General features: G+C 42.2%; 3 protein-coding genes, 4 long non-coding RNA genes and 1 pseudogene across 25 annotated transcripts in view; 5 read left to right on the forward strand and 3 right to left on the reverse strand.

Moving 5' to 3' along the window:
* INO80D (INO80 complex subunit D) overlaps positions 1–8,961 on the forward strand; it is a 53,169-nt gene extending 44,208 nt beyond the window's left edge. For 2 of the 4 annotated variants that reach the window (XM_067548830.1, XM_067548831.1), the window contains one exon: positions 1–8,961. This exon is cut by the window's left edge and continues 363 nt beyond it. In XM_067548830.1, coding sequence (XP_067404931.1) covers positions 1–806 — 806 coding nt within the window. In that variant the 3' untranslated portion in view covers positions 807–8,961. The other 2 variants (XM_067548832.1, XM_067548833.1) reach the window with 2 other exon arrangements.
* A 106,938-nt stretch (positions 8,962–115,899) lies between these two features.
* Positions 115,900–232,748, reverse strand: NRP2 (neuropilin 2). 7 transcript variants are annotated; one of them, XM_067548835.1, is made up of 17 exons: positions 232,082–232,748; positions 216,063–216,240; positions 194,941–195,122; positions 188,505–188,735; positions 187,666–187,821; positions 185,426–185,595; positions 182,208–182,363; positions 173,040–173,184; positions 172,101–172,450; positions 170,371–170,515; positions 165,884–166,000; positions 163,406–163,558; positions 151,757–152,019; positions 149,893–149,989; positions 146,625–146,645; positions 121,590–121,649; positions 115,900–119,473 (listed from the first exon to the last, which is right to left on the reverse strand). In XM_067548835.1, exons 1-17 carry the CDS (start codon positions 232,152–232,154, stop codon positions 119,169–119,171), a joined length of 2,802 nt encoding a protein of 933 aa, XP_067404936.1. In that variant the 5' UTR covers positions 232,155–232,748; the 3' UTR covers positions 115,900–119,168. The 7 variants fall into 7 exon arrangements, 6 of the variants coding, with proteins under 6 accessions (XP_067404936.1, XP_067404935.1, XP_067404938.1 ...); XM_067548834.1 differs by having other exon boundaries at positions 146,604–146,645; XM_067548837.1 differs by lacking the exons at positions 115,900–119,473; positions 121,590–121,649 and adding an exon at positions 136,039–137,946.
* A 33,209-nt stretch (positions 232,749–265,957) lies between these two features.
* Positions 265,958–922,282, reverse strand: PARD3B (par-3 family cell polarity regulator beta). 10 transcript variants are annotated; one of them, XM_067548843.1, is made up of 23 exons: positions 922,147–922,282; positions 844,870–844,971; positions 692,444–692,615; positions 647,740–647,849; positions 597,572–597,663; positions 579,629–579,715; positions 574,110–574,235; positions 568,439–568,785; positions 565,059–565,198; positions 563,847–563,975; positions 538,148–538,333; positions 529,081–529,251; positions 525,027–525,156; positions 519,178–519,283; positions 517,504–517,619; positions 499,400–499,444; positions 457,595–457,801; positions 456,267–456,504; positions 399,985–400,095; positions 378,285–378,587; positions 332,199–332,334; positions 299,788–299,867; positions 265,958–270,343 (listed from the first exon to the last, which is right to left on the reverse strand). In XM_067548843.1, exons 3-23 carry the CDS (start codon positions 692,586–692,588, stop codon positions 269,986–269,988), a joined length of 3,363 nt encoding a protein of 1,120 aa, XP_067404944.1. In that variant the 5' UTR covers positions 692,589–692,615; positions 844,870–844,971; positions 922,147–922,282; the 3' UTR covers positions 265,958–269,985. The 10 variants fall into 10 exon arrangements, 9 of the variants coding, with proteins under 9 accessions (XP_067404944.1, XP_067404941.1, XP_067404942.1 ...); XM_067548840.1 differs by lacking the exon at positions 922,147–922,282 and adding an exon at positions 887,355–888,124; XR_010919815.1 differs by lacking the exons at positions 265,958–270,343; positions 922,147–922,282 and adding exons at positions 324,133–324,280; positions 887,355–888,123 and having other exon boundaries at positions 299,763–299,867.
* Positions 385,604–386,158, forward strand: LOC137153847 (zinc finger and SCAN domain-containing protein 20-like; annotated as a pseudogene).
* Positions 922,283–928,757: 6,475 nt separating the features above from the next.
* On the forward strand, positions 928,758–934,606 carry LOC137154090 (uncharacterized). The gene is made up of 3 exons (XR_010920065.1): positions 928,758–928,926; positions 933,606–933,726; positions 933,820–934,606. It is a non-coding gene; the product is annotated as an uncharacterized lncRNA (long non-coding RNA).
* Positions 934,607–945,555: 10,949 nt separating this feature from the next.
* LOC137154091 (uncharacterized) lies at positions 945,556–947,900 on the forward strand. The gene is made up of 2 exons (XR_010920066.1): positions 945,556–945,644; positions 947,726–947,900. It is a non-coding gene; the product is annotated as an uncharacterized lncRNA (long non-coding RNA).
* A 34,791-nt stretch (positions 947,901–982,691) lies between these two features.
* Positions 982,692–985,609, reverse strand: LOC137154092 (uncharacterized). Its single transcript, XR_010920067.1, has 2 exons — positions 985,482–985,609; positions 982,692–984,786 (listed from the first exon to the last, which is right to left on the reverse strand). It is a non-coding gene; the product is annotated as an uncharacterized lncRNA (long non-coding RNA).
* An 86,595-nt stretch (positions 985,610–1,072,204) lies between these two features.
* Positions 1,072,205–1,073,738, forward strand: LOC137154094 (uncharacterized). The gene is made up of 3 exons (XR_010920068.1): positions 1,072,205–1,072,298; positions 1,072,413–1,072,561; positions 1,072,919–1,073,738. It is a non-coding gene; the product is annotated as an uncharacterized lncRNA (long non-coding RNA).
* Positions 1,073,739–1,082,833: the final 9,095 nt, after the last annotated feature.

Raw genomic sequence — 1,082,833 nt, forward strand, 5'->3', positions numbered from 1 at the left:
ACGTCGGCCTTACTTCTGCCAGTCTGATAAGCCAGAGTGGACTTGGGGAGAGAGCCTTCCCAGGACAATTTCATGGACTTCATGATGGCAGCCATGCCTCCCAGAGGCCACACTCTGCCCAGCTGCTGAGCAAGGCAGAGGACCTAATCACCTCACGACAGCAATACAGCAGTGACCATTCACACTCCTCACCCCATGGAAGCCATTACGATAGTGAGCATGTGCCGTCTCCCTACAGCGACCATATCACATCCCCCCATGCCACCTCCTATTCTGGTGATAACTTGGCAGCTACCTTCTCAGCAGAGATGCCCATTATGGCACAGCACTTGCTCCCACCGCAACTGGAGGTGCCACTTAGCGGGGTGGTGAACCCCAGAACTCACTGGGGAAATCTCCCTGTCAATCTTGGTGACCCCTCTCCGTTTAGCAATCTTCTTGGTGCCAATGGACACCTTCTTTCCACCTCCTTGTCCACACCACCTACCACCTCGCACTCAGAGACCACACAGCCTGCCTTCGCCACTGTGACCCCCAACAGCTCCAGTGTGCTTCCGGGGTTACCACAGACCAGTTTTAGTGGCATGGGTCCTGCCTCTGCTGAACTAATGGCCTCCACTTCCCCCAAACAGCAACTCCCTCAGTTCAGCGCAGCCTTTGGCCATCAGCTGAGTTCACACAGTGGCATTCCTAAGGACCTGCAGCCCAGCCACAGCTCCATAGCTCCTCCCACAGGCTTCACAGTAACAGGTGCCACAGCTACTAGTACCAATAATGCATCTGCTCCCTTCAGCACCTCTAACTGAGCTTATCCGTGTATATTTGCAGACAGATGGGGACCCTGTGTTTTCTATCTTCTTTCCTCTTTATTGTCCTCCCCTTCCTTTGAAGAGGATTTTTTTTTTAAAAGAGGAGGTTAAAAATAAACTTCCTGCTTCAGTACAGACCAGTGTGCCCCCTCAGTGAACCTGGCTCTATTGTTCACATGTGCTATTTATGCACTGGTGCTCATTTATTACTGGCAGGTTCACCATACCCCAATAATTTCCTTAAGGATACAGCACAGTTACTGGATGTCATTGACCTTAGCAGTAAAACCTAGAAATGGGACGATACCTCAGATTACCAATGCACGTTACTGTTTCCTAGGGTTCAGATCAATGCTTTCCATCCCATTAGCATGTCTTGTAGGAAGTTTTTATAGTGGGCAAAAATTTCTTGATTTTAAAAAAGATGAAAAAGTAGCATATGGCATGGAAAGTTGGCTCCACACTCGGGTTTGGTAATGGTGCACTGAAGCACTCAAGACCATGGTTCAATTATTCATTTGACAACTTCTTAAAAATAGTCTTTTGACCTCCTCTGTGTGTGTGTGTTTGGGGGAGCATTAGTTCCTTTTCATCTGCTGCTGAGACAACAGTAGTTGTGTCCCCTTCTGAAATTGGTCACTGTTCCTACTGAATGTTGATTTTTTTTTCCTCTTTATTTTAGGTTCATTGAGCAGAGAGGGGATAGACTGTCTAGGGCAAATGAGCTCTGCTGGTTTGCCCAGGGCACTGAGGGTTGTTTCTGTTTCAAAGGTTAGCACAGGGAGAAAAGAATAGATAATGGTCTAGTCAAGACTCATGCAGAAATTCCCACCATTGCTGAATTACTGTGGCATTGTAGTGTCGATGGTTTGCCTTCTCAAATGTGGCTTTGTCCAGTACTCTTTGCCCAACAGGTGTTTCCTAGCTGAAACTGGAAGAATTCTGTTCGTATGTATTTGTATGCTACCCATTCAAACAAATCTAGGTCAGGCCTCTTCGGTAAATTTAAAATCACTGAATTTCTCAAACTATCTGTTGCTGCTGAGACTCTTTCTGTAATAGTAGTGATTTTGTACTAGGAACCACACAGTTTTTGAGACTCTTGTGAGACTGATGCCCTGAATGTGAAGCTGAGTGTATGTAGGAACCGGTGGATACATATTTGTGGTTACCACTAACCAAAACCAAACTTACTTAAGCAAAATAAGAAATAAGAAATTCCTTCTACCCACAACACCTTGTTGCTTTTATTGCCTGTTTGCTGAAAATGGTTTCAAGTCTTGGTCATAATATCAGCTTCTTATAAAGGCAGTGGATCCTTTTATATCTGTTTCTTCCCTAAAGAATAACAACAACAAAATCACAAGAAGTTTGCTTGAATCAGTTAATCTTCTCTCTTCCTCCCCCCTCCCCCCCCCCCCCAAAAAAAAAGGGAATGTGCTTGTGAAAATTGTGATTTTTATAAGGATCTCAGTAGCCACTCCGTGGTTGTTTGACTGTGAAAATAATTCCTACCCGATGGCTATAAAAAGTCTCCGCTGTTTGGTTTGCCTCTAAGATGCATCTGAGAGAAGATGAAAAATCAAATAAAATCTTCCTCTCCTATTGTTGAAGATAGTTTCATTATAAGAGGGTTAATAATTTTTTTGAGCAAGGGATCACTGAACTGAGTTCAGTTATTTCCTAGTATGTGGAGAGTAATGTATCTTCCCTCTGTATATGTATTCTATTCATGCTAGTGATGATGGGACCCAAACCTTCTGCTCCCAGACTTCCCGAGGCCAGGGATTGAGATCTCGATCCAAACTTCCCAGGTGCAGCCCATCTCTGGTTTATACGTCACTAATTATAGCCATTCCATTCTTTCTGAAAGCTTTGTCCTTTTTTAGTTGTAAAGGAATCAGGCCTATGGGTACATCCCTTGCTGAAATTGCAAGCATATGTGGGTGGAGAGGGAAACATTTATTTTCAAGTTTTTAATATTAGGAAATCCTTATTCCCATACTTGGTAAAACAGGGCTTAATATTATAATAAATCCTAGTGTTCTTAAGTGTGGTCTAAGTTTGTCTATAACTGATTTAAACGTTTTCAAATCATGTAATAAGTTAAAATGAGGTTTAAGAAACCCCATTATATTGTCCGGCTGATTGAGGAATGCCCATTGATATTGTGAAACAAGGAAAAGCTGACAGGGCATTTGTTTTTTGTATCCTGTGGCTCTTTCCCCCTTCTCCCATGCTTGTGAGAAGACAAATGTTTGATTTGCATTATTTTCCATGTGTTAATATGCCCTCTCTAGTTTGTTGAGATGATTGACTGAAAAAGGAGGGTGAACTAGTTTGCCAAATGGGTAAATGATCAGTTCTTAAATCTGCCAGTATTAAATGTCATTTGACATTATGTTCTACAGATTAGTTTCAGGATTTCAATTATGAGATATTTCTTATGCCCATTAAAATTTGTAATAGAACAGCAACCCGTTCTCTTATTCCCGTACCTTCATCGCTTCTCCTTACCTACCAGTGTAAAAAATGCTTGGTTTCAATTTCTGTTCTCAGTTACATGAGTGTAAATCATGGAGTGATTCTTTTAGTCAGATGAGTTACTGTGGATTTACACGAGCATACTCAGAACAGAATCTGGCTCATACTCTGATCATTTATTTAGGCTGGGATTTTCAAAGATGCCCAAGAGAATTTAGGTGCATGATTCCCATTTGAAATCCGATTCCCATAAGGCAGCTTTGGGAGTCTCACCCTTAGCTCTTAGTTTTATGGACCTCTTGGGGATTTTTCCTATATATTGACTGTATAATATTTTTCATGAACAGATTGAGTTTGCAATAAAGCTGCACTACTTAAAAAAGTTTTCCATTTGATATGCATTAAAAAAGGAATCCCTATCTACTTTCCAGTATAGAGGCTTGAAATGGTCAAGAGTGTTGCCAGTTGCCGCTTTATTCCCATCTAATTTAAGTATAACTAATTTAATGAAGTTCACCCTAGTAAGCAGTTCTGATTTTAGGTCCTAAATCTGCAATGAGCCCCATACCTACACAAGGCCCATTGACTTCCCCAGGAGTCTGCCCGCATAGCATTCAGTGCAGGACCAGCATCGTGGTGTTGTGGGAAGAGTAGTGGACCCAAGGACAAAAGGTTATGCAGCCAGACACTTCATTCCTTTCCTGCCAGGGAATACAGTTGCTCCATGTGGCATTTGTCCTGGTTCTTAGGGCTGCCATTGATATGCTTCTCATTCATGCTGTCTTGGAAAGGGTGTATCTCCTGTAATATAGCAATTACTACCAATTACCTTTCACCAAAGATTCAGTGTAGCAATTCCAATCCATTTGTTGAAATGATCAGTATCTACTGTGCCACTTATACATAAAAAGAATGGAATAAACCTAGTTTAGTAACTAAAAATTATGATCTTTATATACATTTTGGATGTTAAAGAATTAAAAGGCATTGGACAGAGAAGGTTAGAAGCAATAATGTCTTTTGGGTAGTAATGTATTGTCAATTAGTCTTAGCACAGAGGCCTAAGAATTGCTGGAGATTACACTTTTGACAAAGATTAACTTTGCTTGGACAATTTATGGAGGCCAGTGAGGGACAGCATAATGCTGGCCTGGTTTATAAAGCAGTTAATACTGTGAGAGTTTCCCTTGACCATTCATTTATTAGGCACATTTAGCACTGGCATAAGCGGATTCAGCTCCTATTGGCTGTTTAATGGGAGCTGTACTTGCATATGTGCCAGGGCTGGATTTGATCCATTGGCTCTTCTAGTTGCTTTATAATGAGAAGCACCTTGGGAAAATCTATATCATCTCCACTTTCCCTTTGGTCAAGACATCTGTTTGTTTCCTTGCCTGTGTTGCTTGCCTTATGTATTTGCACATCTTAACAATGAACATTTGTTCAGTAATAACGTACTGCAGTTCTGCTTAACCTACTGAGTGCCAGACTATGCAATAGAAGGACTTTCCAGTTTCGTTTCATAGGCTAATGAAACAAAGGACTGTTTTCTTAAGCAATTTATGGTTCTCATTTGATAAGCATTTCTAAGGTCCCTCTTTGAAAAGCCTGTAATCTGTGAGCAAACATTGGAGTTGGAGGTGAGATTGAAAGTGAAAATGCAAGAGAAATATCTTTTCTGTCAGGAACGTTTGTTTGCTCATCAGTGGGTGGGGGTGGGGAAGCTAACTTTTAAAATATAGTAGCTTAACTGGAAGTTCTGTTACTGACTTCATTAATTTCTTTCTCTGGGGATCATGATCCCAATATTTAGAAATTGAGGGGTCAGATTCTCAGCTGGTGTAGAGGATGGTTATATCAGCTTCATTGGAGCTGTGCTAATTTACCCCAGCTAAGGCTCTGGCTCCTAGAGAATAACCAAGAACACAGAACAGAATTTTTAGTTTGTTAAAGCTTTCTCTGACCACTGAATTTCCCTGTTGGAAAAGTACGTTTCCCAAGGAAAAGGAATTCTTTGAGGAAATGCCTTCACTGCAGAATTAGCCCACGTGATTGGCATCCTAGTCTGGACACCTGTGTTAGTCTAGACTCGATCTGTGCAGCCATGCTGCACTCACCTGCAGGTGTTGCTAGGACATCTGGGGGCATAACCGATGGTGCTGCAGTAAGTTGAGCTGCTCTGATTCTTTCCCAGGGAATTGTGGGAGAACTTGTCTCTCCTTGTGAGCACATAGGGAGTGGGGTGGAGGGAATGTGAGAAGGCTCTGGAGGACTATCAGGCTCTCACCCACACCCCCAGCTGTGCACCTCGCCTGGATTGAAAGCACTAAACGTAGGTTTTTGTGTGTGGACAGGAGGGGAGTTGAGACAACACCTGAATAAGAACACTGGCTAACTCTGTAGTGAAGATGTAAACTGAGGTGGGTTTGCCTTTAGCCTAATTTTCCTCCTAAGCAGTTGTATTTATAAAAAGAGCTTGTTTCTCTTCTTGCCAGTGGAGGAGCCGTTAAGACAGCCCTGAGGCAAACTAAGTCCTGGTCTACACTGCAAGCTATCTCCCATCGACTTACTTACATTGCTGTACTGCGGAGTCTCCACTGCGCTGCCTCGAGGAGAGATGCCCTCCGGTCGACGCAGCCTTGGTCCTTTGGGGGGTGGGGGTGGATTAATGGAATCGACCAGAGAGCACTTCCGGGATCGATTGAGCTGGTCTCCACAGCCCACTGCATCGATCCCGCTGCATCAATCCATGCAGCCCTGGCAGTGTAGACATACCCTGAAAGAGCCCAGATCAGATGTGGACCCAGAATTCCACGCTCCATGTTGGTGGAAGCGTATTTAACTGAAAGAATGGGTTCACTCTGCTGGGCCCTCAGAACCTCCTCATAAGGCCCTTTTACTTGGGGTGCGAGCAGATGCATGTTCTGGGCAGTTCCTTTAATTTCACCCCCTCTTTCCCACTCTCTTCGTCGTCATCTTTCACTCTCCTCCCACCCCGACACAAAAATTGTCAATCATTTAAAATCTTGTATGATTGATAATTAGCAAATACCATGATTGTTTTTAAAAAAGGATTAGGAGAGGTTCCTGTGATTCATAATGTAAGTTTGGAAGCCAGAGCTACAGCACAATAGATCAAGCTGTTTCACAGAATATTGAGTAAAATGAAAATACCATGTGATATCAGATGGCATTACCAGTAAGTTGTGGGCTTGCTTCTGAGAATATAACTGTGGTCATCAGTTATGTATGCTCAGGAACATTACATGGAATCTTTTTCTTCCCTTAAGTTCCTTTTATTTTGAAGGGAGTTGCCAATAGAAAATTACCTGGAAAAACTTATGGAATTAGCCTTTTTTAAAAAACAAAGTTTAATCAAATACCCTCAAGAAGAGCCCCACTAAAGTAGGATGATTATGATAATGGGAGAACAAAATTCAGATTAATTGGGATTTAACCCAGCTCTTTCAGAATTGTTTCATGAAGGACTTTGGCTCTATCCAAAGATAAAATACACTAGTAATATATACTGTTTGTGTGAACTAATAGAGTTTAGAATAGAAGAAGGCTACCGATTGACTGAAGAAAGCAAACTGCAACAACATATCAAAAGGCAATTCTGTGATCACTATATGAAAAAATGACTGGATTCTCAGGAGCTTTTCCTAAGCAAGTCTATAAAATCTGTAACTCTATTGGCTGTGTCACGATTGAGTTATCTTTTTTGTTTTTCCCCAACCTTATTACGGTTTTACATGCTCTAGTTTTTCCGTTATAATGGAACAAGGATATGTAGTGGAAGCATGAAAGAAGGAAACAGACTTTGAATTGCAGTTTGTAGGTGGCATATGGAAAAGTTTTCCTTTTTCTAGATAGCCCGAAGTCTTGAGTTGGCACATTTTTTCTTCCCTAGCTCATAGAATTCAGTTTGAAAACTAATAGGATAAAAAAAATACTTTTGATTTTAAAACTGTATATACTCTGTGTAGAAAAGTGCATTCTTCATTCCCCCTCCATTGGCCCCAATTAAAAACACACATCACTACACACAGAGTATATGTGTATGAATTGGATACATATGTTGAACTTGGTCTGGTAAAACTAACATGTTTTCCACCTTCAGTTTTTTGTAGTCTGCTACCCATTGAAGTAAACGCTGGATAGGTAATGTTCCCAAATCTCCAACTGTGGTGCAGATGGCTCTAATGCAGTTAACTGCTACACCATTGCTTATACTTTGGAGTAGACTGATTTACCCTGAAATGACTTTCTAACCTGCATCTTAAAAAGTACAATTGGTTCCAGTGGAAATAAATCCATTCTGAAATGATGGGCAGTTTGATTCTCATATGAAGTATCTACATCTATTTAGAAGGGGTTGAACCAGTTTCTCTGAACAGTGGTTATTTTCACTGTACAGTTTTGGGTATGTCTCAGGGATTCTTTGTGGAAATAAGGGCAGTTAACATAAAAAGTAAATAGTTTTAAAAGTAAATAATAATTTAAGGTAGAGCTTCATCTAAGTGAGAGCACAAGGAAGAGGAATCTTGTTCAGTTTTATAGTCCATAGTGTCTGGCTTTGGGACTTTTTCTCTTCTCGGGGTGCTCATCTCAAATTCAACATACAGAATCTTTTTCCATCATGCTCAGCTTTAAACTTTTATTTAAAGATACCTTTCCCCAATGAGCTTTCAGAATACTTATTGTAGATTTTAAGAGAAAAGGTATATTAATTTATGCTATTAACATCACCTCATAAATTATAAGTTTTATACTAAAGCTGTATTGAGAGTAATGAATTATGTTGCATATGTGTTTTTAATAGCTATAAAATTATATACAAGCTTTTTTGGAAAAACAAAAACTAGTAAAGCACCTTTTTACACTGGATCTTTGCCGTGTCAAGGTGTACAGCTATTCTTTGCTACCTTGCAGATATATAAAAATAAAATGGTATCCTGTATCAACAAAACATAGATCTCTTGTTAACCCTTATATTACTGGTCCTATAACTCGTGTGTGTGTGTGAGTGTGTGTGTTACATTCTGCAATAATTTATCTGGGGTTTATACCTATAATGGTTAGAAGTTTAGTTACAGGGTAAATAGATCAAATTAAAAAATCTAGCTACTGTAGCTGGAAGTTGTGAACCAAGTTTGTAAGAACTTTTTTTTTAAAAATGTATTTATTTCCAGTTATGCGAGTTGGAATTTGAAAAGACAGAACATTAAATCTAGGAATCCACAGTGTCTTATTCAGGAACTTCCCCCCGCCCCCCCTTTCCTTACAAAGGAATTCCCACTGTGACTTATAAATAGAATTAGACTGCTTGTGTGCATGTATGTATTATATATACACACACAAAAATATGCATTTTGGGGGGGATGTATGTGTGATATGAATGTGTATGCTGTACGTAGGTCATAGTTTTTGTAAAGAGAAAAGTAGTTGAGAGGTGATGGAATGTATTGTAGAAATGTGATTATTTAGGGCGTTAATTTAGGGGACTATTTAGGGGGTTAATAGTCCTCACTATTGTAAAAATAACCAAACTCTCTACTACATAGTCTTCTGTTATAAGGCTAACTCTGATATCATGTCGGTGTTATTCTTCTTAATTAAATTGCATTAAGCCCTGTTAAAATGTCATGAAAATCCCAGGCTCCCAAGACAGCCTTAAAAAAAAGGGGGGGGGGGGCGGGTGGTATGGGGGGAGGAGTTGTATTCTTAGAGAATTTGAAATGGAAAGATATATTTAGGGTGGTGAGCGATAGGAATCAATGTCCTTTTTTCAAGTTAATACCAGAATCTCCCATACTATGACTTAGAGTATGTTGCCAATCAGTTGTTCTTGTGTTTTCAGGTTTAAAAAATATTGAGATTGCTGATTTTTTTGAAGTGGTCTCCATTATCTTTAAAGAGTCATTTCCAGAGTTATCTGATTTGTTTTCCTAAAGGGGTCTATGTATATTAATTGCACCCTAAAACATTGCTGCTGGGGAATTACAAATTTATACAAAACAAAATGTACTTTCAATCTTGAGAATTTCATTTCTGCTGTGAATTCTAAACTGAATTATGTGCATTTAATTTTTTTTCATAATTTGAGAGAGAAGTGATATCTGTATGGGAGTTCTTACCAGAGAGGCATGGGAAACCCAGAACAATCCTACTTATTCTTCTCATCCTTATATTCCTCATTACATCATCCAGGCTGAAGAGAATAAAACCCTAAATGATATGTGTTCTGTTGCTGTTAATTTGAATCATGAAAATTATGAAACTTTAAAAATCTGTTTATTAGAACAGAGCTTCCAATGTTACAGATATTTCTAACTTGTTTTTGAATACCTTTTCTTTAAAAATAGTTGCAAAACCAGACCTCTTTTTATGCTGTTGAACTAGTTTTATTTTGCATCCCCAGCCTGTCAAATATGTTGATATTTTTTAAAATCATATTTCTTGTACAAACGCCTACAAATGAAGGGCAGGGAGGTGGAAGTTGTCTGAGGCCTTTTCCTCCCATTAGTTGATCATAATGGGAGTTACCAGCATAAACTTTTTATGCATTTTGGGGAAGAATTAGAGCCCTTTTATGTATACCTGTATAGAGAGATGTATATGAGATGTGGGTAGCACTTTGCTGAACATGGAATTGCCCTCATGAGGTACCATACGTACATATGAATGCAGCAGATCTAAATCTATATAACATACATGAAATGTACATACATATCTCATACACATAATATGTAGTGTGTGTGTGTGAGAGAAATCCTGATATGTATAATAGCCACAAAATGAGTGTTTAACAATTAAGCAACTGTGACAAATGAAGTTATCGTTCCAGTGAAGAATTTGGATGCATAAATCGGTATGATTTGAGTGTTATAACTATTGATCTTGTTACCTGAACTCTCAGAATTTCCTGGTACATTTTTTCTTATGTTTATACTATATTAATGCTTTGTGAGGCCTCTTCCAATACCCACCTCTTATGCTATTCTATGCCATTACCTTCACCCCAATTAATCTCCCCAACATTTGAAAATCTAACTTTCCATCAGCAGTCAGCTATAGATTCTGATCCAGCCCTCGTTGTATTCAGTAGAAAGATTCTGATTGACTGCAATGGTGGCTGACTGGGGCTCGGAGCACACTCACACTGCTGTCCTGGTTGTTCATTTAAATCCACAACTTCACTGTGACTGTGATCATTTTGCTTTGCAATGTGAACTGAAATACTTTTTCAGAACGATATACAATGCTGTTCAGTATCCCAAAATGTTAAGTCAAAAGTTAAAAATTCAAAATTATAAAACAATCCTTCCTTTTACTTTCCTGACAAAAAAACAGTTCCGTATTCTGTCTCTCCCAGGATGAATCCACAAGTGCCTAAAGCTATGCAGAGAATGCAGCTTCATGCTCTGTTCTAGGTGTTGGTGATTTCATCAAATGTCTCAAGAGAAATTCAGATCTCTAAATTCAACCTTCAAGAGACTTTAAAAAATAAATCAGTTACCATTTAGGATATTTTAATTAGTTTCTTCCATCTACTCATGTATTAAATGATTTGGCTTTTTCAAACAGTTTTTTGTATTTCTTGTTTTTAAAAAGTATTTTAGTTCACCTTTTTAAGCTAAATCTGTGTTCAACAACCTTTTAAAAGGAAGTGAAAGTTAAAAGTCTGCTCAGCCACATTTAAGCATTGTTGAAACTTGTGGCTAACCAGTACTTTAGTTTTTCCAATTCTGTTGTCAAAGCTTATTACTTTCAATATTTTTAATATTATCACAATTCAGCTGTGGAATTTTGTCTTCCATGCAATTCTATAGGAAAATGTAACCTATGGTAATATTCCATCTAAGCTTTCATCTGAAGAGTTCTATAATGCATATGTTAGGGAGAGTGGATGAGTATGTCAGTGTGCTTGAGTATGTGTGTGTGTATATATATCTTTATATACACGCATATATATTATACACAGTATTTCAATTTAAGTATATGTGGAGAACATATTCATAGGTTCTCTCCTGATATATACTCATGCATATGTGTATTAAACATGTATATAGAGTGTAGATATACTACATATACACATGTATATGTGTGAATTTTGGTTGGCAATTTTTCACATTTAGCAAAATGCTATCCCTTATGGAATACTTTCACTGAAATTGCATTTATATATAATGAATGGAAAATAGTCAGCAAAATTTTATTTAAAAAGGAGATTTTTAATTATCCAAAGCCATTTGAATTGTCTTTTAACTAGAAGGAGGTTGTTACAGATAACTGGCATTCATCATAAAGGCATCAGTAATAAATTAAGACACTAGTTTCTAGGGTTTTTTTGTTGTTTTTGGTTTTTCTGAAGCCGAGGCATACGATAATCAGGATTTTTTCCTTTCTGTCCAACGATATTGCTAAAGATTCACACTTTCCTTAAAATGTTCCTCCTCCAGACTTTCCCTACACAAATATTTTTGCATTGTTTGCCTCATACATTCAATGATATTGATTTCACTAAGAAGGCTTTAATAGTCTCCTACCTTTGCAGGAAAAATGTCAGTTCATTATTATATGCAGTGTCATTGAAACCATGTTGGTCCCAGGATGCTAGAGAGACACAAGTGGGTGAGGTAATATCCTTTATTGAACCAACTTCAGTTAGTGAGAGCGAGAGAGAAGCTTTTGAGATTATGCAGATTCAGAGCTCTTTTTCAGGTCTGGGAAATGTTCTCAGTGTGTCACAACTAAATACAAGGTGGAACAGATTGTTTAACATAAGTAGTTAACACACATTTCAAGATACCATTCAAGGTGAAGTGGCCCATTATCACTCCTCCATTTAAGCTCCCAGGCTTGTCAGTTGAAAGTGTTGTGCAGGTTTCATTTAAGAATGAGGACTGAGAAATCAGATGAGTGATTGCTTTATGATCACAGGGATAGGGTGTTTTTGTCTTTTATCAGTTTCCTATGTGAACTCATTCAAGAGCGTTATGAGTGTCTCATTTCATTTAATGCCCCGGTAAAATCCCTTTAGGTGAAACAAGACAATTAATAAGATCTCCAATGAGCTCACACAGAAAAATAAAGACAAAACACTGTCACCTGTGGGTGAACGCTTTTCACAAAGTGATCACTCCATAGCTGACCTGTCAGTCCTCATCCTCAGAGAAATCCTGCACAAGATGAGCCTGGGAGCTAAAATTCATAACTGTGCTAGACACACTAAATCATTGGATTTATGGCTTATTATAAGTTTCACAGCAGTCTATAACCCACTAACACTGCCCCCCAGCTTTTTTGCCCTCTCCCACCCCAGTGATTGGAGAGGTGTTAACGGGCCACTTCATCTTGAATGGTCCCTTAAAACGTGTGTTAACTACTTACGTTAAACAATCTGTTCCACCTTTTATTTAGCTGTGACACTGAGTACATTTCCCAAACCTGAAAAAGGACTCTGTGTAAGCTCAAAAGCTTGTCCTCTCTCACCAACAGAAGTTGGTCCAATAAAAGATATTACCTCACCCACCTTGTCAGTTCATTATTATTCTGTCACACTCTACATTCATTGTAGAGGGTGAATTTTTCATGAAGATGTCTGGAGTCAAGCTTTAATTTATTTAATATGAAAGGCCTTCAGCAGGAGCTATTTTTTCAAAGAATTTCTGCAGCTATTTCTTCATCATGTAGTTTTTTTTCCCCATCTCCAAACAGTATGTCTGTATACAGGTAGGGGAGATATGAAGGACACAAGTAAAATATGGTTTGTTTGAACAATTAGCAGTAAATATCTTTATCTAGGTTCACTAGAAAAGAAGAAGGCAAATGGGTGATATGGAACATAGAAACGTTTCCAGAAATGTTTAAGGCTGTCCTAGAGAAGTTGGTATTTGTGTCGTTTTAAAAGGTAGCTTGGTTGCTTGCAACTTGATATCAGAAACAGCCTTGTGACAAAGAGCCTCATAGCAATTGTTTGGCCACTAGAGTTTAAAATGTAAACAAGTTGCAGTGGGAAGGCAAAGGTGAGGCAGTGCATTTTGAAGCCAGTGAATCACAGTTTGTAAACATAACTGATTTTGAAATAACTGCATGGTAGCAAGGACTAGCAGTCTCTACACCCCACTGACTGTTCACCCCAGAAAACAAATGTGTTTAACATGCCATACATTGGAGGAAAAAATAACTTTCAAATAAATACATTAACTGCTTAAAGGGAACATACAAACTTGCACTGCCGTATCCTCCACCGTGGTATTAGCTAGGAGACTAGCTAATACACACAAAAAGCCCAGTCAAGTTTGCTTCTGTAGATACATTGCTTTTAAAGAATGTGGTGGATGGGGATGATTGAGAAGAATAGTCATTTCATGTATAGTCCCCGGCATCAATAGAAACTTACACTAATGCTTTTAGTGCTGGAGCACTTGAGGACAGCATTCCAGGGGTGGGTAGCCAGGTTGATGTTTGTACTTTCCCTTTAAATAGGAAGAATTAGCTCACATGTTCCTCATTCTTCTCAATGAATGTACTGTATTACCATTTAAAAAAAAAATCAATGAAATGATAATAGATTGGTCTCCTTTTGTTATCTGGTCCTTGTTTGTTTAAGGGTTTTTGTATACAAAAGTTTACATTTTTATGTATATTTTTCTTGTGTAAAAACTGATGTAATATGTGTATAAAACACTGTATGTATTATCTGTATATAGTGTGACAAAATGATTTTCTTTCTTTCTTTTGGATGTATTAATAAATCTTGCTGTGAAGTAGCCTTGTTTACTATAGTGAATCCCCTCCCAAAGGATTACTGGTGAATTCATGGAGACTATTAATACTATTTTATTTTGCAGAATACAAAGCGTGCAGATATTGCCCAGACCATAAAAATCTAAAGTATAGATCAGTTTCCTATAGATGAATGACTGTACTTCTGTGTATGTACAGATCTAGGATTGGATTCTGTTCTCACTAGTTTTATGCTGATTTGTAATTCTCTTGGCTTCACTGGTGAGAAGATGAAAATTGGGACCTTAGGACATACTTCAAATTCTAGTTTTAGGATTGTCAAACCCCTAAGCAGTGATCCCAAGAAGTGGATTTTTTTTTAAACCATAGAAACTGGTTATGAAATATAATGCTGGACAACACACACAAGCAGCACCTTTCTTTGTGACTGCCTGGCCTCTACTAACTCCCTACAATAGACTTTGCCCTCTTATAGAAGCTTTTTTCCTAGCATGCCTTTTTGGGGTTGATCCTTTAATTTTGGCAGAGCAGAGCTGCTGCAGCTCTACAGTGGCTACTTTGCTGGCAGTTGCTGTATCTCCCTCTCTGCTATCTGGTAAGTATTTTTATTCTTGTCGTGGCCTTTCCTACTCTTCCCTTTCTTATTCCTGAACATAGAGCACATTCTTCCAGCTGGTATCTACTTTGTTACTGCTGACTGGCTGGAGTTGAATTTGTGCCTTGCAGGTGAAAAGCACTAATGCCCTAAACACTCTCCCACCTTCCATAAAATATCTTTATAGTAATACAGCACTGATTATCAGAATAATAACTAAGAGTAGAGATTAATGTCAGTACTTTGGCTTTTTTAATAAACTCTGCTCAAAGCATTCTACAAAGCATAATTACAGCTGTTTTTCATAGTGTCTGATTGTAATGCAATCCATGAGCTAGCCTGATGAGTGACACAGCCTGCATGTTAACACTTTTCTGCACTGTATTGTCATATTACACTGTTGAGGAAGATAGTGGTTCCCACAATAATATCTTGCCTTCGTGGAAAAGGGATAAACTACATGTTAGTGTAATGTGCAAACACCAGTCAAGATAGTGGTACAAAATGGTCTAGAAATATCAGGCATTAAGGTAAAGAAATAACAAAAGGAGATTCATCTTGAAAAAATGCAAACTAATAGTTGGGGAAAATCAATCAGAAACAACTGCTCATTGTGAGGAACCTGCCAAGCTGTAAATGATGAAAGATACCTAATGGGGGTGATAGTGAGCAGCGGATTAGATGGGAGTTTTGCTGTGTGCCAAGACCAATAGAATTCAGGACTGCATACACAGAGATGACATTTTGGAAGTTGGAGCTAGAAGGAGTGGCTCTGGAATATCATGTGCAAATGTGGGCACCACGCTGCTAGAAAGATGAGACCGACGAGTACATTCAGAGAAAAGCAACAAAAACAGCAAGGGGTTGAAAGGTTTGATTTATAAAGAAAGAAATATGGCTAGCATGGTTAATGTGCTATGCCATAAACAGTCTACCAGTATTTGAACAGTGTAAAAGATCAAGGAGATGTTCAGTATGGGATTTGGTTAGGAGTGAGAAGGTGGGAAATCAATAAAGGGAAGACTAAGGCCACATATCAGGTACCATCCTGCCAGTAAGATTGGACTGGGAAATGGAGGAAGCAGCCTCGCTTTGGATTTCTAAAATGACTGGACAAAACATTAGAAAACAGAGGGAACTCTATATTGACCCAGGGGGATGGACTGAATGATCTAGTAGGCATCTTCCCTCTCCAAAGGTTGTTATACCACTTTTTTTAAAATCAATGACAAATTTTCAGTCTTCACTCTTACAAAACAAGCTGCTCTGAACCTAGCACCTCTACAGTTTTGTGTTTCAAAAACCAAACAGATGGATGTCGTTTGTTATTAGTAATGCAGCAAATTGAGCAGACTGTGCTGCCTGCTTGCATGTATTGTGTTGCTCCTCAAGGAGCTTCAATTCTTTTTAATAGTTGGCAATTTTTTTTTTATAGAAAAGCTCATTTAATTCTTTACCTGAAAAGCGATTGACCCTTTTTATTACGGTAGGGATATAATGGCTCATGTTTAAATGCAAGGAAGCAACTGAATGGATACAGCTTATCAGTCTTTATAAGCCAGTGAATTACCCAGTTGTGCAGGCTAGAATCAGTTGTCCTTTCAGCTAGGTTAGCACATTCAATCAGGAATCCCGTAAACTGGCAATCACAGGAAAAGTATGGCCTTGCAGCGAGGAATTTAGAATGAAATCCATCTTCACAATACACCAGACCCTGCCACGCAGGGGAGATGGCACTTTGCAGATGTCACTGCTGAATTAAATGTGGGTGGTTGTTATTCCTTTTCGGAAAATATTAGCCTTTAACTATCACATTTACTGGCATGAGATCCACACTCAAGATGTCTGACTTGTTCTTTTATTACTGGTGAAGTTCTGGCTTGTCGAAGGTGCCAGCTTGATAGCCCAAGGGTCTGAAATCCTCTTTATCTACACTGGGGAAGGTAGCAGTGTAAGTTTCCCACCAATATGCCTGACACCTCTCTGATCAGTTGGAGGGCAGTGTGGTCTCTGCACCCATTTGTTCTTTGCTTCTTGTTTGAGATTGCCAGCGTGGTGATTGACCCTGGCAATGGTTTTCATTATGCAGATACTCAGCCAATGCAAATTGTGCTATCTATTTATATTATGCTTATCACTGTTGGAGCCCTCTTGATTCATTTATTCATTATTTGTCACAGTAAGAGAGAATCTCTGCCACCAGGGACTTACAGCCTAAATAGACAAGATAGATAGACACAGGGTAGGAGGGTAAACAGGCACAGGGAAATGAAGTGACTTGTTTAAAGTGTTTGCGGTTGGCCATACAAATGCTGTACTGGCAGGGAGGGGGTTAATGAGGGCCTGTGGACCCAACTGGCCCTACCCCACTACACTGGCAGCAGATGTCAGGACTGGAGAGCGGTGTTAAAAAGAGAAGGCCTGGCTCAGTTTGGGACTGGCCTGGAAGGAGAGCAGAGCTTTGCCCCTCCTTCAGTGAGGGGAGCCTGATTTCAGCCAAGTCAGAGCCAGCTTGCTGCCTGGACTGGCCTCCTGGTGGATGGGACAACTGGGAGACCAACCCAAAGGACTGGCTGTATGAAGACAATCCCTGAGTAGAAGGATGGTATTCTGCTGAAGACTCTTCAGATGACTTTGGTTTTGAGTTCATAGTATTCCTTTATTCTCTCTTCGAGTGATTGCTCATATCCATTCCATTATAGGTGTGTGCGCGCCCTGTGCACAGATTCCCGGAACTTTTTTCCCCTTAGCAAGCCCCGTAGGGTCGGCTCAGGCGCCCCCTGGAGTACCGCACTCATGCCTTGGTACATAGGGCACTGCCGATCCCGTGGGCCCTCAGTTCCTTTTTTCCTCCCGTTGACGGTTGCTGGAACATTGCCTCTTGCTTCAGCCCGTTAGTAGTTAGTTAGTGTTTGTTCGGAAAGCAGTTAAGTAATTAGGTAGTTAAGGAAACCCTCAGGGGCTTTTTCTTCGCGTTGGGCCATGCCTGGCTCAACGGGTTTCAAACCTTGCACCGAATGTGCCAAACTTGTCCGTGTGAGTTACCCTCACGATCACTGCCTCCGATGCCTCGGAGAGCAGCACCGCAGGGACAAATGCAAGATCTGCGGCACCGAGCGTCTCCTTGGTGCAGAGCACTCCTCCGGCACTGGTGTCGTCGACCCAGGGCCCGGCACCGAAGCGCCGCAAGGACTCTGCGCGCCAAGACTACCCTGCACCACCTGCCCGGCCCCGGGGGAGTCAGGAGATGCCCCAGCCACGTGCCGTCGAGATTACTCCGGCACCGGCATCTCCACGCAGGGAGCCTTCCCCGACTCTGCGGAGTGGGGTAGTGCCTTTGCAAGGGCTGTCGACGCTGGAGGTGTTCGCCGCGGCACGCACCCTCATGGGCCTGCCCATGCCTCCGTCCCCCCCTTGGCCGAGGGCTAGGGGACCTGCGTCTCGGGGTAAACCTGCGCTGGGTGGCCCCGGTGGTTGGCGGAGACAGGAGTCCAAGTCTCTCCCCAAGGAGGGTAGAGAGTGCGGGCTCCCCTCCCAGCTCCGGCACCGAGTCGTCAAGCTCCTCGACACTGCGGCATCTAGGGTGGTTGAGGAGTTCACATAGGGCTACCTCCCAATCCTCCCTGGAGAGCCCAACTTGGCACCGCAGCTCACGGCACCAGTCCCGATCCCTGGCACCCAGCCCGGCGCAAATCCCGGTGCCCTACATCGCACTACCGGCACCAACACCATCACTACCACCGGCACTGGGGGCACCGGCACAGCCGCCTCCGGCACCAGCACTGCCGGCACTGACACCTCCGGCACCGGCATCGGCGCGTGCGACATCTCACGGGTGGTCCCACTCCTTGCGGTCCCGTTCCTCTGGTCGGCACCGATCTTCATGGTCCCAGTCTTCACATCGGCACCGCTCCTGCTCCCGGGGGGGAAGTGTCAATGCAAGTCGTCGAGAGGGAGGAGACATTCCAGCTCCAGTAGCTCCTCTTCGTGCCAGCACTGCACACGATGGCACCGACATTCACCTTCGTCATCCTCCAGGAGCCGCTCCTCCACAAAGGAAAGTAAGCGGAGGTCCAGCGGCTCTGGATCCAGATCTCGGCACCAGGTTTCCCAGTCAGCACCGATGCCAACTTCAGCGTGGCCTCGGGGCCTTGGCAGTGGCGATATTGGAGTCCCTGGGGTACACAGGTGGGCCAGGCTACCGCCTCGCTCCACTCATCAGTGGCCCCGCCAGCCCCCTCCCCCCCCAACCCAGCAGGATAAGGGCCATCCCTCCGATGGGGGATCAGACCCAGAGGAAGGCCCCTCCACAGGGCCACTTCCTCAATCCTCCTCCTCATCCCCCGATGATGTGACCTCCCAGGACCGTAAGACTCCATTGCCTGCCTTCAGAGCTCATCAGGACATGCTAAAAAGAGTTGCTAGCAACCTGAACATAGAGCTACAAGAGCTCTCAGAGGAGGAGGATCCCCTATTCGGGGTTTCTGGGATGGTAGGCCCATCTAGAATAGCCCTCCCTGTACACGAGAGGGTGCTCAAATTAGCAAAATCCCTCTGGCAAACCCCCGCCTCGGTTCCCCCTACTGCCAAGGGAGCTGAGAAGAAATACTTTGTGCCCATCGAGGGGTTGGAGTACTTATATAATCACCCTGCACCATGCTCGTTAGTGGTGGATGCGGTGAACCAGAGGGATAGACAGGGGGCCCAGGGTAACACCCCCAAGAATAAAGAAGCCAAAAAACTAGACCTGTTTGGCCGCAAGGTCTATTCAACGGCGTCTCTGCAGCTGAGGATCGCAAACCACCAGGCGCTCCTCGGGAGATACAACCTCAACCTCTGGTCCTCACTGCAGAGACTCGCTGAGATCCTCCCACAGGTCCTACCCCAGGATAAAGCTGCGGACTTCTCGACTGTCATCGAGGAGGGCGCTGCGGTGGCAGGAGCGGCCTTGCATTCCTCCAGCGACGCGGCGGACGCTGCAAGCAGGGCTATGGCCTCAGCCATAGTCATGCGACGATCCTCATGGCTCCAGTCGTCGGGGTTGTCCCAAGAGGTCCAGCAGACCATACAAGATCTCCCATTCGATGGTGCTGGCCTCTTTTTGGACAAAACCGATGACAAGCTGCATGCCCTGAAAGATTCTAGGGCTACGCTGCGGTCCCTAGGGCTCTACACCCCACAGGCCTCGAAGCGTCAGTCTCGGCCTCAGGTCCAGCGCCAGCCTCAGCCGCCTCCAAGGCAACCCCCCAGACCCGCTCAACCCAGGAGGGGTCGGGAGCGGTTCTGGGGCCCCAACCGCTGTGACCGTTCAGGTTCTTCGGCGGGGCCTCAGCAAGGCCCTAATAAGGGCCAAAATAATAAAAAATCCTTTTGACGGTGCGCACGAGGGTGGCACTCTTCCTTTCCTCCTGGATCTCAACCGGCCCTTTGCCCACAGACTCAGGCCATGTTATGCTCACTGGCACAGCATTACTTCGGACCGATGGGTCCTCGGTATAGTCCACAGGGGCTATGCCCTACAACTGACAGCCTTCCCTCCAGATTCTCCTCCTACCCAGTCCCTCTTCAGGGACCCCTCTCACGAGCAGCTCCTCACTCAGGAAGTCTGCTCCCTCCTCCAGCTAGGAGCGGTGGAAGAGGTTCCCCCACGGGAAAGGGGAAGGGGTTTTTACTCCTGGTATTTCCTAATCCCCAAGGCCAAGGGGGGTCTGAGGCCCATTCTAGATCTCCGCTGTCGAACAAGTTCATCAGATGCCTCAGGTTCCGGATGGTCTCCCTAACCTCTATCATTCCTACCCTAGATCCAGGGGACTGGTATGCTGCCCTCAACTTAAAGGACACATACTTTCACATTTCTATCCTCCGAGGGCACAGAAGGTTCCTACAGTTTGTGGTAGCTGGTGGCCACTACCAGTTTTCAGCCCTGCCCTTTGGCCTTTCATCCGCCCCCAGGGTATTTACAAAATGTATGGCGGTAGTAGCGGCCCACCTGCGCTGCAGGGGAGTTCAGATATTCCCAGACCTGGACGATTGGCTGATCCGGGGCAGGTCCAGGGCCCACGTCAGGAACAACCTCGAGCTCACGTGCGCAGCGTGCACCAACCTGGGGCTGCTCATCAACGAGCAGAAGTCCATTCTCACTCCGGTGCAGCGCATAGAGTTCATTGGGGCCACACTAGATGCTAACCAGGCCAGAGCCTTCCTCCCAAAGCCTCGCTTCGAGTCGATCGCTGCTATAATAGACGACTTCCACAGGTCCCCCACGACAACAGCCAGGCAGTGCCTCCAGCTGTTGGGACACATGGCAGCCTGCACGTATGTGGTGAGGTTAGCTCGCCTCAAACTCAGGCCTCTCCAGATGTGGCTAGCCTCAGTGTATGCCCCAGTCAGACACCCTCTGAACAGGATGGTCACATTGCCCACCCAGATATTGGCTTCCCTACTATGGTGGAAGGACCCAAGGGAGGTGTTGAAGGGAGTTCCCTTCAGGGAGGTAATACCATCGGTGACTCTGATCATGGACGCCTCAGATGTGGGGTGGGGAGCGCACATCACCGGCAACCTGAGCACCCAAGGGTGCTGGTCACCAGGAGAGATGTCCCTCCACATCAATGTCAGGGAACTCGGAGCAGTCCACCTGGCATGCAAGGTTTTCCTCTGGTTCCTCAAGGGCAGAGTGGTACAGGTCCTAATGGACAATACAGCAGCCATGTTCTATATGAACAGGCAGAGGGGAGCGCACTCCTCCGCCCTCTTCCAGGAGGCCATACAACTTTGGGACTTGGTGGTGAGACACGACTTTCATATATCTGCCTCTCACCTTCCGGGGGTCAGGAACAATGAGGCGGACCGCCTCAGCAGGTCGTTCCTTCCCCAACACGATTGGTCACTACACCCGGAGATGGTAGCTTCCGTCTTCCGCAAGTGGGGTGTTCCCCAACTGGACCTGTTCGCGTCGTCCTGGAACAGGAAATGCCCGAGGTTCTGCTCGCTCCGGGGTTGCGAGCCAGGCTCCATCTCCGACGCGTTCCTTATAGACTGGACGGGGACCCTCATGTATGTGTTTCCCCCCATTCCCTTGCTACCCAGAGTCCTCTTGAAGATCAAGAGAGACAAGGCGGATATCATACTGATCGCCCCAGCTTGGCCGAGACAGTACTGGTTCAACATACTGCTGAACCTGTCCATAACCACGCCCCTGCCACTCCCGAGGTGTTACGATCTGCTCCACCCAGACCTGGACTCCCTCCACCTGACAGCTTGGAGACTCTGTGGCTGACGGAGGGAGATAAAGCCTGCTCCATGCAAGTACAGCAGGTCCTGCTTAGCAGCAGGAAAACTTCCACCCAGGTGGTGTACCGAGCCAAGTGGAAGCGTTTTACCTGTTGGGCTCAGTCCCGGAGCATCCTACCGAGCTCCTCACCAAAACAGGCGATTTTGGAGTACCTCCTTCACTTGAAGCTGCAGGGCTTAGCCCTGGCCTCTCTTAGGGTGCACCTGGCGGCCATCTCGGCCTTCCACCAGCCGATGGAGGGCATATCCTTATTTTCACACCCCATGTCAGCTAGGTTCCTCAAAGGGGTGGAGAGGCTATATCCCCAGGTCCGTGACCCGGTGCCTCCCTGGAACTTGAACCTGGTCCACACCATGTTGACAGGACCCCCCTTCGAGCCCAGGGCTACATGCCTGCTGCTCGTCCTCTCTTGGAAGGTATCCTTCCTAGTGGCCATTACATCGGCTAGGAGGGTCTCTGAGATAAGGGCTTTAACCTCGTAGCCCCCCTACACGGTCTTCTACAAGGATAAGGTCCGACTGAGACCCCACCTGGCTTTCCTGCCTAAGGTGGTGTCCCAGTTTCATTATAACCAGGATATCTTCCTCCCCATGTTTTTTCCTAAACCACACGGTTCGGAGGACGAGCAGAGATGGCACTCCCTGGACGTCAGATGAGCCCTGGCCTACTACATCGAGAGGACCAGGCCGTTCCGGAAGTTGACGCAGCTGTTTGTGGCAGTGGCAGACTGGATGAAAGGCTCACCAGTCTCCACCCAGCGCATCTCCACTTGGATCACCGCCTGCATCAAGACCTGTTACGAATGGGCGAAGGTGCCTCTTCCGGGAGCTGTGACAGCGCATTCAACCAGAGCCCAGGCCTCATCCGCGGCCTTCCTGGGAGGAGTGCCCCTGCAGGACATCTGCAGAGCAATGACCTGGTCGTCAGTCCACACCTTCACGTCCCACTACGCCATCGTGCAGCAGGCAAGTGAGGACGCAGGATTCGGCAGGGCCATCCTGGTGAGGGTGGCGCAACGCTGACTCCTACGCACCTCCAAGGTATGGCTATTTAATCACCTATAATGGAATAGATATGAGCAATCACTCGGAGAGAAAACAGGGTTACTTACCAGTAACTTGTTCTTCAAGATGTGTTGCTCATATCCATTCCACACCCACCCTCCGTCGCCGCTGTCGGAGTCGGCAGAAAGAAGGGACTGAGGGCCTGCGGGGTCGGCAGCGCCCTATGTACCACGGCATGAGTGCGGTACTCCAGGGGGTGCCTGAGCCGACCCTACGGGGCTTGCTAAGGGGAAAAAAGTTCCGGGAATCTCTGCACGGGGCGCACACACACCTATAATGGAATGGATATGAGCAACACATCTCGAAGAACAACAGTTACTGGTAAGTAACCCTGTTTTTTTGGACTTTAATACCCCAGAAGGGATGGGACTCAAGTGTGCCTCAGATGGCAGACTAAAGCACCCTGGCACCCTGTGAGAGGCGGCAACTGACCGTCAGAAACACCAGTACAGGGTGAGTAGTACCTGGTTGGGCCATAAGAGGGAACCATAATAGGTCAGTGATGGAGCTGGACACAGAACACATGTCTCCTGGCTCCTAGTCCAGTGCCTTATCCACTAGACCTCACATTTCACATGGTCTTGGCTATTCCTGCTCAATGTTTTTCTCTCACATGTTGGAAATGGTTGTCTGTATTTTTTACTTTAAACTTTGAATAAATCCTCATTTTGCCAACAATGTACATTCTGTTGCTGGCACTTCCCTCCGATTCTGGTTTGGCCTTCTGGAGCCAGCTCTGAACTGCTGCCTAAGCTAAATGTAGAAAATTCCATTCTCATGAAATGTTTAATGCTGCTAGGATTTATCTGACTTGTGTTTTCCTCTTCACTGCCCTTACTTGGTGTTTTTCCAGTGGCCCTTCTTTGTGCTTGGACTGCATTGGAGCATTTTTCAGGCTGCATATTTCTTCCATTTGTGGCTTTGTCAGCATGGCTGTACAGCAGGAAAGTGATGGTATTAATTAATGTATGCTTGGAGCCAAATCCTAGCTAAAGCAGGGGAAGTGATATAACCTTTTCATAAATATGTAGTGTCGCAGCCCAGCTAGGGTAAATATGTCGATTCCCACAAGCTGAGGATCTGGCCCATACTCTGCAGAAGTTCAGTCTTATGTCAGTGAGTCTGATTCTCCTCTCCTTTACATTGGTGTCACTTCAGTAAACTTAATCCTGATTTACACCCATGTAAAGGGGATCAGAATCAGACCCAGTATGTGCCTGTGTTTGGCTGAAATCAGCCCTGTGTCCCCCCCTCATCTGTTTCTTTTTTCTAAATATTTGAATAATTTGTACAAACATACCGGTGGCTGATCCACACAGCTACTTATGGACATGCAGATCACAACAACCTCCCAGTCTCTGGTGATGCTGGTCAGCTGGATATGCTAGTATCCAGGTAGCCAGTTTCTCCTCCAGGCTACTAGGCTGTCCAAACTATTTTGGGCAGGCCTAATAATATCATCGAGTTCTTATATAGCACTTCTTGTCAGTGGGTTCTTTACAGAGGTCAGGATCTTTAGCCCCGGATGGGGAAACTGAGGCACAGATAGGTGATGGAGCTGGGACTCGGACATTTAGGTTTCTCCCCCACCATCCTCTTGCTGCAGAAGTTCAGATCAGCTGTTTGAGTCAATGAAATAACACCTATTAACATTAGTTGAGGATCTCTTCCTAGATGCTTAGTCTCCTATAATTTTTCTACTAGTAAATTGCATGCATTTTACATGGCTGCTTTAGCAAAGAGCGTTTTCTGTCTAGCTGAGTGCTTGGAGTGAAGAAAGCCACTTGACTAAATCTCTGAGAGCATTTGTTTCTTTCAAACCAACCAGTTTAATGCAATTAAGCTGCTTAGGTGAAATAGATTTTCCTGTAGAAACCACTAATGACTAATTCTCTTAATGGAGTCAACCATTTAGCTTCCTTATTGCTCTTATGTTCTCTTCTCCTATCCCCGTTTTTAAAATACCCTTTTTAAAAATTCACTTCCTCTCCCCTGCCCCCATTTTTTTTCCAGGGTTGTCATTAAAGTCACAGGAGGTCTGGCAAAAAAGGAGGCAAAATTAGACGTGAAAAGACAAAATAGTTTCCCTTCTCCTGTCCTTACATTTCTTGGGTTTTAACTCCATCAGGTCTGATTCTCTTCTTGCTTACATCAGTACTTACATGGGTGTGTCATTTACTTCAGTGAAGTTATTTCTGCACAAGTGTGAAAACAGACCTAGGCCAGATCTACACTACACACTTACTTCGGTATAACTATATTGTTCAAGGGTCTGAAAAATCCACACCCCTAAGTGACATAGTTATACTGACCTTAACGCGCCATATAGGTAGCACTATGTTGGCAGGAGAGTTTCTCACACCAACATAGCTACCACCTCTCATGGAGGTGGAGTTATTAAGCTGACGGGAGAGCTTTCTCGTGTCGGCTTAGAGTGTCTTCACCAGAAGCACTACAGTGGCACAGCTGCATCAGTACAAGTTTGTAGTGTAGACCTGCCCCAAATCTCTCATTCCAAATTACATTTTGCCCAGGGATTCTGACAGACCCCTTAGAAAGCAAAGAAAAAGTTAGTGTACTACAAGCATGAGCGAAATTCAGCTCACAGTTATATTGTTATAAATCCAGACTAACTCCTTGGTGGTCAATGGAACACCTCTTGATTAACACTGGTGTAACTTAAAGAAGAATTTGTCTTTAGATCTGCAGAATTATTCCATGAAGCAGCTGGTTTAGATGTCAACAACCGAGAGTCAGAATGTATATTAAAGCAGATCACTTTGGATCAGTTAGAGGGGAAAAAATTGTTGCCAATCAAAATTATTTTCAATCTCTTCCTGGCCTCCAGAGTGAAACCTAAGCAAATCTTCTACAGCATCATGCATGTCTTGCAAATCTGGCTACCAGTAGCAAATTAACTATCATAAAGGTGTAACCTTTTTAGCACTCTATCACATCCTGCTACCCATAAAATTTTTTAAAAAGACAGCAGTCTTGTTAATCCCTATGGTTCTGTTGTCTTCTATTATGTGGGCAATTATCTTTTAAGACCTAGATTTAGATAAGCAACTTATGTCATGCAGCCCAAGGTTGTTCTTCGAGTGCTTGCTCATGTCCATTCCGTTGTAGGTGTGTGCACGCCTCTGTGCAGTTACCGGAGCATTTTTCCCTTTAGCAGCACCCCTAGGGCCAAATCCGGCGCCCCCAAGGGCCCCACGCACATGCCACAATATATGAGGCACTGCTGGCCCTTCACCCCCTCAGTTCCTTCTTTCTGCCTGTGACTGTTGCTGGAACTGCTTCAACTTGCAAATCGCAAGTTCTCAGTCCCTTTTGTTCTCCCTTGATTGTTTGTTTGTTCTAGTTAGGTAGATTAGACCTTAAATGTGGTAATAGTTGTAATAAATCATTTTAGGATAGTCTCGGCTGATATTTAGCTGGTAGTGGGGCGTGCCTCTGTCACTGGGCTTCAAACCATGTGCCTCCTGAGCAACCCCCATGATATTTGCCTAAAGTGCCTGGGGGAAGCTCATCATAAGGACAAATGCAAGATTTTTAAGGCTTTCAGTCCTTGGACTCAAAAGGACAGAGAAATCCCTTTGAAAGCCTTACTGATGCACTTACTGATGGAGCATTTGGACTGGCCTCCAAACCAACCCGTTTGACGTCAGTACCGAGCATGGCATCGGTGCAGAGCATGCTGTCGGCACCGGTCTCACCCCGGCACTGGACGTCTTCATCGCCGTTGAAGAAGAGACAGCGTAAACAGCTCACAGAGTGGGGATGCTCCCCCGCACCGTCCAAGGAAGTGGGGTCGAGCACGGGGCCGCAACAAAGCCAGGCAACAGAGACTCGCTTGCCACTGCTGAAGCCTATGTCTCCAGTCAGAGCCACCCCTGATTTCGGGGAGTGAGGGGGCATCTCTGCACCTGCTGGCACCGGAGGCATTTCAGGCAGCAAGAACTTTGTTGGCCTTGCCCACGCCAACCCCGCCCCAGCCTCTGCCCAGAGAGAAGGGGCCAGTGTCCCAGGGGAAGCCTATGTTGGGAACCCCTAGCTGGCTCAGGCGATCCATGGAGCAGGGAGGAAGATCCTCATGAGCCTGGTCACCCGCTCCTCCCAGAAGTTGCTCCAGGTCGTGGTTGCCGGAGCACCTCACATCGTCGGGGCATGCAACGAGGTCATCCTCCTGGCACTGGTCACGATCCCCGGTTCATCTCAGGAGGCAGCATTGGTCGTGATCCCCTGCAAGGGGCCACTCCCCAGAGGGAGGTCGGCACTGCTCCCACTCCCCGGCTCCAAGGAGTTTGCCCATGACAATGTGGCACAGAACACCCGGTCGCTGGAGCCCGACTTGGCAGCAAGAGGGAAGCGGCGCCAAAGTCGTCAATCCCCAGGAGATGCTCTCGGTGTTCTTGTTCCCAGTTGGAGCGTGACTCCCCGGGTCGGCACCAGTCGCGGCACCAGCACTTGGTCTTGTTGTCATCAAGATCAACGATGCCGAGGGACCATTCTCCAGAGTCCTGGAGTGCCCGCAGATCGGGTCATCACTCCCCTGACACTCAGCACTGGACAACGGGATCCTCTAAGGCAGCCCCGCCACGGTTGTCGGACAGTGAGTCAGTGTCCTCTCAGGAGGGCGGCCACTGGGCAAGCAGACACCACCAGCATAGGCTGCCGGAACACCCTTCGATGCAGGCGGCCCCGAGGTGGCCTCAAGGGCAGTGGCCATCCCAATGGCCATAGTGGGGACCCTGGGAGTTCCCTCTCAGGCCAGGTCCGCGGTCCTTCAAATCATCAGGGTTGCAGTCCGCCCCACAGGTGCTGGAGTAGGGCCACTGTTCAGCCTCTGATAATGAGTTGGAACCCCAGGAAGGGATTTTGGTGGGAGCCACTCATCAGCAGGAAGGGATGCCACCTTCCACTGTTCCATTCCAGTCCTCTTCCTTTTCCCCAGATGAGGTGATCACCCAAGGTCACTCGGTGCCCCTGGACGATTTCAGGGTGTATCAGGAGCTGCTGAAGAGGATAGCTTCCAACTTGGGACTGGAGGCGGAGGAGCTGAAGGAAGCATCAGACAGCCTCTTTAATGTCTTGGTAGCAGCCGCCTCAGCCCAGGTTGCCCTCCCCATACATGAAGGGGTGTTGAAAATAGTTAAGGCCCTGTGGCAGACCCTCTCATCGGTGGTCCCAACCTCTAAAGGGGCTGAGAAAAAATATTATGTCCTGGCCAAGGGGTTCGAGTATCTCTTCTCCCACCTCTCTTCCGGTACCTTGGTGGTGGATGCAGCCAACCAGCAGGATAGGCAGTGTCAGCCGGGATCCACCCCAAGAAACAAAGACAACAAGAAGTTGGACCTGTTTGGGAGAAAAATGTATTCAACGGCAAGCCTTCAGTTTCGAATTGCTAACTAGCAGGCATTCCTGGGCAGGTACAACTTCAACCTCTGGGACTCATTAAAGAGCTTTACAGATGCTCTGCCTCCAGACCAGGCACTGGACTTTAGCACCATCCTGGAGGAGGGTGTCATGTTGGCCCGGGTGGCGCTGCATGCATCTTCGGAAATAGCAGACTTGGCGGGCAGAGCCATGGCCTCCACCATTTGCATACACAGGTGTTTATGGCTGCAATCCTCAGGGCTGTCCCAGGAGGTCCAACAGTCCATCCAGGACCTCCCCAGCTATGCATCAGCCTTGTTCTCAGACCAGATGCATGTGAAGTTGCATGGTCTGAAGGACTCGAGGGCCACACTCTGCTCTCTAGGTCTTTATATGCCCCAGACCTCTAGATGCCAGTTCCATTTGCAGAGCCAGCAGCCGCAGAGGTTCATGCCCTATAGACAGAGGGACAGAAATAGGGGGACCAACACCTGGGTCCTCTTCAGCCCTCCAGCAAGGATTGTCTAGGCGAGGGAGGCGTACCAGTCTGTTCACCGGATCCCTCCCATCCCTTCTTGAACCACCTAGCTCCCTTCCTGTCCGAATGGGCCAAGGTCACGTTGGTTCGCTGGGTCCTTGGCACAGTTTCGGCAGGATATGCCCTCCAGTTCGTGTCTGACCCTCCCCACAATCCTCCCTCCCCGTCCTCCTTCAGGGACCCCTCTCAGGAGCAACTCCTTGTGCAGGAGGTAGAGGCCCTTCTCAGCCTCAGATCTATAGAAAGGGTTCCACTGGACAGGAGGAGGAGAGGATTTTATTCAAGGTACTTTCTTATCCCCAAAGCGAAAGGTGGCCTAAGACCCATACTAGACCTGCGTCATCTCAACAAATCTCAAGAGACTGAAATTTTGCATGGTCTCCCTTGCCTCCATCATTCCCTCCATGGATCCAGGAGACTGGTATGCCGCCCTCGACCTAAAGGATGCATACTTCCACATTTCTCTGTCTCCCAGCGACAGGCGTTTTCTTCGTTTCATGGTATCTGGTTCCCACTACAAGTTCACAGTGCTCCCTTTTGGCCTTTCGTTGGCCCCAAGGGTATTTACAAAATGCATGGCGGTGGTGGCGGCACATATAAGGCACAAGGGGGTCCAAATATTCCCCTACCTGGATGACTGGCTAATCAGGGTCAGGTCCAGGGCCCAGGTCCAGAGCAGTGTAGATCTGACACGTGCCATCTGCTGCTGGTTGGGCCTGCTAATAAACGAGCAGAAGTCCACATTAATGCAGCCGATAAAGTTCATTGGGGCAGTCCTGGATGCTTCCCAAGCCAAAGCTTTCCTTCCCCGGCCACCCTTCAAGGCGATGTCGGCCATCATCGCTCACCTGCACCTCTGCCTGAAGACAACAGCTAGGCATTGTCTGCAGCTGTTAGGCCACATGGCAGCCTGCACTTATGTGGTGAGGCTGGCTCGCCAATGATTCAGACCACTCCAGTCGTGATTGATCTCAGTTTATGCCCCAATCAGACATTCCCTGGACTGGGTGGTCACAGTTCCCCCTTATGTCCTGGCCACACTAGATTGGTGGCAGAGCCCCCTGGGCAGTGTTGCGGGGCATACCTTTCAAAGAGCTAGTCCTCTCGGTTACCCTGGTAATGGACGCCTCAAACTTAGGGTGGGGTGCCCATATCAGCTCCAACCTCGGCACACAAGGGGCCTGGGTGAGGCAGGAGAGGTGCATGCATATCAGTGTAAGAGAGTTACAGGCCATTCAACTAGCATGTGTAGTGTTCCTCCATCTTATTGTAGGAAAGGTGGTGCAGGTACTGACAGACAATACAGCGGCCATGTGTTATATCAACAAGCAGAAGTTGGTCAGCTCCTCAGCCCTCTGCAAGGAGGCCATCCACCTGTGGGACCTGGCAGTGAGGCACAATTTTTCCTAATAGCCTCTCACCTCCCGGGAGTGAGGAACGACAAGGCGGACCATTCTTACCCCACCACAACTGGTCGCTGCATCCAAGTGGTCTTTATGATTTTCCAATGGGGGTTATCCCCAGGTGGACCTGTTTGCATCAACATGGAACAAGAAATGTCCACAATTCTGCTCCCTCCGCAGTCTGGAGGCTGGGTCGCTTTCCGACGCATTCCTGCTGCAGTGGTCAGGGAGCCTCATGTACGCCTTCCCGCCCATTCCTCTCCTTCACAAAGTCCTGCTGAAAATCAAGAGAGACAAAGTGGAATTTGTCTTAGTTGCACTGGCCTGGCCGCTCCAGCACTGGTTCCTATACTGCTGGACCTATCGATCGCCCACCCACTGGAGCTTCCGAGATGGCACGATCTCCTGTCCCAGGATCACAGTCACTTGCTGCACCCGGACCTGGATTCCCTTCACCTCACGGCGTGGAAGGTCCATGGCTGAGTGCCGACGAGTGAGCCTGTTCAGTGCAAGTCCAGCAAATTTTGCTGGGTAGCAGAAAACTTTCCATGCAGATTGTATATCGTGCTAAATGGAAGCAATTTACCTGTTGGGCGGAGTTCCAGGGGATCTCGCCAGGGTTGTCACCGATACAGGCAATCCTGGAGTACTTGTTGCAACTAAAACTCCAGGAATTAGCCGTGGCCTCCCTAAAGATTCACCTGGTGGCTATATAGGCGTTCCATCAGCCTTTGGAAGGGAGATCAGTTTTCTCCCACCCTATGACGATTAGGTTCCTGAAAGAGGTGGAGAGGCTCTACCCGCAGGTCCGTGACCCGGTGCCTCTCTGGGACCTCAACCTGGGCCTCTCGTGGCTCACGGGGCCCTTCTTTGAACCCATGGCTGCATGCCCTTTTGTAGGCTGGTGGCACGGTCCAGCCAGGACTTCACAACCCTTCCTTGGGCCCAGGCTCTGAGGAAGGCCACAGCGCCTTGATCTAGGGAAATAAGCGGTACTGATTACATGTCTTTAGCCCCGGCCCCTGGTGGGGCGGGCTTCCCTCACAGTCTGTAGCCCTCTGGCCCTCACGTAGGGCAGGACTGGTAAGGAGTCTATAGCCCTGGCCTTCCAACAGGAGGGGCTGTTAAGCAGTCCGTTGCCCCCAGCCCTCAGGCAGGGTGGGGCAGGCAAGCAGTTTACAGCCCCGGCCTGCAAGCCAGGCAGGGCTGGTGAGACAGTCAATAGCTCTCAGCCCTCCAGCAGGCGGGGCAAGAGAAATAGTCTAGAGCCCCCAGCCTTGCAGGCAGGCGGGGCTAGTAAAGCTCGGTATCCTCGGGTAGGCGAGTTCTGAGAAAGCCGAGCACTCCTGGGGTGGTTAGGGAAGGGGTGAGGGGGACACAGGCCCACCTGACTCCACTGCATCCCAGCCCAGGGCCCTATCAGTGGCAAAGTGGTTTGTAACTGTTGTTCTTCGAGATGTGTTGCTCATGTCCATTCCATGCCCCCCCTTCCCCTCCCCCGTCCCTGCTGCTGGAGGTGCGGCAAGAAGGAACTGAGGGGGCATAGGGCCAGCAGCACCTCATATACCACAGCATTTGTGCGGGACTCCAAGGGCACCCTACGGGTGCTACTAAAGGGAAAAAAGTTCTGGTAACCATGCATGGAGGTGTGCACACACATACAATGGAATGGATATGAGCAACACATCTCGAAGAACAACAGTTACAAGGTAAGTAACCGTCTTTTTCACTTTGCAGCTGTTAGTGACCCAAATGATTATTTTTAAAGTGTTACTATCCTGTTCATCCTCCAGCCATTTGACTCACCCCATTAGCCTTCAACTTGCCCTGAGCATGATGCAAAGTCGCAGACCCTACAGTTATATCGATCCACCCAGGTCTAAAGGAACACGTCCATTTCACCATTTCATGAGTCACGTCCTTTCAATGCCATTTTACCTTAATATTACTTTATGGTCCTGAAATTGGAGCATGACATGTTGCATAATTCTTAAATCAAGCAAAACCCGTAAAACACGCCCCCATCCTCTATCTTTTTGCATACTCTTACTTCTGTTATAAATCCTTCAATGCCATAAAAATAAATGTATTCTTTCACATCATTTATAATTCAGTCTAGTTTTCTCTCTGCCTCTTGCTTTTCCCATCAGCTATTCACGGCTTGATTTGCAGTGAAATGTGTTTTTTGATATCAGTACTATACACACCAAAACAAGCTTCATCGATCTTCTGTACTTGGAATATTATGTTTTATGTCTCTTCCAGCCCTAGAAAATCAACACATCCTGTTTTATTTTTATTTTTGGAAATTTTTCTCAGATTATTTTTCTTGCCACCTTCATGCAGATGAAAATGTTTTCACAGGCTTCAGTGTACTATGGGAAAATTACTTAAAAGAGAGATAATTGTGTGATGCTTGCATTGTAAATTTATGGTTTTATGTCTGCAATTTCTTGTGAAAGGTGCCAGATTGCCAATAGTGGATAATGAAATTCTCTGTTTTATCCCCAGAAGAGATAATTCACCAATGATCTGTGTAGAGGTCACCAGGTCCTCACCCCCATAGTCTCTAAGCACCCCACACTCATTAATGGATCTTATCCTCACAACTGCTATGTGAGGTAGAGAAGTATTATCCCCATTTTACAGATGGGGATCTAAAGTAGATTAAATGACTTGTCCAAGGTCACCCATCAAGACTGTTATAGAGCTGGGAATTGAACCTGTGTTCCCTATGGTTTGGTTCAATGCCCTAGCCAGTAGACCATGCTTCTCCTTAATGGATGTGTAAGCTATACACACACTTGAGGGATCACTTTTGGGCATGCTTCTTCAATTATTGGCTTTTCTGGTGAGTCTGCCAGATGTGCATTAGGAACTGAATTACCAACTCATTTCACAGACACTACTAAGTGGAAATTATTTTCACCACAGAACTGGTCTGGAGTTGAACCAACAAATGAGACATGAAAAACTCCATGTCCCATCACCAGTACCTTGAACCAGCCAATCCTTCCTGAATAGATTTTCATCTTTAATTGCTTTGTTTGAAGTTATGCTATTAATTTCCCTTTGGTGGAGCAAAGAACATCTTTCTTAAAGATGGAACAACAAAATGTCAGCAATAATTATTAATAATTCAAGCATTCTACAAGAGCAAAATATATCCTCAAGCCACCTACTCCTGCACAAGAAATCTGGTGTAAATTGATGTAGTGCTGTTGGCTTCAATGGAGCTGTGGTGATTTGCATCAGCTGAGGATCTAGCCTCAGCCAACTCATAAAGATCGCTTTCAGGGGCGCAAACTAAAACTAAACAGGTATGTGCATAATGTGTGTGATCCTAATAGTGGGAGACAGCCCTAGACGTAGATTCAAATGCAGCAAGAGTAGAAATGTCATATGATCTTGCCTTAGATATAGGCAGTTTGCTGCAAACCTGGACCAAGATCTAAGCAGTATTTTTGAATCATTTTAACTTTCCAACTCTTTCCAACAAGGATTTCAGAGAGCATCCTGGCACGATGGCCATCTATCAAACTCTCTAATACTGAGAGCTGTCTATCAGTACCTGAAAGCTTCAAATTGAATGTCTTTTTTGACTCCATTGAATCGTTCTGGAACAGTAACAAGCCTCTTGTATGCTGCCTGTTTGTTCCCTCTTGTTTGAATTAAAAATGAGCCCAGCTCTGAAATTCAGGCCCACATCTGAAATCCCCCCAAGTCCATGTGCTGTGGCTCAGGACATTTGAAAAAAACCTCCTTCAGAAGCACAGTCATCAGCAAGCATGTTAAAGTGCATCAGTCCATATAAAGAACTGAGCTTTGGATTAAAAAACAACAACAAAGGGCAGAGGGCCAGGTTCTGATGCAGCTTTCTTGGCTATAATGGAGCTGCACCGGTCTATCAGCTTTGATTATATACCTCTCCTTGACTTGCCCCCCTTGCCCTATTGCAAAAATGAGCAGGTGTGTTTTAGTGATAAACACAGTGATAAAACTCCATCAATAATATTTTCTATGGACTTGAAATCTCTCACTTGCACCAGCTTTACCCAGGTGTAATTCCACTCCTCCAGTGGAGTTCATCCTGATTTACACCTGCAATAAATGACAGGAGAATCAGGAGAGATGGGTCCAGATCCTCAGCTGATGATTTCAACAGAGCTATGCTGCTTTACACCAATGGAGGACCTGGCCCATACATTTGGTTCTCATGATCCTTTGGCCTTATCAAAAATAAAAATGACTTTGTGTAATATTTGCTCCAGCGTGCATATATACTAATGCGTACTGAACTGATGGTAATAAGGTAAGGGAAGAGGAGCAGGGAAGTGAAATATCTTTATTACTTTTTCAAGGGGAGTTTCTTGTTCACGTCTCGTTTCCTTTTATTATTTCCTTTCTATATTTGTGCTTTTACTTTGGGTTTGATTGTCACTCGATACTGTTCAAGTAAAGGCTTGCATATTTTGTCAGAGTTGTCTGTTATGTTTTCTGGGCTGCAAGTCCCAAACAATATTAAGCATTCACATGCACACACATCTGTATACCTTTCATCCTCCCCAAACACGCATTTCCCTTTATTCTTATTCATCATCATTGCTTAATATCCTAAGGAGGATGCAATTCTTTAATGTCTGAGTGACGTATGTCAAAATGTCTCAGTAGGACCTTTTCACTATGTGATAATTCAGTATATCCTGTTTCTAGAGCTGAGGAAATATACTTCCTTCTCTTTAGCTCATTACTCTTTAGGAAATTGCTTTTCTTCAATTATCCTGACAACTCCAATTTTTGACAGCTCTAGACTTGCTGTGTAAAGCTTCTCTAGCAGCCCGGCAAATGTTTTTCTCAAGACTTCTCCCATCTGTCTTCCATACATTTGGGTCCGTTTCCAAGCCTTGCGGTTTTGTTTTTATTTATGTCAATGGAGTTTTGATATCAATGTGACACTTGAACTCCAATTGATCAAAAATGCCATTTGACTGGCCTATCTCAGAACAACATACCAATTATTTTTAAGGTTCATGAAGATCATTGTGATTATTTTGTCTTAAAATCTGCTTTTGAGTATAAATTTTATGGACAACTTTTATAGAAGCTGTCACTGGAGTTGTTTAAAACAGGAGACTAGACAAAGCATTAGAAAGATATGCTATAAGGCAGTGTTTCTCAACCTTATTGATACCAGGGACCAGCTTGCTGCCTTCCTAAACTGTGTCAAAGAGATCTCAGGGGCTGGCACTTGTCCATGGACTGGTCGTTTAGAAACACTGCTCTAGGGAAACAAGCCTGTATTGGCAGAGGATGGACTAGATGACTGATGGGTATATTTTCAGCGAGGTCCTCAGCTGGGGTAAATCATATTGACTTGAATGGTGCTATGCTGATTTACACCTGTGCAGGAATAGGCCCTTTTTCTGCAATTTTTATGATGCTCTGGAGTTGTCTTGAGAAGATTCAAGTTCTGAGGAAGAATGGTCCAGTGGTTAGGGAGCTAGCCTTGGGTTCGGGATCGATGCCCTGCCCTGCCAAAGATTTCCTTAGGACAAGTCACCCAGTGTCTTTATGCCTTGGTCCCCTAACAGCACTTCCCTCCAGGTGCTCTGATATCCTGGTAATGTGGATGATATACCAATAATCATTCCAGTGCTAGGATTTTTTTTATCGTGCTTTATCGAATTCCTTATTTTGAGTCATGTACATGCTATAGTGTAGTAAACTCTTATTTTATTCTATAAGTGACTTTCATCCCAAAAGACTGAGGTGACCTCTCTACATGTATGCATTAGCCCCACCTATCTAAAAGGCTATTCAGTTACCTCATCAGTATAGAAATCTCATTTTTAAGCATAATGAGCCTTTCTAAGCTCTGCTCTTCTCATTTTTGGTTTTGAACAACTTTAAATGGCAGCATGAAACAGCCCTGCGATCACTTTAATAATAGAAAGCCTCAATCCCAGTCATTTTTTCTTTCATCACATCTGTCTGAGAGTTCTCCCATGTTCTGTGGCAAAGCTAAAAAGCCCCTTATTATATACCAGCCCCCACCAGGGGAGACTTGGCAAGGCCCATTTGTATGCCTGAGCCCTCCAAACATCTGTTGATGATACTACCTTGCTCTCTTGTGTTCTGATCATATATCTCATTTTCAGGTGTAATGAACCTCTCTGAGCTTCCTCTCATCTCATTTTCAGCTTTGAACATTTTTTGGCATTTCAAATGACAGTCTGATGGAAAATGAAGCTTTGGTAGATGAGTGTACTGTTTTCAGAGATCTTTTTCTTTTGTCATCAGAAACTCCTATTCTGTATTCAACACCAGGGCTTACATTTAGGAGGGGAAAAAAATGTTGTGGACGAAAGTGTTAGGATTTTCAGCATAAAAGATTCTTGCATGGGAGTGTCTGATTCTCCTCCTCCACCATTTTTATACCTGGCAAGTGGAGTTGAACCTGATTTAAACAAGCATTTGTGAGATCAGAATCAAGCCCATTGTGTTTGTTACTTAGAGCTTTTGTATATTTCATTAGTTACCTTATTTTGGTCTTGATTTTTAGGTAAGTCTCAAATCAGCCTCCAGAAATGCAGGTGTCTTTTATTTCAGCAAATGTTTTGCCTGCAGTTGAAAGCAGGCACCAAATTGTGGGTACAATTAATTGCACCTGTGAATTATGCACATTTAAATATCTAGCTACTTCATTTGCAAATTCAGTCAGGTAATTTTGGAATCTAAGGGATTCCAATCCTGCAAACCTTTATGAGTGTACATAACTTTAAGCATGTAAATGGCTCCAGTGAATTCAGTGGGGTTGCTCGTGTGCTTAGGCACATGCCTGAATACTTCCAGAGTAAGAGCCAAACAGGGTCCACTTGTGGGCATGAAATTCTACCTGCAATGTTGGAGGCTATTTTTGAAAATTTAGATCTTTGTATGTTCCTCTCCTGTGAATACATTGGAGATGTTTTCCTGTATACACCTTGGACATGCTTTATTATAAATAAACAAGAAGTATGTTTTAGTCTTTGAGGCTTGATTCTGATTTCACTCCAGGTTTATGCTAATACAACTCAGTTGACTTCAGTGGAGTTATGACTGGTGTGAATGAGGTTAGAATCAGATCTTTTGATTTACCATGGTGCATAGCTGAGCCTAGCACAGCCTTAGTTGGCCTCAGTAGGAACTACACCAACTTACGCCAAGGCTTTGTTTGTCCCTTCTTGCCTAGAAGAGATCATTACAACAATCCATGCTACCGAGACTTTCCAAGAGAGAAGAATTCTTCAATACAAATAATAATAATAATTTTCTAATAAAATGCAGATGTCCTCCCCCATTCTCCATCTGGAGATAGTGAAATTTATCCTGGAGGCAATAATAGAATATTATAGGCAGAAAAGTCTTTCATTTCTTTTCACCCCAATCCTCTCCTGTAAGTGCTGCTGGACTCTGTCATTGACAGAAAGGCCGCACAGCAGCTGGGAAAGCAATAAAGTAACAGCACTTAGGGTACCAATGCTGAGATCAGCACTCTTCAGAGAATACGTATCACTATGATGGTCCTGATCCTTCAAAGTCTTACATGGATGGTCCCTTTGATTCAGATGTGACCACTCACATCAACGCATAAGGGTTTGCAGGATTGGGCCCAAACAGTGAAATCCTTACGCCTGCCAGTTAATTTCTTTAGCAACTTAAAGTTCTGATCTATCTCCCTGGTGTTATTTTAACTATTAAAAATCAGACCTGGTGAGTTTCCATGTAGCTCTCATGGATGAATATAGGCCTAAAATAGGCCTTAGGAAGATTGATAGTGTCGGGTCTCTCTGAAAGGATAAAAATAGGTAGACATCCCTATTTTTTGTATTTTGAAATGTTGGAGATCTGTTGAGTTAAGTTGTTCAGCAGAACTTGGGGGGGTGTCTTATTTTAATACAAAGAAATTTTTATTAATGATTTTTAATACTCATTGGAGCAGTCGTAATTCAAACCAACAGAGATCAAGGACCAACATTCCAAGAGTACACATGAAATCAGTCACCAGTATTTACAGGACAGGACACTGGACAGAATACTGCTAATCTAAAAGTCTTCTTAACAGAAATTTGCCAGACTGGATCTAGCCATTCTTCTTCGAGTGTTTGCTCATGTCCATTCCGTTATAGGTGTGTGCATGCCTCTGTGCACGTTTACCAGAACTTTTTTCCCCTTAGCAGATCTCGTAGGGCCGGCCTTGGTGCCCCCTGGAACCTCACTGGAGCACATGCTGCAGTATATGAGGCGCTGCCGGTCCTACGCCCCTTCAGTTCCTTCTTTCCATCTGTGACAGTTGCTGGAACTGCTTTTACTTGCATCACAAGTGATCAATTCCCCTTGTTTCAACTTTAATCGTTTGTTGTTTGTGTTAATTAGGTAGATAGGACCTTAAGTACTGTTAATAGTGGTAGTTAGAACTTAGGATTCTCCGGGCTGAGACTTTGCTGGGAGCAGGGCATGCCCCAGTCACCAGGCTTCAAACTGTGTGCCTCCTGTGAGAAGACCTTCCCACTGAGTGACCCCCACAATAGCTGCCTGAAGTGCCTGGGGGAAGCTCATCATAAAGATAAGTGCAAGATTTGCAAGGCTTTCAGGCCTTGGACTCAAAAAGACAGAGAAATCTGCCTGAAAGCCCTACTCATGGAGACAGCACTTATATTGGCCTCTGAGCCAGCCCGTTCCACCTCGGTACTGAGCTTGGCATCAATGCAGAGAGCACCCTTGGCACCGGACTTCATCTCCACTGAGGAAGAAGCAGCGGAAACAATGCTCAGAGCGTGGACGCCCCCCCGCACCGACTAAGCAGGCGGGGTCAAGCATCGGACAGAGCTGGACTGCAGGGATCCGCTCACCAGAGCCTGCGTCTCCAGCTAGGGAGCCATCCCCAACTCCTGGGAGTGGAGGGGCAACCCTGCACCTACCGGCGCCATCGACGCTGGAGGCTTTTCAGGTGGCAAGAGCCTTGTTGGCCTTGCCCACGCTGCTCCCACCCCAACCACCGCTTAGAGAGAAGGGGTCGGTCTCGGAGGGGAAGCCCATGCTGGGACCCCCTGCATGGCTCAGGAAATCCCTGGTGTAGGGAAGAAGATTTCCAGCGAGCCAGTCGCCTCAGGTGGAGCAGTCATCACAGTGCTGCTCCCCTAGAAGTCGCTCCAAGTCGCGGTCGCCAGAGCACCCTGCATCAACGCAGGGAACGAGGTTGCCCTCCCCAAGCCACTCACGATCTCCGGCACCGGGAGAAGTTCACCAGAAGGCGGCGCCTGCCCGGATTGTCCACGGGGGTCCATTCTTCAGAGAGATCTCGGCACCGTTCCTGCTTCCCGGCACTGAAGAGTTCAACTGCACTGAGGCAGCGCCGAATCCGGTCACCAGAGGCTGACTCGGCACCAAGAGAAAAGTGGCACTGCAAGTCCTCAGTGCCCAGATGACGCTCCAGACGTTGCAGTTCATCGGAGCATGATTCCACAGGTTGGTGCCAGGCGCAGCACCGGATCTCATTGTCGTCAGGATTGTCGATGCTGAGAGGCTGCTCTCCGGAGCGACAGAGCACCCGCAGATTGGGGCATCGCTCCCCCTGAGCTTGGTACTGTGCAGCGGAAGCCTCTGAGGCAGCCCTACCATGGTCGTCAGATACTGCCTCGGTGTTCTGCTGGGAGGATGGCCGCCAGGGAAGGCAGCATCAACTGAAGGTGCAGGAGCCCCTGGTGCAAGTAGCCCCTGGGTGGCCTCAAGGACAGTGGCTATCCCAATGGCTGTATTGGGAACCCTAGGGATTTCTAGTGGGGCCAGGACCACAGTCCGTTAAGTCCTCGGGTGTGCAGTCCATGCCACCGGCTCTGGAGAAGGGCCGTCATTTGTCCTCCAAGGACAATTCAGACCCACAGTAAGAGAATGCTGTGGGGACATCTCGTCCGTGTGAAGGGGTGCCATCTTCCACCACGCCCCTCCAATCCTCCTTCTCTTCCCCAGATAAGGCAGTCTCCTAGGGAGACTATGCATCCCTGGATGATTTTAGGGCACACCAGGAGCTGCTCAAAAGGCTGGCCTCCAACTTGGGATTGGAGGTGGAGGAGCTCAGAGGCATCAGTCAGTCTGTTCAACGTCCTGGCAGCGTCCACCCCGACTTGGGTAGCCCTTCCTGTGCATGAAGGGGTTTTGAAAATAGTGAAGGCCCTGTGGCAAACCCCTTCATCAGTGGCCCTGACATCTAAGAGGGCCAAGAAAAAGTATTATGTCCTGGCCAATGGGTTCGAGTACCGGTTACCCACCCCTCTCCTAGGATCTTGGTGGTAGATGCAGCCAACCAGAGAGATAGACAGGGGTAGCCCAGTTCTACGCCGAAAAATAAGGACAACAAAAAGTTGTTCGGGAGAAAGGTTTATTCAATGGCAAGCCTGCAGTTTAGAATTGCCAGTCAACAAGCTGTCCTGAGCAGGTACAACTTTAACCTCTGGGACTCACTGAAATGCTTTGTGGCCACTCTGCCCTGGGACCAGGCGCTGGACTTTAACACCATTGTGGAGGAGGACACCACAGTGGCTAGAGCAGCACTGCAGGCATCCTCGGACGCAGCAGATTTGGCAGGCAGAGCCATGGCCTCCACCATCTGCATGCGTAGTTGCTCATGGCTTCAATCCTCGGGGCTGTCCCAGGAGATCCAGTCGTCCATCCAGGACCAATCCTTTGGCGGGTTGGCCCTGTTCTCAGACCAGACGGATGTGAAATTGCATGGTCTGAAGAACTCGAGGTCCACACTCCACTCCCTGGGTCTTTACATGCCCCAGACATCTAAGCGTCAGTTCTGTCCTCAGGGCCAGCAACAGCAGAGGTACCAGCCATGGCCGTTCATGCCCTACAGACAGAGGGACAGAAATAGGGGGCCCAAGTTCCTCCTCAGCTCCACAGCAAAGATCATCTAGGCAGTCGGGTAACCAAAGGAGGCCATTTTGATGGTGTGCCAGAGGGCGACGTTCCAGCCTGTTTCCTGGATCCCTCCCATCCCTTTCTAAACCACCTAGCTCCCTTCTGGTCTGAATTGGCTAAAATTACTTCAGACCGCTGGGTTCTTGGCATAGTCTTGGCGAGTTATGCCCTCCAGTTTGTTTCTACTCCTCCCAACAACGCCCAGCCTCCCCATCCCTTTTCAGGGATGCCTCTCACGAGCAACTCCTCATGCAGGAAGTAGAGACCCTTCTCAGCCTGGGAGCAGTGGAAAAGGTTCCACTGGACATGATGTGAAAAGTATTTTACTCGAGGTATTTCCTCATTCCCAGAGCAAAAGGGTATCTAAGGCCCATACTAGACCTGTGTCATCTCAGCAAATATTTCAAGAGACTGAAGTTTCGCATGGTCTCCTTAGCTTCCACAATCCTGTCCCTGTATCCAGGAGACTGGTATGCTGCCCTTAACCTCAGGCATGCATGCCTCTACATATCTATTTTCCCCGGCCACAGATGCTTTCTTCATTTCACAGTGGCTAGCTCCCACTACCAGTTTACAGCTTTGTCCTTTGGCTTGTCTTCGGCCCCAAGGATGTTTATGAAATGCATGGCGGTGGTGGCAGCGCACTTGAGGCACAAGGGGGTCCAAATTTTCCCCTACATGGACGATTGGCTAATCAGAGGCAGGTCCAGGTCCAAGACAGTGTAAACCTGACATGCGCCGCCTGCTGCCAGCTGGGCCTACTGATAAACAAGCAAAAGTCCACATTAACTCCGGTGCAGCAGACAGAATTCATCGGCGTGGTCCTGGACGCTTCCCAAGCCAGAGCCTTCCTACCCCAACCGTGCTTCGAGGCGATATCCGTCATCATCGCTCGCCTGCACCTCTGCCTGACGACAACAGCCACACACTGTCTGCAGCTGTTAGGCCACATGACGGCCTGCACTTATGTGGTGAATCTGGCTCGCCTAAAACTCAGGCCGCTTCAGTCATGGCTGGCCTTGGTGTATACCCTGAGCAGGCATCCCCTGGATCAGATGGTCACAGTCCCCCCTGCAGATCCTAGCCTTTCTAGACTGGTGGCGGACCCTGCGGGCAGTGTTAAGGGGTGTGCCATTCGAAGAGCTAGTCCCTCTGTCACCTTGCTATTGGAAACCTTGGACCGAGGGTGGGGTGCCCATATCAGTGCCAACCTCGGCACACAAGGGGTCTGGTCGAGGGAAGAGAGGCGCTTACACATCAATGTGAAAGAACTGCAGGCTATTGTGGGCAAAGTGGTTCAGGTGCTGACGGAAAATACAGCAGCCATGTACTACATTAATAGGCAGGGGGAGCCTGTTCTTCAGCCCTCTGCAGGGAAGCCATTTGTCTGTGGGACTTTGCGGTGAGGCACGATTTTCACGATAACCTCTCACCTCCCAGGGGTGAGGAACTACAAGGCGGACCGCCTCAGCAGGTCGGTCTTACCCCACCACGATTGGTTGTTGCATCTGAAGGTGGTGTCTATGATCTTCTGGAGGTTGGGTTCTCCCCAGGTGGACCTGTTCGCATCAGCGTGGAACAAGAAATGCCTGCAGTTCTGCTCCCTCATGGTCAGGAGGCTGGGTCGTCTCTGACGCCTTCCTTCTACAGTGGTCAGGGAGTTTCATGTATGCATTCCTGCCCATTCCCCTCCTTCACAGCGTTCTGCTGAAAATCAAGAGGGTCAAGGTGGATGTTATCTTGATCGCACCATCCTGGCTGCACCAGCACTGGTTCAGCATGCTGCTGGACCTCTCGATCGCCCCTCCTCTGGAACTTCCGAGATTGTATGATCTCCTGTCCCAGGATCACAGTCACTTGCTGCAACCGGACCTGGACCTGCACCCGGACCTGGACCTGGACTCCCTACACCTCATGGCATGGAGGCTTTGTGGCTGAGTCTCTTCAGCCCAAGTCCAGCAAATCCTGCTGGGTAGTAGGAAGCCTTCCATGCAGGTTGTGTATCGGGCTAAATGGAAGCGGTTTACCTTCTGGGCAGAGTTCCAGGGGATTCCCTCTGGTCTCTTGCCAATACAGGAGATCCTGAAGTATTTGCTACAGCTAAAACTCCAGTGGCTAGTCATGGCCTCCCTAAGGTCCACCTAGTGGCTATATCGGCATTTAACTAGCCTTTGGAAGGGAGATCAGTTTTCTCCCACCCTATGACAATTAGGTTCCTGAAAGGGGTGAAGAGGCTCTATCCACAAGTCTGTGACCCGGTGCCTCCCTGGGATCTCAACCTGGTCCTCTCACGGCTCACAGGGCCCCCCTTTGAACCCATGGCTACATGCCCTTTATTCCTGATTTCTTGGAAGGTGGCATTCCTGGTGGCCATTACCTCAGCAAAGAGGGTCTCCGAGATTAGGGCGCTGACTTCAGAGCCTCCTTATACTGTATTCTATAAAGATATAAAGTTCAGTTGCAGCTGCACCCGGCCTTCCTGCCCAAGGTGGTTTCCCAATTTCATTATAACCAAGATATTTTTCTCCCTGTGTTTTTTTCCCAAACTGCACGGTTTGGAGGAGGAGAAAAGGTGGCACTCGCTAGACGTAACAAGGGTGCTAGAATTCTACATTGAGCGCACGAGACTGTTCTGGAGGTCGATGCAGCTCTTCATCACGGTGGCTGATCAGATGAAAGGCTTACCTGTTTTCGTCCAGTGCATCTCATCGTGGATAGCTTCCTGCTTCAAGTTCTGCTATGAGCAAGCGAAGGTGCCACTTACAGGGACCACCACAGCACACTCAACCAGAGCTCAAGCTTTGTCTACAGCCTTCCTAGCAAGTGTGCCGGTATAAGACACCTGCAGAGCTGCCACCTGGTCGTCGGTACACACCTTCACATCCCACTTTGCCATTGTCCAGAAGGCACGGGACAATGCAGGCTTCAGCAGAGTGGTGTTGCAGGAAGCTTATCTGTAACTCCGGCCCACCTCCAAGGTATTGCTTGTGGGTCACCTATAATGGAATGGACATAAGCAAGTACTCGAAGAAGAAAAGACAGTTACTTATCTTGTAACTGCTGTTCTTCGATATGTGTTGCTCATGTCCATTCCATGACGCACCCGCCATCCCCACTGCAGGAGCTGGCGGAAAGAAGGGACTGAGGGGGCGTAGTGATGGCAGTGCCTCATATACTGTGGCATGTGCGCGGGGCTCCAGGGGGCGCCAAGGCTGGCCCTACAGGGTCTGCTAAGGGGAAAATAGTTCCAGTAACTGTGCACGGAGGCGTGCACATACCTATAATGGAATGGATATGAGCCACACATCTTGAAGAACGGCAGTTACAAGGTAAGTAACCGTCTTATATCTAGTCTCAAAAGAGACTAGCACCAGCTGCTTTAGAGGAAAATGCAAGAAAACTGAAGTAGGCAGATATGGGATAATTTGCCCATGGGGAAGTTTTTTCTTAACCCCATCAGTTAGTGACTGATGTAAGCCTTGAAGAATGAGGGTTTATATCCCTTCTTTGGGGAAAAAAATCCTTACTACTGTAACTCTGAATATTCTGGTTCACTGTATACATGTGTGATTCTTTCTGGAATTCTGCTCAACTCTTGGCTGCAATCTCATATGGCAATGAGTTGCATAGGCTCATTGTCCTTTGTTGTGAAAAAGCATTTCCTTTGTTCAATCTTAAATCTGCTTAGTTAAAATAAAAACAAAAAACAAACCAAACAAAAACAGGCCCAGACAAGAAAAACTTGTTAATGGCCCAATCTTACAGTCTTTATCTAGCTGGACGCCCCATCTAGAGAACCCCATCCAGAGAATCTGTTGAGGGCTTTTGGCAGAGACTATTTACACTCCATCTTAGTCACCACTCAACATTTTTCCAAAATATTTTATTGACTAGAAAATAAATCAATTTGCACAATCATCAGAAAATTGTCAACCTAAGGCATAGTGAAAGTGTGTATAAACAGCTGTTGGGAGGAAGGGGTCATTTCACAGCTGAAAAACCCTACTGACTCAAGGAATGCAAAATTGAGCTCTTGGAGTTGGCTAGTCTGTGTGGAAGGAATGTCCACTATTTCTGATTTAAAGTAGGACATTACGGAGTCTCAGAATAACCGTTTAGAAACATAGGGTATTGTAGCAATTTAATTGCAAAGCTGGTCTTTCTCTGTACTGCACCTCTAAGAATGTTTTGGGTCCCCTAGACTGACTCCGGGAGACTCTATCCCCTTTTGGTTAGTTCAAATGGAGGATCTAGAGCAGTGGTCCTCAAACTTTTTTTTTACCTTGTGCTTTTAAGCTTGTCTGCACTCCACCCTTCAGCTATGGTGGGGAACTGGTGCTGGGAGCGGAGCCAGGGGCCGAGGCTGGGGCCGCAGCTGCGGATGGATCAGACTGAGGCTGTGGTTGGGGCCCGAGGCCGGGGGCGGGGCCAGCAATGGAGCCACAGCCGGGAGCTGGGGCCACGGCTGGGATTCAGGGCCAGAGCAGAGCTGGGGGCTCTCCCTCCCTGACCCTTGTGGGTGCTGGCCTGACCCCACTGCGCTCCCCTCCACAACCCCTATGGGGGCACCTTCCACAGTTTGGGGACTACTGATCTAGAGAGAGAGGCTGCTTTCTCTCTGATGTGAAGATTTTATGTTTGTTCTTTCTTTGGAGAGAAAGAAAGGCCTGGTGGTTAAGAACCTAGCATGGGACTTAAGAGTTCTGCGTCCTATTCACAGCAATGCCATAGACTTGTGTGACTTTGGGCAAGTCGCTCAATCCTTCTGGTTCTCAGTTGCCCATCCAAACAATGGGGGTAATAACATTTCCTTTCTACCGACTTTGTCTGGCTTACCTATGTTAGATTGTAAACTCTTCTGGGCAGGGAATGTCTTCTCTTATGTGTCCAATGCTTAGCACAGTGGGGCCCTGACATCAGTCGGGTTATACTGTGGTACCAACAACTAACACCAGGGATTCTCTATTTGCTCATGCTTTGTTTTTCCTTAATCTAGCCTAAAGTCATCTAAAACATACATGTTTTGCTCTTTGCATATGGAAAACATAACATCTTAAATCATTGTCCTGGAAGCATGTGGGAAGCTGGAAAGCCCATTTTCTTTTACGGTCAAAGTGCACGTCTTTTGTGATGTTCTCCAGTCTTGGACTCAAAGTAGTATATAATAGAAAGAATGCATTTGATGCTACCGATCTTTTGTGCTGCTCTTTACTGTAGGAAAGCTTTCAAGACTGTCCAATAAGAAATCACATGAGAGAAAAAACAAGGAACTCCATAAATAAAGAGTGCCACTTCTCCAACTCCCCACATTATTTAGAAATGCAAGAGCTATATAGCATACCTCCTTGAAGAGCATTGAAAGCTGAATCTTTTGAACCAAACCAATTTAAAAAAAATGGAAGCATCAGTCATTTCTAGCTGCTGTTTAGAGAGTGGCAGAACCAGTGAAATTAATGTTTCCCCACTTCATTATTATCATGATGGACCTGATTCCGCAAAGTACATAAGCACATACCTTGCTTTAAGCACGTGAGTACTTCCATTGAAGTTATTGAATAATGTCAGGCATATGCTTAAGTCTCCTGCTCATTCAGGTCCTTTGTCACAAACGGTTTTCAAAAGAAAGCTGTGATCCATCGACTATCCAATGTAGTGGATGTGGTTTTGTTTTGAACATTCTTTGCAAAGTTGCAGAAATCCACTTTGGAAATGATTCCTAGTTACCTGGGCTGCTGGGCAGCAGTATTCATTGGCTAATCCAGCCAATTAGTGTGAAAATGAATCAAATATTGCTCCTCCTCTTCAGTTCCACATGATTTTAGCAAATTTTACAATGGTGGAGCAGCATGAAGTTGTTAGCTGACCATCCAGACTGGGAATGCCCAAGAGGTAGCATGGTTACTCTGGGGATTGGTACTAGGATATGGAGCATTGCACCTATGTCACTAGTTCAAATCTCACTTGGGTCACATGATGACTTCTTCATGGTCTCAGTGAAATAATGTTGGTGACCTTAGTTCAGTTCCTAGTGAACAGGTGTCACAAGCACCAATAGCTGGCAGCCCACTTGGGAGCCGCAGCCAACAAGACTGAATGGGCATGAAGACACAACTACAGGTGATCTGTCCAGAACTGACTAGAGTCCTTAGAGATCCATGGTGGCCAGTACCTTAGAAATGCTTAAGATAGATCTGTATTGTGTCCAGTCTTCCCTGCTAGCCGGCCTCAATTTCCACATATGAAAAATGGAGACACTGGTTCTGATTTTTGCAGTGCTCAATATCTACCACTCCAATTGACTTCAGTGGGAGCCCTGGACATGGGTGCAGCGGGGACTGTGAGTCACTGATGTTTGCTCAGCATTGTGAACCTGTATAGCATTATGCACCCATGTGCTAAATATCACTAACAATAGTAATAATTACTTTCTTAATAGGTATATGATGGTGCAGGAGGTAGCGCCACTAGCCTTTCACCCCTGGAGATTTGAACTGAAATCATGCCTGTGGTTTCTAGTGGAACACGTTAATGGTCTTATCCTAGTCCCTTTAAAGAGGCAACATGGCCTAGTGGTTCATGGACCAGGACTCAGGTGACCTGGCTTTTATTCCAGGGTTTGCACTGCTTTGCTGGGTGACCATGTGCAAGTAACTTCCCCGTCTGGGTCTCAGTTTTCCCATCTGTTCAATGGTGTTGATACTGATCTCCTTTTGTAAAGTGCTTTGAAAGCTACTGATGAAAATACTATGTAAGAGTTAGGCATTATTATTAATTTATGTGCACATCACCAAATTATTGCATGGGCTGGCACACTTGGTAACCATTGTTTTTGAAAGCTCAAGGTGGGAACAGCTGGAATATTTGTGTTTGCAAAGCTGTGCAAAGAAACTTGCATGTTGTCTGTATGCTCCTGCCAGTGCTATTACTCAGATCCTCAGAAACACAAAGCATCCACACCAGCTCCCCTAGAAATCAAAGGTTTAATGGGTTTCACTGGGGATTGGAGCAGGCCCTAAGGACTGGATTCTGATCTGCTTGCATTGGTTTTAGCCCATTGTAACTTCAAAGGACTTGGTTCAATGGTATGATGTGGGACTGAGATTGGTGTGTCTGTGTTAGGAATCTGTCTCACAGCACCTTTCAGGAGGTTGGTACAGCTGAAGATCAGGGTTGGCAAAAGTAGCAGATATGGAAACATCCTTAGAAATGACTAGGACAGAGGCTGATACTTGGGCTGCACAATTAATTAAGCGTTTCTCAGCTTTCAAATTCCTTCTTTTTTCCATTCTCCATAGTGGCAGAAAGTATCTCTGGCTAAATTGCTGAAAAGAGACTAGCTCAGGCATCTGAGAGCCCTTAGGTGGGACTGGCAAGGTGAGGTGCCGTAGAGTCTGGTGGGATAGCTAAATAAATAGATCATTTGAAATCATTAGTCATCTGAGTGAGCCCTGATCAAATAGAGCAGAATAGCTGGTAACTGAGAAAAATCAAAGAGTATCAGGGAAGGTGGGAATGCAGAAGAGATAAAGAGCTCAACATTAGCCTTCTCCAGGGAAGAAGCACTAGGATATTAATAACTTGCTTGAGCTTTTGATTTTTTGTGACTGTCTATGAAATGAATGATTTGTTCACTGTTGGAGGAAGATTTTGTTGTGGGGGGAGGACAAGGGAACCAGTCCGAGTTCATCAGCTTACCTCAGATAAGCAACTCTGATATCATGCCGCCTCTGCCCCTAGAACAGGGGATCTATTGAGAAGGATATTTTGCAGGTACATTTTAGATGATTTAGCTGCATACAGTTTTTATTTGATAGGAAAGAGCTACTTCAAACTAGGCAGGGATTATGGTTCTGGTCTCTCTGGAGAGTTCAGCTGAATTTCACGTAGTGACCAAATCAGTAAATAAGTGCATTTACTTTCAGCCTCTAGATCCAAGGCATTTGGAATGTAGATGCTTTAAAGTGTGAAGCAGAAGAAATTGAAGTGAAGATTCCATGCAGTGACAATCTGTATCAAGCTAACAGGCAGCAGAGAATGTCTAATCAAGAAAAACATTTGAGAGCGCTTCTGGGACCTAGGCAGAATAGGTATGCTTTCCATGCCTGTCATTCATGCAGAGTTTTGGGTGTGGTAGCACTAGGTTGGATAACAAAGGGGATGGCAGGTGTAATTCTATATGAAATAGTTCCAGAGGGGTAGCCGTGTTAGTCTGTATACAGCAAAAATAACGAGAGTTCTGTGACACTTTAAAGACTAACAAATTTTAATAGTTGCAGGCATAAGCTTTCGAGAGACTTCAGCTCTCTTCTTCAGATGCAGTAATACAGAAAATAGGTAACACAGAGGCATCTTATAGATATCCAGGTGCATTGAGAACAATGGGGGAAGTGGAGTCCAGTACTTAAGACCTAATGACGACCATTGAGTAGGAGGTGAGAATGGGTGAGCAAAGTAATTTACCTTCGGTAGTGAGACAGCCACTCCAAGTCTCTGTTTAAACCCAGTTTGAATGTGTCAAGTTTGCAGATCATTTCTAACTCAGTAGTTTCTCTTTGGAGTCCGTTTTTGGAGTTTTTTTGAAGTACAGCAACTTTCAGGTCAGAGACAGAATGCCCTGGGGAATTAAAGTGTTCTCCCACTGGTTTATGGATGTTATTATTTTTTATGTCTGATTTGTGTCCATTTATCCTTGTGCGTAGTGATATTCCAGTTTGGCCAATGTACATGGCAGAGGGGCATTGCTGGCACATGATGGCATATATAACATTAGTGGATGACAGGTGAATGAGCCCCTTATGGTGTGACTGATGTGGTTAGGACCAGTGATGATGTCATTAGAGACAATATGTGGGCAGAGCTGGCAGTGGGGTTTGTTGAAGAGATAGGTTCCTGGGTTGGACTTTTTGTAGGGTGTATGGTTGCTGGTGAGTATTTGCTTCAGGTTGGGGGGCTGTCTGTAAGCAAGGATAGGTCTGCCTCCCACTGCCTGAGCGAGAGATGGATCATTAAAGATCTACAACCTATCCTAGCAATATTTAGACTCCAGGCCCTATTCCTGATTTGGGCTTATCTCTTTAAAAAAAAAATTCTCCAATCCTGCTGGCAAAGCCACAACACTGTGTTCATCTGGCAGTGAACTTTCCCTGAGGTAATTATTTACCCAAGCTAGCCAGTCAATTCTGGTGGTAGGGACGTGCCCTTATAATTCCACACACGGAGGGATTCAACTGCAGAACAAGACTGCATTTTCCAGGGACAAGTACTGTTCAACAAGTTCCCCTGGGACTAGAACAGTAATCCAGGTGTTTCCATTTCCCTAACAAATAGAGAAAATCTGAAGATATTCAAGGAACTGTACTTGCATAAGCAGTAGATCATAAGTAACCTATAAATACATGAAAAGCAACCTTTGAATAGTTCCATCCCTGTTTTATTGAGAGAAACCTTTGAGAGAGGTGACATGGGGTGGAAGGGAAGAGGCAAGGTGCAATGTACAAGTTGCCAGCAACGATGCCAACTGCTAAAAGCGCTGGGGTTTAGGAAGGAGGGAAAATCCATTCATTCATCACCTCTCAGTAGCTGCCCCCAGCCCCAGTCATGCACCTAGGGGGATTTACACACCACTGATTGCATGAATGATCTTGGCTTTGACTGCTTCTCTGCAGAATGCTCTTTTCCAGCCTGCATGCATACTCATTTTAGCATTCACTTCAGTTTTGTTCTGCAAGGCTTTTTTGGGACACTTGGCATGAAAGACGCCATGGAAGATACTGTTTTGTTTGTTGTCAACTCTGGTACATTTCAGGAATGATTTAATCTTAATTTTGACGTGTAGGAGAATTCCATCATTGCCAACTCAAGCAAATCTCCCCAATCAAGCTTTTTCCATTTCACATTGTGCTAGTCCATACTGTGAGATCTATTTTTATGGTGTATTTTTAGAGAAGAAAACACAAATTCTTGGCCTGATTCTGATCTCATTCTGATTAGCTTCACACCACTCTAACTTCATTGACTCTATGCCATTGCTATGATTTACACCTGTGTCAGGAAGATCTGGATCAGGTCCTATAGCTTCTATTGCCAGAACCTTCTGGCATCATGACAAGAGATGCTCATACACATGCCTGGAGCAGATGGGAATTATGGAGCTGAACTCCTTTCGAGCTTTGATTGTGTTCTCTGAAGAGTGCTGATATATGGTACAGCAGGAGCCATTTGTCATGGCATCTCCAGCTTTGAGCAGAAATGTTTAAGGGTTGGCATTTGTAATCTGCAACACATTCTTGGTTACATTCATTTTCTTGCTAGAAATCTACAAAATGCATCAGCTTCATTGAACAGGGTAGGAGCCAGGCCTTGGAAAGTCTCCAAGTTTGACTGCACATTTTAGGAAGTTTTTCCAGGATTCAGAAGCGTCTGGCAGAAGGGCACAAGTCTGGATGCAGCAAACTTTAATTCAGCAACAACTGACACCTAAAACTTAATAATAAAAAAATTACTATTTTTGTTTTTCTCTATATAGTCCACTAGATGGAGCTCTGAGTTCACAAACTGGTGAAGGCTCAGTTGAGTAGCCAGCTTCCTCTGCCATTGAATTCATAAGAAGCACAGCCTCCAAAGAGCAGGTGACAGCCTTGACAAGGTCTACTCCCCCCATCATGCTCATGCCTTTTGATACATGCAAAGTGAGGGGGCCCTGGTCTCCACTGTTTTTCACTTTAGCCACTTAAAATGTTGGGAAGTATACAGAGATGATTACGCACCAAGAATGGAGGGGTGTGGAGGTTGTAACTCAACTGTTGCTGCTGTTTGAGCTACCAATGGAGTGGGGCTGCAGCAGGTTGAGTTACAACAACTCATGCACCTGCTAATCCAGTCACACTGTGCAGAGTGTGGTCTCACAGCTGAGGTGACTGGTAACTGCTGATGGGGGGTGGGGAGCACAATTTAAAGGTTCTGATGGTGTGCAGTGGGGTTCAGGGCAGGTACTCAAGAAACAAAGGAGTTTTGATTTCTAGAGCTACTTTTAATGTCAAGTTTTATGGTACTGTGTAATAGCAAATGGAGCCTTCTAAAAGAGAGCTTACACATGAAGCATTTCTGCATTACACTGATGTATTATATCAATCTGAAGAACACAGATATTTGCAAACCAATCCTTTGATATGATCTTTTAGAGCTCTAGTGATAACATCAGCACCCAATAATTATGTCAGGAATCAGTTCTAATTTAACTTTAGAACATTATTTTCCCTCTTCATTTGAATCTGTGCTCTCTTCTGGATTTACAAGGAAACATTGGCTCTTTTGGGCATCACAAGTACCAGAAGTCTCATGCTAATCCTGCTGGGGGCTAGGATGTCTCTCCTGGCATTTGACTCTTCTAGTATCTATAGTATCACAGAATGATGAATATGGGGAATCATTAGCAAATCTGTAAAAACAGATATCATGGCAGGAGGACAGTGATTTGAAAGAATTTTTGGAAAGTGAATTAAAACACATTTCTGTGCTCAATCTTCTGTGCCCAGTTAGCAGAGACGTTCAAGTCACGTTTCTGAGGTGCCTACAATTCCGTTTTCTCTTTACAGTTCACTTTTAACTAAAGATGGACCCAAAACTAGGACGCAGAATCCAAACCACCCAGAAAAAGGGGAAGTCCAGAGTTCAGCTTCACAGCTCAGGTTTATTTTTCTGATGGGCCAGTTCAGAACTCCAAATCCCAACAGTCTTCTGAAGTGGCTTGGGGTTGGATCAGAAGTTTAGGAACTTGAATTTTGATCGAAGCTTCATAACTGACCCACTTTTGCTATTAACATTACAAAGTTCAATTGTGTGACTTTCCAGTTCTTAATTATTATTTATTATTATATGGTGCCATGTTAAGGCCCCAATCCAGCAAACACTTGAGCATATGCTCAATCATAAGCATGTGAGTAATCCCATTGAAATCAGTGGAACTGCTCACATGCTTGGATTTAAGCATGTTTAAGTACTCTACTGGATTAGGGCCTTTAGAAAAAATTAAATAAAATATCATTGTCACAGTTTCAGGGGAACTGCACTTATATTCCTCCCACTTCCCCATTCCCCCTGACCCCTGCTGTCTCCCCCGTTTCCTCACTTGCCTCCCTGTCTTCCCAGCCCCTGTTGCCTCCCCAGGGTCCCCACTCTCCAGCTCCCTGACACCCCGACCCCTGCTGCCTCCCCTGGCCTTGCTGCCTCCCCCAACCCCTCTACCCCCACTGCCTTCCCCAGCCACCCCCCATTCCCCACTGCCTCCCTGGGGTCCCCGCCCACCTCTCCATTGCCCCGGCCCCACTGCCTTCCCCAGCTTCCCAATGATGCCTCTGATGCCTCCCTGGGCTCCACATCCATCTAGGGATGCCAGTTTTCAACCAGAAAGTCTGGGTCAAAAAGGGAACCTGACAACGTCTGGTGAGCACAGCTGCTAAAAGTCAGGTAACCCGCAGTAACTGGCCTCCGCCATTGGGGTGTGGTGGGAAGAGCAGCAGCTCTCTGCTCAGCTGCAGCGCTGGCGCTGGATGGAGAGCGGTGTCTGGTGTCTGGGTCCAGCTCCGAGACAAGAGGTAGGTACCAGAGCCACTGCTCTGGGGGAGAGATGCAGGGGATCCTGTCCACCCCCACACCCCGCCCCCACCCTGCTGTGCCCTGGTTGCCCTGGCGCTGCAGCAGACAGGCTTTCATGCACCCTGCTCTCAGTCACCTTCTGGAGAAATGTCCAGAGTTTAAGGAGACAAGGTGGTGAGGTTATATCTTTTATTGAATCAAATTCTGTTGGGGAGAGAGACCCACATGGCATCCCAGAGCCTGAATGGCTACACTTCAATTTCCCAGCCCCGAGCTGGCTGACACGGGCCAGCCACAAGGGTTTAATTGCTGTGTAGCATGGGCATCATGTATAAGAGGCTAATGGAGGTCTAAGCCTCCCCAAAAAAGCTGGCCATGCAGGGGGGAAATGCCGGGGATGCAGTGTGGATCACCCCTCTGGAGGCAAGCTGGCCCGCCACCGCCTTTGGAGCTCCTGAAGTGTGGGGGGGAGACCACCAGCACCCAGACTGTGGCCCCACTCCGCCCTTGCTTTCCCTGAGACCCTGCCCCTGCTCCGCTCCCTTCCCCGAGACCTCCCCTCCACCCACACGCGCTCCTCTCTGCCCGCTCCCCCTCTGTTGCTCACCTAAGGCAGGAAAAAGTGATGGGGCCATGGTCCCCCGGGTCTGGGAAAGGGGTGGAGAGGAGTGAGAGATGGGTGGGAGGGCCTTGTAGGAGGGGCAGAGAGAAGCAAGTGGCAGGTGGTCAGGGAGTCTCAGGGAAGGGGCGGAGAGGGGGAGGGGAGCGAGCAGCGGGCGGGGGGTCTCAGGGGAAGGGGCGGGGAGGAGCGAGCAGCAGGGGCGGGAGTCTCAAAGGAGAGGGCAGAGAGGAGTGGGCGAGGGGTGTCAGAGGCAGGGGTGGGGAGGAGCGAGCAGCAGGCGGGGAGAGAGAGGGGGAGAGGAGCAAGTGGCAGGTGGTTTGAGGATGGTTTTTATGATTCCTGAAATTCCTTCAGTAAGAGTGCCATGGCCAGGCCTGATGGGTCTGTCTGGGTTCCCTTGTTTATGTAATTTGGGAAGCATGTAGAGGAAGGTCCCTGGGGTGGGTTGTAGAGTTGTTTGGGGAAGGATTTGATATCCTTAAATCCCTGGGTGAATTGTGGCCTGAGGTGTTCTTTGAATTCTTTATAGCAGGTGGTGTAGGAGAGTTGTCAGCTGGACTCATTGGCATAGTCATCATGGGTTTGTTTTTTGATCGTATGACTGCAGATGTGCTAATGGGCAACTTCACCTTGAATGGTCCCTTAAACTAAGTGTTAAAATCTGTTCCACCTAATATTTCTCTGTGACATTCTGTTCCCAAAACCTGAAAAAGAGCTCTGTTTAGCTCGAGAGCTTGTCTCTCTCGCCAACAGAAGTTGGCCCAATAAAAGATATTACCTCACCCACCTGGTCTCTCTAATATCCTGGGTCCACAAATGAGTTTAAAGGCTCTGATTGTCTTCCTTGCCACCTACCCTACTGTCTGCAGACTAACTTTCACATGGGGCATGTTGACCAGCTTGTGTTGGCAGCCATGGAGCAGGGTTTGGCAATGCTGATAAAAAATGCATTATCTGGTGCAAACTATTGTCATGATGACATTTTTTCCCAGGAGAAGGAAAAGATATAAAAATATAGGAGCCTCTGGCTAGATGGGAGAAACTTTATTGTAAATGATATTTTCTATCTACTTCTGCCTTCCTTATTCTGCTCTGTTTAAAGTATTATTTAATATATGTATTACAGTAGTTCCAAGAGGCAACACCCTATTGTGCTAGGCATTGTACAAACCCTGAAGAGGTTACAATCTAAGTGTAAGACTGGAGAGAACAGGTGGTTGTGAGAAACGGAGAGAAAGCAGCACAAGGAAATGATGAGATGATATTAGTCAGTATGAAAAACAGTGCACCAGCTGCCTGACCAATGCCAAGTGCTTTGTAGTCCTCACAGAGGAGAATTTGAAGGAGGACAATGAGGTGGCTTTGTGGTTATTTACAGGAGTTCCTTCCATGCATAAGTGGAGTCCTAGGAGAAAGCACAAAGATTTTTGCTGGAACCTTTTCTTCAAAGGGGGGATAAAGGGACTCTTATCTACTTTATTAGGCCCCAAAATTATCATCTAATCAGCAACAGGAGATATTTATTGAAATCTATCAGGCAGTTGCCAAGAAAGCAGTGAACAAATGAAACCAACATTCAGAATTTTTGTGAACTACATGTTAAAAACAGTCCAGTTAACAGTCCTGCTGTTAACTAACATATTATTATTTGAGCTGTGACCTTGCTTTCAGGCATGCTTAAGGGTGTTGATGGTGCTCTTACAGAGAATCAGATGAAGATCAGCTGTCATGCTGATGCCTCCAGCATTAGAAATGCAATGTTTGTTAAGCAGAGAATGAATGACATTTCATTTCTATTGCCCCTCTCAGATAGATCGTTTGGTATGTCCAGGTTGGAAGCCAATATATTCTTGTAAATAGCTTTGGGAAAAGCTTTGGGAACAGGATAAGAACATGTCCTTACTTGACTACAATTGTTTGGATAATTATAGTTTTAACTTCCTGTTTAATCACAACATCTTTTATACCATTATTACCACTTTATGGCATTAGTTAGAACATTACTGGAATGCTGTGTCCAGTTCTGATGTCCACACTGTTAAAAGAATATTGACAAATTGGAAAGGGCTCAGAAAAGAGCTATGTGCATGTTTTGAAAACCTGCCCTACAGTGAGACAGTAAGGAAGCTAAAATTAATTTAGCATAAGAAGGGGAAGCTGAAAAAGTGGCTTGATCACTGTCTCAGGGTACATCCACACGGCCAAAAAAAAAAACAACCCAGCATGGAGTCTGAGACCCTTGGTCAGCTGACTTGGGCTCAGGCTGTGGGGCTAAAAATTGCGTTGTAGATGTTTGTGCTCAGACTGGAGCCCAGGCTCTGAGGCCCACACCCCTCACAGGGTCTTGTAGCCCAGATTCCCGCTTGAGCCTGAACATCTACACTGCAATTTTATAGCCCCACAGCCTGAGCCCTGCGAACACAAATAAGCTGTCCCCGGTCTTTTGTTGCAGTGTAGCCATACCCTAAAAGTCCCAACCTGGGAGGATATTTCTGATAGCAGAGGGCTCTTTAATCTAGCAGACAAAGGCATAATTAGCTCCAACAGCTGGAAGACAAATTGAGACTAGAACTAAGGCACAAATTTTTAACAGTGAACATGGAACTATTTATTTAAGGAACCTAGTGAATTCTTCATCTGAAGACTTGAAATCAAGAGTGGATGTCTTCCTAAATGATATGCTCTGGATTTGAGATGCTGTGGCCTGTTATACAGGATGTTAGACTAGATGATTGTAATAGTCCCTTCTGGACTTGAAATCTGTGCATCTACTCTTCATAGAATCACAGAATTGTAAAACTGGAAGGGACCTCGAGAGGTCTTCTAGTCCAGTCCCCTGCACTGTGGAAGGACTAAATATTATCTAGATCATCCCTGACAGATGTTTGTCTTGATTTATTCTTGGTATTGAACTGTTGCTGCAGAACTGCTCATCGTGGCTCCTGGTTTCTGGATGATCATAATTCCAGATTTTGTTTTTTCACCACATTCCACAACTCTTTCTTTCTCTAGAAACAAATCCTGTATGTCATTTCATTTGTTACATTGTACACGGGTGGTTTCCAGTCTAACCCTCATTTTTCAGGGCTCATACTTTCATGAACAGATTTCTGTTTAGCAGAATTTTTCTCTGTTTGGTTTTTACCCAGAGAGACATTTTTTGTATGTGAAAAGTTTGAGTCAGGGAGCTTGAAGAGATCACAGAGGTCATGAGGGATGCAGCTGTCATGGGTCAGGACTCTTAATTAAATGTATGCCATAAGTTAAATAGGTCATACAGTATGGCTTGAGCTAATGTTACATTTAGGGCTCGTCAAAAGTTTTCTTTTGAAACTTTTTTTTGCTAGAAAATTGGGTTTTAGATTAAATGAAAATATTCATGGCAAGTGTCTGCATTCCTAGAAAATGTTCAATCCTTTTTGTCTGAAAGATAAAAAGATGCAGTTTTCCACTGATATTTTTTTTTTGGTGGTGTGTGTTTAGTGGGGAATTGGTTGCTGAAACGTGAATTTGGCTTTTCTTTCTCAGACAAAACCTCAAAGTTTATGTGGAAAAATCCACCGATTTTTCGATTTCCTTTAGTTACACTGGAAACCCTCAGCTCAATGAGTCCTTGATTTCTCAGCCTTAATTTTGTATTAACACTCATTTTTTCATATGAGATTTCTTCCTTGAATAACTCTGCTCAGTTATTTATACTATGGGCTAACTCCTCAGCAACTGTAAATGGGTGTAGCTCCATTGACTTCGCTATTTCGGCAAGTTCCCTTTCCAAACACATGCAAAAGTCACCTTTGGACAGACACTAAGCATGGACAATTTCTACCACCAAAGGTATCTGTTTGGGCACGTGAAATTTGGAGATGGACATCAACATTTACTCCCACTGAGATCTTGCCCTGTATATTTAGCCTTTGCATTCCGTAGCTCTCCTGCACTCCATTTGTTACACTCTGGATTCCTAGTTCCTGCTTTGTATCTACTCCTTTTCTGAATAGTGTTCCATTTTACCCCCCCCCCCTCCCCCCCCCCCCCCCGAGCTCTACAACCTTAGCAGTCACTTTTATTAGTTGTATTCCAGTACACATTATGATGAGCTACACCAGGAAGACAAATGCCCTGCCCCTAAAGAGTTTACAGCACACAGGCCAGAGGATGATACCCTTATTCACCCTGAATAACACCTTCCTCCTACCTAGGTGAGCCAACTGACATCAGTGGGGCTGTGCATGGTGAACTGTGCCATTTGGTGTTAGTAAGTGTATCACAATGTGTCCCTAAGAAGACAAGCAAAATACATGACTGGCACACAAATTGTCAGTGTAAATAGGATGAGGGAAGTGATCCATTTTTGTGGTCGTTTTGGGTGCTTTCATACTAAACAAATACACATCAGTTTTACCCGCCTGCCCTTCAACCTGTCCATCAGTAGTGATCAAGGTGTGGGAGACATCACACAGGAAAGGAGAGAGAGCTGCATAACCTATCACACCACATGTCAGATCCATACCCGGGCCTGGCAAGGGAATATCCAGCTGCAGGAGGTGCAAAATGGTGCAAGCTGCCCAAGCCCTACTGAACTGCAACTGGCCAGCAGCACCCCTCAAGTGGCTGGCAAGGCATATTGATTCAGTCTGTTTCCTGCCCAGTGTCCAGGATCCTGGCTTCAGTTTGAGGATAATACTCAGTTCCTGAAGACATGCTCCAGCTTTCAGTGACATCACTGAATGTTGGATCAGGCCCATGTAGCACTCCTTAGTCATAGATCTCAATGTGCTTGACAAAGGAAGATAAGTATCAGTGTCCCTGTTTTATAGATGTTGAAATGGGCACAGAGGTGAAGTGACTTGCCCAAGGTTGCCAAGCAGGGCAGTGGCAGAGTGGGAACCAAAGTGAATTTAAAATTATCTCACCCTGGTGGAGAGTGGCGCTGTACCACTGCTGATCCCCTTCTAGAGGTGAACCCTTGCTTTGGTTCATTGTCCCTGGCAGGAGTAGGGAGTGCAAATTGTAGCCCTTGCAGCCCTGGGGTGAATCGAAGTGACCATTTTACAATAGAGCTTCTACAGTGTTTTGGTGATTCCTGCAGAACACAACTCAGTTTGTTTTACAAGGGTGACATTGGTTTTCTATCTAATAGCTTGGCTTTAAACCATATTCCATGACTCTAGCGCTTCCATTATTAACTCTTAGTGTGCTGGCCTTTTTTAGCATACCAGCTAATTTGAATATACATAGGACAACGATTTCCAAAAGTTCCTCTCTGATGAGAAACCTTCTCAAATGCTTTTTGAAATTCTAAGTTGTAACCATGGCCACAGATGCCTTAGCTCTAAAAGTAAGTGAAATGACCCTAGAGACTATGATGCACTTTTCTAAATGGAATTCTGCCCCTGTACATCATACAGCTCCTAAAGGCAGAGACCAGTCACTAATGGGGCTAGAGCTGAAATTTCTAGCACTAGTGCACTGCTATTGAGCAAGAAGAGCAGTCTAAAAGCCACCAGCCCGTTATCCTAAATCAACCGTGGGTTCTTTTATACATCCAGCTGTGTTGATACATTATCGGGCTGACCTGTTAAGTAGATCTATAGTGCTGGTAAGTGTTTTTACTTACACGCTACTCTTTTTCTATTAGTGCTTCCTAGGCTGCAATATCAATTCATCACTATTGCCCATCACAGTTTGCAGTGGAAGAAGTAACAAATTTCTACCAAGTAGAAAGAAAACAAAGGTGAAGAGCACAGCTGGAACCTTCTTTTGTGCTTCTCTTATGAGATCAAGGGCTAAATCCTCAGCTGTAAATGGACAGAACTCCGTTGACTTCAATGAGGTTACACCAATTTACACTAGCTGAGGATTGCACCCCCCCATATCTAGGAAAACTTGATTAGTTCCAGTGGATTGCTGACTTTTTCTTATGAAAAAGCTGTACAAAGTTCTTTCCTTCTGCTAGCATATCTCTCCAGGGACTTGTTGGCAGAGAGAGTGAAGTCTCTCAGCAATAATACATTTGAAAGTTATTATGCCGGCAGAAAAGAAATACAAGGATTTGAACTCAGTAATTTTTTTTATGACAGGTCAGAACACTAAAAATAAAAATAACTGAACTTGTGCAAATCTTAAGGCACAATCAAGTTTCTGAGCCTGCTGGAATTTGGATGGCTACAAACTGACTAAACAACTTGTTTTTTATCGTGTGATAAATGATACTCTTTGACACCCAGAGATCAGGCTACAGTAGACTGACAAAAACCCTTACCTCAATACAGCTGTATATTTTGCATTTTTTATTGGGAGGCAGTGTGGTCCAGGGCTAGTGCACAGGACTAGCTCTCAGATGGTTGTTGATTCTAGTCTCATTTCTGCTGTAGAGCTGGGGCAAATCACTGTCTTGTCTATTAGACTCTTTGGAATAGGTATTATCTTTCAGTCTTTGCATAGCACCTAGCAGAATGGGGCCTGATCTTGGTGCATGTTATTGTAATGAACAAAATAATACTAATGGTCTGATCCTAGAAATTGCTAAATTGTCATTTATACTGATTAATCCTTTAAACTAATGATTTGCTGCATTATGAGATAAGCTGAGTGCTGCAATATTGTTGGTTAATGTGGTCCAAAGCAAAGACCAAAGGAAGCAATAAAGATTTTCTAGGGCTAATGTGCAAGGGATTGATGCAGTCTTTATCAGTCCAGTAGGGATGGGCTGGCGGGTTTGCCATGGTGTGGCAGTCTTACCTAAGGGAAGCCAAATTTGTAACTAATTTTTTAAGGAAGGGTTCACCGTATTTCCAATTACTGAAGAGAACAAGATTCTTCAGTGGTGTGGCAGTTCTTTCAAATCTGTGAAAGTTCAAGGGGCTGATTTTATTGAATGCCTCATCAGCCCTAGTGCTTAATCAGTGTGGCAAAGTCTGGAACAGGCTGTAGGAATTTCCAGTGCTATGAAAAAGCCTGTTAACCCCAAATCATCTGTAAAGGAAAGTTCGGCACATTAGTTTGTGATGCACCCTCAGCTGATGAGTAGAGATAGGCAGAGCTAGCTGACTGTTCCGGCGTAGCAAGACTTTCTTGGTGGCTTTTTGATTTTGCAAAAGGTGGTTTGGATCTGGATCCATAATTGGTGAGGATATGGGATTCTAACAGACCATTGGTACTGACTGAGGCACCTACTTAAATGGTAATAGAAACTTGAACCATTATTGTATAGTACAGATGAGCTGGTGACAACTAGCTGAGAATGAAGTTGCTTATAAATAAAGTGGTCTGGCAGGAAAATGTGGAGGGAGAAATTACATGAAATAATGACACCTGCCTGGTTACTGCTTGAGATAGGATTTCATTTAGTCACATTGCCAGTGACATTATGTGCTGAAGTTTGTCCATAGCATCTTCTGTTGCACTAAGAGAATTATTTTGACCTAATGAATAGAAACAAGATGTTTCAACCACTTCCCATGAAGGTAAGTGCATGCTCATCAAGTGTATTGTCAAATGAATAAGATCTCTACTTGTCTAACAATGACCATGGAATGTAGCTATAGTTCTTTGTGTCTTTACCTTGGAATAGTTTTCTTTCTAAATCAGACCCTGTATCTGCGCCCAATTTTGAATTTTTCCTTACACTCAAAGAGGTCTATGCCTTGTTCTGATATCTACCTACTTTGCTTTTGATTACAAACCTTGCTGAAATACCGTAATCAGCCTTATTTCACACTGAATACACCTGCCTGCCATTACAATCAAGTTAAGTTGGTCACTGGCTTAGTCATCGCATTCAGTATTGCCATACAGAAGCACTGGGTTCTCTGCTACTCATTACTCCAGTCCTAAACTGGTGAAAACTCCATTGATTTAAATAGAATAACATCAGCATAGAACTGGCATAATGCGGGACAGCATCTGGCTTCTTGATCTCTAGCACCAGCATCTTACTCCCCAGAAAAAGGATGGGAGTGCTGTGACTGCAACATTGTCAGCTGTTAGCAAGCCAGCCACTCCCACAGCTGATTAAGAAACAGGAGCGATGCCAAGGATATTTAGAAGACACTGTACTGATCAACCATGCAAACATCAGCTTTCACCCAGTCGAAAGTAGACATGTCGGTTCAGCCAAAGTCCATAAAACTGAAGACTCTACAAGCCACTGGCAGAAAATCAACGCCCACTCCTTCCCACTGCACTCACCCAATTTACAAAGCCAGGACTGGAAGAGGAGGGTTTCAGCAGGCAGCGGCTGTATAGTTCTCCTGGTTTTATGAGCTCTCTGTTCTATGGGCATATGTACTTTCTGGGCTGTCAGGCAAATGAAAATCAACATTTTCAAATGACCCAGCAATGCATTGTTGGGCTCCAATGGGACCTTTGTCCACTTGTCCTCTGTTAGAGGAAAGGAGGCCACAGTGCTGGCTGGGCCTTGGTAGAGAGACTTTTTAAAAGTGGGGAAAGTGGGATGATGAGGGATTCAGAGGACCCCTGGTGGAAACAAAGAAGCAATTAAAGGTCAAATGAACCCAAGTAATGGGTAAGAATGCCACTAGGTCTTCCACTTACTCCATTTGTCCATATGCTGCAGGAGATCTTGAAACACATCTTTTATGATCCCATGTCTAGGCAAAAGAGCTAATTAAGGAAAGCCTAAATCTGAAGGGCCAGATCCTCAGCTGGTGTGAATTGGAGTGGCTCCTTTAAACCAGCCAAAACTCTGGCCCCAAGAACAATAGACCATTTCCTTCTTCTGTCGAAGTGAGTGACCCAAACTTCCCTGGATTTTGTTGGGATCTTGAGTTTGGTCCCCAGTGATTGATGTAGAAATGCTATTTGCTGTATGTATTAACAGAGCATGCTGGGAAGAAGACGATGCCAAGGGGCTGAGAATGAATACTGGAGGGTGATAGTCCCAGCTGCTTAGAAAATGTTCCTAAGTGGTAAAAGACTACACAAAGGGCCAGATTCCCAGCTGAGAATTCACTCCACCATACGGAAGTGGTAATGGTGAGGTGATGGACAAAGCCCAAAATGGAAGAATGTAAATGACCAGGAAAGTGCTGACTCAGGAAGAGGGTAGAATTCTTTCAGCATATGTGGCTTAATTTGATGTTATGGGCACACTGATTCACTAAACTGCTTGCGCGCAGACTGTGCCTCACCATGACATGCAAATTAGATCAGCATGATACAAAATATTTACTATCATGAGCAAACGTTTTCAGATGGAGAGCCAATGCTTTGCTTTATCAACCAGGGGTGATTTGTAAGATTGATGTTTTTTGAACTAAAAGTAGATTATCCTCCAAATAGACTGAAACTTCAACTTCAGATCACAGTCACCTTTAAATTAAATTGCTGCTGAAGTGTAAGAATTACTGATGAGAAACAGTGGAAAAGCTTTTAATATACCTGTTTGTTTAAAGGGATGCTTTTTTGAAAAGCAGGGAGTTTTTCCTAGTTAATTCCTTAGTCAATAGGAAAATCACTTAAATTAGCAAAACCAGGTTTCTGCTTTGTTTGCTTTGAACAATATTGTTTTATGAACAGATACTTATAACTGTCTGTATATCTAGAAATAGGAAAATTGTAAAGCTCAGAAATTACAAGCCACTTACTCTGAAAATGTAACAAAATATTAATTAAATAGAACAATAAATGGGCAGACACTGAAACCTGAGAGGAGAAATCCTAGCCCCATTGAAGTCAATGGCAAAATCCCCATCGACTTTAAGGATGCCAGAATTTTGTCCTAGGTCTCTACCATTTGAGCTAAACATAAACTCATTTAGCTATGAAGATGTAGTAAGCTGTTACAATGGCTTGAGCAAGCTATTAGCGAGCCACATGACCATACGCATTAAGCCAATGTATGACAGAAACATCTCTGTTAAATAAGAACTCAGGGCAGTGCTTAATTTGATAGAGGTGCTGGGCCTCAAGCAATTTTTTTTACATTCATAACTGATGCAGCAAGCCCAGAGGTGCCAGGCCTATGAACTGCCAAGCTTAGAGGTGCTGGGACTCAGCCCTGGCAAACCCTGGCACAAATTAAGCACAGACTGAGGGCTTGCCATAGTGGAACTGACCAGTGATCCATCTTCTCTCCCAAACCCAAATGCTTTATGGCCCCAGTTCAGCACAGTTTAAGCATGTGCTTAAATTCCATCGCTGTCAGTGGGATGTAAGTGGGTGCTTAATGTGGTGTTGAGTGTTCCTGCAGTGCTTGAGGGGTTTGCAAGTGACCTCCTTTATTCTCTGTCCAGTTCCAGCTATCTGTGCAGAGCAAGAAGAGTTTCACAGTGCCCTGCCCAAAGTCTCAGTCTGGGAAGCTTAGCCTTTAAAGGCTCAGTCCCCAATACCGCACTTAAGTGCTTTGCTGAATTAGGGCCTGGAGGAGCTGTATAACACCTAATGTTATATGCCCACATCCTCTATAATCAAACTGCAATTAGCGTTACTGCACAGACTCCGTTATAATCAAATGCAATTGCCAATCCAGGACTCGATAATGAAACAGAAGCAGAAAATCAACCTCTATAACGATTAACATTATTACTGATATTATTATGCATAATATGGCCCGAATTCTCCCCTGGGCTAGGGCTCCTTTCCACCAGGATTCAGAGATAAAGGGTCCCTAGAGCTGGCATAGCTGACCATGGGAGACCTACCCCAGAGAAGGGGCACCCTCTGGTGGCGTAGAGCTGGTGTAATGGCTCCTATGCTATCCTGCCTCCTGCTGCTACCATAGGGTGTGTGACCAGGTCTGCCTTGTACTGGCTGTTGTGACTGTCCCTTGACAGGGCAGCCTTCAGCCTGTTCTAAATGACACTGAGGAACTGGTTTGATGCACAGAAGACCCATGGTCTCAGGAGAGTATTGCCCTCCCTCCTCCTCCTGCATTTTTGAACTTCTGCATCATTGTGCTTGTTGTTATTTTGAGTTTGTTTGTTTGTTTATTCACTTACTATTTGCATTGTGGCAGCATCTAGGAACCCCAGTCATGGACCAGGATCCCATTGTGCCAGGTACTGTACAAACACAGAACAAAAAGATAGACCCTGCCTCAAAGAGCTTACAACAGTCTTCCTCCTGAGGTGCCCTGTGGATTCTTTGGCTGCAGCTTGGGATCCAGATCAGCACGTTCATAGACGTTCACAGTCTAGTTTGAACATTTTGATTTCTTACATTGGCCGGCAGACTACTCCTCAGTAAGGCTCTGAGCCCATTAGGGTCACTTCAGCTGGTTTTGAGTTATGCATGAACAACAACAAATCTTAACCCCTTCACAGCCCCAAAGAGCCCATTTTATTCACTTCCCCACAACTTGGAAATGGATTTTGCTCAAATGTTAAAAAAACAAAAAACAAAAAAACCCAACATGTTTGGACTTGAAGCCAAGCATGGAATATTTCTGCCAGAAGAAATTTTTCAGCAAGTTATGACCATGTGAAAAGAGAAAGTAATGGAAGTCCCAAAAAAGCCTTAACTATAGCTTTAGCTACCAGGGAAAATCCTCATAAACATAATTAACAACTCAGTTGCCCAATTGATTGCTAACACATCATAAAATAGACAGGAATGTGGATGGGATTACCAGGCAAAGCGATCTGTACTTGAGCATCTTGCAGGAGAGAACTTTCACACTATTGCTAAGGCCTGTAATTCAGTGCAGAGAAAATGCTTGTGAGACAACGCGTTAAACTCCTTGGACATTGCAGGCATGGAAATTCAGTGTCAGCATGAATGATGAACAGTAGCTGTTTCTCTGCAGCAAAATAACCTTGTTGCAGTATGTGTCTAAGGGTACCTAGGTGGTTATGATTTATTATATGTATTTCAGGAGTGCTTGGATGCCCTAGTGGGATTGGAGACCCATTGTGCGGGGTGTTTTACAAAAGACAGTCCCTGTCCTGAAGAACTTGTGATCTAGTTGAAGCCCAGAGACGACAGGTGGGTGTATCAAACAATCAGAAGCAATGGAGGCAGGAAGGTGAGGGAAACAATAATCAAAACGTGTGTATGTAGGCCAGCTACGGGCTCATCCTGCATGCCCATGCAGGGGAGTAAGGATTTCCTTATTCCCCCACACAAGCTACATCCATCCTCTAGCCCCGGCATGAGGAGAGGGTAGTTTTCATTCCCATTGACTCCATCCATACCCTAACATGCTGGTTGAGTACAGAGAGGGAATTAGCCTTTGCCCGCAATAGAAACGATGCTGCTTACTTCCCTCAAGGAGCAAGGGAGGTACAGAGGCTGAATCCGGAGTCTGGGAGCATGCTTACATTGCAGTTAAAGGCCCACTGGCCAGTGCCAGCTGACTGAGGCTCGCAGGGCTTAGGCTGAGGGATTGTTTAATTGGGCTTTGGGCTGCTGCCCAAACTCTGGGACCTCTCACCTCACAAGGTCCTAGATCTCGGGCTCCAGACCAATTCTGAACATCTACACCACAATAAAACAGGCAAATTTGCTGCCATCAGTGAAGACATAGTTTTAGCTATTGGTACCTTAGCTGGCTAGATCAAAGCAAGCTGGGTATGGTTACTTGTGCTGCACTCACCTTTCTGCTTGCAGAATAGACATATCGTCAGTCACAATTTGGTCCTTGCCCTGCTCTTTGGACAGTACAATGCCGTGCAGTCCCTCACTCGGGCTGGATTGGAAAATGCCAAAGACCCCTCTGGGATTATCCACATAGGTCTGAGTCCATTGCATTTTACTTTTTAAAAATACCCAATTTTTGTTCTTTATCAATGATCTGCTATTTCTCAGATTTGTTTACTTATAGCTCAAGTCCTGACTGGCTGACTACCTTGTCATTATTTTTAGTTGGTGATAGTGGTGGGTGCCGAAGAGGGATTTGATAAAGTAGTGAGAGAAATTCAATAGCCATTTAACCATTTGTAAACAAACCATAAAATCTTATTGACAAAAGGCCTGTGAAGCACTCTTCAGTTGGAACAACTGCTGGAAAATATATTTCCCAAGTGGAGGCTTCAGCTTTAAAGAATCTCTTATTGAAGTCAACAAAGAACATGGCAAACATACTGTCCGTAAACATGATATGTCAGACTGGATCTAGTTAATATGCTTATTTAACCCCCTTTGACACCAGCAGCCAGAAGCTTCTGCCACTAAGCACTCAGGCATTTAACGTTGGGGGATTAATGTCTTGAAATCCCAAATCTCAACAGCAAGGGGTAAATGGTAGTTCCCCTGAGAATGATGACCCCCAGCTGCTTGGAAAACAATAGTTAGAGCTACGGGAACAGGATGAGGGACTCTCTGTTCCTGTGCTCAGCAGAAAGTGAGTTCCTAGCCAATGATCTGCTGCACAGGCGTGTGCTGGAAGCAGGGTGTGAGAAATATTGCACCAGTTCAGCTATAAGAAAAGGATTTTTGCCTATATCTGAAGCGAAGGACACTAGCCATTGCTAATGGACAGGCTGGAGCAGTCTATGATCCAGTATGACCACCGTATTCAGTGGACTTTCCCAGACATATTGTGTAATTAATAGAAGCAGACATGGCTTCATTCAATCGATAATGGTTCAGATTCACCACTGACATAACGCCATGAACATCAATAAGGGACGAAGTTGGCCCTGGTTGGGAGTTTCAACAGAGCCTAAAGTTCATTGAAATTCAGGGGGAGTGGGTTCTTCTGAAAATGCCAGCCCCTGTGTTCTGACCTTGACATTCACCATAGCTAGGATGCATGTGTTTGAGGGTATTAAGCATGTTTTCTGCAGAGGTAACTTTTATAACTGAGATGAATTGAATATCAAATGAACATTTTAAAAGTAAATAATGGCAAAGCCCATCTCTGTTAACCACTCACCTTCCTAAACCCCCAACCCCCTCCAAAATCATCACAGTCATAAAGCTGCTGATACTGTTATCTGAATATGCAAGAGATGATGGGAAGAGAACTTCATTCAGTGAGGAATTTCAAAAGGTTTAAAAGGGAAGCAAGCAGAAACTGTTATAGTCAGAAAATCCTAGCACAAGGAAAAAAAAAAAAGGCAGAAACATACAACTTGGTAAAGTGCTTGGATGGGGTGAATAGATGTAAGGGTCGAGTGGAAGTGGTCTTTACATAAGAAAAAATAAGTTGAAATCCATAGGATCCTTATCCATCATGTAGGAAAATACATTTACAGTACCCTGCAATGCTGTACTGTATCAGTCTGGTTTTGCACTGCTAACGTGCAGTCCCTGAAATGAATACAAGACATGTAATGAGACTTACTGACAAATACAAACACTGCCCATCTGCATAGAGCAATGTAAGTGTTACAAGTTATTGTCTTTAGTGGCTAATACTTGAGAAACCCCAACTCTGAATTTCGTATGGAACTGAGCATGGTGCAAGGTTACTGGTACTGTCACCAGAACCGACTACAGGAGTTTACAGGAGAGAGATGGGACTGGGAGGGATACATGGGTTTGGGGGATCTAGGAGAGGGGATCAGGAGGTCTGGGCAGGAATGGGGCAGTAGCAAGTGCTGGGAGGCGAATCAGTGCAGGAGAAGGATGACTATATGGTTAAAGAGGGAAGGAGCCAGATAGTGCCGTGTGTTGTCCAATGCTGCTGACCCCAGGTGTTAGAAAATCATTAATCAGGTCCCAAAAACTCATGAAATTGGCTTAAAAATCATGAGATTTTTAAAAAATAATAAATTTGGGGTGTTTTTATTTGTCCTTTGATTTCTGAGCCCTTGGGGGGGGGGGGGTCAAATATTTCAAGTTTTCTCTGCAACCAGGAGGGCTAGAGACTTCCTTTAAAAAATGAAAACTGAGATTCTCATGTAATCACCAGACTCCAGGAGCTGGGGCTTTAAGAAAAAACTCCAAATATCACAAGACTTGCAGTGAGATTGTGAGAGATGGCAACACTGTCAACACTGATTGTGTCTCCTCCACTCCCCCATTTCCATTTCCTTATTGGCTTTCTGTCTTCCTAACCTATGGCTACCCTTGTGATTCTCTTTCCTTCCATTGGTCCCATCTCTCTCTCTCTCTCTCTCTCTCTCTCTCTCTCACACACACACACACACACATGTTGTTCCCCTACTCCCTTCTACTTCCTCTTTTCTACCCCATCTCTCTCCATGGGTAACAATCATCTCTGAAAAAAGGGCACTATTTAAATTCTATGTTAAGCATTTAAATGGGACTTAATTGGTAGCCCCTTGAGCAGGTTCTTGCAGAGGGGAGAATTTCACTGCAGTTTAGCAGCAATGTCAGCAAAATTAAATATAATCCCAGTTTTTCAAGCATTCTGCTCTACCACTGTCATGCTGCTGTTAGGGCCTGATCCAGAGCCCACTGAAGCCCATGGAAAGACTCTTATTGATTTCAGTAGGCTTTGGATCAGGCTTAGTGCACACAAGGAAGAGAAGGAAATACAGATACTGTACATACTGTACATTTTCTGTCACCTAGCTCTCCATGGATCACTCTTTAGTTATGTGATTCACATGACTCAAAAACCCAGACTGACCCAATCTCTAACCTGCTACTCCCAACACAGAGATGTCTTTCTAAAATGTTGACTCCTGTGTTCTGAAGCTTGAAGTCACTCAAGATGGAGAGATGTAACGATGAGTTTCAAAAATCTTTAAACAGAATTTTAAAGAGGGAAAACAGTCACATTCCCAAAACAATGATATCCATAGATGCAATTGCCAGCACACTGTGAAACAGCCAGACATTCATGCTGATGCCTCATTTCCAGGAGACTGGTGTAGAAGAGATTTTTCACTAATCACGAAGTCAGCGTGAGCCAGCTTCTTCTCCTATTGAAGTCAATGGGAGTTCTGGTTCAAGACCCATTGAAGTCAATGGAAAGAATTCCATTGACTGCTGTGTGATTTGTATCAGTTCTTGGCTGGGAATAGGCCCTTAAAAGTGCATTTTCTGACAGTAAATACAGGAAAGTCAGAGTAGATTAGTCTAGCATAACCTATCCCTGACCTCAAAAATTATCAGGTCAAGTTAAGGAAGGAGCACATTTACAGCTTTCAACAGTCCAAGCATTGATAACACTGTAAAGCTGATTGCAAGACATGGTAAAAGTGCAAAATATTGTTGAGCCCAGTGATATGTTCTCATGTTGTGACATCTTGTAGCATTGACGTGGTGACATATGCATCATGGTGTGGTGAAGTATTGCATGACGTCCTAATGCAAACAGCTAGTCGTGACAGGAGGATTTTTTTCCCCAGAGAACGAAGAAGGCTTAAAAAGTTCTCTGTCCTAATTACCACTGGAAAAAGAAAAGATATAAAAGATTTGCTGCCTAAAGTAGTCTCTTCTTTGAGATCATGCAACTACCTTTTCCCCATTGCCAAAGATGCCAGAAGGATCCTTGAGAAAGTCCAGAAAAAGTGGGCTGTGTAAGTAGAAAAACCGGATGACATCCATAACCTATGATCATCTAGGAGCCTTAACTGTGACATTCTGAAGCTTTGTGACTGCCAAAAAGTGATGCTTGAAAAATGTGGCGCCAGGAATCTTAGTCACTTTTGTAGCCCTGGAAAATGCATCTGCTTTGGGAATCAAGCCCAAGACAGTTATTATCTGCTGTGCAGAACGAAATTTCTGCTGGGAGTTTTTATGAAGGCAATCATTCTTCACAAATACTGGTCTTTTTATCACCTGGCTATAATGACTGTTCTTGGGAAGACAGAAGGAGATTATAGGGACAAAACTGCCCCCCCCCCACCCAAAAAAAAAAAAACCAAAAAACAAACAAACCACATGTAGGTCTGACCCTTTTGGAGAAACAGTGCTTACAATTTTCTGCCAAGTGGTTGTTGCCATTGTGAAGTTGGTCACTGCCCACAGAATAAAAAAAAGTCTCCATTGGAATGTGACCTCCTGGAGGTTTATTTCAATTGTTTGTTTCTTAGCAGAACAGCATGGATCCCAACTGAAATGTATGCCAACAGACAATTATAATGCACCATTTGTCTTTTCTTTAATGGAGTCTCACGCAGGACAAATACACAGTGGATATTCACAAGGGACTCAATGAATTCTCCCAACAAGAATGATATCATTGTGTGTAAAATGGTCCTTCTGCAGTCCAATTCCTAATAGAAGACTAGCTGGCTGTAAAAATGCATTGTTCAAAATATACCTGCCCCACACTGACGATGGGATTACACTGAACAAACACAGCCATCGAGTTCCCAACTCCGCATTTCCCATATGCATTAGCAAGATATCTCATGTGATAATTCAGAATGAAATTATATTGAAATCCATATAGCTTTTGCCAGTGGGAGGTATGTTACAGTACACATATAGTAACTTTCAATTTTGGTCAGTGCCAAGATTTATTGTCTGTCTAGGTATATATTGAGAAAGGTGAAGCCTCTGTCAATTAAATTTGTTTCAGTCAGTAAATCTAGGTGTTGACTCCCACAGAATTCAGTGTCTACTTAGTATTTTGTGACCAGCATTCACTGACATTATCCTCCTTGAAGTGGGGTGTGTGGATGAGGTGACACCATTTAAAACTACAAATAATATGTCAAGCTGTGTCATGAATTTTAGAAACGTTTGTGCCACATTTGGAGTTGTTGAGGAAGGTTGGTTTGGGGCTCAGGAGACCTGGGTTCAATTCTCAACCCAGCCACAAACATCTTGTATGACTTTGGACAAGTCACAGGACCTGTGCTGTGCAGTTCAGTTTAGCTGATCATAATGGTTCCTTCTGGTTTTAAAATCTATACTTCTCTGAATCTACCCTGTACCTCTATTCTCTACCTGTAAAACGGGGATCATACATTGCGACATCACAGAGGTGTTGGGAGAATACAGTCAATTCATGATTTTGAGGCACTCAGATTCTGTGGTGAAGGGGGACATAAAAGAACCTAGACAGATTGTGAAACTTCATCTGAAACTGTTCCAAAGCTTTCTGAAAACTGCGGATTGGTATTTGGATCCATGGAGTCCTAATGTTATGAGTATGTGGCTTTGGCAAAATGCTGATGATTTCAAAAAGGATATCTTAAAAATGTCAGGACAAATGGGTCCATTTCAGAAATGTAAACAACTAGGACATGCTGAAATGTTCAGGAACTTTGTTTTCCTGTTTTATGGTCTATTCTAGAGGTACATAAGTGTATGAAACTGTGATGCCTTGTGTTTTTTGTGTACTCTGCTGTTAAGAGTCTAAAAGCTTTCCTAGTGGTCAGAGTTCAGCAGCCATTGTTTCCTCACAGTTATTGCAGCATGTCAGAGAGGAGGCATCATGCTGTCTCACTGAGACTTGACTTTCTTGTTGTTTAATGTAATCAAAAATAAGTTATTTAGACATAAAGTACGTATGTCCCCATGTACCTCCCCAGTCGTAAGAGCTTTCAGGAAAGATAGGCTCTGTGTAAGTTTTAGTGTGTGGAGTATTTTCCTGGTGGTGGCAATCTGAATTTAAAGATTAGAGCATATGGGCCAGATCCTCAAAACTGGTGTCAACCAACACAACTCCTTTGACTTCAGTGGGCCTAGGTCACTTAACACTAGCTGAAGATCAGGCCCCATATGAAGGGCAAACTAGATGATAAAAACCCAGGGGTTCCTGATTATAAACTCCCCAGAAGAGGAAACCAGGGAGCAATGGGCAGATTAAGGGCCAAATGTGGTGAGCCTGTGCAAACTGATCTGCAGCACCTAAGCTGTTATCCAACACTAAAACACTTTAGCAGAGGGTCTTTAACACAGCATTTTGAGTGAGACTGATTTAACTAAATGCTTCCCTCACCATCCTGACTCTTGGGTTTCCTATGCTTCCACCTCCCTTGCTAGATAATCAGGCTCCCCTGATTAACCAGGCAACAGTTGTCTGAAACCCTCCGTTCTGTGACAGAGGCTCATGGCCTCAGCTAAAGATGATTTGAGTAGCAGGGGGGGTTCTGATAAGTGAGGTTCAGAGAAACAGGTCTACACAACACCAAAGAGGGAACATAAGGTTAATCTTGGTGCAGGATATTTTCTTAAACCGGGTGCAGACTCTTCAGCTCCTGCTTAATAGAATTACCCTGTTCAGTTGCTCAGCGGGTGAGGTTCTGTGCAGTGACTGTGAGGAGTGTGGGTTGTTTGCACATTTCATCTGGAGCATAGTGCTTGCTAGAGTGCACTTGGGTTACTATGGCGACAGAGGGACGATGCTCCTCAGTGTTTGCTACATAATACTTCAGAAGCAGGATTTAGAGAGGCAGAACAAAGCCTCGTAGGGAAGCATCAAACGTAATAAGTCCCTGGATTGAAAAAAAGCCAGACTTCTGTTTAGACACCATGGTGTTCATGCGTTTTGGTTCTGGGAAATCTTCCAGGTCTGAGCTAGGCAAGTTCGTTATATCTCCTATGCAGCGTTCAAAGAGGCCTCTACATTCAAATGGCAACGTTTTCTCACCTGGCTGGAAAGTGAACCCATTGAGTGGAGAACAAGGCGAGAAAGCAGAGGATTTTTCTCATTTAAACAACATCCCTTTGTACCTGGTTTATAAAACATGAAGAAAACAGCATGAATATTGAGCAAGTTGCCAGAATGGACCACAAACTATCCCATGGTTTTTTTATTAAGCCGGGTGAATAGCAGGCTTAGATATGGTCTTGTTAAGCAAAGCAACAAGTGTTCAAAGGACTCTTATTCAAAAGATGCTGCTCAAGGTGTTTTTCATAATATTTAAATAATAAGTCACTGCCCTGCACCATTATTTAAATCCTCCCCGCACCCGGGGAATGTTGGAAGCTGACATCTGTTTCTTTTCCTTTTTTTTAAAGCAGCATTTTAAAAAAGGAATCTATGAAATATGTTTGCTGCCCAACAACAAAGACTAAACCCGCCTCTGATAGTGAGCACCACAAAACTTGAAAAACTGGTCAATCTCCAAAAGCGATTTAAACTGCCCGCATGGCAATGCAATCATCTCTCATGGCAATGAGGTTAATAAAGGATGGGAAAATTTAGTAGCATTATTATTATCTGTATTACAGAAGAGCCTGGAAAACCCAAGCAAGACTGGGGCCCATGGTACCAGGTGCGTGTAGTTCAAGAGAGTCCATGCTCTGAAAAGCATACAGTCTAAGGAGACAAGACTGATGGCGAGGGAGGGGGAAACAGACCACTGAGAGATGAAGTGACTTGGCCATGATCACTCAGCAAATCAGTGGCAGAGTAAGGAATAGAGCTCATATTCTAATCCAGTGCGCTATCTACTATACCATTCTGTCCCTCTTCTGTAAAGCACCATGCACAACTGTGACATGATATAAATAATATTCATAGCGTGAATAAAGGCTAGTTTGCCTAGGAGGGCAAAAGTTTGCCACTTTATTTACCCCATGAGAATCATCGATCAAGCAGAAAGACTGAACCATCCTCTTCCAAAAACTTAGACATCTGCATTATTCCCATCCCTAAATTGAGAGCTTTGGACATGTCAGCAGGACTGGATTAAGTCATAGGCACTATACATCCGGGCCTGGGTTCCTGGCTCCTGGAGTAAGACAATTTTGTCAGAATCTCAGATTTCATATAAAAAAGTGCCTTCTAGTCTTCATGATTGCAGGGGTAAAAGCTTAAAAACATGACCCAAGTGAAACCAAATGCAGTGACATTGCCTGCGTTTGCAGAGAGCCTGAAACAATAGCTCTGAGATGGGAGGAAGTGCCCTAGGCATCTCCATGGGTTGCTAGTTCTGTGCCCTGCTACTCCGAAGGGGCCCCATTGACACAAACCCAGCAGAGAATTCTGTGTAGACCCTCGCTATCACCACAGTCATGGCCCTGGTGAGGTGGTGCTAGCACTATCACCACGCACACAGCATCCCCTGATTTGAGTCATTGTGGCGGAAGTCCTTGGGCATGGAGACTTGTAGATGGAGTGTAGGGGTTGGAGGAATTTCAAGGCCCCAGCCTGCCCTAAGTGGAGTTGTGAAAATTGCTCTTGTGTGGATGGCCTCTCCATTGCTTCCCCAGCCAGCGGAAGGACCATGACACACAACTGGGGTGCCTAGGGCCCTGGATTGCATAACTTCACTCTTCACCAGAGATGATTGCTAAGAATCCTGGCATGGCTATTCAGAGGTGGGTGTGCTACAAGTTGTGTGGTAGGCGATGTGGCGCTAACACCAGCTGTATTTTTTTTCTTCAGACTGTCTCTATAATTGTTACCTTAGACTCCGCTATCTAAAGGAAATGCCAGACTTTACATTATCCCTGTGAAGTGCTCTGACAGGCTGACAAGGAGCTTTTGGTGTTTTTTCTTCTCTCTTCTCTGTTAACCCTTTCAGTACAGTGTGCAGTGGCATTTCCAGGAAAGCTGTTTATTAGAACCGGAGGGTGGTGGGAATATTTGAATTTGAATGACAGACTTTGTGCCCATCTGGAAACAAATCTACAGGGTCCCCTTGGCGCAAGCAGAGAACGTGTCTGTAATGCGCATTTCGGAGTACGCATAGCTTCATGTGTCAGTGGCACATGTAATACAGTGTCAGTATGAGCTGGCAGAGATGGGGGGAAGGACATGCCCAGGAGGCAGATGATGATGTTGCCGGAGGGCAGTAGTGCTCAGAGCTGCTTTCCTGTATAAACATCAAAGACAGGATTACTAGGACTGTAAGGTCTTTGGGGCAGGCACCGTCTCTTTGTTCTGTGTGTGTACAGTGCCTGGCACAATGGGGTCCTGGTCCAGCACTGAAGTACCTGGATGCTATAGTATGCAGATAATATGAGAATGGAACCTTCCTGGCTACAAACGGCATCTAAGTGTGCCAGTAGTTGGCATGATTATCTTAGTCCTGAGATGTCCTGAGAGCGCCCTCTTGAAGGACCCATTCGAGGTAAACCCGAGCAATGGGAGGCAAGGCTGACCTCACCTCTTGGAGTATGAGCCAGGAGGTTCGAAGGGTGGAGAGCCCCATGTGCTGAGCCGGGGGGGGGTCGCAGGCCAGGAGGTCTTTGATCCTGGTGACGCCTGCCAAGACCATCCTCTGTTGCACTGAGTGGGCCTCCGCCACCTGCATACAGAGTTGTGGGTTGTGTAGCAGGGGCTCCGCTAGGAGGTCCACCCCCTTGGCGACTGCAACGGACCTGGAGGCTAAGACCAGCCTCCAGGTCTGGAGGAGGTCCTGGTAGAAGATGGGCATATCAGACAGGTCTTGCAGAAGACCTCTCAGATGGAGATAAAATTGCTGCCGGTTGTAATGGAGCCCTAGGAGGTGGTGGAGGAAGGTGTGTGCCAAGAGGCTCCACGCCAGACTACCTGCACTATAAAAGGAGTCGCTGCAGGGCCTGGAGATGGAAGGTGTGAACCTGGCTGTGGAGACAGCACAGGCCCTGCCCTTCTTCCTCCAGGGGGAGACTCAGGATCCCTGCAGAGACCCAGTGCAGTCCTGGCCAAAAGAACTCCAGAATTCTCTTCCGGGGGTGGGACCAAGGTGTTGAGCCAGTGCCAGAGCATGGACAGGATTAGCTGGTTGAGTCCTGTCTACCTCTGCAGCCGCTCAGACACCCTGTCCTCTAAATTGTGCCAGTTCTCTGCTGGGGAAGGATGGGTGGCAGAAAAGTAAACGCCCAGATAGAGCAGCGGACCCATGCTCCATCGGATGGCTTGAAGTGCAGGTGGGAGGGAGCTTGTCCGCCACCCGGACCCTACTATCAGGCCAGAGCTCTTGACTCAGTTGACCCAGGTGGAGGAGGCTGCCGAGTAGATGGTCAGGGCAGGCTTCCAACCGCGCCAGGTCACCCGGATCCTGGACCACGAGGAGTACATCATCAGCGTATACTGACAAGACCAGCCTCTGCTCTGGCTCATGGAGCACCAACCCTGTCATCCTCCAGCGGAGGAGACAAAGGAAGGGCTTGATGGCCAGAGTGTATAGCTGGCCTGACAGTGGACAGCCTTGATGCACTCCTTGCCTGAAGCTGACCAGTTTGGTCAGGGTCCAGTTGAGCCTGACCAAGCACTCTGCGGAGGTGTACAGCACCTGGAAAAAGCCCACGAAACAGGGCCCGAAGCCAAACATCTGCATGGTACCTAGGAGATACCCATGGTCCAACCTGTTGAACACTTTCTCCTGGTCCAGGACCAGGAGGGCGAATGACAGACCGTCCCTACACCTGAGCTCCAAGAGGTTGTCGAAGATGGTACAGCCCGGGATGGTGTAGGTCTGGTCAGGATGGACCACATCCTTCAGCACGGACCCCAGCCTCAGTGATATGGCCTTGGCCACAATTTTATAGTCCGTGCTGAGGAGCGAGATGAGACGCCAATTCCGAAGGTCACGGAGGTCCCCCTTCTTGGGCAGCAAGGCGAGCATGGCCCACCTGCACGAGGGGGGAGCACTCAGCTGCCTTCAGTCTCGGCCCAGACGATGGCAAGATCCGGGCCGAGGACATCCCAGAATGCGCGGTAGAATTCCACGGTCAGCCCGTCCATGCCCAGAGATTTATTGGTAGGCATAAGATGGAGGGCTTCCAAGAGCTCGGCCAGAGTGAGAAGTAGCTCTAGCTGGTCACAGTCAACAGCGCTGACTGTGGGAAGTTCGTTCCAGAGCATCCTGCAGGCGGCGGTTTTGGTCGGATCCGGGGAGAAGAGGCTAGCGTAGAAGGTCCTGGTCCTTACATGCATCTCCACCGGATCCGTGAGGGGGGCGCCATCCTCTGCTAAAAGGCAGGTGATGTGCTTTTTAGCCCCCTCTGTTTCTCCAGGGTGTAGAAGAAACGGGATCCATGATCCATCTCCTGAAGGAGATGGATGCAGGACCGAACGAAGGCGCCCCGAGTCTGAAGGTTTTCGAGGGTCCAGAGCTCCTCCTGCTTCTCCTGGAATGCTTCGCAGAAGGATGGATCCTGGGGCTGGCGGCCAGACACCTCTCCAGCTCTAAGATCTCCCGCTCCAGCTGCTCTATTCCTGTATCCCTCCGCTGGCTGGCTGCCCGAGTGTAGTCGTGGCAGAAAAGCCAAGTGTGCACCTTCCCCACGTCCCACCAGCGCCGCACCAAAGGAAAGGCGCGCCTCTGCCCCCGCCAGGCCAGCCAGAACTCCTGGAAGGATGCCACGAAGCCCACGTCCTCCATCAAGCTATTATTGAAATGCCAGTAGGCTGGCCCCACCCTCTCCACAGTGACAGAAGCTGTCATGGTCACCATGTGGTGATCTGAAAATGGGGCTGGCTGGACACTGGAGGAGTGGGCCTGTGAGAGATGGTAACACGAGAAGTAGATGCGGTCCAACTGGAGTTGCGCAACTGATCATCCCCCACACGGACAAAGGTGAAAGTAGTGACATTGTCTGGGTGGTGGTCGCGCCAGACATCGACCAGGGAGTGATGGTTGATGATCTCCCAGAGGATGTCTGTGGCAGCCTGGCTGTGCTCGGTTCCTGTGCGTTTCCATTCCTTCAGGATGGTGTTAAAGTCCCCACCCAGGCCCAGGCATTCGTGAGGATCCAAGGTACCGAGGAAGGTGGACACCTGCTAGAAAAAAAACAAACCTGCTCCAGGCCCAAATTCAGAGTGTAGACGTTGATCAAGTTCAATGCTAGCCCCTCCATATGGACCTGGAGGTGCAGCAGGTGACCCAGCACGACCTCGGCAACCCCCAGCACCTCAGGCTGTAGGTCAGGGAGAATAGGGTGGCCGCTCCCACCAAATGGGTGGAGAGATGACTAAAAAACACCCTGTCCCACCACTCCAGTCACTAGCTGGCCTCGGCGGCTGCACCCATATGGGTCTCCTGCAGAAATACCACAGAGTACCCTCTTTCCCGAAGGAAGGAAGGAGAGCACCTGGCACCTGTGGAAACCCATCCTACAGCCCCGGGCATTTAGTGTGGCAAAGATGGTTGGGGCCATGAGGAGGGCTGGGGAGGATCCTCACAGGCAAGAGTGCTAGCGACCCCTGTCAGTCCCTGCAGCAATCCGTGACCGACCCCGAAGGTCATCAGCGAGTCACGGAAGCCACAGGCCCGCTGGTAGGCCGCAGCATCCCATAAGCTCTGGGGGTTGAGGCAGGATCACCCCCAGAGCTGGTGGAGGGGACGGCAGCAGAAGGGGGGGCAGTTGCCAATGGCGGGGCCACAGCGTGTACAGCGGCCCCTGCCCCGGGAGGCTTTGCCTTCCAGGCAGGCCTCTTGCTTGTCTTTTTCCCCTGGCCCTTTCTGCCGGCATAGGAAGTCGTAGCAGCAGAGGTGGAGGTCCCTCCCATGCCTGCTGCTGCTGGTGTCCCAGTGGTGGCATTTGATCTGGCAGCAGCATCTGTCATAGTGGTAGCTGCAGGAATGGGTGGGGAAACAGGCTGAGGGTGGGGGATGGGATTGACCGGAGGAGGAGTTCTCCCCACAGTCTCCCCATCCATTTGAGAGAGGGGACAGGAACAAGCACCAGAGGGGGTGGGCAAAGGCAAAAGGGGTGCAAATGGGCTGACCCTTCCTTCCCATTGGGACGCAGGTAGGGGAGGAGGAAATTTACAGAGGCAAGCACCAGGGAAAAGGGGGAGGCAGGGAGGGAGGAGGCGGGATGGCTGACCTCTCCTCCCCGCTAGGCTGCAGGCAGGGGAGGAGGGCACCGATAAGGAAGGGTCACAAGGGCCTTGTTTGAGGCGGGGGTGGCACCGACTCGTCCGTCTGCATTGGGTGGGGGGGGGGGTTTACAAAGGCATCAGGGAGTGCAGTGAGTGGGGGCACAACAAAAAATACACCACAGGGCTACAGGGGCTGATGGGTGCTTGGGGAGCATGGGCGCACAGAGCAGGTAGGGTGGGGGCAGGGCAGGAATGAGCAGCAAAAAGTGGAGGGGTGTACCACAAGCCATGGCTGGGTAGGAAAGAACAAGGGAATCGCAGGGACTAGGATGAGGCAGGGACTAGGATGGGGCAGGGAAACAACAAAAACTGAAGCACTGGGGCGAGGCGGGGCAGGGAAACCAAACAAACTCCCCAGGAAAAATAGTAACAGAGAGCGGGACAAAGTGGGCAGCAAGGGGCAGGCTGCGAGGGGAAAGTGGGGGTAACCTGCCTCAGAGAGGCCGGAGTGCGAAGTGGAGGGGCCCTCCAGCCAAACGTAGCTGGGGAAGGGAGGGCAAGTCCAAAAGGGGGGGGGGGAGGTGAGGGGAAAGGAAGCACATGCACCCACGTGCGACCAGGGAGTGGGAAATAAAGTCCTTGCTGCTGCCACAGTTCCAGATAGTCAAGAAGCAAACAGCTGAGTTGAGCAGTGAGGAGGCAATGCAGCTGGGGGAGGGTGGCTGAGGGTGGTGGAGGGGGCACCAGTGATGGTGGGGTGGGGAGTAGATGGATTGCAGGGAGGGCTCCACGCCACTCCCCCCTCTCCCCACAGCAACCACAGGAACTGCCCCCACTACCACCACAAGAGCAGAGATGGTAAAGTCACTCAGCCCAGGAACAAACAAACCCCCTCCACAGACTTCTTCACCTGTTCGGTGTTCTCCCCCAGCAGCAGCGATGGTCTTCTTCCTCCAAGCAGCAGCAGGCTCTGAGGTAGCAGCAGCAACAGGTTCCAGCTAGCCAGGAAGGGCCCCTCACAGGTGGTAGCAGCAGTGGTGGGGCCACTAACTCCCTGCAGGGAGGGAGGCCAGCAGACAGTGGCTGCAGGGGAGCTGGCCCCCATAAAACAGTACTAGCTTGAGAGGCACTATATCAGCCCCAGACTCAGCAAGTCCCTTTTCCCCTGGTAGCTGAGCAGGGCTTACTCCAGACTAATTAACACACCTGGAACCAATCAAGACCCACCCAGGACTTGTTAAAAGCCTCCCCTCCAAAGAAAGGGTGTGGCTGGAGTTGTGGGAGTGAGTCAGGTCAGGTCAGGTCAGGTCAGGTCAGGTCAGGTCAGGTCAGAAACGAAACGAAACGAAACGAAACGAAACGAAACGAAACGAAACCAGCAGAGTTTAGGAGAAGGAGCAGAATGCTGGCAGTAGAGAACCCTGCAGGTACAAAGACTGGGGGAGGGAAAACCCTGCCCAAAGAGGGCAAAGGACCTTTCCCAGGCCTGAAGGCCTGAGGGAAAGGACTCTGCCAGAAGGGGAAGATTGAACTGGACATTTGGTTTGGGCACTACCACACCAAACATCTTGACTGTTGGGGTCAAGACTGTTGGGGTCAAGAGCCTTTCCTGGAAAGGAAGCCAGGAAGGACTCTTGTCTGAGCAGGGTATGGACATTAAGTCAAGCAGCATGGGGAAGTAACCCAGGGAAGCTAGCAGCTTTCCTGAAGCCACAGTGTGAAGCTGCTACTCGTAGGGTCCCTGTGTTGAGGCCTGGAGTTGAGGGTGGGATTGGGCTCCCCCCACCACCCTACTGGCCATTTGCTGGAGGAGCAAGAGCCCCAGTGAAGAGGCAAGGGCCTGTGAGAACCAGAGACAGGACTGGGAGCCAGCAGGGAGTGGCTATCTTAGAGAGGCTATATTACTCTCCCCATCACTAGAGGGTGGAAGAAATACTAAAGGGTGAAGCAGTTCCCTGACCTACCGCTAGAAGGAAGTGCTAGACCCACCGAAGTAGAGGAAGATCTTTGCCACAGTATCAACCCACTTCTCTCCATGTTTTCATTTACACCATGAAAACAAGTGCTGATTGACGGTGGCTGAACTGGATTATAACATGGTTTGGTTGAGCTGCATTGTGTATGGGTTGGCTTTGTTCACATTAGGTTTTTTGGGAAAAGTGCAGTTCCATCAGTGGAAGTGCTAGTGTAGACAAGGCTCAGGAGGCTCCTTGTGTTGTGACTATTGTGTCATCTAGAGTTGCTCTAAGAAGGGTTAGACAACAAGGCGGTGAAGGAAGCACCACCTGTCTCCCTTTGCACTACATTGCCTTTGCTGATGGGACTGCACTGATGGTAGTGTAACAGTGTGAGACTGCCCAAAAAAGGCTAGTGAAGACACAGCCAAACTAGCCAAGCCAGGGACAAAGTCTGGTAGAGACTTAGGCCTGGTCTAACTGGTGACAGAGGTTGACATAACGTCATTTACGTCGATCTCCTAAAGCCTGCGTCTACACTGGCAGGGTAATTCCGTTGACCTAAAGCGCGGCAAAAGTTGATGTAATAAAACCACCTCCGCAAGTGGTGTAGCACGTAAATCGAATTTCATGGGTCGATTTTGCGATTTTGTGTAGACAGAGCGTAACATAATTCAACGTTAATGGCCTCTGGGAGGTATCCCATAATACCCCGTTGTGACCACTCTGGACATTTGCGCTATGCTGTTACATGGCCACGGAAACCGGAAATGGCCCCTCCCATCATGGCCCAGGAAAATTTGAATTTTCATTTCCTGTGCAGCCAGCGTGGAGAGAGCTTTGTAGCTAAAGCATGGAGTTGACCAGACGTCTTAGATGTCATCGGTCTGTGGGGCATGGAGTCTGTTATGGTTCAGCTAAGAGCCAGCGAAAGAAATTTGGACACTTATGGGAAGATATCCCAGGGCATGTTGAAGGGGAACAACAGAGACACGCAGCAGTGCCACGTGAGGATCAAGGAGCTACGGCAGGCATATCAAAAAGCCAGGGAAGTGAACAGCTGTTCTGTCTCCTCACCCAAAACATGCCACTTCTACAAGGAGCTGCATGCGATTCTTGGCGGCGACCCCACTATCGATACCTCTGCTACATCCCACTCCAGGGACAATGATGAGGACTCTGTGGATGAGGAGGAGGAGGACGACGAGGAGAGCACGGTGCAGGAGAGCAGGCTGTCCGTTCTCCCAGACAGTCAGGACCTATTTCTGACCCCAGAGCAGTCCAGCAACACACAGGACAGCAATAATGATCCTGAGGAAGGCACATATGGTGAGGTTTTTTTTCTGCTTAGCCGTTATGTTCTTTTAAATGGGAGGAAGAGGATTTCAAGGGATTAGCGGACTTTATTGGGGGGTTACTCCTAGAACAGATTATTTATGTGCCGTGGTATGCTCCGAGAATCATCTGCTGATATCTCAAGGAAACTTTCATGTAGGTAATCTGTTATCCTTTGCCCATGGTTTTGGGGGAGGGCAGCCTTGTTTCTTCCTCCCCGGTAGGATACTTTGCCGCATCACACTGCAGTCAAGTGAGCCAGGATCATGGCGGAACACAGCATAAAGGCCAGGACGGTACCCCGCGTGCAGCAAATCTTTCCTTTCCTCATGCATTACCTCAGGAGACTGATATCGCTCATGGGTTAAAGGAAAATAATAGGTAGAGCTGGTTGGAACCTGGAATTCCTGTTCCATGGGAAATTCTGAAACTTTTAATTTTTTCCCCATTCTGAATCAGAATGAAAAGTCAAAATTTCTTGCACAATGAAAATTCGAAAATTGTTTCAGAAACATCAAATTGACATTTGGTTTTGACTTTATCAACTTGACTTCGTATTATATTATAATATACTAGGGTTGAAATATTTTGACTATAAAATGATAAATTATAATGTGACATAATAGTCAAAAAGATAATGTCGAAATGCAGCGTTTTGATAGTCAAAATGAAATAGCTTTATTTAAACTAATCCTTTTGATAACTTTCCTTTGAAAATGTTGATGATATCAATACATTGCCATAGCTCTAATAATAAACAATGAAATGCAAAGTAAAGATATTAACCTTGTAGGCTACCAGTGCTAGATACCTCTTGATAGTAGGAAAGAAATTAATACATTGCCACAGTTATAATGGGAAGTGGTATAACCACTGCTCCTCCAATCATTGCTACTACTGGAGGTGCTGGGACCATACAGTTGTGCCTTCTGCCCAGAAGGTATGTGCAATATGGCTATGTCCACTGCCCCAAAATTGCAGCTGTGACAGTTGCCCATTAATTAATTCTGCTGTGTTTGCCTTGTTACACACCTCCCAAGACTGAAAACTCACTTGCTGCATACCATGTGTTACCACCAGTGCAACAGTCACGGATTTTACAGTTGCAAATACCATCACATGGCCCCTGATACTCCCATCCCATTGAAGGTTACTTAACATGATGATAATCCAATTTACACCATTCCACCCTCCCCATGTATCTCCCACTGGTTCCCAATGCACTCCTCCTTCTCTTGTTACTCCTATATGCCTCAGGGAGACAACCTTAGTTACATTCCCTTCCCACGGTATCATAGAAACTATTATGCTGCCCCACAAGTTGGGGCCAAGTGCAGACCCCACAAATTGGGGATGTTACCTTCCAAGTGGACGGGCATGTTTTCACACGTGTGGATAAATATGGACTAGTCTCACGGTTTAACATACAACTTCCATCCAAAAACCATCCCCGTATTGCCTCCTTTACCTGATTCGGGTTAGCTGCCCAAAACACCTGTTGGGTTTTACCTGGGCTGGCTTCACATTGGTGTGGGGTACTGGCCAGGTGTAATCCGGTTACCCAGACTATAGGTTCCTTCAATACTTCTGCTTTAATGTTTTCAGCTTGTAAAGCCAGCAACCATTTTGCAATACGCTGCCCACTCACTTGTCCCTGTAAAATAGTATGCTTGTTTAACAGCCGGAGGGGATCATGATGGGACCGGACTATTACCATCTGCCTACCCGTGAAGTATTTGAATTTCCCCACCCCCAGTAGGTACATAACAGCACCTTCTCACACCACCCATACTTAAGTTCCACAGCACTCAAAAGTCAGGAGGCAAAGGCCACAGGTCAGTCTTCTGCCCCATACACCTGTGTTAAAGCACACCCAATGGAAGCATTTTAGCAGCTCAGAGCATGGTAATAGCAGCCTGGATGGCACAGTGGCCGAGAGACATAGGCACTCATAGCAAAAGCGATGAAGGTATAAAACATATATTTACTGCTGTATGGTATCTCTGGGATAACGCTCCTTCTCACGCAGTTGGGGTGTGGATGAATGTTTTAAACCAAGGCTATCCCATCAGTAGGGCTGCTATACATAATAGTTTGTTGTTTGCAATCCAAAAAGCCAATGGTTCTCAACCTTTTCCATACCCACAGCTCCATAATGCAAAGTAGGAAAGCTTGGGACCCACCTCCCACCATAAAGAAACAAGGGTCATCACCACACCCCCTGAAACCTGTTTGCAAGTCCCAGGTTGAGAATCCATGCAATAAAGTGAAGTAGGGTGAGGCAAGTGGGTGCTGCAGAATGATGAAGCTGGACTGGCACCTGGGGAGGACACTGTACGTCCAGCATGCACGAGGAAGCACTGAGGAGCTAGTGGTGAGGAACAATGCTTGGTGGCCATAGGTCAGTTCTTTCTTATGGTCAGGTAAAGCAACATTCCAAAGTGGCAGCAGGACTGTCTTGAAATAATGAGCCTGGCGGCTGCCCCCGCCATTTCCACTTGTGGCCCTGTGCCCAGGATATCATTTAAGGCATCCTGCCCTGTCCACATCGTGTCTCCTATCCCCTATTTCTCTCCCTCCATCCCAGCAGGCCCACCTTCCTCTCTGCTCACTGGTGCACACTGCCAAGGGGGTAGAACGCTGCGGAATATGCTGCACATTTCACAGCTGTGTGTTCAGTGCCATCCCTCCTTCATCAGCACTTGGCAGACCACGGGATCAAGCCCTTTGAGGGGACAGTGTATGATTTTAACCTTTCCAGCTCAGGTACCCAGGATCTGAATGTGCATGGGGAAGAGCACATGGGCACGGCAGTTTGGGCCAGTGTTTGCTGATTGGCTGGAGGTTTTACTGCGGCTACTTTCCCGAGCTCTACAAGTTGTGCTGCTACTTTTGCTGTTTAATATCAATCCTGGATGAAAATTGTAAGTTGCATTGTGGACATACTGTAAATAGACTACATGATAGGGCAGGGCAACTCATTCCTTTATTTCCCTCTCCTCCCCCTCAAGAAAATTACCTTCTACTGGAGTCGTGAACTTTCCCAACCACTCAGAGCCACATCACATTGTGTCATGCTTCAGTATGAAATAAAAGGCATAGCTCCTCCCTCGGCCCTAGAGGAGAAGGAGAACTTTGAACACTGGCCAGTGACCGGCTGGTTGGTTCAGCAGATGTATTGTTGGGCTGCAAATTACCCATGTTGAGACAAAAGGACTATGATCTTGAAACAATGACCTGATGGAGAAGAAAAGGATGGACAAATAAGATAGGACAGCTCAAAGGATGCATCCTCTTCTCCCCCTCCCCCCAAAGGACAACAAGAAAGACAGGACAAAATGACCAAACCGTGATGTCTACAGTTAAGCTCCCAAATCCACAGTAAGGGAAGATTTTCAGAAGTGCTCAGTGTTGGTCTAACTCTGCTCCCAATGGAAGTTTTATCATTGCATTCAGTTGGAACCATTTGTAATAGTCAATAAGATTAATTCTGAGCCCTCTTGAAATAATACATCAAGATACCTCACTCAGGGTGCCAAGATGCTATTCCTGGCTCTAACACTGACTCCCAGTGTGACCTCGGCCAAGTCATGTCACCTGCCTGTGCCTCAGTTTCCCCATCTATAAAATGGGGATAATACTGCCCTGCCCTGACACACTCCTCCCACCCACAACCTGCCCTCTATGCCAGGGCCTCTGTGGGGATCTGTGGAAGACAGCCTTATGTTGTCTGTATGTTATATCTTATGTTGTCTCTTTGCAGTGTCTAACCAGGGAATCCTCCCCTGGCTGGAGTCAGGGCTTTTATGCCATTCCAGCCCATTTCTGTGACCTGAACGGGCTGGGGTAATGTTGAGGATCTCACCGTTGGGTCTTAGTTCCCATAATTTAGCTAGAATCTATATCCAGTATTGGATATAGAGCTCTGGAAATAGGCAATTAATAGAGAGTTTCTCTTTGTAGCAGATAACAGTCAAAATATCTTGAAAACGATTCCTAATGAGAGGTTTGAGAGCAGCCATTGCTACACACACAGAGAGACAGTGAATACTGTCATTAAGAACTCTTTGAATGACAGTCTCAGCAGTTCATTATCCTGGATCACTGCTGTTGGGGGAAAAAGAAGGTGTGTGGGATTTGTTTTTATAATACTCTTTCAAAATTCATTTTCATGGTAAAGCAGAACAAAATAAGGGCAAGGTCCTTTCTCCCTAGCGCCATCCAAGGATCAAGCATGTGACTCTCACATAAAGCAAGCGTCCAGAAGTAGCCATTGCCATCATTCACAGATAAAGGAGCATACCGTGGAGCGCAGTGTCACGACACAGGAACTAGCAGTGCACACCAGAGAGAGCCCTGATTCTTGACCTAGATACCACCTGGTTCGTGGAAAGCTGCTGTAAGGTTAGCAAGGGTTCGTCCAGGAGCAGAAATTCTCTCATGCTGTAGATCTGACACAGCTGGCTTCTCTGTGGGGTGGTGTCAACAGTGGGGCAAGGGCTGTGCCAGGGATTGGAGAGGGTGTGGAAGAGCACATGGCATTTGACCCATTCCCCAGCTGCACAGCAGTCCACGTGGGACCACTGTAGTGGGGCAATTTAAAGTAACCCCTGAAATGCTTTAAATCGCCTTGAAGCCATTATGGTTACCTGTCAGTGTAGGGTCAGGAAGATGGAAGGTGGTTTTGATTCATTCCCCTGCTCTCCCCTCAGCTGCAGTGAGTGTAAATTTGGCCCAGCTCAGGTTCTCACCTATAAAAGCCATTGTTGGGATCAATACAATTCCAGCAAATGTGGGGCTGGATTTTTTCTAGGGTAAATGCAAGAGAGCATGTCCCAGATCCTCAGTGCTATTCAGGTGCCTGGAGATGTCTACATAACTTTGAAGATCTGGGCCTACATGCCAAGTGTTTAAAAGCTGGCCTCCATTTGCGCCAGCAAATGGGGTGCATGTAATTGTCCAAAAAGCTGGTTTGCAAGTGCAATCAAGTACACAGAAGTCCAACAGTTGGCAACAGGGCCTGCAAATAATTGTGATGTAGTGGATGACTGCACCCACAATTACTTGCAGGGGGGTCCACGCTATTGAGGCAGTTAGTGTGAGCAGATGTGTAGGGCCCCACTGCATTTCACTTCTGCTTTGGGAATGGATATGTATGTTTTCTGGAGAAATCATTGTATTAGAATCTTGCCTTAAAACAATGTGGCACGTGGGGCCCTTCCAGTCCATGAGCTCGGCTGCCTGCTGGCCCGCAGACACTTGTGTGCTCACACTGGCCGCTTGGGGGTCATGCACTCACCATTCTCACTCCTGTGTGTGTGGCGTGTTGTAAATAAGCTGTGTGTAAGGGGGTGATGAATATGAAATTGAAATCTGCTCCCTTGCAAACAAAGCACAATGTGTCATGCTGGTGCCTGCGTGTCCCTGCCGCTTTCCCATATGCATGCATGCTGCTGTTAACAGGTGATCATTTTCACAGCAACCAGCAGCTGTGGCTGCTGTGCGCTGCTCAGTATGCTCTTTCTTTTTCTCCTTCTGAGCTTAGTGCTTTTAAAGTGCTGCCATTTCCAACCCTATTGGGGCAGAGTCTCTGCCCTGCTCCGCTCAGGCAGCACAAAGTGCACGGAGGCTATCTTCCTGCCCCTTGGTAGGGATTCCCTAGGCATCTTATTCCCACACCACTCTCTTTCCAGGCCCTGGCACAGAGCATGCCTTGTGGGCTAGGAAAAGTGAGGAGGGTGAGTGGCTGGAGTACTGTGTGCTCTGGCAGTCTCCAGCTAGTGGTCTTTTACAAGTCATTGCTGACTGGTGCAGCTGCCAGGGCTGCTCTAAACTGCACTCGGGATCAGGGGCCAGAAACCTAACCAGGGCTGTAACTGGCCCCTTGACAGTCTTCCTCTCCACCCAGCATAAACTGAATGCAGCAGAGAATCTGGCTGTGCCTGTCTAATCCAAGGTGGCCTATTCCACCTACAACACTTCCTCACAGCCTCCGTTTTTCTTTACTCTGCCTGGCTCACGTCATCCTCCCAGCTTCTCTTTACCATTGCCTAGATCATGCTATGTCTGCAGTTACACTCTTTGAAGAGACATATTTTCTCTTCTTATGGGCAATGACTCCATTAATTACTTTTATGAAGTTCTGAGATGCACCTGAGAAGGAAAGGAGGGGCTAATGCGGGCACTGGGGATTAGGAAGCACCTTAGTTGTGCTACTTAGAGCTTCTGTAAAGGCTGGCCCTTTAAGAGACAAGGGCGAATGGGCCTTTGTCATGAGCAGGGCTTGGGGTGATTTTTCAAAGGCACCCAGGCCCTGATTTTTAAAGGTATTTATGTGCCTAACTCCTATTGAAATCAATGAGTTAGGTTCCTAAATACCTCTAAAAATTCACCCTCAACTCCTATTGAAAGTCTGCTTTGTGCCTTCGAAATGCTGCCCTTAAATGCTGCCCTGAAAATTGGGTCTCTTTAATTTAGGTGCTTAAATATGGCTTTAGGTTCCTAGTTTGGGGCACTCAACTTGAGCTTTGAATATCAGCCCACGTGCAACAGACCTTGACTTCAGAAGTTTAATTGAGTAAGGATTGACGAAAGCCTGAGTGTGGACCTTCATATTTGGTCCCTTATAGCAGAATGGTTTCTAACCATCAGAGGAGTGAGGTTCTGGAACAGCCTTCAAAGAGGACCAGTGGGGGCTAAAATCCTAACTTGTTTCAAGACTGAGCGTGATATGTTTATGGAGGGGAACGTGTAACGAGACTGCCTACAATGACATGGAGCTGATCTTTGACTGCTAGCAGCAATTATCTCAAACGGCTGATGATGGGACATTAGATGGCGAAGGCTCTGAGTTATTGCAACAGATTCTTTCCCAGGTGTCTGGCCGCTGGGTCTTGTCCACGTGCTCAGGGGCTAACTGATCACCACATTTGGGATTGGGAAGGAATTTTTCCTCGGGCCAAATTGTCAGAGACCTTGGGGTTTTTCAGTTTCTCCTGCAGCATGAGGCAAGGGTCATTTGCAGGTTTAAACTAGTGTAAATGGCGAATTCTCTGTGACTTGAAGTCTTTAAATCATGATTTGAGGACTTCAGTAACTCAGCCAGAGGTTATGGGTCTATGACAGGAGTGGGTGGGTGAGGTTTTGTGGCCTACAATGTGCAGGGGGTCAGACTAGATGATCATAATGGTCCCTTCTGGCCTTAAAGTCTATGAGTCTATGATGTTAGTGCTGATATTACTTGGAAAATGTAACCGATGAGAATAGGACTAGAATGTTATTGCCTCATATAGCCGTCCAGCAGTGTGTTTTCAGTTTGGTAGCAGATGTGGTAGCAAAGTGTGCGTGACAAATCAAAAAGCACATTCCATGGCCAATTTAAAAAAAAAGGAAAGGAAGAAAGAACAAGAACAAGCAAAACCCCTAAATTCTGGATTCACAATCGTGTCATGGATCATGCATCATGATTTGTCATGCCCCTTTGATTGACTGGCACAGGCTGCTGGCAAAGTGCAAGATGCTCACCAAATGCAGCTCCTTGGTTCATTATTCAGTAGGCACATCCCAGTTGGTTTGCATAGGACTCTGGCAGAGCCCAGAATTTAGTACAATGTCACAACATTGACTTCATGATTAGTCATGCCAGCTTTGCACCATGTGCATGGGACACTGACAGAGTCCAGCATTTCATACCCTGTCACAGAATGTGTTTCAGGATTTGTCATGTACGCAGTCACTGGCTAACGTGTTAGCGCAGTGCAGGGGCCCAGAGATTTGTTCATATCACAGGGTGTGTTTTCCTGATTTGTTATGCATGCTCTGAATGGTTGGCACCGCACAACCAGCAGGGTCCAGAATCCTTTTCCACACTTGCAGGTGTGGTTTCATGATTCCCTAATGTGCATTCCAATGGGTCTGTGCAACAAACTGGCAGAGTCCCGGATTTTGCATAACGTGGCCGTGACGACTCTCACCTACTTTGATTGCTTTGCACTGCATGCTGGCAGAGTCCTGGATTTTGTACATTGTCACAGACTGTATATAACCGCATGACATATGACACCTGGGAAGAGGCCAGATTTTTTGTTCCGATCACAGAATGTGTTCTCATGATTAATTATGCAAAGCCTCATTGGTTAGAAAGAACTCTCAGCTGGCAGAGCGCCAAATGTTTCTTTACATACTGTACAAAGGGAGAGCCTTTGGCATGGTTCCATGGCTCGCAGCTCTTCTTGTATAACTGCTTTTCCTCTCAATGTCACCAAAAATGTCATCAATTGATTATGCTAACAAATCCTTGAAGCCTTTCCGTAGGCAAAACTCTGGCTTAGTCTCCACTACAAAGTTCTGCTGGCTTAGCGATATCGCCTAGGAGTGTGAAAAAAACACACACTGTCCAGCCAACATAACTATGCTGGCAATGCCCCCTCTGTAGTTCCAGCTACACCAAAAGAAGAATGCTTCTGTCGACGTAGGTAATGTTATTCAGAGTGGTGCTTTAACTATGCCAACAGAGCTCCTTCTTCTGTCAAGATAGACTGTGTCTCTACTAGAGGTCTCTGGCAGTACAGCTATACAAGCAAAGCATTTGTAGTACAGACAAGCCTTCCCATAGGCCTCAATGGGAAGTTTGCCTGTGACGATGGTGTAAAAATAACGCTTAGCTCTTATATAAAGCTTTTCATCTACAGATCTCAAAGCACTTTACAAAGGAAAGTAAATATCTTGATGTCCATTATACTGCCATCGGGATGCGTTCCAGTAGTAAAGGCAACAGGACTCAGAAGAGCAGAGGCATTGTGACTCATCCAGTTCCTAGCATTCATTTATTGAATTTCATTTATAGATCTAGTTCCATTTATTTTCATTCGTGGGTGTGTTTTCTTCTTCTAAGAAAACATAAATAGGATTTTTCTTTTAAAACCTTTTAATAACTCTTCTTACACTCATTAATCTGTTAAACCTCCACATTGACTTCAATGAACATTGGATCAAGGCCTAAAAGTCATCTCCTCCCATTAAGGAAATCAAGTGGTTAAGCCTCGAGCACATTTCTTGGAAACAGAGCTGGTGAGGAATTTTTTGACTGAAAAATGCCAATTTGTTGAAACCAAAACTATCTGCAAAGCAGCATTGTTTCTGATGAATTTCTGAACTCAAAAAAACTTCTTTTGGGGGAAAAAATGTTGAAATTGTTGAAACATTCAGTTTTGACATTTTTCTAAATGAGACGTTTTGGGTTTTTGAGTCGAAATGACTTTTCATTTTGAAATTTTGGTAAATCCGGACAAGAAAACCTTACGAGAAAACTGGAAATGAAATTCTTGGATGGCGTGGAACCACATTTTTTTTAATTTGTCAATTCACTAAAATTTTCAGAATTTCAACTTTCCATCCTGATTTGGGACATGAAAATTTTTCACAATCTCAGAGATTCTTGTGAGATGGGAAACCTGTTTTTCCTGCCCAGCCCTAGTCAAAAAGCCATGGAAAACAGAGTGCCGGGTTGTGTAGGAAATACTGTTTTTCCATCCAGGCCAATGAGCCCATCCAAGCCTTGGACAGTTCAGTTCTCGTGATGTACATAACTAGATTTTGGTGTCCATTGTTTCCATGCTCACTAATTCCCTACTTTTGTGCCTTCAGTGACATTTTCTTGGTCACTGAAAACACAGGCAAGAATTGCTTGCTGATGTAGAGCCAAACAGATCTTGTGCTCTCTTCTGATGTGTGATGGGGAAAGGGTAGAAGGAGACTAGTCTTGTGCTCCCACAACTTGCCAGCTTAGAAGCCTGACCTTTGTGCCTTCACCCTCACCCCCCTGTTCCCCAGCAGCCTAATTCTTGTGTGCCTGCCCTCCCACAGGAGCGCAACTTCAGTCCTTGAGCTCAGAACTGTACCTCTGGCAGCTCTGGCTTCTCTAAAGTGGGGCCATGACCCCTCCTCCCATGGTGCTGACCCTCTGTGCTGAGGATCTCATGTTGTGTTCACCTCACAGGCTCCCCTGGGGTCCTGCAAACACCGAGTCTCCACAGGTCAGCCTCAGGCAGAGCAACTGTTGGGGCTCTGGGATGGGGCATACAAACCCATACTGTAGGCAGTGGGGTTAAAGAGCAACTATGGTCCCCATCCTGCTGTGCCTGCACACGCTGGAGGTGGAGCTGACAAAGGGAAGTCCTTGACCTATGGAGGAAGCCCTTGGAAGCAGCTGAAGACTTTCCCATTATTGGACTTTTTTGTTGTGTGCGTACGCTGAAGGGGTGTGATGCGGCCAGAGGGCTGAGTTGCAAACAAGGGACAGACCACCACAGGGTGGAGCTATAATGAAAAAAGAGGGAAGCCCAGAGGAAGGCAACCTGCTGCACCACCGCCTTATCCCTAGCTGGCCTGGGTGATGAATGTTTCCCTTCACAGGCTCCCTCTAGGATGGTGTGTGTCTACACTCACTCCAGTGCTGGGTGGTGGTGCCTCCAGCACCCTTCCTCTTCTACCTAATATGCTTGAGCAAACCTGTCTGCGAATGGTCAGTCCACTGCTCCTGCTCCTGATCCTCCCTCAGCTGGTGTGAATCGGCTTAGCTCCACTGAAATCAGCCAATTTATACCAGCTGAAGATCTGCTCCAATGTGTCTTATCCTAGTTCAAGGTCCATTTGAATCCTTTTTGGGGAATTGGTTAGTATAGTTTGGTACTGGCTAGTGCATCACTACTGTGTAGAGAACTTCTGAGTCCACAGCTGTCAAACTGGCCCTACATTTGGTTGAAAAGGCTCTGAAGAGTTCAGTCTAAACAGCCAAGGGCTATTCTCAACTATCCTTTAAAGAAGCTTAAAATGGAAGCTAAAAAATCCTGCTGCCCTTTTGCATAGAGCTTTCCTCTCACAGATGTCACTGTTAGTCTCTTTCTTCTGAGCTGATTGAAGATCTTTTCAAGGATCAAACTCTATTGCAGGCAGCCGCTCCCAGAAGATCAGTCAGCCAAACTTGTGCAGTGCTCACGCTTAGAGATGAGCAAACAATTCACGGTGAATAATTTATCAAATTAATTTAGCATCTTTTGCTGCTCATTGAATATCCATGACCAGATTGCAGTTTCCTCAGATGTATTCTGCATTGGAAATTAAGGCTCTGTCCACATTAGACAAAGTCGTTGCACTGCTGTAACTACAATTGGTGCAGTCACATTAGTGAAACCCTCTCATATAGATGTGCCACATCAATACCTAGCAAGGTTTACTCTGTGTGGTTTACGCCAGATTAACCTGCACCAGTATAAACCTCATTTAGCACCAGTCCAGCACATCAACATTAGAGTTTGCACTGGTGAAAGTATGTCAGTGCACTGGTTCCAATTGTTCTGCTTTGGAAAGGCCCCAATTGTCACATTTTTAAAACTCTCTGAATTGACTGTGAATTTATTTTGAGCTATAATGGCTAGTTGTGATTGGCCAGATATGTTACATGGTATTGTTCCTGCTTTCTGGTTAACTGAGTTCACAAGCACTCTTTGGTTTGAATCCTATTTATTGTGCAAAACAACAACAACAAAAAGAAAAGAGAAATAAATTAAAGATAAAATATGAATGTCTAGGTTTACCAATTTAGGTACTGATTCGGCAAAGCACCTACCTATTTGCTATGCTGAATTGGGGAAAGGGGGGCCTTAATTTCCACTCGTACTAATTAAAATTTACTATCCTTGAAGGGAATACGGACTATTTAAGAATCAGGAAGGCCTGATAAGTATTTATGAAATAATTAACCTATTACAAGCCAAGTTCCATGTTGTTACATACTCACATCTGGTGAGAGATCGGACATTACGGCCACATGTTTAAAGATATTTAGGTGCCTAACTCACATTGGGAATTAGTCTATTGTAGATCTGGAGGGCTTGTCCCAACTAGGGACAGTTTTCATATTCACATGTACAGTAAGGAGTGGGAGAAACCTGGCTCTGTGGAATGAGTACTGATCCAGCCAAGGCTTACATGCGCTAAATAAGTCAAGCATCTGCCATCAAATTTGCTGTGTTGCCCTTGTAGATAGTATGTAAGCTTCAGATAATTCATTATTTCAAGTTTCCAGTTGTCAAACATGGGATTTGCTTTAGACATCCACCAGTTTAGGATCAGCTTTTGCGGTATCAGTGAAAAGGTGCTGATAGCATCAGTTTAACACTCACTGACTTATCCTCCTTGCTGATACCCAACAAGCACAGAGTCGGAGTACACCGAAGGTGTCTCCTCTATGTGTTGCATGAAATACCAGTAATGAGCTGGATCCAGCCTTGGTTATACAGTCTCTTAATTGTATGTAGATGGACACTTGTTTGTTTCTGTTGTGGATTGAAGAAGGTAAGAATGTATTCTGGCAGGGTCGGGAGGAGTCATTCTTTCAGGCTGACAATGCTGCAAGGAGCCAGGGCTTGGAATGTTGTTTTCATTTGCAGGCTGAAATTAAGTAAGGCTTATACTAAGTGTGGTAGTCATAAGATGGCATTCTATATTTAGGAGCCTCCTCCCTTCTTCTTCATTTTTATTTATTTATTTGCCAAGGGTAGAGTTATAATCAGATTGTGTTTTAGCTGATTTTAGAAAGGAGGCTAAAGACCTCATTAAAACAGAAGAAATTGTATCCCGTTGAATCATTTGACACTGGATTTGAAGCGTTGCCCATAGTCATGATGCATAGTTAGAGGCATTTCCAGTTCAGAAGGGTGAGAACCCTCTATTTCCTTGGACAATGGTCACTTACTAAAATTAATCCTGCGTTTTGGTCTGATAGCTTGAGCCAAGTGTTTTTGTTACAATTGGATTTAGAGTACACAAGACAGAAACTGTAAGGAGTAAGGCAGGCTTAATGATTATGTTCATTTTAATTAAATGATCACGGACCCATAATGGAAGCAGGATGTCACTTCATCAGTTCAGCTTGTATTTTGGGAAGCAGTGGTGGAATGTTTGCTTAAAGATGCTGGGATAGTCAGTGGAGTGACACCAGTTTACAGTGGAGTGCTCTCAGTCACACTAGCTGAGAATCTGGCCCAATCTCTTGGGTTAATTTAAAAGCAACTAGCTTCCAAAAGTAAGGCGTATACTTCATATCCAAGGTCCAGGATTTGGGGAGAAGTTAAATATATTGGACCAGATCTCAGTTGGTGTAAATCAGTGTCAATCCATTGCAGCCTCTTATGCTGATTTACACCAGCTGAGGATCTGATTCATTAGCATGGAAAGCTGGAACACGGAGGTGAGGCTTGCATTCGGATCTGATAGGTTAATGGTCATATCAGCCTCTCAAGGGAGACACAGATTGCTTCACAGCTGTGAGGCAGCCTCTGAAAAAGCTCAATTTCCAGCTCTCCCAAGCTTCGTTGTCCCTGGAGAGTGGAAGGAGCTGCTCTCATGCAGGTAGCTTGCTCGCAGCCCATGCAGGGGGTTGGTGATTAGTCAGCCCTGCTCAATAATGTTAATTTCAAAGCCTAATTGGAAATGCTAGTACTTACTTGAAGTGAACAGGGAGGGAGAAGTAATTCATAGCTGCTGCTCTTTTTCTGGAGGTAGTTTTGTGCAGGCTGGGTTGACAGCCAATGCAATTCATGCTGTAAACCATGACATTCCTGCCCTATCTTTGGAAAGAGCAAGAAATGATATTATGTATTACTTATATTACACACTTGGGTCCCAGTGTGCTAGATACTGTACAGACACATGGTGAGAGACAAGCTCTTCAAGACAGAGACACCCTCTAAATAGACGAGACAGACCAAGGATGGGAGAAAGGCAAGATTATGATTACCCCCTCATGGGAGGGGGGAACTGAGGCACAGAGATTAAATAACTTAATGAAAGTTGCACAGGGAGGCAGTGGCAGAGCTAGACTTGAACCCACATCTCCTGAGTCCCAGGCCAGTGCTTTAACCGCAGATCACCCTTCATCTCTATGAAGGTTTGAATGCTGCAAAAAAACTATCAAGACAGTCCTGAACAGGCCTCACAGTGAGAGAAATTCCAGTTTTCTCCTGTTCCTGTTCAGATCAGAACAGCCCTCACAGGGGTATCCTGCAGGCATCAGGAAAACATGGGCAGTGGCTTGTTTAAGTTAGTTAAAATTTTGTATAGGCTGCCCAGCCACAGAGGCAGCTGCAGCTGAGTCACTGTTTTCACACTGCTCACTCCATGCCGTGCATTTTATCAGCATTATCTCCACTTCATCCTGAGTATCTGGGGGGAATCATCAGAACTTATTCCAGAGTCAGAATACTGAATCTGTTCAATTTCGGCAACATGGCTGCATTCATAACCTTGTCATTATCCAAGAGATGATAACCCAAGGCAGAGTTATTCATTTAAGTCAGAGTAATGTCCTGTTTATCATACTGTGCACATCCAAAAATATCACATGCACACAAAGCTTTTTCTCCCCTAGAATCATCTGCAGAATTCTCTGCCATTTGGACAGCATTATCATCATCTCTGTCCCTCAAAACAGAACACAGTTTATACTAGCCCTGTTGCAGGTTGCTTTAGATCCTTTCCACCACATGCCGTGCTCCAGCATATATAGAAGGCAGCATCCTTCATGGATTATGGTTTGCTGTTTTAATGTTTTTAATCACGACACCCAAAAGCTTTAAGGCAGTTCTTTGCTGGTTATGACACTGGCATGTTTCAATGAGCTTGATAGAGTATATCAGTGATGTGGAATTGGGTTTTTTAAAGCGGTCAGCGACACTAATTAATCTGTTGTGTGTACAGCATGTATTGGCTGTTTGGTGCCCCTGCTGGATTAACTCTGATAGCACTTTTTGGCTCCAGCCAAGATTTGAAATTGTGTTAGAGAAGTGTGGCTCTGTCCCCAAAACGTGGCTCTTTCTATAACTATGCTGACACAGTTTCAGATCTCAAAGTCCACAGGGCCTAATTATTAAAAAGATTGTTTCATACACAGTGTTATAGGCGGAGTGAGTCCATAGAGAGGGTCTGTAATCCAGGGTTTTATAATCCAGATAGCCCTTGGATGCACAGAGATGGGCAACTGTGTAACCTGTTTAAACATGGTTCTCAGCTATGTGCTAATGCAATTTCAAATCAGTGTTTAATGGGCCTAAAATGGCAACGAATGTAACGAATGGCCTTAATTTCATATTGCGTTCTTTGTCTCTTTTGTTTCCTTTTGTAGCTATCTAGATGTTTCTCGCTGCAAAGTGAGACAAATCAATATGTTGTAACCACTATATGCCTTGCTGTAGTGTAAATGGTGGGAAGTGTGGGGCGTTATTAGCAGTAGTAGTATGGTAGGCATCTGGGCACCTAATTTCTCTTGATTTCAATGGGAGTAAGGCACATGAATATCTGTGAAGAAGCTGAGCCATACTGTCTTCCGGTATCAGCTGAGATCAGGGCCTCCTTGTGCTGGCAGTGAGGTGTCGGTATTGGCTCAGATAAATATTTGTCATGGCTTCTAGGCAAACAGGAAAGATGTGGATTCCAAGAAAGTAAAAAAGGGGCTGGAGATTTATGCCTATCTACCTAGGCCAGTTCTCAATTTGTAATGAAAGAGCAATTTTTTTATATTCATAATTGATGCAGCAAGTCCAGAGGTGCTGGGGCTATGAACTGCCAAGCCTACAGGTGCTGGCACTCAGCCCTGGCACAAATTAAGCACTGACCTAGGCACTTATAAATAAAGCTCCTGCCTGTGCTAAGTGATTTGCCCAGAAGTCACACAGACAGCCTGTGGCAGAGCCAGACTTCCTGGGTCCCACTCCAGTGCCTTAACCCCAAGACCTTCCCTCCTTTTGCATAAAATAGCTTCTTTCTGATGAAGGTAAAAGAAATCACTGGCTGGCCTTTAGTGGCAAAATGATCCCCTTTACTGCTTAATAATAACGATGATCTAAAAACACAATATTTATTAATTTCTCCATCCCCTTATGAAGATCCCAAGGTACATTAATATACAGACGGGTGCCATTTGCAATTCAAGAAGGGTTAATAGAACAGTAGACCTTCTCCTCTCCTTCCTCTTTCTTTTTGGACTTTTCTCCTTGGCTTGTTTACTCAGCTTTTTTTAGGAGGTGTTGCCATGCAAAGTTGGAAGGAGCTATTTGGACAGAGGAGGTGTTTGTATATTTGAAGGTCAGAACAGCAAGATTTGACTTGATAGTATTTCCTTTGCAGGAGGCTCATCAGTCAGGAGTTGTTTTCTTTAAAAGAATGTTTTCAATCGTTTTCGCTGTCAATCCCTGCTAGGGAATCAGAAATAAAGGAGAGAAAACTCTTTGCTGTATTGAGTGACCTGAACAAGTGGCTTAAAAATGGCAATGTTATTCTGAAACTGACATTCCCATTGCACTTCTTTAGAAGAGGTATCAAATCCAGTGGTTTATTTTTGTGATAATGTATTAGAGTAGCACCTAGAGATCCCATTGGCTATTGGGGGGACTTGTCGTGCTAGGTGCTGCCCAGATAGAGTAGGAACTGTCTCCTGCTGTGTAACTTTCTCAATAGAGAAGACAGAAAAAGGGGGGGAGGAGAAACAGGTGAAGTGACTTGCTCAAAGTCACACCGCAGCTCAGTGGCAGAGCAAGGAATGGAACCTGGAGTTTGTGAGTGCCAGCTGAGTGCCCTATCCCCCTAGGCTGTGCTGCCTCACAATAATGCCAACACGATAGCCATCATGCTTTTTCATCAGGTGCTTTCCAAGGGCGGGTGAGTTTCATGACGGACATTTTACACATGAGGAAATTGAGGCACAGGGCAGTCTAGTGACCTGCTCAACTTCATGCAATGAGTCAGTGACAGAATCAGGAGGAGTCAAGTTCTCCTTATCTGTTAGTCCCCTGCATGTGCTGTCAGGGTCAGCCAGAGACTAAAGGGCCCCCAGGTGAGGACCCTCTTTGGCGACCTCCTCCCCATTTGTTAAATCTTTGAATTCCTTAATTTTTGTTGCATTTGTAGCCCATTTCATGACTGTGATGCACGATTTGCATGCTTGATTTATCCCTGTCATATAAGATAAATTTGCATGCTAGGATCTGTAAATATGTATTTATTCATGCCATATATAAGCAAATCAAAAAAATTCATTGAAAAATGAATCCACATATGGAAAACCTGAAACATTTTACGTCAAACATTCTATTTTCCCTTTTGTAACTAAAAACAGAAACAGCAACCCGAGCCCATTGCCTCCAGTCACCTGCCCCTAAATCCAGCCCCGTGTGCTGCTTTCCTGACTGAGTGAAATCACGGCCAGACATTAGTCGTGGGCCAGTTTGGCAGCAGCAGTTGCCCAGGAAAGTGTGCTTCCTTGGGAGGGGAAGTGCAGGAGAGGGAGCAGAAGTTCATCGATTCCAAGGCCAGAAGGAGACCAACATGCTCATCTAGTCTGACCTCCTGTATAACACAGGCCAGAGGTGAAGATGTGCAAACAAGTGATTCCTAATCATTTCCTCAGAAGCTGCAAAGATTGCTGATAGGAAACCCCCATAAAGTATTTCTGCATATTGTAGGTCATTTAATCATACAACAACAACAAAAAACACAGGGTGAAATGTCATGGGCAAGGAAATCAAATCAACCAAGCCAAATCATTTGCAGTTCTCATTAATTTGGGCTGATCTTTATTCAAATTTTTACCATAAATGTATTCAAAACAATTCAGACATTTGACTTTGTTTTGGTCAACCCTACTGTAATGTGGCTTTTTATTTCATAGCTCTCCCTTTCATGGTAATCAGATGTACTGCCAACTCTTCCCTTGCTATGCACACCAGTGAAGTGAACCAGATGCTTCTTGGTTTCCTCTGAAATGTAGCTGACTGTTGTTTTTGTTTAGTGTATCAGAGGGTTGGCTAAAAGACAATGTTTCATAAATGTGGCCTGCCCTGTACCCTGTTTCCCAACCTACTAATTGTTTTGGCTGCAGCTCCCATCTTGATTTGAAATCTCTCCTCATCCTCATGTAAATGAGCCCATTGCAAAGGCAAGCCCCATTTAATTCATCTCATGTATTCGTTCAGCTTTAGTTTTCATTCAGAATCAGTCGCTCCATTTTAAAGGGTAAGGGGAGTGAGATAGAGCTGACCGACAGCTTAGTTCTCAGGCACCTCGGCCAGTCATTGGCCAATGAGGAAACTTTTTGAAAGTCATTAATTTTGTTTCTAACGCTGACAGTGCGGGGAGAAAGCCATAAAATTAGAGCAGCAGTTGGAGTGCACATTGAGCCTGCAAAATCCTTGTATCCAGCCGAGTTAATAAGCTGTGCAATTAGCTGAACAGCATTGTGAAAGCTTTATAATGTGCTAAGGGCCAATTTATTTTCAAAGCCTAATGCAACAGATGAGGCAAAATGCATGCATGCCCCTAGCATCTGAGTACCCAAATAAAGGATTACACTTGTGAGCACCAATTTGCACATGCAGTTACTGGATTTGCACAGGTGGGTGCTACTTTGCACAATACAGGTTTTGCCTTGGGGCCAGTGGGAATTGAGGGTGCTCAGCATGGTACAGAGGTGCATTCAATTTTCTCATCAGTCAAATGGGGATAGTATTTACCTATCTCTGTGAAGCACTATGGGCTGGATTCTGATTCTAGGCATAGCCCTGAGCAAGGGGTAGTGTGTAAATAGAATTGCCTCCTGGGTCTATTCCTGGGGTATTTAGCCTCACACAGTCCACGTCTTTGTCACAATCCCTCCCCTTCTTTTGCCTTGTCCCCAGAAGGTAGTACTTTATCGTTGGCCATCCCAGCAATAAATTATTCTCCTCCTTGCTCTGGCTCAGCTACCCTGGCCATTGAGCAGAAGGATGGCGCGAAGCCTTTACCCTACTGGTATCAGGGAAAGAGTAAGGGGGTAAGTAGCCTCATTTAACCCTATGCATTCAGATCTGAAATCCAGGTAGTCCATGGAAGGATATAAGAGGAGTTCTTATCCCTTCTTGCTTGGGTGCATAGTCAGAGTCTAGCCCATTCAGGACAGAACACCCAGTGTGTCAGAATGCTGCTTCCCAAGATGAAAACTCCAATAAATTACTAGTATTCAGTGATTAACAAGGAATACAAAGTAGGTTTATTCTCCCTGTATTCACTTGATACATGCTGATTCTATTTGATTCTGGCTCTCTGTAAGATGTAGAGTAGCCTCAGATCTTTTTTTCCTCCCATCCAAATTCAAGATGGCTTCCTGCCAGTTGATGGTCCTGTGGTTAAGCTCCACTCAGGAAAACTGGGTTCAGTTCCCAGATCTGCCACTGTGTGTGATTTTGAACATGTCACTATTTCTCATGCCTTGGTTCCACATCCTTAAAATGGGGTTAACATTTTCTCTCTGATTGGCTTGTCTATTTAGACTGTACATTCTTCATGGCAGGGACCGTGTCCATGCAGCACCTAATTCATCTGGGGCCTCTAGGCATAAGTGTAGTAAAAATAATAATAAGCCATTTTGGGTAAATTTGTCAAAAGTGCCTACGTGATAGGCACCTAATTCTCATTGATTTCTCATGGGATTTAGGTGCGGAAATTATTTAGGCACTTGTGACAATTTTACACTCACACACCTTCCACAGCTGCTCCTATTTTTAATCTCATCTCTGCTTTCAACTCTTTCTCTTCTTTTGCTGTCTCTCCTCTTTTCCCTCCTAATGCCTTAAAATCTTTTCATCACCCCTCTCTTATTTTGGGTCTGATTGGGCTGTATTCCTTCTTCTGTGCCAGATTTATATGAATTGTCAAGAACTCCCGCCATATGTCTCTGGCTGATGACAGATTTGCCTGCTCCCTTCCCTCCCCAAATCAGATTCATTGCTGTTTTTCAAGTCCTTTAATATTTTAATGCTGAGACTATACATTTTATTTTCTTTAAGCGTCAGTCCTTCTATAGAACTTTTCGGTGTTTGATAGTATCCTCCCCCCCACAACCCACAGTATGATCTGCAGCTATTCTCATGCACTGTTTTGCAGTGTATTTGTTAACTGCATATGACTGAGAAAGGAAGAGAGAGAAGAAAGCAAAGCATTACTGATGAATTTCGTTTTCCATAGGCACAGACAATTCTTCAAAACTTGACAGGGATTGACATTTTTTCTTCAAAGCCATGATTTGCTGTTGAACTGTTGTGCTTTTTATTAAAGTACTAGCAGTGAGTGCTTAAAATGGTTGGCTTTGCAGATCCCTAACTACTTTCTTTAATAAATGCATTTTAGGCTTACATTTTTTCCCGCTGATGTGTCAGCTGGGGGACGCACTCTCCATTTCAGATATACACAAACTCTGCTTAAATCATCCTTATTTCTCTCCAAGGTAGTGAGATTTTGCCTTTTAGAAGCTTGCCCCACCATAAGTGAATAAAGTTTTCCTATAGAAAAGGATAGAAGTGACAATGTGCTTGGGATTTTGTGGAAGAATACTGGATTATTGGTGAGGTACAAAGGGCTCCCCAACTCCGTTCAGTGCATTGGTTATCTTCCTAAAATATGGTTTTGAAATTAATTTGGCAATCACTGTCCTAGAAGGGTGCTAAAAGGGATCACCACCTCTGTCCAGTATTGCTCAACTATTGCAGTGGGTCCTCTCCTGAATGCTCTTCCGGAGTCTAGGGGAACAAGAAGGAGCTGGGATTGAAGGCAGCATAATGAGCCCCAGCACAGATTGTCAACAGGACTTGAACCTGGACCATGGAGCACTGACTGCTATCACTAGAATTAAAGGAGTAACGCCAGCCACTGGGAGCAATGGGAGGCTACCCTCTATGGGACACAACCCATGGTACCAGACTGTTTTCTACTCTCCCTCTGAGTGGAGCCTCTTAGGTTCACAAGAGATCAAATCCCTCTACAGGCACCACTTGGGAATGTTCCACCCTGGGAAAGGGTGGGGACTGAACCTGGGATCACTGAGAACACAAGCACAGGCAACTGGCTCTAAACAATAAACCCCACTACCTGATAGTAGTAGCGAGCTCTTATTCTTTCTCTGAATCTGGCGCTAGACACAGGGGCCAGGGATGACAAAGAGCCAGCCTGTGACATGTTCCATGTGCTCTTGCAAGAACAGAACAAGTGCTGTGTAACTTCCCTCTTTTTAAACTACAATTATCTATAGGATTGTCCCAAAACACTGTAACATCACTTATTGTGAACTATAGTGTCTGGTTCATTAATGTAGTATATTAGAATAAAGTTTCTGTCCTCAGTTACACTATTATAGCCTCACTGAAATCTGTAAGCAGAATCAAGTAACAGTAAGAGAGCATGGTACTTCATCTGTAGATACCCCACAGTGCTTTATAAAGGTAGGTCTCTAACACTATCTGCTTTTTACAGATGGGGTGGGGGGGAGCCTTAGGCACAGATAACTCATGTGACTTGTTCCAAGTCACCCATCGGGTAAGTGGTAGAGCCAAAGAATAGAAGCCAGGTGACCTAACCAATGAAAGTTTAACTATTGTCTTCACTGGGAACAGGAGTGTGCTTTTGATGCCTACTGGGGATGATCCATAGGTAGAAAGTGCCTCTCTGGCGTTCCAACAGATTGTTAGAGATTCCCAAAGTGAGAAGGGCCACAAAACTGGTGACAGAAACTGACCTCATTTAAAAAGTCACATCAGAGCACAGGATTGTGTGAATAGCTGAATGATGACAAACATTATGGGACTGTGACACGCTTATAGTGTGGTTAGTGTATCGTTCATGTTCACCCTTATAGTGTAACTGTGTATTGTCTAATGCAAAGTATGTCATGTAAGGTATTTTTGGAATGCTCATGGCATATTGAACATTATGGTTTTGGTAGCATGTGTCCTGCAATGTCATACATATGTACGGATATGAAACTCTGCCATATCATATCCCCAAATGTGTCTCTCACATGGCTTGAATAGAGCAGCCAACCACAAAGCTGTGGTTCCATGCCCAGCAGAGGCATGCATACAGGAACAATGAAAGGGCCTAAGCACCCGTGAGCACTTTGGCTCAATTGGAAGAAATCATGGTCATTGCTGGACATGGCAGATCACCTGACCCCAGGGGGTGTTGAGGAAACTTGTTAAAAGCTGAGGCGACTGTCTCAGGGCTCTCCCCTGGAAGCCATCTTCTAACTCGCATCAAGGACTGGCATCTGCCCATGGTTGGAGGGTAGGGTGGGGGCTGGTTGCAGGAGGCATCGCAACCAGCTGTGGGTAATGTTATAGCCTGAAAGCTACTGAAATATTAATCTTAGTTTAGGATGTGAATTACCTTTTAGTTGATTGTGACAAACTCCTTAACTGATAGTAATATGAGTTAGAATCACTTAAAATCTTGCTGTAGTTAATAAACCTATTTGTTTGCTTTATCTAAAACAGTGCATGTGGATTAAGTGTGTGCTGAGACCTCACTTAGAGTGCAGAGCTGGTGCATATCAGTTCTTTGATAAATTGATGGATAAATGTAAATGAGCTTTCAGGGTGCAGTGTGTAACACTGAATCCTGCAAGATGGCAGTTCCCAGGGTTGCATCTGGGACTGGGTGTGTTTGCTGGGTGTCTATCCCATGAGTGGCTGGCCAGAAACGCTCCTTCACTAGGTCAGGGACCGATTACTCGCAGGAGGCTGGGCGTGGGCTGACCCAGGAGTGGGTGATTCACGCAGCAAAGCAGGGTAAGTCAGGGCCCAGGCGTGAGGAATTGGGGTGACACAGCTACATACCAGTCCAGATTGCAGGGGGCAATGTCACAGGGACAACTAGCTAATGAGAAAAAATAATCAACAGAAAGGTGTCACTGGCACTTAGGGCTGCTATTTATGAACAATTTTGAAATGTTTCAAAGGAAAAATTAGCATAGCCTTTCATTACATTTGGTATTAAGTCAACAGCCTTGTCTTTCTCATCATGTAGTCTGTTTCTTCTACCACAAGGAAGCAAGACAATGTTTCATTTCTGTGTTTCTTCACTTTGGTTTATTGTTGAAGTTAATTCAGTTGTTTCAATTTCAGATGCAAGTGGAGGAGTCATAACAGCACATCTGAGTTATGATAGAAGAGCTTAGAGGTGAATTGTTCATTCTTAGCAGGTTGAGGATTGGTTACTTGTCTATCAAATGGCTTTAGTCATGGTAAGTCCATGCTTCTATAATGAACACTAATAGTAAATCATAAAATTAATAACATGGCGAACCCATTGTCAAAATGTTAATTTAATTCATTGACTTGAATGGAAGCAGGTTCAGGCCTAGAGTCTGAATATAAACCCACACAAAGCAAGAGCTGGGGCACATCTACACGACAGGGTGGGAAAAAAGCTCCATCAAATTAGCGTAACATGATTGAAAAGCCCTTGCCCCCATTATTGTTTAATATCTTTGCCATCGTGTTAGCTGGCTGTGTCATAGCCTCAGCTCCTTGTGAATATGGCTAGACTAGGATAAAAGGTAGGTTTTTAAAATAAATGTTAGCTAACATGTTTTAACGAGAGGGTTGACTAGACTAGGATTTAAAGGTGTGGTGCTAGAAGGTGTAAACTAACATGCTAAAAGACTAGTGTAGCTAAGACCATGTAGACTCTAGGGGTATGTCTACACTGAAAACACTATAGTGGCATAGCTGCACCTGCCCCGTGTAGCACTTCAGCGTGGACACTACCTACGCCGATGGGAGGGTTCTGCTGTTGGCGTAGGTACGCCATCTCCCCACAATGCAGTAGCTGGGTTGATGGAAAACTTCTACACCGGGAGTTAGGTAGGCATAGATACATCTCTCTCAGGGATGTGAATTTTTCACACTGCTAAGAGATGTAGCTATGCCAATGTAAGTTCCCAGTGTAGAGCTGCTGCCCTAAAATACCCTAAGCTGGTTGAGCTACAGCCTAGGCTCAAGGCTTCAGCTCAATTACGTTAACACCTGTTGAAGTTTATAGCTGCTCTGTCCTAAAGCCGGCTCTACACTACAAACCTTTGCCAGCCTGGGGTGTGAAAAGGTGCGATCTGTGACCGACAGAGCAGTGCTGACAAAAGCCCCCAATATAGATGCAGTTATACTGGCCAAAGTGCACTTTTACAATGTAGTTTATTTCACTTGCGGGCAGGGGGGCTAAGCGATACCAGCAAAAACACAGTGTGGGCTATTATAAGCTGCATCCACACTAGGAGCGTTTCGTTGGTATAGTATCCCAGTAGAGATTTATACCAGCAAAACCTTTTTAGTGTAGGCCTGGCCTGAGTAACAGCAGGGGAAATTCACTCTTGTGAAGAGGGACACTAGGCCCATGCACCACTTATGTCCCACTTAAACCTCAAAATAGAGCTCCAGATGGACTGACGGGATGCACAGATCTCATGCTGGCCCTCTGCCCAGGCGTGAATTTCATTCCTGTGCCTACGCAGTATTACACCTGCATTACCTGCTCCTGTTGTCTGGAGGAAATGGTTGAGACACAACCCCTTTTGTGGATGGTGAATTTGACCTGCTAGATTTACTGTCTGCATCATGATACCTAGCTACAACTAGGGTAAGTTAATGATGAAGTGACAGCTCAGAGTTTTCAGCAAAGCCTAGTCTAGGTAAGACACTTGGTATTTCTTATGATCTAGTTCCTTGGTATTTTTATGATATTATTAAAAATGAAATCGAGCCTCCCGTGGAAAACCTGCTACTGTCTGAAATGGCGCGATGTCAGAGCACACCATGGGATGTTTAGTCCGCAGTAGCAGGTTCCACATGGCCACTTAATGCACAGCAGGCTACTGCACTGTAGATTCACGCCCCAGCTTGCTGTGTGCTAAGTCTCCATGCAGACACGCCCTTACAACAGCTGGGTGTGAACAGCATGTGTCTTGTTAATGAGATGGGTGCTCACATTTTCCATTTGCCTTTTAACTGGCTCAGGTTCTGTAGGAACAATTTGCCTATAATATAAAGAAAACAGATGACAATATGAGAGTGTCAGCACACTGAGGCCAAAATGATGTAGGTGCCCAAATGTTAAGCACCTACATAAATGGCTCGATATTTTTAAGGTGCTGAATCACAACCCCTAGTGAAGTTATTGGGATTGGTTTGTTGCAGCACCCTTGACAATCAGGCTATGTAGGGGCCTAAATGTGGCTCTGAGTGGCAATTTTAGGCAGCTAAATTTGAACATTTTGGCTAAGAAGTCATTTTGCAGCAATGTTTAGATCTGGCCTACAAAAGCATAGCTCCTGTGTATCTCCTTCTGTTCAAACGTCTGCTTCCTTTTTTGTTGTTGCTGCTGCTGCTGCTTGGTTGCACTAATGTAGGGGCTAAAATGGCTATTACAAAGATCAAGGAAAAACAAACAAAAAAACCTGGCAGATCAAGGGACGGCTGCATACAAATGGGCAGCCTACAAAGACGCCAGAACACTGGGGAGTGGGCAGTATCAATTACAGTGAGGAGTGATAGGAAGAAAGGCTGCTGGGGGTAAAGCAGCCTGCTTTGTTCTTGGATGTTGTACAAGGCTTGTTTTCTTACACAGCCTGTTAAGCAATCAACGAGATCAGAGACGTAACCCAATCAGGCATCATTAAAAAAAGAAGAAATCCCATCCTTTGAGCCATCTGGGATGATTTGATTGACCAGGTGGTAAGGGAAAACTCCACGGATAGACATGAAAGCTTCAGTAAACCCAGGGATTCATGCCCGCTAAAAAGTGCGTGACATTCCAATTAAATATCATAGCAAGTCACTTGGCTTTGCTGGGCTCGAGTGGGCCGCGCTCCCCTAGTGGGGTGCAGCAGAACATTCGGGCGGGCGGGGAGAGGACTCCAGAGACGGAGCGCCACCCAGCCCCGCCTCCAAGCTCTGCTCCAGCCCTGTCCCCAGCGCCCAGCTCCTGGGAGGCCTGGTAGCAGCAGCGCAGGCCAGCTGAGTGAGCTCCCAGATGCAGCTGCAGTCCTGCTCCTGGCCCTGTCTGCTCCCAGTGGTGTTAATGGTGCAGTATTTTGGGCGTAGAAGCCAGTACAGCCATACCGTATTTGTTTAATTCATTTGAATATTTGATAAAAGAAGTGCCTGGGTGACAAGAAACTAATTAAAAATCAGAAAGACAAGATCTTGGAGGGGAGAAAGTGAATGAGCAGGAGAGAGCCACAGGCTGCTGTACCTGCTTCTGTCAGTATTTACTGAATTACTAATCCGTTCAGGCCTGGACTTGGGTCCCTTTCTCCTCACTGTCCTCCCCTTGTTCCTTGGATAACGAGTTTTATTTAAAAATTCCGCACTGAAACAAAACTCAAAGCATTTTTTAAACCAAAAAGCGTTTGCGAGTACAACCAGCTCTGGTGTATGTTCTGGAGTGGCTGGAGCCCAGCCTCAGAGCAATCTGAAAATGGGGGAAATCTATTTCACGAGAACCTTAAGCCCTTGATTACTCTTGTATCACAATGAAAGCCTGCCCTCCCTCCCTGCACGCGCAGCTGGTGTCAGGATTAGGCAATGGCACATCATATTTTTTTCCAGAGTGCAAAAGTCACAAAAAAGGGGCCCCACCTGGTTTGAAACAGCCACTTAAAAAAACAAAACACCTGTAATAACAACAAAAGGCTGATTCTAGCTCCTGGTAAAAATGAGAGGATTTTGGTTTTACGGGGTGGATGTTTAACTTTCCTTGGAGCTTTGGCGGAACTGTATCCCTATCTATTAGATTTTAAATGCAGCTGCTTTGCCTCCCATTTTTCTATTACCTGCTTTTTGCTCTCCACTTTAGCAGAGAAGACTCCTTAATAGAAGTGATTTACAGGCTATGTTATGGCAGGACAGGTCTGACACTGATGGAGTTGCTTATCTTCCTTCTGTGTCCTGCTAGATGACAGCCTTTCCCTCAGGTATCAATCAGTGCATCAGTTCTTTATTCCTAGGTGAGGGAAGAGCTGTCAGGGTTGCATTCTGATTGTCATCTTCATATAAACTGCCAGCTCCCCTTCATTGCTTTAAGAGCGTCTTTCACGCACACAGGGGCAATGTTTGAACATTGTGAGAGGCGAAACTTCAGCAAAATTTCATTTGCTTTGGAGTTGGCTTGGTCTGATTGGCTTTAATTTTCAAGGACATCCATAAGTAAACAGGAATTTTCCTGAGCTGCTCAGCTCTGCTTCTCCCTATCATCATAATGGTTGCAATCTTAGCCCTAACTTGGTAATTCACAGTCTGATGCGGCTGAAACAATTGTGATGTCATTACTGCGGTGAGATGCTGAAGATAAGCTATACATGCAAATATCATGGAACAAACAGTCAGCGAGATGATTAAAATGCCAACAGTAAGTGGCCAGGATGTCTCCCCACTGTAAAGGGAGGGGAGAAAGAAACCAGTCTGTGCTTGAGCCTGGGTTTCAGATCAGTCCTAATTGCAATGGTGTTTTCCTTTCACTGTACTGAAAAATGGGAAGAGGAGAAAAATGAGCAAGATGACACTAAAGATGGATGGGATTAAACAATCTGCATACTGTAGGAGGCTTCCCTAGCACTGACGAGGCAGTGCAAAGCTGTGAGGTGTTACCCTTCAATCTCTTAAGACCGAGGAAAGTTACATGATGGAATGGTCCGGTCAAGCACAGGCACTTTGCTAGGTGGTTTGATAATTAGCACTTCACCGGATTGTGTGTAAGATTGTGTGTACTGCAGTGTTTAATGTTAGGGACCACTATTAGTTACTGTAATGAGCCTACTGGAATATGACGTGGTACTATCCACACAGCAGGCTAGACCAAACCACGTCCTATCAGACATGGGCCCCTCCTGTATTATGCGGTTGTGATTAAAGCCCCGGCCTGGGATACAGTCATTTTGGGATTCAATTTCTAGAGCTGCCACAGGCTTCCCGTGTAACTCTGGGGAAGCCTGGATCTCAGTTTCCACTCTAAAGTGAGATGGGAATAATTCCTTTGTCACTCCTGTCTATGTAGACTGTGAGCTCCTTGTGGCAGGGTCTAGCATTCAGAATGCATTTGCACAGCACCTGATTCAAAAGGCCTAGCTCCCGTGATGTTGGTTGGACTTTGGTAATACTATAAGGAAAGTAGTTCTAGTGACCACATTGGGGAGAAATTACATGTGCCTTTAAAAACCAGGGCCAAATTCTAGTCTCAGCTACGCCACTGTAAATCCAGAGTAATGCCCTTTTAAATCAGTGGAATTTCTTTGTTAACAGAATTGCTCTCCCCCTCACACGCAACAGCTGTAACAAAGGTCCGTGCCATTGTTATGGCAGCCTGTGCCCCTGTGTACATACACAAGTCCAAACCATACTACTATATAGTTGAGCATTATCATGTCATAACGCCCCAATACTGAACGTTTTACAGTGTAAATAGTTCTTCTGTTCAGCCTGAAGTTTGGCACAGGAACACTCTACAGGCTGCTTTGCAAAGAAGAGAGACAAGGAGGCGGCTGGCAGAATCAGAATCAAGTACCAGGAGGCCTGGAGAATGTACCAGTAAAAGTTCAGCTATCTCATGCGCTGACAAAACAAAGGTCGCCTTTGCATTTGACTTTGACACCAGGTTTAGCTATCAGCCCTTGTACACAGGACTGACATTTAGGGATGGAGAGAAAGCCCTTTTAAGGAGTGACTCGTGCTCAATTCAGCTGCAGATTATTGACGGATTCCTTGTTAACCTTCCACATAAGGCAAATGAGCCTTTAATATGGGAAGCAAGCATTGGTGGGGCAATAGTAATGAGTGGAAGCTACTATTTGTACTATTAACATAATGGGAGCTTTGACATTAAAAACTATGGCACACACTTGCCAGATCTAGGCAGGAGCTCTTCTAGTTTGTAAGCATGGGAGTAATGTGTTACCTGTTTACACCAGCTCTGAATGTAGCGTACGATGGTCTGCCAGGAGTCACCAGCTGATGCTGTAAATCTTTTCTTAGCATGCCAGCAATCCTTAATCTTTAAAGACGTGTTGTGTTGGTGATCCTTGGGACAGAGCAACGTACTCAGAACCAAGTGTTGATGGATGTTCCTGGAAGAGGGTATTGCCTGTGTTTGTGTGACAGCCTATGCTTCAGCCCTGGGATGCATGTCAATTACTTTGAATGTATGCAGATTTTTAAGTCACTAATTTCTTGGGAAGCCAAGCTGCCAGGGCTGTGAATCCTGTTACCACTTGGCAAAGAGTACACTAGTGTCAGAAGAAGGGTCAACAGTGTAGTTTTTAAACATAGCATTGTTGATTAGGTAGCTAAAATCCTACACTGTGCTACATTGAAAACCCCCACTCCATCTAGCCCATGTATAAATGTAGTGCAGACATCCATTGGACTGTTCAATGCCTACACAACAGTCTGCTCCATTGTGTAAGGAGGAAGTATGGTCACTCTGGCTGTGAAAGAGCAAGATAATTTGGTGTGTTGGAAACTGTAATGCAGTTAGACTGACATCAGCTTAGGGAGAAAGAGGATCTATATTCCATAACCTGTCTATCTCAGTGGCTACAAAATAGAGCTGTTCTGTTTAGGTGCAAGAGGAGAAGACTCCATGAGAGGAAAGACAGCAGAGTCTTTGCATTAGAATCTCTGATCAACTTCCTCAGGGTGATGGAAGTTTCTCAAACATACCAACAGTTAGTGAGAGGGATGGTGGTGTTGTGGTTAAGGTACACACAAGGACTACCTCTGCTGCTTCCTGTGCGTGTGGCCATGGGCAACTCACTTAACTGGTGCCTCAGTTCCCAAGCTGTCGAATGGGGATAATAATATGGTCCTTCTCTGACCCTTTGAATTAGATCCTTAGGGTAGGGTCCGTGTTCTGTTTGTACAGTGCTTAGCACAAGGGCACCCTGGGCTCCATTCAGGCCAGGTACTATCAGAATACAAATAATAGCAACTCACTAGCTCCAAATGAATCTGAAGCCCATTTTCTAAGGTTTAGCCCAGTCAATTTGTACAGCTAGGCTGAGAAACTGGGATGTAATTTTGATACACAAGCTGGTTTTCGTCTCCTAACTTCAGCCAGTTAAGGCAGCAGCTTACGGTGACTAGCTAGCAAGTGTGAAAAATTGGGATGGGGTAATAGGCACCTATATAAGAAAACGTCCCAAATATCGGTACTGTCCTTATAGAATCGGGACACCTGGTCATCCTACAGCAGCTTAACCAGGGCAGTAGTCTTGATTTCATTGCTAATCAATTATACTGGCTGTACTAAAACATGCAAGTTTGCTGTCTGTAAGGCTTATGCATAGAAAAAAAAAATTGCGCCTCAATTCCCGACAGTCTGCAAGAACTTCAAAGTGGGGCGCAGTCATTTACCAGACTGGCTGAGGGAGTAATTGCTCTGAGCAGAGGTGAGCATGGAGGAATAAGTAGAGCTTACCTGAGCGTAGTTCATTCTGCGCTATCTCCCTGCAGTCAGCCCCTTTCTGGGGGTTGGCAGTTGTGAAATGGTCATATAACTTTTGTTTTGTTCCAACTTTAAGCCAAGCCAAGGACCCACAGTGTATGCGGTTGGGGGAGGAGGGATAACAAAAGGGAAGGAATTTTTAATGGGTGGGTGATTAGGTGATAGGCCTCCCTGCCAAGGGGCTAGTTGTAACAACCTATGTCAAACACCCAGACGCTGACAGCATTGCTGAGCATTTCACCCCCCGAGAAATAAGCATTTGTTTTGGCACCAGCTGAGATAACTGCATGAAATATGTGGGACTAGAAAGGCATGCGTCACTTGCATGACTTCATCACAATCCCCGCAACCAGCCTGGCCCCAGAATCCAGTTAGACCATGTTTCAGCCTAATCACGTCTGTATTGGTTCCAGTTTCAGACCGCTGCCATGCCTGAAGTTAGCTTAGCCTTCCACTGTGCCTATGTCAACATCTTCGGCAGGATGTAGATAAGAGGCAAAGGTTCTCTGTAAACAATGGAGTGCGGCATGCCAGGAGGCATTTTTAATATAGTCAAAATGTCAACTATCCTGCCACAAGGACACGGAGCTGGAAAAAATACAAGAGTTGTAACTTGTTTTCTTTTCTGAACCTTAGTTTTTGTCCTCAAGCTCAGTAATTAGGCCAACAGTCAAACAGCTCACAGACATGTGTAGAAGGTGACTGCAGGCTAGAAAAACAAACACGGCGCCCACTGGCACTGGGGTTATGCCTGTAGCAGCCTCATCAAGGAAGTGGGGTCCATAAAAAAAAAGAGTGAAATCACAAGGCCAAGACAAGATTGTGGCTGCGCTCATTTTTAAATTGAATGTCCTATTTGTGACAGGTGCTGGTTACCAGCACAGGAGATTAATGGCCTGATTGATTGTCAAAAATGCCCGCAAGTAGCTGCAAGCTAACGTTAGCCATTCGGGGGGGGGGGGGGGGGGGGGGGCAGCCAGTCCCCCCACCCCCAGCGACAAGTGCATTAGCTGTGTGAGCAAGCCTGTCTTGTCTCCGCACAAGCACACTGGTGGAAATCAGGCCCTGCAGGTCTATGCATGGAATAGGCATTGTACACCATCCTACAATGCCTCACCACCATCACTGCTCCTGGCGCTAGAGAGCCCATCTCCAGGGACGAGAAGGCCGTTGTTTCTCCTGACCATTCAGTTGTTGGCTTCAAGACTGGGTGTGACAATTAGCTGATTAGTGCCAGCTGTGAAGCTCATTTGTGCCATCTACACCTGTTACCTTACAAGCTGCCTGAGCCCAATAGCTCACTTCACCTACAACAAACCACACCATACTAGGAAGTTTGGGTTACTACTGACCTGGAGCAATTTAAACTAGCAACACAGAGGCAGAAAAGCCAATCTCCTGCTATGTGCACTCTCCCTTTAGATAAGCAATTTGTCATCGTCCTGTCCCTCCCCCCCCGAGTTCTGGAGCTTTGCCTTAGTTTCCCCACTGCTGACAGTTTGCCTCAGGCATGTAGGTCAATGGGATATTTTGGACCCTTTGTTCAAGACCCAATAAGTTTGAGCCCACCCCAAAAATCCTTTCTATAGAGTCTAAAGGTGAGTCCAATGAAAACACAAGCTAGACGTCCAGCCCTCCTCGGCCCTGAGGCGTTCTTTGCCCTCATGAACCCTCTCAGACTTCCACAGAAGCTTCACCCTCCCCAGACCACATTAGTAATGATCTAAGCTGCCTGGACTCAATGAATAGTTTGTTGCCTTACCAGGCCTAATCAGGGTAAAGGTTCCTGCAAGGTTTGAGAGGGCAGGCCAGGGAACAGGATATCCTTCCTCCTTTGGAAACCTCCAGTCCCTAAATGAATATTAGTTCCATGAGTTGGCTGTACTGTACTGCCTCAGGCCGTTTCCTTCTACCCCTCCTCAAAGTCTTTCTAAATCCTGCCCTACGGACCCTCCTAAGTTTCATGCCATCGATCTGGCCACGATAGAGATCTTGGTCTTACCGCTACCCAGACCTCATGAGAGTGAGCCATAGCCTTGCCTTATTACAGTCCCAAAAGCATGTGATTGCCATCATCGCCCATCAACCCTTCCTCAAAACTAAATAGCCCAGGTTCATGTGCCTTACCAGGCTAAGTCAGCCATAACCCATTCATAAAGGCCCCAGCACACTCCCCAGGCAGTGGCTTTTTCCTTTTCCTTTTACAAAACAAACTGGCCAGCATCTCTACTGTAATGTTTATTAAATAGGCATTTTTAAAGGGGTTTTTATACAAATCATATAAACAGAGTTTGGTTTATTTTATCTTTTTTTTTAACACTGAAGAATCACAGTAAATAAGCTGAAATCCATCTTTCCTGGCTCAGCCAGTGAATGGTTGACGACCTTGAACTGCAAACCTTGGAAAAGTTCAGCTTCTGCATACAGTTGCTTAAGGTGTACATCCCGTGCTCACCTTCCTGCAAAATGAAATCACCACCAGGACAACGCTTCTATTAGTAATGACTACCTGACACTGGGAGGGTGTCGCGGTGACACACTTCAGCAAAGGCATTATTAACACTGCTTTAGTTGTGTATTTTGGAACGGGCACTGCTAGAGAATGTGGATCAGCAAATATTTTGTATTTGCAGCTGAGAATGCAATGAATTGACTGCACTAATTTTTTTCCCTATTCAAGTTACAATCATCTGTGTTAGTACAGTAAAGCACCCAGCAGCGGTAAGTGAGGTATCAGCTATGCAGCATTCTTTGCTTGTTTCTGCTCAGCAAGTGTGCACATTCAGGTCCCGTACCAATCAATGTGGACTAGAAATGCGGGACTCTTAAGAGTGTGTGCTTTTCCAATATGCACAGTTTAGCTAGGTCCACCTCAAAATTCGTGCCAGGATCAGCAGTACTCTCCTGCCCCAGATCAGACATACAGTAACACTAGTCTGTCCCATGTCATCATTCATATACATAGAAGTCACATGCGTTCATAAACATACATATAGCTGGATATATGTATACCTGAACGCCCCCAACTCTAGCTGCCTAATAGACACTGTAACATTACTTTTAATATATATTATTGACTATTGTTTCCATAAGTTGACTTTTATAGGTAGGTGGGTATAGTCATTTTCCATTCACCCTTCCCCTTTTGTGTGATTATAAGAGAGAGAAAGTTGTTGATGAGTAGCAGCAATCTGTCTTTAAAATGGTCTGATGCATTTTACTATCACCGTGTGTTTGTTTGGGTTTTTTTGTAGATTAATATGTAGGTAGTGTGTGGAGAATGATGAAGTTAAGGTGATTAACTTCTCAAAATTAAAAAAAAACCCAATATTTTTGTGCCAATGTTTTTAGGGGGATGAAAATAGTCCTCTAATAGACAAGAATACACTTTTCAAACAGTGAACGTGTGTGTGTCAGTGTCATGACTGCCAGCTTCCAACTCAACAATGGCCTATGCTTATTTTTCAGGAAGATTTTTCCAGTAACCCTCTGTCTAAGTGAGTTTTTGCTGAATAAGAGCCATTAATATTCATCCTGAGCTAAAGAACAGATTGAATTATGCTCACACGCATTCCACTTCTTTTTGCTTCACTCCAAATGCTGCTCATCACACTCAGCACTTGTTTTGCAGGATGGTTTCTTCCTAGTACACAGAGCAAATTTTACTCCATGTAGCATTATGCTTCAAAAAATTGAGATTGTAAAAAAAAAAACCCAAAACACAAAACAAAACCCAAAAAACAAAAACAAACCCAAAATATTTTGATATCTGAAATGAAAAGCAAAGACATGGCAGGTGTCTCAAAAGAAGATCCTGGAAGATTGCTATGAAAACAACAGGCTGTCTGGTCACTTTAAGAATAAAATTGCTTGTATGGGTTCTTGCTTGCAGGTGGATAACCCATGTGTAGTGATATGTAAACAATATATAGATTTCCCAGCTGTATTAAACCTGAAATAAAAGTAACTGATTTGAAACCAGGGGTTTAAAACATTTTCATTCACTACATTATGTTCATAACACACCTTGTGTGGCATAATCCCACACACATGCACACAGATAATATAGCCAGACCACTTGAAAGTACAAGGACAAGACTCTTTAAATAGGCTCTACCCAGTAGAGATCCAATGAAGAATATATTATAAAGAGGAAGAAGAGGGGAAGGATGAATGCCTTACTTGTAGTTTTGATACCTCACTGATCTCTAGACATAGAAACAATATTTTTTTCTAAGGCACTTGATTAAAATAAAACAAAACACAGCATAATTTTGTTGTTGGTGTTGTCAACTGGTCAGAAGCAGAGTAGCCTCACTCTGAAGGGATGAGAAGGTGACAGCATTTTGGTCTAAACTGCTTATTTGATATCCAGATTGGAGTCTTGCAGCTCATACCTGACCCCATGGAAAGCAGAGGAAGTTACCTTAACACAAAGGAGAAGGAATGGCCTTAATAGGGAAGGTAATTAATCTAAGTGTGTTGGGGAGAATGTCTCACCCCGCACGCCATCCCACTCCACTCCACAGGATGGTGGATGGTGATAGTTAATTTTTTCTTTCTTATTCTGAGTCAAAGAAGTTAAATAGAGAGAGAGAGAGAGCGCAAACCATTCTCTCAAAAAAGCCATCTCCAGAGTCTTGGAAACCTTACAATTGTGTGTCTTTTGTTTGCTGCAGTTTTCTTATATATATTTTAAAGAGGATAAAAAAATAAAAGAGCCCTTCTGAGGAAGGCCGCTGCTGTTTCAATCCAAGATCTGGATGTAATAAATGGCTCTTATTCATAAATCATTTTAAGGCTCTTCAGCTTCTCTCTAAGGGGTGCATTTACATGTAAGGTTTCCTTTCTGTTTTGATTCTTAATCTCTTAAGAAAGCACTGCTGTTTCCATTGACCCTAACATTGGTGTAATTCTCCCTTCCCCTGCCACTTGGATATGGAAATTTAAAGGCAACAACATGCTTTCATTTTAGGTATAGAAACTGCAGCTCCCCAGGTTTGTATAATGTGCACCAAGAACAAATCCCTTAACTCAAAAGAAGATCTGAATGGGGATATAAGCAGGATGGGCTTTTGTGTGTGTTATTTCTAAAGACAATGACTGAGGAATTTTTAGCCACATATTTGAGAAAGGAAGTGGGAAATAATGATCAACATTTTGTTTCTCACATCCAAAAGGTAAGCCAGCATTTCCTTGGACTTGTCTCAATCACTCACGTAAACAGGTAGGGACTGGGGAAAGCATCTGAGCTCCTTTCCTTGTTCCAGCACAGTTCTCATTAAAATAATTTTTCAGATACCGTAGTCCTTGCAGATTGTAATCTGTGTAGCAGAGTCTACGGATGTGGTTTGCAACAGGGGTCTCACTCCCAGGCCCCCTTCAGAATTCCAGATTGGTTTGAGATCATGGCATTCCATTCCCATAAAAAAAGTAATCTTTGCCAGCTACTCTCACTGGAATCAAATGTTCAATGTGATTCCGGTGTAATCAGTCATGCCTCTGAGCAGCACTTCTGGTGGTTCATTTTGACCTTATGCTTGATGCCGTCATAGAGCTCAAAGTTGTAGTTCTCCAGAGTAGTGGAGCTTCGAGAGGACAGACCACTATAGGAGCATGTACAGTAGAGCAATAACCCAGCACAAATGGCCCCTAGGAGAACTCCAATAGAACTCATAGCTATGATGGTGACTAGGATTGGATCCAGAGTGTAGAGCCAGCTCTTGTCTTTGTCCAGCTTTGGGGTTACTGGAGAGTTAGTAGAGAACAGTGTGTTGTTGTTATCCAGCCCAAAGTAATCTGCAATATAATTGACATGTATTAGCCAGAGATCATTTTTTTCACCTTAAACTTATTTTTAAAATAACAGTATTTTTGATGGTCAAAGTTAGGGCCAGATCCTCAGCTGCTGTGAATCAGCAGAGTTTTAATTCAGTCAATGGCGCTATATCAATTTACACCAGCTGAGGATCTGACCATTCAAGTGCAGCTGTAGTCAGAAATCTGGTTCTGCTGGAATCACCTCTCAGGGGTCCATCTCTGTGACCTGTCAAAGCTTCCATACCTAATTTGCTCCATTTATAAGTCAAGATGCAATGTGAGTTTCAATTAATGCTTAAAAGTTCAGTTCTGTTTGCGCCACCATAAATACAGTTCGCTGACTTTGCAGTGCTGATAGTAGGGTTTTTTTTGTTTTTTTTTTTAAAAAAAGGAAAACTGGTGTTCTTTTCTAGGAACTTAGATGCAACTTGAATGCACATACACAATAATAGGTAGCATATATCTAGTAACAAAGTGCCTGCTTTTATATAACCACTTTTTAACCATACCACATTTTAAGTCCTTGAGAAATATACAGAGACGGTGTTAAGCAGTATCACTGTAAACTTTCATATACTATGTACATCTGTCTTGACTGAAAGGACTCTTCATCTTAAAAGGAATTTCTTCTAACAGCACCTCATCCTACACTCCTAGTATAAATAGGAGCTTTGGCAAAAGGCACAGGAACAGCAGGATCAGGCCCATAATTCCTATGCTATATCACTGTATGGGTTTCACTGAAGGCAAGACTATTACTTGTAACTACTACTGCAATCCATTTCCACCAGTAATTGAGATGATATTATTTACAGAGCACGTTGTGTTCAAAGCCCTGTACGTACACACACTAATTAGTTCTCACAACATCCCCTGTAAAATGAGGTGGGATGGGTAAGTATTATCATCCCAAGGCCACCTAGTGAAGACCTCCAGACTTCAAACCTTGTACTCAGGAGAACTTTAGTCATAGACTCCACAAAGATGTATGGGCCAGACCCTAAGGTGACGTGAGCTGTCTCTGGAACTACACTGACTCACCAGTTGAAGATCTGGTTCATTACTTTGATAATCTTCTGATACATTATAAACTCTGGAGAACAAGGAGGGTGGGCTGGTTTGGGGAAAAAATGGCCAAACCTCATCCCAAATCCTGAAATGAATCCTTAAGCATTTTTGAAGATTTGTAAAGTTCAATTATATTTAAGGCCCAGTTCTCCCTGACTGAAGAGGTGTCTCCTTTCTTTTGCTGAAATCCACCAACAGGCTCTCAGCAATTCTGCCAGTGTCTCCCTAAACTGAGCTGGCTGCTCTCTTAATTGTAATACTTTGTGGTTGTGCAGAACTTTTCATCTGCAGCTCTCAAGTACTTCAAGAAGAAAAGGAAGAGTATTATTATCCCCACTTTAGAGAGGAAGAAACCAAAATACAGAGAGATTGATGACCGGCCCAAGGCCACACAAAGAGCCAGTAGCAGCACTGGACTAAAGCTCAGCTCTTCTGATGTGTAAACCTTAGCTGTGACCACTAGACCACATTGCTTCTTCAACTTCTGTAAACAATCCACACCTCTCCTGACTCAGAGCAGAAGTAATGCATTCTAAACAAGCTGTTAGCTGGGGGAAGAGTTGGAGCATATGAAATTTTAACAGACCAGCCATTCCGAGCCCACCTGATAGTGCTACACCTGAGAGTCCACCTTCCCAATGAGGGTTTATTACCAAATATGGAGGGTCGGTTTGGGATTGGGGAAAGGAAGTTGAGGGGTAGGATGTTTCTGCAGGGCTGTTAGGATCAGGAAGAGGGAGCTGGGATGAATAGGCCCCCTTGGGGATTGGAAACCGTAATAATTAGAGTTAGGCATGAACCAGAACCCCAGATTCCAAACATTCCCTATTTCTGGGATCTTTAATTGAGTTTTGGGGCTTGCCCATATCTCTATAGAGGTCCAAACTAAGACCTTGGATCCAAATACTCCTGTACTTGAGGAAAGTTCAGACACACATCCAAAACCCCTTCTCTAATAATAACAGTAAACCGTGCTAATACTACGTAAGTTCCCTCTAAATTATCTGCATGACATTTTTATACTCACTGTCATCTCCAATGTCTGGTCCAGGGATTGCAAAGCCATCATCTAACCTTGGGAAGTCCACTAGAACGACAAAACATGTTTTTGCACTATTGAAAACAATCACTTTGTTATGTGACCTACCAGCTCTGAAATATTGCCAATTTTCCATAGTTATGGCTAAAATCAATGAATAATCTCAAGTGTACAACAGAACAGGTGCTTCCTGGTACATCACAGCATATTTCTTTTCCACTAAATGATCAGCTTTTAAGAAAAAGAAACTGAGGAAAAAGAAAGAACCCGGATAATCTGAATACCATTGAAATATTGTCACTGATGTCTTCCTAATGGCCATAATTCATTATTAACATGTTCATGGGTATTATCCTTATAACTTGCAATAGTATCTTAGTGCCCATCATTAGTTGCCATTAATGCTAGATCCATTTAACACACTCCACATTTCATCATCCCACATACATCTTAGTGGACACAAAACCCCAATGACCCACTTTCTCTTTGGTTTCAAATAAATTCACAGTAATTTAAGGAAGTCATGTATCATCATTACAAGTATTAATGTAAAAGCTGGTTGAGCCAGAGAGCGACAGGGAGATTTGTAAATGGGTGTCCATATTCAGGCATTTATGTTAACATCTCTTTGATCCAAACTCCTTTTAGTGGTGACATTTCTTTTTATTGTTCAACATAGATCAAACCGTACTAACCAAATGTGCTTGCCACAGTCTGAGTAGAACTATGTTACTTCGCAGTGTAATCTTTCCAGCATTCCAGGATGAATGCCTTTGTATTTAAACTTGCCTATATTTTCAAAACTAACTATGATTTTTGGGTGCCCAATTGGAGACAGTTAAAGAAGGTCAGGATTGCTGAGCACCCAGCCTTCTGAAAAATCAGGCTCCTACAAAGTGTCTCAAGTTGGGCACTCCAACAATAGTCATTTCTGAAAATATAGGCCACTGTTGTGTATTTTACACCAGCTGCAAAAGAAGAAAGAGAGCGATCAAATTAAAGAAAAACAATTACCTAAAAATGACAAGGCCAAAGAAGTGTAATACGGTTAAAATGCAATGTATCACATTTCTAATGTCCTTTCCAAAAATTGCAAACTAATGATTAAATCTAAATGAATATATTTGTTATATGAAGCTTTATGGATGAATACTGCACAGGTGACTCTTTTCAGAAATTTGTACAGGACTCTACTATTTTCAAGAACTCCAGCTGAATACTATTGATTTAGTGAGTTAGGGCACTCTATATCTCAGAATGACTAAGCTTGACAAGAACGGGAAAAAGACATACACGCATCCATTGAGTAGTTTGAACTGTTACCCCATCAACACTTATCACGAGGGAAAGAACTTCAGCGCCTTAGCAAACCAAATCAATAGTCCATCCATCACTGCCTCCATGTGCATTACCCTGTCCCCCTCAAGAGATCCTCTCTGTCCCAGACTGAATCCTAGATTCCCACCACGCCACTGAATTCCCACCATGGTGCCAGTTAAGGACAGCCTGGGTGCAATTCTCCTTCCAAACACATCAGTGTTGCTCCTATAGGGCCAAATGAGTGACACATTTTGGTGCCCAACTGGAGGTACCTTAAAGAGGCCAGAATTACTGAGCACTCATCCGACGTAAATCAAGCTACTTTAAAGGCAATATGATAAAGGTAGTCCATTTGGCCATTAATCATGGGTTACGCAGCATGAGGTTTGCCTGCCTTCCTTTGGTGAGCCATATTCACTGCTGGTATAAGCAACTTGTTCCACTGTCTCTCCTTATCGTTCCTGGCCTCTTGAGGAGAAATGAGTCCAGAAATGAGCATTTAACAGAAGTGTTTGCATGGGAAAGCACCATCATTAGGCCACTGTGGCAATTCTGCCAAGAACGTTCAGTACCATCATCATCGGCATACATCAAAAGGCGGTGCAATGATCTCCACATAGAAATGGTATGGTTTATTGGACACCATCTCTTAAATAGAAAGCTCCCTCCTTGAGAGGTCCTAGAATGCCGACAGCCACTTCTAGACACTAATTCAGATGCTCTGTCTGAATCAGGCATAAAGGAAAGGTGAGACACCTGGATGGAGCAGATGTATCTACATTCCCCAGCCTATGGCCTGATCCCAGAACCCACTATGGTAGTTTTTTTCATTGTCTTCGCTGGGCTTTCAATCAGGCTCCTTATTAGTAGGAAACAACAAAACGGACAATTTTAAAAGCCTATGCATTTGGGATTTAACTTTCATGGTATAAGGATGTAGAATGTAATGGTTCAGCTATCTATAGCTCTCGCCCTCCAGACCTCAAGATAAGCCCAAAATAAAACCCCTGGTCAAAATCTCCCTAAAACTTTGGAGAAATTCAGACCTAATGTTTTGCAGCTGGAGTCTATGCACGTTTGATCTCGATATGCTCAGGCTAGACTAAACTTAGCTCTTTGAGGTGGTCTCTCAGCATTCCCTCAGGTCCCAAGGAAGATTGGAGACTGCTGTATCATTAACACTGGTGTTAATGCTGTTAGTTTCCCAAATAGTCATTAGCACAGCATTTCTCTTCACCCTCATTATTCAACTAGTTAAAAATGTTTTTTGTAATTTTCATGTGAAGATGGAAATACAAACAAATGAGATGTTTATATCCCTCATAATGATCAGCGATGAATCTAGAGATCCAATTCATTAAGCTGATGCCCAGCTATCAATAGCTTTTCAGAAAAGAATGAGCAAGTTCACCTGATTTCTGAGCACTTCCAGGAATTGACCCACCCAGATGGAAACATTTTAGGATCTGAAGAAGTGCCCGAGGGCCTCTTGCAAGTATTTGGAGCTATTCATATACAAAAATCACTCAATGTGCTTCAAGCTAATCATCAATCAAGAGACAAGGGGTCAAATTCTGCTGTCAGTTTCACCCAGGCGACCATTTTGAAAACATAGATAGCATGAGCAAAGTTAAGATTGAATCTGGCTCACTGCCTGGAGAGGGAATCTCTGGACTCAGCTAAGGCAGCAGAGGAGATTCCTGCCTCTGGATATTCCAAAGACTATTTCTTTGGTCCAAAAACACATCCGAAACTCCACTATGTTTTAGTTTCTTCTCAGTTAGTTTTGGCGAGCAGGAAGAAACTAAAAGCATATCAGATAATCAACACTTTTGAAAGAGCATCAATTCTCCAAACCTTAAAGGGAGAAACGAACATGGGGGAAAAGTTGAATAAAGAGAACATTTATACAAAAAGCTATTTACTCTGCTAGCAATTTTTTCTATTCCCTTTGCTAATATTGCTGCTATTTGTGTTTAAGAGCTTTCTCCCACACAATCCATTTCCTCTTTCAGCTCAGTACTGTAACAGAGCCACAATCCTCTATTTATCACATGGCATTCTATTGCCATCAGCTTGTTTGTGATGTCATGCATCTGCTCCAATATGCTGTTTATGGACGAAACAAAAAATCCTTCTTTTTCCATTCCACGTAATCAGCAAAATCAGCTATGGCTGTTTGGTGGCCTGTGGAACTAAGACCACCAGACTCGCTTCCAGTTCCTAGGAGCTATATGCTCCCATTACTGAAAACAGCATTGTATTTGGCATTAATTAGCACCTTTGTTGACAAGTCTCAGCACAGATTTGAAGACCTCAATGGGCCATGAAAAATGACCCCTTGAACGTATTCCCTCTAAATCAGGTTCAAGGCACGGTGTCGGGCAGTGTGGGAAGCATGACCTGCCAATGTGTTGTACCACACCCATCCTGTGCATAATCATGATTTATGCACCTCTCTTGTGCATAAGCAGAGGGCTTTCATTCCTAAAGGGCTATCAGTCTGCTATCTTTCACATGTACTACATTTACATGAAATTTTAAATGAAAAAAGCATTAACGAAAGTTATGCAAGAAAGTTAAGTGAAACTCTGTTTAAGGATGATGCATGTGAAAGCTTTGCCCAGTGTGAAAGGCCCTTTTTAAGAAAATGTGCTGAATTATGGCTAAAAACCTCCAGCAATTCAAGCTGAAAAGTAGTAAAGATGAAGCTAACATAAGTGATGGCTTTCGAAATGGCCGGATGCCTAGCAGAGACTGTTATCTATTGTATCTGAGATCACTGCCAGCTAACTAAAAGGCTAATTTATGAATCCTGAAAAAGGAAGATGAGGAGGTTTTAATCAATGTACTTGAAACATCTTAAATAAAATGAACATACCAGCTCAAGACATGGGGATAGCCGAACAGCGGTTCGTATTTTCAGAGACATTAGGAGGTTTAATGTACATTGCTTTAAAAAAGTGACTGAACATAATGACCACAGGGGATGTGACATAGGAGGTAATGTGCTGACCTTTTTGTTGCTTTAGCTCAAATTGGTCTTATGGCATAAGTGAAAACTGCATAGAGATGTCAGTGTAGACTCTCAGCAGATATACATGTATATGTCTCAAACAGTGCTGGGTAAATGACTTTAAGCCCACCCACTCAGCCCTGCTTATGCCTATGAAGTTCAGTTTCCATGCAGTGGCACTGTTGAGTGCCACAAATGACATTTGCTTCACAAGACCATGACATCTCAAAACCAGCCTGCCCAGAAAATCCTACCTATAACACAGGCCACAACATAGAACCATGCCCAGTAAATTTAGCATCAAGCCCCAAAGTTGTGTTTGAGCAACAGTGACTATCGCTTTATTGTTTTGTGCTTAAACATTTCCTAATAAAACGTTTTATCTTTTACAAAGACATCCAATCTTGATTTAAAGTGATTGAAATGCCAACACACCCTTAGGTAAATTGTTCCTATGATTATTTATCTCACTTAAAGAATTACTTCTTATTTCTAGGCTGAATTTGTCTAGTTTCAGCTTCAAGCCACTGGATCTTGTTATGCTTTGTTCTGCTAGATTAACGAGAGAGAAATCATTACCCATGTCGGTATTTGTAAACCATGATCAAGCCACCTCAATCTTTTCTTGGACAAACTAAATAGATGGAGCTTCTTTAATCGCTCTGTAGAAGGCAACTTTTCCAGACCTCAGATCATTTGTGTAGCTCTTTCCTGAACTATTTCTAATTTGTCAACATCCTTTTTGAAGCGTGGACAGCAGAACTGCACACAGTGTTCCAGTAATGGTCTCACTCATGCCATATACAGAGTTAATATCATCTTCTTACTCCCATTTGCTATCCCTCTGTTTATGGATCCAATGTTTGCATTTGCTTTCTTAGCGACAACATTGTCTTGGGAACTTTTGTTCAGTTAGTTAGCTAAGGATGGGCTCCTAGACCGCAGGGCTCTTCTTGACAAGCTGCTTTCCCTGTGAAACCCTACTGGTACTCTGAGGATGGTCTCCCAGAATGTGGACTTGCATTGCCATGTGGCAGTATCATGATGCAAACACCACTATTGCAATGCAGGAAAGGTTTCAGGTTCATTGAACTTTGCGCATAGAGTCAGAACCTGAGCTGCTTTGGGTTTGCCTGCTCCCGATTACTACAGCTACCACGTACATGACACACTTTGCTTGCAAGTAACTTGTAGGGATTTTGTAGGCATTAGGACTGAGGTAAACTGAGAGAGCTCTGTGATGGTGACACATACGTAACTCCTGTTTTGTACTGCATTTCAATCATCAGTGATGTATGCAAAGGTGTATTTTTTTTTTAAAGTATTGGAATGACTCTATTTTGCATGCTTGGCTTACTTTTAAATCTGACTGAATGCCAAGGTGATGGCTTAAAAATAACAGCACATTATTTGCTCACACAGTGAACTGGGAAATTCCCCCAAACAAAGAAATCCACCTACACACTCATCACTCCCACTTACACACTTATAACTTCCCCATCCACTGGAGAGCAACATGTTGAGTGGGTAGCGCACCATGAGTGCAACTGTAAATGAATGATTATAATGGAGCATTGGTGACCGGATACACTGAGTACCGCCATGTGACCAAACAATAACACACAGGACAGCTTGAAACATTAAACCAATACATGCATGGAAGCTCAGGGTTAAAATTGTCCTGTTCCCCTGGGAACTTGTATTGATTCAGCCATTTCAAACTAATCAATTTCTTTTAAAAAATATTTAGAGGAATGAGCTGAAGCCCTACAGCTTATAATAGTCTTGTGCCTTAGTAGGAGTATAGACCACTCTAGCATTTTTGAAAAGGGAGCACTGGGCAATGTAGTATAGGGACCAGCCCTCTGCTACAGTTACTAGGGAGGTAGGGTGACCTAATGGATAGTGCACTGGCCTGGACTCAGGAGACCCATTTCTAGTCCCAGCTCTGCCACTGTCCTGCTGGGTGGGCAAATCACTTCCCCCCGCATGTCTTGATTTCCCCAACTGTAAATGGGGATAATGATATTGACTTCCTTTGTAAAGTGCTTTGAGCTCTATGGATGACCAGCGCTATGTAAAAGCTGGGGATTATTAGTGGTAGCATTGATTAAAGCCCTGATTCAGGAAAGCATCGCAGATCAGCAAAGCTTAAAGTTAAATACATTCTCATGAGCTTTGCTGAATAGGGTTGGGGTAGAGTGTGTGCTTAAGTATTTTCATGACTCATAGTGAGATAAGCTAACATAGCAAGCTTTTAAAGATCATCACTGGAAGTACTCTTCTATCTGTGATTTCCATGCACTCATAAACCTCAGCCTCATTGTATGTAGGCATTGCAACACTTTTGGTTCTCTACTATGAATGTTGCACATTACCAGGTGATATCATGTAATCTCAAAGGTTCTTTACACATAGATTGCAATACTAGTACAAGGCACACAATGAGACCACACTGCAGAACTATATACCTGCAAGGCATGTAACAGTGTCTAGTGTTGTGGGCCTAGATTCCATATACAGCATATAGAGCAGCATACCAGTACTTGCATACCATATAAAAAATGTGGTAGCAGACACTGGAACTTCTCTGTCCACGAACAATAAGGGCTCAACTGTAACTAAAGTTTTAGTCCTTTACTTGTTTATTTATAGCTCTTTTTTTCAATAGCAGAATAACAACTCAAATTTATACTGCATTGTTTTTGACATCGTGAAGCAGCCTAAACGAACTCACCTTGACATCGCTTCATTTGTGCACACACAGAGTCTGAAGGGTGACTACTGCATGACGGGTTCCTAACTCATACGCTTAGTAGCTGTAGTTCAAACTGAAATATCCTGACTATTTCCAAACAATTTTTTCCCCTGACCTCTAAACACACTTAATTTATAAAAAGACTAAATCCCAGACAAATTTTAAATGAAAGCCGTGTTTTGGTTAGAGCTTAGCATACAAGTAAAAAAGCCCATAGTATCAGTTTGATGGTCCTGCTTGGGATTGAACTCAGAAAGGGGTGGGGGTGCGTTACAGTGTCTGTCACTGTGGACACATTGATCCAGCAGCTTCGATAGATGTGCACGCACTAGCTCTGCTCCAGTTAGCATGTTAAAAATTGCAGTGTGGCCGTGGCAGCACGGGGTGGGGGGCCTTGTACCGAGGCTGTCAGATGGGGTTATACGTGGATGGCTAGCCCAAGCCACTGCCTGTGCCGCTGTGCCAGTGCTGCTTTTGTTTGCATGCTAGCTCGAGCAGAGCGACCGTAGGCACGTCGCCCACACTGAGAATTACACTTCTCAGCTGCTGAGCAGGTGTATTGACAGGACTGCCTCACACCGTTGGTGGGGTGCGGAGGTATTCTGCATGCGTTTGAACCTCGGGGTCAGTTTGTGTTTTCAGTTCAATAGAGAAAGAGGGTTTTTTAAAAAAAAAGGAAAATTAAAAAATGGTGATTCAGAAAGGTGCAGGGATAAACAGGAGAGGATGAGTGCATGGGGGAAATATAGTCGCATCCCACTTTATTCAGAAAGCTTCCTCCCCTAGGGCTTCAACCTGCTCCCACTGAAGTCAGTGTCAAGAGTCCCTACCATTTCAGGGGTATGGAATCAGACCACTAGACAGGAAAAATGTGTGACCAGCCCCCTTACAGACTGGCACTGGAAGCAAGAAGAACAAAGTAGATGTGAGAGATGCAACAATGATGTCACACCAGACCTGACTTTAGTAGGTGTGTGGAAAACTATTCTGTGCAGCAGCTAAGACCGCCCCCCCAATCATTAGAGTCTTAAGCCTCTCCATATAGGATCCCTGAAGGCTTCTGATTTTTGCATATCAGCAGTGAAAGCTGCGGTGAAAGGATGCAGCGTGCAGATGTGTCCAGTGAGGTGCAGACGTACCAATATCTGTGTTGTGTTGCTCAGTGTTTGACTGTCTCCTGCCCTGATGAGCACACACACAAACAGTATCCTTAGAAACTGCCGGCTCTCTTGAGGAAACGCCACCAGAAGGCTAATGGATATTTTCATCTCAATCCTTCCCACATACGGAGTAAACAACAGACTATGCTGCTGTTGTGCTACTGATGCAGCCAGGCTTAACTAGGTAGGCGACTGAAGTGATTCACAATGGAACCCATTACTGGTTCAGAGCCAGTCCAGGGCGGCGATCAGAGGATGTGGTTTCCAATCTGATGCCTATTGTGTAATAAGTTGCCCACATGACAAAACCCAACTCTCTAAGTTGGTGCTGTCAGTTGTCATTTCCAGCAGAGAAGCCACATGTTGTATGTACGTGGAGGCTGACCTACTGTCTCATGCTGACAGGTGCTCCCTACAGAATGGGGCTGAGTTGCAGTGGCAGGGCCGGCTGAACAAAGCTCAGCCATGGCTGGTGGCTAGAGCTGCAGAGCCACCCCCAATCATGAGCGCTAAAATGTGGGAGGAGAAAAGGAAATAGCCGCTCTGCTCCCTCTTGGTGTTTTTAGCCCCCTCCTTACTGCTGTTTTGAATAATGGGTAATGACACTATCCCTCCAACTGGCAGTCACTCCTGTGATTGCTATTGGCGTCGCTGATGGAAGTGCTGTGGCTAAGAGCCAAGAGGCTGTCTAATCTAGTTTCTGGTCCCTGCCTAGAGTCCTCGAGGCTTAGTCTGCTGTCACTTACTCTGGTGTAAATCAGGAATAGTTCTGCCGAAATCTTTTAAGTCTGTCAGTGTGAAACAAGCGTAAATGAGAGCAGACTCCTGCCTCCTCAGTTCTTTTATATTAATTGGTATTCAACAGGAGAGAAAAATTTCACCCAATCACAGCCCGGGAAAAGCAAATGTTACCCTCTCACATGAGAAACAAAATCCAGATATCGATGTCATCTGCACTCCTGGTGGCGCTGCTCTGAAATCAATGGCATTCTCCCATGGAGGAATTTGGCCCAGTGTGTGTCCAATCATGTTGCTCACTGAACTATTATTGCACCTTCTGGGCCTCTTCTTGCGTAATTCTTCATCCAAGGCACATCCACAATGTGACACTGATGTATAGCCCACGAAGGAAGCAGCACACAACTTTCAGCAGGAAAACATGGCACATGATTTTTGTTTCTTTAATGCAGTGATTTGTTGCAGCTTTTTTTGTCCTGTCCTACAAGGGGCAGAATATTCAGGCAGATGCACACTCACTACACATGGTGTTCGTGGCTATTGTGCCCAGTACAATGGAGCTGCAGCCTATAGGTGCTACCATAATACAAATAATATCAAATGCCTTGGCTGCCCTTTGGTGTCCAGAGTCACCGATAAAGGCTGATTATTGCTAACATAATTTTCTGGCGTCAATCTGATCCTTCACAATTAATCACAGAGCAACCAAAAGCTACTGTCGGAATCGCCATCCAGTGGCACTTTCAGAAAACAGGTCAAGAATAGAAAAAGACTTTGTCCCTACAAATGTAGATATTTTAAATAGAGTAAAAAAAAACCCTAACTAAGTACTTGTATAGCAGGAGTGGCCAAACTTACTGACCCACCGAGCCACATACAACAATCTTCAGAAGTTCTAGAGCTGGGGCGTGTCTGCTGGCCATGGGGCTTCTGCCCATGGGGCGTACCTGCCAGGGCTTCAGCCCCACACTTGCAGAAGTCCCAAGCCCCAGCAGGCGCCTCCTGCTGGGCAGAAGCCCTGTGGCCCCCCCTACCCTCAGGACCAAAGCCCCTAGCCGCACCACTGGGGAGAAGTCCCAAGCTCCCCCTCCTAATCTGGTAGGTGAAGAATGGGGAAGCACAGGGGGCTCCACGAGCTGCTCTTTAACTGTAAAAGAGCTGCATACTCTCATATAGTGCATACCCAGAAACAGAACCACCACTATACTAGCATTTAAATGAACCTGAGTTCTTGAGTGCTATGTACACACTGTGGATCTGCTTCTGATCTCACTTACACTTGTTAACTCCACTTAACATAGATTGAGACCAACGTAGAATCTTAGCACTTTAAAATTCTATTTGTCCTGCAAGGTGAATTCCATTGAATAACCTTGAGTTCTTGTAAAAAACAAAAAATCTCCCTCCTTTCCTGAAGGACAGATGGGATTTTAAGAGCCAGATCTTCAGCTGGTATGAATTGGCCAATAACCAGTCTCAGAATCAGGCCCCAGTACCTGAGTTGAACTAAGATATCTTCATATACTGTAACTTAACCTCTTGCTTTAAATCGCCCCTTCTTTCTAAGTAAAAATATTGATGCTACAGAAGAGTGAGATGCCTTTCCTCACGCATATGCATGGCTGCCTTCTGTGACCAGCCGCTATACTACAGGACTTACTCAAGCTGAGAACTGAGCTCCATGAGCTTATGGATGTTTTTCTCCTAAGGCCTGGTCTACACTAGAGAATTAATTTGGTTTAACTACATTGGTTGGTGTTTGAAAAAATCTACACCCCTGAGTAGAGTAGTTAAGTTGACCTCAGTCCCTATGTAGAAAATGCTAGGTTAATGGAAGAATTCATCTGCTGACCTACCTATCACCTCTCAGGAAGGTAGACTGTCTGTGTTTATGAGAAGGAGTCTCCCCTCAGGGTAGGTAGCTTCTACACTGAAGCACTATAGCATTGCAGCTGTGCTGCTGTAGCGTTTTAAGTGTAGGCAAAGCCCTGAGTCACTAACACAAGCTCCTTCAGTCATGCAATGGCTGATCATAGTTATCTGTTAGGATGCTCAGTGTATGCCTCAGTGGGTACATCTCTGGGTTACAGAAACAAAGGTGTGGTTATGATGACACAGATACTCAAATCACTTTGTGTATAATTGCTGAGACTGACCCTGCGCCTTCTGCCTATTGCACAATAGACATGTGCCACTTCTGGTCTTTGTTCTAAAGGAGGGTTATGCTGCATACTGGAATGCTGAAACTTCGCTGTTCAGCTGGCCCTTCTCAGGAAAGCTCTGCCCTTTTGATATTGCTTTTCAGAGATGAACTCAGTGCTTCATATTTACTGCTGAAGAGGGCTCATTGGAATTGCACAGACACTTGGTTGCTTGCAATAATGTGCTAATTTTGACTGTTTTGGCGTGCTGCTCTCCGCACCCAGCCCATATTTGCTCCTGTTTGAATCTTGGTCAACCTGTGTGTGATGTATGTAAGGAATAATTAACCCCTAAACTCACCCCTCCTTTTCATTTATTTACATAAAGATTTGTGCTCATCTTGAGGCCATCAGACATTCTCTCTCCCACTCGTTTTTGTGCATGTTTGCTTTGCATTTTGCTTGGCTGGTCACTGAAGTGTACAAAATGCAAATTACAAATGTATGAGCTCCAGTGATCTGCACAATTAAAGTGCAAAAAAAAAAGGGCTACAGCTCTTCAGCTACGCTTATATTTGTATAGCCACAGCAAGAGGACAACATTTGAACTCTGAATTCTTTTATTTTGGCCTAAAATCCCAGTAAATCCAGGAAGTGCCATTGAATGTCAGACTAAAGCTTAATGCAGAAGGAAAATAAATATATACATAAATGCTCTCTTTAGGAAAAAATAGAATTGGTTTCAAAATACATTTTAAATCAGAGGCCTAGCTGCTGGCTCTCCTGAGGCCACATTAGGAGCACAGGCCAACTTAAAGGCCAGGAAAGAAGAAATACTGCTGTGTGGATTAATCCCTGTCCACAGTGCAGCTGCGAGCCTGTTTCCCAGTGTTGGTAGACAGACACGCGTTAGCTCTGCTTGTGCTAGAGCGCTAAGGATAGCAGGGTGGCTGCAGCAGTTCAGGCTAGTCACCCAAGTACTTACATAGGGTCTCCATGGCTGGGCTTGGCTGACTAGCCCAAGCAGCCACCCATGCTGTCATGGTCACGCTGCTATTTTTCACTGCTAGCTTGAGCAGCATTAGTGTATACAGGGCTACCTGACCTGGGAATTCCACTGCCCAGCCACAGCATGGACGTACCTAACCCCACAGGACTGGTGACTGCCTCTTCCCAAATCACTGGGAGCTTAGGTTGCCCAGGAGCTATTCAGAACATTGGATTATATCTCTTCGTGAGCCCCAGGGGCTATGTCGACCTTGGGGTTGGGGCTGGGATTCTCCAGAGTGCATAGATGGCCCTGTGTAGCCCTGCTCGAACAAGTGTACTAAAAATAGCAATGCAGCCTGGGGCAAAACGGGCGATGGCTCAAGTGAGCTGCCCCACATACATACCCACCCAGCCCCCCCCGGCTATGTACTTGGGGGGCTCTCGTGAGCCATCACCCTGCTACCCTGGCTCCATTGCTATATTTAGCACGTTAGCTCAAGCAGACTTAGCCCAGGGATATCTATGCAAGCTGAGAACCATCCCCCCCCCCCTCCCCAGCCCCCCAGCTTCAAGTGTAGATGTAGCCAGAGTGCCGGTTTGTTTAGCTCCACCACCTTCCTGGGCCTCAAAGATGCTGCACTGAAGTCAACGGCTAAGACACGGGGCCCAGGTCTCGGCTGGTGCAGTGCAGTGTCAGTCCACTGGATTCATTGGAGTGGTGCCAGCCGACACCAGTGATGTCTGCCCCACGCTGCCTTGACCATTTAATTCTAAATATGGTGCAAGTCCATATGACCGACTCCTGGCAACAGTGAACAAACCAGTCCCACTTTTCTGTACAGCTGATGTTCAGAGGAGCAGAAAGGTTTTTAAAAAAATAATTGTCCTTTTTTTAATGGTGTGTAGGGACTGAGTGCACAATTTAGCTGAGCTAGCAAGCTTCCCCTGGGGCACTAATCGGTCCCAGGCTTACCATCCTGAGAAATTCTGTATAATCACATTTAGCACTTAAGTAACTTTAGCAAAATCCCCAAACAATTGTGTTGGCTCAGCTGCCCCAAACTCCTAACTAGGAATGATACACAAGAAGGGAGTCTAAAAGCCACCACTAAGGATCTGATCCTGAGCACCGGAGTGGGGAGGCAGATTTTCAGCTGATTAGAATCTCAGCATACCGCCACTGGTACATGTACATGTACACCAGCTGGGGATCAGGTCATGGGGTTTTTGTCAAGCTTTGAGTCACGAAAGAAAGGAGCCCCACAACTCTGAAGGCAACGTGTAACGAAACATCAGTTTGCCCAAATCAATGTCAATCTCATAAACGAAGAACCCTCCCCAATATTTGTATAAAAATATCATCCTTTTATTACATTCCACACAATACATCTTTAAAGAGTTTCAAATTTGCACAAGGTATTTTCACACACAGGCAACTGGGCGATGCTGGGGATGTCACAGTTCTAGGAGGGGGAGAATTGTGAGTAAAAATCTTCAAGTGATTTTTGTTGTCGTCTTTGGTGATTTTTATTTTTAAGAGAGGCCATCAAATTCTCCTCTCATGTACGCCAAATCATCCTCCCTAATGTGAGTAGGCTCACCTTGGTGTAGCCAAGAGCGTAGGTGCTGGAACCAGGGGTGCTGCCGCACCCCCTGGCTTGAAGTGATTTCCTTTATATGCAGGGTTCACAGTTTGTTCAATGGCTCTCAGCACTCCCATTATACAAATTGTTCCAACACCTCTGGCCAAAAGGAGAATTTGACCTAGGGATGTAGTACCAACTTCTGAAATATGACTAGAGGCTTTCCTAGCCTATGGGAATTCTAAGTTTGCTCTGAAAATGCAGCAACACTGTTTCAATATTTTACATCCATTCTTATCTATGATAACCTAGCACTGGGGATTTCATATCAGAAGTGATATGTTCGATCCTGCCAGGGCTACATCATGAAGCTGTTCACTAATAAATGACTTCCATGCTGGAAGAAGCTCTCCGAGGCCCACATGGTACTGAACGCATCCTGAGAGGTGATGGATGCCCTGAGTGCCTCCTGACTTCCATGGGAGTTGAAGGCACTTAGTCCCCTGGCCCCCAGGCTTGCAATCCCAGATGTGTGTTTACTCTCACATCTCTCTTTCTAGATGCATCCACCCCCACACGCGCTCAATGCGGAGAATCATTTTTAGGCGTTGTGCACTGCCTACCAACGCAGCGCTGTGTCATATCATGAGCGAAGCAGGCGTCTCCGAAATCGGCAGAGTCAACTGCCACATGCGCTTAAGCATGCTATTCACTAAGGCTGGGAGGTGGAGCATGAGTGCGACATCCCCAGTGGAAGTACACCACTGGAGCTGGCTATGACTCAAGCAGCCCTGGTCTCTGTCATGATACATGCCAACTCTTCATGCATGTGACACACTTTTCTGATCTGACAGAACGAGCAAGACTGTAGTTAACACCTCCTGGTTTTGGGGGGGTGGTGGGGAGGCAGAAAGGGTGGCTGGAGGTCTCAGGGTAGGAATCTGATCACTGCAACTGAACATGGAAAAGACTGAACTTTGTTCAATGGCGGTGCATTTTGCCTGCAAACAGATCAGATTTAATGATTCAAATCACCTTTGCGTGTCATCGCTTGGTAATTTATATAAGGCATTTTCTCTGCATTACTTCGGAGCCAATCAATAGGCGGAGGCTTATCTTGGTCTCCATTATGTCTCCTTGGTTAAAGAGGCAGCAATATCTGGATTTCACCAGGCCTGCCTGCGAGTGCTTTGTTTGCTAGATGTTACTGATGCTCTAAGAAGCAGAACATTAGCAAATGCAAAACTAATTGACATTCTGGAAAGTCAATTAGCCATTTTATGATCCAGCAGCTATGAATTTGGGCAGAGACAACAGAAGGGAAATTAGACTCGTCTTGTAAATTTCTAGTAAAATGACAAGGAAGAGGATTCCCCCTTCCCCTGCAAAAAGATAAACAAAAAACCAGCATCTGGAGTGAGGTTCCTTAAAAATAAATAAACCTCGGATTCGAGAAACTACAGTATTTAACAGCCACCTTAGATCTGCTTAAGTCTACGCATTACTCCAAGGCTGGGTTTAACAGATATAAACTAAACATTCTTTATGAGCTTCTCTGTTATAAGGCAACTTGAAATAGATTCACTTCTGGATGGGGAGTCTGGGGGTGGTTTCCACTACCAAACAATGGCCGTGTTATCATGCTGGCTGAAGAAATAATAAGCAGAAAGGTCTTAATTTTGAATGTCTATGCACCTCTCTGGATTCTTCCCACCATCCAAGAGGGGCTTTTGACTGTCCAGCATGGCCTGTTCTTTTCATTATGCACCCGCTGATGTTGTATGAAATATAAACCCAGCCAAAGCGAGATAAGGCAACAAAAAGCATTGTTCTCTTCCCCAAGTAAACAAATCAGTGTATTTATCGCAAATGGTATCCCAAGCCTTCCACAGGGGAAAAAGCATTCCCTGTGTAAGTAGAAGCAATACAAGCAAGTTAAAAAGGACCTCTTTTAAATATACATTCAGTCAGTCAGCCTCAGGCACTCCCATGCATACTTACATACATATATTTATATAGACGCACACGCACGCACACATGCACACACCAGCTTCTAGACTTGCCGTCAAGTTTCCTTGCAGGTTGCCTACTACGAGAATCAGTCTTTGAAAATAATAAAGAGGAGCATTCCCTCTCAAAGTGACATGGGCGGTATCTATCTTCTGGCAATCCAAGATGCAGCATTAGTTGAGAGTGTGTAAAAGAACAGGAAGGGCGTGGAAGGTGGGGGACAGGGACAAAGATGTCTAGAGTTCACACAGACGCTAGGGGAGGAGAAAAGTGCAAAAATTGAGGCAACGTATTTGAAGTCTGAATTTTTGTTTTTTGTTTGTTTTTGTTCTTGCTCCTGTTCCGCCCTCAGCAGCGCGAGCTGTGGTCTTGCTCTAGTTTTATTGTTAAGGTGGGCTCCACTGCCAAAGGGGCCCCGTTGGTATAGTGTGAGGTTTTGTAGGTGATGGCGTGATCACTCTTCTTGGCCGCATAGCGGAACCGGTGATAGTGGAGCACAAGGGCCAGCGCGACGGAGACCAGCACCAGAACAGCACCTCCGGCGGCCATAACGTAATACCAGTAGGCTGGGATGGGCTGCACTGACACCGTGTCCACTGTGGGCTCGCTGCCTGGCAGAAGGGTGCCCCCTGGTGGAGAGACATAGAAGAGGGTTGCTGGGTGGGATGCATGCAGACTAATAAAAAGAAACACACATACTTGCAAGAGTACAGAGCAGCATTAAGTGAGGTTATGTGACCCAGCTCCAGATACAAAACTTCCTCTTTGGGTGAAACACAATTTGGGAGTTTGATGAGCAGACATATTAAAGTGGTTTATTAAATAGCCAAACTGGATTTAAATATGAATTCCATATTTTTTTGGCCTTCTCTGAATCAGCTGGGTCTTGTCTCCACATGACAGTTGTTGTCAAGCAATGACAAAATATCACAGTTCTAACTGGAGGTAGAATTTCATAACAAAGTGATAAGGAAGTCGCAATAGAATGCTGGGAAAGAAATCAGAGGGTGAAATAATCTTCATTCTTATGGAAGAGACTGTGAAAAAGACCTCTCACACAGGGTACCCTAGACATATATATATAGATTTTTAAGGCCAGACAGGACTGGTACGATCATCTAGTTTGATTTCCTGCATAATGTAGGCTGTGGAACATCACCAAGCCATTCCTGCATCAAGCCCACAATCTTCAAAATTTTAGCAAGCCAGGAATACATAATCCATGCTGCTGAAAATTAAACTACCATCAGTCTCCTGTTTCACTGAATTCAGTCTTGATAACTATCTGGGGAGCTTTCTTTTCCTCCATGTTTAACCCTTTTTGTGCCTGCATATTTTTCACAAGAAGAGGAAGGAGGGAGGCATGTATCATTTTGAGGCAAAGCTATTTGTTTTCAAGATCATGTCCGGATAATATGGCATATATATAAATACTGTTTTATTGCCAGCCCATGCACACACACACACACACATCCTCCAACAGACTCAGAAGATGCTAATTCGTACGTTTATGCTAAAACCCACATCTCTCACTGAAGCAGCGTGGCATTAATGCTCATGCAACCATTACTCAGACCTTCCAAATTTTGCTTTTGGAGACAAGTCATAGATAACTGGGGGTGCACTTTTGGAATTTATTGACTGGCTGGTCCAGGAGCGAGATTCTCTGAGGAAACTTTCCAAATGACTTGTTCTGTTGTTGAACAAGGACATTTTTAGTCTTTCTCTGGAGGCAGCCTGATTCTTCTCTCATTTTGTCATGGTTTCTGCAATAGAGGGACACTTCCCACACAGATGGAGCTGCCAGGAGTGTCTTAAAGTGGATAGTTTGTGGACTTCTCTGAATTGGTGCCAACTTATTATTCAGCTCAGAATAATAACTGCTGCTTGGCAGCCAACTCTGTGTCTGTTTTCAGTGCATGCTCAGAAGATTCCAAGGGGGAAACAAAACACTGAAGGATGAGCCCTGCTATGAGCACAGCAAGGTTTCCCATAACACTCCCCTCCCACCACCCCCTACGAGATGGAGGTGGTGATCTGTATGTTCAGGTTTGCACAGTTTTGTTCTACTGTAGCCTATGTAGAAGATGAGTTGCTTCTTAGTCACAAAAAAATCACAGGTGTGAACAACAGGGATTAAAACTACATCCAGAGCACTTAGTAAAGACAGGTAAATGGAGCAGGAGATTGGAAAGAACTCACACATTTGTCATTCCAGGCAAGAAAGAGTCTCATTTCTCAGATTGATACACACACAGTTACAGCCGTCATTAACTGACCCTCCGACTCAGCACATAATAATTGGACGGTAATGGAAGGATGACCACTCCTTTCACCCTCCCCCAGTGGCAGTCTCTCCGGAACAGGGTGGAGGGACACAGATGGGGCAGTGTAAGAGAAGCCTGTAGTGCGGCTGCCCACACTGTGCCTATTCTGGGCATAAGCAGAGACTGTCTGACCTGAGTGACCTTGAGCAAGTCATTTAGCCCCTCTGTGCCTCAGTTCCCCATCTATACAATGGGGATAACAGCACTGCCCTACCTCCCAGGTGAGGATAAATACATCACAGATTGCGAGGTGCTCCGGTACTACGGTAGCGGAGGCCGTGAAAGACAAGGAAAGAAAGACACAATGGGGTCGTGGTCCATGACTAGGAGCAACAATAATAAAAATGCTAAATAATAAACACCATGTGACTAGCATGCTACTGTCCACTCTCCCTGATCCAGTTTCTTGAGGGGTGATGGGGCTTGTGCCAGTCTTGGCTTTCCATTAGTGCAAGATTCTAGGATGGGGTTGTCCGAACCTGCACCCTCCTCCCCACATAGCTGGCTGTAAGGGGCCCTAGGCACTGTTGTCTCCTCACTCCATTGCAGCTGTTTCTTGCTTCTCCCCATAGTTGCTACCATGAGGGAGCCTGGTTTGCTCCCTATCAAATATCACGAGTGCAGAGGAACTGATCTGTATTCTGTTAGGAGAGGGGGTTTACTAAAATCCCCCGCCCCCGAAACATTTTTAAATTTCTTTAAATAGACCCATATTGGGCTATTCCTGCCACGCAAAGGGAGGGGCACAGATGTTCTACACACAGCTCCCGCTAGCACAGTCCTGAGCCCAATGCGGGCCTGTGGCTGTCCAATGGAAGCATGCTGTAAGTTGATAGGCCATGCACAAGGTGTGCAGGGCAAGGAGGGGGGAGAATACAGACTACACTGAGCTAAAAGGACGTGTGCACAAGCCCCCCAGGAAAAAAAATTCCAAACTCGAATATTTATTTAATGTTCTTGTGGAAAAATTGCCTTATTTGAAGCTGGCTGGTGCACTGAGAAGGAGTTTACAAAGTGGTCATAAAACAACACCAAAGTAATAAACTGCTGATCTCTTTAGGGAGGGTGTAAAAGTACAAACTGTCCTGCAAAATGACAAACGATGCAAATATCTCCACTAGATCTCTGCTTGCCACCCAGGCAGCGCAGGAATGGAAACATACAGACGTTTTAATTACGGCCGTTTGGCACTAACTGGCATTTCAAGGCCCAATTCTCAGCTGGTGTGTATCAGCATAGCCGTACTGAAATGGGAGGAGTGAGGCCTATTCGCACCAGCTGAGGATCTGGCCCCCAATACCTTAAATTCACATCTGCTGCGAGCACCTCGGCTGGAAAAGAAAGAGTAGACGTCTCTCCTCCATTCCCAAATGCTTGCTGCTTTGCTTTCTTTACAACTAAGGATTGCACTTTCTTTAGGTGAAGGATACAGAAGTCTGTGAAAGAAATTTGCCTTCCCTCTGCCAAATGGACCCTGGCAGTGGTTTAATTTTAAATGATTTTCTAGAGCTCTGTGAGAGTGTATAATATATCAGAGAGTCTCACAGATAACCAGTCACTGTTTCCAAAAGCAAATCCACTTAGCTGAATCGAAATGAATTTACATATGTCTAATCACCATCCTTGTTTGCTCAAAAACACCCACTCTTAATCTGACAACTAGGGTGGGCATGAAAAGGAGCAGGGAGTCTGCACACTGCAGTTGCCTCTCTGAAAACTGAAGGGCTCAGTTCTGGATGCAAAGGCCAGCAGTACATATCCTGGATAAGGATATGATGTGCTTACATAGCACTTTCCATTGAAGAGAGCTTTACAAACGATTAACTTCTCCTCACATAAGCTACTCTGAGCTGTGCCCCAGGTATGTCATGGAATTTACCACTGACTTCATGCCTTGCCACAGAAATCATATCAGAATATCATTGTTCATCCAAAAAAAAGTTTTGTCCCTTGCGCTTGCAGACATAATCTTAAAATGTCAACAGTGTAAACCAAGGCAGCAATACCTGCCTGAGTCTGCAGGGAGTCTGAAACAATAGCTCTGAGAGGTGTGAACTGAATCATTCACCTCAGTCAGGGCCTGTGGACTCTGCAATTCCATATCTATAGACTTTGGCATTTTCCTAAGATCCCCTGATGGTCAGTATTTTTGCTGGGGAATTTGCCATTTTGTTGCAGCCAAGAACCAGATTTTTCCTCTGTCCCCCCATCCTGCTGGGACCTGCCTTCAGCTCCCTCTTGCTCTCCAGATCTCTCCACAAGGGGGCATTTATTGGAACTCATGTTCTGCATTGTACAATGCAACCAGGCAGAAGGGGGTTGGGAAGCCAGAGCTGGAGGCCAGCTTACAGCCAGGCAAAGGGCAGCCAGGCAGCCTGGAGAACAAACAGTACAGCACCCAGGGCGTCAGGAGCCAGGATAATGAGCTGCTGAAGGTAGGTATAAACTCCCCCCCTTCCCTGGCCTGCATGAGGGGAAAAGGAGGTTCTGAGCCTTGCTGCCTGAAGAACACCATGGGAGCTAAGTTTCTTGGAGAGTACGGAGAAAGAACCCACCCCTGAAAACTACTGTCAATTAATTTCACATCCGTGAGCATCTTCAGCTATGGGTCATCTTTGCATGCCTGCATGCCTGGGTGGGGATGGAAGAGAGCGGAAGAGAAGGGCAATCAGTTAATGTTACGGTGAATTTTAGGGGACGTGGCTGTGGCATTTGGTCTCCCCGTGCTACGGAGGCCAGGGGGGCCCTGACTATAGGACATGAATTCATTATCCCATGCATTTATTTGAGAAGCAAACTGAGACACAGAGAGATTAACACCCGGGGTGTACATTAGTCGGTGCCAGAAATGGGACTGGAAGCTAGAAGTCCTGATCCCAGCAGCCACAAAGTAGCATAGTCCTTCTTGCCCCCATTAGAGGGGGGGATCCCGGATGGTATGGGGCCAGTGCAGCCAACTCCATACCACCTCTTCCCAGCCCCATTGGTGAAGATGGCAAGGCTGTGAGGAGAGAGACTGACTGGAGCACCACTGGACTCCAGAGATATCCAGCTCCTTCAAGGCTAAGGCTCATTAAAGTTAGAGCAAACCTTGCGCTACTCTAACTGCTCCGGGAACTGAGCCTGGCCAAGGCCAGCTCAAAACTGGGAGGGCATAAGGATGGCTTCAAGCCACCTCTGCTCCACCCCACTAAGATTCAGAGCTGAGTGCAGCGTGGCCAGTCCCAAGGATCTAGACCCAGGTCTCTCACTTTAATTACTACATCACACTGGCCCAAGGTAGGCTGAGGAGATAGCAGAGGTCTGGAGGGTCAATTTAGCAACTCAAGTATTTAAGGAATCACACTCCTTTGTCTCCAAGTGTTAACAAAACCAACTCGTAACATTAACAATAGTTCTTCCTTATGCTGTCAACTGCTAAAAATACCTGCCAGGCCATTCAGTATATGCATAACACGGATGTTATTGGCTCTGTTTTTATTGGCTCAGTTTTCTGGAAGTTTATTTTATATATAGAAAAGTGCTCTGCTAAGATGAAAAAAAACATCCTCTTAACTACGTCTCCCTTACGTTCTCCCACACATCCCAAGCTCTCTCCTCTTTCATTCAGTAGAGCCCTGCTTCTAAAAAAAAGGGGGCCTTTCTGTTTCAGACAGGTTTCTGTGCACTTTGTTTTATGGTGCAATGCATATCATTGTAAATCTGATTCGATCACAGGACCTGGGACGTTTTGTGTGTGCACACCTCGCGTGTGCTGATGTTCACCCTTGTCCTATCTACACACAGTACCCTCTGATATCACTTCCCCTGCCCCCCACCCTCAACCAAACAGCAATTTCAGGATTTAACATTAAAACCAAAGATTTAGTTAGGCAAGAATAAAAATCATCAAGGAAAAAAGGAGAAAAAATATGTCTAGAACCCCTAAAATGTTGTCTGTGTCCCTGTGCTGCAACCATTTTCACAGATCTGTTCCTCTTAAAACCACTGAAATGTATGCCAATATGAACTATTAACATGGCGGGGTTTTTCATAGGTTAGATTCATAGAGTTTAAGGCCAGAAGGGACCATTATGATCATCTAGTCTGACCTACTATATAAGACAGGCCAAGTGACTCCTGTATCAAGCCCATAACTGCTGCCTGAGCTAGATCATATCTCTTAGAAAGACATCCATTTTTAATTCGAAGACTTCAGGTGATGGAGAATCTACCATGTCCCCAGGGAAGTTGTGGTAAGGATTAAAAACTTGCTCCTGAATTTGTCTAGCTTGATTCAGCTTCCAGACACTGGTTCTTGTAGTGCCTCTTTCGTAAGGGTCAGATGCTCCATATCTGAAACATGGCATAGTTTATGTACACTTGACTGGTCTCATCAAAGACTGACCCACTAGCTGAGATGTACATTAGACTTACCATGGCCCATATACCTACAATGTTTTATTGTTAAACCATCTGTGTTTTTTTAACCTGCCCTTTGAGAAAGCACAGTTTTTTCTGGATATTAAAAGAACATTAATGTAGGGGAGCATGAATTTTGTCCTGTCAGGAGCCACAGGGATGCATCTAATTGCATAAGAATAAGTTGATTCCAGCCATCCTCCTCCTTGAAACAGAGATGAGTCGCGTGGAGACCACAGGTCCTACCATGTAACACTCCATCTTGATTTGTGTGCTCAGTCTCTGGATTGAGATGGAGTATTGCATGATGGGACCCGGAGCAGCACCTCAACAGTAAAGGGGATGGTGGGCCCGAGCACATTTATGGAGTAATAACAGTCATAAAAATAGGACTGTATTGGCCGCCTTCAGGTAAGAGCGCGCTCTTTAGACACCTCTGCTTTAGCCTAAGACTCAGCCTTTGTTGATCACTTTCACCAGCTAGAAACCAAAGGCTGCTGCACATTTTAAAATAAACAAACAAACAGCTGGCCTGGGATTTACTGTTGAGTGAGAGTGAACGAATCAGTGCATGTGAACACAGGGTGGGGAACGGGGAGAACAGCTGGTATTTCCATCGCCCCTGGGACACAACAATCAGCCTGAAGACCTCTACTCTCCTCCCTGCCCCGCAGAAAGCTCTTGTTCCCGCTTCCTCCTACTGCATGCCTGGCCCATCTACCCCTCTGTTTCTTCCCATCGGCCATGCCTGGGAGAGCTCACAGGTGGGAGGTATTTAGCTGATGATAACCTCCTCCCTCAGTTTCCAGCCCCTGGGAGGGATGTTCCTGGATGAAGGTCTCCAGCCAGGACCACCTTTCTCCTACTTTTGCCTGCACATGTGAGTGCCCTGGGTGAATCCGTAGGTCTACTCAAGTCAGTGGAAGTTTTGCTACTGATTTCAACAGGGCCAGGATTTCACCCATTATTTTCAGTTCATGTCCCAAAGTCTGTCTCTGAATGCTCTGCAGAAGTTCTCTACAGAGAGCCCCGGGGTGCCAGTGTGCCCCTAGGCGCTACTCTGGCAGAAGTGCCAGTATGACACAGTCTCAAAGGAAGCTTGGAAGGAAAGAGCCCAAGGACACCAGATGGTTAGAGCCTTTAAGAAAAGAAAGTACATTATATAGCAGCATACAGGAATGGTCTGTGTAATGGTCACAGGGCTTTTGACCATCGGGCTAGAATAGCATACCAGCTTCTCCCCAAGGCTGACAGTCTCAGTGGAAGAATATATAATTAGCCTATAAACAAACAAGCCAAAATACCTAGAATACTGACATTAAGAATATCACCATAACTATAAAATTAGCTCACTGTTAACTCTTGAGTGTGCCCCTTTTCATGCTAATGACTTAAAGGCTGGTCCAAACCCCACTGAAGTCAATGCAAGACTCTCTGGCAACTTCAGTTGGCTTTGGATAATTTTCATCCAGAATCATGAATCCTAAAGCATTTTGCAAATTGTTGACAAAGGAGCGGCTTCCCCAATCACTGAAATGCAGCCACTTCTGGGGTGAAACCCAACAACTTTTACAGTGCACCAGCAATTCCATGCAACAGTGTAGGAGAGGAAGTCAGGAAGGATATCATAACCAGCTGAAAATAAAGGGGCCATTTTAACTAGGCAGAATGCCTTTTAAAACTAAGGATTTCCTTCTTTGGAGTTTGACAATCTACACATTCACTTCTAGAGACGTAGTGAGCATTAGACAATGAAAAAGAGATGAAAAATCTTCCCCAAAAGAGGACAGCTCATACTTTTTCAGTGTAGAAAACAGCATCCTTGCTGAACCAGAAACATGTGTAATGAGCAGGGCACTCACTCGCTCTGAATTCCTCTTCCTTTTGTTTTACTCTGTAGGTTTGATCAAAGAGAAGAATCCCATTTTCTATTCTTTAGACTAGCATTATGCTATTCAATGCACCATTTCTCCTTGTTTCCCCTTTTATTGAATGTCAACTTCCACACTCCTTGTGGCAGTTGTTCTTTCAATTCTACTTCCTAATTTCCCTCCTCTTGCAAGCAGGCCTGCTGCCACTGTACCTCACTAATAGCCTTGGCATATGTATGCTGGAAAGCAACCATCTCCATGCTAAGATAAATCACTGCCACCTCATTTCACTTTTAATTCACTACCAGCTTTTTTGGTTAAGTCTATCAGTGGTTTCCCTTTACTCCTGGGTCCTACATTTTAAGCTTCGTTGCTCCTCACTGGGCATTGCAAAGCAAAGCAAAGCACTTTATCTCAATCTTCTTATTTGTCTCGATTATGGGTTTCCTAACTTTAATTAGACACGAGGTAGCAAAGGCTATTCTGCTATCCCCTCTTCCTCCCTCCAGGCAGAGTGCATAGCCTAGTGCCATCTGCTGTTGGGAAGACATACTGCACATTTGCAGTTTCTCTTGTCTAGGAATAGTACATATTATTTTCATACACACACACACACCAGTTTATAAAACAGAAACCAACAATGAAATCATGCCATCAGGGAAATGACCAAAATAAGTGCAGTGTTACCTGGAATGTAGAAGTTCTCACCTGGGAAAGCTGTGATGGGTTCTGCAAAGGGAAAAAATATATTCTGGTTTTAGAGAGGAGGCTGTTTAAAACAAACAGAAGATTACATCTGATGCGTCTGTAGTCACTTATCGGTGACATCTCCTCAGGCGAGACGTCGGCATCTGGGTCACAGGACACAGGGGTCCCCTGTGTCCATATAGGCAGCCCTAATCCCGTGCTTCCCAAACTTTTTACTAAGGCAACTCACGAACTGCGTATAATCTTTTTTTGTGATCCCCTCAGGGTCCAAAATAATAGGCCACCATCCTTCTCCTCCTCGCCTTGTGAGGAAGCACTGACCAACTGCAGCGGCACTCTCTGCCCTGGCATTGTAACCCTAACCCTGGCCTGGGGCTGGGGGGATGGTTTTGGAGTGCAAGCCCGCCCTGCACTCAGCTGGCAGTGGCAGCTCCTGGCCCACGAGTCTGGGCCCAGCTCCCCACTCTGGTCACTGTGATCTAGCTTGCTGGGTTGCAGCATTACTTAGATTTGGCCTAGCTGCTGGAGCAGGACAGGAGCTGATGCTGTGGGATGAGTGCAGGGTGGATTCACTCTACATACTCAGCCAGCGGGGCCCTGGGGGCTCCCCTCTGCACCAAGCCCATGACCCACCTAGAACCTTCTCCCAACCCACAGTCTGCAAAACACTAATTCACAGGAGCCTCTCCATGGAACGGGGAGTGGGGATTTCACAATCTTGCAGAGAATCTCAGGACCCCTGCTTCAGTCTGAGATGGGCCTGAGGTGAAAAGTTGGATTTAGATCCAGACTTCATGGTAAAATATGCCCCAAGAGTAGAAGTGTTTGAATTCAGAGATTCACTCGTTATAGAGCGAGGAGGCTGCTGCTGAATTCAGATCTGAATCGGTGTTCAGATTCCAAAGCAGCCTAAAAGGTCAGGGGGGTTTGGATCTGGGGTTTTGATTTAAGCCCGTTTCTACATTTCAGTTTTCACAGGGGGGCGCCATGTCACTTCTGGCTAGCCATGCATCCCTCTGGTTTCCAGTTCCAATAAACAAATGAGTGTGATTTTTTTGAAGTTATTTTGAAGAAGTACAAGAAGAAGTACTATTACAAATTACTGGACCTGAAAAACAATAATCCATGCTTATTAGTGATTGTGTGCTCACAAAAGTAACACACTTCTGATTATTTTTAGATTACTTCTGCTATACGCCTGTGAGGCACGTAATCAGGCTGTGGCTGCAAACAGCACTGTGAACTCACCCCTCAAGTTCAGACCACAAGTGACAGGTTTTCCAAAGGAAAAATTATTGTGAGGTAGAGTTCTTTTTAGGCTGAAAAGGAATCAGATTACTTCCCAGGATTACATTTTAAAAACAGTAGCCTGTTACCCTTGTCAGTTACTTTTATGGTGCTGACACAGAGGGAATGTGGTATGCAGCTATTGTTTCATATTACTATCGTGGCTTCAAAAGCGATCCTACAGTCGAGGTAGCATTAAATTTTTCAGTTAAAACCATTTTACAATCCATTTGTCAGGCATGATCAAAACCAAAATATCACAATTTACTGTTAGGTTCATAGATCCAGATTTAAATTCCTGAAAAGATGCAAGTAAATCTATGTAGCAGTTTGAAGCAATTTTTAGAGCTAGTGTCTAATGTTTTTTGGATCTTTATGACTTACAAAGGGCTTTGTTTCGACACTTAAAGCTTTTACTTACATTGTAGATAAAAACAAAATATTGGCTAATTAGACAAGTTTGAGTATTTTAAAAAAGCTAGAAAAAAATTATTAGCATTATTCATTATTTGTGTTTCTTTTTGTATGCTATGGAAACTGTGCCATGTTTGTCAAATACCAACACAGAATATTACACATGCAACATTAGCTCTTTTGGCATGAGGGCAAGTGGTCAATAGAGTTCAAAGCTTCAAAGAAACTGGGACCCTCGGAGCTCAGAACCACTCTAGGATAAGTTGCTGCCCTCTATTCTATTCTATTCTATTCTATTCAGGTTCTTGTCCTGCACTCATTACTGCAATATCTGAGCCTTCCAGTGGTGCATTAAGCAACGTGACTAACAGCTGTCATGTGTGGTTCATTTTCTTGCTCTTCGAAGTGTCCTATTTTGCTGAGTGTAGGAGGCCTCTGGCAACTTGACACTCCACCTGTGCAGAGTCATCTTGCTGAGGTGAACCTTTCAAAGTCCACAGGAGAAGCTCTGCTGTGCATCTTGGGCCACGGCCAACTCCAATGGAAAGACTCTGATTGATTTCAGTCCAGTTGGATGTGACCCCTTAGGAGATGTGTAACAACCAATCACCTCTCCTGCAGCTGTACAGAAGGGGATGCTCACTCCCACGGACATCTGTCAACACAGGCCCTACTAATTAGATATTTTATGTAGTTCAACTCCACCCACCACTCATCAAGGGCCAGATGCTGCCGTGACATTGAAATCAATGGGAATGAACATCATAGCAGACTCTAACCCATGTTCATGAGATGGTGACTGCCATTATCTAAATACAAGAGAGGGATGGGTAGGCTAGAGAGATGAACAGGGTTGAATTACCATTCCAGTAGTAAACTGCTAATAAACGGTTTTAAAGCTTATGTAGCTTTCATGTTTAATGAACCTGTCTACCTGACTTTTGCCCTGGATTGGGAAATGATGAATTCTAGTACCAGAATCTCTTTTATTATTGTGTTAACACTGCTATAAAACCCCTCTGCTATTTATTTCTCATTAGACAAGGCTCCTATTGAACCCATCAGCCCCTCCAAGCATGTAATGCTGACTGGCAGCTGGTTTCTTTTGTCTAGCGCTTTCTTTTTAAATTTTGTGAATGTCCTTTTCATGCAGCGTATTCTTTAATAAGCCCATCTATTGTTTCAGCCCTCCTTTGTAGACATATTTATCCCCCGTGATGCCTTTGCTACCAGTCCCATCAGTACCTGTGTACCCTAGGGACTTATTTTTTCTGATTTCCTTCAGACACAAAGAGCAGCTTTATTGAAATCCAGAAAAGTACCATCACTCAGGCAGGGGAAGAGTTCTGGTCCCTTGGCAGAATCCTAGAAACAAAGGCTCTCATGAACTGGACTAATTTTGCTGCAGGCAACTATGTTTCCTTGCCTAATTTGGTGCAGCCGAGAGGATACCAGAATCGCCGGGTGTAATTCCACGGCTGTGTTATGCTGGAGATCAGACTAGATAGCACAAAGATCCATTCTGGCCTTAAAAATCTATGAATCCGGTAGACAGATGTTTACATACCCATACAATTCTCTAGGGAGATATCAGAGCCTATCCGGATATCATCGATGGCAATTTCTCCCAAATGTCCTTTCCTTATAACACCCTCGAACACAATCTGCAAGTAAATCAGAACAGAAATGTCACCATTAAGCTTCCACTCCCAGACAGTGCAAGAGTCCTTGTTCCCTTGGGAGAAAGAGAAGGAAATATGCTGCCCACTTTTAGGTCACCCCTGAGGAGCTAATGGCAACAGGCCAAATCCTGGTGACCTTAGCCAGTTTTTACCAGTCCTCACAGAGGCAAACTTCCATTGGCAGTGAGAGTTCTGTCTGAGTAGGGACTGAGTGAAAACTCGGCAAGAAGTGCATCATTTGGCCCAATAACAGTTGGATTCCTAATTCGCAGCTGGTTTGAATAAAATGCATTTTTTAGGGAGTACAAGCCAGGCCAATCGATTTGAGGTTTCATTAGTTATCATGGGTCAGTTCCTCAGCAGGGGTGAATCAGCATAGTTCCATTGAAGTCAATGGAGCAACACCTATTTATACCAGCCATTGAGTTAATACCAAAAACAGGCCATGATAAAAAAGAGGGTTAGTACCTGTAGTAAGTTTAAAGTGATAATAAGTACCAACACACTGCAGGAGGTGGGCATATTTGTCATTATTTCATCACTGAGCCAAACTTTTTCTCAAAAAATTAATAGACTAGCTAGCTATGAAAAATGCTAAGTGCAAATAGCTGCATTATTTAAGTAATTATTCAGTTAGTTAATGTCTGTACAGCACTTTTAACATGCAAAGTACTATCTAAATCCAAGTACCCTTATGTGTAAGCACATTGTGTGTATTAATATTTTATTTAAAAGCCAAAGGAACACACACCGACCAGCCATACATCTTTAGGGAGACTGGTGAAAAGACCTTTGCTTCATGTTTGTAGCCTTTCCACTGCTAACTTTAGAGCCCAATCCTGCAGTCCTCCCCCAACGTCAACTGGGAGTTTTGCAGTGTCAGGCCCTCAGTTCCATGGGGCAAGGACCATGTTTTCCATTCTGTTTTGGACAGTGCTGAGTCAGTGACAAGACTCATTAATAAGTAATAATAGGCAGCACATGTTCTCTGGCGAGCTGGTTATATTTCAGCTTGCCTTACCAGCCAGCAGTACTTTCTGTTTGGCTGGGGAAGAGATTGATACACTATCCTGCAAACTCTACATGTGTGGCCCTTTCATTAACTTTACAATGGGGTACTGGCAGCTTTGAGAGGTCTTACAGGACTGGGCACGTGAGTCTTATCTATGTGGGCCCGATCCTCTTCCCACTGACATAATGGAGGCAGGATCTGGTCCTTAGTCCATACTCTTTACTTGCCTTCTGGTCTCAGACACAGGTCTTGTTACACAGAGCTGATTTTACCCACACCTTCCCTCAGCACCCAGACTTGGAGCCAAGGTCAGGAAAGTGGTGTTTGTTTGTTTTTTTCATTTTCTCTTTCAGAGTGGGCTCCCTCCCTCCCACCTCCCCACCTTTCTGATGGCAGGATTTGTTTGTGTTTGGTTCCTTAGGGCTTTGTGTCTCTTGTCAGATTACCTGATAATCATCTAAAAGAAAGCGGAGGAAAATATTTGTAAAAGGGGAGATTTCAGGAATATAAAAGGCACCAGGATGAACAAAGCCCTAAGTCTGTGTATAAAGATAGGCACATTCTGAATAACAAATAGAGTTTTATTTAGTTACTATAGCAACATGAGAAATACAATGAAAACAGCTCAGCTCAACAACGTTCCCTAATGATGAATGGGCACAGCCCTTTGAAATATTGACAGAAGTATCACTAAAATCCCCTGGAAGCTCAGAACAAATGGCCCTTTATCATCTTACTTGATACTCCATGTCGTAGCTTGGCAGAATGATCCGTCCCTCTCTCCACTCATCTCCTTGGTCTTCTGAGATGATCCACAACAGCTTACTCTCCTGGTTCGCTTCCCGCCACACCTGCAGCATTATCCCACTCCCGCCGGATGCCCAGTACTGGAACACCAGGCAGATAGCACTCCTGGGCAAGTAGATTATGGGGCTGACAAGCCGAGTGTGCTGGTCCTCTCTCCTTCCACTGGTCTGTAGCCGCAAGTAGTTTTTACCCTCTGTTCCAAGAGAAAAGAAGTAAAACCTGATCAGATCACCTGTTAGCATTTGTAATGAGTGTTACCCCTTCCAGTTCTCAGCTGCAGATGATAAACTCAGGTAATGACACTTTATTGTTCGCATCCAAAGGAGAAGTTCTCCCATAGGATTGGTTATGTTTCCACCTGTTAATTGGACAATTTGCAAACCTAGGTAGTTAAGTTAGGGCATTTGGATCTATACCTGGATGCTCAAATGGGAACAAGAGCCTTAAATGGGTCTTTGGTTACCCCTTGATTTGAGTACCTAGGGATGAAGTTGGGTGTCCTAACTTGGATATCCAGGTTTTAAAATGGAGTCCCAAAATATTCTTTGTGTGATGCTTCATCTACTGGTTCTTCTAAAGGACATCAGCTCATACTTTGCTTCCTGGAGTATGCTGGTCCTTAGAACCTACACTGTAGACAGTAAGGGGCACTGATTGTGAGTATCATCTAGTGAATTAAACTCACACACAATTGTTTATTGAATCATTTGCTGTATACACAGCCAGGTGAACTTCATGTTCAGGTTTGAACACATACCAAAACTGGGTTTATTTTCTGGCTATTTGGAACATGAATACTGGACTTCATTTCTACTGGTGCTGAATGAAAAAATGGACAGAAAGAATGAGTGTGTCAGTTCCTGCTGTACATTCAGCACGAACTAGCTCAGAACATAGTCTCAGAGGATTACATGGATACCAGCAAAATACCATAGGCAGGGCAATCCTGAGGTATTTCTCATTATAAAGCCAAATGAATACACTGCTGCACATTCATTCAGCACCATTTCATGGAGGGGATGTATGTAGGGTGGTAGCTGTTGGGAGGGAGAGATTGGTATAGAAAAGAAACTGAAAACTTTGTTCCTGATGTTGGGAAGACGGAGATGTATGTATGTGAATGAAAACCAATAGTGACAGACAAATTTAGAGAAGAGAATTCTGTGGAGACTAGGATTTTACAGGGACTGAGACAAAATATCCCTGCCGAGAATGTCTACATTCCAAACAATCCAGCTAAATCAAGAGACGTTACAGGAGTTAGAAAACCTGTGTTGTATCAAGCATAAACTCAGTACTTCTGTGTTGTCTAGCATCTGAAAGAGAAATACCGTATAAATAAAAGCCTGAGACAAAGCAGTAAGGGATGTCTTTTTCATCAGCAGCCAAAGTGTGGTAGGATACCGATAATGAAAACGGAAAGCATAAACCAAAGATTGATGTAATTAGGACAAGTTACAGTGCATTTATAGTCAGAAAAAATTACTCTGTAATAATGACATTGTGGGGGGTTTCATATTTATTCTGCCTGGAATTTGAAGTTGATTTTTCTAACTGCCAGCATTGCATCCTCGTATCTTGATATCAAGCTTATCAGGCTGTGTTTCTTGTGACTCTTTTCATCACCAGTGATAAGTACTTTGCAATCAAAACCTAGCTGACAATTTTGTTGATGACACATGAGTCAGAATGAAGCCCACCTCTCAGTTTTTCCATGCTGTAGCTGGATTGGCCCTGAAGTGTATAGAGGAGAATGAACTTGTTTTTGTAAGTAAGCAAATATGACTCGGATAGTATTAAACACAAGGAGCACGTATGCTGAGTACAGTGGTGCTTTTTTTAAAACACACAAGTCACTTTTCGGACTATAAACATACTTTATGATAATCCCCAGGGAGGAGGAACAGACAGCGGTACCTATAAAGGCCAACCATATGTGACCACACAGATGAAGTCCACAGATGTAACTGGACTTAGAAATGAATGTAGCAGCAAAAGACCTCCAGCACTGCATGTTGCTGGGTTAATCTAGACTACTCAATCTTTATCTACCCATGGCTTTAGAATAAATTCCACATAAAAACCATTGGTCCACTCTATGTACTATTCTTGTAGTACAATATGTGGAAACCCTGCAATTCTGAAATGCAGTGCTACTGTTGATATTACTGTACTTTATGTGCCAGTTCTCTTGCCTATCCAATACAAATATGAACATAGCTCCTATAACTATGGCTGGTATGTGTCATTAGCATACCATGTGACAGCCCTTTTCTCCTTTCCATCACTCCAGCATGGATACCACCAATACTTAACACTACGTCTAGAGATCTGTAGCTTCATCTCTCTACTGCACTCCTGCTGTCTTTGCCCCTTTGACCTTGATGGGTGGGATTTTGAAAAGCTCTCCATTGTTTAAGTCTGCTCCTACTGAAGTTTTACCACCATCATCAACAGGACAAGAGTTAGTTCAACACTGAGCAATTTGAAAATCACATCAAATGTGTCTCCAGAACTTAAAACAGAGACCTGTAGATTGACTGAGCTCAGGTTTCAAAACACCAGAAAGCAGACTCCCCCGCCGCAAAATACCATCAATTTTCTGCTGCTCCTACATCGGCTGAATGAAGCTAAAGTCAATTTTGTCTGAATAAAATATTAAACATTTGTGCCCTCCCTGGACATGTGATAAAAAAGATAATGGAGACACATTCATTCCTTGTGAAACTCCACTGACTTCACTGGAGTTATATATATGAATTTGTCCACTTTAATGCAAACATCAGCAGACAAAAGATCAAAGAGTGTTTGCCAAGTCCCGCGTGAATGAAAATCACTTGAAAAAGTCCCATGCTGTTCTGTAATGGAGGAGGGGATCTAGTGATTCATCACAGAGTGGTGGTGGAGGAGGAGATGTGAGAGATAAACAAGTGGAGGAAGCAAAAAGAACAAGCAGTACTTCATGCATAAGCAGTGATAAGATATAATCTGTCGTCAAGGTCTCCAGAATGCAAATTCTCTTTCTATAATTTACCACCAGTCTCTTCAAAAGAAAAACAAAACCAACCCCTCTGCCCAAAAAAACCCCTCAAAAGAAAAAAGAAAAAACCAGCAATAGTATAATTATCTTGAAACTAGAACTGCTTCTCAGGCAAGTCACCATCATGAATAAAAACACCACTTGGATTTTTGAGTTTTTAGCACTTTCTGAAAATAGAGTATATTTGACTGTATCCTCATCCTCCACATGTTCACAGAATCATAGAATTGTAGGACCAGAAGGAATCTCGTAAGGTCATCTAGTCCAATCCCCTGCACTTATGGCAGGACTAAATATTATCTAGACCATCCCTGACAGGTGTTTGTCTGGCCTGCTCTTAAAAAACTCCAATGATGAAGATTCCACAACCGCCCTAGGCAATTTATTCTAGTGCTTAATTATCCTGACAGTTAGGAAGTTTTTCCCTAATGTCCAACCTAAACTGCCCTTGTTGCAATTGCTTCTTGTCCTCTCCTCAGAAGGTAAGGAGAACAATTTCTCTCCCTCCTCGTAACAATCTTTTATGTACTTGAAAACTTTTGCTTGTCTTCTTAGACTTTGATCCTGCTATGAGATCGTTGTGCCTCTGGAGAGACCTACTCAAGTCAACAGGGCACTGTCTGATACCAGGGGGTTGTCTGAGTGGATCCAATTGCAGAACTGGTGCCTGGAATTGTAAGCTGTTCTAGGTAGGATGTCTTCCTATGTTTTTGTACAGCACCTAGCACAACAGGGCTTTGATCCTAAATGTGGCCTCTGCATACACAATTTCCCAAAGCTAGAGTCAATCTCCATTTAGGCATCTAAATAAAAGCAGCCTGAGTGAGTGAGGTGCTGCGCAACCCCAGCTTCCACTGATGGTCTTGAAGATAGTTAAAGGCTCTGAAAAACCAGGAGGTTGCACAAATTATATAGCTGAAGAAAACATGCCACCAGCACCTTGCTTTGTGCAAATGCACACAGGTGATCACGGTTGGGCCAGGAAGACAGACGGGGCTAAATCCAGTCCTAGTGAAAACATGTTAACTTCAGTAGAGTTGTGTCTACTTACAGCCTGGCTCACTTGACCTGTTAATTGTTCCCATTTCCATCAGTTTGTGAAATCAAAGAAACTTCTGAAATGCTGCCAAAAACAATCCAATATCGCTTCCACACAACCTTTTTCAGAGATGGAGTAGCCTGCTGAAACTCTAAGTTCCCCGTGTTTATAAGGACTCTCAGCTGGTCTCTTTTTGGGATGATAAAGCACTGTCTTGACCTATTTGAACAATACCGAGTAGTGTGATCCACAGGTGTGCTCATTCTTTGGGCAATTCCACTAACGGCTACCCTGCAGTTGACAGTGGGTTTTGTTGGGTGTGTTTTTGTGCTTTATAATGCAGTTTAGAGAGACTAGTTGAGCAAAGGCAGACATTACTTGTTATGCCATTTGAACATGAAACTAGTGGGTCACTGCAATGGCTGGAGGGACCTTAATGAAAAGCCTTGTGAACATGTTGAGACCAACTAAACAAGGCCACCGTTGTGCTAATTGCTGACTCAGCATGTCTGAGCCTCGCTGTTCCTGTAGTTGATATTTTTGACACAGTTAATGGAAGGCTTGCAGTGCAGAGAAGACACCTGAAAGAAAATCTCTTCTGTTGCTAAAATATTTGAAGAAAGACTATATAGAAGATTTGATCAATCCTTTCAGGCTCAAAAAATGCTTTTCAGCCACTTCCCTGGATCTTTGATTCAAAGCATCTGTTCTTGCGAATGACACAGTTGATAAGGCTCCCACAGAACTGGCATCAGAGGTTCAAAAGGCCAGTTCACAGGACCGCAGAAAAAATCTGTTCAGGCATCTTAGCTTACTGCTGTTTCTTCAAATGGTGCTTCTGCCACTTCCGTGGAGATTTATGGATGCATTTGGATTTAGTAGCGCAAGAGGAGTGCGAAATGCAACTGTCACCAACCAGACAACAGCATAATCAATTGTCCATGCACCTTAGCGAGCCCCAGATCAATCACAAGACCGATCATCCAAACAAACCATCTGGCCAACACGCACTTCTTTTGGCTAGTACCTTCCCCTTTGACGAGTGAGCCATCTGAGAGAGTATTAGGTGCAGCAGAAGATGAAGTCTCATGGCTCAGGTCATGCTTAAATCATGAGTTGTTACAGCAGCTTATCTCACAAGGTCAATCTATCTGTACTTCGTTCCTGAATACACAACAATTGGCTCCCAAGAAAAACAGCTCCACAGAATGGTCACAGCAGCACAGCTGGGATGTTCCAACAGAACACATTGGGTAGGATATAGACAATCAATTATTATAATTCTCAGCCAAGGGCCATAGAATTTCTTCTTCACCGGACATTGTTAACTTACAACTGCTACTTCTATGCAGGATCTTTGCATTTACCTGTACCTTTTTCACAAGTCACTGCGCTCACCATTATTACAGAGCTAGTTCCTCTAGGATTTTCAGTAAAAGCACCAAACCCCACCAACACCTGCCTCATATTGGCTAAAGAAAATATATTATTCCTCTCCTTTAGGTCACCATGCCCTTCTGTTACCTGCAGGGTTTTACTGTTTGTGATTCCCATCTCTACATTATATTCACAACTACTGCTTCCATCTGTGTCTATGCATCTATATCTATCTTCTACTCTTCCAAACTTGCAGTAGATGGTTCAGTGGATAGGGCACTGGACTTAAGTTCAATTCCCAACTCTGCTACTGACCTGCTATATGACCCTGGACAAGTCATTTAATCTACCCTCTACTTTGCTCTCCATCTGTGACATACTCCCCAACCTCCTAGGGGTGTTGGTAAGCTAAAAATTCATACTGATTGTGGGGTGCTCTCATATAATGATGAGGGCCACATGAATTGGAGCTGTGAATGCTCAGCGCCTCAGACACTCAAGTAGTAGTTAAAGCCAGATGTTTCTGATAAATAATCTGCTCCATATTTCCATGAAGACCACCTACAAGCCAATAGAAATTGCGCACTTTTGTAGGAACCCAATGAGTGTGCACATAGGCTCCCACACCTTGATATATGTGCCTACACACTTTTATGCTTGTGCAGCTAAAGGCATCAATTCATAAATAAAGGCATTAAATGCACAATCCAGGCATCAAATTTTGTTACACATGTTGGGCACACACACTTTTCAGAACCTGACCCTGTGAGTCACTAGCCACTGAGCCATTGTCATGAATCCCTGGAACGAGTCAGTCCCCTATCTAACATTTTAAAAAAATGCTTTCCAGAGAATACTCCCCCCAGGCTTACAGGTAATCTGTGGGTGTTTGTATATGGGTCCAAACACCAGCAAAGGAATACAAACATCCACGAATCAGCCACGAAAGGAATACTCATCTCTGTATAAGCCTAGGGCCCAGTACTGCTTTCACTGAAGTTAATCGGAGTTTTGCCAATCCTTTAGGGACAGATTCTGGCTCTGGTGCAGGAGGCTAAGGGACACAAGGACTCCCTTTCTCCCCGGTTCAGGCTACCTGCATCGCAGGGGGCAAGGAGGGGCTGAAGAACAGCCATTGCAGCAGGGGTGCTGCTCTCCCTCTTGTGCACGGGGATGGCGCAAGCAGCCTCCCTGCTGCACCAGGTAAAGGGGTCTGCACCAGGTTTAGGGCTGGACCAAAGGAAGAATCATTGTAACTCACAGTGGGGTTCATGGTCTGTCCTTGGGCAGTGCAGCTACTCACCTCCCCCTCAGTTGGGATGGTGGCATAGCCCACAAAGATCAAGGTTCATTCACCACGTGAGGAGCAGGCGGCTCACTCTGCTCCAACTGAATCAACGGCAACATTCCCACTGACTTCAAAGTGATTGGGATGGGCCTCAAAGGGCCAGACTGCCCCCCTTCCTGTCACTGAGCAACACGTAACACTGCAAATATTCCCCCAAACTTCACTGGCAGCCCTCGTGGTGGCAGGCACTATTCAGCACAAGAAAGGATATTGCTGTCTGGCTCTGTGAGAGTAAAGGGCTGCGGAACGGAGCCAAATCCGACTCCACTGAAATTAACAGCGAAACTTTTCTTGACTCAGTGGCGTGCCTAAATTCTCATGGACTGCTATAAAATGTAGCCCTTAAATCCTCATGGGAATAACACAAGGATGGTAAAAGGGTCACCAGCAGCTTAAGTATGGCTCAACACTTGTTGTTTTTTACAAAATGAGCTCTTGCAAAACTTCAGAGCAATGCAAATGTTTCCCCACTGGAAACATCTTTAAACAAATAAATCTTCCCCTGCTGCGATCTGCAACCCAAGCATGGCAGCACTTATGTCCCTGAAAGTGAAGCAGGCCACAGACCAAAAACCGCAGTGAAATTCTCTCAATTGATTTTCATGGCACAGTCTGAGAGAAGTTCAACAATAGTGAAAAAGATACATTGTAAAAATCCTTCCCATTGTTTTAGTGTAGTCTCAGGTGTGGCTAGCCATGGTGGATTAATACAGGGAGGTGCTTATTTTACCATACATAGGTCTGAACAGCCTTTGCTCACATAGATAGATAGGAGTGCATGTATGATAAGGGAGGGACGATGGAGCCCTATGACTTCTAAACTGACAATGTTCTTGTGACATTCTCTAATCATTTCCTTAACAACTGTAAAAAAGTCTAAACATCCGTGATCCAGACTCTTAGCTGGTGGGTGTCTGTGTGTCTCCACTGACGGCCATGGAACAAGACCAATTTACACCAGCGGAAAATACAATGCCCGGAATCTTTCCCGACTCCTGGCAGTCAATGAAGATGATGATTGTGACATGGCTCATCAGCACCTACCAGATTCAAGGCACCCAGATTAACAACTGGAACTAGTGGGTTTATCTTCTGGTCCCTTAGGGCCTGGATCCTGCCCCACTGACACCAATGGGAGTTTTGCCATTGACTTCTGTGGGAGCAGAAACCTGAGCCTCGTGCAAATAGTGGCAAACTCCCTCAATGCAGCTAATGGGGGAAATCTGTTGACAGATGGGAAGCATGTGAAAATCCTTAGGGAAAAACTGCAGCCCCTTGTAGGGGCATGATGTTGGAAGAAATTGGTGCTTTGCCCCACAAAAAGCCAAATACCAGCTGCAGCAATGATGGGTTTCTGCTCAGTTGAGTAGCTTGGTTCTACTTTCACCAGTAGCGGTAGCTGAATTTGTAATGGGAAGTTTTAAGGGATGACACAGAGACAATCCATGTTGCTAAAAGTACAGGGAACTTGGTGCTAATAAAAGAAACTCCAAGGTGCCTGAAAGAGCATCTTGGAAATAAAAATAGTGGAATGAAAGCAGTGGGTGTTTTGTCAGTCTCAAGGAGCGGTTACCGATGCCAAGGGAGAGACATAATTGTGTGTGCACACACAAAATGAAATGGGAAGATATCTAAGGAATCTGAGCCTGTCTTTCGACAGACTTTTCTAATCAAATGCCTTTCAGACGCTATTTCAGCACAGCCACTTCCTCCGCCCCATGCACACTCAGCCAGGGCCCCTCCTTTTAATTTAATTTTTTTGTTTTGCCATCTGATGAAGAAACAGAAACATATTCCACAGGCTTCTTAAAGACACAGTGCATTTCTCTCTCTCATGGGAGAGCCAAGTGTTCCATGCCAGCACCTTTAAATTTAAGGATCTCTAACAACTTTGAACCCCCTATTAGCATGTGCCCTGCCCCTAAACTAAGCACAGCTGCTCTCCTTCTCCCAACTGCTCACCCTTGGCAGGAGTGAGGGTTCAAAAGGAAAGACCACCCGGAACAGAAAGGACTTTTTATCCTTTCTTGCCTGGAGTCTGACGATGAGTTTTATAAGTAGAAGCAAAATGCCAGAGGGGGTGACTAGAAAACCATCAGAGGAATGTAGGAGTGTGCATTAACAATACAGCTATTCTGCTCCCAGTCAACAGGCTACAAGAGACTCTTTTTAGCATTACAGGTCTCTTTTTAAAGCTGGAAAAAAGCAAATTGTTGTTTCCTTTTGTGTTGTGTTTTCCTTCCTAATTTCTTAAAGCAGGAACAAAGTTAGACCCAATGGTCCCTTTTAGCACCAATCCCTTCAATGCAGGGACAAGCTAGACACGCTCACAGCCAGGTGGCTCATAGGTGATCATGTCTGACACTCTTCTGGAAACAACAGGGTGTAACTGATCAATGTGGCAGGGCCAGCTGTGATTCTAAAGCCACCAGCTCTTCTCACTGTCTCAGTGATTCAGGTGAGAGTGTGGGCAGAGGAAGGAGATGGGACCAGCACCTCTTTGGGGAGCTGGCTCCTGGCCTTTCAGTAGCCTTTGTTGCCATGAAGCATTCCAGGATCAAAGAGAGACCTGGGCTGTATTCACAGCTCTGCCGTGTGATCTTGGGCAAGTCACTTGCCCCCTCAGTGCCTCTGTTTCATCTCTGTCTGTCCTGTTAGACCATAAGCTCTTCAAGGCAAGGACTCTTTTGTGCTATGTGTCTGTACAGCACCTAGCACAATGGGGCCGCAAATTCCATGGGGGAGTGTAGGCACTACTAGAGAGACAACACCCACCTTGTCTCCAATATTCTGGGACCGGCATGGCTAAAACTACACTCCAGACATTACTGTAAGGCAAACAACAACTACTTAGAGAAATCTCTCTGTGCTGGCCAGCTGCAAAGCTTGCTAAATCAACGGAAAGACTTCCCCTGACTTCAATGGGCTGGGATCAGGCCCTAAGGGTTCCAGGGATTGGAATTCATAAGTAACAGAGAAAAAGAGGCAGGGTAAGAAACTGAAGGACAGAGGAAGAAAACCACTAACATTGCAGACAAACAGAGAAGGCCATACCCTCTGACCAAACATCATTTATCCCAGGTTATCCCTAAACACAAACACACATGCATCTTTTAAGAAAAAAAGGCCAATTAATTGTAGGAAGACTCGGGGGAGAGGAAATGAAATGAAAAATTGAGTCTGAGTTATAAAATAAGTAGTTTTTCTCCTGCTTGCAGGAGGCTTATTACATTAATTAAACATTATTACAGCAAATGAGATGGGGAGGGTTATTAAGCCCGGGACTGGCGGTAAGTGTTCTCTCCTGTTGCCTGAGGCCCCAGTGATCTTCAGATATTAATCTTCTAAAGCACTCAAATGCTGAAGAGATAAACACTCAAAATATGAAAATGTGTTTCTCCATTTTTCACACTGTGACCTGTATCAAGCCAAAGAATTTGTCAGATGTCCAGAGAGCCAGTGCTTAATACAGCCCTGACCGGGAGAGAAAGGGGGGAGGCGAGAGAGAGACAGAGTGAGTGAGTGTGTGTGTGCGCACACACGCATGTGTGTTTAAGACAGAGGTGTGTTTGGAGATGTAGTGGACTCACATCATTCAGTGTATTTCATACATATTCCTCTTTGGTGCTGCCTGCCGGGTGCTCACTATGCTGCCTTTCAAGTGTGCGGCTAGAACTGTCAATCGCGCCAGTGCCTCTCTCATGTGGCTGACAGGTTGAACGTTTAGGTTTCAAACCAACTCCATCCTGTTAGGTAAGAGCCAATGGAAAGATGGGAGGGGTCAACTTGAGCCATCAAAACCTCATGCTCTTTAGATACAGGCATTGAAGTCCTTGTGCATCCATGTGGCATCAGGAACAGACGTAAATCTGGGTGAAATATTCATCTGAATCCCAAGCTCACTCAATGGGATCCTTGGATTTTGTGCACAAAACTCAGCCCATGTTCATCAAAATTAAATGAATATGAGCTAAAGTTATTTGGAAGCTGGTGACCCTGCTTTGTACCCCCAACAACACTCATCCAAAGTCATCTTAGGTGAAAATAGGGCACAGGTCCCAGGGCTGGTTCCAAGATACAGGGATAAGGAACTTGTGCCTCCAAACAAACCTGCTGGAGTTGTTTCACTTCCAATCTCTGCAAACAAATCTTAGTAAAACCCTTCTTCATTTAAGGCTTGCAAGCTCACTCAACCTTAGTCAGAACCCCAAATCCCCTGTTCCCAAAACACAGCCCTATACCAGAACAGATAAAGAGTAAAACTCAAGCAGAAGGAATTTTTTGTATCCTCAAGTACTGGAGAGTTCTATCCCAACAGTTGACTTAAGTCTATCCCATGCAACCCCAGGGTGTGGTTAGCTGAAGTCAAACTCTGTCCAGCCATGGAATTATTATGAGGTGTGTGTGACAGAGTGGATACATAGCAAGAGGGGGAACACACAGTGGGAAGTAATGATGAGCCCAAGTGAGGAAGTCTGGATCAGGATTTTGATGCAAGTCCAAAATTCCCTATATTTTGGGGGAGGGGGAAATTCAGCATCAGGTGCTTGGTTCAAGCCCATCTCTAGTGGAGAGTTAGTGTAATTCAGTGCCACGGTTATTGGCCTGTAAGTAAGAAAAGAGCCAACAAAGCAGAAATCCAAAGAATTAACAAAGGAAAACATTCACTTCTGCAGAATCTCTGCCATTGTTAAGCAGTGTTGCAATAATCATTTCCATGGAGAAAATGCCACAGTGTTTCCCCCCTTTCCTTTGCAATGTCTGAATCGGCTTACCAGGTAAGGACCCAGTGCTTGGTCCTGAATTGCTGAACCAGGTGCTTCTAGAATGGAAAGACCACATATAACCTGTTGCAGGGTCATTAGACCAACCACATAGGTCTTCTGGCAGGTCAAAGTTGCAGTTGAATCCCGCAGGAAGCTGGGCATCTTATATATAACAAAATAAAACTTGATTAAAAAACAACCTGCAATATAGTGATGCTATTTAAAAACTAAAATAGCTGGCAAGTCATAAATACTGAAGAAAGCATGAAATCTATCTCTCTCTCAAGAATGCTTTCAATCAGTCTCAGGTTTCGTCAGCTCTGAGGATCAGCCTTAATTTCTGCATCATCGAAGTGCTCACACCAAGTCCTTCAGCTAATCCACCAAACTAAGCAAATATAAATGCAGGCTCCAAACGCTTCCAAGCTCTAATCAGCACCTTCTCTTCATCCCCTGGAGTGGCCAAATATTAAATTATTTTTTAAATGTCAAGAGACGAATGTTTCCCAAGTGCTCTTGTGGTGCAGTGTAGTTCCACTCTGGCTCCAAACAAAGGAGACTCTTGAGTGCCCTAAAAGCCCAGCTATCAAGTGACAGATCCGAGCCTTCATGCCAGGAGAGAACAGGCTGCCTGAATGGTCACTCATGGGTCAGCATCTACTAATGAAAATGTTACCCATGTAGATACAGGGCAGCAGTGGTCTAGTGGAATAACCCTAGCAACAGGAGTCAAGAGAGCTAGGCTCTGTTCCCAGCTCCACCACTGACTCACTCTGTGACCTTGAGCAAGTCACTTAATCGCTCTGTGCCTCAGTTTCCCCATCTATAAAATGAGGATAATGCTTGCCTACCTTTGTACAGTGCTTTGAAATCTGCAGATGGATTTCATTATCAGCTCAAAGCATTATTATAGGAAATACACTGAGCACTCTGTAGCAGAACTTTGGACAAGGTTAGCTCTTGGGTCACTGGGGAGGATGTCAGAGGAAGCTTGAACTAAGGCCAGGTCTACATGGTGAGTTACTGCATGGCAAGCCAGAGTGTGAACCTAAAGCATGCTAGCTTGCCGTGCAGTAACATCCCATATGGATATTGCTACAGCGCAATGAGAGTCCTGGAGGCGGTTTAGTTTCAGAGGAAGGAGCTGCAATGTCATTTGCACAGGGAAGCAGTTACTAGAGGAGGCACCTATTCTGAGGGTCTGGTTCTAAAGCAGAACTCTGAGAACATCAGAAGATACACTCCTGACTGGGAAGCACCGATGGGCACGTATGTGAAGGGGCCAAATATAGCCCTGGCTTGTTGTAGCTTCCCTGAAAAAGGAGGAAGTTTTAAATCACCATGCCCCTAAAGTTAATGATAGTCAGCAAGCGGTCAGTGACCCATGGGATAGCCATCAGGTGAACACTACTGTGCAGCAGAAAGAGCCATTTCATACTAGTCCCATGTCACAATAAAGGAGTGTGCCTGTGGCTGCTTTTATTATAACCTAATCTAGTTCCCCAGGGAGAAGAACTGGTTCCGATAGATTCTCATAAATCTGATTGTCCAGAGAAATATGCTTCATTGCTTGTAACGTCTGAGAATGAAAATCATAGCTAAATATGAAGGGAACCATCATGGGTACTGGCTCTATGCTCTAAAATATATCACTAAGATGGAAAGTATGTTGCACACTGCACTGCAGGGCACTCCTGATTTTTATGGCTTTAACGAATAACAGCCGCCTGAATGCCAAAGTCATGGTTGTAACACTGGTGCAGAGGGCAACAGGTCCTTTGTGCTATGTCTATGACTCACATTTCTAGAACTGAGTCCTTATGAACAGTGTGAAATAGCTAACTTGTTCTCAAGGTCTCATTAAGTTCTACTTTTAGGTTTCCACCCAGGCCTTAAAGTTGATGTGCAAAAATACTGGGAGAAATCTAACCCGGAAGCCTCTTGTAACGCAATATCTAGTCAAAGTTTGCAGGTTCATAGGGTCTGAATAAGTGTCCATGCTTTTGGGTACTTATCCAAACCTCCCAACTCTGAATTCAGTGGGGTCACTCCCCTCCATATTTATGGTACTTATAAGGCCCCATTAACATACTACATGAGCATCCTACAACTTTTTATAATTTTGTCCTCTCAACACATGCACAAGGTAGGGCAGCACTGCTATCGCCATGTCACTGATGGGGACCTGAGGTATGGAGAGGCCACAGGGAATCTGTGGTGGGACAGGGAATTGAACCTGGGTCTCCCAAGCCCCAAGCTAATGCCCTTAATACTGTATTGTCCTTCCTCACTGTACTATCCTTCACTGGTACAACAGAGCAGACTTTGACCCTGATTCTTTGGTGCTTGACCCTTCACTAGTAATATCATTCTACAGGTTTCCAGGACTCAGTCCCATCAGGTAGAAGCCAATGGAAAGATGAGTGTGTTCACTTCACTATTAACCCATCATTTACTGTGCTAAGGGTGCCCAGGTCTGCTACGTACCATCACCCTCTCCACAGCCATCACCACACTCGGTCGTCTCCTCATCAGTGGGGTATGGGAAGGTGGTCTCCTCACTCTTCAAGGTGGGCTTCAGTGTCTCTGAAGTGGGCTTTACATCTGCATAAAGACAACGAAGGAGAACAGATGATAATGGGCCTCATACTCAGAGGAAACCAAACAGAACACTTTTTTTCTGAGTTTTATCATGAGAGGATAAGAAAGCGGCAGTAATTTCCGACATGCTTCAAATGTCAACATGGCTTGAATCACTTGTGAGGCTTCTTTTACATACAAAATGGAAACAGGGAATTCTCTGACCTGTGGACCCTGCAGGACAAGTATCTCCTTTAAACTGACATGCTATTTTTATGTATGTAAGTATACTAGCTAGCAGGTTTGTTGTTATGCTGAATAACAGGGATCCCAGGCAGCACATTCCTTTCTTTCATAAAGGCATAACGACATCAGAAAACATTCCCACCAATTGTGCCAGTTTCATAAAAACAAGTCACTCAACACCGCAAATGATATTACCACAAATGGACCCAGAGAATCCCTAGCACGCTCTGGCTCAAGGCAGAAAGCGTCTGGTTTCATGCCCCAGCCTCCTGACAGTAGCTTTAAAGTGGCTCTGTCCCATTTCCCTCTCTTCCATATAGACTCTGGGAACCTATCTAAAAGCAGGTGTCAATGAAATTTGAGTGAGAATGAGAGGATATTAAGATCAATGATACATGACATTAGGCTCCATTTTCCTCTTGTTTTCTATGGGGAGTAGAGTAGTCAGCACAGTCAGTATTTGTCCCAGGTTTAAAAAGGTTTCTTTGCTCTAGTAAGTGCGATCACAATTCTTTGTCGGCACCCTTCAGGATATTATTTAATAAACAGAAGCTGAGGGAAGTGGCTAAATACACTGAATATTTTCCATGCACTGCTTCCCAGCTTCTGTTAAAAATATTGCACATAAACTCTTGTGTTCCTTTTTTTCCTTCAGCTGCCTTTTATTCATAGTAAAATACTGAACAACCTCAAAGCCTCCTAATATTTAAGTCCAAATTTGTTACTACCCCATAAAACTCCAAATGTTACTGAGAAGCAAATTGCAAGCAGCAAGGCACAAAAACAGTCATTAAATGAAAACACCAGCTGAAGGCAACGTGTTAAAAGCTGCAAGTTACTTCGACTCTGTACATATTTTTGTTGTTGCTGTTCTTGGGCTCCGAGATTTATGGTAGAAATGTGACAATGGGAAAGGACCTTGAAAGGCAAAGTGCCATATACAATCCAGATGCTCAGCTGGTATAAATTGGTATAGTTCCATTGCCCAGCACGGTATGCAGCAACGCACCTAGAGACTCAGTTACAATGATGGAGCGTGACAAGATCGAGAGACAAGATAATGAAAATAGCAGGGCCAACGTGGGGTGTGAAATGGAAAGTCAGAAGGAGAAGGTCTCTCTCTTCCACCTGGCAGTGTCTGTGCCGCAAGAGCTAACTGCAGATCATGCTGCGAAGCCGTTAGGCAATTGAAACCAGACCTCTGGAACTTCAAAGGAGAGAAGAATGGCCACAAGCTAACATTCGTCAATCTCCAATCTTCAGAGGAAAAATGTTGGCAGGTCTTTGATACAAACCAGTTGCTGAACAGTCACTTCACCTCTTTTTAGCTACCTGCCAACTAGTCATTTTTGAGCTTAGCAGCTACTAGTTACCTGTTTGAATCAATGCAGTCGCTAGACATTGATAGAAATAGTGACGGTTGGGCGGGGTCCACACTACAACTTGTAACCATATTTGAAAGCATTTTCAACCATTGCGTTTTAACCAAGCCTCTGATCTTATTCCCAAGCAAGTTCTACAGCCTTGGGCTTCACAGCCAGACTTAAGCACAGCTCAGCAACATGTTTGGATCTCACCTACACAACAGAGTCATGTTTTAGGGATCATCTACACAAACAAGTAGATTGCAGCAAGCTGGGGCTGAATTTACCCCACACTAGTATGCTGTGGACTAACCGTGTGCACTCCATTAGAGCACTTTGATCTAGTCCGCTTTGAAGCAGGACTGGCTCCAAGGATCAGCAGAGTGCACATGGATAGCCAGACAGAGACAGGGCAGCACAGGGTTGATTCGCACCCCAACTTGTCACAGTCCAATTGTTTCTATAGACCAGAGGTTCTCAACTAGGGGTACGCGTACCTGTGGGGGTACGCAGAGATCTTCCAGGGGGTACATCAACATCCAGATATTTGCCTAGTTTTACAACAGGCGACATAAAAAGCACTAGCAAAGTCAGTACAAACTAAAATTTCATATAGACAATGACTTCTTTATACTGCCTATATACTATACACTGATATGTAAATACAATATTTATATTTCAATCGATTTATTTTATAATTATATGGTAAAAATTAGAAAGTAAGCAATTTTTCAGTAATAGTGCGCTGTGACACTTTTGTATTTTTAGGTCGGATTTTGTAAATAGTTTTTAAGTAAGGTGAAATTTGGGGTACGCAAGACAAATCAGACTTCTGAAATGGGTACAGCCATCTGGAAAGATTGAAGGCCACTGGAGTAGAGGAGAAAATCTGGCCTAGTATGAGTAAATCTTCAGCTAGTCTAAGGCCTGTTCTCTCTTCTCTGCATGTAAATTGTGGCTGCCTGAGCCGGCTATCTTGACGGACACACCAGGGATTGAAGCAGGGATCTCTCTAGTTAAAAACAAGAGTCTCTACAGCTTGACTCAAAGAGGCAGGCTCTAGCTGGGGGCAGAAACAGACTCACATCCGCTGTGGATCAGGCACAGAGGTGAACACGCAACACATGCTGACCTGTGGGTTTTACCTGCAAAGTCTGCACACACACAAAATGAATTGCAAGAGCACATCTGAGTATGTGGGTGTCTAACTACGTAAGAAGTAAAGCCAACAGTATTTAGATCTGCCTCCACAATTCAACCGAGGGTGCAATTCACATCTGCCAAAAGATGTGCCCTGCTAAAAACCAGTGATATGCTACAAATCAATGTTTTCAAAAGTTCATAGACCTTAAGGCCAGACAGGACCATTATGATCATGAAGTTTGACTTGCTATATATTACAGGCCATAAAACTTCAGCCAGAGGTGTCTTGATTTAAAGATAAATAATTTAGGGTGAGCTCTCTGCCCACTGAACTCAATGGGAATTTTTGCCATTGGTATCTATGAAATCAAGATTTCACCCTTAATATTTTTTTTGCTTTGTTTTATAATTTGCTCGTAAATGCTTGTAACATATTTTGTATGCACAATAGAAGAGAGGGGTAGTAAAAGCCTAGTGAAAGGCTAGCAATGGGCTATACTTCATTTCAGTTTCTTGGAGCAGGCACTCTTACAAGAAAATGCCTTATACAGATGTTGTTTTACATGGAAATCACACCTCTTTACCACTGACATCTGGAGACCAGATCCAGATTTAAACAGATCATTGTATTATTTAGAAAAACCCAAAAATACAAGAATAGCCCTAGAGCCCAAAGGGACAGCATCAAGCTAATTTGTGCCCAGGGAAGGAGGAGGGGAGATTTTCAAATATGGCCCAAGATGGACCATTTCACATTTGCAACTCAGAGGACCAAATTTAGTTCTGGTGTAAATGGGTACAACTCCCATCGGCCTCAGTGAATTTGTTCCGTAGTTTTCATGGGTCACACCTCCGTATTCAAGGCGAGGGCAGCTGTTCCAGTTATGAAAACAAGGTGGATGAACTTTTGGTTCCCTGGCCCTAGAAGTTCTACAACTGTCTCAAGATTCATCGGCATCAAGATTTCTGTGGTACTCAATGACAGAGAAAAAATTCCTTAGCGGAGAGGTAGTGTGATCTAGCAGAGAGGGTGCTGGACTGGGAATCAAGACAACTGGGTTCTATTCCTGCCTCTGGCAATGACCTGCTCTGTGACCTTGTATAATCACATCTTTACCTGTCTGTGCTTCTGGTTCCCCTCCTAGCCTTTATTCTTGTCTATTTGGATTATAAACTCTTTAGGAGAGGGAATGTTTCTTGCTCCGTTTGTACAATGACTTGCACAAAAAGGCCTTGATCTTGGTTAGGGCCTCTAGACATGAATGTAGTATTAGTAATAACAATAAAAATGGGAGGTGATCGCCTTTCAGATAGTAAATAAGAATCAGAGATGGGCCTGCCCCAGAACCCCAGATCTGAATCTTCTAGATCTGGGTCTAACTTTTGCAGCTAGATCTTGTCTCAAGCACAGCACCAAGTCTGACCACATTTTAGTGTATAAAGTATGGATTTGGATCACGCTGTAAACTGTAGCTTCATAGTTCAGGTTTATCTCTGATGATGTTGCAGAATTATAACACCACCTCCTGATAGGAATGTAGGGAGAGAGAAATACCTGTGTCCCACCTACTTTACTATTTCAAGAAATATCACCATGTTCTAATGACCTTCTGAGTCTAGAAATGAAAGCAAGGTTCATACCAGTCCAATCACAGCCCAGCACCTCCAAACGCATCCCAATCCCTGCTGGAGACCACCTTTCTGGGTGAACCCGGATATATTGTGCAGGAACGGGGTCAAACCTTCGGACTTCAGGGATATCATAATGCACATTGCCTTCAAAAAGCTGCAAAGAAAGAGAGAGGCTAATTATGCATCATATATACTAGCCACCAATAAACCTGGAACATGAAGCATTCTGGCAAATCAATTACTAGTTCATGTTCATCTGAATCTTATGGTCCACAGTCCAAAATCATTGTCCATTGTCATAAAGCAAAAGAACCTGAAGCACAGTAGATAGAAAAAGATCACTCACTGCAGGAAGTTACAGAAGCATGATGAGGATTCCTAAACTTGGTGCTATCCTACTGTCCCACACATAGGACAGATAAGGGACAGAGTATGAAAATGGGGAAGGAAGTTCAGGAACCAAGAGGCTACGCTAAAAGAAGGCAGCTCAGGTTCAGCCTAGATAGCGCAGATCTGGCAGTACCCTGCTGTACCTGAAACGGACAGTTCTGGCTGTACTGCTCTGGGTCTTGTTTCCAGCTTGTTGCTCTGGAAGTGAAAATATGCTGTTCCCAACACAGTCTCCAGAGGAACGTGGAGTCTGTTTCTAACGAAACCATACTACACGCCTCGGCCCAAACTTTGTATCTTCCATGCCAGATTCCCATCCAAGCTGCACACTGGTGCAAGGCTGGCGTTACTCCACTAGCTTCCAGCATAAATGACATCACATTTTGTCCCTGGATTTATTGAATTCTCATTTTTCCCCAGTGGTTAAGCTGCAGTTACTGGCCAAGCATTGCAGACATCTCCCCTGTAGGCTGCCAGCATCAACTCAAGGATATTGGGAACAAAAGTATGATTATTATTGCAGCTCCTCCCACAAAACTTATTTGTGGGATTGGATTGTTACAATGTTGCAAAAAGTGCAACTCTTTCAAACCTCCAGGAGGAGAAACATTCATACCCCCGTGCACGAAGATGTTAACTAGAATCCACTGACTTACTTTCTAAGAGCAGGGGGGTCACAGTCATCCTGCCCGCCCCACAAGTGCTACATCTGGGGACAGTGGGAGTCCCATGTAGATGGGAAAGGGGGGTTCCAGGATTGTTTCAGTATGCAGAAAGGGGTTTGTGGTGTAGAAAAGGTTGAGAACATGTGACCTACATCATCACCCTCTTGTCTCTGGGTGTAAGTAACACCTAGAAGGCATCTTCCTTTAAAAGGAAGTATTTAGCCAATCTCCAGGGACACCACACACTGTCAGATGGGTCCCTTTGTCCTCCTAGCTGTCAGAGCTTGGAGATCACAGACGAGATGGTCACACCTCTTGGAGGGGAAGCTTCCTTTGGATGTACCAGAAGCTCTTCCTGCTTGCATCAGGCAGTGGATGGGAGCACCAGTAAGAACTCTCCATCCTCAGTGGCTGGTGCCTGAGATGAGAGGAATCACACCTCCCCAAAGTGGGGCAGAGTATGGAGCACAACAAGAAAGGAAGAATGTCATGGCTTTTCATGAAATCCGGGGGCTGACGTCCCACTCCCCAAACCCCCTACATCCTGCGCGCTCTCTGGGGACTAACCAACCCCACTGGGAAGACAGGCAGGTGGGAACAGCAAGTGGAGCACAGGCTGGATGTGGCGATAACCAGCCAAATATCATTGTCCTCAAAGGTCTTATTCTGATAGACAGGCCCTACCTTGGGTTGCATGGTTTTGGTGTCCTGTATATACTCCCAGTCCTTTCCATTCATGCTGTAAGACACTTTAAACTTCTTCACGAAGGATCGAGCCTCTACCATCGTGATGCTGTCTCCGCCTCGGGCCCCTTGGACAACCACTCCTTTCACATTCTTAGGGACTCCCAGGTCCACCTGCAACCACTCTTCCCCTGGCTGGGCTTGGGGGATCCGTGGGAACCATCCCGAGCGGCTGCTGACCAGCCGCGCCATGCTAGGGGACCAGTCGTACCCTCGAGTTGAAGAGGCAGAAATCTGGGAGTCTGAAATAAGGCCAGAAAGCATCCCCAGCATGTTGGAGCAGGGTGAATCTGCACGGAGAGAAAAGGAGCAGGGGAGGGGGAGAAATCATACGGCAACATGTTGAAATGTGTCAGCATTACGCTAGCAGGGCAACATCCCACTGCGCTTAACTGCTAGGTACTGAAATGTCAAAACAAACCAGCTGTGATTCCCTTTAGTACCGTGATCCGAGGCCGCAGAAACCTCTCAGCAGCCGTTCAGAACATCCTCGCTTTTGGAAGCTCAATGCAAATCATCCCCTGGCTCCAGCTGGTGGCTTCCCACCCACATCCACTTTTGAGTCTGGTAAAAACATCTCTTTCATAACAGAGTCCTGTCTGCTGATCATAGCTTCCTTTACAGAAAGTATGTCCCATCAAACAGTCGGGTGTGTCCTCCTTTTGCAGAGCCAGGACATCTGCACTGCCAGTAGCTGAAGAGACTGAGGCAGGCAGAATGTGTGTGTGTGTGTGTGTGTGTGTGCGCGCGCGCATGTGCACACAAGTGAGAGGAATGCAGAATTAATGTCCTTTGCTCTGCTTCACTTAGGAGAGGCTGGCACAGACAAGGGGAACAGAAGTGGAGAGGAAGAAGTGACAGAACTAGAAATTTCCTAACCTGTGATTCGGCAGCCATAGAGCTCCAGTCTGAGAGCAATCCCATTGTGCCAGACTTGAGGACGGATCCGGACAAACCGAGTCAGCACTGGCGTGTGGATCTTGTTCAGTACCACTTCAGTGACATCAGTGTTAGCTTGAAATACCTGCAATGGGGAGAAAATATCAGGATGTCCTTTGCTAAGCAAAATAATCACCCAAAGCAAAAGGATGGGGAGGGGCTTTCTAGGATGGGCTAGTGCCCCAGCAGTAAGAAGCATTGGGAAGCAGTGCATAGAGAGCTGGACTGGTGAGTGTGCTGTGCCATTGATTCATTGTGTGAGCTTGGATGAGTTGCTTAAGCCAAAAATGGCCTCTGATTTTGGGTGCCCAGCTGGGCCTTGTATCCCGTTGGCTTCAACTGGAATGGTGGATGTTTGGCCCTAAAAACCTGAAGCACCCAAAATGAAAGGTCAATTCTGACCTTAACTTTTCTGTGCCTCGGTTTCGTCATCTATAAAATGGGGATAGCAATCCTTTCCCACCTTCGTGAAACATGCAGCGATCTACAGAGAACGCTGGTGTGTAAGTTCATCATTATTTAGGATCACGCTTTTTATAATCAATGACCGACCTCTCCAAAGTGAAACATATCCCTCCCTCCTATCTCACCAGCATCTCCCACACAAAAGAAAGCTTTCGGGGGCAGTTTATGATCTAGCATGGTACGAAGATGCCATAATCAGATGCCAATACCAGATGGCCATAATCAATAACGACCATATAGATTTTAACTTTTTTCTCTCTCTTCCATTATTTTAACAGCATGGGTATGTACTGTACTCGTGTTTCTGTCTTAGTTTTCAGGGCCATAGGATGGGACAAGTGAAAAAGGAAACATCCAACTTCAGTGTAGTTTTAAACTGGTTTTCTGTGCCGTACAACTGCCCACCCTGGGGCGCTGAAATCATTACTTCCAGGGACAAGCTGGATGCTCTCACATCTTTCTGAGTATGCCAGGCTTTCAGGGCATTCACAGGGTTACAGCATCATCTGTTTCAAGCCAGACACTACAACATTGGCTACACTTTATGCTCTCTCCTACCCTACATATGCTTTGCTAAGCACAAGAGCTTCCGTGAAGTTTATCTGAGAGTGAAACAGGAGGGTGGAGAAAGAAAATGCCTGGCACTGACTCACCTCTGTCAGAGGCAAGAGTTAAATAATTCAACCATAGATTCCTGAGATTCGGAGAAATGAAAGCGAGGCTGTAACCTGGCCTGTTGCCTTGAACAGGAGCTAAGAACCATTTCATAAGGCTCCCACTGACATAATTTTTTTAAAGCCTGCAGACAGGACACATTAATGCAGCTCTTCTGGAATCCAGCACATTGGGGCATGGAGATTGTTACAGCAGGGAGAGAGTAATTCAGCACTAAACCCATGACAGTTGCTGTCAGTGTTCACAGCGCCGCAACCTCAACTCTGCTCTCCATGCAAAGCGCTGGGATCCTGCCTCTGGAAAGTTATGGCATTAGTTATGGGGTGGTGAAGAGCAGAGCTGTGGAAGGCTTTGTCTGCCAATAGGGTTGATAATTGAGATTTGGAGTAGATTTGAACTTCAACAGAAATGCTAATCCAGAGACTACAGATCACGCTGGTACTGTTTAGCAACACAGCATGGCTTATGGGTTTTTAATACCCTATTTTATCCCTGTCTGTCCCCCCTTCCCCTCTTTTCCTTGCTCAGCAGTAACCAAACACCCTTTTTCCAGCAGGAGGGTTAGACAAATGGTGGCTGCTGTGAATGATCTTCAAGTGTGCAAGCGTGTGTGTGTGAATGCTCCCGCTTTATGTCCCCTGAAAAGCTGATATGCACCACATCACCGAACAGAAGATAGGAGAACAGAAAATGTTTTCCAGCTCTATGCAATCAACCTTTTTTTGGTTTAATGTATTCTCAGTTTCCTGCTTTTTCATCCTGTGCATCAGTCCCTTCCTTTTCTAAACAGAGGTCTATGCGTTTCTTAAATGTATTTATCCTTCTTATTTCTGGCACCTTTTCTGATAATTTATTCCATATGGGAATTATCCTATTCTAGTCCATTTGCTGATTATTCCCATTCTGACTTGTTTCCTAGTTTATATTACCTAATTTTTTAACTCCCTTCGCAGTATGAAAAAATATGGGCCTAATTCTGAATTGACACTGGAATAGTTGTCATTGACTTCAGCAGAGTGACTCCTGATTTAGACCCATGGAATAAAGGCTGATACTGGGCCTTACAACTTCATCAATCTCTTTTGTAATGCTGAAAACATCTCTTAGGTTGCCCCCAACCCTCCTGTTTCTTATGAGACGAGTTCTTTGACCTTACATTTTACTTCAGAACTTAGGGCCAGGTTCCTTCCTCAGACAGAACCTGATTCAGTAAAACACTCCAGCATGTGTTTCACGTTAGGCACGTGCTTAAGAACTGTGCTGAATCAGGGCTTTGGTTATGAGTCATGGGCAGCTCCTATCAATAGGTGCTGCTGGTAAGGATGTGCAAGCAGAAGTGGCCCCAATTTGTTTTTTTTAAGACCCACTGACATCTCTGTTGCCCTTGCTGCATCCTCCCCTACGTGGTAATATCCTCCCTTTGGCACCACACAGAGATTAATATTGAACAGAGCAGGTGGGAGGAAGCACTTGTGGCATATCTTTTAAGAGCTTTACACAGTAACAATGTCACATTTTGTAGACTATGGGACCAAGGCCTGGTCTACACTTAAAACAGAGGTCAACCCACTGAAAAATGCACACTCCTGAGCACCACAGCTATGCTGACCTAACTCCTGGTGTAGATGCAACTCCATCACCTTAGCTATCATTGTTCAGGGAGTGAAATCCCAACAGGGATGGAAAAATCCCTTCTGTCGGTGTAGGCTGTGTCTAATGTGTTATGGGGATATGCCAGCACAGCTATGGTGCCAGAACTATACTGCTATAGCCCCTGTAGTGTAGCTGTGACCTTAGCATCTCTCGTGCCTTTGTTACTGCACCTCTGCTTGGGGCTGACAGTTTTAATAGTTTTTTCCACAATAAGCCCCAAATCTTTGTCCTCATCAGACCCCTTAACTGTGGTGCTTGCTCCAAGATTACTTATTTTGCATTACTCTATTAGATGGTTTTGCCAGTCCCCTAAACATTCAATCTCTCTTGAAGCTGGTTGCATTGCTACACCTTACCTCCAGTTTTCCTATCATCTGCACTAACAGGATCAGCCTCAGACCTGCATGTGGCCTACATTTAGAAGAGCAACTACTAATTTGGGGGTGATACTATCTGGTGTCTGGCATGGCACACCTTTAGGGCGTGGGATTTTTGGAGGGTGGGTGCTCAGCACCTTCAGAAAATCAGGCCCCATAAAGTCTCTCAAGTTGAGTACCCTCTCCCCCATAATTGAGATACCAAACATCACTGATCACTTCTGAAAACGTTGGCCCCCTTGGTTCTTTTGAGTTGCTGGGTGCTGACCTGTTGATGAGAAATCATTTGTTGATCTAATTTGTTTTCAACTAAAAGTCTGATCCAAAGCCCCTTGAGATCCATGGAAAGATTCCCATTGCTTTCAGTAGGCTTTGAATTGTGCCTGGAGTTAACTTTCATAGCACAGGAAGAATCAGCAAGAAAACTTGTGAAATCCAGAGCTCCAAGGAAGCAGAGATGTTTTCTTACACAAAGAGAACATCACATTTTCTCCCCACCTCCGTACATTGTAACCCACTCGATATGATGCATCGGCTCCACAGCTGGATAAATCAAGGTAGATTCCTTGACTTAAGTCTTAAATGGATCTACAATGATTTACACAATCCCAGGATCTGGCTGGATATATACATATATGTATATATATGAAAGATAGAAAACACACACACACACACACAAGGGTGGCAGAGTTGGAAAACAACTATGAAAACCATTAACAAATTAAAAGCATCTTCTAAGCAACAGCCAAGGCTTTTCATTTTCACTGCAGCATTAAAGATCTACACGTCCCCTCCCTACACTTTTATATTTACTTCCATTTTAGTCCAGTTGGCAGGTTTACATGTAAAATTAAATTGATAATCAATGAACGCTGACTTGCTTGCTTACAGCTAATTTGCTTTAGAAATTCAGGGAAGGGGGAAGATGCTGGGGCTAGATGATGCTAGGGTGGGTTTCCCTCTCACCCCTACCTCCACTTGTAAATCATACTCAGGACACCCTTCACTTTAAAACTTTCCCTTGTCAGCTAGGGGATTTTTTTAAGCTGCATTAGTTCCAGCAGGTGTGGAAATCCTGCCAGCTGCCGAGTCAGAAGTGAAGCAAAGGCAAGAAAAGCACCATTAAATCCGAAAAGCAGTTTATGGTTGGGTACAACCTCTCGCCTTATTTATTTATAGGGCTGTTTTTGTCATCATGCAATTTTTTTGGACATTAAAGGGAGAGGTTTTGTGTTTTCTGGGTTAGGGGCAGGGAGAGCAGCCACTCTTCCCCCATCTGTGTGTGTCTCTCTTTCTCCGCATGGACTAGATTTACTGCAGGATTAGGTTACCCTATGGAGACAGAGGCCTGGAACAGAGCACGTTAACAGGATTAGGGTTTCAGAATTTCAGACAGAGAAGCATGAAGAAGAGAAGTAGGGGAGATTATTTTTCTTGTCAAATAAGGAGGACCTAAAACTGGGAGCAGGGCAGCTTGGTGGCGTGAGGATTCTGGAGAAGAGGAGATGGATTGTCCTGCATTTATTAAATCCAGGAAGGGGGCGGGGGGAAGTTGATCGTGCAGCCAAACAGAAAGCAGTGCATCTCAGCTTCCACCTCTTACTCCCACTGCCTGGCATGGGAGCATTGTCTGAGATATGCATGCAGGACTGGGCCCTGTGTAACTGGGCAGAGAACCATCTCTATGGTGGAATCTCTGCATCTGAGAGTGCCCTTTACTGGATCAAAACTTATTCCCATTAAAGATATAATATAGGATCCTATATATTTAGGACAAGTCCTAGATCAAGGAGTCAGCTGGCACCCAAGGGCAATGGGAGCGATTGGTCTGCCACAAAGCATGAATCAAGCCCAAGAAGTGTCGGGCTGCAGGTAGGCTAGGGAATTCTCCACAGGCGCAGCTCCAGGGGTGAATTATGGGCCCTAATTTTCCAGATATGGACAAATCCTAAATAATCCCTGTTTCATTTGCACAAATAGTGAAAGCACGTCAGGATTTGGGAGACTTGGGTTAAACATCTGCAGCGCAGTACTTTAGTGCAGAAGAGATTGTGTGGACCGAGGGCTAGATCTTCCCTTGAGCTCACTAGATAAAGAAGCCACAGGAGTGAGTTTTCACCCAGATCATTGAACACAGATGTTCTTGTATACAACCAAAGTGAGAGATCAAGTACTTTTCGTTACATTTTTACAAAAATGCCTGATGAGTAACAGATGCGATATAAATGGACACTATATTGTGCTTGGAAATATAACCTATTGGGTCCATCGATTCTCTGTTTTGTGGTGTAATTATAAACAGTGTGCACATGCACAACAGAAGAGAAGCCCCCACATATTTTGGAGTGTTTGAAATTTGCATCCATATTTTGCACCCTACACCCATGTTGTGTGTGTGTGTGTGTGAGTGAGACAGAGAGAGAGAGTGATTGTGTGAGAAAGAGATAGAGACAGACGGACACTAATGGAGTAATGTATAATAGGCACATCTATTCCACATTGATGTATATGAATGTGTACGTATTGCATATGAGCACAATTTTCTAGGCTATATGTGGAGAGAAGCTCGTCTGCAATGCCCCAAACTAAGCTGTAATCACTTTCCTCTCTGCAAAGCACAGCCTCCTCACCTGTTGAATGGGAGCAGCTGAGCTGAGGAGGCAGGTTGGTGGACAGGAGCAGAAACAGAAAGACTATGATTAGTCCTGATCTCATTCGGGCAGCATGTCTGTAATTTCGCTACCCTCCTTTCCCCTTCCCCCTCCCCTAAACGTAATAGCGCTTTGCAAGAAAACAGCACAGTCGTCCCCCCCTGCCTTGAGCTCTCATTGATCTTGTTTTCCTCCACTTCATTCTCCTTTTTCCTCTTCCCTTCCCTTTGGTACACTGTATCAATGCTGACAGCAGTTGGGGAATTGAAGTCTAGCCTTCAAATTCTGCAGTAAACACCACATTCCCCCCCTTTTCCTCAGCACCACAAGCACTGGAGGGGAGGTCAGACCTGCTCCATACCTCTCCTGTGCTCATTCCTTTCCCTCTTTTTTCTCTCTCTTTAGCTCTCGGATGTAGATGTTAGCTGACCCGCTGGTAGCGCCTGTTACGCATGGCTCTCAGCCCACCTTACACAGGCAAGAGGGAGAGATTCAGCGCAGCCTCTAATGGGCTGATCCATCTAGACGTGAATACATAGGAATACAGAGTCCCCTACCCCTCCCTACTCCTCGTGGCATCAAATCAAGCTGCGGCAGACTTGACAAATCTATTTGGCACGGTTTACTCAACTATTTCACTTTGAACTGTGCGGAGAGCTGCTCTGACGCACCGTGAACAGTGCAGAATCTGCACATTAAATACAGACATCTGGGAGATTTCCTAATGAAAGCACAGCAGAGATTAACGTTAAAGGAGAGGCACGGCCAGCTCTCCAGTGCTCAATGGGCTGAGCTGTGCGACGGGGCTTGGGGATGTACCATTGAGTCAAGAGGTTCAGGACTCATCCTGCTATTGCTCAGCTGCTGGAGGCTGAACATTTAAAGGGAAGGGGAATCAATCACCCTGATTTTGGGGTAGGCAAGTCACCAAAAAGCAATTACTTCTCCAACCCGCCTCAGGGGGCATCTGCTAAATCGAGTCCAGCATAAGGGAGAGAGGCTGGAATGAACATAAAGGAGTAAAGAGGGAGAGATTTATATTTAAAAATTAAGGCAGAGAATGGGCTTGAAGGAGGTTGTGTAGCTCAATTGCCTTTTTAAATACAGATCCTCAGCTGGTGTCAATGGGCAAAGCTCCACTGACTGCTGCGCATTTACGCAGAGTGACGCTAGCGGAGGATCTGGGTCTCACACTTTGTGGACTAGATCTCCAGCTGGTGTAGAATAACTTAGCTCTGTTGAAGTCAACACAGCTGCCCTGATTGACACCAACTGAGGATCTGGTCTCTTGTCTACAGAGTCATGTGGCAGGGAAGGATAAAGTCAGGCATGACAAAAATCACTGTCTAAATCTGCTTCACACTGAAACTGATACTGACTTGCAAGTTTCCTGCAAATGGCAACTTAAAAACTAGCCTGACCGAACAGCTTTTTTACATCATACCTTTCTAGCTGTGGTTTTGCCCATTCCCTGTTTGTTGTGCAAATGTGGTCCCAATGAAACCTCCCTCTCCCTTGCTTGCATGTTTTGTTGTAGGCTGGAAACTCAGCCAACATTTTTCAAAAGGTCGGGTAAGGCCTAGCAACCTTCTGAGACAACTGGGCCCCAGCTGTGAGGCAGCCACGGTCTCTGAACAGTTTCTTATTGGCGTCAGGTGACATTCTAGAGATGGGCCCCACCTGCCATGTGCAGATCCAGATCCAAACTGCTCAAACATGTTTGGATCTGGGAATTTGGGTCAGGCCCTTCTCTAGGAAATGTCGAGTTTCATGATTTCAGTGTGACTCCAAGGGGAGCCAGTTGATTTGCAGTGAACTTTGAGAGGAAGGATTGTCCAGTGGTTAGGGCACTACCTGAGGACTTGGGAGCCCTGCATTCAGTTCCCTGCTCTGCCACAGATTTCTGGTGTGACATTGGGCAAATCACTTAGCCCCTCTGAGCCTCAGTTCCCCATCTGTATGACAGGGTAATAGCACTGCCTTACCTCACCAAGGATGTTCTGGGATACATATGTTAGTGTGAGGTGCTCAAATACAACTGGAATGGGGACCAGATAAGCACCTTAGACAGTTTTTGCTTTTAGCTGTGGAGTTAGTTTGAACCAGAGACACATGCTGAAAGACACTTGAGAGGTAGATGAAATCTCACAAGGCCAGAGAGGAAAGAAGATATTTGGACAAATGGCTGCAAAGCTGAGTCAGAGGGTTTCACGCCAAGGGCAGCTCTGCCAATGGAGGGGTAAGAGCTTCACTCAGGAAAATGGAAAAAAAAATAAAGTCACAGTGAAATCACTTCACCTTCACCTCAGTTTTGTGCCCAATCCGCAGCAGTTAATTTAACAGAACAGCTTGTGCCAAGGAAATTCTTGTGTGGGGGATATGTGCATGATCCAGTAGGGGATGCTAACGCAGCAGCACTTCCATGCCAACCAGAACAGTGCACTGAGGGGTGTTTCATAAGTTCCTTTAATTAAAGGACACCTGTATAGCCTTGGAAAATTACAATGCCGCACCTACCTGCAGCCACTTCTGTTTTATCTACATCTGCACTCTGTGCAGCCAGCTGTTCCCCTACCCACTCTCAAATACACAGCACCACATGAGCGTTCCCTTCGCTGTGCATCCAGAGGCTCAAAGATCTCCAAGGGTCAAACATTCATATTACACACAAGCCTCCTCCCCACCCCACCACACGCTTCCAGGAGCTGAGGCTAGAGCAGGCACAAGCATTACTGCCAACTGTGATTGCTATTGCAGATCCGTATGCCTGACAAACGGAATTGCTCCTTGTTATTTATTGTTCACTTTATTCTCCAGGACACTGTGATCCCCTCTTAGGATTTGTGCCCTTTCATTTCCAGGCCTCAATAACTCCTGAATTGCAGTTTCATGTGGTTTTGTGATTGTTAACCCAGCATGGGGATGGGGCTTCAGCCATAAATGCTCAATGAATCTTGTAAGGCAAAACACGGGCTGTGAAAAGCATTTTCTCCTTCATTTGCAGTCAAAGAACATACTGCAGACTCTCTCTCTCCACTGAACAAGAGGCAACAGCAGCCAGGTTTTCCAAGGAATGGTGTTTCCTGATTGCTCTATAGATGAGAAAGATCATTTCTGGAGAAGGCCTCCCCATGTAGTTTTTCAGCCCTAACCAAACAGTGTCAGCAAAATGGTCCTTAAAAAGAAAATCCCTAAGTCTGTAAAATGTATTCTTGCCTTTTCCCTCCCACTCCTCCACTGACTGCAAGGATCCCATGGGTGCAGCTGCTAAGGAACAATGCATTTACCTTATGGTTTTTACCATGCCGGTACATCATCCAGTCCTCACCGTTGGTGCTGACCTCCAGTTTGTATGAGCGGATATAGTAGCCATTCTGTGTTTCTTTGGAGATGGCGCCCTGGGTAGCAATGGCTGTCAACATAGTCAGGAAACGAAGGTCCACCTGTTTGGGGATGGGGAGAGAAGGGAAAGGAGAACAAAGAAAATGATGGTGACAACCATCAGTCCCATGACGGGCTGGATCATCCCCACATTTTTAAAAACTAAGGGCCAGATGGTGAACAGCATGGCTCCAGTTGGTGCAGCTCTGCTGGAGCTTTGTTGAGTTATACCAACTGAGGATCTGGCCTAATATCTCATTCAGTTTTGTTAGAGCATGAAAACACAGCTGACACTTTTGCCACTGCCCTCACTCAAGTGTTCTGTGTACAGGTCACAGTGGCTTGGAAACTTGGCAGTCCTTTTCTAGGGTTGATTTTCAGACCACTTAACTGAACATGCCAGAGAGAAAAAATGTTTCATGCTCTGCAATTTTGTGGTAATTTTATAATTTTGGGGGAAAGCAAGAGTAAAGTGTGTCCCATGTGTCTCTGTTCCCTCTCCCCCTCTGTTTGTCTTGTCTATTTGTAGTCTCTTTGGGGCACGGACTGTTTCTTGCTTTGTTTCTACAGAACCTAGCACAGTGGGGACCTGATCTCTATCAGGACATTTCAGCACTCCAGTGATACAGATAATAAACAAAAGCAACAACAATTGGTGGAGGGGAAATAGTTTAAGTACAAAACAGGCAATGTGACAGTGTATGAATGTGTGATTGATCACAAGGGGCAAAATCCTGATGCCCTCTCTCAATTTGTGATCAGTCTTTAAGCAAAATCCCATTGATTTCAATGGAAAAAAACAGGGTTTGACCTCAGCAGGAATTTAGCTAGTGTGAGGACTAGGTGAAACTGATTAAGGACTTTGAAGTTTGGCCATAAGTGAAAGTGCAAAGTCCCCCTCTCAGACCAGACAACAGTATTGTCACTAAAATTGAAAGCCTACGTGCTTTTAAATGGGACAGAGGCCATGGGACAGAGATTTTCAATGTAAAATAGAGTCATGATGTCCCATTAGCAAGAGCAGCAATTTTCAATTCTTTTTAGTTATGTGTGTTAAAAAAGGTCATGAGAGCTGGCTTAGTAGCACTGCTATGAATGAAGAATTAGACATCTGCTTCAGGCAATAACATTTCAGTACCTACAGTTCTTACTGCCATTTAGCAGGCAACATCTCACAATGCTATATCCACTCAGAAACCCTTTGTGAACAGACAGTGCGCATCTAAGGAGGTCCTAAAGAAAGCCTTTCCTCTGTCAAATCCCGAACAGAACTCCACACTGCCAGTGCTTACTACATCTTCAGCAGAATAAATATTATTCTAGCTGCACATTCACAATACTTTGCTAAGACTCCAGCCATCAGGCTGGCTGCAGCGTCAATGATCTCGGTAAATAGCAGGACTCTCTCTCTCAGCTCTCTGGAAAGTCCATCAAGGTTCAGGGGGCATAAGGTCAAGTCATGACTTGTGCAGGAATGTTAATGGGCCAGCAGCAGGCTCCTTTCACAAAAGCAGAGTCTTCCTGACTTCCCTAAACAGCAGCTCACCCACTGCTGACTCTGCATGTCACAAAGGCAGGTCAGTTTAACCGCAAGATGGTCAGCGTGGCTCAAAGCAGAGGAGAGAGGAAAGCTGAAGGTTTGGAGTGCACTGGTGGGGCCTTGCCAAAGTCAGCTTTGCCTCCAGCAGAGATGCTTTCTCCCAGCGTCGCTCTGCCAATGCTGGCTACAAGGCTCGCACAGTGGTGCCTGCCAATGCCAGCTTGCCCTTTCAGCACTTGCTCAGAAGACAATTCTGGGCCTCTAGCATACCATGCTTTTGACAAAAGCGATTTAGAGGTCAGTTCAATACTGCACGCTGCAGCAGTTGTCTGGCAACACAAACTGTTGCAAAGCCTAGTATTATAGCCCAAATTTTCCATCTCTACAGCACATTAATCATAGACATGTGGGGCTGGAAGGGACCTTTAGAAGTCAGCTAGTGCATCCCCCCCTGTGATGCAGCAGGACCATGTAAAACCAAGTAAACCCAGACCCTCCCTGCCATGGGTTTGTCCAACCTGTTCTTAAAAACCTCCAATGATGGGGATTCCACAACCGCCCAGGAAGCCTATTCTGGTTCTTAACCAACCTTATCATTACAAAGTTTTCCTAATATCTAACCTAAATCTCCCTTGCTGCAGATTAAACCCATGACTTTTTGTCCTACCTCTTGTGGACATGGAATACAATTGATCATCCTCTCGGTAACTGCCCTTAACATATTTGAAAATACTTATCAGGTCCCCCCTCTGACTTCTTTTCTCAAGACTAAACAAATCCATTTTTTTAATCTTTCCTCACAGGTCAGGTTTTCTAAACTTTTTATCATTTTTGTTGCTCTCTGCTGGACTCTCTCCAGTTTGTTCACATCGTTCTTAACATGTGGAGCCCAAAACTGCACCCAGCATGCTAGCTGAGCCTTCGCCAGTGCTGAATGAAGCAGAACAATTACTTCCCATGTCTTACATACTACACTTCTGTTAAGACACCTCAGGATGATATTAGCGCTTCTCACAACTCCATCATATTGTTGACTCAGATTCGATTTATGATCCATTACAAACCCCAGATCCTTTTCACCACTACCACTGTCTAGCCAGTTATTCCCCATTTTGTAGTTGTGCAGTTGATTTTGCCTTCCCGAGTCTAGTACTTTGCACTTGTCTTTATTGAATTTCATCTTGTTGATTTCAGATCAATTCTCCAATTTGTCAAGGCCATTTTAAATTCTAATCCTGTCCTTCAAAGTGCTTACAACCCCTCCTAGAAAATGTCATAAGTGTACCCTCCACTCCATGATCCAAGTCATTAATGAAAATGTTGACTAGTACCAGACCTAGGACAGACTCTTGTGCAACCCCAGTAGACACATCCTCCCAGTTTGGCAGAGAACCATTGATAATTACTCTTTGAGTACAGTTCTTCAAGCACTTGTGCCACCTTATAGTATTTTCATTTAGTCTACATTTCCCTAGTTTGTAATGTGAGACTGTGCCAAAAGCCTTAATAAAATCAAGATATAATGTTCATCCTCGATAATTTAGGACTGCATTTCCTCTTCCTCTCATGGGGATCTGTACGAACCTGGAGGAACTCCTTGTTGGAATCCAAATTGGGAGTCCATCCATTGTCATCACTGTTGAGTCGGCTCTGCTGTGGGGTCCACCTCCCATCCGAGTAGGTGGAGGAGGCAGTGATCTGTTCATTGGAGATCCTGCCAGATTCCATCCCCAAAGGACCGTTGCACTGGAAGTCTGGAGCAGACACACACACACACAAACACGCACAGAGACAAATTTACAAATTCTGTATCTTTTACTTCCAACTGGAAGTAAATCATGAATTATTCACCAGCATCCGAGATCATACGCATATGTCTGTCAAGATGATGGGATTTACACAGAAATATCTGTGCACATATATCCAATGCAAAAAACTAGGCAACATTAAGGACAGGATTGGCCTTATGTTTGCAAGATCCTCAGCAAATTAACACATGTGGCTCAGTCCAGATCCTCTCCCATCTATGATGGGGTTATTCTACCTTTGTGTAACCATGATCCCTCCCCCTCCCACCCCATATCAAGATGTGCCAAGCCCCTCACCTGGTTGTGAACCTTCTTGGCAACTTATAACCTCCTGAAGTCAAGAGCTGAATTCTAGCCCCCAGTCAAAGTGGGGAAAGGCAGAAAAGGAATGCACAAAGGAATGCAATCTCTGCCATATGCCACCATTGCCAGAGTCAAATGGGAAACTATATGAGTGATCAAGACTGGTGCTCAGACTTGAAAGCTGTCTATGTGTGGGTATGTGTTGTTCTATTGGGAAGTCCTATGAGCTGAATGGGGTACACTGTCTTAAAAGCTTGCTACCATTAAGACTGGGAGATCCAGCACCCAACTTTTTGAATTTCTTTTAAGACTTTTAAATCTACATTAGCTCAGCCACGTTTCACATCTTATCTATTTTACGCATATGTTTCATAAGAAACAGTAAGATAAATTCCACAAAGAAAACATCAGAAGCAAATATTTCATGAGCCAGACCCTCAATTGGTGTAAACTGATGTTGCTCTACTAATGTCCCATATGTGAAACACAGCTGACTTAACACCATACTAGAAACACGGGCCAAATTATGCTCTAAGTGGTGCCGTTAAAGTCTCAATTTATACCAGCGTGAATGAGAGCAGGATTTGACTCTAACATTTTTGCATTAATTCTGACTTTAGTCCCTTTGATTTTTCAAACTTTATGGTGCATTACCATTAGCGTTTACATTTAACTTCCCTGTTTTTAAAGAAGAGAATAAAAAGGGGAAAAAATAGGTAAAAAAAAAGGGGGGGGGGGGAAGTAAAAATGAAAAACTGAAGTAACCTTAACTGAGGCATCCTTAACTCATGCAACCCTAATTGAGGCATTCCTAACTGAGACATACCTAATGCAAGACTACTGAAGAGAGATAGCCATAATGCAAATGTCCTTAGCACAGCAGACCTTAAATGTGTATGTCCATTATTCTAAACTGCTCTAGATTATGAGTTCTCAATGTGGGGGCCACAGCCACACTCCCTTATTATTATTTTTTTTTTTTTGGAGAGGGAAGGGCTTGAAATTTAGGAGAGGGTGTCCTGAAGCTATTTTCTGTTGTAACGTGGCATGACAGTGTGACAGTAACAGAAAGCTCATGACCATTTTCTTAAGTGAAGGATGCCATGAAAAAAATTTTTTTTTCCTAACATGCCTGTGTTAACTTGCTGAATTTAAATGTTCATAATTTTAAAAGAACAGTACTTACTTTAATCAAACCAAATATTTTCCCCTTCTTTAACAAGGGCTAATAAAACAAGATTAGGTTTGAACTTCCTAGCTTCAGGCATTTTTTAATTAGACAAATGTAAAATTCCAATGGGCACTTTGGGAAAGTGTATTTTGGGAAAAGTGTGTATTTTCCCCCCACTCTTCAATAATATGGGTGTACCAATTTTGCCCATATTTTCCAAAAAACCTTTTGATTGAGACCAGACATGGAGTTTCAACCCAAAAGGAATTTAAGAATGTTATGAGCAAGTGAAAAGGTAAAATTAAGATGGAAATTGCTATTCATCCTTAACTAAAGAAGCTAAAATATACTTACATTCATTTCTCTCTGTTCCACTCTCTGGGAAAATGACCTCTTGAAAACACTCATCCTGACTCACTCATACAAATGCTTGCATACACAGACAGACGAAATGATGGAAACACTCCCAGAAATTCAGATAAAAAGCTCACATGACTGTATGAGTCTCACAAACAGGCCTGACCGTAAAATTTCCAACTTACTTTCCGGGATCTCCTGCTGTACCAAGTAGTAGCGGGCAGAGAAGCCATCTTTAGCAACTGCAAGATCAGTGTGGAAGGTAAGCGAGAGAATACCAGTAGCTGAGTGGATCTCAGAAGGGGTCTTGGTTCCGCAGTATCTGCCTATCAAAGGGCCAACTGCAAAAGAAAGAGCGACAAAGTAGCGCCAGCCTTTTGGTTGGACTTTAGTCTTTACCCAAGCTACCAAGTCAGAACTACTTGGCAAGAATACATTGGTAGTGAATAGCGAGTAATAATCAACCCTACAGATACAATCAGGATGAAATGAAGGCATTTTTGATTGTTTAGTTTCTATCACTTATATTTTTTTGAGAACAGAGGTAGATCAAATGTAGTATCAGTTTAATGCACATCTGTGTGTCCATCTATCTGCATTTTTAACACATCCATCACTGTATTATTTAGGTACTATATATAACATTTGATACATCCTCTCTGGGACAGACTTTATTCTGTACTTGCAGGGAGATAGACTCAGTGATCAATACATCTTTTTCCTCTCTAACTCAAATGATCCAATGATACAATTAGAAAATTAAAGACGTCAGTTTATCAGTAATATGAAGTCTATGATGACACTCCATGGGGACAAACTCAGTACTGGGGACAGATAGGATTGGCATCATCACCACATTTAACTGCTGGGAAAAGGCCAACAATATTTTGTATTTGGCAGTGCTGCAGAATACCGACGAGTCATGCCCTCTATGGAATTCTTCAGGCTCACCATTACTGTTGGTTAACGGGAGAATAGCCAGACATGGAGGAAAGCCTTGGTGATACATCACCCCAGTGCTTACCTTGAGGAATGCCATCCCAGATGTCCAGCCAGTCATACTTGCAATCTCCCTCTCCGACCTGCAAGGGGTCATGCTCTAGGTCAAAGGTCAGAAACTGAAGAATGATCTCCATCTTTGGCTTGGCCATGATGGTGAAAGTGCAGTCCAAATTGTGGGGATACTTATCAGGGAATCCTGGGGACTCAATAGTGCCATTGGAGCTGGTGAAGTTTCTAGAACAGTCTTCAGAGCCTGCAGTGGTAGAAAAAGCAGATGTAACTAACAACAACCACATGGCTGACATTGATGACTCTCGCCACCTTGTGTGCTAGGGAACGTTCATTCTGGATCCAAAGGGTTATCAGGATTTTTGCTGGAAACTTCTTGGGACACAAGAGCTTTGTAAATTTTATAAAGACAGAGGGTGAGATTGTTAGAGAATTCTGAAGGGTTTTGGACACACATCTGACATTCATTGTAGACATGTGTCTAGGCTGCTTTGGAAACCTCATCCAGAATCAATCGCTAATCCCTCTGCAAATATTCCAAAAATGGTATTAAGGAAATGGGCACACCCAAAAGGTTGGAAGCCCAAGCTGCACTGCAATGCAACATGATGACACCTGTTGCTACACAGGGTTATAATGTCATTTTGCCAACAGTACAGAGGTTATGCTCCTGGGCACCAGCATGGTCAGCAATAGTGGGTCAGGCACCAGGAAGAGTTTGCTGTTCTTTTTCTCCCCATTCCTAAAGTCTACAGATGGACTGTTGGAGACAGGCTTTTCTGAGCTGGTTTTTTCTGGCATTGTGAAGTGAAGACTCCAAGATGGAGTCTTTCTTAAGATCATTTTTATGATCAAGATCATTCTCATGATACACCTTCACCAACAATGTATCTGCTGGACCTAGACTCATCATATTGATGGTCAGCTCAGCACACTCCAACGGGGCTAGTGTACACAGTCCTAATTAATACGGACTATAAGTAATATTCTGGTTCCCCCAGCATATTGTGGGGAGGTAGGGGGAGAAATGGGCACAAGGGCTAAAACACCCATATGGTCAAATTAAAGAACCAGCTCTCTAGGGTTATATTTTTGGGGAATTAGTTGAGGGAATCGTTGCCCACAATAAGTCTATTTTAGAACTTAGTATTAGCACCCATCACTGCAATATCTGAGCTAAAATTTCCCCATGAGAGTCAGGAGATCGGTTCTTTTTCTAGCTCCAGTACAGACGTCCTGCAAGGCCTTGGGCAAGTCACTTATCCTTTCTGTGCCTCAGTTACCCTACCAGCAAAGAAGGGATAATAATGTTTACATAGAAACAAAAGAGTTGGGAGGCACACTTCAGTGCTGTTTGTAAAGCTTCTGAAACCCTCACATGGACAATTGCTAGCAAAGTGCAAATTATCCGTGATTAATTATCAATATTAAGTATTACTTTTCATCAGAGTGGCAATTAGTAGAGCAACCTCTCTGCAACACCCAAAGCCTAGCACCCTAGTGACTGTAGAGTTTACGAATGGCTAGTCAACTACGTTTCTATGCTGTGGCCGCTGAAAGATTTCGGGAGTGGGGAGGGGTGGTATGTGTGTGTGCGCGCGCGCGCGCACGTGCACATGTGTGTGTGAGCGTGCATGTGTGTGTGTGAGAGAGAGATTGATTCTCTTGACAGGAGGAACAGAGAGCCCTTTCTCTCTTATTCAGCTGTCTGCACCAGAAATGTTAGTTATTTCTAATCTTGAGGAAGACTTTCTGATTGCCAATAGGACAGACAATGTCATCACTTATTTGTTGCTGACCTTGATGCTGGCCTCCCTCGTACCACAGCCAGCTAAGTGCCTCCTTTTTCTTACAGTTCCAAGGTGCCTCGGGGTGGTGATTGGGGAGAGGCAGAGGAGGAGAGATTGTGTCCTATTCATGCCATGACTGCTTTAAAACCACTGCTCTTTAGAGGCTGGACAATTGACAATGGAAATGTCTAGCCTGTGGGCCATCAGAGGGGTAAAGGGGTGTTAGAGAGCCCTTTACTCCATGACTGTAACACAGGATTAACATTCACTAAGGTTTTGACTTTTGTTTTATAGGGATGATGTGCTTCTCCTCTATAAACTTGTTGCTCCAACTCACCCAGTCAGTGCAAGTCTTCTTGGGACTAATGGGAGCCTTGTTATTAAGATCTGCACTAGCGTATGTGAGTTAGGAGAGCAACTTGAAGTAACAGCTGGACCACTGGTACTGTAGTATCTGTAGGTGGAGTAACATTGAGAGAAACTTCTAGACTGACTATAGGAGAATGGCCAGCTTCTCTGGATAATGCAGTGGGAAATACAGAGGCCAAGCACAAAATTGCAAGACAATAGAATGAACGACAATAAGAATGAATTTACTCCTGATCAAATAAAAAGGCAGCCAGATTTATGAGGAGAATAATACATACTCCAAACTGAGAAGGAAAGCACAGAAATATTCAATAAACCAGATGTTGACTGTCAGGAAATGTCCTCTGAGGACTGTACAGAAACATAACTGAGATACTGTTAGATAGCAACGATTTCCTCATTTGGGTCTCTTCTAGCAGTTAGTATCTTTGTCAGTAGTTTAACTATAACCAGCAAACAATGACTGGCTTTAAAGATAAGCTGCAAATATTAAATGGTAATCATGTTTACTTCAGCAATATGTGCTAAATGCTCCCACTGATCAGACTGATAGAACAGTTCAGCACATAAATAACTAAAAGACAACCACTTAAAAACAGGCCTGCCAAACTGCTCACTGTAATGCCCCAGAAATGGCTAACACCATAAAGTTCAGATCTGATCTCTCCCAAAGTATAGGGGTATTTGGAGACAGGTTTTGGTTTGGACCCATCTCTCCTGGAAGGTGTCAGTATCATGGCTATACATGAACTCCTTCATAAACTGGAGTCGGTCATTTTTCTTTTCTTGGAATGGTTTTCAAATTGGGCTTAATTTCTCCTTCTTCTTCTTCTGTTTTTAATTAAAAAAGAAGCTTTGAAAATTCTACCAGGTAGTAAAAAAAAACAAAAACTTACCTGGGCTGTATCTATCAGCAGGGTTTACTTGGTACCACGGGACCAACATTTTCAAAAGTGTAATGATTCTGGGTCTCAAACTTGAGACGATTGCTCAGCATTTTCTGAAATTCAGGCCCTATTAAGCTGTATCACTTGAGTTGAGTGCTCAAAATCATTAGGCATATTTGAAAATTATGACCTGGATAATGTCTTTTAGAGCATCACAGCAAAACTGACCAATACAACATAAGGAGACTTACAACTGGGAAGCAGTTGTTTATAGGCCAAGTGCCTCTCTTAACCTAGTAAGCGGGGTAGTTTAACACATTTTGCACAATAAGTGTGTGTGCGCGTGCACATGTGTGTTAGAGAGAGAGGTCACCTTTAAGAGGGAGGTAAGTTGAACCATGATGTTTCATTCACTGACATGGAGTATCTTAATTGGATGCACTTTAAAGCCAGTGGACCGTCCAAGGATAAGCACCAGTTCTGACTGAACCTTACCTCTGATCCATCTGTCCTATCTATTTGTCTACAAACAAAAGGCAAGATTTGTTTACATCACAGACCTGGGGCCAGAGAGACCCTCCTACCCTACATCTGAAGATGGTTTCAGGGGACATTGATCTCTCCAGGTGGGCTGTATGCACTCTGAGATTGCGTAAACAACTGGCTTCAGTTCATTCTATCCTCCCGGGCATGAGGATATTTTGAATTTTGTCTAGAGTGGTTTCAAGACAAGAGCCCTTCTCAGAGAGGACTGCAAACATTTTAACTGCACTGAGTACCAACAAGGACTGTATTTGATGAAGCCCCGTCCCAAGGACTTGCACCAGAAGGGAAGCTGAGGGACAGGAAATGAGAAAACCCAGTTCCTGCTTTCCTTCTACGCCTTCTGCCTCTCTGATGCACCCCCTACTTCCTCTCTCTCTGACAGTCCCTTTTCCCCATGACTTTAGCCCCTTCCTGTCTGGTACTCAAGTGGACAGAGTGCTTCTCACTCCCGGCCCATTGTACCTCCCTGCCAGCTGGCCTCTTGGCATAGCGCTACTCCCTGGCATAGCGCTACTCCCTGGCTCTGTGTCAGCTCTGGCCACTGCTGCATACTGGACTACTCCCAGCCCCTGCTGCTTCATGACATAAAAGTCAGGGCATGGGACTTGGGACTGCCAGCAAAGGCAAGTGGCGTCCACTGTTCCCTCAGCAGATCCCACGAAAACAGCCAGTCCTGCTGGGTTAACTAAACCCCCTCAGGACTAGTCAATGTCCTAACCATTAACTGAAGCAATAATGTAATGAACTGGCTGGTGGGTGGGTGCGTGTACGTGCATGTGCCACTGCCCTCTACTGGATGGAAAAAGCTTTACATGGCCACCAGCTCATGAAGTCTCCATTTTAACAAGTCACCCCAAGCACAGACAGATGATACACTAATAGATTTTTTTTAACCAACTCCCCTCCCTCTTCTAAATTAAAGTTAGGAAATCCTATTTGAGTTGTATTCCCAACCCCATGGAGCCGGTCATCTGCACCCGAGTCTGTGTGACTCTGCGTATGTCACTCTGTACTTATGAGCATCTATCTCTCTAAATAACATATAACTACACTCAAAACCACTAAGTACTGATGTGCTTGTATTAATGCTTCTGCCCTTCTTTGAAGATTCTGGAAGAGAAACAAACAATGCTGTGCCTATTTTTGATTCCCAAGTATATTCATGTGTTTGTTTCATATTCTACTGATGACGTGAAACTTGTGTGTTTTCTTCCAGTATTCTAGCAATGGAATGTGGGCACAGAGCCTGGTCCTATGACAAATAGTCTTGGATATTCTTGTGCAAAATGTATGCACATGAGGAGCGTAAGTATAAGCTCTCTCTTTCTCTCTCTCTCAGGACTAGTCTGCACTAGAAGCTGTAGCATGTCTGGTGAAGATGCTCTGTGCCTATGGGAGAGAGCTCTCCTGTCAGCATAATAAAACCACCTCCGGGAGAGGTGGTAGCTACAGTGGTGTGCCATGGGCCTCCAGTGCCCGGGGGCCAATACTTACATCTGCATCCCCCGTCGGCAGTGGTGGTATCAGCGGCAGCACCCCGTGATGGGGGTCTGTGGGCCCGTTTCCCGCTCTCCCCCAGTTCTCCCCCACTGTGGGGGCAGCAGGTGTGTGGGGGGGAGGGGAGCAGTGACAGCGGCAGATGCCTCTGGGCCGCCTAGTGGCGGGGGGCCCGTGATGGGCTCTGCCTCAGAGCCCTGCCTTTGTCTGCTTGGCCCCTGTGTGGCCGGGGTCCGTGCAGCTCCCTCCTTGTGCCCAGCATGGGGCTGGAGGGGCTAGTAGGATGTTTGCCCCCCTGCAATGGGAGCCCTCGGCCACCAGCAGGCCTGTGCTGGGGTCTGCACAACCACCAGGGTTGTTAATGCCTGGCGGCCCCTAGCCACCTGCGACAGCAGGGGGGCAGCTGCTCCAACGAGGGCCCAGCCGGTGCCCCCACACGCCAGTGCAGGGGCATGGCCCGCCCCACTCCCTCCCTCAGCACACCACTGGGTAGCTATGTTGGTGGAAGAAGCTCTCCCGTCGACAGCGCTGTCCACACTAGTGCTAAGGTTGGTGTAACTTACGTCACTCCTTTGGGTGATGTAAGTTATAGACATATGTGGTAGTGCGTACAAGCCCCGTGCCCCCCCCTTCCTCTCTCTCTCTCTCTCTCTCTCTCTCTCTCTCTCTCACACACACACACACACACACACACTTCTTATTTTCTTGAGACTACTTGTTCTCATGCAGGCAGTTCTGACAAATATTTAGACAGAGCTGATATAAAAAGGCTTTAGAGCTTCTTTTACTTTCTTCCAGAATAGTTTTGTATTGAACAGAATTATGAATAGTTCCTGTTATACTGAACTCAGCAGCCTCCTGTCTCACTCCCTTGATGACACTGCAGGCAGCAGCCCCTTTAAACCAGCAATACACCCATTACAAAACCCCTGCCTTCCAGAAAGAGAAAACAGAGTCATTGATCAGTGCTTAAATTGTATAACCACAGGAGCTCTATGCAGTTCTAAAGGAGGGACAATCTTCACTTAGCCTTGATTTAACAAGCACTATACCTGCCATGAAGAAAAGACACAGTGTTTGTAGTTCTGGAATGCAAGAGATAATTTAATGAGGAAACCTGCTTTTCATGCTAAGATATGAATCAAAAAGCACTATAATGTACCACTAAAATCTTTACCTTCTTGGAAATGTGATGAAATAGACTTGCCAAAGAAACATAAAACCCTTTGTACTGAGCATGTGCTAAAAATCTTACTGAAAATGTGGCTGACGGGATTTGCTCTGTGATGATCCTAATGTCAATTGCTTGGAAGATAGGTGCTGTTGAACTGCCAGTCCAAAGTCTGCCTTTGACACTGACCTGTCTTGTAGATCTCATAGCGCAGGGAGAAGCCGGCACCTTGACGTGCATAGTCTGAGGTGAATTTAATGAAGAGAGAGGAGCCTGAGGAAATGATGGTTGGAGGTGCGATGTTCCCACAGTGTTTGCCCAGCAGGTCTGCAGACTCGCTGTCACCATCCCGTATCTCGATAAAGTCATATCTGTCCATGTGAGTGGAAAGGGAGACAGAAGAGACACATGACCAATAGGGTGATGTCACAGAACATATAGCACAAACACAATGCGTCCTTCTTCACACCCTATGCATACTTCACAGAATCATCTTCCTGGCTGCTTGCTTCAACCATGTCACCCCCTTGCTTGCATCTCTCCATTTCCACTGCTGTAAGCATAAGCTACTTGTCTTCACCTTTGAGGCCCACATCTGTACTATCTCGGCTCTCTATTCCACTATACAGATGTAAACTCTCACCTACACTCTGCCAACCATGTCACCCTTGACTGCCCATTTGCCAAATTTTCAGACAAGTGGTCATCATGCATTCTCCCATGCTACTGCTTACACAAAAGAGAAGCTCCCTATAAAAATCTTCCAGGGAACTATCTGCCTTAACATCTCTTCTTAAAAGACACTAGGCCATGATGCCTACAAAACACTTGATAATTCTTAGGCAGCTAGTGTGCTGTGATCACTGCTTATTCCACTGTTCATAACTGCCTGACCACTTCCTTGTGCTCCCCTATCTGTTTATTGTATCCATCTGTTGTCTTTCATCTTAAACTTTGGGGCCTAGGCCATCTCTGTTATAGTTTGTACATATGTTAGTAGATACGTTGCTATCATTATCCCCATTTCACAGACAGGTAAAGATGGGATTTTCAGATGCACCTTAGTGATTTAGGAGCACATATACCAAAGGGTTTGATATTCCCTCCCTAGATGACTTGTCCAAGGGCACACAGCAAGGCAGCAAGAGGAATAAAATATTCTTGAGTGCCAGGTCCATGCTCATTCCTCTAGACTACTTGGTAAGAGTTTCCATTCTAACACTCTCTGTATACACAGTCTTCCATACCTATCACTTTGATTGAATTAAGTGGCTTATCTCATTATCCATATGACCAGCAAGTGGGAGTGGAAGTATCATATCTTGTGCCCAACCCTGAAGTCTTTACACACATCCCCACTGGCTTCAGAGGAAGTTCATATGAAAAGCGATTTAAGTATTAGTTAACACACACCACCAGCTCAGTCCACGGAAGTGCCTGTAATCCACAGAGATGGGCCTGAGACAAAACTCCAGATCCAAACACTCTCATAACGGGCAATTTGGTTCCACATCTGGGAGCAGATCCTCAACTGAAGTCAATAGATCTATGTCAGTTTACACCAGCTTAGGATCTGCCCCCCTAAATTCAGTAGCTCAAGGCCATCTGTAACAACATGGATAACAATGTCTGGACAACAGATCTTTTCATTGTGGCCATCTTTTATCATCAGAAGGGATTTCCTGGTACTACTCCTTTGATTTAATTCAAAATGTTAACCTCCCTGTATTAATTAAACAGAATGTCCCATGGCCATTGATTGTATAATCCACTACCTGCTTAAATTGATCCAAATAAAGTGTGGAATTTGGTAATTTTTACTACAGCTTATTTATTTCTTCAGGGTTCATCAGTTTAAATATAAGATCTAATTAACCAGTGATTGAATTAATTGGAAAGAAATATATATATTTATTTATATGGTGATTTATTACACTCCCATCAAGTAGAACATGGCTGTGCATGAACAAAAGATAGACAAGCAGTAAATGCTCAATCATGTAACAATGGTGTTCAATATACATCTCATACCAAATGTGACATTATAACAAATGGCAGCAGCATGGCCTATTGAACAGAGCACTGTCCTGGGACTCAGAAGACCCAGGTCCTATTCCTGGCTCTGCCTCTAGCCTGCTGGGTGACTTTTCTGCCCTGTACCTCAGTTTCCCCATCTATAAAATAGGGATAATGCTATTTATCTTTGTAAAGTGCTTTGAGACTATGGATGAAAAGTGCTATATAAGAGCTGGATATTATTATTATTATTACCCTACCAACTCCTCCTAAAGCACTGGGTGAAACCCTAAATGCAAGTACTTGGGGGGAAATTGCAAACTTGGGACTAAATTAAGAACCTACAACCTGTATTTTGGCACCATTTGGCACATAGGTGTCCAAATGCCATTTGACATGCCTAACTGGATACTTTGTAAGCCCCAAATGAGGCATTGGGGCACTCAGGGTAGGTGCCCAAGTTTGGAAACTGCGGTCTGTAATTTATATCATCAAGGCACTCCCAACTTCAAAGGGGAGTTGTAGATACACTGGAGGGCAGGGATAGGATACAGAGTGACTTAGGCAAATTAGAGGATTGGTCCAAAAGAAATCTGATGAGGTTCGGCAAGGACAAGTGCAGAATCCTGCACTTAGGACAGAAGAATCCCATGTACTGTTACAGACTGGGGACCGACTGGCCAGGCAGCAATTCTGCAGAAAAGGACCTGGAGGTTACAGTGGACAAGAAGCTGGATATGAGTTAACAGTGTGCGCTTATTGCCAAGAAGGCTAAAGGCATATTGGGCTGCATTAGTAGGAGCATTGCCAGCAGATCGAGGGAAGTGATTATTCCCCTCTATTCGGCATTGGTGAGGCCTCATTTAGATTACTGTGTCCAGTTTTGGGCCCCCCACTATAGAAAGGATGTGGACAAATTGGAGAGTCCTGCGGAGGGCAACGAAAATGGTTAGGGGGCTGAAGCACATGACTTATGAGGAGAGGCTGAGAGAATTAGGCTTGTTTAGTCTGCAGAAAAGAAGAATGAGGGAGGATTTGATAGCAGCTTTTAACTACCTGAAAGGAGGTTCCAGGGAGGATGGAACTAGGCTGTTTTCAATAGTAGTAGATGAGAGAACTAGGAGCAATGGTCTCAAGTTGCAGCGGGGGAGGTCTAGCTTGGATATTAGGAAAAACTTTTTCACTAAGAGGGTGGTGAAGCACTGGAATAGGTTACCTAGGGAGGTGGTGGAATCTCCATCTTTAGAGGTTTTTAAAGTGTGGCTTGACAAAGCTCTGGCTGGGATGATTTAGTTGAGGTTAGTCCTACTTTGAGCAGGGGGTTGGACTAGATGACCTCCTGAGGTCCCTTCCAACCCTAATCTTCTATGATTCTAAGGCAAGGAGTTATGTCAGTGCACATGCTGTTGTGTGAATTGACATAAAATTCAGTGCAAATAAAGAGGTCTAATTAATTATCTATAGAACAGTTCTGTATTCAGTACTTGGGCGAGTACCATGCAAAATATATTTATATCTCAGAATGAAACTCTCAAGGCTATTAGGGAGATGGGTCCAAGTCCCTCAATTCAGATCTACAGCCAGATTTCAAATCATCCAAAGCTTAGTGATGTTGGATCCGTAGTGGTATGCCAAGACATTGTTTAGCATGCTGACCAATATTGTCTTATTGTTTCCTTGCATTCCCCCGTCTCTCTGTATCCACCTGTTGTCTTGTCTTACACTTAGACTGTAAGCTCTTTGGGGCAGGGACCATCTCTTTGTTCAGTGCTTGTATGGAGCCCAGCATAGTGGGCTCCTGGTCCATGACTAGGGCTCCTAGGCACTACAAATAAACAATAATTCTGGTTTTAGTTTGGCCTATTTTAGAGCTAGCACTGGTATCTGTGTGTTGCAAATAAACAGGTTTATATGAATATCATGTAATCTTTAACACTTTCCCTCTCCTTTCTGTGTTAAGTCTCTGACCAGCATAACATTATTTACAGAAAACCACCCATCTCTCTTTCTGTTTATTTGCTTAGCATCAACCTGTTAAAACAACATGCTATGTCCTCAAGGGGAACAGGAGAGTTCAGAAATGTTACACAGTGCCAGGATTCTTACTTTCCACTTTGTCACAAGATCCTTTCTTTGGAAATTGAGAGTTGAAAGAAGAAGTAGCCTGTTGGCCACAGAAGAAGTCTCATGTGACTAATTACTGTTCTGCAACACATGCATACCTCATCAAGAAACAAGCCCAAAACAAACTGAGAAGAACTGAATGTGCAGCTCAAAAGGGAAGGCAGTTCGAATAGGCCAGGTCTCACTCCTTTCAGGGAGTTAATCAGGCTGGGCTCCAACAGAAAAATGCCTGAAGCTAAAGTGCTATCTGTGCTGGGCCAGGCACTGAGTGAGCTGTAACTAGTCAGCCTATAATTTGGTACAAACACAATTTGGCTGGCCAGTGTGAAAGAAACCAAATCACATTTAAAAACTCATTTAAAAAGAATGATCTACCAGAGGATGCATGAGGCTAGATCCTCAGCTGGTGTATGGAACTGATTTACACCACTCGAGGATCTGGCCTCACACAGGAGTATTTAGGCAGCTTCCATTAGTGCATTAAGCAACGTGATTAACATCTGTCACATGTGGTTTGTTCTCTCTCTCATATCCTCTCCCCAGGGGAAAAATAGTGTGTGCTGAGTAGCGCTTTGTTTTGGTAGGGTTTTGTTTCTTTGTTTGTTTCAGCCAGAGCTCAGCAAACAGTGAAGACATTTTTTCCTGTGAACATCTACTTTAATGCAAGACATTTTTTTAAACCATGTTTGCAGACCTTTCACGTTCAGTAAATGTCTGTGTGCTCCTGAGTTACTAGCATGAATAGTTGAATATTCATCAAAAGTGAATTTCAAATTGTAAATTTGATTGTAAAATTTGCCATTTGTGCTGAATAGGTTAGTTTACATACCCGTAAGTCAAATCACATTGTTTCTATTCTCTTGTTTATATAACTCAATAGCACAGCAGGACTTTCGAGTTCATGCTGTCTCCATAACATAAATCAACCAATCAGTATACAGAAAAAATACTACATGACTTATGAAATCAACCAACACATTATAAAATCACAAGATCTATAACATCCTGTAGACCAAGAATTTGTGAATAATTTCAAACAACAAATAAAACTCTTGAATTTCGCAATCTGCTCACAGACAATTTGCAAATAGAAAAAAAAGGCTAAATTCATATAATGACTTATTCATTGGGGAATAATTGCTCCTGTCTACGTTAAAACAATTGGCCTCATCCAAGCATCTAAAAAAGAGTTCTCTCCTCATGAAACTAATCCTTAATAAATCAAATCTTACAACCAACTAAATAAGTCTGCATGAGGTCGAGGGATCTTTTTTTGCCAAGTGTGGAATTAATATAAACACATAAGGGATTTTTGTTGTAGCTAAAAATCTTGGCCCAAACCCTGTAGTCCTTACTCAGGCAAAATTCTCATTATGTTTTTACAGTACTGATAAACAGATCTGCAAAGTGGGAGAGTATTCAGACCAGGATATTATTTCTGCCAAAATGCACTGTAAGAGCATTTGCTTTCTTTACTAGTTAGACTTCATGCTTTATGCCTTAAAAGTGAAAGAGCAAAAATGTTCATTCCAAGAATTCATGTACTAAATTGAGACTCCAGTCTAACTTCTGCAATGTAAACTGCTCACTTTCTTTCACACATAGGTTCTGTCCACACATTGGCCCAAGCTCAAGCATGCTGTTAAGTGTAGTTCTGTTATGGTTGGGTCACTGGCCAAACCATGTTAAAATCTGGTTTTGCTAGAACTTTGTTTATATTGAGTCGAAACACAATTTCCAGACTTGGTTCCTTTTCCAGTGTTGGGGGGAGAAAAAAATCTTTGGATGTTTTCTGCACTTACTGTTTCATTTCCAGACAGTTATGAACACCTCATTGTTGGGTGGGGCAGCACAGTGGCATGATAGCATCTGAACTACCTCAGCCAATCACAAGATGGTTGGTTTCATTCATATGCTTTACTATAATTCCATTGGTTAAATAAACATAACCCAACTCAAGGAACAGCTATATTGGTTAGCTGCTAGGTCATATCTGCACAGAGGAAACTACTGTCAAATACCATAGCCAATTCCTAGTCCACTCCCCAACAAGACAGTGATACTAATGGTTGGCCCAGTGATCAGTACCCATTATTAGAATATGTGGTGAAGGGATTAACTATGTTTTCTGTACATGGATGCCAACCAGGAGTCTACATCAGTGGGACAACTACTTGCAACATCAGCTTGAGGAGGAGGGAGGTAGCTGGGCTTCAAACAGACTCAAAAACAGTTTTCTCAGCATTGAACATACATCAGTGGGTGTTCATGAAGCAGGGAGTGAAAGTCGAAGTGCTCCTACCTACCCAGGCAATGGGGGGAGGGAGCAGAGAGAGAGAGGAATACATGCACAGCTACTCTTCTTGAAATTGTTTAACAAAGTGAGCCAGAAAACATCTAACGTCTACAAATGCTGCATTTTATTAAAGATTCTTAATAGAAAGTGATCCAGATTTACCGATGTGAAGAGAGTTTTTATAATTCAGTACAAGGCTCTTTTAATGTCTCTACTACTCACTCTCTTCCCTTCTTTTTCTTATGGCCAGTCCGGTCTATTGCTCTGTATCTTGCTGCTCTGTATTTTCTCCAGTTTGTAAGTTGCTTTGGTGTGAGCCCTTAGCACACAAAAGGTAAGGTTTGAGGTTGCAGCAATTAGTGTTGTAGTATTGTAAGGTTACACTGTCAATCAGCTTATATGCTGGAGTGAATCCTGCTTGCCTCACTCACGGGAGTAGTCTAAGTGGAACCAGTGTGTGACTATCATGAACCAACCAAAGTCCTGCCACCCAAGTTTGCACCTCAGTTCTTTCTTGTAGCTTGGCCCCCAAAAGACAAACAGCTGTGCTGCTCCTTGGGATATGGCTACATCAATACCTCCTCCTCACAATTGATCTGAGCCAACATACATCTCCATCATTCCATGGCCCCAGCAAGCTACAAAGTCCAGAAACATCCGTATCCACCTAGAAAGAATGTAACCAGAGATCTCTGGGCCCTCCAGCAGTCCCACCCTACAGCTACCCTGCAGAGCTCAAATTCATGTTGCTCAGTGCAAGATCAGGGATCAACAAACCTACTGTTAACCACATCCTCCTAGCTGCTGTGGCCCGCATCATCGAAACATGATAACATTGCAGGGACATATAAGCAAGTGGTAGCAGGAGGAGGAGGGGATGCAGTCACTGGCTAAAAGCAGGATAGAGAAAAGCATACAGACCTTCATGATTTCCCAGTACAATCCCAGTGCCTACCCTCAAAGCCTGAAAATTAGCTAGCTTCCCAACTGTAATGGTCACATGCAAGACTTTTGCTTGGATGGTATTTTTTCTACATTTTTTATTTTTGCCTTTCAAAAAAGGAGAGATATTAGACTGCAAATAGGGCCAGTTTTATCTATCTCATGACGCACGCTTGTGATCTAGAGATGGGAATGAGCTGCAAAGTTATAATCTCAACTTTCCCAACATTTTATTATTAGTTTTATTTATAGTAGAGGCATTTCCACGGTGCTTGTGACTGCAATATCTCAGCACCTGGCAAACATTAATGAATGTATCCTCAGAAGACCCTGGGAGGCAGGAAAGTAGAGAGGATTGGTGACTTGCCCAAGGTCTAACAGGAAGTTTGCAATGGAGCCAGGAATAGGATCCAGACTTGATTAAACAGATTATATTATATTAGACTAGTCTAGGCTACACAGACAGGCAAACAGAAAGACAGACAAATAGGTACTTAGATTAGATCCAAACATTCCCAAATTTGGGAATGTTCAGTGTTGGTTTGGGCCTCTTAGCCCTGCATTCACCCCTTTGTCCTGTTTGTCCTGTCCTACAGTAATTGCTCAGAATAGGAAGAAATGTTGGGGGGAAAGTCATTGTTATAGTGCAAATTCTATCGAAATGGCTAATATACTGCCGGCAAGTGCAGGCATATTGGAAGACTGCTTAGCCAGAACATTTGCCAGCCAATCTAATTGCTTCTTTCATGATATCCCTTTTATAAAATGCTCTGAAAGATGTGGGTGTTTTTTAAACATGCTTTAAGAATACCTTATTTCATGGGGATGATGTCACAGCTGAGAATCAACAGTTTTGTTAAAGATGGTTATCGAACAGATCAGCATTAGGTGGGGCGAGTCAACCAGCCACTCCACCTAACACTGACCTTAGCAGCAGACAGAATTAATGTCAATGCAGGCTGGTTGGCTCTGTCAGTTGCTCTCGTGTCAACACCCAACACTGTGTTTTTCTATTAACTGCCTTCTAATCAAATAGAGCATTTTGGAAATGTGAGAAAAGTCCCCAGTAACTTTTACAGAATCTTCAGCAATAGCAGCATACAAATATAACACAAGTCAAACTGTTGGAAAAGGTATAGAAGATTTTTAAATGACTTATTTTATGGTCATGATGTCAGAGGCATGAAAGTAATCTTTCTGATGACATCATAGCAAAGAACTATGATCTTATATTTGCTGCCAGTGGGATTTTGTCTATAGTCATTATTTATAAATATAGCAAATGGATTTGACTTACACTCATGTAAAATGTAATTCATGAATTTATGTGGAGTCACTCCTAATTTACATGCGTGTGAGAGCAGAACCAGGCCCGACCTATAGGTATTTATATCTATAAATTGATGTGTAGACATAAAGGGTGTGATTCCAGTCTGCAGCTTGTGTAGCTCATTCATACCAGTGCAAAGGGGGAGTAGAGTACTACTAATTCAGAATGGCAGTGTTTTATGCCCACTTGGCTCTCATTGCAGGGCAATGGAGTATCAAAGCCCAAAGAACCTGTTCCTCATCTCATGTGCAAATCAGATGTAAATTCAATGGTGTCAATGGACTTATAGTGGTTTAAAACTGGTGTGAGAGGGGAATCAGGTCTAGAGTTATATGGTGTATGTGTGTGATATGTGAAGTTTTATGATCAAACAATTCTTCCACTCTATTTTGGGTTATTCTCTCAACTCCTCCTAACCTAAATGACCAGAACTTCTGAGAAGAGAGAAGAACTAGCCATTGCATTCAGGCACTAAAGAGAGAGAGAGAATAACCCAAAACAGATTGGTAGACTTCTTCCCTAATGCCTCAAAGACAAAAAAAATCCTCCAACAATAATTAATAAATACATAAAAATGGAAACCACAATAACATCTATTTATAATCTTTGGGTTTTTCATTGCCATGATTGCACTTCTGATGTAGAGATTCTTCCAGCAATTACTGTACATTAAGTGAAATCCAGCCAAATATACTTTGCAGAGAGGAGAATCAAAGATTTTTAAAACTGCTTCTTTGACAAGTTTAGATTCAGATGAGCATTTAGTCCCTACCTCCCATTCACTACCCCTCACCAAAATGAACTCTGAAAACTTCCCCCACATTTTTTACCATCCTGCTTCAGGCTGCATTCCTGTGGCAGATCTCAGCTGAGAGGAGGTTTGGAGGAAAGAAGTGCTCGCATCTGGAGCATAGCTGGAAAACTGTTCATTATATAAGAAAATAAGATGTGCTAATGTGCACGTTAGGGGTTTTCTTCAGGCTGTTATTTGAGAGTTACACATGGGCTGTTTAATTTTATTTCTGTATCTACAGCCATCCCTATAAATTCCTTACCTTTCTATCTTTAGCTTCAGGGCTCTTTTGTTCCAAGAAGTCTTTAGTATTCCAGAAAAAAGAAAATCAGAATGAAAACAGGAATAAAATGAATTAAATACTTCAAGGATCACCCCCAGCTTCCACATTGTTCTACTTTGTTAATATTGTAATAGAATTGAAACAACTCACAGCCCATCCTTTTCACACAGGCACTTGAGAAACTATATTTGCACCTCCCTGCTTCTGCTACGATCCATTTGTGGAGAAAATTGGACTTTGTTTTCTATTTCATTTTATTGTCACCACTCACTGGCTCTTGCTCACTAGCAGAAGAAATATAATAAATAAGAGATTTAATAAGTAGGAGAACGTTCACTGAAGAAAAGAACAAGGCAGAAGCTTGGTGACAGACCGAGTTGGTGTCATGTCACATCCATAGACCTGGGCCTGATTCCTCACCTAGGAAATATGGAATAGTCACAGTCAGTGTCAGAGGGGAAGTGTGTAGCTCTGGCCCCCTACTACCTAGAACCCATTCATACTTTGCTACTTATTGCAAAGCCTTTTGTTTGTTTCACTCCTGGAATAAATATAGCACCAAACACCAGCCACATTAACCTAAAACTAAGGGAACCCAAAAATGATCAGCCCACCCTAATCCTCCTAGCAGTTTGTTTCCCCTTAATAGACCTGTCCTTAATGATGGTGTGGAGTGGCCACTGAAGATCTACTTTTCCTCCCTCCTTCTAAGGGGTTGGATAGGTTGTGCATTCGACAATGCCTAAACATTAGGAAAGCCACTTATTGTATTCCACCATATCCTAAAGCACCATCGTGTATTTGATAATTTGCACATAAACCTGAACATCCCAGCCAATTAAGTATAGTGCAGTCCAGAGATGGATCAACCTAGTGTGACTAAAAGCATCCTGGCTTGTCTGGTAAATGGCCTGCAGTTTTTCCTAGCCAGAGTACAATTTTCAAACATTAATTTTGCACACCATCTAGAAATACCGACCATTCACCCGAAAGCAGGCGAGAACACTGGGGAACTGTATCACTGGAGAAGAGGCTGGATGAGGGCATGGATGGAGTTAAGACCTGCCATGGGGAAAAAGTGTGTACCCTCTTGATAGTCCTACAGTAGCAAGTACATCCTCTGTGTCTGTGGGAATCCATCCCTAGCTGAGTGGCCAAAACTGTAGCTTCTTCAACAGTTGTGTCTGCACTAGAAAGGTTCTTGCCACTATTCCCAATGGTTAGTGCTCCACAGATACTAGCACTGGGCCAAGAACTAGAGCAGACCAGAGACCAGCATTTTATGAGTGATAAAACAGTCTAATGTAAGCAAGGCCCTAGAGGAACAAACTTGGGGAAAAGCAGAAAGTGCAGTGGATGGGAATGTGAAGTGGATCGATCTATTTCCTCTTAATGAGGGATGATTTGGAAATCGGGTGACTATAATCTACCAGCCCAGACAACTGAAATCTCTCTACTGCCCTCACAAACAATGCCCTGCAACTCCTTTGTTCAGAGATATTTCTTTCCTTTGCTGTTAAAATAATCCTTTGTTTCACTCTCTCACTCAGTCTCCCCCATGTGTCTGTTTTGCCCTGACAGCTCAGCCAGGGAGTGTTTACACATCTTTCTCACCCTCCAAGGCTTTGGTTCAGCTCCATTGACACTAAAGGCAAGAGAATGCTCTGTGTGTGTGAGGAATCAATTACTTCCTCTGACACTCTATTACTATCACCCTCACATCTCCAGATTCCAGATGAAAGGGAGAACAAGGAGGGGGCATGAGAAGGCAAGGGTTTCTTTCTATTGAATTGTTGGACATCAGAAGAAATCCCAAGATTCCATTCTTAAAGAGACAGAAAGATGTCTCACTCCTTGACCACCTGCCTGAAAGTGGAGGCCGCATGACAGGAAAATCAGAGAAAATGTAATGATCACAAAGGAAATCTTTAGAAATCAAAGGGAGTAAAATAACTAAGCAGGCTACAGCAAACACAGGATACTGGTGGGTTCTTGCCCCAGTAATAATCATGTGACACACAGGAGTGCTGGTAAGGGACCGGGATTTATTTCCTTCCAATAGCCACCTGCCACAGGTCAGGGCTACCAAAGATTAAACACTGTTATCACATGTCAGGGCCAGTATCCCTACTCCTGGGCCTACTATTATATCTTCCTCTTTTATTTTAATAAAAAATGCAAATAAAACATATCAACATGCACAAATTAAACAAATATCGTAGGAAAGAAGTCAGAGCTGATGCCCAGAATCCCCTGACAGATGATAAGGTTATTTTAGCTCTCATTGGATGTCTGTTAATAACTACTAGCTCCGAATTCCACTGAATTTCTGGTGCATTGGCCACTTCTTGTTCCTACGGAAGTTCTTTCTACAATGTCTTGTTTGAGCACTAAGGAGGATCTGTGAACTGCAGCCTGTGTTTGTTGTGGGTGGTGTTTCTCACTATCAGTGACTGAACTGAGTGGGCACCTGTTCCTTGTGTCGGCAAAAGAGAATTCTGAAGGTCCTCAAGAAAGATTCACTCTCTTCCTTGGTTCTATTTTGGTGTCTTCTGTTCCTCCTGGAGGACTGATCCTCAGGGGCAATCTGGTGCAGATGGCTAGCTGCTCAGCCACATCCTGTCCCACTTGCAAGAGGGCTAACTCTCTGACATCTTTGGTACTAGATCTTGATCTGATAGTTTCCCCACTACTTCAGATTAATTGGTTTAAGAAACTTATTAGATATTGGCAGTCTTCATCTCTAAACTGGTTGTTCTAACAAAAACAAAAAACAAAACAAAACAAAAAAGCAATGAGTGGCAACAGTCTAACACTATGTGGTGATCCCATGAAGCACTCTCTTTAAAGAAAAAAAAATCAAGTTCTTTGCTATTTGTAATGGTTTTTCTACTAATCCAGCATAGTGAAGGCCTGACATGGTATGCTTGAACTGATATGTCAGAGTGGCTAAAATAAGCTAGTCATGAACTGTAGGCCATATCTGTGATTAGCTCATCTGGAATTGTATGGCAAGCAAATTGATTTACACTCAGTGTGTTATTACATTGCTACTTGATGTGTTGTGCAACAGCTGCATTTCAAATAAATCTGAGTGCTAGTCTCCTAATAAGAGATAATTTGCATTTAATGCAAATAGATATGTGCCAGCCTTGGACCAAGGCCAATCAGAAATCTCCTGCAGTTCCAATAACTTTTTTGCATTCTGCTGCCTCTGTTTACTGCAGATTTCACACTTGATGGCAAAACTCATGCTGGTCAGATGAGGACTTCTTGGGCTCTGTTCTTAGATAAGCAGCGTGTATTGTGCTTAGCATTCTGACCCAGTGCTTTGTGATGTTATGACGTGGTGTCCTTTGTACAGAATCCCCTCATCTGCAGGGATTCTATCTCTCAGGTTTTTATGCTTGGAGTGGGCTATGAGTTAAACATTATATCCTATTTTACATATAGGGAAACTGAAGCCCTTGTGATTTTCCCAAGGTCACACAGTAAGCTAATGGCAGAGGTAGAAATAGAATCCAGGTCTTCTAACTCCCAGTCCTGGATGTTAACTGCAAGTCCCTCCTTTTTCTCATACATAAATAAATGTCTGAGTAACATAAATTAAGAAACTACATGCAGCAAAGGTAATTGGAATCTCATTAAAGAACGGATCCAGTGCCCCTATAAGTCAGGGGAAAGGCTTCTACTGATTAAGGGGCCTGATTCAAAGCCTACTGCAAAGAATAATAATTTTTTATACATATGGCACCTTTCATATGGTCTCAAAGTTCTCTACAAGCAAAATTCATTAATCCTCACAACAACCCTCGGAGATGCATAAGCATGATCATCCCTGTTTTGTAAAAGGAGAAACTGACACCAAAAAAAGAGACCAAGTGATTTTCTCAGGGTTACACTGGACTGGAACACTGCCACAAACAGAATCCAGGCATCCTGACCCCCCAGTCACTAGTATTTCACTACTTGTGGTTATTGTCCATTTGTTTTAATGAGACTGCTTTATTACTTTTACATTGGATTTTCATTAAGTGTGGTCAATACAAGACACAAGAGGAAATACAGAAGAAATACCGTAGTGACTTGAAGTACATGCCTGTGCTAGGCAGCAGGAATCTCTCTTATCCCTCCAGTGGGCTGTCTGGATTTTGGATCCAGGTGCACAGGAGTAAGCAGGGCTACTCATATGCCTACTTCCTCCCTGCAATAGGTGAACAGCGCCTTGGCTCCATCCTCTTCCTCTTTACCTAGAGAAGCTGAACCAGTGCAGGAAGAGCAGTGATTTACAGATGGGATAGGCCAGCAGTAAATCACTACCATGAGCAGCAAGGATGAAACTGGAGAAGAACGGTGACTCAGAAGTATGTGTCTGAGGCCCACAGGCTTCTGGGGCAGTGTCTAAAGCCACAAGCTGGCCCTTAATTTGTAACGGTTCCAACAGGAATACAATACAAGAAATTCCAACAGGAATACCTTCCTGCGCTCAGCAGGCTAGGTAAAGCAGAGTGGTGAGATAAACCATAGCAGCACTTCTTCCGCCCCACCAGTGTCTGAAGAATTCAGAATTCAAACTATCATTTAAGGAAAAGATTATACGGCCCTGTCAGAGCTGGCTGCATGCTTCTGTAGACAGACAACAGGACACAATAACTCAAAGAACCGTGTGAGCTGTCCCATTCAATTCAGTGGGTGTTAACTCTGAGGACTAATGTAATGTTTAAATGTCAACATGCACCCACCTATCTCGGGATTATGAACAAAGACTGGGATTGTGGCAGAGTGAGGTTCCAGTATGCCCCAGTTTAACCACAGACTCCACTGTACACAGTGCTGATGTTGTCTGAACAGCTCCAGCTCAAAACACCTGTTTCTGCCTCTCCAGCCCATAAACCTATAAGTAACCAAATGGATTCATGAATGTTTCCTCTATGATTTCCCTTCCCTTCACAGTTAAAGTTGAACCCTTCCCATTGGTTCATTCACGGAAGATACAGTATGGTCCCTCACTAGGTCCCCTCAAAACACATCTCTCTCTAACATTATTCATATATTTCTATTTTCTAGGGGATTTTATCAATTCAGAGAGATGTGGCATTGTTTCTAAAATGTTTACTATTGAGCTAATTATGCATATTTTTCAAAACATTTACTAATTAGTCACCTATAATTGCTGTCTTGTCTGCTCTTTAACTTCTGCTGATGGAAAGAAGACTTCTCGTAATGTTATATTCTTGTGTGAAGGGATTTGCTGAAGGGTGCTAGGCCTAAAATTATAGCTGCCAGTTATGGTTTGGTTTGTGAGCACTCACATCCACATTGCACTGACTCTCTGCCCTGCTCTCCTCTTGTGAGCAGGCAGGACATTAAAATCTGGAAGACTCAGCCTGCTTGCTAAGAAAGAAGAACATTTTTATTTGCTTGTTTCAGTGTCCAGCTTGCTAGAATTACTGAGAGAGGCTCATGCAACCACAAACAGGACCTGGCAGGCTAACTAGAATCTGGCTTGATGTGTTTGACGTGGTCCCATCCCACTTCAGAACATCCATGGCTGCAATGGAGCACAGCAGCATGGTTGTTATCACTAGTGTCTAGTGACAAGGGACCTGTGTTTTGGCTGATCTAGGAATCACATGCTGTGGTTCTACTCCTGGCTCCCTCACTAACTGACTATATGACCCTGGGCAAGACACTTAACTTCTTTTCTCTCCCACTCTGTTTGTCTTTTCTATTTAGTGTCCACTCTTGGGGAGTGGGACTGTCTCCCTTTGTGTGTTGGTACAGTCTAGCACAATGGTGTCCCACTCTTGGTTGGGAACTCTAGGTGCTACTATAATACAAATAATTAATCAGCAGCTGCTCATGCAGCAGAGAATTGGGCTATCAATCAATGCTGCTACCCTCCTTTGGGGAAACTGATATTTTCCAGGATCAGTAGAATAGCTTTAAAACAAAACATCAGACATGTGTAAGGTGAGTTAAATTATGGGCAGGTCTCAGCACAAGACTGGAAGCATGGTCCCTTTAAGTTCTGTCCTCCTGCTATCAGGGTGATTTGCATGAATTTCCCATAGTACTTTAGACCATACCCTTCTTCTGAAAACAGTTTTCATTCAATATGAGACCACACCTTTGGATCCAAATTCTCAGAAAAGTCCAAACTTTGTGGCTCAGGCCCATCTCTGGTTTTCATTCTGCCAGCCACCTTTCACAAGGACCAAACTCTCTTGGGATAATTTGTCGTCTGGCATGATACCACCAGAGGGGGCTACAAGTACTCTTGTTGAAGCCAATACGGCATGTGAAATCATTACAGCCAGAGACAGCATGTCCACTGAGTTATTCATAATTCAACCGTATTTCATGTTCAGAAAAAGCTGATGGAAAAAACAGACTGGGTTGGTTTTTATGTATGTGTATTTTAAATAATGTTTTCCTGGGTAAGCTGTTATGACTCAAGCAAGAGGTTCTTTTGTTTGTAGTGGGAGCAAGACTGTTCCACTATGATGTGGAATGAGTCTGCTTCCACCCTGTTTATATAGAAAAGACTGGGAATTCAAAGGCAGCTCTGCCCAGTCTAATCCTTCAGCACCATTAGTTCAGTAGAGCAGTGGATGATAGATTTCAGAAGATGATCTCTGGAAGAGGCTTTTAATGGTCCAAAGAGAAACATAGCTGTGGAAGGGATGCATGGCTGGAAAGGGTGGCTATAGAATGCAATGATTCACACAACACTGAGGCTTCTAAGTTGGATTTTCCAAGCAAACAGCGCAGACTGAAAAGAGAAATGGCAATTAAGGAGGAGTGGGTAGAACAGCCACGTGACTGTGGAGACAGGGGATAGTCATCATTTCTCATCTATGGGAAGCTGGTTCAAGTCTCTCCTGAGATCAGAAATAAAACTTGGCATGTTCAGGGCTGCATGGCATACACAATGTAATGTGACAGAATGGCAACCTTTCCAAAAAGCAGCATGCTCTTTTAAAACTGAATGCCGCTTCCCGGTTCAGATAGCAGATACCCAATCCCACTGCATGGGGCTGAAGAGCAGCAGTAGGAAACCAGCAGCTGCACTCGCAGTGCTGAGAGGAAGAAATAGCGAGCAGACGGGCTATTGCAATTATTTCCGAATAGTTTGGCTGGTCTTAATCAGAGCTTCTCTCTTTCTCTTTCCCCTTTTGCTCCTGGCTTTACTGCTGCATCATTACATTTGAAGGGCAGCGCAGACTATGACCTGGTTTCCGAGCTTTATTTTAGAAAGCACACATCCTACAAGCATTAAGATCCTGGCTGGGACTAACACACAGGAGGAGAAAATAACAGAAGACGGCCAATTTTCTTTGTTTTGAAGTGCTTTCCAAACTAAGGAGCTCCTCTGGAGCAGAGATGAAGCAGAAAGAGAGAAAGGCCTTCAATTACACCAAATTATTCCTTTCATGATGGGGGGAAAAGGCCCAGTTACTTTCTAATGTGACTGGACACAGCCCAAAAAAAGAATGAAAGAAATTTGGGACTGAACAAAAAAAAAAAAAAAAAAAAAAAAAAGGAAAACAATTAAAATAATCAGCACTGAGAGAAAAACTTCCTTGCAGTGATCTCAGAATGCTCATTGACTGAGCCTTATCCAGGAATTAACATGTAGTAGTGCCCCTTCTCTGACACCAATATCCTGTTCTAACACCAGCCTTGCCTCTCCGCTGAGCAGAAGCAGACGTCCAGGCCCTTGCAGCTCAGAGGAGGAGGAGGAGCAATCAGTGGCGTGCGTACATTCAAAAAGTGTAACTTGCATTATTTATACACATGCACCAGTTCTAGACCAGAGACGCAGACAATGCCCAATTTCAGCAATCTGAGCTCGGCACTGATACCTAGTTCCTAGGGAGCAACTCTACCTCAAGAACTGACTCTAACCAGAGACCCCTGCAGACAGCAAATTCTCTTGCTGCTCACAGAGCTCCCTCCACCTAGACCCTTATGCAACCAAAATTACCAACAACCCTTTCTTCTAAGGCTACAAAATTCTTCACGCATTAAAAAAAAGAACTTGGCAGACTATCTGTAACAGCAAGAGCAGGTGACACCTGCCACAACTGCATTCTTATCCCCATTTTATAGATGCGAAAATAGGCACCAAGAGACGTCAGGCAACAGTTTCAAAAGTGTTCAGGGTAAGATTTTCAAATTTTCAGCACCTGCAGCTGGAGCCTGCTTTTCAAGAATAGCTTAGCTCTCATATAGACACGTAAACAAGGGCCAGATTTTCAAAAGTGTTCAGTTTCCAACAAACAGTTTAAATCAGCTTCTGTACCAGATGACTGGAGGATAGCTAATGTGATGTCAATTTTTTCAAAAGGCTCCAGAGGCAATCCTAGCAACTACAGGCCAATAAGGCTAACTTGAAACTATAGTAAAGAACAGAATTATTAGACACATAGATGTATTTGTTGGGGAAGAGTCAACGTGGTATTTGTAAGGGGAAATCACGCCTCACCAATCTACTAGAATTCTTTGGTGGGGGGGGGGGGGTCAACAAGCATGTGGATAAGAGTGAGCCAGTGTATATAGTGTGTACTTAGATTTTCAGAAAGTCTTTGACAAGGTCCCTCTGCAAAAGCTCTTAAGCAAAGTAAGCATTCATGGGATAAGAGGGAAGGTCCTCTCCTGAATCAGTAACAGAATCATAAGATAGGACACAAAGGCTAGGCTGTTCTCGGTGGTGGCAGATGACAGAACAAGGAGCAACGGTCTCAAGTTACAGGGGGAGAGGTCTAGGTTGGACATTGGGAAAAAGTTTTTCACTAGGTGGGTGGTGAAGCACTGGAATGGGTTACCTAGGGAGGTGGTGGAATCTCCATCCTTAGAGGTTTTTAAGCTGAGGCTTGACAAAGCCCTGGCTGGGATGATATAGCTGAGGTTAGTCCTGCTTTGAGCAGGGGGTTAGACTAGATGACCTCCTGAGGTCCCTTCCAACTCTAATATTCTATGATTCTATGAAAGGGTAGGAATAAATGGTCAGTTTTCAGAATAGAGAGAGGTAAACAGTAGTGTACCCTGGGGGTCTGTACTGGGACCAGTACTGTTCAACATATTCATAAATGATCTTGAAAGAACGGATAAACAGTGAGGTGGCAAAATTTGCAGATGATACAAAACTACTCAAGATAGTTAAGTCCAAAGCAGACTGTGGAGATATACAAAGGGATCTCACAAAACTGGGTGACTGGGCAACAAAATGGCAAATAAAATTCAAAGTTAGTAAATGCAAAGTAATGCACATTGGAAAACATAATCCCAACTATACATATAAAAGGACGGGGTCTAAATTAGTTGATACCACTCAATAAACAGATCTTGGAGTCATTGTGGATAGTTCTCTGAAAACATCCACTCAATGTGCAGGGGCAGTCAAAAAAAGCTAACAGAATGTTGGGAATCATTAGGTAAGAGATAATAGGACACAAAATATCATATTGCCTCTTTATAAATCCATAGTACACCAATATCTTGAATACTGCATGCAGATCTGGATGCCCCATCTCAAAAAAGACACATTAGAATTGGAAAAGGTACAGAAAATGGCAACAAAAATCATTAGGGGTATGGAACAGCTTCAATATAAGGAGAGATTAATTCGACTGGGACTTTCAGCTTGGAAAAGAGACAACTAAGGGAGGATATGATAGAGATCTATGAAATCATGACTGGTGTGGAGAAAGTAAATAAGGAAGTGGTATTTACTCCTTTTCGTAATACAAAAAGTAGGGTCATCAAATGAAATTAATAGCAGCAGGTTTAAAATGAAAAAAAGGAAGTATTTCTTCACACAATGCACAGTCAACCTGTGGAACTCTTTGCCAGAGGATGTTGTGAAGGCAAAGACTATAACAGGGTTCAAAAAAGAACTAGATAAGTTCATGGAGGATAGATCCATCAATGGCTATTAGCCAGGATGGGGTGAGATGCAAAACTATGCTCTGAAGTGTCCCTAGCCTCTATTTGCCAGAAGCTGGGAATGGGTGACGGGATGGATCACTTGATGATTACTGTTTTTGCTCATTCCCTCTGAAGCACCTGGCATTGGCCACTGTTGGAAGACAGGATACTGGGCTCGATGGACTATTGGTCTGACCTAGTCTGGCCATTCTTATGTTCTTATGCTGAGTTCTTTTGAAAACCTGGTGCCGCTTGTGTGTGCTAAGCACTTATGCAATATTGGCCCTAACTTGCCCAAGACAACAGAATGAGTCAGTGTCAGAACCAGGACTCTTAACACCTACTTCCATATCACACTCCCCTCTATATACTAAAAACTAACATTACCAAGCTCTTATATAGTGGTTTTCATCAGGAGATTTCAAAAGTGCTTTACAAAGGAGGTCGGTATCCCTTTTACAAAAAGAGAAACTGAGGCACAGAGAAGCAAAAAGACTTGCCCAAGGTCATCCAGTGGGCCAGTCACAGAGCCAGGAATAGAACCCAAATCTCCAGAGTCCAGTGGAACTGTAAAATGTTTATTACCATGAGTATGTGGTGACTGCATTAGCCACAAGTAACTTATGCAGCTTTCCCTAAACACATGGCAATAAAACCATTATCACGTCCCTCATCATTTTGCTCAGACCACCTGTGTTCATCTATGTCCATGTTCATGGGTCCTGCTTTCCCCCCCACTCTTTTCATGGACCTGATCCTGCAAAGTGCTGACCTCCCTCAACACTCACTGTCTTCAACACTGGTTGGATCAGGGCCTGTGCGCATATAATGGACCACATCCTCAACTGGTGTAAAGCAGCATGCTTCCACTAAAGCCAATGGAGCTATGCTGGTTTACACCTGCTGAGGCTCTGGCACCATAATTTTTAACCTTCAAAAAATTCACCTAAAATATTGCTGATTATTGTGTGTCAGTGGGTCTGATCCTATAGTCAGTCTCAAATGTGGATGCTTTCACAAATCAAAGGGAATGCCATGTGCAGAAAGACTGCAGGATCAGGCCCATTTTAGGAGACCCTAACATCTTCCATATTTCAGACATCCCAACAGTTGGTCATGGACTCTGGAGGATACATACTGGATTATAAATCCGGAGACCACATAATTAATTCTGCCTATAACAGTCCCTATTGATGCTGTTAATTATTTACTAGCTGGTAATTGATTTTCCTGGACATCCAGCTTCTTAGTCTCTCCTTCAAAATCACAATGCAGCAAAATCAGCACCGGTGCAGGGAAAAGAACTAACACCTTCTATGTGCCAAGGACCGCGACGTATCAGAAACCTGAGGCTGGGATTCAGCTCCTTTCACTCTGCGTGTCAAGGAGTCACACAACAGCCAGCTACAAGGTAAGCCAGACTCTCGTTTACTTTGAAGGATGGTGACATAACGAGGTATGCTTTGGAGACTAGGACTACTACTTAGTTTTCTGTTTCTGGGAATACTTGGTCCTCACATTATTAGATTAAGAGAGGAAGAAGAAGAGGAGGAGGAGCAGATTATCCAGTAAAGAAGAAGAGGAAGGCTCTTACTTGCAGTCATGTTTCTCAATTTCAAAGTGAGGGTTGAAGTTGAGGATAATCTTCTGATTTGCTTCTGGGGCGTAAATGACCCACTCGCAGTTCTGGTGGGAGGGGTAGTCCTGTGGGTATCCGGGCGAAGTGATGTAACCAGCATCCTTCGAATTCAAACGACCCCCACACGACTGAACTGCAAAAACAACCAGGAGAACAGGTGGCTGAAATCGGTTATGAACTTCAAAAGCATCACCATTTACTCTTTTGGTTGTCTGATAAAGAATGTTTTACGGGCCTTTTACAGCAATGCGGTCTGCAACTGCAAAGCTAATCGCTGGGCGCTTACAGTGAAGGTGATTATTATATACAGCAATCTCACCCCCTTCTCCCCCCCCCCCACACACCACATTTCAGACAGACCAGAAAAGAGCCATAAATGCTCCTGCCTACGCAATTTCAGATTTATAATAAAAGAGGCAGTGAGATATCAGATCATTTGGAGCTGCCTTTATTTTCTCCCCTTTATTGGCTCTTTTACAAGCTTTCTATGGCACTCTTCCATAGATACCACAAAGGCACTATACAAACATTGCTGGATTAAAACTCACACTACACCCCTGCAATTTAGGGAAGCAGCATTATCCCAACATTGCAGGTTAGGGAACTGAGCCACGGAGGGTTAAGTGACTTGTTGAAGTTCGCACAAGAAATATGTGGCAGAACCAGGAACAAATACCTGACTCCTTGTACCATGCTTTAAACCACACGACAGTCTTCCCACTCCCTTTGCTGCCCCACTTCTCTCAGTTTCATCCCTCTGCTCTTGAAAGACTTCAAGCCAGCCACGCAGTTGGAATTACAGACTCTGATAATCAGCAGTGGTGGTTTTGTGGCCCAGAAATGGCCTGGTAACAATTACATGTTGAGCAAAGGAAGCACTTTCAGCTTTGGGTTATAACAGGCCCTAGAGGGCGATTTCATCTTCAAAAAAACATTTAATCTTATGAACACCACAAATCTGATTTATTATTTCATTACTCACTGGAAGGAAAATCTGCATCAGAGAGTCAATTGGTAACATACTAAGAATCCCAACAAAGTCCCTTTCTCCAATAGGCATCTATATTTTACATTTCTTTATTCCCCTAATCGCAGCAGAGTGGCCGTCACTGCCACCATTGCGTACCACAACTGGCTCCATCCAGCCGATGGTGCTGCTCTGTAGCAATCCAACAGGGGCGGCCAATGAGATGGTGCTAAGTCAACAATGTCAAGTGGCTGCGGAAAGCGCTTGTGTTGCCTTCCCAGATGCAAACACTATTCAGACAAAAAAAAGAGTTCAATCACTCCTGTAGCCTGATCCTGGTTCAGAGACAGGCTTCCTCCTCCCAGCCACACCCAGCCTGGACAAGGACAATGAAATGGAAGCAAGCGCATGTGTATCCAGTCCTTCCTGAGTTATAAACCAGCCAGGCCCAGTCTGTCAAGGGACTGAATAACCTCAATTGTCACTGAAGTCATATTTGGGAAGCGTATCACCCGCCACTGAAAATGTGGGATATGAGCAAAGGCTGAAATTCCTCAGCACCAGACACACTCAGCTTGGGGAGGTTTTAACTTAAGAGACCCACGAACCAGGAGGAAAGAACAAGACAAAGGGGAGAAAAAGGAAATGCCTCTGAGATTTTACGCTGCTGGCATCCGTCATCATGCTTCAATATCACCATCTGCATGAAACAGCAAGGTCTTGTGAATTATAGATTACCTCTCAGCAGCCACCCAACAGGACCGGATCTTTCTTCACTACAGGTGAAGTTCAGCCATTCCCCACCCTAGCAATACTGCTGTCTGCCCTATTTCTATCTTAGACAAAAGAACAGCTTGTCAAGATGCACAGGGGAAAGAAAGGGCACGCATGCAGCACCATGCTGTAGCCGGACAGTGAGGCTTTAAAGCCTTGCCACTTCCACTCCTCCCAGCTCTGAAGTGCTAATCTGCATTAGATCACAAAACAGAGCCAGGCCTTTTCCTGTAATGGTGATGCACAGTCTTGTACTCACTGACAAAGCACAGGAGGGAGCCTGATCTCTAGCACAGATGAACAATTACACCAGCTCTTACACAAAGGCAGAGATAATTAGCCCATCACAAATGAGCCCACTTCTGAAAGTTACTCCCGCTCCTCTTTAAGCAAACTAAATTACATTCCTCTGGGTGCTCTGTGTACTGTATACACCACAGGACAGCGCAACTCAGCACTCGTACAGGTTTTGTAACATCTTGTTAGTCAGTGTGACTGGAAATTTAGACTTATCCTTTGGGATGATTTAAGGCCCAGATCCTTAGCGGGTGCAACCTGGCCTAATTCCATAGACGCCAATAGAATTACTCTGACTTATGCCAGCTGAGGATCTGGCCTTAAAGGTGGAACATGGAGCAGCAGCTGCCCTGTAGACTGCAGAGACTGTATGTTCTTTGCCAGCTCTTAGCAGGAAAATCACAGCCCTGTAATCAACTTGCCCTGGGTCAGTCTTTCTGCAATGAGAAACGTGCAGTCAGATGCCTGTGCTAGGACGGTTCTTAAACTTAACCGGCTGGCTCCTCCCTGCAAATTCCTTTGAAAAAGAAAAAGCACGTGCCATGTACAGATCCAGCAGTGAACAATAGCGACAGGAAGCCTCCTCAAAAGAGGACAGAGACACACAGGCATACACACACGTCTGAGAGACTTCATGTATCTGTTGACACTGAAGTATATATGTGGGAGTCACACTTCACTCATGTACACACTTCCACACTCGCTCATAAAAATTCACACATCATTTGCACATGCGTATACTCTTCCCACAAAGATAAATATTCAAGTGGCAGACTGTTTTTCTTGGAAAGGGTGAAGTCTTGAAGCAATGAAAACAAATTCAATCCTTTCACACCTCATCATCCTCTCCCCAGCTTTCTCAAACATGCTTACCCACTAGACTGGTACCACCAACTAGTCCCAGGATTCTAGCCCCCTTACTTATGCTGAACAGTGTGAATATTCCAGGGGCAGTCCCAAAAACGTCAATAGGACCTCTCATGCATTAAGGAGCGCCACCATGTGAACATTACAATCTGACCCAGCTTCTTTCATTCTTGGCGGATAAAAGGAGGTGAAGAAATCTACTTTCACCCCAGGTCTTGGGTTCACATACTGCTGTGTAAACCCACACCAGATAGACAGGGTGGGACAGGCCGATCCCAGGGGCTTGATTCTGATCTGCCACCAGTTTTACCCCTGAATATTTTCATTGACTTCAGTGGAGATACTCCTGAGTTATACCACGTAAGTGAGATCAGAAGCAGGCCCTACAATTTTAGAGCTAAATTCCATTTATGATTACAGTCTAAAAGGCAAAATGTAACAGAACAGAATGGAACAAAACAAACAGATGGGGTGGGTGGGCTGCATTTCTCAGCCCCATAGATACTAATGAAATCAACAACTGTGTTTCTCTTTGTAACTCTTAGAGCATTTCACCTGCAGAAACATTTCACCAGCTACTCTAACAGGGCCAGATGCTGCTATGGCAGTCATCCCTTAGCAACACCATTAAAATAAACAGGGTTGCAAAAGAGTGCACATCACGGCCACAGCTGGTCCATAATCAGCACTTAGATACTGTGATGGCTGATATTACATCAATTAGATGAGGCCTCATAAAGCAATCTAGATTGACCAATTGATCTAATGGCTCCTTGGGGGGGGGGGGGGAGTCCAGACAGCTTGGTGCTGGTATCAGTCCAACATCTAGTGGACAAATACCCTCACCACAAAAATCCACCATCAGAATGGTCACCTCTTGTTGGCAGCCTCAGCAGAGAGGCTAATCATTGATGTGTATGAAAACTGAAGGCTTGTTTACATACATGGTGTCATTTTAAGCCAATTTAGCTTAACTGTTGCAAAAGGCTGTGTGGGTGCTCTCATTTCAGTCAAACTCGGGCTTGCTTCATTTTAGCTTTAGTCAATTAGGAGCAGGCCTAAGCTAAACAGAAATAAGACACTCTTAAACCAAAAATCATGGAGTCAATTCAAGCTGGTTTAACTAAGCTGGTGCAAGTTTGTGTGTGAACAAGGCCCGAGCCACCCGCCCAGTCCTGGAGTCTGTCCAAACAGGTCAGGACTTGAGGAACGTGGGTTGGGCAGGGTGAAGAAGAAAGCACTGCTGCTGCCCAATCTGTGTATGATGTGGGAATGAAACAGAAGATGTCAGACTTCAATGTGTTCTGGCAGCTTTCGCCAGCCTTAAATTCACTTAATAAAATTAAAATGAAATATTAAAATATTAGCCAGGTCTGCCAGGGGGCCGGTACACTCTGCCACTCAGCAACTAAATGTGCTGTTTGGAAACAGCTCTCCCGATGCTCCCTCCCAGGCCTGTTGGAGGAGGGGAGCTAGATCTAGGAGGGCAGGTCAGCAAGGGGAGCAGCAGGTCTCTGGCTTGCTCGTTCCCTCCCTTCAATAAGAGGAAAACGCCTCTAACCCAACTCTTCAGTGCTGTTGTTCTGGTCAGGGGGGAGGTGGCAGGGACAGCTGCTCTCCTAGGCATCATCCTCCAGGGGAGTGAGCTTATTCCAGCATGACCTTACACTGCTTCCTTCCCTCGCCGCACTGGGAATGACCACTGCAAGGCTGATGGGAAGGCCATGGTAACACAGCTTCCTGAATCCCGTGCAGTGCTGTGGTGGGGAACAGAAAGCCTGAGACATCACATATAGCCACTGGGCATGGCCCAAAATTCCAGCCCTCCAAAGGCACCCTGAGAACTACAGGGTGTCCCCACACAACTGGGTTCGGAGAACTGAGATCCTTGCCCACTCCAGGCTGCAGAACATATTTCCTTTCATCTCCTTGCCCAATGGGACAATTAGGAGAAACCTCTCCTTGTTGACATGCACTGGCCAAGTTCAGCCCCTCACCTGCATGGGGCACATCACTCCCTTTGAAGTTGGCATTACACAAGTGGATTACCCTAAGTCTAAGAGATACATGAGATGGTCCTGATGCCTTCAAATGCTGTGAAATCTTGAGAGAGAGGGTGTTCTCCCACTGAGTTTTCTGCCAATTAAATCCCACCAGATTTTCCTGAAGAGCAGGGCTCAATGCATCCTCTGATCTTGGATGTAAAAAGCAAAGGCCAACTCCAAGTGTAAAAAACTTAATGTAGCCAAGAGACGCATTTCAAAATAAAACTCAGATGCTGCCGCCACTGAGAGTTGGTGACTTCTGACAAGAAACAACCAATAAATCTTATGATTCACCAGGATCATATTTGGTTAGGATGCATTCATGTAAAAATAGCACATGACATAGGAGCAGCTCCTGCTCTCATACCTATCCAAGGAAGGAGACGGAGTTGAGACATTCCAGCACCAGCTAGTCAGAGGAAGTTTTGCCTGCATGAAGAGCGACGATCAGGCAGGATAATGCTCTGTGGAGAGTTACGGGCAAGACTTTAAAACCACCAAAGAAGAGACTGCCTTCCAGAGAATCCTTTGGCCGAGCTCAGTGCATGCTGGGACAAGACTTTGGGGATGTAGCCAAAGCCGTGTGAATACACACACTGAGCAGACATGATCTATGAAGTCTATCTACCTCCCTACCAAGGCCCAATGCCTTGATTTAAGGAACTTCCAGTAGCTGGGCAACAGACAGGCCCTTTGTGTCTGTTTGTTGTATGTTAGATTCCTAGGAGAGTGAGAGTCAGCGCTCCTTTCAGCCAAACCGGGAGCATCTGCAAAACATCAGGGCTGCCCAGGCATGGAGCTGTAGCCTCACTTTCCATGCTGCCTGTCCCTACAAACTATGCCTGTCATCTGGTCCACAGAAAACAAATGAGCTTTTTCTGGGTCAGGAGTATCGCTCAAGTACGTCTGAGTTAGGAAAAAAGAGACCAAAAAGTCAGCGTTCCCCAAAACCACAACCAGGCAGAAAGAAGGATGGGAGAGGCGGCGGGGTGTGAAATCTCTGTCCGACAGCAAAGAGACAGGAGGGGAGGACGAGGAGTTGTGCTGATTGGTGGTCAGGGCTCCATCCCCTCAGGCTGCATTCTTTATGTACTTTTTTGTAAATGCCAGGCACCCTGCAGCCCACCCTCCACGCTCTGTCCTCCCTCGCAGGCCCAGAAGATCTCTGCTCCTTGGAATTTAGCACGAGAGATGCCCTAACGGCACCCTTTCACGCCAGCACACGTCCACTTATAGCTCACTAAACACGGGATCCTTCCACCGGCTGAACGTCCTTGTGAAGAGCAGAGGGCCCTCAGCTCCCAGTGATGTGAATGAGAGTGGAGTGGGGCTCAGCGCCTCCAAGGGTCAGACCCTGAGCCCCAATTCAGCAAACCATCCTCATTCAGTAAAGCACCTAAGTACGTGCCTAGGCAGGAAAAACGAGTGTTCTAACCTCCTGGTGGGTTCACTATTATTAACACCATCCACGGTACTTTAGAATATCGACCTAGGTTTTTGTAGAGTCCCCCATCACAGTGCTATCTGAGCCCTTTAGAACAAGGAGAGTATACTAAACTAAAAACCATATGACAAAAATCCTCACCCCAGGAAGCTTCCAATCTAGGAATATGTGCAGGGATCAAACATCACAAATGGAATCTTTCTGATTGAAACATTGCTTAATGATCTGTCAAGGAAAGACACCGCATAGGGGAAAGCTAATAAGGTTAGCTATTTTAGCCCCAATAACAGAGGTCATATTTAACTGAGGCGTCATATTGGTTTGATTTCTGTTGTGGGATAAAGTTTCAAAGGCTTCCTGAACGACTTAATAGGTACAGATATATATGTCCATGTCAATGCACTTATTTAGCTATACAGCACCTTTTGTAAAATAATCACAAAGTGCTTAAGCGCACACACAAACTTTTGGGGATTTTATAAAAGGGGAAGTTCCCCATGTGCCATACCATCCCATCCAACTCCTTCCAAGCTGTACTCAGACAGACTTTAACTAAATTTCATGCTAGAGCCAGAGTTTAGTTGATTGTAAGAGCTATTTCTGTGATCTGAACTAGGATTTTGTTTTATTTAAAGTGACTTCAGCCTGTCACAAGACAGCCTCATAAAAACTCTGTCTGGGCTTAAGCAAAAGAGCAATGAGCCAATCCATCAACCTAGGAATGCAGCAGTTTGACCACTTCCTAAGACAACTGGGAAGGGATGCCATATATTGACTTCCTAGCATGGGACAGCAGTGAACAGTGAACTCCTGGAATCTGATCAAACGGAACTGTTCCCTGTGAACTTTTACATGGAAAAATCATAATAACTGTTTTGTTTTTTAAAGTGACAAACTAAGATATTTCCAATCTCTGCATCTTCCTTGCTATTTTAATCCAGGGAAGAATTTGAAAGAGAAACCTAAAACTGAGACAATCAGAAACTCTTCCCTGAAAATCACAGGGCCAGATTCTCAGTGGGTGTAAATCAGCATCACTGTGTGAAGTCAATGGAGCTAGATTTATTTACAGCAGCTGAGGATGTGACCCCAATTTTTTAAAAATTCTCATTTAATTTTTTTAAAATGTTACTTTTATGAGATTTCACATCCTAGCCATTTCATGGAATGCCACCTGCACTAACCTCGTTATTTGTCATCCGATATCATAAACAAATACAATTCCAATAGGGCAACTGATTTAATAGTGTTAGTTTATATTTATGTCCACTCTTCTCCAGGCCTTACTGCAAATGTAATTCTGGAGCCATTGGTGATAGGTCTGGAATTACAATTCATGGCTACTCCAATAGTCATTTGAGTGGAAGAACAAACAATATTACAATTTTCAGGTCAACAAGGAATAGCGTCTGTTTCCATTTGCTTTTGTATTATAATTCCTAGCATCTGAAATTGCATAAAAGATTACTACTGTTTCATAGTGATATCTAGCTCCTGCAGAGTGCTTTTCATCTGTAGATCTCAAAGAGCTTTGCCAAGGAGAGAGCATAAGCTGTGTTTTACAAATGGGGAGACTGAGGCGCAGAACGGTGAAATGACTTTCCCAAGGTCACACAGTAATGCTAGAAGTAGAACCCAGACCCCCAGTCCACTGGGCCACAGTGTCTCTGTGATAGAACACATAATAAGCAAAATAATGCGATCAGCCTCCCACTGCAAAAAGGCTGGTTTGGGTGGGGATGGTGGAAGAAAATTAAGAGGCAATTAATTGACTTCTGTGAATTAAGGAAGGGACCATGCATTCACTTAGGACATGTATAAAGAGTTTTGATCTTTTCTGATGAAAGGCTTTATATAAATCTGAAATCATCATTATTATTATTACTACAATGCCAAGAAGGAGATCCTGCATCTTATCCTCACCTCCATAACACCTTCCAAGGTTATCTATCTTATTTCCTTCAGTACTGAACACTTTTTGTTGCAATCCCACTCCAGCCAGTTACAGTTCCCTTCCTCTCCTTCACAAGGCCTGTGAATAAGAGCACCCAGGCTCTCCAAGGAGAAGGATCCCAATCAGAGGCCCTCCTGAAGCTACTGAACAAGTTAAATGGCTTTACACTGAGCATTATATGAGTGGCATGCCAATATGCACCACCACACTGAAGACAATCCCTCTGCTGTCATCTTCCCCCACTCTTCTGGATTAGATCATGGTTCTTTTATGGAGACACAGGAGGAGATGATATTATTTAAGAGCCTTGCTGGGCAAAAGCTATTTTTGCAGGAGAGTAAAGAGTTAAAAGCTGGACAAATAGTCAGGCCTAAGTCACAGGGAACGGGAGTCATGGCATGGGCAAACCTTGTTTCTGCTAATTGGTATGAAGTCTAGTTAGTCTGTTATCTCTCTTATTTTCCTCCCTTCCTGGCCATCTGCACAGGGGATAAGGCTAAAAAATAACTATCGCCACTCCTGCACAAGGCCAAGGTGGGAAGAAAACATTATCTTCCTTTCCCACTGGCATGCCTTTACTTCAAAGAATGTTAGTGTAAAATTAATAGGTTTTGAGGTGATGTGCCTGCCTTCTGTATGGTAATCCAGTAAACAACGAACAGGGGTGGGTATAATTGTATTCATTATGTAGTTGTTAATATTCATATACAGGTGTCAATGTAACCAAATAAGGGTCTATGGGGAGTTGCTGGAAATGTATACATTTACATACTGTTATGGATAAAAGAATTGTAAAGTAACCCCCTTGTTGCTCACTCGCAGCGGCGAGGTGGAATGAGCAGGCAATAAAGGGTTCCATCTCCACAATCTGCCCCCAGGGCCCACCTGTTTGGTTATTTCTAACAATTTTGTCTTTCTGATGGTTCTCTCAAATGCAGCTACTGCTAAACTTTAATGCCAGAGCAGAAGTTATTACACATTCTGGAAAATGCCTTAAACACATTGTTTCCTGCTGAGCAAGCATTCAGTGGTCAGGGATGAAGGAGGAAAGGAGAGGGGTGGGTGTGGTGTGCACATGAACATGTTTCTTTATGTCTCTCTCTCTCCCTTCCCCCACTCTGGAAGAGAGAGTTCCAGGCCAATGTTAGGTTCTCAGGGACCCCTCTGAGAAACACAAGCAAAGTGAAAATGAATTTGAGATTTTGATGTGGCTTTGACTTCTGGGAGGATGACCTTTTGATTCAGACTGCGATTAAAACCATGCTATGGTAGCCCAAACCATTGCAAAACTGTGCTAGCAACAGCCCTGATCTGTGTGGATGCTGCTACCACAGTTTCAACAAAAGTGCACAGAGGGATTTTGAAAATAACCTCGTTATCCCTTTGTTATAATTAGAAATGAGTCAAAGGGCTCTTGCAGGGTGAAGGTAAAACTGGAGTGGTTCATGACCCCCTTCCCCCACTCCCCAGTGTGTACATTTAATCATCTTTCCCGGTTTTCTGGATTAAAGACCCAAAGGAGAGACCCCGAGATGGGAGGCTTGCCTCTGTGGCTTCACATCACAATGGAAGAGGGCGTAGCAGCTTGCAGTTCTCTCTCACACTGCTGCAAACATCCCAAACCATCACTGCTAAACGCCTGCTTCGGTGCTGCAATTTCAGATCTGATCATGGTTTTCAGATACATAGGATATATTTATATAGCACAGCTGGTCTGTCAGAGGTCACATAATTTGGCAGCCATCCCAGAGCTTAAAAATTAATTTTTCCTTATTAATACAACTGGGGGTCCCACAGGATAGGATCCCAGCCTTATCTGAACCTGACAGCTTCCTAGACCCTGTGAAGGATGCTTTCTCCTCTAAGGCTATCTGTGATACAAGGCCTCTGTGTCCTGGAACCCGACTGCACTGGATTCAGTTAGGAAGCCAATCCAATGGGCTGTGTAGAGTGACATGTTATTGAAGTGCAGAAGAACTGCCTTCTCCAGCACAGCCTCCCAGAACTGAACTAGTTTGCTTTCTCATCTCAGCCCCCTTAGCCTGGCACAATGTACCTAAAAGCATAGAGTAAATAATAGGAGGAGGGGAAGCGAGGAGATGGAGATGGGAAGCGTCTCCTAGAGCCCTCTGGGGAAAAGCATGTCTGCCTGTTACAGCAGACGCCACAAACAACGATAATTCTGTGCCAGAAAAAAAGTTAGAAAAACAAATATCTCCTTAACGAGGGTTATAGTCCCTCACTGAGCACATACTTGTACATTTTAATGAAGCTCCTGGCAACTGCCTGATTCCTAGTTTAAAAGTTTTTTATCTTCCACAAAGATTTGAGTTAACAGCAAAACAGGATTAGAAAAGGCAAAGCAATGTGTGTGTGTGCCGCCTAAGCATGTGTGTATGCAAGTGGGTTGTTGGTTCTGCTAGATTATGGCAGTCATTTCTAAAAATATCAGCTTTTAGGAAAATATTTGGAAGTCTTTACAAGTGAGCATTGCTCTGAGTTGCATAAACATTATCTGAATCACTCTGTACTTGGGTCACTCAAAACCTTTACTTTCTTATTTGATTGCTTTTGCAACTCGCTGAGGGAAGATGAAAAACACACAGACATCCAGCTATCAGATTGATCTTTCCAGGGTCTTCCACCCCTCCCTAAATAGTTATCTCAGTTTGCTTGACTACAAACAAATTGGCAGCTGCATTGTTTATCTCTTACAGGAAAAATTACTGCAAGAGGGTTTTTTCTTTGTGGATTATTATATTATTGTCTAATAAAAAATCTCTCCCCTCTCTATTTACATCCCTTGGGGAAGCTTAAAGAGGGACTTTCATAATGGGGGAAAGCTTTCAAATACACCAGACTTCCAATATAAATCCATCCATCTCTGACATGTTTTTCTTACCATGTTTGCTAATTACTAAAGCTACTTATATCAGAGTGTGCACCCTATCACAGTGTATCTTCTCTTACTGGATTACACAGTGATGTCATAGTCTAATATTTATGATATCACAACCATTTCCTTGACCACAAAAAATTCTGATGTCAAACAGGATTAGAATGTCATTGCAAACTCAAAAAGCACCAGAGGCAGGATGGGGATGCGGGTGAGGGGGAGGGGAGAGGGGAGGAGGTAGGCACACAAACAAATATTTTTTATAAACTAGATGGCACCAGGGAATGGTAATGGAATACAGAGCCCTTCACTTCTAGGAACCTGATTCTATACCCATTCAAAGACATGAGGGCACGCAGCACCTAACAGGATCAGAGTTGTGGCTCCTCAATGCATTACAGAATCAGGTTGTAGGTTAGCAGCATGGATCTATCTCAGCCAGCAATGACAGGGATCAATAGTCAGTGGGACTCCCCATGTGAATAAAACAAGAAAGATTTGGCCCTGACCATCTGTTGACTTGTTTCAGTGAACATGCAACTCCCCCACAACGTCCCCTTTCAGACTGTGACAAGACCCTTTTCCCACAGGTGCCTGTGCTGGCATGTGCGAGAGTGAAGTAGGATTAGTTCCAGTAACATGTACTGAATCTCTTAGATAGCAAACTCTTCCTATTTTGTAATGTGAAGTGCAAGGCTTGGGGGGGGGGGGGGAGAGAGGGCAAGAGAACTTGGAGGAGGGACCTGTGGATTTCTTCACAAGACCCTTTTAAAAACAAAAACACAGCTGTCATTTAGTGCCATCTGGTCCATAACACAAGCAATAAATGTCTTCTTTAGGAGTGTGTTATGAACCCTAGGGATAAATTGGCTCTCACAGGGATGTCTAGAAAAGGGATGAACTCAGTCAGTCGGGGCAGACCTCTAAAATCCCCACCAGGGCATCATTTGGACTGCTTGGTGGCATATTTGGAATGAGTTGGACAGTCTTGTAGTTGGGGGAAGAGGGGATGCCCTCTAGTAGGGAGGGTGTATGTGTAGGTTTGCCCTCTAGGGGCTTGTCTAGAGATAAGGGAAAGAACCTACTACTATAGTCAGCTATAGAGCCTTTTCAGCTAACAGTTTTGGAGCTGAAGGACTGTTTTCTAGTCCCACCTCCACAAGTGTGTGCGATTCAGTAATTGTGCGGGCTCCCTGCAGCACATATATTCTTTATAGTCTCAATCTAGTTCCTAAGTGAACAGATGTCCACATCATCACCCCTACTAATTGGCAGACCCTTCACAAAGGCCAAGGACTGAATGGTCAGGGACTCTGAATTCCCACACACCCTCCCTTAGAAGTGTTTTCTCTGGGTCAGGCTGGGACAATATGGAAAAGCCTGTGCTACCACCACCTGTTGAGGAGAAGAGAGAGAGAGAGAGAGAGAGGATTTTCGTTTCCAGGGCTGTGAAACCGGTACCTACCTTTCATGAGCACTAAATTCACCTAGAAAAAAATCTAAAAAGCAAAATAAATAAAGAGATTATCTGAGGCTAAGCCCTTTGGTAAAAATGATCTAGTTTCTCCTAGCAAAATACATGCCTATATCAGCCATCGCTGTGCTGATCCAAACTAGGTTCCGGCTCTCTAATATTGGCTAAGAGCTGCAGTTCAGTCCAACCCAGGCAAACGGTAGCTTAATCACAGCTCTGCTCTCCCCTATTAATTTGTGTTGGTCTCAGGGAGGAATCATCAGCTGAAATGAAGCATTAGTCAGAATTTCCTCCTCACGTGGGAAAAGCGGTAACACCCCGAGGCTCATTTGCAACTGAAATTGCTCCTCGTGGAGCGAAGGAGAGTGCCTCACTCTGAGTCGGGGGGGCCGAATGCGCACCCCCAAATGCAGGGATCTCCCTCGGAGCAGTGCCGCCCCCGCACTTCCCTCGGACTCAGGGCAGCCTCTGAGCCCACACAGCCCGGCCCAGAAAGGGCTGGCGAAGTGAGCAGGGGTTCCCTCCAGTGAGTCTCGGGCTGCTCTGTCTCGCCTCCGGTTCGGAGCGGGAGACCGTTCTGGTAACCGAATCGGTAGGGATGGATTGCCCCGGCTGTCGCTCTGCTCCACGGGGCCAAGCGGGGGCGAGGCGGTTCACACGAGAGCAGCAGCAGCCACCGCCAGCTTGAGGCGGGGAGTGGAGGGGAAGGGGTGATGCTAGCACCACCAGGCACCAGGGGAAAAAAAGTCCAGTCTTGCTGGAGGAATGAGACGGGGTGTGTTGCTCAACCGCTAAGCATCCTTCCCAGCCCCAGCGGGCTGCAGGCCAAGCGGAGAGTAGCCTGGATCTGATGCAATGTGTTCCTGACCCATCGCAGGGAACAATACCGCATTTCCAGTTCCTCTCCAACGCCCCCCGTCCCCCAGGCCTCTCCACAGGCAGATTTCTGACCGCCGAGCCCATTGCAGTGAATGAAAGCAATGGGTGGGGGCCACTCGTACGCGACGGGGAGGAGACGAGGGCCAAAAGCCAGGGCTGCTCTGGGGAATCGTATCCGCTGAGTTTCGCAAGGCACCGTCCCTAGGCTGGCTTAGCCCGTTCCCCGAGCCCAGCCAGGGGAGTGCCAGGCACGGGTGGAGCGGCCACTTTTTCAAATGCTGGCCCGCCCCAAGCAGCGGTTCAGGAGCCACGGGCACGGGGGGGTTGCTCAGTGGAGGCAGATCTAACCCTGCTGGCAACAAGTCACTCACCCCAGCACTTGTTAGTTCCTACAGTGTCCCTGGGCTGCTGCATAGCGGATGATGGGAGGGGACACGCTTTAGCTGGATTCCCTCCCCCCCAGCTGGTTTGAATGTAATTACATCCCAGTAAAAGGTTTCACTTAAAAGTTTCTCCCCTGCTCTGTGCTGCGCTGGATCTTTTCCTGCCACACTATTGGATCCGGATTGAGGCGGGGGAGGTTAACGAGGAACATGGCAGGCGGACACAGTGTGTCTATAGTAGGTGTCAGCGCAAGCATGTCTGCAAGAGGCACGCGTCCTCCGCTATGGCCCCGATCCTGCTCCCGTTGGATTCACTGGCAGCGGCAGGATCCGGCCCCAGCAGAGGGAGATGCCCACTTGCCCCTTGCTTTCAGGGCAGGGCCCCGGGGAAAGGCGCAGACGTTTCTCCTGGCTGGACTTGAGGCGTCTGTCGGCGTGCCCCGCACACGACAGCACCTGGCACGCGGCATTTCTGCACGCTTGAGCTCTGCGGCTGACAGCCCTGGGCAATCAAGTGCTGCTGGGCATTTCCCAGCGCCCGGCCCCGACCACGCGCCTAGCTGCAATTTACACCAAACCCCCCAAAATTTCACCTCCCAGAGACTCTACCACTTAACGCGCCAGGGTGTTCCCGGGATCGATCAGCTCTTCTGAACCGGAGCCTCCCTCGACACACGCCCAGGGCGCAGCCGAAAGGACACGATCCCGCTGTCATGGTGGCACGCGGGCTCCGCTCTCAATGAAATCATTATGTTCATTGCCATATAAGCGCTAAACGCGGAGCCCTGCGGTGCCGGGGTGATGCTGGTTTAACCAAGGCACATCCCTCATCGCGGTGGTTAGCTAGTAGCTTCCAGGAGTGGCCTATTTTCTCCCTATTAACGATGATAAACGGTAGGACACGTGAAGGGGTTTTTTTCCCCCTTCTGATCTGTCTTATCAGGGTTTCACTCACTGGCCAGCGGTTAATTAGCTGGAAAGAGCTCTGTCACATCTCAGCCGGAGCAATTAAGCTGGGTTTAGTAGCGTGCCCTTCACCAGCGAGCAGGGATTTAGCCACGCTCCGTCCACTCCCTTCCATTACACGGGGCTGTTTTGCGCAGTCCACATGTATTTATTTACTGTAATAATTAACCGTGGTTCGGAATTTGATTGGAGTCGCTTTTGTTTCCCTTATCTCAACACGGGTTGTCTTCCTCCTTCCACTCCTCTGCGCCCCCCGTTTTTTCTTTTGGCTACTGTTTAGAAGTGAATTCTATCAAGCAAAGTTTCTAACCACTTCAGAGAGATCCTTAGACCTCTGAGGTCCGCACTGTTTGTTTTATCTAATAAAAATGTATATGCACTAGCTTCCCTTTCCCTGCAAATGCAAACACTAAAGCACTGCATGTGTACCACTAGGCACAACACGCTCTACCAACAGCCATGTGGGGTTTTTGTTTTTTTTTTTTTAAACCACAGCCCCCTCGCCTTAAAAACCTACAACTTTTTCAGATGCAAAAGTAGGTTACTTTCCTCCCTTGCCCATTAAAACCTTTTTTAATTAGGCTTGTTAATTGTATCTACAAGCGAGTGGCTATAAATTATTTATGCCTTTCTGGCTGGATTGGGAAAAAAAAAACAACTCAGGGGATATATGTTCTGCTTCAAAACATTTAAAAAAAAAAAGTCTCCCAAAAACTGTAACGCAAAGGCTTTGTAGTTTTTGGGTTTTTTTAAACCCATTGATTTATTCCATATGTGATATCTGAGCACAGCCAAAGCCTGCCTCGGTGTGAGTGTGTTTCAAAACAGAGACACTCAAACCCCATCCCACTACATCCAGGGACAGAAAAGTTGGGTTTTCAGCAAGGAGAGAGTCGTGGCTCTCTGCTAAGCAAAGCTGCGGTGTGGATCGTGCAAGGGGAAGACGCCTCGTCCCCGCACGCCTGCTTTCAGAGGCAAATGATTAACACGTCCTGGACAGCGGAGGAAATCAACTTTGCGGGTCTTACCTACTTCTCCCAGCGCTCCGGATCCAGCCGAGTAGAGAGCTAAAAATCCCCAGACGAGAGGTAGCGTATCCATTGCCAGGGTGGGTTTGTTAGGGGCTTTCCTCGGAAACTGGAAGTCACGCTGCTGTTATTCAGCCGCCCTCCACCTTAGAATTTCCTCGGCAAATGTTTTTAGTTGTCTTTCGCTTCTCCTCCTCCTCCTCCGTGCCTTGGCGTCCTGCCTTCCCCCTCCGCTGGCGTGTAAAGCCACTTGCACAGGAGCAGCAGAGCAGGAACTCTTTCAATGCAGAAGACCGGGAAACTGGCGACGGCGTCTCCCGCCCCGCACCCACCACACCCCAAATCTAATGGATTAACAAATCAGCCCTCCGTGCGTGTGAGCTCCGCAGTCCCTCAGCGTGTCATTTCCTCGGGCGGCCCGCCATCACCCCCGGGTCCCGAGGCAGAGCTCAGCAGCCGCCGGCAGCAAGGACTCGCCTGGGCATCGCAGCGCGCAGGGCTGGAGGCTGGCACCGCGCGTCCCTCCCGCCGCTGGCGCGCGGTTTCCCTTGCCGGCGTGGCTGCGGCCGGGCTCCCTGCGGGCAGTGGCACGCGGCCGAGCTGAGCTGGGCAGGGCAGGGCAGGCTGTAGTGTCCGCGCAGGGTGACGGACGTGCCGCTGGCCGGGCCGGGCCAAGAGGGGTGTGCGTGCGCGCGCGCGTCCCCCTGCTCCCGCCGGCGGCTCTCTGGAGAGGTGGCGGAGGCGCGGAGGGCTGGGAGCCTGCCTGTGCTTCCCTCCCCGGCTGGCTCCTCGCAGCCTTTTCAGGCGGCCGCGTGTGCCTGTCAGAGCGGAGAGGCAGAGCTATCCGATTACACGCTCGCCCAGGGCCCGCCCCTTCTGTGTTCCCCATTAAAGAGGCCACCCGAGCCGCGCTCGGCCCCTGCTGGCACCCAGCGCGCGGGCAGCCCAGCGCCTGCCTCCTCCCAGCACAGCCCGGCGCGGCCCCCTCCCCGCCTCGGACACCACCACCCTCTGCAACCGGCCGGCCCGCCTCCGCACCGCACCGCCCCTCCCAACGGGGCAGGAGCAAGTTAGGCACCTGCACGGGCCCGGGGCCACACCTGGTTCCCCTCACTGACCCCAAGCCCCCACTGAAGCCAGGGGAAGTTTTGTCTGAAGCTAACCAGGACTTGGTCCCTGGGAGCTATTGGGCATCACAGCTTCCTCCAAACACCCAACAGGAACCCGGGGCCTCGGCTCCCACTGCACCCCTTCCACCCAGGAGCAATAACAGAGACACATTAGCTATGCCATCAGAAACGCCGTGCGGGGGTCAGACCAATGGTCCATCTAGGCCAGCATCCAGAAGGAATGAACCACACAGAACAATTATCAACTGATCCATGCCTGCCTTCCAGCCCCAGCATCTGGCAGTGAGAGGCTTAGGGACCACAGAGCATGGAGTTGTGTCCCTGACCATCTTGGCAATTGGCCATTCATGGACCTATCCTGCACTCCTCAAATAGCTGAAAGGATTTTGCTTAAACTCACCAGCAAAATAAATACAGACCCTTCAGGCTGAGACCAAGCATGGAAAATGTTATCTCCCAAAACAGAATTCTTCAGAAAGATATGGGCATATGAAAATGTAGTGATTGCTCTGATGTTACCTCAACTATACCCTAGGTTAGCAGGCACCCATTGCAGTGCTACAACAGATGAACAGATGAGACTAGGTCAAAGTCCAAAGAAAGAAACAGTGCAGCCTTGAATTCATCTGACAACCTGATTCAAATCAAACCAAAACACTCAAATTAATTACACCTTTCCTTATACTATGAAAGAAAAAAGCATTGTACTGGCTGCTAAATAATCATGTAATTAAAATACTTATTTTTCAGAATGATCAGGAAAGCATTAATTGATGGTTAGATTTAAAAAAAAAGCATAATAATGCTGATGTGTAAATACTTTTTGGAATTATAAACATTTTATGGGATTGTAGGTAGGTAGAAAAAGTCAGTGCAAGGAAACAAACAAAAACCAGAAAGAAGACAGCTGGAAAAGAAGAGAAACAAAGACAGGAAGTGAAACAACTTTTATTCTGATTATAGTGTGGTCAAATGTTCTAAGAATCAAGACCATTTATGCCAACCAACGATTTTTAAAACAAGATGCAAAAGAATGTTTAAACAGAGCCCCAGATTAACAGTTTTTGAAACACTTTGGGTTCCAAACTGTCTTACTTCAATAAACATTCATTACTGCATTATCACAAAGGCTGTAAATGTCAGCAATAACCAAAATGATAAAAATAATGACACAACACCAGGGCTATCCATACTTTTTGTGAGACTCCATGCAGAAATGAAACACTGAAAAAGTATCAGATGGGAAAGCATCAGGACAAGAATTTCCTATGCTCTTGGCAATTCTGTGGGCAAATTGCTTCCTCTCTACATCCGCTGCTGGAGAAGGAAATCCAGTGCTTCCATGTGACTGTTTCCTTTGCTTACGCTTAAGGCCAGCCTTATATAATACAAATTAAACAATACTGAGAAAATAAAAACTCTTTTCCTCATCCCATATACCTTATATCACATAGGTGGCAATGATAGCTACATCAAAATCCTATTCATTCTACAACCATGTGACAAACTGCTGTTATTTCACACCTATGACCGCTTCACTCTGCTCACTAATCTCCAGCAGGACTTTAACATTCCAAACTTCAGAGCAACTTACAAAGTTATCTTTAAAAAAAAATAACGCAACAAAAGTCGTAGTCTCACCCCAATTCCAGTGTAGAATCTTCCTCAAAATTACCTGGTCTGAGAGCTAGTACTGACATTTAGCATTGGGCCAGTAGCAGTTTTAAGAGCAAGTATCTTGCGAGACACTGGAGCTAAAAACTTCTTAATCCTATCTGACCCCTTGTCTACACTATAAATGTACGTTGCTATAATGACATTGCTCGGGGGTGTAGAAAATCCACACCTCTGAGCAATGCTGTTATACCAGCTGAACTCCCTGCGCATACACCTCTATGTCAACAGAAGGGCTTCTCCCATCAACTTAGCTACTACTCTTGGGGAGGTGGAGTATCTTTGCCGATGGGAAACTCTCCTGGTGGCACTACCTATGCCTATGTCTTCACTAAGCACTACAATGGCGCAGCTGCACCAGTGCATTTGCAGTGCATAGAAGCCCTGAGAGCTAGAATTTCAGGCTAAGGGTGCAAAGTTAAAGTAAACCCTAAAATCATGACCCTCAGATGTTGCAGAAAAGCTATTTGTAGAGTCATTTAAGCAACCTAGTCTATATTTCCTATCAATCAGAGGTTTGTATATGGTAATTTAATGTAACCTGGGTTTACCTGAGGCAAATGGATTGAAAAAAAAATAAAGCTCCAATTAAAAAAAAGTTAGTTACTAAAAGGCAACAGAAACAAAATACAGAATGGTGTGCAGGGTATAAAAGTTTAATTGGAATATGTTGGGGGTGATGAACATAATTAACTTCATTAATTAGCCCCACCACTTACAATTTAGGGGTAATTTTGTCAATTCATGGCAATAAAATCTTTGACACCATGTGCATGCACACAAGCAAATAGGGATTGAATCTGTTACCTTGGAAATCAATGAGGCCCTGATCCACAAAGGTACCTAAACGTCAGGTGCCTAACTCTCAGGTTTAGGTGCCTAAGTCCCATTTATAGGCTCCACTGCCAAAGCCTATAGGTTCCTAACTGACTCTGTGCCTATGTTCTTGCAGTGAAAGTTCTCTCAGAGTTCCTTGTCTGGGTTTGTGTACTGCTGCCTCCCTCTAGATGTCTGGACACCTATCTGCCACCTGAGCTCCGGAGCAATTTACAGGCCTGGGGAAGATAGGCGTTTGCTCACCTTTCTTGTGGGGCCTGATCTGGCAGGCATGCTCAAAGACCATCCTCTCAGTCAGGTCCTCTTCGAAATCCTGCCAGAAGAAGAACTGCTGTCACCACCCACCTTATTACTTTAGCCTGGTGGTCCTCATCTGGGGAGTAGGAGATGTACATTCAGTTCCCCCCTCTGCCTGATCAGGAGAAGTGATTTGAACAGGTGTTTCCCACCTTCAGGAGGGTGCTCTAACCACAGAGCTATGGGATATAATGTGGGGCTCCCTCAGTTTCTCCTGTCGAAGCTGTTCCACGGTGGATAAGAGTGATTGGCACAGGGAGACCCGACCCGGTGCGGGCTCCTACCTCCCAGGTGGGTACGCTAACCACAGGGCTAAAGTGTCTTTCTTTTGTGCTCTCTCTTGCCCAATGATTGCTACACTTTGGATAAATGCTTAAATAGTCACTGGGCCAGAGAGGGAGAGAGAGATGCCTAAGTCCCTTTGTGAATCCAGGCCTGAGAGTCTTTCCACTGACGCCAATGGGTGCTGTATTGGATCCATGTGGTACAGCATCCGTCAGTGCTACATCGTGCTTGTTTCTTCTGTGTATTTTGATACCTCATTTTGGGTCTTCGTCTTTGACCTGATCAAATTCTCATTGAAGTCAATGAAAAGATTCCCACTTACTTCAGTGGGAGCAGAATTGGGTCCCTTATTTATTGCATTTTCAGTTTGAAAATATGAGACTATTATTTACAACCTGCTAATAGTTAGATGACTAGCAAACTTGCAAAGTGTGATTTTTAACATATAAATAATTCTCACAAACCATAATACAGATATCAGAGTGTTACAGAAATCCACAGAATGAATCATTCCTCTCTTGAGATGTGTATCAAAAGAGCATAGGAAAAGGAAAGGTCACCAAGCCCTAATCAGACAGAGAGAGCTGATTTTGCTTTGGTCCTGATCTTGCAGAGCTTACAGTATGTGAGCAAAATTCCCATTGACTTTTTTATCTGCCTAGGGTTCTTCACAGTCTAACCGAAAGCTACATTTGCATAGGGAGCATTAACAGGAGTTTTAGCTGTAGCAGCACTCTTCTGCCACTGAATAAGAGAAGACAGTAAACTTAGGAATGAAAATATCAGCTGTCAAAACTCAAGTTACCTGCAGCTCCTTAGAGATTTTTCCCAGTCACTTTTCAGTACCTCTTCATGGACACTACACACCAGTGGGGGCTGCCATGGGTTTAGTATCATACCTGGAAGTGTTGTCTCTAGAATGTGCTATTTCCACTAAAGACAGAATTAGAATACCAATCAGCATTGCCCAATATAATAATTCCTTTAAGCACCACTTTCCACCATGTGACTTCAGGAGATGAAACCAACCAAGTTGGTGGCATCTACCAGTTTGGAATTAGAGCCAGGATAGGCCAAATATTGGCTTTGGACCAAAAGCCACTGGGAGCTATGCCGCTGATTTCAGCACATGTAGGATCAGGCCCTTTGTCAGTGTGTGGAAGTAGCTCCTTTGAGCTGAAGCTGTTTAGTCCTAATGTAGATTTTAAGGTGAGAAAGGACTACCAGACCTTCTACTCTACTGTAGATTTAGGTGTGGTTCAGTGCAAAATTTAGGCTTGATTTTGCAAGCTCTCCAACAGGTAGAGACCCCATGACTTCAATGGGGGCTCTGCTCATAAAAGGTTCTCGGGAACAGACTCCTGATGCCATTTCCCTGGAGTTTCGAGGCTCAGCAAGTATTCATCAGACACAGTGGGGATGGCAACATTTTCCCCCTGTATTTGAATATAAGAAACATCCACAAAACCTCACTGAGAATGAGACAATATGTAATTTAATTGTACTTCAATATATCATTTATTGCGCCATCTGCATTAGATTTGGTTGAAAGAATTTCACAGACAAAGTGTTGGTTACAGTTTAGAGGCAATGGAATTCCCCTCCTCCCACTCCTCCCTAGCTAGGAACATCGGCCTCCTCAAATATTGGCTCTTCCTCATTTTTTCTGCTCCTGGCCTAAGGGCCAACATAGATAAGATTTCCCTGGAACACTTTATCTTTGCCCTTTCCCCTAATTGTCCCATCTTTTCAATAGCAGTCATTTAATCACTTTTTTTTTGATAGGTGCAGCAGCTTTCTCTCTGACTGATGCCATGTCACTCCAGGAATTGACCAACAGGAGGTGCTAATAAGGTAGGAAAACATCAGCCTTACCTTAACACCTCTCTTCACACTTATTTAAAAAGTGAATCAAGGATGTATCATGTATTTTTATACCACTCTCAGGGCCCCAGAGCAGGGGGACAAAATAGCTTCTTTCCACCATAATGTCAGGACATGTCACTTCCACCAGACACCGGACAACATTCCAAAGCAAAGAAACAAAATGGCAGGGCTGAAACACTGTTAGAATTGAGAATAAAAACAGATACCTGGACTGCGTGAGAATATAAACAGAAATTGTGCCAGTAGCAAGAGAGCGACAACTCAAAGATTCTGGGCCACATAGCCTAGTAGATAGAGCACAGGGCTGGGTCAGGAGGCCTGAGTTTGCTTAATGTGTCTCAGTGACTGTGGGCAAGGAACTTAAATTGTCTGTGCCTCAATTATCTCCTGTCATAAATAATGCATCCCTACCTTTGTAAAGCACTTTGAGATACACAGTGCTCTACAAGTGCTTTTACTATTACTACTATTAGTCTATCAGATCCATGACTAGTCTCAATTTATGGCCATAAATAATAATTATTCAAGTGTCTTATGAGTATGAATTTAAATAGGGTCAAAATCTCATTTGGGACGTTATACTCCTAGCAAGATAAGATAGAGAGCAATCTGAATATAATTTGTGAACTAGTTTTTCTAAGTGGATAACCTTTCATACTATAGTTGGCAATCTGGTTATTCTTCTATTGTCAGTACAATAGCTGCTAATTTGAGTCGGTGATTGAAAGAAATCTAGGGCTGGGGACGCTGACCTTTTGCTACTGAAGATGCTTCATGGTGGGTCAGCTCACACCCACTTTAGTCATTAGTTCTCAGTCTTCCTTCCAATATTTACTCCCACACAGTTTATGAAGATGCCAGTCAAACTTCACTCTTATGTGGTTGAGTTTGGGTCCCCCTCTCCTCCCTGTGCTTATTTTGTAATTGACAAAGTTACTTGTTCAGAGAGGGTACTTTTACTCTTTGCTTCCCTTCCTTTATTGTGTTTAAAATAAAACTGAATGCACGCCTTCTCCAACCCTACTCACATTCATCATTATTACCCATATTAGGCATTGCTCTGTTTTTCCTTCTAGCATTGAGCTGTAATGTACCTGGGAACCATCAGGGGGCAGCTGTGACCAAAAAAGAATGCAGAAAGAGAAAACAAAGGGGAAAGAAAAAGAAGAGACTAAGGAGGAAATTAAGAAAATACTGAGGCAAATCAGGAAAGACAAGAAAGAGGAAAATAAGGAATGAAAATATAAGGAGAGAAAAAAGAATGAAATAAAGCTGAAACGGGAGATGAAGAAAAATAGAATAGTCAAAACCACAAGGGAATGGGAAAATGAACAAATAAAAAAGAAATGGGAAAGAGAATACAGAAAGCTAACTAATAAGAGTAATCGGATTAGCAGAGAGGGGGAATGATTCATCCTTACTCTAGGAGATGTATCTCTCTCTGAGAGGAGTTTAAACCCTGAGGTTCTACTCTGAGCCAGGCTGTTCAAAGCCTGCTCTGAGCTGATGTGCATGAGAAGGGTTTGTGATACGAGAAAAAAGCTGCATCTTCAGAGTTAATAAAAAAAGCTTTCAAACTTCAGCAAGCTGACTAAATTAGGCTGAATATAAAGGTGCCGTATTATTTCTCAATACAGCAGCGCTGTGAAAAAAAGGAATGGATTTCTTTGAAGCAGCTGCAGTATAATCCAGGGCTTTCGGGTGTACTTCAGCCAAATGCACTCTCCTGGTTTCAGCAGGTTAACGTCATTAAAGGCTCCATCCACTGCTTTAATGTTTGCTGGGATCCCCACTGGGTGGGTGCATTAGGCAGCAACAATCCCCTCTCCCCCCCCACCCCCTATGGGATGATTGTAAGTTTATGTTTTGTATGGGAGTAGGATGGAGGGGCTGCGCTCCTTAGTTACTGTAATAACCACCAAGGACCTGGTCCTACACTGATGGTTAGAGCGGTCACTGAACCAAAACCCCAGCTCAGATCAAACCATAGGGAAGTTTGAGGCTGGATCTGAACTTTCCTGATGCCCCCGATCTCCTTGTGATGAACAGTCACAGTGGTTACAGCATTTCTTAAGTTCCTCTTTGTACAGAAGCTGGTGCCAGGAAGTGATGTTTATCCCTTGGGGATTGTTTTCTGCAGATGATGAAGGGGGCGGGGGGGGCAGAAGGTGGGATTCCCCTTCTGGAATCTGAATTCCCCAATTACTTTAAAGAGGGGACATCTGAGTTTGCCCAACTAAGGGCTGCAGTGGCAACTTGCCACAAGCCCAAGGACCACATGAAGGGCCTAATCCAAAGCCTACTGACATCAATGAAAGGCTCTCAATAATGTCACCAGATTTTGGATGAGGCCAAATTGGCAGGAAATGGTGTATGTAGCAGGGATTCTCCTCACTGATGGGGAAGGGTGACTTACAGAGACACTACCGCTGATTCCCCTCTCACTCACACCCAAGTAGTTCCCCTGCCCAGTGTTGGTGGCCTTGACTTTCTTACACCACTGTGACTCTGGTGGAACAAATTCTCTTGAAGTCAGAATTACCCCATCATGACTGAGAGGAGAATTGGGAGCCACATATCCAGCCTTGGACTGGATCCAAGATGGCACATTGCCTGCTTGGACCCATGGTCTTCACAGACAGTACCTCTGTTTTAATGAGGAGTTTGGTCACTAACCACATAGCAGTGAGCCATGGGCCTTGCCTTACCCCATCCTGACTTTGAGCAACTAGGGCCTGACTCTGCTCCCAGTAGTGTCAATGGCAAAGCTTCCACATCGTGAATTGAACAGGAGTAGGATTGGGCACCCAGTCAACTACAGGCACAAACTAAGGGCCTGATCCAAAGCCCATTGAATTCAAGGGGAGGGGGGTTCTCTATTGACGTCACTGAGGTTTAGGCCAGACGCAAGGGGCTCAGACCTGCAAACACTACAGAACATAGAACCGATTACTGTAAGCAAAGCTACCTCTTTAATCACCTCCAAATCCATCCTCAAAACTCATCTTTGCTGTGATGCCTACTAAAAACTTGGTAAGCGTTCGCCTGGGGGTGCACAGAGACCAATGCTATCATGTTGACCAATATTGTCTCATTGTTTCCTTGTGTTCCCTCATCTGTCTCCATCTGTTGTCTCTTCTCTTATTCCTAGATTGGAAGTCCCTTTGGGGCTAGGATGATCTTTTTGTTCCATGTTTGTACAGTGCCTAGCATAATGGTGCACCATTTCATGACTGGTACCCCTAGGCACGACAATAATACAATTAATAAATACTACTAATTATAAACAGTGCCGTTAACTTCAGCAGGGCTGTGTTGTGGATGTAAACACTGTGCTTGGATAGTGAGTGCCTGCAGAACTGGTCCCTAACTGCACAGTGTTACAGGGGTTTTGTTAGCAATCCCATTATAACACCTCTAAAAAACATGCATTCCTAAACGGCATCATCACAGGGTCATTTCAGCTCCCTCCTGCCTGAAACTTGGCAAGCAAATTCTCAGCCAGAAGCAATTTCTTCTTTCTTATAAACAAAATGTCATTACCATTATTTTGGCACTTGGTTTGATAGATCCTGGCAAGAAAATGCATGTGTATATTTAAAGATGCTTTTTCTTTTCTTATCATGTTTTAGCTTTTGACCTCTCCTCTGCTCTAATATTCATGCACATTCTGCAGTGTATTCTTTTTGTGATGCACTCACATAAGCTCTCACAACCATGAACAGGATTCATATACCCCCCTCTAGAAGATAAGGCATTTTTCTGGATCTTTTAGTTTTTGGCTTCTTTATATGATCTGTTTAAAAAAAAAAATTTTATTAGCTCCCTATATTATTATTTGTATTACAGTAGTGCCTCAGTAAAGATCAGGATTTCATTGTGCTAAGCACTGTATAAACACCAAATAAAAGACAATCTCAAAGAGTTTACAGTCTAAATAGACCAGATAAAAACTAATAGCCAAACAAAACAAATGTGACTTGCATGTAGATTTTATATGTAACATTTACTTAGACTGCAAACTCCTGGGGAGGGGTGATCTTTTTGTTATGTGTGTGCAGTGCCTAGCACATATGGGCCTTAATCTCACCCGAGACCACAATACAAACAACAACAATGGGAAAAGTACAGAATTTTATTAGTTATCAGTTTATAGTTGTGTCACAGGATATGTCTACACAGGGATAAAAAACCAGCTGTCTCGGTCTCACAGGAATCAGGCTGCAAGGCTGAAAGAATCGCTGTGTAGACAAGCCCAAATGTCTATACAGTGATTTTTCAGCCCCAGAGCCTGATCCCTATGAGCCCCAGTCAGTTGACCTGGATCATATGTGGTAATGCTGCAGGTCTTTATCTCTGTGTAGAAATACCCACAGCATATTAGGCACTTTCTAGCTACTCTAGGAGGGATGGTCCATGCCCTGAAAAGTTCATAATCTAAACACCTGTTAGTTCAGAGTCATAGGATTATCAGATTATCTAATCTGACCTATGTTATATCACAGGTCACTAAACACCACCCAGACAGCCCCACAGAGAACCAAACAACCAAAATTACTGCCCTCAACAGACTATACTACTGTGTGCCTCAGGCAGAGAACAGGAGGCATCAAGGTGCAAATGGTTTTGCTTTCCTTCCATCTGTGTTTTTTAATTTCTCTAAACTAAACCTTTCCCCTCCTCACTCCCCTCTGTCTACATGCCACACCCAGCCTGCCAATAGCAGATTTAAGAGCTTTTCATTCACTGTACTGAAGGTCATTCGTCATTAAGTGCTGCCACAAGCTGAAAAGGCACAAGGAAACCAGTGAATCCCAAATGGAGCTGTCCATATGCCAGCTGACATCAAACCAAAGAAAGGCCCTTCTGCACCATTGGTAAAGGAGAGGTGGGCAGCAGGGAGGAGGGCACATCAACTAGATTCTAAGGTACAGCTAGAATGGGCCTGAACCAAAGCCTCAGCACCAACCTTCTTCCTCCCCCTCAGGTGTTGGGAAAGTTTGGTCCCATAATTGGGGCTGACCTCAGCAGCCTGCACCTGTATGTTTCACCCGTAATAGCTAGTTACATTGACGCCATGCTATGGTCTGACATGAGACAACTCTGGGGTATCAGAGTAAAGGTAACAGTTTCTCTGACAAGAGCAAGCCCTTTGAATCAGGCCCCTAACATTATGCGCCACCCACACAGAGAGACTTAATGGCCAGCCCCCTACGTTGCCTGCTCACCTGCCCCCCATCTTTGAGACTGCAACCCCCGTTCTGGTCAAAGTGGACATGATGTGGCTCCCAGTCAGTGCTGCTCCTTAGTCACTGCTGAGTGGCTCCTTCATCCCCAGAGGTGAGCATGCAGAAATTCTCATGGAGATTAGTGGTGAAACCTGCTTAACAATCAATGGCATGATATGGCTCCCAGGCATCAAGAGCTATGTCATGCCTGATTCAATGCACAGTTCTCCTGGGGGTTGGGATGGGGAACCAAGCCTGGCTATCTTCACAGAAAAGAACCAGCAGGCCACCCTTTTAATGCTGTTTTATCATAGGTCTAACGTTTTCCCATCCCAGTGCCTAAAGCTGACTGCAATGGGAGCTGCAGGGACGCAGCCCCTCTGAAATTCAGGCCACTTATTTAGGTGTCTTAATGTGGATTTAGGGGCCTAGCTTTCAGTGCCCAAGTTTTAAAATGTTGCCTGCAAATGCTTGGAATTTGTAAACAAAATACAATAAAATTACAACTAAGAGAGAAAGAGCACTGAGAGAAAGGAAGGTTCAGGCACTGGGCTGGGAACCAGGAGAGCTGGGTTTAATGGCCAGTTCTGTCACAGACTCCCTGAGTGACCTGGGTATGTCACCTGGGGCCCAGGCCAATTGAAATCAATCAGCTCTGGATTGGACCCTTAATCTGTCTGTGGCTCAGTTCCCCATCTGTACACTAGGGATAATAACTTTTCCTCTCTTATCCTTTGTCTGTCTTTAGTAGACCGGCAGCTCCTGCAGGCAGGGATTGTCTTTTATTCTGTGTCTGTACAGTGCCTAGCACAGGTGCTACCAGAATGCAGATAACAATTGTAGTGTCTTCTTTTTGCCTCATCTCTCACGGTAAGATGCTCCAGACATCAGCCACAGATTCAATGCATTCAGAATTCGGTCGCTCTGACTGCGTCTGGAGCAGTTGGTTCTGTGAACCTCGCTTTCACGAATACACCGAGCAAAGTTAGTATGAAACTCAGCGTCTTGTGGGTGTGCATGCGTTTGATGGTAACCGTGGGGATCATTATCATCAGAGAGGCTGAGGAATGGCAGCTTTTAGTTAAACAAATGAAAAGCTGTATTTAGTCTCTTTTGCCACATTGTGATAGCAGTGAATAAAGGCTTTTTAATATATTTTACAGCTGCCATTTCCTAGGTTTTCTGCCTCACAATAGTCTCTGCAGTTCTGACTGAGAAGTTGTTGCAAAAGCTCTTTGTTTTTAACCCCCCTATTGAAATAATACATATTAATTGCCTCATTCCTGAGTTTTTTGTTGTGATGGAAAATTTAGGAAGTGGAGGGAGGGGTGTATAGTAAATCAGCAGCAGCTGGGAGGGGGCGGCTGGGGTGCAGTGAGAGCAGAGGAGGGTTTTGTGGGTGAATAATGAAAAGGGGGGCTTAGACAACACATTAAACAGATAGACTTTTCCCTGAGCGTCAGTAGGACCCTGAGGGAAGGAGGTCTAGCGGGGAGCTGCAGTACAAGGGTTATGGTGGGGGTGGGCAGCTGGAGTAGCAGAGCAGAGGTTGGGAAGCAGGAGCAGGAACAGCATGGAGAGGAAGGCAGGTGGAGGTGATAGGCGGCAGAAGTAGGGGGAAGCCGGAGCCCCAGTGGAAAGGAGTTGATCCGCCGTATGCGCTCTGAGGAGAAAATGTGGCTAAGGGTGGGACAGGTGACCTTCACCCTGGGGCAAACAAAAATTAATATTGGTACAAAAATGAGGACATAACTAATTAATAACAGTGGGAACTTCCATTGCATCTTTCATCTGCAGGGCTCAGAGTGGTTTGGGAAGATGGGCTAGTCATATTAACACTGCCATTTTAGAGATGGGGAAACGGAGGCACAGAATCCTTACCTGAACCATGCAGGCAGTCATTAGCACTGCCTGGATCAGAACACAGGTCTCCTGACACCCTCCCCCTTCCCACCCTCACCACTAGTTCACACTAATCTCTTTTCACTTTAAAGGCATTTTTTTCTGTGATCCCTCTGAGTTTGACGAAGGGGCTTTCTCCCTTCAAAAATTTTTGGCATCCCATGAAGGCTCCATGTTCTTATTTATCCTCCTCCGCTTGGCTCCCCAGTTCTGCGTCTGTGATGGCCTGTGATAGAGACAATGGCGCTGTCACACATGGAGCCTGATGGTCACATTGTTGAGTGAAGCAGAAGGTGAGTGATGAGGAAGCACACAAAAGGGTGACACGATGGAGTTCAAGTCTAGCACTGAAATATATCCAGGGACTGAACGCTTTTCACAGCAACAAAGACCCAAAGTCCAAAAAATGACTTAAAACCCCAGCCTGCTTCCACTGAAATCAATGACAAAAACCCCAGGGGCTTCACTGGGAGTAGAACCAGGCCCCTTGTGGATTGATTTATCACTAGCACATGATGTACCACTTGAAAGCTTTGTGTGTTTCTTTTTATTTCCATGGATGTTTTAACAATAAAGCAAATGCCCATAGATTTGTGCCTATGAATTATTGTGCTCCTAATGAGAGGAAGAATTACCTGAGCAGTGTTTAGATGGTCCTCTGTTGCCAGCACAGATGCAATTGCTGGGTTATTGACTGACTGAATATTACTGTTCACCCCATTGGTATTTCCATTAGAAATATTGCTAAATGTAACTCTACTTCTTTTGGGGGAGAAATGCAATCTGTTTCTGCAATTACAGTTGCTAAGGAATTGGAATTGAAGTCATAGTCATATTATTGTAACTCATTACAGCTACTAATTGGACACTCATCTGACAAGCACCTTATTGCTTAACTGGGGAAAAAAAGAAAATTAGGGACAAAACAAAATTAAACAACTTCTTATGGATACAGGTACTAGTGCATAATGCTTTGCATCGTTACCTACTTGGTTATTATGAGGTATCAGCTAAGTCTAGCCTTGGGCATTCCCATCTACATCTTTGCTGCATTAGGATGCTTGTAGAATAAACCCAGGACTAATTTTCAGAGGTCCTGAGCCTTCCCAGCAATCGCTGACTTCGCTGGGAGCTGCTGGTTCTCTGCCCTTCTGCAAGCCAGGTCCCAAATTGTTTGTGGCTATTGAAAATGCTGCCACTAAAGATATTCCCCATCCCTCGCTGCCCAGGTAGTGAGAACATAATTGATGGCTTTTCTGCAATTGATCAAGCGCAAATATCCAATGCTACAGTTTTACAGCTAATCACTCTCCTTCTAGGACACGTGTTCTGAGCTTCTGCGAGACACGAGCAGCTGTCTTTCCAATGGATATTAATTTATATTGTCTCTCATTCTAGTTCTCTGTGCACCGATACACAAAGGGAATGGGATGCCTGCGGGAGCTTTACATGAAGACATCTGGTTGAAAGGCAGACAGTATCCACACTGGAGAGATTGCACCTGGACATTCACTTAAAATCAGCGTAACCAGTTGCTTCCTGGCTCTCTGCTTTGTTACATATACACAGGATTTTAGATTCCTTCCCTCCTCCCCATCTCTGTCAATCATTGGGAAATGAGATTACAGGAAGGCTGGACTTCTGTGCAACATGTAAATGGGAGCCAGAATTTCAGGTCCAAATCAAGGTGTGTGTGGGAGGGGGAGGGTGCAGAGTAAGGTGGGGATGAATCTGGGGCAGAGACAGAGAGAGAGAGGAGACAGAGGAGTCTTATTTGGAATCCAGTAGTGTCTAAAAAAGAAGAATGGCTTCTCAGAGACAGAGAAATGCTTCAGTATGCCTACTTGCTGACTTATCACTCCAGAGAACTGAGATCATAGAATCATAGAAATGTAGGGCTGGAAGGGAACACAAGAGATCATCTAGTCCAGGCTACTGTGCTGAGGCAAGAACAAATAACCCTATACCATCTCTGACAGGTGCTTGTCTAACTTGTTCATAAAAACCTTCAAGGATGGAGAATCTAAAACCTTCCTTGGAAACCTATTCTGGTACTTAACTGTCCTTAGATGTAAATTTTTTTTCGTAATATCTAACCTAAATCTCCCTCACTGCAGATTAAGCTGATTACTTCTTGTCCTACCTTCTGAAGACACAGAAAATAATTATAACAGCCCTTAACATTTTTGAGGGGTCCTATCAGGTTCTTTTCTCAAGACTAAACATACCCAGTTTTTTAACCTTTTCTCGTAGGTCCGGTTTTCTAAACCTTTTATCACTTTTGTTGCTCTACTCTGGATTTTCTCCAGTTTTTGTCCTCACCTTTCTTAAAGTGTGCCGCCCAGAACTGGACACAATACTCCAGCTGAGGTCTCACCAGTGCTTAGTAAAGTATGTCAATTACCTCCTGTGTCTTGTACAACACTCTGTTAAACACACCCCAGGATGATATTACACTTTTTCACAACTACCTGTCATAGTTGGCTCATATTCAATTTTGAGCCACTGTGACTTTCAGATCCTTTTCAGTAGTACTACCACCTAACCAGTTATTCCTCATTTTGCAGTTGTGTTTTTAATTGGTCTTCCTAAGTGTAGTACTTTGCACTTGTCTTTCTTGAATTTCATTTAGTTGATTTCAGACCAATTCTCCAGTTTGTCAAGGTTGTTTTGAATTCTAATCCTGTCCTCCAAAGTGCTTGTCACCCCTCCTAGCAAATTTTATAAGCATAGTCTCCACTCCATGACTCAGAGGCGATGTGTGGGGGAAAGAGGGGACGGGGAGAGGGGGCATATGGGGTCATGTGCCCCCCCTTCCCAGATTTGCTGCTTGGCTTGTACTGAGCATGCTCAGTAACACTGCTGAAGCCAGCAGCTCTCACTCTACCTGCCACTATCAGCAAGCATGGGTCGTCTCTGCCATGACCCAAGTCATTAATGAAAATGTTGACTAGTACTGGACCCGGGACTGACTGCTGAGGAACCTCACTAGGCATGCCCTCCCATTTTGACAGCAAACCATTGATAACTACTCCTTGAGTATGGTCTTTTAAACCAGTTGTGCACCCACCTTTTAGTAATTTCATCTAGACTCCATTTACCTAGTTTGCTTATGAGAATATCATGCAGAACTGTGCCAAAAGCCTTAAAATAAAATCAAGATATATCATGTCTATTGCTCTCCCCCATCCACTCGGCCAGTAACCCTATCAAAGAAAGAAATTAGGTTGGTCTAGCATGATTTGTTCTTGACAAATCCATATTGGCTATTACTTATCACCTTATTATCCTCTAGGTGCTTGCAAATTGGATTGTTTAATAATTTGTTCCTGTATCTTTCCAGGCATTGAAGTTAGGCTGACAGGTCTGTAATTCCACAGGTCCTCTTTTCTCCCTTTTTTGAAGACACAGTACTATGTTTGCCCTTCTCCAGTGCTCTGGAACCTCATCCATCCTCCATGCGTTCTCAGATTGTTTCAGCTTGTTCCTTAAGCACCTTAGGGTGAATTTTGTCAGGACCTGCCAACTTGAATACAACAACATATCTAAATATTCTTTAACCTGTTCTTTCCCTACTCTGGCTTGTGTTCCTTCCCCCTTGTTGTTCATATTAATTGTGTTAAGCCTGAAGACTGAAGCAAAATAGGCATTAAAAGCCACCTCCGGCCTTCTTGGTGTCATCTGTTATTAGCTCTTCTTCCCCTCTCTGCAAGTAGTTAACTGTAAGGTCCTGGGCCCCACATTAACCTACACACTTTCCATCATCTTTCTCTTCATCATTTTATGTATTTATAAAACCTCTTCTTACGGTCTTTTATGTCTTTTACTAGGTGTAAGGCTTTGTCTAGACTAGAAAAGTAGGGTGACCTATGTTAGGTCGACTTACAACCACCTCAGTAATTACTCCAGTGGTGCATGTCTACACTACCCTCCTTGGGTTGGTGGTGTGCGTCCTCACCAAGAGAACTTTAACTGACCTAAGAAAGGCTGCCCCACAGGATCCCAGCGGGCTACTCTACCCACTTCCCCCCCAAGAACCAGAGTTCAGCCACCAGCGGCTGCTCCCCTCCCTGCTCCCAGCCGGGATCCAGCCGCCAGGGGATTCTCGTCCTGCTCCCAGACTGGAGCGGGGTCCAGCTGTCATTCTTGTCAATTTCAGGGCTCCAGAAACCAGCAGCTAATGTAAGGAACACAATAGCTACCCTGACACTGCGTCGCCCTATCTATGCCAACATAAGCCCTACACTGCTCATTAAGGTAGAATCATAGAAGTTTAGAGTTGGAAGGGATCTCAGGAGGTCATCTAGTCCAACCCCTGCTCAAAGCAAGACTAACCTCAGCTAAATCATCCCAGCCAGGGCTTTGTCAAGCCACAGCTTAAAAACCTCTAAAGATAGAGATTCCACCACCTCCCTCATTCTTCTCTTTTGCAGACTAAACAAGCCTAGTTCCCTCAGCCTCTCCTCATAAGTCTTGTGCTCCAGCCCCCTAATCATTTTTGTTGTCCTCCGCTGGACTCTCTCCAACTTGTCCACATCCTTTTTGTAGTGGGGGCCCCAAAACTGAACACAATACTCCAAATTCGGCCTCACCAGTGTCGAATAGAGGGGAATAATCACTTCCCTTGATCTGCTGGCAATGCTCCTACTAATGTAGCCCCATATGCTATTAGTCTTCTTGGCAACCAGGGCACATATTGCTGACTCATATCCAGCTTCTTGTCCACTGTAATCCCCAGGTCCTTTTCTGCAGAACTGCTGCCTAGCCTGTTGGTCCCCGTTGGTAGTTTCATTATGTCGGCATAGCAAGGGAGTTACATCGGTGGGAGGCACCTTTCAGTGTGTACACCTCCACTGTTTTGACTTTTGTCGACAATACTCTCTTGTGTAGACCAGCCCTAACTTATTTTGTGCCTTAGCATTTCTTATTTTGTCCCTACGTGCTTGTGCCATTCTTTGGTACACCTCATTGGTCCATGTTTCCACTTTTTGTAGGATTCCTTTTTGATTTTCAGATCATTAAAGAGCTCCTGATGCAGCCATATTGGCCTTTACTATTCTTCCCATCTTTCCTTCACATCTGGATAACTTGCAGATGTACCTTAAATTTTGTCTCCTGGAGAAACTGTCTGCTCTCCTGAACTCTGTTATCTCTTAGATTTTCTTCCCATGGGATCCTACCTACCAGTTCTCTGAGTTTGTTAGAAGTCTGCTTTTTAAAATCCTTTTTGTACATTATTCTGCTGCTGTCATTCCTTCCTCTAACTTAGCATCATGAATCCTGGAACTAATTTTGTACAAATCCATCCACTATGATTTTCAGAGAGAAAAAGGAGAAGGAAAGACTTGTCAGTTGTCACCCTGTAAACTCCATGTCCACATCCCCCACTCTGAGGAAAAGAGAAGCCAAAGGCACAAGCTTGTGAGTCACTGATGTGTTTTGCTTATTACTCAACAAAAACAATATGAAGAACCAACACAGAAACAGCTGGTCCCCAAATAACCATGTTTACAAAATATATACAAAAACATCCAAGGCCTACCTACATACAATTGGGACCATTTTCTGGTGGCTTCTAAAACCTAGAACACAATGAGTGCTACTTGAGAGCTCACAAATTATTTAAAGAGACATTAACCTAGTCTTATACTCTGTGGCCAGACTGCCTGTGTGACTTTAAGCACGACTCTAAGCTTTTTCTTAGCTGCAAACAAAAAAACAAAAAACAAAAACAACAACAAAAAGAGAGGGATAATAATGCCGTATGCCCTTCATGGGGTGTTGTACTGAATGAATGCATTGTGTTAGGGAGCGCTTGCTACTAGAAATGTCATCTGTCCAATGAGACATAAAATTAAACTTCTGACTATTTGTGGTTATTAAAGATCCCAGGGCACTGGGATGTTAGTCCCAGTGTGCTAGCCATATTCCAGCTTGAGTCACATTGCATTCAGTTTTAAGTGAATCTTGTATTTTTTCACTTCTTGTCCTGAATTGTATTATGCTGCTATGTACTGTTAAATGCCTGCCATGGTTCACCCAGAGGCAGCTGCACTGTATTATCATTTATATTGTGGTAGTACTTAGGCGCTCCAATCAAGGATCAGAACCTTAATGTGCTAGGTACCGTATAAACATCTAACAAAGAGACCGTCCATGTCCTCACAAAGATCTTACAATCTAAGTAAAGATGTGGAGTAAGCAATCCTTCTCTAGAGTTTTATTAGAGTTGTTAAGTACTTTGGAATGAAATGCACTGTATAAATGTAAGATGCTGTTATTCTGATTTCTCTACCACAATTTTTCAAGACTCAAATTGGAGATGCACCTTAAAGTAGCAAAATGTAAGATTTTTATAATGTCGGAGCTATCAGAGTTTTCTTTGCCAAATCCAAATCCCTGTCTTATTGCCTCCACATTACGTGCCCGATTCCCCACTGCCTTGTATCTCGTGAAGTCATTTACACCTGTGCCAAGTGGATGTAAAATGCTGCTACTGAGGTGAGTGGAGAATTTGGATCCGGTATTTATTTATTTTTGCCTGCCTTCCACTCATATAAATGACAGCAGAGATGCAGGGCAGGAGGGAACTGGGCCTCTACTTTTGAGCATAAACAATTCATTCTGTATTTCCTCTTTTCAGAATTTACAGTTGCTGAAGGAGATGACACAAAGTTCTCTTTCTCCCTACTCCCTTTTCAATTTTTTCTGGTTCTTGGAGAATTTAGACTGCGGATTTCCCAGAGCTGGTTGTTGGAGTTATGCTTTCATAAACAGTAAACAACTGACCCAAGCCCTATAAAGGCCATATGAAGTGTAAGCAATTCCCCCACGAACCATTGGAAATATTTTAATTGGGGCAGAAACCATGTTTTTAGTGTCCCGGCCTCTATGCAGCAGTCACTGTTGGGAATGGTTAAGGATTAATGGCTGCCGGTGTCGCTGTGCTAGACTATTCTGACTGACTAACCCTACTGAAAATGTACAATTCCTTGAATGCAACCTAGGAAAGCAACGCAGTAGGCTGATCTAGGCCAAAAGCATTTCTACAGGCTCCCGCCACCTCCTTTTCTATGCACAGAGATGACATCAGCAGGGACAGGCTGTACCGAGAAATCGTCTTCTCTCTCTCTCTTCTCCCCCCCCCCTCCCCCCCATTTTGTGGCTAGATGCAGCACCCCAGCTGGCGATTCATCTGGGATTGTCCAAGGTTCAGAGTATTAGGTAAATAACTCCAAACTAGAATCAGACTAGAGAAATGGTTTTCAGTCATACTATTGACCATAGACCTGTTTGATTTAACATGTCAAAGCCAAGATAGGGGAGCCAAATCTGCTGTTCTCCTATCATTCAATCTTTGCCCAGGAAACCTGTTTTCACCAGATCCCCTGTTCCATCACCAACCACCTGGGTCACCCACTCCATCAGTTAAGAAACATCTTGAAAAATCACGAGACACACTGAAGAGCATTTTAGAGTGTGAAGTCCTTTGGGTGGGGACACGCTTTATCCACTGTACAGTGCCAAGTCCACTGAAAATGGTCACTAAGGCTTGGTCTACACTAGAAAATTAGGTCAGTTTAATGCCACCGCTCAGGGGTGTGAAAAATCCACACTCCTAAGTAACATAGTTAAGCCAATTTAAGTCCCTGTGTAGATAGTGGTAGGTCAATGGGACTTTACTACCACCTCTTGGAGATGTGGATTACCCTACACCAATGGGAGAAATCCTCTCATCAGTGGTCAGAGTACTAAAGAGGCTTTGCTGTCCATTCGTCAGCACATGCAGCATCCTCATTCCCCAGCACCTGAATGGTTCAGTTTGGATTATTTCTGACAGCCAGAGGGGAGACCAAACACTGTCAGAAATAATTTCTCTTCCCGGCTTGTGTGTCAGCAAGGTAGTGCAGGTAGCAATGGCTGCAAACATTCTCTGGCAGCCTTGGCAACCCAAATATCACAGCACGGGGCTTTTACAACAGACTAGAAAATGAAACTGACTAAAAAGCAATTGCAAACAAAAATGACATTGTAATGGTTTATTCTGCATCTCATCCAAGCCAAGAGCAAAAAAAGCTGCATTTCAGTTAAATTGTATGTGCTGCATCTGTTCTGTGATTCATCCAAGCTGAGAGTTCTTCAGAAAGCAAATACTCAGCATAAGTAGTGAAGAGTAAAGTTGATTTTTAATGTTTTCTGATTTAATTATCTAAACTGTGAGACATAACCTAGACAAGACTTCAAGGTTTGTCTACATGGGAAAATTTACTGGCATTACTATTCCAGAATAATTATACCAGTATAACTCTGCATGCGAACACTTATTCAGAATAACAGTGAGCTTTTTTGGTTTACCTGAATTTGCCTTGGAGTGTCAGCACATTTTCCCATGTAGGTTGCACACTTGTATTCTCTAATATTTATTTCTCTTACAAGAGTGTGTGAGGTTTAATTCATTAATTTACATTTGTAAAGTTCTTGGAGATCCTCAGATGAGCAGCACTGTCAAGGATTGCTATTACGCAGCTATGATGATACTAAGATCCAGTTACAGTTACACGAAGGGTCACTTTTGTAGTTTATTGCAGCATAGTCCGATGGAATACATATGTGAGCCCCAGTAATCTCTTGGGGCAAGATGGAACTACTACCGCATGTAAAGTTACTCATGCATAAGCAGTTACAGCAGGAAGGCTTTGGTTGTTAGCTGTTGCAGACCACTGAAAGATGCAAAACGAGATCAGCAACAGTCCAATAGTGTACTTTCCCAGTGATGCACTCACACAGGATAATTACCACCCTTATAAACAAAGAGGCCAGTGATACTCATCAGTTAAAATGCTGGCACTGCACCAGAGGCCTCTCGATAACAATTGGCAAGTCCGCTGCAAGAGGTAAAGGAGTCATTCAAAATGTCCTGTTAAATAAAGGATTCTCACCAGACCGAGCCGATATTATAGAGCTGTGGGGACCCCTTCTCTGGGACTCTTGTTTTTCTAATAGACACAATAAGAAGAGAGATCCAAAAAAGAAGGAAAACACCAGACTTTCTCTTACTATGAACAGATGACTGAAGCACCGCGAGAGGTGGAACTTGAAGATGCTCTCATTACTTGGCCTCTCCCGCCTTTGCTCATCCGCAGTCTGTTAACAAATTACAATCAAACTTCACCCAGCACTATGAAGTCTCTCTGTTTGACGGTCTAGTACAAGGATAATGAGCGAATGAAAGGGTCTCTTTTGCTAGGGCTTGTTTGCAGGGAGACCCAGATGAATATGCTTCAGAAACACAAGGCACTCTGTGATGCCCTGTGCATGGAGGGGAGAGCGGGGGGTGACAAAGAACAGAGTCCCACCCTGACAGCGTTTGCCTGCAGCAGCGGATTAGAAGGGAGTTCACTGAGACTGGCAAGGGGGCTGGAAGGAAGGAACTTCACAGGGAGGCTGAATGGCCAGCTGCTGGAATCCCAGGTCAGTGGCAGTGAGGGATTTCAAAGAGGCAGAGCGGAGAGGCTGGTAGGTGGGAGAGAGACACATTATAACTCTCCCCAGTGGGAATCTTGTTGTCGCCATCAATTTTCGGAGCCTGCATAATTAAGAGTGTCTGATCAAAGTGTCTAAGAGACAGCGCGCTTCTCTTTCCTGCTCTGTCACAGCGGTCATTTCCCATCCAGAGGGAGCAGGAGCTATGCTCCCTTTGTGTACAAGGCCCTCCTCAAAGGCCTGGTTTTCCTGGTAATCAGATGTGTTTATTGTTGTGGAAATCTTGCCCTCCCTGAACTGGCTGAGCGGGATCAGCTTCCTGGCTTTGTCTGGGCTCAGCTGACCGGAACCCACCACTCCTTCAACGGCACCTCCCCTACATACAGTGACTGAGCTGAGGGGGTGTTTGCCCTCTCAAGAATGGAGGAGGTAATGGTGTCACCTTCTCGCCATTCTCACCTGGCCCCCTGTTGGCTTTTTCTACCTCTAGGCAAAATTGGGGAGTCAGGCATCAGTCATTCTTGATCAGCAGATGTGCTTTGCTTTAGCACATACAGGGAGGGTTTCAGTGGGGAATCAAGGCTGGTTGAAGGCTCCATATATCACCATCTTCCATTATAAGGACAAACTGCAGAGTCCTAGCAGTGTTCAGCATGAGGTGGAGATGATGGGCCTCTGGAACTGATCCCAGATGAAGGAAAAGGACAAACCAAACTCAGAAGAGTCCCTAGCGCTGTGAGTTCTTCAGCATATCCCATTCAGTGAAAGCCAGACTGATGATCCACAAACCTGGCCAGAGAGAGACTGGCATTGGCTGCAGCTCAGGAGTTTGGTTAACAAGCTGAGCACCTGAGGGCGTGATTCTCCAAAGTGTCACACTGGTGAGGCTCCAATGAAACCCAGCAGCAAGGAATCAGACACTTGTTTTTTATCCAGAGCCCACTCACACTATCTGAGCCTCTTTGCAAAATCAATAATGGGCTGAGTTCCAGGACTCCCCCCTTCCGATCAGGGCAGAAATACCATGAGTTTGGCACCTCTCCCTGCTCCACCAGTAAGTGGCTGCGCTGTAGGTCCAGTCAGGCCCATTCAGAAGCTCTTATTGCCACTTCTTGCTCTTCTCCCTGGAGGGCGGGCTACTTGCCAAGTTCCAGCCCTCTTGCCCTCTGGGTGAAGGCAACGACACTTCCCTGTCACCCCAGGGAAGGAAGTGTGCGCATGACAGGGAAGCCATTGCCAGCCCCTGGCTCTGATTTTAAAAAAGACCCTTTCTGCAAACTCTTCCTTGTTTTCCCTTATCCTTCCTGCTGGGATTTAACTGCCACTGGGGGGAGGGGTAATTTTTCATTTGCTCTGGGACAGTCTGAGATTATGGTAGTAAACAAGGACCCACTCTACACTGGCAAACTTGGTGCAGCTCCACTAGGGACAGCAGTGACAAGAGCGCTAGGCAGGCTGTTGGTGTTTTTAACCACCAGGTCAGCTAACCTGGTGGTATAAGAACCCATCCCCGCCAGTAGCCATACACTCAGTGCTGCCCCAGAGTGACTCTGCATGTCCATGTGGGTGATGAGGCGAGATCTTCAGAAACCCTATACATGCGTCACTGTTTAGCCCAATATGTGTTTACTTCTCTGAACTGGGTTAGCCACACAAGATCTCTGTGTAACCAGAGACATACAGCTGCCAAGATCGGATGCTGCATGGGCTAGTTTCATTTCTTAAAACTCCAGTTTTCTGGAGTTTTTTTTCCAGCTCGCCCCATCACATTTTTAAATCATCTTTCCAAAAAATAATAATAATAATAATAATAATCACAGAACAAGCACATATATATTCTTGAGTTCCCATATCCTGTTAGGAAGAGAAATATCCTGGCTGTAAAACACCAGCCTGAAATTTTTGGGGTGTTTTTTTGTCTTGTTCTTTTCCTGTGTTTACACTCCCCCTGTGTAACATTACAAGTGCTGGGATAAACACCAAACCCAAACACAGCATGATTTCCCATTCTCACTGCGGTCGGCCCAGTGCAAGGCACACTGTGGGCATGAAACGAATACTAACAATTAACGGTCCGCAAAGCTGCAACATGACAGAAGTTGGCCTCCTTTAAATAGACGTGCTTCTGTTCTGAGGCAGGAGCTGTGAGCCCAGTGCTCAAAAAGGGATCCTCAGTTCCATTATTGGCATTGCCACTGGCCAGCCTTGGTGTCAATGGGCAAGTCCCTCAGGCTTTCTCTGAGGCTGAGTGCTCAGCCTGTGACACCTGGGGCGTGGCTTTTCAGAAGTGATGAGGACCCACAACTCTGGACAAAGTCAGTGCGGGCTATGGGAGCTCAGCACCTCTGACAAATCATGCACAAGTTGTTTCAAAGTAGGCCCCCCAAAACTGAGGCACTCAATATCAAAGTTCACTTTGGGAAATGTTGGCATTAATCTCTCAGCACCACCAATTTCCCTGTCTATAAAATGGACACGACATCTCCATCCCTCACAGGGGTTCTGAGGCTTAAAAGCCTGATAGCCAAGATGGCAGCCATCATCTCAATAGGTGACACTAGGAACCTCTACAGCTAAACATGAGTTTCTACGGAAGCTGGAGGCTGTACCTGACACACATCCCCTGGAGACTGGGCACAGAGCGCAGACGTCACGTAACACACTGGCCAGCGGGTCACCCGAAGTCCACTGAAATCAGTGGAAAGACTTCCATTGTCTTCCATGGGCTTTGGATCAGGGCCTAATTCATCAGCACTGTAAAGCAACTCAGATCCCAGAACAAAACGTGCAATGAAAATGCAAATCCTTCATTTTCTATTTGGACTTAGCAGGTCTGCTTTACAAAGAGAGAAGTACAGGAGCGCTGAGAACAAAAGGTAGGTTTATTAAAGAAGGAGCCCAGCACCTTGCAATCACTCCGACTTTGAAGACATAGGGCTGGATACCCAATTACCCCGCATCTTGTGTTGTCATTTATACCAGTGCCACTGGGTGTAAAATGCTACCAGATCAGAATGGTGGCATTTCACATCTGCTGCACACAGATGCCAGTGACTGCATGAGATGCAGGGTGAGAGGGATTCGGGCCCATACATTAGGAGGATATAGACAGTACTGAACCCACAAAGCACACAGGTAATAACTGGCCTGCACGATTTGGCTCCATGACCAGTTATCCATTATTCTATGATTATTCAGAGGCCTTCCTAATTATCCTAATTAAAAATTCCTATCAAGCCAGCCAGCTCAAAGAAGAAATGGATTGGGGGCGCTATTACCCAACCAAACACCAGTTCTTCATTGAACAAGGAAATTACAGCAGTGTAAACATTGCTAGGCTACCATAGATTAATAAAAAAATCACGCCCTCCAGAAATTTACACATATCCTTTAGTAAAGGCTACTCTATGAGTTTGGGATAGAACCATAGATAAGATTAGTTCTTTGCCTATGCCAATGACACCCATTGCAAATAATCCAGATCTTAATCCAAATCATGAACCAGAGAGCTTCAAAGATTGGGATAGCCATGGACACACACAGTTGGCCAAGTATTCAGTAAAGCAACTTTTCTAACTAACTTTAATTGGCCCACTCTCCCCTGATACAAGTACTTGCAAGTCAAGCATTATGTTTCTCAACTTTCTAGAAAACCTGTTTTATACAGAAAGCTAAGTTAATAGAAGCGATGGCATCTGGTCAATTAGGAAACAAAAAAATTATAACTAATTTATATCAATCTTTGCAGACAGCTTTTCTAACAAAAAAATGACTATATATGACATGCTGGGAAAGAATTTGGATAAACAAATTACCCCAGAAGAATGGGATTTGATCCAGAAACGAGGACCAGCAACTAGCAGCACAATAAAAGAAAATGTCTTTAAGATACTGTTAATGGTACTTCACAACTCAGGTACATCAGGAGAAAAAATAGAGAGAGATTGACTGGGTATAAAAGTTGCAAATATTGTGTGAAAGAGGAGATTTGATGCATACATGATGGACATGTCCAGTCATCAGAGAGTATTGGGATGCAATCTGTAAATAAATATCACAAATTGTTGGATATGTATTACCAAATGAGCCTTTAGTAATCCTCCTGGGGCTTCCTCGTGGAAATGGTCACACAAAAGGGAATGAAGAATTAATTTTTCATCTGCTAGTGGGTGCTCAACTTTTGGTAGCCTGTCACTGGAAAAATAAAAATAAACTACACATTGAGGAATGGTTCAAACAAGTATGGGAGGTTGTGGTTATGGAAAAATTCACACACCAGTTATGTACCCAGCAAATAGAAGAGGACAGATAAATACTTAGATATGTGGTTACCTTTCATTCAGTACTCACAAAAAGTACATTAATCTGTAAAAAGACCAACACACCCTGTCCAATTTTTTGAATATTAAAATTTGATAGACCTACCTGGTCTGTTAAGTATGTGTATACAGATATTTCAGTCAATTTAATAAAATCGCTAGAAATGACATATTATAGGTGTTGTAATGATGCTCACTCTGTAATATGGTGACATCATGTTAAACAGAAAGAGGGGCTGACTATATTCCTGTATAATGTCTCTTTGAACAAAAGCTCACTATTGTAATGATTCACACACCAGTTCTGGTTTTGGTTCTGATATTTACATGGCAAGGATTGGTAAACGTGCTAAAAACTTCCTAGATAAATTGTTTTAAAAAATGCAGCAGGGAGTTGACTTTTCCCCAGTATTTCCCCCACCATCTTGTGCAATCAAAACTGCTGTGACCTGAGAGATTATAGCTTCATCTTTAGACCTAGCACAATATGGCAGAGAGATGTAAACCCAAAGATAGTGCAGCAATTTCAATCAACATCCGCTTTTAAAAAATGATTATTACAGCTCAAAGTACTAATATGAAACAACTCAGAGTGGAGTTATTACTAGATTAGAAATATTAAGCCCACTTGCACTGATACAACGCTACTAATGTCAATGGAGTTGCTTCCAACTTTCTCCTCTCCTAGTGTATTAGGCCCCAAAGGCAGGGGTATCTCCCAAACCCAGTTGTCGGAAGGGAAGACAGAAGAATTGTCTATGCTCGATTCTTGCAGTTCACCTAAGGTCTGACCCAGATCTCATTAAGTCAATAGCCAAACTCCCATTGATTTCAGTAGTGCAGAATCAAGCCTACTGTGCCCTTCTTTTACAGGCTGTGCATGAAAATAGTTTTGCTCTCAGAGCAGACAGTTTCTCTCTGTTATTTATTTGTACAGCACCTACCACAGTGAAGCAGAGGTCTCTAGGTGCCACTGTAATACCAAGAATAATAATAAATAATAGCAATTATAATTTCTTTTTAACAGGGGTTCCCATCTCTGGCCTGCCGAAATGATTCTTGCGGCAGAATGGGGTGGGGAGACAAGGGAGGCTCTGTCTTCCCCTGATCCTAGGACTGTCCAACCACCCCATGTAATATAAGACTCCTCTACTTTTTGAATGACTGTGTATGGACACTAGAGACCGGCCTGGTAGTCTGGGATGGATGGGACATGGACATTCTCTGGCCATGCCCCTTTTCTCCTGGATAAACCCACTATATTGGGGGCTGGGAGTGGGGTGGCCTAGGAGACTCTACAGGGGCCCTATGCCACCAGAGGGATTCCATACCACAGGGTGAGTTTGCCACAAGCCAGTTAAAATGGCATTAATGCTGCTTTGTGCCACCAGAGCCGAGAAAAGTACCCTTAAAAGCCCAGGGAATCTGACCCCATATCTCCCTCTATCAGCATCACTCTATTATACCCAAACAACAAACACACACACTTCAGCCTAGACGGCTCACTGCAGAGCAAGGAAAACACCAAGAGCAAGTCTCTGTGGGAGAGAGCGAGCGACAGCGCAAGCGTCCTCCAACGTTCTGCCTCCTAACAAATACAAAACGGCAGCTAGATTAGCACAGAGCAGGGTCATGCACCTGCACCTCCATTTAAACACCTGATACAGGTATATAGCCACCTTTATCTTCCCTATATTATCTGGGCAGTCAGGGAGCTGTTCAGTTCCTGCTGTATAATAGAGCAGCCTCAGGGTTGCACTGACTACAATAGCCCCACAGGGGCTATCTGCAGGTGAGACTAGCTGGAGTGCCCTGCAGTCCAGCTTTGCGCCTGTCGTCCTCATCCATGCTTCCCAGGAAGTGGGTGAAGCACAGAGTCTTACTGGCAGTCCTAGGCTACCTAATTAGGGGATAGTGGTGAGATCTTTTGGCTGTGAGGCCCCTTTACATGACTTGAGCAGTCTACATGGGCCACCCCACCAAAGAGAATCAGGCCCTGCCTGTGGAACATGCGTGTCAGTTACATCCATTTGGTGCCCAGTGGAAGTGCGGGGGATCGCAGAGCACGGGCAAAGGCTGCTTCATCTTTATACCCTCCTGTTGGTGTTTGCTGTTAAATGCACCTCTTCCCATGCACTGGGTGTGTAATCACATCCACTCAATACCAAATCAGTGCAAGAGACCCCATTTTGCCAGATCCCCCCAGACATGCATCTTACATCCTTGAACTGGGTTCATCATGCCTTGGAGAAAAGTGTTGGGAGTATTTTAGACAAAAAAAAGAATTAGATTTGGGGCCAACAGGGACAAATATGCAGAGAGACAAATTTCCCCTTTTATTTTCAAGCCATCTTTTCAAACCTGCTGTTCTTTTCTATGCACAGAAAAACACTGGCATAACCAGTCTCTTAAAACATGAGCTTGCTGGTTTTGAAATCTAGGCTGCAATTTAGAGAAGTGGTTTTTTTGGGGAGGCAGGTGGTTGTTTTGTTTTTTTGTTTTTTCCTGGATTCAAGGATGTGATGTATGAAAAGCTCCAATTTAGCAGAGCCTTTCCTAGATTAAATCACACTGTGGAGGTATGGTTTGGCAGAGGATCCAACAGCTAATACTAATAGGACCAAGAATTTGTAGAAGAATGGGGAAGATTTTAATGTAAGTTTACTTTTCTTCTAATGAATATTAATGGCAGCTTTCACTACTGCTTCTATGATTCATAAGAGAAAATTAAAATCCTACCTTGAAACTTATATGACAATGCAGTTAACATCTTGCATTAGCTCTGAGAATCTTTCAGTTCCATTTCTATGGTGCATTGTTTGCCTCACAAAACATATTTTAAATATGAAACATTGAATGTTCATTGCTTCTTTATAGCATTTTTATTCATTACCTGCTGGAGGCAAAGGGCATGGTTTTCTATAGAATTCTCAGTTGAATGTCTTATTTTGCAGTTTTACTCTACTGTACATGTTTCCCAAGAAATGATTTTCTTTCAGATACAGATGCTCTTCTGGAAAAGCGATGCAAGGCAGATTCCACTTATGGCCCCTCTGTGCTAGGTTTTCTGCAGTGAGCACCACCAGCATTGACATTTTGGGTGGGTGCCTCGCCAAGCATCTTTTCAGGCCCATTGAAAAGTTATTCCCCTCTTAAGCGCTTGACAAAGCCCTGGCTGGGATGATTTAGCTCAGGTTAGTCCTGCTTTGAGCAGCGGGTTGTACTAGATGACCTCCTGAGGCCCCTTCCAACTCTAATCCTCTATGATTCTATGATCACACCATTGTTCCAAGGAGCTGCTTTGGGATTTTGAGACGGGTTGGAGTTGATGAAACTTTGGTTCACCTTAAATCTGATGGACTCATGTGTAGACAAGAAGGATCTTATGAGATACAGTCAGCCTCCTGATTCCAATTTGACCCGCAACCAGCTAACACAAGTTGAATTCAACAGTCTCTGTCTACAATGACTACCAAATTCTAGTCCACATTGTGTTGGTTAACACCATTCCTTGAGCATGTGTTCTGACGCAGCATAATTATGTGGTGAAGAGAAGCACTTAGTTTTGGTAATGTGCTCAGGAACTATCCCTCCCTGCCAAATTCCTTTATTACCCATTGCTTAGTGCTAGCTGGTGGGGTTTTGGCTCTGCCACTCCATTCTGTAACCTCTCCACCTTACAGTGGCAATGGTTATTTTGTACTTTAAAAAGGTACCAAGCCTGCACAGCTCCACGGGCAACTTCTGGTACAAACCCCAAAATTACCTGGGCAGTGACATCAAATTGCCTGAGAGCTCTTCTCTTGCTTCTTGTCTGCCCACAAGTAATCTGTTTGGATAAACCCATTCTGCCACATTTACCCTCTCTAGCAACTTTCCCCTTCCCCTAGCACAGTCCAATACATTCTTCCTGCCCTGGAATGCTCTCTTTTATGATGTCACACCATTGCAAAGGAGCATAAAGCACATGCAACCTGAACTACGTAATGCAGCGTTGCAGCACATTGTTAGCTGTCGTCACGTTCCATCCTGGAGGTGGCTGCATTTCAGTGGTGTATGAGTAATCCCCTTTGTATATTACATACACACAACCCACCCTGGTTTGGGATCCTCTACACTGAAAGGCACGACATAAATATTATTATTAGTATTAGAATAAAGATCTGTGCTAGGTTCTAGCTGTATGACTCATCAACATGGATGGAATCACCTAAATAAAACTCTACATAGGTCTTTATGCAAAGAGACAGCAGTGTTTGGAGGACAGACACTAAATGAGGCTTGACACATACTGTGAGCACAGTGCTGCAGTTAGGAACCCTCGCAAAACAATTAGCCAGAGAAATAAGGTAACTTTTTTGAAATTACGCTTACTGCGTTTTCTGCTCTTAATATACAGTCTAACCATCTAGCTAGCTCTCTGGAATTAGCACGTTAAAACTTTATCTACATGTCCAGCTTTAGCTAAAAGCACAACTTCTTTGACTAGATACCTTTCAGAATTGCTGTTTACATGGATTAGAATTTAACCTGTGCTAGAATGGACTCAGTCTTGCCTGTTGACTGTGTTGGTGTGAGGGGCTTCACTCACCACTGGAGTATCTCCTTGTGGCCAGGCGCCGTATAGCAGCTCTATCCCTGCATGGTGCCCACGGCTGACAGTTGCTCTGGTGGTGTGGTGGTTTCTCTTCCTGAAACTCGGTCCTCTGGCCAGATCATGATTTAGTTGATCGCTTCCAGGGTAACAGAAAGCCCAATTTAAAATAGTCCAATGTCCTCACAAGAAGGTCTTTGACCCCAAAGCCAGGCACCTGGTCCTCACACCCTTGCCTCAGGGCTGTCCAATATCCTTGTTTGCTTCTCTGGACTCATACCACAGAAGAAGAGGAACCCAGCCCCCCCCTCCACTATACCAGGTTCCAGCCCAGTGACCTATATCCAGCTGCCAAGTCCCACTCCTTGCTGCTGTTTCCCTGGGTTCCTTCCTACCAAGCCTTGCCTTTTTAAACCTTTTCAGGTCCCCTTACGCTATTTCTCCCTAGAACATCCCCCAGTCCAGATCCTGCCCTTCTTCCAGGGCACACCAGGAGGGCCTTCTCCAAGCCTTCCCAGCTGTTTACTAGTTAGGGTAGGATCCCAGGGCTTATTCTCCCCCCTGGGCTGCCTCCTCATCACCTCTCTATTCCCAGAGAGTGATTGCAGACTCTCTCCCTGCAGCGCCCGTCCATCTGCGACAAGCTTCCTCTCTCTTAATTAGCCTGTTCCTGGCAGTTGGGCTTCAGGATCTGTTAAACCCGGTTCTCCCTCTAGGTGCAGCCAGATAACCTAACTGGCCTCTCAGGCCCACTTTAACCCATGCAGGGCCTGTGTTGGGTGTACACCCTATCCACTTGGCTATAGATGGCAAAATCTGCATTTACCTGTACTGAATTTTCTTGAGTGTTGCATGTTTTTAATAAAAAAACAATCACAGCTTTTGATATACCCAATTACTATTTTCAGTCCTTCCTTTACCCTCCATCTTCATGTTCGCTGACTTCATTCATTATGTTTTTTAGAGGCAATACAGAGAACGTTATTCAGAGAAGTGATACTTCTTTAGTGAGTTCATGTTCTAGTGACTTTTCTCCTTAAACATTGAACATCTTTATGTTTGGTTTTGACAATTACAATATTACATATTTAAATAGCACATCTGAATGGAGCCCAGTGTCTTGCAGACTACGGCCCCGATCCTGCCACTTCTGCATAACTTGGAGTGTGCAAGCAGTTGGCCATTGACTTTAATAGGACAAGGCTCATACTTCAAGTTAAGCACCTGCAGACAACTTTCAAGGGTTCTGAAATGCATGTAAAGGAAGCACTATGCCCTTCTCACTGAAATGCAGCCTCAGCTGGGGTGGAATGGGGTAGCTGTTACATAAAGCACAGCAACACTACACTGCAGTTGAGAACAGGAAACAGGAAATTGAAATCATGGGGGGAATTTAGGTAGGCAAAATGTAGCTACCCAAACTGGAATTTGGTCATGTCTATAACAGAGTTGACCACCTCCTACACACCCCCTTGTTGCCAGGGGACTCTGCAGCACTCTGCCTCAGTTTCCCAGCTTCAGGGCCTTAAGAAAACCACAGACTTTTTTTTTTGAGGGGGGTGAGGGGGGAGGGGAAGCTGACATCACTCCTGCCTGGGGCTGACTGAATACCAGGAACAGTTCAACGTTCCAAAATGAAGTCTGTCACCACATCTCCAAAATTCATACTCTGGCTCTGGAATCTTCTACCACACCCAGAACTCTTGCTCTGTCTCAGCCTGCTGTTCAAACAGCCACTCCTAGCCCTTCCTACGTGGAGCTCAGCTTTCTGGGGCTGGCTTCCAGCCCCAAACCTTTCCTCTAGTCAAGGGTCTCCTTCAGGCACCTCCTACTTTCTGCAGCCTCTGCTACAGCTTCTTCTTTTGCAAGGCCCAGGTGCCTTCTCTTAAGCCCAGTTGGGCAGCAAGTAATCAGGGGTCAGTCAGCAGGTGATGGGGCTAACGTCTCTGTGAAAAGTGCTAAGCGATCAGGACCTTTTTTTACAACTGATCTGAAACATGGCACTTGCAAAAGCAGAGCAGCCCTTACCACAATGCTGGGGCACTGGTTCAAAGCTGGCTCTGAAGGAATCAAAGTTAAGTGTAATGAGTAATTATTTCCATTTCCTGTAGCAATGCCGGGTTTTCCTTGAAGTTCTCCCACAAATCCAACCACGCCAGAGCTGATAGGATCATAGCCCAAGATGATGGCTTCAGAAGTGCGAAGAGGAAGAGGTGAGAGACTCAGTATGCAAATAGATGGTAGTTTATAGTCTTAAAGCCTTTATTTTAATGCAGAATAAAACAGGTAAATATATATAGTCATATATAACAAAAAAATTCAAAATCATTGGTGGTTCCAAAAACAGTGCTCAAATTTGGTGTTGAATCTTCCCCTCTCCCAATGATTTCACATTATTTTTTATTCAACACGCACGACTATAGTCAGTTATGATAAAAAGGCCAAGAACTAATGGAAAAGTGACTTATAAACAAAACATCCTGGTTTATATGTTGATAGTAAACAGCACTCCCGACCAGGCCCGTAAGGTTAGAATACTCTCGCCAACAACGGCAAGCAAGAATGAGGGGTAGGGCTTCATCCTGGGAGGTGACGAGCACCCTTAATTCAGTGGAAAGCCTCAGGATCAGGCCCCAGAAGAGTAATCAGATGGGATTCACTCAGAACACTAGCTCTCTGAAAACCAAATCTTTGATGATGTTTATGATGACGAAGAGGAGGTAGAACTTTCACTCTCTATACAAAAAGTTAGGCAGCATGTGAAGCTATTTCTAGTTATGGACATTTGTATGAGCTGGTGCTTAAGGGCTGCATGCATTATTTAGGGTGAGGGGTTGTTTTTATTCTTGGTTCCCCTCCCTTTTTCACAAAGACATCTTTGCAGGAGTGCCCAGAGAGCCTCCTTATAATAGCAGTATCACAGTGGTAATGTTCCCTCACAGGCCAGTGTCAGTGGATCACTAGTATTTGGTCACTCAGAAAGTCACCAATTTCCATTTGTATCTCTAAACTTTTCACAGTCCAAATGCCCCTTCACCAGAATCAGAAACCTATGCTGCAACTCAGTTAGCACAGGAGCTTGGAAAATCACAGCATCCCTCCTGGCATGCAAGCACGTTGCTCTTGTTTAATCTTGACTCATGCCACTGTGCAAATTTACAGTTTTCTGGCTCCTGCAGCAACCTGAACTATCCTTGCAAACCCAGATCACGGCAGGAAGGTTTTTGCTGGATTGGCACGTTTTTGATGAGGCAATTATGTGTCAAGAGCATTTCAGACATGTAAAACTCCAAAACATATGGACATATGGGGAAAAGAGCAACCTGTTACTTAATGGCTCTTTTGGATTTTGCAAGTGGTGTATTTTCAACTGTCAGTTGTAGCACCTCGTGAAATTTGCAGGGTACATATTTTCCACAATATGGTGCTAAAATCATACATTTTACATTGCACAGAAGCAGACTATATATACAGTAGTTATATATCATGCTTTGCAAATACCGTACCTCTACAAGATATTAAACCAGAGAATTGCAATTTTCTCCCAGAACAGCATTGCAGATTAATGAGATGGTCTGTTATACTTTTTGCTCCTGTCCTCCAGCAAGGTCAGAAGTTTTCTCCTTCATAGCTTCCAGCAGTGTATGATGCATCCATATATTATGCTAGTATCTACTTCTTTTTTTATTTTAAGTCTCTTCTGTATAACCTGTTGCGTAAGATTAACAACTTGGAAGGTGCTCGTTTGATCTGTCTGCCCTAACCAAGTGGTGCCATTGCAGTCAATGGGAGCTTTCACAGGAGGTTTCCGGTTACATAGAGACAATTGAGCAAGCCCTTCAAAGGCCAGAAATAACCCAGAAGCTGTTTCCATCCTGTTTTTATATGGCTCTGGCTCATGAAATACGTAAATGAGTTCTGTAAACCATGCTGTACTGCGGTGGCATGTGAAGGGTTAATAGGCAATGAATGATAAGGCAGTAGCTTCTCTTCAGAGCTGTTCTTAATTGTGGTCTGGCTTGTTAAAGCCACTGACACAAACATACTAGTTTCTTTACAGCTGGATCAAATGCATCTGGGGCTGTAGTTCAAAAAAGGAAAGTAGTATTTTAATTTGTTTTCACTTTACTGTAGCACTGTAGCTGCCAAATCTTTATTAACCAAGTATAACACTCAGGGTAGAAAGCGCATTCAGAGAAGGACAAGGCTGTGTGTGGCATGTACGCTATACCCTATGTTTGGGTGGAAAGAGAATGCATCTGATGTCTGGAAGAGCCCAGTGGAATGCAGCAATGCAAACCTGTGTGAGATCCCGATTCACCATGCTCCAGTCTCTAGAGATCTAATGAATCCATTCTGATAAAGGGATATGCACCAGGTGAATGAACCCTTCATGTGATCTGTAACTGGGAGGTGACCTATGTAATGAAACCTGATACATCTGCTGCATACCGAAGGGCATCAGCAGGGCCAAGTCCGAGGCCTGTCTCTGAGAGGAGAGGGGCCCAAGCTATCTTCTGATGCTTCCAAAGGCAGAGCTTGAAGAATTACAAACACTCAGAAGCTACTTAAAATGTGTTTCTAGTTACAGGCTCTGGGGTTCCCTAAGCAATGCTTAGCACGACATATCATTGAGATAAGCATCCAAGCCTCTGAAGCCTTGTAAGACTGGGCAGCAAATGTCTGTGGAGTTGAGAAGTCCCATGGCTGGGAGGCACATTTCAAACTGGCTCAGGGCATCTTTACTTCCTTAAGGCCACCCCCAAACTTCCCCAGAGGCTGCAGAGCAGCACTGAGCTAATGTCTGGGGAAAGTTGGGGTAAAGAAGCTCAATCCCTCCCCTACCTTCTCTCCCTCCCGTTGTCCTTCCCCTTGTCTTCTCTCCTCTCCTCACTCTTTTAAAAAGCCTTAATTGTTTAAACCATTCTCCTCATTCCTTTTCTCTTTGCCCCCAACATTTCTAAAGCAATTTCTCCCCTGTTATCCTCAGTCTCTTCTCCATCCCCTGTTGGTTTTAAAAGCCTAAAACCTCCTTCCCCCGCCCCTTTTCCAGTTGCCTTGCAGATCACTGCCATGCGAATTGGCATTGTTTGGCACTTAGCACAGAACCCGCACTGCCAGAGGCTGAGCTTCCTGACAATGATCAGCAGTGGGCCCTGCATTAACAGGTGACAATTCACACGCGGCAGGAGCCATGCACAGTGACAGCAGAAGAATAGGACAGACGCTTACAATTGCAAGCTCAGAATTCATTAACTGATGTGCCAGCAGACAGCTTTATGCAAACCTGACCAGAGTGGGGCAAGTACTGGCTCTGCCCTTCCTGATTCATCTGAATATTTGATGGAGTAGCAACTTTAATAGTACTTAACCTAAGGCCAGATCCTCAGCAGGCATAAATAGGATTAGCTCCACTCATTGACACCTGCTGAGCACCTGGCCCCTAGGCTTTACATTTAAGAGCTATGCACCATAATTAACATATAGACACATGGGTACAGTTAGACGCACATTTTTCAGATGGTTGCCTTGTGGCCTGACTGTACTTCTATGGGACCCTTCTATGAATACTTTCCAAACGGCCCACGTACAGTTGATGAAGTTTAGTTCAGTTTTAGTCCAACTGTAGCATTTGCAATATGAAAAGAGGATAATCTTGATGTGTAACTACCAAAAATGAGGACTACCAGATGAATGCTACAGCAAACAAGCAGAAAGAGGAAGACAGAGGCAAGATTAAAAATCAGGAACTATGCCATTTTCCAAATATAAAACTGCTGGTTCAAACAGGAGGGGAACATGACTCCCAGCAGCACGGAAGTCATTTGGAAACTCACCATCGTACGCAGCACTAAATTACACAAGGTTATCTGCTCCAGAGAAAAGCCTTGTAAGAAGGGAGCGCTGTACTGAATACGTGTGTCATGTCACTAGAAGGCTACTGTGATATAATACTCCTGTGGTGTTGATCCAAAATGGATTTTTGTGATAATACCACTGGTCCTTTACTGAGGGCACGCTGTGTGTGCGTGTGTACCTGTGCGCATGTAGCCAGATGTGGTAAATAGCCCTGAGCTGTACTAACACACTTACTTTTCAGCCATCACTTTCTATTTTTAACTACAAACCTGTTCGGAGGCTAGCAGTAAGAATGATTCCAGTTATGGTGCCATTCCTACATGCAGTTAAGTTTGCTAGGACCATCTGTAAAAAAGGTCATGTCAGGACTTCTCCATCCCAGCCCACGATGGCAAAGTCCAGCTTTAGGCTATACAGCTGCAGTCATGGGATTCTTCTGTCTGGAATCCTGTCTATACTGATATCGATCCGGGCTGCTCCCACGCTGTCCTGTTCGGCCCATTTCATTATAAGCTGGCACTCTGTGTGGTTGAGGAGGTGAAGGTGGGACATCCTGGCGAAGGGGTCCCTTGTGCTGGGCGGTTAGTTGTTGGGCTGGGTAATACTGAGGGTACCGCAATTCTGCTGACCTCATGTCTTGTGCACGAGAGTAGTTTCCTTTAGAGGGGTGGACAGTAGGCTGCCCTCCTTGGTAGTACGGAAGATCTCTCTCTTTGTACATCACTCGTGGCCCTGTTAAATATTCCATTGGTTCTGCAGGTCCACACCTGGGAGGAAGAAAATACAGCTAGATAAATAAAGCAGAGTTCTAGGCCAGCAATACATGGTAGTTAAGTTTTACATTTAGTATGGAACAGGAAATGCCACTTCAGCAGGACTGGACCCGCTAAGTCAAAACAGAACTTCTTGACAGTAAAAAAACCCTCCCAGCTGCATGCAATATTTCTAACACACAGGACACTAGCCGCAAAGGTCCAGTGCACATCACAGCCCAGGGACAAAGGAAGAGCTCTGCAGCTCACAAAGCCACCCTCCCCCTGAGCCATTTGCCATAATGGAAACAAAGATCCTTTAACCAAAGTGCGTTTGACTGCATCTTATCTAGCCTGAGGATAAACAGATGAGTTTGGGCTACAGCTTTGCAAATCCCATAAGTCTTATGTGAACAAATATTCACACCTCCCAGCCCTGACTCACTTTTTTCTTTTAACATGTCAGACTGTAAAACTCTGAGAATACTATAGTTGGAAATCTTGGAACTCCTCGAAGAAACAACAGGGATGTTAGGATACCGTATCTGTGCTTAATGGGCTAGTTGCCAATGAGGTTTCAAAAAACCCCAGTGAGATGGAAAGCTGCTGATGTTAAGACTGTTCTGTAACTTGTCTGCATCCATAAGAGTTTGGCAAGCTCTGGTGCATGTGAAAAGCAACATGTGAACATGTAATCCCAGAGGATGTACAATAAAGTCCTTTCTGTAGCTTTCTGTGTCTTAATCCCATGATTTACACTAATGAGGGATTGCTATTTCTCTTTAATATAGTTTAACATGTGATACTTTTTAATTGCAAAACTAGTTGTTTTGCATAGATATGTCACTGCATCATCCACAACAGTTCAGCACAACTAGGAGTTTGACCGTTGTGACTGCAAATGTTCTTATACTTCACTAGGGCAAAACCTCCCATTGACTTCAGTGGAATTTTTTGCCTGACTACAAACTGAAGGAAGCCTGCAGGATTTTGACCTACAGAGAAGACTGAAAATGTAAATCAGTCAGACCTGCTCTAGGGGTACAGGACTAAACTCATCAGCTGTTTAAATACATTTTTGTGGATTTATTTAAAAAATCTCTATTGTAAAAGATATCAGATGTCCAATTTGCTGAATACTTTCATTTCCTCCACCAAGCTCTCTTTTGTTCACACAGTGATTTTATAAGTGTGCTTCTCATTTTTTAACCCGTGCTCTCCTCCCAGATGCCATCGAAAATTGTTTTGCATGAAGTGAAACACAACATGTGGTTTTCTGCTGCACTCGCTTAAGCCCCTGGGGTAAGTCACAGACATAGGCAATGAACAAACATTATCTGCCTTGAAATGAACCTACAACTCTCCCCCTGGAATCGCTTATTGCAAATGTTTCCTGTTTAAAATGGAAAGAGAGAGAGGAGGAATTCCAGGCCTTGGACTTTTAGGACCCTGCAGTCCCCAGAGGCTTTCTGCTTTCAAAACAGAACATTATGAAAGACAGGCACTTCTGGGTTTTTTTAAGAGACAGTCCAGGCAAAGTGCTGAAGGGGTTGAAGCCACCCTCTGAGATATTAAAAGGGTTAAGGGACTCTCAACCTGCATGTGTTCAGACAACTGGTATCTCTGCGAGTCTCACACAGGCCTTGGAGCAAAGTCTAACTTTCACAGCAGGCCAAAGGGTTGCTCCGTGTATTTCTATCAAAGGTGGTACTAGTTCACTAGCCATCCACACCATATCTTGCACTGTAGGGACATATTACAATTGGAAGTTTGTGTTTATGTGCAAGAGATATTAAAAGCTGAAGCAGTTCTGTGTCATGGAATAAAACAAAGGGAACAAATGTTAATGTGTCATACTTGACATTATTTCCTTTTTCAAGACTCAAGAAACAGAATAGCAATGCTTTAAAAGGTATTTGTCAAGATAATCCTCACATTTTAATATAATTTTCCCTAGTTGTTATCATTAGACAGAATTTTTGTTAACCATGTTAAAAAAAACAACAAAATAATGCAAACATGCTTAGGACAGAGACAAAGCCCAGTGGGAGTCTGGGCAGCTTTGAGTCAAGTCCTTAATGCAAAGCTGAACTTAAGATTTTAAAATATTTCAAATTTAATTGGTGGAAAACATATTCTATTAAATCTGGAGTTAGAGTTGCTGTTGGAACAAGCTGCTGTGCATCACCAGTTGCACCCTCAGCGCATCTTCCATCGTGCTGCTTTGTTCAGGGTCTAGATGTGGCAAAGAATGACGTGTCCACGCAGCTTGGAGGAGGGACAGGAGGCTTCAGAGTTAATGAATAGCTTCTTTTCAGGTGAGTAGAGTGTGCAGGGGACGTGGAACTCTCCAGAGGAACATTTCGGGAGAAAAAACCAGGTTCAACCCTAAAAGTATTGAGCCAGATTTGATGGCCTCTTCACTTGTTCTCTGAGTTGAATACAAATGGACCAGCTATAGCAACATACTCCCTGGGGTCAGGGATTGGTGGTTGGAGGAAGGGCAGGTTGGGGAAGGAGTGGATGGGCTAGGCATGGTTCCCACAGAACCTTTCGGAAATGCCAGCATATTAATATTTCTGCAGCTTCCTCCACACTTGGGATAAAAAGCAACAAACACTTAAAGGAAGTCGGTGTGAACAGGGAAGCTGGGAAGCCCTGGCAATTCTGTTCCACTGGCAACCCCCAAGGAGAATGATCTGAGGGAAACTCCACAAAGGGTTCCTTGTGGATCTTTCAGTCCCCCTTGCCCAGATCACTTCCCCAGGGTATTTCTGCAAAGAGAGGAGGGGATGGCCCAGGCTACTGTTCCTATTTACAATAAGCCCTGGATGTTGAAACTGAACTATTGCCTGATGATTCATTCTAGATCATCTAGTGTTCTAGATCATCTGATGTTAAGTTCTATGTTTCCATGACTCTTTCTCTTCCTCCCCTGCCCCCTTGCTTGTTGGTTTATTATGGGTGAGTTGCTCACAAATCCAGGCCTGCTGACATTAGTGATTTTAAAAGGGAGTGAGAGAGTGGTTCAAAGGACTTTTTGGAGCCCCCACCCTCTACCTCACCTTAGCCAGCAGCAGCTAAGAATCCGCTAGACAAAGGAAAGGAAAGGATAGCTGGCTTGACCAACCCTGAACGTCCCTTTCATTATTTTTTTAAGTGGACAGAAAGTCAGTATTCCTAAGGCAAAAGAAAACCTACAACCCCAAACTCAAATGCTAACCTGTAGCATCAGAAATGCTATCACAATGAAAAGCTGCAATCACAAGAGTAAAGGCTGGGAGATTTAGGGGCAATTTCTAATAATGGTGATTTTCTGAGAGCAAATGCATTGCTACCTTGAAGCTCCTCAAATTTTCATATGACCTTATACAGTCTACTTGTGTGTTATTACTTTTCTTAAAAAAACAACAACAACAACAACAAAAAACCACCTTTTCAATTGCAGCCCCTTGGACACAGTGCTCATTTCTGAGCAGAATCAAAACAACTCTGCATTTTCCCTCTGCAGAAATTACCAACTCTGAGGAGGCCCTAATGAAATTCTTCTCTTCCCCCTCCCCCCTTCTGTTTTTCTTGGTTCCTGGGGGGTTCAGAGTTCAGAAGGCTGGATCACACTTCCCCAGTGACCCATCATTTGTGGGTCAGACCAACAACCTGAAGTGGAAAATCACTGACCCACGGGAGCCATCCAAACCCCACAAATTGGGTCAAGCAGCCCAGCCACTCCAAAGGGCCTGATTAGGAGTGTGCCCTTTAAGAGGACATGCTGAGCATGAGCTTCTCTGAGCGTCAGCTGTTTGCCAGATTTCTGGCCAACTGTTTGACCTGTGGGGCCAGTGGGCTGAATGGGTGGCTGCAGAAGGGGAACATGCACAACAGCACAAGACGTGCTGATCCTGTAGCTCAGAAAGCCTTTTACTGACTGGCTGAGTTGTGCCTTTTCCTAGGAAAGGAGTTGGGAGCAAAAGATGCAGGACCAGCTAATATACTTCTTGTTAAGGAAGTTGTGGAAAGAGAGAAGGCAGGAGCACTCAAAGCCATTGGAGCAGCAGGAAAACCCTCCCCCAAATGGTGACATGATGTAGGCAAAGTGCCTTTAAAAAGCCTGTTTACTGTACTGTGATGATGGGAAATACTTCTCCCCTCCCATTCCGGCACAGGGAAGATATGGGTCCAACAGAGGTAATGCAAACTTCCCCACACTCCCAGCCAACTAGTTTCATTCAACCTTAACCTACTGGTTCTGAGCTATGCTAGTTGAACTTCAAAATGCTGATCAGTTAGGAATTGTGATCCATTTCTGTAATTAGGAGCCCAGTATAACCCTTGCTTTCAAGGACGTGCAAAGGGTGATTTAAAATATTGTGCTTGGGCCCTTTTTCATTTCTTGATGATGGATAAAGAGAGCCTAACTGTGTTTTTCTTTTCCTGCTTCTTTTTACCTTAGAGATATCAAGAATGTCAAATTTGATATACCCTGACTTTGCTACAGATCTCAGGTAGGTCTCAGGGTTGTTTACAATTTAATTGAAGGGAGTAGAATCTTTAAGGAAGCCTTTCTCTATCCAAAATGTTAATTAGTGATTAAAGTTAAATGGGTGTTAATAAAAAGTGATTACAAATCATTTCCCCTCCCAGTTGCTCAACTTTCGCTCTCTTGTGCCTTATGATGTCCCCACTTCAGTAATTCTCCAGTTATATGAGAGAGAAAAAAATCTCCTACTCTGAAGGGAAATACTTGTTGAGATACACCTCAAAGAGTCTCATGCTTTGTAGCTAATGGAAACTCATATTTGACTACAGCCTCTTTCGCATCCTCTTCCATGACTGTTTAGTCTATGCAAGACTTAGAGAGCTCCTGGGGATGACATGAGGCAACAAAGGCTATGATTAAAGTGCAAAAAGAGAACAGGGCCCTGTCTGTGTCTGGAGGTTTCAGCAAAGAAACCTCTTTGTATGCATCACAATTGAGTGCTGCCTGTTATCTATGATAAGGGCCCTAACTACATATGAAAGATATAAAGGAGGAGGAAAAAACCAAGACCAGGTCTAGGAATTAAGTGAGACAAACAATCTTACAACAAACGAAGTGTTTCTTCTGAGAGCTGAGCTTATAAAACTGTTTCCAACATACGTTTAAAAAACTGGATCCAATGGCTATGTAGTCTGTATCTATCTCTCGCTCTCTATATAGATGATATTTAAAGTCATTGCACATAATAGAGAAAGCAGTGCTGGTTCTAGGCAGTAGCACCAAGAACTTCAATAGCTTAATATTCAGTGTGTATATACCTAAAAAGTCAATGCAGGTTTTAAAAAAATGTCATTGCATGGTTCTGAGTTTCATTAAAGTCTGTCATTTGCAGGCTGTTTACCCCTAAAACAAATGTTCTTTTCCATTTCAAACCAACATTTATCAATTAAGATAATGTTTTTTGCATTTAAAAAGCTGCGTGAAACCAAATTTTGTATTTGAGTAGTGGGAGGAAACTGCAGCACTGCTCTGTTGTTGCTGTCAGTGAGAGATGGTTGTACCTCTCAGCAGAAGGCAGATGTCCAGCAATGTCATACTAACCTCAAACACACCACACACAGATTATTTATGGGCTGCGCTAGTAGAGGTGCTTTCTCCTCCTGTTCTTTTATCAACAATGCACGACTAAAAAAATCAGATAATGTAAACTAATACAACCCTACGGTCTCATGTAGCACATGCCATGCAGAGAGAGCTGTTTTTAGTTGGAGGACTGTGTTTGGAATTCCTGCAGTGTCAGGTTTCCAGTTACCAGACCCTCATCCCTGGTGCAGGCACGAATGCGGTTGGACAGGATTAGCAGAACACTTTGCAATGTATATTACATAGCTTTGACTTCTATAGGCTTTGCAGACCCATAAAAATAATGATCATTTCATGACCTATATTACTGAAAAAAATGGAAAAAAATCTACTTTTGCTATCTGTGTTTACTTTGGATTGCAAAGAGGACAGGTCCCTTACAGTCTGCTGGGAATTCAAGGAGGGATAAATTTCAGACACAAAGCAGTGACCTAGGGCCTGATTTTCCTTTCATAGCAGTTTTATGCTGTGGAAACTTCTCAAACTTCGACAGTTACCCTTGACTGACTCTAGTATAAGAGCTTGTCTGCACAGTTTTTGTGCTGCTATAACAAAAGAGTTAAAGTTTTTAATATAGTTTAGAAACCAGTATAAAGTGGTAAATATGTGTGCAGTTAGCCTAGTGTAAGTGTGCTTATATTGGTATAGTTATAGCAGGGCAAAAACTGTGTGTAGACCAGCCCTAAGTGACTGGAAAATCAGGCCTTTTTCTATTTGCAAGCATATCATGGGTAGTCTGTAACCAATAACAAGTACTGGAGATGCCTGGAACTCAGCAAGTGCTAGTCAGAGATCTTCTGAAAACACAGATTCTGTTTGCAGGATGCATGTTAACAGGCACTGAAAGGGAAAGTTGATGGCAGGAGAGCATGAGGTGGAAAAATAAGGTCTTGGATGGACAATGTGATATCCTGGGTGGATTAAAAGGAATATTTATCCACAAAGAAATTAGAAGAGGATCATACAGAATGGACTGCCATAGTGGCAAACATCTGTAATGGCAATGCCACAGAAGCAGCAGCATAGGGAGACATTTTGAGAGGTGCTGGGCACCCAGAGCTCCCAGTGAATTCATTTGAAGTTGAAAATATTTATCAGGTGCTCAAGTGCCTCTTAAAACTGCGACCAAAACAGGGAACTTAGCTACTGATGACAACTCTCCATACATGCCAAAAGAGATATAGACAGATTAATAAAATAATGCAATTTAGTAACCTGAAATAAAGTTTTAAAAATCTAACATGAGGTGACATAACACATAATGTGACATTTCTCTAGGGAGCTTAATGATTCCTTTTGTACATATGAGCATTACCATAACTGCAATTGAACTGAGCGTCTTGTAGAAAATAGGAACAAACTGTGCACTAGTCTGGCCAGCATCAGAATTTAGGGAGGGATTTTAACAAAATACTCATCACTGGCTAAACTCTGCTCCTGCTGAATGTAAGTGTGAAACTCCCATTGATTTCAATGGAAGGTGTTAGGCCAATTTCTGAAAATTCCACTTTCTGCGCAAAAGCCACCCCCACTAAAAACCCTGCTGACAAATATCAGGAGCCATGATAATTAGGTTAAAAACCAAAAACCCCAAGCACAGTGGTTGGTATTCAGTAAGTAGCTGATACAGATACAAAACAAAACAACTACCCTAGTAATCTTCCCTAGCTCATTCCCTCTCATTTTGTTCATATGCTCTCAAGCGTGGTACATCTCCTCTAGTGGGGTGTATGGAATAAAGAATTAACTATTGAGCAAGACATTTCTATTCTGTGATCTTTTCAAGCTTGCCGGGGTCTTAAATAGATTGGTAACTTAAGTAGCGAGTCATTACCACATATGTCATTTCAAATGTTACTCATTATTCGACACTGCATAATACCTTGTGAGTCATTAACCTCTTGGCATCAGCAATCCAGTCTCAATACTAGGCAATCATGTCTCTTGCACTGGAAGGAACCTTCATGTGCTATCATGTGAAAGGCCTGGATTAGATTTTCAGGTCCCTTAGCCTTTTGTCTCCTAGATCAGCCGGGGCTGAGAGCTCGCTATAGAGACAAAAGTTCTCAGCCTTTTGCAAGACTGTCTTGCATCACACTGCAGTAACTTCTCTGACCAATCAGAAATGGGTAGATGTGTATGAAAGGGAATCCTATGCAACTTGTCAACTACTGTAACATGGGGTCTTATGACATGTGGGCAGGTGTGAACCAAGGGCAGATTTTGTCCCCAGAGGAAAAGAATCAAGTTACATTCTAAGTGTAGAAAAAATCTATTAAATTCATTTTATATGAGGAATCCTGTATTTTCAAACCATAAACAAATGAAGCCTATATAAGAGGGTTATCTTCAGTATTATCAGCTCAAGTCACTCACTATTTAGAAGAAAAAAATCAAACTCACACATCTCAGGTTGGCAAAAGAAAAGAAAGCTCAGGACCCAGCTGAATACAACATTTAGAGTTAGACTCATATCCAAGGATGACAAATAGTGAACAGGTGCAACGCTGCCATTTCTGCGAGCGATGTTACACCAAAGTCTCTCTGGATGATATTTGTATTATATGAGCCCCTAGAGGCTTCCTGTTGACATTGGGGCCCCATTGTGCTAGGCACTATAAGAGACAGTCCTTGCCCCAAAGAGATTACTGTCTAAAAAGATGAATCAGACAAAAGATAAGGTGACTTGACCAAGGTCACCCAGCAAGTCACTGGAAGAACCAAGTTTAGAGCACAGGTCTCTGACAGCTAGTCCAGTATCCTACCCAGTAAACTACTGCTGCTTTTCTGGGGGCTGCCAACGTGGAAATTAAGGGTCCCATGGTGTTTTAAAAGGTAATTTTTGTGCCTCATCCAAAATTTCTTCTCTTAAAAAAGCTCACAGGTTGTATGTAATGTCCAAGTCAGCATAAGGGCTATCGCTGATTATAAAATCTCCCATTTGCTGGTACACTCACTGAATTACAAGTATCCAACTCATTTTATACGGTGCTTTGAAAGACACTAAAACCAAATTCCATTCCATTTGTCACATGAAATGAATTTAAAGCACAGTGATTATTCAGCTGTGTTGTTAAAATGATTTTCAACAAATAATAGAAGTCATTAAAAGAGTCTTTCTAAGTAATAACAACCCAGGCTGAGGTCTTCACTATTCAGCCACTGGGATCTTAACATACTGTCAGATCTTTAGCAGGCTGGTAAAAACTTGTAAGAATGGGTTATTAATGTTATTACCAAGCTTTTATTTTGTTTAAAGTCATCCTTCATCTAAATTAAAACATTCCTTGCAGTTTTTCCCATTGCCATGATGAAGCATTGCTGTCAGCTATACCTCCTGGAGTACAAACTGGGTGGTAAAATCATGCTTCAAAACATAAAGGAGATATACAGTTGGAATTAATGGTAGCGAGTTATTTTTCCCCTCATTTCTTTTTGTTTCGGGATTCAGTTAAACTCACTTAGATGTCCTGTTTTGTTTTTTCTTGCTTGCAGTAAAACCAAAGCTCAAAGTCCTGAGGAAGCTGACAGCTGTTTTTGCATAAAAGCTTTTGTTATCCTTCATTAGATATTATTTCAACTCACATTGTCTCACAGCCTCTGATTTATTGATTTGTTCCTAAACAACTCAAAAAACTGTAAATTCATCCTATTTTCCCTATTTGTGTTTTGTTTGATTCTAGACATTTACTTCTACTGGCATACGTAAAGGTATGTAGACTATAGATTTCTCAATATGCTGTGCTCCATTTACACTCCACTAACACCCCTTCCTCTGCCAGTCAGGAAACATCAGATGCAATAATTTAAATAGAAAGGTTTATAATATAAGTGATTGAACATATAATTTTACAGCTGCAGTTAAGGCACTTACAAGGTATGTAAATCTTTATATTTGTGAAAGCAAATCAGGTAATTATACCTGATTTAACTACTCAATTTGTACCCACAAGTGAGGTTACAAACATTGTGGGGTTCCTCATGTTTGGCTCTAAATTACAGGGGCCAAGTCCTGGAACCAGTGCACACCTGTGCACTGGGAATCTCCTGGGATGCGAGGAAAGGAATCCTCTGCATAGTGCATAGAGGAGCTGTAGTGTTGTCTAGAGGCTACTACAAGAACATTATAGCTGCAATAGCCCTTGTAGCTGGACATTTTTGAGCTGAGTTTAGGCTGGCTTTCTTCTTAAAATCTCCCACAGTTACATTTGCCCAAGTGCAGTTGCAGCTGGGGAACAACTGTAGACTGGACACCCTATAATTAAAGGTTTTACACTGCCTACAGAATTACCTTTTTTATATTGCTGCCCATCACCGTAGTAGCTGAGCAGCTTCCACAAAGTCAATAGCATTCCCCAGTGGATTTCAGGGAGTCTCTTGTCCCTTTTCTGGCTCAGAACTCAGGAGTAGGGCTTGGGATTTTTACCACCATTTTACTTAATCCTGGTCATGCCAAATGTAGCTCTCTTCTTACACTAGTGCTCCCCCTGGGGGAGCTGTACTAAAGACAGTACAATAATGCAAGATGATTTAAAGAAAAATGCCAGTGTAAACACCACCATCTTCTGCTGAAGGGAAATGGTCAGTGGATCTGCACAGTCATGAATCCAAGCTCTTCCACATCTCTATCCTTTCCCATGCCTCCAGGGATACAGGTAGCTCCCACAGAGCAGAGCTCTGAAGGTCATTGAGGATGCAGACTACTTGAGCAGTCTCCCCATTCCTTTCCACAGCACAACTGCAGTTGAGGAAGATATGGCCCAGATATTGCAGAAAATTAGGTAGAAGTAAACATTTAATGCTGACAGGATTCAGAACTAGAAGGCTGTAATCCTGTTGTAGTGGTATATGGCTACTAAGAGGTTAATCCATGCCTTTGTGGAATGAGTGTTTGTGCCCCATCTTTGTCTGAATTCTCTGTCTCTTACATGCATTTTATAAATACTGTATGTAATTAACTGTTATTAGGTTGTTAAGCAGCGTGATGAAGTGTGAATTTATCATTCAATTGTTTTCCTTGTTTACAAAGTCTTTGCTATTCTCCAAAATGGCAGCATGGGATGGTCTGCTTATTTTATTAGATTTTAGTGAAGCTAATTTTGGTAGCAGAAAGCATACTGTAGAGAAAAGTGAGAAACAGCTGTGAATCCATTTAAATTCTTCAAGTGCCACCTCAACACATACAATGTAATAACTCCACGCGCGTGTGCGTGTGAGAGAGTGAGTGAGACACACACGTATATGCAAACATCTAAAACCATCATCAATCCAACGTTTATCTGAGACTTTCAATGCACAAAATTCAGGAAATTCAAGCTATAGTTCCCACAAGCAACTGTAACTCAGTCCTTTGTGCATATGTATCATTTTTATTACTATATATGGCATTAACTTTAATGCTTTTAGATATATACGAGCAATGTGCCTGTTCACAGATGTGGAAACCATAACTGCTGGTTTTTATGTGCTTAAAATCCTCACATTAACATTGCAGAAACATCTTTTTCATTTGTTCCATTTAATTTCCTTGTTTAAAAGGGTAAGATACAAATACACAACTTGATGCACATTCCTAAGCACTAATCTATGTGCAGGGGATCTTCGTAGGGGGCATGGGCGTGCGTATGCGTGTGGGGGAATTTTCCCCTGCAGACGGCCATGCCTTTCAGTCCACATGGTACAATACTAGCCATTGAACATGTGTAGGAGTGAATGCACTGGTCCCAGTCCTCCAGCGCATGACCACCTTAGATACCCTCATAGATATATATTTCATTTATGAGATGTGCACCCCCTGAACCACTGCATATGGGAACCTTGGAATCGTTAAGGGGAGTGGCGAGATTTGCCCAGAAGTAAAGGAAAAAGAAGAAACAGTACCTCATCAGTTGATACTGTTAAGAAACTGGAAGATATTTCAGAGTGGTTTAAAGGAGGAATCTATCAATTTGGCCAACTACTATGGAAGAATTAAATTCTAACACTGAAACAAATTTTTTACATAATGAATCAATCAAAGAATTATCTTTGCTCCAGTATATTTAAATCAAGGAAATCATCACTGACAAAGACCTATTAAGATAGCTCATCTAAAGCCACAGTTTCCCAGGCTGCTGATTCACTAATGAATAACAAAGGTCACTTCAATACAACACAGTGCAATGTATTTTTAGACCATATAGTGCAATGTATCTTTGTGCAGGATGTTCATAAAAAGCATCAGGATGCTTTCCAGAGAGAGATAGAGTAGAAAGAATGCTTTACCATGGCTGAATACAACAGCTCTTACAGAGGGAGGAAGGAGTGTAATGCAGTGAAATGTGGAACATGATGGCGTACATTAACCGGGGTCCGATCCAAAGAAGTTAATACATTTTGGATTAGGCCCTTATAAAGGGAAATTATATTAAGAACAAAAGAACCAAATACATTTATGAAATATCTGTATCCAGGGAGTCCTAAGCAAGTACTGTAGTTAAGGCTCAAAATCAACAACTTAATGGAGAAAGTGTACCCCGCAAAGTACTAGATTTGGATTGCTAAAACAACCCATTCTACAATGAGTTACATTCCCTTCTTCTAAGGGTTTAAAGAAAAGAAAGACTGGAGTAAAATTATTTTCCTACTTTTAAATAAATTATTATTGTCCAGAGAGAACTCTAAATCCTGCATGCAATCATGAAGGAACAGGACATTGTACTTAATGGATCTTAACTATTACATTTCTTGGATGTTGTATCTAATTTAATTAGGAACATAGGTATCAACCCAGTGAGCTAAGATGACCAGATAGCAAGTGTGAAAAATTGGGACGGGGTTGTGGGGAGGTAATAAGCACCTATATAAGAAAAAAGCCCTGAATATCAGGACTGTCCCTATAAAATCAGGACATCTGGTCACCCTACAGTGGGGTATCTATTCCAATATGTTGTCTCTCAGAAAGATCTGATTCTGGCCACTGTTAGAAAGTTTCAAGAAATTCCATTATGGACAATTATGGCATAACCCACCAAATAAAGAAGCTTCTTCCAAACCCCATCAGTTAGTTGTGGTCTTATGCCTCAAAGCATAAATAAAATATTTAAAAACCCAAACAACTTTAAAAAATGAAACCACAGGTTCTAGAGCACAATTCTGCAGTAAGAGGTGGATCCAAAGCTGCAGAATCACAGAAAACTTGCTGCCATAACTGTAGGGCAGAGTCTATGCTATTAGAAGTTATCAAAATCCAGTTTTAAAGATTCTAAATGTAAAATCTTGAGACAAGCCAACAAGATAAAATTCAGATCTTGATTTGAGCATCCATCCCCAATGTTCAAAGGTGTTTGAGTTTTGGGCATTGGTATAGCCCATCCTAGAAATAAGTGCCAGCTGTAACATCTAGATCCAGATCTTTACTTTTCCAAAGTTTAGGAGGGCTCAGATCTGTGGTTTTGACTCAAACCCAACTACAGTAAGTGCTATTTTCAGTAGAAAATGATTTTTCAAAAATAGAACTTTACAAAGTTTAAACACTTTTTTTTTTTTTTTTTTTTTTTTTTTTTTTAAAGCCCAAAGGATCAAAATGTGGAGCATTCCACATAATATGAAACACTTGACAAATGCTTAAAAAGAATCTTCTTGCTGCTTTCCACATGGGAATAGGACAAGACGACGTTACTTTTCTGAGGATTCAAAATGGCTCTCTGCCATGGGTGGCTGGTGAACCCCCTGCTAGGGTAAGCTAGCCCATGGCCCCGCCCCTTCCATCTCAGGCCACGCCCCGTCTTCCCCCCAAGCCGAGCATCCTACCACAGCTGGTGGGAAGGAAGAGCCCCTTCCAGCTGACCTGAGCCACCGGTCCCCCGAGTTCCAGGCAACCCAGGCCCTGGGTGAGCATGGCCCCAGTTGCCCCAAGTCCCAGCTGGGCAGTTCCAGAATTGGCTGGCCCCAGCTGCCCTGAGTCTCAGCCAGACAGCTCCAGCCACCCTGAATCCCCACCGGGTATGCCCCAGCACCATGTGGCCCCAGCTGCCCCAAGTCCCAGCCAGGCGGCGGGCAGCCCCAGTGCCATGCATCCCCGGAGCGCCAGTCGGGTGTGGCCCCAGCCGTCCTGGAGCACCGGCTGCCCTGAGTTCCTGCTGGGCAGCCCCAGTGCCAAATGGCCCCAGCGCCAGGGGGTCCCAGAGCACGGCCAGACATGGCCCGAGCCGCCCCAAGTTCTGGCCGGGCCGCATGTGGCCCCAGCGCTGGGTGGCCCCAGGCAGTCTAGAGCATCGGCCAGCCTGAGTTTCAGCTGGGTGGCCCCAGCTGCCCCGGAGCACTGGCCTCCCTGAGTTCCGGACAGGCAGCCCCAGCACCAGGTGGCTGCGCAGCCGCCCCAAGTCCGGGCCGCACATGGCCCCAGCGCCGGGTAGGCCCCGCTGCCCCAAGTTCTGTCCTCACCTGTTTTGGGAGAGGCTGAACAAAAAGGGCAGGAAGAGCTGCTGCAGCACCCGTCTGCCTGGCGGACGCAGGAGGAGGAGGTGGGGCCCTGCCTGGCTGTTTGGGAAGGCTATGCCTTCCCCCGCCTATTATACTGACTGCCCATGCTCTCTGCATACCGAAGAAGTCTTTTTAAACTTTTAACACTTATGGTGCAAGCTGATGCAACTCAAACTGAAATGTCTGAGGAAGAAAAGATCAGGGTTAAGGGTTTTGTATTGTGGCAAAGCACCCCCTCAGTCTTGCCGTGTTAGGGCTGTCTCCCTGGCGACAGGCCTGGGGTAAATCTGCCCCATGCTGGATGAGTCTTTTTGCCTCTCCCCTCAGCATCTCTGTCCTAGAGGGTTTGCGGTGGGCCTTGGTTTGGGCCTGAGGAAGACCCCTCCAACCCTCCCCCCCGGGGAGAGGAGCAGTATCAGCCCTTCCCCCAAGCTGGTGCCTGGGTTTTTTTCTCCTTTTGCTGCTCTCCTCCTGGAGAGAAGTGCTGTCTCCCATACAGGGGAAGTCTTTCCTCCTACTGCTACAAGCCTTCTGGCAGCTTGTGTCTCTCCCATCTTCTCTCTAGCAAAGGCGGGGTTTTAGTAGGCCTGGAGTAGCCTTTAATTGGGCACAGGTGCCTCTAACTGACCTGCAGTAACCCACCGTGCCTGCAGGGAAAAGGGCCTTCAACATTTTAGGGCTGACATACCTGCCCTCAAGTACCCTCTGGCTGCACTTCTCCCCACACCTTCTCATCTACGCACACCCCATCTGTGGCCCCACAAAATTACGGGACCGGCTCATCAACCTCCTCTTCATCTTGGCCAAGGTGGCCATCTACAACACCAGGAAGAGGATGTTGGCTGAGGAGATGTTCTGTGACTGTGGAGCCTATTTCCGTTCCTCTGTCCAATCACGTATCCGGGCAGAGTTCCTTTGGGCTGTGTCCTTATCCACTTTTGAGGAGCAATGGGTGCTGTCTGGGGTTCTCTGCTCCGTGTCCCCTTCAGGTTCCCTTTGTTTAGCCCTTTGACCTTCACGCCCATTCCTGTGTTTTCATTTGTTGTCCCCTGTAATCAGTTGAGTCCCTGGCTCAGTAGCTCCTCCCCTTAGGCTGGGGGACAGGCTTTTAGCCATGGGCAGGCTTGTGCCCACCCACTTCTCGAAACCCAAATAGTACACTTTTGTAGCCCTCCGGCCTGACTTTATCACAATATTGATTCTCCTCCTCCACCCTCACATTGGGATTAAAGTGATTTCCATTGTGACCCAACACTAGATGTAATTATAATTTCCATTTATATTTGTAGACTGTGTACAAAGAAGTGTAATAATGGACAGTTGAACATTTTTCATTATCCATTAAAAGGGAAGAAACATTTCTGATGAAATCTCTGTAAGACCAAGGAACCACTGGAGTAATCTCTCACTAACAGAGCTTTCCTTAGATGTTTGATAACAAAAGAGAAGGGAGAGCAGCCAGCTTGTCACACAAAAGAATTACGCTAAAATGACATTAGGGTTGATATTCGCTTCAATAATACCAAAGAAATTGTGTGCTGAGTGCTAACAAGTGGCTGCAAAAAAGAGTTAAAGAATTCAGCAAATAATTTGTTTAATTATAGTTTACAATGTTAAATGGAAAATACTGCATTAATGCAATGTTAAGGAGGCACAGTGCAAATAGCAAAAAAACTAGGAGATGCAAAAGCTAAATTTCTGCAAGTAACATCAATTCATCCATGTCACACCTTCTGTGTGTGTTTATAGTACATACAAGGCCCTCCATTTTCAGTTTTTATTTTGTTTAAAATTTCCTGGAAATGTATCAGTGTTTATTACAAAAATTTAAAAAAATGGGCAAAAAATTAACTTCAGAGTTTACTGGGTAAATATAAGGGTTAATACTGGAGGATGGGAAGATAGAAAAAAAGCAACAAAGTAAAAAAGTAAGAGTACTGAAAGTAAATGCAGTTCAATAGCATGATTTATTTCATGACAGTACATACACATACACATGTGCATGCGTGTCTTCCACTACGTTGCCTTATTTTAACAGATGGCCTCGCATTTACACTTAGACTAACTTATTAACACGAACAGATCTACCTAATGAATTATATTGCATTTTCTTAACAAAATTAATATTTTCATATATTTGAGTGTTCCAAATTTCGGGTGAAAATCAGTTAAAAAATAAAACCCCAAATAATAGTTTTGTAGAACCCAGGAGTTTTCCAGTGAAAATCAGTAAAAACTGAAAACAAAGGGCCTTCCTTAAGTGTGCATTTACGCTGGGATTTTCAAAGGACCTAAGAGATCTAGGCACCCAATTCCTACCAAATATCAAACTTTTAGTCAAAGTTAAGCATATGCTCAATTAAGTACTTTGCTGGCCTTAAAAATCCTAGTTGTTAGCCCTAGCCGAATTCCAAATGGGTCATTACATTCCTACTCAAAGTTCCCTGCAGTTTCATTTGGATAACCTCCATTGTTCTTCACTTTCTGCCACAAACTGTTGGGTAGTATTGGTTTGTACTGTTAAATAACTTTCACATTCCACTGCATTATACTGATAGGTAAAGTGATCCCTGGGTACAATTTTCAGAAGTGCCATAGTAACATAAGTGATTTGGAGAAACAGGGTGCGTTAAGTAATATCTTGTATTGGACCAACTTTTGTTGAGTTTAAGCTTACACAGAGTTCTTCTTCAGGTCTTGTCTCTCTCATATCCTGGACCAACATGGCTACAACAACACTGCAAATAAGTGATGCCGAACATTTTATTCCTCATATATGTAGTTGTAAAGTGTGTTGAGACTGCTTTGGGATCATCGGATGAAAGGCACCATAATTTTTCTTATATTATAACCTTCTTGTGTTAATTTTGTACTATTTCATTTTGGTTTTGCTCTGTTTCTGCAGTATTAATTATTACTTGCTGTTGGTTGTACAGCATAACAATACATTTGCTCCTGGTTGGATGTTTTCTTTTTCTTTTTTTTCAACTGAGATTCATACCATCCTTGTAAAAGTGCACACACCATTCTTTTTATATATATTGCGTCTCTATTTTTCAATAAAGTTTTATTTAACTGAAATGGAGTCAAAATTCATAATGAAAATGCCAAATCAGTCTCAACAAAAGGGGTGAAATACATTCATATGAACACAGTATGCTGATACCTTGATCCATATAAAAAGTCATTCTCTTGGATTTTCAGATGTGAAATCCCTCAGATTGTTTTTGCTTGCCAGAATTTGTTGTATCCTACAGAGACTGCATTGGAAAGTACCTGCTTTGACCTCAACAACAAAAGCTATTTTTCTTCTTTAAATTAAAAAAGACTTCTACTATTAAATATGTCAGGACCTCCCACTGACTCAAGGTCCACTCTTAACATGGGAGCTTTTTACACACACTTGATACTGGTAGTTCTTCTCTCTTCCACCATGCATGGCTGCCAATTTTCAAAGATTGGTCTGAGAGAACCTAACACTCAGTTCACATTCTCCTTGCTGAATTACATCTGAAGTGGAACAAAAATGGTAGGTAATTCACTTTCTATTAAAGTGTAACACCCTCCTTCTCTCACTCCCTATGGCTGTTATGTAGTGGACATGTTTCCATGCTCTGTTTTGTTTTTTCAGCTGCTGCAAGAGTATGAGATATCAATTACTCTGGGCACAGAGGATGCTGACCAGAGGAACAGCTCCCAGCTCACATTACTTCTCACCTCTCTATCAATTGCTCAAACATTTAAATTAATGCCTATTGGAGTCTTCTTGAAGCAGAGCTTTCCCTTTTTCCATTAAATGGTTTATCAGAGTGGATTAACCCTTTTAAAAGTAATATTTACCAAAATGGGATACTTCCTGCTCAGCTTTTAACACATGAAAAAGGAGCACTATACTAGCAAAGTGAGGCCCACATTAATACAGATTAAAGTCAGTAAGTATGAATTTTGTTAACACCTACTTAACCAGATAAAGTTGTATTTTAACTTTGCTCTGTGGCACATTAAGATTTTAAGTGCAACAAACTACTATCACTGCCTAAAGACTCAGTTAAGCTTTTAATATTTTACTGCTTCCAAAATGCAAAGTTATTTAAAACGTCAGTCTAATGGTATATGTGTTATTTATGTCCACATATATATTAATATGCACACATATATAAAGTTTTTATTGGCATGAATATGGCACAGCCACATTACTTATTAACATTACTTGTGAAGCCAGAAATGAGTTCCACAGAGCCTCCCAAATAAGTGTCAATAAAACCTTTATACCATTTGACACCATCTTGTATTTTGTTTATGCCACATTTTGAAGAAAATTTATAGTTTTATAGTTTTTATACAGGCCTCAAATGACTGAAGAATGAATCCTAATATATATATATATATTTATTTAAGAACTCAAGAAACAATTTTTTTTCCAGGTTTAGAAATGAATGTTGCATATCACAGGTAAGCAGGGATTTCAATTTCTTTAATGATATAATGGGACACTTCAGGTCTTATTAGCTCCAAGCTGCCATGAGATATGGGACCTTAATGTTGTTGGTCCAATGTTATGACTGGTCTGAACATTACCGATGCTGAATGGAGTGTGGACCACAATTATTTTGCAGTCTTGGTTTTACTTGATTCATATTTAGGGAAGAGAGAGAGAATGCTGTGGAAGGTTCTTTTGTTTAAAAAAACAAAATAGTTTCTATTTGAAAGGTTGGAATGGTAGTAGTAGTCCTGGATTGTGGGGCAGAGTACAGATGAGAAAATCAAATGTGTAAATCCTGGGTGTTACATGGCTTCAGAGTTTATCACACTGCTCGGGAATTTACTGTGTGGTTGAAGAAATGAAGGAATTTATTCCATGAGAGCCATGACTGCATTTAGGTCTGATCCAACACCCCTACTGAAGTCAATGAGAATATTACCAGTGACTTCAACTGGCATTGGTTCATGCCCATATTGACTTCAATATTACTTCTTGCTATTAGTCAATGTAAATGAGACAGAATCAGAAAATACCACACTTGGATACTATGCTGATGGGAGCAATAAAAGAACCTTGGATGGATTAATGAAGAGAAAGATGGATGAAAAATGAAGTTTAGAAAACTGCCTTGACATGTTTTTATTAGGCCAATATCTAAACGGTACAGAGAAATACATCCCTCACTCAAGCAACAGAAGCAGTCTAGCCGCCACTTGCATGAGCTGTGCGGTAACAGCTGCACTACCAACGGCTTTTACTATTAACTTCTTTAAGTGATCTCTCTGAATCCCAAATTAGGTACCTTTTAGTCACTAATATTGTTAAACTCTCTCCCCACAAGGTGGCCATGGCTTTACTGAGAATAGCAGTGACCACTGACTTCGGTGTTGTTAAAAGGTCTGGCCCGTCTGCTTCTGCATGGCTCAGATTAGCCCTCATGGCATTCCATTTTATTTGCTTTTTTAGTGTGTGGTAGCACATTTGTGCTTGTGGTATGTGTGCTGCATATTTGCTAATGAACCAGAACTATAATATTTCAGTCGCTGAGGTTTACGTGGCCTGTAATTTTCTTAAGATGTCCAATTAAGGATGGCCCCCACAAAACTTATCTTTCTACTTTCTCATCATATTTTCCTCTTTCCTGTTCCATAAATATATGCAGTTGCATAGTTGTTAAGGGCATTTTAGATGCTTGCTATGAGAGGCTGCATCTTGCAAATATGAGAGCATAACTCTGTGATAACACCTTTTTTACTATAATTAAACTATCACATCTCTCCTGTGAAGATTGGATGAAGGCTAGGTGATGGGCTGAGGTTACAAAAACCGAGAGCAGCCTCCCTTATTGGTGGACACTAGTAATAAGATGGTTGGATATCTGTTTGTTTATTAGAGTCTAGCTGAATCTTGATAGAATGGGTAAAACATTCCTGGATAATGCTGCTAGAAGCTTGCTGAAGAATACTGATGGAGCAAGCTAAAAAGTTGGACTTTTGTACCTTCTGTGTATCAGTGGTATGTATTACTGGACTCCTTCTCCTTTCTCCTCTGCTGGTTGTTTCTATTGGGTATTATTGCCACTTTCCATTGGACAAGGCCTGTCACTCAATCTCACCTCCAGGTCTACTTATCTAGAGAAAGTCAATTTCAAGAGATTGGGTTGGAAGAGTTGTCTTTTTCTCAACTTATTTTAAGTGAACTTCAATCAAAACAAAATCCATTTTCTCACTTTAAAAGTCCAAAGTCTACACTTTTTAGATCAGATTTAATTTATAATGCATCTTAAGCTGCTATGTTTTCACCCTAAGCATACACCTCTCCTATTTATAAACCAGTCAGTTGAGCTTCCCAATCTGTTAGTCTCCTGGGCGATTTCAAGATCCATGTTGATAATGCAGAGGATACACTTACATTTCGTAGCACATCTCATTCCCTAGGTTTCACTCAACATGTCACTCTGTTGATATATCCTGTGGGACATACTCTTTATTTTTTAATTTGATCTCACTCTATTTAATTTGCATTCACTTATCTTTTGTCCACAGATCCTTCATCTCAACCTAAAACGCTTTCTACTGACACTTATTTCTTTCATTAATGTTTTGTTGCTGAAAATTTGTTTTGTTCTTGTACTCCTTGGAAGACTGGCTAATACTACTGCTTTTTCTGTTAATGAGCCCATGTCTTCATAATTTCACTATGTATAATAATGTCTCTCTTTGGAGATAGCCTTTTTCTAGAAAATCTTTTTGTTTTTTTTAAGCAGAATTTAGTACCTTTATATTTAGTGGGAGGTGTTTATGCCTTGACATACACTAAATTCTCAACAAGACTCATGCTTTTTGTACATGTGACACTTTAAAGAATATTTATTTATCCAAACTAATGTCTACTTGCTACCTAGGCCAGCTGTTCGGTTTCAAAAAATTAATTGACTTTTAAACCATTCCATATTGCTTCAACTGACTCTTCACTGTAAGGAGTTGAGTGGCTTATTAGAAAAACTGACAAAACCCACCTCTGTCAGCTCCCCTCTCCACCTCTGAGGTATTCTTCTGGGAGATCTGTTTTTTAGTTTTTGTAAGAAATATCCCTGCTGTTGTAGATATTTTCTTTGCTGAATTTTCTTTAGTTACTCCCATGGAAATTGCAGAAGTGGCCTGACAGCTGCACTTCATGACTTGATGTCTTGACCCTTGACCTTCTTAAAGAATGCCTTTCAGTATTAAAGACCTAATTTGGCTTAGATAGGAAGCATCTTGTTAATTTCAACTAATGTTCCACTATTTTTAAGGAAGCTGAAATTACTCCTAAAAACAAACCCTCTTCACTTTTAAATCCTACTATAAGATGTTTGTAACTATGATCCTGTTTACAATCTTCAACTCCTCCTTTTAGACAGGAGTTCTGGAGAAAGTCATGTCTGCTTAAATGGAAGCCCATTTTAAAAGATACATCAACGGTCCCTATTTGCTGCCTGCTTTTCTATGCCTGATTTGAAGACCTTCATTATTTAAGATAATAAATACACGTTTATGATTTCTGTGCACTTTTTGGGGATTGGATTTTGACACTGTGTTTGAAAATAAGACTGAAGCCATCACGTGTGATACTGGGTCACAATTTCACCATAAAATTCTGCACATACCAATATGCAGAAACGAGAATATCTCCATGTTTGTGCTATGTATGATTGGCATGGATGGTATGAGAAATTCCATTCAGAATGTAGACGCTCCTCCTAGAAGCATAATAACTTTCTTGATAGATCTGGCTTTTGGGCAGTTTTTGTAGTAATCAGTTTTATTACCCGACAGTGGTAAGTAAAGTAAGTTAGGTAGTTAGACTTCATTGTGATTTTGGATTTAAGCTAATCTTTAAACAAGCACATTAGCTCAGTTCCCAAGCTAGTGCTCTATCATGGAGGAATGATCTTTTTTTTTTCTCTGTGTGTATTTCATCTTGGCTGTTTTATTGCAACCCTTTTCCTGGAGGTCCTTGAATAGGACAATATTCCCATTAAAACTGATTTGAAACGCACCTGTCAGGACTTTAAAACCAACTAAAACCCTACACATATTTCACTTATAATGAGATCATTGCATGGGAAGATATCAGATTTTAAGATTTTGCTGTATTTTCAATAAATCAAGATAAAAATCATATTTAAAATTATCCCTGCCCAAGTTACTAATATTAACCTTTAGATTATTAAAACTGAAAATAAAATAAAATAAAAATCAAATGTTCCATTGTAAATGCTTCTTGTTTATTATTGATATTGGATTTGGCTTTGACAATTAAATTAGGCTGTTCACTTTTGTTTCTAGTTAATCCTAGTTATATTCAATTTCTGATGCAACACACTAACACAATCCTCTTTTGTTTGGGTTTGCAACACAGAAGGGGACATATTTAAATTCAAACACGTAAAATAAAATTTCTATTCATAGTAAGTTTTTGAATCCCCTTCTCTTCATTTACCCTTTTACACTATTTTTTTTTAAACAAGATCTAGATTCTGGGCCTAAATTAAGTTGACAGCATATCTTTAATTTATTGCACCTTACAGTCCTTGTTGCAGCCTTTCTCCTGCTGAAGCTGATGTGTTTTCTTCTCCTGGCTTTTCAAGACCATGGGTGGCTATGTTTTGTAATTACCGTGAACCAAATTGGCATATTTAAATCTAAAATTAAATGTTATCTTTGTAAACTCATATTTAATTAGCACAGTGAAGCATCGTTTCCTTGAATTTCAAAGCAGAACCATCATCACCACCACCTTTTTTTTCTTTTGTGTAAAACCACTATATGATGCAGCAGAAAACAGTGAAGGAGGTAAGCAGAGTGGATATCAGATAAGCGTAACATCAGGGTGACTTCATGAGTCCACCACATAGAATACAATGAATAAAAGCTCTGTGATTGAGAAACAATGGTTGACAGTATGTGGCCAAGATGAGGACGGAAGAAAGAAGTATGCAGAATTAGAGTGGCACATTGAGCAAAACATTTCAGCACTGTCAAGAAACTCACCACAACAATCATTCCCACAGCAATAAGCAGTAGGAGGCAGATGGGAGAGTGACAATAAAAAAGAAAAACATTGAGAGCTGTCTGGGAGAATAATAGAAGAAATGAGGGGGATCTAGACTTTCATAAGCACCAATCTAGCTATGAAAGAACCTTCTTTTGGGAGCAAATGTGAAAGTACATAAAAATATTACAGTCAGGAAACTGACATATAGCTGGTGTCAACTCAGAAGGCTTCAAGGCTCCAGACACTGAAGAACCATCATTTTAGATATTTTCAGTATCAAAAGGCTTATTTCTCCCCTAAGGGAGTTTACCCTGGTGTAGAGGGCCCAGTAGAGGGTTTCCAGCACGAATCAACCCCTATGCTGGACTGCAGCTGGAGTGACTGATGAGGAAGCCAGTGGAGCTTGGTGAGGGATGTGCTCCTCCTGTTTGACTCTTTGAAGGCCTCTCCTTTATGACAGCAGCTATTATGGAAACTCTTCTTTTGCACAGAATGGCAAGAAATGGCTTTTGCCTAAATGAATGTCAAGATTACCTCATAAACTGTCCTGCAGGGAAGGTCCCAGCCCCTTTGACAATGCTGTCTTCATGCCTTTAGTGAGAAATTTAAGCAGCTCAGTCTCTTTAATTTATCCAAGAGAAGGTTAAGAGATGAGTTGATTATAGTCTACAAGTACCTACCTGAGCAGAGATTTCTGATAATAGACAGCTCTTTAATTTAGCCAAAAAAGGCACAACAAGATCCAATGACTGGAAGCAGAAACTAGTCCAATTCAGACTAGAAACAAAGCACAATTTTTTAACACAGAAGGTGAATAATCTTTGGAACAACTGACCTAGAGAAGTGGTGGATTCTCCATCACTGAAATCTTAAAATCAAGACTAGATATCATTGTATAAAATATACTATAGCTCAAACAAAAGTTATGAGCTTGATGCAGAAACTACTGGGTAAGGTTCTAGGAGCCTGTGTTATGAAGCAGGTCAGGCTAGATTATCACAATGGCTCCATCTGGCTTTGGAATCGATGATATTACTTTTATTTACTTACCTAGGAAGTGCAAGTTGCATAGTGGATCCTGAACATGAGCCTCCTATATGGCAATGCATTGTGCAGCCACTCCACCATGGTGCCTATTCTTTAATTAATACATTTATAGATTTCCCATCTTCAGGGTACATATTATATTGAACATAAATGCTCTTGTAAGTACAAAGCGCCAATTTGCTCAGCCCTCTTCTCCCTGGCCACAGAAATGATCGATAGAATATGAATTAATCTTTTTAGTCTTTACAGTTATTTTTAATACTCTTTTTGCCACAAATGCTTGTTCTTGGATCTGGAGCTTGAGGAACTGAAACATTAACTTTTTTTATAATCAGCATTTCTTCCTAAGAAGGGGGCTGAGATTTGTGATATATATCACAGCATCACTCACCAATCCCTGGGCCTGTCTTAGTGACTGACAGCTCAGTTATTAGTCAGAGCTTGCTTCCGAATCCATTAGTAAAAAGGAATAACTCTTCATGCTTAGAACATAAGATTTCTCCAATTGGGGTTGTCTTGGGCAAAATTATAGCTTATATTAATACTGACTGCGATGAAATCAAAGTAAAAAACAACAACTTCAATTTCATATTTGTCCACTGATTTCACCAAATAAATACTTCAAATGTGAAAGAGAGAGAGAGATGGGTTATTGAAGACAAACAAATATTTTTCTGGCTCCTTACATTTTCTGACTCCTCATGCTTCTATTTCCCAAATAGCACCCTGAGGTGCATAAGAATCAAGCCCTTTTCCTTCTAAGAGAGAGAGGATTTAACATTGCTTAATAATACTATTCAGCACTACTCAGCCTTAACCCTGGGGCATCACATAACTACTGAGCGCCAAGAACTGTATCTTCCTTGCAAAGCTTTTACCATCTTGCTTCCCTTCTGGAGATGATATAGCACAGTGCAGCATGAGATGAGGACTGTCACTGGCCTGCCACAGTAACACATCAATAACTCAGCAGATAACATTTGCCTCTCTCTAGATGTTTTAAAATAAAGCTCATGATCTGGTACTAGCTTAGATAAAAGCTTGACCACATAACTCAGTTGGCTACTGAGTAAACTAGTCACATGTTAAAGCTTCCTTTAAGGCTGTTGCCTACTTTTTAACAGACAGAAGTTATTTCAACTTTTAATTAAAAAATAACCTTACATAGAACAGATCCTGCTCCCATCAAAGTCAGCAGGGGTTTTGTCACTGAGCTCAGTAGGGGCAGGATTACAGCCATATATTTTAAATTCTCTGCTGCTTTTGTTGAAAAGGCAAGCGCACTTACAGAACCACATTATTTCTAATTCTGCTACAAAATAGAGGTCATGAGCCTGTGAAGCTACATTGATTTACACCAGCTAAGAATCGGGCCCATTGTGCTTTGGTTAAACTTCTTAGCACACACAGGGAAGGAAGATGAAAACATAAGGCAATAGGGCAAAGAGCCACGGTTGTTTTAAAGATGGGATTTGAACTTTAATGAAAGATATAACATCAGAGCTTGGGAATGCTACCAATGACAATCAGACCTTCCTTGTAGATAGCCTCACACACCTTCAGAGTTGAACAGGTGACCTGGGAACAAACTGCATATTTTTCAAAATATTGTGATGGTAACCCTAGTTCCCTCTTGCCCATTTCAGAGGGATGCCAAAGCTCTTCTGTTCATTCATTTGTTCATTCATTCCAATCTCTCATGCTCTCCAACATGGTTCCTGCTTGTTGCCAGGTAGCAGTAACAGTTTTATTACAGGGGCATCTAATTATTCCTGCTACTGTGCTGATTTCTTTTTTTCCATGAGAAATCAGCCACAGCCCAAGCCGGAATGCTTTTCTTCCTGTTGCAGAAGTATTCTCCCTTCCTCCCTGGGACTTTTAAAATTTACTTGTCTGCTTGGCCACATGCTGATGACAGAGAGCTAGTTTTATAAATCTTTGTAAGATTAGAAATGTGCTTAATTTGTTAGGAAATGGTCACTGCAACCCCTTCCTAGTCCTAAAAGCTGGCTGTTTACATTCAATTACACCTTTTTGCATTTATTAGCTGATAAAAGGAAGGCGAGAATGGTTTTGATAATTAACTGTTAGGTCAGACTGCCAAATTTTTAAAAATGTCCCCCAATGTTCAAGATGCTCAGTTTGATCACACTGTCCAGGATGAGCTATTCCAAGCCGCTAGCCTATTCCAAGCCGCTAAGCAGCAGAATGCTGTGGACAGGCCAGTCAGGCCGTAGTCAGTTACAGGAACCTGAGCCTCCCCAGCCTCCAGAGTGCTCATCTGTGGGGTTCCATAGGGATCTCTTCTTCCTGCCATGTTTGAAATCATTAAGAGATCTCTAATACAGAATGTGAACAGCCTAGACTAAAATGCCAGCAGTGCATAGATGACATTCAGCTATACGTCACATCCACATCAGATGGAAACAGCACCATCCCACAGGCATCCTATGGCTTGACTGAGATCAGCAACTGGATGACAGCAGCTGAATAAAGCTGAGCCCATGAAAGAAGGAGGTGATACTGGTGGGGAGAGGAAAAAACATTGAAGAACATGCATGCCATCTTGAAACATCACTCTCTGTTAAGGACATCTATCTATCTTAAGGTTTTGTACTACTGCCCATTCCTCATAGCATCTGAGTGCCTTCCATGTAAAGTAGATTGGCAAATCTGCCCCCACATTGTTAACAGGGTTCTTGGACTTGGTTTTCACCTGGACTCCTCTGTACTTCCAGATATTCAAATGGCCAGCTCTGCAAAAAATCCTCATTTCCATTAGTGGCTGCCAGGAAGACTACAGCCTCTTCTGTTGGATTCAGACTTTGCCATGGTGATCCACTCATTTATGATCCCTGGGCTTGATTACTATACTTCTCTGAAACCACCGAACTTACCAGTGCTTTACAGCTGGTTCAGAACACAGCAGCCCGTCTGCTGAACACCACATGCAGTTGAGAGCACATCACTCCAACGCCTTGCTCTCTCCATGATTAAAACATTATGGAGGCAAACTACTGATATTACCTTAGCCCTGGCAGTGTGGGTGCTAGGCAATGAGGTACTGACACCCCAACTAAGTACAGTATGCCTCACTGTACAGCCTAATTTTGTAGGCACTGAAAAGAAGTGACTCTCTCTTTACACTAATCCTCAAAGGCTACAGAAAGTCTTGATAAGTTCCTAAATTCCCAGTCATATCCTCCTAAGCACTCAAAGCTCGGTTGAGGTTTAGGTTATGGAGTCTAGTTTCCACCAGCAGTAACTGATGTTTTGAGAAGAAGTTGGGGCAATTAATGGTTGAGTCAGATAGAACTCCTCAGGGTATCATTGTGAATAGCTCATAGAAATGGCCTGCTAAGGATGTAGCAGCAGTCACAAAAGCAAACAAGACATTAGGATGCAAAATAGCACTGAACTCATTCTAATATTATATAAAAGAATGGTATGCTCATATCTGCAGCACTGTGTTCAATTCTAGTCATCTTATCTCAAACAAAGATAGAGCTGAATCAGAGGGAATTCAGAGTAATGAAAGTGATTAGCAGCATAGGGAGACTACCATTTTAAGAGAGATTGAAAAGAAAAGGATTGTTTAGTTTGGAGAGAAGACGAATAAGAGAGGACATGAAAGAGAAATTAAAAACAATGAATGGTGCAGAGAAGGTATATTGGGCACTGCTTTTCAAGTTTTTCTCATAATTCAAGAACAAGTGAATGATCAATAAAATTGAAAGGCAGTAAAATCTAAAACTGATAAAAAGCAATACTATTTTTTTCTTTACATATACTTAACTTGTGAAACTTGTTGCTAAAAGGTATAGCAGAGGACAAGAACTTAGCAGGATTCAATAAAAAGAATTGGACATTTATATGGATAATGAGAACAGGAAAAATATAGAAAACATTGCTGGGAATCAAATAGCACTCTATTAAAGCAGTACTGCTGTAGTAGTGTTGGTCCTAGGATATGAGAGAGACAAGTGCATGAGTCTTTTATTTGACCAGTTTCTGTTGACGGAAGACACTTTCAAGCTTCAAAAAACTTGTCTTCAGGTCCTTTGAGGCTCTGTGAAGCTTGAAAGCACATTCCTCCACCAACAGAAGTTTGTCCAATAAAAGATATTACTTCACCCACCTTGTCTGTCTAATATCCTGGGACCAACACCATTGCAAACCACCACCAATGTATGTCGATAAAAGGCAGTCACTGAACCACGGATGCATTCTGTGGTTTAAACAACACAGCATGCATTAAAAAGTTTTACTCAAGTCCAACAATGCTGAAGTTTGTATAACAGCTTTTCTTAGAGAGATCTAATTACTTTCAAGCAATGAGATATTCACTATATTCTATTTTATAGTGGTATGCCATATTACATTTAGGTCAATCCAACCTTTGCAATAACACATTTAGAAACAAATACTCAAATGGAAAAAATAGATGAAAAGATGTAGCTACAATGCACACTCATTTATTTCCTAAAAATACCAGCGTTGATGTGCCATGCCCTTTGGGGACCCCAGGAAATGTGGCACTAGTTAATTGTTTCATCCTCATTTAGAAAAACATGCTCCTCCACATAGCTACCTGATATCCACTTTCTTGCTTAGCATGCTTGGAGGGTGAATATTCTCTATTTTAGTTTTCTCCCCACTGCTCTAACCTTTCTTCATTTCTTTTTCTATCTTGCTAATTCTCACACTCTGCTATTATAACTCCCACAGAACCTGGATTGTAATCTTTGAAAGGTTTCCTCTTTGTCATGCCCTGCTGATTCCAGACTAAAATTATTCATCATTATTCAATAAGAAAAAAAAACCCTCTGCAAATTCTCTCATTTCCAAGGGGGTTGAGTTACGGTAAATAGTTACTGTGTTGGAAGAGGTCAAATTTTACTTCCAGCAATGGTGGGACTGTAGTAGCTGTCACTACTGCAGTGCAAACTCCTCACAGTAACGCTCTGTCATTGCCAACTGTGATTTTAGCACTATAAACTTTGTCACAGTTATGCCCTGCTAAGACCTGCTATATAACTCTAGCACAGTAAACTTCCTCAATGTCATGTTCTTTCCCTGTGGATCATGAGTCTTGCTGACATGTTCAATGAGAACGACTTTATTTTTTTTTAAATCAACTGTCTAAATTATTAATACAGTTATAAAGATGGCACTAAATCATCAGCAGAAGGCAGTGAGACAAAACTGCCACATAATATCACATTTCAGAGCCAGACGGCGGTTCTACACAGATTTCCCTAAAAATTGCAGGGAGAATCAGTGCATGAGGAAGCCTCAGTGATGTACCTGGGTAAGGATGCATATTGCCTTTCCATCCCTTCAAAGTAGAGATTGTGTGAACTCCCCTCTGGACCTTTTCCAGACACCTGTGGAGAGAAGAGTAATTAGCGATGAAGATCAATTATACACCCCAGTTACTGACAATGCATCTCAAAATGATAATCAGAACAAATGATGCTGCAGTGGTGCCAAAATCAACAAAAGAAAGGCAGGGGCTTAGAGAATCCACAAATCCTGTACTTAATCTTATCACTGCTAACAAGAAAGGGTTCCATATCAAAAGACTGTTTAGAACAGGTATGTTCCTCAGTGCTATTCCCTTGGCAGTAGGCCAGCAGGGATACTGTAAACTTTTTTGGTTACTCTCCCATTTGTAATTCAGTAAAATCAGGAGATAAATCTGATTAAATAAAAGCATCTCTTTATATCACTGAGTAATGCACACATAATTCAAAGGAAAGAATGAGTTTACATATTAGTTCCAGGTTTGTTTATCATCTGTTGTCAATTTTGCTACAGTAAAAAATGTGATATAAAAAAACCTTTTCATTCATAACACAAATCCAGAAGCTTTCCATAACACTGTTGTAAAGCTGAATGTGCAACAGGGACTTCAGTGCATTTACCATGCCCTAGTGTAGTTTCGGAAGTGAAGCATTAAGGTGCTCAGTGAAAACATCAGCTCTCTACTTGGTTTATTTTCAAGATGGTAGCCGTGGTGGCTGAAGTACAAAATCCTTTCAGGAAGACTCAAAGTGGGGTAAGGAATGCTGAACTTACATGCTTTTAGCTCACAGGAGTTCTCTCAATTTCACTCACTCAATGCCTGCTGATGGGCCAAGTGTTAAGAGCCTTGTTAAAATGGAGCTATTAGTCTTTCCTCCATAAATGCAGAAGGCTCACTGACTGCATTCAGTATTTCCTACATTAGTATGTATTCCGATTCTGGCACTACTAGAATCAGCAATTTTATAAAGCAATATACTATGATGCCATTTAAAATCCCCTTCCCCCTTTACAGATTAATGACAGAAGGGAAGATTTAATGCCTTTTCAAACACTTTTTAACAATTCATTAAGGAGAAACAAATAAATCACACGAGGCTGTCTGTAAATGTCTGATTATAAAAAGAGGAAACAAACTAAAATTAACATATTTTTCATATTCCACAGGTTAGAGAACCCTTCTGTCAGTCTTTTAATTTATGCACAATATGTCAGTTTCACTGAACAGATTTAAAATCTGTTGTGATAGAAAGTTTGTGCAGTAAGTTGTAATAAGGCTTATTCACCTGTATATAATATTTTCATGTATAATGTCTCTTAGAGAAATCCATTACAAAAAACAAGTCCAATGCAAACAGATTTATTACCAGATTAAGTTGCTAGACAGAGTTTTATAAATTATTTTAGACTAGTAGCATTATGCCAAGTCTGCATCCTAACATTTTGGAGCTAATATTAGTAATAATCCAACCTTTTCCTAATGAACAACTTATTCTGGAGGGGGCCTTGGCTAATTCCTCTTGATTTGAATCAAAATGGTAAGGGGTTGATGAGTACCAGAAGATAATAATCTCTGATTTGAAATGACCCTACTTTAATCGTGCCTCACTTAGGGGAAAAAAAAATCACAGTCCTAGATTTCATAAGGAGGGTAGAAGGCTAAACAGATTATTTTGTTCATTTTTCTACCAGTAAAAGTGACACACGTTTTATGTAGAAAGCGAGTACAAAAATTCACAGTCACTTCAGCTGTTCTCACACTTCTAATTTGAGCAGTTTGGTAATTTTCCTTAAATAGCTGGATACTCTGGTGATAGACAAACCCAGAACTTTCTGGCCCCCCCCCCCCCCCCCCCCCCGTTTTTTTTAAGGAAAAGCAAAGAAAAAAAAAACAGATTTAAGCTTTCTTCTGCTGAGCACAAAAATCATGTAAATTACTGTCTACCTACTTGATGCATGATAGAGGAGACAGGATAAATGATACACATGGTAGTTAATTCAAAATTCTAAACCAGAAAGCAAGTTTCCTGGTGATTACTTTTAAGCCTACTAAGTGTAACAAAAGTGAACATGAAATGATGAAATTTACTGGGTGTTTACCAAGAAAAACTTATGTAGTCACTACGCAAGTAAAAAGTACTTACATTGTAACAACTTGAAACATCAATTTTCTGATTGTTTCTTACAGAGAAAATAAAATCAGGTGCCTCCTGCCAGTTCTGTTTGTGTATGTGCTCTGAGATATAGTTACCATAGAAACTGTAATTGAGGATTCAATTTCAGAAATTTGGCTCCACATAGCTGATGAGTGGAGCCCTGTGAAATTCTTTTTATTGTTTATAATTTTTCCATTTTATTTTCGGGGAATTTTGTTTTATTTTGTTTTACCATCGGAGGCCTGGGTGGGGAAGTCAGGTCATGTGTGTGTGGGATGCCCCGGAAGGGAGGAGTGTTACTGCAGAATGAGCTTGCCCTACACTTATTGTACAATGGAGGCTTCTGTGCCATGGGGCTAGGTCTGGTTCCCCACTACAGGTGTTGTGACCTGGGGCATGAATCACAGTACTGCACTCAGGTTTGGCCAGCAACCCCTCCATCACTGTTGGGGTGTGGGCGGCCGGATCAACTTAGAGTGGCACTGTGACCCCGTGTGCCAAGTTACAATGCCTGGAGCAGAGCCCAGCCCCATGGCACAGGAACTGCTGCTGTGGGGTTAGTTTTCTGTTTTATTTCATTTTATTTCAAATTTATGAAAAACACAGAGCTCTATTGATGAGTCTCTGCACCCAGTATAGAACTGTCCAATAAGCTCAAAGAGCAAACTCGGTCAGTGTCTTTAATTAAAGATTCAGCCATCCCTTCTCATTTCCTTTTTCCATCTGTCTACACATCATTAAAGATGATATATTGCTGAATTAAAAGTAAAATGGTTTCTGAAAGAACATACTAACCTGATGAAAAGACAAAGGGAAAAGTTATTGCACTGAAAATGTCTGCCTCTTTAAATTGTTAGTTATGTTCTAGAAACAGTATCAACAATTGTTCTGTATCAGCCTTTACTCTCTTTAGGACTAGTTAGGCTAATAATTTGCTTTAGAAGGACTAATTTACAAGCTCAAGCACCAACTAGTAAGAAGAAAGTTGATCCACAAAGCCAAGCATGGTACACAATAAATTTTAAACAGTATCTACTTGCCTCAGTATTAACTAACTAAAAATAATTAACAGTATAAACTCTGAAAAAAGACTTAGTCATCACTGTGGAGAGTTCACTGTAGACTCTGCTCAATTTATAGAAGTGGTCCCAAAAAATCAAGCAAAATATTAGGATGCAATAGGAATGGGATAGAGAATTATACAGAAGCTATTATAATGCAATTAAATATATCAATGGCATAGCCATAGCTGGAATACTGTACTTACTTCCAGTTATCCTACAGAATATAGTAGAAATGGTGAAAAATTACTGGAAGCATATGAAGAATTGAAAAGATTAGAACCGTTTCAGTTTAGACAAAAGATGAGCATTTGAGAGGGAAGGATAAATAATGAACTGTATACAATAGGTAGATTGAGAGAATAAATAAAAATGCAAGAAGAAAGGGACATTCAATCATACTGATAGAGTAGCACATTTAAAATAGATAAAAGGAAGTACTTTTTTGAACAATAAATAAATTATAAATTATTAACCCAGGGAACTCATTGCCACAAGGCCAATAATTTAGTAGATTTAAAAAAAAAAAAAAAAGGATTGAAATTTTTATAGATAATGAAAACATCTAGAGTTACAATAGTAAAGATGATAAAATCTCAAAGTCTGCAGGGGGTATAAACCTTCATGCTTCAGGCCATCAATCAATCTCTCAAAGGATTAGGAAGAAACTTCCCATATTAGTAGATTATACCATAATTTCCCACTTCAGAGTTTCTTATACTTGATTTTCTTAAGCATCTGGTAATAGCCACTACTGGAGACAAGAAACCAGATTACATAGACCACTTGTCTGATCCTGCATAGCTTCCCTACATTCCTATGCCATGTACCAGGTCAACTTCTTTTCTGCAAAATTAGTATCAAGCTTGTTGTTCAAGCATCATTTTCCTCCACTAATAATTTCCATTCACAAACAAGGGTTCTGTAGTAAAAACCCACTTTCAGAATAGGCACTGCAATTCCTCCACACCTTTTAATCAAAATAATGCTAACCTACTAGAGGAAGAGATTTAAAAAAAAAAATTAAGATGGAGAGATGTGTGGAGGCACTCAGTCTTTTAAATTCACAAACTTTAGCATGGAACTAATAGACAGAGACATAAAGATACTGTTGTAGTAGAGCACAGTATTTTCTTAATTTCCATGGGTAGGTGGAATCTGAATTGGATTTGAGGAGTAAAACTGTGAAAAGATACATATTACATGCTCTATAATTCAATCCACAGAGAGGAAGTGAGTGTAATGAAAAAAAATGTGCAGGTGTATATGTATGCTATGGCCCTGTCAACTACGATAACCGTATAATACTTTTTTCTGAGACTTCTAATAAGAAGAAATGATAGGCTTGTGGCAAATAATTTCCCAAACCTGCCAATTCTCCTGAAGAAAACTGCCCTAAAAACCAAAATTATGTGAATGTGCACATATAGACTAAACCCAGAGAACAAATACCATAGATCAGCAGAGCATCTATGCTGAAATGACAAGGCATAAGTAGTCATGTGCCAGTGAGTGTTGTCAAGAATGGACTGTTAATTGGGTATCTGGAAATACTTTCTTGTATTTACCTACAAATAAGTGGTGGTACCAAAAAAGAGCATGGCCAAAAGTAGACAAGTGATCTCTTTCATGCTGAGGAGGAGACTACTTTGAAAACAGGGTCAGAAGGCATTGAAATCTCACTTCTTTTGCTCAGGAAGGATTTCATTTCATTCCTCCGTGTCCACACTTAACTTGTTTTGAGTTCTGTTCTCTGAATCCAACATAAGTTTAGAGCTAAGAAATCTACTTGGCCAGGAACTATTTGAGCTATGCTGCTCCAATGTGAAGGGCAGTGAACACTTCTGGGGTTGGCTGGGCATTTTTAGTAAAATGACACACAAACAAAACTCTAAAAATATATATTTACACAGGAGTCCATTAAACTTCTCAGGGCCAGGACCGTCCAAGTGTTTGTACACTGCCTAATATGAAGGCGTCCTGTGCTATGTTTTGGATACTATCCCAATGTACTACCACAATATAAATAATAATAATAATTCTCTTCCCATAACTCCCATGCTCACTTTTTCAGGAAATGTCATTCAGGATGATATTCTACTTCTCTCTTGGGTTCTAACTTGCCTATTTTATAGGTAATAAATTCCCAGGTGAACTACAGGAGTTCTCTGTTCTGTCCTTTCATCTTCTGGTTTGTTCAGAATGGATTTGTAATCCCGTGTAACACAACTCTCATGCTGACTGAAGACACCGACTTCCACTGGACAACTACACCATAGAGGGGAATGACACAAAGCCAATACCTGGGAGTGGGGTAGGACAGGAGCATGTAGGACATAGCAGGCTGTTATCTTGGGTTTTTTAGGGCATGTGCACTGTGTATTTTGTCTAGGGTGGCATGTGGAACTTCTTTACCATTTTTGCAAAAAGCAAGTCTCTTCATAACATGATGAAGGTTTCTCATTTCACTCAAATAAGTGAAAGTCTGAAGTTTCACATAGGTTAATCTTTTAAAAACTAATAATATATTGCAAACTGGGGTCTTGTCTGGTGGGTTTTTCATGTTTCGCTTTTATTGGATCATTCCTATGCCAAACTTCTCCTTTTGGCCTTTTTCACTGTTTTATTTCTGGAGAGGGATTCACTATGTATAAAAGAAAAAAAAATTAAACACCCTTCCATCAGCCATCTTCCCCACCAGCAAAAACAAATATTTTAAAGTGCATACAGAATACAAAATAAACAACAACCAAGAGTTATTGCCTAACGCTTAGGGGGCCAGAGTAACTTCATCTGACCTGACACCCATTGGATTTACAACTATGTAACTAAGGTAACTCCACAGGCTCCACTTGAGTTCTACTGGATTTACACTGGTCTAAGTGAGATCACAAGCAGACCCTGGAAACAAGATTCTGGGATTGTATTCCTAATTTTGTTACTCACTCACTCTAGTCTCAGGAAAATCACTTAACTTTGTGTGTCTGTTTACTCCTTATAAAATAGGGCACAATAATAATAATTATATACATCTAGCTCACAAGGTGATTGAAACTTAATGAGTGGGACCCAGAGCAGGAGTTCTTAGCTTTTCAATGAGACTTGTGCTCCTATATCACTTGAAAATCCCACCCAATATCTATAGAGCACCTTGAGTTCTTTGGACAGAAGACTGAGAATAAGCACAGCATGCTATAGGCTTTGCTGCTTGGTACATTTCTTGTGATTATCTGTTAAAGGGCTTGTCCAGAGGCTGGTCTGACCTCCCTTCTCCAAAGCTCGGCTTTTATCTATGAGCACTTCTAATCACACGGGTTGCAATTCTGCATGCAAAAAAGAGCCACGGGTAAGAGGAATTTGCTCTTTGACCTGCAGGTTTCCTCTCTGCTGAGACACACTTGGTTTTTGTTTTCTATTAGGTGAAAATTGAAAAAAATTGAAAGAGGTAAAAATAAATTTGCCCCATCTCCCTCTTGATGTTTTGTGCACAGGTCAAAATTCAAACCTCACCCATGCTATCTTCAGCATTTTAACCGTTCACACAGTTCTAGTGACTGGACATTTTAAGAAACAGCCATTTTGACTTGATACATTTTAGTTTTCTAGTCAAAGTGGAAGAAAGGGTTATATAGGGTAATGGCCTGGGTGGTCTAACAGGTCGTTTCTATTCCTGGATTCTATGCTACCTTCATTACTATGCCTTTCAAGACCTTCAATATTCTCACAGAAAACAAGTTTTCCTTCAGCCATCTCTTTTTAATTTTTAAATCAAAAGACAAACATTTAAATTTTAAAATTCTAAGTGTGTCCATAGTTCAAAAGAATATTTCTGATGTTTTCCTATATACACGAAAAGGGATGTATTTTGGTTTCCTGGTTTGGAATGAAAGTTGAAACAGTGATTTTGTGTTATTATAACACTCATCATTTCTCCCTCTAATTTGGATGGTTTTTAATAAAGCTCCATTGATTTCACTGAAAGAAATCCCTCCTGGCAAAAGCAGAACACACACGCTGATTGCTAAATATGCAGCAATTATCATATTCAGCAGCACACTTTAATATCTTATTTATAGATGTATCTATCTATAATTTGCTTTAATTAAGTTGCATTGATTTTAATGACAGAAGCAGTCCTCAAAGAAGGGGCTAGTGTTATAGGATCCCATCGATACCTCTCTGCCATTGTTTGGACATAGGGTAGCACCTTTAATACTTCTCCATTGTATATTCTTTTCTTTTTCAAGTGGCTGTGATGGGAAACACAAATGATGTTCATTTGAAAAATCTCAGAATCACCACTATTGATCGAGGTCACTTTGACTTCCCTGTTACATGCTAAACATACACATAGGTTTGTTTTGGAGAACGAAGAAGGAATCAATGTTTTCCATGTGCTCATGGAACTGCAGTATGGCTTCTAAAGAATTTCTTGTATTTGTTTCTATTTTAGATGCAATTTTGTGTGTGTAATTTTATATTTGTGTTCTTAAAGTTTTATATAATACCCTGAGTGTTTTATGTTGGCTGGGGAGGCTACTAATTCTTACCATTAGCATCTCCTTGACAGCTCAAAATGCTGACTAAATATTTTAGGAGCCTGATCCAACAAATGGCCCTGTGTGGGTTAACCCCTGTGTCTCCACAGTGCCTCAGATGCAGGGTCAAGGCCTCATTTATTTTTAAATTAATGCTCTGTGGGCTCTGGCTTATAAGGTGCTGACCATTCTGGACCTGATCCATAAAGTACTTAAGCATGTGCTTAACTTTAATTTGTAGTCCAATTGATTACAATGGGACTAGTCACATGCTTAAAAAGTTAGGCGTGTGCTTACATACCTCCTTTTGCCCCTCCTACTGTTTTTTGATAATGTTTGTCATAATTTTAAGAGTATTAAATTCCTCTTGGAAGAGTCCTGAGAACTGAGATACACTTGCATCTCTCCTCTCATAATTAAGCAGGAAACATACACACATACTTGTTCTCACACACACTTAACCACCATTCTAACATTCTATGTCCAAAGTAATCCACAGGAGCTATGCTGATTACCCCTGTTGATGATCTGGCTCAAACATTTTCAGGACAGCAAGTATATTGAAATGTCTTTAAAACATTTCTATCATGATCTCAATCTACCTACCACCCATTCTTAGTGTGTATATATTTTCCACACAGGGTGAAAAATAAGCACTAGTTTTCTAAATCACTGCATTCCAGACTATATCAACATTAATTGTGTAAGAATTATCCATTTTAAAGAATTATCCATGTTAAAATGCATGGACATGATCTCAAAGGAAGAATTTTAAGGCAGCTATGCTACTGCATTTTCAGTTTCTCGTCATCATTTTTCATTCATTGATTATCACTATAAGTGTTGATTAATAGTTATGTTCATGCTGCTAGAATGCATCTCCCTTGGGTGACAAAAACATCCTTGTATAAAGAAAAAAGATAATAATCACACCATCCTTCCTCTTTCCCATAAAAAAATGCACGGAGACAAACACATCAGAGTTACTGATGATCTTGGTTTCCCTGGTTAGTGGTTTTGAACAGTTTTGCTTAAAAGATCAGCCGAAGCAGTCAGAACATTAATTTGTCAATCAGCTTGCTAGACGGTTAAGTGTTTCTTAATCTTATGAGCTCTCTTCTTTTGGAAAACAAACAAACAAATAAAAAGAGATACAAACAATAGGTCTTAGATAGCAGTGTTGGTGATTCACAATAAGTTTGTTTGTCTGTATCCCTCCTCCCTATCCCAAAACCACCATGAAGCTTCAATGACAATTGTACATCAAACTTGAAACTAGTAGGTCTGATTAACTTAGTATTTATTTTTTCTACTCAGTAATGCCCTAGCTCTTATTCATTGAGATGAACTCATGATTTAGATTTAGATACAGAGAATAATTCTTTATGAAGGCAATAGACTGAGGGACAACCAACACAGATGGGAACTTTAAAAGGGAAACAGGCTGTTCTCATATAGAGGTTATGTTTAAAAATATGGCAATTGCTATAGCTAAAGAGAAACCATGATCTCATCATTCTCTACGTATAGAGAATTCAGCAAAGGGGGAGATGAAGTTATCTAAGGCAGTAATTCTCAACCTTTCCAGATTACTGTACCCGTCATTAGTCTGATTTGTCTTGCATACCCCCAAGTTTCACCTCACTTAAAAACTTGCTTACAAAATCAGACAGAAGTGTCACAGCACACTATTGTTGAAAAATTGCTTATTTTCTCATTTTTACCATATACTTATAAATCAATTAGAATATAAATATTGTACTTACATTTCAGTGTATAGTATATAGAGCAGTATAAATAAAAACAAGGCATTATCTGTATGAAATTCTAGTTTGTATGGACTTTGCTAGTGCTTTCATATAGCCTGTTCTAAAACTAGGCAAATATCTAGATGAGTTGATGTATCCCCTGGAAGACCTCTGCATACCCCCAGGGGTACATGTATCCTTGGTTGAGAACCACTGATCTACGACATAACTAAAAAGGTTTTGAGCATAGCCACTCTGAGTGGATATTCTATTTTCTGAACCTCTGCTCAATGTTCTCCTGGTCCCAGATCCTTGAGGGGCTATCAGTTTCCTTTGCCTATGCTAAATGAGATCGTTTCCTGGCCCGTGACTTTCTCCCTGGGTGGCTTCTCTTTCCATTAATCCTATAATGTGTTTTTGTTAATTCTACCTCTTAATTGTCTTTAATGACCACCAGATTGGTGACATCCTCCCTCACAATACTACTCAAGTTTAAAACAGAGAAGCAAACTGAGGCCATTCAACTAATAATAGAACTTTACCACCACCCTCCCACCCAAAAATCTATCATGTCAGCATTGTTTCTTCCTAAGCCAGTCAGGGCATGTCAATTATTTTAACATGGAACCAGATCAATTCACATAGTTTCTTCCCAAACCTCAAAGAAGAGGAGCCATTTAACTTGTGATTGACTTTTTGCAGGCGGGGAGGGTCACAGGACATCTCCCTTTTACAAAATGCTGTGAGCCAGTTCTTCCCATCTCTTCAAATCTACCTTAAATCCAACTCTTTGTGTTAGCCTATGATTGAGACTAAGTCCCTTTTTGCTCCTCCCCAGTCTTGCATTCTTTGCTTTTCCCCTCACTGTAATTAGTTTACAAGACTACTTATCCGCATGATTACCGCTTTTAAATTACAGTATTCTTTTCTTTTACTCCAGTTCATCATCTTGCATCATTTTGCCTTGCTACCTGTATACCCAGTTTTATAAGGCATTTTCTCATTATGTTACCTCTTAATATAAAGCATTTTGAAATATTTTGTATGAGAGACACTATATGGAGTAAATTGAATTGAATTTTTTCTCAAAGTCAGGGGCTTTCAGCATCTGTCTTCAGCTAAGTCAGCAGAGTTCTCAGCACCCAATACCAATATGCAAGGGCTATTCTTTGCAGTACATGTACAATCTTTTATCTTTACTAGGGAAAATGGGATTATAATGTCAGAACCTGGGGAGCAAACAGGATAGCATCCCAAGATTTATATTCTAAAGTCTCCAGTCCCATTTTTGTAACATTTAATGATCAGAATCTGACTCTGATATACTGCCATATCTGCCTGCATCTGGTGTTGACGCTGGATGCGGGTGTGCGTGTTTGTGTGTGTGTGTTGGAGAGGAAGGAAAATAGCAGGGCATGGAACAAAATTGCAGAACAAGTGGTGGAAATAGAGAGTGAAAAGCTTCCTACAGTTAGGCAGACTCACAGGGGAAAGAAAGCCTTTCATTGTCTATACAATCTTGCCTTGCTGGAGGTCCTCAAGAGTAGAAGGGGTAGAGCCTGGAGGCAGTAAATCTCTCACTTGTTTTATTACATTCTAAATACTTAGCTACTGGACCAACCAATGCACTATCTCCTGGAAGAAAAGGAAGAAGAGGGGGGGAAACAGAACAAAGAAAAAAAGCAGGCAATCAGATAAAAGTGGAAAACAAATCCCCTCCACAATCAGCCCCAAAACAGCTCATGTTAAAGAAAATAGTCAATGGAGTTATCATCATGTTGTTAAAATGTAACCCCAACTCCTTCTATTGTGATTTAACAACAAACTGGAACAACACTCTTAGAATTTCAATGGTTAGTCTGCATCACAGGGTATTAAATTCACCTTCATCCTGTTAAACACAGATATGACTAAAGAGAGTCTCTCTCGCAATGGCATTATGACAAAAGCTCTCCAGACTGTAAATTCAATATGGTTAAAAAAAATTCCCTGGATTAATACTGAGCAAACTACATCAGCATGAGCAAGTTTCAAGAGCAGTTGCTTTCCATATGCTCTGGCATCAGGTTCTTTTGGATCCTGTGGTACCAGTCTGCAAATGCTACAGACATTGTTTCTCATGCTTGCAACTGCTGTTAGGTGGCGACCTTCCTTCCTTGCTGATACCAGTTGAGCAGTTGGTATAGCTTCTCTGTGATTTGGTACTGTCTGTTGTTTGCTGGTACCAGATGGATACCAGATGGAGTACTGTGGGCAATGCCTTCCCTGTGTTCTAGTCCCAAAATCACTGCCGATAGGGTCAGTCTTGTCAATTAGTTGACTCCTAAATGGCACTTCAAAGCAATACTCTGAAAAATCTCAACATCTGTTCCTTACTCCTAATGACCCTAAAAAAATGTTATAGTCATACTTTCCTTTACCCAGGAGTTGCAATACATCTGCAGGAAAATACAATCTTCCAGCAGCTTGCAGACATCAAACTCACTCCTGGCTGATGGCAGCTCCAGAATGGCACCTCAACTGCTACTGTCAGGACTGAATGTGAAGTATAATCAATATATTCTTTTTCTGTGATAGTGCCACAATATAGAAGTTCAGAGATGCAGCAGGGCAGCTTTCAAACAGTATTTTTAGTGGCAAAATGGATTAACAAGAAAACAACAACTTTAAGTGCCTCTGAACAGCATCAGGGATACCTCAGTACTGAGCACAAAGAATGCAAAGAGAGGGGGAAAAAAAGAGAAAGAAGTGGAAGAGACCTGTTATAAGTATTAATTTTTTATTTGGGTCTTTTGAGATGTTGACCTAATTGTCAAACTGGAAACAGAAGTAAGAAGATCAGTTAGTGGTTTTGAATGCGGCATATAGCAGTTGCTTCCAATACCATTTTTAAAGATTTTTTTCTAAGTTTACTTAAGAAAATACAGGCGTGTTTAGTTAAATTATCTATACACTCAGCAGTAGAATGTCTGATGGAAAATATAGCTGACATCAAAGCATATTCCCCACCCCCCAATTTGTTTCATACAGAAGTTATGATAAACAGGTTATGTGTTTCCTAAGGTTACCATGGAAACACTTTCTTTTCAGGCCATCATTTACAAAGGTAAAATTTGCATTAAAATATGATGGAATTTGATTTTTTTTTTAGACTCAAGTGGGGTCATGATACTATACAATATAGCTATTATTTCAAACTTGGGAACATGTGTTGAAGCGAGAGATCTATTAATCCCTGTAAGCACCTGGGTGACCAATTACAGTTTAATTGCCAACTTGACAGGTATCTCCCAGGCAAATTAACAGAAAACACTTTGAAATTAGCTTCTAATGCAAATAGAAATGTTAACATGGATCTGCTAGTTGGTAGCCACCAAACAGTACTTTATTAATTCCCTGTGTAATTGTTCCCCAAGAAAGGTGGAATTTAGATTGTCAAAATTTCTGTTTTGCTAACGGCCAGATATGTAGGACATGGTCATGTATTTGAATTATACATGTGTCCCACTTTTTTTTGGAACATATGTTGTTAAATTACTGTGCCTTAAATGTAATTCAAATAGAGGTATCCATATTAAATAGAAGCAATATTGTGGAATGTCTGCAAGGTTAGGCTCTGCTTACCTTGTTTTGAATGACTTAGGGTGAAATGGAACTTGTGCCATTGACTTCACCGCAGTCAAGATTTCATCCCAATCTTTATCTGCTACTGCTGTGATTTGTGTTCTTGGGAATACTTTAATGTATAAAATTTATCCACTCCACTCAAATATCAACAGCCTCCATGTCCCAAAGTTAACTACTCTCAGATTAATTACATATACTTTCAATAACCTACCAGGGGGCACAAATAATAGCCTGCTTAACATATAACTATATTGCACACAATAATGCAATGCATAACAATTGTGACAATCACTACTTTTGACAAAGCAAATATACAGCTGAAACATTTAAGAGTAGAACAATGTACTCACTATCAAAACTGGACTAAGCAGAATGTCAGTAGAAATCCTGGAATATCCTCTCTTTTACACAGTCCACACAAATAGCAGATACTGGTGGTATTAATATAGAATCTAATATACTATTGTATTGGTAACACGTAATGGAGGTAAGTAGGTATAGAACCCATTTCCTTCTGCTCCCCAAAACATTCAATCTTCTACCACATGAGCTAAAGGAGAATTTCATTAGCTGTTACCAGTGTAGTATTTATGACATGCAATTCAGTAGCAATGAGTCCACCCCATAGTGGGGTGTGAGACACAAATAGATTAGCTAGATTATTATTTACATCACTAGAATAGAAAAAGGTAACAAAACATAAACTGTGGCATTTGCCACACTAATTGCCAAGTAAATAAACAAAATATGGCTGATCAGCAAGTACCATAAAAAGACAAAAACCAGTTCATCATCAAAGTTGAGCCCTCAGATCAGGTTACTCTGAACAAGTGTCTATTATCATGACTCAGATAGAGACCTTTTTTGTACTGGTAAATTCTTAAGCACAGAGACTTTAAAAAAAATCAATCCAATTTACTAAAGTATACATGGACATTAAAAAATATTTTAAAAATTAGAAATGCAAACAGAAAAGGAGTTGACTAAGAATCTTTGCAGAGCTCTTTAACACAGTACATTCACTAGGCATCCTTTTTAATTAGATGTTTGCAGTGTTGTGGTTGTCATGTTGGTCTCAGGCTATGAGACACCAAGTGGGTGAGGTAATACCTTTTATTGGACCAACTTCTGTTGGTGAAAGAGAAACTTTTGAGCTTCACAGCGCTCTGCGGTAACCTAAAGACGAGCTCTGTGGAGCTGAAAAGTTTGTCTCTTTCACAGAAGTTAGTCTAATAAAAGATATTACCTCATCCACCTTGTCTCTCTTTTAATTAAATCACATTTTCATCATTAAGGGGTCAGTGCTCTTTTTTCCAAGTTCTCATTGACAACTAGAGTTGATCACAGATATGTGGATTGAAAATTGAAAAAGAGAATAGATCTTGGATAGAAAAGCCAAAGTCATGTAATGCATCAGCATGACCTGGTAAATGGAGTTTTCTTCTCCCATTTTGTACTGTATTTTAATGCTGTCTTGTTATTAGATTAGCATATGCACTACAGACCTTACATTAGGAACGAATAAAGTTATCCACCCAATCTCTTGGTGTCTGAGTCAGTGACTTTATTTTTAATTTTAAATAATTATAACAATGTCGCCTATTTATTGAGAAAAATCAAGCCTCTATGTATTCAGAGATAATGGCTTATACACCATCCAGTGATACATTCTAATTACTTTTCACATGTTTGCTGTGAAGAAATCTTGAACTCTTTAGTGTTCTCAACTGCCTGACAACAACGTAGCCATAATACTTTCAAAGCTCAGTGCTACTCGAGTAGTGGCTATGATGTAATTTATCAAGCAGTTCTGCTAATGCCTTTTGCAATGAACTGTAAGGAAATAAATCTTACAGATTATTCTGTAACACAAAAAAAAAAAAACCAAAAACCAAAAACAAACAAACAAAAAAGCCTCACAGTTACTAACTTTCCGTAACTGCTGTTGTTCAAGATGTGTTGCTCATGTCCATTCCAAGTAGGTGTTTGAGTGTCATGCACAGTCGCCGGAAGGTTTTTCCCCTAGTGGTATCAGTAGGGTCAGCTCTGGTGCCCCTGGAGTCGTGCCTTCGTGGGGCTGTATATAGGGCCCTCCCAACCCACTGCCTCTTCAGTTCCTTCTTGCTGGCTGGCTCCGACAGATGGGTAGGCAAGTGGTTCTTGGAATAGACATAAGCAACACATCTCAAACAACAACATTTACGGAATTTTCATAACCATTTTTTCTTCTTCGGGTGCTTGCTCCTGAATTTCAAGAAGATGACTCCCAAGCAGATCCATATGGGGATGGGTCGGAGTTCAATGACCTGCAGATCACAGTATCGGTCTACCAAATGCAGCATCGTCTCTAGTTTGCTGTGTTATAGCATAGTGTGTCGCAAAGGTGTGAACAGATGACCATGTCATGGTTCTATGGGATCTGAGTGAGGAACGCTGCTGAGGATGCCTGTGCCCTAGTGGAGTGAGCTGTCAATGCTGGGGTCAGTATTTTCACCAAGTCATAACACGTCCTGATACATGACATGATCCAGGAAGAGATTCTTTGTGAAGATACTGGAAAGCCTTTCATCCTGTCTGCTCTTGCTATGAAGAGCTGCGTTGTTTGTCTAAAGGGTTAATCCTCTTGATATAAAAGCCACGGCCCATCTAATGTCCAGAGAGTGCAGCCTCAGCTCTTGGCTTTGTGGCTGTGTGGCTTTGAGTGGAATTGTGACACAGAAGAAAGCTGGGTGAGAACGAAGCTTTGAAGAAAGCTATATAAGGAGCCTCAGATATGAGGGCCTTGTGTTCTGAGACTCTCCTGGCTCAAGTTATGGTCACTAGAAAGGCTAACTTCGAGGAAAAGAAGTCAGCATATCGTTATCAGTTCAAATGGAGGTCCTGACATACAAGGTTGAGATTTCATTGGGGAGTTGGCTGATGTGTTTGAGGGTATAATCAGCCCACGCATGGTAGAAGTGGGATAACTGATCCGAAAAGAACAGGGGTGAAGGATCCGAGTCCTGAATTGGTACGCCATCCTCAGGCACACACTCAAAAAGTTCTGTTTGGGACCAAAAGATTGCCTCGCCAGTCCAGGGCCTTGGCTGATAGAAGCCTGAGAGGGTTTCCTCCTGTAACTCCTGCCCCTTTTATGATTGTACTCCTGTCTGGATTGGGATTGATAGAACCAAGGTAGGGATGAGGTTTGAAATGCTTCCTGTGCAGCACTGGAGCATAGAGGCCTAAGGACTTTAAAGTAGCCCGAGAGACCTTAAGGCTGTGCAGTTTCAAGTCTGTCTGCTCAGAGAATAGCACCAGGCCTTCAAAGAGAAGGTCTTGGATCACCTCCTGGACCTTGTGTGGGAGGCCCGAGGCTTGTAGCCATGAGCTCTGATGCATTGCTACCGCCAATTACATGGTGCGAGCTATGGCAGCTCTCACGTCCAGTGCTGTCTGAAGCGAGGCCCTTGCAACCGTTTTGCCTTCTTCTGTCAGGGCTGTGAACTCCACCCTGGAGTCTAATGGTATAAGAAATTTGACATAGACCACCAAGAGTTAAAATTGTATCTTCTCAACACCACCTGTTGGTTCGCAATATGGAGTAGGAGCCACTCAGTAGAGCACACCTTTCTCCCGAAGAGGTCCAATTTTTTCATGTCCATTGCCTTTGGTGTGGGGCCTTGCTGATCTTGCCTCTCACGCTCATTGGCCTCTGCAAATACAAGCAACCCCAGTGGGGGATAAGTATAGAGGTATTCATAGTCCTTGGAGAGTAAAAAATATTTTCTCTCTTCCCTCTTTGCAGTTGGAGGCGGGGAAGCCAGGGCCTGCCATAGTGACTTTGTTGTGTCATGAATCGTCTTTATTAGTGGCAGTGCTACCCTGGATGGGCCCGCAAAGACTAGAATGTCTACTATAGGGTCTACGTTATCGGAGACCTCCTCAATTTAGAGCCGCAAATTCTGCACCACTCTCCTCAAGAGCTCCTGATGGGCTCTGCTGTCATCTGCAACTGGTGTTGCTGAGGACCCCTCAACTGCTTTGTCTGAGGATGAAGACGATGTCACTGTAACCAGGGCAGCCTCCTGACCTTCTGCTCCTAAAGGGTCCTGCAGTGTCAGTTCATCGAACTTAGTGCCGGGGTCGACAACGTGCTCAGTACTGGACACGACATCATATTTGGAGCTGGTTTTGGTATCAAACAGTAGCACATCCTCTGACTGAGGTGGGTGATATCTGCTCCCGGAGGCAAGTGATAATGACCATCATGATTGCGACCCTTGAGCCTGATGGAACACCCCAAGGTCCAAAAAGGCCACTAAGCTGGCATTTGTCCCTGTGGCAGCCAAGGCGTGGGGAACGGGTGACCAGTCTCAATCCTCTGGTGCCACCTCTCTGACTGGTGCCGGCGTCACCTAAAGGAGTAGGACTCAGCTTCAGAGTCGGAGCCCGACAACTTACTTTGTGGGGTCCAGTGTGGTGTGGTTCCCATTGGCTGGAGAGCAGTGCCGGGGAGATGGCGACCACGGCATCATAGCCGGCTTTTCCCTGGATGGCTTCTTGCCACTTGTGGTCTGGTGTCCGGAGCACGCTTGCACCTGGGACGGCAGTGCCATGGTCTCTACAGTTCTCTGGCCATTTCAAAGGTCTCCAGTATGGAGGGAAGCTGTAGGTTCTCCTCATAGATCTCCCTGGCCAGGGAGTCCAAAAGCACTAGACTCGATGGACCCCTTTCCAGGGCTGGAGTCAATGGTATCACAGCTGAGGGTACGGCATTTGGGTGGTCCAACGCGGGTCACATTCCACTCGAGCTCTTATGCCCTGTTGTTTTGGGCATCAGTGAGTGCCCACTGTCCATCTTCCTCTGCTTCTTACATGGTAAAGGAGAATGCGACTAGTACGGTGTCCCTTGTTGCCAGTGATCCGTGACAGTCCTTGGGGTCTCTAGACACAGAATTCTTCCTCTGCACCATCTCTCTTATGGACGCCTGTGTGCTCCACATCAAAGCTGATGTACTAGGTATCAGCTCGGTGCTGAGTGTGACCAGAAAGCAGTCTCCATTAGGATGAACTTCAATCTCTGGCTCCTCTCCTTCTTTGTCCTAGGTCGGAATTCCCTGCAGAGCTTACAGCGATCCCTCCAATGGGTCTCTCCGAGATACTTTAGACAAGTGGTATGGGGATCGCTTCTTGGCATGGGCTTTTTGCAAGTCCCGCATGGTTTAAAGATAGAGGAATGAGGCATGCCCCAGCCCCAAGGAAGGGGAGGTGACCCTGATCAGTGGGGTCCTATCTAACTAAATTATCTGTAACTACAAATTAACAAACTATTTGACTATTTACAGGTATCATCAGTTGAAACAACCATTAGGAAGAAGCTTGCAAAGTAAGAGAAGATTAATGTTCCAGCAACCATCATAGAAAGTAAGAAGGAACTGAAGAGGCAGGGGGTTGTCAGGGTCCTGTATGTGGCACCCTGAAGGTGCTACTCCAGGGGGTTCAAAGCTGACCATAAGGATACCACTAGGGAAAAAACCTTCCAGCTACTGTGCATGCAGCACACACACACCTACTTGGGATCGACATGAACAAGCACTTGAAGAAGAATCCCCAAATATTTAGATAAAAAGGTCAGTCCAAAAAATTTATGTTTTTGAAAATATATTTTAAAATGTCTTTAATAGTCACATATTTAACTATGGCGATGTTATTCTTACAATTAAGCTATACTTTGGAACAATCTCAATGAAATTGTTGCTCTGCATGACCCAACTCATTTTGGCCTCTACTTTATCCCATGAGTTCTGTATAAACCACTGTGGGCTGCTGCATGGAGGTTATTCTGAAAGCTGCCTTCTGTTATCTTAAATGGACAGACTTTTGAAGTCCTTACTCAAAACGCCTATTGATTTCAGTGGGAAGTTTTCCTAAGCTAGGACTGCAGAGATATGGACCAGCATTTACCTTCTAATTCTACAGTTGCTAGGTAATTTTCTGGATCTTCTGTGAGATATCTTAGGAACTTGACAGTATCACATAAAAAATCAAGACACACAATATATAGAGAGATTTGTTTACAACAGTGCTAGAGTGAGGAGACAAAATGTCATAATTTATTTTTAAATACAGTAGATATTTAATATTAAAAGTAAAACCTTTTGCAGCTTGCTACCATGTGAGGCTCTGAGCTGGAGCCTTGATTTTGGTCTATCAAACCCCAGCCCAACAAAGCACTTAAGCACATGAGTAGTCCCAACTGATTTAATGTGCTTAAAGTTAAGTGCTCTGCTGACCAAGGCCTCATTCTAGAAGTCAGAAAAAGCCCCTTAATAGTGGCCTGAGGAAAGAAGAGGTCAGTTTAAAAAGGAAGTCGACTTTTTGTCTCCATTGTAGTCAGTATTGTGAGCAGCTGTATTTGAGCCTATGCTATGTGGGGCACTGACTTGCTGGAGGTCAGGAACCGAGCTGTCATGCAGGACTACATTTCTGTGCGGGGAAGGGAAGGTTCAAAGAGAGAAATTCTAGCTCTGGCAATCTCTCATGAAGGCTCATGTTAAAACCCCCAATCCTCCCTCACCTTCCCCATGATTCATGCTCTCTCGTATATGGGGTCAGGCCGAGACCTGGCATATTTATGAGTGTGTGCACAGACACTCATGTATGGAGTGATTCTTAGAAAAGCCGGCAGGTGGCTAGAAAATTGGAAAAGCTGAACTAGAGATGGTTTACTAAAAAAGGAAATAAATTTCAAAGAGCCAGCTACCTTATCACTCAGATTAACCACATTGCCTCACTAGCAAATACAAACCCACAAATAAATAAATGTAGGTCCAAACTTTTGAAGGGCCATTTTTGTATGCAGAAAACCGTGCACCAAATTACATGCAAATGTCTGCTTGAGCACCCAACTGGCAGTAATTGTTCTTACATCTCATGGCATAATCACTTATTCAGTAACTCCACTGATCATCTAAATCACCAATTAGATGCTTGTTTCTGAGGTCCCTTAAACATTTTGGCTAAGTGGGTTAGTTTGTACTTAAAAATTATAAAATAAAACCTCTAGGGTTCTTTATAATACATCAACACATGCAGCAGCAGCTGTCATGATTCTTTGTGATACTGTGCTCAAATTCTTAGTTTGGAAGAGACAAGATGATCATTCACTAACTGCAAGAGACGTGACCACTGCAGCGTGTGTTAATATATAAAGTTCTCCTGAGTGTGCTGGGAGCTCTTTAAAGATGACTTCATCCATATATATGAGAGGTATTGCTGATGTGTCAAAGTAGTAGTCTTTTACAACAGTAAGCAAAGGAAAGAAACAGGATATTATTTGCTTTTGTTTATTTACATCATTTACTTGGAGGATGTAACAGAGAAGCTTTAATATTTGCTCCCCTCAGACTCCAACTTCTACATTTAAATACTGTGAAAAGCAACATCTTGATTTTTCAGAATAAGCTACACGACGCATTATTAGAACTCAACATAATGTTTAAGGCATGAATGATATCCAGTGGAGTTTATTAAGATGGTATGCAATAGTATTGCTTTCCTTAGTAAAGAGAAGAAAGTACTTTGACAAGGCTAATGAAGAGACATCAGCATCTCAGATTATGCTCTGGTTTAGACATTCTGTGCCTAATTCAACCTTGGCAAAGTAGGAGTGACTCCAAAGAAGTTAATGCTCGCCACTAATAACAGGAGTAAATTTGGATCTCTTTGTGTCCTTTCTGGAATAGTTTATTTTTCACATGAGGCTTGGTTAAGATTTTACCATGACAATCCTCCTCCATCACCCGAAAATCAGAATCTCATTGCTTAGTCGGAGCAGGTGACATTGTTTCAGAATTATCCCAATCCAAACTCTTCACAGGCCAGACAAAATAGAACCATTGGCTAAAGTAGAGTTCTTACAAAAGCATCATATTAATAGTGAAGATTAAAACCTCCTGTTAAAATGTGTAACAGCACAAGTATTTCTGAATGCTACTTTTCAGAGTTGCTTTACTCTAAATGAGTTTTTTATCCCCTAAAAAGAAGAAAACATATCCAACTGAGCAGTAGTCAGCAGCCTTTCAGAAAAATCTGGAATTCATAGGAGTTCTGCCATGGTTTCCCATAGTACATAAAATTGTCATTTCTCCCATTCCCCTAGAAGACAGGAATGTTATTATTCTAGAAGTTGGAATTTTGGTTTTTAACCATGATCCAACACAAACGTTTGTGGGTTTTGGGACCCTAACCTACTTTAAACTTAACATCCTGAAGTTGGAATTAATTGCTCATTAAAACACAAAGAGCTCCTTTTTCACTCCAAAGTACTATAGAACCTTTTGACACATTATGGAAAAATAATGCTGTTCTCAACCCTCCTTTTCTCTGTTTGATTTTAAGGTTTGTACCTTTGCCAGATGCACAATAAACTGCTTGGCCTTTAACATGAACGGGCATGATTCTTCTTTTCGTAACCTTAATTGGGAACTGACAAAACTCAGTACACTACAAATTTGCTTCAATGAAAACCTGTTGACAGATAGTATATTAAGCCTAGTGCATAGATATGAGTGGAGATCAGATAGCTGAAGAAAGGATTTTTTTCTTTTCAGTTTTTGTCAACATATAAATCTAATTTGCAAATGAAAAATAAGAAGTTATAAGATCTGCTGTATACAAGGTATTGTATAGGATATTGTCAGGCTGCTGTGGTTACCTACAGGTGAAGAACCTACTCAGTTTGTAATAAGTTATATGCAGTCCTTGAAAGAACATGAACAAAATAAGGCTTCAGGAAGAAATTAATGTCACAGTGAAGGACAGGACAGAGGTTTTCAGTAACAGGATTGGTATGAGATCTGTGAAACAATTCAAGTAAATCCTCAAATAGGTTATATATTCTGTTTTTTAAAATTGCGCTCACACACATGCACACACATACAAACACACACTTTATTGCCTTGATTGAACATTTTTCTCCCCTCCCCTCATTTTTATTTTTTGTTTTCTTGTTTCAGTAAAGCAATGGGAAGGACAGTACCCATAAAATGGTCCTGCAGTAACTCCCTCCAACTCCTAAAGTGACAGTAGTTAAGTTCCTATGGCCCATGTCTAGCAAAGTTCTCTTATGATTTGATCAATTTAAGTCAATGGGAATCTCTAATGGGCTTTGATCAGGGTCTGAGAGCAGTATTTCCATGAAAATATGCATTATTTAACTGGTGGGGTATTAAGACGTATACATGCATGCATGCACACAGTCACTGATATGAGAACCAAAACACTCCAATAATACATCCACACTGTTGCCAGAGGATTTCAGTTTTTTCAATGAAAATAAAACAGATTTTTTTTTTCTGGAAAATATTTATACTTTATAGTCAACATCTCGCTCTACTTAATTGGGCCTACAGAAGTAAAGTTGTTTCTCTTTAAGCCATCTAACTCTTGTGAATCTGGCTTATAATTTTTTCCCAGTTATGAAGCTGGGGAAAGAGAGAGACTAAAGAACACAAAACCAAACAACAAATAAAAAAAACAGAATAACTGGAAAGAATTTTGAAGTTTTATGCTAGACAGCACAATCCTTGCCATATAAATGTATCTCTTTATTTAAACATACTAAACTGAATTATTCAGCTGTTCCTTAGAAAAAGAAAAAGCAGGCTGAGATGGAGGGAGAGCAGAAAAAGAGCGAGGGAGTGAGACAGCAAAAATATATACAAGAACAAATGAGAAGAACAGAGGAGAATTGAAAAAAATGGGGGAGGGGGAAGGAATGAAGAGAGACTAGCAGGCTTATTTAAAATGAATTTTTGACCTTATTTTTAAAACATTTATGGATCCCAATTGCCTGTCATGAGATTATGTTCCCTTACAATGCTGGCTTTTCAGCTGGCTCTGCACTTTAACTTGATTTATCCCATTTTTTAAAAAGTAGATTGTTAGAAATACCCTTTCCACCAGAAATTCTGTCCCATTATAGTGTCAGCTAAAGGCCACTTGTCAATGTCAGCTTTATAAGATAGAAATGTGTGTCGTGAGCTCTCAGACTTATTTTTGGAGGACAAGCCCTAATGTCCATTTCTGAACCTAATGCTTTGTTGTGGATAGTGTCGTCTTAAATTCGTATATTTTTTCCAATTTATCTGAATGTTTCATTAGATGGTGTATAGTGATTACAACAGCTGCTGTACATTAGCAAGACATCTTAAAGGAAAGCTGGCTTAGATATCACGCTGACTGACAAAAGCAGAGGGAGAACCTAACTAGTATTAAAAATACATAAGGAGGCCTCTCTTCTTCTCCAGCTGTGAGAAGAAAAGCCCACAAAGCCCATACCAGCAGGATTTCCTCCTGCTCAGCTGCCTGCAGCCTCTTTAGGGGAGAGAAGTGACACAGTGGAGACGAAAGTCAGTTTTTATTTATTTACAGTGATGCAATTAGTCATCACATTGTCTCTTTACTGGCAAATAGAGGTCAGGGAAATAAGTTGTTGCTCAAGCTGTGTTACCATAATGCTGCCAGGGATCAGTGTTAAAACCAACCAGAGGTGTTGTGTGGAGGGCAGGAGTACATGCGGGATCACGTGCCCTCCCAGATTTGTTACTTGGCTTGTACTGAGCATGCTTGCATGGACTGGCATGCTCAATAACATCTGCTGAAGCCACTGCCCTCACTTTATCCCCCCAGGTATGGATCATCTCTGAAACCAGCAACATAATGGCCCTAAATCATAGGGCTGCTCTTGAACTACCAACAAGTGTTAGGAGAAACAGTAATGTGGCCACTATTTTTTCTGGACCAGAATATGGTGCAATACCAAAATGGGGATGAAGAGATTATGGGAGGCAGGAGATTTCACTCCTTTATCCTCCCAGTTGTTGGTATTTTTTATACAAGGTCAGACACTCGAGGCCTTTATAAGTGACTTCAACAGATGAGCTACTAAGGTGTTGCAACAAACTTCAGCCATCAAGGTAAAGTTAGAGTTTAGAACAGACACTATATGGCAGCCCTTCCTCTCAACAAAAACAGTTAAAAAATTCACGCCTTAGAAGGAGATACAGAAACAATCTTGATGCCTCTAATATTAATCAATCTAAGACTGAGAGTTTCAAAGTTCTCTCGGGTGCTTTGATTAAGGACATCTTGCCTCACAGGAAAAATGAAGCTTTGGAAATCGGTAATCTTTGGGCATTACATTTAATAGAAAAGGCTTAAAAGGGATTACCTATAAGGGACCTTCGTGAATCTTTGGAAATTATATTGGACCATAAATCTGAACCTCTTCAGAGGGGTAATAAAGCCTTATCAGTTTCAGATAGGAAGTGGAAATCCTCAGTCTGCTTTAGGTGCATCATTGGCCAGGTCTGGAGTATCTGCCAAAACAATGTTATTTCTTTAGCCTCTGTCTCAGATAGACATTTTATTTTTTATTATAAATTTGGTTTGTAAAAAGTTTTTTTAAAACCAAGAATGGAAATTTAATCAATACCCAAATTTGGTCCACAAAATTCAAGCCCAGAGAATAAAGATAATTGGTTTAAGGGATCAGTTCTCTTGCTGGGGATATTTTTTAAATTAACTCAGAAAATTTACTGTTTTGTATAATTTCACACACATGCAATATACACTTGTGCCTATGATAAAACCAAGGTTATTTTTGGTTTTGGGGGTTGTTTGTTTGTTTATTTTTAACACAAGCACACGAACAGAAGATTTCAGTTTTTCATTCAAACGGATAGTCTGGCAAGTTTGGGGAATACTGGAGACATTGATGATGTTAGTACTTATAAAAATTCAGTTATATCTGGGTTCCAACGATTTTAAATTCTTACATTTGGTTTTTAAAAACAAGGTTACTTACCAGTAACTGATGTTCTTTGAGATGTGTTGCTCATGTCCATTCCACTATAGATGTGTGCATGCCTCTGTGCACAGTTACCTGGAACTTTTTTCCCCCTTAGCAGATCCCGTAGGGCCGGCTCCGGTGCCCCCTGGAACCCCACGCACATGCTGCGGTATATGAGGCGCTGCCAGTCCTACGCCCCCTCAGTCCTTTCTTTTTGCCAACTCCAGCAGCGGAGACTGGGGGATGGGTTGTGGAATGGACATGAGCAACACATCTCGAAGAACATCAGTTACTGGTAAGAACCTTGTTTTCTTCTTCGAGTGCTTGCTCATGTCCATTCCACTATAGGTGACTAACAAGCAATACCTTTGGAGTTGGTTTGGAGTTACCGGTGAGCTGCCCTCAGCACTGCTCTGCCAAATCCCATGCCCCCTCTCGCCTGCTGAGTGATGGCGTAGTGAGACGTGAAGGTATGCACCGATGACCAGGTGGCGGCTTTGTAGATGTCCTGCACGGGCATTCTCTCCAGGAAGGCTGTGGACGAGGCTTGAGCTCTGGTTGAGTGTGCTGTGATGGTTCCTGGAAGCAGCATGCTCGCCTGCTCATAGCAGAACTTGATGCATGATGTAATCCACAAGGAGATGCATTGGGTGGAGACAGGTGAGCCTTTCATCTGGTCAGCCACTGCGACGAAGAGCTGCATCAATTTCCAGAACGGCTTTGTATACTTGATGTAGAAGGCCAGGGCTTGTCTCATGTCCAGCGAGTGACATCTCCTTTCCACCTCTGAACCATAAGCTTTGGGAAAAAACAGGGGGAGAAAAATATCCTGATTACAATGAAATTGGGAAACCACGTTGGGCAGGAAGGCTGGATGCGGCCTCAACTGAATCTTGTCCTTAAAGAACACTGTATAAAGGGGCTCCATGGTCCAGGCCCTAATCTCGGATACCCTCCTAGCTGAGGTAACAGCCACCAAGAAGACTACTTTCCATGAAAGCATGAGCAGAGGGCATGAAGCCATGGGTTCGAAGGGGGATCCCGTGAGTCTTTAGAGGACCAGGTTGAGATGCCAGGGAGGCAGCGGGTCACAGACCTGCGGATAAAGCCTCCCCACCCCCTTGAGGAACCTGATCGACATGGGATGGGAGAACAACAATCTCCCCTCTAGCGGCTGATGGAAGGCCGAAATGGCTGAAATGAAGGTGAACCTTCAATGAGGCCAGCGCCAGACCCTGGAGCTTTAACTGGAGCAGGTACTCTAGGATCGCCTGTATAGACGAGAGGCTGGGCGGCATACCTTGTGACTCTGCCCAACAGGTAAACCGCCTCCACTTAGCCCAATACACGACCTAGTCTTCTTGCTGCCAAGCAGGACTTGCTGGACCTACATTGAGCAGGCTCTCTCTCCCTCCGTCAGCCACAGAGCTTCCAGGCCGTGAGGTGCAGGAAGTCCAGGTCCGGGTGCAACAGGTGACCACGGTCCTGGGATAGAAGGTCGTGCCGCCTCGGAAGCTCCAGGGGTGGGGCGATCGAGAGGTCCAGCAGCATGCTGAACCAGTGCTGTCTTGTCCAGGCTGGAGCAATGACTATAACGTCCGCTCTGTCCCTCTTTATTTTCAGCAGGACCTTGAGGAGGAGTGGAATGGGCGGAAATGCGTACATGAGGTTCCCCGTCCAGTCCATGAGGAACGCGTCGGAAATCAACCCGGTCTCATGACACTGGAACAAGCAGAACCTCGGACACTTCTTGTTCCAGGCCGACGTAAATAGGTCCAGTTGGGGAACGCCCCACTTCCGGAAGATCATAGCCGCCAGCTCTGGATGTAGCGACCAGTTGTGGCGGGGTAGAAACGACCTGCTGAGGCAATCCGCCTCGTCGTTCCACACTCTCGGAAGGTGAGAGGCCGTCAGGTGGAAATTGTGCCTCATGGCAAAGTCCCACAGATGGAGAGCTTCCCCGCAGAGGGCTGAGGAGTGCGCTCCCCCCTGCCTGTTTATATAAAACATGTCTGTGGTTTCGTCCGTCAGCACCTGCACCACCCTGCCTGTCAGGAATCGGAGGAACACCTTGCACGCTAGGAGAATGGCCCTCAGCTCCTTCATGTTGATGTGTAGGTGCCTCTCCTTCCTCAACCAGAGTCCCTGAGTGGGCTCTCCAACCTACGTCTGATGAGTTGGAAATTAGGGTGACCGACGGGACCAGTTCCTCGAATGGAACGCCCTTCATCACTGCCCGGGGAGTCCGCCACTAGTCTAGGGAGGCTAGGACAGGTGGGGGACCTGTGACCACCCAGTCTAGTGGATGTCTGCTCGGAACATATACTGAGGCTAACCGAAGCGGTCTGAGCCTCAGGCGAGCTAGTCTCACTACATATGTGTAGGCCGTCATGTGGCCTAACAGCTGTAGGCAGTGCCTGGCTGTTGTTGTGGGACATCGGTGCAGCTGGAAGATGATAGAGACCATTGCCTCGAAACGTGGCTGAGGCAGGAAGGCTCTGGCCTGGAGGCGTCCAGGGTAGCCCCAATGAATTCTATGCATTGCACTGGGGTTAATGTGGACTTCTGTTCGTGTATGAGTAGCCCCAGCCTGTGGCACAGAGAGCAAGTGAGGGTCACACTGTCCTGCACTTGGGACCTGGACCTGCCTCTGATCAGCCAATCATTTAGGTAAGGAAAAATGTGCACACCTTTTCGTCTCAGGTGGGCAGCCACTACCGCTATGCACTTTGTAAACACCCTGGGATCCAAAGATAGGCCAAAGGGCAGGGCTGTAAACTGGTAGTGGGAGCCAGCCACCATGAAGCAAAGAAAGTGCCTGTGGCTGGGGAGGATAGACACATGAAAGTATGCATCCTTGAGATTGAGGGCGGCATACCAGTCTCCTGGATCCAGAGAAGGGATTTTGGAAGCTAGGGAGACCATGCAAAATCTGAGCTGTTTGACATATTTATTTAGACAACGCAGGTTTAATATGGGTCTCAGACCCCCCTTCGCCTTGGAAATAGTACCTCGAATAGAACCCTTTCCCCCTTCTGCCTTGAGGGACTGTTTCCACTGCTCCTGTGTTGAGGAGGGTGTCCACCTCCTGTAAGAGGAGCTGCTCGTGAGAGGGGTCCCTGAAGAGGGAAGGAAGAGGGGAAAGTTGGGGAGGGGGTAGATGTAAACTGCAGCGCATAGCCCCCTGAGACTTTCCCAAGGACCCAGTGGTCCGAAGTGATTTTTGCCCATTCAGGATAAAAGGGCCTTAACCTGTTTAGGAAGGGGCGGGGCAGATCCAGGAGAGCAGTCGGGGCACCACCCTCAGGCGCACCATCAAAATTGCCTCCTTTGGTTGCCCGAACTCCTGGGGGGCCCTTGCTGGGGAGCTGAGGACAAGCTAGGGAGCTGATTTCTTCTTCTAAACCCCCTATTTCTATCCCTCTGTCTATAGGGTTGGAAAGGCCTTGGCTAAGGCCTTGGTTGCTGCTGCACCTGGGGCCATGACTCACGCCCAGAAAACCGGGGCATGTAAAGGCCCAGGGAGCAAAGCGTGGCCCTGGAGTCCTTCAGACCGTGCAGCTTCGCATCAGTCTGGTCCGAGAAAAAGGCCAACCCATCAAAGGGGAGGTCCTGAATAGACTGCTGCACCTCTTGGGACAGGCCTGAGGACTGCAGCCACGAGCACCTTCACATACTGATGGCAGACACTATAGCCCTGCCCGCTGAGTCAGCAGCTTCCCAGGACATCTGGAGCACTGCTCTAGCTACCACGGTTCCCTCTTCCACGATACTGTTAAAGTCTGTGGCCTGGTCCTGGGGCAGGGCCTCAGCGAACTATCTGAGAGAGTCCCACAGGTTGAAATTATACCTGCCCAGGGGAGCCTGCTGGTTGGCAATCCTAAACTGAAGGCTTGCCATGGAATAAATCTTTCTCCCAAACAAGTTCAGCTTCTTATTGTTCTTGTTCTTGGGAGTTGATCCTGGCTGACCTTGCCTATCCCGCTGGTTCACAGCATCTACTACCAAAGTTCCCGGGGCGGCGTGTGTGAACAAATACTCAAACTCCTTGGCCGGGACATAATATTTCTTCTCGGCCGCCTTTGACGTCGGGGCGACCGAGGAAGGGGTTTGCCACAAGTCCTTCACAATCTTAAGGACCCCTTCATGGAATGGGAGGGCCACTCGAGCTGGGGCAGCCGCCACCAGCACATTATAGAGGCTATCTGCGGCCTCTTTTAGCTCCTCCACCTCCAGCCCCAAGTTGGAGGCAGCCCTCTTGAGCAGCTCCTGGTGTACCCTGAAATCATCCAGTGGCACAGAGTGGTCCTGGGAGACTGCCTCATCAGGTGAGGAGGAGGAGGATTGCAGTGGTGCAGCCTGTGGGTGTGTCCCCTCCTGGCGAAGGGTTGTACCCGCTGAGGTGCCCTCCTGGGGGTCCGACTCTTCGTCCGAGGAGTGATGCCGATGGGCCTTCTTCTGTACAGGAGGCACGGACTGCACCCCCGACGATTTAATGGATTGGGGCCCCGGTCCCACCTGGAGACCCCATAGGGCCAATAAGGCCATTGTTGCAGCCATTGTCCCTGGTTCTAGCCTGGGGCTAACTGCGCCACGGGCTCTGGCACTTTATGGGGGCATTGACTGGCCTGACGACTGTCCCCCCAGAAGACCCCGACGTATCATTGGAGTCAGAGGCTCTGGACCTACGGTACTATGTTCATCCAAGGTCACGTGTACCCTTCTGTGCTGAGAACCGCCCCCTTGATGCCTCCGACCTGGAGGACAATGAGGACTGCCTCCAACACCACGAGCAGTGCTGACGAGCGGGGTTGTCCTCCGAAGAGCTAAAGGTACTGGAGCGTCGTCTCGGTACCAACGATTTCTGACACCACTTGCCTTGTAGCTCTGTGGAAGCCTTCGGTGACCAAGGTCAGCACTGTCCCAAACTCCTCAGTACCGAGCCAGACTCCGGCAACTAGGTTCTGCGCTGTGAACTCTGTGGTGCCGGGTCTTCTGGTGATGACCAGGTTCCTCGCCGCTTCAATGCGGGCGAACTCATCGGTGCTGGGTCCTCCTCCTCCGACCAGGTTCTGCACCGCCTGGGAGTGGGTGAACTCCTTGGTGCCGGGCAGTGGGAATGGAAGCTGTCCAAGCACCGCCTGACAGACCTCGACTGGCGCCCGCCTCCTGGCTTGCGCTGCCTCTGGTGCTAGGGATCGATGTTGGCGCCGAGAGGGAGACTCCACATCCCGTGCCAGAGTTGGTTGGCTTGACGACACTGACCTGGAGCTACTACTAGAGGAGCGGCTTTGCTCTACTCTAGGTGACGGTCCGGCGGGAGATCTTCCTCCCCATACTGGGGATCTCCTCCACCATTCAGGGGGACCCAACGCGGGTTTCCCCCGTGATATCGGCCCCTTCTCTCGGTGGAAGGGGGGGGCAGAGGTGGCATAGGCAAGGCCAACAAGGCTCTTGCCACCTGAAAAGCCTCTGGTGTTGACAGTGTCGGCAGGGGCACTCTCCCACCCCCACGAGTTGGGGGAGGATCCCTGACTGGAGATGCAGGCACCGGAGGAAGAGTCTCGACAGGCTGAGGTCGGTGCATCTCTGTACTCGACCCTGCCCATACCGACAGCACAGGGGCGTGTCCGCGCTCCGCGCACTGCTTCTTCTTCTTCGGTGCCGGCGATGTTGCGTGGTCCCAAGTCGAGGGCGGTGCCTACAGTGCGCTCTGTACCGAAATCACGCTCGGTGCCAAGGGAGAGCGGGTCAGCTCGGACGCCAGGCGGAGCGCTGCCTCCATCAACATGGCTTTCAACTGGATTTCTCGGTCATTTTGAGTCCTCGGTTTGAAAACCCTGCAGATCTTGCACTTGTCCTTTCTGTGGGCTTCCCTCAGACACTTAAGGCAGTGGTCGAGGGGGTCACTGAGCAGGAAGGCCTTCCCACAGGAGGAAGCCCGGTGACTGGGGCATGGCCTGGCTGCGCGAAGTCACAGCAGGGACTTGCCTTATCTCCCACAACACTTAACTATTTAACTAACTAAAACTAAGCTGCAGAACAAACGAGTCCAAAGAAGGTGAAGAGTGCCTGCTCTGAGCAAGGCTAGTTCCAGCAACCATCATGGGCGGAAAGAAGGGACTGAGGGGGTGTAGGGTTGGCAGCGTCTCATATACCGCGGCATGTGCGCGGGGCTCCAGGAGGCACTGGAGCCGGCCCTACAGGATCTGCTAAGGGGAAAAAAGTTGCGGGTAACCGTGCACGGAGGCGTGCACATACCTATAGTGGAATGGACATGACCAAGCACTCAAAGAAGAAATAAAGTTTGAATTTAGTTTAAATTGTGCCATGTAGTGTAGCATGCCAGAGATTTCAAACCCAAGTATTGCTGATTTTGTATAAGTATTATCATCAATGTCCCCAGTATTCCCCAAACTTGCCAGACAATCTGTTTGAATGGAAAATTGAAATCTTCAGTTAGCGTCCCTCTGTACATAAAAACCAAAAAACAACTTGGTTTTATCACCATCACAAGTGTATATTACGTGTGTGTAAAATTACACGTAACTGTCATGTTTGAACGTTGATTGGCTTTATTTGTTTTTAGAGACACAAAGCACAACCTTGAAATTCTTGTTTAGGCAGAAATGAGAGTTGCAGGACTGACCCCATAATGGTCTCCTGTGAGATTAAGATAGTCCATAATTTGAAGGCATCAGAAGAGTTGGGAGCTCTGGAGCCTATTGCTGGCTCTATCACACACTGGCACTGTATGCCCTTGGATTAGTCATAGTACTTTGGTGCGCCCCAGCATCCTGAGCTGTAACATGGGGAAAACAGTATTTTCCTACTAGACAGTTGTGTTATAAGACTTAATTCAATTCATTTTGAGATAGATCCTCTGAGTGAAGGCCCTATAAAAGGGCAAGGGAGTAATTTTTTCACTGGGGAAGCGTCAGGCCCAGACTGTTAATGGCCCTTGCACACCTGGGTAAGTAACCTTGCCCCTCACACTTGCATCTCCTCATTCCCATGCAGCAACCAGGCACAATTCAAGTCTGTGTTCTCCTAATCTCCTAGTCAGCCCAAAGGGAAATGGCAGGATGAGCAGAGAGACCATACTGCACCCTGCTAAGAGACCTAGTGCCACCTCATGTACCAAAAAGTTTCATGCTGGCTGGGCCCGCCTTCTGCGAGCTACCCCTGAGATGGTGTGAATCAGGGCCAGCGCCTATGTCTAACAGTGGATGGACATGACAGCATTTGAAATGACTCACTTTAGTAGAGTTTAAATCATATAAATGATTTGTTTGATGAGCTGGAGTTACTTACAAAACCTAAATATTCATGTTAAACTGACAGAGACAAAGTACCCGGAAAACAGAAATAAACTAGCCAGTGTCTTCTGCAAGCTCTCCCTACTGCAAAAAGATTTGTTGGTTAGCATCTTGCTGTGAACCTACCCAGTGCTGATCATAATCAGATGGCCGTGTTCTCACTTCATCATCCTCGTAGAACGGTAAACCGTCTCGCCTGGCCTGATGGTATTCCTTCCGTAACTTCTGGATACGGTCTGCATTCCCACCAGCTGGACATCCACTGGAAAATAAAATAATTCATTACATATGTACACTCCCCATCCCACATACAGTGCTGATACCAATGTAATAAACATATCCTGCAACTCTAACTCTCTCACCTGTACTCTGCCCATTAATTCATTCCTATGAAGAATGACAAATGGCTACCATATTTGAATAAATAAATTAATAATCTGCCACAGAAATATTTACTTTTTCACTCTAAATATGGGAATTTTCCCTGAAATTGAGTTTATCTGAGGTAAAAGATAGGTTGCATTCAGACCTGGAGCAGTTTCAGCTTTTTGGTTTGATATTTCATGATCTGTCAGGGCTAGAAACTAAAAATCCTATACCATAAAAAAGACAGGAATCCCACTCTCAATTATAGGAAGAACTAGGGTTTCAGCCCTGAGAAAAAGGAAAAAAAGTTCAACTATAAAATCGTGACATGACGACAGATGGTAAAGTAGTATCTGTTAATTTTAAAAGTTTGTAAAATGTATTGGGCCCTAATCCTGCAAAGACTTATGCATGTGCTGAACTTTATGCACCAGGAGTAGTCGCAATCAGGTCAATAGGGTGACTCACAGTACGTGATGTTCAAAACATGACTAAGTCTTTGCAGGATTAGGGATGAATGTATTTTGCAAACATTTAAAATTAACGGATACTACTTTTCCATCTGTAATAATGCCACCATTTTCAAGTTTGGAACTCAAGAAGCACTGGCTAAAGCAGCAGCACGAGCTCTGCTAGCCCGAGTCTATGGAACTCTTTTAAAACGTTTTTTTGTACCATGTAATATATGGCAAATGCAGATGACATGGCAGAATAAAGGTTTTATTGGCACTTATTTGAGATGTGTGCCTAATGGTTTCACACTAATGTGGTCACCTCAAACTCATACTAACAAAACCTTAATATTGAGGCACATACTCATATATTCTCTTATCCTGAAACCTTAACTCTTTCATTGTGCATGTATGCAAAACAATACAGATGCTAATCACATAAGCACATGGACCATTCATGCACAGATGTGCAAGGGGACAGTGTAGGGAACCTTTCCCTCGATGCTTGTTAAAGACTATATTTGGCTGGTTCTTTTTTTTTTTTTTATATAAAGTAAAACACAGAGTCAACCCAAATTCAATTGCAGATTGCAGCAATAAGATTAAACAAGAAAATATAAGTAAAAGGTGTTTTTGAAAGAAAAGTTAATTGTTTAATAAAAGCAGACCTCAGCAATGTGCTCTATTTTATCCAGAACATATAAACAATAAGCATAGCCTTTGAGGATGAAAATCCCCCTGATTTTTCTCTATTTCTATCAGCAAACTTATTGCCTTTTAAGGCCCAAGTCTCCCTCTTTATATCGGGAGAGAATTTAGGGCTGTGCCAGCGTAACATAAAACAGTTTCACTCACTCTGGAGTAATGTGAGATGAATATGATGCTTTCTCCAATGCTCATGCAACAGTTCTGAATTTCAACTTGGTTCCTGACAATTATGTGAATATATGAACCACATTCAAACTCACCAGATGAATTCAATCAGTGCGGTGCAAATATCGCATACATAATCTATTAGTTTACCCCAAAGAAACTGAAGCATTGAATTCAAACAGAATGAAGTCATCAGTAATAAAAGAAGAAACTGATAAGGCAATATTAAAAAAAATCCACAATTTTCCAACATTTGCAGGGAAGATCACACATTGCCGGTAAACTACTCTTCCATCTGCCTAAAAATACATAATTTAAAAATATGGATTTGATCAGATAGCAGTTCTCAAGTAGGATAATAGTAGAAGAATAACAATTCAAACGCTTAGGATGCATGTCTATGCTGAAAAGCCTGACCTTACAGAAGAAATATAAAAACAATACCCCAATCAAAGTCAATTTACATTAAATAAACCCACTGGAACTTCTCACTGAGGTTTGTGAGTGCAGGAGATAGAACTATTGCAAGAGCTCACCCCACACTTTGGTGCTCACCTCCTGAAAGAGCTAAAAATGACCACAGCGTTTTCCACTTGTATAATTTAGTGCAAAACTAATTACTTTGACTTAGCTTTTTATACAATAAGTTCTTCACTCAGAGCTGCACAATATACCTGATCACACACATTCACACAAAAAACCTAAGACGATTATGGACTTGTCAGTTGTCATGAAAAGATTTCAAGTAAACCGTTTCACTCCACATAAAGCCTGAAGACGTCGTAGCAGATTTCAGAATGATTTTCATTAATTTAATGAAGTTGAATCAGAAGTGGCTGATATTGGCAAGAATTACAGAATCATAGAAATGCAGGCTCGGAAGGAGCCTCAAGAGGTCATCAAGTCCAGTCCCTTACACTGAGGCAGGACCAAGTAAACCTAGGCCATCCCTGACAGATGTTTGTCCAGCCTGTTCTTAAAAAACTTTCGATGGCGCTTCCACAACCTCCCTACGAAGCCTATTCCAGAGCATAGCAAGGCGCTGTGGCCTTCCTCAGAACCTGGGCCTGAGGAAGGGTCGTAACACCTCTGCTGGGCAGAACAAGGCCCTGCAGGTCAAATACCCTGGGAGCAGAGGGGCAGAGCCAGGACAGGAAGGGGAAACATAAAAGGCTGGCTTAGCAGCTCAGTCAGAGGGAAGCTGCTGCCAGAGAAGGATGTGCCTTCCCCCGAGGTAGCAGTGTGGGCCTGACCCAGGCCCCGTGGCTGTGCGGAACAAACACATCGACCGGAGTCTCCAAGGCCTGCCCGGGCTGTTGGGCCCTAGTGACTGGGAAGAGCTACACGAGACCACTGATTGGGAGAAACCCCTCAAGGCCGGCCCTGACCTAGAGGAGCTACCCACCGCTGGGGACCCACTGGAGCTGCCTGAGCTCGGTGTACCGGAGGACACCCTGGGACCTGGAGAAGCTGCCATCCACGGACGGCCCCAAGGAGTTTCTGGACCTGCTGCCAGCCGACAGTAAGGGACTCGTGGGACTCCTGCTCGTGTCTACCCCAGTGACTTGGAGGAATACCCCTGGCTAAAGGTACCTGGGTGCTGGGTGGGAGAAAGTAGCCCAGGGATAGCCGAACAGAGTGGCTGAGTCTGTGGTCGAACCAGTCAGTGTGTTGCAGCTGGAAGCCTGCTGACTCAGTGGCAAACTGTTTTGCCACTAATAGGGTCCTGGGCTGGGATGCAGTGGAGCTGCGTGGGCCTGTGTCCCCCTCTCCCCTTCCCTAACCACCCCAGAAGTACTTGGCTTCTCTGAACTTGCCTGCCAGAGGATACCGAGCTTTACCAGCCCCGCCTGTCTGACTGCTGGGAGCTATAGACTACTTTGCCTGCCCTGCCCTGCCTGAGGGCTACAGACCACTTTGCTGTGCCTGTCCCGTTTAAGTGCTGGGGGCTAAAGACTCATAACCCACTAACTTTTCCCCTTAAAGCAAGGTGCTGTGGCCTTCTTCAGAGCCTGGGCTTAAGGAAGAGTTGCACCACCCCCTGTTGGGCAGGTCACCAGTGTACACAGAGCTTAACTACTCTTATAGTTGAAAAGTTTTTTTTAATATCTAACCTAAATCTTCCTTGCTGCAGATTAAACCCTTGTTTTTTTGTCCTACTTCCAGTGGACACAGAGAACAATTTATCTCCATCCTTTTTATAATAGTCCTTAACATTTTGAAGACTCATAACAGGTACCCCCCTCAGTCTTCTTTTCTCAAGACTAAACATGCCAAGTTTTTTTTTAACCTTTCCTCAAAGGTCAGGTTTTCTAAACCTCTTAACATTTTTGTTGCTCTCCTCTGGACTCTCTTCAATTTACCCATATTTTTTCTAAGGTGTGGCACCCAGAATTGGACACAGTACTCCAGGTGAGGCCTCACCATTGCCAAATGGAGCAGGACAATTACCTCCCATGTCTTACACACACACCCCAGAATGATATTAGCCTTTTTCGCAACTGCTTCCCGTTGTCAACTCATATTCAATTTCTGATCCACTCTAGCCCCCAGAGCCTTTTCAGCAGTACTACTACCTGGCCAGTTATTTCCCAGCTTGTGCATTTGACTTTCCTCTCTTAATGATAGTACTGGGGTTATTTGGACTTTTCTTACCCTGGAAGAGTATTGTGAGAGTGACCTAACTGGAGGGTTGAGTTACACGAACCCCTGGGAGAGTTGGTAAACCCTGAGGAGGAAATGGAGACAGGGAGTGTCTGCAGCACCACGCTTGGCCAGCAGAGCGCGTTACAAGGCAGGCATGCCCTGTGACAGGTCCATGCTGCCGCACCCCACTCTGAGGAATCGGAGTGCGCTGCTGTTGCAGAGAAGATGGTGGAGAGAGATTTTCAGGATACAGTGCTGGTACCCATTGACTCAGACCCCCTTTGTTACTGACAGCTGAGGAAGGATGTGTGACCAGCACTGGATTAGCAAGCAGCACCTAGCTCTCCTGCCTGCCATCGCACTTCTATTCAGTGCCTCTTTAGTGTAGCAGGCACTACAGTACGTACAGGGAATGTAGAGGCTTTCATTCAGAATGAAAATACCCTGCCTTCCAGAGGACATCAGTGGCAGCCTAATGGAAAAGCCTGAGGCCAGTGGTGGAGACAAGGAAGGAGTAATGGGGGGGTGGAGGGGAAGGGGACGACACTGCTGAGATGATTTTTGTACATTAGGTCCCTCTGGGGTGGGGAGGGAGTTGAAACACACCTTTATCACCATTTATATAATTTTGGATTTTTTTGCATGAATACTATGAAAATAGCCAGTTCTTTCACACCACATTTGCTTTACTCATTATGTTCACTGAATATTACTGCTGTTGGTGGGGCTGTGTTTAATTTGCTGGGGCTAGGGAGGAGGTGTTCTGAGGAAACTGGCCTCCCCCACCTCCTTTATGTAACTTTGTTTTTTTCCACAAAGACTGTGAAAACAGCAAGAAGTTTGTACCACGTTTGGCTTGTTAACTGTTGCGTGTGTTTCATAGTCACAGAATAATTCCACGCGTGGATTTTGCAAAATTTCTCATCTGCTCTGGCTCTGGTTTCAGTATAGATGGGTGGAGTGTATGCAAGGGGTGTGCATGTGGATCCTAATGAGGTGCCCTGGGATGATTTTGTATTTTAAACTGTAACCTAGCCCACAAATCAAAAGTAGAAGTTATGCTATTTGCCACAATGGCTACCTGTTGTGTTTCTGTAACTTAACTTTTTCATAAGGATAGATTGTTGGTCTATAAACCAACTTCCAACCAGGAGGGCCAGCTGGGCTGCTTTTAGTCTGCTGGAGAGCAGCTTGGTTGCCTGGTTACTTGCTGCTGGCTGGGAGAGGTAGCATGGGCTGCTCCTGAAAGACAACAGGTGCTAGAAAGCTGGTCTGATGCTGGGGTGGGTGACAGTGGGCAAAATGGATTGGAGGTGATGGCAGGAGTCACCTCCCTGTCCCTCTGAGTGTTTCCTCATCAGGTGGGACCACATGCAAGTGATTTTTTTTTTGGTGGCATCAATTCAACATCATCAGCATCAAACATGTGTTTGTATGGCTCGGATCTGGCACAAAGATCTACCTGGTACTGTATTTCCAAATAGCTGATTTCAGTATCACTCATTCAGGTCAGCAAAAAACAAGGTTACTTACCAGTAACTGATGTTCTTCAAGATGTGTTGCTTATGTCCATTCCACTATAGGTGTGTTCATGCCTCCCGGCATGGCTACAGGAACTTTTTTCCCCTTAGCAGTTCCCATGGGGCCAGCTCCAGCACCCCCTGGACCCCTGTGGACATGCCGCAGTATATGAGGCGCTGCCAGCTCTATGCCCCCTCAGTCCCTTCTTTCTGCCAACTCCGGGATGGGGGGTGGGTTGTGGAATGGACATGAGCAACACATCTCAAAGAACATCAGTTACTGGTAAGTAACCTTGTTTTCTTCTTCGAGTGCTTGCTCATGTCCATTCCACTATAGGGGACTAACAAGGAGTTTCCTTGGAGGTGGGCCGGAGTTAGTGGTGAGCTGCCTGTAGCCCAGCCCTGCTGAAGCCCACTCCTTCCCGTGACTTAGACAGAGGCATGGTGGGACATGAAGGTATGCATCACCAGCCTGGCAGCTGCTTTGCAGATGCCCTGCCCTAGCACTTCTGCTAGGGAGGCTGTAGATGGAGCTTGAGCTCTGTTGGGTGAGCTGTGGCGTCCGGAAGCGGCACCTTCTCCTGCTCATGGCCGAACATGATGCAGGAAATTATTCCCAAGGAAACTGTGCCGGGCAGAGACTGATGAACCTTTCATCCAGCTGGATGCTGCGAGGAAGAGCTGCGTCGCTCTCCAGAACAGCCTCGTACATCTGATGTAGAAGCCAGGGCCCCACTCGTGTTTTAGAGAGTGCTGCCTTCTCCTCCCCTCCAAACCATGTGGTTCGGGGAAACCTGGGGAGAATATATGATTGGTCCAAGGAGACTGGGCGACCACCTTATCTTATAGACTACAGAATGTGGGAGGAGCTCTGAGGTCAGAGCTCTGATCCTGGAGACCTTCCTTGCCAAGGTAAATACCCCCAGGAAGACCACCTTCCTGGAAGGCCAGAGTAGAGGGCATGACGTTGTGGGTTTGGGGGGCAGGGAGGCCGTGGGCTGGGAAGGACCAGGTCGAGATCCCAGGGAGGCACTGGATCGCAGGCCTATGGATAGAGTCTCTCACCCCCTTCAGAGACCTAACCGCCATCTGGTGGGAGGACTACAATCCCCCTTCCAGCAGTTGATGGAAGGCTGATATGGCTGCTTGGTGGGCCTTCAGGGAGGCTACAGTCAATCCCTGGAGCTTTAGCTGCAGCAAATATTTCCCGGATCGCCTATATTGGTGAGAGGCTGGACAGAGTATCCTGGGACTGCTCCAGGCAGGCAACAGGCACTTCCACTTAACCCAGTACACGACCTGTGCTTTGTGCTACCCAGCGGTACTCACTGGGCTTGTTTTGAGCGGCTCGCTCATCACTTCTCGGCCACTGATCTATCACTCCCTGCGGTGTCGAGGGTCCAGGTCTGGGCACCACAGGTGACCGTGATCCTTGGAGCTGGGATCGCGCTGGCTCAGAGGCTCCTGAGGTGGGCGATTGAGAAATCCAGCAGTATGCTGAACCCGTGCTGGCGTGGCCCAGCCAGAACAATCGAGATGGCATCTGTTTAGCCCCTCCTTGTTTTGGGCAGGACTGTATGTAGGAGGGGAAAGGTGGAAAAGTGAATATGAAGGTCTCTGACCGCTATAGACGAATAGCGTTGGTGAGCGTCCCCACCCCTTGGCCATGGAGAAAGCAGCACTGTGGACACTCATGCTGCAGCCCGATACAGACAGATTCCCTTTGGGGAAAACCCTCCTCCAGATGGTCGTAGACACCCTTAGTGGGCGCCGCGACCCTTCATGGTGAGGAAGAGTGACCCTTTGACGCGGTCTGCCTCGCCGTTCCTCACCCCCCGAGAGGTGATCACCGCCACGTCCTAAGGACCGATAGGTTCCCTTCATAAGGCTGACGAATGGGCTCCCGCCGCCTGTCGATGTAGTACGTGGTCACTATACTGTCTGTCAGCACCTATACGGCCCTGCCTTTGATAAAGCAGAGGGACATTCCACAAGCCCTGCGAGCATTTCACGGGCCTTCCCATCGGTGTGCTGACGCCTCTCCTCCCTTGGCCAGATGCCTTGTGAGCTGAGGTGAGCGCTGATACGGCACTTTACCCTCTGCTCAAGGCGACCACTATCAGGGTAACTGAAGAAGCCTGTTCCATGAATGGAATGTCCCTTCACACATCCCGAGGAGTCGTTAACCAGTCTTGGGAGGCTAGGGCTTGCTGCTGTTGGGGTGGGGGGATCGTAGCCTCCCGGTGCAGGAGCTGCCTGCTCGGACTGTATGCATATGGCCGATCCTGAGGGACTCTGTCCCACAGCATGGCTAGGGCAAGAAAGTCTGGTCCGGGAAGCAACCGGTCATGCTGATGCATTCCGTAGGCTGCACCTGAGTTAACGTGAATTTTGTGCATTTACCAGAAGGACCTGCCAGCCGCAAAAGACGCCTGACTGGCTCACACTGCTCTGGACTTGGGACCTGGGTCTCACTGGGCGGATCAGGCGCCGTCAAGCACGCAGCTACCATGCCAGGCCTTCAGTAAACACCATTGGCCAAGTAGCAGACCATGGGGTAAGCCGTAAGTGTTAGAGGGAGTCAACCCCTATGAAGGGAAGGAACCTTTGAGGATGTGCATCTCTGACATCCAGGGCAGCATACCAGGTTCCCGTTTCCACTACTGGAGCTGGGGGGACCATGCAAGACTTGAGCCCCTTGTTTGGTATTTGTGAGACAACATAGGTCTGCCACTGTCCTCAAATCTCCCCCCCTTTTTTCTTTTTTTTTTCCAGGGGACGAGGAAGTACCTCGAGTAGGACCTCTTCCACCATTGCCTGCGTGACCTCTCCCGCTGCTCCTGGATGAGGCGGCCTCGACCTCTTGGATGTGGAATTGCCACTGAGAGGGAGTAAGGGGGAAGCGTCGAGGGGCTGGGAGTGGGGAGATGACCGAGACCCTAGCTCACCGAACTATCTCAAGGACCCAGTGGTTCATCCAAGCCTGAAGGAGGGTATAGGCTAGGGCACTGCCCTTGTGTTCACCAGCATAAGGGCCTTTTTCAATTGCCCTATTGCTGAGAGGACCCTTACTGAGGGCCTAAGGAGTCAGTCAGGGCGGATGGTGTCTTCTAGACCCCCTGACTCTGTCCCATTGCCCGTAGGTCATGAGACAGCTGTGGCTGGCACCTCTGCTGCTGCTGTCCCTAGAAACCTGCCTGACTGTGGCGCATAACAGCCCAGGGTACAGAGCATGGTCTAGGAGTCCTTGAGACCATGCACCTTCGCCTCTATCTGAACCAAAGAGAAGGCTGGCCCATCCACGGAAGGGCCCCGGATGGGCTGCTGGACCTTTTCAGGATAGCCCAGGATTGCAGCCGCTGACCTCTGGGCATGCCGATGGCGGGGGTATGGCTCTGCCCACCGAATCAGCAACAACTGAGGGTGCCAGGAGTGCTGCTCTAGCCTCATGGTACCCTCTTCTGCAATGGCATACAGGTTCAGCACCTGCTGCCGGGTAGAGCCTCAGCAAAGCGGCTCACTGAGTCCCCCGAGGGCTCACCTTCCACTTGCTGGTAGTGCTATTGAATAAAGTTTTCTCCAACCAAGTCTGGCTTGCAGTCACTCTTGTTCTCTGGAGTAGAGCCCGGCTGCCCTGCCTATCCCTGTGGTTGGCGGCAACCACCATCAGGGACCTGGGACAGGGTGGTGAACAGTATTCAGACCCCTTGGCTGGGTGTAATACTTTTCTCAGCTCATTTAGGCATCAGGCTACGGAGGAGGGGGTTTGCCATGAGACCCTCACAACGTTGAGCGCCCCTCTGTAGGCCAGGAGCATATTAAAGGTTGTCTGACACCCCTTTTACTCCTTTGCCTCCATGCAGGCCGCAGCCCCTCATCCCGCCAAAAGGCAGTCTCCATAGAAGTCCCTGCCTGTGGGGCCGAGTCGTCATCCGAGGGTGCAAGGTGACCCTTTCCTTGTACTTGAGGCACTGACTGCATCCCTGAGGGGTTGACGGACCGTGGTCCCATTCTCCCCCGTGAAACCCACTAGGCCCCCAGACAGACATTGGGGTGACCATTGTCTCTGAGGCCTTCCGCCTGGGGCTCTGGCACCTTTCGTTGATGGTTGCTCCCCCAGATACTGCATCCCCAAGGGGACACTGAGGCACTGTTGAGAAACCACTGCTGGGGATGCCCAAAAGCCTCTTACTGTGCAGTACTGTCACACCAGAGAGCGACCCCTCGGTAACGACGACCTCGATTACCAGGTTCATCGTGGGTGCCACAGCCGGAGCAGGCGTACAGACAACACTCTGGTAAGCTGGGCTGACCTGAGCATCATCTCTGCATCGAGGACTTTTTGCGCTCTGTGCGTCTCGGCGCTGAGTCAGGCTCCGACAACCCACTCTGCCCGGCCTTGGTGCCAGGTGAACTCCTCGGTGCCGAGACTTTCTCCGGCTACCGAGTTTGGCGCAGGCTCGGTATGGGGGGTAGGGTGGGGGCAATGCTGTGTCTGGCATCCGGGCTTGCCTCAGTGTGGGGACGAACTCCTCGGTGCCAAGTCCGTCTCCGGCATCCGGATTCTGCACTGCCCAGCGAATGCCAGCCCCTTATCTCTCGTGGAGGCATGGGCGGCGGTGGCGTATGCAAGGCCAACAAGGTTCTTGCCACCCTTCAGCCACCAAAGTCGATGGTGCCGATAGGTGCTCCACCCTGCCTTCTCTGACAGTGCGGGGGAGTATCCACGCTCCGTCTTCGCGGAGTTGAGTCGGGTCGGTGCTGATGGTGCCTTTGGGATGGATGCCACCCAGTGCTGGGTGGTCGAGACCGGTGCCAGGCAGGCGACTTCGCTCACCACCTCAATGCAGGTTGGTCCGTCGACTATGATCTGGGATGACTTCTAGGGGAGCGTTCCTGCTCTACCCTAGGAAACCGGTCTACAGGAGATCTTCCTCCCCATAAGGGGGATCTTCTGAGCCATTCAGAGGGTCCCAATGCGGGCTTCCTCGTAATGCCAGCCCCTTCTCTCTCATGGAGGTATGGGCGGCAGTGGCATATGCAAGGCCAACAAGACTCTTGCCACCCTTTGGCCACTGAAGTCGACGGTGCTGATAGGTGCCCCACCCCGCCTGCTCCGACGGTTCGGGGGAGTATCCACACTCCGTCTTCGCGGTGCCAAGTCAGGTCGGTGCCAACGGTGCCCTCTGCACCGGCGGCACGCTGGATACCGCGGCAAAGCGGGATGGCTCAGAGCCGGTTCGGGGCTCCATGAGCCAGGCTTCCAGCTGGATTTTCTGGGGGTCTGAATGCGTTTTTCTTCTCACAGAGGGCTTTCCTTCCCTCCCCACCCCACGCTTCAGGCAGTGGGGGTCAGTTAGCAGGAAAGCCTTCCCGCCGAAAATGCACAGCTTGAAGCCATGACACCAGAGCATACCTGCTCCCTGTAAAGTCTGAGCTATACTATCTCTAAGTCTCTAACTACCACTACAACAGTTATTAATCTAACTAACTAACACACAAAATCCTGTTTAAAGCTTAAAACACGGGGAATTAAGCACTTGCAATGCAAGCGCAGGCAGTTCCAGTAACTGTCACGGGCGGAAAGAAGGGACTGGGGGGGGGGGGGGCGGAGGACCGGCAGGGTCTCATACACTGCAGCATGTGTGCGGGATTCCAGGGGGCACTGGAGCTGGCCCTACAGGATCTGCTAAGGGGAAAAAAGTTCTAGTAGCCATGCATGGAGGCGTGTACACACCTATAGTAGATTGGACATGAGCAAGCACTCGAAGAAGAATGCCATTTTTATATTGTATGATGTGTTACTGCACATGACAATTTGGGGACTCTATCTGTACAACTTATGAATTCTGGTCGATATTGTGAATTTGGTGTCATGAAATTGCTGTATTACAAAATACCCGTCTGTGTATGCATCATTGCTGACAGGATCTGTAGATGATACATAGCAGACTAAGGGCAATGGAGAGTACTTAACTTTAATGGCTGTACTCTTACTGGTCAAGAGCAGGACCTTGGATAGCCCCAGATGACTCTGACCTCAGCCTTAAGTATGCTCTGGAGTGGTGAGGAAACGGAGGCTGGGGAATGAACATAGAGTTTATTATTTTTGTATAGATCTCTGTATTTCTCATGTGATTAAGTACAGATTAAATACAGAGTAATGATTTTAGAATCCTGTGTAAAGTTTGTCTGTGTGTTATGTGTTATCTTATTCACATGCCCTGTAGAGGTAAACTGTGGGTCCAGCATGGCTGGAGCTCTGGGACAGGGTGTGTTGAAGCTATGCGGGCAGTCTGCAGATTCAGTATTGATTCCAAGGGCTGGGCAATGGGCTGCATGACTGGCCGCAGCTCTTAGGGGAGGATGCTAGACAGAGGATCTGCACCTCAAGAGTGTCCCTAGAGGCCCCACAATAGGGACATTGGATGAACTCTCTTCAGACTCAAGAGGCCTAAAACACCTAGATCCCCTCACAGCAGTTTGAGTGACCAAGAAGTGGCGCTCAATGATATTTGTGACACTGCACTTCTTTAAACACAGTGCAACATTACATACAAATGTAGCGTGTAAAGACTCAGTTGAATCATTTAAAGATGTATACATACCTATCTAAAAGGTAATGAACATTTTGTTTCCAGTGAGTTTCCTAAATGCATTAATATTGCAAAGCTTGTCTTTTCAGCCACTTACCTCAGGATCTAATTTTACCCAGTTGAGTGGCAGTCTATAAGCAACTCGTGGTTACATTTTAATTTTTTTCCTCAATTATAAAAAATTAACACTTTGCTGAAGCTTTCATTCACAAATGAATAAAATACAAAACTGATCTCATGTTTATTCAAAAGAATGAGCTGAAACTTCCATTCACCACCTATTATGACACAAAACTAATTATATTATAGCTACTGAAAGAATTTACTGCCTTGTGCATGCATATAGAATATAAGAAAACACAACACACCATACTACAGATTAGTATTGTTCATCTATGGTACCTCTCATTTAAGAAGTCAAGACCAAAGCATTTCAAAGGATACAATACTAATGCTCGTATGGTGCCAGCATTTACTTCCCTACACTGAATGTTACATTGTTTATCAAGATGTTTTAGCAACCTCAATAATAGGAGGGAAGAGGAAAAAATGGTTGAAAAAAACCTATAAAAAGAAAATCCATAGTAAGAACATTATTCTACAATATTTCAACTTTCATCTTTGTCAGCTACCAAGAGAAAGATAGTTTAGGAAGCAATGAGCGTTTGTTATTGACGTCTGCACTTAAGTAAATGAATGATATTCCAATAAAAGAATTGTCAGAAAAATGCAAGATAATAAAAGTAATATCTTGAGGGTTCATATAGAGAGAATTGAAGTTTTAAGAATATACACCGGGCATTGACAACCAAATCTAGGAAATAAAATCTTTAGCTTCTCGAGCTATGGAAATTCTATGAGCGTGGTGGACTCTACAGCACTTATCTTCCTGCTCAGAGCAGAAAGGTACCGCATGTGTATGTAATTACAGATTTCGCCAGTGGAAAAGGGGCCACATCAGAACTGTGAAATACTTGTCAGATCCTGGGAACAGAGTCTGTGATTTCACCTAGCCATTTGAATGGGGATACATGGAGAGATGTGTGCATAGATGGGTTGATAGACATGCAGCAGATAGTTACACAGAAGTACACACACTTCTCTATATCTAGAAATGTGCACAAATGCATATAAAGCTGTATGCATACACAGACAGAGAAAAACAATTAGAGATTACAACTTCATTTCTAAGTTTAAATCTACATACTAAAATTTCTGACGAACAACCTTGAGTCACAATTTGCTTTACAATACTGAAAGAAAAAAGAAGTCATAAGAGTTGCTTGGCCGAACATACGCTGTCACCTTTCAACTCTGCAGACTAGCATAACAGCACTACAATCACTTATGCACAAAAGGTCAAAGACTCCTAAAGCAGCATCATTTGTCTGGATGTAAATTGAACCCTACTGACCCTGTAACATCACTGCTGACCCTTTGACATTAGGAGCTTAGTGGATAGAAGGCAGATAATATTCTTAGGCTCCTGTGGATTTATTTTTTTTTAAAGTTCACTTTCTTTCCTATTCTTACCAGGGCAATTAGCTGTATAATTAACCTTTTCCTGCCCAAACCAGCTGTCATTGTTTTCATAGAAGGCTCAAAGAATTATCTGAAGATTGTGACTGATAGATTTATGTCAATTAAAGTTTTTCAAAACTGTTTATAAAGCATCTTTCTGTGCTTGGACACAAAGCATCCATTTAGTTTCCCCTTCTCTGTTGTGACATACAGCACCTTTTCCTATTTGTGGTGGCAGATGGCCCAGCCACTCAGGCTAGGACCATCTCTTATTTCAGGGCCATATTTTGTCTCCATTTCTGTTCCTTTTACAACCTGTAGCTGGCTATCACTGTGTTGCATGAAAATGGGAAGTCAGCCTCCTTTTGCCTTAGAAAAACAAAATTGACATTCCAAAGGGTTAACCTCATCATGACAGCAGGTATGAGAGAGAGAGTCAGATGCAATTCCAATTAAAACAGGTTATTTGTGATCAAATGGGAAGGAAAGAAATTTTTTAAAAGACATTTCTTGTGCATAACAAGCATGTATTCCTTGTGATGGAAAGTGATTGTTTAGTTCTGCTCAGTTTAATATGCCTGTTAGGGGAAAGCAATCTCCAGATTTTAATTAATTTAAAAAAAAGATGGCTTACAGTTCAGTCTAGTTAATGGCGATGTCTGAGTTTCTGGCATGAGAACAGTTTACTTCTGTCTTGTTGATCTGAGATGTGAATGTGTCTCAGAAGGGTTAGGAAGAGCAGACAGATTAGGGACTTGGCTGCTGACAACAACTGAACTCTCCATAAACAATACACAGTGAAAATAATGAAAAACAGACTTCCTGATATTTTCAGTAGCCTCTAGACAATGCAACAGTTTCTGGTTTCTTCAGTAAAGATGATATCAATTATGTGTTTTATCCATCATGATAAAGTCATGTGGTAGGCTTAATTGAGGACCTTCTCTCTGAGGTAATTTCTTTTGGATTTACAAGGCAAAGTACTTAAATTGCTTTTTTTGGCACTTTATATTACAACAGGGTTTTGTTCTTTTATTTTATTTTACTGAAGAAAAGCAGCTGGCATATTTGCAATGTATAGATCACACCAACACAGAGTGCACATTTTCAACCCTCCTACCCCATGCTTTAACAATTCCACTAAGCAAATGCTGACTGGTAACTCACTGCAAGTAAATACTGCTATCACACCTGTATGCAATTGGCAACTAGTTCTTTTTTTTTTCATTTGTACTCTACATCTTCTCTGCACTAGAGTTTATTAACTTTTTCTTTTCTTTTCTTTTTTTTTAGGCAGAAAAATTAAATAAAACACTTTGAGACTTATGTGGGATTAACCATGCAAGAGGCCACCTTGCAGGCCATTTACTGCAAAAGCAGAAGGGATATTGGGTGACAGTGCACTGCAGTATTAATTTATGAACTCCCATGTGAAGCATGAGATTGAGGATCTGAATACTCAATCCTAATGGACAATGCAATCCACATCCTAAAATATATTTTGCTGAAAATGGCAAACCCAGGGCTGATTTTATCCATTGTGTCAAAGAAAGCACCTCTCCTAGTTATACACCATGGACTACAATCTGATGTTATATGCATGCAAACCCATGCTCCTTGTAGAGCAGCAGGAGTTAATTCACTGTGTGGTTTCTTTCTACAATACCTGGCCTATGAAGAAAATACTATACACACAAAATGTCACCAATGAAGTTCCCTAAACATAAAATTACAATTCACTGAATTTGTAACTCTGTCGAAGAAATAATTTACTCCTCTCTTCTTTAAAAAAATTATTTATACCCTGCCCAAAATGTCAGGGGGAAAAAGATAGATCATATGGTCAAAATGTATCTTTATTATAAAGTGGGCTTTTTAAATGGATGATCACTACTGGGATAACATTAATCTAGTATTAGGACTTTTACGGGAAAAAAAATACAAATGTAATTTATCTCTTTAACTGTCAGCTGCATTTCTAGAGCTTTAAAGTCTATAGCTTCCAGGGGCCTTTTGTCTTTCTGCCATGGCAGAAATATCTTGGACAGCTGTAAGAGCTTTGTAAGCTATCTTTCTCAAAATCCATTAGCTAATTCAAGGAACCTAATTAGAGCTGCCATTTTGATGGAGCATACTGAATGCTTAGTACAAACTAGTAACACCATCAATGTTTATTAAAAATCACAAGAACCAAAGCTCTCACTTCCATATAAATATTAATGGACAAATACACAGTACTTATTAAAACACATATGGTGTTAAATATCTATACAAATATACCTACACTAAGACTACACACATGACCAGATGGAATAAACATATTCAAACACAAAAAAATTGAAGTAAAAAAGGACAATTTTATATAAACTGTTGAAAACTGAAGTTGCCTCCTTTAGTGACATGCATTGGTGTATATGCATTAAAGAAAGCAAAGCAGCCTAACATTATGTATTTCTCATGTTTTTACTGAGCAGCATGCTGACATTTTGGAGAGAATTTTCTGCTTCCCTCAAGAATGTTCCCCAGCTGGAACCATTTTTTAGCTTCTCTTACATCAACCACTCCAATCACCACACAGGGCAGACATTTACACATATTTCAACATCGCACTGCTTAGGGCATCCAAAGATTCAAAGGGAATTTGCACTGTTGAGCTGTAACTGAATTTTGCTGCCGACAGCAACACAAATGGTAAAGGGAGCCAACAAATAAAGACATCTGGAGTAATGCTCTCCTACGCATCACTGTAAAACAAGCCAAATATAATGAAAGAACAAATCTGGACGATTGAGACAGCAATGGATATACTGCCCACTCCTAAGAACGTCAGAGAGCTAATTAGGTTAAGGCTGCACTAGCATACACCTTGCTGTGTCAATAAAAATAAGTTATTTGGAGACTTCATGGCCTTGTTTTCAATTCAGAACTCTTACAATCTGAACTACAGAAAAGCTGATATTACTTGTTACTCCTTCCGATTTGATGTGCAGCTTTAGATACATCTAATTTTGTCTATATTTTACTTTTATGTACAATCAAACACATGGGAAAAGAAAAACCATCACATTTTTACAGAAAGACAACAGATGTTCTTAAACTACCGGCATGTGTAAGGTGAAAAGTGTAAACCTTACAAGGAAGACTATAATATTCTAACTACAATACAAAGAGTAAATAGCAAATGAAATAGCTTTTAATGTATTTCATTAGCTGTAAGTGCAATGTGTGGCATACAGCACAGTACCCAAGCATGCTAAAATAGCCCTTATGAAACATGAGGCTTCTTCTTAGAGATGCATATCACTTATACACAAGCTTTGGAACATTCCAGGTCTAATATAATGATCCAAAATTCACTCATCTTAAATATATCACTGAAACGATACAAGAAGGTTTTCAATATAGATGTTCAAAACTACACTTAATACATATACCTCTAAGGGGACTTAAAAGAGTTGCTTTGCTCAGGAAGCTGCAGTTCCAGGGAATAAAATCTCTATTGCAATACATTAGCTCTGCCACGGGTGGTGCATCAAGACAAATTCATTTTAGCTGTCAAAATTATGCTTTTCAAGCTATGGCTCACAAGTATGCATTATCACAGGTGTGCATTTGATAGACAAAAAGCTATGCCTGCAACTCAGGCACAAACAAATTTTACACACGTAAGTTCTAAATATTGTCACTTATGTGCACAAAAGCTCGTGTGTAAGGATGCATATGTACATTTTCTAAAAGCAACAACAGAGATGTGTACATTGTAGTAATAGCACAAAGCCACCTTCATACAATGCACTGGCCAAGTTAATCCCAAATAAAGCAGGGAAGTGCACATTGTATTCCAGATGGAGAGGGGACTCACCCAGTTTTTCCACTGCTAGCCTCCTAGAGGAGTTACATGTGTTAAATTTAGTTTAAATTTAAATTTAGCATATTGGTTCACATCCACAAAAAGACTGGCATAAATCAGGGGAACATACAGCTCCCAAAATGCACTTTATAGTAAATGTTATAATTTAAAAAAGGTTTTTTTTGGAAGTGCATTTTAGCCAAATATTTCAAACCTAGGGGCCTTAAAGTTTGATGGGCAATTCCATTGTTATGCAGCAAAACAAGTAGTCTGGCCTTTATAGCCACCGAAGGTTTGCAAATTTGGCTTCTACCTTTCCCCATCATTTATGTATAGTTGTTATCTGAATCAGAAAGCTTCCCGTGCTCTCAATTGTCACCTAGGGCATGAAAATGGCTGTCCAACCCTCTCTATCCTGGGCTGCTCTTTGCATGTCTTCTATGTTGCTAAGTCCCAAAAGTTTTCCCTCTCTAAGTACTGTTTGATGGAGGAATTCTTTTGATTGGCTCCTTGTGTGTGTTCCTCCAGCTGCCCAATGGCACACCTGCCATGGCAGATGTTCTGGCTTCGTTCTTATATGTAGTTATGATGACAATGTTAAATTAAAGCAGGCACTCAAAAATGTATAAACTACAACTGGATCCCACCATGGAGTTTGGCTCTGGATTCAGACCCCAATCCAAAGCTAAAAATGTTTGCATTGGTATGACCCACTGTAAAGAAAGGAACAAGCCAAATATATTGGCTCTGGGTTGGACCTTACCCAACAGGGTTGGATCCAGTGTTCTGGTTCAGGCCAATCTCTAATGAGTATTTTTCAGTGGGTCTTCCTCCCCCTGCCACAGAGCTCTGTCCTTAACCCTCTCCTTTTCTCCAATTACAGCTGATCACACAGTTTCAGTGACCATTCTTATGGATATGACTTACAAATCTATCTTTCTGTGCCTGACGTATGTCTTTCTCCTTTCAGTCTTCTGACACCTCCTCCTGGATGTTTCGCAGGCTAGGATGCAAGACATCCGTCCCATCTATCAGCTTCTCACACCAACTCTTTCCCTTCCCTTAGGCTGGCTTTAAATTTAAAAGCCTTCTCTAGTGGGTAAAGTGACTATCCACCTTCAAATCCATCCTTGAGACCCATCTCTGCAGAGATACTCATAAAGCAGTCAGTTGGTTAATAATGGCAAGATTGTGGGGCAGGTGGGGATAGCAGACATCCTTTATTTCAAAAGTTTTAAAATGCTAATGGATGTAGTACTTAGTACATTAACAGTAACTTCATTATAAACATTAATACTGCAAAGTCAAAGACGTAACAGTTAGAAAAAACTCTTCAAGATCTGAAGAAGTCTGTGTAAGTGCAAAAGTTTGTCTCTCTCACCAACAAAAGATGGTCCAATAACATATACATTTTCCCCTTCCTTCCTTGTCTGTCTATTGAGAACTGCAGATTTTCCATGGTGTAAAGGGGTCTGTGCTTCCCCCCTTGCTGCTCCAGGCATCTTCTCCCACAAACCACACGCAGATGCAGCTTTGTGCTCCCACTCGTTAACTCTTTATTTACAGGCTTGTCGTCTCACCACCAACTATTTACAGCTACAGTCTCAGGCCCAGGGCCACACAGTCTCAGCCACCAGATTAGGGCAGATCACCTCCAACTGAGGTTTCTCCCTTTCAGGCTGACCCCTCGCCCCTTCCAACTACTGCTCCTACTACTTCCCTTTGGTGAGCCTCTGGTCAGCCCCTTGAGCTCCTTCCTGTGAGCCCCTGTCTAAGGAGCCTCAAAGCTGCTCCTCGTTAACCCAGTCCCTGCAGGCTCACTCAGCTGGCTCCATTCCCCCTTTAATTAGGGCTCCAGTGGCAAGAGGCTGGCTTAACCCTCAGTCTCCGTCAAGCACCCTGTCACATATGGTTTATAACTTGGCCAAATTGTGGAGGATTTACCTGGGCAAAAGGCACATCGCTGATACCAGACTGACTCCCCTGCCAAATTCCAAGTCCCTATTCCAAAGCATAGAGGCACAACACCTTACTCAATGAAACAAGATTTTTTTTTTAATTATGGGTAAAACAACGTATTTTTCCCTAATCTCATTGTCAAAATACTGATAGACTGAAAGAGCTCAATCTATTTAGTTTAACAAAGAGAAGGCTAAGGAGTGACTTGATTGCAATCTGTAAGTACCTACACGGGAGACAAATATTTGATAATGGGCTCTTCAATCTGGCAGACAAAGATATAACATGATCCAATGGCTGGAAGTTGAAGCTAGACAAATTTAAACAGGAAATAAGGTGAAATTTTTGACAGTGAGCATAATTAACCATTGGAACAAATTTACTAAGGATTGTGGTGGATTCTCGATCACTGACAATTTTTAAATCAAGACTGGATGCTTTTCTAAAAGATACACTTGAGGAATTATTTTGAGGAAGTTCTATGGCCTGTGTTACAGAGGAAGTCATGATATATTATGATCACAATGATTCCTTCTGGCCTTGGAATCTGTGAAAACAGAAAAACTATTTTAGCTTTCCAAAATAATTCAGCCTGAGGCAAACACCCAACATGGGAAATTTTAGTCCGAATGGTTAAAGCTTGGCAAAAGTTATAAGCAACAGAAAATAGGATCTTAACATGGAAAGTGTAACTACCAGTTCTGCTTATTATAATAGTCGCATATATTTGACTGTATCATACTTCCTCCACTCTTCATATGTGAGCTGTCTTCTGAGATTGTAAGCTTCTTGGACCAAGAACAGTGTCATCTTATGTTTTATCTAGCACAGTGGAGACCTGATTCTGACCTCTGTGCACTACAACAATATTACATAACAACAAATATGAGGGCTGGCTAGATGAGTAGGTAGCACTCCTGCATATGTTCCATGTGAAGCTGCAGTCAGCTTAATGAGATAGTTAATTGACGAGTGCTACTTCCTTCACTTGTCCATTAGGATAAGTACAGCACATGGATAGCTCACCCATCAAAGACAAGAAAATGCATTAATTTTGGACTTCTTAGGGCTGCTAATAAATCTGACACTGTCTGGCAGTTTTCTTCATTTCTTACCATTTGACAGATACTGTGATCACAAGTTACAGAGAATGTATTTTCCTCTGTGAAATTATCATTCCAGTAAAACTAGCCAGAAGGAAACATTATCAAGGTACAGAAGCAGGGTATTTTATTTATTTTATTTTATTTTTAACTTTAGGAGGCTATTCTGCAAATGTCTGTTAGTGAGAGCACAATATAAATTCATAACCCTGTGCTGTATAAATGAATTTATTATAACAAATAAACATACCGGTGTTTTCTTTTGCAGCAAAGTTAATATTCCTCTCACAAAGAGTCAGCCTGGTTTTTGACAGACCCCTTACTGTAAATCCCTGTGACTTTTTTTCCCCCTCTCTTAAACTGACATTTGCATGGAATCAAGCAAAATCTTCCTCATAATTTTTCATTAATAATGGCTTCTTTTTGGTATGTACATTTGAGAGGAGGGAAGGCAAAGGGCAGGAAAATCAGTTTTAAGTGCTCTGCAAATGATCTTCCTGAATCTGGGCCTCATAAATCCTATCAAATGTTATATTTCATCAATAGGCTGGAAAAGCTTTTTTCTCTGCAATGATGAAGCCCAGCTTCAAAATTTATGGTTTCATTTTAGAAATGGACTATAAAAAGAGGCTGACTTAGCTGTCTATCAACTGAATCTGACACTAGCAAGTAAGGTGCAGGCTTTCAAAGTGTTTAAATATTTTGTGTATATCTATTTCTGTGTGCGCATGCATATATGCACAACTTTTTAACAGAAACGTGTTCATAAAAATGCAAAAAGGTTTGATGATGATTATGACAGATTGATGTTGTGTTGTCATAAGAATATTCAGACGGTAGTGTAACATTCTTTTTTTCATTAACTGATGAATATTATTCTTCCTAAACCCCTCCATTTGAATCAAATTGATAAAACTGCTGAAAGAAATATCACATTAACATGATACAAAATTAACATGGTATAGTTTGACAAGTGATGCGCCACTGTGATTTGCCATATGAATTTACATTTGGAGGGATTCTAGGTATCTGCACCCCAGAGTTGCTTGGTCAATCAGATACCATGATGATGGGGGTGATATAAGAATTCAAGTGGAAAAGAGGGGGAAAAGAGTGAGATTAATTCTTATGCAGGATTATCATGTTGCCATGATCTTTGCTGCTCAACTCAATCTGAAATATAAGTGTTTGTGGTGACACAAAGCCTATAAATCTCTTTGTTTATTAGAACATGACGGAAACATTAGTCTTTGGGAACATAGTTGAAGCTGAATAGTGAATTTTAAAGAAGAGTTATGGAGTGTTGAGTTACATTTTTTCCAGATAAAGAATCAGAAAACAAAGAAAGCTCTTCTTCACTTGCTGCTGAGTGAACATACATAAAATCAAATACTGAAAAGTAAATTTGGATAATGTTAAGGGTCATTAGGGAGACACATTCCAAGGTAATTTCTGAAATAACCACTTAAAACCAGCGGCTGATATTGCTCATTTATTGTCAGTAATGGGATATGCCACCAATGGCAATGTGCAATCACTTCTCCAGTGTTAGGAGGCAATGTAGCATACACAGAACTATATCATCACCCAGCATTGTGAAGTCTCCTTCTAGAGCTTAATAATTTCTTCCACAGGGGTTAAGGGTCAAATAGTGCCTCGACTTAACTGTGATGCAATTGACTGCAGTGGGGTTGCAAGGCATGTACATCAAGACAGAATTTAATCCCTAAACATTTAGAGACAGTTTGGGTTGGGTTATGGATGCTGTGCTCTCTTATTGCTGGGAATGTCTTTTATTTTATCAGCATATATGGCCCTCAGTACGAATTTTGTATTTAAATGTATGTTTGTTTCAGCACTGAGTTTCTAGAATAAGTAACTTGGTATTGGGGCTGTCTTTTCATGAAATAACATGAAATAACATGAAGCAGAATATTGAAATAACTGTCTTTTCATTTGTAACATTTCATGTTATTTCATGTCAACTTGTCCGGCACAATGGGATTCTGGTCTATGACTAGGGCTCCTAGGGATTATAGTAATACAAGCAATAAATAAAATTAATAAAAATAACATGAAACAGAATATTGAAATGCAATAGATCACACCCTAACATGTAGAAATGAATGATTTTGCAGCCACCTTCATTTGAATGGGATTTTGCATTACTGGGGGAGACCTTTAAATGGTCTTAACCAGAGAATTCTAGCCACACATTTACTGAATGCTACATTTCTTACTGCAGTGATGGATGTTGGCACTGTCAGATAATGAGTACTGAAGTTGCTATAAAAATGCAGAAGCTGAAATATAATTATAATTTTAAAAAATGTTTTAAGATTCCAATAGAGTAATCCAATTTAACATTAATATCTATGAACATTTAAAAACGGTGTCTGAGCTAGTTACAAATGTTATTAAAAGGGCTCTGATGGGGAGGAGTAATAATGTTGGACATGCAAGAGATATATACCCACTTTTGCTCTCTTTCCCTCATAGTATTTTACATTTGTTTCTGTTCCAAGATTTCACTTTAATCACGTAATTCAGGTCTTCCCAACTGCTCATGCAATTTCCAATACCTGAATTAACTTTTCTTTAGGCAAAAATCCCTGTCTGTCAATGATGAGAAGTGCACCATACACATTTTTAAAAACTTTTGATTCCTCTTTCTTCTTAATTTCTGTCCTGTTTTCTCTCTTTGCACCTATTTTTCTCCAATATCTCTCATAAACTTCATTGCCCCCCTTCATTCTCTTCCTATTTTCCTTCACACTCATTCTCCCCAGCCCTACCTTCTCTCTTCTTCTCTGGTTCTATTTGGCTTGATCAACTAAAATTACCCCTTGTTTATGACAGGAAATATATAGTTCAAGGATAATAAGATATACATAACCTCTCCCCTCTTAGTCATCAGTTTGAACCTGGATTTGATCAATTGTGACCAAAATTCATTACCATCAGATGGTTTTTCAGTGCCATTTATGTGAAATGAATTGTTGGTCTTACTCCAGTTTCTAATGGATAGCATACTTGCCCAACCACAGGCTTTTGGAAATTTCTCAGGCCTGTGAGACTGCCTACAAAATCTTAGGACTTTCAGAGGTACAAAACGTAAAAAAGATTATTATTTGTATTGCAGTAGTGCCTAAAGCCCCATTTTGGTAGGTGCCGTACAAACACAGAACAAAAAAGGCCATCCCTGCCCTAACGCATTTACAATCTAAGTATGACACAAGAGGACTACAACAGGCAGATGAGGGAGCAAATGGATATAACAAGCAGATGCGGGGGGGCACAAGGTAGCAATGAAATAATACTGGTGAGCAGGCTGTGAGACAGTGATGCTGAAGAGAAAAATAGAGATCTGGCTTACCTAGGCAGGCTGCAAAGACGACAGTTCTTGAGCCTGAGACCCACTAGTGTCTGGATTCTCCTCAGATAAAGTCTACAGTGCATTATTTTCTTGATTTTTTTAAAAACATGACGATATATTTTCTTGGCAAACTGGAAAAAGCAACATTGATGGAAGGGAGGTGTGTAAGGGTCAGCCAAGAGTAAAATCTCAGACATTTTGATTTCCCAGCATAGGTAGTAATGATGGACATGCTCATATCACAATTGGCAATCAGCAGAAAAATCAAAGACCCAATATGCATAAAAATAGATCATGGCTTCCAACCCCAGAGTATCACCTATCAAGACTGTTCCTGCAGGGTTGGGGTGAGGCACTTTGGCATGCTGGATTGAGAGAGTTTGCACTGCTGACTGAACTGTATCTATTCAGTGGACAGAGAACTTCATTGTTTAATGCTGTTTATCCATTATCCTTCACAAGCACTAATTGTAGGAAAGAAAAAAAAGCTGGATCCCAAAAAAACTGTGCATCCAGATTGAAAAAAATTGATATCAGGTTTCCATCTGATGTATTTTGTAATGACCAATGGTTTAAAACCCCAAAAGGAGGCAGATTATCACTGTCTAAAGTACAATCATTTTAAAATTTCTGTTCTTCCTTGAAACCCATTCTTCTATAATCAAATTGATTTCTGATCTTATTAATATGCAAAATTACCCTTCCTTCGCTTACCATCTGATACACTGCTCCATATGGAATAGTCATTAAGGCTGTTCCATGAATTAGCTCCATTTACAGGCAAAAGGAAGAACAGAGATACCCCCTCACCACCTTGGCCCTCTTCAATGGAGAGCATGTGACATATTGAATATATGCTTCTTGAATATACCCCGAATCTTCTGGCATGCAGTATCAGCATCTGATCTTCATCCTGGGTTTCCTGGTTGGCTGCAAAATGTGCTCTCCCTAGTCCCCCAGGCTGCTTTGCACTGTCAGTTTTGTTTTCTATTCCACATTTCTGCTGTATCTTTATTATTAATATAGGAAACAAAACAAATCAACTGACATGAAGGAGACATCTACCGAATTCACACCCGTGAAGAAAACAAAGACACAGGACCAAATTCCACATTTGCAATATTGTGACCACCTGTAAAATATGGATCCGATCCTGTGCCCACTAAAGACAATGGGAAAGGTTCCATTGACATCAGGCCCCATGAGAATTGTGCCAATTACAAGTTTACCACTATGAGCACAACATTACAACATTGTTCAGTACTGCCTATGGTAGTCATGGAGACAATGATGAAGTGCCTATGGCTCACTTATCACACTAATCAAACCCTCCACCCATAAATCCTAGAGCAGGATCAGTCAATTCTTTGTCCTGCAAAGAAAAATAAAATAAAAGGTGCTCTATTATTGCAGTTCAAATGAGCAGTCCAACAATATACACTCACATGGTTACAATCTCGACCAGTGGGCAAATTTCCTTTAAGAAAACAGATCATATTCCAGTGCTTTGCAAGTGGTATAAAAATAGAATCTTTGCAGAATGGCATTTCAACTTTTCATTTAATTAAAAGGGAAATAATATCCCAAAGCATGTATTAGCTTACTCAGTTATTTCATAGCTGTAACGTTCCAGAGGATGGTGGTCCTCACTAGAATAGCAGTTTTGAAACTAGCTTCCTAGAGAGTTCTTATCTGTATCTCTTCATTGCTTCTTGGCAGGAATGTATGCTTGGATAATAGATTTTATAATTCAGATATGCGCTCAATGTGCTTTCTTATGAATTGTTAAAAATCTGTAACAAGATTATGGGTGAAATACTGGTCCTGTGGAAGTCAATGACAATGGCAGAGTAGCTGAGCTTTCACTGCATTACTAGCTTGAGCATCAGCAGCACTTGAGCTTCAACTCCTACTACCTGATGCATCAGCTAGCTTGAGTTTAAAGCACCACTTGTGCTAGTGATTTTTATCTGTGTATGGGAGTCAGATTAGGGGCAACACTTCAAGCTGTTTATACTTTTTGTTTATATATTATTATATATTATAATATATTATATATATATATTTATCTATATATTATATAATAATATATATTATAACATACGTTATACCATATGTTTAAACAATTCAAGTGTTTATACTTCAAGCTAACGCTGTAGTGAAGACAAGCCCTAAGATCATAAAGTGTATGTCTGGAATAGAACAAACCTAGTTGAACTCTCCCCTTTGTTTTTTTTATGCTGTAGTTCATTTTCCAAAAGATCAGCAACAAGTTATCTGAATCTGCTATTGCAGGAAAGCTTACATAAAGAGATGAATTTCAAGCTTACATAAAGAGATTAATTTCATTTTAATATGAAGACTCATTCTGATCTCCAGTTGTACTTCCATAGCCAAGGACGGCCTTTTGTTTAAAATGCTTTGCTACCCGATTGGATAATTTTTGCTTGGAGATTGTAAGATGCGAAGTCTTGGTTAATCATAGCTACCATGATGGGGCACACCGAGGAACAGAGAGAAAGACACACACACACACACAGGTGGGTCTGAGCTAGCACAGACCTACCCCATCAAGAAATTTAAAGATCAGGACTGACACACTGCAAAAGATCCAGAAATATGTGGGTAGCCAGTGGAAGGTGCAGTGCATCAGTGATATGTGCTTCCTTCACTTGGCCTTTGTCTAAAGCTTGTAATACATCTCCACAATCCCTCAAATCCAGATTAATGCTGTGCACCGACTACACTCTTACTCCTATGAAACTGAAGCATTTTCACCTAGACTATGGACTGTATCAGAGATCAGCTTAGAGGAGGCAAAGCCCATGAGTGATGGATTGGGACAGAAAATTATATTTACTTACCTCAAAGGTGAGCTGAGAGACTACCTTAACATTTGTTAATTGTGTTGAGATACTAAAATGACAGACTCTCTATACAGAAGTACAAAGTACTATTAATTATTATTACATCTAATGAAAAGAAAACAATTCACAAAGAGAGATGCATACTAAATCAAACATACTCTGCCCAGGGAGGGTTTTGTTTGACTTTCTTATGTTTGATTAGTGCATTCTTCAAGCTGACATCCCTGATGCATACTATACTGTACATACTGTAAATCTCTGCCAAGGAAAATATTTTAATGAATAAAGACCTATTAATCTACTCACACTTAACTAGATTTTCTTACTCTCTATCATTTTTGTAAAACCCTGTGAAGAGCATTTGTCCCTACGGAGTAGATGAGTGCAACACTGAAGGATACTAGCATCTACAACAGTGATGAAGAATCCAATACATACAGGTTTTCGTTTCAAAGGGCTGTGCAACCATTCCCCCTCTTACACATAACTGTGCATATCAGTGTGTTAGTGATGCTTCTGCAAAAAGGGTTTGACAACAACAGAGCGTCCCCCGCCTGCTAAACAAGAAGTGACAACTCCATTTGAAAGCTGTCCCTGGATGTGTTTTATGTGCAGAAATTATCTGTGACAGTTCAGCTCAAAATAGAGTTTTCATTTCACATGGGAGGTAAATGGACGAAAGAATAGGTTACTTTAAATGCTATAGTCTAGTCCAATTAATATTGCAGACAATTTATTGTGAATTTCCTCTGTATTACTAGTTCTAAACTTTGGGGGGGAAAAGTGAAACTCATTTTTCTCAACAGTATGACTTTAAAAGAACAGGTCAAAGGTAAAAAATACAGTTAACAAAAAACAGCCCTGCAGCAATATGGTAAAAAAAGCTCAGGTTACAGTAATCTGGCTGTGAAACTAATGAGTATAAAATGGAAAACAAAACACCACTTCATCATTCTTTACAGGGAGATCCCAGGGACTCGGGGTGAAAGCCTGATTCTTCCACTGTAATCAACAGGAGTTTTGCTATTTACTTCAATGAGGTCAGGAGTCCATTTTAGGATTCAGCCTTCAAAACAGACAACATGAGTCCATATGCAACAATTATTTGTATTTCAGGAAATCTACAACATCTGGAGTAGATAAAGGTAACAAGGACACAATTCGCAATTTTTCAAATGTCAGATCTAATGGATCATTTTTGCTTCTGACATTGGATATACGTTTCTGTGTATTCTGGAAAATCATACCTGCTGATTTTCAAAGGTACACATCCTTAAGCACCAAGATGCTATTTTAGCTGAAATGAGATAGAATAGAGTGGGAAATCAATAATGATTTCACATGTTATTGTATGCTGTTATGTAGTGTGGTTATTCCTTTTAGCATAACTTACACTGCTGTTATTACATATTTACTGTCTATAGTATTTATTAACTAAATTTATAAAGATGCTTAACCTGCATTCAGACCCTTGGTTATCACATATCTTCCCAGTATACCTGTATTCATATATATTGCGTTTAAATTAAAAGGTTGATTTTCTGACCATTTTAAAAAAATAGTCTATTAAAGCAAATTATACCAGGCCAGCTTCACTACTGCATTACTCCAGTTTTACACCAGTGCATATTGCTGAATCAGGCACACTATTGTCTTCTTACCTACCAGACAGAGGTTGTGTGGGAATTAATGGTTTGTACATTGCTTTCAAGATGTAAAGTGCTACATAAGCACTAAGTATTATTACTAGACAAATGGTGAAACTACAAGTGAGTTAGGTCATCCCATACATCATGTATTTGGTTATGTCACACTTTACAGAAAATGGATTCTGAAAATTTTTGAGTAATAGCATTTTTTCTTGGCACTGTTTTTTGTGTCTTTCCACCTGTAAAAAGAGGAGATGGCCTTAGCTACCATTTCTAGACCTTGGAGGGAAGAGAAAATATTTTAAGTAGCTTTACTATATATCAGATAGGGATTATTTTAAGGTTTTAATTCAATTGTAAAAAATATATTAACAGAGTTAAGGTTGCTTTGTGGTATGTCATTCCCTTGCAGAACACTGAATTGAGCAAATTTAAAACATCTGAAAACCAGCAAATACAGCATTAAGGTTGCTCACACAGCCTTAACTCAGCCCTCTTTCAGCAATGTCCCAATTAATATTCCTGATTAACAAACATACCTTTATTCCGCTGACCCCACAGTTGCTGAAATGCACAAGCTCTTCACCTTATCTGCAGAATTCCATCTAACACTATTAAAGTAGAAAATGGGGGAAAATAAAGTACTGGGGCATCGCTGAAAGAGGGCATAGTTAAGATTGCACAGGACACCTTAAATGTACATTTCCTAGTTTTCAGACGTTTGAATTTTGCTCAACTCAATGTTCTGCAAGGGGATGATGTATCACCAAGCAACCTTAATTCCGCATTAACTTTGTTTTTGTCATTGAATTTCTAGTTTTTTTAACTGGAAAAGATATGTTGTTGGTAGGAGTTAGTAGTCATTTAGGCAGTTGTACATATCATGTCCCGCAATTTGCATGCCAAGCCAGCCATCTCCATACTCCACACCAGCCTTGCTTCAGCTATGCCCTGACCTATTCACTGTGTTCCCCCTACAACCTGGCCTCCTACCCATAACTGTACCCACCGGAGCCCCCCCTCAACCGCAAGCAGGGAATGCATCTCCCTAAGTCTTCATACCCTGGTATACAAACACTTCTATTCCCCTTACTGCCTCCCCAATAAACCTGGCTTACATGCTGTGCCTGGACTAAAAGACAACTGTATTACAGTGGAATGGTGCTCCTGGTCATGTTTCAGCATGGTTTAAGGGTGGAGTTTGTGACAGGGCCAGCGCGAGAAATCACAGAAAGGTTTTCTGTTCCAAAACACTGACAGCTTTACTTTTGAGAGAAGGATACTCTGACTCTCCTGTCCAATAGATGTACCCCATCTCTGAGACACAGTGAGCTGTCAGATCTTGTAAGGTTTTTATATGTCATACAACATGACATATTTTTTGGTCAGTCATTAACTCTCTAATTTCCTGATTAATGTTCTTCCAACACATATGAATAGCTTTCATATTGTCACTGTAGCAATTATTCAGATGTTCAGCCAAATCAGAGAAAACTATCATAGCCTCTGGACACGGGTCCTGATGTGGTCCAAATCTGCTCTCATACTTTGTATAAGGTGTACACCATAAATAAGGCCCAGATGATTTCTGCCTGAGTGAATCACCACAATGACTGGTCACAACCTCTTATGTGACCAGTTAGACTTGGCAGAGTGGGCAAAACATCATGTAAATGCAAACTGCCTCTTATCACCCAAATGAGACTGTAGGTCACAATCCCTATGTCATGGTACACTCTTTACTCTCCTGAAACCTTTGGCAACCTTGTGATCCAGGAATTGCCCAGAACCCACATGTTGGTAACCCAGTGCACATGTTTTTTTTTCAGTCAGTGGCCAAGGTACCTGCACTGTCAGTTCCAAACCTCTGTGTTGCATGGCTTTGGAAACACCACATTAATCTGCCTTGAGATCAGGAAGTAGCCTCTTCCTCCACTTCCCTCAGGCTAGTAAAATTCAGATTTTTCTCAAAACAACCAATCTATGGCTTGCCTATGTCCCGTCTATTACCTGCATCCTCTGCAGCTGCAACCCCTCTCTCCATGTCCCTGCCCCTCCGGCTCGCCCCCCAAAATCCTCTGTCACTGGCTCTTCCCCACTCTGTGTAACAAAAAATTTTGTTAGACCATCTGTTGGACTATTCTGCTGTGTTAACAGTAAACCTCACCATAAAATAAAAATATATTATAATATAGGAGCATAAGAGCTTCCATATTGGGTCAGATCATGGTTCCTCTTGCCCAGTATCCAGTCTCCAATAGAGGCCCGTACCAGAGCTTCAGGGGAAGTACACAGAACAGAGCAATTATGGTGTGATCCACCCCATCTTCCATGCCCTGTTTTCCATGCCCAGTTGAAGATTTAGGTTGCTCCGAGCACAGGGTTGCATCCCTAATCAACATGGCCAGCAACCATTGATGGACCTATCTTCCAGGAACTTATCCAGTTCTTTTTTGAACCCACTTATACTTTTATCCATCACAACATTCCATGGCAATGAGTTCCACAGGTTAGTTGTTTTGTGTGAAGAAGTACTTTCTCTTGTTTGTATTAAACCTGTTGCCTATTAATTTCACTGGGTCACCCCTGGTTTTGTATTGTGAGAAAGGGCAAACACTTAGTTCACTTTTCCCACACTTTTCATGATTTTATAGACCTCTATCATATCCTCCCTTAGTCGTTTCTTTTTGAGCTGACTGGCCCTAATCTTTTTCGTCTCTCCTGATATAGAAGCTGTTCCATATCTTTGATCATCTTTGTTGCCTCCTCTGAACCTTTTCAAATTCCATTAGATCTGTTTTGAGATGTGGAGAGCAGAACTGGACACAGCATTCAAGATGTTTACATAAGAACGGCCACACTGGGTCAGACCAAAGGTCCATCGAGCCCAGTATCCTGTCTCCCAACAATTGCCAATGCCAGGTGCTTCCCAGGGAATGAACAGAACAGGCAATCATTGAGCGATCCATCCCGCCATCCACTCTCAGCTTCTGGCAAACAGAGGCTAGGGACACTCAGAGCATGGGGTTGCATCCCTAACAATCCTGGTTAATAGCCATTGATGGAAATATCCTCCATGAATTTATGCAATTCTTTTTTAAACACTGTTATAGTTTTGGCCTTCACAACACTCCGTGGCACTGAGTTCCACAGGTTAACAGTGCGTTGTGTGAAGGAGTACTTCCTTTTGTTTCTTTTTAAACCAGCTGTCTATTAATTTCATTCTTGTGTTCTGTGAAGGGGTAAATAAAATTTCCTTATTCACTTTCTCCAAACCAGTCAAGATTTTATAGATTCCTAATATATCCCCTCTTAATCATCCCTTTCCCAAGATTAAAAAGTCCAAGTATTTTTAATCTCTCCTCATATAGAAGCTGTTCCATACCCCTAATGATTTTTGTTACTTTTCTCTATACTTTTTCCAATTCTAATATATCTTTTTTTGAGATGGGACAACCAGATTTGCATGAAGTATTCAAGATGATGGCGTACCATGGATTTAAATAGAGGCATTATGATATTTTCCGTCTTATTATCTATCCCTTTCCTAATGGTTCCTAATATTCTGTTAAGCTTTTTTGACTGCTACACATTGAGTGGATGTTTTCAGAGAACTATCCACAATGACTCCAAGAACTGTTTATTGAGTAGTAACAGCTAATTTAGAGCCCATCATTTTGTATGGATAGCTGTGATTATGTTTTCCAATGTGCATTACTTTGCATTTATCAACACTGAATTTCATCTGCCATTTTGTTATCCAGTCACCCAATTTTGTGAGATCCCTTTGCAACTCTTTGCAGTCTGCTTTGGACTTAACTATCTTGAGTAATTTTATATCATCTGCAAATTTTGCCACCTCATTCTTTATACCTTTTTCCGGATCATTTATGAGTATGTTGAACAGAACTGGACCCCCAGACTATTTGGGGACACCACTATTTACCTCTCTCCATTCTGAAAACTGACCATTTATTCCTACCCTTTGTTTCTTATCTTTTAACTAGCTATCAATCCAGGGGAGGACCTTCCTTCTTATCCCATGACAGCATACTTTGCTTAAGAGCTTTTGGTGAGGGACCTTGTCAAAGGCTCTCTGAAAGTTTAAGTACACTATGTCCACTTTTGTTGATCCCCCTCAAAGAACTCTAATAGATTGGCGAGGCATGATTTCCTTTTACAAACTGACTCTTCCCCAACAAATCACGGTCATCTATGTGTGCATACTATTGATTTGTATAGTGTCATATGATATTTTCTGTCTTATTTTCTCTCTTTTCTAATAGTTGCTCATATTCTGTTAGCCTTTTTGATCACTGCTGTGCACTGAGCATGATTTTTCAGACTACTAATCCATGGTGATTCCAAAATCTCTTTCTTCGTCAGTAACAGCTAATTTAGAACCCAGCATTATATCTGAACAGTCGGGATTATATTTTCCAGTGTGCATTATTTGGCACTTCTCAGTGTTGAATATATCTGCTATTTTGCTGCTTAGTCACCCATTTCAGTGATAGGTTACATACTACAGTTAGTAGTTTTGCCACATCATACTTGAGTTTCTTCAGGACTCTTGTGTGAATACCACTGCTTCTCGTGACTGATTACTGTTTAATTTATCATTTTATTCTAATTCTACTGACAAATCAATTGGGGATAGTACTTCAAATTTGTCACCCGAAAAGAATAGCTCTGATGTGGATATCTCTCCCACATCTTCTGAAGACTAATTCAAACAATTCATTTAACTTCTCTATCTTGCTTGAGTGCTCCTTTAACACCTTTGTCATCTACAGACCCCACTACCTGATTGGCAGACTTCCTGTGTCAGATGTACTTGAGTCTTTGGTAAATGGCTTCTCCAATTATTTCTTTTCAATTTACTTGCCAGATTTGCACCCCTTCTTATTTTTCTTACTAGGATCTGATTTCCAAATTTTCAAGGATGCCTTTTTGCTTCTAATGGCCTCCATTACTATGCTGTTTAGCCATGATGGTATTCTTTTGGTCTTCCTACTGTCTTTTTGATTTGGGGTATACATTTGGTCTGAGCCTCTATTATGAACTTCCATATTATAACAGAGACAATCTGTAGCAAGCAACATTACTTAATACATCTTTACTACACAGGTATACAAAGGTTCAGACTAGAAACATCAGTTGTGGGGTGTTCACCGGGGCAATGGCATTCAGCACATTCCCTTGAACTACCCAAGTAAACAGAAAGTGGCTGCCTAGAAACGGTCTTTATTGGTGCCTGCACATTGTAATCCTTCCAGACTACACATTTATGTAAGCGAAGTACTGAACATGCTCTTAAATACCATTCTCAATTTGGGGGACCCAAAGATTTAGTGGGTGCCATGCACTACTTTGGCTAAAACTCGACAGATTGAGACCATTTTTACCTGCATGACATCAATCATTTAGTCCCTAGCTCTGCAAAAAACCCCAAAAAGCCCAGCTACAAACATTTTGAAAAACAGCTGTTTTTTCTGGGGCTTATATCTCTGCAACCCATAGTTCAAATGATCCCAAATTTGTGTCACTAATTCTACTCTGCACTTTCCTGAGGTATACCAAATTTCAAAGTAATCTAACTAAGCATACTGATTTTAGAGGACGTAGAAAGGTCAATATTTAAACAGAACTCATGACACAACCTTAACTATAGTGGCTTTGCCATGCACTATAATACATTCCGGAAAAAAACCCAGGACTAGATTAAAATGCTTGTCACTACAAACACTCTCCAGTGGGATAAAGCATTCAGAAGATATGATACCTCAATCCTTTCACTAGCCAAGAACTGAATACTGTTAGTCTTGGATCCATGCTAGGGGATAGATTTTTCACATCAAGGGAGAAAGGAAAATACATTTTTGTGTAAAGTTCTTTTTTTAAAAAAATACAGCTGTTAGAAACTGTACGGAGGGGTTTGGAATATTAGAAGTAGTCCTAGCAGAGATGAATTAGTGGGCAGAGTGCAGGTTAGATGATCAAAGATACAAAATAAATATGCTTGTCACATGGACACACGTCGCATAAACAGGAATATTTAGTCTAGATGAACTGGGTTTGGTGGGGATAGACAGATACTGTACATCACTGATAAAGAATTGGCAAGCTGGCAGTGGTGCTCTGGGAATGAAAATTAGATTTCTGCCTGTTCAGCTGTGGAGTTGGAATATGTTGCTAAGGTGCATGAGACTTTTCAAGCTATGCAGCAAGGAGGTCAAAGCATCAACACTGATGCAGACAGTGGCATTTACAGAGAAAAGAAGGAAAAGATCAACCCACACCCTTTAGTCTCTCTTTTCTGAAGCAGCAGCTGCATAAATATTGTATAAAACATAAAACAACTGTCCCTTGTATTCTTTCAACCCAGGGATAGCAATAATTGAAAATTTCAAAGAAAGAAAACAACACTTTCTTCAGGTGCAGGACTGCAAACTGTTTGCCTGTAATTTGTGTACTTAACAATCAATAACAATTAGGAACAGGCACGTTGCTGATTTAATGCTGCTCCCCAAGCCTTCCTACACTAACCTCTACCCCTCTGTCACATTATGAAAGTGGCTGCTGATTTGTAAAGCAAGGGCTTGCATTGCAACAAGCCTCCTCTATCATTACCTGAGAACAGAGCAGAAGCACTTCAGGTTCCCTGGTTAGCAGCACACTTACTGCATACAAGTGCTCAATTAAAAGCAGCCCTTTCAGACAATTATTGAGCATTACAGCAACTCAGACATAGAAAATAGCCCCAAAAAATAGAATGTGCTTTCACCTGTCCATCAAAGCGGTACGTTTTCTAGCTGTGCAATAACAAAGCTGCATGAGAATTACCAGGTTATTCTGTTTTCAAGATTTTCTTTAACTCCCTAAAGTTTATTTACACACTTACACTATAATTGTGTCCTAGAATAGTAAACTTCTAGACTGTCCTCAGATTTATTATTTGTTTTCCATGGATTTTATGTAGATACCATAATGATCACCTGAGGCTGATTCCCATTTACGAGGTAATAACCATCTTCTGGGCTGAATACACTCTATGGCCCAAGGCAGAAGTGTTTATGGTAGATAAACTCTGATGCTGAAGGATATACTTTAGTTAATACCACATTGATAGGAAACACCTTCAAGTTATTATTACACTGAACTTTTTAATTTAAAATTGAAATTTTAAATGAACAAAGAAAATCAACCATAAAAATGGGCCATCAAACTACTGAATACGAAGAGGTTGTTTAAAATGTTAAAACATTTGTTTGGCTCTTTCTTGCTCCATTAGCATCCCTACCTTCCTTACGAGTCAAGAAGAGTCGTGAACCCTCCACACTGAATTGGGAAGAAGAGCATGGATTCGCACAATGCAAGCAAACAGTGTGAACACAGTACCTGACTGCTATTTTGCGGAGAAGAGCCTTGCCGGCCTATGGGACAAGAAGAGAGGATCAGGGGAGAGATAGGAGGAAGGAAAGAAATGACTCAAAGACTGAAAGAGCTCGTTTTTTTCAGTTCCATTCAAACCATTTCAGAAGTTTCTAAAGTTGGTTCCCTTTGCTGATTTTTTTTCCTTCCTCAGCTGGAAGGACTTACAAATGGAGGCAGCTACCTGTTTCATAAGTAACTTGACCGTACGAAATATTTCATATGAGTGCTCTCTGTTAGTCTCTAAAAATGGTCTCCAAACATCTAGGCTGTGTAGTGATATAAAGTGATTGCTGCAAGGTTAGCTGAAGCAATATGACTTTCCCTTGTCTCTGTAGGTTCACAGGAGGCTTAGCTTTCTCTGGGTTCCAATCCGGAGTATGGTTAGAAATGAGTTATTTCACTTTCTATGGCAGCCCCAGCATCAATCTCCATACAATGGCCAAAACTCTACTGGACCACCAATGTCAGAAATCAACCTGCTGCAGAATGTCACACCTGGCAGAGAAACCATGGCAGTGAGACCAGCCCCTCAGCAGCGATTACACTGGTTGCCATATGGTGCCAGGCCTCACTATGTAGATGTAGGCAGTGGAAGAGGTTCAGAGTCTTTTTTGGTATAGCTGGTTATGTACCACTTGTAACATCAATAGTGTGCCTGAGCTGATAAAGAAATGAGAGAATGATACCATACTGCTTCTTAAAGTTTCCTGTGACTCTTTAGACCCTGGCTGCATCAATGACATCATGATCACTGGTTGAAAAATAACATTTCAAAGTCTATCATCAATTACATGCGCTGCACAAGTGCCAGGACATAGCACAATTTTTCTCTTTCTATACTGCATCTTGCCTGTTTAGTCAGTTCTTCCCTATCTCGCCAGTCATCCAAATATTTTTGTTAGCAACATTTAGTAATGACTAAATTTTAAAAACAAGATCTTGCTGCTCTGTATATTTGCTCTCAATACTACTGCAGTCTAACTCGGTCTTTGCTCATCTTTCCATCAATGACACCTTGACACTATCAGGGTCCTGAACACTGCCTAGGAATAATAAGGCTTTTCCATTGATCTCTCCTAATGTCACACACTTGGACCCTGCATAAAGATGCAGTATATTTTGGTTGACTCAAACTGAGTTCCGATTAGGTGGAACCTATTAGTTCTAGCCCAAGATATAAAAGGATTTGAGTGATTCTCTGAGACAGAGGAAACTATGGGCTGAGACTGATTGGTCCTGCAGGGAAAATCCTAGAGAACAGCCAAGTTGGAGAGAAAACATAGGCTGAAGTTTATGTTATGTTATTATTTAAGTTAACAATAAATGCAAGCCCCAGGAAGCAGGTAAGTTTGCACTACAGTAAATCCAGTATCCTTCTATTCTGCTCAGAGTTGAGCAAGAACTCTACATACTTACAGACTCAGGTGACTGGCACCCAGGTCTGCACACCCAGGTTAGCAGCCACACGGCAAAGCTGTATTTGAGTCACTGTGTTCCAAACTGGTGCTTCACTCGAGTGTGTTCCTAGGATTTCTGGGGCCAGATTCCTTGGTTCATTGTGCTCCAGTAAGGTGAGTTGTTCTATGATTCTTTCCGAAGGAACTGTGGGAGAACTTCTCTGTTATTCTGGGCAAACGGGGGGGAGAGGAGGGGAATTGTGAGAAAACATTGGAGGACTATCGGCACTCAAGTTATTTAGCGTGTGTCCTCACTACAAAGTAGGTAAAAGCCTCACTCAAGCTTAAGCCTATAACTTCAGACAAGCCAGCTAACTCTGATGGAAAGCACCACTAAACGTGAGTCAGATTTTTGTGTGTGGACAGGAGAAAAGTTAGGAGTAACACCCAAGTAAGAGCCTGAGTCAACTCTAAAAGGGAAGATACACCTTGCAGTCAATGTCCCATCCAGAACTGCATGAAGGTAAAACGTTATTTTTTGCATTAAAGATGTAGTTTAATTATTGTGCTCTTTTTTCCGGGTACCTCAACTTCCTCATTCAGGTCCATTCACTCTTCCTTTCCAAGTCTAGGAATCACTTCTCCATATTTATTGGCTTTGATCTTTCTGCTGTCTTAAACCCAGCTAGCATTTTGGGGTGGGCCAGCAAAATAATTCCTTCACATCTAACCAAGAAAAGCCATCAGACAGAGATGCATGGGCACATAACTGACTGGAGGGACAGACATGGACATTTTGAGTAAGGCACTGCCTGCTGTTTGGTTTTATTGTGTTCAGGGAAACAAGACTTTGTGTATAGTCTTTGTAAGTAAACAGGATTGCACCAAAGAATATATGTAACTTGTATCATCCATTTCTCCTTCTAATGGAAACAATCCTGCACGTCCTGCAAATTGGCTAGCTCATTGGGCCAATGGGGAAACAACTCCCATTGACTCCAAGTGGAGAAGAGGGGTGAGAATCCTACCCAGTATTAGTTGAAAACAGAGCTGACTGAATTTTCAATTCATTGAAATCAAAATTTTTGCAGGAATGTACCACTTCTGATGAAACTTTCATCAGGAAAGGTTTCTCAGTTCCAGAAATTTCATCCTGAACAAAACAAGAGTGAGAGAAAGAGACCCACAACCCTCTCACCCCCTGCAATAGCCAACTGTCCAGTGGTTCAGGCACTCACATATCATGTGGGGGGCCCCGGGTTCAACTCCCTGCTCTGCCTGATTCAGACCAAGGATTTGAATCTTGATCTTCCACATCCCTGGCAAGTGCCCTAGCCACTAGACTACTGGTTATTCTGGGGTGGATAACATTCCTGTTGGAGCGATTGGAATTTTTTTTCTTATAAATAATTAAATATTCACTGAGTCTCTAACATCCCAGGTGAGTACCCTGACCACTGAGCTCTAAAATCAGCCCCTCTCTCTTTCTCTGCCCCAATGAACATTCAGTTTTTATACAAAGTGGAACAGCTGCAACAGGCAAGAGATTGAGAGAGACCCACACTAGAATAGCTAATAGCCTGGTGGCTAGGGCAGTCACTAGGGCGATAGTTAAAGTCCCTGCTCCAAATCAGCCCTGAGCTGAACCTTGGTCTCATACATCCCAAGTGAGTGCCAGAACCATGGAGTTATCATCGGTGGATCTCATTCTCCCTTTCTTATTTTTCCCAAAAAACTCCAAAAGGTCTTGGTTTTGTCCTGACGTGGAACAGAACATTTTTGAAATCTCAAACATTTTTGCAGGACAGGAAAACTATTTCTTGCCTAGCTCTAGCTGAGAGCTACAGACTACTGGAAACTAGTGGGAAAATAAAATCACATGACAGTTTTAATCATTTTCTCCACTTTTTAATTAGAATTAGGTTGGTATTTTTGTTTAGGATTACCAACATCCCAGAGGTTATGCCTTTTTCCGCTCATGCTCCCATTGTGCAGCTATTAATTATGAAAAAAAATGGAGAAAAAACGGTGTATTTCCTTGCTGCACGTCTAGTAAGGTAGATTTTTTCCATTCAAGAAGAACTGTTTAGTTAAATTGCTTGCCTGCTAAATGGAAATACCACAAGCTATTAGAGGTTTGCACTTTCAATATGCAAGTGACTGGCCTATAAACAAGATTATAACAGCTTCTCTTTTGAACAGCTCTGACTATTTAATTAATCTTCAGCCATTAACCATTCATTTAAAATGCCACTTACGAAATCTTAATTTTGCACATTATCAGCTGGTTCACAAATAGCTATCCATGAGCAGAAGCGTAATGATCTCCCTCTCTCTTTCTTAGAGCTTACCAACCTTATAGTCAATTTTGGCTTCTTAATTAACCACATACATATTAGCATTTAAAATTAAATGGCAGTTTAAAAAAAAAGAATTAATGTTCAGAGAAAAGTTAACACTCAGATTATTCTGCTGCTGGTTAAAGGGACAAAAACCAGCTTTTGGTCAAACAGCCTCCTGCACAAGACAGGAATAGGGACCTTTTGCCCGCACCCAGAAAAGTCAGCAATGGAAAAGACACATGCAGGGCCATATGATACCACTCAAACTATATGGAAGATCTCCAGTTTTGCTTTTACTTACACCTAAGAAGCTGACAACACCTCCCCTGTTATGGTCCAGTATAAGCGAGGGCAGATCCTCAGACACACATATGCCTTTGGCATGTGTGTCCAAAGGACTGCAAAAAAAAAAAAAAAAAAAAAAAAGATGTGGGGTTAACAGTAAATAGAGTTCTCAGAGAAGGATACCAGGCAGTATTGTATCACATAAGAAAAGGTGGATCTGGAGGGAAAAAAATCTGATGTACATGAATACTTATCACAGCTGCAATAATTTAGGTTCATGAGCATCTGCAGCAAAGCAGTTCCTAGAGAGTTGCTGGATTACAGTATATAAGATTTTACACATCTGTCAGTAAGTAAGATGAGCCAATGCAAACCTAGCACTCAGGATGTCCCTGGGAGGATTTGTGACCAGTCCTGATAGACATTAGGTCTGCTAGCCAGTGAATGGCTTACAGTAAGAATTTATGTATTATTGTAAGCTCTTCCAGGCAGTGACCATCTTAGTGTCTACCACAGAGGAACACTGGTTCTGCCTATGGCTTTAGACTCTACTGCTATATAAATATAATAGTGAATTTTAATCTGTAGTAGATGCAGTTCCAAAATTATATCTGTTATGTAAAGGAAAATTGTATTCATTTTCCTCAGACCAGCATTTTGAAATGTCCAAAGGTAAGTAGCACAAAAGTTAAGAACTATTTTTGGCAATGAATTTGACATCATACTTTAAAATTCATACTACTGGGCTGAGCAAACACGTTGTGCAATTTGTGCTTCTTTAACACCATTCCTGAGATACTTCAAATGTCTTATAAACCTTTTACATCACCATGTTTGAAAGGAAAAAGAGGAAATTGCTCTTTTAAAATGTGAAATGGAGTGCAGCATGCATGTCATCTAAGGGATAGGAAAGTTGCTTATGTACTTTTTGTCTATGGTGTGACACCTAGGCTGTGCCATGGCAAAAGTTAGCAGTGTCAACGATTCACCCTAGATGACTAAGCACTGTGAAGAGATGTGAGACTTACTACTCATTTCAGTAACATATGTACCACAAAAATACTGCAGCCACTATTGCATATTGAGGCAGTGCACAGTTGTCTCAGGCACAGTCCCTCCTGAGTTCCCTGGCTGCACCACGCTTTGGGATGATACAGCTGATTCTCCTCTTGGTGGCTAAGAGCGTTCCACAGATTAATAGGGTGATATGAATGCTATATACACATTAAGGGAGAAGACCTTGTGCTCCTCCCGATGCAATAAATACAACTATGGCTGGTCCTTACACAGGGTATACAAGAGGGATTGGAGGAAATTCTCTGTTCACTCTCCAACCCAACCTACACATGGTCCATTCAAGCTATCCCATGATATTGACAGGAAAGAGGCTTCCTTTCATTTCCATACATATTGTTGACTCGACATTTGTGATGTGTGGCATTTGTATCAGTACTTTCAGGAATAATCTATTATTGAACCATCTCTCAGATTAGGTGTTGGGAACTTGGTCTATCAGCAGAAACATTTTGTTTTGCTATGGTGAAGACATGCATTTGGAGCAAAACGAGTTTCTTCCTTTTCTTCATAGAACTGCAGATCAGATATATCCAACATGATCAGACTTGGTTTAGAAGGAGGGGAATATGTGATTTTAGTTGCAAAGCTGTAGTGTACTTCTATAGGTACTATGGGTAAAATTTTCTAAAATGCTTAAGTGGCTTGGTCTGAGTGCCTCACTGAAAGTCAGTGGGTGTGCGACCCGAGACACCCCTGTATTCACACTTTAGACACTACTGCAACGATAATGTACAAAATACACCTTCTGAGGTATCATTTGAAAACTACCACCACATTGGTCAATAATATCATTGTGAAATGTATGTGACAACATTGTGTGTGGAATTATGGATACCCACTGATATTCTGCTTTACAGACTGACTAAAAGGTGTTTAAACCAGGTATGTCAGGGGGATTTGATAAACAGGCTAACACCTCTAACCAGGTGTGGCCAAATTCAATGGGCTATTCATTTGTATCAGAAGTTGCAGGCAGAGATAATTTACGCTGTCAAACTTACCAATAGCGGAAAAGACAGCATGGAGCCATACCAGTGTGATGGGGTGTTATCTCACACTTGCCTGGAAAGAGTTAATGTAGGTTAAGAAGGGGGCCAATTAACCAGAAAGGCCACAGCTGACAGGAATCATTCGGCTTGAGTAATCAATCCCCTGACTGAGGGAGAGAGCCCATCTGAGGAGGAATGAGCTGCGCTGGAATTATAAAGGCAGGAGAAAATGGCTGCAGAAAGAGGCAGTAGGGAACGGAAGTAGGCTGCAGTCACTACCTGGGAGAAAGGAAGAGTGTTTGGAAGCTGCAGAGACATGTAGCCTGCAGTTGCTCCCTGGGAGGAGGGAGTGGTGAAGCTGGCAAACCCAAAGAGGAAGGGAGTGCCAGATGGGAAGGAAAAGGCTCAGAGAAAGGCAGTAAGGTCTAAAAGGGAACAGACCTTGGCTACTGTCTAGAGGTTCCCTGAGCCAGAACCCAGAGTAGGTGGCGGGCTCAGGTTCTGCTGCCAGCCACTGAGGAAGTAACACCTAGGCAGTGGATGGGAAGACCGCCTAGGACTGCTGAAGGAAGACTGATATCCCAGAATATTGCACTATTAAAAGGCATAATCCTGGATACATACAAGAGGTCATACGCAGTAGTGAAAACTGAGGGTGACTAGAAATAAACAGAAAAATATTTTGACTGACAAAGTGTGATTTTTTTCAAGTTATTTTTTCCCTGTTTTTAATGTATGTAGGTTCTTAGGATTCACAGAGTACACTGATTCCACTAATGCTTTTGCTACATTCATGAAGAAAAACCACTTACATTTCTATAGCACCTTTCATACTAAAGATCTTGGCAAAATATGCATAGGATTACTTCACCTTCACTTCAATGAGCCATCACTGAGAAGAAATGAACAAACTCTTTAACCGTGCACTGGAATGCTACACAGCAGTTTCAAACAAGAAGAAAAGAAAACTATACAGAACTGAAATTACAGATGGAGGTTTAGTGAATGTAACTATCCAAGTTGAAATTTGGCCACGACACAGTTGTTAACTTTTCAATGAGTGCAACAGGAACCTGCCCTGGATGTATACATTTATATAGCAGGGGTGAATCATGTACTTCATAATCACCTGAGTAATAGTCCTAGCACGTGTGCAGAGCATTGATGCCTTTTGAACTGTACAGGGTTTCCAGGTTGGTGAGGGACAACCCATGAGTGGGACACTATAGCAAAAGAATAAACTGAGATCATCATGTTTTTTGATGGGGTGAAGGGAAAGGGAAGAGAAAGAAATTATATACCAGCTACTAGTAGCACTTATCTGGCCACAGAGAATCTCTCATTACAAGTGGCCTTATAATATTTTAAAAGTCATAAAAAAGATAATGCATTTTTGTTTAAACTGATGAGTTTTAATTCTCTATGGCAGTGAAACATAACTGGAATTCCCAGACTGAAATGAGATCATCTATGCCCTGTTTGTTGAAACCGAAAAAGAAAGACGTTTTCTTTAAAACTCATTTACTTTAGTCACTACCCATGTCCCCACACACTACATTGCAAGCTGTGAGTCAGAGGTGGGAGAAAAAAACTACCGGTATTCTGAAGAAAAATTAACAGCCAAAAATCACAAGAAAGAAAAAGAGAGAAACCGAGCTAAACATTAATTATGTCATGACCAACCTGCTGATAAATGTTCACCCTCATAAAAGCAAAATAACTTTTGTTTGGCTAATAAGCATCCATTATCCCCATCGTTCTGATGCAGACAAGGTCGTTTTCACACCTGACCTAAGACAGATTTGTTTGGTAATTAATGTGTTACCCATAGTTTTTCTTTCCACATCTCCATCTCCCCTCAGTAGCCCACAGGATTTCCTTATCTGTAGTTGTCTAAGCCAACAGTTATTGAAAATACTAACATCACATGCCATTGTATAAATTCATATCAGTTGATTCAGGTTTGGCACAACTCTAATGGTGAATACAAACAAACTTTTGTCTTTGAGAGAGAGAAAGACCGATTTAAAACTGGCAAAGGCAGCCTAACAGGAACCCACACTGCCAACTCCAATTTCTCCAAAGTGGTCAAACAGGCTCTACAAGCCCCAGTAATTCAACAAGACTAACGAGTAGCAGATTTTCCTGCTAGTCGGTTGGTAATGGACCTGCCCAGGCAGATCAGGCTCAGCCAGGGCCACCTCTGCCTCATGTCTGACCTCATCATCATCATCAACTTTTTGGTTTTTTTTCTTTTTCCTGTTAAAGTTTTGGTTTTAGTTTTCCTGTAAATTATGCTGCGTGGCTTGGAATTAGAGATGAATTCATGCTAAAATTCCAGATCTAAACCCTGCAACCAGAACTGGGTTTGGATCAGAGTTTGTTGCTCAGTCTTATCTCTAAAGCAAACAAAGACTACATTTAGTGGTAAGACGTCCTCTGTCCAGCCAAAACCTTAAAATAGTGGAAATAAGATGTTCATGGGAAAGACTTGTACATTCCTTTTCACCTTCATAAAAAAATACCAAAAAAAAGCAATACCACAACTTCAGTTTTGATGGGAATTGTACAAAATGGTTCTGTTAAAATGGAACTCTGTAACATAACAGCTAGAACCATATTTAATAATGAGCCTAATCTAAGCATGTTTAAATGTGAGAAATTTCAGATTTGGATTTGGATCTGGATTTCAAATCCTCCGCATTTGACACAGAGTTGACATAACTGGCACCTATGCATGGAGTGTTGATGGAATGGAAGAGAGATGCCACTTAGCTGCCTCTCCTTTTTATGACAGACATCTTCTTGACTATCTGAAGAGCTTTCTCCAGTACTGTATTCAGGTGAACGAGACAGAGAATTTGGCATATCCCCTGCTAAACACTTACATTTCTGTTCATGTCAAACTTCCTATGAGAGCTTTATCTCAATACCCAATAGACATCTTCAAAGTACTGTGTTTCTACAAACTCAAAACTCTCCCACATCTGTGCTCAGACAGCCCCTCAAACACATCAGCACAGAATGAGGTAGCAAGGAGCCACATTACAAGCCACAGTCCAAGATTAATGCACTAACACTTAAACTGCTCCCGCACCCCATATTCCCAATTCCTCTCCTGTCCATTCACCCATCTTGCTTGCAGAGTCACATATTGGCCAGAAAAATCCTATGTACATTTATTAACACCACGACATTAATTATACCCCCTAACTCCAGAAGTGACCAGCTTTAGAAACCTCACAGTGGTGGCTGCATCCGAGTCCCAGGGATTTGTGTTTTCTTTTTAACTCAAACAAAAACTTCACCATCTTTCTTTAATGTTATCAACCCGGAAGCTTGACAGTAAGGATTAAAAATTGCTCCTTCTTTCTCACTTGGTTATTGGAAATGCCGTGAAAGGTGATCAGTCTTGTGAAGCTACGCTTTACAGTCTGCATAAAATGCCATGATTCCCAGTCCTCTCCCCAACCTAATTGAAAGTGCATAATATCACACAGCTGGAGAAATGTAACCTGTAAACATATGCAATATATCACACGATCATACAAAAACCAGTTACGAATGGGCACTGGGTGATCATCAGGACCAGAAGGGATCTAAAACAGAGTTTTGCTGAAGAATAAGAACTTTTCCTGTGTAAAGGAGAAAAAAACCAGTCTCTCAGCAGCATAGAAATTGGATTGGAGGCAGTTCCTTCATTCTGTTTGTGAAATATGGACCTTTCTATCATGATTTCTATTTGACTGCTGCTTTATGTAGACACTTCAGGGGTACAGTTGGAGCAAAGGCTGCTCTTGGTTAAAACAATATAAATCAAGAATAAAACCATTGTTCTCTAGTCAGTAAATACAAGTGCATGTGAAACTGAAAAATCAGGTGATCTGCCATCATTGGGCAATATTACCTGTCAGCAGGAGTCTGTGGATGGTGCTGCTTGTTTATCTTTGCATACAGTCCTTCCAAATGCTCCCTCTCTCCTGGTATTGCAGGGATATCCCGTGGGTATCTAAAGTTTTCTGCTACAGGTGGGGACGATGGCCTGTAGACATTTGCTGCTGGGTAAGCCTCTCTGAAGTGATTCACTCTGGCGTAATTCGGATCTATCTCATCGTCATCAATATAAGGCGGTGAACCTACAGGACTAGTGGAGTAATCAGCAATCCCTCTTGCCTGTTTTTGCCGTAACTCCTGATGTTTTGTACCAATCCTAATTGTTAGAAAGAAACAAACAGCATATTTGGATTCACTCCAGTAATGACAGCAAAACACTGATGCATCAAGAAAAATTTAAAAAATCTCTCTCTGTAAATGTAAACTGTCTATATATTTCAGGCCAGTAGAACTCTAATGCAAGCAGAAATCTCTGGGTTCTGTTCCTTTGGCATGTAGCTTTGTAACCAGGCATGTTGTTATTCTGCACTCTGACAACAAAGACTATTGCAGAGTAGGCTCCAGTTTTTCACAAGTATTCCTGATAGTTATCACACACAGATCTAATGTTTTAGAAATACTTCTCTACTAGAGGTTTGTGTTAAATCCACAACACAGGCTTAAATATCTAACCTAATCTTCACATTTTTCATTTAACTTAGCCGATAAAAATATTATTGGCTCTTCGGCCTGTTGGCCCACACATATTCTGCTAAATAAATTAACTTGAGAAAGTGGATTAAACTTATGAAATAACTGTGAAGATGGTACAGTTGTCTGCAAAGCAGGAACAGAAGCAATTAATTTACTTGAGATTTAATTTTATATATATTTTTATATACACACACACACACACACACACATATACACGTTACATAAATGGAGAACCTCATTCCTCATTACATAGGGCTAGGGACAGAGTAAAACAGGGAAGAAATTAATAAAAATCTTACAGAGATGAATTGGTACATATAAGTGAATTAAAGACTATTACTGGCAGTGCTCCACTGTGATAAAGCCTTAAGTGGTATTACAAAACGCTTCTGCTAATCAGTGCCATTGTACTATTTGTTGGGAATAGGAATGGTAAAACATATTCAGGTAAATTTCAAACCCAGCTGAACTTCAATGATTCAACATTTACTCTGGAATAAAAAAAAAAAAAAAAAAAAAAAAAGAAGTTCCATGAATGTGCAACTTCTGTTAAATGTTCAGCTTGTCTTTAAGATGGCATAATTAAACACAACTAGAAGAATTACAGCAGCATGTCAACCACAGCATAGAGTATATTCTGAAGTAAATTGTACTTATGGAAGTGTGTGATGCAGGAATAGATGAAAGGCAGAAACACATATCACACCTGCACTGGTTGCCATTAAAAAGTTTACATTTACCCACCGTCACTGTATCTGAAGTGCAGCAGCATTTCCCTATACTTAATAAATTTAGTGAGTAGATAGAAAGAACAGTAAGTAGGAAAATACTTAATGTGGTTAAACAATGATGACCATTGTGGGAGAACACACACAAACAGAGTGTGCAGGACAAATAGTCAAGAGACCTGGAGATGAAAAAAGTAGAGGTTTGGAAAAAATTTGGAAGGAGCCTGAAGTATATGGAGCCCTGGAAATAAGACAGCAGAAGCACAGTGAGGTCTTAATGAGTTGCTGTACATCCAGTTGATCCAGTCTTTCCAGATATCCGCAACCAACTGGAGTATGTGCTTGAGGATTTTTATTTTGCTTCATTAGAAAATATATTTAAAAGTGTTCTATGTAATTCTCCAACAAAAAACCAGTCTTGTAAGTAATCTTATCCTATTTATCTTTGGCAAAACATCAAAAACTTTCATAAATATACTAGAGTATGTTACTATGTACAGTGCACCCTTTCAAGACATGCCTTTCCCTAATAGAAACCAATATCAGTTGATGGGGTAGAGATGAATATGATAACCAGACTTTCAGTGTGAAAAACCAAGATGCATCCTGTGGTGGGGGGGATGTTGCAGCAGACAGCTTTGGTGGTGTCAGTGAGGTGAGCACACAAAAGTTTTGGCAGCTGGCAGAGAAGGGGTGGGAAAAAGGAAAGGGTGTTCAATTTTTCCTCTTCCCCTTCCTCAGCCATATAACACTCCACTCCTCCTCCTCCCATGTCACCCTCCCTCTTTCAGAATAAAAGCTAACATGTTACAGTAAGGGAGAGTGAAAGAACAGTAGTCGTCTGTGCCCTCTTCACTGTTTTCTCCAAGTAGCCCCAATTCATTTACTGCATTTTCTGTAATGTAACTGAAGACAAGGCAACAGTTATTTATTTGTTTTCCTGGCTCTTACTGTATTTCTTCTATTTCCTTTTTATCTCTTCAATCCTAATACATTCCTAAAACCTCTTGGGCTTTCTGTTCTGATACCTTCTAAGGTTTTTTTTTCTTTTGCCTTTTCCTGTTTCTATCCTCTACCCAATCCTCCTCTCTCTGAATCCTTCAGTGTCCTTTTCTATCCCCTCATTTTCTCTCTATACCACACACATTCTTTGTATCTCATTCACATGCTGACTCAGCCGGGTCAGTAGCCTTGTGTAGATGGTGGAGACTGACCAACCTATAGGCTCACCACTGATAGCACTGCCAGGATTCAAAGTGAGTCTTTGATTCCACGTGGATCTGGTACTATGCTGCAGGGGAGATTTCACTGGGGGATCTCATGGAGGGTATATCATGGTGTTGACATATAACAAGACCTGGTCAGTGAGGCACACATGCTCTCAGCCAGACTGCTGGCAATTTCATTGGCTCAGTTGGCTTATGGCTCCTTCAGATGGCCAGAGTTTGATGAGGTTTACAAAAAGTGGGAGAGAAGATTGTTTTTATAAAACTGACGGGGACACTGGAATAGACATTGAGGAAAAGGGACATGCCTTTATTCAGGGACACATGACTACCCTGTGGTGGAGAAAAAGACAAGCATAGATATACAATTAAAGTCTATGCTGAAATTAATACAGATGAAAACAAACACTAACAAGCAGCTATTTGTTTTCCTTCCAATACTGTAGCGTCAAATCTCAAACCAGCCCTAGCACAAGTAATTAATGAGTAGATGAAAATATGCAAAAGGCTTCATCCTCTGTGGGTTCCTAAATAAGAATAAGAGAAAGATTACACAGCAGGAGGGACCCACCCTGCCCACGTCACTGCTGACAGAACAAATTCACCAATGTTTATGTTAGGTAATTTTGGGAAAAACAGTTATAACCTGATCAATTCTTGCAACAAAACAATCTATCCAGGGAGAGTGCAGTGTATGGATCCTATTCTCAGGGAGTGCTTACTGCACTACGATGACAGGGATGGATTTCCATTTGCAATAAAGCTACAGACATCAATACAGCGGGGAGGGGGAGGATTTGTATCACTGCTTTCTGTCTTTTATACATAAAGTGCCTTCACAAGAAATCATCTTGCAGAAAGATTAATATATTATATGTCCCACAAGAGGTTATGTTTAGAAACGTGAGGATGAAAGCACTCTATTTGCTTTAAAAACCCCCCACAGAAATAGCTTATAGCTATTGGACCCAATACGTTTGTTAGTTCTATAGTCTCTGTCTCTGAAAGTTCTGCCTTTTGCCCATTAAACGTTTTTATAGTAATTTAAGATTTTTTTTTGGCTATTGGGCCAAATCCTGAGGGGTGCTGAGCATTTGCAAATATATCCAGGAAACTGAAGACAGTAGACTAGAGCCTCAACTAGTGTAAAATGGCATAACTCCATTGACTTCAGTGGAGGTACTCCTATTGACACCAGCTAATGATTTATCCCAGTGTTTCTCAACCTTTTTGATACCAGGGACTGCCTTCCTATACTGTCTCAGGGAAATCTCAGGGACCAGTTCCGGTCCATGGACTGGTCGTTGAGAAACACTGATCTAGCCCAATATCTTTATATTGCACATCAGGGAATTTCTACAAGTGTGTGTGGGATAACATAGAGGTCTCCTAGCCTTAATGATGGGATGTTGTATCTCATTGGATGGTCTCCTGAGGGAGGGAAAATGCATCAGTACACCACATTCTCTAGAGGAGACGACTTGGGAGCAACTCATTGGAATTGCAATGCTGAACTGAAATGGACTCTGAACCGATACATCCCATACCCCCTAGAGATTGCAGACTTGACGGTAGCAGAGTAGTACAATACAGTGACATCATGTGCAACTTGCTTTCATGTTTGACAGTGAAAGTAATTTGCTCTGCCATCAATACTAGTACCTTCTGCACAACAAAAGCCGGAATTAGGTTACCACAATTTTCTTTTGTTCCTGTGAAAAAAGCCCAGCTTCTTCAAATTTTCCTTATGGATGCAGCCTACAATCACTTTCACTGCTGTAAGCTGTACCTGCTCAAGAACAATTACTTCCTTTCTATATTATAGTGACCAGTCAATGCCAGCTTATGTGAATTTCTTGATGATCAATGTTTCATCATTTCAACAGGGCTATTATAATTGTATTAATATTTCTTGTTTCTTTCTCACTATTCCATGGAAATCTATAAAATCTGCTCAATGATCTCTCTTTTACACTTTCTGTTTTTCATTTCAAACCAAGCCCTACCAGACATGAGAATTGAACTACACAGGCTGTATAATTTCATTTTTGTAACTACTTATTTTACTATGCCTTCCCTTACTCCTCTTGCCCTTGTAGTTTCTATCCCATTTTCTAAAGCTTTAAATATCCTGATTGCATAGTATCACCGTGTTCTGACCCAACCCGTAAGAACATTTGTTTTCTATAAAATATACCAATGAGTGCCTAATAAGCTTTTATCCTGCTTCACCCTACTATCTTCCTCTCTCATATACCATTCTGCCTAGTCTTCCAAACCTGCTATCTGTTGCACATTTGCACTGTGTTCCATTCTGTTCCTCTACTCTTACTTCTCTTTTGTTGCCTCTTACACCCATCACAAAAATCTGCCAGATCAACAGAATTGTCACAGCAAACAGCTTTGGAACTATAATGAAAATACTACAAATACAGAAGAGCCCAACATGTTTCACAGGATGGGTCTGGTTAAACAAGTGGAAGCAAGAGATAACATGTCACTCACCATCATGACACCGACAGTGAAACTAAAGATGAGAAGCACAGGTCACGATCTGAACAGTTTAGCTTAATACTAAGTTTATATAAACTTCCTGATGAGGAAATGGGAAATAAACCACATAGAATGGAGGGAAGCCAATGACATTTCCTTTTCTGTGTCCCATATCAATTCTGCTCACTCTATTCTGCCATCTGAAACCACTGCATGACAACTGCAGCAACTTCCGTTAGCTGTGTGTCTGTGAAAACACAGCCCTCTCACTTAGGTAGCTAGAGCGTAGGCATGTTAGAAATGCTGTAGCATGTCCTGCCCTCTTAACTTCCTGTGATCCATCTCCCCTTTAATTGTCATCCAAAGCCAAACACATAGTTCCTGCCTCAAGAGTTTCCATACCTTCCAAGACCCAGAATCTATCATGCATAACCTTGCATAGCCACAAATAAGCCAATGTGATTTTGGGCTGCAAAGGTCAAATGTTCACATTGCAGATCAGGGAAAAGTTAGTCCTTTTTTACAGAACCCTGATAAAAAGATGGGTACAATTTTCAAAATAACAAATGCCATTTTCAAAAGTAGCTTAGACATTGAAGGAGTCTAAATCTCAGTGAAAGTCAACGAGGCTTAGGCTTCTAAGTGCCAAGGTCAGTTCCGAAAAATGGAAATTACATGCATTAGGAACTTTTTACCCCAGATCTGAAGGACCATAATTTAGACATCCTTCCAATATGATTTACTAACACAAATTACATAGCTGGCACCTTTTTTATGTACCACCAATATAAACTCTCTAAGGAACTTCTGTTCAATAACCACATCTTTTCTTAGTGGGAAGGAGCAGAACACTCCAGCCTTCAAATTCTCTGTTTTGTATCTCAGGTGAGATGAACAACTGGTTAGCACAATGTGCAGCATACAAACCAAATATTGTCAGTTACCATCTGTAAAGAAACCATGAACAAAAATTGTTAGCTACTGCAGAAAGGCTCCAATTACAATTGTGGCTATATAGACACAGCTGAAAGGCTTCTACTGACAACACTGAAATTGCTTGAGGGATTCCAAAAGGCAGATAATGTACTATTTTCTTCTAGCCAACATGAACAACTTTCTGCTGAAAATGTACAAGTGGTACAACAATCTACTTAGCACCATGCCCCAAGGTGCCAATCTAAATAAACAATACAATCAAACAGAAAATACACCAGGTGACCAAACAATGGATTTCACAAAGAGTGGTTGAGGGGAGGAAGGGTTGTTTTATTTTTAATAGAGTACAGCAACACTTTTTGGTATAGAGGATTAAATTTGATAGGCTTTGCAGAACAAGTGTGTTTTAAGGAGGGATTTGATCAAGCAAGATACTCAGTGCATCAGTGAAGGAAATTCCCAAAAGGTAGAATAGGAGAAGGAACAATAGCAAGCAAAGGTGAAGTGTACAACAGGAATAGATAGGCAGGAGGCATAGGTTTTTAGGATAATTAGTATTCTATTTGCAATTAATATAGTGAAAAGGGTATGGCTGTGCAAGCGGCTTGAGATATAGCTGGAATTGCACAAAAAAGGCCCAATCCTGTAAGTCTTTTAATCAGATTAATTGGTGTAATAAACATTCTTCCATTCATTTGGTCTTTCCTTGTGTGTAGTGGAATAAAAGCCACTGCATATTTCCATTCACGTGACGCTGCCTGAGATCTCCAAACTGCAGCGATTACCCAATTTACATCTGATTTAGAGTCTTAATATCTCACCTATGATTTTACATAACATTTCTGCTTTTGTCTCTCATTTCCCTAATTCATACATATATCGAGAAAAGCATTGTCTAGGAGAAAAGTACCCTATTGCCCCAGTTGGGTTTAATGTTTAATTCTCTTTTCTAGTTGGTAGCAAAATATGGCCTGGTCAACACTGGCGACGGAGATCGACGTAACGTCACTTATGTCGATCTCCTAAAGCCTGCGTCTACACCGGGAGGGTAGTTCTGTCGACTTAAGGCGCGGCAAAAGTTGACGTAATAAAATCACCTTCTCAAGTGGCGTAGCGCGTAAATCGAATTTCATGGGTCAATTTTGCGTCAGTGTAGACAGAGCGTAACGTAATTCAATGTTAATGGCCTCCGGGAGGTATCCCATTATGCCCTATTGTGACCGCTCTGGACATTCGCGCTCTGCTGTTACGTGGCCATGGAAAACGGAAATGGACACTCCCATCATGGCCCAGGAAAATTTGAATTTTCATTTCCTGTGCAGCCAGCGTGGAGAGCTGTACTCATCAAGGCTACTGCAAGGCCCAAACGTGCTCCAGCATGGAGTTGATCAGAGGTCTTAGATCTCATCGGTCTGTGGGGCAAGGAGTCCGTTATGGCTCAACTAAGAGCCAGCAAAAGAAATTTGGATATTTACAGGAAAATATCCCAGGGCATGTTGGAGAAGGGGCACAACAGGGACGCACTGCAGTGCGGCGTAAAGATCAAGGAGCTACGGCAGGCATATCAAAAAGCAAGGAAAGCAAACAGCCGTTCTGGCTCCTCACCCAAAACATACCGCTTCTATGAGAAGCTGCTTGCAATGCTCGGCAGTGACTTCACCACGGTGCCGCCACGCAGCACTGATACCTCTGCTGCATCCCACTCCAGTGACAATGATGAGGACTCCGTGGCTGAGGAGGAGGAGGACGATGAGGAGAGCTGGGTGCAGGAGAGCAGGGTGTCCGTTCTCCCAGACAGTCAGGACCTATTCCTGACCCCAGAGCAGTCCAGCAACACACAGAAATGCAATAATGATCCCAGGGAAGGCACATCTGGTGAGGATTTTTTTCTGCTTAGCAGTTATGTCCTTTTAAATGGGGATAAGAGAATTTCAAGTGTTTAGCGGACTTTACTGGGAGGTTACTCCCGGAACAGATTATTTATGTGCAGTGGTATGCTCCGAGAATCATCCGTTGATATCTCAAGGAAGCTTTCATGTAGGTAATCTGTTATCCTTTGCACAAGGTTTCGGGGGAGGGCAGCCTTGTTTCTTCCTCCACAGTAGGATACTTTGCTGCGCCACGCTGCAATCAAGTGAGCTGGAATCATGGCGGAACACAGCATAGCAGCATAAGGGCCAGGCCGGCACCCCACATGCAGCAAATCTTCCCTTTCCTCATGCGTTACCTCATGCATTACCCTCAGGGGACTGATATTGCTCATAGTCACCTAGGGAAGACGGTGCATGTTTAAAGTACCCGAGCTATAAAGCCGATACCCTCTATCTCTCTAGTCCTCTTTGTATTGTCCTACTGAGACACTTAAATTATTTTCCAAAAGGTATCTGATGAGACTATTAACCCACTCACGCTGTCCTCAGATCCACTGTGGCTACCTCATCACTAAACGGTTACCTTAATTAAACCGTGGCGCCCAGTCAGGACATTTTAAATGAGCTTTTTAGAGATCATTAATCCTTTCTATAGCAGAGTAAAGTGCCCCTGGCTTACCATCTCTGTAACAGCATGGCGAGCCGACCCTTCCGAGATTCTCGTAATGGAATGCGGGTCTGGCTTTGCCTTGCGCACACTAAGGGGAGTATTTTATACATTGTTGCAGTTGCTTCAGTTTTCTGGGTCTGCTAACAATGGCAACGTTGTGTATTTCTTTTCATTCTGCAGACACCTCGGCCTTGTCCCCCCTCCAAGAAGTGCTGCAGAAAGACTATCGCAGATCAGAAAGAAGAAAAAAAAAAATCACAGGATGACATGTTTGGCAAGCTCATGAATGCCTCTGTGGCCGCTGAGACAGAGCTCCAAGCGTGGTGTTTGACCTTGTCCCAGAACATGGACAGGGAGGATTGAAGAGCCATGCAGGAGCAGGATCACAGTAACCAGCAGGAGATGCTGCGACTCATGCGGGATCAGGCAGACATGCTCAGGTGGCTTGTGGAGTTTCAGGAGGAGCGGCGGCCGGACGGAGTCCTGCTGCAGCCCCTCCAGAACACTCTTCCACCTATGGCTTTGCTGCTCTCCCCCCATTGTCTCCCCAAACAGTCTCGGAAGAGACTGGCCAGGCTGCAGTATGTGGTGTATTCCACCCCGGTGAAGGCAAGCAGAAAGCTGCGGTGGCCCTGCTGACAACTGTCCTGCAAGCAACCACGCTACCCCTTGAGACTGAATGAACATTCGTCCCCCACCTCCACCGACTTGAATGTTAAAGAAAAGTTTGCATCTTTTCCATAAATGTCTCTTTATTAATTCACAGCTTGTTTGGGGAGGGCTTTGGAGGATGCTGATACCGATGGTAGGAGGGATGGTAAGCAAAGACACCAAACATACAACAGAAAACATTACTGCATCTCATTGCAGAACCTGGTTTTCAGTGTTTCCTGAAGGCGAAGCGGTCTGCGGTTGACTGAGTATATTGCTGCCATCTGGTTGCTCAAAATTGTCGGCCAGTCTTTCTGTCTCCACAGCCCAACCCTGGGGGAACCTTTCCCCATTCGCTTTGCACACATTATGCAGAACACAGCACACAGATATAACTGATGGGATGTTCTTTTCACTCATGTCCAGCCTAGTAAGGAGACTTCTCAATCTGGCCTTAAAACACCCAAACGCACATTCCACCTCTGTTCTGCAAATGCTTAGCCTGTTATTAAAACGCTCCTTGTCGCTGTCAAGGTGCCCGATGTACGGCTTCATTAGCCAAGGGAGCAAGGGTTAAGCAGGATCCCCCAGGATCACTATTGGCATTTCCACATCCCCGATGTGAATTTTTTTGGTCTGGGAAGGAAGTGCCCGCCTGCATGTTAGAGAACAGCCCCGAGTTCCTAAATATGCACGCGTCATGCATCTTTCCAGACCACCCCACATTGATGTCAGTAAACCGACCCCTGTGATCTACAAGGGCCTGCAGCACCATGGAAAAGTAACCTTTGCGGTTAATGTACTCTGTTGCTAGGTGGGCAGGAGCTAAGATAGGGATGTGTGCGCCATAGATGGCCCCCCCACAGTTTGGGAACCCCATTGCGGCAAACCCGTCCACTATGTTCTGCACATTTCCCAAAGTCACTACCCTTCATAGCGGAAGTCTATTGATGGCCCTGCACACTTGAATCACAGCAGCTCCCACTGTAGATTTACCAACTCCAAACTGATTCCCAGTTGTACGGTAGCAGTCGGGGGTTGCCAGCTTCCAGAAAGCGAAGGCCACTCGCTTCTCCACTGTCAGAGCTTGTCTCAAAGCGAGTATTCATGTGCTTCAGGGACAGGGCCAGCTCCGCTTAGTCCAAGGAAAGTGGCATTTTACATGCGAAAGTTCTGCAGCCACTAGTCATGATCCCACAGCTGCATAACGATGCGGTCCCACCAGTCTGTGCTTGTTTCCTGGGACCAGAACCGGTGCTCCATGGACTGCAGATGATGCATAACAGCCTGCAGCAATCAGGTATTGTTCCACTCGATGGCTTGTAGCAGGGCAGCCTTGGGGACATCGCTGTTGCCTGTGCTTCGGGTTCTCCTTTGAAAATACTCCAGGATAAACCGCAATGTATTTGTGATGCTCACAATAATAGTGCAGAGTTGAGCTTGCTCCATTTCTCTGCAGCAATGGCAAGCGCAGGGGCATAAACAAACAGTGAGAAACCAGTTTCCTGTTTGTTTGGGGCAAGAAGGGAGGGGGAAGGAGTGTTGCATCATGGGACAATGAAACTCGTCCCAACAGCCCCCATGGCTAGTTGCACTGTGGGATAGCAACCTACAGTGCAGTGCTTTGACTGTTGACACAAGCATGGTGAGTGTGGACGCACCACCCTGGAGCAAGGAGCATGGTGTGGACATGCTCCAGCAACTTCTAAAAATCGGCGGCTGAAAATCAATGTTAGGTAAGTCGACTTCACCCTGCAGTGTAGACTTAGCCTATATTTCAGTGGCTAAAACATATTTTCATTCATCTACATGAAAGTGGACCAAATAAATTCTGCCTTTAGACCCTCAAATGCAACACTCATTAAAGTGAATGGGTATTTCATGTGAATATCTGAGGGTAGCATCAGGCCAAATGCTTTTAAAACTTTTTAATTTTTCATTATTGACATGCACACAAACTTTTCATACCAGTATTAGTAAATCTTATTCATAACCTGTATTTGTTACTTTTAAAAGTCTCATGTGTGTTTTGTCAATCTCTTATTTTCTGGGCAGGCCCAATATTTTAAAGTGGAAGTTTAAGTATTTCTCATAATTTGGTGCTTTATTTTTTAATCCCCAAAACAATGGGTAACTGAGGGTATCATCTGGAGGCCACTGGATTGGACCAGTGTAAGTGAATCTGAAGCGTTGTTATTACTAGATATCAAGTATAAAAAGGAAAGAAACCAGCTTGACTCCCAGGACTTCTTTTCAATTGCCTTGCACTCTGTATAGTAATATACATGAGTGTAAAACTCTACTATTCTAAGCTGATAGAGTGTTTTGCACCCAGTTTGCATAACTGTAGACAACTGTAACAAGATGCAGGGCAAAACTTCTATCAGCATAGCTGCATCTACACTGGGGATTTTGCTGCCATGAGCGTAGGCTTTGTAGGTGTCCAACCAAGAAAATGTTGTAGGCCCAGTCCTCTGCACTGGGTGGAAGTTAGTCGCAAGCCTCTTGCACACACCCCCACTTTCTATCCTTAAGAAAGCAAGGTAACTAAGGGACAGCTTGTAGGCAGAGAATAAATGTGTCTCAGGAGACATGGTGAGGTGCTGCACTTAGCTACTCTGCACTGTGCACTCCACTTTCCTCTTTGACATTAGTAGGCTGGAGTAAACAGGCAGTCGTGCAGCAGTGCACTCCTTAATGCAGATTCATATTCCTGCACCTCCTCATCACTCTTTACCCTGAGCTCACATCCCTACCCCTACCAAACCTGTGCCATGTAGGATCAAACCCTAATTTTGTAAGTTGCAACATCCCTGCAAAGACGCTAGGAGAGACATACTAGAGGGATTACTTTGTCCCCCACTGTGCACAACCACCTCTATGGTGAAACATGGCAGTTTAACAGCGTACAGCAACACTATCTAATTTAAAGTACGGGAGAAATTTAGGTACGCAAAACATACTTACTAGAACATTTACTACTTTTTGACCAGCAGGGTGAATGCTATATTAGGTTTTCCACTAATGTAATTTCAATTGTTTTCAGTGAATTTGCTTTGGTATGGCCATTGAGCATCTTGACAGATGAAAGGACACGACAAAGTCAGTCAATGATGCTTGGCAGCAGTGTGGGAGAAGAGCCCATAGTGCAAGCGGCAGACCTTCCCCCAGTGGCTACAGGCCATTTTGCTTTGGTTTTTATCAACTTCTGGTTTTCTCTCTTCTGTGTTTGTTTCAACTTTCACTGTAACAAACAGTCAGAGAAAGAGAATTGCAGAAGGCAAGTATTTGCAGATGCAAATATTCTCACCAAAGCCCTTGCGACTTAACCAATCAAGGAAAAGAAACAAAACAATCACAGCTACACAACACAGCTCAAGTTTTGAATATCTATGATCTACTCATAAAGTAAACATTTCAAAAGTAAACCACCAGATAAAATGAATAATGATTGAATGTGAGGAAATTGCAGAATAACCATAGGAGGAAAATTATTCGCTGCACATTACCCACTCAGCTTTAGTGAGCATCAGAGTTGGAATCTGGCAAAAACACCAAGGTTAATACCACTGCTCTTAAGAAAAATGCCACGTGATCTGTACAGATCACAGTATGCAAAGATTTTGATTTGACATTGCGTTCAAAGACACTATCTGCAACGTTGGTTCACAACCTACTCAGAGGGAAGACTGACATCTACTCAGTCACCAACACCATTTCCTGTAGCAGCTAGGTGTTCTTGGAAAGCCTCCTGTTCAAACACTATCCTGTCACAACTTTGCTTAGCTAGCAAGAGCTGATGAGCTCACAGCACAAAGTATTAGGAGAGTATAAATAGTATTATTTTTCTCCATTTGAAAGAAATTCTAAGAGTGGAAGTTTCAAAACGATATTCATGTGATATGACTTTCCCCTAAGAATTTCTTTATTATATATTGTATTCAATTTATGTTTATAGACACATATACAGAGTCTACCTACCCTGAGTTTGGGAATGAAAGGTTGACTTTTTAGTTAATAGTCTGTGATTTAAAATTGGGATGAACAAACATGAAGAGATGTGGCTTTTAGGATCTTTAGTTTTTCCAGTACTAAATCTGATATGGAAACTTAAATACACGCACTGCGCGCGCACACACAAAATCTCTCTCATTGACTGCCCATGCTTACAAACTTGTTTCTTAGACTCTTTGGCAGAGAGGGGGAGTGAGAAGTTGTCTGTAGTTATGGTATTGCCCCAAGCACATGCTGACGCAAGGTGCTGATGGTCATATAGTCTTGTATATACTGAGGGGGAAGGCAATGGTGGCTTTCCTAGCCATTTTTTTGCCTGCTCTGACACTGGTTTTGGCAAGAAACTGAACTAACTTCAGTGGTAAGTTAGAGCAGTCACCAGGCTTCTCTAACTTATGCCAGATGATACTGTGTCCTAGGAATCATTCTGTGAGTCCAGGGTCACGAGAAAAGTGGCATGCTTGAGCCCCCATCTTTGAATGCTCCCTGTGTGCAGCAGAATGTGTCGATCCAGCCCATATGGCACTTGAAAATTCCCCTGTCAAGTCAACTTGAAGTGCCCTTTGCATTGCTTGAGCAATGGAAAAGAGAATTACCCTTAGCCGAGGATCTGTCCCAATCTGTCTCTCGGCAACTAAGCTTTCCAGCAGCAGTAACAAAACTAGATAGTTCTTATTAAATGTTGCTTTTTCAAGTTCTGTTTTAATCCCATGTTTCCTATGAAGTATACTTTTAGCTTGTAAGCAGTTAATAATGCAATCAGTTATAATTCTCTTTGACAGCATCATTTTAAAGGTGTATCTTCAAACAAAACAAAAAGTATCACAGCTTGGCATTTTACTCAAGAGAGGGTCAGACCATTACCAACAAAATGTTCTCACTTTTTGGTTGGCCAGCCAGCACCTCCGAAAAAGAGCATCCAGAACATAGTGAAATTATTATCTCAATGAAGGGCAAGCCAGTGAGACTATGCTACAGAGATGAAATTTTGGGGTTTTTTAGGGGGCCGGACTACGACATATTGGAAAGTGCTGAATGGCCACAGACTATGGCATCTGGGAAAGAAGACTGGTGATTGGACAAAAAGATCATCTGTCAAATAATCCATACCGTGCATCAGTCTGGCTCCCACTGCCAGTACAGTGTTCTATTCTGAGCCAGAACATTCTGGGCTCAAGTCCCAGACCAGCACTGTACTGGAGGTGTCCTCCTTTGTAGCAGTATGTAGTTTGCTGAGTCTGTCGGAGTAAATTCTGTTTTAGCAACAACAAATTGGAACTGGAAGCCCAAAATCTGCCACTGGGTTCTAAATGCAATGTTGTGACCTATGAAAGGTGGGAGATGATTACTGACATCGGTCAGTCAAAGCCAAATATCAGTCCTGCCCTACTCAATGGCAGGCTTTTATTACACGTTCCGGTATGTATAGCAGAAGCAGATCTAAAATGAGAACCACTTAGAATCAATAGGACGGGATTCATCTGTGCCCCTGTCCAGTGCAAGTGCTGCCACTGTAATAAACAGAAATCTGAGAACTTTATACTGTCAGCACAAAATGAAGCGATGACCTTGACCTGCGCAACATCAGCCAGTCATTTTTTCATAGCCCCTACATACCATACTACACTACTATGATCTAATAAGAATCTACAAGTAATTAACTTGAATTTTTTGAAAACTGAAGCCTTAATCAAATATGTATTGTTATCAAGGTTCCAAGGCAGCAATAAATTGGAACATTTAAAAAACTGGGATCTAATCCAATCCGTGATCTGATCAGGGTTCAATGGTTATAATAAATTGGGACTATTAAAACTGGGATCCCATCCAACATTTTATTTTGTCTAAACCACAGGACCTAGCTGTGCTGCAAAGTCAGGAATATTCAATGAACAGTAATGCCATGTTGGATTAACCCTTAGTAAAGAGTGATACAAAAACACAGGCATCCCAAACTGGTCTGGTCTTCCCAGAGTTGAGCTGTGATAAAATCAATTAATAAGATTATATCAAAGAATCAATATCACCATCTTCAGGTTTTTATTTTTATTAAAATAAAATAATAATAATAATCCAAGACTCAGCAGACTATAGCACAGACACAAAAGCCACAGGGGTTTGTTAGCAATCTGTGTGTGTAGGTTTTCAAATGTACTGTACAGTTCAACCTGTTTTAAGGGTTTGTTTTTGAACACCACAAGCATCCACTTCTCATTCCAAACAATAGCTGGCTGGTTTATCAGATTGCAGCTCATGTGGCTATTCCGGTTTTCATTTCGATTTCCAGTAACACACAAATCCTCCATAATTAAATAAAATGAAATAAACGATGGTAGAACAGGAATAGATTTTCACTCACTAGTATTCTCTCAAAATGTTTTTCTCTCTGAATGTTTTTATTTCTGTAAGATGCATTTCGTTTGTACGGAGATCAAGCAGCTACAAAATTAAATTTCAGTTTGCCAAATATAAAAAACACATGTATTGATTTAAACTATGGGAATGGAAAACAAATGCAGCAACTGATAAGACAAGGGAGAAGGTCTCAGCAACTTTTGGAAGGATTCTGAAAAATAAAGAAAACTTAGAATCTTGAATGTAGAAATTGAATCCAATTAACTTTCTCCAAGTTTAAGATTTGCTCTGACCTAACCATTCTGTTCAGGCCAGTTGTTGAAAATAAGGGCCAGATATTCCCTTTGCTTTCCTACCGTTCTGCACAAAAACTTAATGCTACTTTAAATCTCCTCAATTAATTCCAATGAAAAACACAAAACTAAGGTTTAATTAACAAAATAAACTTGCTACCTCTCATAAGGAACAAGTGCAGAACATTATTCTGTACAGAGTGTGCCTTTATATTCACTAAGTCATATGTTACTTATTAAAATCATCCCAGTGTCAATAAGGAACTTCATTTAGTGAAATTTTATTCTAACGTCTGTAAGATGTTCAACTCTGCTGGAAAGGAGACTTTGGTCTCAGCAGGGATACTCCAGTAAAATAATCCTAAACAAACAGGAAAAAATAGTTCTTTTTCAACTGATATTCACTTTATTTGCATTTGAAAAGAGAATAAATTACTACATATAAAGCTCAAGTACCTAATATATTTTTCTTGTTTGTTTTACAATAGTTTTCAAATGTTAGAAAATTAAAAGGCAGCCCCACAAGAGTTAGACAGGAATGGAGGGGAAAAAGTCTTGGTTGAAAAAATTAAATAAATAAAATGACCAGCTCTTCCAGTATCTGATAATTTACTAAAACAACATCTTGTTTTCAAAATATAAAAAAATGATAATTTTGTAGTAACTGACTGTGAACATACTAAAAATATAAATTTGACTCAGATTGAACAACATTTTAAAAAAAATCAGCCTTAGAGACAGTATTTGCATTTATTCCTTTTATAGGCAGATTCTAGCCCTTTGAAGCTGAGGTTTAATTATGGCCAAAGCCTCTGAACCAGGAACAAAATGATGAGTTTATTTAAAATAGGGCCTCAGTCCAATGAACCATTTGACTTGCATTAGGAACGACAAACTACCAGCTCAGGGAATCAAATAGCCGGGTAAGGAAAACCTCCTAATACAATATTGCCATAAAGTGCTGACATTCTTCTGTGAGGATTTAGTCATATGTACTACTATGAGCAATGAAAGGCTGAAGGAGTGGAAAAAAGGAATAAACTGTGAAATCTAGAGGAGGTGCTGACTTCATATGCAATTAGATACAGATAAGGCTATAACTGAGAAAGTAAGGCTAATATCCTAAATTTCCATTAACCACTTCAAACCTGTAGTAACATCAATCAGAGCATGTAATACAGATTTTAGGGAAAAAAAAGGTAGTTTTTTAGTTGAGGCGGTAGACTGAGACTCAGGAAATGTGGGCTCAGTTCCCAGCTCTGATAGAAACTTCCTTTTGTGACCCTGGACAAATCACTGAATTGACATATGTAAAAAAAGGATAATAATACTATTTTCTTTCTCCAACCCTTTATCTTTTCTATCTACCCTGTAAGCACTTTGGGCATGGTCTGAGCCTTAGCATGTGTTTTTACAGTGTCAAGCACAATGAAGACCTGATCTTGGTTGGGACCTGTAGAAACTAGTATAATATAAACAATAAATAATTAAAACAGGTGAGGAATTTTTCAATGGAACATGCCAATTTATTGAAACAAACTTTTTCCAGGAATGTATAGTCTTCGTTGGGAAAGTTTTTCATGTTCAGGAAGCAAAATCACAGAGAAACTCACCCCAAAACAGCCATTAGCCTGGTGGTTAGGGCTGGGATATGGAAAATTCAGGTTTAAGTCATGGCTCAGCCTGAACTGGAACAGGGACTTGAACCTGGCTCCCCCACATTGCCGGTAAGTGCCCAGTGTCTAGGCTATAGAATCAGTCTCTCTCTGGCCCAGTGAACATTTAATGATTTCTCTCTCATGTTCTTTCATGAACAATTATGAAAGGTCTTAGTTTTGTTCTGATGTGGAACAAAAATAAATTTCAAAACATCAAATTATTTTTGCAAAATGGAATTCTTTTTTTCCAGACAGCACTGTAAATAATAATCATAATAATGATGTTTACCTTCACATTTTAGTGTAGGATGTGTTGATGATACAAAACTGGTACAGAGAATCAAGGAAAGAGAACACAGAAGAGAAAGAGTTAAAGAAGAAAGATATAGAATGGAAATAAGATGTAAATGGTTACAGCAACAACATTTCCCCTCTTAAGGGTCATATGTGCAGTCTGATGCCCCATGGACTTTATGAAATATTTTATTGCGGTGGAATAATTACACCTTACAAAACTCCAAAAAAAAATTCTATTCTTCTAAGTTGAAAATGCACTTCCTATTGGAAAACACACTCCACAGAGATCTTGTGCTTTTGGAGGCATGCCAAATGTGCAGTGCATGCAAACCCAACCTCCTAAAATCATGCAAGGTCCACAGCTGCTAGGATGCTGAAATGGCCTTGATCATTAATCCTATCCACCCATCCCAAAAATCAGCTACTCTGACCTCTTCCACTAACACTTGATATAGACAGCTCAGGGTCTGAAAAAAAATTTGTCAGATGTGCATGTGTGGTGAAGGAGTATTGGTTAGTGTGGCAGACTTTTGAAAAACCCGGGCAGTCAGCATTTAACTGAAATACAACCTCAAGCAGCCAAGCTAAGTTTGTTATTCTAGGAATTGAGACTTCTGAATAAAAATGACTCAAGTAACTATTCATGGAAAGGTAAAATTAGATAGGTAATTAATATCGCTTATGAAAGTCAAAATTAGAAAAGTAATTAATACTTTGTGAAGGTTAGTTATGAGATTATTTTGTTTGCAGTTCTGTAGCCCATCATTCTACAGTTAAGCACTTGTTAGTTCTGTCATAAACACATTTCACTCCACACAAGAGTGCAGCTTAAAATATGATGCTTACATTCTAGTAAATCTTTAGTGAAGCCTGGTTTGTTAAAGATGAGTCAACATATGCAGAATTGCAGTTAGTGAAGTCATAGTAGCAGAGAGATCTATGGGGTGTACTCTCCGCATGGTTTTCTTTGCCAATATGTGCATTAAAATCTTAGGCTTGAATTACATTATACATTATAGGATTACTGAATCTTGGGACACAGCTATAAAACTCTTCTTTACTGTCTTCCTGAGCATCATCATAGGTGAATAGACAACAACAATATAAAGTACTCAATTTCCTTTAAACTGGGTTACTTATCTTGAGGCTGATCTTAATCAACCGCTCATATCATTCTTGCACAGAAATATGTTGTGAGAAAATCTGCAACAGCATGTACTTTTCCTTTATCACTGATAAAATCTTTGCTATCCTGGAACCAGTAATACAAGATAGGGTTCAAAAGTCAGTCTGTAGGTAGTCTTGAACTGCCAAACACATAGAACTATATTCTTGTTTTATTCAGAGAACTGTCATGACCTGCTTGTATATACAGTATATGTTATACCGCTTTTGGGAATTGAGGATTTAAAAAAAAAATTTACCCATGTAAGCAGAATTACCTCAAGGAGAGAGGGTGATATTTCTATTCTTTTGCATTGTGGAAGAAGAATCAAATAAGAATCAAGAAAGTGAGTTAAAAATAACTCCTCTAAGTTCTCATCTAAGTTCTCAACACACCTGCTGTTCTCTATTTCAGTCCAAACACTTCCAGGTCAGAAAGTTAAATCATTATAAAGAAAAGAAAACAGAATGATGAAGATATTAGGCTGCCTCTTTCTAATACATCCTTACCAATGTACAGTCAGTCAGTGACTATGATTTTTTAAAAAGTTGTTAACACTAAAGAAATGTTAAGAACAATTATCTCATGTGCAATTGGAACATTAGCCCTTTAGACAGAAAGGCTCATTCCTTTTTGTCTGCCAACGATTTAGTAAATGACACTGGCCCTTTCACAGATGGGATACATACTTTTTAGCTTGCCAGTATCCTAATAAAAGACACTGGCTTCTTTAAAATGAAGGACACATACCTCTCAAATTGCCAGCATCCAAATTGGGAATCAGCAGTTTAAAATAAAGAAGGCACTCCACTGCCTGGCAAAATCAGGGACATGCTACAGCAATTTTAAAGCAAATGGCATAAATCCTACCCTGACATTATTTAATTTAGATAAACTATCTATTTAAAACATTGGGTAAGTATATCCAATATCAGTACTGCAGCAACTAAATAGCCTACCATCTCCTGAAATGAGTGGAATAAATATTATTAGTGACCTTTGGGGTTTTTTTCCAAATCAAATCCCATTAGTTTACTAGGTCATATGACTAAAATCCATTGTGCAATAGCCCCCCAACTGGGCCACAGCACATTAAGGGAGGGTAGATGTCTCAAATGGCTAGTGACCAGCAACACAAAGGTAGAGCTGTCCCTTTAGCTCCTGTGTGTATGACATCTCTGCAAAGAGGCAGCTGCTTAGGTACACTGAGAAAGCAGTGATGCCCATTTTTTCCCCATTATCCCAATGAGCAGAATATTCTAATGAGGGAAGGAGGGCCCAGCAGTGTGCCTCCCTCCACAGATAATATGCAGTGTGGGACCTCTCACACAAAAAGCGTTGCTTGAGCTAAGAGACTATGACCCCTTGATGGCAACTGTAGCAAACTCGTTAACCTCTTATGCGCACCATCTACTGAAGGGAACAAAGACCCACTTTGCGGTAATGTGGTTACATCCAGAAGGCTAGTCTTGTTTGGGGAGGAGGAGAGAAGAGTTTGCTCACCTTCAGGGCAGCACTGTAAGGATTACCTATTTTTCCAGGCTTTTAAAGAACGAAGATGGAAGCCGGGAGAAGTAAAACTATTGGTTCTATTGGGCTGGAAAGGCAGCCAGGCTGTTGAGATTATGGATGGGACAGGCATATTTTATGAGAGATGAAAAAACAGAAGTAAAATAAAAACTCTTTGGTTTACAATTGTTCTTCAGTCTCTCAGAACCTATCCTAACTTTTGGGCTCTATTTTATTCCCATTGCCCTTGGGCCTCTTCAGCATTTCTGTACTAAATATTATTACAACATGAATCTAGAGTTTAATTTCTTCTACAGCCTTAAGTGAACACAACCCAAAAAAGGAGACAATAACAAAGATGAATATACCAAAGCTGCACTTAAAGCATAAAACGTATTGACTGGCACTAGAATCAGCCAAAGTCAGAAGAGACCTGCAGCGCTGGAAACCACTTTGGGGGTTGTAGGAGGAAAGGGAGCCTAGAGATTATAAGAAGCTGTTCCGACTGCCTTAGGGAGGAGATGGGGAGCCCAATGCATGGAGCTCCAGAAGTAGCAGCTCACAGCACTGAGAGGGAGGGAGGAGAAATGAGGCCTGGCCTCAGGAGACACTCCTCTTACTTGCATTTTGTATCATAGGCCCTGAAGAGGAGCTGCTGCACCAGGCGGTGCAGAGAATGCATGAAGTCCTGTCAGAGAAGCAAAGGAAGTAGAACAGATGCTGTTATGCAGTAGCCCATCACAGCAGCAGCCTCACAAAGGGAAAGTCAGAAGACTGGCCTAACGTTGTTGTCCCTAGGTTGAATATTAGGGGGGAAAAGTTTTCACGAGGAGGGTGGTTAAGCACTGGAATGGGTTGCCTAGGGAGGTGGAGGAATCTCCATCCTTAGAGGTTTTTAAGGCCTGGTTTGACAAAGCCCTGGCTGATGTGGTCATGCTTTGAGCAGAGGGCGGGACTAGATGACCTCCAAAGGTCCCTTCCAACCCTAATCTTCTATGATTCTATAATTCATTACAGAGATCTACTGCCGGTGGGCTGGGCTGGCATATCACCGACCCAGGCCTGGAACAACTGCCCTGGCTTTCCCTCCTACCATAGGAGGTCCTTGCCTTCTGTTCTTTTAATCAACATAGATGTTTACATGATTTACTCACCTCTCACGCTCATCTTTCATCTTTTCTAGTTCTTCTTCTCTCAGAGTGCCATGTTTTGGATTTCCTTTGTGGTCAGCTTTCCCATCTTTCTCCTCTTTCTTCTTCCCAAATCTGAGTAAGGCATTAGGGAATGGTCAGGGAAGAGGAAAAAATTAGTGGAGGAAAAATGCACTGTTTACTGAGCACAGAACAAAGCTGGAGATTTAAGCGACCATAACAGAGAGCTATTGCCTAAAGTAAGGGACCTATCGCAAAAGCACAACATAATAAAATAAATGACCAATTATTCTGACTATAGACCATTTATACAGTAATTGATTATGAATGTATTTGAACCTTGAGATTTTAAAGACATTGTGCGTTAGAGAAATTACTCCCTCGCCCCACCCCCAAAGACCTGAAATGAAAGGGACTGCTATGCTAAGCTATTATCAGCACGCATTTCAAAGCAGCTGAAGGTTCTTCTTACCAGAAAATAGGCTCTCTGAAAGCAATCTTCAGAGCAATCTTTTGTGCCAACATACAGAGTTGACCACATATTCTGCTCCGATCAGTAAAAGTTGTCACTTGTTCACATATGGCTTTAATTTAAAGATACAGGGTTGAATTTTGTTTAAAATCATAGGAAGGTGCAATCAGCATGAAAAACAAATCTTGCTCTATTGCTAGATTAGAGAGATAGCTAGTTCACAAAAGTCCCCTTTTAAATGCTTTTACTTTCTATCTAATAATATATTATTATTTAATATTTCATTTATGAGAGTGCCCCAGAGACCCCAATCAGTCCTGGGGTTTCATTGTATTATGCACTGTACAAAGACATGTAAAAATATATTCCTTACTTCACAGAGCTTGCAAGAGGTTACTATGTGCCAAAGCTACATTTCATTTCTCATTGAGTTAGATCTTGAGGTTGGACACACACGGCATTATGGCCTACCAAATACTAACCCCTGCAACTCCCAAATCTGAAATCCTGAATGTCACAGGTCACAAAATGAGCAGTCATTTTTATCATATTCCAACCTTTCAAGTGCCTTTACATGAAAATTAAGGCTAATGACTTACAAAAATTATTGATTCATTGAGCATGCTGTATTTTAACTTCATTAATACACTTACAACTTTTCAGGCTGTTCTATGGAAGTTAGTAACATTTCCTTGGTTATCCTTCTTATTTTTCATTTCAGTCCAAACTGTCTCCAGTACGATAGCTGAACTACACTACAAACACTTAAGTTGTAAATCATCTACCTCCTTTGACCAAAGCTGGAATTCTGCGAATGTTCAGTCAGACTATGTCTACGCTTGGAGCTAGGGGTGCAATGCCCAGCTCACGCAGACATGCTCACACTAGCTCTCATCAAGTTAGCGGGCTAAAAATGGTAGTGTAGCGATGGTATCATATGCAGTGGGCAGCAGTGGAACAGATTAGCTGCCCTGAATCTGCATCCATGAGGTCCAGGAGGGTTTGTACTGGGAGTGGTAGGCTGTGCTGTTGCAGCAACATTGCTATTTTGACCATGCTAACTTGATGAGAGCTAGCATGAGTCTGTATGTGCGAGATGGGACTCGCACCCCTCGCTCCAAGTGTAAACATAGCCTCTGACTCCTAAAGTAACGATCCACATTGCCAGTGAATTTAATCAATGGGCTTGAGCCCACAGAAAAATTAAGTCATTAGATGCCAAAGGGCCAATTTTGCTGATAAATAAGGCATTTCCATTATGACAGCAGCCACTCTCAGGGTGAGAGAAAGAGATATGGTGAAGATGGAGGAGAGGGGGAAAAGCAGCAGAGGTGCCAGGCAGGAGGACTTGACCCTCCCTTACACATGGTGCACAAGAGCTCCATGATGGTTCTTTGCAATGGAATAAGGAGGGAGACTGGGCATATTGGAGGCATGGGGGGGGGGTGTCTATAGATACCTCATCTTACTCTTTCCCACATCTTTGCAGTAGCAGCCCTAGCCCCACATCCTACTTAAACCACCAGTGGCCTGCTGCTCCATAAGATTCATTCCTCTCTTTCAGGGATCCCTGTTCCAAACACACACGTGCCTCACCAACCAACCATTCTTGGTTCTTTTTCTATAGTCCCATCTCATTCTGGTGCTATCAGAATCACAACAGACAGAACTGTGTTCTTCATGAGTGGAAAGCTCCATTATCAGCTTCTATATTCCTGTGGTCTCCAGTGACTGCGGAGCCTCATACCTGTGATGGGGAGTTTTCCACAATCTGATGGGGGAAACACAGCAGTCAGGAAGAGACAGGTAGAGGTGAGTGTGTATACATATATGCGAGACAGCGATTGAGAGAGCGAGTGGGACTGAGCAAGAGAGATGGACATGGAGGTGAAAAGACACAGGCACGAAAGAAGAGCTGGATGGGACCTTGCAGATGTTATAACCCCACCCAAACAACTGAGTCCAACACCTGCAGGTTGGATGGGAAAAGATTCTGTTTTCTAGCACCTGCATATTCACTGAGGATCTCTCATGGCAGTATTCTCAAGAGACGATGCATTTTCTCCTGAGTCCTGATCATAACCTGACTTTGTCAGTTTGTTTCTATTCTTCCTGCCTACAGTTCCCCCATAGTATCAATGCTGGGTTTGTGGAGTCTAGTATTTGATATGAGTATTTATAGATTATTATTCTTGGGCATTTTGTATTGTTACAGGGAGGTAAAGTTAGAGATGCAGCAAACAAAAAATGCAACAAAAAGACTGAACCTCTCTGACTTTCAAGTCTGGGTATTATCTGTTGCTTACACAGGGAAATATTTTTTTAAATAAAAGGACAATTTTGATTGCAATAACTGCCAATTTGACAACTCTTTCACAAACACTGCTGTCGCCCCAAATTGGTAAGTTCAGATCTAATTATAAACTAGCAATGGTGGGTTGGTCTTGATGAAAACAAGTTTTTCCTGCTATTTTTGGCTTCACCCTGGAGCCCTGTGGGCTTACAATATTTACCTTTCATATTAAATACACAATATGTTGTCCAAGGCTGGGAAAATGTTCTGATTTTGACCTCTTCTGTTCATTACTAAACCCTAACACAAAATCTATTCCTAATTATTTTTATGATGTTTTGCAGTACAGCAAAATTCAAGCATGGACATTAAGAGTGTGTGTGTATAATTGCAAAAATCCAACACCAATTTAGAAAACCACATGTATGGCATAAAACCACAAAATATCCAGCATCTTCTTTGACTGTATGTATACACCATGCCCTGAAATTTACGATATTTGCAAAGGTCTGTGTTCTCTGATGTATTCTAAATTACCTTGGGCATGGGCTGATGAAATTAACTTCTACTTATTGTAATTTTGCATAATTTTGTGCACTCCAGGCCAAATATTTCTCTAATGTTTAGGGGACAAATTCTTTCCTTGCTAACCTCACATTAGGCCTGATTCTTTTCCGTGAAGTCAATGACAAATCTCCCACTGACTTTAATGGCACAGGAACAAGCCTGTTGTCATAACTGCATCGTGGAATTAATCAAATTAAGATGAAAATTCTGTGAAAAGTGAATGGCTTTCAGTCTTGAGGTTTACAAAATCTACAGACAACAAATAACTGGATTACAGTAAAACATGCCTTTTATATTCAAATGATTGATATAAGAATAAAATGGTTAGTGAATAAATTTATTGCACACTAATCTTTAAAAGCTCTTTTCACTACACTGTGTATAACAAAATTCACTTAAGGTAATATCTGACAGAACTGTTGCTTATTGAAAAATTTACGTAGCAAATGGACGAATATAATTAGAAGACCTGAAATATGAATAGATTGTGTTCACCCTCCCACTTGCATCTGTCTAGATTGGTTTGTATGGAATGAAATCACTTAAAATAACAATATAGGGAAAAAAACAAGTAGCAAAGTTATGAATGTATGTAATATTGTGATTACCTGGTGTAAATGCCTATGAAGGCAGTTGTAGCCATAAAACCATTAGTATGCTTTTCACTATACAAGGGCAATATTCCAAATGCTCTGAGCAGACTAATCCTGCATGCAGAAATAGAGAGGGATTTTCTTTACGTGACCTGCCCTCAGAAAGATGAAAATGAGTGAGTCATCCTAACGTGAAAGCCCATGTACTATTCTTGAAAACGTGTTGTACTACTTAGATGGATTTCCCTTTGCTAGTAGTAGCTTTATCCATTGAAAGAAATCACCAACATCCTGAGAATAACTAAGGTATTTTCCATTAGAAACATTGATTGAATCAACTCTTTGAATACCAAATGTGAGATTTCTTACTGGAATATTTACTACTATATTATTGACTCTGGTATAAAAAGAGGGAACGTTTATATTTCTACTGTGAATGTCAAGAGATTGTGAAAAAACACTAGAGGACTGTTCATTCTGTCCATGTCTTCATCCCTTTTTAAATTTCAAGATTTCAAGGACAAAAGCAAACCTCCTGTTCCATGGGCCTGTTCTGTTGTTCCTGGGAAAAATGTCCTAAATGCAAGACCTAAAGCTGTGGTCATGGCAACATTTCATTTCTGTGCTGAACAGAACAGACCTCAAATGTGTTGATATTTGCTTCAAGGATTAAAAAGCAGGGAGGTCTATAAAGTCCCCACACTTCTAAGCAGGAGGAACATCTGCTGGGTAGGGTCCTACAGCAGCTTGCTAGCTAATTTCAGCAATTGGGAATTCTTTCATTAATTAGGTTCCCCCTATCGGTAGGTGTCACTGCAGCTAATAAAGAATGGAATTGCAAACATCTGTGGTGAAAGAAAAATAATTCAACAGGGCCCAAGACATGACAAAACAAACAAACACGCACATATCTCAACAATGCCATGAAATCTTGGCATTTCCAGAAATTATTTGGAAAATAAAACCTAGAGTGATTTGTAAAGTGTATATAACAGAAACACCCATTTCACAGCAAATGAAGAACAAAAAACCCATGCTGAGATTATTAAAGCAGCTCCATTATGAAAGACTAGAAATATAAAAATAACCCTCAAAATTAAATCTGAATGCAAGTAACAGTGAATGGGTAAGCAAGAAAGATAAAGATACTAATAAGGTATGATTTTCAAGTCCACACAGGGACTATAAAAAGCTTATTGACTGCCACTACTGCCGTGTGTTTTAAGTTATTTTATCACTCAGCTTTACAGCAGAAGAAATACTCTCTAGACGCAATGCTGTGCTTTGATTAATTACTTTCATACATACACTTTTACAGGGTATTAGACAGTGCTGTAAAGAAATTTAGTGAGTCAGATTAATGGCCTGTGATTACTGTTCCAAAGTCATTTTATGTTTATTTTAACAGCAATGTTAATTAAATATTTGTTTTACATTTTTAGTGTTTTTCTAAATATCTAAAAGGTTTGTTATTAATGTTTACGTATGGACAGAAGCTAAGCAAGCCGTATGTTATTATTGGGAGTAAAGACTTTGCTGAAGTTACTGTACTGCAGGAACTAGAGAATATGTAGCAGGTCTCAGTAGAAGAACCCCATGCTTGGAGAACAAGTGCACACAATTGGAAAGCGCAAGTCAGTCATAGTTTAAAATAAAGCACTAGAAAGAATAATTGCATCTGTTCAGCAAAGGCAGGTACACGCCTTCCTTTTCTTTCATGTCTGGCACCATCCTTTCCACAAACTAAGAAAAGGTTGCAAGGCGGGAGCAAGAGGAACTGTAATTAGATTTGGTTTCTTTTGCTAGCAGGGAGTGGTTACACAAGGACCTTGGGATTTTCAAGCCCATTCAATTTGCTTTGGATCACTTCAATAGCTGGACTGAGCACAGAACTATCTGCAGATGGAAGTAGTTCTAAGTACTGTAGTAAACACATTCCAACTTTGCATTCATAAGGCTACTGAGACCATCACAGAAAGCTATGTGGAAAGATAAAACTGATCTGGCCACTGCCTAATGAATTTAATCAGGTGTGGTCCAGTTCAATTTATTAAATTTTCTGTAACTAGAAATCTGATGTGAATTTTTTAAATTAAGCTCTAAACATAGCTACATTTTGGTAAATCAAAGTAGGTGCATACTAACTATCTGCAAATCCATTCTGGAGTTCAATTGCAGCAATACAACAATGGGGTTTAACTGATTATAGGCAACAGGAAAAAGAAAGGTTAAGCAGAAAAAGTTGATATTCAGAAGCTTTCTTTCTTTATTAAGGGTGAAGCAATCTCACTAAAGAAGCCTACATTATTAACACTAATATTGGTTGCTGCTGTTTTTTTATGCCAATACTGAGAGAACAAGAACATATTTTTTTATTATATTCAACTATTGGGAACAAGACTAAAATGACTGAGCTTCCAGATTCAGTCTAATGGGAGTAAAATTTATCTTTTTAACAACTCTGATTAAAAACAAAAAACAAAAAAAACCACCCTCTACTTCTTTGATGTCCAAATTAGCATCTTTTCTCCAGCATGCTGAATTAATTAGTAGAGTGACAAAGGAATTAGTCCTGATAGGATCAAAGCGGAAACCATGTTTACTGGAATTTACAATTAAGAACATAGAGCATTAACCCTCTATATTCCATGTAACTTTCTACATGCCATATTACCCACTTTCCGAATTTTTAAAAAAAATAAACCAATAGTGCAATATTTTTCTTACTGAAAAATTCCTATTTTTCTTCTAGAAAGAAAAAGATTCTTGCCTCAAAAGTTGCCACACAGAGAACTTTTCCATTGGAACACACACATTTTTAAGTATTTATGTTTACATACTGCTGATTATGTAAATTCAGAGGCATCAACAGAATGAAGCAAACAGTGTTCAGAGAGGACATTTAATAGTATTTATATAAATGCTTGGCTCAATAAATTGTGACCTTTAAGGGTCAGTCAAGAAATTCCTAGTATCAAATCTTCCAGGAAGTCTGCTTGATTAGTGCTTGATAAATAAATAATGTATCTATCTTAAATGCAGAGGCTCAAATTCAGAAACTAAATGTCAAACGCAAGGCCTACATTACACACTGAAGCTTAATACGTAGCATTCATGTGAAAAGTAACAAAAATGGTAATCTAGGATTAAATGTCTCCTGATCTTGGTGCTTTGGGCATTATACAAGCTCCAATATCAGAGAATGAACAATTATAAACAAATAATGTGGAACACCACCCCCTCTACTCTTCTGAGAGTCAGCTCTTTTGCACAGATATTGCAGACTAAAGGTGGTCTAGACAGGTCTGCCACAATTTTCTCTCCAGAATCATCGTCATTATCCTTACCTTTGTAAGCCTCAAATCCCTCCTTTTAAATGTGGAACTTGCCCTCAACTTAGTTAGCAGTGAATACAGTAACTCATTCTGTGAATTGGAGGCAGAAAATGCTTATCTAGTAAGGCAGCTCTATCCTACGCCACCAAAAGCCAACCAACGCATGAGTTCCACCAGAGCCAAAAAGGAAGAGATATCTGATAGCACACTCATACTCAGGTCTTCTGTGCTAGAAGCGGCCATTTGCAAAAAAGCACTCAGTCAATCTACTGAATCAATTGCATGGAATAACTCTCATTAGCTTCTCTATGTAAACAGCTTTCTCTAGCTATGTAAATACTGGGGATAAAGGACAGTTATTAAGGATAACATTTTAAGGTATTTATTTTTGGAGCAAGATACTGTATTCCTATTGTATGAGGGGAAGTGAGGGGGAATTGTGCCTTTACTAAATGGGTTTTCCTGTAATATTAACTAACTGTAGGAAATCTGTGACATTAAATGGTGACCTTGCTTCTATTTCCATGTTCAGCACAAGCTAGTGCTCAGATCTTTTAATTAATTTTTTTTTCTTTCTTGCAAAAGGCACCCAATTTAAGCAGTGTGTACCCCCACATCAAGCACATCAACAAATAAAAGCCTACAGTACTGTGGCACAACTATGATTTACAACTTGACCAGAAGAATCAGAAATTGATTTATAGTCTGTCCAATGCACCAAGCTCTATTTGCTTGTCCACTAGACTGTGTAACTACCACTCTCCCATATATTCTGATATGTTCTTTCTTTCCTATACCAGTGGCTGATTTTTTCCCTCTGTTCAATATCACAGGCAAGTAATTACATCTGAAGTGAAAACGAATGCTGTTTTAGATATTAGCCTATATGGAGTTTGCAATTTTAATCCCTGTGGTAGCCCTAGAATAACATTTTCAAAGGCACCTAAGTCCAACAGTCAAAAATGATTTAGGCACTTAGGAGTGTAAGTCTCACTGACTTTCAAAAAGTCTTGGGCTCTTAAGTGCCTAAAAGTCATTTTTGAAAATGGGATTTAGACTCCTCAGTCACTTATGTCACTTTGAAAATGTTCCCTATTTATTTTGCTATGAAATTTAAATCCAAAAATGCCTCATTGTAAGCTGGTGGCACAGTCCAGCCGGGGCGTCGCGATCCTTCCTTGGGCCCAGGCTCCAAGGAAGGCCACAGCGCCTTGGTCTAGGGGAATAAGCAGTGCCGATTACAAGTCTATAGCCCTGGCACCCGGCTGGGCGGGCTTCTTTCACAGTCTGTAGCCCTCGGGCCCTCACGTACGTCAGGGCTGATAAGGAATCTATAGCCCTGGCCTTCCAACAGGCGGGGCTGTTCAGCAGTCTGGTGCCCCCAGCCCTCAGGCAGGAGGAGGCAGACAAAGTGGTCTATAGCCCCCCGGCCTTCCAACAGGCGGGGCAAGCAAGCAGTCTGGTGCCCCCGACCCTCAGGCAGGGCGGGGTAGGTAAAGCAATCTATAGCCTCCAGTCTTCCAACAGGCGGGGCAGGCAGACAGTTTACAGCCCCCAGCCCTCAAGTCGGGCAAGGCTGGTGAGATAGTCAATAGCCCTCGGCCCTCAAGTAGGCAAGGCCGGCAAAACAGTCCAAAGCCCCAGCCTTTCAGGCAGACGGGGCTGATAAAGCTCGGTACCCTCTGGTGGCACTCAGAGGAAGCCAAGCACTCCCAGGGTGGTTAGGGAAGGGGAGAGGGGGACGCAGGCCCACCCGACTCCACTGCGTCCCAGCCCAGGCTCTATCAGTGGCAAAGTAGTTTGCCACTGAGTCAGTGGGGATCCAGAGGCAACACGCTGACTCGTTTCACCACAGACTCAGCCACTCTCTAGTCAGCTGTCCCTGGGCTACTTCCTCCCACCCAGTCCCTGGATACTTGCATCCAGTCGTCTTCCTCCAGGTCGCTGGGGAGGCGGCAAGAGGGAGTCCCACCGGTCCCTCACCATCGACCGGTGGCAGGTCCGGAAACTCCTCAGGGTCATCAGCAGAGGCCAGCTCCTCCATGTAAGGCCTGCCTCAGGGGGTTTTCCCTACCCAGTGGTCTCGGGTGGCTCTCCCCAGCCACTAGGGTCTGGTGGCCCTACCCAATCACTCGGGCCCAGCGGCCCTCTCCAGTGACTCGGGCTCGGCAATCTGGGCAGGCTTGGGAGGCTCCAGTAGGTGGAGCAGTTGCTTTGAACAGCCTCAGGGCCTGGGTCAGGCCTAGACCACAGCCTCTGGGAAGACACGTCTGTCTCCAGCGGCAGCTTCCCTGGCTGCGCTGCCAGGTCAGCCTTTTATACCGGCCTTTCCTGTCCTGGCTCCGCCCCTTTTCTCCCAGGTTGTTTGGCCTGCAGGGCCTTGTTCTGTCCAGCAGGGGCGTCGTGACCCTTCCTCGGGCCCAGGCTCCAAGTAAGGCCACAACGCCTTGCTATACTCATATAAAAAATCTGAAATATGTGGTCAGAAAGCAACATGTCAGTTGTGACATATAGTACATTTTAACAAGACTGTGTGTGGGGCAGGGGGGGTAGAGTCAGAATAAAGACAGCTGACAACTAGATTGCCTATTAGGCATCACTCAGCCCTTCCTATTCCCATCAGAAGACCAATAGCAAGATCTTCCTGAGAGACTGTGGTGCCAGGTCACCACAAAGCTAGGCAGATTTCACAGGAAGCCCTCCTTAATCTTTTGACACTCTAAGAAGCTGCTTACCTTGCTTATGCTTAATATTGGGTCAGTGGCCAAGTAACAAAGTGAGTTAATACGCTGCTGTGTTTATTTTTTCTCCCTTTTGGATATCTAGGGTTTATCTGGATTAAGTCACAAACAGGAATGAGGTTGGAGGTTTGAAGTCTAGTTCTCAATGAACATTTAGTTATATGTCAAAGTTAATATAATCTGACACATTTAAATGCCACTGGCGACCTCTGCTCAGAATACACAGAGGTGGAATCACAAACTTCTTGTGGGTAAGGACTGAAACATGCTAGTTGAGGCAGGAGAATAAGGCTTGCAAAGCATCTGCTCATACGTATTTGGCCTCATTTAGTGCTGTCATTCCCTTACTTTTATGTACTTGCAATCATCCTCATACCAATTGTGTTTATTTCTACTAATATATTTATATCTAGTTTTATAGTAAATAGAACTTGATTAATTTATTTTTAGTCAGTGGTATGGTCCAGTAAATGGAACTGCAATAAGCTGTCCTTTTTAACAATGAAGCATCATCCTCAGATATCAGACTTCTAACACAGTTATTTCAAAGTATAGATGGATAAGTAAGTTCTGATCAAAATAGAATTATAAAAATGTATGGGTGGAAGGGACCTCGAGAGGTCATAATTCCGTCCCCTTGCACTAGAGCAGGACCAAGTAAACCTAAACCATCCATGACAGGTGTTTGTCCAATCTCTTTTTAAAAACTCCAGTGATGGGGATTCCACAACCTCCACTGGAGGACTACTACAGTGTTTCACTATCCTTATAGTTAGAAAGTTTTTCCTAAAATCTAACATAAATCTTCCCTGCTGCAGATTAAGTCCATTATTTCTTGTCCTATCCTCAGAGGACATGGGAAATAATTGATCACATTCTGTTTATAAGAGCCTATAACATATTTGAAGACTGTTATCAGGTCTCAAAAGCTGGGCTCGAACCACCAACCTTTCAGTTAGTAGCTAAATACTCTAACACACTGCATCACAGAGATAACTGGCAAAACAGTAATAGCCCAATTCTCAAACTAAACCCAAACCTGAAAAAAGTTGCAGACTGAGTCCAATTTAAATCAGATCTTGGGAGCACAGCCCATGCCTTCCATTCTATTTGTACAGCAGGCAACACAATGGATTCCCAATCATTGCTACAATCAAAACAAACAATAAAATAATAATAAAGTAATTAGAGAGAACTGAGAGCTGTTCTTGCTTTAGCAGATTTAAGCCCGGTCTACACTACATGGTTAGGCTGATGTAAACTGCCTTGCGTTGCCCTAGCTGTGGAAGTGTCTTCACTTAAATTTGGCTCCCACCGACATAAGTGCCTCTCTACAGCAAATTAGTAACACCACCATTCTGCGTGGCATAGAGTCATGGTCAATGTAATTAGGTTAATGCAGTGTCAGTGTTACTTACATCAACTCTTACTGGCTTTAGGAGCCATCCCACAATGCCCCACACTGACAACAGAATCAATACAAGGGCTCCTGGTGAGGATGCTCAGTGCCGACACTAGGAACCAAGTGCACGTGTGCGCGCACGCGCACACACACACACACGCACACACACACACGTGATTTAATAACTGTGGTAAATTAGATCAACACAATTTTGTAGCATAACATGGCTTTGAAGTTAGCAGTTGGGCTCAGTCCTAACAGAGTATGACATCTGCTGAGACTTCTGGATTCTGCATAGTATCAGTAAAGGTAGAGGGGAGCCTGTTACAGACATAACAAAACTTGGACAGAGTTGAGGAAAAGGAGAGGTGGTCTGGAGGAGAAAAGGGAAAATGCAAGTCACTAGGTCTAGACTAGGGGGAAATCAGCTGCAGAACTTGACCGCGCTCAAAGCAAGGGGAAAGAGGATGAAAGGGGACCAGTAAGTAGGTCAGCAGTTAATTCCCTTGTTCTTTACTTTCTTCCCTCCCCTTTCACACTCATCTCTTTCCTCAGCAGGAAAGGGATGCATCACAGGAAGAGCTGATAACCAGGATGGCTTCCTACCTTTCCCCCTTCTGTGGAGTTTGGGGCCTGTTCTATGCAGGGAGGAGAAGACAACATATACAGGTTCTAATTGGAACCTGCCTTCCTAGTGTTAGCTTTTGGGAGAGATAAGGCAGAGCCTAGAGGGTAAAGAGAAAGACTCAGAGCAACCAACTGGTGTTTCAAGTTGAGGATTCTCTCTGGCACTCCCTGCTAAATCTGCTGCTCCCTCTAGTACTGGGGTCGGGGATTCTGCCAAGTTGGTGTAATCTTTTATAACCTTTATGTTGAAATGTTCCTAATTAATAGATAAAGATAAGGATGCAATAAAGTCCAACTTATTTTTCGGGTTCTAGCCTCTAGGTCAGTTATAGAAAATGTATTTAGTAGAGGACCAATGGGCGACACTTTGAATGATAACACCAAACTTTACTCAAAAGAAAAAGGATTAGTTAAGCAAACAAGCATGCAATCACCACTTAAACAATACTACAATTACACTCAAAGATGAAATAGCATATCTGTGGGTGATCAGTCCACTGACAACAGTGAAATACAGTCTTATAGTTCTGGAACTTAACAGGACCCTTTTAATATTAATTGGAGTTCTCCTCCAATTAACAAAAACTACCCCTTTTATAATCCATTATAACACTAATTAACATTAAACCTTCCAGTTACCATATTCACATTTCCACTATCTCCTTACTGCCTCTTTAAATTACATGTTATTTAAATTAACATCTGCACCAATGCCCTTCCAGTACTATCAATATAGGTATTCCAATACATTTCACAATTCTCCAAAGCACTCATTAAAAACCTTGTTCAAACCAGTTATAATCAAACACAGCTGCAACATAACCTGGATCATGCCCTTGCTAACTTCAATTTTCCCATCTTATTGTCTCCCACTTATCTCTAACTTCACACACTATAACTCAATTTCCCATACTCCTCTACACTTAGGCTAACTTAGGACAAAGCCTAATTTTTACTTAACATAGGCTAAACTAGGACACTCTTCCTTGGTGTGCTTTACTTCACCCCCCTGCACATCCTGACAACAATCCTGGTCAGACAAGTTTGGAGGGTGCGGAAAGGAGAAGAATCATACGAATTGTCATACGAATGCTACAATAAGACAGCCATTAGGGATCCAAACTTTATAAAACAATTTTTTTTTTTAAATTTATCATGTCTCTCTTGTTTTTTGTTCTCTTTCCCCTCCTTAACTTCACTTCTCTTTCTTTCTACTATTAGTACTGCTGCTCCTACCTAACATGGGCTGACCAGAATTTCTAAGTAGAAAGCTGGGACACAGGTCATGGCAGATACACTGTGGATAATTTTGGTGGGGATCTGTGAGATGTACACAGAAGGGGTTTTGCAGCTAAGGGAGACTCTTCCTGTCTTAGTGTTGGCAAGTCTCATGGCATTTCTTAAAGCCCCAGCTGCTGGAATCAAGAGACTGCACAAGAATCACCACTCTTTTTTAAAACGAAAGTTAGTTTCTAGCCTTCATGGATGTGGAGAACAGCCTGAAAATGTGAAGTGGGTGTACCTTAAAGGCTCAGAAACCAGAAGATAAATTAAAAGATCCCAACATTTATTTTTAAAAGAATCTCAGTTTTTAAGCCAATCTCATTTTTTGAGGTTCCAGATTGTGGGGTTGGTAATACTGCACTCCGCACGGCTTCTTTCCCCTTCTCTGCCACCCCTGTGGATTTGGCTGGGGGTGAGCAGGCTGCAGGGCTTCTGCAGAATGTGCTGCTCACAGGAAGTCCCTGGGGCCTGCATGGTTATAACAAAGACAGGACAAAACAGTGATTTTTGTAAAACTTGGCAGGGACACTAAAGACATTCCCTGTTACTATTTGAATTCCAGGTGGGTGGGAGGGCACAAACCCCCCCACTGCTAAAGGCCCCTCCCCCAGCCTAAGGGGAGGAGCCACTGGTCCCATGACTCAACTGATTTCGTGGGACAACTAATGAAAAAACAGGAAGGGGTGTGAGGGTCAAAGGGTCAAACAGAGGGAACTGGAAGGGGACACTGAGCAGAGAACCCCCGACAGCGCCCACTGCTCCCGAAAAGTGTCAAAGGAGCCAGCAGATGCTGCTCAGAGGGCCTCCGCCCGGATGCGTGAATGGACAGAGGTATGGAAATAGACCCCACAGTCACAGAGTGCCCCCCCAGCCAACCTCCTCTCCCTGGTGTTGTAGATGGCCATTTTGGCCAGGGCTAGGAGGAGGTTGACGAGGAGGTCCCACGACTTTGTGGGACCACAGACGGGGTGCGCATATAAAAACAAGTGTGGGGAAAAGTGCAGCCAGAACCTCAGCAGGAGGTTCTGGAGAAGCCTGAACAGGGGCCGCAGCCTGGCGCACTCCAGATAAATGTGCGCCAGAGTCTCCCTCATAGACATGTTCATCTTAATGTCTACAACACTTCACACCTATCGAAAAGCTTCAGAAACAATCAATCCTCACAACTTCCATTAGGCAGATTTTATTATATCCGTTTTACAAATGAAGATTTAATGGTATAGCCAGGAAAAGAATTCAAGAGATCCTGGCCTCCCACTCCCTATTTCATCCAATAGATATGGTTACTTTTTGATTACGTAGCTGCCTTCCTCATTTCTATGAGTTTGCTGACCACCTCTTTTCCCTACTATTAATTTTTCCATATTCTAAATCTCACCAGCCATTCATTTATCCTTCCTCTTCTCTCCCTCTCTCTCTCTCCCTATCATTCCCTTCCCCCTTTCATCGTTTATTGTATAGTGCCCTGAAACATGCCAGTGAAGGATACTGTAGAAATACACATTCTTGACATTTGGAAATTTCTGCTGGGGACTCCACAAGAAGGTATCAGTCTTGGAAAGTAGGAAAACAGAGTTCCTGAGCCCTTTCCAGCAATGGGTCTGGAAGAGGGGGAGAGAGAGAGAGACAGGAAAAACAGCAAAGGGAGGGAGTATAGGTAAAGAGAAGACATTAAAAGATTCACATTAGGATCCACAGTGAATTTTTGAGGTTTCACCATTACTAATTCCAACCCCACAGTCTCTTGTACGTGTGACATTTTTTGGTGTAATGCAGAACAAAGCAAAAAAAAAAAAAAAAAGGATTTGTTGTAATAATTTGAAAGATGTTTTTCAGTATAATAAATAATAGATGTTTTTGCATTTTTAACTGTCAAAATCAGGCTGCATGATAAACAATACCTTCCCTCCATGGTCAGAACCATGGAGCTATTGTACATTTCTAATTAGACATAGCAGAATGTAGTTAATATCATTCCCTAGAGATTTATTATTAGTCTGTAGACTCTTTTTAGTAGCATTCTGTTAATGTTAAGGTCTACTGGAGGCCAATCACAAGAAGCCACTGGGAGGAGGAATCTGTTTGCCTGTCAAAACAGGGGCTATCAATTTTAACTATAAATACAATTCCTTTAAATACCTTGGTGGTAGCAGAGATTTCAAGTGATGCATGGGTCTGGAGTGATCTATTGAGCTAGAGGGGCTTTGGGAGAAACAACTGTCCACATGACACAAATGCACTATGATTTTTCAATCTAAGTCCTGGAGAATCAGAGTCTAGCCTTCTCAAACTCCTTTTGGGATATTCTTCCCAGAAAGCCTTACACACAGCTTCCTGTTTTAAAGAGTTTAAAGGAGACAACTTGACAAATCTGTCTCTAGCTCATTTCTGTAGCTGGCTTCATAGCAAAACATTTAGACAGTTACAGTGTTACTAAATAGAAGAAGAAATAATTAAATGGTTGAAAAATAATACACAAAAAGCAGCTAGCTGAAGGATGCAATCACACTGTTTACTAGAAGAACCTAATTTAGGACAGAATTCTGGAGCAGAGTTAGCTATTTGCCCTTTGATACAAGCACATAAGTATCATTAGTATTATTACTAAGAGTTATGCAAACATATCGAGGAGAACATGCTCCCATGTATTTTGCAGGAGATTAACTGCACCTCATTTTGGGGACTGAGGGAGGTACAGTCTGTCATTCTCAGGCAGCATCTCTGCTAGTTAATTAAACAAGAACATCTGTTGTCAGTCTCAAGGGGGAGCTCTTGTCATGGTTGACACAAAGACAATTGTCAAATGGCAAGAGGGAGGATGGTGACATTAAGAGAAAAGGACAGCAGATATATTTCAACCTCTCTTTGCCCCAACTCTTCGCAACTAAATTTATGTGGACTTTGAAAATAACTCTTAGAAATCAAATTGGCTAGTTAAAGCTGTGTTTAAGCTTTGGAGAGAATGACAAAGTACCTTCAACGGAGGGACTCGGTATATGGTAGTTTTGGACACTAGTTATTTTCTCTTGTAGATAATCCAAAGCTATGTGTATCAAAAAAAGTCAGCAAGACATACAACCCCTTGGTCATTCTGCTGCTAATTTCATGCCCATAAAGTGACTAATCAATAAGGCAAAAGCCCAGGACTATCGCATAATCACAAGACATCTCTGGCATCGCAGTTAAAGAGCTCAAGACACAGGAGGACTTGTCCATCGGCGATACACAATACGTTCTCTCATTAAACTCTGAAGAAACTAGGCCACACATATTAAAAGCTTTTCTCAGTGCCTGCTTTATATACAAAAAATAAATCTCAGAACAAAGTGAAGCTGCAGTCTCGGCTGAACACATTATGACCATACTACTATTATATTAACTATCCAGTACTGCTATCCATTAGGCACAATATTTTCAACAGTGTATTTCAGGTATCGCTTACCAAATACATAAGGTTTCAATAAAACCTTAATGATCATTTCTATTTCTTTAATACCAAAGAAGCCCTACTTTTTGAGCTAACAGTCAGATAAATTCATTTTAATAGATAAGGGCATGGAGAATTTGTAGAACAGAGCTTAAAATATGAAGTACTTTCGTATTGCCAACTACATTATTAACAAGGTATCTTAAAACAATACGAACATTCTAATTTTGGCTAGGCTACCCCAGGTCCCAGAATCCTTTCTCTCGCAGCATTTTCTTGCCTATCATGCACTGGTTCCTTGACACAGATCTGTTTAGACTAATTTTACTGCATTTGTTAGCCAAGTTCATAGTGACACCCTGCCATTGTTTTCCATGAGACAATATACTGAAAACTCTAATATCTCTCTGCTGCTTTCTTGTTTAGGTGTAGTGCTACCTTTGATTTCTGTTCACAATTTCCCCCCTTGCATTATCTGAGATTTCATTCGTTCATTTCATTTTACTATCTATGATACTCACATAGTGGTGTTTATCTCTATCTAGAGACCAGTCAGTATGAGCACATAAAAATGCCCAGTTATGCACACAATTACCCTTGCAAAAAAGTAGTAAGGTCTCTAATAAGATAGAGATTACAACACACTGGGCAGAGGAGTTCAGACAAATTTTGTAATGAGTTACATGGCATGCCAAAATAACTGACAGGAAAAATCCATTATTACTGTAAAAATTGCAAGAAATTGTATTGATAAATACCAGAGCTGGGCAAACTATTTGTAAATAATGTAATCAATTCATTTAGCACTTTTTTCTGTCCAAGCCTGCCCATGAATCAATCATGATTTTCCTGAATTTGTTAGTTATCAGTGTTTGTTCATCAAATCATTTGTGTGAACAAATGTTAGCTTATGGATTATCCATGAATTGCACATTATGGTTATTCATAACATTGAGCATTTTGGATATTTGCCATTTGTCGTCTGTGATAGGTTGTATGGTATGGTTTCTGCTCCCTGACTGGATGACCTAATCTTTAGAAACTATTACCTTAAACATTTCATTTCTTGATTGAACAAATTTTGGCTATGGGCCCAAAAATTGTTGCATGAGAACAACTGTATGAATAAAGATTCAACCATACAAATGTTTGTGAACCGGCTTTTACACTATTTGACCAGCTGTAATGTATTCATTCATAGTTGATTAATTATCTCTCTTTGAAACTATGTGGGCTGGAGAACAAATGAGAGTCTTGATCCTGAAAAGATTTAAGCACTTGCTTTCAATTTCACTCCTTGATCTGGTATTATGAAAAGGGTAAAAGCAGGGCCTAATTTACTTTCTCTATATGATTCATTATTTTATATCTCTCTGTAATATCCCCTCCTCTTTTTCTACTCTAAACTTAACAGTTCAGCCTTTTCAAACTTTCTTCATATGGAAATTTTCCCATGATTAATAATTTCCTTCATCCTATTGACCCCCTATATTTTTTGCTATATCCTTTGAAACAGGCTGACCCGACATGAACACAGTATTCCAGGTGAGGACTATTGATATATATCTAATGGTATTACATAAGCAAACTAAAGCTGTCTGGTCTCAATCTTTCGCAGATGCTTCTGGATGGGGGATTATCCTTGGAAACACATAGCCTAATGATCTTTGGAGGAGAAGAGTAAAAGGATACAGGAGCATGAAGCAAAAATCATGGTCAAATCCAAGGGCCTGAACTATCATATCTGGAAAGTTACACACCTGGGAAATAAAATCAGCTGAACTCAGCCACAACAGCTGAATTTAACAAATGCTTCTTTTGTGCTGCCAGATATTCTTCCTATAATAGACACCTAGCTTATTTCTCTAAAATGAAGGTAATAATAAAATTAAGTAATTTACCCATCATTATAAGGGTTATTTCTAATCAGCCAATTTCTAGACTGCTTTAACTAAAGCTGATAAACAGTTTATTTACCATGTTGGTTCGATCCTGTGTGAATTTTGTGGAGATAGACTCAGACTTTAAGGCCAGGAGTGACCATCATAATCATCTAGTCTCACCTCCTGCACATTGCAGGCCACAGAATCTCTCCCACCTACTCCTGTAATAGGCCCATAACCTCTGGCAAAGTTACTAAAATTCTTAAATCTTGCTTTAAAGACTTCAAGTTACAGAAAATCCACCATTTACTCTACTTCAGACCAGCACTGGCCCATGCCCCATGCTGCAGAGGAAGGCCAAAACCCCCAGGATATCTGTCAATCTGACCTGGGGGGGCGGGGGGGGGGATTCCTTTCCTACCCCAAATATGGTCATCAGTTAGACCCTGAGCATGTGGGTAAGACCCACAAGCCAGAGACACTTGGGAAAGAATTCTCTGTAGTAACTCAGAGCCCTCCTTATCTAATGTCCCATCCCCAGTCATTGGAGATATTTGCTAATAGCAGTTGATGATGGACCATGTGTCACTGTAGGAAATCTCCTTATGCCATCCCCTCCATAAATTTATCAAGCCCAGTCTTGAAACTAGTTCGGTTTTTTGTCCCCACTGTTCTCCTTGGAAGGCTTTTCCAGAATTTCACCTCACTGATCATTAGAAACTTTAATGTAATTTTAAGCCTAAACTTGTTGATGGCCAGTTTATAGCCATTTGTTCTTGCGCCAACATTGGCCCTTAATTTAAATAACTCCTCTTCCTCCTTGGCGTTTATCCCTGTGATGTATTTACAAAGAGCAATCACGTCTCCCCACACAGCCTTCATTTTCTTAAGCTAAACAAGCCAAACTCCTTAAGTCTCCTCTCATAACGCTGGGTCTCCACTCCTCTGATCAGCTTAGTAGCACTTCCTGCACTAGTTCCAGTTTTAAAACATCTTTCTTAAACATGGGAAACCAAAATTGCACACAGTATTCCAGAAGAGGTCTCACCAGTGTACAGTGATAATCACACTTCCCTAACTCTACTGGCAATATCTCACCTGATGGATCCTAGGATTGCATTAGCCTTTTTCACAGCCAAATCACATTGGTGAATCACAGTCATCCTGTCATCGATCAATACACCCAGATCTCTCTCCTTCTCCTGTCACTTCCAATTGGTAAGTCCCCAGTTCATAGCAAAAATTCTTGTTCTTAGTCCCCAACTGCATCACCTTGTCCTTTGCACTATTAAATTTCATCCCATTTCTGTTACTCCAGTTTTCAAGGTTTTGCAGATCTTCTTGTGTGATACTCCAATCCTCCTTCATATAGGTCATCCACAAATTTTATTAGCACACTCCCAATTTTTGTGCCAAGGTCATTAATGAAAATGTTAAATAATATTGGTTCCAAGACCTATTCCTAAGGAACTCCACTAGTAATCTCCCTCCAGTAGGATGGTTCACCTTTCAGCATGACTCATTATAGCCTCTCTTTTAACTTGCTCCTTACTTACCTTTCAACTCTTGTATTCAATCCCAATTTCTCCAATTCCACTAATAATTTCCCATGTGGAACTGTATCAAATGCTTTATTGATATTCAAGTAGATTAAATCTACTGTATTTCTTTTGTCTAGAAAGACAGCTACCATCTCAAAGAAAGAGATCAGGTTGGTCTACCAAGATCTACCTTTTGTAAAACTGGGTTGTATTTTATCCCAATTATTGTTTACCTCTATGTCCTTAATGACTCTCTCTTTCAAAATTTGTTCTAAGACCTTGCATACCACTGAGGTCAAACTAACAGGCCTGTAGTTTCCTGGATCACTCTTTTCCTCTTTCTTAAATATAGGTACAGTATTTGCAATTCTCTAGTCAGAGCGTACCATCCCTGAATTTACAGATTCATTAGAAATCCTTGTTATTGGGCCTGCAATTTCATGCGCCAGTTCCTTTAATATTCTTGGGTGGAAATGACCTGGGCCCCCTGATTTGGTCCCATTAAGCTATTTGAGTTTGGCTTCCGCCTGGATGTGGTAATTTCTGCTTCCATATCCTCATTCCCAGTAGCCACCTTGCCATTGTCCCCAGGTTCCTCATTTCTCTTATTAAAAATGGAGGGAAAATATTTGTTTAGCTGCTGGGCCATACCTAGATTATCTTTAATCTCCACCGCATCCTTAGCGCTTAAGTGGCCCCACTTCTTTTTTCCTTGTTTTCTTTTTATTTATATGGCCAAAGAACCTTTTACTATTGGTTTAATTTCCTTTGAAAGATCCATCTCCGCTTGGCTTTTGGCTGATAGAACCTCACTTTAAGCATAGTAGCTTCATATGAAATACGTCACAATGAAAAATCACCCTTTGTGTAATATGATTTGAATTATTTAGAAACAGATTGACACTCAGAAGCCTCTGCAGTGGAGATAGTTCAATGCTCTATTCTTCCTCAGAAATACCACGGAGGCAGAATGGAAAGTTTGAGAGTTTAAATGCTTGGACAGTTTAAGAAAAGAAGTAACCTAAGGATTTAACTACATTGAAATGCAAAACATGTTTTTTGTCACCTGAACACAAAAGGACTCCGATGTAATTTTTTAGGTTTAAACAATAAGGGACAAAGAAAAAAGTACACCAGGGAGGAACAAGTCTCTTATTTACATTACTTCAATTTAAACAAAATACAGGAGGAGAAAATACTTAAATTGAACTATTCTCAAGGAAGCTGACATAGGAATCACCAACTGCTGAGCACCAGAAGAGAAGTCAGATTTATTTATATTTTGACCATTAATTTTAAATTTTGTTTTATTTACTAAGTAGTATATACTAATGTATTTTTTATTTATCAATACACTTAGAAAGAAATGAGCAATGAAGTCTGAACAATAAACTTGATGGGAAATCCCTTTCCCATCCTCTGGTAGTTGCATTGTTTTGTGTTGTGTGAGCACACGTGTGCGCGCATGTGTTGGGGAGCACGCATTTAAGCATAGCCTTTTCCTGTCTATTTGGCTCCAGCCATGGCATGTTCAGAGGAATTTCATTTCCCTGCAGCAAAGACAAATGAACAAAAAGGGCTCTTTCACTCTAGTCCATCATTTTTCCCTAGTACAGCTAGCATTTACCATTTTACAGAACAGCAGCACAGAACTAATTCAAATATTATGCTTGTCCTGCAGTTAAATAATCATACCAACAATATTCATTCTGTCTCTCCTGTCATCAGACTTAGATACCACACAGCCGCATTACTTTCCCAGTATCTGACCAAGATAGGGATCTGGTTGAAAGCAAACTGGCTGCAGTTTAATCTTGACAAGTCAAAAGTGATGACTGTCTGCCAGGGAAAGTGTTGAGATGAATGGGGAAAGGCAGCGTTTACTTATCTACACTGGGGGGTTGTCTGCATTTTGTCAAGATGGTTCAAAGCCTTATAGCACTAAAGTATCCATTACCACTTCTGGATCCCCCAGGCATAGTGGTGGCTCACAGTGCCCTTGTACATATGTGACTAGCCAAGAGACTGGGATCTCTCCTCTCTAATAAGGGCCTCATAACTCATTCACACCTTTGTCATCTCCATGCTAGTCTGCCCTAGGATCCTTCAAGAGGATAAAGGTATGTCCACTGCAATTAAAGCCCCATGGCATGGCTGCAGCTTACTCTTGGGTTTGCAGGGCACTAAAATGTAGTGCAGCCTGAGCTGGAATCGCTACACTGCAGTATAATAGCTCTGCAGCCCAAGCCAGCTGACCTGGACTTTGAGACTCTGCACCAAAGGTTTCTCATCATAGTGAGAAGTCAGCTGCCACAGACTGCTGGGGCTTGGGTGGAGTCTGCTATGAGCACATAACAAATCTGCTCTAGATTCTGCAATGACTCACTGCTCACTTTTGGGTGCCATTCAAATTGGTGGTAACAGTCCTAAGTAGGTCTGGACCATGGCAACCCAAGAATCTGCTTTTTCTCCTTAGATTCCATCACAACAATTAAGACCAGCTGGGATGCTCTATTTTCTGAGACTAACTTTCTCACTTAAGGACCTGCATCTGTGGAACCTGCTGCTCTTGAAGATTTGCTAGGTCCAGAGTTAGGTGATCTACACAGCACAAGATTTTTTTTTTTTTTAAACTAATGGGTTAGGGAAAGGCAAGAGAATGTGCCTTATCATTACAGCAGTAGTGCTTATGCTAATGATTATGGGCAGTTTTATATTTTATAGGTTTCTAATTTTTTTATAAGAATAACTACATACCATAGTGCTTTTAAGCATTACTAAATACATAAGTGTAAGCAGCCTCCCTCTCAGATACAAAGCCGGTCATCAAAGACAGATAGACAGTGCTGCAGGCTGAACTCTTATTACTGTGCCAACTTCGTAAGTATTGGACCTATAGATGCCCTAGAATTCACCATCATGGGAAACAGCATGATCTCACCACACCATTTTGTGACCATCATTTTCAATGCCTCTGAGTAAGACACTGGTTTTACTTTTCTTACTTTTTAAAGGTTTAAGGCTTTAAGCTAAATAAAAATAGAAAAATGAAACTTAAAAACTTTTTTGCATAGGCATGAAACATGCTCTATCCACCCTACCCAATGCTAAATTTTGCTTTAATAGTGTAATATTCAAAGGCACAAAGGGAAGTTTAGTCTCCCCGAATTGGTGGAAGTTGGGGGTCTACTTCCTCTTTTTGCCTTTGAAAATCATACTCTTTAAGCTTTACAAACTGATGAGAGAATTTGCCCCTCCATGGCAAAGGGTGACAAAATTTCAAAGCTCTCACAGCATCCTACAAAAGCCTGCACTTTGCCTCAGGCACTTTTGAATTGATAGCATCATATATTAATCAATTAATTTGCACTGAAGTGAAATTCATTAGTAAAGACAAAGAGGAAAAGAAAGGTGGAACCTGGACACTCAAGGCACTTTCAAAATCTTTGCAATATCCTGTTCTAAGTCTGGCAAACATGAATAAATACTTGGAATAGTTTGAGTAAGGGAACTTCATAGCAAGTCTTTCACTCAATTGCAAATTTTTACACAGGAATTCAAGAGGCTACATATACTGTTATTTAACAAGCTATTAGCTGTATTGTATAATGTAATGAATAAGAAGTTGAAATATTTTTGAGCTCTACCAACAAAAATAAATATCTACTGGAACAATGGAAAATAAAATCAGAATAAAACTAGGCTATTTTGTTCTGATATTAATTGTCTAGTAGAGCTAGTTCATACTGTGAGGAAATTGTGCATGCCAAAGTTGAAACCATGAAAATATTTAAATCTGCAGCTACCGCTTTTCCATTCCAGCTACCTGTACCGTCATAAATCCTGAGGCCTTTTCAGCAGAACTTTTCCATAAAATAATGCCCACAGGACCCAGTCCGCACCTTAGCTGATTCCTGCAGATAGCAAGAGAGGTACCTGCAGATTCACATCGATGCAAGACCACCACCTGTTGACTTCTATTGTGTCTCTCTTCAATTTGCATGTTTCCATGATAGGTGCCATCAGTCTAGTGCTTCATGTTAGAATGACTGTGCCTGCAGATGAGCCTGACAGTCAGCCATGTGACATTGTGATTGGACAATGGAGCTGGGCAAGTTTCCCTACTAATAGTGTCCTTCCTGCCCCTCCACGTTAACTCTGTTGGAGGGGTAAAATTATCAGGAGCTCCACAGAACTAGTAGCAATCAGACAAAAGTGAAGTAGTGCTGGCCATTATTGGGAGTCCTTACCCAAGCACTACCCTCTGGCCTCAGTCATCTTTGTTGCCCTGGTTTCACAGAGCTCCCCCAGAACCACAACTCACAGGAGGATCCCACCACTCAGATTCCCCCTTGCCATAATTCCCAACATCTCATATTTCATCTCCTTCCAGTGGGCCAACTGCAATAGCTGGTTAAGTAGCAGCAAGTGGGTTAAGTTTGTCTTAAGCAGAACTTGACCTCCCAAATGATCTCAATAAACAGTTGAATGACAAATACTTAAAGCTACTATTGCAAAGCTCCTGCTAATAAAGGAGCAAGAGGAATATTGAAAGCACCAGTGCTGGCACTATAGTGGATACATGTGGGGAGAAAAAAAGATTTTTTTAATTTAAAAATTTGATTTTTTTAAAATTTAAATTAAATTAATTTTTTTTAAACCTATTTAAATTTAAATTTAAAATTGATAAGCAGTGCTAAGGATTTAATTTATTATAATCTATTAAAATAATTTAAATTAAATACAAAAAATACCTATTAAGCAGTACACATTTGCTGCCAAGTTTTAAAGAAAGTCACACTACTGACCTGGCTAAAGCACCTGTAACCAGAATTTGCTGAAATGCCAAACCAGCTTTTGATAGTGGTAGCTTTTTCTGTAGATGCAAAGAGAATATTTTCTTCATTTCAATTTATTCAATTAATTCAGTTCAATGACAAATTCATTCAAAGTTAAGAAACCAATTGGGAATTGAAAAAGCGGAAAAGCTTGGTTTCCTTTTCCAATCTATGAATAAAAAGCAGGTGGAGAGGATGAGATCTACTAGTTCTAAAATTCTGAAGGATATACTGACCAGAAATAATCAGTTCAATTAATTAACTATAGATAACACTTCCTTTGCTTAATAAAGCAGTCAATTTTAAATGCAAAACATGTTTTGATAAACTTTTTTTCTTATGTATCCAGCATATTTAAGGTACTTTCAGTTAATACAAAAAAAATGCTCTTTCAGTGCATATTTAATTGATTTTGAATTTCCATCCAAATAGAACTTGACACAAATCACAAGTAAAAAATTAATCATCCAGTAAATAAGAAATGCATCATTCACCACTTTCTAAGATTATAAAAAATGGAAAAATTAAGAATCTGAATAAATATAAATTAAGCTACATAATTGTTTAAATAAATGTGTATAGATATAGCATGTCTTCCTGGTTAGCAAAAAGAAGCACTATATTAGCAAGTAGCAAAAGTACAAATGCAAAACACAATTGAAATCAATTATTTAAATTAATCCACTCTCCATGTGAGCTTGTCAGAGAGCGAGCAAGCAAGCATGTGAGTGACCTGGGTGAACTACTACTGCTAGCATTAGCAGTAGGGGTCAGCTCTGGAGCCTATGTAGGCATCCTGAGGCCAGTCATGAGCCTATTTATAGTCATTTTTAAAAAATTTCCTTACCAAATTAAATTAAAAAGTATAATGTGGTTTTCAGAAAATGTATAGAAAGTTGTAACTCATATCCCAAAAAGAAACAAACATAATGGCTACCTTTTAAATCATCACCTTTACATCTTATGTACTTAGCCCTCCACAAATTCAAGCACACAGGAGAGAATGGAAGAGATTAGATTTATAAATTAAAGAGTTATTCCCATTTGAATGTTGAACTGTTTGGTTATGAGTCAGTTAACACCAATGGAAATTACAATCTCCATTGACAGTAGCAGATGCAGAATACAGAAGCAGGTACTTGGAGATGAGCAATGGCTCTCTCCATGGGTGCAACTCACCCACTGGCTCTGAAAAGGCACAGAACACTTCTTCCCACCAACTGCAGGCAATGGTGAAGACAAGACAGCCACCTGGGACCATATCCCACAGGCAAGGATGGAGTTGGCACACTGCGTGGGTATGTATGTAAATATTTGTCTTCTTGGTTATCAACATATTTGAATATGCATATAATTATGCCGGTATGTAAATATAGGCATTTTGCAACCCTTCCTTATTTAAATATGTGCATATTTAAATAGGAATCCGAAGCAGGAGACCTCCCTGGATCCTCATTACAGGCCTGATCCAGTTCCCATTGAAATGAATGGAAAGCTGCCCATTGACTTCAAAAGGGTGTTAGATGGGCCCTCTAAGCCCACAATGCCTCTCACCGCCACCGCCAAAATCATCCCAAAACCAAACTCTTCCTTTCTGGGGTCACACATTACAATACACAGTATGTGACACTTGGACTAGGAATGCTGGGCCATTAGAGCTGCACATATTGCTGTAGAGGGAGCTTAAAACAAGTGTGTGTTACTTTTTAACCACACACATTTGTAATTTAGATAAGTACAAAAACTCATAGCACTTCATTATGCAGTTAGTCTAGCGGTTACGGATGTATTGCTCCAATGGTCATAATTTTCAGTAATGGCTCTTAATTTTAGACACACAACTGGTAGTACTACTTTGGGCTGCTTATCAGGCTGCTAGATGTTTAAATGTTACCAATTAAGCCTACAATTCACTGCACACATATTCTCAACCTGTAAATTTATCACCCAAGTCTCAGTTCACCATATTAACATGATCAGAGATAAGAATCACAGAATTATAGAAACATAGGGCTGGAAGGGACCTTGAAAAATCATTAAGGCTACAGCTACACTGACGGTGGCAAAGTTGCTGCCATCAGATCCATTGCTCTGGATCGACTGAGTGGTCAGTGAAGACCCGCTCAGTCGATCCAGAAATCGACGTACTAAGACCACCTTCACAAGTAGCGCAGTGCAGTGAAGACGGCGCGCAGAAGAGGAGCCCAGAAGTCGATGCGAGTTAACGCAAGTTTTTTGCATAGCTTGTGTAACTCCCGTCGACTGCTGCTGAATCCTGGAGGTAAGTGTAGACAGGGTCTTAGTCCCATGCACTGAGGCAGGACAAAGTAAACCTAAACCATCACTGACATCCATTTTTCCAACCTGTTTTCCACAACCTTCCTTGGAAGCCTATTTCAGAACTTAACTACCGTTATAGTTAGAAAGCGTTTCCTAATATATAACCTGAATTTCCCTTGCTGCAGATTTAGCCCATTACTTCTTTTCCTACCTTCACTGGACATGGAGAACAATTAATCATCACCCTCTTTGTAACAGCCCTCAGTATATTTGAAGGCTTTCATCAGGTCCCTACTTAGTCTTCTTTCCTCAAGATTAAACATGCTTTTTTTTTTTTTTAAACCTTTCTTCATAGGTCAGGTTTTCTAAACCTTTATCATAGTTGTTGCTCTCTTTTGGATTCTTTCCAACTTCTCCACAGATTTCCTAAAGTGTGCTGCCCAGAATTGGACACAATACTCTAGTTGAAGCCTCACCGATGCCAAGCAGAGCTGGACAATTACCTCCTGTGTCTTACATTCCTGTTCATCCACCTCAGGATGATATTAGCCTTTTTTTGCAACTACATCACATTGTTGACTCGTTCAATTTGTGATCCACTATAACCCCCAGTTACTTTTCAGCAGTACTACCACCTACTCAGTTATTCTCCATTTTGCAACTGTTCATTTGATTTTTCCTTCCCAATTATAGTACTTTGCATTTATCTTTATTGAATTTCATTTTCTTGATTTCAGGCCAATCGTCTAAGTTGTCAAGGTCATTTTGAATTCTAATCCTGTAAAGTACTTGCAACCCTTCCCAGTTTTATGTCATTAATGAAAATATTGACTAGTATTGGAACCAGGAAAGACCCCTGTGTTGCTCCACTAAATGTATGCTCCCAGTTGGATAGTGAACCATTGATAGTTACTCTTTAATACAGTCTTTCAATGTGTTGTGCACCCACCTTATAGTAATTTCATTTAGATCACATTTCCCTAGTTTGCGTATAAAAATGTCATGTGGGACTGTGTCAAAAGCCTTACTAAAATCACATTACATCATATCTACTGCTTCCCCCCATCCACTAGGCCAGTAACCCTGTCAAAGAAGGAAATTAGGTTGGTTTGGCATGATTTGTTCTTGACAAATCCATGCTAACTACACCGAATAACCCTATTGTCTTCTAGGTGCTTGCAAATTGATTGTTTAAAAATTTCTTCCAGTATCTTTATAGGAATCCAAGTTAGGCTGATTGGTCTATAATTCCACAGGTCCTCTTTGCTCCCCTTTTCAAAGATAGGTACTAAGTTTGCCCTTCTCAAGTCCTCTGGGATCTCACCTATTCTCCATGAGTTCTTGAAGATTATTGTTAATGATTCTGAGATTGCTTTAGCTAGTTCCTTAAATATCCTAGGATAAATTTCATCAAGCCCTGCGACTTGAATACATCTATTTTACCTAAATATTCTTTAAACCATTGTTTCCTTATTTGGCTTGCATTCCTTCCACCCTGTTATTAATATTAATTGTGTTGAGTATCTAGTCACCATTAAACTTTTTAGTGAAGACTGAAGCATAATAGGCTTTTAACATTTCAGCCTTCTTGATGTCTTAATTTATAGCTCTCCATCCATACGAGGTAGAGGACCTACACTTTCCTTCGTCTTTTTCTTGCTTCTAATGTATTTAATTAACCTCTTCTAACTGCCTTTTATATCCCTTGCTAGGTGTGACTCATTTTGTGCCTTAGCCTTTCTCATTTTGTTCCTATGTGCTTGTGTTATTCTTTTGTACACGTCCGTAGCAACTCATCTATATTTCCACTTTTTGTAGGATTTCCAGTGGTGTACTGGATGTGTGGGGACCAGGCTCCTGGGTGCCAGCCTGCGAGGGGGCATTGGGCTGGCCCTTCACCACGCGCAGGAGGCAGGGGGCGCAGGAGGCTCTGGGGGACACAGAGCCTCCTGCGCCCCCACCCTCCACAAAGGGCCAGCCCAGAATGCACTTACCTACCACTGCAGCCCCGCAGCCTGGCACCAGCTCAGATGGGATGGCCTCACCCCCTGGCCTGGGGGAGGGAGGACCGGGCAGGCCCTTCATGAGGCAGTCGCCCTCAGCCTCCTTCGCCCCCCACCTGTCGTGAAGAGCTGGCCTGGTGCCCCTCTCCCCCCAGGCAGGGGAGGTGAGGCCACCCCCCATCCAAGCTGGTGACGGGATGGAGCGGCGGGTAAGTGTGTTTATGGGGGGCACCGGGCCAGCCCTTCACGATGGGTGGGGGGGCACAGGAGGCTCTGAGAGGTGCCCCTGAGCGCCTCCCCCCCTGCGTGTCATATCAGGCCAGCCCAGCCCCCCTCCCCAAGCTTGGTACAAGACCCCCGCTCCCTGGGGCATTTGGGGGCGGCACCAGGACTCCTCTTGTCCTGCCTGGGGGAAGTCGTGAGGCCGGGGGGGGAGGCGTGCAAATGTAGGCTTGGGCCCTGGGCACCGGAGACCCCCAGTATGCCACTGAGGATTTCTTTTTGGGCTTCAGGGCATTAAAGAGTTCTTACTATTTTTCTTATCTTTCCTTTGCATTGTGATAGTTTGCAGTTGTGCCTTAGATATTGCCTTCTTGAGAAACTGCTAGCTCTCCTGAACCTCTTTATCCTTTTCTTGCCATGAGACCTTACCTGCCAGTTCAAGTCTGTTTTTTTTAAATCCTCTATTCTTATTCCACTGTTCTCACTCCTGCCTGTCCTTAGAATCATGAACTCCACCATTTCATGATCACTTTCACCCAAGTTGCCTTCCACAATTAGATTCATAACCATTTCCTTCTTGTTAGTCAGAATCAAGTGTAAAATGGTTGTCCCACTGGTTACTTCCTCCACTTACTAAAACAAGAAGTTGTCCCCAATACATTCCAATATGTCTCTACCTGCCCACTCTCTTTATATGAGCCAGGGGAATGGGCTGAAGTCATATCAAAAGCTTATTTTTAAAAAAAGTGTTGTAGTACCTATGCATGAGGGGACAAAATTGTGTTTGGAATATCAAGGGTAGAAGGGTTTGCAGTCCATCTCTAGACAATTGATAGCGGTACTGAGTCTTATCTGTATCAAGCACATACTAGCACTTACATTATAACCATTGCTGAGATTTTCACATTAAAAGTTAAAGTTGAGAATTTAAACTTTTTTCCTAAGTATATAAATACAAGTTATTGTTATCACTTTTGCCTCTCACCCAAACATCTTTTCCCTTCTAGTGAAGAAACTGCTCTACACTGAATTTTTAAAAAAATCTAAGTGACACTGTTTAACTTCAAGTCCTTTTTTTATCACAGAAGGAGCAAATAAATTAACAGTCTTCAAACAAGAAAGAAGGATTTTTGCAAGTTCAGTGGCACATGCAGATGTGAAAGGAACTTCTAATTTCATGGAAGAGATTCACGTTTTGTTTGGAATACAAAAAGGGTCTTTTACCAATTCAATGCTACAGGCTTGTGCAACAGTGAATCCTTTTTTTAAAAAGCAATAAGGAAGCACTACTCACTTTCTAACTTAAGAAAAACATCCATGTACGGTATTATATGATAAAGTTAGGGTTAAAATGGATTTGTTAACAATAACTGATGATTCATAGATTATAAATCAGAAGGGACTATTGTGATTATCTGATCTGAATTCCTGTATAACACAGATAATCAGATTTTCCTGAATTACTTCCCATTTGAGCTAGAACATACATGTTAGAAAAATATCTAATTTTGATTTAGAAATCCACTGCTTGATAAATTGTTCCAATAGTGAAATGACCCTCACTGTTAAAATTTTGTGCCTTATTTCCAGTCTGAAAATGTCTAGTTTCAACTTCCAGCCGTTGGATCTTGTTATACCTTTACCTACTAGACTGAAGAGCTCTTTATTATCAAATTTCTGTTCCCCATTTAGTTATTTATAGACTGATCAAGTCTTCTCTTAACCTTCTCTTTGTGAAGCTAAACAGATGGAGCTCCTTGAATCTGTTACTATAAGGTATGTTTTCCATTTCTTGAATCATTCTCGTAACCCTTTTCTGAATCCTCTTCCATTTATCACCATCCTACTTGAATTATGAATACCGATTTTGGACAGCATTCTGGTAGAGATTGCACCAGTGCCAAAAGGTAATATAACCAAGACTAGTTTTAGCCCTTTTGGCCACAGCATTGCACTGTCCTTTTTAGAGTCACTACTTGCCCAGATAGAGTCCCACAACCTGAGAGCATGATCTATATTTTTTATTCCTAGAAGTATTATCTCTGACCATGTTAAAACACATTTTTTTCCAGCATTCAGTTTACCAAACAATTCAGATCGCTCTTTATTAGTGGCCTGTAATCATTATTTACCACTCCCCCATTTTTGTATCATCTGCAAACTTTATCAGTAATAATTTTGTGTGTTCTTCCAGGTGATTGATAAAATGTTAAATAGCCTGGAGCCAAGAATCAATCCCTTCAGGACTCCACTGAAAAACACACCCCATCAATATGACTCTCCAATTACAATTACATTTTGAGATCTATCAGTTAATCAATTTTTAATCCATTTAATGTGTGCCACGTTGATTTTGTATCCTTCTAATTTCTCAATCAAAATGTCATGTGGTATCAAGTCAAATGTCTTACAAGAAGTATATTACATCAACACTATTACTTTTAGTCAGCCAAAACAAAGATGATACAGCTGCATTTATATATACGTAGCTTACTGCAATGGTGTTCCAAACTGCGAAAGCTGGACTTTCCTCTTGCCCACTGAGGGCCGATCTACACTACAAAAGTCGGCTTTTGTTGATAAAACAGTGGAGATGTACACACTGAAATACTCCTCCCATCAATGTAACTCCCCTGTTATGCTGACATAAAAAGCCCACCTCAATGAGAGGTGTAGGGCTTATGTCGGTGTACTTAGGGTAACGCAGTGTCAGAAGACACTGCATTCCTTTCATTGGCTGTTGGCTGTCATTCTTGTCAATTTCACGGCTCCAGAGACAGGCATCTAGAGCCCAGTTGCCCCCCGTTTCCCTGGAGAGCTGAGTGGCTGGACACTGCTCCTGACTGGGAGCAAGGTAAGAAGCCCTTGACCACTGGACCAAACCCCAGGCGGCTTCCCTGGCTCCTGGCGGGGAAACCAGGAGAAAAGTAATGAAAAGAATCAACATAGTTAAGTCTTGACAAATTACTTCATTCTGTGGGTAGTAAGGATCAAACTAAAACTGTGAAAATAATTACCTTTAAGGAGAGACTTCTACCTTAACCATATGAAACCTATTTACGGAGCTCCCTGTAATCCAGGACAAAAGAAACCACAAACATATAAAAGATAATCCATAACACTGTGCAATGCAAAGAAAAGCTTTGCTGTGATTTTCTATTTACACACACAGTTTAAATATTCAGTCCTTGGTGTGTGCTTGCTGTTGCATTCTGCTGTCATTATAAGGGACTCTATGATTTGCAGCCACTACAAAGTAGAACTGGTTGGAAAAATTTTGATGAAATACTGATTCTTCTGAATTTGCTAATTTGGCAACACAAAAACCTTTCCTGGAGACAGCCTGATTTCACCAGTGTTCCAGTGGAACACAGACAGATGAAACACTGCATGGTTTCTGGCCAGCTCATCCCCTCAGCAGCCTGCCTGGTCTGCAGCTGAGGGGCAGTCCACATGGCTGGGGACCCCAGGGCTTCCAGGGGCAGCTCATCACGTGGACTGCCCAGGAGCTGAGGCTCTATTTCCTTTTGTGGACAATTTCAAAATTTTGGGGGTTTGTTCCTAATCAGAACAAAATTCTGAAATATTAAAATCCTCTGTAAATTGGAATTACCTTTCTCCGCCTAACTCTACTACACAGAATACTGAGTTCAATTACAAATACCATCTTTTTTACACACACACACACACACACACACACACACACACACACACACGTCCATCCCCGAAGGATCTCAGAGATAACGGTAACAATAATGAACAGTGCTGCATACAGCAGCTGTAAGACTTTTCACTGTAAATCTTTCTTCAGCTATTTCAGTGTTGTAGAAAGGTATCTGCTGTATGAAGAGTCTGTTTTCTCTCAGTTAACTCTGGTTGTGTCTTCTGAACACACACATATGCATCTGGAATGTAGGCAGATTGACACAAAGCATTTGGAAATCTTTCCTGTCTAGCTATGCACAATGGAAGCTATCATGAAATTCCCTAAATGAAGAACAAATTGAGGTCACAAGTAGGTTATTTTTAGAAAGGGGGAAAAATAGGATTTAGAATGAAAAATACCTTGAAAGTTTAAGTATAAGGTTGTGACCAGTAGCTCCATTGTACAGAGTGGTAAAATATCCAAGGAACATATCTGAGAATAGAATCATTATCTTCAGTTTCCAAGGTGAATGCCAGCACCTTTGACTAAAGGAGTAACAACCAACTTGGGTTAGCAGAAACCTTGATTGAAACCATTATGTTTCACTCACTCGCTGTGGCTGATCATGCCTACGAGGACTTCCTTCATTATATACAAGTGTACGAGATAAGAGAAATACAAATCTCAGGTCAGATACATGCACAGTAGTGACACATTTTCCTCTATGAAGGCAGAAATTTCCAGACATAATAGATGTGTCAAGTTCTCTTTTCAGGAGAAAAAAGGTGTTGTTAGAGCTCTAGCTAACCGTTGTAGCAATTCTAAATTCACTGTACAAGTATGGAACCTTGCCTCGGAAAAGTTGATCTCTTGCTTCTTGCCTTGAAGTTACTAGGTGCTTTAAGTACCATGACAAAATTTCTAATAGGGCAATAAAGATGGAACAGGACAGGAAGGAACTAGGAAAAAACAAATCAGAACAAAATATTTTGCTTTTTAAATTCAAACAAGTTTATAACACAAAACAACTATGTTGCTTCAGTGTAATCAAGGGCTTTACTAATGTGAAAAATCTTTCTTTATGAGATACAACAGAATACAGGAGGAAGTTGCCTCTGAATGGCTATTCCAAAAAGTCTAATTAAAGACATTTGTCAGCCTTATTATCAAATGCAGATGCATAGACTTAGGGGCTGGAAAAAATCTCTGCTAAAGAAAAAGATTGGCAAAAAAATTGGGGTGGATGCAAGTACCTGAAAACCTAATTCAACTCCTCATCATACAAAATCCTAAACATACCTGGGTGGCTCTTCAAAGTCCAGACACAGAATAATGTTCAACACATGTCTGTCTCTGATGTACTTTTAACTTAAACCCAAGTTTTTAATAAACGAAACCAGACCACTGCTCTCTATTACAACAGCAATGAGTACAAAATACTGACCTAAGAGAAAAAACATTCAGAAGTGAAGAGGATCCAGCTGTATTCCACCTACATAGAAACAACTAACTTTCAGAGCTGACTGCTGGTAGCTTGAGAATACTAGTTTTATGTAATCACTCAGTATGTTTTAAAGGACTCAAAAGGCAATGTGTTTAACTATTTACGAAGAAAAGCTGTCCTTTACCTTTTCTTTTTAAAAGAAAAATAAACCATTTTTTTCCTGACTACACTATATCATAAGCAGCTTTTAATTGTGAATTATCTGCAAAATGTCATGTACAACAATTCAGTGAACTAAATTTACCCAAAATTCTCACTGGGTAATTTAATCAGATATCTACTTTTAGTTTCCTGAAAAAATGTTAAAAGCAAAAGATCCTAAATTAAAATAAAAATATTAACTAATCACACTGTAATGCACTGCCTTCAGTTGAAGGTATTTTGCAGCTGTTTTATATATATCTAATTTAAGGAACAGTCTCCTAAAGTGAAGGTTTTATTTACAGCAATTTTTCAAAACTTATGAGAAACATTTTTCTGAATGTTAAAATAAAATAAAATAAAATAAAAAACAGTTTTTTATTAGATCCAAAGAGCCTTCCAGAGTTTGCAACTTAGATATTGTGGCATTGTGTTAAAGCATGAGGAATAGGAAATGAAACTGACTCATCTTTTCTCAATGTCCCAGATGAGTGAAATGGAAAAAATGAAACACATCATAGAAGGAGAAAAGTGGACTGGATTTTTAAAGTTCTTTCAGTGTTAATCTAAGTTATATTTAGAAACCAAGGTACATAGATTTATTTTAAAAAACCTATTTTTTTAAATACTTTTAAGAGATATAACAATAACAAATTGTATAACATTCTCTATCTAATCTCTGAAATCTGCTTACAATAACAGAACCATGACCTGTTCGGCTAACAATCCAAGATTCAGCATATAGCCAGGAACTCATAAGAGCACAACCAATTTAAGAACTTAAGCCAGTGCCTGAACTTCTGACAACTCACTTGACCTCTCCTGGCCCTGCCTAACTTATTTATAAAACAGTGATAACAATGATTATTCTCTCTGGGATGTTGTAATGATTAATTAATGCTTATAAAGTGCTATGCAGATGTTGTTTATTATTTTTATAACTAGACCAAGATGGACAGGGTAAATCTTAGATCTGATAGGGAAAAATGATGTATGCAATTGACTTGAGAATTGTTTGTTTTCTAGCCTGCTTTCAAATATCCACTAAGGGATTCATCTGCCTGATCCATAATACCCAAGTTCCTTAAATGAACACTTGGTGAAGCAAATGAAATGACGTGAAACAGAAGAGCTAAAGATATTACCAATTTCTCTCTTATTTCCTGCAGATCATTTCCAGATTATTTTTCTGCGCCAAAGTGCAGGCTTCATTATTAAAGATGGACAGAATACACGCACATTCAGTAGAGGCCAGTTGTTCAGGAAATAACTATCATTTGGCAAATGGCATAATAAACACTTTAGGATCCTTGATGCAATGTGTAATGAGCCAGTGAAATCATAAGTGTACAATGTCAGTGTTAAGGTTATGCTATGTCTCACATTATATATCTATACACATATATAGAGAGATCTATAGCTATATCATATTTCTGCTATCACACTTATGTTCCTCTTTATAACAATTTTTTATTCTTTCCCTGTATTCAACAAGTCACTTTTTAAAATAACATCAACTAACATTTTAATTTCATTTTCCCCTGGTTCTCTTTCATTTTACCTCTAGTCTACCTATATAAATCACATGCCTTTGTACATCAGTACAACTGATTGAACTATATTCTGAAGCATCAGAGATCCCCAAACTAAATGCAATTTCACAGCAAGTCATCAGCATGTATCTAGCTCATGCAGTGGAAGGCAATTTAAATCCCCAGTCTATTCTCCATGCCACCATGGAGAATAAATGACATCCCAGAACATATCCCATTCATACTACAGCTGAGGGGGTAATGAATTACATAGATAATTCAGCTACTCACTATTAAAAGATTACCCCAGTAAAAATGAAGGTTTTTGGAGGTAAATGATCATGTGTTGTCATAATGTGAGCAAGACAGCTCACAGTATTATTGATATCCTGCTACATTATATGGACCAGATTGTGACTGAGTTCTTGGATAAAATTACATTTAAAATTAGTTTGAATCACAGTCTCATGTCATATTGTCTATTCCAAAAGCCACAAATATCCAAATTTCACAGGACTGTCCAGACTTCCTTGTGCTTTTCTTTCTGAAAGCATTACATATTTATGCCAATGATAGTTTGTTTCAGAACCTATGATTTTAAGCATCATTTACATGAAAAGCTATTTTTTATTAAACCAGCATCAAACTTGCCCCCTCATCAAACAGGGTGGATTATGTTAAGATAACCCTATACCATATTCTTTTAAGGTTAGCTCAATGACAAGTGAAGAATGAACGGGACTGAAATTGTACCTTATGGGTTGTATGTAAATGTACATTTCCACAAAAGGTTACTCAATCACCAGGCTTGGGAGCACATCATCATCTAATATAAACAGACTTGTTAATAGGGACCATTTGCAACCTTTCCATCAGCTCCAAGTGTCTACCTAAGGTCAATTAAAAAATACTTAAAAGTTAGATTCATATCCGTTCCCTCCCCCACATACATCTCTGCTGTTCAGAGAAGGATGGCAAGGTGGCCTACAGGACGAAATTAGACTGTCAGAAAACATCAGGAGCCATAGCAAATCCTCTGTAAATGGTTTTGCAAAGTCTGTTTCACTTTCTGTCTAAATGAACAACAAGCCCACTTTCAATGCAGAAACAAGATGAGGAGGGGGTTTGTATCTGGGCATAAAACCATGAGTGATTAAGACAAATCCCATAGCAGGATTCTTGGAGGTCCAGTGTAGAGAGAACGCTTTCCTGGACTAAGAGAAAAGCATATCATAAAGTTAAAATTCAGAAAAAAAAATAGTGTTACTCAAGTAATTAAGGGCAATCTTGTTTTTTATGACTATTTTGTCCTTAATTTACCTAGAATTGTATCTCCAATTATCTTTATTTCACCTGTTTGCTTGCAGACTTTTTTGTATTGACTGACCATAGTTATGTTTAGAGGACTTTGCCATTCCCCCACCTCAATGCATTATCTTGGAGTCCTTTATATAAAGAGGCAAAGGCAGTGAAGTTGACTTATTCCTTTTCTCTAGCTAAATGTTTAGATATTTTTCTAAGGCTAACATGGGCCCTTTACATTGGCTAATACAACCAACTATAACCTTGCTTTCCTTTTATAAAGTGAGGGATCAGTTGTGCAAGTCCAATCCTGGGACTTGTGTCTGTTCCTGCATGGGAAGGAGAAGGCAGAAAGAAAGCAGGTGCAAGGAGCTTTAATCCCCTTACACATATATGGGAACCAAGCCCAATGGCATTTGCTGCCCTAGAGAAGGGGAATGGCAGAGCTCTGTCTCCCCTCCAGCAGAGCTTGCCCTATGCTCATTGAATCTTTTCCCAATAACAGAAATTGTTATTGGGAAGCCCCCAAATCACTATTTAACAAAGTGAGAGGAAGCAAAAAATAAAAATAGATGTATCTGAGTTTCAAGCTTAGTAGTCTCTCTCCATATGCTGAGAACTGCTATTATTCACCATCCTTCACTTTTACCTGGTACACTTTCCCCTCATCCTCCCCCACATCTTGCACATATTTTATGATATTAACTCTTGGGTTCAACATTACAACAGTTTTTTTCCTAACATATTAATACTCCTCTGGTTTCTCAGCTAGTAAATTTTACTCTGAAAAGTGTAGTGAAATGGCTGGGAATTTTCAGATGAAATGTTTTTCATTGGGCAACGTCAATCTGTCGAAACAGAAACTGTGGGGAAAGTTCAGTTTCTACGATGGTCCCAATTTGAATTCCCCTGCCCCAAAATTGTTAAAATGCCCCGTTTGGACATTTTCAAAACAAAAATTTCATTTTTCAATTCAAAATGACTTTTTGTTTTGAAAATTCAGTTAATTTACACTAAAAAGGGGAAATACCTTTAAAAGTTAAAATCGAAACAAAATGTTCTGCAATTATCAAAAACAAAATATTTCAATTTACCTCATCTAAATTTTTATTTTTTCCACAGAGTACTGGTTTGTGAAAATTTTTAAGATTGACTTTTTGTCTCATTTCAAGATGGGGAAATTTTTGAAATCTCAAAATCTCTTGTGGGTTGGAAAAACTGTTTCTTGCCCAGCTCTAGAAAAGATAAATGTTACCTTCTTACATAACACACTGCTTCCTCTGAATTCAGTTATATTAGTTTACTTTAGAAATAAAATAAGTTTTTGCTATTTTTTTTACTCCTGTTAACCCAGCAGATCCAATACAGCTAATAGAAGGAAAACTGGATTTTATTCCCATTTGTGAATTACCTAAAGGATTGTTAATTCCATTCCAATTAACAAGTTAAATTCTGCTCTGATTATATCTGTGAAATGCCACTAAGGAAAATGGGATTGCACAGTTATAACAAAGCAAATGACCCAGCCTCAAAAACCTTTGTGTTTGGGTGATAATGACTGAACAGGAAGAAATACATCTTGACTCTCAAGGAGAGTTTGCAGGGCTAGAGTAAAAACTTACTTGTGAACTGAGAAATCTGTTATGGAGCTATTGAGAGAAACACAGAACTTGACCAACCACTTTTACAGTCACTATTCAGAAGTGCACTTAGAGAGTTCTCTTTCTCTAGCTAAGCTCTTTCTAGGAAGTTTGAGAAAAGCTTCACTATGAAGTATAGGTAGAACTCATTCCACTGTAACCCAAAAGAAAATGCATTAGTTCTAAATAACAGATTTATATTGGTTAAATCATACAAGCACAAACCATGGCAACTTTAGGGGCCTGTTCCAATACCCATTAAAGTGAATTGAGACACCCATTTACTTCGATGGGCTTTGAATATGGCCCTGGAGGTTTTTAACACTGTTTAAGGCACTGTTTTTCTGGTTTTATGGTTTCACACCAATGCATATTAGCTTGACAAGTTCGCTAATTTCGTCTCTAATAAGGTCAAAATGCTTCATGATGTCCTCTGCTGGATTAGGGGTATTATTTAACATCCAGCTTCTCTTTTGCAGACTAAACAAGCCTAGTTCCCTCAGCCTCTCCTCATAAATCTTGTGCTCCAGCCCCCTAATAATTTTTGTTGCCCTCCACTGGACTCTCTCCAACTTGTCCACATCCTTTTTGTAGTGGGGGGCCCAAAACTGGACACAATATTCCAAATGCGGCCTCACCAATGCCGAATTGAGGGGAATAATCACTTCCCTCGATCTGCTGGCAATGCTCCTAATAATGCAGCCCAATATGCTATTAGCCTCCTTGGCAACCAGGGCACACTGCTGACTCATATCCAGCTTCTTATCCACTGTAACCCCCAAGTCCTTTTCTGCAGAACTGCTGCCTAGCCCATCGGTCCCCAGTCTGTAGTTGTGTCTGGGATTCTTCAGTCCTAAGTGGGGGACTCTGCACTTGTCCTTGTTGAACCTCATCAGATTTCTTTTGGCCCAATCCTCCAATGTGTCTAGGTCACTTAGTATCCTATCCCTACCTTCCAGGATATCTACCACTCCCCTTAGCTTAGTGTCATCTGTAAACTTGCTGAGGGTGCAATCTACCCCATTCTCCAGATCATTAATAAAGATGTTGAACAAAACTGGCCCCAGGACCGACCCCTGGGGCACTCCGCTTGTGACCAGCTGCCAGCTAGACATTCAGCCATTGATCACTACCAGTTGAGCCCAATGTTCTAGCCAGCTCTCTATCCATTTTATAGTCCATTCATCTAAAGAAGTATGGGTTGGAACTGAGACTATCACTACACATTTATCAGCAAGTTAAAGAAGTCTAATATAAAACTGCATGTTATCAGTAATTTTTGCCCATCTTCTTCACTCTATATCTCAAAATTGCTAAAGTGCATTGACCTGAATCAAATCTTGCTGTTTCTTCAAAAAACCAACACGAGTATTTAAAAAATGGATTTCAAAACTGAACAGATACTGAACTAACACTGCCTTATTAAAGGTCTATAACGATCTTACTATTGTTCACTCATGTGGATTGCCATTTCTGTTGATTCTGTGTAACTGGTCTGCACAATTCAATACAATTGATCATAAGATATTTATACGTATATTATCATCTACATTTGGTATCCAGGGGGTTTGCACTCTTATAGCTAGAGTCCTTCCTCATGTAATGTATTTTTATGTGTAGCTTGTAGTAAAATTGCTCTATCTTGCTTTTTAAAATTTCCTGTGGATATTCAATGAGATTCTGTTCTGGGCCCACTGCTTTATTTTTGATAGCAACAGTTACTTGATGCTGTTAATTGAATCTCATTTCTTCAATTATTTGTATGTAGATGATGTGTCAATTTACATTTCTTTCTAGGTGTTGGGTTTTGTTTGTTTCCCTCTGAGGGTCTTTTTCTGAAGGCTTCTACTTACAAGGTCTCTCTTTCTGGCTGATCTTTGCAACTGAGAGCTTGACCCTATTATTGGGCAAGAATAAGAGGAAACTGCAGCTATCCAGTCTGTTTTCCAGTTTTCTACTTTTGGTATTTTTGCTTTGAGAAAAAACACTTCCTTCTGTTTAACTAGTCTGTAGACTGTGACAATAAGGAGTACTTTTTTATACTCTGATTTTTTTAAACTCAAATTTCAGGAAAATAATTAGGAATTGCAGATTGCATTTGCTAAATATTTCCAAAATTGGAGAATGGTTGATAGATTCTGTGGCTAAAATCTTGAGTGTTTCTCTGCTTCATCACAAGCATGGCCTTCTTGCTAGTCTTCATTAATATTCTCCTTTTGGTTTATAAATTGGTATAGCATTACACAGCCCATTTGATTATCATTGTTCCCCTTCTTCTTGTGAGCTATTCATTTCAGGCACTAGTCATTTCTAGATTCTAAAAATTAAGATTTAGAATTGTCTCTGATATCTAAGGCACACATCTCTACTACACCTTTATACTTGCAAGGCTTGTTTCATGTCTATATTCTGCCTCTCCTGCTCCATTAAGCTTTAACCTTTGAACTGTTTAAGTTATTTTTCCATTTAGATTTATAGAAACTTGTGAATGAAACTCATCTAAGCTCAACCAGAGATGATGCAATGTTTGCCCCTTCTAGGCATGGACCCATCTTTATAGAAATGAGTGATCCAATTTAAATCTGATCTGTAAAAAGGAGACAGAATACTCTTCACAATGAACATTTTTTTTGACTGTTTCCAAATGACGACAGTCAAATTCACCAAGTTGTCCACCACCTAGAACAACTGCACTAGAACTTCTTACTGTGAATGAATTCTTGTATGGTGCTTTGATACGACTGTGATAAGTGCTCTGTAGATGTCAAAAGAAACCATGGCTGCCACAAAGAAAGAGATTCATAATGAGAGGACCATCAGGAGTGATCTAAACTCTGCCCAATAAATTCTCTCTATGATAGGTCATGTGTACATCAAGGTGACTGATGAGATGACTAATTACAATAAATAAATATCTGAGAAGGACAATTAAGAGTCACTTTATTGACAACTAGGATATCCCTCATCACCACTAATACAAAGGTCCACTAACCATACAATGTCCTCCCTTAGAGATGTCTTCCACAGATTTGGGTCCATCAATCTCTGTGGGCAAACAAGAAAATACTTCATAATGAGTCTTCTCCAGATTATTCTTGATTTCTTATTTCTTAATTTTCCCTCTCTGTAATAAGCACCCTTCCCATTCCAAAACAAATAAACTGACATCCCACAACTCAAAAGTGTTATCCTGGCTTACAAAAACTGATATGAAGAATGGCCGATGGGTAGGGCACTGCTCTAGGACTTGGGAGGCCCTGATTCAATTCCCTGCTTTCCAAAGACTTTGCATGTGATCTTGGGGGAGTTACTTAGCTTCTCTGTGACTCAGTTACATATCTATAAAATGCAGCTAATAACATTTCCCTTTCTCACAAGTGTGTTGCGAGGATAAATACATGAAGGATTGTGAGGCATTTTGAGATCAACTGATGAAAAACACTATATAAGAGTTAAGAGACACAATAATAATACCTAACTTATCAGATAAAGAGGTATAGTGTTCTTCTGGAAACTAAATTCATGATATTTCAAGTGACTTATGTATCAATACACCAGGTCTGTGTGTGAATATAGCTAGGAATTTAAAACATTGAAGTTACGGACTTTCACTACATATATGTATATATACATTATATATACACACACACACTCACACATTTCAGAAGAGTTGGTTAAAAGTTCTCATTTTAGCTCTTCTGTAAACTTATACTATGTGTGATCATACAGCGTTTTAATAAAAATCTAGACCAAAAAAGATAATATATTGATAGTACAGTTGTGGTTTATTGTATGTTGCTTTGCTCAGTGTTGGACTGAGATCTCTAAGTTACTAAACTGCAGAGGTAAATCTTGAACTACTAAATTATTCAAACCTTGGGCCATTGAGGGTTGTGGGTTTTGGGGTTTTTTTTTGGTAATTTAAAAAATATCTTCTTCAAATGAAAGATTAACTTGTCTGAGTACCCAGCTGAAAATGGATATCAAGTATGTGGACAGCAGTTTATAGTATGACATAAGTTTTCGACAGTAGGCCCTAGTCTGTAGGGATTTTTTCACTATGACAGGATCATCTCCTTGCAATTTTTTTAAACGCTGCCCTAAACCCAGAAAAGATTAAACTTCACTTCAGTTAAAATATTTCCACAAGATAAGAGGAAGTCAGTATTTCAACTAAAATAAATGTTAAGGATGAACTATATAAATATATATCCACTGGAATATTTTAGTGCATTTCAGACTGTCAAAAATGTGATGCACCTCTAACTGGGATGATAAATCACATATTACACCACAGCTTCCCCACTCTCTTCTCGCCAAACATCCAGAAATGTACAAGTCTTTGTAGAACACTGAAGTATTTCTATGACACAGATTTTTAATAGTAATTTCCAGACAATAGCTGCAATAAAACCAGATCCAGGTTATTACAGCAGTAAGGACTAAAGCCAGTTACCCATTCAGAACTGCATGCCAAACTGGTTTTCACCACTCACTAGTTACAACATCCTTCACATGAAAATCAACAAATTAGGCAGTTTACACGAAGCCATTCTGCAAGAATTACAAGTCTCATAATGGGGAGGTTTCCCGAAACACCACTGGTGTTCATATTAAGGATGCCACAGATACAATTACATCTCTGGTTTGAAGGATTTTAAATTGCTGTTTTAATTTTAAATTTAAATTAATTCAGCAAATATTTATTATACATGATGAAAGGGTTCAACAGCAATGGCTATAGGCAGACAGAGTACCATGCTTGAAAATTTCTCCATGTAATTTTTCAAAGCGTTTCAATCTGGATCTACTATTGCAACACTTTGTTTAGCAGACTCAACTGTCCCAGGTGAAGGATAGTTTTATGAAGTGATAAATGTCCACTAGAAACAGGAAAAGATTAAACAGGTAGACACTAAGAAAAAATTGAATGCATGTGTTCAGAGGAGAAAGGCTAGTGCATTAATTTATTGCTTCACATACACTTATCATACCTTAACTTTTTAAAGGAAAGAAAAAATTACTTATTTCTTTTAGAATAATTTAGGTCAAGCCGGTTACATCCAGCCCCAAGGAAATATCACGTTTTCTAGTTCTAGTAAAAATGATCTTCTATGAAGCATGAATTATTTCTATGGAGCATGAATGGTAAGTACTGCAAAATCTCCACCTTTTGTCAAATGGATCACAAAGTTCTCACCTTTAGATTGATATTTTATAGGGTCGGTCACATTAAAACAAAAAATTCAATAATGTTAACATGTATCACTAACAAACCAAAATATATTTTAACACAGTGAATGCTCAGAGTCCCCTCTTACTGGTTGTCATAAAGGCTGAGCACTTTTACAGCAGCATTTGCAGGGACACAACCCTCCACAACAACAGAATAAAGGAAAGTGTATTTCTTTGAATAATTTACTTCATCCATGTAGTTTTTAATTGAATGCAGAACATTAGTATATCAGTTATATTAAACTATTCCAACAGCAAATGCATTTAGGTTTCCAGATGAGGAAAAACAAAATATAGACAAAAACAAAACACAAAACAAAAAAACCCCTGGTTGTGGAGTTGAAAGAATACAAAGAAATACAGCTTGCTTTTTATCTTATTATTTTCTTACCAGAAAAAAAATCTATACACAATTTTACCATCCACCTGTCACTGGAAAATAATTTTTACATCTCTATTTTCACTTTATTACCTATAAATCTGATAATCTGGGGTTAGTGCAAGGCCAGGTATCCACTACCTTCAAATACAGGACAATAAATGGCACAAGAATACAGTACATTACTTCAAATCTAACACTGAAGTTAAATAGTGAAGAGCTATAGTACAGATTCAGAACTTTGTATAGCACATACTGTAGATACACACATACAGACTACTATTCAATTTGGGAGTCAACTTTCAAGACTCAAACATATCTTTTAAAGTTCCTAGTCTACTGGCAATAGGCAGCAATATATATGTCACCACAAATTATATATATATATAGCAGTAATCCATATTACATCAGCATTTACCTAGAGTTCCACATAGCAATGGCTGCCACATTGGCTTAACTGACCTTGGCTTAATTGCTCTGTGCCTCAGATTCCTCATTATAAATGACTACTTACCTTTCTTACATTATCATGGCTAAATAAACATTTGTAAAGTACTCTGGGCTCATTAGATTCAATGCAATGTGCTACAGAAGTGCAGGGTATTTTTATTAGTTATTTGTTGTAGCAGATTAATATATGTTTATATTCGGATAGTGCCCAGTATTGCAATCAGTATTGTGATCCCACTGTGCTGGGCGCTGTACAATCATGGATTACAGACAATCCCTGCCCCATTTGCAAACTAAAAGACACAAAAGAGATGCCTGGGAGAGGATGGAGATTTAACATACAAACAAATGAACATGATGATGAACTGCACAGCTTTGTTAGTTACATACACCAATGAAATGTGTTGCTGTTTTTTTATTAATGAGGAGCAGAAGTAGGAAGAAGGAATGGGGGGCTTAGAGTGAAGGAGAGAACTCATCACCTGCCTAGCTATGGTCAGCAGACATAAGAATCACAGCAGATGTGGTTGGAAGAATCACAGCAGAGGTGAATCTGAAGGAAGTATATGACTGAGGAAAAAGGTAGGGATGTGGTATCAAGCAGTTTTTCCCATGCATGCTGGGTTAGAAAGCACAAAGATGTTTAAAGGACAAGGTGACTGGTGAGTGGTAAAGGCTGGGAATGCTGCTGGAGCAGAATGTCACTAAATCAGCATGTTGGGGTGGGGCTACATTGAGAAGGGCCTTAAAAAGATAAATACAAAAAACTTGTGTTTGAGGTGGAGGAAATTTATGGGGGGAAAGGGGCAGCGACAGTATTCTTTGTAGTCAGAATGATGAGCCAAGCCGATGCTTTTAACAACAGATATTCAAATGGACTTGAGGGGTGCTAAGCTGCACAGTCAGGAAGGAAGAGGTTGTAATGGTTGAGATGTGAAATAAGATCTTGGACAAGAGTTTTAGCAGTGTTGTCAGAGAGGAAAAGCGAGATCTTAGAGATGTTGTGTAGGAAGAATTAGCAAGATTTAGACACTGCCTGAATTTGTGGGTCTACAGAAAGGGCTGAGTCAAAGATGATGCTCAAGTTATGGGCCTGAGTGAGTGAAAGGATGGCACTGCTGTTCGCAATGATAAAGAGATGGAGATGGGAGGGCTTGTTGTTGGAACAGCTAAATTTTGGCCATGTTGAGTTTTAGATGACAATTAGATGTCCATGAAAAGAAGTCAAAAAGCCAGGCTGCAATGATGGATTGGGGATGGGGGAGAGCTTGTCAGCAGAGAAGGAGACTTGTGGGTACCATTGGCATAATGGTAATCAAATATATGCTTTTGTAGATGAAAGCACATATAGATAGGATGTAGAGGGAGAAGAGGAGTGAACCACGAACGGAGCCTTGTGAGATGCCCAGAGAGAGGGGGAAAATGAGGAGAAAAATTAAGAAACAAGACCCTGCTGAAGCAATCAGATAAGTAAGAGAACCCTGAGGGAACAGATCTGTGCAGAAGCTAACAAAGGACAGAACTGATAGTGCCAAAAACTTCTGACATGTCAAGGAGGATAAAGAATACAGGCCCAGAAACTGACTAAAGAAGTCACTAGAGATTCTGGCAAGCACAGTTTGAATGGAGTGTAGAGGGCTGAAGCCAGATTAGGAAGGGTCAAGAAACTACAAGGAGCTTCAGACCGTGGTTCAAGGAGGTGGAGACAAAGAAGAGAGGAGAAAGATTGGGTAATGGTTTGAGGGTGGGTCATTTTTTAAGATAGGGGAGGAGAAAGCATATTAATACTGAGAGAGAAAAAAACATGCTGAGAATGAGAAGCTGAGGAGAGAATTGAGAGGCGAGGTGAGAGTAAGAGTGATGGAGGTTAAGAACTGGAAAGAGATGAAAGGCTGGAAGACAGCAGGCAGAAAGTCTCGGTGACAGGTGAGAAAGGAGAGTATACTAGGGAGCCAAAAGAAAAAGGGCTGAGGGAAGTCATGCCAGATCTTCATACGTTTTTTAATAAAAAAAACTCTCTTAGGTACTTATATGACATCTATTAATGTAGTATTTGAGCACCTCACAATCTTTAATGTGTTTATCCTCACAGCAACATGGTGAAGTAGGGAAGTGCTATTATCCCCATTGCACAAATGGAGAACTGAAGCATCAAAATCAGTTGGAGTTAAGCATCTAAATACCTTTAAAAATCTGGCTGCAGGTGACACACAGACTGTGGCAGAGCAGGGAACTGAATCTAGGTTTCTCAAATCCCATGTTTACATTTTATCCACTGGACTATTCTGCACTGAGAAAGAGGAGAAGGGAGTAGGGCTCAAAGGGGTCTGGTATTCTTAAACTACTGTAACTCCATATATTCTAAAATTATGATTATCTCAAAAGTCAGCTTTGCTCCCTTTTACATGTCAGCAAAACAAAAGGTCAGCCTACTGAAATACTAGCAAGGCCTGACTTTCTTCTATTAATAAGGAGACACATTTTTTTAAAGCAACAGTTAAATAAATGGCTGCATGTCTGTAATCACTGCAACTTAAAATGTCAATTGGATTTGAGCTGCCATGTGCATTTAATCAATGTCTCTGTATTATAAAATAAATATTACTTTAGTTTGACTGCTTTATCTGGCATAAATCATAATTTAGTGAGATAAACACATTTCACTTTCTCTACAGATGGCTGCTAATGGCAATACCTATTAAACTGGCACCTGCCAGCACTGTACAGTTAAGGAATCTGTTTGCATTCCCATTATATGTCCCTATTTCTATAACTTTGCTGTTAATTATTTTTCTTCATTTATTTAGCAATAATTATTGAAATACAAGAAAAAAAATACTTGATTTTTTTGTTTAAAGGTAGAATTCAATTCTGCTATCTGTACCGTATTTATTTCTTGTTGATAAAGGTTGTTAAAATGAGCAATGGAAAAGTGTATTGAATGAAGAATACAATACAATACTAGAATGTACCCAATGAGGAGACACTTTCAAGAATTCATCTTGCAGTTTGTGTTAGGCCTCTCCTGCAGAGGAGTATTCTGGAAAACTAGAAAATTGGAGTCTGAGGACTGGTCTTTATGGTGGGTTTGTATGTGGCAAACCAGGGTGTGACTTAGCAGCATGCCAGCCCCGCTACACATTAACACATCGTGTGGACCCTGCTACTGTACACCGAGTTCTATAGTGAATGAGGTAGCAGAGCAACATGGCGAGTTTGTGCACAGCAAACTAGTGTCCTGTAGATTAACATCCTGGCTTGTCGTGCATGAACTCGTGCAGAGAAGTCCAGAGAAATCTATGAAAAGCTGGTCATCCCTAGGAAAGACCTGCCTGTTAAATTAGAGCCTATATTTTCAGCAGCACTGGAGTTTCCATTTGTTTTAACAAGCACTACATACACAAACATGAAAATTAAGTGTGTGTATATTTAAATAGATATCACATAGAAATGAACATGCAAACTGTCCCTTAAAGATACAACTCTCAATTGTATTCATTTAATTACAGTTTAAATAATGGTATTTTAACTTGAAGTAGAGAAGCTGGTATTTTATAAAAGTATACTTTGCTTCTCAAAATACAAGTTTGTGATTTCTAGTTTTTAAAAGGAATCAAGTTGGACTTTGTGCTCTGATCTGTTAAGCAACTATCTCATTATCCAAGTGAAGTAATGAGAATAAGGGGTCTATTCTTCAGTGCACTTATATAAGTCTTATTAACATTAATGAGATTTATGCATGCATATTAAGAGGAGAACAGACCCCTAATTAAACAAATAAGTCTTTAGTAGGCAGTATGCATGATCATTTTTAGTACAGAAAAATCCTCGTGTCTCTGCTTTGGACAAACTATAAACATAACTAAGGAGTCATCAATACTATGGAGGAGGAAGAAGAGCATCATTCAGGTTTTTTCAAAAAATGATTTGACAACCAACCAACCAACCAACCAATACATTTTTAAATTAATTAGATGCATCCACCCCCTCCTCCTTCTGTACACACTAAAATAAACAGTTTTATTTAACTGACATATTTGTACAGTAGATGTGCTTCACAGATGAAAGGAAATTAAGGTCTCATAATAGCTAAACAGCTTCCCAGAACAGAAGGTTATGTACTCTGGTCACCTCAACTGGTCTTCTCCACCAAATGCAAAAGGACACAATCTGTCTCAGATTTCTCTGTTAGTTGAGCCACAAATGACTATAAAAATCACCTCATATGAATCTGATTGTAATTTAATCTAGTTGACTCTTCTTTATTTACCCATGACTACTTATTTATTTCCATCCCTCTCTATATACATGTAAAATCTCTCTCCATGCAGCATACAGCTATTATTTGCTCTATTTGTCTACATTATACTGGTAACTTTTCTCACAAATGCTTAACTTTGCAGAGCAACACACACTAGAAAAATTTTTAATACATCACACTGCTACACTTAATGGAAGTCAATATCTGTATATCATGCCATCTACTCTGCAATACTATTATAGGATCAACAGTGCTGGTCATAAAAGTATCATTCTGAGCACAAGGCCTATAATGGTAATAATAGGGGGGAAGAGATTAGAAGGAAGAGTGGGTCATTTCTCTCTTCCAAGTAAAATGAAAAATTAAAATCACTAGGGCACTTAGCTCAAAAGGAAACTGGTAAATTAAGAGTACAAAAAATAAAATATTCATGGCTCATATTGTGAAAAGGAAATTAAATAATTTAAGATGAATTGTTATGTGAGGAAAAAGTAGCATTTTCAAAGAGGAAAAAAGTAACTAATACACAGATACATTCTCTTTTCCATTTCTTGTTCACTACACTCGGAGACAGGCGCACACACACAACCACTTATATGAACTGCAGTTGCCATTGATCTGCAAATCTAGTATTTCCCCACTGATTCCAGTCCAGTTAAGCTAACTGTACAAATGGAGCTGTGTTACATTAAGACAAGAGTTCTTATTTTCAGTGGGCTTCTGAACCCAGACTGAAAAAAGAATGAGAGGCTTCTTTCCTGTGTATTCCAGTTTGGCTATCCTTTTGTCTCTGAATCACCAAGTACACAGTTGATCTGGTATTACAGCAAATCATCATGACTACAGCCTGTTGGCGTCTGCCTATGGGGATCTAGCTATTGAAATGTCACTGGCATGGCTGCAGTCCATTAGCTAACTTACCTTCGTACCCAAAAAGCTGAAGGGCTACCCAGAAATTTTACAACCACTATCTGGAAAAAGTAATAACAGGGCCATAGCTGTGTTACATTTCCTATACCTTAGGCCTTTAGCAACTGTGGTGGGATCAGGGACAGAGCAGCAACGTACGACTGATGTCACATTCCCTTGGTGATTTAAAGGTTCAGTCTTTAACTTAATTTAAAAACTGAGCTAAAGCCTCGCTTTGTGGGAAAAGTATATGATGACAAGATTTCAAAGCAGGACAATTAAATAACTAATGACCTCAAATTAAGAATCTAGAATCCATCACCTAGCAAACTCTGGAAAAAGATATTTCCTCAGATTGATCTCTTGGTTAGATTTGTCCAGAGCTCCCAACGCTAAATGCTAATGCATTTTACATTAGTACTCAGCATCAGCAAATTCCAATGCCCTGCATCAAGGAGTTAATTAATCCTTCAAAATAGCCAAAAGAGTAATTTAGAAAGGACTTAGATGCAAATCTGAAACAATGAATGACACAATGGCCTTATTTAAAGCATACAGTATGTCTTTAGAGCACACAATTTCTCATGCAAATTGAAGAATCCTTCAAGATGAAGAGAGTTGACCTGAGGAAGAGCACGCCTTCCAAACCTTGCCATGGCCTGAAACAATGGTTAGTGCAGAAAGAAAGGGCTGAACTGAGAATGTAGTGGGATACTACCTAGTCTTGCTGCTGTTGTGGGTCTCTATGGAATATATAAACATTTGGAATATAACTGAATGAGAATATTTTGGTATATTCAAAAAGAATCTAACTGCTTGGTGCAAGACATTGGCTTTTCCTGACGTTATGGTAAAATATAAAATGCTAATGCTAAATGCAAAGATTTTACTGACGTTCTGTGGATAGTGCATATGTGGGCCAATATTTAGGGAGATTATAAATACACCTCTAGTTATAGTACGTAGCGCTTACTACCAAAAGGTAATACACCAAGCATTGTAAGCATCATACAATAAAGAGTCCTGCAACTAAACACTGTCAAACACTATTATGGATTTTAAAAAACCAACAAAACTGAGAACCAGCTTCAGCTATATTTAGAAATCTCAAACCTGGCCCAATGGGGTAAATCACAAAAAAAGGGGAATCTGAAAGTTCCTGTTCAACTGTGTAAAACACAATAATGAGTATTTAAACAAGAACAATAAAAGCATGTTTGCTTGATAGGTTCACTGAATCATATCATAAGAGACAACAGGAAAGCAATATTTTTTTTTAATTTAAAAAAACCCACAACCCACAAGTAAATAGCAGCTGAGCAATAGATGAGGAACTAAGGGAAATCTGTTAGCAACTGGTAACAGCTTTGGTATTTTCTGTTGCTAAAGGGGAAAGGAAAGTGTGCAGCAGTGATTCCAATATGTTCAAAAATCTCAGTTGTGAAAGGCTATAGCAACACAGTTCCTTTTTTCATGCTAAAGACAAAGGTTAGGATTGGTTTTAATACCTTGAACTGCGTTGCTATTGACAAGAGACAAACAAGCAAACTCGCATGGATATACTACAGATATGAAAAATATGCAATTGCTATATACAGCACAGTGAGTATAATGCACAAAAATATCCTCCACAGCAGTGGTTCCCAACTCGCGGTCCGCGGGGCTTTCAAAGCGGCCCGCCACCCCACTCCTGCCGGCTGCATAGGGAGCCACCGCCTAAGGATCCAGGCAGAGCGCGTTGCCATGGGGCTAAAAGACCAGTGCAGGCTCTTTGCTGCAGCCAAGGGGACGGGAGATCAAGCGCTGCCCTCCACCTGGCTGTAGCAGGGAGCACAGCAAAGTGCTCTGCCTGGATCCCTAGGCACTGGGTCCCTGCTGGAGCCAGAGGGAGAGGAACAATGATCATCCATCTCCCTGACTGCAGAAGGGAGCCACTATTTAGGAAGCCAGGTGGAGCCCATGGGGCTACAGGATGGGTGTGGTTTCGCAGCTGCAGCCAGGGGGATGGGAGATCAGCGAGGAGGGAGGCAGCGTCCTTCTGGCTGGCTGCAGTTGCAGAGACTGGTGGCCCTTCAGGGTTGTAAAAATGGCATCTGTGGTCCTTGAGCCAAAAAGATTGTGAACCGCTGCTCCACAGTCTAGTGCAACTTTCCTAGGGACTAGTGGATTAGTGGGTGCCTTGAACTGCTCTCCATTAACTCTCCCTTTACAGTCTAGTTTCCTCCCATTCCACTGAAACTACTTGTGTTATGGTTAACAATGATTTCTTCATGAACAGATCTCAAGGCTGCTTCTTCATTTTTTACTTCCTAGATCTGGGGCCTTCAACATGGCAGAATACTCCCTTCCTCTTCAAACTATTCCTCTCCTGGTTTCAACAACTCTGCTTTGCTGGTTCTCTTACTACCTCTTCCAGCTGCTTCTTCAGTGTCTCCTCTGTTGGCTCTTCCTCCCTCCGTCAGTTTACCACAGGGTTATGTCCTTTGCCCTCATCCTCCTTTCACACTACACTTTTCCTGGGCAAACTCATAACTAGAACTACCATCTCTACAACTGGGAATCTCAGGTTTCCTTCTCCACCCAACCTTCTCTTCCCTGTTCACACTCATATTTTTGGTAACTCCTATTGCATTTCCTGCTAACAGCTGAAATTCAACACAGTTCTCAAAAATTAAACTCCTGTTTCTTTACAAATATTTCCCTCCACTTCTTTCTCTGTAAATATCAACTATTATCAGCCATCCTCCATCTAACAGAGACTCACAACCTTAATGTCATCTTCAGCTTCTCTCTCTTTCCCCCACAGACGTTCTACCACTAAATCATGCCAGTTTCACCTCTGCAAAGTCTTAAAAATCTGCCTGTGTCTTTACATCCCTGCTGCTAAAACTTCTTGAACTTCTATTACTTCAATCCCTTTCTTTCCAGCCTTGCTGACACTCTCACTCTAATCAATTCAAAACTTTGCTGTGAATATCACCTCTGGTAACTATTATCATCACAATACTCTGCCCCCTTCTACAATTCCTTCACTAGTGCCCAAAGTAACTTGTTCCTGCTTTCAGGGCCAATCACAATTAGTATTTTACAATAGTTGTCTGCATTTGCTTCTCCCCATTTAGGTTTGATTTGAGAGTCAGTAAGACGTGCTCTGAGTCACCTCAGTGCTTTGCTAAATCCCAGCCTTATGTGCTCAGTCCAAATTGCTCATCTCCTTTCATCTCTTGTTTCATGCTCCCCTCTATGATTGGAACACCCTTCCTGACCCAATCCATCATGTCTCCATACCCTCCTCCTCTAAGCCCCTTCTCTAAATCCACTCTTCCAGAAAGTTTTTAAATTATAGCCCCTAACATTAAAATATAAATTAAATTATAATCATATTTAAAAACACAAGACAAATGAAAAATAAACGCCTTAGTTACTCTTTAGAAGCATCTACAAACTTTCCAAGTAAACACTCAATTATTCTCTCCTTGCCTACAAACTTCCCTTCTTCTGTTCCACTCTAATCTTGTCACCTCCATTTTTTGTGTTTCTTAGACTGTAAACAATTTGGGACAGGAATTCCATCTTTGTCCTGTCCATTTGTGGTGCTAGATGGATAAATAATAATGGTAATAATGAAAAATATCAGTCAATAAGACTCCCTATCAAAATTAAATCTAACTGTGTGAAAAGTTCAGATGAATAATATATGCATGTAGTCAAAATATAAAACATACAGATTTCATGTTCTCTCTCTCTAGAAAAAACAGTATTATTTTTGCCTGAAGTGAAGTTCTACTTTATCCCAGTGGTTTCCAAACTTTTCTCTGCCGTGGAACATCTTGATATTTTTAATTATTTTGAGGCACACCACCATATAGCCTCCAAATGAACTCATGAATATTCATGAGCCAATTCGGAATTCTTTAAGTACACCGGTTGGGAAACACTGCTCTAACCAGTGAATCAGTAGAACTGGAGTCCTGTGGTTCCATGTTTCTTGTTTATCACTAACTCTGCCAAGTGTACAAACTCCATTTTGGATCTGAAATTAAGGTATGTCCTCTCTGGCTCATACATCTTCACCAGTAATAAAGATTTTGAATTTGGATCTTAATTATCAGACCTGTCGGTGATGCATGAGTCAGAATAATTACATTTTTGCCTGATTAGTGTGCAATCCAGTTTTCATTCCCACAGCTTTATTAGCTCTGCAGGGTTAACTTGAGTACAAAAGCAGATATGACACTAAAGATACATAAAGATACATACATAGATACATAAAGATACATACATGAAGAACTCACCAATCTAATTAATTTTTTTTAAACTACAGCTGCATTTTAAGCTAGATTTCTTTAAATTGTATGAACACAAAAGGGTGTGCAAATTGCACACCTAGTTAGCATGCATAAGTATTACAAAAGGTATGCATATCTCATAGAATCATAGAAGATTAGAGTTGGAAGGGACCTCAGGAGGTCATCTAGTCCAACCCCCTGCTCAAAGCAGGACTAACCTCAGCTAAATCATCCCAGCCAGGGCTTTGTCAAGTCGCAGCTTAAAAACCTCTGAAGATAGAGATTCCACCACCTCCCTAGGTAACCCATTCCAGTGCTTCACCACTCTCCTACTGACAAACGTTTTCCTAATATCCAACCTAGACCTCCCCCACTGCAACTTGAGACCATTGCTCCTTGTTCTGTCATCTGCTACCATTGAGAACAGCCTAGCTCCATCCTCCCTGGAACCCCCTTTCAGGTAGTTAAAGGCTGCTATCAAATCCCGCCTCATTCTTCTCTTTTGCAGCCTAAACAAGCCTAGTTCCCTCAGCCTTTCCTCATAAGTCTTGTGCTCCAGCCCCCTTATCATTTTTGTTGTCCACATCCTTTTTGTAGTGGGGGGAAGGGACACAATACTCCAAATACAGCCTCACCAATGCCAAATAGAGAGGAATAATCACTTCCCTCGATCTGTTGGCAATGCTCTTACTAATGCAGCCCAATATGCTATTAGCCTTATATCTAATATACCTATATCTGTGCATTTATGAACAGTTATCTTATTCTCATTAATCATTGTGGTAATTGTATGTGGAAATCAGGTATACACTTGTGCATGTTTAGTTTGGATAATCATACCCTGGCAGTCCATAAACACCTGGAAAATTTCTAAATAAAGCGTGCAGATTTAGTAGGTTACTATTGACATTACATAGAAGAAAAACAGCTAAGCCCTTGCACATAACACTTTGGAAATTCCTTATACTGTGTGTCTAGGACACCAAGAAGAAACAAAAACTCTAGTTCATATGTCCCAATCTCTATATGTTGAAAAGCATCATCTGTGGGGCACGCTTGTAGTAGAATTTCTACGGTTACAGCAAAACACATCTTCCATTTGAACTATGCACCAAGGTTTTCTTCCATAATAGGTTGGCCTATAAGCCAGAATACACCAGTAGCCTCCAAAAGTTTAATGTAAAACCTGGAAATAGCAAACATTTCCCCCAAATGCATTTTTTCCCACTTATATTTTCTTTTTGCTCAAACCTCATACAGTTTTCTTGCCAAATACAAATGTATTTCAACGGCACAAAAATTTTTGCCTGCTAAAGGTCTTTTCCCTTAGCTAATGGTTTGGTATAAAAATAGATAGTGCTTTCTTTTTAACTGACAAACATCTTTGTCTGCTTGATGAGAGCATCTGTGATTTCACAGAATATTTTCATGAGCTTCAGGCAAATCTGTGCACACGCATGTGCATATGTTTTAAGCACAAGAACCATACCTCAACATGGCACCAAAACCCTTCTTCTTAGTTTTCTTCTCTGGATCTTCAATTTCTTCTTTTCTTTTCTTCTCTTTGACTTTAGCTTTGCTCTTTTCCTTTTTCTTCTCCTTCTCTTTATTTTTTTTGTCTTTCTTTGCCTTGGTTTCTACATCTTCTAGTTCAGGATTCCCTTGAGGGGCTGATTCAAAGTTCTGAGCTTCTTGAGCAGAGAGAGAGCTCTTATCAGACAGACCATCTGCAGAGAGAGAAAGAGAATCAGTAAAATCATTTAGGGGCCATTTATGACCAGGAAAATGCAAACGTGCAATATGGAATCAGTATAGAATAAAGTGCTGCAATAGTTCACAATGCATGTTCATTTAATTGTATAATTTAAAAAGCAGACTAAACATATAACTAGTTAATTCAAGCAGGGCTCTATTGTAAATTAAGCACAGAATTATTATAGTTACTTATTTTCTAGTTATTATTTCTGCTATGAAAACCTTGATATGTGGTAAAACATTATCATTATCATTATTATTCTTTTTGAAATCTGGCTTGTTAACCTTTGTCGATTCAAGAAAGCCCACAAGCTGGGACACAAATAGCAAGAGCTTATTTCAACAAGAGGTTCTAAGGACCTGCGTATCCTAACTACGATACAAAACTAATGCAATCACTCCTTGCCATCAAGCTATTTCTGATGTCTGTAAAAGAAACAGCAAGACAATTACTTGGACTGCTTAGAGGAGAGCTCCTAGTTTCACTTGAGGAACTTGAGAACTGAATATAACGCTACAGTTCATGCTGTAAAGCAGAGGTTCTCAGTCTGGGGATTGTGACCCCCCATAGGTGTCATGAATAAGTGGTGTCGGTGTAGTGATCACTCTGTCCTTCCTATATTGCTAAATAGGGCTCTAGATCTTGGCTAGATAGGAGGAGGTTCTGATGAGGTCTCAGTATGGGAAAGGGAACTGCAAAGAAAAAGAATGAGACTCACCACTGTAAAACAAACAAAAAAAGGCAGCAGAAGTGATCAAGACAGATGCTATTTAAAACAAACTGAAAAAAAAATTGTTACACAAACCTTTCTGGATTCAGGTTGTGATCCACCTTCACCACAGAAGTCAGAGACTTTCCATCGACTTCAACAGAAGGTTGGATCAGGCCCCAGGACCACATACATGGTAATTTGGCCCTAATTCACCCAAACAGTTGAGCACATGCTTAAATCCCAGTGCCTTCAACTGGACTTCAGCATGTGATTTAGTGCTTTGCTGAATGGAGCCTTAGTCTGTACTAAGAGGTCAAAGCTTCCCAATTAAGTACATGAAACAGCATACCGTTCTCTATATCTTCAGGTCCATCATAAGATTTGTCAATTGCAGCTCTGAAGCTCTCGTTACAGCCCCGACCACGGACCATGTGAGGCCTGGGTCTGTGGAAAGGAAGCTCATTCTTCCTGACTTCAGCCACAGCAGTCTGCAGGCTCTCCAGAGAGCTGGACTTTTTTAAGCCCAGAGCGGGGCCAAAATCTTTGCCAGGAGACTCTGGAGAAAGAAAAGTTAACGTTTACACTTAAAGTACATATAAATAAAATTAATACAATTATTAATGTTTAACTGTACACATCCATTACTCAGTGGCTTTGAAATACAATGTAACCAATTTAATTCATTTTTAAAAACAGCAAAAGTTCGTAGAGATTCCAGCTAGAGGCCTGGTTTACATTGACTGGCAAATTCGGCGGCAGTCGACGGGAGTTACGCAAGCTACATAGAGTAGCTTGCATAAATTATGTTGACTTCCTAACTTCTGTTCTACGCACAGTCTCCACTATGCTGCGCTAACAGGAAATGCGTACCTATCGACAGAGCGCTACACTTTTTCTGGAGGTGATTTTAATAGATCGACTTCCAGATCGATTGAATGCATCTTTGCTGCCGCTCAACTGAACCGGATAAATCGATCTGACAGCGGCAAATTTGCTGCCGTCAGTGTAGACATAGCCTAAGATTTGAGGAAATCTTACAGAAGAGACAATTTATCACTGGTGTGCTGGAGCTCCCCTCTGATCAAACTTAAGGTGAGGGCTGCAATGATCCCTTGTGTCTTTGACAGCAATCACCCCAACTCAGGACACTGCTGAATAGTCCCTGTTAGAAATGATGTATCCTTAGAGCTCACAAAAAGACTTAAGAAAAACACATTTCTGGCTTTAGGAATGGCTCAGATTGCATGAACAGTAGATATTTGCACACAAATTTCCTGTGAGAATATATCTCCACATCTCCCATAAGGTCTTTATCCAAAGCCTTCACTTCAAGTCACATAAGCTAAACACTGTGCAATGCTATCAGTACACTCAGCATGCCTTTCAGGAACAAAGCATAAACATTTCCAACAAAACAAACAAAATCTTCACTTATTTGCCTAGTGATACTGCCTCTTTCCTTGTCAGGAGAAAGCATTTTATTTTTAAGGGAGAAAGCAACTAGATTTCTAGTACCCCATGTCACCTGTCTATGAACACATATACCTCACGGCTGATGGAATTTTTTGGGGGAGGCTACTGCTAATATATCAGTTGTGTCTCACTGCAATTTACTAAGATTTTTCACTTACAAAAAAAGATCTAAAGAAAGGGTACTGTACAAGAGGAAAGCTAAAAAGGAAGTAAGAGTTCTGAGATGCACTAATCAGGAGAGAAAGGTAGGAAATGCATAGATATGATTCAATCTGATACAGTATTTTGGTTTTCGCCTAATTTTTATACAACAAGCCAGGAAATGGAACCAATAAAGGCAAAAAATAAAAGCAGCTTATATACTCCAAGGCTTAGGAGAAAGCCATCCTAAAAGGCACAATATAGAAAACAAAGTTGATAGGCGTTACCAAACAAGTAGCTGGATGACATCAGAACAAGAGACTTTCGCATACAATTTCACTGACTGTCACTACTGAAGAGATTTTAGGATCATAAAAAAACAGAAATATTGATACGATGCTGTGATTTCAAGAGTTCTGGAATAAGTCTCAGTCATTTTAAATGTCCATTTTAAAAAAAAGTTCAGAAATAAAAAATTACAATTAGTGAAATTTTAAAAGAAACAGGGAAAAGCTAAACATTGGCACCAAACATCAAATCATCATAAGAATCTACACCAAGCAATTTACACTGCCATTCCCTAAGGACTTTGACATGAGGTTGAAAAAAATGAAAAGACAGAAACCAGTTTAAGGGAAACCTGGTTGCTAGGTCACGAAGTGCAACCTTCTTTTGTTCATTAATTGCCATTCTGTAGACTACCATTATTGCCAAATTAGTGAGTGCTAAAATGGATTTAGAGCATTGACTTGCATACAACATAAAGGTGCTTAAAATCACTCAAAACGTGTGCATCAGTAAAAGGCACTGCGGTGCCTGTCTCAGGAGGAGAGTGAGGAACAAGAGACAAGGGAAGCATAATCACTGAAAAAGAGAGGGCAAAGTGGAAACCTCTCTGATCAGCAGAGAAAGAGCTTTTCAGTCAGAAAACAGCTTTGATTGCTAGACTGGGACAGGAAGCCACTACACAGTTCTCAGTAACTCAGAGCATGGTACTCTGCATCAGCTAAACTAAAGAAAACCCTAGAACTGAATAATGCCATGTAGCAGATGTAGGCTTAGGACTTCTGTCTGGACAAAGGTAGGCAAGGTTTTTACAGAGGTGATGCCTTTGAATTCCAGGGTGAACAGGTGCTGCCTGCATCACTGGCAGATTATTAACAGAGAATCATTAACAGTAGGTTTGGAGAAGGTCACCCACAGAATTCCCACGTCCACAAGAAAAGTATTAAATACATAAAAAAACCAAGCTTAAATACTGTTAAGAGGTTGTGTTAAATTGAAATAAGCCAGCAATTCAGGCTGGGAGACTATCCTTAACTCATCAATGAGGTACATATCGATCTCCAAATAAGTAGGAACTTTTATACAGCATTTGCACTTATACTGAGACACTATGAGTGAAGGAAGGTTTTAAATGGAGAATTTAAAGCATATCACACTCTAATATAACCATTCAGGATGAAATTTCCCCCATTGTCTGTATGCCTCATGCTGATTTTTTTTTTTTTTTTTGGAAGTTTCAACTAAAATGGTTCAGCTATTTTTAAGAATAATGTTAGGGAAATGTATTATTTTTGTCCATGTTAAAAACATTCCTACAATTGTTTAACTGAGATGCTCTAGTGTCTCCATGCTTTGGAGCAGGAGGACTTGAATAGCCCTGCTGTCCGAATTGAGTCTTTTTTCCATGTCCATGAAAATTTGCTCTAATTTGGCCATGTTATGAGCCTCTGAAAAATCTTTGTTAGCACATACTCAATATAGACTTGTTAAAGTTTGGCAGCTAAATTCTCTGAAGATTCCAAGTGTACTGGGCATGCTCTAGCCCAGTGTTTCCCAACCAGCATGCCACAGTTTCGTGCTGGAGTTTGTTTTTGAAGTATTTTTGTTGAAATATGGCAACTTTCAAGTCTGTTACTGAGTGATATTAATGTGGTATCATTAATATGGGATGTACGCCATTATTTGCCAACAATGCCCCTCTGACATGTACATTGGCCAAACCAGACTGTCTCTACGCAAAAGAATAAATGAACACAAATCAGACATCAGGAATGGTAACATTAAAAAACCAGTAGGAGAGCACTTCAATCTCCCTGGACACTCAGTAACAGACTCGTTGTATCTGACGAAGTGGGTTGCAGCCCAGGAAAGCTTATGCCTGCAGAAATTAAATTTGTTAGTCTTTAAAGTGTTACAGGACTCTCGTTGTTTTTGCAGTAACAGACTTGAAAGTTGCCATACTTCAACAAAAAACTTCAAAAACATACTCCAGCGCAAAACTGCAGAGCCGGAACTCATATGCAAACTTGACACTATCAGACTAGGTCTGAATAGAGATTCGGAGTGGCTAGCCTACTACAAAAAATAATGTTACCTCTTTTGACGTTCACATCTTTTCATCTACTGCTGTGAACGGCCTCATCCATCCTGATTGTATTAACCTCGCTAACACTCGCCCTCCTCACTGTGATGTAACTCACCCATCCTTGCAGGTGTATATATACACATACTAAACTGAAGTTTTCACTTCATGCATCTGACTAAGTGGGTTTCTGCCCATGAAAGCTTATGCCCAAATACATTTGTTAGTCTTTAAGGTGCCACAGAACTCTTGCTGTTTTGCTAAAAACAGACTAACACGGCTACCTCTCTGAAAGGTATCAAGGTGTGCCACAGCAGAGAAAAATTTGGGAACCACTGCTCTAGCCTCTCGCAACTTCTACATACTGAGCAGACTGCACATGTGCCATCTCCACAGAGTGACTGAGCACACACGATTTCAGATTTCAGAGACCAAACAGGCCTTTTTCTGCAGTTGGTCTACCCATTATGCTGGGCTGCTGGTGCTGAAACTGAGAACAGAGAGACATGTATCCTGTGCTGTGAATGACCCCTGTAGCTAGTGCCTGTAGTACTTCACTGATGAGCAGTCCAGTTTCAAGGTAAACTCTTTATTATGAATAAAACTATGTACACATGAGGTAAGAAACTTCCTACTATTCTATGCAGATGTGCCTGTGATCACCTTGTGCTAGTCTTTTTTGTTTCTGCCCCCAGTCAAACAGTGTGTTCAAGTAAACAAAAAGACTATATCTAGAGTGTACAGGAAGTGTGGCCTCTGTACACTTCCAGGAGGACCTTACTTTTTAACACAGCTTCCCTTTTTTAGATCCCTTTTTAAAATTTCCTGACTGAACTATCAAACTATTACAAATCCAATAATTGACTAGACTAGACTCTTCAGATTGCTTAAACGCAAACTTAACAATCTCTTAGGGTGTTTCAGTAGTCTTCCCAATCTGCTCTATTGCAAACCCTTGTTTGTCAAATCCTTATTTGTAAAAGACTGGTCAGTCTCATGGTCACTAGCAAGGTCAGTTTGTGAATGGTTTTCATCTTAGGTCAAGTGAGAGCAGAAACAGGTCTGGGCCAAATTGTCAGGTATTTTAGAGCAGATGCTTATGATTCCTTAGTAAGATCTTCCCTTCATTGGAGATCACTGAGTACAAGTGAGGTGACTCTTCCATCACTGTAGCTTTGACTGGCCAGTGCCCTTCTTGCCCAATTCTCACCGAGTCTTTGTTTGCTTAACTGTGGGAGATCTTGCTCTTTTATTGTAAAATGTTGTCTCATTGTGCTTTCCCAGTCCGTTCCCCACTATGAGACTATGGCTACACTACAGAGCTTGCAGCTATGCCACTGTATGCTCTCAAGTAGAGCCACTCTAAACTGATGGACTCCCCATTCCCAATGACCGGCAGCACCTATCTCGGTGGGAAAAGCTCTCCTGCTGACATAGCGCTGTCCACACCAGTGCTTAAATTGGCATAAATTATGTCACTCAAGGGGGTGACTAATTCACACTCCTGAGCAACATAACTTATGTTGACTTAAGCTGTAATGTAATGTAAAGCCTTGGTCATCCTTTGTTTTTGTCTGATAATTGAGTATTTATACATCTGTTGCAGAGGAGTTCTGTACTTCTGACACATTTCACACCTGCTTGCCATTACTTTGAGGTCACTATTGATCTGTGACCAGCAAACAACTTCTCTAGCTCTTCTTTTTGATTTGGTCATTCCCAGGTACCCTTCAGGTATTCATATCAATATTTCTCAAGTATGTTCACTGTCTGTTTCAGGCTATATATTATCAAATGGAGCTTATGCTCTTGGGAGTGTGTCTGCCTTTACTAAGTGGCATACGTTGGAACTCGAGGTTCATATCATACTTCATTTTCAAAAGCAGCCACTGTATCCTTGGTGGTGCTTTTCCAAACCCCTTTTTTGTGTAGTGCCATTTGTGAGAGTTTCTGCTTTGAAGCTCCAATTATAGTGAAAATCATGAAAGTCGTGTTCAGATTTACTTGACTCTGATTCATCAGGCAAGATTCTCTGGGAGGTCAATATCTCTCCCAAGTATATTGTTTCTGTTGCTTGAAATTGACAGTTGGTGTTATTCAGTTGGTTATTAGCTTTGACAATTATTGTACTCTGCTTATTCCTGATGCTCAATGGCAGTACTGGCCCAACTTATTACATCATCAATGTACACTTTTACGCCTTCCAGACCCTCTAGCAATTGGCTTATTGTACGGTGAAATACTTCTTGAGCCAAACATATTCCAAAAAGCAGTCTTAGGAAGCAGTATCTGCCAAGTTCTGTTTTGAAAGTGCAGATCTTGGAGCTCTCAGTGTTCAAGATGATCTGCCAAAATCCCATTGATACATTTAATTTGCTGAAGAATTTGGCTCCTGACATTTCAGACAACAGTTCACGTCTTTGTGGGCAACTGGAAGTGTTCTCTTTTTATATTTTTGTTCAGCTCCTTAGGGTCCACACACAGCCTTTTTTTCCCCACTCTAAAATTATTAAGGCACAAACCCAACTTGTTGGCTCTTTTCTTCTCCAAATGATACTATTTTGTCACATTTTGCAACTCCTCCTCTTAGTCTCTCTTTTAAGGTTTGTGAGCTTTTCACATACCGTGCACCACAGGTTCTGCATTTTCTCTTAACCGTATCTAGTATGTTACTGGGAGACATCCATTTCCTGTGAATATACCTTCACACGATGATAGCAATACAGTACTTGAATATCCAGTTCTATGTTATCTTTCTGACTATAGTATATATCCACTTCACAAGCATCTCTCATGTGTGTAGACACAAGTCTGGTTGCTTGTGTCTGTGTATCATCACAAACTAGTTTTATGTTTTTCCTTTGTATTTAAGCATCAGTGTGCACTCTCTCTCAACACTGGAATTGTTCCTCCATTGTAGTCTTTCATAGACACTTTTTAAACTCCCACTTTCATATGCTCCTTATATCTCAATTTTATTTTCTGTTATCACATTTATTTGTGCCTCAGTGTCTACCTTGTATCTCACATAAGTGCCATTTGTGCACATTTTAATTAGCCATTCAATATTATGTTTAAGAACAGCTTTTTCTCTTCACTTAAGAAATCCCTTTCTGCCCTTGATACATGCACTTTACTGCTTTATCTGCACATTTTAGCATAATGGTTGGATTTATTACAATTTCTACATATTTGCCTGAATGCTGGGCATTTCCTATACACATACTGGTTGCCACAACACTGGCATTGTTTCCGTCCTTGGCCAATTTATTTTTTGTGAACCTTCCCTTGCTGGTTAAGTTCAGATACTCACAGTTATGTGATGTGTGCCTTTCTCTAGACTTTGTTGTTGTTGTATTTGTTAAAATGTTTGGCATGTACATGTTGCTCTTTCTAGTGTCAGATCCATCTCCCTTAACCATTCAGAGACTTTTTTATTGTTACACTCCAGGACAATCTGGTCTTTAAAGGGAGTCTTTTAATATTCCATATTCATAGGACTGACTTTTTAGTTTTAAGTATGACAAACTCCTCTATTGTTTCCCCTTTATTCTGTGGACTCATCCTGGACATCTCTTTCACCAGTAATTTTTTTCTAGGAACAAAATAATTCTTAAACATTGTCATTCTTTCTGCAGTTTTCCTCTCTTTCCCCACCATAATCTGCGCCTGCCATTGTTAAAAGCAGATCAATCTTTTGGTCATTCTCCAGTTTATTTGCCCCAGTGGCTTTCATATACATCTCAAATTGCTGTTTGAGCTGTTTCTAGGCACATTCAGAATTTCCCCCAATTCACAGGGCTGGTGGGGAGTCACTTGCAGTTGCACAGGCTCTGTTATAGCCATTTCAATGTTACCTCTCACTAGGTTTTCCAGCATGCTGTGCCCCACTCCTGGCACCTCACTGTATCTCACTGATAAGCAGAGGATGTCAAGATAGTTCCTATTCATAATAGAGAGCGTATGAACAGCAATGAGGTAACTAAGTCCCTACTGCTCTGTGTAGCTGCAACCTGCAACTGCTGCAACCTAGGCTGACTTGTTTCTGCACCAGCAGGAAGTATCCCAGGGAACCAAAGACTACATGAAGAGTGTACAGGAAGTGTGGCATCTCAACACTCCCTAGAGAAGACTTACCCTACAGTACAGTGCCTCGGCACTGAGGAGGAGGAGGAAACAGTCTGACTCAAATGCAGAGGGTAGGGCATGGGGTCTGGGGTGGGGAAGAGTGTAGGATGGGGTGACAGGCAGGAACTCAGGAGGGAGAGATGTTAAAAAACAGGAGCAGATGGGGGATAGGAACAAAGGGGCGATAGGGGCCAGAACACGGGGAAGATAGGGTAGGAGCCTGGGAGAAGGACAGAAGCAAGAATAGGGCAAAGGGGATGGGCAGGGGCCAGAGGGATAGGAGCAGAAAAGGGGAAAGAGGTAGGAGGGGGTGGATGGAAGCAGAAGGGGGACACAGGAAGACAACTCTGTAGCCGCTTGAGAGCGGTCTCCTACAGAACTTGGAACTGAACCCACTATTCCTGAGTCTCTACATTCCTTTGCTGTGTAGCAAATAGCTGGGAAGCCCACCAACTGGCAAAGTGTGTGTCTCCATCCCACTCCACACAGAACGTAAAAGCCTTCTACAGCTACCAGTTGCTCCATTAGTTCAACTGGTACAATACTGTTCCATGGATCTAAAGATTCCAGCTCTACAGATGACCGATGTGAAGGTTAATATAATTCCACATGACAAAATGATGTTTTAAAGTTTTTGTTTTGTTTTGTTTTAATGTAGTAGCTTACATGAAGAGAGAACATTGTTCATGTTGCAAAGTCAAGCACTCAAAAGTTAGGAAATGCCAGAATTAAAGTTCCTTGTACAACCTTAATTTGGCCCCTGTCCCCACTTTTAACCGTCCCCCCATCTGATTATGTTTTTATCCCCCACTTTATTGAGCTCCTGCCTGTCATTCTACTGTACACCTCTTCCCTATCCCACCGTATCGTTCTGCATTTGAGTCAAACAGTTTGTGAGTACATATTAAGATACAGTCTTTCATTACATGATCACATATTATTCAGTACTAACTGAGTTGTCTTCACCAACTGCACGGGAAACACAACGTTATTGGTAAAGTATGCTACATTTTATCCAAGCATTCTTTATTTTGCCAGCTTGTCCTAATGTGAAAGTCCCTCTGGGAAATTTTAGCAATAGCTATGAAATTCCTGTTTTTTTTTATTTCAAGGAGAACAGTTACTTTCATGTAATATATTAGATTTGCTGTTCAAAAAGAAAAATAGAGCACTATTTATTTATCTAGTAAATTTAAATGCTTTATTAAATAATTGAAATCCTTGCTAATGACCCTAACATTAGAGCAAAACTACAAATAGCTTATGATCATTTTATGGCCCAACATAAAACATTGTGTTATCTTCAAAAGATGTGGTGAAATAGCAAAGATTAACTACAATTCCCTCTCACTAGAAATGAAAGTGAAATTTCATCTGTGAGCTCCCTATATTCTGTCATTTTAAAAGGTAACTTCATTTACTCAAAAGCTTACCAAGACCCCTCTCTAATAGATTAATAGTTGAGCATTTAGTTGTCCTTTTCCTCAGGCTATAATCATTTAGCCAGAGATTTCATTGGCAACACTGAAACTTCCAACTCTAGCATTAAAACCCGCCAGTGAAAATAAATATTTGAATCCAGATGAACATTGATTAAATTTTTCATTATTGATGACAGTGCTATCAATTAAATTATTCCCTTATTAAAAATGGGAATATTTAGGGAAGGTGTTTACTTTAACAAGAGAGTTAGATCTGACTCTCAGACAATTTTACAGTTAACACCTTTTTCCATTTCAGCTTTTATTTCCTTCATCTTTCTTCGTGAGGCTGTGACAATCATACTAATCAATCTACCTGTTAAGAGATTTGAGGAGCTGCCACAAATAGGCAGATCAATGACCCCTCTACTTTAGTGTCCTTTCACACACAGTAGCCATTACCAAATTCTTTGAGATGCATGAAACCCCATAATGAACAATTATGGAATAGACTATTCATTGTGGAAGTTTCTCCCTTATCCCCTCACCACCAGCAATTTATGACTGGTTTATGCCCTCACACATGAGAGTTTATATCTCTTGTACAAAATCCATCCTATATAACTGTATACATTCTTACTGTTCATGTAAATATCGATCCCTTTTCTGATTCCTATTAAGCTTTTGGGCACAAATAATGAAGCAAAATACATTATTATGTATAAAAATATTTCCTATCAGTTTTGAATTTGTTGTGTTTTCTTTTTATTGGATGTCCCCTTGTTCTAGTTTTACGAGAAAGGGTAAATAGGAGCAGCTGATTTACCTTCTATAAACTGTTCATTATTTTATATTTTATCTTTAACTTCTACGACACATATTCCCAATTTTTAAAATCTCTTTTTCTATGGATATATTTGCTTTCTTCTGACAATTTTGGCCTTTCTTGGGACCCTTTCTGTTGATGCCACAACTGTTTTGTGATAGAGTGATCTGAAATTAACACTGCATCCAAAACGTAGGTGAACCCATCTCTTTAGTCCTTTGTAGATCATCTTTACTCAAAATGCCATATTTTATTATTAGATTTCTCTTACCGATGGTCAGATCTCTTATATCCCTTGATAAATCTGATTTACTCCTAATACACTACGTTTAAAAAAGGTCTGTTATTAGACTATGGCATAAGTAGCATATGTGAAAAATCCCGACTTATGAAAGGTGGTGGTGGTGGGAGGTGAAAGAAGAGGGGAACAGGAAGAGGAGTCAACCTGTATTGGCAGTATTCATGAAAAAGCCCCTAAAACAGCCTGCAACTCATGAAAATTATACATGTTTATAATTTTATGTTTTATGTGGTGATTCCTCATAATAAGAACATGCTTAAGGGAGAGTATTTAAAGGAATGATTTTTTATGAGTTGAATTTTTTTGGTAAATTTTAAGAGCTATAATGTGGTTACAACCATTTTTGAAGAAAAACTGAAGGGAAAAAGGGAATGGAATAATTATTAAATACAATGTTGTATTAGATTATGAATGGTCAAGGATTAGATTTACTGAAACCCTGAATACTTATTGCTGCTTTCTGCTTCATGGTGCATACTGAGGGTGTTTTGTTTTGTTTTTAACAGCAGAACAGGCAAAAAGAATTTTTACCAAAGGAGAGTGGATATCCTATCATTTATGCATCTGGGAACAACATGAAGAAAGTTAACACAGCCACTCCCAGCAGCCAGACCAATCTACTACAGAGAGTCATTGGCAGAGAACAATCTGCCCCAAACTTGAGTTGCTGTGCTAGGACTTGAGCATACAGCCTCGATCTTTTGCTTACATGCAAAGGAACTGATGGTATGAGGTTGAATTTTGTATGACTGTGCTGATACCTATGTGTGCTGATGTTAAACTGAAAATGTGTTTGGTCTACTGATTATGTCTGCCTATTTATTAGTGTAAATCAATGTATAATTATTCTTAACATGCCACAGCAGAGGTGAATCTGTCAAAAAGAAAAGGAAACAGAATTATAGAAGCACTGTAGCTCTCAGTCAAGGACAGTAAGGCAGGGTCACAACTGAACAGAATCTTAAGGTATTGGTATCAAGCTCATAAAATGGTGCCTTCGGTCATCACAAAAATCATACAGAGAAGTATTCAAACTACAGTACAGTGTACAAAAAGAATTACACAGACATGGTGAACAAAGGTCAGGGGGAGGATTTCCAAAGGCAAAAAGGGGGGTAAGACAGCCAGTGGAAAGTAGATTGCCTAATTCTCCTATATGCCTTGAAAATCTCCCTCTAAATAAATTGATGTGTAAAGGAAAAATTGTAACTTTTCCTTCTAATAAGCACTAGGTCACAAGAGAAAGTTGTTGTCATTATTATCCAACATGGTGTGCTAGGCCCCTCAGAAAACAGATAGATAGCCATGGTCCCTGCCCACAAGGGTCAGATAAGATCATACCGTGACTCAATTAATTCATGTTCACTTTTTTGGAAACAGTCTTAGTTTAACATGATTTCATATATTTCTGTTCACCATGTATAAAGGTTGAAAAGGTTTTCCTCTTTTTCTCTCTCCCATTTTTACACTCAGACATTTCCTGAAACATCAATGGCTCAGATACTGGGAATGATTTGGAAAGGAGGCATTTCAGTCATTGCACTGTTTACTTTGTGCATTTCAAGTGAGTAGCTATCAGAGGGTATTTCTGTAGAGACCTTAATGATGCTATGGGCCTTTCAATACTAGTTCATTTAGTAAGCATTGGAAGACATAATGAAAGACTTGATAAAAGCAAGGAAAATGTGCTAAATCTCCTGCACTCACAAAAAAGAGATAACATGTATCTGCTAGTTGGTTTATACTTTAAGACAAGTATCCTAAATTAGAAGCAGAAATACCGAGTGCTGAATAATGTTACACCTGACAGAAAAATCTAAGAAAGAAAAATCAACATATTGGGGAATTTAACAAGTTCTCTGATTGAAAAAGTTTGCTACAGACTTAAGATTTACTGATATTTCAATCTATTTTACTGTATATGATGATTGCAAATTAGTTCATACTTGCATGATCTACAATTTCAACTATAAATAATGATAGTTTACAACTTGCAGGCCAGGAAAGGATGCTGTTCGTTAGTTAACTGAAGAGGAAATGCATGGACTAATGCAGTCACTAGGTACTAGTTAGAAATGCAGGAATATGCTGTCTTGGGAATGAACACTGGTTTAGCTATTTTTGACATTCTACCACTAACAGATATTGCAGTTGTGAGGTGATGTGCTAATATTTCAAGAAGAAAAACTGCCTGTCAATAAACACAAGTTTTTCTATACATCTTTGCAAAATGGTAATAAGCTTCACGCAGTCACAGAAATAAAACTACGAATTAAGAAGAAATTTAGATTCAAGCAGACATGTTTAGCTTTGTAATGAAAATTTTAGACAAAATACAGTTAAGCTAGTCTCTTCAGAAAAGTTGATGCCACCTATTAAAATAATTAGCTTTCTTTATTTGATTGCACAGTTTAACCTCTGACATAACCTTTTACTTTATACCACAGCACAACATGCCACAGAATATTTTCATAGGAATTTGAGTCTTTGTCCCAAGCTAGCTTGTGTTTTTTTTTCCCCATTTGGTGCAAATGAGAGGCCTGCGCTTAGTGTGACCCTAAGAATAAAGTAAGCTACTTTACTTTCTTCAAAACAAGAGATTTCTCCTTCTGATTACTTATGTCTACAAAATGCATTCTAGGATTTAGCAGTTGGAATCTGCTAGTGGAAAATGCATATGAGAAAAGCAGAACAGGCTGCAAAATCTCCAGGTTTCAGAAAATATGATTCCCAGAGAGTTTCAGCACTTTGCAAATTGATCAGTACAAAACTGAGAAGTCAGAATTCCAGTACCCTGTGATTACTTCAGTCCTATCCCCAGCCTCTCCCCTTCTAATAAAGTCATAAATCTGTTCCATGTTGAAGATGACCATGGAATGTGATGCTTTCGATAAACTGATCTAGATTACAAAGGCACAGATATTTTAAAACAACCTTTTTGATCCCAGTCCAATGCAGCACACTAAATCAGAGGACCAATGCTAATACCCATGCAACTTCACTTCTGAGAGTATGTAAGAACATTCGGCTATCTAGAATGCTACATTTTACTCATGAGCCCCGTAGGATGCTTCTTCATAGACTGTAGGAAGAAGGGAGGCTATGTGAGAAAGTAAGGCAAATCAATTAGACAACACATTTCTTTGAGACAAACATGAAAAATGTGGACATATAAAAAGTGCCATTTACTTTGCTAGGTTCGTTTTCCCTTCCTTCAGTTGCAAATATTTTCATTTGAGCCTTCCTGCTCAGCTTCTCTCTTGCTTGATTCTGCACTGAAGTAATAACCCTGTTTTTATTCCATCAGTCTGTTGCTAAGGAAATGACATATCTAAAATCCACAATAATGACTTTGTCTCAGAAACAAATTCAGACCCTGATTCTGCAATGCATTATGGACAGGAGGACTCCTACATCTGCACAGAGCTCTGATACTTCAACATGGCTCCAAGCGGGCACTGGGAAGTACCCATGTGCAGTACAATAAGAGCTGATAGGCTGAGGAAGAGAACCGTTGCTTAAACAATCATGGCTCTGATAATAAGCAAAATAGACAGGTGTTTTTTGTTTGTTTGGTCGGTTGGGGTTTTTTTAACCCAAAAGATACAAGATACATGGATTTGTTTTAAGACAGGCATATTTTTCCAGTGTGACAGTTCCTTTTTCCTTTAAATTTAGGATATCTATACATTGGGGAATACTGCCCCTTTGGTAATGACTGCAGCATAAAAAGCCTGTCCTAATTTTCTGTACCAGATCTGGATTAATGCCAAAGACAAAATAAAAGGAACATCTTTTCAAAATGTTAATCATGGTAGAGGCTAGTAGGTCCACAAATGGAGATATTTCAGTTTACAACACGATAGAGGTGATCTGGTGCGTGATACAAAGAACTGATGCCCCAAAGACTGGAAATATAGAGTCTGATGCTATTTCTTTAGAGTCAAAGGCAAAAATTCAATTGACTCCAAGCGCATGGAAATTATGCCATATAGCTTTGATTTGGTAAAACATTCCAGCAAATGCTTAACTTTAGGTACATATTTAAGTCCTAGCCAAGTACTTATGCATATGCTTTAAATTAAGCTTGTGCTTAAATCCTATTGACTTCCAAGGGATTTAAGCATGATGTATTTAAACTATTTGCTGAATCAGGACAATAGTGACCACTTAATCATTTTAGACCCTGATCCTGCAAACAGATTTTTTAAAAACATACCTTATAAAAATATCTATATTGAAATTAAAAACAGAAAATAAACAAATCTTATTATGCACTTCTAGCTTTCCAGTGTTTTCTAATTGAAGCTGTTTTTGCATCATTTGCATGTGAATGCAAAAAAAAATCTTTTAAAATCAGTCATCTTATTTACAATTGATTAAATTAAGAAGTGCCAAGCCAATTTTTCCACGGCAAGTTTCAGTCTGGACTCATTTTTACAAACATCCTCCTCCCCCATATAGGGCTGAGTGGTAAAAATTGCTTCAAGAATCATTTTTGGGATTAATCAATGGTATTATAACAACATGGGAAGATTATTATCATCATAAAAGAAAAGACAGGGTTAGGAGAGCGAAGAAAAACATTTCAATTTCACCAATTTAACCTGCAATTAAAAAAATCGTATAAAATAATCCTTTTATTTTTTCTTCCGCAGAAATTATAAGACTACAAGAAAACTAAATTTCTAACAAAAAAAACTGGAAAAAATCCTTTTCTTATAAAGTATTTCTTATGTACACCTGCCTGCTCTCTGATCAGTGAATCCTACACACTTGAGATGTTTACGAGTTCATTTTATTGCAGCTCCCCCTTTCTCCTGCACTGCCCAACAGCCACTCTAATTTAAGAAGCTCTAAATATTGTTGCCATGGGTGACACATGAACATGGAGCAAGGGAAAGCTCTGCTAATAGAAAGGCTTTCACAGCATTTCAGCCTTTGCTCATAAGTAAAGTTAAAATTTATGGCTTTTAAAATACTGGATCTGGGAGAGGTCAGGTTAAATGGCTGCTAGTAATAAAAGGAATCAATATGCCACAGCATCTGAGGCAGCCAGCAAACTGAATAAACACTTAATCCAAATCCACTTGGACCTGAATTAAAAGAACATAAAATACTATATTAGTTTTGTTTGTCCTTCATCAGTTAATAGTTTGCATCGCTGGGTCCCCTCGAATTCTACAATAGTTTGCATTGCTGGGTCCCCTCGAATTCTACACAGGGCAAACAACAAACATCTGTTGGCCAAGTGGCAATTAAACTGTATGTCAGGGCTCCGAGTAATTAACTGGTCATTAACTTTATCAGGGAACCACTTGTAGATTAGCAGACTACAAACACAAACACATCTCGGTCTGGGAAAACCCTGCAATACTTATGTACAAAAGCTCCAGAGGACATTGAGATTTTCATTCTCAAGCACTTACTCACAGTTGAACCAAGTACATTTCAACCAAGTACCCCCTTAACTGTAATCCCTGAGTGAAAACGAAATCACCTATAGCAATAATTAGTATGTCCAGTACTACAGAAACCTAGGCACATTATTCTTCATTGAACAAAACAGAATCTATTTAATCTCCCTTAAACCTAAACTTAAACTTGGCTCAATTTGTGACTAGATTTTCAAGAGTAATATGCAAATCCATTTTTCTGTACTTATCTATGTGTGTTTATGAGGATTTGTGCTGGTTAAATTTCAGCCTGGGAAATTATCACATTTTGCCAAAAGATATCTATAAATTACTTATATAAAAGATACAGATACATTTGAGGCCCATATACACAAGCTACTTCAAAAAACATGCATATATTTAAAATTACACTGTTTACAAACCTAAATAAAATTTTTCTTGGAAAAAGATTTGCAATCTAAACTAAAGCAAATATAGAATTTTATCAGACCTATTATTAATTAAGAAAAAGGGTTATCTGCACATCCGTCTCTCAAAAAGACCAAAAGAGCTAGGAAAGGATTATGTAGGTTTTCAACAAAAGTGCCTTCCATCAAAAGAAGGTCCTTTTTATTCCCTTCTGTTTTCTAAAGATTGCCTGAATTTTTAAAAAGTTTGAAAAAAGCATTTTTATTATATCTTTCTAAATAGCTGAAGCTATAGTTGAAGTTACATCTTTATAATCCTTAGATTTTTCACATGCTCCAAGCTTTCTTTAAATTATCCTGAAACTTTCCATGCTTGGTCCCAGCCCAGAGATGAAGTTCTCTTTTTTTGGAAAATGGGGAAAAAATAAGTAAAACTCCCTTCAACTATGTTTGAGATACTGAGGAGTGGAAAAAGAACATTTTTCCAGATGTGTAATACTTTTTTTTTCCCATTCACCAATAACTCAAAAATGACCAAAGTCTTCCAAACTCTGCATGTAAATAATCTGAGAACTGGATTCCTTTCTAGGGTTTGGGGAAAATGGTAGTTTAATTTCCAGGTCTGGTTTATTTTCTCTCTGTTTATTTGGATCTGTGTAATTTTGGCAATAATCTTGCACCTACAGAACATTAATATGGGATGCATGTGCATTACGACAGGCAAGTGAATATGCAGACATATTTCAGATTAGTTTTAGCAATACTTAGTTGAGCAATTAACAAGCAATTATCCGTCCATCCACAGCTATAAAGAGATACTTGCAAATGCTCCTCAATTTACAACTTTGATAAGATACAAGTGGTAAACTCTGGAAGGCAAAAAGGATGGGTGGGGGCGGGAATAAGTAAATTAAGAAAAACTTTAGTGCTGAGCAGACTCATCTAATACGTCCTTAAAACATGAAAAACATTTTAAGACTTTTTCCATGAAAGTGAATCCTTATAAAAACATGGCCAATACAGGCAGAAACTGGCAAAAAATTGTTCTTTTAAGCAGCTACAACAGAAGGCCTTAAAAAGCATTATACAATATGCAAAGACACGGACTAATATGTGACATTTGTCAACCTTGTTGGGATTAGCGGTCACCATCCGGAACTGGTTTGCAAACCCAGTCTCAGTTAAAAATAAAACAAAAATACCTCCTTAGCTATGTTATTAAGGTTGAGGCTTAATTATATGATGTTTTACTTGGTGTTTTACATCTATTTGGGTACCTGGTACTATTCTTCTTGCAAGAGGTCTGTAGCTCCCTTGTGGGAGTATATGTCATGATGTGTTCAATCAATAAAGAAGTTATTTTTAAAAAGAAATTGGCAAGAGAGAATGAGACAACAAATAAAACTGGTTTCCTCAAATCTGTATTTTTGGAAAAACCCACTCCATTCTTAGATATTTACAAAATATGCTCTAACCCTAAATATCATCTTGAAAGGTTAAGCCTTCCTAAATCTCTTCTTGTTAGTCTCCTCCGTCTCTACCACCACCACAACCTTTCCCCAATATTGCTAGGTGGATTTTTTTAAGTCTGTCTTTTAAAACTCTAAAATAAGCCTTACCATACTACTAATTACTTAGCTGTATGTTTAAACAGTTAACAAATTCATACACAGTTCTGAGTTGCTAAGACTTGTTCTAATGGTAAATTATAAACATGTGGGTAGGATTGTTGCTCCAAACCAGTGAATCTCCCCTATTCCCCCTCCCTTTTTTTTTTGGCACGGTTCAAACCTATGGATGTGGTTTAAATACAGTGGGCAAGATTACTTCTGCAAGCAAATGAATGCCTGCGTGTAATATATGTAGTCACTCCCTGGCTTTCTGCTTCACTTGACCTGGGCAAAGTTTAGAACATTTAGCCCTGTGTGTGTATATGAAAGTACTGTGTTTCCATCCATCTGCTCAGTAAGTGGAGAGTGACTGCAAAGGTTCTTCCTTGGATCAGACTACAGGAGATGTAGGGTCAGAGGAAGACAAAGAGTGATCTCTAAATGTAATTGTTTATAGGGAATCCTCAACAAATGGGGTATTTCTAGTGAGGCCACATAGCACCTGGTTTTTGGCCCAACACTATTTAATACTTTTATTCATGATGTGGAAGAAAATATAAAATAATTACTGATAAAGGCCCCAAATTTAGGAAGGCATCCTTATTTGGTAAAACACATGCTTAAATACTGGAAAGGAATTGATTTAATTTACAGTGTTTTCCTGACACAGAGCCAAAGTTTGCAGGTGGACACTAATATTGGGGGGGATGATAAATAACATTGAGAACAAATCAGTGTTACAGAGCAATCTGGACTGCTTGGTAAACTGAGCACAATCATATAACGTGCTTTAATGTGGTCAAATTCAGACATCTAGAAACAAATAATGTAGACCCATAACTACAGGACAGAGGACTTATTAGGAAAGCAGTGATTCTGAAAAGGACTTAGGGATTCACTAACTGAACACAAGCTTTCAGTGTGATGCTGTGGCAGAGCTAACGCAATCCTTGCACATGTAAAACAATATTGAGCAGGAATAGGAAGATTACCCTCTATGTATTACCCTCTATATATGGCTTGATGAGACTTTTACTGGAAAACTGTCTTTGTTTCTGGTGTCCAGATTTCAAAAAGCATGTTAGGCAAGTCTAAATGATCCCGTCTGGTCTTAAAAATAATTTTCAGCTACCAGAAAAGTTTGTTCCTCTCATTGAAGTGAGCTGATACATATGAAAATCCTAGATTAATAGCAGAGAACACTGAAATCTTTGCTTAGTTCAGATACCTCACCGTGTGGATGATGGCATTCTACAAATACTATCCTAATGTATCTTAACCCAGACCATCAGGGACCAAGTCTAGAGCTGGAGATCAAGGGCCAGCTTCTCAGTTAGTGTAAATAATCAAATATCCACATGCTGCAATGGAACTACATCATTTTACACCAGTTGAGGATCCAGCCCTTGGTGACTCTGCTTATACTTGGAACACATGCAGCAAATTTTGATGTTACTTTTTGTCAGGAGACACCTGCCCACAAGGAGTCAAGAGGAGTATAACCCATTTTACATAAATTACAGCACAAAGGTCTGGTGTTAACTGTAGCCTACGGTGGATTCATATTAGTGACTTAGTGAAAAGCTTTTCATTGCTTTAACAATCCATTAAGTCATCCACATTAGTTCTCCAGAAAATATATTTTCAGTCAAGCTATGGTAATCTCCATAACCATGACTGAGAAGAACTGAATCAAGGCTTTTCTTTTTCCAATACCACAAAAATATATTTACTGTAAGTTCTGTATTAATTTATTCAAGAAATTCACATAATGAGGAAAGAAATAAAAGCATAAAGGTTAAAAAAAACTGTATAAGCTACCCCTTCTCAGATGATTAGTGATTCATGAAGTATTATCCTATACTTCAAATTACATAACCATGGGCAACCCTCATTTGCTAGAACACTCCTGGAAACTACACTTCATGAGAGCAGGCTTGATTACTACTCCCCCCACTGTTTTGTGGGGCCTAGCTATCTGACTTTGCCAAACTACTCATTTTTTCGAGTCTATTTGCAGCAAGTTCTTCTCTGCATATTCTTTTCTTCTTGCTATAAAGATATTTCCAATGTATAAAAACAACACTGCCATTTTGAAGTCTTAAAAATGACTATTTGGGGGAAAATATGTTTTTGGGAAGAGCACCTTTTAAATAGTATGTCCTAATTTTTGCTGCCTTTAAAAAAAATTAAATAAGGGATTCTCTACTCTTCTGCTGATGCTCAGATGGCTTTTTCAGGCCTGTGTGGTAACAAATTCTTCAAACATATTTTGGGTCACCCATTCTCAGTGCAAATGTGTATCGGTAGCCTCTTCAGTTTCAGCTTTATTGCTGCCATTACCTGCAACCACCCTCTTGAACCTGGGGAAGAGTGTGTATATGATCTCTAACCACAACACTTTTATGAGAACGAAGTTATTGTTCTAATACTGATGGCAGGATTCAAAGGAGGAAAAATTATTTTTTCTCATGTCTCTTTCTGTTCTGGTAATTTTAGTGTTAGTAGATATAAAATTTTGAGATACGAGTGTGATATTTTAGTGTACAATGCCCCTTTTAAGGTCCTCAAGCAATCTTGGAAATAAATGCTCCCCCTTCCAGTAATGTGTGTGTGTGTGTGTGTTACATTCTGATTACTTAGTGCTAATGTGACAGCACAACATTCTCTATCAGCTGCCTTTAAGGTCTAACTCTAGCTGCTGACCAAACACACACACTATACACACACACACAAGCACCCCCACATATACACACACACACACGTGTGTGCTTGTGTGTATAAATACAAAAACTGTATTAAAAAATGAAACAAACTTTAATCCAGCCCACTTCTGCGTATGCATTATGACCCAGTCAATTATATGATTCCAAGCTGTTATTCCCATGGGACCCTGTCTCATTCAGTGCACAGGATGCATGGTGTTCATTGCTCAATGGGTGACCCCCAGGCCTTAGTTACTGCACACTGTTGAAACCCTGCTTTGAAAAGAGAATTATAAATTTCCTCTTGGGCTTTCCTATGGTGCTCATCACTATAGTATCCCAGTGCTTTATAAACAATTAATTTATCTTCATAACATCCTTGTGAGATGAGATGGTAATATTATTATCATTCTAATGATAGGGAACTGGGGCACACAGAAATTAAGGTAAAAAATTTCCACTAATTTTGGGTGCCCAATATGACATCTAGGACCTGATTTTTCAGAGTGCTTACCATTATATAGCACTTTATATGTTCAAAACAGCTCCCGTTGACTTCAGTTGCAGATGTGAATGCTCAGCACTTCTGTAAATCAGGCCACAGGCTACCAAGTTGGGTCCCCAGAAAATGAGATACCCTGCACTGCCCTGGTTTTCAGGCTCCTCAATAAGCTCCTTTCCACAGATAAAGCCTTCCCTTTCCAAATTCTCAACAGGCTTTTGTCAAAACATTTTCTCTCCTTTGTTTATTTGAATCATCTCCATCGTCAAATGCTTTTAATTTACAACCTAAAAGTACAAACTTTCACTTATTGTTGTAATATGCTACTGTAAGATGCATCAATTTTATTTCTAAATATTAGAAGAGTCTGAAATAGACATTAGATAGCATTACTTGTATTACTAGCTCTTTAATAGAGTTTTAAGACTAAATAATGACAATATCACTAACATACCAGAGATTATAGCTTCTGCTTCCACTAAAGTTAACACCTCCCTCAGAACCATTAGGAACAATGCACATTAGCATTTTGAACAATTGCAAAGATATTAAACAGCTCTACCACGCTTCTTTTCCAGTGTCAGAACATCTTATTGTACCTTTTGTTACTGTGACTACTGCTACAATTTAAATTACACTTTAAGTTGACCAAATGTGGAGGAAAATAGCTTCTCTAGAGTGTTCCATGATCAGCTTAATCAAACCTTTTTGTAACCTATACAATTATATCAACTCTTTTATTTTATGCCATTGTTTCTTCTGTAAGTATTTGAAGACTGAATACTTGAACCTGTATTCCATTATTTGGCATGCATCCTATTTTTCTTTAACTACTTTTGCTCTCTTCACTGGCTGGCAGTCACTCTCTCTCTCTCTCTAAACCAATAAAAGATATTATTTGCACTAGAAATAAGAGGAAGCTTTTGATATTTAGAAAGTCATTCTATTCTAATTCTTTAGGAAAATAAGGAATAGCAACCTGTACTATGATTGGGGACTAACTCATGATCAATTACTTTAATATTTATAAAATTTACAAAATTCTATGCACACCATTGCATGGCTAATCAGTGTTATTCAATAGCTTTTTCTCCTTATGCTTAACAAGTAGTCCAGTAATTCACAACTGATATGTATGTATATTACGGCATTTATCTCAAACCAGGATGCTAAATTCAGATATTTGGAGCAAAAAGATTAATTTTATATGAGATCAATAATATAATAGCTCTTCTATAGCACGCTGAATCATATCCCTGTCAAGAAAGGGTGTATGCATGCATGGTGGACATGGGTTAAAAGGCAGGGCTTATCTCTCTAAAATAAAATACAAAATTAACAGGGAAGACAAAAGTGGTAACTTTTTCTAGCTACATTTCTACTGATCCATCACACATGGGATGTGTCCAGAGAGAAAAAAAACTGAGGTAAGGGAAAAATACTGACAAAAGAAGATTACAGAGATACCAAAGCATAAAGCAGCCAAATGATGCATTGGGAGAAGTCTGGAGGTCCAATATATAATAGTATATGAATGTGTGCAAGATGGACCAGGTTTACAATCTAAAAGGGCTTCCTTGCCCTTCTGCAGCCCTGGTTAATTTCAATGCATTGTGTTCCTTTTGAGTGGCTAGGCTGTAGATTCCTTGGTCTTTGCAGTGTAATACTTTCCTTGCAGATGATTGTTCAGCACTGTATGAGCTGCAAAAGTAAAGTATATTCCTCCTCTTGATGCACACGTCTGCCCAACATGCCCCAGGTCTCTTTCTCCAGCACAATAAGATGTTTTCCACTTTAAGGAGAAAATAAGCAAGTGTTCTGGTGTAAAATTAATTCTCAGATTTATGTTCAGTGAATCTGAATTATTGTTCAGAAAAGCATAGTATTTCAGACGAATGTTGAGCATCAGCCTGTAATTCAGTCAGTGTCAACTCCTCATATCTTTCAGATGAAGACACTAGTGGTTCATCTCTTCTGAAAAATAATACAATCAACTCGGCTCCTGAAGTCAAGCACAGAATTTTCTGCTGTTGGTATGTAAACTGTTTTTGAGAATCGATTAGTCTGAATCTGTGTTAATAGCTCTTCTTTTATTAGCCCTTCCTGCTAGTACATTTTTACTAAAATAGGTAAATTTTCCTCGTATCATAAATTCTACACAAAAGCCTGTAATCTACTTTAGCACTGGCAGGCTAGTAATCAGTAGCTCACATTTTGGCACAGCACTAATACATTTGTATACTTAACTATATAACTCTTCAATGTCAGCATTCTTGCCTGCTGTGGTAGGTTTGAATGATGTTCAAATTCAGTGGAACACACGGAAGGAATTGGAAGGATAGTATTTCGCCAGTTTAATCGAAAACAGCTAGTTTGATTAATAACTAACATTGATGTTACCATATAATATATGACTACTGCATTTCAATCACTACATTTTCTTAATCTGGTTTAGAAATTAAACTAGCTATCTTGAAAATTTAAGGCTATTGATTTCTATAAAGACATTGAGAAATTCTATTTGAAGTTAAAAATAATTCCCTATCAAAGATAACACACACTAGGGATACACATTCAGAATTGTTAAAGCCCATCTCAACATTAGTGATTCCAGTATTGTTATTAATTTCATTGTTTATTGATTCTATTTACTTGAGAACCCACTCATAGTTTCCACTTATTGAAAAACCCACAAAATGGGACACTTTCCTACTAATGCAAATTAGATTGTAAGTGGAGTCACTTCAGATGAAGAAGTTACTCACCTTGTGCAGTAATAATGTTTCTTTGAGATGTGTGTCCTTATGGGTGTTCCACTGTAGGTGTGTCTGCTTCCGTGCTGATCGGAGAACTTTGGTAGCAGTGTCTGTTGTGCCCGCACATGCGCCATCACTCTTTATGCTGCATCACGAGGCTTGTAAGTGCATGTGGGCTAACCGTCCTCAGTTCCTTATCTACTGCAGAGTAATAACAAGAACGCAAAAGTAAAGGGGAGGAGGACGGACAGTGGAGCACACATAGGGGGACACGTGTTGAAGAAACATTGCTACTGCACAGGGTGAATAACCTCTTCTTCGAGTCCCTATGGGTGCTCCATTGTAGATGACTACCGAGCAGTACCCCTTTAAGAAGGCTTGGACTTCAGAATTGGATTAATCACCATTGATAGTGTGGAGCCAAAGATGGCATCAGTAATCACAATGTTCTCTGAAGGTATGGACTGACGCCCATGTTGCCACTCTACAGATGTCTGAGACAGGGACATCTTTAGGGAAGGCGACGATTTCGTGGAATGTGTACGGATCAAGTCTGGAGGGGTCATATTAGAGATCTGGTAGCACTGCCTGATGCAGTTTGAGACTCACTTAGGAAGCCTTTGAGCTGATAGAGTTGAGCCCTTCAATCTTTCTGCAATGGAAAGGAATAGTCTAGGAGACTTCCTGAAGGGTTTTCTCCTATTAAGGTAGAATACCAGGGCTCTCCTAACATCCTACATATGCAGAATAGCCTCCATATTGTCTCGGTGAGGCTTAGGGTAAAAGGTTGGAAGATAACGGAGTGGTTCATGTGGAATGATGAGGCAACTTTAGGAATAAATTTTGGGTGAGGTCTAAGTGTGACCTTATCTGGAAAGAATATCTTATATGGGAACGTGCCATCAGGACTATTATTTCCCCAATTCACCTAGCTGAGGTAATTGCAATTAAGATGACTGTTTTTCACTGATAGATTTGACAGTGAGCAAGTGGCCATAGGTGGCTCAAAAGAGGTCTCAAAAGCCCTTTCAGAACCAGATTTAAGTCCCACAAAAGGGTAGGAAGGTGAGGTTGCACAAAGAGTTCCCTTTAGAAACCTCTTGGTGGTCAGGTGCAACAGAATTAAACGTCCTTCTACAGGTTGGTGAAACACTATGATGGCTGGTAGATGAACCTTGAGGGAGTTTAGAGATAACCCTAATTTCTTAAAAGTTAGGGTGTAACTGAGACTATAAGGGAAAGATGCCATAACTGGAGAGATTTGCCTGGATGAGCACCAAGCCTGGAACCTGGTCCATTTCTGCTGGTAAGTGTGGAGGGCTTTCTATTACGTTACAGGATCTCCTGTACCTCTTTTGAATATGTTAATTCCAAATGTTGGAACCACGTAGGACCCAAGCCTTGGGGTGGAGGATCCCCAGATTGGGATGCGTGTTGCGTCCTTTGTCCTGAGAGAGGAGATGCAGCCTGGAAGGGAAATTGGTGGGCACATAATGAGCTGCATCAGGTAAGGATACCATGTTTGCTTTGGCACATGGAGACATCCTCATGGAGGATTACATGAGTTCTGTTCCTCTTTAACAGGGCCTTTAGTAGAAGACGAAATAGAGAAAAAGTATAAAGAAGATCCTTGTCCCAGAGGAATAGAAGAGCATCCCCCAGACAGCACTGGTTGATCCCTGCTCTGGAGCAGTATTGCTTGCACTTCCTTTTCTGGTGTGTGGTGAACAGGTCTATGGATGGTGTTCCCCAACATGTGAGCACATCTTGGATTATTGACCAAAACATCGGCCATTGTGGTCGTGTGGGAACTTGCGGCTCAGACTGATTGCTAATGAGTTCTGAGCACCCAGGAGGTAAGCTGCAGATAGGGTGACGTGAGTGAGGCACAAGTTCCACAGCCTCATCGCTTCCAAGAATAGGGAGGGTGGTCTGGCTCCCTCTTGCTGGTTGACATAACACATGCAGGCTATGTTGTCCATGAGGACTTTTATGTGAGAACCTGCTGTGTGTGGTAGGAAATGAATGCAGGCATTCCTGACCGCCCTCAACTCAAGGAGGTTGACACGTAGGAATCTCTCTGAAAGTGACCATTTTCCTTGTATTTTCAGGTCATTTAGATGCGCTCCCCATCCCACAAGGGATGCATCAGTCGTGAGGAATGCCACTGGTGGCATTTGGAAGAAGGGAAGCCCTTTGCCAACATTGGCTGGGTTCCTCCACCAGTTCAAGGAGTCTCTGACCCTGGACTCTGACACTGGCTTTTGTAGGGAGTCTCTGTTTGGCTTGTATAACAAGCCGAACCATATCTGGAGGCATCACATATGAAGCCTGGCATGCAGGATTATTGTGGCACTGGGTGCCACATGCTCCAAAATTTGGAGGCAAACTCTAGTCGACACTTGCAGGCTGCATTGAGCTATGTTTGTTAGCAATACCAATAATAGGAACCTGTTCTAAGGAAGTAAGGCATTGGCCTGTAGAGCATCTGGGTTGGCCCCTATGAACTCCAGATGTTGAACAGGTGTAAGGATTGACTTTTGGAAACTGAGTTATAGGCCTAGCTCCACAAACAAGCATATTGTGTGCTCAGAGGCTCAATGAACCTCCTGCCCTGAGGAGGCAGTCGTAATCCCTTGAGAGCCTAGATAAGCACCTACTACCAAGAGGACTGTGGAGAACATTCTTAGGCCTGAAAACAGTCTGAAAGTTAGGACTCTGTCCTGGTAATGATCATTTCCTAGGGTGAACCTTAGGAAGCATCTGTGAATTGGCAATATTGCGATGTGGAAATAGGCATCCTTTAGGTCAAGGGCTGAAAACAGTCTCTCCATTCCAATGAAAGAATGATTATTGACAAGGTAACCATCTTGAATTTCTGAGCTTTGATAAACTTGTTGAGAGTTCTGAGGTCTAAGATAGGTCTCCAACCTTCCTTTCTTTTTTGGTATTAGGAAATATTAAGAGAAGAACGCTTTGCCCATAAATGTTGAGGTACTGGTTCTATGACTCCTAACTGAAGGAGACAGTCTATCTCCTGCTGTAGCAGACTCTCGTGAGAGGTGTCCCTGAAGAGGGATGGGGAAGGGTGATGAAGTAGATGGAATAACTAAAGTTGACGATTTCCAGAACTCATTTGTGTCCATGGTTATGTGCTCCCAGTCACTGCAAAATGCTACAAGGCAATGGCCAAACGGGGTAAATGGTAATTGAGAGTGGTCTTGCAGAGCCTTGACCTGCCCATCAAAAGTGTTTCTGAGTGGATGGTTGAGTAGAGGACTGGATCCCCAAGGTCTTGTGCCTAGTTTTCTCTGCAAAGAGATTTATGCCTTCAAAGGGAAAGTCTTCAACTGTGGTCTGCACCTCCTTTGGGAACCCCAAAAGATGGAGCCACAACACCCATCTCATCACCACCAACATAGAAATGGTCCTGGCCACTGTATCAGCCACATATAGGGCCGATTGTAGGGTTGTCTTTGACACCAACTGTCCCTTTTGGACAATGGCCTTGAAAGCATCCCAAGAGGGTTCTGGTAATTTCTCAATAAAGCCACTGAGTCTATTAGAGTTGGAGTAATTGTATTTGGCTAAAAATGCCTGGTAGTTGGCAGTTCTGAATTGCAGGAAAGCTGATGAGTATGTCTTCCTGCTGAAAAGGTCTTGGTCAAGGTTCCAGTCCCTGTCAGATGGTGTGCTTCTGGAGTGGTGCTGCCAACCCCAGGAGTTGACCGTGTCCACCAAGATGGATCTGCACAGTGGGTGGGTAAAGAGGAATTCTGAGTTCCTGGCAGGGACATAGTATTTTTTGTCTGCCCGCTTGCAAGTCAGTGCTATTGAAGCCATGGTTTGCCATACAACCTTGGCTGGTCCTGGGTGGCCTGACTGACCAGCAGGACAAACATGTAGAATATCTATCAGCTCATGATGGATATCTTGCACCTCCTCCACTTCCACATTTTCACCAGCTCCTGAAATTGCCTGCAGTCATCAGCCAAAGATGAGGGTGACAGCATGACTGCATCATCGGAGGACGAGGAAGATATTGCCTTAGGCACTTCCTCTTCCTCCACATCTTCCCTTCCTGACTGGATTTTTTGAACCGAGGCTCTTGATGCTGTAGCCCAGTGAGCATGCCTGGGGGAATCCTGTGTCATACTTGGTGCTCCTGAGGCTGGTTGCCAATGTGTTGCCCAGGAATCCCAAAGCCATTATGGCATAAGGCCTGGTGGAGGTGCCCACAGGTGTCCATACCAGGATGGTGGTACGTTCCCGGATCCTGTTGTTAATGGGTCCCATATGGAGCCTGGGAGGAATACCCAGAACCCTCATCTGGTTCAATCTCTGATCTCTCATTTGATAAGGGCAGGGCAGTATTTGGCTGAGGGGAACTGTCCCTTAATTGGCTTCAGCATGGTTCTAGAGCTGCAGTACTGCGGTGAAGAGAGTCAGGGCTCTCTAGCATCATCTAGTCTTCAAATTGATGGCTGAGTGTTAGTACTGAGTGCATACCAGCAGTGTTTTAGAGCATTTGCCCTTGTTCTGTGGTGCCCATGGCCAAAGAGTCTGGGTTTATCAGCAGTACCTGATGGTCTATGGGAGGCCTGGAAACTGGATTGTTTCAGTGCCAGCAGTGCTGAGAATACCAAGTGAGATGGAGATCACTTTCATTTATCCCTGGGCTTGCTAATATGGTTCCCGAATCTCTTCCTCAATTTATGAAAGGAGTCCTCTGACCGTCTCTTTGACCCACTATCCTTAGATGTAGAAGGTTGCAGGGAAGACTCAGGCTCATCTGCGGACTGTGATCAGAGGCCCACCTCCATAAAGATGATCTTCTGGCGGAGCTCTCTGTCTTTACAGGATCTCAGTCTAAGTTGTTGGCAGAAGGAGCATTTGCTTTGGTTGTGACCCTCACCCAGTCAACAAATACACTACAATATTGTATCTACCACATAAAAACAAAACAATATATTTGCATTTTTCTCACTCATTTTCTAAAAGAGCTCATGAAATGTTATTGAGTAGTTAAAAAGAAGAGACTAATCTGTATATTAGACACCCTGTGCTAATACTTTTTTTTTTTTTTCAAGTTATGATAGGTTTGAGAGCAGTGATTAACTGATATTTAATAAATTTAGTAGTTTGCCTTTACTGCCTAAAGGGTAGACAGACAGACAAGAAATACGCTAATAAATAGCCTTATGCATGATATATTCTTGGTTTATTCAATATTTAATATACTTTGGATATAGTGTCTAGTCAAGGAGTCAAATGATATTTTGATTACTCTTTGCAGTTATTTGTATTGTGTTGTAAGTTTAAAAAATAAGCCACAATTCGTTTGATGTAATAGTTGAAAACACTTAGCTCTACATGTAATTTTTACTATTTTCTATATCTGTAAAATAGAAAGTGTTTTTTAAAATAATATATCAATTCCACAGGGCTTTTCAAACGATTTTGCCATTTTATTTTAAGAATTTAAACATTTGAGCAAATTATAAAGCAATGAAAATAGAGGCATCTGAATAACCATATTTTATTTAATATCTCCTTTGTGATGTCTCAGTTTATTACAACTATAATAAAACTGGCAAACTAAAAAAAAGAAACCTTTTGTTTATTGGAAATTATGCCAACTGCAGACAGGCAACAAATATTGTCTTTCTTCTTTATCCTCTTGCACCTATTCAGCAGCCATTAGTTTCCACCATTTATTTCAGTCGGTAGTAGTCTGTTCAGGCTTCTGAGTGACACGTTGATGGATTTGACTTCTTTCTCTATTGTTCTATGTAATGCTTCTCTAGATCATCTTCTCTCTCTCTTTTCAGGTGGTGTCCATATACTTGCCATAGAAGTAGTATTGCCAGCATTCTTAAAGCATGTCCTAACATGTTCATCATTGTATTCTTAACCCAATTTGATGCTTTAGATTGGTTTGCTTTACTTAGAATGTCTGATGTTGCAAAAAACTCTTTCCAATGGACTTTGAAGATCTTCTGCAAGAATTTATTTTGGAATAAGTTGATCTCATCAAATTCTTGTGTAGGCTTTCTTGGCTCTGTTCCATAAAGGAGGCCAGATATGATGCCGGTGTTATTGGTTTTTTGTCAGTGGCAAACATGCTACTTTTCCAAATCTTTTCAAGGTTTTGAAAGTTATGTGCTTTTTTTAATATTTGTTGCTTGATAACTAGCATATAATTACATGTACTTATAATTACATCAACGTTCCAAACAATTCAGTCCTAGATGTTCAGCTCCTCTTCTGGGCCCTATGCACTACTCCTACAGTGCAAAGGGGCAGGAAAACTGCCCTAGAAGGTTAGCGGGGGATTCCTTTTGTGATCCTCACTAGTGTAATGGCCCCTAAAGGGCTGCTATAAGCTAGGAAATGACAGAACAGATTTTCACCATGGGACAAACTAGCCACATTTCTCTCCATGCCCATGCAGATCCTGAAAATAGAGTGCAGCATGGTTGAACTGGAGGAATTGGCCTTCCTTAAGAAAACCTTCATTGGGGTATCACAATTATGGCCTTGTGTCTATTAGACACTGAGCAACCTCAACCTCCTGGAAGTCAGTGGGTGATGAGGAAATTCAGTACTTTGCAGGATTAGCTTCTATGTATCTATGCTAGCAACTCAAGGGGAGAAGCATACTCCCAAACAAGCCTTCCAAAAACAAGCACAATTACAACTCCCTCATATTCTCTCTAGAGTTTCAAACTTAAAACAACAGACATTATGCATTTAGTATGAATGAGAGATCATGCATAGGAAGTCAATATGGTATTAATAGCCTCAATGAGAATTCTGTGTAAGCATCAGACCATAGTCAACAATCCTTGGGCCCAGTTGATCCTTGTAATGGCTACTTAGGGCTGTTGGCAGCCTATACAGGAGCAGCACTGCGGTAGCTCTAACGTGCATCAGGGAGTGGACTAGTAGTAGAATAGCTATAGGATAAGTTCAAATCAAAAGGTGTCTTAAAGCTACCTTTGCACCCCCTAACCTCAGACTTGTGCTGAATTTATGCCCAACCAAAGAATCTGGCTCCAATGTTCTATTTTACAATATACATGCAGTGCTGTATGTTGTTTTTATCTGTATACATACATATGCATATAGACACATTGTAACAGGACACTGGGCCTTGGGTGCAGCACATATCTCAATACATCTTCTTCAGCCCTTTAAAATTGAGAGTTGTAGTTGCAGATCACCTGTTGCTCCTAGTAAGTTGCCCTACAGGAAGGCTTCCTGCCTTCGAGGCATAAGAGCAGGAAGGGAATACCCAGGTCAGAGAAAATTTGATTCCAAACCTGTAAGGTAAAGGGCATGAAAAGCAATGCTAGTAGGGAGCTGGTTGTTGGGAAGCTCAGATGGAAAGGGCTGGGAAGCCCTGGAGATGAGAGCAAAGGGAAGACCATGTAGGATTGTGAGACTGCTTTGGGATGCACGGATTTGTTTTGGACCTTTTGTTCATAATGAAAAACCCTGAAAAGAGCATTGGAGCTGTGCCGAAGAGTATGATTTCACCTGCCCTGGCTGGTGTTTTCTAACTTGTTTCAAGACTCTTTCCTGGTCTCTAACAGAATCAAATATCATCAAAACAACCTACAATCGGCTTTGTCCTTAACAGTTTATTGCATGAACACATGGACTGTTCACTATTATCGTGAAACCAGAACGGATTGTTAACTGCAGTAACTACCATTGGCTTCATCTTCAATTCTGCTGGTTAACTAACAACTGAACTAACTAACAACCGATAACTAATTTTAAGGGATTATTATTTAATTCAGTCAGTACCACCCTGCATAATTAATGGTAAAGGTCAGACAAATGCAAAGCAGAAACAGGAAAACAATTAATTAAGACTGGCTGTCCTTAGTATGCTGTCTGTGTACAGTAAAAAGTCTTTTAGTAACCTTTATGAAGCAATTTGTATGAAAAATGCTAAGTATTATTATTATGGTGAGAACAGCTAAAATGATTGATGCTGTTCCAAGAGATGTACTAGCAACTACACAATTCTTTCTTCAAATTTTTTTTCCTGCACAATATTACTGTGTACAGTTTTTACTATGCAAAGATGTATATTAATAAGTGCTGGCAACCTATTTCTTACAATAAAACCTTATTTCAAATGTTATGAAAAGTAAATACTACATAAAACAATGTTTGAGAAATAAGCTGGAGTTGGAATATCAATTACCTGCTGCTACCCTTAAAAACCTACATCTTAGCAAAGAAAGATGAGAGGATTTAAATAATAATAATAATACATTCTCAGCTCTGCTGAGGATTATACATTCCTCACTCTCCCCCACTCCCGACCCAAACTCCAGAAAGTAGAGCAAGATGCATGTGGTAAGCAGTGGAGTTAGAGCAGAAAAAACCCCAGATAATTCTCCGAGTTATTTCATTTTGTATTTTCCAGCAGGTCAGCAATAACCTATTCTTGCTTCCTCCTAAGTCTGTTGCATAGCTAGAAAAAGAAGATATACAGTAGTCCACTAGTCCTTTTTTACTGCCTCATCCTCTGAAGTGTAAGTTAGAGGCAGATGTATTATCTGGGAAGTTTTCCAAATTCATTAACTCCTTGGCGCCAGTGGTTTCAGTGTGCCCACTGGAGCACTGGCTGTTATGCCCATAAAAACCTAACTCCTGGAGGGAAAGGATTAAGAAATGAGGCACTCAACAGTGGCTGCAGGTTTCTTCAGTCATGATGAACAACTAAAAGAACCACAGTAACTGCCAATGCTGATCACAGCCACTTTTCAGACCCTAATACACTCAAGGGTTTTCCCAAACATCTGCAGACCGTCGTCATGAACAGGGCTTGAGAAATGTACACCCACTAGTTGAGGGGCTATACATAGTAGTGAGAGGCAGCTAAGAAAGACTGGTGATGAGGGTACACCAGTAAGATCTAAATTTGTACATTTGTAAATATGCAGCCCTCTGGTTTCAGAATCACATGAGCAGTTTCTTCTCACTAATGGCTGACACAAGCCACTCCCTTTGCTTTCTGCAATGAACTGTCTGCCTGCTATAATCAGTCCCATATCTGATCAACACTACTATTTAAAAAGCCCTTGGAAGGCCCTGTAAAATGCCTGACCCATTGCAGGATTCAACAGTCTTCTTTAGATCAGAGGATCTCCATGTAGAAAATTAAGTTTTATCAGTCAAACACAGATCATTTGGGCAATATGCTTTACACTCAGATGCAAAGATGCAACCTGCAGCTAAACTATCCTTGATTTAGAGATTAACATAATGTCAAAAATCCCCAAGATTTTAAATGTTAAATTCACCTTATTGACTGCTCCCAAGGTGAAGTTTAACTTTAAAGGGCACTGAGCATCCACAGTTCCAACAGAAGTGAATGGGAACTGAAAGAGTTTAGTACTTCTAAACATCATACCTGTTCTTCTGGCTACAGCTACTGCAGACTCAGTTATATTTACCTTTTTTACCATCACTGCTCATTTAGAACCTGGGGAAAAACTCTAGGTACTATTTCTTAATCTTATTCACTCACAGCATCACTGCTAGGAGCAGAGATTGAGTGGTTTGGAGTATCATCAGAGCTGTTTTAAATACTTATGTATTCTGTGTTGACTTACATCCTATTACATCCCCTTTCCAGTGTGATATTGCACTAGGCATAAATCATTTTAGAATTTGGTTGTGTGTTTGGTGTATTCCTATAAATGTACATGCAGTGTCAGCAAGATAATTTATATTTATTTTGATTTTATGTAGTGTCCCCCAATGCCTTCGTTGCACATACTATATACATGAAAACAGATCAGTTTATGACCTATATTCCACAAACCGAGCCCCCAAGCACACCCAAAACCTAATTCACAGCACATGGGACACTTTTTCTGGCAAACTACAGGGGCCTAAGTATTAATTTCTGCAGAAGTTTAAAGTTAAAAATACTTTTTTCTAGTCCTGATAGTTGCTACTCAGAACTTCCTGGGCAGAGGTGAAACTGACAAGAATCAAGCAGCTGCTTGATAAAACCAGGGATAGCAGCAAGTGGTGGGCCTGAAGATATTCACTGGGAAGGAAGACCACAAAATTGAGCTGTTCTCCCTCTCCCCATCAGCCAATATGCTGTAGTGCAATGTGTATGGGTGTGGCATAGTAGTGCAGACCTCCCCACAGCCTTCACAGCACTCAGGCAGCTTTGAAGGCAGATCAGAAAGCTCTTTGTCCCTTTCACTTTGCTGTGGTGGGTGGAGTTTTACATCCCCAAGACAGTTCAGATGAACAGCTCTCTGAGAAATCTCTGACCTCTTCACAATCCCAGCAGATCTAGTGGCAGGTCACACTTGGTTTCTCATTTACATCAGTGGGTGTAAATGCTACCAAATCAGAATTGCAGCATTTTGCACCCACATGGCACAAGTATAAATTGCAACAACAAGGTGCAAGACAAATAAGGGAGAATCAGACACTCTTTGTTTTAGAGTTCTCCTGCCCTCAAGCCTGATAATGATAGACTAGCACCTGCAGCAGAAAGCTCTGATTTAAAGCAGAAATCTGCAGGAGGGACATGAAATATGGCCAGTTAGGAACAAGAGCAGGTAGGCATAAGAAAAAGGGCAGTGATTTTCAGCTGGAACATACAAGTGGTGAACACCTTATGAAAATCACTCATGCTGACATTGCACCATTGCCCTTAGTATTTCAGCCTGCAACAGATTGTGACCGCTGCATGTGTGCCTCCTTTTAGTCCACTGTAATCTGACAACCAATATGTTCAGTCTGAAAAGAGGGGGTGTTCTTAAACACTAGCAGACCTTATGTGAAACAGAAGTATTAATTACAACTATTAAAAATCTGCATTGTTTTACTGAATGTTATACTAGCAAAACATTTTCCTGTTTTTAATTCTCCTAGTTCTTGTGGTACAAGGAGTAAATAACACTTCCTTATTTACGTTCGCCACACCAGTCATGATTTAATAGAGCTCTCTTATATCCACTTTCTTCCAAGCTGAAAAATCCCAGTTTTATTAATCTCTTCTCATATGGAAGATGTTCCATACCCCTAATAATTTTTCTTGACGTTTTCTGTACCTTTTCCAATATATATATTTTTGAGACCAGGTGACCAGTTCTGTACACAGTATTCAAGATGTGGGCGTACCATGGATTTATAAAGAGGCTATATGATAGATAAGACAGAAAATCTCTTTCCTAATGATTCCCAACATTCTGTTAGCTTTTTTGACTGCCGCTTCACATTGACCAGCTGTTTTCAGAGAACTATCCACAATGACTCGAAGATCTCTTTCTTGAATGGTAACAGCTTATTTAGACCCCATTATTTTATATGTATAGTTGGGATTATATTTTCCAACGTGAATTACTTTGTATTTATCAACATTGAATTTCATCTGCCATTCTGTTGCCCAGTCACCCGGTTTCGTGAGATCCCTTTGTAACTCTTCACAGTCTGCTTTGGACTTAAGTATACTGAGTAGTTTTGTATCATCTGCAAATTTTGCCAACTCAGTGTTTACCCCTTTTCCCAAATAATTTATGAATATGTTAAACAGCACTGGTTCCAGTACAGATCCCTGGGGGACACTACTATTTACCTCTCTCCAGTCTGAAAACTGACCATTAATTCCCACCCTTTGTTTCCTATCTTTTAACCAGTTACTGATCCAGGAGAGGACCTTCCTTCTTACTCCATGACAGCTTATTTTGTGTTAGAGTCTTTGGTGAGGGACCTTGTCAAAGGCTTTCTGAAAATCTGACACAATATTCCAGCCGAGGCCTAATCAGCGCAGAATAGAGTGGAAGAATTACATCTCATGTCTTGCTTAGAACACTCCTGCTAATACGTCCCAGAATGATGTTTCCTTTTTTTTGCAACAATGTTACACTGTTGACTAAGGCTATGTCTACAGTGGCGGCGGCAATTCGATCTTTCATGATCGATTGAGCGGTCAGTGAGACCTACTCAATCGATGAGGGAGTCAACTTAATAAGTCCACCTCCTCAACTAGCGTAGCGCTGAGCTGATGGGAATGCTTTTCCCGTTGGCTCACTGCAATGTGAACAGCGCGCAGAAGCAGTCGACGGGAGTTACGCAAACCACTCTGCGTAGTTTGCGTAACTCCCGTCGACTGCCGCCGAATTTCCGGGTAAGTGTGAACAAGCCCTAATATTTAGCTTGTGATTCACTCTGACCCCCAGATCCCTTTCCACATACTCCTTCCTAGGGAGTCATTTCCCATTTTGTACGTGTGCAACTGATTGTTCCTTCCTAAGTGGAATACTTTGCATTTGTCCTTATTGAATTTCATCCTGTTTACTTCAGACTATTTCTCCAGTTTGCCCAGATCATTTTGAACTTTAATCCTATCCTCCAAAGCACTTGCAACCCCTCCCAGCTCGGTATTGGCCATAAACTTTATAAGTGTATCTTCGATGCCTTTATCTAAATCACTGACTATATTGAACAGAATCAGACCCAGAACTGATTCCTGTGGGACTCCACCAGATATGCCCTTCCAGCTTGACTCTGCACCACTGGTAACTATTTTCTGGGAATGGTTTTCCTGCCAGTTATACACACATCTTACAGTAGCTCCATCGAGGTTGTATTTCCCTAGTTTGTTTATGAGAACATCATGTGAGGCAGTATCAAAAGCCTTACTAAAGACAGGCAAAAGACAAAAGACTTTGGACAAAAGATCAGTGGACAAAAGACTTTGTTGATTGCTTTCTCCGCAAGGATGAAGAGGAGACTTGCACAAACAGTCATTCCATCACAGCTTGAGCTCTAGAGGAAAGGAATCAAAATCACTATCAAGAAGAAACTATCCTTAAGCTCCTTAATCTTCAGGGAGAGGGCAAGACTTCTAAACATGAGCAAGAAATCCCTGGCTGTTTAGCGTGGGTTAGCCCTGAAGAACATATAGAGCTTGCACATTACCGCAGCTTCCATTACTTTTTGAAACCTAAAACTAACTCATTTGTATGTGTATGTTTATCTGCTTTACCTTATAAGTCTGTCTCATTTCTTTTTCCTACTCAATAAATCTTTAATTAGTTTATTATAGGATTGGCTACAAGTGTTCTCCTTGGTTTAAGATCTAAGGTACAACTGACCAGAGGTAAGTGACTATCCTTTGGGACTGGGAGTAACCCGAATACTGTTGTGATTTTTAATGCAAGAGACCATCTATCACCAAGGCAAGCTTGCCTAGGTGGCATGAGAGACTGAAGTACCCAAAGGGATTGTTTGTGACTCCATATTAAGGTTGTTATCGTTCTTGAGGTGTTCAAACTTGTTACGTGGTTGGTGAAATCTAAATACAGAGCACACAGCCCATTTGGGGTTTGTGCCTGCTTCTTAACAGTTTGTCCTGAGGGTGGCATTCATGGTCGTGTGGCACTCTAGGTAATTTGACGTACACAAGTATAAATGCTAGCATGGAAGCCATTATACTGGTATAAATGTCCTTACAATACAAATGTATTTCTGTACAGGAAGGGAAACAATCTGTACTGGTATATGCACAATTATTCCAACATAACTGCATCCACATTAGGGGAGTTGTACCACATTAGTTATACTGGTATAGTTGAAGTGATACATCTTTTGCTGGGAGCCAAGGTCTCAAAATTGAACATGCAACTTTTCAATATATTCAGCAAAATCTTTGCATTTCTAACCTTTGGTGGAACAGCATTAAACTTCTGATCCATAGTTCCAATTCAACTGTATAATGTTTTTAATTAAACTCTTCTCATTTAGACCTTATTCATAGAATCATAGAAATGTAGGGCTGGAAAGAACTTGAAAGGTCATCCAACTCCCTATGCTGAAGCAAGACCAAGCATATCTAGACCATCCCTGGCAGCTGTTTGTCTAATCTGTTCTTATAAACCTCCAGTGACAGGGATTCCACAACCTCCCTTGGAAGCCTATTCCAGAGGTTAACTATCCTGAAAGTTTTTCCTAACATCTAAACTAAATCTCCCTTGTTGCAGATTGACCTGATTACTTCTCAACCTACCTATTTACTCTAATCCCACAGGGAGACACGATCTACATAACTGGAAGGGAGAAAACCATAAAGGAAACTTCTGTCCTGCTACTCTTATTTCAGGTTTCCCAGTTTCATGTGATGGTGTGAATTTTCAGGTGACAACTTCTTCTTTGCACCAATATTCCCAGAGAAGCCAAACCAACATTTAACAGAACTTAAAAAAAAAGGTCAGTCAAGAGGCAAACCCATCATGAATAAAGAAAAAAGATATCAAGATTACCTGCCAAAATTTGCACAATAATTAAGTAATCCAACATCACCCCATAGTCCAAAGATTCAAACCTTGAGAGAATCAATCACACTAACAAGAATGAGAGGCCCATCCCGGTAACATTTTTATTTTATTATATTTTTTAATGAAGCCTCTACAATTAAAAGGAAAGGTAAAACTTTATATACTACTCCTCCCCAGTCATATGGTGATGAAGTCCTCTTTAGAGCAGGGCTTCCAGTAGCAAGTGGCAGGCATTCTGGTATCTAACTCCCATTGAAATTCTATGGGAGCAAGTGCCTAGTTCCCTTAGGCCCCTTTGAAAATCCCAGCCAAAATGTTGCATGTGTCATAGGGAACACTTGCTTTGTAAAATAACGAGACCCTTTATGAGAAGAAGAGACTGCAACTTCCCCATTCAACATGATCTTGTGACCTGGACTATCAAAAGTAAAACACATCATAAACTTGCTACCAAGTGGCTTTATCCTTTCACTCACTGGTGCTTTTATGCCTCTCTGTTTTACATCTATAAAGACAGGTGTTTTGGAAAATTAGACATTAAAACAGAAATAGGAAAGCTTTTTTAGCCCATTTTGCTAATTAATATGTCAAAGCTCATAAAGAAAAACTCATCAGCTTTTCTCCAGTACTGCATCATCTTAAAGAGCTGTGTCAGCAAGGACCTCAGCAGACAGTCAATACATATTAAAAGAGCTTCAAGCAGTAAATCACAATAGGAAAGGAAAGTGAGGAAAAAAGGAAAATAAAACAAATAGCTGTAAGGTACCAGTACATGATTTGGGTTTTTTTAATAAAATCAAAAAAGGGCAGTATTTTTTCTAAGTCAACAGGATCTTGTAAATAATATCTTCTTACTCCTCCTGCTACAATTCTTCTAGTGAAGGAAAATGAAAAATGTAAGTTTAAGGAAGAGCTCATACAAAACTTAACTATGGGTATTTTTGGGTATCTCGCATTTTTAAAGAAGAACTGATTGTCTGTCTCTTCCCCTCAGCTTTATCATCACTGAAATATAGAGAATGAAAAAGTTTATCATGCTAAGCACAAAGGGAGGTGGAGATAGGGAAACTTTCCTGCCTTCCCGAAGCAATTTTGATGACACCCATGCGGACCCATATTCTTTTCAGGGAGGACTAAGTGGGAGATGCCAACACACTAATTCAGGGATTCTTCTATTTCCACTGCAATGAGCAGAAGTTTCTGCAGAACGCATCTGCAATTTTAAGAACATCGATAGGTTTTACAGTAGCCTCATTCTCAGACAAGGCACGCACACAATGAAGGTGCACAAAGCCACACTAACCAGAATTTATAGTCCTACTCGGGGGGTGGGGAAGAGGGTTTGTGTGTGTAAAAATACAGGCACCTGCAGGGACAGTTCTCTGGCTAGCTTCCAGTAGGAATGCCTCAGTTCTCGGAAAATTCAGGAATGTTTCTAAAGTCGTATCTTTTCATTAGAGAATAAAAAAAGACTACAAGAGGTGGCTTCAGCTACATATGCTTCTAACGCCTTGTCTTGGAGCACAGCTCTGATAAAACAGTTCCCTAGGCAGAGATAGACCTAGGAAATCAAAATGTGTGATCACTTCTGCCCAGTAACTAGTAAATACCCTTTGTGCTATAACCAGATGAAAGGGTGAGACTAAATAAAGGATTTCACTAGATACCGGAAGGATTTTTCCTTAGAGTTACTGAACCACACATATCATAGGACTAGACATGCTGAAGGAGAGAAGGGATAATTGCATTGATTGTTAGTATGTGATAATTAATTCACTGGAGAAATATGTTTAATTTCCTGAAGTGTAAGATGGGGTGGAATCTCTCCTTTTTGTATGAGAAAACAACAGGATGTTTTTCTCCCAGCAGCAGAAATGGCGACAGTTCCTTAACAGATTCTCATAAAAGAGAATGGGAAGGGAATGCAATGGAAGAAGATGAAACAGGAAAAGCTAGCTCTGGTCTTTTAACCTTTAAAACCCAAGAGTCTGAAGTGACAGAATATGTCAGGAGAATAGGAACAGGATGACAATAACTCCATGATCCTGTGCAAATTTCAAATATGATTATTTGCATGGGACAATGTAGGAAGGTGTTTAGGAAGCTGAAAGGAGGCTGGTGCTTTTTAAAAATTGTTTGCTTGGTTTGGATTTTTAAAGAGTGGCTTAGGTAATACTGGATGCTGGTATCTATGGGGAAAAGTTCAATTTTCTGCTGACAGAGTTGCCTTCCATGTTGAGGTCAGGTAAACTCAAATGATAGCAGTTGCTCTAGTCTCCCTAAAACTTGACAAAATCTCTTTAAAAAAAACCCAAAACAATAAAAGACTTGTGACTGCTGCATCATTCATTAGCTCATCTCTGGAGAATGGAATGTAAAGAAAATCAGAAGTGCTGTTAAGGAGCTTTATATTCTATCTTATTAAGATCTTTTGGCAACTGACTGCCAAGTAGTTATGATCTCAACAGGCTCTGTTCCAGTATTCGTTGATAGGAAGACCCTCCATTTCTCTTTGGCAAACTGAATGATGTTGCAATATTTGTGAACCTTCTCCTGAATGGAGAAAATGGGCACATCCAAAGACCTTTCTATCTGATGAGTCATTTTAGAAGGTATTTCATACCCAAAGGAAAGGCAGCTGATACAAAATGTTCCTCCTCAGAAGCTATAGAAACGACACATGAGCTGATCCTCCAGTTTCAGAAAGAGAATATTTGGAGGTACATAGACTTAGGAGAGAAGCCAGAGGAAGAATTTAAAAGGGGCTTTTACCCTAAATTTAGGAAAGGGTCTTCAAGTATGGAATGCCTAAATCAGATACTGTATAATAATAAAGTTACAGCAGACGCATAAGGCTGCAGAGGTAGGAATATGGTCATTAGCTGGTCTTTAAATCCAGTTAATGAAGCAAAAGTGGCTGTAAGAAAAGCTGTGCAGTAAACTCTTAAAGAAAAAATAGTGCATTACTCTGAGCACTGAATAAGGACCATAAATCAGTGGACGTTCCACACAGAGAAGGGCTGGTCATGAGAAAAACAGAAGAACTAAACAGAGAGGACAATCATCAGAAAGCAAAGCTGGAGCTGTCCACACGTGAGAACATATGGAACACAGGCACTCTGTCAAAATAATCTGTGACACATTTCTTGGCCCGATAAGAGAGAGACAATAAGTCACAAACCAGGCTCACAACTTCATAGGGATTGTCATTGCACTTAATAAGTAGAGCAAATGCTGGCCTGTGATGGACATTTTGTAAAAACATTTCCACTTACAGCCTTGAATTTTCATTTGCTACTTTTCTCAGGGTTAGATGGTGAAAAATAAGCTTCAGTAGGGCTATCTATTTTCAGTATTTCAGATTGTGGAAGCGGAAAACTGAAACTCTTCCAGAAGGATGAAGAGAATGAGACATTTATATTGTTCAAAATTTACACTGTTTAGTTTAAGTGCCTACATTGGCACTAGAAAAGGTTACAGGTTTTGTCCTTTACTTATTTTAACTCACAGTCTGGTCAGTTTTCAATAGATACATTTTAAAAGAAACTATTATTACTTTTCCTGCAAATGATTCCAGCCTATGTATCCAGCTACATACAGTGCCAAGCAATAAGTAAGCCCTAATTTATCACTGTGGAAGTGGAGTTATGCATTAATTTGCAAACCTTTCAGTCACCACAGTTGCTATAAGCTAGATCAAGCTGTTGCTCACACATAGGTTGCTTTTTGAGGAAAGGGCAGGTGAAATAAGGTATAAGAAAGTTCTTACCTAATTTGTGTCCAGCCAATGAACTAACTTGGCTTTCATCTGCCACTGGAAGAGACAAAAAGAGATAGAGAGATAAAGATCAGAAATTCTTTTAAAACCAGTAGTCTCTGAAATAACGTCAAATCATTTCAGACACATGATATATTAATTTTTTTAGTTTGTAATGGTTTGTATAAAGGCTTTTTTTCTTTGATCCACCTGGGATACCTCAGAGATCTAGCATCTGATCCAACCCTGTTGAATTCAAAGGAATGACTGTTTCATGGTTTAATGGGCTATGGATCAGGCCCATAGCCACAATCCTGGAAAATAATCCACATGTGGGGAACCCTCACATTTGCGTGAAGTCCCACTGAAGTCAATGGACTCTGTGCAGGCATCAGGTCTCCTGGAAGCAGATCCCATTTTAGGATCTGTACTTTTATATTGTGTGACAAAGCTCTTCCTGCACCTTGGTGGGTCCAGTGCTTCCTACTAGCGGTAGGTCAGGGAACTGCTTCACCCCTTAGTGTTCTTCCACGCTCTAGTTGTGAGGGAGGGTAATACAGCTGCTCTAAGATGGCTGCTCCCTGGTGGCTCCTGGTTCTGTCTCTGGTTCGCAGAGATCCTTGCCTCTTCGCTGGGGCTCTTGCCCTCCAGTGAAATGGCTGTGTGTGGGGGGAGGGGCGCGGCAGCGGTCCCACCCTCGACTCCGGGCCCCAACCCAGGGACCCTACAAGTAGCAGCCTCATGCTAGGGCTTCAGGAAAGCTAATGGCTTCCCTGGGTTACTTCCCTGCGTCCCTTGATTTAACGTCTAGATTCTGCTCGGACAGGGGCCCTTTCGTGCCTGCTTGCTGAGGGAGGCTTTTGACCTCGGACAGCCCCTTGGGTGTTGTAGTGCCAAACCAAATGTCCAGTTCTAACTTCCCCTTCTGGCAGGGACTTTTCCCTCAGGCCTCGAGGCCTGGGAAAAGGTCCTTTGCCCACTTCAGGCAGGGTTTTCCCTTCCCCAGTCTTTGTGCCTGCAAGGTTCTCCTCTGAAAGCATTCTGCTCCTTCTCCTAAACCCTCCTAGTTTCTAACAGCATCTTGCCTGCTCACACACTCTCTGGTAGCCTGTCTCACTCTCACACTCTAGCCACCCTTTCTCTGGAGGGGAGGCTTTTAACAAGTCCTGGGCAGGGCCTTGATTACCTGCAGGTGTGTTAATTAACCTGGAGTAACCCCTGCTCAGCTACCAGGAGGAAAAGGGACTTGCTGAACTGATATATTGGCCTTCTAGCACTCTCTGGTAGCCATCTAGTCTGACCTGTCACGATTCTTATGAAAAACATTGGTTTATAACTCACATTTTTACAGTCTACAACATCTTGCAAAAAATGGATCTAGTTATATCAGTCTGTATACAGAATAAATAGTGGAGAACTATTTCTAAACATAAAAAAACTAATTTTTCATAGTAAGTATACGTCAGTTTATCATCATATATCTCATGAAACTAATTAGGACATTCTCCCAGAAACTTGTGTGGGAAAAACCAATAATCTTTTCTTAAAATCAATGTAATGCAAAAGAACAAGTGCTAATATAACGTTAAGGCTCATAAATTAAGCAGAGAAAGTGAGCATTAAGACCGTTAACTTATCTTTAACCCTACCTGCCTAACCACCCCTTTGGGCTTATGTCTTCTTTATAGCATAATAGAATGTCAATTCATACAAAATATAACACAAAGTGGAATTTATTATATAACCTTCCCTGTAGTGACCACCATTAAAAAGTCAATGTTTACCCATTTGCAGGAAAGATCACAGTAATACCTGTGATACAAGAGAAACTTCGTATTCTCTCTATGTGGAAAAACTGTAGAAGCTTACATACCACTGTGTGGTAAATGATGAAATTTAACATCAATCACTGTACAATAAATTATAGTATTGTATGTAGCAATCAGATCTGGCTTGATGTTTAAATCTCAAAGGAGATCTAAAAGGTAGGTAAATATCATCATAGTTTTACTGATGGGAAACAGGAACAGATTGGTGAAGTGCCTTGTCCAAAGTCAACCTGGAAGTCAGCGTCAGATTCAGTATTAGAATACAGGTGACCATGATCAAGTCACTAGACCACTATGTCCCGCACACTCTCAACACACACCATCCATATTCCTCATCAGTAGAACACACACAATTTAATTTGCCTTACTTTCTAGGGAAAGAGTCTTGTTAAAAATGACTAAGCTTTGTAAATTGCTGTACGAGTTCAAAGTATTGTTGAGGCCAAGCAGAAGCGGGAATGGAACACCAAAGAGGTCTGGGCTCCAGGGCCTATGTTTATTCTTCTAGGGTATGTGGTCTCCGGAGGAGATGAAAGAGAGAGATTTCATTACCCGGTTAAAAAAAAGCTCAAAAAGACTGGAAATGAGATTTCTGCTCAATAGTTCAAGCTTTGCCCCCAAAAAATCTACCTTCAAGCCGAAAGCATGGAAATCTCCAATCCCAAAGGTTAATGTTTTGACAAGTTATGATTGTGTGAAAACAAGAGATTATAATGGAAACTGATTTGCAACCTTAATTATAGCAGTCACTAATGGCAACCGCTATAATATATGGTAATTACCTGAAGCAGGTTGTTACAGTACATGGTAACCATAAAAAAAAGATACCAAGATTCATAGATTTTTTTTTAAACTCTGTTGATGATTGGGCTTGCCTGAGACAGCGTTTTATATTATTAAAAGGGATAAATCCATTTGACTCAAGCATACCTTACATACTGACTTCACACATAAAATTAGATTTTAATATTGGAGGGAAAGGAAGAGTGAAATGGTTACAAACTGAAAAATCTTACAAAAATACAAGGTCAGCTTGCCTTTTGTCTTTGAGAAATTGGTTTAATCATTCCCCAGACTTAACTGGAAAACACACTTCAGTCATGCTTTCAGCTTATGTTCATAACTTTACAGATAATGTTGTCACAGGCACTTTACCATGATATTACTGATCAGCAAGTTATGAATTTTCAAATGATACCTCACATGGCGTACTTTGTACAAGGATTATTGCAATGGAACGCACGGTAAGAATAAAGGGGGGGGTATTCCATCACAATGCCTCACATCTAGGTAATATCAAATAATATTAATAAGCTGAGTAATGACAACATTCATCTTATACTTTTTTTCTCAACAAGACTTAGTCACAAGGAAAGTTTTATTTTTAAAGTACAGCTACTGTTGAATTATCTGTGCAGAAAGGCATCCCCCCCCCTTTTTTTTTTTTTTTAAATAGGGGGGAACCCTCTCTCCAAATCATGACTAACCCAATAATGGCTGAATTATTTTTGAAGAAACTTTTAGAGAAGAAATTGCTTGTGAAATCATCACATTGAGACTAACCATGGAAAGTTTCAGCCCAAGAGAAAAATGCCTGAGAATGTTCAGAGCATCTCAAGATAGCAGTGCATACAGAAAGACTTCACAGTACAAAACCTCAATTATAACTTTCCCTAATGAGAATTACATATATATATATGTTTTTTAATGTAGGAAAATTAAATGTGATAAACTACAAAAAAATCTATTTATTTCTGGGACCAGGAAGTAAGGAATGGGGCACAAACGGAAATGAGCAATGTAAAGATGTATGCACATTAAAGATGATACTTGCTGGTTTTGAATTTAAAAAAACAAAACAAATATGAGAAATACGTTTGGATCATTGTGGGATACATCTATATAATGTAACGATTATTTTCATAATATGCATTATTCTTTTGAAAGTTATCTGCACATCTCAAGAAATGCATTATAACTGGGAAACAAGCCACTTGTTCGTAGCCAGCACCTGAAATGCTCATTGAAATGTAAGTGACTATTAAGGACTACAACCACTTAATAGAAATGCATAGATTTAGGGAGTTAGCAAGAGCCACATGATCATCCACTTACGACAGAAGATGGCATATTCCTAACAAGCAGAAATTTCTCCAGTTAAACACTCACAGCTAGCATTACTCTTTTTTCAAGCCAACACTATGTCAAGAGGCAGAAAAGCTCTACAACATGAGTATGCAAATGTGTTAAGATTTCCAATATTTTATGTTGAAATGCTTGAAGTAAAGCAGCACTCTAGAATATGATGTAATGCTTAGTATCAATAGAAGTAACCATGATGATAAAAATGCTTGTCTATTCCCTTTTACTCAGTCTGACTGGCATCTCCATGTCATGCTCAGGATAACCAAGTTATGTGTTTTACATCAACTTCTTTCTTTTCAATGGTTCACCATGCAGTGCATATTCTAAATAGAGTCATAAGAGTTTTGTTTTTCTGAATGAAACAACATTTTCCTTAATGGTCAGTAAATGAGTTTCCAACAGTTGTTTAGAAAACCAAAATCAATGCATCTACCAATGATGATGTTCAACGTTTCTTCTTTTTTGCGGATCAGTTTAGGGCCCATAGACTTCTCTTTTTAAGCTAACATAAAATTGTTCCGCACAAAAAAAATCAAGTTGCTCTTCTTTACCAAATGCAGGGTATTACAATTTTAACTTACAGTGCCTCTTTAATTTACATTAATCTTTTTGCATATTGACCAATATCTATTTAAACAACTTTTAAAAATATGTGAAGGTTACAGTACTATGCTTGTGAACAAAATGACATGCTTTTTAAGAGCAGTTTTACATTACTGATTACAAAATAAAAAGCGAATCTAAAACAATAGAACATCATGGAATTTTCTGGAAAACTAATTCCTCAAACAACATTCTCTGTTTGAGGAAGTCTACCATAAAACTTTTTGTAATAAGCAAGTTAATTAGTAAGGACCCTGTTCCCTAGCTACATACACAAATGCTGCTTACATGCTTTTTAGAATCTAATAAATTACTTTTTCTGATCTAAACATATTACAGTAAAACATGGCAACAAATTGGTCACTGGCTTTCCAGATGGATTTTATCCTTACACAACCCGTTCAGCATAATAAAGACATAGCACTATCAATTAATTTTAGTCAATGATAGTGTCACTGACATGACACTCTTGCAGCTTTTATTTTCTTGGTGCAGTGACTCCCAATCTAGATATGGGAGTACATTACTCAGGGATTGTGTCAAATTCTGGCACTCAACCAGCTCTTTGAATGTTTTGCTACCTGTTTCATTTATTTTTCAGAATCTCCTACTATACTTTGTAAGTGCAGTGGGTTTTTATTCCCTCTGTACTAGGGAGGATGGCTTACTGTTACATGGTAGGATACAAGCTGAAAACTCTCACACCAGTTCTCTAAACAGTTGTATTTCATACCACTTTTCCTTTAGAATTTACTGTTTCTAGTGATACTCTAAAGCAGGCAAGGGCCATGTTACATTTTAAATTATGATCATAGGCCAGGTCTACAAAGTTAGAGCCAGAAACTATCCACAACCCATAGCTACTCTCTCACATTGATAACAATGGGACTGATTCTGAGAGATGCTGAGCACTGGCTAACTCCCCCCAGCATGAAGACTAATAGGAGGCTTGCACAAAGACTGAGGATAGAGTATGGCCTTTAAGTAGTAGCAAAGGGCAACCAGAGTGCCTTAATATTTAGGTGCTCAGCCTGAGCTACTGAGAGCCTAAAGCATTAAAGGGGCTGAAAGACTTCTCAGGTTCATTTTCTCATCTGTACTTGTTTGCTCTAAACTGTTCTTTTAAGAAAGATTGTAATTAATTTGACAGCTTAACTCAGTTATATTCCAAGAGTTTCCCTGACATTATAGATTCAATACATCCCATACTTTGTTTGCATCAACCATTACTGCTAAAGAACCAACTATATGCAATCAGTGCTGTGCAGTACATAGGATCACATTTCTATTTTTAAATTAAAGCTTTTTATTTGGCAGCATACAGCATCATTGTATCATTTCACAGTCGCCAAATTCTTCCCTTACTTTTAGTGTCACATCAACCCTTCATTCTTCAGTATTACTCTATCAATTGAGGCCATAAGAGCAAGTTACTCATCTCATGCAGTAACCGAGGTTCTTCGAGATGTGTGAAGGTGCTCCACTTCAGGTGGCGGTGCGTCCTGGCACCATTGATCAGAGATTTGTGCAGCAGTGCCTGTATGGGCCGCACATGCATGGAGGGTGTCTCGCGACATTGTTGGCGCCCTAACCACCATGCGCACGGCCTGACCCCCTCAGTTCCTTCTCTACCGTGGAGGCTTCTAGATACTCCGAAGTAGTGGGATGGAGGGTGGGTAACAGAGCATCCACAGGGACACACATCTCAAAGAACCTCAGTTACAGCAACAGGGTGAGTAACTTTCTCTTCCTCTTTAAGTGATGTTCCGCTTTTGTTTGGGCATGTCTCTAACGGGCAAGGTCGTGGCTCTCTTCCTTTTTACATTGGAGAATTGAGTCAGAGTTTTGACTTTGTCTCCTGTGTCAGACTCGGAGGTAGGCTGTAGGGACTTTTCCAAGAGGATAAGCTTACGGCAGAGATCTCTGTCTCACCTGGTTCTAGCTTTAATCTTGGGACAGTGAGTGCACTTAGCAGGGATATGGCCCTCTCCCAGGCACCTGACACAGAGTGTGAGCTCATCCAATATCAGGATTGCATCCCTGCAGGATTCACATCTCTTAAATCCTGGTGATCCCAGCATTTCTGTTTTGTTTTGTTTTTGTTTTTGTTTTTTGTAGAGAAATGATACTTCGTACATCTAATTAAACTAGGTATATTAACATGAGAAAAAAAGCTTTTTTTTTTTTAAAAAAAACTATATAGGTTAACTAACTTATTTTATGACTAAAATCTATGACTAAACTATTCCTAAATTAACTATTTTTTAACTTTTATCTTAGCGTGAAAGTAGTGCTGCAGAGCTCCATCTCAGGCTGGGGATGGTTGAAAAGGAACTGAGGGGGTTAGGCTACACGCATGGCAGTTAGGGCACCAGCAATGAGACACCCTCCTTGCATGTGTGGTCCATACAGGCACTGTCGCACAAATCTCTGATCAATGGCGCTGGGACTCACCGACACCTGAAGTGGAGCACCCACAGGGACACCAGTCAAAGAACCCCTTATTTTACACCTTTGTTGTGTAGCTAAATACCTTATATAATCATATAACTGATTACATGTGAATTAATGCCAACAACAGAAAACAATGTCTGATGAATAGATTTAAGTTGTAGGTAAAAGTGTAGGAATAAATAGGGTAATATAGGGGTGATAAACATGTATTATTGGTAAGAGTGTATAGGTGTACAAGTAAGGTAAGGCTGTAAAGTGAGACCTGTGAAATTTCAGCTTAGCCATGTCAGGCCATAGGTCTCAAAGACGTTGACCGAGGAGTAAACCCTGCAGGAGTAAAGTTGCAAGATTATCATAACATATTTGTTAATGGGTGATGTTTGGGAAAATATGCCACTAATGTGCCCGTCAATACTGCAGGAGGCCCAATTGTAATGTAGTGGAAAATTCTGTGATGACTGCAAGTTACCATGTGGACTTATTGATGTAAATGTTAATGATGATAAGGGGAACTAAGAGGATAGGCTATGGAAAGTGGGGTACCTCAATATTTTTGGGGTGTGGAAGTCCAGATAAAGGAAAAGGGATGGGAACCATCATGCATATGCCTATGGGTTATGGGTGTGAGTGTAACAGAATAAAAGGGTTTCCTCAGCATGAATAGGGAGGAAAAGTCCATCAGGAGACCCTCCACAGATGATCACCTGATGAAAGATCCACCCATCTCAGTGGTATTCTTGGGGAGGAGAGTCTGACAAGATTGATGATGGACATTTTATGCTAATCTTCCATCTTCATTTTTGCATCTAAAACATTGATTATCTGTGTAGTAAGGTTTTTAATATAAGGGAGACTGATAACTTATGAATGTTTTTGTGATTACTGCTATCGTTCCTCATGCACTCCTACAGTCTCCAGACCTAATGATATTTCTATTAGTGGTTGTCACCCTGGTAATTCTGAAACTGCAGCTCTTAGGGAGTGCAAACCTTTGGCACAGGCTATTATGGCTTGAGGTAACATTGGTAATATCAACCCATCAATATTATAAAGGCTACAGTTGCCTTTTTGAAAAGTTCCAGAGGGGAACCATGTTAGTCTGCAGTGGGTTGTAGCCCACGAAAGCTTATGCCCGCAGAAATTTGTTAGTCTATAAGGTGCTACAGGACTTTCGTTGTTTTAGTTGCCTTTTCTAATTCTCTTTAACCTCTATCAAGCAGATGAATCTCTTTCTAATGAAACACAGTAAAACATTAATACTGATCTAGCTTCACTATGCACCTACACTATGTCATTATCACTCTACTAGGCTCCCATAGTTAATCCAAAAGTTCATAATCAAATCTGCCATTCATAAATTAGAGGAATTGGATGGGGAATAAGATTTAAAAATGCCATTATCTTAAAGGTGATCTAAAATTTAAACTTCATTATTACCAGTCCCTTCTTGTTCATAACATCAATATATACATATGGTTGATTTTCTTCTAACATTTCAATTATCTAAATCAAGTAACCCCAACGTTTTTACAACAGATTGGGGTTCATTCTCCAATTAGAGATCTATTAAGGACTTCAGATGTTTCCCTAATTTTTGAGAACACAGTAGCATCCATTTCTAACAATTTACCCTGTAGTCTGCCCTCAGAAAATTCTGGCTTACTTGACAGTATTAGAAAGTTACTTATGATATGAACTGGATAAGTTTTGAGATAGTGGCTGATACTTTGTCCCCCAGACAGCCAAGGGCTTACATATTATAATTTTGCTTAGCTCGATATTAGCTGAAAGGAGGGTCTGATGCTTTTATTTTTAAAAAGTCCTTCCCTCCAATGGAGGATTTGGTAAATTAACATTGTTAAGAAATTTCTTGTTAAGAAAGTATATTAGAAAGGAATCTGACAGGTTTAAAACTTGCTCACAACCCAAACATGACTGATTTATATTCTGCAATGATTTACTCACCAACACAGAGTCATTTTCTTCCATTTGATCTCACTGATTATCAATCGGTTAAAGCTCTAACAAAACTAGCATTATATTTTGTGATACAAAACAGCTTGTTGACCACTAATGCCATAAAGTCAGCACCGATTTTGCCCTAAGTATCTTTTCAGCCATATTTCAATCAAGACATCCCTCCATTTGAAAAATAATTATCTCCATTACCACCCTGATATCCCTGGCTTGGTTACTTCCTGGATCTTGGACTTCTGTCTCACAAAGCATCATCTGATTCAGAGCAATCCAGTAAGGTAACCAATAAAGATCATATCTCCCACACCCCTCTCTAAAACACTAGCTTCCTACAATTTTGAAATGACGTGAAAAGTCTGATTTGTAACCTACAAAACCCTTTATTGTCAAAGAAATGCTTATTTAGCTAAATGTATACCTCCTTGCAGAACTTCCCATACCTGTGTCTTAGCATATCTATTTAATAATTACCACTAAATACATAAATGGAGTTGGTTGGTGTCTCCACTAATCATGCCCCAAGGTTAAGGAACTCCATGAATTTGCCTAATGATATTATAACAGCTAATTATTCACTCACATTTAAAAACAGGTAAAAAAAAACCCACCTCTGTTTTTCCAGGCCATGCAGCCTAACCAACTGAGGTCTGTGGATTGTTGTAGAAGGGTATTCTGAGCAGCAGTACAGGATACCGGTCATGGGTATTGTGTTGTGTTGCATATAAAAATGATATCTTTAAATTTTGAGTCTACGGAGTATTTTGCTTGATTGATATATAACAACATTGCAATACACTAATACTCTTCAATTTCATGTTGCAGGTTAAAACAAGCAGCACTTTCATATTTTGCATACAGTTCCCATGGATGTGGTTTTTATAGTATATTTATGCAAAGCCTAAGTAACGATTTATGGAAATTAAAGAGGTTTATAAGCAAATAATAAAACACCCCTTTTTCTTTTAAAGCACACTAATTTTCATCCTCCAGTTCAACAACCGCAACCAAAAAAAAAGTAGCTATTGGTAAGTAATCTATCTTCACCTTCATATGTGCAGCTCCCTCAAATGGTGCAGAGTATATTGAAAATGACAAAGTGATGCTGTATTTTAAGTCCTCTATATTATTTGATCACTCCCTTTTATTTCCTGGTATTAAGTGTCAGTCATTAAAGGTATTAATAATGATTTAACTTAATTTGTATCAATACAATTGGAAAACAGAGTAGTCTTCCACAAAGGTTTGAAGACCTACAAAAAATAGATGTGAAGGGAAAACGATAGTTTTAAGTGTGTTTTTCCACTCCGAAAAGTGAGTATGTAGTAATGACATATTCTTACTCAACAGAATTGCTCCTTGTGTACATGTCAGCTCATTTTAGAGAAAAAGGTTTTTTTATTATTTCATAAACTTGTTAGCTCCACAGTGCAAACCAGATAAGAGGAAGTGAGCTGGGCTCTGCTCTTTCTTATGTTATCAATAGAATTGTTTACTAATTTCCAATTACAGGGCTAATCAGTGACACCTGGGCAACTGCAGTGAAGACTGTGTGGCTGGAATAAGCAAAAGAACTAACTAACAACAACAAAAACAGCTGAAGTAGACTATTGTTGATATCTGGAAGATGTCTCCCTTTTGCAAGGAAGATGCAGTTTCCAAGAAATATTCTACATATAAGCCTATCTTGCAAAGATACTTCTGGCTGTGCAATGAAAGCTAATGGTGGGTACACAACATATTTCAATTGAATGACTGCACAGAAATCCAAGTTATTATTACTGATTTTCTGATTTTAGTAAGTGTCTGGATGACTAATGTCAGTGTCTTACTGTCTCTGCAATTTCAATTAAGTAGTACCTGGCTTTGGCTATAAGTAAATTGCATGAATGGAACACAGATACATAACAAGGAAATGATACAGCCTCATTTAAAAGCATACTCTAGTAAACTTTTGAAAGCATCAGAAAAATTGTATCCAAGATCTCCAGCCTTGATGACTAGCAAGGTGTAAACTCTCAAAGGTGGGCAGAGGAATACATTTAATCATATTGCACAAAAAAGCATTTGTCCTAGTCTCTGCAGCTAAATAGCAATGACATGTAGAACTGCACCAAATTCCTAGTAGCTGTACTATCATAACATTGGCAAAATGAGCCTTCAGACCTTTTGGTGCTATAACATGAGTCTCTTTACTGAAGGTGACAGCTTAGACTGCCTCAGGACAGAAACTTTGGTCTATAACCCATATGCAAAAGAGACTGATTTACCAAAGTCTGACTTTCTTGGGACATAAAAATGGAGTATCCAATTTTACTTCCAACTTGTGTAAAAGGCTGCTCTGGGAGGGTCGTGATTTAATAAAGGGTAAGACTCCTCTATCATGGTGACAGACCTAAGCGTCTGCCCTTCTAGATTGATGGAGCATATCATATTCCTATTTTGCCAACAGACCACACTAACCACTACTATAATTTTATAACTGTATGTCCTTGACTTTTGATATTGTGGCTCCTAAATGTCCATTCCCTGGCTCAGCACTCATAGGCCACTATTGGTCATAAATGATCTGGAACATGAAATGAGTGAGAAGATGGCTAGAATGCCAGTTATGGCAATCCAATGATGAGTCTGAATGATAATGACAAAGCATTTTTTAAGTCTTTGTCACTGCTGTAGAGGAGGCAAAGAAGATGGTCTTTGTCTCTATGCCCATAGCTCTGCAAACTCTCAGATAACAGATCTGTTTTGAATGGTGATTAGCCTACTTAAACTGCACAGTATTCACTATCAGAATTGAATATTTCTCACAGAAGAATTTTCATGATGCTTTGTAAATAGAAATAGTCAGATCACAACCGAGCTGTCTGCCTCTATGGAGATGACATAGTTTTTTTTGTTTGTTTGTTTGTTTTTTTGAGATGACAAATACTGTTTCCCCTTTACTGTCAGTCAGCGCTGCTCACCTTGATTCTAGGAGCAGTTTCAGTCTACAACCTGTGATTTGGACCCTCACCCTTCTTGATGGTGAAGAAAAGCAAGTAGGGAAGGACTGGGCTCAACACTGGCTAAGAATGTTCCCTATGGGATGAGGAAAACATGGAACAGAGAGCTGGGTGTGACTTATTTTTAAACCAAGTTCTTGTAAAATGGCTAATTCAGGAAACCAATTATTGACACTAACAGTCTTGACAGCTATCAATCTGGATCTAATCTCTCTTTTCTGAGGGAAACTACGATCCTTTTTCAGTCATGTTTCCTTGACTTCAAGTCACACAGGTTTCAGGCCCAGGTACAAGACTGAAAAAGGACTGGCTGATGATCTTCATCCATTGTTAGTAGGTCAAGTGTTCATGCCAGTTTTTTGTTCGTCAGGAGCTTTTGATACCTCTGATCATGGGAGACTTCAATTACTCTGACATCTGCTGGAAGAGCAATACAGCAGATCACAAACAATCCAGGAAGTTTTTGGAGAGTGTCGCAGACAATTTCTTGGTGCAAGTGCTGGAGCAACCAACTAGGGGCCGTGCTTCTCTTGACCTGCTGCTCATGAACAGGGAAGATTTGGTAGGGGAAATAGAAGTGGGTGGCAACCTAGGCAGCAGTGACCATGAGATGGTCGAGTTCAGGATCCTGACAAAAGGAAGAAAGGAGAACAGCAGGATACGGACCATGGACTTCAGAAAAGCGGACTTTGGCTCCCTCAGGGAACTGATGAGCAGGATTCCCTGGGAGGTTAATATGAGGGGGAAAGGAACCCAAGAGAGCTGGCTGTATTTTAAAGAGACCTTATTGAGGGCACAGGAGCAAACCATCCCGATGTGCAGAAAGAATAGCAAATATGGTAGGCATCCAGCTTGGCTTAACAAAGATGTCCTTGGCAAACTTAATCGCAAAAAAGAAGCTTACAAGAAGTGGAAGCTTGGTCAGAGGACTAGGGAGGATTATAAAAACACTGCTCGAACGTGCAGGAATGAAATCAGGAAGGACAAAGCCAATTGGAGTTGAAGCTAGCAAGGGACGTGAAGGGGAACAAGAAGGGTTTCTACAGGCATGTTGCCAACAAGAGGAAGATTAGGGAAAGTGTGGGCCCCTTAGAGAATGAGGGAGGCGACCTAGTGATGGAGGATGTGGAGAAAGCTGAAGTACTCAATGCCTTTTTTGCCTCTGTCTTCACAGACAAGATCAGCTCCCAGACTACTGTACTGGGTGGCACAGAATGGGAAGGAGGCGAACATCCCGCAGTGCTGAAGAAACAGGTCCAAGACTATTTAGAAGGATTAGACATACACAAGTCCATGGGGCCGGATGCAATGCACCCGAGGGTGCTGAGGGAGTTGGCTGAGGTGATTTCAGAGCCATTGGCTATTATCTTTGAAAGCTCATGGCAACAGGGGGAGGTCCCTGAGGACTGGAAAAAAGCAAATTAGTGCCCATCTTCAAAAAAGGGAGGAAAGAGGATCCGGGGAACTACAGACCGATCAGCCTCACTTCAATCCCTGGAAAAATCATGGAGCAGGTCCTTAAGGAATCCATTTTAAGGCACTTGGAAGAGAGGAAGGTGATCAGGAACAGTAAACACGGATTCACCAAGGGAAAGTCATGCCTGACCAACCTGATTGCTTTCTATGATGAGGTCACTGGCTCTGTGGATGTAGGGAAGGCGGTGGATGTGATATACCTTGACTTTAGCAAAGCTTTTGATACTGTCTCTCACAGTATTCTTATCAGCAAACTAAAGAAGTATGGGTTGGATGAATGGACTATAAAATGGATAGAGAACTGGATAGAGCATAGGGCTCAACGAGTAGTGATCAATGGCTCCATGTCTAGCTGGCAGCCGGTCACAAGCGGAGTGCCCCAGGGGTCGGTCCTGGGGCCGGTTTTGTTCAACATCTTTATTAATGATCTGGAGGATGGGATAGACTGCACCCTCAGCAAATTTGCGGATGACACTAAGCTGGGGGGAGTGGTAGATACCCTGGAAGGTAGGAATAGGATACAGAGTGACCTAAACAAACTGGAGGATTGGGCCAAAAGAAATCTAATGAGGTTCAACAAAGAAAAGTGCAGAGTCCTCCACTTAGGAAGGAAGAATCCCATGCACAGCTATAGACTGGGGACCGACGAGCTAGGCAGCAGCTCTGCAGAAAAGGACCTGGGGGTAACAGTGGATAAAAAGCTGGATATGAGTCAGCAGTGTGCCCTGGTTGTCAAGAAGGCTAATAGCATATTGGGCTGCATTAGGAGGGGCATTGCCAGCAGGTCACGGGAAGTGATTATTCCCCTCTATTCGGCATTGGTGAGGCCGCATTTAGAATATTGTGTCCAGTTTTGGGCCCCCCACTACAAAAAGGATGTGGACAAGTTGGAGAGAGTACAGCGGAGGGCAACAAAAATGATTAGGGGGCTGGAGCACAGGACTTATGAGGAGAGGCTGAGGGAACTGGGCTTGTTTAGTCTGCAAAAGAGAAGAATGAGGGGGGATTTGATAGCGGCCTTTAACTACCCAGGGAGGATGGGGCTAGGCTCTTCTCGGTAGTGGCAGATGACAGAACAAGGAGCAATGGTCTCAAGTTGCAGTTGGGGAGGTCTAAGTTGGATATTAGGAAAAAGTTTTTCACTAGGAGGGTGGTGAAGCACTGGAATGGGTTACCTAGAGAGGTGGTGGAATCTCCATCTTTAGAGGTTTTTAAGGTGAGGCTTGACAAAGCCTTGGCTGGGATGATATAGCTGAGGTTAGTCCTGCTTTGAGCAGGGGGTTGGACTAGATGACCTCCTGAGGTCCCTTCCAACTCTAATATTCTATGATTCTATGATCATCAGATTTTATAGGCTCATCTATAGTACCCAAGAAGGCAAGTAGAATTGCTATTATTTTTGTGAGATGTCCCAGTGGGTAGATATGGGCAACTGCTCTTGTGCTCTAAGGGCTCTGTCATGCAGTATACCTCAGAAATATATTTTGACAGCCTCCCCAGTCAACACGTATGCAAGTTAGTAGAGAGTGACAGTGTACGGACATGGGCTGTGGCATACTCAAATGATGATGACATCCAACTCACTGTTCTCCATGCTTGAACTGGCTTGTGCAGTGGAACAAATGACCCAATCTCTTAAGAGATGGGAGCATGGATAAAAGAGTTTAACCCAGAAGAATGCAATGCAATGCAATATTGGAGGGATTGGAGAGGCAACTGAAAAGCAGTGAGGATAGTATTGGAACCGCAGATTTAGGGAGTGCCAGACAATTTCACTGTTTGGGGCTGCTCCAGGATACCTGGTGGCAGATGTGTCCTGCATAGTTATGTCCTCTGTGCCAGGTGATCTTTCTGATGCAGACATTGCTAGAGTTTTATGTGCCTTTGTCATCTTGAGATTAGGCTATTGTAACACATTGTACATTTGGCCACACATATGGACTACCCAGAAACTATTTCATGAATGCTCTATGTTCTCCACTGGTTGTATATGGAGTTCAAAATGTTAACACAGAAAGCCCTAAATGGTTTTGGACCTTGAAACCTAAGATGCTGGCTCTCTCTACCATGTGATACTACAACAATTGGAGTCCCCTGGTTTAAAAGGGCAAAAATTGCATCCTGGGCATGTTTTGTAAAGGTTCCTCACAGACTTCAGTATGTCTGATCTCACTCCACAGTTCTGTAGCTGAAGGATCTCCATAAAAAAAAGTTCTGATAATTCTTCCCGCGTTGGCAGGGGCACTCTCTCACTCCAAGGAGTCAGGGGTGGACCCCTGCTCAGAGATGCAGACCAGGAGGGGACTCGACGGGTCATGGCTGGTGCATCTCTCTCCTCGACCCTGCCCATACCCACGGCGCAAGGGAGTGTCCGCGCTCCATGCGCTCTCTTCGTCGTGGGCACCGGGGATGCTGCTCTGTGCCGAGTGGAATCCGGTGCCCACGATGCGCTCCGCACCGAGGGGGAGCAGGACGACCCGGACACAGAGCAGAGTGCTGCGCTAGGAGCAAGGCTTTAAACCTGATCTCTCCGCTCTGCTCACTGTTTAACAACCTTGCATATCCTACTCATCTGCTGTCCCCTCCAGGCACTTAAGGTATCGAGTGGGGGGGGGGGGACAGGGCGAGAGTTAAACCCAGGCGGCTGGGACATAGCCCGGCCACCTTAAGTCCATCAGGGACTTCTTCCTAAACTACAGCACTTATCATACTACTTAAACTAACTAGGTACTTTGATTAACAAAGAGATTAAAGAAGGGGAATGGCACTTGCAGGGAGCAAGTGCTAGTTCCATCCCACTGTCGCGGGCGGAAAGAAGAGACTGAGGGGGCGTAGGGCCGGCAGTGTCATGTGCTGTGGCATGAGCACGGGACTCCAGGGGGCACCAGTGCCAGCCCTACGGGGTCTGCTAAGGGGAAAAACGTTCCGGGACTGTGCACTGTGGCGTGCACACACCTATATTGGAATAGATATGAGCAATCACTCGAAGATAGAATTTCATTTTAGATCACATGGCCCGGCTTCTGAAAATTAAAAATATTTTGTGCTTCCTCAGAAATGTTCCAGAAAACATTAAAAAAATCATAGAAATTTAGGGATGACAGGAATCTCAAAAAATCATTAAGTCCAGTTTCCTGCACTATGGCAGGACCAAGTAAACCTAGACCATCCCTGACAGGAGTTTGTCCAACCTGTTCTTAAAAACCTCCAATGGTGAGGATTCCATAACCTTCCTTGGAAGCCTATTCCAGTACTTAACTATCCCTACAGATGAATTTTTTCCCTACTATCTAACCAAACCGCCCTTGCTGCAGATTATGCCCATTACTTCTTATCCTACCTTCACTGGACATGGGGAACCAATTAATCACAGTCCTCTTTATAAAAGCCCTTAACATATTTGAAGACTGTTACCAGGTCCCCCCCCGTCTTTTCTCAAGACTAAACAGAAGTTCTTCTCCCAAAGGCAAATTGATCTAATTTCATCTACCTTGCCATGTATTATTGACCTCATTCAATTCTTGTTATGCCTACTATGAAAATGCACTTATTTTCTGGATAAAAAAATCAGAACACAAGCTACTAAGAAATCTGCACTATGGCACAAGGAAATACAGGTGATCAACATTTGAGCAGCTTTAATGTGTTGGCTATAAAAGAATAGCACATTCAGTCACAGGAGCAATAGTGCTGGGAGAAATTAATAATTTGCCATTCATGATATATTTAAGGCCCTCATCTAGCAGAAGACCTAAGCACATGCTTAGCGCCACATCAGTGGAACTACTCAAATTTACTGGATCAGAACCTAAATATGAAATACCCAGAAAAAGAGTGAGATGTGCCACACAGAATAATTAAAGAAATATAAAAGATTTTATTTGGTTCCTGATTCTTTGAGGCTTAAAAGGCTAGGAGTCTTTTCTTTTTGCTACTACTAAAATACAACTCAGTTTTCACCTGCAAAAAAACCTTGGGTCTTTTCCCACATAAAAGTATTTGGGTAAAAACAAAACAAAAAAACCCCCTCACAAATGGTTTGTTAATGTTGTGAAAATAATTTTCCTCTCAGTTTCACCAACGCTGCAAAATTTTCTGCACAGCTCTGATGGGTAGTGGACAATAACCTTACTACTATTCAAGCATCTATAAAAATCTACTGCGATGTTTTGATTGTTCAACTTTGTTATTGTCAATGATGAAATGTGTAACTTGTCTTAAGAAAGTCAGCTGTTTCCAATGCAGTTTTGCAATCATCTAAATTCTACCAGAAAACAACATGTTTATTATTTTGCTATAGACTTAGACATGCATGGATTGTTTAAAGACATAACTCTGGCAATTCTTCTACCTCATTTTGACAAAAGTTCTCTCTTTCCCTCAGCTGAGATTCCAGTACAATGCATGACAACAAAATGACTTTCGGTGAAAAATATCCTTTATTCAACTTTAATAAAAATGGTAATTGTAATTAGATGTTATAGGAAGCAGACATTATCTCCACCACACCAGCTCTTCTGCAGAACATGCTCCCCAATATGTGTGTTTAAGAAACAAAAGCAGGAAATAAGGAGATACTGCAGATGTGCTAAGGCTAAAACAATGACCTGTTCCCTCCCCCGCACCTTACCAAGATCCATGCTTTTGGAGGCTTTCAGATTAATTGATTCAGGCTGCTTGGCTGGTGTCAAAGATCTGAAGTTGATGTTCTGATCTGTTAAATATGCTGCTGAATCCACTACAGAACTGTGGAAAAAGACATGCAAAATATTTAGGCACTAGTACAAAACCAGTGAAGTAATTAAAACTTTCATAATATAAATGTATTTCCCCCTTCAGTTGTTTGCAGTCATGCATCTTAACACCATCTCTGATTGTCAAGTTTCTTTTGTGAGATTTAGCACCTGTACTCACATGTATTTAATTATATATATTTAAATACAGATTATTCATGAAGATAACTGCTGTTTTTACACACTTAATATTTAAATATGATTTTATTTAACAGAACAGAAGGGGAAATATCCAGTGCCAACAGTCGTGTTTTCCCTTCTGTTGAGCTTTATTTAACCACCTCCTGTCTGAATTGTTTACCAAATAAATTGAGCAACATGTAGCCACTGCACCTGGTTCATTCTCTCTGACATGTCAACAGTCTACTTGTATGATGGTATTTACAAAGAACACCACCGCCCATAACTCTGAAGCTCCTCATAAACAGAGCTGCGTGGAGGATCGAAATTCTGTTTCACAAAGGACTGAGATTTGAAATTTGGTTTAATTTAGAATAGGAATGAAAAGTGAAAATTCCAAAATTCTCTATGAAGAAAATTCCCCACCCCCCTCAAAATTAATTTCAGCTCACTCAAAACTCTATTTCAATTCTGCTTTTTGATTTTATATTACAACATATATTTCAAAATTATAAAGTAATTTCAAACAAAGGTAATTTAAAAATGACAGATTGAAATGTTTCATTCAAAATATGTTGAAAAAGGATGTTTCAAGAATTTGATTCCCCCCCTATTTTTTTCCAAAAGGGAATTTCAGCAAAACAGACACAATTTTGCAAAGCATTTCAACTAAGTTATAACTGCATTTTCTGATAGAAAATGGTTCCAAGTTTTTCTGACCAGCTCTACTCACAAGGTATCTATCACTATGTCATATGAGCATATCCCAAGTATTTAAAAATAGAAATAAGAGTAAATCTCTCTCCCTCCCTTCCTTCCCAGTCTGTAGGAGATATATGACCAGATCCTCATTGGGTGTAAAGGAGCTGATAATTTGGCCTATATTTTGATTGGTTTACAAAGGATTTTCATTTGCTTGTTTATGTTAGTTTGTATCTGAGAATGTATTATACACCTTAAGAACAAGAGAACATCATATTGAAAAGACAAAATAAACTCCAATGAAATTCACGTACATTAAGTAAAACAATGAAAAAAATGATAAGAATCTACCTGTGTATGATGCATTTAAGGTTATAGAAAAAAATGCATGATATACTGCATTCTTTGAAAAATAGTGCAGGATAGCTCACGTATCACCATTCTTAGATGTACCATTGTTTGAAAACTACAGAAATAGACAAGATATTAAATTCCAAAATAACCAACCACGATTTATATTGCAGAAATGTCAACTTGACCATAACTATTATGGTGCAGATTCCACATCTATTTACACCACAACAGTGCTTTTAATCAATGAGAAATAACATCACAATTATCAGTGAGAACAACCGAGCCATTCTAGCCATAAATAATAAAAATAGCTGCAATAGAAACTACATCCAAACCTATGATTATAATCTTCAGAAAGCAGCTCCTCACTGGGGTGCGGGGGCAGGGGAGGTGGAACTTCATTCTCAGCACTACCACGATCAGAGATAGTCGGCTCTGAAACTAAAAGGGATTAAACAAAGTAGTGGCAGCAATTATATTACACCAGTTCACTGTTCAATATCTGGACTGGAAGGCCTGAAGTGATCCACAAATTATACAAATCCCTAAACTAACTAAACAAGAATTAAAATCATAAGCAGAAAATACACCACTTGGGAATTCCAAAAGAGTTGATATGCATTGCTGATGCATAATTAAAGATAAATACAGTGAATCTCTGCACATAATGAAGTGGAGCATAAGTCCCGAATTGTTTTAATGCATTTTAATAGATTTTGACTTCCCTCATACAGTTTTAACATAACTAATAGGTTCAACTGTTTTAATTTTTTTGGTTTGCAACATTTATTACCTCCCAGATAGGTAGTAAGGTGCCTCCCCTGAAGATATCTCCTCCCTCTCCTTCTCTGCTACTATTCCATGACAGGAGGGCTAAGCAGGAAGCCCTGGATCATAGTATTAATTCCTCTTATAATGCCATTAAAGGCAATTAATTTACACCAGGAATGAGTTTGGCCCCAAAACAGGCAATTCAAAGTAGTCATAATGCTTGATCGAACCATTATTACAGTTTGCTGGGCTACTAAACCAACAAACACGTATTTAATAGAATCGCTGTGGATAGAGTACATGATAATGGAGGCTGAGTCAATGTCCCCTTCACTTAGGAAGTAGTACAGCACAGTATACTAAGCAGCAGCAAAGAGTGGAAGCCCAAGTGGTACTTTCAGATTCCAAGGTCAAAGCTCTGTTTTTCTTCTCTACTTTTTACTCTTCACTAGGTTATCCCCTCTCTTAAACAGACTGCCTTCTGCTAGTTGCTGGCAGCTTCATTTCATTATGCCCCATGGAAGCTATAAACCTCAACTTCACCCCTGCCATCTCACCATTCACACCCTCACCATTACTCACAAATTTTGCTTCTGGTTCTTTTCCTCTTTTCTATCTTCTCTTCCCATACCACATTGTCACTTCCTCCCCATTTCTCGCCTTCTTTGCTACTAATAAACATCCTCTTCTCATCTCCACTCAGTGTCTTTACCTCCTCCTTCCACTCTTCACACTCCTCCTCCTACACGTTCTCCCTCACTCATCAAGTTCTAATTCTCCCAGACTTATAACTGTCTCCAAGTAAGTGCCCATTTTCTCTCCTTCTACTTCCCTCTAGTCTCTCCATGTTTCATGCTCACCTAGATCCATGATTTTATTCCCTATGCCCGTGCACCTCCTCACATTCACTGAAAACTCGCTTTCTCCTTGTAGTTCATCATGTATTGCTGCCTCTCCTACTGCAGCCCCGATCTCATGACTTCAATATGCTCCGACCTCTCACCTTCCTCCTCCCAGTTCCGTCCCTTCTACTTTCTATCCCTTTGCTTCTTGAGGTCCTTTTCATCTCCTTAAGACAGGCTCACTTTCTTCATCTGATATCAGTCACCAACTTCTCTCAACTCTTCACTCTATATTATACTCTGTTACTTCAGTCTCTACACCGACAGATCCTCTGATTCTACTGTTTTTGGATTACCTCTCTAACTGCATCATTCTTTCTGAGCTTCAGTTTGACTCATTGTGAAGAATGAGGAAGATGCCTGTAATATTTTAGTAATATTGCATATACATATATGTGTTTGATTGTTACTGTGTTATTTGATATATGGGTTAATTTGTACCCAGATCGACAAACTTCTGATAACCACCCCGTTCTTGATAATTACAGGACAATGCAGACAACAAATTGCTTGGAAGTCTATCCTGGACCCACTTTGGTGGGCTGCTTAAAGTAGTATGACCAGCTTTAAGCAATACAGGCAGACACAGATGAGGGACTAATGAAAGGTCTGCTCCTGAAGATGGGAGCGGGGAGAGATATAGGGACTGCTGAGGTGCTGACCGGTTCCCCCTTGAGGTCCCTGAGGCTGGGGTCTTTGGCATAAACTAGTTTGGATATATATGCTGACTGTTTGCTCTGTTAAAACCCCTTTGCTCTTTGTTCCTTCAGTTTAAACAATTCTTTGTTTTGGAAAGGCTGTTCTATGTCAATGTATTCACACACCGGTCACAGCTTCCAAAGGGAAGTCTTGCAGGTAGCCAAATCCAATTGGGTCTGCTGAGTAATTATGGTTGGTACATAGAGTGCTGCATCCTCGGCACATGCTCTGAGAGTGGGAGAATTCACAGGGTTCGACCCAAGATAGTTGAAGGCAAGAGAATTGTCACCTGAAGGGGTGCACTCAGAGACTTGACAGAGGTGAAAGGTGCAGCTAGCCCTGAACCATGATACTCAACTCGTAACTTCAGTCACTATCCTGATTTGGGATTTACCAAAAAACACTATTCTTCCCTCTCCCGCAAACACTCAGTCTATGACCATGACACGTTCCTCTTCATCATTATTCCTTCTTTCTACTCTCTACTTTCCTATCACTTACTCCTTTTGTGATCACCACGCTATTAACATCCATGACTTCTCTTTCTCCTAGCCCTCACCTTTTCTCCTTGTCTTCACTAACTCCGATCAGCAACTCATGGTTGCCACTTTCAACTCTGTCCCTCTCCCCATAACTGCTCATTCCCCTCTGAATGCTCAAGTAAGCCCCACCTTTGACCTTCCCATTATGTGCTACCTCCATTCCTGTTCTTACATTACTGAACGTACCTGGAGAAAAACGTTTTCCTTTCTAGCCAGCATTACTTCTACTGTCCCAAACTGATCCATACCACCAGTGGTGGGTTTACATATTCTGCCTCCCTAGGCAAAATAAAAACATGTGTCCCTTCACCCCAAGCGAAAAAATTTGAGTATTTTCAGAGGTGCAGGGACTATCATTCTTGTCAATTACACCTCTCCTCTGGAGCAGTGAAATTGACAAGAAAGCCAGGGGCAGCTGGAGCTTGGCTCTGGGAGGGGACGCAGCTGCTGCCCACTGCCAGCAGAGACGGGCAGCTGCCGCCAGTATCTTGGCTGCATGCCGGGAACAGGCGGGAGGCGGGCAGCTGTAGCTCAGCAGCCACCCTTTATGTTTTTCCACCCTAGACAATTGCCTACTTTGCCTATTGCTAAGACCAGGCCTGCATACCACAAGCTAATCTACAACTTTTATTCCCTCCCTAAAGGCCCTGATCTGAGTAGAAGAATTGAGTGATTCCAATTCAAGAGAGAAGAGATGGGTTGAGGCCAGAGACATGAGGGAAGAGCGGTCTAAGAGACCAAGGGGGTCAATGGCGCAGTTAGCCCAGTAACTGTGACAGTTGAGCCTTAGGATTTATGTTGTTTGGAGCGGGGAATGTTCCTGGTATTGTTTTGCAGCATGCAAAATTTTTAAAATAAAATAGTAATAGTAATTTTCTATATCAATTAATCTTTTCATGCACGTCACACTTCCATATGTAGATACTTGCACATGCATGAAGATTCAACATGCCAAGCTTTCATAGGGCAGATGCTTTAACATTACAGTATTTCTTAACCAGAGAGATGGCAGCAATTCTCTTGCAACCCTGATAATTTTCTGGATGTAAAAGAGCCTGTGATGAGGCCGATTCCAGTAATCTTTCAGCACCAGAAATCTGAAGTTTGCTGGCACTGATGCATTGCTTCTCCAAGAGGTTGTTCTAAAAATGCTATTTCTGTACAACAACTTGGCAAGAAAAAAAAAGTAGAGACCTGAGGGTGGCAAGTATTATTCATGCAAAAATAGACTGAACATTCGCATTTCAATATTGGATTAAAAAATCCTTCTTTACTGAAATGTCCACAGGCAAGACAAAATGTAATGTTTTGGCTATAACAGCTTTTCCCAAGACATTACATTTGGTCTTGCTCATGTATAATAAGAGATCCTTTTAAAAAAAATCTAGTATAAGTAAGCCAAGTTTCAATCTATTTTTGTTGAGCTTCTAGAACAGTCGTATGTGTAGAGCAGTCACTGGTATTAGAAGAAACTTTTTTTAAAACATTAACTGAGAATGTGACATTTTATTAAACATAATTCAACTACTGCCACTAATTTTTTGTATTAGCTACGGTATTGTATTGACATCTCTGTGGTCTTTTATTGCTATTTACATTATGGTAGCACCCAGAGCACTAGATCAGGACTAGAACTGCACTGGGAAAGGCACGATGCAAACATATAGCAGGAGAAAATCCCTGTAACCAATGCAACTTTTTCAGTGTGGGAGGAAACATAAGCACATTCAGGTTCATAACTGAGTTCATTGGGGCCTTGTGGAGGTGCATGGTTTCACATGTGCAGATACCATTGTAGGATTGGAACCTACTATAAAAGAAAATGCTGCAAGTGTTTGTAAAGAATGATATGGGGGTGGGGTGTGGAGAAAAGGGGAACACTGATAAGGAGTGTGGGTTTAAATTGTTGAATTTTGAACATTTAACCTAATATTTTTACAGTAAAATCCATGTTACATGGATGTGCACAGTACTATTTTAGGGCCATATTCTCTGCTCACATCTACCTGAAGGATTTCAGCTCTGATATTCTGAACACTCTACTAGGTATTTTGCTGCTCTAGGCAAATGTGTCTCTCTCCTCCAATCCCTCCACCTGGCATTCTGTCTGATCTCACTAAGTAAGTCTTTTTAAAACGTAAGTCACAATACAAAGATACTTCACTTAGTTTCTCAGTATTATTTAAAAATCTCTCTCTCCTTAGCCCATTGACTGACACCTCCCATATCTTCCCATGCCATGGTCTCTCTCTCTCTCTCTTTCATCCCACCATCATATAAGGGTCTCTCTCTCTCTTTCTTCTCTTTGCCCCTCCCCTTTGTGGAATCTTCTCAACATCTTGCATCCATTCTCCTCCATGACGTGATGGTTTGTCTCCTTTCTTTACCCCCTCAATTTTTTAACTTAAAAATGTAAAATGAAGAATGAGCAAAAAAAAAAAAAGACACACACTGGCAACATCTGCTGCTAGGACCCCTCAAAGAGTATTGCTTTTCTAGATAGGCTTTATTCTGATCCTTATCTAGGTACTTAAGAACTGTGCCTGATTAGGAACCCGAATAGTCCCAATGAATGAGTGAGAATACCTAATGAGTTTTCTCAAATGCTTAGTTAGGCATATGCTTAAATACATCATTGTGTCAGGACCCCACACAGCAGCCAGGGGGGTTTTCCACTGGCAAGGGGAGGAGATAGGAAAATAAAGTGCCAGTGTTAAAGCTAGGTGTTGTACTCAACTATTTACAGATCAAGAATATTACAGCTACTAAAAAATAAAGTTTGAAAGTCTGGCATGTGGAACATAACTATGATATTCTAATTCTGTTGTTGTAAATTAAGGGTCTGTTTCTAACCTTAGAAATATTTTAAGTCTTAATAAACTAAAATAGCAAACCTTGTTAATATGATGTTATAGTATAAATTCCTATTGGATTATAAAATGGGACACAAACCGAAGTAATCACTGAATCCGTCAAAGATGTATAGAAAATAAACATTTTGACAATATATATTTAGCAATCATTTTTTTTAATCCATCCTTATGTGTTGGGCAGTGAGCTAGAAACTGTTACTTAAATTGGAATGCCTGCCAGGAATTTAATTCACAACTTCTGAGTCAGCTCTTCCACCCTCCCTGGATCTTCAAGCCTCAAAGTAATAGAGCCTGCACTTACTCTAATTAACTGGTTTTTTTAACTGATGTGAATTTCTGAAAACAAAAAGAGCACTTTTTTTTTTTTTTTTTGGCAAGAAGGATGTACAGTACATACCTTTTAATCTTTCCTGAGGACTGTAAGTTACAAATTGCTGCAGGACAGTATCATTGTGCCTGGAGATAGTGCTAAAGATCTGACTGCCCTCAAGAACTGGTTTTTGAAAAAACCCATGATCTGAGCGTTCCTAAGAAAAAAACAGAACCACATATTTAATGTGAAAAATAAATGTCCAACAAAGCCAAGCAACAATAATCACTAAATCAAATTGGATTTGTACATTATTTGTCAGGTGTTTATTGCACATTACCACCTCTCCAATAAGAAACATGAAAGATGTCTTCAGATCATTGTTAATCATGAAACAAGAGATTATCCTTGCATTAGTAATGATCATTAAGGATGATAAACAGAGAAAATGACTTTTTTTTCTGACCCAAAACTGGCTTCATGTTATTCCTCCCATCTGCGAGGGCAGCTTGTGACATTGTCAACACGATAGAACAGGCAATGCCAGTGGTATTTCTTTGCTAGCCAGCTGGTTCCTTTCGCTCAGAGACTGAGTGTGTATGCTCTGATGATCACACAGTAAAGCAGTTTGTAACTAAGTGGCTATGTACAACCCCTAAACCCAAGTCTTCTAGCTGGCATCTGAACAAACTCTTGCCATACCTCTAGTCTGTTTTTCTTTTGAAGTATTTGCCCCTGTCATATATAGTCCAGCTCCTAATTTATTAAAAAAAAATGCACAACTTATCAAACTGGGACAAACCCAAAAAGGCACTTCTGTAGTTGTTGTAAAATGATTAATATAGACAATAAAATGATTTGGCTAATTATTACCAAGAAGAATGATATTCTCAACATCGTAGTTTCTTTGAAAAGCCAATACATAACGACAAAGTTGCCTTCGCTTGGCCTCCATTTTATGAAGTTGCCTTCAATTGGGCCAACGAGCTCATATTGCAGGAATAGAACATGAATGTTAGAATATTTTAGTGTCAATTTAACTTTTTTTGAAAGAAGTGGATGGAATGCCAAGGCTATATTTCCCTACACCCTGCCCCTTTAAGGAATGAAACTGTGCTGAAGGAGCCAAAGAGACACAATTCTAGGGAGCAGGGTGTACTTAGAGAAGAATCTAGCACTCCTGGAAGACTCTCCTGCAGTGAGCTTTTGCAAGATCTGTGTTTGACTGATTCTCACTAAAGCTTTAATAAAATGTTCCAGTTTTAAACAGCACACCTGGTGCTCAGAGTGTACCACAGGCTCCAACACTTATGCATCCGTTTTTTGGTACTAAACTTATGCACATGGATAGTACGTTTTATGTGTTAATTTATCTTCTATGCGCACAACTGAGGCCTGGTCTACACTGCCGCCAGTGGTCGACGAGAGATACACAAGCTACATAAGTTCCAGGGGGTAGGCATCTGATGAAGTGGGTTGCAGACCACAAAAGTTTATGCCTGCAGAAATTAAATTTGTTAGTCTTTAAAGTGCTACAGGACTCTCGTTTAAGCTACATAAAGGTAGCTTGCGTATCTCCTGTCGACTTACTTACATTGCCATACCACAGCGTCTTTACTGTGCTGCTTCTGGTCGACACAGCTTAATCCTTTCATGCAGGGAGATGGTTTAATCACATCAATTGGAGTCCAGGATCGATTGAATAGGTCTTCATGACCCACTCAATCAATCCTGCTGCATCGATCCCCAAGTTGCCAGCAGTGTAGATATATCCTGAGAGTACTGAAAAATGCATGCCAGTGAGTGTGCCTGCAAAGTTGTGCACAAAGCAAGAGAGACTGGGTTAAATCGCTTTTCAAACTTTTGCCTTACAAGACTAGTGATTTTCCAGAGAAAGAGGGGCTGGGCAAAAGGCCACCTCAACTCAGATCACTTCATCAATTCTGAGAGCCTACTGGTGACAACACAGAGACAACTACAGATCTAGTCTCATAAGCTCCTTCTTTTCTTTCAGTAGCCACTGGCCAAATAACGTTTGCCTAATGTTTTCCCTTCCTCCTCATTACATTGCTCTATTCACAGCCAAATAGCATATTCAGTCACTTTATTATGGGAAACACACATTATAAACAACTGTATATGCCTTTGGTGTACCAGAATTTTTTAAGTTACATAGGGAAGATTTACCACTTATTCTTTATGCCAAGAGGTCTACGTCTATTATCTTTTGCAAGTGTATTGCTGGCTAAATCAAGCCCTGCACTGATACAAACTACTAGTACTACTAAATTAAAGACGGGTACCCAGTGGAAAAGGCAGCCTTAAATTAACAACCAAAAAAAAGAAAAAAAAAATCTGCTTTTCCAGCTCTTTGATAAACGACACAATCGATATCCCAACAACTGATCAGTAACCAACCTAATTAGAGTATTCAGCTTGTAAAACAGAGCTGTCATGGAAGGCCTCCATTAGTGTCCTGGCCAATAAAACAAATAATGGATTTTTAAATATATTCTGCTTATACCAAGCTGGGATGCAGCAGGCAGGAAACGGTTTTGGGGAAAGGAAAGAATGGGTCATGGCCCATTTTGCTATAGTCTCCAGCCTCAAATGGAATTACAATTGAACCTCGAGCACATCCTATAAAAATTAATTTCTGTTTAAAATGAATTTGATTCAATCAAGAGCTCATTATGTATTCTTCACAGGGCATGTGTCAGAATTGTTTATGTGTCTCATACATCTGCGTAATGTATAAAACTATATACTTTGACTATGGAAAGCAGCTTCTTGTATTTTTATTACATCAATAATTCAGTTGTAGTATTTTTGCCAAAGTTGACTTTTTACAAAATAAAAGCAGCTAGCAATGACAAGCTTTCTTTCTAGTTTTCACTGTAGGTGGGTTATCATTCATACCTCATCAGAATACACAGTAAATATAAATGCATAATACTAGTTTTACATAAGGTATAGACCATGAAAGATAATTGCAGGTAAATCAATTTGCTTTCTTAAATTTCACAATAGCAGCCCTACAATATGTTTTAGCCTTTCTACAGTGATATCGCCATTGATTGTCTAATTTTGGTAATTAAACTGAAAATGTCTCCTCTAGGAAAGATTTGAAAATATTAGCCAAAAATCTCAGAAATGCACATGGTAAATAACCCAGGAAAGCACACACTTGCTTTCCCCATCTCCCTCTCTGCTATGTCACAGTGTACCCACACGAGACAGCCTTTGTGAAAAGCAACTTCCTTGTGCAGTTACAGTATAAGATGTAGCAAGTTTTTTATGTCAAGTCAGGTGGGTGGTAAATCAAATTTAAATATAACTAGTGAAGTGAAATCTACTATATAGAATTAACAATTCACATCTTAAGGGAAAACAGCTTCCCTTCCCCAGAACAACCGTTCTATCTTAGATTTTATATATAAACACACAATATTATTCTCAAACATTTTATCTTTAAGCAAAACTTATCTGTCATACAAGCCTATTCCAAGAAAAATAGCCTCAACCAGAGTACTATAGGCCCTTTTTTGTTGTTGTTCTTAATCATAGTTGTATCTGTTTCTTATGAACAGTATGTGTTGAAAATCCAGTAAAAACAGATATTCAAAAGTGAAAGTTAAAATTAGTGTAATTGGTGGATAAGCATCTCTGGAAGCCATGGGCATAATTCTTTACATGGACAGTAAAGTCACACAGACAGATGGCTTACTTCATTTCCTAGAGTTAAGAGTTCAAAAAATTCAAGAACTCAAAACTGTAGTAACTTTTTAAAAAATTGGCTTTGCTTAATGCAAGTACTAATTTACTCTTTTGAATCAGTGCAGAGATTTACCATGTTTATGGAATCAGAACTGTAATTTAAATGGAGGGTTTTTTTTTTAAATGTTAAAGTGATACAGTGGGTGAAATTTGTAACCCCACTGAAATTAATGAGCGGTTTTGCCATTGACTTCAATGAGGCCAGGATTTCACCCAGTATCTTTAACACATCCATAGAAACAGGAAGATATTTTCAAAATGGTGGGTGGACAGTTGCCCCGACAACTATTATTAATGGAATTGTGCATACAATTCTTTGTTTACCACAAGTGGGTCTAACTCATGAACAAGTTTTTTGCATCACCTGCATTTGTCTATCCAGTCTCCTGAGAACCACCAACTGAATCATCCCACGAATGTTCCCTTCCATAGACATGGAACGCCTCAGTGTCTCCATAGCTTCATGGTTGGACTTCCCCAAAAGAGACTCTCCATTCACTGCAATCAGCTGATCATTTATTTGCAGGCGGCCATCCTACATGACAAACACAAATATTAAAATAATACTGTGTAGGGACAACCTATGCAGGAGAGTAAGATATAGACAGTCATGTGTTTCTTTTTTAGAAGCTACACACCAAGTCACTTTAAAATGTCTGTGTAGTGCAATCTGGCCAATTCACCAAATTTAGGAAGTACAGGTCATGAGGAAATTATAAAAACATAGGCATCTCTTCGTGTGCACGGCACTTTGTACCAGTCCTAAAGAGAAGAAAATGGGAATATGGACTTTGGGTTAGAGAACATACACCACATCTGTTAGTGTGTATTGTGCAACCAAGAATGAACATCACAGCCTATTTTTAAATTCTGTGCATCTGTTGTCAGGATTTACTAAGAAATGATACAGCTCCACAAATTACTCTGCCATATATGCTCACTAGTGCTCATTGTGCCACAGTTAATATGCCACCATCTACGGAAGTGTTCTCATACAGAATGGTCACTAAGACTAAAGCATCCATATTTTAATTAAAAGCTCTTCATGTGTTTTAACAGCTAAACCTGCTGCCAATAACAAAATTGAGGTTGTGCCATCCAGAGCAGTTTGTGTTTTTGAAAAAAGCCATTCACTTTCAATGCCAGAGATTGCTGACAGATGTAGGCATAACCAATTTATGGACACTGCTATTTTCTGACTTTAATAGGCCTACTGTTACCTTTATTAATATCTGTGAATGATTTTTTCATATCTGTATGCACCTGCTTTAAAAGTAAATAAAAATACAGGAGAAATTCTGCTGATCAAGAAGTGAAGGTTTCTCTTAGAGTTTGCTCAGTTCACTGCTATCAAGTTTGTGTCAGAACTCTGAAAGAAGGAAGAGAAAGGGGTTGAGACTGAAGAAATCTAGCATGAATGGGGAGAAGGGCCGAAAGAATAGCAGGAAAGGAAGTAGGTTAAAAAACATTAGCTTGCTTAAAATGAATTTGATTCAATCATGAGCTCATGTGCTCTTCATAATGCGTTTATAATGTTTATATATCTCATAGCTGTGTAATCCAAAATATATATACTTTTCAATTTTTATTTTTCTCTCTCTCTCTGATGTTCAATTAACTCTGGTAGCATTGCTGCCAAGTCTAACTAAATGATTTTTTTGTGAGTGACAGTAGTCATGACAAACCCAGTTTTCTTGAGTGTTATTTTTGCTAGAACTGGGAATCAATCACTGTTACCAGAGCAGTGCACTATTAGTAAGCAGTGCCATAGTATTTAAAAGGAACAACAGAAGACAGAAAAGGAAAATAAACGGGGAGGGAAAAAAGAGAAAGGAGAGGATTGGAAGATGAGTCAAACAATGAAGTAGGATGAAGAGAGAGAAGAAAATAAGGAGAAATTAAAATCTTCCTATACAGAGGCCAGAAAAGAAGCACAGATGCAGTAGTGCCATTTGGGAGAAATATAGTGGAAAACACTCCATTGTTTGTGTTTTATGCCAACATAAATTTACATATAGCCAAAGGAATATGCTAACCCCACCCTTCCACCACATACAAAAAATGGTGCCTTAGGATATGTGAAAGTGAAGGGAGAGAAAAGAGTTAGCACTATGGAACAGGGCATTTTATTACTTGCACATCAGTTATAATTCCTTTGTGTTCTAATAAAATTCACTGAAATGAATAATTCCATTCATTTCAATGGGAGCATAAGGAAAGAAAATTCTTTCTGTAAGGCTCTAAAGATTAAAAGAAAATTTTTACTGCCTCATATTCTTCTCTACTGTCTTTTTCCCATTCCGTGGATATTTCTGCAAATAAACACTCTTGCTTAAAAATTTGTCGAAACTGCTTGTACAAATATGTACAAGTATATAACAGACATTTGCAAATTTTAGCCTACATGTGGGAATATACCAGTAAATTCTGTTTTAATTAATCAGTGCAGTCTTAGCCCTGGTCTATACGTACCTGGAGATTCAGCAGCAGTCAATTGGAGTTACGCAAACTACGCAGCGCTACATTATTTGAGGGGGTGGTTTTACTCAGTCGACTTCCTGATTGATTGAGTGGGTCTACACTGACCGCTCAATCAATCCAGAAAGATCGATCTGGCGGCGTCAACTTTGCCGCGGTCAGTATAGACATACTTAGAAACTGCTGTACGTTCTTCGTTTTGCTTTGCAATTCTTTCGTGTCAGATTTAGTATTTCGGTACATTTTGACTGTCTTTTATAAAGTCAGTTCTTAAAAGTACTTTTGACCTTCTTAAATGTGGTCAGCTTAAATGCAATGCTCATGACATATCTAATAGACTGAACAAAAGCAAAGTAGTCCTACATGCTTTAAAACACAGTCCATTTACAATTACTAAACCATCCCATCACTGACAATAAATAGTTGGAAGGCAGCTGAATACTGTTTTTTCAGGGGATCAGGAGAGAGTTATTTAGCATATAGACTTTCTGTGATTTTGAAGAGTGGGAAAATGTTTAAACAATCTTCCAACTCAGATTTGCACATCACTGGTGTTATGGTTTAATGTTAGTACACTGTACTGCAAGATAATCTGCTTGGCTCAAGACAAGCTACATGTTTGCACTGTTGTACAGTATTTGTGCTTTTCCTTTTATCTATAAAAGGTATGTTTCTTTGTGCCTTTTGAGCAGCAGAACAACTTTTAGAGTCTTGAACAAATTAGTATTTTTTCATGCTATCTTTGAACCTGCAAGTGGGCCATGCTCATTAAGAGTGAAATTAATGTCCCCTTGCATAGTGTGAGTAAATGTGATTTATATGGGGAATCAAAGCAACCGGTAAATTTATGGCCACCTCTATTTGTAGGCAGGCCGCAGGACACTTAGCATTTTGACTGTAATAGTGGCCATGTCACTATATCCTCCTGTGTGGAGTTTGTTCCCTCGAAAGCACACTCTAGCCACTCCACTGGATCACTTTTGACCTCCCTCCCACTTAGGCCCACTGACAGCAATTCCAGGCCCGAGGGCAGAACAGTCAATGGCCCCTAGAAAGGGATGGCTGATGTCCAAGTGGGCTTCCGCCGGAAGTTTTTGCTGATTTATTATGTGCCATGCAGGTTCCGGGTGACTGAGGAGGTAGTATCAGCTACTCAGTTTCCTGGGTCCCTTGGACTCCTCAGGGAGATTACTGATGAACCCAGGAGGCTGAGTAGCAGATACCACCTCCTCAGCTGCCCGGGAACCTGCCTGGCACATAACAAATAAGCTCGGCTCAGGGCAGGAGCAGAGTGTGCGAGCGACGGGGGCTTGGGGAAAGGGGGTATGTGGAGGAAAGGCGGATACATATCTTTCTTCCCATCTGCCCATGCTCTTTTAAATCGCCGGGCCCCTGGGCAATTACAGTTATCCAATGATCCAATATTATAGTTACCCAATAAGTTATCCAATAATCCAATGGTATTATAGTTGTATTTGTAGGTAAACTGGATGATTTGGGATTCTCTAAAATCTATAACATGCACTCCAATTTTCTATGTAAAAATTAGATGAAAGATCTCAATTTATCCCTACGTTTTTCACAAATTCTTTACTGGGTTTCTTCACTGCCTGCTAAAACAAGTGAGTTAAATCACAGTGCTAAAATTTCAGAAGTCAGTGAAAAATGTTGGCCTGTCTTCAGACCTTCTGTCCAGACTGATAAGAAATCTAACCAAACAAAATTGTTTGCATTTTGTATATAACTTAATACATTCTTTTCATTCTGGAAAAGAGACATCGGTGAAAGGAGTCTTTAAACTCTGACACATTAAAGACATTTGGACAGCATAAAAAGGCACTTTCCATGAATAAATATCCAATTTGTAGTACTATATCTATTGCAATGCTGAGACAAATTCGTTGGTCTCTTGCTGTTATGTGTGATCTGTAAAAGGGTAAGAAATAATCTGATGACTTCAAGCTGATCTGCAAATCCTGTATTCATTCTCTTCTGAAGACAAATTGTGATTGTGTGGGAGGAGGTTGTTTTTCAAAACTGTAACATCTAACAACATAACAAAGACCAGATTCGTTTTTAAATTTCAGCTACAAAAGTGAGATACTGTGAGGTCATCATCATACCTAAAGGATTATGAACGTCTTGATTTTACAGTAGTCACAATTTCACAAAAGAACCTTGGTTCACTGAAAAGCAATACTTGTGCTTAAATCCAAGCAGTTTTGGTTCTAGAAGCTAGTATAATAAACAGCAGGGGCAAATGCTCAGAATGAGTGCAAATAAAAGCTTTGAATTTAATGTTCTCAATACACAAGGCTTTTAACATAAATGTTATAAGATCTAATTTATTTACACACACACACACACACACACACACACACACACACACACACACACACACACACACACACACACTCCCCATCACCCCCCTTTTGAAACTGATGCAAGGAATTTTATAGTAGTTCACACTTACATGACTACTGTGCTGTGTAAGAAAACCAACCACAGGAATATAGAGAATTGGAAATACAGAAAGAGTAGTTTTATGTACATAACACAAACCAGTTTGGTGTGGTGACTTGAATATATCATATTGGACTATTCTGAAGAAGATCCAAACTTAGGAGTGACTTTGGGACTTGCTATCTGTGCCAGTATTTTCATAGTAACTAGAAAGTTCCCACAGTCTTTGCACTAAACAGGAAAGAGAGGAGCTGTCCCTCTGGCATGTGTCTGCCTGATGAAGTTCCTAGGCTTTATAGGAAAACCTGGCTTCTTTGTTTCTCCAAAAGCTATGTTCCTTATATCAATGGCTATATATGGGTTCTGGTACTCTTTACATCAGCGGTTCTCAACCGGTGGTACGCGTACCACCGGTGGTACTTACCGGAAGGCTGGGTGGTACATGCGCCGCCGAATCCGCCACCGCTGGAAGGGCCCTCCCACCCGCCCGTGTGAAACTCTGCTGCGGAAAATGGGGAAACGGCGGAAGGGTTTCGGCGGTGGGTATTGTTTCCGCCGCGAAACCCCGCCGCAAGTCCCTCCTGCCGCTGCCGCGAAACCCCGCCGCAAGTCCCCTCCCTTTTTTTCCCCCGAGTGGTACTCGGGTCGGGTACAGTCGGGTCAAGTGGTACTTGACCCGACTGTACCTGGCCCGAGTGGTACTCGGGGAAAAAAAGGTTGAGAACCGCTGCTTTACATTATCTTTCCAAGTTTGCTTTGTCAAACTCATCTATCATTCAGTACCAAGCAGGTGTGGACAACAAGCAACCTCTTTTTGGACTGCCCTCTTCCATTGTTGCATGTTATTCCTCTTTCTGAAAGGATGATTTGTATCTGGTCTGTTTTTAAGGATGTACTGCTCTTAACATAAGTTGTGAAATGGAACTTTCATTAACAGGTCATTTGGGCGGTTCCTTCCCTAGAGCAGTGTTTCTCAATTGGTGTTCCGCGCCGCCGAAAAAGGGAAGATGTCCCGGATTTTTCGGCGGAGGGTATAGAGTGTAAGTGTAATTTAATTTATGTTTAATTGAGAAATGCTGAGCTAGTTGTTTGTATATAATTTGCTTATTTCAACATTTTTTTTGGCCCCATATGTAAAAATACTGTTAAGAGTTTGGGGGGTTCCGCAATTATTTATCGAGTTCAAAAGGGTTCCGTGGCCAAATTTAATTGAGAAACACTGCCCTAGAGCAATGTAAACAGATTTTGCCCAGTAGTTAATAGTGCACGCATATATACTTGGGAGACCTGGAATTAATTCCCTACACCCTGCTACATACTCCCTTTGTGACCTTGGCCACTTACTGTGTGGCTCAGTGACCCATCTATAAAATGAGGATAATAGCATCATAGTCAGACTGCACTATCATAGATTAAAATCTATGAAAATCACATGGATTTAAACATACAATTTAGTACTACCGCATAGATCCATTTCCGATATAGCTAGCTATCCCCAAAGTATTGCATTAGCAACCATATATATGTGGGAAAAGAGAGATAAACATAAACAGTGACCTCAGAATGAAAGAAATTATGTGTATTCTTTACTGTAAATTCTTTATAATTTCACCCTCCCCAAAGGGAAATGTATCGTGATAAACAACCGCATGGAAAGAGTTGGGGGGATGGTTGGAGGACATGTTAATTGTTAACATTTGAGTTAAAAATCTGTTAAGTATGTTTCTAAATATACATGCATTCTGAAAACTACAACAAACACAGTTTTAAATCTTCACACAATTCTAGAATTGGAGAATAGGGAAAAATGCTCATCCCATTGTTGCTAAAATGAGGGTAAGGTCATAAAGATAAAATTCTGATGCTTGAGACCAAATAAAAACCCACTGAAATAAACTTTGTTTCTTGGTTAACCAGTTTTCTTGCTGTCACAAAAACCACCCCCTTCCTTTTTTGGAAAGGTAAATAAAGGCAACTAAGTATTAAACATTCATATAAAGGCTAACATCTTGATTGATGCCATCATACATTTAACACCAGCTGTAAATATGTGGTTGTGTAGGTTTTAATGTTGTGAATTTTCTTACTCAGCAGGCTAGTGTCAGGAGAGGAACTTACAGAAACTGAATTAAAGACATTTCTACAGAAAACAGATTTGTTAGAATCTGCTGAGATAACACAAAATAAAATATTACATTATAGATCCAAAACACCTAAACTTACTACATGACAAAATGTTTAAGACTCTTGTTTTTAATTTCAATAAAGTTCTCTACTCAAATTTTATTTGATGTAACTGTTGCCAGTAAATTTCCTAAACATTATAAAGTGATTCGAGTGCTTTTTTAATCAAAAAAGTGAACAAGAGTCCTGAGATAGATGAACAAGTCATAATGTTGTGATTTATCGGTTTGTGTTTCAGCTCAGACATCAGTTCTATGCAACTGTTGTTAACCTCAACTAAAGCACATTTTGTCCATAATACTAACAATATTTTGATTGGCAAGTAAAAAGAATATGACAAACCAGGTTTCCATTGACAGTTCAGATTGAATACATTATTCTCCATCTCACAGACTTGCTGAATTTTTATTATTGTAAACGCTAAGAAATTACAAACTTATTCTGTCTTTACACTGGTGTATGGGTCCCACTGTGCCACTGTAGGAACTCTGGAAAGACAGAGCGGCACAGATAGAATGCTACATGCTATTATGGAGATGCCCTAATGGCTCAGTAGTTAAGCTGTTTTGAGATCGCTACCTAAAGTAGGGTGTGAATCCCTTAATTAAAACAGGGACATTCACAGAAATCATTCTCAAATATAGGCTTTTTCAAGAACTGTAATCTTCTATGATACTTCACACTTTAAGAGCCTTTGTAGTACAATTCAAAAAGGTTTAAAATTGCTCTTTTCAGGTTTCCATAGATTTATTTTTTTCTGGGTCTTCACAATCTGAAATCACAACTGTACAATTTCATAAGTGTTTTAACCTACATTAAAGCCCAGCATGAAGCTATTTTTTGTGAGGAAAAATAAAAATATAGAATGTGATTTGGCTTTTCTGTTATAACTTTGTTTTGGTTTTTTGCACCCCACAATGCTGAGGCTACCACAGCATTGAATGTTCACAGCCAGCTTCGCTTGATTCCTAGGTCATGAGGAAGGCAGTCTCCCCATCTGACAGCTCTATCCAGGTTCTTACACTGCACCATTCTCCTGCAAAGTGGAGTCTAAACACCTTCCAGAATATTTTCCCAGAGTGGCATTTATTCTGACAGACCTTGCTAGGTTTGTGAGACCTGGGTTTTCTGTCACAAACTTTAGCATGTCTACAAAAAACTAAGGGGAATGGATGATTCAGAGGGAAGCCTCAGCTCCAGACAGTACAGAAGGCACCTGTGAGAGGCAGGGACGGATATGGAATGAGAAGAAGTCAGAGGGAAAGAGAAACACCTTTCTCCATGTTAGACATTTTAAGCATGTAAAGTTTAGCAGTTTCAACTTGGAAAAAGGCCTTGCCCTTACTATCTTCCTTCCTTCACATTCCACACAGCTATAAATCCCCCTCAATACACACACCCCATATACAAAAGTCTACAAGCAGAAGAGTCCCATTGCAGTAACCACCGTTGCTATGGTGTGTCTCATGACATCTATCAGAGCTTAGCTGTTCTCTTTCAGTACTTATACTCCATGCCTACTTAAAACTTTAATTGTTAAAACAAAAATACCAACACACCAAGGAAATCTCACACCAAAAATGCCATTAGTTTACAGTTTAAGCTGCTCAAGTGCATTTTCTATCAGCACAAATTAAAAACCAAGGAAACCACCAATTTAGGCAACATTAACATCAATTCACTTGTCTTCCCCCACCAAACACAATCACAGACTTCTGAGCTCTAAGATAAAAGGGTAGAAATTTTAAAAATGCCTGTGTGATGAAGGAAATTAAAAATCAAGAAAATTACAAGTTTAGGCAAAATTAACATCAATATCAACCTTAATGAATTGAGGCACTTCTGGAAATTCTACCCAAAGTCCATTTCACGCCAAAATACACTAACTACAATGCACACAGTCAATTCCTTAGAAGTTCACTCAAATATACAGCCTTAATGCTGATGTCACTTTTTAAAAAATATATAATATATATTTTTTCAATATAAGTATGCAAATTTGTAAGATCCCTTTTCTAGAATAAAGCAACATTTGAGCAATCTTAACTGTGAGGAAAACATTTGTGTATTAGGTAAATATGTGTGTTATATGTTAATGTGTATAGGCTATTATGTGGTGTGTTGGTACATACTTCCTAAAAGAATTAGCACTATTTGCAAAGAACATTCCAGTAATTTTTTGGAAGCGAAAAGACAAGAACTCCCTTATTAAAATCTTCTAAAAGAATTATCAAGCCAGAACCACAACTGAACATGTGAACATCTGAATGCTACCAGAGCCAAGAGCTAATACAATTCTTCCATACCTTAAAAGCTGCACCACCATGGATAATGGATTTGATGAAAATCCCAAGGTCAGCTCCAGTCTCCCGAGATTTGTTGCCTTTCAAGCTGACACCAAGTCCAGCAGAACCTGAATCATTCAGCGGTATCTCAAAGGTCAGCTGTTCTGTGGTCTCCAGTGAAAGAACACTGCAGCTGGGCTCTCCTTTCTGTTGGAGAAATTGAAGATGAAAACAGTGGTGAAAAAAAGAGAATATTACACACACAATACATTCTAGATTTCCCAGATCTAGTTTTTTGGACAGATTCATGTAACTCAAGATAGCTTTGCACCATAGTTCCTTTATCTAATCAATAACTTTTGAGTACCACGACATGGCAGTTGGCTGTGATTTGGTCATAGGATTATGTGACTTGACATTTATTATTAAAAATATTTATCAGTATAATTACACAGAAAATGGAAACACTTCAGCATAAGCTACTATAAGTCTGATGCTGCAGCATATTTAATGCATTTCAAACATATATAAACAGCTGCATTAAAAATTTACCCATACAATTCTCACTGTCTTTACATATAGTGCTTACTGATTTTAATAAAAGTTGTGCGGTTAAATTTCATATCACTATATTAAATCCTTAAAACATTACTAAACCGTTAGTGGTTGAATTGGTGCATGCTTTTGGACATCTTTTAAACTTGTAAGAAACAAAATTAATAGAAAAATGGTATATGTAGAAAAATACCATCTTAAAAGCAGAATGTGAAGTTAGCACTTATCAAAGGTGCTGGACTCAAGTCCTCTGTTAATCCACAAAATGGGCACTACAGAGGAAGTCGGAGTGGAGGCTTCCCGACCCTCTCCTGCCAACGTTCCTCAAACCTATCATGGAGGTACCACCTCTATGGATACGATGAAGTTCATGCTCCACTCCTTCACCATCTCTGCTGAGATTGCCAACAAAGGAGTCAATGTGTGCCAACTGTAGGGCTGGTTTCTGGATAATCATAATGATTCTTTTATGACCTTAAAGTTTATTATTCTGTCCAATTGGCCCTGGACTGGGGCCACTATGCAATACATTCAGCACCCTGTATTGGCAGCAAGAGCTGTGATCAGAAACGATAAGGGTAAAAACTAAGTGAATGTCAATCACTAAAATAATATCAATTGAATTCATGATTGACTTACATTTATCTAAGATGCCACTATTACTGATGAAGAGTAGCTACTGTCTGAGGGAGGGGTCACACGATCTAGTGAGCTAGAACTATAAACCTCAATTCTAATATGTACCAAATACAAATATTTATTCAAATTTAACTGCATGAAAGTCAATTCATTTAATTTAATTGGAAAATACAAAAATGGCATAATGTTGACAGAGATAATTACTCTCTTGATGTCATTAGCTTATCTTCAGTACTCTTGCTACACTTCTGAGCTCTGTCCTTTGTTCACTTAAAGTACACAACTTCCTGTTGAAAAACTGGCATTTTTTCTTAGGTAAGTAATTAACAAAATTATAACATATGGAGGGAATAGTCCTTTAAAAGTTCCCAAAGCCAATGAATTAAAATAAATAAGGAATGGTAAGACTGGTAAGACACTATGATTGGATGTCAGGCCTTTGGATTTGCATTGTTACCTCTGTCAATGACTCATAATATGACTTCAGTCAATTCACTTAATCATATGGCCCATGGGCAGCACTTCAGCCTCCTCTCTAGCTGAAGTTCATCAGACTGGATCTTACTCATTAATGATTTATAGTTCTGAAATGTATCACCCCACAATGAGGCTACTAAGAATCTGATGCTAAGATATGTATCACACAATGTGGCTCAAATGAGAGAATCTTTCATCTAAGATGCATCTTGTCTAACAAGAAATCTGAGGTATGGGAACAAACTGCAGCCCAAATCTGACAATCCCATGTTCAGTGGCAAGGGAAGATGAGTCTTAGCATAAATACTCAGACATTATGGAGATAGGGGTTATACAAATACCTAGAGAGGGAAATTACCAAATCTTCTATTCATAGCATTTCATACGGAGGGGGAGGAGTATGGCAGAAAATTTTGGACCCAAAGTAAAATACTAACAACAACAAAAAATCTGCTTCTCACTGAAATACATACCACAACACACCAAACATCTTCAATATCTTCTAATGCAATGATAGCACACCAAACTTTATATATTAACTGGATCACCTATGTTTCTGCCTGCGACTTGCTAGAAAATTGATTCATTGCACCAAATATGAGCTTTATTTTCAACTACCAGTGTAGCAAATGGATAGGTAATATCCATGAGACCTCATATAATCACATAATTTTGTATCATGAATATTCTGTGCACTTGCTCACATCATTCCCATATGTATCCTCTAGGCTTTCCTGTCACTATCCCTTTGGATCACAAAATAAATGGTTACTGACAACACAAAACGTAAAACAACTTCCCACCATCATGTCAAGCCAGTAAAACTGAAACCTTTGTGCCCGCTCAGCAGAGTGAAAGAAAGCCTGGCTGTAAAACTGATCTTTATAGTGAAGAAGTTGGAAAATTGCTCACTGTCCTCAAATGATGACAGGAGAGACAGCTTGAATAAAACAGACTTTTCACCCTAAAACAGCTCTCTCAAGTGTTTTTTTGCCGTGTCTCGACAAGAGACAGAATATTTTATAACAGAAGCTGCAAAACATTGTTAATTCTAGTGGACAACATTATAATGATAGGCAATTGCTGTACATTTGTATATTATACATAATGGTATGTTACAAACAGATGCTTTATAACTTTGTTTCTAAATATAAGTGAGTCCAATTTTAAACTAGATTCCAGTCTAAGTAAACGGCTACAAACATGTGAAAAACTAACCAAACTCTTCAAGTTTTACATAACATTTTTTACATTTATTTAATAAAGGTATTCTGTGCATTAGTGCTTTTTACTAATCCACTGGGGTATTGTCTGAGTGCCTAGACATGTTATCTGTATCAAATGAGATCTTAAAATGTGTTCAGTGAGACATAAATACTAAATTTTTCAGTATTAGGTTTCTTTCAGCTCTCCTTCAATACCCAATTTGGAATCCATAACATTTAACAACCATTTACCTCACTGCAGCTCTCTAAGAATCAGGTAATTTATTATAAGAAAACCTCAGTAAATTAAAGTTCAATTTAAACAACAGCTGCTTGTACCTATTACTCAAGGAACTCTCCAGACAATCTCCTCTACTGCCTTTCACAACTGTTCCTTATCCAGTACAGCTTAATTGGTCTAAAAACTGCCCCTTATTGGGTGCATATTTACATTCAGCTTTACCCTAAGACTCAACTGTGACACCCTGCACCCCCATGGTCACCCTTATAATGTAATCATGTATCATTTAATGCAAAGTATGTAATGTAAGATGTTTTTTGAATGCTCATGATGCACTAAGCATTATTGTTATAGTAATATGTTTGTTGCAATGTCGTGTGTATGGTTCTGAGGCTGCACTATGTAATATTCCCAAAGATGTGTCCTCACTGCTTGAAACAGATCCATACAAAACTCTGCAGGAGCAGAGGGGCAATTCGCACCTCACTGAGGTGTATATAGAACAAATCCAGGTGAGCTTTCCAGGAACAAGGGACTGGCCTGGGCATCAGCAAAGGAAGCACAATAAAGTAATGCTCACAGACTCAGGACATGGATGTAACCCTACAAGGACACTCTGTCACCTAACCCTGAAAGGGTAGCGGGGAGGAGGCAAAGCCCCAGATGGGAGAAAGAACATTTTTAAAAGGGGAGACATTTTACCATGCTCTCTCTCTCCCACCTCTATCTACAACCACCACCAAGCAACTGAAGTGCTGATCAAAGGGAAGAGCCTGTCTGAAGGGAAACCAGCCAGCCTGTGGTGAGAATCATTTGAGTTTGTAAGGTTGCTGAAAGTGTTATGCTTAGCTTAGCATGCATTTTGATCTTGTTTATTTTGACCAAATCTGACTTACTTTCCTCTGACTTATAATCACTTAAAATTCTTCTGTAGTTTAATAAAATTTATTTGCTTATTTTACCTAAAGCACTGTGGTTGGTTTAAGGTGTGTTGGAGACGCCATTTGAAGTAACAAGGCTGGTGCATTACAATTTCTTTGATGAACATATGAGCTTACAACATTCAGTGGGCAGTACTGAACATTGTAAGATGTAAGTTCCTAAGGTTGCATCTGGGATTGGGGATATTAACTGGGGGTCATTCTGTTGCTTCATCCAAGAAGTGGCTGGCTAGAAGCACTCACTCACTGAATTGGGAGCAACGTGTCTGCTGGAGGCTGTACGTTAACCGCTCAGGAGTGGGAGTTCTCCCAGTAAAGCAGTGTAAGACAGCTCCACGAGTGGAGGACTGGGGTGACCCAACCATTCACCAGTCCAGATTGCAATAGGGGAACATCACACCAGCTAATGTATGCTGATTATCTGGCCCTTTTGTCTGAAAGCAAAGCATTGGTAAACATGGTATAAGAGTGGGCATCTGTGTTTGAAGGTAAATGTAAAGAAAACTGAAGGTATGCAAGTAATGAAGGTGGAGAAATGACTGTTGAAAGGAGTTTCAGGAGAGAAGCTAAACCATAAGCAAGAATTTTGTATTGAGATGTAAACCTAGTGCGACTGGAGAGAAATCTGAAGAATTGAAAAGAAGAACCCAGTGTGCATGGGCAACAGTGAAAAAGGTAGCAGGAGTACTGATTGCTTTCTATGATGAGGTGACTGGCTCTGTGGATGTAGGGAAGGCGGTGGATGTGATATACCTTGACTTTAGCAAAGCTTTTGATACTGTCTCTCACAGTATTCTTATCAGCAAGTTAAAGAAGTATGGGTTGGATGAATGGACTATAAAATGGATAGAGAACTGGCTAGAACATAGGGCTCAACAAGTAGTGATCAATGGTTCCACGACTAGCTGGCAACCAGTCACAAGCGGAGTGCCACAGGAGTCGGTCCTGGGGCCGGTTTTGTTCAACATCTTCATTAATGATCTGGAAGATGGGGTAGATTGCACCCTCAGCAAGTTTGCGGATGACACTAAGCTGGGGGGAGTGGTAGATACCCTGGAAGGTAGGGATAGGATACAGAAGGACCGAAACAAACTGGAGGATTGGGCCAAAAGAAATCTAATGAGGTTCAACAAAGAAAAGTGCAGAGTCCTCCACTTAGGAAGGAAGAATCCCATGCACAGCTATAGACTGGGGACCGACGAGCTAGGCAGCAGTTCTGCAGAAAAGGAACTGGGGGTAACAGTGGATAAAAAGCTGGATATGAGTCAGCAGTGTGCCCTGGTTGTCAAGAAGGCTAATAGCATATTGGGCTGCATTAGGAGGGGCATTGCCAGCAGGTCACGGGAAGTGATTATTCCCCTCTATTCGGCATTGGTGAGGCCGCATTTAGAATATTGTGTCCAGTTTTGGGCCCCCCACTACAAAAAGGATGTGGACAAGTTGGAGAGAGTACAGCGGAGGGCAACAAAAATGATTAGGGGGCTGGAGCACAGGACTTAGGAGGAGAGGCTAAGGAAACTGGGCTTATTTAGTCTGCAAAAGAGAAGACTGAAGGGGGATTTGATAGCAGCCTTTAACTACCTGAAAGGGAGTTCCAGGGAGGATGGGGCTAGGCTCTTCTCGGTGGTGGCAGATGACAGAACAAGGAGCAACGGTCTCAAGTTGCAGTTGGGGAGGTCTAGGTTGGACATTAGGAAAAAGTTTTTCACTAGGAGGGTGGTGAAGCACTTGAATGGGTTACCTAGGGAGGTGGTGGAATCTCCATCTTTAGAGGTTTTTAAGCTGAGGCTTGACAAAGCCCTGGCTGGGATGACATAGCTGAGGTTAGTCCTGCTTTGAGCAGAGGGTTGGATTAGATGGCCTCCTGAGTTCCCTTCCAACTCTAATATTCTATGATTCTAGTACAGGCAATTAAGTAACAAACTGAAAGGAAAAAGTGAATGCTGTGTGTGTTTGTCCCTCCTGCTCTATGGTTTGGAAATGGTGAGTCTTACGGAAAGGGAAGAAAAAAAGATACAGGAAGCTAAAAATAATATACTGAGGAGAATGGCAGGCAAGCAGAGGTTAGAGTGCACATGGAAGAAATCAGGGGGAAGATGAACTTGGAATTCTTAGGGTATGTCTACACTGCAATTAAAAACCCACAGCTGGCCCATGCCAGCTGATTTGGGGTAAGGGATTGTTTAATTCTGGTGTAGATGTTTGGGGTTGGGCTGGATCCTGAGCTCTGGGACCCAGTGAGGGGGGAGGGTCTGGAGCCAAAGTCCAAATTTCTACCCCATAATTAAACAGCTCCTTAGCCTGAGCCCCACAAGTCTGAGTTAGCTGACACAGGCCAGCCACAAGTGTCTAACTGTAGTGTAGACATACCCTTAGAGATAGACCAATTGGAGAGCACATGTTTGAGATGGGCTGGACATGTGATAATGACCAGCAATGAAAGTATGGGAGGAAAGAATGTGGCAGACCAAGGATATGATGGGAAGACTCTGTTAAGAGAAGTTTGAAGAGAAAAGGAATGGAACTCCAAGATCTATGAACTCATGTGATGGATTGGAAGGAGTGGTAAAGAATTGTGGGCACCTCTGATCCAATGTAAATGGGAAAAGGAGTTGAGAAATGAAGTTTACCCTAAGATCCAGATAAACGTAATAAATTAAGCCTAGTTTGATTTAACTCTAATGTCAAACACTGGCTAGTCATAAAATAAAATTGAATGAAATCCCACTGATAACCAGTCTTCAGAGGATAGCTGAGAGGAAAGTTGCATCATATGTAATGGTCAATTCCACAGCTCAGTATGAAACTAGGGCAGCCTTATCTCATCACTTAAGACATACCATTCCTTATTTCTTCCACGGAGTCCAACAGCAAATACTTGGATGCTGAGCATAGCATAGCAAGTAGCAATTACTTCACCAGAGACAACTGAAAAACCTACTGAAATTTTTTTGTGGCAGAGGAAGAAATACAAATACATTTCCTAAAAGTCTGTTTTCCCCGCATATACCAGTACCTTCAAATTCTCATCCTCATACTCCTTCTATTCTTCATGATAGATGGCCATTTACTGGTGACCATACAGAGCTGTAACCTTCTTAGATGTAAGGAATCTGGCCAGTTAAACGGCCTTTTTTGTGAAACCAGTCTCATGGAGCATGAATACTAAACTTTGAGAACTGAATTCCCAAAGCCTACATTTCCCTTACTTTACTAGAACAGTATCTCAAAGCATCAATATTTTACAGCACAGCAGCAATCCTTGACTGAAACACTTATGGTCTGGTAGTACAACAGAGTGAAGTTGCTTTAAGACTTCAGTTCTATTAGAAATACCTTGGCCCTCAGTTCTTTACATCAAAATCAATATCCTCCTATTATCCTAGTTCACTTGAGGATGGTGTGAATGAAATGTGATGCAACACCAATAAAGTTCCAGAAAAGCACAGTGACTGTCCAAAATGATACAATTTTGGGTTTCTATTGGATCTCCTTAGGATTTCTCTTAATTTTAGAATTACTCCAGCCAATAATTCAGTTGGAATTTCCTCCACAGTATATATAATATACATCTGCATCTCTTAAAGTGTAGTAATGAAGCTGTATTACCCTACAGAGCCAGATGAGCAATTCAATGGCATCATGTGTCACAGTTCTGTGCTTAACTGTATCTCTACTCTCTCCATAGTATTCTCAAGAGTACCCATTAAGTCTTGGGCCTCCAGCCATCACCTCTCTAAGGGCAAGGACTTGTGTCCCTCTCCCTCCAGACCTGGGATTTAGTTGCAGTCCCCCTGCAATTCACTGTGACTATCCTAGCAGGTCTAACCTCAGTCCAGCATCTGCAGTTTGCTCTCTCAGAAATGACAGGGTTACCAGTGACCAGTCAGCTTTCACAAAGCACAGTATATTCATTTTAGGACAAAAGTATTAAAGAAAAAATTCTATATGCATGCTAAGCTTGCCAAGCATCACTCATCTTCTACATGAAAGCACTAGTTGGTTTCCAGTCTCAAAGCCTTCCAGCAGACTTTTTAACCTCTTGATTACAATTTTATGCCAGTTTTTGGATCAAAATGAGAGCCTCTCTGAGTCAGTTCAGACTGGGCCTTTATACTACAAGCTCTTTGTCAGTGGGCCTCTTGAACACAGACTGAACCAGTATACGTATTTCACCTGAACAGGTGGTACTTCTCTGGAGTAGTTTACCGGTCCTAGGGTCTGCAGTAAGTATCCCCCAATGATTTTACTTCTTGGGGGAAATTCAGTAACCCTCCCCCATAGAGTTAGCATACAATCCTTAGCTCATAAAGACACACACAACATTTATAGATACAAAAATGTATTACTATTCCCAAGACCTATGACATTTGGCACATCTCAATATAATAGTCTTTTGACATTTTCATGCTCCCGAGATCACACATCTGTCCCAAGATGATCCCTAGGAACCCTTTATACATATTAAATTATAAGTATGGGAAATCAAGGTGCTAAATTTTTAACTCTGTCTAGATATATTCATAAGCCTAAAGGAAATAAATAACCTTCAGGGTTATTCTTGAGTAAAGAATGGTTACTTAGCCTACAGTAATTGTGGTTCTTCAAGATGTATTGTCCACTCGTATTCCTCTTCTAGTGCACATGCCCTCCATGCACATGATAGTGGAATCTTTTTGAATAATCGTAATTGTGGGGCTACACCAACCTCCTGCATGCCCTCCAGCACCCTGTAGCTGAGGGCATAAACAGCAGGGCAAACAGAACCACTCTCCAGTTTCTTAACTAAAACAGAATCCAAGGACTCCACAATAGCAGAGAAGGATTGGAGGTTGTGGAATGTATGTGAACATATTGAGCCACAGTTACTGTAGAGTAAAATAACCATCCTTTCTTTGAATGATTGTCGACATGTATTTCATTTCTGGTGACTCAAGCAGTAACTCGTATCCTGGAGGTGGGTACTTAAGAGTCTACTGAAATACTGACTGTAGGGTAGCTTTCACAAAGCAGGCATTTGACCCTGAGCCTTTTACTAAGGAATAATGCTGAGTAAAGGTGTGAGCTGTAATCCATATAGCTACTATATAAATTTCTGAGATTGGGATAACTCATAAAGACAACCTGAGCCCTGGAGATATAGTTCCTAAGCTACTGAGGTGGGTCCAGCACGCTACTGTATAGTATGTTCTGATAGAGTCCAAACTCATTTTCAACAAGCTTTGGGTGAAGACTGGTTGACCCTTCATTCTGTTGGCGAACACTAGAAACAAAATTCCTGAATAGTTTCACTCAGTGCAGATAGTATGAGACAGACCTGATAACATCTAAGGTATGAAGTTTGGCCTCCCCACCTCTGAGTGGTACGAGATTTGGGGGGAAAAACTGGTAGGTGGATCAATTGAGTAGGGGTGAGAGTGGACTCTGCTATCTTGACTTTGTGGCCGAGAGCAGCAAAAAGATTCAGGACTGCTTGGATGAGCTGCTCATGTGCTGAAGTGAGTGACCCTCAGTGAGCCAGTCATCAGCTATGGTAATCTTGGCTCCACTGCCTTCTCGGATGTGAGCGATAATTGCTAGCTCTCGGTGAAGACGCTTAGGGCTGTGGAGAAGCCAAAAGGAACCACTGTGAATTGGTAATGAAACTTTCCCACAAGAAACTAGAAGTGTTTCCTATGCGTGGTATGAATTACGATATGAAACTAGGCATCTTGCAAGTCAGGAGCTGTGAATAGTCTTCATGATCTCAGGTAGGAATTATAGACACTAGAGTCACCATCCTGAAATGGAAACAATGGATGAATTTGTTGAGTTGTCACATCCAAAATGTGGTTTCAACTGCTTTTCTTCTTTAGGACTAGGAAATAATGAGAATAAATCCCCTGCCCTGGACTTTCATGGACATTTCTTCCATAGCTCTGAGAAAGGGAGTCCACTTTGTTTCTGAGACGTATCTTGTGAGACAGTCCCAGAAGAGAAAAGGGAAAGAGTAGAGAGGGATTGGAATTGGATAGAGAATGTTTGTCCATTATTTCCAGGACCCATTGGTTTGAGGTCATATGATTCTAAACCTCCCAATAAGAAAACAGACATATAAGCAACTGAAAACAGGGGTGTGCCATGGAAAATGACAGACATCCTTAATACATATAGATATATGTCCACCATCTATAAATTAATCCATTTTGAATTTTTGGCCTGTGTACGCAAAAAACTGGAAAGTGTCCTTCGGATCTCCAGTAAGATGTGATTGCAGCATCCTTTTTTAAAAGTTTTCCAGTGGGGATAGGTGTGCACTGATATTCATACACAGATTGTTATAACAGCTGGTGTCACTTGGCAACTATAGGATTTGAAATAAGTGAAAAATAGTAATTTTCCAAAATTAAATACTTGCTGTAAGGAAATCACTCTTGAATCTTTTTGCAGACTTCTGAAAATTAAATATATATTGGACGTAGCCGATCTGCAGTAATTTTATAATTTGTTTGATAAGACTCAATAACAGAATCAATGGTTTCAAAATACAAATAAGAGCAAGGCTCTTGTATGAGAATTTTTACTCCCAAACTTGGTACTGATGACTGGAATTTGATAACACAACAAAACAAAAACACCCGCAAGCCCCCTCTGCTGCTAACTCTTATGCATTAGTCAAATTAGTCAGAAAATAGCCAGAAAAGTTCATGAAGGGCTGCACTTCAAAAAACAGTGAGAGTACAGTATAAACTTGTTAGACATAATAGCAGAAAAACTTACAACTATAGCAAACCAATGGTTAATGCAGTAGATGGAAAATCTTGAATTGAGAGTTTCAGGAGACTTGGTATACTGCTAGCTAACTCTAAGTGTCACCAGTGGTTTTTACTTAGTTTTAACAAGAGAATCTGTGTTACCTATCTCTGACTTGTTAATTAAAAAGTTATATGTAATCCTTCAAACATTGTAATATCTACTTATATGCTTCTAATATCTTTCCACGCATATAGGGCACAGCCAAAATGCAGCTTCAATCTTCTCCACTGTCTACAATAGAAACTGTCTTCTATCTACAACAGAAATAGAACTGGAAGTTTTTAAAATTAAGCACTTTTCATTGTTTTATTTCTTCTTTATCTGGTCCATGGTATCTACTAAATATTATGCTCAACCTTCCATCTCCCAAAACACCACTTTCAATTAAACCTCTTATTTAATCTAAGAACGCCTGTTTTCATTGACCACTGCATTTTTTATCTGTGGATTTATGATAATCTAATGCACATCTCCCTCACTGGAAGGGCTGCCTTATTTATCCCTATTGTTAGTTTGCCAAAAGAGAAGCTTACAAAAAAAATTAGTTCCCACTGAAGCCAGGAAGGAAATAGCATTTGTTTAACACAACAAGAGACCTTTCACTACCTGACTGATGCCCTTGACCAGCACACTGTCATGGCCTCTCAATGTGCTGGCTGCCCCTTGCCTGGCTGCTCAGTTCTGATAAGAGATGCCAACTCCCTTGAGTGCCATTCAGAGCTGAGAGCGAGACACAATGTACCCATGAGGATTATTTTCAAAGGCTTATGAAGGAAATAAGACATTTACATGCTTTCACTACTATTTTCTGCAAGAAACCCTATAGGTTAAAGAACAGTATCTGAATCTTGGCCCCACATAGCTATTATTTGACAGAAAGGTTTGAAAATAACATGCCTTATTGTTTACAACATACTTTACCTTCTTTCCAATAAGAACTTAAGACACAGTTAAAAAAAAACAAGCCACATATTTTGGTGGCAGATTATTTAATGAGTTACCATAAAAATCTACACTGTATTTTGAGATAGATATACTGTAATGCTTCTGAAAACAATGCTCCAAGGTAATGCGCTGATGTAATGTCATAATGAGGTAAATAACTGAAGTCGCTATTGCATATATCCCTTACCACACTTTTACAGAAGCTTTTTATCTACCTAACATATTGTGATAAAAATAGTCACTAATGGTACTCCTGTTAAAAGGACAGAGGTGAATGTTATATTGTGCTTGGACATTTTTCACATTAATGTAGTGAACTGCAAGTTCATGTCACAATGGATAGAAAGGCTTTAGTTTGAAATACCTAGACCCCTTGAAACCACAGCTCTGAATACTGACAGAATCAGATTCAGCACTTCAACTCTCCAAGGATGATAAATTGCATTTCAGATTTTACCACGAGACTCTGTCAGAGGAGACTTTAAAAACAAAATCCTTCAGCTTCCTCTGTGTACTTATTCAAACTCTCATGGTGATTTTTAGGAGAGAAAATGGTTTCCCTTTGTGAAAGAGTTTTGTCATAAGTAATAGCTCGATGTCTTACTGCCCTCAACACCTAACTATCCAGCCTCACTTCCTTTTGTAAGATATGAGACTCTGAGAAGCAGACTGGGAGGCATATTAACTAGTTAAAACTAAAGCCCCATTTCAGACAGGTGCTTAATCGTGCAAGTAATCCCACTGACATCTAACACACTTGAAGGCAGGCAGTGCTTTAGGACTTTGCTGAATCAGGACCCAAATTTGCACACTATCTTCAAGAAGAGGTTAGCATAGTGCGGCAATATTACCCAGGTTCTATGGAATATTTAAATAGATGGTCAGCCACTCATACAAATCTTACTAATTTTTCTAGCTGATTTAATAGCTACAGTTTTAAAGTAGGGATGGAAAAGAGAACACCCTGTAGATGTTATAGTGTCTTTATTCCAATTCATAATTTTTTCTGGTTTCTAATTTGTTGGATTCAAGTGTGCTACCAGCTAAGGCTGCTGAGCTCTCCATTATTGAAACTGATGATGTAAAATACACTGATCTTATCTGCAGATCTTCAAGGGGTTTTACTGTAAGTATTTGAAAACAGACAGACTATCCTATTCAAAGTCCAAGATATTTACCCTTAAACTTCTTTAAGAGATTTGGGTAAAAAGCAATGACAGTCCCAGACAAAGTCAGCTCCCTTGGAGCTCTCAACACAGATATTGCTGACCCTCACTGAGGAAAGTTGGGAACCAACTAAGATTCTTTGTTTTGATGGGAGTGAGACTGGTACACAATAGCATTGGCAAAAGCTCACTATGCTGCTACAAAATGGTGCAAAAATAACACCTAGTAGAGAAAAATTTCTTTTAACAAAATCCTAAACAACTCAAACAAACTATTTTGAGCTAATGAGGAAAAAAAAATGAAGCAGCAGATATAAACAGATAGATAACACCATGACCTGCTCTCCATAGCTGCAGGAAAGGAAGTTACATCATGCTGTAGTCCCTTTCATACAGAGGTCTCTCTTAAAAATGTGACAGTCACTTTAGATAATGCACAAGATAACAAAATAACTTTGCCTCAGTATAGTTAGTATTCCTAGTACTCGAGCTGTTATCTATAGTAAGCAAAGCTAATTCTGCAAATACTGAGGTAATGGTACAAATTTAGTTCATGTAAACTGCAAAGTTTTAGGGTTGACTACTATACCCTTACACAAAATGTTCTAATCTACAAAACTGTATACACATGGGACCATCTGTCACTACTTTAGAGACTGTTCCAAACTAGTGTGCCCACAACCCCAGAAGTAAGACTCTCTGTACAAGACATTCTTGAGGGAGATGTGATTTCAGTATGTATGTATAAAGCACTTTGGAATGAAAGATACTATATACATTTAAGATTTTCTCCCCTTTATTTATATAAAGTACAAAAATATTTGTATATAAATTGTATTAGTATATATTCTTAAAAACATTAAAATCTGATATGTATCATGGGCCAGATTTTCAAAAATTAGACTTCATTTTTGAGAGAGAAGTTAATTGCTGAGGTAGTTTTGTGACTGAATTCATTTGAACCATAATTTAGGACACTTGCATATGAGAGGAGTTCCTGATTTAATCTACTAATCAGGGATTTTAAACATATTAGTGATTGAAATTGTAAGTATAAACAATTGCAGGTACAATAAAGTTTAAGGCTGCCTTGAAATTTGGTGCTATCTTTCCTGCAGATTAAAAGATAAGAAACAATAAAGAAAATGAACTTTGAATACTTAAAATAAAAAGGACATTTCAGGCAAGCAAGAAAACCTCCTTTAGGTGAAGAATTCCAGGATAGTGCTAAGAATTAATTAGGAAAAAACTGAAACATAAAAGTTAATCATAACAGAGTGAGTAGAAGAAAAAGCATAACTGAACTTGCTTTAACCATGCTTCCTTCCATACTGTAAATATGTAAAAAGAGAGAATTCTAGATTTAAAGATCAGTTACATTACACAGGTTCTTCTTCTATAGCATTTGTTATAAAAACACCACTGAGAGGTTTTTTTTGTTTGTTTCTTGTTTTGCTTTGTTTTCCCCAAGGGATGAGGTAATGTGTGCAGAAACAAGACAAATAATTATCACAACTAGAACTGATTATTCAAAACTCTGTTTAAAATAACAAAACAGAGATGCAAAGCCTACAGTATGTGTGCGCATGCCAAAGCTTAAAATACAGAAAAATACATATTAACCTTTTCAATGCTTTATTATTTGTGACCAGTTTGGTGGAAGGGCACTTCTCTGCCTCTGTGCGTACACTGTGTAGCCTGAACATTCATTAAAAATAACAAGAACATCTTTAAAAGCCACTGCCCAGGGAATGAACAGTGCCATGGCATAGAAGAGTTAAGTTTTAGATGATTCTTGTTTAAGTGGCTTTGCTTATTTTACCACCATGTAGAAAAAGGAGAATTATCTTTAAATCATTTAAAAAGAGAGTGCTAGCTTAAGATCACATATTTTTTCCTGGGGAAAATGAGGAAGACACACACATGGATAAATACATGATTAAAACTCTGTTTATATTTTCAGAGTAGGATAAAACAGTAGCCTTGGTCTGATGTGGGTTTCATTCATTTTGATAACAGTTGGAAAATCCAACTCTGATCAGTCAGTCATTTTTTCCCTCTAATCTTTAAACATCCTTTAGAAAATGTACACAATACTGCACAGAAAAATGCACCTTTAGAATGCACTAACCACAAGCAGTCTGTAGTCTTGAGTAATTAAGCAACTCCAGATCATCCCCTGAGTTTTGTAACCAGCTCCTTACTCAGCTTGTTACATTGTTAACAACTGGCAGCAAGTCCTAGCACTTTTTGGCTAACTGAACAGTCTGCGGTTGGTCCCAATTTTACTTTCCTCATCTGCTTCAATAAGAAAATCTCATAAGAGCCCCTTATCCTCTTTTTGACAATGTCAATACCTCAAACAGTGTGCTTTGTGTTTTATTTAACGTATAATGTGCAAACAATGTAACCAGATGGCAGATGTTACCTTTGATAGGGTTAGTATAACTAAATCCCAATCCTTTGCAATCCAATAACATCCCCTTTTTACAACATCCCCTCACCAACAGCAAGAGACACTAAGGATAAAGGTTTACAGCTCTCAATATCTAATTTTTATATCTGATAGCAAATTATCAGCGTATGATCAGAATGGCAAAACCCTCAAACAAAGTTCCTGTGCAATCAAACATAATTAAAATGTTTTTGAGGGCAAGCTTTCATGAAAAGAGGCTATATTTTACCCTTCCTATTACCTTACCTGCCAAACTCTCCTACTGTTAGGGGGCAGACAATAGAATGTCACCCAGTGTTTCTACTCATTTTTATTGGGACTAGTGCTGAAGCAGCCAGTACATTTATTTAAAGAGAATAGAACACAAAACAAGTTCAAATGGAATGATAAACAAAATTAACGTGTTTTGCACCATGCTGTAGAGCTTGTGAAAGACCTTTGCACATGAGTGCCAATTGCAAAGCCAGAGACTTTGCCACAGAAACCCCTGCCAAGAAACGCTTGAACCGTATCTTTCAACAGTAAGGTGCCAAACCATTCAGGTGTTTCAAGATCACCAGCAACAACTTGAACTCAATTCAGATATTCAGAGCTCTGCTCAAATGAAGAACAGGTTTGGTGTAGCAGCATTTACCCTAATGTTACCCCACAACAAGCAGCAGCTTTTGGGTCAACTCTACATGCAGTACATGATGTTCTTAGCTACAGGCTGAGACCTTCTTACCAAATATTTGATTAACCATTTATTTTCCTTGTAAAAACAAACGTTTTAAGTTACTTTGTTTGTTTGTGTTTTCTTTTCCTCCATCAAAAATGTATTGATGGTGGCAGAGGATTACTCTAATACAATCTTAAAAGTAAAAACAACAAAAAAGACCCAATCAACTAGTTTTGATTTCTTTTAAATATCTGCTGAGACTAATTTCAGATGACACATGACTTCCATCAAACATCACATTAATCTTAACACCTGGTAGCCCAGCAGTATTGTAAGCCATGTTTCTGCAGTGAGCTACCACGCAGATATTACTGAAAGGCTTCTAAATTAAAGGACATGTTCCTTAAAAGCATCCAATACAAAAGTGAGTCTCTAAAATAAGTTATATGGTAGCTGAATGGGTTTACAAGGCTTATGATACTGTATTAGAATTTACATGTTATCATTATTGCTATGAGGGTCACCATCTGTGTATCACTCTTTCATAGAGAAAGCAATCTAAGTGAAGGTCAAACCAGCAGGATAAATGTGGCAACCTTTTGGATCTCAATCTTCCCAGTCAGGAGTAACTCATGAAATATAGCTGATCCTTGCTTTAGGGTTTAGAATTTAAAAGAAAGCAAAGTGGGCAGATGTATTTATAAATACATTTAAAATGTCTACAGCCTGTTTTACTCACCAGAGGTTGCTGTGATTTCCAGGATAATTTGACATACAACAGCAAAGCAGAAAATGTAACAATAGTGGGAAAGGCAGATACAGAAATGGTTTAAAAAAAAAGTATGCAACACTTAAAAGAACCATACACTTCTCAAGCAATGGCATCTAACTTACATAACAAAAAACAAGGCTACTTACCAGTAACTGAAGTTCTTTGAGATGTGCTTCTCATGTCCATTCCACTATAGGTGAGTGCACACCACCGTGCACGGTTCCTGGAACGTTTTTCCCCTTAGCAGACACCACAGGGCCGGCTCTGGTGCCCCCTTGAGTCCCACGCGCATGCTGCGGTATATGAAGAACTGCTGGCCCTACGCCTCTGTGACCCTTCCGTGCCTAGGGCAGCCATCTGAGAATGCCAAGGTCAGGGCAGGCTGTAAAAGGAGAGCAGATTCTCCCAGCACTGGTGGGTGGCACTGAAGCCAGACTTCCCAACCAGCCACAAACAGTGCTTTTGATTTCCCACACTGGTTAACAAGAAGCCAGTATACAAATACACACAGCCCCCTTTACTGCATTCCAGTCTCCGGCTCCCAATCAGCCATTAGGTCCAGTAAAGAGACCAGTTATTCAAACTCTATGCTCTTTACTAAAAAGGCTCCCTCTGACCCCAAAGGGTCAGCCACAGTAACAAATCAATATAAGTTTGGATCTTACCCAAAATACCACGCTGCCAACCAATCCTTTAGTAACGAAAACTAAAGGTTTATTATAAAAAGAAAGAAACAAACCATAAGAGAAATGTTAAAGCAATCAGATACATACAAATGATTTGAATGTCCATATACATCAAGTTTCTAGAAGAACTGTGAAGTTTGCAGGTTTATATAGTCCCTCTGGAATACATCCAGTAATTGGATGGGTCTCAATCCTTTGTTGCACAGCCTCAGTTGCAGATGGCTTGATCCAGAGGTAGACAGGTGCTGAAAGCTGAACAAGAATGACGACAAAATGGATTCCAGGATTTGCCTTATATATCTTCTGGTTGCCATGCTGCTTGTCGAATTTCACAGGAACCAAAATGGAGTCCAGAGTCACATGAGCAAGTCGTGCTGACTCATCAGGTATATCCCTGGCTTCTCCCCCTGGGCCCCTTGCACCTGGGAATGTCTTAATGGGCCATTAAGCAGGCTACTGTTCTGCAGCCAATCTGTCTGGGATGTGTCTCAGGCAGCACAATTTGAAATGCAGATATATGAAATACAGCCTTAACTTCCACTACACATATAACACTTGAACATAAGTATTATTATCTTACTTAACGTATTATAGCCTTTCTAACAGTACCAGACATGGCATACCTTACATGAATTATTATAATTTTGACATACTGATGTCAAACAATATACTAAATCCCTCCCTTGCCCCCCCCCAAATCCAGGCAACGTGACAGCCCTCTCAGTCCCTTCTTTCTGCCAACTCCAGCAAGGGGGACAGGGGGTGGATTGTGGAATGGACATGAGCAACACATCTTGAAGAACAGCAGTTACTGGTAAGAACCTTGTTTTCTTCTTCGAGTGCTTGCTCATGTCCATTCCACTATAGGTGACTAACAAGCAATACCTTGGAGGTGGGCAGGAGTTACCGGTGAGCTGCCCTCAGCACGGCTCTGCCAAATCCTGCGTCCTCTCTTGCCTGCTGGACGATGGCGTAGTGGGATGTGAAGGTATGCACTGACGGCCAGGTGGCAGCTTTGCAGATGTCCTGCAGGGACACTCTCTCCAGGAAGGCTGTAGGCAAGGCTTGAGCTCTGGTTTAATGTGCTGTGATGGTTCCCGGAAGCAGCACCCTCGCCTGCTCATAGCAGAACTTGATGCACGATGTAATTCACGAGGAGATGCGCTGGGTTCAGACAGGTGAGCCTTTCATCCAGTCCACCATTGTAACGAAGAGCTGCGTTGATTTCCGGAACGGCTCGATGTAGAAGGCCAGGGCTCATCTCACGTCCAGCGAATGCCATCTCCTCTCCTTCTCAAAACTATGCGATTTGGGAAAAAACATGGAGACAAAAATATCTTGGTTATAATGAAATTGGGAAACCACCTTGGGCAGGAAGACTGGGTGCAGCCTCAACTGCACCTTATCCTTATGGAATAGCGTATAAAGGAGCTCCAAGGTCAAGGCCCTAATTTCGGAGACCCTCCTAGCTGAGGTAATGGCCACCAAGAAGGCTACCTTCCATGAAAGCATTAGCAGAGGGCATGAAGCCATGGGTTCAAAGGGGGACCCCGTGAATCTCAAGAGGATTAAGCTGAGATCCCAGGGAGGCACCGGGTCGCGGACCTGCAGATACAGCCTCTCCATCTCCTTGAGGAACCTGACCGACATGGGATGGGAGAACAGGGGTCTCCCCTCTAGCGGCTGATGGAAGGCTGAAATGGCCGCCAAGTGAACTTTCAAGGAAGCCAGCGCCAGACCCTGGAGCTTTAGCTGGAGCAGGTACTCCAGGATTGCCTGCAGAGGCGAGAGACTGGGTAGAATGCTCCAGGACTCCGCCCAAGAGGTAAACCGTTTCCACTTAGCCCGATACACGACCTGTCTAGAAGGTTTTCTGCTGCCCAGCAGGACTCGTTAGACCTGCACCGAGCAGGCTCTCTCTCCTTCCGTGAGCCTCCAGGCCAGGAGGTGCAGGGAGTCCAGGTCTAGGTGCAACAGGCGACCATGGTCCTGGGAGAGAAGGTCGTGCCGCCTCGGGAGTTCCATGGCCGGGTGATCGAGAGGTCCAGCAACATGCTGAACCAGTGCTGCCTCGCGCAAGCCAGAGCGATGAGTATGATGTCCGCCCTGTCCCTCTTTATTTTTAGTAGGACCTTAGACAGGAGCAGAATGGGCAGGAACACGTATATGAGGGCCCCCATCCAGTCGATGAGGAACACGTCAGAAATCAACCCGGTCTCGCGACCCTCGAGTGAACAGAACCCCGGGCACTTTGCGTTCCAGGCCAACGTGAATAGGTCCAGTTGGGGAACACCCCACTTTTGTAAGATCATAGTCACTACCTCTGGGTGCAGCGACCAGTCGTGGCAGGGTAGACATGACCTGCTGAGGCGATCTGCCTCATCCTTCTTCACTCCTGACAGGTGAGAGGCCGTCAGGTAGAAATCGTGCCTCATGGCAAAGTCCCACGGACAGGTAGCTTCCTCGCAGAGAGCCAAGCAACGTGCCCCTCCCTGCCTGTTTATATAAAACATAGCTGCGGTGTTGTCCGTCAGCATCTGCACCACTCTGCCTGTCGGGAATCGGAGGAACACCCTGCATGCTAGGCGAATAGCCCTCAGCTCCTTCACGTTGATGCGCAGGCACCTCTCCTCCCATGACCAGAGCCCCTGAGTGCCTAGGCTGGCGCTGATGTGGGCTCCCCATCCCTCATCCAAGACATCGGAGATTAGGGTGGCCAACGGGACCAGTTCCATGAATGGAACGCCCTTCAACACTGCCATGGGAGACCTCCACCAGTCTAGGGAGGTTAGGACGGGTGGGGGAACTGTGACCACCCAATTCAGTGGGTGTCTGCTCGGCACATATACCGAGGTCAACCATGACTGAAACAGCTTGAGCCTTAGGTGAGCTAGTCTCACTACATACGTGCAGGCTGCCATGTGGCCTAACAGCTGTAGGCAGTGACTGGCTGTTGTCGTGGAGCATCAGTGCAGCTGGGAGATGACAGAGACGATCATCTCGAAACGTGGCTGAGGCAGGAAGGCTCTGGCCTGGAAAATGTCCAGGGTGGCCCCAATGAATTCTGTGTGTTGCACTGGGGTTAGTGTGGACTTCTGCTCGTTTATGAGCAGTCCCAGCCTGCTGCACGTGAAGCAAGTGAGGGTCACGCTCCCCTGCACTTGGGACCTGGACCTGCCTCTGATCAGTCCAGGTAAGGGAAGATTTGCACACCCTTTCGCTTCAGGTGGGCCGCCACTACCGCCATGCATTTGGTGAACACCCTTGGAGCCTAAGATAGGCCAAAGGGCAGGGCTGTAAACTGGTAGTGGGAGCCAGCCACCATGACGCAGAGGAAGTGCCTGTGGCTGGGGAGGATGGACACATGGAAGTATGCGTCCTTGAGGTCGAGGGCGGCATACCAGTCTCCTGGATCCAGGGAAGGGATTATGGAGGCTAGGGAAGCCATGCGAAACGCGAGTCGTTTGACATATTTGTTTAGACGATGCAGGTCTAACATGGGTCTCAGACCCCCTTTTGCCTTGGGGAGGAGGAACTACCTTGAATAGAACCCTTTCTGCCTTGAGGAACCATAACCACCGCTCCTATGTTGAGGGGGGTGTCCACCTCCTGCAAGAGGAGTTGCTCATGACAGGGGTCCCTGAAGAGGGACGGGGGGAGTTGTTGGAGGGGAGGGATAGAGGTAAACTGTATGGCGTAGCCCCCAGAGACTATCCCAAGGACCCAACGGTCCAACGTAATCTTTGCCCATTCGGAATAGAAGGGCCTTAACCTGTTCAGGAAAGAGCGGGGTGGATCCAGGAGAGGAGTAGGGGCACCACCCTCGGGTGCACCATCAAAACTGTCTCCTACAATTGTCCGACCCCCTGGGGGCCCCCTGCTGGGGGGGGGGGGGGCTGAGGGTGAGCTGGGGGGGGGGGATGATTCTGTCTTCTAAACCCCCTATTTCTGTCCCTACTTCTGTAGGGTTGAAAGGGCCTAGGCAGAGGCCTTGGTTGCTGCTCCGCCTGGGGCCATGGCTGCCACCTGAAAGCGTGGGGCATGTACAGGCCCAGGGAGCGAAGCATGGCCCTGGAGTCCTTCAGACCATGCAGCTTCGCATTGGTCTGATCAGAGGAGAGGGCCGACCTATCGAAGGGGAGGTCCTGGATCGATTGCTGCATCTCCTGGGACAGGCCTGAGGATTGCAGCCACAAGCACCTCCTCATGGAAATGGCGGAGTCTATGGCCCTAGCTGCCGAGTCAGCAGCGTCACTAGACATTTGGAACTCTGCCCTAGTCACTGTGATTCCTTCATCCAGGATGGTGGAGAAGTCTGCGGCCTGGTCATGGGGCAGGGCCTCAGCAAACCGCCTGAGGGAGTCTCACAAATTAAAATTATATCTACCCAGGAGGGCCTGATAGTTGGCAATCCTGAACTGCAGGGCTGCCATGGAAAAAATTTTTCTCCCAAACAAATCTAACTTTTTGTTGTCTTTGTTCTTGGGAGTGGAACCAGGCTGACCTTGCCTGTCTCCACCACCAGGGTTCCCGGGGCCGGGTGAGTGAACAGATACTTGAACCCTTCGGCCAGGACATAATACTTTTTGTCAGCCACCTTTGACATAGGGGCGACCGAGGAAGGGGTTTGCCTCAGGGCCTTAACAATTTTGAGGACCCTATCATGGACTGGTAGGGCCACTCTCATTGGGGCAGCCGCCGCCAGCACATTGAAGAGAGTATCATCGGCCTCCACTAACTCCTTAACCTCCATCCCCAAGTTAGAAGCCACCCTCTTGAGCAGCTCCTGGTGCGCTCTGAAATCCTCCAGTGGCGCCATGTGGTCCCAGGAGGAAGAGGACTGCCAAGACACATCTGTGGGTGCTCCTCTGCCTGCCAAAGGGATGTACCCCTAGAGGGACCCTCCATGGGGTCCAACTCCTCGTCCGAGGAACGGTGTCTATAGGCCTTCTCCTGTGCCAGGGGCACGGACTGCACCCAAGCTGACAGGGTGGATTGTCCATGGGGCCCAATAAGGCCATTGTTGCGGCCATTGTCCCTGGAGCCAAACCAGGGCTGACTGTGACACCTGCTGTGACGCCCTGTGGGATCCCGAGCCACTAGACCGGTGGTGCCGTGGCCGTCCTCGGTCCTGGGTGCCATGACGGGGACTGTCCTCTCGATGTGGAAGACAATGAGGACCGACTCCGTTGCTGCGAGCAGTGCCGACAGATGGAGGTGTGCTCCGAAGAGCTCTCGGTACCGGAGTGCCATCTCGATACCGAGGACTTGCGGCGCTGCTTGCCCCTTGGTGACCGAGACTGGCACTGCTCCGAACTCTGCGGTGCCGAGCTGGACTCCGGCGACCAGGTTCTGCGTCGGGGACTGAGCAGTGTGGGGTCTTGGTATGGTGACTGGGTTCTACGCCGCCTCGGTGCGGGCAAACTCCTCGATGCGGAGGATCTGGAGCAGGAGGTGTCTGAGCGCCGCCTGGTGGACCTTGACCATTGCCATCTCTTGGCCTGCGCTGCCTCCGGTGCCGGGGACCGATGTCGGCGCCAAGAGGGAGACTCCGCATCCTGAGTCGAAGCAGGCTGGCTTGACGATGCCGATTTGGAGTGACTGCTGGGGGAGCGTCCTCGCTCTACCCCGGTGGCTGTCTGGCAAGAGATCTTCCCATTCTAGGGATCTCCACCGCCCCTTGGGGGGACCCAACGTGGGCTTGCTCCGGGACACCGGCCCCTTCTCCCTCGGCGGAAAGGTGGAAGTGGTGTAGGCAAGGCCAACAAGGTTCTTGCCGCCTGAAAAGCCTCCAGTGTCATCAACATCGGCAGGGGCACTCTCCCACTTCCAGGAGTCGGGGAAAGCTCCCTGCTCGAAGATGCAGGCACCACAGAAGACTCAACAGGCCGTGGCGGGTGCATCTCTGCATTCAATCCTGCCCGTGCCAACAGCACAGGGGAGTGTCCAAGCTCCGCATGCTGTCTCTTCTTCTTTGGCTCCGGGGATGTCGCTTGGTGCCGAGTTGAGCCCGGTGCCAGCGGTGCACTCTGCACCGAGGTGACGCTCGGTGCTGAGGTGGAGCGGGATGGCTTGGACGCTGGGCGGAGTGCTGCCTCCATAAGCAGGGCTTTTAACCGAATCTCTTGGCCCTTCTGAGTCTGTGGTGTAAAAGCCCTGCAGATCTTACATTTATCTTTCCTGTGCTCTTCCTCCAGACCTTAAGGCATCAATCATGGGGGTTGCTGAGCGGGAGAGCCTTCCCGTAGGAGGCACACAGCTTAAATCCAGGCGATTGGGGCATGGCATGGCCGCTCTAAGTCCGTCAGGGACTTCTTATCTAACTACACTTAACACTATTTAACAACTAACTAAAGTACTTCAAATAACAAAGAGTTCAAGAAGGGGAATAGTACTTGCAGAGAGCAAGGCTAGTTCCAGCAACAGTCACGGGCGGAGAGAAAGAACTGAGGGGGCGTAGGGCCAGCAGTGCCTCATGTACCACGGCATGTGCACGGGAATCCAGGGGGCACCAGAGCTGGCCCTATGGGATCTGCTAAGGGCAAAAAATTTCCGGCAACTGTGCACGGTGGTGTGTACTCACCTATAGTGGAATGAACACGAGCAATCACTTGAAGAAAAACCAGTTGATTTTTTCCTTTAACTTGTTTAAAAATATTGGGGAGTGGAAGAAGGAGTTTGAGTTCTGATCCTAAATATGATGGACAGGTTTGCCCATTTATTTAGAAACTCTCTCCTTCATGCCATACACGTAGTGAATTTAGAGCTCAGGATCTTTATAAATAGCGCCTCACCAAGGTCAGCAACTTGGTTCACGACTCTGAGAACCACTAATTAGTAATGTAATGTAATGTAATGTTATCTCTTTAATTAACCTGGGATGGGTTTGATAGCATTCCATAACTCATTTCCCCCCTTAAATAATTGCTCAAGCAAAAAGGAAAATGAAAACAAAAATAGATTAGTTCAGCACACTTCAGTTTGGCTCTGGATCAGGAGAAGATGTACAGGAAACAGTGGCTAGCAGCTGCAGAAAGACAGAGGGTCACATCAAGGAAACTAATCTACTCCAGGGCTTCCGATAGGACTGCAGGCAACACACACTTTGCTCAATAAGGACTAAGTGATAACAAGGAGACAAGAGGAAAACTATGAGAGAAAATATACCAAAAGTGTAGAGGGATACGGTGCTAACAGAGGGTAAAGCAAAAGGAAAAGCAAAGTCTTGACAAAAGGGAGAAGACAAGTTCTTCAAGTAAAAAAACAAGAAAGGCCATTTGTTTTCTTCAAAGGAGATAGAGGAATGAGACAAAGGCAGGAAGTGCTGTCCTTCCTTTATCCTGCAGAGTTCTCACTGAAAGGCCAAGTATATTCATCAGTCAAGATAAGGGAAAAGAGATAGCCTTCTTTGAGAAGCACAAGTTTGTATCATATAGCCCCCTCTACATTTTGGGACTCCTCCTATGTATCTTTAGGGTGGAAAATAATATGGTTTCACATTCAAGGTTTCCCAAAGCACTGTACAAAACATTGCTTTATTTGTCAGCAGTACACTGAGTAAATGAACGTGAAATCTATTAAAACACTTAAGAACAGCTCTCACATATTAGAACTTGTTTTATTAAATCAAAGAACGTTTGCCAGGAAAGCAAGGTTCTCCCCTATTATACTTGAGAATTACTATGGAATTTTCCCTTCATTTCACATAACCGTCACACAATTTGCCACAATAGGCATTCCCACTTTAGAAGATGCCCAGTACTGAACAACACACATTTTAGAGGCACTGTCAGCGCTGTGTAGCGAAGCTTCAGAGCCTGTCAGCAACCAGTGTCATTAGTCCATTACTTTCACAAGCAATGAAATTCATCATATACACTAAAACAAAAACCTAAGCCTAAAAAAGTGTACTTTATTTTCAGGCATGCTCAGTCTTATAGTTACATAATTCATTACAGTATTCCCTTGAGAGTTATGCCCATTATATCACTTCTGGGATTAAAATCAAATTTCAAAGAATTGGATTATACAATGGGTAAAATTAAATATAAATACTTCTCCAACACAAGTCTTAAATAATTACCCTTCACTGACTTCTCATCCAGTGACTGTTTACTTGTATTTCTTAGGTCAATTTCTAAACACAGAGAACTGTTCTGATTCAGCATAGCAGAAAAAACATTACCAGCTCTCGAGGCAGAAAGGTTTCCTCCTGCCGAGCTATGATCAGAGAGACAGTCTCCCCTTGCTTAGTGCTTCTCAACATAGCTACTAGTTCTTCCTGGGTCTTGCCAGTGACGTCTCTGCCATTCACCTAATGGATGTAATTAGGAGGAGAAAACAAACAATAACTCTTACTGACAAGTGCCATCTTTGACTGATTTTCTAAATGGGAGCAGTGTGCCTCAGTGGTCCGAGAACAAAACAAACGTTGAATTTTAGGGCTTGTCTAACATGGTTCTGCAGCATGGACTACTGGAGTGAGAGTTGCAGCGCAATCTAAAGTGTTGCACTGTGACTGCCCTGTGTAGGCCCTACTAGCAGGAACTAAAGGGTATCTACACTTCATTGACATAGTCTTCAGGGACTACATTACTGCAAATTAGATGATATCCGTTAGTTCATACTAGCAAGGTTTACATTGGGTAGTTACAGATCAACACTTCAGTGCGTGCTGCAATTCACACCCTAATAATCCACACGGCAGAGCCACACACACAAGCCCTTAACTTGGTTCCCACAGTGACTCTCCTCTCAGGCCCCGCACAAATCATTTGACCACTTACTCCTTTTCACCATCTCTTAGTGGCGGTTTATAATACCTACCTTGCAGGGGTTTTGTGAAGACTAATCAGTTGGCAAAGCACTTTGAAGATGAAAAACATTAAATATTGTTTACATTAAGAGCTCTTTGAGGTTAGCAAATAAAGATAGCCCCATAGATAATGAGTTCACAAGTCATAGACGTTTGAACATTTAAAACAGACAAAACACAATACAACTGATTTAAAATGTGCATTGGAAAAAAACATTCACAGCGGACACACATTCTTGGATATTACTTCAGAGACCGATTTTTTTAAATTCAAGTAACTGTTTTCCAAATCAGGCAGCCATTTTATCAACTCTTGCTTGTTTGAATGCCTTGCGAAACTATTTTCATATGCACCTGTTTCTGTAAGTCAACAAGCAGCATGAAAGCACTGTACTTTAGAAGCAAACAAACAAATTACAATGTGAGGAAATATGGGATTTAAATTAGGAACATGCCATACTATTTTGGTCACTAGTAATTACAGAAAATACAAATATATGTAAAATTTATATTTAAAAAGTCAATAAATAATACTTAGTGGAGAAAAAGGGAAGGATATTTGGTAGTCCCAGTTTTCCTAACCTCCAGTATTCTGTCCCCTGATTGCAAACGACCATCTTTTACTGCTGCCCCCTTTGGCAATATATTCTTCACAAAAATAGGACCAGGGCCATGTACTGAAGAGTCTCTGGTAACCACAGTGAAACCAAGTCCTTCAGGACCTAGAGTGCAGATAGAGAAGGCTCATTGTAAATTTTAACAAGAACATTATATTAATTAAAATAACTGAAGAGTTAAATTTAAAAACATAAGAACAAAATTAATCAAGGCATCAAGAGAAGAAATTCTTTAATTGCCTATACACCAATGCTAAGAGTGTGAGTAATAAACAAGATAAATTAGAACTGCTCATTTATGAGCATACATTCAACCTTTTTGATATTACTGAAACATGGTAGGAAAATTTGCATGACTGGAATGTCAACATAAGGAAGGATCAAGTAGGCAAAAGAAGATGGAAACTAGTTACTCTATGTCATACACGGCATTGCCTATTTTTAGGTCAAATTTTGGAAGCAAAATCTTGAATGCTTATGGATCAATGTTTTAATAGTTAAAGCACAAGATAGGTACTAATGTATGTCTTCTCTAGAAGCCACCAAATCAAGACAGAACAAGACAACAGAGTCCTTAAGCACCCATCTGTAACGTGTAGGGAAAACTTAGCATGAGGGACTTCAATTTGGGTGACTTACATTGGAGGTCTCATGCTGCCAGTACTATAACATCCTTGGAATTCCTAAAAATTATATACCACTATTGCCTAACTCAAAAAGTGTGGCAGCTATAACAGGGGAATTCTATACTGAACCTCATCTTGACAGCTAAAGAAGAATCTATCACAGACCTAAAAATTAGCAGTTGCTTAGTGCAAGTAATCATGACTTTCCTACATCTGTTATGTGTAAACAGAATTTAGAAGACGCAACATTGCAAAGCTGAAAAGAATTATGAGCCAAATCAGCTGGGAGAAAGAATTTAAATAAAAATGTGAATGATAATTGGGAACTGCTTAAGAACATTTTACTCGATGCCCAAAAAGCCACAATCAAGAAAGCAGGCTATGATGATTAAAAAACCAGCCTGGTTCAAAAAGGAAGCAAAAAAGCAGCAGTATAAACAACAACAAAAACCAACCCCATATTTATAATAAATGGAAAAAGGGAACACTGATAACAATACATAGACATTAGATGCTAGTAATTGTGGCAAATTGATAAGGGAGGCAAAAAGACACAAGTAGAAATATATGGCCAGCAGAGTATGCACAGTAAGAAAGAGGGTTGTTTATTTAAAAAAAACAAAAACAACTATATCACAAATAAAAGAAACCTGAACACTAGATGAAAATGGTAAAAGTGTCAGTAATAATAATGAAAAGGCAGATATGTTCAATAAATATTTCTGTTCTGTACTTGGGAAAAAGCCAGATGATGTATACTTTCCGTTCCAACAATAGATACTGAGAATGTTAAACAGTAGCTAAAGTTAGACATCTTTAAATCAGAAGGTACAGCTAACTTCTGTCCAAGAGTTTTAAAAGAACTGACCAAGAAACTCTCTTGACTGTTAACTGCTTATTTTTAGAGACTTGGAAGTGGATGTTCTACTAGAAAAAAATAACATTGTACCAAGAGAAAGTTAAAAAGGGTAAACAGGATGATCCAGGTAACAACAGACCTGCCAGCCTGACATTAAACCCAGGAAAATAATGGAACTGCTGATTCGGGACTTGATTTACAAAGAATTAATGTTTTTATAGTACCAATCAACATGGGTTTATGGAAAATAAATCATCAAACTAAGTTGGTATCATTTTTTGATGCGATAACATGTTTGATAGATATATACACAGACTTCTATAAGGTATTTGACTTGGTACTACATGACATTTTGATTAAAAACCGGAATATTACAAAAAATAACATGGCACATATTAAATTGATTAAAAACTCGCATACTGAAAGCAAAATATAATTGTACAAAGGGAATCATCATCATTCCAATAGAGTTCTGCAGGGATGGGTTCTTGGCTCCAAGCTAAGAAGAAAACACAAAATCATTACTGATAAAGTCTGCAGATGACTCAGAGATTGTGAGAGTGGTAAAAAATGAAGATGATAGATCGCTGATACAGATCAATCTGGGTTGCTTAAGCAAGGCGGATGAAGGCAAATTTCCATACAGCCAAATATAAGATCATACCATACTTACAGGATGTGGAACTCTATTCTGGGAAGCAGGGACTCTGAAAAGGACTTGGGGTTATGATGTATAAACTGAGGAATATCAAATAGGAGTAGGGAGGTAATATTACCTCTGTATTGGGGACTAGTGCAACCACTACTAGAACACTCTGTCCAGTGCTGATGTCCACAATTCAAGAAGGATGTTAAATTGGAGGAGATTCAGAGAAAAATCAAAAGAATGATTGAGGGATTGGAAAACTTGCCTGATAGTGAGAGACTGAAGCTCATGAAAGAGAAAGTTGTGCGGTGACCTTATCACAGTCCATAAGTATATACACCAGGAGAATAAAGGATTCTTGAGTCATAACAGACCAGGGTATAACAAGAACCAGTGGTTGGGAGATGGAGCTAGACAAATTCACACTAGAAATAACGTGCTGATTTTAACAGTGAGGGTAATTAACTATTGAAACAATTTATCAAGGGTTGTGGGGGATTCTCCATCACTGCAAATTTTAAAACAGAGATTGGATTTTTTTAAAAAAAAGAAGATGTGGTCTAGCTACTGGACTTGATGCAAGCATTTATACTGGGAATTCCCATGACATGTGTTACGTATCATGAACCACTTACCAGGAGGTCAGACCAGATGATCATAATGGTCCTTTCTGTCTTCAAAATCCATGAATTACAGGGAAGTGCCTTAAAGCGCTCCTCCAATGAATCTGTGGGGCTGCACTGCATATCCTCATGTTCAATTGCTGCACTCCATGTGCTTGCTCTATTTTATCGTGCTTTTAAACTATGCCCCTTGCACTCTCTGCACTGCTGCCTACCCTTTATTCTTCTCCTTCCCTTCATATTATGTTGCCTCAGGACCTTTGCAGCTACAAAGACACGGAAATTTTGTATTTGATTTTACTGATCTGCTTCCTTTTCCTAAATGCAGAGTGCAACAGCATCACCTTATATGAACTTCCTCCCCCAGCAATGTCACAGTGGCACAAAAACAAAACAGAGCAGAATAAGCTTGGCGAGAGTTCCCAGGGACATATTAGGAACATTTTTGTTTATCTTTTACAAAAGTATTAATAACTATGCTATTTAAACACTAAGCTGGCCTCAAGTCATCAGTTCAGTTAAAAGTTAAGGTACCAATAGAGACAACATGCAGTTGTTACACTACATAACTGCTGATTGTTACACCTTTACCTTTCTTAAGGTCTATTTTTATTCTCTTTGCATTTTTCTTGTTGCTGAAGCCCATCAGAGGAGACAGTGATGGCGAAGATGGTTTCTTACCCAACCTTGGGAGATTGGGGCTCTTAGCTTGTTGTAGCGTTGCCTCCAGGCTGTTCATTCCAGATAGATCTACTGTTTTCACAGTTGCTCTTGTAAGAACAGAAGGTGGAACCTTTGCTTTTGGAACTCCTTCATCATTATTGAGCAAACAGAGGGGAGCAATGACAGATTTTTCATATTGTTCACGATTATATGGAGGAACCACTTCCAAGAAGACGTTTGGAGATTTCATTGCCTGACGGAAGAGATCCTGAGCCCTTTAAAGAAAGGCATGAAAACAGATATATCAAAACCAGACAATCTGTACATTCTGAGGTTTGGGGTGGAATCCAGACCAATGAAGAGTTGAGTCACAGCCTGCCCTGCAACCCTGAGTACTTCAGCTTCCAGCCTGGGCCACTCACAGCCAGCCTACCAGCATGCAGGTCACACTCTGAGTAGCTGTGTACTAGACAGCCCTGGTTCAGCAGCTCTGATTCCAGCAGCCTGTCTACAGTCCCATTCTGGCTTCCAATAGCCTTGGTTACTAATTGCAGAGTGAGCACAACACACTCCCAGTCTCAAATTTTCCCCAAACCATGTGCTCTGCAATGTCCAGTCCTCTCAAGGACAGTTCAGAAAAACAATAAGGTATGTTTGTTCCTCTAAAGATACAAAAGTGTATCACAGCTTATTAACTTAATTGAGATAAATAAAAACACAATAAGTAATATTATATACAATTGGCCGATTCAATTGCTTGCCACTTGATGTTCAGCCACCCGGTCATTATAGACCAGTAAAACTTTTAAATGGATTCTTCTGAGAGTTACCCCTAAAAGTGAAGTTTATCCAAGCTGTGAGGAAGGTGACATGGAGTCTGGTGGTGAAGGAAGCGCCACACTCTTTCTTCCCCTACTTGTTAGCTTAATAACTCTGTTTATCTAATATGTAAAAATGGACCTTCATTGTCTTTGCCTGAAAACCAGGTTGGGCCAGAGAATCAAATATACATTCCTTTGTCTAAAGCAGACCTGTTTACCAACTTCCCCTGAAATGCATGGTTTAAAAACACACTTTAATTCCAGCATATATTCAAAACTCTTAATAAACACCATGTACATACATCACACAAGAGTATTAATGATCAGTGAGTTATTAGTTTTCAAATGGTACCTCAACTTATATTTTGTACAAAGATTACTACAATAGTGTTTAGGGTGTGAATACAGGGATGCTTAGGGTCACACTGCAAAATTCATATATGCCTTTCTGCATACTTGGAAACTGTTTACAAAGGATCAGCTATGAATTTATTCTACAGAACTCAGAAAACTATATATTTCAAAGTAAAGTGGTGCTCCTTCAAAAGTCAGCAGTAAAACTGCAATAAGATTTGCGACACCACAGCATTTCTCTATGCTTTGAAAAGGAATTGGGATTTGCAAAGCTAGCAAGATCCCTGGGCTACTATGAAGTGTGCCCACTTGCAAACTCCTAAGCTAATCAACACACGGAAGACAGTTCTTGGTGAGGAGGAGTAGGAAGCAAGGTGCTAGAGGAGAATGCTGACTAAAATGGTTATTGCACAACTGGAGAGCAACTGTAGTGGGAAATGTGGTGGGTATAGCTGCTTCCAATACAAATATGGAAGAGCAGAATCCTGTAGCAGTAGCACAGATCAGGACATGGGCATGCAAAAGAAACTCAAATGGGCACCGAACAGAACAAATTTTCTACTTTTGCTAAACGTAAAAGCAGGAAAAGAAGAGAAGACTATCTCATTAATAAAAATATACCACTCTAAGCCAAACACTTGCAATTAGATAACAATCCTAGTATGGAGGAGAAACTCATGATAGAAAGTTGCCTGTATTAAAAAGAGTGGTCACGATTAAAAACTTGTTAATTTCCTTAAATAATCATATCTCAGTATTTACAATGTACCCTAGAATAATAAGGAAATACTAAAGTCAGAAGTCTAAGGCAGAATGGGAAAGTTTTTAAGTGCAACCAGTGCATATTTTACATATTCACTAAATAAAAATCTCTTCACAATTTTTCAAAGACATGGTGAAATGGACCTCAGGACCAAACTCCCTTTAGATTAATCTTGGCAGAAGAGTTTAATAGTGCCCCAATTCTATACCAACTCTATTATATGAACACACACAACATAAAGGCTCAAAAATGCTTTTAACTATAGTAGTGAAAGAACTATGCCCCACAGCCCATATCCTGCACAGATATCAGAGTTGTAGTTATGTCTACTTTCGTACCATACATTGTTTATTTCAAAACAAACTTCTTTCTCATCCCTAAACCACCAGGTATTAGATATTTAAGAATGTAAAATCCTCACTTAATTTATCTCAGCTCACTCCCCATTCTGATATCATTGCAAACAGCCACTTGACAATACACTGTATGGTGACTTAACCATATAGGAAATCTCTCACAAACTAAAACTAACAGTGAGAACACACATTAAATCTGTGGGAAACCTAAGAACAGTACCTAAGTACAAAATAACTGCCAGGACTTCTTTTAAAAGAAAGAGAAAAATGTAATGGGCAGAGAAAGTCAAATTTCTTAGCTCTCCAAATGTATACGTAAAGAAATAAAAGACAAAGACTCAATGAAAAGAGGTGCTAAAATCTCCAGAACACAGCAGAATATAATTGAATTTATTAACACTAAATGAAAAAGGAGACTCACAGTAGAGATGTATAAAACCATTATGAACATGGAAATACAACAAATTGGTTGTTAGTATTTCAGCTAAGGAAGAAGCAATCTTTCAGAGCAGTACTAAAAAATGTACATCCAAAACAAAACTGAAAAAGAAAATATAATCACGATAGCCTTTGCTAACTATTAAAGGATACTTTGCAATCAGTAGGAGGAATCTAACCACTAAAAACAGAATTTCCGGCCAACAGTCAAACTGGTAACTCTTTCTGTATCAGTTGCCATTGGAACAAGTTGCTATGAACCCTGTCATTTGACAGAAGCATCAAACTTTTGTAACCCTGATTCATTTCAGGTGACTGGGGCCAGGAAGTAAAGACCATTATCTTACTCTTGTAGGTTACATGGTGTCAGAAGGAAATTAAATCTTTGGCAAAAACTGAGCAAGTGAAGACTCCCAAATCTCTCAGTTTAAAAGGGAATCTGACAGAGAACTGGCAGTTGCTGTAATGCTTCCAAGTCTTCCAGAAAGCAAGCAGCATCGCAGAGAAATCAGAGTGTGAAATTCTCCACATTGCTACAGGCCCAGAGGCATTCAAAATCTACAGTATGTTCCAGAGGAGGCAGAAAGGGAACTGGAAACTTCTACACAGTCATTCAAAATTTCCAAAAATAATTTGATCAATGTAAAAAATCACTTGGGAAAGATGCATTTTCTTAACAAAAAACTAGCTGTAGGTGAGACCACAGACCTTTATGTTACAGCCCCAAAACTTAAAATTCATTTGACAATTTAGGGATCAAATTATTTTGTGGTATAAATGATAACTAAATCAGTGAGAGGGCTTGATTTTGCAAAAACTATTTTGCAACAAATACCTATGTTACTTGTATATAAAAAAAGCTACCAGTGTATAGCAATACTTCACCAAATACCAGTATATATCTCTGTGTACAATGATGCCAAACCACATCTACATTCATACTGTAACAAACATCTGTATACTTGCATTCTTATCTGTAGAATACCACATCAAATATACCTAACTATGTACTTGGCTGTAAATATTCCTACGAAAATACAAACAATATAGGTTGGTAGGGTTTTGGTTTATTTAAGCTTTCATATCGGATTTAAATCTATTGTTTTTCTTGCCAAAATTTCACTTTTCTCAAAGAAACTTCCTGTGTTGGACTAGAAATGCAGAAGGCACTCAAATATAGCATTAAAACTTTTTCAGTACTTCAGTTTTACAGGACAAATGCCTTGATTCAGCAGTCCATACTTATTCAGCAAAACACTTAAAACGTGACTAAAATTAAGCACATGCTTAAGTTCCATGAACTTAAATGGCATCTGAGTACATACTTCAAGCTAAGCATGTGCTTAAACACATGTTGAATAAGGATTTCTCTTAAGCATACACTTTGCTGATTTGAAGCTGAGACGACCAGTTTTTCCTAGCATCACCTGTGAACATTTTGCAGGTTGGAGTGCATTAAAATCACAGGGAGTATTCTCTGGTTAGAATGCACAGATCTATGGAAGACTACAGTGGTCTCTGTTATGACGTGGTCACTATTTTCCACTAGAGAGGGAGAAAAATTGGTTAGGTTCTGACACCATCCAATCACCAAAACTAAAATGTACCACTTTACCATGGAATAGGTTTATTATTAGATATTTAGAACATGTTAGAAGTATAACCAGGAAAAACAAAAAAACCCCAACCACTAAAGCATAAGGTCAACACTGTTTTCATCAAACCACTGTAAATCATATGTTACAGTGAAATTTTATATTTGTTTTTAGACTATAAACATTGCACATTTGGCTTTTAGATTAAAATGTTAAGCACCTGCTCCCCTGGGCCCTCAATAGATTTTGCTGTTTTATGAATATCATTCATCTAATAAACAGATTAAAAATAAAAATAAATCACTATTTAATTTTTAAGTAAACATTTGTGTCTGTGAAATTTAAGAGGTTATTCATTCCAGCAACGAAGTCTTTTTGAATTCACAGATTATCAAAAGTACTCTCTGTTACATAAGCCAATTTGGGATGAATAACAATGTCAACAGATTTTAAGTCAAAACTTATTACCCTATGCTTTTAACTTAAAGTTAGCCTTTCAACTTAGTTCAGCTGCTCTACACTTTGTGAGTGTTAGAAATCATTCATTTTAAACGATTTTTAGACACCTGAAAAGATATAGTTCCAGCACAAGAAAACAAGAAATCTCTCTCTCTTCTTAACTAGTTACAGAAACATCACACTCTCAGAAGTTGTGGGCAGCACCAAAAATATTATAGGCTCAGTTTTGGGTACCTTAATATGAGAAATATCTCAAAAAATTGGAAGGAAATTAAAGATGAACGGACTGACTTATTTTTAAAAGTTATGTAAGCTAAATCTGCACAGTATCGTTTGGCTAAACAACTACTAGTAGGTGATAATTTAACAGCATATAACTTTATGAAATGTAAGCACTAAGGTGGGAGTGGATTTATTTAGGATGTTCCAAAGGCATGCAATAAGGAGTAATGAAATCCAATAGCACTGATAGAAGAGAAAGTTTCCTAACACTGAGTAGATCTCATGGGAGGTAGTTTTCCATTGTTTGAATTCTTTAAAACTGGAGTGGACAAAGCAATTTAGAACACATAGTAGGAAGTACTACTTCACTGGCAGGTGAAGGTTCTTCCAATAATATAATTTCTATGATTTCAGTCTACTGTGGAACTAGATATTACTACATTTGGAAGTTTCATGAAAGAGAATTATGTTGTTTCAGCTATATACATAGTTTATGGTATTTTACTTGAAACATGCTACATTAATCACTTCAGTAAGTACAGCATTATATAACATTCTGGTGGTTAACAGAATCAATTAAGTAGCACTCACTGTGCAAAGGTTTTATCTACGAGGTCCACATTGTTAATTTTCACAATACATTCATTTTCATGGAAAAGATCATCACGCCTAGATCTGCTGTCCTCCTCAATACCACGGATAAAGAGTCCTAGAATCCTGAAAAGCAATAATAAAGCTTATGATTATTCTCTATTAGATTTGTACACAAGACATTTATAATAATTATAAATAGATATTGGTCTTTACCGAGGAAGGGACAAAGATCTTCTTATAGTCTACTAATCACACTGTATTAAGTCCTTAGTCTAAAGGAGAGATTTCCAAAATCTATTTTCCATTAATGAACAAGGACAAAAGAATATGAAACCAGCTAGTATAGTTTTAGTCTACTGAAACAGTTGGTAACACTGTAGGGCCTGCCTTTTATGGCAGACCTACAAAGAGCAGTTCAACTCCATCTTGCTTAGATTGTAACAAGATGTAGGTGGCGGAACAATAGATTCGGTGCGAATCTATGCGAACGTGGTGTAACGGAAAATGCTTATGCAAGTAGGGATCCAAAAACCAATGTGTCAATAGACTAAAGAAAAGCTGGATCAATATGTAAAAAACAGGAAACCAACGTGTCCACAGGATAAAGCAAGGACATAGCAAGACAGGCCACAGCTAGACCATTATGCAAATATGTTAAGAAACAAAAAGGGGAAACCAAGGTTTCAGCAGGGTAAAGCAGGTGAACCGCAAGACAGGCCACAGATAGACCATTATGCAAATAGCAGGTGATAGCAGGTAAACTCCAAGACAGGCCAACAACAGACCAATATTCAAATGAGCACTGGCTCAGGACAATATAAGCTGCCTGAAATTTCAGCAGCTTGACCCACTCGGTCACCTCTCTTCTTAGAGAAGTGATTGTCTCGGAACACCAGAGACCAGTCGGGAGTGACTGTGAGTGGTCCAGGACTCCACAACACAGGCCTTGAAACTTTGCCTGCCAATGCTTGCGCCGCAGAGAGAGAGAGGACTACACAGGAGGGTGAGTCTAATTGAGGTCCACTGAGGGATGGTACTCAGGAACTAGAAGGGAACTAAGTAGGGAACTGTATCTTCGCCAATGGAGATTGGGCTGATACGAGACACAGTCTATATAGGAGTCCTTAGGGGAAGGGCAAATAGGATTATCAGGGAAGGCACATTGGTGCCAGAAAGCTGCTTTGTTATTGTTGCTTGTTAATGCTATGAATGCTCAATAAATCAAAATTGTTTTAAAACCACGACTAGTGTATGTAAAGATCCCCTAAAGGGAGGCTGTGCGTTGGAAAGTGCTGTGTCATAAGACGCTTTCCTTTCACCCCTCCCCGAACCTGCAAAGCAATTTGAAAAGGATTAGGAGTCTCGTTCCTCTCTGAACGAGTGGCGTAGTCAACACCATTGGCACTACGACCATCACATGGCCTGGGATCACCACAAACACTGCCTAGCATTTCAGAAAGTACTAGCCCCATTAGTCAGGGGTTGGAGAAATGAAAGGGAAAACCAGCCCCATCGTCCCAGACAAAATGTTCAGATGGAATTTATGCAGGATATGTTCATGTTAACAAATAAGATGGAATCATTACAAGGAAAAGGTTAAAGTTAAATTGTACCAGATCAAAATACATAGGCATTGCTACAAGGACTTGGAAGGCCATTTTTGCTGAGGGAAGGATGACATGCGTGAGAAACAATCTCTTTCCAACCAAGTCCAAAGAAACTGAGAAATCAGGCTAACCTTGCCTGTATTGAGGCTTAGGTTCCTTGAACCTCTGCAAACCACAGTGATCCAGGTGGAGGGGCAGTGTGCATTTGTTACCAAAATTTTGCAAAGCTCTAGCCAGGAGATCTGGGTTATATGCCTATGGACTTCCTGTACATCTTTTCTCAAGTAAATTAAATCCCCATGACCCACAGTGTCCTCAACTGAACAAATAAGAGCAATATTAATTTCCTACCTCACAAGGATATTGTCAGGTTTACTACACTGATATTTGTAAAATGCTTTCAGAAGGTCAAATAGAAAGTGTTGTAGAAGTGCAAAGTAAACTACATAAAGAAGAGTCAGACTTCTGCCTTAGAGAGACTGATGTCCTTCTCCTCATAGCATGCTAAGCGCTAAATCAGGAAATGGGAAGGATTTCACATAGAAAACTGTGCTTTCCTGAGACTGGATTAAAAACCTGAGGTGTCACCGAGACCAGTTTAATATTCCAAATAACTGAAGACTGTGTGTGTGCAGACCCCCATTATAATCCCATTTTTATACATTAACCCAGCCATGCCATATGAGCATCAAACATAGATGACTACACCACAATGTAAGCTGTACGATGACTACACCACAATGTATGTCTACACCACAATGTAAACCCAGGGTTCGGCTAAACTCAGACTCAAGACTAACCCCTCTTCCATTTACACATAAAATTGTGATAACCAAGGGCTTGGATCCAGAGTCCCAGGACTCCACAGGGGTGGTGGGTCAGAACCTGAGTCAAGCCAGACCCACGGTCCAAGCCCTATTGTTCTGCAGTATATGTACAGCCCTAATGGACTTGTGCACTGGGAAACTGCCAAAAGGATCCCAGCATCTCACAGGCCATCTTTCTCTGTCCTCTGGACAATCAAGTTTGGTGGATAGTCAAGTTTTTCTACACTGCACCATGAACCAAGTGTTAGAGGAGACATTTCGGGAGGGCACTACGAAGTTTGGGATATAGTTGATTGGATCCGAGTCTGCAATGTGGACACCGGAGCCCAGGGTTCAGGCCTGGGTTTGAAAATTCTTAATCTAGGGTTGAAAATTAGTGAAGATGCTTAAGACCTGGGTTCTCTAATCCTAGGCTTACACTACAGTATAGACATAGCAGAACAGGCCCTTTTCATTGGTTTCACTTAGTACAGCATCATGTAATTTTCAACTTCACAGTTCCTTTCCACCACTCCATGTTAGAAATAAAAAAAACCTTTATTCTCTCCCAATTCATGGCTGCACCCAACATTATAGTCAGGAGGACTGCCTCACGATTAACCATAAACAGTTTTCTTAAGTAACATTTTGGTTACTGTGCATTTGATTTATATTTAAATATACAAAGTAATAGAACGGCAAAAACATAGGAGTTTTATTTATCTACAAACGTGATTTTTAAAGAGTTTGGGTTTTCCCCTCATGAGCATTACTAGATTGGAATTTTGCATAACAAATATCTTATTTAGAGATCCCCTTGTAACACTGCACTGTGATAAAGAAAGCTTTTTATTTGGGAGGGGATGAGGAGGCAAAATTTGACAATTTATAAGAATACCAATAGAAACATCCAATTAGCTGCAGCCAAAGAGTTAAATGTTCAAATTTAATTTAAAATAATTACATTAAGAAAGAAACTAGTAAAAATAAGGAAATTAAAGAAATTGAAAATTACGTCTGTTGCTGTGATCTTAACTAATCTCACCATGCCCAGACACTACAGCCACATAGTACTATAAGATCACAGACTGGCCTGATATTCCCCATATGTGCTGCAGTATCTGGACACATGTGTTGAGTTAAGTATGCTGTGACAGCCTAACCTCATTACCTCATTACTTTTATTGTATGAAGTCTCAACTTTAACATTAATTTAATGTGATTTTGAAATTTAATTTCCTTTCTTTTATGGTAAGTCTAAACACAAAGAAAATGAAAAATTATTCCAACTAGTTATTGTTGTTCACTTGTATACTAAAGCCTAAGCTCAAAGCATTTTGCTTAAACTCATTCTGAAAAAAAAAAAACCAGGATTACAATTAAAATGCCCTAAATCTTATTCATTGAAGATTATTACTACCTGTATTAGTGTAATATGAATACTATCCTCATTCAAAAATATCAGTCAAAGTGGATGGCCAGCATTGTTGATAAACTCTGCCCTGTCATTAACAGAAATAGAAAAGGCTTCTTCTATTCTTTCTTGTGTTTTGATGAATTATATGAAATTTAGACACCAGTCCCTGTTCAATTAAATAACAGGAATACGTGGTTAAACCATTCTGGTATTTTACAAAGATATCACTACAATTCTGCCAAGCGTCACTGGAATTTTTGGAGACAACTGGATGAACACTCAGCCTGTCTGTCAAAAAATAGCTTGCTGTAAGCCATGCTCCATAGCATTTGTAAACAAGAATATTAACACACACAGAAAGTAGGCCAAAGAGCTATGTTGGTTATTGAGTGAGTTCTTTTAAAGATGCACCTTAAGCAGTTGAAATTCAGAATCAGAAGTACTTCAGTCATAATAAATTACTGATGATAATACTTTGTAGTTTTCTGGTACCTTCCAGAAAAAATAGCAAACTAAGCCTCACTATGTATGCCCTTATACCAGAAGGCAGTATCGTCTCTATTTTACAGATGGGGAAACAGGAAGTCTGTGACAGAGCCAAGTGCAAAACTCAGATCTACTGACTTTCAATCCTTCCTCCTGAAATAAGGTGACATTTTTTCAAGCAGCTGCTTGGTCACCTTCTTTTCAATTTGGCAACTAAATACCCCAGTTGAATCTGAGTCCATCTAAAGCCTGAGATTCTGCTGAGAAAATATTCACGAACAATACAATACCTTAAAAGGAAAAATACAACTTTTCCCTCTTCACTTCAACATTCTGAAAATTATTAAGTTAAGAAACGTTTCTCTTTAAGATTAGACTACAAACTAAAAAAAAGATCGCAATTACAATTGGCCTTAGTACTAGAGGAAGCCATTTTACTATAAAGTGATGTCATTTATGATACTGGCAATTTCCCATCTCTGTCACAGGGCTCTCATAGTGCCAGCATTACAAATTAGCTCTCTGGCAGAGACCTCATATGTCAAATTTCAGTCTAGAGAAACTTTTTACATCTGAGTTACATAATTTGGAAAAGAGCTATAATGAAAATGCTGACACACTCAAGTACAGTACATCAGTATGAACTTGCCACTATGGTAGTCTTTTGTGATCTCAATACACTATGTTAAATCATTTACAACTAAAGTAATCCTACTATACAAAAGAAAAGTTCATGGTATAGTATACGTTTTGTAAATGTTAAAGAACCTAATTTGAAAGATGACCAAAAAATTAAGGAAGAACAGACAAGCAAGTCATTTTGACTTTTATGTGTTTCTTTTGTCATTTCGGAATAAGAGTTGGGGAGAGAAATCCAATTGGACCAAAAAATCACCTCTCAAGAAGTACAATAATCTTAACTAGAGACCATGTTATGTTTTCATTCAGAAAAAAATGTCAGAGATACTTGAAAGTACAAACATTATGAACATATAACAGAAATGGGTTTTGTTCTCTTAATATACACATAGAACAACATAGATGTCAGTGAAGGAAGACAGTACATTGGGTTAGGTTATCTACTGTTAAAAAAACAGGTTTAGCTCCCTGTCATGCTTTCACAGTAGAGATATTTTATGAGAAACACAGCTGACACCTTTTTCATTAACATGCTTCTCTATAATATGGAAAACATCTTACCTTCCACTCAGAGATGAAAAGAAAGGCACTACATGTATCCCCAAAGGGCCACCTTCCCCAGAAATCTCTACTGTTCTTGTCATATCACTAAGAAAGAGGGAGCAAAAACACACATGAAGTTGTACTAAGGAATACATGAGAAATTTATATATAACACATTAAGATAGACAAGAAAGGCAGTCAAGGGAATTTAAGTGCAGGGCTCAATAATGTACATAACAGATATTGCAACTTGAAACAGCTGACATAACATCTTTGACTTTGTGGATGAGAATTATATGTTTTGAATGAGAAAAGAAGGCACCATGTTAGTAGTTACTTACCTAAGTGCTTATGGGGAAATTGATTGAAGCAGCTATTGCAGAATGAGCTATGTGAACGCTCTATTCTGGAATAAAAATGGTTTTATTCCAGAATAATTGTTGTTCCAGAATAAAGTACTTTTATTCCAGTATAAAGTATCCACACAGGGAACTATTCAAGATTAGTTTTGACCAAATAGCTATTTCAGTCACTTTACCTATGTAGATAAGCCCTAAATATAGATACCATATTTTATTGGTATCAAACCAATATGAAAAACAGTCAACATAATCATAACTAAGTGGTCTATACACTGTGCCATCATTTACATTCATGAGGTCACATAAGACCCTTCTACAAAATATATTGAAACACATGGCTTCTTGGTAGTAATGTAAACTATACATCAAAAGATGCTAATATGAAAAAGAAAACATTTGGATTGACATGAAATCTCAAGAAAAATAATCAGGTAGGAAAAAATTTCCCAATCTCTTTGCCAGTCTGATTTCCAATTCCCTATGCCATCTAGAGCGTGGGGCCGCCAAAAACAGTGTTGAAAAGAGCAGAAGGGAAGGCTCACCATCTAACAAAAGTCTGCTGGATGTTTCTTCAACTTCAAACAGACTGAAATTTAATCAGACTACAAGAAGTTACATTAACCAATGCCTGGATGTTAATCTAGTGTTTAGAGAAAGCGTGAAGCTAAACCAAGGGGGCCACTTCATGTATTGCCAAGAGTGAGTCATCCACCTTCTTTGCCCAGGAAGAGGACACTGATTGCAAGTGAGCGTTGACAAATTTGGGCATTTATTTTCCCTTAATGAAGTAAATTTCCTGGTTAAGAGTCTTTATTCAATTTCAGAATGGTAACTTGGAAGCAACTTGCCTTAGAAAATAGGCTGTTTTGCTTAAGATGATATGGAAATGAAAAACTAATGTAGTCCTGTCACATGATTTTTTGGGAACTTTATTTTTCAACACAGCTACTGCTAAAATATATTGTTTTTAAAAATGTATACTCTCTAAAAATGGAATGGTGAGCATTTAAAAAAATCAATAGCCCCAAAATAAATGTCTTCTATGAACTATTTTACTTTATGTGGAATTCTATTCCTACAGCAGTCAGAAGCAAGAGACTTTCAAAATGTCTGCTTTATTTTGCTACATATTTTCCTTCTTTTTCTTTACCCCACCTTCAAGATTCAGAGGGGCAGCGGTGGACTGTCAAAGTATTCATATAAACTCCTGTAGGATTTCTAGGTAATTAATAGATTACATTTCTTTGAGGAAATTGTTTAGAAAAATTAAGGTCTAATCTATTGTCAGAAACTCAGATAAAAATCTTGTGTGAGAAAAAGTTAGGTTAATATTTTTCAGTTCCATTCAGACCTTCCTCCAATTCCTGCTTTCAGACAGAAGTCGAAGCACCAAAATACAATGAGAAGGCAACTTTTCAGATATTCAGGATCTGTTCAGAATCAGAGAGTACCAATTAAGCAGCTGCCTCCTACAGATCCAAAAAAGACAACCACAAGAAGTGAATTTGCTGTTTGATTTGTAGAGGGAAAATTAGCAAGAATTACAACTGTCCTCACGTAACTCCTATTTTGTTTATATTCTATGAGTTAAGAGTTGTCTTCTTGTTTCTTCTATGTATTATAGTGGAATATTCTGAGGGAAATCATGACAGATATATAAATTTAAGGTGACAGAAAACCTATTTACATTTAAAAACGTAGACTCAAGGCCAATGAAAACATACAAGTTTATTTTTAAGTCTAACATAAAAACAAATCAATAGAAATATAGGGTTTTTTATATATTAACGTCCCTATTCTGCACTTAAGCAAGGGTTTAATAGCTATATGTGTGCTAAATTCAGGCCTACACATTTCATATGTACAAGAAAAAAATACTTTCAAACTTTTTTTTTTTTTTAAATAAAAAGAATGACCACTAGTCCCTATCTAAACAAGAACCCAGAAGTGGGACCCACAGGAGAGGTTTTTATAGACTCTGCACCATACAGTGTATGTAGACGGGTGAAGGCTCTGAAAACGGGTAGGCAAGCACTACCATCTCAGTGGAGCCTGGGCAACACACACTCACAAAATGTTTGTGATGTTTGACTGGTTTGCCTTAGCCATGTTTTAAACCCACCCTCCATATCTTGAGCATTTTAGCATGTTTACCATTGAAAGAGCAGGTCTGGCCCAGCAAGTCAGAATACCAAAACACCAAACCTGCCTTCCAGCTACAAATGGGAATTTGGAAGTATTTAGTCCATGCACAAATGATGAAGGAATGTGCATTTGTGTGTTGCCATTCTAAGTTCCATAGCACCAATTAGTCCCATTACATCACAAAAGACTGTCCTTATCATACTTTAAACAATTTCTACACAAAAAAGTACAGATGACTTCTCATAAGATTCAAAATAAACAAGCACTCTTCTTAGACATTTATTTGAATCAAACTGGCCAGCCTTTCAAGGTTTGTCCCTCACTTCTATAATCATATTTAGGACCATTTAAGTATCTGCTTGCGTCTCTCGTGTGTGAAATCTACTGTAGTGGTCTATATTAAAAAGAGAATATTTGCCTGATGTTACCACCCTGCGGTAGCTGCGACCACAATCTAACATATCATGGACCACAGGAGCTATTATAATTTATTATTTAAATTCTTCATTGTTCTATGTTTATCGATCTCTGCCAGATCCTTTACAAGTCCATTACATTTGGCAGGATAGGTTTTCAAGCACATTGTTAAAAATGCTGATGAGTATTGTTTTACAAAAATGCCCCATAGTTAATTTGAAACACTAAAGCCAACATTTTCCTAATGTTAGGTGTGTCTCAAGTGTTTAAGCTTGATCTACAGAGTTACTGTGCAGCTACAGTGCCTTTGTAGCCAAATACCTTGACTTTTTTTTCCAAAATGCCATATTAGGAATTCATGTTTTGTGAAATTTAAAATGGGAAAATTAATCTGATGTGTCCTTAAGTCAAGGCATTCTATACGAGCTTTCTAGAAAAAGACAGACAACTGATCTGGACTGCTGTGTGGGATTTGTTCAGAGACAGCTAATGAAGCTGTTCTTTTTGTCTTTCATAAACTTAATGTGAGGACCCTTGCCTTGATGGAATTCCCTTTCTCCTGGGGAGTATGACAGATTGGATCCATATTGGGCTGTTTGCCTCAGGATATACTGGAGAAGTATCTCCAATCTCAGCTGGAAGAAACTTCCCTCCAGACTGTCTACAAGAGAAAATCTGTCTTATCAACTGCATTTGAGATTGTGTGTAACCCAACAGCAGCAACGAACTGAATAAATAAGTTAAAGGACAAATATCTACCATGCTATTTACTTATTCTTTTGGCTCCATTACTGTTACAACTCTATCCAGGTTGTGTGCCAAGTGACCCTTAACAGAGGCCCAAGTTGGTGAGGCAGCATTTCTTTGGTTGATAGCTCTAAATTCCATGAAAATTTGAAAGAGAAAAAATGCAGATTATGAAACTGCTGCCTCTGGAAGGCTCTTACTATAGGAATTGAATGTTCCAGAGCAAGTAGGAATGCAGATTGCAATCCTGATCACACCCTGTGGAGTCTACACTGACCATAGATAAATGAGAGACGGAAAGGAAACATTTACTCCTAAATACAGAGGTTAAATGTACTTATTGAACTGTGCTTTTCATACCTTGTTTGTATTACACAAGGATATCCAGCCACAACAACTGCTGTGAGCTTTCCATTAGGGAAGACATACATAAGGGTAAAACACCAACAAACATAGGCTGTGCTGTTTGTTTTGTAAGCACAAGGGTGTGCATTTTCAAGGGGGAAAACATGCTCTGCACCTAATTACTAATGGGAATGTCAGAGGAAGCATACATATTTTTATCCATGTAAGGAATGTGCCTGGTTCTGAACCACTATTTTATTTACATCTTATAATAATGTATTTGCATATGCTAATTAAATTTCTACACCCAATCTGGGATTTTTAAAAGCTGCCAGCTGACACTCACTAGGTGTAAGAGTAAAGGACCCACAGGATGTCAGCATCTGCTTCTAGCCGTGTTCCACGGCAGATTGCACAGCAGACTCAGTCAGAAGACACAAATTGTTTGTTTGCTTTTTTAACAAGATATGGTCAGAATTGAACCAAAATGACCTAAGACCTGAAAGGAGAGACTGTATATGAAGATGCTAGATGGGAAGTATGCTGAGGAAGGTGAAGGGAAAGATCTTAACAACAATAAAAAGTAGTGGAGAATATACTGTAATGAAGAATGCAGCTGAACATTAAGGGGATGTTATGGGATTTCCAGCCAGACAGAGGACCATGGACTATCTCCTATAAGAGAGAACAGCGGTTCAATCACCCCACGCAACAAAAGAACTGACACAAAATAGGAAAAATTAAATTAAATTAAAAAATTAAATGTGAAAGAATTTAAGAAACCTCAAAAAATCGTCACCTTCCCCCATTCATTCATGTAACTAAAATGTATTTATCTAGCAGAAACTCAAAATACTGACAACCAAAATCAAGAATCTTTCCATTAAAAACCTGTTTTTTTGCTAAATTCACATTAGATCAACTGCCTAAAAATGCAGAGACAAATCATACAGCTTGCAGGCACCGTGTTTTTACAAAATGTTCCACTTCTGCTTTCTAAGCTGTCAGGATGCAGCAAGACAAAGAAGAACATAGCAAAGCGAACAGAAGAGAAGAAGAAAGGTGCTACAAATAAGCTTTATTTATATATTCACTGTGTTTAAATCAAGCGGGTCAAAGGAACTGTGAACCTCACCTCTACTAAAAAGAAACTGAAGGCAAGAGGAACAAGTGTAATTAAACACTTAATGAATTATCTATGCATGAAATATTCTCTGAATTCCAAGTAATCCAATGTTAATAAACTAAGTATCTACTTTCAAATAGATAAGGTTTATTTTTCATTCACAGGGTTATTTTTACTATGGAAAATCTTTTTTAAATGAGGTCTGCAAAAGCAACACTTCTGTTTCTACATGGTGCACCATAGGGTGGAATTTCAGGGCTGCTGATAAATTCCTACTGAACTACTGCAGAGTCCAGAGATCCTACTGTTAGTTTTAAATCCATGCACTCAAGCAGATCCAGTCAAGAAAGAGGAATCATAGAATTGGAAGGGACCTCAGGAGGTCATCTAGTCCAACCCCCTGCTCAAAGCAGGACTAACCTCAGCTAAATAATCCCAGCGAGGGTTTTGTCAAGCCACAGTTTAAAAACCTCTAAAGATGGAGATCCCACCACCTCTCTAGGTAAGCCGTTCCAGTGCTTCACCACCCTCCTAGTGAAAAACTTTTTCCTAATGTCCAACCTAGATCTCCTCCACTGCAATTTGAGACCATTGCTCCTTGTTCTGTCATCTGCCACCACTGAGAACAGCCTAGCTCCATCCTCCCTGGAACCCCCTTTCAGGTAGGAATAGTAGTGAGGAGAAGAAAAAGTTAGTCCTCCTGTGCAGAAACTGAGGTTCTTCGAGATATGTGTCCCTGTTGGTGCTCCACTTCATGTGTTGATGTGTCCCGGCACTATCAATCGGAGAGTTTTCGGCAGCAGTGTTCATCCGGGTTGTGCATGCATGATGATTGTCCCCCGGCACCATTGGTGCTTCATCTATTGTGCATGCAAACCATCCCTCTCAGCTCCTTCTCTACTGTAGAGTTCCTGATACAAATTCCAAAGTATAAAAGAAGAGTGGGGGTAGTGGAGCACCCACAGGGACACACATCTCAGAGACCTTCAGTTACTGCACTGGATGAGTAACCTTCTCTTCTTCTTCGAGTGATGGTCCCTGTGGGTGCTCTACTTCCCTGCACTCTTCCTTTTTACTTCTCACGGTAGAACCCATTGTGGATGTGGGGGGAGGACTTTGAAGTTGTCTGAGTGATTGACGCTAACACTGTAGAGCCTACCCAGTGTGTTGGTAACCGAGCTCTCTATGATTGCATAATGTTTTGTGAATGGGTGTTCAGAGCCCAAGTTGCAGCTCTACAAATGTCTGACAGTGGAACATTGTTGAGAAAAGCGACTGAAGTCATTGATCTAGTAGAGTGGGTTCAGATCCCCAAGGGTAGTTATATTTTATTCTGTTCGTATCACAGCTGGATGCAGCTAGATATCCATTTGAAAAAGTCTGTGTGTTAGAGATGGTGGATCCTTTGGACTGTTCCATTGTTGAGATGACTAGTCTTGAGGATTTATGGAAAAAAGTTTAGTTCTATCTTTCTATCCAGGTAAAATACCATAGCTCTTCTGACATCTAGCGTATGTAACAAAGCCTCCTGTTTGTTCCCGTGTGGTTTGGGATAGAATGTGGGAAGATGGATCAGTTGGTTTATGTGAAAGGAAGAAGGGTGAGGTCTCATTGTGATTTTATTCCTAAAGAATACAGTATATGGCGGGTGAACCACGATGACCCCTATTTCACCTACTCGTCTAGCTGACTAAGCGACTAAGAACGCTACTTTCATTGATAAGTGTAATAATGAGCATGTAGCTAATGGTTTGAATGGGAGTCCTTGGAGAGTTTTAAATACTAAATTTAGTTCCCATGTTGGTGTGGGATTATGGACTTCTGGGTATATATTCTGTAAACCAGTGAGGAAACGTTTGGTATTGGGATGTGTAAATAATGACATCCTTTTAATTTTGTGGTGTAACGCAGTGATGACTGCAAGATGTACTTAATGGAGCTCATGGGGACTCAAGAGTTTTTAAGTTCCAGCATGTAGTCCAGGACTAGCTGGAGGGGTGCTGAAAGCGTGTTAGTGCGTTTTGACTGGCACCATAGGTAGAATTCTTTCCATTTTTGAAGGTAGGTTTTACATATGGATGATTTTCTGCTGTTAGGTAATACCTGTTTAGCCAGTTTAGCTCATCTTGATGGAACCACATAGGAACCAAGCCTTCAGGTGAAGCCAGTCCAGTTCAGGATGAAGAGTCCTGCCCCTCCTGTTTTGTGACAGAAGGTCACTCTGAAAAAGAAACTGTGGTGGGGTGCAAATTGACACTCTCATCAGGTAAGAGTACCATGGTTGTCTAGGCCATGCTGGGGCAATCAGTATCGCTGAGGCCTCCATTGTGGTGTATCTTGTATACTGCTTGTGATAGTAATGGGTTTGGTGGGAATGCATAGAGAAATGTTGCCTCCCATTTAAGGAGGAAGGCATGCCCTAGGGATTGGGATCCTAACCTTGCTCTTGAGCAAAAGTGTGAACATTTTTGGTTCTTTGTTGTTACGAATAGGACTATGGATGGGACTCCCCATTGTTGGAATATGGACTGTAGAACTGTGTTGTTCAATTCCCATTCATATTGGTGAAAGAACTGTCTGCTTAGTATGTCCGCCATCATGTTCTCACAGCCGGGAACCTATGAAGCAGAGATATTTATGTTGTGCCCTATGCACCAGTTCCACAGTCTCATGGCTTCTCTTCTATGCGTAGGGAGTAGGATTGGGCCCCACGCTGTCAATTTATGTAAAACACGCAAGCAATGTTGTTGGTCATCACACGTACTGTCCTGTTTGATATCTGTGGAAGATAGTGTAAGCATGACTTACAAACTGCCCGTAACACGAGTAGATTGATGGCAGGTGAGTTTCTGTAGGAGGCCATTGTCTCTGGATGGTGTGGTGTTTCATATAGGCACCGCATCCGATTAGTGAAGTGTCTGTCATGATCTTACTGATGGTTGCTCCTATTGATATGTATTCAGATGCAGATGTTTTCTGGTTTTGTCCTCCAGCGTAGTGAATCCTTGACTTTGGTGGGTATTATCAGATGTCTGTTGAAGCTGTGTTTGCCGTGTAGACTGAACACAGCCATTCTTGTAGGCAGCGCATATATAGCTGTGCATGTTGTACTATGAAAGTAGTGGCCACCATATGTCCTAACAATTGAAGGCAGGTATGTGTTATGATACGTGGGCTGGATATAGCTACCAAAATGAGTTTTGTTAATGTGTGAAACCTCTGCATTGGTAGTGATGCTTTGGCCTCTATGGAGTTGAGGTGAACTTCAGTTGTTGTACCAGAATTAGGGTCGACTTCTGCTTGTTTATTTGTAACCCCAGACTTCGAAAGAGATCGATGGTCCTCTGAGTATCGTGTGATGCCTCTGATCATGTGGGGCTTCTCAGTAGGCAGTTGTCAAGATATGGGAACATTCTTAACATTTGCCCGCATAAATGCGGTGCCACGACTGCAAGGGTTTTGGAGAAAACCCGTGGCGCAGTGGAGAGACCGAACAGTAGTACCCTGTATTTATAGTGATCTGTTCCCACTGTGAATTGAAGGAATTGTCTGTGAGCTGAGTGTATTGCAATATGAAAGTTTGAGTCTTCCAGGTTGATGGCTGAACACCTGTCCCCTTTTTATTGTGGCTAACATGACCATCTTGAATTTTTGGACTCGAATGAACTTGTTGAGCTTTCTGAGATCAAGAATGGGCCTCCAACATCTGCTTTTTTTCCCTGTGTTAAGAAATAGTGGGAAAAGAATATTTTCCCCCTCTACTGTGGTAGGACATGTTGCACTGCACCTAACTGTAGCAGATGGTGTACCTCTTGTTGCAGAAAGGGTTTGTGAGTGGGGTCACTGAAGCGGGATGGGGAGGGAGGTTGGCTGGGTGGTATGGATGTAAAGGGGATTGAATAGATCTCTCATATGATCTCTAGTGCCAATTTGTCTGTAGTAATTGCCATCCAGGTGCTGTAAAAAGGGTGTAATTGGTATCCAAAGATTTGCGAGTTGATGGTTATTGGCATTGAAATGGTGGGGAAGTCTCTCAGACCCTCGACCAAGACTTCATTTCCCCTCTATTCAGCATTGGTGAGGTCACATTTGCAGTATTGTGTCCAGTTTTGGGCCTCCCACTACAGGAAGGATATGGACAAATTGGAGAGAGTGCAGCAGAGGGCAACAAAAATTATTAGGGGGCTAGACACATGACTTTTGAGGATAGATTGAGGAAATTGGGCTTAGTCTGTAGAAGAGAAGAGAGGAGGGAATTTGATAGCAGCCTTCAACTACCTGAAGGGGGTTCCAGGGAACTAGGATGTTCTCAGTGGTGGCAGATGACGGAACAAAGAGCAATGGTCTAAAGTTGCAGTGGACGAGGTCTAGGTTGGATATTAGGAAAAACATTTTCACTTGGAAGGTGGTGAAGCACTGGATTGGGTTACTAAGGAGATGGTGGAATCTCCATCCTTAGAGATTTTTAAGGCCCAGCTTGACAAAGCCCTGAATAAGATGATTTAGTTGGGGTTGGTCCTGCTTTGAGCATGGGGTTGGACTAGATGACATCCTGATGTCCCTTCCAACCCTAATCTTCTGTGATTCAAAATGACTGTTTCGTCAGCACTGGTTGCAAAGATGATGTCTGTGTCTTATTTGGCCCCTATCTTGGAGATCTCTGCCTTTGTTTGTATGTGTCAAATTGTCTGTGTTGGTGAATGAATGAGGATTCCCTGCATTGTTGGGAGCAGGTGTGTAGATCCCAAGGGTTCTCAGCATCGCCCTGGAGTCCTTCACTGAGTGAAGTATTTTATCAGTTTTTTTAGAAAATAGTTTTTCCCTATGAAAGGGAGAATCTCTACTTTTACTTGCAAGTCCCTTGGGATACCCGAAAATTGCAGCTAAGATGCCCTACGCATGAGTACAGCTGTTGCCATTGTTCGTGCTGCTGTGTCCACAATGTCGTGGGATGGTTGTAGTGCAGTATGGCCGACCAGCTGTCCCTTGATTATAATAGACTTGAGTTGTTCTTGTCTGTCTTCTGGCATGTCATTGGCGAAGTCACTTAACTTGTTGTAATCATCATAACCATATTTCACTAGTAGCATGTTGTAGTTTGCTACCCTAAACTGCCAGGTTGCAGACAAATAATCCTTGCAGCCAAACAAATCAAGTCTCCTGCATTCTTTATCCTGTGGGGTAGATTTGTATTGTGTCTGTTTGCTCCTTTGGTTCGCAGCTTCAGCCACAAAGAAGTTTGGAGCAGGATGAATAAATAAGAAGTCCATGTGCTTGGCAGGAATGTAGTATTTTCTATCCGCCCTCTCACAGGTTGGCAGAGTGGTGGCTGGTGTCTGCCACATGACCTCAGTGGGTTCCATTAATACATCGTTTATTGGTAACGTTATCTTTGTGGTGGAGGATGTCTGTAGTATTTAGAGGAGCTTGTGCTGATTCTCTGATACTTCCTCCAGGCGTCTCTCTTGGCTTTGTGCCACCCTTTTAAAAAGTTCTTGAAATTGCCTGAAGTGATCAGCTGTGATATAGAAGGAACCTCATCAGATGATGATGAGGAATTGTAAAGTGGCATTGTGTCCTTTTCTCTCTCTTAAACTGGTTCTTCAATTTGTTCTTTCTGTGCTTCAGATGGTTCAAGCCTGGGTAATAGTGGTGGTGGTCTTAATTCACCACCGGGTGGCATTACAGGATGGCTGTGCTGAGTCCTATATGCAGCCCATATGTCCCACGAGGCCATAGTATTCAGAACGGCATTGGTGGGCACATCCAGGGTAGTTTGAACCATTCTTGCATCAACCAGTTGTACTGAGATCTCAATTTTGTGCTCGGAGTTGACCCGCATCTGATGCAGGATGAGTAGTGCAGAGAAAAGGCATCTTCCTGAAGGTCATCTTCATCATTGCTTGAGAATGGTGTAGCGATGGGTGATAGTGGAAGCTCCAGTGCCGTGCATTCCAGTGAAACGTCGGTGCCGAATAATGGCAAGTGTGGTGTGGAGGGAACAGTGCTGTCCTCTGTATAGTGCTGTCTCTGCTTCCAGTGCTCATTTGTGAGGTCATAGGCACTGAGGGCAGCAACCTGGCTGAAGACTGCTTGTTTTAGATGTGTCTGTCTGGTGAGGTTGGGGCTCTTTTCCTCGTTTTTGAGGAGGATTAAGCCTTGTCTTTGTCCTGTTTCCCCATGGAATCTCCTGGGGTTTTTTGTCCCGGGTCGGAGGCCAGTCTGAGGAATTTTTCCATCAGTATGAGTTTAAGGTGGAGGTCTCTATCTTGCCTATCTCTGGCTTTCAAGTTCATGCAGTGGATGCACTTTTTTTAAATGTGCCCTTCCCTGAGGCACCCGACACAGAAAGAACGGCCATCTGAGATGCCTCTCAGGTATCACGTCTCAACAGGAACAACTTTTAAAAGCCTGGAGAACCAGTCATTACTGAATAGGTTCTCCATCATAGAAGGGAAACTAGCTAGAAAGAGAGAAAAAAAGGAAAAAAAATATTTTTCAACTAAGTTCTTACCATGTTATTCGAAAACTAACTTATTTTAACTAAACTACTAGTGTTATACTTATTTAAACTATTTTTATAGGTCTGTTAGTGACACTGCTGCAGAGCTCTGTCTCAGGCTGGGGACAGTTGAGAAGGAACTAAGGGGGCTGTGTCACACGGGTGATGAAGCGCCAATGGTGCTGCGAGATAACCACCGTGCATGCATGACCTGGACGGACATTGCTGCCGAAAACACTCCAATTGATGGCATTCGGGACGCACCAACAGGGACATCACTCGAAGAAGAAATATCATATTTCTTCTACCCCAATGTATTGTTCTTATTCTAAGAATAGTATTGTTCTTATATAACAATCCATGACATTGTGATCTGCATTATAAGTAGACAAATATGGATTTTATTTTAATAAATGTTTCTTTTGTTATATACGTGTTTATTGGAGCATTTATTACTGAACAATGCAATTTGTTCCTTCCCTTTTCACCATTATTTTCCCACACCCCCTGTATAAACAAAACCCCTCCTGCTTCCCCTGAACATCTTCATCCTGGTAGTAGATCCAAAATAAAAATTACACTTTCAAATATTCAAAAAACAAACAAACAAACAAACAAAAAAAAACCTACAATGAATTGGAACAAACTCCGCCCTTCATACTGTATGTTAAAAAAATCTAACCCCCACCCCAAACAAACAAAACCCAGGGAGGGTTAGTGGTAGAACACGGGTTGTCCTCCTGCAAGTTGCTGGACACCTTCAATTCTCCATCAAAGGTTCTCAGAACTCTGCAGGATAAGTTCCACAGGGTTTCAAAGCACCTTTATAGAGAAAGTGCTTGGACAACATAGGCATATAAAACCTCCTGAAAGTGCTCAGCACCCTCTCTATCTCATTTAAGTTATTTTCATGAGATGCTGCATTTAAATGTTCATAGCTTCCAGTAAGTTTTCTTCAAATAGAATAGTTTTTCCTACCTCAAAGAAGAATCCAAAACAAGTTGTCTGCTGCTTTTAACTTCAACTGGTTGAGTTAAAATTCCACTCATAACATATGCATAGAGATTTTTATTTATTTATTTTTTACATTTGCATGTATGAAAAATCACTGAAACAATTTTGACAGAGTTGAAAAAAAATCAGTTGCTGAATGTGCTGAACAACATTCAACGATGTTTGGACACTGGTGGTTTTGGCAACTGTGTGTGGGGTTTGTTTCAACATGTTATTTCAAGATACATCATTCTCATCATACAATAGTGATTTAGAGTCTTGAAAATTTAGAAAGGCCTCAAGAAAAACACTGGACATTTACCCAATTAAATGGAGGAAAAAAAGATAAGATCGCTAAATATAGAAAGAAACAATGCTTGCATATACAGGAAATAATTGTTCCAGAAATAGCATAGTAAAAGGATCCAATTTGAAACTTAATAAAAGACAGAACTGTTTTGCTAATTTCTGGCAAGAACTGTTATTATTACAAATATTGCTAATATTTTTAATATATTCAGACAATCAAATTGAGGTATTAGTAAGGTTGATTGTTTATCTTCAGTACACATCTCACTGTTTTCTTTAGAAGTCAGTTGTTTAGAGAGCAAAGACAGTCAAATATTTTAAGGTACTGTTCCCCTTCTTTACTAAGGGAAAGGATGCATGAAAACAAAGGCCTTAAAATTTAAGAACTGAAATATGGTTCTGAGTTTTTAATAGGTTATAACCTATGGCTGGCTGAATTCCACAGAAACAGCAGGACACCCTTCTTTTTTCAGGATGAAATCTTTGTCTTGTAAATCCTCTAAAATGCAAGAAGTTACCCCCAGTACATAGTTCCAAACTATGGGGAAAGGAGTTCTGGACTGCTCATTTTAGTATTTGGGAAAAAGATATTGTTTTTAAATATGTCAAAGCTCTCCCACCTGAACAAGTTTAAAATTGTGATATGTGTGAACAAAGTATTTTCTGTCAGAAGATTTATTAACTGATTTTTTATCTGATTAAGAAACTTTTTATCTGATTAAGAAACTCCACTTCCTACTCCCCACTTTCAAATTCGACCACAATGATCCTTGAATTCATCAGTCCCAGACTGGATGATGGAAGCTCACTGTATCTGTGACGGAAAATGGAAACAACAGAGAGAGAGAGAAAACGAGAGTCCTGTAGCACTTTAAACACTAACAAATTTAATTTCTGCACGCATAAGCTTTCGTGGGCTGCAACCACCTTCATCAAATGCAATAGAAATAGAAATCAGATAGGGGGTATATATATACACATCCAAGGGCAAGGAACAACAATATCACCCCTATGCTCTGGCCCCTCATCTGCTTCCACTGCCTGTTCAAGCTTTTATTTCAATGTTCAAAGTCATCAATGGCTCAGGACCCAGCTACATCCCCTCTTGCATACCTCCATCCTTGAACTGCCAGAGTTTACAAAGTCAAAATGAATCATATAACATCTGGAAATCAAATAGTCTCATTCAATGGCCGTGAAATGAGCTTCCATAGAAAGCCAGACTAGTTCAGAGTTTGATCAGTTTACAGCAGTGGTCCCCAAACTTTTTACTTCTCATCTTCCTTACCCCTTACTATGCCCGCCACTCCTCTCTGCCCCCAGCTGGGGCTGGGAGCGAGGTTGAGGCTGAGAGTGGGAGCCACAGCCGGGCTGGGCACCAGCAGTTGAGGATGGGTGCCACAGATGGGCTGGGTGCTGGAAGCCACAGATAGGTGCCAGAGGCCAAGCCAGTGGCTGGGAGCGGGGGCTGCGGCCAGACAAGGGGCTGTGGTGGGGGGGCCGGACCAGGAGCCAAGCGGACAAGCGCTGGGTGCCGAGGCCAGGGGACTAGGAGCCAAGGCCCGGCTGGGCGCCAGGGGACAGAACCGGAGCAGAGTTCAGGGCAGAGCAGGGCTGAGTGGCGCTCCTTCCTGGGCCCCCCCCTCCATGGCGGATGGCCCATGCCCCCCCCAACATTCTTGCACACCCCCTTAGCGGGGGCACAGCCCACAGTCTGGGGACCTCCAGTTTACCTTGCTATGTTTGAAAGTCTTCACACCACAACCAGAATGATGTGCAGGATACAAAGATTAAATGCGAACAAACAATATAGCCTCCTTTAATGGGGAAAGTGAGAAGTGCAGAAGACTCAAGGAACTAGAGATCTCATCTTGCAAATCTAATTTACTTGGGAAGCACCTTAGTACTACTAAAAGAGAAGTGATTGATAGCTGGAGATGCACAAAATTATGAAGAATCCTGAGTAAAGACAAGGTCTTGGTTATCTTGATAAACAATATGTTGTCAAATAACAAGAACAATATGAATCAGGGAAGAAGTTACATTATCAAAAACACACTGGTACATGCCGAAGGACCACAATAATCATGAGTATGTCATGAGCAGGGCTTGATTAATCCCAATTACGAATTAATGGGATCAAGAGACATTAAAGAAATAAATGAGTGAACAGATTTGGCGATGCATAATAATTACATCAGGTGAAACAGGCTGTAGCAGCCTTTAACTAAATTCCATAAAAAACATTGGCAACCAAGCTGACTATGTTCAATACATGCCTGATGAACACTAATCAGCAAGCATATAGCTTGGAGACCTGGCAGGTGCATAAAAAGCTGGAAAAAGACTTTGATATCTTTTCACAACCATGTTACCATTCTACAAATACACTAGTGTCAGAAAACATTTAAAAAGAAACTGGAAATGCCACACCATGCAGGTGATGACCAGGGCCCCAAAGAGGGAGGCTAAACAAACAAACAAAATAAATCAGATGGGTTGAAGAACATGGCCTTCCCCATGCTCCTTAAAAGAGGAGCGAGCCAGACACAAAGCGAATGACAAAAAGAAAGAAGGAGAAAGAAACAAACAAGCATCTGTATTGATAGGGAAAAAGAAACTGGCGATGTGCCCAGGAAGGAAAGATAATCTAGTGGTTAGAGCTGAGCCTGGGGCTTGTGAGGCCTGGGTTCAATTCCCTCCCTGGAATTGTGTGATTGTGTGTGATCTGGGCAAGTCCTTAGCCTCTCTGCCTCAGTTCCCCACCCATAAAATGAGGATAATAGAGCTTCCCTACTTCACACAGGAATTGTAAGGATAACACATTAAAGATCGTGAGGAGCTCGGATACTACAGTGATGGGAACTACGTAAGTACCACAGATAAATTAAGTAAGAAATGAAAAGAAAAGAAAGAAATGACAGCACTCATGACAGTGCTGATCATAGTAAGGCCAATTTCAAGACACCAAAAATAATGAATCAGACACTCAAAAATCATGAGAGACTGGTGGCCATCTTGCTACCTTCAGCCCCATTGACAGTAATAGGAGATGGTGGCTATTTTGAATAAGGGAAAATTTCATCACATTTTCATGAGACAGGTTAAAAACACCGCAAAATCGCTAGACAGGATAAAAATCACAAAAGTTGACAATGCTGTGATTAGAAAACAGATTTCAAAACAAAGACTGCTCAATAACGAAGAAAAAGTGTTCCATGTAGAGGCTGCCATATATCCAGACGGGTCCTAAAAAGAGGCTGAAAGTGTGGTTAAATATCCCTGTGGCATTCTGTGTCTTCTACATATATATACACCTCTACTCTGTAGGAAGGAAAGGGATGGGAAAATCTTTATTTAATATTAGAGCACCGTAAGACATACATGGTACAGAAGATGTATAAAACAAACATGGGGGAAAACAAGGTTACTGATTTTAATAGTTTATGATTGAACTCTGCTAAAGTGTGAAACACAAGACAACAGTTTAGGCACAAGAACTTGGAGACAATTTCAGAGTATCAGTGTAATAAGCTTACATGAAAGAAGTGGATTTTAAGGAGGTATTTAAAAGTAGAAAATAGAAGGTGCTTGGGTACACAGAAATAGTAGGTGATTCCAAGCATAGGAGCCGAATGAAGGAAGACAAAGATGAGTGAGATGACAACGAGCAAAAGAGAGAAGTACAAAATGAAAGCAAAGATTAATGTGGAGATGGAGTTTTTCACAAACTGCTTTGGGCTTTTACTTCATACATTATTTGCCTTCACCAAAATTGAGTTGTTAGTTTGATTATATTTTAGTTATAATGTTTAGTTTTCAAAATTACACCTTTGACTTCACAGTTATGCAACATGCTATCATAAGTAGGTTTCTACATCAAAGCATATTAATGGACATCTGAAGGGTTTATTTCACATTCTAAAAAGTGACTTCCATACTAGTGTGATTCATATGAATACCATACCAAGATTAAGATGTAATTTGGCATTAGGACAGGTGAACACTAGCATGGAATCATTATGCTCTGAACTCACAAGGCTAAGTCCTCAATGAAATTCAGCACGGCATCAATTATACCAGTGCAGAATCTTGAAACTTGATGACTTTGTTTCAATGGGATTACACAAAGTTTATTTTATATTTTGTTTCACACTCTGAGTTTTGCTTAGAATTTCATATTGGAAGAAACTCAAAAACTCAGAGTGAAACTGCCAACACCACCTAGTTTCCCCAAGTTTCATTGTTTCCAACCCAAATTGTAAATCATCTTTGTTTCACTCAAAAGTTGGCCTAGGTTTACCCTTTCAGCAGTCTTTCTCAAGTAGCCAGAAAGACTGACTAACAACAACAGCGTTAGACTGCTGCACCAGCTATCTTCCGCCTAGTATAGGTGAAGGAGAAATAAGAGTTACTCATCTGATTGTCCTGGAGAAACAATGCTCACAAAAGGCACTTACACAAATTTGCCTATCCTGTGTAATGGAATGCTCTGGATATAGCATTTTACAGGTTATAAAAGTGTATCTAAAATATAATACAAGTATAAAAATTAACTGAAGGAATAACCTTAATAATAAAAATAGAGATGACATTTTAACCAAGAACATTATCTACTTTTTGTGGGACAAAATGGATCAGAGAAGTGCTTATTCTTTTAAATACATGCACAACATCAAAACTCCACCTATCCTAGGCTTTAAGCAACCTGTGAAATTGATTAAAAAGGAAAATACAAACACACATAAGAACAGCATATTTCTTCCTTCCTCCCATCCCACAACCAGTCAGAACACACAATTCAAGTCAAAAACATTCATCATCCAAGGTAAATGATAAGTACTTTTATGTATGTGAGTAAGTATGCAAGTGGAATGAATTTTCAGGGTGGGAAAGGAAAAAAGGAAAGACACGATGATGAGCACATGTATTTAAAATAAAAAGGTAATAGTCTTCCTGTCCTGCAACCTGGCAAACACATTCACAAATCAATATTAAATAGAAGGTGCTCATACCTGAAAGTGAACTTGGCCTTCTGAGATGTCAGCTGCTCAGTGCGCCCAATGAGATCCATTTCTCCATCTTCAAAAGATAACTGCGTTGCACCCTATTGAGAGATTCACATTTCACATTTTGAAACAAAATATATTTTTATGTGTTTTAAACAATAGCTGAATTATATTTGAGTCTCCACTTGAAATGGAAAACAAGAACAAACAGAAGTATCTCAGCATTCCAATTGGGCGTGGACATGAGAGGTTCTGTTTTGTATACAGAATGTGAGACACTCTGCTGTTTCAGAGAGCACTTGGTATCTGAGGTGTTTTCCTTACTGAACAGAATGCTTCGCTGCTTACAATGACTTTCTGGCTTCATACTCCGGGAAGTCCAGCACCATTATTTGCTTTCAGAAAGAACCTTAAAGAACTCAAATGTTAACAGACTGTACAGTAAACAAGGTCACATGCATTATATGATACATTTGGTCTCTGTTACATAGTGGCAATTTCCCCTTCTCAAACTTGTTTGGCTTGTTGAGTGGTTTGGTGAAGCACCTCCCCTTTCATCTGGTGGTTGTCTCCCAATTCCTCATTTTCTTCCCCATCCCTTAGTGGCTCATTCCCTCCCCAAATTTACATGGTTCACTGGTGACTTAGATATATTCAGTGCCTGCCAGTTCAGGGTAGAAGGAGACCAGGGAGGAGGAAAGCTGATTCTGCTGAGCCCCGGTTCACTTGGCCATCTTGCCCCACAAGTCTAGATCTCCTCTACCCTTATGAATCAGCCAGAGGCACAACATGCTCATGTGGCCCCATAGCACTCTCCAAGTTCAAGAGACAGTGCAGGAGCTGCAGTCTAGGATTTGCATGCTCAGAAAGCTGCTTGGGAAAAAAAAAGTCATCTGGCTTTCCCAATGCCATTTGCCAGGGCTTATGGGGGCATGGCTGAAAGGAAACGGCTGTGGAGAATAACCTTAATTCAACAAGAAAGAAAGTACTAGAAGCTAATTTTTTCTGGAGCTTCTGAGCTCCATGGAGGTGTAGTAGAGGTACCCTCTCTTATGCAGAGCTGGTCAGAAACTCACTTCATCCGATCCAGAGCCACCTCCTCAGCTCATGATGAACTCGCTGGCTTTGAAGAAACTCAATATCTTTGCCTATTCTTCAGTATCTGCTTTGGCAATACAATAGTACTATAGCAAGGAGAATACTTATGTGGTAAAGAACAGTTTTTTGCAACAACTTCACAGAAAAGGAAATTACACATTTGACCAGAAACAAAATATGTTGCACACAGAGACCTGACATTAACACCAATGCACTTTGGAAACTATTATTTAACTTTCTGTTCCAGAACCTAAAGTTCTTTGTGTTTGCCTTTTTTCCTTATTGAGAGAGGGGAAGAGGTACCAAAGAGATAAGACCACTGTCAGCTTGTGATGTATTAGCTTTAATGTACTGTACTTCACTGTGACCCTCATGGCAATAATGTAAACAGCGCAAAATCCATAACAAAGACCTTCTCTGGAGAGGTCGCTTCTGCCAGCTCTGTAACAGGAATAGAACTGGAAGATATAAATCTTCAGATGTCGACACACAAAGAGAATTCAATTTATTGTTTGATCTTAACCAGATAAAAACTAAAGTTTATCTTTTTTTTTTTTTTGCAATGGGCACACATTCTTCCAGTATATGTTCTTACTGTTACTAAATTGTCTTCAGATAGCCAGAGTGGCAAGGTTGCATACCAAATCTAAAAACACCACCACCAGCTGGACTGGTTATTCTACTTCTCAATAACAAGAGCTTATGGCCTAAGAATAAACTACGTTATAACTTTCCATTACTCACAGAAATACAATTTTGTAAGAATGATGTTGTTGGGGTCAGTATATATGGTATCTCGATGATTTCTATAGTTGTTCAGTTTATAGTAACAAGGGAAAAAAAAGATGGATTTTTCTAACAACTAGCCTTGCAAACTAAGCTTGGAATCAGTAAATCAAGCTGGGATTTTTTCTTGTTCACAAACAATATTCTGTAACTGGAATCCAACATATAATCTGAAAAGAAGCGAGCTCACTTCGATTTAGGACAGTAAAACCAATACAGCTAACAAGAACAAAAGCTGATTTTTTGTCATTAAAGTAAGTCGATAAGATTAAGTACACAGAAGATGCAGATGTACAGATGTTTTGCAGACATTTTCAGAGTAGAAACACACTTCAAGGGACAATTATTCTTTGTTAAACTGTAAGAATTCCCTACTCTGTATTTTCTCAGAAATCAACAATGCAATCTTAAAGGATAAGTGATGCAAAATTTGACACAGTCTCTCAAGTGATGACTTCCACTTAATGGCAAATCCAGCCTTGACAATAATAAGATCCACAAGCAGACAAATGTCATTAAGAGGATGGTACTAGATCTAGCTACTCACAAGCAAAGCAAACCCTATAACATGACAATGCTGGTGCTGACGATGGTCTTGCCTAGGACTGGCAATAATAACAAATAGAAATATCAGAATTTAATCTCATATTGTGCCTTTTACTCACATATATTCATAGATTTTAAGACAGAAAGGACCTTTTTGATCACCTAACCTGATTTCTGCCATATCAGAGACCTTAGAACCTATTCCTGTAATTTCTGCATCAAACCCAATACTTCCATTTGAGCTGTAGCACATCTTGCAAAAGGACATACAGTCTTACTCTCGATTCAAAGACACAAGGCACTCAATCACAACAGTCATTATTAGGAGCTGACAAATAGTACACACTTTTTTAGATATTAAAACCTCTTATTGAGGGAGGGAAGATGGATTAGAACACTGAATTAAAATCTGAGAAGAGCCATGGAATCTCTTGTTTCAGTTCAATAATCACCAGAAATGGACAGAAGGGAATTCCATGTAATACCCAGCTAAAAAATGGTTACTAACTTTTCTGTAACTGTTGTTCTTTGAGATGTATGGCTCATGTCCATTCCTAGGTAGGTATGTGTGTACCATATGCACCGTCACCAGAAGCTTTTTCCTAGAGGTATGTGCCAGGTCTGCTCTGGTAGAACGCTAAGGCACACCTAACATCCAGCAAGTGAAGCCTTTGTTTCTCCATGTAGCATATGGCTTTGGGTAAAAGACTAGGAAAAATATGTCCTGGTTACTGTGAAAGTGCAAGACCACCTTTGGAAGGAAGGATGAATGTGGCCGAAGTCGCACCTTGTCCTTAAAGAAGACAGTATAAGGTGTTTCGGAGATAAATACCCTGATCTCTGAAACCCTTCTAGCCAAAGGAACACATCGCCATAGGCTAGAACAGGGGCCCTGTGAGCTTCGACAGCACCAGATTGAGCTCCCATGGAGGCAGAGGCTGGCACACTTGGGAGCACAAGTGCCCCAGCCCTTTCAAAAAACAGGAGAAAATCAGGTTAGCAAAGACTGTTCCGCCATTGATTGGTGGATGGAAAGCCAAGATCACGGCCAAGGTACTTGTACTGATGACATCACAAGGCCTTCTTCCTTCAAATAAAGCAAGTAGTCCAGGATAGCAGACTGGGGTTTCTCATCTGGCAGTACTCCTTTCCTTGATGCCCAAAACCAGAATCTCTTCCATTTCGCCAGGTATGCCAATCTGGTTGACAGCTTCCTGTTATTTAAGGACCATCTGAATGAGAATTGAGCAGCCTTGCTCCACTTTGCTCAACCATGCAGCTTCCATGCTGTCAGATGCAGTGACATGAAGTTTGGGTGGAGCAGGAAGCCATGTTCCTGTGAGATCAGATCTCGGAGCATTGGTAGGTTGATAGGTTTGTCCTCTGACAGGCACAGGAAGGTCAGAGAATCAATGCTGTCGTGGCCTTGCTGGAGCTATAAGAATCATCCTCGCTTTGTCTCTCCTGACCTTGACCAACACCCTGTGGATCAGAGCCATGGGTAGGAAGGCGTAAAACAGGCTCCCTCCCAAGGGAAAGAGAAAAACATCTGAGAGGGATCCCGGGATTTGCCCCAGGTATGAGCAGAACCGGGGACATTTTCTGTCGAGATTGGTCAGAAACAAGTCCACTTAGAGAAATTCCCACTTCCGGAAAATGGCATTTAGGACGTCCAGGCAAATAGACCACTCCTGATGGTTGACGAAGGATCTGCTCAGGTGCTTGTTCTGCAAACTCAGCAGATAAAGAGGCCTCGAAGTGAATGGACTGGTTTATGCAGTAGTCCCACAGACTCTCTGCCTCCAGACATGCGGGGGAGGAGCGGGCCCTGCTTTGTCTGTTTATGTAGAACATTGCTGTGGTAGGTATTGTCTGAGTACGGAGATACATTTGCCCTGCAGGTGGGGCTGAAACACCTGGCACGCCAAGCATACCACTCTCAGCTCCCTGATATTCATGTGAAGGGACAGTTCGTCTGATGCCCATAGGCCCTGAGTGGCCCCAGGTGGGCTCCCCATTCCATATTTGAGGCATCGGTGACCAGCGACATCAAGGGGACTGGTCTTGAGAACAGGACATCACTGCACACCATGTCCTGGGCGAGCCACCATTGCAGGGAGAGGTTCACTGCCATTGGGACTGTGACCACCTTGTCCAAAGGGTGATGGCTGGTGTGTATACCAATGCCAGCCATGCTTGGAGAGGTCTGAGTCTGAGATGAACGCGCTGTACCATGTAGGTACAAGAGGCCATGTGACCCAAAAGCTGCATGCAGTTCCTCGCATGGTGATGGGAAAAGCTCTTAAGCCCCGTATGAGGGCTTTGATGGCTCTGAAATGACCTCCTGGGAAGTAGGCTCTGACCTGGGCCAAATCAAGGACTGCTCCTATAAATTCTATCCTCTGCCCTGGCGAGAATGTTGAATTCTGATGGTTTATCAAAGATCCTAGGTTTGAAAAAGTGGAATGAGGGAGCCTCACATGACTTTCTACCAGACTCCCTGGAGTGGCCCCTGTTCAGCCAGTCATCCAGGTATGGGTAAATCTGCACTCCTGCTTTCCTAAGGAAGGATGCCACCACCGCTATGCACTTTGTAAGCACTCTTGGCGCTGCCGACAGGCCAAAAGGTAGTATTGTGAATTGATAATGGTTTTGGCCTATGATGAATCTACCGTGGTCCAGGAATATTGCTATGTGAAAGCATATGTCCTTTAAGTCAAGGGTGGCATAGTAGGCCCCTGGACCTAGGGAAGGGATGACTGAGGACAGGGAGACCATGCAGAACTTCAATTTCTTCATGAATTTGATGAGGTTCTGCAGGTGTAAAATGAGTCTGAGATCCCCATTGGACTTCAGGATCAGGAAGTAGCATGAATAAAACCTTGTGTCCTTATATCTGCTGGAACTTCCTCCACCGCTCCTACCCTTAAGAGGGATGCACCTCCTGGGTTAGAAGTCTCTCATGAGAAGGGTTGGGGATGGAAGGTGGGAAGGAGAGGGAGATATAAATTGAAGGATGTATCCCACTTCTACCATCTGGAGGGAGTACTCAGGAGTCCGATGTGATGATGGCCCAAGCCCGGTAAAAGTGAGATAAACGATCTCCAAATCTTGAGGCAAGATCCAGGATCCGAACTGGTGCGTTGTGCTTGACCACATCTTCAAAAGTTCTGTCTAAGCCCAGCGGTAGCCTCATGGATGTAGCTACGAGGGCTGATGAGAAGAGGTGTGTGTGCCTTCTTCTGAGGCCCCTGTTGTACCGCTTCCCAAAGTCCTGCCTTTGCTGGGGGCAGGGGAGGGAGGGTGGAAGCGGCCCAGAGACTGGGGCTTAAAATGTTTCTGGGAAGAGGCTGGTGTGTGGAGGCTCAGAGATTTTAGGTGGCCCAAGAGTCCTTCAGGCTATGCAGTCGTGTGGAGAAGAGGGAGCCTCCTTCAAATGGTAGGTCCTGTACCATCATCTGTACCTCATAAGGGAGACCTGGCAACTGGAGCCAGGACCTGCGCTTCAGCACCACTGCTGTGGCCATGGCATGTGCTACCACATCCACCATGACTAAGGAGGCCTGGAGGGATGCCTTGGCTATCGCCCTGTCTCCCTCCACCGAAGTCACGAACTCTGCCCTAGACTCTGACAGAAGGAGTTCCTTAAACTTAGACATGACTGTCCATGAGTTGAAGTCAAGAGGGCCTGGTGGTTCGATATTCTTAACTGGAGGCACTCCATGGAATATATCTTTCACCCTAGGAGGTCCAACTTCCTGGCTTCCTTAGCCTTGGGAGATGGATCCTGTTGCCCTTGCTGCTCCCGCTCATTGACTGTGGCCACCACTAGGGATTCCAGAGGAGGGTGTGTATATAAGTACTTGTACCCCTTGGGAGGCACAAAGTACCTCCTTTCAACCCCTTTTGCTGTGGGTTGGAGGGATGTGGGACTTTGACATAGTGGTTTTATTGACTTTGAAATGGCCTCATTGAGGGGTAAGGCCTCGTTGAACCGGGCAGTGTCAGTATGTGCACCAATGCCAGGGCAGAGTCCTTAATTTCCTTCTCCTTCAAACTGAGGTTTTGGGCCATCTTCTTTAAGAGTTTCTGGTGGGCTTTGTAATTGTCCTACACTAGGGCTATGAATGTACCCGCCACTACCTCATCCGAGGAGGATGACAACGTGGCCCAGGATCATCCCAGGGTCTTGGAGCTCCTCCAGTGCCAGCAGGTCCCACACAGGAGTCCCACAGGCCTCCATCACTCTCCACTCCCAATACTGATCTTCCCTCTGACGGGGGGGAGGAGGAGATGCTGTTGCTGGGGGCCAGGTACGACCAACCCATGTGGAAGCTTTGGAAGGTGTGGGCCATCCATGGAGCATCTGCCACTGACCTGAGGTCCATGTTGGTGGCACGAGCCCCTGAGATGTTGCCTCATATCTCTGGCCTGACCAGTATCCCTTCCACCGTGATCCTTGAGAGTCCACCTGGGATGCTGATCCATGGGAGTCACTTCTGGGCGACTGTGATGGTGCCATGACCCTTAGTGCTGTGCATCGGTGCCGCACTGTTGAGCAATGCCATGATGTTGAGTGGCGCCTAGCCCTCAGATGGTGAGCAATGCCTCAACCCAGAGTGGCATCATGACCACGAACGGTACCGTGACCCAGACCGCTGTTGCGTCAGTGCCGGGATCTTGACCTATGCCATGCCAGCAAATGCTGTTGCAGCATCAAGGCTCGCGAGTCCAGACAAGATGGGGGATGGTGCCTCACCATCATTGTTGATTTGCCCAGAGCGGGGGTCGGTCTCTGCATGGTGGTCTCATGCGGTGGGATTGCACCTTGCAGGTTCCAACTCTGGGGAAATGGAGGCGCTGGGAGATTCAAGAGACTCCTCACTGCCTTGTAAGCCTCTGGCGTTGATGGTGATGCCAAGGTCAAAACCCCTTCCTGACTCACCCTCAGTGGGCAGTCCATGTGTGCCGGACTTGGTGGAACCTCTTGTTGGGTTGGAGTCAACAGTGCTGGCTGGCAAACTGCCATCTGAGAAGGGCCCATTAATGGCTTCATCCTCTCCATGCCCTTCCTGTTGGGTAAAATCTATGGTCTAATTCTTTCGACCTCTTCCTTGTCCCTGGCCACGTGGAATGGTGCTGAGCTGACGGTGCTGATGTTCTGGCTGTTGAGGGAAAAATCACAGCTTCTTTGCAGCTCCCTGATCGAGGCTGGTGTGTGCCTCACCAAGGAAAAGGAACTTTAATCTATTGTCCTTATCCTTTTTGGTCCTGGGCCTGAAGTTCTTGCAAATTTGGCACTTCGCTGGGATGTGTCCCTCCCAGACACTTCAGGCAGTTCTTGTATGGGTCGCTCACCAGTATCTTCTTTGGGCAGGTTGCACTGCTTGAAGCCCTGGGAAAGAGGAGTGCCCTGGTGCCCCGGGCAGGCTAACCCCCATAGGGCAGGGAACTTAAGTGCATAACTAATCTAATATACGCTACTTAACTACTTACAATTTAATAACGAACTATTTACAATTAATTACAGGAACAACCACTGGTTACTTGGCAAAGCGAGAGGAGAACAGCATTCCAGTGACCATCACTGATGGAAAGAAGGAACTGAGGAGGCGGTGAGGCAGCAGCTGCCTATATACTGCACCATGAAGGCGCCACTCCAAGGGGCACCAGACCCAACCTGGCATATATCACTAGGAAAAGCTTCTGGCAACGGTGCACGCGGCTTGCGCACACCTACATGAGAATGAACATGAGCAAGCATTCAAAAAAGAACCTGTAGAAATGCACTAGGTTTAAGCCCATCACCTTCTGGCCCAAATGTGAGAATACTCATGAGTAAACTATGGCAATATGAGAATCAATAAAAAACAAACAATCCCATAACAATGCTTCAAGGGCTGATTTTAGACTTTTCAACAGCAGCAGAAGTAATAACTGTGCCACCACATAATTTACTCAGATTCAACTGACAGCATAAAGCGCTACAGGTTTTATTTAGCAAATAAAGAGTGTAACATGCTAAATCATGTGGTGAAAGGAAAGTCATGAAATTGCACATATTTATAAGTAGGGAAAACATTTTTACTTTCAGCTTATTTAAGAAATTTAAAGAAAATGCTGTTAAAAACATGTCTTTCAAATTAGGACCAGAGGGGAGAAAATGAGCCTTTTGTAATAAGGTCAACTTTGAAACCTATCCTCTCGGCCAGTCCTGTGCAAACATATAAAACCCACGTTCTTGAAAAATTCTTGTATTCCTTTTGCTTCAGCTCTGAAATTGCTATGCCTGCATGAGCATGGGAGAGAGAGTGTGCAAACCACTGACTGAGATATATTAGAAAAGCCTTACCCCCTTGAGAACATGTACTATCTTTCCTTCTCAACAAAAAAATACTTGTGTTTATATTTGCTGTACATTAAACACAATATTGAAAAGATATTAGAAATAACCAGGCAAAAGGGTGTAAAAATGTTCAATTACAGAGTTAGCATTATAAAATGGCTACTTACCTTTTACTGTGATTCTTCAATAGCACTGAGTCTTCATAGTCACACTAGAAAGGAATGTATCCTTAACGCAACAATGCTGAACTTCCGAAATATTTAGTGCTCAGGTTATAAAAGGACCCCCAACTATCTCAATTCCTCATGGCAAACCAAGATTCCACTGAGATTAGTAGTTAGAGGCAGAGTGGAAGATGGGCAGGCAGTGTGAAAATGCAGATATAAAACTCCTGAAGAGCCACAGTTGCTATGATAAATAACTATTATTTTCTTCTTCAAGGCACCCTCTGCACAGTCCCACTTGTGACAGTCTAGCTAGCAGTAGGAAGACGGACTGAGATTCTAATTAAACAAGAGCTATTCATAACTGATGAGGCAACTTGGTGTTTCTAGGAAGATAGCTCCATTGATAGAAGAGCTCTATAATGGAATGGAAAGCTGTGTTCAAGTCAGTGGCAGATACACTGCATGGTTTCCTATCTCCACAGGAATTCTGCTGCCGTTGTTCCCAATATTAGCATTGACTGGGTGATGGATAAACTCGAGGAGGCAGCAGTTGGTGCCTTGGAGCTGAGCACTAATCTGTTTTGAGATCTTGAATAAGTCAATGACATTGCCTTGTTGGCTCAATTTGATGAATCGCTTGCACTCATGGCCAATCTTGTCGGTCAAGAAGCAGAACACATTGGTCCGGTTGTGAATCTGGATAAAACAAAGCCCCAGCCATTACCATCATGCAGTCTCCAGCTCCAGATTACAACCAACTCAGTATTAACCTATCTGGGCAGGACATCAGGAAAGTAGCAGCTGTTAAAGACTTGGGAAGCATCACAGACAGTGCTGAAGGATGCTCAAAAGAGGTAGATGCTTGTATAGCAGCAGCTGCTGTCATATTTTGGGCCCTTCAGCAGTCTCTATGGGCTGCCATGACATCAAAGCTTGCTACAAAGCTGCAGATCAATAGAACCATGGTTATACCAACTCTGTTGCATAGCAGCAAAACATGGGCACTGACGAAGACTGAAGAGCATTGGATTGATATTTTCGATTCTTGTTGGTTTAACCAGCTGTTCCACATTAAGTGTCAAGACAAGATCAGAAATGAGGATATTCTAAGCTAACTCTGCAACTGCCTCCACGAGCACTGGTTCAGTTTAGGCAGCTTTCTTGGTATGGACAGGCAGGGCCACTACATGGGGAGGAAAAAGGGTACACTTTACCGGGGCCTAGAGGCCCTGGGGGGCTCCAGCCCAGGCTGCAACCCCCATTACCATGAGGAGAAAATGCTTCTTGGCTCATGAGATTGTATGTATGGGATGAGGGATTGTGGTATGTGTGTGGGAGTGGGCCCGTGTTACAAGTTTGTACTGGGCCTGAAAAAATTATGCTTGGGTCCTGTGGACATGGTATTAGGATGGAAGTCCAACAAATTCCACATGTGTTTACCAAAGAATGCTGCTACACAGCTGGTGATCAGGTGTTGCCAAAAGGTTAGATGGTGCAATAAGATTGAATATCCAGGCAGACGACTTTAAGAACCTATCTAGAAAAGAAACTGTGAGGTGCTCAGTCTACTAGGACACCACTTCCCTTTGGGATTTGCCAGGATGATAATAGTTCCCAAAGCAAGTTTCAGAATTAGATGCTGAGTTGAGAGAGTAGTGCTGTGTAAATGTCTGAAGAAAACCCCAACTGGAAGCCCTGCAGGAGGAACACCTTTCACCCAGAGCATAAGATGTGCGCTGAACACTATCTTTTATAAATTTGACGAATACAAATAAACATATGCATTGACTAGGGGAGTTTATGTGCGCGCGCGCGCGCGCACGCACACACGCACACACACACACCCCTTGATTTGGAACTTTATTTTAATTGAAAGAGTTAAAAGTGAAAATAGTTATTTGAAGTTCAAGCTTACAGTGTTGCATCCCTTGAGGACACTAGCTTTTATTAACAAAGGAAACACATGCAGTACCAGAAAATCCTAATCCTAAAAGGTCACAAAGCAGCAGCAGCAACAGGTTACAGCTCTTTATTTCCTTATTTGGCCAAGAGCAGCCCTCCTTTCAAGAAAGTTCAGCAGGAGTTCAGATCTTACCAACCTAACAAACAGAACTATGCAAGGAAACTTGTGGACTTAAAGGGATACTTAGTTTACAAATGCAGGAAATGTATCACCTATTGCTCTCACAACAGACAAGTTTAATTGCCACATTTAAAAAGTGAACATTTTTAGCAACACTTTCAGGATCATGGGAGCATTTCTGACAGCCAGAATGAGTTTAAACACGCAGCACTATTTTTAGCTTTAAAAATAAACACTTTCATAAATATTCCCAGACCAATTAGCTGTAGCTAGAAAGTAAAGGTGTTTACATTTAGTTAAGACTAGACCCAACAATTTACATACTGCATATAGGAGACAAACGAGCACAAGCCCAATCGACTACCAAGGGGTGAATATAAATTTGCTGTGTTTAATTTTAACATTTTAACTTACCCTTAAGAAAAATCAGTTGAACCAAACAGACACACATTCCCACTAATTGAGAACTACTTTAATGTTAAAAAAAACCCAAAAAAACCAACCAACCAAACAAACAAACAAAAAAACACCTGTTGTACTGCTTTTAAGGTTTTTGATAGAATGATTCCACAATTTAATGCATTTCCTCAGAAAAATGTCACAATTTTTTCACCTTGTTCTGTTAAAACAAAGCAAAGGCTACTGACATATAAACACACACACACACACACACAAAATATTTATGTCTATGTGTATATTATATAAAAATGAACAGCTTTTGTTGAATCACAATAATCAATGTCTTTTATTATTACTACAGGTATTATTACTGGTCCAAAAACCCTAAAAATTTTGGAAAGGGCAGAATCCAAACCTTATCTGCATTGTCCTGCTGCACACAGTGTCCCTAATGCTACAATGGGCCTAACCAAAACCTGGGACGCCAACACTTCTCAATTTTAGGGTGGGAAAGACAGTTGGGAGAAGGTATTTAAACTCGGGACGCCAATCTAAATAACTGATTTTGAGCTCACTTCTAAATATTGCAGCATTATTTCTATAAACCGCAAGATTTACTACGAGTGGTATTTTGTGTTTCTAGGTCTAGCTCTAATGCAGTAGCATTTAGGCAAATAATTTAACATAAAAGTCTGTAAGAAGTAGCTTACAGTTGCCTGAGTAAATTTTAACTGGTTATTAAGAAAGCACCACAGGGAAAGCTAATATCTCTGAACATTAAACAGACATTTACTTTAAATTAAATTAACCATTAGCTATTTCTTCTTCGACAGAGAAAGGATAATTTAAAGCCAGACAATATATTGACCAGTGATGTATCTTACAAAATAAGCAATCAGTTATGAGCAATCTGTTCTTTGTCATCTTCGCAGGAGAAAGGATAGATCAATTAAAAAAGACGTTTTTAACAGTAAAGAAAAAACAGAAACTTGCTGTGTATTAAATACTTTTGGTGGACTAGACAAAGATTAAACTCATTAAGGTATCAGAAACAAAAATTATTGATGTCAAGATCAACATTTCATCTGTTCAACTAATCTTTCAACATGAGGCTATCACCACTCTGTCTGTCTCTACCCACACAGTAACCAATAAAAGAAGAAAAAAGCTGTCTGAAATAGATGTTTGCAAGCAAAATGTTTAGCACTGCATATGTAGAGCAAAGAGAGGCTTCAAGAGAATTCTGGCTTCATTTTAACACCTTGCTATTTATTTCTTCCACTAAATTCAGCCATGAAACTAATCCTTTCAAAAACAGTCTGTCATAGAAAAATGTATTTCTGAGCATGCTCTTAATTGCAAAGTCCATCTCAAAGATGAAGCTGCTGACTGATGGATATCTAATCTGCCATATATTAACCAATATTTTATAACTGTAAATATATATTTTTTAAAAGAATGAAACTTTCCTTATTGTATAACATCCGTTCATCGTGGAACCCCATAGCATAACTACCATCAGAACATCAACCAGACTCTCTTAAAATAAGCCAAACTAATGTATCCACCAGCCAATAAAATACTGCTAAAGTGAAGGAAAAAGGAATGCAATATTTTCTACCAGACTTTTCCCATGTTTCCAGGAATGTGCTTAATATAGATCATTCTGCCACCATAAAACGTGATACGTATTTTTAAATGGCCTGCAATATTTCCATTTACTTACTGATTAAACTACATCATCCTCTTGACTATTCAGAATAAAATTAATTTGAAATGGATAATTGATGGAATTGTGCAGTATCTACAAATGCAATTAATCACTTGATGAAGATGATTTTAGGGCAGGCAACAAAATATGAAAATATGAATCTTAAAGCATCTTTCAGTTTTGTCAATTGAAATGTATTCCACTGGACTACTTGATATGATTTAGGAAAGTAATAATATGAAGATAGGTTGGTAGATTGATTAAGCAAGAGGCTCATTTAAAAAAGTAGAAGAATTGTATTTTCACTGTTCTTAACACAATATGCATGTGGTCTGATATTTAGTAACTATTGTAGAGGAAAGCCATATATATTTTGACTTCCAGCAACACGTGATAAGTGGAGGAATGGTGGCAGCAAAGTTTTCCCCTCACAACTACACAAGGGGTTCCTGGATGTCTGCATGTGTAACTAGAGGCTCCAATTCAACAACATAATTCCTAAGCGTGTACTTAGATAATCAGTGGGACTACTCATGTGCTTAAAGTTAAACAAGTGCTTAAGTATCTTGCTGAATTGGTGCCAGGATGAGAACTGGGAAAAGGAAGGAAAGATTTAATGGTTAGGAACACCTCTTATGGTACCATCATCAAAATAACACTGGAAAACTTGACAAAAGGGAATAGGGAGAATTTGCACATATTCTTCATGAGTTTTCTCCATTATGAGTATTAATCACTATGGCCAGTAGTTATAAATTCTAAATTAATAAATTCACATACATACAGTATGTTAAATATCTTTTAAAATTAAACCATGCTGTCCTTGGAAGGTTTCTGAAACAGTAAAAACCTCTACCCTGCTATACTGCACAATGGCCAGTGTAAACATTTGAAAATTCAGGCATTGCATGACACTTGCAGAAATAATCATAACATGAAAAGCTGGATAGAGGCTGTCTTGTATCTTGTCCTAAAGTACTGAAGGCCAAGGAAATACTGTTGTATGTACATTTTAATGTAGTATAATAATGTGTATCTTAGAGATCTTTGTACAGAGCTATACAATTTCTGAGATGATGCAGAAATAGTAATATTTGAGCTCCTTCAGAGGAAAGGGATTATGATACAAGAGTAAATTATGCATTTAAGCAGATTTAAGTAAAGCAGGGAACATTTCAGGCCTGTGGAATGGTAACTAGTACACACAGTATTGGTCTACCATCAAACTGTATAAAAGCTGCCAGGGCAACGAAACAGAAGGCAGGCTGTCCAAAATAAAAGGCCTCTTAACACTTAAGGTAAAGGAAATTTCCATTAGCTGTAATAGTATTAGAGTTTACACCTTTTTTAGTCAGTTGCTTTGGGAAGGAGGCTAGGAAGAACAAACATTGTAAATCCTAGTGTAACTAAGCACAGAGCTCAAAGGAAGAGAAAAATGAATACTGATATCAGTAAAAATCTTCACAAGTTCCCTCACAGCACTCTTCTGCAAATAAACCATGTCATGACTTAAGTCCAATATCCTGAGAGCTTCCAGGGCTACACGTGAGCAATCTCTTCTCCAGCATGGTATAAAGCTCCTTTTTATAATCCTTGCAAAGGATACAAGATATTGGGATTTAAAGCCATTATTGGTCTAAGGCCTGGTCTCCACTAGAAAATTAGGTCAGCATAACTATATCACTCAGCGGTGTGAAAAATCCACAGCCCTGAGTGATGCCAACTGGAGAACCCCTCCCCTTGGTGTAGGCAGTGTCTACACTGAAGTGCTACAGTGGCACAGTTGCAGTGGTGCTGCTGTGCTGCTGAAGGACTGTAAATGCAGACAAGCTCTAAGACTGAATTTTGCCTTCCCTCGGCTTCAGGCAGCAGTACATTTTTGCAGAGGATATTCAACATTTGGGAAGAAAAGGAGGAAACATTTCCAGAAAGAGGAGAACATAGCTGCTGTTTGAAGTTGCTCAGGGATTTGGAATGTTAAAATAAATCCCAGGAAAGATAGATGAATGGGCCAGTCATGTGATCATGAGTCCAATAAGCAGAAAAAACAACAAGAGTCCTATAGGACCTTAAAGACTAACAAATTTCTGTGGGCATAAGCTTTCGGGGGCTGCAACCCACTTCGTCAGACGCAGCCCACGAAAGCTTATGCCCGCAGAAATTTGTTAGCCTTTAAGGTGCTACAGAACTCTCGTTGTTTTTGCTGTATACAGACTAACACGGCTACCCCTCTGGAACAATAAGCAGAAGTGTGCAATGACTACATTTATCACCCATCACATGGATATCAACAGCACAGTCTAGTATATGTATACACCTACGTATATGCATGCATTTTTAAAGTCGTTTGGGAGCCTTCAGGATGAAAAAAGCTATATATGTAACATTCTTTAATTAGACCTACAGAATTTTTTAGAAAATAAAACTATCTTTCCACAATTAGAAGCTATTATAGCCTACCCTATACTAAATAACAGATCAACATAATAAATGCAGAAGGAATTGTGTTCTTGTTTTGTTTTTTTCATTTGAAAGTACTAATAAAGTGAGTAGCAGCAAAATTAAGTAATTGTTCAAAATTTATAAACCTATAATCGATCATCACTTAAAGTGCTTCAAGAAAGAATAAATAAAAGACCCAAGACGGAAGGCAGAAGCCTTATTGATAACAAAAACTGCTCTATCTTTGAGCAACACAGATTTTACTTTGTAGATTTTTGAGCTTCTGTAAATAAAGCACTGAAAGCACAGCTTACAGCCAGATATCTCAGACACTGTGGATGATTCCAGCTGTGCAAATGTACTTTTTAATTTTAATACCTTATTTACCTTTTTGTCTTTTAATTAATTTGAAGTGGATTTAGTGGAACCATGGTAGATTAACAGTCCTGCAAATCCATGACTTTATTTACAGAGAATATACCAACACTTAATGTCAGTGCAAGACAAAGAAGAAACAGGTATTATGCATTGAAATTTACTGTTCCCATTGCTTCCCGCATTTGGACATGAAAGGTGTATGTTCAAATATGGTCCATAATCTTTGGACATTTAAAAGTTGCACCAGAGTTGTTTTGGAGCATTCGCACAGGAACAAAGATCACTCAGATCTGGCTCAATAAACTCACTGGCTCAATAAACACTCTCCTCTTTCTCAGATGGATGGGAACATCTTTGGGGCCATAAAATTAGCATTAAAGCTCATACATATTTCTGCTAGGAAATCCACCAATTGGTTTCAGAGCAAATGAACAAAACTTAATGTCATCTCCTCCAGCCTGACATGCAACTTCAAGCCCCTCAAATCCAGAGCCCCAAACACTCTTTACGTGAAAGATTTTCCCCCTGACTGCAAGGGGGAGGAGAAACAGGAAATTATTCTGTCATGCTCTGCAGTTGCATTAGTTTTGGATACCGTGTGCTCATTTTCCTTTGTTCCTCACTGTATTATAAAGGAATGACTTAATTTAAAGGGATAGAATGGAGCATGTTATTTGAGAAAACCTATGTATAATGCAGCTAGGGATCATAGAATCATAGAATATTAGAGTTGGAAGGGACCTCAGGAGGTCATCTAGTCCAACCCCCTGCTCAAAACAGGACTAACCTCAGTTAAATCATCCCAGCCAGGGCTTTGTCAAGCCACAGCTTAAAAACCTCTAAAAATGGAGATTCCACCACCTCTCTAGGTAACCCATTCCAGTGCTTCACCACCCTCCTAATGAAAAACTTTTTCCTAATATCCAACTTAGACTTTCCCCACTGCAACTTGAGACCATTGCTCCTTGTTCTGTCATCTACTACTATTGAGAACAGCCTAGCTCCATCCTCCCTGGAACCCCCTTTCAGGTAGTTAAAGGCTGCTATCAAATCCCCCCTCATTCTTCTCTTTTGCAGATGAAATGCGCCAACTAAAGAGGGTGAATGGTCTATTTCCAGTTTGTGACATCTGTCCATTAAACAACAGAACTAAACTTGGCAGTTTTTATCCTCCACTTTTGTTTTATTATTATTTGCAACATGGCACTACGACAACCTTAGTTCATTTGCAGCATTTGTATTTGCACAAATTGCAAATAAATTTGCTTGTAAGACTTTAGCAATGAATGCTGTAAGAACAGTCACAATGGAAATCTATATTTTATTTATCTAGTATATTTACAACTAGTATATTTGCAACTGAATGGTTTACATTAACAATATGTATACATACAATATGACTTACCAAAAAACCAATGAGTTTATTTTCTTTCCTGCACTTCAGATATATTTTTATCTTCATATTTCTGTCAAAAGCAGCACAAAGCACCACTAAATGGCACTGTAACACGGGGACTGGTTGGGCCCCATCGTGGCCCTTCCTCAGGCCCAGGCTCGGAGGAAGGCCACTGCACCTTCCAAAAAGGGGAACGTTAGCGTCTGGATATGTTGAAGTCCGGGCCCTCAGGCAGGGCGGACTGCCAAGTAGTCTATTGCCCCGGCCCTCAGGCAGGGCGGACTGCCAAGTAGTCTATTGCCCTGGCCCTCAGGCAGGGCGGACTGCCAAGTAGTCTATTGCCCTGGCCCTCAGGCAGGGCGGACTGCCAAGTAGTCTATTGCCCCGGCCCTCAGGCAGGGCGGGCGAGCAAGCAAGCAAGCAGTGTCCTCTAGTCAGGAGAGCAGGGGATAGTACTCACACCCTGTGTGGCGAGGACAAGGGGGAGGGGAGAGGGACAAAGGCCCACTTGACTCCACTGCATCCCAGTCCAGGGCCCTAGCAGTGGCAAAGATGTTGCCACTGAGTCGGCAGGGCTCTCGCCCCTGTCTCAGCCACAGCTATGGCTGTCCCTGGGCCACTTCCTCCCTGTATCCCCAGGTACCTGTATCAGTGGGATCCTCGGTGTCACTGGGGTACACAGACCGCGGCAGGCTCGCCAGTCCCTCTGCATCCACAGGCAGCAAGGCGGGGAGCTCCTCTGCGAGGGGCAGCTCCTCCAGGTCACAGGGCTCGGGGGATGGCTCGGCCTCAGGCAGCTCCCTCCAGGTCCTGTCTCGTCGCGGGGGATGGCTCGGCCTCAGGCAGCTCCCTCCAGGTCAGGTCCGGCCTCGGGGATGGGGGGGTGTCTCCCAGCCCTCAGGCTCAGGGGACTCGGTCCAGTTACTGGGACCCAAGGGCCTGGCCCAGTAGGCCTAGGCCGGTCTAGGGGGCCCGGAGGCCCTATCCAACCCTTGGGGCTTGGTCGCTTGGGCCGTCCCCGGCTCTTAGGCTTCGGGAAAGAGTGAGTCATGTCTTGACCCAAGTGAATGAGAGATTTGTGGTAAGTCTCCTTTAAGGAGTGGAGACTCTGGAGTATCCCATACTCTCAGGTCTGATATGTATCTGTACTCCTGTGGTGCATATGACGTGAACAGGGCCACTGTTTTACACGGAGCTATGGTGTGTTTTTCAGCATGGCCAGCAGATGGTGTCAGATTTTTTCGACACCGATGGCATAACAGTGGTTGAGGTCAGTGCTGAGGTCTTCAACAGTGCCAGGCAGCTTCCTCTTTGCCGATATCAGTGCTGGCAGCTGTTTCAGAGCCACAAAGTGTCTCGGAGCCACAGATGAGGTCAAGGACTCGCTTCAGTCACAGCAAATAAAAGGTGGTGCCGACAGCAGGTGATGTACCTCATTATGGTCTTTTGTCTTTGTCTTAGGGGCTGAGGAACTCAGTTTCTTTGCAGCGCCCTGCCCCATGTCAGAAGACGTTGATGCCACAGATCTAATCAGGGATGGCATTCTTGGGGTTTGTGCCACAGGAGTTGAAGAGGGGTCCGCTCTCTTCTTACTCTTGGGCCCAGTCAAAGGATGTTTTTCTCTGACTCGGGTATGGAAATTGAAGTTTGGCAGTCGATCTTGACAATCATGAGGGCCTCTCCTGGGAGGTGTGTGAACTGGGATCAGAGGCTGGACGAAGGGACTTCTCCATCAGGAGCAATTTAAATCTGATGTCCCGTCCTTTCTTGCTCTAGGTTTTAAATCAAGGCAGTGGGAACACTTCTGAAGAACGTGTTCTTCTTCCAAACAATGAATGCACTTTGAGTGGCCATCCATTGTCAAGAAGGTGGCTCCACAGATGCACCTCTTGAACCCAGAAGAACCAGGCATAAGGATGAGATAATTGCATCCGGACCAGGAAGAGAGAGAAGCAGGAAAACAGAAACCTACACTATGCTAAAGACATTAATACTAATGATTGTTTTTTTCCTCTTTCTTCCTTCAAAAAAAACAAAACAAAAAAACTAAGAACTAACTAACTAACTAAGGGAATGCTTACTACAGAACTACCTAAGGAGATGACGAAAAAACGGGCTCTGCTAAGGGTTCATTCCAGTCCGCAGGCAGTAGAAACAGGCCTGACGGCGGCTGGACCGCACAGAAATATATACAGAAATATATACACAGAAATATATACAGTGGAGCAACCATGGAGACATCACTCGAAGAACAAGTTCTCAATTTTTTTTGAGCGCACCTGAGGTTCAAACCATCAGTCTGACTGTCCCCCAACTAATGTCAGTCACTCAATATTTCTTTCAGCTAGCGCATGGCATCCATTGTCATGTTGGGGAAGCAATATTGAAAACGTTACTAAAGGAAGAGTTTTGTGGATCCAGGCCTAAGTGAATTGCCCAATGCCACACAGGAAGTCTATCATGGAGCAGGGAATTGAAACTAAGTCTCATAAATTCAAGGTCCCAACCCTTCCTTTAATGCCCACTCCTACATCTGTCCCCCCCTTCAAAAAATGCCCCAGCTGTCTCTATGCTTGTCCCCCCCCACCTCATCAATCTGCACATTCTCTGCCTACCCCTGCCTCTCCATGGGGAGGGAGAATCAGGCTGTCTGGGCAGGCAGAGGGAGGGGAGACAAGGAGATGAAGAGGGAGTGAAAGAAGTAATATGCAATGAGTGAATTCTGTGGCTGGGGTAATCATTGCCAATGAGCCACAGACAATTGAAGGAGAGAGCCAGGCTGTGGTAAATGTGGGTACTAAGAAATATTTTTTAAAAACCAAGAACATTAAATACCTCAAAACTTAGTTAGAATCATAGAAGATTAGGGTTGGAAGGGACCTCAGGAGGTCATCTAGTCCAATCCCCTGCTCAAAGCAGGACCATCCCCAACAAAATTATCCCAGACAGGAATTTGTCAAGCTGCACCTTCAAAACCTCTACGGATGGAGATTCCACCGCCTCCCTAGGTAATCCATTCCAGTGCTTCACCACCCTCCTGGTGAAAAAGGTTTTCCTAATATCCAACCTAGACCTCCCCCATTGCAATTTGAGACCATTGCTCCTACTTCTGTCATCTTGCTAATGCAGAGTTAAGGTTGCCTGGTGATATCTTGTGCCCTTCAAGAACATTGAGTTCAGCAAAACTCAAACTTTTGAAAACCAGGAAATAGTTCAAAAGTGGAGTTGGCATGTACCTTAACTCTATACCCCAATAGGCTCATAACACACGTACTCGCCCTCTGCCTTTGCAGACAGTGCAAAACGCTTCGGGAGTAGGGCACATGACCATTGTTTAACGGAGTGTAATGCTGCCTCTTTGCCAAGGCAAAACTTGTATTTAGGGGAGCTCTGCATTTGCTATATGCCCTACACTGAAACTTCACCTACTCCCCAAAAACAACCCCACATCTGCTACATTTTACAACATCCTTCACCTTCTTGTATAATCCTTTCACTCTTACAAACAGGATGCTGTCTAACACTATGCTTTCACTTACCCATCATTAAATATACAGATCACTCTTATACCTCACTTTATTGTTGACAGTAGCCATGGCAAGAACCACCCTGTGCACCAGTGATTGCACAACTTATAGAATTTATTGCTGAAATGAGACATAATAAGTGTCATATTTTCCATTTTTACAGATGCAGCAAACAGGAGTTGGGATGTTTGGAGTGTTGACATTCCTTTCCCTCTGGAGGAACTGGCTTCTCAAAGGAAGAAACTATAAAGTTACAAAACTGTTAGAGAGGAGCTAGAGTTCAATAGCATTCACTGTTATGTTGGTCTCAGAAATGCTTTAAAACTGAGGTAGTCAGCCCTGAGTTAAGTATTCCAAGATGCAGGGCAAACCAGGAAAAATACTCACTAGCCCCACTCAGAAAAGGACATGTTTAAATACATCCCATTCAGGATATTTTGAAAGAGGATATTCTAGCCTCCAATTAACCTTTAGAGGGAAAAACTCCAAAGACCACTACACACCAAAACGACGAATGACTTAAAGAAACCATTGATAATCAGGGTCTTGCAAATAGCAGAATATCAAGGTGTACATTTTGCTTAATATGCAGCAATCTATTCCTCAACAAAATGTAATAAAAGAAAAGAGAGCAACTAAAAAATGTCTTTGCCAGATGAGTGAGGCCCACATTCCTTCAGTGCTTGCCCTTATGTTACAGGCTGAACCTTTAACTAAAACCCATGATTGGAGCACAGAAGTGCAAACTCTCAGGCATGGCTTGTATTTAAAAAAGGGCAAGCACCATTTCCCCTCCTCCCTCAACCCATTAGATATTGGGGCATTAATCTAAGATGTCTTCCCTTTGCTGTGGCTAATGAGGACTTACTGATCTGCCAGTAATGGACATGCTGTCAAGATATATGACAAGAATGAACTTCTTGGAAATATAGTGCAGTTGAATGGTATTCTGGATATAGTATTTATTTGACACTATTTAACAAGGTCAAACACCAACTGAGGAAGCATGAAATTAAAAAAAGATTATACAGGAATGCCTTGCTGGAAAACAATTTGGTAAGAAGTACATATCTACTTCCTGAAACTTACAGAATCATTCTCCAATGAGTATTTAGAGTTCAATGTAACTCAAGATCAGGACTGAGAGGGAGAGGGAGCAGCTTGATTGAGAGCCACTTACCCAATATTCTCCCAAGAAAGTTCCAGAATAAGCCTGCAGTCAGGCTTTCCGGTTACGTTAGAACTTCCCCATATAGAACCCCACCCCCTGAACACCGTACACTAACATGACATCACTTAGGCCTGGTCTACACTGCAAAGTTAGGCCAAAGGAAGCTGACCTAACTTGCCGGAAACACTGACATTAATAAAAACATCTCTGCGAGAGGCGTAGTATTAAAATCGAAGTGGATGGATTGAATGAATGACAGTGTAGGCAGAGTGTTACATAAATCGACGTCATTGGCCTCTGGAAGGTATCCCACAATATTCTGCTGTGACTTCTCTGGACATTGTTTTTAACTCTACTGCACCACGGCCACATACACAGGAAAGAGTCCCTCCTCTGGTCAAGCCCCAGGAAATTTTGAATTCCCATTTCCTGTTTGGTCAGCATGGATCAGCACAACTGATCTCATCGTTCTGTGGGGAGAAGAGTCTGTTCAGGCTCAGCTCTCATCCAGCAGAAAAAACATTGACATCTACGAAAAGATATCACAGGGCATGTCGGAGAAGAGGCACAACAGGAACACACAGTAGTGCCATGTTAAAATCAAAGAGCTGTGGCAGGCGTATCAAAAAATAAGGGAGGTGAACAGTCATTCTGGCTCATCACCAAAGACATGTCGCTTCTACAAGGGGTTGCATGCAATTCTCAACGGTGACCATGCCACTGCCCCCAGACGCAGCGTTGATACCTCAGTGGAATTTGAGTCCCAGCTAAATAATGATGAGACTGTGGATGAGGAAGAGGAGGAGAACGGGGGTGCAGGCGAGTGGGGTATCTATTTTCCCCAACATCCAGGAGCTATTTTTAACCCTGGAGCAACCCAACCAGATGCAGGAAAACATCTTGACCACCAAGATGCCAGGGAAGGCATATCTGGTGAGTATGTAATATAAATCACAGTGTTGGGGTTACATCCTCTGCTGGATTCAGGTTAATAAGAAAAAAATTATTAGGTGTGGTGGAGCTGTGCTTCCTCATTGGTGCTCCAGTTATACAGAGGGTTGCCCCCGGAAAATACTGTTAATGTGCACAGAGATGGCCTGAGAATCCTTCATGGATATCTCCTGGAAACTTTCATGGAGGTACTCTGCAATCCTTTGCAGAAGGTTTCTTGAGAGGGCAGCCTTATTTCTTCCACCACGATAGGACACTTTCCCACGCCACTCTGTTATTAAATGTACTGGCATCATTGCGGAAAATAGCATAAGCACCATAAGGATCAAGCCTGTACCCAGATACTTGCAGCAAATGCTCCCTTTCTGCCTCTGTTACCCTCAGGAGACTAATATCACAGAGTCACCTAGAGGAGACAGTGCAAATTTACAGTACTTGTGCCCATGATGAAAATAAAAGTGCATGTGATCCCCCATCTGAGACGGTTTCTTGGGTCCCTTAACTGCATGTTCTCTGACATGAGGTTGTTCTGGGTGTTAGGGATTGTGGAATGGGTGGTCATGTGCTTTCTCCTGGGCGATTTCCCCCCACCCAACCCCCTCAGGGTTACCGCCTTCAAAAAACAAATTTTGGGAGGCTAAACGATGTTTCCTGGTCACATTGCTGGGGGAAGGGGAGCCTTGTCCAACATATTCTGTGCTCCAGAGATTTCCCAAAACTGGAGGCACAAGTCCCGTACTCACCATGGCTGGCACACCAAACTGACCTGCGGAAGAGGTAGTGATTGTGATTCAGGGCTACCATTCAACTGAGAATAAGAGGAGTTATTTTTACATTGCAACCTTGTCTTTTCACCCATGGTGTGAACTAACAATGGGTGCCTTGTGCTTTGTGTGTCTTACAAGTGGAAAGCATGGCCCTCAGAGTATCCTCCACTCCTGCGGAGAGGCTGTCACAGATTAGAAAGCAGAAAAAGACAACTCAGGATGATATGTTCAACAAGATAATGAACGCCTCCGGGGAAGCTGTCCAAAAAACTAGACATGGAGAGGAGGAAAGCAACCCAGAAGCACGAGCATGCTGTGCAGGATGAGATGCTGCGTACAATGAGGGATCAATGAGACATGTTGAGGCATCTGGTGGAGCTTCAGGAACACCAGCAGCAGGATAGACTGCCTCTGCAGCCCCTGCGCAACTACCAGCAACAAGTGCCCTCTTCCCAAGCTCCCACCCCTAAGCATTACAGGAGGAGAATGGGCAAGGTGCAATATGTGCTCCACTCAACACCATGAGGGAAGCAGGAAGAAAGGGTGGCCTTTCTAAAAACTTTTAATGTGCAGGCTTTGGTGTTAGCTCAGAAAAGCACTTTTTTTTCTCCCCTCCCAGCTCCATGACAATGGCTGCTAACAGTTACATTATTTTCCTTTCCCTCCACTATTACAGATGTGCAATAAAAGTGAACTTCATTGTAATTAAGTATTCTTTATTTATTATGAACAATGGGTTGGGTGGTGGGAGAGGAGGAGGTGCAGGGACACTCCTGCAAGGGAGGGATGGAATGGGAAGGCACAGCACAGATAACTGATGCACATTACTGTTGCTCATTACAAAAATGGGTTTTCAATGCCTCCCTGAGGTGCAGAGCTCCTCAATGGGCTCTCAGATACACTGGTATCTGGCTGCTCAAAGTTTGTGGCCAGCCTATCTGTCTCCATGACCCAACCCAAAGGAAACTTCTCCCCCTTTGTCTCACAAACATTATGTAGCACACGGCACACAGATATAACTATGGGGATATTAATTTAACTGAGGTCTAACCAAGTGAGAAAACTGCGCCAGCGAGCCTTTAAACAGCCAAAGGCACATTTCCACCACCATTTTGCACTTGCTCAACTTATTATTGAACCGCTCCTTATCGCTGTCCAGGTGTACGGTGTATGACCTCATGAGCCGTAGGAGCAAGGGGTAGGCTGGGTCTCCCAGGATTACTATTGGCATTTCCACATCATCAATAGTTATTTTTTGGCCTGGAAAGAAAGTCTCTGCTTGCATCTTTTTGAATAAGTCTGAGTTCCTAAAGATGCGCGTCATGCACCTTTCCAGACCACACCACAATGATGTCGGTGAAGCATCCCCTGTGATCCACCAGTGCTTGCAACACCATGGAAAAGTATCCCTTTCAGTTTATGTGCTCTGTGACCAGGTGGTCTGGACCTAAGATAGGGATGTGTGCGCCATCTATCGCCCCACCACAGTTAGAGAACCCCATCACTGCAAAACCATCCGCTATGTGCTGCACGTTTCCGAAACTCACTACCCTTCTTAGCAGAAGTCTATTAATGGCCCTACACACTTGAATCACAGCTGCTCCCGTGGTGGATTTACTGAGTCCAAATTGATTCCCAACTGACTGGTAGCAGTCTGGCATTGCTAGCTTCCACAGAGTAATGGCCACTCACTTCTTCACTGTCTGACCAGGTCTCAAGTGAGTATTCCTGCACTTCAGGGCTGGAGACAGCTCTGCGCAAAGTTCCATAAAAGTGGCCTTAAGCATCTGAAAGTTCTGCAGCCATTGCTCGTCATCCCATACCTTCATAATGATGCAATCCCACCAGTCAGTGCTTGTTTCCCAGGACAAGAAATGCTGCTCCACCAAGTTCAGCTGCTGCACGACAGCCAGCAGCAACCGCGAACTGTTTCGTTCTATGGCTTATAGCAGGGCAGCTTGAGTAACATTGCAATTTTCCGTGCTGCAGCTCCGCTCTTGGCCTTGTATATACTGCAGGATAAGTCAGAAGGTATTTGTGATGTTCATGAAGATAGTGCAGAGTTGAACGGGCTCCATGCTTCTCCAACAATGGTGTATGCAGAACCAGGGTTTTGAAAAATGGCATGAAAAAGTGTCAGTCTGTTTGTTGTTGACATTGGAGGGAGGACATTGCATCACGGGGGGTCAAAGACCTTCCCAAAAGCCCCTGTGGCTAGTTGAACTGTGGGATACATACCCACTGTGCACTGCTCTGCTTATTGATATAAGCGCAGCTGGTGAGGACGCATTCCCCCAACACAATGAGCATGGTGTGATCACGTCTGACCGACTTCATTAGTTCGGTGGGTGAATGTCAACTGAAATTAAATTGACTTCACTTTGCAGTGTAGACATACCATTAGATAAATAAAAAGCATTTTCATTGTTGGTGACAGTTAAGTATTCACTTTTCTTTTGTGTGTGTAGACTGCAAACTTATTTGCTCTTCAATAGATTCAGACACTGAGTTAATGAAAGACTTATCAGTTCATTTCAGTGCAAGTATCTTATTTGTAATACACTAAGCATGATCCCTTCAGACATTTAAAATTTAATCCTTACTTTCCAATTACAGATGAGGATTCAGTGTCATAAGAAATTAAGAAAACTAGAGCTAAAAAGCCCCCAAAATTATATCTGGTCATACGGACAATAAAAAGCGTCACAACATTTCCCAGAACAGTACACAAATCCACAGGGCCCCAAGCTTTTGTTTATTCTGCACCAGAGTATGGAAAATGCAAAGCCACCCAATATCTCTGTTAACTCTAGAGACGTACACAGGCTGTTAAAATAAAGCATTTCCTGTTAAATGCTAATATACTGAACACGTTCATATTTGCAGAATCTATCCTCCAAGACATGAACTCCTCAAAAAAGAAATTAACAAAATGTGATCTTCCTGGCCTACTGTACACACGGATAATGGGGTATTGAGCAAAACTCGCAGGAGAACAGGACAAACATAGGAATAGATTTTAAAGTGGAAGGGCACAATTAACTTTTAGCCTTCCAGGAGCGGAAGGCTAGTGTCTTCTCCACAAAAAAACAAATAAATAAATAAATAAATAAAAACAATAAGCATTAATTTAAGTCCAGAACAGTGTTAAATGGCCTGCATACCAAATCACAAATTCAAGGTTAGCTCTCTTCAACCTAACTCTGAGCATTCAGCACATTTTACAAGGTGGAATTAGGGTACATAAATCTGCAAAGACTTAGTCTCTTCCTCCAAACTAATAACATCCACTAGTTGATCTCCTGCATCTCACGCTTACCTTTGAGAGGCAGTCCCTTTTAGTCTCTCACCCACATAGGACCCCAGCTGTAAGATGGGATTAAATCACAAACCCACTTACAAATTTACAACTTTTAAATCCTATTCTTACTTTTCATTAGCCTAAATCTGGGCCTCTGCAATGTGACAAGGAAGGCAAAAAGCCCAATGGATGGACATCTTGCCAAGCCTGCACCAAGAGAAAAATTCCTTCCCAATCCTAAAAGCTGGCGGTCAGACTTGCAGCATCAGTTCAAAAGACACCTCCAGTATAAGAGTGGGAGGGTGGGACAGCAACTAGTAACTGCAGTAGAATGGATGCTGCATGCTTTGAGGGCTTCATTTACAGGAAGGGGAAAAAGTATGGGAAACAAACATAGAATCATATAATATTAGAGTTGGAATGGACCTCAGGAGGTCATCTAGTCCAACCCACTGCTCAAAACAGGACTAACCTCGGTTAAATCATCCCAGCCAGGGCTTTGTCAAGTCGCAGCTTAAAAACTTCTAAAAATGGAGATTCCATCACCACCCATTCCAATGCTTCACCACCCTCCTACTGAAAAACTTTTTCCTAATATCCAACCTAGACCTCCCCCACTGCAACTTGTTCTGTCATCTACTACCACTGAGAACAGCCTAGCACAATCCTCCCTGGAACCCCCTTTCAGGTAGTTAAAGGCCGCTATCAAATCCCCCCTCAGTCTTCTCTTGTGCAGACTAAACAAGCCTAGTTCCCTCAGCCTCTCTTCATAAGTCTTGTGCTCCAAGCCCCTAATCATTTTTGTTGCCCTCTACTGGACTCTCTCCAACTTGTCCACATCCTTTTTGTAGTGGGGGGTCGAAAAATGGACACAATACTCCAAATGTGGCCTCACCAATGCCGAATAGAGGGGAATAATCACTTCCCTCGATATGCTGGCAATGCTCCTACTAATGCAGCCCAACATGCTATTAGCCTTCTTGGCAATCAGGGCACACTGCTGACTCATATCCAGCTTCTTATCTACTAACTCCCAGGTCCTTTTCTGTAGAACTGCTGCCTAGCTCATCGGTCCCCAGTCTGTAGCTGTACAGGGAAACCACACGTGTCCAGTAGCCCCACATGCTCCACCTGGGTCCCTAGGCAGCGGTTCCCTTCTGTAGCTGGGGGACGGGAGATCAGTGTTCCCCTCCCTCTGCCTCCAGCAGGGACTCCAGTGCCTAGGGACCCAGGCGAAGCAATTTGCCATGCTCCCAAGGAGCCAAGAAGAAGGGAGTGCTGATCTTCTGTCCTCTTGGATGCAGCAAGGAGCCTGCACTGGTCTTTTAGACCTGCGGCAACATGCTCTGCCTGCGTCCTTAGGCAGCGGCTCCCTTCTGAAACCAGTGGGAGGGAAGTGGTGGGCCACTTTGAAAGCCCTTGTGGGCCACTCTTGGCCCATGGGCCACAGGTTGGGAACCACTGATCTATAGCTACTCTGGGAGACGGGGAGGCCCAGGAGTTGACAAGCCTGCCCCTCCTTTCAAGATTACTGGGGGTCTCTGCCCCCCGCAGGCCCAATCAAACAGTCTCCTTCATGGGGATGCGGGTGTGGAGTTAAGAAAACCAACACATAACAGGTATAATAAGGGTTAAATGAAAGTCTGAATCCCTTTGAAGAATTAGGAATTGCCATTTAAACATAAGAAAACATACTGTCCTAGATAGAGCTCTTGATCTTGATCTTAATCCTCCATGGAAATTAAGGCAACTCTAGCATTTTAATTCTGTACAATTGTATACAAAGGTGCAATATTCTAAACCTCATTTTAGGATCTGAAATTGCAGCTGTGCTGTTACCCTGCATTTATGAGTAGATATTATTAATAAATCCATCGGAATCGACTCACATGAGTGAGACATTAATACCACTGGCTTATTTTAAATCCACAAGGTAATTTAAAACACAAAGAGTGATCACCTGAGAGAATATTTCTAACAAATCCTTTTGAATCCATGAAGGTATTATTTTCAACCTCTCTCGGGGTTTAAAAAGACACTAGAAAATAACCTTTTGTTAAATGCTCTTGGTTTTATGTTAATTATTAACTGCTTTTTGAAGTAACAGCTTGGTTGAGTAAATAATTTGACAGCACGGTGGTACAAATTGCAATGGAAAAAGCAAAATAATTATTTTATGAAAAATGTGATTGAGAGAAAACACGTTGCATTGAAATTTTTTAAGCAAAGACGGATCATCAGATGGAAATTCACTCGGAAAAACCAGCACAGCAGTAATAAAGCCATATAGATTAATTAGGCTTGAAATACTATAACAAGCAGTGTCTTGCATAATATCTCCTACTGGTAAAGATTATAAATATGAAGGGACCAATCACAGATACTGCAAGAACTGCTACTAATACTCCTGATTTCTAATTAATTCAAGGAAAATAAACAACATGATCCCTATCGCTAACTTCATTTTCATATCACTAAAGGTATGTTTATTGACTGAAATTGCTTCTTTGGGATTCTGGAAGGGTTTAATTGCACTATAGTTGTAAACTAAACAAGCCGCATCCTTAATTGCAAGAGCAAGGGTCAGGGAGTAGATTGTTGCTGCTTAGGTAAGCATGACAAGTGACACGATCAAATGAGTACTGTTCAATAAGAGACAATAGAGCAGGTTATTACATTTCCTGTTTCTTGTGTACCTCCCCAAACAAACATGGAAAGTCCTATGATGGCTCACTAGTCTCCCATTGTTCAGACAGGGAAATAAGTGAGCTGTAAGAATGGTTAGCAATAAAATGGACTTCCAGCAGTAGTATCTGTTTTTTAAGTAAATGGTATCACTTATGGCAGTAGTTTCCTGTAAACAAGATATCTTCAGAGGCATGTTTAGGACAGATGTCTATGACACAGAGTGAAAGGAGACATCTAATCTACCTCCTACAGTACCATTAACTAGTTCCATCATCTCCCCACACCTATGTAGGAGATATTTGAGCAATTTCAAGGGAAATACATTCACTGTGACAGAATAACCCTTTTTTCTTTACTTTCTTCAAATAAGGAATAGTCATATCTCAGACATTCAATACACTTCATAGTATAGCCTGTTGCCAAACTTTTAGCTCCATATAACAAAATCTAACTAAATTCCCCAACTGTTTTTAGTGGGTGTTGACTAATTATCATCCTATTAACTTGGTCTTTCCACACTTAGATCTCAATCAAAACAAATTACATCATTGCAGTCGGACAAATTCTAGGTTAGGGTCATTTTAACTACTGCACTGAATGTATAATAATAAAAAACCTTATATCCGAGTAGCATATAAAGGCTGCTGGCTTGTGTTATCAGGTCTGTGATTTTCCCTCAAGTTTCCATTAAGTGTCATGATGATTTTTTTTTTAAAAACTAGATGTGGATAGCTATATTTTGGTCAGCTTCTTAAGCTGCACCTGAGAAGTTCCAACTCTGGCCATCACTGAATGGTCCTAAAATGTTGGGTTGTGTTCAGCAAGATTGGAAAATTGAATGCTGTAGTCCAGTGATAATTTCCTTTCCCTGTGCCAGACAACAATCACAGTGTTACTGAAGTTAATGGAAGTAGGGTATGCAGTTAATATCAAGTAGTTTGCAAACTACCTTGGTCTGAGGTGGGTTTTTTATACAGTTTATTTGTCTGCTTGTTTATATTTTTAATATCAGTTCATTCCCGGCAATAGCAGAAAAGAAAAGAAGGCATGGCAGCTTAAAGTTCAAAAGTAGCTACTAGAACCTCAGTATGGTCACTCAGTGCAGGTGTGCCGGGAAAGATATAGTTGATGGAAAGATATGTTTTGCACAGAGGCAGTAATAATTGACATGATATAATGAGCACGTCTTCATATAGAAATTAAAGTCCATTAAAAAACTCTCCTTACTTCCAATGTGCAACCCATAGGCAAAATGGGTTCCTTAAAATGTTACTGCTAAACTTCTATTTCAGAAGCCAGTAATCTATTTCCACCTTAAAAAGTTCCACAGTCAGAGTTCAAGTTTTGTCTATGATTGAGCTGGAGGAATAGGAAGTATGGATGCGGGAAGTGACAAGAAATCGGATACTGAGTATTTATGATGCTTAGAAGGCAAAACATGGATTGAGGTTCATTTCAATATTAATGTTGCCTTAACTAGAAGTTAAAGAGTGTGTGTATGTGTGTGTGTGAGACTTCATTTTAATAAGCTTATACCCAGCATATAGTGCAGTTTTGTTTATCACTTAATTATTTAAAATATTATTGCTTACAGGTAAACCAAACATGAATTATCCAGGTCTGATTATAATTAGAAATACTTCACAAGCAGAACTGCTGAAAGAACAACATGTCTATGCACCTATTGGAAAACAAGAAGATCTATGCTAAACTAATTGAAACAAACAGCTGGTAAAAAATAAATTAGCTAGTAGAATGTTTTGTGTACTGAGGTCACACATTAAAGCTTCCCCATCTTGACTCATGGGATTGTAAGGCATTTCCACAGATCTTTTTAATAGTAAAACAATTGATTTCAAGCTACTGTACTTTGCTTGCAGTTTTGCTTTTAGTGAACACTGTAGTTTCTATTTATCTGCATACTTAATAGCCTACAAAACTGACTGTAGTATGTTAGTGCCTTCCATGTATTTAAAAATACAAGTAAAAATATTCTCTCTCCTTCTTTCTTCCCAGTGAGTAGAAGAAATATCTTGAATACTTTATTTTTGTTTCTCTGTGTGTGTGTGTAGACACACCTTACTGAACAACAGCCATGTCAAAGAAATTAGTTTTGCATTTACTTCTGAATGGGACAAGGGATAGAAGTTACTCAGTCCATTGTCCAGGACCCTAACTTAGGATCCTGTCTAATATCTGTCTTTCAATGGCTTTTGAGTGCAGGAGTTTCTTGTTTCCAGGGCAATGTAATATCCTGTGGAAGTCAGGGCGGGAAAAGCATGAATCTCAAGTAATTGGGTATAATCCCATGGAGGGCTTTGAAATCCAGCACAGCTACTTTGTATGGTGCTCTGTATTCAATGGGGAATAGCTGTTACAGGGGATAGGGAACTGGGGCAACGTGATCATGCTGACCTGTGCAGCTAAGAAGACAGACTGCTGCATTTTGTACCAACTGGAGCTTTTTCAGGGTATGTGGTTTCTCTCCAATATAAATTGTAATAAACAAGCCTGGAGGTCATGAATACATGGATTATCATGGCTATGTCTGAGTCCTATATCAAGCGGCACAATCCCTTATCCAGTCAGAAGGAAGCGGATGCTTCAGTCATCATGGCAATTCAGACATCAACAGCAACAAGCAGTCCAATAAGACCACAGCGCTGCGGACCAACTTAAAAGCCTGAACACAGATGCCTTTGAAAGTGAGGGATAATAAAGAGGCAGCAAATTCTTCTCTCTTGCTCCTATAACACTTCAGTCTTGCCTTGTTCAGCTTAAGCTTGCTGCTATCCTTACAGGTGCTGATTTTGTCTGGGCAATGAAAAAGTTGGGAGATAATTGTTGCTTATATTTGACAGAAAGATGTTGACCTGGGTGTCACCTGCAACTTCAGCCCAATAACCGGAAGTGAATCAGGTCCTTCCCATCAGACTGAACCTAGAGAAGCATTATGGCCTATTGTTCCTCCACCTCCAAAGCCCTCACCAGCTATCAATGAGAAGCTAGCTGGCATAACCAGTCTCACTTAGCTTGCTTTTTAAAAGGAGGTTGGTAGCAAATAATAGTTTGTGAAGTAATTAGTGCCAAGCAATTAATACTCAGTCTATTGCACATTTTAGGATGGGAGCAGATCCTCTTCGTCAAAGGAAGCATCGACTATCTCAGATAGTAAGATTATTTGGTCTCTTTTACTATCCAGGATAAACAGGGGTCCGAGTCATCAGTGGTGAGCCCAAATGCCATTAGTGCTTCAAGTAGTGCTCTACTATTTCTGGGAGTGAGTTGAATTCTTGAAAGGAGGACATGGTGTTTCTAGTCCTATGTTCAGCTTGTTGTTCTTGGTGGCCCATTAAGCCATCCTGGATATGATTGATCTAACCTGTGTGCAATAAAATAATTCCTCACTCTGAGAAATGCAGAGTTCTGGGGCTGAGTGGAGGCAGTCTGGAAACTGTACTGCTTCACTAACTCTTCCATTGCTCAGCCTCAAAGCTGGGCAAAGTTCTATAAGTGAGTCCTAGGGCTTGTCTACACTGAGCCACAGTGCAGACTTGATGAGTGTAAATTGCAGAGCGCACCAAATTTCTGTGCTCAAATTGCCATGTGTGGACACCACTGGCATGAACTGAAACAGGACCTACATTAATGCAAACTAGGTACTTTTTAGTTTGTGCAAGCAGTGTCCAAATGGGGCAGTAAGAGTGCAACACTTCAGTGCGCTCTGCAATTCATACTCGCACAGCAGCACAGTGTAGATGCAGCCCATGACTTTCCAGGGGAAGAACACAGTGGTGGTTTCTTCTTGTCTTGCAATGGGAAGCATTCTTACTTCCAACTGAAGGCAGAATTAGTCTAATCAGAAAGAGGTGGAGAGAAGAGGAGGAGACGCAGTTCTTGAGTTTCTTATGAACACATCCAGAGCAGGGTATAGCTGGCAACATGCGTGAGTCCAGAGTTTACCTATGAGGTGCATAGTTTGGATCAGAGATTATAGGTTACATCAGAGGTGACATCTGCCTGGATACTGAAGTGTCCTAAGACATTGAGTCCTATGAATTTTATCTCTGTGTAGACAACATCTCTATCACCTGCTCTGGGAAGATTTCGGTTTCTGGTGATTTACAGATTAGCATGATGCCCAGATCAGTCTTGTCCCTAGGTTTCCAAGTTAAGCAGATGCATTTACAGGATTTTATTTTGAACAAGCTATTACACACACATACACACGAGTCCTGACTGGAAAAAAATGGCTACTCTGCCTCCAGACTTTAAATCCCTGGGTCTGCACTTGTGGACACCAAAACACACTAGGAGGTGAGGTGGTTTCTGTGATGCAGACTAGCTCAAGTGGATGTTATACGGTTTATCAAACAATGATACTGCAAAGACTAACACAAGGGTAATGTCCTAGTGTTTGCCTGTTTTGAACCCATGTGAGGTGGTTTGCATTGGATTGGACTATGCTCCCCAGCCATCTTCTTTCCGAGCACTGGCTAGTGTTTACATTTTCCAGATATGCTGTGTATTGATGAGGAATGAAGGGGAGTTGTCAGCCTGATTAGAAGTGATACGGATCTTGTCATGTCTCAGATATCTGAAAAGTGGCACGATTACTCAGTCTCTCAGGATGACTGATTTAAATGTTGATGTCTGATGCACTTGACACACTGGATATGATGCTGCTGTGTACTGGGAAAATGGAACATTGGCAAAAATGTCCTCCAGATAGTGGGAAATTGAGTTGTACTTTGGGGGGAACAGAAGGAGGGAAGAGAAAGAATTAGGGTTCAGACTAGCAGGAGACTTAACCTATGTCCTATGCTGGTGCTGATTCTTGCCTGAGCAGGAGAAGTTGCTTTGCTGCCTGCTGGGAAGGGGAAGTGCAACTTACTACTTTTGGAGTCCGGGCAGTGAAGCTATCAGACCCAGGAAGTGAAACTGTTCCTGGTAGCAGGGAGGGAACCTACTCCACCACTTCTAGGAGGTCTGTATTCCTCTGTCTTGTAGGTATTTCTTATTGCTGGAGAGAGTTATATATGGATGGCTAAGATTTTCAAAGCTGTCAAAGGTATTTGGATCCCTAATGCCCATTAAGATGAAAAATTAGTGGGAATCATACAGCCAAATATATGCAAGAGTTGCTGCTAAAACACCATTTGCTTATGCTGAACATGTTCTTTCCTGTATCAGTTGCTGTGGAAGATGGAGGAGAAAAGTGAACCTGCAGAAGCGGCAAGAGGCTATTTTAACTTTTTTCCAAGCTGCAGTAGCTTAGTGGTTCTAGATCCTGGGGGGGGATATTCTCATCTCTTTGTTAGTTACCATGAAATCCAGCTGTTTATTAAAATGAGACTTAAGAGGACCAGGGATAATTATTTTTATTTCTGCTTGGTTGTGGCCACATTTCAAACTTAGCTATACTAAGACTTTCCTCTGTTATCTACAGAGGTCACACTTGCAGCCATATAGGACTTTATAATGGTTTCTTGTCTTAATAGCTAGTATAGACCTAGCACATGTTCTTCCTCCACCCAGCTCTGAAAATAAACAAAACTAATCAGGTCTAAAAACTAGTTTATGTTGTGCTGTTCAAAGTAAATAGAAAGAGTCTGGCACAGATAAACTAATTTCCACCTGTTTCTGCTTACTGCATATACACTAACTCAATTCAGATTGATCGGATAAGGTCTGCCAGACTTACTACAGTGGCACAAGGCTACGGCATCCATTCAGATTATTTCAAAAAACACTAAGATGAAAAGTTGTTTGTGTTCCTTTTAATTTTATTTTAGCTCTTTGTTTATCTCTCCACTTCAAAGCACTTCCAGTATGAGGAACAGTTTCAGTATCTGACAACTTCATAAAATTAAACAGAAAAAATGTGCCAGCATCTATCTGCTTTAAATTGCAAGGCACAACAGCCTTGAGTCAGAAAAGGCGATTTACGAGAGCACACTATAATGAACCCCAGAGTGCCATTTGCAGAGGGAAAAACATATTAGAATAGAAGTTAAACACTTTCAGTGCTATCTGTCTTATTTTGCCAGAATCTTCTGTTCCCCAATCCCAGCTTCGTGCAGAATATGTCAAGTTTTCGCTTCTCATTCTGGTTAAAATTACCAAAAAGTAGAGCTCAAAAAAGTTTAGTTGCAAATTTAGTCTCCCTTGCTTACTTAAATTAACTGAAAAAACTGCAAAAAAAATATGACAGATCTCAATTCAGCAAGGTTCTTAAGCACATGCCAATGCGACTATTCACTTGCTTAAAGTTAGGCATATGCATAAATACCTTGCTGAATCCAGGTCAAAACTATTCCACATCATAAAATGTCTTTATAGTTTTTTTAATGGTCTTTACTGGTCTCTGAGTGGAGTTTAAAGTGTTAGTGTATGGCCTGTGACTGGTCTAACTGAGGGATTGCCTTTTGCACCCTGATGCGCTGACACCTGTGGGTCAGCAGGGGCACCTAAGCTGGATCCTCCTCACTATAAGAGAGAAGGCGGCTGTCCAACTGATCTCTGTGGGCTCTGGGAGTCTGGAACTTACCCCCCCGACCCCCTCCCAAAATAGCCCATATTTAGTGACCTTCCAGGCACACTGCAAAAGGCCCTTGTCTGAGACTGTATTTGGAGAGGGCTGAAGGAATGCTTCCTAGATGAGGAAGGGGTGGAAAAGAGTTTCAGACCGTGTCTGGCTGGCTGAGTTCCTGCTGGAATGATCATTTCAATGCTGCTGGGATATAATTATATTTTATAATTAATAAAGGTATTAGGGTGCCTACACTGTTGGCTAGCCATCTTCTTATATTTTATATAAATAAATACATAAATTTTGTCCACTCTTGTCAAACAAGAAAATCTCAGAGATAAAAAAATAATTGACTTTACAATATATCTTGGTAGTAAAGCATATTATGTGACTGCACACTTGATAGATATGAGTCACAGGACAACATCACTTAGATAGAATTACTTTCCAGTGATGTAGCATGCCTTCACCAGTATACAGAGCTCCTGATATGCCTGAAATAGAACATTCTCAACTACTCTTAATTTTGATAACACTCTGATTTGCTTCCAGAAGCTATAAAGTGCTATGATTTGTATTCCTGGTTAATCTATATTGTACCATTTAACAATTTTCCTCTTGGAAACAATATTTGAGATAGTTAATATACACCAGCCAAAAGCCTAAACTATTTCATCTTTTTCAAAACGCGAAATAAATCAATAGTAAACTGTACACATTAAAACAACAAATATCGTTTCTGGGGTTTATTTTTCACTTATTAACCTTGTTTCTTTGGGTATTATCCCTATACTTCCTCAAAGTTGCAAACTAGCCCCACATATGGAGCCTTCTGGCTGAGCTCGTAGCAAGAAAGTTCAGACTCAGAATGAATCATTAACAAATTAAAGAAATAACCACAAACGGTTTCAATTGTCATGGGAATCATGATGTCACCAACAAGGTATTAAAAAAACAAACCATTTACAGATAAAACCTGTGTGCAAAACTTATATTTGGGAAACTCATAAAATAGGTAAATGAGATCACTCGTGGCCGCAAGCACCATAGAGATAATAAGTGTTAGCAGGCCTGAAACCTATAATTTTACAATGCTTTGTATATTAACATTGTATTTTTAAATATATATTATAGTCAGCGTAAAAGCTCAAAAATTGGATTAATCTATTTATATGTCATCTCAGTAAAAAACAAAGGGAACATTAAGCAAAAACAACATTTATTTTATTTGCAAAGGTCCATTAATATTAGAAATGTATCTTACTTGTCAATAACAAATGCCTGTTTGGTTTATCTAGTGGAATACTGCCATTCACTTGTCTCAAACTATTATTTTTAAAATAGCAATTGAACTGGACACTGACAAAGCAAAATAAAGTCTATAAAGCCTCTGTCCCATTAAGTTTCTTGCTTCAACTATAAGACTAGGAGAAAGGTGTTATGTTTGCCTAATGCCCAGCTAATAGCCTTTTTGATCACTGGCATCTCTTTCAGCTCCCTCCTGTGGTGCTGTCACCTGGGAAGTAATAGGGCAATCCCTCCAATTATTATTTTAGACTCAGTACTTGTGTTTTCACTAAGATCATTAAACCAGAAAAGACTGCCGTTGTGGAAGCATGTGGAAACTGCTGATGCCTTTGCACCTATGATTGAGATCTCATAATTCTGTGCGAAGAGTCTATGGGCCTGTGTGGTAAATACAGGAATTGAAAATGAACAAACAAACTCACTCCTCATTTATGAGAAGAGCAGAAAATTCTTTCGAGAAGAGGACTATCACTGCATCAGGTTTTGATAGACCACTATAATTAGATTTGTTACTAAGAATACTAGCTATTTGGAATCTTCGTTGCTGGCACTTCCAAGTTTTGGTTAGACTTTCAAACCAAGTAGAAGGGAATAACATCATTCCTTTTACTGGTAAATGGAAATATGTCTCCTTCATGGCTTTAGAATCTATTTAACCTTTGTCTTGTTCCCTGACCCTCCCCTTTCCTCAATGTTCTTGCAACTTTTCTAAAAGTCTTTAATAAAATTCCCCTTGGAATATGCCTCTCATGGGTCAGAAACAGATAATTAATTTTGGCTCCTGTGGAAAATGTCAAAAGATGAGGAGGATGAAGAACAGCTGTCCCTTGCTCAGCACTGCTGCTCATAGAAGCCCACTCCCCCCACAATAGCATTTTTCATTTGATGTCTACTCTGCTGTCTGAAGGACAGCAGGCCTTGCACAGATTCTCCCCTCAATCCCAACTCCAAAATGGAAGAGCAATCATCATATTTCCCAGACTTAGATTAGGCCAGCAGAAATGGAGCACCTTCCTTTCTTTCAGAAAAGCTGACATGTATGCCATTTTCATGTCATTTTTCCAGTGTCTATTTTATAGACTGTGGTTAACACGAAAAAGCAGCAGGAGACGAAGGAAAAGAGCCCAATTTACCTCCCACAGTATTAAATGTAGAATAAGTGTGATTGCCTCAAATAGGAGATTATTTAGCCCTAGATGAGATGTAGCAGACCTATCTTGTGCAGAGGTTCTTTTATAGTAGGTTACAGGATCACGTCACCATGTCTCAGCCAATTGCTAAATAGACAATAGATTGGATGACAACAATCATTGACTAGCTGGGAGAGTAATATGAAACTATTTTAGGTCTCATGATACTCCTTCAACCAATTCCCTTATGCTTTGCAATTTAAGCATTTAAATATTACTCACAAATGCCTGCGAGTAACCAGTAACTAATTCAAGTAGGAAAAATATCATGCATATCTGTACATTTTACTAATATAAATGAGATCTGGGCTTGAGGGTCAAGGTGTCTGGATTCAGATCTAGGTTAAATTGAGGCTTCAGGGCTGAGTCAAGGCAACAACTGTTTGGTACCACCAACATCACATAGCCATTCCCAATTGATTTTTCAACCAAAGTTGCATAAATCTCATGACGATATCAGCTGTTATTGCAAAATTTATCCTATTCTGGACCAAAATTTGTATTCTCCTGTGAGATTTCAACTGCACCCAAACTGGAATTGGAAAATGGGCCCCTCCTTGTTTTGGATCTGACATGCAACCAAAGCCATACATTTGGCTTTAAATCATGATTGCTGACTCTCCCTCACCACTGCCTTCCAAATGTAAAGATGTCTAAAATTTTCACTTCCGGCTTTGGTATGTCACTAATATAAATACAAATGCAAGTGAGATCAAAAGGGCATGTAAAAACTGAAATCTTGGGAGGATATATTCTAATTTCAGTGTTTAGTAAATTGTTTTATGAACTTACTGTAAATTATGACTGCCAAGAATCAGGATTTTCCCAGGGCTCATGTATATGCAGTGGCAGGCCAACATGATAATTTCAAAATATGTAACTACAGGTCAGGGGAGACATTAGGTACCCATGATCACTGAACCCCCGTCTTGAAAAATCTCTAGGAACAAGTAATTAAGGATCCATGCTCACTCTCCCAAATACACAGAGCTAATTGAGCCAAATTAAACACTGAGTACTTGTACACTTTGTCAATTAGAGACTGAAACAAAGCCACTGAACTCATTTGCAGTGGCATACAGACATGAACTATAATCTGAAAGGTTAGCAACATATTTCAGTACACTAAAATATGCTATATTAAAATGTTTGAGCACAGTTTCTCTTAAATTCCATATATTACTTAGAGGTTACCAATGAATCACTCAGTAAGACCTCTGCCACTACTCTCAGAGTGGACTATCCGAAGGACAATTATGTGCATGGAAAGTTATTTGTATAATATACATTTTACTAAGTTAGACTCATGTAAGATTCCACTTTATTTTAGCAAAATGTTTCTAAAGCTTGTACGTGAGAGAACTGCATGTGACATTTTGACTGTTGTTCTCCACTTCAGTTTTTAAATTTCACTGTCAAGCTTGTCAGTGAAGTTACTTACTGAAGTTTTATTCTAATATCAGTGCAACAAACTGGTGATGATGCAGTTTATGAAACCCACGCTTAACTAAACTGCCTACAAAAACCTCTCCCAGATGGAATGATAATATTTGGTAGGACCTCTAAGATGTGGGGAGAGATGTAACATGTAAACACCACTGAAAGCCAATCTTGCTTTTGGTCAGCCATGTCTCACCTCCATGACCTGCCTTTTTATTCCTCTCTCTGCAAAATATGCTCTCTCCTTTTTTGCATGGAGCCTGATTCTCCACTGCCTTCTTGTACAATCAAACAACCACACAAGGTGGAAGATGGTGAACAATCAGGACCTAGGACTCTTTGAAGGCCCAGTGAATATTTTAAAACAGAAAAACAAAAGCCAGTAACTCTAAGTACAGCTCCAGCACCACAGCAAACATCCATCTTTGAAAATTTGATGTATTACATACTTTTGTTCATACATGTTCATAAAAACCATCTACATTTCTCTCCTTGGAAACGCTCAAATTATGGAAAGTAACATGTTTGTGATCATGATGGATAATGCCTATTGCTTCTACTAGATATAAACTTTCGAGTATCAGTAAATTGAAGTGTTAGTCTAATAATTTTGCAAAAATAGCAACTGTTAATTACCAGCTCTTATTAAATACCACAAAAAGATCCAGCTGTCCATCTCAAATAGAAAAAGTATGTAAATGTATTATTTTTGACCTTTTATCTCTACTAATCCCTAGTAGTTGGTACTCAAATGCATAGAAAAAATAATAAACTCTTATGTTCAAATATAGCAAGCAATCACAAAGAACTAAAAGCATCCTGGAGCACGCACGCGCACACACACCATAGGACACTTTAACCTCCTTTTTCAGTTAATCAATTCAATGTGTTCAAATCATGTTAAATATTTGGTTTAAATCTCCTAGCCTTTCTTCTGAAGTACATACTGGTTTTCCTTTTGGCGCACATGCCATAGCAAACTGCACAATAAAGGTAGAAGGAAAACTAGTACAGAATTGAGAAACAAGAAAAATCAGGATGAAAGTGCAGCTTTTGTTAACTTGACAGTCCTTAGCTAGTCGCACGTTATGCTTTATAAGAGATTCTTAAGTAGCAGCATTTTTTGTGGTTTAAAACTGCCAGACAGCTTTGGCTTCTGCAGTGCTTCACACCAACAACTTCAAAACTAATTCACTCCAGATGTCCCTATGATCATCTAATCAGACATCAAAAGCAGTACACTGACAAGCTCTCACACTGATTATAAGTATTCTATATATGTTTCCACAGCATAAACACACACTCCCGCACACGCACAGTTACTACTTTAAAAAATGTGATTCATCTAAATCAGAATCCTATTTTAAAACACGAGTGGTTAAGACAAGAAATTCAATATCTTCTGAGTGACAGAAAAATATTTTAAACCTCCCCAAAACTTTCTGTATGCTGCAATGACAAATGTTTCAAGAGTAGCAGTTAAACTGGACTATTAATAGGAAAAATTCATACTGAAAATTTTTCATTTCTTATAAACTTCTAATACCCTTACCATTCTCTGTGGACAGTACTGGGTACTGCAGTACTACAGTGTACCACAATCTTGCCTCTCCTCTGCTATACTCATACCAACCTTGCTGTCCTTGCCTAAGAAAGTATTCTACCATGCTCCTTAGGTAACTGTCCCGAAGAGAAGATATACAATAAGCAGGGGTTCTCAAACTATGAAGCCAGGGTGGTGCCAGTAGCCAGCGGCATTTCTGTTTCAGTGCCCCTATCATGGTGGTGGTCTCTAGGTGTGGCAGGTTCTTGCTCCATGTGACGTGCTGCTTCCCCATGGCATCGGTACAGCTGGAGTCTAAGTAAGCAGCCAGTCTTTGCTGGGGGTGATCTGCCTTGACCTGGTCTCCCCCAAGCGCGGAGACTATAACAGCAGCCTTCACTCACGCTACTGCTCAGCATCGTCATTGACTTCCTGCTGCACCAGAGCCACATGGACCTCAAAGTGCTGGTGGACCTGTGAGTGCCGCACTCTGATTATCCCAGTCTGCGGCCTGCATGGGGGCTCTGCCTGCACTAAAGAGGGACCTCGCTCCCTACCTGTAAACCCAGCACCTGCAAGCCCTGTTCTCTTCATCCCAGAGCCCCTGCAAATTGGGAAGAAAGGGAGTTATCACACAATCAGTTATGATTTCTTAAAATGTTTGTGCAGTGTTATTTTAGCTACTGCGATTGGTACTCTTTTTGAACAGCACTGAGAGATAACACGAAAGGTGCTTTATGAAATGAAATTAGTGCTTATGACCCTAATACTCTCATTATAACTATATCGATCAAAGCCCTTCTACTTTATTAGTCATATCCTTGTAAAGTACAGCATTTTCAGTTCTTTGTGTTGTCTTAGTAAACCATGGAAAGGTGCAATTTTTTCCTTAGCTCAGGGAAGCTCACTATAACAAAGTTTGAGAACCCCTGAAATACAGTAACAGCTCCATTTAGCCCTATGTAAAAATAAGTTCAATCAAATTGGCTAGTATTAGATAAACCTTAGAATACCAGGCTTGTATAGTCTCTTTATTTCACCTTGTTACTACAAAGATAAATAAAATTTGAAGTGCTTAAGAGTCAGGGATAGGAGCATATAACAAATTTTTTAAAAAGCACTACATAGTTATGTCTACACAGCACACTAAATCTGGGGTCTGACTCAGCTTTAAGCCCAAGCACTCATTTCATCCCCATAATTAGTCTGACTCGTGTCAGAAACTCCTTTGCAGGCCCACGAACCTTGCTGGAGGGTGGGTCAGAGACTGAGTCCTGCTGTGACACAGGTCAAAGGCCAGGTATTTTTCACTGTGGACAGAGCTCAAGTCCAGCTCACAAGACTCAGGTATGGAGAATCCACCAATGTTATCCCATAGTCCTTCAATCCCAAAACTTTCCACTTGTTTCCCAGGAACGCAGCTGCTCGGCATTTAACCCTTCTTTTCTATTCAGGCTGCTCAACTGGAAACTCAGTCAATGCTCACATTTATTAACTATGGCCAGCATAAAAAAATCTTGAATCAAGCACACTGGTAGCAGGCCAGAGAAACACAGACAGATTCTGGTTAACCTCTGGCATGAAGCAAGCAAGATATTCAACTTTTGTAAGAGCACAAGAAATGATCACAGCTACAAAACTATATCCAAGCAGCTGGAGGCACTGGCAATCGATCAGAGATTAGAACAATGCAGCGAGCAAATCAAGTGGCTGAAGACAGAGTACCACAAAGTCAAGGATGCTAATAGCACTGTTGGGAACTTCCTGTCTTCCTGCCTGTTTTATGAGGAATTTGACTATGTTTTGGAAACTATAGCAAGCATTGAACCCACAGTGGTGCATGACAATCTGCTGAGTGGGGATGCCACCCTACTAACCCGCTGTCACAGGCACCACTGGGAGAGAGCCAGCCACCAGATGAAAAGCAAGAAGTGGCCTTAGGGTTAAGGGTTTTAACGGAAGAGGCTATGCTGCCGGGGCAGCTGTAGCACATCCAAGATCTGTACTCAGAAGAGCTATTTGCAGATGGACCTTGATAGCAGCCTGCTGCAGAAGTGGTATGAGAACAAGTGCTGGAGCTAGAGTCAGAGCCTGGTAAGTTTTTGCTGCCATGTTTGTTTTTATTGATATATGGATGGGAGGCATTTCCAGAGTATGGGCTTATTAAATTATTAATACAAGCCGTGATTTTGCTGTACTTCTGTTCAGGGCAGAATCTACACCATCCCCACATCCCACCCTCCCCCCGCACCCCGCCTGTTTATTCAGTCTAAATTACCTGTATTCTAATGAAATAAATACATCCAAAATAGACAACACATTTTTCACAATGTGAATATACATATACTTACGAATGTAGTTTAAATACACAATGTGGCTCCACAATGAATAGCTTCCCATAACCCTCCCATATAATACAGTTCACCTTACAAATCAGCCATGCCTGCACTGTCCCAGCCTGCCTGTAAATGGAGTCCCAAAAAACTTAGCCGTCACAAGTCCAAAACAAAACCAGAGTGTGTATTTGATCCTTTGCTGGCTTTAATGTGTGAATCCAAATTACAGCAGAGGGCGGCAGTGTCTCTCTGTTTTAAGAATCCCCATGACTGGCAGTGAGTTGGGTCTGTTCATGGACACGGGAGTTTTTGTAAGGAGGAATTACTGTCTCCGTGCCAAATCAGAATCTTTTAGATTTTACCACGATTCTTCACCCATTGCTGACTGATGATGAAAGCAAACTTCTCACAGAGTAAACACTTCAGATGGTCGATTATATTCTGGGATACAACATACTTAGTAGGGCCCCCTCTGTAACTCTTGCGTTCCCTAGATTCCATGATGTGCTGATTGGTTAACAGATACTTAAATATCTCCTTAGCATACACAGAAAGCTGTCCTCTGTTGGCCTGGAACAGAAGTTCACATGCTGCCACTTGGGGGACTCCAGAATATTAATGTTCTCCAGAGCTTGTCCCACTGGAGGAGACTCAAAAACCACAGCTAATGACTAGATCACTCATAAGTTGGGGATACGGAAATAATTTCAACTGAATATTGTATGTGTGTGTGTGCGCGCGTGCGAGAGAGAGAGAAGAGGATGACATTTTGTGTGTGAATAAAATACAGCCCACTGATAAAAAGTATTTTTTGACCATGAATTAAAGCAGTCCCTTTCATAGTGTGGGAAATGGAATTTTTCATCACGGTCAGACAACATGCTCTTTTTCCCCCCCTTTTCCAGGCCCTTCCACCTCCACTGGGCAAACACATGGCACTAGGAGCCTGGAGAAGTGGACCCACCTACTGCAAGCAAAGAGAAAGAGTCCAAGATGAGCTGATGGGAAAGCTGATAGATAAAACAAATCAGCAGATAGAGTTCCAAAAGGACAAGGATGCATGAACGGAGGGAGACAGAGTCTACCCAACACACGACTCTACTGGGCTGCCTATGCTTGGCTTTTCCTCAGATGCCCCACTGGCCTTTTTAACCTTGGTTTCCCTATTGGGAGGGTAAGACAAAAGGGGTGGGGCAAGGTCAGATGCTCCACTGGGCTCTGCCAGGCTCCTTCTTGATCCAGGGAAGAACAGGGAAGTGGGTGGCAGTATGTCCTTAGCCCACCTCATCTGTCAGACTGAAGTGATGCGTCACTCACAGTAGATTGTGCAAATCCTCAAATAATGACCCTCTATCTCCCTTCTTTCACAAGATAAATCGAGTCCAGTGTTGCCAACTCTTGCAATTTTATTGCAAGTCTCATGATATTTAGTATCTTTCCTAAAGCCCCAGCTCCTGGACTCATGGAAAAATTTCAGCTTTAAATCCCATTATGTACAAAGACACCAGAAAGTAAAACTGCCTGAGCTGACCAGAGTGAGTAAATGTTTGGCCTTGCTAAATATATTGGACAGAGATTTCATCTTTTAAAAACAAAGCTGCATGAAAAAGTCTCCTTGCAATGCAGTCTTCCTAGCTCTACTCTTATCAGAATCCTGTTTAAACAGCTGGATTTACAAATTCTACAACTATTATTAAAATCACTGTATCAAAAAGACCTTATCTGCCATGCAGTGCTTTTAAATAATGACATTAAATAAAGGTGTATGTGACCCTTTTTTCTTATAATATTTATCTCTTTTTAATTTTGGAAAAAACTATTGATAAATCTTTACCTCAAATAAAAACTTTGAATTGCATCATTAATTTATCTCTCTGTTTACACATCTATATAAAATTATATATAAAGGGAACAAACAACTGAGTTGGCCTGCACACGTGCGCGCACACACACACATTATACTAATCTTCAGACACTTAATCACAAAAGCTGATATTTTAAAATCACAACTGACGGTGGAAGAACCAGAGGAGGTTTTGACCCTTTTTAACAAGGACTTGAAACATGAAAAGGTTCTGATTAAACATGAACATTATCCAAAATTGCAAAGTACATGTCCACAATACATAAAATGAAACCAGTTTTGACATATTTAGCAAAAAATTGAGAGAGGGTTGAGCCACGGGAGCAGCTCTTAAATTGATCTGATTCCTTAATGTTTAAATATGGATTAAATGCAATTTAAACAGCCCATTGATTAACTCAGAGGTTAGCTAAATATCTTCTCAGGGAACAAGACAACGTAAAGAAAGTCATGTGCCCCCAAATCAGGCCAAAAAGTTCACTGTGGATGAAATCCTGGTCTCGCTGAAGTCAATGGAAAAAACTCCCATTAACTTTATTGGGGCCAGTATTTCTCAAAGTGAACCTTGTTTGCGGGTTTATCAAACTATGATATCTTGTGCCAGATACAACAGGTCATGATTTTGGATTCAGATTTTGGTTGGAACATTTCATTCATCAATATTTTAAATGATTTCAGATTCTTATTCTTTATACTGTAAAGCCTACTGGCTGCACCAAATTTAATCAACACCGACACTAAGGCATTCTCATTGCAAACTCAGATGTATCCAGCATTCCTTTACCACCACTTTCAACAATACAAATTAACATATATTTGTTGGCATCTTTTTGAAAGTTATGATACATCATTAGAGCAATAATATTTATTTGAGATCACATAGAAGCTTCTAACCTTGTGAATTTCAAGAAAAATATACTTCAGATTTGATTGTGGTTACTTCTGCTGAAACTGAATTGTAATATTCTTTTGGTTATCATATATTGTGATTTACTCATTTCTATATATATGTTACAGATAAACAACCATGTAATACATTACTTCCATTTAGGTCTTGCAGGCATTATAAACAACAAATGTAGAGCTGGTCATGGGGTTTGTCACCAAAACTCCAAGACAGAACTTACTTTTATTAAATTACTACATATTTGTTATTTCATTTTCTACAATATCCTACCACATCTGTTTGTACTGTATTTTTTGTAAGCTAAATCATTGGACTCTGATGATCAGTAGACCTCTCAAGATCTGGAAATATATTTGTACGCCAATATAACAGTACAGACAGACTGAAGCTGCATTAGTAAATACATACGCATACAGCAAATGAATACAACTTTTTGAACGATATATTCTACACCAACTTTTATATCTCTCTACTTTAAGTCTAAATGTCATAAATTAAGCTAATTACAAAAGTTAACTACAATTTTCAATGTAATGCTTTAAGGAAAGTCAACTGCGCCATGAACATGTATACTTATTTGTATTATATATTGTGTTCTAAATTGGCTTCATTTGTTAGGGATAATCAGATGCAACTTATCTTTGGCGCTGCATTCATGAAGGTAATTTAAATTAAATAAGTGTTACATTGGGGGGAGGGGGAGAGAATAATCTGGAATTTCCAACAGCAGAAGAACAAAGTAATTTTTGTTAAAATAATAATTTAGTGTACATCTGAAAGATCTTCAGAGGTTCAAAGTAAGTTTTTGATACTGCATTTTCAGTTTGCCATTCATTTTTTCCTTCCTGCATTCTAAAAAAATCTTTAACTAAATGATTTTAATTAAATAACTTTTTTGATATGGCATCTTTCTGTGCATCAGCACAATTAACTATTCAAGTTCTAGGATGGGGCTTCGTTAGTGCTGTTGCAACAAAAATAGATGCACTAAGTACTACATCGGAACACTTTATATCACAAAACATTACTTTTACCTCTCTATCTTCTTGACATCAGAATAGATTTTAAGATAATTAGATGATATTTAAAAATCTGAGGCCCTTTCCCCACTCTTATTAGGTATTTGTTTTTTCCTGTTGCTACCACAATGGAAGGAGGGATGGTCTTTTATTTGAGGCACAAAGGCTTCTTGTGTGACCTGATGCCAATCATTTTATCATTCTGTGTCTCCCATGTATAAAAAGTGGGGAAATTGGAGTCCCAATGTATTCTTTAATGCCATAAAATTCACCTCTTGCTGCAAAACTCCACCCCAGAATCTCATTTTTAAGTTTGCAATCATGGGGGCTAGAAAGATTAATTTTTGTAAAGAAAACCCTGTACATGTGAACTGAGGGTATGTCTACTCTACAAATGCTAGAGCAGAACAGCTCCAGCTACGCCACTGTAGACTAGACACTTACTACAGCAATGGAAAGGGTTTTTCTGTCGCTATAGTAAACTCACTCCCTCAAGAAGCAGTAGCTAAGTCAACAGAAGAACTCTTCCATCGACCTAGCTGCATCTACAGTGGGAGTTAGATCAATCTAACTCCGTAACAGAGATTTTTCACAGCCGTGAGCGATGTAGCTAGGTCTGGTATAGTCAAACTCTTTCTGAGTCTACAGAAGAGCTGAGAGGTGTGAGTTGCTTAATTCATCTCAATGGGGTGCTAAATCTTCAACCTACAAAATGACAATTTGAATCCTAACCTTGTGAACTATTTCAATGATAGGGATTTTAGCAGAAACATTCAGAAAATGTGCTTACCTCACAATCTAAAATTGTCTCCCATAGCTCCTCACATGCCAAAAGCCATGACTGCCTTAACCAGCTGCCAAAACTACCAGTTTGCTCCTGACAACCATCTATGGTGCAGATGGTATTATTTACCATTGTGTCTATTTGCAGGCCTCTCAAGTATTCAAACAGAACAAGGTGTTCTATGGCACTGAGAATTCTCTTGTGTGTCGACTAAGTTTGACCTTTTTAAATTCACTACTGTTGGCAATAGGCATCTGACATGAAAAATCTAACTCTCAGCTTAAAAAGAACTGACAACTGAAGTAGAACACTGGCCTTGTAGAGTGTTGAACTAAGACACAATATACATGAGGATCACGGTCACACTAAAACCATACTACTTTGCAAATGATCAACACAACAATTCTATAAAATATGATGCAAAGGAGAAAATGATTTAAAATGAGTTAGTCATATGAACAGAATCAATCGATAGCTAAACAAAATTCAGTACAAGAGATAATACAGTGCTAGTCTGTAGCAATTGCAAAATTAAGACTAGCATACATATAATTTCTACATGTGTGGTCTAATTCTCTACTCTCTTATTTCAGTTATATAATGCTGTAACTCATTAGTTATACCAGGATATAACTGAGGTAATAAAGTGAAGAATATGGCCCATTGAGCTTTTTAAGCAAAAACCAGGCCTACATACTATCTCCATCCCGCATGAAATATTTATGTGCTGCAACAGAATCTAGTCTTATGTTTAAAAAAGACTTTGACCTTATATTTGCAAATAAAACCTTCCAAATGTGACCTAACTGTAACGGAAACTGTTGCTTTCAGGAATCTGCACACAGCCTGAAACAAGGGCCTGATAAGGTACAAACTCCATGGCCATCCCATTAATCTTATTTGTATGTTAGCTCTAATGTCTAATGAGAATAGCTATATCAACATTAAAATGATCAACAATTAAATAGTAGTCGGTAAAATCAGATAGTATGTGGAAGTGAAGGCCTCAGAGAATGGTGACTAGGCGCTGCAGAAGAAAAGAAATGCCCAAGTGAAGAAAAGAGGAAAAAAAACACAAAAAAGAAAGGAGGAGGAGGAAAAAATAACCCAAGGCTACAAACAGTGGTGGTCCTCAAAAAGAGCATATTTTGCCACTGAGTAATGCTGAATTGGACTATATGGTATTGAACAACTAATGAATAAGAATAATTACTAAAGCTCAGTTACTGCACAAAAATCATTCTATTCTCAATCTTTACTTCAATCTCCCATTAATAAGGAAAGAGACTCACTGTGAATTAAGGATATTATATAATTCAAAAATTATACTCTATCCAACAGAGTTTAAATAGAAATGGAATTCAGCCCCTCTCCGTAGAATGAGTTTGACACTCATTTCAGAGACCAATTAATTGAGTTCACAAAACAAAACTAGATATATTCAAGCAAAAACAATTTCACCCTTCTGAAAAACATAAGCTACATGATACTTACAGCCACCACAGGTTTCAGACTATCGGGAGCGGAGTGTGTGGCACCAGGGTGAAAGCCAGCAGGTGGGGCCACTGCTGGGTCACTGCTCCTCCTCACTAGCAGTGGTGTGCCTAAAAGACAAAATAAAAGGGCCAGAGTCAAAAGAGCTTCAGGATAAAGCTCTGTGCAATTACTGTGCAATTAAATTCAAAAGACTTACAGCTTACTTCTTCACACAAGTTTTTTATTTCTATAGGTGCTTGTAAATTATTAGATCTGACAGCATTCTGTCATTTATTTTCCATTCACATACAGAAATGACAAAGCTATAGATCCAACTGCACAAGCCTCCACGATGACAACTCTGAATTGACCAGATGTACACTAAAAATCAAAACCTGCTGGCAAACAGGGGAAAGTGACATATTCTTTCAAAACCAATAAAATAACTACTGCAGGCCCCATGGCCCTGCATAATCACATTTCAATATGGAAACCATATGCCCACTTTAAGGAATAATCACAGAGGGTACAAAGATTGCTAGTTTTGTTAGTTTCCAGTGACAAAGAGGTTAGGTGTCCATGCTGACATTTTCAGATGTACCAACAGCCTTTCATGTCTCAGACCAGCTTTTATTTTGTTTTACTGCAGACACTAGAGTTTGGTAGAATGGGATCTCAGGTTCTCATTTCAGTAGTTCTCTCCTTTCATCAAACGTATCCCAAAGCAGTATGGGCAATCATTCATCTGTCTCAAGCCTTTTATGCAATGCTCTGAAAGACTGTAGTTCCCCATTCAACATGTATGTGAAGCTATTTGGGTTGCAATGCCACAAGCAGAGAGATATTACTGTTCTAAGTCTTTTTTCCATGAGACTAGCCTCTTGTCTACACTAGCACTTATGTTGGCAAAACTTTTGTCACTCAGGGGTGTGACGTAAGTTTTGCCACATAAGCTCTTGTGTAAAGAGCAGTATGTTTGTGGGAGACGCTCTCCCACTGGCATAGCTACCACCACTTGTTTAGGTGATTTTATTATGTCAGTGGGAAAGCAGTCTCACAAGCACTCTACAGCGGCACAGCTGTACCAATATAGCTGAGCTGCAGCAAGTTTTAAGTGTAGACTAGCCCTTAAAAGGTACATCTCTCTGCTTTCCCAATGCCTGACTCAGGAAGGGGCCTGAAGCTGACAGACTCAGTTCCGACAAAACAGAGGTGATGGTGTTAGGTAGAAGCAAACAGATTGTAGTAGTAGCAATATCTGCACCACATTACTGAATATGCCTAAATCCTCTGCCAAAAAGTTTCACAGCCCTTTGCAGTTCTCAGTACAGATATTGTGTGACATTAAATTCCATCTGGATTAGTGCTTATTCCAAACATCTTGTTCACATTTGTCCTGTAACTTTACTACTTTTCTTTAACCTGTCATTTTTCAAATCTTCTCTTCCTTAGCTTTCTGGACCAAATTCAGGTTGTGTTTCAGTCTAGCAGTAACATAGAATCCGCTCTATTACACAAAATTAGGCATACACCTTTTGGCTTCTGAAAGTTACTTTTCCTTCCTCAACTAACCTTGACCTAAGCATAGTTACTGAAATTGGCCAATTCAGTCCTTTTGGACAGACTCCATGTTTGTTTCTTTCCTGTGAAGGTTTCATTCCTACTTCCCTTCGGTGACAAGTCCATGTATGTTTCAAGACCCCTCTTCTATTGCACTCCACGATGTTCAGAACACTGCTCTATTTCATCCACTGGCACATTTGTCTCTTGGTCATCCTGTCTTTACTTTTCCCATTAACTAATATTTTAATACCAATAATATTACATGTACAAATGTTGACCTCCAACTCTAATCCATCTACTTTCTCTGCCAGCCTTCAACAAATCAAACTACATCTTCATCTCAATTTCCTTTAGCTAAATATCTCAAAATAAACGAGTTTGTGTTGGCAATAAGAGACATCCTCAAAATCGCATCTCTCATATTTCCCTTGATTGTAACCTTACATTTAACTGCACAGTCTGTAACCATGGAATCATCCTGGATTGATATCCTCTCAGTCTCCCACATCTCTCATGTATTAATTTCCTCTCGCTTCATCTACTACAGTGCCTTTTCTGTGGCCTCTCCAAATGACCGCAGACCTGTAGCACGTACTGAATGCAGTTACCCGCCTCCTCCCTGTGCAAAGAAGTATGTGCATCTACATCACTCCCATTCTCAAATAACCCCACTGTCTCTCCATTCCTTTCTGTTTCCAATTCAAACTGGCCCTCTTTTTTTTTTTTTAAAGCCCACCATAAACACAGCTTCTCTCGCTGACCCAGTCTCTCTCAGTACCAGCATTCACTTCCTTTTTGTCCCTTCATGCAGTCTCATCATTGTGACCATACAACACTTTCCTCAATAGCTTTGAATGTCTAGACTAGCCTTACTGCGTCACTTTGCCCCATTGACACAATTTGTTTCAAATCTCAGCTGAAACTATCTTCTTCCCTTACTATACCTCATTTTCTCTCTGACTCTCTCTACAAGTATTATTCAGCTGTGCACCAGTAACTTTGATATTGAGCTATTCATAAAGTGAAACTATTGTGAGCAAGCCCTGCCAGTCAGCATTCTGGGATCCTGTAGGACATGGGTTCATTCATCTAGTCACTCATTTTGGGGCATTAACTCTCACTCAAGAAAATAGTGCATCTGGATTCAAAAACACATTTTAAAGCTCTAAAACCACAACAGTAGTAAACTAGATAATTATCTGAATTATAAAAATATGGTGGTTGATCATTTGTATACTGATAGTTTGTCAGAAGACAGGCAAAACATCAAAAATATTAAACCTGAAATGTGGGGTTTATCATGGAAAAACCAGCTGAAACCTAATTACAGATCGACTAATGGTCTTCATATAATTACGTGTGAAAGATTTATTTTATATACAAGCCAACAGCAGCTTCAAAGCACTCAGACTTGTTTTTTCCAAGTCGCTCCTTGATTGCTTATATAAGCTACCTATTCTTTAAAAAGATTTCTTTCCTTGTAGAAATAGGCAGTTTCAAAAGAGCTATCTACAGATTCCTTTTTCTCCTCTTTCATAATGATTTCAAAACAACTCTTGAGACATTACAGTTTGAATCAGTTGGTGTCTTCTAATCTCCCATTCCCTTTTCATATAATGCAAACGCCATAGAAGAATAATCTCTCTCTCACTGGTATTTTTGTTAGTATCTTCCAAAACGCAATGATTCTTAGTCCAACTCCTACTTTTTTAAATGAAAGCTAACAACACAACTAGACTTTAGCAGCCACTGTCCCAATCTCATTCCTGGCTTGTTCCTCCTTCCTCTCGGGGTCACAAATCAAGATCTGCAGGGAGGGAAGAATTTCCCCAAACACCTATTAGTGTAGGAGAAAAACACCAGCACCAGCCCACAAGGTCATGCCCCCTTCCAAAACCACACACCCTGCTATTTAAAAATGTTTCCCTTTTTTGTATCATCTTCTGTGACTGCTTCTTCTTTTTCTTGTCATCCCATCATTTTCTTTCGTCTTTTCTTATATTGTGCGCTCTTTCCTATCTCCATATTTTAAGTGGCTGTTTTCGGTTACTACTTCTGTCTCTCAAATCATACCTTGCTTTTCTGTCTGATCTCAACCATCCCCTTCCATTATCTAATCACACACAAGGCTTAGAAAGTTTATCTGAAAATTAATAGGTAGAAAGACAGACAAAAGACATGCACAAAAGATGGGTTGGCCTACTGTGCAAAAGCAATACCCACATAAAGAAGCCAACACCGTCTCCTTTAAATGTAGTGGAAGTGGAAGATGCTGTTATCCCTAGCAGATTGCTATACCTGGACCTCTGCTCAGGGGCTCCATCTTCCATATCAGCTCTGACTAATAACTGACATAGCTGAAGTCTCCAGTCCCCCCAGAATGCTGGGAGAAGGGGAATTCTCTTTTATCCAAGATCATCTTGGCTAACGTGAATCAGCATGTGTTTCTTATTCTACCCTTCCCTTAATTTTTTGGCGGATGCAAGGTGGTGTCTTTACTACTCTGCTCAACCCACAGCCTCTGTTTCTGAGAACTCTTCCTATTAAAATATTTCAGACTCAAAAAGTTAAAAATTTTTATAACTGTTACAACAAATTGCCAATATCATGTCAAAATATACAAAGTAAATATCCTTAAATCAAATTCTAATAAGTTCTCAAGCAGCATTTTTCTTATTTTGCCTATCTTTAAATTTAGATTATTACTAATGGAAATATTTTTTCATAGGTTTGTGGGTGTATGGTGAAATAGACGTTTAATGACATTTACCAATAAAAAACTAATTCTTCCAAACCTGCATCACTCATCATCTCTTTCCTTACTTCAGTTAGGGAACAAAGCACTCTTGTTATTTATTGGGGCTTTTTTTTTTTTTGGAGGGGGTGGGAGTTTCCCCTCACCTTGCTCTCCTTTTATTACTTTATGTTTCTATGTTATTCTACTTAAGCTGTGACAGTGCAGTTCTTTTCTTTGAATGCCAAAACACCATATCCTTTTCTGAGTAAGTCAAGTAATCAGGTTATCCACACACACTATTGTTTACTGGCAAAGTATTTGGTGATATTGTAAAACCCAAAAAAGAACCATTACTTACCTAATAACTGTTGTTCTTCGAGATGTGTTGCTCATGTCCATTCTGATATAGGTGTGTGCATGCCACATGCACCAGTTCTGGAAACGTTTCCCCCCAACGGTATCCATAGGGCCATCTCTAGTACCCTCTGCAGTGTCGCATGTATGCGCTTACATATAGGTGCTGCCGAACCCCCTCCTACTCAGTTCCTTCTTGCCGGAACTCTGACAGAGGGAATGGAGGGTGGACTGTGTAATGAACATGCTTGCTCATGTCCATTCTGATTTAGATGACTTACCAGCTGTGCCTCTGGGGGCAGCCTGAAGTTGATGGCCATGAGAATTCAGTATTGCTCTGCCACATCCTGCAAAGAGACTGGCTTGCCCTTAATCCTGTCAGCAACCACCATGAAAAGTTGCGTGGAGCAGCAAAATAGCCTGGTCCTATCAATGTAGAAGGCAAGTGTCCTTCTCACACGGAGAGAGTGAAGACATCTCTCTTCATTAGAGCTCTGAGGCTTAGGGCAGAATATTGGCAGGAAGATGTCCTGATTAACGTGAAAGTGGGAAACGACCTTAGGCAGGAACGCAGGATGAGGGTGAAGCTGGACCTTGTTCTTGAAAAACACTGTAAGGAGGCTCCAAGGTCAGGGCCTTAATCTCCGACATCCTGCACGCAAAGGTGATTGCTACTAGAAAGGCCACCTTCCAGGAAAAGTGCATGAGTGAGCAGGAGACCAACGGTTCAAAAGGCGGAGCAGTGAGGCAGGACAGGACAACGTTTAGATCGTAATAGGGAACAGGCTCTCTAATTGGGGGGAAAAGCCTTTCCAGCCCCTTGAGGAATCTACTCGCCATCTTGTGAGAGAACACCAATCTGCCTTGTATCGGTGGGTGAAAAGCCGATATCGCTGCTAGGTGAACTTTGAGACATGAGAAGGCTAAGCACTTCCTGCTTCAAATGAAACACATAGTCCAGGATCACCTGTAGAGGAGACTTTGTCGACAATATATTTTCACAGGCCGCCCAGATGGTGAACCGTCTCCATTTCACTAAGTAGGATGCCCTGACGGAAGGCTCCCTACTTTGCAATAGGATTCTCTGGACCTTGGCCAAACAGTGACGTTCTTCTCTGTTCAGCCATGAAGCATCCATACTGTCATATGCAAGGAGGCGAGGTCAGAGTGAAGCAGTCGAACCCCGTCTTCAAAGATGAGGTCCGGGTGCAACAGTAAAGAGCAAGGTCATGCTACCGAGAATGCCAACAGCATCCCAAACCAGTGCTGGCGAGGCCAGGCTGGGGCTATCAGGATGATCCACATCCTGTCCCTTTTGACTTTCACCAGAACTCTGTGTACGAGAGGTATCAGGGAAATGCGTACATGAGACCTTCAGACCATGAGAGGAGGAAAGCGTCCATCAGAGAGCCGTCCTCTGATTCCAGGAGAGAGCATTTGCTGTTTTCCTTGGTCGCAGAGGTCCACTTGGGGAGACCTGCACCTTTGGAGGACATGGTCAGCCACCTCCTGGTGTAGTGACCACTCGTGGTGAGAGCAAAAGGATCTGCTCAAACCATATGCTAACTGTGTTCTTCAGTCCTGGCAGGTGGATCACTTCAAGGTGAATGTTGTGGTCCACACAGAGGTCCCAGAGACGTAAGGTTTTTCAGCAGAGAGATGAGAATCTGGCTCTCCCTTGCTTGTTGATATAGTACATCGTCGCTGTGTTGTCTGTGAGGATCTGTACTACCTTGCCGGATTGATGTGGAAGGAACACCTCCCAGGCCAGCTAGATGGCCCTGAACTCCCTGACATTTATGTGAACAGCTAGCTCCTCTCTGGACCAAAGGCCCTGAGTCGATAGGGTGCCAAATTGAGCACCCCATCCCACGTCCGAGGCATCTGAGACCAAGGACAGCATTGATCTCAGGGCTTTGAAGGGCACCCCTCCTAGCACCTGTTGAGGGTTGATCCACCATGATAGAGAGATGAGTATGTGGGGGGGGGATCGTGAGAACCCTGTCCAGAGAGTGCCTGGATGGGGAGTAACTGTTGCTAGCCACAATTGGAGCAGTCAAAGATGAAGTCTGGCATACCGTACCATGGAAATAAAAGCCGCCATATGTCCCAGAAGGCTGAGGCATATTCTTGCCGTGGTCAGGGGACGGGACCTTAGATTGGCTATGAGCTCCATCAATGCTAGGAGTCTGGTCCTGGGCAATAGTGCTTTGGCTTGAATAAAGTCTAGGACTGCCCCTATAAACACTATTCTCTGGACCGGTGTAAGTATCGACTTCTGTTCATTTATCAGCGGGCCCAGTGACTGACACGTGTCTCTTATGATGCTGATGCCGCATTGGACCTGCTCTCTTGAGTGTCCTCTGATAAACCAGTCATCCAGGTAACGAAACACCTGTACTCCTCTGTGCCTGAGGTGGGCTACTACTACCGCAATATATTTGGTAAATACGCAAGGAGCTATGGAAAGGCTGAATGGGAGAACTGTGAACTGGTAATGCCGAGAGCCCACTGTAAACTGCAGAATCTCCTTTGGTCCGGGAAGATAGCTTTATGAAAATAAGCGTCCTTTAAGTCGAGGTTAGCGAACCAGCCGCCTGGATCAACGGAGAGGATGATGGCTGCTAGAGAGACCATAAGAAAATTGAGCTTTTTGAGGATCTTATTTCGGCCCCTTAAGTCCAAGGTGGGAGGAGAACAGTCAGGAAACTGGATCTTGGTTATTGACCGTTGGATCGCCGCTGGCCACACCTTCAAAAGTTTTGTTTTCTTCCCAGGGAATAACGGCTGGGCCCTGGCTTCCAAGCCGGAACTGGTGAATTGCCCTGGCGATGCTTGTAGCCCTGATTTCTCTTCCTAGGGGGCTCTCCTCTGGACCCACCCCTGAAGCATTGTTGCTGCGAGGATCTAAAGTGTTTCTTTGCCAAAGATGGGGCATAAAGACGCAAAGAGCATAGCGTGGCCCTTGAATCTTTTAGCCAATGCAGTCTGGAGTCGGTCTGGTCTGCAAAAAGAGCACTGCCATCAAACTGAAGATCCTAGATGGACTGTTGTACTTCTGTTGAGAGACCAGACAACTGGAGCAATGAGGCTCTCCTCATTGACACTGTGGAGGACATTGCTCATGCCGCTGAGTCTGCTGCATCTGAGGCCGCCTATAAGGAAGCTCTGGCCACTGTCCTACCTTCTTCTAGGACTGCCTTGAACTCCTGCTTAGAGGACTGTGGGAGAGAGCCAGTGAACTTCCCCAGCAATTGCCAGATGTTAAAGTGGTATCTACCCAGCAATGCCTGCGGGATAGACACCCTCAGCTGCAGGCTGGCTGTTGAATAAATCTTTCGTCCAAATAAATCCATCTTTTTGGCCTTTTTATTCTTATTTGTCAAGCTCAGTTTCCCCTGCCTGTCCTGCTCGTTGGGCGCTGTGACCACTAGTGAACCCGAGGAGGGGTGTGTACACAGGTATTCGAAAGTCTTAGCGGGCACACAGTACTTTACACATAGTACTGCTTGGATGTGAAGGACAGCAATGCGGGGGTCTACCATAGAGCCTTAACCAGTTTCACTACCCCTTCATGCACCAGGAGGGCCACCCTGGAAGGTGCTGCAGAAGCCAGTATGCCAAAAAGTTCATCAACTAGCTCTTTAAGTTCCTCTCTCTTGAGACCCAGGTTAGCTGCTACATGCTTTAACAGCTTCTGGTGTGATCTGCAGTCGTCCAGTGGGGCAGCATAAGAAGGGCCTGCTACTGCCTCGACAGGTGAGGAAGAGGAGGAGGCCAGTAGCTGGGGGGTAATTAAAGTCTCTTCCCTAGTCGGGGTGGTCACCGATGGGCTCCCTGAGAACAACTCCTCATGCTCTGAGTTGACATCTAGGGCCGGCACTGCAGTTGGGTCTTTGGACGAGTGCAGCTCTGAAGTTCCCATGGACGACATCAGGTACAGCACCACAGAATGAGGGAACCCCCAGGGGTTCCAATATTGCCAGGGTTCAGACCACTGGCCCTGGTCCCACCCCCCCTATCTGCAGTGCCATGGGGAAGGCTGCGGGGGGGGGGCTTTGTAGCCCATGCTTTCACGGGGGCAATGACCTCTTCCCCCGACTCTGAGGAGGTATACCACGGTGACGACGGGGCGGCTGATGTCATATGCTTCCCCGCTTCAGTGTGCTGGGATTCTGGCATCAGAGGGTGGTGCCAAAAGCCAGAGCATTGGCTATGCCTTGACCGTGTCTAGTCCTTCGGTTTTCTCTAGGGACTTGAGTAGTGCTGCGGCTCCAGTGACCTGCTGTGTGCTGGGGACTCATGGTGCTGCAGGCTCTGAGACCTACAGGGCTTCAAACACCAAAGCCAACACTCGGTGGGTCAGTTCCAACGCTCCAGGGACCAGCATGTAGCATCTGGAGATCAAAGTGTGCCCGACGTCTCTCAGTGCAGTTCTGGAGACCAGTGCTGAGAACCAGATGAGCAGTGTGAGGCTGGTGAGCGGCGACCAGTTGACAAGGGGTGCTGCGCTGACTTTCCTTTGACAGACCCCCAGCTGGGGTGTCTGTCCCTTGGTACGAAGGCCCACCCTCATGAGATGTAGGCGGCACCAGCATAGCCAATAGGTCCTTCATCGCCTGAAACGCCTCAGATGTGGAGGGGACCAATAGACAGTTCGGGCCTCTGCTGCTTCCCAGAGTTGGTGGTGGCACAGGTGCCAGGCTCAACTCCCACTCAGGCAGAGACCTCTTCCAAGTTGACTCCGGCATCCCTGAACTTTTCTTAGCCGACTTCTGTGCAGGTGAGCGCTCCTTCCCGAAGTGCGTTTTTTTATGGCACTTCTTCGGCACCAGGGATGCTGAATGGTGCCAGGTTGACTCGGATGCCGAAGAGGCACCTCTTGTAGATGCCGCAATACACAGTCCCAAGTCTGATCGTGGCTCTGACACCGGTCGGAGAGCCGCCTCCATCAGAAGGGCCTTAAGCCTAATATCCTGATTCTTCTTAGATTGTGAGTGAAAGCCCTTACACTTCTTGGAGACATGGGCTTCTCCCAAGCACTTCAAGCAACTCTGATGTGGGTCACTCAGTGGCATAGGCTTCTTGCACGAAGCGCAGGGCTTAAATCCTGGGGATCGGAGTATGCCCTGACCCTGAGAACTTGCTAAATAACGAGCTAACAACTAGCAAACTACTTTTTAAGAACTACTTTAACAACTATATACACTAAAAACAGCTAAACCACTAGGAAAAAACAGAGACTTGCAAGAGCAAGCGAGTTGTTCCAGCAGTCCCGGGTGGTAAGAAAGAACTGAGAGGGAGGGGGCCCGGCAGCGCCACATATATGAGCACATACACACGCTGCTGCAGAGGGCTCTAGAGCTGGCTCTACAGATATTACTAGGGGAAAAAAATTTCCAGCATCGCTGCATGTGGTGCGCACACACACCTAGATCAGAATGGACATGACAAAGAACTTGAACTGAAGGCATTATCTCATCTTCTTGTGTGAGATACATAAATCCCAGATGACAAATTCAAATACCTTCTTAAAATTGTAAAAACGTCTTTGTGACCACATTTTATAACCTCAATTAATGCAGGGACCTTTTCCCTAATCTATAGTTTTGATGTACAATCCAAAATTCAGCATCCAATTGGACATTAAAGACTCTGAAGTGCATATGGTGGTGTCATTATTATTATTTATTTAAACTTTGACAAAGCTGATAAGAAAACACTCTGCAATGTTTCTCCCTTAAAGTAAACTGTGTATCACCTAGTTTCAAGCCATGGAGATGACTCATTTTCCATTTAGCTAGCATCAGCCTGCCAAAGGATTAGTATCTACAGAGATTCATTGTTCACAGTACATTTTTCACTAACCCTTATGTTTTGGAAATAAATTTTTTTAACCAAAATAATAGTTGAAACAAGCATATAAACCACAGTCTTTTTTACACTTAGATTTTAAATTAATTACTTAGGAAAAATAGAGAGCAGCTCTGCTTTTTAGGCCAAATAATAACTGAAACATTTGGACAAATACAATGTCAGAGGAAACATCTCCATATACAATCTATTTAAGCACTACTTTATTTTTATTTTAGAAAAAGTTCATCAAATACATTTATGAGACATGAATGCATATTCTAAACAGGTTACTTTCCCCTTTGTTCTAGGATACAGTTCACATGCCCCATGTAGGATCAAACTCACCACTTTTCCTGGGGTTTGGGTTTAGGGAAACTAAGTGAGCAGTAAAGAACGGTTACTTTCCTTGTAAACTGTTGTTCTTCAAGATGCGTTGCTCATATCAATTCCCAATTTAGGTGTGTGTGTGTGCGCACCACATGCACTGGTGCCAGAAAACTTTTCCCCCTAATGGTACCTGCACAGGTCAGCTCTACCAGCCCCTGTAGTAGTGCACACATACGCTCGCATACATGCGCTGCCGGCTGCCCCTCCCTCTCAGTTCCTTCTTGCTGGAACTCCAACTGAGGGGAAGGAGGGTGTGTGTGGAATGGACATGAGCAACATATCTCAAAGAGCAACAGTTGTAAGGTAACAAGGTAAATAACCATTCTTTCTTCGAGTGCTTGCTCATGTCCATTCCCAATTTAAGTGACTCACCGGTGGCGGATAGGAGTTTATGGACGTGACACTTGAAGCACCACTCTACTGAAGCCAGCATCAACTCGAGCTTGCTACGTCAAGTCATAGTGGAACGCGAAGGTATGTATTGATGACCAGGTAGCTGCCCTGCAGATGTCCTGGATGCAGACACAAGCTTGGAAGACCGCAGATGAAGCCTGTGCTCTCGTTGAGAGGGCTGTCAAGGACATCGGAGGCACGACTCTGGCCTGTTCATAAAAGGTTCGGATGCAGGCCATGATCCACCTGGAGATACAATTCAAGGAAACTGGCAGCCCCTTTATCTGGTCCGCAACTGCCACAAAGAGTTGCGTTGATGACGAAAAGGTTTGGTTCTGGCAGGGGCCATCTCACATCGAGAGAATGCAGGCATCTCTCTTCACTGGAACTGTGAGGTTTGGGTCAAAAAGGAAAATGCTCTGGTTAAGATAAAAAATGAGAGACTACCTTAGGCAAAAAGGTCAGGCGTGAGTGTTGTTGGACCTTCTCCTTATAAAACACCATATAGGGTAGTTCTGATGTTAATGCCCTGATCTCCAAAACTTACCTGACAGACATAATAGCATAATAGGAAGGCAACCGTCCAGGAGAGGTACGTAAGGGAGCACGAGGCCATGGGTTCAAAGGGTCCAGTGAGTCTGGAGTGGATCAAGTTCAAGTCCCAATGAGGAGAAGGCTCCCTTATTGGCAGAAAAAGCCTTTCCAATCCCTTAAAGAAGCTGGACGTCATTTCGTGCAAAAAGACTGTTCAACTTTCCACCAAAGGGTGGAAAGCAGATATGGCCGCTACATAGACATTGATAGATGAAAAGGCCAATCCCCCTTGTTTCAAATAGAGCAGATACTCCAAAATGGTTGGGATTGATGCCTCCATGGGGGACACACCACGTTAGGTCACCCAGCAGGTAAAGTGCTTCCACTTAGCCCTATAGGCTGATCTGGTCGATTGCTTCCTGCTTTCCAAGAGCACACACTGAATTTGGGTTGAGCAGGCTTGCTCCTCCTGACTCAGCCATGAGCATCAATGCTGTTAGATGTAGGGAGGTCAGTTCCAGGTGGAGCAGGCAACCTTGATCTTGAGGCAGGTGGTCCCATCACAGCAATAGGGTCCAATATCTGGGTCCCACCAGCTTTAAAAGCATCCTAAAGCAATGTTATCGGGGCCATGCTGGTGCTACAAGGATGATCCATGCCTTGTCTCTCTTCACTTTCAGGAGGACCTTGTGGATCAGAGGTATTGGCAGGAAGACATACAAGAGGCTCCCCAACCAGGAGAGGAGAAAAGCATCTATGACAGAGCCTGCACTGAGTCCCTGATGGGAACAAAAACAACTTCCTGTTGGCCCTGGTGGCAAAGAGGTCCATTCGGTGATTGCCCCACCTTTGGAAGATGCGAGTTGCTACCTCCAGTTGGAGGGACCACTCGTGGTGTGAGCAGAAGGACCTGCTGAGATGGTCCGCCAAAGCGTTATTGACCCCTGGAAGATGAACTGCTATTGGATGAATGTTGTGACTCATACAAAAGTCCCAGCAGCGTCTGGCCTCTTTGTGCAGGACTGGGACCAGGCCCCACCGTCTGTTGGTACAGAACACAGAAATCATATTGTTCATGAGGATCTGCACCACCTTATTGACAAGATGTGGTAGAAAAACTGCACAGGCTAGACAAATTGCCCTGAGCTCCTTGACATTGATGTGTAACCGCAGTTCCCCTGAGGCCCAGGTTTGTGGCATCGGAAATCAGTGTTACCAATGGCTGGGGCGCTTCATAGGACGTTCCCGAGAGGACGTGATCCGGACTCGACCACCATACCAGGGAGGTAAGTATTTTTGGAGGGACCGTAAATATCCTGTCTAGATGGTGCCAGACTGGAGAATACACTGATGCCAACCACATCTGGAGGGGTCTGAGGTGCAGTCTTGTCTGGGGGACAACGTAGGTGCAGGCTGCTTTGTGGCCCAAGAGACCGAGGCATACCCTCACTGTTGTGAGGTGGTGGGTCGAAATGCGGGTGATAGTATCTATCATTGCCAGGAACCTTTCCTCTGGAAGAAATGCTCAGGCCATGGACGAGCCCAGCATCGCCCCTATGAACTCTATCCTCTGCACAGGGACTAATATTGATTTTTGTTCATTTATTAGGAGGCCTAGCTCCTGACAAACGCTTTGGGTAATTGTGATGCTGGCCTGAACCTGAGACCTTGACCTGCCCCTGATGAGTGAGCTGTCCAGGTAGGGAAACACCTGCACCTCTCTCCTCCAGAGGTAGGCCACCTCCGCTGACATACACTTGGTGAAGACCCTTGGTGCAGTCAAGAGGCCAAAAGGGAGCACCGCAAATTCGTAATGGCAGTCTCCTACCATAAACTCAGGAACCTCCTCTGATCAGGGAAGATGTGAATGCGAAAGTAGGTGTCCTTTAAATTGAGAGTGGTGTACCAGTTGCCGGAATCCAGAGAAGGAATGATGGTGGCTAGGGAGACCATATGAAATTTCAGCTTTTTTAGGTACTTGTGAGGCACCTTGAGTCCAGAATAGGCCATAGTCCTCCCTTTGGAATCAAGAAATAACAGGAGTAAAAACCTCGACCCCGTAGGTCTTTGGGAACCTCTTCCACTGCACCCACCTGCAAGAGTGCTCACACCTTCTGCTCAAGGAGTTGCTCGTTAGAAGGGTCCCTGAAGAGGGACAGAGAGGGTGAGTGGGAAGGCGGGAGTGAGGCAAACTGGAGAATGTAACCAATAGCCACCGTGCTGAGCACCCATCGGTCTGATGTTATGGTAGCCCAGGCTGGGAGAAAATAGGCTAAATGAGAAGAAAACAGAAGAGGGGGATGGATCTATGGGTAGAAATGGTAGGTCACTCTCAGGTGCACCTTCAAAAGGCCTGCTTTCCACCCCGATTATGGCAGCTAGAGCCCAGTCGAGGGCCAGCAGATGACGAACGGCCCTGGTGCCTTTTGTAACCTTTGTTCTTTTTATAGGAGTCTCTGTGAGGGGTGATCCTCAAATTGCTATTCAGGTTGGGGTTTGAAGTGCCTCATAGAAGATGGTATATAGAGGCCAAGGGACCTCAGTGTAGCTCTGAGTCCTTCATACCATGCAGCCTTGAGTCTGTCTCCTCAGCAAAGAGAGCTGTGCCATCCAAGGGGAGATCATGAATAGACTGCTGGACCTCTGACAGGGGACTGCAGGATTGCAGCCATGATGCCCATCTCACAGAGCTTGCCAAGGCCATCATCCTGGCTTCAGATTCCGCTGCGTTGGAAGGCACTTGCAGTGATGCCCTGGTGATGGATCTTCCCTCTTCCAACATGGCCTCCAACTCCTGTTTCGAGGAGGGGGACAATGAGTCCGCAAACTTTTCCTGCAATTGTCAGATATTAAAGTGATATCTTCCAAACAGCACCTGCTGGTTTGCCACTCATAGCTGCAGGCTGGCCAGGGAATACATTTTTCAACCAAACAATTTGAGTCTTTCTGCATCATTATGCTTAGGGGTTGAGCTGACTTTCCCCTGTCTGTCCCTTTCATTGGCAGCTGTGACCACCAGGGTACCCAGAGTGGGATGGGCATAGACGTATTCAACCGCCTTCACCGGTACATGGTATTTCCTTTCCGCCCTCTTAGACGTGGGAGGCAGAGAGGCCGGGGTTTGCCATAGTGCCTTGGCCAATTTAACAACCCCCTCATGGACTGGGAGGACCATTCTACTGGGAGCTACTGAGGTCAATATCCCAAAGAGTTCGCCAATTGGCTCGTCCAGATCCATTTTGAGGCCCAAGTAGGAGGTGACCCTTTTAACCAGCTCCTGGTGCACCTTAAAGTCAACCAATGGCATCGCAGATGAAGGTCCCATGACCGCCTTGTCCGGTGATGACAAGGAAGAGGCCAGTAGCTGAGATGGGGGAAGGGCATCTGCGCTGATAGGGGTGGAACCCCCGGGACCCAATGCACGTGAACCTTCATGATCAGAGTTCATGTCCAGGTGTGGTGCCACTCACTGAGGGAAGGATGACTGTGGTACCAACATTCCTCTCATGGAACCGGCCTGCAGAATCCCAGAAGGAAGCCCTCCACCAGTACGGCAACGGCCCAGCCCATTGACCTTGCGGCCATGCCTCCTTCAGCAGCACCGTAGGAAAACCGGGCATCGGGGCCAGGGCTTTTCTGGTTTGAACAACCTCCTCGCTATCTGAGGATGAGACGCTGCTGTCTGGACAGTCAGGGTGCTGCCACCTCCAAATATCTTGCAGTGCCGTGCGAAACACATTGATCCACTGGGCACCAGTGAGTGGCATGGACAGCTCAAATGATGGGTGTGACAGGATCAGCTCTTGTCCTTGGGCTTCCTATATGGACTAGGCAAGTGGAGTTGCTGTGCCAGAGAAACGCGCCATGAGTCCGGCAACCTGCATTGCTCCACGGCTCCATAATGGCGCTCCGTTCAGTGCCGGTCCTCCGGAGATCGGCAGCGGAAGCTCAATCTAGTGGTGTCCTGACCCGGAGAGTGCAGTCTCGACTCCGGGGACTGCTTGTGCACCAGTGAATGGTGCACCTTGGTGACGGGGACTGTCGAGCAGATCTGTCCCTCAATAGACTGCCCATTTGCACCGGTGCCAAATCTCGGTGCGGCGCCCTGCCGTCACTCGATGTTTGTGGCACCAGCAGTGCCAGCAGCTCCTCTGTCACCAGGAAGGCCCACGGAATCAATGGCACCACTAGGTGATAAGGGCCTCTACCACCACCCTGAGTCAGTGGAGGACCTGGTGCTGGGGTCGATGATCACAGAGGCAAGGCTCCCTTCTGAAGTGGGGAGGGTTAGTGGCCCAACACAGGTCTCGCCGGGTCCCCCTTAGCCGTCTCCACAGGAGAGCATCCCCATTCCGTGCAGGTCGTCTTTGACCTCTTCTTCAGAGCTGGGGAAGGATATCGGTGCCGAGAGGTGGAAGAGGGCACCAGAGTGGCACTGTGCGCGGAGAGCATCGTGCTCGATGCCAAGTCCAACCTGCTGGGGTCCGAGACTTGTCTAAGTGCTGATTCCATTGGAAGTCTTAGTCCGTGGGTGAAAACTTTTACAGATTTTACATCTCTCACGGACATGACCTTCCCCCAGACACTTTAGACAACTTTGATAAGGGTTGCTCCTTGACATAGGTTTCTTACACAAAGCACAGTGTTTAAACTCCGGGGAACGGGGCATGCTCCGACCCTGGGATTCGAACTACTAACAAACTTGGACAAACTGTAACCAAATGATTAACTATATACACTAGAACAATGAATAAACCACTAGGTTTAGCGAAGAAAACTTGCGAAGACAGGAGGCATTCCAGCACCGTCACTGGCAGCAAGAAGAAACTGAGAGGGATGGGGAGCTGGCGGCGCCTATATGTGGGCGCACACACACACCTAAATTGGGAATGGATATGACCAAGCACTCGAAGAAGAACACAACGAAGTCTGTTCCAAGCCTTTGCCTGTTTTTAGAGTTCCTGGCTCGGGATTGCCCAGTCCAATATATAGTTTCTCTCTGCATCAGCTCTGAAACAGTTTTCCCTTTTTATTTCCTCCTGGCTTGACATTGCAAGTAGGGCCAGCTTCAGCCCTCTTCCCCAGAACAGACCATTAGCCTCTTCCTGTACTGGTCTACTGTGGTGTTTGTCCAACCACACCACATAAACACAGTAATGGATATGTGAATACCAAATCATATATGGTGAATTTGAAAGTGAGTTTTATCATCATTGGTTATGGTGAATACAACCAAGTGGCCACAATGCTAGTTTGGGCTGAAACAACCCAGAGAAGTAATGTCAATGTATACAATTCCAGTACTATGGTTAAATTCTGTTAGCAAGTCTTAACTCTCTAATACATTGCATCTTGGTTTGTTCAAATAAAAAGGAAGAATGACTATAGAAGTGAGCATACATGCTTGGATTGAGTACCATAAACTTCATGGAAGGAGATTCGTAATAAATCATCTCCAAAATTGAAGTCATAGTTTCAAATCTTTTTCCTGCACAAAAAGGCTGACTGTGATAGGAAAAAGCTGTCCAAGTGTGTATCACGTTGTCAGTTGGAAAGGTCATTCCAATAACAATTACTCTTTTGATTGGCTTTTACATATTCTCCAGCAGACAAAAAAATTCTCTCACACACTCTTAGAAATTTTAGAACAACTGCCTTTGCTCTAACCTCATAACTTCTATCCAGTGTGGAATGTACATAAAAATACAAAACAACATATAAGTCTGAAATTTCAGTCTCAGTGCAGTTGGATAATTATTGGCTGAAAAATATCTGACGTACTAAACAGAGACAGTAACAACCATTCCAACAGGAGGTCACACTAGCTTTTAAACTGGTTCTATGATGAGTCAACCTAGACATTATAAACAAAGCAAGTATTACAAATAAGATTTTTTTCCAAAATACAGAGAAGTGCATTATTACAATTTACACAATATCATAAGAACATAAGATACATCTTTAGTTACAATTAGAACTCCAGTTTGACTATCAATAAGATATTATACCCCTGTCCTGAATACCCAGTAAATAGGTCTATTTTCCTTAGTTTTCTACAAAAAATTAATGTTATAACCACAAAGATACCCCAGTCAGTCAGTGCATTTTAAGACAGACAGTGCATATTAACAACTAGGATGGTTAAATTCACTCAGCCTTCAGTCTCATTTCTTAATATCACCTGAAGCAATGTGTATTTGTCCTAACGTGCTTAAAATGTAGCTCACAGTAGGCAGTCACTCTACCCTCATTACAAAGCTATGCCATTTTCTCTTATGTAATGCTCCTATACTTTTATGGTTAAGGCCAATTTTAATTACTCATAATAGCAGCTATCTATATAACTTAAGATGTCTGACTATCCATTTTAGGTATTTTTAGAGTGCCTATCACCAGGGTATTTAAATTCTCATATGCACAAGGATCAAATTAACAGACCGGGGCTAGGCAAACCATTAGGCAGTTGATTCAATCCAATCCTCCATATGGAAGTAAATCCATTTCTAAAGCATGAACCTTTATATGCTTCAGCTTGGATTAATTCATAAAGTAAACCTACCTCTTAAAGTGAAACATTTTTTCATCTGAGGAAAAAGTAAGAGCAAGTAAAATCTTAAAGAGGCTCTAACAAAAAAAGAGGCTTTTTTATTTCTTTGTTTTTAAGGGTGGCGAAAGAAGCTCCAACAGCATGACCTTTTCCTTTCGCACACATTACAAAACATGTAGTTATTTTCATTAATTACATTTTACAAAACACAGTAATTGCACCCATGCTTTATAGGTCCAGAACCAATCTTCTTTGGGGTTCTCACTGTTTAAAGTGGCACATCATAGAACTATTAAAGGATTGAGCATTTTAAAATATATCATCTTGGGTTCACACATTTACCTACCAGTACAAGAATCCTAGATATTAACTTTTCAGTAGTACGGTTAATCCAGACTCATACTTCTGAGCTGAAATATTACATCAGCATGAAAAGAAGTTAATGCCTCCTTATCTTAAGGCATTACACATTTACAGAAGAATTACCAGTAACTGAGCTTCTTGGACACATTCTTTTTCTCCTTAATGTAAAAACCATCCTTAAAAGAGATCTTATCTTCAGGACAGAAATTTGGAGTTTGAATAGATCCTGATTAAATCACTACGTTTGCCAGATGCAGACTGAGGTCAAGGCCTATGATCACTTCTTGTCACCATGGAGGACTTGTTTTTAATGCTCCACTGAGGAACAGTATAGAGTGAACTGGGTTTCCAATGCCTCTGAGGGACAATTCTTCACTGAATCACTGTAGGGAGTTGTCTACCCTTGAAATTTACTGTTTTGTGTATCCATGTTAAGTGATCTGCAATATCTGCTGCATGAGCAGTGCATAGACACTCCTATGTTATTTCGCAACTGAAGTATGTTTGCCTCATATCATTGCAGCCACACAGCGATAGTTCAAAATCAGCACTTACTATTCTGGTCAGACATTCCATTCTGCATTACTCTGTCACTGTGCATCATATATTCTAGGAGTTCTCTCACTGTGCAGTGTGGTATTTCTCCCAGTAGGCAATGGAATTCTGTGGCTTCAGCTCAAACTAAATAATTCCCCGATTATTCTCCTTTCTTCCCATCATCCATCTGGAGTTTGCCAGCCAGCACTATTTTTAAAGCACTATCAAGCAGCATGGAGGAAACTCAGACTCTCAGACTAAGGTCAAAAGGAACCAATCTGATCATCTAGTCTGACCTCCTGCACAATGCAGGCCACAGAACTTCACCCATCCACTCCTGTAATAGACCCCTAACCTACAACTGAGTTACTGAAGTCCTCAAATAATGGTTTAAAGACTTCAAGGTACAGAGAATCCACCAGCAAGTGATCTGTGCCCCATGCTACAGTGGCAAGAGCTGCAATCCTCATAGTCATGAATATCAACAGACTGCTGCAAGCATATCTAAAGTTGTGCAATGACGTCAGAACCAGGGCAATGAAAGCAGCTGAGGAGAAGGCTGAAATTGAAGAATCTCTTTTAGATCTTTTCTGGAGTGGGTTTACTTAATGAAATGCTGGTTTTGGGCTTGGCCAACTCGCATCGAGTGGTGGGCAGGACAATGATGCAGACTTGGAATGACCAGCAGTAACAGCAGAACTGCAAGATAGCAAAAGACAGTTTCCTAGAAAGCTGTGCAGAACTTGTCTTGGAGCTGCAGCAGCAGAATACCTATATGAGAGCTCTGCTCAGCATGGAGAAGCAAGCGGCCATTGTTATCTGGAAGCTTGTCCCTAGTGAACACTACCAGTCAGTAGCTAACTAGTTTGGTGTTAGTAGATCAACCATCGGGGCTGTTGTCAAGGAAGAGTGCAAAAGTGCACTCTTACCAAGAAGATGCTGTCCCACAGGGTCATAAGTCTGGGCATGGCACAGGAATTTATTAATGGTTTGGTATTGCTAGGGTCCCCAAGTCACATCGGGACCACTGATGGGACCCTCACGCCTACTCTTTGGCCCCCACACCAGGCCTCAGAGTTCTTCAACAGAAAACGTTACTCTTCTTCATGACGCTGCAAGAACTGGTTGATCACTGCAGAAGGTTCACCAATATTAATGCAGGTTGGTCTGGAAAAGTCCATGAGACCAGGATCTTTAGAAACTGGACTGTTTTCTGTCAATAGAAGTGGGATTTCTCTTCCCATTGTCTCTATAGACATTCATGGCATTGCCATTCCTTCAGACCCATCTTACCCTCTGCTTCCCTGGCTTATGAAGCCTTTTACTGGACAGTTGGATGGGAGAAAGGAACTATTAAATAAACCCTGAGTCGCTGCAGAATGACAGTAGAATGTGCATTTGAGAGATTCAAAGGTGGATGGAGGCATCTGATGTCCAGGCTGGATGCTGATGAAAAATATTTGCCTCCTACGATAGCTGCTTGTTGTGTTTTACACAACCTTTGTGAGAAAAAAAGGAGAGAGCCTTGAACATGGATGGCAGGATGAGGCTGAGGTTGGCAGGCTTGCTAAATGTGTTCAGCAGCCAGAGAAGATGCATCTACAACATGTTGCAGCTACTCAGGGCCACAGTCAGGATGCACTGTGCTCCTAATTTGAGATTAGAGGCTCACATGTGAACGATGTACATGCTTTCTTGTAAGGATTAAATCAGGATTACTGAAGACATATCAATGCATATGTGCAGTCCTGCAAAACTTTGGTTATGCAATATGTGCAGATACTAGTATATGCATGGATAATCACAGAGTGCACTTGTGGATATTATTATAGTGCATGTGAAGATGACAAGTATCATGAATTGTTTACTGAATTAGTGCAGTGGAGTTAGGCACTCATGAATTGTTTTAGATGCAGAACCATAACTGAGAAGACATTTTCAATGAATTTTAATAAATACACCATTTTACATGTTGAGAGCATTATAAAAATATTATCACACATACATAATGTACAAATTGTAAAACAAAACCTTAAAAAGTTGTAAAGAGTATCGTGCAAACAATTTTGTGCTTCTAAGGTCACAAATGCATGTTCTCTTCCTCCTACATAGACTGTATAGGAGTTCACTCAATGTTAGCAACAGTCACCTGCCTAAGAAGAGGTAGGAGGAGGGGAGAAAAAAAAAAAGACAACTAGTTATTGTCAAAAGTTAGTCTCCATGCCAACAGTGATAAAATATTGCTTTTTCCTCACTTCTGGAATTCCATTCCCATAGGCTCTCCCCAGTCTTTGAGTGACCCTACTTAGTGTGTGGGGAAGTGGATGTGGGGTGGTTGTTCTGCCAATTTGGGAGAAGGAGTAATAAATACAAGTGGACTGTGAGCATTAGGGCTGGGGCTATGTAAAGTAAGTGCAGCAAAGAGAGGCAGATGAGTAATTGTGTATGCATTTCTGCAGATTGCCAATAGGATAGTGGTTAAGAAACCAACAGCAGATAATGCTGCATGTGTGCTTCTGCGGGCTGTCCTTACTTTGGTTGATATTATCCTGAAGCATGTCCCCAAAAAGACAGAAAAGTGTGCTTTTAAAAAGGCAATGGGCAAACTGGGAAAATATGTTGTGCTGCTGTTTGCCAGGATGGTGCCCCCATAGCTGATGCAGGAGTGGAAGGAAACCACAAGCCATATAGTACTGCCAAGAGATCTGAATTGCTGTGCAATCTCCATGTCAAATTAGAACACTACCTTTGGCTTACATTCTTTCGTAGTAACACTTGCAGCTCAGCACAAAGTGCACTGTAAAACAGAGAATTCTGCAGTAGTCCAAAGGGGAGTGAAATGCTGACAGTGCCTTACAAACGCTCTCCTCTTTTTGGAAATTTTTGTGTAGCACTGACTTTTCCATTTTACCTCACACTCTTTTTCACATACAGGGCATTAATGAAACCTTCAGCCAGATAAATTATTCAAATGCTTATTTTTTCTGAATATGCCACTACAACATTAACCCCTAACCCTTTATTTCAAATTGGTGTTAACCCACCTAGTGCACTATCTTGGTCAATGGGAAGGGGAACAGGCAGGAGAGCAATAACATTTGTGATAGTGCAGGATTGGGTGGGACAGCAAGTTTAAGCAGTAATTGTATATTTGCATAAATGGGGGGAAAAAAAGGGGTGGGGGCGCTGAGATTCTCTATCTGTTCCAGTGCAGTTTCCATTTTGAGCAATGGGGTTAAAAGCCCAGGAAGTGGAATGAGCCTAGACCAACATAGCAGCTGTTAAAAGGACAGGACGCACAAAGAGGGTAGGCCCATCTGGTGGCACCCTGATGGTACCTGGAACTAAGTTGTTTAAATCCCCTTGTACAGCTGTATTATAAAACATTATACAACACCTACTTGAAGTGATGCCCTCCAAAGTTTGGGTCTTTCACAGCTGGATGATTCACCTGAATTGCAGGGGTTCAGTCATCTCCTGGGTCCACAGGACTTTCTACCTCTCGGTTCACCAGGGTAACAAAACTAGGGATTTCATTTTCAATCTCCTACTGATCTGTGTCCTGGTTGACATTGGCAGCAGTGTCACTGGTGGTGTCCACAAAATACAGTGGTTGAGAAGTGAGATCGCTTGAAAATATGAAGACCAGCTCATCACAGAAGCTGCAAACCCTATGAGCTCTCCTTATCATTATACTTCACATTCTTATAACCTAGACAGAGCACCTTTCCCTTACTGAACCATTGTTTTGGGTCCCTTCATTTGCTCAGACAGCTGCTTTATTGTTGTGCATTCCAGTGGCTATAATTTAGATGGGCCTATACACGCTCCTCTTGCCAAAGGGCAGTGAAGTTCAGGACCTCTGCACAAGGTATGACTGGTCAATAAATAGGAGTATCACATAGATATCTAAACTCTCCACCAACTGGAATTGCAAAGGACAACCCTTGGCTGCACACAAGCATTTAAATTGAGAGGTGACATCTAGTCAGAATGACCCTGGAGCAGTACAGCCAACATAGGGAAACAGACAGGCCAACCCAGATAGCCAGAAATGCTGAGTGGGATAACAGTGGGAGGACTTGACAGATATGCAATAGTTGTTTCAGACTGGGGGTGCATCCACCTCTTCTCTGCTGCAGATAAACTCATCCCGCATCTCATAACCTCACTTCCAAGGTAGGTTTAATAACCCACATTGAAAAGCCAAAGGATCTGCAACAAAAAATGTGGTTGTGTACATAAGGCATTTAAACATTACATAATTCAAGTTAGCCTGCAGTAAATGTCAAGTGTAGGCAAGCAGTTATAGAATACCTATGGGTTGATGAAGTGGCAAGAAAAGAGTCTAGAGTGCTAGTTGTGAAAATCCTCATTCCAAGTGATATCAGTTGAGTACAGAAAATTTAAACATTTTTATGTGACAGTGACAGTAGTGAAATAATTTTTTAATCTGCATTAATGTTACCAAACTCTTGTCCAGTGTCACTTTTCTGATGGACAGTGTTGTGAAATCAAGTTGCCTTAACTTTATTTTAAAAAAAAAATAAAAAATCAAGCTTCTTATAAGGAATTTTCCATCCATTTTGCTGAAAACACAGATCACATCCAAGATTATTTGGATGAAACCAAATAATTAGGTCAAACAAATTGCTGTCTCTAGATGGGTTTTATCATGTTTTGATCTACATAGCTTGAACTAGACCCTTGCCTTTTCATGGCTGGAGAGGTTCTGGGCGCATTACTGACAAGAATTATCACTTCCCTTTGTGAAGGCAGGGTACCAGTTACCATTAAACAGGTCAAACACCTGCCTGAATCATCTGATTTTTAACCTCACTTGTTGTTACACTTCGCCTAATCTCCAATTTCTCGGGGAAGGTTAAATTGGTATTGGAGCAGCTCTAGTCACTTTGTTATCTCATAGGCATACTTGAACCCTGTGGACTGGTTTTAGACATAGGTGTAATACAACAAGGGTAATAGGCTCTATGTAACAGTACAACAATGGGAACCAAGGAGTTTCAGAACTCCTCCTGGCAATACCAATGGGCTTTGGTGAAGGAGTGTGTGGGAAGGGATTCATTACTTCCTTTCAAACAAGTCTCAAGGGGTGATAAGAACATTTATTCTTCCCATCCAAATATTCTGTGTGGTTTCATCTGGTCACAGATCTCATTAAACATATGCAGAGAGCTCCTTGGCATGAAAATCAGACATATTTGCCTGCAGTTGCATTTTTCATTTGCTTAATGTCTACTGAAAACAGAGTTCTCAGGGGAACAGAGTTATTAAGAAAACAAATAAAGGTCAGCTCACAGTGTGTCTAGGGGAAAACCATGAACTGAATCACGGGGGGAAAAAATCCAGGTACTTTAAGATAGAATACATGAATGATTCTTTCTTCAGTTCTGGCTAAGACTCTAAATGTCTGTCCTGAAAACCAACATAAGGGATAGGCTTCCCCTAAAAGTTCAAAGTCAATAGCGAACAAAAATTAACTACCACGTGACGGCCTCAAAGTGCTAAAGTTACGATGGGTAATAGAAAGTGAGTAAGGGTTATATGGCAGTGGGCAAACTGTCTGAAACCCTTAGTGGTTATTTCCAGCTATTCAAGTTTTTGGTCAAACTGTACAATGTGATATGTTGATGTCTATAGCAAACAGATATAGGTTAATACAAATCCAATACATACATGAAAATATAATTTGGACTCCTAGAATAAAAAAAATGAAAAAAGGGGGTCCTACCATGAGGCCAGGATTTTTTTGAGGGGGGCCTCCTTTAGGGGTTTTTTATTTTGCTAAAACAGCCCTAATTTGAATAATAGCTCAAAAATTAATATTAATCAATATAATGTCTACATTTCTCAATCAAAAATATAGTTTTTCTTTGTATTTTTTAAAAACAAATAGTTGTCAATTTTTGTAGTTTTAAAAAGTGAGTTTTAAAAAGGAAGTCTTTGTGAGGTTAAAATCAGCATTAAAAACATATGTTTAAAAGGAGTCTAATGCCTAGAAAATGTATTATAGTTTCCACTGAAAAATAATTCTATCTTAAAAATAGCTTCAAGCTATGAAAGCCTGGGACATTTCACATATGGAGCCATTTTTGGATAGAAAATATAAGTCAGGATAGAAAGTATTTACTCCTTATTTAACGTACCAGCAGACAGACATATTACTTGTTCCTTTATCTTTATAAAAGTACTGCAGTACTATTCCAGTTCCATTAAGAGGGTAGACTTCAGCTGTGCTAGTACAAACCTCATCTCCATGAATCAAGTGCAATTAATACCAACCTTAAGTTACAAGTTCAAAGAACATCATGTCTACCCACTGACTGAGTCTTCAAACCTTAAGATCTCAGGGAACAGGCACCATTTGTTTTAAAAAACACTAGTAGACTTTAACTGATCATCACAATTACTTAAAACCAAATTAAACTGAATGCCACAGAGGAGAAGAGCTATCAAGCATCCTGTCATCCCCATAAAACCTCTGACCAACCAGTGCAAAGAAGTGGCAGATACCACTAATAAGATAGCATCTTCCAGAGGCAGAGAAATAAATTGAAGTAATATTTCCTTAAAGAAAGAGTAAACAATATTTCTTCAAATCACCAAAGGCAGCCCATGCTTTCCTAATACATTTGTGTTAAAATTGACTGGATTCTAAGAAGGGATGTGTATGTACTCATTTCCCTGGGTCAGAAGAGTAGCCGTTACTACATGCATACACTGCATTGTGTTCATCATCGGTACTCCAGCAGCAAGTAAAAATTGGAGAAAGATTGTTCCAAAGTAAAAGATGAATATGACAGTTTTCCGTACATGCAAGATATTTCCCAGTGTGTCTGAAACAATGTTCATGCTATACAGTAAACTGCATTCACTTTTATTTTCAAGGTTATGGAAAATCTGAAACATGGATTTTGTTTTAAAAGCAGACTTCTGGGGAACACGTTTATTTTTCTGTTTACAGAAAATGAGTCTACTGTATAGTCTCTGGGCACAAATTCCGAAGTTCGTTAACCAACTGCACTGGCTAGAACATACCCCATAATGGTTCCATAATAATATACAACACTCATGCTTTACCCAGCAAAAGGAGGACATTCCCCGTCACAACTCAAAAGCCTCACAAAAGAGATGTGCTTTGTACCCTGAAGGTACAACAAACTTCAGCTAAGTGGAACCTGAAGCTGGAGCAAGTTTCAAAGTCAAAGTCTGTTGAAAACTGCCTTCAACTCCCCAAGTTTCAACTCTAAGCATTGCCAATAGAAGCGCCTGGTTTTATCATGAAGACTAGAAAGGTGATTAGGGGAATATCTGAGCTACCGAGGACCCAATACACCTTGTAGATCAAACCAACACTTTGAACCATGTGGCAAAGAGGAAGTCAATTCAATCAATGAAATACAGATATGGTATTTCTCTCTACAATTTACATTATTAAGCAAACAGACTGACAATTTCTGAACCAGCTGAAGTCTCTAAATCATTTTCAAGAGTAACTCCATAGAGTGCACTGCAGAAATCCTCTCCAAATTTGGGGGCATGGAGGGGAAACATGGCTACAGTGGAAAGGCCTGCATCAGAAAGAAAGGTTGGAACCCCCTAACTAAATAGAAAGAAGTGCTCATGGCTGCTATAATCTGATTCTAAACCAACCTGGGGTTTACAAGTATTCCCAGATAATACATCTCCACAACAGAGATAGGAGACACACCTTTTGTCAAGTACTCCATGAGCTATCCACCCACATCATCCCTGTCTCCTCTGGTTTGAGTGTCAGGTAGCTCACTCTCATCCATCTATTTTCCAAGCAATGTAAAAGCAAAAGGGGCTGACTGTCCAGAATTAAGAGTAGAAGAGTGCAATCAGCCGTCTCACCATCTCCCCAATCCATCTCACAAACAGAATTGTTTGATAAAACAAATCTCTGTAGGACCTTGCAAGAGAATGCACAGTGAAAGATGAACAATTCTAGAACTAAACTGGAATCTTTCAACAAGGAAAGAGAAGAGCTACAGAAGCTTGACCTCATTTGCCAGTGCAGGCTCCCAAATAATTACAGTAAAACCTCAAAGATACAAACCCCTCGGGAATGGAGGCTGTTTGTAACTCTGAACAAAACATTACGTATAGTACCTTGCAGCCAGTGTCTTCTAGCTGAGGCTGGGAGAGATCTCAGCAAAGGTGGCAGCTGGCAGCACTGCCTGGTTTGCAAGCACCTCCCTGCCCTATTCCTGTGGCCCTTTAAAATTCCTCCAGAGTGCAGCTCCTCCACTCTAGCTTCAGGCCAGATTTTGGATACAACAGAAACAAATCAGTAGCTTCCTGTGGCAGCTTCTTTCTCGGACTCCAGACTGACCCTCCTGACAGACCCCAGGTTGCTTCTGTTCCGCATGTCTAAGATGACAATACAGGTACAGTGTAGTACATGTATTGCTTTTTTTCCACCCCATTCCTCCCCTGCTGCCTGATTGTTTACTTCTGGTTTCACATGGTGTTTGGTTGACAGGTCAGTTTGTAACTCTGGTGTTCGTATCTTTGAGGTTCTACAGTAAGTCAACAAAATCTCATGGTATCATGAGCTGCTGGTGCCTCATAAAAGATTAGTGTGGCTCCTTCCTCTGTCTGGTCTCTATTTTGCTAAATACTAATATCACTTATAAATACATAAATTCAACAATATTCTAAGGACTTATTGTAAGAGAAAACCCAATTTTATTTATTTTCCAGAAAATTAGATAGTATGCAACTAATGGTCTGTGGAGCCTCAAATAATCAAAGAAAGGGAAGATGAGGAAAGGAGAACGTGAAAGGCCCATTCACAGAAATACTCATGGTGGTACTTAAGCACACATTAATCTTCACATCTGATATTGCAGGCGTGGCAAGTATTAGCTAGTACTCTCTCTCTGTGGACAAAATCATGATTCTTAATGGTAAGGAGAAATAAAATAGAAAGGAAACAACCACGTTTGTGCACTGGGCCATCATCTATTAGATAAAGCAAATGAGAAAAACATGAGCCAATCATTAAGGCACGTCCAACTCAAAGTGATATGTCCATAAGATGGATCTTCTGTAAATAATTATAATAGTGTTGTCTTTTCTGCCCAGCTAGACTGAAAAGGAAAAAAACAAATTGACATCAGGTAAAATTGGGGCTAAACTTTTTATTCACTTTTTTAAGTTCCAATATTCACTCTACGGAAAAAAAATGCTAGTTAAAAATACTCAAAACCTACAAGAGATTGTTCATGGGAGATTGTTCATGGTGATGGTATTTGCCACGCACCCACAAACGAAAAGGGAATGCTATGTGATCAGAATAAATTACAAATGTTAGATTCTCAGACTTATATGATATACTTCTGTTTAATAGTGGCTGCATCTAGAAATAGAAATGCTAAACCTTACTATATTTCAAGTATTAGAAAACTATATTTAGAAAGCAGAAGACAACTGCAAATACAGTGAAATGTTAGGTGCTGAGGGGTTTCTGGTAGCACTAACGAGTTTAAAAAACTAAACATTTTTAAATCACTTTATCAGTATTCTGTGAACACCAGAAAGCTTCACCTGGCAGAAGCAGCATGATGATCACACTGAAAGCATTCCCCATATGTATAGAAGGAGTGTTTACTAAGCATATTTTCACTGGATATTAGATTAGCAGCAACATGCAATAGGTTTAAAAATTCACGGGTACTCTGTACGATTATGAGCATAGTACTGTATGTGGGTGGCCTTTCTTTTGGAAGAGATTTGTAGAAAGCGATTCAGTATGGGTCCAACACCGGTAAGCAGCTCAAAGAAAGGGAATTGACAATATTTTTGTGGTGCTGCAACTCAATTTATATATAACACATTAGATCCCTCTTTACTCACAAGGGGACATCTTATCCCCACTGTGTCAGTGGTTCATTTTTAATAGTACTGAGATTAAGTGCTTATCTGCTTTAATATCTCGATCTATTAGCATAAAAATACTCAGGTAATACTGTACATGACTAATATTTTTAGTATCTATTACATTTATGTAACCCTTTTCATCTTGCACTATAGAAAAGCACTTAAGTAATGGATAAAGTACATCTATATAGTTTGTCAAGAGAACCTACCTTTAAAAGGTGAAACATAGCAACTTTAAGTGTGTAACACCACTGCAACAATAGCTTAGAACAGAACTGAAGAGTACCAGTCAATTAAATCTACAAAAGGAATTTAGTTCCTTTTCTATAAATTCTGTATGTAAACCACCACTAGCCAAAAAGAAGCATCGCTACATGGACAACTGAAAAATCAAACTAACTAAAAAAAAAGAAAAAAAAGAAAAATGCACAAAAATCAGAGAGCTAATAAAATTCATAATTAATTCCACTCCTCATTTACAATGCTTTGTATAGGTTGTTTTCTGATTCCCCCTATGTTTAATATGTTGAATATTTGCATTATAAACCAGGGAAATAATGTGTATCTGCTTGTATAGCATTATATCACACTAAAATGTAGTGTGATATAATTATATACATATACATTACATTACATTATGCCTAACTACTTTTATTTTTAATCAGCCAAAAAGGAATTTGGCCAAGACACCAAAACTAATATCTGTTCTGGAGAATGAGGGTAATACATGTATTATGTTTATAAATATCATGTGTACTTCAATTTACCTTTTGACATTATCTGCCTGACTGCACAGAGTTAAATAGAACAGGTAATCATCAAGTGATCCATCCTGTCGGCCATTGCCAGCCTCTGGCAAACAGCCTATCCTGGCTCATAGCCATTAATGGTACTATCCTCCATGAACTTATCTACTACTTTTTTGAACCCCGGTATAGTCTTGGTCTTCAAAACATCCTCTGGCAAGGAGTTTCACAGGTTGACTGTGTGTTATGTGAAGCAATACTTCCTTTTGTTCATTTTAAACCTGCTCCCTATTAATTTCATTTGTTGACCCCTAGTTTGTGTGTTATGAGAAGGAGTAAATAACACTTCCTTATTTACTTTCTCCACACCAGTCATGATTTTAAAGACCTCTATTCTCTTATGCCCACTTAATGGTCTCTTTTCCAAGATGAAAAGCCCCAGTCTTCTTAATCTCTCTTCATATGGAAGCTTTTCCATACTCCTAATCATTTTAGTTGCCCTTTTCTGCACCTTTTCCAATTCCAATATATATATTTTTGAGATGGGATGACAAAAACTGCACACAGTTCAAGATGTGAGCATACCAGGGATCTATAAAGAGGCAACATGATATTTTATGTCTTATCTCCACTTTTCCTAATGATTCCCAAAATTCTGTTAGCTTTGTTGTCTGCCGCTGCACATTGAATGGATGTTTTCAGAGAACTATGTACAATGACTCCAGGATCTCTTTCTTGAGTGGTAACAGCTAACTTAGACCCTCATTTTCTATGGAGAGTTGGGATTATGTTTTCCAATGTGAATTACTTTGCATTTATCAACATTTAATTTTATCTCCCATTTTATTGTCCAGTGACTCAGGTTTTTGAGATCCCTTTGTAACTCTTTGCTGTCTGCCTTGGATTTAACTATCTAGAGTAATTTTGTATCATCAATAAACTCTGCCACCTCACAGTTTACCCCTTTTTCAAGATCACTTATAAATATGTGGAACAGCACTGGTCCCAGTAGAGACCCCTGACCACTTATTCTTACCCTTTGTTTCCTATCTTTTAACCAATTACTGATGCAAAAGAGGACTTTTCCTCTTACCCCATGACTGCTTATTTTGCTTAAGAGCCTTTGGTGAGGGACCTTGTCAAAGGCTTTCTAAAAATCTCCGTATACTATATCCACTAGACCACGCTTGTCCACATGCTTGTTGACCCCCTAAAGGAATTCTAGTAGATTGGTGAGGCATAATTTCGCTTTACAAAAACCATGCTGAGTTTTCCTCAACAAATTGTATTCATCGAGGTGTCTGATAATTCTATTTTTTTTACTATAGTTTCAACCAATTTGCCTGGTACTGAAGTTAGGCTTACTGACCTATAATTGCCAGGATCGCCTCTGGAGCCTTTTTAAAAAATTGGCGTCACATTACCTATCCTCCAGTCATCTGGTACAGAAGCTGATTTAAATGATAGGTTACAAACCACAGTTAATAGTTCTGCAATTTCACATTTGAGTTCCTTCAGAACTCTTGGGTGGATACCATCTGGTCCTGTTTCATTTATCAATTTGTTCCAAAACCTCCTTCAGTGACACCTCAATCTGGGACGGTTCCTCAGATTTGTCATCTAAAAAGAATGGCTCAGATTTGGGAATCTCCCTCACATGCCATGAAGGCTCACAGCCATGAAGACCGATGTAAAGAGTGTATTTAGTTTCTCCACAACGGTCTTATCTTCCTTGAGTGCTCCCTTTAGCATCCCGATCATTCAGAGGCCCCACTGGTTATTTAGCAGGTTTCCTGCTTCTGATGTACTTACAAATTTTTTTGCTGTTACTTTTTGAGTCTTTGGCTAGCTGTTCTTCAAATTCTTTTTTGGCCTTCCTAATTATATTTTTAAACTTTGTTTGCCAGAATTTATGCTCCTTTCTATTTTCCTCAATAGGATTTAGCTTCCACTTTTTAAAGGATGCATTTTTACCTTTAACTACTTCTTTCACTTTCTTGTTTAGACACTTGTGGCACTTTTTTGATCCTCTTACTATGTCTTTTAATTTGGGGTATACATTTAGATTGTGCCTTTAAAAAGTCTCCATGCAGCTTGCAGTGATTTCACTTTTGGCACTGTACATTTTGATTTCTGTTTAACTAACCTCCTCATTTTTGTGTAGTTCCCCTTTCTGAAATTAAATGCTACCATGGTGGGCTGCTTTGGTGTGTTTCCTTCCCCTGAGCTGTTAAATTTTATTATCTTATGGCTGCTATTACCAAGCGTTTCAGCTATATTCACCTCTTGGATCAGATCCCGTGCTCCACTTAGGACTAAATCAAGAATTGCCTCTCCTCATGTGGGTTCCAGGACTAGCTGCTCCAAGAAGCAATCATTTAAGGTGTCAAGAAACTTTATCTCTGCATCCCATCCTGAAATGACATGCACCGAGTCAATATTAAGTTTTTTATTTTTATAGCCTCTCTAATCTCCCTGAGCATTTCACAGTCACTATAACCATCCTGGTCAGGTGGTCGGTAGTATATCCCTATTGCCATATTTTTATTATTTAAGCATAGAATTACTAACCATAGAGATTCTATGGCACAGTTTGAATAAGTTAAGATTTTTATTTCGTTTGACTATGCTCTCTTTCATGTATAGTGCCACTCCCCCACCAGTACGGCCTATTCTGTCCTTCTAATATATTTTGTACCCTATTATTACTGTGTCCCATTAAGACAAGGTACTCAAGTTCTCCCATCTTAGTATTTAGACTTCTAGCATTTGTATATAAGCACTCAATAAAATTGTCACTTTTTAGCTGCCTGCCATTATATAACGTAATTGAATGAGACTCTTTCATTTGACTGTTTCTTATCAGAGCCTATCAATATTTTATCCTCTTCCATCCTCTTCTCCTTACTAGGATATACAGACTCTCCATCAATAGATCCTTCCCTAAGGGATTTCTCTGTCCAAAGCACGTGCTCCTCTGCACCTGTTAGCTTTTCGCTAGCCGTTAGTTTAAAAACTGTTCTATGACATTTTTAATTTTACATGCTAGCAATCTGGTTCCGTTTTGGTTTAAGTGGAGTCCATTCTTCCTATATAGGTTCCGCCTTTCTCAAAAAGTTCCCCAGGTCGTAATAAATCTAAACCCCTCCTCCCCAACCCATCATCTCATCCACACATTGAGATCCTGAAGTTCTGGCTGTCTAACTGGTCCTGGGTGTGGAACTGGAAGCATTTCAGAAAATTCACCCCAACGAGGACTTGGACTTCAATCTCTTATATAGCAGCCTAAATTTGGCCTCCAGGACCTCTCTCCTATCCCTCCCTATGTCACTGGTTCCTACATGTACCACAACCACCAGCTCCTTCCCAGCACTACATATAAGTCTGTCTAGATGTCTCAAGAGACCTGAAACCTTCACACTGGCAGACAAGTCATCATGCGATTCTCCCGATCATCACAAACCCAGCTATCTATGTTTCTAATGACTGAATCCCCCATTACTGTCACTGTCTTTTTCTAATAACTGGAGTTCCTTCCCTCATAAAGGTATGCTCAGTTCAGGAGGGTACCATGACATCATCTGGAAGGAGAGTCCCAACTATGGGATCATTTCCCTCTGCTCCACTTTGATGTTTTCCTTCCCTGAGACTTCCATCCTCCTCAACAGTACAGAGGCTGTCAGACAGGGGAGTAGGACCATTCTACTGTGTCCTGGAAAATCTCATCTATGTACCTCTCTGTCTCCCTTAGCTCATCCAGTTCAGCCACCCTGATCTCCAAAGCCCGTATGAGGTCTCTGACGGCCAGCAGCTCCTTGCACCAAATGCACACACGACACCCACTCATAGGGCAGGTAATCATACATGTTGCACTCAGTGCAATAAGATGCAACCCCTGGGCCCCCCCGGTTGCTGTGCTTCTGCCTGCATTCTCTTTCTCCTGCAGTTGTTTTTTAATCGGGCAGGAAGGTTAATGTTTTTAATTAATAGTGTGTTAATTAAGTGTAACTACTGCCCCATTCTCCCACTCCCCCTCTAAACTCACTCATAAAACTCCCCCGTTAGCTGCTCCTAGTCACTAGCTCTTCTGGTCACTTAGGAGTGGGCTTTTTAATCCCTGGTTCTCTCTGAGTAGCCCCATCCCCTAGTTAAGGGGTTGATGGGTGCTAAAGGGCTTGAGGATCAAAGCCTTGTTAAGAAGCTTTCAGCCTTGCCTAGCAGGCTGCTAGGATCAAAACACAGTCCTCCACACAGATTACATGAGATACTTTAATCAAGCAGCAAGCACATCACAAACACACAGACTACAGACAACAAACTCACCCCAAGGGTCACAGTCACTCCTCCTTCACCTCTGCAAAACTCCCGTTAGCTGCCCCTGTTCGCTAGCTCCTCTGGTCGCTTGGAAGTGGGCTCCATTGTTTAAAATTATCTTTTTTCTGTTAGAGTTCTTCATTTGCATTCTACAAGGCTTCTTTCTCTTTTGATGGGTTATTTAGTTACAGGAGTATACACAATGTAAATGTTTGCTACTCCGTTAGAACAAGATACAGATAAATCAAACAATGCAAACAACATCTCATTAGTTTTCATGAAGTTTAAACATGAAATACATTTTTACACATTTAACAATCACTCTAATATATACTAATACACAAGTGAATTGGCCTGAGGCTTTGGCATGAGCTGGCACTTGGTCTGCCAGCATCACAATCCTTGCCTAGGTAGGAAGAGGAATGAGCAGCCATCAGCTGCTGGTGAGTCTCTGATAGAGAGACATAGCATTCTCTACAGTAGCAGTCTGCTTCGCCAATTCCAGAAATGGAGGTAACTGGGCTGAATACAACTTACCAAAGTTTTTGCAAGGAAAGATTAAGGATCACGTAAGGGAAATATGATCTTTATTGTTTTAACCCTTCCCTCTGAATGCTATATATCTTGGGTGGAAAAATAAAGAATGTTTTATTTTGAAGAAGCTGCTTTTGAGTCACTTTAATCAACTTCCTCGTCCCTCAAGTGAGGGGGCTTAGTTGTCAAGCAGTTGGGTCTGTTGTGCTAACATGGTTAAAAAAACAGAGGTTCTGCCGCCCACAGATCCAGTCCAATAGCAGTTGGTCCATAGGGTTCTACCCTTTGAGAGAGGTGAAAGAAGCTAAGCCTGTTACCTGATGGATGCACTCAACAGGGACTAAAAGGGGTCTAAAAGCACAGCTCGCTGTGACACCCCATGTCTGATAATACCCCAGAAACCTCATATTCGCCAATGTCATGTAGTTAGGATATGTTCTGTACAAAATATGCCTTATTCGATATTTTAAAAGTCTTGATCTGCTAAACATTAATATCCTGTTGGATTGTATGTGCTATCATTGTATAGGAAGTTATAAGATATCTCTGTAAATGCCACTAGAACATGTTTTGAGGTGAAAAACCACCTAAACTAGCTTTTCAGATACAACAATGGAGTAGCCAGACATGCTAATGGCCCATCAAAGAAAGATTCCATTACCAGGGATTGCTTACAGTGATGACATCACTGTAGGACACATGTTCGCAATGGGGATTGCTTGATCAATGGGAAGCAGCCACCACATCGCATGCAGCAAGCTGGACATAGCTATAAAAGGGAATGGGGCATGACATCATTTGAGTTCTCTCTTCCCCCCAACCAAACACCTGCAGGAGCATCTGGAAGACAAAGAATTTTGGACAGAGGGAAAGGTGCTCCCAGGCGCGGAAAGCAGACCCCCCTGTGAACTGAGGATTGAAAGCCCACATGTACCATCTTTCAGGGTGAGATAATTTTTAGATTCAAATCCTGTTAGCGTGTAGATCTTAGACTGCAATCTTATGTTTATTTCTTTGGTAACTTCTTTTAATCTCTTTACACTTGCCACTTATAATCACTAAAAATCTATCTTTTTGTAGTTAATAAATCTGTTTTTTGTTTTTCCTAAAACTGTGTTTTTGGTTGAAATGATTGGGAAATCTGCTGAAGTTACAAATGCTTGTGCATGTCCATTTTCCTCTGAGGATGTGGCGAACTGAATAATGAACTTACACTGGCCAGGTTTCTGACCAGTGCAAGATAGTATAATTCTGTGGTACAGTGCTGTAGAATTGGCTGGTGCCTTTCTATTGTTGGTTCATGAGTGGCTAGGCAAAGCACTCATATAACAGAGTTGGGTGTGTCACTGCCTGTAGATGCCTGTGTAAATGTAACTTGCTGACAGAGTGAGGCAACCCAGGCTGGGTATGGTGCTCCACATGCAGTTGGGCTAGATAACAGCACCTGGAGGGGTTTGTTGCTTGTCACTAATGAGGCATTGTGAGGGACAAACCAGGCTTCAGAGTTAAGACGGCACAGCGTTCCCACAGTTTATGGGTTGCACCCCAGGGGACCGTGTTACACTTGCTCTATAACTGACACCCATACTATTGCAAAATGTGTTGTTTCATCTAAAAGTTGGTGACATATTGTGCATAAGTGTATACATTTATTATAAATATATTCTAGATGCAGAACCATTACTACATTATTTTATACTTGAGCCAAGTTTTTTGGCATTCAGCCACAGGGGAAATAATCATAATGCCACAGGTTTCAAACAACCTTTTTTTCAATCTTGGTTGCCTTTGTATGAGATTTTTTAAATGGTTACTTCTCCTGAATGTGGCTATTTTATATGGTAGTAGTTTCATTTTAAAGAACAAGCATTTTGAAAGTGTGAGATACACTATACTCCACGTACACCCGAATAGTGTAACTGTGCATTGTCTAATACAAAGTATGTCATGTAAGGTGTTTTTGGAATGCTCATGACATACTGAACATTATTGTTATGGTGGCATGTTTCCTGCATGTCATGCATATGTACAAATATGAAACTCCTCTATGTCATATCCCCAAATTTCTCTCTCACATGGCTTGAATAGATGCAGACAAAACACAAAGCTGAGGTTCTACGCCTTGCAGAGGCATGCATACAGGAACAATGGACTGGCCTAAGCACCTTTGAGGACTTTGGCTCAAGTGGAAGAAATCATGCCCATTGCCGGACATGACTGATCACCTGACCCTAGGGGCAGAGGGCGAGGAAACTTTTTAAAAGAAAGAGGCATCTTTGTCTTAAGGCTCTCCCTTGGAATCCATCTTCTAAATAATTTAAAGGACTGACAACTACCCCCGGGCAGGGGGAGGTGCGGGAAGGTTGCAAGAGGCATTGCAACTAGCTGTGGGTTAGCTAATATCACAGACTGAAAACCTACTGAAATATTAATCTTAGTTTAGGATGCGAGTTACCTTTTTTGTTGATTGTGACCCAGTCCTTGACGCATTAATAATCTCTTGATTTATATTAATTTGATTTATATTCACTTAAAATCTTGCTGTAGTCAATAAACTTATTTGATTGTTTTATCTGAAACAGTGCATGTGGATTGAGTGTGTGTAAACACTTTGCCTGGAGTGACGGAGTGGGTGCCTATCAATTTCTTTGATACATTGACGGACAACCGTAAATGAGCTTGCAGGACAGTTCCCAGGGTTGCATCTGGGGCTGGGAATATTTGCTGGGAGTCCATCCCATGAGCAGCTGGCCAGAAGCTCTCCCTCACTGAGCCAGGGACTGACTACTCGCAAGAGGTTGGGCATGGGTCGACCCAGGAGTGGGTGGTTCACATGAAGTGGAGAAAGTCAGGTCCCAGGAGTGAGGAATTGGGGTGACAGTTACACACCAGTCCAGACTGCAAGGGGGGAAGAACGTCAAAGTGCTTTACAAACTTCCAGCAGTCTTTAATAAAGACCTCTGAGAAAATGTTCATCTCTGGTGACCATTGGGGGGGAAATGTTTCAGATACTTTGTGATTCTGCATCAATATTCTCTCTTCATTTTAAAGAGGAAGGTAGTTTCTACAGGCAAAGAAGTGCCCCTCCAAAATGAAAATGGTGCTAATTTTTGTAGAATAAATTGTTAGAACTGGTGAATTTGTCCAGGGTTTTACCGGCACTATTTTTGTTCAAGACTTGCTGCATTCAATGAATGAAATAGCTTAACTTTCTCCTTATGACATATGGTATATAAAAGTCAGCCATGAGTGCTCTCAATTTGCTCACCCTTGTAGCTGACATGATGGCAAGAAGGAAGGCAACCTTTATTGACAGGTGGGAAATGTGGCCAGTGGTTCAAAGGATGGGTTGGTAAGTAGTTAGAGCACAAGACTCAGATCCAATTGCAGTGTTTGTTTTATCACCAGTGGAAATGTCCTAATGAGACTTTTCAGGAATCTGACTGTTGTGGGGTAAATAAAAATAAAATACTCTTCAAGCAGAGGATGGGAAAACACTAATTGCAACTAGATGGACCCACATCTATTAAAATAGAATGCCGTGACATCTTGAGGATGAGAATGTAGTCTAAAATAGCAGGAGTACACGCTATTTCTGGGGATAACTGGTTCTGTTTCGTACAGGTAGACAAATGCCTCTGTTTAATTAGATAGCATATTGTGGTGGAATCTTTTCTGCTTTGATTGAGGACAGATCGAACGGTGTCTGAATATGAATGCACTAGGTTTCATGCCTCTCCTAATACCAAGTAGTAAGGATCCAGGTTGAGATGTTTCATCTCACCATTCTCCCAAATTAATAGATACATGCTGATGGGAGAACAGATTGATATTAACTAAAGGTCAGGAAACCAGAAATCAGAATGGTCTGAGCTATGTCATGATGAATCTTTTGAAGGACCTGTGGTAGCAGCGTGATTGGAGGAAAGATGTACCTCAAGTGTTCTGTCCAGGATAATAGAAGGGCATTGCCCCTGGAGTCCCAGCGCAGTGCTGCTCCATGGCAGTATAGACTGAAGGTCTTGTTCAACTGGGAAGCGAAAAGGTCCCAGGATGATGTTTCCCACTGGGGGAAGATTTTGTTCAGGATGGAACTGTGCATCTCTCACTCGTGGTCTTTGAGGAAGTGACCGCTGAGACTGTCCACTAGAGAGCTCTGCATGCCAAAAGTGTGATCTGGTTTCTGATGTACTGTACAAGTTCCACAAACTGACTGCCTCTATACAAAGAGGAAGTGATTTTGTCCCATCGTGTTTGCTTATATAAAAGACTGTTGTCATATTGTCTAACGTTATCAGACCCTATAAGTGGGAGAAAGGCATTGCAGGCTACTCAGATTGCCCTTAACTCTAGGAAATTGATAGGAGTCCATGTGCCTGGTGCAGTGTGACTGCAGTGTGGCTCCCCTGACTACGAGGATTGCATCTGTGATTATGGTTGCATCTGGTGGAGTGGAAAGAAAGGGACTCCTGCATGCACTTGTTCTGGGTTCATCCACCATGCAAGAGAAGCCATGACCTTGGCAGGAGTTATTACCTTGGTATTCATGTTGTCTCTGTAGAGTATTGGATTGAGGCCTGTAAGCAACAGAGGTGAAGTCTGGTGAGCAGTGATATGCAGGTATATAAGGCCATATGACCTAGCAGGGGAGAGGCAGACCTTGACTGTGGTTGGAGGTCAGAGGAAGACTTGTTTTATCATGCTGCTCATTGCCTGGAATCTGTTCAAAGGAAGGTACACCTTTACTGAGGTTGAGTCTAGGGCTGCTCCTATAAAATCTACATTTTTGTGGTAGTCAAAATAGTTTTTTTTTTCCCCCTGTTTACACAAATTCCCATGGATTCCAGAAGATGGAGGAAGGATATGTTGCTGACTGCACCTCTTGGTTGGATCCACCCAGTAGGAGCCAATCACCTAGGTATGTTAGGACAGTATCTCTCTTTATCTCATCTGGGCCACCCCTATTGGGAGAACCTTCATGACGACCCTGGATACTGTTGCCAGCCTAAACAGAAGTATGAGTAGTGATCTTGTCCAGGGGCGGAGAAGCCAGGGATATACCTGATGAGTCACCAGGACTTGCTCATGTGACTCTGGACTCCATTTTGGTTCCTGTGAAATTCGACAAGCAGCATGGCAAGGGCCAGAGGACATAAAAGGCAGGTGCTCAGGATCCATTTTGTCTTCAATCCTGTTCAGCCTTCAGCCACCTATCTACCTCTGGATCAACTCATCTATAACTGAAGCTATGAAACAATGGACTGAGACCCATCCAGGTACTGGATGTGCACCAGAGAGACTATACAAGCCTGCAAACTCCACAATTCTTCTAGAAACCTGATGTATATGGACTTTCAAATCATTTGTACGTATCTGATTGCTTTAATCCTTTAACATTTCTCTTATGGTTTGTTTCTTTCTTTTTATAATAAACCTTTAGTTTTAGTTCCTAAAGGATTGGCTGACAGCGTGGTATTTTGGTAAGATTCAAACTTATATTGATCTGGTACTGTGGCTGACCCTTTGGGATCAGGAGGAACCTTTTTGGTAAAGAGCATAGAGTTTTAAATAACTGGTCTCTTTACTGGACCTAGAGGCTGGTTGGGAGCCAGAGACTGAAATGCAGTAAAGGGGGCTGTGTGAGTTTTTATTTTGGCTTCTTGATAACTAGTGTGGGGAATCAGAAGCACTGTTTGTGGCTAGTTGGGAAGTCTGACTTCAGTGTCACCCAGAAGTGCTGGGAGAATCTGCTCTCCTTTCACAGCCTGCCCTGATCTTGGCATTTTCAGGTGGGCGATCCTAGGCACAGACGGGTCACATATAGATGGTAATGTTTTTACACACCCAACTGTGAAACATTTTATGACAGGTATACAAAACTTACATCCGGAGGTTCGTTCCCCTAAACCACCACAAAGGCCCAACAGGAAACCAATAAGATAAACCCTATGACCAAATTGGGACTTATGGATCTAACTGAAACAAAGGACCCCAGTCCCCTCAGTAATTTCAGTCCTGAATTCCAAAGACTTTAGCAAAGCCCTTCTAGCAACAGGAAATCAATACATATTTACTTGCTTTGTAGTCTGAATTCAGACACTGTCAGCAGCAATACCAGATACTCTGCTTCAGTTCTGCTATGTGTGTGGTGCAAGTATGTTTGTCTATGATCAGATACCAATATTTAACCTCATGTTACAGGCATGGCAGATACTTAGATGTTGTGGCCTATTAAAGGCATCACATTCCCCTTCATTTTCCTAAAGGCAACATCAAAAAAGGGTTTAGGCTCTTCATAAAAGTGCTTGTAAATAATTCCATCTGTTTCTCTATGCAGTAAGTATGATGCGACTTAACAGAAAAAAGATATTAAATTTGACAATACTCAGTAGCTGTATAATTATCTGTAAACTGCTGAATATTAGTCAAACAATTAGATAACAGACAAGGTCCAAATACTTTTTTTTTTTTTTTTTTAATTGCTAACTCACCTATGGAAACAATATAGAACCTGAGGAACCTTTAGCTTTCAAGTCAAATACAGGGTTGTTTTTTAAATAAGAATTGGATCATTTTCAAAGTTTCAATTGATTTACTAACAGAAAAACCAGAATATCTAACTTGGTAAAGGGGAAACTAGAATTGTAGTGTTAGTAGGATTGGTTAATATCTGGAAAGCACTGATCATAAAGGCATACGAAATAAGTAATATTAAGACAAAGTAGAGAGGAAAAACAACAAAAGAGGCATTAAGGCTAGACAAATGTCTGATTATTTTTGTTAGATATGTCATAATAAGGTAGTTTAAAGAATGATTAGACAATATTTATTATATAGTTTCTTACATTTTATATGTTTGGAAAAGTAAGATTTTAGTATCTTCTGTTTATTCAGCCCCAAATTCTAGATTTTCTTCTAGGGACGTCATTAAAAAACACATCCATCATATGAACAATAATATGGTGGATCCAGCCTTATAAAGTATAGGTTCTTCAATGAGTATTAACAACACATGGCATTGTAACTATATATTTAGTCAATTTATTTAAACCTTATAGATATAATCTAAATTTAAGTACATTCAAAGATCTTTTATAAATTCAGACACTCTTTAAAAGTTTGAGAACTCAGGCACATGCTTAAAAGTACCCTCCTATACTGAAAAGTGACTACATAAAAATGGTTCTCTTATTACTCCAAGGATTTGCACCCTACATATATTCACAGTCATACCTTTCTTTAGTGAAAAGACTTTTACTACTTTCTACTTCCGCTAGCCAATGCAGAATTAATTCAATAATGCTAATGCTATTGGATGCTAATATTTTTATTCTAATATTTTTACTGCATATATACTAACAATAATAGCATCGATAACTAAATTTTATTTGCATTTTTATTTCAGTTTGGATTTGGATATAGTGAAACTGAGGACAGAATTCAAACTTGCATAGATGAAAATATAGGACAAAATATGGTCTGCAGAATTTTTATCATCAGTCAGATACAAAAGGCAGAAAGAAAACTGGTGGATTTACAGAACTCAGATTGAGTTTGTAGGAGAGTCAGTAAGAAAACCCTTCATTTAACTTGTAATTGGAACCAATTTGAAATGCAATCATTGAAACAAACATGGAATCCCAACATCCTCATTTTTACAAAGTCCCTTTGTAGAGACATTCACTTTAATTTCCAATCTATACAAATGTTTCTCTAGAAATAAAGTGGAACCATAATTGGCTGATCTTTCTACACTACCTTCATTCTCCTTAATACTCCAGAACAACCTAGCATCATTTCTGTTATGAAAATAAAACTGTCTGGTAAATGACAGTGGTGACTTCCAGCACTGCTAAAATTATGAACAAAAATTCAATGTAGTTGCTTTACATACATTTTGTATGAAGCTAAAATATGAAATATGATTCCTTCCCCCTCCCCAAAATTTGAATACAGTATTGAGCTAAGACAGTGCATGATTACTGGTTCATTAAAATATGCTTCATTAGAATTATGTGGACAGTATTTATTTTTCAAAACATGTTAATATATCTTTTACATTTTATGCTTGATCTGGTGTGTGCGCAACATAGAATGCCAACTCGTTCAATTACAAGTCCTTCAGACAGATGAAATTTTCCATACATATCAAGAATACAGTTTGCAACTACCTTAAACATATGGAAGTTACAGAAAGAATATATCATTTCCCAAGCCTACAGGTCTGAAGAAAACCTGCAAAAGGTTAAAATTACAAATACTCTGAATGACCTATTATAATGTAAACCTTAGTATGGAAGGTTTCATTGACTTCACTTAGATTGAATGCTTTCCCTGACAGGCACAAACTAGAACAGCAAAGATTCTACTCACAGCATTAACTTCGTTCCCAATAAAATCTTGGTGCAAGCTTTTCATCCTTCTTCCCCCCTCCCCCTTTTTTTAAATGAAATTAGAACATAGCAAATAGAATGCAAAACGTTCCATTTCAAAAGTCATAAGTGGCCTACCTTTAAACCAACAAAAGCACAAAAATTTCAGACCCAAGACTGAAATTCTATCCTTAATCTACCCACTTGTGCTCAGGAATTTTATCACACACTTTTCTAAGACCCCTATAATACATAGTCACAATAAGGTGAAGTAAAGCTGGGCAGTAACCTTATCTCTTACTTTCTGGCCACTATCACAATCTGTATCTCTAATACACTTTTTAAAAAAGACTAATGATCAATTTTGTACAAAGTATGCTTTGTGAGGTATCATTTGAAAACTCTTAATTTGCTGATTATTGTCCTGGTAAAATGTATGCGACAACACTGTATGTAAATTTATAAGGTTCTATTGTATGACATTGCTGAGACATGTTCCTGGTTTAGAAAAGCAGCACAAACCAGTTCCTCAAAGACAAAAGACAAACTGTGGCCCCAGACAGGTGTCAACAAAATCAAATTAATTATCACCAGGTAAGTGGCTGTTCTTTGGCAGGAAAAAAAGGATGGGAGCGAGAAATCTACATTTTGGCAAAGAAACAGCTAGAGGTTAACATCCCCCCAGGCCTTCTGTCTCCTGAACCTCATTTGGCGATGAGTGTCAAAGTCGCATTTTACCTTTTATTTCTTTGTAACCAATTCGGACTTCTATGCCTCATTACTTATAATCACTTAAAATCTATTTTCTGTATTTAATAAACTTGTTTTATTATCTAAACCAGTGTGCTTGGATTGAAGTGTTTGGGAAACTCCATTTGAGATAACAGGATTTGTGCATATAAGTTTCTGTTAATAAAATGATGGACTTTATATGAGCTTATGTTGTCTGGGAGAGGGTTGGACAGCACAAGACACATTTCTGGGGGAAAATCTGGGACTGGGAATTTGCTGGTGTTGCTCTTCAGTGTAGTTCCAGGGTGGCTGGCTGTATCCCTCTTGCAGTATAGCTGGGAGTGATTTACATGCTGGAGCTATGTGTGGGGAGACCAGGAGTGGTTGATCTCTCAGGCACCCCAGGTTGGAGAGCTGAAGGGACATAGTGGATCAACAATCCAGATTGTACCCTGGATCATGTCACAGCCACCTACTTGGTTTATTATGGAGATCTCTATATTCAAAATTTTAATAGTGATCTCTAGTAAAAAACAGGAAAATATCCCTTAGTGTCATTAATTTGCTGAATACTGGTCAGGCAGTGCACACTGCTTTGAGGGCACACAGCAATGGGAGTCATAAACAATCTGTTTCTGAAAAACTGTGTGTGGCATCACCACAACATTACCACCAGTGAAGACAGAGGCAACAAAATAAACATCAACAGGAAGGACGAAAATGAAGAGGAAAGAGACCAGCAATGTAGAGAGGCTATGGCACATAATCCTCATAGTTGATTATGATCCGTAACCATTTCAAAAATTGAAAGACAATGTGCACATACCCAATTTCAGTGCAGAAGGAGTCACCTCAATCTCACCACCAATTGGTTGAAAGGCAGCCAACTGGGCAGCCACCTCCGTCTCAAAAGGGTCTGGGCTGTGCCTGTCTGTCAAACTGCCACTGGTGCTGTCAATCTTATTGTGCATTTCTTGTTCATCATACACAGCAATCAGCTGTAAAACAAGAGATATTACAGTTTATACTTAAAATATGGCTGACACCTATTTCCTTCCATATTGCCTTTAGGGGAGCATAAAAGTATCCATCAGATTTGAAAATGGCTGATAGAGGCACAGATTCAGGAAAGCACTAAGCATGTGCTTAAATCTACTGATGTCAATGGGACTTAAGCATGTTCTCAAGTTGTGACCTGACACGAGATGCTTTTTTGTATCAGGGCCACAATACGGTGTCATCAGTAGCTAGCACCTTAGTATAGTGGAAAATTTCTCTTAGGATTTTCATCAAAAATCTCTGTTTAGAGGAATCCATATATTTTAGCCATAAAAAATAAACTCTTAACTGAAGCACAGCCCACAAGAGCATGGAAACAAACTTTCAAAAACTAAAATTGAAAAAAAAAAAAAAACCTGTAAAAATAATATAATGAATAAAATACACACACACATACATATATATAATATAAATATAAAAAAATCTATAAAAATTTTAATAGATCTCAAAGTACAATGAACAGGTATATATAAATGAGGTATACAAGACTTTCCTTTGTTTTCGGTTCATCTTCTGGTAAATAAAAGACAGTGAGTTAATGCTGTGTTCTTACAATATCCGTACAAGATGGCATGTTCAAGAATACAAAATATCATTTAATAACCTCTTTTTCCAGTTTTAAAATCCCAATTTAATTTACATCAGAGAGCTTTTGGGAATTAAGTTTAAGGCACATGTGTCTTTTGATTCATTCTCAGAGTATCTACTGACATCAAGATTGAGGCTGTGAATACAACAGTATTAACAACTTCATATTCATCTGTATATTTTATTGAGACAGCTTTCTCACTCCATGCTTCAAATAGACATACATTGTCCACTGAATAGTGTCTGAAATAGTGTTTGCCGTTTAGGCTTGTACATATTTTTTTTAATTCATAGGATTTATTACGAAATTGATTTAGTCTATACTAAATATGAAAAGAACACAAAAAATGCTTTCTAGATATCTCCATAAATAAAGCGTTAAGATTGGGGTAATTTTTTAATTTTTACATACATTGTGTGTGTGTATATATACACTATATATACATGTACATACAAATTAGGGTATCAGATCTCTTGTCACCTTGAAGATTTGTATCAAAAAGACACACTGAGTGAGATAAATAAAATACTGAAGCAAAGAGACAAATATTTAAAGAAACTTATTTGCCTAAGGGAATAAAGAAGTATACACAATAAAGGAATGAGACAAAATAAAGGAGGGATTAAGAAGAGAAAAAACTGAAGTGCTTCTAAGGAAGAAACTGACATTTTTGGGTCTTCCACTCATTTATAATTTGGTTGCTAGAAATGTGTCAGTTCATGTTTACCAATACGTATTTCAGCAACACACAAAAAACCCTGAATAATTAGAAAGAAAACTTGCTTTCCTTTTCAGAGAAAGACTGCTTTCTTTTCATAACCACACATATACTTCTTACCACACATAATTTGTTTTGTATTTATCCTAAATATATTTAAAAAGACTAATTCTAGTAACAGACAACTCTCTTTGTAATGTAAATCATAGTGAAGTACAAGGAGACTACCCAGGTGCTCATCATCATAGTATCTGTGCACCTTCCCAAATACATAAATCCAAACAGGGGAATTAGAGCAAGACATACACATCAAGACCAGGACAAAAGTACGGTTGGTTTTCTTGTTTGTTAAATAACTATTAACATTAATGTCATGTGAAAGCTATGACAAAAATGTGTCATTTTTTTCATGAATGTTGTAAAGATTGTAGTCATTTATAAAATTTAGTCATTATAAGGAAATTCACGGTTGCAGGTTAGCTTCCCAGAAGACTTGTCTTCAGCTCTTACCAGTCTCACCTTTCCCATTCCCAAGGATTGCAGTTGTTCCTCAGGGAGAGGGAGTCCAAGATAGCACAAGACCAACTCACTGAATGCTTTGAAGATCAACAGAGGATTTGAAACTCAATTTGGTATTTGATGGGTAAATAGTGGAGTGAATGAAGCACGAGTGTGATGTGATGATCAACAGGCACGCTGTTCTGTGTTGCCCCAGGTGTAGTTTCCCTGTGGTTTCATTCCCCGATGCATGACAATAGTATAATATATCTCAATGCAACTGTGTACATATTACAATAGTATTTTATAATACTACTATGTAAGTATATACTTTTCACTTGTAGATTTTTAAGCATTTTACAGGAGGTGAGTAAAGTATTATTATCCCCATTTTACAGATCTGTAAAATGGAGAGCTAGATGAAATGAAACATTAGGAGTAGTCATAATAATATATTATTGTAATGTAGTGAGAAATAAAACCACAGGTAGTGAAGAAATTCCACGTGGTATAACATGCAATAGCCCACCTGCTGACAAACTCAGAATGAAAAAACTCCCATACTACATTCACCTCACTGGCTACCCATTTATCAAATCATGTTTATTACACTAATCTTGGTTGTTCAAGTTATCTATGAGTCAAGCCCTGGCTATCTTTGAAACTGCCTCTTCCCAGATACAAAGTCACACAGTCAGTCAATGGCAAAACTGAAAAGAGAACACAGGTCTTAATCCCCTAATCAAATGTGGAGATTACAAATGAGTGGATAATTTTGACCAAAACTACAAGGAAAAGCAGGATGTAGTCTCCTAGCCATCTTAAATTAGTAAAGATATTTCCTACAACTGTCATTATTTGAGTAACCAGTAAAAATGAAGAGTCCAGAAGTCCTCTTAGTTGTGCATCTTTTTGTCAGATTACAGTAATTGTTTATAGGCATTTCTATAACTTTTACCACCAATTAAGTTATTTGATCTGGATTTAAATTCCCATCTTTTACAGCATGTAAAAGAGGTGATATTTCATGCACTGAGGATACTAATAGCTAAAAAAATGTAAGATCTTCCTTCATCTATGAAATAAAAAAAATTATTTATTTATTACAAACATTTATTCAGGAGAGCTATTCAGGACTCAATTTACAGCCGCTCCTAGCTCTTAACAGTACTAACATTACAAATGCATTACTAATCAATCAAAACATTATAAATAGCAACTTCAGCTTTTCAAAAGGAATTAATACAATTAAGGATATGCAAATTAGCTATTCAAAAATAATTTTAGTAATTGACTGCTCATTTCCAGTACAGAAAATTCTTTAATTAGAGAATACTGTTATCGTCTCACATCAGGAAAGAAATGATGGCCTCCAAGCAAGATTTAAAAAAAAAAAAAAAAATCCGACAAAATATATTACAAAATATCCTCATGTTTTCAATTGGTCATACTATCAAGTTGCTCTTTAAATAGTTCAGTATATTAAGTAACTAAGCTGTTATGTGGATCAGTATACTAATTCTTTTAAATACATCAGTATCAAAAGATTGATCTAACAATATACACAAATAATCTGAAGAATGTGATCCAATTATTTTATTGATAATAATTGTCCACTTGCTATATTTGTTCAAATATTTCCATTTTTAAAAAGTGACTCGAGGAAAGAATGTACAAGTATTTGTCATCACCGAGTATTTTTAAAAGTCATTTTTGTATAATTAGAATTTCAGCGCCACATATCATTGTATAGCTGTATTAAAGGGTGTTAGACTTCAACAATCTGTCAGTCACCAAGACAAATAATAAATTATCGGACCTGTAATGTTTTTATTTGTTATTTTGCATACTTATCCTTTATTTGTGTTCAAACACCCACAACATTGAACGGTGATATTTTTGTTATTACAGTTGCCAGTAAGTGCGATAAGTTTATTGTAAAGCAATAGTAAGGTCAAATTTTGATTTTGTAAGGGTGTCCTATAATATAGACATATCAAAAGGTACTAAAACTATCAACATTTTATAATTATTCCAATTATATGATTTGCAGAAAAATACAAAAATGTGTATACTAGTTTAGAGAATATATACCCAAACACACAGAGCTACAAACATGCATTCAACAAATACAGATATAATCTCATATATAAGAAGAGCAAACAATAGAGAGGGAAATAATGCTATTGAATTAGAAGGACTGAATACAGGCAGCAGAGAGTGGCACCTGAGAGAATCATTGGCCCATTAAAATGCAGAAAATTGATCGAACATTTCATTTAAGAATCATCCAAAGATAATATGTGCCAACATCCCTGCTCCCCATAAAAAATGGCATGTTTTCCAAGGGCTGTCAGTCTTCCCAAAACATGTTACATCCTACGCTATAAGCTTCAGCAGCTCCCCACTTGCAAAGTGTTTGCATATATAAACACATACATACAAAGCTACACCTACAGTACACAAATTGTTTAATCATGCATACTGTGTTTATTAGCATGCAACAACACAAAAAAGAAGCAAACTACATAATATGTTCCAATGAAAATGTGATTAGTTACAAGTTTTAACCAAGTAAAATTCAATCTAAATAATGCTGTGAAGTTTCACAATTTCACAAGGAGAGAAAAACAAATTATCACCTTTCAATGAATAATGGAATGTTGCAGATTTATTTGAAAGCATTTGTCTATTGGTACCTCAACAGCAACTGGCTTTTGGTATTCTACATAAACCATTTTAAACAAAGACTACATAATGATTTCTCTTTTTTTTTTAAAAAAAATACGCTTTTGACAACTAGATTAGTGTTGATCTTTTTTTTTTTTTTTTTTTTAAATAAGAGTCTTCATGGGTACAAAAACAAGCATAAACATATGACTTCATTGATTTCAGCCAACATAAGTGGAACTAAAGAGATACTTCTATTTCCTCTCCAACCCAAAATATTCTTCATATACATAGAGGCACTTTGGTATAAATCTCCAAGGAAAATAACAAAACTTGCATGCAATTAAATTCATCAGCTTTCAAGTACTGACAGGTTAAAAATCATTTTAAAATGAAATGTTTTTATCTATGTTAGTAGCGCATTAGAAGATTTAAAAGGAAGGGTTTTTAAGAATCAGGGGGATATTTTTCAAAGGCACAAATAGGAGTTAGGTGCCCCCACTTCCATAACTTTCAGTTAGAGTTGGGTGACTACCTGCCCTTTGTGCCTTTGATAATATCCTGCCTTCCCCCATTTTCACCAATCACAGTTTGGTTTTTTGCTTTGTTTTTTTAAATGCCCTTCACTAAGTTTGGACTATGAATGCAGACTAGCAGGTTCCAGCTTTGTTTACAGTTAGTTTTGTTTAAGTTCTGATGTTTAATGTTTGTGACGGCAAACACTGTGGTGGAAATAAAATGTTCTAAAAACCCTATATTTTGGTTAAAAATTAAGGTTTCCAAGTCATGCTTGACAGTGCTCCTTCAGGAATAGTATTTCTCAACATCTTAAACTTCACAATAAACACATTTTCTAATTCATCAAAGAATTTTCAGTCAAGAGTCACTCCTGTTTCAACAAAAAAATGTGGGTACATAGCAAACGAGTGATTCAGTGAGTTTGTTATTGAACTTTGTGACCTAGGTAGAAATGATGGCAGTAAAAGATGAGGTTTAGTACAGTCTCATACAACTTTGTCACTTGCCTAATCACAAAAATAAAAAAAAGTTACTTACCTGTAACTGGACTTCTTCAAATGATGCTCTGCATATTCCTACTTGTGGATTCAAGGTGCCTTCACTCTGAGCTTCTGGAACATTCTGAAAAGCAGTGTCCAGGTGGCCACTTACCCCTCCCTCCCCCTTAAATCCTGGAGGATTCCCATGATATAAAAGGAGGAGTTGCATCACCTGCCCCTCAGTTTCTTCCACTAATTCAGGAATTCCAAAGCCAAGACTGAAAAAGTGGAGATTGTGGGCAGGGAGTATGAATATGCAGAGGCTTGTCATAAAGGACCCCAGTTACATTAAGTAACCTTCAATAGTTCAAGTGGTTTCTGTATATTCACACTTCTGGGAGTTTATCAAGCAGTACAACCCCCAGGAAGATGGCATGAGGAGCTCTAGGCCAATGGTTCCCAACCTGGGATGCGTGACCACTTTGAGGAGGGAGTGCCAAAGATTACAGGGAGTCTGTGAGGCTTCAGTAATATTGAGGTCATTCAGACCCCGAGCTCCATGCCGGCTAGAGCAGAGGAGCAAAGCCCCTATCTAGGGAGCAGCAGTCCCGAGCTCTGAGCTAGCTGGAGCAGAGGAGCAGCCCCCTGCAACCTGAAGCCAGCCAGGCACCTGGCCAGAGCCAAGCAGCCCCACTCCGGTGGACGCCTGGAGCAGCCCCAGCCAGCCCACCAGAACCCATTGTCTCCATTACCCTCCGTCCATGAGGGATGGGCAAAGGCGGGGTCAGATGGGGCATGCGGTGGTGACTGCACTAGGAGGGAATGCTTAGCTTCTTACTCAAGAGTAATTTATTATTAATTATTATTATTATTAATAATGTAATTTATAATGTAATGTAATAATGTAATTTATCATCATCATCGTATGTGTTTATGGCTGGGGAGGGAGTGGGCGGGCATGTGTTTTACCTAGTATTAACGAGGGGGGCTTTCACTCAAAAAGGTTGGGAACTACCGCTCTAGGTAAACAAGGATAACAGAATTCCCAGAACAAGCATTGGCTTTGGATGCCAGCTCATGAGAGAAAATAGGGGCAACTAAACTTCTCACTCTCCCAAAACTTGCCTTAGAGAGGAGGAAAAATGACTAAACACACATGTATATCTGTTGCATCATTAATGCACCATCATGCTCTGAAGATGGTGTGAGGGCATGCCATGGATGCAGCCTCTATCCTAGATAAGGACTGACAATTCAATGAGAGGGAACTTCTGTCAGGTCATGATAATTGTGAAACAGTGCATTTTACATGGACAATCTTCGGACCATGGTGGACTGGCTCCTCTCATTTTAGCTCCATCTCTTTGAGGTTTTGGGGGAACTTGTATAAGTTTTGGCCACATATAAATAATAAAAAAATTCTCTGAGCATAAGAATATGACACCTGCCTCCCTAAATGTAAATGAGGCAAAGAGACACAGACATTCTAGCAGTCTAAAAGAGATGGAAAGACCAGGCATTTAACATACTTAGGAAGGAGACACAGGCAGGATCATCTGTTCAGTAAGAATGTAACTTATAAGCCTAAAGATGTTATCCTTTTATTTCAATAACACTCTGATCAATCAAGAATGGCTTTATGGTGACATGGTACAGAGAACTATCTGACCAATGTCTAAATGAAAGCCCATGAGTTTTACAAACATAAAAATTACAATCCCTGAGTTTATGCTAGAAGAAAACACTCTCAGGATGAGATAAATTAACCTATTTTTCACTATATCCAAAGAATTACAATGCCAAGGTTAGTCTACATTTCTGCAGCTCTCATGGCAAATTACTACCCCAAACGCTTTAGGGTATATTGAGCAACTCTGTCATAGATAAGGTTATTTCAAGGTGAGGAAAGCCTGTCTATCTGCATCAGTGGTTATAACAGAAAAAAAACCAAATGTCTTTTGGCAGAAGTCTCTTTTGGGTTCGTTGGTTATTTTTTGTGTTTTTTTTTTAAACTAGCCCAAGTATAATAATCTAGAACAGTCAAGGAGGATCTTATCAAATGCACTCACTCAGATGCTGCTTAGATGAAGAATCTCTTTCAACTCATAGAGTTGGTTTGACTGATCAAAGACACCTCCTTTTTAATAGAATCTTTTAGACTTCAGCATAACACTCAGAATGAAGAATCACAAAAATATGGAATCAAGATGCCAAGTAGAGGCTGCTCAGTTTCCTGCCGCTGAAATCAGCATCCCCCCCCTCATTTCACAGGCAGGAGATCCAGCAGTCTGGAAAGCAAAATTTTATGGATATTATTATACCCATAATAATGGCCATACTGGGTCAGACCAATGATCCATCTAGCCCAGCATCCTGTCTTCCAACAGTGGCCAATGCCAGATGCTTCAGAGGGAATTGACAGAACATGTAATCATCAAGTGATCCATCCCATTGGCCATTCCCAGCCTCTGGTAAACAGTAATCCCTGCTTATCCTGGCTAACAGCCATTAATGGACCTATCCTCCATGAACTGACCTAGTTCTTTTTTGAACCCCGAAATAGTCTTAGCCTTCATTTTAAATCTGCTGCCTATTAATTTCATTTGGTGACCCCTAGTTCATGTGTTATGAGAAGGAGTAAACAACGCTTCCTTATTCACTTCCCCCACACCAGTCATAATTTTATAGACCTCTATCATATCCCCCCTTAGCCATCTCTTTTCCAAGCTGAAAAGTCCCAGTTCTTATTAATCTCTCCTCATATGGAAGCTTTTTCCCTACCCCTATATCATTTTACTTGCCCTTTTCTGCACCTTTTCCAATTCCAATGCATCTTTTTAGAGCTGGTGCAACCAGGACCGCATGCAGTATTCAAGATGTGTGCGTACTATGGATCTCTAAAGAGGCAATACCATATTTCATATTGAATGACAGAATCACCAATCTTTAATTATGGCTATTAACAGTAACTTGGTACCAAATGGATGAGTATTTGAAAACCCTCTTAGTTCAACAGAGCCAAGGGCAACATGTAGAGAAGGTCCTGTTCTTGGTACAGAAAAGAAGTGCAATATTGATGTTAGATCTTGCTTGTCTTTGGATCAGAATAAAAAACAAGCAAGTTATCCCTGTTGGAAGAGGAGTTAAGTGGTATTTACCTATAGAACAAGATAATATACGATGGAGCCCTTGATACAGCACATGTATAGCTGAGTGAAAATTATTCTCAGAGTCTGTCAATACATCGTCTTTCCTTAGTAGATGAAACGCTTGATCTAGCCAATGGGGATACTGAACTTGTGAAAAGGAAATTTCCCTAACTTAGCTGGCTAGAGTGAACCCCTTTGGTGGTCTCTGTAGTGCATTCCTGCACAAGTTACATAGATTTGGATTTCATGAAGAGGAGAAAAATTTGCTGGTTAGAGAAATAGCTCTTAGCTCCATAACGTTTACATGGAGCCACATGTCCTACCAAGATCACAATGCCTGCTACACCCTTTCTGAGGCTTAGCACTTCTGCTGAAGTCTGATATGCATTTATTTGGCCAAGTTGCCAATCCATCAAATTCTTTGCAAGTTTGAACATAACATATGAATGGCCACACTGAGTCAGATCAATAGTCTATCTAATCCAGTAACCTGACTTCCAACAGAAGCCAGTGCCAGATGCTTCAGAGAAAGTGAACAGAACAGGGCAATTTATTGAGTGATCCGTCCCATTATCCAGTCCCAGCTTCTGGCAGTCAGAAGTTTAGGAACACTTAGATCACGGGATTGTGTCCCTGACCATCTTAGTGAATAGCCACTAATCGATAAGTTAATGAAGGATAGGTCTAATTCTTTTTTTTTTTTAAACAGTTATATTTTTGGCCTTCACTACATCCTCTGGCAACGAGTTCCACAGGTTGACTGTGCATTGTGTGAAGTATTTCCTTATGTTTCTTTTAAACCTGCTGCCTATTAATTTCTTTTGGTGACTCCCTGATTCATGTGTTATGTGAAGGGATAAATAAAATGCCCTTATTCACTTTTTCCACACCATTCATAATTTTATAGATCTCTATAATATCCTTCCTTATTCGTCTCTTTTCCAAGATGGACAGTCCGTTTTTTTTAATCTCTTCTCATATGGAATCTATTTCATACCTCTAATCTTTTTGTTACCCTTCTCTGCACTTTTTTGAGATAGGGTGACCAGAACTGCAACATGGTATTCAAGACGTGGGCCTACCATGGATTTATACAGTGGTATTACAATATTTTCTGACTTATCCATCTCTTTCATAATAGTTCCTACCATTCTGCTAGCTTTTTTGACTGTCGCTGCACACTGAATGTATGTTTTCAGAAAACTATCCACAAAGACTCTGAGATCTCATTCTTGAGTGGTAACAGCTAATTTAGACCCCATCATTTTGTATGCATAATTGGGATTATGTTATCTCATATGCATTACTTTTCATTTATCAACACTGAATTTCATCTGTCATTTTGTTGCCCAGTCACCCAGTTTTGTGAAATCCCTTTGTGCCTCTTTGCATTTATCTTGAGTAATTTTGTATCAATCAGTAAACTTTGCCATTTCACAGTTTACCCCTCTTTCCAGATCATTTATAAATATGTGGATCATTGGTCCCAGTACAGATCCTTAGGAGGACCCCATATTTATCTTTCTCCACTGTGAAAGCTGACCATTTATTGCTACCCTTTTTTCCCTATCTTTTAACCAGTTACTGATCCAGCAGAGGTACTTTCCTCTTATCCCATGACTGCCTCCTTTGCTTAAGAGCCTCTGGTGAGGGACTTTGCCAACGGTTTTCTGAAAGTCCAAATACACTATCCATAGGATCACCCTTGTCCTTATGTTTGTTGACACTTGGTTACATATAGTACTTCTGGACCATTGCTGGGCTTCATGTATTGACAATGCACTCTGACATGTATAATTCACTCCCTTAACTTCCTAAATACATAACACCATTTTTTGAAAATGGCAAAGGCAGTGTGCTGCAGAATCTTCACCACAAACCAAGTTTAAAGTTTGTCACAATGTGACAAAGAGTTAATTTGCAAAATAGGCAAAATACCTAATGTTTCTAATTCTCATCTCTCAAATCTGTTGTGCCATTTCCCTTCAAATCTGGCCAAAATTTGTATCTTCTGACTCATCATCTTATATGCCAGCTGTGCATATCTAACTGACTGATTAGACAGCACTTATTCATTTCAGTCCAATTCTGGCTTTGGTTAGCATGCGTGACAGTAGATTAAGTAGTTAATGCTGAGATTTGGGGAAAAATTTAGCTGATGAACTCTTCACACATGACTGAGTTATAATTTTCTTAAGCCACTTAGCAAGTATTTTAATGCACTTATGGAGATCTATAGTAACAATACAGCCATTCCTTTAAGGCTGACTGTAGGCTGCTTTCCTGACATATATAAATGCTCGTGCTAAAATGTCAAGGATTTATAATTATGATGACAGATACATAAAGCAAGCCTTATTAGTGTTGATTGAAGTAAATATACCAAAGGACATTTCTCCTTTCTTGTGTAAGAAAATTCACATTCGATGTTATTTGTAGGCTGTCATACTCATTATGTTTTCATGTGAGACTGCTTCTGAGTTTTGCTCGATAAGAAATGCCCTTTGTTTTCATTTTTCATCTGTCCCAGTAAAAACAAAACAGAGGAAGGACTATTAAATGCTTTCTGTTTTACCTTCAAACTGATTATTGTCACCTATAAAGATTTTATAGAAGACTGACTGGTTCTGGAGAACCAAGTCAAATTTAAAGTCAAATTGAGATACAACCATAAAAACCAGATTGTAAGGACTATATTCAATATAATATATATGGATTTTCAAATGAGTTTACTGACAGCAGTACTATAGTAATTCCCATAAAATATGCAACTCTTATTGCACTCTGATGTCTGATATACAACAATCTCTTTATTATGGTTACCAAGTCTCCAGGACTGTCCTGGAGTCTCCAAGAATTAAAGATTAATCTTTAATTAAAGATTATGTCATGTGATGAAATCTCCAGGAATGTGTCCAACCAAAATTGGCAACCCTGAATTCTTAAACATAGAAAAGGACAGAGATATCCTCAAATACTGTGGTGTGGGTTAACAGTTGGCAAATATTAACTTCTTAAAATGAGGTCACTATAGAGCCTTATCTGCCTCACAGGATTGTTCTGATGCTAAATTAAACATTCGTCCAGTGTTAAGAGATCCTCCAGTGGAATGCACTATAGAATGTCAAAGTAGTGGAAACACAAAAGTGCAGATTCTAAAGGAAATAAACCAAATAGTATTTGGAGAGAGCATGACTTCCTTTAATACATTAGAGACATTACACACACACGCGCGCGCCTTTTATAGTATGGGTTCTGATTTTTCAAACCACAGCAAGCTAAATGTAAGCACTCGGTGGCTCTCTCTTACAGTAAATCTGTATGCCAAATTCAAATTTGGTCTTAGAGTGGTAGATGTTTTTCTGTAACTGAAATACCAGTTTGCTCTCTCTCTCATCCAACATATGACCTTCACGCCATTATGTACCGAAAAAGATACAAAATTAAGGAAAGCAGAGCCCTAGAAAAAAGGATTGAGTTGCTACTTTGTTCCAACTTAGCCCTGGTCTACACTTACCTGGCGAGTCAGCGGCAGTCGATGGGAGTTACACAAGCTACGCAGAGTAGCTTGCGTAGCTCCCATTAACTGCTGCACTTCTCTTCTGCATGGTGTCTTCACTGCACTGTGCCGACGGGAACCACGTTCCTGTCAATGCAGAGCTACACCACTTGAGGGGGTGGTTTACCAGCGTCGACTTCTGGATCGATTGAGCAGGTCTTCACTGACACAAAAAACAGCAGACTATGAATCTTTGTAAACTAACCAATTAAGCTTTTATAATTGTACTATTTTATTTTCTTTATAGATTTCCACCCTAATGTGTAAAACCATAAATCTGGGTTGATTATGTTCATAAAAGCAGAGTAAAAATCTCTTTAAATGGAAGCTAGATGCTATTAAAATAAAGAGGGACTGATGTGGCCTGGGGGAATTTAAGTAAGTATATTTTCCCCCCCCTCAAATGAATCTTAAAGTATACACCAGGTGTGACAATATGATCTGTCCTTAAGCCAAATTTGTCCTCCTTGGTATGTAATACAAACGTTCATTTTATTTCCAAGGTTGATTGAAATAAGATTTTTCCCCCCCTCAGCTGATGCCAGGGTTTAGTGGGTGGCAAATGGTGATGAGGCGGCTTGAGGGGGGAAAAGGAAAAGAAAAAAGAAATGCAAAGAATACTTAAATTTGCCAAGCCTAGGAGAAAGTGTAAAACCGTCAGTATAACACAAGATGCATGGCAACTTTCATTAGCGCATGCAGACTTGATAAATCTTGGGATGCTGCCACACATCACAGAGCTCTAACACTATTCTTGTCCATGCAGAAAAACATTCGTTATTTACAACTGCCAAGAGTATTAATCTTACTGATGTCTGGTTTCGCAAGTCTGTACCATTTGCCCAGCCTCTGACAGTTTATATAGAACTGACAGTTATTATGACGTGGAAAAGGCTGTATCCAATAGTAAGATGATGCTACAAATCTTTAAGGGCCCTTTCAACACTAAAAGATATTCTATAATAAAAACCATACACACTTTCAAAACAAGAAAAACACTGCCTGTTGTCTTACATTCACTGTGAGCAACCTTGCCTCACACCAGGAATAATTCTCAAGCCTTATCCCTTCTGAGCGCACTGAAAGCAACCTTGTCTCAAGCAGGCAAGACCCGAAAGAAACCCTCTAAATCTAACAATTCCTTCAATACATTCTTCATGAAAGATAAAATTCATAAGAGGAAAAAGTGAACAGGAATTGCACAAAAATCTTCAGAACTAATTTAATTAATTGGTCTGTGAAAAGGTTCATATTACCCCATGAATTAATAATTGACTGCATATTCAACTACTGACCCATACAGCTGAATTGTGTTTACATATAATCTCTTCCCTTTTTAGAGGCAAAGATAAAAAAAAGAGATATCCATATGCCTAGAATGGCTGAGAAAGAAGATTTCTATCAAGCTAGGCTCCTCTTAGGAGAAGATCAATAAAATGCAAACTCATGTAACATTTAGTAACTTTTTGGAGAAAAGCTGTGATCTTAAACACTATATTTTTAGAAATATTTGTTTTCAAACAAGCTATCAAAAAGAGAGACTTGAAAAAAAAAATATTTTGACTTGACATCTTAATGCAGTGTTACTGTGAAAACAATGAAACTAAAAGTAACATTTCTAGAGATAAAGTCCACAGACCTAGGAACAACAACAAAAAAACCCTTCAGTGACAATTACTCACTTAGCAATCAGTTCATAGCAGACATCCTACTGCTGCTTTGCTTATTATAGTCCTTAAAAGAATGGTCTACATGATGCAAATTTCAGTCAGTTTTCTTCCCTAGCATTAGCTTCCTACAGTATAATTTCATAGTTAAATTTCACAATTTCTTACTAAACAACTGGAACACTGACATCATATCCAGAACTCATAACACTATTAAATACAATATTTTAAAATCCTCTAATTCATAATGAATTCAGAATACAACTGGTGATGGAGTACTATATGTAAAGTCAGAGACAGGTGAGTGTGTGTGCATACTATACATGCATATGCACACACACATCAGATATTTGTGAATGAGCAGGTCTTCAAGAATGCACAACTTCCTCTGTTTACTGCAGGTGATACAGCACTTGCACTTCATATTCAGAGCATGTATGTCTCTTTTCCAAACAAAGTACGTATGATGAATTATGAATAATCAAAAGATTGAAGTATTAGGAATACTTTTATCCTAAATGAAATACAGAATTCAAAATATAACACTACAGAATTTCTTCCTTAAATTGTGCTGGAATTGCCCTTCTCCCCTAGGGTCTTGAATTGCTCCTAAATGTCAGGCTGTGTTTCACAGTGCCTTTACGTCATGTGTTTTGTTGAACACTTCGGCCTCATACCCATTTTTGTTTCACTTAGTTATAAAATGTAGACCAATGTAAAACTGTACATCTCCAGTACAAACAATGGTAAAACTATTCTTACTGTAAATCTCCATTAAAAAGTTAGAGAACATCCTCCAGTTAAAACTAGAAAGGCAACAAAACAAAGGTAAACAATCCTGTTGTATGCACACTTTTACCAGTAAGCTGAACATACTGTGCAATATTCAGTATACTGAACATTTGCTAATTAAATTAAGCTAAAATCCCTATATTTCAGCAATAAAATTGTTCAAAAATACATTAAGCAAAAAAAAAAAAAAAAAAAAATCATTCTAATCCTAGATTAATATTATCTAATAAAATATCAGTCTGCCTCACCAGTAAGCCCCTCATCACTGCAACAATTTGCATGCTCAGGAAACAGTTTACTTTTGATCAAATTAACTCAAATTCTCTGCAAAATAGTGACATACCATGAGAACAATGGCATTTCACAGATCAGAGCACATATAATAAATTTTAAATGGAGTTTAAATAAATTTGAAATGCTGGCCATTTGTTTTAAGAACATACTCATAAAACATGGACACAAAATTTTTTTAAAAGGATTTCCACACACAAAAATGAATTACAGTAGAACCTCAAAGATACAAACACCAGAGTTACGAACTGATCGGTCAACTGAACACCCTGTGAAACCGGAAGTAAGCAATCAGGCAGCAGGGAAGGTGAAGGGTTAAAAAAAAAAAAAAAAAGAAAGCAAATACTATGCCTGTATTACAAGGTCGGCATACACAGCAGAAACAGTCCAGGGTCAGCACTGTTCCTGTAAGCCAAGGGCGCTGTTTCACCCCCTCCCATCTCACCCTATTGGGAGGGGACAGCTGTTTTCACTACCATCATCACCCCTGCTCTGGAGCCTGGGAAAGAAAGCTCCCTGCTTCTGCTGAAAGGAACTGAAGGTTGCAGCCAAAGCCTGGCCTGGAGCTTGAGTTGGAATCAGCTGTGCTCTGTAGTAGTTTTAAAGGGCCACAGCCAGTGCACCAGTGTGGCCCAAGCTTTGCCCATGGCTGCACTCCTGGATCCTGCCAGCACCTCTGGGAGTCCAACGGGCAAGGGAGACAGGTGGACTGGCAGCTGGCTGGCACCAACCCCCTGCCATGTGCTGCCTCTGGCACATGGCAAGCAATGCACTGAGCAGGGTGAGCCCTGGGGAAAGGCAGCCAAGGGCTGGGGCTTGTAGTGCCAAGGGTGCAGGGCAGGCCCCCCAGTTCATCCCAAAGGCAAGAAACAGGAATAGGGCAGGGAGCTGCTTGCAAATCAGGCAGTGCTGCCAGGTGCCACCTTTGCAGAGATCTCTCCCAGCCTCAGCTGGAAGACACTGGCTTCAAGGTACTGTACCAAAATGTTTTGTTCAAGGTTATGAACATTTCAGAGTTACGAACAACCTCCATTCCCAAGGTGTCCATATCTTTGAGGTTCTACTGTATGTACTAGACTGGAATATTCTGTGGTTCCAAATTTAAGCAAACTCTACCATGCTCCTCAAGGGTGATAAACTGATACATTTTAGCCGAAGAAGAATTTTCTGTTTCCTGGTATATGTATTTGATAATTTTTTTAATTGTCACTATAACTTAAAAGTAGTGCTCCCACTGTCTATTCTGTCTATATTCTTCATGCTGACAAGCATTTACACATGCTAACAGTTCTACTGAAAACCATTCAAGTCAATGGGTCTTCTCATATAAGTGCTACTCAAGGTGAGTAATGGTTGCACAATCAGGTCCCTAACTACTTTAACATCACTTCAATGTGTTACAAAATCTTTATTTCATTTAAGATAACATATATTCCTGGTACAAAAAAATAAATAGTAACAACAGACAAGACAGGAGATTTCAGTGATTGCAGGTATATTCATTATGGACACACCATTCTCAAAAGGTACAAGAGGGCACTAAGAAAAACTGATCTGCCACTTCACCGTGAATTGCACTAAATTATCTCCTATTCTAAGTATAGGAAGCTACGGGAGATACCTAGAATGGCAAGTTCACCTAATATAGTTCTGTCTAGTGGATCAAAATACTACACTGGTAGAGATTCAGCAATAAACCTAATGATATTTTTAAAGGATAAAAGAATATATTTTAAAAACTATATTCCAACGCATTATGTAGAAAGAATTTATTTGATAATTTGAAGCCTATGTGTTAACAAAATAGTGTACTAAGGGCATGTCTATACTACAAACAGTTTTGTCGGTAAATTATGTCAGCATAAAGCCATCACAGACAGTGAGTGTGTTGCTTATGTTCATGCATACTTGGTGCCTTGCACTGGTAATATCCATATTCACCAGAAGTGCTTGTTTCCATGCACAGTGTGGTGCACCATGGGTAGGTATCCCACTGCACAATTTGCCACCATTCAAGCACACTATCTTTTGGGAAGTTTTGGCAAAGCATGGTGGGGCAGAAACAAGTCATGCAGAGGTGACTGGGAGCACAGGATCAACTTCCCATCATGCAACTTTCTCCACCCCATAATGCCATCTCTATCCCATAATTTTTGCACCTATTTTGAAAATCTCATTAACCTGCACAGTCTGTCATCTGTGTCAGAAGCATGGACCCAGGAAAGCTCTACTCTATTGTCATAAGCACTGAAAGCACAGGATGCATGATACTCCAGTCTGTGCAGAGCCGCAAGAAGAGCTGCAGGGAACATCACAATTTTGTAGAGGACAGATTGCCATATTACACAGCAAAAACCAATTCAAAGTTGTTGGTGGTGTTCATGAAGCAGCTGCAAACAGTGTAGTGCCACTCCTGGCACTACACAAGAAACAAGCACTGACTGGTAAGATTGCATCACAATGCAGGTTTGGGATGAGGAGTAGCAGCTGCAGAACTTTCAGATGTTCAAGGTCACATTCCTGGATCTGCGTGCTGAGCTCATCCCAACCCTCCAGGGCACAGATACCAAAATGAGAACTGCTCTGACAATGGGGAAGTGAGTGGCGATCACACTGTGGAAACTTGCAATGCCAAATTGCTACCAGTCACTGGGAAATCATTTTGGATTTAGAAAATCCACAGTGAAAGCTTTATCATGCAAGTGTGCACAGCCATTAATAGTCTCCTGCAGCACAGGTCTGTGACTCTCAGCAATGTGCAGGACAATGATGGATTTGCAGCAAGAGGGTTCCCGAACTGCAGTGTAGCAACAGACAGTAAGCATATCCCTATTTTGGCACCAGAAGAAATAAATTTGCCATTCCTATAAACCTTAAGGAGAGGATTGTGGAGTACCTCAATGAAAGTTGCACTAAGATCTCTCACGAGGATTCAAGGGACATCCCTGTGTACATACAAAAACTGCTCTGCATGTCCTCCTCCCACCCCCACGTAACTGAACAGGGGAATGAAAAACAGATAACTCTGCCTCTCTTGTACCGCTATCTCTTCTATTACAAATAAATTAATGACAAGTTGACAGCTGTGTCTTGCCATGTTGGGATGCCATCACTGTAATGGGAAATAAATTTACATACTTACCTGAGGTTCCTTTCCCTGCATTGGGCTTCCCTGTGTTGTCCTGCTGAGGCTGACTGGACTGGTCTGCAGTGGAGTCTCAAATAGGTCCTGGCTCATGGCATAGCTGGACACACTTACACACACACACACCCCTCAGTCACATGTCCCCTATCTTTCTAGTCTTCCTCGTCTTCACTGTTCATGCCAGGGGTCTGTGACTCAGGCTTCTCTGAGGTATCTACATGGGATGGTGGTGGTGTCTCCACCAAGTAGAACGTACAGTTTTTTGTAAAGGCAACAGGTCTGTGGCTTGGCACTGGGTAGACTATTGGACTTCCTGGCCTTCTATGTCTGCCACAGTTCCTTTGCTTTCATTCGGCACTCCTGGTGATCTCTGTCAAACCTGTTCTCCTGCATCCCCAATGCAATCTGCTCATAAATGTAGACAACTGGTCCATAGCTGTGCTTGCATAGCCTCTTCTCCCTACAAGCCCAGGAAATCCAATATCTCTTCTCTACTCCAAGCCGAACATGTCTGGAGTGTGTAGCCAGACTGGTCAGCTGGGCAGTTGTGCACAACAGCGGAGACCTGCTAGTTGTGCTTGCCAAACTGGACAATTAGGAAAAAGGCATTTAAAAAATTCTCAGGGCTTTAAAAGGTGGGGAGGCCTTCCAGTTTCCAGGACCCCTGGGCAGTGGAGTTCACAATAGTGACCACAGCAATCAGTGTTGGGCATCATGGGAAGTTTCTGGAACACTATTAGGATCAACATAGGTAACACAGTGTCTACATTCGCACTAAATCAACATCAACACATCAATCACGGCTCAATGCTGCTTGTGGAGGTGGTATGATTATGTCGGCATAGTGGAGTGCTACATCATGGGAAACACATTTAAGTGAAGACACATGCACAACTTAGTTGATGCAAGGCTATGTTGCCCTCCTCTCACCCCCACGTAACTGAACACAGGAATGAAAAACAGATAACTCTGCCTGACCTTGTAATGCAGACCAGCCTTAAGGAACTGACGTAAGCCAGTGCAGACCCATTGACTACAAGAGCTTTGCCCACTTATAACTGTGGTAAAATTGGTCTTGTGGCTTCAGCATAACTTAAAATAAACAAACAACATACATACACATACACACACAAAGGACGCAGGCTAAACATGAAACCTTTGACCATCAGTCATTTATGCTGTCCTGATCCTATCTAAGCTCAAAGTGTTACTACTCTTTTTTTTAAGTCTTATAAGTTGGCATTCTTCTACTACACTGAGATCTGTGAAAGTTCAAGTTGATGGAAGAAATAGGTGCAATAGTGGATGTAGTCTCCTGATTCAATGGGTACGCATGGTGGGAGGGAGGGAGATCTGATATGTAATAGACATCTTGCCATTAGTATTTCAGTAGGCTTACATAGTGGTGTTTCGCAAGATCTCCCTAGTAAGATCATTTCTGATTTACAGAGGCAGACGGCATCTAAAAAATCCACTCAACAATGGTGAATGGGAAGCTTGCATCAACAGCATGGAGGACTTTCACCATCAATCTCTACAAAATTTTTAAAAAATTTCAAAAAAGGTTCTACCATTTATGGACACAAAGAACTCTCCAAATGGGAATCACATGTAAACCAAAACAGAGTTGTTTTTCTTAGATTGCAGACTAACACCTCAAATGACTCAGCTGCTGCTCAAAGCCCTACCAATCAGCAGCATTGTGAAGTTGGTCAATTTTGTCTGCTGTTACTCAGAACCCGATGGACAGCAGTGAACCTCTTAAGGATCATGCCATTTTCACAATGCTACCACTGAAAATCTGGACATCAGCAGAGGTAGACACTGAAAGGGCACAGAAATAAGAGCTACAGGAATGGTAGAGAAACTCATCCACACCCAGAACAGCAAGGAGACAGAGGGAAGTGCAAGTTCAAATTTGTCTCACACCCTACTAGCCAGTTACAAAAGCTGCTATCACCAACCAGGATCCTGGGACAAAACACTAACAAATCCCAATACCTTCTTCCCACTGCAGTAAATAAGGAGTGTCAGGTTCATCTGTGTGCATGCAAGGTAAGAACAGAGGGGACCTGGGCTTCTCACAAAAGCATGTGTCACTGATGGATACCCCCACATTTAATCTCTCCACAGAAATTCTAAAATGCCATTAAAACTAAAAAAAATGCTTGCCAATCCTACTGGAATGCAAACAGAAAGGGGTAGATAAAGCCTACATAATGGTATTAACATTCAAAGCCGTTCTTCAGGCACATTATCAGGATATTAATTCTAACAGTAACTCATGTTTGCAAAAAACGAAGAACAAAGCCATAGTGGCTGCAATAAGTGAACAACAAAAAGGTGACAATTGCCATTTTGACTATGCAGCTAACCATCTCAGAAAGTTTTCCCTTTGAAAAGCACCAGCAAAAACAGGATGAACTCATTGTCATGAACGTGATATATGAGAATTTGCTAAAGAAGGCACCAACCTCAGTTGTACAAACAGTTTCTTCAACATTCTTGTTTGTACTTGCCCACCTAAGAAGCTTTCTGTTCATACATCATTTTCTTTAAGTTATTTTAAAGATGAACATGCTATTCTTCCAAAACATAGGGTTATTATACCAAATATCCTTCAGCACAAAATGGACTTTCTAGAGTCCCTTTAAAAACTACACATTATATTCTGAAGACTTATCTTCTGTACAAAGAGGCTAAATCAACCAGTTACCATCAAACAATTTCACCAGCACACATAACAGAGAAGATGCCATGTAAAATTCTACCCATTAAACATGTGGACAAACAGGAAATTTTTGGGGGGAACAACACTTCACTTTTAGATGAAGGTTGAGCTTTTAGTAGATGATGGATGGCTCTTCTCTTGTATATGAACCCCTTTCAGTATTAATTACGTTTCTCACTCTCCCCCTCCTACAAGTTCAAGATTCCCTGATCAGTATTAAATAAATTGAATTCACCTACCTTCACAGTTTATATATGTATGCCATTCTCATATTCTCTCTCCAGAATTCTAGTGAAACATCATTTGATCTTTGATCTGTAGAGACCATCTTGCTTAGGCTACAAAATTCCTTAAAACTGGATTCCCCCACATATTAAATGAAACTTGATATGTACACTGAAGTGTACACATATGCATCTGAATTACTGTGCTACATCTTGTAATTGAGATACCCGGCTAGTCACCCTTGTAGTAATAATTTTCTGACATTATATAACACAAATGTATATTATCTTTGAGCAGTAGAACCATGAGTGGGGCAAGGGCTATAACTGGCTCATGAACTTGTTAGCAGCTAAGCAGTCTTATTTAAGTTACTAATCCAACTCTGGTGCACATTGGTAAGGACGTGAAGATTGTTGACTGGTGATGGCCTATATGAAAAATTTGGGAGTCTCAGTCCAATTTCTCATAGGAAAGTATCCACATTACAAATATGTACTACTACTTGGAGTCTCAGCAGAGAGAATAAGTACTGAACAGGAATGGATACTGAATTACCTTTTTTTAAGCTCTAAAAATGTTTCCCAAACAGAAGACTGGTCTACAGTGATGTTAATCTGACACTTTCAGGATTATTAAATTTACTCTAAAAATATAATATAAAATAAAATAAAAAACTATTAAGTTCTCAAGATTGTGGTTACCTTAAAAAAAATGAAAAAGTGTCAACACTCAAATTTTGTACCTCTATATACTGTCCTATAAATCTGAGCTCACTTTATTAAACTCTACAAAAGTATTTTTTGGTTCTAATAATGCAATTCACAATTGAACATAAGTCTTTCAACTACTGAAGTATGAGGGATTCATCCAGGTATTTGAAACTGAGTAACTACACAACCGAAAATATTCTAAAAAGTAAATATAAATTGCAAATATATAACTAAATATTAAAACTAACAAGAACGGCAAAAACATTCCTGATTTTCCACGGAATGTACAGCAAATAATGTAAATTTTCATACAAACTGTAACAAAAATAGTTGTCTTCCTGCAAGATCATCCACATACTTTCCTTTTTTAAGCCTGCAAAGAGAAAACCATCTATGGAAATTCCTCAGATTTTTCCCTTAATGGATGAAATGTTTAATAAATCCACACTTCATTAAACCTCTATTTCCATTTACCAATATTTCAAAATGCCTACATTCTAGTTCCTTAATTTAGAACCCTCAAATACCACAGGGTCCCATCAATTAAAATCCACTGTACATTAATTGTGACTCTGTAACTATTCAATTCCAGTACTTCGCTCATCTGCACTAGGTTTTATTTATCTATGGCTAGGGATAATTTTACTCTAGGCAGATATGTGCACAGTGTTTTTTATTAATTCTAATGATGAGAATAGTTATTGTTAGAAAATTATTGCAAGTGCACTACTTACTGAAATCTCAAAGAAAGCATGTCTTCACACCAGAAATGTAAGATTTGAGATGGAGGACTCTTAAAAAGCTCTTGCTGCCTGGAGTGCTTTGACCTTCCTCCCACTGGAATTGGGGCTTCAGCTAATCTAATGATCCATGACATTCTGCAACTAATTTTTATTAGCAAAAAAGCAGGACTTTCATATTTGCCCTTTGCAACACTTAACACAATGACAATACTGCACATGAATGTGAACATTTTATCTTTCTGAAGCTGGACCAAGCAGATTTTTAACAAAGAGAAACAACCTCAACATTGTTACCTGAATACCATCATGAACCATAAAACAATATGGTTTCAAAATTTCAACCCTGCTAAACTGTTAAGGAAAAAATTCTTTTCAACTGATCCACGTTTCACCAAAACACTTACCATTATGTGCACCAACTACTCTTTCCACACCTTAGCTTTTGTCTCGCTTATTCACCTAGATACCATCACTACGCCTTTCAGATCTTGCAGTTTCCCGTGGAACTCACTCCCATGCCAAAAATAAATACTTTTAAAGGGGGTTTCATACATGTAAGCAGAAACAGACTGAGGTTACAGGGGAATGAGTTCTCAGTATCCACTAGAGGCTTGCTCACCTGCCAATCTGAGACACAAAGGCAAGATTCCTAAAATGTGTGCGGTGCTCGGAACAGATATGCGGATTTAGACTTGTAATAGATTAAAAATGTACAGCTCACTTTAAACATGTTAGCAACAAAACTGCAATGGTCACACACCCTCAGAGGCTAGAGGTCAGCAAAGTGTATATAAACACTACTGCTTCAGATAGTGATTAGATATTTTAATCCACTTCCTTTCAGTGGAAGAATTACTGTAACTTTACTGGTCTATGATTTTTATTCCAAGTTCTGAAGAACAATTTCCACACAGACAGAAGAAACATCAAATGGGATTAACTGAATATTTCCACATGAACCACCAGTTTTCACGAATATTACTCATGAGTTGCTATGAAACTTCCAGGGAATTTTTGCATGGAACTGAACTGTTGTGGAGCTTCTAGCTGTGTAATCCCTTACTATTTTATTAAAATACTTGGAACTTGGAATTTATTTCATATCATTCAGGTTTTACTTGTCATGGATGACTGTGCTGTTCTCCATGGGGCACTATTTCAACCTGGAATATCTGAGGAAGGAGGCGACATGCACAGGAAACTTAAATATGATCAACTATATTGCTGAAGTACTCATTTTGGCAGCAGTATAGATCCTCAAAGAAACAAATCCTCTCACTGGGGCTCATCATAGGATAGAAGGAAAAAGACCAAAAGTTAGAGGAAAACTTCTTAAATAAGCAACTAACTACACAGCTGACAAATGCAAAATATTCTAAAAATACATGTCTTAAAAAAAAAAAAAAAAAAGGAATTTTCATTCTCTAACCCTGTCACTAAGAATACATTTTGAGAAAGAAGAGAGAAAATCGTCAGTAACCACACAAAACAGCTATAACCTTACTGAGTTCCCCCATCATTTGGGGTCACTGCTGTTGGAAGGAAGTATCATCGGTACCAGTATTTCCAGGCAGATATAAATTATGCTGAAACTAATAATTATACTTTTTCATTGATAATTATCTAAATGTTTATAATCCACAACAAGGATACATTTTTTATAAATTCATTTATACATATTTATATTTAATTAATTATATTTATATTTAATTAAATATAAATGTGCATATAAATATATATTATATTTATAAATAAAATGTTTATGCTCCACAGGGAAACGCGTTTCAAAGTCTTCTATTGTTTCACATCCCATAAGAATGTCCATTTCCTTTTGAAGAGGGAAAGACATTGAAAAATTACCCATAAAGCAAAAATGGAAATAGTATACTGGAGAAAATATATTCTATAAAACATAGCTTTGGCTAAGTGCTGCAAACTAACTTTGATAGGAATTCAACAGACTAAGAGTACCCACAGTACCTACCACGGTCATAACCTACTGCATGCTACCAATACATAATGCAAATAATAATGCAAATAATGCAATAATGCAAAAATTAAACTTAAAATCTTTCTTAAAAATCATTTTAAATGTAGAATACTCAATTTTAAAGTCAAAATTCATTTCAAAACCTGAAAAAACAAATGGCTAATAATGACTAGTCAGCAATCGATAACATTTTGCTCTGCATTTTAAAAATTCTATAACCTGTTTAAAGAGTGTGTGTGGGGAGGGAAGAGGGGAGTGTAGGAGGAATAAAAATTAATTGTTCAGATAGAAAACACAGAAGAAATTTGGTTATAAATTATGTGGATCTATTGAACCAGTACTGATTATAGTCTCCATTTTGTAAAAAAGCATCCAAAACTGATAAATAAAATGCATCAGAGCTTGATAAGGATCACCAGTTTAGGCTCACTTATCTATTGCACATTGCCATACCACATTATCTTACTACCCAATGATCATTTTTGAATTTCAGTGTAGCGGCACTATCAGATTAATACCGAAGACATTTCAGCTGTGTTGCAAGTAAGTGGACATACAGGAATATTATGCATGGCCTGTAGCACTGACACTAAGCAAAGGAAATGTGATTAGCACCAAATTGCATTTGACAGGGGAATCAGAAAGCTGTCAAACACAATGACATGGATTCAGTATTTAGAAGGTAAAAGGGGGGATGAAAGAGCTGGCCAGCCTGGCATGGAGACAGCAATAAAACACCACCACAGCTATGATAAATTAATTCATTTACTTATGAAAAATTAGAGGCTTCCACACACAGCTCTCATTTATAATCTTGTCAATCTGGCTGCGTAAATTAAAAGCCTATACAACACACGCTGGAAAAAAACAAGCAAGCATAAGAGGAGGAAAAATACAGATTTCTGCATTTCATCAAATCAAATAATTTCTTGCTTTAAACCATACTGGACTAAGCCTTTGATAGGAGTGGCTAATGCTAGGATGCATTATAACAATTGTTATTGTGATCACTAGAGATATACTCTGTTAGTATTAAAGTAACATTAAGGTTGTGAGATGAAGCATTTGAAAGCCAAATAAAAGAAACAGTAGATGCTATTAAAATGTCTATTGAAGGGATGCTTAAAGGAGTTATTGAAGAAGACAAGAATTGAATGGTGTCCATGGGATTCAATCCCGACACAAGAGCAGGATCTGAACATGAACATGCTGATGAAGTGGCTGGGCCTAATGTGCCTGATAATGGACTTGAGCATGCAAATCCCCTTCTAGGAGGGGCAAGTTTGCTGCATCCTTGCCCAGCTATACGTCAGTCTTTCAAGGTTCCAAAGAACTCTTTTCTTGGGAACTAGGAGACCATGGCCTGGAACATCAGGATTTATGTGGCAACTGCACCATTTGCTTCTCTACATGATTTTGCCCAAATGAAAGTTGTTTAAGCATTGGGTCACACAGACTCTGTCCTTTCAGAGGGATGCTGCAATGACTAACAGTCTAGTAACTGCCTATGAGGGGAAAGAGATGAGGCCAGACCAAATAAGAGGAACCTGTACTTGCTGAAAACGAAAATATAACCCACCACATATCTAAGGAATCTGAGGTGACTGCACAATCAGGATGAAAAGATACACTATGGAAGCAAAGAAGGTTCCTCGGTGAATGACTGTCAACATCCAACAAAGTGACTTGATTTTCAGGTTCTGGTATTTCATGTACTGGGTCAAGCACATCAGATCCAATATGGTCCTCCCTCTCTAGACATCTTGTAGACCATAAACATTTGGATTTTACTTCTTTTACATATAGTCCAGAGCTACTGGAAGAATGGTCCTAACATTTAAAAACTGGAAGAATATTATGTCATTATTATTAATAGATATTTGTATTACAGTAAACCCTAGAAGTTCCAACCAAGATTCAGGACCAACTGTGCCAGGTGCTTTATAAACACAAACTCATACTAAGAGACAGACCCTGCCTGAAGGACCTTACAGTTTAAGTCTGACAAAGGGGAGGAGAAAAGGATTATCCGCATTCTATAGATAAGGAACTGAGATAGAGGCAGATTAAGTGACTTGCTCAAAGCCACACAGGAAGTCTTTGGCAAAGGCAGCCACTGAACCCAGAGCTCCTGAGTCCCAGGCACTGTGTTAAATACAAAAACATTTTTCTCCATATCTAGAGCGCTAGCAATGCAAGTATGTCAGCACAAATATCACAGTTGATGCATATATGCACATTAAATCACTGTTTTTCACATACAGACAACCATGAAAAAAGGCCAAAGCAGAAAAAATGGCTGTTTAAAAGTTGCCTAAAAAGTATTAAGCTCATCTTTAGTCAGGATCCTTGGTAGTTACACTTTGTGCTGCCTTCCATAAAAGGAGAAAAGACAGTGAAACATTTGTTAGTATTTCATATGACATATACTGTAAACGTCTGTACCCCTATTGCAGGGTTATATTGTTTCGAGTTATGAACATTATCTATCATCAAAATATTATATACAATAGTGAACGTCAATATTTTATCAATTTAAATATTAAACATTATGCAGCAATCCTAAAAAGATCAGCTTTATTCTGAGAAAACCTTGAGAAACACCTACACTTTTAAGGAAAAAAAAGGAAGACAAAGACAACCACAATGGAAAAACTAATTGGCTGTTATCTCTTTACACCTTAAAATATCTAGCAGAACTGGACTACAAGAATGTCAGTGTCATTTTAAAGCAATACAGATAAATGTACCTTACATACATTTAAAAATAAAAAAATTAATGTGAAATTAATCTTCTAGGTACAGATGGACTAAAAAGTTAAAATATAATATCTTTATGTGGCTATAGCTATATGCACATATATAGGTATGCAAAAAATAATAGCTGCTGGCCAAGTCAGTTAAACAGCTATAGCTAACTTGGTCCTCCAGTCTCACCAATTCACTGCTCCTAAATTAAAGTTTTGTTTCTGGAGTTCCACAAGTACCTCAAATTGTTACATTTTTAGCTGCTATTTAGGCTACAATTCTGCATCTGATAACATACAAGTGCACCACTGTACCCATACCGAGACTCACTGACCTCATTGTGATTTGGAAGATGGAGTTTAGTCGGTCTCCATGTAGTCATGGTAAGGAGACTGCATGTCACAATGCAAGATTGAGGCCATAAACAATGAACTCTAGCCATTTTATCCTGACCTTCACATAGTTTAATTATTCATTATCTGACCAGGCTTTCAAACATATTGACAATATAAAAATAATATAATAATATAAAAATAGTGTTTGAGAAAGGTTAGCAGGGGATTTACCCAGGGATTTCTGCAGAATTTTTTGTCTCCCCAAGTTAAGCTTCTAGCCCTTACAGTTATGAAGATAACCTCCCAAATATGAAAGAATAGATCCTACAGACAGCTGGCTAGAAACAAATTGCCTAAAGGTCCAAATCATAGTCCCAGAGTACAGCATCAGCAGCCAGATATGAATGAGAGAGCTCCTTTGCACGGATGACAGTAAGGACACTGGATGATCATCTTCTCTCTTGCTACCTATTGGCAATGTAGCCTAGTGACCAACTCTATGATATATACTTCAAAATATACTTCATAGGTTACTTACTTTTCACAAATAACTGTTTTGTTTCTTCCAAATAAATAAATACATTAATAAAAAAACCTGAAGTATTCTATAGAGAAGATTTCTTCTCCATAGACATTTGCTACACAGTCTGTATTAAATGTTTTCTTGATTTCTTTTGTTGGCATGGAGCAGGTCTGTACAAAACTACAAAGATTAAAGTTTTAGTGGTAGATATTGCCTGGGATGTAGCCCAGATTGGCAATCAATTCTGGACCTGTTTTCGTTTTTTGAACTCCACCTCATTGAATGTATCCCAGTGTAACATTTTTTGATAATAAGAGGGCACATCTTAATCTGACATTTTAATAACAAAGAATGACCAGAGGGGGAAGACGTGATATTCTTAGGAAGCAACAACTCAGTCTATTGAAGAACATTTATGAACGGACCTCTCAACCTTTAATCAATCAAATTCACAGCCATAAACCTCAAATGATTTTTTAATTATTTCATATCATATTTTTACAATGCTTTGAAATGGGCAATTATGAGAAGCATTTTATTTGATGATGTTAATATGCATCAGTGACAACAAAACCACAGAAAATATCAGAATCTTTAAAGATTACATCTACCAGAAATATTAACATTCAGTACCAAATTTGCACCTGACCCCTCGCTTGTGTGAATGCAAAATTTGTGCACACTCATTTATGTGCTCCAACTGGTATTTGTTCGTATGGAAACATGATTGAAGCACAAAATAGAACTCACTGAAAACATGGCCCATAAGAGTTAACAGTAAATTCTTAAATGTATTAGTACAGACATTTAGCTATACAACTCCTGTTAATGATACCCTACCTCACACTGCTAAACAGTCATTTAAAAACCACATTAGGAGCATATCCTGTGGTATAAGTGAATTTATTTTGATACTACCTGCAATGTTAAAATTAAGATAATATTATTTCTCACAACTGCACCATAAAAATTTGCCCTAGGATGAAACATGCTGTACAGTATCTTTTAATAGCAGTTTTGGTTGTATTTTTAACTACATGTGTAATTATTGTATTAAAGAAAACAGAACACTAAACTGATAACTGCTGTTGCAACTCATAGGTTTTGTGAACAAAATATATATTTACAAAGGTTGCAGTTACATTTTTGAAAAGGTGAAAAGTTTATTATTATTATTATACAGATAGCCCAATTACTTTTTCACAATTGGTCTGAATATAAAAACATGACCAGCTGCATTGATTTATTTGAAGATGTGATACTCATTTAAAAATTCTGTATTTTAAAACATTTTTGTTAGTAATAATCAAACAGGTTGTCCTAGGGGTGGATTGGGGAGACAGAACCCTTTATTGCCTGCTCATTCCACCTTGACGCTGAGAGTGAGCAACGAGGAGGTTACTTTACAATTCAGTATGTAAACGTATACATTTTCAGCAATTTCCCATAGACCCTTATTTGGTTACATTGACACCTATAAAATGAATATTAACAACTACATAATTAATATAATTACACCCGCCCCTGTTTGTTGTTTACAGGATTACCATACACAGGTCAGGCACATCACCTTAAAACCTATAAATTTTACACTAACATTCTTTGAAGTAAAGGCATGCCAGGGGGAGAAGGAAGATAATGTTTTCTTCCCATCAAAAGGCCTTGCACAGGCGATAGACTCATCCCCAGCGCAGATGGCCAGGAAGGGAGGAGGAGGAGAGAGATAACAGACTAACTAAAATTCACACCAATTAACAGAAACAAGGTTTGCCCTTGCCTTGACCCTGTTCCCTGTAATTTAGGCCTGATCACTTGTCCAGCTTTTAACTCTTTACTCTCCTACAATCTTCATAGTACCTTTTCATCTCCACTTCTGTGGGAGAGAAAGTCCTGTAACATTATAGCGTAGGGCTGAGCTGAGGAGCAGATCATAAGCAATATGGTAATGCTGGAGCAGGCAATTAACAGATAAAGTAAGACTTGAATTAACCATTCTTTATTCCTTCTTTCTATTCCTTCAATCTATTTAATTCTTTCAGTACTTGTCTGATTGGTTTCTTGTTTCAAGAAACCATGATGAGCTTTTTATTCTCTTTTAAAATTTCAAGAGAGGCACTGGTATACAGCTCTGCTGCAAAACAAGTGTTGAAGCTGTTTGTGGAAGTTCCTGATCATTTTCAGCACTGATCTCTACACTAAAATAGTTGCTACAGTAACAGTCAATATTCTGCATTTCACAAAGCAATTAAAAATCAAAAACATTTCACTATAAATGGAGTTTCACTATAACAAAAAGCCAGCAAAGACAAGATTAAGGCATAGGCACTGCAGGTCTGTGCTAAGGGCCACAGCTCCTGGAATCATGTGATCATACCAGAATCTCAACTTTCATTTACAAGAAAAACTAGGTTTCTAAGTTTTATAGTTGTGAACAAAAGCTTGAACACATTAATTGTGGTTGGTGTAGGGATTTCTGAGTCAGCAAAGAGCATGAACAAATAAGCGTGTGCATGTGTTTTCATTATCCCAACACAACCCGAAGAGAAGGTTCTGTGCATGGCAGGAAGACTGGCCCATTCACCCAAACAGCTATACCCCCCCGCCCCATTAAAGTAAATACCAGAAGCCCCCTCTGCAGTCACCCTTCTCCCTCTAGAACGGATAACAGAAACTTTTGCTGTTCCAAAAAGGAAAGGGGGAGGACGACACCAATGCTTTTGCCTCTCTCTAGGAGGAAAGGTGCCCCCTCTGCCACCAATACTCCAAGTGGAGGTTAGGGCCATGGCACAGAAATGGAGCTATGAGAGGAACCACAGGGAATCCCATGTTGTGGTGCTCCTAAGGCTCTGCATTTCCTCACTATGGCCCTGGGGCCTGTCTAACAAATTATTTTCTTGCTACCCTTCACTCAGGAAGCATTGGCAAGGTCACTTTACTCCCTGCAGCTGCAGGGAAGATTTGGCAGCAATAGATGAGAGGATGCTGTGGAAGTCCTTATCTTTAACTCACCCAAACACACACCCCTAACACCAGATCAGTCTCTGTTCACTCATAGCTGAGAATAGCAGAATCAAGACCAAGATTCTGGGATTCCTGGGATAAAAGCAACTTCTTTTCTCTCTCTCTCTCCTCTTCTGCTTTAGCTGAAGAGAAATAGAAGGTGACGGTCTCCTTCAAATGCAGGATTTAATGTAAGAAAACACCTTAAAAATGTGACATTCTAAAAAAAAAATGTTAAAAGTACTATAGAGTTCTATATACATTGTATCTCACTGACTCTATATCAAGTTTGCAAAAATGATACTTACATGCACACAAACTTGCAAACTTTGCAATTTTAATATAGAATAAGTGATACATATATTTTGTTCGACCTGCTAACTCACCGTGGGTTTGTTACAACTTCATGCATCACCACCAGTACAGCCTCTCAAAGCCAAAATATGCCCTCATCTACACCTTTACACTCTTGTTGTCTTCTGACCTTCCTTCAGTGACTCAAGGCCCAATGGAATTGAACAGGTGTCAACAAGGGCCTAATTTTGCCTGCAGAACCTTCATTACTGGTGATAATGATGTGAGATTAAAAGAATCCAGCTTCACTGTTAGATTTTAAGGCAAATTTGCAGTGTAGTAAACACCTATTTATTTTAAACCTGAGTAGATTTCGTTTGGATTCATTGGTATACAATGATTATGGAGCTGAACAACACCATTTTTACAGACACTTTTCAGGGCAGAATCACCCCTTGACACCTATCTGGTGTGTGATAACTAGTGAATTTCATGGGTATTAGTACAGGGGAACCTGCTGCTTCTAATAAGAATAGCAAACAAACTTCATGAATCTGAAGGAGAGGTTCCTCGACAACATAGCAAAGAAGGCAGTCTGTCTATGCTCCATATAGACAAAACTGAATTGTGTGTTGAGAACACTCCCCAGCATGGTTATCAAACTATCCTCCCTCTCCTGGAACACAGTCTAGCACAGCTGGTGATCAAAGGAGTCAGTAGCTCCACCGAAACCTCTGGGGCAAGTGGGCTGTTTTTCCTCAGAGGACTGAGAGCAGAGACAAATGACTGGGTCCAATAATTTACAGAATGTACCTGGGATCCAGGACAGAGCTGTCATTTAGGGATCAAAGATAGGTTTAAATGAACTGAGGGCAAAATCACCCCATCCTAAATCACCCGAGCTTTTCCAAACCAGTGTTATCCATATTTTTCCCCACAGCATGACCTATTCCTTCTCTCTTCCCCCAAAACTATGCTAGGATGACTACAGTAAACCCTATACAAGGAGACAGGGACAGATAGGCTGTGCAGAAAGTTGGTCACTGAGGAGAAAGAACGCAGAAAATAAGCCCCTTGCTTCACCACCATGAATGACTTTTTTCCTGTTTGTTCATGTGATACATTGTACCCCAAAGCAGCACACTGTAAATCCCTTATTCATCATTTCTGTGCAGTTGTAATAATTCATATTAAGCATGCCACGTAAAATATCTAATGAAAGTCATAATCTGCTAAAATGCATTGTGCTGTCAAAATATGCACATTGCTAGTATGTATCAAATTATAAGATTTTGCTGTTATTACAATATGTTACAGACTTGCTACTAACAGCAGAGGAGACACCCCCTCCCAGAAGGGGCTCAGCAGCCATCAGCCAACAAAAGAGTCGTAAACAAAGGATTTACAATACAATGACAGTTGCACAAGACTACACAATAGATTGCTCAACTGTATGACTCACTCACACAGGAGGGATTGAGCAACCTTGTGGCTCAGTAGGGCCAACCTGGACATGCATAGACTGCTGGCCACATGGTCAAAAGGATAATAAAAAAACCCAACAGAGGCCGCATGCCTGGTCCTTTCTCTTCCCCCATCTATGCTAAACCAGCAGGAATGCTGGAACACTAAGACTACGAGACACAAGTTTGAGAGAAACATGTATACTGAGAACTGGAACATCCAAGTGGGGTAAGAAAACTGCTTAATCAAGATTCTGTCTAACGTTAGACATTTAAGATTCAGATTGCATGTTTATCTTTATTTTCTTTGGTACCTATCTCTAATCTCTTATGCCTACCACTTGTTAATAAACCTGTTTTATATTCTTAAATAAAACAGGGTGTTTCAGTGCCATGTTTGGAAAAATCCCCATTCAGTTAACAAAAGTTGGTGAGTCTTCTCCATACTGAGGGAGGTGCGAACCAGGTGACAAACTTACTGGTCAGACTTCTGACCAAGGCAGGACAGGGCAACTTCAGGGTGCAGTATCAGACTTCCAGAGTTCATTGGGGAACATTGGAGGAAATTTGGAAGAGTTATGCTCTCACACAAAACATTAACAGTCACCTCATCTTCTACAGTAACAACAGATTGACATATCTGACTATCGCACAATCCATTCATTGAAAAATTATTCTGCCTTAATATTGGTGAAGTCACTATTAAGGTTTGGTGGGGCACATCAGTATCCATTTGAGTTAAAGATGAATGGCTTGTGGAGTGCATTATTGATAGCTTTATGGACAACATGATCATGGCAATGAATGCCAGACATTTTCCCTCAACATATTATAAGATTTTGGATGGGTGGAGGTGTGCCCTGATGCAATCTTAATGGTTTGTGTTAATTTTCTACACATGTGGATGGATGGATAGATGATTAAAATTTTATCAGCACACGCGTGGTTGGTGTGTTTTGGGTTTGTCCTCCCTCCAGACACAGGGATGTGAAAGTGATAGGAGAATAGCACCTGCTTGGGAATCAGAAGGACAAACTGTACTCCTGAAGTTGCTCCTGAATATGTTGATCCTTCTGAGGGACATGAAAGGCTGCAATGTGCGTCAGGGAAGTCTTTGTATCTACAAAATTTTATCCTTGTTTAAAAGTTATTTAAAGTTATTGAAAATATGTACACCAGGAGCAACCCACCATACTTAGCAGCAAAGAGGGAATCTCTGTGAAGGAATGTGCCTCATCATTCATTTCCCTGAACATGCTGCTGACTCTAATGCACTTCTGGAAATTGGAGAAGAGTGACTGCATCAACTGAGTGTATACAGGCACTTCAGCAGCAACTCTGACTACGCTACTTCCTCTCCTTCTGGGTCCACCATCCATACCATTGTAAAGTGTCTCCCTCAAGCTTTCAAGTTTGAGGATTAAACAGCATTTATCCTTGTAAAAGTCCTAAAACATATCTGCATGCGCACGCACGCACGCACGCACGCACACCAGACCACGTTTCAGCTTGAGCCAAAATAAAGCTTCTCAATCTGCCAGAGTAGCAAAGATCATGGAGAAAGGAGTCAAAATATGGGTTGGAGGGGAGGTGCAGTAGGCCACTCCTGTGCATAAAACCAACAACCAAGTAAGCAGTTCCCAACATTCCTTGTTTTTCAGAATAGGGAGCAGAAGGCCTCCTTGATACATCCTTATCCCTATTAAGGGATGCTACTAATACCTGAAATGTTTTAGATCAGGTGGTGGAGAGGAATCACATCCAATATGTAATTTTAAGTAAATTGCTGTCATAGAATCACCTAGTGTTGACTTAAAATCTATGCTGAAACACTTTATTGTAGTAACTGCTAAAAATACTATCACTCTAATAAAGGGAAGTCAAAATATTTATTAACAGTAACTTTTAAAATTGAAAAAGTAAATAGAAAGCATTATTTCTAATTGTACTTGTTCTAGCTAGCACTCCTGTTCTTTCTCAGTATGCTATACAAACAGAAAGAGTATAATGTGAAAGTGAGAGCCCTATAGATGTTTTCAGGAAGGATACAAAAATGAGGAGGCATGCCACTAAAAAAAGAATGTTAAAGTGGCAATTTTTGAAGTCTTGTTATTCTGTGTGTATGAAACAGACACATGAAACCAAAACGGAAAATTAAAATACAACGTGAATTCTAATTTTTGTGTTTCACTTATTGTGTCTTTTACAACATTTAAAAATAAAGGCTTAAACTGTCCCATTAAAATGAACACTGCCATTAAATTAGCTATAACATTGCTACCCTTCCATCAAAATTAATAGTAGAAGTTTTATTCTCTACAGTTTTCTAGAAGTTAAAGAAGGGACTCAAAAATGTCATGCAAAGGATGGCTATAAGAACCTGATGGGTACTCTTTTTCCCTCTAAAACAGTAATATGTTTATTTTCCTTCAATGTAAATGCAACCACTCAGACCCCAAAGTATCTTGGATTATATTATTCCTTTCATCAAAAAAGTCACTGGAAAACAGCTATTTAAAAGAATAATTTTCCTAAACAATTCTCACCTACATTTTATATCAAATATTTTACATTAATATATATGGATTCACTCCCTCCTTACCTACACAAGTATTTGTATTCCATCTATCCTTAAATTCCTTTAGCTAAGGAATCCATCAAAGTTCTACCAATAAATAAAGTAAATAAATAAAAAGGTTAGTTCCTATCAATTTCTACAAAGCTCGGTCACTATTTTGTTTGTAATTATACAAATAGAAAACACATACTGATTTAGAGCTGTTTCCAAACAATTTTGTATCTGAATAGAGATTATGACATATATTCAATGATATTAAGGTAATTGGGTAAATCAACCTTTCCCCCCAAATTAAATTTGTTACCAAATGGCTGGTTCAGATTAGTTTATCTGATCCGAAACATCTTTTTTTTTTTTTTAAAGCGAAGTTTGAAAAAATTCAAACAATTTTACATAGGACGTAGATCTTTATAAATGTTGGACTTCAAGTGTTGTATTCATTTCTACTTCGACCTCTCACACAACTTCCAATTTTACAAACCAATACTGTTTCTGGAGCCTGCAGCTCGGGACCTGATCCTCCCAGCAAGAAGATTTGAACTGTAATAACATTTTAAGAGTAAAATTTTAATCTGGATTTGCTTGTTTGTTTGGAGTTTTCAGAAACCATGCCAAGACACTGTCAGAACTAAGGGAAAAACCACCCCTTGCAATTCCTCTCAAGTATCTAGCTTGATAGGAAGAAATGAAAAAAGATTTCAAGTGCACAGAATACAAATGGCAGGCTGGATACATTATTTTTGTGTTTGTCATGTAGTGGGGTGGAGAAGGGAGGGCTGAACTACTGGAGGAAGATAGCTTTTTGGAGTGTCAATTGCAGCATGTTCAGAGCTCAATTTGAGCCAGTTTGTGGCGGTTATGTGGATATATATATATTTTTTGCGGGGGAAAAGGATTCCATCTTCAACTTCAGAATTTCATCTTTCATTTAAATAAGAAAATCTCTAGCCCTAACAGTTATACAGAAACCCACACACACTTTCCCCATTCTGACTCATGAAGGCAACAAGCCAAAAGGAATTGGCAGAGCACAGAAAGGCATCTACACCCACCAAAGCGGAGCCAAGATCAAGCATCCCAACAGAGACCAGCAGGGCAGTTCCACAGAGCCAAGTCCAAGGACAGCATCTGAATGATTCCCCACCAACGCAGAATGAAGCCTGAGTAGCTCAGCTGGGCACATGAGCCCTGCTAAGGGGTGCAAACTTTGAGGAACCCAGCAGGGCATAAATTGACAATCTTTACATTTGCACTGAGAGAGGCATCTCATAATGGTATCTCAGATGGGTAGAAATTGGTTTGAGAGGAGCTTGGAAGAGTACCACTGATTTTTTTCCTCTCACTTTGAACCATAAGAATTATAATGCGCTATTAGCGGATACCACCACACAATAGTTCAGGATGTTGTTGCCACAATGCATTCGGACTACTGTTCATTATTTAAATTGTATCTCAGTTTTCTCTTTTAAAAAAACATTATTCCAGTGAGGTACTTATAAGTAAATACAATATTGAATTCATCCTTTTCCCCTTCAAAGTAAATAATTATATCTGCTTCATTCCATAATTTTACCATATAGATCTATTTCCACATCTCTTGTCATTTTTATTTATTCACTGAGATTATTATAAAATAGGCTACCATATATATTTTGTATTATTATTGGACCTCGTCTTATTTATCTACATCTTACCTTGAATATCTCATTTTATTACCAGTCTCCTTTTTTTCCTTGGGTGGGGAGGAGGGCAAGGAAGAGGAAAAGAAGAAAGGGGCGAGAGAATGTTTCCCCTCATGTGAAAAATGTTCTACAGATGCTATTTCCACTTCTAAATCTTGAAATGGAAATATAATACAAAAACAACCGATTATGAAAAAAGGCATTTGTTTTCACATCTGCAGTGCAATACTTAATACGGTGTTGGAATAAACTGTTAATAGTGTAAATAAATTTAAGTAGTAAAGATTCAGACCTGCTTCATGAAAACGTGTGCCAAAATGAGACCCAATTAAAATCAGTTTGTGCAATCTCATCTGACCACCATATCCAACACAGCTGAGTCATATACTATCCAAGACCTATTGTGGAATTTGGCAGAAAAGAGTCTGGCTCAAAAATCTGCTGTGGTTGCTTCTTCATTATAGAGACCTTTCATGCAGCAGATAAAAAAATCTATAATATTTACAGCACCTGGGTGCTTGTGCTATTAAACATCAATACAATCTGTGTTTATATCATCTCCATACTAATGAGATCGATTACTAGTGATATATTGCCTTGTCATGCCATCGTAATGCTAATCAAAGAAATGGAGCTCCAGGAAGATGAATCAGTTATATAAGTATTTAATACTGTTCAAAATAAGGAAAGCAGCTGTGTCATAGATATTAACAGAGCTGCCAGCGAGACATGGATGTTACAAGTGGGGCTGCAGCAATTTTGTCAGCAGCCATCAAATAGGAATATAATCCAGTTTGGTGTGTAAGACAGACTTGAAAAGGAAATAAGGTTATTCATTCTGCTTCACTTGCAAAAGGCAGTTAGAATATAGACTTTAGAATACCCCAATAGAACCAAAGGGAAACGGCATGACACTGGTTAATACTTCTTGCATGATCCTTTTTTTTTTTAAAAGCTCTGCATACAAAATGGATAAACTTAACATTTATAATTGCAAATTCTTATGTAAACATTCTAATCATACAAATGTTTATAGACTAGTTTTTTTCGCTAATAATCACCTATTGTACCACTCCATTGTTAAGAAATTTAACATTAAATAGTCACTATCTTTGAGTTCCTCTGATCTGTAGAAGCAACATTTCAGGAGTTCTCAATCTCATTTGTTGCTCAGATATAATACTGATATATTTTAGTGTAGGCATCCTGTACTTCAGGGGCCTTGGGACTTAATTGGGAGTTTACAGTTGGGAAGATTCTGGGAGACTACAACTCCCATGATGCCTTGGGGAAAAAGGAGAGAGACTCTTCCTCTTCCAAGAAGTCAGGAAAAAAAAGCATGTCCAAATTTTCAGCTTGATACCTTGGCTGAACTGATAGATTGAACCAACAGAGTGCTGTCTCCATCAGATCTTCAAGCGCGCCCATGCAAGTAAGGGGTTTGGGCTCAGAGCTCTAGGGGAGTGTACACTCTGGAGGTGGGGTAAATAATGGCAGTGTAAATGCCAGTTAGACAAGTTTCATTTAATACTGCATACTATTTTTATTAATTGATTTATTCAACTGCCCCTGTAGATTTAAAATAGTAGTGATGTTTAATTTATATTTCCTTAATTTGTTAAATTAGAGTTAACACAGTTTTACTTAAGTATATTGGATGTTTAGTTTGCATAATTGCAATTGTTGAGTTAGACCTATGTCTCAGATTATTATTATTATTAGACTAGGTTTATCCTGGAAGCTCCCAAGGCACACTATTGAGATGTACAGGGGCCAGCCAGGTGGAGGCACCGCCAATTTTAAATTCCTTTAAGAGTAAAGGGACTGCAGCAGAGGGGTGGATAGAGGATTCCCACCTATCCTATATCATCACTGGGATACTCAGGATGTCCCTTTGTTGTCAGCAACCTTAGGCGCCCTTGCACACAGGTGAGTGTTGCCTGCTCCCAAGTAACCCAGAAAAAGAAGGGAGTTACATTAGTGTATTATATATGTATATAAAATAGAACTGTTGAAAGCATTTCCATGCATTCATAGCACCATTATTTAAAACAATAAACAAAAATGTATCTTGTCGTAATAACACAGGATGCAAAAATTATTAGGGTAATTTATTTTCAACAGTTCCAAAACAGACTATTACCAACACTGGATAATGTAAAAATGAACCACGTAAAATTATTTTAAAATCACTTTTAGACAAATCATTTAGTTTTTCTTCTATTCATGAAAAATCAACTGGTATATCTGTTAAGAAAGTTAACATTGTAGGTTAATTATAGGATTAATTTCTACTAAACACTTTACTCTTATATGGCACATTTCATCTCAACTGCTTTTTGCAAATTGTTTTCCCTGTTTACTTTTAAAAGAAAGGAAAAAGCTAGAAAATGTTCGTGTCGATTACATTTAGAAATGTCATTGTGATAAAAGAGATGATAAAGGGATAGAGTTTACATTTTTGCTATTGTCATAGGGTCCATCCTGCAAACCATTACTCACGTGTGTAAGTGTCTATAAGATTGAGTCAAACTCATTAAACTGGGTCTGAGTTTCAGGTTAGTAAGAATATATGGGGAGTTTCATCTAGTTCCATTATGAAAGTTGAAGTCTGATCTGATTATGTTGTCAAACTGAGGACTGTGAACTCTCAATAAACAGAGACCCTGTTTTCATGCAAATGCTACTTGTAATAAAAAGATAGGAAAGAAAATATGTCAGCAGAATTGTTCCTGTAAGCAAAATGTTTTTCAAATGCTTTCATGAGGTGTCAGCAGCTCTAATTAGAAATGAATTCGAGTGAAGCAATACAGTAGCAGGAAGTCTTCAATCAGAGCTGTTCTGCTTGAGATTTATATAGAGAAGAGCAACAGAAGATTGCAGATAATAGCCAGACATATATGTACAAAGGACTTCATGCCATGATTTATATAATTCAAGACTGAGATGTCATTTGTGTGTGGCTGGATTTTTACCACCGTAAGATGGTATATGTTCAATATTGTTTTATTAGCAGAATTCTAGCAGCCTGTTTCTCACTCTCTGAACTGTTGCACCAAACTTCCAGCAATGCCTAGTTCTTAAATCACAAAAATTACAGTGGCCTGAAAGGGAAAGTCGACCATATCCCAAGTCAGTGAGGAGCAATACAATTATAAATGTAGTTATAAACGTAGGCAAGAGCATCATGAAAACCAATAAGACAGCATGGAAACGGCAAAAAAAATTACAGGTCGGTAAGCCTAACTTCTGTGCGAGGCACATTGGTTGAAACGATAGTAAAGAACAGAATTATCAGACATATGGATGAATACGATTTGTTAGGGAAGAGTAAACATGGTTTTGGGAAGGGAAATCATGCCTCCCCAGTCTATCGAATTCTCTGAGGGGGTAAACAAATATGTGGATAAGGGTGACCCAATGGATATAGTGTACTTAGATTTTCAGAATGACTTTGACAAAGTCCCTTACCAAAGGCTATTAAGCAAAGTAAGCAGTCATGGGATAAGAGGGAAGGTCCTCTCATGGATCAGTAACTGGTTAAAAACAGGAAACAAAGGGTAGCAATAAATGGTCAGTTTTCAGAATGGAAAGACGTAAATAGTGGTGTCCCATGGGGGTCTATATGGGACCAGTGCAGTTCAAATATTCATAAATGATCTGGTAAAGAAGGTAAAAAGAGAGGTAGCAAAATTTGCAGATGATACAAAATTACTCAAGATAATGAAGTCCAAAGCAGACTGCGAAGAGTTAAAAGAGCTCTCAAAACTGGGTGACTGGGTAACAAAATGACAGATGAAATTCAATGTTGATAAATGCAAAGTAATGCATCGTGGTAAACATAATCCCAACTATACATACAAAATGTTGGATCTAAATTAGCTTTGTACGTTACCTCTCAAGAAAGTTCTTGGAGTCATTGTGGATAGTTCTCCGAAAACATCCATTCTATGTGCAGCAGCAGTCAAAAAAGCTAACAGAATGACAGGAAAGGGATAGATAGACAAAAAATATAATGCCTCTTATAAATCCATGGTACACTCACATCTTGAATACTGCATGCAGATCTGGTCGCCTCATCTTAAAAAAGATATGTTGGAATTGGAAAAGGTACAGAGAAGGGCAACAAAAATTATTAGGGGCATGGAACAACTTCCACAAGAGGAGAGATTGAAAAGACTGGGACTTTTCAACTTGGAAAAGAGACAACTAAGGGGACATATGATAGAAGTCTATAAAGTCTTGACTGGTGTGGAGGAAGCGAATAAGGAAATGTTATTTACTCCTACACATAACACAAGAACTAGATGTCACACAATGAAATTAACAGGCAGCAGGTTTAAAAGAAACAAAAGCAAGTACTTCACACAACACACAGTCAACCTGTGGAACTTCTTGCCAGGGGATGTTTTGAAGGCCAAACTTATAACAGGGTTAAAAAAAAGAACTAGATAAGTTCCTGGAATATAGATCCATCACTGCCTATTAGCCAGGAGGGACAGGGATGCAACACCATGCTCCGAGTGTTTGTTTGCCAGAAGCTGGGAACGGATGACAGGATGGATCCCTTGATTGCCTGTTCTGTTCATTCCCTCTGATGCACTCTGAAGCATTGGCCACTGTCAGAAGATAGGATACTGGAGTAGATGGACCATTGGTCTGACCCAGTATGGCTATTTTCATGTTCTTAATAGAGATGAGGAATACTTTTGGGATACCCACACATTAGAGAATAAATGCCACTGCAAATCATAATAAAGATATGAGTTTCAGCAGTGCTCAGTTAATATTTTTCAAAGAAAGAATGAAAAGCTGAGGACGGTGACTCAGCATCCACAAGAGGTCTAAATGCAAACAAAACAATCACGGTCTTTAGAACTGTGTTTTGCTTTCTTTTGGTCATCTGTGGGCTCTCACACAGAAAGACAAAACTACACAACCTGATGCTATGATAATTCAATAATCACTTTGATTTTTATCAAGCATCAACAAATTATTCTGATTTAACAGAAGAATTTTTCTTTAAAAAAAAAAAAGCAGTTCAATAAGTCAAACCCAGTAAATCTGTAAATCTTAGGGCTGCCAGCCTGCTGTATAAAATGGCAAAATAAGAGGCATTTACCTAAGAGGCACAGGGGAGCTGTGACAATGTTTGTGAAGCACTGAAGCCAAAAATTACTATAGATTCTGCTAAATATTAATTACTACTACTACAGTACTAAAGTTGTCAGCATACTCTCATTATAGACTTCTCTTTGTCTAACAAGTCAAAAAAGTTCTAAGAACTAACAAATAATGAACACTTACTACATATAGACACACACACCATGAGCTAACAAGCCACATCATCGTGTGTTATCTGTAGTTGTATATACTTACAGTGCATCTCTCAGGTGCATATTACACACACTCTCTCTCTTCTAGATTCCCTGCTGGATGCAAGGCACGGGAAAGGTTTGTGCAGGTGAAGAAGCTGGCTGTGGCTCCTAAGGTCATTTCTACACTGACACTAGCCATGTGATAGTTTAAAACAGCCTGGGGATATTTTAAATTATGCCCTCTAGCCATGGACCTGAAGGGCCAGTATACTAGCTAAGAATAGTTACAACACAATAGCATTCTAGTCACCCACCATTGTGGGCTGCAAGAGGAACTAGAGGTGCTGACTCTACACCAGCTGGGGACTTCCCAGAATCCTGGGGAATCCCCACTCTGGAAGATGTGGTGGCTTTTCAGCCACTTCATGAGAAAAAGAAAGTTGTGCAAAGGGAAACAGATGAAAATTAGTTTGTTTTTAGTATATTAGTGTAGATGCACATATTCCAGTAAATGTATTTGCAATTATGTGGTCAATGTTTTGTGATATAAATGTACTTTTTCAATGTATACTTTATCACTTTTAAAATGCCTGTTTTGTTCTTTACAATAAATATGAAACCTCAAAAAAAAATCATAGATGAGAGACTAGCGCACGCACTCTCTCACTCAGACACACACGCACACACACAGAGTAAATTAGAGATTATATATGTACAATGTTATATGCAACACATTGGACTATAAATCCCACACTTTGAAAAATGTAAACGGTGAATAGAAAATTTGTGCATTATCCATAAGGTTCAGAGTGTCTTCAACTCACAATGACTTCAAAAGGCAGTCATGGGAGTTTCAACCTTTTCAATGGAAGCTGGGAAAAACTCAGCATGCGACAGTAAATGTTCAAGAGTTCATAGGGTCAGAACCTAATCTTGAAAAATTCTAACCAAAAATTTCCACCCAGTTCTATTCTGTCCTCAATCACAAGCCTGATAAAACCTGTTGCTCTCAGCTCAGCAAACAAATGTATCTATTGTTTTAAGTGATATATGGAATAAAATTTATTTTGTGCAAAGATGTTTCGTATTTGGCTCAAAGAATCATTTGCCCATCCTTGCTAAATAAGGGAACAACCCACCTCGCTCCCAAATCTCTATCACTGGGTATTTTCTTTATGAAAGATTATAAAATATTAATTCAAGATGTCAAGAGAAGTACATCAATAAACAGAACACTGCAGCATATTTTCTCTGAAATAATCGCAGGATGCTGGCTCTGCTCCTAAGCAATTATTACATTAGTTAGCCCCTGTTCCCTATAGGGTTATGCAATTTTTTTTTAAACTAGCTATCCTGTCCATGGGAAAGTAATTTGTGTGCAGCTACACATCAGCTGTAAGTTTCTGAGAGATAACGAGGCTTTTTACACACTCCACTGTATTTTCAAAATGCAGTGGGGAACATTCAGGCAACTAGCCAAAAGAGATAGAGATATAGAGGAGCTGATGACTTTGAAGGCCTACAGTTACATTAAATCTTTAGCTCCTCCTCTAGGCTCTTTCCCTCAGGATGTCAACATCAGCCTTCATGTTTTCAGTCCCCCATTAAATAGCAAGAAATATTAAAAATCAGACATATTCTTGTCTAGAAATGAGAGATTCAGAGCAGAAAAAGCCCATTCGCAGCTAGTGGTTTGGTAAAGCAAAGTTATGATCCACACCTTTCCTCTGTATAGAAAATACAATTTATCTCCACCTGGGAATTTCCACTGCACATAAGAAATGAAACTCATCGAACAGCCATACTATCACAATATTTTTTTCCTTTTAAGGCTAAGAAAACATTCCAGTTTCACCAATTATTTTAAACACATAGGCACCATGTCACTCTTCTCCAAACTAACATTCCCGCAAGACATCAGTACATGTCCAGTTAAGCCTTTCTACAACCTGGCCCCTGGATACAGTTGGCAAAGTCCCATCCAAAATTAATCTGGTACTCACAACCAGAGTTCCAGCAAGATGACCAGCAGCCTGAGTTCCAAAATCACAACATGCATAGAACTCTACAGGCAGAACCACCAGACAAATTTCTATTCTTTAGTCCTTTAAAAATTGTAATAGTCAAACCTCATTGTTCAGAGCTTCTAGGCATATAAAGGTTTAAACATTTGAAGTCTATCTAAATCTTAAATAAACCTGCCACCAATGCAGCACTGGGCATTTGTATTCCCCACACAGATTCCCCCCCCCCCCCCTTCCCATCCACTGACTCAGAACCCTCTTCCATTCCTTTCTCCCATCTGCTTTCTCTGACAAGACCTCTTGGAGATGACCCACTTCCCCACTCAAGCAGAAGGAATTTTCTGACAAGATTCTGGAATAGACACCACCCCAGTCAAACATCCCTGTAATACATTCTACAATTAAAATATATATTTAATTAAATCTAAAAGCTAGAGACAACAGTTAATATTCAATAATACAGTGCCATGAAAAAGGGATCTGGTATTGCCAAGCATTCAAAAAATCAGGAGGGTCCAGGCCCAAACAATCGAACTGGTTTTAAAAGTCATGAGATTTAAAGAAAAATAAAAATACTTGGTACTTTTATTTGCTTTTTGGCTTTTGAGCCCTGAGAGGCTACATTTTAAAGTTTTAATCACACAAAGGACAGAAACTCATTAAAAAAAAAGACGTATGCTGGGGGTTTCACATAATCATCTGACTCCAGGAGCCAACACTGAAAGAAAAACGCCAAATATTGTGAGACTTGCTATAAAATCATGAGTTAACACCATGCAGGGATTAACAGGGATTAAAAGTAAGAGCACACCTAAGGAAGCTGAATTTATCATCTTATTTTTGACTGACTTCTTAAGGAGGTTAGGATGGATTGAAGTGGAAAAAGTTTAGTCACATGCCAAGTCAAGGAACAGCCACAAACCTATTAAAAGGTGAGTGGTATCAAGCATAGATACCTAAAGGGCTCACTGGATTCAGACAACTACAGAAGGGTACCATAAAAGAAGCTATAGGATACTGAAGAGCTGTTGCCACCAAAGATGGAAGCCTTCTAGTGCATACGCACGCGCGCACACACAAAACAGCCCACAAATACAGAAATGAAGGGATTTTCTTCTACTTCATTTTGACAATTCTCAACATTTTTACATGAATCTCATGATATTTGATGTTTTTCTTAAAACCATAGCTGCTGGAGGTAGATGAGGGGTGAAAAAAAGAGTTAGAGTCACAAGGGAGACATAGTTGCCAAAATCAAACATTTAGATGCCACTATCATTCACAAAACCCTCAGCAGCAGCTTCAAGTGCCTAAAATTCCTGCCCACCTAAGTTTCCATACTTAGGCCTGGTATACACTGGTGGCTTAATTCGAATTAATTACTCCCGCGTCTACACTTGTGCATTGTTAATTCAAATTAAGGAGCCTTTAAAATCAAATTAATAAAACCATCTCTGCAAGTGGCATAGCACTTAATCCGAATTTGTTAATTCAAATTAGTGTCGGTGTAGACACAATTGGTCTTAATTCAAATTAATTGGCCTCCAGAAGCTATCCCATAATGCCCCATTTCAAAATCCCCTTCTCTCAAGCAGCCCTGGGAAAATTTGAATCTTCATTTCCAGTGTTTGCTGCCAGCGTGGAGAGAGCTTTCCCACTGTTCTCATCATGGCTACTGAAAAGCCCAAACATGCTCCAGCATGGAGTCGAGTTGAGGTCTTAGGAGTTATTCCTGACCCCTGAGCAGTTCACCAGCACACAGGAAAACACAAATGATCCCGTGGAAGGCACATCTGGTGAGTTTTCTTTCTTATTAATATTTCTGTCCTTGCACATTGTTTGGAGGCAGGGAGGGGAAATCTCATGCATTTTGTTGACTGCCATGAGTGCTTATCCAGGGCTCAATGTTTGTTTTCTATGTGTTAAAAAATATTACCTCTCTCATCTGTTGATATCACATTGACAATTTAATGTATGTAATCTGTTATCCCTCCCTCACTTGAAAAAAGTGTTCAGGGGAGGGCTGCCTTGTAGAATTCTTCCCTGCAAGAAAGGCAGCCAGCATCCCTCCCCCACTCACCACATGGTGAATACGTTTAAAATCCAAGCTGCAATCACTCCCCCCCCCCCCGCACACACACACAACAAGCCCTTTGCAGTTCGTCTCTTTAAGGGTTTGAAAGTTTTCACCATCCCCTCTCCCTGAGTGGTGAATGGGTTTTAAATGCCCAGCAAGCCCTTTGCAATTTGTCCCTTTAAGGGTTTGAAAGATTTCACCACCCTCCTCCCCGCGTGGTGAATGAGTTTTAAATGCCAGCAGTGAGAGGAAATTTTTTGCTACATTTTTTCAGTGGCCAATCATTGAAATTGATACTTTCTTAAGAGTTTATTTACAGTGCTACATGTGGATACATTATATCACGCTTTCCATCAGTGAAATGGAAACATTTGTATCACTGTATTAATATGCTAACTGTGGCTCCCTTGTTATTTATCTTTCATTCTACAGACACCTCAGCAGTGGACCCACCATTAAGAAGTGCTGCTGACAAACTGTCTCAGATTAGAAAAAGGAAAAAGAAAAAAAAAGTAGAGATGACATGTTTGCAGACCTCCTGAACGCCTCAGGAGCCGCACAAACAGAGCAAAGAGAGAGGTGGCTGTCCCATAACATGGGACAAATGCAGGACAATGGTCGCAGCACCACGCTGGAGATGCTGCAACTCATGTGGGACCAGTCAGACATTCTACGGCATCTTGTAGACAGAGTCCCCCTGCAGCTCCTCAACAGATGCCACCTTCCCCCTCCCCAGCCCCCAATAGGTCACGGAGGAGATTGTCCAGGAGGCATTACGTACTTACCTCCACCCCGGATGTGAGCAGAAAGCTGCGGCGGCCATACTGAGAGCTGGCCAGCAAGCTACCATGCTACCCCTGGAGAAAGAGTGAAAGAACCCCTTACCCCATTACTTGAATGTAAAGAAATAAAGGTTTGCATCATTCCACAACATTTCTTTATTAAATCATATGTAGGTCAGGAGGGAATTCTCGGGCACAGATATCGAATGGGCTTGGGTGGTGGGATGATTATTAAAGAAAAACAACATACAGTGCTTGGGTTGGTGGAGGGAAAAATCAAAGGCAAGCAATATACAGGGGGTTTTGGGATGATCATTAAAGGAAAACAGCATACAGGTGGGGGGGTTGGTTTGGTGAAGGGAAAAATCAAAGGCAAGCAATATACAGGGTCATTGTTCTGCTGGATCTCTTGTAGCACGGCATCCATGGAGGCATAGATCACTCTTCTTCACATTCTTGCTCAAGTTCTAAAGTAATCCAGGATAAGCCATGATGTATTTGTCACAGTCAAAATGAGAGCACAGTTCAGCTGGCTCCATGTTTCTGCAGCAAGGGCAATCGGGGGAGTAAAAAAACAGCATAAAAATCCTTTTCCTGTTTATTTGGGGGAGTGGGGAAGGGGGGGGGAAGTAGCGCTGCATCCTGGGATGATGACACTCCTCCGTGGTTAGTTGCACTGTGGGATAGCTTCCCACAGTGCAACTAAATGGCCAGCAAGCTACCATGCTACCCCTGGAGAAAGAGTGAAAGAACCCCTTACCCCATTACTTGAATGTAAAGAAATAAATGTTCCCACAGAAATAATAGCTTCCCACAGTGCACTGATTTCTAATTCGAATTAAGGACACAAAAAAACAGCAAAAACTCCATAGTGTGGACAGTCTGCAGCACTTTCTATAAATCAGTGTCTGAAAGTAGAATTAAGCTAATTCAAATTAGTGCTGCAGTATAGACATAGCCTTAAAGTCCCTGAGGTGCCTGACTTCCAGGGGCAGCGCTTGCACACAGCCACTTAAGTAGCAGCCCAGCATTAACTCACATCTGTGCTCCAGCAAGATTCACAAATGGTAATATCTTTGGGGCCTGATCCATAGGCATGCTGAGAGCACGCCTAAGCCCACACAAATGACAGTAGTCGTCCCCTTACAACATTTAGCCTAGAGATTAGAGCACTCACGCAGGATGTGGGAGACTAGGGTTCAAATCTCCCCTCCGCCTGAGGTGGAACAGCTATTTGAATTTCAGAACATAAGAATGGCTACAGTGGGTCAGCCCAATGGTCCATCTAGCCAATGCCAGATGCTTCTGACAGTTGGAGGTTTAGGGACACTTGGAGCATGGGGTTGAGTCCCTGATAGCCACTGATGGACCTATTCTCTATGAATGGAGTCTTGTGGGTCCCATTTCCTACTCAGCACAGGAACTGAAGAGGAGTGAGAGGGTAAAGAGCACTTGGAAAAGAAATGGCAAATTGCATCAACTTTACCAATTTGCCATTTTCCTTCCAAAGCCCTTGATATAAGAATCTTTTTATTGTTTAAAAGCTTTAAGAAAAAACATTAAGACGACCCACAAACAGACACCCACTATATATTAAGTAGTAATCCTGTCACAACCTCTACACAGTAGTTTCATGGCTGCCAATACTAATGACAAACTAACACTGAAAATATCTGTATTACACTTTACTTTCTTTTAATAATGTAATGATCAAACCATATAGAAATGTACTAATTTATTCAATTTTTGAAATTGAAAAGCCATCAGTTTATTTGGCCACCAGATACCATTTGCTTACCTCTTTTCCTGGCAACTAAGTACAAATGAAATGTTCTGCAGCAATGAAAATTATAGGAGAACATTTATAGCATGCACTGTTATAGGCTGATGTAAATGAAGCACAAATAATAGGGCAACTACAGCACCTGACAATTACAACCTCCAGGTTAGTTTGGAATGCAGAATCTTCTTTTTAAAAAAGTTATTCTTGTAAACCTAAGCAAGTACTGCAGATGTACAGCATGCGTAGTCTTGGTATCACTATAATTTTAATTTTTTTTTTAAAAAAAGCAAAAAAGACCACTGATAAATACACAAGTTGTCACAGGAAAATTTTAAGTAGTTCAGCTTTTTCCCCCCTCATTCTACAAACAGAACACCATTGCATTGTGTTATGACTCCACCCAAGAAAAAAGAGAACAGAAGGCAAACAATACGCAACCCTTTTTAAGGACTACAGTCAAAATTTTCGTACCTGAGTGGTTAAAGGTAGCTACTTAAGTATGCACATACAGTAAGGTGGCCAGGTTTATGGTTTATGACCATACAGTCCGGTTGCAAAGGGGACCTGACAGTGTCCGGTCAGATCTACTGGCTGTGCACCCAAAATCCAGTTACTGCGGGTGGGGATGTGCTGGGTCATCACCCGCGCCAACCCCTACTCAGCGGGGGCCGCTTCACACCTGTGTTGGGCAGCTGCAGCTCCCAACCATGGTTCAGCAGACGAGTCCCTCCCAACCTGGGCAGGGTGGAGGGAAGGGAGGGGGAAGACGGGAAGAGCAGCGAGCACCAGAGAAAGCAGGGGAAGAGGAGTGAATGGGAGGTAGGGCCTCGGGGGGAAGAGGTACGGCAGGGGAGGTTCCGGCACTCCTACTGGAGTGCCCAGTTTTTAAGTATTACAAAATTGGCAACCCTAATAAACCCCTTTCATATAGGTGTCTATCAAAGGGGGATGAGATGCCCAAGCACATTAGCTTCCATGAGATCTGTGGGTGCTTATCACCTTTGAAAAGATAAGGCTGCTTATGTAGGTGCTTAAATATAGATTGAGACACTGAACTTTACGGAACCAGGTTTTAAAGTTCTGACAAAGAATCTACTTTCCTAAAGTAGAAACACTTTTCTGAGTACTTCAAAACCAAAAAAGCTTTTAAAACACTGTGAACTAAACTATACAGGAACTAGCTATTAACATGCCTTCAGTTATAAATAAAATGGGGTAACAAAACCAGCATTTCCCTGGTAAATGTGTGTTCAATCTTTTGTTCCCGTGAGAACCACTGTAAGCATTCTGACAAATGTATAGTCTATAATTAAGTGAAAGCAGAATCAGTTCAAGACAGGTATCAAAGTAATTTTGTCCAACAACAGAACTATAAAGAACAGTTACTTACCTCATAAATGTTGTGCTTCGAGATGTGTTGCTCATGTCCATTTAGAATTAGGTGTGTGCGCGCCACATGCACCAGTGCCGGAAACTTTTCCCCTTGTGATATCTGGCTCTAGTGCCCTCTGCAGCGGTGCACATATATGCTCGCATATAGGGTGCTGCCAGCACCCCTCCCTCTCAGTTCCTTCTTGCCGGAACTCCAACAGAGGGGACGGAGGGTGGGTTGTGGAATGGACGTAAGCAACACATCTCGAAGAAAAACAGTTACAAGATGAGTAACCATTCTTTCTTATTCGAGTGCTTGGTCATGTCCATTCAGAATTAGGTGATTTACCAGCAGTGCCTCTGGAGGCATGCAGGAGTTCATAGACATGAAGATTGCAGCACTGCTCTCCCAAACCCAGTGTCAACCTGCACTGTGCTGTTTCATAGCATAGTGGGACATAAACGTATGTATCAAGGACCATAGCTCTACATATGTCCTGAATGGGTACACGCCAGAAAGGCTGCTGAAGACGCCTGCGCCCTTGTGGAGTGGGCAGAAAGGGAAGCCGGGAGTGTGATCCCCCCACTTGCTCATAGCAGGTCTGGATACAGGCCATAATTCAGAACGAGATCCACTGGAACGACACTGCATGACCCTTCATCTGGTCAGCAATCGCAACAAAGAGCTGCGTGGAATGGCCTGGTCCTCTCTATGTAGAAAGCCAATGCTCTCCTCATGTTGAGAGAGAGAAAACGCCTTTCTTCGCTGGATTTGGGAGGCTTTGGATAAAACACTGGCAGGAATATGTCCTGGTTAACATGAAAGTGGGAAATAACCTTCAACAAAAAAGCTGGGTGGAGACGAAGCTCTACCTTGTCCTTGAAGAAAATCGTGTATGGCAGCTCTGAGGTCAGGCTTTTAATTTAGAGACCCTCTGTTCCAAGGTGATCGCCACCACGAATGCCACCTTCCAGGACAGATGCATGAGGGTGCAAGAAGCCAATGGCTCAAATGGCAGTGCTGTAAGTCTTGAGAGGACGAGGCTTAGATCCCACTGAGGGACCAGGTCCCGTATCGGAGGTAAAAGTCCCTCCAGGCCCTTGAGGAACCTGGATGCCATTTCGTAGAAGAAAACTGACCTGCCTTGGATCAGAGGGTGAAAGGCCAAAATCACTGCCAGGAGCACTTTAATAGATGAGAAAGCCACGCCCTGCTGCTTCAGATGAAACAGGTAATCCAGGATCACCTGCATAGGGGATTGAGTTGGCGAGACGTTCTGACCTGACGCCCAGCAGGTGAAGCATTTCCATTTGGCCAAAGAAGATGCCCTTGTAGAAGGGTTCCTGCTTTCTAACAGGATCCTCTGGATTTGGGCTGAGCAATGGCACTCGTCCCTGCTCAGCCATGGAGCAGCCACGCTGTCAGTTGCAGAGTGGCCAGATCCAGGTGGAACAATTGGCCAGAGTCTTGAGAGTGAAGATCTGGCCTCAGCGGGAGCGACCATGGTCGGGCCATCAAGAGTTCTGACAGCATCCCGAACCAATGCTGTCTGGGCCACTCCAGGGCTATTGGGATGACCCATGCTCTGTCCCTCTTGATCTTCGCAAGGACTCTGTGTATAAGAGATATTGGGGGGAAAAGTGTACAAGAGATCCCTCACCCATGACAGGAGAAAAGTGTCCGACAGGGAGGCATCCTCCGACCCCAGGAGGGAGCATACTGGATGCACTTCTTGTTCTCCCTGGTAGCAAAGAGGTCTAGTTGGGGAGTTACCCACCTCTGGAAAATGCTGTCAGCCACCTCCTGGTGGAGGGACCACTTGTGATGAGAACACAAGGTCTGCTCAGACAATCCGCCAGCATATTTCTCAAACCTGATAGATGGTCTGCTTCCAGATAGATAATGTGACTCACGCAGAACTCCCACAGATGCAATGCTTCGTGACAGAGGGCTGAAGACCTGGCTCCCCCTTGTCTGTTGATGAATACATGGTAGCAGTATTGTCCATCAGGACTCTTACCTCTTTGTTGGAAATGTGAGGTAGGAATACCTTGCAGGCCAGGCGAATTGACCTGAGCTCTTTGACGTTGATGTGGAGAGACAACTCTTCCCTGGACCAAAGACCTTGAGTCCTTAGGGCACTGAAGAAATGGACACCCCAGGCCACATCCAAAGTGTCTGATACCAATGACAGAGTTGGTCTGGGGGCCACGAAAGGTACCTCTGTCAATACATGTCAAGGTTCCACCTACCCTGACAGGGAGGTAAATACATGGGGGGTGGAGATTATGAGTACTCTGTCCAAGGAACGTCTGGCTGGGGAGTAAACTGTAGGAAGCCACAACTGGAGTGGCCAAAGTCATATCCTGTTGTGCTGGACCACGTCCGTATACGCTGCCATGTGCCTGGGAGACTGAGGCACACTCTTGCTATAGTGAGGCAGTAGGCCGTTATTTGGGCTATGAACCCTGACTGTCAAGAATCTGTCTTTGGGCAAGAGCATTTTGACCTGAGTAGAGTCCAGCACTGCCCCTATGAACTCTATCAATTGAATTGATGTTAATATCGATTTTTGCTCATTCATTAACAGGTCCAGTAACTGGCAAGTGTCCCTCATGACCTCAATGATGCATTGGACCTGCCCCTGAGAATGACCCTGGATCAGCCAGTCATCCAGGTAAGGAAAAACCTACACTCCTCTGCGCCTGAGGTGGGCCACCACTACTGCCAAGCCATAGGACCGCAAATTGGTAGTGTTGGGCACCCATAGTAAATTGCAGGAATCTCCTGTGGCCTGGGAAGATTACAATACAAAAATTGGCATCCTTTAAATCGAGAGTGGCGTACCAGTCGCCTGGATCCTGGGAGGGGACGATAGGTGCAAGGGTGACCATATAAAATTTTAGCTTTTTGAGGAATCTCAAGCTTTTTGAGCATGTAGGTCTAGAATGGGCCGCAGCCCGCCTCTGGCTTTGGAAATCAGAAAATAGTGGGAATAGAACCCCTCTCCCCTGTATGCTTGATGGACTTGTTCCACCACACCCACATCCAGCAGGGCCTGCATCTCCTGAAGAAGGAGTTGCTCATGAGGGGGGTCCCTGAAGAGGATCAGGGAGGGAGGGTGGGATAGCAGGAGCGAAAAACTGGAGGGTATAGCCAAAAGCCACTGGTGTTTAGAACCCAGTGGTCCATTGTTATGGCCCTCCAAGCAGCAAGAAAAGATGCTAGGCAGAAAAAAAATAAACAAGAATTTGGATCCTGAATGAAGACTGGTAGGTCGCTCTCGGGCGCACCTTCAAAAGCCTCTTTACCCCTGAGGGATGGCAGCTTGGTCCCAATCTCAAGGCTGGTGAATTGCCCCGATGGCGCTTACAGTTCTTGTGCCTCCTCCCATAGGGCTCCGATTGTGGCTGACCCCCCTTATCGCTGCTGCTGAGAGGGCCTGAAGTGTCTCCTGAATGAAGACAGGGTGTAGAGGCCCAATGTCTACGATGTCAAAGTAGCCCTTGATATTTTGAGCGCTTGCTGCCTGGCATCCATCTGGTCCACGAAGAGGCAGAAACATCAAATGGAAGGTCCTGGGTGGATTGTTGGACTTCTGTCAAAAGGCCGGATGATTGGAGTGAAGACACTTTCCTCATTGACATTGCGGAAGCCATGGCCCGCGTTGCGGAGTCTGCTGCGTCCAATGGCGCTTGCAGGGAGGCTCTGGCCACTGCTTTCCCTTCCTCCAGCACTACTTCAAACTCCTGCTTGGAGGACTGTAGGAGGGAGTCGGCGAACTTCTTCAGCAAATGCCAGATACTGAAATGGTAACAACCCAAAAGCACCTGTTGATTGGATAATCTCAGCTGTAGGCTCGCTGTTGAGTATACTTTGCGACCAAATAAATCTAATTTGTTTGGCCTCTTTATTTTTGGGTGTTGAACTTATTTGTCTCTGCCTATCACGCTCGATGGCTGCCGCCACAACTAGTGAACTCAGGGATGGATGCATGTATAGGTATTCAAACCCTTTCACAAGCACATAATATTTCTTCTCCGCCCGCTTAGATGGGGGGGGGGGGAAGGGGGCGGCAGCAGAGAAGCTGGAGTCTGCCACAGCGCCTTAAAGAGTTTCAGCACCCCATCATGCACTGGGATAGCCACTCTGGATAGGGTCGCGGATGTCAGGACGCCAAAGAACTCCTCCACTGGCTCAGAAAGTTCCTCTATTTTGAGGCCCAGGTTAGCCATTACCCAATTCAACAGGTCTTTGTGGGCCCTGTAATTGTCCAGAGATGAGACATGGGAGGGGCCCACTACAGCCCGGAGGATGAGGAGGTAGGGATCTGAGGGGGGAGCACGGTTCTTCCTCCCTAGTCAGGGTGATGATTGAAGGGCTACCTGAAAAAGAGTATTCCCGGTCTGACTCAATATGTACCTCCGGTGCTGCAGCCGGGCCCTTGGAAGATTGTGGTACCGAAGTGCCGGCAGATGACTGGGCATACGTCATTGACATCTGAGGGAACACCCAAGGATTCCAAAATTGCCAGGGACCTGGCCATTGACCTTGCGGCCACCCTCCCATCTGCAGCAGCATGTGGAACCCAGTGGGCTGCTTGGGGGCTTGTCCTTTTGAGGGGGGACGACTACATCTTCTCCTGCGTCCGAGGACCTGAGTGTTGGTGACTACGGGGGTGCTGACGCTGCATGTTTCTCTGCACCACTTCTTAAGTGCCTAGACTCCGGTGACGAGGAGTGGTGCAGAAAACCCATGCCTTGACTCCTTCTTGTCTTTGGGCTTCTTGTAGGGACTTTCGGGGTGCGGGGCTACGGAGATTATCTGCGGAGACCAACTTCAGCATTCTTCAGCCCAGTACCGATGTTCTAGTGACCAGTGCCTGGCACCCACTGACCGAAGACTCAACCCTGAATTGTGCTGACGTGGTACTGGGGGATCAGTGCTGAGACTCTGGAGACTGCTGCAGAACCAGCGTGGAAGGAAGGGGCTGTGGTAGAATCAGTGTCGGCTTCCTCTTCGACTGGCTCCCGACCTGAGCATCTGAATTTAGGTGCCCCACTCTACCTTCCTGTGGTGTAGGCGGCACTGGCAAAGCCAACAAGTTCTTCATCTCCTGGAATGCCTCAGGTGAAGAAGGGACTAGTAAGCGGCGCGAACCCCTGCCACTCCTGTTGGCGGTGGTACCAGAATCGGGCTCGACACCCTCACAGGTGGAGGCAATCTCAGAGCCAAATCCAGCCTTCCCCGCGGTGCCCGAGCCCTTCTTAGCCAACTTCGGCTCTTTTTTGGCATGCACCTTTCTTTTCCTCCGTGCCGGCGATGTAGACCGTTGCCGAACAGACACCGGCACCGGGATAGCACTTCTAGTTGACACCGCCATACTGGGTGCCGAATCCAACCATGGTTCCGACACCAGTCTGAAAACTGCTTCCATGAGAAGCACCTTAAGTCTAGTGCCCTGGTCCTTCTTGGTTTTGAGGCAAAACCCGTTACAGATCTTAACGTTTTTTGCGAAGGTGAGCTTCTCCCAGGCAATCAGCTCTGGTGCAGTTCGCTCAAGGACATAGGCTTCTTACAAGAAGTGCAGGGTTTGGAACCCGGGGACCAGGACATGCCTCGACCCTGGGTAAACAACTAACTACGAGCTATTAACTAACAAACTCTAAAACAACAACTATATACACTAGAAAAAACAAAGAACCACTAGGAATACTGTAGCTTGCAGGAGCAAGAGAGTGTTCCAGGGCTGTCATGGGTGGTAACAAGGAACTTAGAGAGAGGGGGGTCGGTGGTGCCCTATATGCGAACATATATGCATACCACTGCAGAGGCCACTAGAGCCGATCCTACAGGTACCACTATGGGAAAAATTTCCGGCACTGATGCACGCAGCATACACACACCTAATTCTGAATGGACGTGAGCAAGCATCCGAAGAACAAATAATACTTAAATGAGGAAGCCTCTGCCAATTTTAGCTATGTCTGCATATTTAGTTATCACATAACTAGAATATTTCAAAACAAATTGACACACTATCACATTCAAATATTTTACAACTAAATAGTCTTTGTTATCATATGTTAACAGTATCAAAAACCCCAAAAAGCTTTTGCATGTGTTTGATGCAACATTTAATATATATTTATGAAATTGTAGTGCAGTGGTGGTCCAGTAACAAGTATTTATGAACTAACAAGCAGGAGTTGACTTAAGTTTATGAATATGTTAAAGGATTACCGCCTTAAAATACTGTGAGAAACAAGATGATGAGGTAATATCTTATTGGAGCAATTTCTATTGGTGAAAGAGACAAGATTTCGAGCGACACAGCACGCTTTCAGATCTATGTAGCTCAAAAGCTTGTCTCTTTCACCAACAAACATTGGTCCAATAAAAGATATTACCTCACCCAACACATCTGTCTAATATCCTGGGACCAACATGCCTATACCTCCACTTAAAATATTGCAGTATTCTATAGCAATGAAACAAAGTGAAGCAATAGTATAGTAATCCATAGTGCTTGGAACATTACTATGTCATACAGTAATATTTAGATAAGAGGTATGCAAACAGAGAATTAGATGAAGCAAGAGATTGGTAATGAGATTTGAAACCTTTTTTCAGGTTGTCAGTTCAAATACAGCCTGAGATCAGAATGACAATAACTTGTCACTTTTAATGGTCAACTGATGCCCTATGTTATGAAAAACTATGGGTAGCACAGAAAGGGTCATTTAGAACCAGAAAGCAAAAATGACCCTCTATGAAATTAAACTTAAAATAAAACTGAAGAAAACATTTTTTTAAAAACACAATACATAATGAACCTGTGAAATTCACTACCATAAAATACTGAAACCAAGAGCTTAAGAGAATTCAAAAAAAGGATTAGCTATGTATATGGATAATAAGAATATCGACAGTAACATTAGAAAGGATGAAAATAGATAAGCTGATCACTAACTGCAGGGGATTAGAAAGAAATTCATCAATGGTAATATCAAAAGGTTATTTCATATTTGTTACTATATGAATTTTATACCTTTCATGGTAACCATAGTCAGAGATCAGCTATCAGACTAGTTGAGCCACTGTATTGCTGAAAAAGGAGAACGCTCTTATGGTTAAGGCACCAGACTGGAATTCAAGAAAGCTGAGTTTTGTTCCAGGGTCTGTTACATACTGTGTGTGTAACATTAAAAAATGTCTTTGTACCCAAGTACCCCATCTGTAAAATATGGATAATACTTCCCTAGCTCATGGGGAGACTTGTGGGAACAAATTCATTGAAATACATAATGTGTTCACACTAAGAGTGTAAGTGCCATCAAAAAGCAAATTAAAAATACAAAACCAAAAAGGATCTGATCCAGGGTGGCAATTATACCCCATGTAAAGAGGAGCCTCAGTCAAATACCCAGTGGACATGCATGCACATCAAGAAACAATCATCAATAATGAAACACTTGTTGGCAGTCCAACAGAGGACTGGAGATTGGGCTATACACTCTCTCTCAGAAGTGGCCCTTCCAGGGTTGAAGCACAAAAGCATACGGAACTTCGCACTGTCACTGCATGTTCTGTACATAGAGGACTTCAGTCTCCATGGCTGTCAGCATACCAACATCAGAATTAAGTACATTACAACATCCAAACCACCACAATAATGTTTCTGTAAAAATTCCATGCCCCTTTCCTTGTTCTCTGGCAAAGAATCTATAGGATATCATTCATGTGTCCACCCTCCAGGCTGAAGGCAAGTTGACAGCAGATGAAAAGGGGGAAGATTCAAGATAAGTTGTGACCCGTCCATGCCCAGGGTAGCCAACTGATAATGCCAAGGTCAGGGCAGGCTGCAAAAAGAGAGCGGATTCTCCCCACGCTGGTGGGTGACACTCAGGCCAGGCTTCCCAACCAGCCACAAACTGCACTTCTGAATCCCCACAAAAGCCAGTACACAAACACATACAGCCCCCTTTATTGCATTTCAGCTCCAGGCTCCCAAATCAGCACTAGGTCCAGCAAAGAGACCAGTTACTTAAACTCTCTGCTCTTTGCCAAAAAGGTTCCCTCTGACCCCAAGGGGTCAGCCACAGCACCAGATCAATATAAGTTTGAATCTTACCTAAAATACCATGCTGCCAGCCAATCCTTTAGTATCTAAGCTAAAGGTTTATTGTAAAAAGAAAGAAATAAACCATGAGAGAAATGTTAAAGGGTTAAAGTAAATCACAGATATACAAATTATTAAAAGTCCATTTACATCAGGTTTCTGGAAGAAATGTGGAGTTGCAGGCTTGTATAGTTCCCTCTGGTACACATCCAGTACCTGGATGGGTCTAAGTCCTTCAGTTCAGTTGCAAGATGAATAGATCCAGAGGTGGGTGTGTGTCTGCAGCTGGACAGGATCATAGACAAAATGGATTCTGTGGTTTGATCTTATATACCCTCTGTCTTTTGGCCATGTGGCCTGTGAAACTTACAGGAGCTAAAATGGAGCCCAGAGTCACGTAAGCAGGTTCTGGTGACTCATTGGTGATGCTGGCTTCTCCCTCTGGGTCCCTTGCACCTGGGAATGCCTTAATGGGCCATTATGCAGGCCATTGTTCTGTGGCCATCCTATCTGGGGTGTTGCCCAGACAGCACAATTTGAAACACAGATATCTCAAATACATCTATAACTTCCATTTCACATATTACACATGAACACACATTATTATCTTACTTAGCATATTATAACCTTCCGAACAGTACCTGACATGGCATATCCCACAAGGATTATGATTCTGCCATGCTGATGTCACACAATATACTAAATGTCCCCCCCCACCCCACTCAAGCCAGCCCGCATGACACAAGTAATGTACCAACATTTAGAGAGCTAAAGCACATATTAAACTATATAATTGATTCCAATATTGCTTGAAAAATTAACAATTTGCACTACTCATGAGCATAACTACCCAAATACATAAATAGAATAAGGACACAATCCAGTTATAGCATCCAACACAGTAATTTGTTACAATTAACTTATCAAAGGAAGAAGGTGACCTTTAATAAACTACCATCTTAACAAATACACAGGAATCCTATTTAAGTAATAAGACAAAGCCAGTGCATCACACTAAATGCTCACATGCCTCAGGTGCTCTTCGAGGTACAAGTCAAAATTATGGCTATCGCAATGTGGGGAAGCGGATGAGCCAGAAAGCACTTGTTTACTAAAACAGTTCTGACAAATGACATTCTGCTACTACTCATCATACCTCTACACTTATGAAGAATGGAGTAGTTAATTATCTATAGAAACCAAATGCTTTTAGGGGAAGAAAAAAAAAAATCGCCGTTTATCAGCTTCTCCAAGTTGTCCACACTTCCAGCCTTCTCTACTCTCATGCTTTTCAGACAGGCCTTATGTATGCTACCATCACATTCACTCTCTTGTTAGTTTCAATAATGTCTGCATTACCTCAGTGGAGAATGTCTAACTCAGATATTTTTATCTGAAAAATGATGTCTCTTCAGTTAGAGAACATTTATGGGCTAAGCGCATGTTTTTACTTTTCAGGAACTTCTCACAGACACATGATCCATAGTGAAATTCAGAATCATATTTCTATTTGAACGATGCTCCTGCAACTCTCAAGAATCACTGACACCCTTTTTAGGAGAAAGGTGGTACGAAACCTCTTCAAATGGGAATTTGGTAGATGCTACAAATGCACTTAGATACAAGACCAGGGACTTTTCTTCATCTACAAAAGATCTTATAGCTCCATCTAGCTCTTAACAACAGAACTCAATGCAATAACTTAATACAGAAACAGAAAATTTCAGCATCATTTGCACATAATGTGGTATAAATACTAACTGTATAACTAGCATAGTTGTGAATTTACTTTTTTTAAATGAAACAATTGGTTCTAACCATTTCCTTTATTTATATGACTATTCTCCATTCTGATCTTTTCCCATTTGGGTAGCAATCATGATTTACAAAAATTCATCCTTCATTTGCCAAAACAAAACGGGGAATTAGGGCTCACCTGCTTTTGACCTATAATGCTGTGCAACACCACACATGGTTTCACATGCATTGTATCTACACTCTAATTCAAGACAACAAAAGATCAAACCCTTTCTAGAGATAATACTCATTGATGTAGCAGCATTAGATGCATCTGAGCTACAGGATTACTACTTCTCAATAGCTCAATGGAGGTTTCAGAGAAATATGCATCCTACAAAATGCTATGAGACTCCAAGTTCTCCTAAACTTACAAGTTAGTTTCCAGTTGCACATGTAATTTCAAGGACACATTTTCCAATATTTAGCATGTAATTTTATCACACGGGTTAAACATCAGCAGCAAAGATAGACTCTGCCATTAGTTTTTAACAATTTTTAAAATGAAAACATCTGTATTACTGGCTTAACCATTCTGCTGCCAGACTCATCCACTACTTCTGTGTTGTATCTGAAAGTGGTAGTGTCAGTAAAAATGTATGCAAAACTTAAGCAGTTAAAAGAGAATATTTAAAAAATATTCTTTACCAGTATTTTCTCAATTTCTATTTTTCACAATACTCATTTAAGTAGGCGCTTAAGCTGGACTGTTAAGAGAACTTTGTCTGACAGATTCTTCAGTTAGACAAAATCCTGTGTTTTTACTTCATATTTTCTTGCAACAGGAATGATTGAACTGTTATAGATTCAAATTCCTTATGTGACTTGAGATAAAGTGGTGAGACAGCGTTAGCTCACTGAACAAAAGAGTAGTATTTCACTAATTTGTACTTACGACTAGGAGACGCTTTGGGGGTTACAGACTTTTGCCAACTAGCCAATAAGCGAGCAATATTAAAAACCATAGGGACGCTGTAGCACAAAATTAACCATATTAATTTATTGACGCTTGTAGTTTACAGTGCTTTTAAATCATAGCATGCTCTGTATATTTTGCATAAGTAATAATGTAACATAAGTTACATTAAGTAACAATATGTTACATTTAGTAATATAAGATGAGACTACACCAGTTAGAGGGTAGAAACTATGCTCTTTGTGATAATTACTGTGATTATTTACAGATTAGCAAAGTGAGAGTTTGTGAGGCTCTTTGGTATATCTTTACAAACACATGTATCTAACAGAAATGGCAAAAGAAAACCAAACCCACTGCAGTTTACATAAAGTTTTCTCCAGCATGACAATAAAATAAATAAATATGCCCATCTTCATTCCAGTGAAAGTTCCCATAGTCAGTTGCAGGGATCTGGAAAATCAAGAGGATGACTGACTCCAAGTGGAATTTACCAATCCCTATTAGGAATGATATGGGCTGCCTATATGAAAATATGTTTTTATTATTATGGATCACACAGGCCAGATGGTAGATATCGGATTAAAAAAAGATAATTTAATCTTTGGTTTACATCCTTTAAATCCTATTTGGGCACTTTCAGACTGCCACCCTCCAACTACAATATAATTGGATTACTAAAACAACAAAAGAATTTGTCTAGCCAAATATATTCTTTATAAACTTTTGGTGCCTCTTTTGTTTCTTCATAAGTGTTCCATAAGATGGTAACCAACAGGACTATTCTCTCTCATTTTAGGAATCTGTGCAACTACTTTTTTTCTAAACTTCCTCTAATTCTTCAGTTTTTCAAAATTGTGCATAAATTCATGTTTGTAAAAGCCTTCATTTCCCTTAAATTCAGCTAGCATAAACTTGATCTGTTTTTTGCCCTCACTTTTAACTTGCAAGCCTGAACTGACTAGATATTCCTATTTTGTTGTTTAACCCTTTTTCAATTTTAGGTACACTAAATCACCAGTACATATTAAAGAGCAGTCCGTTGAAGCCACACTGACCACTTCTTATCTCCCCTCCACCAAAGAAGTGTAGTCTACAGGCCTCAAGTTCCAAGGTGTGTTAGGATTCTCCAGTCTTCAACACTGATTATTCTAATACTTCCTCTGCATTACTTCACGTTATTCAATAGCTTTCTTAATTACTCAAAATTTGTTTTCTTGAACTATATAGCAGTGTACTATGAACTCATTCTTTAATATGCTGAATCAAGAAACTCATGGTCACTGATTCCTAAATTCTCTATCAGTAAGCAGGTGATGCAGGATGACGTCTCCCCTAGTTGGAAACTTTTATTTTTCCAAATCAAAAGATCCTCTCTTTGTAACTTAAACACTTCTTTGATGATATCTGTTAAACTGTTTGTTGTCTAACACATGCTCGGTTTTTGAAATCCCCCTATAAAATGGTGTTTTACCTGTACCTTTACATTGACTATAGAACTGAAAAGTCTTCCCTTTTTTCTTTCAGTCCTGGTAGTAGATGCTCAATCACTTCTTTATTTTCATTCTTCAAATTTTTCCTGAAAGAATTTAGTCATTGGCAGATTGTAGCTCAACAGCATTGTAAATAAATTTTGACATCCTCTCTTTTCACTTCATCTCTTCTTTATAGCTCATATTACTTAATCTATAGTGAAACACTCGTTATGACAATCCTCCCAAACAAATTTCTGTTATCTCTAGATCTTCCATCATTTAGTGTCATTTCCAGTTCTTCTTGCTTGACCTCATTGCTCCTCACATTTGGGTAGAGAAATTGTTCTCTGATTCTTCCTCTTTTGTTTCAAACACTTCTATCTTGTCTTGCTTTATATAACTGAAGTATAGAGTAGATCAACTGATACACATAAACATGTCTTTCTCCTCCCCTAGCTCCTTTTGTTAAATTAGACTCACCAAGCAAAACCTCCCAGTTTTGAATTTAGTAGTTCAGTATCGCTTCTGCCAAAGTGGAGCCTATTACGATTTGCTTTTAAACCTACAGTCCTTTTCCTCCATCACCCTCTGCTAAAATATCTTCAAGTTTTTAAAAAATGATGGAGTCTCAGAATATACTCTTTGAAAAACAGTACCCATGTAAAGGAGACCTAGATTTACTCAGCTTTCAATACATTCATGCCCAAAATGTAGTAACTATTAATAAATGTTACAAAACGTTTAATAAACATTGCGTTCAATTGATATAAAACAAATAGTTTTGAATTTGAATACTTATACAGATGTGTAGAAATCACAATTACTCATAAATTAGTACTTAAATATTGCATTAAGTCACCATATACTTTCAGTAAGTAAAAAGGATGTGATGTAGAGCACGTGAAAATGTACCAAAAGATTAAGGGTCTAGAACAAGGTCAGAAGCAAATTTTTAAATAACTAGTTAGCCATCCTCTTGAATTGGGAACAACAAAACCAGGAACTAATTGTGTGTGGAAATATTTAAACCACAATAGCATGATTTACTGGTACTAGTATTTTCCCTTATCCTTTATTTCACCAATACAAATTAAGTATACAGTTCTGGATCTGGACTGGGATTTTCAAAGAAGCCTAAGGGAGTTAAGCACTCAACTTCCATTGACTTGTAATGGTACTGGGCACCTAACTCCCTTAGACACCTTGGAATAAAAAATGGGATTTTCAATCTATCAAAGACAGACTGCTTGTGAACTATCCCACTTGTATGTTTAATAGTGTAGCCAATTATTTTAGTTTATTATTCATTTACTCTTTGATTTTATAATTAACTAACATGTCATAATCATTGTATGTTAAACGGAGTTAATTTGTAGGATTATAGAAGTTTAAGATTGATCAGCATTTAGAAAGAATAATCATGTATTAGGTATCTAAGTAAGGAAGGCTGAAATACAAGGCCTATAGCAGAGTCCTGGAAGATTTTAGCTTAGCTATTTTAGCCTTTTAAAAATAAGAAATGTTGACATAAGTAAGTGACCAAAGAATAACCCAATGCCCTAAGATGATGGGAAAAGATGTTCCAAGGAGTAATGCTGCAAAAAAGTATCTGGAAGATTAATTTTTAAATCACAAAAAATTCTTTAGAGGCATATTTGTCTCTAATGTGTCAAACACAGGATACAGGCTGTGCATCAATGTTAATGAGAACAGAGTGAACTATACATAACCTATAGAAAAGGGGTAACTCAAATTTTGGGGACACCAGACTAATAAGGAAAAAGAAGGTAGACACTTTCATGTACATATGCAGAATGTAAATAGAATCACATTATAAAAAGGGGGTTCTCAGAGCAGGAAAACCGAGCTTTTTATGGGAGGACTCCAGCAGGAACTATCTCTACTGATAATCACTCCATGAGACCCCCATCAGACCCTAACATTATCTAGGAGAATGTGAGCATGACTGTAGCTATAATATTTGCATGGATATATTTATGATTTGTAAATGCTGTGGTATTCATAACTATGCTGGTAACTTTAATAAAATGGATAAAAGATACTAGACCTTATCTTTGTGATTGTATGTGCCTTGGATTTCATGTGTTTCTATGAGCTCTAGAGCCAACACATGCATAAATAACTCTGTTGAATTTGAGACTGCAGCTGCCAGAGCCAAACCTTCAGTGGTATAATATCACATCACTAAACTTAACTTTAAATAAAAATACAAGTCTACAACAGTTTTAACATAGTATCCCCTAGAAATAACCTACGAATTGGGCAGCTATCAAAGAAATGTTTGATGCACTTCCTGGTAATTTTTAAACAGTATTTTGAAATGTTCTTGTTTAAGTTAATAATTTACTATTAGAATCAAATACATTATGCTTTTAGAGTAAGTTACATACATTTTGATCTCCCTCTTTCATATTTAAAATCATTAAAGTGAAAATGCCAAACAATTTAGCATAAATACATACTGCTATTTTTCTTTAAGAAACGTCCTTTAAATGAAGGTCAAATATTTCCCTTAAACCAAAATGAATAAGCTTCAGGAACTGATCTTGATAATTTTACAAGTGCAAGTATGCATATAATTAATGTCAGCTGGACACTAACAACAGTGTCATGCTAACTTTGTGCTGTACCATGTTGTTTTTCATGTTAATCTACTTAAAATTCCTCATTTTAAAAAGCATGAACAACAATACATAACAGTTTTGTTACAAGGATAAACCTTCGGAGTTCCATTAATATCCTCCCTAAGGCTACTAGGAAATTCCTTAAAGCAAGAAAGTTTTAGGCTTTGCTGTGGATTATACTCTGCAGTATTTCTTTCTAGGTCTGTTGCCACAAGGAATTAATGTGCACATCAGTGGCTAACCTTTCAAGGAATTGTTTTCTGAAATGCTCATCAGAAGTCCCAGAAAAAACACCGCCTTAGTAAAATCTGGAAACTTGAAAAATTTACTCTCCTTGTCACAAAAATAAAGTTTCAACTGATTATCAGGCATCAAATTCATTTGTGAGAAATGATGCAGTTCTATATTTAAGTTCAGATATTCAGAAACATAACTGAAGCCTTTAAAACACACTAGAGTCTATCACAGTGGATCCACAGTTTTGACTCCATAGTTAAGGTTATGGCTCAGTTTCCCAACTGAGGGAAACGGGGCAAAAGGAGGGGGTGAAGGGGTTGGTTTTTTGTGGGCCCCCCCCCCCCCCCACACACACACGCTTTCCCCACAGTACCAATAATCACTTACCTTTATTTCCTTATTTTCCAAAATTTCTCTTATGTGGTCAAAGCTCTTGAAAGTTTAAAGTTACTCAAAAAAATCAAGGTGCTTTTAGGACATGACCTTGCAAAGTCCAAAGTGACTTCTAGAATCAAATTTGCTTCACACATTAGTCCACAGGGCTACTTTTATTAAGGCTAAGTAGGTTTTTTTTTGTTTTTTTTTTTTTTAAATTGTTAGAGGTCACGTTTTGATCTCCTGAAACTTACTGAAGAAGGTCACCATGGAAAATTGTATCTTCCATTGGAGTTACTGTCATTATTAGGAATAACTTGAGAAATGCCTGCATAGCTTGAAATTGAGACAAATAGCCACAAATCTTTGTTTAAGACATCCAGTCATCTCAGCCAGCACTGGATTGTGGAGACATTTGTAGTGGGCACTTTGATAGCTATTACAAGAGTTTCAACTAATAGAGGAAAAGAGGAGTTGTTATAAAAGGATGCCCTTGCCTGGTACTGCTTTCCAAGAAGAAAGTTTATCTAGAACCAGCTCAGATTAAATAATGGACATGGAAAATTCTAGAACAGTATGATGGAGGACATAAATTGATGTTTAAAATTAAATTTCTTCACTACTACAAAACATTAGTCCTAAAAAAACCCCTATTGAATGTTTTCCCTGTATCTAATGATGGAAGACAGTTTTAATCTACTCATTTAATGTGATGAACGGTTCAATGCTTGTTGAATACTGTATTAGGATCTGTGGCTTCCCTTGGAATAAAGAAGATGGGTCTGTGTGAATTATAATGGTGGGGCTAGTGACAGCCCATTTATTAAGACTTTTGCTAGAATTTTATTGTCTAAATTAATTATATTGATTAATCTGAAGTAGTGTCTTTTTAAAAAGAAATTTTCAGCCTTTTTTCAGAAGTACAGTTACACAGGCACTCTAAACAGGATTTGGGGGCTCTTTTCCATGTTCAAAGGAGTGATAAAATCTTTAAATATCTGAGGTATTAGAATTTCTGTAAGAATTTGTAAAACTTGCTGCTAAAAGCCTATGGCCCTGCACAGTAACCTTTTGGAAGATCCTGCATAGAATTGCAGACTTCATCTATTGACATCTGTTTCAAAACCTTTTTTGTTCTTCAGTAATCAGTAGTATTTAGTTATTTGGTAACCTGTGGGATTTTTATGTTCAACTCCCTCCCGCTCCAACCCCACGCACATGTGCATCTTGGTGTTGCAGTATAAGGTTCCAAGAATGAATGAAAAATTTTGTAGAACTTAATTTTTTTAATCATTTTTTATTTTCTACAACTGTGGGTTAGACATTCAGGTCATTAACATAATTTTAAACCAGACAATATTTCCAGTCTCTTATGGGCCATGCAACAGGTTTCTTTGTGACATTTTTAAAATTGTAACTAAATTTCTTTGGCTTGAGTTTCTTTTCATAGAAGCAACAATGTTAAGTTAAAAACAACAAGAGTTCTGTAGCACTTTAAAGACTAACTAATTTAATTTCTAGTCTTTAAAGTGCTATAGAACTCTCACTGTTTTTGCTGTATACAGACTAACACGGCTACCCCTCTGAAAATGTTAAGTTACAATTTTCCTTACCAAGTGCTTTTTGAAGATCAACTGCTCTACTAAAAGGGGTCTTATGGTTTGCATCATGTATGTAATAGTTATTTCTTTAATGAATTTCCTTAAATCTTTCCCATAATCCTATAGAATGACTAATTTAGTAAAGAGCCCAGCACTACAGTGGCTCTGATTTTTGACTGAAGGCCTGAAGAGGGGGTTCAGGAAAGATGTGTTTCAGGATGGGGTCTACACCGAATATGGGTTGTAGTTGTTTAATGATACCCATATGGGTTCCAGTGTGAAGTGGTAGGTAACAATTAGGAGTGTGCAGTTACAAGGGGTTTTATTTCTGAATCGAAGCAGATTCTCTTGGGGTATTTGGGTGGTCCATTCCATGATGTGATCTATTTCTCTACTGCAGTGTCCTTGTTTGGTGAAGGTGGTTTTAAGTATATTAACAAGCATAGCCCAGTCTTTTTACCTGAGCATATTCTGTGGTTTCTGAGTGCCTGGCAGTAGATAACAGATTTCCTGGTGTGTTTGGGGTGGTTATCGAATCGATGAAGGAAGGTGTGTTGATCCATGGGTTTCCTGTATATAGTTGTCCGTAAGATTCCACTAGTGAAGCTGATCGTGTTGTCCAAGAAGTTGATACTAGTATGGGAGTGTTCCAGAGAAAGCTTAATGGACAAGGGTGGTTGTTCAAGTTGTGGCTGAAATCTATGAGTGAGTTTAATCTCCTGTGTCGAGGACAAAAATATCATTGATGTATCTCAGGTATATCACTGGTTTCATGGCGAGCTTGTCTCTTGGAGTACGTTTTAACTACTTATGCTAAACTATCTGTTCCACCTTATATTTAGCTGTGACTCTCTGAGTACCTTTCCCAGACCCGAAGAAAAGGTCTATGTAGCTCAAACTCAACCTGAGCAAGAACAAAGTGATGCTCACTGGTAAATGTAAATATTTTGATAAGCTAGCAATAACAGTGTCAACACTTTCCAATGAAGGCATATAGCCTCCATTCAAAGTGTTGAGAAGCTTACCGCTAAACTTGGATAAAAGGTAGCATCCATTTCTATAAATTCTGCCTTTCACCTCTAGCTCATTAGGAAACTTTTTCCCTTCCTCCCAGATGAGAACCTGGCCACAGTGATCCTTGAATTTGTCATGTCTAGGTTGGATTGCTGTAATTCACTGTATCTGAAGCTAAATGAAAAAATAATGTGTAGGCTCCAGCTGGTACAGGAAGCAACTGCTCATCTCTTCCATGGTCTAGACCAGTGGTTCTCGACTTATTTACCATTATGTGGGCTACACCCACACAATATATATATATACACTGTATATGGCTCTGAATATGTCATGTGGCCCGCAGCTGTGTGCTGATTGGGCCACAAGTAGCCCGCAGGCCTTAGGTTGAGAACAACTGGTCTAGACCAGCATGAGAACATCAGGTGCATGCTCAAGTCCTCCCACTGGCTTCCAATCAGCTTCTAATGACAGTTTATGATTTTGGTCCTAATCTTCAAAGCAATTAATGAATCTAGCCCCAGAGAGACTAAAGATTGAATTTTGATCTATGAATGACTAGGCCATTGTCCTCTGGGCCAATGCAGATCACAAAAAGCACATGAGAGCTAGGGACAAGTCATCCTCTAGGGAGTCCAGCTACAGAATGAACTTCCAGAGAAGATTAGTTGAATCCAGAGACCAGCTACCTTTAGGAAATGCTACAAAACACAGAACCCGTATCATTAACTATACATCGAATATAGTATATGGAATTCAAAGACTATGCTCATTCAGGACTGTCAAACGTACAAGCTGTCAAAAATTATTACAAATGTCCCCTATAATCACTGAAGCTAAACATATACCCTATAACTACTAACAAATTATTTAAATATCTTTCATATAACAAACTGTACTGCCATTTTATTATCACATCAGCATTAAAACAAAAAGGTGCCTTAAAACTTGTTAAGTTTCTCATGAGTCTTTCCATATTTCAGAGTTTCATTAAAAAGTATTAATGAGAATGGTTTATGTTCTTTTAAGAATCCTCAGTGCCACTGGATATAAAATAATCCATGTAGGAACCCAATCTGTAGTTTTCTTGCTGGACTGAACAAATTCCCCAGCTGTATACAAGTGGTTCTTTCCTATTTGAGCAAGGTCACTTTTCCATGGATTGTCCTTCTCTAAATTAACATAGGAGGATAATTACAGTTTGGTGCTACAACTCATAGGTACATTTGGCACTTGATGGGCTTTTTAAAAAAAGCCAACAATTTTAAAAAAACTTACACCCTTATATCGGTGAATCTAAGTTCTGGGACCCATTCAGAAAAAGCCTAGTGGAAAACCCTGTTCCAAGGTTTACTTCATTTAGGGAGATCCAGGAGCAGCATATTGAATCAACACTTTTCACTTGCAGTATCTTAAGGTTAGTCATGTAATTAGATCATAGTTTCTCAACCTCTGGTATGCGTACCCCCAGACACAGGCAGGGGGTACCTGGGGAAAAACAAAGTAAAGGGGAGGCAGGTGGCACCTGCTGACTTCTGGGGAAGCCAGGCAGCAGCAGCCTGCTTCCCACCCAGTCCCAGCTCCCACCTGGGAGGTGGGTGGTAGCTGCCAACTTTTGGGGGAGGCAGACAGCAGCCCCCCGCTTGCCAGCTTGAAAACAGGCAGCAGCCACCTGCCCACATCCCTGGGTGCCAGCCGGCACGGAAGCCTCTTCTGCCCCAGCTCAGATTGGGTAGCAGTCGCCTACCTCCAGATTGGCAATCAGGCAGCAGTTATCTGCAACTTGCCCCTCCCTGGCTCAAAGCCCAGTGCCCAGAAAACTTGTCAATTTCACTGCTCTAGTTGAGCAGTGAAATTGATAACTATGACACACCCAGATTTTACCAGTTACCCTCTTTTTCCTGTCTCTCTCTCTCTCTCTCTCCCACCCCCCTTCCCTGTCGCGCTCTCACCCCTCCCTCCTCTCAAATCTATGGCAAAAAATTTGGCATAGCACTTTCTATTTCCCAGCATTGGCATGCCACTCAAAGCCTCCTGTTAGCTTTTGCGAACATCACCTGTAACCCAGTTACATACTTGAGTTGTGCACTCCTGGTGTAAAAGTGGCAACCCTACCCACACTAGATCTGACATCTGTCATATCACGGCCTTATATACTCAGCCCTTCTTCCAACATATGGCTCACATTAGTCTGTAAATATAAAATCCCATGGAAAATTGAGCACTGGGGTACATATTAAAATTTTCAGAAGTTAGGGAGTACTTGCTACTTAAAGGGTTGAGAAACTCGGAATTAGATGACTTTTCCAGGAGTTGCAGATTGCCTGATACAGACCTGCTACTCTCTCTGCTGCCGCTGTGAGCAGATTTTGGAATCCATCTAGTCTTTCCATTAGTTGGCTTAAGATAGAGTGCAAAGAGATTCTGATTTCTGACAACTTACTATCCATTAGCCCCAGACAGAGTTAAGGGCACTGACGAAAGTGAGCAGACAAGAATATGGACTGATTCCGTCTTTCTTATAAGAAAAAAGCATTCCAGAGAGGTAGAGAAAGCTAGTTCTCTGATTTAAATGGTTAGGGAGTCAAAAAATTATGGACTTGAAATGACTATCTTAAAAGAATTTCACTGAGAGCTCTCTCACGCATGCATACACTGCCTTGCTGCTGTGCTTCACTACACAACCTCAGGACGCTATTTTGATTAATGTAAAACAATGGATACTTTCCAAGAAAGAAATCCTAGAGCAGTCTTTAAAAAAGCAATCAATTTGCACAGCAACAACAAAGCTTAACAAACAATTATTATTATTATTATTCTCCCTACCAAACAGTTTTTTTTTTCTTGGAACAGCAATCTAAAGCCATAGAGCACGAAGGCCCAAAAACTCGGCCACTTAATTTTTAATTGTTTCTCTGTTCATTGAGTTACTTAAGAGTAAATGTACTAAACAAAATACCACATGAGATGATCAGAAACTCTTATTTCTTAAAAAACATAGCAACAAAACAATATATTATAAATGGCATCTTTTATTTGAGGATTTCAACAGTTTTATTAACAGTATCTAATTAAGTATCTTGCCATCCTTTCTAAGGTTCTGTAGGTAAAGCATTGTAATTAAGTGGAATTCCTACTCTGCTCCACAAAGCGTACATACACACTGAAAATGGCTTGAATTTAGCACCTTTCTGGGATTTGAATTTGTTGTTAACTTAAACAAAAACCTGGCCTAGGCTTAAGTTTTCTCCTAAAGTTGGCTGCTCCTATGGTTTTCCTTATAGGAGCCCCCTCTGTCTCTGTCCTAGTTCCTTCTGCCTCAGAGACACACTCCAACTCCTGTGCTACCTCTTTGATTTGAGAGAATAAAAGCCATCTGACCTGTCATTTAAATGAGTTTAGAACAAAGTGAGCCCTGAACCCTATGTAATTTCCTGTCCACCTGCTAGCGCATAATCTGGTTCACTTCACCTGCCCCCATAAACAGAGCTACCACTAGAACATAATACAACATAGTTTTAATAGTTAACACTACAGAACAAGAAATGAATAGAATATGTACTCAAATGACACTGCAAGGGGATGCTGCTGAAGTTGGAATTCATTGCTGGAACCAAAGTAGCAACCCTAGTACAAAAAAATCATCTTTTATGAGCCTTCTTTGATTCTCCCGAATTCATACAGGATGTTCACATTCCAATTACGTTATATGCAGAACTTTAAATAAGTCAGCACTTACAAGAGAACAATTAGAACTCCTATGCAATTAAGACATAAGACACTCTAGGGCACTGTATTTCTGCAGAATTACTACTTGTCTCTGGTGCATTAAGACACAAACCAAAAGCAAATTTACTTAGCCACTTGGGAAATACAATAATCCACCAAAATTCTCTACTTAGGTCGAGTCAACTGCCACTGTATTTGAATCTCTTCTGCTTGAAAAGCATTTTCTTTAACTATACTTGCATCTATGCCATCCTTGTATTAAAGGCGGCAAGAGGGTGAGAGGGGGAGAATGACAAGCTAATTCTCTCATATTTACATACATGCACACACTGTTTAAAAAAAAAAAAAAAAAAACAACAACAAAGCAAGTGTTAAAGAAATTTGCTATGGTACCAGCAATTTCACATTTAAAATGGTTATTTTGTATCACTTCAGTTCAGACCCTACAAGCTCTAAGTAGTAATTTTCATGGTATGTATAGTAGGTGAACTGCTTGAATCTTCTAAGAATTCAAATCATAAAATTTAATCACCCGATTTTAGTGAAATTTAAGAACAGAGCAGCTGTGAATATAAAACGTTCGCTGCAATGATGTAAACTGGAAGAAGTCATAGGGACTTTAAAAAAAAATATTTCAATAGAACACAGTGAAGTTAAAAAATTTGAAAGTTATTATTTTCTACTTTTTGTCCTTATTACAGGCATATTAACTTTATAACCAGAATGTCCCATGAATGGACATCAATGGAAACCACATCTCAGGATAAGAAAAAATGATTCAGGCTCCCTAATATGATTCTGTCACAGAGGTCACTGATTCCATGACCTTTTTCTGGAGCAGGGTTGAAGCAGCTGTCAGTCGCCAGGGCTGCCTGAGAAGTGGCTGCCCTGGGTTGCCGTACAGCTGTTTGGTGGGCGGGAGGTGCTGGCTGCCGCCTATCAGCTGATTGGGTAGCCAGCCCCCCCGGCCTCTCCCAAGGCTCTAGCTGTCATTCCTTCCCCTCAACCCTGCCCGTTATTTTTAGTAAAGTAACAGAAAGGTCACAGGCTCCATTAATTTTTGTATATCATCCGTGACATGTTCGTGACTTTTACAAAAAATAATCATGACAAAATCTTAACCATACTAATGAAGTATGTCTTTCTGCCATGACTGTCCAATGTAAGATAAGAGGGGAATCAAGGTGTAAATATTTGTAAGACTACAAGTGAACTGAAATTACAAACAAATTTCATAAATAAATCTTGAATTCCAGGTTAACTGAACAAAATTCTGCTTTAATTAAACATTAATGTTTGGTCTTTTTAAATCATCATTGCTTCAAATGGCTTATTTGGTAACTGTGCTATTTATAAGGACCATTTGTACTAGATCAGTGGTTGACTTTAACTGGTATTAGTAACTGTGTGGAGACTTTTCTTTCATGACCTGAAGGCAGCTAAGATTTTTCCATCCTCAAGGCAATGGATGTTTTTAATCTGCAGAAGAAACTTTTGTGCTGAAATATCAGACATACATTACACATTAAGATAAATATATAGACTAACATTTACTATTTAATATATTTGAGGGGGTGATTTGGCCACAACTTTCCTTTAGTAACTAAAAGAACTTTGAACTAACAAATTAAAAGGAGCACAGTGATTCTTAAAATAAAGGGCTTTTAATAACTGCTTTTGAATATTTTACAAATCATTTTGATAACCTCTCTCTGGAAACTAGGCAGGTTTCAAAATCTGTCTGGTTTCCTGTCAGCTTGTCTAGAGGGCTGCTAGGAACTCCAGGCTTCCAGGGTGCCTGGCTCTGAGACAGCATACCAGGAGGATTGCACCAAGACCCAAAAGCTTCCCGATGGTACAACTCCAGGGTTATCTACCAAGTGGATTACCCTGAAGCAGGCCTCCATCCTCTTTCACTGAGGATTTTAAAAATTTTGGGTTTTGTTCCGAATCAGAATCCTACAAACAGAATACCTTTCTCCACCTAACTCTAAAATTAATATTTAACAGATACAATTTGAGAAGGTGTCTTCCTTAGTGCCTAGGAATACAAAAGTCTCCTTATATTCCAAATATATACTTTTTAAGACAATCAGTTAAATCTTAAAATACTAACCAGATACTGACTTGGTTTTAAATTCCATTCAGGAGCAAGTTATTCCTGCTCATTCCTTTTGAGATTTGTCTGTCAAATTAGGTATGTTAACACTAGCTTAAATGCCTGGGTATGTAAGCTTCAATTATATTGGCCTAAGATCTGTTATAAAAGGTCTTTTAGCTAATCAAGCTTCATTATAGTTATCAAATGTATGCATTTCTTTATGCTTACAATATGAAGGCATCAATATATTTATATTGTTCTGAAATGTAAGCCAAACTTGAAAGACAGTTGTCTAGCAGCTTGAACACAGCAATGGAAGCCCGGAACAAATGGGTTCTAACTGCACTTCACCCACTGTCTCCATCATTTGGCCTAAGATACATCATTCAACCTCCCTGTCTCATTTTCCACATCTGTAAAATAAGAATAATATTTATTCACCATAGCAAAATGCTTTGAAATCTTCAGAGGAAAGGTGCGTTGCATATTAATTATTATTTTATTTTCTGACAATATGGTCGCCAGGATGTGTTTTTCCTAACTCCAGAACCACAGAGGGTACCTTGTGTACCTCTTTTTTTTTTTTTTTATAATTCTAAAACTGCAGGACACGTCTACTAAATTCAGCAGTAAACCAAGAGTGATTCATTTATTATACTCATAAGTAACCTTTGTAAATTCCACCACTGTATGTTCACAAAATCATCCAATACACAACAATAAAAATTGTCTAATATAGAAAATAAGGATTTAGGAACTTGATGAGCAGTAGATAATTTAATCTATTCTACTCCCCTACTCATCATAAATCATTATCTTCCAAAACTTCTTGGGATCTCTTGTTTGCTGGGTTTTCCGTTTGCTTTTAATCTTCCTCTATTGTTAATCCATAATACAATTTACAAGCCTCCACACAAAATTTGAGTAAACCACCTCATTTCTTTTATTTACTTCTGTACATCTGAGAGAAGATTACTTGTTTTTAAGAACAGAAAGAAAAACAACCAGTCTATTTTTAATTCCACAACACAAACCCAATATGATCCTTTAGTTATCTCCTTCTCTACTAAAACTTCTAAGACATTTAAAATTTCATAGCTGCCTGGGGTTCTATACCTCCTACTTTATGACAACAGAGATTAGCTTGATTTAAAAGAACATTAGAAATATAAATGCAATATTTAAATTTCTGAATTATCAAGCCAAAGAATACCTTCAAAACCATGACAACATAATACTTCTTTAAAGTAATAATTTCAAGTTATTTTCTGTCTTCAACAGTAAATTATTCTGACAGTAAATTTTCTATGATGTTAACATGAGCACTGGAAAAAATACCAACTTAAGTTTTATTACCTCAATTATTTGAATTCCACATACACCCCCTATGCTTCATACATTCCTACAACTTTTTACAACGTTAGGAAGTTAATTTTAAGAGACCTAATTGTATTAATAGTTCTCCACTGCAACCAAACACATTTAAGTGAAAAGAAGTTTCTTTCTGCAACATTCCATTTATGGTCACCATTTATAGGATCACACTAAAGTTTGGTCCTTTCAACAGAAGTAGCCACCACGAAAAAAATCAGCATCCAATTGCTAGTGGGCATGAGTTTGACAAGTGAGTGCAGATAACATCTATGAATGGTTGTAACACAGCAATCAAGGATGATGCTCTATATATTCACCACACACCCATCCACTCACCCACCCCTGTTGCCCACAGTTGGCCTCTTGTGATTAGAAGGAGGGAGGGAAATTCATACCTCTTGTGAACAAAGTTAGTCAAACAAATGGGGTGTCCTGATGCATGATTTGAGCTGTAATCCTTGTATTTCCAGCACTCTGGTTCTGCGTTACCAAAACTCAGTGCTGACACTATGTTTTAGTGTTCAGGCACATGTGCACTTGTACAATGATGCTACTATATATCATACTACTACTGAGAGGTATAGTAATATGTAATTGACTTAATTTTCTGAAAAATAGTAATGATACCAACTTTGAGAGATCAATACTAACAATATTTCTTTTCTACTCTAAAACTAGTTTTTCCACTTAATAAAGGGGGAAGCACTGTCAGAGACACAAATGTCGGAACAAATTTATAAATTGAAGAGCAATCAGAATTTTGTCTTCAGTAGTCTCAATTAAATTAATGTGCATCTGACAAAGTGGGTTTCTGCCCACGAAAGCTTTTGCCCAGATAAATTTGTTAATCTTTAAGGTGCCACAGGGCTCTCATTGTTTTAATGAAATTAATGTATAACTAAATACGCAAGTAGCAACAAGTGGTTTCCTTGTTCAGATCTTAAGAATGAAGTGTCTTGAGTTGCCAACATATTTATAATCTATGATCTACAGGTTTCTTAGACCCTCACAATTTAGCTTTGCTATATTTATCTTCTTCTTCTTCTTTTTTTTTTTAATCAAGTTGTGATCTCTAGCTCCAGCATTTTGAATTAACCTAAAAACAACAATATTGCTGCAGTCAAGACTGCAGGGAGCAGGTTGCAGTACTCAAGGCACATTCAGAAAGCCTCCTACCATCCAGCAACTCATATTGATTGTGAGAAATAGCTTTTTGCCCTTTGTAGTACTTGCATAAAATGCAATCACTATGTTTTCAGTGTGGTTTTCTTCTCTCCCCCCCAAACTTAAAAGATGTAAAATGAGTTCTAACCAAATGATACCAAATAAAATGGTCTGTCTTTTTTTATATTGCAAGAAAACTCACTTCAGCTGATAAGCACAGCACAGACCTAAAGTAGGACTCAAACTAGTTTGTCTTTGATTACATTTTATTTACTCCCTTCACGTAACACTAAAGGACTTACCCCCCAGCACTCCAATCCAATTGTCTTAGTTATCTGCAGCACCACTGTACTGCTTTCTAAATCAATTTTATCACTGATTGAGTCTTAGACTCATGCTTTTGCACTGAGGCAGATAATTCAATGCAAGTGCTAACTCTGATCCAAAAGCAAAAAAACCAAATAGTATCAGTGGTGAAATGTCAAAATCATTTATTATTAAAAGTAACACAGACAGAAGCCATTTTTTACAGTACCTGAGAATGTTTGCTAATATTATGCAAAGGTGTTTTCATCAACATGTAGTTACATACACTAACAGACAAGTTTGTAAATCGTTCTAGTTGGACTGCATGGCTTCCTTCAATACTTGTGAGGAGCCTTTTAAAAACCACACACACACACACACACCACTATATCTGCATTAACTGAATACTGAAAAAATTTGTCAGACAGAAATCGGACATTCTGTCTATTCTGACATTAGAATAGAATGAGCTTTTACTGTTGAACCATGCTGCTGGCAATAGATAACCCAGTATCTGGTCTTCAAGTTTGGGGAAGTTGTAAGTAGAAAGTGTCATGTTACTATGGACAGTGTCAAATACTTAAGAAATTAAAGATCAGGAGACATGACACTGAGAAATGCAAAATGTTAGCATTACTGTTAACAAGAAATATTTGTTTAGACTTTTGATGACTTTTCAGTTTTAGGAAGAAAAAATACAATACTTACCAACTAATAAGCTAAAAATGATCATAGCTTTGTGGGCATGGAAGCATGGAAGCAGTTTGCATATTCAGATTCTTGCTAAAATTTGACATCTATCAGTAAAAAGCTGGATATGAGTCAGCCTAATGGAATACTACAGTTCTGGCATATCTTGGTTAACTAAAAGATTTGATAGCTTTTAACTACCTCAGATTCTTGCAGATGACAGAACAAGGAGCAACGGTCTCTAAAATCATAAACATCCATATGACTGGTTGGGATCTATCAGATGAAGGACCTCTGATGATTTATGACCTCTGATGTTTTGCTCTTCGGAAAAGCATAAATAAAGCAATAGTACTTGGAAATAGGGCAAATCCAGTTGCCTCAAACATTATGGATTTTGAAATAAAACCCATTAAAATATTTAATGTTTATTTCTTGAAAAAGTATAATTAACCCCTTGATAACTGAATTTGTGATTTCTTCATTTTATGTCCTATTTCCAACAAAGACTACCACAGCAAATGTTATGGCTGTACAGATGATGCATATAGCTGTGATTATGATATATCATTAAAATAATCAACATCCTTTAGTTCTGTAGCATATGGTCAGCACACAGCTACATATAAATTTAATATTGTTAAGTAGCCATCAACTACATAAATCACAGGAGCTGTCAATCAACTCTAACCTGATTACATTCTGTTTTTAATGCCAATGAGGAAAATATTACAGGGTCAAGTGGCTGAGGACCCTTATGCCTGTATGTCATTGTGTTTCAGGCAGGCCAGTCTCCTTGAGTTTCCAGGTGCCAGAAGGGAAGCATGGATGCACACACTACCATCTATAGATGAGCAAATCTGTTCACTGGTCAAAGGGCCAAAGGACAGTAATACCCCATTAGGATCATTACTGCCAACAGTAGGTCTAAGTTCCATGCAGGTCTTTCCTCCAGGTGACCCCTGCATGAGGAGTACAAAGAGTGTAGACTTGTGTCAATCAGGGCCCAGACAATGAAAGTACATTTAAAAATGAGTTACACAAAACAAGCAAGCAGCAGCTTGATGAGCACATCAAAGGACAGATTCTTTGCCTGAGGAATCCTTCCTGGCTGTTGAGGCAAAGAAAGTGAACTTTGGGTAATGTAAATGGAGCAAAAAGACTTTTTAGTTATCCCTCACTAAGGGGATGATAGGATACAGCACTTTTTGAGCCTATGAAAGCTGAATCTTCTAGGCCTCAAAGCCAAGAACTGCTAGAAACTTGATGCAAGTCAGAGACTAATTAGATAGATAGCTTGCTGAAATGAAGTTTTAGTCATTAGAAAACATATTTTGTTTTACTTGTAATCATACCTGTCTCTTTTACCCTTGCTTAGTATCACTTAAATCTTTATTCTTTGTTAATAAAAACTGATTCTTGTTTTTATTACAGAGCCATCTCAGTGTTGCGTATTAAAGAGAAGAGTGAATTTTCAGCTAACCTAACAGGCTGACATGTGCTCTGTCTCTTTGGAGGCAGCAAATTTAATTTCTGAGTGTCCGACGAGAGAGCCTGGACACTGAACATAGATGCTTCTGGGGAACTCAGGAATTGGGTGTGACTCATCTGCGCCTAGGGTTGCCCACCTGAAAATGCCAAGATCAGGACAGGCAGCAAAAGGAGAGCAGATTCTCCCAGTACTGGTGGGTAACACTGAAGTTAGATTTCCCAACCAGCCACAAAACAGTGCTTCTGATTCCCCACATTGGTTATCAAGAAGCAAAAACAAAATACACACAGCCCCCTTTATTGCATTTCAGTCTCTGGCTCCCAGTCAGCAACAAGGTCTAGTAAAGAGATAAGTTACTTAAGACTCTATGCTCTTCACCAAAAAGTTCTCCTGACCCCAAAGGGTCGCCACATTACCAGATCAATAAGAGTTTAGATCCTACTCAAAACACCACGCTGCCAGCCAATCCTTTAGTAACTAAAGGTTTACAATAAAAGGAAAGAAAAACAAAGTGAGAGGTGTTGTATGATTACAGCACTCAGATACATATAAATGATTTGAAAGTCCATATGTATCAGGTTTTCAGTAGAACTGTGAAGTCTGCATACTTGTATAGTCCCCTCTGGTGTACAGACTTGTATAGTCCCCTCTGGATGGGTAACAGTCCTTTCTTGAAGATGGGCACTATATTTGCCTTTTTCCAATCATCAGGGACCTCCCCCAATTGCCACGAGCTTTCAAAAATAATAGCCAATGACTTTGAAATCACATCAGCCAACTCCCTCAGCACCCTCAGATGCATTGCATCTGGCCCCATGGACTTGTGTCTGTCCAAACTTTCTAAATAGCCCTGAACCTGCTCCTTCAGCACTGAGGGATGTTCACCTCCTCCCCATTCTGTGCCACCCAGTGCAGTAGTCTGGGAGCTGACCTTGTCTGTGAAGACAGAGGCAAAAAAAGCATTGAGTACCTCAGCTTTCTCCACATCCTCTGTCACTAGGTTGCCTCCCCCATTCTGTAAGGGGCCGACATTTTCCTTAATCTTCCTCTTGTTGGTAACATACCTGTAGAAACCTCTCTTGTTCCCTTTCGCATCCCTTGCTAGCTGCAACTCCAGTTCTGCTTTGGCCTTCCTGATTTCATTTCTGCATGCTTGAGCAGTATTTTTATAATCCTCCCTGGTCATCTGAACAAGCTTCCACTTCTTGCAAGCTTCTTTTTGTGTTTAAGCTCACCAAAGACTTCTTTGTTAAGCCAAGCTGGGCGCCTGTCATATTTGCTATTCTTTTCGCACATCAGGATGGTTTGTTCCTGCGCCTTCAATAAGGTTTCTTTAAAATACAGCCAGCTCTCTTGGATTCCTTTCCCCCTCATATTAGCCTCCCAGGGGATCCTGCCCATCAGCTCCCTGAGGGAGTCAAAGTCTGCTTTTCTGAAGTCCATGGTCTGTATCATCCTGCTGTTCTCCTTTCTTCCTTTTGTCAGGATCCGGACCTCTACCATCTCATGGCCACTACTGCCTACGCTGCCACCCACTTCTACATCCCATACCAAATCTTCCCTGTTTGTGAGCAGGAGGTCAAGAGGAGCACGGCCCCTAGTTGGTTGCTCCAGCACTTGCACCAGGAAGTTGTCCACAACCCTCTCCAAAAACTTTCTGGATTGTCTGTGCTCTGCTGTATTGCTCTTCCAGTAGATGTCAGGGTGATTGAAGTCCCCCATGAGAATCAGGTCCTGTGAACTAGAAACTTTCCCTAGTTGACTGAAGAAAGCCTCATCTACCTCCTGGTCTGGTAGTCTATAACAGACACCCACCACGACATCACCCTTATTGTTCTTGCTTCTAAGTTTAACCCAGAGACTCTCAACTGGCTTATCTCCAGTTTCATACTGGAGCTCAGAGCAATCATAGTGCTCTCTTACATACAGTGCAACTCCTCCACCCTTTCGCCCCTGCCTGTCCTTCCTGAATAGTTTATACCCATCCATGACAGTGCTCCAGTTGTGAGTTACCCCACCAAGTCTCGATTATTCCAAATCATATTAGTTTCTTGACTGTGCCAGGACTTTCAATTTCTCCTGCTTGTTTCCCAGGCTTCTTGCGTTTGTGTATAGGCACTTGAGATAACTGGCCGACTGCCTTACTTTCTCAGTGCAATTCAGGAGGCCTCCCCTGTTGTACCCTCCTCCTTCTGCTTCCTCTTGATGTCCCACTTCCCCACTTACCTCTGGGCTTAGATTCCCTGTCCCCCAACGAACCTAGTTTAAAGCCCTCCTCACTAGGTTAGCCAGCCTGTCTGCGAAGATACTCTGCCTTCTCTTTGTTAGGTGAATCTTGTCTCTTCCTAGTAATCCTTCCTGAAACAACATCCCATGATCGAAGAATCCAAAGTCCTCTCTCTGACACCACCTGCATAACCACGCATTTACTTCCGCAACGCGATGGTCCCTACACACCTGGGCCTTTTCCTTCAACAGGGAGGATGGACCAGAACACCACTTGCACCTCAAACTCCTTTCTCCTTCTTCCCAGAGCCACATAGTCCACAGTGATCCACTCAAGGTTGTTCTTGGCAGTGTCACTGGCGCCCACATGGAGAAGTAGGAACGGGTAGTGGTGTGAGGGCTTGATAAGTCTCTGCAGTCTCTATGTCACATCCTGAATCCTAGCTCCAGGCAAGCAGCACACTTCTCTAGTTTCCCAGTCCAGACTGCAGATGGATGACTCCATCCCCCTTAGGAGAGAGTCCCCGACCACCACCACCCTTCTCTCCCCCTAGGAGTAGTGGTCGTGGAACCCCCATCGCTAGAACAAAGCATCCAATGCCTTCTGATCAACAGGATCTCCTTCTGAATCATTCCCTCAGATAAGTCTCCCAAATCATTCTCCACCGTAGTACCTGTGCAGAGAGCCTGAAAACGATTTCTTACCTCTTTGCATGGTGGGCATATAGGTTCTCTTTCTTCGGGAGGACACATACTGTCAATTAGCCTCCCCATTCAAGGTCACTTGGGCAAGTCCTGGTGACTCAGAAAGTGTAGCCCTGGGTTTTTTCCCTGGGCTTACTGTACCTTTGCATTCCCTTAATAGGCTATTAAGCATCTTATTGCTGCTGCCATCCTGTCTGGGGTGTCACACAGAAAGACAGCACAAGTTGAAATACAGATACAACAAACATATCCATAACTTCCAATACAATATGACATATACATAAACAATATCATACTTGGCAAATTATAACCTTTCTAATGGTACCCGACATGGCATATCTCTCATGAATTACTGTAATTTTGAAATATTAATGTTAGATATGATAAATGGTCCCCTTAATCCAGACAGCGTCACACCAGGGTTCATTGATTGTTATCTGCAATGTAAGGTTTAGACTGGCAGTGCCTTAAAGCTTTTGCTGGCAAAGCAGGCAGGCTAGTGCATCAGGGAATTGACGTACAATTTAGCAGCAGCAAAGCTCCCATTCTTGGGAAGGCAGAATGGTAACAGTGCTCACAGTTCTGGGTGTCCAAGCACAACATCAGAGGATTCCTTGCACCCATCTCCAAAGCAACTTGCCCCAAAGCAACATGTAGTTATGACTAGCCCTTAAGTGGCAGTGCTACGCATTGTCCTATGGGAGATGAAAGTTGATGAGAAATTTTAGGTCTCGTCTCAACCTGGTACTAAACTTCATGATGTTCCCAGATGCCAGTGTTCTTTCACACATTATCAATTAAATTTGGGGTCACATCAACACTCAGTGAAGATACCAAATCTTCCACTCTCAAGGTGAATGCAAATTTGCATTGAATGGCTGCAGCTGTAACTTTATCCATATATAAAAATATTATAGAGTTTAACAAAGATAAAGGCAGAAATTCTGTAGAATGACTCCACAAACTAATATTATTGTTTGTATTATGTGACAGGCTAGAAGCCTCATAGAAGGATCAATGTCATGGTTAGGCACTGCATAGGCAAGTAAAGAAGATGATTCCTGCCCAGAAAATTTAAAATCAGTACCATTTAATAGCAAGTATTAATTATTACATTAAATAAATGGTAAAAATACACATGGAAAAGCTATTTGAAAAGTTCTATAGGACTTTTCCATAAGGATAGCCACTATTAAAATATGCAGTTATCAATAGTTACCACACCTTTGATTAAGTGTTTTAAGTATTGGAAATAACTTATTTCAGATATGTGATAACTTGCTTTTTTAATGGTGATCTCAGTACAAAAAGAAAGCTGTTCAAGAATGAAGAGTGTCTGAAAACTAAGACCCCCATTCCAAATTGAACCTAATACAAGCATGCCTTCATTGCAGAGCCTACAGCCTTTCAACATGAAACATAGTCAGAGAATGAGCAAGGTGATATCCTGGTAACTGATAATACACAAAAGAAAATATTTTTTTTAAAAAAAGACAGCTATAAACAAAAGATTTTAAAAAACTGACTAGACATACTAATTCCTCAGGGAACTGCAGGCTCCCTTCATCCATAAAAGACAAGATATCTCTCAGATCAATCTTAATAACTGTGCATGTTATTATAATGAAGCCAATGTAGTGAGAAGCCAAGGTAATGTAGACTTAAGTATAAATTGGCAATCAACAGTGTTGTTTAAAGTTCTCCTCTAAAGATAAGTGAAAACCTAATTTAACAGAAATAAATCTCTGAAGAACTGAGCTTCAAGTATTATTCCTCCTGCAATCCTATACCATGTTGGATTTTCCAGTTAAGTTGTAAGCAGGTTATCATTTGATTATCTACAACATAATGCACTTTCGAAATATTTATGGGCATTTTATTATTGCTCCAAGTTAATTAAAAGGGCAAATGAGAATGTTTTCAATTATATATATAAATATATGTTATGTACTTCACATATATTGATGTGAAGCTATGCTGCTCCAAGAATTAAAAATATATACATACTTGTCTTAATCTTTGCCTGTTTCAAGTACCCCATTAAAAACTTCAGATGTGGATTTAGTAAATTCAAGCAAATGTCAACATTAAAATGTCAACAAACAACTATGTTGCTCAGTTTCTTTAAACTGTGTTTTTAACTCTTTTGTAGTAGTGTGATATTTTACTTCCTTCCTCTGAAAAAGAAATATTTGTTTTAACAGACTGTACTTGCAGTGCTATGGGGTAGCCAAATGGTATGGTGCAGAAAGCAGAGTGCCTTTGAATTTGCCAGCATCAAAGCCTTGTGATTGCTCCAAAGACTATTTTTTTGTGCTGCTTAGACACATTTAATCTTCCTCGCTAGGACTATGGCAGCTGGACATGTAGGCCAATAACCCTTTATTGACCCCATAAGACTGTGCATAAACAGGTGGTCAAATGAAGTTTCTAGAATTAAGGATATGTTCCTAATTATTTTATTTATGTATGTAAGCAGAAGAAGAGGAGATCTTTTTAACAAGGATTTGGTAAAGTTTAGGATTCAGTAAACTTCACTTAGTAAAGTTTAGTAAAGTGAAGTTTGTGTGGTAATACCCCAGAACACTTCAGACAGTCTTGAAGGCTGTAGATGTGCATAGGACAAAGCTGGAACCTTTTTTTAAAATGGCTGAAAGAAACTGACCATGTAAACATTTGATTAAAAAGGAAATTTTGAAAATATTGGAAATCCCAAGTGTGATGCTGTAAGATTGAAATATGATAATGTATATCATTGATGTTGCCACTGTTAGACAATTACAACAAATTTTATAGAAAGTATGTAATGTAAGGTATCAATGTGTCGTGGAAAAGAATCACACAGCTACATTTTAGAGTAGGATCGGGTGCAGCTTTAATTGTGACACACACAAACACATAACCATTGCTATGGGGAATACTATAGCCATAGGGAAAACCCAGGTGGCTATAGGGAAGTCAAGCAGCATGTCTGGATGCTGGGCAAATGTACTTCACCTGGCTACCAGATACAAAAGACTTATATAGGGGTTGCTTAGGTTCATTTACATGTTGATCGTATAGTGAATTTGATTAACAGTTTATACTTAACAGAAAGACAATCACAGTGCACAGTGGGGCACACCAGATGCCCTCACAGGAACGCCCAATGAGTCACTTGATTATACAATCAGGTTTTCAGGGACCCTGGCTAACACCTGAAGATGGGTGGTGACACAATACTTGTTCAAATGCTAATTTGTATGGAGTAAGTCTCTATGGGGCCAGAAAGACAAAGGGGGGCAGGTATTGGTACTTATCAAAACAGGTGAAGTCTGTTCAGACTTCAATAAGGCTTAAGGCTCATAACAGAGACTTGCCTCTCGGGTGTGGTTCAGAGACCTCTTGTGTGACTTTAACATCTTTATCCTAATTTCAGTTTCAGGCTACAACTTCAGGCCAGGCCTTCTACGACCAGTTTCAGACCAGGCATTCTATTAATCAATTTTATGATTAATTCTTTGATTCCACAAATGGAAAAGCTACAATCAAATACGATTATCCTGTTTGTATGCATCATCTTTGTATCTAAAGTTATAAATATTGCCTATGTACTGGCATCCTATATATATGCTGTATTCCTGGGTAACACTTACAAGGTAATTTACAGCCAGTCTCACCAGCACATTGTCAAAGGACCATTCAAGTTGTTAGCCCATTAAAGAATCCTTAGTTCTCTCAATGGGCCATAGAGAAAGCTTGTCCCTGCCAGTTGAGCCTTCCTGTGGACACTTTAGCCCAGCTGTCAGCAACCTGTGGCACACATGCAGACTTTGAGCAGCATGCGGCATCCTGGCCAGAGCCACGCCATGGCCCCCCGCCGATGTGGCCCCACCCCTTCTCCACTTGGGCCAAGCGGCACCCCTGGCTGGAAGCAGCGCAGTCACTGCAGAAACGGGCCTACAGACCCGCCACCGCTGCCGGGAACAGGGCCGCGCACGCTCACACGCATGCGCGCACACACACACACAGCCCAGCGGCAGTGGTGGCAGCGGTAACAGGGCCGCAGAACCCTCCACCACTGCCATTGCAGTAATGGAAGAGGGGTGGGGCAGCAGATTTGGCACAGCCCTTGCTTAAGGTTGCCGACCCCTTTAGCCAGAATATCAGTAATGGCTGCTCCTGTGAGTAATCTAATCATGCAAGGGCATGTGACTTGCTTATTTGACCCTGGAATCCATCTTGTGCCTGTAATTTTCCACAAACTAAGACTGGCAGCATTCTCTCCACATGGGAGAAGTTATAAAAGACCCTGGAAGCATTTCAATTTTGCCTCTTTCCTGCTCTGATCTCGGGACTATGGATTTACACTAAAAGAAGAATACTGACTATGGTTACCAGCAACTCTGCAAGCCAGCAGTCTAACATCACTGCTACAAACTTGATCCAAGAGCTCTACAATGGTTGTATATATAGGACTTCTTTGACCATTTTAATGCTCTCCTTCATTTCTCTTATAAACAAACCTTTAGATATTAGATACTAAAAGATTGGCAACCATGTAATTATCGGGTAAAATGTGAATTATATACTGACCTCTCTTATGTGGCTGATATCTTGGGATTAGAGGACTCTATAAAATTGGTTTTCAGTAACCACTCAAAGTCCAGTGTCTGGGTGGTGAAGCAAAGGCTGGGATGACTAAGGAGATGGATTTTTGACTTCTTGTTAATCAGCTAGACAGGAATTTAGTTTTGTTTTTGGCTTGATGTAATCTAAGGATAGATTAGCCACCAGTCTGGGGCAAGCCTGCCCTATTTCTCAACAGTCTGTCATGAATCTAGCATCCTCAGCTGTGACCAACAGAGGCACGGCAACACCAAGTTCTCAAAATGCACTGGGGAGGACAACCAGAGAACATTTAGCAATTAAGTTTCATACAACTTTTCATGAAAAAGAAAATTCCTCCCCTTTAGGGAGACATGTTTTCCCTATTAGCAGAGCGCTATTGAACATGGAAACAGCTGCCAAGGAGGAGCCTGAGAAGTCATTAAGGATGACTCAAATTAGGAGGTTCCAATGAATCTTGTAAGAAGCACTCAATATTCTTTTTTTCTTATGCTGAACACTTGCTAATTAGATTAGTTTTACAAAGTGACAAGTTGTTGGATTTAAAAAAAATAATGTTAACATTCCCAGATATCTCAGGATCAACTCAAAGCTAAGAAGGAAGTCCCTCTTGTTTAGCAAAGATTCTCTAGAACATGATGACATTCCCCCCAACTCCTTGTAAATATTTAAAATTACACAAGAAACAATTTTATACAGATTAATTGGCAACTTTAATATAAAAAGGGAGATGAAACAACTTGAGTCTTAATCCATTCTTAGTAGAGTTGATTGGCAAAAAAATTACCAAAACTAGACTCAAGGTGTTCGTTTTCAATCTCTCCTCTCATACCTCTTCACAAAAAAAAACCCTTAAAAACAATATTAAGATCAAAATTCTAAATAGTCTGAACAACAGTTAATGTATTGTAATTAAGCTGACAAGTTCTTATCAAAGCTCTGTTTCTGATATCTTAATAATGCAATATTGGATGATTCATTACATGAATGATTACAGATTTAGCTTTTCAGTTGTTAAAATGTTTTAAGGATTTTCACATTTTTATTTTATTTTTTTTAAATCGTGACTCTTGTCTCTTGATATTGTGGAAGAAATATAACTAGTCAGTTTTGAATATAGAGTTATTTGAAACCTTATAAGCATTTTCAGTTTTCTTGTTCTTCACACTGGAGGTGTTTGCAAGTCATATGCAGAAATCCAGGATGAGGTTGATGCATCACTTATGGGGAGATTTTCAAGGGCGTTAGACACCAGCATCCACTGATTTTTTTTATGGGAGGTGGGCACCAAATGCCCCTTTATACCTCTAAAAATTTCCATTTTAACCCTACATAAACCCCATTTTGGGTTTTAAGAGGATCATAAATGTGAATGTGCCAGCCATCTATACAAGCATGAATTTCAAATTCTGAGGGTTTTACACAGAGTGGATTTTCTTAAAGGGTGTAGTAAGCATGACCCTGACTGAACACATCTCATCTCAGACAACACTGGTCACTGAAGTCAGTGGAAGTTGTACTATTAACATATTTATAGTCTTTCCTACAAATGTTGGTTATTACTATTTTACTTGCAAAATGTATGAAATTCAACATATACTTCCAAGAGTTAAGGTCTACTTAATGCTTCAGAGAAATTTGAAATAAAATTTTACACACCGTTTGGATTGTAATTTTGGCTTGCTCCTTATTTTTTAGCACCATACTCAAAAAGTTCCATGCTCAATAGCTCATCCCTTCCACCACAAGAGTATTAATTCAACAGAAGAGATTACCTCACCTACTGTCTCTCTCTTATTATTGGTAGAGATCTACCATAATTATGAAATGTGATACCATTTTAAAAAAAAATAGCTTCAGAATATTGCAAGGTTTGCATTCCTCTTATAAAGCTGATTGTGGCACTTCCTGGGGTACCCAAAGTTCTGAGGCACCTGACTGCCACCTGCCCCTGATGTGAGGAAATCTTGTCTGTGCTGTCTGTGGATCAGCTCCATAAAACCACCAGTTTCTGGCAACACACTATCTTCCAGGTCTCTGCAGGCCTCCCTCTCTCTGCACAAGTTAGTGATAGGACCCCCCGCTCCCCAGAGTCCTCAGACATCTCTCTGGAGTGCTCAGCTCCTGTTCTGCTGAACACTCACAGAACTCTTAGATTAATTATTCCCAAAGGAATAAATGGTTACTAACCTTCCACAACTGTTGTTCTTCGAGAGGTGTTGCTCATGTCCATTCCAAGTAGGTGCATGCATGCCCCGTGCACAGTCCACCGGAAAGCTTTCCCCCAGAGGTACCTGTAGGGCTGGCTGTGGAGCCCCCTGGAGTCGCACCTCCATGGTGCCCTACATAGGGTTCTGCCAACCCTCCACTCCTCAGTTCCTTCTTGCTGGCTAATTCCAACAGCAGGGTAGGCGGGTGGGTCTTGGAATTGACATGAGCAACACATCTTGAAGAACAACAGTCACGGAAGGTTAGAAACCATTTCTTCTTCTTCAAGTGCTTCCACATGTCAATTCCAAGTAGGCGACTCCCAAACTATACCATAGAACAGTGGTTCTTAACCTTTCCAAACTACTGTACCCCTGAAGCCTGAGTCCCACCCCCACGGGGCTGAGGCATGTAACTTAGTTTCATGGCGCCCCTGTGGCTCCAGGCAATTGCCTTTCTTGCCACCCCCAATACCAGCTCTGCACTTGCGACCCCTCTAAAACCCCAGGTTAAGAAACACTGCCATAGAAGAAGAGGTCAGAACTCAAACACCTGCACACTGCAGAACTGCTCTGCTGAAAGCAGCATCATTTCTGGCATTCTGAGTAATAGCACAGTGTGCTGCGAAGGTGTGAATCGAGGACCACATTGCCGCTTTACAAAGGTCCTGAATCAGCACCTGTGCCAGGAATGTCCCTTAGTTGGCCTTGAAAGGCTTGGCACGCAAGATGCACAGCCCTTACCACTCTCATGTCAATATGTAGCAGCAGTTCAGTCTGGGTCCAGAGATACCTTAGATGAGCCCCCCAGCCCACGTCTGACGTGTCCATCACCAGGCATAAGGAAAGTTGGGGCAACAGAAAGGGAAGTCCAGTGCACACACATTGAGGATCGCACCACCAATCCAGAGATACTAAGACCGAAGAGAGGGTGTAGAGACTACCTTCTCTATAATGTCGTGGGCTGGGCAAAACACCATGGCTGACCGGGCCTGCAGGGGTCTCAGGCATAGCCTCGCATGCTGGACCACGTACATGCACACTGCCATATGACCCAGCAGCTTTAAACAGTTCTGAGCTGAGGTGTAAGGGTACTGTTTTAATCTCATTTGCGGCTGCCACCACCAACAACCCTGATGGGGGATGAGTATAGAAATGCTCATGAACCTTAGATGGCATAAAGTATTTCTTCTCTATCTTCTTTGCTCTAAGGGGCAGAGAGGCAGGGGTCCGCCACAAGGTCCTTGTGATCTCCTGAATAGTTCTTACTAGTGGGAGGGCCACCCTGGAAGGGCCCTCTGGGGTCAGTATGTCCACCATAGGGTCAGCCCCTTCCACCACCTCCTCCGCTTGGAGGCCAATATTCTGAGCTACTCTATGCAGTAGCTCCTGATGTGTCCTGCTGTCGGCTGGTATGGAAGCTGGAGTAGCTCCCGCTACCTCTTCATCAGGAGACGAAGAGGCCATCCTAATGGGCAGTATGGAATCCTGCCCCTTGGCGCTGGCCAGGTTGCATGGTGCCACATCGCTCTCCATGGTGCCAGGGTCCCAGGGTTTGTCCAGATCGGTGCCAGGGTCCGAGACATCTCCAGTGTCTGGTGAGGCACTTGCCGAGTGGGAAGGTCGGGATCTGGATTCCGATGCAAAGGAATACAACCTGCCCGACTTGGACCCCTGGGCCTGGTGGTATGCACACAGGGTCCAGAATAGCCACTGCATCGAAGGGGGATGCGGTGCCTTCACTCTCTGATGTTTCCCTGGTATTGGCTCCTCCTAAATGTAAAGGACTTTGCCTCAGAGTCTGAGGAGAGCCTCTCGCTGCACGAGGACCATGGCGGCGTGGTGCTGGAGAGTGGTGCCAAGGGGAACAGGACCTGGCCATCGCCACCAGTTTACCCTTGCAGGGCACCAAGATCTTCTTCGGTGCTGGGGCCTGAGCCCACTCATGAAGGGTGGACCGGTGGGGCTATTTCTTCAATCAGCTCCCTTGCCGCCTCAAAAGTCTTGGGAGTGGAGAGAAGTTGTAAATCCTCCTCCCATCTCTCACCTCTGTGGAGATGCCACAGGCGCCAGACTCAACAACCCCTTCCCGGGGCTGAAGTCAACGGCACCATGCCTTCTGGATTGGGGCTTAAGTGGCCCAACCCGCACTTTGTTTACATCCCTTGTGGAAGATCTTGCTGTCGGTGAGCACCTCCATCCAACCTCTTTTTCTTGTATGGCACCGGGGAATGGGATCAGTGTCGCTATCCCCCACATGCTGGGCCCTTCAGTACCAGGTAGGTGTGGCAGTGCTGTGGCTCCTTAGCAGAGTCCTTTCTATGCAGCACCTCCCTTATCGACACTGAAGCACTCTGGACCGAGGCAGAAGTGCTGGGTCCTTGCTCCGCCAGAGCTTCCATAGACCAAAGACCTGCTTCCATCAGCAAGAATTTCAGTCTTTAGCTCCTCTCCTTCTGGGCCCTTGGATGGAAGCCTCTAAAGATTTTAAAACAATCCCACTGGGTGTGACTCTCCCAGGCACTTAAGGCAGGAGGAGTGCAGATTGTCTCTGGGCATAGGCTTCTTGCAGGACCCACACGGCTTGAAACCAGGCATGCCTCACCCCAGAGTCAGGGAGGAGGAGAAGGAGAACTACCCACTAATCGGGAGTACTCTCTTAATCTACGCTAACTACTCTAACTATTTACAGGTACTCAACACTAAAGGCAAGAGGGAATCGCTTGCAAAGCATGAGAAACCGGTTGTTCCAGCAACTGTCATGGTAAGAAGGAACTGAGGAGTGGAGGGTCAGGAGAGCCCTACATAGGGCACCATGGAGGCCCGACTCCAGAGAGAGCTCCACAACCGTCCCTACAGGTACCTCTGGGGGAAAACTTTCCAGTGGACTGTGCATGCGGCGCGCGCCCACGCACGCACGCACACTCTACTTGGAATGAACATGAGCAAGCACTTGAAGAAGAAGAAGAACAGTACACACCAGGTTGTTAAGATTCAAATCAGGATCACCACTTGGCTTAACCCACAGAGGACAGATAGTGAAAACAAGAATAATTTTTTTAATCAAAGAACAAATATTCATGTGATAGAGTGAGAACACTGGAAACAAATACTTACATATAAAACAAAATCATAACATGCTTTCTAGAGCCTAGACTTAAACAAGGCATTGCTCTATATCTCACAACATAGTGTGACAGGGCCAGACCGCACGGCTACGAAAGAGTGCTGGAGGGCATGTATATTAGCCCCAGGCTCCATAAAGCCCTCTTCCCTGGGTAACCCAGCTGGGGCTAATTTAAGACAGTTGGGCCAATTAGGCCACCTGGGGCCTATCAAAGAAGCTGCCCCAGCAGATAAAAGCCTCCACTTCAGGCAGGCCAGGAGGGCTGAAGGGAGTTAACAGCGAGAGGAGAGGAGGCACAGACCAAAGCAAAGCGAAGTAAAGCAGAGCGGAGAAGAGCTGCCCTGCCCTGCTGCAGCGACAGCCGCGGGGCTTGGAGCTATCATCCGCTGCGGCTACCACACTGAGGCGGAGAAGGCTACAGGCCGGGGGGCCACGGACAGGCGACCCAGGGAAGGTAATCGGTCTCAGGGACTGAGCAGGGTGAGACCACTCCTCACAGGGTCCCTGGGTCGGGGGCCCGGGGCAGAGGGTGGGACTGGGTCCCCCCCCTGCACTCCCCTCTCAGCCGCACCACTGGCGTAGCCGGTGAAGCGCAGGATCCACCGAGCGGAGCAGGCGTACCCCGCCACAATAGATTACCCCAAGGTCTTTTGCCCAGTTTTCAACCAGTTTGGCTGTGATCCTTCTTTCACAAGATCAAGCCCACTGGCAGCTTTTCCTCAGACTTAAGAATGCCAGGGTGTCTGTCTGCACCCCCAAATATACCCGAACATACTTTTGATGTTCACTTGAAAACAGGGTTCTCCTTTTTCCTCTGCCACCCCTGCAATTTACCTCTTCCGGTTAATTTCCTTCTCCAGTCTCCACCAGCTCTCAGTTAGTATTTGTCTTAGAATGCTAATAGACCCATATTGTAGGACAGACCAGGGAGATAAGTGTCTCCCACCTGCTATCTGGAAAAGTTTGTCTCAAGACACACTACCTTTGAGTGACCTGCTTTTAACTACAGACCTAGCGAACAATTTTTAGAATATACACACGATTCCTCACATTTTTCTTACATTCATCTTGCAATGATTATGACAACTAATGTGACACAGACTTTCAGTAAAGATCTTACATGACCACTTTTGGTGGATCCCTCCACCTTTCTATATCCCTATGCTCTCTGCCAGTTGGCATCAAGAGGTCCTTGGGTCACACTGATTAGTTTCTCTCCTCCCATCCATCCACCCACTATTTATTTAGGGCTTGATCTTGCACTTAAATCAGCTGCATCCACACAGGGTCCCCATTGGTTCCAATGCAATCAGTGTAGGCATTTGGATCCAAGCTAGCAGATCCCATTGCAGGATCAGGCCCATAGTCCTCTTTTAGTTTATCTAAACAAAACAGGATTTAAAAACAGCAGGCCGATAATTTAACCTTAATGCTGTAACTCTTAAGCCGCCATGACAGTGGAGAAAAGCTTGAAAAGATGACCTGAGTGTACTCTAAAGGATTAGAATGGACCTGAAAGGGAACAAAAATAACCCTATGTTTACAAAATCGTTAAGTTTTAAAAATTAAAATTGACAATTTCATTATTTTGAGACGTCTGACTGAATTTTTAAACACCTGGGATTTGCAATACAGCAGACTGTTTGGGGCAAAGGTGGAATGCTACCTGCTCATACTTCCACTAATAATTCATAGCAGGCCATGACAAGAGCAGCGGAAACGTTCTGAAGCTTTCTATACTTTTAAATATTTTTCCTGCATAATACACTTTTAAAAATATATTTTGATAAGAAGTGTCCAACAATTCCCTCTCTATCCCCATGAGACCAGAGACCTCTCAGCAGCCATTTGGAGGCACAGCCTTTATTTTCTATTACAAAAATTATAGTGAGTGTCTAACAACTCTCAACTGTGTCTTTTTAAAAGAATAGGAGAATTTTAAGTGGATGGGGGTGGGGGGTGGTCACAAACAGCTCCTGAAGAGGCATCAGTGTCCACAGTGGAATTTAAACTCACCAAAATGCTTTTAAAACTAAATTAAAAATCTGTTTAATCGCTTTAACAGGATATACAGATAGATTTAAATTAAAAACAAAATACATTTAAACAAACAAATACTTGAAAAATTTCTAGCTATAGGTTTCTACACTCTCTGAGCTGTGCTTGGGAGCATGTTAAATAAAATGGGGTGAAAGAGCTCCAAAACCAGCAGAAGTCAGGGACAGATAGCTACTATTATCAACTGTAGGAAGGCGCAGTGGCCTTCCTCCGAGCCTGGGCCCGAGGAAGGGCCGCAAGGGCACAAGCAGACCCTAAACAGGCCGGCAGCACAGTCTGCCCGGCAACCGGGCAGCCGGCCACCGATAGGTCCTGCCAGCCAGCCAACCCGGCAGCAGGGGGGTGGAGCCTCAGTAAGGACTGCAGCTACAAAAAGCAGGCCCTGTGGCTCAGAAGGGAGAGGGCTGCCGCCGGAGGCAGACGTGCTATCTCGCCAGCTGCAGCGAAGGTTCGAACCAGGCCAGGCAACCGCCTCCCAGCCTCGAGGCCCCGGGAGCGACCCCGGCGGCCCGCCTCTAAGGCCTGGATCGGGCCTCCGGGCCCCCTTGACTGGCCGAGACCTACAGGCCCGAAAAACTGTTCGCAAACACTGAAGTGAACCCAGAATACTCCAGTTTCTTCTTCTTCTTCATCGGCATAATCACAAATCACAAAGGGACATAGCCTCCTTGTAGAGTGCAACCCGGATTGATCTCTAGTTAGGTTATTATCCAGCCACTGGATTCAGTTTGTCATCCTTGGCCATCTTATTAAGCCACCAAAGCTTTTGGCATATGATCACGAGCCATGTAGCAGCATTCCTTGATAAACATGCTTTGTAATTCATTGGTCTTTAGTCCTAATAATATGTCCATACCACGAAAGTCACTGATTGATGCAGCTGCTGGTTTTGACTATGAATATGCTCATTTCTGATCTTGTCCTTAATATGGAAAGCTGATGAAGACAACTGAAACTGTCAATCTACTGCTCTTAAGGCTTCCTCAGTGCCCTCGTTTCACTACTATAAAATAAAGTTGGTATAACCCTGGTTCTATAGCTCTGCCACTATGTATCAAGCTTCAAATCACATCATCTCCAAAGAGGCCACTGAAGGGCCTGCAACATGGCAGCAGTTCTGCTATACAAGCATCCAAATCTTTCGAGACTCCTCCAGGAATGTCTATGACACTACCTAAGTATATGACAGTTGCCACCAGCTTGATGTCCCAACCAGACAAGTTAATACTGAGCTGAGTTTAATCTGGAGCTGGTGACTACTTGATGGTAACAGCCAGGCAACTTAGTTTTATCTGGATTCATAACTGGACCAATGTGTGCTGCTTCTTATCAAAGGAGATCAGCCATCAGCTGCAGAATTTCACCAAACAAGAGAATATCAGTGTATTTGAGATCTCAAAGCAGAACATTGTTCTTATCAACATTCTCCAGGGCCAGTACACTCACAATTGTTCTTGTAGCTGCAACAGCCAAGAATTTCTCAGCTGCTGAGGCTAAAATGATCAGTGAAACAGCCATTCCAGTTTTCTGCATGTTGGCAGCAAATATAACTACTCCGGGTTTACACTGTTATAACTGACAGCAGAATTTGGCTCAGTGTCCAAACCCATTTTAAAATGTGAATTTAAGCACCAAACTTTAATTCTGAATCTTAAGGGGGGAAGCTATACATTCTCAAATCAATACACCATTGAGAGAAAAATAATAGTTGCCAGAAATTCCAAGAAAACAAGTTCATTACTTACTGAAAAACTCACGTTTGTTCAAAATAGATTTCAATTTGTTTGTGGGTTTTATATTAACTTCCCCTCCATTCTGACGAAACTAAGTTTCATTCTTCAGTTCTGAGAGGTATGACTATATAATTCAGCTATCTACCATTATAGCATGTACCTGCTATTATGAAGAGCTCAGGAATGCACATGGTCTTCACAAGAGAAATAATAGTTCTAAAGCTTTACATTATAAGGGGATGGTTTGTTTCCCAAAAATTCCAGCTCAGAAGTCAATTCTCCCCAACTTATATATTCTATATGGAACTCTGCATACATTTTTAAACTGATTTGAAAGCACAGGAATTGGAATTTTATTACCACAAAAGAACAGGTCTTCGCTACCATCACTGTTTCCTGTGCAACACAGGATACATTTAGTAAATTCCCCTAGAACACTCTGGGTTTTTCTGCCTATTCCATCAATGTTACAACATCTGGGGGGAGGAGGGGAATAATGCAGCAAGACACAGCTAACGTTGGATTGCTCATATTAGTTCTACACACAATAACATTTCAAGAACAGTGAGTATGGATCATTGCTTTATTCAAATTTCTATACAAAGTACTACAGTTTTTTTTTGCTTGTGTTTATTCCTAGGAAACAAACAAACACTTAATGCCAGTTACTAGAAAAGTTAATGATCCTTACAAATATAACATGAAAAACTGAAAGGTATGGGAATTGAAGTTTCAACTAAGCAAAGTGAAAATAAAATTAATACCGTTAATTTTTACAAAAGCATTTATATAGTTTCCAGGAAGCACTTGAAAGACAAGGTTATTCTTTCCATTACTCCTGAAACTTTTATTCATTTGAGTGATGGATGTCAGTCTCCTTACTAATGTCTCAGTGCATCTTCCATTTATGTAAGATTTTAAATTGTTGGGTGTTAGAAGTTATATGTTAAGTTCATATACTTATTCTTCATGTTACACTCAAGTCTAGTGAAATGAGTTTGAAGTTCTCAAATCTAATCCCCAGTAGACACTTGTCTGCATTACAAAACTTCCATAAAACGTGGTACAATTTGACATCTGGCAGCCTATGATGAGGAGATCGAAGACTATATTAGCAGTGATATCAGAAGTCAGAACTGAGGTCCACTAATAGAGTTATATTGGGGAACATGTACACCATCTCTTGGATCTAGTCACAGAAAACTCACAAAAATATACAAACACACCAACATTATATATTTTCTTCCCTATTGAGAAGAATTTACAACTTTTGTTTATTTAAGAAAAATATGTTGCAGAAAAGTGCATTAAAGTAGACTGTTTTATATGGGTGTTCCCTTTCTTACATTCCAGTTCTCGTTCCTATTTTTGAGAATCATTCATAGGTTGAAAGAATTCCTAACAGTATTTTTGTTACTTCCATTATCTCTATTTTCCACTAAAAAGAAAAATTTAATTAGACAACCTATATTGGGGAACTTTTTAATCCTTATTTAAAAAAAAAAAGTAGTGAAATGTATTATTCCTCTAAATATGAGTTTTCAGGGAGTGTTCACTATGAATTAACATACAAAAATAGAAGCTAATTGTGACAGTCCTTGTGAGTTACATATTCATAAACTACTGAGCTATTCCATAACTGAACAGGGACTAAAGCTGTTAAAGGAATGAAAAGCAGTTGTATTGCACTGAGTAGTTCACATGACAGTTTATCAAAAACTTCATTCAGTTTATGGGGAGCTTTAGGCCCTGTCCATAATAAGTTAAAAAGCATAGTAACAAACTGTTGATGGCACCTCTTAAGCTTGCAATTGACACATAACAGCCATCTCTGATTGCTTATAAGCAATGGTTGTACTATTTGGTTGCAATGAAGGGGAGTCCTATAATAGTTCTGTCTAACCTGGCTCAAGCTATAGTGTTTTCCCATCATTAGGATCAGGAAGCCGAAGTATTGGAGTTGCACTGGCTGAGCCCAATCCTCCAAATGCCATTACACAGTACAGTGCAATTGTATTTAGAAACTGCCAAAACCCAGCACTCCTAATAATGATGGCAGGAATTAAGATGCTGCATGGGGATGCACCAGTTCTGTCAAAAGCACCTTTGCTGTGCAAATGTACTAAACTGTTACACAGATAGTGAAAACCTTCAACCATTTTGTACAAGTACTGTCCCTGGTATGATTTTCTTGCATAGCATACACACACTTACTATCTAAATTAACTTACCATGATGCCAGCTGCAAAACACAAAGCAAAATCTCCTCATAACAGCAGCAGTCTAAATCACGATAACAGTAATGGTAGGAGACAGATTCTCTTTCCTTACACAATATGACTACTACCCTTTCAGTCTGACTTTGAACAAGCAGGGGTGCTAAACCAAGGTTGTAATATTCAACCTTCATTTGATATTTATCTCCAGGGCAGAAAATAATTGGATGTCGCACCTATTAACTCAATTTCATTCTGTTAATTATTCTTTAGTAATATTCTCATTTTTTTCCTCAGCACTGCATTTGAAACAGGATTAACGTATGTGCTGATGAAATTATTTTGAAGAACACCACATAATACAGTAATTACTCTCGAACTTTCCGTTAAATAGTACATTAAAAACAACTCTCAAGAGACCGATTTACATTGAATTCAAACACTCCCCAATTTTCTACCTTTTCACTTTAAAATTAAATGTTTATTTTTAAAAAAATCATCCTTTCCTCTACTTTTTAGAGATAATTCTGCCATCACTGCAAAACCTAAATCAATGATAAAATTTCAAATATTAGCAGTAGCCAGGAGCACGAGCCCACTTCAACTGAACAACTACCTTCCATTTCGGTACTGCATCCAAACAAACCTCGTACATCCTTTCTCCCCCCACCCACACCCTGGTTTTTTGTTATTTGCACTTAAATTTGGCTCTCCAGGATACTTTATCAAGTTAAGCCGTTGAATCTGCCTTATATTTTTACTCCTTTTGTTTCTATTTTGAGTGAGGGAAAAATCAATTTGCAATTAAATGTTTTCATGTTCTACATTAAATATACCTTTGTTTCAATTTTGTTAGAAAGAGCAAGGACATAATCACTTCATATCTGTAAAGTAGATGACCTTTTTAGGCTCAAATATCACTGTATTTGGTCTCACAATAAAAACATATTGTATGCAATACCTTGCAAGAAAAACTAACTTGTGAATGAGAAATGAAGCAAGCTTTACAGACACAAAAAAGAGTCACTGAAAAAACAGGTGATCAGATAGTCAAAGTTGCTCAATTTATAAAATATATGTTAAGAGCTCTACAAAAAATTAGGTACTAGAGTTAGAGCAATGACAAAATTTAACATGCACAGAGCCAGGAAAACAAATACCACTGTGAACTCCAGTGCAGTCCTCAATTCCAGAAATGCTGAAGGGAAGAATGAAAACCAGCAATAGTAACAAGAAACTATGAGACTCTTCAAAATACAAGCCAGAAATTCTAAAGGAACTGAAAATTTTCTGCCAAATTACCAAAAGCAATTATTTGTAAAAAGAACAAAGTAGTTCTGAGTATAAATGAGAAATAGGATCCATCTCTTACAACTTTACCTGAACTGGAAGAAATCATCAGGTATCTTTCCAATTATAAGCCTCCCCGCACCCTCCAAAGACAAAAATAAACTTCCTAGAAGACTTTCTAAACCTATGAATGAGTCTGAGAAACACAGACAAGCATGAGGAGAGTAACAAATTACCTGTTACGGATTTTTAATATTTCTACATACCATTATTTGATTGCTGACTGGTTTATTTTTTTAGACTTGACAGGATTCGATTTTTTTTTTTTTTAAATCAGTAAATGTTGATTCCACAATATATGCACAATCTGCTGAAAAAAATATTTTCATTGAGAATAATCAAAATTTACAAAGGCAAAGTAAATAAAATGCTGCTTGAGAATTTATTAGAGTTTGATTTAAGGATATTACCTTGTGTATTTTGACATGTATTTTGACAACTTATATTAACAGCTATAAAGCTCTAACTTTTTTCATTTCAATGTCTATTGTTGTTAAATAATTGTCTGATCCTCACACCAATTTTTCTTTTATAACAATGGAAATTTAAATAGATAAAAATAAACATACATATTATCCATCAAAATTAATAAAATAAAAATTGAATTCTGCCAACCCTATTTATTTTATTATGGGTGTTCAGGCTAGGGGTCTCCGCTTTAGAAAAACTGTGCCATTTTAATGTGTGTTAAATTGCCCACATCTTAGAAAATTGCTTCTTTACAAGGAATTTGAATGCGTCTCTACACAATATATAGGCTTGACAAATTTCATTTTTTATACATTTTGATGGACAATATTAATATTTATTCAACTTTATTTTTCTCAATTTAAATATTCACAGTCACAGGAATTATGAAAGGTCACACAATTATGTAATGACTAGACAGATTCAAAAAGTTAAAGCTATATCATTAAAACCCAGAGTTGTCAATATCACATATCAAAATACACAAAGTAAATATCCTTAAATCAAACTAATAAAGTTTAGGCTGATTTTTTTTTTTTTTAAACTTTGCCTATTTGTACATTTTGAGCATCAATGGAAAGATTTTTTTTTGTCTGTGTGTGCGCGCGCGCACATGCACGTGCATATGTATGTATAGTGGAATTTTTTACCTATATTTACTGATAAAAATCTAACCTTTCAAAGCTAATTGCACAAACACACATTTTATACAAAGAATCTTAAAATTTTATGTATATGTGCTTTTGTGTGTGAGCGTGCACACTAAATAAATACACATTGTATGTAAAGGTTATCTGCATTCTTCACAAGTAGCAAAGCCGTGATTGATGTACATCATGTGAATAATCATATGATCATATATTTCTATATATGGCTCATGTTGCATAGAAATTTTATGATCTATATCCTTCAACTTGTAAACCAACCGTATAGGGATAGCTATAAAAACCCTCTTAAGTATTACCTAAAATGGCTTTTATGTATATACAAATCTTTCATTTTCAAATCTAAAAATCAAAAGACTAGTGGTGCTAGAGGCAGGGTTTGTTTTGGGTTTTTTGGTTTTTTTTTTGTTTTGTTTTTTGGGTTTTTTTCTTCCTCCTTTAAATGAAAAAAGGGGAAAGATCCAACCCATTCCAAAGATATAAAATGCAATGTAAGGGTCATGAAATATCAGACTTTGAACTGTAATTGACTTGGACCTCAGGCAGGTATAAGAAATGAGAGATTCATTTAAACCATGAAGTATGATGTTTAATATTTCTTCCAAAATTGGTTATTAACTATTGTAACTTGTTTTCCATATAAATATCCAACCCCCTTTTTTAATCTTGCTCAGTTTTTGGCCTTACCAACATTCTGTGGCAATGAGTTCCACAGTTCAAGTACATATTTATAGGCAACGTCTAAATCCTGAAATTTCTCCCCCTTTCTCATCAAGGAAACCATTTTTAAGTTAAAGCTACTCCATAAGCTGCATTCCAGGTATGAGTGTGATGTAGCGGGGGAAAAAAAAACAATTATCCATTAATCAGAAACTAAACTTAAGTAATTTAGTGATCAGAAAAAGTGTTCTCAAGTTCAAAAGCCATGCATAAATTCATTGCTGCGCTCACTTTAAACAGATGCAATCTCACTGACCTCAGTGGTGTTAATATTTGGTTTACAATAGTGTAAATGAAATTCAGAATGAGGCACAAAGAAAGTTACAGCTACAGCATGCCACAGAACAACAAGACTGTCAGATAATTAAGTTGATCACCATTCCAGTCCCACATTATATTCTACATATTAAAATATGAACACTATTTGTAATTGTGATTTAAGCAAATTTTACGTTATCACATCTATGTAGTAATCTTAAACAGTATCACTTATTACTGAAGAATTACAAAGCAAGAGTTACTGTAATAATGTAATGAAAATACAGTACTTGCATGTAAGTAACAAAAAGCCTCAACAAACCCATCTTTTATTGCATATAGTGTATAGACATTCCTAAAAGCACAAATTTCTGATGTCTACAGTCACTATAATTTTGATAATTTTCTAAAATCAAGCTTTTGTTTAACAGAACAAATATTCAACATTTTTAACGTGGTGACTACTGAGACTAATTTCACAGAAGTTCTACTTACATAAACAAATTACTTTTTAAAAGAAATGTACATTTAAACACAGGAAATAACTTCATACAGAATCCTACTACTCAACATACTTGCTTCCTTATATTTGCACTGCTACTAGTACTGCAGAGATACAATAGATTTTAAAAAATGGGGGCAGGATTATATTCTGCCTCAATCAAATTGTCGGTTGGATTCCAATTCCATAATCTTTATTACTAGTGAGAAGCAGAAAGAACATAGCATAATATCAGAGCCTGGCATTCGCAGTTAAAAAACAAAACAAAAACACAAATGTTTTGGTTTATAATCTGAACAGAATTTATATATCAAAAACATTGGGAAAGAATAAATAATAATTTACAGACAATGCCATACTGTTATTTACAAACATTTTGACTATAACAATCCTTAAAACGAAAGTTACATTGGTTCTCGTTTCTTTATCGTACCCCTACAGTATGTTACTGTGGTGTACTATGGTACAAGCAAATGGAAGTGAGTCATGAGACCAGAATTAACAGTCATCAACAATCTAGTATTATGCTACTGTAATTAGAACACAGAAGAATGCTCCACTTCTCACTTCATGTTTCACCTGAATGTAAGTGGACAGATAGCTAGTTATCACATGTAAAAGGAAAGAAAAACTAAAGAAAAATCTTGGCTCAAATTGCACATCAAATATACAGTTTCTGGCCTATAAAGAATTAGAGAGAATCTATTATTACAAAAATAAATTCCTGGAACCCAATGCCACCGATCAGTGCTGAGGGAATACCAAAAATGTAAAGCACCTATTTTTCTGAAACATTTATGCTCGGAGCTATAACATGTTGCTATGTAAATTAGGGTTACTCTATAGCTCCCATTCTTCTTACCCCTCACCTGTTGTAGACTAAGTTCTTCCTCAGAGCTTCTGTTTGCAGGCAGCCTGCTAACAGTCAAACTCTTCTCCAAAGAGTCTGCTGACCGTGCTTCACAGGCAGAAAACAAACAATTAGGCCCCCCCACAGCTCCTTCTCTCTTTAGACAGATGCAGTTTCAAGAGGCCAGGCCAGATCCTCACAGAACTCCCAATTTCTTCTGGCTAGATACCTTTATATTCACCAGGAGAAGACAGCTTTTTACAAGGTTCCCAGCCACTGTATTTACTATGTAATGCATTTTTTTAAAGGTACGTTTCCTCCTAGCCACTGTTTCAGGAACTTATAAAAGGCTTTCGGATACTATTTGGGTAATTCCAGAAACTGTGAATCTGCTACTGAAGCTTGTGCTGCTTGGTGTTCCCCAACAGTTCACACAAGCATTTTATAAAATTCCTCAGACCGACAGGAAGGGGAGACCTTATAAAGCTAAAGCTATACTAAACTACAACAGAAACACATCTCTTGACAACTTCACTGTTTAAGTAGTAAGTGAGCCAGAATCAGTTTTTATAAAGCTTTTCTTCATTATTTTAGACTCCCAAATTTTTAGCCACTGATACTCTCAGGCTGAAATGCTTTTAAAATTCTGTAATTTTAGCTAATAGCTACTGTTGCTTAGGTTTCTATAGTTACTCATGAAAGGGTCATGACTATCTAAAATGCGTACAGTCTCTCTCATAATTAACCACATCATGATAGACTGACAACATTTAATGATTAATTAGACTAAGACGTCAAATTCTTAGCAGGAGGTAAAGCACTGAATCCCACAATGCACAGAACACTGGTTGGTGTGGCAGAGATACATCTAAATTTCAAAGCACAGGTCTTCAAATAAGCTACTCAATTACTAATATAAATGTATCTTTGGGTTCTAGCAACATAGGGAATTGAAAGTCTCTGATTATGCACAGGCATACTACAGTTCTCAGCAGGCAGCCCGAGCACGTCCTTTTTCCCAATACTGCCCAACAAATTACCACAATCCTGTTCTGGAAAGGCACTTCAGTCCCATCCTCTTTGCCTCTCCGTCCTCTGCCCCTCAAACATAGCCTAAAAGGATGTTTTAGTCTCCATGCCATCTCTTCATGGCACTTCCAATCAGAAAATAGCAAATGCGCTGAACACATGGTGTTTTCTGACCAAAACTACCTGACTAATGGAAAATATAAAATTGTAGCTAAAAAAAATATATACTCCAGATGTGAACATGAATCGAAGACTTTGGGGGTAAACGCTAGTGTTTTATTCACATGGAGTAAATTACATTTTTCGCACCAACTAATGATTTTCTTTACTGAGACTTAGAATATTGCTTTTTATACCACATGCCATTTAATTCAATGTCTGATATTTATAGTCTACATTCAATATTTTCAACACACTCTATTTTGCATACAAGTATATGTCACAAAAGGAAGCACAACACTTAAAAATGATTACTACTACATTCCTACCTCAGTTGTGCCAGATATTCACCAAAGAGGAAAAACATGTAAAGAAGTGAAAAGTAAGCAATGAAGCTCTGGCAAAAGGAAAAAAAATTGAGTTGGAACTCTTAAGAGTTATATAAAACATTTCAGAACAGCTCGATCTGCCTTACCACATATTACATAGGCATACAATCGACACCTTCCCAAGACCTCCCAAATGCCTTAAATTATCACTGTTAATCCTCCTAACCTAACTCAATGGCTCTGGGTTCAGCCTGAGGTTCTTACCAGCGAACAAAACTCAATAAAACTCTGTTCTAAGGATGCTCAAAAGGGACAGAAGACATTTTGTCTCACAGGAATCTAAACATGCTTCATGTATCACACAGAGCATCTAGGAGAAACTCTACAAAGTCCATAAGTATGGGGGAGGGGAGAGGCAGGCAGAAAGGGAAAGGAAGACTTTCCATAAAAAAATTTTTTGATTAATGTATCATTTTAATCATGGTTAAATTACTTTGATTTCAGCACTTTTAAAAGTAACCTGATTGACAGCATGAGAAAGTGAAGACCCCTCCTCCTCCTCCATTTATCCAGAAGACAGGCGTAGCAAGGCAAGGCAATGAAAACTTCCACAACGCCTCACATATAATGTACCTCACCCATAAACTGGACAGGGGATTGGCCTGTATGTGTGTCAGTTCAACCCTTGCCTTCTCTACAAATCTACCAAAACATAAAAAAAAAATGTAAAAAGAAAAAATATGCCAAATATTTGTGATATGGATACCTGTCTACAAAGAACCTATTTCCCACAATGGCACCAACGAACATCAAATGGTAATTACAATGTTTTTAGTCACTACAAACCAGGTCTGGATTTGGACTGGTGAGACTTAAGAGATGAAAGTCTCCATATATTGCATTACCAATCACTTGGTATATCCAGATAATCCAGAATATATTTCACATACAACCCAACTGCAGTTTAAGGAGTTCTAACCAGAAAAGCTTCCTCCAAATTGTATATAGTGTTTTGGAGGGGGAGGACGACAAAAATCCATGCTTAAGTAGGAGTTAAAGAGAACATTTCATGTAACCCCATCCTAATCTCAAATTCAATATATTAGGTACTGTATCACAATGCAGTATGCTATAATGCCACAAAGAAAGATTGAGAGAGTAAAGCTTGGTAATCTAGTTGACAAAAAATATATTAACACTGAACAATCCATTCTTTTTCAGAACATACCGCAGGTAGCTTCAAAACGACACTTTTATAAACTGAAGTGAAATTGAACGAGAACACTGAAGCAGGCCACTTCAATTAGAATAGGTGTAAGAATATTAGACACAAAATTAAAGCTATGCTTTTAAAATCTCTGTTTTAAAGGTTCATAGTATATGTTGAATAACTTGTCAGAAACATTTAAATAGATACAGCAAAACCTAACCATTTCTTGCATCATGTTTCTATTGTTATATTTATTTTTATGTAGTTCAGTATCATTTACTAAAATGGAAAACTTTTAAAGTAGTTTACACTAATTGTGCTGAATGTGTACTAAGATATTCTTGTGTGTTATTTCCTACCCCACTTTTTAATATATATTCAATTTCCTTACATTCTATATCTGGCAGGTGGAGAGGACTATGTACTTGATGCAAAAGCATATTGAAGTCAGTGGGAGATTTTGCATTGACCTCATTGAGCATTGGATCAAGTCCTATACTCCCCGTGCTTCCTAACAAAAACATAGGAGTCAGTCAAGAAACTGAGGCCAATGGAAATAAATTAATGTTAATACTGCACTAACTTTGAAACCAAAGTAGTTAGTTAAATATAATTCATTACTTAACCCTTTGGGATCAAAAAGCACGTGGGCTTTGCCTATGAACTACTCTAATAATTATGCTTGTCTGCTGGGACTAAGTGAAAAACTTTCTGGTTACTTATAGTGTGTATCTGGGATTGCCACCTCCTGAGCACCCCCTCATGGTCAGAGGTCTCTGTGCGGTGCCCTGCTACCAATTTCTCTTCAGGGCCCCTTAACCCCACTGACTTGGCTTTCTGCTGCATGGCCTACTGCACATTCTACTTCTGCAGAAAAACTGCCTCTCTCTATTGCTGCTGTCATCCAATAAATGAACAGCTTCCTCCATTCTCTGCATCTGACATGTCCCACGCTTTTAATTTCCCTCCTTGATGGAGGAGGTCCGCAGGATCTTGCCATCTATGCCAGCTGTAACAGGACGGACTGCCTCCCGTGCACCCCCTCGTGGCCTCAGGTCATGCTACAGGCAGCCTGCCTCAGATTCTCCTCTCGGACTGTTCAACAGATTTCTATTTTCTATTTCTTCAAGCATTTTCTTGGTCAAAAATATCCCACCCCAGTGACTAGATTTATTAATATAAAATAAACTGCAAATGAAATTCAAAAACCCCAAAACACAGACCATCCCTAATTCCATATAACACAAATTTTCTCTTCCTCCTCCCCTTTGCTTAGGCAAGGTCTTTTCTAGGCCTCCTTGCCTAGAGAGAGCCTTGCAGTCCTTCCCCGTTGGTCAGGGTCTTCACCACATCTCCCTGCCTGGGGCAATTCCCCTGGTCTCTGGGTCTTCCCTGCAGCAGCCTTTCCACACGCCTAGCAGACTCTGCTACTGCTTCCTAAGCTTTCCCTTTCACTGTAGCCACTTGCTGTCCTGTATAGAAAAAGTGTCCAATACATTGAATATATTAAACAGTAACGCAAATGACTTATTAACCAACACATGCGCCTACATAACTATATACTATCACCTCTTCTAAAGATGTTTTATATTATGTTTTAAGAAGTGTTTCTCCCTGGTTCAAATCTTTGGTAACCTGTCTGTTTTTCTTTAGATAAACTCAAACCTTTTAGATAGAATCTTTAAGATATTTTTGTTAAACAATCAGCATGCACTCAGATTAGCATTCTAGTTACAAAATTATATTAAAAAACCAGCCTTAATGCAATTTTATATATTATAAAATATTAAATTGTATTAAAAAGTTCTATTATAAAATTTAGATAATGAGGCTTTTAAGTTTACTCTAAGTAACACTACTCTCATATCCATACAAACACCATCGATAAAAAGCAACAAAGGATAATAGTAAAATCCATAGCTGTGAACTGGCTTTTTTAAAAGACATTTGAAGTCTTTTTAAATCTAAAAGCAATTTTAAATGGTCCCATCAAACTACAATTAACCATTAAACCTCAATACTGTACATTAAAATGATTATTACCAAGTCTTCCTGACAGGAAAGCTGGCGAAACTACCTCTCCAACCTCCACAAAACATTATAGTTCTTTATATACCACACCTAATCGCAATGGGTACAGATAATTCAAAGGCTACCCAACTGCTACCACAAGAACAGGAAATCAAGACAAAGGACGAGAAAAATGAAACTCATTTTAAACTGGAAAAAAAAAATCTATAAATTACTGTAATTATTTTAATAGCCATTTCAGAAAGGACACTAACAAAGGCTTGGTTTTCTTATGCATGCACATACGTCTCTGGTGATCCTTAAGAGGGCTAAGGCTATTCTTATCTACAATTCCTACCTAACTCTAGCAATTTGCTGAACAATAAAGCTAATTTATATCATTTCAATTCTTTTTTTGATTGCACTTTTTTCTTCCCCCAACAAAAACATTACAATCTGTGACTTCTTTGTTATCAAATGCAGGGCACATGCTGTTTGCCAAAATTGCATAACAGATTTTTTTTAAAAAAAAGGAACTGTTTTTAAAAATAGCGTGGTGCAAAAAGTGGAAAATCATTATTGATGCTTTTCAATAGCAGATTAAGTGTGTTAATTTGAGACAAAAACTATCATACAGATTTGTGTAACAAAAGATACAAAAGCAACCACACGCCTCAGCAGGAGCACTGTAAAGATTTTTTTTTTTTTTTTTTTAAACGTGCTTCTTCAACATAAGTTTACCTACCATTTCCTAAAATCCTGGGGCATCTTACTGGAAGTTACATTAATACTTTATGGATGTTAAAACAACTTTCCAACAGAAAAATAAAGGGTTGTATTTAAACTAGGTTTCAGAGAGTTCATATTTTAAATTTAGCCACCAGTTTTTCTCCACATATAAGCTACTCTTCCCTGTATATGTGAAGAGAGACAGCCAAGTGGGACATAAACTGTTGCAACCCTCTCTGAGTTTCCCCACAATTTGCCTCTTTGGTCTTCTGAAGCTAGAGCTGCAGAGATCATTTTGTGCATGACCTCTAGGAGCAGCTTTAGTTCAAGCCCAAGACCAGTCTCTCACCCAGATTTCTTCTTGCCCCTTGTAAGAATAATCTGTACATGGAACCAAATGCATGCCCATTTCACAAAGCGATCACTCTATACCTGACCTATCAGTCCTCATCCTCAAAGAAACCTGAACAATACTTCCAAAAGACAGGCTTGGAAACTTAAATTCATTACTTGGCTGAACACCAAAAATTATGGACTGAACAGAGACATTGGATTTATGGTCTATAACAGTGTGTAATCCACTAACTGCCTCCTTTTGTCCTATGACTGCAGAGGTGTTAATGGGCCACTCTACCTTAACTGGTCCCTTACAATGTGGGCTACTTATGCTAAACAATCTGTTTCACCTTCATTTTGCTGTGATGCTGGGAGTTCCTTTCCCAGACTAGAAGAAGAGCTCTATGTGGCTCAAAATCCTGTCCCTCTCACCAGCAGAATTTAGTCCAATAGATATTACTTCACCCACCTTGCCCACATTAATGTTTGTTCTGTATAATTAACATATACTTAGCAAAGTTCCAGAGGAGTAGCTGTGTTAGTCTGTATACAGCAAAAACAACAAGAGTCCTGTAGCACTTTAAAGACTAACAAATTTAATTTCTGCAGGCATAAGCTTTCGTGGGCTGTAACCCACTTCATCAGATATAAGGAACAGAAATCAGATAGGAGGTATATATATATATATACACACCTAAGGGTAAACAACAACAATGGGGAAGTTAGGTATAAGCAAAGTCCATTCAGTTAGAGTAGTTGAGACCTATTCACAACCATTGATTAAGGAAGTGAGAATGTGTGAACAGTGACAATTACTTCTTGTAATGAGGTAACCATTCCAAGTCCCTATTTAGACCCAGTTTGATTGTGTCAAGTTTGCAGATGAGTTCCAGTTCTGCAGTCTCTCTTTGAAGTCTGTTTTTGAAGTTTTTTTTGTAGAAGTATAGCAACTTTCAAGTCAGCTACGGAGTGTCCTGGGAGATTGAAGTGCTCTCCTACTGGTTTATGGATGTTACCATTTTTTATGTCTGATTTGTGTCCATTTATTCTTTTGCATAGTGACAGTCTGGTTTGGTCAATGTACATGGCAGAGGAGCATTGCTGGCAATGATGGCATATATTACATTAGTAGATGTGCAGGTGAATGAGCTCCTGATGGTGTGACTGATGTGGTTAGGACCTGTGATGGTTTCACTAGAGGCAATGTGTGGGTAGACCTGGCAACGGGGTTTGTTGCAGGGGTATGTTCCTGGCTTAGTGTTCATCTTGTATGATGTACGGTTGCTGGTGAGTATTTGCTTCAGGTTGGGGGGCTGTCTGTAAGCAAGGGTAGGTCTGCGTCTCACAGCTTGAGCGAGTGAGGGATCATCTGCTAGGATAGATTGTAGATCCTTAATGATGTGTTGTAGAAATTTCAGTTGGGGGCTGTAGGTGATGGCCAGTGGTGTTTTGTTGTTTTCTCTGTTGAGTCTGTCCTGTAGTAAGTGACTTCTGGGTACCCGTCTGGCTCTATCAATTTGTTTCTTCACCTCTCCAGGTGGGTATTGTAGTTTTAAGAATGTTTTATGGAGATCCTTCACAAAGCTTGCTGGCACTGGGATTTGGCCCGAGAAATGTATCAGTATCATAACTTAGCTTGCGAAGCAAACTAAGGCAGTGACAATGAAATGTTGAAATACATAAAATATGAAATGTTGAAATACAGAGGCTTTGAAACAGAGACTTATATTGTCTGATTATATTAAGAACACATTATACACATACACAGATCTAGATAGCATTCTATTTCTAATGTTAAGTTGCTCATTTTGTAGATAAGCCTGCCTGGTCCTTTATTATTGTCTACAGAAACATATAAAGCAAATATTAAGTATTCAAACGTCATTCAATACAGTATTTCTATTTTGCTAGTGTGGAAGGAGAAAAAAAAGTCTATAGTTACTACCTGAAGTAATATGGAAAAATTGTAAGATTCCAGTAATGTTTATTCTCACCATCTTTGTCTCTCCAGTCTTATATCTGAACTCTTGGTCTTTTATATTTGTCCAGGTTATACTAAAAATTCTTCTGAATGGAGACTTCAAGTCCTTAGGTGTTCTAGAAAGTTCTGGGTCTATCTACAATGCAGCATTCTATATATTATGTACCTTTCTATGTTTTGTATTATATATACACAAGTTCACTGTAATACAAATCACAACATCTTCATGATTCACCAACTATAACTATAGTAGCACCATTCAATCTTCTCTAAATTGTTTAAATTACAACTAGTTTCATAGGTCTTGCACAACCGGTACCAAAACAGATTTTCAACGGCCCAGTCAAATGCAGTCTAACTAAAATGCCTATTGTGCAGCTCCAGAGATGTATTCATCTTAGACCAAGTTTTATAGATACTGAGCTGTGTCTTCCATTATCAGTTTACTGCCTGAGGACTACTGCCAACAGCGTTCGTTCCACCTCCCATTCCCTGTTGGACAAGTAAATACTACACAGTGTTTCTGCAGGCCTATTCCTTTTATTTCCAACAGCAATGGGAGGCAAAAAGGAAAAGATCATCTGTCATTGCTGTAATTTTGAAATTACTAGTGTTTTGCAGCCCAACAGCTCGGGGGAAGCGGGGAAAGGTGAAAAGATTACTTGCAGCTTGGCCACCTGACTTCTCACTGTTAGGAAAAATAGGGGAGGTGTAGACTTTGTTTGCCTCCTCCTATGCACAGATATTGTACTCCAAAATCCAACTGAATATACAACACCAGCACAATGTTTCCAAGGGAAAGTTTAAGATGCACTGGACAAAACAAACATTTCAAGCAAGAGATCATCTGTTTTCACTTTTCTGTATAAGTGGGAAATAAAGAATATATATCTACTAATCAGCCCAATACACACCTGTAACACACTGTAACTCATGTACATCTTTATGGTGTGATTTGTATATCATTCAAGTTCACCCTTACCATGTAACTGTGTATTGTTTGATGCAAAATATGCCATGTAAGGTGTTTTTGAAATGCTCATGGCATACTGAACATTATTGTTAGGGTAGCATGTTACCTGCAATGTCATACATATGTACAGATATGAAAATCTGCTGTGTCATACCCCCAAATGGGTGTCTCACATGGTTTGAATAGATTCAGATGAACAAAAAGCTGTGTTTCCATTCCCCGCAGAGCATGCATACATACATACATGCATGCATGCATACAGGAACAATGGACTGGCCTGAGCACCTGTGAGCACTTTGGCCATATGGAAGAAATCATGGCCGTTGCCGGACAGGGCCAATCACCTGACTCCAAGGAGTGTTGGGGAAACTTGTTAAAAGCTGAGGCGGCTTTGTCTCTTGTCTCTCCCCTGGAATCCATCTTCTAAGCAACACCAAAGACTGAATACTAATACTCACCAGCAACCATACACCATACAAGAAGAACAGTAACCCAGAGGTACATACCCCTGCAACAAACCCCGTTGCCAGCTCTGCCCACTTATTGACTCCAGTGACACCATCACAGGCCCTAACCACATCAGTCACACCATAAGGAACTCATTTACCTGCACATCTACTAATGTAATATATGCCATCATGTGCCAGCAATGTCCCTCTGCCATGTACATTGGCCAAACCAGACTGTCACTACACAAAAGAATAAATGGACACGAAACAGACATAAAAAATAACAACATCCATAAACCAGACGGAGAACACTTCAATCTCCCAGGATACTCTGTAAATGACTTGAAAGTTGCCATATTTTTTTTTTTTTTTTTTTTTTTTTTTTTTTTTTTTTTTTTTGGTAAAAAGAACTTCAAAAACAGACTTCAAAGAGAAACTGCTGAGCTTGAACTGATCTGCAAACTTGACACTATCAAACTGGGTTTAAACAGGGATTTGGAATGGCTCTCATTACAAGAAGTAGTTCTCACCTCCTAATCAATGGTTGTGAATAGACCTCAACTACTTCCCCATTGTTGTTTCTTAAAGTTGGATGTAAGTATATGTATATGTATAAACACATACACACACCTGCCTTTTGATTCCTATTTCTTGCATCTGAAGAAGTGGGTTGCAGCCCACGAAAGCTTATGCCTACAAAAATTAAATTTGTTAGTCTTTAAAGTGCTACAGGACTCTCGTTTTTACCAAAGACTGAGAATCTACCCACAAAGAAGGGGGGGCCTGGTTGCAAAAGGCATCACAACCAGCATGTAGGGTAAGCTGAATACAGACTGACATATTAATCTTAGGTTAAGATGCAAGTTATCTTTTAGTTAATTGTGTAACTCCTTGACTTAATAATCTGACTTAGATTCACTTAAAATCTTGCTATAGTCAATTATTTGTAATTATTAGTTTGTTTGATCTAAAACAGTGCATGTGGCTTCAGTGTGTGCAGAGACCTCGCTTAGAGTGACAGAGCTGCTGCACATCAATTTCTTTGATAAACTGATGAACAAGTGTAAATGAGCTTGCAGGGTGCAGTATGCAGCAATCTCTAGAAAGTATTAGGACAACACGCGAAATGAATTTCCTAACAAATACTTAGGGTAGGGGGGATGCAAGTAACTCACCTACAAATCCATCTTTTTGAAGCTGCCCCTTGAACAGAAAACCATTGCCTGGTTGATTACCTATTCAAGGTCTCTTCAAAGGCCTAAACAGGATAAATGACATGAGTGTTCTTGTTCTGAGCAAAGGGTGTTCGGAACTTGAAACCACTGGAAAACCCTGGGCACCTTCCACAGCCCTTGTTGGATTTTGGAAGAATCTCTGGTAAGTTTATTAGCAGGTGTTTACATTTTTTAATTGTTTTTAATGTGTTTTCTCTGTAATGCAACTCTTTCAATAAAAGCTATAGCGAGGCATAGTTGATAGACTGCACCATGCAAGACTAAGAACTCATAATTCCTCTAAAGAGCTACCCATCCGTCTTATCCAAAGTATCTGAAGGTGTGGGGTTGACCTCTGTCATAGATCTACAGCTAAAATGAATTCTAGTAGTAGAAGTAGTACTCACACAGACCTTCTCTTTTCAATGGGTAACTTCTAAAGATTAGATGAAATGTCTGAAAGAATGAAATTAAATATGTGCAACTCAAATGTTATCAGTTAGCATTTGCACAATGGGAATCATCTAGCCTATTTTCCTTTAAATTTTTATGCAATACCTTTGGCTCCTGCGCAGAGGGTGGGGAAGTAACTTTCAAGAGGCTTGCCGACACTTCAGCATAATTACATTTTGGGCCAAAATGATGAGAGTCAGGAATTCCCTCTCAGAGACTGACTAGAAAAGTCACCTCTAGTTAGGCCTACATTACAAAAGTTCACCAGGCAAACTGTGTTTCTGGAAACACAATGAAGCTTCCTATTCTGTGCAATCCCAAATTCAAAAATATCAGCAGTCTCTTACTGCTAAAGAAAAGTTGTTGCTATTGACATGCAGGAAGATGCTTAGGGTTTCTGCCATAAACAAGTGTGCACCACTTAAATAACATTGTAATCAGAAAAACTAATGATATAGTCAAAAGACTTCAACCACTTGTTTCATTACACTGCAATAATTCAACTACAATAATATTGTGATACAACTTTATTATTTTGTATCCATGCCTAATATTAGACATGTTTCAGTATGGTTTATCATGTAAGTGCGGCATACATTGGTTACATTTGTTAGAGACAGGTTAAAGAGCTGAAAAGGTTGGGGAATACAGCTATAGGCTGCTCTTTGCTGTGCAATCAAAAAATGGCAAAAACTAACCAAATGTAATATAAATGCACCAAACAATGTGATGTAACTTCCTGAAGATATCGGAAGGAAAATCTGACATGCCGAGTACAGAACCTGAATTTTTCCCATCATTCCTGAAATGATGCAGTATTTTATCCTCAAATGAGACGTCTAAGTTTTTCACATGAATGAAAGCTACAGCAATCTGGAAATAACAGGTTTTTACTCACACCTATGCAACAGATATTAATACAAAAGCAAATGCTCCTGTTAACAGGAGAAGTTTTTTCAAACCATATCTAATAACTCCTGTATGTATACTGTAGTTAAACTACTCTTTGAAAAATAGTTCCCTATCAAAGCTTTTTCTCTTTCACACATTTCAACCCAATTAGAGACAAGAAAGATTAGTGTGAAAAAGAAAGTTAATTTTAGAAAATTTATGCATAAAACTCAAATGTGTTTAATTACTTCAATATTTCCCACATGTAGGAGAATCATTTTTAACTAGGCTGTAAAAGTGTTTAAGAAAGTGAAATCAGAGCCAGCAGCAGTCCAGTATAGAGCTATCAACTAGAAATCAAATTAACATTTATATTCTAATCCACTTTTATTCCAGTTTTTATCAGTTTTTAAAGGCAACTACAAAAAAAAAATCACAAGATTCTCAACATTGTTAGTTCATGTGGTTTTATTTCACGAACACAGTGAAGTCTTGCAGGGGCTCTTATTGTTAGCCATCAGAGTGTGTGCTGGGCACCACACAAGCCAAAGACAGTTTCTTCACCACACAAAAATTTAATATAGAATACATACATAGAAGATACAGGTATAGGGAAACCCAAAGAAGGATAGAACATTCAAAAACAAAACAACAACAAAAACTAAGTTACTTTCAATTCACAGCTTGCTTGGAGTGGGTACCAGCTTCACATACCAGAATGGAGAGGGGTGTTCCATGCCTAAAGAACTGAATGGAAATGGATTGGAAAAAGGTGACAGAAGGAGCAGGAAGGCAGGTATGAAGGATGGGGATAAGTGATAAAAAGTGAGGGGGGAGGAAGACTTATAGGCCTGGTTCCTCCTCTTCCTCCAGCATGCTAACCCAACTGCACACAAAACAGGCCAAGAAATGTCACTGTTAAAATGTTCAGACTTGTTTTAGTCTGCTTTTCTCTACATTGCCTTTTGATAGCATCCAACTCTACCTACACTTAATTTACATTTACAGAACATCGGTAAGGAACACTTACAGCAACTTCAGCAACCTATAATATAAGATACTATAAACTGGGTACATATTTATTATTGATTACTTGTATTACCATAGTGTCTAAGAGCCCTAGTTATTTACAGTGATCAGGTACAAATCCAAATTTCTTCAAGAAGAAGATGTAGAAAACCTTTTGATCCTGAAAAAATGTAACTCTTTAAAAAATGTACACCCCTCCAGGATATTAGCTAACTGTTTTAAAACACAAGTCCAAATTTTCCAAAGGAGACAAATTTGTGCATACACTTATTTGCACATAAAAATAGGTACTTATCTGCACAATTAGCCATTTTTCACAAGCAACCAGATGCATGAACAATATTTGTAGGCACATTTTGGAAGGCTCTTTCAGATTGGTCCCATAGTACAGTACTTATTTTTCTATTAAACAAAACCATGTCACAAGATTTGCTTCAAACTCCTACATTTGATATATTCACAGCATCACTAGTAAAGACATTTTTGGATTTCTGCTAGTTAGCCTTTCAAGCTCATCTTTCTTGTACCAAAAATCCCCAAAACACCTCACTATTCACCTATAGAATTATGATACAGCCAACTATTATATATTTTTAAAATCAACAGATTTTGTACTGTTTCTTTCAACAGCACTTTTGACATCAGAATACACTATCCATTTCTGACTGTTCAACTAGTAGGTCTTAAGACTGAAGCTTGTCTCTCAAAAATAGCTACATCCAAGGGGGGGGGGGGGGGGGGCGGCCCGGGAAGAGAATGGGATAAAAAGTGCACATTGCCCAGCAGAACTAATTCTCCAAAACTAAACCCAGAGATTGGCCGAGAGTAGATCTGGTAACAATATCCAAAGTCATACAGTATTTACACTGTGTAAATGGTATCATGTCTAGGGATCAGAAATTTTAATCCTTCTAAACAATACCCTCTTTTAAAAAGAAAAAAAACTCTTGTTTCAGTTTAAAATATTTTAAATGATCCACTTATTTGCAAATTTAAAATGTCTTACTGCTTTTTATTACTAGTTCCATTCAGTTATTGTACAAAATATTCAATCTTGATAAATTATTTTGGAAGATATAGTATGTGAACATAATTAAATAAGAATTCTATTGTAATCCACTAGGAATTAGTGGTCTTTTTTTAAAATGCTACCAAAAATTTATCTACCTGGAAAAGCAGAGAAATAGAGAATCATCGGTTACTAAATATTTTTCCAGAGCTGTATTATATTTTAAAAGACCCACAAACATGCAATGAAGCATCTATAGTTTGGATATTTATCTAAATTTTGTCTATTTGAAACTGAGCAAATGTAGCAATAAAACAAAGCCAAAGTAAGTATAAATTAATAATTTGGAAGAGCAGAGTAGTATCTAATTGTACAAAAGCTGCTTTTTCTACAAAATAAAAGGAAGCCATTTCTAACAGACCAGTTGTAAATGGCTTCTTCCCAACTCCTCTACACAAAAGTGTCTAAGCATAGACTGGGACTCACTAACATGGGCTATCAACACCTGTAAATCAAATAAAAACAACACTTACCCAGACATACATTATAGAATTGTAAACTAACAGAAAATTAACATTTTCAACATGACAAAATAAAGTTAGTGCATCCACTGCTTTATTGCTTCCCTTTCTACTGCAAAATTCAAATTCAAAGTCTGTTTTGTCTGGAATTCTTTCCTTCAGCATGTCACAGATTCAAGGCCACTGAAAAATATAATGCAGTTTCTTCTGGTATAGCGATTATTACGAACAGGCATTCGTATAGTGGGCTCCTTAGTCCAATACATTAACATCTGAAGTTAAAATTTGCTGTTGATTCTTTTCTGCTCAAGCTGATACATTTTAAAAGAATTAATTCTGAGTCTTCTAAGATTAGAAACAAAACAACATTTTTGAGGCCACAACATCCCTAATCAAGAAATCTAACAGTAATTTTGGGGAGCAGGAGCTGACAAAGTCCACAAAAAAAGAATATTCTGTGCTGGAATTGCAGCAGCTGTTCAAACTCTCTTAGGGCCTTGTTGACAAAATCAACGTGAGTGCACAATGAAGTGCTGAAGTGCTCACTATCTGTAGCAGTAAAATGTTCACTGAATAGAGAGCCACAGCACTACTGCCATATTTGTGTAGGCACAGAGTTCGGGGCCAACAAATCTGGTTCTAAACTCTCTGTGATGAAGGAACAGGGCAGGAGCAAATACTAGAAATCAAGATTGGATTAAAGGAATAAAAAGTGTAGCGTGAAGATGGAGTAGAAGATGACAGAACTATGGCTCAGACTCTGTTCCAAAAGACAAGGAAACTGTTGGCCACAATTATATAATCATGGGGCTGAAAAAGATGAGGCTCAGGAATGCTGCAAAACTGGGAGCTGAAACCAGGGTACAGCATTGCAGGGAAAAGGAACAGAGAAGAGATTTCAAGATAAAGAAAGGATAAAAGAAGGAATAAGCATCACTGAAAGAGACAAAGGACGTTGAAGAAAACTGGAATAAGGAAAGGAGGGAAAAGGAAGAGAATAATAAAAAAACCCCACCATACAAATATATTCTCCTCACTCTAAGCAATGGACATTTGACCATTTTCAATCCTCAACTGCGTACAGTAGTTTGGCAATCCCTGTGGTTGTTGACATCGTCAAACACTGTCTATTCCTTGCAATTCCCTACATATAATCTACTGGATAAACTGCAATTGAGCTGGTTTAATACATCCCCATATGTAAATCAGGAGTGATAAAACTTGCTATCTCACAGAAAGGCTGGACATCAATTACAACTTCATAAAGCATTTTTAGATTATTTGGTGAAAGTTAATACAGAAGTACAAAATACAATGGCCACTGAAGAATGGCAAAGCTATGTACGGAATTCAGTCTCTCTCTCTCTTCCTTTCAAAAAATGACAGACACCATTCCTCATTAAAGCCAACTATATAAACAAATTACTAGTTACATGAATCACCACTGACAGTTTTCCCACATCTTAGTTGCAGATTAAGACATACAGCTGTCTGTAAATGGATAGTTTGTAGGATATGGGCAAAAAAACAACATTTGAAGAGTTTAGTTTTACAAAACTTTGTTTAGTCTTTCACTTATTTTCTCTCTCTTACATACACACAAACCCATACACCTCTATCTCCTCAAACATACTTTCCACTCCTATTATTTCAAACAGCTGTTAGTCAGCTTCTCTATGAATCTCAGTTAATTAGCAGTGAGACACTGCAAAGGTAAAAACTGCCATGTTTAATTATGCTGTAATTCTCTTGAAGTTTAAAAAAAACTGAGTTATTCAAATTGATGTCTATTTTTAAAATGCAGCAGACTCACTAGTGTAAAAAGTGTCCCAGTCTTTGTGTTCCTAGGTTTTACAAATGGCTTATAATTCCCTGTGTATGTATTTGCCCACTAAGTACTTCTTACAGTATGTGAACTTAAAAAAACAAAAATAATTATAGTCTCAGTATATGAAAAGGTACATTCTCCTTCCCTAATTATACTCTCAAATTCCCAAGTAATAAAGGAGAAGAGGCAAAGGTCCCTCAAAGCTATGTATTAAGTGTGGGTCAATCACTACCGACACGCTGAACAACAGATGTGAAAGATATTTTGTTTTCAGTGTGTCCACGGGAGTGGTGCTCCTGAACTAGGGTAGACAGATTGGTATTTGTGTGCTGTGACAGAATACATCGCACAAGTAAAGTGGAGATGGAAAGAGTTAGGTTACGTGATAACTGTTTTAAAATGTATTAAATTGATGGAATCCTTAAAGTAAATATTATGAAACTGGACAAGTGTTACACCTTAAATTTAGCACATTTAATATTTATTGCAATGAATTAATATTGAGGAGTGCTCATATTATACTAAATTGAAACATTCCCATAGGCCTCAATGTAACTAGACTTCGTTCATCAGAACCACCTAAAGCAAAGTGTAATCTTTTAAATATTTGTGTATCACCAACCATGTGCTAGATCCTTAACTTAGTCCATATCTCTAGCTGTAAACATGGAAACTAACCAAAACAGAAAAAAATGAATTCCACAAAAAGGTATTTTTATAGGCACCATATTTTAATGTCCCAATGGGAACGGATGACAGGTTTGGGATTGAGGTGACACCTATTAGCTAATACTTGAATAATAATATTTTACTATTCTTTGCAATTACTAAAATGGAATTCAGTCACTGTAGTCGTACATCGATATAGGGTTGTTTTTTGTTTATTTTTTTTACATTCACTTATTCCTTTTTATTCTTCAAAACACTCTTAATAACCAGTTACCAGACAATAACCAGTACAGACGCAGCCACAAACACAGTAAGCACTTCTATGACTTTTTTGTATAATAAAAATCTACACAATTACAGTATGTTTAACAAATTCTCTATTTGGGGAACAAATCTAATTTCTAAGACAAGACATCAGGTAACCAAATATTTTTGAGTTTATTAAGTTAGTTGTTAAAAATCTCTTCAACAGCACACCAATACCTTGAAACTATTTAAAATAAAGCATTCATACACCATGAGGAGGAGAATGTGTAGGTTATCCACCTGTATTTACATTTATGAAAGCAACAATATCTTTGTCAATTACAGATGACTATTTTACCAAAAAATATATTGTGAACTACCTATGTTAACGTCCTTAAAATGAAAAGGTACTTTGGAATATTCTACACAAAAGTCTAAAAAAACTGACTGCATCAATAGTCTAATCTGTACATTGATGATTAGATAATGTTAATACTCTGAAGGTGTAAAAAGCTATAAAACTGGTAAGTATTACAACTGTGTGGGAAAGATCTGATAATGTTGGAAAAAACTGGGCACATACCAAGAATATCTTATTTACGTTAATGCACAAAAGGCCAGGCTTTGAAAGAACCACCATGTGATCTCACCATCATTTGAAGGTGATATAAAAACCTTGCCATTATGAAAACCAAAAGACCACAAGAAGGAGGGCTGCCTATCCCCCAAATAAAGATGGCACAGGACTATAAGAAGCATTTGTTCGTTTTCCGTAGTCAAATATTTTTACTTTACCCACTACAAATGTTTGAGCATCCAAAACAGGTTAGAAATCAATAGTTCCTTCTCTTTAAATATTTTCATTTTCTCTACAGTAAATTGTAGTAAACAATTTGTACATTCCAGAAAACAGATACAGTTATTTTATGCTATTCGAAATTGTACTGTACAAGACATATACCAAGTGACTATGATAATGCTTAAAATAACATTCTCATAATACAATCAAGTCAATGTTCAGAATTTCATTTTGGTTGTTTTTTAAATTGGAGCATGGAGTACACTGGGGAAAGTTCCAAGTATTATAATTCACAGTTAACACCTACTGTTTGCAAAAACAGTCAAATCTTAGGAATTTAAAAATATACTTCATACACTATTTTTGTGATATTTTCATTAATGTTACCTTTTATAATTAGAAGAGATGTAAAGTTTGTTTATATTCTCAGCCATCCTCCACAGAGCGGCCACTGTTACTAATCAAATGGCTTGTAAAGTGCAAACTGTGGGAAGTGTTTATTCACGTGCTATACAGACCTATTGGGCTGTTTAAAAGAAACTGTAAATTCCACTTGGTTAAAAAAAGTAGAAAATAGACAGCAGAAGGATTTTTGTTTGAATTTTCAGGAGATCTCAGCAGACATTTATAGCCATAATATTACATAAATATTGGAGCGGATGGGAGAAGATCCTGCTTTCAAACACAGATGGACTTTGCACAATCTGGAATCCTCTTGCTTTTTCAGTGCTCAGATATTACTTATGATCAGTCAAGATAATTTTCACATTGATGGTTTTCTTTCCAGCCCGATCCTATAGTCTCTATCCCCAGGTATTGCTGACATTTTGTGTGGGTTTTACCCTGTAATATTGTGGAATCACTTCTACTCCAATCAGTGGTTTTTAAGTAAGAAAACAGAGTTACTTACTAGTAACTGTTCTTTGAGATGTGTTGCTCATATCCATTCCAATATAAGTGAGTGCGCGCCCCGTGCACTGGTTTCTGGAACTTTTTTCCCCTTAGCAAGCCCCATAGGGTCAGCTCAGGCACCCCCTGGAGTATCACGCTCATGCCCGCGGGCCCTTAGTCCCTTCTTTCTGCCGACTCCGGCAGCAGGGACAGAACGCGGGTGTGGAATGGATATGAGCAACACATCTCAAAGAACAACAGTTACTGGTAAGTAATCCTGTTTTCTATCTTCAAGTGATTGCTTGTATCCATTCCAATATAGGTGATTAAATAGCCATACCTTGGAGGTGGGTAGGAGTCAGCGTTGAGCTGCTCTCGCCAGCACGGCTCTGCCGAAGCCTGCATCCTCTCTTGCCTGCTGCACGATGGCGTAGTGGGACATGAAGGTGTGGACCGACAACCAGGTCGCTGCTCTGCAGACGTCCTGCAGGGGCACTCTTCCCAGGAAAGCCACGGATGAGGCCTGGGCTCTGGTTGAGTGCACGGGCACAGCTCCTGGAAGCGACACCTTCCCCCGCTCGTAACAGGTCCTGATGCAGGCGGTGATCCAGGTGGAGATGCGCTGGGTGGAGACAGGTGAGCCCTTCATCCAGTCTGCCACTGCTACAAATAGCTGTGTTAACTTCCAGAACGGTCTGGTCCGCTCGATGTAGTAGGCCAGGGCTCGTCTGACATCCAGGGAGTGCCATCTCCGCTCCTCCTCCGAACCGTGTGGTTTAGGAAAGAACATGGGGAGGAAGATATCCTGGTTATAGTGAAACTGAGACACCACCTTAGGCAGGAAAGCCGGGTGGGGTCTCAGCGCACCTTATCTTTGTAAAAGACCGTGTAGGGGGGCTACGAGGTTAAAGCTCTTATCTCGGAGACCCTCCTAGCCGATGTAATGGCCACCAGGAAGGCTACCTTCCAAGAGAGGATGAGCAACGGGCATGTAGCCATGGGCTCGAAGGGGGGTCCTATCAGCATGGCGAGGACCAGGTTTAAGTCCCATGGAGGCACCGGGTTGCGGACCTGGGGATATAGCCTCTCCACCCCTTTGAGGAACCTGACTGACACGGGGTGTGAAAATAAGGATCTCCCTTCCATCGGCTGATGGAAGGCCGAGATGGCCGCCAGGTGTACCCTGAGGGAGGCCAGTGCTAAACCTTGGAGCTTCAAATGGAGGAGGTACTCCAAGATCACCTGTATGGACGAGCAGCTCGATGGGATACCCTGGGACTGTGCCCAACAGGTAAAATGCTTCCACTTGGCCCGATACACCACCTGAGTGGAAGTTTTTCTGCTGCTGAGCAGAACCTGCTGGACTTGCATGGAACAGGCTCTTTCTCCCTCCGTCAGCCACAGAGTCTCCATGCTGTCAGGTGAAGGGAGTCCAGGTCCAGGTGGAGCAAGCGACCCTGGTTCTGGGAGAGCAGGTCATAACGCCTTGGGAGTGGCAGTGGAGTGGCTATGGACAGGTCCAGCAGCATGCTGAACCAGTGCTGCCTCGGCCAAGCTGGGGCGATCAGTATGACATCCGCCTTGTCTCTCTTGATCTTCAAGAGTACTTTGGGCAGCAGCGGAATGGGGGGAAACGCATACATCAGGGTCCCCATCCATTCTATAAGGAATGCGTCGGAGATGGAGCCTGGCTCACGACCCCAGAGCAAGCAGAACCTCAGGCACTTCCTGTTCCAGGACGACGCAAACAGGTCCAGTTGGGGAACACCCCACTTGCGGAAGACAAAAGCTATCACCTCCATGTGTAGTGACCAGTCGTGTCAGGGTAGAAACGACCTGCTGAGGCGATCCGCCTCATCATTCCTGACTCCCGGGAGGTGAGAGGCAGATATGTGGAAGTTGTGCCTCACCGCAAAGTCCCAAAGTTGAATGGCTTCCTGGCAAAGAGCCGAGGAGCATGCTCCCCCCTGCCTGTCCATATAGAACATGGCCGCTGTGTTGTCCATGAGGACCTGTACCATTCTGCCCCTCAGAAATCTGAGGAAAACCCTACAGGCCAGGCGGACTGCTCTGAGCTCCCGGACATTGATGTGGGGGCACCTCTCGTCTGGCGACCAGAGCCCCTGGGTGCTCAGGTTGCCGCTGATGTGGGCTCCCCACCCCACATCTGAGGCATCTGTAATCAGGGTTACTGATGGTGTCAAGTCTCTGAAGGGAACTCCCTTCAATACCTCCCCTGGGTCCTTCCACCAGTTTAGAGAAGTCAGTATCTGCGTGGGAACCGTGACTACTCTCTTTAAGGGGTGTCTGGCTGGGGCAAACATCGAGGTCAGCCACATCTGGAGAGACCTGAGTTTGAGGCGAACCAGCCTCACCACATACGTACAGGCTGCCATGTGTCCCAACAGCTGGAGGCAGTGCCTGGCTGTTGTCGTGGGGGACCTGTGGAGAGCGTTGATTATGGCAGCCATCACCTCAAAGCGAGGCAGTGGGAGGAAGGCTCTGGCCTGGGTGGCATCCAGGGTAGCCCCAATGAACTCTATGCGCTGCACTGGGGTGAGAACGGATTTCTGCTCGTTGATGAGCAGCCCCAGGCTGGTGCATGTTGTGCAAGTGATATCCAGGCTGTTCCTTACATGGGCCCTGGACCTGCCCTGGATCAGCCAGTCATCCAGGTATGGGAATATCTGGACCCCCCTGCGGTGCAGGTGGGCCGCAACCACCGCCATACACTGTAAAAACCCTAGGGGCGGACGAAAGGCCAAAGGGGAGGGCCGAGAACTGGTAGTGGCAGCCAGCTACCACAAACCGGAGGAACCTTCTGTGACTGGGGAGGATAGAAATATGAAAATATGCGTCCTTTAAATCGAGGGCAGCACATCAGTTCCCTGGATCTAGGGCAGGAATGATGGAGGCTAGGGAAACCATGCGGAACCTGAGGCGTCTGATAAACTTGTTCAGATGGCAGAGATCTAATATGGGCCTCAGGCCCCCCTTGGCCTTGGGAATTAGGAAGTACCATAAAGAAGATTCCCCTTCCCCTGTCTTGTGGGGGAACCTCTTCCACAGCCCCTAGCTGGAGGAGGGAGTAGACCTCCTGTGTGAGGAGCTGCTCATGAGAAGGGTCCCTGAAGAGGAACAGGGTACCCGGGGGGGGGGGGAGGAGGGGGGGGGGAGTCTGGGGGGAAGGCCATAAGCTGGAGGCCATAGCCCGAGGACTATATCGAGGACCCGGTGGTCCGAGGTGATGCTTTGCCAGTGGGTGTAATACAGCCTGAGTCTGTGGGCGAAGGGCCGGGCAAGATCCAGGGGAAAAGGAAGAGTGCCACTCTCGTGTGCATCATCAAAATGGCTTTTTATTATTTTGACCCTTGCCCGGGCCCTGCTCGGGCCCCGCCGATGAACCCGAACAGTCGCAGCAGTTAGGCGCCTGGAACCGATCCCGACCCCTCCTGGGACGAGCAGGTCTGCGGGGCTGCCTCGGGGGAGGCTGAGGCTATCGCTGGGCCTGAGGCCGAGACTGACGCCTCGAGGCCTACAGGGTGTAGAGCCCTAAGGATCGCAGCATGGCCCTCTAATCCTTAAAGGCATGGAGTTTGTCGTCAGTTTTGTCCGAGAAGAGGCCAGCGCCATCGAACGGCAGATCCTGAACGGCTTGCTGGAGCTCTTGGAACAGCCCCGACGACCGAAGCCATAGCCCTGCTGGCAGAATCCGCCGCATTGCTAGCCGTCTGTAAGGCCGCTCCTGCCACTGCAGCGCCTTCCTCGATGACAGTAGTGAAGTCCGCTGCTTGATCCTGGGGTAACACCTGAGGCAGAATCTTAGCAAGCCTCTGCAGTGAGAACCAGAGGTTAAGATTATACCTCCCAAGGAGCGCCTGGTGGTTAGCGATCCTCAGCTGCAGGACTGCTGTCGAATAGATCTTGCGGCCAAACAGGTCTAACTTTTTGCAATCCTTGTTCTTAGGGGTGTTACCCTGGGCCCCCTGACCGTCCTGCTGGTTGGCAGCATTCACAACCAATTAGCACGGGGCAGGATGATTGTACAAGTACTCGAACCCCTGAGCAGGCACATAAGTACTTTTTTTGGCGCCCTTAGAGGTAGGGGTCTGCCAGAGGGCCTTGCCCAAACATTAAGACCCTCTCGTGTACAGGTAAGGCCACCCTTGATGGCCCTGCCGCCCCCGACACCTCGAAGAGGGGGTCTTCCTCCTCCGACAACTCCTTGAGCTCCAAGTTCAGGTTGCTCACCACCCTCTTGAGCAGATCCTGGTGAGCTCCGAAGTCGGGCAGCGGTGCCCTATAGTCCCTGGCGGCCACATCATCCGGGGATGAGGACGACGACTGCGGAAGGGTCCCGTGGAGGGACCCTCCTCAGGGTCCGATCCCTCCTCAGAGGGATGGCCCTTATCCGGCTGGCTCGGGGGGAGAAGATGTCTGGACCACTGATAAGTGGACCGAGGTAGTGGCCTGGCCCAATTGGGTACCCCAAGGCCCCCAGTATGGCCGCTGCCATGCTGGTGCTGGCATTGGTGCCGACTGGGACACCTGGTGGCGGGACTGGGACCCAGAGCCGCTGGACCTCCGTTTACTGCCCCAACAGGAGAGCGGCTCTGGGAAGAGGACGACGACAAGCGCCAGTGCCGACGTGGGGATGAACTACTGGCGACACTTCCCACCTTGGGACTGGGAGCGGTGCCGACTGCACAGTGCTGAAGCCGCCAATGCCGAGGGCTGTTGTGTCTGCGCTAAAGCTGCCGGTGCCGAAGCCGCCTGCTGCTGCGACTGCGGTGTAGCCGTTGTAGCTGGTGGTCGACGACTGGTCTGGGCGGGCACCGGGATCCGCGCCGGGCTGCGTAACGGGGATCAAGACTGGTGCCGTGTGCTGGTCAGGGTGCGCTCCAGAGATGATCAACGGTGCATGGAAGAGTGAGAGCTGGAGCTGCGACCCCCTACACGAGGTGGAACTGGAGGGGCGTCGCCTCGCACGTGAGCCTCTCAACCGCCCTCGGTGCCGCGGTGTTGGGGAGCTCGACGATTCTGTGTCGGAGCTGGGAGGGGAGCCCGCACTCTGCACCCTCTGACCATCTGGGGGGAGACCTCAACTCCTGTCTCCGCCACCCACCAGGGCCACCCACTGCAGGTTTACCCTGAGACGCCAGTCCCTGCGCCCTCGGCCGAGGGGGGGACAAAGGCGTGGGCATGCCCATGAGGGCACGTGCCGCGGCAAACGCTTTCGGTGTCGACAGTCCCTGCAGGGGCGTTCCCCCACTCCAAGGAGTCGGGGGAGGCTCCCTGCATTGAGATTCCGGTGCCGGAGTAATCTTGACGGTACATGGCTGGGGCATCTCCTGACTCCCCCCAGGCTGGATGGGCGGTGTGGGGGGGTCCTGGCGTGCGGCATCCTTCCCCTTGCGGCGCTTCGGTGCCGGGCCGTGGAGTATCGAGGTCGATGCTGATGGAGCGCTTCGCACCAAGGAGATGCTCGGTGCTGTGGGGGAACGCACCGGTTCCGAGTCTGGCCGAAGCGCAGACTCCATAAGGATAGCCTTCAGGCGCGCATCTCTCTCCTTTTGAGTGCGGGGCTTGAAGGTTTACAAATACGACATTTGTCTCTATGGTGCTGCTCTCCGAGGCAGTGGTCATGAGGGTCGCTCACGGGAAAAGCCTTAGCACACATGGTGCAAACTTTGAAGCCGGCTGAGTCAGGCATGGCCCAATCTGAAGCCCCTGAGGGCTACTATCTAACTACTTAACTCTATTTAACAGTCTATTAACAACAACAGTCTATGCAAAACAAAGGGGATGCTACTTGCTGAAGCAAGAGGCAGACGTTGCAGTAACCGTCGCAGGCAGAAAGAAGGCACTGAGGGCCCGTGGGGTCGGCGACGCCCTATGTACCACGGCATGAACGCGGTACTCCAGGGGGCGCCTAAGCTGATCCTACGGGGCTTGCTAAGGGGAAAAAAGTTCCAGGAACCAGTGCACGGGGCGCTTACTTACCTACATTGGAATGGATATGAGCAATCACTCAAAGATAGAATGCCAGGTTTCTAGATGCTTTTATTTCCGGAGCAAGTTTTCAGTACAATTTCCTAAACTTTACAGTAGAATGGTTAATTAAGTTTCAGTGAGTCTCTTTATGCTATACCAGACCAGAGTATAAAATTTCCTTCTTTCCAGAAGGTGGCAAGATGAGCTTTTTTGCGATATCACTGCCCTTGTAGAGAAGGCTACCAGGTTGCACATGGATGAAGCAGCAACAAAAACTCTATACAGACCTTAACAAATCTGACTGGAAAGCAGAATGGTGGAGTTGGAATGAGTGGGGAGAGGAAGGAGTTAAGCCAATAATTTCTATGTATACTATAAGATAAGGTGCTCAGATACTACGGTGATGGTCAGCAGTATAAAATCCTTAGCTATGTAGATAAAGGGATACCTAGTGTAGTGCAGAATGACTCTCAGAAACCTCACTAACAAGTAATAATTCTTCTTCTTTAGATTGTCAGAGCTGGCAAGGACAGTGTACCAAAGCAGTACAAAGAAAGAATTACAGGTCAGACTACCCAAAAATGGCAGATAGTTATACCCGCCATCCAAACACTGCAGCCAAGATGCTGCCACATCCAATCTGATGTAACATAAAATTATTGATCAAAGCACACATTTCCATTCAGCAGCACCCTGAGAAAATCTGCCCTAATCTCTAAAGGAGAATTCTGACCTCATCTAGTCACATTATCTTATTATCTAATTCAATTAGACTCTTGAAAACACAAAAGACATCCCTTGCTTGGGTCCCAAAACAGAAGATGGGTAGGAGACCCAACTTAAGTGAACCTGAGATAGACATACACGTCCACTTCCAAGAAGATCTTTCAATCAGAACATAATAGGTTAAAGTGAGGACCCCTCCATTAGACATTAAGGCAGATTCTATCAGGATATTGCTGTGTGGATATCTGATTTTTCTATCATCTAGTCAATGTAATCTCCTTTCCTTGTCATTGTTCAAATACAGACATCCACAGATGTTAAAGGATAGGAGGAAAGGGGAAGTAGAGCAATGAGCAGTGCATGAGACCAGCAAAGCCATGCTGTCTCAGACCAGCTCCCTCACGAGCAAAACATTTTTTAAAAATGGGGTGGGAGGGGAAGAATACACACAATCATAAAATATGCACAAGCTCAATTTTTTCCCCATTTGCAGGTCACCTTTACAGTAATAAAGTATGTCTACTGAAAACAGTACTTACAAATATTTGAAATTAAGCTTTTATTCCTCTTGTCCATTGTACTACAAGGAGAGGGCATTGATCTTGAAAGACGATACATCTATACTTAAAATGCCACAGCAACACAGCTGCAGTGGTCCTATTGTGCTGTTGTAGTGCTTCAATGTAGACACTACCTACGCTGACAGGAGAGGGTCTCCTGTCAGAGCAAGTAGTCCACCTCCCCAGGAGGCAGAAGCTATACTGATGGAGAATTAGAGATGAGTTAAAGTTGAGCATACCTGTCAGTAATCCAGAATAAAAATGCATGACACGCATGTTGCAATTATCCCAAAAGCAAGCATTATAAACTCAGAAAATTAAGTGTTAGGGTATGGAAATTCTCAGTTAGGACACCTAAATAACCTTAATTCTGCATTGTTCTGACCTGCTGTGGTGGAAGAGGAGGGGAGATCTAATGTATCTTTCTATATCAGTTTCAGTTCATCTGGGACCACAAAGACTAAATGCCTTTATCATAATCATATGGTTGTTGCATGGAGTCATTACAAAACAAGAGAAAGTTGTTTGGATGACCTAACTCTGCATTATGGAATACAAAAGAATATTACAAAAAACAAAAAAAATATTTCTGGACTAACACTCTATACTAAAAAAGAATATGAATAGTATTTTTAATGTTTAATAGATTCATGAACTGTCTAAACTTCATAGTACAGAGGAAGGAATTTTGTAGCATGAAGTTATGTATTACAGATTTTTTTAAAGTTTTAATAATTTAATATGGAATTTTGAATTATTAATCCCAGGCACCTGTTATCAAGGTTTAACTATTACAAAATTATAGGTATAGGCCCAACACACTATTTTAGGGTTTCAATAAATCTAATTAAACTTAACTTGTAGTCAGCTATTTGGGCCATTCTATTGACAGGTGGGATATGCAGTGAAACCTATTTGCTAGAATGTTGCTGTTTGGTTTTTTCCTCCATTTATTAATTTAGAATTCCAAATCTAGGCAGCAAGCTGTGATAATCTTCTAGTACTTTTATATTGCCTTTTCACCCCCATCCCGCCCCGCACTTCTAATTCTCTCTCTTTTGCATCTCCTTTACTGTGTCCCTTGATAACCAAAAGGTCCAGTTTCACAACATTACCCCATTACCTGCAGTTAAATCAATTTAAATATACAATTGCACATTTATTGAAATGTATAAAGAGCACTTACAAAAAAATTCATAGGCATGTAGGGGAAGAGTACAGCATTTTCTCTTGCTGCTCATTCACTGACAGTATGGACTGGAAACCAAATTAGATTCACCTAGAAATTCTCTGCAGCCTCTTTATTGCTGCATCAGCAACTAAATATTTTACTATTACTTATACAAAAGAGTACTATTCAATTATTTCCTGTTTAAATAGGCTCAAGAAAAACCCTTATAAAAACAAACCGTCCTTCTGTCTTATTTCAGTGTATCCAAAGGAAAGGTTTCACTAGACAAAGAAGTTGGAAGTGATCTGGAAGTCAAAAGAAACAATAATCCATGTTGCTAATGAACCCAAAATCCAAGGATCAAATTTTGTCCTTAATTAAAACACAAGCAACTCAGATTCCAATGGAAATGGCATGTGAATACCTGAAGACCAAGTTCTTCTCTTCTGTAATAACTGGCCAGTATATTAACAGTATAATGGGCCCAATCCTCATTTGATATGCATTGGCCCAGTTCTGCTAATGTCCACAAAGCAAGACTGATTTACACCAGCCAAGGACCTGGCCCAATATCTCAGGGAAGACTGGTAACAGACAATTCAAGGTTGCCAGATATCATGGAAACATCTCTCATGTAGACTTTCTGCACTAAGTATCTTGCTGAATCCAGGTCATATATGTCCCTAATTTCAGGTGTGGGAGTAGTCCCACTGAAATCAATCTGTTTAAACTCCTTACTGAACAGGGACTAAAAGTTCTCATTTGTAACTCTGAAATTAGGACAGTCCAGGACTGCTGAGTCAAACAATTTTTAAGCAACATGTAATAGTGACACTTTCTTACTCTATAAAAACTGGTCAATTATTTGAAATTCATCAACAAGTAATGTAAATTGCATGCCTCAGTGCAGACTCATTAAGAAACAAAGTGAGACTGTTCCTGCTATTATTAAGGAACGTAGTTCAAAAGCTAACACACCAGGTTAAAAATATTCTAAGTGATGCCTTTTAAAAACACAAAATAAAAAGGAGAGAGTGCCTCACTCAATTTTTAAGCCACCATCTGAAGTGATAAATCATCCCTTTATAATGCTCACCTTTCTAGCAGGGGAACTGTGAAATTGATAGTGTGATCTTCACCTGTAAGTAACCACTGTGAATACCACTATGGAAACTAGAAGAAATATGACTGGAGTAAAGCTATTATTATGAAAGTATTGGTATAAAATTATATTACAAGACTTAAGTTTTTAAAAACAACTCAGGTTTGATATGTGAAGGTGTTGGAATCTCTATATGATATAGTAGATTAGCCAACAACTCTAAAGCAAAAGCAACTAAAGGTAAATACTTATGAAAATCAAAGTAAATGCTTCATGTTTTCCTCTGATAAAATGGGATGGCATATCTGTGCGATACCAATAGGATGATTTCCATGATGTATGGTAGTTTGTCACTAGCATTGCTTACAATATGCTGCCTTCAGTGGTGAAATTAGTTTGGAGTGGATACTGCAGAGATCAGGAGCAGGACCAAATAATTTGATATTTTTGGACTGGAAACCCCTCCCCCCATAATATTCACCTTCAAGTCATTAACAGTATCAGTTCTTCAACAAAGTATTGGTTTAAAGAAAAATAAAGCTGAAGACTTGGTTACAAAATATCTCAACTTGCTTGTACAGTTCATAAATGCATAATACTTACACAGCTGAGAAAATAGTATTAAAGCTACAGTAGGTTCCTGCAGGCAGAGGAAGGGGAAGTGTAGGCAGAAGGTTTATACACTATGTCTCCAAACAATAATCACTCTTGCCAAAATAACAATTGTATCAAGACAGGTTTTCATTTTAGATCACTTTAGCTGAAAAATGTAACTTCTCTTTTGATTTGGTTGACACATGTAATATAAATTTTGAGAAAATAAGTTGTTGGGTCTCTAGAACAAGAAAGGTAAAATAGAAGCATAGCAGAAATAAATAAATAAATAAATAAATAAAAGGAGTGCCTATATCTATTCACTACTATCATAATTACTTCAGTCAGTTTTGAAAGAAGTACATAATTTTACACAAGGGTTTTGAGTAAAATCAGCAGGCAATTTTAATTTCATAGAGATCAGATATAGAAACTCATTGCCCTCTACATGGTGATCAAAACTGCTCACATACTGTATTTTCTAAATTCCAGCAAGTTAACTTCAATTTCATAACGGCACAGCAATATATCATAAGATATCTGGTCCCTGCTCCCTCATTGTTTGCTGATCCAATTATCATAACGCTATATTAGGCTACAGGGACTTCCTGACCATACAAGCCTTTCCATACTTACAGTGGTTGCCACAGAATAATATTAGATATAATGGAAATTCTGGAAACATTCTTTAAAAGGCTGAACATAAACAAAGAAAATTCAAGTACCCTTCTTTTAAAAAGATTTAATAAAAAATACACTTGCACCAAATGAAAGCCTCCTTAGAGTTTAACATGTAAAAACATGGAGATCAGGAAAATCTCAGTACAATACTGTGAAATACAGTTCTTTGATTCCTTTGATTCCAGTCACTAATCTGTGTAGTCCCAGGAGGCCAACCATTCATAACTTTAAAGCATGGCTGCCAATGACCTGAATCAAACTAACCTCAGCAGTTTCTTAAGCCTGGCATCTCAAATCAGTAGCAGTAGTTTCTTCTGCAAAATATGACCATGTCTTCACCTGGAGTAATGAAATGCTTTCCAAGAAAGTGGGTATCAACTGGATTGAATCAACATGGTCTACCAGAAAGGGTTTGATTATCCACTTGAAAATTATAAAACTTAGTGATAGAAAGTATAAATATGGTCCTAGGAAGAAACAGTAATTACAATGTTTTAAACTTGTTGAAATAGTTTTATGTAAAGAACTGCTTTAGTTCAGCAGATAATTTCCTCTTTCAAGTTCCCTTCCCCCTTTTTATACAGGCCATGGCATTTTATAATAATTATTCTTTTATGTTTTTGCTCGTGTTGATAAAAAAAACTATTTTCTAACAAAGCAGCATGAAGCCAAGCAAACAACAATATGAAAAAATATTTGTGTTTGCAAAGCTAACGCATGAAAGTTAGCTGCCTTTACTCCAGTACTTTATTGGAGAAGAAGAGATTGTATAAAATGTCACCTTCCTTCTCAACTTAACTGGCTCCATCTGTGCATTTACAAATCACATATCCAGACTAACTGACAAATACATTTTGACTGATACTTGTCTTAAGTATCAGTCTGTAAACTCTTTGGGGCAAGAACAGCACCAGCACTATGAAGCTTCAAAACCTAACTGGGGCTTTTAGGCCCTACAATATTAAATGAAATATGTAATTTTAGTTTAGAAAGTACCCTTTATTATCAATTCTCTACAAATGCATTTTTCTATTCTTTGTTTTACCAACATTGTGGTCCCTTAAACTATAAAGGTAGACACCATTTGCCATACACGTCTTTACAATACAGACTTAAGCATGGATATGAAACAAATGTAAATTTCAATTGTGTGAAGAAAATAAACTATATTCTAAAAACACCCATCAGTAATGACTCAATGTTATAAAATGCTGTAAGATTTGACAATAAAACCTATGATAACAGGAACAACTGGTAGAATTAGAACTTTAAAATTCAATGAAAATCAATGCACAGAGTGTTACCAACAGCAACTCTTAGACCTGAAGAAGAGCTCTGTATGGCTTGAAATCTTGTGTCTCACATAAGTTGGTCCAATAAAAGATATTACCTCTACCATCTTGTCTCTCTGAACTAGCATGCGTATTTTAGAAAAATATTCCATCTTAATTAAAATATTTCCACTAATGGAGAATCCACCACCACCCCATGACACAGTTAAATATTTGCACCTTGTTCTATTCTGAATTTTTCTAGCTTCAGCTTTCAGCCACTGGATCTTGTTATTCCTTAATCTGATAGACTGAATAGCCCTCTATCAAATTTCTGTTCCCCAAGTTGATACTTTAACAGGAACAATTAATATGGTGCCTGTTACAAGTACATACACACATACACATATATATAGTGATGATATGAATTAACTTCCTAAGTGGGACAATAGAACTTGACATGTTGCTTCTTCCTCCTCCTAACTCCTCCCAGCCCCACATACGATAATCAGAAAAGGCAGCCCACCCCACTGCCAAATTGTTAACATGTAATAAAACAGTAACAGTAACATGTTTAACAAACATGCTTCTTGTCTGACACCCAGAGCATGCTTCACTGAAGTCTCTTTTCCTCTCTTTGATCATTCTAGAGTGTAGCTGTCTTCTACCTACCATCTTTACAAAACACGTTTCCAACTTTTTGCCCTAACTTTTCCCTTAGGACAGCAAATCAGAGACATGGGTGGTGAGGAACACATCAAGGAGTCCTCCACCCTTGGTGTTTTTCTAACCTTCCAGCGCTGCAGTGGCATAGATGCACCAGCTCTGCTATGCCACTGTAGCACTTAATGAAGATGCTACCTATGCTGACCAGAAAACATCTCCTGTCAGTGTAGGTGCTTGACCTCCCCAAGAGGCAGTAGCTATGTCGATGAGAGAAGCCCTCCCATCATGTAATGCTGTCTACACTGGGAGTTTGTTTGGTATAACTGCGTCACCCAGGGATGTGGATTTTCCACTCCCCACAATGATGTAGTTATACCCACGTAAGTGTGTAGTATAGATCAGAGTTTAGACTGAACAACCTGGAGAGTCTCCAAACCTAGCACTCCTCCAGAGCTGATGGCAGCAACAGGTTAGCAGCTCAGAAATAGCTATCATTTCCCAGCTATTGCACCTGCCTACTACACAGCACTTGCATTCAGCCTGCCAGCTCACATTTATCTACATTCCCCCAAGACTTTAATCAGACAGCAGTGCAGCTTAGAGTTCTATTTTCAGTGTATATCCCAATGCCACCACCTCCTAAACCAAAACACAAACAGAAAGACTTCTGCTACAGGATAAAAGCGTCCCAACCATCAATCCGTCCAGATATCTACTGTGGCAGGTTGCTTCTGTCCCTGATGCAGACACCTGCACCCTCCTGTCAAGCCAAGGATTTTCCCCTCACCTAGCTCCAAGCCAAGCAGTCTCAACATTATTCTCCATGCTATGGCCTCCCTCCTCTCATCCACTCCTCCTTTCAAATGTGAAAAAATTATATTTATTTATCTTTTCATCTGTGATGCAGAATATAACCGTAATTAGGCTCCCCCAAGCCCTCGCTCTCTCTCAGACAAGGAAAACCCTGTCTCGCCTCCTACGAATCCTCCGTCCGCACCTTAGATAATAGCACTCAGTGCCACAGAGTCACTCTCATTCTAGCTCTGAAACAATCTTTGGCCAAGTGAAGGAGGCTCCACATGAGTGGAGGAGGGTATGCAGTGCTCTAGGTGCAATTCAGCCCTGGTCCAATGGGAGCATGGGGAAGGAGGTTAGAGCACACATGTGCTTTGACTCCTGCTACTGTTGCTTCCAGACTGATCAAGATAAGGGTTCTAGGTTAGGATCAACCTTTCTAACATACACCGACACTCAAGAAAAGTAAAACTTTGTACAGAGATGCAGACATAAGTGTTAACATAAGATTTGAGAGAGAGACACCCAGGTGTGTGTTAAGAAGAAGCTATCTTACAGTGGGTAAATGAGAACACCCATAATTACATGTTTATATAAACTGGTGGGATAAAAACCTAACGTGATTTAAAAAAAAAATTGTTTAACCATCTTCCTCTGAAGCATCTGTTACCGACTATTGTCAGAGCCTGGGTAACAGACTAGATCGACCATTGGTCTGTTGCAGCAATTCCTATGTTCCTACAGTAATTGTGCCACTCATCTTCTTGTTTACATGGTCTATTATACTCCCTTGGCTGCAACCCCTACCTTTTTAGACAATATCTTGATTATCTGGATTACGCCTAAGAGAGGGGACTAATAGCTTTCTCTAAACCAGATTCCAATTCAACTGTCTGAAGGGGATATCTTTTTTATTCAAAAAACAAATCAGAGTGCGCTAGCTATACTACATTGAAAGTACACCTCTAATGCACAGCTAAATCAGAGAAACAAAACAGAAAAGATAGAAACAGGCCTAATCAAGGTTTCTTGAATAGTAATGCATGCGTTATGCTATTATCATGCCATGCAGTTATGAATGTTTTAACCTTTTTGATTTTGTTTTGCTGCTGAAGTGTTTTATTCCTGGATATCACATTCCTTATATGCAGAAGGATATAACATTTTATATGCAATAGAGATTTTTATTTAACATTTTTATGGATAATTAGTTGAACTTTGACAAGAAAAAAGAAGCATTAAACGCTGGTCCTCAAAATAGCAATTATCTTTGTTAGTTAATGGGAAACTATAGCCATATTGTGGAGCTACTGTTGCACTTGTTCCCGAGTACAGGGAAGAGGAGAGAATCAAAAAGGGAGAAATCTGAATTTTCAAATTATCTCAAGTTAATTTTTCCCTAATGCCTTATTAGCAGAAGATTAAAAATTAAAATGAGAAATCAAATGGTTATACTGAAATGAAGTCATGCAATTAAAGTATAAGTTACACAAGGAAGTTTAGGGTACAAGTCAGTTACTTAGTGGATCAAGTGCTGTCAACAGTGGCAATACCAACATTTTTTGTTCCTCAACAGTGGCAGTGATAAGAAAAACAGCATCTGCTTCAGAAAACATGTAAAGTGAAATACAGTTAAAATCAGGGATCAAAACAACTTTCTAGAAATGGAGGAGGATTGAAAGGAAAACATGTTCCCCCCCTCTGAAGCCTGATTTCAGTTCAAGGGAAGAAAAAACAAAACAAAAAACCCTGGTTTCTTTTTAAATAAGGAGCAAAATTAGTACAAAGTTAAACATCTCAACATTCAACATTTACGCCAGAAAAGCAAGGAAAAAAGGCCAAGTCTTTCTACCCATTTTTGAGTCTTCCACTGGGCCTGGATAATGTAACTCAGTGTTTAGCCCAAAGATGATGCCACAAAAACGAGTAATTTACAGTATGAGTTAACTTTGAATTACTTTATTTTTGTGTATGCCAGATTCTTCAATCTTATTTTCATTAAGGCTACTTTGTATATAAATGCTGTTTATCTTCTTCAATATGCCATTATTGATTGTTAAGAATGTAATTTTGAGCACATTTCAGCCATTAAAAGCAACACAATTTATATTGTCTTGCGTATTTTGAAAATAATCAAAGAAATAAACCATACCAGGGTTCATAACAATTGCATTGGTTTCACTCTGCAAATCCTAAATTCAAGACTATGGTCCTGTAAACGTTCCCTGGCATGGGTGGGGGTGGTTGCCCTCCTTCATCAATCTCCAAGGGAGGCCACACCTCCCGGCCCCCAATGCCTGTAGGGAGTTCTAGCAAAAAAAGGGGGGAAGTTAGCACCTCTGGGCAATCCCACCATCCTGAACCCCCCCGCCAACCCTCAGGCGGGGCAATCCCATAGGTTGGGGTTCTAGCCTTCTGCAGGTCGAGCAAACAGCTCTCCCCCCAGGTCCTCAGACAGGGCCAGGCAGGCAAAAGGGAGCAGTCTCTAGCCCTTGGTAGGGCAAGCACAAAGTTCATGGCCCAACTCCTCAGGCAAGGCGGGCAAGCAGAGCCACGAGTCTCTAGCACTAGGTGGGGCAATCACCCAAGGTCAGGGTAGGCAGGAGGGAGGGGGACGCAGGCCCACCCGACTCCACTGCATCCCAGTCCAGGGTTCTGGCAGTGACAGGGGGTCCAGCTGAAATGCACTGACTCAGATATAGGCTGTAACACACACGGGTGCCTGGCTTCCCTGGGCTCCTTTCTCCCCCTGCTTTCCCTGGAGTACCTTGTCCCCCGAGTCCCCTGGCGCCCAGGGAGAGACATCCTTCTCCCTCAGTTGCCTTTTCCCAACTGAGCTGGAAGGCCCGCCCTTTATACTTTCTCTTCCTGTCCCTCCTCTCCACTTCCAGTCAGGTGGGGGTGGACTTCTGGGTGCCACCCCCAAAGAGGGTTTGGCCCTCCCTCGCCATCAATCCCTGAGGGAGGCCACACCTCCTGGCCCCTACAGGTCCCAACAGTCTGTAGGTTATAGTACGTAGGTCAAATCCAATCTTATAATACTCTATAGGCAAATATGGAAAAAACTGCCTAATAAAAGTCAATTTTTTTTTATTTTTTTTTTGCTACAGTGCAAGTTAAAGCATTTAACATATTTAATGGTATCAAAGAGAGTCAGGGTGAGAGGGAAGGGCAAGAGCTATAGACAACCACTTGCAACTGATGGTTCTTTCCTCTGTACATTTTGAATATGTAGACAGCAGTCAAGTACTAGTAATATTCTAGTAAATCAATTCAAGTCTAAGTAGTCTTAGCCTGAACTCAATCATTGATGTTCTTTGCTTTCTCTCATGAAGCATCTGACTTGTATTAATGCTTACCAAGAATTACACAAGGCCAATACTAGTATACTTCCATTAAGAGAGAAAAGTCACAAAACACAGGTCCTTAACTCTTCACACCTGCCGCAGTGTAAAAGCAATTTGTATTCCTACTTCAAAAGCCACAAGATTCATTAGCATCATATTTGCTTACTACAGAAAGGCCCATGGAAATTAATAGAGCAAATGTACTAAATATATTTTTAGCCATATGAATGCCAAAACTAATACAAAATAGTGTAGGCAGTGAAACAGATGCCCAAATCACAGAATCATGTTCTAATTGCTTAAAACATAGCATACATGCTTATTTCTAATTAAGAATACAGCAGCAGTTGCTGTGCCACAGTATACTAGTCTTGCTATATTAAGTACCACTGCAAACACTTAAGCATACACATAGACATCACTGGTGCTAAACATGTAACACTGTTGTGTTAACAATGCTTTTTTTCTTGCCCCCTTTCCCCACACACTTTAATACACAGATAGTTGGAAAAAACCATTAAAACTGGGAAATGCCAATAAATACTAGTACATGAAGACTTGCCCGAGTTCTTTGCAACTCTTGGTGTTCCTGCCTTTCAGCTGAGGATTTTATAAATATTTGACCGTTGGAATCTTTCCAAGAGTGAAGTGACTCAGCCCCACAACCTTCTTCCCACTCAAAAAGTAACTTTTTGTCAACATCTGTCAGCGCTTTTTTTGTTTATTTTAAAAATCAACTTAGCAAAGCATTATTAGAAGAAAATATTTTGACCTTCTCAGAGTCCATTAAGGTCTGCGTGTAATTTTAAACAGAAAGAATGCTAAATGTAAAATCCCATTCTTCACCATTTAAACAGGCAGTGACACTCCAATCATGTTGACTAATTAAGCAGGCTGATATTAGATGCTTAGTGCCAATCAAAGTTTCATGGTGGTCCTATTTTTACCAGACATTTACTAACTATCAAAACTTAACTACAAATTGCTACTTATGAACTTTGAAAGATTTGCTTTTATTCAAGATGATACGTTACACAAAACACACTTGATCCTTCTCAGTTCGAACTGACCCTTAAGAAAAACCCCAATAAAACAAAAGTATAATTCATAGAAAGTTTGAGATAAAAAAGATTTTTATAATACAAAAATATTACATTTACTTTAGAAAAAACAAGAAGTTCGAGTCCATAAGTAAGTGTCCTATCACATTTGCTTCTGGTAGTAGTTTGGTGGAAATAATCTATCATTCTTTACAATATGCCCCCAAAAAAATCTAATTTACTCTAATAAGAATTTCAATATGGCTCTATATTTATAAAAGTAATTTTTCTTTAATATTATAAGCAGTAATGTGTGACCAGGTGTACAGTCATGTGACCCTGAACATTATTAAGCACATTATGAAACATGAAGTCGAATACAAGAGTACCGCCAGCATCCAAGCAGTATACAATACTGTAATTGCAAACCCTGGAATGTAATATTACACTTATTTTAATGATTAGGCTAATGAGTTCTGAACTTCCAGCCTATGTGGATACAGTTTCATAATTACACAGCTTGAAATCCTCATCAGCAAATCCAACTGCTCCTGAAATCCAAATCATTTTATAACTTTGAATAATGCATGGCACCTCCACAGCAAGAAATTAAAACAAATTTCATAAAAATGCAAAAATTCATAATCTATATTCTGCAAGAAACAATGAATAACTAAGCAACATTTAGTGTAGTAAGTACTAAATGTTGCTGAATTCTTCCCCTCTAGCCCCCATGGTTCAGATCCCATCTCAGTCAAACCAACTACATTTGAAATACACTTATAATTCATGATAATAGTTCATAGCATAACCCTATCACAGAAACTCTGAACTAGACATTTTGTTCTCTAAATGTGCAGAACTGACCCTAAATAGCATCACCTCTTTCCCCCCTAAAAATGGTGTTTTGGGGGTTTCTTGGTTTGTTTGTTTAGTTTTAAATATAAAACAAGAAATCAGGTGTTTTTCGAGGCATGGTGTTTTATTATTATTATTTAACTGGGGAGGGGGAGGGGGGAATAAAAAAAAAAGCCCAACCCCTTTTGTCTTAGTTCAAAAGGTTAACAAACCAGAACCTAATGATTTTTACACATCAAAATCATGCAAAACTCATGCAGTTTTTACATGGTTTCAATATGAAACCCAATAAAAACCAGTAGTTTTAGCAGAGATTTTTAGTTTGTGTTTTTAAACAAAAACTCAGACAAACTCAGAACGTGCAATACAACACAAATCAAGTTAGAGAAAAGGGTCATCAGAGTCCCTGCAAGGAAAGAGTGTGGAGATTCACACAGCTCTATTATTTTCCAACAGGTCAAAACCTTTTTCTAGATCAGATTTAAGTTCCCTGATGAAATATTGGGAAGAGCTATTAGAAGAGCTCCTGCAATTTTTTTTTTTTTTTTTTTTTTTTTAAAAGCAGAAAAAGTGGTGAAGGGTAATTCTTTTATTTTAAATTTTTTTTCCTCCAAGTAACAGCTACATAGTTGGTAACTACATACTGTACAATATTTATTCATACTGGAGGATGTTTTGAACATAACTGCTACTTGAGGTTTTAAAAAAATATGCAAATGATTCTCAAAAACAATTTTTACATTTTGCTACCTGAGAATTACTTAAGATCATGTAAATATCATTTATCATCATCATTTTCCTAATATGGATTTTCATCCCAAGAATTTAAGTAAGTGACAAAACACGAGGCAGCATTTAAACTCATGGGCAAAAAATGTTGCAATGTCATCTTACATATTATTGCTGTTAACCTAACTATATCCTCAGACATACATTATAAAGATGTAGAATGGCCAACCACTAAGTATTCTGAATGTAGCAAGGCTAAAACACAGTTTTTACTGGCTACCTCATATTACTAGGAAATAAACATTTTTTTTAATCAAAAGCCTATAGAAAAAAGCAGAGAAGAATGACTTTTAGTTACCAATCTCTACCACACAAATGTTAAGGTGTACTTTTCCCCCCTTATACTTTAGATCATTACTGAATGAACACAAAATATGGAGTGCAAACTCTGAAGAACTGAGCAGCAAGGAGTCGTTTTAGCTGATATCTAAGTATATTTTGGGAGGAGTATTAACTGTGGCCTCAAGATAACACTTGAAACTGGTTTGAAAGATTTTTATGGGTTGTTCTTATGCAACTACTACAGCCTCCCTTTTCCATCCAGAAAATCCCTGGCTTTAGAACTGGTAATCTCGATCATCTCTTTGGCACCAAGAAACTAAAATATAAGATCTGACTACCCTTGGAAGAGCAGTTTTCTGAAACAAGGCATTCAAACATTCAAAACTACAACTAAGACACTGGCAGAAGCCAAAGTAAACTGAAAAAGGTTTGAAGCACATGCCAGTTTTCTATGCATGCTTGCAGCAACAGATTTAATGGTCAGGGAAAGCAGATATGTTAAAACAATGTTTTTGCTATGGTATTAATTAATTGGAAGCAATAATAAAAGATTGTGTGTAAAAAATTCAGTCCAGAACAGCATTCCATATCTATAAGGAAAAGCATTTTTTTTTTTAAATAAAGAAAAAAAGTCTTGTTAGTTGCAAGTTTCATTGAAGTCAATAGTTTGTGTTACAATACATTGGCCTGTATTATCATGCATATATTTCACAGTGAAGGATTTAGACCTACTTTATCAGTTACTTTAATCTTTTATTAAAAACGTACTTTGCATTATTTTATTTATGTTATGATGTTGGCAGACTTCGTGCCAGCTCATGCTGAGGCCCTTAGGCCTCAAATGAACACTGACCAATACACAGCTAGAAACCAGTCTGGCTCAGCTGTGTGTTAACCGTGTTAAAATAGATGTTACATTTATAAGAATATGTTTAGTGTTTAGACTTCATGCAATGCGTGTAGGATGCTGCCTATATTAGTCTCACGTACAACATCTGTATCCCATATTATAGTTATATTGAGTGCTTGCATTGTAAACCTCTGTAACTCACCAAACAGGAAAGCAGCATTAACAAATGTAAAATGCTGACTTCCTGCAGAAAGTAGTAGGTCTTGCCCACTAAGACCCATTGAAACCAAATGAGCCATTGTAAAACATCAAAGAATTTGTTAAATGCATTCGTCCCCACTTCCCATGAAGAGGAGACCTGCATGTGAACTCATCCCATCAGCCTGAACACTGAGAAGAAGGCAATAAAAATCTCAGATAGGAGGAAACTGGATCTCTATGCTGCTCAGACTTTGAGAGAGCAAGATTTCCAAGCATAAGCAAAGGATCTCCAGCAGCTTAGCCCTACAGGACATATAGAGCTTGCACATTACAGCACCTTCTACCACCTTTTGGAACCTAAGGCTGTAACTCGTATATGTGTTTACTTGCTTTAACCTTGTAAATAACTTGTATCTTTTTCTCAGCTAATAAATCTTTAGTTAGTTTACTGTAGCATTGGCTACAAGCGCTGTCTCCAGTGTACGATCTAAAGTGCAATTGACCTGGGGTGAGTGACTGGTCTTTTGGGTATGGGAGTAACCTGAATATCAGTGATTTTTTATGTAAGGGACTATCTCTCACAATGGCAAGCTTACCGAGGTGGCAAGATAGACTGGAGTACCCAAAAGGACTCTCTGACACTCCATGGTTAGGCTGGTATAGTTTCGGAGAAGCTTAGATTTCACCAACCAAGTATCAAGTGTAAGTATAGACTTCACAACCAGTTTGCGGAGTGTACCCTGCTTCTTAACAGTCTGCCTTAAGGTCGGTACTCATACTCTTGAAACAGTCCAGACAGCTTGACATGTCATTCTGTCTTTTACAACATCAGTGCCTTTCACAGAGGGAGGGAGAGAAATATTGTACCTTCTAAAGGAAAGATTTAGGTAACTGGAAAGAAATCTGATAAAATAGGATAAATAGAAAGACTACTGTACACACTTTCATGGTAAAAAAATTCATAGCAATCACAAAAAAAATCCCTACATATCTAGTTTTAATATTTTTAAGAGAACTTTCAAAATATATTATTGGCCTGGTCCTCAGTTTTCTAATTCAGAACTTCAGCCTTCACAGCCTCCTCTGCATCAGGAGTTGCAGATGGGACTAAAGAGAACTGTGGTACAATTACCATACCCAGATTATGGTCCATCCACCTGAATTTCTTAGAGGGCACCATATATTTGTTTATGCTTCAGGTCAAAGAGCCCTTGAAGCTATGTGATTAATAGTTTCACCATTCAAAGTGAGCAGTAAGAGCAATCGGCTGCTGACCTTGTCTGCCTGTCAAACTGCACATTTGACATGGACACAGGGGCTCCTCAACATGTCTGATGCACTCAATCTTATATGGTGGGCTTTTCTCATTGCTGACTTGGGCTAAATGCTCTGTAACCTCTTAAAAAGACCCTTTTTCTTTGGGTTGTGAGACATCTGATCAATCTCATGAGAATAAGCTAAAACAGAAGCAGTCATGTGTTCTCCAGGTATGAGCCCATAAAGGTTGATAGGAAAGCAGCACCTCAGTCAGCACATAAGGATTTTAGGTTTTTGTGTCATCAGCATCTGTAAGGACTTCTCTTCACTGCAGTGTTAACTCAAGTTACCTACATTCAACTTGCCTCCTCACACTCTAACACAAACATGCACTCCAACTGCATAAGTGAATGGATTAGCAGCCCAAAGAGGTTGCATCCCTACTGCATTACTAGCTCAGCATTCAAGCTTCAACCCTTATTCCCTGACATGCCAGCTAGCTCGAGTTTTAAGCACCGCTTACATGCGCTAGAGATCTGTGTGGACAGGAACTGGGTTAGGATCAACCCTGTGGTGAAGGCAAGCCTTAACAGTTGAAGGCTAGTTTAAGAATGAAAGAACCTTACATGGCCCTAATACAAGTTTTGTATTTGTCCAGAATGGAGCCGACAGTTTTATTCCGAGTCTGAATCTGACCTTGCCTCCTTACTGCACACCTTTCCCCTACAGTTTTGCTAGTGAAACCAACCTTGACACTTAATTTGATTCCTTCTTTCACTCCTGCCTGTGCACCAGTTTCCATGCTATCATCTAGGTTTGGAACACCCTCCCCAAATCCATTTGCACATCTAGCATACTTTCCTCCTTTAAATTCCTGATCAAAACTCAGTTCACTTGTAAGTGAACCCTCAGAAGTATTCTTTTAAAAGCCTACCCCAATCCCTCTGCCTCCCCCACAAAAATACCCAAAAAACAAAACAAAAAAATCTTAGAGACATACTCAGCCCTATGACAGTGGCACGAGTGGGCCATAAAGTCAGTTTCGTTGGTCAGCTGAGGAGTCCTTTAGCATTTGGGTATTATCCAGGTGGCACAGAGTACATTTCTAGACACCAGACAAGCCATAGTATTTTTTGTTGAAGAATTTAATAGGAAGCAATTCATTGTTTTGCTATTTAGTATATTTAATTATTAATATATAAGCAGTAAAAACGTTCATTTTGACATTCTTTATATCCTGTTTAATGCATTCATCTGATTTATTCATGGTAACCATCTTAATGGCTACAGCTCCTATGATATTCTTTAACGGTAATTCTATAAATGTATGCTGTCTCTTTTCTGAGACTCAATTTGAAAACATGTTTCTATTAAAATTAGAACTTAAAACAAATTTTAAAGTCAAATGTCAACTTACAAAGCTCTTTATTTTGTTGTTCATATTTAAGACAGGATTGAGATTTTGGTTCTTGTGAATCAGCATAGTGCATCAGTAGAATCATGCATCCTTTTCTTTCCACTTCTTTAAGAATTACATGTAATGCAGTTGAACTGTTGGTATATCCTCAGCAAAGTGAATGTACAATCATGTAATATTACTAACTATATATGAATATTGCTAAGATATTGCAGGTCTGTATGTTTACACGCTGCATTCATTTCAATATAACATGCTTAATTTCTTCTTCACATTCACAGGACCAGATTACACCCTCTGCATAACTGCTTCCTCACAAGCCCCATCCTAGCAACTACTAAAATCCCTTGCCATCTGTTAAAAAAAAAAAAACAAACTACCCAATAGTCATCTTCCATGCCACCTCCTAAGGAGATCCTGTGCAAATCCTGAGATTGTCTTGTCAAACCTCACACAAACATTCCTTCACACCCCACAGTATGAAAGCTAGCCTATCACAGTTCTGCCTGGAGAACTAGTCAACCAGTCATACTCCTTTACTCACCCCCATAAAAACTGGGAGGCTATTAGCCCCACTTCTTTCTCCAATACAAGCATCGCATATGGCCAACAATTATATATATATATATATATATATATATATATATATATATATATATATATATATATATATATCCAGTGAAGGCTTTGGGTCACTCTCACCCAAATCAATTTTTTTTAAGTTCCACCTCTCTCACATACAGAGATGTGAGAGGCAAGTGGATGAGGAGAGAGGAAAAAATATACATATTAGGAGGAAAATGGGAATGAGAAACAAGCTCCATTATGATAGAAAAGTAGGGCACTGAGAAAGTTTTAGTCTCACTTTTTAAAAAATTTTGGTCAAGTTTGATGGCAAAAACATACGTCATTACTGTATAAGAAGGGATAGGTATAACACAGAAAAAATATTCTTATGTGTTCAACAGGATGAAATTTATTTAATTGATCTTAAAAGTTTCTTTTACAGTTTATGGAGAATTTACATTAGTGTCTGATATCGTTAAATCATTTATAGGCTTTTTTCTCAAAATGCAATACTGCTCTGAAACAGACTAAAAACAGTACTGGGATCTATATTAATTATGTTAAAAACTTTAAGTTGAAATTTGCTTAGTTTACAAAATAATTTTTCTAAATACCAGCCTGCAAGCCCACCTTGGAATCTTCAGGTCAAGCCATGTTCTTTCAGACTTGTGCATTATCAGTAATAATAAGCACAACCCAAATTCCGACTACCAGTTTCACCTGTTCACTCTTAACCATTCTGAATTTGGTCAAAACTGAAACGTAAAAACCAATTCTGCTCGTGTACAAGACAAAGTGATCTTGCACAATCTCTCTCTTAATTGTATGAAACTATTGTGAAAATGGGAGGGGGGGTTGAAAAACTTCTCTCATTGAAACAAGACATGACTTAGAATAAAACACAGAAACCATATCTACTGAATAAGGAAATGCCTATTTTACATAGACAAATTTTCAGTGAATGCAGACTTTTCAGTTTAAAAATCACACTTGTAAATGTTTAGATGGAGTTGTTATATTTATATTTTCTCATCAGGAAACCCCAATGCAATTTTTCATTTTAAAGCACTCACTCTACCCGCACAGAGGAAAACCAAGCCATGGATAGAACAGAAGAACTGTATACAACATTCAGGCAGGGGGGAAAAGTGTTCATAATGTTAAACATGCAACAGGTTTAAGAGGAAGTTAAAAACATTTCAAAAAACATACTGCAACTGCAAAACACACACATTTGTGCATGACAGTTATTTGCATTGAAAAATTTGGTCTCTGCATCTTGAGTGCCATTTGGTCATTGAAATGACCTCTTTGTGGAACCATCAGATGAATGCTCATTTTTGCTGGTGCAGCCCTTTGTTCCATCATTGGAACTTTAGACTTCTGAATATAGTAAGTAATTAAATATTCAAGTATTAAGCAAAAAAATAACCCTCAAAGAAAAATCCATTAAATGTTTGCTCCTAGATTCAAGTGTGCACACTAGGGCATTTTTAAAATCTGCAAGCATTTAGGAGATTCTAAATTTGCAAAACAGAATGTAAATAAATATAGGCTCTAGTGTTCCTTATTCCTGCAATGTTAACAAACATAACTTCAGATTTCCTTACAGAATTATGGCATATTAGGAACATTAAGTACCCACTCCTAGTTTCATTTAAGTTAACATGAGTTTTGCAATTAACAAATGGGAACTGGATTGTATTTTAAGTATTTACACAGATCCACATTTTTTAAAAATCAAGATGGAAATCTGTACAGCACATGCAAAAGTTTATACAATCAAAATATATACAAACCTATGGAAAAATGCATTTTCCCCATATTTTTACTGTATACAAATTCTGTACCCTTGTATGTGGTCCTTTTATTAAAAAAAAAAAAAAAACAACACAACCACAAGAAAAAAAAAGTTATTTTTGAAGCTGTTTTCCCACAAGTAAAAGGAGAAAACCAGTCACTTCAGTGAGATTCTGCAGAATAAGCATGAAATACCATAATATTTCCAAAGACACTGTTTTTACCAAATGCATCTAGATAATTTACAGCCTTGCAACGAGTCTGAATAGTTCAAATGATCTGAGCTAGGACAGTACTTGGCCTCTCACCTCCAAGAAGACTACTAAGGAGACAAAGTACATTGTGGAGGACTTGGACAGGGGATTTTTGAAAGTCCAAATAAGTTATATCTGCTAGTTTACCTTTATTCGCTATTTTGTTTGATAAGACTTATTGGTCAGTGAGCATATTTCCTTTTTCAGAAGCTGTGCTCATTTACTGCAATCATAAAATGATCTAGGACAATTTTTTTTTTTTTTTTTTTTTTTTTTTTTTTTAAAAAAAAAAAAAAAAAAAAAAAAGGCGACAGCAGCAGCATTTCAATTAGGCCAGCCGGTACTGATGCAAAAATTTACTGGTTGGTAATTCCAAGGATAACCATAATGTTTTTTTCTAAAAGACAGTATCTAATACTCTATAAAAGGACTGGGAATATAATAATTTTAATGAGACTGCATTTGCTAGGCATTTAGGGCCAGATTTTAAGAGGCTTTTACTTGCCTAACTCCCATTGATTTAAAAGTCTGGTCCCCAGTCACTGCATCTTTAAATTTTTCAGAACACTTCAATGAATACCATCCAGCTCCGCTGGTCCACCTGTTCCTTAAATGTGGCAATTTCTTCCAGCACATCCTCATATTTATAACCAGAAAAGATAAGGTTTGGTGTTTCTCCTGAGTCATGGAAGACCCTGTCTCATGACTCTGTTGTAGGAGTCTTCCTCAGACAAATCCTGAACTTTGGACATTGCCTCCACAAAGTATTCAAGGCCTTCAGTTGCAAATACTTTGGCTTGTTCTCACATTGGGAGTGGGAGAGAGATTTGCCTCTTGAACACAGAAGGGAGGATAAGAGTTAAGGCACCAAAATAAGTCCACAATAGCTTTTTCCTTGTGGGACAGTCCTACTGTAACCGTGATTCATGCACTAGGCCAGAGAGGAAGAATGGGACCTATTCTACTTGCAGAATACTTGTGGAGGGAATGTAATTGCACCTTGTAATTCTTACTGCTCAACTCTTCAGCCCTGTAAGAAGCAGATCTTCCCTTTCCCCCCCCAAAGGCTCTAAAAGATCAACATAAGGAAGTAGAGCGAAGCTGAGACAGGAGTGGGATCTTTCTGTCCTCCTTACTGACTAAGCCTCTCTCAACATCTCTATCTCAGCACCTTCCTCATGGGATCAACGACCTGCCCAACACTTAATCAGGGAAGGGGAATGTGCATGTCTATTCTATCCTCCCTTACATCACAGTGAATGGCGATGGTCCCAAGCAGCAGGTTGAATGAAAAGGCCCTCCAAAAAGACAGGGGAGGCCAATTCCTGAAGCACTTAGTAGCAAAGCAATGCTACCACCATTAAGGTGATCCATTTCAGCAGGAGCTCTCTAGACAGCCACTAGATAGCTTGTGTCCTCTTGAGCTGTGGAGAGCAGAGGCTGCATTAGGGGCAAATTACTTAGCAACAGGTGGGGCAGAAGTACCTGATCAAAAAACCAAAAAATAACATCCCAGATCCAGTAAAAGAATGTTCCTCACAGAAAAATGTGAAGATTGTTAAAGCGCTCTTTACTGGGAGTGTGGTATTTCAAGGAGCAGCTATGATGGGCTTATGATTTGATGGGTCTATTCACAGTTCAAAGCCAGCCCTGGTTACCCAGCTCCAGACTTCACTCAGCCCCCCTTTTTGTGCCCCTCTATTTGCCCAAAATCCATACTCCTCCCTCTACTATGATCTGTGGTTTTTCCCTGCTGATATTAGCATGTCCATCAGCTGCCAAAGGTACCTACTGCATCAGAGCCTCCCTCATCTCTGGGCCCTATCCCAGATCTCTTGGTAGTTCCTGGAGGAGGAGGAGGAGGAGGAGATGACACTGAAACCAAACTCCTGTCAGTTCCAAAAGGTTGTCAAGTATTTAACATTTGAAAGAAAGTGCGATCGCTTAGTAAGTATAACTTCCAATCTTGGGAAATAAGAGCAGCCTGCTGGTCTAAGTTACAAATGAGTCTAGATGAGCGAGAATACCAGACAAAGATCAAACATGTCCCAGTTTAGCTCCCCAGTTCCCTGCTGGCAGCATTTGAAAATTTAGCCATTTGACCTTAAACCTGTTTTGCCTGGCATCCATGTAACTGTGGTAGGGAGGTTCCATTTTTTCAAGTATAAACAGATTCTAGTGGCCTTGTACTTCCCATTTATTGCTCTCTGTTCCTTCTTGGCAGTTTATATATACCACCATTGTCCAGTTGCTGCTCATGGGTTGGCACACAAAAATATTCCTGGGAATTTTGTGAAGCAAGGCTCAAAAACACTGCCAGTTGTTTCTGAGCAAAATCAGATTTTTAAAGTAAGTTACCAATGATTATTCAGAAAGACAAACTGAAGGATTTAGTTGCTGCATTGCTCTTTGGATTTGTGTGAGCATAAAATACAATAATTAATTATTCTCTGAATTGTCTTAAAAAGTACTAGAACATTTTCTGTTCTGAATCTTATTTCTGCCACAGATACAGAAAGAACAAAGTGATAGAGGTGACGGGTCTAAATTTCATAACCATTTCCTGAGTTATCCAGACCCCTACCATTATCTTATCTAAATGAAATTCTTTTGAATGTGAGCTATTGTTCCAAAATAAAACAAGGTTTCACTGTAAGATTACCACTGAGATCATGATGGGCTACCTCATGATATCTCACAACAGTGTACAATTCAAGGGAGACAACTGCTAGATTATATAACGTATTAGAAGTGAGGTCTACTTTAATTACATACAGTGTAACTGTTTTTTCTTGTATTAATTTAGTGAAATACAATTAATGTGACATGAAATGCTTCAAAGACCTTGCTGCCAACTCCATATCAAATAGGCTTTAAAATTGTGTAGTTTTATTCATCCTGTGTTAAAGTATTTTTTGTAGTGTTATAAATCAATCTATTGTTTTGAAGTCAGAATCATTCCAAGCACAAGTCAACTCTACCCAGCCAAGCAGTCTACTTTCAATAAGCACTAATCTCATTTCTCTCTCTCTCACACACACACACACACACACACACACACACACACACACACACACCCTCCAAGATACAAATTGTTTAGTAACCTATAAAATCACTCTGTAATTATTATCAATACTATTGGTGTCAGGGGAAAGATGACCCTATGAAAAGAAAAAAGTCTTACACTGATACGGCTTTCTTCAAGATAGAAAAACAAAATTTCACCTTTTCAAAAATACACAACCAGAAGCCAGTTTTTTAGATCTCTACCTTAATTTTTTTTCTTGGCATCAATACTCTTAAGGTTTAGATTTTAATTCAAACACAATTAAATGGTATTCACATCTGAACTACACTCTTCATACTATATACTGCAAGTAATTTATTGATGAATTTACTTAAACTACACTAGTCTGCCAGTATCACTAAGCAGCAATATCTGGTATTATCACGTAAGCTATGGCCTTTTGGCCTATATAAAAAAGGACTGTACTGATGTGGCCTGCCCATACTTTCAGTTCTGCTCTGAAGCACCTGGATTCTATGTGACTTACAAGATAAAACTGCTGCAGTTCTCCATGATAACCCATGACCTATCATGAGTGGTTCTCAGACTTTCCTCTAAAGAGATTAAAAACATTAGAAACATTACTGGCATAAAATTAATATCCCATCCAACTCCATATCCTCACCTCACCTAAAACCACCCCAGTTTCATAAGATTACAAGAGAACCATAAAACTCCCTGAATTAAAGGATTAAGTTTTAAATCAAATACTAAACTTATGTGAATATTTCAGCTGTTTCCATCATACATCTTGCTTTTGCAGTAGTGGTGAACAAAGAACATAGCTGCAATGTGTCTAGGTAGGTATGTTTGATTAAAGGTACTGAATATCACACCATATAAGGTTATTGAAGGTACACAGAAAGGCAAATACAATATTGTAGTTCAAACTCTGCCACTGCCATCACCACCGCTGCCCTGCCCCCCCCCCCCCTTTTTTTTTTTTTTTTTTTTTTTAATTATTTACCTTATCTTTGTCCTCCACAACATCTGCCAGCACATCATCTGGGTCCAGGATCCCCCCATCAGTATACTCCAGGTGGTGAATGTTCACCCAGTAAGCAGGGTCCTGTGAAACAACAAAAACAAGAAATTTCATCAAACCAAACTTCAACTTTTTAGCTCTATCAAGTCAGTGAGATTTTTGTATTCATTTTTACTTCCTTCTTTACGAAAGATGTTTACAGAATATTCCATTTTGGACAGATTATTTCTGGTTGAAAGATACATCTACTGATATAAATATGTATTTTTATGCAGATTACTGCCAATAGGCTGATGCACAACAAGATATATATTTGTATTGATTTACTATATATTTTAAATCTTTGTTTACCCAATGTAAATAACTCTAGATGGATTTTACATATTACAAGAAACAAATTTATAGAAACCACACTAACTATTTTACCTAGGGAAGTGGTGGAATCTCCATCTTCAGAGGTTTTTAAGCTGCAGCTTGACAAAGCCCTGGCTGGGATGATTTACCTGAGGTTAGTCCTGCTTTGAGCAGGAGGTTGGGACTAGATGACCTCCTGAGGTCCCTTCCAACTCTAATATTTTATGATTCTATCATAAATCACCACTATAATTTAAAGAAAATTTACTGTGACAATTTAGGGAAGTTTATTTTTGCAACACACACACACACACACACACACACACACACCCCGACCCCACACCATGCATCAAGAATTTCCTGCTTACAAAAATAAAGTTTCTCCCCCAAAAGAGAGTTGATAATGGGATTCACTGAGGCAAAATGCACAAAACACTGTTTATGAACAAGCAAGCTGACTCGTGCTATGGCAATGCCAGCCTAACCCCCAGTGTAGATGCAGATGTCAACAGAAGAATGCTTCTGTTGTCATGGCTACCGTAGCTCAGGGAGGTAGTATTCCTACACTGAAGGAAAAACCCCTTCCCTCAGTGAGTTTTTTGCAGCCTAAATTAACTAAAAGCCACTCCAGCATGCCATAATAAAGTCTTAACCTTTCTATAAAAGGTTGCATCTGAGAAAATGAAGACTTTCTGGATAGAAGTCAAGATTTGGTACTGCAGGCACAGCATGTTGAAGAATTAGAGAGGGCAGTGCAGGGGGGATTGAAGAATGAGGAAGAACATTGGCAGCATGTGACCTCCAGAAGAAGACAGAGGATAATCCAATGCAGATAGAGATAAGCAACTTTTTTCAGGTTCTCTGCACAAGTACTACTGTGGAAAATGATTTGGAAGAATCCTCTGAGGAAAGTGATCAAAAGGAGACACCATCGATCAGAAGGCATGGTATGTACTGTCCTAGGGATGGGAGTTCCATGACCACCACTCCCTCGAGGAAGAGATGGGCGGTGGTGGTCTGGGACTCTCTCCTAAAGGGGACAGAGTCATCCATCTGCCGAGAAGTGTGCCGCTTGCTTGGAGCTAGAATTCAGGATGTGACTGATGATGGAGAACCTGCTGAGATTCATCAAGTCCTCGGACCGCTACCCTTCCTACTTTTCCATGGGGGCACTAATGATACTGCCAAGAATGACCTTGAGCGGATCACTACAGATTATGTGGCTCTGGGAAGAATAAAGGAGTTTGAGGGGCAAGTGGAGTAGTTGTCCATCCTCCCTGTTCAAGGAAAAGAGGCCCAGGTAGGGACCACTGAATTGCAGAAGTAAATACGCAGTTAGATGGGTGGTGTCAGAGACAGAGAGGGCTTTGGATTCTTTAACCATCGGATGTTGTTCCAAGAAGAAGGATTGCCAGGAAGAGACAGGCTCCACCTAACAAAGAGAGAGGAGAGCATCTTCACAGACAGACTTGCTAACCTAGTGAGGAGGTTTGCCGTGAGATGGAGATCTAAGCCCAGAAGCAAGTGGGGAAGTGGGCTACTCGGAGGAAATATAAGGAGGAGGGTGCAACAGAGGAAGGCTCCCGATTCATACTTAGAAAGTAGAACAAATCGGCTAGTTATCTTAGGTGCTTGCATATGAATGCAAGAAGCCTGGGAAACAAACAGGAGGAATTGGAAGTCCTGGCACAGTCAAGGAACCATGACATGAATGGAATAGAGACTTGGTGGGGTCTCTCACATCACTGGAGCACTATCATGGATGGGTATAAACTATTCAGGAAGAAGGACAGGCAGGGGAGTTGCACTGTATGTAAGAGTAGTATGATTGCTCAGAGCTCCAGTATGAAACTGGAGAAATGCCTGTTTAGAGTCTCTGGGATAACTTTAGAGGCGAGAGCAACAAGGATGATGTCGTGGTGGGCATCTGATATAGACCACCAGACCAGGAAGTAGACGAGGCTTTCTTCGGTCAACTAAAGGAAGTTCCAAATCACAGGCCCTGGTTCTCCCAGGGGACTTCAATCAACTTGACATCTGCTGAGAGCACAATACAGCAGTGCGCAGACAATCCAGGAAGCTTTTGAAGAATGCTGAGGACAACTTCCTAGTGCAAGTGCTGGAGGAACTAAATAAGGGGCTGTGGTTCTCTTGACCTGCTGCTCACAAACAGGGAAGAATTGTTAGGGGAAGTAGAAGTGGATGGCAACCTGGGCAGCAGGTACCATGAGATGGTCAAGTTCAGGATCCTGACGAAAGGAAGAAAGGAGAGCAGCAGAATACGGACTCTGGACTTCAGAAAAGCAGATTTTGATTCCCTCAGGGAATTGATGGGCAGGATTCCCTGAAGGCTAATATGAGAGGGGGGAAGGAGTTCAGGACAGCCAGCTGTATTTTAAAGAAAATTTATTAAGGGCACAGGAAAAGCCATCCCGATGTGCAGAAAGAACAGCAAATGTGGCAGGCGACCAGCTTGGCTTAAAAGAGGAATCTTCGGTGAACTTAAACACAAAAAGGAAGCTTACAAGAAGTGGAAGCTTGGACAGATGACTAGGAAGAAGTATGAAAATATTGCTCAAGAATGCAGGGGTGAAATCAGGAAGGCCAAAGCACAACTGGAGTTGCAGCTAGCAAGGGATGTGAAGGGTAACAAGAAGCGTTTCTACAGGTATGTAAGCAACAAGAAGGTCAACAGGGAAAGTGTGGGCCCCTTACTGAATAGGGAGGCAACTTAGTGACAGACGATGTGGAAAAAGCTGAAGTACTCAATGCTTTTCTTGCCCCTATCTTCACAAAGTCAGCTCCCAGACTACTACACTGGGGAAGAGGTGAGTAGCTCTCAGTGCTGAAAGAACAGGTTCTGGACTATTTAGAAAAGCTGGACATACAAGTCCATGGAGCCGATTGCAATACATCCGAGGATGCTGAGGGAGTTGGCTAATGTCATTGCAGAGTCAGTGGTCATTATCTTTGAAAACTCATGGCAATCAGGTGAGGTCCCAGACAACTGGAAAAAAGCAAATACAGTACCCATCTTTTAAAAAGGGAAGATGGAGAATCTGGGGGCCTACAGACCAGTCAGCCTCACCTCAGTCCCCAGAAAAAAAATCCTGGACCAGGTCCTCAAGGAATCAATTTTGAAGCACTTGGAGGAGAGGGAGGTGATCAGGAATAATCAGCATTGATTCACTAAGGGCAAGTCATGCCTGACCAGCCTGATTCCCTTCTATGATGAGATGACTGGCTCTGTGGATGTGAGAAAGCAGTAGATGTGATATACCTTGACTTTAGCAAAGCTTTTGATACGGTCTCCCACAGTATTCTTGCCAGCCAAGTTAAATAAGTATGGGTTGGATGAATGGACTATAAGGTGGATAGAAAGCTGCTGGATCATCGGGCTCAACAGGTAGTTATCAATGGCTCGATGTGTATTTGGCAGCCGTTATCAAGTGTAGTGCCGGGGGGAGGGGCGGGGGTGTCTGTCCTGGGGCCAGTTTTGTTCAGCATCTTCATTAATGATCTGGAGGATGGGGTGGATTGCACCCTCAGCAAGCTCGTGGATGACACTAAGTTGGTGGAGTGGTAGATACGCTGGAGGGTAGGGATAGAATACAGAGAGTGACCTACACAAAATTGAAGCATTGGGCCAAAAAAAAACAAAACAAAACAAAACAAAAACAAAAACAAAAAAACTGATGAGGTACAACAAGGACAAGTGCAGAGTCCTGCATGTAGATGGAAGAATCCCATCCACTGCTACAGACTAGGAACTGACTGGCTAAGCAGCAGTCTGCAGAAAAGGACCTGAGGGTTACAGTGGATAAGAAGCTGGATATGAGGCAACAGTATGACATTGTTGCCAAGAAGGCTAATGGCATACTAGGCACACTGCATTAGTAGGAGTATTGCCAGCAGATTGAGGGAAGGGATTATTCTCCTCTGTTCAGCACTGGTGAGGCCACACCTGGAGTACTGTACCCAGTTTTGGGCCCTCCCACTATAGAAAGGATGTGGACAAATTGGAGAGAGTCCAGTGGAGGGCAACAAAATTATTAGGGGGCTGGAGCACATGACTTATGAGGAGAGGCTGAGGGAATTAGGCTTGTTTAATCTGCAAAAGAGAAGAATGAGGGGAAATTTGAGAGCAGCCTTCAACTTCGGGAAGGGGGCTTCCCAAAAGGATGGAGCTAAGCTGTTATCAATGGTGGCAGATGACAGAACAAGGAGCAATGGTCTCAAGTTGCAGTGGGGGAGGTCTAGATTGGATATTAGGAAAAAGTTTTTCACTAGAAGGATGGTGAAGCACTGGAATGGGTTACCTAGGGAGGTGGTGGAATCTCCATCCTTAGAGGTTTTTAAGGCCTGGTTTGACAAAGCCCTGGCTGGGATGATTTAGTTGGAGTTGGTTCTGCTTTGAGTAGGGGGTTGGACTAGATGACCTCCTAAGGTCCCTTCCAACATTAATCTTCTATAATTCTAGAACCTAGGACCACAAAAAGAATCCAGTAACAGAATGCTTTTGTGGGTTGGCATACGTATGGGAAAGCAAATTCCTACACCAGTCTGATGCAGCAGAGTTTAACCTTCCCTATAAACATCCTAAGACAATCATTGCAAATATAAAATTTGACTTCTCATTCTCATTGAAAAGATAAAAAAAAAAACCCAAGATATGCACGAATAACCTTAATAGACTCTTCAGTACTCACATGTGAGCGAAAGGAATTGTTAAGATTTACACTAAAATACAAAGCTGAGAACTAAACATCCATTTACATTGTTCCATTAGCAGAAAAACTACAAATTTCTTGATATGTGCAGGAGCTACCTTCCCCTCCTTTGCTTAGCACTTCTGGTCATTTCTGCATAGTAGAAGAGAAGCACCTGGTGGAGCACCACGATCCTAAGAACATTTCTGATGAATGTAACCTCAAAAGAAGACTGCATTCAACATTTGGTTTTAAGAGACCAAATTTCACATTGAGGTTTCTAAAAACTTTTAGCCTTGGAAAGCCAGAAAGCAGCTATCATAAGAAAACAGAAGATGTTGTTCATACTTGAGGTTTACAAAACGTTATCAAACTTGTACCAGACAGCCTAATTGTAGAAAGTTTGTTGGGTTCACATTCAAAAGTACAAATCTGTCAGATCAGCAAACAAAAAAATCACTCATCCATTCCACATACATCTTAAAGTCTGAAGAATATTTTGCTCTCTCAGCAAATTCCAAACATTACCATGGCATAAGGGGAAAAAGACTGTTTCCACTCAAAATCCAAATAACTCAAAGCTCTAAAGTTGCAATTAGGCACAAGCCATTCACCTCCAGTGGCTGTGAAGTCAAAATGCTATAAGAACAACTATTCTCCCCTACACCACTTAAAATTAAAAAAACCTCATAGCCACAGATCAAATTGAATAGGAACAGGCATGAAAAGTTCCAGCACTTTTCTGATGGCACGATCAACAGCTGAAGAATCTAAAACTTTCCATAAAGGACAATTATAAACCATGAAATCTAGAAAAAGTTTATTTTATTTCGACTTTTTGATTCAACAGGTTCCATAAGATCTTCTCTATAATGAGTGTCAAGAGTACTTTGGGTCTCCCTAGACTTTAAAGACCTTCCTGATGTCATGGAAAAATTCTTTTAAGAAGAGTGCTACTGGAGTTAGACAATTTTTTAAGGATGCACTAGAACGAGAATAGGAGTATTTTCATTTAGAAATAATGGGCTGACTGCGGTAGGGAAGTTAGAACTTAAGTAGTAAAAGTTATATACTGTACCACAGGAAAATAGTTTGTACATAAGAAAGGGTTGACTGTAACCATTTATAAAGTTTGTTAGCTGAAGTAGCTTGCTTTCCACATATTCAAAAACAAAACTATATCCTATTAAGTAATGATTTGTTAGTTTAACATTTTGCCACATCCTTGCTTATCTTTTATAAGAGACATTAACAGGGTACATCCATCACCCCATTTTTGCTCAGTACTCTTCAACCAGGACTATATTAGTGCAAATTAGGAACCTTTTAGTTCATGTCTATAGCATCCACACAGCAAAGTTACAACGCAGCACTTCCATACAAACTGTTATTCACTCCCGTGCTCCAAACTGTGAAGCAATATAGACATAGCCTTAATCATTAGAGCAAAGAGATTTAGGGTAGATGTAGATACAGGACCTTTTCCCAGGGGCAATCATAAACTGGTGTGAAATAGTACGCTGTAGCAGAGGGTATATGAGGGACCTGGCATTCCTTTAAAAGTTGAGAAAGCCACAGTATGTGTGAATTTGGAGGGGGCTAAATTCATACGCAAGCAATGATGATTGGTGATTACATGTCTATATATATTTGATGATACGCACACACACGCGCGTGCACACAGACTGATGTCAGAAAGAGAGTTAACTATTTGCAAACCCAGCTGGAGGTGAAGAGCAGGCAGGCATCCAGCGTAATTGTTGGCACCTTCTGTTGGCCGGTGTACAAGGCAGAAACTCACTCAGTGAGGCTCTCCTTTGATAAACCAGAACTGAAAGCAAAATTAGGAGAAGGCATCCCCTAAAGAAGGTGGTGGATGGGGTTAGGGCTCCTAATGTCTGATACAGCAAGGAGAGAGAGAGAGAGAGAGCAGCTAAAGTGATTGCTTGTGAAAAGTGTTCACCCTCAGGCAACAAGGTGTTTGTCTTTTATCATTTTTCTATGCAAGTTCATTTGAACACATTGTGATTGTCTCATTTCACCCACATACTTATTGGGTCATTTAGAGCCTGGATGAAGTACATCACACATTGTGATAGGTATGTGTGGGACCCTTGTATCTTCAAAAAGCCAGTTACTTACCTTGTAACAGTTGTTTTGAGATGTGTTGCTCATGTCCATTCCATTGTACGTGTGTGCACACCTTCGTGCACAGTTACTCCAACTTTTTCCCCTTTAGCAGTACCCAGAGGACCGGTTTCAGCACCCCCTGGAGCCCTGCACACATGCCGCAGTATATGAGGCGCTGCCAGCCCTACGCCCCCCTCAGTCCCTTCTTTCCACCAACTCCAGCAGCAGGGACGAGGGGTGGGGGGTGGGTGTGTGGTCATGGAATGAATTACAAATGAGCTGCCTGCAGCGCCACTCTGCCAACGACTGCGTCATCCCACACCTGCTGGACGATGGCGTAATGTGACGTGAAGGTGTGTACAGACGACCAGGTGGCAGCCCTGCAGATGTCTTGCACAGGCACTCTCGCTAGGAAGGCTGTAGACAAAGCTTGAGCTCTGCTTGAGTGGGCTGTAATTATCCCTGAAAGCGGCACCTTCATTTGCTCATAGCAGAACTTGATTCAGGAAGTGATCCATAATGACATGCACTGGGCGGAAACAAGTAAGCCCTTCATCCAATCAGACACCATGATGAAGAGTTGTGTAGATCTCCGGAACGGTCTTGTGCGCTCGATGTAGAAAGCCAATGCTCGTCTAACATCTAGCACGTGCCACCTCCCCTCCTCCTCCGAACCATGCGGGGTTTTTTTTTTTTTGGGGGGGGGGGGAAGAGGGGAAGGAGGGGTGGGAAGGGACATGGGGAGAAAAATGTCTTGGTTATAATGAAATTGGGAAACCACCTTAGGCAGGAAGGCCGGGAGTGGCCGCAGCTAAACCTTGTCTTTATAGAACACAGTATAAGGGGGCTCCAAGGTCAGTGCCCTAATCTCAGAGACCCTCCTTGCTGAGGTAAGGGCCAACAGGAAGGCCAGCTTCCAAGACCACAGCAGTAAAGGGCATATAGCCATGGGCTCAAAGGGGGTCCCTGTGAGCCATGAGAGGACCAGGTTGAGATCCCAGGGAGGCACCGGATCACAGACCTACAGATAGAGTGTCTCCACCCCTTTCAGGAACCTAATCGTCATAGCGTGGGAGAAAACTGACCTCCCCTCTAAAGGCTGGTGGAATGCTGATATAGCTGCTAGGTGGACCTTCAGGGAGGCCACGGCTAGCCCCTGGAGTTTTAATTGCAACAAATACTCCAGGATTGCCTGTATCAGCGACAGCCCTGGCGAAATCCCCTGGGACTCTGCCCAACAGGGTAAATCATTGCCATTTAGCCAGATACACGACCTGCGTGGAAGCCTTCCTGCTACCCAGCAGGATTTGCTGAACTTGTGCTGAACAGGCTTGCTCGTTGGCGCTCAGCCACAGACCTTCCACGCCGTGAGGTGTAGGGAGTCCAGGTCCGGCTGCAGCAAGTGATCCTGGAACAGGAGATCGTGCCATCTCAGAAGCTCCAGTGGGGTCGGGGGCGATCGATAGGTCCAGCAGCATGCTGAATCAGTGCTGGCACAGCCAGGCCAATGCAATTAAGATAAGAGGGACACAGCGAATGCTGATTTTCAGCAGGACTTTGTGAAGAAGAGGGATGGATAGAAACACATACATGAAGCTCCCCAACCACTGCAGAAGGAAGGTGTCAGAGAGCAACCAGGCCTCCAGACCGCAGAGGGAGCAGAACTGCAGGCATTTCTTGCTCCATGCTGATGCAAACAGGTCTACCTGGGGAGAGCCCCACTGTTGGAAAATCATAGAGATCACACCTGGATACAGCAACCAGTCATGGCAGGGTAAGAACGACCTGCTGAGGCGGTCCACCTCGTTGTTCCTTACTCCCACGAGGTGAGAGGCTATTATGTCAAAATTGTGCCTCACCACCAGCTCCCACAGACAAATGGCTTCCCTGCAGAGGGCTGAGGAACAGGTTCCCCTCTGCCTGTTGATGTAATACATGGTTGCTGCACTATCTGTCAGTACCTGCACCACCTTGCCCACAATAAAGTGGAGGAACACTCCACATGCTAGTCGAATAGCCCGTAACTCTCTCACGTTGATGTACATGCACCTCTCCTCCCTTGACCAAATCCCCTATGTGCCAAAGTTGGTGCTGATATGGGCCCCCCACCCTAAGTCCAAGGCCTCCGATATCAGGGTGACCAAGGGGACTAGCTCTTTGAACAACATACTCCTCAACACTGCCTGGGGGCTCTGCCACCAGACTAGTGTGGCCAAGATCTGGGGGGGAACTGTGACCACCCCATCCAGAGAATATTTGCTCGTGGCATAAACTGAGGCAGCCACAACTGAAGTGGTCTGAGTCTTAGACGAGACAGCCTCACTATGCAAGTGCAGGACGCCATGTGGCCTAGCAGCTGCAGACAGTGCCTGGCTGTTGTCATCAGGCAAAGGTGCAGGTGACCGATGACTGCAGACATCACCTTGAAGCATGGCTGGGGTCGGAAAACTGGCTTGGGAAGCATCCAGGACCGCCCCAATGAACTCTAGCTGCTGCACTGGGGTTAATGTAGACTTCTGTTCGTTTATTAGCAGGTCCAGCCAGCAGCAGGTGGTGCATGTCAGATCTACACTGTTCTGGACCTGGGCCCCTGGACCTGCCCGATTAGCCAGTCGTCCAGATAGGGGATACTTGGACCCCTTTGTGCCTCAGGTGCACCGCCAACACCACCACAGATTTTGTAAACACCCTTGGGGCCAAGGAAAGGCCAAAGGGGAGTGCTGCAAACTGGTAGTGGGAGCCAGCTACCACAAAATGGAGGAAATGCCTGTGACTGGGGAAGATAGAAATGTGGAAGCATGCGTCCTTTAGGTCGAGGACATCTCCCTAGTTTCCATAATCCCGTCCCTGGGTCCAGGAGACTGTGTGAAACTTCAGTCTCCTGAGATATTTTGAGATGACACAGGTCTAGTATGGGTCTTAGACCCCCTTTCGCTTAAGAGAGGAAGAAGTACCTCATGTAAAACCCTTTCCCCTTCTTGTCAGGTGGAACCCTTTCTATGGCCCTCAGGCTGAGAAAGATCTCTACCTCTTGCATGAGGAGTTGCTTGTGAGAGGGGCCCCTGAAGAGGGACAGGGAGAGAAGGTTGTTGGGAGGGGGCATAGCCTGCCAAAATTATGCCAAGGACCCAGAGATCCAAAGTGACCTTGGCCCATTTGGACAGGAAGGGAACTGGGCAGCTTGAGAAGGGACGGGAGGGATCCAGGGAATAGGAACGCCACCCTCGGGTGCACCTTTAAAATGGTCTCCTTTGATTATCGGATCACCTAGACAACCCTTGCTGGGGGGCTGAGGAGGACCCTGGCATTGGTTGACGTCTCCTAGACCACCTATTTGTCCCTCTGTCTGAGGGCGTGAACCGCTGTGGCTGGTACCGCTGCTGTTGCTGACCCTGAGGACAGAATGGACATCTAGGAGGTCTGGGGCAAACGAAGATCCAAGGAGCAGAGCATGGCCCTAGAGTCTTTCAGACCATGCAACTTTGCATCCATCTGGTCCGAAAACAAGGCTGACCTGTCGGAAGGGGAGGTCCTGAATGGACTGTCGGACCTCCTGCGACAGCCCCAAGGATTACAGCCATGAGCACCTACGCATGCAGATGGTGGAGGCCACGGCTCTGCCCGCCAAGTCTGCTGCGTCCAAAGACACCTGCAGTGATGCTCTGGCCACCAAGATACTCTCCTCCAAGATGATATTAAAGTCTAGCGCCTGGCCCTGGAGCGTGCATGGGAGGGCAACCTGGGCTGGGGGGGCCCACTGCCAGGACATTCAAGAGACTGACAGCTCCTTCAGCTCCTCCACCTCCAACCACAAGTTGGAAGCCACCCTCTTGAGAAGCTCTTGATGTGCCCTGAAATCATCCAGGAGCTCCAAGTGTCCCTGGGTGACCGCCTTGTCTGGGGAAGAGGGAGAAGGACTGGAGGGACACAGTGGGTGATGGCATCCCTTCCCACTGATGAGAGGCCCTCCAACAGACGTCCCTTCCTGGGGGTCCAAATCATCGGAGGCCAAACGATGGCCCTTCTCTGGCACTGGTGGTGCGAACTGCATCCCAGACAACCTGAACAACTGCGGATCCAGCCCCACTGGAAACCCCCAGTGTCCCTAATATGGCCATCTTTTGCTGGCAGTGACAACTCGCCCGGTGGCTGTCCTCTCGAGAGGACACCAATTCACTGTCAGACGACCACAGCGGGGCTACCTCAGAGGGTCCCACTGTATGGTTCTGAGAGGCAGGGGAGCAATGACCCGATCTGTGAGTGCTCCGGCGCTCTGGAGAACAGCCTCTCAGCATCATCGATCCTGATGACAACGAGACCTGGTGCCAGTGCCATGACTGGTGCCAACGTGGGGAACCATGCTCCAACTGCAAACTGGATCGCCCAGAGCGGCGCCTGGGCACCAATGACTTAGAGCACTGCTTCCTTTTCAATGCCACGTCAGCCTCCAGCAACCGGGTTCTGTGCCGCACCAGTGCGGGCGAACTCCTCGGTGCCGTGGAGCAAGAGTGGTGCCAACTTCCCTCTGGGGAGCAGCCTCTTGCAGGCAACCAAGGCAGGCACCGCCTCCTGGAGCGAACTTCTCCCGGTGCCAGGGATCGTGACAGGTGCCGGGAAGGTGACATCACTCCATGTCCCACCGATACGGGGTGCGCCAGCGACTGTGACCTAGAGCAACTTCTGGGGGAGCGGCGCCACGTTAACTCCTCCACCCAGGGTGACCAGTTTGTTGGCGATCTTCCTCCCCGCTCTGGAGATCACCTGAGCCAACCAGGGGTTCCAATGCAGGCTTCTCCTGTGACACCAGCCCCTTCTCTATGGGCAGAGGCCGGGGCAGGATGACGTGGGCAAGGCCAACAAGGTCCATGCCACCTGAAATGCCTCCATTTTCGATGGTGCCGACAGATGAAGAGACGCTCCCCCCAACTCCCAGAAGTCAGGGGTGGCTCTCTGGTTGGACACATAAGCGCTGGTGAGCGAATCTCCACTGCTTGGCTTCGGTGCAGCCATGTGCTCAACCCTGCTTCTTGGACAGTGCAAGGGAGTGACTCTGCTCCGTGCACTGCTTTCACTGCTTCTTCCTAGAAGTCGTCCAGTGCCGAGGCGGGTCAATGCCGACGGCACGCTCTGCACTGATGCCACGCTTGGTACTGAAGCAGAACGGGTTAGTTTGGAGGCCAGTCTGAGTGCTGCTTCCATCAGTAAGCTTTCAAGGAGCTCTCGGTCTTTTTGGGTCCAAGGTCTGAAAACCTTACAAATCTTATTTTTTCTTATAATGAACTTCCCCCAGGCACTTTAGGCAACTATCCACTTACGATGCAAGACGAAGCAGTTCCAGCAATTGTCACAGGCGGAAAAAAGGAACTGAGGGGGCGTAGGCCAGCAGCGCTTCATATACCGCGGCATGTGCGTGGGGCTTCAGGGAGTGCCAAAGCCAGCCCTATGGATACTGATAAAGAGAAAAAAAATTCCAGTAACCGTGCATGAAGGCACACACACACCTACAATGGAATGAACATGAGCAAGCACTCAAAAGGTGTGTTGTAGGGGGTATTGATCATTATAGCAGTAGAGATTTAGCTACAGGTTTTGCATCTGTTCTTTTGACAGGGTCGGATGCTTTGAGTTGGTGTATCCTCATCTGCGGTGAGCTTGCTTCTGATGATGAGACTGGAGAAGCTGAGAGGTTGTTTGAAGGCTCAAAGAGCGGGTCCAAGAAAGATTTCTTTCAGAATGTGGTCCCACACATCTGGGTTGCAATTGTTAAATGGTATGAGTTTCAGCATTCAAGGCACATACCAGTATCACTTCAGTGAGTTTTTATCTGAAGCCAAACAAGTCAAATGAGGACTGTTTATAGTTGTTTCAGTATCCAATAATAATTAGAAATGTATTAATTTATCTAGGTTGATACAGCTGGCTGGAAAATTTCAAGTATTCTAACACTGACAAAAGGATAAAAGCTTTTCCACTAGGTTAATTTTTCCTCCATTTTATTTGACCAGTACTAAGGCTGCTCAGAAAATATCAAGCCATCAAAAAACATTCACACAGAAAAAGCCAAGATTTTGCAAAAAAAAGTGAAGGGGTTGTTTGTTTTTGTTTACTTCATCCAGCTCTCATTGATAATGATCTTCCAAGGAGTGTCTGCTGCTAATGATTCCTTCTAAGTCCTCCTGACAGGAAGTTTGCAAGTCTAAAGAGTTTTCTTTTTAAACAGTGCAAGAGAACAAGTATCATGAAAACATAAAATATTAATAGCTACATAGACGCTTTGGGCAACCACTGAAGAATGCGTACAGTATGCTTGTGTTACTGAATGCTCTCGTGTGTTAATGGGGTCATTTAGGAAAAGCTTTTGTAGCCACCACTTCTAAATAGTTCCTTAAATTCCACTTCTATGAATGTGAGTGTATATCCCCTGGCATACTACATTTCTATACATTTATTCAAGGCATTATCCTTAAATTTAAAGAACAAATATTGAGATGTTACTCAGTCTAATTCACCTCAGCATTTCTCACATGAATACTGAACAGTTATATTAACATGCATGTACATTTGGCATTAGGGCTGCAAGTCATGTTTATGTTTAACACTTAAAGACTGTTTTTCATCAATTCATTTATGCGAGATACAGCATTTTAGGAATTACTATGCAAATATTTACCTAATGATAAATCAAAGCCAGGTCACATGAATGCACAAATGCCAAGTAGGGAAAGAAATACCACTGGATTGCATATAAGACCTGCTTCACTCAGTCAGTAAATTCAGGCTTTTGCTAAAATTACAATATTTCCATATGGCAACAACCAACTTAAAACAGCAAAGGTGTTGTTAACAAATCTAGAATAAGACTGTTACATTGCATTTATTTTGGTGAAAAGCAAGTTTCAAGTACCTGGACATAGTGTAAAAGTACATGGTTTGTTTGTTTTTTTAAAATTAAATTTGCATTGGTCTGTGTACCAAGTTAGTTTACTCACTCATTGTAGGAATTCTTTAGCTTGAAGTGCCTGAGATCCACTGATGGACAGTGGTTTGAACCAAATTTGAAAAAAAAATCATGCTGCACCACCCTGACCTCAAGTGTTCCAAGTTTGCATAATATATTCAGATCGAAATGGCGTCATTACTTTTTTAAAATACTTGACTATTCTGCCACCCAAAGTAAGCTATGTAATAAGGGCTATTAAGTTTAACATTATGAGTAAGGAGAACCTTACTAAAATGTTAAATAGGTTTCAGAAACTGGTCCTCTTCTAGAACATATAATGCTGTTTACTCGTTTGGCAGTTTGGGATTATTATTTGTTTAGTGCCATGTTTTGCACTATACAACACACAACAAACAGTCTTTGCCTTTATCAATGTACAATGGAAGACACACAGAAGTCAGGATGCATTGACAAATTCAGAAGTGGGGATGATACAGCAGGTCCTTCTGCAAAGTCTGTGCATTATTTGCTTCAAGTATCACGTATCCCTGAAAGAGTAAACTGTACACCAGAGTAACCATAAGAGTGGAGATCTGGGAAGGGTATGCTTAAGTTATTGGGGAGTCTTGGGCCTCGGCAGCTGGGCCACAAGGTCCCACTTCTGAAAGGTATACCAGACAACAGGCTATGCTCAGGGAGTATGCTTAGAGATAAAAAGTGCCTAGACTCTACCCAGACCAAAGGGGCGTGAACAGCACACGGATAGTGTTGGGATTAATTTAAAAGTGTCCAGCAGGTGCAGCTTGTCATAGATGTAAAAAAAAAAAAAAACCATCTTATTGCTTTATAGCTTTACAGCTCTGCACGCACACACGCATGCACAAAGTGAATAGTAACATCCCACTCCTCTTCACCTGTCAGGTCATTATTTAAACAGCAACATTTGGATGTCTGACATTTAATAGGTCTAAGAAACTTTTCAAAAAGGGACAAAGAAGTGTAATGTTTATGTTTTGTTTATGACGGAGGACAAAACTAAAATAAGGGAAAAAAATCATGAGCTAAAGATTCCAGTATATAAAATTCTAGTTATATAATTTTCTATTTGCATTATACATTTTTTTATCCAATTTAAATACACACACTAAAAATGTTCATATAAACAAACTGATGCAGCTTGACAGATTTCTTCTTACAAATGTTTCAATAATGTCTTTCCTAAATCAGTGATGCAATCTTTCTGTGATGACATTTTGCAAAAATGTGATCTATTATCTCCTCACATATGACATCCTCAGGCTACATTATCTATCAGTATTCAGGGACCACACAACATTTTAAAGCACTACACTTACAAACCACAGCATGCAAAGGTAAAAGACTGGAGGAAAGGTGAAGAGGTTACAGAGTGGAAGTCTATGTAGTCTACAAAAACACATTTAAAAAAAATTTACTGGGAGAAAAAAAAGAATGTGATAGCCTTTTTCAAAAGCCAGAACTTTGCAGTGTTAAGAGAAATAATTGCATAGGAAGGAATGAGAAACTCAAGCAGCCAAGTTTGGCTGTGTCTTCATGGAGCTTCATCTTTAAAGTTTCATGACACTACCACCAGCCGGAATACTGATGCAGGAAGAGCCTCTTGCTTTTTTACTACCATGTTGTTACCTAAACCTGCCTAAAGCAGATATTGGGGGGGGGGGGGGGGGGGATGATGATACAAATACCAACAGACTACTCCATTGCTATCAGTGGTGGGAAATTTTATTGGAAAAAAAAAATCTCATTGTACAGAAGATTTTTGTTAGGGGCATATGGATATGGAGTTCTGAAATCAGCATGCAATCAGAGCAAGGGATTTGCATACTATATTGCTGAGAAATAGCCACTTCACAACTCTGCTGATTGTTAGAGCCCCTCAGCCAGAGGAAAAAGATTTTTGTAAACAAGATCTGACCGCACAGCTGTGGATCAGTAACAGGATAGTATACCTGAACCCTGACCTGCCTACACAATGCCATAAAAAGGGTTTAATATTAAAATTGCCCACTGTGGAGTGACCACATGCCAAAGATCTAACTATAATGTCTACACCCAAAGGAGTACAGTTGCAATTGTTGTAGGAATCTTAAATCTGGTTGTTATGACATTCAATATCACATTTTCAAATATAGTCCTAGTTTTTTTCTAAATATACATTTCTAACCTTAAAAAAAAAAAAAAAGTAACTGCAGAAACTCTTTCTGCAGGAGACGAGATGTAACAGCTGCAGTTATTCCACAAAAAATGGATGTTTCTTATCCAAATGCTGACCAGACCCAATCATGGTCATTTTATGACATCTGCTGATTACACATTAGGGCTTGAAAAATCATTTGCCAGTGGCAAATTTTCCCTGCTTAGCCTAATTTTTTGCAGAAATTGAGGCTTTCATCTTTAAAAGAGTGATAACAAACCTAAATTTCTAGCTCATTTTTGAAAATACTTTCCAAAAATGAACTGATTTTAAATCAATACAGCATTTATTCCTCTTCATAGTTTTGCAAAGCAACAGCAACATGAAATTAACAAGACTGGCAGCAGCAAAACTGAGCATTCAGAACCATGGTTGCACTGCTGTCACCATCGAGAATTATGCTCTAGGTTATAGCTTTTTGGCAGTCAGGTATTGGAGTTGGGGTATATCTACACTTGAAATGCTTCAGCAGCACAACTGCCACTGCTTCAGTGTAGAGTCAGACACCATCTACACTGTTGGGAGGGGCTCTCCTGTGGTTGTAGTTAATTCCTTGAAATTTATGCTAAGGAATCTGGTCCACCATGTATTTAGTTGTGACACTGACTAAGAGAAGCTCTGCATAAGCTTGTCTTTTTCACCAACAGAAGTTAGTGCAATAAAAGACATGACCTCACCCATTAGGACATTTTCTCCCTAATAACCTGGCACCTAGAGAGCTGCAACAACACTGCATGAAAAAAAATAAGAGTAATTTTTTCTCTCCTACCCCATCCACTCAAAATCTGCTTACAGCAGAAAAGAGGCTTTGGGCCACAGAGAGGAAGAAAGAGGCAAAGCTCCTTCTCATCTCCAGCAATGAGTGGATGTTACTTCATATTTAATCAGAACTTTGATAGACAGAGACCCAAGCCCAAGTCTGGGTCCAAACCCAAAGCTTGCTTAGCATTTAAAAGTCAGACCAAAAACCACTAAAGTCTACTCAGGATGGTGAAACAATGAACTCAAGCATCCATTCACAATCCCCTCAACAAAATAATGGAATAGATTAAGGCCCCGTGATTTCAGTGTACAGAAGATGGCTGTTGTGAAGTGTGCCACCTAATCCTAATGAGTGCCCACTCTATCCTCCAGAGGAGAGCGTTCCAACCCAAGGTCCTTTCCTGTATGTAGGTTTTGGTTTGGAGGGATGGGGGGCTGTTTGAAGGGGTAGGGGGAAAAAGACAGAATGCCTTTTAAGCAGATAAATATCTGTGTATGTGAGCAAGAATCTTTAAAATCTCATTAAAAACAAACCATGACCGAGTACAGGACTGGAGGCAAAAAACAGAGTTTTAGTTGCAGCTCCAACACTTTTTCTCCTTGCTGCCTTGGGCAAACCAGAACTTCTCTCAGCCTCAATTTCCCCACTGGTAAGAGAGGGACACTACTTATGGCACCAGTTCAGCAAATATTCAAGCATATGTTTAAATCCTATTGCAGTCAATGGGTCTTAATCACGTGTCTAAGAGCTTTACCGTATTAGGGCCTAAATACACAAATTACATGGGCATTGCAATTTCCATCAGGTTATAGACTTGGCTGTAGGCTTTTTCCTAAGCTCAGATAGCCAACATTGGTATGAAGGAGAGACGAGTATAAGCTGTCACAAGTAGGTGGCCTTCGGTGTATTTTCAAAAATAAGCTAAAAGAGCCTTATGAACTTTGCTGCATTAAACAATAAAATGAATTAAAGTAAGTCCAGATTACATTATAGCTGTGTAATACAAGATTCATGATAAAAAATACAACAAACTCTAGAATTGAAACTGTATGATGGGCCTCACATAAGAACAGCCATACTGGTCAGACCAATGGTCCATCTAGCCCAGTATGGAGTCTTCTGACAATGGCCAGATGCTTCAGAGAGAATGAACAGAACAGACAATCATCAAGTGATCCATCCCATCATCCAGTCCAAGCTTCTGGCAAACAGAGGCTAGGGACACCCAAAGCATGGCGTTGCATCCCTGACCATCTTAGCTAATAGCCACTGATTGACTCCATTAACTCATCAAATTCTATTTTGAATCCAGTTGTAGTTTTGGCCTTCACAACATCCCTTGGCAAAGACATCCATGGTTGACTGGGTGTTGTGCAACAAAGTACTTCCTTTTGTTTCTTTTAAAACCTGTTGCCTATTAATTTCATTTGGTGGCGCCTCCTGGTTCTTGCATTATGTGAAGGAATAAACAACATTTCCTTATTCACCTTCTCTACACCATTCATGATTTTGTATACCTCTATCATATTTTCCCTTACTCATCTCTTTTCCAAGATGAAAAGTCCTAGTCTTTTTAATTTCTCCTCATACAGAAGTGGTTCCATAACCCTAATAATTTTTGTTGCCCTTCTCTGTACTTTTTCCAATTCTAATACATCTTTTTTGAGATGGGGAGAGCAGAATTGCACACAGTATTTAAGGTGGAGGCTTACCGTGAATTTATATAGTAGCATTACAATATTTTCTGTCTTTTTTCCTATTCTTTCCTAATGGTTCCTAACATTGTTCGTTTTTTTGACGGTTGCTGCACTTTGAGCTGATGTTTTCAGAGGACTATCCACAATGACTCCGAGATCTCTGAAATATAGTTGGGATTATGTTTCCCAATGTGAGTTACTTAGCATTTATCAACATTGAATTTCATCTGCCATTTAGTTGCCCACCCAGTTTTGTGAGATCCATTGGCTACTCTTCGCAGTATGCTTTGGATTTAACTACCTTGAGTAATTCTGTATTGCTGCAAATTTTGCCATCTCAGTCTTTACCCCTTCTTCCAGATCATTTATGAATATGTTGAAAGCACTGGCCCCAGTACAGACCTGACCCATTCTTATCCTCTCTTTTAACCAGTTACTAATCCATGAGAGGATCTTCCCCTTATCCCATGACTGCCTAGTTTGCTTAAAAGCCTTTGGTGAGGGATCTTGTCAAAGGCTTTCTGATAGTCTTAGTATACGCTATCCACTGGATCTTTGTCCACATGCTTGTTCACATGCTCAAAGAATTCTAGTAAATTAGTAAGGCATGATTTCCCTTCACAAAAACCACATTCACTCTTCCCCAACAAATCGTGTTCATCTAGGTCAGTGGTTCCCAACCTTTTTAGCTCAAGGACCAAAAATATCATTTTTACAACCCTGAAGGGCCAGTCTATCAACTCATAAAAAAATGTATCGATGTATACACCATTAAGGACTACAAATCAATACATATTTAAAGTAAAATTATTGTTGCTACTGTGCCCATTTTTATATTCACTATTTTACACTTATAAATTACTCACAGCAAGTCATGGTGGGTGGCCTGCAGAAGGCACTGATTTTGAGAGTCCTGCCCCTCCTCAAGCATGGTGGGTCCTGGATGCTCTGCCAGCAGTCCCACTTTCCCTCTCCACTCCGCCCCCCCCCCTCTGCAGCCAGACAGAAGGAGTTCAGCGAGGAGGCTGCTCCTCACTGATCTCCCATGCCTCTGGCTGCAGAAGGGAAACCACATGCGTCCTGTAGCCCATTCACTCCACCTGGGTCCCTTGGCAGTGGCTCCCTTCTGCAGCCAGGGAGATGGGAGATCAGTGCTCCCCTCCCTCTGGCTCCACCAGAGACCCCAGCGCCTAGGGACCCAGGTGGAGCGCTTTGCTGTGCTCCCTGATACAGCCAAGGGGGGCAGTGCCAATCTCCCATCCCCTTAGCTGCAACAAGGAGCCTGCACCGATCTTATAGCCTCCCGGCAACGTGCTCCACCTAAGTCCTTAGGCAGCAGCTCCCTTCTGCAGCCAGCGGGAGGGGGGAGGAGGGCCACTTTGAAAGACCCCATGGGCCACTTCTGGACCCCAGGACACATGTTGGGAACCACTAGCCTAAAGTAACCTAGAAAAAAACCCTACGTTCACATAGTTTTAAAAAAAAAAAAAAAAGGGGGGGGGGGGGGAGGTGAATTGTGAATAGAAGTAACAAAAACTGGATTTTTCATGCACATTGGATGGCATGTTGATTTAACCATTACACCATCCACAAGAAACTACAGGCCCGTAAGTCTCCAAAACACTGGGAGGGGGAAATCTGCCATATATGCTAGGGAGTTTGTGGCTACAAAGAATACATTAGAAAATGTGATCCGCTCATGCCTATGATACATAAGCTATGTCTGGAATCAAATTTAGGAAATAAGCAACATCAAGGGAAATAAGACCTCTCTAGAGGTCTGTATGTGTGCGCACTATTTGGTTTGCTGCCAAAACCTGGATACTGATTCTTAGAGAAACAATTAAATAGTTTCATTCGTGAAGCAAGATGACAATCAGAAGATGGAAATCCCTACAATATCTAGTAAAGGAAGTGCATAAACAAATCTGATTTGAATCAAAAGTAAAATGCTACAATGCAATAGAAGGACCAACAGCAGGTTTTTTCTGCATTTTTAGAATATTTGTTTTTATAATATACCCAAGACATATTCAATGCAAGCAAAATATAGTTGATAACCTGTTTTTCTACACCATGTACTTCATATAAGCCAAAAACTTTTATACAATCACTGGCTTTACCACAACTACAAAATTGTCATGAAAGTTTTCCACCCCAGAACATTCTACTCACCCAATTTTTTACCATGATAAAGAGACACAGAGGAGAAGGAGGTGAGAAAAAAAAATCCCTTTTCATTTCTCAAAATGAAAGTATGCCTGGGAAAACAGAGTTTTTACAAAGCCACTTTAACATACTCATCGAGTTAATGTAGTGGAACTCATTCTCAAGCTCAACAGAACACAAACTAGCATTGGGCACTCTAGGAATTCATACAAGAATGACTGCATTGATCTCTTATGAATATCAGTGAATCACACATTTTGAACGAGTCTTTACACCGCAGTTGTCAGCAAACTCAGGAGTCAAAATGGAGGGGTAAAAAGAATAGCAGTCCTCTCAAGTGCCAGCCACAGATCACTCTTCCTTCTGGAGATGCTAAATTAAATCTCAAAAGAAGACTATAATGAGCAGGTGTTAAAAATACTATCAATCTCTATTTGCTAGGATTTGGGGTTGACAAGTTTTGTTCCACCACGCTGAGGTTCTGATATACCTGACCTCTGCTCCCTTTTGGCTTGTCAGCTTCAGGGGTCAAATTGGAAAGAGCAAAGGATGTCTGCAGCAACATGGCCTATGCAGCTTGTCCAAGATCACACAAGGAGATCATGGTAGACTGAACTCTTATTCCCAGAGTCCCAATTTAGTAACTTAACCACAAAACTATTTTTCTTCCCTGATGCTTCCAGGTTTTCCCTTTGAAGTCAATGGAACTACTCAGGTGAATGCAATCAAATACACGTATAAATGTTTGCTCGATCAAAGTCTTATGGCTTGTCTACAGTAGAAACTTGCATCAGTGCAGCTGCATCACTGTAGCGCTTTTGGTGAGGATGGTCTAAGCCGATGGAAGAGAGGTCTCCAGTCGGCTTAACTTCACGTCCACGAGACATGGTAGCTACAGAAGCTGTCTATCCCAGTGCTTAGGTTGGTATAACTACGTCACGCAGGGGTGTGAATTATTCACACCCCTGAGTGACAGTTATACTGAAGTAATTTTGTAGTGGAGACCAGGGCTTTATCTCCAGTTGTCTTGGCTTCCTATGTGTGAAAAGGAGGATAGCTCTATTTTCCAGCTTCAAATAGATGTTATGAGGAAAAATTCATTAAATGATTGAGACACAGATAATGAAGACGAGCGTATAAATACCTGCACAGAAAGGCAGAATGAGCTATTGATGCACAGCAGCAGGAGAGTGAAGCAAACAACACACTATGCAGAGCATTGCTTAATTTTCTTACTTTTGTCAGGAGCATTAAAGATGGGCTCAGCCAGTGAAAGAAGCTAGGTCTGTGGTGCTTTATAAAGGGTGTCAAAAGTCTCCTATTTATGTAACTCAACCTTATATGAAAGGAAAATGTTTAATACAATTACAATTTCAATCCAATTCAAATGATTAATCTAATTTTTAGCCATCTTGGAAAAAAGTGGGAGGATAGTCCTAGCCACTCATGCTCTAGAAGATACAAAGGAGTAAATTTCTACCTCTTGAGAATCAGAGCAATTCTAGCAGCTGGTCAGCAGAGGAGGGACTAAGCGACAACCACCAATTAACAGGTCTGACCTGCTCTCCATGTCTGCAAAGAGGAGGGATAACACAACTGCTTGCCAGATATTCTAAATGTTCAAGAAGGTGGTTAGACACCTATCCGGAACATCTTTGCATTTCAAGAAACATGGCACAACATAGTTCATTCTAATCAGGCTTCAGATCCAATGATTTTTTGACCATTTAATACACTTTGAATATATACATGATCAGGCAAGCCTAGACAAGTTTTCAGCCCAATGCCAAGAGCCACAACTCCATTACCTTTAAAAAGAGATGGGAGACAAGCAGGAAAAGGACAGAAGCAGGACAAATAGTAGCAGTATAAGCTGGAAATGAACAACAGAGTTACCCCTGCCTCCTCCCCTCTTCCCCCACTGCATGATGGCCACACCTTTGCTTTAAACCCCCCCCCCCTCCCCCCAAAAAGACAACTACACAGTATTTCAGCTGAGGACAATTTTTCCCTAACCTTTCTCCTCTCCAAACATTTCCTCTACTGTTCCTTACCTCCAACTGTAAAGCCTCTCCTATGTGCCTCCACTGAACATATCCAGGTGCTCATTGAAAAAATTCACAGAGTTCTCCTGTGGCAACCACATATAACAAGACTGTGGATCCCTGCAGACTGTGCTTGCCCAAGGAACTGACCAAGGCAGGAGCAGTTGGCCCCCTCTGGGGGGAGGGGAGGTGTCAAAGAATAGGTCACCAGGTAGCTCCCAAGCACAGGGTTTTTTGTTTTTTTGGTTTTTTTTTTTTTTTTTTAAATGGTAAGTGGTCAAACTATGGATTTGTGATGCAATAAGAACCAGTTGCAAGCTGCTATTCAAGTTGCAGCTTTGAAATCGTTCTGAAAGACAGAGATGCTCTATTAAAATCATACACTAAATAACGACATATCATGACAGAGGAATAAAATGTAATCCTCTCTAGAGGATAAGCAATGGAGAAACACACTTGCCTGAGAGTAGCTGACCAACAGTATCCTGCCCCAAGTAATCATATAGCCAGTCTTTCTGCTCTTCTCCAAACACATGAGGTTTTAAAAGAAAATCAAATATTGGAAAGAGACTGGCTATTCAAATACAGATTCAAATAGAATTGGGCATGCAATTCTCACCATGGGAACACAAAACTCCCTTTTAACAGAATCTTTTTTAAACAGGATTGAGCTGTATAGCATCTTATAGAGAGAAACGTACAAGATACTACCAAAAAAACCTTACCCTTATCTAAGAAAAAATAAATAAGACCCGATGACCAATATATATATTTAGTATTTACACTGAACTATATCACTATATCATTAATATAAAGGTAAATATTCCAAAAGAAACAGTCTCACGTTACTTATTTTTCAAGTTAACATAGCAACAATTCCAAAAGAGGACCCCTTCTACAGGTTTCCAAAATATTCCAAATATTTTGTTGTCTTTGCGTTCTAAGATTTGAATGCCAAATGAGTTTTTAAAAAAAATGTTCACTAATGGTACTGTGAACACCAAATTGACCAACTTGTTAAGCAGCTGTAAATATGTTGGAAAAATATTTCACCAGTGCTGCATTTATTCGTTTTTACGACAATCAAAAAATTAAAATCAGGTAATTCTACTGAAATCAGTTGGAATCGAGTTCCTAAATTCCAAATTAATATAATGACTATATGGAATTATAAACTTGATCTGTTCCTTAAATCTATCAATACTTAATTATTTTACTGTTAAGTGATGAAGAAAGCTACTACTTCCTAAACTCTAATTTATTGCGAAGGTTTTATGAGTCAGTTGAGATTAAATATGATCAGCAAGTGTACAGTAGTATCACCAGCTAAGTGTAAAAATACTATGTACCCAGACAATCTAATTCCACTACAGTTAATACGAATGGAGAACTAGTACTTCGGCAAGAGTGAATCTGCACAACTCTATTAAAGTTAATAGAGCTACAGTGATGTACAACAACCGAGAAACTGAAACAGAAAAGGACACGGGGCTTCAAGCTTTACAGTTCTGCAACAAAGAAGCCATGTACCCAACACCTCACTCTTGCATTTAGAAGCCATTTGAGGTCATCTAATTTATAACTCTTTGGGCTTGCCTTCAGTGAAGTAACAAATGCATTTCTAACTGGCAAATTACTCATCAGTATAGTTGGACTTTCAAATATGCAACTGCAGTAGCTGATTCCACCCTCCTTTGAGATGCAAATTTTAAAAAAAGAATCAAAACTGAGATTATCATTATCTCTTTTGGATAATGATACTTACCTTCATTTGAAAAGTGGTTCAATACATATAGATAAAAAGTTTATAAGGAATATAAATATTAACTTCACTGTTTTCCTTGCTACAGATATTACTGGCAGAGAACTTCTTTCCAGTCCACTGTTGCCCTTCAGGGCCCAATGTGGTCAAGGTTCTCCACATGTTTCTACTCTCTAACTACATGTTCCCTACCCCCCATGTACAACACACCTTCTAAAGCTCTACATTCTATGCCAGAGTGTTGAGCTTTTCAGAACAGGTGTGGGAAGACATGACAATCAAAAACAATGATGCACATTTTTCCCTTTTGCAGAACATTTGTTCTAGACTCCCAACAGGTTCTCAGCAGAGTGAAGAGTCCCAAAAAATTGTACTCATAATACTCAGTTATTGCCTTCACTTTGGCCAGATAAACGTTTTTTGTTTTGGGGTGTTTTTTTGTTTTTTGTTTTTTTTTGGGGGGGGGGGGGGGGGGGGGGGGAGGGGGAGGGAGGAGAACGCTGCACTGCATTCATTAACAACAACAAATACTGCTTTCAACACGGAAAAAAAATTGGGAGCTCCCATTTGCATGTTCAGCTGAACTCATGTGTTTGCTTCACCAAGTCCTCCCACCATTCTGTTCTTTATCTGATGTACAATAATGCCAGCAGTCATTTCTTGAGCAGCATAAATTATTCTCTTGCAGCTCTCTCAAGAAGTTCTGGCAAATTTTTTATAGTTTAACCCTGAACCCTGGTAAGAACTTAGTCCTCACTTTTGTAATTAATATTTTACACCACCACTACCCACTATCGCCATTGCTGTACAGGGGAAATCAAAAGTGAGAAACATCTGCAGCCTGGACAAAGCTTTCTTTAGGCTTTTGGGGTTCCCCCATCCTCTTTTATACATTATATTAACAAAAAAGTTGCGAAGTCAAGCACTCAGAATTTAGGCAGGGCCAGAATTAAGCTTGTCCACAGAACCTTAATTAGACCCCTTTGGGCATATGCATAGATTCATGGCCCTGGAAGTTTAATGGCTTCTCATTTTTCCTATTACGGGGGAGGTACATGGAATATTCACATTTTCCAGACTATCCATGGAAAAAGCCAGTGATCAGTATATAGGCCCAGCTAGAAAAGATGTCTCAACAGTAAGGTTATTACTGAAGCAATAATACATTAATAGTAAACAGAATTATCACTAACCTTTGGAAATACAATATTAACATTCGATACCAAGTATTTCAAATTAACCAAAAAGTTTAACTAACACTATTTTGGAGAACTAGGTTTTAATTTATTTTTTTTTAAAGCACAAGATACAGTAGTAATCATCTAATTCACAAGTTGGTTTTCTTTATTTGAACAACAAGATTTCCATCTAGGTTTCTGCTTCACTTCTTTAAATCTACTTGTATACGTTAAAATCATCAGACAGTCGTTAAGACAAACTTAGGTTTTTGATCACATTAACATCTCCAACACACACACATTGCCATTACAGACACTTAACTAGAAACATTTTCACCCAAAGAGGGCACTAGTATAACTTGTTATTAAGCATGAGATATCATCATGACTCAATATGGCAAAATTTACAGCACTACAATAGACAGTTTAAAAACACAATGATAAAAAACTATCTCATTTCTGCAATGGGACCAAATTCCCAAACCTAAGAACAGAGCTCCTAAATCTGCTCATTGAACCCTAATCTTTCAACTAGCAGAAGAATATTTTTCTGCTTCAACACCTAGTTGTTTCCTATTGTTCTAGTCTCCCTATTGATAAACCAAACAGTTAATCTCATAATACACAATGCACAAAAGGTTTCATTTCAATCCAGAAAAATGGAAGACACTTATAATCACCACAGCATTCACATCTGAATGACAGATAATCATAAAGGAGCATCAAGCATGCAGCCATCTGGAAACAAACTGACATTCTTTCACATTATCTGTTCTCAAACCTTTAAGACAAAGGGTCAGAGACTGGCCCAAGACTCCCATTTAGCGAAATGCTCATTTCAAATCCATAGTCCTTAATAAACATTCTGTCAGACGTGCAATAAAAAGGACAATAAACTATTAGATTCTTCCACTTCACTGAATTTTAAGGGATAGCTTTATCACAAACATGTACATATATTATGTATCTTGCTATATTTATCTGAAGGCTAAATCTAAATTTCTTTTATTTTACAAAGTTGCTATATGCAAAGAAATCAGGAACACACTACTCCAGGTATAACACTAAAGTAGACAATATTTATTAAGTGTGTTTATTTTGCTTTTCTGGAGAAAGAGTAATTTACCAATGTACATATGCAACTACAACATTCATATTGGTGTGAGACAATCAACCTATATTCAGTTTTAAACAATACTTTTCTGTTGTGTTATTGCAGCTCAAGAAAAATGTTAGAAGCCAGAAAGGACAGACACCAACCTCCTTTAGCACTACACCTTTCTCTCATGATATAAAAGGCTTTCATAAAAATAAATATATTGCATACACAGAAATGAAAACCTTCTACACTCTTCAGTTTCTTTCTGACTTACAATTACTTAACTCTTCCAAGACACAGAAAATCCAACTGGATGGAACACACACTAGGCCAACACCCTTTTCCTGCTCAACAATTAGGAGTCAGCTCTAGGAGATTCCTATCTGATCCACTGTACCTCAAGTGAAAATATATTAAAGGGGACTGTTCAGAAGTTATAGGTGATCAATTGTCTTGGCAGTTTGGAAGAGAGAAGCAAGTTGCATAACAGAAATCTGAAGCAGAGTACTCCAGTTATAATACTGAAAAGCAACCAGTACAGGAGTCATCCATTTTTCTCCAAGCAGTTTGGAGTTTAGTGTTTCAAATGAATATTTAGACTTACTTCTGTATTTCCAAATACAACGACTTTTTTTGGAGACCCTTAAGTGAAAGAGTTAGTAACCTTCTCTCTCAGTTATGGTAACCAACTCCTGTCTACTGTGAAAGTCAATGGAGAAAAACCTTAAAGTGGATTGCAATCAAATAAGCCTTTTGCTTGCTTCATGTACCTAATATGGAATCATTTTCACTGTCCATCAATAGATATTTCCAGCAGTTAGAATTCTAGAATTCTTCTAAACCTACAAGCACATCTCTCATCTCTTGTTGCCTACTTACTAGAGTTAACATTGGACAGAATGGACAGTCCTAATAAGAAGAACCAATTTTAAATCAAAGGGGGGGGGGGGAATAAATTTTAGAAAAATGTGACTGATGTTACTTTTGGGACGTTTATACAAAGGTTAGTTTTTTCCACATCTAGTGCAATGGTGCAGAGCAGTGGTTTTCAAATCTGTGGATCCCAGGCCCCTGGGGCTCCACAGACTATGTCTAAGGGGTCCGTGAAAGGTTGTCACTACTATAGAATAGTGATTTTCAACTTGGGGTCCATAGGTTATGGCCAAGATTTCCAAAGGGGTCTGCACCTCCATTTGAAATTCTTTAGGGATCCACAAATGAAAAAAGGTTGAAAACCACTGGCGTAAAGGAGCATTTCTACTATTATTTGTATTATTCTAACACCAAGGCCATATCATGGACTAGGACTTCATTATACAGAGTATATTGGCTGATTTGTAACATATTGACTATTCTGGTTTCACATGGCCTTCAACTCTTAGGAAATGTTCCCTTTTTATGTCACAGAGATTTGAGCACATTCTGGGCAATTTCTCCAGAAACTTATTAGGGCAAAGAAAAAAAAAAACTATTAAATTGGCAGCAACTGGGATTTCTCAAAGGGCCATAATTAAATGGGAGTTGCACACCTAGCTCCTTTAGGCTATTTCAAGAAATCCCTGCCACTCTTTCTGCCTTCACACAAGATACAAGGAGACCAATGGGAAGTAACCTTTCTGAAAGAGACCATTTCCTGAAAGTAGCTTATCTGGTTTCCAATTTTCTGTGTTTTGGGTATGACAGCAGGGGTAAAAAATTCTTTAGGCTGATGTTTATGAACATTTCTGAATGTCTTTCAACAGCCAGTGATAAGGTCCTTTTTCATACAAGGGACAATTATTGAGAAAAAAATCAAAACATCACATGGACATTTAAGTATTTGCCTTTTGGAAAATGTGCTGATGAGCATTGTCAGTCAGAGTATATCATCTATCCCAAAAAACTACAAAAATTACCACTACTTTTGTGGTCATGCTCAGTAGGGTAATTAACCTAAAGGAATATATTACTGCAGATGATGATGAGTCTTCAAGGCAGAATGTGAAGTGTTAGTTGCAGGGTAGATTTTTTTTTAAAAAAGGATGATTTAAAAAAAAAAATTTTAAATCAGGTATTTTTATTTAAATAAATTTCTTTTTAAATAAATGTTTGTCATAATTTCACATTTAATTTTAACGTATGTTAATATCTACACTTATTATAATATTAAAACCACTTAAACAAAAATTGGCTCCATCAATGAGCGCTTCTCAAATTTTAATATGTTAAAAGGCCTTTTTTTTTTTTTTTTAAATTACAAAACAGAATCAGGGAGAAAACATCTACTCTTGAGATCAACTCAAGCTTTACAAATATGCCACAATGGCACATATTTCATTAAGTCATTATTTTCAGTCTACAAATGTAGCAAATTCTGACATTTATATTACAATGGATCAGGAATTTTTTGATGGAACTGTCAGAAAATGTCTGTGTTGAAACTAAAGTTTTTTGTTTATATTTATCAGTTTCAATGAAATCATCAGGAAAGAGTTTTCAAGTCCAGGAGGGGGAGAGACTCACCCCAAAATAGCAAATAATCTAGTGGGAAGGGTACTCATATGGGAAGGAGGAGACATATGTTCAAACCCCTACTATGCATGATTTGAAGCAGAGATTTGAATCCTAGGTGACTGCCCTAAAAGACTCGACCACAGAGTCAGTCTCGGGCTCTCTTTCTCAGTCTACCCTGTTGGAACTGTATAAATAAATTAAATATTCATTGGGTCAGAGAGAGAGAGAGAGAGACTGACTATAGCCCAGTCGCATTAGGGCACACACCTGGAATGCAGGACACATAGGTAAAGTGGCTGTTCCATATTTTGCAGATAAAAGAGTTAGCTAGCTAAGTTATCCACTCTCTCTCTCTAAACACTAACAAATACTGTCTGTGCCTCTCTAGTATGAAAGAATACACACATCTTTCATTCTGAATCTGAAGCAACTGCTCCTTTATCAAGGGTCTTCTCTCCCTGGGTCTCAAGGGTGTTTATACTGCTTAAGTTTTCACCACTTTTGGGATGGTGATTCAGCCGAGCAGCAGCTGTTTGTTATCATCAAAGCACACACAAGTTGGGTCTCACATTCCACTGCTTCTCCCTCTCTCTCTCAAGTTGTAGACAACCACTACCTACCACCAGGCCTCATAGAATTCAACTATATTTCTTTATTCTGGCACATTTTAAGTTAGATTCTATAAGTCTAAAAATGGCAACTGCCAGAGTGGCCTCCTTATGATTTAACATGGCAATCTGTCAGTATCTTCACTTAGAACTAGCAGTATTGGTTGTGAGGTAGCCTATCACACAGGATCCCTAGAGCACCATATTACATTTAAAAGTACTGCTGACTTGCTGGAACTAGGGTTATTTATTTTCTGACAGTACCTATAACAAAAAATTACCTACATGAGATAGTTATCAAATCACAGAAAACTTGCAGTCAAAATCCTGACTGAACAAAAAAAGCACCTTGCAGAAAGATCTAAAGCTCCTTAAATTCAAGCTTGAATAGTTAGACAGTCAGGGGAGCAATTTCTAAAAAGGTACAAGCCTTCAAGTAAACATCCTGCAACTGACCTCAGAACAGGAGTTCCGGATAACAGACCAAGCAAATTCCAAAATACCAAGGAGATGGTTTCTTGACTAAAACTGTATGTGGTCTAAGGCCTAGATTATCACTTTCAGAGATGAAACAGACAAAATTCTGGATTGAGATCTATTTGCAGCTACCACATCTGCGATTGACAGAATCCAAAAAGCACCTGTGGCTTTGTCTGGAGTCTTGATTTGCAGAATGAACAGCCTTGCAAGTGTTGAGTGCAGACTACCAAGTTCCGGTCCAAATGCAAATCACAAATAATTCACCTTGGAGATGACAGAGGCAGAGATAGCTCTGGTGCAGGGCTGGGTTTAGAGGCAGACAACCCAGGTGCTGTTTTTGTTGTTAGCGACAAAAATTAATACAGAATGTTTGAAGTAAAATGTTTCAAGTATTCCGTATGTAGATTCATTTTTCACTAACCTCCTAGAATGTTCTGGACCTTTATAGAAGCCCATGGAACGTTCCAGACTTTATGAGAACTACATTTTCCTCAAACTTCCTAGAATCTTATCAGCCATGCCTACGCAGATATAGAAGGAGCATGGCTAGTTACAAGGGCAGAGATCAACTGATGGGAGACTCAGAAGAAAAATTCAAGAGGGAGGTTTTTTTGCTTGCTTGTTGATATTGCTCGAGTATCCACAGAAGTAAGGTTAGAACAAAGAAGCACCAAGAAAAGACCTGGGGGATTTTGTATGACCTTAGTAAGCTGTTGGTGGACAAGAAAACACTCAAACAATTGTACGGACCTTCACCAGATGCTGACACCTACAGAATGATCTGGAGTTAATGATAAGACCTCATTGTCGAAAGGGACAACATCCATCACATTTTGCCACTCAGTAAGCACTCTCTGCTCTAAGTTCTCCAATTCATTCATGATGCAGAGCTGAAGGACACTTTTCCTAACTTTCCTAGCTTTGAGGATTCTGCTCACACTGCCAGTCACTGTCGCGATTGGAGAGCACAGCTTTTTGAAGCTCAAGTTCATTAAAACATATCTTCGCTCAACAATGGCTGCATTGCTTGCTATTTTATTGCTTTAAAATGCCTCTGGCCAGTCTTTGGATCTCTTGGACGATGTGCTTCAGTTCACGGGGGCAAAGTCGACCTTTTGACTTAAAGGACTAGGATTAACATTCTAAAGATGTCACTTACTGAAACACTATTTAATATTGGTCCACCCAGTGTTGCACATTTCAATTTCTTGATGTTAGTACATTTCAGCTATTTTTAAAAATTTTCAAGGAAACAATTTTTTTTATTTGGTTATTTATGGCATGAATAAAAACAGATTTACAGATTCTAGCACACAAATTTATCATCTTACATGACAGGGATAAATCATGCATTCAAATCGTGCATCAAAGTTATGAAATGCGTACAAATGCAATAAAAAATAAGGTAATCAAAAGAAGGGGGAGGTGCCAAAAACACTCCTTGCTTGGGGTGCCATTTGGTCTAGGGCAGGCCCTGCTCTGATGAGGTCTGCATCCAATAGGAAAGGTTGGAGCCCCCAGTCAAGAGATGAAAAGAGATGCTATGAGCAAGCACTGCTACCTGTGCATTCAAAAAAGAGTGAAGTCTCAAAGAACATCCAGCACAGTAACACGTACTGGAAAAGAGAAGCACTACACCCCAATCAGAAATGAAGGCACAATCCTCCTTCCTTTCTTCCTGAACTCCCTTGCCTCATCCATGTAGGTCCAAATCTCTGCAGGGTCTGTAGGGGTGAATAAAGAAAAGGAACAAACCCTCACAAAAAACACAACAGAATCCAAATTTGATGCAAAGAGAAATAAAGTGTCACCTATACAACAGTAGCACTGGAATCCATAAAACACCTCACAATCTCCCCATACACACTGAACAGGAGCCGTGCGCAACAGGAACAAACTGCAGTAACCCACACATGGGAATTCTCAGAGAGAATGCCTAATCTGCACCATCCATTTCACAAGGTTTCAGCAAGTAAGCACCAGAACCACTGCAGGGCCACCCCTTCCACCTTAGATGACGCAATATTGCCTCAAAGCAAGCCATGGCATTAGAGGCTGGCGAGAGACCCAACATACATCAGCATGGACATCTTTCTGGTATTCATCTCTTCATGTTATTCATTAGGCTTCAGTTTTAGATCTTTTTGATAGCATTCAAGAAAGCATTGGGATTGGAGCTGCCTTACCACCACCACCACCTTTTCTCCACAATTTTCCCAAGAAAGGAAGGTACAAAAACATGATGGTGTCTCAAGCAATGGTATCTTCAGCATGTGTCTAACCACCTGTTTAAGAACAGCAAAAATGTTACTTTCCTCAAAAGGAAACATTCATTATAATAGAAAATCCAAAGCCTCATCACAGAATTAGCCAGCAATGAGAAGTATGGGTCCAAATTCCAGGTGGGCAGGCTCTCAGCACATCCTCCATATCACTGAGGGATAGGGAGCAGAAATAAAAATAAATGGTGCAATTGCTATCTGCAATTCTGTAGCCATGATGTCAAACATCTTCATTAATATAGATTTCAGTCTGTTTCCTGAAGACAAATCCTTCATTTAGAGTAACTTTTTCAGGGTAGACATTCTGAATTGGTCAGTACACCCATTACTCTGAACAGTCCTGTTAGTCAAGACCTCATATGGTAGAGAAACAAATGGTTTACCACCATCCACAAACAGCAGTGGCATAGCTACTCAAAACAACACAACAACAAATCCCTTCGGCTACAATCCAACAGACTTGAAGCAAGTACTCCACCACTGAATTGCTGACTCACCTGAAGACTACCTTAATCAGCCACTTAAAATTATAGTAACCGGCAAAGACAACCTTTCATAAAGGGACAAAGGAAAGATAAACCTAGGTGCCAGGCTGTTGTTGCTGGTAAATATGATTTGCATTCAAGCAGATTGCATTTTTTTGGTCTTAAAAGTTTTATGACATTTTGCTTTATTAATTAAAAATAAAGGTCTCTGTTCAGCAACAGCTGCTACCATTATCCTTGGGAAACCAAAGAACAACTGGTTTAGACTTCACAGCACAGGAACAACACAGGTCACAATAGAAAGCGAGGGTCTTGTAGTGCCACAGCGTGAACAGACAGCAGTTCTGAATGTATGTACTACTGGTGTAGAAATGATAGTTTTATCTTAGCTAACAACACAGACTTGGATAAGGTCAGACCTTGCAGCAGTTTGCCTAGTAGAGGTATCACTAGACATCTAAGGAAAAATTATATACATGAAAACAAGAGTCTTGAACTTTTTTTTGCTTAAAGTAGGGAGCATGATTCAGAAGTCCCTTTGAATACACTCACTGGTTTTTTATATCGCAAATCCCCCTTTCCTCACAGTTATAAAAGTAACTCTGTATGAAAAGTTACCGACTGGTAAACATATAGGTGCTGGAGCTAGGGGTGCTGCCACACGTCCTGGCTTCAAGTGGTTTCCATCTTATACAGGATTTACAGTTTGCTTCAATGAGTCTCAGCACCCCCACTATACAAATTGTTCCAGCACTACTGGAAATATGTTCTACAGACAGTAACCAGAAAAGTGTGCACACCCGAGAAGAGGAATTAAAGATCTTCTTTTGGAATATTTGGACACACATATCTGGATAATAAGTACTGTACAACTTCTTTTACACACTGGACTTACAAAGACTTGCTCCCTGGAGGAATTTCCTTTCTTTAGTGTATTTATGGATCTGAGTGCTCACTTGGATTCAGAAACTTGTTTTTTATCATTGAGATGTTCAAGTCTAACCATCATACTTGTTTTATTTCAAAAAGTTGCCGTGAAATAAAAAGACTAAATAATATTTTCCTGCTTATAAAGACAGGAATAAAAGTATGAAAATATAGCTCAAGACAGCTTTTGCATTTTATTAATTGCTATAGCCCTTGGCACCATTATTTTAAGGGTAAAAGATACATTGTATCTGAAATACCATCCAGCCCAGTATTAACTAAGACAGGTCTTCATACTGAAAGCTGCAGTTCTTATGACATCAAACTCATTAGGAAAGCCCCAAGAAAGTGGTTATCCATGGTGGAGGAAGTCTGCTGGTTTAACAGCATGATGCAAGGCTCAGCACAGTATGGTGTAAGTCAACTGACCCACCATACAGAATAAACATGGGGGGGGGGCCGGGAAGTATATTTCATATAAAGTACAACAAAAACTATTATTCTCACATAACTTTAGCCACTTTTTGAAGATTGTTTGGCATTTAAGGCAACATCAATAGGACATATACTTGTACAAGCAGTTTAAAATGATAGGCAGGATGTCGGTTTAACATGATTTCTAACACATTTCCCTTTTGTGGGAAATAAGTGTTTAGATCAATTTATTTCAATTCTATCCTTTGCCAGAAACTTTTTTGGAAGATGATAAAAGCAAGTCATCAGTGAAAGAGAGTGTGCTCACATTGATCTGGAAGAAGGGAATGGATAATCGAAATTTTGCCTGCTAATCTATTCAGACTAGACTAGTTTCTACTGCTGTTTGCCCAAATGAATGGTGAATTGCAACCTATCAGTATGTAGTACTTCATGAAGCCCTCTGATAGCTATTGAAAATAAGAGTTCTAGAAGGAAGCTGAGTATTCTAGTCTAGCTCTCAGACACTTCAGACATCTTTTAACATTTTGAACTTGATAAACAAGATTTCATTTATAGAACTTAGATCATCATGTATGTAGCATACACATTTATAGTATTTCCAAGGTGGGTCATTCTGAATAGGCATACTGCATTTTCATCAATTTCATCCATCTCTACTTATTTGATAGATTACCAGATGTGTGTGTGTTTTAAGCAAGATACTCAATATTAACTGAAGCCCATAACCTATTCTTTCTTTTTACTGATCAAAGCTAAAAATGTCATGACAACATTTTATTTTTCAAGTTAAAGTAAAGAAAAACTCACAGGACAACATCTCATATGACAAGTTTCAGCATGAAGGCAGTTTTTCTAGCCAAATTTATAAACACCTATTATAGGTAAGTAAAGGAGGGGACCCCAACAGTGTATCAACATTAATGGGACTGATGAAGTGCATCAGTGACCATTATTGACATGCCATAAACTATGTTGCACAGAAGAACGTTTAAGTTTTAACTAGAACTTTGCAAACAGACTTAGAGTTAGAAGACTAATCAAAATTAAGACTTTATGAAAAGCTGAGGACAGGACATCTTTGATATTAATAGCTAAAATGTCTCCTCTGCCTCACCTCCTCTCCTTCCCCCAAAAAAATTATACATTGTAATGAAGTGCTAGAGTCATTAGAAAGAATAGTTCTGGTAGCTTCTGATCAAAGAGCTAATATATGAAATTATGAGGAAATTAAAGCAATACAATAGGATATGGAAGCAATTTTAAAATTGTATTAAAAAAAGATTCTGTTAGCCCGAGATCAAAAACATCTTTGTTCCTATGAAGCCATCATCTAAAGAAATTCCCACACAAATGAGCTGTTTAAACACCAAACCAGTGTTTTTAAAACAGCCAAGAAAGATTTGCTATCTTAACTTTAATACTAGCCTGAGTATGAAGCAAAGTATTGAAGATCCAGTTACTGTGCTTATCAGTTGGTTCATCTTTATCAGCACTCAAACAAAAAAGGGAAGAATAAAACCATTGTTACAGAAAAAGCTAATGTCAACATGATACATCTTCAAATTAGTTGAAGTGAGGCACAAATACATGTGTGGTAAAAAGACTCAAAAAAGAAGCCATAGAAGGTTATATTCCTTACTATTACTGGAAATAGTAATAGAATTGTCAAGTTACAACCATATGAACTCCTGTTTAACATTGAGGTTTGTGGACTAATTTGGTTTCTGCACCCCTTACTTTATCTGAAAGAGGACTTCTCATCCTATACTTGTCAGGCAATCATCCATAATGTGGAAAACCTGATATACCAAATTATACTCCAGTTTATTAGTGTGCTATCATAATGAGCAAACTGGAATGCTCAACAGCTTAATTATGATTTTCACATACATCAAAAGCCCCAAAGACAAACTAGAAACTTGATAATGAATTGTAGTTTATAAGAGGACAAGAGAATGTTAAGATAGATACGGGATGAGAAATTTACAAAAAAAAAAAAAAAAAAAAAGAGTAAAAGTACTTAAAGCCAGATCTTGGAAATACATAAATTATTCCTAGTGTAGAAAGCAGATTATAGATAAATACAAACAGTATTAAAATATAAAAAGAAAGAACAATTTTAGAGCACATAATATACCCAGTCATGGAAGGCCCCATAAAAGCTAAAACCTATTTCTGGAAGGGGAAACAAGCAGTACAAATACTAGCATTAATATTCTGCCTCTATTAATATTATACATTTCACATAACCACCTCCTATTTTGCTCAGATTTAAACAATACTGGCACAAACAGAAAAGTGGGCAGAACAGTGTTCATTTTCTACATTTTGACCTTTTCCACAATATTTCTGGAAACTTGGACTCTTTTTGCAAGTCAAGATACTGAGTTTCGGTTCAAAACTTTTTTTTTTTTTTTAAAAAGCTTCTGTTTTTAGAGAAACTGCAAAGAACATTTAGTACTCCTGCTGGCTGTTTAGCAGCATCTAGATACTGTTCCAAAAGCTGCTATTGTCATAGTTTGGGGTAGGCAAGAGCACACACAGGTGTGTGTAATTACAGAGAGAAATATTTTATTAATTTAAAAAAAAAATTTAAAAAAAATGACCGAGTCAGCCTACAATATAATCCTCCAAATACCTTTCAGCACAGTGCTGCTGATATACAAACTAAGTCAATAAATCACCATTTCCTATCCAATCAGAGATGTGTGACCATTGCATTGCCTTCACCACTATGTCACTAATTCAAATTCAGTTTGGTAGTCAAGGAGTTTACCGCCACCTTTCTGGAAGGAATTGGTGTTTTCAGTATAGTTTCTAATTAGTGGGTACCTATATCACACAACAATAATAACTGGCACTCTTGTTGGCTTTCCACAGAGGGAAGTTAAGTATTCAGTTGACACAGCAAGTTAGTCGCCCTCTGAAGTGGTCCTGCTAAGTGAAGCACTCAAGGGTTTAAACTGAACCCAGATTGGAGAAGGGGATTATGGACACAATCCATTTTTGTTTTGGTGACAGAATATAGTTTCTACCTTGGAGGACTGACATCCATTCAAACATATTATCATGTCTACATGCAAGGCTCTTCCCTATTGTATACGTCACCTGTTCTTTTATGAAAGTGAGATAGTTTAAAGGAATCTTTCTTGAGGAAACAGGATTCTTGTATATTTCGTTTCCAAAGGAGATAAAGTACTTTGTCTGAAACAAGGGTTGTTGTATATTTTATTCTCTCAGCTCGCTGCTGTTCCTTTCTACTGAATGTACATGAGAACAGAAACTCATCATTTTCTAAGTCTGTCTATACTACAGCCTGTCAGCAAAATTTATGTTGCTCATTGGTGTGAGCATTCCATCCCCAAGCAACATAAGTTACACCAACATAAGCACTTGTGTGCACAGCATTATGTCTCCCGCCAGCATAGGTTCTGCTGCTCATGGAGGTGAGTTTTTATGCCAGTGGGAGAGTTCTCATACAGCGTCTTCACAAAATGCATGGCAGTAGCACTGCTGTATCAGTCCAGCTGAGCCACTGCAACACTGTACATAGACATACCACAAGTTAATAGGACATTGGAAGTCTGACAAAGTTAAGACAAAAACAATATAGTGTTACAGTTTCAATGTCCGACCTTAACTAACGGATTGCCTTCACTGCAAAATTAACACAAGTCATAATTCAAGCATTGCCCCTAACTTCAGTTCCTTCCACATGAAAAACCTCTAATTCAAGTGCATTGGTGATTTTAAATCAAGTAGGCTGGCACAAGAAGGGGAACAGGCTAAAACTTCAGTGAGCACAGCGCATCAGCTGCTAACACAACCACTCTGCAGTCAAGATACAGGCTAATAGCATTCAAATGTTGGTAGTCCCTTAAATAACCCCCCCTGTGCCCTGAAAAGATAGACAAATTCTCCCACAATTCACTGGGAAATAATTCAGAAAATGACTCCGGTTACTGTTACAGCTAGGCAAATAACAGATTTTTCATTTGCTGGCAATTTTGGGGGGAGGGAGGAAGAGAGGGAAAGGGAAATCATTTAGGGTCAAACTAAACATTTCATTTAGATTTTGACCATTTTAAGATGTTCAAGTAATTTTATTAAAAACATGAAAATCCTGAAACAATTCACTTCGTATCAGAATTAAGAACATTTTTTAAAAAGTGTCAAAACAACATGTTTAGATGTTTTTAAGGTGCAGGGTTTTTAGTCTTTTTTAAAAAAAAGACTAGAACAATTCTGCAAATTTGATCGAAATTCGCAAAATGTTTCAGAGTCAACATACATTTTTTTTATGCCAAAAGTGTATGTATTTCAAAAAGAAACTCACTCACTTTTGCTTACCCTGTGATTTACCTTTAGAAGTCTTAGCTTCGCTCACAAGCAAACACAACACCAGCATGGACACAGCAACTCAAGAGTTATTTTGCAGCCTGATCCCTCTCACTCAAGCTTGGCTAATGCAAGACAGTTAACTATGCAATGAAGATATATCTTAAGATAATAGAGATATCTAAACAAATAGAGTAGTTAAGCTGAAGATGGTAAGGGGGCAGCCAGGAAAATTATGTGGAGCTATTAGTACTCCTGAGTCTACTTATGTATCGAAAACCTTAATTCACACACTACAAAACACTAACAAAAGCAGATATTGACTTATACTGAACATTTGTTTACTTGAGAGGGAAATATTGACTGAGATGAAGCAAAAATAGATACGGACTCAGAACAAAGAATCTTGATTCTCAAGAAAACAAGTACTAGAATTCTTATAATTGTGTGCATGAGAGAGAGAATTTTCTCTTCAAAAATAACTAGAATTCTCTCCTTTATCAACATAAATTTCCTAAACATAACAGCCTTTTTAAACTGATGATATTTTAATAGGATGAATTTACCTGTGCTTTATGGGGAATTTAGATATCCAGAAAAGTTATTTTTAACTTTGGATAAGCCAATCAGGATGCAGAGCAAGATATTTGACCATTTAAAATTGCACTAGAATTCCCAACAGTTGACCTTTAAGTTCAATAATAAAAAATTGTCTTATTGTCTGACTTTTCAGCTGACAAATAAAAGAATTCCTGGCTTATTAATAGTCATTGTTAATGAGCCTTTATGGTCAAATCTTGTGCCAGTGAGTCTGCCAAGAGACCAGTCCAAGTTTGTTAATGTAATGCAGCAGGTTACAGCAAGTAAAGTGCCTTCAAGATTTTCAGCTATTTATTTGAGTTACCTATTTAAATAATGTGGCATTAAAGTCTAAGATAGCCAATGAGATTTGCCAGAAACCAACTATTCAAAGACATGCATAGAACTTTAACTGTGCAACCCACCGTGAACTAGAAAAGACACACACCAAACCTCAGCCGCTGAATTAGAGATTTAAATCCAATCTCCTCCGTTCTATTTGAGCCTCCATGCAGTTTTCTTTTGATTAATCCCTTATGTCAATTTACTGTAGTTTCAAATTACCAAATTAAAGGTGAGCAGAGTTTTCAAATAAACTGGACTTGTGCCTTCTTTTGGTTCTCTTATGATGTGTAAAGAGGGTCTGAAGAGTTTTACAGGTGTGGGAAGGGATTCTGCTTTGTTTTACCTTAGAACCGCCAATTCTGATTTTCCCAAGATTGGCTGCAGAAGCCACTGGAGGTTTCAGAGGTATATAGTGTCAGTTCTTACACCTTAACTTAAGAGGGCAGATGTGATGAATCTTTAACAAAAATGTCTTTTTCTTGAAATATTACTTTAACTATATGCAGTGCTGTTGTAGCCATGCTGTTCCCAGGATACACAAGAGAGAGAGTGTTCTGGGTAAGCTCGAAAGCTTGTCATTCTCACCAACGGAAGTTGGTCCAATAAAAGAACTTCATCCACCTTGTTTCACTTGATTAACTAGTTAGGTATTAACAACAACAAAAAGTTTCACAATCTGGCTAAAAATTCCTTTTCCCTCTCAGTTGTTCAGCTTTCATTCTGAACACTTGTGAAATCATTTCATTCATTCTCCAACCACCATAGGAAGACTTTTAGATTAGGCAGGACCTGCAGTTCTAGAGTAAGGTTTTTTCCTGCTTGTTTCTTTTTGGGCCCTCTTTACACACCACAAAGCAGCAACAGCACAAAAAAGAGAGTACAAGCCAAATTTTGCAGGTCACCTTGAAGCTTTCCTCACGAGTTGTTCTTGTGGTGGTGAAGTATGGATTAAAGTGCTGAACCATCTGAAGCGAGCTAAATTCAGTTTTTTGGGGGTTTTTTTTGTTTTGTTTTGTTTTTTAAAGTTTACCTAGGCCAAAGTCATTGTGTTTCTTATAAACCCTCAGTATTCATGCAAAATCCATGCATACTTGGACAGTTTGAGCCACCCTGATGGCCCATAGCCTAAATAACATTGCTAATTTCCATAACACTATTATGGCAATTTTTAATCCTCAACAGATTCTAGTAAATGCTAATTAATATCTATATACACATAGTGTCTTGATACGGATAGAAAGAATAGAAAGATGGTACTGTTTTACACAGTACCTCACACAGGAATCCTGAAGTATATTACATGATAGGCAAAGCACTACAGGTGCTTGTGTGGGCAAACATGGAAGTCACTGTAACCTCTACCACAGGTAGCGCAGATTTGTACATTAATAAATTCAGGACTTCAGTAGAAGATTTTACACATTAATCTTCAAAACACTCTTGTAAAGTAACGATAATTATAATCCCAGTTTTACACATGAGGAAAAACAAAGACAGAGAAGTCAGATGATTTGCCCAAAGTCACAAAGGGAATCAGTGACAGAGAGGGAATCAAGTCTCATGAGTTTCTGATTGCCCTTTTGCATTCAGATCTCCCTCACTCTCTAAAGAACCTCTCCTGCCAGGCCTTAGTCATGGGAGTAGTCTCAACAAAGTAACAAACTATTCATGAGAATAAGTGTTTGAAAAAATCAGATTTTTGGATAAAAACTCTTGGTCAGTACCATGCTGGAGTTATCCAGTGGCCAGATCTAATTACTACCAGACACAGATAAAAGAAGCCTCAATCAACTTTCATCTGAAAAGTGGCTCCTGTCTTCATACAGTATCCCTAGGACCAGAGAGCTGAGCCAAAGTCTTACCATATTTATATATTATATTGTAGATAAACAAGTTATGTTTGTGGCACAACATAAAATCTAAAATTCAAGAAACTTTAAAAATATTTAGACTAAGCCACTGTAACTAAATGGAACACATTTTAGCTTGTCAATATCAACTGTTCATGCAACTATTTGGCAGTGTTGTTCATAACACTAGTCCACCAAGCTCTGCTGGTGCTGCTGACTTCTGGTTAGTCCTTATTTACTACAATAACTATTGAAACCCAATTTCCATTTAAAAACTGAGTAGTTCTGCTCTTCACATGGGTCTGCTGCATCTCATGCTGGACCTGCAGATACAACATCCCAAACATACCCAACTACTATTTCAACTGTAAAGTCACCTACTGCAAAATGCCCACCTTTAAAAAAATATCCACTCATACTTGGGCAGATTGTTTAAAAAAGTATCTACACTGTAGGTACACAGAGGCCTCTCGTCTGGTATAAAGGTGCAGTGTTCTTAAGTGAGCTTGCTGTGTGGTGTGTGTGGTAATGAAGAGGGCAGAGGTGTGTTGTGTCTTCCTTACCTTTTCTTTGGTTTTGAGGTATCTCTGAAGAGCCTGCTGGGTCAAGTCTCTGACACGGAGCCGCCCGTCCTTACAGGGAACCACAATCCCCGTCTTCCCAAAAGAAACAGTCACTTTCATCTCAGCCAATCACCCCCACCTAGTCATTAAAACCAGGGCGCTAAAGAACAGGCCCAGGAGCGGAGGTGGGAGCTGCTTCCCTGAACCGGTGGGGCAGGAAATCAAGACAAACCACGGCCCAACCCAGCCCTCTGGGCGCGGCGCGAGCGGGGGGGCGAGTCTTGCTGTCAGCTCACTAGCAGGTGCCTGCCCCAGGCTGGGGGGGGGGCACGACTGCCCCGGCGCAGGGCTGGGAGCGGGCCCTCACCGCGCCCCCGCCTCACTAGAGCGACCGGCAGGGGGGAGGGGCACGGGGGGGGGGGGGGGGGAGACCCCAGGCGGCTGCCGGCCAGCGCCGGGCTGGGCCGAAGGAGCTTACGGGCCCCTCCCCCGGGGATACGGGGCCGGCCACAGGCGGGCTCGCTCCCCGCAGCGCCCCGGCGGCGGGCAGGGGCAGGGGAAGCGGCCCCCGTCCGGCTCTCAAGGGAAGCCCGAGCCGAGCTCTGGCGGGACGCAGCGGCCGCGGCTCCTTCTCATGCCGGGGGCGGCGGCAACGCTCGTCTCCTAGGTGCGGCCGGCGGCTCCCCCGGGCCCTGACTCCTCCCGTTCGCTCGGACCGCTGCTCCCCGAGGGCGAGATGGGGAAACTTTGTGTCCCCAGTGCCGGCTTCTGCGCTCACAGCCGGGCCTGGCCTGCCCGGCTCTTAAAGGGGCCGCAGCGCCCTGGTCCACTGACTGCAGGGCCTGCGACACCAGGGCAGCTGATTTGGGGTGTAGCCGTGTGGGATCTGTGTGTAGCTGTGTGAGATCTGTGCACAGATCCCACACAGCTACACCCCACAGCACAGATCCCACATGGCTACACCCCACCGCTTCACCACGCACAGCTACACCCCACAGCACAGATCCCTCACACCTACACCCCACAGCACAGATCACACATGGCTACACCCCACCACTTCACCATGCACAGCTACACCCCACAGCACAGATCCCACATGGCTACACCCCACCGCTTCACCACGCACAGCTACACCCCACAGCACAGATCCCTCACACCTACACCCCACAGCACAGATCACACATGTCTACACCCCACCACTTCACCAAGCACAGCTACACCGCACAGCACAGATCCCACATGGCTACACCCCACCACTTCACCACACACCGCTACACCCCACAGCACAGATCCCACATGGCTACACCCCACCACTTCACCACGCACAGCTACACCCCACAGCACAGATCACACACAGCTACACCCCACAGCACAGATCCCACATGGCTACACCCCACCGCTTCACCACGCACAGCTACACCCCACAGCACAGATCCCACACACCTACACCCCACCCCACAGCACAGATCCCACATGGCTACACCCCACCACTTCACCACACACAGCTACACCCCACAGCACAGATCACACACAGCTACACCCCACAGCACAGATCACACATGGCTACACCCCACCGCTTCACCACGCACAGCTATACCCCACAGCACAGATCCCACATGGCTACACCCCACAGCACAGATCCCACGTGGCTACACCCCACCGCTTCACCATGCACAGCTACACCCCACAGCTACTCCCCACAGCACAGATCACACATGTCTACACCCCACCACTTCACCACGCACAGCTACACCCCACAGCACAGATCCCACATGGCTACACCCCACCGCTTCACCACCCACAGCTACATCCCACAGCTACTCCCCACAGCACAGATCACACACAGCTACTCCCCACAGTACAGATCCCACATGGCTACACCCCACCGCTTCACCACCCACAGCTACATCCCACAGCTACTCCCGCAGCACAGATCACACACAGCTACTCCCCACAGCACAGATCCACATGGCTACACCCCACAGCACAGATCCCACATGGCTACACCCCACCGCTTCACCACGCACAGCTACACCCCACAGCACTGATCCCACTTGGCTACACACAGATCCCACACAGCTACGCCCCACAGCACAGATCACATACGCCTACACCCCACAGCACAGATCACACATGGCTACACCCCACCGCTTCACCACGCACAGCTACACCCCACAGCACAGATCCCACATGGCTACACACAGATCCCACACAGCTACGCCCCACAGCACAGATCACATACGGCTACACCCCACAGCACAGATCACACATGGCTTCACCCCACTACTTCATCATGCACAGCTACACCCCACAGCACAGATCACACACGGCTACACACAGATCCCACACAGTTACACCTCACAGCACAGATCCCACATGGCTATACCCCACCGCTACACCATGCACTGCTACACCCCACACCACAGAGCACACACGGCTACACCCCACACCACAGATCACACACAGATACACCCCATCACCACACCACACAGAGCTACATCCCATAACACAGATCAGACACAGCTACACCCCACAGCATAGATCACACACACAACTACACCCCACCACTGCACCATGTACAGCTACACCCCACAACACAGATCACACACAATACACCCCACCACTGCACTATGCACAGCTACATCCCACAGCATAGATTACACACAGCTACACCCAACACCACAGATCAAACATCTCACACAGCTATACACCACACAGCATAGACTACTTACACGTCAGCACACGTACCACACCATCTCACATCACAAACTATAGCATTGCACACCCCACAATATGTGCATACACCACACATGCCACAGTATATACCACATGGCATCTCACCACACAATATAGAATACACCACACACACTTTCTCATCTCCATGTAGTTCAGTGAATCAGAGGTCTGGAGGAAAGATTATTTCCAAGCAAGGTGTATAGCAAACTGATGATATGCAGTGTTATAAGTGCTGTACTGCAAACAGCACAAATTCGATCTTTGCCCTGTTGGAATGTTTGGTTATCTTGGAAATATCCTATTCTCAGCCCAGAAATCTAGCTGAAGGGATTGCTAGTGCTGCTCTTTCCACCCTCCTGTTCCCATTTAGTGAGGAGATTAATTAAAAGGTAGTGAGTCAGGTTAAGATCTGTCTTGGTTTCTCTTTCAACTTCATGCTTGATATTGAAAGCAATCTGTTAAACGTAGGGTTAAAAAGTCCATGCATGGAGAAGGGCTTCAGCTGCAAAATTTCCACAGGGTGCCTTTATGTCACATGACAGCTTTGCAACAGTCATATGCCTTCATGTCTGTGAGGCTGTACTCTTGTAATTCTCAGTAGGGCTCTCAGCAGAGCTCCTCCATTGCTTGCAGCTTGTGCAGAATAGAGCAGAACATTTTTGTTCACTGATTGCAGCAACTATGATGTCACACCCACCCTCTGTTCTTTATAGTCTGGGGCTGATTCCGATTTATGCATTTTTCCTCCCCTGGCTCAAGGCTGTACCAAAAAGCGCAATCTGGCCTTTTATCTATAGGAAAGAGCTAGTTTTTAAAGGCCACCATTGTATTGTGTCTACTGGATATATGTCATTTCAAGATTATATTTATCTACTTATAGTTTTCTATCACTATTTTTCTTTATTTAATGTTATATGTTTCATTAATTGTTCAGTTTACAGACATATTTTTGGCTGGTACCATCAACACATATTTGCTGTAACTTGGACAGTGTGTATCTGTGTAGTTGTTTTAATGAACAATATTTATTTTTAAAGTGAAATAGTTGCCAAACAACATATTTGAGGATGCAATTTTTGAATAAACTATTTTATCTAGTTTAAATTCTTTGTAAATAATTGTTTACTTTTTTTTGTCCCTTTTTCTTGAGGCTATATGATACCATCTGATGATAAAATCTACAGGTGATAAAACAGAGTTCCTTCCAGATGCATTCCTCAAGGGGGAAGAATTTGTACAGAATGTGTGGAAGGAACATAGACTCCAAAATTACTGAAGCCCAGGGACTAAAGGGAGAGAGAGGAAGTTTTAGTACTGAAGAGCACAAATCAGCTCCTCCTCTATCTGCATGCCTCCCTTCTCCTGAATGTAAACTACTTCAGTCTATGCAGGGAATGGAAAGTGCACAGTGGAAATTAAAGTTGCTCCTGCTTTTTCTGGTGAGAATACTATCGGTTTCTAAAAGGAGCATGTGGCATAAAGTGGCTGTTCCCATCCCCTGACTATAGAATCCTGGCTATAAAGAATTGGTTTAGGGAAGCTTCCAGGAAGGAAACAGTTAGCATGCTGCATTGCCTCCACTCCCCTCTTATTTACTGTGTTTTGCTCACCTTCATGCCTCCCAATGGAAAGGGGCATAAGGCCTTTGATTATTTGTTCATTTCACTTTCTCTATTCTGTTGCTCAGCCATTCCCAAAGGTTGGCTAGCTCAGATCTCTTTTGCCTTCCCTTAAAATGTTTCCTTATATTTTATTTTTATTGATTTTTTCCCTAGAATTTCATCAGATAAATGTTACACTGTCCTTAGCAGCTGAAGACAAAAGCCTCTACAACTCTTACCCTGATAAATCCAACTGAATCCAACTCCAGACCCCAGCCATTTAAGAATCCAAACAATCAACTACAGCTGTGGGGGAAAAATACAGTTAAATGGAGGCTTAAATGCAATCAATGGTAAGGGAAGTTTTGTAAATCACAAAAGTTCAGCTCATTCCAGAATTCATACATACACCAAAAAGGAATTTGAATTAAAAGCAGTCTAAGGAGCAACACTGCCTATTAATTGTAATCCATAAAGGGCTTCCAAATGTCCTCTCTTTTCTTTAGACAGGAGGCACAAAAGCATTTGGGACAGGCATGCTAAACATTTTGCCTTTGGTTCATCCTTTAATCAGGTACACTCCGAAGCATTATCCTTTTTCCAGATGGTCTCCATTTCTTGTCCATGTCTAAAATATTCCAGCTATAATTTCTTGGCCTCCTGTGATGTACCGGGGAACAATCTAGAACCCCTTAACCTGGGGTGCCTTGCAATGCCTTACTGTTATAGTTCCCAACCTGGACTGCTCACAAAGAGTTTGTCAGTATGCAGGTCACTCCGAGATGTGTAACTGCAGCCTGCCAGGCATACCTTGGTTCCCACCTGCCTTGATTGTACTGCAGTGAGACCCCAACACACTCCCAGTCCTGGATTTTCCCCCAGAAATGTATGTCTAGTACTGCCCAGCCCTTCTTGGACAGTACAAATATATTAAATCTGTTATTCCTTTAAGGGAATAATATACACTACAGCTTATTACCTTAAATAGAGTTACCCAGGCACTTTAATTTAAACACACAGGATTAGATAAAACAAGTTTATTAACTACAGAAAGATAGATTTAAGTGAGTACAAATATTGAGACATAAAAGTAAAAAATGGTTACAAGAAAAATAAAGATAAAATGCTTTCTAGTACCTAATTTAACAAACTAAACATGGTGAGTTTGGTCTGGAGGCGGAAAGGGGGTGTATGTGCTCAAGATGGGGCAAAGGATCTAGGTCATGGGCAGCTTGTGAACTACCTGTTCACGGAGGCTAGCCCCTGCCCCTTCCATCCAAGGTCCCACCTCCTCTGTCCCCTCCCCCATCAGAGCCCCGCCCCAGGCAGCCTGAGAGCGCCTGGCCGGGTAGCCCCCGAAGCTCATGCCCCAGTGCTGCCCTGTCACAAGCTACTCCAGTCCGAGGCTGGTTGCCCCACCCCCCAGCCAGAGTGCAGACCCAGCCTTCCCCAGTGCCAGCACCGACCCACCCCGGCCCCAGACTGGTCGGTCCACAGCAGCATCAGAGTGACGAATGGCCCGAGAGCCAGGCCCGCTGAGCAGGCCCAGTACTGGAGTGCCCCTGACCCCAGAGTGTCGCAGGCCCATGCCCCAGCACCAAGCACCGGCTGGTCCACGCCCCAGCGCTGCCCTGCCTGAGCGCCAGACGGCCCCTGCTCCTCCCTACTCCCCTTGCCTGAATGCTAGTCCAGCCTGCCCCAGCGCCGACCCACCCCGGCCCCGGGCTGGCCAGCCCACCCCAGCACCAGAGCACTGGGTAGCTCAAGCACTGGGCTGGGCCAGCCGCAGAGAGCTTGATTGGGCCAGCCCATCCCCACACTGCAATGCCCCAGCCCTGGAGTGCTGGCCCCAACCACCCCAAATCCCTCTGGCTGGGTGGCTGCCTGGACCCCAGCCCCTGCCTGCTTCAAGGGAGAGGCAGCAGGCTGAGATGATCAGCCATGCTGCTGCTGGGCCCAGGCAAGTGGGACACAGAAAGAGGGAGCAGCAGCACCTTGGGGCGGAGCCTTACATACCCGGTGCCCATGATCTAGGTGGATTTTTAAGGGGATCACTGCAAGCAACTAGAGACAAAATTGTAAATTCTGCTACCATTTTCCACAGGTGGGGGTCACTGATGCCAATATCTCACCCTGAGGGTAAGTAAAGATGCAAAGAGTGCATCTCCTGCATGTCTGCAGCTTCAGACCAGATACCTATGCTGCTCGCCTATGTGCCGCTTTAGTCCTTGCACAAGTGATTGCCAATTGGCATGAGAAAGTTTCCTACAATGGAGGAAGGAACAAAGCAGCCAAGGAATCTTCGGCAGAGGATTGGCAGGTACCTCCAGAAAAGATTCCTAGAGATCTCTGTGGAGGATTCCCGCGAAATCTCGGTGTGCATTAACACATTGTTCTGCTGCACTGCTTAGCTGCACAGGGGAATGTGAAGCACATATAAACACAGCTGTTGCTCAGGCTTGCATAAGGTCTAGTTCTGAGTCAATGGGTTTCCATTGTTTCTGGGATGCTAAACAGAGGATCATTTAATTGTCCCCTCAGTCAGCCTGACTGGAAGGTGGCTATCACACTCAACAGCTTCAATGAAGTGGTGTGATTGCCCAACCCTCAACATAACATGAAACTCATATTCCACACCAACTTCAGCTCCTTTTATTACTATGTATTGAAAACCTTGCTCAGATTCAATAACAAGGATATTAGTATAATGAAATTATGGAATTTGCTCTTGCCAATGCAAACATCGTCACTGTAACCAGCAGTTTCAGTACAGATTGAATTTTTTGATGATGTACCAGTCTTTGAGCACAGTGAGAACACAACAGGGCCCCAGTCTAAGTGGGAACCCTTTTGGGATCTCTGTGAAAAATTAAATAATAGCATAAAGATATTTGGTGTTCTGAGTGCTGTTTCTGGACACAGTTGAAACAGTACAGTCATTTAAGAAATATGCAAAAAAGCCCATTTCCCACAGAGATATCCAGTGCTTTGAATGACAAATGAAGTGTTAGAAGGCAAAATCCTCATCCCATTAAAGACAATGGTAAAACTTCCATTATCTTTACTATGGCCATTATTTGGCCTAGATCACATAAACATGCATTCTGATCTGTCTTGCCTTCTGTGATGGTTGTGAGAAAATGTATTTGACTTTGTTCTTACCTTATGGCACCACATCTAATTCCCCTTTCTTCTTAACTCATTCAAAGGTGACCAATAGCAGTACTTTACTAATGTGTGTCATTGTTTAGTATTGCACTGTCTTGCTATTGCATTGTTAGTAAGCCCACATTATTGCAAGTGAGTTGTGAGTAACTGCACAGTCTTTCAGATCTTTTCTCTTTGGTAAGAGAATGAATAGCATCTTGCATCAACAGATATAAAAATGTACTAGAGTTTTCTCTCTCTCTCTCTTTTTTTTTAAATTGTCTTTTCTATTGCAACTCTCAGGATTGAAGGTTCTTCTTTTAACAATAGCTAAAAGTTTTACATCTTCCCTGCAGTGGAAAAATATATTGCACCAGGCTTTAATAAAATTTTACTTGGTTTATTTTCATATACTTCTGTAAGGATTTTACTCTGATGATATATATTCATGCTGTGTTTCCCATCACACCCTGAAATCTTTTGGAAGCTTTCTAACAACAATAAACAAATGACAAGAGTTTTGCAGATATTGCTGTCTCTCTAGCTCTCCCATACTTAACTTCAGTGGGGTTTTGAAGGTTTAAGAGAGAGGAAAATTTGGCTTGTTTCTCACTAACATATGCTTTCTGGTCACACCTAACTAGCCTTTGTGCTCTGTGTGTTTGCTTAGTCATTTTATCACATCCTTGCTGCTTTGGCATCTCTCCACATTTACTAATCAGTGTTTTCTCTGCCAATTGTAGCAACAGCACTCATACCTCTGCAGCTTGAGCATGTGAAAGTCAGGAAGAGATTTTCCAAACTCCTGTTAGTGTGTCATGTCAAGGGCTATAAGCATCCCCATCCTCTAATTATTGCTCCACTTCTCCCTTTTATTATTGCAATCACTATAAACCCCACTTTCACCCTCGATCCTCTCTTTCAGATTACTTCCGAATCTTTCTTCTCCCATCCTGTGATCTCTCATTCCACATTAACACAATGCTAACTGTAGGTATGGGCTTTCTTTGCCTCAGATCACTGTGCAGATGAGAGACACTCTGTCTTCATTTATATTGTCTCCTGACTCTTCCTCTCTCACAGTGAGACATTCTCAGAAGCTGGTAGAAAGTACAAAATGGGAAGAAATTCAAATAACCAGACTGATCAACAGCATCAAAAACAATCAGAGAATTCTTGAATGGAGGAGCAGGAGATATTGCAGGCAGCAAAACAGGAATCTCCCATCATCTGTGGGATATTTAACAGGTATGCAACACATTGGGCTTGATCCCAACGTGCAGCACAGATGCAAGGGAACCACTGACTGGTTTGTAAAATATTACATGTGTAGCCCAAGATCCAGTGTGCTTCAGCAGCAGCGGGAACTACAAGTTGTGGACTACAAACTGCGGCATGTTGGGAGAACTTCCTGACTCCTGCCAGGAAGTACCCTTTGCCCTCCCAGTAGGACGCTGAAGCTGGGAGTGCAAGGCATGCAAGCAGAGGGGAGGCCAAAGGACTATAATCTTGTTCTATGTTTCTTTGCAGCTATGACCAAGGGGCTTAAACAATAAAGAGCACCCTGTGAGGAGTTTAAATGAGGCAAGAGGATAATGGCTTGTTTGTTTTGGGGTTTAGTTATTGTGGGAGTTAAGACAGGTTTGTACGGAGGGATTGCATTATACAAAGTACCCTCTGCCCTCCCAGCAGGAAGTTTCAGCACTGACTGAGGCTGGGAACATGTGGCAGACAAGCAGAGGGGAGGGTGACGGACTGTAATCCAGTTCTATGTTTTCTTGCAGAATAAAACCTTGTTCCTGGTGGTTGGTCTGAGTGGGTCTGGTTTGAGGTGAATACACACTGACACACAGCCCAGAGGAGCCTCAGGCCCAGTTTCCCAAAGTTGTGTAAAAAGTCACGAGGCAGACTTTACCTCTCTTCAACAACCCCATGCTGGGCTACTAGTAGACAGGAGGGGCTATTCATGTAAAAATGCAAAGTAAAAAGTTCTGACCTAACAGGGGAACTCACTCCTTCATCAATATACTGCTGCTGCCCAGCAACCAACTTGCTTCTGCTGAGTAATAGGAGTTTGGCCTGCTTCAGAAACCCATTAGTATTTAGCTATTCAGAAAAAAAACTTAGGCACACGCTCCATTGACTTAAATTAAAGTACATGCTGACCTGTTTTGCTGAATAAGTGTGGACTTAAGAACATGTTTATGTCCGAGGGCTCGGAGGAGATTGCACAGCTAAACATCTCAGCCAAAACATTTTGAAAAAAATCAGTGAGTAAAGTTATGTTCTGAAGCTATATTTAGGCACCTAAATCAGTGGTCTGATTTTCAGAAGTATTGAGCACCAGCCAGCAGCTCCCTGTAACCTCAGTGACTGACATCTGCCCCTGAACTCTCCAGGGCCTCCTTGGGCAGTCACAGCATCAGAACTAGCAAAGAACATCTCATGCAAATGACGTGCTCCATGGCTGTAAGTAATTCTGTCCAAAACACTCAAGGCCCTGAGCCTAGCAAGGAGTGAATTTGGTGCCTCATGTGATGGGAAAGGGCAAAAAGGGACAGGACAGGCTGGGTCCCATGAGAATTCCAACTCCTAGGGGACTTCCCTGTGGAGGTCTCACAGGATTTGGTGCCATGATAGGATTCCTGTGCTCAGGGCCCACTTCTTGTTTGCTAGTTTCCAGAAGTCAAGGAGGACCAGAGCACATGGATCATAGACAAGCAGTCTGGCAATGACCAAAACCTACTCAATTATGCAGGGCATGTTGGCTGGCCGGCTGCAGGGCTGGGTCCAAAGCCTAGTGGGGCAGCAGGATGGGCTAACAGATCTGTTGCAGCCCCTTGATGCAAGGGGTCGTGTGTTGCCCATCCCAGACCAGAAGGCAACCAGAAAGGTCAGGAAGGAGAGAAAAGAGCAAGAGGCCAGGAAGGGAGCCATACCCTAAGTGGCCACGGTAACTTGTGCAGACGATACAGTCCATTTCAGATTGGCTTGGAGCCCTGGAAACAAGTGTCAAGTGCAACAGGAGTCAGCCCAGTCCCTACAGGGTGAGTTCACAAACAGTTAGAGCCTGCTAGGAGGTCAGGGCCCAGAGCAAGCTCCGGTGGTGTGGCCCACTTGGCAGGTGTGTTCAAGGTTCAGCATACTCCCTCTAGTGTGGCCGCATGGTCTCATATGGGTAGTTCTGGGAGGAGCATTGGGTGGGACTCTGAGTGGCTTCAGGATCAGGCCTGCAGGGGAGCATAAGGCCAACGTGAATGAGGGGCACAGAACATATGAGGTGACTGCAGGTCATCATTGGAGGGATGTCATTGTTATCTACCTAGGGGAGAACAACCTGGGGACATGTTCCTGACTCCAACTAATTTGGAAGGCTAAGTGGGATATTGGACTACTGGTGGATATGTTTCCTGGAGTGGGGACAGTATGGTTGGAGATACTAGCCTACAGACTTTGGCAGACTGCAATCCACATATGAGAGGTGGATAGGGCCCAGAAAAAGACTAACCACAAAGTATCAACATGGCTGGAGTCCAGAGGTGACTCAGTTATCCAATCTGGCCACATAGCCCAAAGTGCAGCTGAGCTTTACCGAGAAGATGAATTGCACTTCTCTGATATAGGTGCTGATTTGTTTCTGAATTATTAGTGTTGAGTTGGTGTGATGGTCTTTGCTCATGGGGAACATTGACTAGTGGGCAGGGGGTTCATAGGGGTACCCAATCCTTCTCATTCCACTACTTTCCAGCCTTTGTTGTGAGGACAACAAAAAGGTCTGATGCGCAGGAGCCACCTTAAGGCTGTCCTCCCTGGGCCACTTCCTATCACGTTGCTATTGTCCAAAGTTCCCAGTCTGTAACAGGAAAGCATGAAGCTCAATGTTGGGCAGCTCTTCACAGCCACGCATGCCTCCTGGGGTGGCAGCTGCCTCCTCTTATGCCTTGGCTCAGCTAAGATGATGTTGGCACCTCCTTGTGGAGTGTGCCCAGTGCAGGAACTTGCTGATTTAGACTCCAGATCCAAAAAGATAACAATAGTGGGCATGCCGAGGGCATCTCCTTGTGAGATGGGGAAAACATGACTAACCCCCTGGGAGCAAATGCGAGCTATGGATCAGGAAGCTACCCTGGGAAGACCATCTCACCAATGCGCTCTATGGTGGTGCCCTTTCGTCTCAAGCCCCAAAATGGGGAGAGCTGCTAGTGGGCAGGGGGAAGTGCTCAGAGAACTTTCTGGTATAATGATTGGTTCCTCCTGTGGTGGGAGCATCTGAAAAATTGTCAGAGTATAAGTGCGAATGACTGCATTGGGCTGTCCTCCGACAGGAACCTTGGACGTAAATTGACCAATAAAATTGTGGGCTGGTTAAAACCCTTACTGTGTGGCTTTTTTCCATACGGTGAACACGCCAAAGAGTTTCTGGCAACAGCTTCCTTCACTTCTCAGTCTGCTCCAATGGCCAGTTCCTTTTGCCTTCACTAGAGTCCTGAACCCTTTCCCAATGAAGTCATTAACTACATTGGGAGTTGAACAGGGCCCTAGGGATGTCATAGAATCTTCCAAAACCTTTTCTTAAGATCATTGTGATACTGCTGACTCACTGTCAGTCTCTTCTAGAACAATTTAGCATCCGTGCCCCTAGCTTCTAAAAACCTATAAACTTAGAACACTAGACAGTTTAAGGCTCCTTCACACAATATTGAGAGGAAGGACAACTGGGAAACAAATAAAACAAAAACACCTCCACACTACCCCCACCTCAAAAACCATTGGCTGTTTTATTGGATATTAGGGTCAAGGCAAAGGTGAATGTAACATCTGATGTCATTGAAACAGACAGGATGAAAAGGTGGAATCTAGCATTGGGGGAAATAGGAGAGGTCATGCTTCTCTAAAAGAAAAACTCCAGATTTGCATAAAATAAGCCAAGACTCTGTCTGTGTAAACAGAAATGTTAAGCAGTTGCAAGACTACCAGTTACAGTCTATTAAGAGCAAAAAGTGCATATGATTGTAATCTTTAATTTCTAAGTAAGACAATTACTCAATATACAATAATTTTATTTTGTAATTATAGTTGAGTCTCTTATCCCAAGATGCTAGAACACACTGCAACAATTAACAATTTAGTCTTACAACACCCTTATGTGGTAAATCAGTATTATTCCCATTTTAGAAATAGGTAAATTAAGGCACACAGAGGTAAAGTTCAACATTTTTAGAAGTTACCCACTAATATTAAGTGCCTCAATTTCTGGATGCTCAATTTCAGATGTTAAGGGCCTGATTTTCGAAAGTGCTGGGCCCCAACAACCTTAAATGAAGTTTTGGTGCTAAACACCTCTGAAAGCCAGCCTATAGGTATCTAAAATTAGGCCCCTCCCAAAACAGAGGTACCCTAAATTATTTGAGATTTTTGCAAATGTGGCCCGAGGTGACTTGTCCATAGTCATAAAGCCAATGAGCAGAACCCAAAAGTACACATTTCCTGTTCTCTGCTCAATTCACTAGACTACTTTTGTATCACAAAAAGGAGGTTTTCACGTTGGCTGCAAGAACAGTTTGCTAACCTTTCCAGAACCTTCATTAAATGGATTTTAGAATGTCCTTTCTCCCTCCCATCGGCCTTACAGAATAAAAAGTATCCACCAATTACATAAGAAAAACAAATATTTTTTTACTTGTTTTGCTGGTTATCTCATCACTTTCTTTATTTTAAAATACAGATTTTGATCCTGTCATTGCTAATATTGTTTATATTTGTATTCATTATTAAATAACTTTGAGCATTGAATAACAATTTTTTTAATATTATGAAGTAATTTTATTTGTGTTTTTAGATGCTTTTCAATTAATTTGATGAAGTGTAAAATTTGCTATTTTTATGATAACTAACGCATGAAATCTCTCTCTCTTTCTCCATGATTTACACAGTATGGATTTTCCATTGTAAGGTTAATAATTAGTTTTTCATCTGTTTCCACACAAATTATTTTGGTGGTATGAAGTGCAGAAGCTATAATTCACAGACTGAAGTTAATTTTATGGTCACTTAAGGGTCCATTCCTGCATGGTACTGAATGCTTTCTGCACGGTGCTGAGCACCATCAACTCCCACTGACATCACTGGGAGCTGAGATCACCCAGCACTTTGCAGGAGGACCAAGCCTTCACGGGGCATTTAAAGTTTTTGTACAATATGTGTGGGTGGTTTTAGATCTATTTCAGTCTAACCCTAAATAAAAGCATAATAGTGTCAGTAGGAGACTATAGGGTTGATTTTCATTAAAAACCAACATACTTTTTGTACTTCTCTCCCTGACACTTACATCCTTTCTGCAAACTTCTCTTATTGTGGGAATGTTTCTGAAAAAAGGATTTACTTCAGAATTATATCTGTTTATTGTAGGAGCCAAAATGCATTTTTGCTGCTATCTATTCCTATTAGCCTTGCAGATCAAACAGAGCTAAGATGAAGTAAGCTGCATTCTGTTTCTCATCCACAGAACTGTGTGCTAAGTCAAATCAGGTGTATCTGTGCAAATCTCATTCATGGCTATAAGACTGCACAGGTATCCCTGAAGGCAGAATTTGGTGATAATGGGGCTGCACACTTATCACTGGGGCTGCAGGCATTCCCCTCTCCCCCACCTGCCAGCCCCAGTGATAATAAATGAGATGGAAAGAACTCAGCTTGATTCTCAGCTCCCAGGCTGAGTCTGCAGGGCTGGCAGTTAGAAACATCTTTTTGACTTCAAAACTGATCCCTTTAGTGTGGAAATCACTGAGACAATCCTGTGTTGCCATTTTCACAGACACTGTGAGCACCATTTAGCCAAAGCACCACCTTCCAACAAGATGCTGTACAACAAATACCGTTTGTTTTGGAGTTGGGTTTTTTTGTTGTTGTTTTTGGGTTGTTTTGCATTCCTGTTAATGCAACATTAAGGATGCAGTGTTAAGATTTTAAGAAGCCACTATGGGCAAAAGAGCATTTTTTTTCATTATTCATCCCCTGACCCCCTGAAGAACTTGAAAAAGGATGCTTGTACTTTCCAAATTTAAAATAAATAAATGCATAAAAATCATCTCTGGACAGAGCTGGAATATGGAAAACTTCAACCCAGTAGGTGATTTTATTTTTAAAGTTATGATTGTTTGAAAACAAGGGGTTTTAATGGAAACAGTTTTGCAACTTTGATTATAGCAGTTGTTACCAGACAACCAATATAAACAAAAAACAGATTGAGCCAAGAAGGTAGACAGTATTTAACGTAATTTGGTGCTCAAACACCATAGTCATGAGCATACTGTAAAAAGATAGCTAGTAAAGGGGAGGTAAGAAATAGGAGGTAGTTTAAAAAGACAGAGAAAGTGGTGGTAAATGAGGAAAGTGGAAGCAGAAATATAAGCATGTGAGGGGCTAGGAAGGGAGACAGAGAAGGCAGGAGCCAGTAGGTAAATGGGCTGATGGACAAGAGTAGGAGACACATTACTAAGTGCTTTACACCTTGTGAATACCATCCACAATCCTCTACCCCTGGCCCTACCACCAGCCAAGGTAGAATGGGGTAGCTGCTCAGATTTGACCGAAATGTACTACTGTAAACATGCTTATAGCTGTGGTGTGGACTGGTCAATAAGACAGACAAATGTTTGTGGTGGGAAAAATGCTTCAGTTGGACATTTATCTGTATTGGGTGTAACCCTATCAGATGAACATGTCGGAGCCGGGTTAAAATTAACATTCAATGAGATCACTACCGGAACACTGTGTTCAGTTCTAGTGTCAAGATTTCAAAAAGGATGTTGGAAGCTTGTAAAGGGTTTAGAAAAGAGCTACAAGAATTATGCCTAAATCATGCCTTATAGGCGAGAGACTGAAGAAGTTTGATCTATTCAGTTTATCCAAGAGAATGTTATGAGGTGACTTGATCATGGTCCATTAGTACCTACCTGGGGGCAAGATTTCTGATAGTAGACAGTTCTTTAGCAGAAAAAGGTCCAGTGGTTGGAGGCGTTATGCAACATGTTACCCAGTATAATAAAACAATGATTTCTCTATTAAACTTCAGCTCTGCTAATGGAGTACATTATAGTTAAGTCAGTTATGTGTATGAGACCCTGAAGTGTTGTAATAGGAGGTTTCTCATGCAGTGCACCACAGTAGGGAGTATACTTCAGAGCCTGATGACATTATTTAATTACGCTGATGTATCACAGTGTTCTCTGTATTACCTGAATAGTGTATTAATACTCTGCATAGGTAGTTAGGCATGAGAAACTGAAAAGTACAGAACAGGAGGGTCAATTGCAAACAGACATATTTAGCAAGATTATAAAGAAAAGTGTTGATGAGCAGTGATTAAACGCACAAGTAGGGAAAATGTAGTGATTAGAGATTTAGAAGTGATATAAAAAACAAATGGTGTTTTACATTTTGGGAGCTGGAAAATGCTTGAGATGAGAATTCCTGCGTGGTATTTATTTTAGTTTTGAGTGCTTGCTGCAGAAAATGAAACATCTAGGGGCTTTTTTTCTGTCTTGTTGATATTAAATGAGCTCAAGGTGGAGGAAAAAACACAGTTTTCCCCCTCTTTTTCTCACCATTAAGGTACTTGCAGTAATTATGATGCCTACAAAATATTTCCAGTGGGATTCATTTTTGTTTACATATCAATCCTTCAATATTTAGTTAACCAGTTCTTATGTTCCAGTTTTGGGTTTGGGTGTACAATGCCAACTTTTGAAATTTATTAAAACAAACTATTTATAGGTTTTTAATTGGACTGCTCTTGTTTGTATTGTATTCCCAGAATGACAGCTGGAACACTTTAAGAGGGAAGAGCCTATTAACAAAGATTCAGACTTTTCCCCTTGGAGAGCTCAGCACCCAGAAATGCTCAGGGAAAATGGGTGCAACTAAGAAGCTGCCTTGGAATACATGTGCTGAGATCAATTTGGAGCGTGCAAAGAAGTGCACTTGGAAAAGCTTTTGAAAAATCAGGCATAAGTGCTCAGAGATCCTCAGATGAAAACCGCTACTATACGCATGCAAAAATATTATATTTTATTTCTTAAGGAGAACTATACCAGGATTCTAGTATCTATTAGCATAAAGCAATATCAAGAACAGTAACCTCATTTTCCATTCTGACACATCATTTTCCATATCTGGAAATTCAGTGCTATAATCTTCTGCCATATCTGTGCTCCCATTAGGTCTATTACAGCATTAGAGTCTTGTCTTCTTTTATTACTTCTTGCATTTCTGGTAAAGTTAAAGCTTATAAAACTACATGGGTAGCTATGAAGATGAAGCATTGTTCTGCTATCAATAGTGTATATGGTGTTATTGAACTAATGAGTACCTTGAAATATAGTCTGTTGGGCTATTTTCTTTCCCCAAATGTACAATTTTATAATAACTTATAGCTATTGCAAATCCTCTCTCTCAGTGTATACTGCCATGTTGACAGTGTTGCCAGTTCTCACAATTTTATTGTGATTATCATGTATTTGGTGTTTTATTTAAAACTCCAGGTCTTAGATTCAAGTGATTACAAGAAAATCTCAGCTTTCATTTAAAAAAAAAAAAAAAAAAAAAAAAGGACGTTTCTGGCCCTTAGACTTGCTGAGAAAATCTTGAAATTGTGACACAAATGCATAAAGACTCAAAACCCAGAAAATATATTAAAAATCTCATGATCTTTGAGGTCCTGATGCATGATTTTTAACATTTGGGGCTGGCAGTACATGGAATTGTCAAAGATGCCAGGTGATCTATTGTGATTTGTAAATGGAGGTTCATAAATCTATATGATATCATTTACATGCCTAGATGACAGTTAAGCAAACCTAACAAAGTACTTTGCCGCCCACAATATATACGACCAATGTACTTTCCCCTGGTTTTGCTACATCAATGTTTGGGATCAGCGTGCACCTGTCTCATGTCTGAGAGGTCATAATTCTTTTCTGGCTCTTCAGCTTGGGTCCCTACATAGAAATTGATGTAAAACTTATCAGTGAAATTCTGTTTTTTCTCCCCATACTGCATTCCCAGTTTAAAGAAGCTAATATGCAACATTCCTTTCCTATGTAATGCCAACAGGCCCCAATCATTGTCGGCTGGGATTAAACCAGGGACTTCTTGAGCTTAATGCATGAGCCTCTGCTGCCCAAGGTAAAGACACTTTCCTCTTAGTCAAAGCTATAGCAGACTCATCAATCTCTAGCTAGCCTAGCCACGACTAGAGAGGGACAGAGTGCTACACTGAGCAGGCAGGGGTTACACCTACAAAGAAACATATTTTGGACATGTCTACACTGCCTCACAGTTTGTACTACAGGAGCATGAATAGCAGCGCGTACCAAAGTGCTGCACTGTAACTCCTCCATGTGTACTCTAAACTAAAAGGTTCCTACTTTGCATTAATATAATGTAGTCCTTTTCAAACAGGACTTTAACACAAACCTTTTAGTCTGCATGCACAACATCCACACAGAGGAGTTACAGCGCAGTACTTCCATGCGTACTGCCATTCACATCCCTGTTGTCCAAACTGCAGTCCACGTGCTGTCTGTTTGGATGATTCTTTTTTTTAGTGCATTATTGTTTCACAGTAGCCTAAAGGCCCCAGCTGAGCATAGGGCCCATTTTACTAGATGCTGTATACAGATAAGCGATTACCCTGAAGAGTTTACAATCTAAATACCCAAGACATACAAAGGAAATATCAATATTTCCCTGTTTTACAGATGTGGGAACAGAACTGACTTGCCCAAGATCACACAGGAAGTCTGTGGCAGAGCCAGAAACAAACCCTAGCCTTTTAAAGCCTAGTGTCTTAACCACAAGACTCAACTTCCTCTGTATGGTGCCTGATTTCCCTCTTCTGGGGGGAAACCATGGCCACAGAACGGCAGAGATGCTTTACTGGGTTCACATTGGGCTTTGCTCATTCTAAGCTGCTAGAGACTCCTGAATTTCACCAGAGATTAGAATTTCATAACTGTGGTTAAGAGTGCTAGGAACATGTTGAATTACTTTTCTGATATTATCTTTAAAATCTTCAGCCACTGAAAATATTCTAAACATTAATCTTTTGTGCTGTCTTTAAAGGTGTAGGCAGAAAATGCTTTTTCAATTAAGATGTGGGTACAAGTTCGGAGGGCCACTTAAAAAAAGCTGACTTGTAAGAGACAGTTAGTTTACCTGCTGGTTTAATGGTGCCTTTTATAATAGTTCTTTGTCCATACTCGGTTGCAATTTCTGTTGCAGTCAATAGGATTTTTAACTGAGGACTTAGTCATGGTAATGTTATGAGCTCTGAGCAATGTGCTAACCCTAGAGCAGACAGGAAGGCAGATTGTGATTTTGAGAGTCCCAGCTTATGCTCCAAGTTCCCCTTGCTCCAAGGAGGATGTACACTGGGCTATGTCTACACATTAGCATGGCTATGTTAGCTGGGTTGCTCCTTGCCCACTCTTCCAGGGGGAAGGGAACATAGCAGTTCCACAGAGGCTGCTGTCCCTACTGTACTGCTACCCATGATCCAGGGCGCTGGTGCAAAGGAGGAAGGGATTATCATAAAGCTTCTTACATCCTTGCACAACCATGCAAGGCAGAGCACAACCTGAATACAAGATTTTGGCCATCTTTATTCTTCTGAGTTCCATGATTCATCTTCCACTGGTTTTTCCTCAGATGTGATGGCTTTCACTTGTATGGGTGTGGAATGAGAAGCTCTGATTAAGCTACATGTTAAAAACCTTGACTGTTCTATAACAAACTAGAGCACCTTTTTACATAACAACTTTCACAAAAACACTTGACTGAGAAAGGCAGAAAAGAGGAATAACTCTTTACGAAAAGAACCTGATATTTAAAAGTAGTAGGGATGCAAGCAAGGAGTATAGAGGAGTAGCTACAATCAGTGAGGAATGGAATGTTAAAGCACTTTCCGTGGTTGTTTTGGTTTTTTGGTTTTTATTTGAGTGGGAGGGACGACCCATACCAGAACCTCATATTCAAACTCCTGCACATTTTTCCTGTCAATTTCATATCCTTGGATTCAAATTCTTCCAGACAGTTACAGTGCAGGATCCAAATGAGTTGACTTGAGATTGCAGAAATCTATTGAGAACAATTGGCCTGTGAGAAAATCTTGTAAAAGCAGCACTGTTGTGGGATAAAATCTCATGAGAATTGTTCATAAGATTTTGACAGCATCGGATTCATATTTGAACCTTAGCCCAGATTCATTCGCTTATCCAAACTCTGAACCTAATCTCTACCTAGACATTGCCTCCTTAACAATTCTCTAATACCAAGTAATGTTTAATATCAAACATAGGCTAAAGTGTTCAGATAGCTTTCAAGGTGCTATTTGAAGCGAGGAAGGTGGACCAAGAGGAGAGGGGGCATGTCAGATAAATGTGAAAAGAATGACGCGCACTGTGAAGGATCTAGCTATCGCCTCTCCCATGCAAGAGTGAACATTGCTATAGGAGGTTTTCATTTCTCACATCCAGTGTTCAACTGTTTTAATGTTTTAGCAGCTGAATGACCCAGCCTGCACCCTCCATTGCCTTCAATTAAAAAGAAAGTTGTGGGCATTTTTTTCTTGTCTTTCTATTAGGGAGTCAGACTGTCCTAGACACCTGGCATTTTCAAGGGTGATGTGGAACCATTTGGGTAAATACCGTTTTTTATATAACTTTGATTTCATGTTTTCTTTAATGTGTCTAACATTCAGTGTGGACTTTGCATCACCAGTATAATAAAAACACTGGTATTCAGCATATATGTTTCAGTGGCTGAACTTTTGATCTCTGGAGCCTTGGTTTAACTGATGCTAATTCTCTTTACATGGTGATTATTCTTTTAAATGCTTTAGTGTATCTCATTCTTTTTCATCCAGCTTATTAAGGAGAAAATATCGGAGTGAAATGTGTAGCATGAAGAGCACCACAAAGTGACTGTGTTTGGACTACTTATATGATAGGTGACCTTTTGCAGGGCAATCGTTGCTGTGAGGAAGACATTCCTGGCCATACTTGTATTCCCTAGTGCTTTTCTGACCGTGGGCTATGCTTTGTTTTTTCTCTTTCCTTGAAGGCTTCATAGCTGGATATTTGGACCAAGCTTTTTTTTTAAAGTTAGGACCCTAAGTATAGACATAGGTGCCTACATAATTGGCCAGGTTTTCAAAAGGGCTGAACACTCAGCACCTTGGCTCATTATTTAGCATCATAAGTTTTTTTACAATGTTGGCTTCTGTGCCATATTCGATAGCTCCAGTTCAGCCCATCCCTGCTATGGGATGTCAGGAAAACATTCCTACTCAGGATGTTTAAGTTTAAGCACATGCTTATGGCTCACTGAAGTCAAAAGGACTTAAGCACATGCTTAAAGTTAAGTCTGGGCTAAAGTGCTTTCTTGAATTGTGGCCACATTTAATAGTTACTTTTCTGAATGAGGACAAAAGACATCGTGATAATTTGTGTTTTATTTTCTTTGCCCTTATGAGGTATTTGTGCATGCCACATATTTTCGGTCAACAACTTGTGAGTGTATCTATGGATTTTCTTGGTGGCCATTTAGTCATCTGAAATATACATCTTACATATTCAATGTTTTATTGAGGATTAAAACTCTCAGCAACAGCAGGCTGGCGTCTGTCAGAGTCTTCAGTCACATTCTGGGAGAATGTCACACAATTATCATGCACCTCAACACCTGCATATGGAGTGACAGCACAGTTTTCTCCTTTCATGTCTATATGCTCCTCACAGTCATGAAGTTCTCAGATCCATATATTTCTTTTCTGCAATTACCGCATAGTAAAGGATTATCTGAAGCATCAAATACAAACATGAGGAAAACCCAATATTAACCATGTCACTTACAATAAATGCAAAATCAGGTCTGCACATTTTGCATTCCATTTACTCTTTCAGCTGAATTATTTTCTGCATCTTATATCTGACAGCCTTCTACTTTAGAAGGGTACATTACATTATTAGTGATATCACTGGATTCTAATTCTTCCCTGTCTTATTTCATCTCATTTACACTTTCTTTATGGCCTTGTGCCAATTGTTATGTTAGTATTTTAAGGCTTGATTCTGATCTTCAATACATGCCCCAAAATGAAACATCATGTATGGGTAAGCTACTAAAAGTAGCCTCAGTGCCACAATGTTGCTGTAGTTGTTGATTGGCTTCCAAAAGGTGCTTGAGGACAGATAATTGTACATAAATCCAAGTGACAGTTGAGAAAAGGAGTGCGTTTTGGTTAAAAAAAAAATCCATATATTATCCAGGGGGTTGTTGAGTGGAAAGACTTATATCACAAGCAATTTTCTGGGCATGGTATAATCCACAGCTGTGTCCAAAGGCCAACATTTTCAAACATGGATGTGCAAATTTAGGCATCTAAATAAGTGTCCTGATCTTGATTTTCACTCTGGTCACAGAATCACCAAGCACCTACATCTTCTTCTGAAATTTGGGTCACTTATTTTGGTGCCTGAATATAGATTTAAGTGCCTTACTTAAATTAGGAACTTAAGTTTGAAAAAGTTGACTTGTGGGAATAAGCCATGCACATGCACAGCCTCTTTGGATATACATTCATAGGAAACTATTTTTGCACATCCTTCTCCAAACGGAGAGAGGCAAATGCAATATCCAGAAATTTGGGACATAATGTAAAGCCATGATCAGGCTTGGGGAACTTTGGGTCCATAATCCAATGAGTTCCTTTTATCCATATATGCAGGGCTATTAAAATCTGTTGCTCATGCTTCATTTAATTATTTGTTTTAAAAATTAACTTTTTTCACCCTGAGATAACTGGAGAAAAGTGTATATACAAAGAAAGAGAGGGGTCTACAGAATGTTGTAATTATACCTCTTACTGTACTGGGTCTGAAATAATGTTACATTGTCAGGGCCAGGACATAGGCAGCCAGCTGTAGTGGTTTGAACAGGAATCAAGCCAAGCAATGGAGCTGGAGTCAGAGTTAGGAGTTGAGGCAATGGTTGGAACTGGTGTTGAAGACCAGGGGGCAAGAACAAGGCAGGAACCAGGAACAGTCAGGGAAGCAGGGTCCAATGTAGCAGAGAAGCAGATCCCAGTTGTGTGGACTACCTCCTGTGTCTCTCTTTGGGTTTAAATAGAAAGCTCTGACCAGAGTTCCCAGTGTTCCTCCAGTCAGGGCTTAGGGAAGCCCTCCCTGGTGTAGCTTCAGGTTTCCTAGTCTCCACTAAGTTGGAATCTCCACTAAGTCTCCACTAAGTTGGTTAGCAGTGAGCTGGTAGTTGGAGCAGGGTGGTGTTGTCAGAGAGGAACCCCATGGACCCAGATTCAGGACCCGCAGGGTTAGGACATACAGAGTTCTTGACTGGAGCATACATCGGTGTAGCTGACACAGTTAAAAACAAAGCTTGCAAACTTAACTACCAAGTTGTTCCTGAGCAGCAGTGCCATAGAAATAAGATTAGTTACACAAGCAGAAAACTGAGGTAAGTATATGGAGAATGAGCCCACTGCCTTGTTCGTGTAGGATTAGAGGAAGATATACAGACTCCACTCACATAGGTTTGGAAAGAATGATTAATTTATGGGTTGGGATATTTTAATAATATTACTGCAATTTCACTTTCAAAGAGTGTAGGTAGGTAAAATAAAGCAGTAAGATTTTTTTAAAAAAAAACCTAGCTATTTTTCTATAATTTACATGCATTTTCTCATTTTATCAAGAAAATTTGTGTTAATATCATTCCCAAATTGTAACACATAAATCAGACTCCATTCCTGAAATTAAAGATCTAACAGACTTATTAGTCTCCTTTCACCTGGAGGCATTCTTCCTAGTGTTAATAACATAAAAGGGAATGACTATGTGGCCATGAAGAAAGGAGTGAAACTTTATAGTACATAAAAAAAATAGAAGGAGATACTTAAAAGTGAGGGTGGGTGACAAGGGGAATGGTCAAAATGAAAAGCTAACACTGTTCTGTGACATTTCACAGCTGGGGACTAGGGAGTAAAGAAACTGATAATCATATTTTGTATTTTTATAGCACCTTTCATCTGAGGAAGTCAAAGTGCTCTACAGAGAATTAACTGGTTACGCTGTGACCCTAGGAGATTGGTAAGTATTGCTACCCCCAGCAGGCACAGAGAGATGAGGAGACTTGGCTAAATACATACAGGCAGCCTGGGGCAGGGCCAACAATAGAATGCAGTTCCTCTTGTCTCAATTCAATGCCTCAGCTGCAAATGCATCTTCTTCTCTCCTGGTCAGCAGTTTTGTTTAATTTGTGGGGGAGGGGGGGGGGAAAAAGAGGGTCCTGAATCCACAAGTTTAATTAAAACGTGGCATATTTGTGTCAATGGTTTGGCTTTTCTTGCCACAGTGTTGGTTATTAATAATAATAGTACCTATCTCTGATATAGTGCCTTTTATCAGTAGATCTCAAAGCATTTTTACAAAGGAGGTCAGTATCCTAATCTCCATTTTATTGATTGTGTACCTCAATATATCTGAGGGGAAGTGACTTGCCCCAGGTCACCCATCAGGCCAGTAGTAGAATTGGGAAAAAACCTTGGTCTTCTGAGTCCCGGTACATTTCTTAGTACACTAGGATGACAAATATCCATTTAAGTACTGCTTTTTCTCCATGCCTAAATAGGTCTGCTCCTTTTGGATTACACTTATTCCACCCACGAGCTATCCTTTCTTTTCAACCCATGACTAAAAAGAACAAGTCAAAAGGAGCCACCAAAACAACTGATACTGACCTCAGTCTTCTAGAACGATATATTCATTCTCCTTCATGCTTCAAACACAGTGTAAAAAAAAATCCATGGTAAGAACCAGTTTTTAAATATAACGTTCAGTCCTCCCCAGCTTAAAAAAGCTCTATTGCATTAAAGGTGTGATGACATTGAAAAAGAGATGAAAGGCCATGTAAAAACTGTCAACAAACTGTCAAAGAATCAACCCATTAACAATTGGTTTTCAGTTTGGGGGTGAGGGAGAATTCCTTGGGATGTCTCATTTGCTCCTCTCTCCTCACCTTTGAGGTACAGTTTGTGGCAACCCTTCCTCTAGCCAAAGAGTGCTGGCTGAATCTCTCTCCAAAGTCTAGCAACACAGCTCTTAGTTGGAGCTGGATGCAGAGGTGTAGCCAGAACTGATTTTTTAGTAGGGCCTGTGGTTGACACAGGTGGGTACAAGCCTTGTGTCACAAGCGAAACAGAGGCTGATAAAAACGCAGGATAGATTGCTTAAAATCTGATTGGGTGGGCCTGCTTTCATACCTATGCCACTGGCTGGATGAGAAATTTTCAACCAAATATTTTTTTCATTAAACTTTTTATGGGAAAAGGTTGATATTGATTAAACTTTCATCAGGAAGGTTTCTCATGTCCAGAATAGAATGGCTGTTCAAAACCAGCTGGGAGTGGGAGGAAGTAGGTGTGTAGAAACGTTACTTCTGTGTTTGTCTGTCACACACACACACCCCCTCTGGGTCTTTCACATACAGGTAAATGCCCAATCATTGGCTATTCTGGGATGGGATGGGGTCTCTCTCTGCAAAACATTTCTGAAGGGCTTGATTTCATGCCAATATGACATGAGAAAATGTTTGAAATCTTGAAAAATGTCATGGGATGGGAAAATCATTTCCCCACATGCCCTATTCTCAGTGCCAGCTAGAGAGGGTTTTTCTAGAGCAAGATAAGGCAGATTCTCTGCCCGGTATACAGCCTGCTTTCATGGGCCTCCATGATGTCCCTTCACTTCTTTTCACAGGGAGTTTTGTTTTGATGAAAGCTAAAGGAATGTAGCATTTGACCCTTTGTTTATGAACACCATACTTGAACCTCCTGCCTCCATTTTATTGTTATTGCTTTCCCATTTACAAGCAATTATAGTTTTGTAGAGTTTAATGTGAGAAGGGACCCCTATGATCATCTAGTCTGACCTTCTGCATGATACAACAGTTTTTGTGGTGGAAGGAATTATTCTTCAATCAGAGAGATCAGGACAGAAAACAGTGCAATTTTCCAAACCAATCTTGCAAATGCACATACAGTACTTGTTCCCGCTAGAGAATCTTAATGTTATGGACCCAGACCCTGAAAGACTGCAAAATAAAACAGCCACCAGAGATAACAAGCTACTTAGCAACTTGCCACCAACTCAGGCATGGTCAGTAAAGACAAATAGAAACATGGGATTAAGCCCCCAAAACCTTGTTTAGCCCTGTTCTGGGTGGGCCAGACCCATCCCCCACAGATACTTAAAGGTTCAGACTTTTTCTTAGACATTGGCAACATTTGTATAGCTTCACATGCCAATAAAGTCTCATTGAATCAAACTGATGGGGGTGTGAGTGAAGTGGTGATTGTATACAACTGATTACTCTTGTCTGTAAACCTTTCAATGTGACCAGATATTGTATCTTTTTTTGTTGCTTTTGTCAGTTAAAGTTAGTTTATCCATCAGTGCCAAAGCAGATAGTTTGTAATATAATCAGCACAGAAAAGAGAAACATTTGATTCCAATAGCCTTAAAATGACCCCTTTAGCTACTAGAAGACAGAGAGCGAGCTTTTTTTGTATATTGTTTGTGAGCCTGAACTCATCTACTAGCCCCAGAACACACAAAACAGTTGGATCTAAAGGTCCACCTATCCTGGGGAAAAAAAAAAAAAAAAAAAAAAAGAGACCTGCCGGAATGAGTCTCAGAGCCCAGCGTTGTGCTAGAGGGCTAAAAATAGCAGTATAGACATGCAAGCTCCAACCGAGCCTGGGCTCCGAGGCATCCCTCCTCACTAGGGCTCTGAGCCCAGGCTCCAGCCCCAATGTCTACACTGCTATTTTTAGCCCTGTACTGTGAGCCTGAGTCAGCTAACCCACACTCTGAGACTTGCTGCTGTGGGTCTTTTTTTGCAGTGTAGACAGACAGCTTTATGTTGCTGGTGAAACAGATCGACTCAGCTCAAATGACATGTTGCAGGGTCTGATCATTACCCTCAGTTTCCATTCACTTTATCTGAGAGCACCATGAAGACAGGTCACTGGCTCTGCTTTTCTCTAGAACCACCTTCTGTAACTGATACTCAGAGCAATGTAGACAGGCTTTGGTGAGTATCTCATTGTAATAGAGTCCTTGGTGGGTCAGGTGGCCCAATGGTAGCAACCTAAGTGTCCCCTTGCCTGTGGGTAGATCTTGCAGTCCAGTCCCTTTTTTAATCAGAGCTGTAGTGTGGTGAACAAGAGGTTTGTGTCCCTCTTGTAGTAGGTGGCAATTGGTAGGGAAGCCCAGTGCTACCCACTCCACTGGGATCCAACCCAGAGTCCCAGGAGAGTCAATAGTGTCTGGCCCCCAAAGATGCCCTCTGATTTACCCTCCCGGAGTCATTTCCTACCACCAGCTTTCTCCCCCTCCCCCTTCCTACAGCCTCCAGTCCAATAGAAAAGCAAAAGAAAAGTCAACTAAAGCATCAGCCCCAGCCAACCTCAACATACAATCTTATTCCCTCAGGGATGCTTCTCTGCTACTCTTATCAGAAGCATTCAGGTTAGATCTGTCGTCCTCCCCAACCTTCCTTCCCACATCTGGGCTGAATTGCTCCCTTTTCAACCCTGTCTCCAACTGGAACATGCCCTGAGGGCTGGAGGCAGGGCAGGGCTACCTGGGTCCAGTACTTTCATTTAACCCCTTCAGGTCCAATGTGGGGCTTGTGCATCCTAGGACACTCATACAGTCCTTACTGGGAGTGTTTCCTGACTATGAGTGGACTAACAAGGACTGGAGGATTTGGGGGACTGTGATTTCAATTATTCAAGGTTAATATTACAGTGTAAGATTTAACATGCAGTGCATTGTGCTTACAGTGCTAAAATTATACACAACATGTAATGTTTTAACTACCAGTTATAATATAATGGTCACCCTTATGTAGACCTTGAAATTTCAGCTAAGATGGGCCTACTTATAAAATTAAACTACCAAATTAATAAGTGCATATTGCAGAATATGTGAAATGGTGGCTGGAGTCCCTTTTGAAAAGGGGTGATTGTTTCTCATTGCAACACACCCATGCTGTCTTTCTATTCTCAAAGTACATCTGGTATTTCATTAAGGTAACTGTTTATTAATTGCCTCTCTGTCTGGACCATTTTCCCTAATGAATTTATCCTCTGGGAGTAACTCATCTATGCAGTAAACAGAAATGTGTTAAATGCAGGGCATGCTAGACCTCCATGGCTCCAGACCTCTCAAAATACCTTATGATCAAAGCCCATGGCTGGATGCCACCCCAGGTATTGCTCAATTTAATCACAACAACCCCAATACCCCTTTGTTTGACGGGTGGAACACTGAAACTAAAGAACACACCTAGGTGGCTAGCACCTTTTCACTAATTAAAGCACATGGGTCTCTCCTTCTTGTATTGTTTTCTGGAACTCCTGTGTTTACTCATGTAAATTACCAAAATGCTTTGAAAAACATTGGATTGAAGAATATAGAAGAGAAGCAATGGAAATAAGCAAGCAGGCAAGCTTCAAGAGAAGAAGAATCACTCTTGACAAGAAACTGAGAAGAACTACCATCTTGCCCAGCTGCCTTCTGAGGCCACGGATCCAGGCTCTCGGGGGAAGCTGCTAAAAACCATCACCACCTCTTGCCTGCATTGGTGAGGATAATTGCTTTTGCAGCTAAAATATACTGGACTTTTGGTTTGGGGGCTCATTTTATATGTTTATAAGTATAGTAATTAAAGCCTTTCTGTCATTATCGAATGAGAGTCGTGTCAATTCCTGAGCACACTAATAGCAGATCCCAGTCTGTGAGTTAACACCTATCCCTTGAGAAGTTTATTGGAGCTGCTACTGAAGGTCAGGTCACATCGAGGGCCATTTTTTAAAATCTCAGCCTCAGTTCAATCAGAACGTGGGTTTTGTTTCTGCCTTGCAACAGTCTAAGAAGAGCTGTAAAAAAATAATGAAGGAAAAGATGTAGGCATATTTTATAATTCATTGAGCCATGAGTGAACAGTATAAATTAGAGAAAAATAAGGGAATATAGAATGTTTATTCAGCCGAACCAATGTTTTCTCTGGATCTAAAAAATACTTAATAATAAATGACAACTCCCATCCCACAGCAAAGCAATAATTTAAAACTAAATTTACATTGTAATTAGCCTTTTAGAAATGTGAAGAACTTCAATATAGACGTCCATTAATAACCTCACTGCTGCTGGAAAACCTGTTCCACCCACACGTGCTATTTAATTAAACTCAGAGTTCCTCATTCATACAAACAGACAGTTTTGAAGAGCAGGTGGTTCCTAATTAGAAGATAATGGATAGATGGATCTCAGTATAACGTCATATCCCTCAGTGAGATTATCTAATGTCTTGCTTGTACCTTTGATTTTTTTTTTAAATCTAGCTTTACTTTTCTCTTAAGGGCTACAAAATTTAGCATTTCTACAACAGAAGCTAGTGCACATTAATTTCACTTAATGTTGTAGATGATTTTCCACAATGAAAAACTATTAAAAACCCCTAGTTCAGTGCAGCTTGTTAGCAAAGCTACAACATATTGCAGGGGTGGGGAACCTCCGGCGGGAAGTGCGCGCCGCGGAAACCCTGCCGCCGTCTGCCCATTTTCGGCGGCGGCGGGAGCTCGGAGGTGGTTACTGGCCCACGGCACCCCGCGGACACTGTAAAACCGCGCCACCGAAAAGACGGAAACGGCGGCGGCATTTCGGCGGCGGGGGGTGGAGTAGGCAGCGGCGCGGTTCCGTGGGGGGTCGGGCAGTTCCCGCCGCCGAAACCCTGCCGCCGTTTGCACCTTTTCGGCGGCGGCGGGGGGAATTCGGCGGCGGAATCGGCGACATGGCCCGCGAATGGAGGTAGCAATATCAAAATGGCCCTTGGCAGGGAAAAGGTTCCCCACCCCTGACATATTGCATGGGTGGAGTGACCTGGGACTACTGATCACTCGCAGAGCTGGTTGTGACAAAGTTTGCAGTGGAGCATGGGTGAACCCTGCCATTCAGGCTTCAGGGAGGCTAGAAGCAACCCTACCCGCACAGGTCAAGTTCCCCTACAGTCCCCTATAGCTGCCCTTTCACATCGCCCTCTAAACTTCCTTCTCTACTCAGGGGTGCCGGAACTAAGGGAACTGGGAGTGTGGCAGCACCCCCTGGTTTGATGTGGTTTCCATCATATATGGTGTTTACAGTTTTGTTCAATGGCTTTCAGCACTGCAACTATACAAATTGTTCCAGCGCTACTGTCTATACCTTATAAGTCTTCAAGGGGATCTCGGGAGAGAGGGAAATGTTGGAGGGAGAGAAAGAGAGGCTGGGTAGTGGGCAGGGAGATTTTCCAATTCTCCTGGGGTGGGAATAACCTCTTCCCATGTTTATAGGGCTTTTACAGGTATAAGCCCAGGTTCTTAAACATCTCAGATCTAAGCCTACTGTGAGTATGTGGGGACTTGACGTTCCTTGTGTATTTCATGCAGCTCTTTATTATTTGAGCATTTTGGGGAGGCAGCAGCTTCTGATGCACTTGGAAGGTCAATCAGCATATGTAGGAAAAGGAGATGTCTACTCTTTATAAACATGTTCTGAGGGGGGTTTCCCATCATCTGGTAGAGAAGGGGAGAAAAATACAAATAAAAAACCCTCCATTAGAGACATGCTCCACACTCCTGGGCTGATAAGTTGCCACCGGGGCAGAGGTAGATAATGCTCCATTAGACACCTGATCCTTATACGTAGGTGCAGGAAGCTGAGTAAGAAAAAGACTATAAAGGAGATAAGATTCTCTTGCAGTGGAGAAGAAGCAGCCAAAGGGAAGAAAAGAGATATAATGACTATGAGTAGAGATGATGATACATGTTTAGCAAATGTGGAAAGTCAGTATAGGCTGTAAAAGGAGGAAGAGAAAGGCTGATGGATATAACACTAGGGCTTCATTAAGAAAGATGCCCCATTTTGTATTTCGGCTGCATTAACTAATTCAAACAATGAAATATTTAAAGTTGGAGAGACTACTTATAATAAAAGAAAATGACTCTTTTTTACCCAATTCTAACAGCCATTTAAAGAGAAAATATAATCATAGTATAATCTGTGGAGTGAATAATATTTACTGGTTGAATGATGAATGGCTCTCTGGAAGAAAAGATATTTTTATGTATGGCTTCTGACACCTAAGGTAGCTCAAAGCTGCAGCCTGGAATAAATAGCCATCTTATCTTTAGCAAGCTGAATGATTCAAATAGTGCAGGCAAAGACATGATAACTCCCACCTATAATGTTTTGGGTTTTTCTTTTTGTTACATGTGCTTTGCCTCCTATTGTTACTAGCTCAACTTCCGTTTTTCAGGAGAAATTCTTTAAAAGGTGTAAAGAAAAATTTCCACAAGAGCTAGACTCTTGATTTTTAGACTATGTCCCCTTTACCAGGGCACTTATATCTATTCAGTGGACCATGCTAGTGTTTTCCTATATAATACAACTCAAAGATGCAGTCCTTTTATGGCCTAGTGGAGGCCATTTGTATCATAGAAACCTCATGTGTGGCAATGGGTAGGCTATAGAGGGGTAGGGGTGGTGGGAGGACTTCTAAGTCCTATCTGGCTGATCTATACAGCATTTGGCTTGGTGGAGGTTGTATATCCTATTTTCCCACATGGGGAAACTTGTATGTAGAGATATTTAGATTTAAGCTGTAAACTCTTTGAATCATCTTCTTGTTTGTGTCTAGAATAATGGAGTTTTGATCTGTATAAGGCCTGTAGGTATTACTGCAATACAAGTTATTGTTAAACAATATTCACTATATTACAAAGGGAAGTTAAAGGATTATTTGGGATCTCCCTGTCCTTGTTTTGTCTCTGTCTACTCAGTGGCCTCTAATGTCTACTCTACTCTGTTTTCTAAGTTATTGATTCTTAAAAATCAAACATAAGTTAACAAAGAAGGTTTCAAAATACTAACACCCCAAGCATAAGAAAAAATACAGATAAAAATCTAATAGCTAGCTAATGCGGATACAACAGATGTTGACTATTCAATAAAACAAGTTGAACTTTTATACTGAAGGAGAGACAAATCGCTCTTAACTTCTTTTCCTGAAACTGGCTGCATGCAAATCAGATCTCTTCTCTCCTTGACTCCTTCATTCCTATGCTCACTGCTCTATCCACCCTAATACCCAGCCTTGGTTCTTCCCCCACAGTCTTTCCCTTTGTTTCCGCAGCTGCTTTTTCCAAAGCCTCAGCAAAGTTCTATGCTGAATTCCTCCTCTTTTAAAGGTAATTGTCTTTTTTCTGCCCTCTGTTCTCTGTAACAGTGGCTGACCATAGCCTGTACCCCTCTAGCATGTGAGGGCTAACTGCGTGCCAGCCCATAGCCTTGTTCACTATCTGTGGAACTTCCATTGCTAGGAACTGCAGCCTGTCCTGTAGGCTACAGTTCTGATCTTCTGTAGCTGTGAGCCATTTCACCTCTAGAGAGACACACTCAATGGAAAGTTTGTCAGCATTGTTCCCCTCAATACTAACAAACAAATCCAAATTACAGATGAACTTAAACAAGAACCCACTTATTTAAGAGAGAAAAAATGGATGAAACCAAAAACAAAAGCATTTCTTGTTTCTCATCTAGACAAGGACTCCAAATGCATTCAGTAATCTGCCTTTCATAGAGTTCTAGTCCAACCATGTTTAACTCCCTCCTTGTATCACTTTATTGGGTTGCTGTCTCTTACTTCAAGTTTAAGGTCTGGTCCCATTCCTCTAATTCTTTCCCTGTACACCTACCAATCCTCTCCTCCCTTTTTTAAACTGTCCCCATTCTCAGCTTCATGTCTTTGTATATGCTTCTATCTACAATTTATGACCCTGATTCACTAAGTCCCATTGAATTCCAGGGGTCTTAAACGCATGCTTACGTGCTAATCTGAACAGGGATGCTTTCCTGAATCAGGACCCACTTTTGGAATAACCTTCCATCTCCAACAGTCACCTTCTGTCTCCTTAAGATGCCTTTTTCATAGGATGCTTGTTTCATAAAGCCTTCTGACATCAATCTCTGCTTCAATGTCCTTTCTACACCCAGTTGTACATTTAAAGTACTGCCCTCTTTTTACTTTTGTCTGACTTGGAGTGTAAGCTTTTCTGGGTAGGTCCGCTGCCTCATTCTGCATTCTTTTATGGCGCTACATCATTATGTATACAAATACAATTATCAGCAAAAGTGCAAGAGGCAGCTCAGGGATGAACCAGCCCCTCTGAAGATGCCCAGAACCTGCCACACAACAGAGGCAATCTGAGATAAATAGCTTAAAGAACATCTGAAAATAAACAGTTGGGAGTGGGAGGAGAAGAGCATCACAATGCTAATGAATATGGAAATAAAACACAGAAGTGAATCTGGGGTTTCCAGTTTCCAAAGAAATGGAATTGGATAGTCAGATTTTTCATGGAGATATGGTATCCAAAGGAGAATTTGTGCTCATGAGAAGCAAAGTGAGATATTCTCCCCCTTGCTCCAAATTCCTCCAGGAGCCAGTTGAAAAGAGACAGTATGCAGCTCTCACCTTGCATTGTCAGGCTTATCCATTTATTATTTTTGAAAAGCGCAATTAGACTTACAATTTCCATAGAACTTTGAAAAATGCCCTATTGATTTGTTTTCTTCTCTCTCTCTTTCTTTTTCTTTCTTTTTTTTTTTTTTTAAATACGGACTGTCCAGAAAAGGGAATATAGAAATTAATGGCAGGCTGATATAAGAGTATGTTCACAAAACCTCTTTGTAACCGTCATTGTACGGACCTCATGATTGTGGAATACAGTGTCAATTTCTTAGAAAGATGAAAGAATGTGCTAATACATTCTTCTTTCAAATGCTTCATTTATTATTGAGTCTGTATGCAGGCTAACATCTCTCTCCTCTGCCAGCATCACTGTTATAATCTCTTCTGCTGTATTTTGTTCCCTAGCTAGGCTTGCACTATTGTTGTTCTAGCAAGAGGGATAGGCGCTTAGAGAATGAGTGTAATTAACTTGAAGATGTGGTGGCAGTACACTTAATTGTTATGTAGGATTTACTGTCAAAGGGCGCCCATACCTAGGGCTGGTGATAAATAAGCCTGAAGCAAGTGGATTGGTCTCTTAGAACATCTTTGTTTGAACTTCACCTTGGTGATGACAGTATTTCCTGAAGAGCCATTTGATAACCTGCCCCTAGCTGTAGACCATCAAACTTAAAGATAGCTTAAAGGGATTTTCCCTAAAAGAGATACCTGCATAAAAATAAGTATTAGGCACTTAAAACATAGTAATAGTCATTTTTTGACCTATGTAGAAGTTAGACCCAAATGAAGGGCCTGGACCTGAACACCCGCAGTTTCTGAGCAGTTGGCTCCAGATCTCTATTTAGCAAGTCAGGCTTTTCTCTATTAAACAAAAATCTTATTCACCATATTTGCTGCCTATGTGTCTGTGTCATTATGGCTTATTTTTCTGACAAAATGAGTTTTTGCTACTGCTTGTACTGAAGAATTAGGGTTTCCTTACCCAGAGAAATTGAGTGACAATAGATGTAGTGGAATAGTTATTTCAGTATAACTCTCCCATGTGGATTTCCTATTCTGGAATAAAAGTGATTTATTGTGCGATAGCTATGCTGGTCAATGTGTCCAAGTGCTCAGTAAAGTTATGGAAAAGTGAGCTGGATTCTAGTCTGAATCATGCATATTCAACTAAGTTCTGATTGCAGGATCTTTGTTACTAGTGATATTGTAATACGCATAAAGAATACAGCTTAGAGTTTAAGACCCCAGTATGAATTTGCAGTGTTGATGGTAGAAAAATCTACTCTTGATTTATCATCTTAGCAAATTTGATAGAGAAGTCACTGAGAGAGGATAAATGGGTAATTTTTAGTCACTTTGACTATAACCCTACTTTAATTGCAGAAGATACAAAATCAGTGCCAAATAGAAGTATAAGAAGCAATTTTTTCTCTTTATTACTGACTTAAAAGAAGCCAGGAGCTTATTCTTTCAGATTCTATAAATTCATAATATCATATACATTTCCTAGCAATATTTCCTCAGAAAGAGCAGTAAAGTATATTCACAGATTGTTACAGTTCTAAAGCAACAGAAGGGAAAGACAGTACTGATTTAAGTAAGACTGAGACATTTTACACTAAACGTAATTTCAAATGAGAAAATATAAGACTTACAGTTTAAAGATTTCCCTTGCGGTAGTAGCTTGAATATTCTTAATCAGTATGGCCATCGTCCAGACTGTTATCAGGACATCCCTCACATATTACAGTCCTTTTTTTGCCCCAGAATTGTCCTGCAACTATATTCAGGTGGCCAGATACTGTGTGCAGAATTCAAGTAACCATGGCAGTCCAATCATTTTCTTATCCCTTGGGATCAAATGCACTGAAAACAACCGGAGTTAAACTATCTTTGGAAAAAAAATTACAACTCAAGAAATATCCCCTTCAGTCAAGCTTAGCAAAAGCTACAGCTTCCTACTTCTGTGAAAATTTAAGCCTTAGAGACTGTATCTCTGCCAATAAGCTTTAAAATAAGAGACTCTTCCAGTTTTATACTCTTTTTGGATTTAGAAAATTGGAAGCACATGGCTCTATTAAGAACCAATTAAAGTGACATTCCAGCATGAGAGGAGTGTTCAGAATACTGCTCTAAAGTAAGCAGTTCAAATGTAATGGAATTTCTAACCTAACTTTTTTTTCATACCAAAGGTGAAATCCTGGCCCAACTGGAGTTTTGCCATTGACTTCAACAAGGCCAGGATTTCACTCAAGTGTTTTGAAACAATATTACATCGACCTACAGTATCATCATATCTCGTAAGCTAAGCAAGGTAGGGTCAGGCTTGTCCAGGACCTTGTTAGCAGATCTCCAAAGAGAAAACCTCTGGCTTTATTAGCTATTTAGTGTTAACAGGCTGGAGGTGCTGCCTTTAAAATGAAATGTAAATCTGAGTTATGAATGAATCACATATAAGCTATTTTGGGTGATTGTGGACAGTTGCTATACATGCATTCTTTTATAAACATATGAATAACACCTTTCAAATGACTAGGAACCATGAAGTTGCTCAATACCAGATCTATAGAACTATGCTATCACTTACCTTTGTCCACCTACCACCCCTTCTCTTCTACTGTTTATCTCACATGATTTGTTGACTCTTTTCTTAAACTAAGCCCTGATCCTGAAAAAATGTATGCGTATGCTTAACTTTGTGTTCTGTGGGTAGTCTCATTGAAGCCAATGGGATTACTCCTGGTGCTGTAAAATTAAGTGTCCTTGCAGGATTGGGGCCTCGGATTGTAGACTCTGCAAGACAGGGATCATAGCTTCTGGTGTGTTTGTAGGTTGCCAAGCACAATGTACAGTAATAATGTGATCACTCATGGTCACTAATGATCCCATGACACTCTTGTTGTAGGAAGGTTGGCACTGGTGGTCTGATTAAGTTCCATTTTAGGTGATCATGCCTTTCTAATTTACCTAAATTCCCCTTGGGATCACCAGCCGCTGGGGAACAACATTCTTCTTCACTTCCTATCCTGATACGTTATGTAGTGTGCTCTTAAACATCTGCTGTAGTCCTTCCCAGAGCTGCATTTCAGTGTTTGATTATGAGACTTTGGCACACGTAGCTTGTAATGTGACTGGGAAGAGGGGTTTGAAAGGTACTATATTAATATAAGGATTTTTAAAAGTAATGAAATAAGACAATAGCTTTTAAACTGTGCTCCATGGAGCACTTGGGGGTGGCTCACTGAGAGCTGGCAGGTCACATGGTGCTGGCTCTGCTTCTTGTCTCCAGCTGCTAAATTGTATTATGACACTGTTAAATATACATTAAATAACTTGCTAATATTACTTTTCTAAGTAAATGGCTTTCATTGCCTCAGGGATGTTCTGCAATTGCAAGCAAGAGGGGGATGATCAGCAAGACGGTCTCTCTGCTAAGATGTGGTCCATTCTAAGAAAAGCTTCTATGAGAATCCATGAAATGAGATACTAAAGAAACAGAAAGAAATTACACTTTCAGAACACTTCTAAATCTTGTCCAGCATTCCTGGTTAGATGAAGTGCCTCAAATAATAAGCCCTAACAAAGACCCCAATCCTACTAGCTGAGCCATGCCATTGGCCAAGATTTTCAAAAGTGACTTTTTTTATTTATTTATTTATTTATTTATTTTTTTGAGGACACCTCAGCATTTGGATGCCCAAATCATCAGTCATTTTGAAAATCTTAGAAATTTCTGGGGGGCTTTAAAGGCTCATCTGTGTGGATTGCCTTACTGAACTGGAGCCAAAAGATGCAATGATGCATAGTGGAGAACCTGAGGTTTTAAAATATTGTTAACTTTTTAGGAATATGTTCTCTGTTTATTTAACAAATCCCAGAGTTTCCAGGTGTCACTTCTTAGAGGCATCACTGCACATTCCATATAATGTGCAGTGACTCTTACAAAAACAAATATTTGACTCTTCAATGCATCCTTAAGTAGCACTGCCAGGGGATTAGGATAAAACATAGAAGAAGATAACTGAAAAATCATAAAGTAGGTGAAAACTCCTTAACTACTATACCTGGACCAACACACACACTCCGTTTGCATTAAGAATAAATGTGCCCAGAAATTAAAGGATGCCTGTAAGACCTACTGCTAATGCCTAGGACATCTGCAAACCAGTTATTTTCCTGATGTACTGCTCTCCAGACAAACAAAACAACCCAACCCAACCCTGGTACTGACTTCCCAAGTGAAAGTGTCATGGACAGAAGACTAATTAAAATTGTCCACTACTCAGTAACGCAAGCACATGCACATATCGCTAAAATGGAAATGCCATGCATATAATTCATGATTATACAGTCCTCCCAGGTTTTGTGTTTAAAATGGCCATGTCACCACCCATTTGTCTATTCTAGAATTTGACCATATAATAACATGGCTGTCCAGGCTAGTTTTGGCTTTGTACCTTTCCTAAATGACAGAGGATTTTGTCCCCATTACAGTAGAAGGAGTGCAGATCACAATCTAAAATCTGTAACAAGGATATGAGGAGCTTGTACATATCCATTCTCATGACAGTGTTTGTCACAAAGACGAATTAAAGTGCCATTTTCGGCTCTCATTACAATCTTTGTCATGAGATTAAATTCATGAGACTTTTAACGTCTCTGTGAATTATAGTAGCATGTTCTACTATGTTAACCTTTTTAGTAGTCTGTGTGTTGATTGACTGGCATTTCCACTCCTCCCCCATCTGTAGCCATCACACTGAACCTGTCGGAAGGGCAGGAATGGGCAACCAAAGAGAATGCAGAATAGTGAAAAGGTCGTCATCAGTATAGTCCCTCCCATCTTTCATAGAATTTATAGCAACATTAAAATTCTTATGTCAAGTTATGAGGAGACTGAGAATTGGTACCATCTAAAACCCCTTCATTACAATGTCACAGGCAAATCGCAAGGCTTTACTAAAATAGCAAAAATTAGGAGCTAAAAATCCAAACTATATGGAGGCTACAAAATATCTGCCTACACTTAACGCCTTCTCCCGCTCTCCAGGTTTGTTAAATTAGTTGAAAAAACAGTTCCATCTGCTCTCCCCTTCCTAATCTGGGTGTGACACATGGCGGGGCAACATGCTCTGCAGAGCCATGATTTCTATAGCGCACTAACGTGTTGCACATTAGTCTGTGTAGCCCCTGTTGGTGCACACTAAAGGTTCACAGACCAACTAATGTGCAACACATTAGTGTGCTTTAGAAATCATGCCTCTGTAGAGCACATTACCCCACCATGTAGACAAGACCTCAGGTGCAGGGTGCTCTGCTTGAAATGAAATAGGTGGCTGGGATGATCATGTAAGTTATAACCTCAGAAGGTTACTCTGGAAGAGGAAAAGCCCTCAAGATTCTTCTTGTGGAGGAGTAAAAAATAATTGGTTGGGTTTCTCCTCCAAGACACAAGCGTTTCAGTGTAAAGTTCAGGAGCAGGCCAGGGCAATATGCATGGAGGACTCTGCTCCTTTATCAAGTTATCATAACTTCCCTTAAAGCTTCCATTTTGGAGGATTCCTTCTTATTGAAGGGCCACAGAAAAGTTCATCCAGCCTCTGGAAAGCTTCATAGTCTCCTCTGTGAGGTGGAGGGTATGGGGGATATACATAGGGGCCTGAGAGGGAGAGGCTGGTTCCACAGAAGTGACTGACCCCTACTCCATGTGACTAGGAGAAATCTACACTTGGATTTGTCCCCTAAGGACTAATCTCAAGGGGACAATCGGTCACATGGGAAGGGCTGTTTTATGTGCTTCTGAAGTTTGCAGACCAAATGAGAAACCCTGAATTTGAGTCTTGACAAGTAAGTGAAGGACAAACACTACTACTCTCTCTGCATATATAAGAGGCAGGGTGGCTCATGGGCAGACGCACAAGGAGGAAAAAGGCCCAGATAAACTCTCCCTCTTGTGCAGTTCACATGGGTGTTAGCCATAACTGCAGGCCCTCCTCGCTCTGGATTCATGCTACTACCCTTTGGTGCACGAGCTACCCTAAAGAGGTGGCCCTGCGCCACAAGGAAAATACCCTGCACTTCCTAAAAAGATGCAGGCACAGGCACAATTCCATTGTGTGTACTCCTTGTGAGGGAGCAAGGTGCTACATTGCCGGTCCTTAACGTGCATGTTTTGGCCCTCTATGTGCATTGGTTTATATGTTGAGGATCCTGAACAGCAGATTTATATTAAGCCTTGTAGTGTATCTTTAAGTAAACATCCTGGTTGTGCTAGTATAGTCAAACTTATTACACAATGTCCTGGTGTCCCAAGAAGTTCTGGGATGCTAGAAACATTCCCCCTCACTTTTTATAACTCAGTCAAAATCAGTCTACTCAGTGCAAAACTGCTCTAGCCACTGAAGTGGAGTGGTGTTTCCTTTGACCCTCACTTCCTTTTTCTGTATGGTTACCAGAGCCATATGGACTTTATGTGCAAATTGTGCATGGTTTCATTGTGAGATTTCATAAAGATCTGAAACCCTGCTGTGTACCATGCAAAAAAAAAAAAAAAAAAAAAAAATTTACACTGCATCTCAAATCTTGATTTCATTTGGATTACACAGCCCTAAAATGTTGCCACAAAACATCCTAGGTTTTGATATTGGAAAATAGTCGCCTTACCTTTAAGGCTTCTGTCATGGTTCCTCAGCAGCTAAGATTGAGCTCCAGGCCTAGGCTATTCCTTCGTTGAAAGAGTGAACATAGAATACCTGTGAACAAAATACCAGTACACGATACTTTCTCTTCAACAGGGAATTTGATAGTAAAAGCATCAGCCCAGTTCACATTTTCACAGGCCCAGCTCTGCTCTGAGAACTCTGGCAAAAGCAGCTGTGCTTGAGCAACTTCAGTCAGCAATGGTTTCTCTCTCTTCTGTGTACTTCTCAAGGTCCTATATTGTCTCCCCCAAGAGACCGAGTCTCTTTTTAAAAAAAAAAAAACTCTTCCTGAAAGCACACTAAGAATACCTTGTGTTTAAAATTCAAATCACCTTGTGCCCTGACACCACCCAAAACCAACACAGTTTAGGAATCCATGGAACTGGCAAGAAAAAAAGCACCCATTCTTAATAACAATAGTAGATGTCATGGGCTGCTTGGGAACACGCTACAGATCATTTCTTGCTGTTGGGATAGGCATGGCTGCAATAACTTCAGTTGCTAACCCTTTCATGTCCCAATTCCATTTACTTCCCTTCACTATAGCTATGGAAATTTCTTCTCACCTTTTCCACAACACTAAAATCCTCTAGCCCTCACTAATATTGTGTACAGAGATGCATTTAAAGAGAATCTAAACTGACATACACTGTTGATCCCTTATGAAACTGTATGGAGCTCACAACCTGGAATATATGCAGTGTTGTTGGAGCTGTGTCAGTCCCAGGATATTAAAGAGCCTAGGTGGGTGAGGTAATATCTTTTATTGGACGTCTTCTGTTGGTGAGAGAGACATACCTTCAAGCTTACACAGAGCTCTTCTTCAGGTCATGGAATGTAGGCATTTTGATGGCTACTGTGGAGAGAAAGGGAACACAGTAACATCTCAGAACATTGCATACCTCTACCACTGGGACTAGGTGCATACAGGGAAAGTTCCTGAGGCAACCAAGAAGGCTCACCCAATTGGTAACACCTCAAGTGTTCTGTTTGAAGTTACTCCTGCCTGTGGAGAGAAGGAGAGAGGATATGTGAATTTTCTTTTCTTACAGTTTGAGGAAGGAGGATTAAGGGCAGAGAGGTGACCAAGGAAAATTAAGCTCAACTAACTAAAGGTGCAAATTTAAAGTGCCTGAGTTAAAGCACATTAAACCCCTGTGTGGATGGTTTCTTTGTAAGTAAAATAGCCTCAGTTTGCTTATCTTAATTAGCTGTAGTGAATTCACTAAATTACTTCATTAACTGAGGGCTTGTCTACATGAACAATTACACCAAAGTGGGGTGTGTGTGTGTGAATCTACTCCCCATACTCACCTGCCCTGGTCTAATGGGATCCTGCTGACTTGTGTCAACAGTTCATTACAGCAGTTTGAGCTAGTCCAGTTTCAAATGGAACTAGACCAAAGGGTTCTAACAAATTTAATACACCTCATCAAGTTCCACACAGACAGATAGACTAGGGTAGGCTAGTATGGGGTAAATACACCCATCACCTTGGTGTGGGCTAGTTGTTTGTGTAGACAAACCTTAAGGCTACTTTATTTATCAGTTGGAACCTCCACACGGGTTTAATGAATTTAAATTAACACAATTTAATTTGGTTTAATTTCCTATTCTAGACAAGCCCTTAATCTCATTCCCCTGCTTGTCTGCAGGATTAGGAGTGAGAGACCTGACTCCTTACCTACTATGAAAGAGGCAGGGAAGAGGAAACAAAATAGCCAGGCTGGAAAGGTAAGTGTCTCTTTGAACCACCTTTATATTGGAACAGCCTAAGCCAGAGATGGGGTTAAAAATTACCTGGGAAAAATAAGAAGCTAGCAGGCTAATGAGCATAGATGGACCTTCTAGACTAGCATCATATCTGGGGCCAGAACCAGCCTGCAAGGCCCTCTTATCATAACCTGCTGTGTACATTTATAGCACACTGGAATTATCTCCAATAATACTTTAGTGGGAGAAGGCCCAGGAAGAAGTGGGGGCTAGTCGACCACACTCAAATGCCTGCAATCTGCTGAGTAATTAAGTCAATTTAAGATAGTGAGGGGAGAAGATTCATGTAGTTAGGCTACAAAGAGAGTAGAGTTAAGTAGTGAAGAGAAAAGAAAGTGAAAATGGGATTTTCAAACCAAGAATGGAAAGGGATTGTCAAAGACAAAAGACCAGGTAGCAGCCATGTGAAGTAATTGTCTACCTCCTAGTGCTCCCAAGGGAGTCAGGGCTAGTGCCTCACTGGTGCTAACCTCTTCAAAAGTGAAATGGAGGAAGGGAGGCTATATAGCCCACCCATCCTTTTCACACCACCCTGGGGAACTGGCCAGCTGCACTGGTAGTTCATGCGGGACCCTCTTAAAGGAATGGTGGCAGGGCTGTGACTCTTTTTTTTTTTTGACTTCTCCTACACGGGGCTGTACTTACTTAACTACACAATGTGGTTTAGATTGAGAAGAGAGGTATTCACAGTTCTGTGCCTCGGGGCTAGCAAAAAGAAACTACTATGGCATGTTTATAGAAGGCACCATAATATAGATTTATATATGTAATCTAAATATAATAATCCTGTTGTCCTGAAAGCTCCCAAAGTGCTTTATAGACTTTCCATCATTCCTCCACCACTGAAATGCAGCCATCTCTGGTGTAGGGTTCAGTAGCCATTCTGTATCAGAATTGCTGCAAATCAGGGAGAATAACTTGTGCTAGTGCTTGGCGGGAATATGTGGGCACCTTTCTGGCCTGAGCTAAGGAACCCTGGGCTCTTAGTTTTGTCTTAGAATCTTGTTTATTATCCGTATTGAATGTCTTGCCCATACTTGTTTTATGCCCATTCTTATTACCTGGTCTTTGGCCTCTGTTCAGGGTGATCAAAAAGCATTTTTTTAAAAAGAAATCTATATATTTATCTTTGAAACTTGTGAGCCTAATACAAATGTACAAAAATTCAATCAGGCAGGAAAGGTAATCGGGCAGGAAAATGTGTCCATTCCTTGCTAAGAAGCACTAAAATACCATTAGGACAGTCACGTGTCAAGGGGGTGTGGACTGTATGGCTGGAGGAGGCACGGTTCATTTTGGTGCCATGTAACCCACCAAGTGATTCTAGATACCAGCAAAGGGGTGGGAGAAACTGAATTCAAAGTCTTCTTTGTCCTGAACTTGTTCTTGGAAGGTCTCCTCAGCTGTGGCCCAACCAAAATTAGACCTTTCCAGATCTGGACCCCTGAAATTAGCTTCACAGCCATCTCCGGTAGTCAGGGTGCCTCCATGAGCATGAGCAGCAATCAGACAGAAGAGAAGGGGTTTGTCTTTGGATTAATTGAATCCAGAGTTTGGTACCTTCCCTGAAAGCAGTGTCTCTCTGATATGGAGACTGAGATGTCCCCAGATGTTTGGTCAATGATCACTTCATACTTTAAAAATAAAACCCTGGGGGTAGATATTTTAACATAAAATTCTCTTAATTGGAAAGCTCATGAGGCCCCTCACTGCCAGTGTGGGCTGGTAGCTGTTCTGGACAGCAAGCAGGTGTCACTGCCATGACACTGTCTTATAACCTGAACATTCTTGGAGTGAAATTCACCCCCTGCCTGCACCGAGCCTGAGCAAACAGGATTTATGCAGGGAAACTATGCATGGACTGATAGCAAGAGATTTCTCTGCCTTTCCCCAGCTTTCATGAAGTGCTCAGGGTAGGAGCTCAGCAATTCCAGCCACAAGGCTGCATTAGGACATATTACCGCCTATATGGTCCTATTTGAAAACCCGGGAAAGTGGGCGGGCGCAAGGCTAAAGGCCCCTCCCCCAGCCTAAGGGGAGGAGTCACTGGACCCGGGAGACAACTGACATCGGGGGGCAACTAATGAAAAACAGGGAGGGACGTGGGGGTCACAGGGCCAAAAAGAGGGAGCCGGAGGGGGGCACCGAGCAGAGAACCCCGGACAGCGCCCACTGTTCCCGGAAAGCATCCAGGGAGCCAGCGGACGCTGCCCAGAGGAACTCTGCCCGGATCCGTGAGCGGACGAGGGAACGGAAGTAGGCCCCACAGTCGCCAAGCGCCCCCCCGGCCAACCTCCCCTCCCTGGTCTTATAGATGGCCAGTTTGGCCAGGGCGAGGAGGAGGTTGACCAGGAGGTCCCGCGACCTTGTGGGGCCACGGATAGGGAGTGCATAAAGGAACAGGTGCGGAGAAAAGTGCAGCCAGAACCTCAGGAGGAGGTTCTGGAGGAGCCGGAACAGGGGCTGCAGCCTGGCGCACTCGAGGTAGACGTGCGCCAGGGTCTCCCTCACGCCGCAGTAGGGACAGGCGTCGGGAACAGGGGTAAACCGCGCCAGGTACACGCCCGTGCTCACGGCCCCGTGAAGGAGCCGCCAACTGATGTCCCCGGTGGGCCGCGGAGTCAAGGTGGAATACAGACTGGCCCACCGGGGGTCCTCGCCCTCCGCAGATGGTAATAGGTCCCGCCACTTGGTGTCAGGGCGGGACACGAGGGCGAGGAAGTGAATGGTGTGGAGCACGAGCGTGTACAGATGGTCCCTCGGCGCGGTTTGAAAAAGAACCGGCTGCAAGTCGTGCAGCCGGCTCGGGGCGTAGGGGGAGGGGGCCGGGGGGTCACGGGGCCGGGGCCCGATGGAAAGCACCGGAGGGCTAGGAGTGAGGGGAGTGCGGGGACCACCCTCTCGCAGGATCCGCTCGAGGGAGCCTATATGGTGATAGGGAATGGTGTATGCCACTGAAATTTTTTGCATACGGGGTCACGTTCCCTCCCTCGCCCCCCCCATTTTCTGCATGGTTTATACTGAGCTTGCTCAGTAATATATGCTGAAGCTACTGCCCTCATTCTGCTCCCCCACTATTGGCAGGTATGGCTCATCTCTGAATCTTTAAAAATCCCTCTGTTCATTGGGGAAGGTGAAACTTGCACAGCTCCTGTCTTGTCAGCCCCCTTGGTGGTCACCCCACCCACATTCAACAGCCCCATGCACTAGGATCCATTGTCCACCTGGCCTCAGTCATCTGCTCAGGTTGCAAAGAGACAGTATTTGCTCCCTATTGCAGGCTCTAACCATTCCTTTGGGATGCATGTGATAAATACTTGTGTTTGGTACTGTGTGGATGGGAGGAGACTTTCACTCTATCCTGAGCCCTGAGAATATTCTCTTCCTTAAGCCTGGAGAAGGGATTAACTTCTTCCAATCATGCCTTCCCACTCTAACCTCCTTTCTTCTTCTCTCCACTAATGTGACCCCCTCAAACTAATCCCAGAATACAGGGACTGATTTAATACTTTAAGAATGATTAAAAGCAGCAATATATATAAAAAAAAATGCGCACACTTCATGTTGGATTTGAACTGTGTTCTGAACCTCAGACCTGGTCCAAATATAGCATTTGTACCAGTGTAACTACGGCAGTTTGGGGGAGGGAGGAAGACATAATGTATTTTAAATGCAATACCAGCACAACCCCAGGCATGAGTACAGTTATGTCTGGTGTCTGATACTGGTACAGTTTATTTCCCCATCCCAGAACTTGCGTTTGTGGATGAGGCCTCGGAACACTTGTTAACAAGCAGAGCTGACCTTGGCATTTTTGAGATGGCCTGTGTAACAATTTCTCTTCCCACTCCTCCCAGGCTCCTCAACATGTCACTGACTCCTGTCCACTGTAATGGCACTGCTCTGTTTAAAGCTAGACTGAGAATTTGGGGGGTGTTGTAAGTAAGATGATACTATGGCTATGGCTACACTGACGCGGTCAGATTGACTTCTCTGGATCGACTGAACAGTCAGTGAAGACCTTCTCGGTCGATCCAGAAATTGACGTACTAAGACCACCTTCGCAAGTGGTGTAGCACTGCGTCGACGGGAACGCGATTCCTGTCAGTGCAGTGCAGGGAAGACGGCGTGCAGAAGAGGAGCAGAGACGTTGACGGGGGTCACACAAGTTTTTTGTGTAGCTTGCGTAACTCCCGTCGACTGCCGCTGAATCCCAGAGGTAAGTGTAGACAGGATCAGTGTGATGCATGACACCTCAAATTTAAATGACTCATGCTACATCAAAATTGTCCTTAGTGGAATTGTCCAGGCCTCTCCTGAAGAAGTGGAGCCCTGTGCTTATTCCTCTGAGCCCTAGCAATCCGTTTATATCTGTTTCCCAGGCTATCCTTGCAAAGATAGATAGAGCTAGAGACTTCCTCATGTGTGCGGTTCTTTAGCTGAAAGCTGAGATCCTCCCCCACTGGGCCCCAGGAGTCTCTACGCTAACGAGGGGCTCTCACATGATCACTGCAAGTCCCCTCCAGCTCAACAGTGGCAGTTGTATTTAAAATCTAAACACACATCTTTGCTCAGTGCTAGCTGTGAAGTAATTCTTCCCCCTAACACGAACTCCTTCAGTGTTTTCCTTGTTTTTGTAGTAACAGACCCTGAGCATATCAACAACTTCACTGCATGCTCCAGTTGAGTCAATGCCTGTCAGTAAGAGCCTCCCCTCAGAGAAGACACTACAGAATGGAATATATCTCACTCCAAATACTTGTAAGTACTAGAGATATTTAAAGCATTAATCAGCAATTAATACAAATAAGAAACTCAATCTTTCACATCATTAACACTAATTATGCTTTACAGTTGTGTTTTCCAAGTAAAATGACAAGCAACATGCATATGGAGGAGGCCGGCTGACAAAGGTGGAGAAATGGGAAGCAGCTAAAATGAAGGAGAAAGCAAAGTGATAGGGAAACTTGAAAAATCAGTGGGGTCACTCAAGGAAGGTGCTATGATAAGGGTATCAAAGCTGGCCCTCAGCTATTTCAGGCATTTAGGCCAATGTTTTACAAAGCTAGCTTCTGCGTCAGGATGGTGGAATTGTTGTGTACCCAACCTAATGTACCTTGGTCCTAAGTTTCAGGGGTTCTAAGTACCCGCAGCTTCCAATGACTTGGGGTTATGGCAGCTCAACAACACACCTATGCAAATCAGGTCCAAGATGTGTCAAGTTGGGTAATCCATAACCTGAGACATCCAAAGTCCAGGACCAATTTGAAAGATTTTGCTTTAAGCCATTCCTTTCATGATGCCGTTAAGAATGTGATGCTGCTGTCTGTGCCCATATGGGTGATTTTTGCTGAGGAGTGTTTGTACAGATATTGTCCCCAAGCCTTAACACACCACCTTTTCTGCGAGAAATTTCCTGCCCTGCAAGGTGAATTGCATTGACTAACAATAAGTCTATGTTACGTCTTGGGGACCACCCAAACCAATAAAGAGTTCAGTCACTGCCTGCTCTGTAACTTTGGGTTAATCCTATGCTGCTATGAATCCAAGCCCTGATGCTGGTAGCCACCCTACAAGCATAAATGGCTCACCCTAGCTTCACTAGTCTGGTTACTCCTTGCAGGGTGACTCCAAACCCCCATCCAGTCCCGAGTCTCCCCAAATCTGTCCACTCCAAGTTCTTCACTACCAGACGCCCGGGCTTTTCCCATCTGGTTCATCACCTCCTCCAAGGTGTGAAAACACTCCCAGACACTAGTTTGCTTTGGCCTACCCACTCCACATGGTTTGCACACCAGAGACTTGCTTAAGATAAAAATAAACAGTTTATATAATAGAAAAATCACAGATTCAAAGATGAACTAACCAAGGAAGCAAACGTATCCATTTTACACAAAAATAACCTTAGACACAATCTTGGTCTTTACACTTTCAAATTAGATCAACTCCCTTTTCTAATACAAGTTATCTTTTGCCTCTGAACAGTTTCCCAGAGTACCTCCTGCCATAGAGGGGGTCCAGCATTTCACAGACAGCACCCATCAAGTGACTGTCCCTCAGTTTCTGGATAGATTTAATTTCAAACCCTTCCTTTTTAATGGGGTTTTCAAGTTTTTGTTTTTCATTTTTCAGACTATGGTGACTAATGGTTATTCACAGTTGGGGAAATTCCTTCTCCACTTGGAAGCCAGGAAGTCTCAATGTCTTCCCATTAACTGTAATGGGCCACCATTTTGTGTTTCCCTGGGTTGTACAATGCTAGGTGCTTGGAGCCAGTTTTGTCTGGTTGGGGAGGCAGTCCTGCTGGGAGGTGGTGAATGCTGCAGCAGTCAAACTATGAGCACAGTTTTCTATATACACATTCATACCTCATGATGACCATCAAGTTTAAAACTTCACAAGATTTCTTAAAAGACTTCACTCAGTATACTTTTATAACACAATAACATTGCATGTCATCAGTTGATTCAACTGATTCTTTGGGTTCAAGTGCTGTGTTCTCCCCTTAGGGAGTCAGATACACTTCTGAAAACAAAACAGGGTTCAAACAGGACAGGGGGTATTCTAGAACTCAACATGTATACATTGTGTGACCTAGGGACCCCTTGGTACAGGCTGGCAGAGGGCACAGGAGGTGCCCAAGGTTTTACAGAGATCTTTCACTGAAGGATGGCATGTAAGGTCCCTACTCTGAGCCAGTACCCTGCTGGTTATCAATCATTGTGAAATGTATGTACGGATAATATTTAAGAAGTTTTATGTATTTATACTGAAAATTTATGCTATTTAAGGTCTTGGAGTCAAGTCAGGGCACCAGGAGGTGTCCTACCTCAGATGTGTTCCCTTGAGGGTGGAGGTAACAGATGCATCTCCCTGTCTGCTCATTTGGATATTTGTGTATTGTATGCCAACTTGGATACTAAGCCAGTAGTGAAATCTACAAGATGAAACTAACAGCAGGGAGTAAAGGATGAATAAAAACAAAGGATTGGACTGGTATATCTTGAAGGGTGGCAGGGGATTGGGGGAGGGAGGGCAAGAAACACACTGAATCCTTCAGCTGAGGGGCAAGCTGACACAGCGTACTTGTCATGAAAGGAGGCTCACAGCCAGCCTGATTATCAAGTGCTGCAAGGATTTTAGGTGAGCAATAGTCTACAAGAGATGCCTATCTTATTAATGAAGTCTAGGCTCTAGAGTGTGTTATGATGTTTTATATGTTACCATTTGTTTCCAATACTTCTATTACACAACTTGAAATCCTGTGCTTTGTTAAATAAACTTTTCACTAGAAACAGATATTAGGTGAAGTGGAATGGTGATGTGAGGTGGAACTGATAAGCTGAGCTGTACTGTTTTCTGTGGAAACAGCAAATCTGTGACTACTGCAAGGGTCCAGTGGACCAGGGACTGTGGATGCTCCAGGGAGATGTTCAGAGTGCTTGCCAGTTGGGGTGTGCCTAACACTAACCTGTAGAGTGACAGCGGTGAGTGAGAGGCTTGGGGATGGGGAGGGGTGCTTGCATTGCCCGTGGCCAGTGCAGCTGGGGAGGAGACCCACAGCAGGCACAGACAAGGTTTCCTCATGCTAAGGGCAGGTGGTCATGAGGTGCCTCTCCACCCTGGGTTCCCCTGAGAAGCATCACAACATGTAGAATGATGGATTGGACAGAGTACAGTGGAATTCAGCCCTGCATTAACACATTGTGGTTTGACTGATACTCTTGCTCCTAGTCAGGAGGAACCTAAGGACAAAGAAGGGAATTAATAGCTAAGCACCTTGTTGGCATGTTGGAGGTTGCATTTATACCCATGTCCCTTCAGATGTGACTATTCTTCACCTACATTTTGCCACCTATTAACTCCCCTCTCCTGAGAGAAAGGGGCATGGGTGTGCAAGAGGTTTGAGATTTGGTTCTGCTCACCATGGAGGCATAGGCCTGGTCTACACTCTAAAATTAGATTGGCCTTTCTACGTTGCAGTGGGCTGTAAAACATTTTGCACCCTGAGTGCTGTAGTTAAGTCCACCTAACCCCTCCTGTAGATGCAGTTAGTGGATGGAAAAATACTGTTGTTAACCTAGCTACCCTTTCTTGGGGAGATGGATTAACCGCATGATGGGAAGGAAAACATCCTTCATCAGTTGTAAGAAACAGCTATACTACAGTGCTACCACGGCACAGCTGCTGTACTGCTTTATTGTAGCTAGGCATGTGGTTAAACTTACTTGTAGTTTCTACCTACTCTTGCTCTGGATGAGAGTACCATATTCTTGGGCTACTTGAATGTAAGGATTCGAAGGACCAGGGCTTAAATCAAAGGCGCACACGAACACACACCACCCCCCTGGATGTTAGCCAAACACTTGAAAGGCAATATGGGCTCTCTTTCTAACAAGTGCTTTGTATCTGGACTTCCTCTTGGTTCACTTGGCCCAGCCACAAAAGCATGGGTTGGCTTGCTGAATATGGTCTTCAGATGAAGAGCCAACAGAAGATGGAAAGTTCATAAGAATAATTGTTTCTGCCTTTGTACAATTTTCTGGGGCTGCAGAAGCATCAGTTTGAATTCAGACAGAAGGCAGTTTAGAGCAATGGCATAACACCTTATAAAGGTGCTGGAAATATTGTTCTAAACAAGCATGAAATATGCTTGTATGTGATCTTTAGTCTACCTACACTGAATGAAGCATTAAAAGAAGGCTCACTTTCCTAGGAATGACCATGGCATGAATACAGAAAACTACCTTTGATGACTGCATCTTCATAAATGCTTGCTAGTAAACAACTGGTGCATATTATTGTTTATACTGTGACAGTGCCCAAAATGTGCAAGGTGATGTATAAGCACAGATGATGATCTAGGATCAAATCCTCCTCTGATGTAAGTGAGCATAGCATCCTTGATATCACTGGATTTCACAATGATTTACAGCACTAACATTCTGGCCTCATATAGTCCTTCTCCTAAAGAACTTATCCTAAAAGAGATGCTAAGGGGGAAGGGATTCAACAGCTAAAGCCATCCTGTTGACAAATGCCATGTGGTCTTGTTGCTTCCATATTCCTTTTTGTTTGTTTTTATATACTGTGTTGGGGCAAGCCCTGATGGTTGTAGGAGGGTGCTACTATTTGAGCCCAGGGTGGGTGGTCCACCCACCACTATATAGGAGGGAGCTACTATTTGCGAACTGGGAAGTGGGCAGGTGCTAGCCCACCCACTGCCTAAGGCCCTGCCCCCAGCCTAAGGGGAGGAGCCAGCGGACCCAGAACGCAACTGAATACGGGGGACAACAAATGAAAAAACAGGAAGGGGTGTGATGGTCAAACGGAGGGAACCAGAAGGGGACAACGAGCAGAGAGCCCCGGACAGCACCCACCTCTCCTGGAAGGTGTCAAGGGATCCAGCGGATGCCGCCCAGAGGAACTCTGCCCAGATGCGGGGGTGCACAAGGGAATGGAAGTAGGCCCCATGGTCGCAGAACGCCCCCCCCTTCCCCGCCAACCTTATCTCCCTGGTGTTATAGATGGCCATTTTCGCCAGGACCAGGAGGAGGTTGACGAGGAGGTCTCGCGACTTCGTGGGGCCACGGATGGGGTGCACGTATAAAAACAGGTGTGGGAAAAAGTACAGCCAGAACCTCAGCAGGAGGTTCTGGAGGAGCCGAAAGAGGAGCTGCAGCCTGGCACACTCCAGGTAAGCGTGCGCCAGGGTCTCCCTCACACCGCAAAAGGGGCAGGTGTCAGGGTGGGGGGTGAACCGTGCCAGGTACATGCCTGTGCTCACGGCTCCATGAAGGAGCCGCCAACTGATGTCCCCAGCGGGCCGTGGGGTCAAGGTGAAATACAGACTGGCCCACCGGGGGTCCTCGCCCTCCACAGATGGCATCAGGTCCCGCCAATTGGTATCAGGGTGGGATATGAGGGCGAGGAAATGAAGGGTATGGAGCACGAGCGTGTAAAGATGGGCACTTGGTGCGGTTTGAAAGGGGACCAGCTGCAAGTTGTGCAGCCGGCTCGGTGCATGGGGAGGAGGTGGCTGGGTGGGCTCACGAGGCCGGGGCCCCATGAAAAGTGATGGAGGGCCGGGGATGAGGGGTGGGTGGGGAGCACCCTTTCACAGGACCCGCTCGAAGTAAGCCTGAGCAGCGGGGGACAAGGCTGCCCTCACTTCCTGGAGTGCGTGCTGGGGGGTTCCAAGGGTGGAGAGCCCCATGCGCCGAGCCAGCACCTGGGGATCCACCCAGTCCCTCTGGTCGTAGTCCAGGAGGTCTCCGATCTTGGTGACTCCTGCCAGGACCAGCCTCCGTTGTACCGAGGGGGCCTCTGCCACCTGCACACCGAGTTGGGGGTTGTGTAACAGGGGATCCGTGAGAAGATCCTCCCCCCTCGGGGTCCTGGAGGCCGAGACCAGCCTCCAGGTCCGGAGGAGGTCCTGGTAGAAGACCGGCAGCTCGTAGAGGTCTCACGGAAGACCCCTCGGATGGAGATAAAAGAGCTGCCGGTCGTATCGAAGCCCTCGGAGCGGCGGAGGAAGGCGTGCGCCAAGTGGCTCCATGCTGGACTACCTGCACCATAAAGGAGTCTCTGTAGGGCCTGGAGGCGGAAGGCGTGGACCTAGCTGCGGATGCAGCACAGGCCCTGCCTGCCCTCCTCCAGGGGGAGACTCAGGATCCCTGCAGAGACCCAGTGCAGTCCTGGCCAAAAGAACTCCAGAACCATCTTCTGGAGGTAGGCCAGGAAGCTTGGAGTCGGGACCAGGGTGTTGAGCCAGTGTCAGAGCATTGACAGGACTAGCTGGTTGAGCACCAGCATCCTCCCCCGAAGGGAGAGGCACCGGAACAGTCCTGTCCATCTCCGCAGCCGCCCAAACACCCTGTCCTCCAAATCCTGCCAGTTCTCTGCCGGGGAGGGATGCGTGGAACAAAGGTAAATGTCCAGAGAAAGCAGCGGACCAGTGCTCCACCAGATGGCTTGAAGCACGGGAGGGAGGGAGCTCACCCGCCACCCGGCCCCTACCATCAGGCCAGAGCTCTTGACCCAGTTGACATGGGCGGAGGAGGCCGCCGAGTAGATGGCCAGGCAGGCCACCAACCGCACCAGGTTGCCCAGGTCCTGGGCCACAAGGAGTATATCGTTGGAGCACACCTGCAACTCTTGATCACGGAACACCAACCCTGCCAGTCTCTTATGGAGGAAGGGCTCGATGATCTGACAGTGGACAGCCCTGATGCACCCCAAGCCTGAAGCTGACTGCTGCAGTCAGGGTCCAGTTGAGCCTGACCAGGCACTCTGCGGAGGCATACGGCACCTGGAGAAAGCCCACAAACCACGGTCCGAAGCCAAACGCCTGCAGAGTGTTCAGAAGATACCCGTGGTCCACCCTGACGAATGCCTTCTCCTGAACCAGGGCCAGGAGGGCAAATGACAGACCATCCCTACACCCGAGCTCCGGGAGTTCCCGGACCAGAAAGAGGTTATTAAAGATGGTGAGGCCCGGGACGATGTAGGTCTGGTCAGAATGGACCACGTCCTGCAGCACGGACCCCAGCTTCAGCGAGATGGCTTTGGCCACAATTTTATAGTCCGTGCAGAGGAGCGAGATGGGACACCAGTTCCAGAGGTCGCGGAGGTCGCCCTTCTTGGGCAGCAGGGCGAGCACGGCTCGCCTGCACGAGAGGGGGAATGCTCCGCTGTCTTCGGACTCGGCCCAGACGATGGCGAGGTCCGGGCCGAGGACGTCCCAGAACACACGGTAGAACTCCAGGGTCAGCCCGTCCATGCCTGGGGATTTATTTGTGGGCATGAGGCGGAGGGCTTCCGCTAACTTGGCCAGAATGAGAGGTAGCTCTAGCCGGTCCCAGTCACCTGCACCGACCATGGGAAGTTCAGTCCAGAGCATCTTGCAGGCAGCGGCATCGGTCGGATCCGGGGAAAAAAGACTGGCGTAGAAGGCCCGGGCTCTGCCGCGCATCTCTGCTGGATCTGTGAGGGAGATGCCGTCCTCCGTCTGGAGGCAGGTGACATGCTTCTGGGCCCCCTTCCTTTTCTCCAGGGTGTAGAAGAAGTGGGAGCCGCGATCCATTTCCCGAAGGAGACGGATGTGGGATCGAACGAAGGCACCCCACGCCCGAAGGTCTTTGAGGGCCCGGAGCTCCTCTCGGCACGCTCTGCAGAGGGACGGATCATCGGGGCTGGCGGCCAGACACCTTTCCAGCGCTAAGACCTCCCGCTCCAGCTGCTCTGTCCCCACATCCATCCGCCAGGTGGCCCCCGAGTGTAGTCACGGCAGAAGAGCTGGGTGCACACCTTCCCCACGTCCCACCAGCGCTATGCCGAGGGAAAGGCGCACCTCTGCTCCCGCCAGGCCAGCCAGAACTCCCGGAAGGACTCCACGAAGCCCACATCCTCCAGCAGGTTGTTGTTACAGTGCCAGTAGGCCGGCCCCGGCCTCTCTGTGGTGAGAGAGGCCATCACGGTCACCAGGTGGTGATCCGAGAATGGGGCCGGCTGTATGCTGGAGGAGTGGGCCCGTGAGAGATAGTAACGAGAAAGGTAAATGCCGTCTAACTAGGAGTGACTCGACCGGTCTCCCCCCACCCGGACAAAGGTGAAGGTGACCATGTCGTCCAAGTGGTGGTCGCACCAGATGTCCACCAGGGAGTGATGGTCTATGATCTCCCAGAGGACGTCTGCGGCGGCCTGGCACTGCTCAGTCCCCGTGCGGTCCCGCTCCTCGAGGGTAGTGGTAAAGTCCCTGCCCAGGACCAGGCATTTGCGAGGATCCAGAGTACCGAGGAAGTACCAAGTACCGTAGAAGCGCACCTGCTCAGGGCCCGATGTTGGGGCATAGACGTTGACGAGGTTCAACGCCAGCCCCTCCATACGGACCCGGAGGTGCAGCAGGCGGCCCGGCACGACCTCGGTGACCCCCAGCACCTCGGGATGCAGATTGGGGGAGAACAGGGTGGCCACTCCCCCCGTGTGAGCAGTCAGGTGACTAAGGTGCACCCCGTCCCCCCACTCCAGCTGCCAGCTGGCCTTGGTGGCTGGGTCTGTATGGGTCTCCTGCAGGAATGCCACGGAATAACCCCCTCCCGAAGGAAGTAGAGCACCTGGAACCTTCGGAGACCCCTCCTGCAGCCCCTGGTGTTAAAGGTGGCAAACTTGAGAGGCATTAGGAAGAGGGCTGGGGGGAGATCCCCGCTGGCAGGAGTGCTAGTGGTCCCATCCGGGCTCCGCAGCAACCCATGGCCAGTCCCGAAGGCCATCAGGGCATCACGGAAGCTGCGGGCCCGCTGGTAGGCCGCGGCATCCTGCCGCCCGGTCCCTTTTCCCTTCTTCATTGCAGCCCTCATGGCCTGGAGGACTCAGTGGAAGTCCCCCCAGTGCTGCAGCGCGAGCTGCACCCAGTTCCGGGCACCAGGCATGTCCCGGAGAAAGGTGTGCAGCTCGTCGCACAGCGCCTCGGGGGGCTCGTCCTCTGGCCTGGCCCCTGTGGTGGCCCGGTGGGACAGGCACTGGCAGGAAGTGGCCCGGGGTGGCGGCAGAGGCAACAGGGTCACTGCCACCGGCTGGCCTAGCAGAGGGGCCCGGTAGTGGGGCCTGGGGAATGGGAGCGGGGTCATCTGTTTGGGAAGGGAGGAGGGAAGAGGGGGAGATGGCCGAGGGCTGTCCCCAGCAAAGCTCTCCGGGGGGGGGGGGGGAGGGTCGTCCGTCCTGGGCAGGCCGGGGTCAGGCCCAGGGAATCAATCTCCTCCATTAGGGAGGAGAAATCCCCCCCAGCCACCACAAGGTCCTCCCCGGCGGGAGCCGAGGAGACAGCCACCTCGGCACCTGTGGAGGGTGCAGAAGGCAAAGGGACAGGGGGGCCGTCGGCTAGGGACCCCTTGAGAAGGGACTCCAGGAGGGAGATGGCACAGCTCACGTCCGCTGCCACGGCTTCCTTGGCCGGTGACACCCACTGGGCAGCGGCAGGAGGTGTGGCGGAAGGCCTGGCTCCAGCAGCCCCCTTTCTGGATTTGTAGGGGTGCTCGCCCCCCTCAGTGACAAGGGGGAGGGGGCGCTGGCCTCCAGCCTTGCACTTGCCCTGCACGAGCACCCAGCCCTCCGACATGGAGGGGTGTGCAGGGGGGCAGGACCAGGGGGCAAGAGCACAGTGGACGGGTGTAGGGGAAGTGGGGGTGGGGCAGGGGGGGAAGGGGAGGCCTCCCCCAGGGCGAACCCCCTCTGATGCCCGAGGGTGGCGGCCCCGGCTCCCTCTCCTCCGCAGGCCCCGCCGGACTGCTCCGGGCATCAGCGGGGCCCGCCCGCTTATCCAGTCGCACTGGGGGGACGGCCCCAGGGCCCGAGTGGAGGCGGCAGGTGACGATAGAGGAGGAGAAGGGGCGGCCACAGGGCTGAGGGGGGCGCCGCCGCTGGTCTTGCTGGCACCTCCCTGGGTCCCCGGGGGTCCTGGGCTCCCCGCCTTGCCGGGCCAGGGGGCAGTCCCTCCAGATGTGCCCCGCCACCCGGCAGAGGAAGCTCCAGGCCTCCCCCACCGAGTAATGGACCCGATGCTGGGTCCCTTGATGGGGCACCAGAAATGACCCCGCGAGCGCCTCCCCGCCATGTGCCGCTGGTGGCAGCTGCACCTGCCGGCGGAAGGAGAGGATGTGGCGGAGGGTGGGGTCCTTACAGCTGAGGGGAAGCGGGCTGATGACGGAGAGGGGCTTCCCCATGGTGGAAAGGAAAGGCGGAAGGGCGGCATTGGGGAGGAAGGGCGGGACGGAGGTGAGGACCACCCGTACGCCCAGTCCTCCAGCGGCTCCATGGGGATGTGGACGCCCCCCACCGCCAGGCCCGTCTCCACCGCCTCATGAGTGGTGGCCTTGGATGCCGGGAAGAACACCTTCCCGTACATCTTCAAGGCCGCCACCATGGCCATGGGCCCCACCACCCATGCTAGCGCCCACACGTAGGTCTCCACGTGAGGCGAGGTGGGCACCAGGAGGCACCGGACCCCGTGCCTCCTGGTGAGGGTGGGAAAGGGGCCCTAGCCCCCAGGGATGGTGCTGGAGGTGGCGGTCGGGGCAGGTGACAAGGCAGCGAGTGGGGGACCCGCGGCCACCTGGGCGTACGCCCTGGAAGTGGAGCCGCCCCCAGAGCTGGTGGAAGGGACAGCAGGGGAGGGAGGGAGGGAGGGGTCCCTGCCACGGGTGGCGTCGCCACCATGAACTCTTGCTCTCCCCCCCCCCCCCGTGGCCCTTCTTCCCAGCCGAGGGCGTGCCCCCTGGAAGGGGGGGGCGGTAGCTGCAGCAGCGACAGAGTCCTTGGAGTCCCTCCTTGAGGTGGCCACTGCCAGGGCCGCGGGACCAATGCCAGTTGGCCCAGTAGGGGCAGGGAGGCCGGTCGCCACGGACGGGGACGGAGCATCGAGACGAGGGGTGGGAGCATCCAGGGAGAGGGCCCCGGCCCCGGCCCCGGCACACCTGCCATCTTGGAAGGGGGTAGGGACGAGTCCGTTTGGGGGGGGGGGGTGGAAGAGGAAGGGGGTGGAGAGGGAAGGGAGAGGGGGAGACTGGTTGGGGAGAGGGAGGGGGAAGGGACGGCAACCGCTCCTCCCTGCTAGGCTGAGAGCAGGGGAGGAGGGCACTAGCACAAAGGAGAACCGGGGGCCTAAGCCAGGTGGGGAGACCGAGGCAACGCACTCACCAACCCGCAGATGGAAACTGGCTCCTCTGGCTGCACGGGGGGAGGGGCTAAATTAAATTAAAGGAGGGGAGTGCAGTGTACAGGGAGGGCAACTCAAAAGGGAGGGGGTCATGAAAGGGAAGCCATGAGCACTGGGGGGTCAGGAGCACAAGGGCCAGAGAGGAAGGGGCAACAGGGAAACTGCTGCTGGCAGAGGAATGGGTGGTGCTTGGGGCAGGAGCAGGGCTGGGAAAGCTCAGGGGCAGACCCCCGAAGCCACGCGGGGCAGGGGGCCTGGGGCAAACATCCAAACTCAGGGGCAGGGTAGGGACAGAGCAACTCAGGGGCTGGGCTGGGGAAACAAACAAACAAACAAACCAGAAGGGGACTAAAGTAAGGAAGATGGGGCAAACAAATCAACACAGACAAACAAAGCAGGTGACAAACGGGGGGGTGCTGCAGGGAAGGGGGGGCAAAGAGGAGGGGCAGGGGTGCCCCCAAGCACAGGGGCTAGAAGGGTAGGAGGGCAGCAGGGAGGGGGAGTTCACGGCAGCAGCAACAGCAGGAGGAAACAGCAAGCCAGGAGAAGGTTCCCTACTGCAGCCCGTGGGGGAGGTGGTAGGGAGGCCCCTCACACACCCACTCCCCCCTGGCTGGCCAGGGGAGGCAGAAAGGCTAGTGGGGCCCCCAAAAGCAAAGGGAGCAGCAGCAGGAGGGGCTCCCCAAGGCAGCAGTCTCCCCAGCAGCAGTAGGAGAGGGCTAGGCCAATAGATCAGCCTCAGGCTTACCAAATCCTTGTTCCCTGGGTAATACAGCCAGGGTTACTCCAGATTAATTGGGTCTCCTGAAGCCAATTAAGGAGCTTGCCACAGCAGGTAAAAGCCTCTGTTTCAGGCAGGCAGAGACAGCTGAGAGGGAGTTGAGTGGAGGAGCGGAGTGGAGCAGAGTGGAATAAAGCTGCTACAAGGCTTGGAGCTAGTGGAGGAGCAGAGCTGAGCTGCTACAAGGTTTGGAGCTAGGGTGGGTGTTAAGGAGAAGCCCATCCAGGCAAGGTTGGGGGATACTGGCCCCAAAAGCCTGAAGGAGCCTGAAGCAGGGGGGCTGTGGACAGGTGACCCAGGGAAGGTAAAAATGAGAGTTCTGTGGCTCTTTAAAGACTAACAACTTTAATTTTTGTAGGCATAAGCTTTTGTGAGACTGAGCTTACTTCATCAGATGTAGAGGTAGAATGATACAGTAAATAGGAAACATAGATATACAAGTGCATAGAGAACAATGGGGGAGGTGGATGAAAGCTGGGTACTTGAGGGCTAATGACAGTCATTGAGTAGGAGGTGAGAATGGGTGAGCAAAGCAATTACCTCTTGTAATGAGCTGAGTCTCATGAAAGCTTATGCCTACAAAAATTAAATTTGTTAGTCTTTAAAGTGACACAGAACTCTCGTTGTTTTTGCTGTATACGGACTAACAGGGCTACCCCTCTGGAACTGTTCTCCAGGGAAGGTAGTAACCCATGGACTAAGCTGTTTAAGGCTACTCCTCACAGGGTCCCTGGGTCGGGGCCTGGGGTAGAAGCCGTGACCAGGCCCGGCCCCCACCCCCTTCCCCCCCCCCCCCCCCACTCCCACCCAGCCCCACACTGGCATAGCCGAAGGGAACGCAGACCCATGGAGCCAAACAGGCCTACCTCACCACAATACATACCATTTCCCCATGCCTCTTCCCAGCCATTATCAAAACCAACATCCCTTACATGTTTATCTGTAATGTTAATTAGTCTCTCACCGTCTTTCTCCATAGGGCAGTATCATATGTCACCCTAAATGAGCAGTTCAGGGATCTCACTGATTTCCATGGGCTTTGGATCAGGCCTATGATATCTACGTGGGATTATTCCCATGCAGAAGTCCCAAGGGGAAAGCAACACTTCCTTCTCCAATGCTTTATGCCCTCATTCAGGCTCTCAAGAAATTTTGGGCTTTGCTTTTAAAAAAAAAAACAAACCAAAAACAGAACAGAAATAGAGCCTTGTGCTATCATATAGCAAGATATTCTGCAATGTTACCATTTAACAAGACACGCTGCTCCTGTTGCTTGATTTGTGAAGTGGCTTTCTCTTTCTGTTGTGACAGCTTTTGTCTTTACACCACTGGTGCAAAACTAAAGAAGAAATCTCTGAATAAGGGAGTAATGTTATTTTCCTGCAGCAGAAAGATATGCAAGGCTTTTGAACAAGAAAATAAAATACAGCCTTGCTTTGAATTCCCCTTTGTTTTTCCTAAGTTTTACAACCTTACTTATCTGTAAATAAAAGTTATATATATTTTTTCATAACATGCTGCATAAATACATCTTCATGCATCCAGGAAGCTGACAGCTGCCCTGGGAGATACAGTATGATAGTGTAAAATCCAAGAATCAATCAGTGAGATAGAGTGACTGTACAGTTTCCACTAGGATGTATCACAGAATCCAGGAGCTAGCTATTTGAGATATGCCATCATAACTCTGATAGATTAAAGCACCACAGCCAGGAAACAATTGTGTAGGAAAAAATGGTATCATAGATCTGCCAGGTTACAGCACAGATTCCAGAGCCAACCAGGGGCAAGCAATGCTGTATCTCTGCTTCCAGAAACCTCCAGAGAAGTCTGATGACAGTTCTGTTCTCAGACAGCCCCATTATGACCTAATTAGCATACATGAATTGCAGATTTAAAGCATTAAAGTGATGTACAAATCATTAATTTTTTGTCAAATCTGTGTCAGCCTTGTGTATGCCTTCCTATTTTAATGTTGCATGACAGTGAAAAGAAGCCTAATCCTCTGTATATAAAGAGGAGAGATTTGGGGGAGCTGATAAAATTAGATCTATTTAAACACTGTGTATTTTTCAGCTTTGTGTGCATCTGCATGGAAAAATGCTACACTTGTCCCATTAGGGTTAATTGTGAAAAGATGTAATTGTATTCCAAACCCAGAGGATAGTCTAGATGTTATCTGTCTGAAATAGATGTAAAGCTAACGTCATATGAAAACCTCTTTAATTTTGAGGTAAATAAAAAAGATATATTTATTACACACACAGGATGCACCTGATTTTTAGAAGGGATGAGTGCCGTATCTCCACTTGAAGTCAGTGAGAATTCTTGATGCTCAACATCTCTGAAAATCAAGTTATGTATATGTTATGTATATGTAATCTCAAACTCTGTGCAAAAATTTCAGCCCACTAATATGATACCCATCCCCTACACACACAAAATCTGTCTGTTCCATGAACTTATAAACCAAATTTAGCCCACAAAGCTACAACGGAGGAAATGAGGACAGCTTTAAAGAAGGCATTTATGCTCTACAGTGTATACAAGAATCTTCGATATACGCAGCCCGGGGCTAGTTGCCCTCTCAGTTGCCATGCATGTAATCATGCTGGAGGTTCTTTCCGCTATGTGTTTTGGGAATGTAAATCTATCCATTTTGAGCCTTGGGCTCAAAGATTGCTTGCAATTGCCTTTCAGATTTCTCTTGTGCTTGCCCGCCTTGGAATGGGCTTTGAAAGAGCTCTCATGACTTATGTTAGAAACAAAATGATAAAACCACTATGCTGGGTAAAGAAAACTGACACTGTTTGTTAGAGCCCTTCTACCACCTCATTAGAGTGTTATCCTGGTCCCATTTCATTCAACTGATTATCCCTACAGAATAGTTTACATTAAACCTGCAGATTGAAGCAGAGCAGTTCCACAAAGCAAGACTTTTATTTTGAGGAAAAATAGAGTTTTATTTAGTGATATCATGTGCTGTCTTTCATGCATCTTGATTCATGGGTTCCTAGACATCAATGTAGCTGATGGGGTTTAGAGGAGGGGAGTCTTAAACCTGTCAAGAGCAGCAACAAATAAACTATTTATTTAGTTCTGACCAAGCTGGGTTTTGCAAAGGATCTAACAGAATTAGGCACCCTCTTCCCAATCCAGTGGGTGTTAGACTCCTAACTCCCTTAAACTCCTTTGAAATTCCCACCCTCCCTCAAGGTCATAATCCCATCACACAGTAGCTTCTTTGAAAAGCCCTGTACTTTCTGATGATCCTGAAGCAATAGTTTTGAGCAAGGGGCCTTTGTTTCAGTTCTGCAAATTTCAACAGGCAATTGCACTTTTGGGTGGATTATTTCTCCTCCAGGTCCTTAGATTGACTTGCTGTGCAATGAATAATCAGCAATATAACAAATCTTTTCTGACAGCAGATGAATGCAGAGATGACTCTCCTCTGGACAGTGAAATAGGATACAGTAGAATGGAAGTACCTTTGAGTAATATGTTTGGAAAGAGACAGTTTTTATGGCTGGACAGATCCATGGCATGTATTCCAAAGTGCCCTCTACATCTACGTTGTTGCCAACCCAAAGGATTTTCTACTAACCATGGTATAGTTTGTGTAGAAGGCATCAGAGCATTTTCATTGTCCTATAGCATGCCCTATCTTCTGGAGCAATAAGAAACCAAGGCTTGTGAATAAAAACCAAGGCTGTGAATAAAATCCTTCTGTAGCTTTACTGGTTAAAATTGTGACCATTCTTTTGTGAGAATGACACCAGTATCTACCTGTTAATAATAGTCACCTTGAGATAGCCCAGTTCAACTCAGTGGAGTGTGGGATATCATTTTCAATCAGTATGGCAAAGGGGATAGTGCCTGATGTGTCTATGTAAAAAAGGAACCAGCAGAGTGGAAGGATGGTCTTGTGGTTAAAGTATTTGGCCTTAGGATACCTTCAGGGCAAGGACTGAATCTTACTCTTTCCTCCCCTTTCAGTCTTGCTATTGTGGGCCTCTACCTGGCTGAGATGGAAATGCTGCTGTTGACGGTGGGAACCAACAAGAAGAAATGGAGACAATCGTAGCAGTGCCTCTGGGGGAGCTTGTCTGCTCTTTGTTGCTAAGGTATGCAACTTGTGCATCTTACTGGATCCCCAGCTACTTGTGGGTATGCAGGTAGCAGTAGCAGCCAAGAGTGCTTTGGACCATTTACACTTGGCAAAAAAAGTTCTCTCTCTTCCTTTTGAATGTAAACATCGCCACATTTGTCTGTATCTTTGTCACCTTCAGAGAGAATTGCTGCAAGGCATTCTATATGGAGCTATGTTTCAGACCACTTTAGGCAGGACAGAATGAGGCAGTCTGCTTATTAAGTAAAGTTTTGTGTCACGTGTATGTTACACCTGTGCTCTGCACTGGCTACCAATTTTAAACACAAGAAAGGCCATATGCAGTCAGACCAAAGAGGCATCTAGCCCTATCGTCCAACAGTGACCAGTGCCAAATGCTTCAGAGCAAATGAACAGAACAGGGCAATTTATTGAATGATCCATCCTCTGTCATCCAGACCCAGCTTCTGGCAGGCAGAGGTTTAGGGACACCCAAAGCATGGGGTCATGTCACTGCTTATCCTGGCTAATAGCCATTGATGGACCTATCCTCCATGGACTTATCTAATTCTTTTTTTAACCCAATTGTACTTTTGGCCTTTACAAAATCCCCTGGCAATGAGTTCCACAGGTTGACTATCTGTTTGAAGAAATACTTTCTTTTGTTTGTTTTAAACCTGCTGCCTATTAATTCCACTGAGTGATCGGCAGGTTCTTATATGATGTTAAGGGATAAATAACACTTACTTATTCACTTTCTTCACACCAATCATGATTTTATAGACCTCTGTCATGTCTCCCTTTAGTTGTCTCTTTTCTAAACTGAACAGTCCCAATCTTTTAAATCTCTCTTCATACGAAACTGTTCCATACTCCTACTCATTTTTGTTGCCCTTCTCTGTTCTTTTTCTTATTCTAATATATCTTTTATTTCAGATGGGGAGACCAGAACTTCACGAAGTATCCAAGCTGTGGGCATACCGTGGATTTATATAGTGGCATTAGGATAGTTTCTGTCTTATCCATTTCATAATGTTTCCTAACATTCTGTAAGGTTTTTTGACTGCCGCTGCACATTGAGCAGATGTTTTCAGAGAACTATCCACAATGATTCCAATATCTCTTTTCTTGAGTAGTAACAGCTAATTTAGACCCCCATCATTTTGTATGTATAATTGGGATTGTGTTTCCCAATGTGCTTTAATTTGCATTTATCAACACTGAATTTCATTTGTCACCCAGTCACCCAGTTTTGTGAGATCCCTTTGTAATCTCTTTGCAGTCAGCTTTGGACTTAACTATCTTGAGTAATTTTGCATTGTCTGCAGATTTTGGCATCTCATTGTTTATGCCTTTTCCTAGATCATTTATGAATGTGTTGAAAGCACTGGTACGGTTCCTTGCGGGATACTTTATTTACCTCTCTCCACTGTAAAAACTGATAATTTATTCCTACCCTTTGTTTCCTATCTTTTAACCAGTTACTGATCCATGAGACAACCTTCCCTCTTATCCCATGACTGCTTAGTTTGCCTAAGAGCTGTTGGTGAGGGACCTTGTCAAAGGCTTTCTGAAAGTCCAGGTTCACTATATCCACTGGATCACTCTTGTCCACATTTTATAGATTATTATTAATATTATGGTAACATCTGGAGGACCCAACTGAGATCAGGTCCCCATTGTGCTAAACACTGTACACACTTAATAAGTGAGAGTCCTTGTCTTAAAGACCTTACAATGTAAATAGACCATACAAAGGAAAGGTGGGAGGGAGGAAAAAGTCAGAAAGAGAGGCAATGACTTGCCACAGCAGGTGACTGCTAATCCAGGGCACTATCCACTATACCATATTGATGCTAAATTGACTCCATGGTGAAGTTTTGTCCTATAAGTTTTGTCCTATAAATCCCTAAATGGCTTGGCTCCTTCTATCTGAGAGACGCCTCTGTCCCTTTGTGTTACCATGACTATTTTGATGCCTCATTGGAAGTGTTTGAGCTAGCATTAAATGGGAAGGGGCTGGTGGCAGGGTGTTCTTGGTAGAGTCCTTGGCTTTGGAATTCATGCCTCCCAGCCCCTGATGTGTTCCACAACTGCCTGGATTTGGTGACCTACAGGACACTCTCTTAGGCTCACTTGTGTTCCCCGGTTTTCCATAGGCTGAAGAATTGATTCAGAGGTGGGTGCAAGGATGAGATGGAGTTTATTTTGGTTGCGTGGTTGAGAGATTATTTGGGGTAAAAATCTTTTTATGAATCCTCTGTGTTTCATGTATTTTGGCATGCTTTGATTCATTTTCAGTTTTGTACTGCACCTGGAGAAGAAGAGAGGGGCATATGGAAATATATGGCAATGAATAAAATACATGAATACAGGGCCAACAGAGTGAACAGAACCCAGCCGGGGGTGCAAGTATGATTAAGCAATAGCATAGCCTCAAACATTGAAATGAAGTAAGTCTCCATATCCTTGTGCACTCGGGTGAAATTCATTTCTTTGCAGAAGGCCTACCCAACAAGGTGTGTTAAAATCACTGAAGTCCTACTTAAGCCCTCAGGCAACTCCAGTGGCAAGCAGAGCTTGTGCTGGCCCTCTGCATGGGGTGAATTTCATCCTCCTTCCTTTACATGCAAGAGCACATGCTAATAAAATAGTGGGGTGTGGGTCATAAATGCACATATCTGAAGAGATAGCAGCAGGGGGAAAGCCAAATATGGAAATACATAGCTAAGGAACTCATCTGAATGCTGGTAAGGAAGAGTTAGTGCAACTGCGCAGCAGTGGTTTCATTAACGCAGGATCGTAGTTCCCTGCATTCCCTGCCCTGCTCATCATTGTAATTTGCACTTATATACACAACACTGTTCAGGATCAAGTCCAGTATCCTGACTGATCAGCTGCAGTAGATTTTGGTAGTAGAATTCTGGGCCCAATCCTTCCGTACCTTTACCCTAATGTTAATGTCCAGACCACCCCTTGGGGCCCCCTTAGCTTTCTTAAGCACTAAAGAAATATAGAAACCAGATTCATGGAGCACAGCTCCTCTCTTGGGTTCAGAATCCCATGGAACCACTGAAGTAGGCTCAGAACAAAGTCCACTAATTAAGCATCAAAATCCAGGCTCTGGGGACTTGTTAATTTCATTAATTTGGTAGTTGCTGCATCATCTTCTGCAGTAATTGGTGTGTTGAGCATGTCCCTGTGCTCTTACATGAGAGAGCAGAGCATGATAGCTCCATTTCATCCAAGAGTTCAGACAGTTTAGACCCACATTGCAGTTCTGTTAGCAGTCTTCAAAAGGCATTATTTATAATGTTGTTTTCTGAGAGATTGTTCAATCCATGCCCATTACCCATGCAAATTTCCCATATAGTGTTTGTTAAACTAGCTGCTGATCTCATAGCTGGACTCTCAGCAACCTGTAGGCTTGTCTCCATGTTCCAAATCTGTCTAATTCGCTATTTAGCATGACAGGGTTAGTCAATCTAGGCACATGATTTGCACAGCTGTGGATAAAAGTTAGCCTTGCCATTTTCCCTTTGTATAATAACCTATATGTCACCTTTGCCATTAAAATTCAATGTAAAACACCTGTGGGAAAGCCCATGTTCAGATCTGAATATCAGGAATATCTCACAGTATTTTTCCACAATGCAACGAATCCAAACACATCTTAAAATCTGAATTTAAATAAAAGGAAACCACAAGAGGTGCAATTATCAAAAGAAGTAAAGTCTTAGAATACTTAGTCATATTCATAACAATTTCCCAGGATTCATTCTGTTTCTAGGTCTGGTTTTAAGATATCTTTAAATATAATAGGAGGAATGTTTCCTCTGCGTTCTGCTCTTACAGTCATCAGGTCTGGCAAGGAGGAGCTTCAGTTTGAGTTGAGGAGTCAAAATAACTGGTTGGGTTGGCTGTATTGTTGATTAAAAATGCTGCATATGCTAGTCATCAAAACATAGGATTTGCCATGCCAGCCCAGCCCGTCTTGTCTGGTAACCTGGCTTCACCACTTGTCAATATTTGATGCTTGATTCCTGGTCCAGCTTATCTGATAAATCTTTTGGCATTTCCTTCATTAAGTACATCAAGCCATTTGACGTATTCCTCATTATGCATAGTCCAACACCAGTTATTTTAACTATGCTGCCATACTTGCCTGCTCTGAGGTTAGGATTCGCAAAGACTGTATTTATATTCTTCATCCTCTATCCATCGAAGTCCACTGAGTCAGAAGGATTCCAGCTCCTGATGTATTTCCATAATTATACCAGCCAATACTGGGATGGCAAGAGGGAGAGGGATTTTATAACTAATGGCTGCTACATTTCCTATGGGGATTATTGCCTTAAGTTTGTGTAACAAACCTTCTGAGTCTTACCCCACTAAATAAGTTAACTTCTTAAAATGGTGGCAATCCCAATAACTCTGCAGAAAACATAGCACCAGCTTTTCTCTTGTTTTGGAACATTATGCAAATAGTGAATTTCAAGGTAGCTGCATTAAAAGAGAGAGACTAATAGCATTGGCTTGATCAAAGCATCAGACATTGAGTCCCAAATTGTGGGTCACGCTCTCAAATGGGGTTGTACCATCAATAGATGGAGTCACAGTGATCCCTTCTGTGTGGAGGACACCATTTTGCTTCTCACAGCTTGACCTCATATGTATGGTGCATGTGAGGTCATGATGCATGGCAAACACCATTTTGTTCTATCCTTTTGTTCCATCCTCTGCACAGAATGACCTTGCATGCACCATATGTGCAAAGTCACATTGTGGGGAGGATGACATTTTGTGGAGCAAAGGGTCTGCCATACAGTGTGACCTCACACGTACAGTGTGTACGAGGTCATGCTGTGCGGAGGATGTCATTTTGGTCTTCAAAAGGGTGTCTTCCATGCTGTCTGGGGTCCAAGTAGGAAGAACTTCATTAAAATGGGGTTTGTGCTGGCAAAAGGTTTGGGAACCCCTGGCATAGGACAAGCAAACACTGGGTTAAGATTTGTTACAGAGCTCTACTTATTCACTGTAACATTCCTGATATTCCACATATGGGTGTCTCCTGAGGAAGCAACTGTATAGCAGATTTGTTTTGTTTTTTGTGGAAAAATGTCCCCTAGACTCTAAGATAAGTTATCTTTGTTATCATTAGGACAGGCAGGGAAGAAAAGGTGGAAGAGTTGCACTGTATGTAAGATAGCACTATGATTGCTCAGATCTCTAGTATGAAACTGGAGAAAAGCCTGTTGAGAGTTTCTGGGATAAGTTTAGAGGTGAGAGCAACAAGGGTGATGTCGTGGTGGGTGTCTGCTATAGACCATCAGACCAGGAGGATGAGGTAGACAAAGCTTTCGTCAGACAACTAGTGAAAGTTTCCAGATCACAGAACCTGGTTCTCATGGGGACTTCAGTCATCCTGACATCTGCTGGGAGAGCAATACAGCAGAGCACAAACAATCCTACTAGGGGCCGTGCTCCTCTTGACTTACTGGCTGCTGCTCACAAACAGGGAAGAATTGGTAGGAGAAGTAGAAGTGGGTGGTAACCTGGGCAGCAGTGACCATGAGATAGTCGAGTTCACGATCCTGACAAAAGGAAGAAAGGAGAACAGCAGGATACGGACCATGGACTTCAGAAAAGCAGACTTTGACTCCCTCAGGGAGCTGATGGGCAGGATCCCCTAAGAGGCTAATAGGAGGGGGGAAGGAGTCCAAGAGAGCTGGCTGTATTTTAAAGAAACCTTATTGAGGGCACAGGAACAAACCATCCTGATGTTCAGAAAGAATAGTAAATATGGCAGTCGACCAGTATGGCTTAACAAATAAGTCTTCGGTGAGCTTAAACACAAAAAGGAAACCTACAAGAAGTGGAAGCTTGGTCAGATGACCAGGGAGGAGTATAAAAATACTGAATTGAATATGCAGGAGTGAAATCAGGAAGGCCAAATCACAATTGGAGTTACAGCTAGCAAAGGATGTGAAGGGTAACATGAAGGGTAACAAGAAAGGTTTCTACAAGTATGAAACTAGGCTGTTTTCAGTGGTAATAGATGGCAGAACTAGGAGCAATGGTCTCAAGTTGCAGTGGTGAGGTCTAGGTTGGATATTAGGAAAAAAAAATTCACTAGGAGGGTGGTGAAACATTGGAATGGGTTACCTAGGGAGGTGGTGGAGTCTTCATTCTTAGAGGTTTTAAAGTTGCAGCTTGACAAAGCTCTGGCTGGGAAGATTTAGTTGGAGTTGGTCTTGCTTTGAGCAGGGGGTTGGACTAGATGACCTTCTGAGGTCCCTTCCAACCCTCATATGCTATGATCTACTGAGAGTTCCATCTCAAGTCACCAAGGGTGAAAGTCCAGGGTAGGAACTCTTCATAGCACTCCGCCCTTCTAAAATGTTTTAAATTTATTCAGCTATAGAGGGGTTATAGTCGTTAGAAGACACTTTGATGATGAACACTATAGAAACCTTAGATAGAAAGATACCTCTACATGGGAATTGAAAGGATTTCATGCCACAGCTGGGTGCTTAAAGTTAGCCACCTCTTTCCATAGCTAGAAACCTAAATAATGATGGTTTAAATTTTCAGAAGTGCTGTGAATATGCAAAATCCACTGAAGTCACTCAGCACCTTTGAAAATCAGGCCATTCTATTTAAGGTGCCTGAATATGAATTTGAGTCTCATTTTAGGCTTTGAACATTTTGGCCTTAAGGTGCAAATCTTTTGCTTGAATGTACAATCCACATTCTGAAGGTTATTTCTGCTCTGAATCTGTCATTGAAATTATATTTGTAGCTACAGTCCCAGAAAATTCTTCATATTTCCTATAAGCTCAACAAAACCATTTTCTTACCATAAAATATTTAAACCCACTCTGCTAGATATGAAGGAAATAACATATTGTTAGAAAAAATGGGCAAAACAAAATCTTTATCTTACAAGTGTTTTCATCAATAACTAAAATTATGCATCTGTCTTCAAATAGATCAGACTCACCAACAATGCAGCTCCCAGAAGATTTGATTAAAATATATTCATCTGAAGATATAATTTCTTTGTAGTTGCTGGAGTTTTTTCACTCCCCGACTGTCTGGACCACTGGGAGAGGTTATAGAACTCTGAATGATTTTTTTTCAAATTACATATGAAGTAGTCAAGGAGCTAATATGTTATGTATTCAAATTAAAGGCTTTTTAAAACGAGAGTCCAAGTGAACCACAAACTCAAAACACAAGGGTACTAGCACTTTGTTTTGCCCTTTGGCCTAGCTTTCTGTGTCTTTATGAAGACAGAGTCAAGGACATCCAGCGGAGATATGTATGTGAAAATAATCTTATCTTACTCACCCTACTAGCACAAATATGCAGTGCCAAATTGTAGCAGTGCCTTTGTGAGTGAATTGGGTTCTGGTGCCCCTCCCTACCCCCTTAGCACACCTACAAAGGAGGCAACTAGAATGCTGCTGTTAGTGATCCTAAGCACAGTGCAAAGCTGGCTGTCCCATACAATGCTGGTCTAGGTGTTTTTAAGTGTTGTGGATATGCTTGAGGCCACACTCAAGATGAGGAGGAAGCCAGAAGATAAACATGAAAGAGAGTAATGTGGGAAGCTAGAGAAAGAAATGGGGGAGCCAACCATCCAAAAATCATGGCAGGCCCCCCAAAATCATGAGCTTGGCTTAAAAATACATGAGATTTAACAATAATAAATGTGAGGTTATTTTTATTCACTTGCTTTCCGAGTCTCACATTTTCAAGCTTTTCTCCACTGTCATGGTGGCCAGAAGGCTGGAAACATATAATAAAAGCTGAGATTCTCACCTAATTCCTCTATTCACAGAGCTTGGGCTGAAGAAAAATACCAAATATCACAAGACTCAATAAAATCGCAAGAGCTGGCAGCTGTGGGAGCTAGGCCATGTAGGATGGAGGGGAAATTTGAAGAGGGGAGCCACAGAAGTGGGATGGAAAGAGAAGGAAAACCTGTGGGGGCAAATGAGGTGAGTGACACGGAGGGAGAGCAAAAAATTCAAGTATTGGGTTACCTTAATGAGGTCATGGATATGTACTGAACATTCAGATTAGGGCAGTATTTCATTTTCATGAATTCTCCAGTCTTCCAAATCTGGAGACTTAAAATGTATGATACTATAACTTTTTCAAATAATGCTGCGTATGTGGCTTGAATACGATAGTGCTCACAGACCCCTAGAAATAAGTAATTTTTATGGAACCCCTGGAAATTTGACATTGGAAAAGGAATAATCCTATTGTGTACTGAAAATGAATTTGGAATTACAAGTATGATCTTAATTTGATCTATCTACAGAACATCTGTAGTAGTTTTTTAAGGAGTTGAACATAGTCTATTTTAAAAGCCATCACAAAGTCTGCACCAAAGTCAGTGAGTGAAACATGGCAAGTTTCACAGGTATATTTATTTCAATTGGTTCGCACCATTCTGATTACACAAACAGATGCAAGGTTTATGGCTGCTTTGCATCGCCAGAGCAATTCAAACAGTGAGTCTGGCCTAACGTGCATACAAAAGAATTGTTGGAAAGATACTTTTCTGAACGATAAGCTATGTAAAATTATTTTCTTCCTGGCATTATTAATATCTGTATAGTCATCAGACTGCAAATGAGATTGAACAAATGCAGCAGCACTTTATGAAAATAGAGAGTATATATCAATGTACGTTGTATATAATTGGTGCCATTTGAATTGATGAAGTACTACTAACTGATCTTTATAAAATAATACTTTGCATATATATAAAGCCTTCCATCTAAGATCTCAGAACACTTTGCAAACATTAGTAAATTGACCCTCTCAATGCACCTAAGAGGTAGTGAACAATTACTATACCTATTACACAGATGTGAAAGTTGAGGCACAGAGAGATTAAAGCCAAATGCCAACATTTTCTGAGTTGTGCACCTTAAAGTTAAGCACCTAAATCCATATTTAAAAGTCAATTTTTTTTTTTTTTTACTTTTAAGGGAGCTGTGGGTTCTCATAATCTCTGAAACAGGCACATTATTTTCATGTTGTTATAGGTGCAGACGCCTAATTCAGCTTAAATGACTTGCTCAAAGTCATTTAGGAAGTGTGTAGCAGAGCTGACAAAAGAATCCAGAATGCTTAACTCTCAGTCTTGTGCTTTAACCAAAAGATCATTTCTACTTAGGCCCCAGTCTGTTAACTTTTTTGCATTTTTGTGATAATTTTTCACCCCATAACAAATAAGAGGCTCCTATTTATCAAAAAGAATGTTGAATGCACGTCAGCAGATTAATTTGAACTAGGTACCTATTTCAGCCAGTAATGGGCAGGGATCCAAACCTCACCAGAGTGTGGGGAAATTCTGATCTGGAATCAGATTCCAGCTTTGCTCCATGTCTAGTTTTAACTATATTGAAAAAGTGCATTGCATAAAGTTTATTGACTTTTAAACAAAGCTGTTTGAAATCAAAATAAAATGCCAGGGTAAACTGTGAGTCTCCTCACAACCTATTTATTTCTTGCTGTTTTAATTATTGTGACTGTCATGCTGTCTGAATGAGGGGGGGCCCTAAGGTGTATTCAGGAGCTCCGATTAATCCTTTCTACACCAGTCTCGTGTTGGGGATGTCATGCTAGGTAGATGGGGGGAGAGCATTTGTTATATTGTTTGACATCAATATGTCAAAATCATGATAATTCGTGTAAGATATACCATGTCAGGTACTGTTAGAAAGGATATATTGTGCTGAGTAAGATAATAATACTTATGTTCATGTATTATATGTGAAATGGAAGTTATAGATGTATTTGATTTGTCAGTTTGGGCTGGCTGGGACACACCCCAGACAGAGAGGCAGCAAGACAATAGCCTGCTTAATGGCCCATTAAGACACTCACAGAAGCAAGGGGCCCAGGAAGAAACCCCAGGCATACCTGAAGAGTCACCAGGATTGGCCCATGTGACTCTGGACTCCATTTTAGTTCTTGTGACTTTCCACAGGCCGCATGGCCCAGGACAGAGGGTATATAAGATCAAACCACAAAATCCATTTTGTTTATGTTCCTGTCCAGCTGCAGATACACACCTACCTTGGGATCAATTCATCTTGCAACTGAACCGAAGGATTTAGACCCATCCAGATACTAGATGTGTACCAGAGGGAACTATACAAGCCTGCAAATCCAGATTTCTTCCAGAAACCTGATATATATGGACTGTCAATCATTTGTATGTATCTGATTTGCTTTGACCCTTTAACATTTCTCTCATGGTTTATTTCTTTCCTTTTACAATAAACCTTTAGTCTTAGTTGCTAAAGGATTGGCTTGCAGCGTGGTATTTTAGGTAAGATCCAAACTTATATTGAACTGGTACAGTGGTTGACCCCTTGGGGTCAGAGGGAACCTTTTTAGTAAAGAGCATAGAGTTTAAATAACTGGTCTCTTTACTGGACCTAGTGCTGATTTGGGAGCCTGGAGCTGAAATGCAGTAAAGGGGGCTGTGTGCATTTGTGTACTGGCTTCTGTGGGGATTCAGAAGTGCAGTTTGTGGCTGGTTGGGAAGTCTGGTTTCAGTGCCACCCACCAGTGCTGGGAGAATCTGCTCTCCTTTTACAGCCTGCCCTGACCTTGGCATTTTCAGGTGGCTGCCCTGGGCACGGACGGGTCACAGTGACTATTGTAAATGTAAAGGTTTGTCCATGACTGAGAAACAAACTAAATTGAACATTTTGTCACTTACATTTCCCCCCTTAGACTTTGATCCTGCAAGGAGCTCAGCATGTACTTACACCGGAGCTCCACTGACTTTGGTAAAACACAGGGTCAGTCTGTGCTGAGCTCCTTGCAGGATCAAAGCCCTTAGAGAGAAACAGCAGGAGTGGGGGGTGGGGTGGGTTACCATTTGGTAACAGACAAGGGAGCAGAGAAGCCTTGAGACCAGAACCTCCTCTCATTTGTACCCATTTTACAGTGGTTTTACTCCACTGGCTTCAGAAGAGTGATTGCTAGCTAATACATGTCAGAAGAGAATCCAGCCCTTAGATGGTTCATGCTCTCAGGACAGGTCTTGGAGGCTGGCAGAGGAGAATGAAGGTGGAATAAATATTGATAGGATCTTAGAGGGAAAGTGTCAGATGGATCACTTTGAGAATAACAGTTGCTACTAATTCACAGTGTGGTATTGGTGTCAGCCTCTGAAAAGAATGATCACCTACCCACCAGGGTAAAGATAAATGCTACCATTCAAGAGATAGAGTGTGTATTTATGTAGGGAATTGAGGAATCAAAACAATGAGAGAAAGTGGATTATAAAAAATTGTAGAAGAGTAATATTACTTGGCAGGTTCATTTACACCGTCAAATAAATATGCAGTCAGCTACTACGTTTTTCACAGGACCTAATGTCATCTGCATTGATCTGTGTTTAGTCTCTTATCAGTAAGTTAAGTCTGTATTTTCTTTCCCTTTTTTTCTCCCTCGCTCTCTTTCAAGACAATGCATTCTTTCCCTTGTTTCTCAATTAATGGTTTGAAAGAAGTATTTACTGAGCAAATGTGGAATGCATCAGAGTGCTTTGCAGAGCTGCCAAGAGGTCAAAGGTCTAGACTAAATATGATGTTGAAACAATAATTAATTAGCTGACATACCCAAAGCAAATTTTCTAAGAGAGCACCATTGTAAATCAAGACACTCGGTCAAATTGACAGGAAAATAAGTAATGAGGGTAAGGGATATAGGAGGAAAGAAAGAAAGAAAGAAAGAGAAAGAAAATCCTTACGAGCATAGGATTTTTATTTACACTTTGAAGAAAATTATCGTATCTTTTTCAGCCATTGTTCTAGCTCCCAAATAAAAATCTTCAGTAAATAATTTCAAGCTGCTTTCAATGGCTAAGCAACAAAACATTCCATCCTGCATACATTTTATTTACTGCATGCAAAACTAATCAAAGTACTGTGACAAAGCTCTTCCTCAACCTCGGTGGATCCAGTGCTTCCTTCTAGTGGTAGGTCAAAGAACTGCTTCACCTCTTAGTATTTCTTCCACTCTCTTGTGGTGGGGGAGGGTAATACAGCTGATCTAAGATGGCTCCCAGTTCTGTCTCTTGTTCTCACAGGCCCTTACCTCTTTGCCAGGGCTCTTGCCCCTTCAGTGAATGGCTGGTAGGCGTCAGGTCTCACCCTTGACTCCAGGGACCCTACAAATAGCCTTGTGCTGGGGCATCAGGAAAACTGCTGACTTCCCTGGGTTACTTTCCCGTACCACTTGACAATGTCCGTATCCTGCTCGGACAGGAGCCCATCCTGGCCTCCTTGCCAGGGGAGGTCTTGACCTCTGACAGCCCCATGAGCATGGTAGTGCTGAACCAAATGTCCAGTTCTATCTTCCCCTTCTGGCAGGGTCTTTTCCCTCAGGCCTCCAGACCTGGGAAAGGTCCTTTGCCCTCTTTGGGCAGGGTTTTTCCCTCCCCCAGTTTTTGTGCCTGCAGGATTCTCTGCTGCCAGCGTTCTGCTCCTTCTCCTAAACCCTGCTGGCTCTTGATAGCATCTTGCCTGCTCACACACTCTGGTAGCTCACCTCACTCCCACAACTCCAGCCAAGGGAGGCAACCAGCCTGAAAGGGAGAAGCTGAAACAGGAGGTGTGCTTCCCTTGGTCCGTGACTGGAGCAGTGAGGCCCCTGCCTTGCGGCTGTTAGGCAGGCTGGTGTGCGAGTCTTGCTGCTCCTGCTCCTGCCTCTTCAGTTTCTTTTGCCAGGTCCTCCTCCCCACCCCAGCCAGGCCCCCCCTCCTGTACCTACCCCGCTTGCTGGCGGTCCCCCCCCAGCAATTGCTGCCTAGGGAGGCCTGCCACCCTAGCCCTCCAACCAGGGAGGGATGGAGAAGCCCCTGCCACTTCCACCATCCTTTTGGGGTCTCTCGTGGCTCCCGCTGCTGCTGGCTGCTGCTGCTGAGTGCTCCTTCCTTGCTGCTGCCTCTCTCCTTCTGACCAAGCGCCTGTGGGTACACCCATCCTTCCCCTTCTTTGGCCTTGCCCGCCTTCCTTGTAGCTGCCCATGACCGGCAGGAGCTCCTTCCGCCCCACCCAATGGCCCCGCTTTCCCCCCTTGGTATCTCCCCCACGGTTTGTTGGTTTGTTTGTTTGCCGTGCCCTTCTTGCTTATGCTTTCAGGAGGACTCTGACCAGTTCGTTGGCCCCACACTAGCCCCTGGTTTTAGTTTGTTCCCTGCCCCACCCCAGCCTTTGCAGTTTGCCTCTAAGCTTTCCCAGCCCCACTCCAGACCCGCACCTACCTCTCCTCTTCCCCTGCCCGCCGCTGCTTCCCCGTTGCCCGGTCCCCACTGACCCCAGTGCCCCTCCTCCCTCCCAGCGCTTGTGACATCCCCTTTTAGTTGAACCCCCTGCACACTGCACTCCCCTATGTTGGTTTATCCCCTGCCTTCCCCATGAGGCCAGGGGAGCCCGTGTTCTACTTTGGGCTGGTGAATGTCGCCCCTGCTTCCCTGCCTAGTTTGGCAGACCTGTATTCCCTTGTTTTGTCACCTTCCTCCCCCCTGCTTCCAGCCTAGCGGGGAGGAGTGGTTGGCCCTCCCTCCCTTTCCTCTCCTCCCCTTTCTCCTCCGTCCCTCCACCCCCGCCAAACCTGTTCCTGCCTCCTCCCTACGTGTGGGTATTGGCACGGGTGGTGGGGCCCACATCCGTGGTAGCGGCCTCAAAGATGTATGGGAAGGTGGTCTTCTTCTTGGCATCTGAGGCTGCTGCCCAGGAGGTCCTTCAGGAGCCTCTGGAGGACCTGGGCGTGCAAGTGGTGCTCACCTCTGTCCTGCCCCTCCTCCCAAATGCTGCCCTTCTGCCTCTCCTCTCCACCCTGGGGAAGCCCCTCTCCACAATCAGCCCACTTCTCCCGGCTGCAAGAACCCCTCCCTCCATCATGTCCTCTCATTCTGCGGGCAGGTGCAGCTCCAGTTGCCACTGGCGGCATGTGGCGGGGAGGTGCTCGAGGGGTCATTCCTGGTGCCCCATCAAGGGGCCCGATATCAGGTCCATTACTCCATGAGAGAGGCCCGGTGCTACCTGTGATGGGCGATGGTGCATATCCGGAGGGACTGCCCCCTGGCCTGGCAAGGAGGGACGCCTGGGACCCCCGAGACCCAGGAGGGCACCAGTCAGGCTAGTGGTGGCGACCCTAGCCGTCCAGTCCCTGTGGCCGCCCGTCCTCCTCCATCGCATGACGTCACCTCTGCTTGGGCCCCGGGGATGACACCCCCAGGAATGCCCAGGCGAGTGGGCGGGCCCTGCCAACATCAAGCACAGTTGGGCAGGGCTTGTTGAGGAGAGGAAGCCAGGGCTGCCACTGTCGGGCACCGTCAGGGGCTCGCCTCAGGAGGAGGCCTCTCTTTCCCCCACTGTCCCACCCCTGTCTTCCCAAGCCCTAACCCCTGTGCCCTTGCCCCCTGGTCCTGCCCCGGCTGACCAGCCCTCCGCCTTCGAGGACTGGGTGCTCGTGCAAGGCAAGCACAGCAAGCGCAAGGCTGGAGCCCAGCACCCCACCTCACTGCTGAGGGGAGAGAGCCCCTGTAAGACCACGAAGGGGGCTGTTGGAACCGGGCCTTCTGCCGGGCCCCCTGCTGGAGTCCAGCAGGAGACACTGGCCAAGGCACCCGTGGCGGCAGACGTGGTCCATACAATCTACCTCCTGGAGTCTTTTCCCAAGGAGGCCCTAGCGGGAAGCCCTCCTGCCCCTTGTCATCTGACCCCCTCATTGGTGCCGAGGAGATTGCAGCCTCAGCTACCAACAGGGAGGACCTTGTGATGGTGGGAAGGGACCTCTCATCCATCTTTGACGAGATCAACACCCTGGGTCTGACCCTGGCTTGCCCAGCCTCCCACTTCCCTCCATCCCTTCCCTGGGGCTCCAATCCCCGGGGTGCCCTTGGGCTCCTCCGCCTGCCCAGCGGACAGCACCACTCCATTGGGGCTGCTGAACCCCTTGCAGTGACAGCCAGGGTTGGGCTCTGAGCCGCCGGGCATCCTTTCCTCTGCCGTGGGGTAGACGCCTCCTACCACCTGAGGGTGCCGATCCAGCTGCCCCTCCACCCGGGGCCAAGGTCGCTGGTGCCGAAGCCACCAAGGCACCTGAGCCGAGCCTCATGGAGGCCATCTCCCCTTACCCACCCATCTAGCTCCCAGCCCTGATCAGAAGGCACCGCGCCCCACTGGCCCAGTTGCTGGGGACATGAATCCCACCCCTAATCCTGACCCCGACCTCTCTCCCACTCTTTGCCCTGACCCTTCCCCTGCACCAGCTCCCACCACCCTTCCTGCTCCTGATTCCGCTCCAGCTCCTGTCCCCATCACCAACTCTTCCCCGCCTCTCCCTGCCTCCTGTGTTTCTGCTGCCTCTGGAGTTGTCTCCTTTCTCCTTGTGGGCTCCAAGGGGGCGACTTTTGTATTTGCCTCTCCCAGCCCACCCAGGACTGCTGTCTTTCCTCCACCACTGCTCCTAGTTCCTGTCCCAGCAGGCCGCGGGGCCGTTGCAGGGGCCAGGCTGGAGGACAACCCCCCCAATGCACTGTGGGACAAGCTGCGCTCCTTTCTCAGGGACACACTTGGTGCCCGGAACTGGGTGCAGCTCGCCCTGCAGCACTGGGGGGACTTCCACACTGTCCTCCAGGCCATGAGGGCTGCACTGAAGGTGGGGCAAGGGACCAGGAGGCAGGATGCTGCGGCCTACCAGCGGGCCTGCAGCTTCCGTGATGCCCTGGTGGCCTTCGGGACTGGCTATGGATTGCTGTGGGGCCCAATGGGAGCTGCTAGCACTTCTGCCCACGAGGATCCCCCCCAGCCCTCCTCATAATGCCTGTCACCTTCGCCACCTTGAACAACTGGGGATGTAGGATGGGGTCCCCACAGGTGCCAGGTGCTCTCCTTCCTTCGAGAGAGAGGGTACTTGGTAGCATTCCTGCAGGACACCCATATGGATCTAGCCACCGAGGCCACCTGGCGGCTGGAGTGGAGAGACAGCGTGTTCTTTAGCCACCTCTCTGCCCATGCGGCTAGAGTGGCCACCCTGTTCTTCCCTGACCCACAGTCCACGGTGCTGGGGGTTGCCAAGGTCATGCCGGGCTGCCTGTTGCACCTCTGGGTCCACACGGAGGGGCTGATGTTGAACCTGGTCAACGTCTACGCCCCGACATTGGGCCCGGAGCGGGTGTGTTTCTTCAAACAGGCGTCCATGTTCCTTGGCACCCTGGATCCTCATGAATTCCTGGTCTTGGATGGGGATTTTAACACCACCCTCAAAGAACGGGTCCACACGGCAACCGAGCAGCTCCAGATCGCTGCAGACATCCTCAGGGAGATCGTCGACCATCACTCCCTGGTGGACGTCTGGCGTGACCACCACTGGATGACGTGTCCACTTTCATCTATGTCCGGGTGGAGGAAGATTGGTTGCACCACTCCCAGTTGGACCTTACTTACCTGTCTCGTACCACTCCTCCGGCGTCAGGCTGGCCCCATTCTCGGATCACCACCTGGTGACTGTGATGGCCTCCCTCACATTGGAGGGGCTGGGGCCGGCCTATTGGCAGTTTAACAACAGCTTGCTGGAGGACGTCGGCTTTGCGGTGTCCTTCCAGGAGTTCTGGCTGGCCTTGTGGGGCAAAGGCGCGCCTTTCCCTCAGCATGATGGTGGTAGGACGTGGGGAAGGTCCGCACCTGGTTCTTCTGCCGTGACTACACTTGGGGGACCAGCCAGCAGAGGGGTGTGGTGATAGAGCAGCTGGAATGGGAGGTCTTAGAGGTGGAGAGGCATCTGGCCACCAGCACTGAGGATCCATCCCTCTGCAGAGCGTGCTGGGAGACGCAGGAGGAACTCTGGGCCCTTGAAGACAATCAGGCTCGGGGTGCCTTTGTTCAATTCCGCATCCATCTCCTACAGGAGATGGACTGCAGCTCCTGCTTCTTCTACACCCTGAAGAAAAAGAGGGGGGCCAAGAAGCATGTTACCTGCCTTTTGACAGAGGACGGCACCCCCTTCACAGATCCATCTGAGATGCGCAGGAGGGAGGGTCAGAGCCTTCTATGCCAGCCTTTTCTCCCCGGATCCGACTGATGCTGATGCCCACAGGGTGCTCTAGGATGAATTGCCGTTGGTCGGCATGGGCGACTGGGACCAGCTGGAGGTTCCTCTCATTCTGGTCGACCTCTTGGGAGTCCTCCATCTCATACCCACCAATAAATCCCCAGGCATGGACAGGCTGACTGTGGAGTTTTACTCGTGTTCTGGGACATCCTTGGCCTAGACCTCCCCATCGTCTGGGCTGAGTCCGTGGGGAGCGGGGAGCTCCCCCTGTCGTGAAGGCGGGCCTTGCTGCCCAAGAATAGGGACCTCCGTGACCTCAGGAACTAGAATTCCATCTCGCTTCTCAGCATGGACTATAAGATCATAGCAAAGGCCATCTCGCTGCAGCTAGGGTCTATGCTGGTGGACGTGGTCCATCCCGACCAGACCTGCACTGTCCCGGGCCATACCATCTTTGACAATCTTTATTTGGTTTGGGACCTCCTTGAGCTCGGGTGCACAGATGGTCTGTCATTCACCCTCCTGGCCCTGGATCAGGAGAAGGCATTCGCCAGGGGGGACCACGGGTATCTCTTGAACACTTTGCAGGCGTTTGGCTTCGGACCGTGGTTCGTGGGCTTTCTCCAGGTGCCGCATGCCTCCACAGAGTGCCTGGTCAGGCTCAACTGGACCCTGACTGCACCAATCAGCTTCAGGCTTGGGGTGCATCAGGGCTGTCCACTGTCAGATCATCGAGCCCTTCCTCCATCTCCTCCGCAAGAGACTGGCGGGGTAGGTGCTCCGTGAGCAAGAGTTGCAGGTGTGCTCCAACGATGTACTCCTCGTGGCCCAGGACCTGGGCAACCTGGTGCAGTTGGTGGCCTGCCTGGCCGTCTACTCGGCAGCCTCCTCCGCCCATATCAACTGGGTCAAGAGCTCTGGCCTCATGGTAGGGGCCGAGTGGCAGGTGAGCTCCCTCCCTCCCATGCTTCAAGCCATCTGGTGGAGCGTGGATCCGCTGCTCTATCTGGGCATTTACCTTTGTTCCACCCATTCCTCCCCAATAGAGAACTGGCACGATCTAGAGGGCAGGGTGTCTGAGCGGCTGTGGAGGTGGACAGGACTGTTCTGGTGCCTTTCCCTTTGGGGGAGGGCACTGGTGCTCAACCAGCTAGTCCTGTCCATGCTCTGACACTGGCTCAACATCCTAGTCCCACCCCCAGGTTCTTGGCCTACCTTCAGGAGAGAATTCTGGAGTTCTTTTGGCCAGGACTGCACTGGGTCACTGCAGGGATCCTGAGTCTCCCCCTGGAGGAGGGCAGGCAGGGCCTGTGCTGCCTCCACAGCCGGGCCCACATCTTCCACCTCCAGGCCCTGCAGATACTCCTTTATAGTGCAGGTAGTCTGGCGTGGAGCCACTTGTCGCACACCTTCCTCTGCCACCTCCTAGGGCTCCTTTACAACCGGCAGCTCTTTTATTTCCATCCGAGATGTCTTCCGCGAGGCCTCTCCGAGGTGCAGGTCTTCTACCAGGACCTCCTCCAGACCTGGAGGCTGGTCTTGGCTTCTAGGTCCATTGCGGTCACTGAGGGGGTGGACCTCTTTGTGGAGGCCCTGCTACACAGCCCCCAACCCTGTCGATGCAACAGAGGATAGTCCTGGCAGGCATCTCCAGGATCGGAGTCCTCTGGACTATGACCAAGGGGACTGGGTGGATCCCCAGGCTCTGGCTCGGTGCATGGGGCTCTCAACCCTTCGAACCTCCTGGCGCGTACTCCAGGAGGTGAGGTCAGCCTTGCCTCCTGCTGCTTGGGTTTACCTTGAGCAGGTCCTGCAAGAGGGCGCTCCCCATCCCCCTTCAGTCCAAGCCCTCCGGAGCTTTTTGTTGGGCCCCGGCCCTGCGAGCCCCCCTGGCCGCCCTCTCCCCAAGCACCGAGCTAGCTACTAAACTTGCAGCCGGTCCTTTTCCGAACCATGTCCAGAGACCATCTATACACACTCGTGTTCTACATCTTTCATTTCTTCACCCTCGTGTCCCACCCAGACACCAAATGGCGGGACCTGATGCCACCTGTGGAGGGCGAGGACCCCCAGTGGGCCAGTCTCTATTCCACCTTGACCCCGCGGCCCCTCCGGGGACATCAGTTGGTGGCTCCTTCACGGAGCTGTGAGCATGAGCGTGTACTTGGCACAGTTCACCCATGCCCAAACACCTGCCCTTCTGCAGCATGAGGGAGACCCTGACGCATGTCTACCTCAAGTGCGCTAGGCTGCAGCTCCTGTTCCGGCTCCTCCAGAATCTCCTTCTGAGGTTCTGGCTACACTTTTCCCTGCACCTGATCATCCTTGCACATCCCATCTGGGGCCCCATAAAGCCGTGGGACCTCCTCATCAACCTCCTCTTAGCGCTGTCCAAGTGGCTGTCTGTAACACCAAGGAGAGGAGGTTGGCTGATGGGGTGCTCTGCGACTATGGGGCCTATTTCCATTCCTCCATCCGTTCACACATCTGGGCAGCATCCGCTGGCTCCCTAGACGCCTTCCAGAACAGTGAGCGCTCTCCGTGGTTCTCTGCTCGATGTCCCCTTCCAGTTCCCTCCATTTGACCCTTTGATCCTCATGTCCTTTCCTGTTTTCTCATTTGTTGTCCCGCAAAATCAGTTGGGTCCTGGGTCCAGTGGCTCCTCCCCTTAGGTTGGGGGAGCGGCCTTTAGCATAAGCCCATCCACTTTCCGGATCTCAAATAGTAGCACTCTCCGTCCGATAGCCATCTGGTCTGACCCTGTCACAGTACTTACAATATATTTATAGAACTTCTGGTCTGCAAAGGCCAGCCATTTTGGGGAACTCCTGGACTATGCAGTATCACATGCATAATAGAATTTCTTTGGGTACAAAGAGCTTTGAGAGCTGCACCAGCTGTAATGGTAGTTTTGAGTGGTGCTTAGGTGAAAAGGATGAAAGGTGAGGCAGTGAGCAAATCAGTTACCTCTGTGTAAGGATTCTTCTTTCCTTTTTGGTTAAACAATGCTATAGTGATGACAGAGCATACCCTAGCTGGTTGCGGCCTCATCAATGTTATGGCTAATCCCTCATAAAAGTGATTGTTGCTTTTAGGTGCTGTCAACCATCACATGCTCTTGTCTATTGTGTGGCAGAGAAGGAAAAAGCTGTTAGCAACTTAGATGGTAACTCCCTGGTGTTAGGCAAATCAGGTTGGTCCATGCCACACAGCTGAATTAGCTGAGTTAGCCATTATCCTATGAGTAAGCACTTCTTATTTTTTCTCAGATTTACATGTGTGGTGATGCTAGAAACAAATTATCAAATTGATTTTTTTCAAAGAGGGTGTTGGAATTAAAACAAAATAAATTAAAAAATCAGTTCAGCTTTTGTAGGTATGAAGGATGAGATTTTCAAAACTGCCTCAGGAATTTGGACACCCAGCTTCCATTCAAATTTATAATAGAAAATCTCATCCAAAGTCTCCATTTATTTAGATTAGGGGGGTGATCCTGCATTTTTTACTCAAACAAGACTCCTACTGAAGACAATAGGAATTTTGCACAAGTGAGGGCTGGAGGGCTGGACTGAAACTAAGCTTGTTCTAGCCACATGCTTGTAAATTTCACCATCCATTTCATGGAAATTGTAGCTTTTCTTATCATCTTACCCATTGTTATTTCCCCCAGAAGCCTGTTTTCACACTAGTAAATATTCTCCTCCTATATTCATTTTTACACATGAATGTTCCATTTTGTGTTATAGGAAAGCTGTGGTAGCAGTTCTCTGGGGACCTTGCTCTAATAGATTCACAAGGTTGACTTGTTTAAGTGGGATTTCACTATATTACACAGAGGATTTTTTCCTAAGGATGTGATTATTCCAGGACTGATCCTACTGCTGTGTTATGACCACTTTTGGCACCGTGCTTGCGTGGCATGGGATTAGTCTGCTGGTATTGTATAAAGTGACTTAGACGTGTTGTCTTACTTGTTATCATGTGGTATTGTAGATCATTTTACAAGGGCAACAGCTGCAGCCATTACTCCTGCAGTTATGTCATAATTTGGTATGTCAGACACATCTATAGGATGCAGGCTACAGAACGTTGATTCTTTTCACTTGTTAAATCATTTATTTCTCTCTTCTCCTTTTATAGTAGTCAAATAATCCTATCTTCCAAACAAGTGGCTTCTCCAGTGACTGGATATAAAACCCATGAGACCTGCATAATATCATCAGTACAGTAGCTGTCTTCCAGCTGTTATGATAAATAATGAGATATTTAGCATTTGCTGAGTACAGTTAGAGCCTGATTTCGAATGAAAATCTCACTGACTTCACTTTGCATATTTGAAAATCAGGCCCCATCTACCTGCTGCATGAGAGCATTGCTGCATTCTGAGACTACAGCGGAATGTAACAGACAAGTGGTGAAATAGAGCTGTTGCTGGCTCTCCAAAGGAGTCTTATCTCAGCCTCCATGACTGGAAGCACAGTGGGCGAGGGAGGGCTGTCATTAACAATCTGGAACACTATCTGAAACTCTCCACTGCCTATCCATTGCCCACAGACAATATAGCCCGTTCCAAGGTAGCTGAAGCAGCATCCAAAATGCTGGCACACCCAGCGGATGCAGAGAGCTACAGATACCCAGCAGTTATAAAAGACCTAATGTGAGATTTTTTAAAGTTTCTCTTAGTAAATGAAAATTGTAGGTGGTGGCACATGATTCACTGCCAAGGCCAAGAGGTGAGGGGTTAAAGTTGGAGAGATCTCCAGGAATCCAAAAAGAACTCAAAGGTCTCCTCTTGAGAATGGGGACACATTATTATTCCATCAACACTAATTCCTAGATCAGATTCAAGGCAGTCTATTTGTCTTTCCCTGGGAGGAGAATAAGGCTGTCAGGGGGAGGGGAATGTTTGACACATCCGATCCTGTCTTTTAGTGACATTTGTGGCAACAGAACAACCAGCACTGATTTTTTGGTGGGGAAAGGGGGTGTTTGGCTTAAGAGATCTAACAGAAAGCACAGTAGGCAGTTATACAAGCTGGCATTTTACAACAGCTACCCCTCCCCTCCTCTTGATTTTATTTGTTTGCTGTTGAGGAAGAACCAAGGAAGGGAGGGGGGATCCAGACTGTTACGTGACAGCAGCTGACATTTTTTTTTTAATTAAACAATCCCCAGCCACATGAGCACACACCAATACCCCATAGCCACCCACATAACTTTCTCCTCCTCCTCCTCCTCCTCCTCATTAAACCTGGAATCCAGGCTTGGCCCTCCTACTTTGAGACTATTTTCTGCATGTCTTTGTATGGACAAAGGAGAGTAATGCAATCTGGATCACACCCTCCTCTCATTGTGAAAGGGCAATAACAGAGAAATCCAATATGGATCTTTCTTTTTTTCTGCATTTGCTAGACAAGAGTGAAAGCTGCTATTTGGTCTTTCCTTAGGATCAATAGATGCATCTCATAGCAGTTTATACGTTCAGACGCTCAGCCTGATTTATTTTTGGAATTAACAACAGCCTTTGATACAATTGACCACAAGGATTTGTTGACACAACTGGGGACCGTAACAGAGGTGAATAGAATCACATTTATGTAACTTTATTCCTTCCTTTAAAAGAGACATTGGACAATGGCTCATCCCCCTAGAGTACCCTCTCCTGTTAAGGGGTCCATCTACTCCACTGTTCTGTGCATTCAGATCTAGTGAGGTAATATTGGAAGTGCCATGGGCAAGTGAATGACATTTAGATCAGTGTGTCTCTTCTTCACCCTAGAACAATGTGATGACCCCGTTCCTAGGTTATCAGGCTGGGATAAGAACTTGACTGAGAATGACCTTACTGAGGCTCAGTTCCAATAGGGGGCAAGCAATGCTGGATGTAACATCAAGAGAATGGGGTAAGGATGGTGTCAGCTCCCACAACTTGCCCATCCTTCATGAGCCAGGTATGGAATTTAAGGTGAGGCCTCTGCATTGCTGATTGCCCCTTAAATGCCTTTCTGTCTGTGCTTGGTGCATTGACTATGGGCTTTTCTCTGTTGTGGGTCTTGCCTTGATCACCCAAGCCACCGTCATGTTCAGATTGGGTTACTTTAACCCACCTCTACATAGTTTCCTCCAAGGAGCATCTGGAAGTTTCAGCTGATGTGTCTTGCTTGCTTAGCAGGACTGGCTGCCAGGACTTTATTATCCCGTGCCTCATAAGCCAGGGACCAGAATGATCTGGGCTGGGGAACAGCATGAGGGGCTCCTTTCAGAGTTTTCCTTCTGTGGCAGGGAATTTCTCTAGGAGGGGCTGATCCCAGTCATTATCTCACTGCTGGGATACTCTCTCCAATTGGGTCCCTGATAGTGCAAGAGACTCAGCCTGAATGGACCTGTCATTTTCCTCATTCCTCCTGGTAGTTCCCTCCAGGGTCCATAATGCCCCTGATGTCTGACAGTCCCACTCCTTCCCACCTGATAAATAACTTCCATGTGAGGGGTTTAAAAAAATGTGTTCATGCAGCCATTTTGGGGTATTATTTCCTGGCATCTCAGTTATCATTTTGATTGTCTCTCAGAGAACAACAACATATTTTTAACTCTTTGCAACTGACCTGGCATCTTGTTGTTATGGTAACTAAAGTTCTAAAAATAATGTAAAGAAAAGACCACCTTTAATTGATACCATAAGAAGTTGTTATGGTAACAAGAATTTTAAAAGTAACTAGGTTAAACTATACTTCTTATCCAGAGCTTTGCATAAACAAATTCTGATTAAAATATCAGGTTTAATTTAATCAGTTAATTAATGTCGCTAAATGTCATTTACCTTATAACTCTCATTTATATTCAGTGCAATGTTACCTACCTTACTGAGTTCTAACTATTTTGCCGTCAATCTGGTATTTTGGAAAGGAATGACTACGTTTATTTTAGGGCATGGAGCATCTGAAATGTAATTTGTTGCTTTTATACCATGGGAACCAGGTTCTAATCCTGCTGATGCTAGTGTAAATCACAGGTAGTGCCACTGGAGACCACTTATTTACACTGATGTACAAGTATTGCAAGTGAGCTCAGAATCAGGTTCTATGTTGCTATGGTTCAACTATCACTTCAATGCAAATTACCCTCAGATCCTTCCCTATGCCTGATCCATCCCTCTCTTTTTAGACTTACTGTGTCTGGGTATGCCTGCACTTTGAGCTGGGAGTGTGATTCCCAGCTTGAGAAGAAATACTTGTACTCTAGCTTGGATCACACATGCACACTAAAAGTAGAGTGGGGCCACAGCAGCATGAGCAGTGGGAGGGACGAGCTGCCCCCAGGGTGTGCTTAAAGCCTCAGGCAGGTACACATTCAGGGCAACTAGCCCCTCCTGCCAGTTGTGCTGCCATAGCTACTCTATTTTCAGCATGCTAGCTTGATCAGAGCTAGGAGGAATATATCTCCAGGAGCTGGAAATCAAACTCCCTCCTTGAAGGGTAGACATGCCCTCTGTGCCACTGCTGCCTGGATATCTCAGCCCCAGCTGAAAATTAACATGGCAAAAACCTCAAACACTCACCTTCCCATTCAAGCCTTCCATTCTTCCTCCCTTCTCTGTCATCAGTGGCAATCCCTCTCTCCTCCCTGTCCCTTATACAGTTGGTGACACTTCCCCACAATGGGGATATATTTTTCTCTCCCAAGATCTGTACACTACATTTCTCTGATCCGATTGCAAAAGGCCCTTGTACAGGCACGGATTATTTCTTTGCCTCAGCTACAGCAGGCTTCTTCTTTCTGGACCTCCTAGACTCTCGCCTTGTCCGCGTCAATCTCTCCCATATGCTGCAACAAAAATCGTGTCCCTTGCAACACAAGCTCCTCTTCAAATCCCTTTCATGAGCTTCCGCACTTTCTGCATCCAATTTCAGCTTCTCGTCCATGCTTCCCAGGCCCTGCACTATCCAGCTCCTGTTTATGTCTCAATTCTCTTCATTTTTCACAGATTCATGGAGCTTAAGGCCAGAAGGGACGATTTGGATTGTCTAGTCTGACCTCTGCACAACAGACCATAGAATTTCCCCCAAGAATTTCTGCATCAAGCCTGTAACTTCTGTTTGAGCAATCACATTTATTTTACAAAGACATCCAATCTTGATTTAAAAGATTTCAAGTGACGGAGAATACAGCTTGATCCAATGGTTAATTACATTCACTGTTAAAAAAAATTGTATCTTATTTCTATTCTGAATTTGTCTAGCTCCCCCATCCAGCCATTGGATCGCACGATGTTTTTCTTCATTAGATTAACAAGCCCTCTATTATCAGAAGTCTCCCCATGTCAGCACTTGCATGTCATGATCAACTCATCTTACTTTGGATAAGCTAAATGGACTGAGTTTCCTAAGTCTCACTGCAAGGCAGGTTTTCCAGAACCCAAATCATTCTTCTAGTATTTTTCTGAGTCCTTTCCAAATTTAGCATCTGTTTTGAAGTGTAGACATGGGAACTTTCATTAATAGAGCATACAGAGGTAATATGCCCTCATTATTCCTACTATATTCCTCCTCTATCCCTTTATAGATCCAAGGATTGCATTAGCCTTGTTAGGCATAGCATCACATTGGGAGGTCATGTTCAGTTGGTTATCCACCAAGACCCTCTAAATCATTTTCAGAATCATCGCCTTCTAGGATTCAGCCTCCATCCTCAAAGTGTGACCATTCTTGGTTTGTGGATATATGAACTTGGATGTGGCTGTATAAAACACATGTTTTTCAGAAAAACCCAGCTTACACAGCAATCCAGATCACTCCACAGAATCGATCTGTCCTTATCATTATTTACCACTCCATCAGTTTGAATCATCTGCAAAATTTATCAGCAGTGTTTCCTCCTTCACCCCATCATGTTTTTCCTTTCACTTTTGCCTCAAAGCTTTCTTGTGTGACTGCCCCCTTCTCCTGGACCCCTTCCCAATTCATGCCTCAGCTCCCTGGTCCTCCAGGTTAAACCTTCAAATACATTTCTTTCCAAGGGCGCCTAGTTTGTCCTGCCGAGAAGTGTTAAGTCACATGTCTGAAAATCTGTGTTTAAAACAAAAATCCTTACAAGCTAGATGAATGCAAAACTTCACTGTTCAATCATACTGCTTCTCAGAATATCCTATTCCTCAGCCTTCATTTGTGCCTTGTCCAGTTAGACAGTAAGCTTTTTTGGAGGACATACCTTGTCTGTAAAGCTTCCAGCACGCGGTTGATACAATAAACAAATTAATAATCATTATGATGACAAGTGCAGATACAGTATGCATGAATGCATAAGCACAAACAGTCTTTCACAGATATAGATCAACTAATCTATTTTGCTCTTGAGATATACTGTACTCAATCCATAAATCAATTGTGGAAGGAAGTGTTTGTTGTAATGAAATGGAGTCTCCTCTGAGCACAAGTGGTTCCACTTCAAGTGCTGCTTCAAAAATTTGTTGCCAACCAGACAGCAGCAGATTTTATTTAAGTTTGTATCTTTAAAAAGAAAAATTCTTCCCTTTTGCTGCTGGTTTGTGTTTCCTGATTTGATTTGTGGTAATGGTCCATTTTAGCTCTCCCACTCAACTGGATATTTCATTCACTGCTGCTCAGCAACAGATTTCCCAATTTTTGGCAACGTTCTCCTCTCCCCCCAGCAGATCTTAGCTCTGGCATTTTGATTTCCCTACTTGTGCAATATTCAGCTGAAGTTAATGGAGGTTTCCTGCCTGTACGGAGGGCAGAATATTGCAGCTGATGAGATCTGCTGTGTGGCTCTGAGAGGAGAATTTTTTGCCCTCAATGCTGAACATTTACTTGCCAACCTATTATTTATAGTAGTTGTGGAGCTTATGTAAGAGCCACATCTCCTGTAGTGAGCTTTTTTTTTAAAAACACACACAACCAACCTCAAAATCTTTAATCATTTGTGGGGAAAAACATGAAGCAAACTGAAGGGAAAACAGCCACAAAACATCATACAGAACTGAAATCCATGTATAGCAACCTGGGAAGAAAAAGCACCAGATATATACCCCCACTCACTGTTGTTGGAGGACGTTCCTTTGTCTGGAAAGCTGCAATGCACATAGTATAGGATTGATTGCAAGTTCTAATCAGTTTCATTTTCTGTAGTATCTGTATTTAGTTTACAGGGTATCATACTCTGAACTTCAGCCATTGAATATAGTCATTAAACCTAGTTGTAAAATGGGGTTATTGCCAAAAACACCACTTTCTTGTTTTAATCAGAATGTTTGAGTAAAACAAAATATTTCAATTCTGAGATGCTCCTCAGGGCCTCATGGGACACATAGTTCAGGTACCTCATACTCCCACTCTCTTCTATACCTTGGACTCCTTGGTTGGACTACATACCCTAGGATACACTGCAGTCTCCTTTTTTGAAGAAGGGAGGCCATATGTCATGGCAGTCCTGAGGCCATAATGCATCATGAGAGATATAGTCTGGCTCGGAATCCCGGCCCATAGAGGAGAATGGAAGCATGAAGTACACAAACTCAAACACCTACAAAGCACTGCAACAGCATTTTAGAATCAAAAAAATTGTTTTGTTTTTTTCATTCATTTTTTTTTTGATGATCAAAATTTTCCATAGAAAGCAGATGTGTTTCAAAAAACACCCAAACTGTTTAATCTAAAACCTAATTTTCTGTCAAACAGTTTACATGGAAAAACTTTAACCAGCCCTACACCAATCCTCATATCAATTAGGAGATCTTGACCAGTGCTTTTAGATTGTGATTTCTTGGGGCAGGGACCATCTGATGCACACTATACATTTGTGCAATGCCTACCACACTGGGTCCTGGCCTGGCTGAGACCTTTAAATGCTACCACAATATAAATAATCATAATAAACCAAAATTCTTGAGCTATGGAGACTGGATTGTTAGTAAATTAATATATCTTTCTTCCCTGGGGAGCACAAGCCATGGAAGCATATGATCCTGTACATAAGGAACTGACATACTTTCACCCTGGGTTCCATGGGACTTCAGTGCTAATGGGCTTTGCTGAATTGGGCCCTATTCTTTTCCCAGCATATCATTTCTTTTTCTGTGTTTCCTTTCTAAGGGATCTTCTGGTTACAGATTAGTAAGTGATTGATCAGGGGTGGATTGACAGATCATTATCAGCCACACTGTCCAATCTATGGGAGTAGAAGTGCGAATCCCTGGACTAGCCAAAGATTATTACACCAGACAAGCATTTAGAAGTATTGATCTGATCTGACTAAATAGCAGCTAGGCAGAGGCAGCACACAGCTGCCAAAGTTGCAGTGGGACACAACAGCTGGAGACAGTCCTAGGAAGCCAGGAATTACTCAGCTGCTGCCCCTCCAAATCACAGTTAACATGCTATTTATCTTCTGCCTCTGAATGTCTCTCTTTCCAAGTAAGTGAGGGCGGGCTATAGCTCCAGGGGTGTTTACTTCCTGTTGAGCAAATACTTTTGAATGAGCAGAATCAGTGAGTCTAAAATGGTGCAAATGCAACCCCTGCATTACTTCGAAAGTATAAGAAATTAAATTAGGACTTGGAAGGTGCCTTTAGCAGCAGGAGTAGTGTCAGGGATTAATTCAAGTGGTGTCAGAGAGAAGGAACTCCCTTCCCCAGCACCCACATTTGCTACATTCCCTTGCCAGTAGCAAGACAAAGCTTTCATATTAGACAGCGGTGGCCCATCGCTTTCCCCCTTCCTCTCTGCAGTGTCTGTAGCACCTAGGGGAAGTGCTCTGGAACCTCCTGCCCCTGTGGAGTACTCATGGATGCGTGCTGCAGAGTGCTCCGCAGGCCCCCCCTTAGAGTTGAGCTGGGGGCTCGCTTTCCACTGCCAGCTGCCCAACAGGAATGCAGGGTGAGAGCTGACCAGACCTTCAACTCAGCTAGCTACCCTCCATTTCCATTGAGGCTTGTGGTGCACTCCCTCTGTAGCACAATAGTCTGACACTCATGGTGGTGCAAGGTGCATATTATACCTGTCTCCTGAGCATGTGTGCTGCGAGAAGGCATTAGAAGTTACACTGAGGAGGTAAGTTCCCCTAGAAAAACAAGAATTACATCCTATATCTGTATGCACAAAAGGGCCTGGTCCCTTCTATAATGCAAATAATACATAATAAATTCTTTGATTTCACCTTTTTGCCATTCACATTATTCTAGGTGGCCTTTGGGTATTAGAAACGTAGGCGGGGAATGTCAACATGAGCCTTATTCAGCTTCCAAATTGCAATGGGAGCACTTAGGCCAATGATAACCCTTCTGAGCAGCCCAGCTAGAGCTGGGTGGAGAAAGATAATTCTGTTTCATGGAGGATTTTGATATTTGTATTGTTTGATATTGATCAGTTCTCTCTTCGAGTGATTGCTCATATCCATTCTAATATAGGTGTGTGCGCACCCCGTGCACAGATTCCCAGAACTTTTTTCCCCTTAGCAAGCCCCATAGGGTCAGCTCAGGTGACCCCTAGAGTACCGCGCTCATGCCGCAGTACATAGGGCGCTGCCGACCCTGTGGGCCCTCAGTTCCTTCTTTCCACCTGTGACGGTTGCTGGAACATTGCCTCTTTCTGTTGCAAGTAGCACCCTTTAGCATTCTAGTTAATTCATTGTTCGTTAAGTGGTTGTTAATAGTTGACCTTAGGGGCTCGCGGTTGAGCCATGCCAGGCTCTACTGGCTTTAAAGCCTGTACTCTATGTGCTAAGGCTTTTCCCGTGAGTGACCCTCACGATCGCTGCCTCCAATGCCTCGGAGAGCAGCATAGAAAGGAAAAGTGTAAAATTTGTAGGGCCTTCAAGCCACGGACCCAGAAAGAGCGGGATGCCCGGCTATAGGCGATTCTGATGGAGTCCACGCTCCCCCCGGACTCCGAACTGTCTCGATCTCCGGTGGCACCGAGTGTCTCCTCGGTGTGGAGCGCCCCGCCGGCACCAGCACCGGCACCAAGGTCGTCGGTGCCAAAGAAAAAGAAGCGACCCATGGCTGCCCACATGGACTCCCCCTGCGACTGGTACAGCAGGGGGTGACTCAGGAGATGCCCCAGCCACGTGCTGTGGAGAATACTCCGGCACCGGCATCTCCTCGCAGGGAGCTCCCCCTGATTCCTGGGGGTAGGGGAGCGCCTCTGCAAGGGCCATCGACGCCGGAGGCATTCGTGGCGGCACGCACCCTCATGGGCATGCCCACGCCTCCACCCCCCCCCCCCCCCCTCGGCCGAGGGCGCAGGTACAGGTGTCTCGGGGAAAACCCGCGCGGGGTGCCCCCGGTGGGTGGCGGAGACAGGAGTCGAGGTCTCCCCCCTCCCACCCCCCCCAGACAGTCAAGGAGGGTCGAGTGTGGGCTCCCCTCCTAGCTCCGACTCTGAGTCGTCGAGCTCCTCGACACTGTGGCACCAAGGGCGGTTAAGAGGCAAACGCGCGAGGTGACGCTGCTCCAGTTCCGCCTCATGCAGGGGTCGCAGCTCGTGCTCTCGTACCCCGGTACAGAGCCCTGCTCAGCACCCATCTCCAATCCTGGTGCGCAGCCTGATGCACCTACAGCACCAGTCGAGATCCCCGGCACACAGTCCGCGCCACTATCAGGCACCGGCTGCTTCAGCATTGGCTGCCCCGGTGCCGACTCCACAGCCTGCCCAGGCACCGACTGCCTCGGCACTGACTGCTGCTGAACTGCCTGCCTCGGCACCGCTTGCCCCAGCGCCTCCTGCTCCGGTGCCGCAGAGCCAATCGCATTCAGGGTCGGCACATCGGCGACACTGCTCCCAGTCCCGAGGTGAGAAGCGTCGTCGAAAGAGGTCGAGGTGGAGGAGGCGTTCGACACCCAGCTCCTCCAGCAGCTCGTCCCCCCGACAGTACTGTAAATGTCGGCACCGTCGATCGTCCTCGTCATCTTGGGGCCGCTCACCACCCAGGAGCTGCAAACGTCAATCCAATGGCTCCGGGTCATGGGGCCACCATCCAGAGGTGACCCAACAGGCACCCATGCCTGCACCAGCATGGCCCCAAGGGCCCTGGCAGTGGCTGTACTGGGGGCCGTGGGGTACCCAGATGGGCCACGGGAGCACCTCTATCCACTCATCGGTGGCCCAGCCAGCGCCCCCACCTCCGAGTCAGCCAGACCAGGGCCATCCCTTTGACAAGGGGTTGGGCCCCAGGGATGGTGCCTCCACGGAGCCCCTTCCACAGTCCTCCTCCTCCCCTGACGATGCAGCCGCCAGGGACCATAAGGCTCCCCTATTTGATTTCCGTGCTCACCAGGACCTCCTCAAGAGGATGCTGAGCAACCTCAACATGGAGCTCAGGGAGATGTCAGAGGAGGAGGACCCCCTCTTTGGGGTATCGGGGTCAGCAGGGCCATCACGAGTCGCCCTCCCCGTGCATGAGAGGGTCATGAAACTTGCCAATGTCCTCTGGCAAACCCCGTCCTCAGTGGCCCCCACCTCCAAGGGTGTCAAATGTAAATACTATGTCCCAAAGGACGGGTTTGACTTTTTATACACCCACCCTGCCCCGGGGACACTGGTGGTGGATGCCGTTAACCAGCGGGACCACCAGGGTGGCCAAGGCAACACCCCGAAAGACAAAGACAGTAAGAAATTAGACCTTTTTGGCCAAAAGGTCTACTCTACTGCAGCCTTGTAGCCACCAGGCACTCCTTGGGAGGTATAACCTCAACCTGTGGTCCTCGTTGCACGATGTCTGCAGAGCAGCGACCTGGTCGTCGGTCCACACCTTCATGTCCCACTACGCCCTCGTGCAGCAGGCAAGGGAGGATGCAGGCTTCGGCAGAGCCTTGCTGGCGAGAGCAGCTGATTCCTACCCACCTCCAAGGTATGGCTATTTAATCACCTATATTGGAATGGATATGAGCAATCACTCGAAGAGAGAAAACAAGGTTACTTGCCAGTAACTGTTGTTCTTCAAGATGTGTTGCTCATATCCATTCCACACCCACCCTCCGTCCCTGCTGTTGGAGTTGGCAGAAAGAAGGGACTGAGGGTCCGCAGGGTCGGCGGCGCCCTATGTACTGAAGCATGAGCGCGGTACTCCAGGGGGTGCCTGAGCCGACCCTACGGGGCTTGCTAATGGGGAAAAAAGTTCCAGGAATCTGTGCACGGGGCGCACATACACCTATATTGGAATGGATATGAGCAACACATTTTGAAGAACAACAGTTACTGGTAAATAACCTTGTTTTTTGTGCTGATTAGAAATGAAAACCAAACATTTCAAAAGACTCCATGAAAGAGAATTGGGACCCTGCTGGTCTACCTAGGGTCACAGATGCAGGAGATCCTGGGTTGCCATCCACAACTGGCTGGCTGTCCCAGAGACATGGACCCTGGAAGCTGTGGCCCCTGGATTCCATCGGAACTTCAGCCAACTTGAATTGTCTCCAGGAAACACTTTAATTATGCTAAATCAGCACATCTTGACAAAATACATTTCATCTGAATTTTTCTGACCAGCTCTAATCCCAACTTTACTGTCTGATGCCCTAAGGAAAAGATCTCTGTCCAACAAGCATGCATGAAAGAATCATGAAGTTAAATGAAGCATTTCCATTTCTTATGATGAACTACCAACAAGACAGGCTGCCCAACAAAAAGAGGGGCACTTGATGCAGTGTATTAATTTGTTATAAAGCACGAAATAAGGCAATTTAAGGGAAATTAATATAAAACATTTGTCTCTAGCCTGTTAAATAATAACATGGAACAGTACAACAGTCAATAAATACAGTGCGGTGAGATGAATACAAATTAAGCTTAATGTAACTGTGTAATCGCCCTTTTAGCAAGAAGAGATTAGATATCAGATATTTACATATTTTCTTATCACAATATAGTAACTAGATACCTAAATGATAGGGGGCCCTATAAAAAAAAAATAAGGTGAAAGGTAGACCACCCAATACAAATCGCTTGCAATTATTAGGATTCATTATTTGTGTTACTGTAGTGTCTAGGAGCCCTAGTCATGGAAGAGGACCCCATTGTTCTGGGAGCTGAACAAACGGAACAAAAAGACAGTCCCTGCCCAAAAAGCTTACAAACTAAGCTGTCTGTTTTTTCTTTTCTCGGATACTGTTCTATGGAACTGGAGCTGGATGGGAAGTGATTTTCCCCTGCGAAATTTAAAAATTTTGCAACATTTTTCTTTGAAAAAAATCTCAAGCTAGTTTAATTTTAATGTTATTATTGTTTAAAATTTTAATTTAACCATGTAAAATGTTTTAGGGCCCTATCTTGCCTTGCTTTTACACCCAAAACTCTGGGCAGTCAACAGAAGCTGGATTCTGATTCTAGGCACGGCCTTCAACAACTCATAGTGGCCTGGTCTACACTGACCAGGAAATTTGGTGGCACTATGTAGCTTGTGTATCTCCTCTCGACTTCCTAACTTCCACTTACCGCGACATCTTCACTTTGCTGCACCAACAGGAAATGTGCTCCCATTGGTGCAGTTACCTTTTCCCCCTGGGGTGGATTCATTAAATCGACTTCCAGATCGACTGAATGAGCCTTCACTTTAGCTCAATTGATCCAGAAGAATTGATTTGATGGCAATGACTTTGCCGCCATCAGTGAAGACATACCCAGTATGTAAGCTTCACTACTCCAGCAGCAGTCCTGAGAGGCCTTGTGACTCACAAATACACACCTCTGAGTCACAATTCTTTGCCCCTTGCTTTGGTTTGTAATTTGCTGCTGTCCTACTCTAGTCCCAAATGACAACAACCCCATGCTAGCTCAGATGCACTGGTTGGACAGTGGAGGGTGGTGGTGGAGCTAAGAATGGGCCCATTTCTCACCCTTGCTGCCCCACATGCTCTAGGAGGAATGAGAAAGCCAGCACAAAGCATGTACCTGGACCCAAAGGTCTGCGTGCAGAGGTGTAATGGGGTTCTTACTCCCATGCACCAGTGTGTTGTCCAAATCCCAGTCCAGTCCTGGCAGTATTGGGTGCAAGGTTGGGCCTAGCACCATTTAATCACAGTCCATAGGGTCTTCACTCTCATATTTACTTGTCGTTACCTATACAGATGTACTATTCATGAATAGTGAGACATCTAAACTTGAAAAGAATTTAAAAATGGAAACATCTCCTCTTTCCCCACCAGTTCTGCCATCCTTGCTTAGATTGAGGAGTACCTCCCTCCTCAAATAGTCTGTGAGTGCTAATCAGGGTGGCAACATCCATTGAAGGGTTAGCAGTACAGCATTCTTCTGTGGATATGAAGTCAGGAGATAAATTACCTTGGGTGAGCTTTAATGCATTGCCTACACCGTGAGAGAAATAACTGCCTGCCTTGGTAGTGGTTGTCACTGACAGCATGACCAGCAATAGTTATGTATGAATGGCCAGGTCTCTCCATAAATATTATTGTTCATGGTTAAGTGGGTAAATGTTGGACATAAAAAGGACTCTTGAAAGGATGAGTCAACATCACAACATTCCAGATGTTGCTGGCTGAGCATCAGTAACTGAATGCCACTGAGTCCTGGAGGGAACACAAATGCGCCTCTCCTGGACATAGTGAGAGAACAGAAGATAAGTAAATTAACATACAGATTTCATTTTAGACTCATCAAAAGATGCCATCAGCAGTTTGAAATGGTAAGTGGGACATGAGATGGAGGATATGCTAGCCCATATCACTTCCCCAGCAAGTCCATTATCTTTCCTCCAGCGATAGCCAATACCTGATGCTTCAGAAGGTGCAACTCTCTTTAAATGCACCTAGGCAAGGCCCTAGTTCAGTCTGCACAAAAGCAGGGACCAAATGAATAAAGATGCCAGGGTCTAATCCAATTCTCAGGTCAACAGATGTCTTTTCATCAACTTCAGCAAGAGCTGGATTAGGCCTTATGTGAGAAGTGTCCCTGCAGTGATCACCCCATGTAAACACATTTCCATGGCTCCAGGTGAGGTAGTAGGTGGCTCCTTGACAAATATCCACATTCCCTCTCTCTTATTCTTTGTGGTCTGGCTGCGAAAGCAGCTCACCCATACAGAGCCTCAGACCCAGCTGTTTCTGTTCCCACTGCACTCAGCTCCGTCACTGGAGCACCTGCAAACAATCTGAAGGAAAAGAAATGGATTTGTTTCAAACCCAAACTGATTTTTTTTTCTATTTTTCCTTGCCAAAACACCAGAAAAAAATAATTTGGGATCCAATGACATGTTTTGAATGTCATTTTGAAACTGCTCAGTTTGAAACAAAAATGTCAAAGCTGCAGTTTGCTGAAACAATGTTGAAATGAACCATTTTGACTATTTTTTTTCCAATCTACCCTCCTTGTTTTTATTCATCCCAAACTATCCACCAAATTCAACCCAAACTCAAAGTTTCAGTTGCTACAAAACTGCACTTTTTGTGGGGGCAGAATTGCTATTTAACTGAACATTTTTGTCTCCCCTGTAAAGGGAAACTCCCAGGAGAGGAGTCACAGTGAAACTTGAAATTAAAGGAGAGTATAAAGAATTGGGGCCTCTCTTATAGCGCTCTCCTCCTGCTAGATCTGGGTTTGCTCTCTCTGAGCCATCTCCCCACCTAGGGAAACTCTGCCTGGCACCCTCTCACAGAATCCAGGGAATACAGGTCCCACTAGGATTAGCTATTGTGGGTCATTCTCTTTTATTTCAAACCTCCTTAACAAAATAAGATCAAAAGTTTCACACTCTTCCCTCAGTATCTGTACCACTTAAGTAGTCCCTTCCCCAAGTCTGTCCCTTATGCCTCTAGGTTCATCCCCACAAACTTTCCTGACGCTTACCTCTGAGTTGTAGTGATAACAGGACTTCCCACAGTCCATTTGTTGCCTGGAAGCAGTTACCCTCTACAATTGCTCCAGCTGCACTCCATCAGGTGCAGAGCCAGTAGCCCTTTACCTTTCTGGCTGGTATTGTGGACCTTCCCTCCAATTCCTACTACCTTCTTTTATAAGGATCAGCCAATTAAGTTGTAGGTCCTTCCCCCAGATGCAGTGGCTGGGGCTAATCAGCCAGCCAACCAGTTAGCTGCTGGCCTCTGACCCCAGGAGACCGGTATTCCTTATACCTTAACAGAGAGAATAAAAAGGGTAGAGGCGAAGGCAAAATGGATGAATAAGAAGGGTATAGCACAGAGTGTAGGGGATGGTGTCCAACTGCTAAACGTTCACTAGGATAGCTTTGCCAGTAATGGTTGGGGATGACTGGTTTACAGCCTGCTGCATGAGAGCCAGTTACCTTTAGCATGCAAATACTACGGAATCAGATAGAGAAGCCCCCAAGAATAAAAATAACAGAAAGACAGGGGGAGGGTCAGTCCATTTGTTAGAAAACAATTGGCTAGTAACCAGTTCCTCAAAAGCAGGGACTGTTCCTCCTCCCTGTGATTAATGCTCCCGCAAGTAGCTCCCATGACATACGTATTCCCACAGATGGAAGCAACCCCATTACAGTCAATGGGCTACTTGCATGAGTAAGGGTCAGCAAGATCAGGTTCACAGTCAATAGCTGCTGAGGCACGGGGGTCTTGATTTTCCTTTATGTTGTGCTGGTAAATTACCCTTTGAGGCTTCTTTACACTGCCAGAGTGGTGCAAAATAGCTTTAGTGTCAATGAGAATAAGGCCAGGTATACACATACACAACAGCTATGTTGGTTGGGGGGGAGGAGTGAAAAAATCCCACACCCTCTAGCCGACAAAATCCAACATGTGGATGCAACTATGCAGAGAGAAGAACACTTTTGCCGGCATGGCTAATGTCATTAGGCACCCTGATGTGCCAGCACCTAGAAGACTCCTCCTCCGCTCAGTGTGTCTACACCAGGGGGTTCTGGCGGGCTAGCTCTGCTAGCAAAGGGTTTATAGCATAAACAAAGCCTAAGTGCTTGTCTACACATGGAGTTAATCAGGAATAGTTAATCCACTTTAAAGTCACACCCTACCTTATTCTGCAAGAACTTCCAGGTGCAGACCAGCTCTAAGGCCCTGAGAGTGGCAGTAGTGTAACCAACAGAAAGGCAGCAGTTTTAAAAAAGAAATCTGAACATTTTTAGAATCTCTGACCTTCCTCAAGGGCATGTGCCCAAGTGGCTGTCTGTATTCTGCTTTCCCATGGGCTCCTCATGTGCCCAAGTGGCTGTCCATATTCTCCTTTCAGTCTCCATGATGTGCCCTGGATCGATGGCAGGTCAAGACCAGAAGGAAATATAGGAGATTGGCTTCACCAAGACTACTTGCCCCTTTAACTGCGAGGAAGAAGGATTGGAGAATCAGGCCCTCCATTTAGAGGAAAGGAGAAACTGCATGCAGTATAGAACCACAGTACACGACACAGTCAGACTAGTCACATTGTTAGTGCTAATCACCTTGAATGAGGATAACAGAAACAAGGCCTCAAACTGGCTGAATTTGGAGAGCACAGCTGATGGGGGTGTGAAAATCATAAGGTGTGATGCCTGTAAGGATCTTAGACATATCGATCGTCACATATATAAAAGAGAGGAGGCAGTGTGGCCTAGTGGGCAGGACAGTGGACTGGGACTTTGGGTTCTACTCCTAGTCTGCTGAATGACTTTGGGAAAGTCACTTCATGGCTCTGTACCTCAGTTTCCCTATCAGTACAATGGGGATTATAATATTCCTTTGTTAAGGGCTTTGAGATCTACTGATGAAAACTGCTGTATAAGAGCTAAGAGGTATTATATGTTGATGGATGTTTGAGCAATATATATATTGATTCCAATCAATATATATATTTCAAAGATTCTCACTGTTGGTTATAAGTCAGGGAAATATGTGGGTGACTGAGATGTAGTGTAATTGAGATATGCATAATAATGAGGTGGCTGTCCCGTTATTTCAGTTTTGGCTTGTTACACCTTTGATTTCTCAAAATCTGGATCTAACATTTCATGTATAGAAATGGGTCTCAAGTCTAGAGAGTCCTGGTTAGAGCCAATGCCTTGGTCATGAAATGCTGGAGAAGCACTGGAGTGTATGTTAACATGGCACTGATTTCTTCTCTTTCCTAGCTTTAGAGAGTGAGGCTGCTGGAGCTCTTAGGCTCACATCTGCCCCACCTTTGAGCCTGTGGCTGAGCTGTAGAATGTAAATGGTCAAAGCAGCCTCATCCTGGGTTCTCAGCCTTAAGGTCATTAGTCCCATATTGCCTTCCACCTATTGCTAAATGGGAGCAGGTTCCCAGTTGCATGATGCTCCCATGGGAAGGTGGTCCTGAGGAGGTAGCCCTGTTATGAAAAGGGTTGAGAACTACTGACCTACATCAAGTACTGATTGTACTTTGGTCTAATGTCTTGTGGGATGGGGTGAGCAAATTAAGATAACTTTTTATAAGCTCCATTTTCTCTGTGTGCCCAGGTGTCTATCTCCCACTATTACTCCAAGGACCTGCACACCAGGTACCTCAGATACTCACTGCAAGTACAGAACAATTCTACTTATTGTTATACAGTGTCCTTGATAGAAAACCCATTATATAAAAGTATGTGTGTGAGTGCACATGAGTGCATGCAGTCTGTTGCTTGTGAGACACAGCACAGTTCTCAGCTGGAAACTTCTATATACATCAGCCTCTCATTTTCAGCCTTCACGAGGTGGATGAAGGGAATGTCTTTACTTCGAGTCACTGTCTGCAATTGTAAGAGGATAAAAAAGGACCATAGTACTAGACATGTGATGAATAAACCCATGGGAGTCTTGCAAATATGGGGCAATACATATTGACCCAGAGGTACTGCATTGTTCTTCAGCCTGACCAACTGGACCATTAAGGCTACTTTCATGAGTTGTTGTATTGCATTTGCTGAGGGAGATGGAACTGAATTTTCCATGGTAATGCCTTGGCCTAGTTGCAGGCACTACACACAAGCAACTTCATTTAATGTTTGTGACTCCTGACAAGAAAATTGTATCATAAATCATCTAGTTTCTTCAACCCATGGCTAATAGGAAAAATATGGGAAAAGGGAGTTTGTTTTCAAAAGTTCAAATAATTTGTGACTATTTGACTAAACTCTATTTTAAATATAATAAGGGTTGCCAACTCTTCTGATTTTTGTCGTGAGCCAAGCAGAAGGTACCACGTGAGCAGAATTGGCCAGCTGAGAACTCCCTGATGTTGAGGGAGCTCTTATTTAGGGTAAAGCAGACTAGCTGGCTCCTACAGCCACTGGCCATCTGATCAGAAAGCAGAGGACGTGCTCCGTGTGAGAGCCTGTCATGGGTGTGAGGAGCCAGAAGCAGGGCAGGGATTGTCAGTTCTCAGGCATTGTGTAATCCCCTGACTTCTAGTCTCATTGTCTTCCTAACTATATTACTCAAAGTGTTCGAAAGACTTGGGGTGAAATTTTGGCTCAATGACAAAACTCCCAGTGACTTCAATGGGGCCAGCCACAATTTCACTCTTGAGCTTCAAGAAAATGTTCAAGATGCAAGGAGCAAAATTTTCCAGAGTGGCTGCCTATATTACAATTGTAAAAGATTAAAATGTTGCATGTTCAAACCCATGTGGTTTCTTTATGCAACAGGTCCTCGTGACTATTTTGCGGAAGCAACATCAGTGACTAATGTAGAAAGTATGGGCCCAAAAGTCTTTGGTTTCCTCTTAGTCATCTGTATCACCAATGGCCTGATCTAATTTATTTTATAATAACCCAGCCATAAAGAAAAATATAGTTTAATCAGTCCTTATTTTCATTTAAGCCCTATAGAATATTTTAATTTAATAATAATTAATAATAATGTAATAATTAATAAGGTAGAACCTCACTAATTTGCCCTTATGTAAATAGCACATTTTATAACCTACACTGACAGAGTCCTCTCTCAGCAGTTTTAACAAGCAGATGCTGTAATGAGGTCTCCTCACTAAGTTTTCATGATGTTTATAAAGTAGACTGCAGAACAAAGGTACTAGTTCTATGAAGCACTACCATAAATAACATAAAACTAGCATATTTATTTATTATTTCTTTTAAGGTAATGCCCAAAGGTTCTAATCAGGATGTGAGCCATATTGGACTACTGCATGGTCCCTGCCTCAAGGGTGTTATAGAATCATAGAATATTAGAGTTGGAAGGGACCTCAGGATGTCATCTAGTCCAACCCCCTGCTCAAGGCAGTACTAACCTCAGCTAAATCATCCCAGCCAGGGCTTTGTCAAGCCGCAGCTTAAAAACCTCTAAAGATGGAGATTCCATCACCTCCCTAGGTAACCCATTCCAGTGCTTCACCACCCTCCTAGTGAAAAACTTTTTCCTAATATCCGACCTAGATCTCCCCCACTGCAACTTGAGACCATTGCTCCTTGTTCTGTCATCTGCCACCATTGAGAACAGCCTAGCTCCATCCTCCCTGGAACCTTCTTTCAGGTAGTTAAAGGCCCCCTCATTCTTCTCTTTTGCAGACTAAACAAGCCTAGGTCCCTCAGCCTCTCCTGATAGGTCTTGTGCTTCTGCCCCCTAGTAATTTTTGTTGCCCTCCGCTGGACTCTCTCCAATTTGTCCACATCCTTTCTGTAGTGGGGGGCCCAAAACTGGACACAATACTCCAAATGCAGCCTCACCAATGCCAAATAGAGGGGAATAATCACTTCCGTTGATCTGCTGGCAATGCTCCTGCTAATGCAGCCCAATATATTATTAGCCTTCTTGGCAACCAGGGCACACTGCTGACTCATATCCAGCTTCTTATCCACTGTAACCCCCAGGTTCTTTTCTGCAAAACTGCTGCCTAGCTCGTCGGTCCCCAGTCTGTAGCTGTACATGAGATTCTTCCATCCTAAGTAGAGGACTCTGCACTTGTCCTTGTTGAACCTCATCAGATTTCTTTTGGTCCAATCCTTCAATTTGTCTAGGTCACTCTGTAGCCTATCCCTACCTTCCAGGGTATATACCGCTCCCCCTAGCTTAGTGTCATCTACAAACTTGCTGAGGGTGCAATCTACCATATCTTCCAGATCATTAATGAAGATGTTGAACAAAACGGGCCCAAGGACCGACCCCTGGGGCACTCCGCTTGTAACCAGCTGCCAGCTAGATATCGAGCCATTGATCTCTACCCATTGAGCCCGATGATCTTGCCAGCTTTCTATCCATTTTATAGTCCATTCATCCAACCCATACTTCTTTAACTTGCTGATAAGAATACTGTGGAAGACTGTATCAAAAGCTTTGCTAAAGTCAAAGTATATCACGTCCACCACTTTCCCCACGTCCACAGAGCCAGTCACCTCTTCATAGAAGGGCAATCAGGTTGGTCAAGCATGTCTTGCCCTTGGTGAATCCGTGTTTACTGTTCCTGATCACCTTCCTCTCTTCCAAGTGCTTTAAAATGGATTCCCTGAGGACCTGCTCCATGATTTTTCCAGGGATTGAGGTGAGGCTGACCGGTCTGTAGTTCCCTGGATCTCTTTCTTCCCTTTCTTGAAGATGGGCACTATATTTGCCTTTTTCCAATCATCAGGGACCTCCCCCAATTGCCACAAGCTTTCAAAGATAATAAATAGCCAATGGCTCTGAAATCACATCAGCCAGCTCCTTCAGCACCCTCAGATGCATTGCATCTGGCCCCATGGACTTGTGTATGTCCAATCTTTCTAAATAGTCCTGAACCTGTTCCTTCAGCACTGAGGGATGTTCACCTCCTCCCCATTCTGTGCTGCCCAGTGCAGTAGTCTTATGATATAAGGGCCTGATCCTGCAAGCTGTTTGGCATGTTTGGACCCACAAAAGCCAGAGGGGATGGGCAGGTGCAAGGGTCCATGTGTAGCCCCATTCTTTCGTTCTGTGTTTACACAGAGCTGAGTACAATGGGCCCCTGGTTTATCATAGGAGCGCCTATGTGCCACTACAATGCACGCTAACAATCATAGCAATAGCTTGCAGGATTAGGGCTTAACTGAAGACAAGCTGCAGTAAGTGAGCACAACACACAACAGGAGAAGAGAGGGGAAGGAAGGGGAAGGTATCAGTAATAATATTATGCTGTTACCTTGGACCACAACAAGCACAACAAGGTTTAGAGTCACTTACCTGTTAAGTATCTTTCAGTTTTCATTCTGAAAAATCCCTATGAAATCATAACCCCTTGTGCTCCCTTAACATCCCTTGTCCCACCTGGAAAAAGCAATCCAGGGCTCCCTGCTTGCTATTGTTATATTAATTTGTTTCCGCCTTCTCTACCACATATCCCCATTGCTCCCTCCACGTAGCTTTCTTAGTTTCTTTGCAAAATGTAAACTACCCCTGCAACATCCTCAGATGATGAGCCTCCTGTCTCTATATAACCCCTTTGTGACAGGGCGTACAAACCCCTCATTGACAGCAAAGGGTTAAAGAGCACTTCTGGGCTCAGGAGACCCTGCCCCTCTGCCCTTGCTAAGCATGCTCCAATTGGAGGCAAGGTTTAAAAGGGAGCCAGCCAGCTCAGTTGAGGGTGCATAGGGCAGGGTGAAGGACTTGATCTCAGAGCTTTGGAGGAGGACATAGCTGGTTCCAGAGTGGGAAAAAGGAATGTTGGTGAGTAGCAGTCCTTGCGTACTGGAGCTGGGTAGGCAGCCCAGAAGATAGTGCTTACAGGGACAAACTACTGCATGCTGTAGGAAAGAGGGGGATAGGAAGTGCCCAAGGAGCTGTCTTGAGGCACCTCTGGGTGAAAGATGCTGGATGGGCCTCCCAGGGCCCTGGGGTCAGAACCCACTAGGGTGGGGAGATCCAGGTTCCTCTCCCCCTTCTGCAACCACTAGGTGATGTGACTGCTGGGAACTGCAGACACTAGGAGGTGGATCATGGACCTGTTCACATCCTACTTCCCACTGGCATACCTGCCTAAAAGGCTACTGGCTCCCAGAAGATTTTCTGTGCTACTGGCAGGTGCAGGAGAGGAGAGAGGTCATTGTTCACTCATGGGAGCGTACCCTCTGATATCACTGCAGTCTAGAGCTGTGACGGTGCCACTGGGGCAGAGCTCTCCCCAAGAGCCTCTATCAGGTGGTGTCTCTAGCCCTCAGCCCATGTTGTGCATCTTTGAGGCTTTGGGCACTAGGTGGGTGGATCCCCTCTCATTTGCGTTGGTCCAGTTTATTGGCAAACCAAGCAGGGACAATCCATTTTGTGATGGAACATCCTTGCTTTCTTATCACTCACTCACCAACCTGCAAGGTCCTGTAATTCTCAATGGGCCTATCAGTCTTTAGTGTGAAATAGCCAGGTTCTTTCTAGTGCCCTTTAATTTCCCTTTCCCGTGGCTTATAATTGGGAAGTGTATAATACTCACACAGCCAGTGGAGGGTGGTAGCAGGGGGTTGAGTCTAATCAGCATCCCTACACGTCTAGTTAGCCTAGTCTAATTCTACGTCAGTTAATATTTCTGTTTTGAGCCATCTAATTACAGACATATTCAGAGGCTGGAGTGTACAGCCAAAGTGTTTGGAAAAATCGAGCATAATGTGCTGTGTTTTCCCCCCTGCCAAATTAACAGTGAAGACCTTTTAAAGGATGCTTCATTTAGACATTCTTATTATCAGAAATATTCCACACGCTAGAATCAGGCCCTGAGTGCCGTTGCACTGCTGAGATAACTCCCACTGTTGGATCAATGGCTGGCAGGGTTCCACTGCAAAGAAGCTTATAGCAGCATTGAAGCCCATCCTGTTAGCACGCGACATCACTAATTCACTGTACAAGCACAACTGAAGGAACCACTGAGGGAGGGGAAAAAGGGGCAAGATGAAGGGGTATTTTGTCTGGCCTGCCCTCCTACTACACTCTGCTGGGACTAAAAGACATTTAAAAATGTAGGGTAAGAGAAAAAGGAAATGAGCTGGAATTATGTATTGCCTGTCTCCTTTTATTTTCCTGTGTATTTAAGTTGGGGGGGAAGGGGGAACTGTGGTTTGGGATATCATTCTGTATGTGGTTTGGAATCCATTTTTTAAGAGAAAAGTTTTAAAAGGAGAACGCTAAGCAGACAGAGAAGTGACATGCCATTTATCCAGGTTTTGTAAAGTAATGAGCTAGATTCCTTGGTGATCAATCTCTTCCCTTCAATTAACTGCAATAAATTTCTCATAAAATATTCTAAACAATGCTGGACTTTCATCTTGCCTTACATTATTTATGTGCCATGTTTATTACACTTGTCCTTAAAACAACTTTATATATTGTCTTATTTCTCAGCCAGGAGAACAAGTTGCAGAGTTATCTCAATGGAATGTTAGCTCTACTACCTTTCTTGTAACACACACACATACTGCCCCTTAGAGGTGATCGCTGGAAAAATCAGAGCTGTTAAGATACACTTTGATTACAGTGTGCTTATACCATTTTGACCATCTGGGTGGTTTATTAGAACTAAGGTCAGCTATTCTGTACTTAGGAGAGTCTGTATTCTGATCTCAGATACACCTGTGTAAATGTGGGCTAACACTATTGATTTCAACGCAGGTACTCCATATTTACAGTGGTGTCTCTGATGTGAGAATCTTGCCTTAGGTTTGTTCCCTGGTTTTGCTGTCATGTAAAGATTTAGGAATCACAGCTATAACGGCAATGGACTTCCAGGTGCTGCTGGACATCACCACAACTGGAATACAAGAAATCCCATGTCGACTTGTGCTGAAGTGACATGTCCTTCCTCCTGAACAAATGAGTACGGAAATGATGAGAGAGGAAACAGCAGGCTAACGCCATTACTTCATCAGCTGCTATAACAACCAACAACCCCATTACTACTCTGCTTTTCTGCTCACTGGGGACTCTGCCTCGGCAAAGCGATGGGCATCCTTATGGAATGTGAGACAATGACAGCCCAGCCAGGCCTTGGCCACCCCAAGGGAGGTGATCTCATGTCAAGCTCGTCTCTGTCTTGTGCTCTGATGGAATAAAAAAAACCTCAACCCTCTGTCTCGTTCTTTTCATCAGCCAGCTGTCTGAGACCTCACAGACTAGAAGCAGTCTCAGACAGACAGGGAGTGAGAAAGCGAGGACCAGAAGGAACTTCCTCGTATAGGTCTGTCTGATCTGATAATTTCCCTAGCTCAGGCTTTACATTAAACAAACCAACATGCGTATTTCCACGTGGAGAATGAGTTGGAAGCTGTATGAGAGGCAAAGCCGTCATGTAAACACATTGGGAATTGAGACATTTAATTTAAAGAGAAAAGACCTAGGAGCACAGAGGAGCTCCTGGACTTGAAAGAATTGTGAGCTGCTCATCCATCTAGAACTAGTGTAACAATAAATCACATGATAGACTTTGAAATCCTACCTTGGCCTTTTGCTCTCATGCCAGCAGAGACCGGGCGTGCTGTAGAATAAGTGGATCTGATGCCATAATTTGCAGTGAATAAATTATTCAACAATTTTTTTGCTCTTTTCTGGGCACAGTTTTCTTGAATCTATTAGTCATCCAATATTAGCGGCCAAATAATTTCTGTGAATAATTTGAGACCTGTATCTCAGTTCTGAAGAGCTCACTGTAAATACTTGATTTTCCAGATAGAAAATGTGGATTGGGCTTGTGGATGGCATGGTATGGTTCTGGTCCCTGATGGAGTAGCAGAACCAGGTTGCCAGTGCAACTAGTTGTGATTGGAAATATAAAAATCAACACCCCATCTGTATTTTCCAATATTAACTGACTCCACAAATAGTGCTGCCAGGAAATGTACTGGGATAAAGGGCCGACACAATTAAAGGGAATTTGTTTTAGAAAAATGTGAATTATTATTCATGGAAATGTTTTTGCAGTGTCTGCCCAGCTCTGTTCTGGGAGTAAGTGTATACAGAAGGGAGGAGGGGCTGCTCCCACTGCAGCTTCTCTCCTGCAACTTGAGGAGCAATGCGACAAATTCCTCCTGCCAGAAGGTGGCATGGGTTGTAGCCAAAAGCGTAGAAGTAGTATGAAAAAAAATGGGAGATCACTCTGCTGGAAAAGCAACCAGATCAGCAAATCCTAAACTGAAAGCAGCTAATCAATAGCGTTGGCCCAGGTCCCCAACTCTGGCTGAGGAGTGCACGCTGTAACCTGGGGAGTGTGTGCTGAATTAGCAGCCACGGAACAGCTAGGTGCAGAGAATTCCTGGTCACAATCTCTCTGCATTGGCAGCAGGATGTGTGTGTGTGTGGGGGGAGCTATTAAACTATTTATGCCACTAGAGCAGGGGTTCTCAAACTTTTTTTGCTGAGACCCCCTTTGCTAATATTTTAGGCTGTGATCATCCGCCCCCTGAAGAGTGATGACGACCCCCCCCCATACGTCACCCTTATCAGCATGCCTGGGGGCTGACTGCTCGCAACCCCTCCATAATAACCTCGTGACCCCCTAAGAGGTCACGACCCCCAGTTTGAAAACCCCTACACTAGAGGATCCTCCTGTGCTGGCTGATCCACCTCTGGCCAACTACTCCAGCAATAGGGTTGTGTTGCACCAGCAACCTGGTGCAAAGTGGCTTCATAACAGGGACATTAACATGACAACATTGTTGTGAACTAATACTGGTCTTGTGCTATGAGGAGCCTAGTATCATTTACTCCCATCCCCTATAATCTTCCAGTGTCAGTGTATGTGGGTAACATGCTCTGGGAGAAGTTAATGAAAGAAGCATGTGGGGGGGCAGGGCGGTTTGTAAAAGAAAGAGAGAGACTTTGTTATAAAATACTACTTATTCCTAAGGGAGCAACTTATTAGATAAGACTTCAATTAGCAATAGGTTATGGGCGAGTGTAGGTCCTAATGAAATTAACCCCTGAGAACCACAAAGAAAGGTCAGCTTAGAGATCATCTCCACAAGGGTCCTGCTCCACTGAGGAAGGAATTTATATCATGCAGGGAGACTGCTGCATCCAGTTTTGCTCAGGATTTCCTGAGGCTGGAGCACTGCAGGCCAACTTTTTCCAGAAGGACGCCCTCTTTATTGGTAGTGAAAGTCTCTGACAGCTTTCTCTCTTCCCATCCCCGGTTCTTTTTTTAAACTTGCTTTCTTCCTGTGAAGGGATTTATAGCATTAGGAACTGCCCCCCAGCTCCCTCCCATGCACATTCTAGCAGCCAGGTAAGTAGACTGATGTCATGCAAAACACACCAGGCTTCCACAGTTTGAGTCAGAGAAATCGTTCCACAAATTGGGCAGAGCAGTGGGAATGCTTCCTAATTTATGCCCCTATATGTGCCTATGAACAGCAAAGATCTTTTGGCTGGGGGACAGGTCATTTGCCTCTGAGTGACCTGTCATCAAAGAGAACATCAGTCTCTCATTTGATACTATGCATGGTGACTGCATGTGCTAGCCCGCCAATAAATAGATTGTGAGGTCTTCTAACTATATTTTTACCTTAAAGGAAAGAGTCCCAGAGTGTTTCCCAGTGGGGACACTGTGTGTACAGATGCATTAAGCGCATTCATCCTCCTTTAGCTATAATATTATCACAGTATTTTAATCTAATTAGCAATTTCTCAGTTGCTGAGTATGATGTCCCAGTTATATTATAGGGTAGTGCCTTGATCCAAACCACTTTCATAATGTTTGGCTGGCATATGAGCACCACACCCTGGTCTGGATGTGCTCTATATTGGTTCCTCCTTATCATTCTTCCAGTGAAGTCAATGGGAGTTTCCTCAACAGGAGAAGGATCAAGTGCTATCCAGATTCAATGACATCTTTATCTCAGCTTCAAGGCCTCCTGTGTTGGAAATAGAAACACATTAGTGCTGCAATGAAGAGAAATATCAGTATTAGAAATGGGCTTGACTCATCTCCCATATCCAACCAGCAGAAAACTATAGCGGGATCTAAAGCTGAACATGGATCGAGATCCAAATTGTGCCATTTGAACCCACCTCTTAATCTTGGTGTCTGCAATTTTTGAGACCCTGAAACTGCTGGGGGATTTGCCTGTATTTTACTGGCAATGGTGTTCCAAAGTTTTCCCTTGGATGTACTTTCAAACCAAGATGTGGCTGCCCATCACATTCACAACATCAGAGAGGCAACTGGATGCACTGGCTCGCTAATCTATGAACATCCTAATCTTTGCTTTGTGAGGCCCATTTAGCTGGGAAAGAGTTAACGCTTTCAGCACTCAGTGAACAAAATGCCTTATTCAGGAAAAAAAAAACCCTCCTAGAAAATTGGATGTCAGTGGATTATCCCTTCTGAGATCCATGGATTAGTGTGCTTGGAGAAGGCATCCAAGTGGAAAAAATGTAATATCACTGTATGCGAGGGGAGAGACTGCGCCTTCGCTCCAGCTCAATTACAGGTCTCTCTTATCATGGGCATCATATGATGCCTATCCCACTGCCTCCTTCACTTAAGCCTATTACTGTATTTTTATTATATGTTTGAGAGCCTTTTAGAATTGTGAAGCTTCTTGCCATGGATGGACTGTTGGCTAAATCACATTGTCTCCTCAATTCTCCCCTGGCCCCTCTTTTTACACCTGAATACTGCAGTAATACTGTATCTGAACCCTAATTCTGCAGAATGTGTATGATCTCAGCGGGAATAATAAGCTGTCCCTCCCCCCCCACACACACACATAAACTTATAATTTAAGACCAGGATCCCCTCTCAGATCCCTCCAGTGTCAATCTAGAGTAACTGCAATGGTGTTGAATACCAAAACATCCAGGGAAGTGACTCTTAGTATAAGGGAGAGCTTGGACTGCAAAGGAGAAATACTAGACCTCAAGGTATTTGGAATGCAGCTTCCCCAGAACTCTCAGTGGCATCTCCATGGACACCCTAATGCAACCTAAGGCTATGTCAGCTCAGCTGTTGAGATGACAATATCAGCGGTTACAACTCTCATGATTTTATCACAAGTCTTGTGATATTTCATGTTTTTCTTAAATCCCGAGCCCCTGGAGATGAAATTTCATGAGAATCTCAGCTCTCTTAAAAGGAGGGGACAAGGGTCGGGAGAGGCCTCATAGCTGCAGTTCAAAGTTTGAACATATGAATTGAGAAGACCCTAAACATTAAAAGAACCCCTACATTATTATTTTTAAAAGTCTTATTTATTTTAAGCCATTTGTGATTTTCTGGGAACTGATTCATGATTTTTAAAGGCTTTGGTTTGCCACTACAGTGATGGGTTCTCTGGACCTACACAATCTCCACCCCTTCATTCTGAACAGGCACTGTGGCCCACTGAGTGTCCTCTGCCAGGTCTGGAGGAGCAGGTGGGACAGAACTGTTCCCTTGCTTCTGCAGAAAGTGGAGAAGACCCATGTGTGTGCTGTAGGTGGCATAATCTGAGCCTACATTTAGCAAACTCAGGATGAGGTTAAAGTATATGATACAATACACAAAGCATGAATATTTCTCTGTCTTTTTCTGGTTTGTTTTTGGGGTTTTTTTGGACCATTTAAAGAGCCATTGACTTGTTGCAGAAAAATTAAGCTGGAGATAGACCAGAGCTGCAGAGTGTTTTGGCTCCAGAACTGGATCTGAATTTGTGAAAAGTTCAGTGGACATTTGCATCAAGGATTTTGGCTGAGGCTCATCTCTGTTTTAAACACTTTCCATTTGGGGAAAAAAAAGGCTGCTGATAGAACTCAGTATCTGTATTTTCTCTTCCTTCATTCGCTACCTCTAATGAAGTTTGCAGCAGACAGTGTTTGTTTAAAAAAAAAAAAAAAGTCCACAGATACTATACAAATTAATCAATAACATAATAAATGCAAACATTGCACAAAAACTAAACACTTATTCCCCTGGCTTCTTAACAAACACGTCAGAGGACAAAAACAAACCAGACAAAGACACCATCCATCTCCCATCACAGATTCCAAATAAATTTTATTGAGAAAAGTGGGTAAAAAGGGTGGTCTTATGGTTAAAGACAAGACTGAGAATCAGGAGATCTGCATGCAAATTATTTCAGACCTCTGGGAGAAATTCATGCCCATGCAAAGCCCCCCCTGCACCATTCAAGCCCCATGGACCTTACAGGATAGGTGGTGCAAAAAGCATTGCACACTACACTGATTTCTGTCTTATATCAGTGTTCTTAGCTGTACAATGGGGTTAATGGTATTTTCCTACCATACAGAGTGTTGTAAGACTAAATTCTTTAAGGTTTGTAAAACTCTTTGAGATCCCTGCATGGAAGTCCATCCATAAATGCAATGTTTTATTCTTATATTCAGAAAAGAGAATAAATAAGAAGAAATATTATCTCTTGTTACAGACCACATAGGTTCACAAAGTTTCTTAGAATTATTAAACCTCACGTAATCATATTTGATCTTTTTTTCACAGTATTGCCAACCCCACATGTCCAAAAATCATGACATTTAAAAAATAATTTTGGGGTTCTTTTTATTTGCTGTCCAGTTTTTCAGCCACTAGGATTCATGTCTTGCAAACTTTTCTGCACAACCATGAGGGCTGAAAACTACCTTTTTAAAAAAACAAAACAAAACAAACTGAAAGTGGAGAATCTCACCTAATCACATGACTCCAGAAATGGAAGTCTTCAGAAAAAAAAAATCAAACATTGAAGACTCATGGTAAAATCACGAGAGTTGGCAATACTGGTGGTGGTGGTGGGGGGTAATTCTAAAGGGTTTGATTTTCAGGAAGTGCTGAGCACTTGCTCTCTGAAAATCAGGCCCGTTTAGGACTTTTCAAATTGGGTACCCAAAATCACAATGCAGGGCCTGCTACAGTAGAAGATCTGATCTAGAAAGTGAGATATAATATTATTCCTTATGGGAATGTGGTTGATGTAATCCAAGTGTGAGGACCAGCTGAATTTGTCAATCTCAGAATGTTGTCCATAGAACAACCAGCCAATGCCATTGGGATTATTCCTTAAATCTTCTCTCCACCGTGTTAGAAAGGGAGAATGTTTGTCCCTCCAAACTAGTGCTATATTGCATTTTGCTCATAGCAAAGTTGTGCATTCAATCAAACAAACAAGCTGGTCCTGCCCTAAGAAACTAATAGCCTTCCTCACCATAAATGCTTCTCCTGTTTGAGAGATTGCAGTTGATTATTTTGGAAATGATTAGGTTGTCACAAACAGAAAATTATGGCTTCAGATGGAAACAGATGAACTCTTAAGAAATAAAGATCAGCTAAATAGTCACCTTCTAGCCATGTGGTTATATTTAGTTACATTGCAAGCTCCTCAAAGAAGGGACTGTTTCTCAATGTTTGCATCGTGCCAAGGACACCTTTGTCCATCACAAAGTAAATGTGCAATTATGATAATAAACAGAATTGTTTCTAAATAAAATATTTTGCAAAGCTTTTCAAGAGAGATCATCTGGTCTCTAAGGTATAAGGCCTGATCTTACAAAGACTTGCACATACTTAATCTGTGAGTACTGCCATGGGATGACTCAAGTGCACAAAGTTAAGTGTGTGTAAGTATTTTTGGACAGGGGCTCCTAAATTTGTAATTTCTCAGCTGCAATATTACTCAAGGAAGTGAAAAATATGCTCTTTGACAACATGTGCCCAGTGCAGGCCCTCATAGGTCAGCAGCAAAGCATTGTAGACAGCTCATGTCAATTCTTATTGTAATGCCCAGTTTTAACTAGGCTGTTTTCTTAATCTTCCCAGTTTGCTGTAGAAGGATGGCATACTACCAGTACTCTGGCATCTGAGATACAGCAGAACAAATCTCACTCCTGTTCAGAGCTGAAAGTGAAAATAAGGTGCGAGGAATCGAAGGGAAGTTGTAGAATGTATGGCAGATGTTGTTACATTTTGTCTAGTAATCCTCCATGTGTCAGTCACATGACTGATGACATTTGCAAGAGATGGTCATGGGCATGGACACTATTAGTTAGGATATTTTTTTCAAATAAATATGAAACAAAAGTTACAAGTGTACCAATAACAGCAGGATGAAAAAGAAATCAATAAAAATAAAGAGAGGGGAATTCCAGCATTAATGACACATCAGCTGGTCACATAACACATCCGTTAAAACATGTGTCCAAAGCCAAACCATGTTCCTCTTCTCCATTTCCCTTGGTGGGAATGAGCTTTGACTGGCACACTAACTTGTTGTGAACTATGCATGAGGAAGTGGTACACATTGGTATGAATCATGGATTTTTAGGTCTTAGTTTCTAATGTAAGTTATGACTGAGCATATGACTGAGTACAGAAGATGACTTATATGGTTTGCATGTAGCTATTGGACTTTAATTTTTCACCTGATTATCAATAAAAAATAAGTAAAAAGCAGTGTAGAATGTTAATGTGTCTGCAAGGCGTACACAGCTGCTTGCATAAAACAAATTTAGATGTGGGGAAAAACATTCCCATTCTCTCAGTGACAGTTAAGAATAAAATCACAAACAGAATATGCACATTTCTTTTCTCCCCCTCACCCCTTTCACAAACAAAAACTGCCAACCTGTTAATCAGCTCCCTGATGGCAGACAAATGTTTCAGAGAAACATGTGCCAACTATCCATTGATATTGGCTGTAATTCAATGGGATGGAATGAATTGATGCTGGCATTCCATTCAGTGCAATGCAATATCTGATCAATAGCAAGGAATTGGACATCCATTTGTGGGGGAGAGAATACTGAAGTTGTTACATGACTATGAGTTGTGGATGATATTAATCACTGTCAAACTGTTTCATCAATGTAATCTCTTTTCATCAACATGCTGTGGCATTTGAAATGTTGGACATAAAATCCTCTATACTGTATTAACTTGAAATTAAAAGCTGTGCATCCCAATGTAATGTAACATTTATTACCCTGGGTGAATGGTGCTATCACATAATTGTGCAAAATTATAGAATTTGCGCTTTGAATGAACAGAGAAAAATTACGGAAAAGTGTGAAATAACAAGAGCTTATCTTTGTAGGGGGATATGCACTCAAATACACTTTCCCTTCAGTTCTTCCTTTTTAATTTGTAATCAACACGGAACCAGCAGGGAGAGAAATCCATGTTTCCCTCCAACTTGTGCTAGTTCCCAGGTGTTTGCAACTTCTGAAAGTACTGAATATAAATGAAGAGGGCGGCTTTTGAAAAGAGACCTGTTTGGTTCTCCTCAGCCTTTGCTTGTACAAAGTAATCCCTGTAAATGAGCACACCTCTTTGCAGAACTGGTAAGAGAAGTTTCTGTTGCTTGATGTTTGCAATACATTCCAGCCACTTTGCTTTTCAAGTTTGTCTTTGTTAGGATGTGGCTTTTACCACCCAAATATCGATGTTTGTGAGGTTGGGTAAGGTTGCATCCTATCTAATATTTTCTTTTTCTTTTTTCTTTTCACTGGAAATATTTCTGTCCATGTCAGGTGGGGCAGTCAGGTGGTTCTGACAAGACAAACAGGACTCTTGAATTCTATTCTTCCATCTTTCACAAAGTCACTTTATGAGCAGGGGCAGTACGTAGGGTGGGAATCTCAAGAGCACTTAGTGTTGGCCAAACCCTGCTTCCGTTGACTTCATTGCAATCAATGAGCTTCCGTCAAGAAGCCAAGGTGAGAAAGTTAGGGGTGGACAGTTGGGATCAAGGAACGAGACAGGATATTGGAAATGAAGCATTTGCTAGTTGTATAGGGGGTGCACGTCAAACATCTGCTTGGGTACTTATTCACTTACGGTATTAATAGGCCTCTATCTTTGTCTGTCATAAAATCAAATGTTTCTATTAACAGGATCTTTAGGGGAAAGGGAATGGCATATTTAAAACAAAACAAAACACCCCGAGTGGAATAAGAGAGTAATATGGAAGTATAAATTCCTTTAGTAACACCCTGATCAAGTGTTATATTGCCCTGACGTCTATCTATGGTATTTATATGCCCCCTATTACCACAGCATCTGAGCAGTTCAGTGTTTAAGGGATTTATCTTCACAATGCCCCTGGTAGGCAGGGTATTGCTATTATCCCCATTTTACAGATGAGAAACTAAGGCACAGAGACACTAAGTAACTTGCCCACAGGAAATCTTTGGCGGAATAGGGACATTGAACTCATGCCTTTCCCGGCCAGCATCCTAACCAATTAACCACTCTTTTGCTCATTGCACAGAGGAACTCATAATATGTGTCCCATCAGAAAAGAGCAAACTGTCTGGTCAGCAGTAAGAATGGAGTGAAAAAAGATTTGCACACAGGATCTGATTTTCAGGGGTGCTGAGCACCTGCATCTCCCATTGACATCAGTGGAGATGCAGGTGTTAAATCTGTGACAATTAAGCCGGACTATAAGGCACAAAGTCACACGCGTGTGGGTAAGAACATGCTCTGTGTTTCTTTGCTACAAAGGCTGTAAGAAAGCTGTGAGGAGAGTAGTTGGTTGTTGTGATTGCAGTGTTGCCAATTCATGATTTTATCATGGGTCTTGTCATATTTTGTGAATTATTTTCTTAAATCCCCAGCTCCTGGAGCTGTGAGAATTTTGGCCATTTATTAAAAAATAGTTTCTGGCCCTAGAGATTGTGGAGATAAGCTTGAAAACTGACCCCAAAAGGCTCAAGAAATCTAGAAGGCAAATAAAAGGAACCTTAAAGTTGTATCTTTTAAAAAAATCTTATGATTTTTAAGTGTAGAGGAGGTGGCCTGCCCTTCCCTGTCAGTCTCGGAGGGAGGCTATGCCCTCTTGCAGCCTCACCTGTGTAGGCAAGCTTTAGGCAGAGGATTAGCTCTCCACAGTCTATGGCCTCAAGCTCTCAGGCAGGGCAGGGCAAGTAACGTAAGCAGTCTGTTGCCTCGGGCCCTCAGGCAGGATGGGCAAGCAGACTGTCACCCTACAAGGCTTCACAGACTGGGATGAAGCTACCACCCCAGGGTTAGGTGGCAATGGGGGAGAGGGGACAGGGACGCAGGCCCTCCCAACTCCACCACGTCCTAGTCCAGGGACCTGTCAGTGGCAAAGCATTCTGCCACTGGGTAGGGGCAGTGGGGCTCCAGCTGCTACTCACTGACAGATGCTCAAGTGCGAGCCCAGCTGGACCTAAGTCGGCTACCCCTGGACTACTTCCTCCACCTCTGTGCCCGTGTATCTGCGGCCAAGGGTCATCCTCCTCCTCCTTGGGGTACATTGCCAGCGGCAGTCCAGGCAAGCCCTTGCCATCTCGGCTGTCCGACAGCTCAGGTGAGTTGTGTGAGTCCTCAAAGCAGCCGGGGTCCTCGCTGGCTCCTCTCTCCAACAGCTGGCCCCTGTCTGAGCTGTAGGGCCCACCCTTTATACTTCCAGTTTCTGTTCAAGCTCTGCCCCTCTGCTTCCGGCATGGTGGGTGTGGCTTCCCTGGATCCACCCTCCATGAGGTTGAGTGGCAATTCCTCCCTGTCAGTCTCAGGGGAGGCCACGCCCCCTTGCTACGTAGGCCAATCTCATTATTTGTTGTGGCCTGACTATAGATTTTCGAATGTTTGGGGTTGGCAATGGTGGCGATGTTTGCAGTTTGAGTTGAGCTAAGCTCTCAAAAGCTTTTTTTCAGTCTTCTTGTGTCTGAAAACTTAGATTGTGACTGATATAAGAGCAAGTTTTCTTGTGAGACTTCCTGCTTCCAGTGGGCTAAAGTACTAAGGACACCATTCAGGAAAATACTTAAGAATATGCTTTTAAGTCCATTCCTGTTCAGGAAAATATTTAAGCATATGCCTAAAATACTTAAGCATATGCTTACATTTAAGCATGTTCGTAAGTCCCATTGTAACATGCCTATATGCTTGAAGTTAAGTACATGCTTTAGCAGTTTCCTGAATAGGGATTCTTTACTGGCTCATGACCAAAGAGAATGCTAAAACTACACTTCTCCTTTCTGCTTTTTTAGGCTATACTTACAAGATGAGGGACCCTATACTGGGAAATAGTGACGCTGCAAGAGATTTGGAGGTCGTGGAGGATAATCATTTGAACACGAACTCCTAGTGTGATGCTGTGGCCAAAAGAGCTAATGTGATCCTGGGATGCATAAACAAGGGAATCTCAAGGTAGGAGTAAAGAGGTTATTTCCCCTCTGTTTTTGGCCTGGTGTGACTGCTGCTGGAATACTGTGTCTAGTTCTGGTGTCCACAATTCAAGAAGGATGTTGATAAATTGGAAAGAGTTCAGGGAAGAGCCTGAGAATAATTAAAGGATTAGAAAACCTGCTTTATAGTGATAGTCAAGGAGTTCATCTATTTAGCTTAAGAGAAGGCTAAGAGGTGACGTGATCACAGTCTATAAGTATCTACATGGGGAACAAATATTTAATAATGGGCTCTTCAATCTAGCAGAGAGAGGTATAACACAATTCAATGGCTGGAAGTTCAAGCAAGACAAATTCAGACTGGCAATAAGGCGTCCATTTTTAATGGTGATAGTAATTAACCATTGGAACAATTTACCAAGGGTCATGGTAAATTATCTATCACTGGCAATTTTGAATCAAGATTGGATGTTTTCCTAGAGAAAATCTTTTAGAAATTATTTTAGAGAAGTTCTCTGGCCTGTGCTACACAGGTGGTCAGACTAGATGATCACAATGGTTCCTTAGACTCTATGAATCTATAAATGCTGGCTGGACTGTGAAAGTGTAAAGGAGCCTGGAAATGAAAAATATCAACCAGATTTTTTTAAACCTCAAGGAGGTTGGAGTTTTTAGTAGTGGTTCAGAAAATTTATTGTACTTCATTTTTTCTGAACTGGTTTGCCGATCTGTGGAAAATACATACAATGTTTGTTTGTTGTGCTGAGGCTGCTGGGAATTGGTAACCAAATAAAACTACATACTTAGATCTGATAATGTGCTTACACTTTAAATAAAATAAGAAGTTAAAAATAAATCAAGGAGATTGGTCAACCTAGTGGGCTTGTGGCTGAACAGGGGAGGGGTTTGAGGAGAGAAATCTTGGTACTGTTTGACTGTAACTTCTTTGGAGGTTTAAGGTTTAATGCCCATTCAGTCCCCCTCTTGTAAAAGGATGGTAGCCATGTTCACTGGCACAAGAAAATAGCTTCTCATGGCATATGCAGCTATGTGACTATAAGGTTGTTTTCTCTGTACTTGAACCTTTAAGGCTTAGGTGATCCCTGTAGCCTGTCTGCAAGGGGTGTTCCCTGTGAGCTCAGTCCCATGGTGGCTGCTGTCACAGAGCAAGTCATCCACATTACTCCAATTTTACACTGGCATATTTCCATTGATCTCAGCTGGTGTAATGGAGTGGCAAATCTTGCTCTCCATGTCCCCAAACATGCAATACAATTCACATGTGAGGACCCCTGCATGTAGTACCCATGAAGTCAATGGGGCTCTCCACAATCTCAACTTGCTGAGATCTGATTGTAGGATTAAAGCCCTTTTTTAGTTGAGTATCTCTGTTTCGTTTAATCAAAAACAATTCATCAAGGCTGAGAGGACATTTGCTCTTTGACTATGGAAAAACCCCCATAACATCTGTATGCAAGCATCGCTCAAATCATCAGCCAAACAGTGCCCTAAATGACAGCTCTACAAAATGCACCTACTTTGTAGAACTGTGTTTTGCTCCTGCATTTATATTAAGTACTAATTTTAGCAACTAATTATCTAACAGCCATGCAGAGAGTGGGCCAAAAATGTAAAGCAGCTTTCATAAGGGGAACCAAGACCAAGACTGTTTGAACGGGCAAGTCTGCAGCTAAATGCACTGGTGATAAGGCATAGGGGTAACTTGACTGAGAAGGTCAAAATGTAATTATGAGGGTGTAATGAATGGACTGTATCCCTAATGCATTCATTCCAAGGTGTCCTCCGGATCAGTTATATCTAGGTATTTTAGTAGTGGCTTAGACATATTAAAATAGATGACTGGCAGCACAGTAAAGAACATAAAAATGGAAGTGAATATGTGGCTATATATAACACAAGAATGATGCTCAGTTATTCAGAGGAAGCAGCAAAGTGTTCTGTTCATGTTTGAGTTCTGTTCCTCACTCTGTAACAGCATTACTGAGTGGGCCATGACCTTGTCATGTCACTACTCTGTACCTCAGTTTCCCTATTTGTAAAAGGGGATGATTATATTTTTCCACCTTTGTAAAGTGCTTTAAGCTGTAAGAGGGGGTGGGGGGAATCCTCTGTATAAGTACAGGGTGTTATTGGTACTGTGTTTTAGTATTGTATTTGCCTTTGATGAGCGTATGGGGTAAGAGTTACAGAAGGTGTATAAATGGACTACATCCATCTGTCTAGATGTTTATACTGCACTCATCACCATGGTATCTGAGCAGCTTACAAAACTAAATATTAAATATTCTAGAGAATCTTATGTTTCCCCCTCTGCTAGTGACAAAGTCATGTTTTTTAACCTGTACAGGGTTTTAGAGAGCTCATAAACTCCAGTAATTATCATTGCATGGCCTTTATCACCTATTGGTCACATTCATGAGCACAATTCCCCTTCCCCCCCCGCCCCCGCTTTTATATAACAGTGTTAATGATTAACAAATAATTCATACAGTAATAAAAACCTCTAACAAAAGAGACAATGACATACTTCATGTGGAGCCTGTTTTACATGTTCTGTGATGGTGTCTCCTATTATACACTTACATAGGATTTAATAGGAAATAATAACCTCTCTATTCCTTTTTGAACCATCCTATGGAATTGCCAGAATTAAAATCTCTGCTACGGAACAGAATCCTGTGGGATGGTTCAAAACGACAATAGAAAGGATATTGTTCTCCATTGAAATTCTAGAGTGATTTATATTTCAGAAGGGTTGAAATCTTTAGATACACCTCACAGACCTCTGTTGCTTGAGCTAACAGAGTCAATGATAGCAGGAGCAGGTTGTCACCTTCTGTGGACCAGCACCAGAGGGGGATTGGAGACTTTGCCAGAGGGTTTCACAGATATTTGCTGATACCTTGGCATGGTGAGACTCAGGACTCTTAGATTCCATTCCAGGATCTGGAGAGGAGTACACTGTAGTGGGCACAGGCTCTTCTGCCTATTTCCCCCCGAGCTTGACCCTGTCTGCCCCATCCCCTCCATTCTTTCCCTGTCCCAGTCCTGTGTCTTCCACCCATCTCTTGTCTCAGTCTCATTCCTCTCCCCTAGCCAGTCTCTGTGTCCACTCTTATGCTTTCTCATCTCAGTCCTACTCTGCTTGCTCAGCCAGTCCCAGTCTCCTGCTCCTGGCTCCTCATCTGACCTCCCTCCCCCCCACCCCCCCACTCCTAGTCTTCTCCCGTGAGTCTCTGTGACGCCTTATTGATTCACCCAGACCAGTAAGGGGTTGGGTCAGTACCTGCCCTATAACACTGGGTGCTTCTGTGTTGGACAGCTTAGGCTCAGAGCCCTAACACCAGCAGCCTGCTCACAGCACAGGGCCTCACCCTGCCTTCCCCCAGCCTGGTTACTCCTTTGCAGGGTGACGCCAACAGCCCTTCCAGTCTGAAGTCTCCCCAAATGCATCTCCCTTGCAGCGTCCACTCTCTCTCACTGGACCCTCACAGAAGTTATCAAGTTCGCTGTCCCCAAAGAGAGAGAACACACTCCAGCCTGTTAGTTTGGATGAAGATTTTACTCTTCTGTCTAACACGCAGGACAAAGATGGTTTTGTAATAAAACAAGAATAAGTTTATTAACAAAGATCAGACACTGAAGTGATAATAAATAAGAACAGAAGACACAGATTTGGATAACAGCAAAACAAAACACTTAACCTCAGCAAGTTACAATCATTGTCTAAACAGGTTTCTCACCTATAGTCAATTCTCAGAGACTTCAACCCCCTTTGTTAAAGGATCTAACTTTCTCCAAATACAAGAGTTCTGCCCCTTGTATCTGTCCAGTGATGGATGACAAAATGGCTTTTTGCCTCTGCTTATATCTTCCCAAACTTCACTGACCCTGTTTCAAGAGGCAGAAAGGCTTTCTGGGGTTGCAGCCGCCCTCTTCTGTTGAGATAGTTAAGTGGTCATCGTCCCCCACTTGCTCACCTGATGGCTTTGACCACCTGATCTGTAAGTGTGTTTTTCATTGTCTTTGGTCTCACCTTGCTTTATTTACACTGGAGACACAATTTATTTATTTCAAGTTGTGCAAACGACAGCTTTGTCTATGACTGGCTGGGCTCAGGCACTGCCTGGCAAACACATTCTAGGAATATATTTCCAACATACACCTATAATTCTTTATACATCACCCATACATACATCATGCAATAATATTAATGACCAGTGTGTTCCCAGCTTGCCTGGGACACCTAACACTTTTAGATACTGATTAGGCCAACAGTGAGTTGGGACAATGAGTGCCAGGCCTGATGAGAGTTATGGCCTGGAGCCCTCTGCCAGTTGACATTGAGAAGCTTTCCTGGATCACAGGCTTCTTTTTCCCACTTACTGCCCCTGAACCCACAGTTTGAGCTCTTGTCCACTCTGTATTTGGCTTCTTCCTTCTTGTTGCCTGGATCAAGCCAGGGGATAGTGAATTGAGCAGACAAGAGAGACACTCCCCCTGCTTTCAGTTCCAGTGCCTGGACTTGGACCCAGCATGGCTTGCAATTGCAGGGGAATCCGGCAGAGGCCCTGATTTGAAGCACGTTCCCTGTGGCTGGAATCTTTGATAAGTTAAGCTACACTCAAGCAAGTCTCTGCTGAGCATGTGCAAACTGCAATTTTTCAAAGGCTTATATTTTGACAAAATATAGTCAGATTTTCACAGGGACAGAAAAAAGGCGCATCCTGGGTACAGAGACCACTCTCCCAAGAAATTTCAAGTTCCTGCTCCAGAACATGGGGGCACTAGGGCAGTTAAAAGCAAAGGTCAACACACTGTTTTAACACAAATGATACAACATATTTTTCTCTAGCTTTGTTCTTGGAAATGGCTCAACCAGGTTGGCTGAAATTAAAATAATAATAATAATAATAATTAATAATAATCTGCTAGCATGAAAAATTTCAGCCCAAATAGTTAAAGTTTGGCAAAGTAATAAGCAACTGAAGACAAGGCCTTCTAGTGGGAAGTGTCAGGTGACCTTAATGATAGGTTGCGCTAGTAGTCCCTCCGATAATATGCATTTTTGTCATAACTCTCATAAACACAGACACCTATGTTATTCATGTCTAACTCTTTTTAAAATTCCACTAATGTCATTGACTCAATAGTATCTTGTGACATTACCTTGTGTTATTACCTAGGAGTTTATGGGGAGTTCAGTCAATCGTGGGTGCATTATCCTATATTTTAAAATTTGAAGCCTCTTAATTTTATTGTGTAAACTCTCGTTCCAGCATTATCAATAGCATAATGAGTAGCAGCACCTGATGGACTTTCTCTATATCATTTCTTGTCCCCGTATACTTCTATCATGTCCCTTGTCATTCATCTCCTTGCTTTACTAAATAGTCCTATTTTTGCTTTAATCTCTTCTGACATCATTTTCTTTGCTGTGGGACCTTTTCTATTTCTGAAATATCCTTTGAGAGATGGAAAAAAAAAGTTGTTTTTTAATTTTAAAACCCAACAGTTTTTAGAAACACCTGTCACTGCTTCCATCTCTCCAATTAGGGAGCAGAGCTTGGTCTCTCTCAGTAGGAGCTGACAATTTGATGATACTTCATCAGCATTGATCTCCTGCTGAGAAGTAGATTGAAACAAAGGAAATGGCTCTTGCTATTGGAACGGATGGAAAAATCAGATTTTCCAAGTTATTGTGTGGTAAGTTCTATTGTATATTATCTTTTAATAAAAGATGGGGGGTTGGTTAATTTAACAGCAGACAAACGCTCTTGCTTGAAGCTGTCCAGTTCCCTTCTTTTTCTGCAGGCTTCTCTCCCAACTATACTAGCCTGCTGCCGTTGAGTTTCAAATATAGGTTTTATGGCTAACGCACCGGACTGGGATGTGAGATCTGTAGTCAATTCCTGACTCACCCACCTTCACACAGGAAGTCTGTGGCAAAGTTACTTAGGCCATGATTAAGCAAAGCACTTGAGCGTGTGCTTAACATTAAGCAAAATGCACAAGACTCATTGAGGCCTCTCTGTTTTTATACTCCATGTATTTACTGCACTTTCATTTAAAGTGAATGGGGAAGTTTATAATGTTCTTGATACTGTTGCTTCAGTCTTGCCTGGCTGGAGGGAGGCATGTCGTGGTTTGATTTTTCAATGCTGTCTTCGTTTTCAGATGCTAGACACTTTTTTTTTTTAAATGAAAGCTCTAGATTCTGAAAAATGCAGGCTCCAGTTCTGTAATGCCCAGTGGACTTTTGCAGAATACAGGCCCAGAGAGTTGGATCAAGGGTGAAATCCTGGCCCCATTGAAATCAATGGAGTTTTGCCATGGACTTCAATTGGGCCAGGATTTCACCCCAGATTAAATCAATGGGAGTCTTTCCACTGATGTTGGCGTCAGATTGGACCCTAATGCTACAATGTCTTTGGACTTCTATTAGTGCAGAGGGTTACAATCCTTGTACCCCTGATACAGAGCGCACCTAAACTCAGACCAATTTAAACATCAGACAGAGGGCTCGGATTTGTTGGTGGAAAAACGGGAGAGTAACATCACTATAACTTACCCACATGTGGTCTGACTATGCCTGGCCCTTCTGGGGTGTGTGTATTCAAGAGGGCGTTGGAGGTAGGGTACAAGAAACCTTCCCTCCCTGTATGCCTCCCTCTCCCTCTGTGCAGTCCCTTCATTCTACTACTCTCTGCTAGCATCCCCTGTGGTGCAGATGACACCCAAATGAGTGTGGGGAGGAGATGGTGTATGCACTATCCAGATGCTTAGCAGAGAGCATACTGCATGCAGGGGATCTCCTGGAAACACTGTGCCTCCCACAGTTCCCCCTTGAGTGGTGCCACTCTGAACTGCTGCAAATGAAGGCAATAGCTCAGTCAGTGGCACAGTCACACTCATGGTGTCCAACAAACTGTTATTACTGGAAACAGGCTGATATTTGTTTAATTTAGTGAAAGAAATGCTTTCCCTAGCTGTTTGAAAAGCTAATCGTTCTGTAGTCTCCAGTTTGCATTCGCTGAACTCCAGTGATCCCAGTGAAATTCTTCTGCATCTGTACAGAACCAACAAAGCTTTCTTAATGTCTGTTAGTGCAATTCATTGGCTTTAGGAAGCCTATTCACTGGGCAGTTAAACAAGTCCTTCCCTTGATGGAGCTCTCATGGGCTCCCTTATAACAATGTGAACAGTAGATCCTGAAATGGGGACGGGGAGTGAACAATATATCAGCTGCAGCACCTAGTAACACTGAACTTAATAATGTATTGATAAAGGACCTTGTTGAATCTGCAGTGGTTCCCTGCCAGAGAGTCACGGTGCACTTCTTCTTCATTACCAAAAGTGAAATATCAAGAGAGCTAGCTGTGGTTCTACCGTTAGTACAGCGCTGCTGTATGAGAAACCCATCAAATCCCAGACCCAATCTCTCGCTCCCCAGGCTAACGGGGGCTAGAAATCCTCAAGTAGCCTTGCAGCAACCCCTGTGCCTGACCTGCAGACTATGTTCCTGATCCTCAGTGGCTGTGAATCAGTAGAACTCTACTGATGTCTGTGCAGTCTGATGCCAGCTGAGAATCTGGCCCAGTGCAAATAAGCTTTTCATGGCTTGATTATGTAAGCAATTTAGACAAAGTTCCCATTGACTTAAGTTGAAGCAGAGGAAGGGCTTTAATAACCAAGGAGGGTTTCAGAGATGCAGGGCCACAATGAGTGGTTGAGGGTGGAGTCTTCCAAAGAGGACCAAGATGAAAGTCCTCCAAGTAAGACGTCTCCCACTCACCTCCCAAAAAAGTTAGATAACTTTACTAGAAAGGTATATATAATTATGGAATCCACATTTCCTACCTCCAATTTTATGTATTTCCATAAATTCTTCCTCTTCTACAATACCAAGAGACACTCTGGCTGTTGGCTAATATTGTATATTAATTGTGCAAGTGTACTGCCTCTACTTTCAGGTTCCCTGGGCATGCAGTATAGTTTTCCCTACTCAGGCCATGTACATTTTAAATGAAACAGGTTTTATGGCTATTTGATTGCATCAGTAACCAAGCCGATCCAGAATATATTCAAATGGATGCTTTTATTCCCAGGATCCAGACTCCCAGTTCATACTAGAGGAGGATTGTGCGTAAAATAACAGTTGGAATAAGATCACCTGTAGCCACTATCTTAAAAAGCTAAGATAATAAGATTTGCATATTGGATCAACACCAAACAGCACAGTATCCTGCTTTCAGGAACGCCCAGTATCGGAGACAATTGAGAACCAGGTGGAGAAGAGCCAGTTGTCTAGTGCTGTATATGAAGGAAATATATTTCCCCTCACCTCTGCATATAATCTTCTTGTACCATGAACCATGGGGTGTGAAGACCGTTAACACTGTATTTCCCTTTCACAATGATGATACAGTTATCTAGCCCTTTCCTTTTTAAGAACTGTTTATTTAAAAAGCATAAGCAACCCATATATGCATAAAAATGCAATATTTATGGTTACACAAAGAAATGTGTTGCTTGTTTTTGACAGTGAACTATTATGCAGTGATAAAGAGAAACTCCCCTCTGTCAGTCAAGATTATTTCCACAAAAAATGGCCTTGAAATGGGGTTTACAAACCCCTTTCTGAGCATAGGCAGAAGGGAGAGGCAAGCTGCTTGATCACACCCGCACACAGCTGCCAAAACTGCCAATCCTGGGGTACGTCAATCTGGAGATAAAAGCCTGTGGCATGGCCATGGCTGGCCCAGGTCAGCTGACTGGGGCTTGCGGGGCTCAGGCTCCGGGGTTAAAAATTACTGTGTAAATATTTGGGCTCAGGTTGGACCCCAAGATCTGGAATCCCCCACCCCAGCCTCCTCTAGCAATTTTTCAGCCTCAGAGCTCAAGTCCCAGTCAACTGACTCAGGTCAGCAATGGATTTTTTATTCCCATGTAGATGTACCCATGGAGATAGGCATCCACAGCTGTGAGAACAGAGAAACTCCTGCTATAGAAGCGAGAGAACAGAAGGAGAGGCCAGGGAGACAGAAAGGCCTGAGATAGTAAAGGGGCTATAGCCCCATACCAGACTACCTCTGAGAAAGGAACCAGGAGTGCAAGCCCTACAACTGAAGGGCTCAGTTTTAAAGTGAGAATTCACAATCTGATCTGATTGAAAACAAACCTAAGAGGGCCAATTAGGAGATGCTGAGACCACAGAAAAGACCACACCAAAACACCTTCCAGAGATGGCCACAATCTGCAAGACATTCCTGCTGTGTGGTGCCAGGTAAGAAATAAGGAACCACTGTAGTCTCTGTACAAACAAGCACTACAGCTTTGGTCATTATTTGGTTACTTGCTATGCATCCAGGAAATAAAGCCAATGATTAGTTACCTTAAAATATTCTACAGTGTCCATCACGGTAGTGTCTGAGAATAAACTTTTCCCAAACTGTTCTCTCTAACAGCTAACTGCTGTATAGGAAAAATACTTTGTCTGCAGCTGCTATAGGAACCTGCAGAAACCTGATGTCTACTTGGAATTTTGGATCAAGATCACTGAAAATCCCACACAAGAACAAAAGGCTACAGATTATCTCCTTAGTATAGTAATGTTAAACATTAATCTGTAAAAAAAAAAAAAAAAACCTTTTCTCAATTAAAAAGAAGCTGTCCTGGAGTTACTCCTTCCTTTACAAATCATGATCTACCTTATTCCATAAATGGATGAAGGAATGTTGACTGTTAAACTTAATTGATGCTCAATTTAAAGAAATTAACTTAAATCATTTTGCCATTTTCTTTGAAAATTAGTTTTTGGCATTGCATTTCTCTCCAACACTGTGCGAGGCAAAGTCACATATACTGAGGAAGCAAGATTAATGTGTACAAAAGATAAAGCACTCTGAGAAGGCGACATCTGTGGCAATGCAAAAGATTTTCTCAGGAAGTGTAAACAGGCAGAAGTAAAACAGAAAATAAAAACTGACTTTTAAGTAAAATCAGCAACAACTTGGATTTATATAGCACTCCATATGTTCTACATGAATAATACCCCACGGTGCTTTAGAGTGAAATAAGGTAAGCAGAACGCTCAAAGCCAGAAACTGAAAAAATAATTAAATTTCTTCAGGATGTTTCCAGCTCTGAGTAAGTGCAATTCTTCTCTTGACATGACTGTTGATAATGGTGCTGAGGTGCTATTGTTTTACATAATTGACCCTGAACTGACGCCATGCTGCAGAGAAAGAGTCAAGGCCACCTGTAGTTGCCTTGTTTGTTTGTTTGTTTAAATTTAATGTTGTGGCATAAGTTTGAGAATTTAGAAAGATTAAAGTAGTCAGAGTGATGATAGTCATCTGTCGGGAGGTACCATTGAGGAAATTATGGGAGAAAATGGGCCTTGGGTGAAAGACACTGCAAAACATTGAGGGATTTATTATTTATTTTGTTTGTTTGTTTCATTTGAGGGAGGAGGAAATCAAGAAAGCTTCTCTTGGGAGGGCTGTCTGGGTAGATTTGCCCAGCTTTTGTGCTAGTGAGAAATAAAAAAAATCAGTATAAGATTTACAGTAACAAATGCAAATAACTTTAGCACATAAATTCCCAATTGTCTAACATTGTAGACATGAATCATGCCTAGTCTAAGGCATTCTTCAGCCTCGTTATAGAACAAAGAGGAATATTCCAGTTACAGTACACAATGGAATCTTTCCATTCTCTTCCTCTTATTCACCAAGCCCAAATCGTCCACATCAGCTTTAGTTCAATGAACATCCTTTCCTCAAATCCATTTTGCCTGAAGATTAAAAACCATGCATGGTTGAATCATTTTTCCTCTTCCACCCTAATTTTACAGTTGTCATCTGACCGCAGTTCAACAAGTCAGTTGTCTGTTTGCTGTGGGAACATCACTGAAAAATTGCAGGTGCTAATTGTACAATTTCTTTCAGGCCATTCCTAGTCAAAAGCTGTCAGTCCCTGCCATAGGTGTGAGAGCTTTCCATGCTTTATGACCTAACATCCACAGTCAACATATGCTGAACCTACAGCTAGATGCCAGTATGGGCTGAATTTTCAAGCACAGGCCTTTTAACAGGAGATCCAAACTCTCTGTTTGGATGCTCAGATCATGTATTTACATACATGGTACATGAAGTGGTATGTGCTTAGATACCAACATGAATGTCCAAGTGGAAGAGTTGTATTTCTTATTAAGGCAATCACAACAATTAATCATCTTAACTGATTTATTCTTTATACTGTTGTGATGCCCAGAGGCCCAGTTAGGATCAGGGTCCCACTGTACTAAGCATTGTAGAAACAGACCATGTCTCAAAGAGCTAACAATTTATGCTTGAAAAGAGGGACCAGAGGATCAAGGTATCAAACATCCTCTTCATCCCAGGTCAGTGATCACTGATGCATTCAGCTTTGGGGAGTCAGAGCATTGAATATCCATCCGGTTCAAAGTCACTTCCTTCAAAAGGCAGAGGAAGAAATGTTGCCACTGGTTAAGAAAAGAATTCTCTTACTTTTTAATCCTTTGCTATTTAGATGACTCAAGGATGATCATCGAAAAGGGAATTTACAGCATATGTACGTGCTCAGAAAGTGTGCTAAAATGATCCATGCAGGATTTTCAAAGCTGTCTAAGGGAGTTAGTTGCTCGGCTCCCACTGGCTTGATTTCCTTAGGCCTCTGAAAAATCTCAGCCCTAATGTCCACCGATTTATTGTAGCAGGACAGAAGAGATGATGCAGATGAATGATGACACTGACTTAATATTTCAGTAAACTTACTTTTTCCCATGAAAGCAGCTTCACCCCTAAGGCTAGAGCCTCCTTTTGACTGGCAACCTGATGACCACCCCCATGAATGATACCCTAGAGCCTTGGTGTAAGGGGCACAGTCAGGAAAACTGTACATGGCCAAAGAATGCTGCAGACAAAAGTTTCCCCAGCTGCTGTGATTCACAAGGTTCTGAACTGACTCAGGACTAGGGACCCACAAATTTGACGGAGCCCCTTTTGTCTTTGCTTCATCCCTGGTCATGTGCCATAGTTCAGCTCAGCTAAACCAGAGGATCCAGCTCGTAATGTCCATGAAGAATCGTTTCATCATCGGTGGCTATTGGTCACAGAGATGAGGGCAAAGATGGCCATTAGACTTATGGAATTTTTATTTCTCACACATGAGTATCATCAACAGAAGAAGAGCCTCTTTCAAAATAGCACTAGATTTAGGCCAAGGAGGCAATGTTTTTATATGGATTAGGTTAATCCCAAATTTGGGGTTTCAGTTCAAGGCCAATCAGGGCTAAGGTCTGATGGTATTGAAATCTCACACTATTTGCACTAAGTTGGAAGACTCTTAATACTTTGCACAGGTAATGGGACATGACCAAAGAATGCTGCATTCTAGTTCTTCTGCTGAGACACTTTAGGCGCAAAAATCCTCCATTAAGATTTAGAGAAATTATTGCTGGATCATTAGTTCCAATCAGGATGTAAATAAAGAGGATCAGATTGTTTCTTTGGGCCAAAGAAAATTAGGACTGAAGCAGTTCTGGAGAGAAAGACTAAAATCACCTAAGCTCAGCATGGAAACTAAGACTGAGGTTCATGCTGTGTTATTGATTCTGCATCACCAACAAAGCCATATCCCAAAATGGAGCTGAGTTTTGGACACTGAGATCCTGATCCAATTCCTAATGACTTGAACTAGAGCAGGTCCTAAATCAGGGATTGCCACTCAACCTCTCTTATAGGGGCTGATCAGTGTCTACATCTCACTCCTAACAAAACTATGCCCAGTCATTCTGTCTGGGTTGTGATTTATTCATGAAATTAATAACTATTAATTTATTAATGAAAGTTATTAACTCTAAAACAACAGGATGTGAAAACCCAGCCTGAGCTTCCCCAAGATACTGTGTCCTTAGATTTGCTGTATCTCAGTCTAACGTTGCTCCCTCAGTTTGGCTGAATTTTAACATCTCTTCTCTCAGAACATGGGCTCTTTAAATTCATACTCACTCTCTGGGTGAGCACTGCTCCCCCTTCCCATTTATCAAGGTGGGGTAATGAGCCTGCTATGCCAGTGATTCAGCAAAACCTATGTAATGCTTCCAGATTAATTATAATCGGCTAACAAGGTGAGGTTTTCAGGCAAATACTGCTACCCTGCTTCCAGTAAATTGCTCATGATTCCATTACTCAATTAATTCAAATCTTCCTCTTGCTTTAAAAAACCCTTCAAACCTCCCAGTTAAATCACACATACTGTGAACAGACCAACTAACTCATCACCACACACTCCATTTAATAAGAAAGAATCAATAGCAAAATCAGATCATTTAAATATAACTAACCATTACATGTTTTTACACAACAAAATGGCCACACAGTTATTCAATTACATTTCCCAAGAGGCCATAGGCTTCAGGTCAAAGGCCACAACAGCTTCCCAGATATAAAAAGCCCAAACTGCCAACTGCACAAGTTGCATTACACAGAGGAAAAGTAACAGGATCTTAATGCACGGTTATATAAGTGAATCAATGATTTATATGAAGGTAAGATTTTTAATGCATAACACATATCATTATGTCCCACTTCTCTTTCAGTTGAATGGTACGGTCATTTTATTTTTTAAGGCTATGGAGCATTTTAAATTTCCCTTATACCCAGATATGTCCTCTCCTGTAACACAGTGATCACACTTATAAATATCTACTAGCTGTGCTTTAGATCATGTTACGTAAAGGTGTGCAGTAGTTTCTCTATTTGGTATTTCTTTATACAATTAGCCCAGCTAAAAGGTTGCCTCCTCTTTGGCAGTTTCTACTAGTTCATAGGGAAGCTCTATCCTCCATGTATGACCTCTCAAAATGGAAGCTCTGAAGGTCCACTAATTATTATATTGGTCAACCCTAACCAACAACTCCCACTGCCTCAGGTCTTCACTTCTTTCCCCCACCTCACCCCCCAGGGTTTGGCTCCCTTCTTGGATCCTCTCCTCCCTGTCATCAGGTTACGTCTGTCGAGTCTGAATGTGGCATAAAGTCTTCCACCTTTTCCCAAGATTTTGGGCATCATACTGATAGGTAAAATTGAATGTGTTCTGGACAGATCTTTTATAGACTTATAGGGTTTATTGACCACCAGTATTTATAGAGAGAGCCTAATTTTATGCACAAACATATCATGCTGGAATAATTCTACAACTGTTTCCTTTCCTGCAGCAAGGTGTGGTACGTTGCGGAATCCACTTGTTTTTAGGGTTCTTTCTTTTTTTGTTTCTGCACAAACATAACAACTATGGAAATAAGTGACTAAGGATTTATTAACTATGGTGATGCCCTATGTAGATCACCTAAACCAGTGATCTGAACATGTTTTGGAACATATCCCTTTGAAGTGAAAATTAGATTGCACCAAGGGTCAGCCTTAAGTCTGCAGCTGTTTATCATGTTGATAGACTGTGTCATCAGGAAGATCCCAATCATAAAAGCTGAGAAGTTGCGATATTCAGATGACATGGCAATAAGGGCATTCTCAAAAGAAGACTCAGAAGAAATAGTAAACCAATTATATGACCAGATAAACTGACCTGGGATGAAAATGAGCATGACTAAAACTGAGGTGATGTGGGTCGGTGAATGTGCCCCAGGGAAATTGAATACAGAGTGCCGGAAGAGTGTGGAAGAACATTTGTGAGGTTGTGTATGACAAGTGGGTGTCACTCAGACTAAAAGCACAACTGTATAGGACAGTGGTGTGCACAGTAATGCTGCATGGTGTAGAAGCATGGATGATAAAAAGACTGCAGGTTCAATGCCTACAGGTGTTTGAGATGAGATGTCTTCACCCTGTAAGAGGAATTTCATGGAGAGCTCTCAAAATGAAATTATTAGGATGGAAATCTGTGATGTGGCTGATAAATCCAGGAAGTGCAACTTCACTAATTTAGGCACATGTAGAGGATGAAGGAAGGAGACCTGATAAAGATAGCATGGCAGAGAGAATGGTAGGAAAGAGACCCCAAGGAAAAGCCATGGAAGTGATGGATGGATTGCATCAAAGAAGATGGGAAGCAGGTGGACTTTAATGCCACCCCAGACAGACAGATGGCTGATGTGTGCACCACCACCTGACCCCAGTGGAAGAGATAAGGGGAAAAAGAAGAAGCAAATAAGAGACGGTACATGATTGATGTAAATGCAGTATATAACTAAGAACAAAGATCTCACTAATATTTTTCAAAGATTCTCTGGCTGTCAAGGATGCATAAAAGTGTTTTCCTTTCACCACATGCTTGTTAAATCAATGGCAAAAATAAAACTGGCTCTCTCAGTCACTTCTAACATGACTAGGTTTCGTTGCTCCTTAAGTCTGATGACTGACTGGCAGGTGATATAAATGCCCAGGAAGTGTAGTATCAGTTGACTTCAAAGGACTTATTACTGCTTATGCCAATATTGAACTTGCTCTCTGATTTCTCACTGCATATGCTTAGAGGTAAATGTTCCATATGGCCCTAGAATGACCCTTTCAGGTGGTTACTGCATGGCATTGACAAACATTTACAAGCTAGTCCTCAATCTAGGGCACTGAGAATAGGATGGTATTGTAAGCTGGGGGTGAAATGTAAGGATCTTTATGGGGTGAAGAGAGAGGGGTCATATAGCACCTACTAACAACACTGAACTGTTTATATTGGCTCCATGCACAGTATCACTGGTGGCTTGCTGAAATCTGGGTTTCTCATCTTGATCTATCCCTTTAGGATTGTCTGGAGTATCAAGGTCAGTGCAATACAACCAAAAAGAACCTCATCAATATTCAGAAAAATCTGAGGAAGGCTCCAGTTTTTGTCACTGCAGTGTGATGTAATACTATTTGATGGTTAAAAAAAATTGGCTAACTTCTCCCCTCCCTCAGGTGCCTCTCTGTTTTTGCTGGGACCAAGAATGCAAATGCCAAAATAGTGTAAGAGATGTGGCCCTAGGGAAATATTCAGCAGGTGGGCCCAAACTGCAGCTCTGGCCTCTTTCTGGCCACTTTCACCAGGTTCAGGGGCCTTTGGACTTGAGGCTTTGGGGTTGCCAATTATATAAACAGAACAGCTAGCAATGATCTGGATCTATGCTTTCCCACATTGGGTGGATGTCCAGGCCAATCTAATTTCCGAACCAATGAGACTCAAGATGTGTCAGAGAGCTCATGAGAGAGCAGGCTTTCACGTGATTTCAGACCAAAGAGAGGGAGATAAAGCTCCAAACTGACCCTCCAGAACTGCTGAGGCTTGTCCATTACTAGTAATAACTTGACCACGTCAATATTCACATGAGAGATTCCACTTGGTGAGAGCAAGGCAGGTAAATAACCACTCCCCTGACTTTCCCATATATTTTGAAACCTTGCCAGCATTTTTCATGCATTCATTTTTTCCATTGCTTTCCCTATTTGCATTTACTCAGTAGCTACCAGAGCTTATCCACTTTTGAAGTAAGCTTAAATAAATGCTGTTGATGACTATCAATCCTACACAAGTGCTTGCATTAGAAGATAAGTTTTCTCAAAGCTCTGCTTGGGGATAGGAGGCTGTTTTAATGGCAAGTTTATTGAACACTGTGCTGTTTATGTGCTGTAATTATTTGTCCTTTAGGGCTGGTGATATTATATTAGTCTTTCTGGTTTTCATTAACACCTGGATCTCTCTTTGCAATTAGCAAAATGATACACTGTGTCTGCCATTCCACCCCTGCCCCTGCTAAAGAAAAGACTGTTCACAGAAAATGTGATCTTAACAGCAGTGAAAATGAATAATGTTGACCCGTACCTGCTTACAGATTTACTGGAAAGGGCTGAATTAGTCAAACAGAATGCTTTCTATGCAAACAAACCTTCCCTAATCTTAAAAAATAATTGATATCGTGTATATGGTGTCAGGCAACTCTATTAATGCACCAACCTGACAAATGTTGTGAGAGGGGAAGCAAATGGGACATATCATTCAACTGTCTTGACAAAGATCATAACAAGAATGGGAAAGAGAACAAATGTAACTTATTCTGGATACAGTCCCAGACCTGTAATCTCATTGTTCCTCATGGTGAATTATATAGAAGTGCTGAAGATGAGAATATGATTTTAGCTATGTTATGTATTTTAATCACTTTCCTTTGCCACTAAACAAATAACTCATTGTGAAATGCTTACAAATGGGGAATATTAGTTTTTCAACTATGAAATAAATGGGCAGAATGAGGCTGGAATGTAAGAATGTTCTGCTAGTTGCAGAATAATATGAAGAAATCTCTATGATGGGAACCAAACTCAGCTCTGGCTTAAGCAGAAGCAATTCCCATTGACTTCCTAAGGAGGGGGCTGCTTCAGCCACAGCTGAATTTGGCTTAGTATCTCTAAGGCACCCTAGGAATGCATGAGCTAAGCTTCTTTGTTTGGAACTTAATGGCTTGGAGAAATTTCCATAACTGGAAACCACAAAAGAAAAGTGGGGGATTGGTTGGAAATCTAGAGTTGGAAGCCACATTGAAAGAGTTGTGGTTGCTAAGACATATTGAACCACAGTCTTAGCTGGTAGAAGTGGTTGCAAATCCAGTGAAGACAGTAGGGCAGAGACTTCTTAGGCCAATAGTGAAATTGACCCATTTGCAGGCTGGCTGGTAGGAAAAGACAACATCTGAAGGCTCCTAAACAGCTTAATCCAAGGTTGGAGTCCTTGGCCACCAGTCTCCAGCATCAGAAGACCTAAGGGATTAAAAGTTTGAAATCCACAGTTTTCCAGAGGCTGTCTGCTGGGTGAAGTGAGCTTTGGGGAGAGGCTGCCATTGAGAAGTGACATAGGTGTCAGGAAGGACTGGCTGGCGTTCATTATAAAAGTGTTTTTTGGTCTTTTTAAAATGCATTTTATTGTGTAAAATCACCTAGGTTTCTCTGCATCCTTATCCTGGAGTTCTATGTCAGAGCTAAGACAAAGCTAATTTTACTAACCCTTTCCCAACTTCGTGTCTGCTGTTTGTAACTCTAAAGGAATGGTATGGGGAGAGACGGCCAACGGGACCACCCATGAAACAGGCTGCTATGACATCACAGAGAATGGGGAGACAAGCCTGCGTGCTGAATTTATACAAACCAAATTTCTGTTTAACAGGTGGTCTGGTAGAGCTGTGGAGACATGGCAATCAGTAGAGTGACATGCATGGTCAGAAGCATCCTATCTGGGCAATTAAGGAATGGGATTGATGCACTCTGAAATGGGTTCTATCGAGTCGTCCAAAAGAGTCATGGATGTGATGAAAGGCTTTGATTGAGTAGGTGTAAAGTGGGGAATCACCATGCTGCCTTGTCAAAGCCCTGGACATGAACAGCAGAGTTGTCTAGGAGTCACTTAATTTGATATAAATGAGTTTTACTAGAGTCCCTAAATTAAACTTATAATATTTCAACCCAGAGAACTCTATCTGCTGATAATATTACTATAACAATGAAAAGGGAGAGAGGGATATATTTATTTTTACTGAAGTCCTGTAATGAAGGGTTGGAAAGCATGCTGGGATGATGAAATCTGTCATGATTGTGAGGGGCCTCTCAAATATAGTGTTCTATTCTGTTATCCTTCCTATTCAAAGTGTATGTGAGGCCATAAAGGGAGAGAGTGGAAAGACTGTGTTATATAAAACTCTTTCTACAAAAAAAGCTGGATATCTCAGACAATACCATGTTCCAGTTCTGATCTCTGAAACACCAGTGTAAACTTAAGAGTAACTCCAGCGAAGTCAGTGGAGTTATTTTGGATTTACTATGATACAAGTGAGACCAGAATGTATTAGTCTAGGATTTGAAATTCCTTTGAGGCCTTCCTGGCCTCAGGGATTTCAGCTTCCCTCCTCAGAGGAAAGAAATAAAATCAACAAATGTGATTAAATTATGAAATATTTGATTTCCCTTATTAAAAAAACACCACCACACTCCATAGTAACAGCCCCAAGTAGACCTTACAAGAGCCAGATGAGGCCCCAGCTGTGGCTGTATTGCACACCTAGGGAGGCCAAAGTTGATTCTGAGGAGGAAGACACCATTCCCTTGAAACAAAACAATAAAACCTAATGCAGAGTCTGCACCCCCAGAGTTTGCCTGACTATCCTGTAGGGAAGCTGAACTCTGGGAATAACATCATGAGCATGCCCAGTAGCTCCCTGCTATTCCAACATGGTGAGAGCTCACCTCCCTGGCTAAATCCCAGAAAAGGGAGAGTCTGAGTCAATTGTGTGGCCTGACGGCATCTCGTAGATGACAGCCAGATATCCACACCCAGCAGGGCAATGACGGGTGGGGAGAGGTTGGGAAAAGTTTGCTCCTAAGGACACATGTGTTCCAGAAAATATTTAAAAGGCCCCAGTCCTTGTCTCACTCACTCGCTTCTACTGGAGCAGTGCCAGTGATACTGCAGCTTCCACGATGTCTCAGCAGGTGAATGTCTTCTCTGGATGAGGACAGGCTGAACCAGGTGCCCATGCCAAAAATGCCATCTGATTGACAGCTCTGAACTCTCCCCTATCGAATTGAAGAACCACCCTCTCCCAAGCATTTTACCACTGGCCACCATCACCGCTGGTCTATGGATCAAGTACAGCTACCCCTCCTTTCACTTCACACTTTGGTCCAGGCTGCCTGGGGCCTGGTCTACCTGACATAGAGCCACATGGGATCCTTACCTTTTCTTAAGGTCAGGATTTTGGCTCTCAGTGTTTTGTGCTATCACTGTAGAATTTTATCCTTTCCTTCTATGAGCTGTGAAGTTGGTTCAACACAACTAAGCTGGTGACGTGCTGTTCATTAGCTCTCCTGATGTCCACATACCCCCAAGAAGATTTTGCCGAGAATGAGATTATGATCCAGTGATCTTATTCTCGACTTGATCTTACCCTGTCTCAGCAGCCCAGGCGTAACTCTCTGCATTCCCAACCTTGCTGAGCTCCAGCGAGTGGCAGCTCAGCACAAGATTGGCAATGCTTGCAGCCTTCCTGTTCCTTCCAAGAAAAGCATCCCCAACAGGCTGTGACAGAAAGTCCATGGACTCTTCAAATCTCTGTTGAACAGCTTGCATTCTAGCTGCTTTTTCTCCTCCATCCTTGGGTCAGTAGAGGAGAAATGGGTCACAGAAGTAAAACATACAATCATAGAGAAAGGGAAATTATGCAATGGGCTCTCAACTCAGGATCACTGCCCAAGACCAGAAGGAGAAGTATTTCTGCATTCTTTATTGGGAAATATTGATTTTGCCCCCTTAAGACTTTTATCTGATATTTTTGGAGACTAAACAGCCTTAAAGGTCCTTTCCTCCCATTGCTTTCTGTTCCAATCTGCTTTTGGTCACTTTCATTCATCTGACCATGGCTGGCTGCCTGGATTAATTTTGGGCTGAATACATTTCCTTGCATTACCAACGTATGCGATAAATAAGTAATTTGATTAATCAGAATGCATTAGAATGCAATGTTCCAGTTACTGAAGGACTCTTAGAATTCAGCAAGTTGCATCTGAGTGTCATTCCCCAAACACTATGTAGCCGAAAGATATGGCCTCCCTTGGAGATTAGCAGTGAGGGAAAGCCAATCCCCCTCTGGGGGTTGGAGCCCGGAGTACACCACCTGACCAGAAGCAGGGAGGCGGGAATAGGAGTATAAAAGCCAGGCCTGCCCGCTCAGTCAAGGAAAGGCGATAGAGGGAGAAGGACACCTCTCCCTTGGTGCCAGAGCCTAGGGTTGCAGCCGACTGCTCCACGGAGGAGAGGCTGCTGGAGCTACCCACTGTATGGGGCCCTGAGGACCTGGAGGAGCTACCTGAACCCAGCGAGCCGGAGGAAACCCCTGGATCTTATGACCCTGAGGAAAGGCTGCTGGAGCTTCCCAGTGCCTGAGGACCTGGAGGAGCTACCCGATCTGCCAACCCCTGGTGAGCCAGAGGAGACCCCAGGACCCTGCAACCTAGAGGAGCTGCCCTCCACTGATGACTCTGAAGAGTTCCTGGACCTAATGTCAAGCAACGAGGCTGAGGGCTTCTGGAGTTTCCCTCGGGCAGAGTGCCCTGGAGAACTGGGATATGGCCCAAGAGACCAGGTACTCTAGGGAGAAGGTGGGAGGAAGTAGCCCAGCGGTAGCTGACTACAGTCCGGCTGAGCTTGCGCTTGCACTAAGGCAGAGTGTTTCGGCTGGAGCCCTGCTGTCCTAGTGATGGGGTGTCCCTTCACTGACAGGGCCTGGGCTGGGATGCAGTGGAGATGGGGTGATCGCCCGCTGAAGGCCAGAGCCTGTTCCCTGCTGTCTGCCCTGCCCTGTCTAAGGGCCAGGGCTTTGGGACTGCTTACTCGCCCCTCGGGGGAGCTAGAGACTGTTTTCCCCATGGCCTGCCTGCCCTGCCAGAGGGCTAGGCCGTAGAATACTGACTCACCTTGCTGGGGCTGGAGGCTGTTCCCCGCTGCCTGCCCGCCCTGTTGAGGGCTGGGCTGTAGACTATTTCCTCACCCTGTGAGGGGCTAGAGACTGTTCCCGTGGTTACACCCACCCTGCCTAAGGGTCAGGGCTTCAGAACTGCTTATTCGCCCTACGAAGGGCTCGAGACTGTTCCCGTTTGCTTCGCCCACCCTGCCTAAGGGCTGGGGCTCAGCGCTGGCTCCTCACCCGACGAAGGGCTCGAGACTGTCCCCATTTACTGGCCCACCCTGCCTAAGTTTCGGGGCCTTGAACAGCGTGCCTGCCCTACTAAAGGGCCAGAGACTACTTCCCCGTTTGGTTGACTCGCCCTCCTAAGGGCCAGGTCTGAAACTGGGGCTCACCCCTGCTAAGGACAGGAGATGGGCCCCTTTATTTTATATTATACTCCTTGCAGGGCGCAGGTGCCAGGAGGTGTGGCTTCCCTTGGAAATTGAGAGCAAGAGAGAGCCACCGTCGCCGCCCACAAGGGGGGATCATTTACACACTATAAATATATAATATAAACATACATATATAAACTCACCTAAACTGCAGAAATTCAAACCCTTGAAGAGTTGTGCTTGCTTTCTCTTTAGGATTAAATATATTAACTGCAATGAAAATGAGTGACACACTTTTTGCAGTTTTAATTTACATTTTTTCAAAGGCCCAGTAAATGTTTCCTTGAGATCTTATCTTGTCTTAAAAATATTTCCAAGTTTTAAAGTGTAACATGTACCTTTGAAGAATTTCTCAAAACACTTAAGATGGACTCTATGCATATTTAGATTAAACGCCTCCCCACTTCCAAAACAGTATTCATTAGGGATACTAAAAGTATTGGAAAGGATACTAAAAATATACTACTTTATCACAAGTCATCTGTACAAGCCAGATGTCAGGTATATCTTTCAATTAAGAAGAAAAGCCTAATTTAGTGAGAATTAGATCTAAATGGGAATCCAATCAAATTGCTCTGGCGCTGCTCACAAGTGTGACCCCCCTGCTGCATTGCAAATATTACCGCTTTATTGGGTGCAATGAGCATCACGCAAAAGATGCAGGAGCCGCTGTTGATTTTTATGGGAACCTGAGAGCCCTGTTTTGTGAGATCTGAGAGTACTTAGCATTTCTCAGGGCTAGACATATGGTCTTTAGGACGGTCAGGTCTATACTGTGGCTGTGAAGTTGCAGCCTTTGTTGAAGATGTGTGAGCAGAGGAGCTCTGTAGCCTGTGGAATCCAGGAAGGCATTCTGGCTGACCCAGTAATAGTGTCTGTATGGGAAGTGGGGGGGGCTGGCACATCCTTTAACACAATATAGTGTGCACCGTGCTGTGCGTTATCCTTCCAAGCCAGCCCCACCTCATTAGTCAGTGTGGAATAGCTGTGGGGTCTCTTTCCCCCATCCTTTTGTGCATCTGCACAGGGTCAGTCACAATCTGATCCTACCTTTTTCCATTACAAAATTCAGCATACAGTAAGCAGTCAACATTTTCTGTGGAACAGAAGCCACAGAAGGGCTCAGATTTGGCTTTCCAACTAAACAAGACATTCAGCAAGAAAAACAGCGAAGACACAAAATTCACCAATTCACTGAGATTTATGAGGGTTTCCCATGGAGATCTGCTTATACTTCTCCTATTCTTTGTGGAACCTGATTCCCTGGAGCAAAACTCCACTTCCATATGGCTCTGGAAGCGACTTTGGGGTTTACAAAGCCCAGCTGGCGCACTGTATGACGTAATTTCCTAGCTGTTGTTGGGCAGGCTGGAGACAGACTGTCGTTTCAACATTTTTGGACAGGGATCCCACCCTTAACACTTAAACTTTATCCAGATACTGATAATCTGACATACCATCTTTCCTGCTAATCTGTTAGGATGGTATTGTTCCCACTTATAATGTGGCACAGTATGTCAGTTTCAACCAGTCGCATAGATGCCAACCTAAATTGGATTGAGAATAGCTGGCAGCAGAGCCTCCTGCTGGTGGACAAAGTGCCAAATTAGACCACATGCTCTCTTACTAGAGATACATGTGCCTAAAGCTTTTTATGTATCAAGTAAAAGGATTTAAGGATGGAAATCACCCTTCTAAAGAGAGAAGATGGGTGAAGTAATATATTTTATTGGACCAACTTCTGATGGGGAGAGAAACAAGTTTTTGAACTGCACAGAGCTCTACTTCAGGTCTGGGAAAGGTACTCAAAGTGTCACAGCTAAATACAAAGGGGACCAAATTGTTTTCTGTTCCCCCTTGTATTTAGCTGTGACACTTTTCCAAGCCTGAAGAAGAGGAGCTCGCTCTGTGTGTCTTTCACCAACAGAAGCTGGTTTCATTAAAGATATTACCTCACGCCACTTGTCTCTCTAATATCCTGGGATCAACATAGTTTCACCAACTCTGCAAATAATCCTTTCTAATGTGGGGTACCTAAACCGAGGGGCACACCTTCCCTTGCTTCAGAACTTTCTGTGCAATTTCTATGGCATGGTTTCAGTTGGTCTCTTTTGCAATCTTCTTCCATGCTGCCAAGGAAAAGTTAGGTTCATGCAGAATATCACCACAAACATGTCTCTCAGTGCTTTTGAAGTTCTTCTTCCTCATTTCACAACCTTGCATCCCTGTCTCAGGTGAATATGGGTTGTCCTCTGAGTACACACCCCTGCCCACCAAACTACCATGTTTATATTATTGCTGAACATATATCATTTCTATGATTTGGTCTTCCAGGAATTATCAACATTGTCCAGCCCTGCAGTGTCATTCCAGGCAGTATAGCTGTCAGGGAACCTTCTTATGCACATGATGTTGTCCACTGGTTGAGATGGGATAGTAGCTAAAATATCATACCTAGTGAGCCAAATTTAGTCATGGTGTAAGCAGATATAACTCCATTGACTTCAGCATAACATGATTTCAATGGACTTGCGCTGAGACAGAATTGTGCCGTTTTTGCTGCTTTAAGGGCCTGTGGAGCCATAGAGCAACAAGCAGCGGGCAGGTGTTGGGAGACAGCTGATCCAGCTAAGCAGCAACTAATGATTGGCTCTGAACCACAGCTGGAAAATAGAAGAGGCCCCAAAGTAGGGCCTGTGCAAAGGCAAATGCTTCCCTCAGTAGTGGCTGGCCCTGTAGTCCCATTGAGGCAGAGGGAGTGCTGTGACTCTTGAGGAAGTGTCAGGGCAGGACTATCGCTTTTGTTACTTTTTCATATTTTTTGCATTTGTGTGGCAGAAGAATAAAAGAATTTGTGTAGAAGGCTCAAACTGAGTTAAGCATGGCTGACTGTTTTTCCACAAGCTAGTGGTTAGATTCCCCAGATGCCAGGGCCCATTGTACCTATGGATCTCTGCTGGAAAGACAGGAGCAATCATTGGAGTTCAATGAACCTGTTTGTTCTCTCTTAGAATACATGGGGTTTTTTTGTAGTACAAGATGAGGTAGCAATGTGGCTGCCACATGAAATGGTTGCCTTTCTGTACTCACTTTAGGAGCTCTTTAATCAGCAGTGTCAAGCAGGGTGAGACGTCTCACATTTGAGAGAAGTTATCAGCCAGAGACCTGCTTTGTGATAACTACACGGATTACATGCTTTCTCAAATATCACAATAAAATATAACCCAGTTTCCCCCTCCAAGAGGTGTAATACACATATGCAGCATCTTGAAAATTCATGACAACTTTGTCAAGATTTTTCCCATATATCTTTTAAATTTGAAATTTTGTTGCAATTTTGAAACTTGAAAGATTTCAGCCAGCTCTCCTAAGAGAAAATACTCTGAAAAAAAGTACAGATTAAATACTCTAGACAAAATATAGCTGAATCATAATGGAAAAACTTCTGGTATAGTTGGAGCACTTAAATTTACAGTTAATCTGGTTTTCACAGCTCTCTCATCTGCCGAATTACACTAGTGTGACTGCACTGCTGGTTGAAAGGAAAATGAGTAAGTATGTGGTGATTGAGTGAAGTATTAAGATACATACATTAGAGAGAAGAGATGCTATTATATAAAAAGTCTGATAATGAAGAGAGAGCATCTTTATAACAGTGAAATTAGTCCAAACAAAACCAAAAATAATAATACAGAAATGCTACACTTTTATCAAAGGGAGTGAGAAAAAATTATGTGACCTGTGAAATAGTCAGAGAGACTAGTCTGAGTCCTTTGAAAATTGGGATTGAAAACATGGAGTCTCATCTACAGGAATTCTGTGTTTGGATGTGAATCCATATTTTCAGTTGTGTGGGTTCAAAGCCAAATCATGGCTGTGGTTTGGGTTTGCATTTGACAGCACCAGAGTCACATGAAGATTTCATGATCAGCTGATTTCATGAGACTTCTGCCATCCTGAATGGTGGAAATCTTACCTGAAATCTCCCATGAAAGTCTGTTTAAAGATTCTGGCTCTCTTTGTTGGGACCAGAAAACTAGACCTTTTTCAGTTTTGTATCCAACCCAGATCCAAAATTGGATTAATATCTAGGGACTCAAATCCAAACACATTTCCTCCCCGCCCTTAATCTTTTCCCCTTCCATGACATTTAAATGGGTTGGGGTTTGTGGCTGTGTTTTTGGCTTATCTGTATTCTAGCAGTATTAAGGACAACGAACCTATGTTGACATTCTCTTTAAGCTTTGGACTGCATTCAGTCACAGGGTAAAGCTATCTAAAATATGCTGCATTCTTCCTCCCCTGCCATCATATATTTGTTTTTCTTCTGCTATAACAAAAGCAGATGTTTCTTTTGTGCATACACTCCAAGTAAGATGGACCTGCTAGCTTTGTGAATTTCAGGATGCTGGACTGGCTGCACCTGTGGGAAGAGGAAATAGATAAGATTAATGGAATCTAGATGCTCTCATTTCAGTTTTACATCATCCCTGGAATCCCAAGCACTCATCTCCTTTCCTTCCATTATTACTCACTGGTTCTTCCCCTTCCTTCTCCATTATCCTGACTTCCCTTTTCTTCCCCTCCCCCTGAAACTAGATATTGTTCAACAGACTCAGGAAGGATCTTGTTTTGTTTCTGTTGCTTATAGCACAATTGGCTGTGCTAATGTTTCCTGTATAAGCTGAGATCGGGCAGCTCTCCAAGACCACATGTTATGCAATCATAATCTTGAATCTCTTTGCAAGTCTCTAACAGAATCACACTGCCTTTTGCTTCTTTTGACGGTTGATCTCTAAAGGGCCCTCAAGTTTTAGACTGCTGGCATTTTCAAAAGAAAGTAAATCTATAGACTGCCTGTTGATATCAAGGGGAGGCATGGTTGTTTCTGGCATCAGGCAACAGATATTCTTTACAGTTCTGTTTGAAAGTGTAAATCTGCCCTTATTCACACCGGGTGAAGTAGACAGCTAGCTTTTTCTGATTCCAAGACACACACAGCTCCTGTGGATTGCACTGGTTGAAAAGAAGTTAATACTCCAGAAGTGGAAATCCACATGGCTCCGTCCCCAGAATACAAGGGTCTGAGCTTCCTAGCAGACAGACTAAAAGATTCTGAAAATGTTTGGTGTGTGTTTTTAGACATGTGGGCCAGATTCTGATATCATTTAACCCGATGTTTTCGATTTATTCCTGATTTATCCTGGGTTAACCGAGAGCAAATCTGGCCTATACACATCTGGCTATTCAGGTCTCCCTCTCCTTTTGTCCATCTAGTATCACTTAATCTCTTTTGTGTTTCTATATACTGAATAAAAATCATAATGTACTTCGTAGTGAATGTATGAAAGAGTTTGTCTTCAGTGATACTAGACCATACTAGCTGTAGCATGTACTAAAGGGTTGTACTAGCAGTTCAGCTAGAAAGCTGGAATGTGCTCTGAAGCTAACAGCAATCAGTCATCTCGCCTCAGCTTACAAGAAAGTGACAGAGTCAGATGTTCTAGAGACCAGCTCACAGAAAAGTGATCAGCTGAGGCTGCCATGGGACCTGAAACCTGAAGTAATGTGGGTTTTGAAACTGTGCGAAGGCAAGCCATAGAGCCATAGAATTGAAGACCAGAAGGGATCACCAGCTCATGTAGTCTGACCTCCTGTATATCAAAACCCACTGATGCCACCCAGAACCCGCACGCTAAACTCAGTAAATGAAATGAGACCAAGGTTTTATGTGCCACAGGCAGAGAATAGAAGGGACCAAGGTGCACTACTACCCAAGGTTCCCACAATGGCAGATTATTTATAACCAGCATACAAAGAACCATGCCACCTGAATGCAGGTAGTGGTAATGTGCAGAGCTGAAGGACACTGAGGAAAAGCAGCCCTGGTGGAAATATTGGCTCAGTGGGGGGGTTGTATGTGGTGGACTCACCGGACCATATCTGAACTGCAGCAATGACCAGCCCCAGCTTCCTCTCTTGCCAAATGAGATAGTCTATGGTTTTACTGTTGTGCTGGGATGGGAAGGTGATGGTGGATTGTGACACACTTCTGCACTTTGGGGCAAATCCTTTTCCTAATGCACAGCACAAATATTTGGGTTGTGTTCAGGGGCTGCCGGCGGAAAAAGGACAGGAGCCCTCTCCTCACAGGCTGTGGAGGAGCAGCAGCAGTGCTATGAAACCAGCTTCATGGCTCCTGCTGCCCCATTTCATGGGGAGCCATGAGTGGTAGGTCTGCTGGCTCTGCCTTTGCACGAGCACCATTGTGTGTCTGTATGCAGAGAGTCCTTTGGGGTGGGCAGGAGAATGTGTGCCTCTCCTATGCAGGAAACCAAATGGCATCTGGAGTAGCCGATTCAGTAGTGCTGGCATTTGGTTTACCAGTGTCACTTCCATTTAAGATTTAGTTGCTTATGCTGTTCACTATAGCTAAGGCTTTTCAGATCCTCCATATCTTAAACCATGCTGCTTATTGGTATGTGGAGTGAATACTGAGAGGTGTTTATGCCATCCTGGGCACTAAAATACCCATGGTGGCCTTCAGAACTTGGGTTCTGCCACTACACAGTTTGTGTTTGTCTTTCATAAATCACAGAAGACAGGAGGAGGGGTCTGAATACCACTCAGAACCCTCAATTTAAGGCTCCAATTGTGCAGAATGGAATTACAGCCAGGCCTCTGAGTGAAAGATGCAACAGCATAAGGCGAATCTGGGAGAAATGGGAGCAGGTGTCTGGCACCTCTCAGAATTGGAGCTAGTTCCCTGACATTTAGAAGACATAATGGTTGCACGTTTCAATGCCAAGTATTGAGAGTATGGGATTTATCTAGCATGTGCCCACCTACTTTCTGCATGTGGACATTTGTTCTTCCACCCACCTAATTAGGAAAATAGAGTGTAGAAAATTAAGGGGTGGATTTGTTGTTTTGTTGTGGCTGTTGAAGGCAAAGTTTGCTTTGCTGCAGAACATTACAATCCATAGAGGCATAGCATTGTCTCTAAACCTAGCATTAGAGCTGGCTTTCCCCAGGAAGACTTACAGGAGGAGAAGCTATGGTACAAAATGCCACTGTGGAGGGCTAGGGTGGAGGGGAAAGGATCAGGATTACTGGACACCAAAAATGAATGCTTGGGGATGCAAGGAGCATCATAGTTAGAGATGGGCAAAGTTAAACTGGTGAAATAGATATCTTGCCTTTTATCCAGACACTTCACCAGCAAAAGCTTCTTCCCAAAGCCAGAGGATCAATGGGTGAGATCTGCTGCCTCTAACACGCCCAGACTGAGCCTGGTTAAAACTTCAAACAGAACTTCTTTGAGGAAGCAGCTTGTGCTTCTTTAAGTGTCCTCCGGCCACCCAATGGTTACTTCATCTGGTGGTCCTGCTCTGGCCTGAGCATACTTGTTTTAAAGGGGGGAGAGGGGGCACTTAGCTCTGCCTGCTGCTGTCTCTAGGTTAGGCAGTACCAATCCCTGAGATTTATCCATCTAGCCTCCAAGATCAGTCTTGAACTTCCACTTTCATTCACGCTTGGCTGATTTGTTATGCTACTGAGTCTGTTGTGGGATAAAGATTAAAATATTGAATAAAAGTGCTTAGGACTCAAAAGCTTGTGGCCCTTCCCACTAATTTTGGTGACCACTCCTTTTCACCTTCTTTATAGATAGCCTTCAGTGTCACATCTTTGTTGGCCCTGTAGTAGTCATAGAGTTTTCCCTCTACCTTGCATATATTCAGCCCTAGAGAGCTGTTCTGAGCAGTGTTAGTGGGGTAGGTAACAGATAACTGAGATGAGTAGCAGTCATGTCTCAGGGCATGTTTGTCTCTTAGCTCAGTGTTTAGAATATTCTGATGAGCCTGGACTATTTTGTTCTCAGAGCTCAAACAGCTGAGAACTGATAGGCAGAGGAGTCAGATGGGCAGTCATCAGTCAGCTTTTGATAGTATACATATATCCAGGAATATGCAGCTCAGATATTGGTACATCCTCTACCAGAGCTACCTTCCAGACTTGAGCATGTGGGTGGGAGGTGCCTTCATAGTCCACAGCACTTCACAGTAAAGAAAAAAGATCTGATGAGGAGCAAATGGGAATTAGTATTTCTCATCATGGGTTCCAAGCTCAGAGAATCCTGCAGATTTTAATAGCCAACTCCTACAGAAAATAAGGGCCTATCTTTCACAGGGACTGAGAACTCATTAGTCGCTGAAGTCAATGGGAGCTTCAGGTTCTCCTGCTCAGAAACAAGGCCCTAAATGCCTGCCAAATAGGGACCTTTTAGACAGATGACTAGAAAGGAGCTTCGTGCACTGACACTGTGACTTTGTGATTTCTTAGTTGTGAGTCGGAACAGCAGAAGTCTTTTTCTCTGTTCATCCTCCAGACCTTTGCCAAGATGAAATACAGTGTGTAGGAACTTTACTCGCAACAATTCCCTGATTAACAATAATCAGACCATATTGGGACAAAATATTTAAAATATGTAGCAACGTGAGGCTTTTTAAAATATAAGCTTTAAAATATGCAGTGCAAAGCTGCAGGAGTTGCCCTCATAGGAAACCAATGCACATCTTGGAGCTAAATGAAACCACTTTTTCTTCTAATTGATGAGCCGTACATTGCATTGTGGGGAGGAAGGAGATTATTCTGCCAAAACAAATAATTTAACATCTTTTGAAGTGATATAGTGAAATTTGTAGCTATTGCATTAAGAGAATCATTAATAAATTGGGCTATAAATGCCTGGCTGAATGCAACAGACTCCAGGTGAAAATGTGCTGAATAAGCTGGATATGATACTCAGGTAATTGGCAAATAGGCTACCTGTTGGTTTACTTGTCAGCACTGAAAGCTGGTGTTATGGCTACCTGGAGTGTAATTCTACTCAAGGAGAAAATGGGGTTCTTTTAATTAAAACAATTGGTGCAACATCATTTCACTTAGAATCATCCATGGCTTTTTAAAGAAGATTGAAATCAGTCTAATCAGGACTGTTGTTTGAGCTCTACAAGCAGAATGAGAGTCGTGTGTAGTCAGTGGCAGCACATGGGAAGTGGGATGAGGGCCGTGAATTTGCTTATTCTGGGCATTACGACTGGTTGCTGAAGTCAGTGACTGGACAGAGGTCCAGTCAATGCTCCCTATTAATTAATCTTTAATTGGTGAGATTTGCCAGTCTATTTTATCTCATTTAGAGGTATGTATATGTATGTTGGTGTTTCCCAAAATGATAGCTTAAAACGACAACAATCTATTATAATAGAACAGACTCTCTTGTTGTTAAAGATAACATGGGCCATGATGGCAGAAGGTTTTGATAAGAACTAGATCTCCTAGCAAAAAGCACATCTTGCACAGATCTAAAACTAAAGCATTGCTCTGCGTCTACCCTCCTAAACTTATGTGCAATTTAGTTTGTTTGCAGATAGCCTTATGGAGACAGCAATGATATCATATGCTTATATAGCACCTTTAATTCCGAAGCAATTTACAAACTGCATATACAAAGGACATCCAGCACTGAAATGCAACCACCTCTGCAGGGCGATGCTATTGTTATCTGACAGCATATAGCAACACAATTTGACACAGGAAGTGAGGAACACTGCAAGTGAAGGATCTAAGTAATCAGGATGAAATGACCACCATTTCTGATCCTCCAGTGTGGAACTCTGCCAATTTGAATTCAGGTATGTCTTCACTGACGGCGGCAAATTCGCCGCCATCTGATTGATTCTTCGGGATCGATTGAACGGAAGTGGAGACTCGCTCAATCGATCTGGAAGTTGACCAAATAAATACCCCTCCGGAAAAAGAGTAATGCTGCGTTGATGGGAAGGCATTTCCTGTTGGTGCAGCATAGTGGGGACGCCACGCTATTTAGAATTTAGGAAGTCAACAGGAGATATGCAAGCTACTCTACATAGCTTGTGTATCTCCCGTCGACTGCCGCCGAATTTCATGGTAAGTGTAGACCTGGCCTTAGTGACTACACTGTAGATGAAAGACTGAGGAACAGATATCAGATTAGCAGAGGCCAAATATACAATTGAGGTGATGCACTCCACCACTAGGGGAAGTAGATGGGGAAATGGCCATTCGTAAGCCTTCTAGTGGGTTTGTCTAAAATGAGCATTTGGAAATGTTAGATAACATCTTTTAATTAATACATGTTCTTCTTCGAGTGCTTGCTTATGTCCATTCCACTATAGTTGTGTGCACGCCTCCATGTACAGTTACCCAGAACATTTTTCCCCTTAGCAGATCCCGTCGGGCCGGCTCCAGCATGCCATGGAGCCCCATGTGCATGCCGCGGTATATGAGGTGCTGCCAGCCCTACGCCCCTCAGTTCCTTCTTTCTGCCTGTGATGGTTGCTGGGACTAGCCTTGCTCTCAGCAAATAATATTCCTCTTGTTTGGACTTGTTTGATATTCTAAGTTAATTCTGTTTTGTTAAGTAGTTTAGTGTTAAGAGTAGTTAGAGATAAGGAAAGTTCCTGCGGGGACTTCGAGCAGCTGAGCCATGCCCTGGTCGCTGGGCTTCAAGCTGTGTGCCTCCTGCAGGAAGGCTTTCCCGCTCAGCGACCCCCGTGAATGCTGCCCTAAGTGCTTTGGGGAAGCCCACAGAAAAGACAAGTGCAAGATCTTCAGGGCTTTCAAACTGAGGACTCAGAAGGACCGAGAAATCCAGTTGAAAGCACTGCTGATGGAGGCAGCGCTCCTCCTGGTGTCCGAGCCGACCCGCTCCACCTCAGCACCGAGTGTGACTTTGGTACAGAGCGCACCGTCGGTGCTGCCCTCAACTTGGCACCGTGCAACATTGCTGGCACCGAAGAGAAAGAAGCAGAGCATGGACACTCCCCTGCACCGTCGGTACGGGCAGGTTGAGTACGGAGATGCACCGGACCTGGCCCATCGAGATTCTTTCTCCAGTGCCTGCATCTCTGGTCAGGGAGCCTCCCCTGAACTCTGGGGGTGGGAGAGTGCCCCTGTCGATGCCGTCGACACCGGAGGCTTTTCAGGCAGCAAGAGCCTTGTTGGCCTTGCCTACGCCACCTCCGCCCTGCCTTCTGCCAAGGGAGAAGAGGCCGGTGTCACGGGGGAAACCCGCGTTGGGTCCCCTTGAATGGTGGTGGAGATCCCCAGTACGGGGAGGAAGATCTCCCACTGGATGGTCTCCTAGGGTAGAGCAGAGCCAGTCCCCTAGTACTTGCTCTAGGTCAGCGTTGTCGAGCCGACCTGCTTGGCATGGGACATGGAGTCTCCCTCTCGGCGCCGACGTCGCTCCCCGGCACTGGAGGCAGCGCATGCCAGGAGGTGGCTGTGGTTGAGGTCTGCCAGGTGGCACTTGGACCACTCCTGTTCCAGATTCCCAGCACCGAGGAGTTCACCCATACCTAGACAGTGCAGAACCTGGTCACCGTCGGAGGACCCAGCACCAATGAGTTTGCCCGCACTGAGGTGGCGTGGAACCTTGTCACTGGAGGAAGACCCGGCACCGCAGAGTTCATAGCGCAGAACCCGGTTGCCGGAGTCCAGCTCAGTACCGAGGAGCTTGGGACGGCGCCGACCTCAGTCATTGAAGGTGTCTGCAGAGCCGCAAGGCAAGCGGCAGCAGAAATCATCGGTTCCGAGATGATGCTCTGGTACCTCTAGCTCTTCGGAGGGCAACCCCGCTCTTCAGCACTGCTAACAGCAATGGAGGCAGTCCTCGTCGTCCTGCAGGTCGGAGGTGTCGAGAGGGCGGTCCCCGCCATGGAAGGGTGCCCAGGACAGAGGACAAACACAGCACCGCAGGTCCAGGGCCTCTGACTATGACGATGACTCGGGGTCTCCCTGGGGGGACAGTCCTCGGGCAAACAAATGCCCTCACAAAGCATCAGATCCTGTGGTGCAGTCAGCCCCGGGTTGGCCCCAGGGACAATGGCTGCAACAATGGCCTTATTAGGCCTCATGGGGGATCCAGGTGGGGCCAGGGCCCCAATCCATTAAGCCTCCGGCACAGGAGAAGGCCCATAGGCACCACTCCTTGGATGAAGAATCGGACCCCCTGGAGGGAACCTCAATGGGTACAACCCTTCGCCAGGAAGGGGCGCACCTGCAGGCTGCACCTCTGCAGTTGTCTTCCTCCTCACCTGACGAGGCAGTCTCCCTGGACCACTCTGCGCCACTGGAGGATTTCAGGGTGCATCAGGAGCTGCTCAAGAGGGTGGCCTCCAACTTGGGGCTGGAGGTGAAGGAGTTAAAAGAGGCCACAGATAGCCTCTTCAATGTGCTGGCGGCGGCTGCCCCAGTGAAAGTGGCCTCCCAGTCCATGAATGGGTTCTTAAGATTGTAAATGCCCTGTGGCAAACCCCTTCCTCGGTCGCCCCTACGTCAAAGGTGGCCAAGACGAAATACTACATCCCGGCTGAGGGTTGAGTATTTGTTCACACACCCCGTCCTGGAAACCCTGGTAGTCGATGCGGCTGACCAGCGAGACAGGCAAGGTCAGCCAGGATCGACTCCCAAGAACAAGGACAATAAGGAGTTGGACTTGTTTGAGAGACAGATTTATTCCACGGCAAGCCTGCAGTTCAGGATTGCCAACCATCAGGCCCTCCTGGGCAGATATAATTTCAACATGTGGGACTCCCTCAGGCGGTTCGTTGAGGCCCAGCCCCAGGACCAGGCCGCAGACTTTAACACTATCGTGGAGGAAGGAACCGCGATAGCTAGGGCAGCACTCCAGATGTCCTGTGATGCTGCTGACTCGGCAGGCAGGGCCATAGCCTCCACCATCTGTATGAGAAGGTGCTCGTGGCTGCAATCCTCGGGGCTATTCCTCCCCTTTGATGGGTCGGCCCTATTCTCAGACCAGACCGTTGCAAAGTTGCATGGTCTGAAGGACTCCAGGGCCACGCTTCACTCCCTGGGCCTTTACATGCCCCAGTCTTCCAAGCGTCAGTCACGGCCCCAGGCGCAGCAGCAACCAAGGCTTCCACCCAGGCCTTTCCAACCCTATAGGAATAGGGACAGAAATAGGGGATTTAGAAGAATAAATCAGTCCCCTAGCTTGTCCTCAGCTCCCCAGCAAGGGCCCCCCAGGAGGTCGGGCAACCAAAGGAGACAATTTTGATGGTGCGCCCGAGGGTGGCGCCCCGACTGCTCTCCTGGATCTACCCCATCCCTTCCTAAACAGGTTAAGACCCTTCTATCCCAAATGGGCAAAAATCATTTTGGACCGTTGGGTGCTTGGGATAGTCTCAGGGGGCTATGCCCTGCAGTTTACATCTATCCCTCCCAACAACCCTCTCCCTCCATCCCTCTTCAGGGATCCCTCTCACGAGCAACTCTTACAGGAAGTGTACACCCTCCTCAACCTGGGAGCGGTGGAAATGGTCCCTCAAGGCAGAAGGGGGAAGGTGTCTATTTGAGGTATTTCCTCATCCCCAAGGCAAAGGGGGGGTCTGAGACCCATATTAGACCTGTGTCATCTAAACAAATATGTCAAACGACTCAGGTTTCTCATGGTCTCCCTAGCCTCCAAAATCCCTTCCCTGGATCCAGGAGACTGGTATGCCACCCTTGATCTCAAGGACGCGTGCTTTCATGTGTCTGTCCTCCCCAGCCACAGGCGTTTCCTCCGTTTCACGGTTGCTGGCTCCCACTACCAGTTTACAGCCCTGCCCTTCGGCCTATCTTTGGCTCCAAGGGTGTTTACCAAGTGCATGGCGGTGGTGGCTGCCCACCTGAGATGAAAGGGTGTGCAAATTTTTCCTTACCTAGACGATTGGCTGATCAGGGGCAGGTCCAGGTCCCAAGTGCAGGAAAGCGTGACTTGCTCCATAAACAAACAGAAATCCACACTAACCCCAGTGCAACGAATAGAGTTCATTGGGGCTACCTTGGATGCTTTCCATGCCAGAGCCTTCCTGGCTCAGCCATGTTTCGAGGCAATGGTCTCTATCATCTCCCAACTGCACTGATGCCCCAAGACAACAGCCATGGAGGCCTGCACGTATGTAGTGAGACTAGCTTGCCTGAGGTTGAGACCGCTTCAGGCATGGTTGGCCTTGGTATATGTTCCGAGCAGACACCCATTGGACTGGGTAGTCACAGTTCCCACTGGCCATCTTAGCCTCCCTAAACTGATGGCAGACTCCCAGGGCAGTGATGAAGGGCGTTCCATTCAGGGAACTGGTCCCGTTGGTCACCCTAATTTCTGACACTTTGAATGTAGGATGGGGAGCCCACATCAGTGACAGCCTAGGCATTCAGGGGCTCTGGTCGGGGGAGGAGAGGCACTGCACATCAACGTGAAGGAGCTGAGGGCCATTTGCTAGTGTGCAAGATATTCCTCCGATTCCTGATAGGCAGAGCGGTGCAGGTGCTGACAGACAAAACCGCAGCCATGTTTTACATAAACAGGCAGTGGGGAGTGTGCTCCTCAGCCCTCTGTGAGGAAGCTATCCATTTGTGGGACTTTGCCGTGAGGCACGATTTCTACTTGACTGCCTCTCACCTTCCGGGGAGTGAGGAACGATGAGGCAGATCGCCTCAGCAGGTCATCTCTACCCACCACGACTGGTCGTTGCACCCAGAGGTGGTGGCTATGATCTTCCAGAAGTGGAGCGTTCCCCAACTGGACCTATTCATGTCGACCTGGAACACGAAGTGTCCGAGGTTCTGCTCCCTCTGGGGTTGTGGGACTGGGTCAATTTCCGACACGTTCCTCATGGACTGGAAGGGGACCCTTATGTACGTGTTCCTGCCCATTCTGCTCCTGCCCAGGGTCTTGCTGAAAATAAAGAGGGACAGGGCGAACATTATACTCATCGCTCCAGCCTGGACGACACAGCACTGGTTCAGCATGCTGCTGGACCTTTTGATCGCCCTACCCCTGGAGCTCCCAAGATGGCATGATCTTCTATCCCAGGACCACGGTCACCTGTTGCATCCGGACCTGGACTCCCTGCATCTCATGGCCTGGAGGCTCTGTGGTTGATGGAGGGAGAAAAAGCCTGCTCAGTGCAGGTCCAGCAAGTCCTGCTTGGCAGCAGGAAGCCTTCTACACAGGTCGTGTATCGGGCTAAGTGGAGGTGGTTTACATGTTGGGCAGAGTCCGGGGGTATTCCACCCAGCCTCTCGCCTATACAGGTGATCCTGGAGTACCTGCTCCAGCTAAAGCTTCAGGGTCTGGCGCTGACCTTGTTGAAGGTTCACCTGGCAGCCATTTCGGCCTTCCATCAGCCACTAGAGGGGAGATCGCTGTTCTCCCATCCCATGTCGGTCAGGTTCCTCAAGCGGATGGAGAGGCTTTATCCGCAGGTCCATGACCCGGTGCCTCCCTGGGATCTCAACCTGGTCCTCTCGAGAGTCACGGGGCTCCCCTTTGAACCCATAGCTTCATGACCTCTGCTCACGCTTTCATGGAAGCCTTCCTGGTGGCCATTACCTCAGCTAGGAGGGTCTCCGAGATTAGGGCTTTGACCTCAGAGCCCCCTTATACAGTGTTCTATAAGGATAAGGTGCAGTTAAGGCTGCATCCAGCCTTACTTCCCAAGGTGGTTTCCCAATTTCATTGTAATCAAGACATTTTTCTCCCCATGTTTTTTCCCAAATCTCATGGTTTGAAGGAGGAGAGGAGATGGCACTCGCTGGATGTGAGACGAGCCCTGGCCTTCTACATCGAGCGTACAAAGCCGCTCCAGAAACCGACGCAGCTCTTTGTCGCAGTGGCTGGATGAAAGGCTCACCTGTCTCCACCCAACGCATCTCCATGTGAATTACATCATGCATCAAGTTCTGCTACGAGCAGGTGAGGGTGCCGCTTCCGGGAACCATCACAGCATGCTCAACCAGAGCTCAAGCCTCATCTACAGCCTTCCTGGAGAGAGTGCCCCTGCAGGACATCTGCAAAGCTGCCACCTGGTCGTCAGTGCATATCTTCACGTCCCACTATGCCATTGTCCAGCAGGTGAGAGAGGATGCGGGATTCGGCAGAGTGGTGCTGAGGGCAGCTCACCGATAACTCTGACCCACCTCCAAAGTATTGCTTGTTAGTCACCTATAGTGGAATGGACATGAGCAAGCACTCGAAGAAGAAGACAAGGTTACTTACCAGTAAATGATGTTCTTCGAGATGTGTTGCTCATGTCCATTCCACAACCCATCCCCTGTCCTTGCTGCCGGAGTTGGCAGAAAGAAGGGACTGAGGGGGCGTAGGGTCGGCAGCGCCTCATATACCGCGGCATGTGCATGGGGCTCCAGGGGGTGCCGGAGCCAGCCCTACGGGAGCTGCTAAAGGGAAAAAATGTTCTGGGTAACCGTGCACAGTGGCATGCACATACCTATAGTGGAATGGACATGAGCAGCACATCTCGAAGAACATCAGTTACTGGTAAGTAACCTTGTTTTTCTCACCATTTAGCTTAGTCTAAACAAAACCAAGAATGTTTAATTCTGTGTTAGCTGATTGTGGTTAATCCGAGCTACTAGTTCTAGAGTTTTCCTAGTTCAGAAACATCCTTTCAGAGCAGCACAAGGTCCTAGAAGACTCCACCCTGATATTATTATAACATAGCTGTAAGAGTTGCATGGGGAAGAAAAGTTGGAATGTGCGGAGGAAGACTGTATGGCCTAACGAAAAGGTGCAGGAGACTCACCCATATGGGCCTAAAATTACACCTGTCTCTACCTCAAGATGGAAATGATTTTCTTTACCTTCCTCCTCTTGCCCCTATCCCGTGTTTGTGAATTAAGCAACAAGTTCTGGAGCAACAATTATTAAGAAAAAGAAAAACTATTCCTCTTGAAAAATGCCATTGTTCGGTAGCTATGAGAAAGGGAATGGAATGAAAGAGAAAGTAGAAGACAAGGAAACTAGGGATTTTGGGAGGCCAAAGGAGAATGGAGAAAGAGAAGCCAGGGAGCAGGCAAATAGCTGGCACCCATAACTCCTCTAGAAAAAGGAAAGGAAAAACTAATCAAATCCTCCCTTCTGCTGCCCCTTGTAGTTTTACAGAAATAGTTTGTAATTCTCCCTGGAGTCCCTTATTGACAGCTGGCAGATGTAGAATGAGAGAGGGTCTCCGGAATGACTAATCGCCAAGTCACAGCTGGAATCTCTATGAAGATATTGATGCAGTGAGGAGAGAAACGTTTGCTGCCACATGGTGGCAGAAAGGAGAAGTTGCACATTTTATGTTCTCTCTTGTAGTCCTTGGCCAAAGATGTTGCCTTGATTCTTGTGCTTTCCAATGAAAATGTGCTAATTTTGAAAAATTAAGCTGGGGAAAAGACGCCAAGCAATACAAGTGATGTGGAATTTATTTAGTGCACAACTTTCTCCTTACAATCCAGATAAAATGCTCACGTGCCACAGGTTTATCAACAAGTGTTTTTGAACAGGTGCTTTAAAGCCTGTCTTTCAGAGGCAGTGTGTGAATGGTACCTCTTATTGCTATGGTTGCTATAGCAAGCTCTTGTTCTTAATTGAATACCACAGCAAATAATACTTTATAAGCTTAAAAAAAAAATGGCTAGAACACCAGCTAGAAGTGCCCTGAGCCACTTTAAATTACTATTTTTTTTTGTCCAGAATTGTACATTTTGTGCTGTTGGGCATAGAATGGGAACATCTGTTTATTTTGTGATGCTTTTTAAGGCTTCTTTGTCTCTAAAAATGCCACGAGGTGTGTAATGTGGATCTGAGCTCTTGGTAAACAAGTAAAAAGAATGATGAATTTCATTTTAAAAAAACCTTGATTTCAATTTAAACCCTTTGTGGTTTTTTTAACCATACTTAGAAGGAAAATAGGACAAAATGGACTGAAATTATTTCTATTGTAATTCCACTACTTGCACCAGGGAGCAACTTAACCTTTTTTTAAAAAGTGTGAACAGCCCTTGTAACTTTATAATCCATAAACACTCCAATTAGAGTGCACCGTGCACCCCCAAAGTAGCACACAGACAATGCTGTCCTGGAGAGAATCACAGAACTTGGGCAAAGGAGGCTGGGGTATTCTACCTGATAAACAGCTGGGAGCAACAGGGATTTCTTATCTGGAGAGAGAGAAGAGGAGGGAAGGGAAAGGGAGAGGACGAAACTGCTAGCCTAATGACAAACAGCTATGAGGTAGGAGACGGAAGGAACTCTTGTGGGTAAAGAGAAGGAACAGTAAGGTTAATAGAACCAGGAGATTCTACCTATCACGCTATAGTAAAGAAGTGAGAGATTAAATGGTATGTGAGAGGCTAGGTTCTGAGCACCAGCATAGGTGCTAGAACTAAGGATGCCCCTCATTTGAAGTGGTTTCCATTATATGCAGAGTTTACAGTTTGATTTACAGTTTACAGTTTGAAGTGGGATGCAGTCCATGAAAGCTTATGCCCGCAGAAATTTGTTAGTCTTTAAGGTGCTACAGGACTCTCATTGTTTTAGTTTGATTCCGTGGCTCTCAACACCTCCACTATACAAATTGTTCCAGCACCCCTGGCCACCAGCATCGGCTCAAGAATAGTCTTGTGGTTAAGGTACTGGACTGTAATCAGGAGATGTAGGTCAATTTCCCAGCTCTGCTACCAAATCCCCATGTGACCTTGGGCAGGTCACTTCATCTGCCTGTGCCTCTGTTCTCCATCTGTAAAATGGGGCTAATACTTCCCTATTTCACAGGGGTCTTGTGAAGGCAAATTCACTAATGCTCAGATGCTGCCGCAGTAGGGGCCAGAGTTGCGAGCACATCTTTTGTAAGCCATCTATCTCAGGAAATAAAGGGCACAAATTTCTCCTCACTAACAAAGATGCCACCTCCTCATTAACAGACTACATCTGTTTCTTACTACAATTAACTCACAGTTCAATAGGTAGCTCTAGTCTCTTACACCTGTACTATAATCAACATGGAAATTACAGAAGCACATGGTTTTCCCCCTTAAAGCAGCTTCAGTTACACACATTGTTAAGCACCTAATAGAAAACAACTGTGTATTAGAACCCTGAAATGTAGGAATTAAAATGTCTTTTTGATAGGTACCAGTTCACATTTCCAAAGCCTCACGGTGGGCCCAGACTCCTCTGGATTCAAGTGGAAAGGTAATATCCTCAATCAACCAGTCCTGGGCCAGGCCATAAAGATTTATTTCCAGCCACCTGCACAAGGGAAAGGGGAAGTGAAATGGGAATGGGAGGGGGAATAGTGCACCAGCTGGCCCTGCTGGTGAAGCACTATAACTGAATTCTTTTGGCTGGAAGGGTGTGAGGTCTCGGGTCACTTCCTGCCAGGTTTCGTCCGAATGGGAGGGGATATGTAATTGCACTGTCTTGCTGTACCATTAGTGTCAGGACTCATTAGGAAGCCAATCCACTCAGTGGCAGTAGGCACACAAAGAAAGAACCAGCCGAAGTCTGCAGACTGCAGAGCAGTCGTTAGACAGGAATTGGTGGGGGAAGCAATTGTAAAATTCCCCGTCTGGGTAATTAGAGTCAGCAGGGAATCGGATCAGCTACAGCAGGGCTTTCATTTCTCTCCTTGCCATTTTAACAGGATTGGCAGGTGCTACTTTATTCCAGGGGTGAGGTGATGTGCCTCTGTCATAATTCACAATGAGAAATGATCATCCCTTTGCCGCCATGCTCCTGGAGTGGGCTGAGTAGGCAGACTGTGATTACTATTGTTATTAGTACTTTGTTAGTGCAGAGGAGAGAGAATGCTGACCATGGCTGTCTCTGAGGGAGGGTGGAGGGTTGTTCAAAAACATATTGTGGGCTAACTGGCAAATGTCGATTTAGAAAGTTGGTAAGGAAGGAAGTTTAATGTTCTGGTCTCCCTAGGTTGGGCTTCATTTGTTATCTGTAGAAAAGAGCGAGTGTACTAGAAGGATTATTCAGTATGCAGAAAATGACAGCATATTAGTTTCCTTTAAAGAAAAATTGCACCAAGACAAGTTAACTGAGTCAAAAATGCAGTAAACAAATGTGAAGCTTCTGAGTTCTGACACTCTGCATATTGCTTATTACTATTTGTTAAGAGGTTTGCTTTGGACCATACAGCTGGAGAAAGACCTAATCCATCTCTGCAAGGACAGTGTTTAGGGCCTGATTCAAATCTATGGTAATACCACCCCAGTGACTTTGCTCAGCTTTGGCTCAGGCCTTTAGTCCCCTGGCAGACCTACAGGATCAGATATTCGGTTGATAACACACTTGGTCACAGTCAGAAGGCCAAGGAGTGAGTGAGAAGCCAAAGCAAAGTATCAGAAACACTTCTGCAAACAGGACCCTTCTTATTCCAGAGATGTTTTCCCCATGGTGATTTCTGTATCAGATTGGCTCAGTGTGCAAGTCACAATCAGATTCTGACAGCAGTGCTGCATAGCTGAATCCAGTATCTGAAAATCAAACTCTTCTTTCTGCTTCATCCATCAACAGGAAAAATTTAGGAACTAAAACTTAGCTGATTGGCAAATTTGTTGACTATGCATGAAGTGGAATAAAATACAGGTCACTCTTCTCTGTAGTCCTAATCATAAACACTGCTTTTTTCCTCCCAGCAAACCAAGCGTTCACGCCTCTTTTTAGCATGTTGAATCGGAGGCAAACTGACAAACCACAGTCATACTGTCATCTCCAGATTCCTCAATGGAATCCGGTTCAGAGCTGTGAAGTGCTGAGACCCTCTGAACACTGAAGATTAAATGACAGAGACAGAAGCAGTAATAGCTGCTGATTATAGCTACAGGAAGGGTTTTCTCATAAGGCAAAGGCTGACACTATATACAGATGTATATGTTGTTGCATATTATTCCCAAATGTGCCATGAGGGATATGGGCCACACATGGAAACAGGAAAAACTTGGAGTTTAAGTGAGCCAGTCCTATTGAGAAACAAAGGAAATATGTGATTGAGCCTTCTTAATAACCCCTTCCCCCACACTTAATTGACAGCTACTTTAGTCAGAACAGCCCCACCCCTCTTCCCCCATCCTTGGTGGGGCCTCCGTCTAGATTGTTTTAAATCTGATTTGGGATTTGAACGTTATTTGGATTAACTCATTAGTGGAGCAGTGTTCTGGCAAACCCGCTAATCTGTGGCAGTGGTGCATAGCACTGTGACAGTATTACACTGCAAATGAGAAAGCTAATGAGATTAGGATTTCATGCATTCAGACAAACTGTGGCCTTTGTATGGTCTGCAGGCACTTGGTATGAATCACTGTGGGCAGAGAAGGGCACTGCGGCACTGCATCTGGTTAAAGAAGGGCAAGAGTATTAGCAGCATCGGGGAAGAGGGACACCGCTTCCCCATCAGCCTCCTTTGTGTCACAAACATTTACACATAAGATGGAATGATGAATTTTTTTGTTGAGGGGGGATGGAATTGAGGGGGGCAAGGGGGTGGATGCTCTGCATTTAGGGCTGTGGGCTGATCCTCTCTTGCTGGTGGGAGCTTTGCTGTTGTTTTCAAGGGTAGAAGGACTCCCAACTCCATAGTTGTTTTCATGTTGCTGTACGGAGAGTCGGTGCAAGATGTGCCTGCCAATGTGTTAGCATAACAGTCTGCGCTGTTCTAAAATTACACACAGGACTAGCTGCCTGGAAATATTCCATTCATGCTTTTTCTCTTCAGGGGTTTTTTGTTTTTACTTTAGTCTTAAACAAAAAAAGAAGTGACCTGGCACCTCTCCTGTGTGCTGCAGTGGAGATGTGACCAGTCAGTGCACGATTGTTTTTATGTTCCCCTGAGGCTGCATGGTGACACCCAGTGGATGGGATCTTGGGGCTTGCCCTCATGCCTCACCAAATGAGGAAGAAAACCCTGAAGTTTCCATGGTATTTACTTGCTAGTAAATAGACAAGCCTGGGATGAGAAGGGAGCAAGTTAAGAGCCAGGGATACAATCCACTTCTTGAACTGTGCTAGCCTGCCACCCAGTGACAGCTTTTGGCACTCCCACGTACTAGTATGATGTATCTTGGCAGCTTTACATGGCAATGCTGTAACCAGTATTTCCTGGAGCAGTATTCCTTCCCTAATTACTGGACAAGGGATTCAGACCCTGCCTAAAGTTAACATGTTTTAAAATGGGGTGTATTTGAGGAAGAATGTCTCACTCTGTTGCTATTTCTTTCCTGCTGGGTACTTTGGACTCAAACAGGAAATTGAGTATTCAACCAGCTTAGGAGTATTCAGTCCTGAAGATTCTACACTGGCTTCTATTTTTGCATATCCTGAGCAAGAAAGAAAAGCTATTACTTATTATCTGGTGTTCCTGGGACACCCCAACAATGATCAGAGCTTCCCCAGTCTCACAGCTGGAGGAACTTTTCAATGGACCCAAATCAAGTACAATCACAAAGTGCTGCTGAAATTAGCAACAGTTCTCAAACTACAGAACTAGAGGATCTGAATGTCCTCTAATGAGAAATGCTTCTGGGGCCAGGCAGGGATGATGATGATAAACCGCAGACAACAGTCTTCCCCAGGAGCAAGAAGGTATCAATGGAGAGATTTCAAAGCTCTCTTCCTCCCTCTCCCCCCGTGGCCTACCAGTTACCACAAACATGTTTGGATCCAAAAGGTAAGGAGCAAGTAGGAGCAATTGCTTGGGAAAGCAACTTCTGAAGTAGTGTGCCTGTGGGTTTCAGACATCCCTGGGAGCAGCAGGAATGTTTTAGTGGCTCAGACAATCATTTTTCATCTCAGGACCCCAATAGCTTCCAGTTCCACAAAACTACCCTCCCTATGACTAAAAGACTAAAAGTGCCGAAGAGAGAAAGATGTTTGCTTTTCTTCTTTTCAAAGTCCAGACCATCTTGATTTTTTTTTTTTTTTTTTTAACAAAGCTTAACTGTCATTTAACCAAAGATCAAAAGAGAGAAAAATCCAGTAGTAGATAATAGCTTTAGTTAGGCAAACTAGGAAAAATTAGCATGCTCTTGAAAATCACTTTTAATACTGACTTAATAAGCAATGGTCACTTGTTGATAGAAGCTATATGGGCTAAAGCTGCTACATAAGTGTGTCTTGTTGGCTGGAGAATGTAATAGAACCATTGCCTTTGTTACTGTGACTTGACATTCAGCCTTGACAATAGCACCTGGATTTATTGAGGCAATCAGATGTATTGAGCTGTGAGTCTTTATACATGCGGGTTGGGAAAGGAATGGCTGGTCATTTTTCTTCCTGTTGTGGAATAGGTTTTGTTGCCCATCAAAGACAAAAGGAAGAGGGAGGGAAAAATTGTAATGAGATGGCCTTCTTTAAAGTGTGAGGTGGATCATATGGTATTAAAGCAGGAAAAAGCATAGATAGGGTGTGAACAGGGGGAAAGCAAACACCTATTTACTCAAAAGGGTGCTTAAGATCCATTAATATGTACTGTATATCTTTAAATGTTCTGCTATTCAAGTATTGCGTTAAGTGGAGGAAAAAACACTGTCACTGATTTGCATTTTGTTATTAATTCAGAGAAATGAGGAAAAAAGGGAAAATTGTCAGCAAGGTGCATTGGTGAATCTTTATACAATAGCAACAATTTCTGTATGGGAAGCAAATACTTAAAAAAACCCAGTAAAATGAAGAGAAATGTAATTCAGAGCAGCTCCTGTACTTTATCTTCATATAATTATATGGCAAAGGCTGAATTCTAGCACTCAGCAGTGAATTATAGGGCAGGGCACAGTAGAGTTTGTAGGACTGCAGCAGCATTGTGCAGAAATAAAACACTATGATGTCCCATTAGGAAAAGGTGCTATAAGGAATTCTGTTTTATTCTAGAAATAGCACATTTCATTCAGTAAGTTATTTACCCCTGTTTTGGATTCATGGTCCGCTGAAGAATATGAAAGCATCTTTGAAATCAGTTTGTGGGGATTTCATTTAAATGTTTTGCCTAATGGGTCTTTGTCACAGCATTATTTCAGCTCTGCAAAGGCAGTCTGGTCTAGTGGACAGGGCACTAGACTAGGAGTCAGGTAAGCTGGGTTTCTTCCTGGCTCTACTGTATGAGTTTGGGCAAGTCTTTCTTCCCCCACTTTTGTCTATTTAGATTTGTCAGTGCTTCAGAGTAGGGATTATCTCTTACCCAGCAGATTGGGGCCCTGAGCTCAGTCACGGCCTATAGATGCTACAGTAACATAACTGTCTCTAATGGAGTCACTTCATGACCACTCTGCATGTTGTTCGGTATGTTGCAAACAAGGTGAATCCTATAAGTAGTGACGATGCTAGGCATAAGCAGACAAAACAATTTCTTAGGGCCCCATGAGGTTCAGGGGGGCCCATTTTAGTATTTCCTCCCAAATACCGTTCACCTGATTTAGCATTGTCTTTCTAACAAGTGTATAAGTATGTGTTGTACTGATATATTTTTTTGGTTTGTGGAACTAATGCAATTACTATTTTTAAGGGGTGAGTCAGGAGTAAAGGAGGGGGGCAAAGATATCCCTGCTAAGAGTCTCCAATGGGCTAGCCCCACCTCTGCCTACAGACCATGTTTACAACTATTTGGTAGAAAAAAATTACCCTGTGTTTGCGAATTCTCCTTATAACTCTGAACTAAGCAAGTAAGAGAATAAATACGGTGCAGTGCAAAAAAGAGAACTTTTTTAAAAGATAGCTTAATGTGTAACTTTCTTAACATTTGAGGAAGCTTCTTAGCTTTAAAAAAACTCAGCTGGAAATTAAACTGACTTTGTATATGTTTTATATATATATAGATAGATATGTACAAATCACCCCAGAACAGACCTTGTAATTTCTGTTACTATTGGTGTATCTGTCTCCACTAACAGATATCTGCCAGTGCATCTCAATGTGTCTGTAAATATTCAAGGTTTGGCTTTAATGAAAAATACTGTCTCTATAGAGAGGAAAGGTAATGGTTTATATGCAAATGTTACAGTGCTATCTTTTGAGTATCTCAGGAAAAAAAATCAAACCATAGCCTTCAATCTTATTTAAATAAAAATAATTTTAAAAAATCACTTTGCCTCAAGAGATCCAAAAACCTGAATATATTTTCCTAGCTGATTGATGCTTTTCCATTTATTTTTAAATGTAATTTTCCCTGGGTAAGGAATTGTTCTCTTGAATGTCAAAGAGGAAATATTTCCCAAATCATATTCTCTGATTGGCTGGTTTGAGCCTAATCAGATAGCTCTGTTGTGAAGAGGGGATGCGGGAAGTAAAGAAGGGAGCTATTTGTCTCGTTGGTTTTCCAGCCATTGCTAAAGAGCTGCTTTGTAACGCCAGCCTGCCAAATCTCCTGGCCACAATCAAATTACTTCCCCCATATGTACGCACATACACACAACCTAGCCCTTCAGATCTATCACTGACAGAACAGTTATTAAACAAAAACTCAGCCCAGGGAATTATTAATCGCAAAGATTCATTTCTTTATCAAATGTTGTGGCCTGGAGGGAGAGCTCTTTAAGCTTTCAGAAAGACCGTAGCACATTAATCACTGATGGAGAAGGTGTAGGCTTGGCATTTTTAATACTTGTCAGATCAGAAGCAGGAGATACTGAAATCAAAGGAGCTGCTTGCTATTTGGAGGCTGAAGATCTTAATTTTTTCCACAAGGTTGTGTGTCCTCCTTGGATTTTTATCCCAACAAGCTTCTACAACTCCTAGAGCCGTGCAGGTCCTGCCAGCTGTGCATCAGAACACTAAAAGGAAAAGAATGGGCGTGATGGATAGAGTATACTCTAAACACTGTGCCAATACTTTCACAAGTGACAAGTGGTCACTGATTTTGTGTGCCAACCTTGAGCCACACTTTCACAGAGGTCACGCACTTGAAACTGCAGCTCAAGTCAATCAGAGCTTCAGCTGCTCATCTCCGGTGAAAATCAGACCTAAGTCTGTTAAATCAAGTTAAACTGAGCATCCAAAATCAGAGGCCACTTGTGAAATTTGGCCTTTCTCAAAGTTTAACCTTTAGTTCACCATATATATTTTTTAAATTACTGTCATAGTAACTGTGAGCTGTATCGATGGTAAATTAAGATGGTGGTGTACAGTGCCTGAGGCTGGAAGCACTTACCCTGTGATTAGTTAAACTGTTAATTAACACTGACTTTGTTCACTTTAATACTATGACTTTTAACCCCTTGTAGATGGGGAGTTGGTTACTCCTGGCAGAGTTGCGATCCGTGTGCCTTGTGAGGTCTATAATGTAAGCTGCTATTTAGGTGACCCTCTATGAAAGGGTGGTATATCATGTCAAGGAGGAAGCCTTTATCATTACAGCTCCAGCAATCTTGCGGCTGCCTTACTGATTCTCCCGCTATCACGTTAGATCTGCTATCAAGAAATTTTTCAGACTGGTGATGTTGAGTGGTAGGTTTGCATGCACAAATCATTACCACTTATTCATATAATCTCTTCCTCAAAGGTGGTTAAGGTCCTAGAACGGAATACAGGAAACCAGGGTTCAATCCCCACACATCATCTGGTGTGACCTGGAGCAACTTAAGGACTGATTGCTTAAGAAGGGATAAATACCCAGAGTTTCAACTGCAATCATTCTGGGCTTGGGTACTCAGACCCTCTGAAAACTCCCTTTGTCAGTTTCTCCATCTGAAAAATGGAACTAATACTTCCCTATCTCACAGCAGTGCTGGAGGAGAAATTCATGATCTCTATAGCATATGCAAGCAACTGCAGTCAGCAGCCTCAGGTCCCTGGGGGGCAAGGACTCTGTCTGAACGCATGCTTGTACTGTGCTTGATGCCAGAAGCCTCCATCTCATCTACTGCAATATAAATACTCCCAAAAAATAGTAAAGCTAAAAATAATAGTGGCTTTTGAGGGCAGCAACTGTGGCTGCTGTGTAGTGTAATGTACCAGGCTTGCCATCCATATTTGTCCAAGTAGCAGAGAAGAGATGTGAAACACCCATATTGTCTCCCAGAAAGAATGAAATGGTGGATGCATTGGGTCAAATGGATTCTCAGCACCTCAAACAAGCGTGGCATGTTGCAATACAATATTTGGATTGTGGTGTTGCATCAACATGTCAGACTGGCTCTCTGGGAGTCTAGTTCTCTGAAGCAGCTCCTAGCTCTGCCAGATTGAGGACCGCTGCTTTTAAAGTGAATTTCTTTGTAAGCCGTGTCCAGTTTCCCAGGATCTCAAAGCCAGTGTGGGTGGATTAAGCACTAGAGTTTAACTTCCACAGTCAAAACTGACCTATTTATCCTATATGGAAACTGCCCTCCTTCCATTGAGTATATCATCACATACCAAAGAGTATTTTGGAGGAGCACTTTGAATAACCATCACGTGGCCTCCATAATGAGCAAAATGGCAAAGATGAGCTATAGGCTTTCTACTATACAAAATGTATTTGGTTTGTCCACCAGGGAAGCCCTGAAAAATCTGCAGAGTTTTCACACTGCAGAAGCCATGTTTGTTTTTATTGCATCCAGCAATACAGGAATTGCTTCTTACTCATTAAACAGGTCATCTCTCAGTGTGATAACTTTGGTGAGGCATGAAGCAAAATCTCGAATTATGGGGCAGTTTTGCCAGTTTACAGTCTGTCCGAGAAAAAGCACATACACACATCCTAATCCACTAACACCTGAAAAACACTGTATAGGTAGTTTTATTTTTCTTGTTAGAGTATTTTACAGCCAGCACCTCCAGACCTTCCGAATTAATGGGATTTTGTTAGAACTGTGCAGTAAGATTTGAATTATTAGAACAGAATCTTTGCATGGGGGATTGCACACTTCCTTTGTTCCATTATAGCTGTTTTCTCACCTTTCAGCAAGAAGCTATCACTGGGTCCATAAGCGGGGACTGTAATCAGGGTCTACAATCCTCTTATTAACAGTTCAGAGGTGTAATGGATCTTATAAAGCTTTTGAGCTGAGACACTTTTTTTCTTTAACAACTTTTCTGCTGCTTTTCATTCTGGCCTCGTTGGCACAGCACCTGTGCACAACACAGGTGTTGGTGGCATTGGGGCCATGAAACAGGCTTAGTCTGCTGTTAGCAGGTTTTGGAGAGGCTTTCCACCACTGCAATATCACTACTAGTTGAATGTCTCCATTGTTATTAACCAGCTAGTGGGGGAGCAGGACCTTCAGTAGAGTTGGAGACATGGTTATATCCTTTTCTAATTGCTTATTAAGTGTGTCTAACAGTGGTTAATGATAGACATAGTGGCTGTATCTATACTAGGATTTTTCCTTTAACTTTTCCCATAGTTGCTGCCCCTGGTTTTGCTTCAGCAGTAGTTGATACCCTAGTGCAGATAGGTCCCAAGACAACTGGTGGCATTTTGAGCACTGCATCGTCCAGGTCCGCTCTGAGTGGGGTTAGATAACAGTGCCTAAACTGCATGGAGCCCTGTCTACACTAGAGCTCATATCCTTGTGTCATAACATGATGTGGCCAGTCTGACCTAGTGTTCAGAGCTGGAGATGAGAGTCAGGCGGGGTCAGATACCTGGGGGTCAGAGTCCAAGACGGGCCAGAGGGTTAATCGAGTGTCAGGAAGCAGGCAGGGTCAGGTTGCCAGGAGATCATCAACTGGCAGTAGGAGCAAGTATTGCAGGGGCAACAGTCCTGAGCAGGCAAAATCCAGTTGCATGGACAACTTCCTGTTCTGGTGCTTGGGGTTAAATAGAGCCTGGGGACCAAGCAGAACCCCCAGGGTTCCATCAATCATATGTGAGGAGTGGTGTCCTCTATTACAGTTCATGTCAGTGGGTGGTAGGTTGGGACTGCCTAGCTTTTAAGAGCCCTGTGGACAGGGTTCAAGACCTGTAATCCCTGATGCTCTGCTACTGCAGCTGGGGAAGCTTTAGGAGAAAAAACCTCTTATAGAGACATCTAGTGATGTCAAGTATTGAAAAGAAGAAGAAGAAGAAATGGACAGAATAAAAAAAGATGGCAAGGAACTCAAGAAGGATCTCCCAAAGCAAACACATTGGGCAATATGATGGCAGATGAAATTCTGCATTGACAAGTGCAAAGTGCACGTTGGAAGGACCATCTTAAACTTCTCTCATGCTGATGGGTTTTGATTGAGTTGTAACTTCCCTGGAAAATAGATTTCAATGAAGATGTCAACCCAATGTGAAGCATTGATCAAAAAAAGCAAATAAGATGTTAGTCTGTATTGAAGAAGGACAGAGAGAATAATAGGGAATGTAGTAAAATAGGATTACATCAGCTGGTTACATTTTCAGCTTAAGTACTGAGTTCATTTCTGATTGCTTCATTTCTAAATGGGCATCACAAATAGAGATCCAGAGAAGAGCAAAGGAAATTATTAAATGCATAGAGTGGGGGAAGGAGGGATTCCATGCCAGATGAGGGTAATAAGACTAGGATTACTTAGGCTGAAAGCAGCAAACAGAAACACTTTGTTTTTTTATTAATTTCTGCCTTAAGAAAATCCTGCTTGGGAACATTGACCCTTTTCAGACTCTCCATGTGCTCTCTCTCTTTGTACATCTAGTACTCTCAAATGTATTCAAGTTAGGACTTTCCAGTCTCCGAAGAGTAACCAGGTCTTTCAGGAGGAGTGCTTTTAGATATAAGGATAAACAAGACTTTTCTTCACCGTTTGTTTTTGTCTGTTATCAGAAATATTGCTGAGGATCACAATGCCCAGGGTATCTTGGGAACACATTTTCCATAAAGAATGAAAGGGAAGGGGAACGGAAAATGAACAGTAGTTGCATCACTTATGAATTAAAGAAGTCTGCCACACTGACTCTGCATAAAATGGTACAGCTGACTGTGTGGCTTTGATTTATTCTAACAGGGCTATAACCCCCGTTCCCCAATTGCCTCCCCTTCCTGCCTTATAACTGAGTTTGAGAGGCTCAGGTGGGCTAAATGAGAACAATGTCACACATTTGAGACTAAATTCTGCTCTCTATTGAACTGGTGTAAATCCATTTACTCCATGGACTTCGCTGGACTCTCATCCTTTGGATTTATGTTGTTGTAAGAATTTGACCTTTGATTTGAAGCATTCTTGCCATCAAGGCTCTCTCTCTGACTGATTGGGCTCAGGCTCTTAGGATTGAGAAGGGTCCTTCCCTGGGCTTAATTAATTAGGGCTCCTGATTGAAGGAGATCTATAAGCACTCCTACATACTCAAGTGTGGCAGAAAAGAGGATTAGCAGGGCATTAACTCCCTGAATACTGGTTTCTGTGTTGGCCTCTGCACCATGCCAGAATTCACTAATAAATATCTTGTGGACGGGAGGTAGATTGAACAGTACTGGCATCAGTCTGAACTGTCTTCTGATAGAAGTAAAATGAAGCTGGTCATTGCCAATGTATTGAAGAGGTCCTTTCAGGTGACTGGGTTACACTATGAGAAGCAGCCAAACTATGATGCCAAGGGGTTCTGTCTCTATACATGCTGATAGCTGGGTGTGTGGTAACCATTAGAACTTGTTTGGTGGATTGCATGCCAGGTGCAAATGTGGCATATCTAGTGAGACATTAGAAGTTTGTCTAGATAAGTGCAGGGTGGAGCCTGCAGTTGTGATCCATACCAGTGATGTAAAGAAGTATGAGATGTTGTGGGAGCTATATTTAAATGAATGTAGGAAGAAGTTTTAAGTGACTGTGATGCAACTCTAGACTCTCTTCTTCATATAGGCCTGTTAGGGAAATTAGAGGATTTTAATGTATGGATGAGAAAATGGATCAGAGAGGTGGTGTTTAAGTGTACTTGGCCCTAAGAAACCTATTGGAGAACACTGCCTATTCAGAAGGGTTGGTGTCCTCCTTAACCAAAGGAGAACCAGACTTCTAGGAAAGATTTCTGGGGGAATATTTAAAATAGGAGGTAAGGAAAAATCAAAAGGGTCTGAGGAGCCCTCTCCTCAGACACTGATATCTGCTAGAAGTGTCAGTAACATGACAGAGAACTGTATAATCGTTAGAAGATGGGGGCAGAATTAATTTCTGCATTGGAAAAAAGACAGGTTAAGTCATGAAGGTTCAATCCAAAAAGGTAGAAAGGTTTCAGATAAAAGAATAACTTAAATTAGGCACACTGCCAAGAATGAAAACTATAAATATCTATATTGCAATAGCAAAAAACTTAAGAGTGAAAATAGGCTAGCTGATGGTGGAATTGAATCTAGGCCTAATAGGGATTATTGGTGTAACCTATACAAAAACAAGTTAGATTGTAGGTCTGTACCTGGCACATACAGAGCACATATAAATGTACATAATGTATTTATTTATATAACACCATGTGTGGGTCTGGTGATTTACAGAGAAGTAGGACATTGTCCCTGCCCCACAATTTAAAATCGGGGTTGAAAAAGAACTCAGTACCTAAAGAAAGTGGCCACATTGTCAAATGTGTGTGGCACCTAGCAGCTTCCAGTTTTGTAGCTAGGAGTTCCTGGGTGCTCATCAGTCAATCTAGTGAGAGAATACTAACACTTGTTCCAATTACACCTCCATTCAAAGAGTCTCAAAGCCCTTTGTAATACATAACCATTTACAGATGGGTTAAATGTCTGTCACACAGTAAGTTGCAATGGCAGAGCTGGGCTTGGGAGCAAAGAATTAATACATTCCGACCCGTATTCTCACCACTGGATCAAGCTCCCTCTTCACACTTCAGCAAAGTTCAGCCTTCATTAGAAAACCACTTTAAACAAAACAGATGCAGTGCACATAATATTTTTACTCCTCAAAATCTGGAATACTATATGCCATTTACATTGAGTAATTGAAATTGCTCCAAATGAAACATTATACTATGTTGTGCCAATGCTTAAGTCTTCATGCTAAGGTTGTAACAAGCGCACACACACCAAAAAAAAACCCTAGTCAATAGCATTCCAGATTGAGTAGAAGGAATATAAATCTGTTGTGATATATCATGTCTGTGAGTAGCTTTCTGTGGGAGGACTACATGACTTAAGGCATATCTCGACTACAAGTTTAAGTTGACTTAATTTAAATCGACATGCAGCTGCCACAGTAATTAAGTCAGTCAGTCATGTCCACACCACACTCGTGGCAGTGGAATGCATCCTCACTAGTAGATTTGCATCGATGCACAGAGCAGTGCACTGTAGGTAGCTATCCCACAGTACAGCTAGGCACAGGGGGTTTTGGGAAGGGCTTGCAAAACCTCATGGGACCAAAATTATTGTCGCAGGGGGAATGAGAACATGGCTTCGGCTTTCCATGATGCAGCTTCCTCCCTCCCTGCCCTGTTATTCATAGCAAACAACCCATACTTTATCGAAAGCCTGTCTTAGCTGTGCATATGCCATAGCCCGAGAAGCATGGACCCCGCTCAGCTGTGCACTCTTATACTCTTATTGTGAGGTTTACAAACACCTCATGCCTTACCCTGCAATATTTCCAGAGTTGAGACCGGAGCCGACACGCGATATTGGTCAAGCAGCACTGTTGCAAGCCATAGAATGAAACAATTCTCAGTTGTTGCTGGCAGTCGTGTAGCAGCAGAACACAGTAAAGTGCCATTTCTGGTCCCAGGAAACAAGCACTGATTAGTGGGATCACATCGTTATGCAGGTGTGGGATGAAGAGCAATGGCTGCAGAACTGTGGAAGGCCATTTTCAGGGAACTTTGTACAGAGCTTTCCCCAGCCATGAAGTGCAGCAACACTAAAATGGGACCTGCTCTGACAGTGGAGAAGTGAGTGGTGATTACTCTGTGGAAGCTAGCAACGCCAGATTGCTACCAGTCAGTGAGGAATCAATTTGGAATCTGTAAATCCACCGTGGGATCCGTTGTGTTCCAAGTATACGGGGCCATTAATTGACTTCTGCTAAAAAGGGTGGTGATGCTGGGCAACGTGCAGGACATAGTGGATGGTTTTGCTGCAGTGGGGTTCCCTAACTGTGGCCTAGCCTAGATAAAGGTGATAAACAGTCCACCTCATCCTCTCATTGTCTGTAGGGTGTGCAAGGTCTGTAAGGTCTCCTGGTCTTTTCTTCTCTCTTCAGACCAGTGTTGGGGGTGGAAAGGTGTTGTAAAAGAAATGGCCTTGCATCTTACTCTGAACATGGTGAGATGTGTCCTTATTCTGATGTGTGGTGGTGGGACATCTGCGTGAGTTGGTGAGAGCTCATTCCTTTGCTTCAATGAGTCTTACTCTTGGACTGTCACCTCCAGGACTATTATGGTCAGGGATGATGGTCAGCAAGACACAGACTGCCCATGACCTAGCCAGGGCCTAGAGTATGACTTTCCAATATAAACTCCACCCTCTATTTTGGATGTGTGATTTGCTTTTGATAGAGGCCTGAGACCTTTCTACTCCCCATTGTAGTGGCAACACTAAGGCCTAGTATCTCTGGATCCTTGCTGCTAGGCCCTAAATATTGTGCATCCTGAGCATACAAGATGTGAGTCAAATTGTGCTTATAGCTTAACTTTCAGAGGTGCAGAGCACCTGCAGCGTCCACTCACTTTAGTTGGATTTATTGGTGCTCTGCACTGCTGGAGACCGACAGAGAAGTTTTTGGAGGCCAAGAGTCCAACTATGAAACTTCCTCAAGTTAAAGTGGGATGAGAAGTTGACAGAGAAGAGAGAGAGGATAGTATTGGCCCTCTTAGCAGGTTATTGGATGATGAGGGGGGCATGCTAGGACCACTCCATCTCCTTCTTTCTGAGTTATGGGGCAGGATCTAAAGGAACACTGCCAAAACATCAACAAAATTCATTTTGGTATTGGGGCAAATCTGAGGAAAGTCTCACTTTAATCAAACTAATTCCTCCAACCTTAGCTAGGAACAGATATGCATTTAAGAGTATGCAGCCCCATTCAGCTAACCAACCGAGGAGAACAGTTAATTAGTGAAAGGGGTTTGATATGTGTTTGCATTCAATAAGACTTTTGCTTGAAAAGTACACTTTGTTTTGATTTATTTTTCCCAGTACAGATGGAAAGTTTGGCTCCTGTGTGTTTGAGTTCTGCTCTCTGAGGTCCAAAATGAATTTTGTGTCATACATTTCTTTCTCTGCAGTGTCCAAAACAACTGTGTGCCTGTGATCTAGTCTCCCCTTTGAGATCTTCCCCCCCCCTGAGTTCTTCAGCTATCGCATCTTCCAATCCAAGCCTGTAGAGGTGTTACATCAGTGAATCATGTTGTTCCAGCTAATGTTATCTGCTACAGGAATTTATGCCAAAGTGCCTTCCTGCAATGACTCTTGCCAGGATAAATTTTTGACTTTTCTGCCTAGAATTGTAGTTCTACCCACTCTCCAGTTCACACCTCTTTGACAAGGTACCAGTCTGACAGTTCATACAGATGACACTTCATGAACATTCCCATATGCCTCAATGTGGTGTTAAGCGTGTGTTGTGCTGCTGAAGATGCCATTTTTCAAGTGAGTCATAAAATCCAGCCCATTTATGGTCAATACAAATCCTGTCGCACTTTTTTTGCATGTAACCAGAGTTTGTTCTAATGAAATTCCTCTTTGGGAAGTTAAATTCCGTGTCCCCAGTTCCCAATGCATGTTGGCTTGGTTACAATATTCTTCACTTCCTGTCCTACACTGATATGTAGCATTGCAGTACACTTCTACACAGCTGCTGAGTGCTGCCTTCAAAACTGTATTTGCAATTCCAGGCAGACATATCATTTTGTAAAATGCTTTGGAATCTCTGAGGATGAAAAGTGATCCCAAAGCATTTTACAAAATGATAAATGCACTGTAGAGTTGCAGGACAAGACTTTCAAACATGACTTGCTATTCTGAGTCCCTCAGTTTTTGAATGCCCAACTTTTGAGGCGCTTAAGAAGAGAGCGGGTGCTCAGAACTTTCCGAAAATCAAGCCCTTGAAGGCATCTCAAGTGGGGCACCCAAATACTGGGGCACCTCAATATGACTAAGCACTTCTGAAATTCTGGTCTCTGGAATATTAACAGTGTTGTTTTGTGCATATCTTCATCATTCTGTGATAGCTGGAAAACAATCTTGCATGCCTACAAGCCAATATTTAGTCACACTTTGGACATGTAATATCTAGCCCATAATACTGTCTAAATTAAATCAATTTGTCTGTTCTCCATCCTTCTTTAATTCTGTCCCTTCATACTCATTTGAATTACATTCCCTTTATACATCTTCTCTTCTGCTCTTCAGATTTGTAGTCCCTTGGTTTTATAACCATAAACATGCTCAGCCACTCCATATATAACCAAGATTAAAGTTCTGTATATAAATCTGGCTCCAAAACTGTATTTCTTTCCATTCTTGGATTTTAACTGTATTTCCTTACTAATTACTGAACAATAATAATTCATCAGTTTTGCTCTTTACATCCCCACAGATTTTTGAAGCTCCCACATATAAATACACAAAACAAGGCCATGAGAAATCCTTTTCTAACTATTAATCATACTTAAAAACAGAAAACTATATAGTATATGAATTTAGCTGCTGCTTCCTTCTAGTGTTAAAGGTAAATGTGTTTCACATGCAATGGTGTTAGAAGTTCTATAATATATCACTTTGCCACCAAGCTAACTTCCCTCCTTTGTATCCTGTGCTACATTTGTGGTCTCTTGCTTAGCTATATAATTAATCCAGATGGTCCACTGCTACTTATAACTCATCACTTCTTTTCTGGATCTCACACACATAGCTGTATTCTACTCCACTGTGAATCCTGCTGCTTTGTATTGACACCTGTATATTTTTAATTATTTATTTACTGATGTGATGAATAGACGTGCCAATGTCCACCCACATGCTCTAGTCACTCTTGGCATAACTTAAAAACACATGTGCAGCAATTGATGATAACCAATCACAAATCCCCATCCCTCTTGAATAAAGTCCCATCTCTGCAACTGCAATTTTCTCCCCACCATGTTTTCAGATATCTGGGGGGAAAGGATTTGGTGTCCCAGAAAGTAGAGCTGGCTGAAAACCAGAATTTCCATTTTGCTGGAATTTCCAACATTTCAAATCAGAATGAAAAGCCAAAATTTTTAAATATCCCATGAAATGAAAACTTTGAAAAATTTCTCTTTGGAATTATCAAACCATTTTGATCCTATAATATGATATTTAATAAAATATATTGCATTAATATTATGTAAAATATACGATATAATATTGATATCTTAATTTAGTTTTGACTTATATATTAATCAAAATAAGCTGAATTTAATTTCAACTTTATTGAAATGAAATATTTTGATAATGAAATGAGTCAAAATGGTTTATTTTGCATTTTTCATGATAGGGCGTAGATTTCAACAGGAAGCATTTTGTTTTTGACAAAACTGCATTTTTTGATGGAAAACTGTTCTGTTGAAAAATGTTCGACGAGCTGTGGCTCCAGGTCATTGGATTTGAGCTATTTCAGACTGAATGAGGAGTGAATTCCAGTGCTGGGAGGCCCTCACAGAGAACGCTCGCCTGCCAGTATTCCTCTCTCATTTATACCAATGGGGCTCCAGCCTGAGAGCCTCTGCCAACCTCAAACCCAGCACTGTGAGAGAGACAGTCTGTCAGATAAGTAGGCCTTAATGTCTATAGGGCTTTAAAGGCCAACATCCTAAACTTTACCTAGAAATCCACAGGGAGCTAGTGCAGATCGCAGAGCTTTAGGTTAGTATGCTTGTGGCATTGACAAATAATTCACATAAGGTCTGATCCTTTTCTCTTTTCAGTCACTGGGGGCTTTGCCATTGGCTGTAATTGATGCAGCAGCTTGTCTTGAGAATGATAGTGATATAAAGAGTTTTGAAAGTCCATCCTCTGTTGCTGGGCCATGGCCTTCCCAGAGTCTGCTGCCACATTCTTTCCCCGTTATAGTCCTGTTTCCTCAATAAGTACTTTGGTTTCTCTGGATTGCTTCTTGCCCACTCATCCCAAATCCTGTCCTTTCTCCAGATGACAACTTTCATCTCCCTCACTTAGTTTTTCAGTGAGCTCCATTCTCTCATTACCTACTTCATCCCTAATACAATACTTTCCACCTACTAAAAGGAATCACTTTATCACTTGTCCCACTTGCAAATGTATTCTGCAGCACTCTCAATCCTAATCCATTCTGTCTGTTAACTGCCTTTTATATGCTGAGTCACACCTGAACCTCTCCCTCACCAGATGGTAAACTATATCCATGACACACATTAGATTCTGAACACACCCTCGGTCAATTCCATCATGCTCATCTTCACTTATCTACCATAGAATTAGACCCCCCAGCAAGCTGTTCCAGCCTCATGGTCTCCATTTCTCACCTCTTTTTTTTTTTAATTCACTCTTTAAAAAGAAAAAATTCTAAAAGTCAAGTATGAAGACATATTCATTTCCACTTCCTCTAGCCCCACTGGAATTTAGGCTCCTAAATGCCTAAATCCCTTTTGAAAATGAGATTTGGGCTCCTAAATCAGTTAGGTGTTGCAATGCTGAGCACAGCAATGTCTACATACCTTTTTAAATCCTGGCCTAACTACTTAGTTGCTGGTTACTTTAGTGCATGAAATGGTTGGGAATTGGGACCTGCCGCAAGGAAGGAAATGCAGGGTGAGAAAGCTCATGCAAAAATGGGCAAGAGGGAAAGTAACAGAGAAAGGAGGATGGGGGAAGGAGGAAAAACACAGGTCAAAATAGTGCCAGACCACAGGACGATGGTCCTACAAGATAATTTTCTGACTGTGATGTTGAATGCAACAATAAGATACTTGCTCTATAAATCACAAAGTTTGATTATTACAGAAAGGCCAGATTCTACTCTTGATATTTGTGCAAACCTCCTATTGACATCAGTGGAAGATCCAGAGTGAGTTCTGACGGAGTGGATAGTCTTGAATTTCTACACCAACCCAAGGACCAGAATTAGAAATGGAATTCAACCCATTCCACAGAATGTGTTTTGCACCTTTTTCCCTAAGCAAAATCCTTCTGAGGATCCTCCTCAAACAGCCATCAGCATTCTCTCCAACTTCACCTTCTCATTCTCTCATTCACTTCACATTCTCTCCAACTTCACCTTCTCTGTGGGGATGGCCTGGACTGCTGTGCAGACTGCTGTGCAGTCTCCAACACGAATTCCCATATGCTTGCTGTAGCTGGGTTCTTTCTCAGCATAGTGTTAAGTCTGTGAAGCAAAACATTCTAACGAATAAGAAAATTCAAATCTGTCACTCAGTTAATTCATGCTCTTGTGCTTCCGTGTTGTAGGGGTGTCAGATCCCTGGGCATTCAGTTTTTCGGTAAGTTGGTAGAGATAAATGAGGATGAAGGTCTGCTCTCAGTTACACTTTTGTTAGCCCATTGTCTTCACTTGTGGAATAGCCTGGGTATAAATGAAAGTAGAATTTGGCCAAATGTGCTAATATTTCTAAAGGCCAGGCCAACTTTTCCTTTAATTTTTTCCCTGTGCTTTAAGGGATATGTTGTCAGCCAGCCCAACCTCTCCCTAGTTGTGAGTGTATTGCACCAGCCAAAGGGAGGCCACCCTCTAGAAACTTACCTGCCAAGCGCTAACTGCTTTTGTAGGACAGGCTTCCCTGGGCCAGGCAAGCTGTGTTTGTGTAAGACCAGGATAGTTCTGGGGTCAAAGGTGGTTTTAAGCAAACTTTATGCTTCCCTGATCTTTTGGCCAGCTGAGGACTAGAATGAGGCCTGCTACAAGTTAGAGCAGACTGAAGACTCTAATTTGCACCCTGGATAGAATGATATTACTTGTATATGAAATGTAAGTGTAGTTTCGCCTCAGTTTCAAACTGAGAATGAGAGAGCCAGATCCTATGAACCCGTACTCCTATGAGTAATTCTTATTCCAACAGCTAGACCTGTTGAAATCAATAGTTATATGAATCTGGGTGTGGAAGAATGGGCCCTTAACATGTTATATTATGACTAATGGATTCTCCATTATAATAAACACACAGTCTGAATCAGAAGGGGAAAAATTCACTGGCTAATATAATGAGGTCTAGTACTCGATTCATAAACCCTGCCAATGACCACTTTGTTAGAAAATCATTTCAGGTTTAAAGAAGGAAACCAACACTGCTCATTATCCACAAATCAGTAGAATAGCAGTTCTGAACTGAGACAGCATGGCCCAATGCCCTGAGCCCTTGGGCAAGCCACACAATCTCTGTACTTCTGGTTCCACTCCTGCCCTTTGCCTTTAGAACATGGACTGGTTCTCCCTATGTGCATATACAGTGCCTAGCATAGTGGGGCCCCTAGTCACTCCCAGAATACTAATTAGAAGGATTTGAACTGGGGTTTGGAATAGGACTGATGAGGATACAATACCTCCACTTCACTGCCAAGTGGAAAAAAATGAAATAGGTTAGCTAGAAGAGCACTAGGTATGTGGAGAGAAAGGATGGTTCATTAGTTATAGTGCTAGTCAGGGATTAGGAGACCTGAGTTCAATTCCTGCTCTGCCTTGGACTTTCTGTATGAACTTGGTCAAGTCACTTAGTCATCTGTAAAATGCACTTCCTTACATCATAGGGGTGTTGTGAGGATTAATCACTAAAAACTGTGAGGTGCTACTCTGGGAAAGGGAGCCATATTAGTACCCACAATAGATATGTCCACAATGAGCTCTGTAATCTGCATGAGTTAACATACTTTTGCATTAATTCTTCTTGGAGTACAGAGCCAGCCTTGTGTGTGTACATATGTTATAAAAAAAATCAGTATTTGAAACCATGGAAATTATTGGCATTCAAAACTGAATCTCCTTCTCTCCCCCCTGTCCATTAAAGGCTTGGTATGCTTGTGTGATGTGCGTGCTAGTGCTGGGGAAAAGTAAGGCCAGTTAGCTGCTATATGAAATGTAGGTCTAGGTTTCACCTCAATCTCAAAGTAGTGCATTGAAATAGTAGCCCCTTGGGAGAGCAACTTGAAATGAGCATTTTGTTTTGTGACCTCCATTAGGTCAGAACTTTGTGCATGGAATAGGCAAAGTAATATTCAAGTCACTGCAAGAATCTCACCTTATTTCCTCCGTGCTACCTGAATGTGGGGTTGGGAAAGGGGTGGGGGGGTAGGAAGGAGGTTGGGTTTTGAGTTTGGTTTTTTACATTGAGATAGAATTTGAATGTCCATGGTTTTTTTTGTTTTGTTTTTTAATAACTGGACCCTTGTATACTTCCCCCATTTGCAAAACCCCAACCTTCCCTCTCCTCCTCTGGGAGTTCCTTAATCTATGTATCAGTGGCAATCCTATAATTCCATATAATTGTATTAGTCTCAATAGCAGATTAGTTTTAAGTGCCCCTACAGACAGGGAGCTGTCAGCTCTGCTATTGTTTTCTACTTAATGTGATTCCAGGCAGCAAAGAAGAAAAGCAGCTGAGAGCCCTCTGTCTCACATTACAGCCCACAGTTTCTAAACCAATTAAGGAAAAGGGATTTACAGTCAACTGGATTAGGGGCTTTGTTTATATTATCCCTTTTTTTTTTAAAATAATACCCTCCATTTTACTTGTAATCAACTATTGTTTCCTCTGCCTTTTGAAACACCCATCTATCCCCCTTACCTATCCATGTACCAATACATCTCATAGGTGTGATTTCAGCCATCTGTCTGGCTAATTTTGCCAGGCTGTCTTATTACGTATTTCCAAAGCACTCCGTGTAAGAAGCCTTTTGTGTAAGACTGAGACAAAAACCAATGGCTGATCTCAGGTAGCTTTCAAACAGACCTCACAAATACATGTGAATTTCTGCACTCAGGGTCAGGCAAATATTCCAGTTCCATCGGCAAATGTATCCTGCTGGAATGTTTATCTAAGAACCAAGTGAGCTTGGCATTTGGATAGCAAGAGTGTACTCAGTCATTATCAAGCAGGGAAATGGTGCCAGTAAAACCCCAGAATGTTCACATAGGGTTAAGGAGGTGAAATGAGACTCCCATGGTAAATGAGATGAAATAGCTCACAGGTATGATCCCAGATCTGACCAGCTAATTAGCGGATCAGGGACAGATCCAGATACTCTGGTGTAGTACCTTCCTCTGCAATCTGTAATAATGATTTTCAATAGGTAAGGTCACAGGGTATGCTACTGCTCATTCTGAGTAAAGGTATCAGAATCTGGGGCTGAGTGCTAAGTGATGTTTTGGTTCTGTTCTTAAAAAAAACCAAACTCCTTATCTGGTACTTGATACGTGCCCATAGTAGACACACAAAACAAGTAGTTACCACACTACATAGTGCCTGCAATGCCTCAGCTACTGTCCTACGTCAAAAATAGCCTTAAATTCCTATGGATTCCTAATTCGGAGCAAATTCCTGCCATGGGGCATTAACACATTTAGGTGAGCATGATTTGATGTTTTCCCTGCTGACGTTAGACTAGCAAATACCTTATTTTATGGCTTGTTCCTAAGGCAAAACTGGTTTGGAGGAGTATTGTTACTCTGAATAGAGAATTTTCTATTGAATTCCATTTCCTAAAAACATTTTTTTCCTCCAATCAGTTCAATATTTAAACAGGTTTAAATTTTAAATCTCCTCCACTGTACAAACCCACTTATATTTTTAAATTACAGTAATTCTTCACCAGCTTTCATTTTTAAAGCAATGCAATATGTATAATCCATTCCATGAATCTTAGATAACTTTGATACTGTGCAATTTGCTGCCTTGCAAAGAAGCTTTGCAGTGAAGGTGAGCTCTTCCACTCCAAGGCAATAGCTTTATCACAAATAGGTTTTAAAGAAATAAGAATGAAAAATGATAGATAAACCATGCAGATTGCAGCAGAATCCAGCTAAATGTCTTTCTCTTAAAACTTCTTGTTCCTATAGTGCTCATGACACTTAAGAATGGCCATACTGGGTGAAACCAATGGTCCATCTAACCCAGTATCCTCTCTTCTGACAGTGGCTGATGTCAGATGCCTCAGAGGGAATGAACAAAACAGGGCAATTACTGAGTGTTCCATCCCGTTATCCAGTCTGGACACCTGGCAGTGAGAGGCTCAGGGACATCCAGAGCATGGTGTTGTCTCCCTGACCATCTTGGCTAACAGCCATTGCTGAACCTATCCTTCATGAACTTACCTAATTCTTTTTGAAACCCGGTTATACTTTTGGCCTTCCCAACATCCCAGTAACGAGTTCCACAGCTTGACTGTGAGATGTGTAAACAAGTACTTCCTTTGGTTTGTCTTAAACTTGCTGCCTATTAATTTCATTGGGTAGCCCCTGGTTCTTGTGTTACGTGAAGGGGTAAACAGTGCTTCCCTATTCACTTTCTCCATACCATTCATGATTTTATAGACCTCTATCATAACCTCTTTTTATTGTCTCTTTTCCAAGCCGAACAGTCCGTCTTTTTAAACTCTCCTCATATGGAAGCTATTCCATACCGTTAATCATTTTTGTTACCCTTCTCTGTACCTTTTCCAATTCTAATATATCTTTGAGATGTGGTGACCAGAACTGCACGGAGTATTCAAAGTATGAGTATACTATGGATTTATATGGTGGCTTTATGTTTTATTATCTATCCCTTTCCTAATGGTGTCCTAACATTCTGTAGCTTTTTTGTCTGCTGCTGCACATTGAGCAGATGTTTTCAGAAAACTATCCACAATGACTCCAAGATCTTTCTTGAGTGGTAACAGCTAAATTAGACCCCATCATTTTGTATGGATGGTTGGATTATGTTTTCCAATGTGCATTACTTTGCATTTTGCATTTGTCAGCCAACACAGTTGATCCTTGCAATGCAAAATAGCCATCCCACTCTTGCAGGAATCCATTTTTAGTGCTGAGGATTCAGTTCCTATCACCTCAGTGCCACACAGAGGTTGACTGCTTTTAGGAGAGTTCAGTGAAGAGAGACGTGATTGGAGATATGAAAGATTAACACAGCTAGGCCAAGATTTTCAAAAGTGACTATTGATTTTTTTTCAGTGTCTCTATTTTCGGGTTCCCAACCTAAGACATCTTAAAGAGGCCTGATTTTTTAGATGGTGGCTCTTGTGATTTTACTCTTGTCACAACAAAAATAATATGAAGAAACCACACAAGTACAGTTGGGTCCCAAATAACTGTTCATTAACTATACACAAACATGCAAAGCCTAGCTACATAAATACTGCTGATCTGGCTGGTATCTAGTGACTTCTAAATTATAGAACCCAGTGAGCACCACTTGAAAGCTCACAAACTGTTTAAAGAAATACTACTCTTTTCTTGTACAGTATAGCAGGTGCTCAGCATCATTTAAAAATCAGGCTGTGTATGTATGTGCATGTGTGTGTGTACAGATATAAACTTATTGGTTGATTTGTCTTTAATAATTTATTTAATAAATAGGAATAGTTTTTATTATAACTGAAGTACAATGTTCTTGCCAAAAGCTGCTGGTATTAATATTACATCAGTTTTATGTTTTTAAAATACTACACAGAAAACATAATCAGTGTTTGGCTTGAGCTGACAACACAAAGGACTTTCAGTTCTGCGATTGCACTCTGCACTCTGCGATCGCACAGTCTGCACTCTCTGTCTGGAACTCAATCTAGTGGAATAAGGCAAAGGCATAGGGTCCACTTCTGCAAACACTCACTGCTGTGTATAATGCTTACTACTGCAAGTAGCAATGACAATCCTCTAATTGGACTTCTCACAACTCTACCTTAGTATTAAAAATACTAAATCATACCCCTCCCAGATCCATGCTTATAAGAGCACCCCCCTGCATGGAAGGTGGGGTCAGCTACCTCTGCAGTGTCATGTGTCCTGGACTTGGAGAGGCCTCACCACCAGTGAAGAGATCTAGGAAGGGATCAGGGATTGCAGAGGGATCAGGGCTGGATTGGGGGAAACATATTGTCACCCCCTGCATTCTATGGAGATTGCCCAGGATCAGTAATGCAGCCTGGTTGTCTATCCTGCAGTATCTCTCGTATTGCAAATTCCGCCTTCCCACATTAGAGCTGCCTCCCATGGCACAGGGTCCAGGGACTGGGGCCAGAACGTCTCTGGATACAAAGTTGGTGATTGGCCCAGGCCTTTCTCCAGCCCCCCTGCCATGGCAGATCAATGATTTAGCTATTATAATATCTGTCTGCAGTGTCCTGCATAATATATGAAAAAGCAAAAGGTGATCTCTTCAGTGCACAGTGTAATGAGAAGGCAGCAGGGCTTGCAACAACCTATGCACAGACACAGACAGGCCATTGCTTCTGGAGCTATTCCTTATGTATTAGCATAGCCCCTAGTCTTTCTGCCCAGCTTAGGGTTTTCCATGAAGCCCATTATTATAGTCGTGTGGTGGATAAGGGAGAGGAAGACACTTCTGCACTTCTAACAAGCTAAATTGTCTCTTTTGCAAACTATAATGGTCATGTTCTTTATAAGCCAGGAAACTCGCACTCACGGGCTTCCAAGCCTACGAAGCCGTCACCCACCGGTACATCTTATGGCATGCCATCAAGCTTCACACAGAGGTCCTCATGGGACGCGATTCCTCTTACCCCTGATGAATCTGCTTGTCTGTGTTACGTTCACAGCATACAAGTAGATGTTAGATAAAAACCTAAATAAAATACTCTTTCTGCAAAGTTGCAATGTAACACTGCTTCCTTTCTTCAAATCCAGAACCCTAACACATAAGAACCAAAACCAGAGAGATTAAGCAGGCTGCTCCGTAAGGCAGCGGGAAACTGCTCAAATCACCTTGCTCTAAGTTGGCTCTCTGCAGACTGACTGAAGACCCAGATCACACAATTCCCTACAGAGCTCCCTGGTCTGCAGGTAGGACTGGGGGAAAAGTCTTACACTTAAAGTGATAGCATGTCATTTTAACACAGCTTTCAATATGCCATCATCTATCATCTCAGCTGTCTTTTCTGGATCTTTTCTGTACAGATCCAGAGATGCTGCCAGAGTCTCACAGTGTAGCTCCTCATCCCTCTGGTCCCCACCCACCGCATGAAAGTGGCATTCCAGCTTCCAGTCACTGCTGCTTTACCATGAAATTTCCTGCCATCCCACATCATGTTTAGCTGGCTGGCTGGGTGAGTATTGAGGCTTCAGCTCAGCTCATCATAGAATGGGCAAGTTTCCACCTTGAACCAGATCCACCTATTATCCCAGACCTTGCTTCATAGGACTTTATGCCACTTTATCTCTTCCTGATGCTGGTTACTGCTCCCAGTGGTGCCCATCTCACAGGGACACAGGGTGATGGCTTTCAGCTGGCCTTGGACCCATAGGTATAGTTTGACTTCTATATTTTGTTGATCAGCTCCAGTCAGGCCAATGGGGCTGTGTGTAGGAGGGAGGACAAGTTTCACGCCTTCCTGAGGCTTGCAGTTTGGGGGAGGCAACGCCCTCCTGACCTCTCCTATACTTGAACCTCCTCATCTCCCCAGATGGCCACCACTGTCTGTGTGTTGGCCTCAGACCATCTGCCAGCACGCTCACAGGACAGTCTCCAGGCCCAGGAAGACATGCAAGTGAACGATGCAGGATGCATTTACTGCTGAAAAAGGTGGGAAAATAGCACACCAAATGAACTCCATGGGTGTACAGTGCTGTTTTTACAGGCAAGTGGCTTCTGGCAAACCTGGCCATCCCTGTCAAGTGGAATGCAGAAAGCAGAAATTAAGCAGTGGCTGTGGCACTGTAGAATAACAGAGCATGGACTATAAAGAGAGAGCTTCACTTTACAGGGCAGTCAGTCTGGCATCTTTCATGAGTCCTAAATTCACACAGACCTTTGTCGTTGGTTTTGTTTTTGTTTTTTTGAGGTGAGGGAGAGGGCTGGTTTAAAGAAATAAAATCTTTTACATAAACCATGTCAGTAAGGGAGTGTCTTTTTGCTCATTGATTTTTCTGGGGATTCAGATGGAAGGCTCCCTTTTTAATGTTGTAAATCCTTCAAAAATTGATGAGAGAAGAGACCATTAAAAGTATTGATGCTGTTGCAATTTACATAAAATAGTATGTGCAATCTGTAGTAAACAAAAAAACTTGAGTGGATGGTATGATATGAGATGTACTTTCAAAGTTAGGGATGATGTTCCATAGCGTGATTTATGAGAAGTGGGTAAACTATTTAAAATAGTCCATTTATTTCACCAGTTTAGCTTCCTATTCTGTTTGTGAACTGTCCTTGAACATACATAGACTTTTACAAATATATCTGAAATATTTCAGTGAATGGTTTATGTGAGTCTATCAGTCTATGGATTTCTCATTAATTATTAGCTACTACTTTCTATTTTGAATATTAACTGTTTTAATTTGCTATTTGTGCTGTAATTGATCACCGGAGTCACATTGCTGAACCCCGAATGGATGAATTCCGAGATAGCAACATGAACACTTCTATAAAAATACTTCTGCGGCTCTATATTTGCATGAGTATTTGCAACATTTTCTGTTTCATGATAAAAATGAATTCATATGAGAGTTTGCAGAAAGTGACTGAAAGAGAACAACCTCCCACTATCAAAACAAATCCACTTTTAGAACATAAGCATGGCCATACTGGGTCAGACCAATGGTCCATCTAGTCCATTATCCTGTCTTCCGACAGTGGCTAATGTCAGCTGCTTCAGAGAAAAATGAACAGAACAACAATCATCAAGTGATCTGTCCTCTGTTGTCCACTCCCAGTTTCAGGCAAACAGAGGCTATGAATATTCAGAGAGTGGGGTTGCATCTCTGACCATCTTAGCTAATAGCCATTGATGAATCTATCCTCTATTAACTTACCTAATTTTTGTTTGAACCCTGTTATAGTTTTGGCTTTCAAAACATTCTCTGGCAACGAGTTCCATAGTTTGACTGTGCATAGTGTGAAGAAGTACTTCCTTTTGTTTGTTTTTAAAGCTGCTGTTTGTTAATTTCATTGGGTAACCCCTAGCTCTTGTGTTCTGTGAAAGAGTAAATAACACTTCCTTATTCACTTTCTCCACACCAGTCAAGATTTTATAAACCTCTATCATTTCCCCTCTTAGCCGTCTGTTTTCCAAGCTGAAAAGTCCTAGTCTTTTTAATCTCTCCTCATATGGAAGTTATTTCATACCCCTAATAATTTTTGTTGCCCTTTTTGGTACCTTTTCCAGTTCGAATCCATCTCTTCTGAGATGGGGTGACCAGAACTGCACGCAGTATTCAAAGTGTGGGTGTACCATAGATTTATTTAATGGCACATTTACTGTCTTGTCTATGTAATCCTAATGGTTCCTAATATTGTTTGCTTTTTTGACTGTCGCTGCACATTGAGCAGATATTTTCAGAGAACTATCCACAACGATTCCAAGATCTTTCTTGAATGGCAACAGCTAAATTAGAGCCTATCATTTCGGATGTATAGGTGGGATTATGTTTTCCGATGTGCATTACTTTGCATTTGTCTATATTGAATTTCATCTGCCATTTTGTTGCCCACTCATGCAGTTTTGTGAGATCCCTTTTTAACTCTTTGCAGTCTGCTTGGACTTTACCACCTTGAATAATTTTGTATCGTCTGCAGATTTTGCCACCTCACCGTTTATCCCTTTTTCCAGATCATTTATGAATATGTCGAATAGTGCTGGTCGAGTATAGACCCGTGGGGGGCACCACTATTTACCTCTCTCCATTCTGAAAACTGACCATTTATTCCTATCTTTTATTTCCTGTCTTCTAACCAGGTACTGATCCATGAAAGAATCTTCCTTCTTATCCCATGACTGCTTACTTTGCTTAAGAGCTGTTGGAAAGGAACCTTGTCAGAGGCTTTCTGAAAGTCTAAGTACATTATATCCACTGGATCACCCTTGTCCATATGCTTGTTGACCCCTTCAATGAATTCTAGTAGATTGGTGAGGCATGATTTCCTTTTACAAAAGCCTTGTTGACTCTTCCCCAACATGTCCTGTTCATCTATGTGTCTGATAATGCTGTTCTTTACTATAGTTTCAACATATTTGCCTGTTACTAAAGTTAGGCTTGCTGGCCTGTAATTGCCAGGATCACCTCTGGAGACTTTTTTTCAATTGGTGTCACATTACCTATCCTCCAGTCACCTGGTACAGAAGCTGATTTAATGATATGTTACATACCATAATTAGTAGTTCTGAAGGAACTCATATGAAATTGCAGAACTTTTGGGTGGATACCATCTGGTCCTGGTGACCTATTACTGTTCACTTTATCAATTTGTTCCAAAATCGTCTCTATTAACACCTCAGTCTGGGACAGTTCCTCAGATTTGTCAACTAAAAAGAATGGCTCAGGTGTTGGAAACTCCCTCAAATCTTCTGCAGTGAGGACTGATGCAAAGAATTAATTTAGTTTCACTGCAATGCCCTTATTTTCTTGAATGCTCCTGTAGCACCTCGACCGTCCAGTGGTCCCACTCACTGATTGTTTGGCAGGCTTCCTGTTTCTGATGTACTTAAAATTTTGTACTGTTAGTTTGAGTCTTTGGCTAGTTGCTCTTCAAATTTTGTTGGAGCAAATCTTTTTTCATGGCCCAAATCTTCTTATGAAGTACAGGGATACAGCATGCCCTACTAAAGAGTACAAGGCATTGGAAACCAAGGTAATTGTGATACTTACCAAATATGCTGTTCAAGTAGTTAAAGTAAATATTAAACCTGACACTCATAGCAAAAGCATTCTAAAGAATGCTATGTAGTCACAATTTATCATTGATGAAAACCATAAAATGAGCCTATGGGAGATGCCTTTTTCACTGCAACCTGAAAGTTCTTAAGTCTGACCTAAGAGTAGACTAAGTAAAAATCATACAGTGCCCTTCTCTTCAATTTTGCTCCTAGGATAGAGGTATATATGTATTTTATACCCGCTTTCTTTCCCAAACACTCTTTCTTTCAAAAATTAAAACCATATGAATCCAAACTGTATCTCAGAGAAGCAGCCAAAACTCAGGTCACAGGCTGGCTCATGGGGCAGAGCTGTATTACTACTGTTTTTTTAATTTAAGAGATAAAAAATCTTATTGAATGGCTTGGCATTTTTTGTCTTAAAACAATGCTATTAAAAAGTAGCACAATTCTTAAGATTCCTGAGCAAGACAAGGTTGCATCCCTTTCCTTCCCTTCCTCTTCAAAGTCCTGGAGACTACAAGGTGTTTTATTTTACTGGTTGCTTTATAACAAGAAAAGGGGTTGAGTTGTAGGGGTTAAATATCACTTAAGAACTTCAAAGCAGCTCCTTTGAGAGGAGAGTCTTTGACTTTGCATCTGGGTGGAGGACACACATGGAAAAGGTTACCATGAGAAATGGCCTTTCCCAGCTGCTGCCTGTCTTAAATTACTGCAGCAGCAGCCACAATCACTTGCTCATGCCAAACATTGGTTTTTTGGCTTATTTCAGTCTGCTCAGTTCCTTGCAGGAATTCCCATGGGATGGAAGGGATTTCCAGCTTGTTGAAGCCTCTTTTAAACAATTTGGGAGGACTCAGGCGGTTTCTGAAGCTCAGGGCAGGGCTCGAAAATGGAGTCTTTCAAAGTCATGCGTGAAAGAGCGTATCGCCTGAGCTTGTCTGCACGGCTGCCTCCACACATCAAGAAAGTCTGTTCTTTTTGTGAGAAGAGAGTCAGTTTGCTCTCTGTTGCTTGTTCCATCCATTCTGTCTCTTGCACGGGATGCCCAGTTGCATTGAATAATGTGCAGCTGTTGTTCTGTGCCATTTGTGGACAACTGCCAGTTATTGGATCAATTTCACATCCCTAAACTTGCTACTTTTAGCAGCTGCAATCATGTTGGTTTTTTTCCCCTACCTGTCTCCTAACAGTCTAGCAATGGAAGTGCGTTTTAATTATATTCAGCTAACACACAAAAGGTTTAGTCACTCAAACTTAATAGGGCATAATAGCTCCTAACCCCACCGAGCACTCAGCCAGCCATGCATTGCCTGCTCAGGTGCAGAATCACGAATGGGCAGAGTGGGAAAGGAGGCAGCTAGAATAGCACAGAGAATAATTGTTAGCAGCCCTGAGCATCTCAGGGTATATCTACACTGCAGTTAAACACTTGTGGCTGGCCTGTGCCAGCGACTCAAGCTTGGGCTAAGAGGCTATCTAATTATAGTGTAGACATCTGGGCTTGAGCTACAGCTTGGGCTCTGGGACCCTCCCACTGTGCAGGGTTCTAGCGTCTGGGCCTGAGCTCAAGCCCGAAGGTCAACACTGCACCTAAACATCTCCTTAGCTGAAGCGCTGCAAGCCTAAGTCAGCTGGCACAAGCCAGCCACAGGTTTCTAATTGCAGTGTAGACATACCCTTTGACCTCATTTCTGGATGTATAAACAGAGCCCCAAAAGCTTCTGAAAACAAGAGATTCCCATACCAAATAACCCCACCAGCACCCCGCTCAAAATCTTTATGACATTGGATCTCATGATGTTCAGAACTCCATTTGATCGATTTTTGCCTGGATTGGTATATAATTATTCTGGAAAGGATGGTTTCAGCTGAGTACCTAGTTTAACAGGATGTTGCCCAGTTCCTTAAAGTGGACAAAGATACAGCAGAAATTACTGTTGGAGGGTCCAATGCAGGAATTGTTGACTGACGTTCTTTGGTCTGTTGTGCAGGAGGTGAGATCAGATGCTCATAATGGTCTCTTCTGGTCTTAAAATCTATGAGAATTATTGGGGAGGTGGTGAAAATGGGTTAAAATTAAGCCAAACATAGTCTCTTCTAATTTTATTTTTGGCTAAGTAAACTCCTTTTTTGATTATAGTAAATGCCTTCTTAAGAGATCAAACGGAATTACTTTAAAGTATGTTGCTTACTCACAACATTCATTATGGTAATTCTCCATCATACTTAGCCAAGCTGCTCTCTCTTTGATCTGCTACTGCGGCCTTTTGTCTGTTCCTGCAGTTAATCTACATTTTGTTGGTGCCAGAGTTTTTTAGCTGTTCTGCCTCTGGTTTGTTATATATGGGATAAGCCCTGTGGAATTACAGAATCTACCCTTCAGGCTGATTTTAAATCAAGTCTTAAAAAAATTCCTCCTTTATGAAAAAATAAAGAGCAGTTGATAAATTATTGATTAGCTGATTCACTCCATCTCTTTTTTTTTTTTTAGAATTCACCACTGTTATCCATTAAACATTATTTCCTGTAATACAGTGCCTCTGTTCCTCTTCTTCAGCTGGGATTTATTTGTGTACACTGAAAAGGGCTTGGTTTATTTTGAAGGGGGTGGGGGTGCTGTAGTAATTTATTTTTGTCAAACAGTTTGGGTCATGTTACATGACACATTCCAAACGAGTCCCATTTGACGAAAGCACCCTTCTTTAATATCTTCAAATTACAGCTTTTCATGTCAGGTGTCTTTTGTTCTAATACTTTTGTGTGTGGATTTAGTGCTCATGAATGGCAATCAGACCAACAGCCCTAGAAACTCCTGCCTAGCAGGGGAAGAAGACCTTGTATAATAGGCATTACTGAAGCATGGTGGAATGACAAAAATCAATAACATACTGTAATTCTTGGCTACAAACTGTACCCAAAGGACAGCTTAGGTCATAGCTGTGGAAAGTAGCAGTACACCTGTTAGACTCCATAGAATCTAATAAGATAAAATATAAGTAGAGAAGATCACACAACCGAGTCTATATGGATACAAATCCAAAATTCTTAAATATACTAGCAGGATTGTTACCAGTTTTATATATGCACATTATTAAGGGAAATCACAGGGAACGAAATCTAATAAAATAGTAATAATGGGGGATTACAACTAACCTCATAAACTGCTCAAGTATTGCAAAGGGACATGGTCTAGAGTACGAATTTCTCAATAAATTAAACAATTTCTTTTCAGAACAACTGGTTCTAGAGCACCCAGGAGGTGAGGCAATTTAAATTAATCCTAAAGAGCTGCAACGGGTTGGTTCAATTATAATGTTACTTAAGCCATTATGTAATAGTGCCCCAATGTAATTTTGTTCAGGTCACTGGGGTACCAAAAACTAGCACAATGACGTTACATGTTAGAAAGGGGGATTGTAATGAAATGAAGGAACTAGTCAAAAAGACCCTAAGGGATGGGCTGCATGAGACTTCATAAGAGTCTAACCAAGGTAAAAGAATGAGCCATGTGATGGCAGATGAACTTCAGTGTTGACAAACACAAGGGAATGCTCAGTGGAAGGTGTGTGTGTCTCTCTGGAGCCATCTATTTATGTGATATCTCTTTGAGGTGGGGTGGTGAGAAGTGAACACAGGATGCTGAGAGGGAATGTGCCAATTATTTACATAGTGACACTATAACACTATCAATGTTTTCTATCCTATCCATCATCTATTAATTGAGTTTGCTTTTTTGACCAAATATTTTCTAGTGAGACCTCCTGAAGGATACCTGTCTTTTCCCTCATTGGTTATAGTTAATCTAGTAATACGGTCAATCTGCCAAAGCCCAAATGTGACAAAATCAAAATGTGAATGAATAGTTCAAATGATTCTTTCCATTGTGTAACTAACATTAAAAATAATGTTCACGTGGCTGGTTGGAGGCCAGGGCTATAGCCAGGTTATCTCCCCTGTTCGAGATAAATGCAAAGGGAATTAATACCTCCAGCCCTAAGGCATTTGTAATTCCTGTGGGTTGCTTGATCAAGGAGGGAAATGGCCATCATGAAAGTATGACAGAAGGAGCATATATAAATGAGTCCTTCTCTTTCCAGCAGCTTTTCTACTCCAATAGACGTAAGCTTTTGTGGGCTGAAACCCACTTCGTCAGATGCATCTGACAAAGTGGGTTTCAGCCCACAAAAGTTTATGCCCACAGGAATTTGCTAGTCTTGAAGGTGCTACAGGACTCTCATTGTTTTTGCTTCTTACTCTTATTTCCCATCGCAAGTCTAACTAGCCAGAGGCTGTAAGACTTGAGCCATTCCAAGTGATGGGCTTGTCTGTCATTTGGCAAGCAGCTGACTGCAAATATATTGCAGAGGGTTACACTGCTTCAGCTGTTCACTAGAGGGAGGGGGGGATGGGAAATTAGCAGTTTCAGCATGCACACCACTGTCTTAGAATTAGGTGCTGACCCTTTTTACTGTTACCGGTAAAATTAAACTGATGCGACAGTCATCCATGGCAGGTTTCCAGCTCTCTGCTCTTGTGGGGGATTGCCCTTTCCTTAGAGACAAGGAGGGCTGGATGCTTTCCAGGAGGGAAGGAAAACCCACATCAAGCTGTCTGGGGCTACAGATGAACCTGCATCTCAAGGAAGAAGCTTACTTTCAGTGAAACAGCAGACTGGAGAAATAAATCAAAGGTAATAATGGGGGACATTTCCTCTCCCTTCCCTAGCAAATATATTATTTCATCATCTGTGTCACAATAAAATGGCACTTATGGGTTTCCCATGCTTACTAATATAGCTGTCTGATGCATTTTTATTACAGCAGCAGACCTGGTGTTTTGCTACTGGAATTCCACTTTTGTTACCAAGCAATCCAATACATGGAGCATCCCTCTCTGGAACGAATCTGTCACTAGGGACATCCTGGTGTAGAAAAGGGGACTGACACCCTTCTGCTGCACCTAGGTCGTTGCATGGCTGGGAAAGATATGCTATCAACTAGCCTCTCCTAAAGTTTGGAGTAATGTTGCTGATGACATCTCATTCCTTTCCCAGGTGAAGGTCTGATTTCAAATTAGCTGCCAGTTTGGCCTATCAGCCATCAGGCAGATTCTTCCAATAATCTGTTGCCCATAAATAGACAGCCAATTCAAGAGTTCTGTGACATCACGTTCTCTCCAGTACATTTCAAGGAAGGAATGCTGCTCTGGTGGTAAAAGAACAAGGCTGGGAGGCAGGGTTCTATTCTCACCTCTGCTCCAGACTTGCTGTGTGACTTTAGGCAAACTCAGTTAACGTTTGCCAGCCCAAGTTTCCTCTCCTGAACAATAGGAACAATGACACTTCTCTATCTCAGAGGGGGCTAAAATGAACTCATTTTAAAGCACATGAATATTCTTGGCTCCTCAGTGTAAGTTATTGGTAGTGCCCAAAAGCCTTAATCATGATTAGGCACTGTACAAATACACAGGAAACTAGAGTCCTGGCCCTGGACAATTTACAACCTAAGTGTTTTATTTTAACAGGGAAACAAATCCTGAACAGACAGCAGGTGGAAACTTCCCATTGAACACTCCCCCTCTCCCGCCCCACTCCTCACCTTCCAGTACAAAAGACCTAGATAAATCTTTGTGCACATGGAATATAAAAGACCAGCAGAAATAAAAGGCTGTAGCTAGGGTTTTATCCCTAAAAACTCCAAGTGAGGAGCTGTGGACAATGAATGTGAAACTGAGCTGCACTTCTGCAGTAGCATGTATATCTCTAGCCTCTGGCCTGGCTCCTTGCCTACTAGACGTCTTTCTGCCTGAACAATGAACACACTCTTGAGCGTGAAGTGCCTACTGTTTCAACATCTGCACTTGTCACCAAGGCTGGTCTCCAGTCATGTTAGCCTTGATCTCTCATTCAGTGCTTCCAAAAGAGAGGAATGAGAGCTCCGTAAAGAGCCTTCCTTTTAATGCTGAGTGCTTATGTGAAAAGCAAAGGCAAGGTAGGCAGGAGTAAAGCACGTTTTTTTTCAGTGTTAAGTGGTGCTTCTGTATTTATATAGCTTCTCAAATAAGGCAGTCACTGCTGCTTGATCATTTCTGGTCACTAACTCCTGCTGGGAACATCTTGCAGCAATTTTCAGTGTGCTATAAATCTGAAATTATAATTGAGACTCAGCACAGACCAATTCCCGTTCCACCCGCAACCAAATTTGGGTTCTGAAGAACTTCATTACAGGCATGAAAAAGCTTCAATGTGCTGTGCGCCAGTAAAGCATCACTATCCAACAGAAGAGTTTACCAGCCACCAGTAATCTCTGGCATACAGCATATCAGCAGAAGCTAGGATGCGATGTCAGAGGAGTGCACAGAAGGAATATAGAACATACAGAATAGCTGAAATCATGCCAGCATTGGAACTCTTCTTCACTCTTTTAGAGGAGTGATCACACTTTCAGTATGATCTTTAATGTGATCTACAGCATCTTGACAAAAGGGGCTTTTCTTGTGTCTGGTGATGTTAAATCAGTCCTAGCAGAGCTGTGGTATTGTTACCCCACCTTTTTATTATGAATGGACAAATTTTCCCTCTACCTCAGCAACTTCACGTGTGACAATCACCAGAGCGGTCAACTCTAAACTGTCAAAGGCCGGTCTTAATCTACTGTGTGTGCCACCTGCTGGGAGAATGCATGGATGATGTAGTCCACAAGCAATGTGTAGGGAACAATTTGT

This window comes from Emydura macquarii, unplaced genomic scaffold (assembly GCF_026122565.2).
Source record: "Emydura macquarii macquarii isolate MOO-44397 ecotype Brisbane River unplaced genomic scaffold, CSIRO-AGI_Emac_v2 contig_1253, whole genome shotgun sequence".
Lineage (NCBI taxonomy): Eukaryota > Metazoa > Chordata > Testudines > Chelidae > Emydura > Emydura macquarii.

Coding starts and splice junctions, on each gene's coding strand:
- NRP2 (XM_067548834.1), bottom strand. CDS start 232,154: ATGGATACGCTACCTCTCGTCTGGGGATTTTTAGCTCTCTACTCGGCT. Junction 173,185..182,207: donor GGCATGGTAAAAACCATAAG/GTAAATGCATTG, acceptor TCCCCATTGCAG/GTATTTCAAGCTAACACTGA. Junction 149,990..151,756: donor GCTACGACATGGAGTATCAA/GTAAGATGATAA, acceptor ATTTACTTGCAG/ATTGTGTTCGAGGGTGTTAT.
- PARD3B (XM_067548840.1), bottom strand. CDS start 887,474: ATGAAAGTGACTGTTTCTTTTGGGAAGACGGGGATTGTGGTTCCCTGT. Junction 400,096..456,266: donor GGTTTTGGTGCCATGTTGAG/GTATGGTTCTTG, acceptor TGCCTTACTCAG/ATTTGGGAAGAAGAAAGAGG. Junction 270,344..299,787: donor CAATATGCATCCTTACCCAG/GTACATCACTGA, acceptor TCTTCCTCCCAG/GTGTGGACCTGCAGAACCAA.